The 1,153,433-nt window shown below is 43.7% G+C and overlaps 10 protein-coding genes across 17 annotated transcripts; 5 read left to right on the top strand and 5 right to left on the bottom strand.

Annotated features, from left to right (window-relative positions):
* The first annotated feature begins 256,473 nt into the window (after positions 1-256,473).
* Positions 256,474-270,220, top strand: LOC148139939 (purpurin-like). The gene is made up of 4 exons (XM_087979833.1): positions 256,474-256,530; positions 258,102-258,238; positions 260,896-261,017; positions 270,000-270,220. Exons 1-4 carry the CDS (start codon positions 256,474-256,476, stop codon positions 270,218-270,220), a joined length of 537 nt encoding a protein of 178 aa, XP_087835959.1.
* Positions 270,221-294,563: 24,343 nt separating this feature from the next.
* LOC148139938 (uncharacterized) lies at positions 294,564-309,140 on the bottom strand. 4 transcript variants are annotated; one of them, XM_087979819.1, is made up of 5 exons: positions 309,014-309,081; positions 307,711-307,829; positions 306,287-306,399; positions 305,503-305,569; positions 294,564-297,673 (listed from the first exon to the last, which is right to left on the bottom strand). In XM_087979819.1, the coding sequence occupies exons 1-4, from the start codon at positions 309,025-309,027 to the stop codon at positions 305,522-305,524; spliced, it is 294 nt and encodes a 97-aa protein (XP_087835945.1). In that variant the 5' UTR covers positions 309,028-309,081; the 3' UTR covers positions 294,564-297,673; positions 305,503-305,521. The 4 variants fall into 4 exon arrangements, 2 of the variants coding, with proteins under 2 accessions (XP_087835945.1, XP_087835944.1); XM_087979818.1 differs by lacking the exon at positions 305,503-305,569; XR_015753241.1 differs by lacking the exons at positions 305,503-305,569; positions 306,287-306,399 and having other exon boundaries at positions 307,711-307,785; positions 309,014-309,140.
* An 85-nt stretch (positions 309,141-309,225) lies between these two features.
* idua (alpha-L-iduronidase) lies at positions 309,226-578,020 on the top strand. Of its 3 annotated transcripts, XM_087980123.1 has the most exons (14): positions 309,226-309,766; positions 314,519-314,659; positions 437,331-437,413; positions 444,686-444,793; positions 452,638-452,733; positions 467,120-467,322; positions 489,681-489,860; positions 529,954-530,170; positions 550,646-550,861; positions 554,835-554,956; positions 555,746-555,871; positions 557,129-557,205; positions 567,148-567,263; positions 575,341-578,020. In XM_087980123.1, exons 1-14 carry the CDS (start codon positions 309,618-309,620, stop codon positions 575,442-575,444), a joined length of 1,938 nt encoding a protein of 645 aa, XP_087836249.1. In that variant the 5' UTR covers positions 309,226-309,617; the 3' UTR covers positions 575,445-578,020. The 3 variants fall into 3 exon arrangements, with proteins under 3 accessions (XP_087836249.1, XP_087836250.1, XP_087836251.1); XM_087980124.1 differs by lacking the exon at positions 489,681-489,860; XM_087980125.1 differs by lacking the exons at positions 567,148-567,263; positions 575,341-578,020 and adding an exon at positions 562,439-562,460.
* slc26a1 (solute carrier family 26 member 1) lies at positions 333,041-389,975 on the bottom strand. The gene is made up of 3 exons (XM_043674617.2): positions 389,870-389,975; positions 349,148-349,828; positions 333,041-334,564 (listed from the first exon to the last, which is right to left on the bottom strand). The coding sequence occupies exons 2-3, from the start codon at positions 349,787-349,789 to the stop codon at positions 333,041-333,043; spliced, it is 2,166 nt and encodes a 721-aa protein (XP_043530552.2). The 5' UTR covers positions 349,790-349,828; positions 389,870-389,975.
* On the bottom strand, positions 577,131-623,338 carry LOC122539242 (purpurin-like). Of its 2 annotated transcripts, none has more exons than XM_087980128.1 (6): positions 623,229-623,338; positions 619,516-619,632; positions 603,151-603,287; positions 600,374-600,486; positions 590,868-591,080; positions 577,131-585,487 (listed from the first exon to the last, which is right to left on the bottom strand). In XM_087980128.1, the coding sequence occupies exons 1-6, from the start codon at positions 623,295-623,297 to the stop codon at positions 585,474-585,476; spliced, it is 663 nt and encodes a 220-aa protein (XP_087836254.1). In that variant the 5' UTR covers positions 623,298-623,338; the 3' UTR covers positions 577,131-585,473. The 2 variants fall into 2 exon arrangements, with proteins under 2 accessions (XP_087836254.1, XP_087836252.1); XM_087980126.1 differs by lacking the exon at positions 623,229-623,338 and adding an exon at positions 621,435-621,536.
* A 12,217-nt stretch (positions 623,339-635,555) lies between these two features.
* On the bottom strand, positions 635,556-708,472 carry gtf2e2 (general transcription factor IIE, polypeptide 2, beta). Of its 2 annotated transcripts, none has more exons than XM_043674022.2 (8): positions 708,319-708,472; positions 692,733-692,894; positions 655,507-655,592; positions 646,214-646,321; positions 638,600-638,782; positions 637,863-637,956; positions 636,883-636,998; positions 635,556-636,000 (listed from the first exon to the last, which is right to left on the bottom strand). In XM_043674022.2, exons 2-8 carry the CDS (start codon positions 692,890-692,892, stop codon positions 635,884-635,886), a joined length of 864 nt encoding a protein of 287 aa, XP_043529957.1. In that variant the 5' UTR covers positions 692,893-692,894; positions 708,319-708,472; the 3' UTR covers positions 635,556-635,883. The 2 variants fall into 2 exon arrangements, with proteins under 2 accessions (XP_043529957.1, XP_087836245.1); XM_087980119.1 differs by lacking the exon at positions 708,319-708,472 and adding an exon at positions 706,916-706,937.
* smim18 (small integral membrane protein 18) lies at positions 660,101-668,209 on the top strand. The gene is made up of 2 exons (XM_043674023.2): positions 660,101-660,571; positions 667,090-668,209. The coding sequence occupies exon 2, from the start codon at positions 667,139-667,141 to the stop codon at positions 667,442-667,444; it is 306 nt and encodes a 101-aa protein (XP_043529958.1). The 5' UTR covers positions 660,101-660,571; positions 667,090-667,138; the 3' UTR covers positions 667,445-668,209.
* Positions 708,473-708,502: 30 nt separating the features above from the next.
* Positions 708,503-968,655, top strand: LOC122547957 (scavenger receptor cysteine-rich domain-containing protein DMBT1-like). The gene is made up of 9 exons (XM_087979832.1): positions 708,503-708,525; positions 724,873-724,953; positions 830,134-830,442; positions 830,626-830,937; positions 836,897-837,205; positions 837,528-837,839; positions 959,230-959,544; positions 967,282-967,590; positions 968,252-968,655. The coding sequence occupies exons 3-9, from the start codon at positions 830,241-830,243 to the stop codon at positions 968,653-968,655; spliced, it is 2,163 nt and encodes a 720-aa protein (XP_087835958.1). The 5' UTR covers positions 708,503-708,525; positions 724,873-724,953; positions 830,134-830,240.
* On the bottom strand, positions 723,513-756,111 carry dctn6 (dynactin subunit 6). Its single transcript, XM_043674021.2, has 7 exons — positions 756,034-756,111; positions 749,611-749,675; positions 744,097-744,202; positions 739,253-739,341; positions 727,691-727,738; positions 726,266-726,408; positions 723,513-723,909 (listed from the first exon to the last, which is right to left on the bottom strand). The coding sequence occupies exons 1-7, from the start codon at positions 756,078-756,080 to the stop codon at positions 723,811-723,813; spliced, it is 597 nt and encodes a 198-aa protein (XP_043529956.1). The 5' UTR covers positions 756,081-756,111; the 3' UTR covers positions 723,513-723,810.
* LOC122546924 (scavenger receptor cysteine-rich domain-containing protein DMBT1-like) lies at positions 968,447-1,052,475 on the top strand. Its single transcript, XM_087980118.1, has 23 exons — positions 968,447-968,563; positions 969,630-969,944; positions 971,970-972,284; positions 974,884-975,198; positions 977,437-977,751; positions 978,332-978,646; positions 980,084-980,398; positions 984,152-984,460; positions 997,676-997,981; positions 999,562-999,870; positions 1,000,284-1,000,598; positions 1,009,210-1,009,524; positions 1,016,579-1,016,893; positions 1,017,306-1,017,620; positions 1,019,791-1,020,108; positions 1,025,701-1,026,015; positions 1,026,544-1,026,858; positions 1,034,640-1,034,954; positions 1,035,245-1,035,559; positions 1,037,688-1,037,996; positions 1,038,807-1,038,851; positions 1,044,163-1,044,263; positions 1,048,201-1,052,475. Exons 2-23 carry the CDS (start codon positions 969,665-969,667, stop codon positions 1,048,279-1,048,281), a joined length of 6,153 nt encoding a protein of 2,050 aa, XP_087836244.1. The 5' UTR covers positions 968,447-968,563; positions 969,630-969,664; the 3' UTR covers positions 1,048,282-1,052,475.
* Positions 1,052,476-1,153,433: the final 100,958 nt, after the last annotated feature.

The raw sequence follows: 1,153,433 nt of genomic DNA, 5'->3' as shown, positions 1-1,153,433 counted from the left end.
TGTCAGAGAGTGTCATAGTGTGTCTCAGCCTGCGTCAGAGAGTGTCAAAACGTGTTTCAGATAGGGATACACTGAGAATCAGAGAGTGTCACAATGTGTTTCAGTGTATCACAGTCTTTCAGAGAGTGTCACAGTGCGCCTCCGAGAGAGACAGAGAGTTTCACAGTGTCTCTCAGTGAGAGTCACAGTGTGTCTCAGAGAGTCAGACAGTCAGAAAGTGTCACATTCTGTCTCAGAGAGGTTCAGATAGGATCAGAGAGTGTCGCAGTGTGTTGGAGAAAGTGCCAGAGAGTTTCACAGTGTGTCTCAGCGTGTGTCAGAGACTCTCACAGAGAGTTTCAGAGAGAGTCAGATAGTGTCACAGTGTGTTGCAGAGAGAGTCAGAAAGTGTCACAGTGTGTCTCAGACAGCCAGAGAGAATGAGAGTCAGAAAGTGTCACAATCTGTCTCTGAGAGTATCACAGTGTGACACAGTCTGTTAGAGAGTGTCACAGTGTGCCTCAGAGAGTGTCAGAGAGAGTCAGAGTGTGTCACAGTGTGTCTAAGAGACGATGACAGTGTGTCTCAGAGAGAGTCAGAAAGTGTCACAATTTGTCTCAGAGAGTGTCACTTTGTGACAGTCTGTCAGACAATGTTACATTGCATTTCAGAGTGTTTCAGAGAGAGTCAGAAAGTGTCACAAAGTGTCATACTGTGCCTCAGAGAGAGTCAGCATTTGGCTCAGAGAGGGTTACAGTCTGTGAGAAAGTGTCACAGTGTGTCTCAGAGTGTCAGAGTGAGTCAGAGAGTGTCGCAGTATGTCATACTGTGCCTCAGAGAGAGTCAGAAAGAGTCAGTGAGTGTCACAGTGTGTTTTAGAGAGAGTCAGAGAGTGTCATAGTCCATCTCAGAGAGTGTCACAGTGTCAGTCTCTCTAACAGACTGTGTCACACTGAGACACTCTCAAAGACAGATTGTGACACTTTCTGACTCTCATTCTCTCTGACTGTCTGAGACACACTGTGACACTCAATGAGACACACTGTGACACTTTCTTACTATTTCTGAAACACTCTGAAATATAATGTAACATTCTCTGACAGACTGTCACAAAGTGACACTCTCTGAGACACACTGTGACACTTTCTGCCTCTCTCTGAAACACACTGTGACACTCTCTGACTCTCTTTGAAACTCTCTATGAGACTCTCTGACACACGCTGAGACACACTGTGAAACTCTCTGGCACTTTCTCCAACACACTGCGACACTGTCAGATAGGCACACTGTGAAACTCTCTGGCACTTTCTCCAACACACTGCGACACTGTCAGATAGGTTCAGAGAGTGTCACAGTGCATCTCAAAGTGTCAGAGAGAGTCAGAGTGTTACAATGTGCCTGAGAGAGTGTCAGAGAGAATCAGAGAGTGTCACGTTGTGTCCCTGTGAGTGTCATAGTGTGTCTCAGAGAGTCAGGGAGAGTCAAAAGTGTCGCAGTCCGTCTCAGAGAGAGTCGCAGAGTGTTGGAGAATGTGCCAGAGAGTGAAACAGTGTGTCTCAGCGTGTTTCAGAGAGTGTCACAGAGAGTTTCAGAGAGAGTCAGAGAGTGTCACAGTGTGTCTCAGAGTGCCAGAGAGAGTCAGATCGTGTTTCAGTGTGTCACAGTCTGTCTGAGAGTGTCACAGTATAGAACATAGAACATAGAACATAGAAGAATACAGCGCAGTACAGTCCCTTCGCCCCTCGATGTTGCGCCGATCCAAGCCCACCTTACCTACACTAGCCCACTATCCTCCATATGCCTATCCAATGCCCGCTTAAATGCCCATAATGAGGGAGAGTCCACCACTGCTACTGGCAGGGCATTCCATGAACTCGCGACTCGCTGAGTAAAAAACATACCCCTAACATCTGTCCTATACCTACCCCCCCTTAATTTAAAGCTATGCCCCAGATATTGTCAAAGAGTGTCACAGTGTGTCTCAGAGAGTCAAAGAGAGTCAGAATGTGTCACAGTGTGTCTCAGAGAGTGTCAGACAGGATCAGAGATTGTCACAAAGTGTCAGAGAGAGTCAGAGAGAGTTACAGTGTGTCTGAAAGAGTGTCAGAGAGAGTCAGAGAGAGTTACAGTGTGTCTGAAAGAGTGTCAGAGAGAGTCAGAGAGTGTCACAGTGTGTCTCAGTGAGTGTCACAGTGTTTCTCAGAGAGTCAGGGAGAGTCGGAACGTGTCACAGTCGGTCTGAAAGAGTGTCACAGTGTGACACCGTCTGTCAGAGAGTGTAACAGAGTGCTTCAGATGTGCTGGAATGTGTCACAGTATGTCGTAGATAGTGTCAGAGAGTGTCACAGTGTGTCATAGAGGGTGTCACAGTGTGTTGGAGAGTGTCAGAGAGTGTCACAGTGTGTCTCTGCCTGTGTCAGAGAGTGTTAAAATGTGTTTCAGATAGTGTCAGAGAGTGTCACAGTCTGTCAGAGAGTGTCATACTGTGTCTCTACCTGTGCCAGAGAGTGTCGCAGTGTGTCAGAGTGTCTCACAGTGTGTCTCAGAGAGGGACAGAAAGTGACATAGTGTGTTCCAGTGTGGCAGATAGAGTCACAGAGTGTCACAGTGTGTCATACTGTGCCTCAGAGAGTGTCAGAGAGAGTCAGTGTGTGTCGCAGTGTGTCTCAGAGAGAGTTAGAGTGTCACAGTGTGTCTCAGAGAGCGGCACAGTTTGTCACAGTCTCTCAGAGAGTGTAACAGTTTGTTTCAGAGAGAGTCAGAGAGTGTCACAGTGTGTATCAGAGAGTCAGGGAGAGTCGGAACGTGTCACAGTCGGTCTCAAAGAGTGTCACAGTGTGTCACCGTCTGTCAGAGAGTGTCACAGAGTGCTTCAGATGTGCTGGAAAGTGTCACAGTATGTTATAGATAGTGTCAGAGAGTGTCACAGTGTGTCTCAGAGAGTGTCACAGTGTGTTGGAGAGTGTCAGAGAGTGTCACAATGTGTCTCTGGCTGTGTCAGAGAGTGTCACAGTGTATTTCAGAGAATGTCAGAGAGTGTCACAGTGTGTCACAGTGTGTCTCAGAGAGTGTCACAGTCTGTCACCGTCACTCAGAGTGTGTTTCAGTATGTCACAGTGTGTCTCAGCGAGTCAGAGAGTGTCAAAAAGTGTCACAGTCTGTCTCAGAGAGTGTCGCAGAGTGTTGGAGAATGTGCGAGATTGAAACTGTGTATCTCAGCGTGTGTCAGAGAGTGCCACAGAGAGTTTCAGAGAGAGTCAGAGAGTGTCACAGTGTGTCTCAGAGTGTCAGCGAGAGTCAGAAAGTGTCACAGTCTGTCTCAGAGAGTGTCAGATAGGATCAGAGGGTGTCACTGTGTGTCTCAGCGTGTGTGAGAGAATGTCACAGAGAGTTTCAGAGAGAGTCAGAGTGTCACAGTGTATTTCAGAGAATGTCAGCGAGTGTCTCAGTGTGTCTCAGAGAGTGTCACAGTCTGTCACAGTCACTCAAGGTATATTTCAGTGTGTCACAGTCTGTCAGAGAGTGTCACAGTGTGCCTCAGAGAGAGTCAAAGAGTGTAACAATGTGTTTCAGTGCATCACAGTCTGTCAGAGAGTGTCACAGTGCGCGTCAGAGATGGTCAGAGAGTGTCACAGTGTGTCTCAGTGAGTGTAACAGTGTGTCTCAGTGAGTGTCACAGTGTGTCTCAGAGTCAGAGAGAGTCAGAAAGTTTCACAGTGTGTCTCAGAGAGTGTTGCAGAGTGTTGGAGAATGTGCCAGAGAGTGTGTCTCAGCGTGTGTCAGAGAGTGCCACAGAGAATTTCAGAGAGAGTCAGAGAGTGTCACTGTGTGTCTCAGAGATTCAGGGAGAGTCAGAAAGTGTCACAATCTGTCAGCGTGTGTCACAGTGTGTTTCAGAGAGAGTCAGAGAGTATCACAGTGTGTCTCAGAGAGTGTCACAGTAAGTCATACCGTGCCTCAGAGTGTGTCAGAGAGAGTCAGTGTGTGTTTCAGAATGCCAGAGAGAGTCAAATAGTGTTTCAGTGTGTCACAGTCTGTCAGAGAGTGTTACAGTGTGTCTCAGTGAGTGTCACAGTGTGTCTCACAGAGTCCGGGAGAGTCAGAAAGTGTCACAATCTATCGCAGAGAGTGTCACAGTGTGTCATTGTCTGTCAGGGAGGGTCACAGAGTGTTTCAGATGTTCTAGAAAGTGTCACAGAGAGTGTTAGAGAGTGTCACAGTGTGTCTCAGAGAGTGTCATAGTGTGTTGGAGAGTGTCAGAGAGTGTCACAGTGTGTCTCGGCCTGTGTCAGAGAGTGTCATCACAGTGTGTCTCAGAGAGTGTGACACTCGCTGACAGATTGTGATACTTTCTGACTCTCCCTGAATCTCTGAGACACACTGTGACACTCTCTGACTCTCTCTGAGGCGCACTGTGACACTCTCTGACAGACTGTGACACACTGAAACACACTCTGAGTGACGGTGACAGACTGTGACACTCTCTGAGACACACTGTGACACTTTCTGACATTCTCTGAAATACACTGTGACACTCTCTGACACAGGCAGAGACACATTGTGACACACTCTCTGAAACACACTGTGACATTCTCTGGCACAGGTAGAGACACACTATGACACTCTCTGACAGACTGTGACACTCTCTGACATTATTTGAAACACGTTTTGACACTCTCTGACACAGGCAGAGACACACTGTGACACTCTCTGACACTCTCCAACACACTGTGACACCCTCTAAGACACACTGAAACACTCTCTGACACAGGCAGAGACACACTGTGACACTCTCTGACAGACTGTGACACAATGTGACACTCTCTGGCACAGGTAGAGACACGCTGTGACACTCTCTGAAACACATTGTGACACTGTCTGACACAGGCGGAGACACACTGTGACACTCTCTGACAGACTGTGACACACTGAAACACACTCTGAGTGACGGTGACAGACTGTGACACTCTCTGAGACACACTGTGACACTTTCTGACATTCTCTGAAATGCACTGTGACACTCTCTGACACAGGCAGAGACACATTGTGACACACTCTCTGAAACACACTGTGACATTCTCTGGCACAGGTAGAGACACACTATGACACTCTCTGACAGACTGTGACACTCTCTGACATTATTTGAAACACGTTTTGACACTCTCTGACACAGGCAGAGACACACTGTGACACTCTCTGACACTCTCCAACACACTGTGACACCCTCTAAGACACACTGAAACACTCTCTGACACAGGCAGAGACACACTGTGACACTCTCTGACAGACTGTGACACAATGTGACACTCTCTGGCACAGGTAGAGACACGCTGTGACACTCTCTGAAACACATTGTGACACTGTCTGACACAGGCGGAGACACACTGTGACACTCTCTGACAGACTGTGACACACTGAAACACTCTGAGAGACTATGACACTCTCTGAGACACATGGTGACACTCTCTGATACTCTCTGAAACATACTGTGACACTCTGGCACAGGTAGAGACACACTATGACACTCTCTGACAGACCGTGACACTCTCTGACACTACCTGAAACACATTTTGATACTCTCTGACACAGGCAGAGACACACTGTGACACTCTCTGACACTCTCCAACACACTGTGACACCCTCTAAGACACACTGTGACACTCTCTGACTCTCTCTGAAACTCTCTGTCGCACTCTCTGACACACGCTGAGATACACTGTGACACTCTCTGAGTCTCTCTAAAACTCTCTGTGACACTCTGAAACACACTGTTTCAATCTGGAACATTCTCCAACACTCTGTGACACTCTCTGAAACAGACTGTGACACTCTTTCAGACAGACTGTGACACTTTCCGACTCTCCCTGACTCTCTGAGAAACACTGTGACAGTCACTGAGACACACTGTGACACTCGTACTCTCTCTGACACTCTCTCAGACACACTGTAACTCTCTCTGACTCTCTCTGACACTTTGAGAAGCGCTGTGACAATCTCTGATCCTGTCTGACACTCTCTGAGTAGACTGTGACACATTCTGACTCTCTCTGACTCTCTCAGACACATTGTGACACTCACCCAGACACACTGTGACACTCTCTGACAGACTGTGATACACTGAATCACACTGTGACACTTTCTGACAGTCTGTGATGCACTGAAACACTCTCTGAGAGACTGTGACAGACTGTGACACTCTCTGAGACACACTGTGTCACTCTCTGACAGACTGTGATAGACTGTGACACTCTCTGAAACACACTGTGACACTCTCTGACACAGGCAGAGACACGCTGTGACACACTCTGACAGACTGTGACACAATGTGACACTCTCAGACACTCTCCGAAACACACTGTGACACTCTCTGACACAGGCAGAGACACACTGTGACACTCTCTGACACTCTCCAACACACTGTGACGGTCTCTGACACAGGCAGAGACACACTGTGACACTCTCTGACAGACTGTGACACAATGTGACACTCTCTGACACTCTCTGTGACATACTGTTACACTTTCTAGCACATCTGAAACACTCTGTGACACTCTCTGACAGACGGTGACACAATGTGTCACTCTCTGAGACAGACCGTGACACTTTCTGACTCTCCCTGAGTCTGTGAGACACACTGTGACACTCACTGAGACGCACTGTGACACTCTCTGACACTTTCTGAGGCATACTGTGACACTCTCTGACAGATGGTGACACACTGAAACACTATCTGATTCTCTCTGGCACTCTAAAACACACTGTTACACTCTCTGACACAGGCAGAGACACACTGTGACACTCTCTGACAAACTGTGACACACTGAAACACTCTGTGAGAGACTGTGACAGACTGTGACAGTCTCTGAGACACAATGTGACACTCTCTGACACTCTCTGAAACACATTGTGACACTCTCTGACACAGGCGGAGACACACTGTGACACTCTCTGACAAACTGTGACACACTGAAACACTCTCTGAGAGACTGTGACACTCTCTGAGACACATTGTGACACTCTCTGACACTCTCTGAAACACACTGTGACACTCTCTGGCACTGGTAGAGACACACTATGACAAGCTCTGATGGACTGTGACACTCTCTGACACTATCTGAAACACATTTTGACACTCTCTGACACAGGCAGAGACACACTGTGACACTCTCTGTCACTCTCCAACACACTGTGACACCCTCTAAGACACACTGTGACACTCTCTGACACTATCTATGACATACTGTGAGACATTCCAGCACATCTGAAGCACTCTGTTACACTCTCTGACAGACGGTGACTCACTGTGACACACTTTCAGACAGACTGTGACACTTTCCGACTTTCCCTGACTCTCTCAGACACACTGTGACACCACCCAGACACACTGTGACACTCTCTGACACTCTCCAACACACTGTGATGGTCTCTGACACAGACAGAGACACACTGTGACACTCTCTGACAGTCTGTGACACAATGTGACACTCTCTGACACTCTCTGAAACATACTGTGACACTCTCTGACACTCTCTGTGACATACTGTTACTCTTTCTAGCACATCTGAAACACTCTGTGACACTCTCTGACAGACGGTGACACACTGTGACACTCTCTGAGACAGACCGTGACACTTTCTGACTCTCCCTGACTCTGTGAGACACACTGTGACACTCACTGAGACGCACTGTGACACTCTCTGACACTCTCTGAAGCATACTGTGACACTCTCTGACAGACTGTGACACACTGAAACACTATCTGACTCTCTCTGGCACTCTGAGACACACTGTGACAATCTTACTCTCTCTGATACACATTGCGACACACACTGACTCTCTCTGACACTCTCTGAGGCACGGTATGTCATACTGTGACATTCTGTGACTCTATCTGCCACACTGGAACACACTATGTCACTTTCTGTCCCTCTCTGAGACACACTGTGAGACACTCTGACACACTGCGACACTCTCTGGCACAGGTAGAGACACACTATGACACTCTCTGACTGACTGTGACACACTCTGACAGTATCTGAAACACATTTTAACACTCTCTGACACAGGCAGAGACACAATGTGACACTCTCAGACACTATCTATGACATACTGTGACGCATTCCAGCACATCTGAAGCACTCTGTTACACTCTCTGACAGACGGTGACACGCTGTGACACTCTTTCAGACAGACTGTGACACTTTCCGACTCTCCCTGACTCTCTGAGAAACACTGTGACACTCACTGAGACACACTGTGACTCTCTCTGACACTCTTTCAGACACACTGTAACTCTCTCTGACTCTCTCTGACACTTTGAGAAGCACTGTGACAATCTCTGATCCTGTCTGACACTCTCTGAGACACACTGTGACACTCACTGACTCTTTCTGACTCTCTCTGAGGCACAGTATGACATACTGCGACACTCTCTGACTCACTCTGACACTTTGAGACACACTGTGACACTTTCTCACAGACTGTAACCCTCTCTGAGCCAAATGCTGACTGTGACAGACTATGACACTCTCTGAGACACATTGTGACACTCTCTGTCACTCTCTGAAACACACTGTGACACTCTCTGAAACACATTGTGACACTCTCTGACACAGGCGGAGACACACTGTGACACTCTCTGACAGACTGTGACACACTGAAACACTCTCTGAGAGACTGTGACACTCTCTGAGACATATTTTGGACCGAGAGTGTCACAATGTGACTCTGGTAGTCAGAGAGAGTCTATAAGTGTCACAGTGTGTCTCAGAGAGTGTCGCAGTATCGCAGAAAATGTCACCATATGTCAGAGAGTGTCACAGTAGGTCAGAGACTGTCATCGTGTGTCTCACAAATTATCACAGTCTGTCAGAGAGTGTCACAGTGTTTCTCACAGAGTGTCAGAGAGCGTCACAGTGTATCTCAGTGTGTCAGAGAGAGTCACATTGTGTCTCAGAGAGAGTCAGAGAGTGACACAGTATGTCTCAGAGAGTGTGAGAGAGAGACAAAAAATGTCACAGTGTGTCTCAGAGAGTGACCGAGTATCTCAGAGAGTCAGTGAGAGACAGCAAGTATTACAGTGAGTCTCAGAGAGTGTTAAATAATCTCGGAAAAAGTCACCGTCTGTCACAGTGTGTCAGAGTGTGTCAAAGAGTGTCTCAGTGTGTCCCAGAGAGTGTCGCAGACTGTCAGAGTGTCTGACAGTGTGTCTCAGAGAGGGACAGAGAGTGACATAGTGTGTTCCAGTGTGGCAGATAGAGTCACAGAGTGTCACAGACTGCCAAAGTGTGTCTCAAAGAGAGTCAGAGAGTGTCACAGTGTGTCTCAGAAATTCAGGGAGAGTCATAAAGTGCCACAGTCTGTCAGCGAGTGTCACAGTGTGTTTCAGAGAGAGTCAGATAGGATCAGAGAGTGTCACAGTGCATCTCAAAGTGTCAGAGACAGTCACTATGACACTCTCTGAGATAGACTATGACACTCTCTGACTCTCTCCGAGACACACTGTGACACTCACTGACTCTTTCTGACTCTCTCTGAGGCACAGTATGACATACTGCGACACTCTCTGACTCACTCTGACACTCTGAGACACACTGTGACACTTTCTCACAGACTGTAACCCTCTCTTAGCCAAATGCTGACTCTCTCTGAGGCACAGTATGACACTCTGTGACACTTTCTGACTCTCTCTGAAACACTCTGAAATATAATGTAACATTCTCTGACAGACTGTCACAAAGTGACACTCTCTGAGACAAACTGTGACACTTTCTGACTCTCTCTGAGACACACTGTCATCCTCTCTTAGACACACTGTGACACACTCTGACTCTCTCTGACACACTATCAGCCTCTCTTAGACACACTCTGACTCTCTCTGACACTCTCTGAGGCACACTATGACACTCTCTTACAGACTGTGTCACACTGAGATACTCTCAAAGACAGATTGTGACACTTTCTGACTCTCTTTCTCTCTGACAGTCTGACACTCAATGAGACACACTGTGACACTCTCTGACTCTCTCTGAAACTCTCTGTGAGGCTCTCTGACACACTATGAAACTCTGTGGCACTTTCTCCAACACACTCTGATCCTATCTGAACCTCTCTGAGACAGAATGTGATACTTTCTGACTGTCTGACTCTCTGGGACTCACTGTGACTCTCACTGAGAGACACTGTGACACTCTCTGACTCTCTCTGAAACAAACTGTTACATTCTCTGAGAGACTGTGACAAACTGAGAGAGTCAGAAAGTGTCACAGTCTCTCAGAGAGTGTTTCAGTGTGTCACAGTCTGTCAGAGAGTAAAACAATCTGTCACAGTCTCTCAGAGAGTGTTTCAGTGTGTCATAGTCTGTCAGAGAGTGTCACAGTGTGTTTCAGAGAATGTCGGAGATTGACACAGTGTGTCTCAGAGAGTGTCACAGTCTGTCACAGTCTCTCAGAGAGTGTTTCAGTGTGTCAGAGTCTGTCAGAGAGTGTCACAGTGTGCCTCAGAGAGAGTCAGAGAGTGTCACAGAGTGTTTCAGTGTGTCACAGTCTGTCAGAAAGTGTCACAGTGCGCCTCAGAGAGAGTCAGAGAGTGTCACAGTGTTCCTCAGAGAGTGTCACAGTGTGTTTCAGTGTATCACAGTCTGTCAGAGTGTGTCACACTGTGAAACTCTCTGGCACTTTCTCCAACACACTGCGACACTCTCTGATCCTGTCTGAACCTATCTGAGACACAATGTGACACTTACTGACTGTCTGACTCTCTGAGACACACTGTGACTCTCACTGAGACACACTGTGACACTCTCTGACTCTCTCGCAGGCGCACTGTGACACTCTCTGAAAGACTGTGATACACTAAAACACACTGTGACACTCTCTGATTCTCTCTGAGACACATTGTGACACTCTCTGACATTCTCTGAAACGCACTGTGACACTCTCTGACACTCTCTGAAACACATTGTGACACTCTCTGACATAGGCGGAGACACACTGTGACACTCTCTGACAGACTGTGACACACGGAAACACTCTCTGACAGACTGTGACACTCTCTGAGACATATTGTGACACTCTCTGACACTCTCTGAAACACACTGTGACACTCTCTGGCACAGGTAGAGACACACTATGACACTCTCTGACAGACTGTGACACTCTCTGAAACATGTTTTGACACTCTCTGACACAAGCAGAGACACACTGTGACACTCTCTGACACTCTCCAACACACTGTGACACCCTCTAAGACACACTGTGACACTCTCTGACACAGGCAGAGACACACTGTGACACTCTCTGACAGACTGTGACACAATGTGACACTCTCTGGCACAGGTAGAGACACACTGTGACACTCTCTGACACTCTCTGAAACACACTGTGACACTCTCTGAAACAGGCGGAGACACACTGTGACACTCTCTGACAGACTGTCACACACTGAAACACTCTGTGAGACTGTGACACTCTCTGAGACACATTGTGACACTCTCTGATACTCTCTGAAACATAGTGTGACACTCTCTGGCACAGGTAGAGACACACTATGACACTCTCTGACAGACTTTGACACACTCTGACACTATCTGAAACACATTTTGACACTCTCTGACACAGGCAGAGACACACCGTGACACTCTCTGACACTCTCCGACACACTGTGACACCCTCTAAGACACACTGTGACACTCTCTGACTCTCTCTGAAACTCTCTGTGACACTCTGACTCTCTCTGAAACTCTCTATGAGACTCTCTGACACACGCTGAGATACACTGTGACACTCTCAGACTCTCTCTAAAACTCTCTGTGACACTGTCTGAAACACGCTAAGACACACTGTTTCAATCTGGCACATTCTCCAACACTCTGTGACACTCTCTGAGATGGACTGTGACACTTTCTGACTCTCCCTGAATCTCTGAGACACACTATGATACTCACTGAGACACAAACTGACACTCTCTGACTCTCTCTGAAACTCTCTCAGGCACATTGTAACACTCTGACTCTCTCTGACACTTTGAGATGCACTGTGACACTCTCTGATCCTATCTGACAGTGTCGCAGTATGTTGGAGAAAGTGCCAGAGAGTTTCACAGTGTCTCAGCGTGTGTCAGAGAGTCTCATAGAGAGTTTCAGAGAGAGTCAGAGTGTCACAGTCTGTTTCAGAGAGAGGCAGAAAGTTTCACAGTGTGTCTCATTGAGTGTCACTTTGTGACAGTCTGTCAGAGAAAGTTACATTATATTTCAGAGTGTTTCAGAGATAATAAGAAAGTGTCACAGTGTGTCTCATTGAGTGTCACAGTGTGTCTCAGACAGTCAAAGAGAATGAGAGTCAGAAAGTGTCTCAATCTATCTTTGAGAGAATCTCAGTGTGACACAGTCTGTTAGAGAGACTGTGACACTGTGACACTCTCTGAGATGGACTATGACACTCTCTGACTCTCTCCGAGACACACTGTGACACTCACTGACTCTTTCTGACTCTCTCTGAGGCCCAGTATGACATACTGCAACACTCTCTGACTCACTCTGACACTCTGAGACACACTGTGACACTCTTTCAGACAGACTGTGACACTTTCTGACTCTCCCTCACTCTCTGAGAAACACTGTGACACTCTCTCACACCGAATGTGACACTTTCTGACTCTCCCAGACTCTCTGAGACACACTGTGACACTCACTGAGACACAAAGTGACAACTCTTTGAAACTCTCTTCGACACACTGTGTCACTCTCCCACTCTCTCTGACACTCTCTCAGACGCACTGTCATGCTCTCTGACTCTCTCTGACACTTTGAGATGCACTGTGGCACTCTCTGATCCTATCTGATAATCTCTGAGACACACTGTCACACTCTCTGTCTCTCTCTGAAACTCACTGTGACAATCTCTGACACAGGCAGAGACACAATGTGACACTCTCTGACACTCTCCAACACACTGTGACAGTCTCTGAGACACACTGTGACACTCTCCGACACTCTCCAGCACACTGTGACCCTCTCTGAGACACTCTGTGACACTCTCCAACACTCTTTGTGACATACTGTGCCACTTTCTAGCACATCTGAAACACTCTGTGACACTCTCTGACAGACGGTGACACACTGTGACACTCTCTGAGACAGACTGTGACACTCGCTGACAGATTATGACACTTTAAGACTCTCCCTGTATCTATGAGACACACTGTGACACTCTCTGACTCTCACTGAAACTCTCTGTGGCACTCTCGGACACTGTCTGAGACACACTGTGACACTCTCTGAGACACACTGTGACTCTATCTGCCACACTGGAACACACTGTGACACTCTCTGATAGACTGTGACAGACTGTGACAATTTCTGAGACACACGATGACACTCTCTGACACACGATGACATTTTCTGCGACACTGCGACACTCTCTGAGCCACACTGTGACACTTTCCGTCTCTCTCTGACTCTCTGAGACACACTGTGACACTCTCTGAGATAGACTGTGACACTCTCTGACTGTCTGAGACACACTGTGACACTCACTGACTCTCTGACTCTCTCTGAGGCACAGTATGACATACTGTGATACTCTCTGACTCTCTCTGACACTCTCTGAGACACACTGTGACACTCTCTGAGACACACTGTGATACGGTCTGACTCTCTATGACACTCTCTGAGGCACAGTATGACATACTGTGACACTCTCTGACTCACTCTGACACTCTCTGAGACACATTGTGACACTCTCTCACAGACTGTGACCCTCTCTGAGCCAAATGCTGACACTCTCTGACACCCTCTGGGACACGGCATGACATACTGTGACACTTTCTGACTCTGTCTTACACACTCTGAAATACAATGTAACATTCTCTGACAGACTGTCACAATGTGACACTCTCTGAGACAAACTATGACTCTTTCTAACTCTCTCTGACTCTCTGAGAAACACTGTCATCCTCTCTTAGACACACTGTGACACGCTGTGACACTCTCTAACACTCTCTGAGGCACACTGTGACACTCTCTGACAGACTGTGTCACACTGAGACACTCTCAAAAACAGATTGTGACAATTTCTGACTCTCTCTCTCTCTCTCTGACTGTCTGAGACACACTGTGAAACTGTGACACACTGTGACACACACACTGTGTCACAGTCTCTCAGAGAGTGTAACAGTGTGTCTCAGAGTGCCAGAGAGAGTCAGATAGTGTTTCAGTGTGTCACAGTCTGTCAGAGAGTGTCACATTGTGCCTCACAGAGATTCAGAGAGTGTCACATTGTGTCACAGTCTGTCAGAGAGTGTCACAGTGTGTCTCTGCCTGTGTCAGAGAGTGTCACAGTGTGTTTCAGAGACTGTTTCAGTGTGTCACAGTTTGTCAGAGAGTGTCACAGTGTGTCTCTGCCTGTGTCAGAGAGTGTCACAATGTGTTTCAGAGAGTGTCAGAGAGTGTCACAATGTGTCTCAGAGACTGTCACAGTCTGTCACAGTCTCTCAGAGACTGTTTCAGTGTGTCACGGTTTGTCAGAGAGTGTCACAGTGTGTCTCTGCCTGGGTCAGAGAGTGTCACAGTGTGTTTCTGCCTGTGTCAGAGAGTGTCACAGTGTGTTTCAGAGAGTGTCAGAGAGTGTCTCATTGTGTCACAGTCTGTCAAAGAGCGTTACAATGTGTTTCAGAGAATGTCAGAGAGTATCACAGTGTGTTTCAGTGTATCGCAGTCTTTCAGAGAGTGTCACAATGTGCCTCAGAAAGAATCAGAGAGTGTCACAGTGTGTTTCAGTGTATCACAGTCTTTCAGAGAGTGTCACAGTGCGCCTCCAAGAGAGTGTCACAGTGTCTCTCAGTGAGAGTCACAGTGTGTCTCAGAGAGTCAGACAGTCAGAAAGTGTCACATTCTGTCCCAGAGAGGTTCAGATAGGATCAGAGAGTGTCGCAGTGTGTTGGTGAAAGTGCCAGAGAGTTTCACAGTATGTCTCAGCGTGTGTCAGAGAGTCTCATAGAGAGTTTCAGAGAGAGTCAGAGAGTGCCACAGTGTGTTTCAGAGAGAGTCAGAAAGTGTCACAGTGTGCCTCATTGAGTGTCACAGTGTGTCTCAGACAGTCAGAGAGAAAGAGAATCAGGAAGTGTCACAATCTGTCTTTGAGAGTATCTCAGTGTGATACAGTCTCTTAGAGAGTGTCACAGTGTGCTTCAGAGAGTGTCAGAGAGAGTCAGAGTTTGTCACAGTGTGTCTAAGAAAGGATGACAGTGTATCTCAGAGAGAGTCAGAAAGTGTCTCAGTTTGTCTCAGAGAGTGTCACTTTGTCACTGTGCCTTAGAGAGAGTCAGAAAGAGTCAGTGAGTGTCACAGTGTGTCTCGGAGAGTCAGAGAGTGTCATAGTCCATCTCAGAGAGTGTCACAGTATGTCTCAGGTAGTCAGAGAGAGACTAAAAGTGTCACAGTGTGTCTCAGAGAGTGTCGCAGTGTCTCAGAAACTGTCACCATGTGTCAGAGAGTGTCACAGTAGGTCAGAGAGTGTCATCATGTGTCTCACAAATTGTCACAGTCTGTCAGAGAGTGTCACAGTGTTTCTCACAGAGTGTCAGAGAGCGTCACAGTGTATCTCAGTGTGTCAGAGGGAGTCACATTGTGTCTCAGATAGTGTCAGAGAGTGACACAGTATGTCTCAGAGAGTGTGAGAGAGAGTTAAAAAGTGTCACAGTGTGTCTCAGAGAGTGTCGCAGTGTCGCAGAAACTGTCACCATGTGTCAGAGAGTGTCACAGTAGGTCAGAGAGTGTCATCGTGTGTCTCACAAATTGTCACAGTCTGTCAGTGTATCTCAGTGTGTCAGAGAGAGTGTCACAGTGTATCTCAGTGTGTCAGAGAGAGTCACATTGTGTCTCAGAGAGAGTCAGAAAGTGTCACAGTTTGTCTCAGAGAGTGTCACTTTGTGACAGTCTGTCAGGGAATGTTACATTATATTTCAGAGTGTTTCAGAGAGAGTCAGAAAGTGTCACAGAGTGTCATACTGTGCCTCAGAGAGAGTCAGCATTTGGCTCAGAGTGGGTTACAGTTTGAGAGCAAGTGTCACAGTGTGTCTCAGAGTGTCAGAGTGAGTCAGAGAGTGTCGCAGTATGTCATACTATGCCTCAGAGAGAGTCAGAAAGAGTCAGTGTGTGTCACAGTGTGTCTCGGAGAGAGTCAGAGAGTGTCATAGTCTATCTCAGAGAGTGTCACAGTGTGTCTCTGGTAGTCAGAGAGAGACTAAAAGTGTCATAGTGTGTCTCAGAGAGTGTCGCAGTGTCGCAGAAAATGTCACCATGTGTCAGAGAGTGTCACTGTAGGTCAGAGAGTGTCATCGTGTGTCTCACAAATTGTCACAGTCTGTCAGAGAGTGTCACAGTGTTTCTCAGTGTGTCAGAGAGAGTCAGATTGTGTCTCAGAGAGAGTCAGAGAGTGACACAGTATGTCGCAGAGAGTGTGAGAGAGAGTCAAAAAATGTCACAGTGTGTCTCAGAGAGCGACCGAGTATCTCAGAGAGTCAGTGAGAGACAGCAAGTGTGACAGTGTGTCTCAGAGAGTGTGCAATAATCTCGGAAAAGGTCACCGTCTGTCACAGTGTGTCAGAGTGTGTCAGAGAGTGTCTCAGTGTGTCCCAGAGAGTGTCGCAGACTGTCAGAGTGTCTCACAGTGTGTCTCAGAGAGGGACAGAGAGTGACATAGTGTGTTCCAGTGTGGCAGATAGAGTCACAGAGTGTCACAGACTGTCACAGTGTGTCTCAAAGAGAGTCAGAGAGTGTCACAGTGTGTCTCAGACAGTGTCAGACATTGCCACAGAGAGTTTCAGAGAGTCAGAGAGTGTCACAGTGTGTCTCAGAAATTCAGGGAGAGTCATAAAGTGCCACAGTATGACATACTGCGACACTCTCTGACTCACTCTGACACTCTGAGACACACTGTGACACTTTCTCACAGACTGTAACCCTCTCTGAGCCAAATGCTGACTCTCTCTGAGGCACAGTATGACACTCTGTGACACTTTCTGACTCTCTCTGAAACACTCTGAAATATAATGTAACATTCCCTGACAGCCTGTCACAAAGTGGCACTCTCTGAGACAAACTGTGACACTTTCTGACTCTCTCTGACTCTCTGAGACACACTGTGACACTCACTGAGACACACTGTGACACTCTCTGACACTCTCTGAGGCATACTGTGACACTCTCTGACAGACTGTGACACACTGAAACACTATCTGACTCTCTCTGGCACTCTGAGACACACTGTGACACTCTCTGACTCTCTCTGAAACTCTCTGTGACACTCTCTGAAACACTCTGAGACACACTGTTTCACTCTCTGGCACATTCTCCAACACTCTGCGACTCTCTCTGAGACGGACTGTGACACTTTCTGACTCTCCCTGACTCTCTGAGACACACTATGACACTCACTGAGACACAAAGTGACACTCTCTGACTCTCTCTGACACTCTCTCAGGCACATTGTGACACTCTGACTCTCTCTGACACTTTGAGATGCACTGTGACACTCTCTGATCCTATCTGACAGTGTCGCAGTGTGTTGGGGAAAGTGCCAGAGAGTTTCACAGTGTCTCAGCGTGTCTCAAAGAGTCTCATAGACAGTTTCAGAGAGAGTCAGAGAGTGTCACAGTGTGTTTCAGAGAGAGGCAGAAAGTGTCACAGTTTGTCTCAGAGAGTGTCACTTTGTGACAGTCTGTCAGAGAATGTTACATTATATTTCAGAGTGTTTCAGAGATAGTAAGACAGTGTCACAGTGTGTCTCATTGAGTGTCACAGTGTGTCACAGACAGTCAAAGAGAATGAGAGTCAGAAAGTGACACAATCTGTCTTTGAGAGTATCTCAGTGTGACACAGTCTGTTAGAGAGACTGTGACACTGTGACACTCTCTGAGATGGACTATGACACTCTCTGACTCTCTCTAAAACACACTGTGACACTCACTGACTCTTTCTGACTCTCTCTGAGGCACAGTATGATATACTGCGACACTCTCTGACTCACTCTGACACTCTGAGACATACTGTGACACTTTCTCACAGACTGTAACCCTCTCTGAGCCAAATGCTGACTCTCTCTGAGGCACAGTATGACACTCTGTGACACTTTCTGACTCTCTCTGAAACACTGAAATATAATGTAACATTGTCTGACAGACTGTCACTAAGTGACACTCTCTGAGACAAACTGTGACACTTTCTGACTCTCTCTGAGACACACTGTCATCCTCTCTTAGACACACTGTGACACACTCTGACTCTCTCTGACACTCTCTGAGGCACATTGTGACACTCTCTAACAGAATAGGTCACACTGAGATACTCTCAGAGACAGATTGAGACACTTTCGGACTCTCGTTCTCTCTGTGTCACGCTCTGACACTCTCTGAGACACAATGTGACTCTCTTGAACACACTGAGATACACTGTGACGCTCTCTGACACTCTGTGAGAATCGCTGTGACACTGAAACACTCTCTGAGAGACTGTGACAGACTGTGACACTCTCTGAGACACACTGTGACACTCTCTGACATTCTCTGAAACACACTGTGACACTCTCTGACACAGGCAGAGACACACTGCGTCACTCTCTGACAGACTGTGACAGACTGTGACACTCTCTGAAACACACTGTGACACTCTCTGAAACACACTGTGACACTCTCTGACACAGGCAGAGACACACTGTGACACTCTCTGACACTCTCCAACACACTGTGACGGACTCTGACACAGGCAGAGACACACTGTGACACTCTCTGACAGTCTGTGACACAATGTGACACTCTCTGACACTCTCTGAAACATACTGTGACACTCTCTGACACTCTCTGTGACATACTGTTACTTTTTCTAGCACATCTGAAACACTCTGTGACACTCTCTGACAGACGGTGACACACTGTGACACTCTCTGAGACAGACCGTGACACTTTCTGACTCTCCCTGACTCTGTGAGACACACTGTGACACTCACTGAGACGCACTGTGACACTCTCTGACACTCTCTGAGGCATACTGTGACACTCTCTGACATACTGTGACACACTGAAACACTATCTGACTCTCTCTGGCACTCTGAGACACACTGTGACACTCTCTGACTCTCTCTGAAACAAACTGTTACACTCTCTGAGAGACTGTGACAAACTGTGCCGCTCTCTGAGACACACTGTGACACTCTTACTCTCTCTGAGACACACTGCGACACACACTGACTCTCTCTGACACTCTCTGAGGCACAGTATGACACACTGTGACACTCTGTGACTCTATCTTCCACACTGGAACACACTATGTCACTTTCTGTCCCTCTCTGAGACACACTGTGAGACACTCTGACACACTGCGGCACTCTCTGGCACAGGTAGAGACATGCTATGACACTCTCTGACACTCTCTGAGGCATAATGTGGCACTCTCTGACATACTGTGACACACTGTAACTCTCTCTGACTCTCTCTGACACTTTGAGAAGCACTGTGACAATCTCTGATCCTGTCTGACACTCTCTGAGACACACTGTGACACATTCTGACTCTCTCTGACTCTCTGAGACACACTGTGACACTCACTGAGACACACTGTGACACTCTGACACTCTCTGAGGCATACTGTGACACTCTCTGACAGAGTGTGACACACTGAAACACTATCTGACTCTCTCTGGCACTCTGAGACACACTGTGACACTCTCTGACTCTCTCTGAAACTCTCTGTAACACTCTCTGAAACACGCTGAGACACACTGTTTCACTCTCTGGCACATTCTCCAACACTCTGCGACTCTCTCTGACAGACGGACTGTGACACTTTCTGACTCTCCCTGACTCTCTGAGACACACTATGACACTCACTGAGACACAAAGTGACACTCTCTGACACTCTCTCAGGCACATTGTAACGCTCTGACTCTCTCTGGCACTTTGCGATGCACTGTGACACTCTCTGATCCTATCTGACCATCTCTGAAACACACTGTGACACTCACTGACTCTCTCTGAAACACACTGTGACACTCACTGACAGATTGTGACACTTTATGACTCTCCCTGAATTTCTGAGTCACACTGTGACACTCTCTGACTCTCTCTGAAACTCTCTGTGGCACTCTCTGAAACTGTCTGAGACACGCTGTGACACTCTCTGACTCACTTTGAGACACACTGTGACTCGATCTGCCACACTGGAACACACTATGTCGCTCTCTGTCCCTCTCTGAGACACACTCTGAGACACTCTCACCGACTGCGACACTCCCTGGGACACACTGAGACACTCTCTGACACACTGTGACACACTCTGACAGACGGTGACATTTTCTGAGATTATTTAACACTCTCTGAGACACTCTGTAACACTTGCTGTCTCTCACTGACTCTCTGAGACACTCGGTCACTCTCTGAGACACAATGTGACTTTTTTTGACTCTCTCTCACACTCTCTGAGACATACTGTGTCACTCTCTGACTCTATCTGTGACACAATGTGACTCTCTCTGACACACTGAGATACACTGTGACGCTCTCTGACACTCTGTGAGAAACACTGTGACACTCTCTGACAGACTGTGACAATTTGTGAGACACACGATGACACTCTCTGACCTACTGTGACACTCTCTGACACATGGTGACATTTTCTGCGACACTGCGACACTCTCTGAGACACACTGTGACACTTTTAGTCACAGTCTGTCAGAGAGTGTCACAGTGTGATTCAGTGTGTCACAGTCTCTCAGAGAGTGTCACAGTGTTCCTCAGAGAGTGTCACAGTGTGTTTCAATGTATCACAGTCTGTCAGAGAGTGTCACAGTGCGCCTCAGAGAGAGTCAGAGAGTGTCACAGTGTGTTTCAGAGAATGTCGGAGAGTGACACAGAGTGTTTCAGTGTTTCACAGTCTGTCAGAGAGTGTCACATTGCGCCTCAGAGAGAGTCAGAGAGTGTCACAGTGTTCCTCAGAGAGTGTCACAGTGTGTTTCAGTGTATCACAGTCTGTCAGAGAGTGTCACAGTGCGCCTCAGAGAGAGTCAGAGAGTGTCACAGTGTTCCTCAGAGAGTGCCACAGTGTGTTTCAGTGTATCACAGTCTGTCAGAGAGTGTCACAGTGCGCCTCAGAGAGAGTCAGAGAGTGTCACAATGTGTCTCAGTGAGTCTCTGAAACTCTCTGTGAGACTCTCTGACACACGCTGAGACACACTGTGAAACTCTCTGGCACTTTCTGCAACACACTGCGACACTCTCTGATCCTATCTGAACATCTCTGAGACAGAATGTGACACTTTCTGACTGTCTGACTCTCTGAGAAACACTGTGACTCTCACTGAGAGACACTGTGACACTCTCTGACTCTCTCGAAGGCGCACTGTGACACTCTCTGAAAGACTGTGATACACTAAAACACACTGTGACACTCTCTGATTCTCTCTGAGGCACATTGTGACACTCTCTGACAGACTGTGACACAATGAGACACTCTCTGACATGCTCTGAAATACACTGTGACACTCTCTGACGCACGCAGAAACACACTGTGGCACTCTCTGACACAGGCAGAGACACACTGTGACACTCTCTGACAAACTGGGACACACTGAAACACTCTCTGAGAGACTGTGACAGACTGTGACACGCTCTGAGACACATTGTGACACTCTCTGACAAGCACTGAAACACACTGTGACACTCTCTGACACTCTCTGAAACACATTGTGACACTCTGACACAGGCGGAGACGCACTGTGACACTCTCTGACAGACTGTGACACACTGAAACACTCTCTGAGAGACTGTGACACTCTCTGAGATATATTGTGACACTCTCTGACACTCTCTGAAACACACTGTGACATTCTCTGGCAGACTGTGACACTCTCTGACACTATCTGAAACACGTTTTGACACTCTCTGACACAGGAAGAGACACACTGTGACACTCTCTGACACTATCCAACACACTGTAACACCCTCTAAGACACACTGTGACACTCTCTGACACAGGCAAAGACACACTGTGACACTCTCTGACAGACTGTGACACAATGTGACACTCTCTGGCACAGGTAGAGACACACCGTGACACTCTCTGAAACACATTGTGACACTCTCTCACACAGGCGGAGACACACTGTGACACTCTCTGACAGACTGTGACACACTGAAACACTCTGAGAGACTATGACACTCTCTGAGACACATTGTGACACTCTCTGATACTCTCTGAAACATACTGTGACACTCTCTGACACAGGTAGAGACACACTATGACACTCTCTGACACTCTCTGACACTCTCTGACACTATCTGAAAAACATTTTGTCACTCTCTGACACAGGCAAAGCCGCACTGTGACACTCTCTGACAGACTGTGACACAATGTGACACTCTCTGGCACAGGTAGAGACACAGTATGACACTCTCTGACACTCTCTGACACTATCTGAAACACATTCTGTCACTCTCTGACACAGGCAAAGTCGCACTGTGACACTCTCTGACACTCTCCAACACACTGTGACACCCTCTAAGACACACTGTGACACTCTCTGACTCTCTCTGAAACTCTCTGTTGCACTCTCTGACACACGCTGAGATACACTGTGACACTCTCAGACTCTCTCTAAAACTCTCTGTGACACTCTCTGAAACATGCTAAGACACACTGTTTCAATCTGGCACATTCTCCAACACTCTGTGACACTCTCTGAGACAGACTGTGACACTTTCCGACTCTCCCTGACTCTCTGAGAAACACTGTGACAGTCACTGAGACACACTGTGACACTCTGACTCTCTCTGACACTCTCTCAGACACACTGTAACTCTCTCTGACTCTCTCTGACACTTTGAGAAGCACTGTGACCATCTCTGATCCTGTCTGACACTCTCTGAGTAGACTGTGACACATTCTGACTTTCTCTGACTCTCTCAGACACATTGTGACACTCACCCAGACACACTGTGACACTCTCTGACAGACTGTGATACACTGAAACACACTGTGACACTTTCTGACAGTCTGTGATACACTGAAACACTCTCTGAGAGAATGTGACAGACTTTCACACTCTCTGAAACACACTGTGACACTCTCTGACACAGGCAGAGACACACTGTGACACTCTCTGACAATCTCCAACACGCTGTGACGGTCTCTGACACAGGCAGAGACACACTGTGACACTCTCTGACAGTCTGTGACACAATGTGACACTCTCGGACACTCTCTGAAACATACTGTGACACTCTCTGACACTCTCTGTGACATACTGTTACACTTTCTAGCACATCTGAAACACTCTGTGACACTCTCTGACAGACGGTGACACACTGTGACACTCTCTGAGACAAACCGTGACACTTTCTGACTCTCCCTGACTCTGTGAGACACACTGTGACACTCACTGAGACGCACTGTGACACTCTCTGACACTCTCTGAAACATACTATGACACTCTCTGATACAGGCAGAAACACACTGTGACACTCTCTGACACAGGCAGAGACACATTGTGACACTCTCTGACACTCTCTGAAACACATTGTGACACTCTCTGACACAGGCGGAGACACACTGTGACACTCTCTGAAAGACTGTGACACACTGAAACATCCTTTGAGAGACTGTGACACTCTCTGAGACACATTGTGACACTCTCTGACACTCTCTGTAACACACTGGGACACTCTCTGGCACAGGTAGAGACACACTATGACACTCTCTGACGGACTGTGACACTCTCTGACACTATGTGAAACACATTTTGACACTCTCTGACACTCTGTGAAACATACAGTGACACTCTCTGACACTCTCTGTGACATACTGTTACACTTTCTAGCACATCTGAAACACTCTGTGACACTCTCTGACAGACGGTGACACACTGTGACACTCTTTGAGACAGACCGTGACACTTTCTGACTCTCCCTGACTCTCTGAGACACACTGTGACAGTCACTGAGACACACTGTGACACTCTGACTCTCTCTGACACTCTCTCAGACACACTGTAACTCTCTCTGACACTTTGAGAACCACTGTGACAATCTCTGATCCTGTCTGACAGACTGTCACACTCTCTGAAACACATTGTGACACTCTCTGACACTCTCTGAAACACACTGTGACACTCTCTGACACAGGCAGAGACATACTATGACACTCTCTGACAGTCTGTGACACAATGTGACACTCTCTGACACTCTCTGAAACATACTATGACACTCTCTGCCACACTCTGTGACATACTGTTACACTTTCTAGCACATCTGAAACACTCTGTGACAGATGGGGACAAACTGTGACACTCTCTGAGACAGACCGTGACACATTCTGACTCTCCCTGACTCTGTGAGACACATTGTGACACTCACTGAGACGCACTGTGACACTCTCTGACACTCTCTGAAACACATTGTGACACTCTCTGACACAGGCAGCGACACACTGTGACATTCTCTGACAAACTGTGACACACTGAAACACTCTGTGAGAGACTGTGACAGACTGTGACACTCTCTGAAACACATTGTGACACTCTCTGACACAGGGGGAGACACACTGTGACACTCTCTGACAGACTGTGATACACTGAAACACACTGTGACACTCTGTGATTCTTTCTGAGGCACATTGTGACACTCTCTGAAAGATTGCGATACACTGAAACACACTGTGCTACTCTCTGACATTCTCTGAAACACATTGTGACACTCTCTGACAGACTGTGACACAATGAGACACTCTCTGACAGTCTCTGACACTCTCTGAAACACACTGTGACACTCTCTGACACAGGCAGAAACACACTGTGACACTCTCTGACCCAGGCAGAGACACACTGTGACACTCTCTGACAGACTGTGACACAATGTGACACTCTCTGACTCTCTGTGAGGCACAATGTGACACTCTCTGTCAGACTGTGACACACTGAGACACTATCTGACTCTCTCTTGCACTCTGAGACACACTGTTACACTCTCTGAGAGACTGTGACACACTGTGACACACACTGAGTGTGTCTCAGTGTGTGTCACAGTGTGTCACAGTTTCACAGTGTGTCTCAGACAGTCAGAGAGAGAGAGAGGGAGTCAGAAATTGTCACAATCTGTTTTTGAGAGTGTCTCAGTGTGACACAATCTGTCAGAGAGTGTCACAGTGTGCCTCAGAGAGTGTTAGAGAGTGTCACAGTGTGTCTAAGAGAGGATGACAGTGTGTCTCAGAGAGTCAGAGAGAGTTAGAAAGAGTCACAGTTTGTCTCAGAGTGTGTCACATTGTGACAGTTTGTCAGAGAATGTTACATTGTATTTCAGAGTGTGTAAGACAGAGTCAGAAAGTGTCACAGTATGTCATGCCGTGTCTAAGAGAGTGTCAGAGAGTGTCAGCATTTGGCTCAGAGAGGGTCACAGTCTGTGAGAGAGTGTCACAATGTGTCTTAGAGAGTGTCAGAGTGAGTCAGAGAGTGTCACAGTATGTCATACTGTGCCTCAGAGTGTGTCATAGAGAGTCAGACCGTATCACAGTGTGTCTCAGAGAGTGTCACAGTGTGTCTCAGAGAGAGTCAGAGAGTATCACAGTATGTCATACTGTGCCTCAGAGAGACAGAGAGTCAGTGAGTGTCACAGTGTGTCTCAGACAGTCAGAGAGTGTCACAGTTTATCTCAGAGAGTGTCACAGTGTGTCTCAGAGAGTCAGAGAGAGACGGAAAGTGTCACAGTGTGGCGCAGAGAGTGTCGCAGTGTCGCAGAAAATGTCACCGTGTGTCAGAGAGTGTCATCGTGTGTCTCAGAAATTGTCACAGTCTGTCACAGTCTGTCAGAGAGTGTCACAGTGTGTTCCAGTGCGGCAGATAGAGTCACAGTGTGTCTCAGAGAGTGTCACAGTGTGTCTCAGACAGTGTCAGAGAGTGCCACAGAGAGTTTCAGTGAGAGTCAGAGAGTGTCACAGTGTGTCTCATAGATTCAGGGAGAGTCTTAAAGTGTCATAATCTGTCAGCGAGTGTCACAGTCTGTCTCAGAGAGTGTCACAGTGTGTCACCGTCTTTCAGAGAGTGTCACAGTGTGTCTCCGCCTGTGTCAGAGAGTGTCACAATGTGTTTAAGAGAGTGTCAGAGACTGTCACAGTGTGTCTCTACCTGTGCCAGAGAGTGTCACAGTGTGTTTCAGAGAGTGTCAGAGAGTGTCACAATGTGTCTCAGAGACTGTCACAGTCTGTCACAGTCTCTCAGAGAGTGTTTCAGTGTCTCACAGTTTGTCAGAGAGTGTCACAGTGTGTCTCTGCCTGGGTCAGAGAGTGTCACAGTGTGTCTCTGCCTGTGTCAGAGAGTGTCACACTGTGTTTCAGAGAATGTCAGAGAGTGTCACAGTATATCTCAGCGTGTGTCAGAGAGTGCCACAGAGAGTTTCAGAGAGAGTCAGAGAGTGTCAAAGTGTGTCTTCGAGGGTGTCACAGTGTGTTGGAAAGTGTCAGAGAGTGTCACAGTCTGTCAGAGAGTGTCATAGTGTGTCTCTAACTGTGCCAGAGAGTGTCGCAGTTTGTCAGATTGTCTCACAGTGTGTCTCAGAGAGGGACAGAAAGTGACATAGTGTGGCAGATAGAGTCATAGAGTGTCACAGTGTGTCATACTGTGCCTCAACGAGTGTCAGAGAGAGTCAGTGTGTGTCGCAATGTGTCTCAGAGAGAGTAAGAGTGTCACAGTGTGTCTCAGAGAGCGGCACAGTTTGTCACAGTCTCTCAGAGAGTGTCACAGTTTGCTTCAGAGAGAGTCAGAGAGTGTCACAGTGTGTCTCAGAGTGCCAGAGAGAGTCAGATAGTGTTTCAGTGTGTCACGTCTGTCAGAGAGTGTCACAGTATGCCTCAGACAGTGTCAGAGAGTGTCACAGTGCGTCTCAGTGAGTGTCACAGTGTGTCTCACAGAGTCAGGGAAAGTCAGAAAGTGTCACGGTCTGTCTCAGAGAGTGTCACAGTGTGTCACCGTCTGTCAGACAGTGTCACAGAGAGTTTCAGATGTGCTAGAAAGAGTAACAGTATGTCACAGAGAGTGTCAGAGAGTGTCACAGTATGTTTCAGAGAGTGTCAGAGAGTGTCACATTGTGTCACAGACTGTCAGAGAGTGTCACAGTGTGTCTCTGCCTGTGTCAGAGACCGTCACAGTGTGTTGGAGAGTGTCAGAGAGTGTCACAGTGTGTCTGGGTGAGTGTCACAGTGTGTCTGAGAGAGTCAGAGAGAGTCAGAATGTGTCACAGTGTGTCTCAGTGAGTGTCACAGTGTTTCTCAGAGAGTCAGGTAAAGTAGGAAAGTGTCACAGTCTGTCTGAAAGAGTGTCATAGTGTGTCACCGTCTGTCAGAGAGTGTAACAAATGCTTCTGATGTGCTGGAATGTGTCACAGTATGTCATAGATAGTGTCAGAGAGTGTCACAGTGTGTTGGAGAGTGACAGAGAGTGTCACAGTGTATCTCTGCCTGTGTAAGAGAGTGTCAAAATGTGTTTCAGATAGTGTCAGAGAGTGTCACAGTCCGTCAGAGAGTGACATAGTGTGTCTCTACCTGTGCCAGAGAGTGTCACAGTGTGTTTTAGAGAGTGTCAGAGAGTGTCACAATATGTCTCAGAGAGTGTCACAGTCTCTCAGAGAGTGTTTCAGTGTGTCACAGTCTGTCAGAGAGTGTCACAGTGTGTCTCCGCCTGTGTCAGAGAGTGTCACAATGTGTTTCAGAGAGTGTCACAGTGTGTTTCAGAGAGTGTCAGAGAGTGTCACAATGTGTCTCAGAGAGTGTCACAGTCTGTCACAGTCTCTCAGAGAGTGTTTCAGTGTGTCACAGTTTGTCAGAGAGTGTCACAGTGTGTCTCTGCCTGTGTCAGAGAGTGCCACAGTGTGTATCTGCCTGCGTCAGAGAGTGTCACAGTGTGTTTCAGAGCATGTCAGGGAGTGTCTCATTGTGTCACAGTCTGTCAGAGAGTGTCACAATGTGCCTCAGAGAGAATCAGAGAGTGTCACAGTGTGTTTTTGTGTATCACTGTCTTTCAGAGAGTGTAACAGTGCGCCTCCGAGAGAGTCAGAGAGTGTCACAGTGTCTCTCAGTGAGAGTCACAGTTTGTCTCAGAGAGTCAGACAGTCAGAAAGTGTCACATTCTGTCTCAGGGAGGTTCAGACAGGATCAGAGAGTGTCGCAGTGTGTTGGAGAAAGTGACAGTGAGTTTCACAGTGTGTCTCAGCGTGTGTCAGAGAGTCTCACAGAGAGTTTCAGAGATCACTGAGACACACTGTGACACGCTCTGACTCTCCCTGAGGCGCACTGTGACACTCTCCGACATTCTCTGAAACACACTGTGACACTCTCTGACTCTCTCTGAGGCGCACTGTGACACTCTCAGACAGACTGTGATAAACTGAAACAAACTGTGACACTCTCTGAGGAACACTGTGACACTCTCTAACTCTCTCTGAGGCGCACTGTGACACTCTCTGACAGACTGTGACACACTGAAACACTCTGTGACACTATCTGACTCTCTGAAACACACGGTGACACTCTCTGACAGACTTTAACACACTGAAACACTCTGTGACACTCTCTGACTCTCTCTGAAACACACGGTGACACTCTCTGACAGACTGTGACACACTGAAACACTCTCTGAGAGACTGTGACAGACTGTGACACTCTCTGAGACACACTGTGTCACTCTCCGACATTCTCTGAAACACACTGCGACACTCTCTGACAGACTATGACACACTGAAACACTCTCTGAGAGACTGTGACAGATGGTGATACTCTCTGACACTCTCTGAAACAGGCATAGGCGCGCTGTGTCACTCTCTGACACTCTCCAACACACTGTGACACTCTCTGAGACACACTGTGACACTCGCTGACAATCTCGGTGACATACTGTGACACTCTCTGACACCGACTGTGACACTTTCTGACTCTACCTGACTCTCTGAGACACACTGTGACACTCACTGAGACACACTGTGACACTCTCTGATTCTCTATGAAAATCTCTTAGACCCACTGTGACTCTCCCTGACTCTCTCAGACACTCTCTCAGACACACTGTAATAATCTCTGACTCTCTCTGACACTTTGAGAGGCACTGTGACACTCTCTGATCCTATCTGACAATCTCTGAGACACACTGTGACACTCTCTGACTCTCTCAGAGGAGCACTGTGACACTGTCTGAAAGACTGTGATACTCTGAAACACACTGTGACACTCTCTGAAATTCTCTGAAACACACTGTGACACTCTCTGAAACACACTGTGACACTCTCTGACACAGGTAGAAACACACTGTGCCACTCTCTGACCCAGGCAGAGACACACTGTGACACTCTCTGACAGACTGTGACACACTGAAGCACTCTCTGAGAGACTGTGACAGACTGTGACAGTCTCTGAGACACATTGTGACACTCTCTGACACTCTCTGAATCACACTGTGACACTCTCTGGCACAGGTAGAGACACATTGTGACACTCTCTGACACTCTTTGAAACACACTGTGACACTCTCTGACACAGGCGGAGACACACTGTGACACTCTCTGACAGACGGTGACATACTGTGACACTCTCTGAGACAGACTGTGACACTCGCTGACAGATTATGACACTTTAAGACTCTCCCTGAATCTCTGAGACACACTGTGACACTCTCTGACTCTCACTGAAACTCTCTGTGGCACTCTCTGACACTGTCTGAGACACACTGTGACACTCTCTGCGACACACTGTGACTCTATCTGCCGTACTGGAACACACTGTGACACTCTCTGACAGACTGTGACAGACTGTGACAATTTCTGAGACACACGATGACACTCTGACACACGGTGACATTTTCTGCGACACTGCGACATTCTCTGAGCCACACTGTGACATTTTCCGTCTCTCTCTGACTCTCTGAGACACACTGTGACACTCTCTGAGATAGACTGTGACACTCTCTGACTGTCTGAGACACACTGTGACACTCACTGACTCTCTGACTCTCTCTGAGGCACAGTATAACATACTGTGATACTCTCTGACTCTCTCTGACACTCTCTGAGACACACTGTGACACTCCCTGAGACACACTGTGATACAGTCTGACTCTCTATGACACTCTCTGAGGCACAGTATGACATACTGTGACACTCTCTGACTCACTCTGACACTCTCTGAGACACATTGTGACACTCTCTCACAGACTGTGACCCTCTCTGAGCCAAATGCTGACACTCTCTGACACTCTCTGGGACACGGCATGACATACTGTGACACTTTGTGACTCTGTCTTGCACACTCTGAAATACAATGTAACATTCTCTGACAGACTGTCACAATGTGACACTCTCTGAGACAAACTGTGACTCTTTCTAACTCTCTCTGACTCTCTGAGACACACTGTCATCCTCTCTTAGACACACTGTGACACACTGTGACACTCTCTAACACTCTCTGAGGCACTGTGACACTCTGTGACAGACTGTCACACTGAGACACTCTGAAAAACAGATTGTGACAATTTCTGACTCTGTCTCTCTCTGACTGTTTGAGACACACTGTGAAACTGTGACATACTGTGACACACACTGAGACACACTCAGTGTGTGTCACAGTGTGTCACAGTCTCTCAGAGAGTGTAACAGTGTGTCTCAGAGTGCCAGAGATAGTCAGATAGTGTTTCAGTGTGTCACAGTCTGTCAGAGAGTGTCACATTGTGCCTCACAGAGATTCAGAGAGTGTCACATTGTGTCACAGTCTGTCAAAGAGTGTCACAGTGTGTCTCTGCCTGTGTCAGAGAGTGTCACAGTGTGTTTCAGAGAGTGTCACAGTCTGTCACAGTCTGACAGAGAGTGACACAGTGTGTCTCTGCCTGTGTCAGAGAGTGTCACAATGTGTTTCAGAGAGTGTCAGAGAGTATCACAATGTGTCTCAGAGACTGTCACAGTCTCTCAGAGAGTGTTTCAGTGTGTCACAGTTTGTCAGAGAGTGTCGCAGTGTGTCTCTGCCTGGGTCAGAGAGTGTCACAGTGTGTTTCTGCCTGTGTCAGAGAGTGTCACAGTGTGTTTCAGAGAGTGTCAGAGAGTATCTCATTGTGTCACAGTTTGTCAGAGAGTGTCACAATGTGTTTCAGAGAATGTCAGAGAGTATCACAGTGTGTTTCAGTGTATCGCAATCTTTCAGAGAGTGTCACAATGTGCATCAGAAAGAATCAGAGAGTGTCACAGTGTGTTTCAGTGTATCACAGTCTTTCAGAGAGCGTCACAGTGCGCCTCCGAGAGAGTGTCACAGTGTCTCTCAGTGAGAGTCACAGTGTGTCTCAGAGAGTGAGACAGTCAGAAAGTGTCATATTCTGTCTCAGAGAGGTTCAGATAGGATCAGAGAGTGTCAGCAGTGTGTTGGTGAAAGTGCCAGAGAGTTTCACAGTGTGTCTCAGCGTGTGTCAGAGAGTCTCATAGAGAGTTTCAGAGAGAGTCAGAAAGTGTCACAATGTGTCTCATTGAGTGTCACAGTGTGTCTCAGACAGTCAGAGAGAAAGAGAGTCAGAAAGTGTCACAATCTGTCTTTGAGAGTATCTCAGTGTCATACAGTCTGTTAGAGAGTGTCACAGTGTGCCTCAGAGAGTGTCAGAGAGAGTCAGAGTGTGTCTAAGAGAGGATGACAATGTGTCTCAGAGAGAGTCAGAAACTGTCACAGTTTGTCTCAGAGAGTGTCACTTTGTGACAGTTTGTCAGAGAATGTTACATTATATTTCAGAGTGTTTCAGAGAGAGTCAGAAAGTGTCACAGAGTGTCATACTGTGCCTCAGAGAGAGTCAGCATTTGGCTCAGAGAGGGTTACAGTCTGTGAGAAAGTGTCACAGAGTGTCAGAGTGAGTCAGAGAGTGTCGCAGTATGTCATACTGTGCCTCAGAGAGAGTCAGAAAGAGTCAGTGAGTGTCACAGTGTGTCTCGGAGAGAGTCAGAGAGTGTCATAGTCTATCTCAGAGAGTGTCACAGTGGGTCTCTGGTAGTCAGAGAGAGACTATAAGTGTCACAGTGTGTCTCAGAGAGTGTCGCAGTGTCGCAGAAAATGTCACCATGTGTCAGAGAGTGTCACAGTAGGTCAGAGAGTGTCATCGTGTGTCTCACAAATTGTCACAGTCTGTCAGAGAATGTCACAGTGTTTCTCACAGAGTGTCAGAGAGCGTCACAGTGTATCTCAGTGTGTCAGAGAGAGTCACATTGTGTCTCAGAGAGAGTCAGAGAGTGACACAGTATGTCTCAGAGAGTGTGAGAGAGAGTCAAAAAATGTCACAGTGTGTCTCAAAGAGTGACCGAGTATCTCAGAGAGTCAGTGAGAGACAGCAAGTGTTACATTGTGTCTCAGAGAGTGTTAAATAATCTCGGAAAAAGTCACCGTCTGTCACAGCGTGTCAGAGTGTGTCAGAGAGTGTCTCAGTGTGTCCCAGAGAGTGTCGCAGTAAATCAGAGTGTCTGACAGAATGTCTCAGAGAGGGACAGAGAGTGACATAGTGTGTTCCAGTGTGGCAGATAGAGTCACAGAGTGTCACAGACTGTCACAGTGTGTCTCAAAGAGAGTCAGAGAGTGTCACAGAGTGTCTCAGACAGTGTCAGACAGTGCCACAGAGAGTTTCAGAGAGTCAGAGAGTGTCACAGTGTGTCTCAGAAATTCAGGGAGAGTCATAAAGTGCCACAATCTGTCAGCGAGTGTCACAGTGTGTTTCAGAGAGAGTCAGTGTGTGTCACAGTGTTTTTCAGAGATGGTGAGATAGGATCAGAGTGTGTCACAGTGCATCTCAAAGTGTCAGAGAGAGTCAGAGTGTTACAATGTGCCTGAGAGAGTGTCAGAGAGAGTCAGAGAGTGTCACGTTGTGTCTCAGTGAGTGTCATAGTGTGTCTCAGAGAGTCAGGGAGAGTCAGAAAGTGTCACAGTCCGTCTCAGAGAGAGTCGCAGAGTGTTGGAGAATGTGCCAGAGAGTGAAACAGTGTGTCTCAGAGTGTTTCAGAGAGTGTCACAGAGAGATTCAGAGAGAGTCAGAGAGTGTCACAGTGTGTCTCAGAGTGCCAGAGAGAGTCAGATAGTGTATCAGTGTCTCACAGTCTGTCAGAGAGTGTCACAGTATGCCTCAGAGAGTGTCAGAGAGTGTCACAATGTGTCTCAGAGACTGTCACAGTCTGTCACAGTCTCTCACAGAGTATTTCAGTGTGTCACAGTTTGTCAGAGAATGTCACAGTGTGTCTTTGCCTGTGTCAGAGAGTGTCACAGTGTGTTTCTGCCTGTGTCAGTGAGTGTCACAGTGTGTTTCAGAGAGTGTCAGAGAGTGTCACAGTGCGTCTCAGTGAGTGTCACAGTGTGTCTCACAGAGTCAGCAAGGGTCAGAAAGTGTCACGGTCTGTCTCAGAGAGTGTCACAGTGTGTCACCGTCTGTCAGAGAGTGTCACAGAGTGTTTCAGATGTGCTAGAAAGTGTAACAGTATGTCACAGAGAGTGTCAGAGAGTGTCACAGTATGTTTCAGAGAGTGTCAGAGAGTGTCACATTGTGTCACAGACTTTCAGAGAGTGTCACAGTGTGCCTCTGCCTGTTGTCAAAGACCTTCACAATGTGTTGGAGAGTGTCAGAGAGTGTCACAGTGTGTCTCTGCCTGTGTCAGACAGAGAATCAGACAGTCAGAATGTGTCTCAGTCTACTCAGAGAGGTTCAGACAGGATCAGAGAGTGTTGCAGTGAGTTGGAGAAAGTGCCAGAGAGTTTCACAGTGTGTCTCAGCGTGTGTCAGAGAGTTTAGAAGAGAGTTTCAAAGACTCACTGAGACACACTGTGACACTCTCTGACTCTCTCTGAGGCGCACTGTGACACTCTCTGACAGACTGTGATACACTGAAACACACTGTGACACTCTCTGAGGAACACTGTGATACTCTCTGACTCTCTCTGAGGCGCACTGTGACACTCTCTGACAGACTGTGACACACTGAAACACTCTGTGACACTCTCTGACTCTCTCTGAGGCTCACTGTGACACTCTCTGACAGACTGTGACACACTGATACACTCTCTGAGAGACAGTGACAGAGTGTGGCACTCTCTGAGACACACTGTGTCACTCTCCGACATTCTCTGAAACACACTGTGACACTCTCTGACAGACTATGAGACACTGAAACACTCTTTGAGAGACTGTGACAGATTGTGATACTCTCTGACAGACTGTGACAAACTGAAACCCTCTCTGGGAGACTGTGACAGATTGTGACACTCTCTGAAACAGACTGTGACACTCTCTGACACAGGCAGAGGCGCACTGTGTCACTCTCTGACACTCTCCAACACACTGTGACACTCTCTCAGACACACTGTGACACTCTCTGACACTCTCCAACACACTGTGACACTCTCTGAGACACACTGTGACACTCGCTGACAATCTCCGTGACATACTGTGACACTCTCTGACACCGACTGTGACACTTTCTGACTCTACCTGACTCTCTGAGACACACTGTGACACTCACTGAGACACACTGTGACACTCTCTGACTCTCTATGAAAATCTCTTAGACCCACTGTGACTCTCCCTGACTCTCTCTGACACTCTCTCAGACGCACTGTAATACTCTCTGACTCTCTCTGACACTTTGAGATGCACTGTGACACTCTCTGATCCTATCTGACAGTCTCTGAGAGATACTGTGACACACTCTGACTCTCTCGGAGGTGCACTGTGACACTCTCTGAAAGACTGTGATACTCTGAAACACACTGTGACACTCTCTGATTCTCTCTGAGGCACACTGTGACACACTGAAACACTCTCTGAGAGTCAGTGACAGACTGTGACACTCTGAATCACACTGTGACACTCTCTGACACAGGCAGAGACACGCTGTGACACTCTCTGACAGACTGTGACACAATGTAACACTCTCTGACTCTCTGTGAGGCACAATGTGACACTCTCTGACAGACTGTGACATACTGAAACACTATCTGACTCTCTCTGGCACTCTGAGACACACTGTGTCACTCTCTGATAGACTGTGACAGGCTGTCACACTCTCTGAAACACACTGTGACACTCTCTGACACAGGCAGAGACACACTGTGACACTCTCTGACAGACTGTGACACAATGTGGCACTCTCTGACACTCTCTGAAACAGACTGTGACACTCTCTGACACAGGCAGAGACACACTGTGACACTCTCTGAGACTCTCCAACGCACTGTGACGGTCTCTGACACAGGCAGAGACACACTGTGACACTCTCTGACAGTCTGTGACACAATGTGACACTCTCTGACACTCTCTGAAACATACTGTGACACTCTCTGACACTCTCTGTGACATACTGTTACACTTTCTAGCACATCTGAAACACTCTGTGACACTCTCTGACAGACGGTGTCACACTGTGACACTCTCTGAGACAGACCGTGACACTTTCTGACTCTCCCTGACTCTGTGAGACACACTGTGACACTCACTGAGACACACTGTGACACTCTCTAACACTCTCTGAGGCACACTGTGACACTCTCTGACAGACTGTGTCACACTGAGACACTCTCAAAAACAGATTGTGACAATTTCTGACTCTCTCTCTCTCTGACTGTCTGAGACACACTGTGAAACTGTGACACACTGTAACACACACTGAGACACACTCAGTGTGTGTCGCAGTGTGTCACAGTCTCTCAGAGAGTGTAACAGTGTGTCTCAGAGTGCCACAGAGAGTCAGATAGTGTTTCAGTGTGTCACAATCTGTCAGAGAGTGTCACATTGTGCCTCACAGAGAGTCAGAGAGTGTCACATTGTGTCACAGTCTGTATGAGAGTGTCACAGCGTGCCTCTGCCTGTGTCAGAGAGTGTCACAGTGTGATTGAGAGAGTGTCACAGTCTGTCACAGTCTGTCAGAGAGTGACACAGTGTGTCTCTGCCTGTGTCAGAGAGTGCCACAGTGTGTTTCAGAGAGTGTCAGAGAGTGTCACAATGTGTCTCAGAGACTGTCACAGTCTGGCACAGTCTCTCAGAGAGTGTTTCAGTGTGTAATAGTTTGTCAGAGAGTGTCACGGTGCGTCTCTGCCTGGGTCAGAGAGTGTCACAGTGTGTCTGAGAGAGTCAGAGAGTGTCACAATGTGTTTCAGAGAGTGTCCGAGAGTGCCTCATTGTGTCGCAGTCTGTCAGAGAGTGTCACAATGTGTTTCAGAGACTGTCAAAGAGTATCACAGTGTGTTTCAGTGTATCACAGTCTTTCAGAGAGTGTCACAGTGCGCCTCCGAGAGAGCGTCACAGTGTCTCTCAGTGAGAGTCACAGTGTGTCTCAGAGAGTCAGACAGTCAGAAAGTGTCACATTCTGTCTCAGATAGGTTCAGATAGGATCAGAGAGTGTCACAGAGTGTTGGTGAAAGTACCAGAGAGTTTCACAGTGTGTCTCAGCGTGTTTCAGAGAGTCTCATAGAGAGTTTCAGAGAGAGTCAGAAAGTGTCACAGTGTGTCTCATTGAGTGTCACAGTGTATCTCAGACAGTCAGAGAGAAAGAGAGTCAGAAAGTGTCACAATCTGTCTTTGAGAGTATCTCAGTGTCATACAGTCTGTTAGAGAGTGTCACAGAGTGCCTCAGAGATTGTCAGAGAGAGTCAGAGTGGGTCACAGTGTGTCTAAGAGAGGATGACAATGTGTCTCAGAGAGAGTCAGAAATGTCACAGTTTGTCTCAGAGAGTGTCACTTTGTGACAGTCTGTCAGAGAATGTTACATTATATTTCAGAGTGTTTCAGAGAGAGTCAGAAAGTGTCACAGAGTGTCATACTGTGCCTCAGAGAGAGTCAGCATTTGGCTGAGAGAGGGTTACAGTCTGTGAGAAAGTGTCACAGTGTGTCTCAGAGTGTCAGAGTGAGTCAGGGAGTGTCGCAGTATGTCATACTGTGCCTCAGAGAGAGTCAGAAAGAGTCAGTGAGTGTCACAGTGTGTCTCGGAGAGAGTCAGAGAGTGTCATAGTCTATCTCAGAGAGTGTCACAGTGTGTCTCTGGTAGTCAGAGAGAGACTAAAAGTGTCACAGTGTGTCTCAGAGAGTGTCGCAGTGTCGCAGAAAATGTCACCATGTGTCAGAGAGTGTCACAGTAGGTCAGAGAGTGTCATCGTGTGTCTCACAAATTGTCACAGTCTGTCAGAGAGTGTCACAGTGTTTCTCACAGAGTGTCAGAGAGCGTCACAGTGTATGTCAGTGTGTCAGAGAGAGTCACATTGTGTCTCAGAGAGAGTCAGAGAGTGACACAGTATGTCTCAGAGAGTGTGAGAGAGAGTCAAAAAATGTCACAGTGTGTATCAGAGAGCGACCGAGTATCTCAGAGAGTCAGTGAGAGACAGCAAGTGTCACAGTGTGTCTCAGAGAGTGTTAAATAATCTCGGAAAATGTCACCGTCTGTCACAGTTTGTCAGAGTGTGTCAGAGAGTGTTTCAGTGTGTCCCAGAGAGTGTCGCAGTCTGTCAGAGTGTCTCACAGTGTGTCTCTGAGATGGACAGAGAGTGACATAGTGTGTTCCAGTGTGGCAGATAGAGTCACAGAGTGTCACAGACTGTCACAGTGTGTCTCAAAGAGAGTCAGAGAGTGTCACAGTGTGTCCCAGAAAGTGTCAGACAGTGCCACAGAGAGTTTCAGAGAGTCAGAGAGTGTCACAGTGTGTCTCAGAAATTCAGGGAGAGTCATAAAGTGCCACAATCTGTCAGCGAGTGTCACAGTGTGTTTCAGAGAGAGTCAGTGAGTGTCACAGTGTGTTTCAGAGATGGTCAGATAGGATCAGAGAGTGTCACAGTGCATCTCAAAGTGTCAGAGAGAGTCAGAGTGTTACAATGTGCCTGAGAGAGTGTCAGAGAGAGTCAGAGAGTGTCACTTTGTGTCTCAGTGAGTGTCATAGTGTGTCTCAGAGAGTCAGGGAGAGTCAGAAAGTGTCACAGTCCACCTCAGAGAGAGTCGCAGAGTGTTGGAGAATGTGCCAGAGAGTGAAACAGTGTGTCTCTGCGTGTTTCCGAGAGTGTCACAGAGAGTTTCAGAGAGAGTCAGAGAGTGTCACAGTGTGTCTCAGAGTGCCAGAGAGAGTCAGATAGTGTTTCAGTGTGTCACAGTCTGTCAGAGAGTGTCACAGTATGCCTCAGAGAGTGTCAGAGAGTGTCAAAGTGTGTCTCAGTGAGTGTCACAGTGTGTCTCAGAGAGTCAGAGACAGTCAGAATGTGTCACAGTGTGTCTCAGAGAGTGTCAGACAGGATCAGAGATTGTCACAATGCTTCTCAAAGTGTCAGAGAGAGTCAGAGAGAGTTACAGTGTGTCTGACAGACACAGTGTGTCTCTGCCTGTGTGTCTCAGTGAGTGTCACAGTGTGTCTCTGACAGACTGTGACAGACTGTCACACTCTCTGAAACACACTGTGACACTCTCTGACACAGGCAGAGACACACTGTGACACACTCTGACAGACTGTGACACAATGTGACACTCTCTGACACTCTCTGAAACGCACTGTGACACTCTCTGACACAGGCAGAGACACACTGTGACACTCTCTGACACTCTCCAACACACTGTGACGGTCTCTGACACAGGCAGAGACACACTGTGACACTCTCTGACAGTCTGTGACACAATGTGACACTCACTGACACTCTCTGAAACATGCTGTGATACTCTCTGACACACTCTGTGACATACTGTTACACTTTCTAGCACATCTGAAACACTCTGTGACACTCTCTGACGGACGGTGACACACTGTGACACTCTCTGAGACAGACCGTGACACTTTCTGACTCTCCCTGACTCTGTGAGACACACTGTGACACTCACTGAGACGCACTGTGACACTCTCTGACACTCTGAGGCATACTGTGACACTCTCTGACAGACTGTGACAAATTGTGATACTCTCTAACAGACTGTGACACACTGATACACTCTCTGAGAGACTGTGACAGATTGTGACACTCTCTGACACTCTCTGAAACAGACTTTGACACTCTCTGACACAGGCAGAGGCGCACTGTGTCACTCTCTGACACTCTCCAACACACTGTGACACTCTCTCAGACACACTGTGACACTCTCTGACATTCTACAACACACTGTGATACTCTCTGAGACACACTGTGACACTCGCTGACAATCTCGGTGACATACTGTGACACTCTCTGACACCGACTGTGACACTTTCTGACTCTACCTGACTCTCTGAGACACACTGTGACACTCACTGAGACACACTGTGACACTCTCTGACTCTTTATGAAAATCTCTTAGACCCGCTGTGACTCTCCCTGATTCTCTCTGACACTCTCTCAGACGCACTGTAATACTCTCTGACTCTCTCTGACAATCTCTGAGACACACTGTGACACTCTCTGAGATAGACTGTGACACTCTCTGACTGTCTGAGACACACTGTGACACTCACTGACTCTCTGACTCTCTCTGAGGCACAGTATGACATATTGTGATACTCTCTGACTCTCTCTGACACTCTCTGAGACACACTGTGACACTCACTGAGACACAATGTGATACGGTCTGACTCTCTATGACACTCTCTGAGGCTCAGTATCACATACTGTGACACTCTGACTCACTCTGACACTCTCTGATACACCTTGTGACACTCTCTCACAGACTGTGACCCTCTCTGAGCCAAATGCTGACACTCTCTGACACTCTCTGGGACACGGCATGACATACTGTGACACACTGTGACTCTCACTGAGAGACATTGTGACACTCTCTGACTCTGTCGGAGGCTCACTGTGACACTCTCTGAAAGACTTTGATACACTAAAACACAAGGTGACACTCTCTGATTCTCTCTGAGGCACATTGTGACACTCTCTGACAGACTGACAAAATGATACATTCTCTGACATGCTCTGAAACACACTGTGACACTCTCTGACACAGACAGAAACACACTGCGGCACTCTCGGACACAGGCAGAGACACACTGTGACACTCTCTGACAAACTGTGACACACTGAAACACTCTCTGTGAGACTGTGACAGGCTGTGACACTCTCTGAGACACATTGTGACACTCTCTGACACTCTCTGAAACACACTGTGACACTCTCTGACACTCTCTGAAACACACTGTGACACTCTCTGACAGACTGTGACACACTGAAACACTCTCTGAGAGACTGTGACACTCTCTGAAACACACTGTGACACTCTCTGACACTCTCTGAAACACATTGTGACACTCTCTGACACAGGCGGAGACACACTGTGACACTCTCTGACAGACTGTGACACACTGAAACACTCTCTGAGAGACTGTGACACTCACTGAGACATATTGTGACACTCTCTGACACTCTCTGAAACACATTGTGACATTCTCTGGTACAGGTAGAGACACACTATGACACTCTCTGACGGACTGTGACACTCTCTGACACTATCTGAAACACGTTTTGACACTCTCTGACACAGGCAGAGACACACTGTGACACCCTCTAAGACACACTGAAACACTCTCTGACACAGGCAGAGACACACTGTGACACTCTCTGACAGACTGTGACACAATGTGACACTCTCTGGCACAGGTAGAGACACACCGTGACACTCTCTGAAACACATTGTGACACTCTCTGACACAGGCGGAGACACACTGTGACATTCTCTGACAGACTGTGACACACTGAAACACTCTGAGAGACTGTGACACTCTCTGAGACATATTGTGACACTCTCTGATACTCTCTGAAACATACTGTGACACTCTCTGGCACAGGTAGAGACACAATATGAGACAATGTGACAGACTGTGCCACTCACTGACACTATCTGAAACACATTTTGACACTCTCTAACACAGGCAGAGACACACTGTGACACTCTCTGACACTCTCCAACACACTGTGACACCCTCTAAGACACGCTGTGACACTCTCTGACACACGCTGAGATACACTGTGACACTCTCAGACTCTCTCTAAAACTCTCTGTGACACTCTCTGAAAAATGCTAAGACGCACTGTTTCAATCTGGCACATTCTCCAACACTCTGTGACACTCTCTGAGACAGACTGTGACACTTTCCGACTCTCCCTGACTCTCTGAGAAACACTGTGACAGTCACTGAGACACACTGTGACACTCAGACGCTCTCTGACTCTCTCTCAGACACACTGTAACTCTCTCTGACTCTCTCTGACACTTTGAGAAGGACTGTGACAATCTCTGATCCATTCTCTGTGACACATTCTGACTCTCTCTGACTCTCTCAGACACACTGTGATACTCACCCAGACACACTGTGACACTCTCTGACTGACTGTGATACACTGAAACACACTGTGACACTTTCTGACAGTCTGTGATACACTGAAACACTCTCTGAGAGACTGTGACAGACTGTGACACTCTCTGAGACACACTGTGTCACTCTCTGACAGACTGTGACAGACTGTCACACTCTCTGAAACACACTGTGACACACTCTGACAGAATGTGACACAATGTGAAACTCTCTGACACTCTCTGAAACTCACTGTGACACTCTCTGACACTCTCCAACACACTGTGACACTCTCTGACACAGGCAGAGACACACTGTGACACTCTCTGACAGTCTGTGACACAATGTGACACTCTCTGACACTCTCTGAAACATACTGTGTCACTCTCTGACACTCTCTGTGACATACTGTTACACTTTCTAGCACATCTGAAAGACTCTGTGACACTCTCTGACAGACGGTGACACACTGTGACACTCTCTGAGACAGACCGTGACACTTTCTGACTCTCCCTGACTCTGTGAGACACACTGTGACACTCACTGAGACGCACTGTGACACTCTGAAACAGACTGTGACACTCTCTGACACAGGCAGAAACACACTGTGACACTCTCTGACAAACTGTGACACACTGAAAAACTCTGTGTGAGACTGTGACAGACTGTGACAGTCTCTGAGACACATTGTGACACTCTCTGACACTCTCTGAAACACATTGTGACACTCTCTGACATAGGTGGAGACACACAATGACACTCTCTGACAGACTGTGACACACTGAAACACTCTCTGAGAGACTGCGACACTCTCTGAGACACATTGTGACACTCTCTGACACTCTCTGAAACACACTGTGACACTCTCTGGCACAGGCAGAGACACACTGTGACACTCTCTGACCGACTGTAACACTCTCTGACACGATCTGAAACACATTTTGACACTCTCTGACACAGGCAGAGACACACTGTGACACTCTCTGTCACTCTCCAACACACTGTGACACCCTCTAAGACACACTGTGACACTCTCTGACACTATCTATGACATACCGTGACACATTCCAGCACATCTGAAACACTCTGTTACACTCTCTGACCGACGGTGACACACTGTGACACTCTTTCAGACAGACTGTGACACTTTCAGTCTCTCTGACTCTCTCAGACACACTGTGACACTCACCCAGACACACTGTGACACTCTCTGACACTCTCCAACACACTGTGACAGTCTCTGACACAGGCAGAGACACACTGTGACACTCTCTGGCAGTCTGTGACACAATGTGACACTCTCTGACACTCTCTGAAACATACTGTGACACTCTCTGACACTCTCTGTGACATACTGTTACACTTTCTAGCACATCTGAAACACTCTGTGACACTCTCTGACAGACGGTGACACACTGTGACACTCTCTGAGACAGACCGTGACACTTTCTGACTCTCCCTGACTCTGTGAGACAAACTGTGACACTCACTGAGACGCACTGTGACACTCTCTGACACTCTCTGAGGCATACTGTGACACTCTCTGACAGACTGTGAAACACTGAAGCACTATCTGACTCTCTCTGGCACTCTGAGACACACTGTGACACTCTCTGACTCTCTCTGAAACAAACTGTGACACTCTCTGAGAGACTGTGACAAACTGTGCCCCTCTCTGAGGCACACTGTGACACTCTTACTCTCTCTGAGACACACTGTGACACAAACTGACTCTCTCTCTGACACTCTCTGAGGCACAGTATGACACACTGTGACACTCTGTGACTCTGTCTGCCACACTGGAACACACTTTGTCACTTTCTGTCCCTCTCTGAGACACACTGTGAGACCCTCTGACACACTGCGACACTCTCTGGCACAGGTAGAGACACACTACGACACTCTCTGACAGACTGTGACACTCTCTGACACTGTCTGAAACATATTTTAACACTCTCTGACTCTGGCAGAGACACACTGTGACACTCTCTGACACTCTCTGAAAGACTGTGACACCCTCTAAGACACACTGTGACACTCTCTGACACTCTCCAACACACTGTGACGCCCTCTAAGACACACTGTGACACTCTCTGACACTATCTATGACATACTGTGACACTTTCCAGCACATCTGAAGCACTCTGTTACACTCTCTGACAGACGGTGACACACTGTGACACTCTTTCAGACAGACTGTGACACTTTCTGACTCTCCCTGACTCTCTGAGAAACACTGTGACACTCACTGAGACACACTGTGACACTCTCTGACTCTCTCTGACACTCTTTCAGACACACTGTAACTCTCTGAGACACACTGTGACACATTCTGACTCTCTCTGACTCTCTGAGACACACTGTGACACTCACTGAGATATACTGTGACACTCTCTGACACTCTCTGAGGCATACTGTGACACTCTCTGACAGACTGTGACACACTGAAACACTGTCTGACTCTCTCTGGCACTCTGAGACACACTGTGACACTCTCTGACTCTCTCTGAAACTCTCTGTGACACTCTCTGAAACACGCTGAGACACACTGTTTCACTCTCTGGCACATTCTCTATCACTCTGAGACTCTCTCTGACAGACGGACTGTGACTCTATGAGACACACTATGACACTCACTGAGACACAAAGTGACACTCTCTGACACTCTCTCAGGCGCATTGTAACACTCTGACTCTCTCTGACACTTTGAGATGCATTGTGACACTCTCTGATCCTATCTGACCATCTCTGAAAACACTGTGACACTCACTGACTCTCTCTGAAACACACTATGACACTCGCTGACAGATTGTGGCACTGTATGACTCTCCCTGAATTTCTGAGGCACACTGTGACACTCTCTGACTCTCGGAAACTCTCTGTATCACTGTCTGACACTGTCTGAGACACACTGTGACACTCTCTGACTCTCTTTGAGACACACTGTGACAGTCTGTGACACTCTGTGACTCTATCTGCCACACTGGAACACACTATGTCACTCTCTGTCCCTCTCTGAGACACACTGTGAGGCACTCTGACAGACTGCGACACTCTCTGGGACACACTGAGACACTCTCTGACACACTCTGACACACTGTGACAGACGGTACACTGTGACGCTCTCTGACACTCTTTGAGAAAAACTGTGACACTCTCTGAGAGACTGTGACAATTTGTGAGACACACGATGACACTCTCTGACCTACTGTGACACTCTCTGACACATGGTGACATTTTCTGCGACACTGCGACACTCTCTGAGACACACTGTGACACTTTTAGTCTCTCTCTGACTACCAGAGACACACTGTGACACTCTCTGAGATAGACTATGACACTCTCTGACTCTCTCCGAGACACACTGTGACACTCACTGACTCTTTCTGACTCTCTCTGAGGCACTGTATGACATACTGCGACACTCTCTGACTCACTCTGACACTCTGAGACACACTGTGACACTTTCTCACAGACTGTAACCCTCTCTGAGCCAAATGCTGACTCTCTCTGAGGCACAGTATGACACTCTGTGACACTTTCTGACTCTCTCTGAAACACTCTGAAATATAATGTAACATTCTCTGGCAGACTGTAACAAAGTGACACTCTCTGAGACAAACTGTGACACTTTCTGACTCTCTCTGAGACACACTGTCATCCTCTCTTAGACACACTGTGACACACTCTGACTCTCTCTGATACTCTCTGAGGCACACTGTGACACTCTCTAACAGACTGTCTCACACTGAGATACTCTCCGAGACAGATTATGACACTTTCTGACTCTCGTTCTCTCTGGCTGTCTGAGACACACTGTGACACTCAATGAGACACACTGTGACACTTTCTGACTCTCTCTGAAACACACTGTGACACTCTCTGACTCTCTCTGAAACTCTCTGTGAGTGTCTCTGACACACGCTGAGACACACTGTGAAACTCTCTGGCACTTTCTCCAACACACTGCGACACTCTCTGGTCCTGTTTGAACCTCTCTGAGACAGAATGTGACACTTTCTGACTGTCTGACTCTCTGAGACACACTGTGACTCTCACTGAGAGACACTGTGAAACTCTCTGACTCTCTCGGAAGCGCACTGTGACACTCTCTGAAAGACTGTGATACACAGAAAAACACTGTGACACTCTGATTCTCTGAGGCACACTGTGACACTCTCTGAAAGATTGCAATAAACTAAAACTCACTGTAACATTCTCTGACATTCTCTGAAACACACTGTGACACTCTCTGACAGACAGTGACACAATGAGACACTCTCTGACACTCAGTGAAACACACTGTGACACTCTGACACAAGCAGAAACACACTGTGACACTCTCTGACAAACTGTGACACACTGAAACACTCTGTGAGAGACTGTGACAGACTGTGACAGTCTCTGAGACACAATGTGACACTCTCTGACACTCTCTGAAACACATTGTGACACTCTCTGACACAGGCGGACACACACTGTGACACTCTCTGACAGACTGTGACACACTGAAACACTCTCTGAGAGACTGTGACACTCTCTGAGACACATTGTGACACTCTCTGACACTCTCTGACAGACTGTGACACTCTCTGGCACAGGTAGAGACACACTATGACACTCTCTGACGGACTGTGACACTCTCTGACACTATCTGAAACACATTTTGACACACTCTGACACAGGCAGAGACTCACTGTGACACTCTCTGTCACTCTCCAACACAGTGTGACACCTTCTAAGACACACTGTGACACTCTCTGACACTATCTATGATATAATGTGACACATTCCAGCACTTCTGAAGCACTCTGTTACACTCTCTGACAGACGGTGACACACTGTGACACTCTTTCAGTCAGACTGTGACACTTTCCGACACTCCCTGACTCTCTGAGAAACACTGTGACACTCACTGAGACACACTGTGACACTCTCTGACTCTCTCTGACACTCTTTCAGACACACTGTAACTCTCTCTGACTCTCTCTGACACTTTGAGAAGCATTGTGACAATCTCTGATCCTGTCTGACACTCTCTGAGACACACTGTGACACATTCTGACTCTCTCTGACTCTCTGAGAAACACTGTGACACTCACTGAGACACACTGTGACACTCACTGAGACACACTGTGACACTCTCTGACACTCTCTGAGGCATACTGTGACACTCTCTGACAGACTGTGACACACTGAAACACTATCTGACTCTCTCTGGCACTCTGAGACACACTGTGACACTCTCTGACTCTCTCAGAAACAAACTGTTCCACTCTCTGAGAGACTGTGACAAACTGGGCCGCTCTCTGAGACACACTGTGACACTCTTACCCTCTCTGAGACACACTGCGACACACACTGACTCTCTCTGACACTCTCTGAGGCATAGTATGACACACTGTGACACTCTGTGACTCTATCTGCCACACTGGAACACACTATGTCACTTTCTGTCCCTCTCTGAGACACACTGTGAGACACTCTGACACACTGCGACACTCTCTGGCACAGGTAGAGACACACTATGACACTCTCTGACAGACTGTGACACTCTCTGACACAATCTGAAACACATTTTAACACTCTCTGACACAGGCAGAGACACACTGTGACAATCTCTGACACTCTCCAACACACTGTGACACCCTCTAAGACACACTGTGACACTCTCTGACACTCTCCAACACACCGTGACACCCTCTAAGACACACTGTGACAGTCTGTGACACTCTGTGACTCTATCTGCCACACTAGAACACACTATGTCACTCTCTGTCCCTCTCCGAGACATACTGTCAGACACTCTGACAGACAGCGACACTCTCTGGGACACACTGAGACACTCTCTGACACACTCTGACACACTGTGACAGACGGTGACTTTTTCCGAGATTATTTAACACTCTCTGAGACACACTGTGACACTTGCTGTCTCTCACTGACTCTCTGAAATACCCGGTCGCTCTCTGAGACACACGGTGACATTTTTTGACTCTCTCTCACACTCTCTGAGACATACTGTGTCACTCTCTGACTCTCTCTGAGACACAATGTGACTCTCTCTGACACACTGAGATACACTGTGACGCTCTCTGACACTCTGTGAGAAACACTGTGACACTCTCTGACAGACTATGACAATTTGTGAGACACACGATGACACTCTCTGACCTACTGTGACACTCTCTGACACATGGTGACAGTCAAAGAGAATGAGAGTCAGAAAGTGACACAATCTGTCTTTGAGAGTATCTCAGTGTGACACAGTCTGTTAGAGAGACTGTGACACTGTGACACTCTCTGAGATGGACTATGACACTCTCTGACTCTCTCTAAAACACACTGTGACACTCACTGACTCTTTCTGACTCTCTCTGAGGCACAGTATGACATACTGCGACACTCTCTGACTCACTCTGACACTCTGAGACACACTGTGACACTTTCTCACAGACTGTAACCCTCTCTCAGCCAAATGCTGACTCTCTCTGAGGCACAGTATGACACTCTGTGACACTTTCTGACTCTCTCTGAAACACTCTGAAATATAATGTAACATTCTCTGACAGACTGTCACAAAGTGACACTCTCTGAGACAAACTGTGACACTTTCTGACTCTCTCTGAGACACACTGTCATCCTCTCTTAGACACAATGTGACACTCTCTGACACACTGAGATATACTGTGACGCTCTCTGACACTCTGTGAGAAACACTGTGACACTCTCTGACAGACTGTGACAATTTCTGAGACACACGATGACACTCTCTGACCTACTGTGACACTCTCTGACACATGGTGACAGTTTCTGCGACACTGCAACACTCTCTGAGACACACTGTGACACTTTTAGTCTCTCTCTGACTACCTGAGACATACTGTGACACTCTCTGAGATAGACTATGACACTCTCTGACTCTCTCCAAGACACACTGTGACACTCACTGATTCTTTCTGACTCTCTCTGAGACACAGTATGACATACTGCGTCACAGTGTGCCTCAGAGAGTGTCGGAGACTGTGACACTCTCTGAAACACACTGTGACATTCTCTGACACAGGCAGAGACACACTGTGACACTCTCTGACAGACTGTGACGCAATGTGACACTCTCTGAATCTCTGTGAGGCACAATGTGACACTCTCTGACAGACTGTGACACACTGAAACACTATCTGACTCTCTCTGGCACTCTGAGACACACTGTTACACTCTCTGAGAGACTGTGACACACTGTGACACACACTGAGTGTGTCTCAGTGTGTGTCACAGTGTGTCACAGTTTCACAGTGTGTCTCAGACAGTCAGAGAGAGAGAGAGTCAGAAATTGTCACAATCTGTTTTTGAGAGTGTCTCAGTGTGACACAGTCTGTCAGAGAGTGTCACAGCGTGCCTCAGAGAGTGTTAGAGAGTGTCGCAGTGTGTCACAGTGTGTCTAAGAGAGGATGACAGTGTTTCTCAGAGAGTCAGAGAGTTAGAAAGAGTCACAGTTTGTCTCAAAGAGTGTCACATTGTGACAGTCTGTCAGAGAATGTTACATTGTATTTCAGAGTGTGTAAGACAGAGTCAGAAAGTGTCACAGTATGTCATGCCGTGTCCCAGAGAGTGTCAGCATTTGGCTCAGAGAGGGTCACAGTCTGTGAGAGAGTGTCACAATGTGTCTCAGAGAGTGTCAGAATTAGTCAGAGAATGTCACAGTATGTCATACTGTGCCTCAGAGAGTGTCATAGAGAGTCAGACCATATCACAGTGTGTCTCAGATAGTGTCACAGTGTGTCTCAGAGAGAGTCAGAGAGAGTCAGAGAGTGTCACAGTATGTCATACTGTGCCTCAGAGAGTGTCATAGAGAGTCAGACTGTATCACAGTGTGTCTCAGAGAGTGTCACAGTGTGTCTCAGAGAGTGTCAGAGAGAGTCAGAGAGTATCACAGTATGTCATACTGTGCCTCAGAGAGAGTCAGAGAGTCGGTGAGTGTCACAGTGTCTCAGACAGTCAGAGAGTGTCACAGTCTATCTCAGAGAGTGTCACAGTGTGTCTCAGAGAGGCAGAGAGAGACGGAAAGTGTCACAGTGTGACTGAGAGAATGTCGTAGTGTCGCTGAAAATGTCACCGTGTGTCAGAGAGTGTCATCGTGTGTCTCAGAAATTGTCACAGTATGACATACTGTGACACTCTCTGACTCACTCTGACACTCTCTGAGACACATTGTGACACTCTCTCACAGACTGTGACCCTCTCTGAGCCAAATGCTGACACTCTCTGACACTCTCTGGGACACGGCATGACATACTGTGACACACTGTGACTCTCACTGAGAGACATTGTGACACTCTCTGACTCTGTCGGAGGCGCACTGTGACACTCTCTGAAAGACTTTGATACACTAAAACACAATGTGACACTCTCTGATTCTCTCTGAGGCACATTGTGACACTCTCTGACAGACTGTGACACAATGATACATTCTCTGACATGCTCTGAAACACACTGTGACACTCTCTGACAGACTGTGACACAATGATACATTCTCTGACATGCTCTGAAACACACTGTGACACTCTCTGACACAGACAGAAACACACTGCGGCACTCTCGGACACAGGCAGAGACACACTGTGACACTCTCTGACAAACTGTGACACACTGAAACACTCTCTGTGAGACTGTGACAGGCTGTGACACTCTCTGAGACACATTGTGACACTCTCTGACAATCTCTGAAACACACTGTGACACACTGAAACACTCTCTGAGAGACTGTGACACTCTCTGAAACACACTGTGACACTCTCTGACACTCTCTGAAACACATTGTGACTCTATCTGCTGCACTGGAACACACTGTGACACTCTCTGACAGACTGTGACAGACTGTGACAATTTCTGAGACACACGATGACACTCTCTGACACACGGTGACATTTTCTGCGACACTGCGACATTCTCTGAGCCACACTGTGACACTTTCCGTCTCTCTCTGACTCTCTGAGACACACTGTGACACTCTCTGAGATAGACTGTGACACTCTCTGACTGTCTGAGACACACTGTGACACTCACTGACTCTCTGACTCTCTCTGAGCCACAGTATGACATACTGTGATACTCTCTCACTCTCTCTGACACTCTCTGAGACACACTGTGACACTCTCTGAGACACACTGTGATACAGTCTGACTCTCTATGACACTCGCTGAGGCACAGTATGACATACTGTGACACTCTCTGACTCACTCTGACACTCTCTGAGACACACTGTGACACTCTCTGAGACACACTGTGATACGGTCTGACTCTCTGTGACACTCTCTGAGGCACAGTATGACATACTGTGACACTATCCGACTCACTCTGACACTCTCTGAGACACATTGTGACACTCTCTCACAGACTGTGACCCTCTCTGAGCCAATTGCTGACACTCTCTGACACCCTCTGGGACACGGCATGACATACCGTGACACTTTGTGACTCTGTCTTACACACTCTGAAATACAATGTAACAATCTCTGACAGACTGTCACAATGTGACACTCTCTGAGACAAACTGTGACTCTTTCTAACTCTCTCTGACTCTCTGAGACACACTGTCATCCTCTCTTAGACACACTATGACACACTGTGACACTCTCTAACACTCTCTGAGGCACACTGTGACACTCTCTGACAGACTGTGTCACACTGAGACACTCTCAAAAACAGATTGTGACAATTTCTGACTCTCTCTCTCTCTCTGACTGTCTGAGACACATTATGAAACTGTGACACACTGTGACTGACTGTGACAGTGTTTTGGAGAAAGTGCCAGAGTGTCAGTGTGTGAGAGAATGCCACAGAGAGTTTCAGAGAGAGTCAGAGTGTCACAGTGTGTCTCAGAGAGTGTCACAGTCTGTCACAGTCACTCATGGTGTATTTTAGTGTGTCACAGTCTCTCAGAGAGTGTCTCAGTGTGTCCCAGAGAGTGTCGCAGTCGGTCAGAGTGTCTTACAGTGTGTCTCAGAGAGGGACAGAGAGTGACATAGTGTGTTCCAGTGTGGCAGATAGAGTCACAGTGTGTCTCAAAGTGAGTCAGAGAGTGTCACAGCGTGTCTCAGACAGTGTCAGAGAGTGCCACAGAGAGTTTCAGAAAGAGAGAGAGAGTGTCACAGTGAGACTCAGAAATTCAGGGAGAGTCATAAAGTGTCACAATCTGTCAGCGAGTGTCACAGTGTGTTTCAGAGAGAGTCAGTGAGTGTCACAGTGTGTCTGAGATGGTCAGATAGGATCAGAGAGTGTCACAGTGCATCTCAAAGTGTCAGAGAGAGTCAGAGTGTTACAATGTGCCTGAGAGAGTGTCAGAGAGAGTCAGAGAGTGTCACTTTGTGTCTCAGTGAGTGTCATAGTGTGTCTCAGAGAGTCAGGGAGAGTCAGAACGTGTCACAGTCCGTCTGTCAGAGAGAGTCGCAGAGTCTTGGAGAATGTGCCAGAGAGTGAAACAGTGTGTCTCAGCGTGTTTCAGAGAGTGTCACAGAGAGTTTCAGAGAGAGTCAGAGAGTGTCACAGTGTGTCTCAGAGTGCCAGAGAGAGTCAGATAGTGTTTCAGTGTGTCACAGTCTGTCAGAGAGTGTAACGGTATGCCTCAGAGAGTGTCAGAGAGTGTCACAGTGTGTCTCAGTGAGTGTCACAGTGTGTCTCAGAGAGTCAGAGAGTATCACAGTGTGTCTCAGTGAGTGTCAGACAGGATCAGAGATTGTCACAATGCTTCTCAAAGTGTCAGAGAGAGTCAGAGAGAGTTACAGCGTGTCTGAAAGAGTGTCAGAGAGAGTCAGAGAGTGTCACGGTGTGTCTCAGTGAGTGTCACAGTGTTTCTCAGAGAGTCAGGGAGAGTCTGAAAGTGTCACAGTCTGTCTGAAAGAGTGTCACAGTGTGTCACCGTCTGTCAGAGAGTGTAACAGATTGCTTCAGATGTGCTGGAATGTGTCACAGTATGTCATAGATAGTGTCAGAGAGTGTCACAGTGTGTCTTAGAGAGTGTCACAGTGTGTTGGAGAGTGTCAGAGAGTGTCACAGTGTGTCTCTGCCTGTGTCAGAGAGTGTCAAAATGTGTTTCAGATTGTGTCAGAGTGTCACAGTCCGTCAGAGAGTGTCATAGTGTGTCTCTACCTGTGCCAGAGAGTGTCACAGTGTGTTTCAGAAAGTGTCAGAGAGTGTCACAATGTGTCTCAGAGAGTGTCACAGTCTCTCAGAGAGTGTTTCAGTGTGTCACAGTCTGTCAGAGAGTGTCACAGTGTGTCTCCACCTGTGTCAGAGAGTGTCACAATGTTTTTCAGAGAGTGTCAGAGAGTGTCACAGTGTGAATCTACCTGTGCCAGAGAGTGTCACAGTGTGTTTCAGAGAGTGTCAGAGAGTGTCACAATGTGTCTCAGAGACTGTCACAGTCTGTCACAATCTCTCAGAGAGTGTTTCAGTGTGTCACAGTTTGTCACAGAGTGTCACAGTGTGTCTCTGCCTGTGTCAGAGAGTGTCAGAGAGTGTCTCAATGTGTCACAGTGTGTCAGAGAGTGTCACAGTGTGTTTCAGAGAATGTCAGAGACTGACAGACTGTGACAATTTCTGAGACACACGATGACACTCTCTGACACACGGTGACATTTTCTGCGACACTGCGACACTCTCTGAGCCACACTGTGACACTTTCCGTCTCTCTCTGACTCTCTGAGACACACTGTGACACTCTCTGAGATAGACTGTGACACTCTCTGACTGTCTGAGACACACTGTGACACACACTGACTCTCTGACTCTCTCTGACACTCTCTGAGACACACTGTGACACTCTCTGAGACACACTGTGATACGGTCTGACTCTCTATGACACTCTCTGAGAGTGTCAAAATGTGTGTCTGTCTGAGAGTGTCACAGTGTGTCTCAGAGTCAGAGAGAGTCAGAAAGTTTCACAGTCTGTCTCAGAGAGTGTCGCAGAGTGTTGGAGAATGTGCCAGAGAGTGTGACTCAGCGTGTCTGAGAGTGCCACAGAGAGTTTCAGAGAGAGTCAGAGAGTGTCACAGTGTGTCTCAGAGATTCAGGGAGAGTCAGAAAGTGTCACAATCTGTCAGCGTGTGTCACAGTGTGTTTCAGAGAGAGTCAGAGAGTATCACAGTGTGTCTCAGAGAGTGTCACAGTAAGTCATACCGTGCCTCAGAGTGTGTCAGAGAGAGTCAGTGTGTGTTTCAGAATGCCAGAGAGAGTCAAATAGTGTTTCAGTGTGTCACAGTCTGTCAGAAGTGTTACAGCATGCCTCAGAGAGTGTCTGAGAGTGTCACAGTGTGTTTCAGAGAGTCCAGGAGAGTCAGAAAGTGTCACATTCTGTCTCAGAGAGTGTCACAGTGTGTTTCATATGTGCTAGAAAGTGTAGCAGTATGTCAGAGAGAGTGTTAGAGAGTGTCACAGTGTGTCTCAGAGCGTCACAGTGTGTTGAAGAGTGTCAGAGAGTGTAACAGTGTGTCTCAGCCTGTGTCAGAGAGTGTCACAGTGTATCTCAGAGAGTGTCAGATAGGATCAGAGAGGGTATTAGTGTGTCTGAGAGAGTTTCAGAGAGAGTCAGAGAGTGTCACAGTGTGTCTCAGAGAGTGTCACAGTATGTCATACTGTGCCTCAGAGAGTGTCAGAGAGAGTCAATGTGTGGCACAGAGTGTCTCAGAGTGCCAGAGAGAGTCAGATAGTGTTTCAGTGTGTCACAGTCAGTCAGAGAGTGTCACAGTGTGCCTCAGAGAGTGACAGAGAGTGTCACAGTGTGTCTCAGAGAGTCAGGGAGAGTCAGAAAGTGTCACAGTCTGTCTCAAAGAGCGTCACAGTGTGTCACCGTTTGTCAGAGAGTGTCACAGAGTGTTTCAGATGTGCTAGAAAGTGTCACAGAGAGTGTTAGAGAGTGTCACAGTGTGTCTCAGAGAGTGTCATAGTGCGTTGGAGAGTGTCAGAGAGTGTCACAGTGTGTCTCGGCCTGTGTCAGAGAGTGTCATCACAGTGTGTCTCAGAGAGTGTGACACTCGTTGACAGGTTGTGATACTTTCTGACTCTCCCTGAATCTCTGAGACACACTGTGACACTCTCTGACTCTCTCTGAGGCGCACTGTGACACTCTCTGACAGACTGTGACACACTGAAACACACTCTGAGTGACGGTGACAGACTGTGACACTCTCTGAGACACACTGTGACACTCTCTGAAATGCACTGTGACACTCTCTGACACAGGCAGAGACACATTGTGACACTCTCTGACACTCTCCAACACACTGTGACACTCTCTGAGACACACTGTGACACTCTCTGACACTATCTATGACATACTGTGACACTTTCCAGCACATCTGAAACACTCTGTGACACTCTCTGACAGACGGTGACACACTGTGACACTCTCTGACTCTCTCTGACACTCTCTCAGACACACTGTAACTCTCTCTGACTCCCTCTGACACTTTGAGATGCACTGTGGCACACTCTGATCCTATCTCACCATCTCTGAAACACAATGTGACACTCGCTGACTCTCTCTCAAACACACTGTGACACTCGCTGACAGATTGTGATACTTTCTGACTCTCCCTGAATCTCTGAGACACAATGTGACACTCTCTGACACTCTCTGAAACACACTGTGACACTCTCTGACACTGTCTGAGACTCACTGTGACACTCTCTGACTCTCTCTGAGACATACTGTGACACTCTGTGACACTCTGACTCTATCTGCCACACTGAAACACACTATGTCACTCTCTTTCACTCTCTGAGACACACTGTGACACACTCTGACAGACTGCGACACTCTCTGGGACACACTGAGACACTCTCTGACACACTGTGACATTTTCCGAGATTATTTAACACTCTCTGAGACACACTGTGAAACTTGCTTTCTCTCACTGACTCTCTGAGACACTTGTTCACTCTCTGAGACACACTGTGACATTTTTTGACTCTCTCTCACACTCTCTGAGACATACTGTGTCACTCTCTGACTCTCTCTGTGACACAATGTGACTCTCTCTGACACACTGAGATACACTCTGACACTGTGAGAAACACCGTGACACTCTCTGACAGACTGTGACACACTGAAACAGTCTCTGAGAGACTGTGACAGACTGTGACAGTCTCTGAGACACATTGTGACACTCTCTGACACTCTCTGAAACACACTGTGAAACTCTCTGACCCAGGCAGAGACACACTGTGACACTCTCTGACAAACTGTGACACACTGAAACAGTCTCTGAGAGACTGTGACAGACTGTGACAGTCTCTGAGACACATTGTGACTCTCTCTGACACTCTCTGAAACACACTGTGACACTCTCTGACACAGGCAGAGACACACTGTGACACTCTCTGACAGACTGTGACAGACTGTGACACTCTCTGAAACACACTGTGACACAGGAAGAGACACACTGTGATACTCTCTGACAGACTGTGAAACAATGTGACACTATCTGAATCTCTGTGAGGCACAATGTGACACTCTCTGACAGACTTTGACACACTGAAACACTATCTGACTCTCTCTGGCACTCTGAGACACACTGTTACACTCTCTGAGAGACTGTGACACACTGTGACACACATTGAGTGTGTCTCAGTGTGTGTCACAGTGTGTCACAGTTTCACAGTGTGTCTCAGACAATCAGAGAGAGAGAGAGTCAGAAATTGTCACAATCTGTTTTTGAGAGTGTCTCAGTGTGTCACAGTGTGTTTCAGAGATTGTCACAGTGTGCTTCAGAGAGTGTTAGAGAGTGTCACAGTGTGCCTCAGAGAGAATCAGAGTGTCACAGTGTGTTTCAGAGTATCACAGTCTTTCAGAGAGTATCACAGTGCACCTCCGAGAGCGTCAGAGAGTGTCAGTGTGTCTGAGAGATTGTCAGATAGAATCAGAGAGTGTCACAGTGCATCTCAAAGTGTCAGAGAGAGTCAGAGAGTATTACAGTGCATCTGAGAGAGTGTCAGAGAGAGTCAGGGAGAGTCACAGTGGGTCTAAGAGATTTTCATAGAGTCAGAGAGTGTCAAAGTGTGTCTCAGTGAGTGTCACAGTGTGTCTCAGAGAGTCAGGTAGAGTCAGAAAGTGTCACAGTCAGAAAGTGTTACACTTTGAGAGACTGTGACAAACTGTGCCGCTCTCTGAGACACACTGTGACACTCTTACTCTCTCTGAGACACACTGCGACACACACTGACTCTCTCTGACACTCTCTGAGGCACAGTATGACACACTGTGACACTCTGTGACTCTATCTGCCACACTGGAACACACTATGTCTCTTTCTCTCCCTCTCTGAGACACACTGTGAGACACTCTGACACACTGCGACACTCTCTGGCACAGGTAGAGACACACTATGACACTCTCTGACAGACTGTGACACTCTCTGACACTATCTGAAACACATTTTAACACTCTCTGACACAGGCAGAGACACACTGTGACACTCTGACACTCTCCAACACACTGTGACACCCTCTAAGACACACTGTGACACTCTCTGACACTATCTATGACATACTGTGACACTTTGCAGCACATCTGAAGCACTCTATTATACTCTCTGACGGACAGTGACACACTGTGACACTCTTTCAGACACACTGTGACACATTCGGACTCTCTCTGACTCTCTGAGAAACACTGTGACACTCACTGAGATACACTGTGACACTCTTTGACACTCTGTGAGGCATACTGTGACACTCTCTGACAGACTGTGACACACTGAAACACTATCTGACTCTCTCTGGCACTCTGAGACACACTGTGACACTCTCTGATTCTCTCTGAAACTCTCTGTGACACTCTCTGAAACACGCAGAGACACACTGTTTCACTCTCTGGCACTTTCTCCAACACTCTGCGACTCTTTCTGAGACGGACTGTGACACTTTCTGACTCTCCCTGACTCTCTGAGACACACTATGACACTCACTGAGACACAAAGTGACACTCTCTGACTCTCTCTGACACTCTCTCAGGCACATTGTAACGCTCTGACTCTCTCTGACACTTTGAGATGCACTGTGACACTCTCCGATCCTATCTGACCATCTCTGAAACACACTGTGACACTCACTGACTCTCTCTGAAACACACTGTGACACTCGCTGACAGATTGTGACACTTTAGGACTCTCCCTGAATTTCTGAGACACACTGTGACACTCTCTGACTCTCTCTGAAACTCTCTGTGGCACTCTCTGTCACTGTCTGAGACACGCTGTGACACTCTCTGACTCACTTTGAGACTCACTGTGACTCTATCTGCCACACTGGAACACACTATGTCACTCTCTGTCTCTCTCTGAGACACACTGTGGGACACTCTGACAGACTGCGACACTCTCTGGGACACACTGAGACACTCTCTGACACACTGTGACACACTCTGACAGACGGTGACATTTTCCGAGATTATTTAACAGTCTCTGAGACACACTGTAACACTTGCTGTCTTTCACTGACTCTCTGAGACACTCGGTCACTCTCTGAGACACACTGTGACATTTTTTGACTCTCTCTCACACTCTCTGAGACATACTGTGTCACTCTCTGACTCTCTCTGAGACACAATGTGACTCTCTCTGACACACTGAGATACACTGTGACACTCTCTGACACACTGTGACAATTTGTGAGACACACGATGACACTCTCTGACCTACTGTGACACTCTCTGACACATGGTGACATTTTCTGCGACACTGCGACACTCTCTGAGACACACTGTGACACTTTTAGTCTCTCTCTGACTACCAGAGACACACTGTGACACTCTCTGAGATAGACTATGACACTCTCTGACTCTCTCCGAGACACACTGTGACACTCACTGACTCTTTCTGACTCTCTCTGAGGCACAGTATGACATACTGCGACACTCTCTGACTCACTCTGACACTCTGAGACACACTGTGACACATTCTCACAGACTGTAACCCTCTCTGAGCCAAATGCTGACTCTCTCTGAGGCACAGTATGACACTCTGTGACACTTTCTGACTCTCTCTGAAACACTCTGAAATATAATGTAACATTCTCTGACAGACTGTCACAAAGAGACACTCTCTGAGACAAACTGTGACACTTTCTGACTCTCTCTGAGACACACTGTCATCCTCTCTCAGACACACTGTGACACACTCTGACTCTCTCTGACACTCTCTGAGGCACACTGTGACACTCTCTAACAGACTGTATCACTCTGAGATAATCTCAAAGACAGATTGTGACACTTTCTGACTCTCTTTCTCTCTGACTGTCTGAGATACACTGTGACACTCTCTGACACACTGTGACACAATGAGACACTCCCTGACACTCTCTGAAACACACTGTGACACTCTCTGACTCTCTCACACACACTGTGACACTCTCTGACCCTGGCAGAGACACCCTGTGACACTCTCTGACAAACTGTGCCACACTGAAACACTCTTTGAGACACTCTGACAGACTGCGACACTCTCTGGGACACACTGAGACACTCTCTGACACACTGTGACACACTCTGACAGACGGTGACATTTTCCGAGATTATTTCACACTCTCTGAGACACACTGTAACACTTGCTGTCTTTCACTGACTCTCTGAGACACTCGGTCACTCTCTGAGACACACTGTGACATTTTGTGACTCTCTCTCACACTCTCTGAGACATACCGTGTCACTCTCTGACTCTCTCTGAGACACAATGTGACTCTCTCTGACACACTGAGATACATTGTGACGCTCTCTGACACACTGTGAGAAAGACTGTGACACTCTCTGACACACTGTGACAATTTGTGAGACACACGATGACACTCTCTGACCTACTGTGACACTCTCTGACACATGGTGACATTTTCTGCGAGACTGCGACACTCTCTGAGACACACTGTGACACTTTTAGTCTCTCTCTGACTACCAGAGACACACTGTGACACTCTCTGAGATAGACTATGACACTCTCTGACTCTCTCCGAGACACACTGTGACACTCACTGACTCTTTCTTACTCTCTCTGAGACACAGTATGACATACTGCGACACTCTCTGACTCACTCTGACACTCTGAGACACACTGTGACACATTCTCACAGACTGTAACCCTCTCTCAGCCAAATGCTGACTCTCTCTGAGGCACAGTATGACACTCTGTGACACTTTCTGACTCTCTCTGAAACACTCTGAAATATAATGTAACATTCTCTGACAGACTGTCACAAAGAGACACTCTCTGAGACAAACTGTGACACTTTCTGACTCTCTCTGAGACACACTGTCATCCTCTCTTAGACACACTGTGACACACTCTGACTCTCTCTGACACTCTCTGAGGCACACTGTGACACTCTCTAACAGACTGTATCACACTGAGATACTCTCAAAGACAGATTGTGACACTTTCTGACTCTCTTTCTCTCTGACTGTCTGAGACACACTGTGACACTCTCTGACACACTGTGACACAATGAGACACTCTCTGACACTCTCTGAAACACACTGTGACACTCTCTGGCTCTCTCACACACACTGTGACACTCTCTGACCCTGGCAGAGACACACCGTGACACTCTCTGACAAACTGTGCCACACTGAAACACTCTTTGAGAGACTGTGACAGACTGTGACAGTCTCTGAGACACATTGTGACACGCTCTGACACTCTCTGAAACACACTGTGACACTCTCTGACACACGCAGAGACACATAGTGTCACTCTCTGACAGACTGTGACAGACTGTGACACTCTCTGAATCACACTGTGACACTCTCTGACACAGGCAGAGACACGCTGTGACACTCTTTGACAGACTGTGACGCAATGTGACACTCTCTGACTCTCTGTGAGGCACAATGTGACACTCTCTGACAGACTGTGACACACTGAAACACTATCTGACTCTCTCTGGCACTCTGAGACACACTGTTACACTCTCTGAGAGACTGTGACACACTGTGACACACACTGAGTGTGTCTCAGTGGGTGTCAAAGTGTGTCACAGTTTCAGCGTGTCTCAGACAGTCAGAGAGAGAGAGAGTCTGAAATTGTCACAATCTGTTTTTGAGAGTGTCTCAGTGTGACACAGTCTGTCAGAGAGTGTCACAGTGTGCCTCAGAGAGTGTTAGAGAGTGTCACAGTGTGTCACAGTGTGTCTAAGAGAGGATGACAGTGTGTCTCAGAGAGTCAGAGAGAGTTAGAAAGAGTCACAGTTTGTCTCAGAGAGTGTCACATTGTGACAGTCTGTCAGAGAATGTTACATTGTATTTCAGAGTGTGTAAGACAGAGCCAGAAAGTGTCACAGTATGTCATGCCGTGTCCCAGAGAGTGTCAGAGAGTGTCAGCATTTGGCTCAGAGAGGGTCACAGTCTGTGAGAGAGTGTCACAATGTGTCTCAGAGAGTGTCAGAGTGAGTCAGAGAATGTCACAGTATGTCATACTGTGCCTCAGAGAGTGTCACAGAGAGTCAGACCGTATCACAGTGTGTCTCAGAGAGTGTCACAGTGCGTCTCAGAGAGTGTCAGAGAGAGTCAGAGAGTGTCACAGTATGTCATACTGTGCCTCAGAGAGAGTCAGAGAGTCAGTGAGTGTCACAGTGTGTCTCAGACAGTCAGAGAGTGTCACAGTCTATCTCAGAGAGTGTCACAGTGTGTCTCAGAGAGTCAGAGAGAGACGGAAAGTGTCACAGTGTGGCTCAGAGAGTGTCGCAGTGTCGCAGAAAATGTCACCGTGTGTCAGAGAGTGTCATTGTGTGTCTCAGAAATTGTCACAGTCTGTCACAGTCTTACAGAGAGTGTCACAGTGTGTTCCAGTGCAGCAGATAGAGTCACAGTGTGTCTCAGAGAGTGTCACAGTGTGTCTCAGACAGTGTCAGAAAGTGCCACAGAGAGTTTCAGTGTGAGTCAGAGAGTGTCACAGTGTGTCTCAGAGATTCAGGGAGAGTCTTAAAGTGTCATAATCTGTCAGCGAGTGTCACAGTCTGTCTCAGAGAGTGTCACAGTGTGTCACCGTCTGTCAGAGAGTGTCACAGTGTGTCTCCGCCTGTGTCAGAGAGTGTCACAGTGTGTTTCAGAGAGTGTCAGAGAGTGTCACAATGTGTCTCAGAGACTGTCACAGTCTCTCAGAGAGTGTTTCAGTGTGTCACAGTTTGTCAGAGAGTGTCACAGTGTGTCTCTGCCTGGGTCAGAGAGTGTCACAGTGTGTTTCTGCCTGTGTCAGAGAGTGTCACAGTGTGTTTCAGAGAGTGTCAGAGAGTGTCTCATTGTGTCACAGTGTGTCAGAGAGTGTCACAGTGTGTTTCAGAGAATGTCAGAGAGTGTCACAGTGTGTTTCAGTGTATCGCAGTCTTTCAGAGAGTGTCACAGTGTGCCTCAGAGAGAATCAGAGAGTGTCACAGTGTGTTTCAGAGTATCACAGTCTTTCAGAGAGTATCACAGTGCACCTCCGAGAGAGTCAGAGAGTGTCATAGTGTGTCTCAGAGATTGTCAGATAGGATCAGAGAGTGTCACAGTGCATCTCAAAGTGTCAGAGAGAGTCAGAGAGTATTACAGTGCGTCTGAGAGAGTGTCAGAGAGAATCAGGGAGAGTCACAGTGGGTCTAAGAGATTTTCATAGTGAGTCAGAGAGTGACACAGTGTGTCTCAGTGAGTGTCACAGTGTGTCTCAGAGAGTCAGGTAGAGTCAGAAAGTGTCACAGTATGCCTCAGAGAGTGTCAGAGAGTGTCACAGTGCGTCTCACTGAGTGTCACAGTGTGTCTCACAGAGTCAGGGAGAGTCAGAAAGTGTCACCGTCCGTCAGAGAGTGTCACAGAGTGTTTCAGATGTGCTAGAAAGTGTAACAGTATGTCACAGAGAGAGTCAGATAGTGTTTCAGTGTGTCACAGTCTGTCAGAGAGTGTCACAGTGTGTCTCAGAGAGTGTCACAGTCTGTCACAGTCTCTCAGAGAGTGTTTCAGTGTATCACAAACTGTCAGAAAGTGTCACAGTGTGTTTCAGTGTATCACAGTCTGTCAGAGAGTGTCACAGTGTGTCTGGGTGAGTGTCACAGTGTGTCTGAGAGAGTCAGAACGTGTCACAGTCTACTCAGAGAGTGTCAGACAGGATCAGAGATTGTCACAGTGCTTCTCAAAATGTCAGAGAGAGTCAGAGAGAGTTACAGTGTGTCTGAGAGCGAGTCAGAGAGAGTCAGAATGTGTCACTGTCTACTCAGAGAGTGTCAGACAGGATCAGAGATTGTCACAGTGCTTCTCAAAATGGCAGAGAGAGTCAGAGAGAGTTACAGTGTGTCTGAGAGAGTGTCAGAGAGAGTCAGAGTGTCACACTGCGTCTCAGTGACTGTCACAGTGTTTCTCAGAGAGTCATTGAGAGTCGGAAAGTGTCACAGTGTGTCTCAGAGAGTGTCACAGAGTGTTGGAGAATGTGCCAGATTGAAACAGTGTGTCTTAGCGTGTTTCAGAGAGTGTCACAGAGAGTTTTAGAGAGAGTCTGAGAGTGTCACAGTGTATCTCAGCGTGTGTCAGAGAGTGCCACAGAGAGTTTCAGAGAGAGTCAGAGAGTGTCACAGTGTGTCTTAGAGGGTGTCACAGTGTGTTGGAGAGTGTCAGAGAGTGTCACAGTGTGTCTCTGCCTGTGTTAGAGAGTGTCAAAATGTGTTTCAGATAGTGTCAGAGAGTGTCACAGTCTGTCAGAGAGTGTCATAGTGTGTCTCTACCTGTGCCAGAGTGTGTCACAGTATGTTTCAGAGAGTATCAGAGAGTGTCACAATGTGTCTCAGAGAGTGTCACAGTCTCTCAGAGTGTTTCAGTGTGTCACAGTCTGTCAGAGAGTGTCACAGTGTGTCTCCGCCTGTGTCAGAGAGTGTCACAATGTGTTTCAGAGAGTGTCAGAGAGTGTCACAGTGTGTCTCTACCTGTGCCAGAGAGTGTCACATTGTGTCACAGTCTGTCAGAGAGTGTCACAGTGTGTCTCTGCCTTTGTCAGAGATTAGTCACAGTGTGTCTTAGAAGGTGTCACAGAGTGTTGGAGAGTGTCAGAGAGTGTCATAGTGTGTCTCAGACTGTGTCAGAGAGTGTCAAAACGTGTTTCAGATAGGGATACACTGAGAATCAGAGTGTCACAGTGTGTTTCAGAGTATCACAGTCTTTCAGAGAGTATCACAGTGCACCTCCGAGAGAGTCAGAGAGTGTCATAGTGTGTCTCAGAGATTGTCAGATAGGATCAGAGAGTGTCACAGTGCATCTCAAAGTGTCAGAGAGAGTCAGAGAGTATTACAGTGCGTCTGAGAGAGTGTCAGAGAGAATCAGGGAGAGTCACAGTGGGTCTAAGAGATTTTCATAGTGAGTCAGAGAGTGACACAGTGTGTCTCAGTGAGTGTCACAGTGTGTCTCAGAGAGTCAGGTAGAGTCAGAAAGTGTCACAGTATGCCTCAGAGAGTGTCAGAGAGTGTCACAGTGCGTCTCACTGAGTGTCACAGTGTGTCTCACAGAGTCAGGGAGAGTCAGAAAGTGTCACCGTCCGTCAGAGAGTGTCACAGAGTGTTTCAGATGTGCTAGAAAGTGTAACAGTATGTCACAGAGAGAGTCAGATAGTGTTTCAGTGTGTCACAGTCTGTCAGAGAGTGTCACAGTGTGTCTCAGAGAGTGTCACAGTCTGTCACAGTCTCTCAGAGAGTGTTTCAGTGTATCACAAACTGTCAGAAAGTGTCACAGTGTGTTTCAGTGTATCACAGTCTGTCAGAGAGTGTCACAGTGTGTCTGGGTGAGTGTCACAGTGTGTCTGAGAGAGTCAGAACGTGTCACAGTCTACTCAGAGAGTGTCAGACAGGATCAGAGATTGTCACAGTGCTTCTCAAAATGTCAGAGAGAGTCAGAGAGAGTTACAGTGTGTCTGAGAGAGAGTCAGAGAGAGTCAGAATGTGTCACTGTCTACTCAGAGAGTGTCAGACAGGATCAGAGATTGTCACAGTGCTTCTCAAAATGGCAGAGAGAGTCAGAGAGAGTTACAGTGTGTCTGAGAGAGTGTCAGAGAGAGTCAGAGTGTCACACTGCGTCTCAGTGACTGTCACAGTGTTTCTCAGAGAGTCATTGAGAGTCGGAAAGTGTCACAGTGTGTCTCAGAGAGTGTCACAGAGTGTTGGAGAATGTGCCAGATTGAAACAGTGTGTCTTAGCGTGTTTCAGAGAGTGTCACAGAGAGTTTTAGAGAGAGTCTGAGAGTGTCACAGTGTATCTCAGCGTGTGTCAGAGAGTGCCACAGAGAGTTTCAGAGAGAGTCAGAGAGTGTCACAGTGTGTCTTAGAGGGTGTCACAGTGTGTTGGAGAGTGTCAGAGAGTGTCACAGTGTGTCTCTGCCTGTGTTAGAGAGTGTCAAAATGTGTTTCAGATAGTGTCAGAGAGTGTCACAGTCTGTCAGAGAGTGTCATAGTGTGTCTCTACCTGTGCCAGAGTGTGTCACAGTATGTTTCAGAGAGTATCAGAGAGTGTCACAATGTGTCTCAGAGAGTGTCACAGTCTCTCAGAGTGTTTCAGTGTGTCACAGTCTGTCAGAGAGTGTCACAGTGTGTCTCCGCCTGTGTCAGAGAGTGTCACAATGTGTTTCAGAGAGTGTCAGAGAGTGTCACAGTGTGTCTCTACCTGTGCCAGAGAGTGTCACATTGTGTCACAGTCTGTCAGAGAGTGTCACAGTGTGTCTCTGCCTTTGTCAGAGATTAGTCACAGTGTGTCTTAGAAGGTGTCACAGAGTGTTGGAGAGTGTCAGAGAGTGTCATAGTGTGTCTCAGACTGTGTCAGAGAGTGTCAAAACGTGTTTCAGATAGGGATACACTGAGAATCAGAGTGTCACAATGTGTTTCAGTGTATCACAGTCTTTCAGAGAGTGTCACAGTGCGCCTCCGAGGGAGTCAGAGAGTTTCACAGTGTCTCTCAGTGAGAGTCACAGTGTGTCTCAGAGAGTCAGACAGTCAGAAAGTGTCACATTCTGTCTCAGAGAGGTTCAGATAGGATCAGAGAGTGTCGCAGTGTGTTGGAGAAAGTGCCAGAGAGTTTCACAGTGTGTCTCAGCGTGTGTCAGAGACTCTCACAGAGAGTTTCAGAGAGAGTCAGATAGTGTCACAGTGTGTTGCAGAGAGAGTCAGAAAGTGTCACAGTGTGTCTCATTGAGTGTCACAGTGTGTCTCAGACAGCCAGAGAGAATGAGAGTCAGAAAGTGTCACAATCTGTCTCTGAGAGTATCTCAGTGTGACACAGTCTGTTAGAGAGTGTCACAGTGTGCCTCAGAGAGTGTCAGAGAGAGTCAGAGTGTGTCACAGTGTGTCTAAGAGAGGATGACAGTGTATCTCAGAGAGAGTCAGAAAGTGTCACAGTTTGTCTCAGAGAGTGTCACTTTGTGACAGTCTGTCAGACAATGTTACATTATATTTCAGAGTGTTTCAGAGAGTCAGAAAGTGTCACAGAGTGTCATACTGTGCCTCAGAGAGAGTCAGCATTTGGCTGAGAGAGGGTTACAGTCTGTGAGAAAGTGTCACAGTGTGTCTCAGAGTGTCAGAGTGAGTCAGAGAGTGTCGCAGTATGTCATACTGTGCCTCAGAGAGAGTCAGAAAGAGTCAGTGAGTGTCACAGTGTGTTTTAGAGAGAGTCAGAGAGTGTCATAGTCCATCTCAGAGAGTGTCACAGTGTCAGTCTCTCTAACAGACTGTGTCACACTGAGACACTCTCAAAGACAGATTGTGACACTTTCTGACTCTCATTCTCTCTGACTGTCTGAGACACACTGTGACACTCAATGAGACACACTGTGACACTTTCTTACTATCTCTGAAACACTCTGAAATATAATGTAACATTCTCTGACAGACTGTCACAAATTTGACACTCTCTGAGACACACTGTGACAATTTCTGCCTCTCTCTGAAACACACTGTGACACTCTCTGACTCTCTTTGAAACTCTCTATGAGACTCTCTGACACATGCTGAGACACACTGTGAAACTCTCTGGCACTTTCTCCAACACACTGCGACACTGTCAGATAGGATCAGAGAGTGTCACAGTGCATCTCAAAGTGTCAGAGAGAGTCAGAGTGTTACAATGTGCCTGAGAGAGTGTCAGAGAGAGTCAGAGAGTGTCACGTTGTGTCCCAGTGAGTGTCATAGTGTGTCTCAGAGAGTCAGGGAGAGTCAGAAAGTGTCGCAGTCCGTCTCAGAGAGAGTCGCAGAGTGTTGGAGAATGTGCCAGAGAGTGAAACAGTGTGTCTCAGCGTGTTTCAGAGAGTGTCACAGAGAGTTTCAGAGAGAGTCAGAGAGTGTCACAGTGTGTCTCAGAGTGCCAGAGAGAGTCAGATAGTGTTTCAGTGTGTCACAGTCTGTCTGAGAGTGTCACAGTATAGAACATAGAACATAGAACATAGAAGAATACAGCGCAGTACAGGCCCTTCGCCCCTCGATGTTGCGCCGATCCAAGCCCACCTTACCTACACTAGCCCACTATCCTCCATATGCCTATCCAATGTCCGCTTAAATGCCCATAATGAGGGAGAGTCCACCACTGCTACTGGCAGGGCATTCCATGAACTCACGACTCGCTGAGTAAAGAACCCACCACTAACATCTGTCCTATACCTACCCCCCCTTAATTTAAAGCTATGCCCCAGAGATTGTCAGAGAGTGTCACAGTGTGTCTCAGAGAGTCAGAGAGAGTCAGAATGTGTCACAGTGTGTCTCAGAGAGTGTCAGACAGGATCAGAGATTGTCACAGTGCTTCTCAAAGTGTCAGAGCGAGTCAGAGAGAGTTACAGTGTGTCTGAAAGAGTGTCAGAGAGAGTCAGAGAGTGTCACAGTGTGTCTCAGTGAGTGTCACAGTGTTTCTCAGAGAGTCAGGGAGAGTCGGAACGTGTCACAGTCTGTCTGAAAGAGTGTCACAGTGTGTCACCGTCTGTCAGAGAGTGTAACAGAGTGCTTCAGATGTGCTGGAATGTGTCACAGTATGTCGTAGATAGTGTCAGAGGGTGTCACAGTGTGTTGGAGAGTGTCAGAGAGTGTCACAGTGTGTCTCTGCCTGTGTCAGAGAGTGTTAAAATGTGTTTCAGATAGTGTCACAGAGTGTCACAGTGTGTCATACTGTGCCTCAGAGAGTGTCAGAGAGAGTCAGTGTGTGTCGCAGTGTGTCTCAGAGAGAGTTAGAGTGTCACAGTGTGTCTCAGAGAGCGGCACAGTTTGTCACAGTCTCTCAGAGAGTGTAACAGTTTGTTTCAGAGAGAGTCAGAGAGTGTCACAGTGTGTCTCAGAGTGCCAGAGAGAGTCAGATAGTGTTTCAGTGTGTCACAGTCTGTCAGAGAGTGTCACAGTATGCCTCAGAGAGTGTCAGAGAGTGTCACAGTGTGTCTCAGTGAGTGTCACAGTGTGTCTCACAGAGTCAGGGAGAGTCAGAAAGTGTCACGGTCTGTCTCAGAGAGTGTCACAGTGTGTCACCGTCTGTCAGAGAGTGTCACAGAGTGTTTCAGATGTGCTAGAAAGTGTAACAGTATGTCACAGAGAGTGTCAGAGAGTGTCACAGTGTGTTTCAGAGAGTGTCAGAGAGTGTCTCAGTCTGTCACCGTCTCTCAGAGAGTGTCACAGTGTGTCTCAGAGAGTGTCAGAGAGTGTCACAGTGTGCCTCAGAGAGAGTCGGAGAGTGTAACGGTATGTTTCAGTGTATCACACTCTGTCAGAGAGTGTCACAGTGTCTAAGTGAGTGTCACAGTATGTCTCAGAGAGTGTCAGATAGGATCAGAGAGTGTCGCAGTGTGTTGGAGAAAGTGCCAGAGAGTGCCACAGTGTGTGTCAGTGTTTCGCAGTTTGTCAGAGAGTGTCACAGTGCGCCTCAGTGAGTGTCACAATGTGTCAGAGAGAGTCAGAGAGAGTCAGAAAGTGTCACAGTCTGTCTCAGAGTGTCAGATAGGAACAGAGAGTGTCGCAGTGTGTTGGAGAAAGTGCCGGAGAGTGTCACAGTGTGTCTCAGCCTGTGTCAGAGAGTGTCACAGAGATTTTCAGAGAGAGTCAGAGAGTTTCACATTGTGTCTCAGAGATTCAGGGAGAGTCAGAAAGTATCACAATCTGTCAGCGAGTGTCACAGTGTGTTTGAGAGAGAGTCAGCGAGTGTCACAGTGTGTTTCAGAGATGGTCAAATAGGATCAGAGAGTGTCACAGTGCATCTCAAAGTGTCAGAGAGAGTCAGAGAGAGTTACAATGTGTCTGAGAGAGTGTCAGAGAGAGTCAGAGAGTGTCACAGTCTGTCTCAAAGAGTGTCACAGTGTGTCACCATCTGTCAGAGAGTGTCACAGAGTGCTTCAGATGTGCTGGAAAGTGTCACAGTATGTCATAGATAGTGTCAGAGAGTGTCACAGTGTGTCTCAGAGAGTGTCACAGTGTGTTGGAGAGTGTCAGAGAGTGTCACAATGTGTCTCTGCCTGTGTCAGAGTGTCACAGTGTATTTCAGAGAATGTCAGAGAGTGTCACAGTGTGTCACAGTGTGTCTCAGAGAGTGTCACAGTCTGTCACCGTCACTCAGAGTGTGTTTCAGTATGTCACAGTGTGTCTCAGCGAGTCAGAGAGTGTCAAAAAGTGTCACAGTCTGTCTCAGAGAGTGTCGCAGAGTGTTGGAGAATGTGCGAGATTGAAACAGTGTATCTCAGCGTGTGTCAGAGAGTGCCACAGAGAGTTTCAGAGAGAGTCAGAGAGTGTCATAGTGTGTCTCAGAGTGTCAGCGAGAGTCAGGAAGTGTCACAGTCTGTCTCAGAGAGTGTCAGATAGGATCAGAGAGTGTCACAGTGTGTCTCAGCGTGTGTGAGAGAATGTCACAGAGAGTTTCAGAGAGAGTCAGAGTGTCACAGTGTATTTCAGAGAATGTCAGCGAGTGTCTCAGTGTGTCTCAGAGAGTGTCACAGTCTGTCACAGTCACTCAAGGTGTATTTCAGTGTGTCACAGTCTGTCAGAGAGTGTCACAGTGTGCCTCAGAGAGAGTCAAAGAGTGTAACAATGTGTTTCAGTGTATCACAGTCTGTCAGAGAGTGTCACAGTGCGCCTCAGAGATGGTCCGAGAGTGTCACAGTGTGTCTCAGTGAGTGTAACAGTGTGTCTCAGTGAGTGTCACAGTGTGTCTCAGAGTCAGAGAGAGTCAGAAAGTTTCACAGTCTGTCTCAGAGAGTGTCGCAGAGTGTTGGAGAATGTGCCAGAGAGTGTGTCTCAGCGTGTGTCAGAGAGTGCCACAGAGAATTTCAGAGAGAGTCAGAGAGTGTCACAGTGTGTCTCAGAGATTCAGGGAGAGTCAGAAAGTGTCACAATCTGTCAGCGTGTGTCACAGTGTGTTTCAGAGAGAGTCAGAGAGTATCACAGTGTGTCTCAGAGAGTGTCACAGTAAGTCATACCGTGCCTCAAGAGTGTGTCAGAGAGAGTCAGTGTGTGTTTCAGAATGCCAGAGAGAGTCAAATAGTGTTTCAGTGTGTCACAGTCTGTCAGAGAGTGTTACAGTGTGTCTCAGTGAGTGTCACAGTGTGTCTCACAGAGTCCGGGAGAGTCAGAAAGTGTCACAGTCTATCGCAGAGAGTGTCACAGTGTGTCATTGTCTGTCAGAGAGGGTCACAGAGTGTTTCAGATGTTCTAGAAAGTGTCACAGAGAGTGTTACAGAGTGTCACAGTGTGTCTCAGAGAGTGTCATAGTGTGTTGGAGAGTGTCAGAGAGTGTCACATTGTGTCTCAGAGAGTCAGGGAGAGTCAGAAAGTGTCACAGTCTGTCTCAAAGAGCGTCACAGTGTGTCACCGCTTGTCAGAGAGTGTCACAGAGTATTTCAGATGTGCTAGAAAGTGTCACAGAGAGTGTTAGAGAGTGTCACAGTGTGTCTCAGAGAGTGTCATAGTATGTTGGAGAGTGTCAGAGAGTGTCACAGTGTGTCTCGTCCTGTGTCAGAGAGTGTCATCACAGTGTGTCTCAGAGAGTGTGACACTCGCTGACAGATTGTGATACTTTCTGACTCTCCCTGAATCTCTGAGACACACTGTGACACTCTCTGACTCTCTCTCTGAGGCGCACTGTGACTACGAGACACTGAAACACACTGTGACACTCTCTGACAGACTGTGACACACTGAAACACACTCTGAGTGACGGTGACAGACTGTGACACTCTCTGAGACACACTGTGACACTCTCTGACATTCTCTGAAATACACTGTGACACTCTCTGACACAGGCAGAGACACATTGTGACACTCTCTGACACTCTCCAACACACTGTGACACTCTCTGAGACACACTGTGTCACTCTCTGACACTATCTATGACATACTGTGACACTTTCCAGCACATCTGAAGCACTCTGTGACACTCTCTGACAGACGGTGACACACTGTGACACTCTTTGAGACAGACTGTGACACTCTCTGACTCTCTCTGACACTCTCTCAGACACACTGTAACTCTCTCTGACTCTCTCTGACACTTTCAGATGCACTGTGACACTCACTGATCCTATCTCACCATCTCTGAAACACACTATGACACTCGCTGACTCTCTCTCAAACATACTGTGACACTCACCGACAGATTGTGATACTTTCTGACTCTCCCTGAATCTCTGAGACACAATGTGACACTCTCTGACTCTCTCTGAAAGACACTGTGACACTCTCTGCCACTGTCTGAGACTCACTGTTACACTCTCTGGCTCTCTCTGAGACATACTGTGACACTCTGTGACACTCTGTGACTCTATCTGCCACACTGGAACACACTATGTCACTCTCTGAGACACACTGTGACACACTCTGACAGACTGCGACACTCTCTGGGACACACTGACACTCTCTGACACATTGTGACACTCTCTGACAAATGGTGACATTTTCCGAGATTATTTTACACTCTCTGAGACACACTGTGACATTTGCTGTCTCTCACTGACTCTCTGAGACACTTGTTCACTCACTGAGACACACTGTGACATTTGCTGTCTCTCACTGACTCTCTGAGACACTTGGTCACTCTCTGAGACACACTGTGACATTTTTTGAATCTCTCTCACACTCTCTGAGACATACTGTGTCACTCTCTGACTCTCTCTGTGACACAATGTGACTCTCTCTGACACACTGAGATACACTTTGACGCTCTCTGACACTCTGTGAGGAACACCGTGATACTCTCTGACAGACTGTGACAATTTCTGAGACACACGATGACACTTTCTGACCTACTGTGACATTTTCTGCGACACTGCGACACTCTCTGAGATACACTGTGGCACTTTCAGTCTCTCTCTGACTACCTGAGACACACTGTGATACTCTCTGAGATAGAATATGACACTGTTTGACTCTCTCTGAGGCACACTGTGACACTCTCTGACTGACTGTGACACACTGAAACAAGATCTGACTCTCTCTGGCACTCTGAGACACACTGTGACACTCTCTGACACTCTCTGAAACACACTGTGACACTCTCTGACACAGGCCGAGACACACTGTGACACTCTCTGACACAGGCAGAGACACACTGTGTCATCTCAGACAGACTGTGACACCATGAGAAACTCTCTGAAACACACTGTGACACTCTCTGAGACACACTGTGACACTCTCTGATCCTATCTGAGACACTGTGATACTCTCTGACTCTCTCTGAAACACACTGTGACAGATTGTGACACTTTCTGACTCTCCCTGAATCTCTGAGTCATCCTGTGACACTCTCTGACTCTCTCTGAATCTGTCTGTGGCACTCTCTGACACATGCTGATACACACTGCGACACTCTCTGGCACTTTCTTCAAAACGCTGCGACACTCTCTGATCCTATCTGGCACTCTCTGAGACAGAGTGTGACACATTCTGACTCTCTGAGACATACTGTGACACTCACTGAGAGACACTGTGACACTCTCTGACTCTCTCTGAGGCGCACTGTGACACTCTGACAGACTACGAGACACTGAAACACACTGTGACACTCTCTGACAGACTGTGACACACTGAAACACACTCTGAGTGACGGTGACAGACTGTGACACTCTCTGAGACACACTCTGAGGCACACTGTGACACTCTCTGACATTCTCTGAAATACACTGTGACACTCTCTGACACAGGCAGACACACACTGTGACACTCTCTGACAGTCTGTGACGCAATGTGACACTCTCTGACACGCTCTAAAACACACCGTGACACTCTCTGACACAGGCAGAGACACACTGTGACACTCTCTGACACTCTCCAACACACTGTGACGCTCTCTGAGACACACTGTAACACTCTCTGACACTCTCTGTGACATACTGTTACACTTTCTAGCACATCTGAAACACTCTGTGACCCTCTCTGACAGACAATGACACACTGTTACACTCTCTGAGACAGACTGTGACACTTTCTGACTCTCCCGGATTCTGTGAGACACACTGTGACACTCACTGAGACACATTGTGACACTCTCTGACATTCTCTGAGGCATACTGTGACACTCTCTGACAGACTGTGACACACTGAAACACTATCTGACTCTCTCTGGCACTCTGAGACACACTGTGACACTCTCTGACTCTCTCTGAGACACACTGCGACACACACTGACTCTCTCTGACATTCTCTGAGGCACAGTATGACATACTGTGACACTCTCTGAGACACACTGTGACACTCTCTGAGCCTATCTCACACTCTCTGAGAAACACTGTGATACTCTCTGACTCTCTCTGAAACACACTGTGACACTCGCTGACAGATTGTGACACTTTCTGACTCTCCCTGAATCTCTGAGACACACTGTGACACTCTCTGACACTCTCTGAAACTCTCTGTGCCACTCCCTGACACACGATGAGACACACTGTTTCACTCTCTGGCACATTCTCCAACTCTCTGCGACACTCTCTGAGAACAGACCGTGACACTTTCTGACTCTCCCTGACTCTGTGAGACACAGACTCACTGACACTGAGTGTCGCAGACTGTCACAGTGTGTCTCAAAGAGAGTCAGAGAGTGTCACAGTGTGTCTCAGACAGTGTCAGAGAGTGCCACAGGGACTTTCAGAGAGAGTCAGAGAGTGTCGCAGTGTGTGTCAGAAATTCAGGGAGAGTCATAAAGTGTCACAATCTGTCAGCGAGTATCACAGTGTGTTTCAGAGATGGTCAGATAGGATCAGAGAGTGTCACAGTGCATCTCAAAGTGTCAGAGAGAGTCAGAGTGTCACAATGTGCCTGAGAGAGTGTCAGAGAGAGTCACTTTGTGTCTCAGTGAGTGTCATAGTGTGTCTCAGAGAGTCAGGGCGAGTCAGAAAGTGTCACAGTCCGTCTCAGAGAGAGTCGCAGAGTGTTGGAGAATGTGCCAGAGAGTGAAACAGTGTGTCTCAGCCTGTTTCAGAGAGTGTCACAGAGAGTTTCAGAGAGAGTCAGAGAGTGTCACAGTGTGTCTCAGAGTGCCAGAGAGAGTCAGATCGTGTTTCAGTGTGTCACAGTCTGTCAGAGAGTGTCACAGTATGCCTCAGAGAGTGTCAGAGAGCGTCATAGTGTGTCTCAGTGAGTGTCACAGTGTTTCTCAGAGAGTCAGGGAGAGTCGGAAAGTGTCACAGTCTGTCTGAAAGAGTGTCACAGTGTGTCACCGTCTGTCAGAGAGTGTAACAGAGTGCTTCAGATGTGCTGGAATGTGTCACAGTATGTCATAGATATTGTCAGAGAGTGTCACAGTGTGTCTTAGAGGGTGTCACAGTGTGTTGGAGAGTGTCAGAGAGTGTCACAGTGTGTCTCTGCCTGTGTCAGAGAGTGTCAAAATGTGTTTCGGATAGTGTCAGAGAGTGTCACAGTCTGTCAGAGAGTGTCATAGTGTGTCTCTACCTGTGCCAGAGAGTGTCACAGTATGTTTCAGAGTGTCTCACAGTGTGTCTCAGAGAGGGACAGAAAGTGACATAGTGTGTTCCAATGTGGCAGATAGAGTCACAGAGTGTCACAGTATGTCATACTGTGCCTCAGAGTGTGTCAGAGAGAGTCAGTGTGTGTCGCAGTCAGTGTGTGTCGCAGTGTGTCTCAGAAAGAGTAAGAGTGCCACAGTGTGTCTCAGAGTGCCAGAGAGAGTCAGATAGTGTTTCAGCTTGTCACAGTCTCTCAGAGAGTGGAACAGTTTGTTTCAGAGAGAGTCAGAGAGTGTCACAGTGTGTCTCAGAGTGCCAGAGAGAGTCAGATAGTGTTTCAGTGTGTCACAGTCTGTCAGAGAGTGTCACAGTATGCCTCAGAGAGTGTCACAGTGCGTCTCAGTGAGTGTCACAGTGTGTCTCACAGAGACAGGGAGAGTCAGAAAGTGTCACGGTCTGTCTCAGAGAGTGTCACAGTGTGTCACCGTCTGTCAGAGAGTGTCACAGAGTGTTTCAGATGTGCTAGAAAGTGTAACAGTATGTCACAGAGAGTGTCAGAGAGTGTCACAGTATGTTTCAGAGAGTGTCAGAGAGTGTCACATAGCGTCACAGACTGTCAGAGAGTGTCACAGTGTGTCTCTGCCTGTGTCAGAGAGTGTCACAGTGTGTTGGAGAGTGTCAGAGAGTGTCACAGTGTATTTCAGAGTGTCAGAGAGTGTCACATTGTGTTTCAGAGAGTGTCAGAGAGTGTCACAATGTGTCTCAGAGAGTGTCACAGTCTGTCACCGTCACTCAGAGTGTGTTTCAGTGTGTCACAGTCTGTCAGAGAGTGTCACAGTGTGTCTCAGAGATTCAGGGAGAGTCAGAAAGTATCACAATCTGTCAGCGAGTGTCACAGTGTGTTTGAGAGAGAGTCAGCGAGTGTCACAGTGTGTTTCAGAGATGGTCAGATAGGATCAGAGAGTGTCACAGTGCATCTCAAAGTGTCAGAGAGAGTCAGAGAGAGTTACAATGTGTCTGAGAGAGTGTCAGAGAGAGTCAGAGAGTGTCACAGTGTGTCTCAAAGAGTGTCACAGTGTGTATCTGAGAGTCAGGGAGAGTCAGAAAGTGTCACAGTCTGTCTCAAAGAGTGTCACAGTGTGTCACCGTCTGTCAGAGAGTGTCACAGAGTGCTTCAGATGTGCTGGAAAGTGTCACAGTATGTCATAGATAGTGTCAGAGAGTTTCACAGTGTGTCTCAGAGAGTGTCACAGTGTGTTGGAGAGTGTCAGAGAGTGTCACAATGTGTCTCTGCCTGTGTCAGAGAGTGTCACAGTGTATTTCAGAGAATGTCAGAGAGTGTCACAGTGTGTCTCAGAGTGTCACAGTCCGTCACCGTCACTCAGAGTGTGTTTCAGTATGTCACAGTGTGTCTCAGCGAGTCACAGAGTGTCAGAAAGTGTCACAGTCTGTCTCAGAGAGTGTCGCAGAGTGTTGGAGAATGTGCGAGATTGAAACAGTGTATCTCAGCGTGTGTCAGAGAGTGCCACAGAGAGTTTCAGAGAGAGTCAGAGAGTGTCACAGTGTGTCTCAGAGTGTCAGCGAGAGTCAGAAAGTGTCACAGTCTGTCTCAGAGAGTGTCAGATAGGATCAGAGAGTGTCACAGTGTGTCTCAGCGTGTGTGAGAGAATTTCTCAGAGAGTTTCAGAGAGAGTCAGAGTGTCAGTGTATTTCAGAGAATGTCAGCAAGTGTCACAGTGTGTCTCAGAGAGTGTCACAGTCTGTCACAGTCACTCAAGGTGTATTTCAGTGTGTCACAGTCTGTCAGAGAGTGTCACAGTGTGCCTCAGAGAGAGTCAAAGAGTGTAACAGTGTGTTTCAGTGTATCACAGTCTGTCAGAGAGTGTCACAGTGCGCCTCAGAGATGGTCAGAGAGTGTCACAGTGTGTCTCAGTGAGTGTAACAGTGTGTCTCAGTGTGTGTCACAGTGTGTCTCAGAGTCAGAGAGAGTCAGAAAGTTTCACAGTCTGTCTCAGAGAGTGTCGCAGAGTGTTGGAGAATGTGCCAGAGAGTGTGTCTCAGCGTGTGTCAGAGAGTGCCACAGAGAATTTCAGAGAGAGTCAGAGAGTGTCACAGTGTGTCTCACAGATTCAGGGGGAGTCAGAAAGTGTCACAATCTGTCAGCGTGTGTCACAGTGTGTTTCAGAGAGAGTCAGAGAGTATCACAGTGTGTCTCAGAGAGTGTCACAGTAAGTCATACCGTGCCTCAGAGTGTGTCAGAGAGAGTCAGTGTGTGTTTCAGAATGCCAGAGAGAGTCAAATAGTGTTTCAGTGTGTCACAGTCTGTCAGAGAGTGTTACAGTGTGTCTCAGTGAGTGTCACAGTGTGTCTCACAGAGTCCGGGAGAGTCAGAAAGTGTCACAGTCTATCGCAGAGAGTGTCACAGTGTGTCATTGTCTGTCAGAGAGGGTTACAGAGTGTTTCAGATGTTCTAGAAAGTGTCACAGAGAGTGTTACAGAGTGTCACAGTGTGTCTCAGAGTGTCATAGTGTGTTTGAGAGTGTCAGAGAGTGTCACATTGTGTCTCAGAGAGTCAGGGAGAGTCAGAAAGTGTCACAGTCTGTCTCAAAGAGCGTCACAGTGTGTCACCGCTTGTCAGAGAGTGTCACAGAGTATTTCAGATGTGCTAGAAAGTGTCACAGAGAGTGTTAGAGAGTGTCACAGTGTGTCTCAAAGAGTGTCACAGTGTGTATCTGAGAGTCAGGGAGAGTCAGAAAGTGTCACAGTCTGTCTCAAAGAGTGTCACAGTGTGTCACCGTCTGTCAGAGAGTGTCACAGAGTGCTTCAGATGTGCTGGAAAGTGTCACAGTATGTCATAGATAGTGTCAGAGAGTTTCACAGTGTGTCTCAGAGAGTGTCACAGTGTGTTGGAGAGTGTCAGAGAGTGTCACAATGTGTCTCTGCCTGTGTCAGAGAGTGTCACAGTGTATTTCAGAGAATGTCAGAGAGTGTCACAGTGTGTCTCAGAGTGTCACAGTCCGTCACCGTCACTCAGAGTGTGTTTCAGTATGTCACAGTGTGTCTCAGCGAGTCACAGAGTGTCAGAAAGTGTCACAGTCTGTCTCAGAGAGTGTCGCAGAGTGTTGGAGAATGTGCGAGATTGAAACAGTGTATCTCAGCGTGTGTCAGAGAGTGCCACAGAGAGTTTCAGAGAGAGTCAGAGAGTGTCACAGTGTGTCTCAGAGTGTCAGCGAGAGTCAGAAAGTGTCACAGTCTGTCTCAGAGAGTGTCAGATAGGATCAGAGAGTGTCACAGTGTGTCTCAGCGTGTGTGAGAGAATTTCACAGAGAGTTTCATAGAGAGTCAGAGTGTCACAGTGTATTTCAGAGAATGTCAGCGAGTGTCACAGTGTGTCTCAGAGAGTGTCACAGTCTGTCACAGTCACTCAAGGTGTATTTCAGTGTGTCACAGTCTGTCAGAGAGTGTCACAGTGTGCCTCAGAGATGGTCAGAGAGTGTCACAGTGTGTCTCAGTGAGTGTAACAGTGTGTCTCAGTGTGTGTCACAGTGTGTCTCAGAGTCAGAGAGAGTCAGAAAGTTTCACAGTCTGTCTCAGAGAGTGTCGCAGAGTGTTGGAGAATGTGCCAGAGAGTGTGTCTCAGCGTGTGTCAGAGAGTGCCACAGAGAATTTCAGAGAGAGTCAGAGAGTGTCACAGTGTGTCTCAGAGATTCAGGGGGAGTCAGAAAGTGTCACAATCTGTCAGCGTGTGTCACAGTGTGTTTCAGAGAGAGTCAGAGAGTATCACAGTGTGTCTCAGAGAGTGTCACAGTAAGTCATACCGTGCCTCAGAGTGTGTCAGAGAGAGTCAGTGTGTGTTTCAGAATGCCAGAGAGAGTCAAATAGTGTTTCAGTGTGTCACAGTCTGTCAGAGAGTGTTACAGTGTGTCTCAGTGAGTGTCACAGTGTGTCTCACAGAGTCCGGGAGAGTCAGAAAGTGTCACAGTCTATCGCAGAGAGTGTCACAGTGTGTCATTGTCTGTCAGAGAGGGTTACAGAGTGTTTCAGATGTTTTAGAAAGTGTCACAGAGAGTGTTACAGAGTGTCACAGTGTGTCTCAGAGAGTGTCATAGTGTGTTGGAGAGTGTCAGAGAGTGTCACATTGTGTCTCAGAGAGTCAGGGAGAGTCAGAAAGTGTCACAGTCTGTCTCAAAGAGCGTCACAGTGTGTCACCGCTTGTCAGAGAGTGTCACAGAGTATTTCAGATGTGCTAGAAAGTGTCACAGAGAGTGTTAGAGAGTGTCACAGTGTGTCTCAGAGAGTGTCATAGTGTGTTGGAGAGTGTCAGAGAGTGTCACAGTGTGTCTCGGCCTGTGTCAGAGAGTGTCATCACAGTGTGTCTCTGAGAGTGTGACACTCGCTGTCAGATTGTGATACTTTCTGACTCTCCCTGAATCTCTGAGACACACTGTGACACTCTCTGACTCTCTCTGAGGCGCACTGTGACACTCTCTGACAGACTGTGACACACTGAAACACACTCTGAGTGACGGTGACAGATTGTGACACTCTCTGAGACACACTGTGACACTCTCTGACATTCTCTGAAATACACTGTGACACTCTCTGACACAGGCAGAGACACATTCTGACACTCTCCAACACACTGTGACACTCTCTGAGACACACTGTGACACTCTCTGACACTATGCATGACACACTGTGACACTTTCCAGCACATCTGAAGCACTCTGTGACACTCTCTGACAGACGGTGACACACTGTGACACTCTTTGAGACAGACTGTGACACTCTCTGACCCTCTCTGACACTCTCTCAGACACACTGTAACTCTCTCTGACTCTCTCTGACACTTTGAGATGCACTGTGACACTCTCTGATCCTATCTCACCATCTCTGAAACACACTATGACACTCACTGACTCTCTCTCAAACACACTGTGACACTCACTGACAGATTGTGATACTTTCTGACTCTCCCTGAATCTCTGAGACACAATGTGACACTCTCTGACTCTCTCTGAAAGACACTGTGACACTCTCTGACACTGTCTGAGACTCATTGTGACACTCTCTGGCTCTCTCTGAGACATACTGTGACACTCTGTGACACTCTGTGACTCTATCTGCCACACTGGAACACACTATGTCACTCTCTGAGACACACTGTGACACACTCTGACCGACTGCGACACTCTCTGCGACACACTGAGACACTCTCTGACACATTGTGACACTCTCTGACAGACGGTGACATTTTCCGAGATTATTTAACACTCTCTGAGACACACTGTGACATTTGCTGTCTCTCACTGACTCTCTGAGACACTTGGTCACTCTCTGAGACACACTGTGACATTTTTTGAATCTCTCTCACACTCTCTGAGACATACTGTGTCACTCTCTGACTCTCTCTGTGACACAATGTGACTCTCTCTGACACACTGAGATACACTTTGACGCTCTCTGACACTCTGTGAGGAACACCGTGATACTCTCTGACAGACTGTGACAATTTCTGAGACACACGATGACACTTTCTGACCTACTGTGACACTCTCTGACACACGATGACATTTTCTGCGACACTGCGACACTCTCTGAGATACACTGTGGCACTTTCAGTCTCTCTCTGACTACCTGAGACACACTGTGATACTCTCTGAGATAGAATATGACACTGTTTGACTCTCTCTGAGGCACACTGTGACACTCTCTGACTGACTGTGACACACTGAATCAAGATCTGACTCTCTCTGGCACTCTGAGACACACTGTGACACTCTCTGACACTCTCTGAAACACACTGTGACACTCTCTGACACAGGCAGAGACACACTGTGACACTCTCTGACACAGGCAGAGACACACTGTGTCATCTCAGACAGACTGTGACACCATGAGAAACTCTCTGAAACACACTGTGACACTCTCTGAGACACACTGTGACACTCTCTGATCCTATCTGAGACACTGTGATACTCTCTGACTCTCTCTGAAACACACTGTGACAGATTGTGACACTTTCTGACTCTCCCTGAATCTCTGAGTCACCCTGTGACACTCTCTGACTCTCTCTGAATCTGTCTGTGGCACTCTCTGACACATGCTGATACACACTGTGACACTCTCTGGCACTTTCTTCAAAACGCTGCGACACTCTCTGATCCTATCTGGCACTCTCTGAGACAGAGTGTGACACATTCTGACTCTCTGAGACACACTGTGACACTCACTGAGAGACACTGTGACACTCTCTGACTCTCTCTGAGGCGCACTGTGACACTCTGACAGACTACGAGACACTGAAACACACTGTGACACTCTCTGACAGTCTGTGATACACTGAAACACTCTCTGAGAGACTGTGACACACTCTGAGACACACTCTGAGGCACACTGTGACACTCTCTGACATTCTCTGAGGCATACTGTGACACTCTCTGACAGACTGTGACACACTGAAACACTATCTGACTCTCTCTGGCACTCTGAGACACACTGTGACACTCTCTGACTCTCTCTGAGACACACTGCGACACACACTGACTCTCTCTGACATTCTCTGAGGCACAGTATGACATACTGTGACACTCTCTGAGACACACTGTGACACTCTCTGATCCTATCTCACACTCTCTGAGAAACACTGTGATACTCTCTGACTCTCTCTGAAACACACTGTGACACTCGCTGACAGATTATGACACTTTCTGACTCTCCCTGACTCTGTGAGACACAGACTCACTGACACTGAGTGTCACAGACTGTCACAGTGTGTCTCAAAGAGAGTCAGAGAGTGTCACAGTGTGTCTCAGGCAGTGTCAGAGAGTGCCACAGGGACTTTCAGAGAGAGTCAGAGAGTGTCACAGTGTGTGTCAGAAATTCAGGGAGAGTCATAAAGTGTCACAATCTGTCAGCGAGTATCACAGTGTGTTTCAGAGATGGTCAGATAGGATCAGAGAGTGTCACAGTGCATCTCAAAGTGTCAGAGAGAGTCAGAGTGTCACAATGTGCCTGAGAGAGTGTCAGAGAGAGTCACTTTGTGTCTCAGTGAGTGTCATAGTGCGTCTCAGAGAGTCAGGGAGAGTCAGAAAGTGTCACAGTCCGTCTCAGAGAGAGTCGCAGAGTGTTGGAGAATGTGCCAGAGAGTGAAACAGTGTGTCTCAGCCTGTTTCAGAGAGTGTCACAGAGAGTTTCAGAGAGAGTCAGAGAGTGTCACAGTGTGTCTCAGAGTGCCAGAGAGAGTCAGATCGTGTTTCAGTGTGTCACAGTCTGTCAGAGAGTGTCACAGTATGCCTCAGAGAGTGTCAGAGAGCATCACAGTGTGTCTCAGTGAGTGTCACAGTGTTTCTCAGAGAGTCAGGGAGAGTCGGAAAGTGTCACAGTCTGTCTGAAAGAGTATCACAGTGTGTCACCGTCTGTCAGAGAGTGTAACAGAGTGCTTCAGATGTGCTGGAATGTGTCACAGTATGTCATAGATAGTGTCAGAGAGTGTCACAGTGTGTCTTAGAGGGTGTCACAGTGTGTTGGAGAGTGTCAGAGAGTGTCACAGTGTGTCTCTGCCTGTGTCAGAGAGTGTCAAAATGTGTTTCAGATAGTGTCAGAGAGTGTCACAGTGTGTCTCAGAGAGTGTCATAGTGTGTCTCTACCTGGTCCAGAGAGTGTCACAGTATGTTTCAGAGTGTCTCACAGCGTGTCTCAGAGAGGGGCAGAAAGCGACATAATGTGTTCCAATGTGGCAGATAGAGTCACAGAGTGTCACAGTATGTCATACTGTGCCTCAGATTGTGTCAGAGAGAGTCAGTGTGTGTCGCAGTATGTCTCAGAAAGAGTAAGAGTGCCACAGTGTGTCTCAGAGTGCCAGAGAGAGTCGGATAGTGTTTCAGTGTGTCACAATCTGTCAGAGAGTGTCACAGTATGCCTCAGAGAGTGTCACAGTGTGTCTCTGCCTGGGTCAGAGTGTCACAGTGTGTTTCTGCCTGTGTCAGAGAGTATCACAGTGTGTTTCAGAGAGTGTCAGAGAGTGTCTCATTGTGTCTCAGTGTGTCAGAGAGTGTCACAGTGTGTTTCAGAGAATGTCAGTGACTGTCACAGTGTGTTTCAGTGTATCGCAGTCTTTCAGAGAGTGTCACAGTGTGTTTCAAAGTATCACAGTCTTTCAGAGAGTGTCACAGTGCACCTCCGAGAGAGTCAGAGAGTGTCACAGTGTGTCTCAGAGATTGTCAGATAGGATCAGAGAGTGTCACAGTCCTCTCAAAGTGTCAGAGAGAGTCAGAGAGTATTACAGTGCGTCTGAGAGAGTGTCAGAGAGAATCAGGGAGAGTCACAGTGGGTCTAAGAGATTTTCATAGAGAATCAAAGAGTGTCACAGTGTGTCTCAGTGAGTGTCACAGTTTGTCTCAGAGAGTCAGGTAGAGTCAGAAAGTGTCACAATCGGCGTCAGAGAGTGTCACAGTATGTCACCGAGATTGTCAGTGAGTGTCACAGGGTGTCTCAGAGAGTGTCACAGTGTGTTGTAGAGTGTCAGAGAGTGTCACAGTGTGTCTGAGAGAGTGTCACACTGTGTTGGAGAGTGTCGGGGAGTGACAGGAGAGTGTCAGAGAGTCACAGAGAGTTTTAGAGAGATTAGATTAGATTAGATTAGATTACTTACAGCGTGGAAACAGGCCCTTCGGCCCAACAAGTCCACACCGACCCGCCGAAGCGCAACCCACCCATACCCCTACATTTACCCCTTTAACCTAACGCTACGGGCAATTTAGCAAGGCCAATTCACCTGACCCGCACATCTTTGTGACTGTGGGAGGAAACCGGAGCACCCGGAGGAAACCCACGCAGACACGGGGAGAATGTGCAAACTCCACACAGTCAGTCGCCTGAGTCGGGAATTGAACCCGGGTCTCTGGCGCTGTGAGGCAGCAGTGCTAACCACTGTGCCAGTCTGAGAGTGTCACAGTGTATCTCAGCGTGTGTCAGAGAGTATCAGAGAGTGTCACAATATGTCTCAGAGAGTGTCACAGTCTCTCAGAGAGTGTTTCAGTGTGTCACAGTCTGTCAGAGAGTGTCACAGTGTGTCTCCGCCTGTGTCAGAGAGTGTCACAATGTGTTTCAGAGAGTGTCACAGTGCGCTTCCGAGAGAGTCAGAGAGTGTCACAGTGTCTCACAGTGAGAGACACAGTGTGTCTCAGAGAGTCAGACAGTCAGAAAGTGTCACATTCTGTCTCAGAGAGGTTCGGATAGGATCAGAGAGTGTCAGAGAGTGCCACAGAGAGTTTCAGAGAGAGTCAGAGAGTGTCATAGTGTGTCTTTGAGGGTGTCACAGAGTGTTGGAGAATGTGCCAGATTGAAACAGTGTGTCTTAGCATGTTTCAGAGAGTGCCACAGAGAGTTTTAGAGAGAGTCTGAGAGTGTCACAGTGTATCTCAGCGTGTATCAGAGAGTGCCACAGAGAGTTTCAGAGAGAGTCAGAGAGTGTCACAGTGTGTCTTAGAGGGTGTCACAGTGTGTTGGAGAGTGTCAGAGAGTGTCACAGTGTGTCTCTGCCTGTGTCAGAGAGTGTCAAAATGTGTTTCAGGTCGTGTCAGAGAGTGTCACAGTCTGTCAGAGAGTGTCATATGTGTCTCTATCTGTGCCAGAGAGTGTCACAGTATGTTTCAGAGAGTATCAGAGAGTGTCACTATGTGTCTCAGAGAGTGTCATCGTCTCTCAGAGTGTTTCAGCGTGTCACAGTCTGTCAGAGAGTGTCACAGTGTGTCTCCGCCTGTGTCAGAGAGTGTCACAATGTGTTTCAGAGAGTGTCACAGTGTGTCTCTCTACCTGTGCCAGAGAGTGTCAAATTGTGTCACAGTCTGTCAGAGAGTGTCACAGTGAGTCTCTGCCTGTGTCAGAGAGTGTTTCAGTGTGTCTTAGAGGGTGTCACAGTATGTTGTAGAGTGTCAGAGAGTGTGATACTGTGCCTCTGCCTGTGTCAGAGAGTGTCAAAACGTGTTTCAGAGAGTGTCACAGTCTGTCAGAGAGTGTCATAGCGTGTCGCTACCTGTGCCAGAGAATGTCACAGTGTGTTTCAGAGAGTGTCAGAGAGTGTCACAATATGTCTCAGAGAGTGTCACAGTCTCTCAGAGAGTGTCACAGTGTGTCACAGTCTGTCAGAGAGTGTCACAGTGTGTCTCCGCCTGTGTCAGAGAGTGTCACAATGTGTTTCATAGAGTGTCAGAGAGTGTCACAGTGTGTTTCCGAGAGTGTCAGAGAGTGTCACAATGTGTCTCAGAGAGTGTCACAGTCTGTCACAATCTCTCAGAGAGTGTTTCAGTCTGTCACAGTTTGTCAGAGAGTGTCACAGTGTGTCTCTGCCAGTGTCAGAGAGTGCCACAGTGTGTTTCTGCCTGTGTCAGAGAGTGTCACAGTGTGTTTCAGAGCATGTCAGAGAGTGTATCGTTTTGTCACAGTCTGTCAGAGAGTGTCACAGTGCGCCTCCGAGAGAGTCAGAGAGTGTCACAGTGTCTCTCAGTGAGAGTCACAGTGTGTCTCAGAGAGTCAGACAGTCAGAAAGTGTCACATTCTGTCTCAGAGAGGTTCAGACAGGATCTGAGAGTGTCGCAGTGTTTTGGAGAAAGTGCCAGAGAGTTTCACAGTGTGTCTCAGCGTGTGTCAGAGAGTCTCACAGAGAGTTTCAGAGACTCACTGAGACACATTGTGACACTCTCTGACTCTCTCTGAGGCGCACTGTGACACTCTCTGTCAGACTGTGATACACTGAGACACACTGTGACACTCTATGAGGAACACTGTGACACACTCTGACTCTCTCTGAGGCGCAATGTGACACTCTCTGACAGACTGTGACACACTGAAACACTCTGTGACACTCTCTGACTCTCTCTGAGGCACACAGTGACACTCTCTGACAGACTGTGACTCACTGAAACACTCTCTGAGAGACTGTGACAGACTGTGACACTATGAGACACACTGCGCACTCTCCAACATTCTCTGAAACACACTGTGACACTCTCTGACTCTCTCTGAGGCGCACTGTGACACTCTCTGACAGACTGTGATACACTGAAACACACTGTGGCTCTCTTTGAGGAACACTGTGACACTATCTGACTCTCTCTGAGGTGCACTGTGTCACTCTCTGACAGACTGTGACACACTGAAACACTCTGTGACACTCTCTGACTCTCTCTGAAAACACACTGTGACACTCTCTGACAGACTGTGAGACACTGAAACACTCTCTGAGAGACTGTGACAGACTGTGACACTCTCTGAGACACACTGTGTCACTCTCCGACATTCTCTCAAACACACTGTGACACTCTCTGACAGACTATGAGACACTGAAACACTCTCTGAGAGACTGTGACAGATTGTGATACTCTCTGACAGACTGTGACACATTGTGACACTCTCTGACACTCTCTGAAACAGACTGTGACACTCTCTGACACAGGCAGAGGCGCACTGTGTCACTCTCTGACACTCTCCAACACACTGTGACACTCTCTCAGACACACTGTGACACTCTCTGACACTCTCCATCACACTGTTGACACTTGCTGACAATCTCGGTGACACACTGTGACACTCGCTGACATTCTCGGTGACATACTGTGACACTCTCTGACACCGACTGTGACACTTTCTGACTCTACCTGACTCTCTGAGAAACACTGTGACACTCACTGAGACACACTGTCACACTCTCTGATTCTCTAAGAAAATCTCTTAGTTCCACTGTGACTCTCCTTGACTCTCTATGACACTCTCTCAGATGCACTGTAATACTCTCTGACTCTCTCTGACACTTTGAGAGGCACTGTGACACTCTCTGATCCTATCTGACAATCTCTGAGACACACTGTGACACTCTCTGACTCTCTCGGAGGTGCACTGTGACACTCTCTGAAAGACTGTAATACACTGAAACACACTGTGACACTCTCTGATTCTCTCTGAGGCACACTGTGACACTCTCTGAAAGACTGCGATACACTGAAACACACTGTGACACTCTCTGACATTTTCTGAAACACATTGTGACACTCTCTGACACACTGTGGCACAATGAGACACTCTCTGACACTCTCTGAAACATACTGTGACACTCTCTGACACAGGCAGAAACACACTGTGACACTCTCTGACCCAGGCAGAGACACACTGTAACACTCTCTGACAAACTGTGACACACTGTGACCCTCTCTGACTCTCTGTGAGGCACAATGTGACACTCTCTGACAGACTGTGATACACTAAAACACTATCTGACTCTCTCTGGCACTCTGAGACACACTGTTACACTCTCTGAGAAACTGTGACACACTGTGACACACACTGAGTGTGTCTCAGTGTGTGTCACAGTGTGTCACAGTTTCACAGTGTGTCTCAGACAGTCAGAGAGAGAGAGAGAGTCAGAAATTGTCACAATCTGTTTTCGAGAGTGTCTCAGTGTGACACAGTCTGTCAGAGAGTGTCACAGTGTGTCAGAGAGTGTTAGAGAGTGTCACAGTGTGTCACAGTGTGTCTAAGAGAGGATCACAGTCTGTCTCAGAGAGTCAGAGAGAGTTAGAAAGAGTCACAGTTTGTCTCAGAGACTGTCACTGTGACAGTCTGTCAGAGAATGTTACATTGTATTTCAGAGTGTGTAAGACAGAGTCAGAAAGTGTCTCAGTGAAAGTCACAGTGTGTCTCAGAGAGTCAGACTGTGAGAAAGTGTCACATTCCATCTCAGAGAGTTCAGATAGGATCAGAGAGTGTCGCAGTGTGTTGGTGAAAGTGCCAGAGAGTTTCACAGTGTGTCTCAGCGTGTGTCAGAGAGTCTCATAGAGAGTTTCAGAGAGAGTCAGATAGTGTCACAGAGTGTTTCAGAGAGAGTCAGAAAGTGTCACAGTGTGTCTCATTGAGTGTCACAGTGTGTCTCAGACAGTCAGAGAGAAAGAGAGTCAGAAAGTGTCACAATCTGTCTTTGAGAGTATCTCAGTGTGATACAGTCTGTTAGAGAGTGTCATAGTGTGTCTCAGAGAGTGTCAGAGAGAGTCAGAGTGTGTCACAGTGTGTCTAAGAGAGGATGACAGTGTGTCTCAGAGAGAGTCAGAAAGTGTCACAGTTTGTCTCAGAGAGTGTCACTTTGTGACAGTCTGTCAGACAATGTTACATTATATTTCAGAGTGTTTCAGAGAGAGTCAGAAAGTGTCACAGAGTGTCATACTGTGCCTCAGAGAGAGTCAGCATTTGGCTCAGAGAGGGTTACAGTCTGTGAGAGAGTGTCACAGTGTGTCTCAGAGTGTCAGAGTGAGTCAGAGAGTGTCGCAGTATGTCATAGTGTGCCTCAGAGAGAGTCAGAAAGAGTCAGTGAGTGACACAGTGTGTCTCGGAGAGAGTCAGAGAGTGTCATAGTCTATCTCAGAGAGTGTCACAGTGTGTCTCTGCCTGTGTCAGAGAGTGCCACAGTGTGTTTCTGCCTGTGTCAGAGAGTGTCACAGTGTGTTTCAGAGCATGTCAGAGAGTGTCTCATTGTGTCACAGTCTCTCAGAGAGTGTCACAATGTGCCTCAGAGAGAATCAGAGAGTGTCACAGTGTGTTTTAGTGTATCACAGTCTTTCAGAGAGTGTAACAGTGCGCCTCCGAGAGAGTCAGAGAGTGTCACAGTGTCTCTCAGTGAGAGTCACAGTGTGTCTCAGAGAGTCAGACAGTCAGAAAGTGTCACATTCTGTCTCAGAGAGGTTCAGACAGGATCTGAGAGTGTCGCAGTGTGTTGGAGAAAGTGCCAGAGAGTTTCACAGTGTGTCTCAGCGTGTGTCAGAGAGTCTCACAGAGAGTTTCAGAGACTCACTGAGACACATTGTGACACTCTCTGACTCTCTCTGAGGCGCACTGTGACACTCTCTGTCAGACTGTGATACACTGAGACACACTGTGACACTCTCTGAGGAACACTGTGACACTCTCTGACTCTCTCTGAGGCGCACTGTGACACTCTCTGACTGACTGTGACACACTGAAACACTCTGTGACACTCTCTGACTCTCTCTGAGGCACACTGTGACACTCTCTGACAGACTGTGACTCACTGAAACACTCTCTGAGAGACTGTGACAGACTGTGACACTCTCTGAGACACACTGCGCGCTCTCCGACATTCTCTGAAACACACTGTGACACTCTCTGACTCTCTCTGAGGCGCACTGTGACACTCTCTGACAGACTGTGATACACTGAAACACACTGTGACACTCTCTGAGGAACACTGTAACAGTATCTGACTCTCTCTGAGGCGCACTGTGACACTCTCTGACAGACTGTGACACACTGAAACACTCTGTGACACTCTCTGACTCTCTCTGAAAACACACTGTGACACTCTCTGACAGACTGTGACACACTGACACACTCTCTGAGAGACTGTGACAGACTGTGACACTCTCTGAGACACACTGTGTCACTCTCCGACATTCTCTCAAACACACTGTGACACTCTCTGACAGACTATGACACACTGAAACACTCTCTGAGAGACTGTGACAGATTGTGATACTCTCTGACAGACTGTGACACATTGTGACACTCTCTGACACTCTCTGAAACAGACTGTGACACTCTCTGACACAGGCAGAGGCGCACTGTGTCACTCTCTGACACTCTCCAACACACTGTGACACTCTCTCAGACACACTGTGACACTCTCTGACACTCTCCATCACACTGTGACACTTGCTGACAATCTCGGTGACACACTGTGACACTCGCTGACATTCTCGGTGACATACTGTGACACTCTCTGACACCGACTGTGGCACTTTCTGACTCTACCTGACTCTCTGAGACACACTGTGACACTCACTGAGACACACTGTGACACTCTCTGATTCTCTATGAAAATCTCTTAGATCCACTGTGACTCTCCCTGTCTCTCTCTGACAATCTCTCAGATGCACTGTAATTCTCTCTGACTCTCTCTGACACTTTGAGAGGCACTGTGACACTCTCTGATCCTATCTGACAATCTCTGAGACACACTGTGACACTCTCTGACTCTCTCGGAGGTGCACTGTGACACTCTCTGAAAGACTGTAATACACTGAAACACACTGTGACACTCTCTGACATTTTCTGAAACACACTGTGACACTCTCTGACACAGGCAGAAACACACTGTGACACTCTCTGACACAGGCAGAGACACACTGTAACACTCTCTGACAAACTGTGACACACTGTGACACTCTCTGACTCTCTGTGAGGCACAATGTGACACTCTCTGACAGACTGTGATACACTAAAACACTATCTGACTCTCTCTGGCACTCTGAGACACACTGTTACACTCTCTGAGAAACTGTGACACACTGTGACACACACTGAGTGTGTCTCAGTGTGTGTCACAGTGTGTCACAGTTTCACAGTGTGTCTCAGACAGTCAGAGAGAGAGAGAGAGTCAGAAATTGTCACAATCTGTTTTTGAGAGTGTCTCAGTGTGACACAGTCTGTCAGAGAGTGTCACAGTGTGCCTCCGAGAGTGTCACAGTGTGTCACAGTGTGTCTAAGAAGGATCACAATGTGTCTCAGAGAGTCAGAGAGAGTTAGAAAGAGTCACAGTTTGTCTCAGAGAGTGTCACTGTGACAGTCTGTCAGAGAATGTTACATTGTATTTCAGAGTGTGTAAGACAGAGTCAGAAAGTGTCTCAGTGAAAGTCACAGTGTGTCTCAGAGAGTCAGACAGTCAGAAAGTGTCACATTCCGTCTCAGAGAGGTTCAGATAGGATCAGAGAGTGTCGCAGTGTGTTGGTGAAAGTGCCAGAGAGTTTCACAGTGTGTCTCAGCGTGTGTCAGAGAGTCTCAGAGAGAGTTTCAGAGAGAGTCAGATAGTGTCACAGAGTGTTTCAGAGAGAGTCAGAAAGTGTCACAGTGTGTCTCATTGAGTGTCACAGTGTGTCTCAGACAGTCAGAGAGAAAGAGAGTCAGAAAGTGTCACAATCTGTCTTTGAGAGTATCTCAGTGTGATACAGTCTGTTAGAGAGTGTCATAGTGTGTCTCAGAGAGTGTCAGAGAGAGTCAGAGTGTGTCACAGTGTGTCTAAGAGAGGATGACAGTGTGTCTCAGAGAGAGTCAGAAAGTGTCACAGTTTGTCTCAGAGAGTGTCACTTTGTGACAGTCTGTCAGAGAATGTTACATTATCTTTCAGAGTGTTTCAGAGAGAGTCAGAAAGTGTCACAGAGTGTCATACTGTGCCTCAGAGAGAGTCAGCATTTGGCTCAGAGAGGGTTACAGTCTGTGAGAGAGTGTCACAGTGTGTCTCAGAGTGTCAGAGTGAGTCAGAGAGTGTCGCAGTATGTCATACTGTGCCTCAGAGAGAGTCAGAAAGAGTCAGTGAGTGTCACAGTGTGTCTCGGAGAGAGTCAGAGAGTGTCATAGTCTATCTCAGAGAGTGTCACAGTGTGTCTCAGGTAGTCAGAGAGAGACTAAAAGTGTCACAGTGTGTCTCAGAGAGTGTCGCAGTGTCGCAGAAAATGTCACCATGTGTCAGAGAGTTTCACAGTAGGTCATCGTGTGTCTCACAAATTGTCACAGTCTGTCAGAGAGTGTCACAGTGTTTCTCACAGAGTGTCAGAGAGCGTCACAGTGTATCTCAGTGTGTCAGAGAGAGTCACATTGTGTCTCAGATAGAGTCAGAGAGTGACACAGTATGTCTCTGAGAGTGTGAGAGAGAGTCAAAAAATGTCACAGTGTGTCTCAGAGAGTGACCGAGTGTCTCAGAGAGTCAGTGAGAGACAGCAAGTGTTACAGTGTGTCTCAGAGAGTGTTAAATAATCTCGGAAAATGTCACCGTCTGTCAGAGTGTGTCACAGTGTGTCAGAGAGTGTCTCAGTGTGTCCTAGAGAGTGTCGCAGTCTGTCAGAGTGTCTCACAGTGTGTCTCAGAGAGGGACAGAGAGTGACATAGTGTGTTCCAGTGTGGCAGATAGAGTCACAGTGTGTCTCAAAGTGAGTCAGAGAGTGTCACAGCATGTCTTAGAGGGTGTCACAGTGTGTTGGAGAGTGTCACAGTGTGTCTCTGCCTGTGTCAGAGAGTGTCAAAATGTGGTCCAGATAGTGTCAGAGAGTGTCACAGTCTGTCAGAGATTGTCATAGTGGGTCTCTACCTGTGCCAGAGTGTCACAGTATGTTTCAGAGAGTATCAGAGAGTGTCACAATGTGTCTCAGAGAGTGTCACAGTCTCTCAGAGTGTTTCAGTGTGTCACATTCTGTCAGAGAGTGTCACAGTGTGTCTCCGCCTGTGTCAGAGAGTGTCACAATGTGTTTCAGAGAGTGTCAGAGAGTGTCACAGTGTGTCTCTACCTGTGCCAGAGTGTCACATTGTGTCACAGTCTGTCAGAGAGTGTCACAGTGTGTCTCAGACAGTCAGAGAGTGTCACAGTCTATCTCAGAGGGTGTCACAGAGTGTTGGAGAGAGTCAGAGAGAGCCGGAAAGTGCCACAGTGTGGCTCAGAGAATGTCGCAGTGTCGCAGAAAATGTCACCGTGTGTCAGAGAGTGTCATCGTGTGTCTCAGAAATTGTCACAGTCTGTCACAGTCTATCAGACTGTCACAGTCTGTCACAGTGTGTTCCAGTGCAGCAGATAGTGTCACAGTGTGTCTCAGAGAGTGTCACAGTGTGTCTCAGACAGTGTCAGAGAGTGCCACAGAAAGTTTCAGTGAGAGTCAGAGAGTGTCACAGTGTGTCTCATAGATTCAGGGAGAGTCTTAAAGTGTCATAATCTGTCAGCGAGTGTCACAGTCTGTCTCAGAGAGTGTCACAGTGTGTCACCGTCTGTCAGAGAGTGTCACAGTGTGTCTCCGCCTGTGTCAGAGAGTGTCACAATTTGTTTAAGAGAGTGTCAGAGACTGTCACAGTGTGTCTCTACCTGTGCCAGAGAGTGTCACAGTGTGTTTCAGAGAGTGTCAGAGTGTGTCACAATGTGTCTCAGAAACTGTCACAGTCTGTCGCAGTCTCTCAGAGAGTGTTTCAGTCTGTCACAGTTTGTCAGAGAGTGTCACAGTGTGTCTCTGCCTGGGTCAGAGTGTCACAGTGTGTTTCTGCCTGTGTCAGAGAGTGTCACAGTGTGTTTCAGAGATTGTCAGAGAGTGTCTCATTGTGTCACAGTGTGTCAGAGAGTGTCACAGTGTGTTTCAGAGAGTGTCACAGTGTGCCTCAGAGAGAATCAGAGAGTGTCACAGTGTGTTTCAGAGTATCACAGTCTTTCACAGAGTGTCACAGTGCACCTCCGAGAGAGTCAGAGAGTGTCACAGTGTGTCTCAGAGATTGTCAGATAGGATCAGAGAGTGTCACAGTGCCTATCAAAGTGTCAGAGAGAGTCAGAGAGTATTACAGTGCGTCTGAGAGAGTGTCAGAGAGAATCAGGGAGAGTCACAGTGGGTCTAAGAGATTTTCATAGAGAATCAAAGAGTGTCACAGTGTGTCTCAGTGAGAGTCACAGTGTGTCTCAGAGAGTCAGGTAGAGTCAGAAAGTGTCACAGCCGGCGTCAGAGAGTGTCACAGTATGTCACCGAGATTGTCAGTGAGTGTCACAGGGTGTCTCAGAGAGTGTCACAGTGTGTTGGAGAGTGTCAGAGAGTGTCACAGTGTGTCTGAGAGAGTGTCACACTGTGTTGGAGAGTGTCGGAGTGACAGGAGAGTGTCAGAGAGTCACAGAGAGTTTTAGAGAGAGTCTGAGAGTGTCACAGTGTATCTCAGCGTGTGTCAGAGAGTGTCAGAGAGTGTCACAATATGTCTCAGAGAGTGTCACAGTCTCTCAGAGAGTGTTTCAGTGTGTCACAGTCTGTCAGAGAGTGTCTCAGTGTGTCTCCGCCTGTGTCAGAGAGTGTCACAATGTGTTTCAGAGAGTGTCACAGTGCGCTTCCGAGAGAGTCAGAGAGTGTCACAGTGTCTCACAGTGAGAGTCCCAGTGTGTCTCAGAGAGTCAGACAGTCAGAAAGTGTCACATTCTGTCTCAGAGTGGCTCAGATAGGATCAGAGAGTGTCAGAGAGTGCCACAGAGAGTTTCAGAGAGAGTCAGAGAGTGTCATAGTGTGTCTTAGAGGGTGTCACAGAGTGTTGGAGAATGTGCCAGATTGAAACAGTGTGTCTTAGAGGGTGTCACAGTATATTGGAGAGTGTCAGAGAGTGTCACAGTGTGTCTCTGCCTGTGTCAGAGAGTGTCAAAATGTGTTTCAGGCAGTGTCAGAGAGTGTCACAGTCTGTCAGAGAGTGTCCTAGCGTGTCTCAGAGAGTGTCATAGTCTCTCAGAGTGTTTCAGTGTGTCACAGTCTGTCAGAGAGTGTCACAATGTGTTTCAGAGAGTGTCACAGTGTGTCTCTACCTGTGCCAGAGAGTGTCACATTGTGTCACAGACTGTCAGAGAGGTGTCACAGTGTGTCTCTGCCTGTGTCAGAGAGTGTTTCAGTGTGTCGTGGAGGGTGTCACAGTATGTTGGAGAGTGTCAGAGAGTGTGATAGTGTGTCTCTGCCTGTGTCAGAGAGTGTCAAAACGTGTTTCAGATAGTGTCAGAGAGTGTCACAGTCTGTCAGAGAGTGTCATAGTGTGTCTCTACCTGTGCCAGAGAGTGTCACAGTATGTTTCAGAGAGTGTCACAATATGTCTCAGAGAGTGTCACAGTCTCTCAGAGAGTGTTGCAGTGTGTCACAGTCTGTCAGAGTGTGTCACAGTGTGTCTCCGCCTCAGTCAGAGAGTGTCACAATGTGTTTCAGAGAGTGTCAGAGAGTGTCACAATGTGTCTCAGAGAGTGTCACAGTCTGTCACAATCTGTCAGAGAGTGTTTCAGTCTGTCACAGTTTGTCAGAGAGTGTCACAGTGTGTCTCTGCCTGTGTCAGAGAGTGCCACAGTGTTTCTGCCTGTATCAGAGAGTGTCACAGTGTGTCACAGAGAGTTTCAGAGACTCACTGAGACACATGGTGACATTCTCTGACTCTCTCTGAGGCGCACTGTGACACTCTCTGACAGACTGAGATATACTGAAACACAATGTGACACTCTCTGAGGAACACTGTGACACTCTGACTCTCTCTGAGGCGCACTGTGACACTCTCTGACAGACTGTGACACACTGAAACACTCTGTGACACTCTCTGACTCTCTCTGAGGCACACTGTCACACTCTCTGACAGACTGTGACACACTAAAACACTCTCTGAGAGACTGTGACAGACTGTGACACTCTCTGAGACACACTGTGTCACTCTCCGACATTCTCTGAAACACACTGTGACACTCTCTGACTCTCTCTGAGGCGCACTGTGACACTCTCTGACAGACTGTGATACACTGAAACACACTGTGACACTCTGAGGAACACTGTGACACTCTCTGACTCTCTCTGAGGCGCACTGTGACACTCTCTGACAGACTGTGATACACTGAAACACACTGTGACACTCTCTGAGGAACACTGTGACACTATCTGACTCTCTCTGAGGCGCACTGTGACACTCTCTGACAGACTGTGACACACTGAAACACTCTGTGACACTCTCTGACTCTCTCTGAAAACACACTGTGACACTCTCTGACAGACTGTGACACACTGAAACACTCTCTGAGAGACTGTGACAGACTGTGACACTCTCTGAGACACACTGTGTCACTCTCCGACATTCTCTCAAACACACTTTGACACTCTCTAACAGACTATGACACACTGAAACACTCTCTGAGAGACTGTGACAGATTGTGATACTATCTGACAGACTGTGACACACTGAAACACTCTCTGAGAGACTGTGGCAGATTGTGACACTCTCTGACAGACTGTGACACATTGTGACACTCTCTGACACTCTCTGAAACAGACTGTGACACTCTCTGACACAGGCAGAAACACACTGTGACACTCTTTGACCCAGGCAGAGACACACTGTGACACTCTCTGACAGACTGTGACACTCTCTGAAACACACTGTGACACTCTCTGACACAGGCAGAGACACACTGTGACACTCTCTGACAGACTCTGACACAATGTGACACTCTCTGACTCTCTGTGAGGCACAATGTGACACTCTCTGACAGATTGTGACACACTGAAACACTATCTGACTCTCTGGCACTCTGAGACACACTGTTACACTCTCTGAGAGACTGTGACACACTGTGACAGACAGTGAGTGTGTCTCAGTGTGTGTCACAGTGTGTCACAGTTTCACAGTGTGTCTCAGACAGTCAGAGAGAGAGAGAGACAGAATTTGTCACAATCTGTTTTTGAGAGTGTCTCAGTGTGACACAGTCTGTCAGAGAGTGTCACAGTGTGCCTCAGAGAGTGTTAGAGAGTGTTAGAGCGTGTCACAGTGTGTCACAGTGTGTCTAAGAGAGGATCACAGTGTGTCTCAGAGAGTCAGAGAGAGTTAGAAAGATTCACAGTTTGTCTCAAAGAGTGTCACATTGTGACAGTCTGTCAGAGAATGTTACATTGTATTTCAGAGTGTGTAAGACAGAGTCAGAAAGTGTCTCAGTGAAAGTCACAGTGTGTCTCAGAGAGTCAGACAGTCAGAAAGTGTCACATTCTGTCTCAGAGAGGTTCAGATAGGATCAGAGAGTGTCGCAGTGTGTTGGTGAAAGTGCCAGAGAGTTTCACAGTGTGTACTAGCGTGTGTCACAGAGTCTCATAGAGAGTTTCAGAGAGAGTCAGATAGTGTCACAGTGTGTTTCAGAGAGAGTCAGAAAGTGTCACAGTGTGTCTCATTGAGTGTCACAGTGTGTCTCAGACAGTCAGAGAGAAAGAGAGTCAGAAAGTGTCACAATCTGTCTTTGAGAGTATCTCAGTGTGTCTCTAGTAGTCAGAGAGAGACTAAAAGTGTCACAGTGTGTCTCAGAGAGTGTCGCAGTGTCGCAGAAAATGTCACCATGTGTCAGAGAGTTTCACAGTAGGTCAGAGAGTGTCATCGTGTGTCTCACAAATTGTCACAGTCTGTCAGAGAGTGTCACAGTGTTTCTCACAGAGTGTCAGAGAGCGTCACAGTGTATCTCAGTGTGTCAGAGAGAGTCACATTGTGTCTCAGATAGAGTCAGAGAGTGACACAGTATGTCTCTGAGAGTGTGAGAGAGAGTCAAAAAATGTCACAGTGTGTCTCAGAGAGTGACCGAGTGTCTCAGAGAGTCAGTGAGAGACAGCAAGTGTTACAGTGTGTCTCAGAGAGTGTTAAATAATCTCGGAAAATGTCACCGTCTGTCAGAGTGTGTCACAGTGTGTCAGAGAGTGTCTCAGTGTGTCCTAGAGAGTGTCGCAGTCTGTCAGAGTGTCTCACAGTGTGTCTCAGAGAGGGACAGAGAGTGACATAGTGTGTTCCAGTGTGGCAGATAGAGTCACAGTGTGTCTCAAAGTGAGTCAGAGAGTGTCACAGCATGTCTTAGAGGGTGTCACAGTGTGTTGGAGAGTGTCACAGTGTGTCTCTGCCTGTGTCAGAGAGTGTCAAAATGTGGTCCAGATAGTGTCAGAGAGTGTCACAGTCTGTCAGAGATTGTCATAGTGGGTCTCTACCTGTGCCAGAGAGTGTCACAGTATGTTTCAGAGAGTATCAGAGAGTGTCACAATGTGTCTCAGAGAGTGTCACAGTCTCTCAGAGTGTTTCAGTGTGTCACATTCTGTCAGAGAGTGTCACAGTGTGTCTCTGCCTGTGTCAGAGAGTGTCACATTGTGTCACAGTCTGTCAGAGAGTGTCACAGTGTGTCTCAGACAGTCAGAGAGTGTCACAGTCTATCTCAGAGGGTGTCACAGAGTGTTGGAGAGAGTCAGAGAGAGCCGGAAAGTGCCACAGTGTGGCTGAGAGAATGTCGCAGTGTCGCAGAAAATGTCACCGTGTGTCAGAGAGTGTCATCGTGTGTCTCAGAAATTGTCACAGTCTGTCACAGTCTGTCAGAGAGTGTCACAGTGTGTTCCAGTGCAGCAGATAGAGTCACAGTGTGTCTCAGAGAGTGTCACAGTGTATCTCAGACAGTGTCAGAGAGTGCCACAGAGAGTTTCAGTGAGAGTCAGAGAGTGTCACAGTGTGTCTCATAGATTCAGGGAGAGTCTTAAAGTGTCATAATCTGTCAGCGAGTGTCACAGTCTGTCTCAGAGAGTGTCACAGTGTGTCACCATCTGTCAGAGAGTGTCACAGTGTGTCTCCGCCTGTGTCAGAGAGTGTCACAATGAGTTTAAGAGAGTGTCAGAGACTGTCACAGTGTGTCTCTACCTGTGCCAGAGAGTGTCACAGTATGTTTCAGAGAGTGTTAGAGTGTGTCACAATGTGTCTCAGAGACTGTCACAGTCTGTCACAGTCTCTCAGAGAGTGTTTCAGTCTGTCACAGTTTGTCAGAGAGTGTCACAGTGTGTCTCTGCCTGGGTCAGAGTGTCACAGTGTGTTTCTGCCTATGTCAGAGAGTGTCACAGTGTGTTTCAGAGAGTGTCACAGTGTGTTTCAGTGTATCGCAGTCTTTCAGAGAGTGTTACAGTGTGCCTCAGAGAGAATCAGAGAGTGTCACAGTGTGTTTCAGAGTATCACAGTCTTTCACAGAGTGTCACAGTGCACCTCCGAGAGAGTCAGAGAGTGTCACAGTGTGTCTCAGAGATTGTCAGATAGGATCAGAGAGTGTCACAGTGCCTCCCAAAGTGTCAGAGAGAGTCAGAGAGTATTACAGTGCATCTGAGAGAGTGTCAGAGAGAATCAGGAAGAGTCACAGTGGGTCTAAGAGATTTTCGTAGAGAATCAAAGAGTGTCACAGTGTGGCTCAGAGAGTCAGGTAGAGTCAGAAAGTGTCACAGCCGGCGTCAGAGAGTGTCACAGTATGTCACCGAGATTGTCAGTGAGTGTCACAGGGTGTCTCAGAGAGTGTCACAGTGTGTTGGAGAGTGTCGGGGAGTGACAGGAGAGTGTCAGAGAGTCACAGAGAGTTTTAGAGAGAGTCTGAGAGTGTCACAGTGACACTCTCTGACAGACTGTGACACACTGAAACACTCTGTGACACTCTCTGACTCTCTCTGAGGCACACTGTCACACTCTCTGTAAGACTGTGACACACTGAAACACTCTCTGAGAGACTGTGACAGACTGTGACACTCTCTGAGACACACTGTGTCACTCTCCGACATTCTCTGAAACACACTGTGACACTCTCTGACTGTCTCTGAGGCGCACTGTGACACTCTCTGACAGACTGTGATACACTGAAACACACTGTGACACTGTCTGAGGAACACTGTGACACTCTCTGACTCTCTCTGAGGCGCACTGTGACACTCTCTGACAGACTGTGACACACTGAAACACTCTGTGACATTCGCTGACTCTCTCTGAAACACACTGTGACACTTTCTGACAGACTGTGACACACTGAAACACTCTCTGAGAGACTGTGACAGACTGTGACACTCTCTGAGAGACACACTGTGTCACTCTCCGACATTCTCTCAAACACACTGTGACACTCTCTAACAGACTATGACACACTGAAACACTCTCTGAGAGACAGTGACAGATTGTGATAGTCTCTGACAGACTGTGACACACTTAAATACTCTCTGAGAGACTGTGGCAGATTGTGACACTCTCTGACAGACTGTGACACATTGTGACACTCTCTGACACTCTCTGAAACAGACTGCGACACTCTCTGACACAGGCAGAAACACACTGTGACACTCTTTGACCCAGGCAGCGACACACTGTGACACTCTGACAAACTGTGACACACTGAAACAGTCTCTGAGAGACTGTGACAGTCACTGAGACACATTGTGACACTCTCTGACACTCTCTGAAACACACTGTGACACTCTCTGACACTCTCTGAAACACACTGTGTCACTCTCTGACAGACTGTGACACTCTCTGAAACACACTGTGACACTCTCTGACACAGGCAGAGACACACTGTGACACTCTCTGACAGACTCTGGACACAATGTGACGCTCTCTGACTCTCTGTGAGGCACAATGTGACACTCTCTGACAGACTGTGACACACTGAAGCACTATCTGACTCTCTCTGGCACTCTGAGACACACTGTTACACTCTCTGAGAGACTGTGACACAGTGTGTGTCTCAGTGTGTGACACTGTGTGTCACAGTTTCACAGTGTGTCTCAGACAGTCAGAGAGAGAGAGAGAGAGACAGAATTTGTCACAATCTGATTTTGAGAGTGTCTCAGTGTGACACAGTCTGTCAGTATCAAATTGACCTCAATTATTTAGAGAATCGAACTGAATTCATTCATTCAATGAAGCTGACTGCATTTCTTAATTCAACGAGTAGACCTTCTCTCATTCATTCAATGTTTCAAGCAAATATCATTCATTCAAAGAAACCAACTGCACGTGTTCATTCAAGGAACATAGCTTCTCTCTATTCAGTTTCGTGAAACAGACTGCTTTCATTCACTCATTGAGTAAATCTTCAATCATTGATTCAATGAATCAAACGTTACTCATTGATCAAATGTATCAAACTGACCTCAATTATTTAGAGAATCGAACTGAATTCATTCATTCAATGAAACAGGCTGCACGTCTTAAATCAATGAGTAGAGATTCTCTCATTCTTTCAATGTTTCAAGCTTATGTCATTAACTCAATGAAACCAACTGCACGCGCTCATTCAAGGAGGATAGCTTCTCTCTATTCAGTTTCGTGAAACAAGCTGCTTTAATTGAATCATTGAATCAATCTTCAATCATTGATTCAATGTATCAAACGTTTTCATTATTTCAAATAATCAAGCTTTACTCATTGATTGATTGAGTCCAACTGCATTCACTCATTCAATGAAACAAACTGCACACGTTCTTTCAATGAATCAAACTGCACCCATTCATTCAATTAATCACACTTCACGCATTCATTCGGTGAACCAAACTGCATGCATTCATTCAATGAAACAGACTGCACTTATGAATTCAAAGAGTAGAGCTTCTCTCATTAATTCAATTTTATGTCATTCATTCAATGAAACAAACTGCACGCATTCATTCAATGACAGAGACTGCAAGTGTTAGTTCAAGGAATAAAGTTTCTCTCATTTATTCTATCCGTCAATCTTAAACATTTCATTCAATGACACACATTGCCTTCATTAAATCATTGAATCAATCTTCAGTCATTCAATGAATCAACCGTCATTCATTATTTCAATGAATCAAAGTATACTCATTCTTTTATGGAATCGAACTGCATTCACTTTTTAAAGTGAATCAAACTGCACTCATAAAATCGAAGAAAAGCACTGCACGTACTAATCCACTGATTAGAGCATTTGCCATTCCTTCACTGAATCAAATTCAACGCATTCATTCAGGGAATCAATCTTTATGCATTCAATCAGTGAAACAGTGTGCACGTGTTAATTCAATGAATAAAGCTTCCCTCATGTATTCAATGAATCAAACTACACACAGTCTTTCAATGACAGAGACTGCACGTGTTAATTCAACGAGTAAAGTTTCTGTCATTCATTCAATCTGTCAAGCTTAAAGTTTTCATTCAAGGAAACAGACTGCTTTCATTCGCTCATTGTGAAAATCTTCAATCATTGATTCAATGAATGAAACGTTACTCATTGATCAAATGTATCAAACTGACCTAAAATATTTAGGGAATCGATCTGAATTCATTCATTCAATGAAACAGACTGCACGTCTTAAATCAATGAGTAGAGCTTCTCTCATTCATTCAAAGTTTCAAGCTTATGCCATTCACTAAATGAAAACAACTGCACGTGTTCATTCAGGGAGCATAGCTTCTCTCTATTCAGTTTCGTGAAACAAGTTGCATTCATTGAATTTTTGAATCAATCTTCAATCATTGATTCAATGAATCAAACGTTTCCATTATTTCAAAGTATCAAGCTTTACTCATTTATTGATTGAGTCGAACTGCATTCACTCATTCAATGAAACAAACTGCACACGTTCTTTCAATGAATCAAACTGCATTCATTCAATTAATCACACTTCACGCATTCATTCGGTGAACCAAACTGCATGCATTCATTCATTGAAACAGATTGCACTTGTCAATTCAACGAGTAATTCAATTTTATGTCATTCATTCAATGAAACAAACTGCACACATTCATTCAATGACAGAGACTGCAAGTGTTAGTTCAAGGAATAAAGTTTCTCTCATTTATTCTATCCGTCAATCTTAAACATTTCATTTAATCATTGCCTTCATTAAATCATTGAATCAATCTTCAGTCATTCAATGAATCAAACGTCATTCATTATTTCAATGAATCAAAGTATACTCATTCTTTTATGGAATCGAACTGCATTCACTTTTTTCAGTGAATCAAACTGCACTCATAAAATCAAAGAAAAGCACTGCATGTACTAATCTACTGATTAGAGCAATTTCCATTCCTTCACTGAATCAAATTCAACGTACTCATTCAGGGAATCAATCTTGATGCATTCATTCAGTGAAACAGTGTGCACGTGTTAATTCAATGAATAAAGCTTCCCTCATTTATTCAATGAATCAAACTGCACACAGTCTTTCAATGACAGAGACTGAACGTGTTAATTCAACGAGTAAAATTTCTGTCATTCATTCAATCTGTCAACTTAAACCTTTTTTTCAACGAAAGATACTGCTTTCATTCACTCATTGAGTAAATCTTCAATCATTGATTCAATGAATCAAACGTTACTCATTGATCAAATGTATCCAATTGACCTCAATTATTTAGAGAATCGAACTGAATTCATTCATTCAATGAAACAGGCTGCACGTCTTAAATCAATGAGTAGAGATTCTCTCATTCATTCAATGCTTCAAGCTTATGTCATTAACTCAATGAAACCAACTGCACGCGCTCATTCAAGGAGGATAGCTTCTCTCTATTCGGTTTCGTGAAACAAGCTGCTTTAATTGAATCATTGAATCAATCTTCAATCATTGATTCAATGTATCAAACGTTTTCATTATTTCAAATAATCAAGCTTTACTCATTGATTGATTGAGTCCAACTGCATTCACTCATTCAATGAAACAAACTGCACAAGTTCTTTCAATGAATCAAACTGCACCCATTCATTCAATTAATCACACCACGCATTCATTCGGTGAACCAAACTGCATGCATTCATTCAATGAAACAGACTGCACTTATGAATTCAAAGAGTAGAGCTTCTCTCATTAATTCAATTTTATGTCATTCATTCAATGAAACAAACTGCACGCATTCATTCAATGACAGAGACTGCAAGTGTTAGTTCAAGGAATAAAGTTTCTCACAATTATTCTATCCGTCAATCTTAAACATTTCATTTAATCATTGCCTTCATTAAATCATTGAATCAATCTTCAGTCATTCAATGAATCAAACGTCAATCATTATTTCAATGAATCAAAGTATACTCATTCTTTTATGGAATCGAACTGCATTCACTTTTTTCAGTGAATCAAACTGCACTCATAAAATCAAAGAAAAGCACTGCACGTACTAATCCACTGATTAGAGCAATTGCAATTCCTTCACTGAATCAAATTCAAGGCACTCATTCAGGGTCTCAATCTTTATGCATTCATTGAGTGAAACTGTGTGCACGTGCTAATTCAATGAATAAAGCTTCCCTCATTTATTCAGTGAATCAAACGGCACACAGTCTTTCAATGACTGAGATTAAACGTGTTAATTCAACGAGTAAAGTTTCTGTCTTTCATTCAATCTGTCAAGCTTAAAGCTTTCATTCAAGGAAAGCTTTCAGTCAAGAGACTGCTTTCATTCACTCATTGAGGAAATCTTCAATTATTGATTCAATTAATCAAACGTTACTCATTGGTCAAATGTATCAAACTGACCTCAATTATTTAGAGAATAGAACTGAATTCATTCATTCAATGAAACAGACTGCACGTCTTAATTCAAAGAGTAGAGCTTCTCTCATTCATTCAATGTTTCAAGCTTCTGTCATTCACTCACGTGTTCATTGAAGGGCATAGCTTCTCTCCATTCAGTTTCGTGAAACAAGCTGCAGTCATTGAATTATTGAATCAAACGTTTTTCATTATTTCAAAGAATCAATCATTGATTGATTGAGTCCAACTGCATTCACTCATTCAATGAAACAAACTGCACACGTTCTTTCAATGAATCAAACTGCACCCATTCATTAAATTAATCACACTTCACGCATTCATTGGGTGAACCAAACTGCATGCATTCATTCAATGAAACAGACTGCACTTGTCATTTCAAAGAGTAGAGCTTCTCTCATTAATTCAATTTTATGTCATTCATTCAATGAAACAAACTGCTCATGTTCATTCAATGACAGAGACTGCAAGTGTTAGTTCAAGGAATAAAGTTTCTCTCATTTATTCTATCATCAATCTTAAACATTTCATTCAATGACACACATTGCCTTCATTAAATCATTGAATCAATCTTCAGTCATTCAATGAATCAAACGTCATTCATTATTTCAATGAATCAAAGTATACTCATTCTTTTATGGAATCGAACTGCATTCACTTTTTTCAGTGAATCAAATTGCACTCATAAAATCAAAGAAAAGCACTGCACGTACTAATCCACTGATTAGAGCAATTGCCATTCCGTCACTGAATCAAATTCAACGCATTCATTCAGCGAATCAATCTTTATGCATTCATTTAGTGAAACAGTGTGCTCGTCTTAATTCAATGAATAAAGCTTCCCTCATTTATTCAGTGAATCAAACTGCACACAGGCTTTCAATGACAGAGACTGAACGTGTGAATTCAACGAGTAAAGTTTCCGTCATTCATTCAATCTGTCAAGCTTAAAGCTTTCTTTCAGGAAACAGACTGCTTTCATTCACTAATTGAGTAAATCTTCAATCATTGATTCAATGAATCAAACGTTACTCATTGATCAAATGTATCAAACTGACCTCAATTATTTAGAGAATCGAACTGAATTCATTCATTCAATGAAACAGACTGCACGTCTTAATTCAATGAGTAGAGCTTCTCTCATTCATTCAATGTTTCAAGCTAATATCATTCATTCAAAGAAACAACTACACGCGCTCATTCAAGGAGCATAGCTTCTGTCTTTTCATTTTCGTGAAACAAGTTGCATTCATTTAATCATTGAATCAATGAATCAAACGTTTTTCATTATTTCAAAGCATCAAGCTTTACTCATTGATTGATTGAGTCAAACTCATACAATGAAACAAACTGCACACGCTCTTTCAATGAATCAAACTACACTCATTCATTCAATTAATCACACTTCACGCATTCATCTGGTGAACCAAACTGCATGCATTCATTCAATGAAACAGCCTGCACTTGTCAATTCAAAGAGTAGAGCTTATGTCATTAATTCAATTTTATGTCATTCATTCAATGAAACAAACTGCACACATTCATTCAATGACAGAGAGTGCAAGTGTTAGTTCAAGGAATAAAGTTTCTCTCATTTATTCTATCATCAATCTTAAACATTTCATTCAATGACACACGTTGCCTTCATTAAATCATTGAATCAATCTTCAGTCATTCAATGAATCAAACGTCATTCATTATTTCAATGAATCAAAGTATACTCATTCTTTTATGGAATCGAACTGCATTCACTTTTTTCAGTGAATCAAACTGCACTCATAAAATCAAAGAAAAGCACTGCATGTACTAATCTACTGATTAGAGCAATTTCCATTCCTTCACTGAATCAAATTCAACGTACTCATTCAGGGAATCAATCTTGATGCATTCATTCAGTGAAACAGTGTGCACGTGTTAATTCAATGAATAAAGCTTCCCTCATTTATTCAATGAATCAAACTGCACACAGTCTTTCAATGACAGAGACTGAACGTGTTAATTCAACGAGTAAAATTTCTGTCATTCATTCAATCTGTCAACTTAAACCTTTTTTTCAACGAAAGATACTGCTTTCATTCACTCATTGAGTAAATCTTCAATCATTGATTCAATGAATCAAACGTTACTCATTGATCAAATGTATCCAATTGACCTCAATTATTTAGAGAATCGAACTGAATTCATTCATTCAATGAAACAGGCTGCACGTCTTAAATCAATGAGTAGAGATTCTCTCATTCATTCAATGCTTCAAGCTTATGTCATTAACTCAATGAAACCAACTGCACGCGCTCATTCAAGGAGGATAGCTTCTCTCTATTCGGTTTCGTGAAACAAGCTGCTTTAATTGAATCATTGAATCAATCTTCAATCATTGATTCAATGTATCAAACGTTTTCATTATTTCAAATAATCAAGCTTTACTCATTGATTGATTGAGTCCAACTGCATTCACTCATTCAATGAAACAAACTGCACAAGTTCTTTCAATGAATCAAACTGCACCCATTCATTCAATTAATCACACCACGCATTCATTCGGTGAACCAAACTGCATGCATTCATTCAATGAAACAGACTGCACTTATGAATTCAAAGAGTAGAGCTTCTCTCATTAATTCAATTTTATGTCATTCATTCAATGAAACAAACTGCACGCATTCATTCAATGACAGAGACTGCAAGTGTTAGTTCAAGGAATAAAGTTTCTCACATTTATTCTATCCGTCAATCTTAAACATTTCATTTAATCATTGCCTTCATTAAATCATTGAATCAATCTTCAGTCATTCAATGAATCAAACGTCATTCATTATTTCAATGAATCAAAGTATACTCATTCTTTTATGGAATCGAACTGCATTCACTTTTTTCAGTGAATCAAATTGCACTCATAAAATCAAAGAAAAGCACTGCACGTACTAATCCACTGATTAGAGCAATTGCCATTCCGTCACTGAATCAAATTCAACGCATTCATTCAGGGAATCAATCTTTATGCATTCATTTAGTGAAACAGTGTGCTCGTCTTAATTCAATGAATAAAGCTTCCCTCATTTATTCAGTGAATCAAACTGCACACAGGCTTTCAATGACAGAGACTGAACGTGTGAATTCAACGAGTAAAGTTTCCGTCATTCATTCAATCTGTCAAGCTTAAAGCTTTCTTTCAGGAAACAGACTGCTTTCATTCACTAATTGAGTAAATCTTCAATCATTGATTCAATGAATCAAACGTTACTCATTGATCAAATGTATCAAACTGACCTCAATTATTTAGAGAATCGAACTGAATTCATTCATTCAATGAAACAGACTGCACGTCTTAATTCAATGAGTAGAGCTTCTCTCATTCATTCAATGTTTCAAGCTAATATCATTCATTCAAAGAAACAACTACACGCGCTCATTCAAGGAGCATAGCTTCTGTCTGTTCATTTTCGTGAAACAAGTTGCATTCATTTAATCATTGAATCAATGAATCAAACGTTTTTCATTATTTCAAAGCATCAAGCTTTACTCATTGATTGATTGAGTCAAACTCATACAATGAAACAAACTGCACACGCTCTTTCAATGAATCAAACTACACTCATTCATTCAATTAATCACACTTCACGCATTCATCTGGTGAACCAAACTGCATGCATTCATTCAATGAAACAGCCTGCACTTGTCAATTCAAAGAGTAGAGCTTATGTCATTAATTCAATTTTATGTCATTCATTCAATGAAACAAACTGCACACATTCATTCAATGACAGAGAGTGCAAGTGTTAGTTCAAGGAATAAAGTTTCTCACATTTATTCTATCCGTCAATCTTAAACATTTCATTTAATCATTGCCTTCATTAAATCATTGAATCAATCTTCAGTCATTCAATGAATCAAACGTCAATCATTATTTCAATGAATCAAAGTATACTCATTCTTTTATGGAATCGAACTGCATTCACTTTTTTCAGTGAATCAAACTGCACTCATAAAATCAAAGAAAATCACTGCACGTACTCATCCACTGATGAGAGCAATTGCCATTCCTTCACTGAATCAAATTCAACGCACTCATTCAGGGAATCAATCTTTATGCATTCATTCAGTGAAACTGTGTGCACGTGTTAATTCAATGAATAAGGCTTCCCTCATTTATTCAGTGAATCAAACGGCACACAGTCTTTCAATGACTGAGATTAAACGTGTTAATTCAACGAGTAAAGTTTCTGTCTTTCATTCAATCTGTCAAGCTTAAAGCTTTCATTCAAGGAAAGCTTTCATTCAAGAGACTGCTTTCATTCACTCATTGAGAAAATCTTCAATCATTGATTCAATGAATCAAACGTTACTCATTGATCAAATGTATCAAACTGACCTCAATTATTTAGAGAATCGAACTGAGTTCATTCATTCAATGAAACAGACTGCACGTCTTAATTCAAAGAGTAGAGCTTCTCTCATTCATTCAATGTTTCAAGCTTCTGTCATTCACTCACGTGTTCATTCAAGGAGACTGCAAGTGTTAGTTCAAGGAATAAAGTTTCTCACATTTATTCTATCATCAATCTTAAACATTTCATTCAATGACACACGTTGCCTTCATTAAATCATTGAATCAATCTTCAGTTTCAATGAATCAAACGTCATTCATTATTTCAATGAATCAAAGTATACTCATTCTTTTATGGAATCGAACTGCATTCACTTTTTTCAGTGAATCAAATTGCACTCATAAAATCAAAGAAAAGCACTGCACGTACTAATCCACTGATTAGAGCAATTGCCATTCCGTCACTGAATCAAATTCAACGCATTCATTCAGGGAATCAATCTTTATGCATTCATTTAGTGAAACAGTGTGCTCGTCTTAATTCAATGAATAAAGCTTCCCTCATTTATTCAGTGAATCAAACTGCACACAGGCTTTCAATGACAGAGACTGAACGTGTGAATTCAACGAGTAAAGTTTCCGTCATTCATTCAATCTGTCAAGCTTAAAGCTTTCTTTCAGGAAACAGACTGCTTTCATTCACTAATTGAGTAAATCTTCAATCATTGATTCAATGAATCAAACGTTACTCATTGATCAAATGTATCAAACTGACCTCAATTATTTAGAGAATCGAACTGAATTCATTCATTCAATGAAACAGACTGCACGTCTTAATTCAATGAGTAGAGCTTCTCTCATTCATTCAATGTTTCAAGCTAATATCATTCATTCAAAGAAACAACTACACGCGCTCATTCAAGGAGCATAGCTTCTGTCTGTTCATTTTCGTGAAACAAGTTGCATTCATTTAATCATTGAATCAATGAATCAAACGTTTTTCATTATTTCAAAGCATCAAGCTTTACTCATTGATTGATTGAGTCAAACTCATACAATGAAACAAACTGCACACGCTCTTTCAATGAATCAAACTACACTCATTCATTCAATTAATCACACTTCACGCATTCATCTGGTGAACCAAACTGCATGCATTCATTCAATGAAACAGCCTGCACTTGTCAATTCAAAGAGTAGAGCTTATGTCATTAATTCAATTTTATGTCATTCATTCAATGAAACAAACTGCACACATTCATTCAATGACAGAGAGTGCAAGTGTTAGTTCAAGGAATAAAGTTTCTCACATTTATTCTATCCGTCAATCTTAAACATTTCATTTAATCATTGCCTTCATTAAATCATTGAATCAATCTTCAGTCATTCAATGAATCAAACGTCAATCATTATTTCAATGAATCAAAGTATACTCATTCTTTTATGGAATCGAACTGCATTCACTTTTTTCAGTGAATCAAACTGCACTCATAAAATCAAAGAAAATCACTGCACGTACTCATCCACTGATGAGAGCAATTGCCATTCCTTCACTGAATCAAATTCAACGCACTCATTCAGGGAATCAATCTTTATGCATTCATTCAGTGAAACTGTGTGCACGTGTTAATTCAATGAATAAGGCTTCCCTCATTTATTCAGTGAATCAAACGGCACACAGTCTTTCAATGACTGAGATTAAACGTGTTAATTCAACGAGTAAAGTTTCTGTCTTTCATTCAATCTGTCAAGCTTAAAGCTTTCATTCAAGGAAAGCTTTCATTCAAGAGACTGCTTTCATTCACTCATTGAGAAAATCTTCAATCATTGATTCAATGAATCAAACGTTACTCATTGATCAAATGTATCAAACTGACCTCAATTATTTAGAGAATCGAACTGAGTTCATTCATTCAATGAAACAGACTGCACGTCTTAATTCAAAGAGTAGAGCTTCTCTCATTCATTCAATGTTTCAAGCTTCTGTCATTCACTCACGTGTTCATTCAAGGAGACTGCAAGTGTTAGTTCAAGGAATAAAGTTTCTCACATTTATTCTATCATCAATCTTAAACATTTCATTCAATGACACACGTTGCCTTCATTAAATCATTGAATCAATCTTCAGTTTCAATGAATCAAACGTCATTCATTATTTCAATGAATCAAAGTATACTCATTCTTTTATGGAATCGAACTGCATTCACTTTTTTCAGTGAATCAAATTGCACTCATAAAATCAAAGAAAAGCACTGCACGTACTAATCCACTGATTAGAGCAATTGCCATTCCGTCACTGAATCAAATTCAACGCATTCATTCAGGGAATCAATCTTTATGCATTCATTTAGTGAAACAGTGTGCTCGTCTTAATTCAATGAATAAAGCTTCCCTCATTTATTCAGTGAATCAAACTGCACACAGGCTTTCAATGACAGAGACTGAACGTGTGAATTCAACGAGTAAAGTTTCCGTCATTCATTCAATCTGTCAAGCTTAAAGCTTTCTTTCAGGAAACAGACTGCTTTCATTCACTAATTGAGTAAATCTTCAATCATTGATTCAATGAATCAAACGTTACTCATTGATCAAATGTATCAAACTGACCTCAATTATTTAGAGAATCGAACTGAATTCATTCATTCAATGAAACAGACTGCACGTCTTAATTCAATGAGTAGAGCTTCTCTCATTCATTCAATGTTTCAAGCTAATATCATTCATTCAAAGAAACAACTACACGCGCTCATTCAAGGAGCATAGCTTCTGTCTGTTCATTTTCGTGAAACAAGTTGCATTCATTTAATCATTGAATCAATGAATCAAACGTTTTTCATTATTTCAAAGCATCAAGCTTTACTCATTGATTGATTGAGTCAAACTCATACAATGAAACAAACTGCACACGCTCTTTCAATGAATCAAACTACACTCATTCATTCAATTAATCACACTTCACGCATTCATCTGGTGAACCAAACTGCATGCATTCATTCAATGAAACAGCCTGCACTTGTCAATTCAAAGAGTAGAGCTTATGTCATTAATTCAATTTTATGTCATTCATTCAATGAAACAAACTGCACACATTCATTCAATGACAGAGAGTGCAAGTGTTAGTTCAAGGAATAAAGTTTCTCACATTTATTCTATCCGTCAATCTTAAACATTTCATTTAATCATTGCCTTCATTAAATCATTGAATCAATCTTCAGTCATTCAATGAATCAAACGTCAATCATTATTTCAATGAATCAAAGTATACTCATTCTTTTATGGAATCGAACTGCATTCACTTTTTTCAGTGAATCAAACTGCACTCATAAAATCAAAGAAAATCACTGCACGTACTCATCCACTGATGAGAGCAATTGCCATTCCTTCACTGAATCAAATTCAACGCACTCATTCAGGGAATCAATCTTTATGCATTCATTCAGTGAAACTGTGTGCACGTGTTAATTCAATGAATAAGGCTTCCCTCATTTATTCAGTGAATCAAACGGCACACAGTCTTTCAATGACTGAGATTAAACGTGTTAATTCAACGAGTAAAGTTTCTGTCTTTCATTCAATCTGTCAAGCTTAAAGCTTTCATTCAAGGAAAGCTTTCATTCAAGAGACTGCTTTCATTCACTCATTGAGAAAATCTTCAATCATTGATTCAATGAATCAAACGTTACTCATTGATCAAATGTATCAAACTGACCTCAATTATTTAGAGAATCGAACTGAGTTCATTCATTCAATGAAACAGACTGCACGTCTTAATTCAAAGAGTAGAGCTTCTCTCATTCATTCAATGTTTCAAGCTTCTGTCATTCACTCACGTGTTCATTCAAGGAGACTGCAAGTGTTAGTTCAAGGAATAAAGTTTCTCACATTTATTCTATCATCAATCTTAAACATTTCATTCAATGACACACGTTGCCTTCATTAAATCATTGAATCAATCTTCAGTTTCAATGAATCAAACGTCATTCATTATTTCAATGAATCAAAGTATACTCATTCTTTTATGGAATCGAACTGCATTCACTTTTTTCAGTGAATCAAATTGCACTCATAAAATCAAAGAAAAGCACTGCACGTACTAATCCACTGATTAGAGCAATTGCCATTCCGTCACTGAATCAAATTCAACGCATTCATTCAGGGAATCAATCTTTATGCATTCATTTAGTGAAACAGTGTGCTCGTCTTAATTCAATGAATAAAGCTTCCCTCATTTATTCAGTGAATCAAACTGCACACAGGCTTTCAATGACAGAGACTGAACGTGTGAATTCAACGAGTAAAGTTTCCGTCATTCATTCAATCTGTCAAGCTTAAAGCTTTCTTTCAGGAAACAGACTGCTTTCATTCACTAATTGAGTAAATCTTCAATCATTGATTCAATGAATCAAACGTTACTCATTGATCAAATGTATCAAACTGACCTCAATTATTTAGAGAATCGAACTGAATTCATTCATTCAATGAAACAGACTGCACGTCTTAATTCAATGAGTAGAGCTTCTCTCATTCATTCAATGTTTCAAGCTAATATCATTCATTCAAAGAAACAACTACACGCGCTCATTCAAGGAGCATAGCTTCTGTCTGTTCATTTTCGTGAAACAAGTTGCATTCATTTAATCATTGAATCAATGAATCAAACGTTTTTCATTATTTCAAAGCATCAAGCTTTACTCATTGATTGATTGAGTCAAACTCATACAATGAAACAAACTGCACACGCTCTTTCAATGAATCAAACTACACTCATTCATTCAATTAATCACACTTCACGCATTCATCTGGTGAACCAAACTGCATGCATTCATTCAATGAAACAGCCTGCACTTGTCAATTCAAAGAGTAGAGCTTATGTCATTAATTCAATTTTATGTCATTCATTCAATGAAACAAACTGCACACATTCATTCAATGACAGAGAGTGCAAGTGTTAGTTCAAGGAATAAAGTTTCTCTCATTTATTCTATCATCAATCTTAAACATTTCATTCAATGACACACGTTGCCTTCATTAAATCATTGAATCAATCTTCAGTCATTCAATGAATCAAACGTCATTCATTATTTCAATGAATCAAAGTATACTCATTCTTTTATGGAATCGAACTGCATTCACTTTTTTCAGTGAATCAAATTGCACTCATAAAATCAAAGAAAAGCACTGCACGTACTAATCTACTGATTAGAGCAATTGCCATTCCGTCACTGAATCAAATTCAACGTACTCATTCAGGGAATCAATCTTTATGCATTCATTTAGTGAAACAGTGTGCTCGTCTTAATTCAATGAATAAAGCTTCCCTCATTTATTCAGTGAATCAAACTGCACACAGGCTTTCAATGACAGAGACTGAACGTGTGAATTCAACGAGTAAAGTTTCCGTCATTCATTCAATCTGTCAAGCTTAAACCTTTTTTTCAACGAAAGATACTGCTTTCATTCACTCATTGAGTAAATCTTCAATCATTGATTCAATGAATCAAACGTTACTCATTGATCAAATGTATCCAATTGACCTCAATTATTTAGAGAATCGAACTGAATTCATTCATTCAATGAAACAGGCTGCACGTCTTAAATCAATGAGTAGAGATTCTCTCATTCATTCAATGCTTCAAGCTTATGTCATTAACTCAATGAAACCAACTGCACGCGCTCATTCAAGGAGGATAGCTTCTCTCTATTCGGTTTCGTGAAACAAGCTGCTTTAATTGAATCATTGAATCAATCTTCAATCATTGATTCAATGTATCAAACGTTTTCATTATTTCAAATAATCAAGCTTTACTCATTGATTGATTGAGTCCAACTGCATTCACTCATTCAATGAAACAAACTGCACAAGTTCTTTCAATGAATCAAACTGCACCCATTCATTCAATTAATCACACCACGCATTCATTCGGTGAACCAAACTGCATGCATTCATTCAATGAAACAGACTGCACTTATGAATTCAAAGAGTAGACTCATTAATTCAATGACTCATTAATTCAATTTTATGTCATTCATTCAATGAAACAAACTGCACGCATTCATTCAATGACAGAGACTGCAAGTGTTAGTTCAAGGAATAAAGTTTCTCACAATTATTCTATCCGTCAATCTTAAACATTTCATTTAATCATTGCCTTCATTAAATCATTGAATCAATCTTCAGTCATTCAATGAATCAAACGTCAATCATTATTTCAATGAATCAAAGTATACTCATTCTTTTATGGAATCGAACTGCATTCACTTTTTTCAGTGAATCAAACTGCACTCATAAAATCAAAGAAAAGCACTGCACGTACTAATCCAATGATTAGAGCAATTGCAATTCCTTCACTGAATCAAATTCAAGGCACTCATTCAGGGTCTCAATCTTTATGCATTCATTGAGTGAAACTGTGTGCACGTGCTAATTCAATGAATAAAGCTTCCCTCATTTATTCAGTGAATCAAACTGCACACAGGCTTTCAATGACAGAGACTGAACGTGTGAATTCAACGAGTAAAGTTTCCGTCATTCATTCAATCTGTCAAGCTTAAAGCTTTCTTTCAGGAAACAGACTGCTTTCATTCACTAATTGAGTAAATCTTCAATCATTGATTCAATGAATCAAACGTTACTCATTGATCAAATGTATCAAAATGACCTCAATTATTTAGAGAATCGAACTGAATTCATTCATTCAATGAAACAGACTGCACGTCTTAATTCAATGAGTAGAGCTTCTCTCATTCATTCAATGTTTCAAGCTAATATCATTCATTCAAAGAAACAACTACACGCGCTCATTCAAGGAGCATAGCTTCTGTCTGTTCATTTTCGTGAAACAAGTTGCATTCATTTAATCATTGAATCAATGAATCAAACGTTTTTCATTATTTCAAAGCATCAAGCTTTACTCATTGATTGATTGAGTCAAACTCATACAATGAAACAAACTGCACACGCTCTTTCAATGAATCAAACTACACTCATTCATTCAATTAATCACACTTCACGCATTCATCTGGTGAACCAAACTGCATGCATTCATTCAATGAAACAGCCTGCACTTGTCAATTCAAAGAGTAGAGCTTATGTCATTAATTCAATTTTATGTCATTCATTCAATGAAACAAACTGCACACATTCATTCAATGACAGAGAGTGCAAGTGTTAGTTCAAGGAATAAAGTTTCTCTCATTTATTCTATCATTAATCTTAAACATTTCATTCAATGACACACGTTGCCTTCATTAAATCATTGAATCAATCTTCAGTCATTCAATGAATCAAACGTCATTCATTATTTCAATGAATCAAAGTATACTCATTCTTTTATGGAATCGAACTGCATTCACTTTTTTCAGTGAATCAAATTGCACTCATAAAATCAAAGAAAAGCACTGCACGTACTAATCCACTGATTAGAGCAATTGCCATTCCGTCACTGAATCAAATTCAACGCATTCATTCAGGGAATCAATCTTTATGCATTCATTTAGTGAAACAGTGTGCTCGTCTTAATTCAATGAATAAAGCTTCCCTCATTTATTCAGTGAATCAAACTGCACACAGGCTTTCAATGACAGAGACTGAACGTGTGAATTCAACGAGTAAAGTTTCCGTCATTCATTCAATCTGTCAAGCTTAAAGCTTTCTTTCAGGAAACAGACTGCTTTCATTCACTAATTGAGTAAATCTTCAATCATTGATTCAATGAATCAAACGTTACTCATTGATCAAATGTATCAAACTGACCTCAATTATTTAGAGAATCGAACTGAATTCATTCATTCAATGAAACAGACTGCACGTCTTAATTCAATGAGTAGAGCTTCTCTCATTCATTCAATGTTTCAAGCTAATATCATTCATTCAAAGAAACAACTACACGCGCTCATTCAAGGAGCATAGCTTCTGTCTTTTCATTTTCGTGAAACAAGTTGCATTCATTTAATCATTGAATCAATGAATCAAACGTTTTTCATTATTTCAAAGCATCAAGCTTTACTCATTGATTGATTGAGTCAAACTCATACAATGAAACAAACTGCACACGCTCTTTCAATGAATCAAACTACACTCATTCATTCAATTAATCACACTTCACGCATTCATCTGGTGAACCAAACTGCATGCATTCATTCAATGAAACAGCCTGCACTTGTCAATTCAAAGAGTAGAGCTTATGTCATTAATTCAATTTTATGTCATTCATTCAATGAAACAAACTGCACACATTCATTCAATGACAGAGAGTGCAAGTGTTAGTTCAAGGAATAAAGTTTCTCTCATTTATTCTATCATCAATCTTAAACATTTCATTCAATGACACACGTTGCCTTCATTAAATCATTGAATCAATCTTCAGTCATTCAATGAATCAAACGTCATTCATTATTTCAATGAATCAAAGTATACTCATTCTTTTATGGAATCGAACTGCATTCACTTTTTTCAGTGAATCAAACTGCACTCATAAAATCAAAGAAAAGCACTGCATGTACTAATCTACTGATTAGAGCAATTTCCATTCCTTCACTGAATCAAATTCAACGTACTCATTCAGGGAATCAATCTTGATGCATTCATTCAGTGAAACAGTGTGCACGTGTTAATTCAATGAATAAAGCTTCCCTCATTTATTCAATGAATCAAACTGCACACAGTCTTTCAATGACAGAGACTGAACGTGTTAATTCAACGAGTAAAATTTCTGTCATTCATTTAATCTGTCAACTTAAACCTTTTTTTCAACGAAAGATACTGCTTTCATTCACTCATTGAGTAAATCTTCAATCATTGATTCAATGAATCAAACGTTACTCATTGATCAAATGTATCCAATTGACCTCAATTATTTAGAGAATCGAACTGAATTCATTCATTCAATGAAACAGGCTGCACGTCTTAAATCAATGAGTAGAGATTCTCTCATTCATTCAATGCTTCAAGCTTATGTCATTAACTCAATGAAACCACCTGCACGCGCTCATTCAAGGAGGATAGCTTCTCTCTATTCGGTTTCGTGAAACAAGCTGCTTTAATTGAATCATTGAATCAATCTTCAATCATTGATTCAATGTATCAAACGTTTTCATTATTTCAAATAATCAAGCTTTACTCATTGATTGATTGAGTCCAACTGCATTCACTCATTCAATGAAACAAACTGCACAAGTTCTTTCAATGAATCAAACTGCACCCATTCATTCGGTGAACCAAACTGCATGCATTCATTCAATGAAACAGACTGCACTTATGAATTCAAAGAGTAGAGCTTCTCTCATTAATTCAATTTTATGTCATTCATTCAATGAAACAAACTGCACGCATTCATTCAATGACAGAGACTGCAAGTGTTAGTTCAAGGAATAAAGTTTCTCACATTTATTCTATCCGTCAATCTTAAACATTTCATTTAATCATTGCCTTCATTAAATCATTGAATCAATCTTCAGTCATTCAATGAATCAAACGTCATTCATTATTTCAATGAATCAAAGTATACTCATTCTTTTATGGAATCGAACTGCATTCACTTTTTTCAGTGAATCAAACTGCACTCATAAAATCAAAGAAAATCACTGCACGTACTCATCCACTGATGAGAGCAATTGCAATTCCTTCACTGAATCAAATTCAACGCACTCATTCAGGGAATCAATCTTTATGCATTCATTCAGTGAAACTGTGTGCACGTGTTAATTCAATGAATAAGGCTTCCCTCATTTATTCAGTGAATCAAATGGCACACAGTCTTTCAATGACTGAGATTAAACGTGTTAATTCAACGAGTAAAGTTTCTGTCTTTCATTCAATCTGTCAAGCTTAAAGCTTTCATTCAAGGAAAGCTTTCATTCAAGAGACTGCTTTCATTCACTCATTGAGAAAATCTTCAATCATTGATTCAATGAATCAAACGTTACTCATTGATCAAATGTATCAAACTGACCTCAATTATTTAGAGAATCGAACTGAGTTCATTCATTCAATGAAACAGACTGCACGTCTTAATTCAAAGAGTAGAGCTTCTCTCATTCATTCAATGTTTCAAGCTTCTGTCATTCACTCACGTGTTCATTCAAGGAGACTGCAAGTGTTAGTTCAAGGAATAAAGTTTCTCACATTTATTCTATCATCAATCTTAAACATTTCATTCAATGACACACGTTGCCTTCATTAAATCATTGAATCAATCTTCAGTTTCAATGAATCAAACGGCATTCATTATTTCAATGAATCAAAGTATACTCATTCTTTTATGGAATCGAACTGCATTCACTTTTTTCAGTGAATCAAATTGCACTCATAAAATCAAAGAAAAGCACTGCACGTACTAATCCACTGATTAGAGCAATTGCCATTCCGTCACTGAATCAAATTCAACGCATTCATTCAGGGAATCAATCTTTATGCATTCATTTAGTGAAACAGTGTGCTCGTCTTAATTCAATGAATAAAGCTTCCCTCATTTATTCAGTGAATCAAACTGCACACAGGCTTTCAATGACAGAGACTGAACGTGTGAATTCAACGATTAAAGTTTCCGTCATTCATTCAATCTGTCAAGCTTAAAGCTTTCTTTCAGGAAACAGACTGCTTTCATTCACTAATTGAGTAAATCTTCAATCATTGATTCAATGAATCAAACGTTACTCATTGATCAAATGTATCAAACTGACCTCAATTATTTAGAGAATCGAACTGAATTCATTCATTCAATGAAAAAGACTGCACGTCTTAATTCAATGAGTAGAGCTTCTCTCATTCATTCAATGTTTCAAGCTAATATCATTCATTCAAAGAAACAACTACACGCGCTCATTCAAGGAGCATAGCTTCTGTCTGTTCATTTTCGTGAAACAAGTTGCATTCATTTAATCATTGAATCAATGAATCAAACGTTTTTCATTATTTCAAAGCATCAAGCTTTACTCATTGATTGATTGAGTCAAACTCATACAATGAAACAAACTGCACACGCTCTTTCAATGAATCAAACTACACTCATTCATTCAATTAATCACACTTCACGCATTCATCTGGTGAACCAAACTGCATGCATTCATTCAATGAAACAGCCTGCACTTGTCAATTCAAAGAGTAGAGCTTATGTCATTAATTCAATTTTATGTCATTCATTCAATGAAACAAACTGCACACATTCATTCAATGACAGAGAGTGCAAGTGTTAGTTCAAGGAATAAAGTTTCTCTCATTTATTCTATCATCAATCTTAAACATTTCATTCAATGACACACGTTGCCTTCATTAAATCATTGAATCAATCTTCAGTCATTCAATGAATCAAACGTCATTCATTATTTCAATGAATCAAAGTATACTCATTCTTTTATGGAATCGAACTGCATTCACTTTTTTCAGTGAATCAAACTGCACTCATAAAATCAAAGAAAAGCACTGCATGTACTAATCTACTGATTAGAGCAATTTCCATTCCTTCACTGAATCAAATTCAACGTACTCATTCAGGGAATCAATCTTGATGCATTCATTCAGTGAAACAGTGTGCACGTGTTAATTCAATGAATAAAGCTTCCCTCATTTATTCAATGAATCAAACTGCACACAGTCTTTCAATGACAGAGACTGAACGTGTTAATTCAACGAGTAAAATTTCTGTCATTCATTCAATCTGTCAACTTAAACCTTTTTTTCAACGAAAGATACTGCTTTCATTCACTCATTGAGTAAATCTTCAATCATTGATTCAATGAATCAAACGTTACTCATTGATCAAATGTATCCAATTGACCTCAATTATTTAGAGAATCGAACTGAATTCATTCATTCAATGAAACAGGCTGCACGTCTTAAATCAATGAGTAGAGATTCTCTCATTCATTCAATGCTTCAAGCTTATGTCATTAACTCAATGAAACCTACTGCACGCGCTCATTCAAGGAGGATAGCTTCTCTCTATTCGGTTTCGTGAAACAAGCTGCTTTAATTGAATCATTGAATCAATCTTCAATCATTGATTCAATGTATCAAACGTTTTCATTATTTCAAATAATCAAGCTTTACTCATTGATTGATTGAGTCCAACTGCATTCACTCATTCAATGAAACAAACTGCACAAGTTCTTTCAATGAATCAAACTGCACCCATTCATTCAATTAATCACACCACGCATTCATTCGGTGAACCAAACTGCATGCATTCATTCAATGAAACAGACTGCACTTATGAATTCAAAGAGTAGACTCATTAATTCAATGACTCATTAATTCAATTTTATGTCATTCATTCAATGAAACAAACTGCACGCATTCATTCAATGACAGAGACTGCAAGTGTTAGTTCAAGGAATAAAGTTTCTCACAATTATTCTATCCGTCAATCTTAAACATTTCATTTAATCATTGCCTTCATTAAATCATTGAATCAATCTTCAGTCATTCAATGAATCAAACGTCAATCATTATTTCAATGAATCAAAGTATACTCATTCTTTTATGGAATCGAACTGCATTCACTTTTTTCAGTGAATCAAACTGCACTCATAAAATCAAAGAAAAGCACTGCACGTACTAATCCACTGATTAGAGCAATTGCAATTCCTTCACTGAATCAAATTCAAGGCACTCATTCAGGGTCTCAATCTTTATGCATTCATTGAGTGAAACAGTGTGCACGTGCTAATTCAATGAATAAAGCTTCCCTCATTTATTCAGTGAATCAAACTGCACACAGGCTTTCAATGACAGAGACTGAACGTGTGAATTCAACGAGTAAAGTTTCCGTCATTCATTCAATCTGTCAAGCTTAAAGCTTTCTTTCAGGAAACAGACTGCTTTCATTCACTAATTGAGTAAATCTTCAATCATTGATTCAATGAATCAAACGTTACTCATTGATCAAATGTATCAAAATGACCTCAATTATTTAGAGAATCGAACTGAATTCATTCATTCAATGAAACAGACTGCACGTCTTAATTCAATGAGTAGAGCTTCTCTCATTCATTCAATGTTTCAAGCTAATATCATTCATTCAAAGAAACAACTACACGCGCTCATTCAAGGAGCATAGCTTCTGTCTGTTCATTTTCGTGAAACAAGTTGCATTCATTTAATCATTGAATCAATGAATCAAACGTTTTTCATTATTTCAAAGCATCAAGCTTTACTCATTGATTGATTGAGTCAAACTCATACAATGAAACAAACTGCACACGCTCTTTCAATGAATCAAACTACACTCATTCATTCAATTAATCACACTTCACGCATTCATCTGGTGAACCAAACTGCATGCATTCATTCAATGAAACAGCCTGCACTTGTCAATTCAAAGAGTAGAGCTTATGTCATTAATTCAATTTTATGTCATTCATTCAATGAAACAAACTGCACACATTCATTCAATGACAGAGAGTGCAAGTGTTAGTTCAAGGAATAAAGTTTCTCTCATTTATTCTATCATCAATCTTAAACATTTCATTCAATGACACACGTTGCCTTCATTAAATCATTGAATCAATCTTCAGTCATTCAATGAATCAAACGTCATTCATTATTTCAATGAATCAAAGTATACTCATTCTTTTATGGAATCGATCCGTATTCATTCTTTTCTGTGATTCAAACTGCACTCATAAAATCAAAGAAAAGCACTGCACGTACTAATCCACTGATTAGAGCATTTGCCATTCCTTCAATGAATCAAATTCAACGTACTCATTCAGGGAATCAATCTTTATGCATTCATTCAGTGAAACAGTGTGCACGCGTTAATTTAATGAATAAAGCTTCCATCATTTATTCAGTGAATCAAACTGCACACAGTCTTTCAATGACAGGAATTGAACGTGTTAATTCAACGAGTAATGTTTCTGTCATTCATTCAATCTGTCAAGCTTAAAGCTTTCTTTCAGGAAACAGACTGCTTCATTCACTCATTGAGGAAATCTTCAATGAATCAAACGTCACTCATTGATCAAATGTATCAAACTGACCTCAATTATTTAGAGAATAGAACTGAATTCATTCATTCAATGAAACAGACTGCACGTCTTAAATCAATGAGTAGAGCTTCTCTCGTTCATTCAATCTTTCAAGCTAATATCATACATTCAAAGAAACCAACAGCACGTGTTCATTCAAGGAGCACAGATTCTCTCTATTCAGTTTCGTGAAACATGCTGCTTTCATTCAGTCATTGTGTAAATCTACAATCAGTGATTCAATGAATCAAAAGTTACTCATTGGTCAAATGTATCAAACTGACCTCAATTATTTAGAGAATAGAACTGAATTCATTCATTCAATGAAACAGACTGCATGTCTTAACTTCTCTCATTCATTCAATGTTTCAAGCTAATATCATTCATTCAAAGAAACCAACTGCACGTGTTCATTCAAGGAGCATAGCTTCTCTCTATTCAGTTTCGTGAAACAAGCTGCATTTATTTAATCATTGAATCAATGAATCAAACGTTTTTCATTATTTCAAGGAATCAAGCTTTACTCATTGATTGATTGAGTCAAACTCATACAATGAAACAAACTGCACACGTTCTTTCAATGAATCAAACTACACTCATTCATTCAATGAATCACACCACGCATTCATTCGGTGAACCAAACTCGGTGAACTCATTCATTCAATGAAACAGACTGCACTTGTCAATTCAAAGAGTAGAGCTTCTCTCATTAATTCAATTTTATGTCATTCATTCAATGAAACAAACTGCACATATTCATTCAATGACAGAGACTGCAAGTGTTAGTTCAAGGAATAAAGTCTCTCTCATTTATTCTATCCGTCAATCTTAAACATTTCATTCAATGACACACATTGCCTTCATTAAATCATTGAATCAATCTTCAGTCATTCAATGAATCAAACGTCATTCATTCTTTCAAAGTATACTCATACTTTTATGGAAGCAAATTGTATTCACTCTTTTCAATGAATCAAACTGCACTCACAAAAGCAAAGAAAAGCACTGCACGTAATAATCCACTGAGTAGAGCATTTGCCATTCCTTCAATGAATCAAATTCAACGCACTCATTCAGGGAATCAATTTTTATGCATTCATTCAGTGAAACATGTGCACGTGATAATTCAATGATTAAAGCTTCCCTCATTTATTCAGCGAATCAAACTGCACACAGTCTTTCAATTACAGAGACTGAACGTGTGAATTCAACGAGTAAAGTTTCTGGCACTCATTCAATCCATCAAGCTTAAAGCTTTCATTCAAGGAAAGAGACTGCTTTCATCCACTAATTGAGTAAATCTTCAATCATTGATTCAATGAATCAAACGTTACTCATTGATCAAATGTATCAAACTGATCTCAATTATTTAAAGAATCGAACTGAATTCATTCATTCAATGAAACAGACTGCACGTCTTCATTCAATGAGTAGAGCTTCTCTCATTAATTCAATGTTTCAAGCTTATGTCATTCACTCAAGGGAACCAACAGCACGTGTTCATTCAAGGAGCATGGCTTCTCTCCATTCAGTTTCGTGATACAAGCTGCATTCATTGAATTATTGAATCAATCTCCAATCATTCATTCAGTGAATCAAACGTTTTTCTTTATTTCAAAGAATCAAGCTTTACTCATTGATTGACTCATTCACTCATTCAATGGAACAACCTGCACACGTTCTTTCAATGAATCAAACTGCACTCAGTCCTTCAATTAATCACACCACGCATTCATTCGGTGAACCAAAATGCATGCATTCATTCAATGAAAAAGACTGCACTTGTCAATTGGAAGAGTAGAGCTTCTCTCATTAATTCAATTTTAACTGCAATTTCAATTCAACTGCACACATTCATTCAATGACAGAGACTACCCTCAAATGTATCAAATTGACATCAATTATTTAGAGAATACAACTGAATTCATTCATTCAATGAAACTTGTCAATTCAAAGAGTAGAGCTTCTCTCACAAATGAGTGCGTTGAATTTGATTCAGTGAAGGAATGGCAAATGCACTAATCAGTGGATTAGTACGTGCAGTGCTTTTCTTTGATTTTATGAGTGCAGTTTGATTCACTGAAAAAAGTGAATGCAGTTCGATTCCATAAAAGAATGAGTATACTTTGATTCATTGAAATAATGAATGACGTTTGATTCATTGAATGACCGAAGATTGATCCAATGATTTAATGAAGGCAATGCGTGTCATTGAATGAAATGTTTAATTTTGATGATAGAATAATCGTGAGAAACTTTATTCCTTGAACTAACACTTGCAGTCTCTGTCATTGAATGAACATGTGCAGTTTGTTTCATTGAATGAATGACATAAAATTGAATTAATGAGAGAAGCTCTACACTTTGAAATGACAAGTGCAGTCTGTTTCATTGAATGAATGCATTGCAGTTTGGTTCACCGAATGAATGCGTGGTGTGATTAATTGAATGAATGAGTGTAGTTTGATTCATTGAAAGAACGTGTGCAGTTTGTTTCATTGAATGAGTGAATGCAGTTGGACACAATCAATCAATGAGAAAAGCCTGATTTTTTGAAATAATGAAAAACGTTTGATTCATTGATTTAATGATTAAAAGAATGCAGCTTGTTTCACGAAAGTAAATATAGAGAAGCTATACTCCTTGACTCATTGAATCAATGATTGAAGATTTACTCAATGAGCGAATGAAAGCAGTCTATTTCCATGAAAAAAAAGTTTAAGCTTGACAGATTGATTAAACGACAGAAACTTTACTCGTTGAATTAACACGTTCAGTCTCTGTCATTGAAAGATTGTGTGCAGTTTGTTTCACTGAATAAAGAGGGAAGCTGTACTCATTGAATTAAGACGTGCACACTGTTTCACTGAATGAATGCATAAAAATTGATTTCCTGAATGAGTGCGTTGAATTTGACTCGGTGAAGGAATGGCAAATGCTCTAATCAGTGGAGTGACTGACTGAAGATTGATTCAATGATTTAATGAAGGCAATGTGTGTCATTGAATGAAATGTTTAAGATTGATGATAGAATAAATGAGAGAAACTTTATTCCTTGAACTAACACTTGCAGTCTCTGTCATTGAATGAATATGTGCAGTTTGTTTCATTGAATGAATGATATAAAATTGAAAGAATGAGAGAAGCTCTACTCTTTGAAATGACAAGTGCAGTCTGTTTCATTGAATGAATGAATTCAGTTCTATTCTCTAAATAATTGAGGTCGGTTTGATGCATTTGATCAATGAGTTACGTTTGATTCATTGAATCAATGATTGAAGATGTACTCAATTAGTGAATGAAAGCAGTATGTTTCACGAAACTGAATAGAGAGAAGCTATGTTCCTTGAATGAACACGTGCAGTTGTTTTTTTGAATGAATGATATTTGCGTGAAACATTGAATGAATGAAAAAACTCTACTCATTGATTTAAGACGTGCAGTCTGTTTTATTGAATGAATGAATTCAGTTCTATTCTCTAAATAATTGAGGTCAGTTTGATACATTTGATCAATGAGTAACGTTTGATTCACTGAATTCACCCGCTCCTCGGATGCTGCCTGACCTGCTGTGCTTTTCCAGCACCACACTGATCGAAACTCTGGTTTCCAGCATCTGCCAAGGAGATTAGGTTGTCTTCTTGCACACGAATAGTCAATTTCTAGTTAATTTAGTATACCTTAACCGATTTAAACTCAATTCAATAGCTTTGGTTAAATTACAGTAACATTTACTTAATGAAGATTTACTCAATGAGTGAATGAAAGCAGTCTCTTTCGTTGAAAAAAAGGTTTAAGCTGACAGATTGATTGAATGGCAGAAACTTTACTCGTTGAATTCACACGTTCTGTCTCTGTCATTGAAAGACTGTGTGCTGTTTGATTCACTGAATAAATGAGGGAAGCTTTATTCATTGAATTAAGGCGTGCACACTGTTTCACTGAATGAATGCAGAAATATTGATTCCCTGAATGAGTGCGTTGAATTTGATTCAGTGAAGGAATGGCAAATGCTCTAATCAGTGGAGTGACTGACTGAAGATTGATTCAATAATTTAATGAAGGCAATGTGTGTCATTGAATGAAATGTTTAAGATTGATGATAGAATAAATGAGAGAATCTTTATTCCTTGAACTAACACTTGCAGTCTCTGTTATTGAATGAATATGTGCAGTTTGTTTCATTGAATGAATGACATAAAATTGAATTAATGAGAGAAGCTCTACTCTTTGAAATGACAAGTGCAGTCTGTTTCATTGAATGAATGCATGCAGTTTGAATGCGTGAAGTGTGATTAATTGAATAAATGAGTGTAGTTTGATTCATTGAAAGAACGTGTGCAGTTTGTTTCATTGTATGAATTTGACTCAATCAATCAATGAGTAAAGCTTGATGCTTTGAAATAATGAAAAACGTTTGATTCATTGATTCAATGATTAAATGAATGCAGCTTGTTTCACGAACCTGAATAGAGAGAAGCTATGCTTCATGAATGAACACGTGCAGTTGGTTTCTTTGAATGAATGATATTAGCTTGAAACATTGAATGAATGAGAGAAGCTATACTCATTGAATTAAGACGTGAAGTCTGTTTCATTGAATGAATGAATTCAGTACTATTCTCTAAATGATTGAGGTCATTTGATACATTTGATCAATGAGTAACTTTTGATTCATTGAATCAATGATTGAAGATTTACTCAATTAGTGAATGAAAGCAGTCTGTTTCCTGAAAGAAAGCTTTAAGCTTGACAGATTGAATGAATGACAGAAACTTTACTCGTTGAATTCACACGTTCAGTCGCTGTCATTGAAAGACTGTGTGCAGTTAGATTCACTGAATAAATGAGGGAAGCTTCATGCACACTGTTTCACTGAATGAATGCATAAAGATTGATTCCCTGAATGAGTGCGCTGAATGTGATTCAGTGAAGGAATGGCAAATGCTCTAATCAGTGGAGTGACTGACTGAAGATTGATTCAATGATTTAATGAAGGCAATGTGTGTCATTGAATGAAATGTTTAAGATTGATGATAGAATAAATGAGAGAAACTTTATTCCTTGAACTAACACTTGCAGTCTCTGTCATGGAATGAACATGTGCAGTTTGTTTCATTGAATGAATGACATAAAATTGAATTAATGAGAGAAGCTCTACACTTTGAAATGACCAGTGCAGTCTGTTTCATTGAATGAAAGCATGCAGTTTGGTTCACCGAATGAATGCGTGGTGTGATTAATTGAATGAATGAGTGCAGTTTGATTCATTGAAAGAACGTGTGCAGTTTGTTTCATTGAATGAGTGAATGCAGTTGGACTCCATCAATCAATGAGAAAAGCCTGATTCTTTGAAATAATGAAAAACGTTTGATTCATTGATTTCATGATTAAAAGAATGCAGCTTGTTTCACGAAAGTAAATAGAGAGAAGCTATACTCCTTGACTCATTGAATCAATGATTGAAGATTTACTCAATGAGCGATTGAAAGCAGTCTATTTCCATGAAAAAAAAGTTTAAGCTTGACAGATTGATTAAACGACAGAATCTTTACTCGATGAATTAACACGTTCAGTCTCTGTCATTGAAAGATTGTGTGCAGTTTGATTCACTGAATAAATGAGGGAAGCTTTATTCATTGAATTAAGACGTGCACACAGTTTCACTGAATGAATGCATAAAGATTGATTCCCTGAATGAGTGCGCTGAATGTGATTCAGTGAAGGAATGGCAAATGCTCTAATCAGTGGAGTGACTGACTGAAGATTGATTCAATGGTTTAATGAAGGCAATGTGTGTCATTGAATGAAATGTTTAAGATTGATGATAGAATAAATGAGAGAAACTTTATTCCTTGAACTAACACTTGCAGTCTCTGTCATTGAATGAATATGTGCAGTTTGTTTCATTGAATGAATGATATAAAATTGAAAGAATGAGAGAAGCTCTACTCTTTGAAATGACAAGTGCAGTCTGTTTCATTGAATGAATGAATTCAGTTCTATTCTCTAAATAATTGAGGTCGGTTTGATGCATTTGATCAATGAGTTACGTTTGATTCATTGAATCAATGATTGAAGATGTACTCAATTAGTGAATGAAAGCAGTATGTTTCACGAAACTGACTAGAGCGAACCTATGTTCCTTGAATGAACACGTGCAGTTGTTTTTTTGAATGAATGATATTTGCGTGAAACATTGAATGAATGAAAAAACTCTACTCATTGATTTAAGACGTGCAGTCTGTTTCATTGAATGAATGAATTCAGTTCTATTCTCTAAATAATTGAGGTCAGTTTGATACATTTGATCAATGAGTAACGTTTGATTCACTGAATTCACCCGCTCCTCGGTTGCTGCCTGACCTGCTGTGCTTTGCCAGCACCACTCTGATCGAAACTCTGGTTTCCAGCATCTGCCAAGGAGATTAGGTTGTCTTTTTGCACACGAATAGTTAATTTCTAGTTAATTTAGTATACCTTAACCGATTTAAACTCAATTCAATAGCTTTGGTTAAATTACAGTAACATTTACTCAATGAAGATTTACTCAATGAGTGAATGAAAGCAGTCTCTTTCGTTGAAAAAAAGGTTTAAGCTGACAGATTGATTGAATGATAGAAACTTTACTCGTTGAATTCACACGTTCTGTCTCTGTCATTGAAAGACTGTGTGCTGTTTGATTCACTGAATAAATGAGGGAAGCTTTATTCATTGAATTAAGGCGTACACACTGTTTCACTGAATGAATGCAGAAATATTGATTCCCTGAATGAGTGCGTTGAATTTGATTCAGTGAAGGAATGGCAAATGCTCTAATCAGTGGAGTGACTGACTGAAGATTGATTCAATAATTTAATGAAGGCAATGTGTGTCATTGAATGAAATGTTTAAGATTGATGATAGAATAAATGAGAGAATCTTTATTCCTTGAACTAACACTTGCAGTCTCTGTTATTGAATGAATATGTGCAGTTTGTTTCATTGAATGAATGACATAAAATTGAATTAATGAGAGAAGCTCTACTCTTTGAAATGACAAGTGCAGTCTGTTTCATTGAATGAATGCATGCAGTTTGAATGCGTGAAGTGTGATTAATTGAATAAATGAGTGTAGTTTGATTCATTGAAAGAACGTGTGCAGTTTGTTTCATTGTATGAGTTTGACTCAATCAATCAATGAGTAAAGCTTGATGCTTTGAAATAATGAAAAACGTTTGATTCATTGATTCAATGATTAAATGAATGCAGCTTGTTTCACGAAACTGAATAGAGAGAAGCTATGCTTCATGAATGAACACGTGCAGTTGGTTTCTTTGAATGAATGATATTAGCTTGAAACATTGAATGAATGAGAGAAGCTATACTCATTGAATTAAGACGTGAAGTCTGTTTCATTGAATGAATGAATTCAGTACTATTCTCTAAATGATTGAGGTCATTTGATACATTTGATCAATGAGTAACTTTTGATTCATTGAATCAATGATTGAAGATTTACACAATTAGTGAATGAAAGCAGTCTGTTTCCTGAAAGAAAGCTTTAAGCTTGACTGATTGAATGAATGACAGAAACTTTACTCGTTGAATTCACACGTTCAGTCGCTGTCATTGAAAGACTGTGTGCATTTTGATTCACTGAATAAATGAGGGAAGCTTTATGCACACTGTTTCACTGAATGAATGCATAAAGATTGATTCCCTGAATGAGTGCGCTGAATGTGATTCAGTGAAGGAATGGCAAATGCTCTAATCAGTGGAGTGACTGACTGAAGATTGATTCAATGATTTAATGAAGGCAATGTGTGTCATTGAATGAAATGTTTAAGATTGATGATAGAATAACTGAGAGAAACTTTATTCCTTGAACTAACACTTGCAGTCTCTGTCATTGAATGAACATGTGCAGTTTGTTTCATTGAATGAATGACATAAAATTGAATTAATGAGAGAAGCTCTACACTTTGAAATGACCAGTGCAGTCTGTTTCATTGAATGAAAGCATGCAGTTTGGTTCACCGAATGAATGCGTGGTGTGATTAATTGAATGAATGAGTGCAGTTTGAATCATTGAAAGAACGTGTGCAGTTTGTTTCATTGAATGAGTGAATGCAGTTAGACTCCATCAATCAATGAGAAAAGCCTGATTCTTTGAAATAATGAAAAACGTTTGATTCATTGATTTCATGATTAAAAGAATGCAGCTTGTTTCACGAAAGTAAATAGAGAGAAGCTATACTCCTTGACTCATTGAATCAATGATTGAAGATTTACTCAATGAGCGAATGAAAGCAGTCTATTTCCATGAAAAAAAAGTTTAAGCTTGACAGATTGATTAAACGACAGAAACTTTACTCGTTGAAATAACACGTTCAAGTCTCTGTCATTGAAAGATTGTGTGCAGTTTGATTCACTGCATAAATGAGGGAAGCTTTATTCATTGAATTAAGACGTGCACACAGTTTCACTGAATGAATGCATAAAGATTGATTCCCTGAATGAGTGCGCTGAATGTGATTCAGTGAAGGAATGGCAAATGCTCTAATCAGTGGAGTGACTGACTGAAGATTGATTCAATGATTTAATGAAGGCAATGTGTGTCATTGAATGAAATGTTTAAGATTGATGATAGAATAAATGAGAGAAACTTTATTCCTTGAACTAACACTTGCAGTCTCTGTCATTGAATGAACATGTGCAGTTTGTTTCATTGAATGAATGACATAAAATTGAATTAATGAGAGAAGCTCTACACTTTGAAATGACCAGTGCAGTCTGTTTCATTGAATGAAAGCATGCAGTTTGGTTCACCGAATGAATGCGTGGTGTGATTAATTGAATGAATGAGTGCAGTTTGATTCATTGAAAGAACGTGTGCAGTTTGTTTCATTGAATGAGTGAATGCAGTTAGACTCCATCAATCAATGAGAAAAGCCTGATTCTTTGAAATAATGAAAAACGTTTGATTCATTGATTTCATGATTAAATGAATGCAGCTTGTTTCACGAAAGTAAATAGAGAGAAGCTATACTCCTTGACTCATTGAATCAATGATTGAAGATTTACTCAATGAGCGAATGAAAGCAGTCTATTTCCATGAAAAAAAAGTTTAAGCTTGACAGATTGATTAAACGACAGAAACTTTACTCGTTGAAATAACACGTTCAAGTCTCTGTCATTGAAAGATTGTGTGCAGTTTGATTCACTGCATAAATGAGGGAAGCTTTATTCATTGAATTAAGACGTGCACACAGTTTCACTGAATGAATGCATAAAGATTGATTCCCTGAATGAGTGCGCTGAATGTGATTCAGTGAAGGAATGGCAAATGCTCTAATCAGTGGAGTGACTGACTGAAGATTGATTCAATGATTTAATGAAGGCAATGTGTGTCATTGAATGAAATGTTTAAGATTGATGATAGAATAAATGAGAGAAACTTTATTCCTTGAACTAACACTTGCAGTCTCTGTCATTGAATGAACATGTGCAGTTTGTTTCATTGAATGAATGACATAAAATTGAATTAATGAGAGAAGCTCTACACTTTGAAATGACCAGTGCAGTCTGTTTCATTGAATGAAAGCATGCAGTTTGGTTCACCGAATGAATGCGTGGTGTGATTAATTGAATGAATGAGTGCAGTTTGATTCATTGAAAGAACGTGTGCAGTTTGTTTCATTGAATGAGTGAATGCAGTTAGACTCCATCAATCAATGAGAAAAGCCTGATTCTTTGAAATAATGAAAAACGTTTGATTCATTGATTTCATGATTAAAAGAATGCAGCTTGTTTCACGAAAGTAAATAGAGAGAAGTTATACTCCTTGACTCATTGAATCAATGATTGAAGATTTACTCAATGAGCGAATGAAAGCAGTCTATTTCCATGAAAAAAAAGTTTAAGCTTGACAGATTGATTAAACGACAGAAACTTTACTCGTTGAAATAACACGTTCAGTCTCTGTCATTGAAAGATTGTGTGCAGTTTGATTCACTGAATAAATGAGGGAAGCTTTATTCATTGAATTAAGACGTGCACACAGTTTCACTGAATGAATGCATAAAGATTGATTCCCTGAAAGAGTGCGCTGAATGTGATTCAGTGAAGGAATGGCAAATGCTCTAATCAGTGGAGTGACTGACTGAAGATTGATTCAATGATTTAATGAAGGCAATGTGTGTCATTGAATGAAATGTTTAAGATTGATGATAGAATAAATGAGAGAAACTTTATTCCTTGAACTAACACTTGCAGTCTCTGTCATGGAATGAACATGTGCAGTTTGTTTCATTGAATGAATGATATAAAATTGAAAGAATGAGAGAAGCTCTACTCTTTGAAATGACAAGTGCAGTCTGTTTCATTGAATGAATGAATTCAGTTCTATTCTCTAAATAATTGAGGTCGGTTTGATGCATTTGATCAATGAGTTACGTTTGATTCATTGAATCAATGATTGAAGATGTACTCAATTAGTGAATGAAAGCAGTATGTTTCACGAAACTGAATAGAGAGAAGCTATGTTCCTTGAATGAACACGTGCAGTTGTTTTCTTGAATGAATGATATTTGCGTGAAACATTGAATGAATGAAAAAACTCTACTCATTGATTTAAGACGTGCAGTCTGTTTCATTGAATGAATGAATTCAGTTCTATTCTCTAAATAATTGAGGTCAGTTTGATACATTTGATCAATGAGTAACGTTTGATTCACTGAATTCACCCGCTCCTCGGATGCTGCCTGACCTGCTGTGCTTTTCCAGCACCACTCTGATCGAAACTCTGGTTTCCAGCATCTGCCAAGGAGATTAGGTTGTCTTTTTGCACACGAATAGTTAATTTCTAGTTAATTTAGTATACCTTAACCGATTTAAACTCAATTCAATAGCTTTGGTTAAATTACAGTAACACTTACTCAATGAAGATTTACTCAATGAGTGAATGAAAGCAGTCTCTTTCGTTGAAAAAAAGGTTTAAGCTGACAGATTGATTGAATGACAGAAACTTTACTCGTTGAATTCACACGTTCTGTCTCTGTCATTGAAAGATTGTGTGCTGTTTGATTCACTGAATAAATGAGGGAAGCTTTATTCATTGAATTAAGGCGTGCACACTGTTTCACTGAATGAATGCATAAAGATTGATTCCCTGAATGAGTGCGTTGAATTTGATTCAGTGAAGGAATGGCAAATGCTCTAATCAGTGGAGTGACTGACTGAAGATTGATTCAATAATTTAATGAAGGCAATGTGTGTCAATGAATGAAATGTTTAAGATTGATGATAGAATAAATGAGAGAAACTTTATTCCTTGAACTAACACTTGCAGTCTCTGTTATTGAATGAATATGTGCAGTTTGTTTCATTGAATGAATGACATAAAATTGAATTAATGAGAGAAGCTCTACTCTTTGAAATGACAAGTGCAGTCTGTTTCATTGAATGAATGAATTCAGTACTATTCTCTAAATGATTGAGGTCATTTGATACATTTGATCAATGAGTAACTTTTGATTCATTGAATCAATGATTGAAGATTTACACAATTAGTGAATGGAAGCAGTCTGTTTCCTGAAAGAAAGCTTTAAGCTTGACTGATTGAATGAATGACAGAAACTTTACTCGTTGAATTCACACGTTCAGTCGCTGTCATTGAAAGACTGTGTGCAGTTTGATTCACAGAATAAATGAGGGAAGCTTTATGCACACTGTTTCACTGAATGAATGCATAAAGATTGATTCCCTGAATGAGTGCGCTGAATGTGATTCAGTGAAGGAATGGCAAATGCTCTAATCAGTGGAGTGACTGACTGAAGATTGATTCAATGATTTAATGAAGGCAATGTGTGTCATTGAATGAAATGTTTAAGATTGATGATAGAATAAATGAGAGAAACTTTATTCCTTGAACTAACACTTGCAGTCTCTGTCATTGAATGAACATGTGCAGTTTGTTTCATTGAATGAATGACATAAAATTGAATTAATGAGAGAAGCTCTACTCTTTGAAATGACCAGTGCAGTCTGTTTCATTGAATGAAAGCATGCAGTTTGGTTCACCGAATGAATGCGTGGTGTGATTAATTGAATGAATGAGTGCAGTTTGATTCATTGAAAGAACGTGTGCAGTTTGTTTCATTGAATGAGTGAATGCAGTTAGACTCCATCAATCAATGAGAAAAGCCTGATTCTTTGAAATAATGAAAAACGTTTGATTCATTGATTTCATGATTAAAAGAATGCAGCTTGTTTCACGAAAGTAAATAGAGAGAAGCTATACTCCTTGACTCATTGAATCAATGATTGAAGATTTACTTAATGAGCGAATCAAAGCAGTCTATTTCCATGAAAAAAAAGTTTAAGCTTGACAGATTGATTAAACGACAGAAACTTTACTCGTTGAAATAACACGTTCAGTCTCTGTCATTGAAAGATTGTGTGCAGTTTGATTCACTGAATAAATGAGGGAAGCTTTATTCATTGAATTAAGACGTGCACACAGTTTCACTGAATGAATGCATAAAGATTGATTCCCTGAATGAGTGCGCTGAATGTGATTCAGTGAAGGAATGGCAAATGCTCTAATCAGTGGAGTGACTGACTGAAGATTGATTCAATGATTTAATGAAGGCAATGTGTGTCATTGAATGAAATGTTTAAGATTGATGATAGAATAAATGAGAGAAACTTTATTCCTTGAACTAACACTTGCAGTCTCTGTCATTGAATGAATATGTGCAGTTTGTTTCATTGAATGAATGATATAAAATTGAAAGAATGAGAGAAGCTCTACTCTTTGAAATGACAAGTGCAGTCTGTTTCATTGAATGAATGAATTCAGTTCTATTCTCTAAATAATTGAGGTCGGTTTGATGCATTTGATCAATGAGTTACGTTTGATTCATTGAATCAATGATTGAAGATGTACTCAATTAGTGAATGAAAGCAGTATGTTTCACGAAACTGAATAGAGAGAAGCTATGTTCCTTGAATGAACACGTGCAGTTGTTTTCTTGAATGAATGATATTTGCGTGAAACATTGAATGAATGAAAAAACTCTACTCATTGATTTAAGACGTGCAGTCTGTTTCATTGAATGAATGAATTCAGTTCTATTCTCTAAATAATTGAGGTCAGTTTGATGCATTTGATCAATGAGTTACGTTTGATTCATTGAATCAATGATTGAAGATGTACTCAATTAGTGAATGAAAGCAGTATGTTTCACGAAACTGAATAGAGAGAAACTATGTTCCTTGAATGAACACGTGCAGTTGTTTTTTTGAATGAATGATATTTGCGTGAAACATTGAATGAATGAAAAAACTCTACTCATTGATTTAAGACGTGCAGTCTGTTTCATTGAATGAATGAATTCAGTTCTATTCTCTAAATAATTGAGGTCAGTTTGATACATTTGATCAATGAGTAACGTTTGATTCACTGAATTCACCCGCTCCTCGGATGCTGCCTGACCTGCTGTGCTTTTCCAGCACCACTCTGATCGAAACTCTGGTTTCCAGCATCTGCCAAGGAGATTAGGTTGTCTTTTTGCACACGAATAGTTAATTTCTAGTTAATTTAGTATACCTTAACCGATTTAAACTCAATTCAATAGCTTTGGTTAAATTACAGTAACACTTACTCAATGAAGATTTACTCAATGAGTGAATGAAAGCAGTCTCTTTCGTTGAAAAAAAGGTTTAAGCTGACAGATTGATTGAATGACAGAAACTTTACTCGTTGAATTCACACGTTCTGTCTCTGTCATTGAAAGACTGTGTGCTGTTTGATTCACTGAATAAATGAGGGAAGCTTTATTCATTGAATTAAGGCGTGCACACTGTTTCACTGAATGAATGCAGAAATATTGATTCCCTGAATGAGTGCGTTGAATTTGATTCAGTGAAGGAATGGCAAATGCTCTAATCAGTGGAGTGACTGACTGAAGATTGATTCAATAATTTAATGAAGGCAATGTGTGTCATTGAATGAAATGTTTAAGATTGATGATAGAATAAATGAGAGAAACTTTATTCCTTGAACTAACACGTGCAGTCTCTGTTATTGAATGAATATGTGCAGTTTGTTTCATTGAATGAATGACATAAAATTGAATTAATGAGAGAAGCTCTACTCTTTGAAATGACAAGTGCAGTCTGTTTCATTGAATGAATGCATGCAGTTTGAATGCGTGAAGTGTGATTAATTGAATAAATGAGTGTAGTTTGATTCATTGAAAGAACGTGTGCAGTTTGTTTCATTGTATGAGTTTGACTCAAGCAATCAATGAGTAAAGCTTGATGCTTTGAAATAATGAAAAACGTTTGATTCATTGATTCAATGATTAAATGAATGCAGCTTGTTTCACGAAACTGAATGGAGAGAAGCTATGCTTCATGAACGAACACGTGCAGTTGGTTTCTTTGAATGAATGATATTAGCTTGAAACATTGAATGAATGAGAGAAGCTATACTCATTGAATTAAGACGTGAAGTCTGTTTCATTGAATGAATGAATTCAGTACTATTCTCTAAATGATTGAGGTCATTTGATACATTTGATCAATGAGTAACTTTTGATTCATTGAATCAATGATTGAAGATTTACTCAATTAGTGAATGAAAGCAGTCTGTTTCCTGAAAGAAATCTTTAAGCTTGACAGATTGAATGAATGACAGAAACTTTACTCGTTGAATTCACACGTTCAGTCGCTGTCATTGAAAGACTGTGTGCAGTTAGATTCACTGAATAAATGAGGGAAGCTTTATGCACACTGTTTCACTGAATGAATGCATAAAGATTGATTCCCTGAATGAGTGCGCTGAATGTGATTCAGTGAAGGAATGGCAAATGCTCTAATCAGTGGAGTGACTGACTGAAGATTGATTCAATGATTTAATGAAGGCAATGTGTGTCATTGAATGAAATGTTTAAGATTGATGATAGAATAAATGAGAGAAACTTTATTCCTTGAACTAACACTTGCAGTCTCTGTCATTGAATGAATATGTGCAGTTTGTTTCATTGAATGAATGATATAAAATTGAAAGAATGAGAGAAGCTCTACTCAATGTTTCAAGCTAATATTATTCATTCAAAGAAACCAACTGCACGTGTTCATTCATGAAGCTTTATGCACACTGTTTCACTGAATGAATGCATAAAGATTGATTGAATGACAGAAACTTTACTCGTAGAATTCACACGTCCTGAATGAGTGCGCTGAATGTGATTCAGTGAAGGAATGGCAAATGCTCTAATCAGTGGAGTGACTGACTGAAGATTGATTCAATGATTTAATGAAGGCAATGTGTGTCATTGAATGAAATGTTTAAGATTGATGATAGAATAAATGAGAGAAACTTTATTCCTTGAACTAACACTTGCAGTCCCTGTTATTGAATGAATATGTGCAGTTTGTTTCATTGAATGAATGACATAAATTTGAATTAATGAGAGAAGCTCTACTCTTTGAAATGACAAGTGCAGTCTGTTTCATTGAATGAATGCATGCAGTTTGAATGCGTGAAGTGTGATTAATTGAATAAATGAGTGTAGTTTGATTCATTGAAAGAACGTGTGCAGTTTGTTTCATTGTATGAGTTTGACTCAATCAATCAATGAGTAAAGCTTGATGCTTTGAAATAATGAAAGACGTTTGATTCATTGATTCAATGATTAAATGAATGCAGCTTGTTTCACGAAACTGAATAGAGAGAAGCTATGCTTCATGAATGAACACGTGCAGTTGGTTTCTTTGAATGAATGATATTCGCTTGAAACATTGAATGAATGAGAGAAGCTATACTCATTGAATTAAGACGTGAAGTCTGTTTCATTGAATGAATGAATTCAGTACTATTCTCTAAATGATTGAGGTCATTTGATACATTTGATCAATGAGTAACTTTTGATTCATTGAATCAATGATTGAAGATTTACTCAATTAGTGAATGAAAGCAGTCTGTTTCCTGAAAGAAAGCTATAAGCTTGACTGATTGAATGAATGACAGAAACTTTACTCGTTGAATTCACACGTTCAGTCGCTCTCATTGAAAGACTGTGTGCAGTTTGATTCACTGAATAAATGAGGGAAGCTTTATGCACACTGTTTCACTGAATGAATGCATAAAGATTGATTCCCTGAATGAGTGCGCTGAATGTGATTCAGTGAAGGAATGGCAAATGCTCTAATCAGTGGAGTGACTGACTGAAGATTGATTCAATGATTTAATGAAGGCAATGTGTGTCATTGAATGAAATGTTTAAGATTGATGATAGAATAAATGAGAGAAACTTTATTCCTTGAACTAACACTTGCAGTCTCTGTCATTGAATGAACATGTGCAGTTTGTTTCATTGAATGAATGACATAAAATTGAATTAATGAGAGAAGCTCTACACTTTGAAATGACCAGTGCAGTCTGTTTCATTGAATGAAAGCATGCAGTTTGCGTGTTGTGATTAATTGAATGAATGAGTACAGTTTGATTTATTGAAAGAACGTGTGCAGTTTGTTTCATTGAATGAGTGAATGCAGTTGGACTCCATCAATCAATGAGAAAAGCCTGATTCTTTGAAATAATTTAAAACGTTTGATTCATTGATTTCTTGATTAAACGAATGCAGCTTGTTTCACGAAAGTAAATAGAGAGAAGCTATACTCCTTGACTCATTGAATCAATGATTGAAGATTTACTCAATGAGCGAATGAAAGCAGTCTATTTCCATGAAAAAAAAGTTTAAGCTTGACAGATTGATTAAACGACAGAAACTTTACTCGTTGAAATAACACGTTCAGTCTCTGTCATTGAAAGATTGTGTGCAGTTTGATTCACTGAATAAATGAGGGAAGCTTTATTCATTGAATTAAGACGTGCACACTGTTTCACTGAATGAATGCATAAAGATTGATTCCCTGAATGAGTGCGCTGAATGTGATTCAGTGAAGGAATGGCAAATGCTCTAATCAGTGGAGTGACTGACTGAAGATTGATTCAATGATTTAATGAAGGCAATGTGTGTCATTGAATGAAATGTTTAAGATTGATGATAGAATAAATGAGAGAAACTTTATTCCTTGAACTAACACTTGCAGTCTCTGTCATTGAATGAATATGTGCAGTTTGTTTCATTGAATGAATGATATAAAATTGAAAGAATGAGAGAAGCTCTACTCTTTGAAATGACAAGTGCAGTCTGTTTCATTGAATGAATGAATTCAGTTCTATTCTCTAAATAATTGAGGTCGGTTTGATGCATTTGATCAATGAGTTACGTTTGATTCATTGAATCAATGATTGAAGATGTACTCAATTAGTGAATGAAAGCAGTATGTTTCACGAAACTGAATAGAGAGAAGCTATGTTCCTTGAATGAACACGTGCAGTTGTTTTTTTGAATGAATGATATTTGCGTGAAACATTGAATGAATGAAAAACTCTCCTCATTGATTTAAGACGTGCAGTCTGTTTCATTGAATGAATGAATTCAGTTCTATTCTCTAAATAATTGAGGTCAGTTTGATACATTTGATCAATGAGTAACGTTTGATTCATTGAATCAATGATTGAAGATTTACTCAATGAGTGAATGAAAGCAGTATCTTTCGTTGAAAAAAAGGTTTAAGTTGACAGATTGAATGAATGACAGAAATTTACTCGTTGAATTAACACGTTCAATCTCTGTCATTGAAAGACTGTGTGCAGTTTGATTCACTTAATAAAAGAGAGAAGCTTTATTCATTGAATTAAGACGTGCACACTGTATCACTGAATGAATGCATAAAGATTGATTCCCTGAATGAGTGCGTTGAATTTGATTCAGTGAAGGAATGGCAAATGCTCTAATCAGTGGATTAGTACGTGCAGAGCTCTTCTTTGATTTTATGAGTGCAGTTTGATTCACTGAAAAAAGTGAATTCATTTCGATTCCATAAAAGAATGAGTATACTTTGATTCATTGAAATAATGAATGACGTTTGATTCATTGAATGACTGAAGATTGATTCAATGATTTAATGAAGGCAATGTATGTCATTGAATGAAATGTTTAAGATTGATGTTAGAATAATCGTGAGAAACTTTATTCCTTGAACTAACACTTGCAGTCTCTGTCATTGAATGAATGTGTGCAGTTTGTTTCATTGAATGAATGACATAAAATTGAATTAATGAGAGAAGCTCTACTCTTTGAAATGACAAGTGCAGTCTGTTTCATTGAATGAATGCATGCAGTTTGGTTCATTGAATGAAACAGTGTCGTTTGATTCATTGAAAGAACGTGTGCAGTTTGTTTCATTGAATGAGTGAATGCAGTTGGACTCAATCAATCAATGAGTAAAGTTGATTCTTTGAAATAATGAAAAACGTTTGATTCTTTGATTCAATGATTAAATGAATGCAGCTAGTTTCACGAAACTGAATAGAGAGAAGCTATGCGCCTTGAATGAGCGCGTGTAGTTGGTTTCTTTGAATGAATGATATTAGCTTGAAACATTGAATGAATGAGAGAAGCTCTACTCATATAATTAAGACGTTCAGTCTGTTTCATTGAATGAATGAATTTAATTGTATTCTCTAAATAATTGAGGTCAATTGGATACATTTGATCAATGAGTAACGTTTGATTCATTGAATCAATGATTGAAGATTTACTCAATTAGTGAATGAAAGCAGTCTGTTTCCTGAAAGAAAGCTTTAAGCTTGACAGATGAATGAATGACAGAAACGTTACTCGTTGAATTCACACGTTCAGTCGCTGTCATTGAAAGACTGTGTGCAGTTTAATTCACGGAATAAATGAGGGAAGCTGTATTCATTGAATTAGGACGAGCACACTGTTTCACTGAATGAATGCATAAAGATTGATTCCCTGAATGAGTGCGCTGAATGTGATTCAGTGAAGGAATGGCAAATGCTCTAATCAGTGGAGTGACTGACTGAAGATTGATTCAATGATTTAATGAAGGCAATGTGTGTCATTTAATGAAATGTTTAAGATTGATGATAGAATAAATGAGACAAACTTTATTCCTTGAACTAACACTTGCAGTCTCTGTTATTGAATGAATATGTGTAGTTTGTTTCATTGAATGAATGACATAAAATTGAATTAATGAGAGAAGCTCTACTCTTTGAAATGACAGGTGCAGTCTGTTTCATTGAATGAATGAATTCAGTTCTATTCTCTAAATAATTGAGATCACTTTGATACATTTGATCAATGAGTAACGTTTGATTCACTGAATCAATGATTGAAGATTTACTCAATGAGTGGATGAAAGCAGTCTCTTTCGTTGAAAAAAAGGTTTAAGCTGACAGATTGATTGAATGACAGAAACTTTACTCGTTCAATTCACACGTTCTGTCTCTGTCATTGAAAGACTGTGTGCTGTTTGATTCACTGAATAAATGAGGGAAGCTTTATTCATTGAATTAAGACGTGCTCACTGTTTCACTGAATGAATGCAGAAATATTGATTCCCTGAATGAGTGCGTTGAATTTGATTCAGTGAAGGAATGGCAAATGCTCTAATCATTGGAGTGACTGACTGAAGATTGATTCAATGATTTAATGAAGGCAATGTGTGTCATTGAATGAAATGTTTAAGATTGATGATAGAATAAATGAGAGAAACTTTATTCCTTGAACTAACACTTGCAGTCTCTGTTATTGAATGAATATGTGCAGTTTGTTTCATTGAATGAATGACATAAAATTGAATTAATGAGAGAAGCTCTACTCTTTGAAATGACAAGTGCAGTCTGTTTCATTGAATGAATGCATGCAGTTTGAATGCGTGAAGTGTGATTAATTGAATAAATGAGTGTAGTTTGAATCATTGAAAGAACGTGTGCAGTTTGTTTCATTGTATGAGTTTGACTCAATTAATCAATGAGCAAAGCTTGATGCTTTGTAATAATGAAAAACGTTTGATTCATTGATTCAATGATTAAATGAATGCAGCTTGTTTCACGAAACTGAATAGAGAGAAGCTATGCTTCATGAATGAACACGTGCAGTTGGTTTCTTTGAATGAATGATATTAGCTTGAAACATTGAGTGAATGAGAGAAGCTATACTCATTGAATTAAGACGTGAAGTCTGTTTCATTGAATGAATTCAGTACTATTCTCTAAATGATTGAGGTCATTTGATACATTTGATCAATGAGTAACTTTTGATTCATTGAATCAATGATTGAAGATTTACTCAATTAGTGAACTGAAAGAAAGCTTTAAGCTTGACAGATTGAATGAATGACAGAAACTTTACTCGTTGAATTCACACGTTCAGTCGCTGTCATTGAAAGACTGTGTGCAGTTTGATTCACTGAATGAATTTGGGAAGCTTTATTCATTGAATTAAGACGAGCACACTGTTTCACTGAATGAATGTATAAAGATTGATTCCCTGTTTTCTTTGAATGAATGATATCAGCTTGAAACATTGAATGAATGAGAGAAGCTCGACTCATTGACTTAAGACGTGCAGTCTCTTTCATTGAATGATTGAATTCAGTTCTATTCTCTAAATAATTGAGGTCGGTTTGATACATTTGATCAATAAGTAACTTTTGATTCATTGAATCAATGATTGAAGATTTACTCAGTGAATAAAAGCAGTCTGTTTCCTGAAAGAAAGCTTTAAGCTTGACAGATTGAATGAATGACAGAAACTTTACTCGTTGAATTCACACGTTCAGTCGCTGTCATTGAAAGACTGTGTGCAGTTTGATTCACTGAATAAATTTGGGAAGCTTTATTCATTGAATTAAGACGAGCACACTGTTTCACTGAATGAATGTATAAAGATTGATTCCCTGTTTTCTTTGAATGAATGATATTAGCTTGAAACATTGAATGAATGAGAATGATTGATTGATTTAAGACGTGCAGTCTGTTTCATTGAATGATTGAATTCAGTTCTATTCTCTAAATAATTGAGGTCGGTTTGATACATTTGATCAATGAGTTACGTTTGATTCATTGAATCAATGATTGAAAATGTACTCAATTAGTGAATGAAAGCAGTATGTTTCACGAAACTGAATCGAGAGAAGCTATGTTCCTTGAATGAACACGTGCAGTTGTTTTTTTTGAATGAATGATATTTGCTTGAAACATTGAATGAATGAGAGAAGCTCTACTCGTTCAAATAAGAAATGCTGCTTGTTTCATTGAATGAATGAATTCAGTTGTATTCTCTAAATAATTGAGATCACTTTGATACATTTGATCAATGAGTAACGTTGGATTCACTGAATCAATGATTGAAGATTTACTCAATGAGTGGATGAAAGCAGTCTCTTTCGTTGAAAAAAAGGTTTAAGCTGACAGATTGATTGAATGACAGAAACTTTACTCTATCAATTCACACGTTCTGTCTCTGTCATTGAAAGACTGTGTGCTGTTTGATTCACTGAATAAATGAGGGAAGCTGTATTCATTGAATTAAGACGTGCTCACTGTTTCACTGAATGAATGCAGAAATATTGATTCCCTGAATGAGTGCGTTGAATTTGATTCAGTGAAGGAATGGCAAATGCTCTAATCATTGGAGTGACTGACTGAAGATTGATTCAATGATTTAATGAAGGCAATGTGTGTCATTGAATGAAATGTTTAAGATTGATGATAGAATAAATGAGAGAAACCTTATTCCTTGAACTAACACTTGCAGTCTCTGTTATTGAATGAATATGTGCAGTTTGTTTCATTGAATGAATGCCATAAAATTGAATTAATGAGAGAAGCTCTACTCTTTGAAATGACAAGTGCAGTCTGTTTCATTGAATGAATGCATGCAGTTTGAATGCGTGAAGTGTGATTAATTGAATAAATGAGTGTAGTTTGAATCATTGAAAGAACGTGTGCAGTTTGTTTCATTGTATGAGTTTGACTCAATCAATCAATGAGCAAAGCTTGATGCTTTGAAATAATGAAAAACGTTTGATTCATTGATTCAATTATTAAATGAATGCAGCTTGTTTCACGAAACTGAATAGAGAGAAGCTATGCTTCATGAATGAACACGTGCAGTTGGTTTCTTTGAATGAATGATATTAGCTTGAAACATTGAATGAATGAGAGAAGCTATACTCATTGAATTAAGACGTGAAGTCTGTTTCATTGAATAAATGAATTCAGTACTATTCTCTAAATGATTGAGGTCATTTGATACATTTGATCGAGTAACTTTTGATTCATTGAATCAATGATTGAAGATTTACTCAATTAGTGAATGAAAGCAGTCTGTTTCCTGAAAGAAATCTTTAAGCTTGACAGATTGAATGAATGACAGAAACTCGTTGAATTCACACGTTCAGTCGCTGTCATTGAAAGACTGTGTGCAGTTTGATTCACTGAATAAATGAGGGAAACTTTATTCATTGAATTAAGACGAGCACACGGTTTCACTGAATGAATGCATAAAGATTGATTCCCTGAATGAGTGCGTTGAATTTGATTCATTGAAAGAATGGCAAATGCTCTAATCAGTGGATTAGTACGTGCAGTGCTTTTCTTTGATTTTATGAGTGCAGTTTGATTCACTGAAAAGAGTGAATGCAGTACGCTTCCATAAAAGAATGAGTATACTTTGAAATAATGAATGACGTTTGATTCATTGAATGACTGAAGATTGATTCAATGATTAAATGAAGACAATGTGTGTCATTGAATGAAATGGTTAAGATTGACGGATAGAATAAATGAGAGAAACTTTATTCCTTGAACTAACACGTGCAGTCTCTGTCATTGAATGAATATGTGCAGTTTGTTTCATTGAATGAATGACATAAAATTGAATTAATGAGAGAAGCTCTACTCTTTGAATTGACAAGTGCAGTCTGTTTCATTGAATGAATGAATATAGTTCGATTCTCTTCATAATTGAGGTCAGTTTGACACAGTTGATCAATGAGTAACGTTTGATTCATTGAATCAATAATGGAAAATTTTCTCAATGAGTGAATGAAAGTAGTCTCTTTCCTTGAATGAAAGCTTTAAGCTTGACAGATTGAATGAATGACAGAAACTTTACTCGTTGAATTAACACATTCAGTCTCTGTCATTCAAAGACCGTGTGCAGTGTGATTCACAGAATACATGAGGGAAGCTTTATTCATTGAATTAAGACGTGCACACTGTTTCACTGAATGAATGCATAAAGATTGATTCCCTGAATGAGTGCGTTGAATTTGATTCATTGAAAGAATGGCAAATGCTCTAATCAGTGGATTAGTACGTGCAGTGCTTTTCTTTGATTTTATGAGTGCAGTTTGATTCATTGAAAAGAGTGAATGCAGTTCGCTTCCATAAAAGAATGAGTATACTTTGAAATAATGAATGACGTTTGATTCATTGAATGACTAAAGATTGATTCAATGATAAAATGAAGACAATGTGTGTCATTGAATGAAATGGTTAAGATTGACGGATAGAATAAATGAGAGAAACTTTATTCCTTGAACTAACACTTGCAGTCTCTGTCATTGAATGAATATGTGCAGTTTATTTCATTGAATGAATGACATAAAATTGAATTAATGAGAGAAGCTCTACTCTTTGAATTGACAAGTGCAGTCTGTTTCATTGAATGAATGAATATAGTTCGATACTCTACATAATTGAGGTCAGTTTGATACAGTTGATCAATGAGTAACGTTTGATTCATTGAATCAATAATCGAAAATTTTCTCAATGAATGAATGAAAGCAGTCTCTTTCCTTGAATGAAAGCTTTAAGCTTGACAGATTGAATGAATGACAGAAACTTTACTCGTTGAATTAACACATTCAGTCTCTGTCATTGAAAGACCGTGTGCAGTGTGATTCACAGAATACATGAGGGAAGCTTTATTCATTGAATTAAGACGTGCACACTGTTTCACTGAATGAATGCATAAAGATTGATTCCCTGAATGAGTGCGTTGAATTTGATTCATTGAAGGAATGGCAAATGCTCTAATCAGTGGATTAGTACGTGCAGTGTTTTTCTTTGATTTTATGAGTGCAGTTTGAATCACTGAAAAAAATGAATACGGATCGATTCCATAAAAGAATGAGTATACTTTGATTCATTGAAATAATAAATGACGTTTGATTAATTGAATGACTGAAGATTGATTCAATGATTAAATGAGGGCAATATGTGTCATTGAATGAAATGTTTAAGATTGACGGATAGAATAAATGAGAGAAACTTTATTCCTTGAACTAACACTTGCAGTCTCTGTCATTGAATGAATGTGTGCAGTTTGTTTCATTGAATGAATGACATAAAATTGAATTAATGAGAGAAGCTCTACTCTTTGAATTGACAAGTGCAGTCTGTTTCATTGAATGAATGCATGCAGTTTAGTTCACCGAATGAATGCGTGGTGTGATTATTTGAAGGACAGAGTGCAGTTTGATTCATTGAAAGAACGCGTGCAGTTTGTTTCATTGTATGAGTTTGACTCAATCAATCAATGAGTAAAGCTTGATGCTTTGAAATAATGAAAAACGTTTGATTCATTGATTCAATGATTAAATGAATGCAGCTTGTTTCACGAAACTGAATAGAGAGAAGCTATGCTTCATGAATGAACACGTGCAGTTGGTTTCTTTGAATGAATGATATTAGCTTGAAACATTGAATGAATGAGAGAAGCTATACTCATTGAATTAAGACGTGAAGTCTGTTTCATTGAATGAATGAATTCAGTACTATTCTCTAAATGATTGAGGTCATTTGATACATTTGATCAATGAGTAACTTTTGATTCATTGAATCAATGATTGAAGATTTACTCAATTAGTGAATGAAAGCAGTCTGTTTCCTGAAAGAAAGCTTTAAGCTTGACAGATTGAATGAATGACAGAAACTTTACTCGTTGAATTCACACGTTCAGTCGCTGTCATTGAAAGACTGTGTGCAGTTTGATTCACTGAATGCTCTAATCAGTGGAGTGACTGACTGAAGATTGATTCAATGATTTAATGAAGGCAATGTGTGTCATTGAATGAAATGTTTAAGATTGATGATAGAATAAATGAGAGAAACTTTATTCCTTGAACTAATACTTGCAGTCTCTGTCATTGAATGAATATGTGCAGTTTGTTTCATTGAATGAATGACATAAAATTGAATTAATGAGAGAAGCTCTACTCTTTGAAATGACAAGTGCAGTCTGTTTCATTGAATGAATGAATTCAGTTCTATTCTCTAAATAATTGAGGTCGGTTTGATACATTTGATCAATGAGTTACGTTTGATTCATTGAATCAATGATTGAAGATGCACTCAATTAGTGAATGAAAGCAGTATGTTTCACGAAACTGAATCGAGAGAAGCTATGTTCCTTGAATGAACACGTGCAGTTGTTTTTTTGAATGAATGATATTTGCTTGAAACATTGAATGAATGAGAGAAGCTCTACTCGTTCAATTAAGAAATGCAGCTTGTTTCATTGAATGAATGAATTCCGTTGTATTCTCTAAATAATTGAGATCAGTTTGATACATTTGATCAATGAGTAACGTTTGATTCACTGAATCAATGATTGAAGATTTACTCAATGAGTGGATGAAAGCAGTCTCTTTCGTTGAAAAAAAGGTTTAAGCTGACAGATTGATTGAATGACAGAAACTTTACTCGTTGAATTCACACGTTCTGTCTCTGTCATTGAAAGACTGTGTGCTGTTTGATTCACTGAATAAATGAATTAAGACGTGCACACTGTTTCACTGAATGAATGCAGAAATATTGATTCCCTGAATGAGTGCGTTGAATTTGATTCAGTGAAGGAATGGCAAATGCTCTAATCAGTGGAGTGACTGACTGAAGATTGATTCAATGATTTAATGAAGGCAATGTGTGTCATTCAATGAAATGTTTAAGATTGATGATAGAATAAATGAGAGAAACTTTATTCCTTGAACTAACACTTGCAGTCTCTGTCATTGAATGAATATGTGCAGTTTGTTTCATTGAATGAATGACATAAAATTGAATTAATGAGAGAAGCTCTACTCTTTGAAATGACAAGTGCAGTCTGTTTCATTGAATGAATGCATGCAGTTTGGTTCACCGAATGAATGCGTGAAGTGTGATTAATTGAATAAATGAGTGTAGTTTGATTCTTTGAAAGAAAGTGTGCAGTTTGTTTCATTGTATGAGTTTGACTCAATCAATCAATAAGTAAAGCTTTCAAATAATGAAAAACGTTTGATTCATTGATTCAATTATTAAATGAATGCAGCTTGTTTCACGAAACTGAATAGAGAGAAGCTATGCTTCATGAATGAACACGTGCAGTTGGTTTCTTTGAATGAATGATATTAGCTTGAAACATTGAATGAATTAGAGAAGCTATACTCATTGAATTAAGACGTGAAGTCTGTTTCATTGAATGAATGAATTCAGTACTATTCTCTAAATGATTGAGGTCATTTGATACATTTGATCAATGAGTAACTTTTGATTCATTGAATCAATGATTGAAGATTTACTCAATTAGTGAATGAAAGCAGTCTGTTTCCTGAAAGAAAGCTTTAAGCTTGACAGATTGAATGAATGACAGAAACTTTACTCGTTGAATTAACACATTCAGTCTCTGTCATTGAAAGACCGTGTGCAGTGTGATTCACAGAATACATGAGGGAAGCTTTATTCATTGAATTAAGACGTGCACACTGTTTCACTGAATGAATGCATAAAAAATGATTCCCTGAATGAGTGCGTTGAATTTGATTCATTGAAGGAATGGCAAATGCTCTAATCAGTGGATTAGTACGTGCAGTGTTTTTCTTTGATTTTATGAGTGCAGTTTGATTCACTGAAAAAAATGAATACGGATCGATTCCATAAAAGAATGAGTATACTTTGATTCATTGAAATAATGAATGACGTTTGATTAATTGAATGACTGAAGATTGATTCAATGATTAAATGAGGGCAATATGTGTCATTGAATGAAATGTTTAAGATTGACGGATTAAATAAATGAGAGAAACTTTATTCCTTGAACTAACACTTGCAGTCTCTGTCATGGAATGAATGTGTGCAGTTTGTTTCATTGAATGAATGACATAAAATTGAATTAATGAGAGAAGCTCTACTCTTTGAATTGACAAGTGCAGGCTGTTTCATTGAATGAATGCATGCAGTTTAGTTCACCGAATGAATGCGTGGTGTGATTATTTGAAGGACAGAGTGCAGTTTGATTGTTTGAAAGAACGCGTGCAGTTTTTTTCATTGAATGAGTGAATGCAGTTGGACTCAATCAATCAATGAGTAAAGCTTGATTCTTTGAAATAATGAAAACGTTTGATTCATTGAATCAATGATTGAAGATTGATTCAAAAATTCAATGAATGCAACTTGTTTCACGAAACTGAATAGAGTGAAGCTATGCTCCTTGAATGAACACGTGCAGTTGGTTTCTTTGAATGAATGATATTAGCTTGAAACATTGAATGAATGAGAGAAGCTCTACTCATATAATTAAGACGTTCAGTCTGTTTCATTGAATGAATGAATTCAGTTGTATTCTCTAAATAATTGAGATCAGTTTGATACATTTGATCAATGAGTAACGTTTGATTCACTGAATCAATGATTGAAGATTTACTCAATGAGTGGATGAAAAAAGGTTTAAGCTGACAGATTGAATGAATGACAGAAACTTTACTCGTTGAATTCACACGTTCAGTCGCTGTCATTGAAAGACTGTGTGCAGTTTGATTCACTGAATAAATGAGGGAAGCTTTATTCATTGAATTAAGACGAGCACACTGTTTCACTGAATGAATGCATAAAGATTGATTCCCTGAATGAGTGCGCTGAATGTGATTCAGTGAAGGAATGGCAAATGCTCTAATCAGTGGAGTGACTGACTGAAGATTGATTCAATGATTTAATGAAGGCAATGTGTGTCATTGAATGAAATGTTTAAGATTGATGATAGAATAAATGAGAGAAACTTTATTCCTTGAACTAACACTTGCAATCTCTGTCATTGAATGAATATGTGCAGTTTGTTTCATTGAATGAATGACATAAAATTGAATTAATGAGAGAAGCTCTACTCTTTGAAATGACAAGTGCAGTCTGTTTCATTGAATGAATGAATTCAGTTCTATTCTCTAAATAATTGAGGTCGGTTTGATACATTTGATCAATGAGTTACGTTTGATTCATTGAATCAATGATTGAAGATGTACTCAATTAGTGAAAGAAAGCAGTATGTTTCACGAAACTGAATCGAGAGAAGCTATGTTCCTTGAATGAACACGTGCAGTTGTTTTTTTGAATGAATGATATTTGCTTGAAACATTGAATGAATGAGAGAAGCTCTACTCGTTCAATTAAGAAATGCAGCTTGTTTCATTGAATGAATGAATTCAGTTGTATTCTCTAAATAATTGAGATCAGTTTGATAAATTTGATCAATGAGCAACGTTGGATTCACTGAATCAATGATTGAAGATTTACTCAATGAGTGGATGAAAGCAGTCTCTTTCGTTGAAAAAAAGGTTTAAGCTGACAGATTGATTGAATGGCAGAAACTTTACTCGTTGAATTCACACGTTCTGTCTCTGTCATTGAAAGACTGTGTGCTGTTTGATTCACTGAATAAATGAGGGAAGCTTTATTCATTGAATTAAGGCGTGCACACTGTTTCACTGAATGAATGCAGAAATATTGATTCCCTGAATGAGTGCGTTGAATTTGATTCAGTGAAGGAATGGCAAATGCTCTAATCAGTGGAGTGACTGACTGAAGATTGATTCAATAATTTAATGAAGGCAATGTGTGTCATTGAATGAAATGTTTAAGATTGATGATAGAATAAATGAGAGAATCTTTATTCCTTGAACTAACACTTGCAGTCTCTGTTATTGAATGAATATGTGCAGTTTGTTTCATTGAATGAATGACATAAAATTGAATTAATGAGAGAAGCTCTACTCTTTGAAATGACAAGTGCAGTCTGTTTCATTGAATGAATGCATGCAGTTTGAATGCGTGAAGTGTGATTAATTGAATAAATGAGTGTAGTTTGATTCATTGAAAGAACGTGTGCAGTTTGTTTCATTGTATAAATTTGACTCAATCAATCAATGAGAAAAGCTTGATGCTTTGAAATAATGAAAAACGTTTGATTCATTGATTCAATGATTAAATGAATGCAGCTTGTTTCACGAACCTGAATAGAGAGAAGCTATGCTTCATGAATGAACACGTGCAGTTGGTTTCTTTGAATGAATGATATTAGCTTGAAACATTGAATGAATGAGAGAAGCTATACTCATTGAATTAAGACGTGAAGTCTGTTTCATTGAATGAATGAATTCAGTACTATTCTCTAAATGATTGAGGTCATTTGATACATTTGATCAATGAGTAACTTTTGATTCATTGAATCAATGATTGAAGATTTACTCAATTAGTGAATGAAAGCAGTCTGTTTCCTGAAAGAAAGCTTTAAGCTTGACAGATTGAATGAATGACAGAAACTTTACTCGTTGAATTCACACGTTCAGTCGCTGTCATTGAAAGACTGTGTGCAGTTAGATTCACTGAATAAATGAGGGAAGCTTTATGCACACTGTTTCACTGAATGAATGCATAAAGATTGATTCCCTGAATGAGTGCGCTGAATGTGATTCAGTGAAGGAATGGCAAATGCTCTAATCAGTGGAGTGACTGACTGAAGATTGATTCAATGATTTAATGAAGGCAATGTGTGTCATTGAATGAAATGTTTAAGATTGATGATAGAATAAATGAGAGAAACTTTATTCCTTGAACTAACACTTGCAGTCTCTGTCATGGAATGAACATGTGCAGTTTGTTTCATTGAATGAATGACATAAAATTGAATTAATGAGAGAAGCTCTACACTTTGAAATGACCAGTGCAGTCTGTTTCATTGAATGAAAGCATGCAGTTTGGTTCACTGAATGAATGCGTGGTGTGATTAATTGAATGAATGAGTGCAGTTTGATTCATTGAAAGAACGTGTGCAGTTTGTTTCATTGAATGAGTGAATGCAGTTGGACTCCATCAATCAATGAGAAAAGCCTGATTCTTTGAAATAATGAAAAACGTTTGATTCATTGATTTCATGATTAAAAGAATGCAGCTTGTTTCACGAAAGTAAATAGAGAGAAGCTATACTCCTTGACTCATTGAATCAATGATTGAAGATTTACTCAATGAGCGATTGAAAGCAGTCTATTTCCATGAAAAAAAAGTTTAAGCTTGACAGATTGATTAAACGACAGAATCTTTACTCAATGAATTAACACGTTCAGTCTCTGTCATTGAAAGATTGTGTGCAGTTTGATTCACTGAATAAATGAGGGAAGCTTTATTCATTGAATTAAGACGTGCACACAGTTTCACTGAATGAATGCATAAAGATTGATTCCCTGAATGAGTGCGCTGAATGTGATTCAGTGAAGGAATGGCAAATGCTCTAATCAGTGGAGTGACTGACTGAAGATTGATTCAATGGTTTAATGAAGGCAATGTGTGTCATTGAATGAAATGTTTAAGATTGATGATAGAATAAATGAGAGAAACTTTATTCCTTGAACTAACACTTGCAGTCTCTGTCATTGAATGAATATGTGCAGTTTGTTTCATTGAATGAATGATATAAAATTGAAAGAATGAGAGAAGCTCTACTCTTTGAAATGACAAGTGCAGTCTGTTTCATTGAATGAATGAATTCAGTTCTATTCTCTAAATAATTGAGGTCGGTTTGATGCATTTGATCAATGAGTTACGTTTGATTCATTGAATCAATGATTGAAGATGTACTCAATTAGTGAATGAAAGCAGTATGTTTCACGAAACTGAATAGAGCGAAGCTATGTTCCTTGAATGAACACGTGCAGTTGTTTTTTTGAATGAATGATATTTGCGTGAAACATTGAATGAATGAAAAAACTCTACTCATTGATTTAAGTCGTGCAGTCTGTTTCATTGAATGAATGAATTCAGTTCTATTCTCTAAATAATTGAGGTCAGTTTGATACATTTGATCAATGAGTAACGTTTGATTCACTGAATTCACCCGCTCCTCGGTTGCTGCCTAACCTGCTGTGCTTTGCCAGCACCACTCTGATCGAAACTCTGGTTTCCAGCATCTGCCAAGGAGATTAGGTTGTCTTTTTGCACACGAATAGTTAATTTCTAGTTAATTTAGTATACCTTAACCGATTTAAACTCAATTCAATAGCTTTGGTTAAATTACAGTAACATTTACTCAATGAAGATTTACTCAATGAGTGAATGAAAGCAGTCTCTTTCGTTGAAAAAAAGGTTTAAGCTGACAGATTGATTGAATGACAGAAACTTTACTCGTTGAATTCACACGTTCTGTCTCTGTCATTGAAAGACTGTGTGCTGTTTGATTCACTGAATAAATGAGGGAAGCTTTATTCATTGAATTAAGGCGTACACACTGTTTCACTGAATGAATGCAGAAATATTGATTCCCTGAATGAGTGCGTTGGATTTGATTCAGTGAAGGAATGGCAAATGCTCTAATCAGTGGAGTGACTGACTGAAGATTGATTCAATAATTTAATGAAGGCAATGTGTGTCATTGAATGAAATGTTTAAGATTGATGATAGAATAAATGAGAGAATCTTTATTCCTTGAACTAACACTTGCAGTCTCTGTCATTGAATGAATATGTGCAGTTTGTTTCATTGAATGAATGACATAAAATTGAATTAATGAGAGAAGCTCTACTCTTTGAAATGACAAGTGCAGTCTGTTTCATTGAATGAATGCATGCAGTTTGGTTCACCGAATGAATGCGTGAAGTGTGATTAATTGAATAAATGAGTGTAGTTTGATTCTTTGAAAGAACGTGTGCAGTTTGTTTCATTGTATGAGTTTGACTCAATCAATCAATAAGTAAAGCTTTCAAATAATGAAAAACGTTTGATTCATTGATTCAATTATTAAATGAATGCAGCTTGTTTCACGAAACTGAATAGAGAGAAGCTATGCTTCATGAATGAACACGTGCAGTTGGTTTCTTTGAATGAATGATATTAGCTTGAAACATTGAATGAATTAGAGAAGCTATACTCATTGAATTAAGACGTGAAGTCTGTTTCATTGAATGAATGAATTCAGTACTATTCTCTAAATGATTGAGGTCATTTGATACATTTGATCAATGAGTAACTTTTGATTCATTGAATCAATGATTGAAGATTTACTCAATTAGTGAATGAAAGCAGTCTGTTTCCTGAAAGAAAGCTTTAAGCTTGACAGATTGAATGAATGACAGAAACTTTACTCGTTGAATTAACACATTCAGTCTCTGTCATTGAAAGACCGTGTGCAGTGTGATTCACAGAATACATGAGGGAAGCTTTATTCATTGAATTAAGACGTGCACACTGTTTCACTGAATGAATGCATAAAAAATGATTCCCTGAATGAGTGCGTTGAATTTGATTCATTGAAGGAATGGCAAATGCTCTAATCAGTGGATTAGTACGTGCAGTGTTTTTCTTTGATTTTATGAGTGCAGTTTGATTCACTGAAAAAAATGAATACGGATCGATTCCATAAAAGAATGAGTATACTTTGATTCATTGAAATAATGAATGACGTTTGATTAATTGAATGACTGAAGATTGATTCAATGATTAAATGAGGGCAATATGTGTCATTGAATGAAATGTTTAAGATTGACGGATTAAATAAATGAGAGAAACTTTATTCCTTGAACTAACACTTGCAGTCTCTGTCATGGAATGAACATGTGCAGTTTGTTTCATTGAATGAATGACATAAAATTGAATTAATGAGAGAAGCTCTACACTTTGAAATGACCAGTGCAGTCTGTTTCATTGAATGAAAGCATGCAGTTTGGTTCACCGAATGAATGCGTGGTGTGATTAATTGAATGAATGAGTGCAGTTTGATTCATTGAAAGAACGTGTGCAGTTTGTTTCATTGAATGAGTGAATGCAGTTGGACTCCATCAATCAATGAGAAAAGCCTGATTCTTTGAAATAATGAAAAACGTTTGATTCATTGAATCAATGATTGAAGATTGATTCAAAAATTCAATGAATGCAACTTGTTTCACGAAACTGAATAGAGTGAAGCTATGCTTCTTGAATGAACACGTGCAGTTGGTTTCTTTGAATGAATGATATTAGCTTGAAACATTGAATGAATGAGAGAAGCTCTACTCATATAATTAAGACGTTCAGTCTGTTTCATTGAATGAATGAATTCAGTTGTATTCTCTAAATAATTGAGATCAGTTTGATACATTTGATCAATGAGTAACGTTTGATTCACTGAATCAATGATTGAAGATTTACTCAATGAGTGGATGAAAAAAGGTTTAAGCTGACAGATTGAATGAATGACAGAAATTTTACTCGTTGAATTAACACGTTCAGTCTCTGTCATTGAAAGATTGTGTGCAGTTTGATTCACTGAATAAATGAGGGAAGCTTTATTCATTGAATTAACACGTGCGCTCTGTTTCACTGAATGAATGCATAAAAATTGATTCCCTGAATGAGTGCGTTGAATTTGATTCATTGAATGAATGGCAAATGCTCTAATCAGTGGATTAGTCCGTGCAGTGCTATTCTTCGATTTTATGAGTGCAGTTTGATTCATTGAAAGAACGTGTGCAGTTTGTTTCATTGAATGAGTGAATGCAGTTGGACTCAATCAATCAATGAGTAAAGCTTGATTCTTTGAAATAATGAAAAACGTTTGATTCATTGATTCAATTATTAAATGAATGCAGCTTGTTTCACGAAACTGAATAGAGAGAAGCTATGCGTCTTGAATGAACACGTGAAGTTGGTTTCTTTGAATGAATGATATTAGCTTGAAACATTGAATGAATGAGAGAAGCTCTACTCATTGATTTAAGACGTGCAGTCTGTTTCATTGAATGAATGAATTCAGTTCTATTCTCTAAATAATTGAGGTCAATTGGATACATTTGATCAATGAGTAACGTTTGATTCATTGAATCAATGATTGAAGATTTACTCAATTAGTGAACGAAAGCAGTCTGTTTGCTGAAAGAAAGCTTTAAGCTTGACAGATTGAATGAATGACAGAAACTTTACTCGTTGAATTCACACGTTCAGTCGCTGTCATTGAAAGACTGTGTGCAGTTTGATTCACTGAATAAATGAGGGAAGCTTTATTCATTGAATTAAGACGAGCACACTGTTTCACTGAATGAATGCATAAAGATTGATTCCCTGAATGAGTGCGCTGAATGTGATTCAGTGAAGGAATGGCAAATGCTCTAATCAGTGGAGTGACTGACTGAAGATTGATTCAATGATTTAATGAAGGCAATGTGTGTCATTGAATGAAATGTTTAAGATTGATGATAGAATAAATGAGAGAAACTTTATTCCTTGAACTAACACTTGCAATCTCTGTCATTGAATGAATATGTGCAGTTTGTTTCATTGAATGAATGACATAAAATTGAATTAATGAGAGAAGCTCTACTCTTTGAAATGACAAGTGCAGTCTGTTTCATTGAATGAATGAATTCAGTTCTATTCTCTAAATAATTGAGGTCGGTTTGATACATTTGATCAATGAGTTACGTTTGATTCATTGAATCAATGATTGAAGATGTACTCAATTAGTGAAAGAAAGCAGTATTTGAAACTGAATCGAGAGAAGCTATGTTCCTTGAATGAACACGTGCAGTTGTTTTTTTGAATGAATGATATTTGCTTGAAACATTGAATGAATGAGAGAAGCTCTACTCGTTCAATTAAGAAATGCAGCTTGTTTCATTGAATGAATGAATTCAGTTGTATTCTCTAAATAATTGAGATCAGTTTGATAAATTTGATCAATGAGCAACGTTGGATTCACTGAATCAATGATTGAAGATTTACTCAATGAGTGGATGAAAGCAGACTCTTTCGTTGAAAAAAAGGTTTAAACTGACAGATTGAATGAATGACAGAAACTTTACTCGTTGAATTCACACGTTCTGTCTCTGTCATTGAAAGACTGTGTGCTGTTTGATTCACTGAATAAATGAGGGAAGCTTTATTCATTGAATTAACACGTGCACACTGTTTCACTGAATGAATGCATAAAAATTGATTCCCTGAATGAATGCGTTGAATTTGATTCATTGAAAGAATGACAAATGCTCTAATCAGTGGATTAGCACGTGCAGTGCTATTCTTTGATTTTATGAGTGCAGTTTGATTCATTGAAAGAACGTGTGCAGTTTGTTTCATTGAGTAAAGCTTGATTCTTTGAAATAATGAAAAACGTTTGATTCATTGATTCAATGATTAAATGAATGCAGCTTGTTTCACGAAACTGAATAGAGAGAAGCTATGCGCCTTGAATGAACACGTGCAGTTGGTTTCTTTGAATGAATGATATTAGCTTGAAACATTGAACGAATGAGAGAAGCTCTACTCATTGATTTAAGACGTGCAGTCTGTTTGATTGAATGAATGAATTCAGTTCTATTCTCTAAATAATTGAGGTCAATTGGATACATTTGATCAATGAGTAACGTTTGATTCATTGAATCAATGATTGAAGATTTACTCAATTAGTGAACGAAAGCAGTCTGTTTGCTGAAAGAAAGCTTTAAGCTTGACAGATTGAATGAATGACAGAAACTTTATTCGTTGAATTCACACATTCAGTCGCTGTCATTGAAAGACTGTGTGCAGTTTGATTCACTGAATAAATTTGGGAAGCTTTATTCATTGAATTAAGACGAGCACACTGAATGAGAGAAGCTCTACTCATTGATTTAAGACGTGCAGTCTGTTTCATTGAATGAATGAATTCAGTTCTATTCTCTACATAATTGAGGTCAGTTTGATACATTTGATCAATGAGTAACGTTTGATTCACTGAATTCACCCGCTCCTCGGATGCTGCCTGACCTGTTCTGCTTTTCCAGCACCACTCTGATCGAAACTCTGGTTTCCAGCATCTGCCAAGGAGATTAGGTTGTCTTTTTGCACACGAATAGTCAATTTCTAGTTAATTTAGTATACCTTAACCGATTTAAACTCAATTCAATAGCTTTGGTTAAATTACAGTAACATTTACTTAATGAAGATTTACTCAATGAGTGAATGAAAGCAGTCTCTTTCGTTGAAAAAAAGGTTTAAGCTGACAGATTGATTGAATGGCAGAAACTTTACTCGTTGAATTCACACGTTCTGTCTCTGTCATTGAAAGACTGTGTGCTGTTTGATTCACTGAATAAATGAGGGAAGCTTTATTCATTGAATTAAGGCGTGCACACTGTTTCACTGAATGAATGCAGAAATATTGATTCCCTGAATGAGTGCGTTGAATTTGATTCAGTGAAGGAATGGCAAATGCTCTAATCAGTGGAGTGACTGACTGAAGATTGATTCAATAATTTAATGAAGGCAATGTGTGTCATTGAATGAAATGTTTAAGATTGATGATAGAATAAATGAGAGAATCTTTATTCCTTGAACTAACACTTGCAGTCTCTGTTATTGAATGAATATGTGCAGTTTGTTTCATTGAATGAATGACATAAAATTGAATTAATGAGAGAAGCTCTACTCTTTGAAATGACAAGTGCAGTCTGTTTCATTGAATGAATGCATGCAGTTTGAATGCGTGAAGTGTGATTAATTGAATAAATGAGTGTAGTTTGATTCATTGAAAGAACGTGTGCAGTTTGTTTCATTGTATAAATTTGACTCAATCAATCAATGAGAAAAGCTTGATGCTTTGAAATAATGAAAAACGTTTGATTCATTGATTCAATGATTAAATGAATGCAGCTTGTTTCACGAACCTGAATAGAGAGAAGCTATGCTTCATGAATGAACACGTGCAGTTGGTTTCTTTGAATGAATGATATTAGCTTGAAACATTGAATGAATGAGAGAAGCTATACTCATTGAATTAAGACGTGAAGTCTGTTTCATTGAATGAATGAATTCAGTACTATTCTCTAAATGATTGAGGTCATTTGATACATTTGATCAATGAGTAACTTTTGATTCATTGAATCAATGATTGAAGATTTACTCAATTAGTGAATGAAAGCAGTCTGTTTCCTGAAAGAAAGCTTTAAGCTTGACAGATTGAATGAATGACAGAAACTTTACTCGTTGAATTCACACGTTCAGTCGCTGTCATTGAAAGACTGTGTGCAGTTAGATTCACTGAATAAATGAGGGAAGCTTTATGCACACTGTTTCACTGAATGAATGCATAAAGATTGATTCCCTGAATGAGTGCGCTGAATGTGATTCAGTGAAGGAATGGCAAATGCTCTAATCAGTGGAGTGACTGACTGAAGATTGATTCAATGATTTAATGAAGGCAATGTGTGTCATTGATTTCATGATTAAAAGAATGCAGCTTGTTTCACGAAAGTAAATAGAGAGAAGCTATACTCCTTGACTCATTGAATCAATGATTGAAGATTTACTCAATGAGCGATTGAAAGCAGTCTATTTCCATGAAAAAAAAGTTTAAGCTTGACAGATTGATTAAACGACAGAATCTTTACTCGATGAATTAACACGTTCAGTCTCTGTCATTGAAAGATTGTGTGCAGTTTGATTCACTGAATAAATGAGGGAAGCTTTATTCATTGAATTAAGACGTGCACACAGTTTCACTGAATGAATGCATAAAGATTGATTCCCTGAATGAGTGCGCTGAATGTGATTCAGTGAAGGAATGGCAAATGCTCTAATCAGTGGAGTGACTGACTGAAGATTGATTCAATGGTTTAATGAAGGCAATGTGTGTCATTGAATGAAATGTTTAAGATTGATGATAGAATAAATGAGAGAAACTTTATTCCTTGAACTAACACTTGCAGTCTCTGTCATTGAATGAATATGTGCAGTTTGTTTCATTGAATGAATGATATAAAATTGAAAGAATGAGAGAAGCTCTACTCTTTGAAATGACAAGTGCAGTCTGTTTCATTGAATGAATGAATTCAGTTCTATTCTCTAAATAATTGAGGTCGGTTTGATGCATTTGATCAATGAGTTACGTTTGATTCATTGAATCAATGATTGAAGATGTACTCAATTAGTGAATGAAAGCAGTATGTTTCACGAAACTGAATAGAGCGAAGCTATGTTCCTTGAATGAACACGTGCAGTTGTTTTTTTGAATGAATGATATTTGCGTGAAACATTGAATGAATGAAAAAACTCTACTCATTGATTTAAGACGTGCAGTCTGTTTCATTGAATGAATGAATTCAGTTCTATTCTCTAAATAATTGAGGTCAGTTTGATAAATTTGATCAATGAGCAACGTTGGATTCACTGAATCAATGATTGAAGATTTACTCAATGAGTGGATGAAAGCAGTCTCTTTCGTTGAAAAAAAGGTTTAAACTGACAGATTGAATGAATGACAGAAACTTTACTCGTTGAATTCACACGTTCTGTCTCTGTCATTGAAAGACTGTGTGCTGTTTGATTCACTGAATAAATGAGGGAAGCTTTATTCATTGAATTAACACGTGCACACTGTTTCACTGAATGAATGCATAAAAATTGATTCCCTGAATGAATGCGTTGAATTTGGTTCATTGAAAGAATGACAAATGCTCTAATCAGTGGATTAGCACGTGCAGTGCTATTCTTTGATTTTATGAGTGCAGTTTGATTCATTGAAAGAACGTGTGCAGTTTGTTTCATTGAGTAAAGCTTGATTCTTTGAAATAATGAAAAACGTTTGATTCATTGATTCAATGATTAAATGAATGCAGCTTGTTTCACGAAACTGAATAGAGAGAAGCTATGCGCCTTGAATGAACACGTGCAGTTGGTTTCTTTGAATGAATGATATTAGCTTGAAACATTGAACGAATGAGAGAAGCTCTACTCATTGATTTAAGACGTGCAGTCTGTTTGATTGAATGAATGAATTCAGTTCTATTCTCTAAATAATTGAGGTCAATTGGATACATTTGATCAATGAGTAACGTTTGATTCATTGAATCAATGATTGAAGATTTACTCAATTAGTGAACGAAAGCAGTCTGTTTGCTGAAAGAAAGCTTTAAGCTTGACAGATTGAATGAATGACAGAAACTTTATTCGTTGAATTCACACATTCAGTCGCTGTCATTGAAAGACTGTGTGCAGTTTGATTCACTGAATAAATTTGGGAAGCTTTATTCATTGAATTAAGACGAGCACACTGAATGAGAGAAGCTCTACTCATTGATTTAAGACGTGCAGTCTGTTTCATTGAATGAATGAATTCAGTTCTATTCTCTACATAATTGAGGTCAGTTTGATACATTTGATCAATGAGTAACGTTTGATTCACTGAATTCACCCGCTCCTCGGATGCTGCCTGACCTGTTGTGCTTTTCCAGCACCACTCTGATCGAAACTCTGGTTTCCAGCATCTGCCAAGGAGATTAGGTTGTCTTTTTGCACACGAATAGTCAATTTCTAGTTAATTTAGTATACCTTAACCGATTTAAACTCAATTCAATAGCTTTGGTTAAATTACAGTAACATTTACTTAATGAAGATTTACTCAATGAGTGAATGAAAGCAGTCTCTTTCGTTGAAAAAAAGGTTTAAGCTGACAGATTGATTGAATGGCAGAAACTTTACTCGTTGAATTCACACGTTCTGTCTCTGTCATTGAAAGACTGTGTGCTGTTTGATTCACTGAATAAATGAGGGAAGCTTTATTCATTGAATTAAGGCGTGCACACTGTTTCACTGAATGAATGCAGAAATATTGATTCCCTGAATGAGTGCGTTGAATTTGATTCAGTGAAGGAATGGCAAATGCTCTAATCAGTGGAGTGACTGACTGAAGATTGATTCAATAATTTAATGAAGGCAATGTGTGTCATTGAATGAAATGTTTAAGATTGATGATAGAATAAATGAGAGAATCTTTATTCCTTGAACTAACACTTGCAGTCTCTGTTATTGAATGAATATGTGCAGTTTGTTTCATTGAATGAATGACATAAAATTGAATTAATGAGAGAAGCTCTACTCTTTGAAATGACAAGTGCAGTCTGTTTCATTGAATGAATGCATGCAGTTTGAATGCGTGAAGTGTGATTAATTGAATAAATGAGTGTAGTTTGATTCATTGAAAGAACGTGTGCAGTTTGTTTCATTGTATAAATTTGACTCAATCAATCAATGAGAAAAGCTTGATGCTTTGAAATAATGAAAAACGTTTGATTCATTGATTCAATGATTAAATGAATGCAGCTTGTTTCACGAACCTGAATAGAGAGAAGCTATGCTTCATGAATGAACACGTGCAGTTGGTTTCTTTGAATGAATGATATTAGCTTGAAACATTGAATGAATGAGAGAAGCTATACTCATTGAATTAAGACGTGAAGTCTGTTTCATTGAATGAATGAATTCAGTACTATTCTCTAAATGATTGAGGTCATTTGATACATTTGATCAATGAGTAACTTTTGATTCATTGAATCAATGATTGAAGATTTACTCAATTAGTGAATGAAAGCAGTCTGTTTCCTGAAAGAAAGCTTTAAGCTTGACAGATTGAATGAATGACAGAAACTTTACTCGTTGAATTCACACGTTCAGTCGCTGTCATTGAAAGACTGTGTGCAGTTAGATTCACTGAATAAATGAGGGAAGCTTTATGCACACTGTTTCACTGAATGAATGCATAAAGATTGATTCCCTGAATGAGTGCGCTGAATGTGATTCAGTGAAGGAATGGCAAATGCTCTAATCAGTGGAGTGACTGACTGAAGATTGATTCAATGATTTAATGAAGGCAATGTGTGTCATTGATTTCATGATTAAAAGAATGCAGCTTGTTTCACGAAAGTAAATAGAGAGAAGCTATACTCCTTGACTCATTGAATCAATGATTGAAGATTTACTCAATGAGCGATTGAAAGCAGTCTATTTCCATGAAAAAAAAGTTTAAGCTTGACAGATTGATTAAACGACAGAATCTTTACTCGATGAATTAACACGTTCAGTCTCTGTCATTGAAAGATTGTGTGCAGTTTGATTCACTGAATAAATGAGGGAAGCTTTATTCATTGAATTAAGACGTGCACACAGTTTCACTGAATGAATGCATAAAGATTGATTCCCTGAATGAGTGCGCTGAATGTGATTCAGTGAAGGAATGGCAAATGCTCTAATCAGTGGAGTGACTGACTGAAGATTGATTCAATGGTTTAATGAAGGCAATGTGTGTCATTGAATGAAATGTTTAAGATTGATGATAGAATAAATGAGAGAAACTTTATTCCTTGAACTAACACTTGCAGTCTCTGTCATTGAATGAATATGTGCAGTTTGTTTCATTGAATGAATGATATAAAATTGAAAGAATGAGAGAAGCTCTACTCTTTGAAATGACAAGTGCAGTCTGTTTCATTGAATGAATGAATTCAGTTCTATTCTCTAAATAATTGAGGTCGGTTTGATGCATTTGATCAATGAGTTACGTTTGATTCATTGAATCAATGATTGAAGATGTACTCAATTAGTGAATGAAAGCAGTATGTTTCACGAAACTGAATAGAGCGAAGCTATGTTCCTTGAATGAACACGTGCAGTTGTTTTTTTGAATGAATGATATTTGCGTGAAACATTGAATGAATGAAAAAACTCTACTCATTGATTTAAGACGTGCAGTCTGTTTCATTGAATGAATGAATTCAGTTCTATTCTCTAAATAATTGAGGTCAGTTTGATAAATTTGATCAATGAGCAACGTTGGATTCACTGAATCAATGATTGAAGATTTACTCAATGAGTGGATGAAAGCAGTCTCTTTCGTTGAAAAAAAGGTTTAAACTGACAGATTGAATGAATGACAGAAACTTTACTCGTTGAATTCACACGTTCTGTCTCTGTCATTGAAAGACTGTGTGCTGTTTGATTCACTGAATAAATGAGGGAAGCTTTATTCATTGAATTAACACGTGCACACTGTTTCACTGAATGAATGCATAAAAATTGATTCCCTGAATGAATGCGTTGAATTTGATTCATTGAAAGAATGACAAATGCTCTAATCAGTGGATTAGCACGTGCAGTGCTATTCTTTGATTTTATGAGTGCAGTTTGATTCATTGAAAGAACGTGTGCAGTTTGTTTCATTGAGTAAAGCTTGATTCTTTGAAATAATGAAAAACGTTTGATTCATTGATTCAATGATTAAATGAATGCAGCTTGTTTCACGAAACTGAATAGAGAGAAGCTATGCGCCTTGAATGAACACGTGCAGTTGGTTTCTTTGAATGAATGATATTAGCTTGAAACATTGAACGAATGAGAGAAGCTCTACTCATTGATTTAAGACGTGCAGTCTGTTTGATTGAATGAATGAATTCAGTTCTATTCTCTAAATAATTGAGGTCAATTGGATACATTTGATCAATGAGTAACGTTTGATTCATTGAATCAATGATTGAAGATTTACTCAATTAGTGAACGAAAGCAGTCTGTTTGCTGAAAGAAAGCTTTAAGCTTGACAGATTGAATGAATGACAGAAACTTTATTCGTTGAATTCACACATTCAGTCGCTGTCATTGAAAGACTGTGTGCAGTTTGATTCACTGAATAAATTTGGGAAGCTTTATTCATTGAATTAAGACGAGCACACTGAATGAGAGAAGCTCTACTCATTGATTTAAGACGTGCAGTCTGTTTCATTGAATGAATGAATTCAGTTCTATTCTCTACATAATTGAGGTCAGTTTGATACATTTGATCAATGAGTAACGTTTGATTCACTGAATTCACCCGCTCCTCGGATGCTGCCTGACCTGTTGTGCTTTTCCAGCACCACTCTGATCGAAACTCTGGTTTCCAGCATCTGCCAAGGAGATTAGGTTGTCTTTTTGCACACGAATAGTCAATTTCTAGTTAATTTAGTATACCTTAACCGATTTAAACTCAATTCAATAGCTTTGGTTAAATTACAGTAACATTTACTTAATGAAGATTTACTCAATGAGTGAATGAAAGCAGTCTCTTTCGTTGAAAAAAAGGTTTAAGCTGACAGATTGATTGAATGGCAGAAACTTTACTCTTTGAATTCACACGTTCTGTCTCTGTCATTGAAAGACTGTGTGCTGTTTGATTCACTGAATAAATGAGGGAAGCTTTATTCATTGAATTAAGGCGTGCACACTGTTTCACTGAATGAATGCAGAAATATTGATTCCCTGAATGAGTGCGTTGAATTTGATTCAGTGAAGGAATGGCAAATGCTCTAATCAGTGGAGTGACTGACTGAAGATTGATTCAATAATTTAATGAAGGCAATGTGTGTCATTGAATGAAATGTTTAAGATTGATGATAGAATAAATGAGAGAATCTTTATTCCTTGAACTAACACTTGCAGTCTCTGTTATTGAATGAATATGTGCAGTTTGTTTCATTGAATGAAGGACATAAAATTGAATTAATGAGAGAAGCTCTACTCTTTGAAATGACAAGTGCAGTCTGTTTCATTGAATGAATGCATGCAGTTTGAATGCGTGAAGTGTGATTAATTGAATAAATGAGTGTAGTTTGATTCATTGAAAGAACGTGTGCAGTTTGTTTCATTGTATAAATTTGACTCAATCAATCAATGAGAAAAGCTTGATGCTTTGAAATAATGAAAAACGTTTGATTCATTGATTCAATGATTAAATGAATGCAGCTTGTTTCACGAACCTGAATAGAGAGAAGCTATGCTTCATGAATGAACACGTGCAGTTGGTTTCTTTGAATGAATGATATTAGCTTGAAACATTGAATGAATGAGAGAAGCTATACTCATTGAATTAAGAAGTGAAGTCTGTTTCATTGAATGAATGAATTCAGTACTATTCTCTAAATGATTGAGGTCATTTGATACATTTGATCAATGAGTAACTTTTGATTCATTGAATCAATGATTGAAGATTTACTCAATTAGTGAATGAAAGCAGTCTGTTTCCTGAAAGAAAGCTTTAAGCTTGACAGATTGAATGAATGACAGAAACTTTACTCGTTGAATTCACACGTTCAGTCGCTGTCATTGAAAGACTGTGTGCAGTTAGATTCACTGAATAAATGAGGGAAGCTTTATGCACACTGTTTCACTGAATGAATGCATAAAGATTGATTCCCTGAATGAGTGCGCTGAATGTGATTCAGTGAAGGAATGGCAAATGCTCTAATCAGTGGAGTGACTGACTGAAGATTGATTCAATGATTTAATGAAGGCAATGTGTGTCATTGATTTCATGATTAAAAGAATGCAGCTTGTTTCACGAAAGTAAATAGAGAGAAGCTATACTCCTTGACTCATTGAATCAATGATTGAAGATTTACTCAATGAGCGATTGAAAGCAGTCTATTTCCATGAAAAAAAAGTTTAAGCTTGACAGATTGATTAAACGACAGAATCTTTACTCGATGAATTAACACGTTCAGTCTCTGTCATTGAAAGATTGTGTGCAGTTTGATTCACTGAATAAATGAGGGAAGCTTTATTCATTGAATTAAGACGTGCACACAGTTTCACTGAATGAATGCATAAAGATTGATTCCCTGAATGAGTGCGCTGAATGTGATTCAGTGAAGGAATGGCAAATGCTCTAATCAGTGGAGTGACTGACTGAAGATTGATTCAATGGTTTAATGAAGGCAATGTGTGTCATTGAATGAAATGTTTAAGATTGATGATAGAATAAATGAGAGAAACTTTATTCCTTGAACTAACACTTGCAGTCTCTGTCATTGAATGAATATGTGCAGTTTGTTTCATTGAATGAATGATATAAAATTGAAAGAATGAGAGAAGCTCTACTCTTTGAAATGACAAGTGCAGTCTGTTTCATTGAATGAATGAATTCAGTTCTATTCTCTAAATAATTGAGGTCGGTTTGATGCATTTGATCAATGAGTTACGTTTGATTCATTGAATCAATGATTGAAGATGTACTCAATTAGTGAATGAAAGCAGTATGTTTCACGAAACTGAATAGAGCGAAGCTATGTTCCTTGAATGAACACGTGCAGTTGTTTTTTTGAATGAATGATATTTGCGTGAAACATTGAATGAATGAAAAAACTCTACTCATTGATTTAAGACGTGCAGTCTGTTTCATTGATTGAATGAATTCAGTTCTATTCTCTAAATAATTGAGGTCAGTTTGATACATTTGATCAATGAGTAACGTTTGATTCACTGAATTCACCCGCTCCTCGGTTGCTGCCTGACCTGCTGTGCTTTGCCAGCACCACTCTGATCGAAACTCTGGTTTCCAGCATCTGCCAAGGAGATTAGGTTGTCTTTTTGCACACGAATAGTTAATTTCTAGTTAATTTAGTATACCTTAACCGATTTAAACTCAATTCAATAGCTTTGGTTAAATTACAGTAACATTTACTCAATGAAGATTTACTCAATGAGTGAATGAAAGCAGTCTCTTTCGTTGAAAAAAAGGTTTAAGCTGACAGATTGATTGAATGGCAGAAACTTTACTCGTTGAATTCACACGTTCTGTCTCTGTCATTGAAAGACTGTGTGCTGTTTGATTCACTGAATAAATGAGGGAAGCTTTATTCATTGAATTAAGGCGTGCACACTGTTTCACTGAATGAATGCAGAAATATTGATTCCCTGAATGAGTGCGTTGAATTTGATTCAGTGAAGGAATGGCAAATGCTCTAATCAGTGGAGTGACTGACTGAAGATTGATTCAATAATTTAATGAAGGCAATGTGTGTCATTGAATGAAATGTTTAAGATTGATGATAGAATAAATGAGAGAATCTTTATTCCTTGAACTAACACTTGCAGTCTCTGTTATTGAATGAATATGTGCAGTTTGTTTCATTGAATGAATGACATAAAATTGAATTAATGAGAGAAGCTCTACTCTTTGAAATGACAAGTGCAGTCTGTTTCATTGAATGAATGCATGCAGTTTGAATGCGTGAAGTGTGATTAATTGAATAAATGAGTGTAGTTTGATTCATTGAAAGAACGTGTGCAGTTTGTTTCATTGTATAAATTTGACTCAATCAATCAATGAGAAAAGCTTGATGCTTTGAAATAATGAAAAACGTTTGATTCATTGATTCAATGATTAAATGAATGCAGCTTGTTTCACGAACCTGAATAGAGAGAAGCTATGCTTCATGAATGAACACGTGCAGTTGGTTTCTTTGAATGAATGATATTAGCTTGAAACATTGAATGAATGAGAGAAGCTATACTCATTGAATTAAGACGTGAAGTCTGTTTCATTGAATGAATGAATTCAGTACTATTCTCTAAATGATTGAGGTCATTTGATACATTTGATCAATGAGTAACTTTTGATTCATTGAATCAATGATTGAAGATTTACTCAATTAGTGAATGAAAGCAGTCTGTTTCCTGAAAGAAAGCTTTAAGCTTGACAGATTGAATGAATGACAGAAACTTTACTCGTTGAATTCACACGTTCAGTCGCTGTCATTGAAAGACTGTGTGCAGTTAGATTCACTGAATAAATGAGGGAAGCTTTATGCACACTGTTTCACTGAATGAATGCATAAAGATTGATTCCCTGAATGAGTGCGCTGAATGTGATTCAGTGAAGGAATGGCAAATGCTCTAATCAGTGGAGTGACTGACTGAAGATTGATTCAATGATTTAATGAAGGCAATGTGTGTCATTGATTTCATGATTAAAAGAATGCAGCTTGTTTCACGAAAGTAAATAGAGAGAAGCTATACTCCTTGACTCATTGAATCAATGATTGAAGATTTACTCAATGAGCGATTGAAAGCAGTCTATTTCCATGAAAAAAAAGTTTAAGCTTGACAGATTGATTAAACGACAGAATCTTTACTCGATGAATTAACACGTTCAGTCTCTGTCATTGAAAGATTGTGTGCAGTTTGATTCACTGAATAAATGAGGGAAGCTTTATTCATTGAATTAAGACGTGCACACAGTTTCACTGAATGAATGCATAAAGATTGATTCCCTGAATGAGTGCGCTGAATGTGATTCAGTGAAGGAATGGCAAATGCTCTAATCAGTGGAGTGACTGACTGAAGATTGATTCAATGGTTTAATGAAGGCAATGTGTGTCATTGAATGAAATGTTTAAGATTGATGATAGAATAAATGAGAGAAACTTTATTCCTTGAACTAACACTTGCAGTCTCTGTCATTGAATGAATATGTGCAGTTTGTTTCATTGAATGAATGATATAAAATTGAAAGAATGAGAGAAGCTCTACTCTTTGAAATGACAAGTGCAGTCTGTTTCATTGAATGAATGAATTCAGTTCTATTCTCTAAATAATTGAGGTCGGTTTGATGCATTTGATCAATGAGTTACGTTTGATTCATTGAATCAATGATTGAAGATGTACTCAATTAGTGAATGAAAGCAGTATGTTTCACGAAACTGAATAGAGCGAAGCTATGTTCCTTGAATGAACACGTGCAGTTGTTTTTTTGAATGAATGATATTTGCGTGAAACATTGAATGAATGAAAAAACTCTACTCATTGATTTAAGACGTGCAGTCTGTTTCATTGAATGAATGAATTCAGTTCTATTCTCTAAATAATTGAGGTCAGTTTGATAAATTTGATCAATGAGCAACGTTGGATTCACTGAATCAATGATTGAAGATTTACTCAATGAGTGGATGAAAGCAGTCTCTTTCGTTGAAAAAAAGGTTTAAACTGACAGATTGAATGAATGACAGAAACTTTACTCGTTGAATTCACACGTTCTGTCTCTGTCATTGAAAGACTGTGTGCTGTTTGATTCACTGAATAAATGAGGGAAGCTTTATTCATTGAATTAACACGTGCACACTGTTTCACTGAATGAATGCATAAAAATTGATTCCCTGAATGAATGCGTTGAATTTGATTCATTGAAAGAATGACAAATGCTCTAATCAGTGGATTAGCACGTGCAGTGCTATTCTTTGATTTTATGAGTGCAGTTTGATTCATTGAAAGAACGTGTGCAGTTTGTTTCATTGAGTAAAGCTTGATTCTTTGAAATAATGAAAAACGTTTGATTCATTGATTCAATGATTAAATGAATGCAGCTTGTTTCACGAAACTGAATAGAGAGAAGCTATGCGCCTTGAATGAACACGTGCAGTTGGTTTCTTTGAATGAATGATATTAGCTTGAAACATTGAACGAATGAGAGAAGCTCTACTCATTGATTTAAGACGTGCAGTCTGTTTGATTGAATGAATGAATTCAGTTCTATTCTCTAAATAATTGAGGTCAATTGGATACATTTGATCAATGAGTAACGTTTGATTCATTGAATCAATGATTGAAGATTTACTCAATTAGTGAACGAAAGCAGTCTGTTTGCTGAAAGAAAGCTTTAAGCTTGACAGATTGAATGAATGACAGAAACTTTATTCGTTGAATTCACACATTCAGTCGCTGTCATTGAAAGACTGTGTGCAGTTTGATTCACTGAATAAATTTGGGAAGCTTTATTCATTGAATTAAGACGAGCACACTGAATGAGAGAAGCTCTACTCATTGATTTAAGACGTGCAGTCTGTTTCATTGAATGAATGAATTCAGTTCTATTCTCTACATAATTGAGGTCAGTTTGATACATTTGATCAATGAGTAACGTTTGATTCACTGAATTCACCCGCTCCTCGGATGCTGCCTGACCTGTTGTGCTTTTCCAGCACCACTCTGATCGAAACTCTGGTTTCCAGCATCTGCCAAGGAGATTAGGTTGTCTTTTTGCACACGAATAGTCAATTTCTAGTTAATTTAGTATACCTTAACCGATTTAAACTCAATTCAATAGCTTTGGTTAAATTACAGTAACATTTACTTAATGAAGATTTACTCAATGAGTGAATGAAAGCAGTCTCTTTCGTTGAAAAAAAGGTTTAAGCTGACAGATTGATTGAATGGCAGAAACTTTACTCTTTGAATTCACACGTTCTGTCTCTGTCATTGAAAGACTGTGTGCTGTTTGATTCACTGAATAAATGAGGGAAGCTTTATTCATTGAATTAAGGCGTGCACACTGTTTCACTGAATGAATGCAGAAATATTGATTCCCTGAATGAGTGCGTTGAATTTGATTCAGTGAAGGAATGGCAAATGCTCTAATCAGTGGAGTGACTGACTGAAGATTGATTCAATAATTTAATGAAGGCAATGTGTGTCATTGAATGAAATGTTTAAGATTGATGATAGAATAAATGAGAGAATCTTTATTCCTTGAACTAACACTTGCAGTCTCTGTTATTGAATGAATATGTGCAGTTTGTTTCATTGAATGAATGACATAAAATTGAATTAATGAGAGAAGCTCTACTCTTTGAAATGACAAGTGCAGTCTGTTTCATTGAATGAATGCATGCAGTTTGAATGCGTGAAGTGTGATTAATTGAATAAATGAGTGTAGTTTGATTCATTGAAAGAACGTGTGCAGTTTGTTTCATTGTATAAATTTGACTCAATCAATCAATGAGAAAAGCTTGATGCTTTGAAATAATGAAAAACGTTTGATTCATTGATTCAATGATTAAATGAATGCAGCTTGTTTCACGAACCTGAATAGAGAGAAGCTATGCTTCATGAATGAACACGTGCAGTTGGTTTCTTTGAATGAATGATATTAGCTTGAAACATTGAATGAATGAGAGAAGCTATACTCATTGAATTAAGACGTGAAGTCTGTTTCATTGAATGAATGAATTCAGTACTATTCTCTAAATGATTGAGGTCATTTGATACATTTGATCAATGAGTAACTTTTGATTCATTGAATCAATGATTGAAGATTTACTCAATTAGTGAATGAAAGCAGTCTGTTTCCTGAAAGAAAGCTTTAAGCTTGACAGATTGAATGAATGACAGAAACTTTACTCGTTGAATTCACACGTTCAGTCGCTGTCATTGAAAGACTGTGTGCAGTTAGATTCACTGAATAAATGAGGGAAGCTTTATGCACACTGTTTCACTGAATGAATGCATAAAGATTGATTCCCTGAATGAGTGCGCTGAATGTGATTCAGTGAAGGAATGGCAAATGCTCTAATCAGTGGAGTGACTGACTGAAGATTGATTCAATGATTTAATGAAGGCAATGTGTGTCATTGATTTCATGATTAAAAGAATGCAGCTTGTTTCACGAAAGTAAATAGAGAGAAGCTATACTCCTTGACTCATTGAATCAATGATTGAAGATTTACTCAATGAGCGATTGAAAGCAGTCTATTTCCATGAAAAAAAAGTTTAAGCTTGACAGATTGATTAAACGACAGAATCTTTACTCGATGAATTAACACGTTCAGTCTCTGTCATTGAAAGATTGTGTGCAGTTTGATTCACTGAATAAATGAGGGAAGCTTTATTCATTGAATTAAGACGTGCACACAGTTTCACTGAATGAATGCATAAAGATTGATTCCCTGAATGAGTGCGCTGAATGTGATTCAGTGAAGGAATGGCAAATGCTCTAATCAGTGGAGTGACTGACTGAAGATTGATTCAATGGTTTAATGAAGGCAATGTGTGTCATTGAATGAAATGTTTAAGATTGATGATAGAATAAATGAGAGAAACTTTATTCCTTGAACTAACACTTGCAGTCTCTGTCATTGAATGAATATGTGCAGTTTGTTTCATTGAATGAATGATATAAAATTGAAAGAATGAGAGAAGCTCTACTCTTTGAAATGACAAGTGCAGTCTGTTTCATTGAATGAATGAATTCAGTTCTATTCTCTAAATAATTGAGGTCGGTTTGATGCATTTGATCAATGAGTTACGTTTGATTCATTGAATCAATGATTGAAGATGTACTCAATTAGTGAATGAAAGCAGTATGTTTCACGAAACTGAATAGAGCGAAGCTATGTTCCTTGAATGAACACGTGCAGTTGTTTTTTTGAATGAATGATATTTGCGTGAAACATTGAATGAATGAAAAAACTCTACTCATTGATTTAAGACGTGCAGTCTGTTTCATTGAATGAATGAATTCAGTTCTATTCTCTAAATAATTGAGGTCAGTTTGATAAATTTGATCAATGAGCAACGTTGGATTCACTGAATCAATGATTGAAGATTTACTCAATGAGTGGATGAAAGCAGTCTCTTTCGTTGAAAAAAAGGTTTAAACTGACAGATTGAATGAATGACAGAAACTTTACTCGTTGAATTCACACGTTCTGTCTCTGTCATTGAAAGACTGTGTGCTGTTTGATTCACTGAATAAATGAGGGAAGCTTTATTCATTGAATTAACACGTGCACACTGTTTCACTGAATGAATGCATAAAAATTGATTCCCTGAATGAATGCGTTGAATTTGATTCATTGAAAGAATGACAAATGCTCTAATCAGTGGATTAGCACGTGCAGTGCTATTCTTTGATTTTATGAGTGCAGTTTGATTCATTGAAAGAACGTGTGCAGTTTGTTTCATTGAGTAAAGCTTGATTCTTTGAAATAATGAAAAACGTTTGATTCATTGATTCAATGATTAAATGAATGCAGCTTGTTTCACGAAACTGAATAGAGAGAAGCTATGCGCCTTGAATGAACACGTGCAGTTGGTTTCTTTGAATGAATGATATTAGCTTGAAACATTGAACGAATGAGAGAAGCTCTACTCATTGATTTAAGACGTGCAGTCTGTTTGATTGAATGAATGAATTCAGTTCTATTCTCTAAATAATTGAGGTCAATTGGATACATTTGATCAATGAGTAACGTTTGATTCATTGAATCAATGATTGAAGATTTACTCAATTAGTGAACGAAAGCAGTCTGTTTGCTGAAAGAAAGCTTTAAGCTTGACAGATTGAATGAATGACAGAAACTTTATTCGTTGAATTCACACATTCAGTCGCTGTCATTGAAAGACTGTGTGCAGTTTGATTCACTGAATAAATTTGGGAAGCTTTATTCATTGAATTAAGACGAGCACACTGAATGAGAGAAGCTCTACTCATTGATTTAAGACGTGCAGTCTGTTTCATTGAATGAATGAATTCAGTTCTATTCTCTACATAATTGAGGTCAGTTTGATACATTTGATCAATGAGTAACGTTTGATTCACTGAATTCACCCGCTCCTCGGATGCTGCCTGACCTGTTGTGCTTTTCCAGCACCACTCTGATCGAAACTCTGGTTTCCAGCATCTGCCAAGGAGATTAGGTTGTCTTTTTGCACACGAATAGTCAATTTCTAGTTAATTTAGTATACCTTAACCGATTTAAACTCAATTCAATAGCTTTGGTTAAATTACAGTAACATTTACTTAATGAAGATTTACTCAATGAGTGAATGAAAGCAGTCTCTTTCGTTGAAAAAAAGGTTTAAGCTGACAGATTGATTGAATGGCAGAAACTTTACTCTTTGAATTCACACGTTCTGTCTCTGTCATTGAAAGACTGTGTGCTGTTTGATTCACTGAATAAATGAGGGAAGCTTTATTCATTGAATTAAGGCGTGCACACTGTTTCACTGAATGAATGCAGAAATATTGATTCCCTGAATGAGTGCGTTGAATTTGATTCAGTGAAGGAATGGCAAATGCTCTAATCAGTGGAGTGACTGACTGAAGATTGATTCAATAATTTAATGAAGGCAATGTGTGTCATTGAATGAAATGTTTAAGATTGATGATAGAATAAATGAGAGAATCTTTATTCCTTGAACTAACACTTGCAGTCTCTGTTATTGAATGAATATGTGCAGTTTGTTTCATTGAATGAATGACATAAAATTGAATTAATGAGAGAAGCTCTACTCTTTGAAATGACAAGTGCAGTCTGTTTCATTGAATGAATGCATGCAGTTTGAATGCGTGAAGTGTGATTAATTGAATAAATGAGTGTAGTTTGATTCATTGAAAGAACGTGTGCAGTTTGTTTCATTGTATAAATTTGACTCAATCAATCAATGAGAAAAGCTTGATGCTTTGAAATAATGAAAAACGTTTGATTCATTGATTCAATGATTAAATGAATGCAGCTTGTTTCACGAACCTGAATAGAGAGAAGCTATGCTTCATGAATGAACACGTGCAGTTGGTTTCTTTGAATGAATGATATTAGCTTGAAACATTGAATGAATGAGAGAAGCTATACTCATTGAATTAAGACGTGAAGTCTGTTTCATTGAATGAATGAATTCAGTACTATTCTCTAAATGATTGAGGTCATTTGATACATTTGATCAATGAGTAACTTTTGATTCATTGAATCAATGATTGAAGATTTACTCAATTAGTGAATGAAAGCAGTCTGTTTCCTGAAAGAAAGCTTTAAGCTTGACAGATTGAATGAATGACAGAAACTTTACTCGTTGAATTCACACGTTCAGTCGCTGTCATTGAAAGACTGTGTGCAGTTAGATTCACTGAATAAATGAGGGAAGCTTTATGCACACTGTTTCACTGAATGAATGCATAAAGATTGATTCCCTGAATGAGTGCGCTGAATGTGATTCAGTGAAGGAATGGCAAATGCTCTAATCAGTGGAGTGACTGACTGAAGATTGATTCAATGATTTAATGAAGGCAATGTGTGTCATTGATTTCATGATTAAAAGAATGCAGCTTGTTTCACGAAAGTAAATAGAGAGAAGCTATACTCCTTGACTCATTGAATCAATGATTGAAGATTTACTCAATGAGCGATTGAAAGCAGTCTATTTCCATGAAAAAAAAGTTTAAGCTTGACAGATTGATTAAACGACAGAATCTTTACTCGATGAATTAACACGTTCAGTCTCTGTCATTGAAAGATTGTGTGCAGTTTGATTCACTGAATAAATGAGGGAAGCTTTATTCATTGAATTAAGACGTGCACACAGTTTCACTGAATGAATGCATAAAGATTGATTCCCTGAATGAGTGCGCTGAATGTGATTCAGTGAAGGAATGGCAAATGCTCTAATCAGTGGAGTGACTGACTGAAGATTGATTCAATGGTTTAATGAAGGCAATGTGTGTCATTGAATGAAATGTTTAAGATTGATGATAGAATAAATGAGAGAAACTTTATTCCTTGAACTAACACTTGCAGTCTCTGTCATTGAATGAATATGTGCAGTTTGTTTCATTGAATGAATGATATAAAATTGAAAGAATGAGAGAAGCTCTACTCTTTGAAATGACAAGTGCAGTCTGTTTCATTGAATGAATGAATTCAGTTCTATTCTCTAAATAATTGAGGTCGGTTTGATGCATTTGATCAATGAGTTACGTTTGATTCATTGAATCAATGATTGAAGATGTACTCAATTAGTGAATGAAAGCAGTATGTTTCACGAAACTGAATAGAGCGAAGCTATGTTCCTTGAATGAACACGTGCAGTTGTTTTTTTGAATGAATGATATTTGCGTGAAACATTGAATGAATGAAAAAACTCTACTCATTGATTTAAGACGTGCAGTCTGTTTCATTGATTGAATGAATTCAGTTCTATTCTCTAAATAATTGAGGTCAGTTTGATACATTTGATCAATGAGTAACGTTTGATTCACTGAATTCACCCGCTCCTCGGTTGCTGCCTGACCTGCTGTGCTTTGCCAGCACCACTCTGATCGAAACTCTGGTTTCCAGCATCTGCCAAGGAGATTAGGTTGTCTTTTTGCACACGAATAGTTAATTTCTAGTTAATTTAGTATACCTTAACCGATTTAAACTCAATTCAATAGCTTTGGTTAAATTACAGTAACATTTACTCAATGAAGATTTACTCAATGAGTGAATGAAAGCAGTCTCTTTCGTTGAAAAAAAGGTTTAAGCTGACAGATTGATTGAATGACAGAAACTTTACTCGTTGAATTCACACGTTCTGTCTCTGTCATTGAAAGACTGTGTGCTGTTTGATTCACTGAATAAATGAGGGAAGCTTTATTCATTGAATTAAGGCGTACACACTGTTTCACTGAATGAATGCAGAAATATTGATTCCCTGAATGAGTGCGTTGAATTTGATTCAGTGAAGGAATGGCAAATGCTCTAATCAGTGGAGTGACTGACTGAAGATTGATTCAATAATTTAATGAAGGCAATGTGTGTCATTGAATGAAATGTTTAAGATTGATGATAGAATAAATGAGAGAATCTTTATTCCTTGAACTAACACTTGCAGTCTCTGTTATTGAATGAATATGTGCAGTTTGTTTCATTGAATGAATGACATAAAATTGAATTAATGAGAGAAGCTCTACTCTTTGAAATGACAAGTGCAGTCTGTTTCATTGAATGAATGCATGCAGTTTGAATGCGTGAAGTGTGATTAATTGAATAAATGAGTGTAGTTTGATTCATTGAAAGAACGTGTGCAGTTTGTTTCATTGTATGAGTTTGACTCAATCAATCAATGAGTAAAGCTTGATGCTTTGAAATAATGAAAAACGTTTGATTCATTGATTCAATGATTGAATGAATGCATCTTGTTTCACGAAACTGAATAGAGAGAAGCTATGCTTCATGAATGAACACGTGCAGTTGGTTTCTTTGAATGAATGATATTAGCTTGAAACATTGAATGAATGAGAGAAGCTATACTCATTGAATTAAGACGTGAAGTCTGTTTCATTGAATGAATGAATTCAGTACTATTCTCTAAATGATTGAGGTCATTTGATACATTTGATCAATGAGTAACTTTTGATTCATTGAATCAATGATTGAAGATTTACACAATTAGTGAATGAAAGCAGTCTGTTTCCTGAAAGAAAGCTTTAAGCTTGACTGATTGAATGAATGACAGAAACTTTACTCGTTGAATTCACACGTTCAGTCGCTGTCATTGAAAGACTGTGTGCAGTTTGATTCACTGAATAAATGAGGGAAGCTTTATGCACACTGTTTCACTGAATGAATGCATAAAGATTGATTCCCTGAATGAGTGCGCTGAATGTGATTCAGTGAAGGAATGGCAAATGCTCTAATCAGTGGAGTGACTGACTGAAGATTGATTCAATGATTTAATGAAGGCAATGTGTGTCATTGAATGAAATGTTTAAGATTGATGATAGAATAAATGAGAGAAACTTTATTCCTTGAACTAACACTTGCAGTCTCTGTCATTGAATGAACATGTGCAGTTTGTTTCATTGAATGAATGACATAAAATTGAATTAATGAGAGAAGCTCTACACTTTGAAATGACCAGTGCAGTCTGTTTCATTGAATGAAAGCATGCAGTTTGGTTCACCGAATGAATGCGTGGTGTGATTAATTGAATGAATGAGTGCAGTTTGATTCATTGAAAGAACGTGTGCAGTTTGTTTCATTGAATGAGTGAATGCAGTTGGACTCCATCAATCAATGAGAAAAGCCTGATTCTTTGAAATAATGAAAAACGTTTGATTCATTGATTTCATGATTAAAAGAATGCAGCTTGTTTCACGAAAGTAAATAGAGAGAAGCTATACTCCTTGACTCATTGAATCAATGATTGAAGATTTACTCAATGAGCGAATGAAAGCAGTCTATTTCCATGTAAAAAAAGTTTAAGCTTGACAGATTGATTAAACGACAGAAACTTTACTCGTTGAAATAACACGTTCAGTCTCTGTCATTGAAAGATTGTGTGCAGTTTGATTCACTGCATAAATGAGGGAAGCTTTATTCATTGAATTAAGACGTGCACGCAGTTTCACTGAATGAATGCATAAAGATTGATTCCCTGAATGAGTGCGCTGAATGTGATTCAGTGAAGGAATGGCAAATGCTCTAATCAGTGGAGTGACTGACTGAAGATTGATTCAATGATTTAATGAAGGCAATGTGTGTCATTGAATGAAATGTTTAAGATTGATGATAGAATAAATGAGAGAAACTTTATTCCTTGAACTAACACTTGCAGTCTCTGTCATTGAATGAACATGTGCAGTTTGTTTCATTGAATGAATGACATAAAATTGAATTAATGAGAGAAGCTCTACACTTTGAAATGACCAGTGCAGTCTGTTTCATTGAATGAAAGCATGCAGTTTGGTTCACCGAATGAATGCGTGGTGTGATTAATTGAATGAATGAGTGCAGTTTGATTCATTGAAAGAACGTGTGCAGTTTGTTTCATTGAATGAGTGAATGCAGTTAGACTCCATCAATCAATGAGAAAAGCCTGATTCTTTGAAATAATGAAAAACGTTTGATTCATTGATTTCATGATTAAAAGAATGCAGCTTGTTTCACGAAAGTAAATAGAGAGAAGCTATACTCCTTGACTCATTGAATCAATGATTGAAGATTTACTCAATGAGCGAATGAAAGCAGTCTATTTCCATGAAAAAAAAGTTTAAGCTTGACAGATTGATTAAACGACAGAAACTTTACTCGTTGAAATAACACGTTCAGTCTCTGTCATTGAAAGATTGTGTGCAGTTTGATTCACTGAATAAATGAGGGAAGCTTTATTCATTGAATTAAGACGTGCACACAGTTTCACTGAATGAATGCATAAAGATTGATTCCCTGAAAGAGTGCGCTAAATGTGATTCAGTGAAGGAATGGCAAATGCTCTAATCAGTGGAGTGACTGACTAAAGATTGATTCAATGATTTAATGAAGGCAATGTGTGTCATTGAATGAAATGTTTAAGATTGATGATAGAATAAATGAGAGAAACTTTATTCCTTGAACTAACACTTGCAGTCTCTGTCATTGAATGAATATGTGCAGTTTGTTTCATTGAATGAATGATATAAAATTGAAAGAATGAGAGAAGCTCTACTCTTTGAAATGACAAGTGCAGTCTGTTTCATTGAATGAATGAATTCAGTTCTATTCTCTAAATAATTGAGGTCGGTTTGATGCATTTGATCAATGAGTTACGTTTGATTCATTGAATCAATGATTGAAGATGTACTCAATTAGTGAATGAAAGCAGTATGTTTCACGAAACTGAATAGAGAGAAGCTATGTTCCTTGAATGAACACGTGCAGTTGTTTCCTTGAATGAATGATATTTGCGTGAAACATTGAATGAATGAAAAAACTCTACTCATTGATTTAAGACGTGCAGTCTGTTTCATTGAATGAATGAATTCAGTTCTATTCTCTAAATAATTGAGGTCAGTTTGATACATTTGATCAATGAGTAACGTTTGATTCACTGAATTCACCCGCTCCTCGGATGCTGCCTGACCTGTTGTGCTTTTCCAGCACCACTCTGATCGAAACTCTGGTTTCCAGCATCTGCCAAGGAGATTAGGTTGTCTTTTTGCACACGAATAGTTAATTTCTAGTTAATTTAGTATACCTTAACCGATTTAAACTCAATTCAATAGCTTTGGTTAAATTACAGTAACACTTACTCAATGAAGATTTACTCAATGAGTGAATGAAAGCAGTCTCTTTCGTTGAAAAAAAGGTTTAAGCTGACAGATTGATTGAATGACAGAAACTTTACTCGTTGAATTCACACGTTCTGTCTCTGTCATTGAAAGATTGTGTGCTGTTTGATTCACTGAATAAATGAGGGAAGCTTTATTCATTGAATTAAGGCGTGCACACTGTTTCACTGAATGAATGCATAAAGATTGATTCCCTGAATGAGTGCGTTGAATTTGATTCAGTGAAGGAATGGCAAATGCTCTAATCAGTGGAGTGACTGACTGAAGATTGATTCAATAATTTAATGAAGGCAATGTGTGTCAATGAATGAAATGTTTAAGATTGATGATAGAATAAATGAGAGAAACTTTATTCCTTGAACTAACACTTGCAGTCTCTGTTATTGAATGAATATGTGCAGTCTGTTTCATTGAATGAATGACATAAAATTGAATTAATGAGAGAAGCTCTACTCTTTGAAATGACAAGTGCAGTCTGTTTCATTGAATGAATGAATTCAGTACTATTCTCTAAATGATTGAGGTCATTTGATACATTTGATCAATGAGTAACTTTTGATTCATTGAATCAATGATTGAAGATTTACACAATTAGTGAATGAAAGCAGTCTGTTTCCTGAAAGAAAGCTTTAAGCTTGACAGATTGAATGAATGACAGAAACTTTACTCGTTGAATTCACACGTTCAGTCGCTGTCATTGAAAGACTGTGTGCAGTTTGATTCACTGAATAAATGAGGGAAGCTTTATGCACACTGTTTCACTGAATGAATGCATAAAGATTGATTCCCTGAATGAGTGCGCTGAATGTGATTCAGTGAAGGAATGGCAAATGCTCTAATCAGTGGAGTGACTGACTGAAGATTGATTCAATGATTTAATGAAGGCAATGTGTGTCATTGAATGAAATGTTTAAGATTGATGATAGAATAAATGAGAGAAACTTTATTCCTTGAACTAACACTTGCAGTCTCTGTCATTGAATGAACATGTGCAGTTTGTTTCATTGAATGAATGACATAAAATTGAATTAATGAGAGAAGCTCTACTCTTTGAAATGACCAGTGCAGTCTGTTTCATTGAATGAAAGCATGCAGTTTGGTTCACCGAATGAATGCGTGGTGTGATTAATTGAATGAATGAGTGCAGTTTGATTCATTGAAAGAACGTGTGCAGTTTGTTTCATTGAATGAGTGAATGCAGTTAGACTCCATCAATCAATGAGAAAAGCCTGATTCTTTGAAATAATGAAAAACGTTTGATTCATTGATTTCATGATTAAAAGAATGCAGCTTGTTTCACGAAAGTAAATAGAGAGAAGCTATACTCCTTGACTCATTGAATCAATGATTGAAGATTTACTTAATGAGCGAATCAAAGCAGTCTATTTCCATGAAAAAAAAGTTTAAGCTTGACAGATTGATTAAACGACAGAAACTTTACTCGTTGAAATAACACGTTCAGTCTCTGTCATTGAAAGATTGTGTGCAGTTTGATTCACTGAATAAATGAGGGAAGCTTTATTCATTGAATTAAGACGTGCACACAGTTTCACTGAATGAATGCATAAAGATTGATTCCCTGAATGAGTGCGCTGAATGTGATTCAGTGAAGGAATGGCAAATGCTCTAATCAGTGGAGTGACTGACTGAAGATTGATTCAATGATTTAATGAAGGCAATGTGTGTCATTGAATGAAATGTTTAAGATTGATGATAGAATAAATGAGAGAAACTTTATCCCTTGAACTAACACTTGCAGTCTCTGTCATTGAATGAATATGTGCAGTTTGTTTCATTGAATGAATGATATAAAATTGAAAGAATGAGAGAAGCTCTACTCTTTGAAATGACAAGTGCAGTCTGTTTCATTGAATGAATGAATTCAGTTCTATTCTCTAAATAATTGAGGTCGGTTTGATGCATTTGATCAATGAGTTACGTTTGATTCATTGAATCAATGATTGAAGATGTACTCAATTAGTGAATGAAAGCAGTATGTTTCACGAAACTGAATAGAGAGAAGCTATGTTCCTTGAATGAACACGTGCAGTTGTTTTCTTGAATGAATGATATTTGCGTGAAACATTGAATGAATGAAAAAACTCTACTCATTGATTTAAGACGTGCAGTCTGTTTCATTGAATGAATGAATTCAGTTCTATTCTCTAAATAATTGAGGTCAGTTTGATGCATTTGATCAATGAGTTACGTTTGATTCATTGAATCAATGATTGAAGATGTACTCAATTAGTGAATGAAAGCAGTATGTTACACGAAACTGAATAGAGAGAAACTATGTTCCTTGAATGAACACGTGCAGTTGTTTTTTTGAATGAATGATATTTGCGTGAAACATTGAATGAATGAAAAAACTCTACTCATTGATTTAAGACGTGCAGTCTGTTTCATTGAATGAATGAATTCAGTTCTATTCTCTAAATAATTGAGGTCAGTTTGATACATTTGATCAATGAGTAACGTTTGATTCACTGAATTCACCCGCTCCTCGGATGCTGCCTGACCTGCTGTGCTTTTCCAGCACCACTCTGATCGAAACTCTGGTTTCCAGCATCTGCCAAGGAGATTAGGTTGTCTTTTTGCACACGAATAGTTAATTTCTAGTTAATTTAGTATACCTTAACCGATTTAAACTCAATTCAATAGCTTTGGTTAAATTACAGTAACACTTACTCAATGAAGATTTACTCAATGAGTGAATGAAAGCAGTCTCTTTCGTTGAAAAAAAGGTTTCAGCTGACAGATTGATTGAATGACAGAAACTTTACTCGTTGAATTCACACGTTCTGTCTCTGTCATTGAAAGACTGTGTGCTGTTTGATTCACTGAATAAATGAGGGAAGCTTTATTCATTGAATTAAGGCGTGCACACTGTTTCACTGAATGAATGCAGAAATATTGATTCCCTGAATGAGTGCGTTGAATTTGATTCAGTGAAGGAATGGCAAATGCTCTAATCAGTGGAGTGACTGACTGAAGATTGATTCAATAATTTAATGAAGGCAATGTGTGTCATTGAATGAAATGTTTAAGATTGATGATAGAATAAATGAGAGAAACTGTATTCCTTGAACTAACACGTGCAGTCTCTGTTATTGAATGAATATGTGCAGTTTGTTTCATTGAATGAATGACATAAAATTGAATTAATGAGAGAAGCTCTACTCTTTGAAATGACAAGTGCAGTCTGTTTCATTGAATGAATGCATGCAGTTTGAATGCGTGAAGTGTGATTAATTGAATAAATGAGTGTAGTTTGATTCATTGAAAGAACGTGTGCAGTTTGTTTCATTGTATGAGTTTGACTCAAGCAATCAATGAGTAAAGCTTGTTGCTTTGAAATAATGAAAAACGTTTGATTCATTGATTCAATGATTAAATGAATGCAGCTTGTTTCACGAAACTGAATAGAGAGAAGCTATGCTTCATGAATGAACACGTGCAGTTGGTTTCTTTGAATGAATGATATTCGCTTGAAACATTGAATGAATGAGAGAAGCTATACTCATTGAATTAAGACGTGAAGTCTGTTTCATTGAATGAATGAATTCAGTACTATTCTCTAAATGATTGAGGTCATTTGATACATTTGATCAATGAGTAACTTTTGATTCATTGAATCAATGATTGAAGATTTACTCAATTAGTGAATGAAAGCAGTCTGTTTCCTGAAAGAAAGCTTTAAGCTTGACAGATTGAATGAATGACAGAAACTTTACTCGTTGAATTCACACGTTCAGTCGCTGTCATTGAAAGACTGTGTGCAGTTAGATTCACTGAATAAATGAGGGAAGCTTTATGCACACTGTTTCACTGAATGAATGCATAAAGATTGATTCCCTGAATGAGTGCGCTGAATGTGATTCAGTGAAGGAATGGCAAATGCTCTAATCAGTGGAGTGACTGACTGAAGATTGATTCAATGATTTAATGAAGGCAATGTGTGTCATTGAATGAAATGTTTAAGATTGATGATAGAATAAATGAGAGAAACTTTATTCCTTGAACTAACACTTGCAATCTCTGTCATTGAATGAATATGTGCAGTTTGTTTCATTGAATGAATGATATAAAATTGAAAGAATGAGAGAAGCTCTACTCAATGTTTCAAGCTAATATTATTCATTCAAAGAAACCAACTGCACGTGTTCATTCATGAAGCTTTATGCACACTGTTTCACTGAATGAATGCATAAAGATTGATTGAATGACAGAAACTTTACTCGTAGAATTCACACGTCCTGAATGAGTGCGCTGAATGTGATTCAGTGAAGGAATGGCAAATGCTCTAATCAGTGGAGTGACTGACTGAAGATTGATTCAATGATTTAATGAAGGCAATGTGTGTCATTGAATGAAATGTTTAAGATTGATGATAGAATAAATGAGAGAAACTTTATTCCTTGAACTAACACTTGCAGTCCCTGTTATTGAATGAATATGTGCAGTTTGTTTCATTGAATGAATGACATAAAATTGAATTAATGAGAGAAGCTCTACTCTTTGAAATGACAAGTGCAGTCTGTTTCATTGAATGAATGCATGCAGTTTGAATGCGTGAAGTGTGATTAATTGAATAAATGAGTGTAGTTTGATTCATTGAAAGAACGTGTGCAGTTTGTTTCATTGTATGAGTTTGACTCAATCAATCAATGAGTAAAGCTTGATGCTTTGAAATAATGAAAAACGTTTGATTCATTGATTCAATGATTAAATGAATGCAGCTTGTTTCACGAAACTGAATAGAGAGAAGCTATGCTTCATGAATGAACACGTGCAGTTGGTTTCTTTGAATGAATGATATTCGCTTGAAACATTGAATGAATGAGAGAAGCTATACTCATTGAATTAAGACGTGAAGTCTGTTTCATTGAATGAATGAATTCAGTACTATTCTTTAAATGATTGAGGTCATTTGATACATTTGATCAATGAGTAACGTTTGATTCATTGAATCAATGATTGAAGATTTACTCAATTAGTGAATGAAAGCAGTCTGTTTCCTGAAAGAAAGCTTTAAGCTTGACTGATTGAATGAATGACAGAAACTTTACTCGTTGAATTCACACGTTCAGTCGCTCTCATTGAAAGACTGTGTGCAGTTTGATTCACTGAATAAATGAGGGAAGCTTTATGCACACTGTTTCACTGAATGAATGCATAAAGATTGATTCCCTGAATGAGTGCGCTGAATGTGATTCAGTGAAGGAATGGCAAATGCTCTAATCAGTGGAGTGACTGACTGAAGATTGATTCAATGATTTAATGAAGGCAATGTGTGTCATTGAATGAAATGTTTAAGATTGATGATAGAATAAATGAGAGAAACTTTATTCCTTGAACTAACACTTGCAGTCTCTGTCATTGAATGAACATGTGCAGTTTGTTTCATTGAATGAATGACATAAAATTGAATTAATGAGAGAAGCTCTACACTTTGAAATGACCAGTGCAGTCTGTTTCATTGAATGAAAGCATGCAGTTTGCGTGGTGTGATTAATTGAATGAATGAGTACAGTTTGATTTATTGAAAGAACGTGTGCAGTTTGTTTCATTGTATGAGTGAATGCAGTTGGACTCCATCAATCAATGAGAAAAGCCTGATTCTTTGAAATAATGAAAAACGTTTGATTCATTGATTTCTTGATTAAACGAATGCAGCTTGTTTCACGAAAGTAAATAGAGAGAAGCTATACTCCTTGACTCATTGAATCAATGATTGAAGATTTACTCAATGAGCGAATGAAAGCAGTCTATTTCCATGAAAAAAAAGTTTAAGCTTGACAGATTGATTAAACGACAGAAACTTTACTCGTTGAAATAACACGTTCAGTCTCTGTCATTGAAAGATTGTGTGCAGTTTGATTCACTGAATAAATGAGGGAAGCTTTATTCATTGAATTAAGACGTGCACACTGTTTCACTGAATGAATGCATAAAGATTGATTCCCTGAATGAGTGCGCTGAATGTGATTCAGTGAAGGAATGGCAAATGCTCTAATCAGTGGAGTGACTGACTGAAGATTGATTCAATGATTTAATGAAGGCAATGTGTGTCATTGAATGAAATGTTTAAGATTGATGATAGAATAAATGAGAGAAACTTTATTCCTTGAACTAACACTTGCAGTCTCTGTCATTGAATGAATATGTGCAGTTTGTTTCATTGAATGAATGATATAAAATTGAAAGAATGAGAGAAGCTCTACTCTTTGAAATGACAAGTGCAGTCTGTTTCATTGAATGAATGAATTCAGTTCTATTCTCTAAATAATTGAGGTCGGTTTGATGCATTTGATCAATGAGTTACGTTTGATTCATTGAATCAATGATTGAAGATGTACTCAATTAGTGAATGAAAGCAGTATGTTTCACGAAACTGAATAGAGAGAAGCTATGCGCCTTGAATGAACACGTGCAGTTGGTTTCTTTGAATGAATGATATTAGCTTGAAACATTGAACGAATGAGAGAAGCTCTACTCATTGATTTAAGACGTGCAGTCTGTTTGATTGAATGAATGAATTCAGTTCTATTCTCTAAATAATTGAGGTCAATTGGATACATTTGATCAATGAGTAACGTTTGATTCATTGAATCAATGATTGAAGATTTACTCAATTAGTGAACGAAAGCAGTCTGTTTGCTGAAAGAAAGCTTTAAGCTTGACAGATTGAATGAATGACAGAAACTTTATTCGTTGAATTCACACATTCAGTCGCTGTCATTGAAAGACTGTGTGCAGTTTGATTCACTGAATAAATTTGGGAAGCTTTATTCATTGAATTAAGACGAGCACACTGAATGAGAGAAGCTCTACTCATTGATTTAAGACGTGCAGTCTGTTTCATTGAATGAATGAATTCAGTTCTATTCTCTACATAATTGAGGTCAGTTTGATACATTTGATCAATGAGTAACGTTTGATTCACTGAATTCACCCGCTCCTCGGATGCTGCCTGACCTGTTGTGCTTTTCCAGCACCACTCTGATCGAAACTCTGGTTTCCAGCATCTGCCAAGGAGATTAGGTTGTCTTTTTGCACACGAATAGTCAATTTCTAGTTAATTTAGTATACCTTAACCGATTTAAACTCAATTCAATAGCTTTGGTTAAATTACAGTAACATTTACTTAATGAAGATTTACTCAATGAGTGAATGAAAGCAGTCTCTTTCGTTGAAAAAAAGGTTTAAGCTGACAGATTGATTGAATGGCAGAAACTTTACTCTTTGAATTCACACGTTCTGTCTCTGTCATTGAAAGACTGTGTGCTGTTTGATTCACTGAATAAATGAGGGAAGCTTTATTCATTGAATTAAGGCGTGCACACTGTTTCACTGAATGAATGCAGAAATATTGATTCCCTGAATGAGTGCGTTGAATTTGATTCAGTGAAGGAATGGCAAATGCTCTAATCAGTGGAGTGACTGACTGAAGATTGATTCAATAATTTAATGAAGGCAATGTGTGTCAATGAATGAAATGTTTAAGATTGATGATAGAATAAATGAGAGAAACTTTATTCCTTGAACTAACACTTGCAGTCTCTGTCATTGAATGAATATGTGCAGTTTGTTTCATTGAATGAATGATATAAAATTGAAAGAATGAGAGAAGCTCTACTCTTTGAAATGACAAGTGCAGTCTGTTTCATTGAATGAATGAATTCAGTTCTATTCTCTAAATAATTGAGGTCGGTTTGATGCATTTGATCAATGAGTTACGTTTGATTCATTGAATCAATGATTGAAGATGTACTCAATTAGTGAATGAAAGCAGTATGTTTCACGAAACTGAATAGAGCGAAGCTATGTTCCTTGAATGAACACGTGCAGTTGTTTTTTTGAATGAATGATATTTGCGTGAAACATTGAATGAATGAAAAAACTCTACTCATTGATTTAAGACGTGCAGTCTGTTTCATTGATTGAATGAATTCAGTTCTATTCTCTAAATAATTGAGGTCAGTTTGATACATTTGATCAATGAGTAACGTTTGATTCACTGAATTCACCCGCTCCTCGGTTGCTGCCTGACCTGCTGTGCTTTGCCAGCACCACTCTGATCGAAACTCTGGTTTCCAGCATCTGCCAAGGAGATTAGGTTGTCTTTTTGCACACGAATAGTTAATTTCTAGTTAATTTAGTATACCTTAACCGATTTAAACTCAATTCAATAGCTTTGGTTAAATTACAGTAACATTTACTTAATGAAGATTTACTCAATGAGTGAATGAAAGCAGTCTCTTTCGTTGAAAAAAAGGTTTAAGCTGACAGATTGATTGAATGGCAGAAACTTTACTCGTTGAATTCACACGTTCTGTCTCTGTCATTGAAAGACTGTGTGCTGTTTGATTCACTGAATAAATGAGGGAAGCTTTATTCATTGAATTAAGGCGTGCACACTGTTTCACTGAATGAATGCAGAAATATTGATTCCCTGAATGAGTGCGTTGAATTTGATTCAGTGAAGGAATGGCAAATGCTCTAATCAGTGGAGTGACTGACTGAAGATTGATTCAATAATTTAATGAAGGCAATGTGTGTCATTGAATGAAATGTTTAAGATTGATGATAGAATAAATGAGAGAATCTTTATTCCTTGAACTAACACTTGCAGTCTCTGTTATTGAATGAATATGTGCAGTTTGTTTCATTGAATGAATGATATAAAATTGAAAGAATGAGAGAAGCTCTACTCTTTGAAATGACAAGTGCAGTCTGTTTCATTGAATGAATGAATTCAGTTCTATTCTCTAAATAATTGAGGTCGGTTTGATGCATTTGATCAATGAGTTACGTTTGATTCATTGAATCAATGATTGAAGATGTACTCAATTAGTGAATGAAAGCAGTATGTTTCACGAAACTGAATAGAGCGAAGCTATGTTCCTTGAATGAACACGTGCAGTTGTTTTTTTGAATGAATGATATTTGCGTGAAACATTGAATGAATGAAAAAACTCTACTCATTGATTTAAGACGTGCAGTCTGTTTCATTGAATGAATGAATTCAGTTCTATTCTCTAAATAATTGAGGTCAGTTTGATAAATTTGATCAATGAGCAACGTTGGATTCACTGAATCAATGATTGAAGATTTACTCAATGAGTGGATGAAAGCAGTCTCTTTCGTTGAAAAAAAGGTTTAAACTGACAGATTGAATGAATGACAGAAACTTTACTCGTTGAATTCACACGTTCTGTCTCTGTCATTGAAAGACTGTGTGCTGTTTGATTCACTGAATAAATGAGGGAAGCTTTATTCATTGAATTAACACGTGCACACTGTTTCACTGAATGAATGCATAAAAATTGATTCCCTGAATGAATGCGTTGAATTTGATTCATTGAAAGAATGACAAATGCTCTAATCAGTGGATTAGCACGTGCAGTGCTATTCTTTGATTTTATGAGTGCAGTTTGATTCATTGAAAGAACGTGTGCAGTTTGTTTCATTGAGTAAAGCTTGATTCTTTGAAATAATGAAAAACGTTTGATTCATTGATTCAATGATTAAATGAATGCAGCTTGTTTCACGAAACTGAATAGAGAGAAGCTATGCGCCTTGAATGAACACGTGCAGTTGGTTTCTTTGAATGAATGATATTAGCTTGAAACATTGAACGAATGAGAGAAGCTCTACTCATTGATTTAAGACGTGCAGTCTGTTTGATTGAATGAATGAATTCAGTTCTATTCTCTAAATAATTGAGGTCAATTGGATACATTTGATCAATGAGTAACGTTTGATTCATTGAATCAATGATTGAAGATTTACTCAATTAGTGAACGAAAGCAGTCTGTTTGCTGAAAGAAAGCTTTAAGCTTGACAGATTGAATGAATGACAGAAACTTTATTCGTTGAATTCACACATTCAGTCGCTGTCATTGAAAGACTGTGTGCAGTTTGATTCACTGAATAAATTTGGGAAGCTTTATTCATTGAATTAAGACGAGCACACTGAATGAGAGAAGCTCTACTCATTGATTTAAGACGTGCAGTCTGTTTCATTGAATGAATGAATTCAGTTCTATTCTCTACATAATTGAGGTCAGTTTGATACATTTGATCAATGAGTAACGTTTGATTCACTGAATTCACCCGCTCCTCGGATGCTGCCTGACCTGTTGTGCTTTTCCAGCACCACTCTGATCGAAACTCTGGTTTCCAGCATCTGCCAAGGAGATTAGGTTGTCTTTTTGCACACGAATAGTCAATTTCTAGTTAATTTAGTATACCTTAACCGATTTAAACTCAATTCAATAGCTTTGGTTAAATTACAGTAACATTTACTTAATGAAGATTTACTCAATGAGTGAATGAAAGCAGTCTCTTTCGTTGAAAAAAAGGTTTAAGCTGACAGATTGATTGAATGGCAGAAACTTTACTCTTTGAATTCACACGTTCTGTCTCTGTCATTGAAAGACTGTGTGCTGTTTGATTCACTGAATAAATGAGGGAAGCTTTATTCATTGAATTAAGGCGTGCACACTGTTTCACTGAATGAATGCAGAAATATTGATTCCCTGAATGAGTGCGTTGAATTTGATTCAGTGAAGGAATGGCAAATGCTCTAATCAGTGGAGTGACTGACTGAAGATTGATTCAATAATTTAATGAAGGCAATGTGTGTCATTGAATGAAATGTTTAAGATTGATGATAGAATAAATGAGAGAATCTTTATTCCTTGAACTAACACTTGCAGTCTCTGTTATTGAATGAATATGTGCAGTTTGTTTCATTGAATGAATGACATAAAATTGAATTAATGAGAGAAGCTCTACTCTTTGAAATGACAAGTGCAGTCTGTTTCATTGAATGAATGCATGCAGTTTGAATGCGTGAAGTGTGATTAATTGAATAAATGAGTGTAGTTTGATTCATTGAAAGAACGTGTGCAGTTTGTTTCATTGTATAAATTTGACTCAATCAATCAATGAGAAAAGCTTGATGCTTTGAAATAATGAAAAACGTTTGATTCATTGATTCAATGATTAAATGAATGCAGCTTGTTTCACGAACCTGAATAGAGAGAAGCTATGCTTCATGAATGAACACGTGCAGTTGGTTTCTTTGAATGAATGATATTAGCTTGAAACATTGAATGAATGAGAGAAGCTATACTCATTGAATTAAGACGTGAAGTCTGTTTCATTGAATGAATGAATTCAGTACTATTCTCTAAATGATTGAGGTCATTTGATACATTTGATCAATGAGTAACTTTTGATTCATTGAATCAATGATTGAAGATTTACTCAATTAGTGAATGAAAGCAGTCTGTTTCCTGAAAGAAAGCTTTAAGCTTGACAGATTGAATGAATGACAGAAACTTTACTCGTTGAATTCACACGTTCAGTCGCTGTCATTGAAAGACTGTGTGCAGTTAGATTCACTGAATAAATGAGGGAAGCTTTATGCACACTGTTTCACTGAATGAATGCATAAAGATTGATTCCCTGAATGAGTGCGCTGAATGTGATTCAGTGAAGGAATGGCAAATGCTCTAATCAGTGGAGTGACTGACTGAAGATTGATTCAATGATTTAATGAAGGCAATGTGTGTCATTGATTTCATGATTAAAAGAATGCAGCTTGTTTCACGAAAGTAAATAGAGAGAAGCTATACTCCTTGACTCATTGAATCAATGATTGAAGATTTACTCAATGAGCGATTGAAAGCAGTCTATTTCCATGAAAAAAAAGTTTAAGCTTGACAGATTGATTAAACGACAGAATCTTTACTCGATGAATTAACACGTTCAGTCTCTGTCATTGAAAGATTGTGTGCAGTTTGATTCACTGAATAAATGAGGGAAGCTTTATTCATTGAATTAAGACGTGCACACAGTTTCACTGAATGAATGCATAAAGATTGATTCCCTGAATGAGTGCGCTGAATGTGATTCAGTGAAGGAATGGCAAATGCTCTAATCAGTGGAGTGACTGACTGAAGATTGATTCAATGGTTTAATGAAGGCAATGTGTGTCATTGAATGAAATGTTTAAGATTGATGATAGAATAAATGAGAGAAACTTTATTCCTTGAACTAACACTTGCAGTCTCTGTCATTGAATGAATATGTGCAGTTTGTTTCATTGAATGAATGATATAAAATTGAAAGAATGAGAGAAGCTCTACTCTTTGAAATGACAAGTGCAGTCTGTTTCATTGAATGAATGAATTCAGTTCTATTCTCTAAATAATTGAGGTCGGTTTGATGCATTTGATCAATGAGTTACGTTTGATTCATTGAATCAATGATTGAAGATGTACTCAATTAGTGAATGAAAGCAGTATGTTTCACGAAACTGAATAGAGCGAAGCTATGTTCCTTGAATGAACACGTGCAGTTGTTTTTTTGAATGAATGATATTTGCGTGAAACATTGAATGAATGAAAAAACTCTACTCATTGATTTAAGACGTGCAGTCTGTTTCATTGAATGAATGAATTCAGTTCTATTCTCTAAATAATTGAGGTCAGTTTGATAAATTTGATCAATGAGCAACGTTGGATTCACTGAATCAATGATTGAAGATTTACTCAATGAGTGGATGAAAGCAGTCTCTTTCGTTGAAAAAAAGGTTTAAACTGACAGATTGAATGAATGACAGAAACTTTACTCGTTGAATTCACACGTTCTGTCTCTGTCATTGAAAGACTGTGTGCTGTTTGATTCACTGAATAAATGAGGGAAGCTTTATTCATTGAATTAACACGTGCACACTGTTTCACTGAATGAATGCATAAAAATTGATTCCCTGAATGAATGCGTTGAATTTGATTCATTGAAAGAATGACAAATGCTCTAATCAGTGGATTAGCACGTGCAGTGCTATTCTTTGATTTTATGAGTGCAGTTTGATTCATTGAAAGAACGTGTGCAGTTTGTTTCATTGAGTAAAGCTTGATTCTTTGAAATAATGAAAAACGTTTGATTCATTGATTCAATGATTAAATGAATGCAGCTTGTTTCACGAAACTGAATAGAGAGAAGCTATGCGCCTTGAATGAACACGTGCAGTTGGTTTCTTTGAATGAATGATATTAGCTTGAAACATTGAACGAATGAGAGAAGCTCTACTCATTGATTTAAGACGTGCAGTCTGTTTGATTGAATGAATGAATTCAGTTCTATTCTCTAAATAATTGAGGTCAATTGGATACATTTGATCAATGAGTAACGTTTGATTCATTGAATCAATGATTGAAGATTTACTCAATTAGTGAACGAAAGCAGTCTGTTTGCTGAAAGAAAGCTTTAAGCTTGACAGATTGAATGAATGACAGAAACTTTATTCGTTGAATTCACACATTCAGTCGCTGTCATTGAAAGACTGTGTGCAGTTTGATTCACTGAATAAATTTGGGAAGCTTTATTCATTGAATTAAGACGAGCACACTGAATGAGAGAAGCTCTACTCATTGATTTAAGACGTGCAGTCTGTTTCATTGAATGAATGAATTCAGTTCTATTCTCTACATAATTGAGGTCAGTTTGATACATTTGATCAATGAGTAACGTTTGATTCACTGAATTCACCCGCTCCTCGGATGCTGCCTGACCTGTTGTGCTTTTCCAGCACCACTCTGATCGAAACTCTGGTTTCCAGCATCTGCCAAGGAGATTAGGTTGTCTTTTTGCACACGAATAGTCAATTTCTAGTTAATTTAGTATACCTTAACCGATTTAAACTCAATTCAATAGCTTTGGTTAAATTACAGTAACATTTACTTAATGAAGATTTACTCAATGAGTGAATGAAAGCAGTCTCTTTCGTTGAAAAAAAGGTTTAAGCTGACAGATTGATTGAATGGCAGAAACTTTACTCTTTGAATTCACACGTTCTGTCTCTGTCATTGAAAGACTGTGTGCTGTTTGATTCACTGAATAAATGAGGGAAGCTTTATTCATTGAATTAAGGCGTGCACACTGTTTCACTGAATGAATGCAGAAATATTGATTCCCTGAATGAGTGCGTTGAATTTGATTCAGTGAAGGAATGGCAAATGCTCTAATCAGTGGAGTGACTGACTGAAGATTGATTCAATAATTTAATGAAGGCAATGTGTGTCATTGAATGAAATGTTTAAGATTGATGATAGAATAAATGAGAGAATCTTTATTCCTTGAACTAACACTTGCAGTCTCTGTTATTGAATGAATATGTGCAGTTTGTTTCATTGAATGAATGACATAAAATTGAATTAATGAGAGAAGCTCTACTCTTTGAAATGACAAGTGCAGTCTGTTTCATTGAATGAATGCATGCAGTTTGAATGCGTGAAGTGTGATTAATTGAATAAATGAGTGTAGTTTGATTCATTGAAAGAACGTGTGCAGTTTGTTTCATTGTATAAATTTGACTCAATCAATCAATGAGAAAAGCTTGATGCTTTGAAATAATGAAAAACGTTTGATTCATTGATTCAATGATTAAATGAATGCAGCTTGTTTCACGAACCTGAATAGAGAGAAGCTATGCTTCATGAATGAACACGTGCAGTTGGTTTCTTTGAATGAATGATATTAGCTTGAAACATTGAATGAATGAGAGAAGCTATACTCATTGAATTAAGACGTGAAGTCTGTTTCATTGAATGAATGAATTCAGTACTATTCTCTAAATGATTGAGGTCATTTGATACATTTGATCAATGAGTAACTTTTGATTCATTGAATCAATGATTGAAGATTTACTCAATTAGTGAATGAAAGCAGTCTGTTTCCTGAAAGAAAGCTTTAAGCTTGACAGATTGAATGAATGACAGAAACTTTACTCGTTGAATTCACACGTTCAGTCGCTGTCATTGAAAGACTGTGTGCAGTTAGATTCACTGAATAAATGAGGGAAGCTTTATGCACACTGTTTCACTGAATGAATGCATAAAGATTGATTCCCTGAATGAGTGCGCTGAATGTGATTCAGTGAAGGAATGGCAAATGCTCTAATCAGTGGAGTGACTGACTGAAGATTGATTCAATGATTTAATGAAGGCAATGTGTGTCATTGATTTCATGATTAAAAGAATGCAGCTTGTTTCACGAAAGTAAATAGAGAGAAGCTATACTCCTTGACTCATTGAATCAATGATTGAAGATTTACTCAATGAGCGATTGAAAGCAGTCTATTTCCATGAAAAAAAAGTTTAAGCTTGACAGATTGATTAAACGACAGAATCTTTACTCGATGAATTAACACGTTCAGTCTCTGTCATTGAAAGATTGTGTGCAGTTTGATTCACTGAATAAATGAGGGAAGCTTTATTCATTGAATTAAGACGTGCACACAGTTTCACTGAATGAATGCATAAAGATTGATTCCCTGAATGAGTGCGCTGAATGTGATTCAGTGAAGGAATGGCAAATGCTCTAATCAGTGGAGTGACTGACTGAAGATTGATTCAATGGTTTAATGAAGGCAATGTGTGTCATTGAATGAAATGTTTAAGATTGATGATAGAATAAATGAGAGAAACTTTATTCCTTGAACTAACACTTGCAGTCTCTGTCATTGAATGAATATGTGCAGTTTGTTTCATTGAATGAATGATATAAAATTGAAAGAATGAGAGAAGCTCTACTCTTTGAAATGACAAGTGCAGTCTGTTTCATTGAATGAATGAATTCAGTTCTATTCTCTAAATAATTGAGGTCGGTTTGATGCATTTGATCAATGAGTTACGTTTGATTCATTGAATCAATGATTGAAGATGTACTCAATTAGTGAATGAAAGCAGTATGTTTCACGAAACTGAATAGAGCGAAGCTATGTTCCTTGAATGAACACGTGCAGTTGTTTTTTTGAATGAATGATATTTGCGTGAAACATTGAATGAATGAAAAAACTCTACTCATTGATTTAAGACGTGCAGTCTGTTTCATTGATTGAATGAATTCAGTTCTATTCTCTAAATAATTGAGGTCAGTTTGATACATTTGATCAATGAGTAACGTTTGATTCACTGAATTCACCCGCTCCTCGGTTGCTGCCTGACCTGCTGTGCTTTGCCAGCACCACTCTGATCGAAACTCTGGTTTCCAGCATCTGCCAAGGAGATTAGGTTGTCTTTTTGCACACGAATAGTTAATTTCTAGTTAATTTAGTATACCTTAACCGATTTAAACTCAATTCAATAGCTTTGGTTAAATTACAGTAACATTTACTCAATGAAGATTTACTCAATGAGTGAATGAAAGCAGTCTCTTTCGTTGAAAAAAAGGTTTAAGCTGACAGATTGATTGAATGGCAGAAACTTTACTCGTTGAATTCACACGTTCTGTCTCTGTCATTGAAAGACTGTGTGCTGTTTGATTCACTGAATAAATGAGGGAAGCTTTATTCATTGAATTAAGGCGTGCACACTGTTTCACTGAATGAATGCAGAAATATTGATTCCCTGAATGAGTGCGTTGAATTTGATTCAGTGAAGGAATGGCAAATGCTCTAATCAGTGGAGTGACTGACTGAAGATTGATTCAATAATTTAATGAAGGCAATGTGTGTCATTGAATGAAATGTTTAAGATTGATGATAGAATAAATGAGAGAATCTTTATTCCTTGAACTAACACTTGCAGTCTCTGTTATTGAATGAATATGTGCAGTTTGTTTCATTGAATGAATGACATAAAATTGAATTAATGAGAGAAGCTCTACTCTTTGAAATGACAAGTGCAGTCTGTTTCATTGAATGAATGCATGCAGTTTGAATGCGTGAAGTGTGATTAATTGAATAAATGAGTGTAGTTTGATTCATTGAAAGAACGTGTGCAGTTTGTTTCATTGTATAAATTTGACTCAATCAATCAATGAGAAAAGCTTGATGCTTTGAAATAATGAAAAACGTTTGATTCATTGATTCAATGATTAAATGAATGCAGCTTGTTTCACGAACCTGAATAGAGAGAAGCTATGCTTCATGAATGAACACGTGCAGTTGGTTTCTTTGAATGAATGATATTAGCTTGAAACATTGAATGAATGAGAGAAGCTATACTCATTGAATTAAGACGTGAAGTCTGTTTCATTGAATGAATGAATTCAGTACTATTCTCTAAATGATTGAGGTCATTTGATACATTTGATCAATGAGTAACTTTTGATTCATTGAATCAATGATTGAAGATTTACTCAATTAGTGAATGAAAGCAGTCTGTTTCCTGAAAGAAAGCTTTAAGCTTGACAGATTGAATGAATGACAGAAACTTTACTCGTTGAATTCACACGTTCAGTCGCTGTCATTGAAAGACTGTGTGCAGTTAGATTCACTGAATAAATGAGGGAAGCTTTATGCACACTGTTTCACTGAATGAATGCATAAAGATTGATTCCCTGAATGAGTGCGCTGAATGTGATTCAGTGAAGGAATGGCAAATGCTCTAATCAGTGGAGTGACTGACTGAAGATTGATTCAATGATTTAATGAAGGCAATGTGTGTCATTGATTTCATGATTAAAAGAATGCAGCTTGTTTCACGAAAGTAAATAGAGAGAAGCTATACTCCTTGACTCATTGAATCAATGATTGAAGATTTACTCAATGAGCGATTGAAAGCAGTCTATTTCCATGAAAAAAAAGTTTAAGCTTGACAGATTGATTAAACGACAGAATCTTTACTCGATGAATTAACACGTTCAGTCTCTGTCATTGAAAGATTGTGTGCAGTTTGATTCACTGAATAAATGAGGGAAGCTTTATTCATTGAATTAAGACGTGCACACAGTTTCACTGAATGAATGCATAAAGATTGATTCCCTGAATGAGTGCGCTGAATGTGATTCAGTGAAGGAATGGCAAATGCTCTAATCAGTGGAGTGACTGACTGAAGATTGATTCAATGGTTTAATGAAGGCAATGTGTGTCATTGAATGAAATGTTTAAGATTGATGATAGAATAAATGAGAGAAACTTTATTCCTTGAACTAACACTTGCAGTCTCTGTCATTGAATGAATATGTGCAGTTTGTTTCATTGAATGAATGATATAAAATTGAAAGAATGAGAGAAGCTCTACTCTTTGAAATGACAAGTGCAGTCTGTTTCATTGAATGAATGAATTCAGTTCTATTCTCTAAATAATTGAGGTCGGTTTGATGCATTTGATCAATGAGTTACGTTTGATTCATTGAATCAATGATTGAAGATGTACTCAATTAGTGAATGAAAGCAGTATGTTTCACGAAACTGAATAGAGCGAAGCTATGTTCCTTGAATGAACACGTGCAGTTGTTTTTTTGAATGAATGATATTTGCGTGAAACATTGAATGAATGAAAAAACTCTACTCATTGATTTAAGACGTGCAGTCTGTTTCATTGAATGAATGAATTCAGTTCTATTCTCTAAATAATTGAGGTCAGTTTGATAAATTTGATCAATGAGCAACGTTGGATTCACTGAATCAATGATTGAAGATTTACTCAATGAGTGGATGAAAGCAGTCTCTTTCGTTGAAAAAAAGGTTTAAACTGACAGATTGAATGAATGACAGAAACTTTACTCGTTGAATTCACACGTTCTGTCTCTGTCATTGAAAGACTGTGTGCTGTTTGATTCACTGAATAAATGAGGGAAGCTTTATTCATTGAATTAACACGTGCACACTGTTTCACTGAATGAATGCATAAAAATTGATTCCCTGAATGAATGCGTTGAATTTGATTCATTGAAAGAATGACAAATGCTCTAATCAGTGGATTAGCACGTGCAGTGCTATTCTTTGATTTTATGAGTGCAGTTTGATTCATTGAAAGAACGTGTGCAGTTTGTTTCATTGAGTAAAGCTTGATTCTTTGAAATAATGAAAAACGTTTGATTCATTGATTCAATGATTAAATGAATGCAGCTTGTTTCACGAAACTGAATAGAGAGAAGCTATGCGCCTTGAATGAACACGTGCAGTTGGTTTCTTTGAATGAATGATATTAGCTTGAAACATTGAACGAATGAGAGAAGCTCTACTCATTGATTTAAGACGTGCAGTCTGTTTGATTGAATGAATGAATTCAGTTCTATTCTCTAAATAATTGAGGTCAATTGGATACATTTGATCAATGAGTAACGTTTGATTCATTGAATCAATGATTGAAGATTTACTCAATTAGTGAACGAAAGCAGTCTGTTTGCTGAAAGAAAGCTTTAAGCTTGACAGATTGAATGAATGACAGAAACTTTATTCGTTGAATTCACACATTCAGTCGCTGTCATTGAAAGACTGTGTGCAGTTTGATTCACTGAATAAATTTGGGAAGCTTTATTCATTGAATTAAGACGAGCACACTGAATGAGAGAAGCTCTACTCATTGATTTAAGACGTGCAGTCTGTTTCATTGAATGAATGAATTCAGTTCTATTCTCTACATAATTGAGGTCAGTTTGATACATTTGATCAATGAGTAACGTTTGATTCACTGAATTCACCCGCTCCTCGGATGCTGCCTGACCTGTTGTGCTTTTCCAGCACCACTCTGATCGAAACTCTGGTTTCCAGCATCTGCCAAGGAGATTAGGTTGTCTTTTTGCACACGAATAGTCAATTTCTAGTTAATTTAGTATACCTTAACCGATTTAAACTCAATTCAATAGCTTTGGTTAAATTACAGTAACATTTACTTAATGAAGATTTACTCAATGAGTGAATGAAAGCAGTCTCTTTCGTTGAAAAAAAGGTTTAAGCTGACAGATTGATTGAATGGCAGAAACTTTACTCTTTGAATTCACACGTTCTGTCTCTGTCATTGAAAGACTGTGTGCTGTTTGATTCACTGAATAAATGAGGGAAGCTTTATTCATTGAATTAAGGCGTGCACACTGTTTCACTGAATGAATGCAGAAATATTGATTCCCTGAATGAGTGCGTTGAATTTGATTCAGTGAAGGAATGGCAAATGCTCTAATCAGTGGAGTGACTGACTGAAGATTGATTCAATAATTTAATGAAGGCAATGTGTGTCATTGAATGAAATGTTTAAGATTGATGATAGAATAAATGAGAGAATCTTTATTCCTTGAACTAACACTTGCAGTCTCTGTTATTGAATGAATATGTGCAGTTTGTTTCATTGAATGAATGACATAAAATTGAATTAATGAGAGAAGCTCTACTCTTTGAAATGACAAGTGCAGTCTGTTTCATTGAATGAATGCATGCAGTTTGAATGCGTGAAGTGTGATTAATTGAATAAATGAGTGTAGTTTGATTCATTGAAAGAACGTGTGCAGTTTGTTTCATTGTATAAATTTGACTCAATCAATCAATGAGAAAAGCTTGATGCTTTGAAATAATGAAAAACGTTTGATTCATTGATTCAATGATTAAATGAATGCAGCTTGTTTCACGAACCTGAATAGAGAGAAGCTATGCTTCATGAATGAACACGTGCAGTTGGTTTCTTTGAATGAATGATATTAGCTTGAAACATTGAATGAATGAGAGAAGCTATACTCATTGAATTAAGACGTGAAGTCTGTTTCATTGAATGAATGAATTCAGTACTATTCTCTAAATGATTGAGGTCATTTGATACATTTGATCAATGAGTAACTTTTGATTCATTGAATCAATGATTGAAGATTTACTCAATTAGTGAATGAAAGCAGTCTGTTTCCTGAAAGAAAGCTTTAAGCTTGACAGATTGAATGAATGACAGAAACTTTACTCGTTGAATTCACACGTTCAGTCGCTGTCATTGAAAGACTGTGTGCAGTTAGATTCACTGAATAAATGAGGGAAGCTTTATGCACACTGTTTCACTGAATGAATGCATAAAGATTGATTCCCTGAATGAGTGCGCTGAATGTGATTCAGTGAAGGAATGGCAAATGCTCTAATCAGTGGAGTGACTGACTGAAGATTGATTCAATGATTTAATGAAGGCAATGTGTGTCATTGATTTCATGATTAAAAGAATGCAGCTTGTTTCACGAAAGTAAATAGAGAGAAGCTATACTCCTTGACTCATTGAATCAATGATTGAAGATTTACTCAATGAGCGATTGAAAGCAGTCTATTTCCATGAAAAAAAAGTTTAAGCTTGACAGATTGATTAAACGACAGAATCTTTACTCGATGAATTAACACGTTCAGTCTCTGTCATTGAAAGATTGTGTGCAGTTTGATTCACTGAATAAATGAGGGAAGCTTTATTCATTGAATTAAGACGTGCACACAGTTTCACTGAATGAATGCATAAAGATTGATTCCCTGAATGAGTGCGCTGAATGTGATTCAGTGAAGGAATGGCAAATGCTCTAATCAGTGGAGTGACTGACTGAAGATTGATTCAATGGTTTAATGAAGGCAATGTGTGTCATTGAATGAAATGTTTAAGATTGATGATAGAATAAATGAGAGAAACTTTATTCCTTGAACTAACACTTGCAGTCTCTGTCATTGAATGAATATGTGCAGTTTGTTTCATTGAATGAATGATATAAAATTGAAAGAATGAGAGAAGCTCTACTCTTTGAAATGACAAGTGCAGTCTGTTTCATTGAATGAATGAATTCAGTTCTATTCTCTAAATAATTGAGGTCGGTTTGATGCATTTGATCAATGAGTTACGTTTGATTCATTGAATCAATGATTGAAGATGTACTCAATTAGTGAATGAAAGCAGTATGTTTCACGAAACTGAATAGAGCGAAGCTATGTTCCTTGAATGAACACGTGCAGTTGTTTTTTTGAATGAATGATATTTGCGTGAAACATTGAATGAATGAAAAAACTCTACTCATTGATTTAAGACGTGCAGTCTGTTTCATTGAATGAATGAATTCAGTTCTATTCTCTAAATAATTGAGGTCAGTTTGATAAATTTGATCAATGAGCAACGTTGGATTCACTGAATCAATGATTGAAGATTTACTCAATGAGTGGATGAAAGCAGTCTCTTTCGTTGAAAAAAAGGTTTAAACTGACAGATTGAATGAATGACAGAAACTTTACTCGTTGAATTCACACGTTCTGTCTCTGTCATTGAAAGACTGTGTGCTGTTTGATTCACTGAATAAATGAGGGAAGCTTTATTCATTGAATTAACACGTGCACACTGTTTCACTGAATGAATGCATAAAAATTGATTCCCTGAATGAATGCGTTGAATTTGATTCATTGAAAGAATGACAAATGCTCTAATCAGTGGATTAGCACGTGCAGTGCTATTCTTTGATTTTATGAGTGCAGTTTGATTCATTGAAAGAACGTGTGCAGTTTGTTTCATTGAGTAAAGCTTGATTCTTTGAAATAATGAAAAACGTTTGATTCATTGATTCAATGATTAAATGAATGCAGCTTGTTTCACGAAACTGAATAGAGAGAAGCTATGCGCCTTGAATGAACACGTGCAGTTGGTTTCTTTGAATGAATGATATTAGCTTGAAACATTGAACGAATGAGAGAAGCTCTACTCATTGATTTAAGACGTGCAGTCTGTTTGATTGAATGAATGAATTCAGTTCTATTCTCTAAATAATTGAGGTCAATTGGATACATTTGATCAATGAGTAACGTTTGATTCATTGAATCAATGATTGAAGATTTACTCAATTAGTGAACGAAAGCAGTCTGTTTGCTGAAAGAAAGCTTTAAGCTTGACAGATTGAATGAATGACAGAAACTTTATTCGTTGAATTCACACATTCAGTCGCTGTCATTGAAAGACTGTGTGCAGTTTGATTCACTGAATAAATTTGGGAAGCTTTATTCATTGAATTAAGACGAGCACACTGAATGAGAGAAGCTCTACTCATTGATTTAAGACGTGCAGTCTGTTTCATTGAATGAATGAATTCAGTTCTATTCTCTACATAATTGAGGTCAGTTTGATACATTTGATCAATGAGTAACGTTTGATTCACTGAATTCACCCGCTCCTCGGATGCTGCCTGACCTGTTGTGCTTTTCCAGCACCACTCTGATCGAAACTCTGGTTTCCAGCATCTGCCAAGGAGATTAGGTTGTCTTTTTGCACACGAATAGTCAATTTCTAGTTAATTTAGTATACCTTAACCGATTTAAACTCAATTCAATAGCTTTGGTTAAATTACAGTAACATTTACTTAATGAAGATTTACTCAATGAGTGAATGAAAGCAGTCTCTTTCGTTGAAAAAAAGGTTTAAGCTGACAGATTGATTGAATGGCAGAAACTTTACTCTTTGAATTCACACGTTCTGTCTCTGTCATTGAAAGACTGTGTGCTGTTTGATTCACTGAATAAATGAGGGAAGCTTTATTCATTGAATTAAGGCGTGCACACTGTTTCACTGAATGAATGCAGAAATATTGATTCCCTGAATGAGTGCGTTGAATTTGATTCAGTGAAGGAATGGCAAATGCTCTAATCAGTGGAGTGACTGACTGAAGATTGATTCAATAATTTAATGAAGGCAATGTGTGTCATTGAATGAAATGTTTAAGATTGATGATAGAATAAATGAGAGAATCTTTATTCCTTGAACTAACACTTGCAGTCTCTGTTATTGAATGAATATGTGCAGTTTGTTTCATTGAATGAATGACATAAAATTGAATTAATGAGAGAAGCTCTACTCTTTGAAATGACAAGTGCAGTCTGTTTCATTGAATGAATGCATGCAGTTTGAATGCGTGAAGTGTGATTAATTGAATAAATGAGTGTAGTTTGATTCATTGAAAGAACGTGTGCAGTTTGTTTCATTGTATAAATTTGACTCAATCAATCAATGAGAAAAGCTTGATGCTTTGAAATAATGAAAAACGTTTGATTCATTGATTCAATGATTAAATGAATGCAGCTTGTTTCACGAACCTGAATAGAGAGAAGCTATGCTTCATGAATGAACACGTGCAGTTGGTTTCTTTGAATGAATGATATTAGCTTGAAACATTGAATGAATGAGAGAAGCTATACTCATTGAATTAAGACGTGAAGTCTGTTTCATTGAATGAATGAATTCAGTACTATTCTCTAAATGATTGAGGTCATTTGATACATTTGATCAATGAGTAACTTTTGATTCATTGAATCAATGATTGAAGATTTACTCAATTAGTGAATGAAAGCAGTCTGTTTCCTGAAAGAAAGCTTTAAGCTTGACAGATTGAATGAATGACAGAAACTTTACTCGTTGAATTCACACGTTCAGTCGCTGTCATTGAAAGACTGTGTGCAGTTAGATTCACTGAATAAATGAGGGAAGCTTTATGCACACTGTTTCACTGAATGAATGCATAAAGATTGATTCCCTGAATGAGTGCGCTGAATGTGATTCAGTGAAGGAATGGCAAATGCTCTAATCAGTGGAGTGACTGACTGAAGATTGATTCAATGATTTAATGAAGGCAATGTGTGTCATTGATTTCATGATTAAAAGAATGCAGCTTGTTTCACGAAAGTAAATAGAGAGAAGCTATACTCCTTGACTCATTGAATCAATGATTGAAGATTTACTCAATGAGCGATTGAAAGCAGTCTATTTCCATGAAAAAAAAGTTTAAGCTTGACAGATTGATTAAACGACAGAATCTTTACTCGATGAATTAACACGTTCAGTCTCTGTCATTGAAAGATTGTGTGCAGTTTGATTCACTGAATAAATGAGGGAAGCTTTATTCATTGAATTAAGACGTGCACACAGTTTCACTGAATGAATGCATAAAGATTGATTCCCTGAATGAGTGCGCTGAATGTGATTCAGTGAAGGAATGGCAAATGCTCTAATCAGTGGAGTGACTGACTGAAGATTGATTCAATGGTTTAATGAAGGCAATGTGTGTCATTGAATGAAATGTTTAAGATTGATGATAGAATAAATGAGAGAAACTTTATTCCTTGAACTAACACTTGCAGTCTCTGTCATTGAATGAATATGTGCAGTTTGTTTCATTGAATGAATGATATAAAATTGAAAGAATGAGAGAAGCTCTACTCTTTGAAATGACAAGTGCAGTCTGTTTCATTGAATGAATGAATTCAGTTCTATTCTCTAAATAATTGAGGTCGGTTTGATGCATTTGATCAATGAGTTACGTTTGATTCATTGAATCAATGATTGAAGATGTACTCAATTAGTGAATGAAAGCAGTATGTTTCACGAAACTGAATAGAGCGAAGCTATGTTCCTTGAATGAACACGTGCAGTTGTTTTTTTGAATGAATGATATTTGCGTGAAACATTGAATGAATGAAAAAACTCTACTCATTGATTTAAGACGTGCAGTCTGTTTCATTGATTGAATGAATTCAGTTCTATTCTCTAAATAATTGAGGTCAGTTTGATACATTTGATCAATGAGTAACGTTTGATTCACTGAATTCACCCGCTCCTCGGTTGCTGCCTGACCTGCTGTGCTTTGCCAGCACCACTCTGATCGAAACTCTGGTTTCCAGCATCTGCCAAGGAGATTAGGTTGTCTTTTTGCACACGAATAGTTAATTTCTAGTTAATTTAGTATACCTTAACCGATTTAAACTCAATTCAATAGCTTTGGTTAAATTACAGTAACATTTACTCAATGAAGATTTACTCAATGAGTGAATGAAAGCAGTCTCTTTCGTTGAAAAAAAGGTTTAAGCTGACAGATTGATTGAATGACAGAAACTTTACTCGTTGAATTCACACGTTCTGTCTCTGTCATTGAAAGACTGTGTGCTGTTTGATTCACTGAATAAATGAGGGAAGCTTTATTCATTGAATTAAGGCGTACACACTGTTTCACTGAATGAATGCAGAAATATTGATTCCCTGAATGAGTGCGTTGAATTTGATTCAGTGAAGGAATGGCAAATGCTCTAATCAGTGGAGTGACTGACTGAAGATTGATTCAATAATTTAATGAAGGCAATGTGTGTCATTGAATGAAATGTTTAAGATTGATGATAGAATAAATGAGAGAATCTTTATTCCTTGAACTAACACTTGCAGTCTCTGTTATTGAATGAATATGTGCAGTTTGTTTCATTGAATGAATGACATAAAATTGAATTAATGAGAGAAGCTCTACTCTTTGAAATGACAAGTGCAGTCTGTTTCATTGAATGAATGCATGCAGTTTGAATGCGTGAAGTGTGATTAATTGAATAAATGAGTGTAGTTTGATTCATTGAAAGAACGTGTGCAGTTTGTTTCATTGTATGAGTTTGACTCAATCAATCAATGAGTAAAGCTTGATGCTTTGAAATAATGAAAAACGTTTGATTCATTGATTCAATGATTGAATGAATGCATCTTGTTTCACGAAACTGAATAGAGAGAAGCTATGCTTCATGAATGAACACGTGCAGTTGGTTTCTTTGAATGAATGATATTAGCTTGAAACATTGAATGAATGAGAGAAGCTATACTCATTGAATTAAGACGTGAAGTCTGTTTCATTGAATGAATGAATTCAGTACTATTCTCTAAATGATTGAGGTCATTTGATACATTTGATCAATGAGTAACTTTTGATTCATTGAATCAATGATTGAAGATTTACACAATTAGTGAATGAAAGCAGTCTGTTTCCTGAAAGAAAGCTTTAAGCTTGACTGATTGAATGAATGACAGAAACTTTACTCGTTGAATTCACACGTTCAGTCGCTGTCATTGAAAGACTGTGTGCAGTTTGATTCACTGAATAAATGAGGGAAGCTTTATGCACACTGTTTCACTGAATGAATGCATAAAGATTGATTCCCTGAATGAGTGCGCTGAATGTGATTCAGTGAAGGAATGGCAAATGCTCTAATCAGTGGAGTGACTGACTGAAGATTGATTCAATGATTTAATGAAGGCAATGTGTGTCATTGAATGAAATGTTTAAGATTGATGATAGAATAAATGAGAGAAACTTTATTCCTTGAACTAACACTTGCAGTCTCTGTCATTGAATGAACATGTGCAGTTTGTTTCATTGAATGAATGACATAAAATTGAATTAATGAGAGAAGCTCTACACTTTGAAATGACCAGTGCAGTCTGTTTCATTGAATGAAAGCATGCAGTTTGGTTCACCGAATGAATGCGTGGTGTGATTAATTGAATGAATGAGTGCAGTTTGATTCATTGAAAGAACGTGTGCAGTTTGTTTCATTGAATGAGTGAATGCAGTTGGACTCCATCAATCAATGAGAAAAGCCTGATTCTTTGAAATAATGAAAAACGTTTGATTCATTGATTTCATGATTAAAAGAATGCAGCTTGTTTCACGAAAGTAAATAGAGAGAAGCTATACTCCTTGACTCATTGAATCAATGATTGAAGATTTACTCAATGAGCGAATGAAAGCAGTCTATTTCCATGTAAAAAAAGTTTAAGCTTGACAGATTGATTAAACGACAGAAACTTTACTCGTTGAAATAACACGTTCAGTCTCTGTCATTGAAAGATTGTGTGCAGTTTGATTCACTGCATAAATGAGGGAAGCTTTATTCATTGAATTAAGACGTGCACACAGTTTCACTGAATGAATGCATAAAGATTGATTCCCTGAATGAGTGCGCTGAATGTGATTCAGTGAAGGAATGGCAAATGCTCTAATCAGTGGAGTGACTGACTGAAGATTGATTCAATGATTTAATGAAGGCAATGTGTGTCATTGAATGAAATGTTTAAGATTGATGATAGAATAAATGAGAGAAACTTTATTCCTTGAACTAACACTTGCAGTCTCTGTCATTGAATGAACATGTGCAGTTTGTTTCATTGAATGAATGACATAAAATTGAATTAATGAGAGAAGCTCTACACTTTGAAATGACCAGTGCAGTCTGTTTCATTGAATGAAAGCATGCAGTTTGGTTCACCGAATGAATGCGTGGTGTGATTAATTGAATGAATGAGTGCAGTTTGATTCATTGAAAGAACGTGTGCAGTTTGTTTCATTGAATGAGTGAATGCAGTTAGACTCCATCAATCAATGAGAAAAGCCTGATTCTTTGAAATAATGAAAAACGTTTGATTCATTGATTTCATGATTAAAAGAATGCAGCTTGTTTCACGAAAGTAAATAGAGAGAAGCTATACTCCTTGACTCATTGAATCAATGATTGAAGATTTACTCAATGAGCGAATGAAAGCAGTCTATTTCCATGAAAAAAAAGTTTAAGCTTGACAGATTGATTAAACGACAGAAACTTTACTCGTTGAAATAACACGTTCAGTCTCTGTCATTGAAAGATTGTGTGCAGTTTGATTCACTGAATAAATGAGGGAAGCTTTATTCATTGAATTAAGACGTGCACACAGTTTCACTGAATGAATGCATAAAGATTGATTCCCTGAAAGAGTGCGCTAAATGTGATTCAGTGAAGGAATGGCAAATGCTCTAATCAGTGGAGTGACTGACTAAAGATTGATTCAATGATTTAATGAAGGCAATGTGTGTCATTGAATGAAATGTTTAAGATTGATGATAGAATAAATGAGAGAAACTTTATTCCTTGAACTAACACTTGCAGTCTCTGTCATTGAATGAATATGTGCAGTTTGTTTCATTGAATGAATGATATAAAATTGAAAGAATGAGAGAAGCTCTACTCTTTGAAATGACAAGTGCAGTCTGTTTCATTGAATGAATGAATTCAGTTCTATTCTCTAAATAATTGAGGTCGGTTTGATGCATTTGATCAATGAGTTACGTTTGATTCATTGAATCAATGATTGAAGATGTACTCAATTAGTGAATGAAAGCAGTATGTTTCACGAAACTGAATAGAGAGAAGCTATGTTCCTTGAATGAACACGTGCAGTTGTTTCCTTGAATGAATGATATTTGCGTGAAACATTGAATGAATGAAAAAACTCTACTCATTGATTTAAGACGTGCAGTCTGTTTCATTGAATGAATGAATTCAGTTCTATTCTCTAAATAATTGAGGTCAGTTTGATACATTTGATCAATGAGTAACGTTTGATTCACTGAATTCACCCGCTCCTCGGATGCTGCCTGACCTGTTGTGCTTTTCCAGCACCACTCTGATCGAAACTCTGGTTTCCAGCATCTGCCAAGGAGATTAGGTTGTCTTTTTGCACACGAATAGTTAATTTCTAGTTAATTTAGTATACCTTAACCGATTTAAACTCAATTCAATAGCTTTGGTTAAATTACAGTAACACTTACTCAATGAAGATTTACTCAATGAGTGAATGAAAGCAGTCTCTTTCGTTGAAAAAAAGGTTTAAGCTGACAGATTGATTGAATGACAGAAACTTTACTCGTTGAATTCACACGTTCTGTCTCTGTCATTGAAAGATTGTGTGCTGTTTGATTCACTGAATAAATGAGGGAAGCTTTATTCATTGAATTAAGGCGTGCACACTGTTTCACTGAATGAATGCATAAAGATTGATTCCCTGAATGAGTGCGTTGAATTTGATTCAGTGAAGGAATGGCAAATGCTCTAATCAGTGGAGTGACTGACTGAAGATTGATTCAATAATTTAATGAAGGCAATGTGTGTCAATGAATGAAATGTTTAAGATTGATGATAGAATAAATGAGAGAAACTTTATTCCTTGAACTAACACTTGCAGTCTCTGTTATTGAATGAATATGTGCAGTCTGTTTCATTGAATGAATGACATAAAATTGAATTAATGAGAGAAGCTCTACTCTTTGAAATGACAAGTGCAGTCTGTTTCATTGAATGAATGAATTCAGTACTATTCTCTAAATGATTGAGGTCATTTGATACATTTGATCAATGAGTAACTTTTGATTCATTGAATCAATGATTGAAGATTTACACAATTAGTGAATGAAAGCAGTCTGTTTCCTGAAAGAAAGCTTTAAGCTTGACAGATTGAATGAATGACAGAAACTTTACTCGTTGAATTCACACGTTCAGTCGCTGTCATTGAAAGACTGTGTGCAGTTTGATTCACTGAATAAATGAGGGAAGCTTTATGCACACTGTTTCACTGAATGAATGCATAAAGATTGATTCCCTGAATGAGTGCGCTGAATGTGATTCAGTGAAGGAATGGCAAATGCTCTAATCAGTGGAGTGACTGACTGAAGATTGATTCAATGATTTAATGAAGGCAATGTGTGTCATTGAATGAAATGTTTAAGATTGATGATAGAATAAATGAGAGAAACTTTATTCCTTGAACTAACACTTGCAGTCTCTGTCATTGAATGAACATGTGCAGTTTGTTTCATTGAATGAATGACATAAAATTGAATTAATGAGAGAAGCTCTACTCTTTGAAATGACCAGTGCAGTCTGTTTCATTGAATGAAAGCATGCAGTTTGGTTCACCGAATGAATGCGTGGTGTGATTAATTGAATGAATGAGTGCAGTTTGATTCATTGAAAGAACGTGTGCAGTTTGTTTCATTGAATGAGTGAATGCAGTTAGACTCCATCAATCAATGAGAAAAGCCTGATTCTTTGAAATAATGAAAAACGTTTGATTCATTGATTTCATGATTAAAAGAATGCAGCTTGTTTCACGAAAGTAAATAGAGAGAAGCTATACTCCTTGACTCATTGAATCAATGATTGAAGATTTACTTAATGAGCGAATCAAAGCAGTCTATTTCCATGAAAAAAAAGTTTAAGCTTGACAGATTGATTAAACGACAGAAACTTTACTCGTTGAAATAACACGTTCAGTCTCTGTCATTGAAAGATTGTGTGCAGTTTGATTCACTGAATAAATGAGGGAAGCTTTATTCATTGAATTAAGACGTGCACACAGTTTCACTGAATGAATGCATAAAGATTGATTCCCTGAATGAGTGCGCTGAATGTGATTCAGTGAAGGAATGGCAAATGCTCTAATCAGTGGAGTGACTGACTGAAGATTGATTCAATGATTTAATGAAGGCAATGTGTGTCATTGAATGAAATGTTTAAGATTGATGATAGAATAAATGAGAGAAACTTTATCCCTTGAACTAACACTTGCAGTCTCTGTCATTGAATGAATATGTGCAGTTTGTTTCATTGAATGAATGATATAAAATTGAAAGAATGAGAGAAGCTCTACTCTTTGAAATGACAAGTGCAGTCTGTTTCATTGAATGAATGAATTCAGTTCTATTCTCTAAATAATTGAGGTCGGTTTGATGCATTTGATCAATGAGTTACGTTTGATTCATTGAATCAATGATTGAAGATGTACTCAATTAGTGAATGAAAGCAGTATGTTTCACGAAACTGAATAGAGAGAAGCTATGTTCCTTGAATGAACACGTGCAGTTGTTTTCTTGAATGAATGATATTTGCGTGAAACATTGAATGAATGAAAAAACTCTACTCATTGATTTAAGACGTGCAGTCTGTTTCATTGAATGAATGAATTCAGTTCTATTCTCTAAATAATTGAGGTCAGTTTGATGCATTTGATCAATGAGTTACGTTTGATTCATTGAATCAATGATTGAAGATGTACTCAATTAGTGAATGAAAGCAGTATGTTACACGAAACTGAATAGAGAGAAACTATGTTCCTTGAATGAACACGTGCAGTTGTTTTTTTGAATGAATGATATTTGCGTGAAACATTGAATGAATGAAAAAACTCTACTCATTGATTTAAGACGTGCAGTCTGTTTCATTGAATGAATGAATTCAGTTCTATTCTCTAAATAATTGAGGTCAGTTTGATACATTTGATCAATGAGTAACGTTTGATTCACTGAATTCACCCGCTCCTCGGATGCTGCCTGACCTGCTGTGCTTTTCCAGCACCACTCTGATCGAAACTCTGGTTTCCAGCATCTGCCAAGGAGATTAGGTTGTCTTTTTGCACACGAATAGTTAATTTCTAGTTAATTTAGTATACCTTAACCGATTTAAACTCAATTCAATAGCTTTGGTTAAATTACAGTAACACTTACTCAATGAAGATTTACTCAATGAGTGAATGAAAGCAGTCTCTTTCGTTGAAAAAAAGGTTTCAGCTGACAGATTGATTGAATGACAGAAACTTTACTCGTTGAATTCACACGTTCTGTCTCTGTCATTGAAAGACTGTGTGCTGTTTGATTCACTGAATAAATGAGGGAAGCTTTATTCATTGAATTAAGGCGTGCACACTGTTTCACTGAATGAATGCAGAAATATTGATTCCCTGAATGAGTGCGTTGAATTTGATTCAGTGAAGGAATGGCAAATGCTCTAATCAGTGGAGTGACTGACTGAAGATTGATTCAATAATTTAATGAAGGCAATGTGTGTCATTGAATGAAATGTTTAAGATTGATGATAGAATAAATGAGAGAAACTGTATTCCTTGAACTAACACGTGCAGTCTCTGTTATTGAATGAATATGTGCAGTTTGTTTCATTGAATGAATGACATAAAATTGAATTAATGAGAGAAGCTCTACTCTTTGAAATGACAAGTGCAGTCTGTTTCATTGAATGAATGCATGCAGTTTGAATGCGTGAAGTGTGATTAATTGAATAAATGAGTGTAGTTTGATTCATTGAAAGAACGTGTGCAGTTTGTTTCATTGTATGAGTTTGACTCAAGCAATCAATGAGTAAAGCTTGTTGCTTTGAAATAATGAAAAACGTTTGATTCATTGATTCAATGATTAAATGAATGCAGCTTGTTTCACGAAACTGAATAGAGAGAAGCTATGCTTCATGAATGAACACGTGCAGTTGGTTTCTTTGAATGAATGATATTCGCTTGAAACATTGAATGAATGAGAGAAGCTATACTCATTGAATTAAGACGTGAAGTCTGTTTCATTGAATGAATGAATTCAGTACTATTCTCTAAATGATTGAGGTCATTTGATACATTTGATCAATGAGTAACTTTTGATTCATTGAATCAATGATTGAAGATTTACTCAATTAGTGAATGAAAGCAGTCTGTTTCCTGAAAGAAAGCTTTAAGCTTGACAGATTGAATGAATGACAGAAACTTTACTCGTTGAATTCACACGTTCAGTCGCTGTCATTGAAAGACTGTGTGCAGTTAGATTCACTGAATAAATGAGGGAAGCTTTATGCACACTGTTTCACTGAATGAATGCATAAAGATTGATTCCCTGAATGAGTGCGCTGAATGTGATTCAGTGAAGGAATGGCAAATGCTCTAATCAGTGGAGTGACTGACTGAAGATTGATTCAATGATTTAATGAAGGCAATGTGTGTCATTGAATGAAATGTTTAAGATTGATGATAGAATAAATGAGAGAAACTTTATTCCTTGAACTAACACTTGCAATCTCTGTCATTGAATGAATATGTGCAGTTTGTTTCATTGAATGAATGATATAAAATTGAAAGAATGAGAGAAGCTCTACTCAATGTTTCAAGCTAATATTATTCATTCAAAGAAACCAACTGCACGTGTTCATTCATGAAGCTTTATGCACACTGTTTCACTGAATGAATGCATAAAGATTGATTGAATGACAGAAACTTTACTCGTAGAATTCACACGTCCTGAATGAGTGCGCTGAATGTGATTCAGTGAAGGAATGGCAAATGCTCTAATCAGTGGAGTGACTGACTGAAGATTGATTCAATGATTTAATGAAGGCAATGTGTGTCATTGAATGAAATGTTTAAGATTGATGATAGAATAAATGAGAGAAACTTTATTCCTTGAACTAACACTTGCAGTCCCTGTTATTGAATGAATATGTGCAGTTTGTTTCATTGAATGAATGACATAAAATTGAATTAATGAGAGAAGCTCTACTCTTTGAAATGACAAGTGCAGTCTGTTTCATTGAATGAATGCATGCAGTTTGAATGCGTGAAGTGTGATTAATTGAATAAATGAGTGTAGTTTGATTCATTGAAAGAACGTGTGCAGTTTGTTTCATTGTATGAGTTTGACTCAATCAATCAATGAGTAAAGCTTGATGCTTTGAAATAATGAAAAACGTTTGATTCATTGATTCAATGATTAAATGAATGCAGCTTGTTTCACGAAACTGAATAGAGAGAAGCTATGCTTCATGAATGAACACGTGCAGTTGGTTTCTTTGAATGAATGATATTCGCTTGAAACATTGAATGAATGAGAGAAGCTATACTCATTGAATTAAGACGTGAAGTCTGTTTCATTGAATGAATGAATTCAGTACTATTCTTTAAATGATTGAGGTCATTTGATACATTTGATCAATGAGTAACGTTTGATTCATTGAATCAATGATTGAAGATTTACTCAATTAGTGAATGAAAGCAGTCTGTTTCCTGAAAGAAAGCTTTAAGCTTGACTGATTGAATGAATGACAGAAACTTTACTCGTTGAATTCACACGTTCAGTCGCTCTCATTGAAAGACTGTGTGCAGTTTGATTCACTGAATAAATGAGGGAAGCTTTATGCACACTGTTTCACTGAATGAATGCATAAAGATTGATTCCCTGAATGAGTGCGCTGAATGTGATTCAGTGAAGGAATGGCAAATGCTCTAATCAGTGGAGTGACTGACTGAAGATTGATTCAATGATTTAATGAAGGCAATGTGTGTCATTGAATGAAATGTTTAAGATTGATGATAGAATAAATGAGAGAAACTTTATTCCTTGAACTAACACTTGCAGTCTCTGTCATTGAATGAACATGTGCAGTTTGTTTCATTGAATGAATGACATAAAATTGAATTAATGAGAGAAGCTCTACACTTTGAAATGACCAGTGCAGTCTGTTTCATTGAATGAAAGCATGCAGTTTGCGTGGTGTGATTAATTGAATGAATGAGTACAGTTTGATTTATTGAAAGAACGTGTGCAGTTTGTTTCATTGTATGAGTGAATGCAGTTGGACTCCATCAATCAATGAGAAAAGCCTGATTCTTTGAAATAATGAAAAACGTTTGATTCATTGATTTCTTGATTAAACGAATGCAGCTTGTTTCACGAAAGTAAATAGAGAGAAGCTATACTCCTTGACTCATTGAATCAATGATTGAAGATTTACTCAATGAGCGAATGAAAGCAGTCTATTTCCATGAAAAAAAAGTTTAAGCTTGACAGATTGATTAAACGACAGAAACTTTACTCGTTGAAATAACACGTTCAGTCTCTGTCATTGAAAGATTGTGTGCAGTTTGATTCACTGAATAAATGAGGGAAGCTTTATTCATTGAATTAAGACGTGCACACTGTTTCACTGAATGAATGCATAAAGATTGATTCCCTGAATGAGTGCGCTGAATGTGATTCAGTGAAGGAATGGCAAATGCTCTAATCAGTGGAGTGACTGACTGAAGATTGATTCAATGATTTAATGAAGGCAATGTGTGTCATTGAATGAAATGTTTAAGATTGATGATAGAATAAATGAGAGAAACTTTATTCCTTGAACTAACACTTGCAGTCTCTGTCATTGAATGAATATGTGCAGTTTGTTTCATTGAATGAATGATATAAAATTGAAAGAATGAGAGAAGCTCTACTCTTTGAAATGACAAGTGCAGTCTGTTTCATTGAATGAATGAATTCAGTTCTATTCTCTAAATAATTGAGGTCGGTTTGATGCATTTGATCAATGAGTTACGTTTGATTCATTGAATCAATGATTGAAGATGTACTCAATTAGTGAATGAAAGCAGTATGTTTCACGAAACTGAATAGAGAGAAGCTATGTTCCTTGAATGAACACGTGCAGTTGTTTTTTTGAATGAATGATATTTGCGTGAAACATTGAATGAATGAAAAACTCTCCTCATTGATTTAAGACGTGCAGTCTGTTTCATTGAATGAATGAATTCAGTTCTATTCTCTAAATAATTGAGGTCAGTTTGATACATTTGATCAATGAGTAACGTTTGATTCATTGAATCAATGATTGAAGATTTACTCAATGAGTGAATGAAAGCAGTATCTTTCGTTGAAAAAAAGGTTTAAGTTGACAGATTGAATGAATGACAGAAATTTACTCGTTGAATTAACACGTTCAATCTCTGTCATTGAAAGACTGTGTGCAGTTTGATTCACTTAATAAAAGAGAGAAGCTTTATTCATTGAATTAAGACGTGCACACTGTATCACTGAATGAATGCATAAAGATTGATTCCCTGAATGAGTGCGTTGAATTTGATTCAGTGAAGGAATGGCAAATGCTCTAATCAGTGGAGTGACTGACTGAAGATTGATTCAATGATTTAATGAAGGCAATGTGTGTCATTGAATGAAATGTTTAAGATTGATGATAGAATAAATGAGAGAAACTTTATTCCTTGAACTAACACTTGCAATCTCTGTCATTGAATGAATGTGTGCAGTTTGTTTCATTGAATGAATGACATAAAATTGAATTAATGACAAGTGCAGTCTGTTTCATTGAATGAATGCATGCAGTTTGGTTCATTGAATGAAACAGTGTCGTTTGATTCATTGAAAGAACGTGTGCAGTTTGTTTCATTGAATGAGTGAATGCAGTTGGACTCAATCAATCAATGAGTAAAGTTGATTCTTTGAAATAATGAAAAACGTTTGATTCTTTGATTCAATGATTAAATGAATGCAGCTAGTTTCACGAAACTGAATAGAGAGAAGCTATGCGCCTTGAATGAGCGCGTGTAGTTGGTTTCTTTGAATGAATGATATTAGCTTGAAACATTGAATGAATGAGAGAAGCTCTACTCATATAATTAAGACGTTCAGTCTGTTTCATTGAATGAATGAATTTAATTGTATTCTCTAAATAATTGAGGTCAATTGGATACATTTGATCAATGAGTAACGTTTGATTCATTGAATCAATGATTGAAGATTTACTCAATTAGTGAATGAAAGCAGTCTGTTTCCTGAAAGAAAGCTTTAAGCTTGACAGATGAATGAATGACAGAAACGTTACTCGTTGAATTCACACGTTCAGTCGCTGTCATTGAAAGACTGTGTGCAGTTTAATTCACGGAATAAATGAGGGAAGCTGTATTCATTGAATTAGGACGAGCACACTGTTTCACTGAATGAATGCATAAAGATTGATTCCCTGAATGAGTGCGCTGAATGTGATTCAGTGAAGGAATGGCAAATGCTCTAATCAGTGGAGTGACTGACTGAAGATTGATTCAATGATTTAATGAAGGCAATGTGTGTCATTTAATGAAATGTTTAAGATTGATGATAGAATAAATGAGAGAAACTTTATTCCTTGAACTAACACTTGCAGTCTCTGTTATTGAATGAATATGTGTAGTTTGTTTCATTGAATGAATGACATAAAATTGAATTAATGAGAGAAGCTCTACTCTTTGAAATGACAGGTGCAGTCTGTTTCATTGAATGAATGAATTCAGTTCTATTCTCTAAATAATTGAGATCACTTTGATACATTTGATCAATGAGTAACGTTTGATTCACTGAATCAATGATTGAAGATTTACTCAATGAGTGGATGAAAGCAGTCTCTTTCGTTGAAAAAAAGGTTTAAGCTGACAGATTGATTGAATGACAGAAACTTTACTCGTTCAATTCACACGTTCTGTCTCTGTCATTGAAAGACTGTGTGCTGTTTGATTCACTGAATAAATGAGGGAAGCTTTATTCATTGAATTAAGACGTGCTCACTGTTTCACTGAATGAATGCAGAAATATTGATTCCCTGAATGATTGCGTTGAATTTGATTCAGTGAAGGAATGGCAAATGCTCTAATCATTGGAGTGACTGACTGAAGATTGATTCAATGATTTAATGAAGGCAATGTGTGTCATTGAATGAAATGTTTAAGATTGATGATAGAATAAATGAGAGAAACTTTATTCCTTGAACTAACACTTGCAGTCTCTGTTATTGAATGAATATGTGCAGTTTGTTTCATTGAATGAATGACATAAAATTGAATTAATGAGAGAAGCTCTACTCTTTGAAATGACAAGTGCAGTCTGTTTCATTGAATGAATGCATGCAGTTTGAATGCGTGAAGTGTGATTAATTGAATAAATGAGTGTAGTTTGAATCATTGAAAGAACGTGTGCAGTTTGTTTCATTGTATGAGTTTGACTCAATCAATCAATGAGCAAAGCTTGATGCTTTGAAATAATGAAAAACGTTTGATTCATTGATTCAATGATTAAATGAATGCAGCTTGTTTCACGAAACTGAATAGAGAGAAGCTATGCTTCATGAATGAACACGTGCAGTTGGTTTCTTTGAATGAATGATATTAGCTTGAAACATTGAGTGAATGAGAGAAGCTATACTCATTGAATTAAGACGTGAAGTCTGTTTCATTGAATGAATTCAGTACTATTCTCTAAATGATTGAGGTCATTTGATACATTTGATCAATGAGTAACTTTTGATTCATTGAATCAATGATTGAAGATTTACTCAATTAGTGAACTGAAAGAAAGCTTTAAGCTTGACAGATTGAATGAATGACAGAAACTTTACTCGTTGAATTCACACGTTCAGTCGCTGTCATTGAAAGACTGTGTGCAGTTTGATTCACTGAATAAATTTGGGAAGCTTTATTCATTGAATTAAGACGAGCACACTGTTTCACTGAATGAATGTATAAAGATTGATTCCCTGTTTTCTTTGAATGAATGATATCAGCTTGAAACATTGAATGAATGAGAGAAGCTCGACTCATTGACTTAAGACGTGCAGTCTCTTGCATTGAATGATTGAATTCAGTTCTATTCTCTAAATAATTGAGGTCGGTTTGATACATTTGATCAATAAGTAACTTTTGATTCATTGAATCAATGATTGAAGATTTACTCAGTGAATAAAAGCAGTCTGTTTCCTGAAAGAAAGCTTTAAGCTTGACAGATTGAATGAATGACAGAAACTTTACTCGTTGAATTCACACGTTCAGTCGCTGTCATTGAAAGACTGTGTGCAGTTTGATTCACTGAATAAATTTGGGAAGCTTTATTCATTGAATTAAGACGAGCACACTGTTTCACTGAATGAATGTATAAAGATTGATTCCCTGTTTTCTTTGAATGAATGATATCAGCTTGAAACATTGAATGAATGAGAGAAGCTCGACTCATTGACTTAAGACGTGCAGTCTCTTGCATTGAATGATTGAATTCAGTTCTATTCTCTAAATAATTGAGGTCGGTTTGATACATTTGATCAATAAGTAACTTTTGATTCATTGAATCAATGATTGAAGATTTACTCAGTGAATAAAAGCAGTCTGTTTCCTGAAAGAAAGCTTTAAGCTTGACAGATTGAATGAATGACAGAAACTTTACTCGTTGAATTCACACGTTCAGTCGCTGTCATTGAAAGACTGTGTGCAGTTTGATTCACTGAATAAATTTGGGAAGCTTTATTCATTGAATTAAGACGAGCACACTGTTTCACTGAATGAATGTATAAAGATTGATTCCCTGTTTTCTTTGAATGAATGATATTAGCTTGAAACATTGAATGAATGAGATTGATTGATTGATTTAAGACGTGCAGTCTGTTTCATTGAATGATTGAATTCAGTTCTATTCTCTAAATAATTGAGGTCGGTTTGATACATTTGATCAATGAGTTACGTTTGATTCATTGAATCAATGATTGAAAATGTACTCAATTAGTGAATGAAAGCAGTATGTTTCACGAAACTGAATCGAGAGAAGCTATGTTCCTTGAATGAACACGTGCAGTTGTTTTTTTTGAATGAATGATATTTGCTTGAAACATTGAATGAATGAGAGAAGCTCTACTCGTTCAATTAAGAAATGCTGCTTGTTTCATTGAATGAATGAATTCAGTTGTATTCTCTAAATAATTGAGATCACTTTGATACATTTGATCAATGAGTAACGTTGGATTCACTGAATCAATGATTGAAGATTTACTCAATGAGTGGATGAAAGCAGTCTCTTTCGTTGAAAAAAAGGTTTAAGCTGACAGATTGATTGAATGACAGAAACTTTACTCTATCAATTCACACGTTCTGTCTCTGTCATTGAAAGACTGTGTGCTGTTTGATTCACTGAATAAATGAGGGAAGCTGTATTCATTGAATTAAGACGTGCTCACTGTTTCACTGAATGAATGCAGAAATATTGATTCCCTGAATGAGTGCGTTGAATTTGATTCAGTGAAGGAATGGCAAATGCTCTAATCATTGGAGTGACTGACTGAAGATTGATTCAATGATTTAATGAAGGCAATGTGTGTCATTGAATGAAATGTTTAAGATTGATGATAGAATAAATGAGAGAAACCTTATTCCTTGAACTAACACTTGCAGTCTCTGTTATTGAATGAATATGTGCAGTTTGTTTCATTGAATGAATGCCATAAAATTGAATTAATGAGAGAAGCTCTACTCTTTGAAATGACAAGTGCAGTCTGTTTCATTGAATGAATGCATGCAGTTTGAATGCGTGAAGTGTGATTAATTGAATAAATGAGTGTAGTTTGAATCATTGAAAGAACGTGTGCAGTTTGTTTCATTGTATGAGTTTGACTCAATCAATCAATGAGCAAAGCTTGATGCTTTGAAATAATGAAAAACGTTTGATTCATTGATTCAATTATTAAATGAATGCAGCTTGTTTCACGAAACTGAATAGAGAGAAGCTATGCTTCATGAATGAACACGTGCAGTTGGTTTCTTTGAATGAATGATATTAGCTTGAAACATTGAATGAATGAGAGAAGCTATACTCATTGAATTAAGACGTGAAGTCTGTTTCATTGAATAAATGAATTCAGTACTATTCTCTAAATGATTGAGGTCATTTGATACATTTGATCGAGTAACTTTTGATTCATTGAATCAATGATTGAAGATTTACTCAATTAGTGAATGAAAGCAGTCTGTTTCCTGAAAGAAAGCTTTAAGCTTGACAGATTGAATGAATGACAGAAACTCGTTGAATTCACACGTTCAGTCGCTGTCATTGAAAGACTGTGTGCAGTTTGATTCACTGAATAAATGAGGGAAACTTTATTCATTGAATTAAGACGAGCACACGGTTTCACTGAATGAATGCATAAAGATTGATTCCCTGAATGAGTGCGTTGAATTTGATTCATTGAAAGAATGGCAAATGCTCTAATCAGTGGATTAGTACGTGCAGTGCTTTTCTTTGATTTTATGAGTGCAGTTTGATTCACTGAAAAGAGTGAATGCAGTACGCTTCCATAAAAGAATGAGTATACTTTGAAATAATGAATGACGTTTGATTCATTGAATGACTGAAGATTGATTCAATGATTAAATGAAGACAATGTGTGTCATTGAATGAAATGGTTAAGATTGACGGATAGAATAAATGAGAGAAACTTTATTCCTTGAACTAACACGTGCAGTCTCTGTCATTGAATGAATATGTGCAGTTTGTTTCATTGAATGAATGACATAAAATTGAATTAATGAGAGAAGCTCTACTCTTTGAATTGACAAGTGCAGTCTGTTTCATTGAATGAATGAATATAGTTCGATTCTCTTCATAATTGAGGTCAGTTTGACACAGTTGATCAATGAGTAACGTTTGATTCATTGAATCAATAATGGAAAATTTTCTCAATGAGTGAATGAAAGTAGTCTCTTTCCTTGAATGAAAGCTTTAAGCTTGACAGATTGAATGAATGACAGAAACTTTACTCGTTGAATTAACACATTCAGTCTCTGTCATTCAAAGACCGTGTGCAGTGTGATTCACAGAATACATGAGGGAAGCTTTATTCATTGAATTAATACGTGCACACTGTTTCACTGAATGAATGCATAAAGATTGATTCCCTGAATGAGTGCGTTGAATTTGATTCATTGAAAGAATGGCAAATGCTCTAATCAGTGGATTAGTACGTGCAGTGCTTTTCTTTGATTTTATGAGTGCAGTTTGATTCATTGAAAAGAGTGAATGCAGTTCGCTTCCATAAAAGAATGAGTATACTTTGAAATAATGAATGACGTTTGATTCATTGAATGACTAAAGATTGATTCAATGATTAAATGAAGACAATGTGTGTCATTGAATGAAATGGTTAAGATTGACGGATAGAATAAATGAGAGAAACTTTATTCCTTGAACTAACACTTGCAGTCTCTGTCATTGAATGAATATGTGCAGTTTATTTCATTGAATGAATGACATAAAATTGAATTAATGAGAGAAGCTCTACTCTTTGAATTGACAAGTGCAGTCTGTTTCATTGAATGAATGAATATAGTTCGATACTCTACATAATTGAGGTCAGTTTGATACAGTTGATCAATGAGTAACGTTTGATTCATTGAATCAATAATCGAAAATTTTCTCAATGAATGAATGAAAGCAGTCTCTTTCCTTGAATGAAAGCTTTAAGCTTGACAGATTGAATGAATGACAGAAACTTTACTCGTTGAATTAACACATTCAGTCTCTGTCATTGAAAGACCGTGTGCAGTGTGATTCACAGAATACATGAGGGAAGCTTTATTCATTGAATTAAGACGTGCACACTGTTTCACTGAATGAATGCATAAAGATTGATTCCCTGAATGAGTGCGTTGAATTTGATTCATTGAAGGAATGGCAAATGCTCTAATCAGTGGATTAGTACGTGCAGTGTTTTTCTTTGATTTTATGAGTGCAGTTTGAATCACTGAAAAAAATGAATACGGATCGATTCCATAAAAGAATGAGTATACTTTGATTCATTGAAATAATAAATGACGTTTGATTAATTGAATGACTGAAGATTGATTCAATGATTAAATGAGGGCAATATGTGTCATTGAATGAAATGTTTAAGATTGACGGATAGAATAAATGAGAGAAACTTTATTCCTTGAACTAACACTTGCAGTCTCTGTCATTGAATGAATGTGTGCAGTTTGTTTCATTGAATGAATGACATAAAATTGAATTAATGAGAGAAGCTCTACTCTTTGAATTGACAAGTGCAGTCTGTTTCATTGAATGAATGCATGCAGTTTAGTTCACCGAATGAATGCGTGGTGTGATTATTTGAAGGACAGAGTGCAGTTTGATTCATTGAAAGAACGCGTGCAGTTTGTTTCATTGTATGAGTTTGACTCAATCAATCAATGAGTAAAGCTTGATGCTTTGAAATAATGAAAAACGTTTGATTCATTGATTCAATGATTAAATGAATGCAGCTTGTTTCACGAAACTGAATAGAGAGAAGCTATGCTTCATGAATGAACACGTGCAGTTGGTTTCTTTGAATGAATGATATTAGCTTGAAACATTGAATGAATGAGAGAAGCTATACTCATTGAATTAAGACGTGAAGTCTGTTTCATTGAATGAATGAATTCAGTACTATTCTCTAAATGATTGAGGTCATTTGATACATTTGATCAATGAGTAACTTTTGATTCATTGAATCAATGATTGAAGATTTACTCAATTAGTGAATGAAAGCAGTCTGTTTCCTGAAAGAAAGCTTTAAACATTAAAGACAGATTGAATGAATGACAGAAACTTTACTCGTTGAATTCACACGTTCAGTCGCTGTCATTGAAAGACTGTGTGCAGTTTGATTCACTGAATGCTCTAATCAGTGGAGTGACTGACTGAAGATTGATTCAATGATTTAATGAAGGCAATGTGTGTCATTGAATGAAATGTTTAAGATTGATGATAGAATAAATGAGAGAAACTTTATTCCTTGAACTAATACTTGCAGTCTCTGTCATTGAATGAATATGTGCAGTTTGTTTCATTGAATGAATGACATAAAATTGAATTAATGAGAGAAGCTCTACTCTTTGAAATGACAAGTGCAGTCTGTTTCATTGAATGAATGAATTCAGTTCTATTCTCTAAATAATTGAGGTCGGTTTGATACATTTGATCAATGAGTTACGTTTGATTCATTGAATCAATGATTGAAGATGCACTCAATTAGTGAATAAAAGCAGTATGTTTCACGAAACTGAATCGAGAGAAGCTATGTTCCTTGAATGAACACGTGCAGTTGTTTTCTTGAATGAATGATATTTGCTTGAAACATTGAATGAATGAGAGAAGCTCTACTCGTTCAATAAAGAAATGCTGCTTGTTTCATTGAATGAATGAATTCCGTTGTATTCTCTAAATAATTGAGATCAGTTTGATACATTTGATCAATGAGTAACGTTTGATTCACTGAATCAATGATTGAAGATTTACTCAATGAGTGGATGAAAGCAGTCTCTTTCGTTGAAAAAAAGGTTTAAGCTGACAGATTGATTGAATGACAGAAACTTTACTCGTTGAATTCACACGTTCTGTCTCTGTCATTGAAAGACTGTGTGCTGTTTGATTCACTGAATAAATGAATTAAGACGTGCACACTGTTTCACTGAATGAATGCAGAAATATTGATTCCCTGAATGAGTGCGTTGAATTTGATTCAGTGAAGGAATGGCAAATGCTCTAATCAGTGGAGTGACTGACTGAAGATTGATTCAATGATTTAATGAAGGCAATGTGTGTCATTCAATGAAATGTTTAAGATTGATGATAGAATAAATGAGAGAAACTTTATTCCTTGAACTAACACTTGCAGTCTCTGTCATTGAATGAATATGTGCAGTTTGTTTCATTGAATGAATGACATAAAATTGAATTAATGAGAGAAGCTCTACTCTTTGAAATGACAAGTGCAGTCTGTTTCATTGAATGAATGCATGCAGTTTGGTTCACCGAATGAATGCGTGAAGTGTGATTAATTGAATAAATGAGTGTAGTTTGATTCTTTGAAAGAACGTGTGCAGTTTGTTTCATTGTATGAGTTTGACTCAATCAATCAATAAGTAAAGCTTTCAAATAATGAAAAACGTTTGATTCATTGATTCAATTATTAAATGAATGCAGCTTGTTTCACGAAACTGAATAGAGAGAAGCTATGCTTCATGAATGAACACGTACAGTTGGTTTCTTTGAATGAATGATATTAGCTTGAAACATTGAATGAATTAGAGAAGCTATACTCATTGAATTAAGACGTGAAGTCTGTTTCATTGAATGAATGAATTCAGTACTATTCTCTAAATGATTGAGGTCATTTGATACATTTGATCAATGAGTAACTTTTGATTCATTGAATCAATGATTGAAGATTTACTCAATTAGTGAATGAAAGCAGTCTGTTTCCTGAAAGAAAGCTTTAAGCTTGACAGATTGAATGAATGACAGAAACTTTACTCGTTGAATTAACACATTCAGTCTCTGTCATTGAAAGACCGTGTGCAGTGTGATTCACAGAATACATGAGGGAAGCTTTATTCATTGAATTAAGACGTGCACACTGTTTCACTGAATGAATGCATAAAAAATGATTCCCTGAATGAGTGCGTTGAATTTGATTCATTGAAGGAATGGCAAATGCTCTAATCAGTGGATTAGTACGTGCAGTGTTTTTCTTTGATTTTATGAGTGCAGTTTGATTCACTGAAAAAAATGAATACGGATCGATTCCATAAAAGAATGAGTATACTTTGATTCATTGAAATAATGAATGACGTTTGATTAATTGAATGACTGAAGATTGATTCAATGATTAAATGAGGGCAATATGTGTCATTGAATGAAATGTTTAAGATTGACGGATTAAATAAATGAGAGAAACTTTATTCCTTGAACTAACACTTGCAGTCTCTGTCATTGAATGAATGTGTGCAGTTTGTTTCATTGAATGAATGACATAAAATTGAATTAATGAGAGAAGCTCTACTCTTTGAATTGACAAGTGCAGGCTGTTTCATTGAATGAATGCATGCAGTTTAGTTCACCGAATGAATGCGTGGTGTGATTATTTGAAGGACAGAGTGCAGTTTGATTATTTGAAAGAACGCGTGCAGTTTGTTTCATTGAATGAGTGAATGCAGTTGGACTCAATCAATCAATGAGTAAAGCTTGATTCTTTGAAATAATGAAAACGTTTGATTCATTGAATCAATGATTGAAGATTGATTCAAAAATTCAATGAATGCAACTTGTTTCACGAAACTGAATAGAGTGAAGCTATGCTCCTTGAATGAACACGTGCAGTTGGTTTCTTTGAATGAATGATATTAGCTTGAAACATTGAATGAATGAGAGAAGCTCTACTCATATAATTAAGACGTTCAGTCTGTTTCATTGAATGAATGAATTCAGTTGTATTCTCTAAATAATTGAGATCAGTTTGATACATTTGATCAATGAGTAACGTTTGATTCACTGAATCAATCATTGAAGATTTACTCAATGAGTGGATGAAAAAAGGTTTAAGCTGACAGATTGAATGAATGACAGAAATTTTACTCGTTGAATTAACACGTTCAGTCTCTGTCATTGAAAGATTGTGTGCAGTTTGATTCACTGAATAAATGAGGGAAGCTTTATTCATTGAATTAACACGTGCGCTCTGTTTCACTGAATGAATGCATAAAAATTGATTCCCTGAATGAGTGCGTTGAATTTGATTCATTGAATGAATGGCAAATGCTCTAATCAGTGGATTAGTCCGTGCAGTGCTATTCTTCGATTTTATGAGTGCAGTTTGATTCATTGAAAGAACGTGTGCAGTTTGTTTCATTGAATGAGTGAATGCAGTTGGACTCAATCAATCAATGAGTAAAGCTTGATTCTTTGAAATAATGAAAAACGTTTGATTCATTGATTCAATTATTAAATGAATGCAGCTTGTTTCACGAAACTGAATAGAGAGAAGCTATGCGTCTTGAATGAACACGTGAAGTTGGTTTCTTTGAATGAATGATATTAGCTTGAAACATTGAATGAATGAGAGAAGCTCTACTCATTGATTTAAGACGTGCAGTCTGTTTCATTGAATGAATGAATTCAGTTCTATTCTCTAAATAATTGAGGTCAATTGGATACATTTGATCAATGAGTAACGTTTGATTCATTGAATCAATGATTGAAGATTTACTCAATTAGTGAACGAAAGCAGTCTGTTTGCTGAAAGAAAGCTTTAAGCTTGACAGATTGAATGAATGACAGAAACTTTACTCGTTGAATTCACACGTTCAGTCGCTGTCATTGAAAGACTGTGTGCAGTTTGATTCACTGAATAAATGAGGGAAGCTTTATTCATTGAATTAAGACGAGCACACTGTTTCACTGAATGAATGCATAAAGATTGATTCCCTGAATGAGTGCGCTGAATGTGATTCAGTGAAGGAATGGCAAATGCTCTAATCAGTGGAGTGACTGACTGAAGATTGATTCAATGATTTAATGAAGGCAATGTGTGTCATTGAATGAAATGTTTAAGATTGATGATAGAATAAATGAGAGAAACTTTATTCCTTGAACTAACACTTGCAATCTCTGTCATTGAATGAATATGTGCAGTTTGTTTCATTGAATGAATGACATAAAATTGAATTAATGAGAGAAGCTCTACTCTTTGAAATGACAAGTGCAGTCTGTTTCATTGAATGAATGAATTCAGTTCTATTCTCTAAATAATTGAGGTCGGTTTGATACATTTGATCAATGAGTTACGTTTGATTCATTGAATCAATGATTGAAGATGTACTCAATTAGTGAAAGAAAGCAGTATGTTTCACGAAACTGAATCGAGAGAAGCTATGTTCCTTGAATGAACACGTGCAGTTGTTTTTTTGAATGAATGATATTTGCTTGAAACATTGAATGAATGAGAGAAGCTCTACTCGTTCAATTAAGAAATGCAGCTTGTTTCATTGAATGAATGAATTCAGTTGTATTCTCTAAATAATTGAGATCAGTTTGATAAATTTGATCAATGAGCAACGTTGGATTCACTGAATCAATGATTGAAGATTTACTCAATGAGTGGATGAAAGCAGTCTCTTTCGTTGAAAAAAAGGTTTAAACTGACAGATTGAATGAATGACAGAAACTTTACTCGTTGAATTCACACGTTCTGTCTCTGTCATTGAAAGACTGTGTGCTGTTTGATTCACTGAATAAATGAGGGAAGCTTTATTCATTGAATTAAGACGTGCACACTGTTTCACTGAATGAATGCAGAAATATTGATTCCCTGAATGAGTGCGTTGAATTTGATTCAGTGAAGGAATGGCAAATGCTCTAATCAGTGGAGTGACTGACTGAAGATTGATTCAATGATTTAATGAAGGCAATGTGTGTCATTCAATGAAATGTTTAAGATTGATGATAGAATAAATGAGAGAAACTTTATTCCTTGAACTAACACTTGCAGTCTCTGTCATTGAATGAATATGTGCAGTTTGTTTCATTGAATGAATGACATAAAATTGAATTAATGAGAGAAGCTCTACTCTTTGAATTGACAAGTGCAGGCTGTTTCATTGAATGAATGCATGCAGTTTAGTTCACCGAATGAATGCGTGGTGTGATTATTTGAAGGACAGAGTGCAGTTTGATTCATTGAAAGAACGCGTGCTGTTTGTTTCATTGAATGAGTGAATGCAGTTGGACTCAATCAATCAATGAGTAAAGCTTGATTCTTTGAAATAATGAAAACGTTTGATTCATTGAATCAATGATTGAAGATTGATTCAAAAATTCAATGAATGCAACTTGTTTCACGAAACTGAATAGAGAGAAGCTATGCTCCTTGAATGAACACGTGCAGTTGGTTTCTTTGAATGAATGATATTAGCTTGAAACATTGAATGAATGAGAGAAGCTCTACTCATATAATTAAGACGTTCAGTCTGTTTCATTGAATGAATGAATTCAGTTGTATTCTCTAAATAATTGAGATCAGTTTGATACATTTGATCAATGAGTAACGTTTGATTCACTGAATCAATGATTGAAGATTTACTCAATGAGTGGATGAAAAAAGGTTTAAGCTGACAGATTGAATGAATGACAGAAATTTTACTCGTTGAATTAACACGTTCAGTCTCTGTCATTGAAAGACTGTGTGCAGTTTGATTCACTGAATAAATGAGGGAAGCTTTATTCATTGAATTAACACGTGCACACTGTTTCACTGAATGAATGCATAAAAATTGATTCCCTGAATGAGTGCGTTGAATTTGATTCATTGAAAGAATGACAAATGCTCTAATCAGTGGATTAGCACGTGCAGTGCTATTCTTTGATTTTATGAGTGCAGCTTGATTCATTGAAAGAACGTGTGCAGTTTGTTTCATTGAATGAGTGAATGCAGTTGGACTCAATCAATCAATGAGTAAAGCTTGATTCTTTGAAATAATGAAAAACGTTTGATTCATTGATTCAATGATTAAATGAATGCAGCTTGTTTCACGAAACTGAATAGAGAGAAGCTATGCGCCTTGAATGAACACGTGCAGTTGGTTTCTTTGAATGAATGATATTAGCTTGAAACATTGAACGAATGAGAGAAGCTCTACTCATTGATTTAAGACGTGCAGTCTGTTTCATTGAATGAATGAATTCAGTTCTATTCTCTACATAATTGAGGTCAGTTTGATACATTTGATCAATGAGTAACGTTTGATTCATTGAATCAATGATTGAAGATTTACTCAATTAGTGAACGAAAGCAGTCTGTTTGCTGAAAGAAAGCTTTAAGCTTGACAGATTGAATGAATGACAGAAACTTTACTCGTTGAATTCACACGTTCAGTCGCTGTCATTGAAAGACTGTGTGCAGTTTGATTCACTGAATAAATGAGGGAAGCTTTATTCATTGAATTAAGACGAGCACACTGTTTCACTGAATGAATGCATAAAGATTGATTCCCTGAATGAGTGCGTTGAATTTGATTCAGTGAAGGAATGGCAAATGCTCTAATCAGTGGAGTGACTGACTGAAGATTGATTCAATGATTTGATGAAGGCAATGTGTGTCATTGAATGAAATGTTTAAGATTGATGATAGAATAAATGAGAGAAACTTTATTCCTTGAACTAATACTTGCAGTCTCTGTCATTGAATGAATATGTGCAGTTTGTTTCATTGAATGAATGACATAAAATTGAATTAATGAGAGAAGCTCTACTCTTTGAAATGACAGGTGCAGTCTGTTTCATTGAATGAATGAATTCAGTTCTATTCTCTAAATAATTGAGGTCGGTTTGATACATTTGATCAATGAGTTACGTTTGATTCATTGAATCAATGATTGAAGATGCACTCAATTAGTGAATGAAAGCAGTATGTTTCACGAAACTGAATCGAGAGAAGCTATGTTCCTTGAATGAACACGTGCAGTTGTTTTTTTGAATGATATTTGCTTGAAACATTGAATGAATGAGAGAAGCTCTACTCGTTCAATTAAGAAATGCTGCTTGTTTCATTGAATGAATGAATTCAGTTGTATTCTCTAAATAATTGAGATCACTTTGATACATTTGATCAATGAGTAACGTTTGATTCACTGAATCAATGATTGAAGATTTACTCAATGAGTGGATGAAAGCAGTCTCTTTCGTTGAAAAAAAGGTTTAAGCTGACAGATTGATTGAATGACAGAAACTTTACTCGTTGAATTCACACATTCTGTCTCTGTCATTGAAAGACTGTGTGCTGTTTGATTCACTGAATAAATGAATTAAGACGTGCACACTGTTTCACTGAATGAATGCAGAAATATTGATTCCCTGAATGAGTGCGTTGAATTTGATTCAGTGAAGGAATGGCAAATGCTCTAATCAGTGGAGTGACTGACTGAAGATTGATTCAATGATTTAATGAAGGCAATGTGTGTCATTCAATGAAATGTTTAAGATTGATGATAGAATAAATGAGAGAAACTTTATTCCTTGAACTAACACTTGCAGTCTCTGTCATTGAATGAATATGTGCAGTTTGTTTCATTGAATGAATGACATAAAATTGAATTAATGAGAGAAGCTCTACTCTTTGAAATGACAAGTGCAGTCTGTTTCATTGAATGAATGCATGCAGTTTGGTTCACCGAATGAATGCGTGAAGTGTGATTAATTGAATAAATGAGTGTAGTTTGATTCATTGAAAGAACGTGTGCAGGTTGTTTCATTGTATGAGTTTGACTCAATCAATCAATAAGTAAAGCTTTCAAATAATGAAAAACGTTTGATTCATTGATTCAATTATTAAATGAATGCAGCTTGTTTCACGAAACTGAATAGAGAGAAGCTATGCTTCATGAATGAACACGTGCAGTTGGTTTCTTTGAATGAATGATATTAGCTTGAAACATTGAATGAATTAGAGAAGCTATACTCATTGAATTAAGACGTGAAGTCTGTTTCATTGAATGAATGAATTCAGTACTATTCTCTAAATGATTGAGGTCATTTGATACATTTGATCAATGAGTAACTTTTGATTCATTGAATCAATGATTGAAGATTTACTCAATTAGTGAATGAAAGCAGTCTGTTTCCTGAAAGAAAGCTTTAAGCTTGACAGATTGAATGAATGACAGAAACTTTACTCGTTGAATTAACACATTCAGTCTCTGTCATTGAAAGACCGTGTGCAGTGTGATTCACAGAATACATGAGGGAAGCTTTATTCATTGAATTAAGACGTGCACACTGTTTCACTGAATGAATGCATAAAGATTGATTCCCTGAATGAGTGCGTTGAATTTGATTCATTGAAGGAATGGCAAATGCTCTAATCAGTGGATTAGTACGTGCAGTGCTTTTCTTTGATTTTATGAGTGCAGTTTGAATCACTGAAAAAAATGAATACGGATAATTAAAATAATTAAAAACGTTTGATTCATTGATTCAATGATTAAATGAATGCAGCCTGTTTCACGAAACTGAATAGAGAGAAGCTATGCTCCTTGAATGAACACGTGCAGTTGGTTTCTTTGAATGAATGATATTAGCTTGAAATATTGAATGAATGAGAGAAGCTCTACTCATATAATTAAGACGTTCAGTCTGTTTCATTGAATGAATGAATTCAGTTGTATTCTCTAAATAATTGAGATCAGTTTGATACATTTGATCAATGAGTAACGTTTGATTCACTGAATCAATGATTGAAGATTTACTCAATGAGTGGATGAAAAAAAGGTTTAAGCTGACAGATTGAATGAATGACAGAAATTTTACTCGTTGAATTCACACGTTCAGTCTCTGTCATTGAAAGACTGTGTGCAGTTTGATTCACTGAATAAATGAGGGAAGCTTTATTCATTGAATTAACACGTGCACACTATTTCACTGAATGAATGCATAAAAATTGATTCCCTGAATGAGTGCGTTGAATTTGATTCATTGAAAGAATGGCAAATGCTCTAATCAGTGGATTAGTCCTTGCAGTGCTATTCTTTGATTTTATGAGTGCAGTTTGATTCATTGAAAGAACGTGTGCAGTTTGTTTCATTGAATGAGTGAATGCAGTTGGACTCAATCAATCAATGAGTAAAGCTTGATTCTTTGAAATAATGAAAAACGTTTGATTCATTGATTCAATGATTAAATGAATGCAGCTTGTTTCACGAAACTGAATAGAGAGAAGCTATGCGCCTTGAATGAACACGTGCAGTTGGTTTCTTTGAATGAATGATATTAGCTTGAAACATTGAATGAATGAGAGAAGCTCTACTCATTGATTTAAGACGTGCAGTCTGTTTGATTGAATGAATGAATTCAGTTCTATTCTCTAAATAATTGAGGTCAATTGGATACATTTGATCAATGAGTAACGTTTGATTCATTGAATCAATGATTGAAGATTTACTCAATTAGTGAACGAAAGCAGTCTGTTTGCTGAACGAAAGCTTTAAGCTTGACAGATTGAATGAATGACAGAAACTTTACTCGTTGAATTCACACGTTCAGTCGCTGTCATTGAAAGACTGTGTGCAGTTTGATTCACTGAATAAATGAGGGAAGCTTTATTCATTGAATTAAGACGAGCACACTGTTTCACTGAATGAATGTGTAAAGATTGATTCCCTGTTTTCTTTGAATGAATGATATTAGCTTGAAACATTGAATGAATTAGAGAAGCTCTACTCTTTGAAATGACAAGTGCAGTCTGTTTCATTGAATGAATGAATTCAGTTCTATTCTCTAAATAATTGAGGTCGGTTTGATACATTTGATCAATGAGTTACGTTTGATTCATTGAATCAATGATTGAAGATGTACTCAATTAGTGAAAGAAAGCAGTATGTTTCACGAAACTGAATCGAGAGAAGCTATGTTCCTTGAATGAACACGTGCAGTTGTTTTTTTGAATGAATGATATTTGCTTGAAACATTGAATGAATGAGAGAAGCTCTACTCGTTCAATTAAGAAATGCAGCTTGTTTCATTGAATGAATGAATTCAGTTGTATTCTCTAAATAATTGAGATCAGTTTGATAAATTTGATCAATGAGCAACGTTGGATTCACTGAATCAATGATTGAAGATTTACTCAATGAGTGGATGAAAGCAGTCTCTTTCGTTGAAAAAAAGGTTTAAACTGACAGATTGAATGAATGACAGAAACTTTACTCGTTGAATTCACACGTTCTGTCTCTGTCATTGAAAGACTGTGTGCTGTTTGATTCACTGAATAAATGAGGGAAGCTTTATTCATTGAATTAAGACGTGCACACTGTTTCACTGAATGAATGCAGAAATATTGATTCCCTGAATGAGTGCGTTGAATTTGATTCAGTGAAGGAATGGCAAATGCTCTAATCAGTGGAGTGACTGACTGAAGATTGATTCAATGATTTAATGAAGGCAATGTGTGTCATTCAATGAAATGTTTAAGATTGATGATAGAATAAATGAGAGAAACTTTATTCCTTGAACTAACACTTGCAGTCTCTGTCATTGAATGAATATGTGCAGTTTGTTTCATTGAATGAATGACATAAAATTGAATTAATGAGAGAAGCTCTACTCTTTGAATTGACAAGTGCAGGCTGTTTCATTGAATGAATGCATGCAGTTTAGTTCACCGAATGAATGCGTGGTGTGATTATTTGAAGGACAGAGTGCAGTTTGATTCTTTGAAAGAACGCGTGCAGTTTGTTTCATTGAATGAGTGAATGCAGTTGGACTCAATCAATCAATGAGTAAAGCTTGATTCTTTGAAATAATGAAAACGTTTGATTCATTGAATCAATGATTGAAGATTGATTCAAAAATTCAATGAATGCAACTTGTTTCACGAAACTGAATAGAGAGAAGCTATGCTCCTTGAATGAACACGTGCAGTTGGTTTCTTTGAATGAATAATATTAGCTTGAAACATTGAATGAATGAGAGAAGCTCTACTCATATAATTAAGACGTTCACTCTGTTTCATTGAATGAATGAATTCAGTTGTATTCTCTAAATAATTGAGATCAGTTTGATACATTTGATCAATGAGTAACGTTTGATTCACTGAATCAATGATTGAAGATTTACTCAATGAGTGGATGAAAAAAGGTTTAAGCTGACAGATTGAATGAATGACAGAAATTTTACTCGTTGAATTAACACGTTCAGTCTCTGTCATTGAAAGACTGTGTGCAGTTTGATTCACTGAATAAATGAGGGAAGCTTTATTCATTGAATTAACACGTGCACACTGTTTCACTGAATGAATGCATAAAAATTGATTCCCTGAATGAATGCGTTGAATTTGATTCATTGAAAGAATGGCAAATGCTCTAATCAGTGGATTAGCACGTGCAGTGCTATTCTTTGATTTTATGAGTGCAGTTTGATTCATTGAAAGAACGTGTGCAGTTTGTTTCATTGAATGAGTGAATGCAGTTGGACTCAATCAATCAATGAGTAAAGCTTGATTCTTTGAAATAATGAAAAACGTTTGATTCATTGATTCAATGATTAAATGAATGCAGCTTGTTTCACGAAACTGAATAGATAGAAGCTATGCGCCTTGAATGAACACGTGCAGTTGGTTTCTTTGAATGAATGATATTAGCTTGAAACATTGAACGAATGAGAGAAGCTCTACTCATTGATTTAAGACGTGCAGTCTGTTTGATTCAATGAATGAATTCAGTTCTATTCGCTAAATAATTGAGGTCAATTGGATACATTTGATCAATGAGTAACGTTTGATTCATTGAATCAATGATTGAAGATTTACTCAATTAGTGAACGAAAGCAGTCTGTTTGCTGAAAGAAAGCTTTAAGCTTGACAGATTGAATGAATGACAGAAACTTTATTCGTTGAATTCACACGTTCAGTCGCTGTCATTGAAAGACTGTGTGCAGTTTGATTCACTGAATAAATTTGGGAAGCTTTATTCATTGAATTAAGACGAGCACACTGTTTCACTGAATGAATGTATAAAGATTGATTCCCTGTTTTCTTTGAATGAATGATATTAGCTTGAAACATTGAATGAATGAGAGAAGCTCTACTCATTGATTTAAGACGTGCAGTCTGTTTCATTGAATGAATGAATTCAGTTCTATTCTCTACATAATTGAGGTCAGTTTGATACATTTGATCAATGAGTAACGTTTGATTCATTGAATCAATGATTGAAGATTTACTCAATTAGTGAACGAAAGCAGTCTGTTTGCTGAAAGAAAGCTTTAAGCTTGACAGATTGAATGAATGACAGAAACTTTACTCGTTGAATTCACACGTTCAGTCGCTGTCATTGAAAGACTGTGTGCAGTTTGATTCACTGAATAAATGAGGGAAGCTTTATTCATTGAATTAAGACGAGCACACTGTTTCACTGAATGAATGCATAAAGATTGATTCCCTGAATGAGTGCGCTGAATTTGATTCAGTGAAGGAATGGCAAATGCTCTAATCAGTGGAGTGACTGACTGAAGATTGATTCAATGATTTGATGAAGGCAATGTGTGTCATTGAATGAAATGTTTAAGATTGATGATAGAATAAATGAGAGAAACTTTATTCCTTGAACTAATACTTGCAGTCTCTGTCATTGAATGAATATGTGCAGTTTGTTTCATTGAATGAATGACATAAAATTGAATTAATGAGAGAAGCTCTACTCTTTGAAATGACAGGTGCAGTCTGTTTCATTGAATGAATGAATTCAGTTCTATTCTCTAAATAATTGAGGTCGGTTTGATACATTTGATCAATGAGTTACGTTTGATTCATTGAATCAATGATTGAAGATGCACTCAATTAGTGAATGAAAGCAGTATGTTTCACGAAACTGAATCGAGAGAAGCTATGTTCCTTGAATGAACACGTGCAGTTGTTTTTTTGAATGAATGATATTTGCTTGAAACATTGAATGAATGAGAGAAGCTCTACTCGTTCAATTAAGAAATGCAGCTTGTTTCATTGAATGAATGAATTCAGTTGTATTCTCTAAATAATTGAGATCAGTTTGATACATTTGATCAATGAGTAACGTTTGATTCACTGAATCAATGATTGAAGATTTACTCAAGAGCTTCTCTGACACTCTTTCAGACACACTTTAACTCTCTCTGACTCTCTCTGACACTTTGAGAAGCACTGTGAAAATCTCTGATCCTGTCTGACTCTCTCTGAGACACACTGTGACACTCACTGAGACACACTGTGACACTCTCTGACACTCTCTGACTCTCTCAGACACACTGTGACACTCACCCAGACACACTGTGACACTCTCTGACACTCTCCAACACACTGTGACGGTCTCTGACACAGGCAGAGACACACTATGACACTCTCTGACATACTGTGACACTCTCTGACACATTCTGAAACACATTTTAACACTCTCTGACACAGGCAGAGACACACTGTGACACTCTCTGACACTCTCCAACACACTGTGACACCCTCTAAGACACACTGTGACACTCTCTGACACTCTCCAACACACTGTGACACCCTCTAAGACACACTGTGACACTGTCTGACACTATCTATGACATACTGTGACACATTCCAGCACATCTGAAGCACTCTGTTACACTCTCTGACAGACGGTGACACACTGTGACACTCCTTCAGACAGACTGTGACACTTTCCGACTCTCCGTGACTCTCTGAGAAACACTGTTACACTCACTGAGACACACTGTGACACTCTCTGACTCTCTCTGACACTTTGAGAAGCACTGTGACAATCTCTGATCCTGTCTGACACTTTCTGAGACACACTGTGACACATTCTGACTCTCTCTGACTCTCTGAGACACACTGTGACACTCACCGAGACAAACTGTGACACTCTCTGACACTCTCTGACAGACTGTGACACACTGAAACACTATCTAACTCTCTCTGGCACTCTGAGACACACTGTGACACTCTCTGACTCTCTCTGAAACTCTCTGAAACACGCTGAGACACACTGTTTCACTCTCTGGCACATTCTCCAACACACTGCGACACTGTCAGATAGGATCAAAGTGTCACAGTGCATCTCGTGTCAGAGAGCGTCAGAGTGTTACAATGTGCCTGAGAGAGTGTCAGAGAGAGTCAGAGAGTGTCACTTTGTGTCTCAGTGAGTGTCATAGTGTGTCTCAGAGAGTCAGGGAGAGTCAGAAAGTGTCACAGTCCGTCTCAGAGAGAGTCGCAGAGTGTTGGAGAATGTGCCAGAGAGTGAAACAGTGTGTCTCAGCCTGTTTCAGAGAGTGTCACAGAGAGTTTCAGAGAGAGTCAGAGAGTGTCACAGTGTGTCTCAGAGTGCCAGAGAGAGTCAGATAGTGTTTCAGTGTGTCACAGTCTGTCAGAGTGTCACAGTATGCCCCAGAGAGTGTCAGAGTGTTTCTCAGAGAGTCAGGGAGAGTCGGAAAGTGTCACAGTCTGTCTGAAAGAGTGTCACAGTGTGTCACCGTCTGTCAGAGAGTGTAACAGACTGCTTCAGATGTGCTGGAATGTGTCACAGTATGTCATAGATAGTGTCAGAGAGTGTCACAGTGTGTCTCTGCCTGTGTCAGAGAGTGTCAAAATGTGTTTCAGATTGTGTCAGAGAGTGTCACAGTCTGTCAGAGAGTGTCATAGTGTGTCTCTACCTGTGCCAGAGAGTGTCACAATGTGTTTCAGAGACTGACAGAGAGTGTCACAATGTGTCTCAGAGAGTGTCACAGTCTCTCAGAGAGTGTTTCAGTGTGTCACAGTCTGTCAGAGAGTGTCACAGTGTGTCTCTGCCTGTGTCAGAGTGTGTCACAATGTTTTTCAGAGAGTGTCAGAGAGTGTCACAGTATGAATCTACCTGTGCCAGAGAGTGTCAGAGAGTGTCACAATGTGTCTCAGAGACTGTCACAGTCTGTCACAATCTCTCAGAGAGTGTTTCAGTGTGTCACAGTTTGTCAGAGAGTGTCACAGTGTGTCTCTGCCTGTGTCAGAGAGTGTCTCATTGTGTCACAGTGTGTCAGAGAGTGTCACAGTGTGTTTCAGAGAATGTCAGAGACTGACAGACTGGGACTCTCTGGGACACGGCATGACATACTGTGACACTTTCTGACTCTGTCTTACACACTCTGAAATACAATGTAACATTCTCTGACAGCCTGTCACAATGTGACACTCTCTGAGACAAACTGTGACTCTTTCTAACTCTCTCTGACTCTCTGAGAAACACTGTCATCCTCTCTTAGACACACTGTGACACTCTCTAACACTCTCTGAGGCACACTGTGACACTCTCTGACAGACTGTGTCACACTGAGACACTCTCAAAAACAGATTGTGACAATTTCTGACTCTCTCTCTCTCTCTGACTGTCTGAGACACACTGTGAAACTGTGACACACTGTGACTGACTGTGACAGTGTGTTGGAGAAAGTGCCAGAGAGTGTCACAGTGTGTCTCAGCGTGTGTGAGAGAATGCCACAGAGAGTTTCAGAGAGAGTCAGAGTGTCACAGTGTATTTCAGAGAATGTCAGCGAGTGTCAAAGTGTCACAGTCTGTCACAGTCACTCATGGAGTATTTCAGTATGTCACAGTCTGTCTGAGAGTGTCACAGTGTGCCTCATAGAGAATCAAAGAGTGTTACAGCGTGTCTCAGTGAGTGTCATAGTGTGTCTCAGAGTCAGAGAGAGTCAGAAAGTTTCACAGTCTGTCTCAGAGAGTGTCGCAGAGTGTTTGAGAATGTGCCAGAGAGTGTGTCTCAGCGTGTGTTAGAGAGTGCCACAGAGAGTTTCAGAGAGAGTCAGAGAGTGTCACAGTGTGTCTCAGAGATTCAGGGAGAGTCAGAAAGTGTCACAATCTGTCAGCGTGTGTCACAGTGTGTTTCAGAGAGAGTCAGAGAGTATCACAGTGTGTCTCAGAGAGTGTCACAGTAAGTCATACCGTGCCTCAGAGTGTGTCAGAGAGAGTCAGTGTGTGTTTCAGAATGCCAGAGAGAGTCAAATAGTGTTTCAGTGTGTCACTGTCAGAGAGTGTTACAGTATGCCTCAGAGAGTGTCAGAGAGTGTCACAGTGTGTTTCAGAGAGTCCGGGAGAGTCAGAAAGTGTCACAGTCTGTCTCAGAGAGTGTCACAGTGTGTTTCAGATGTGCTAGAAAGTGTAGCAGTATGTCACAGAGAGTGTTAGAGAGTGTCACAGTGTGTCTCAGAGAGCGTCACAGTGTGTTGGAGAGTGTCAGAGAGTGTCACAGTGTATCTCAGAGAGTGTCAGATAGGATCATAGAGGGTATTAGTGTGTCTGAGAGAGTGTCAGAGAGAGTCAGAGAGTGTGACAGTGTGTCGAAGAGAGTTTCAGAGAGAGTCAGAGAGTGTCACAGTGTATCTCAGAGAGTGTCACAGTATGTCATACTGTGCCTCAGAGAGTGTCAGAGAGAGTCAATGTGTGGCACAGAGTGTCTCAGAGAGCGGCGCAGTGTGTCACAGTCTCTCAGAGAGTGTAACAGTGTGTTTCAGAGAGGGTCAGAGAGTGTCACAGTGTGTCTCAGAGTGCCAGAGAGAGTCAGATAGTGTTTCAGTGTGTCACAGTCAGTCAGAGAGTGTCGCAGTGTGCCTCAGAGAGAGTCAGAGAGTGTCACAGTGTGTCTCAGAGAGTCAGGGAGAGTCAGAAAGTGTCACAGTCTGTCTCAAAGAGCGTCACAGTGTGTCACCGTTTGTCAGAGAGTGTCACAGAGTGTTTCAGATGTGCTAGAAAGTGTCACAGAGTGTTAGAGAGTGTCACAGTGTGTCTCAGAGAGTGTCATAGTATGTTGGAGAGTGTCAGAGAGTGTCACAGTGTGTCTCGGCCTGTGTCAGAGAGTGTCATCACAGTGTGTCTCAGAGAGTGTGACACTCGCTGGCAGATTGTGATACTTTCTGACTCTCCCTGAATCTCTGAGACACACTGTGACGCTCTCTGACTCTCTTTGAGGTGCACTGTGACACACTCTGACACACGCTGAGACACACTGTGACACTCTCCGGCACTTTCTCCAACACACTGCGACACTCTCTGTTCCTATCTGACACTCTGAGACAGACTGTGACACTCTCTGACACTATCTATGACATACTGTGACACTTTCCAGCACATCTGAAGCACTCTGTGACACTCTCTGACAGATAATGATACACTGTGAAACTCTTTGAGACAGACTGTTACACTCTCTGACTCTCTCTGAGACACACTGTAACTCTCTCTGACAATTTGAGATGCACTGTGACAGTCTCTGATCCTATCTCACCATCTCTGAAACACACTGTGACACTCGCTGAATCTCTCTCAAACACACTGTGACACTCGCTGACAGATTGTGATACTTTCTGACTCTCCCTGAATCTCTGAGACACAATGTGACACTCTCTGACTCTCTCTGAAACACACTGTGACATCTCTGACACTGCCTGAGACTCACTGTGACACTCTCTGGCTCTCTCTGAGACATACTGTGACACTCTGTGACTCTATCTGCCACACTGGAACACACCATGTCACTCTCTGTCACTCTCTGAGACACACTGTGACACACTCTGACAGACTGCGACACTCTCTGGGACACACTGAGACACTCTCTGACACACTCTGACACTCTCTGACAGACGGTGACATTTTCCGAGATTATTTAACACTCTCTGAGACACACTGTGACACTTGCTGCCTCTCACTGACTCTCTGAGACACTTGGTCACTCTCTGAGACACACTGTGACATTTTTTGACTCTCTCTCACAATCTCTGAGACCTACTGTGTCAGTCTCTGACTCTCTCTGTGACACAATGTGACTCTCTCTGACACACTGAGATACACTTTGACACTCTCTGACACTCTGTGAGAAACACCGTGACACTCTCTGACAGACTGTGACAATTTCTGAGACACACAATGACACTTTCTGACCTACTGTGACACTCTCTGACACACGATGACATTTTCTGCGACACTGCGGCACTCTCTGAGATACACTGTGGCACTTTCAGTCTCACTCTGACTACCTGAGACACACTGTGATACTCTCTGAGATAGAATAAGACACTGTCTGACTCTCTCTGAGACACACTGTGACACTCACTGATTCTCTCTGAGGAAACTGTGACACTGACTGACTGTGACACACTGAAACACTATCTGACTCTCTCTGGCACTCTCAGACACACTGTGATACTCTCTGATGTTCTCTGAAGCACACTGTGACACTCTCCTACAGACTGTGACAGAATGAGACACTCTCTGACACTCTCTGAAACACACTGTAACACTCTCTGACACAGGCAGAAACACACTGTGACACTCTCTGACACAGGCAGAGACACACTGTGACACTCTGTGATAGACTGTGACACACTGAAACACTCTCTGAGAAACTGTGACAGACTGTGAGACTCCCTGAGACACATTGTGATGCTCTCTGACACTCACTGAAATACACTGTGACACTCTCTGACACAGGCAGAGTCACACTGTGACACTCTCTGACATTCTCTGAAACACACTGTGACACTCTCTGACACAGGCATAGACACACTGTGACACTCTCTGACAGACTGTGACACAATGTGACTCTCTCTGACACTCTCTGAAACACACTGTGACACTCTCTGACACAGGCAGAGACACAATATGACACTCTCTGACACTCTCCAACACTGTGACACTCTCTGAGACACACTGTGACACTCTCTGACACTCTCTGTGACACTTTCTAGCACATCTTAAACACTCTGTGACACTCTCTGACAGACGGTGACACACTGTGACAATCTCTGACACCGACTGTGACACTTTCTGAATCTCTGAGACACACTGTGACACTCACTGAGACACACTGTGACACTCTCTGACTCTTTCTGAAACACACTGTGACACACACTGACTCTTTTTGAGGCACAGTATGACACACTGTGACACTCTTTGAGACACACTATGTCACTCTCTGCCCCTCTCTGAGACACACTGTGACACACTCTGACAGACTGTCATACACTGAGCCACACTGTGACACTCTCTGACACTCTCTGAGGCATACTGTAACACTCTCTGACAGACTGAGACACACTGAAATACTATTTGACCTCTCTGGCATTCTGAAACACACACAGACTCTCTCTGAAACACACTGTGACACACGCTGACAGATTGTGACACTTTCTGACTCTCCCTGAATCTCTGAGACACACTGTGACACTCTCTGACTCTCTCTGAAACTCTCTGACACACGCTGAGACACACTCTCTGGCACATTCTCCAACACTCTGCGACACTCTCTGAGACAGACTGTGAAACTTTCTGACTCTCTCTGACTCTGAGACACACTGTGACACTCACTGATTCTCTCTGAGGACACTGTGACACTGACTGACTGTGACACACTGAAACACTATCTGACTCTCTCTGGCACTCTCAGACACACTGTGATACTCTCTGATATTCTCTGAAGCACACTGTGACACTCTCCTACAGACTGTGACAGAATGAGACACTCTCTGACACTCTCTGAAACACACTGTGACACTCTCTGACACAGGCAGAAACACACTGTGACACTCTCTGACACAGGCAGAGACACACTGTGACACTCTGTGATAGACTGTGACACACTGAAACACTCTCTGAGAAACTGTGACAGACTGTGAGACTCCCTGAGACACATTGTGATGCTCTCTGACACTCACTGAAATACACTGTGACACTCTCTGACACAGGCAGAGTCACACTGTGACACTCTCTGACATTCTCTGAAACACACTGTGACACTCTCTGACACAGGCATAGACACACTGTGACACTCTCTGACAGACTGTGACACAATGTGACTCTCTCTGACACTCTCTGAAACACACTGTGACACTCTCTGACACAGGCAGAGACACAATATGACACTCTCTGACACTCTCCAACACTGTGACACTCTCTGAGACACACTGTGACACTCTCTGACACCGACTGTGACACTTTCTGAATCTCTGAGACACACTGTGATACGGTCTGACTCTCTATGACACTCTCTGAGGCACAGTATGACATACTGTGAAACTCTCTGACTCACTCTGACACTCTCTGAGACACATTGTGACACTCTCTCACAGACTGTGACCCTCTCTGAGCCAAATGCTGACACTCTCTGACACTCTCTGGGACACGGCATGACATACTGTGACACTTTCTGACTCTGTCTTACACATTCTGAAATACAATGTAACATTCTCTGATAGACTGTCACAATGTGACACTCTCTGAGACAAACTGTGACTCTTTCTGACTCTCTGAGACACACTGTCATCCTCTCTTAGACACACTGTGACACTCTCTAACACTCTCTGAGGCACACTGTGACACTCTCTGACAGACTGTGTCGCACTGAGACACTCTCAGAAACAGATTGTGAGTTTTTTTAACTCTCTCTCTCTCTCTCTGACTGTCTGAGACACACTGTGACACTGTGACACACTGTGACACACACTGAGACACACTCAGTGTGTGTCACAGTGTGTCACGTTCTCTCAGAGAGTGTAACAGTGTGCCTCAGAGTGCCAGAGAGAGTCAGATAGTGTTTCAGTGTGTCACAGTCTGTCAGAGAGTGTCACATTGTGCCTCACAGAGAGTCACAGAGTGTCACAGTGTGTCTCAGTGCGTGTCACTGTCTGTCTCAGAGAGTGTCAGAGAGTGTCGCAATGTGTCTCAGAGAGCATCACAGTGTGTTGGAGAGTGTCAGAGAATGTCACATTGTGTCTCTGCCTGTGTCAGAGATTGTCACAGTGTGTTTCAGAGAGAGACAGAGATTGTCACAGTGTGTCTCAGAGATTGTCAGATAGGATCAGAGATTGCCACAGTGCATCTCAGAGATTGTGACAGACTGTGACACTCTCTGAGACACACTGTGACACTCTCCGACATTCTCTGAAACACACTGTGACACTCTCTGACACAGGCAGAGACACACTGTGTCACTCTCGGACAGACTGACACCATGAGACACTCTCTGAAACACACTATGACACTCTCTGATTCTATCTGAGACACTGTGATACTCTCTGACTCTCTCTGAAACACACTGTGACAGATTGTGACACTTTCAGACTCTCCCTGAATCTCTGAGTCACCCTGTGACACTCTCTGACTCTCTCTGAATCTGTCTGTGGCACTCTCTGACACATGCTGATACACACTGTGACACTCTCTGGCATTTTCTCCAAAATGCTGCAACACTCTGATCCTTTCTGGCACACTCTGAGACAGAGTGTGACACATTCTGACTCTCTGAGACACACTGTGACACTCACTGAGAGACACTGTGACACTCTCTGACTCTCTCTGAGGTGCACTGTGACACTCTGACAGACTGCGAGACACTGAAACACACTGTGACACTCTCTGACAGTCTGTGATCCATTGAAACACTCTCTGAGAGACTGTGACAGACTGCGACACACTCTGAGACACACTGTGACACTCTCTGAGACACACTGTGACACTCTCTGACACTCTCTGTGACATACTGTGACACTTTCTAGTACATCTGAAACACTCTGTGACACTCTCTGACAGACGGTGACACACTGTGACACTCTCTGAAACCGAATGTGACACTTTCTGACTCTCCCTGACTCTCTGAGACACACTGTGACACTCTCTTCGACACACTGTGTCACTCTCCAACTTTCTCTGACACTCTCTCAGACACACTGTCACACTCTCTGACTCTCTCTGACACTTTGAGATGCACTGTGGCACTCTCTGATCCTATCTGACAATCTCTGAGACACACTGTGATACTCTCTGTCTCTGTCTGAAACACACTGTGACAATCTCTGACACAGGCAGAGACACAATGTGACACTCTCTGACACTCTCCAACACACTGTGACACTCTCCGACACTCTCCAGCACACTGTGACCCTCTCTGAGACACACTGTGACACTCTCCGACACTCTTTGTGACATACTGTGACACTTTCTAGCACATCTGAAACACTCTGTGACACTCTCTGACAGACAGTTCACACTGTGACACTCTCTGAGACAGACTGTGACACTCGCTGGCAGATTATGACACTTTAAGACTCTCCCTGAATCTCTGAGACACACTGTGACACTCTCTGACTCTCACTGAAACTCTCTGTGTCACTCTCTGACTTTCTCTGAGACACAATGTGACTCTCTCTGACACACTGAGATACACTGTGACGCTCTCTGACACTCTGAGGAACACTGTGACACTCTCTGACAGACTATGACAATTTGTGAGACACACGATGACACTCTCTGACACACGGTGACATTTTCTGCGACACTGCAACAATCTCTGAGCCACACTGTGATACTCTCTGAGATAGACTGTGATACTCACTGACTCTGTCTGACTCTCTCTGAGGCACAGTATGACATACTATGATACTCTCTGACTCTCTCTGAGACACAGTGTGACACTCTCTGAGACACACTGTGATACGGTCTGACTCTCTATGACACTCTCTGAGGCACAGTATGACATACTGTGAAACTCTCTGACTCACTCTGACACTCTCTGAGACACATTGTGACACTCTCTCACAGACTGTGACCCTCTCTGAGCCAAATGCTGACACTTTCTGACACTCTCTGGGACACGGCATGACATACTGTGACACTTTCTGACTCTGTCTTACACATTCTGAAATACAATGTAACATTCTCTGATAGACTGTCACAATGTGACACTCTCTGAGACAAACTGTGACTCTTTCTGACTCTCTGAGACACACTGTCATCCTCTCTTAGACACACTGTGACACTCTCTAACACTCTCTGAGGCACACTGTGACACTCTCTGACAGACTGTGTCACACTGAGACACTCTCAGAAACAGATTGTGAGTTTTTCTGACTCTCTCTCTCTCTCTCTGACTGTCTGAGACACACTGTGACACTGTGACACACTGTGACACACACTGAGACACACTCAGTGTGTGTCACAGTGTGTCACGTTCTCTCAGAGAGTGTAACAGTGTGTCTCAGAGTGCCAGAGAGAGTCAGATAGTGTTTCAGTGTGTCACAGTCTGTCAGAGAGTGTCACATTGTGCCTCACAGAGTGTCACAGTGTGTCTCAGTGCGTGTCACTGTCTGTCTCAGAGAGTGTCAGAGAGTGTCGCAATGTGTCTCAGAGAGCATCACAGTGTGTTGGAGAGTGTCAGAGAGTGTCACATTGTGTCTCTGCCTGTGTCAGAGATTGTCACAGTGTGTTTCAGAGAGAGACAGAGATTGTCACAGTGTGTCTCAGAGATTGTCAGATAGGATCAGAGATTGCCACAGTGCATCTCAGAGATTGTGACAGACTGTGACACTCTCTGAGACACACTGTGACACTCTCCAACATTCTCTGAAACACACTGTGACACTCTCTGACACAGGCAGAGACACACTGTGTCACTCTCGGACAGACTGACACCATGAGACACTCTCTGAAACACACTGTGACACTCTCTGATTCTATCTGAGACACTGTGATACTCTCTGACTCTCTCTGAAACACACTGTGACAGATTGTGACACTTTCAGACTCTCCCTGAATCTCTGAGTCACCCTGTGACACTCTCTGACTCTCTCTGAATCTGTCTGTGGCACTCTCTGACACATGCTGATACACACTGTGACACTCTCTGGCATTTTCTCCAAAATGCTGCAACACTCTGATCCTTTCTGGCACACTCTGAGACAGAGTGTGACACATTCTGACTCTCTGAGACACACTGTTACACTCACTGAGAGACACTGTGACACTCTCTGACTCTCTCTGAGGCGCACTGTGACACTCTGACAGACTGCGAGACACTGAAACACACTGTGACACTCTCTGACAGTCTGTGATCCATTGAAACACTCTCTGAGAGACTGTGACAGACTGCGACACACTCTGAGACACACTGTGACACTCTCTGTGACATACTGTGACACTTTCTAGTACATCTGAAACACTCTGTGACACTCTCTGACAGACGGTGACACACTGTGACACTCTCTGAAACCGAATGTGACACTTTCTGACTCTCCCTGACTCTCTGAGACACACTGTGACACTCTCTTCGACACACTGTGTCACTCTCCAACTTTCTCTGACACTCTCTCAGACACACTGTCACACTCTCTGACTCTCTCTGACACTTTGAGATGCACGGTGGCACTCTCTGATCCTATCTGACAATCTCTGAGACACACTGTGATACTCTCTGTCTCTGTCTGAAACACACTGTGACAATCTCTGACACAGGCAGAGACACAATGTGACACTCTCCAACACACTGTGACACTCTCCGACACTCTCCAGCACACTGTGACCCTCTCTGAGACACACTGTGACACTCTCCGACACTCTTTGTGACATACTGTGACACTTTCTAGCACATCTGAAACACTCTGTGACACTCTCTGACAGACGGTTCACACTGTGACACTCTCTGAGACAGACTGTGACACTCGCTGGCAGATTATGACACTTTAAGACTCTCCCTGAATCTCTGAGACACACTGTGACACTCTCTGACTCTCACTGAAACTCTCTGTGTCACTCTCTGACTTTCTCTGAGACACAATGTGACTCTCTCTGACACACTGAGATACACTGTGACGCTCTCTGACACTCTGAGAAACACTGTGACACTCTCTGACAGACTATGACAATTTGTGAGACACACGATGACACTCTCTGACACACGGTGACATTTTCTGCGACACTGCAACAATCTCTGAGCCACACTGTGATACTCTCTGAGATAGACTGTGATACTCACTGACTCTGTCTGACTCTCTCTGAGGCACAGTATGACATACTATGATACTCTCTGACTCTCTCTGAGACACACTGTGACACTCTCTGAGACACACTGTGATACGGTCTGACTCTCTATGACACTCTCTGAGGCACAGTATGACATACTGTGAAACTCTCTGACTCACTCTGACACTCTCTGAGACACATTGTGACACTCTCTCACAGACTGTGACCCTCTCTGAGCCAAATGCTGACACTCTCTGACACTCTCTGGGACACGGCATGACATACTGTGACACTTTCTGACTCTGTCTTACACATTCTGAAATACAATGTAACATTCTCTGATAGACTGTCACAATGTGACACTCTCTGAGACAAACTGTGACTCTTTCTGACTCTCTGAGACACACTGTCATCCTCTCTTAGACACACTGTGACACTCTCTAACACTCTCTGAGGCACACTGTGACACTCTCTGACAGACTGTGTCACACTGAGACACTCTCAGAAACAGATTGTGAGTTTTTCTGACTCTCTCTCTCTCTCTCTGACTGTCTGAGACACACTGTGACACTGTGACACACTGTGACACACACTGAGACACACTCAGTGTGTGTCACAGTGTGTCACGTTCTCTCAGAGAGTGTAACAGTGTGTCTCAGAGTGCCAGAGAGAGTCAGATAGTGTTTCAGTGTGTCTCAGTGCGTGTCACTGTCTGTCTCAGAGAGTGTCAGAGAGTGTCGCAATGTGTCTCAGAGAGCATCACAGTGTGTTGGAGAGTGTCAGAGAGTGTCACATTGTGTCTCTGCCTGTGTCAGAGATTGTCACAGTGTGTTTCAGAGAGAGACAGAGATTGTCACAGTGTGTCTCAGAGATTGTCAGATAGGATCAGAGATTGCCACAGTGCATCTCAGAGATTGTGACAGACTGTGACACTCTCTGAGACACACTGTGACACTCTCCGACATTCTCTGAAACACACTGTGACACTCTCTGACACAGGCAGAGACACACTGTGTCACTCTCGGACAGACTGACACCATGAGACACTCTCTGAAACACACTGTGACACTCTCTGATTCTATCTGAGACACTGTGATACTCTCTGACTCTCTCTGAAACACACTGTGACAGATTGTGACACTTTCAGACTCTCCCTGAATCTCTGAGTCACCCTGTGACACTCTCTGACTCTCTCTGAATCTGTCTGTGGCACTCTCTGACACATGCTGATACACACTGTGACACTCTCTGGCATTTTCTCCAAAATGCTGCAACACTCTGATCCTTTCTGGCACACTCTGAGACAGAGTGTGACACATTCTGACTCTCTGAGACACACTGTGACACTCACTGAGAGACACTGTGACACTCTCTGACTCTCTCTGAGGCGCACTGTGACACTCTGACAGACTGCGAGACACTGAAACACACTGTGACACTCTCTGACAGTCTGTGATCCATTGAAACACTCTCTGAGAGACTGTGACAGACTGCGACACACTCTGAGACACACTGTGACACTCTCTGTGACATACTGTGACACTTTCTAGTACATCTGAAACACTCTGTGACACTCTCTGACAGACGGTGACACACTGTGACACTCTCTGAAACCGAATGTGACACTTTCTGACTCTCCCTGACTCTCTGAGACACACTGTGACACTCTCTTCGACACACTGTGTCACTCTCCAACTTTCTCTGACACTCTCTCAGACACACTGTCACACTCTCTGACTCTCTCTGACACTTTGAGATGCACGGTGGCACTCTCTGATCCTATCTGACAATCTCTGAGACACACTGTGATACTCTCTGTCTCTGTCTGAAACACACTGTGACAATCTCTGACACAGGCAGAGACACAATGTGACACTCTCTGACACTCTCCAACACACTGTGACACTCTCCGACACTCTCCAGCACACTGTGACCCTCTCTGAGACACACTGTGACACTCTCCGACACTCTTTGTGACATACTGTGACACTTTCTAGCACATCTGAAACACTCTGTGACACTCTCTGACAGACGGTTCACACTGTGACACTCTCTGAGACAGACTGTGACACTCGCTGGCAGATTATGACACTTTAAGACTCTCCCTGAATCTCTGAGACACACTGTGACACTCTCTGACTCTCACTGAAACTCTCTGTGACACTCTCTGACACTCTCTGAGACACACTGTGACACTCTCTGAAACACACTGTGACTCTATCTGCCACACTGGAACACACTATGTCACTCTCGGACCCTCTCTGAGACATACTGTGAGACACTCTGACAGACTGCGACACTCTCTGACAGACGGTGACATTTTCTGAGACTATTTAACACTCTCTGAGACACACTGTAATACTTGTTTTCTCTCTCTGACTCTCTGAGATACTCGGTCGCTCTCTGAGACACACTGTGACATTTTTTGACACTCTCTCACATTCTTTGAGACATACTGTGTCACTCTCTGACTCTCTCTGAGACACAATGTGACTCTCTCTGACACACTGAGATACACTGTGACACTCTCTGACACTCTGAGAAACACTGTGACACTCTCTGACAGACTGTGACAATTTGTGAGACACACGATGACACTCTCTGACACACGGTGACATTTTCTGCGACACTGCGACACTCTCTGAGCCACATTTTGACACTCTCTGAGACACACTGTGACACTCTCTGACTCTCTTTGAGACACACTGTGACTCTATCTGCCACACTGGAACACACTATGTCACTCTCTGTCCCTCTCTGAGACACACTGTGAGACACTCTGACAGACTGCGACACTTTCTGGGACACACTGAGACACTCTCTGACACACTGTGACACTGTCTGACAGACGGTGACATTTTCCGAGATTATTTAACACTCTCTGAGACACACTGTAATACTTGCTGTCTCTCACTGACTCTCTGAGATACTCGGTCACTCTCTGAGACACACTGTGACATTTTTTGACTCTCTCTCACACTCTCTGAGACATACTGTGTCACTCTCTGACTCTCTCTGTGACACAATGTGACTGTGAGATTTACTCCCGTAAGATTAAAAACAGAAAGGCACTTCAATCCTCACCCTTCCTTATCATGTCATGCACACCCCATTGCCCCATCTATGTTACCTCATTTATTTACCCCTCCTACAACCATCTCCCCTCATACCTCAATGCCAATGTATGCCCTTCCAAACAGCCTTCATGGCCCCACATGCCCCTCCACACCAAGGTATGCCTCCCCTTTAATGCTTCATTGCACCCCATACCCACGATGCCCATTTACCCAAAATTTGATAGAAGCAATGATCCTCATAGTGGATGATGCAAGCCTTAAAAAAAGGCTTTTAATAAAAATAATCACCCATTAATAACTTTGCATGATATTTACAAAAACAAACTGCTTCTTACTAAATATTAATAAAAGTGTTCATGCAAGGTTTCAATAGCTGAAATTGCGAAGTACATGAAACTATCTAGCCATTTGTAAATAAACATAATGAGATTAATAGCAGAAGACAGGGACCCAAAGCAGCCGCTTAGATGGTTCAAAAGGAGAATGGTTGCCTGACGGGTCAGCCAAGCTTCACTCTTTTGAAGTACACTTGAACCCATGCTTGATAGGCAGCTCTTTCTGTCTGATCTCTGCTGATTTATTTGGGATAGAATTATTAATTACATGACAAATGGTAGGTTGATTAGGTAGACTCAACATGGATTTCTAAAGGGAAAATCATTTATAATTAACTTGCTGGAGTTTTTTGAAGAGGTAACAGAAAGACTGTATGAGGGCAAGGCTGATGATTTGGTGTATATGGATTTCCAGTAGACAACAGACTTGTGAGGAAAGTAATATGTATACAAGAGACAGCAGCGACATAAATATGTTAATGATCTGGACTGTGGTCTGCTGGGGACCACTTCAAAGTTTACAGATGACAACAAACTTGGAAGAAATATAAACGGTTAGGAGGCCAGTGCAGAACTTCAAAAATACATTGATAATTTAGTGAAGTGGGCAAATTGGTGGCAGATGAAGTTAAATGCAGAGAATTGTGAAATGGTGCATTTTGTAAGAACAACATTGAAAGGCAGAATAAAATAGGGATACAATTCTAAACTGGTACAGGAGCAGAGGGACCATAACACTGTAAGACATAGGAGCAGAAATGAGGCCATTCAGCCCATTGAGTTTGTTTCGCCATTGGCTGATGTTTCTTAACCCCATTCTCCTGCTTTCTCCCTGTAACGTTTAATCCCCTTTAACTCAAGAACCTAGCTATCTAAGTCTTAAATATACTCAATGATCTGACCTCTACAGCCTTCTGTGGCAATGAATTCCATAAATTCCCCAATCTCTGGCTGAAGACATTTCTCCTTATCTCTGTTCTGTAAGGTCTTCCCTTTACTCTGAGGCTGTGCCCTCAGGTCCTCGTCTCTCCTACCAATGGAAACATCTTCCCAACATCAACTCTGTCCAGGCCATTCAGTATGTTTCAATTAGATTCCCCGCTCATCCTTCTAAACTCCATCGAGTATAAACCCAGAGTCCTCAAACATTCCACATGTGTTCAATTTTTCGGTACTGGGACTATTCTCGTGAACCTCCTCTGAACACCCTCCAAGGCTAGTACATCCATCCTGAGATATGGGGCCCAAAACTGCACAAAATACTCCAAATGTGGCCTGACCAGAGCTTTATACAGCCTCAGAAATACATCGCTGCTTTTATGTTCAAGTCCTCGCAAAGCATTTGCCTTCCTAACTACCGATTCAACCTGACAGTTTACCTTGAGAGAATCGTGGACTAGAACTGCCAAGTCTCCTAGCAGTTCAGTTTTCTGAATTTTCTCTCCATTTAGAAAGTGTCTCCATTCTTCCTACCAAAGTGCGTGACCTCACACTTTTCCACATTGTACTCCATCTGCCACTTCCTTACCCACTCTCCTAACGTGCAAATCCTCCTGCAGCCTCCCCACCTCCTCAATGCTACCTGTCCCTCTACCTATCTTTGTATTGTCTGCAAGTTTAGCCAGATTGCCCTCAGTTCCTTCATCTAGATCGTTAACGTATAAAGAGAGAAGTTGTGGTACAAACATTGAGCCTTGTGGAACACCACTTGTCACCGGCTGCCATCTTGAGAAGGACCCTTTTATCCCCACTTTGTGCTTTCTGCCAGAAGTCAAGCTTCTATCCATGTTAACACCTTGCCTCTGACACTATGGGCCCTTATCTTACTCAGTAGTCTCCTGTGTGGCACCTTGTCAAAGGCCTTCTTGAAGTCTAGGTAGACAACATTCATTAGCTCTCCTTGGTCTAACCTGCTTGTTACTTCCTCAAAGAATTCTAGCAGATTTGTCAGGTCTGACCTTCCCTTGATGAAACCATGCTGACTTTGCCTTATTTTACTATACACTTCCAGGTATTCAGAAATCTCTTTCTTCACAATGGTTTCGAGGATCTTACCCATGACCGAGGTTAGGCTAATTGATCTGTAATTCTCCCTCTTTCGCTATACTCCCTTGTTAAATAGGGGTGTCACGTTAGTGATTTTCCAGTCCTATAGGACCCTTCCTGATTATAGCGATTCCTGAATCACCACTAGTGCCTCCACTATCTCCTCAGCTATTTCCCTTACAACTCTGGGGTGTAGTCCATCTGGTCCAGGTGTTTTGTTTACCCTTAGGCCATTCAATTTTTCTAGCGCTTTCTCCTTGATGGTAGCCACCGTACTCAGCTCTGCCTCCTCATTGTCTTGAATTTTTGAGATATTCCTCATGTCTCCCAAAGTGATGAATGATGCAAAGTAATTATTCAGTCTCTCAGTCATTTATTTGTTCCTCACTACTATCTCTCCAGCATCATTTTCTAGAGGTCCAATGTCCACTTTTGCCTCTCTTTTGCCCTTTATATATCTAAAGAAACTTAGTCATCCTTTATATTACTGACTAGCTTACCCTCATATTTAATCTTTACCCTCCTTATTTCTTGTTTTGTTCCCCTCTGTTGGTCTTTGTAAGTTTCCCAATCCTCTGATTTCCCCTTGCCCTTCACCATATTATATGCTTTCTCTTTGCTTTTATGCTGTCCCTTATTTCCCTGGTCAGCCATGGCTGCCTCATCCTTCCTGTACCATGCTGCTTTTTTCTCGGGATGAAGCTCTGCTGTGTCTCCTGAATTACTCCCAGAAACCCCTGCCATTGCTGTTCCACTGTCTTTCCTGATAGGTTCAGCTCCCTGTCAGTTCTACCCAGCGCCTCCCTCATGCCTGTGCAGTTGCCTTTATTCAGCTGTAATACCGTTACCTCTGATTCCACCTTCTCCCTCTCAAACTGCAGAGTAAATTCAATCATATTATGATCACTGCCTCCTAAGGGTTCCTCCACCTTAAGCTCTCTTATCAAGTCTGCCTCATTGCACAACACTAAATCCAGTCTTGCCTGTTCCCTTATGGCCTACACCACAAACTGTTCCAGAAAGCCATCTCATCGACATGCCATAAAAACATTTCCTTACAATCCACTACCAACCTGATTTTCCCAGCCCCCTTGCATATTGAAATCCCCTTTGATCAATGTAACTTTGCCTTTCTTACACACCTTTTCTATCTCCTGGTGTATCTTGTGCCCAGGCTCCTGACTACTGTTTGGAAGCCTGTACATAACTCCAACTATGTTTTTTTTTTAACCTTTGTGGTTCCTCAATTCTACCCGCACAGATTCTACACAAACTGACCCTACTTCATTTTTTACTACTGATTTAATTTCATTTCTTACTAATAAGGCAACTGTCCCCTCTGCCCACCTGCCCACCTTTTCGAGAGGATGGCTATCCTTGAATATTCAGCTCCCAATCCTGATCTCCTTGCAGCCACGTCTCCGTGATTCTCTCCACAACCTGCCAATTATGATCTGCATCACAAGCTCACTTACCTTATTCATTATGCTGCCTGCATTCAGATATAACAGCTTCAGTCCTGTATTAAGTCTCCCTCTTCTCATTGTCATTCATTTGTCCAATGTGCTTGAAGTTTGATTGCTAAACCTTTCCATACACTCTGTCCTGTGTGTGCCTGTGCTGGAGACTTTAATAACCTCTCCTGAGTTCTGGACTCTTACCTCCAGCTTAAATTTGGGTTTTCTAATTTCCCCTGTACCTCAACCATTCCACCACCCCCCACCAACATCTCCGCCCCCCCCCACACACACACCCTGTTTAAAGCCCTGCCTACAGCCCTGGTTATGCATCCGGAAGGTCTCTGGTCTCAGCATGGTTCAATAAAGACCATCCCATTGGAACAGATCCCTTCTTGCCCAGCACCAGTGCCAATATCCCATGATTTTAAACCTCTCTCTCCCACACCAATCTTTGAGCCATGCATTTACCTGCTTAATCTTATTGACCCTGTGCTAATTAGCTTGTGGGTCAGGTAGTGATCCAGACATTATTATCTTTTTGGTTCCGCTTTCTAATTTAGCTCCTAGATGTTCATACTTTCTTAGCAGAACCTCTGCCCTAGTTTTTAGTGTGTAGTTGGTACATACGTAGACCACGACAACTGGATCTTTATCCTCCCACTCCAGGTTCCTCTGCAGACCACATGAGACATTCTGAACATAAGCACCAGGTAGGCAACCTTCAGGATTCTCGATCCTGGTCACAGAGAACAGTGTCTGTGCCCCTAACTATACCACCCCAGTTACAACTACATTTCTCTTCTCCCTTTCTCCCTTCTACCCCATGGTGCTACAGTCAGTCAGCTCTCTGCAGTCGCCATTCCCGTCCACACAGGGAGCAAGACTCTTGAACCTGTTGGACAAAGACAAAGGCTAAGGCTCCTGCAACTCTACCTTCTAAATCCCTCTCACTGCCTCACTCACAGCCACACCCTCCTGTCCCTCACCACTGGACAAAGTCAAGTTAGTTAGTGACTGTGTCCTGAAACACAACATCAGGGTAACTCTTCCCCTCCCTGATGTGTCACAGTGTTGGAAACTCAGACTCCAGCTCATTGACTCTGAGCCAGAATTCTTCCAGCAACCAACATTTACTACAGACATGGTCACTGGGAACCACAATGGGGTCCACCAGCTCCCACATCATACTGATACAACACATCATCTGACCCTCCATCCTTATTTTATTTAATTAGTTTTGGATTTTTTTTTCAAACTGTTTTTGTATCTTTGTTAATGCAAGTTGTAACCAATAAGTAAGTTATAATCAATAAATGAACAAGATTCAGTTTAACATAGATTCAAATTTAGCAGATCCCTTATTAGCCAATTAAATCACAGCTCTCCTGTGATGTCACCTTTCAGTTGAAACTCTCACAATCAATCCCTTGCCTTCCCAGGGTGCTCTCTGCTTGCTCCCACTCAGCTCTAGTCCTGAAGTGAAGACCTGAGTGAATAGATCATTGAGGATGGTGGAGAAAGTAATTAATAAAGCAAACAGTGTTCCCAGCTTTATTAGTAGGGGCGTAGAATACAACAGATGTTGAATTTGTTAGATCTCAGCTATTGTGCACAGTCATGGCTCATATTATAGGAAAGATGTGAATGCTTGGAGTGAATGCAAAAGCAACTTATAACAATGCTCCTAGGAATGAGAAACTAGGTATTAGGATAAATTGAAGAAGTTGGGACTGTTCTCCTTGAAAGAAGATGGCTGAGAGGAGATTTGATAGTTTTCAAAATCATGAGTGGGCTGAATAGAATAGATAGGGAAAAGCTGGTCCCATTCATTGAAGGAAAAAAAAGAATGAGACGGTGTAGATTTGAAGTGTTGTACAAAAGAAGGAAAGGTAAAGTGAGGAAAGCTTTTTTCACTGGGTGAGTGGTTAGAGTATGGAATGCACTTCAGTAGGTGGTGGAGGCAAGTTCAACTGAGACATTCAATAAGAAAATGTATGATTATTTGGAAAGAAATGGTGGGCAGGGATATGGGGATAGCCGCAGATTGGTATTAGGGAATAGAACCAGTGTAGATTAGAGTGTACATAGAACATCGAACGGTACAGCACAGAACAGGCCCTTCAGCCCACGATGTTGTGCCGACCATTGGTCCTCATGTAAGGTAAACCTAATTACGAACCCTCAAATTTCTGTGACCATATGCATGTCCAGCAGTCTCTTAAATGTCCCCAATGACCTTGCTTCCACAACTGCTGCTGGCAACGCATTCCATGCTCTCACAACTCTCTGCGTAAAGAACTCGCCTCTGACATCCCCTCTATACTTTCCGCCAAACAGCTTAAAACTATGACCTCTCGTGTTAACAATTTCTGCCCTGGGAAAAAGTTTCTGGCTATCAACTCTATCTATGCCTCTCATTATCTTGTATACCTCAATTAGGTCCCTTCTCTTCCTTCTTTTTTCCAAGAGCAATCCTCTATTCCCGATGAAGGATTTTTGCCTGAAACGTCGATTTTCCTGCTTCTCGGATGCTGCCTGACCTGCTGTGCTTTTCCAGCACCACTCTGGTTTCCAGCATCTGCAGTCCTTGTTTTTACCTAATAGAACCAGTGTAGACATGATAGGCCAAATAGCCGCCTTCTGCACCTAACAGTTTTGTGGTTCTGCGGTTATTGCTTCTGTACAGGTGAATGAGTTTGGAAGTGCCATACTTTAGCATTATGGACAATGGGGGTAGGAGATGGGAAAGAGAAAGTATCTTAGTATGAGGCACCATGGGGGTTGCAATAACTTAGCAGTGCACTTTAAGGAGGGCCTTTCAAAAAGTTTCATTGTGCAGAATCTGATTCATAGAAAACTGTTGCAATGCCATGAACTTTGATCCTTTAAAAATCTGGCTCAATATTATGAAAATTACAGAGGACTCGAATGTTTATCTCTACAATGGATCCAGCCAGGCTGGGAATGTTGGGGGCAAACTTGCAACCCAAACCAGTTGGCACCTTAAAAGGTACTCCCTTAAAAGTAGGGTTGAGAGATCTGGTACCTTCCAGCCAGTTTTAAAGGGCTCCCAACCTTTATTTAAGAAGGACCAGTCTCACACCATAATTACAAGCCCACAATTATTATTGGGATTGATCAATGTCCAACAACAGAATAAAATATTTGAAAATAATAAATGAAGTCAGCAGGGTGAAATAAGTTGTGGAATAGAATACATGAACAGTGATTTATGTAAAACTAAAACCCTCTAAATGTCATTCAAAATTTCAATTGGATCTTCAATCAGATATATCCTGAAACCTTTGTCATCCAAGAGGTAGTCAAATTCTGAAACTAATGAGAAAGTTCAATGGCAGTGGAAGCTAGATGGTGAACACTTGGTGAAATGGTGTAAGTAGCTATTTCAACTACTAAAGAGATTTCTCTGGCAATTTGGTCAATTTCTGATTAGCAAGGCCTCAATGAAATTCCAAGGGTATGTTTGAAAACTAAATTAAGGGCTAGTAGAATAGATTCTGTACAGAGAAAATGTATACAAAAATAATTTAATCAGTTTATAATTTGTATGTTTGTGTGTCACTAAATAATCTCAGTTTTGCATTTCCTTGACTGAAGTATTCTGGCAAGTGGTATGCTGTGGCAAAGAAAGATCCTGAAGGGCTCTTCCTTCAAGATAACATCTCAGCTGAATACTTTGTGGATGATGAGGGAACAATGACAGCTTTATCAAAGGGAAGAGTGAAACTTTTTGGGTGAGTCCCATTTATTTTGTCAATGGGTACCAACTCCACATAGATCATGGCTTGTTAAAATTTACTTGACATTTGTTTTGCATAATCCTTTTAGCATTCCATCAACTAACCACAACTAGATGGAGTTAGAACTTGAAAAAAATAACAAAAAGGTTCTTTTTAAATAATATTAAATATAATTCATGACATTGGAGTATATTACATTCTCTATGCATTATTTTAAGTGTTTGTACATAGATTCTAAATAGTTATATCTTTCTAGTTTGTACATACATTAACATGGATAGTTTGACAAATAAATGATGAACTTAGTTGAGAAGTATAGTAATCCAAGCAAGCTGCATTTAATTTTCTGCACTGTTAATACATTTAAACGTAATAATATTGATATATTGCAAATCATAAAGGGAATATATAAAACCGTATCAATCAATGTTATCTCGAGTAAAAGCAAAATCAACAGCTGCTAGAAATTTGAAGGATCAACAGAAATTTCTGGAAAGACTCAACAGGTTTGGCAACATTTGTGCAAAGAGAGAGAAAGAGGGAGACAATTAAACTTCCAGGTTAATGACCCCATCACAAGACCTGAAAAAAAGGCAAAGATCTGGAACGTTAGGTTCAATCTGATCAATTTAGTTTGTCATTTTTGGCAGGGATATTTGCAGGCTGGAAAATTTGAAGATTTAAAGGTTGACTGCTGTAAGACTAATGCTGAGTACATTGGGAGAATTAATTTCTGCAGGAAATGCAAGTCAAACAGGGAATGGCAGCACCATACTTAACCCCTCCTCCCTGGAGGTTATGCTGGAGGCAGTGATAACATGGAGGCAGCCTCTATTTCAAGTGAAAGAGTCCAGTCAATGTGGCTGGAGGTAGCTGAGGAGGTCAACAGCCATGCCATCATTAACAGGATGAGGATACAGCGCAATAAGTGCTTAGGGCGTGGCATGGCTGATATGTGTAGACAGGAATAAAGAAAGGTATACTAATTGCAAGAATACACGAGGACCTTTTGTAATCTATCATATAGATATACAGAATTCACACTGAGCCCTAAAACTACGGTATTGTGCAACTCATTCTACAACAAATGTCTCATGGTCTGGAAACTGCATCCTTCACATTTTTAACACTCTTGTTTCTCTCACTGAGGGAGTAGAGAGCACCTCACTCCCAGTGGAGATGGAATCCCATTATTAATGCAATCTTGATATCAATGAGGGAGGCACTTGGTGATTAAGAAAATGGCAGCTGGCCAGACATGTCACCAAAAGAGAAATAGGGTGTCACAGGCTCCAGTCCCCTATGGAGTGCAATGTGTGCTGAACCACCAAGATAAACGAGGCTCTTGAGGGGCTAGTTTGGACAGCAGCCACCTAGACTGGTCAAAGTATTGGGATCATATCTTTCAGCAAACCTCTGCTGAATGATTGTCCTGGCTGGTCTGGCAGAGCCTTGATGGCCACAAGAATGCTCCATAACTGAGGAAATCCTACCTTGGAGGTAACCCTGACTGGCCGCATCTAGTCCAAACCTAAGGTAGTACAATACTTGTCACGTACAAGGAATGCATTCTTCATCTGTGCAATGGAACTAAAGGCCAGCAGGTTGTGAGATCATGTAAGTGTCAGCACTGGGCCCTGCAATGATCTGAATATAGAATATTCAATGCAAATATCTCCTTGACTTATGAACAATGATATCACCACAGTCATCATGCTACCACTCCTCCTCCAAAAGGTCAGAGGTCAGCAATCACTTCTCCAGGAGGATCACTATCACTGGATGCATTGCAATTCTAAACAGCCCAAAAGGTCGAGCTTGCAGACCCTCTATCTCCAGGCTGCCAGTTAAGCTCTCTGCCACGTTTGGTGAGGAATATTCAACTTGCTGAGTGTCTTCTTGTTCTTCCTCTCCTCCTCAGTGAAGTTGCTCCTAATCAATGGCTCAGCCAATTTTTTTTATCCTTTGCAGGTTCAAAGATGCAAGGATCTGGAATTCATGTGCGGTATCAAAGGTTGTTTCAGCAATCTTCAGCAATTGCTTTGCCCAATCACATGGAGTAATGGCAGTCTCAAAGACCTTCTCTCACAGTGGCAAGACTGTGGATGGCCTCGTGCTTGCCATTTTCCCTTTTTATAGTTCTCAGCAATTGATACTTTTAGGTGGCAATGATTTCTCGTGGTGCACTTGTATCCTCTAACTTCCTGAGTTCCAGCTGCTGTGTTACTTTTGCAGTTGCTGGAGACAAGTCCTTATCTTGGGAAAGTGGCTCTTAATTAGCTCCCTGATTACTTCAAATGCCTTCCTGCATTTGCCACGTGGGTCGCATTGATACACAACAACAGCTCCTGAGAAAATGGAGGATTATAGGGGTATGTTGGGATACCAGCCTAGTGCCTTTTACCCATTTTCCCAGCTATCCCTGCATCTAAAGCTTCCTCCACTGCCCTGGTAAAATCTCATGTGTTATATGTCGCTCTCTCTTCATAGATGCTGTCAGATTTGTTGAGCATTTCAAGCATTTTCTGTTTTTAATCTAACGTAGTCTGTTAAAACTTCTGTTTTATTTCAATTTATCGAAAAATACCTTCTTGTATTTGTACTTGAGCATTGTAACTTATTTTCTGCATTACTAAATGGGTTGAACCTAGGCTTGTTATTTTCTGGGTGATTTGTGCAAATATGGCAGCTCAGTATAATGTACCTGACCCTCACATCCCAGGGAAAATGGAAATGGCTTACCAAGGACTTACAAGCTATCTGTCCAGTGGAGGTGAGAGATTCGTACTTTTTATGTTTTTATAGTTACAAGTAGCGCCTCGACATACAAACGGCCCCGTTCACGAACAAATCGGTTTACGATTTTGCTTCAACGTACGTACGAAATTCAAGGTACGATCGAAGGTACAAACGCAAAAAGCCCATGTGCGACCACGTGGTTTCATTGTTCTGCTTTGTTACGCACTTGTTGAATGCAAAAGCTCTCAGGCCCCGCGTGATCTCATTCAGTTTGGCTTTGGCGCGTGCACTGTGAACAGTGTTCGTTGCTACGTCCAAGCATTATTACGCTATCCGAACAATGGGAAAAACTGATTCAGTTTGCGAACATTTTGGTTCGCGAACCGGGTCCCGGAATTGATTAAGTTTGTCAGTCGAGGTGCTACTGTACTTAGCTGAGGCTTAATAATCAAATAAATAAAAAATAATAATTGTTTTTTAATGGTAGTGTTTTTACATAGAGTCATAGAGATGTACAGCATGGAAACAGACCCTTCGGTCCAACCTGTCCATGCCGACCAGATATCCCAACCCAATCTAGTCCCACCTGCCAGCACCCGGCCCATATCCCTCCAAATCCTTCCTATTCATATACCCATCCAAATGCCTCTTAAATGTTGCAACTGTACCAGCCTCCACCACAGCCTGTGGCAGCTCATTCCATACACGTACCACCCTCTGCATGAAAAAGTTGCCCCTTAGGTCTCTTTTATACCTTTCCCCTCTCACCCTAAACCTATGCCCTCTAGTTCTGGACTCCCTGACCCCAGGGAAAAGACTTTGTCTATTTATCCTATCCATGCCACTCATGATTTTGTAAACCTCTATAAGGTCACCCCTCAGCTGCCAACGTTCGAGGGAAAACTGCTCCAGCCTGTTCAATCTTTCCCTATAGTTCAAATCCTCCAACCCTGGCAACATCCTTGTAAATCTTTTCTGAACCCTTTCAAGTTTCACAACATCTTTCCGATAGGAAGGAGACCAGAAATGCACGCAATATTCCAACAGTGGCCTAACCAATGTCCTGTACAGCTGCAACATGACCTCCCAACTCCTGTACTCAATACTCTGACCAATAAAGGAAAGCATATCAAACGCCGCCTTCACTATCCTATCTACCTGCGATTATTAGACAATTTGTATTGGCCCATGTTCACCAGTAAGTGCAGTATTGAAAACTGTGAAGGCTGTGCAGTAAATCCAGACCTCAATGTAGTGCTACGTAATGGCCTACAGAGACCACAATATGGCAGACTATCAGAACTGCATACAGTTCTGGCCAGAAGTTATTAGCTCTGATATTGCCAGAGGAGGCAATAGTGGCACGCATTCCATGTGAAAGTTAATTCTTGTAAGTAATTTTCACATGGAATGCATGCCACTATTTCCAAAAGCTTTGAATCCAAATGAGAAAATGGGCACTGTGAAGAAAATTAATTATAGTAATTAGTTTTCTTCAAGTGCCCATTTTCTCATTTGGATTCCTCCACTGTTCCATTCAGCATATTGCTGACCTCAATCAGTGTCCTGTTGTTCTCAGCAACAGCTGGCATTTATATTTAAAGGTCTTGGTCAGGCTTGTACCTATAGGTTAGTTATTCGCCTAATATTTCTGGCTACTGCTTAATTAGTTTCAAGGTGTTTTCTTCTCTCTCTCTTGAATGTTCACTTTGGCTACACAGTGTTTTTTCTGGTTTTGTACTGCTGCCTCTTTTTGCCTAACTGTAAAAGTAATTCTGTTCATATGAGTCAGTTGAATTGGAAACTCTTTAAATGGTCCATATTCAAGGATTACAATGCCACTCCAGACTTCCCAATTTTCAAGGATGTCGTTTAGATGCTCAGGTCGAAAACCTACCCCTGGTACCCATGACCTTGCTGGCACAATTGCAGAGATCGGCATGGCCTAACACTCCCCAATTTTCATTTAGTCAGGCCAAGCCTTTACAAGGTCATGATTCACTGCTCCTCAGATGTATTGTGAAGCACAGTCTACAGGAGAGAACCTTGCAAAAGGTGAATTGAAAAGGTCCTCCTCACATTCTCCAAGCTAAGATATGCTCCTGAAACAACCATCCATGCCATTCATAACTTTACACTATGCCAAAAGGCTCCATTCATTACAAACCAATACAAGTGTCATTCTATACTTGCACCACCCTCTGTGTGAAAAAGTTGCCACTTAGTTCCCTTTTAAATTTTTCCCATTTCATTCTAATCCTATGCCCTCAAGTTCTGGACACCCCACCCCAGGGAAAAGACTTTGTCTATTTATCCTATCCATGCCCCTCATGATTTTATAAACCTTTATAAGGTCACCCCTCAGCCTCAGACGCTCCAGGGAAAATAGCCCCAGCCTATTCAGCTCAAGTCCTCCGACCCTGGCAACATCCTTGTTAATCTTTTCTGAACCCTTTCAAGTTTAACAACATCTATCCAATAGGAGGGAGACTAGAATTGCACACAATATTCCAAAAGTGGCCGAACCAATATGCTGTACATCCACAGCATGACCTCCCAACTCCTATACTCAATACTTTGACTAGGACGTTGTGGAGGCTAGTATAGATTAGATTAGATTACTTACATTGTGGAAACAGGCCCTTCGGCCCAACAAGTCCACACCAACCCGCCAAAGCGTAACCCATGCAGACCCATTCTCCTACATTTACCCCTTCACCTAACACTACAGGCAATTTAGCATGGCCAATCCACCTAAATTACAACATTTAAAAAAGCAAGTGGATGGGTATATGAATAGGAAGGGTTTAGAGGGATATGGGCCAGCTGCTGGCAAATGGGACTAGATTAATTTAGGATATCTGGTCAACAGGGACAAGTTGGACCGAAGAGTCTGTTTCCGTGCTGTACATCTCTATGACTGTATTTAGATCCATTAATGTTCCAATACCTGAAAATGTAAGGCATTTAATTATGTCAATCAAATGGGGGTTCAGGTGTTTCAGTGCTCTAATAGATGTCTGAGCTCTTAACCAATGATATATTATGAGGTTAATCCCTACAATTCTTTGAAGAACACAGTCAATCAATTGCTTCTCCTTCTTTGCTATAGACTTTCTCATTCCAAATATTTGATCAAAAATGTGACACTGGTGTATTTCCCCCATACTAATTATGGGCCTGTCAACTTCAGATGTAGGGAAATCCTCATTGAAGGCAACAGGAAGCTATTTCAGAAGTGACCGAGTTGGAAGGTTGTGTCATCCAAACAGATATGACGAGGACAGAGAAACTAGGAGAATGGAATGGAATTTTATTGGACACCGACTGTAAATAACTATAGTCAAAAAGTGTGGAGCTGGAAAAGCACAGCAGGTCAGGCAGTATCCGAGGAGCAGGACAGTCGATGTTTCTTGCATAATTCCTTCGTCAGGACTGATGAAAGGCTGAAGTTAGAAACGTCATCACTCCTGCTCCTCGGATGCTGCCTGACCTACTATGCTTTGAGTGTTTGATTTTGATCTCCAGCATCTGCAATCCTCATTTTCTCCTGTAAATAAATATAGTCAAAGTAGCAGTGGGAGTCAACAGGTTGTTAGCCTATCCTCAGAAATGGAGGCAGACCAATTAAGGGCAGGAAGAAATGGAGATGAACCATTTCAAGCTGGAAAATATATTGGATACAAAGTGTATGAAATGTTCGAAAGGAAGGAGTGGTCTGAAATAATTGCTGATATGCAGGAAAAAAGAGGATCTTGTAGAAATGGATGAAAAATAGCTACAAGTCTGTGAGAACTAAATTCTACAACACTCAACAAAAATTTAACAAAACATGTTCCAACAAAACAATCAATCTTTATTAAAAGGAAACTGCATGCAGAGTGGCTGGACTTGGAAAAGAGAGAGTTGATCTCAGCTCTGAGCGTCTCACAAGTTTGCGCTTACAGAGAGAAAAGCAGGAATCTTTACACTTAAAACTTATCGATAGCTATCAATAACTATCACTAGAGGTTAGTCATCCATTAACTGGTACATTGAGTTATGCTCTGTTATTATTTCAGAGGTTGGTCATATTGATCTCCTAAAACCTAGTGCCACATACGTCATCTCACAATCCCATCCTTGTTGGGGGCTCAGACAATTTTGTGGAATGTCTTTATTTGGGCTTAATTAGTATCCCAGAATTTACTTGGAGCCAGCCTGATCAAGCTCTGCTGAGGTTTACCAAGGTTAAAGAGTTTATGTGGACTCAACCTATGTCAAGTCCTGCTGAGGTTAGCAATGTTTTGACCTTTGTTTTAGTCTTAACTTGTGTCAGGCAGCTCTGGGGTCACACAAAGGACAGTCAAAGTGTATCTTACAACCAGGGAATGGCCAGTTTTCCCCATCATATAACTATTACGTTTCACACAATTCCACAATCTGACAAGGACTGGCACAAAATAGCGTTCCTTATTCCATGCAAATTATGCATAACTACAATCCTTAAAGCTCAGAGGTCTAGGCAAAGTAAATATAGAGAAATTGTTACCATTGACAGAAAGATTAAAACCAGAAAATGCTGAATCAAGAATGGTGAAAGAACCAAAGGTGATGTGAGGGAAAAAAAATCTTCTTAGCATAACCAGTGGTTAGGATCTGGAATGCCGTGCTTGAAAGGGTGATGGGTGCAGATTCAGTTGTGCTTTTCAAATTACCTAAATAAATAAATAAATTAGGCTAATTACCTAAATAAATACTCTTTCGGGGTCAAGAGGAAAAGGTGGGGGAATCAGAATAGCCAGATTACTCTTGTAAAGAGCTAGAATAGATGCAACAGTCTGACATGGCCTCCTTCTCCATGACAACCAATCTATAATTCCTTTATCTTGAGGATGTTGGAGATGTTTAAGAAAAATTATTCAAAGTGAGAATTACAAAATGAAAAGTCACAAATATATATGGGGAAAGATTGAATAAGAGGAGGTGGAAAATACATGCCAAGGAAAGAAAATGAGTTAAGTGGGTCAAAAACAGGCTGAAATTATTTTTCAACTGCAGTTATCTTGTTTATGGATTTTGGTATAAATGGTTAGTGGAAATTGGAAATAGGAGAACATGGAAAGCAAATCATTAGAGGAGACAAAGTCAGTAACAGTCTGGGAAATGATGGCTTGAAGTTCAATGGTGAAGTCATTGAGCCAGGGGAGGTAGGAGGATGTATTGGATAGTTGTCAGGCAGCCATCCATATGGAGCTTGCTTTACCAAACAACAACACCCTTGTCAGTGTTTGATGACTGTGTCTGGGTTGTACCTGAGAGAATGGAGTGCCAGAATCAGAAGAGTTAGAATTAGCAAGAGAGAACAGAAATTGAGAAGGATGAGTTCAAGCTGCTCCCAATTCCCAGTGAAAAGATTGAGAAAAGGAATAGAGCAGGAAGAGGACTCCAGGTGGAATGAGAATTCTGAAGTTGGATAAATATCATTGGTAAGATCTAGCATGGAGGCGAAGGTGACAAAGGGACAGCCCAACGGTGAAAGAATGATGATATTGTTCTAGGTCAGGATGGTGTGTGGCTTGAAGGAGATCTTGGAGTTGGCAGTGTTCCTATGTATCTGCTCCCCTTGTCATTCAGGGCTTGGGCTTTGAAGGTGCTACGTAAGGATTCTTGATGAGTTTTTTAATGGATGAGACACACTGTTGCCGCTGAGCATGAGGATGGAGGAAGTGAATATTTAAGTTTGTTAAATAAGCTTGGTTAAGTATTCTTTATTCTAAATGGTATTGAGCTTCCTCAGTGTTGTTGGAGATGTGATAATCTAAACAAATAGAAAGTGTTCTACTTCACTCCAGATTTGTGTCCTGCATATGGTAAATAAGCTTTGGAGAATTAGGAAGTGAATTACTCACAGAATTCCCAATTCCTGACCTGTTCTTGTAGCCACAGTATTAACATGGCTGGTCATGGTAAGTCTCTGTCAATTATATCATAGAATCCAGCTACAATGTGGAAGCAGGTTATTCAGTCCATCAAGTCTACACTGCCTTTCCAAAGAGCATTCCTCCCACTATATCCCTGCATTTCCCATGGCCAATCCACCTAGCTTTCATATCCCTGGATGTTGTAGGCAATTTAGCATGGCCAATTCACTCAACCTCCACATCTTTTGACTGTATCCCCCCCGCCCCCCCAGAATTTTGATAGTGATACAGCAATGTCAAGTAGATGATTAGACTTTTTCAGTTTTGATGATGATTGCCTGGCAATTGTGTGGCACAGATACAAATCATGGCTTTTAAACAAATAGATTCACATTAGAATTCATCAATGCCTTGGTTTCATGTCTCATTTAGAATTTATCAATTTAAAAAAGTTATGAATTCACAAATTACATACCTTTTGGAAATCAGGTTTGGCCTGGATTTCTGCTCCAAGGCAAACGGCTAAAGTGAGGAAATGTTCTAGCTTTGTGTACACCAATTTCAAAATAAATGTTCCTGAATGGTGGGAATCTTCAATCTGGTCTTTGTCATGTTTTTGGCTTTGCAGTGGATTCTTATACTAAGAAATGTCATTGATTCCAAAAATTGACATGGAGCCTTTTCAATTTTAATAAAAAGGCCCATCACCTTTGAGGAAAATCAGAGGCATCCATGGAGATGGTCGAGTGCCAAGGCAAGCTCTTTAAAAGCTGAAAAATGTGTTGCTGGAAAAGCGCAGCAGGTCAGGCAACATCAAAGGAGCAGGAGAATTGATGTTTCGGGCATAAGCCTGAAATGTCAATTCTCCTGCCCCTTTGATGCTGCCCGACCTGCTGCGCTTTTCCAGCAACACATTTTTCAGCTCTGATCTCCAGCATCTGCAGTCCTCACTTTCTCCAAGCTCTTTAAAAGGTCTACCTTGGTTCTCTGGGACTTTGCTAATTTTTTTAGGACTTCCAGACGTCATTCATCATATAGTGTCACACTCCACCCAGTCCTCATGGCCCATCTATGTTAACGCATGCCCACCCACCACCAATAGCCCCTTATGCCAACACTTGCCCACCCACCGTATGACCGTATATCTCAATATATGACCGTATATCTCAATGACAACTAATCCAGTGTCTGCTATGGGTACCCCTCAGGAGTCATGCTGAGATGAAATAAACTTTTGGCTATCTATTACAACCTTCACTATATTAAAAAAAATCATGAAAGCCCATCCAAACATTTAAATTTCTTCATATATTCAGTCACTTATGAAAAACAAATTGACTTGCATTCATAACCCACATGAAGGGTGGCTAAACTGTAATCATTTCTTTGAACTGTCGATCAAACTGTGAATTTAGGAGCCTCTACTGAGATAATGATGGCTCCAGGCAGTAGGCAAGCATTTCCTGATGAAGGGCTTTTGCCCGAAACGTTGATTTTGCTGAAGCTCCTCGATGCTGCCTGAACTGCTGTGCTCTTCCAGCAACATTGTTCCAGAATCTGGTTTCCAGCATCTGCAGTCATTGTTTTTACCTTAAGCGTTAACTATGGCATAATAATGAGCCTTGGGGCAATGTGAATAAAGAGCTATTTGACTGCTAGAACAGATTTGTTTTACATTCCCACTGTCATAGATAAGCTGTTCTTACTTTTTAATGGCTGATGGAATAAATTCCCACTGTGGGTTAAGGTCCTTGCTACAATGAAAATGCTGTCAATTTGAGTGCAATACAGAGTTCAAATAGCCCTGTTGAGATTGGGCTTCCTTTGTCTGTGAATTACAGTCTGCCCCCTTTTGCTTCCAGTGAGAATGAGATCTCTTAGGAATGAGGCCAGAATGTCAAGGTTGATGACAGTTCATAAATAGGGAAGTCTGTTACAACTGCAGGATGTTGGTGAAGCCAAACCGGGAGATCTATGTACAGTTTGGCTCCTGCTTTTCAGATAAAATGTATTTACATTGGAGGCAGCTGAAAAGAAATTCACTCGGCTGATTCCTGAGATGAAGAATTTGAATTATCAAGAACAGTTAAACAGGTCCGGCCTGTATTCATTAGCGTTTAGGAGAATGAGGGGGCTTGACAAGGTAGATGTTGAAGAAATGTTTCCACTGGTTGGGGAATTTCAAACTAAGGGGCATTGTTACAAAGTAAAGGGGCACACATTTAAAACTAAAACTTTTCTCATCGTGTAGTGAATACCTGGAAATTCTACCCAGGTACCCAGAGAAAGCAGAAAGCATTTAAAGAAGAGCTGGATAGATTTTGTAAGATCCAAAAGTTGAGAGCTATGAGGAGCTGGAACAAAGAGAAGTTGAGGCCTTTGGAAAGATCATTTATGATTTTATAGAATGGTACAACAAGCTGAGGAACTGATTGGCTTATTCCTGCTCTTTTTCTTATGTTATCTACCCTTTCTGAGCCTCTGTGGCATCTCATAGTTGGCTAAACTTTGTGGGAAGAGCCCAAGTGTTTTGGTAGATACCACTGAGGTTTAGTGTGGCCTCCTCTTGTAGCCAACTAATCCAGAGAGCCAGCTAATGTTCTGGGTACCCAGGTTTGATTCTCAACATGGCAAACAGTGGAATTTGAGTCCAATAAAAATCGGGAAGATTATTGATTCATTGTTGGAGAAACCAATCTGGTTCACGAATATCCTTTATGGGAAGGAAACTACCATCCTTACCTGGTCACACCTACATGTGACTCCAGACCCACAGCAATGTGGTTGACTCTTAACTGGGATGGGCTGTAAATGCTGGCCTAGCCAGCAATGCCCACATCCTGTGAATGAATGTTTATATATCGTATAGTATGTATATATGTGCGTGTGTGTGTGTGTGTGTATATATAGTCCTCTCAATATAGTTGTGAGGTGGTGCCATAAGATATGAAAGGTGAAATTGAAGTTTTACTCTAACTTTGAATTAACATTCAAGTTTTTAACTTTTAACAGACCTCCAGACTCATAATTAGACTTGCTTTGTATCAGCTGCAAGCAGTGACAATCAATGTGAAATTATCAGCTACTGAATAATGTTTGATTCCGTTTTCTAGGTGATCACTACTGGGTTATTGACACTGACTACGATAACTATGCTATTACCTATGCTTGCCGTAGACAGAAGGCTGATGGAACCTGCGATGATGGTTATGCTATCGTCTTCTCCCGCAGCCCACTTGGTCTTCCACCAAACATCCAGCGCATTGTACGTCGGAAACAAGAAGAGATTTGTCTCTCGGGACAGTTTGAACCAGTGCTGCAATCTGGTGAGTAATATTAAAATTTGTTAACAACCAACAAAAACTCAATATCCATTCTCCTTTTGGAAGGAAGTAACCTATTCTTAATGATTGAGCTTAGAAAAAGGAGCCATGAAATCCATTGTTGCTTTACTTGTGTTTGAGATGCATCATGTATGGATGGAGAGTATCAGGACTCACATCAGTACTATTTAAATGATGCACTAAGATAAGAAATCAGTACTTGTCAGATGACATTTTCATGATTTGAAGCTTCAGCTACACTTGACTGAATTCAGAATAAGGTAAGAACAATGACTGCAGATGCTGGAAACCAGATTCTGGATCAGTGGTGCTGGAAGAGCACAGCAATTCAGGCAGCAACCGACGAGCAGCAAAATCGACGTTTCGGGCAAAAGCCCTTCAGCAGGAATAAAGGCAGAGAGCCTGAAGCGTGGAGAGATAAGCTAGAGGAGGGTGGGGGTGGGGAGAAAGTAGCATAGAGTACAATAGGTGAGTGGGGGAGGAGATGAAGGTGATAGGTCAGGGAGGAGAGGGTGGAGTGGATAGGTGGAAAAGGAGCTAGGCAGGTCGGACAAGTCCAGACAGGTCAAGGGGACAGTGCGGGCTGGAAGTTTGAAACTAGGATGAGGTGGGGGAAAGGGGAAATGAGGAAGCTGTTGAAGTCCACATTGATGCCCTGGGGTTGAAGTGTTCCGAGGCGGAAGATGAGGCGTTCTTCCTCCAGGCATCTGGTGGTGAGGGAGCGGCGGTGAAGGAGGCCCAGGACCTCCATGTCCTTGGCAGAGTGGGAGGGGGAGTTGAAATGTTGGGCCACGGGGCGGTTTGGTTGATTGGTGCGGGTGGCTCGGAGATGTTCCCTAAAGCGCTCTGCTAGGAGGTGCCCAGTCTCCCCAATGTAGAGGAGACCGCATCGGGAGCAACGGATACAATAAATGATATTAGTGGATGTGCAGGTAAAACTTTGATGGATGTGGAAGGCTCCTTTCGGGCCTTGGATAGGGGTGAGGGAGGAGGTGTGGGCACAGGTTTTACAGTTCCTGCGGTGGCAGGGGAAGGTACCAGGATGGGAGGGTGGGTCGTAGGGGGGCGTGGACCTGACCAGGTAGTCACGGAGGGAATGGTCTTTGCGGAAGGCGGAAAGGGGTGGGGAGGGAAATATATCCCTGGTGGTGGGGTCTTTTTGGAGGTGGCGGAATGTCAGCGGATGATTTGGTTTATGCGAAGGTTGGTAGGGTGAAAGGTGAGCACCAGGGGCGTTCTGTCCTTGTTACGGTTGGAGGGGTGGGGTCTGAGGGCGGAGGTGTGGGATGTGGACGAGATGCGTTGGAGGACATCTTTAACCACGTGGGAAGGGAAATTGCGGTCTCTAAAGAAGGAGGCCATCTGGTGTGTTCTATGGTGGAACTGGTCCTCCTGGGAGCAGATACGGCGGAGGCGGAGGAATTGGGAATATGGGATGGCATTTTTGCAAGATATAGGGTGGGAACAGGTATAATCCAGGTAGCAGAATAAACTTACCTTACAAGTTGAGACACTAACAGCCAGCAAAGATTCTCCAGTAATACTATGGAACAGTTTTCTCTACAATCCAAATCATCATCCAACATCCTCTTGAGTGCCTAAACAAACCTGCCTCCATTCCCTAACTACTTGTGGGCAAAAAAGTTTTTTTCCTCCATCATCCTTCCCTGCACCAGTCCTTTATACTGTTTTTGTACCTATAAAACTAACACCTTACATGCCAACTACTGGGAAATAAGCACTTTCCCTTTCCCAGGATAGTTACTCATCTGGGCCAAAAGAAGGTACTAAGTAATGCCAGAAATGTAATTGTACAATTAGCGCACTCAAGCAATACCTCTGAGCTTGGGACTGTTCAAGAGGAGTACATTGCTTAATGGCTGGCTAGATTATGATTATGTACTGAACTCTCCATGATGTTTTCAATATCTGGGCAATAAGAAATGCAATGGAGAAGATATCGGAGGATGTAAAATGAGAGCAGTTGCAGAGTTGACCACCAGCATTCCTAACCTCCGGAATAATCAGAAATCAGCTCAAAGAATAACATTTCACTAAATTACCACCCATCCTCAACATAACAACTGTCACAATTCGGATAATTACTGAACTAATGATGCTCTCTCCAGAGCTCAGTGTGGATGTAGGGGGCAGGGATTTAATTGGGCAGCAGTGTGTCGAGTGAGGATTTATTGCCTTCCCTCCTCTACCCCAAACAACTCCAGGATAGAATAGAATATCCTTTCTTGTCATGTGTGCTCAAGTACAAAAGTACAGGAGTACAGTGAAAAGTTCTCTTTCTGGTGCCATCTTAGGTACAGGTACCTAGGTACAAATCTTAAGCTACAAAAGAGGAATAAAAAGAAACATGGTTGTATTACTTTACAGTGTTTAAAGAAAAATGGGATTGGCATTACAGGCAGAGAAAAAAAATTCAAATACACATGACATTGCAACAGCTCAGCACAGGGGCTTCTATACGTGGTCAGACCGCCCTTGCCAGACCCAGTCCAACAACTGTGCCTGTTCCAATACAAACCTCCAGTCCGCTCCACAGGGGCTCGCAGCTGCTCCAGAGTCAGGGGCCTTTGCTTCCCCGTGCTGCCTGTTACTCAGGGAATGCTTCCCCCACACTGGTCGCTGCTCCAGGACTGCTTGCTGCTGCCCTGGACTACTTTCCCTGTGCCGGACCCTGCTCTGGGACTGTTTTTCTCTCCCCATCCCCCGCGCTCCGGGACTGCTTCCCCCCCCCCACCCCCCGCGCTCCGGGACTGCTTCCCCCCCCACCCCACTTGCTCTGGGACTGCTTTCCTCCCACGTGCTCTGGGGCTGCCTCCCACGTGCTCTGGGGCTGCTTCCCCCATGCTCTGGGACAGCTTCCCCCCGCCCCGTGCTCTGGGACAGCATCCCCCCCCGCCCCGTGCTCTGGGACAGCTTCCCGCCCCCCCACCCCACCTGCTCTGGGACAGCTTCCCCCCCCGCCCCGTGCTCTGGGACAGCTTCCCCCCCCCCCCACCCCCCCCACCCCACCTGCTCTGGGACAGCTCCCCCCCCCCCCCCACCCCACCTGCTCTGGGACAGCTTCCCCCCCCCCCCCCCCCCCCTGCTCTGGGAGAGTTCCCCCCCCCCCCCCCCCCCCCACCTGCTCTGGGACAGTTTCCCCACCCCACCTGCTCTGGGACAGCTCCACCCCCCCCCCCCCCACCTGCTCTGGGACTGCTTCCCCTCCCTCCACCCCCCCCCCCCCCCCCATGCTCTGGGACAGCATTCCTTCCCCCCCGTGCTCTGGGACAGCTTTCCCCCCACCCGAGCTCTGGGACAGCTTCCCCCCTCCCCCGCTCCATGCTCTGGGACTGCTTCCCCACTGTGGGATATAAATGAATTAATGTTATTTCTGCAACTATAAATTCTGATACAGAACAGGAATGAGAAAATATATATTCAGCAAAAAGAAAGGATATGTTAGCATGAGACGTGATTACAGAACAATGGTGGATGTATGGGCAAACAGGAAGACATCTGTTTCCCCACTTGCACGGAGACACAGGAACAAACCCTAATCAAAGAGGTCAAAGTGGCCTCTGGATAGAAATAGATGCTGATAGAAGAAAAGATATGCCTAATCAATAACCTACGGTCGACTGACGTCAAACACCCTTATGGGAGTCAGAGATAAGAGTTTGTCACGGACAAGACAGGATAAACAGAAGTTGTGGGATAAGTCTTAAGGAAATGAGTGACGTAAGTGAAGCAGAGACAAATAGTGGAATGAGACAAAAATATGGGAATTTAAAATGTATAATTTGCAGAGTTGATTGGGGTTTGGTGTGTATTTGTCAATGCGTCAGACATTACATCCACCTGCAGGTGTACAAATAAAACAACGCTGCTGTTTCAGATATTTGGTCTCGGACTGAAATTATTGATGTGAGTGGGCTTTGTTTCTCACACCCACCCCCCGTGCTCTGGGGCTGCTTCCCCCCCCCCCCCACGTGCTCTGGGACGTCTTTCTCCCCCCTCCCCAGCCTGTGCTCTGAGACTGCTTTCCCGCGGGGAGAAAGTGAGGACTGCAGGTGCTGGAGATCAGAGCTGAAAATGTGTTGCTGGAAAAACGCAGCAGGTCAGGCAGCATCCAAGGAGCAGGAGAATCGACATTTCGGGCATAAGCCCTTCTTCAGTGCCTAAAGTGAATTCTTCCCGTCGTGTGGAGAATGCAACTTCTTTGAAAGGCATGATTATAAAACGACCGTGAAAGCTACTTTAAATATTTAAAAACATTTATAAGATTGTAGTCGTTTTTTGGTATAAAAACAGGATTGACATAGTTCGTTAATGAGTGGAAGGCACTTTCCACTGCAGAGATCGAGGAGGGGCAGTAACTAAATAAACAAGTGAAGGACTTCTTTACAGCAAAATCTGTCAATGTTATTGTCAACTGCAATGTTTGGATTGAGCTGGAACTGTAAAGCTCAAGAGTGCGTTCAAAACAATATCTGAGGCTTTCCTTCATCTGTGGGTAGTGCGAAGACTACTATTGCTTTTGTACATTAATTATGAATCGTCTGATTGTTGCTTTGTACTACATAACGCCAAGTTATGCCTCGACACATCCACAACATGGACCTCAGTTTTTTTCAATTACAGTGGATGCATCAAAAGCTCAAAGACAGTTGAGACATTTCTGGAGGAGTACTGGATTTTGGTAGGTTTCTAAAAGAAATGCTATAGAAACATGTAGGATTGTCACCTTCAGTAGTTGGTGTATGAGACCCTTAAGCGGTAGTGAAATAATGCATGTCTATTTGATCAAATTAGAACTAACAAATTTGGTGAATGTATTTGCTTTTACAGAATTCTTTTGAATCTGGAATAGTCTCAGTAGATGGAAAGTGCTACTCAAGAAATGAGGGAGAGAGAAAAGATAAAACATACAAATTAGGAGCAAAAGAAGGCTGATCATGACTAGTGATCTCTACTTTATTGTTAGTCAGGAATCTTTCAAAATGGGTCTTTAAGAGATTCAGTGACCCTCCCTCCACTGCTCTCCAGAACACAGAAAAGAACTCTGATCTTCACCATTGGTTTAACTTTAATTTTGGATCTTTTATCCCACAGTTTTAGTCTTTCCCCATGAGAACAACAAGCTAGCTAACTTGACATTGGTAGTATGAAAAATACTAGAACCTAATTGGGGATGTAATTATGCATGTGTTAGTAGGATACATGAAAACGTTAAAATGTTAGTGAGTTTGGAGAAGACTTGTAGCTCAGGTTGAGATTCTGAATGTTCATTCCAGATCATCAAAATATGTTTAACAGAGGGTGGACTTGTTTGACCATTTTGGAGAGTTTTCTGAAACAAAAACAAAGTTTTGGAGAAACTCAGCACATCTGGCAACATCTATAGAAATAAAAGCAAGAGTTAATTTTTGAGTGCAATAATCCTTCTGTCTATATTTCAACATTCTCTGTGGTTTGCTGACCAGCACCAGTTCTCCCTTGATTGACAAATTCAATATCCAACCGTTTGCCAGTCCACGAAAATAACAGTAACTAGGTGGTAAATCATCTACAATGTTCTTAGAATAGTAATTGACCAGGCCTTGTCCCAACAACACAAGCCTTTTGTTCTGAAAACGATCTGTTGTCCAAAGTTCAATTCTCAAGTGCAAACCAAAATGAGAAAAAGGAAAAATAGGACAAAGGTCACTTTTATTAGTTTGAGAACAGGTTTGTTTTGGTCAAATGTGATTAAGTAAAATAAAATACACCTGCCAGATGCTGGAGAGCTGAAACAAGCAAAAACAGAAAATCTTGGAGAAACTCAAGCAGATCTGACAGCCTTTGTGAAGACAAGGCAGATGTGGTATTTTGAGTACAGTGATCCTTTTTGAGAACTGACAGCAACTAGGAAAAGATGGTATTTATGCTGATGATGGTGGGATAGGTGGGAAAGGAGTTAGCAGGTAGGTAGAGAGTGAGCCCAAAGAGAGAGAGAGAGAAAAAAGGGGTAAGCAGACAAAGGAATTGTTCATGTTTAGCCAGGAAAGAAGAGTAGCTACAATGGTGATAATGGGGACTAAGAATCACCTTCATTGGCAATTCTGTGAGATTGGTCAGGGATTTTTATTAGTCCTTGCGTGGCTGATCAGCCCAATCCTAGATGTGCATTTCCAATCACACATTTGGTAATGTTTCCAGGAGATAGAATTCAGCATTTCTTTCCCATGAATATTTGAGCTTTAAATCTGAACTGAAGCTGCCTCTTCAATTGCTAAAACACATTTTGTTGTTATCTTCCTGTTCCAGACTTTCTAAATACTTTTCTTGATAGCTTTTATATTAGCCAAGTATCAATTTGTTAAAGGAAAATTATTTTTGAATAACCTGAGTGTGGTCCCCTGAGGTTTTGATTTTAGGACCATTGATTGTTGTGTATAATTGGCTGAATTGTTTAGACAATACAATTTAGAAGTTTATGGGTTGTATAAAACTTGATAATATCATAAATAGTGAACAGAATAACAGACTTAAAGAATTCAAATAATGTTGAAATAGGCAGACATAATTTAGTGTAGTTAAATGTGTGGCTCTCTTCATGCTGATAACCACCTTGGCAAGGAAGGAATGAGAGAGGAAATGCAAAGATACATTCAGCAGATAACATCGTCTCTATAGTTTCTCCATTCATAGGTAAAGCACACCTTTGGACATGGCCTGCCCCTCCACAACCTGATCCAACAGATTCAATCAGCTCCCCTGTCATGAACATGTAAAGTAAAGAAGTTAACAACAGTGAAGAGGAGGTCTATATGCTTTCTTTCAGTGACCTTCCTATGGACATTAAACCACGTGAGCTTTACCTTGTCTTTCAATCATTTAAGGGATGTGAAGGTTCACTGATCAAGCTAACATCACACAGCCAGTTGGCTTTGTTACATTTAACAGCAGAACGAAAGCAGAAGCAGCAAAGAATGCTACATCCACCTCGCCTGCAGTTGCAGCTGCTACACTGCACGCTCAGATGCACTGGTACCCTCCATCTGAAGCATCTGTGCAAGGATGGAAGTCCAGTCAGCTTTCTTAAACATATAGCTGCCCTTTTCCAAGAAATCAGATTTCTCTGAGGGGTGATACAAGAACAGACTGAATTTTATTTACAGTTTGGACTTCACTAAAGGAGATTTTGGAGAACTGACTCGTTTCCACTTGACCTGGAGGGGATGGAGTGGTCAGTAAGGACTGTGGATTTAAGAACTTTACTGGTGAAATTTTTTTCCACATGGGAGGATTCTTCAAATTCTATTTACTGTAATGGTCTAGTAATTTTTGTTTTCATCACTGCATGCTGTGTATCAAAAACTTGCTTAAATACAGGCTGTCACAGTCTTATGAAAGCTGGTAATGCCATCGGTCGTCATGAAATGATAAAAGGAGGGAACGAGAATGTGTATAGGGTATGAGCAGGTAGGGAGAGAGTTAAGGTTTGAGTTTTGTGAAACAAGAGGTTCCGCTGAGCATGATTCAGATTAGATAAGAACGTGCAGTTAACAGTGGGGTGCTGGAGGCAAGGGTAATGGGTTAACAAGGTGGAAAAATATTCATTATGTAGAGCCATTCAACAGTATTACAAGCATTCAGTATGTAAGGTCAGTTAACAAGGTGAAAAGCCTTCATTATGTGAAGCCAGTTATTTATTGTGTAACAGCAGATGGCTTAATCTTTAGTATTGACACTCACTGATTGTAACGGTCACCCAATTAATATGTATGTTGCCTTAGCTGGATGCTCCTACATGTAAAATGACTATATAGTTCATTAAGAAAATGTTGAATGGCCTCTACCTGCACTCTAGGGTTTCTGTAATGCTATAATTTTTATGATTCTACTGATTTGAAATCCAGGAAGAAAATGACACTACATTGCTTGTGGACTTTCAGTACCTGACGACAACATCACGTCTGCATCCTTGAAAGAGAATCCTCAAGCCTCATTTAACACTTCTGCAGAAGCATACTGAAGAATTAGTCTCAGCCGAACCTCATGAAGACTCGAATCCTTTACAAACCTGTCCAGGTCAAGTTCCTGTCCATCCCTCCATTAAGATCTATGGAGCAATCCTTCCAAAATGGAGCGTATCTGGAGAAACTACCTAAGGCTGACATTGATGTCGAGATTTAACATTGCATCTAATTCATGAGCACATCTTTGGATGCCTAAGGATGAGAGTTCTCTACCATGATGTCTGTGCTGAGACTAAGATCCTTGTGCACAAGACAGTCCTGTTTCTGACTCTTCTGTACAGCTCTGAAATGTGGGATGTGTAATAGATGCCACCTCAAAGCCCTTGCGTTATAAGTAGTTAAGTGTTTTTGATCTGGTGAAAGGGCCTGGGGTTGGGAGGGGTTGGTCATAGACCTGGAAGGGGATGCTTGTGGTCTAAAATTATTAAATTCAATGTGTCCTGAAGGCTGTAAGGCTCAGAGAAGAAGTTGAGGTATTGTTAGTCCAGTTTGCTTTGCACTTTGGTGCACTGCTGTATACCTGAGACAAATGTTGTCATGCAAACATGGTCGAGAGTGTGATGCTGGAAAAGCACAGCAGGTCAGGTAGTACCTGAGGAGCAGAAGAATCGGCATTTTGGGCATATTCCCTTCATTGGGAATGATGGGCTTATGCCCGTAATGTCGATTTTTCGTGCTCCTCGGATGCTGCCTGACTGGCTGTGCTTTTCAGCACCACACTCTCTCGACTCTGATCTCCATCATCTGCAGTCCTGACTTCCTCCTGGCATGGGAACATGTCAGTGTATAGTAGGCAACTGCAAGCATGTCATTATTTTATGGACAGAGTACAAGTGTTCTGAAAATGGTCACCCTGTCTTCCCACTGTAGAAGAGACTGCATTGTGAGCAGCAAATACTTCAGGCTAAATTGAGTGAAGGGCCGGTAAATTACTGCTTAATGTGGAAGGTATGTATGGGGCTTTGGATAGAGTGGAGGTACATGGCCTCATGTTGCACCCTTTGGAACTGCATGGAAGATGCAGGGGGGTGTGGAGGTGCATTGGAAGGGGAGGAGGAGTAAACCAGGGTGTTCCAGAGCAACAGTTAGTGGAATGCTAACAAAGGAGGGAATGGTGTCTGGTGGTGGCATCCAGCTGACAATTGTAGAAATGGCAGCTTATGATCTTTTGGATGTGGAGGCTGGTGGGAGGTGGAAAGCGAAGACCAGTTGCACCACATTGTTGTGGAAGGGAATTGAGGGTAGATGTAAGGAAAATGAGTCAGACACAGCTAAAGGCGCTGTGGACGATGTTAGTAGGGAATCCTTACTGGAGGAAAAAGATGGACATTTCTGAGGAACCCTGTGGAAGGTGATTTGATCAGAACAGATATGACAGAGAAACTGGGAGAATGGAATGGATTTGACTTTAAAGATTGACGTCTAGTCTGTAATTCAGTGAGAAAAGATCTGTACAAGTGGCAGGGCAGTTTAATTCTGGCAGTCTACAGCTATTTCAGCAGTCCAAGTAGATGAGTTTGAGATTGAGAAAAGGTTTTTGTTTTTCTTAAAATTCTGTGATTTAGCTTGTGTCTGTCTGTATCTGGGAGAGACCGTAATGGAGAGAAAATCTCATCTGATGAATGTGTAGAAAATCACAAAGAAAATACGTATGACCTTATTAGTTGAATAACACATTAGCGTGAATATAGGCATGATATTTTATTGAGTTTGAGTGTCTGTTAAGGGTGTTGCCAAGAAGAACAAGGTGACAGGAGTTGGGAAATACAGGTTGGGAGCAATTGTTCCACAGAAATGACACCACAGACATGTGGAGACTGTGTTTAAGGAGCAGTTGTGAGTGATGCATAAATTTATTCCTCTGAGACAGGCAAGAAGAGGTGAGAATTAAGGAACCTTGAATAAGGAGAACAGAGGAGCTTCTCAAAGGAAGAAGGCAGCTTATGTAAGGTGGAGGAAGCAAGGGTCTATTACAGCTTTAGAGGATTTCAGGCTTGCCAGGAAGGAGCTCAAAAATGGACTGAGGAGAGCCAGGAGGGGGCATGAGAAAGGCTTGGCAGGAAGGATTAGGGAGAACCCAAAGGCATTTTACTCATACGTGAGGAATGAGAGAATCTTCATGGAGAAGGTGGGGCTGATCAGGGATAGCGTAGAGAACTTGTGCTTGGAGGCTGAACAGATCAGGGAAGCCCTAAATTAGTTTTTTTGCTTAAGTTTTCACTAAGGAAAGGGACCTTGTTGTGAATGAGAACTTTGAGGAGTGGGGAAATAGGTTTGAACAGATGGAGATTGAGGAAGTTGATGTGCAGGAAATTTTGGCAAAATTTAAGATTGGTAAGTCACCAGGGCCAGACCAGATTTATTCCAAGTTGCTAAGCTGCTGGCAAAGATCTTTGCTTCCTCACTCTCCACAGGAGTTGTACCGGAGGTTTGGAGGGAGGCAAATGTTCCTCTTTTCAAGAAGGGGAGTAGGGAAAACCCAGGTAACTACAGACCAATCAATCTTACATCTGTGGTCAGCAAGATTTTGAAAAGAATTCTGAGGGTTACGATTTATGACTGTTTGGAAAAGCATACCGTGATTAGAGGTAGTCAGCATGGCTTTGAGAGGGGCAGGTCATGCCTCACAGATTTTAGTTCTTTGAGGAGGTGACGAGAAAGGTTGAGCAGTGGATGTGGTGTACATGGACTTCAGCAAGGCATTTGATAAGGTTCCCCATGGTTGGCTCATTCAGAAGGTCAGGAGGTATGGAATACAGGGTGACTTGGCTGTCTGGATTCCGAACTGGTTGGCTGACAGAAGGCAGAAAGTGGTTGTAGATGAAAAGCATTCAGCCTGGAGGTCAGTGGTGAGTGGAATCCCGCAGGGCTCTGTTCTTAGGCCCCTGCTCCTTGTAGTTTTTTTTAAAAATGACTTGGATGAGGAAGTTGAGGGGTAGGTCAGTATGTTTGTCGATGACTTAAAGGAGATGCCGTAGGTAGTATTGAGGGCTATTGCAGGCTGAGTGTGACATTTGACAGTATGCAGAGCTGGGTTGAGAAATGGCAGATGGAGTTCAACTGGATAAATGTGAAGTGATGCATTTTTCGAAGGTCGAACTTGAATGCTGAATATAGCATTAAAGACCGGATTCTTGGCAGTGTGGAGGAACAGCAGGATCTTGGTGTTCAAGTGCATAGATACCTCAAAGTTGCACCCAAGTGGATAGGGTAATTAAGAAAGCAAATGGTGTTTTGGCTTTCATTAACACGAGGATTGAGTTTGAGCTGCGAGGCTTTGTTGCAGCCCTACAAAACCCTGGGGAGACCACACTTGGAATATTGTCCAGTTCTGGTCACCTTATTGTAGGAAGGGTATGGAGGCTTTAGAGACGGTGCAAAGCAGGTTTACCAGGATGCTGCCTGGATTTGAGGGCTTGTCTTATGAGGAGAGGTTGACTGAGCTCTGATTTTTCTCTCTGGAGAGAAGATGGAAGAGAGGTGACCTGATCGAGATGTACAAGGTAATGAGAGGCATGGGTAGAATTGATAGCCAGAGACTTTTCCCCAGGGCAGGATTGACCGCCATGAGGTATCATAGTTTTAAGGTGTTAGGAGGAAGATATAGAGGAAACGTCAGAGGTAGGTTCTTTATGCAGAGAGTTGTGTGTGTGTGGAATGCATTGCCAGCAGTAGTGGTGAAAGCAGTCATAGGGACGTTTTAGCGACTGCTGGGCACGCACATGTACAGAAGTGAATTGAAGAGAGCGTAGGTTAGGTTATTTTATTTTAGATGAGGATTAATCCTCAGCACAACATAGTGGCTGAAGGCCTGTACTGTGCTGTACCTTTCTATGTGAAAGAGCCAGAGAATTGGACAGCCTGGAAACAGACCCTTTGGTGTAACTCGTCCAGGCTGACCAGATATCTTAAATTTAATCTAGTCCCATTTGCCAGCATTTGGCCTAAATCCTTCTAAACCCTTCCTATCTACGTAAGTATTCAGATGCTTATTAACTGTTGTAATTCTGCCAGCCTCTTCCACTTCTGGCAGCTTGTTCTCTACACTCATCATCCTCTCCATGGAAAAAGTTGTCCCTTGGGTCCCTTTTAAATCTTTCCCCTCTCACCTTGAAGCCCTTTCTTATTGGACTCCCCTACCTGGGGAAAAGACCTTGACTATTTGCCCTATCCATGCCCCATATGATTTTATAAACCTTTCAGGTCACCCCTCAGCCTCCGCTGTTCCAGGGAAAATAGCCCTAGCCTATTTAACCTCTCCCAATAACTCAAGCCCTCCAACCCCAGCAACATCCTTGTAAATATTTTCTGAACTCTTTCAAGTTTAACAACATCTCTCCTGTAGCAGGGAGACCGGAATTGAATACAGTACGCTAAAAGTAGCCTAGGCAATGTCCTATACAGCCGCAACATGAAATCCCAACTCCGATACCAAATGCACTGACCAATAAAGGCAAGGGTACCAAATCCTTCTGCACTACCCTGTCTATATGTGACTCCACCTTCAAGGAACAATGATTCTGCACCCCAAGATCTCTTTGCTTGACAACATTCTATAGGATTTTACCATTAAATGTATGAGTCCAGCCCTGAGTGACCTTTGTGAAATACAACACCTCACGTTTAGCTTGTTGTACCAAAGCTGCAAATAACTACTTGTACCTTCTCACCAGTTTTAAAGCAGTGCCTATTTTTCGTTCATATTTCATCTGTTTACTCTTTTGGATGTAGGCATCGCGGCTTGGCCAGCATTTATTGCTTGTCCCTCGTTGCCCTTGAGAAGGTGGTGGTGAGCTGCCTTCTTGAACCATTGCAGTCCACCTGCTGTGGGATGACCCACAATGCCATGAGGGAGGGAATTCCAGGATTTTGACCCAGTGACAGAATGGCAATATATTTCCAAGTCAGGATGGTGAGCGATTTGGATGGTGTTCCCATAAATCTGCTGTCCTTGTCCCTCCAGATAGAAGTCGTTGTGCATTTGGTAGGTGTTGTCAGAGGAACTTTAAATTTCTGCAGTGCATCTTGTAGATAGTTTAGTATACATTGCTGCTACTCAGTGATGGAGGGGTGGATGCGGTGCCAATCAAGCAAGCTGCTTTGTCCTGGTGTCAAACTTCTTGAGGGCTTCATTCATCCAGGCAAGTGGGGAGTATTCCGTCATGGTCCTGACCAGTAAAGGAAAGCATACCAAACACCTTCTTCACGATCCTATCTACCTGCAACTCCACTTTCAAGGACTCTTTGTTCAGCAACACTCCCTAGGACCTTTCAAAGTAGAATATCTGGCGCCCCAAAACCCTTCCACATGTGCAAAATGCACATCTATAGGACCCCGCCAGTAACATCATTCCATTCTGAATACTAACATTTAACCTGCTTATTTGGGCACTGCCGTGTTTATTTACTGGGATGTGCAGAACTTTCCACGTGTGCAATGTGAACCTTATGTTTCAGGAGAGAGAGCCTTCAGCATATGAGAGCTATTAGGCTAAGATAGTCTACTTTGTTATGAGCTTTGTTTTGGTCCAGTCAAGGGCTAATCTCTTATGTGGAATTGAAGAGATTGCAAGTGGCTGGTAAATCTGGTTCAGAGTGCGCAATGAACTGCAGTTACATGACAACTATAGATTATCTATATCCAACAGTTTAGTTTTGGCATGGAGGTGAACAAAGGTAAAGAATTTCCTATCTAGATGGTCTTTCACGAGGACATTATTGTATAAGTTGATTCTAATAGATTGCAGTAATCAGCATCTCATCTGAAGAATTGGAGGTCTTCATCGTGGCAGATAGAGGTGTATAGGGACTGGATGTCCATGGTGAAAATAATGTTGGGGGCCAGGTAAACGAAAGTCTTGGAGGAGGTAGAGGGCATGCATGGTGTCCCAAATGCTTGAGAGGAGTTCCTGGACTTGGGGGATAGAACAGTATAAAGGTACGTGGAGATATGTTCAGTGGGGCAGGAACAGGCCAAGATAATGGGTCAGCTGGGGCTGTCTGGCTTGTGAATCTTGGGTAGGAAGTAGAACCAGGCGATGCAGGGTTCCCAGACTATGAGGTTGGAAGCTGTGGGTGGGAGATCCCTTGAGGTGATGATGGTTTGGTGGTGGGTGTGGGGCGGGGTGGGGGTGGTGTGGGATTTATTGATCGGGTCCTGGGGATTTATTCACTTTTATGCGTTTCAAGACATTCAGTATTTACTGTGGAAAAGGATACGGAAGATATAGACTATAGGGAAATAAATGGTGACACCTTGCAAAATGTCCATATTACATAGCAGGAAGTGCTGAATGTCTTGAAACGCATAAAGGTGAATAAATCCCCAGGACCCGATCCGGTGTACCCGAGAACTCTGTGGGAAGCTAGAGACATGATTGCTGGGACTCTTGCTGTTTAGTATCGCCCCCATTTTCTGCGGCTCCACACAAAGGCCGCCTTGCTGATCTTTGAGGGGCTCTATTCTCTCCCTAGTTACCCTTTTGTCCTTAATGTATTTGTAAAAATCCTTTGGATTCTCCTTAATTCTATTTGCCAAAGCTATCTCATGTCCCCTTTTTGCCCTCCTGATTTCCCTCTTAAGTATACTCCTACTGCCTTTATGCTCTTCTAAGGATTCGCTCAACCTATCCTGTCTATACCTGACATATGCTTCCTTCTTTTTCTTAACCAAACCCTCAATTTCTTTCGTCATCCAGCATTCCCTATACCTACCAGCCTTTCCTTTCACCCTAACGGGAATATACTTTCTCTGGATTCTTGTTATCTCATTTCTGAAGGCTTCTCATTTTCCAGCCGTCCCTTTACCTGCGAACATCTGCCCCCAATCAGCTTTTGAAAATTCTTGTCTAATACCGTTAAAATTGGCCTTTCTCCAATTTAGAACTTCAACTTTTAGACCTGGTCTATCCTTTTCCATCACTATTTTAAATCTAATAGAATTATGGTTGCTGGCCCCAAAGTGCTCCCCCATTGATACCTCAGTCACCTGTCCTGCCTTATTTCCCAAGAGTAGGTCAAGTTTTCTCTAGTAAGTGCATCCATATACTGACTCAGAAAATTTTCTTGTACACACTTAAATTCCTCTTCATCTAAACCCTTAACACTATGGCAGTCCCAGTCTATGTTCAGAAAGTTAAAATCCCCTACCTTATTCTTACAGATAGCTGAGATCTCCTTACAAGTTTGTTTCTCAATTTCCCTCTGACTATTAGGGGGTCTATAATACAATCCCAATAAAGGTGATCATCCCTTTCTTATTTCTCAGTTCCACTCAAATAACTTCCCTGGATGTATTTCCAGGGATATCCTCCCTCAACACAGCTGTAATGCTATCCCTTATCAAAAACACCAGTCGCCCTCCTCTCCTGCCCCCCTTTCTATCCTTCCTGTAGCATTTGCATCCTGGAACATTAAGCTGCCAGTCCTGCCTATCCCTGAGCCATGTTGCTTTAATTGCTATGATATCCCAGCTCCATGTTCCTAACCATGTTCCATGTCCCTGAGTTCATCTGCCTTTCCTGTTAGGGCCCTTGCATTGAAATAAATGCAGTTTAATTTAGTCCTACCCTGTCCCTGCCTGTCCTGACTGTTTGACTCGCTCCTGTTCTCAACTGTACCAGTCTCAGATTGATCTCTTTCCTCACGATCCCAGCAGTTACCTTGCTGGCATTACACTACAGGTTTCCACCAGAGGGCGATAGAGGAGCAAATATGTAGGCAAATAACAGAATCATGTGAGAAAAACAAGGTTTTCAGATTGCAGGGGATTTTGACTTTACCAACCTTGACTGGGATTCCCTTAGTATGAGACAATGTGGAATTTATAAAGTGCATCTAGGAGACCTTTTTGTATGAATATGTAGATAGTGCTATTAGAAATAAGATGCCAGGTGGGTAGGGCACTGGTGTGTCTTGGTCGGAGTCTGGTAGAGGGCATGTCTGACTGGAGAGAGGGTTGGTGTTGCCAGGCCTAGATCAGCAGTGCAGAGGAAGGGATGGGGGTTCAGATAAGAATTTGAGTATATAGGGTCCGGGAAGAAATACTTACTCTGGTGTTATACTATTTTACTTAATTTCATCTAACTCATTTGAAATCTCTGATTTAAAATGGATCATTCTGGTAGTTTCCAGATAGAACAAGAATTTACAGCCTAGGAACAAGCCCTTCAGCCTTGCAAGACTGAGCCGATCCAAATCCACTGTCTAAACCTGTCGCCCAATTCCTAAGCATTTGTATCCCTCTGCTCCCCACCTACTCATGCATCTGTCCAGATGCACCTTAAATGAATCTACCATGGCTGCCTCTACTACCTCTGTTGGTAATGTGTTCCAGACACTACCACACTCTGTGTAAAGTACTCTCTGCGTGTATCCCTCTTAAACTCTTCACCTCTCACCAAGAACGTGTGACCACTTGTTATTGAATCTCTTACCCTGGGAAAAAGCCCTATCTATACCCTTCATGATTTTCTAGACCTCAATCAGGACCCCACCCCTCAATCTCCTTTTTTCCTAATGAAAACAGACAGAAATTGCCCACAGGAAAATTAAAACTTCCCAGGCAACATTTTCTGCTATGTAACTCCCATCATCGATACTGGAAATCCACTGTCCGTCCATCAGAAATAACCAGGCCATCGCCTATCCATAAATCCTGCCTTCTTGTGAAAAGCCACTGAATCTACATGCAGAACTGCTCACAAGGAAAAATGATTTATGATTGGAAAGGGCCGTACAGCCAGGGTTGGAGGATTTGAGCTATAGGGAGAAGCTGAACAGACCGGGGCTGTTTTCTCTGGAGCGTTGGAGGCTGAGGGGTGACCTTAGAGGTTTACAAAATCATGAGGGACATGGATAGGGTAAATAGGCAAAGTCTTTTCCCTGGGGTTGGGGAATCGAGAACTAGAGGGCATAGGTTTAGGGCGAGAGGGGAAAGATATAAAAGAGACCTACCGGGCAACTTTTTCACACAGAGGGATGGTACGTGTATGGAATGAGCTGCCAGAGGAAGTGGTGGAGACTGGTACAATTGCAACATTTAAGAGGCATTTGAATGGGTATGTGAATGGGAAGTGTTTAGAGGGATATGGGCCAGGTGCTGGCAGGTGGGACTAGATGGAGTTGGGATATCTGGTCAGCATGGACGAGTTGGACCAAAGGGTCTGTTTCCATGCTGTACATCTCTATGACTCTATAAACATATGAAATTGTCTACGAATAACAAATCAAATAGGTCATGCCTTTAAATCAAAGAGAAATATTGAATCGGTGACATTTAGAAGTAAACACTTTCAGTATGTGTGCAAAGGCAGCTGAAACTACGTTGTGTATCATAAAGCAACAGAATGAGCTCAGGAGAATTCCAGCATGACTGAATTGTTGGCTATGAATAGAGAGATTGTTGTATTCTTTCTGTAAAGATGAATTAAACCAGCCACATTAAAGTTAGAACTGCCATTTCACAACATTTGTGTAGTGGTACACGTTTCACACAGCCTTTAACTTTGAAACCAGTTGTAAGTTAAAAGTTTATTTTGCACATACTGCATGAAGTACCAATTGCAAGTTAAAAGGTGCAAATATTATCATGAAATAAATCCTTCAAAGAAAAGAAAATGCTTTATGAAAAGCACTGAATGCTTAAGTTGAAAGTAGACAATAGGTGCAGGAGTAGGCCATTCAGCCCTTCAAGCCTGCACCGCCATTCAATATAATCATGGCTGATCATTCCTAATCAGTATCCTGTTCCTGCCTTATCTTCATAACCCTTGATTCCACTATCTTTGAGAGCTCTATCCAACTCCTTCTTAAATGAATCCAGAGAGTGGGCCTCCACTGCCCCCTGTGGTAGAGCATTCCACACAGCCACCACTCTCTGGGTGAAGAAGTTTCTCCTGAGCTCTGTCCTAAATGGTCTACCCCGTATTTTTAAGCTGTGTCCTCTGGTTCGGCACTCACCCATCAGTGGAAATATGTTTCCTACTGCCAGAGTGTCCAATCCTTTCATAATCTTATACGCCTCAATCAGATCCCCTCTCAGTCTTCGAACCTAAAGGGTATACAAGCCCAGTCGCTTCAGTCTTTCAGTGTATGGTAATCCTGCCATTCCAGGAATTGACCTAGTGAACCTACGCTGCACTCCCTCAATAGCCAGAATGTCTTTTCTCAAATTTGGAGACCAGAACTGCACACAGTACTCCAGCTGTGGTCTCACCAGGGCCCTGTACAGCTGCAGAAGCACCTCTTTGCTTCTGTACTCAATTCCTCTTGTTATGAAGGCCAGCATGCTATTAGCCTTCTTCACTACCTGCTGTACCTGCATGCTTGCCTTCATTGACTGGTGTACAAGAACACCCAGATCTCTCTGTACTGCCCCTTTACATAAATTGATTCCATTGAGGTAGTCTGCCTTCCTGTTCTTGCTACCAAAGTGGATAACCATACATTTATCCACATTAAACTGCATCTGCCATGCATCTGACCACTCACCTAACTTGTCCAGGTCACCCTGTAATCTCCTAACATCCTCATCACTTTTCACCCTGCCACCCAGCTTTGTATCATCAGCAAATCTGCTAATGTTATTGCTGATACCATCTTCTATATCATTAACATATATTGTAAAAAGCTGTGATCCCAGCACTGATCCCTGCGGTACCCCACTGGTCACTGCCTGCCATTCCGAAATGGAGCCGTTTATCACTACCCTTTGTTTCCTATTAGCCAACCAATTTTCAATCCAATCTAGTACTTTGCCCCCAATACCATGCACCCTAATTTTACTCACTAACCTCCTGTGTGGGACTTTATCAAAAGCTTTCTGAAAGTCCAGGTACACTACATCTACTGGATTTCCCTCGTCCAACTTCATAGTTATATCCTCAAAAAATTCAAGATTAGTCAAGCATGATTTCCCCTTCATAAAACCATGCTGACTCTGTCCTATCCTGTTACTACTATCCAGATGTGCAGTAATTTCATCCTTTATAATAGACTCCAGCATCTTTCACACTACGGAGGTCAGACTAACTGGTCTATAATTACCTGCTTTCTCTCGCCCACCTTTCTTAAAAAGTGGTATAACATTAGCCACCCTCCAATCCTCAGGAACCAACCCAGAATCTATTGAACTCTGGAAAATCATCACCAACGCATCCACGATTTCCCGAGCCACCTCCTTCAGTACCCTGGGATGCAGACCATCAGGCCCCGGAGACTTATCAATCGTCAGACCTAAACAGCTTCTCCAACACCAAATCCTGGCAAATATAAATTCCCTTAAGTTCAGGTCCTTCTGCCACTGTTACCTCAGGGAGATTGCTTGTGTCTTCTCAAGTGAACACAGATCTGAAGTACCCATTTAATTCCTCTGCCATTTCTTTGTTCCTAGTAATATATTCCCCTGTTTCTGTCTTCAAGGGCCCAATTTTTGTCCTAACCATTTTTTTGCCTTGCACATACCTAAAAAAGCTTTTACTATCCTCCTTAATATTCTTGGCCAGTTTACCTTTGTACTTCATTTTTCCTCTGCGTATTTCCTTCTTAGTAATCCTCTGTTGCTCTTTAAAAACTTCCCAGTCCTCCGTTTTCCCACTTATCTTTGCTATGTTATACTTTTTCTCTTTTAACTTTATATGTTTACTTCCCTTGTCAGCCACGGCCGCCTATGCCTCCTCCTGGGATCTTTCTTCCTTTTAGGAATGAACTGATCCTGCAACTTCTGCATTATACACAGAAATATCCGCCATTGTTCCTCCACGGTCATCCCTGCTAAGGTATTGCACCATTGAACTTTGGCCAGCTCCTCCCTCATAGCTCCATAATTCCCTTTATTCAACAGAAGTACTGTCACTTCCAACTGTACCCTCTCCCTCTCAAATTGCAGATTGAAGCTTATTGTATTATGGTCACTACTTCCCAATGGCTCCTTCACTTAGAGGTCTCTGACCAATTCTGGTTTGTTACACAATACCAGATCCAGAATTGCCTTCTCCCTGGTTGGCTCCAGCACCAGCTGCTCCAAGAATCCATCTCTGAGGCACTCCACAAAATCTCTTTCTTGTGGCCCAATACCATCCTGATTCTCCCAGTAATCAGAACATAAATTGGATACTGCTGGTTATTGAGAAAAGATGGGCTGGGAACTGTCTGGCCAGGCAGGAAACATTCTGAACCAGCAGACAGGAAGATCAACCAAGCTGGTGGATTGCAGATTCTGCATGAACACGCATTGCATGATTTTGTTGAGACATCCAAATGAGTCAAATTAGACTTTTGTCCTTTGCTGCCTGTATTCTTTGTTGTTTGAAAGAAGCAACAGTGCTACTTGAAACCATTCACCAGTTGTGTTTTTTTTTGTGCATAATTTTTTTCAGTGCATATTGGAAATGCCCTTTTTTCTGGGGGTCTGCCTTCAAGAAGTCATTGAACCTCAGACTACCTCAAGGTAGTTTTCAGGTGATGAGTACTAAAGATTTTATGAGCAGATTGTTCACAGTATTGCTGGACTTTGAGGAGTACTGCACATGCAGATGTTCAGCATTGAGCATCTTTTCCCTACCATTTGATTTCAATGATTCTCCATATATCTCATGTAAAACCTGTCCAACTGTTTAGTATAGCTCAAGTAGGGAAGGCTTGTGTGGTGCAGCAATAGGGACACTCTCTGAACCAGGAGCTCCAGGTTCAATTTGCACTTGTTCCCAGTTGATTAGAAATTGGTAAGAGCTGCTAATGGCACAGTGATAGATTTATATCTACTTGAGGGATACTAAGGGATAGAGAAGGGAATAAGGGTAAGTGACTTTTCCCTAGGATGGGGGAAATTTCAAGATTGGGGTATATTCTTAGGATAGAGGGAGATTGAAAAAAAAAACAGCAAATTTTTTAAGACAGGTGGTTCACGTAAAGAAGTGGTTGATGGGGTAGTTCCAAGTGATTCTTCTATAACATTCTTGTGCTATATAAAAAAAAATTGTACAATAAAACAGCACTTGCATTAACTAGAGTGCATCGCTATAGGCACCAAGTTTGAAAATCTCATGCTTTAGAAATAGCTTCCCCGATTTGTCAACCATGCTACATCCAATTTGCACCGAGGAAACCCACATAACAAAACCACCTGCAGATTAGTACATGAATAGGAAAGGTTTGGAGGGATAGTTTATTTTAGGATCAGGCTTGGCATGGACCATTTTGAGCAAAGTGTCTGTAGTATATGACTGATTATAGGCCAGGAGGCCTCAATTCAAGTCCTACCTGCCGTTTAAAGGCAAAGGCATCTCAACAGGTTGATTATAATCAACCTTGATCATTTATAAAAATATCTGAATTAGGTGAGGGGGCTCGAGTTGTAACAGGAAAATTATGAACACACAGAAGAGAAATTAGTTCCTGCAAAATAAGTACAGGATGCAGTCCTGGGTTGCAGTTCAGCCAGAGAATAAACCAACAGCAGAGGCACGGAGAGAAAAAGGTTAAAATTCCTGGTGGTCAAGAGTATTTACCCTGCAAAATTGAACATTAAAAAGAACATTCTTATGGCTTAGATTGAGTGAAGAGTGGGAACCATGAGACAACTACAGTAAGGTAAATCTAGTACCACTGTAGAAATAAAAACTAAAAACTTTCACTAAAAAGGTAAGAAGCATTTCAGCTGTGGGAAGTGGGAATCATCTAGAAGAAACCTTGAAGTGGGAGCCATCTCTGGAGTCATGTAATAAAACAGTGATTAAAGTAGGTGGCAAGATTATTCAGCAAAACCATAAAAGAATGTTCAAAGTATTTGAAACCAAAAACAATGGATTAGAGTCTTTTGTTTTGGCTGAAATTTGCAGGGAAACCCTCCAGTTTGGCAGCAGAGAAGAAACACTGCTTTTACTGTGAAAAAAATGCCTTGAAGTGAGGATAATAAATAATCAATGTCAAGGAGACATTATTTCTGATGCAAATGAGTCTAGTGACCTTCAAAACTGATTAACTCTCTCCACCAGATGCAGCCAGACCTGAGTTTCTTTAGCCATTTCTGCTTTTATTTCAGTTAAGTTGAACAGTTTTTATGAAGAGTCACGTTTCTGCTCCTCTTGTTTATTATTTAATGTTATAATCCCCAATGCATATTAAAAATATGGAAATGCTTTGATGTTTAACAGTTATAGTATCAAGGCAGATAAATCACCAAAAACTAATTTCAGTAATGTAATCAGTCAATTAGATTTAGAGTTAAATGTGAACATTCCAGATTTTGTGTAAAATGTTTAAGAAAGAAATCAAATTTATCCAAATAGATTCTTTAAAGACAAGATTCTTGAAATACTCAGATCAGAACTTCTGTTGAAAATTAATGTTTCAGGTCAATGACCTTTCATTAGAGCTGGGGAAAAAAGTATTAGTTTTACAAGAACAGGTGTGGAAAATGGCAAATGGGGAAAAAGGAGACTGGATGGAAGAGAAGAAGTTGAATGACAAAGCATAAAAGGTACTTTAAACATAACCAGTAATTTAATTAAGCCTGAACATCAAGTAGATCTGAGTTACAGCCAAAATTTACTTTCTTTTAAAATTCAGCTTTAGCCATTTTCTGCAGGTACTTTATTATTAAGCCAATTTAAAAAAAAAAAAATCACATTTTCACGGATTAAGATTGTCAGCATCTCTAATACTGAATCATTACCTCTTTCCTTGGAAAAAAGTAAAAACATGCAGATTTGCTCCATATTAGCCCTGATTATACTACCTGGGTTGTGCAGAACCAGTGGGTTAAACAGCAAACTATACCTTTGCAGATGTAACAGGTATGTCCTTGGCAGTTATACATTAATCAATTATGTCCCAGGTTAATGGCCTCAGTAACTTGAGGTGGCAACCAGAAAGAATTGAACGAAGGCTGACAGCGACAACCCTCAGTTGTCAGACTTCCACATGTTTGTACAATTTTAATGGATTGATAGGAAACCATTTAGTCTACTTAGATAGCGGTTCCACATATTACAATCACGCTTGCTGTTGCCATATGATGCTCCAGATGAACATAAACAATTCCTTACAATTCCATGTTCCTTTATATTCCATTTCTAGCCTTTGGCAAATTTCAAATTAACTAACATTTTCTACTAACATTTGTCAAAGCTTGCCTACAGAGCTCCTGTTTTGTTAAATATTTACTGAACATGTTTAAGAGTTACATCCTTTGCCCCACAAACTGAAGAGACAAGAGGTAAGTGAACATGCTTAAAATTTTCTACAATGCACTACTATGCAATGGTGTTTTACCCATACACTTCATTTACTGAAAGTGACCAGCAATTTAGTGGTTTTATCTGCAGATCATATGACCCAAAAGAGCAGGAATCAATCCCTATAATTCCTCAATGTCCCAGCTGTCATACTGCACATGCCTTACTAACTGAAGAGTAGGTAAAACATGTCTCTTACAGGATGAGAATGCTATTTCTACTGGAATTAAATAGCCAGATTTTTTCCAAACGCCAGAAAATGGTTTCTGCAGTGCAGATTGGATTTGTAAAGTGAACACATGGAATCATATGTAGTAGACGCCAAGGAAATTGGATCCCTTTGCATGGAACATTGCAAAAATATCAATTTAAGTCAGTTGAGGATTCCACTGAAGTTACCCCCCAAGAAGCTCAATTTAAAAACCTAATTTAAATTCCAGAGTAACTTAAAAAATAACCCACATTCAAACTACATCTCTAGACAAGATACTGACCAGACTACCCTCCATTCCCAATGATGTCAACACACATCTGTCCCAGGATCCAACAAATCCTCTCCCAACCAGTGTACAAAAAGGTCTTACTGAAAATCCATATTCCTGTCATTTACCTGTTAGACTTCCTAAAAATTTAATGGAATGGAATTGAAATCATCTAAATTCTGGTAACTAGTCTCCACCAGGAATTTTTCTTAAACACTTTGGAATTAGTGGACTGTTATAGAAACTTATTGCAGACATAACCACATGTAGAGGGCTGAGAATATTAGGCAGGCTTTCAGGGAGCTAGGTTGGAAGCTCAGAGTTAGAACAAACAGAATTGTTGTCGCTGGTTTGTTACCCGTGCCACGTGATAGAGAGTCGAGGAATAGGGAGAGAGAACAGTTAAATGCGTGGCTACAGGGATAGTGCAGGAGGGAGGGATTCCGGTATCTGGATAACTGGGGTTCTTTCTGGGGAAGGGTGGGACCTCTATAAACAGGATGGTCAACACCTGAACCTGAGGAGCACCAGTATCCTTGGGGGGGGGGGGGGGGGGGGGGGTTTGCTAGTGCTCTTTGGGGGGGGGGGGGGGGGTTTAAACTAACTCTGCAGGGGCATGGGAACCTAGACTGTAGCTTTAGGGTGCAGGACCTGGAGTGTAGGGAGGTTAGGAACATGGCATCAATCTCAAAGGAGGGCGCCTGTAAAACAGGAAAGTAGCTTGAAGTGTGTATACTTCAATGCAAGAAGTATACGAAATAAGGTAGGTGAACGTGCAGCGTGGGTTGGTACCTGGGATTTCGATATTGTGGCTATTACGGAGACATGGGTAGAACAGGGACAGGATTGGCTGTTGCAGGTTCCAGGGTTTAAATGTTTTAGTAGGGTCAGAGGTGGGAGTAAAAGAGGGGGACGTGTGGCATTGCTTGTCAACGATAGTATTACAGCAGTGGAAAGGATGATGGATGAAGACTCGCCATCTGAGGTAGTTTGGGCTGAGGTTAAGAATAGGAAAGGTGAGGTCACCCTGTCAGGAGTTTTCTACAGGCCTCCTAATAGTCCTAGAAATGTAGAAGAAAGGATTGCGAGGATGATTCAGGAGAAAAGAGTGAAAGTAATAGAGTGGTTGTTATGGGGGACTTTAACTTTCCAGATATTGACTGGGAAAGCTATAGCTCGAGTTCGTTAGATGGGTCAGTGTTTGTCCAATGTGTGCAGGAGGGTTTCCTGACAATATGTAGACAGGCCAACAAGAGGCGAGGCCATACTGGATTTGGTTCTGGGTAACGAACTAGGCCAGGTGTTAGAATTGGAGATGGTGAGCACTTTGGGGACAGTGACCACAATTCGGTGACTTTTACTCTAGTGATGGAGAGGGATAAGTGTGCACTGCACGGCAAGAGTTATAGCTGGGGGCAGGGAAATTATGATGCAATGAGGCATGACTTAGGATGCATAGCTTGGAAAAGTAGGCTTCAAGGGAAGGGCGCAATTGATATGTGGAGCTTGTTCAAGGAGCAACTATAGTGTCCTTGATAAGTATGCACCTGTCAGGCAGGGAGGAAAGGGTAGTGTGAGGGAGTTGTGGTTTAATAAGGAATTGTACGGCCCATGTAAAAATGAGGCGTGAAGGTTCAATTGGGGCGATTGAGTGTTATAAGGTAGCCAGGAAGGACCTGAAGAGAGAGCTAAGAGCAGCAAGGAGGGGACATGAAAAGTCCTTAGTTGGTAGGATTAGGGAAAACCCAAAGGCTTTCTATAGGTATGTCAGGAATAAAAGAATGACTAGGGTAGGAATAGGTCCAGTCAAGGATAGTAGTCGGAAGTTGCGTGTGGAGGCTGAAGAGATTGGGGAGACACTGAATGAATACTTTTCATCAGTATTCACTCAGGAACAGGACATTGTTGCCGATGTGAATACTGAGTCACAATTAGTTAGAATGGACAGCTTTGAGGTATGTAGGGAAGGGGTGTTGGAAATTCTGGAAAGGGTGAAAATAGATAAGTCCCCTGGGCCTGATGGCATTTATCCTAGGATTCTCTGGAAAGCAAGGGAGGAGATTGCAGAGCATTGGCCTTCATTTTTACGTCCTCGTTGTCTACAGAAATAGTGCCAGTAGACTGGAGGATAGCAAATGTGGTTCCCTTGTTCAAGAAGGGAAGTAGGGATAACCCTAGTAACTGTAGGCCGATGAGTCTCACTTCTGTTGTGGGCAAAGTCTTAAGAGAATTGTAAGGGATAGGATTTATGAACATCTGGATAGAAATAATGTGATCAAGGATAATCAGCATGGTTTTGTGAAGGGCACGTCATGCCTCACAAACCTTATTGAATTCTTTGAGAAGGTGACTAAGGAGGTGGACGAGGGTAAAGCGGTAAATGACCTGGAGGAAGGGCTAGAAGGTTGGGTGAGCAAGTTTGCGGATGATACGAAAGTCGGAGTTGTTGACAGTGAGGAAGGATGCGTCAGGTTACAGTGGGATATAGAATGCACACAGATCTCTGAAAGTTGCCACCCAGGTAAATAGTGCGGTGAAGATGGCATATGGCGTATTGGCTTTTATTGGTAGAGGAATTGAGTTCTGGAGTCCTGAGGTCATGTTGCAGTTGTATAAGACTCTGGTGCAGCCGCATCTGGAGTATTGTGTGCAGTTTTGGTCGCCATACTATAGGAAGGATGTGGAGGCACTGGAACGGGTGCAGAAGAGGTTTACCAGGATGTTGCCTGGTATGGTAGAAAGATCGTATGAGGAAAGGCTGAGGCACTTGGGGCTGTTTTCATTGGAGAAAAGAAGGTTTAGGGGTGACTTGATAGAGGTGTACATGATGATTAGGGGTTTAGATAGGGTTGACCATAAGAACCTTCTTCCACTTATGGAGTCAGCTATTACGAGGGGGCATAGCTTTAAATTAAGGGGGGGTAGGTATAGGACAGATGTTAGGGGTAGATTCTTTACTCAGCGAGTCGTGAGTTCATGGAATGCCCTGCCAGGAGCAGTGGTGGACTCTCCCTCTTTATGGGCATTTCAACGGGCATTGGATAGGCATATGGAGGATAGTGGGCTAGGATCGGTGCAACATCGAGGGCCAATGGGCCTGTACTGCATTTTTCTATGTTCTATGTACTGTTGTCACTTAAAAAAGGTTAGACTTTGAACTGTCTGGATAACCAAGACTGTTTCAAGTTATTGTTTCTTATGATAAGCTTACTGCATGCCATGCTATTGATAAAAGAATAAAGAATTAGATAACTTTTTTGTTTGCTAGCGGCAATATCAACACTACTTTTGGTCTTTTCGTAAGACTGGTTACACGTTCAGTGCAAACATTTTAGAAAACTGATTAAACCACAAGGTTAAAGTACAACACCGCTCAAATTAGAGGACAGCGTGAGACACATCCAGGAGGGAGGTGCAAAATAATAGCAAATATAGTCTAACAAAAAAAAACAAAAATAGTTGATACTTAGACATCACAAAACAGCGTACAAAATTATATTCAAAAATAAAGTTGAAACAAAGCCTTTATGTATTTTGAAGAATAAAATGGACATCTAGAACAAACAATTATCAAAAATGAACCATGCAAAAACAAAGAAGTCTTCTGACTGCTGGCCACAAGTAAAGATATCCTACAGGTTTGAGAGAGTTGTCAATGGGCAGCTTAATTCGACATCAGTTGATTTTCTGGATAGGTCACGCTGAAACAAAAGGGGAGGAAAACTTAAAGTTAAAAAGTATTTGCTCAGAATTGTATTATTAGACCATCAGACATAGGAGTGGAAGTAAGGCCATTCGGCCCATCGAGTCCACTCCGCCATTCAATCATGGCTGATGCGCATTTCAGTTCCACTTACCAGCGTTCTCCCTGTCGCCCTTAATTCTTCTAGACAACAAGAATCTATCAATCTCGGCCTTGAAGACATTTAGCGTCCCGGCTTCCACTGCACTCCGTGGCAATGAATTCCACAGGCCCACCACTCTCTGGCTGAAGAAATGTCTCCGCATTTCTGTTCTGAAATGACCCCCTCTAATTCTAAGGCTGTGTCCACAGGTCCTAGTCTCCTCGTCTAACTGAAACAATTTCCTAGCATCCACCTTTTCCAAGCCATGTATTATTTTGTACGTCTCTAAGTCTCCCCTTAATCTTCTAAACTCCAACGAATACAATCCCAGTATCCTCAGCCGTTCCTCATATGTTAGACCGGTCATTCCAGGGATCATCCGTGTGAATCTCCGCTGGACACGTTCCAGTGCCAGTATGCCCTTCCTGAGGTGTGGGGACCAAAACTGGACACAGTACTCCAAATGGGGCCTAACCAGAGCTTTATAAAGTTCTTTGGGATATTAGTTGGTTACATCAATAAAATAAAAGAATAAAAGGCATTTAAAAATCATCTGGGCATCTAAGATTGTCAAAATTAACATGTGGCAAGTGGGAGGAGCACGAGCTCATCTTTAATGCATTTCAAATTTCAATAATTTGTAAAATCTAAATCTATTTGAAGACATGCTCAATTTAACTTTGCAAATAAGAGGCATGTTCGGTGGTGAAAAACTGTAGAGCATTAAGGCCCAATTTTACAAAATAGCAGGTTTAGTAACAGGATACACTCAGTATTACAGACTTTGGACATTGGCTTTAGTATGTACAGACTCAGCAGTTGTTAGTGGATGCATTACTACCTCTTGACCAAATTCAGTATAGCCAAGAACAGCTAATATTTCTTAAGAGTGGATAGTCCACAGACTTGACATTACTTCAATCCCCTCCATCTTCTCCAGTCTCATAATGAGGGAGTCAGTGTCATTTTTAGTAACAAATTCACTTGTTCAGCTGGCTCTTTCCACTTAAGGAATCTCATCCTGACTGTGAAAGCCACCTCCTATTGCAATCGCATTCACAAATTGCTGAGCACTAAAATATTCTGGGGAAGAAAACACCTTGCCCCAGAATTGACAAAATCATGAAGCTATTTTGTCACAAAGCAATCCTCGTCGCCCAGCAGACTGCTGACAATGCTTGGAGAATAAGCGGAGGAATTTTTTTTTGCAAAATGTGACCTTGTAGTTGCAAGCTCACTCAGCTCCCCCAGCCCCTAAACTGGTTCTGCTTTCATATGTAATGAATTGTCTATCGTTCTAGTAGTCAGTTTCTGCCTGTGTGAACCTGCAGTAGAATATAACATTCATTTACAGATTTGAGAAATGTAGACTTGCTATGTATGCAGCAGCTACACAAACTGACCATTGCCCTCATGTAACTCTAGGACTGTCCCGAGGTTGCATAATAACTATACAACCCATGGCAGTCTGTATTTTGACTGACTACAACAGACTTCTCTGAAGGGAGGTGTACTCCCCCAGCCATGAATAAAACTTGTTAATACTCAAGGTAGAGTCCAGATGATTTTGTTAGAATGATCCAACATAAGACTTTATTCCCAAACACATCCCACCCAGATTCTCATGTTAATTAGCATTGGTCATTCTCTCAAGTGTCAACACAAGTCTGCACTCGTCTTTCCCCAGATCCCCACGTTTGAATCCCTGAACAGTTTAAAAAAAGCCTATGATGGTCATCAAGAAACTACCCTGCTCATTGTCAAATGCCCACTAGTCATGACCTAGTTAACCAGACCACCTGTCATCTGATTTGCAGGGTGGAAGGGAAAGAACTGCATTCACCGAGTTTGCCCTTAAAAATGGTACTCAAAAGCATTACATGCAATTTCATAACATATCTTTGATTTCTTCCAAGGATCTATTCCTGACCCATTCTTATTTCCTACCTACATGCTGCTACTGACATGAGTGGTTAGCTTTTGCACACTGAAAATGCTACTCAACCTTATAATCCTACCTGAATTTAATAGGTCAAGGAGTTCAGACATTCAACGTTGTATGAGCAGAAATTTCCTCCATTAAAATTTTAGATAAGGTCATTTTTGATCCCTCTGCCAAGCTCCATTCCCTAGTTACGAAAGGCATCAGTGCTCACAGGAGAGATTGGCTTAATCTGTTTGCAACCTTTGTCATATTTGACAGATTAGTTTGCCCACAAGTGTAGCTACTAATGATGCTCAATTCCACACTTAAAACCACTGGACATCACTTGTCTGTTTCCCCCCCCCAAAAAAAACCCAAAAATAAAACTAGTAAACAGACTAAATTACACTTGGAAACCATGAGTGAGCAGTAGCCACTTCTACATGCACTCAAGATAATCCAGACTGATAGAAAAATAATTCTGCTTGCAAAAATATTTCAGTGAGTAGCACGTTTTTAGTTCTATGACAAATTTGTGCAATTTAAAAATTAGATCGAAGGCTAAGATACCCCAACCTTCTCCACTGTGTGATAGCAAGAAACGAATTCAAGTAAAGTTCATCCCCACAACAGATATTTTCTAGAAGCACTAATTCCTACTAGGTAACTTGATGATAATTCTCAATTTCCAATTCTAGATAAAGGAGGCAGATTTAAGCACATAGTATAGAACAATCACAGATAGAGCATAATGAAGTGTTCATAAAGTGATTGGGATGGGAATGTACAAGATATAATTAGTACATTTGCCAACTACACCAAAATAAGCAGCACTGTAGACAGTGAGGAAGGTTATCAGAAATCGCAGCAGGGCTTTGATCAGCTGGGGAAAATGACCAGAGAAAATGGCAAATTGATTTTAACACGGACAAGTGTGAGGTCTTGCATTTTGTAATGTCAAATCAAGGTAGGAGTTTCATGGTGAACAATAGGGCCTTAAAAAAAGGAGCGTAGTGGAACAGAGGGGCCTTCGAGTTCAGGTGCATGGTTCACTGAAAGTGGAGTTTAGGGAGACAAGGCAAGAAAGGCAGCTTTTGGCACACTGGCCTTCAATCAAGGCATTGAGTATTAAAGTTGGGAAGTTATATTGCAGTTGTATAGGATGTTGGTGAGGCCACACTTGGTGTATTGTGTTCAGTCTTGGTCACCTTACTATAGGAAGGCTATTATTTAACTACAAAAAGAAAGTGTGGAAGAAATTTACAAGGATGTTGCCAGGACTCAAGGGTCTGAGTTATAAGAGGAGGTTGGACAGACTTGGACTTTTTCTTTTAGTGTTGAAAACAGAGGGGAGGGAAATCTTATTAAAAAAAAGTGTATAAAATGAGAGGCACGCAGTCTTTTTCCCCCAGGGTTGGGGACTTGTGGACTACAGATCAGCTTAAAAGGTTAGAGGAAAGAATGAAAGGGAACCAGAGGGGCAATTTGTTTTTTTTTTAGAAAGGAAATCAGATGCTGGTATGCATTTAGAATGAGCTACCAGTAGTAGTTAAGATGGGTACATAAACAACATTTTTAAAAGGCATTTTGAGAAATACATGGATAGGAACCGTTTAAAAAGGATATGGGCCAAGCACAGGGAAATGTTAGCAAAAAAGGTGGACATTTTCATTGGCATGGACCAGTTTGGACCACAGAGCTTGTCTGTGCTGTAGAACTCTTGACAGCAGCAGGCTGCTCAGCCTGCCCTTTGTGTAATTAAATCATGGCTAATCTACCTCAGTGCCATTTCATTGGACTATCCCATTACTTTATCATTTGTCTCCAGAAATCAAATTGGATTTGTTTTGCACATGATTGAGCTTCCACAGCTGGGCTGGAGAATTCTGAAGACTCACCACAATTGCAAAAACATCCCTCATCTGTCTTAAATGACTTCTCCTTATCCTGAGATTGTGCTCTAGTTTGAAGAATACTTTCTCCTCATATTCTACCCAGATGCATCATAAGTGACGATTGTATAAAATCTCCTCAGCCTTCTCTCTAAAGTCATTCACAACTTCTGTGCCTTATTCAGAACCAAACTAACCCTAGAACCACTCAAGTCACGTTTGCATTTACAACATTCCTACAAATATCAAGCCCAGAATTATACACCATACCTTCTCTGCTCCTCAGAAAAGGATGCCCAAATGCTTTAACAGCTCCATCTGGCCAGTCACTGATTTGTGCACATATGCACTGAGATCAGAGTTTCTACACACCCTTTATGTTGGTCTTAGTTTTTTGTACCAAAAAAACTTCACACATCTCTGCTTTGAGTTTTATCTGGCACCTATTTACTCAAAGCCCTTGAGGTTTGACACTGCCCTCTGAACAAAGATCCAAGTCTTATTTATAATACATTTTATATATCCGGAAATATAGAAATTATGGCTTTGCCCATTATAAGTTGGAAATTTAGGGCTATGGCCATTAGTTTGGAGCTCTATGAAATACTTCCAATGCTTGCTGCCCTTGTTTTATAGTTCCATGGAGTTAATAATCAATGTAACTCTAAAACCCTTCCTTCCAATCCAAAAAATATTAGTTTGCCTCCCAAGCCCTCTTGTCAATTTTGAATCCACATTGCTACTGTTCTATTTATTCCATGGCCTTTACTTTCCTCAAGACACTGTGGCATTTGTACCAAAAAAGTGTTTCTTGGAAGTCAGTCTCCAGCACAATGACCGTACCCTTAATCCTCAGTTTCCTCTTTTAAACAAAAACCAAACAAACCTGCAAATTGGACATTGCAAGCTGAGTCAATGACAGCATAGATTTGTTGAGAATAAGATTATTTTTTTTTAGATTAGATTACATTACAGATTAGATTTTTTTTAAAGATTTAGATTAAGATTAGATTACATTACAATGTGCAAACATAAGGTTTCCCTTTATGAACATTAATACTAATCTTGAATAGCTTTCTAGAAACTTCCCTGTGACCAAAATTAAGCTGGCTGTCTCAATATTCACACTGTTTAAAATTGATCATAGTGTTGGCAAATCCAGTGCTCTGGTACCAAAATGAATCCAGGAAAGGCAGACTTGTCAGAGCTTCTGCAATTTCCACTCATCTTTTTCCAATATCCTTGGATTAATCTCATTCAGTCCTTGAGCCTTAACCTTTAAATACCAACAGCTTTATTCAATACCACCCAATTTAAAAACCCTTCTAGTGACAGTTTTTTTTCAAAAGATTGTGGCAGGCATCATGTCTCATGGGAAGACAAGCAAAGTATTCATTTAACACCCTAGACACTCTTGACCTTAGCTGAAAGCGTGTTGCTGGAAAGCACAGCAGGTCAGGAAGAAGGGCTTATGCCCGAAACGTCGATTCTCCTGCTCCTGGGATGCTGCCTGACCTGTTGTGCTTTCCAGCAACACACTTTCAGCTCTGATCTCCAGCATCTGCAGTCCTCACTTTCTCCACTCTTGACCTTAGCACTAACTAGGAGCCAACATACCATCCTGGAGTTGCGCTTATGGCCACAAACATAAATTGTCTGAACATAAATTGCCTATTACTGTCCTTTCCTTTTAATCCGCTCACCATGGTGCCACAAACAAACGTTCTTTAATGCTTTGCCAGGACCCAAAATGGAAAGTGAATAAACAAGCAGGTCTTTGGGACTCCTACATTAGCTTCCTATTGGTCTCCCATTCTGGCTCTGCTTACATACTGGAGATTATCACATCTTAAGCTTGAACGTGCTATGCAGCATCTTCATGAGGTGAAGTGAATCCAGCTGAAGCTCAAGTTTCTGCATAGGTGATACTTCTAATACTTTTGGTAGGTTAGGTCACCAGGAGGCTGCAAGACATGCATTCGACATGACCAAGCTGCCTGGCAATCTCTCCACTTCACTTACAGCTCGAATTGTTGAAAGAGACAAGGATACTTAGTGTATTCAGTTGATTATTCTCTACAGTTGCAGTCAACCTTACCATACCTCTTTTCCTGGGTCATAAATTTACACACAAACCTAAATTCAATACTGTTTGTTTCACTTATGAATAATCTAATTACTGTGCACTGTTTATTGACATACTGAAACCCCAGATGAGGTGCTTCTGGATAGACGGAGAATTGAATTTAAAAGCTTGGGTGTCTACAAGGCTTATGTTGGCAATCCCAGGTAATTGTACACAAGAAATTCACACGTTTCAGTCAAGATACAAGATGTGTATGCAATAAGTACCTGGAAACAAGAGGAGGAGCAGTTTGTAGAAATGGAGAGTTCAGAAGGAAAAATTATCTGGAGAAGGGGAGTTTGGGTACACCCCTCTGTAGAGCTCCAGGGAAAGATGTGGAGAGAGAGGGGGCAGGAGGTCAGTCATTTGGAGATAGTGCCTGTTTAACCATTGTAAACAAAAGACAGTGCTGGAAACAAGTCTTTGATGTAATGTTTCTATTGGGAGCTCAAGATCCCCTTTGGATAATCTGATATTTGGATAATCTAGGTTCCTCTAATTACAAAACAAAAAGGGAGTCTGGTAAGGTAGGACTGTCTGCAACATGATTTTTTGTACATTGGTACTATAAATCTGGTGGCAACTCATTTCATTGAATGAAGTCATTAAATGCTAGGTAAAATGGGTAGACAAGTGGTAAATGGGCCTCAATGCAGAGAAGCGTTGGGTGCATTGGTGAGGTCAAATAAGGAGGGAAAGGAATCAAGTACAAGAATTGCGATTACAGGGAAAGACAAGAAAGCAATGTTGAGGACCACAGGGTCTGATGATCTGCCACTAAGATCAGACTCCATGTTGTAAGTGGTTACTTCTATTCCCACTTGGAATATGGACTAAAATAGCATATTGCAAAATGTAAGAACCACTCTAGATTAGATTAGATGCTCAGATCCCTGAAGGTTACAGAGCTAGACAGGAGGCAGGTGGCAAAGATATTAGTTGGATCACAACATTAGTTATGTCACAGCTATGGTATGGAACATTGGTCAGTGCATTTCAGGGCAGATGTGATCCTTTTTAAAAAATGGTTTTAATATAACATTTGGAGATAGACTATTAATAGGATTTTTTTGGAGGGGAGATTTTAACTGAAGGTACATAAAATTATGCATGGTCATCATAGTGCGATTAGGGACTACCATATTTCTTAGAATAAATCAATGCATCTGGCATTTGGGAAAAGAATTAAAAAGAGAATATTTCTTCAAATCCACATCAGGATAATGGGCATTTGAAATAAAAACAAGATGGAAATACTATGGACAAGTGCTGTAACTGGAAGGTCACTCAACAGGTATTGAAGGAGGAGGACACATGATCACTTACTATTGGCTGGCAGGAACGATGAGTTGAAAGGCTTATGCTGTACATTTTCCATATTGTTACAAAAGGGTTACACAGTGATTAACTGTAGTTGGAGAGACTAGTTGAAGGCAAAACTGGATTGGTGCAGGTAATGGAAAATGCTAGGACTTTTTAAACAAAGTATTGCAAAAATCATTTAGACTCAAATTCTCTAGCATAGGATTGTGGATGCAAACTTAAATCCTGGAAGATTCATGCACACCCCAAAATGGAAATCAATGGTTCAGCTATTAATGGAAGATGAATTAGGAAAAATTGATCTCCTCCCTTTTTATACCAAGTCCTGTTTGCACAATGTTGTTTTCAGAACGGTTGCTGGGCATGTTTGGAAAAGGGACAATATTGAGCAAAAACCATTGCACAGCTACATTTTAGATACCTCTTGTCCGAAAGTGTGTTTATGGTCCTTTAATGTAATTGCCTTTTTTTGGATATGGAAGCCAAGTCTAAAATGGATACAGGCAAAAAAAAAAAATTGGAATTACATACTTTGACCAGCACAACTGTATTAAATGTTTCATTACAAGAAATCAAACTGGAAGTCTATCCTTATTCCTTCAATTTGTAGAAATAAAAGAATTTGATGTTGTTATTGGCTGAACTATATTTACCTACTTTCCCATTTTCCTCAATTTCCCTCCGGTGCCCACTTCAATATAAAATCAGTTGTGTACAATCTCAAAGAGATAAAGTTGCAAATATGTGTGATTCTAAGGGAATGTGACATTGCCTCATTTTTTGGATCTGTTTTCACAGATCAAATATTAATTCTGGTTTTTCACCAGAACTGCTGAGAATCTCCAATCATTTTAGAAATATTCAGAATGGATTCATAAATTTCATTGTTGATACATTTAATTGCAACATATGTCAGATTATTTCAAATGCCCTAAATCTGACTGCTTAGAACAACTTAGTACATGGTTACAAATTACATAGTATATTAAAAAAAAGATTCTCATTCAATATTTTGCTAAGAAAGAGCTACATAATTTTACATGGTCAGCTGGGTTTCTACTGCATATAGAAACAAAAAAAAAGTTAAGCATCTAAACCACATTCATAGCTGCACAAGATGAGATAATACCAATAAATTGCATTAATGTTTACTTGGTTAGGAGAAGCTTGTGCACAAGCTAGCTTTCAAAACAGATGTGCATTACCGTATTTGTTGCAACACGTCTCATCTTTTGAGATGCAAGAACAGGTTTTCTTGCTTGATTACATAGGCTTCCACTACTGTTCACAGGGGCAAAAAATTTAAGGTCCCATTTAACTACAAAAGAAACAGCAGAGGTGACATAGGACAACTTTATCTTGCAAGAAATTCATAAAGGAGATGAATTATTTCCAGGATGAATGATCAGGCCACCCTGCTTTTATTATCTGAATAGAAAGCAAGTGAAGGAATAGAAGAGATCTGCTTTTATGTAAAACTTTTTATCACAGGATATTCCAAAAGGATTTAACACAAACAAAATACTTAGACACTGGTGTCATAGGAAATTCTACAGCCAATTCTCACACAGCAAGCTCTTAAAGAGCAATAGTTGTCACAAACAGGTGTCCTGGCCAGTGCCTCTGTTCAGCTAAAAAAGTGTCATGGAGGAATTGTTGCATGTAAAGACTCAATTCAAAAACAAAGCTACAATAAGAGAGCAGCACTAAGTACTAAAATGGGAATTGAACAACTTGGTGAACACAACAAAGTTAAAATCATTCAGGCCACCTATTCTTAAATTTACTTTTTAGGAGCAAGGCAAACTTTCCTCATTCCTGAAGGGCTTATGCACGAAACGTCGATTCTCCTGTTCCCTGGATACTGCCTGACCTGCTGCGCTTTTCCAGCAACACATTTCCATCACTCAAGATTAGCCATTTTTTTAAAAATAAAAAATAAAGATGAGAAACAGATTATTTTTCAATACTGTTTTTCCAATCACAATGACCAGAAAATATACTTCAAGCTTGCTCTGCTACTGTAGCTTCAAGAAACCCTGTTTGTCCCAGTCAACCAAATCACTCCTGGCAGGAGAGCACGTCCAGCCTGTAAAAGCACTGATCCACAGGAGAAAGCTAATTCTCAGTCAAACAAAATCACTTTCAATTGAATCATCCTAATAAATGGGATATCTGACTGGATTTACTTTTTCATGCTTTGAATTATGAAAGCATGCTTCCAATTCTTGTAGATAAGATTGGTTAGGTCAAAACACCTCAAGGAGATGCAGACCCGTCATTTAGCTCTTTAAATCTCAAATAAGCATGGTCAACAATAGTGTTCATTCGCAGATGAATTACTTTAGTTTACTTCACTAATGTAAAGTTTAGTTGAAATTGCTAAAGGGTTTCCCCTCTCCACCAAAATGTTCAAAGCAGAGAAAAGAGGCTAAGTATTATTGCAGGTTTAACAGTTCAGCAAATGCTGGGGTAGAATGTGCTGCTCATTGGAAAGAATAAAGTGTCCACTATGAATTTAATCAAAATTAAAATTGGCATGAACCAATGTCCTAAATATCAGGGAATATAGATTAAGAAATTATAAACCAGCAGTCAGCATTGTCCTTAAAGAGACTTATTGACTTACATATCGGATTTTCCTCAGGTGTACTAGCTGCAGTCAATGTTCTTTTTAAAGGGGTTTTATAGCCAGTCCCATCTTCTGTTTTCATTCCAAGTGTATAAAGAAAAACAGACTTCCAATCACTTGTACCATACACAAAAGTTTAAAAAAAATTAAAGTGTCAATGCATGTTAATCTCATTGATTCCATTTGAATAACCAGAAAATACCAAGACCGCATATGAAATTCTAACTTGAGAAAGTTTCAGACAACATTATTCAAATTTACTCCTAGGATGTTTACATTGCTGACTAGGTAAGCATTTACAACCCATCCCAGATTGAAGACTATTGAGGGGAGCTGCTTTCTTGAACCACTGCAGTTCCCAGGGGTACAAATGCTCTGCTGTTCGGGAGTTCCAGAATTTTAGACAATGATAATGATCTAGTTCCATGTCAGAATGGTTGGCACTGCAAGGAAACACCATTAGTGTTCCCACGTAGCTGTTTTAGTCATTAGGTGATGAGATCGTGATTTAGGTTTGCTAAAAAGAGTCTTGCTAAGTTGCTACATTGCAAGTTGCAGATGAGTATACGCCACTGCCACTCTGAAAATAGCACATTTAGGGAATTTTTCTGAATGGTTGGATTGAGGAAAAAGATTAGGCTCAGGAGATAATACTTAGTGCAGAGTTCCTAGACTTGGACCTATGTTGCATCCAGTGTTTATACAAAACCATAATTCTATTAGATTTAAAAGAGTGATGGAAAAGGATAGACCAGATCTAAAAGTTGAAGTCCTAAATTGGAGAAAGGCCAATTTTGACTGTATTAGACAAGAACTTTCAAAAGCTGATTGGGGGCAGATGTTCACGGGTAAAGGGACAGCTAGAAAATGGGAAACCTTCAGAAAGGAGGTAGAAAATCCAGAGAAAGTATATTCCTGTTAGGATGAAAGGAAAGGCTGGTATCTATAGTGAATGCTGGATGACGAAAGAAATTGAGGATTGTGTTCAGCGGTGTGGGGGAAAAGAGTAAAGAGTAGTAATTTCTACCATCATTAACCCTTTCATTATAAGGCACAATGGCATTCTTCATAGTTAGGCTGTTACTACCCTGATTCAAAAGAAGCCCATTTATTCCCAGTCATTTCAAAATAACTTTCCCCCCCAGACTAAGGGTCAAAATTCTCAACTTACACTAATTGTTCCATATTTTAAACTGATCTCCACATCAAAAAAAATGGCAAGTTAAATAGCTATTCGTGTAACTCCATAAACAAGGAATTAGCAAGTCGCACCAAAGAAATTAAAGCAACTCTACTTTACCTTTTCCTTGCCATGAACCAAACGAAGAACAACAGAAAGAACAGACTAAACAGCTCGCAGCTGCTTTGAGCAGCTTCACATTTGAATCCAACCGTCTCCTCGCGAGCGCGATCAACGTGGATCTTCCTCAGCCAATAGAAGAGGGGACGTAAACATGGTAGCCAATTAAAACTAGACTTCCGGTCTCGAGGCGGGCTCCACTGTCACGTGAGGGTGTTGGTTTCTTTTACAGCCTAAAGTGAATTCTTCCCGTCGGGTGGAGAATGCAACTTCTTTGAAAGGCACGATTATAAAAGACCGTGAAAGCTACTTTAAATATTTAAAAACATTTATAAGATTGTAGTCGTTTTTTGGTATAAAAACAGGATTGACATAGTTCGTTAGTGAGCGGAAGGTACTTTCCACTGCAGAGATCGAGGAGGGGCAGCAACTAAATAAACAAGTGAAGGACTTCTTTACAGCAAAATCTGTCGATATTATTGTCAACTGCAATGTTTGGATTGAGCTGGAACTGTAAAGCTCAAGAGTGCGTTCAAAACAATATCTGAGGCATTCCTTCATCTGTGGGTAGTGCGAAGACTACTATTGCTTTTGTACATTAATTATGAATCGTCTGATTGTTGCTTTGTACTGCATAACGCTAAGTTATGCCTCGACACATCCACAACATGGACCTCAGTTTTTTTCAATTACAGTGGATGCATCGAAAGCTCAAAGACAGTTGAGACATTTCTGGAGGAGTACTGGATTTTGGTAGGTTTCTAAAAAAAAATGCTATAGAAACATGTAGGATTGTCACCTTCAGTAGTTGGTGTATGAGACCCTTAAGCGGTAGTGAAATAATGCATGTCTATTTGATCAAATTAGAACTAACAAATTTGGTGACCATTTGCTTTTACAGAATTCTTCTGAATCTGGAATAGTCTCAGTAGATGGAAAGAAGTGCTACTCAAGAAATGAGGGAGAGAGAAAAGATAAAACATACAAATTAGGAGCAAAAGAAGGCTGATCATGACTAGTGATCTCTACTTTATTGTTAGTCAGGAATCTTTCAAAATGGGTCTTTAAGAGATTCAGTGACCCTCCCTCCACTGCTCTCCAGAACACAGAAAAGAACTCTGATCTTCACCATTGGTTTAACTTTAATTTTGGATCTTTTATCCCACAGTTTTAGTCTTTCCTCATGAGAACAACAAGCTAGCTAACTTGACATTGGTAGTATGAAAAATACTAGAACCTAATTGGGGATGTAATTATGCATGTGTTAGTAGGATACATGAAAACGTTAAAATGTTAGTGAGTTTGGAGAAGACTTGTAGCTCAGGTTGAGATTCTGAATGTTCATTCCAGATCATCAAAATATGTTTAACAGAGGGTGGACTTGTTTGACCATTTTGGAGAGTTTTCTGAAACAAAAACAAAGTTTTGGAGAAACTCAGCACATCTGGCAACATCTATAGAAATAAAAGCAAGAGTTAATTTTTGAGTGCAATAATCCTTCTGTCTATATTTCAACATTCTCTGTGGTTTGCTGACCAGCACCAGTTCTCCCTTGATTGACAAATTCAATATCCAACCGTTTGCCAGTCCATGAAAATAACAGTAACTAGGTGGTAAATCATCTACAATGTTCTTAGAATAGTAATTGACCAGGCCTTGTTCTTTTTGTTTTGAAAACAATCTGTTGTCCAAGGTTCAATTCTCAAGTGCAAACCAAAATGAGAAGAAGGAAAAATAGGACAAAGGTCACTTTTATTAGTTTGAGAACAGGTTTGTTTTGGTCAAATGTGATTAAGTAAAATAAAATACACCTGCCAGATGCTGGAGAGCTGAAACAAGCAAAAACAGAAAATCTTGGAGAAACTCAAGCAGATCTGACAGCCTTTGTGAAGACAAGGCAGATGTGGTATTTTGAGTATAGTGAACCTTTTTGAGAACTGACAGCAACTAGGAAAAGATGGTATTTATGCTGATGATGGTGGGATAGGTGGGAAAGGAGTTAGCAGATAGGTAGAGAGTGAGCCCAAAGAGAGAGAGAAAAAAGGGGAAAGCAGGAATTGTTCATGTTTAGCCAGGAAAGAAGAGTAGCTACAATGGTAATAATGGGGACTAAGAATCACCTTCATTGGCAATTCTGTGAGATTGGTCAGGGATTTTTATTAGTCCTTGCGTGGCTGATCAGCCCAATCCTAGATGTGCATCTCCAATCACACATTTGGTAATGTTTCCAGGAGATAGAATTGGTCCTTGGCCTTTAAATCACTGACATTCCTTTCTCCGATTCCTTTTCTGTACTTCCTGTTACTCAAAGGTGTTCTCAAAGAATTGTGTACCTTCATAAAGGAGCTTCCTCCAAAAGGATTCTTTTGAACAAGGGTTTCCCAAGAATTGACTTCTATGTTGTCTTTCTTGAGAGAAGCCATCAGAGAGTCTATGAAATGCTTCCTTTATCCTCCTGTCATTTGAGTGCCTTCCTTGAGCTGAATGAAGATGATTTGCTTTGGCAGTCAGAAATCATCTGAAGCATCGTGGCTGACTCAGTGGAGTTGATTTTGGGTGATTGTGGCCTCAATGTTGGTGCTATTGGCTGTTTCAAGGATGCTGAAGATAGAACCTGTCCTCCGAGCTGTCTAGAGAAATTTATCAATGTCCTCCATCTCCTTTGCCTCAAGACGTCGCTGCTGATCCTCATGGTAAAATGATAGAATCCTTTGATGCCAAGCAGGGCTGTGTCAACACCCCATCCTTTTCTCCATTTTCATTCCCAGCATTCTTCACCTTGTTTAGAACCAGCTTCCTAGTGGTGTGGAGAAGGTCTATAGGATGAATGGAAAACTTTTAAAACTCTTACCTTTTTAACCCGCTTGGCAGCATGGTGAAACAGTGGTTAGCACTGCTGCCTCACAGCACCAGGGACCTGTGTTTGATTCTAGCCTTGGGTGACTTTGTTTGTTTGTGTGGACTTTATATGATTTCCTTGTCTATGTGTCCAAATAAAACAATCGGAATTACAGTGGCAACTTTAGATGACTCTTTGAATTTGCAATAGGAGGAGGGCCACTGAAGTCTTAACAATAATTGAAAGAATTTAAACAGCTGCACTTCACGTTCTAATATTTTCTACAAAATCTTAAAACAAACACTGCATTAAACACTCAACAGCAGCAGCAGCAAAGACATTTTAATACAATACACTCATCTGGCTAAAGCATGACCGCTGACCCAATTGTTTTTTGTAGAATTTGAAACAAATCAGGTGCTCAAGGCACTCAATCAACTTGTTTTAAGGTTACAAGACCTACAAAGAATGAAACCTGAAAGCAACAATGCCCCCAGATTCTATGGACTACCTAAAGTGCACAAACCAGACATCCCACTCAGACCCATAGTATCACTACCAGGGACACCATCACACAAACTGGCGAAAGAACTACAGCAGAAACTGAAACACTTGATCAGCGGATCCAGACACTCTATACAATCAACACAGGAATTCTTGGACATCATCAGAAATACACACATAGACAAGGAAGAAACCATGGTCTCATTCGACGTGACAGCACTGTTCACGTCTATTGACAAAGCCCTAGACAGAGAAACAATAGCCAACCTGCTGAACAGACATGACAGACAACAGGACATTGAATCCATCAACAAAGACGGCATACTTAAACTACTGGACTTGTGCCTCACAACACACTTCACATTCAACAACCAGATATACGAACAAATCAACGGAACACCCATGGGCTCACCAATCTCGGGACTCATAGCAGAAGCAGTAATGCAAAGGTCAGAACAAACAGTCTTACCACAAATTCAACCCAAACTCTGGGTCAGATACGTTGATGACACCTTTGTAATCATTAAAAACACGGAAATAGAGAATACACACCGGATCATCAACTCCACACTCACAGGAATCCGATTCACGAGAGAGGAAGAAAAGGACAACCAACTCCCATTCCTAGACGTGATGGTACAGAGAACACCAAACGGAGAATTCACCACTAAGGTACACAGGAAAGCCACACACACAGACCAAGTCCTGAACTATGAAAGCAACCACCTCAATACACACAAACGAAGTTGCATCAAGACACTGTTCAAAAGGGCCACAACACACTGCAGCACACCAGAACTGCAAAAAGAGGAAGAGGAACACCTATACAAGGTATTCGCAAAAATGGATATCCTCGCAATTTCATCAACAGATGCCTAAGGGAGAGACAACAGAACGAGGACATGCCGCAACCCAAAGGACTAGCCACACTACCATACATCAAGAACATCTCTGAAATGACAGCCAGACTACTGCGACCACTAGGACTTATAACAGCACACAAACCAACAGCCACTCTCAGACAACAACTCACCAAAACGAAGGACCCAATACCCAGCATGAGCAAAACTAACGTAATGTACAAAATCCCATGCAAGGACTGCACAAAACACTATATAGGAAGACCGCTAACGATCCGCATCCATGAACATCAACTAGCCACGAAACGACACGACCAGCTATCCCTAGTAGCCACACACGCAGACGACAAGCAACATGAATTTGACTGGGACAACACTACCATTATAGGGCAAGCAAAACAAAGAACAGCCAGGGAATTCCTAGAAGCTTGGCACTCATCCACAAACTCCATCAACAAACACATCGACCTGGACCCAATATACCGGCCACTACAGCGGACAGCTGAAACTGACAACCGGAAGCGGCAGGGACACGCCACTATAAATGCCGGAGGAAACACCACAGAAGCGCTTCACAGGAAGCTCCCAAGCACTGAGGATGTCACCTGGGGACGAAACGTTTGCAACAAAAACTTCCAGCTCGGCGAACAGAACCACAGCACTGAGCACCCGAGCTACAAATCTTCTCACAAGCTTTGATCAATTTTGAAATTTTTATTTGATGTAATTTGTGGCTTTTTGGAAGGGAAAATTCCAGATTCCCACCACTCTTTAGCTTAAGAGAGATTCCTACAACCACATCCAAATGACCTAGCTTTAAATATAGGGGTCATGGAGACCATTGCTGTTTGTTTGGAATCACCATATTATGTACCCTATTGTTTCATTTTAATAATCATAACCACCACATTTGATCTCTTAATTGCTTATGCCTTGTCCAACCTGTCTTCATAATTTAACTCTTGTAGCCAGATATAATTCTGGTGAATCCTAACGTATGGTGTTGAGAATGTAGTACAGTGTCTTATTGTTTCTTGTGGTTCTGAGAATCCTAACAACCTCTACTTGGATATTCCTTATTCAACTAGTTCGATCTGTGCTTTTGTATTTGTTAAGTTTGAAGAATAATCAAATTGGTCCAGCTTGTTTGTAACCTCTAATTATGTTCTTCCCACAATGGAAAATGTAACTTTTTGTTTTGCTTAAATTATTATTGTCTTTATTGTCGTGGTTACAATTGCTTTTGTGGTTTTTATTGACAGTTTACTAACTTTTGTTCTTCTTTTTACACATTTTTGACAGTCCTCCTTTGCCACACAACAAAGCAGATGTGTTTGACCTAAGCAGAGACCAACATCTGAACCTTGCATATATTACGTCGGTACCTCACAGTGGCATAGAACAAGTTCGAATTCACTGGCTTTTAGAACTAATCACAATTCAGTGAGTTGCATGATCGTTTTTTTGTACAGAAAAGTAAGAAATGTTTTGAATGTTTAAATGATCTTTCTTCATCTCTATTCATGTATCTACTATTATATGTAGTATTCTTTCTCATGTTGAGTGATTAGATTTGTTGTCAGATTTTAATCTGTTATGTATTTTAAGAATATATCATTGACTTGATATTAACAGTGGCAGCGGTGATGGGACCTACTGATTTTAATATGGATTTCAATGTTTGTTTATTATAATTTTTAAGATTTCATGACACTAGTTCAAATGTAATGATGGAGACATTTGAAACATTGCATTTGTATTAATGTATTTAATGGCAGAACTATAGAAGAAAGAAGGCAAAGACCAGGTGCAAATTAAACAAGATGAACTTAGGCAGGGTACTTGTGTATATTTGACACTGAGATACATAGATTCTTGATCAGTGAGAATCAAGGATGATGGGGAAAATCTGAAAAGTGGACATGAGGAATATCAGATCAGCCGTGATCCTATTGGATGCTCAAGAGGTTGAATGATTTGCTCCCTATTTCTACTGATCTTATGAACTACAATGTGCAAGTAAAAGTGAAGAAAGAGCTCCTGCTTTCAGAACAATGGAAAAATAATAACCTGCTGCCACCATAGAGAAGGTATGGTTCGAGTGGTTCTGGAAGAGAGCAGGAGCAGTGTGATTATGTTTGTTTTAATTTCCTAACTAAGTCATACATAGGGGTGAACAAAGTTGCAGATTAATCTGCAACCTGTAGTGTACTTACCCAGTTAGGTTCTTTTTTTTTCTTCAGGTTCCTACACACTTGATGCAACTGCAGACGCCAACTTCTGTGAATAACTGAAATTTTATTAAGCACCATACAGTACAAGCTTTCTGGAGAAACCCTTCACACTCCTTGCAATGCTTGTGAAGCTATGTCAAGGGATCTCTCTCTCTGAAAAAAGTAACAGACTTTCCTTAATACAGAATGTTTACACCACAGTCAGTAATGCCCACAAGACAACTATCAGTCACTCACTTGCCCCACCCCACCCCACCCCCCCACAGTCACATGCCATTCAAGACACAATGCAGTGACCACATTGTTTCCAGAAACAATATAGTGTAAATCATCCCTTAATGGTTAAATCTATCGTGAATTTTTTTTAAACTACAGGGAGTAGTCAAAATTCCAACTGCAGTGTATTTATTGATTTTGAATATGATGATGATGCAATTCTTTTACTCTGAATAACTCTGAAATGGCCATGCAAATGGCTCTGAATGACAAGGGATGGGAATGTAAATTCCTTACAATCTACCTGTAAGTCAGAGGTATCCCACCTTCGCCTCAGGACATCCAATTTCTTGGAGGTCAGCAGAGCAAATTAACCCTTTAATATCACAACCCTTCTTCTGTTTTATAAAGCATAATCCATTTGTATCAATCCTCATAGGCAGTTAAGTTTCAGCAACACCCATTTCTCTGTGTCACCTTTGCAGAAGAAAGCTGAAAATAAAATTAAGAGGCAGAGGACTGGAGAATGTTGTTCATGGATTGCAAAGCTGACCAGTGTTGAATATGAGACTTTGGGCCTTCTGCGATCTTGGAAATGGTGAATTACAGTTAATTTCAGATTAAGAAAACTAATTGCTCAGATTTACAGTTCCTAAAAGGCAAAGTCATTTTGACTTAAATCAGCAATTAATGAAAAATGATTGTGAATATTTCAGTACTTATAGAGTCTTTGACTGAATCACTTCTCTAATGCCACCACACAACAAACACATGCTCCGTAGAAGATTCCTCCAAATAGGTAATTCTCACTGAGGTTGCAAAGGCATTTGTGTCCCTGGCTTCAGGGAGCTATAGACCAGCGAGCCTGATGTCGGTGGTGGGCAAGTTGTTGGAGGGAATCCTGAAGGTCAGGATGTACATGTATTTGGAAGGTAAGGACTGATTAGGGATCGTCAGCATTGCTTTGTGCATGGGAAATCATGTCTCACAAACTTGATTGAGTTTTTTGAAGAAGTAACAAAGAAGATTGATGAGGGCAGAGCGGTAGGTGTGATCTAAATGGACTTCAGTAAAGTGTTCGACAAGGTTCCCCATGGCAGACTGGTTAGCAAGATTAGATATCACTGAATACAGGGAAACTAGCCATTTGGATACCGAACTGGCTCAAAGGTAGAAGACAGAGAGTGGTGGTGGAGCATTGTTTTTCAGAATGGAGGCCTGTGACCGGTGGAGTGCCACAAGGATCGGTGCTGGGCCCTCTACTTTTTGTCATTTATATAAATGATTTGGATGTGAGCATAAGTGGTACAGTCAATAAGTTTGCAGATGACACCAAAATTGGAGGTGTACTGGACAGCGAAGAGGGTTACCTCAGATTACAACAGGATCTTGATCAGATGGGCCAATGGGCTGAGAAGTGGCAGATGGAGTTTAATTCAGATAAATGCGAGGTGCTGCATTTTGGGAAAGCAAATCTTACTAGGACTTGCACACTTTAATGGTAGGGTCCTGGGGAGTGTTGCTGAACTAAGAAACCATGGAGTGCAGGTTCATAGCTCCTTGAAAGTGGAGTTGCAGGTAGATAGAATAGTGAAGAAGGCGTTTGGTATGCTTTCTTTTATTGGTCAGAGTGTTGAGTACAGGTGTTGGGAGGTCATGTTGCGGCTGTACAGGACATTGGTTAGGCCACTGTTGGAATATTGCGTGCAATTCTGTTCTCCTTCCTATCGGAGAGATGTTGTGAAACTTGAAAGGGTTCAGAAAAGATTTACAAGGATGTTGCCAGGGTTGGAGGATTTGAGCTATAGGGAGAGGTTGAACAGGCTGGGGCTGTTTTCCCTGGAGTTCGGAGGCTAAGGGGTGACCTTATAGAGGTTTGCAAAATTGAGGGGCATGGATAGGATGAATAGACAAAGTCTTTTTTCCCTGGGGTCGGGGAGTCCAGAACTAGAGGGCATTGGTTTAGGGTGAGAGGAGAAAGATATAAAAGAGACCTAAGGAGCAACTTTTTCATGCAGAGGGTGGTACGTGTATGGAATAAGCTGCCAGAGGAAGTGATGGAGGCTGGTACAATTGCAACATTTAAGAGGCATTTGGTAGGGTTTGGAGGGGTATGGGCCGGGCGCTGGCAGGTGGGACTAGATTGGATTGGGATATCTGGTTCGCATGGGTGGGTTGGACCGAAGGGTCTGTTTCCATGCTGTACATCTCTTATAACTCTATGACCTGCCTACTGATCGTAACCCTTAATTCCTTTACTATTCAAAAATCTATCTTTGCCTTACAAAATTCAACAAAGTAGGCTGAAGTGCTTCACTGGGCAGGGAATTTCACAGATTCACAACCCTTTGGGAGAAGAAGTTCCTTCTCAGCGTCGTCCTAAATCTGCTCCCCCCTTATTTTGAGGCTTTGTCCCCAGTTCTAGTTCACCTTCCAGTAGAAACAACCTCCCCGCTTCTATTTTATCTATTCCCTTCATAATTTTATATGTTTCTATAAGATACCACCCCATTTTTCTAAATTAATGAGGCTTTCAAGAAGTAAGGTGACATGCATCTAAAATGGATATTGTCATCAGTTCAGATTGAGCCAAGCTTATTAAACCATTCATTAAATAAGGATCAGTCTGAGCTGAAGTTAACATTGTTATAAAGACACTGAAACTTAAATCTGTATTTTCTGGTTGATTTGCACCTTTCTGGATTTCACATACCAACTCATCTGTAAGTTAGTTAATTTTAAAAACAGTGAAAGTAGGCCAGATTCTGATGTTACCCTGCAAGGTATGCATGGAACATTTTCACATATGTACTATTGTGCAGTGGTTAGCAGACAGATAAGATATGAGCTTGCACAGTATTGTATTTGAGCTTCTGCAAACCACTCAGTCACCAAGAGGTAGGAATGATGTCTCACTGACCCAAGAAAAGGATGATACCGAAAGAGAAGATGAAGGTGTTTGTTCACAGCAAAGCCTCTTCATATTGACTCAGTTTTTCCTGGTGGAAACATATTGCCTCCTCTCTTGTTGACCTTGTCATTCCTTGCATAGAGGCCAACAGTAGTTTTTAGCAAGACTGCAGCTCCAGTACTCAGAGGTCATCAGCCTTTAAAAATTTATAACTGGGATCTGAGCAGTCTAGTATTATCTCTGTCAATCAGCTGGTGTCTGTTTTAACTGCCATCTATAGTTTTATATTTAAACAGGGTGCCCTGGAACAGCTGGTGTTCTGAAGCTGTTTTTGACCATTTTGGCAAGGCAAACCATGAAAGGACTTGTACAATTAATGGTAGGGCCCTGGAGATTGTTGCTGAACAAAGACACCTAGGGGTGCAGATACATAGTTCTTTGAAAGTAAAGTCACAGATAGACAGGGTGGTGAAGAAGGCATTTGACATGCTTGCCATCATTGGTCACAGCATTGAGTATAGAAGTTGGATGCCATGTTGCAGCGTACAGGACATGGGTGAGACTACGTTTAGAATAGTGTTTAATTCTAGTCTTCCTGCTATAATATTATGAGATTGCCTGTGTGTACTGTCTCTTTGACAGAGAGCATACTGCTCTGAACTGACAGCTTACAGGCACATCTAGTATATGACTAGATGGCAGTCCCAGAGTGTACTGGAAAATTGTAAATGTGTAACATTTGGCTGTGAAATTAATACCTGAGTTTTGGTTGCTGTTTTGATGACAATTCGAATTTAACCCATCTGTTTAAATTCTGCCCCAGGATACTAAAAAGCAATTGAGTTTGATTTTTTTTGCCAATAGATGTTTTGGGTGGCACGGTGGCTCAGTGGTTAACACTGCTGCCTCACAGTGCCAGGGGCCCAGGTTCGATTCCACCCTTGGTCAACTGTCTGTGTGGAGTTTGCACATTCTCCCAATGTTTGCATGGATTTCTTTCCGGGTGCTCTGGTTTCCTCCCACAATCCAAAGATGTGCCGGCTCGGTGAATTGGCCATACTAAATTTCTGTAGTGTAGGTTATTAGTCAGGGGTAAATATAGGGTAGGGATGGGTTACTTTTGGGGCAGCACGGTGGCTCAGTAGTTAGCACTGTGGACTCACAGTGCTAGAGACTCAGGGTCAATTCCTGCCTTGGGCAACTGTCTATATGGAGTTTGCATATTCTCCCCTTGTCTGCATGGGTTTCCTTCGGTTGCTCCGGTTTCCTCCCACAGTCCAAAGATGTGCTGGTTAGCTGAATTGGCCTGCTACATTGCCAGTAGTGTTAGGTGGATTAGTCAGGGATAAATGTAGGGGTGGGTTGCTCTTCGGAGGGTTGGTGTGGACTTGTTGGGGTGAAGGGCCTGTTTCTACACTGTAGAGAATCTAATTTAATCTCAACATCTAACCAATAAGACGGTCCAATGTTGGGGGGTATACGAATGTGGACATTTTGAAAATTGGTCAGAGAGCAACTGTCATAGATGGAGAAACTCCTGCAGCACGAATTGCCGATCTTAACATATTGCTCTCAAAAAGGTTAGAGAACATGCTCTCTATCAAAGGTACTTTTTCATGTGAAACATACCTGTGAAAGAAGACAATTCAGAGAGATCAGCAGACAGAAGACTACAGCGGTTGTGTGGTTTTGAAATTAAGTGTCTTATTGGAACAGCATATTATAGAACAGTACAGACCCTTTGGCCCTTGATGTTGTGCCAGCCTTTTATCTACTCTAAGATCAGACAAACCTACAGACCCTTTATTGTATTAACTTCCATATTTTTGTAGAGTTGGAGGCAGATAGTAGGCAGTTAAGAGAAAGGGGGACTTAAAGTTGTGAATAGCTGTTTACTGTTGACTTTTACAGTTAAAAATAATTTTTTTGATTTTTTTTTAAATAATGGAATTTAGGAGTTCTCTGTCACTCATATTTAACAGATTACAAGGTGCACTTTCTGGGTCTTTAATTAGCAGAGGGGTCATAACAGGATTGGGTGCTTGGGTCTGAGATTTGGATAGATTTGAACAGACTTGGGATACAAAAGATCCCAGCAGATTTAAACAATTGACAATTAGTGTCTAGCTCTTTAAATAAAACTTAATTGAGAAAATTAGTTTAATTTCAGTTACTCCTGGCTGGTTAAATTAAAAGTAAGAGAAATAGCGCGCTCCCTCTCTCTCTGTCCCTCTCTCTCTGTCCCTCTCTCTCTGTCCCTCTCTCTCTGTCCCTCTCTCTCTGTCCCTCTCTCTCTGTCCCTCTCTCTCTGTCCCTCTCTCTCTGTCCCTCTCTCTCTGTCCGTCTCTCTCTGTCCGTCTCTCTGTCTCTGTCCCTTTTCTCTGTCCCTCGTGTGTGCGTCTGTCTCTGTCTGTCTATGTGTCTCGCGCTCTCTCTCTCTCGATGGCAGTCGCTCTACCCTCAACATCAGATCATCTCATTAGTTTGATGTCAGCAAAAACAATAAATTCAAACTCTATTGGGTTTTAGTATTCTGGGACATAATTTAAGTTGAGTGAATTCGAATTGTTGTAAAAACAGCAATCAACTCCGGTATCCATTTCGCAGCCAAATGTTACATATTTTCAATTTTCTAGTACACGCTGGGACTGCTAATTAGTCATATGACAGGTGTTTGTCCACTTTCAGTTCAAAACAGCGTTTACTGTACGTCTTAAAGGTACAGTACATGCCTTTAACTTCATAACAAGTGAGAAAAACCTAAATTGCAATTGAGGCAAATGGAGTTAGAAGATAAAGAAAGGGAAACCAGGATGAAAAAAGGAAAGGGAGAGAAAACTTGAACTTCTTCAGAACAAGAACAAAAATCAAAGAAAATTACAACACGAGAACAGGCCCTTCGGCACTCCAAGCACGTGCTGATTCAGATCTTCTATCTAAACCTGTTGCCTATTTTCTAAGGATCTGTATCCATAAGACATAGGAGTGGAAGTAAGGCCATTTGGCCCATCAAGTCCACTCTGCCATTTAATCATGGCTGATGGGCATTCCAATGCCATTTACCCGCACTCTCCCCATGTCTCTTAATTCCTTGCGAGATTAAGAATGTATTGTTAATGCCTTGAAGACATTTAACGTCCCGGCCTCCACTGCGCTCCGTGGCAATGAATTTACAGGCCCACCACTCTCTGGCTGAAGAAATGTCTCCTCATTTCTGTTCAAAATTGACCCCCTCTATTTCTAAGGCTGTTCCCACGAGTCCTTGTATCCCCACCTGACGGAAACAATTTCCCAGCATCCACCATTTCTAAGCCATGCATTATCTTCTAAGTTGCTATTAGATCTCCTCTCAACCTTCTGAATTCTAACGAATACAATCTCAGTATCCTCAGCCGTTCATCGTATGTTAGGCCTCTGCTCCTGTATGTTATCTCTCTGCTCCCTGCCCATTTATGTATCTGTCTAGATACATCTTAAATGATGCTGTCATGGCATACCACTTCCACTGGCAACATTTTCTAGACACCCACCACCCTCTGCAAAAAGAACTTTCCATGCATATCTCCCTTAATTTTCCCCCTCTTATCTTGAACTTGTGACCCCTAGTAATTGAATCTCCCACTATGGGGGAAAAAGCTTTTTGTTATCCACCCTGTCCATACCTCTCATGATTTTGTAGACCTCAACCAGGTCCCCCTCAACCTAACATCTTTCTAATGAAAATAATCCTAATCTACTCAACTTCTCTTCAAAGGCTAGTGCCTTCCATACCAGGTAAGCATCCACATCCTTTTGGTAATGTGACCAGAACAGGAGGCAGTATTCCAAATGTGGCCGAGCCAAAATCCTATACAACTCTTGCCAACTCTTTTACTCAATATCCTGTCCAATGAAGGAAGACATAACGTATGCCTTCTTGACCACTCCATCGACCTGCATTGCCACCTTCAGAGTACAATTGACCTGAACACCCAGATCTCTCTGTACATGAATTTTCCTAGGGCTTTTCCATTTACCATGTAGTTCGCTCTTGAATTGGATTTTCCAAAATGCATCACCTCGCATTTGCCCATATTGAACTCCCATCTGCCATTTCTGTGCCCAGCTCTCCAATCTATCTATATTCTTCTGTATTCTCTGACAGTCCCCTTCACTATCTGCTACTCTACTAATCTTGGTGTCATCTTCAAATTTGCTAATCAGACCACCTATAATTTCCTTCACATCATTTATGTGTCTCACAAACAAGTGGTCCAACACAGATTCCTGTGGAACACCATTGGTCACAGTTCCCCATTTTGAGAAACTCATTTCCACTACTACTACTGTCTCCTGCTGCCCAGCCAGTTTTCTATCTATCTAGTTAGTATACACTGGACCCCATACAACTTCACCTTCTTCATTAGCCTACCATGGGGAACCTTATCAAACGCCTTACTGAAGTCCATGTGTATGACATTAATAGTCCTTCCCTCATCAATCAACTTTGTCACTTCCTCGAAGAATTCTATTAGTTGGTAAGATATGATCTTCCCTACACAAAACCACGTCACCTGTCAGTGATAAGCCCATTTTCTTCCAAATGTAAATAGAGGCTACCCCTCAGTATCTTCTCCAACAGCTTCCCTAACACTGACGTCAGGCTCACTGGTCTATACTTAGCTGGATTATCCCTGCTACCCTCCTTAAACAAGGGGACAACGTTAGCAATTTGCCAGTCCTCTGGGACCTCACCCGTATACAAGGATGCTGCAAAGATATCTGTTAAGGCCCCAGATATTTCCTCTCTCACTTTACTCAGTAATCTGGGATAGATCCCATCCAAAACTGTGGACTTGTTCACCTTAATGTTTTGTAGAATACCCAACACTTCCTGCCTCCTTGTGCCAACTTGACCTAGTGTAATCAAGCATCTATTCCTAACCTCAACATTAGTGGTGCCCCTCTCCTCACTGAATACTGATGCATAGTACCCAGTAAGAATCTCACCCATTTTCTTTGACTCCACGCATAACTTTGCTCATTTGTCCTTCAGTGGGCCAACCCTTTCTCTAGTTACCCTCTCGTTCCTTGTAAGTGAATAAAAGGCTTTGGGATTTTCCTTAATCCTGTTTGCTAAAGATATTTCATGACCCCTTTCAGTCCTCTTAATTCCTCATTTCAGATTGGTCCGACTTTCCCAATATTCTTCCAAATCTTTGTGTTTTCAGTCGTCTAGACCTTTATGTATGCTTCCTTTTTCCTCTTAGCTAGTATCACAATTTCACCTGTCATCCATGGTTCCCTAATCTTGCCATTTCTGTCCCTCATTTTCACAGGGACATATCTGTCCTGCTCTCCAATCAACCTCTCTTTTAAAAGCCTCCCACATATTAAATCTGGGTTTACCTTCAAACAACTGCTCCCAATCCACATTCCCCAGCTCCTACTGAATTTGGCTGTAGTTGGCTTCCCCCAATTTAGCACTCTTCCTTTAGGACCACTCTCGTATTTGTCCATGAGTATTATAAAACTTATAGAATTGCGATCACCATTCCCAAAGTAATGTCCTACTGAAACTCCAATCCACCTGGCTGGGCTCATTCCCCAATACCGGGTCCAGTTGGGCCCCTTCCCAAGTTGGGCTATTTACATTCTGCTCTGGAAAACCCTCCTGGTTGCACCTTACAAATTCTACTCCATTCAGCCCTCTAACACTATGTGAAACCCAGTCAATGTTGGGAAAATTAAAACCTCCCATCACCACCACCCTGTTAGTCCTTCATCTTTCCACAATCTGTTTACGTGTTTGGACTTCTATGTCATGCTGTCTGTTGGGAGGCCTGTAATACAGCCCCAACATTGTTATTACACCCTTCCTATTTCTGAGCTCTGCCTATATTGCCTAATTGCTCGAGTCCCCCATAGTGCCTTCCTTCAGCATAGTTGTGATCTCGTATCTAATCAGTAATGCAACTCCTCCCCTACTTTGACCTCTTTCTCTATCCCGCCTGAAGCTTCTATATCCTGGGATATTGGATATTTAGTTGCTAATAATGCCCTTCCCTCAACCAAGTCTCAGTAATAGCATTAATATCATACTCCCAGGTACTAATCCAAGCCCTCAGTTCATCTGCTTTACCTGCTACGCTTCTCGCATTAAAACAAATGCACCCCAGACCACCTGTCCCTTTGAGTTCATCATCTGCTCCCTGCCTTCTCTTCTCCTTCGTCATTCTGACTTAACTAAAGCCTGTAAGGAGCTAGATAATTACTGCCTCCTCATTTGGTTCCCATCCCCCTGCCACATTAGTTTAAACCCTTCCAACAGTGTAAGCAAAAGCAACCCCTAGGACATTGTTTCCAGGATGTTGGTTTGCTCACTGAACTGGAAGGTTCGTTTTCAGACCTTTCATCACCATATTAGGTAATAACATCAGTGAGCCTCCAGATGAAGCAATGGTGGTATGGCTTGTTTTTTATTTGTGTTTAGGTTTCCTTGGATTGGTGATATCATTTCCTGTGGTGACATCATTTTCTGCGGTGACATCATTTCCTGCTCTTTTTTTCAGGGGGTGGTAAAAGGGATCCAAGTCGATGTGTTTGTTGATAGAGTTCCCATTGAAATGCCATGCTTCGAGGAATTCTCGTGTGTCCCTCTATTTGGCTTGTCCTAGGATGTATATGTTGCCCCAGTCGAAGTGGTGTCCTCCTTCATCTATATGTAAGGATACTAGCGAGAGTTGGTCATGTCTTTTTGTGGCTAGTTGATGTTCATGTGTCCTGGTGGCTAGTTTTCTGCCTGTTTATCCAATTTAGTGTTTGTTACTGTTCTTGTAAGGTATTTTTGTAAATGACATTAGTTTTACTTGTTGTAACAAGAATTTGTTGTAACACACAAAATCAGTGCTTGTCATTGAAGAAAGGCATTATGGGAAAAGATATGGTAAGAGAGGTTAAGCCAATGGGATTAGTGGAAGTAGTAAAGGAAACCCCAAGAAACATTGAGATGCAGGAGAGTGCACAGCCTAGGGAGGGGCTAGGTATTGAGTTAGTGCCCAATGTTCTATGGGTAAAGTTTATTCAGAACAGGGGGAGAAGGGAAAGCATTACAATTGAGAGATATGGGAGCTCATCAGTAAGAGAGAGAAATATTTGCACTCTTTGACATGTTAACTGAGAGAGTGGTAATTTGTGGATGAGATGGAACGACTTTAATGTTCCCCTTTGTAAGATCAGGTTGGAGTGCCAACTCAGGACTGCGGAAGTCTCAGTGGGGGTAATTGACAAAGTTGAAAATGTGTTGCTGGAAAAGTGCAGCAGGTCAGGCAGCATCCAGGGAACAGGAGAATCGACGTTTCGGGCATAAGCCCTTCTTCAGGAATTGACAAAGTGTCAGTTTCAGGAATACAGTTTGTTCTTAAGAACAATTGAGCACAATCCAAGGTGGGAGTGACGTGCCTTGTTGTGGAGAAGTCAAAGGAAAACTAGGGAACCGAGGAGTTAAAAGACAAATACCCCGGAATTTTTCCAGACTCTGTAGTAACAAGATCCTGGGGCGGCACGGTGGCACAGTGGTTAGCACTGCTGCCTCACAGCGCCAGAGACCCGGGTTCAATTCCCGACTCAGGCGACTGACTGTGTGGAGTTTGCACATTCTCCCTGTGTCTGCATGGGTTTCCTCCGGGTGCTCCGGTTTCCTCCCACAGTCCAAAGATGTGCAGGTCAGGTGAATTGGCCATGCTAAATTGCCCGTAGTGTTAGGTAAAATGGGCTACATGTAGGGGTATGGGTGGGTTGCGCTTCGGCGGGGCGGTGTGGACTTGTTGGGCCGAAGGGCCTGTTTCCACACTGTAAGTAATCTAATCCTGCTGTCATTAAGTTGCAGCAAGAAGCAAAAACTAAAGAAAAAGATGAGGGAGTTGAAGTTCAGTTAGCTGACATCTTGTTTGAGGTAATGGTGCAGGAAAAACCTGAACAGGTAGAGGGTCAGGCAGAAGTGTTTAGTCCTGAAAGGCTAATGGACTTACAAGAGAGAGACGCGACAGTAAAAGTGCATACTCAGAAAATGAATCTGAATGTATTCCCGAGTATTATTATCCGAAGGATAGCATCTTAAGATGAAAATAAAGATCATGGCAGGTTAGTGCAGAAGAGAAATGGGCAGAAGTGCACCAGGTTGTTACTGGTCACATACAGACAGTGGATAGCACATGAATTACCAGTAGGAGGTCATCTAGCTGTGAGGAAGACTCCAGTTAAGGTACAAAAGTACTTGTATTGGCCTGCTCAAGGAAGTGATTAAATTTTTCCGTACATATCAAATGTGCCAAATATTAGGTAGGCCACAGGCAGTAATAAAACCAGCAACTTTCTTGCCAATTCCCACATTTGAAGAACCTTTCACATTCGGATTGATTGTGTAGGTTCCCTCCCTAAAACTAAAAGTGGGAACCTTTATTTGCTCGTCATATTGGATGTGTCAACCAGATTTCTGAAGGCAATTCCATTACAGAGTATTCAGGCAAAAAGGGTGTTGGAGGAGTTATTAGCTTTCTTTACCCCTTATGGGCCACCCAGAGAGATTGTCAGACCAAGGGTCTAATTTTATGCTAGGTTGTTTTAAGGAAGTCATGGATAGCTTAGGCATGCAGCACTTTTTAAATCAAGTGCGTACTGTCCTGTATCTCAGGGAGCCTTGGAAAGCTGGCATTAGACTCTGAAGACTCTGTTTTAAGACTGTACTGTCAGGATTGTCCGTGTGACTGGGATAAAGGTTTCCCATTCTTATTAGATTACATTACAGTGTGGAGACAGGCCCTTCGGCCCAACAAGTCCACACCGACCCGTCGAAGCGTAACCCACCCATACCCCTACATATACCCCTTACCTAACACTACGGGCAACTTAGCATGGCCAATTCACCTGACCTGCACATCTTTGGACTGTGGGAGGAAACCAGAGCACCCGGAGGAAACCCACGCAGACACTGGGAGAACGTGCAAACTCCACACAGTCAATCGCCTGAGGCGGGAATTGAACCCAGGTCTCTGACGCTGTGAGGCAGCAGTGCTAACCACTGTGCCCCTGTGCCGCCCCGTTTGCCATTAAAGATGCCCCAAAAGAATTTACTGGGTTTACTCCCTTCGAGTTAATATTCGGAGTGAACTGAGATAGCCTTTGAAATTAAAGAAAATTTATGGGACCAAATTCAGAGATCTCACACTTGAATTGTGTATCTGAGGTGAGGGAGAGATTAAATCAGGTATGTGATTTAGCTAAATAGCACCTGAAGAAGGCGCAGCATAGAATGAAGCAGGTGGCAGATAAAAACTGAAATTCAGACGTTTTCCCGTGGGGATGACTTAGAAGTATTGTTACCAGTGGTAGGAGATTTCTCCAAAGGCACATTTAGTGGTCCCTATCAAATTGAGGGAAAGTTGAGTCAGGTAAATTATCTGGTAAAATTTCGGAGAGAAATAAAACTATTGGGTATGTAATAGAGACAGTGAACTGGAGAAACAGGTGTTAGTTCCTGCCCCAGAATATCTAAAATCCACAGACCTGACTGCCCTGGTTGACTTATTGTCTCCGCTTGCTTCTGCCCCATCGAACTTATCTCCTCATATCTCAACACCGTCCTGTTCCCCCTTAATCCAAGAACTCCTCACATACATTCGGAACACCACACATGGCCTTTACCACTCCATGACTATTGATTCCCTAGCCCCAACGCCTCATCTTCATTATGAACATCCAGTCCCTTTACACATCTGTTGCCTCCAAGTCCTCCCTTCCATCCTCTCCTGCCGGCCCAACTAGTATCCCTCCACCAATGCACACATTCGATTGACAGAACTGGTTCTCACCCTCAACAACTTCTCCTTCAAATCCTCCCACTTCCTTCTGATTAAAGGGGTAGTCATGGGCACCTGCCTGAGTTCCAGCTACACCTGCCTCTTCATAGGATATGTGGAACAGTCCATCTTCTGCAGTTATACTGACACCATTCCCAATCTTTTTCTCTGCTTCATTGACTGACTGTATCGGTGCCACCTCGTGCTCCCACAAGGAGGTTGAACAGTTCATCAACTTCACAAACACCTTTCACCTTGAACATACCTTCACCTGGATGGTCTCGGACACCTCCCTCCCCTTGCTGGGTCTCGTCCATCTCTGGTGACCGATTCAACACGCACGTCTATTTCGAACCCACCGACTCCCACAGCTACCTGAACTACACTGCATCCCATCCCACTTTGTGTAAAAATGCAATCTTATACTCCCAATTTCTCCACCTCCACCGTATCTACTCCCAGGAGGAGCAATTGCACTCCAGAACATCCCAGATAACCACTTATTTCAAGGACTGCAATTTCCCCTCCTACATGATCAACAATTCCCTCCAGCACATCTCCACTTTGCATACCTCCCTCTTGAACCCCACCCCTAGCAACAAGCACAGAACCCCTGATCCTCCCCTTCCATCCCATTAATCTCTAGATACAATGCATTATCCTCAACCATTTCCACCACCTACAATCAGACCTTACCACCAGATATGTTTCCCTTCCCACCCCATTTGCATTTTGCAGAGACTATTCCCTGCATGACTCACTCGTCAGGTCCACGCTCCCCACCAACCCACTCTCCACACCTGGCACTTTGTAAAACCTGCACCCATACCTCGCCCCTCACCTTTGTGCAAGGCCCCCAAAGGATCTTTTCACATCTGGCAGAAATTTTCCTGCACATTCAAACACCTCATCTATTGCGTCCATTGCTCTCAATGTGGTCTCCTCTGCACTGGGGAGACAGGATCCCAACTCATGGAACATTTCAGGGGACATTTCTGGGAGACATGCACCAAACAATTCCACTGTCCTATGGCTGATTCTTTAAACTATTGCTATCCCCTCCCCGCACCACCAAGGACATGAGTTCTAGGCCTCCTCGATGCCAGGAGGAAGAACCACATGGCATCAACATTGACGTTACCAGTCTCCAAATCCACCCCCCACTTCCACCACCACCAACAATTCATTCCAGATCCAAACCTCCAACTAGGTACTGCTGTCTTGACCTGTTCTACCTGTTCATCCTCCTTCCCACTTATCTCCTCCACCCTTCCTGCTGACCTGTCACAACCAACCCCCCACCTGTATATTGCTTTCCCATCTGCTTGCCCCCCAATTCCCACCCTCCTATTTATTTCTCAGGCCACTCTCCCAACATTCCTGATGAAAGGCTTATGCTCAAAACACCGAATCTCCTGCTCCTCTGATGCTGCCTGACCTACTGTGCCTTTCCAGCACTACACGTCTCGACTGTGAGAATCTCTTTCCCATGACAGATATGTCTAAATCTTCAGCATTTTAATTGAAGAGCAGGTGATTTTGACAAGATCGGAGAGGAAAAAAAATCACCTTGAGAGTGGTAGAACTATGAAACATACAGCCTGAGACAGTGATGGAGGTAGATACTCTTAAAACATTTAAGAAGCATCCGGATCAGCACTTGATACCAAAGCACAGTTGGCTATTGACCAACTACAGGTAAATGGGATTAGTATAGTTTTGATTTTTGTTATTTGGCACAGTCATTGTTGGGCCGTATGGTCTCTTTTCCATGCTATGTGACTCTAAGTCTCCATTATCCTGCTAAGTTTTACAGCATGGATGTCAGCATAAAGACAACAAGTAGGAGATGACTGTTTCCTGTGGATTTAATAAAGGATATTGATATAAGAATAAAGCATGCTTGTCCTTCCACTGTTGAAACATGTGATGCTGGAAAAATCCAGCAAGCCAGGTAGCATTCGAGGAGCAGGAGAATCGACATTTTGGGCATAAGCCCTTCTTCAGGAATGAGGCTGATGTGCCAAGTGGGCTGAGATAAAAGGTAGGGGGGAGGGAATTTGGGGGAGGGCGCTGGGAATACGATAGGTGGAAGGAGGTGAGGGTGATAGGCCGGAGAGGGGGTGGGGGCGGAGAGATCGGGAAGAAGATTGCGGGTCAAGAGGGCGGTGCTGAATCCGAGGGTTGGGACTGAGAAGGTGGGGGAGGGGAAATGAGGAAGCTGGAGAAATCTACATTCATCCCGTATGGTTGGAGGGTTCCTAGGCGGAAGATGAGGCACTCTTACTCCAGGTGTCGTGTGGCCAGGGTTTGGCGATGGAGGAGGCCAAGGACCTGCATGTCATTGGCGGAGTGGGAGGGGGAGCTAAAGTGTTCACCCACGGGGCGGTTGGGTTGGTTGGTGCGGGTGTTCCAGAGGTGTTTCCTGAAACGCAAGTAGGCGGCCTGTCTCCCCAATGTAGAGGAGTGCGAGTAGGCGGCCTGTCTCCCCAATGCCTTGTTTTCTGAAAGCCCTTTTTTGCATGTAACATGACACCGCAGCCTCATTTTTGCACATCCTTTTCTATCTGCCTTTGATGAATGGGGATGGAGGGAAGGGAGGAACATGTGAATCTCTCAAATAGTTTCAATGTAGTGAGGCAAGGATATTAGTGTGATGTGGTTGTGATGGTGGAGGCGGAGGTTCAGAATTTATTTGATGCAAATACCCTGTGCTCTTTGCTAGAACTTGCAATGCTCACAAATAGGATACATTTTGGATTACTGTTGAAAACCACGACCAAAACTTCAGCTATTGACAAAAAGTAGGTTAAATATACGAAACATTTTTAAAAAATCTGTTTTCCTACTTCAAATATTTTCTGTTTAGCAATGTTGCTCAAAGTCTATTTGATGTTGCATTGTTTAAAACACAAGCTGATTTCAGATTGTCTTTATTTAGTGCATTTCCCTTACATAGGTTTTAGATACTCTGAAACAATTGTTGCAAAACATTTCCATCATAAGTAGATTTAAAGTACAAAAATACAGTAATTGCTACAACTTAACATTACAAAATATTCAGAAACATCATTTGAGTCATTTATAATTTAATGACATGAGTAATGTTTTAATTAAGTTGCCCACAATGAATACCATTACAATACTGTAATAATTGTTTTCAATCTAAATTTTTCTACGTTAATGTGATTTTCCCCAAAAAGGCACCCTTAAGCACAAAATTTGAGTCAACTAAGCTGTAAGTAGATATAGTACTTAGTTTGAATGCAAACTCAAATCCATCTTGTTTTTGAGATCATTAATTCATATTTATTTACAGACAACTAATCAACTTCCTTGTGCACATAATTCTAACATCAAAACTGAATGTTACAAGTGATACAAGAAGTGATACAAGAAAAACCAGTAAGATGTTGGAACATGTAGATGCTTTCCAGGATTACTTGGTCCATTTTTACAGTAACAAAGCATTGATAGAATACAATAGAAAGCAAACATAATACCAAAATCAGAAATAATCCACACACATTTTGCAGCTTGATTACTGTTCTTCACTATCAACTTGTAAGTAACGCGATGAACACAATGATAACTAGAAATATGCCATTGAAGGCAACCTACTTCAAAAATATTTTTCGTTGAATTGAGTAGATATTACTGTGTCACTGTACAAAATGTAGATTCTTGGTTGAAACAAATTAGTGTTTTCATTTTTTTCCATTCTTTATTGTATATCACGAGACGATTCTCGTACAAGAAAACAGATTTTGTCCTAAGCATTTGAACCATCATGACAATATTGTCATCTTAGAAAACAAAATGAGAGTTGAAAGTTTACATTACTAAAAATACACATTAGTAGCTTTTATTTCTCTTTTCAAAGCTATAAACCTCCACAGTTTGAGTTTTAAATCAGTAATTCATTTTAATCCCAACTGCTCTTGTTTATTTACAGTAAGACAGTGAAAAGCTTTTAAGGTTAAAATGGTATAAATAAAGAATAATTATGTCCATTAAGCATTGTATGTATAGGCTTTCATCTGTTAAAGCATCTGGGAGGATTTTTGTAGGGTAATAGTTCAGCCCTATGTACAATTACATTATAAGTGACCATAATTTGCATTTTAAAATACAACAAGAAATTTTCTTTATGCTTGTTATTTCTGTTCATGACTATCTTGAATATCCTCTTAAAAAAGCTAACCTGCTTATTATCCGTCCTCTGTTAAATGTGGTGACTCTGGTTTACCCTTCTATGGGCAACATGGTAAACCTACCCATTCACAGTATTCAGCAGATATCATTGAATGGCAATCAGGAACAGGCATCTTGCTTGATTTTTTTTTGTTCTTCATCCGGGAATGTTGAGTAAACTGTTAAATCTTCTCAATTGCCTACCTGAAATCAGCTAACTTAAGGAGGCCCAAATCAAAATTGGGATCTTTCTGGTCTGCATGGCTACAGTAAGTGGTACATTTGTTTATTGAACTATTACTCAACTAATTTAAATAAAAATACCAAAGCAAATTCCATAGTTTAAATAAAGTATTTTGAGTTTGGCATATATTGCCCTTTTCATAGTGCATATCTCTACATATGTCAACACTGGATATTCACATGAAAGCTATTAAAGAGTGGAATTACCTGTTTTGGGCCAGCTGGCTTTAGCATACTGAACAGCTGCATGCACACTATAAAACAACTGAGTGCCCATCTCCTTGCAGTTTTCTCCAAAATATCCTCCCCTACTCAGCGAGTCAATGACTGAAGGATTACAGTTGGCCAGAAGGATTCTAATACCAATCTCATTGTAATCCTTCAAAACTGTCTTCATAGTATTAATACCAACAGTATCTAAGAATTGTATTGTGGAACAGTCTAGAATAATGGTGTGAAAATTGTACACCTTAGGAATCAATCTTTTGCTGACAACAGGCTGTTCTTGTTTGATGTTGCCGTTGAATGCTTTTGCTTCTTTATTTTTTGTTTGTTTGCTTTCTTCTTTTTTCTGCTTCGCAATCTCCAAAGCTGGATTCAGTTCAACTTTTCTCATCAGGGAATCCATAAAGAAATCTTTATTAGCATAGTACAGTGGGGCTTCAAACCGAAAGATTTTAACTTGGGGAATAGGTGTAAGGTTATTGTATTCTGTTTGATCTTCATATAGAGTTGAACCCTGGATTTGACCTAACAAAGCTGCTCTAGGCACTTGAGTGCGAATAATAACACACAGAAGTGAGAATGTTACCCCTGTGAAAAGCCCCAGTTCAGTACTTATTAAAGTTACAGATAACATTGTAACCCACCAAACCAGTGTGTCAATTTTGCTCATCTTCCATTGCTTTGGCAGATCACGAAATTTCATGAGAGCCCCTCTTAAACTGACTATAATGATGGATGCTAGAACACACTTCTGCAAAGAATAGAATACAGGAGCTAAGAAAAGCAGCAGCATTAGGACCAACACAGCACTGACAACACTAGACAGCTGGGTCTGACAACCACTCGAATCTTTAACAAGTGTTTTAACCAGAGTTGCACTGGAAGCATATGAATGAAAGAATGATTGAACAACATTACAGAATCCAAGAGCATAGGTCTCTTGATTGGCTTGTATTGTGTATCCATGTTTTTTTGCAAACAACTCTGACAGCGAGATTGTGAAGGCAAAGCTGATGATTGCAAGTGTTACAGCATCCATGGCAACTCTGGGTAAAAGGTGCCAATTTGGAACTTTAGGGGGTAAGAATCCAGTTGGGATTGCTCCTGTAATGCTTGAACCATACACTTCATTTAGATTTACAAAGTGGGATATTAATGTAGCTATGACTACAATGGTCAGTTCCATTGGGAAAGGGAACTTGAGCTTGTGTTTATATCGTTCTCCTAATTCTTTGGAAGCAATTAGCAGAGGCATGCAAATGGCAGTTGTTATCAGATCACAGAAATTGGTTTTGTGAATGTTCTTAAAAATGTTTATCCAAGTTACAACAACACTACCAGGTCCATGACTACGTGGTAGTTTTATTCCAATGAGGTACTTGACTTGCATAGTTACAATAGTGATTGAGGCACCAGTTGCAAATCCATCTAGCAAGGGCTCAGATAAATACTTTGATACAAATCCAAGATTGAAAACTGCCATTAGTACCTGGAAGAAAAAGAAATCAGAAGAATGAATTGAAATTGAGGTCCTCCAAAAGGAAAGAGAATCTTGCAATTCAAATCTGTAAACCTTCACTTTTTCTTCCCCAAAGTGACATCATTCGGGTCCAAAACCTCCTGAGGACTTTAGGTCGTGATTATTGCATGGCACTGAAAATAATTTGTTTGTCTGTTAAAATTTTATGTCATTTGGGCTTTCTCTTAAGAATGATTAAGAAACACGTAAGTTTTAATTTTCTACATTGTGGCTTCCATGCTGTAATTTTGCAAGAAAGACACTGGAAAATGGAAAAAGTGCTATTCAAGGTTATAAATGTGTTCATTTGTAACCAAACCAAAGGGATTTTTGATAGCATGTACATGTTGCAGTATTTTACAAATATACACAGTAAAGGTAGCGCTTCTATAATATGATGGTCGCGTTCTTGTGCTTTAGAAACAGTGTCTCCAATTAATTAATCGCATTAACAAAATGCATGTTTATATCTACTGAAATGTTTTAGAAACTACAATACCAAGTTTCCACATACAAGTTTTTAAAAAAGTGCTTTTAAAAAAAGTCATAATTACTAAAAAGCAGAAATAGAAATATGCAGTTCTACAAGTGCTGTGTAGCTTAGAGAGCAGCACTGTGAATGAGGAGAAGGTTAGTGAATAGATCTCTGTTAGATTGAAAAAAGAGCTAGAGGTTCATGAGATCATAAGAAATTGGAATAGGAGGCGGACATTGAGCCTAGTCCACCATTCAATAGGATCATGGCTCGTCCTTCATTCCAGTTTCCTATCCTTTTTCTGTAAATCTTGAATCCAATATTGATCAAGAATTGATCTGTCTCAATCTAATTATACACAAGGACTGTGACCCACGGCTCTCTGTGGCAAAGAGTTTCAAGAACTCGCAACCCTCGAAGAGAAAAAAAATAACTTATCATTTCAGTCTTAAATTGATGCTGCTTTTATTCTGGTTCTAGACTTTCCCATGAGGGGAAACATTCTCTCAGCATGTACCCTGTCAAACCCCTTAAGAATCCTGTAGATTTCAGTGAGATCACCTCTCATTTTTCTAAACTTCAGTGAGTTGAGTCCCAGCCTGTTTAACCTATACTCAGAAGATATTCCACCATACCAGGGGTCACCCTAATGAACCTTCTCTGAACAACCTCCAACAAAGGAGGCAGTTATCTCTCCTCAAATAAAGGGATCAAAACTGCTCACAGTACTCTAGATGTAGTTTCACTAGTATCTTGCACAGTTGCAGTAAGGCTTTCCTACTGTAAAACCCCAACTCCCTTGAAATAAGAGTTAACATTCACTTAGCCTTTCTGATTACCTGCTGTACCTGTGTACTAGTTTCGTGTATAGGTACCCGAAGACCCTTTTGTGTTGCTGCTTTCTACAACTTTTCTCCTTTTAAATAATATTTGCCAATTTTTGTTCACTTATAAAATCTATCAATATCTATGTGTAGACTGTTTGTTTGTCTTTAACCCCTTAACTAACTGCCTTTCCACTTATTTTTGTGTTATCCGCAAATTTGACTACAGTTCATTGACTTCCTTTCACAAAATCCACATTATTTTTTGTAAATTGTTTCGGCCCTTGTGATCCCACTCATCCTTGTGGAATTCCATTGGTCGCCAACTTGAAAAGAACCTCTTATCCCACTTGTTTCCTGCCCATGAGCCAATTCTCTACCCATGCTAATATACTACCTCTATCATGGTGGGATCTTATCTTATGACTTGATCTTTTGTGCTGTACCTTGGTCGAACATCTTCTGAAAGTCCAAATACAACACATCTGCTGGTTCCATTCTATTGACTAATTAGTTAGATACAATTTTATTTTTGTGAAGGGTGACTCTTGATTTGATTATGATTTTCCAAATATCTGCTACTACTTAATATTATTAATATTTGATTCCTATAATTTTCGAACAATAGATGTTAGGCTAATTGGCTTATAGTTCCCCACTTTTTTGTCCCCCCCTCCCCTTTTTGAATAGGGATGTCACATTAGCAATTTTCTGATCCTCTCATACATCTCCAGAATCCAATAATTTTTGGAAAATTCCAACCAATGCATCCACTATCTTTGTAGCTACCTCTTTAAGGATCCCCGGATGCAGGTCATCTAGGCCAGGTGACTTATCTGCCTTTAGCCCATTAGTTTGTATAATTCTACTATCTTTGTGATGGTGCTTAATTTCTTCCTTGTATTCTTTAGTATGAATAGATGTTTGAGGTATCTTTCAATGTAAAAACCGATGCAAAATATCTAACTCTTCTGCCATTTCTTTGTTCCCTAAAACCATCTCCCCAGATTTGTTTACTGAAGGGGCTGTGTTCACACTGACCTCTGTCTTCCTTTTTATACATTTAAAGAAGCTCTTATTGTCAGTTTCTTATTCTTCTGTAGTTTGTTCACAGGTTTATTTTTCCTGTCTTTTTATTATCTTTTTAGTCCTCCTTTGCTGATTTCTGAACTTATTTCTGTATTGAGGGCTATCATTCACAATAAAGAATGGTTAATTAAGATAGTGACAAATATGTTTCCTTGAAGGAACTTGGATGAATCACTGTTCTTTCTCTTTACACACTGCCAGGATTGGAGAAGCACTTCTCCATTCACTTGCTCTTGCCTCCCTTTAGGTGCTGGCTTTTCCAAGGGTCTGATAACCTGACAATGTTCAATTTGCAAGCAAGATAAAACCACCTCATTAATGTTTTAGATGAGTGACACCCCTTTGTTAAAGTCCATATTTAAGATGGCTTGGGTTCAGGTTGAGATTTTACATTCTAACATCCCACCTCTCATATCACAGCCTACTGCCCGGACCTGTTAATAGTCGGTCTGGCTAGGCCCAGGAGTAGACCCAGTGAGTACTTTTTCTTTCAAATCAACCTGTTCCGAGATGTTAATAAGGCACCTCTGGAACAGGTGAGACTTGAAGCCAGGCCTCCTGTTTTAAAAGTATGGATACTACCACTCCACCACAGCAGTCCCCAACATCTCACCTCAGAGATGACATATATCGGATTTGAAACATGGCCTCTTGATTCAGAGGTTAGGGATACTCCCACTGCACCACAAGAACCCTCTTCTAATTGACCCGTTCAGAGCTGTAATTACACATCTCTAGTCTAGGTGGATTGAACCAGGCCTGTCTGACTTAGAAAGGTGGACACTACCAATGCGCTAGAAGAACCCTCAGCATCCCACCTTCAAAATTTTTAAATTTTTAAAAATATATTCTGTATCTTGATATCATGAGTATACATCTAAATACTACTTGAATGTTATGTGGTTTTCTGTCTCCATCACCCTTTATAGGCAGTATGTTGCAACCAACCCCATCCATTTCAATTTCCCTTCCCACTCCCCTGATGATATGTCTACACTAGGCCTCCTCTACTGCCTAAACAAGGCTACCCACAAACTGGAGGAGGAATACATCATCTTCCACCTCAGGGAACCTACAACTACATAGCCTCAACATTTGACTTGCATCACTTTCCAAATCTCCTCTGCGCTCTCTTACCCCCCCCCCCCGTCCCCTCTGACTCAGCTCTGCCCCCTTGACCTTCTTTCTTCTCATCTGTCCGCTCCATAATTCCCACCGACCTATCACAATCACCTCCTATTTTTGCCTACCTACCTTTTCCCCCATCCTTCCCCTTCCCCTATTTATTTCTCAGCCCCCTTTTCCCCCTCCTGAGCTCTGATGAAGGGTTATACCCAAAACGTTGACTTTCTTGTTTCTCAGATACTGCCTGAGTTGCTGTGCTTTTTCCAGCACCACATTTTATCGACATCTGCAGTCCTCACTATCTCCTAGTGAGTTCCAGGTTCCTGCCACTTGGTGGAAAAGCTTCCTCTCAACTCTTGTAAATCTTACACCCCTTACCTTAAATTTGCACTCACTGGTCATTGACTCTTCCACTAAGCGAAAATGTTTCTTCCTGTCTACCCTGTGTATGACCATCATAATTTTATACATCTCAAAAATGACCTCCTCTGTTTCCTCTGCTCCAAGGAAAATAAATTCAGGTTATTCAGTCTCTCTTGATAAGTAAAATTCTCCAGCCCTGTCAACATCCTGGTAAATATCCTCTGCACCTTCTCCAGTGCAATTACATGCCTCCTTTTAATGTGGATTCTGGAACTCCACACAATTCTCTGTACCCTAACTAATTCTTTATACAGTTATCTGCCTTGAAAGGAGCAGGAGAATCGACGTTTCGGGCATGAGCCCTTCTTCAGGAATTCCTCATTCCTGAAGAAGGGCTCATGCCCGAAACGTCGATTCTCCTGCTCCTTGGATGCTGCCTGACCTGCTGCGCTTTTCCAGCAACAGATTTTCAGCTCTGATCTCCAGCATCTGCAGTCCTCACTTTCTCATCATAGTTATCTGCCTTGGCTAATAAAGGCAAGTACCCCAGAAGCTGCCTGAACCACTATCCACCTGTCCCGCTACCTTAAGAGACTAGGGGACTTGCACACCAAGATCTCTCTAATTCCCGGTTCTTCCCACTTCCATTTGTCATGTGTTCCCTTGTCTTGTTTGTCTAAGAGTCATAGATGTACAGCACGGAAACAGACCCTTTGTCCAATTCGTCCATGCTGACCAGATATCATAAATTAATCTAGTTTCATTTGCCAGCACATGGCCCATATCCCTCGAATCTTTCCTATTCATCTGCCCATCCAGGTGTCTTTTAAATATTGTAATTGTATCAGCCTCCACCACTTTCTCCAGTAGCTCATTCCATACGTGTACCACCCTTTGCTTGAAAAAGGTGCCTCTGAAGTCCCTTTTAAAACTTTCCCCTCTCAGCTGAAACCTATGCTCTCCAGTTCTGGACTCACTCAACCTAAGGAGAAAGCCTTGTCTATTTACCTTAATGATGATTTTATAAACCTCTACACGGTCACCGCTCAGCCTTAAACTCTGTAGGGAAACAGCCCAGCCTATTCAGTATCTCCTTCTCACTCAAACACTCCAACCCTGGCAATGTCCTTGCTAAACATTTCTGAATCCTTTGATGTTTCTCCATATCGTTCCTATAGCAGGGAGACCAGAATTGCACACGATATTCCAAAAGTGGCCTAACCGATTCCTGTGCAGCTACAACATGACCTCCCAACTCCTATACTCAATGCTCTGGCTGATGGGTTCTTTTTCTTGAGATTCTTACACCCTTGATGCAACTGCAACAATCCACCTTCTGTGAACAAGCAAAATGTTATTTAACCAAGTACGATACAAGCTTTCTGGAGGAACCTTTAACACTCTTCGCAATGCTTGCAAAGCATGTAAAGGGTATCTCTGAACAAAGGAACAGTTCTTCCTTTTTACAAAATCTTTACATCATAGTCCATTTACATGCCCAGCCATCCCCCCCACAATCACATACCACTCAAGACACAATGCAGTGACCTGATCATCTCCAGAAACAGTGTAATGTAAATCATCCGTTAAGGTCAAATCTGTTGTGAACCATTTTTTTAAACTACAGGAAGTAGTCAGAATTTTAATTGCAATATTCTTGATTTCTGAATAGAGGATGATAATATAATTCTTTTACTTTGAATAGCTAAGAAACGGCCATGCAAAGGGCTCTGAATGGCAAGGGATGGGAATGTAACTTCCTTACATTCTACCTGTAAAATAGACCTCCCATCCTAGCCTCGGGACATCCAATTTCCTGCAGGTCAGCAGAGCAAATTAACCCTTTCCTATCTCATAACAATAAAGGAAAGCACCTTCTTCACTATCTTGTCTACCTGAGACTCTACTTTCAAGGAACTGTGACCTTCACTTCAAGGTCTCTTTGTTCAGTAATACTCTCCAGGACCTTACTATTTAGTTATAAATCCTGCTCTTATTTGTCTTTCCAAAGTGCAGCACCTCCCAGTTATCTAAGCTGAAATCCATCTGCCGCTCAGCCGATTGGTCCATCTGATCAAGATCCCATTGTATTCTGAGGTAACCTTCTTTGCTATTCACTACATCTCCAATTGTGGTATCATCTGCAAACTTACTAACTATACCTCCTATAATCCCATCCAGATCAATTATATAAATGACAAAAAGCAATGGACACACCAATGGTCACAGGCTTCCAGTTTGAAAAGCAACCCTCTGCCACCACCCTCTGTCTTCTACTTTTGAGCCAGTTCTGTATCCAAATGGCTAGTTCACCCTGTATTCCATGTGATCGAACCTTGCTAACTAGTCATGTCTTCTTGAAATCCACCACATCCACAGGTTCTCCCTTATTTATACTATTAATTACATCCTCAAACTCTAGTAGAGTTAAGTAAGAGTTCCTTTTCATAAATCCATGCGACTGTTTAATCCTGTGAAAACTTTTCAAACGTTCTGAATTGTCACATCTTTTATAACAGACTCGAGTAGTTTCCCCAATACGGATCTGTAATTGTCTCTGGTACTCTGTTTCTTTCTCACATACTCTCTTGAAATAGTGGGGTTATATTTGCCACCATCCAATCTGTAGAAACTAGTCCAGAGTCTACAAGACTTGAAAGATTACCACCAATGCATCCAAAAATTTCAGGACACTCTTCGTGTTCTAGATGCAGAAAATCATGCTCTTGGGATTTTTCAGCCTTCAACTATTAATTTCTCTTCAACTATTTTTTGTTCTAATATGGCATTTCTTAAATTCCTTCTTCTCACTAGACCCTCAGTTCCATAACTTTTCTGAGAAATTATTTGTCTCCCCTCGTGAATGCAGATCTAAAACATGCGTTCAATTATTCTGCAACTTCTTTGTTCTCCATTTATAATTTCCCTGTTACTGCAGGTATTTGTATTCCACAAGCAACAGGGCAGCAGAGAAAAACTGTGCATTACAACCCCAGACTCTCAAACCATTAACTACGTATTTAAGTAATTCTACACTAACCAAGATGGAGGACAGGAAAAGCTTCTGGCTGTAACAGCTGCTCTGTTTTGAGGTATTTTAGGTGCTGGAGGTGATTTCCTCAAATTCCAGGAGCAGCAATTACAGTTTTATATACTGTTGCATTGTTTTGGAACTTTGGAAAAAGAAAGTCAAAACAACAGCAGTATTAAAAGGGAGAAGAGCAGACAAAGGAAGCACATGGTGAGGTCATTGCAGGAGAGAGAGAGAGAACCTGCACACTGCCTTTGCTGTTTGAATTCATATATTGCTGGACACTGGAGTACATCTGGGAAAATTATCAACAGTGAAATTCACAACTAATCTTGGAGGAATGGTTGGGCGAAGTTCACAGCACAGAATCAGATAGGTTCATCGTTGTTTGAAGTGTGGCCCACAAAAAGTCTGCAGTAGTGAGTAGAGTGGGTTCTTTCTTGATTACATGTTTTTGGAGATATGTCTCTTGATTAAATGTAAAATATAAGCCATAACTATTAGTTTAACCTGGGGCAGTGTTTGTCGAGAATAAGACTGTGTTAATTTCTGGGTCTGTAGATTGTGAAGGAGCAAAAATGGCCTTTAATAGAGTGATATGTACTTCTTGTCAGATGTGGGAGTTTAAAGACAGTTTAAGGGTTGCTGCGGATTATATCTGCCATAAATGCTGTTGACTGCGAATCTTATCAGATCGAATGGATCAGTTGGAGAGACAGTTAGAAGCAATGAGAAATTTGCAACAGCAACAGTATGTGATGGATGGTAGTTACAGTAAGGGGGAGAAATCTCAGATACAGTCACATAGATGGGTTAACTCCAGGAAAGGTCAGAGAGGTAGGCAGCTAGTGCAGGAGTCTTTTGTGAATATACCCATTTCAAACAGGTATGCTGTTTTGGAAAGTGTAGAGGGTGATGAATTCTCGGGGGAACATACCACGAACAAACCACGAACTGGCTCTAATGCAGTGAGGGGTACGTTGGGTTTCAAGAGAGCATTTGTGTGAGGGCATTCTCTAGTCAGAGGTGCAGACAGATGTTTCTGTGGCCAGCAGAGAAAAAGCAGAATGGTGTGTTGTTTCCCTGGTGCCAAGATCAAGGATGTCTTAGGGTGCAGAATGTTCTCACGGGAGAGAGGGGCCAGCAGGAGGTCATTGTCCACATTGAAACCAATGACATAGGAAGGGAAAAGGTTGAGATTCTGAAGGGAGATTACAGAGTTAGGCAGAAATTTAAAAAGGAGGTCCTCGAGAGTAGTAATATCTGGATTATTTCCAGTGCTACAAGCTAATGAGGGCAGGAACAGAAGGACAGAGCAGATGAATGCATGGCTGAGGAACTGGTGTATGGGAGAAGGATTCACATTTTTGGATCATTGGAATCTCTTTTGGGGTAGAAGTGAGCTGTGCAAGAAGGACGGATTACACCTAAATTGGAAGGGGACTAATATAACAGAGAAATTTGCTAGAGCTGCTCTGGAGGATTTAAACTAATAAGGTGGGGGTGGGGGGGGGGGGGGGGGTGGGTGGGACCTAAGGAGATAGTGAGGAAAGAGATCAATCTGAGACTGGTACAGGTGAGAACAGAAGAGAGTCAAACAGGCAGGGACAAGGTAGGACTAATAATTTAAACTGCATTTATTTCAATGCAAGGGGCCTAAAGGGAAGGCAGATGAACTCCGGGCATGGTTAGGAACATAGGACTGGGATATCATAGCAATTACAGAAACCTGGCTTAGGGATAGGCAGGACTGGCAGCTTTTAATGTTCCAGGATACAAATGCTACAGGAAGGATAGAGAGGAAGGCAAGAGAGGAGGGGGAATGGCATTTTTGATAAGGGATAGCATTACAGCTGTGCTGAGGGAGGATATTCCCAGAAATACATCCAGGGAAGCTATTTGGGTGGAACTGAGAAATAAGAAAGGGATTGTATTATAGACTAGGAGAAAGTGAGGACTGCAGATGCTGGAGTACCAGAGTTGAAAAATGTGGTGTTGGAAAAACACAGCAGGCTAGGCAGCATTTGTATTATAGACCCCTTAATAGTCAGAGGGAAATTGAGAAACAAACTTGTAGGGAGATTTCAGCCATCTGTAAGAATAATAGGGTGGTTATGGTAGGGGATTTTAACATTCTAAACATAGACTGGGGCAGCCATAGTGTTAAGGGTTGGGATGGAGAGGAATTTGATAAATGTGTACACAACAATTTTCTGATTCAGTATGTGGATGTACCTATTAGAGAAGGTGCAAAACTTGACTTACTCTTGGGAAATAAGGCAGGGCAGGTGACTGAGGTGTCAATGGGAGAGCACTTTGGGGTCAGCGACCATTATTCTATTAGATTTAAAATAGTGATGGAAAAGGGTAGACCAGACCTAAAAGTTGAAGTTCTAAATTGGAGAAAGGCCAATTTTGATGGTATGAGGCAAGAACTTTCGAAAGTTGATTGGAGGCAGATGTTCGCAGGTCCAGGGACGACTGGAAAATGGGAAGCCTTCAGAAATGAGAGAACAAGAGTGCAGAGAAAGTATATTCCTGTAAGGGTGAAATGAAAGGCTGGTAGGTATAGGGAATGCTGGATGACTAAAGAAATTGAGGGTTTGGTTAAGGAAGAAAAGGAAGATTATGTAAGGTATAGACAGAATAGATCGAGTTAATCCTTAGAGTGTAAAGGCAGTAGGAGTATACTTAAGAGGGAAATCAGGAGGGCAATAAGGGAACATAGCCTTGGCAAATAGAATTAAGGAGAATCCAAAGAGTTTTTACAAATACATTAAGGACAAAAGGGTAACTAGGGAGAGAATAGGGCTCCTAAAAGATCAGCAAGGCAACGTTTGTGTGGAGCTGCAGAAAATGGGGGAGATACTAAATGAGTATTTTGCATTAGTATTTAATGTGGAAAAGGATATGGAAGATATAGACTGTAGGGAAATAGATGGTGACATCTTGCGAAATGTCCAGATTACAGAAGAGGAAATGCTGGATGTCTTAAAACGGGTAAAGGTGAATAAATCCCCAGGATCTGATCAGGTGTACCCGAGAACTCTGAGAGAAGTGATTGCTGGGCCTCTTGCTGAGATATTTGTATCATCGGTAATCACAAGTGAGGTGCCGGAAGACTGGAGGTTGGCTAACATGGTGCAACTGTTTAAGAAGGGTAGTAAGGACAAACCAGGGAACTATAGACCGGTGAGCCTGACCTCAGTGGGGGGTAGGTTGTTGGAGGGAATCGTGAGGGACGGGATGTACATCTATTTGGAAAGACAAGGACTGATTCGGGAAAGTCAACATGGCTTTGTGCATGGGAAATCATGTCTCACAAACTTGATTGAGTTTTTTGAAGAAGTAACAAAGAGGATTGATGAGGATAGAGCAGTAGATGTGATCTATATGGACTTCAGTAAGGCGTTCAACATGGTTCCTGATTAGCAAGGTTAGATCTCATGGAATACAGGGAGAACTAGCCATTTGGGTACAGAACTGGCTCAAAGGTAGAAGGCAGAGGGTGGTGGTGGTGGAGGGTTGCTTTGCCCTCATCAATCCTCTTTGTTACTTCTTCAAAAAATTCAATCAAGTTTGTGAGACATGATTTCCCACGCACAAAGCCAAGTTGACTATCCCTAATCAGTCCTTGCCTTTCCAAATACATGTACATCCTGTCCCTCAGGATTCCCTCCAGCAACTTGCCCACCACCAACGTCAGGCTCACCGGTCTATAGTTCCCTGGCTTGTCCTTACCACCCTTCTTAAACAGCGGCACCACGTTTGCCAACCTCCAGTCTTCCGGCACCTCATCTGTGACTATTGATGATACAAATATCTCAGCAAGAGGCCCAGCAATCACTTCTTTAGCTTCCCACAGAGCTCTCGGGTACACCTGATCAGGTCCTGGGGATTTATCCACCTTTAACATTTCAAGACATCCAGCACTTCCTCCTCTGTAATCTGGACATTTTGCAAGATGTCACTATCTATTCCCCTACAGTCTATATCTTCCATTATCTTTTCCACACTAAATATTGATGCAAAACATTCATTTAGTATCTCCCCCATTTTCTGTGGCTCCACACAAAGGCTGCCTTGCTGATCTTTGAGGGGCCCTATTTTCTCTCTAGTTACCCTTTTGTCCTTAAGATATTTGTAAAAACCAATTTGAGTCAGATATCTACAGCATAAAGAAAGGTGTTTTAGCCCATTATGTCCATACCATTTACAAACAGCTACCTAACTATTCTAACCGCATTTTGCAGCACTTGGCCTGTAGCCTTGTATGCCTTAGTATGCCTCGCAAACGTACAACTAAATATTTCTTCAGTGTTATGAGTGTTTTTGTCTCTACCACCCTTATAGGCAGTGCGTTCCAAAACCCTGCCACTCTGAGTGAAAACTCACATTTCCTCCAAACTTTCTGCTCCTTATCTTAAATCTATGACCCCCTGTAAATTAATCCCTCCATCAAGGGGAAAGGTTTCTTCCTATCTACCTATCAATGCCTCTCATCATTTTATACAGGTCAATCATGTCCCCTCTCAATCTCCTTTGCTCCAAAGCAACAGCCAGTACTGTCTATCTAATCTCTTTTCAAAACTGAAACTCTCCAATTCAGGCAACATTCCGATAAATCTCCTTTGCACCCGCTGCAGTACTATCATAGCCTTCCTAAAATGTGAATTCCAGGACAACCCCAGCCTTTTCAGCTTCTCCCTATAGCTCAAATCCTCCAACCCTGGCAACATCCTTGTAAATCTTTCCTGAACCCTTTCAAGTTTCACAACATCTTTCTGATAGGAAGGAGAACAGAATTGCACACATTATTCCAACAGTGGCCTAACCAATGTCCTGTACAGCCACAACATGACCTCCCAACTCCTGTACTCAATACTCTGACCAATAAAGGAAAGCATACCAACGCCTTCTTCACTAACCTATCTACCTGCAACTCCACTTTCAAGGAGCTATGAACCTGCACTCCAAGGTCTCTTTGTTCAGCAACACTCCCGAGGACCTTACCATTAAGTGTATAAGTCCTGCTAAGATTTGCTTTCCCAAATTGCAGCCCCTTCCATTTATCTGAATTGAACTTCATCTGCCACCTCTCAGCCCATTGGCCCATTTGGTCCAGATCCTGTTGTAATCCGAGGTAACCCTCTTCACTGTCCACTACACCTCCAATTTTGGTGTCATCTGCAAACTTACTATCTGTACCTCTTATGCTTGCATCCAAATCATTTATGTAAATGACAAAAAGTAGAGGACCCAGCACCGATCCTTGTGGCACTCCACTGGTCACAGGCCTCCAGTCTGAAAAACAACCCTCCACCACCACCCTTTGTCCTCTACCTTTTGAGCCAGTTCTGTATCCAAACGGCTAGTTCTCCCTGTGTTCCATGAGATGTAACCTTGCTAATCAGTCTCCCATGGGGAACCTTGTCGAACGCCTTACTGAAGTCCATATAGATCACATCAACTGCTCTGCCCTCATCAATCCTCTTTGTTACTTCTTCAAAAAACTCAATCAAGTTTGTGAGACATGATTTCCCATGCACAAAGCCATGTTGACTTTCCCGAATCAGTCCTTGCCTTTCCATATACATGTACATCCTGTCCCTCGGGATTCCCTCCAACAACCTGCCCATCACTGAGGTCAGGCTCACTGGTCTATAGTTCCCTGGCTTGTCCTTACCGCCCTTCTTAAACAGCGGCACCACGTTAGCCAACCTCCAGTCTTCCGGCACCTCACCTGTGCTTATCGATGATACAAATATCTCAGCAAGAGGCCCAGCAATCACTTCTCTTGCTTCCCACAGAATTCTCGGGCACACCTGATCAGGTTCTGGGGATTTATCCACCTTTAACCATTTCAAGACATCCAGCACTTCCTCCTCTATAATCTGGACATTTTGCAGGATGTCACCATCTATTTCCCTATGGTCTATATCTTCCCCAGTAAATACTGATGCAAAATATTCATTTAGTATCTCCCCCATTTTCTGTGCCTCCACACAAATGCTGCCTTGCTGATCTTTGAGGGGACCTATTCTCTCCCTATTTACCCTTTTTGTCCTTAATATATTTGTGAAAACCCTTTGGGTTCTCCTTAGTTCTATTTGCCAAAGCTATCTCATGTCCCCATTTTGCCCTCCCGATTTCCTCTTAAGTATATTCCTACTTCCTTTATACTCGCCTAAGGATTCACTCGATCTATCCTGTCTATACCTGACATAGGCTTCCTTCTTTTTCTTAACCAAACCTTGAATTTCTTTAGTTATCCAGCATTCCCTATACCTACCAGCCTTCCCTTTCACCCTGACAGGAATATACTTTTTCTGGATTATTGTTATCTCATTTCTGAAGACTTCCCATTTTCCAGCCGTCCCTTTACCTGTGAACATCTGCCTCCAATCAGCTTTTGAAAGTTCTTGCCTCATACCATCAAAATTGGCCTTTCTCCAATTTCGAACTTCAACTTTTAGATCTGGTCTATCCTTTTCCATCACTATTTTAAAACGAATAGAATTTCTTTAAAGTTTATTCGATGCTCTGGGTTGACTAATCCAATGATACTCCCACTGTGCCATTGCTTTCCCCTATATTACAGGATTAGTTGTGGAGACGGAGAACATTACTGAAAATAGAGGACAGTGAAAGATTTGGAGAAAAGAAGGATGAGAATTTTAAATCCAGAGTAGCATATCAAATATACTTTCACTGAAGTCTGTCGTAATGACAAATTAAATGTTCTCAATCAACTTCAGGCTATTTTGAGATGCAATAAAGGCGCCACTTTGCAGTAGCCTTGTCAAGGTCCATTAATTTATATAGTTTTGCTAATATTAGCTAATTTGACTCGTGCTTTTTCTTTTAAGGTGTAGACATGGGGAGCTTTTTGAAAGTAGTGCATTTTCTCAAGCATTTCTTTTCATTTAATGTTTAGTTAGTAATTGAAAACCGGCATATTTCAAATTGTGATCAGTTTTAAAAATTCTATTTACTATTGGATTCCAGCACCCTGTAGTTGGGATAATTAATTGAGCTTATCATGAACTCTTCAATTTGTCAGTGGAACTAACGATTGTTCAAATAAATGAATTATGAGCAGGGTAGGTCTTTTGACCCCTCAAGCCTGCTTTGCAGCTCATTAAGGTTATGACTGATCTGACTAATAAGTTTATCGGGAATCGATCTATGTATGTCATTAAAAATATTCAATGACCTTGTTCCCAGTGTTCTACAGGAACAAGAGTTCCATAGAGGTTCTATTCTTTGAGAGAAAACATTCATCTCTACTTTAAATGTGCAACCCCTTACTTTTGAACTCTATCCCCTAGTCCTAGATTTTCGCAGAAAAGTAAACATTTTTCAGCATTAACCCTGCCAGGTCCACTTACGAACTTATACTTTTCAATAAGATCACCTCTAATTCTTCTAAACTTCATGGATTTCGACTTAATATCTGCATCAATTCATTGTGCTGTTGAAAGTTATCACACTTTTTGATCTGGGTCCTGAAGCCATAGCATAACTGAAAACTTTGTTTGTGAAGATTATTTTAAATTACTCTAAATTTAATCCAATAAGAAACTATCTGTTCACTCCTTACATTGGCAAAATATTAGCATTAAACTTTTCACTAAATGCCTTACCTGGTAAATGCCACACATAAATGTAAGGGCAGCTGAAACACTGACAGCATAGCATTTTCTATCGCATTCAAAGTTCAGTGGTCCCGGAAGAGTGAAATTCATTATCATGGTTGGATTGACATCACTGTTGTTCCAGTTATCTGCATTGGCCATCGCTGTTGGCATCACTTTGCTGTCTTCATCTACATCAAATCCAGCCAGCAGAAGTTCCCGATCAACCACTTGTCCTACCAAGAGGCATATTAAACTGAAAATGCCCACTGAAATATGCCGTGAGGTACCCATCAGGAAATAAATAATGCAAGAGAAGAAGGATGCATACAAACTGGAACTTGTTTCTAGACCAGCAAGCAACGCATATGCTATTGATTGAGGAACCATGACAACAGCAACAAGTATACCTGAAATGGTATCACCCAAGATCCATTCTTTTAGTTTGTACTTTGGAAGCCATTGAAGGACTGGAAAGAAACCAGTTATCAGAGTTTTCAGTTTGTCCAATGAACATGAGCAATTTTCTTGCAGTTTCTTTTCAATAAGTTTCTTCACAGCAACTTTTTCCTTCACTGTTCTTTCAATCGGTATTTGAGATTCTAATTGAAGTTCCATTTTAGACAGTTCTTCGTTTTCCATTCTTCTCATGTACTGTATGGTGCACGATAGATGAGTGGTTCTAAAGTTCTGCAATTAAGAAGTACATTACTTCACACAACAAATAAGATCTTTGCTTATGCAAGATGAGAACTTTATCACTGTTTCTCTCCAGTGATTCTTATACTGTGTAAGAACTCTGGATCAGACAGGTCTTAATTTGTGTCTGGATCATAATTGTAGGTTACTAAGAGGAAGATGCTAAAATTGCAATAATTTGACAAAAAGCTATTCATTCAATGTAAATGAGATTTTGTCTGGGCTTAACAAGTGAAGTGGAGAAGAAAGTTTTGTGGGTTTTTCTAACTTCTGTTGAATACTGCTGCTGTGAATAGGTTCATGTTCTGTGATATGTGGAAAAAGCTGAGTTGTAAAATAAATGCTGAATCTTCAAAATCTTTATGTGGAGTGTGTCATAGTCTTTGGAGTCTATTTTAGAGACCAATAATAATTCCCTTCTATTAACAATACCAGTTCCCCTGTATTGTTCTTACTGAATTTAAAATATGAAATTTTATAATTCCTGATAGTTAGAACTGTGATATGAGCAGTATTATTTTCAGCCAAAACCTGACTACATTACTAATAAGTTGCATCTTGAGTGTCTTAAGTGTTAATTAGTATAGGAATCATTCAAGCAGACCCTCTCAAATATAGTTATTTTATCATCTTTTAAGTTCTGTCTGCCTGCTCAGATGGATGTAAAAGATTCCAGGCACTATTTTAAAAAAGGTTGGGAGATTTATCATCATTAATGTTGATAACACCAGAAAACGAGATTATCTGGTTATAACAGTAAATCCCCATTTTACACTGTGTTTTATTTCAACATCATTCTGTCTCAGTGGAGACTTTAATCTGAAGTTAGTGTCAAAACATTTAGTTTTAATTTGTTTTGTTCCAACAGGACATTGAGTAGTGTGTCCAATCAACAGCTATTTTGTTCAATTCATGGCATCTTTGCCATTAGAACACATGGCATTTGCCATTTCACAACACCAGAGTTACAGCAACGGATTGGATCTGGACTTGGGAACTTTCTTTGAATAGAAATGTGGTTTAACCTAGAACAATACAGCACAGAACATGCCCTTCAGCCCTCGATGTTGCACCGATCTGTGAACTAATCTAAGCCCATCACCCTACACTATCCCATCGTCATCCATATGGTGATCCAAGGACTGTTTAAATCTACCTAATGTGGCTGAGTTGACCACGTTGGCAGGCAGGGTATCCCACATCCTTGCCACTCTCTGAATAAAGAACCTGGTTCAGACATCTGTCTTAAATCTATCACCTCTCAATTTGCAGCTGTGCCCTCTCATACAAGCAGATGTAATCGTCCTCAGAAAAAGACTCTCGCTGTCTACCCTATCTAATCCTCTGATCATCTTGTATGTCTCTATTAAATCCCCTCTTAGCCGCCTTCTCTCTAATGAGAACAGACCCAAGTCTCTCAGCCTTTCCTCATCAGACCTTCCCTCCAGACCAGGCAACATCCTGGTAAATCTCCTCTGCACCTTTTTCCAGTGCTTCCACAGGGGTGACCAGAACTGCACACAGTATTCCAAGTGAGGCCGCACTAGTGTTTTCTACAGTTGCAGCATGACATCACAGCTCCGGAACTCAATCCCTCTACTAATAAAACCTAACACTTCTTAACAGCACTATCAACTTGGGTGGCAACTTTCAGGGATCTATGTACGTGGACACAGAGATCCCTCTGCACATCCACACTACCAAGAATCTTTCCGTTGACCCAGTATTCTGTCTTCCTGTTATTCTTCCCAAAGTGCATCACCTCACATTTAGCTGCATTGAACTTCACTTGCCACCTCTCAGCCCAATTCGGCAGTTTATCCAAGCCCTCCTGCAACCTGCAACATTCTTCCACAGTGTCCACCACTCCACCGACTTTGGTGTCATCTGCAAACTTACTAACCCATCCACCCTATGCCTGCATCCAAGTCGTTTATAAAAATGAGAAACAGCACTGGTCTCAAAACAATCTCAAAAACTTGTGGCACACCACTAGTAACCAGACTACAGGCTGAATATTTTCCATCAACCACTACTTGTTGCCACCTTACAGAAAGCCAGTTTCTAATCCAAATTGCTAAATCAGCTTCAATCCCATGCCAAAGTTTCCAAAGTAGGAACTCAGGACTCTCATCCTGACAATGTCCTGATTGTAAATGCATCCCTAAACCAATTCCATTGCTCAGAGAGTAACCACTTAAGTGATAAATTACTGAATGACAGTGCTATTTGCTTTTGGCAAATTGGTTGCTGTGTTTCCTCGATTATTAAGGGTATTGACTAGGGGCTTTTGAGGCACAGTGGTTGTTTCCCTAACTCTGAGCCAGAAGGCCTGGGTTCAAGACTTACCTGCTCTTGGAGGTGTTCATAGCAAACCTGAACAGGTTGACTATAAATATCTACACTGTGAAGTGCTTTGGATGTCCTGTGATTGTATAAAGATTTTTAAAAATTTCTTGTAATTTTTGAATGAAAACACCTTAAATCTGACTTTAATTTGGTATGAATTGACTAGCAGAATTGGAGTACTTATCAGCAGCTGTTTTGTTACTGATGTGAGACTTGAGCTATTTTAGGTCCCAAATTTCATTTCAGTAAGATTGATGAACCAGTCTGGTCAGTGGCATGATGATTTGGAAAGACTGTCTTTTGTTTTTGTCTTTGTCATACATGCAAGGCTTGCGAATGATTACTAAGCACCTATGTTGTTACTGGTTTGAGGCGTGAAGCATTTTAACTTTTGAACCTGCAAACAGCAAGCATTACGAATTGCAGATACTGTTCTGGTGTTTGCTGAGGCTTCTTCCAGCATTGCTTTATCATAAATGACAGAGCAATAAAAGCTTACTGAGGGTGGTAATGATAGAAAGCAATTTGGAAGCTGGCAATTTGTGGAGTTTGTACAGTCACCCTATGATAGAATTGAACCTGGGTCCCTGGGCTAAGACAGCGGTGCTCACTACTCTAAGCCAGAGTGCCACTCCAAATATACAGGCCATATCAAGTAAAGAGGACTATTTCTTCCCTTAAGAATATAAATGAGTAAACCAAAATAATTTTAAAGACAATCTGATCATTTCACCATTACTGATGCTAGTCTTTCATCCTAAATTTAACAGAATTGAAGTTTTGCGGCTGCCTTGGTAATTCAAGCTCATGGGTTAGCTCATCCCCCACCGGAGAACTTCAATTCTCTTTTTACGTCACACACTATTTTGACTTGGAAATCTATCACCATTCTTTTATCATGTCTGTGCTGAAGTCTTAAAAGTCATACTAAACTGTTACACTGTTCACCACTTGGCTGCTAAGTTTTAAGGAGGCAACTCTATACCAGCTTCTCAAGGGCAATGAACAGTAGACAATAATTGCTGGTTTGCTGGAGGCACCTGCATCTTGAGTGAACAAAAATTTTGAAAGAATTTGCATAATATTCCTGTGTCCTCTATTTAATATAGGGTTAGGCTTTTTTTAAACTTGTGTGGAAGAATGCTAATATTAACAGCAATAGTTTCTCCTTTTAGCAAAGAGAATTAACAAAATATAGACAAGTTTGAATGAAAACTTAATACATAACATAACAATTAAATTGTAAAAAATCAGAGACTAATACCAGGAATTGTATATGCAGTATCATTTTTAAAAAAAAATTCTTATGACATAAATAATAAAAATTCCAGCTCGAGCATTGTTGCTAATTAGCGTTATAATGAAGAATGAGCTATATTAAATCATATCTACTTGCAGCAGTGTGCTATCTTATTGACTCGTTAAATTATTATTCAATCATGATTAAAATAATGTCTGTAGAAATTTCTGTTTAGAAGGAATGTAAAGCCAGTGTTAAAGTTTGAACAATTGCTGTAACATGGTTTGTGAACTTCTATTAATTACAGTCTTCCTCATGAGGATTTAAGACCTTTGGGAGGCATTGATATACTGGTAATTTCACTGGACTTGTGATCCAGAGGCCTGGGCTGATGTTCTGGGGACAGGCGTTTGAATCCCACCAGGACAACTGGTGAATTGGAATTCAATGAAATCTGGAATTATAAGTTAGTTGAGTAGCAACGATGTAACCCATGAATTATTATCGTTAAAAACTAAAATTAGGATTGGAAATCTGCCAGCACTACCTGGTCTGGATTACATGTAACTCCAGACCTACAGCAATGCATTTAACTCTTAATTGCCCTCTGAAATAATCTCGCAAGTTACTAAATTCAAAAGAAAATTAGGGATAAGCAACAGATGCCAGCCTCTGCAGCCACATCCCATACAAGAATAAATCAGTCATTTGATCCTTTTGTTTTTAAATATTGAAGTTATGATCAAGGACATTGTTGCATACTCAGAGTTCATATTCAGTAAATTACAGTATTAACAGTAAGTCACTGTTATCTAAGCAAGCATGGCTGCAAAAATTTTGCACAGAAACTTTTCTCAGTTTAGCTGTATTTTAGCTGTATGGTAGTTCCAAAACTGAGCATATTTGTGTGATATGGAGTACTTCTACATCAAGCATTGTTTGCTTGTTTGTTCTTAAATACACAGCTGTAAATCATCGCACTTGTGAAATATTTGAAATTTGTGAGACACACTGCAAAAATGGAGGGCATTGGTGCATCACTTGGAGATCAGATGTATTCTTCCTCTCTCACTGAGTTAATTGCATAATTTAGTAAATCATAGGTTCTTTTTAGTGACCATAGTTTTGATGTATTAGATTATTCAGAATAAAATGATTTGAAATGATAATAAGGATAATCAGTCAAATTTAAGGTTTCCCTAAATTACACTTGCAAAATAATTATTGTGAAATTTAGGGCATAATTTGTTTTACAAAATTGGTTACAGACAATGTAACTAGGTGTGTAGCTGAAAAGTTGAATTTCACGAGTTTAAAGTGACATTTTTGAACATTTTGCTTATAAGGTGCTTGGGGCAGGATTATGTTAATACTATACTGTACTATAATTTGTAAAATGCAGAGGAACCTTGATTATCCGAAAACCTGATTTTTGGATCATTGGTAATCTGAAGGAGAGCTCGAGATCCTGACGTGTGTCCAAAACTGATTTGCGTCTTCGTTTGCAGTGATTAAAAGTGCTGCTGAAAACAGTCCTGGACTGATGGGAGCACAGATCTCTCTCTCTCTCTCTCTCTCTCTCTCTCTCTCACTACACTTTTTACCTGGAGTTCTGAGCTGAAAAATGTGTTGCTGGAAAAGCACAGCAGGTCAGGCAGCATCCAAGGAGTAGGAAAATCGACGTTTCGGGCCCAAAACATCGATTCTCCTGCTTCTTGGATGCTGCCTGACCTGCTGCGCTTTTCCAGCAACACATTTTTCATCTCTGATCTCCAGCATCTGCAGTCCTCACTTTCTCCTACTTTACCTGGAGTTCTACACAGGCGTGTACCCTAAACTTCCCTTCCCCAGATAATATCTCGAACATTGTTTGTGGGAGGGCGTGGGTGGTGTTGAACAGGGTTTGGGGGTCAGGGGTGGCATTGAATGGCGTTTGGGGGTGGCAGGTTTTGATGGGATTTGGTGGGTGGGTGGGGGCGTCATTGAATGGGATTTGGGGGTGGCAGGTTTTGATGGGATTTGGTGGGTGGGGGCGTCATTGAATGGGATTTGGGGGTGGCAGGTTTTGATGGGATTTGGGGGTGGCAGATTTTGATGGGTTTTGGGGGGCGGACGGGGGCGTCATTGAATGGGATTTGGGGGTGGCAGGTTTGGACGGGGTTTGGGAGGCTGGCGGGGTGGGGGTGGTGGTGGTGGATGTGATTGGGGAAATTGGGGCCGGGGTGTGAGGGGTCGAGGGCACGCATGCACACGCTCTGCTGCGCTGCTGCCTCGTCTTCTGAGTGGGGAGCAGACTTAATAGAAAATTCTGAGCCCCATAAGAAAGGCATTGAATAAATTAACCAAATAATCAATTATTAGAACGAAATAGTGCGCGCCCATCTCATTCGGATAATCGAGGTTCCCCTGTATCTGCAGATTAAGGATATTAGTAAATATTTGATATGCTTCTAGAACTATCCAGTATACACAATATTAATGCTACTGTATTTAAATCAGTTCAAACCATGATCATTTTTCATCCATTTAAAATGAGCCCTTCTCTATTTTAAAGCTTTTATAGATACTACAAGCTATTGTCCACAAGAGGAGGCTGTTTAGCTGTGTAGCTTATCAGTTTAACTTTGGCAATAAAAGATATAATCATAAGCAGGCAATATAGCTCCTATATTGAAGAAAGATGTTCAAATCATACCTGAAATTATTAACCTGACCTCAACAATTGGGCAAAAAAAATTGTCCACCACCATCATCTGTCTCCTACATTCAAGCCAATTTTGTATCCAAATGGCTAGCTCTCCCTGGATTCCATGATTCTACCTTGCTAACCAGTCTACTATGTTGAACCTTGTCGAACACCTTAATAAAGTTCATATTGTGATAATGCTACTGCTTTAACAGGTTATGTTGTCCTTGGTTTTTTTCCAAAAGGGATTGTAAAAGGCAGAAGTTCCGACTTGTCTGAAATAAGGGGAACTTTGATTATGGCTCACAGATACTGCTTAAGGCAACAATCAGGAAAAAGGGCTTTTAGGTTTTTTTTTTAAAAACACTTGTACAGTGCAAGGGGAGTGGCCAGTTCTTTCAGTGCAGGGATTTTTCTAGTTTGGTCTAGTTTTAGCAGTTAGAAACCAGAGAATCATAGAGATGTACAGCACAGAAACAGACCCTATGGTCCAACTTGTCTGTGTCAACCAGATATCCCAACCTAATCTAGTCCCATTTGCCAGCCCATATTCTTCTAAGCCCTTTCTATTTATATACTCATCCAGATTCCTTTTAAATGTTGCAATTTTAAAAGTGAGCCTTCCACTTCCTCTGGCAGCTCATTCCATACAGGCACCACTCTCTGCATGAAAAAGTTGTCCCTTAGGTCCTTTTTATTATCTTTCCCATCTCACCCTAAACCTATGGCCTTTAGTTCTGGATTCCCCCACAGCTACAATGAAAAAGGTTCCTGGCTTCAGCAAATGATCCCTGGCTGATTCTCTCACGCTCTTTTGCGTTATCTCGCGCACTCACTTTTTCTCATCTGTCCTGTAAGAACCTGTGTTTGAATTTACCTTTTTTGTCAAGGGATGTATTTATGGGAATGTTGCAGGAAATTGGAACAACTCCTTTGTTAAGTTGCAGGATTGTTGTGTTAATTGGGTTTTCAAACAAGTGTTATTCTAAATTCTATTTTCTTTTTGTTTGTGTTTCATTTGGTGGTGTGTAAATAAGTTCTGTTTGACCAGCTGCATCACTCCTGGGATATTCACTCCACATCTGCCTAAAACAACTAGCAAGGTTACAAATGTTTTGAGAGGTCAAGCTTTAAAATGTGGACAATGCCCAGTGCTCTGCTTTCTTCAATCTTATTTATCACTTCTTCAAAAACCTCAATCAAGTTAGTGAAGCATGATTTCCTATGCACATAGCCATTTTGACTATCCCATATTTATTCTTGCCTTTACATGTAAATTCTGTCCCTCAGAATTCCCTCCAACAATTTATCGACCGCTTACGTCAGGCATAGTTCCCTGGATTTTCCTTATCACCTTTCTTAAATAATGGCACCACATTCAACACCTTCCAGCCTTCCGGTACTTCACCTGTAGATATTGATGATGTAAAATTTCTGCAGGGGCCCTGCAATTACTTCCCTAGCCTCCCACAAGGTTTTAGAATACACCTGATCAGGGCCCAGGGATTATCCACCTTCATGTGATTTAAGACATCCAGCACCACCACCTCTGTAATATGGTTTTGTAGGCAAAAGTGAGGACTGCAGATGCTGGAAACCAGAGTTTAGATCAGAGTGGTGCTGGAAAAGCACAGCAGGTCAGGCAGCATCCGAGGAGCAGGAAAGTCTACATTCGGGCAAAAGCCCTTCATCAGCCCTCCACCTCCAAACGGACCCCACCACCAGAGATATATTTCCCTCCCCTCCGCTTTCCGCAAAAACCGTTATCTCTGTGACAAACTGGTCAAGTCCACACCCCCCAACAAACCACCCTCCCATCCTGGCATCCTCCCCTACCACCGCAGGAATTGCAAAACCTGCACCCACACTTCCTCCCTCACCACCATCCAAGGCCCCAAAGGAGCCTTCCACATACATCCATCAGAGTTTCACCTGAACATCCACCAATGTCATTTATTGTATCTGTTGCTCCCGATGTGGTCTCTTCTACATTGGGGAGACTGGACGCCTTCTAGCAGAGCACTTTAGGGAACATCTCCGGGACACCCGCACCAATCAACCCCACCACCCCATGGCCCAACATTTCAACTCCCCCCTCCCACTCTGCTGAGGACATGCAGGCCCTGGGCCTCCTCCACTGCCGCTCCCTCACCACCTGACGCCTGGAGGAAGAACGCCTCATCTTCCGCCTCGGAACAATTCAACCCCAGGGCATCAATGTGGACTTCACCAGTTTCCTCATTTCCCCTCCCCCACCTTACCTCCGTTCCAAACTTCCAGCTCAGCACCATCCTCATGACCTGTCCTACCTGCCCCACCTCCCTTCCTACCTATCCACTCCACCCTCCCCTCTGACTTATCGGCTTCATCCCCACCCCCATTCACCTATTGTAGACTTTTCTAACTTCCACCTCCCCCCCATTTATCTCTCCACCCTGGAGGCTCTCTGTCTCCATTCCTAATGAAGGGCTTTTGCCCGAATGTAGATTTTCCTGCTCCTCGGTTGCTGCCTGACCTGCTGTGCTTTTCCAGCACCACTTTGATGTAAAATATGGTTTTGAATGTATGCCTTTTTTGGTTGATGCGTTGAATATGGGATATTGTGTTGCAGCTGTACATTGGTTAGACCACTTTTGGAATACTGCATTCAATTTTAGTCTTCCTGTTATAGGAAGGATGTTGTGAAACTTGAAAAGGTTCAGAAAAGATTAACAAGGATGTTGCTGGGTTTGAGCTATAAGGAGAGGCTGAGGCTGTTTTCCCTGGAGGTTTAGAGGCTGAGGGTGTGACCATATAGAGGTTTATAAAATCATGAGGGGCATAGATACGATGAACAGCCAAGGTCATTTTCCAAGGTTAGGGGAGTTCAAAGCTAGAGGTCATAGGCTTAAGATGAGTATGGCAAGATTTAAAAGGGACCCAAGGGACAACTTTTTCACACAAAGGACAGTGCATTTATGGAATGAGCTGCAAGAGAAAATGGTGGAGTCTAGTACAATTACAACATTTAAAAGGCATCTGAATGGGTATATGAATAGGAAAGGTTTAGAGGGATATGGGCCAAATGGGACTTGATTAATTTAGGATATCTGGTCAGCATGGACGAGTTGGACTGAAGGCTCTGTTTCTATGCTGTACATCTCTAGGAGACATTTAAAAACAACCAAATAATTGGCAGTGGTCATTGCTTTTGAAAACAAATGACTTTGATTAATCTGATGTTTTTGAAGACATAGTAATCCAAACTGATGATGGATGGAAGAAACCTGTTGGATACAGTGCCTTTAGTAATCTTTGGTACGTGCCACAAGGGGAGTTCCTTTACAAACTGAAGTCAGTTGGTATTCCAGATACCACATGTCCGTGGATTGGGAACTGGCAAAAAGAAAAGAAATTAGAAATTGCATAAGGGGAAAGCTATAATAGGGGAGATATTGCATGGGGTGTTCACAGATAAATACTAGATCACCTCTCCGTATTAAATTATCTTACATTGGAGTCTCGATGCAGATTGATTCATGATGAATCGCTGCAGCCTGAAACGTTTAATTTTCTGCTTCTCGGATGCTGCCTGACCTGCTGTGCTTTTCCAGCAACACACTCTGTACAGCATAAAAACAGACCCTTTGGTCCAACCTAAATTAATATAGTTGCATTTTCCATTTAAATATAGATAGGATAGTGAAGAAGGCGTTTGGTATGCTTTCCTTTATTGGTCAGAGTATTGAGTACAGGAGTTGGGAGGTCATGTTGTGGCTGTACAGGACATTGGTTAGGCCACTGTTGGAATATTGCGTGCAATTCTAGTCTCCTTCCAATCGGAAAGATGTTGTGAAACTTGAAAGGGTTCAGAAAAGATTTACAAGGATGTTGCCAGGGTTGGAGGATCTGAGCTACAGGGAGAGGCTGAACAGGCTGGGGCTGTTTTCCCTGGGGTCGGGGAGTCCAGAACTAAAGGGCATAGGTTTAGGGTGAGAGGAGAAAGATATAAAAGAGACCTAAGGGGCAACTTTTTCATGCAGAGGGTGGTACGTGTATGGAATGAGCTGTCAATTGCAGCATTTAAGAGACGTTTGGATGGGTATATGAATAGGAAGGGTTTGGAGGGATGTGGGCCAGGTGCTGGCAGGTGGGACTAGATTGGGTTGGAATATCTGGTTGGCATGGACAGGTTGGACTGAAGGGTCTGTTTCCATGCTGTACATCTCTATGACTCTATGAAGTTAACAGGGACAGTGCACCGAGGAAACAAGACTTTGAACAAAAATGCTTGATCAGGTTTATTGTCTGCGTGATTGTTGGTCATTTAAATACAGATAAGGTACTTCATGTTAGATGTCAAACTAAAGGGTCTGATAGAATTTGAGCAGAAAGTTTAAAGAGACCTTGGTATATACGAATCGTGACTTAAAGGCCAGACTTTTGAAATGTCAACTCAGATTTTTTCAATTGACTGAAACAAATGAGGTGAGAGGAGAAAGATTTTAAAAATACATGAGGGGCTTTTTTTTTAATTTTAAGAGTGGTTTGTGTGTGGAATGAACTTCCAGTGGAAATGTGGATGTGTGTACAATTACAATGATTAAAAGACATTGAGATAAGGTTGTCTGTTTGCTCACTGAGCTGGTGGATTTGTTTTCGGACGTTTCATCACTATTCTGGGTAACATCAGTGAGCCTCTGGTAAAGTGTTGGTGTTCTACCCCACTTGCTATTTGTGTGTCTTAGTTTGTTGTGGTAGATGATATAATTTCCAGTTCTGTTTCTGAGAGGTTGCTAAATGGGATCCAAATGTTCGTTAATGGAGTTCCAGTTTGAATCCCAGACCTCTAGGAATTTCCACTTGTGTCTTTGTTTGCCCTGTTCCAGGAGGGATGCATCATGCTAGTCGAACTGGTGTCTCTCATCGTCGGTGCGTACAGTTGCTAGTGATAATTTGTCATGATCTTTGGTGGCCATTTGGTGCTCATGTGTCCTAGTGGCTAGTTTCCTGCCCATTTGACCAATGTAATGTTTGTTGCAGTCCTTGCAGGGTATTTTGTATATTATGTTTGTTCTGCAGGCTGTGGGCGCGGGATCCTTTTAAATTCATCAGTTCTTTTCCATTCAGGTTTGTGGGCTACTATAATGCCTAGGGACTGGAATATTCTGGTGGTCATCTTTGAAATGTCTTTGTATGGTAGCTTGACTAGAGTCTCTGGGTGTATTGTGCCTTCCTGTTTAGGTCTGTTGTGCAGGAATCGATGGACTGCGCTTATTGGGTAACTGTTATTCCTGAATACGTGTATAAGTGTTTCTCCTCTGCTTCTTGTAGGTCTGGGGTGTTGCAGTATGTAGTGGCTCATTTGAATAGTATCCTGATGCAGTTCCATTTCTTGGTGTTGGATTTCTGTAGTTGAGTATCTGGTCGTGTATGTGTGGCTTTCCTGTAACGCTGATCTGCAGTTCTCCATTGGCTTTTTGGTCTACCGTGACATTCAGAAAGGGGAGTCGGTTATTATTCTCTTCCTGTTTGGTGAACTTTACCATTAAGGATGTTGTTTGTGTTTGTGGATTTCTTCTAGTTTGTCGCGTTTTGTGGTGATAAAGGTGTCATCCACATAGCGGACCCAAAGCTTAGGCTGGATTTTGGGAAGGGCTGTTTATTCTAATCTCTGAATAACTGCTTCTATTGTAAGTCCTGATATTGGTGATCCCATAGGTGTCCATATGATTTGTTTATATATCTTGTCGTTGGTGAGGTGGGTTGTAAGCCACAGGTTCAGTAGTTTGAGGATGCTTTCCTTGCTGATGAAGTTGGCGCTGTCGGGTGTTTGTACCTCTGGTTTGTCTAGCAGTGAAGCTAGTATTTCTTTGGCTAGGGTGATGTTTATTGATGTGAATAGGGACCGTTGTGTTGAAGGAAACCATGACCTTGCTGTTCTTTCCCTTGGTATCTTTTGATGTTAAGGAATTTCTGGGTGGAGTGGGTTGAGTCTTCTACCAGCTGTTTTAGTTTTTGTTGAAATTCTTTTGTTAGCCTGTATATTGGTGTGCTGAGAAATGAGACTATGGGTCTGAGGGGAGCCCTTGTTTGTGTACCTTTTGGTAATCAGTAGAAATAGGGTGTGTTGGATCTTTCTAGTCTCATTCTTTGGACCCCATTTACCAACCTCTTACAAACAGAACCGAAAATGATATTGCCCACCACAACAAACAAAGGCACATAAATAGCAAGTGGGACAGAACGTCAATGTTTCACTGGAGGCTGTCAATGACTTTACCTAGCATGGTGACAAAACGTCTAAAAACAAACCCACCAGCTCAGCGAGCAAACCGACAACCTGAGCTACAAATTTTCTCCAAGATCTCAAACATTTAGATAAGTGCATGAATAAGAAATGTTTGGAGGGACATGGGCTAAAGTTCAGGCAGGTGGAACTAGTTTAGTTTAGGATTATGGTCAGCATGGACTGTTTGGACGAAGGGTCTGTTACTGTGTTCTTTGACTCTTAGTGATGGTGTGTAGGAAATCACACATTGGGTTCTCAGTGTAAGTGTTCACCAATCATTTTGTCTCTGGAGATTGCAATACACAAGTTTAATCTGGGATATATTGCCACATCAATTGAAATTCAAATGCCAAAAATTATGTCTTTGTCAATCTGCATTTGGTGTACAGAATCATCAAATTTAGCAGCAGAGGAAGAGGCCATTCAACCTGCTTTTTCTGCTGGCTTTTTGAAAACAAACTGTCTCATTTTGTTTCACATCTCAGTGTTTTCCCACTTGTCCCTGCAGCTTTTGTAAGTTCCAATAAAATCTGATTCCAGAACCATTTTAGGTAGTGTGTTCTTCATCTTAATACACCTCCAAGTGAAAACATTTTCCTTCCGAGCTGTTTCCAATTAATTTAAATCTGTGACCTCTTGTTTTATAAATTCTCAAGGATCGGGTTCGCAGGAGAGTAGTCTGACACAGACCAGGAGAAAAGAACTGAGAGACGAGTTTGCTAGAATATAAGTATTTTATTCCCCGCAGCGTCGCCTCAACCAGGTCTCGTACTTACAACGGGTCTGGTTTATACTCACTCTACATGTTACCGGAACTGGGAGCCGTCAGTTCTCGTAGAGCGGTTGCCAACAACCCACGCTCGGCGGTTAAACGTAACCCGGAGCAGACTCTACCGAACTGGGGACTTTCCCAGCTTATATACTCTTTCGAGATCTAAACATTCATGCGAACAACAGGGCAAGACTCTTTACGAGTTTCAGCTGGAACCAATTAAGCTTGCAACATCCTGTTTGACAGTGTCTGTTCCTTATCAAGGCTGGTAGCATAAACAGGAGAAAGTGAGGTCTGCAGACGCTGGAGATCAAAGCTGAAACTTTATTGCTGGAACAGCACAGCTGGTCAGGCAGCATCTAGGGAACAGAAGATTCGACGTTTCGGGCACATGCCCTTCTTCAGGAATGAGCAGAGAGTGTTCAGCAGGAGAAGATAAAAGGTAGGGAGGAGGGACTTGGAGGAGGGGCGTTGGAAATGTGATAGGTGGAAAGAGGTCAAGGTGAAGGTGATAGGTCGGAGTAGGGTGGAGGCGGAGAGGTCAAGAAGAAGACTGCAGGTCAGGAAGGCGGTGCCGGGCTGGAGGGATTCGGCTGAGACAAGGTGGGGGGAGGGGGGGATGAAGAAACTGGTGAAGTCCAAGTTCATCCCCTGTGGTTGGAGGGTTCCCAGTCGGAAGATAAGACGCTCAACCCTCCAACCACAGGGGATGAACTTGGACTTCACCAGTTTCTTCATCCCCCCCTCCCCCCACCTTGTCTCAGCCGAATCCCTCCAGCCCGGCACCGCCTTCCTGACCTGCAGTCTTCTTCTTGACCTCTCCGCCTCCACCCTACTCCGACCTATCACCTTCACCTTGACCTCTTTCCACCTATCACATTTCCAACGCCCCTCCTCCAAGTCCCTCCTCCCTACCTTTTATCTTCTCCTGCTGAACAGTCTCTGCTCATTCCTGAAGAAGGGCATGTGCCCGAAACGTCGAATCTTCTGTTCCCTAGATGCTGCCTGACCTGCTGTGCTGTTCCAGCAATAAAGTTTCAGCTGGTAGCATAAACACCATAAGCAACACATTCCATTCCGGCAACATATTCATGCGAACAACAGGGCAAGACTAAGCAACACCTTCCATTCCGGTAACATATTCATGCGAACAACAGGGCAAGACTAAGCAACACCTTCCATTCCGGTAACATATTCATGATAAGATTCACACATGTATTGGGACATAATTTTAACCCTTTCACCACACCTCTACTTACTCATTCACAGAACAGAAATGCTATTTTCTTACTTGGTCTATCAAAAGCCCTTGTGTTTTCTGGTGGAGTGGATAGAAAGTACCCAAATAAATCACTCTTTCATTATTCTGCTGTAAGGAAAGAAACCACAGCTGCTTCAATGTCTCCACATAACTGAATTTGTGTGTTCTTGGCATCATTATAGTGAATCTCCACTCTACACTGTTTCAAGGCCTTGATTTCCTTTCTCAGATTTGGTGCCCAGAATTCGCTATGATATTCCACCTGAAGGCTGAACAGTATCTTGTAACTAATTCATATGACCATGTCGCATTCAGTGTCCCTATTTATAAAGCTGTATTTCCCATACAATTTATTAACTGTTTTAGCAACTTATTCTGATATGTTTAAGGATTTACGTTATGTGGCCTTCGATATCTCTGCTCTTGCACCCTTCTCAAAAGAATATAATTTGGATTATACTGCATTATCCAAATGTCTCCACATTATTCCCTTTCAAATGGATCTTTTGACACCAAGTTAGACTGAATCAACAATTTGTCTTTTGGTCTGGCTATGTCCTCTTGAGGTCTATTATCTTGTTTGCTATTTTGTAAATTCTTGTATAATCTGCAAACTTTATAATTGCACTCCCTATATTCATATGCAAATCATTTATCTATAAGAAGGTCCTGCGAGATTCTAGTTTTCCAAATAACCTGGAGTGGATCCTTTCTTAAGTTTCTTAAATAGACTCCCTTCGAGTTACCGCCTTCAGTTTTGCTTTCTAAAAAGAATTCATGGGATGTAGGCTTCTTTGACTGTGCCAGCATTTATTGCCTGTTTTTCACTGAGAAGGTGGTGCTGAGCTGCCTCTTGAACACAAACTGCGCATTGGTGTACATTCACTCTCAATGCTGTTATGGAGGGAGTTCGAGGATTTTGACTCAGTGAATCGGAATGAACAGCCAAACAATTCCAAGTTAGGATAGTGATTTGGACAGGAGCTTCAACGTGGTGGCATTCCTAATTTCTCTTGCTCTTGTCCTCGGTGGTACTGGTCATGGTTTGGAAGGTGCTGTCTTTGTGCCTTGTGAATTTCTCCACTGCATTTTGTATATGGAACACACTGCTGCTACTGAGTGTCAGTCTTGAGGAGAATGAATGTTTGTGGATGCGCAAACCAGATGCTTTGTCCTTGGTGGTGTCAAGCTCCTTGAATGTTGTTAGCCATGCATTCATCCAGAAAAATGAAGAACATTCCATCACACTGTTGACTTGTAGATGATGGACAGGGTTTGAGGAATCAGGAGGTGAATTGCTTACTAAGATTCCTAGTCTCTGACCTCTTGCACCCTCAATATTGATGTGGCTAGTCCACTTAGTCCCCCTCACCCCCTTTGCAGTCAGCTGTTTTGCCCATGTTTAAACCAAGGGTACAATGAGGTCAGGAGCTGAGTGACCTAAGAAGAACACAAACTGAGCATTGGTGTGCAGGCTATTGTTAAGTAAGTCGCTACTTGTTAGCACTGTTAGTGACTTTTGTATTGATGATCGGAGTAGTTGTTGGGGCAGTAATTGGCTAAGTTAGGTTTATTTTGGGTTTTTCTGTTCAGGACTTACCTGAATAATTTTCCACATTGTTGGGTTGATGCCAGCCCTATAGATGTTCCTCGCAAAGCTGTTCTAGTACATGGCAGTTTTGGAGGATAAACCTTCAATAATATTGCCAGAATGTTGTCAGGACCCATTGCCTTTGCAGATTTCATTCACATATGTGATGCTGCGGACCTCAGAAGATTGCATTGGATTTCCTTGGCACTTCTAGCCGAAGATGCTTGCAAATGCTGGGCTCCTCCATCATTGATATGAATATTTGTGGAGCATTCTCCTTTGTGAAGTTTCAGTGGTTCACCTTTCACCACTGGAAGGACTGCAGAGCTCAGATTTGATCTGCTTGTTATAAGATCATTTAGCCCATTCCATCACCGTGTTTATGCTGTTTGGTATGTAGCTAGTTCTATATGGCAGCTTCATTCAGTTTTTAGATGTAGTGCTTCACGTGGCTTGTGCCCCTCCACTCTTTATTGCACTGTCTTGGTTTAGCAGAGAATATGCCAAGCTATGAGATGAAAGACAATATTTGAATACAATTCTGTTGCTGGTGATGGTTCATAGTATTTTATCGATGCCCAGTCTTAAGGTGTTAAACCTGTTTGAAATCTATTCCATTCATAATGATGGTAATGTCCCACAACGCAATGGTGGATATCCTTGTTGTGAAGTTGGAGTTTTGTCTCCATAAGGACAGTGCGGCAATCACTCTTACTGATATTCTTACAAATAGATGCATCTCCAGCGGGTAGACGGGTGAGGATGATGTCAAGTTTTATTTTCCCTGTTGCTGGCTCCCTCACCATCTGCTGCAGGCCCATTCTAGCAGCTAATTGCTTTGAGTCAGTGAACCCAGTCAATAGTGGTGCTACTGAGCCCTTCTTAATGGATGAACATTGAAGTCCCTCACTCAGAGTGTATTGTATTAACTTGCCACACTCCATGCAGCCTCCAAGTGGTGTTCAACATGGAGGTAAACTGATACATCAGCTGAGAGGGAAAGTAATTGGTTATCAGCAGAAAGTTTCCTTACCTAGGTTTGACTCGATGATATGGAACATCATGGGGTCAGGATTTAATATTAAGCAGCCAACTCCCTTAGCATTCCCAAATCACTGCCTCTGGATTGTAAATGGCTGTTCCATCACCTCTGGTGAGTTGGTCTTGTCAATAGGGCAAGACACACTCAGGATGGTGATGGTGGTGTCTGGGTCATTGTCTGTAAATATGCATTAGTTATGTTTTCACTAAAATACATAGCTCAGGATAAAATTTACTTAAAGATTAAAATAAGATCAGTTTCTCAGATCATTGCAGACCTGTTGCTGCCTGACCATTTTCTCTCTGAAGATAAAATTCAAAGCCAGGTTCAACAGCCATGATGGTTTATGTAGATAAATGGTCAGTGTTTGTCTTTTCAGATGGGGAAGAGGGAAAAAGTGTTTTGTTTCTCACTAATTCACTTGTAGATTACCTAAACTCTGGCAAAACAAGTTATTTTCTGAATACCTTTCACTTTTGTGTTCCCTTGTCAAAGAATGATTCTAACAATATCTGTCAGAATTTTTGGTGACTGTGTGCCAAATGTCTTTTCTCAGCTAAACTTCATACAGTTCAAAACTAAAAATGGCTGCTTGGAACATAGAACATTACAGCGCAGTACAGGCCTTTTGGCTCTCTGCATCAATCCGTGGAATTAATCTGAAGCCTACCTATCCTACACTATTCCATCTTCAACCATATGTTTATCTAATGACCATTTAAGTGCCCTTAAAGTTGGTGAATTTACTACTGTTGCAAGCAGGGTCAGAGATGCAACTGTAGTAGACTCATTCAGTTTAAATGCGTTTAAATAGTCCTTGGATAAATTATGGTTGAAAATGGAATAATGCAGGATAGATGGGTTTCAGAAGGGTTCCACAGATCGGTGCAACATCGAGGGCCTAAGGGCCCGTACTGTGCTGTAATGTTCTATGTTCATAGCAGCTATTTTTAGTTTTGAACTGTATGAAGTCGAGCTGAGTAAAGATACAACCTCCAGACTTCTGTCCTACATCTATCACCCCTCAATTTAAAGCCATGTCCCCTTGTGCTAGCCATCACCATCTGCAGAAAAAGGCTCTCGTCCGCCTGATCTTATCACCTGATTATTTTGTATCTCAATTAAGTCACCTCTCAAACTTCTTCGCTTAACAAAAACAGCCTCAAGTCCCTCAGCCTTCTTAACAATCCTGTCAGTCTGGGTTGAAGAAGGGCTTATGCCCGAAACGTCGATTCTCCTGTTCCCTGGATGCTGCCTGACCTGCTGCGCTTTTCCAGCAACACATTTTCAGCTGTCAATCTGGGTGGCAACTTTCAGGAGTCGATGTACATGGACACACAGATCTCTCTGCTCATCCACACTGCCAAGAATCTTACGATTAGCCCAGTACTCTTTGTTGTCCTGTTTCCGCCACTGTCGAAGCAAAATGCTCAAGAGAAACAGTATGGTTTTACCTCCTTCATCTTTATTCTGGGCCCTGGAGGGAGAGAGAACAATTGCCCATGTGCACAGGGACATGAGTTCTCGATTCTCTCTCTCAAGCAGCGGTTTCTTACTGAATTATATGGTCATTTTACAGGAAGGAGCATCCAGATAAGGCAAAATACATATTGATTGGGTGACCTTTGCCATCAGCGAGTGTCAATTGTAAAGATTAACCCATTTGTTGTTACACAATGAATAACTGGCTTCACATGATGAATACTTTTCACCTTGTTGTTAAATGCTTCCAATATTGTTAAATGGCTCTACATAATGAATGATTTTCCACCTTGTTAACCCACCTTGTTTCCACCTTGTCTCTAGCAACTCATTGTTAACTGCAAGTTCTTAGCTGATCTGAGTCATGCTCAGCTGAGTCTCTTGTTTCACACAACTCAGAACTTAACTCTTTCCCTACCTGCTCACATTCTCATCTTTATTTCTGTTGCTCCTTCCAAAATGAATCGCCTCGCACTTTTCCACATTAAACTCCATTTGCCACTTCTCAGCCCAGCTCTGCAGCTTATCTACATCCCTCTGTAAACTGCAACATCCTTCAGCACAATCCACAACTTCATAGACCTTAGTAAATTTGCGGATGACACTAACACATCCTTCTACTGCCTCATCCAGGTCATTTATAAAGGTGACAAACAATAGTGGACCCAAAGTAGATCCTTGCGGTATACCACTGGTAACTGAACTCCAGGATGAACATTTCCCATCAGTCACCACCTTGTCTTCTTTCAGCTAGTCAATTTCTGTTCCAAACCGCTAAATCACACTCAATCCCATGCCTCCGTATTTTGTGCAATAGCCTACCATGGGGAATCTTATCAAATGCCTTACCGACCTGTTTGGTCACCATCTCCAAGAACTCGGTAAAGTTTGTGAGGTACGACCTACCCTTCACAAAACCGTGTTGACTATTCCTAATCAACTTATTCCTCTCCAGATGATGATAAATCCTATCTCTTAAAACCTTTTCAAACACTTTACCCAAAACCGAAGTAAGGCTCATTAGTATATAATTACTAGGGTTGTCTGTCCTCCCCTTCTTGAACAAGGGGACAATATTTGCTATCCTCCAGTCTTCTGACACTATTCCTGTAGACAATGACAACATAAAGATCGAAGCCAAAGGCTCTGCAATCTCCTCCCAGGCTTCCCATCTGGCCCAGGGGACTTAACTGTTTTTATACTTTCCAGAATTGCTAACACCGCTTCCTTGTGCACCTCATTCCCATCTTGTCTAGTAGCCTATATCCCAGTATTCTTCTTGACAACATTGTCTTTTTCCAGTATGAATACTGATGAAAAATATTCATTTAACACTTAGAGTCATTGAGACATAGAGATGTACAGCATGGAAACTGACCCTTTGGTTAACTCATCCGTGCCGACCAGAAATCCCAACCTAATTTGGTCCCACATGCCAGCACCTGGCCCATATCCCTCTGAACCCTTCCTATTCCTATACCCATCCAGATGCCTTTTAAATGTTGCAATCGTACTAGCCTCCGCCACTTCCTCTGGCAGCTCATTCAATACACGTACCACCCTCTGCGTGATAACGTTACCCCTTTCGGTCCCTTTTATATCTTACCCCTCTCACCCTAAACCTATGCCCTCTAGTTCTGGACTCCCCCAACCCAGGGAAGAGACTTTGTCTATTTACCCTATCCATGTCCTCGTTCCACACACACAGACCAAGTCCTAAACTATGAAAGTAACCACCCCAACACACACAAACGAAGCTGCATCAGGACACTATTCAAAAGGGCCACAACACACTGCAATACACCAGAACTGCAAAAAGAAGAAGAGGAACACCTATACAAGGTATTCGCCAAAAACGGATACCCGCGCAACTTCATCAACAGATGCCTAAGAGAAAGACCACGGAACGAGGACATACCACAACCAAAAGGACTAGCCACACTACCATACATCAGGAGCATCTCAGAACTGACAGCCAGACAACTGCGACCCCTAGGACTCATAACGGCACACAAACCAACAGCCACGCTCAGACAACAACTCACCAGAATGAAGGATCCGATACCCAACATGAGCAAAACTAATGTAGTGTACAAAATACCATGCAAGGACTGCACAAAACACGATATAGGACAAACAGGAAGACAGCTAACAATCCGCATACATGAACATCAACTAGCCACGAAACGACACGACCAGCTATCCTTAGTAGCCACACACGCAGACAACAAGCAACATGAATTCGACTGGGACAATACTACTATCATAGGGCAAGCCAGACAGAGAACAGCCAGGGAATTCCTAAAGGCATGGCATTCATCCACAAACTCCATCAACAAACACATCGACCTGGACCCAATATACCAACCACTACAGCGGACAGCTGAAACTGACAACCGGAAGCGGCAGGGACAGACCACTATAAACACCGGAGGAAACATCAAAGAAGCGCTTCGCAGGAGGCTCCCAAACGTTTCGTCCCCTGGCCTAGCCAGGGGACGAAACGTTTGCAACAAAAACTCCCAGCTCGGCGAACAGAACCACAACAACGAGCACCCGAGCTACAAATCTTCGCACAAACTTTAAATAAGTGTAAATCCTGTCCCTCAGAATTCTCTCCAACAACTTGCCCACCACCAACGTCAGGCTCACTGGTCTTTAGTTTCCTGGCTTGTCCTTACCACCTTTCTTAAACAGTGGCACCACGTTTGCCAACCTCCAGTCTTCTGGCACCTCACCTGTGACTATTGATGATACAAATATCTCAGCAAGAGGCCCAGCAATCACTTCCCTAGCTTCCCACTGAATCTAGGGTGCTGGGGATATGTCCACCTTTAACCGTTTCAAGACATCCAGCACTACTTCCTCTGTAGTATGGACACTTTTTAAGATGTCACCACCTATTTCCCTACATTCTATATCTTCCATATCCTTCTCCACAGTAAACACTGATGCAAAATACTTGTTTATTATCTCCCCATCTCCTGCAGCTTCACAGAAAGGCCGTCTTGCTGATTTTTGAGGGCCCGTATTCTCTCCCTAGTTACTGTTTTGTCCTTCAGGAGAATCCAAAGGGATTTTACAAATATATTAATTCTATTTGCGAAAGCTATCTCATGTCCCTTTGTAGTCCTCCTGATTTCCCTCTTAAGTATACTCCTACTGCCTTTATACTTTTCTAAGGATTCGCTCGATCCATCCTGTCTGTTCCTGACATTGGTTCCTTTTTCTTAATCAAATCCTCAATTTCTCTAGCTATCCAGCATTTCCTTTCACCCTAACAGGAATATACTATCTCTGGATTCTTGTTCTCCTTTCTCCTCGGACTCTACGCACAACTTCCCACTACTGTCTTTGATTGGCCCTAATCTTACTCTAGTCATTCTTTTATTCCTGACATAGCTATGGAAATTCTTAGGGTTTTCCATGATCGTATCTGTCAATGACTTTTCATGTCCCCTCCTGGCTCTTCTTTGTTCTCTCTTTAGGTCTTTCCTGGCTAGCTTGTAATTCTCAACCTAACTCAGCCTTCATGTCTCATCCTAACATAAGCTCTCTTTTTTTAAAAAATATATTTTTATTGGAAAAAATAGGTTTTTTTTTAATATTACAACAAGTACAAAACAATACAATTCAAAACAGTACAAAAAACTCAAATAAAAAAAATCCTCAACCACCCTCATGTACAAATGTATATAGAAAAATATAGAATAAAAAACCACAAACTAGCTATTTAATTAAATAAATAAATAACCAACAACAAACTAATAAATGGTAATAACTCAGCCCAGCCAAACAAAACGCTCATATGTTCACAGTTCGTCCTCCCTGGATATTGGACTCTTAAAACACAATAGTTACCTGTTAGTGTGGCAGATAAATCTGTGTCAAGGTATTCCAAAAAGGCTGCCAGGTCTTGTAAAAATTCTCAGTTTTGTGGTGTACCATATTTGTGAGAAAATCCAGGGGAATATGCTCCATAACAAACTTCCGCCAACCCGACAGCCTAGGGGTTTTTTTCGGATATCCAACCTAGCAAGATATTCTTTCTTGCGCAGAACGTGAGAATATTGAAAAGTTTTTTTCTTATGCATGTCTGCAAGAAATACAGAGGGCAAGCCCAAAAGGAGAGAGAGAGGGTCCTTCTACATTCTTCCTCTTGATAAGAGATTCAACTTCTTTAGTAAACCATGGCTCCCTCACTCTACCACTCCCTCCTCCTGACAGGTGCGTACTTATCAAGGACACTCAGTAGCTGTTCGTTGAATAAGCTCTATGTTTCAATTGTGCCCATCTCCCTGCAGTTTCCTTACCCATCCTGTGCATCCTAAGTCTTGCCTAATCGCATCATAATTGCCTTTCCCCCACCAATACCTCTTGCCCTGTGGTCTTTCCCTTTCCCTTTCCATCACTAAAGTGAACATAACTAATTGTGGTCACTATCACCAAAGTGCTCATCTACCTGCCCTGGTTCATTACCCAGTACCAAACCAATATGGCCTTGCTCCTTGTTGACCTGTTTACATACTGTCAGGAAACCCTCCTGTACACACTGGACAAAAACTGACCCGTCTAAAGTATTTGAACTATAGTGAAACTTCAACATGCATGTTCCTAAAAAAAAGAGGCAATGAAGTTGGCCATGCTGGAATCCCTTTGAAGTAGCTTTCCTGATTTTTTACCATTACCATAGGAACTATAATTCTTCATATCTTTAAAAGATTCCTTGGACGTCCTGGAGAAGTCTTGTGTTTTAATGACTGTGATCAGTTCCAAAATTAGAGTCTGATAAGATGTGAATAAACAAAACTGAAACACATTAAGTGTCTGTAGTTCATTTTTGAAAAGGATTCTTAAGTTTAAAAGTTCAAGAGAAAAATAAAGACCTTAAAAATTATTATATTTTACTTACATGTTCGTGACACGTACTTACTAAGTATTATTTTATTTGTGCAACAATTGAGCTTGACAAAAGAACAAAAGCTCAGTTGTGCAAGGCAGTTTTGAGAAAGGTGGTAGGACACTTGGTGAATAGGCAACAACATGTTATCATTGACAACAACATATTTTCTTAAGTACCTGAGGCCAGTACACTTTTAAGAAACAATTGCAGGCTGTAAGGAGGAGATGGCAGGGCTTTTACTTCAAAAATTTGGGGGAAGGGAGTGGGTGATAGCAGGGGTATTCCCTAAATTCATCTTGTTAATAGTTAACGAATTACAGAATTTACAGAATTGTTATATTGCAGAAGGAACAAAGAACAGTACAGATTAGGAACAAGCCCTTTGGCCCTTGAAGCCTGCTCCAGTGCATTTTTCCGTTCAATGCAAAAACTGATTTGGAAGTACTGGGGTGGACAAAGTTAAAAATCACACAGCACCAGGTTATAGTCCAACAGGTTTATTTGGAAGCACTAGCTTTTGGAGCGCTGCTCCTTCATCAGGTGGTTGTGGAGTATAACATCGTAAGACACAGAATTTATAGCAAAAGTTTACAGTGTGATGCAACTAAAATTATATATTGAAAAAGACCTGGATTGTTTTTTAAATCTCTCATCTTTTAGAATGGGCATGTTGGTTTTAGTCCTTTCATATGTATATCCCAGACCTTTTTTTTTTAAAAGTTACATTCTCAAGCAAACTTTAGCAATAGCTGCCACGTCAACCTAGACAACATATTAAAGGTGTGAGGTACCCTGTGTGAAGCTGTCTGTGTCCAAGTGTTCAGTCTGATTCTATTTCTGAAAAAAGGATTTACAGAATCTTCCATGGATTCATGTAGTTTTTGAGCAAAATAAAATGTAATTCTGCAAGTACAAATTCACCTCACAAACTTTGTGTATATGTACGCATGCGGGTGGGTATGAATATCGGTGACTGTGTGTGTGTGTGTGTGTGTTGTCACCTTTTACTGTGACATGAACCCAAGGTTCCGGTTGAGGCTGTCCCCATAGGTGCAGAACTTGGCTATCAGCCTCTGCTCGACCACTTTGCATTGTTGCCTGACCCATACACTCGCTCAAACCCTCTCTCGTGCGCAAGCTCTCTCTCATACACTCATACATGCACACCCATACTGTCACCCTCTTACAGACTTATACCCCTTTACACTTTCACTCTCACACATACACACACTCTCTCACAGACATTTATACCACACACACACACACACACACGTTTGTGGGGTGAATTCGTATTTGCAGAATTATATTTTATTTTGCTCAAAAACTGCATGAATTCATGTAAGATTCTGTAAATCCCTCTTTCAGAACTAGATTCAGTTTGAACATTGGGACACAGACAGCCTTACACCTTAAATGCATTGTCTGGGCTGACATGGCACCTATTGTTAAAATTCACTTGAGAATGTAACTTTTTAAAAAAAAAGGTCTGGGATTTATTTATGAAAGAACTGAAACCAACATGTTCATTCTAAAAGATGAGAGACTTAAAAAAAAAACACAATCCAGGTCTTTTTCAATATATAATTTCAGTTGTGTCACAATGTAACTCTTTGCTATAAATTCTGTGTCTTCCGATCATATATTCCACAACCACCTGATTGCGAGTGCTTCCAAATAAACCTGTTGGACTGTAACCTGGTGCTGTGTGATTTTTAACTTCATACTAAAACTGCCTTCACTTACAGGATCTGTTTCCTTCTGTTCCCTTCCTATTCATGTATTTGTCCAAATGCTGCTATTATCTGCTGCCTCCACCACCTCTGGCAGCACATTCCAGGCACTCACCACCCTTTGCCTCATATATCTCCATTAAACCCCCTCCTCCCCAGCACCTTGAATCTGTGTCCCCTAGTAATTGATACTTCCCTGGGGAAAGCCCCAAAACGTTCCACTCTCTCCATGCCATTCACAGTCTTTTAAACCTCTATCAGATCATCTCTCCATCTCCTGGATTCCAGTGAAGAAAAACCCAGTCTATCCAACCTTCCTTCATAGCAAAAAATCCTTAAACCTTTTTCTGTATCCTCTCCAAATCAATTGCATCTGGTAACATGGTGACCAGAACTGTACACCATTCTCCAAGCAGCCTAACTGAAGTTCTGTAAAGCTGTGGCATAATTTGCCTATCCTTATACTCAATGAAGGCAACCATACCATAAACCTTTCTGAACACTTTATCTACCTGCGCTGCCACCTTCAGTGATCTGTGGACCTGCACATTCCAATCCCTCTGCATATCAATTTTCCTAAGGGTTCTGCCATTCACTGTATAATTTCCATCTGTACTTGACCTTCCAAAATGCATCACCTCACATTTGTCTGGATTAAACTCCAGCTGCCATCTTTTTGCACATGCATCCTGCTGTATCCTCTGAGAATCTTCCACCAATTTTTGTATTGTTGGCAAACTTACTAATTAGACCAGCCATATTTTCTGTCAAATCATTTATGCAGACCACTAACAGCAGAGGTGGAATACCACTAGTTTCAACTCTCCATTCTGAAAAGTTACCCTCATTCTCCTATGACTCAGTCAGTTCTATAACAATCTTGTCAGTGCACCCCTGATGCCACGTGATTTCACCTATTGTACCAGTCTGTCCTGAGGGATCTTGTCAAAGGCTTCACTTAAGTTCATCAACTGTTTTTCCCTCATCAATCATCTTCGTCACCTCCTCAAAAACTTGATCAAGTTAGTGAGGCATGACCACACCCGTACAAAACTATGCTATCGCGAATAAGTCAATTTGCTTCTAAATGTGTATAGACCTTGGCCCTGAGAATCTTTTCCAATAATTTCCCTGCCACAGCTGTGAGGCTGGCTGGTCTATAATTTCCTGGATTATCCCTGGTACACTTAAACAGTGGAATAACATTGGCTATTCTCCAGTCCTCTGGGATCTCACCTGTGGCCAAAGAATTTACATAGATGTCTGTCAATGCTCCAGCCATTTGTTCTCTTGCCTCCCTCAATATTCTGGTATAGATCCCATCAGGATCTGGGGACTTAGTAGTTTTTTAAGACTCACAATTTCACACTCCCTTCCCTGAGATCATCCTCTACCAATTCTTTCTCTTTGGTGAATGCTGACACTAAATATTCATTTAGGACCTCACCCTTGCTTGTCTAGCTCCACATACTGATTCCCTCCTTTGTCCTTGTGTAGGCCAACCCTTTCATGGCTACCCTGTTGCTTTTTATATATGTGTCAAAAGCCTTGGTGTTCTTCTTTAATCCTGTTTGTTAACGACCCCATTTAGTCCTTCTAATTCCTTGTTTAAGTTCTTTCCTACTTTCCTTTGTATACTTAAAGGTGGATTTACCCTCAGACAGCTGCATCCAATCAAAATTCTGCAGTTCTTGTCTAATATTGTAGTTCACCTTCCCCCAATTTAATGCTGTCACCTGAGGACTGCTCTTCCTATAGCTTAAAACTCAGTATTATGGTCACTAATCCTCGAGGAGAAAGTGAGGTCTGCAGATGCTGGAGATCAAAGTTGAAACTTTATTGCTGGAACAGCACAGCAGGTCAGGCAGCATCCAGGGAACAGGAGATTCGACGTTTCGGGCACAGGCCCTTCTTCAGGATTCCTGTTAAAGTTTCAACTTTGATGCAGTGATATTTGATTGGAACTTTGGTCACTAATCCTGAAATGCTCCCCTACTGCAACTTCACTCACCTGGCTGGGCTCATTTCCCACAATCAGGATTAGTATAACCCCCTTCCTAGTTCACATACTGTGTCAAGATACCCTCCAGAATGGACCTTATAAATTCTGACTAATGAACAAATGATAAATATGCATTGTATTTGCATATAGGAGAAAGAAATGTCCTATTTAAGATTTAAAACAGGTTTTTATTTATACAGAGAATAACTTCTGTATTCTAAATCTAAGTCTAAATCAAAATTAGTTCGGAAGGTTTTATTTGAACATTGCGTGGTTGGGGAATGAAGCAATAGATAACAGAAGCTAGTTATATTCTATAAGCATTGATATTTAATTATTCCAGGTCTTTGGTTTTGCTCCTTTTGCTGAAGTTTGGTACAAAGTCAGAAGAGAGAAGGCTATTTAACTATCATTTGGCTGTCAGTTATTGTTCTGTCCACTAGAATTTATCAAATGAATAGGATCGAATTCCATGATCAACATTGGCATGTTCTACATATAATGAAAGGATCGTATTCTATTTTTCACTCATTGCTTTACTGCTCACTTTTTTTTTGCGAAGTGCGGTCAACTGGAAAATATGGTGCAAAGCTATTTTTATCAGTTCTTATTCTGATTTGACAGGTTTTAGAATATTTTAGTGTAAACTGTGTTGGTTCAGTTCTTCAGAGAAGATTCCTCCTGCTGATTTGAAATTAATGATCTAGCAGGAATAAAACCAATAGCAGAAACCAGAACTAGTTTCGAAAGGGGGGTTTCCAATCAAATATCACTGCATCAAATAAGGTAACAATAGCTAACAGGTGCAGCCGAGGAAATAGAGAAAGAATTTGACACTATAAATAACCAGTAATTTTTGTTTGTTGATCAAGCTTTTATAAAGGTCATGGATCTTTGAGGGATCATTTTAGATGTGAGTATCTATGGCAGTGAACCACTAAACACATATTTCTGATAACTAAGTAATAAGTAAATGTTTAATATAGTTAAATACAAATCCAGCCTTTTTGGGATCACAAATTACAAATGACGACAGTAAAACTTTTCCATTTCAAGCCTACGTTACTTATGTCGAAAACAATCTTACTGACTCACTTTTTCTAATTTTGTTTGTAATTTGATTAATGTTAATCATTTATATGATGTTTAAGCATGTATGTGTTACTGAGGAATTATCCATTATGTTTCTATTTAAGCAAATATAGATTACAGCACATACAGCACGTACCTCACAAAAGTATTTCATTTTCCTGTCAACATTATTGTCATAAATCTGTGCTGAATAGGCACAAGGCCAAGAAGGTTTGTTAAAACCTCTCGTTGAATTTAAAAATATATATAATTGTAAATTACTGAGGACAGAAATACAAAGGATATCAGTCAATTTCACAGAATCATAACAGCATGGAAGAAGTCAGTTTGGCCTGTTGTATCTGTACCAGTTTTCTGTAGGTAAAAGGAATTAATCCAATGTCACTATGATCTGCTTCTCCCTGCAGTCCTGTACATCCATCCTCCACAGAAAACAATTCAATTCCTTTGTGATTGTCTTTATGGAACCTAGGCTACTGAAGTAAGTAAGGATACAAATTTTGGAAGCCCTGACCACCATCTTCCAATGCTCCTTGTATGTGATGCTGTTGTCAAAGGTCTGAATGGTTAAAAATGCAGTACTTCTGTTTTTAAAAAAAAGCGGAGTACTGAGGTCATGTTGCAGTTGTATAATACTCTGGTGCGGCCACATCTGGAGTATTGTGTGCAGTTTTGGTCGCCATACTATAGGAAGGATGTGGAGGCACTGGAATGGGTGCAGAGGAGGTTTACCAGGATGTTGCCTGGTATGGTAGAAAGATCATATGAGGAAAGGCTGAGGCACCTGGGGTTGTTTTCATTGGAGAAAAGAAGGTTTAGGGGTGACTTGATAGAGGTGTATAAGATGATTAGGGGTTTTGATAGGGTCGACAGTGAGAATCTTTTTCCACGTATGGAGTCAGCTATTACAAGGGGGCATAGCTTTAAATTAAGGGGGGGGTAGGTATAGGACAGATGTTAGGGGTAGGTTCTTTACTCAGCGAGTCGTGAGTTCATGGAATGCCCTGCCAGTAGCAGTGGTGGACTCTCCCTCATTATGGGCATTTAAGCGGGCATTGGATAGGCATATGGAGGATAGTGGGCTAGTGTAGGTTAGGTGGGCTTTGACCGGCGCAACATCAAGGGCCGAAGGGCCTGTACTGCGCTGTATTATTCTATGTTCTATGTTCTATAAACCTTCAAAGTTATGTTCAGTCAGGTTAAAGTCAGCGGTAAGAAATATTTGGAGACTGTAATCTGGGCATTTGAAAATTGTGTATTAATAAATAAAAATGTGTTGAAATAAAATTTGACTCATTGATTGTGTTCCTTAAAATGATGAAGAAGATTGGGAGCGGTGTAATTGATGTGACGTGCTGGAACTTTCAAAAGGCATTTGACAAAATATCACATGTTAGACCAGTTTGACAATTTATGGTGTATGGTATTAAACTGTCAATGTATAAATATCAATACATAAATTTAAAGTTCACATTACATGAAACTAAGAATTGCAGTAAATTATGAGGATAGTAGCAATTTCTGGCTTTACGGGTCGAATATGGAAATAACTTGATTTTGTTTTGACAGAAGAAATGAGAATAGACAGTAAAACAAAATAATGCCATTGTAAGGGATTTGAAGGAACAAAACCTAATGAAGCAGTACAAGAAAGCTGTTTAAAGCAAGTGTAATCCTTGGCTTTTAATCGACAAAAATAATGAAAGTTTTGCAGGTAACAGCAATTAAGGAGCAGAGACAAAAAAAAGTGATCTTGCATAGGGAGCTTGACAAGTTTTGCAATATTGATAATCATTAGCAAATAGACTTTGATCAATATAAACTATTAAATATTGGAAATCAGAGTGAGTCATGTGTACTCCATGAAGATACACTTGCTAAGGGATATCTGAAAATAACAAGTTGACTGGCAACTGCTCATGTCCGGATGATATTTGATGGAAAAAAAATCAAATAATTAAGATTTATTACAAATTAAGTCCTCCTAGGTCCTGCTAAATTTCTAAAATGCTTTGATCAGTGAGATGAACTATTTTGGATAAGACAGAGGCAGTTATTTAGGTTTGGGAGGAGTTATGGAGGATGATAACAAGACTACTCTGGCAGAATGAACTTATGTTATCAACTTGATATGTTAAGTTACTCAAACTCAAAATGTGCATCTCAACATTTCCAATAAACTAAACATTTTCAAAAGTAAACCAAAATCTTCAGCTCTTCCACGTTGGTGAAATGAGCACGTCTTATTTTGTAATATTATGTAGGTCCATATTACGAATCATCTTTTGGGAAAAATACTTTAATTCATTATTGTTTAGACCTGATAAAAGAATATGAGAATAGCACCATTTATCATGCATCTTAACTTCAAAACAGTGATAATTATAGGGAAAAGAATAAATATGGAAAATTAAAATTTGAGTACAATGTCTGTTTTGCATTAAATGATTCTGGGTAGTTTAACACCAGTTTCGTGAGAAATAGTGTAGCACAAAGCAAATAGTGTACTAAATATATAAAGTTTTTTTTTGTTTTAAAATCATTGCCTATAATTTAAGGTGTCTGGATTAACCGCATTTCAAGAAAGGAATTGCTGCACACTGCATGGATTGTAACATTTCTTCCACTGTTATACTCTTGGATACTTTAATGAGAACTTCTATTGTGGAATATACAGTTGGGTACTTTGAAAGAAAAGAGTTTCAAGATAATTTTGTAGTTGTGTTTACAACCTTTTTCTTTACAAAGCTATATTTATTGGCAGTCTGATCCTAGGATCAGACACTTGAAGTGTGACATGTGGTTCAGACTATTGATACCTGTCAGCTATTTGAATATACCTTTAGGATACCTTCAGGGATGAGAGAATGTCTGTCTGTAAAATAGGGTGGGTCCAATTTGGGTCCAAATTTCCTTTGTAAAATGGAGTTATTACATCAGAGTTGGCAATGGCTCATGCATTTTATCAATAGAAGAGGCAATTATATGAACATGACTGTGAAATTTCAAGTTCATGGAAAAGTTCATGTACAGATTTGAGGAGAACAGCTGAACATACTTGAGTATCTGAGTGTATCACATGAAAAACAAAGGTAAACAATTCAAAAACTTGTCTGTTCCAGACTGTCATGATGTAACTAAAGACATGATTTCTGTGTATCCTGCCACTAGCCTTGTTATCCCCCAGGAAAGGCAAAAATAGTTATATCTCTCAGTCAATTCAGGAAAACATATGTGGGAAATTCCACTCTGATCCTGTACGGTGATTCAAAACAAGTTCAGCAGATTGGTGTTTCATTCCCAATGTCTTGCCTAGCTTGTACATGTAGTTATACTAGCTGTACATGGAACTCATTTTTGCTTCATTTTTAATAGTCGTACCACATGAGCTGGTAAAATATTCTATGTACTGTTAACCTATATCTGAAGAGAGAAATATCCTGACAAACAACAGTATAGCACATGAACGGGACCTTTGGCCTCCTAAGACTGCACTGACACATGATGCTTTCTAAACTAAAAACCTTCTGCCCCTACATTCCTTTATTTCCAGCCTATTCAGAAATCTTATCAAGATGCCTAATAGACATTACTATTGTATACATCTCCAGTACCTCCTCTGGCAGTACATTTCAGGCACTTAACACCTGCTATGTTTTTAAAAAAAACTTACCCATCACATCTCCTTTAAACTGACCTTAAATCTATGTCCCTTAGACATTGACATTTCTATCCTGGTAAAAGGACTCTGACTATCCATTCTATCCACGTCACATATCATTTTGTATACTTCTATCAGGTCACCCCTCAGCCTCTGACATTCAACTTAAAACAAACCAAATATGAATGACCTCTCCTCATAGCTAATACCCTCTAAACCAAATCACATCCTTATAAAAACTGAAAGAACTCCAGATGCTGTGAATTGGAGACAAAAATAGAAATTGCTGGAAAGGCTCAGCAGGTGTGGCAAGAAATCAGCTTTGATGTTTTGACTTGAGTTCTGAGGAACATCCTGGTAAACCTGTTTCTGTACCCTCTCCAAAGCTTCCACATCTTTTTGGTTGTGTGGTGACCAGAACTCCGTACAATATTCCAAATTTGGCCTAGCTGAAGTTCTGTACAGCTGCAACTTGTCAATTTTTATACTCTATGCCTCAATTAATGGATGCAAGCATGCTATATACCTTCTTGATCATATTGTCCACTTGCATTGCCACTTTCAGAGAATTGTGGACCTATATATGTAGATCCCGCTGTATGTTGATGCTAGTAAGCGTTCTGCCATCCCTCCTGCATTAGATCTTTTAAAATGCATCACCTTGCATTTGTCAAACTCTGTCATTTCTCCGCCCAAGTCTGCAGCCTATATCCTGCTGTATTCTCTGGCAATTCATCTCACTATCTGCAGCTCCCAGAATCTTTGTGTCAACTATCCCATGTGACTTAACCTTTTGTATCAGTCTGCCATGAGGGATCTTGTCAATGGGCTTTGCTAAAGTCCATATAGAAAACATCTACTGCCCTGTCCTAAGTGACTTTTGTCACTTTCTCAAAAAACTCAATCCAATTTGTGAGATTTGATCTTTCTTGTGCCAATCCCACATGTTGCCTAACACTATTTAGTACATACATTTCCAAATGTGAATAATTCCTGTCCCTAAGAATCTTCTCCAATATTTTCCCTACCACTGATGAAAGGCTCACTCGCCTGTAATTTCTTGGATTATCCCCATTGCCCTTCTTGACCAAAGGGATAACGTTGCCTATTCTCCAGTCCTCTGGGATTTCTCCTGTTACAAAAGCGTATCCCTTTACCAAGATTTCATACAATTCCCCAGCAATTTCCTCACTTACTTCCCTCAATCTCTGATAGAGCCCCTCAGGCTCTGGGGGCTTGTCCATCTTAGTGCTTTTTAGAATACCCAAAACCTTTATTTTATATTGACATGCCCTCCTGAGACTCACCACACATCATGACCTTCTCCTTTGTGAATACCTATGCAAAATATTCTTCAGGACCTCACCCACTTCTAGCTCCAAGCGTAAATTACCTCTTTTGTCCTTGAGTAAACCTACTCTTTCCATAGCTACCCTCCTGCTCCTTACATATGTGTAAAATGCCTTGGAATTTTCCTTAATTCTAGATTAGAATGGTGCTGGAAAAGCACAGCAGATCAGGCAGCATCCGAGGAGCAGGAAAATCAACGGTTCGGGCAAAAGCCCTTAATCAGGAATACAGGCAGAGTGCCTACAGGATGGAGAGATAAATGAGAGGACGATGGGGGTGGGGAGAAAGAATCTGGTTTCCAGCATCTGTAGTCCTTGTTTTTACCTATTTTCCTTAATTCTGTTTGCCAAAGACATTTCATGGCCCGTTTTAGCTCTTCTCCTTCTTTGTTTGAATTATTTCAGTTTATAAATCTTACATGTGCCTCCTTCTTTTTATTTTTGACTAAGCTATAAATATCCCTTATCATTCAAGGTTCCTGAAACTTGCAATCCTTAGCCTTCATTTTCATAGGAACATACTTGTCCTGAACTCTAATCGACTGGCCTTGAAAAGATACCTACGTGCCAGATGGGGATTTATCCTCAAACAGCTTGCCCAGTTCTTCCCAAATACATTATATTGTGGTAGTTACCCTTCCCCAGTTTAATACTTTCACCTGAGAAGTACATTTATCCTTATCTATAAGTAACTTCAAATCTGTAGATTTGTGGTTACTGTTTCCAAAATTCTCCCCCACTGAAACTTCGATCACCTGTCTGGGTTCATTTCTCAATATCAGATCTAGCATGGCCCCTTCCCTAGTTGGACTACTTGCATATTGTTTCAAAAAAATCTTCAGTTCCTCACATCTAACAAATTCTTCCCCAACCAACCCTCTGGTACTAAAGCGAATCCTAGTCAATATAGGGGAAGTTAAAATTGCCCACCACAACAATTCTGTTATTTCCACATTTTTCCATAATCTATCCACATATCTGTTCCTCTATCACTCACTGACTGTTGGGAGGCTTGTGGTACAATCTCATCAAAGTGATTGCACCCTTCCTATTCCTGAGATATATCAATGTGGCCTTGCTGGATGAGCTCTTCAAGGTTTCCTCCCTCAGTATAGCTGTGATATTCTCCCTAATCAGAAACGCATCTCCCCCACCTCTTTTACATCCCCCTGTATCACACCTGAAACATCTAAATCCTGGAATGTTTAGCTGCCAGTCTTGTCCCTCGCTCACTCCAGACTCAGCAATAGCTACAACATTATAGTTATATTTATTAATCCAGGCTCCAAGTTCATCTGCCATATCTAAAACAAATGCACCTTTGACCATCAAACCTGCTGTGTTCAGTAACCTGCCCCAGTCTGTTCTTCCTCTTAGCTTAACTGACCTTAGTTTCTAACTCTTCCTTTTGGTCATCTTACCTGCTAGCCTGCTGCTCTGGTTCCTGCCACAGTAGTTTAAACCGTCCCAAGTGGTACTACCAAACTTTGTTCCAGGAAATTGGCACCCTTCCAGTTTACGTGTAACCCATCCTTGTTGTACAGGTCCCACCTGCACTGGAATACAGCCCAAATGACCCAAATACCTGAAGCCCTCCATCTTGTGCTAGCTCTTTCGACACATATTTAACTGTACTATCTTCCCATTCCTAGCCACTGCTGGTGTTCACTCCCAGGTTCAATTTCCTTCACTCTGTTGCTGACACTCCATCTGTCGTATATCAGAGAGGAAGCAAGTTACCTGGACACTTTGTTCCAGACATCAGTTACATCCCTTAGGATAACATCATCTAATTTGATTTATGGAGGAGAGGTGAGGACTGCAGATGCTGGAGATCAGAATCAAAAAGTGTGGTGCTAGAAAAGCACAGTCAGTCAGGCAGCATTCATGGAGTAGGAGAATCGATGTTTCAAGCATAGACTCTTCATCAGGATTGAAGAGCTTATGTTCGAACGTCAACTGTCCTGGTCCTCGGATGCTGCCTGACCGGCTGTGCTATTGCAGCACCACACCTTTTGACACTAATTTGACTTATAGTCAGGCATAGTAAGGTATGGTTATGATTTGAGGCTGTTAAGAGGATTGAGAAGGTAGGAGTGGAGCCGTCTCAGTTCTTGCAATTGAGTCAAAGAGTCATCATGTAATACAGCACAGAAACAGACCCTTCAGGCCAACTCATCCATACCGACCAGACCAATGTGACCTAGTCCCATTTGCCAGTATTTGGCCTGTATCCCACTAAACCCTTCCTATTCTTATACTCATCCAGATGCCTTTTTAATTGCATCTGCCTCCTCCACTTCCTCTGGCTGCTTATTTCATATATGCATTTCCCACCCCCACCCCCCATATGAAAACGTTGTACCTCAGGTCCTTTTTAAATCTGTCCCCCTCACCTCAAACATATGCTGTCTGGTTTTGGACTTAACCCATCCTTGGGCTATTCACCCTGTCCATGCCTCTCATGATTTTACAAAACTCTAAGATCAGCCCTAGGCCTCCAATGCTCCAGGTGAAAAAGCCCCAGCCTATTTAGCCTCTCCCTACAACTCAAACCCTCCAGTCCCAGCAACATCCTTGTAAATCTTTTCTGCATCCTACAATGGTATACCTGGTAATAGAAGTTGACAGTCAAGGCAACCTGTTATGACCAATTTGATAAGGTAGGATTCAAATCAAGAAAGTTAGAATTGCCCAGTCAACAGTGATAACAGATTAACGATCCAATGCTCTAATCAGAACATGCTGTCCTTTTATAGTGGCTAAAGTGGTTCTTTCAAATCCACTCGGTTAATACATAGAGTTTGCATAATTGCACAAGTCGTGAAAAGGCTCATGAGCCAAGGAGGAAACTTCAGCCTGGTTAAACTCCAGCAGCACCCAGAAACAGGCAGAATATTGACTACTGTCTGTCTTCAACTTGCATCTAAGCTCTGAGCAAGAATACATCCTGACACAGTAGTACTATACAATCATACTTCACGTTGGTTGATTTGAGGCCTTTAAACATCAAGAATTTCAGAGGTGTTGAATGCCTAGTTGCGCAAATACAAAAATGAGGTTTCCCTTAAAATAAGTTAAGGTTGCTTTCCATTCAATGAATTAACCAGACAACTGACAGTATTATTTATTCTTTATAACTAGTACTCACAATATTGAACCATTGGACTTACAACTGCAATTATAGCAAAGAAACAGACAAAACAAACACTCAACACCAAATAGAAGTACATCTTACTTCCCAATAAAATTGTATACAGTACAATTAGTTGGAAATGATTGTGTTAACTCACAAATCAAAACAACACAGTTCAAAATATCAGCACTTTTTGGAATAACATGTCTACTGTTTATATTTTGATTTGACAAACATAGCACCAATGCTTCTTATGATTGTTTTCTTCCCTCTAATAGCACAATCTAATTGGTTTCTTCAAAATTCTAATTCATCCAAGGTATCATTGCTGGAAAGGCCAATATTATCTGTTTTAAATGTATTTTTAAGAATCATTTGTTCTTCAGATTTTATCAGAAGATAACATTTGTTTAAAAATAAAGTAAAACCCAAGAGAATAATAATTGAAGGAGGCACAGGCACACAAATGTTTATTTTTAAACCCATCTTACAAGACAACACGTTTTACATAAATTCTATTCCAGTCAAAACAGAAAATGAATTTGCATAGCCAAATATTTTCAGACTCCTAGAAAAGCATTGATTTAAGTGTGTGCTCAAGACATCGATATTTTGGTATGGTGAATCAGTCTTAGCTCAATTAAATTGTACTTTGTATCTAACATATATTTCCCTGTTCACTTAATATGCCAAGTCTAAAATTAACATAACAATGTTCAGAGTCTTCTATGCAATTTGTCCAGTAGTTTTGACATTAGTTTATATGGATGAAAGCAGGATGCACTTGGATGAGTGAACTGACTGTAGCACTGACACAGGAAACCACTCAAGTCAAGGGATCAAATAGGAATACCATAGTCATGGGAGATAGTGTAGATGAGGATAGATACACTTCTATGCTGCCCCGAGTAATAATCCACTGTAAGGACAGCTCCTTTCCTGTTTGCAGTTGGAGGTAGTGGATACCATTGTAGTCTAAATAGGTACCTATAGCATTTCTAGGAAAGAGGTTCTGCATAGGGAGTATGAGCAGATAAGAGCTAAAATAAAAACCAGACCTTAAAAGTTGTAATCTTTGGTTTATTACCAGAGCCATGAGCAAATTGAGATAGGGCAAATAAGGTTAGAGAGTTAACGTATGGCTAAAAGATAATTGTGTGGGACTTCAGTCGTGGACACTAGCACTGGGGTAAAGATTTGCTGAGAATTTAATTTCTCTTGGAAAGTCTGCTGCTGCATCTCTACTGTCCTACATTTAAATATGGTTTCCTAATTCACTTTAGCCAACTCTCTTTCCAAACCCTTACACAAGTCTTTGTTTAGGTATAAAATGCTAATCTCGGACTCTTAAACTTGATGGAAAATTCCATCATGTTATGATCAGTATCACCAGAATTATTTTTACCTTGAGATTATTGATTAATCTTGTCTCATTGGGCATTACCGGGTCAAGGATAGCCCATTCCCTGGTTCGCCCCAGAACATACTGTCCATTTGATGGATGAGAGAGAATGTAAAATTGGCAGGAAAAATAGAAAAATAGCTATTTAAATTGAGTAAGATTGCAAAACTTCAAGGTATTGAAAGATTTTGATGACCTAGTATATGAATCACAAAACGTTAGTATGCAAGTTAGCAAATAATAATGAAAGTAGGTTCATGCAGGAAACATTGTGCTTTAAGATACTAATTGAGAAGAACATGATTATAGTGAAGACCAGTGTAGCAGATTGGAGACAGGTTAATTTGAGTGAGCTGGAAACTTGTAAAATGTAATGGATTGCAGTGTTGGTAAACAATGCTGTAGAATAGCCATTAGGAAACATTTAAAATTGGATTTGTTAAAGGAAAATAATAATTCATTTAAAAACAGAAATAAGCTATATGTAAAGAGAAAACGAGAACAAGTTAAAACTAATAGAGCACCATGGATGAATAAAGGTGGAAGGAAAATTCTGGATAAGGAAGAAACATGCAACAAACATGGTATGACAAGAGAGATAGGAACAAGTTGGAGGAGAAGATTAATTATCGAAGAACAAAAAAATGATAAAGCATTTTGCAGGCATGTAACTAATAAAAGTAAAATTGAGTTGGGAATATGGTCACTTAATTACAGAGCATGGTAACATCCAAGACAATGTAGAAATTGCAGAAAGGTTAATAATGACTTTACATCAGTATTTATCAAGGAAGTGCGACATGTAGGCATGGTATCAAATATTCAGGTTAGAAATGAAGTAACCATTTAAAATAAAAGCATGAAATATAAAATAAACTTAAGAAATCTAAATAGAATGACACCCTTGTCTGAATGCAACACATTTTAAACAAATCTAGGGAACAGCTAATATAGGCATTACTGCAAGTTTTTAATCATTTTCTGGAGATGCAGAAATTGGTACTATAGACCTGCAAAAGGCAGGTTATTAGGAGGGCTAGTAGATGAAATAAAAGAAAAAATTGAGAAACATTTAGAAACCAAAAATATAATACTGAATAATCACCACTAGACCTCAGTCATTGCTCATAGTTCAGTGAAAGAACAGTTAATCTCTGAAACACACTTCTGAGAAAGATGGTGGAATTAATATCGATTATTCAAATTCAGATCTGATTCAGTTCAGAGAATTGCATTTTGGGACACAGTGATAGAACAATTTGTAGTTTGATATACGATGCTTACAATAAAAAAAAATAACTTTTGACCTATGGTTCATAAAGGCATCCATCAATTTCATTGTTCTGTTATTTTAGGGTCTGCCTGTCACTATTTGATTGACTAGCAAACAATCTTATTATTAAGGTATTTTGCAACAAATAGAATGGCAGAAGGTGAGTTTAATAAGAGTTCATCAGAAAATTCTTATATTCCAATGAAACGTGGATCACTTTGCATTGTGTAGTCCATTTGCAAATGCATTCATGAAGTCTTAATAAAGCATGGGGAGGCAGTGGTAATTTGGTAATGTCGTTGGATTCATCATTTGGAGCCCCAGGCAAAGATTTAGAGACATGAATTTGAATCCTGTCATGGAACTTAAATTCAGTAAAATATGGAATCAAAAGCTAGCCTGATGGCAACTGTGTAACCATTGATGATTAAAGTAATATATGTAAAACTATTCCAGCATTTTTTCTGATAAGTACCAGCATTAATAAAAGTAAAAAATATTGCATCATTTAGAATTGCGTATTGTGAATGTGCAAATGCACATTTATTAAAGGAAAAATAAACTGTTCAACATTCACAAATATTCCTGATCTCTGGTCATTGTCTTTACTTTTCCTGTACATTAGGTGCATGCAATTTATGCAGATCATTTAAATGTCCTCCGTGTATCTGATGAATTATTATAGCCCAGAATCTTCATACATTTTAAACACAATAACTCAACAGGACGTTTAACCATTTTGTTTTACAGTATTTCCTTTTAATGAAAATATAATTTTATATCCACTTACCAATGCTTGGATGTTTTCTGTTATTTCAGAACATAAGTCAAGATTAGTATTGGTTTCAGTTTTTTTTTGAAATGTAAAGTGTGGCAGAAAGTAAACTTAAAACTTGCCCATCAACACTCGAATGGCTAAATGCAGTGCCTTACATGAACTGTCCTGATAGCAATCAGCCACTCCTTTTTATTTGATTACTTATTTAATAGGTTGGTTGCTTGGGGTTAGTTTTATCAGTGGAAAGTACAAGTAATGTTTGTTCACCAGATCACTTGGACAAAAGTCTTCTCTGTATTTTTGACTTTTAACTGTCACCAAAAAACCTAACACAGGTAAAAGCACATGTTTTAATTTGGAGATTGCCATTCAATCCCATTGATGTTTTATGAATGTAGAATAGTTACGGCAAATTTAAGGAATTCAAGTAAGGTGCACCTGTTATCTGATTAATGAAAGTAACAACACATTTCTTCCACTGGTATCTGTCCAGATTGATATTCGCAGCAAATTGAAATATCATTTTGCCTTGCGTTCAATGGTTCATGGTATTTACAGTTCATATTTCCATGTACAAATCTGTAGCAGACTCATTTTGTCTTTGTGTTATTGCTATTATGAAATACTGTTTCATTGACTGTCAAACTCACACCAGAAGATGTATTTGTTGTCCTGGCTTGAATGACCAAGTGTTCTACCCCTGCTAGTGTATGGCTTAATCATATAAACACGTGGGCTGTACGTTTAAGAAGGGCATTGTATGATTAGAACATGGAAACAGTTTTTCTAAAGGAAAATCTGATTTGATAAACTTATAGAGGTTTTTTGAGGATGTACCTAGTAAGGTAGATAAAGAGGAACCATTAGATGTTGTATTCCTGGGTTTTCAAAAGGCATTTGATAAAATGCAGTACAGAATGATAATAGGCATCTTAAGGAGTTGATTATAACATATTAACATGAATAGAAAATTTACTAATGAGCAGGAAGCAGAGAGGATGCAAAAGTAGAGCATTTTCAAATTGGTAAACAATGAATAACGAAGGAGTATTACAGCCACTGTTTGGGCCTCGGCTTTTTACAGTCTGCATTAATAAACAATCATTTTTCTATATTTGCTGATGGTACAAAGTTAGCAAGAAAGCTAAGTTTTGGTAATGACAAAAAAGCTGCAAAGAGATATTGAAAGATGAAGTCAATGAGTAACAAGACGGCAGATTGATCAATTGTAATGTGGAGAAGTATCAAATTATTCATTTTGATCCTAAGAAAAGTGGAATGTATTTTGACAAGGTGTGAAACCTAAATGTTGATGTTTAAAGAGACTTTGATGTGCTTGTGCAATGATTGCAGAAAGATCCATGCAGCAAGAGCAAGCAATTAGGATGGTAAATGACATGTATTTTTATTACATAGAAATTTAGAATGCAGAAAAAAATGTTTAAAAAAATCTTATTATAATTGTACAACTTTTTGGTGAGACCACGTCTAGAGTACTGTTGCAGTTTGGTCTCACTTATGAAAATATTTACTTGCTTTGGAGGTGTTGCAGCAAAGGTTCATTAAGTTTATCCCGGTGATGAGTGGATTGTCCGATAATAAAATGTTGAGCAAACTGGTCTAGTTCTCCAGGGCTTAGAAGAAGAAGTGGTGACTTCATTGAAATATTTAAGATTCTGAAGGAGCTTGGTAGACTAGATGCTGAGAGATTGTTTGTTTGCATTGGTAAAACATGGAGAGAAGGGCCACAGTCTCAGGAAAAGGAGCTGATCTTTCGGAGCTGTGATGAGTATTGTGAGTCTCCATCAATGAATGCATTTAAGGCTTGGATAGAAAGAATTTTTACTCTTTCAGGGAATTGAGAGATATGGGTTAGAGGGCAGGAGCAAATTGGGGTTGAAGCACCAGACCAGCCATGGTCATAATGAATGACAGCAAGCTCATTGGGCTCTTTGATCTATTTGTGCTTACCTTTCTTATTTTCTGTGTTCTCCCATCCCATTAAGGTGTAAATCCAAGGAAATCATGCCAGTTAGTATATAAAATTCTTCCATGTTATTGTGAGCTTCTGCAATCAGTGTGGTCAAAATTGAGGAAAGTTCCATGTCATTCAGCCATTTTGTTATCTAAAGGGAATACTTTAAGCTGAAGGTAACTACTCGTTATTTCACAAGAATAGCAGTTATATTGTGTACTCGTAAATACATGTGACAATTTACTCTGGTATTTCTGGCTAAATCACAATCAACTTTTAAAAGAATGCAAAATATAAAGAAATTTGTCGGTACACTTGCAAACCAGCTCTTACCCAATTGAATTCAAGAGAAGAAAGATAAAATGCTATGAATTATTCCCCACATTAGTAATGTAAAATGTGACGTTATAACTTCCCTGGTATGATGAAAACGCTTCATATCAAACCAGTTGCTTTTTTAACTAGTTGCAATTACAGTTGGTGAGACTCAACAAGGCACAAGACAAATGATTTTTTGAAAATTTGTGTCAGAGAGTCAGAGTCCTACAGCATAAAGACAGGCCCTTCTGCCCAAACTGGTCCATGCCAGCCAAAATGTCCCTCCATGTAATTGTCCAATTGCCTTTAAATGTTGTTAATGTACCTGCCTCAACCACTTCCACTGCCAGTTTATTCCATATGCATATCACCCTCTGTGTTTAAAAAGATAAGTTACCCCTCAGATTCGTATTTATTCTTTCCTCTCTAACCTTAGTGATTCCCTCTAGTCCTCGATTCCCCAACCCTGTGAAAAAGACTGAATGCATTCACTGTATCCATGCTTCTCATGATCTTATAAACCTCTATAAGATACCCCTCCCTCAGTCTCCTAAGCTGTAAAGAAAAATGTTCTAGCTTGTCCAACCTCTCCCTATTATCCAGACCATTGAGTCCAGACAACATCCTTGTAAATTTCTCCTGCACTCTTTCCAGTTTAATAACATCCTCACTATAATAAAGTGACCAAAACTGAACACAATATACCAAGTATGGCCTCACTAACATCCTGTACAACTGCAACATAACTTCCCAACTGCCCTGACTGATGAAGGCCAGTGTGCCAAAAGCCTTCTTCACTGCATTATTTACCTGTGACTTCACTTCCTGAGAACCGTGCACCTGAACTCCAAGGCCCTTCTGTTCCACTACACTCCTTAAAGCCCTACCATTCATCATGAAACTCCTACCTTGATTTGACTTTCCAAAATGCAACTTGTCTATGTTAAGTTCCATTTGCCCATCTGATGGTCTGCATCCAGGGTACTTAAGGAAGTGGCTCTAGAAATCGTGGATGCGTGGTAATCATTTTCCAATGTTCTATAGATTCAGGATCAGTTCCTGCAGATTGGAGGGTGGCTAATGTTGTCCCACTTTTCAAGAAGGGAGGGAGAGAGAAAACAGGGAATTATAGACCGGTTAGCCTGACGTCAGTGGTGGGAAAGATGCTGGAGTCAATTATAAAAGATGAAATTATGACTTATTTGGATAGCAGTAATGGGATAGGTCAGAGTCAGCATGTATTTATGAAGGGGAAATCGTGCTTGACTAATGTTCTGGAATTTTTTGAGAATGTAACTATGAAGGTGGACAAGGAAGAGCCAGTGGATATCGTGTATCTGGATTTTCAGAAAGCCTTTGATAAAGTCCCATATAGGAGACTAGTGAGCAAAATTAGGGCACATGGTACTGGGGCAAAATACTGACGTGGATTGAAAATTGGCTGACAGGAGGCAAAGAGTAGTGATAAACGGGTCCCTTTTGGGATGGCAGATGGTGACCAGTGGGGTACCACAAGGTTTGGTGCTGGGACCGCAGCTGTTTACAATATACATTAATGATATAGATGAAGGCATTTAAAGTAATATTAGCAAATTTGCTGATGACACAAAGCTGGGTGGCAGGGCGAAATGTGAGGAGGATGTTATGAGAATACAGGGTGACTTGGACAGGCTAGGTGAGTGGATGGGTGCATGGCAGATGCAGTTTAATGTGAATAAATGTGTGGTTATCCACTTTGGTGGCAAGAACAAGAAGGCAGATTGCTATCTAAATGGAGTCAAGTTAGGTAAAGGGGAAGTACAATGAGATCTAGGTGTTCTTGTACATCAGTCAATGAAAGCAAGCATGCAGTTACAGCAGGCAGTGAAGAAAGCTAATGGCATGCTGGCCTTCATAACAAGAGGAATTGAGTGTCGGAACAAAGAGGTCCTTCTGCAGCTGTACAGGGCCCTGGTGAGTCCACACATGGAGTATTGTGTGCAGTTTTGGTCTCCAAATTTGAGGAAGGACATTCTGGCTATTGAGGGAGTGCAGTGTAGGTTCACGAGGTCAATTTCCGGAATCGTGGGACTATCATATATTGCAAGATTGGAGCAACTGGGCTTGGGTTTAGAAGGATGAGAGGGGATCTGATTGAGATGTATAAGATTATTAAAGGATTGGATACTCTGGAGGCAGGAAGCATGTTTCTGCTGCTGGGTGAGTCCAGAACCAGAGGACTCAGTTTAAAAATAAGGGGTAGGCCATTTAGAACAGAATTGACGAGAAACTTCTTCAACCAGAGAGTGGTGGGTATATGGAATATTCTGCCCCAGAAGGCAGTGGAGGCCAAGTCTCTAGATATTTTCAAGAAAGAGATGGATAGAGCTCTTAGAGATAGTGGAATCAAGGTTATGGGGATAAGGCAGGAACAGGATATTGATTATGGATGATCAGCCATGATCATAATGAATGGTATGCTGCCTCGAAGGGCAGAATGGCCTATTCCTGCACCCACTGTCTATTATCTTGTCAGTAGCACCCACTCAACTGATCCAATTCATGGCTGCAGAAGGTCAGGCCTAGGACTCTACCCTGCAGGGCTCCTGCAGAGATGTCTTGGAGCTGAGATGACTGACTTTCAATGACCAAACCATCTTCTGTTTAACCAGGTGTGACTCCAACCTGCAGCATTTTCCACTTGATTCCCATTGACTCCAGTTTTGCTGGGACTTCTTAATGCCAGTCTTCACTAAATGCAAACTTAATTTCAAGGGTAGTCACTTTCACCTCACCTCACCTCAAGAATTCTGCTCTTTTGTTTGAACTCAGGCTATAATGAGATCAGGAGCTCATTGGCTCTGGTGGAACCCAAAGTGGGGGTGCCAAGCAAGGCCTGCTTATTGGATGCTGCCTGATGTACTGTGCTTTTCCAGTGCCACACTTTTCAACTCTGATCTCCAGCAAGGTTGCTGAGGCAGTTAGGCATGGAGTGGGCCTGAGGGCAGGTATTGCTATCTGTCAGTACGCCTGTCTACTGGGGTGGAGGTTTCGTTGCTCTATCCTTGGGGAGGAAAGTCAAGCTGAAAGGAGTTGTTGGCTGACCGAGGTACAATGCAAGGACATTGGGGAATGAGGAAGCAATTGAAAAGTGGATGGGATGGCTTGCAAGGAGGAGGCACAAAGAGGGAGAGAGGAAAACTATATGGCGTTGACAAATGAAGAGAAGATTGCAAGAAGTTTGAGGAAGAGGGGAGGCTGCAATGGAGAGAAAACAAGTTTAAACCTGACATTAAAGCATATTCTAATAAGTAGGAGTCAGGAAAACTGAAAAAATGAAATCATTGGCAAGATCCTTGCAAATGAATGTGGAACATTTAGTTCAAGGTTACCTATATTCCGGAGCTAGTAACTGAAGAAAACCTATTGTAATGAGCACTGTCAATTGTTAAATATAAAATTGAGATTGGGATCTGAGATGCATTAAAAATGGTAGTGGCTTTGTTAATGTCTTACAGATTTGTGACACTGACTCAATTAAATGTGACCTCATCATTTTGTTTTCTCATTTGCCATGAAATTACTGCACATCTGGATAGTAGTAACAGGATAGGACAGAGTCAGCATGGATTTATGAAGGGGAAATCATGCTTGACTAATCTTCTTGAATTTTTTGTGGATGTAACTATGAAGTTGGACGAGGGAAATCCAGTAGATGTAGTGTACCTGGACTTTCAGAAAGCTTTTGATAAAGTCCCACACAGGAGGTTAGTGAGTAAAATTAGGGTGCATGGTATTGGGGGCAAAGTACTAGATTGGATTGAAAATTGGTTGGCTAATAGGAAACAAAGGGTAGTGATAAACGGCTCCATTTCAGAATGGCAGGCAGTGACCAGTGGGGTACCGCAGGGATCAGTGCTGGGACCACAGCTTTTTACAATATATGTTAATGATATAGAAGATGGTATCAGCAATAACATTAGCAAATTTGCTGATGATACAAAGCTGGGTGGCAGGGTGAAAAGTGATGAGGATGTTAGGAGATTACAGGGTGACCTGGACAAGTTAGGTGAGTGGTCAGATGCATGGCAGATGCGGTTTAATGTGGATAAATGTATGGTTATCCACTTTGGTAGCAAGAACAGGAAGGCAGACTACTACCTCAATGGAATCAATTTATGTAAAGGGGCAGTGCAGAGAGATCTGGGTGTTCTTGTACACCAGTCAATGAAGGCAAGCATGCAGGTACAGCAGGTAGTGAAGAAGGCTAATAGCATGCTGGCCTTCATAACAAGAGGAATTGAGTACAGAAGCAAAGAGGTGCTTCTGCAGCTGTACAGGGCCCTGGTGAGACCACAGCTGGAGTACTGTGTGCAGATCTGGTCTCCAAATTTGAGAAAAGACATTCTGGCTATTGAGGGAGTGCAGCGTAGGTTCACGAGGTCAATTCCTGGAATGGCAGGATTACCTTACTCTGAAAGACTGAAGCGACTGGGCTTGTATACCCTTGAGTTTCGAAGATTGAGAGGGGATCTGATTGAGACATATAAGATTATGAAAGGATTGGACACTCTGGCAGTAGGAAACATATTTCCACTGATGGGTGAGTGCCGAACCAGAGGACACAGCTTAAAAATACGGGGTAGACCATTTAGGACAGAGCTCAGGAAACTTCTTCACCCAGAGAGTGGTGGCGGTGTGGAATGCTCTGCCCCAGAGGGTAGTGGAGGCCCACTCTCTGGATTCATTTAAGAAGGAGTTGGATAGAGCTCTCAAAGATAGTGGAATCAAGGGTTATGAAGATAAGGCAGGAACAGGATACTGATTAGGAATGATCAGCCATGATTATATTGAATGGCAGTGCAGGCTCGAAGGGCTGAATGGCCTACTCCTGCATCTATTGTCTATTGTCTATTGACATCATAAGTTTGTGACAGTGTGTTTAGGGGGATGACATTTTGTGTAGAAGTTATTTTGATGTTAACTTACGCATGTTGTCTAATGCCAATTTAAAATACTATCTAAGAAATGTTTTCTTTTTTATGTTCTGCCTTTAAGTTTGTTAGAGGGTAAATGATTATTGAAGATGTTGATGAATTTCTCTAATTTTGATTCTGTCAGAGTCCAAAAACCACATGTCAACATAAATATGGGAGTTCATGTTACTGAATGTTTATTTGTCATTCAGTGAGAATGAAAAAGGAGCCCCTCAAAACCAAAAGATAGTCCAACAAATCAAAAACTAGCTCTTGAGAAGATCTCAAGAGCCCTCAAAAGAAAAATTATTTTAATACCCATTCAGTACATAAAATCAGAGCTAACTTTTTACTTTGTCAGATTTGTCCTTGGTCTTCTGCTTTCTGTTTGATTAATACTTCAGTGTTCAGCATAGTATTTGAGGTTCTTTTTGCATCCTATTTCTGTACTGTAGCTAATTGAAGTTTTGCCTAATGTGAGCTACTTTAATTATTCCTCTGATTTATCTTTTACAACACTTTATTTATCTGGCTAAAAATAGCCTGGAAATAAATGTAACTGCTTACCTGAAATGTAGATTGTCACATTGAATGTCTTGCTTTTCCTTGTGTCTCATAAATTTGATGACAATGCAAGATAATCTTGTCATCCCTCACCACTCACAGACCTTAATAGTTCTGTAACATTTATAGAATATTCCTTTTTTATTGTCACAATTTTTTCTATATAAATAAAGCAAAAATTGTTCTTTAACTACCAGCATGTAAATTATTGAATAATCATTTACAGATTATGGTTTCTGTTTTCAGTGCCTCATCAGGGTTTTGAATTACTTGCATAAGTAAATGTTTCTTGTGATTTTCAAAGATTAACTGCATTAACAAGCAAGTTTCTATCACAGTTTGGTCACTTCAGCATTATTAGAGTTTACAGAAAATTGGTCCTGACAATGAGATTTCTTTCCCAGTCATTGCTATAAAATCATAGAATCCCTATAGTATGGAAACAGGCTTTTCAGTCCAACATTCCACACTGACCCTCCAAAGAGTATCTCACCCAAACGCATTCCCCATCATTCTACATTTACCGCTAATGCACCTAACTTAACCGCTAATGACTAATGCACCTAACCTACACATCCCTGAACACTATGGGCAATTTAGCATCGCCAGTTCACCTAACCTGCACATCTTTGGATTGTGGGAGGAAACCAGGGCACCCGGAGGAAACCCATGCAGACACGGGGAGAATGTGCAAACTCCATATAGACCGTCGCCCAAGGCTGGAGTCGTGAGGCAGCAGTGCTAACCACACCACCATGCTGCTATTTCAGATTAGTAATAAAAGCTGTCTACTGTAAAACATTGCAAGTAGACAAGCAGGAGGTTGGCAAGCCAGGCAGCATCAAGAGGTGGAGAAGTCAATGTTTCAGGAATAACTCTTCAGGAGCGGAGGTGGGGGTAGGGGGAGGTGCAGATGGTGTGTGGGGGCGGGGGGGGAGGTATGTGGTCGGAGAGGGTTTTGGGTGGGGAGTGGAGCGGAAAGTGAGATAGTTATAGGTGAACACAGGTGGTGGGTAAAACATTCTTGTCATAATGTCAAATTCCACCTTGATTTATTACTTATACCATCAAATATACCTGAATGCTCAGTGGAATAAAGTAAAAGTATTGGTATTTTAGTCACAGGATGACAGAGATTTTAAAACTTTGCTTAAAACATTTCATTTAAAGAAAAATCGACTTCTTGTGTTGGCTGAACTTTATGGGAAACATTTTTAGTTTCCCACAATACCTATCAGTGCTTCAGATGCACGCAACGTTTTTAAAATTTAAGAATCACTGTAACTGTAATGCATTCCACATCTAGTAGCTTTGTACTTATAGCTTTAAGGTGTCAGATTCAAAGATTCTTTTTAATATTTGGAACGCTTCTTCCTGTGGCTCTGTTTTTCAAGTGAACTGATAAACCTTTCCAAGCTTTTACTGTATCATTCAGATTCGGTGAAGCTGGGTCAAAGTCCCGGAAATCCTTCTGCAACAGGATTGTGAGTGTACCTACACCAAAAGAACTGCACTGGTTCAAAAAGGCAGTTAGGGATAGGTAATGAATGCTGATCCAATCAGCCCAAGTCCACTCCTTGTGGATAAAAGTAAAAAAAAAATTCAATATGGTAGGAAGTGATACATTTTGAAAAAAAAGGAGGAGGAAGTGCAATATGAACCAACGGGTGTGATGTAAAAGAAGTGCTAGAGTTGCAAAACCTTTTATGTGTGTGTACCCAAATCTTTGAAGATGGTATGATAAGCTTAAAGTTTAAATAAGACATCTATTACCTTTTAGATGAATTCTGGTAGGAATTGAGCATAAAAGCAAGGATGCTAAATCTTTAGAAAGGTAGTGTCAAGGCCAGTTCTAGTTTAGTAAGAGTATGCAGAGGAGGTTTTTTTGTAACAAGATTGAGGGATTTGAGTTGTGTGAAGAAACCAATGTTGGCCTCTTCAGAGATACAAAGTGGAGTTTTGGTCATGAATCAAACTCATGAAGGGTTTTGATAGTGTATATATGAAGCTGTTCCCTGCAACAGAAGGGTCAACAATTCAAGAACATGAGCTTAAGGTTGTTAACTGCTATCTTAACAACTGTCTGTGTAATTGTATTTTGCGTTGTGTCACAACTAGTTCTTTTGTCAAGATCTGCACTGCATGGCCTGTAAGATCGGTGGAGCAAATTTAATCAGACATTTCAAAAAGGAAGTGGATAAATACTTGAATAGGAAAGAAATGGTAGAGCCAATGATCAAGAATAGTTGGAGTGGAACTAATTGAACAGCTTTTTCAAAGACTCAGCAGAATCAGAAAGGACTGAATCACCACTTCCTCTGCTGTTTCATTCTACGATTAGTGATGATGAGTAACGTTAAACATATTTTGGTTGTTGGATTGCCGACAATGAAAGCCAATCCCTTCGCAGCTTATTTGATAAAGCACAATCACTCCCATGCTTTTCCACCCTAAAGCACCGTGATTAATATTCAGATCTGCCACACTGATTCCCTCAGAGCATGTTTGAAATTCTCTTCTCCACAACATAAATCTTACAACATTTTCCTTCTTCCCTGATCATAAATTGGTTTGCAATCTGACTGTATAGAATTTTTTGAGATATCTTTAGATGAGAGACTACTAAATCAATTATAAGTCACAGGCTTGAGAGAGTGCGCTGGACATTGGATTGAAAATTGTTGTTAGTTGTGTGAATTACTGGGGCTGGAAAATGAAGATTAGTATTGTTTTATTGAAAGGCAATCATCTACTGTCCCAATCTAATGTAGTCAAGTGACCTCTACCATGAGGTGCATCCATTGTAGGCAAACATCCTGAACTCTTCAATAAAGTCCACATGTTAACATATTGTTGTGTTGTATACTTGAAACATGTTGTCAGAAGAGATACTAAAGTGAGTGTCCAGGGTTGAAATAAAAAGCATAGCTACAGATAACTGATGTAAAAACAACCAAATAATTGACAGTGGTCATCGCTTTTGGGGAAAAAAACAAGCTTAATTAATCTGACAATTTTGAAGACATAGTATTCCAAACTGATGATTGATGAAGGAAACCTGTTTGATACAGTGCCTTTTGTAATCTCTGGTACATGCCACATGAGTTCCTTTACAAACTGAGGTCAGTAGGTATTCCAGATACCACATGTCCATGGGTTAGGAACTGGCAAAGAGTAAAGAAATTAGAAATTGCACAAAGAGCAAGGCTATAATTGGGGAAATATTATGTGGGGTGTTCACACTAGATCATCTCTCAGTATTAAATTATCTTGCATGTCTCTATGCAGGTTGATTTAGAGTAGTAGAGCTGTACAGCATGGAAACAGACCCTTTGGTCCAACTCATCCATGCCGACCGGATATCCTAAACTAATCTAGTTGCATTTACTATTTAAATAAAGATATCAAGTTAACAGGGACAATGCACGGAGGAAACTATCAAGACCTTGGACAAAAATGCTTGATCAGGTTTGTTCTCTGTGTGATTGTTGGTCATTTAAATACAGATAAGTACTTCATGTTAGAAGTCAAACTAGAGGGTCTGATAAAATTTGATGAACAGAAAGTTGAAAGAGACCTTGGTATATACGAATCGTGACTTAAAGGCCAGACTTTTGAAATGTCAAATCAGATTTTTTCAATTGACTGAAACAAGTGAAGTGAGAGGAGAAAGATTTCAAAAAGACATGAGGGGTATTTTTTTTAATTTTAAGAGTGGTTTGTGTGTGGAATGAACTTCCAGTGGAAATGTGGATGTGTGAACAGTTACATTGATTAAAAGACATTGAGATAAATATGTGAATGTTTGGAGAGATAGGCACCAAATAGAGCAGCTGGGACTAGTTTAGTTTGGGATTATGTTCAGAATGGACTGGTTGGACTGAAGGGTTTGTTTCCGTGCTGTACGACTCTAACTTTATACAGAGCTGTGAACTACCACTGATTGACCGTGGATCTTGCTTTTCATTGTTTTAAAAAAACTGCTTCAGCTTTCTACATTCTAATTCCTGTTCAAATTGCTGGGTATATGAGTCAGAATTAGGAATTCTTCCATTAACAGTTGCAAATTATGCAACATCAATGGACTTGCTGAGTATACCAAAAAATGTTCAAGAGCCTACACCTTTCCTGCTGTTGGGAAGAGACTGTTTCAAAATTGCACCCTTAGAAGAGTGAAAAAAAAGCAGAAATTTTGAAATATTTGATGTTCTGCTTTCAGACCAAAATGCACGTTATGTATGAATGGTGCATGTTTAATATTAGGGACAAAGAGGGGAGAAAAGGTCCATTGATCAATACTTAACACCATTACCTCAGTTCGCTGTAACATGTGAATTTATGCAACTAAAGGATGATCTAATTAAAGCTATAATCATCTTGGGTATAAGAGGCCGCAACATTACAGTGCAACTACTAAGCAAATCTGACTCTTGAAGTTTTAAACCTGCAAAAGCTCTTAGCTTATAAATCAACATTTACAGCTCAAACTTGTGCGAACAGGTGAATTTGTCTACAATGTGGAGAAGCAGCTAAGACCTGTTCAATATTGCTGAAAGATCTGTCCACATTGTTGAAAAATAGTCGACGCCTTACACTTGCAAATATGTGGAGAAAAGCAACAAATATACACACGAGCCAATGGAAAATTCAAACTCAAAGAACAAGTTGCAATATTGTGGAGGTCATCACAAAAAACAAAAAGCATGTACAGTGTGACTAAAAATTTTAACTGTGAGAAGCTGAGCAATTTTGCATGAATGTATTCATTTAGGAAGCAGACAAACAAGACTATAAAGACAATTGCGACAAAGATGTCAGAAAATGATTTGGTTGAATCAAGTATGCATGTTGGAGAGAGTTATAAATGTCTACATCACAGAAAAAGGCTCTTCAGCTCATTGAGTCTATAGTGGTCAAAAACTAATATTTAACTATTCTGATCCTAGTTTCCAGCATTTGGTCCATAGCCTTGCTATCCCTTGGCAATGCAAGCGTACGTGTAAATAATTCTTAAATGTTTGAAAGTACTTTCGAATAAACTTGTTGGACTATAACCTGGTATTGTGATTTTTAATTTTGTCCTTAAATGTTGAGTGTTTCTGCTTCTGCTAACTTTTTTTTATATAGATATTTTTATTAGAAATTTAACATTTTTACAAGTTTACAAAAATAAACAAACCTCTCAGATATAAATATTGATATACAATTGGCTCAAATATACAATAGCCAAAATTTAACAAAAAAAAACAAAACAAAAAAAAACCAAAAAAAAAAGAAAAAAAAAACAAAACTCAACTATCTACTAATCTAACCTACAACTAACCAGAGTGTATATTTAAGTCTCTTACATGCTCGGAATGTGTTAGCATCAGATGTAATAAAACCCGTATTCGTGCGGGATTCCTCCCCCGAGGGGCCCCGGACCAGCCAGGTTTGTAATCTCAATTAAATAAAAGCCCTTGTTAGGATAGCCGAAATATCTGTATTTATGTAATTCAAGAAGGGCTGCCATATTTTATAAAATAATTCGGTCTTTCGGTGCACCACATTTGTAAGGAAGTCAAGGGGAATACATTCCATAATTAGTCTGTGCCAGTTTGAAAGTCCAGGGAGGCCCTCAGCCGCCCAGTTCACCAAAATATTTTTCCTTGCACAGAAAGAAAGAATAGAAAATAGTCTCTTCCCGTACGTGTCCAGGGAGGGAAAGTTCAAAAAGCCCAAGAGGAGAGATACAGGGTCCACTTTAATTTCCGTTCCTAAAATTTCTGTCAGGGTACTTGCTACTTTAGTCCAATATCTACGGATCTTATGACAGGTCCATAAGCAATGTACAAGAGTGCCCACCTCTATTTTGCATTTAGGACACATTGGAGATGTTCCTGCCTTAAATTTTGACAATCAAACCGGTGCTATATGGGCCCTATGAAGTATCTTCAGCTGGATAGCCTGGGTTCTCTTACAAATAGTAATTCTTCTAGCATTTTCCCAAATATCATTCCACGTTTCTGTAGAGATTTCTAGTCCCAAATCCTGATCCCATGTTTTAAGCAGATTATCCATATCTCCCGATACTTCATCATGTAATAAATGATAAATAGTACTGACGGAAGATACCCCCACTGGTCGTAGGACACTACATTCTCTATCGGATTTATAAAGACTATCTAATAACGTAGTCTTCTTCTGTATATAATTCTGCTACCTTTTATTGGCAATGAATTCTGGATTTCCATCACCCACTGGGTGAAAAATGTTTTCCTCACGTCCTCTCCAAACCTCTTGCCCCTTACCATAATCTGTGCCCCAGCCATTGATCCCTCTATCAAGGGGGAAAGTTTTTTCTGTTTCCCCTGTCTATGCCACTTATCACTTTACACATCTCCATCATTTTCCTGCTCAGTCTCCTCTGCTCCATGGAAAACAACATCCATCTATCTAATCTCTCTTCATAATGGAAGCTTTCCAGCTGAGGCAATGTCCTGGTAAATTTTCTCTGCATCCTCTTCAGTGCAATCACATCTCTCCTATAATACAGATTCCAGAAGTGCACACAATATTCTAATTGTGGCCGAACAAACGTTTTTATATAGTTACAGTATCACTTCCCTCCTCTTAAATACTTTGCCTCGGCCAATAAAGGCAAGTATCCCATATGCCTTCCTACCTACTTTGTCTCTGCCCTACTCTCTTAAGGGACTGGTGGATATGTACACTAAGGTCACTGATTCTTGGTGCTTCAGTATGTACTCCCTGGCCTTTTTTGACCTGTCCAAGTGCACCACTTCACACTTATCCTGATTGAATTTCATTTGCTACTGATCAGCCCATCTGACCAGTATATCTGTATCTTCCTATCTAAAGCTAGCCTCCTCACTATTTACCACTCCACCAGTTTTCATACCATATCTGAACTTAATGATCAGCTCTCCTGTGTCCAAGTCTAAATTATTTATATATATCACAAATGTCAGATCAAGATTCAAATGGGTCAGTTTATACCTTGGAAGAGGTTGGAATGTAAAGGAAAAATTTGGTTTCTAACTATTGCGACAAAGACTACAGAATGAGAGCATCAAGTAAATATAATGTTCCATATAGCCACTGGTGTTTCTCACAATCTTGTGAACTTCACAGATTTGTGTACAAATATTCTTACTCCAGATGGCAATCTAAAATTGAAACCCTCGAAGCTAAAGTGACCGAGCTTTAGATAGCATGTTCTCAGAGCTGGTGACATCTAACTTGTCGCAGTTGGCTGCTTATTCCTATATAAAAGGGGTGAGAGAAGCTCTGTTAGGAGGGAGAACTTCATTATGTTCTCTGTAAGCACTGTGGGCTTCTCTATTGCTACAAAATACCTATTGACTGCTCACATGTGACTCAACATTCCCTGCAATGTGGCTATTATGTAACTAATGTGATGCTATAAGAAGCAATCAACCATCTCCTTGAGATACTGAGCATGTAGTGTGTAAGTTCATCGATGAGTGGCAGAGCAAAGTGTGCAGAGGACTCTGAAAGTCTGCAGGGGGATATAGACAGGTTGTGATTGGGCAAAGGTGTGGCAGATGGAGTACATGTTGGTAAATGTGAGGTCATCCATTTTGGTAAGAATAATTGCAAAATGAGCTATTATTTAAACAGTGAAAAATTGCAGCATGCCGCTGTGCAGCGGGTCCTGGGTGTCCTTGTGCATGAATCACAAAAAGTTGGTTTGTGTGTACAGTGGGTGCTTAAGAAGGAAAATGGAATATTGTCCTTCGTTACTAGAGGAATGCAGTTTAAAAAAGGAGGTTATGCTACAGCTGTATAGGGTGCTCATGAGGCCACAGTTGGAGTACTGTGTATAGTTTTGGTCTTCTTACTTGAGAAATGATGTACTGGCACTGGAGGGGATGCAGAGGAGCTTCACCACATTGATTCCAGAGTTGAGAAGATTGGCTTCTAAGGAGAGATTGAGTAGACTGGGACTATATTCATTTGAATTCAGAAGAATGTTGGGGGGGGGAGAGGATCTTATAGAAACATTATCTTATCTATTCCCTTCATAATGTTGAGGCAGGGAGGTTATTTTCATGGCGGATGAAACTAGAACTTGGGGGCATATTCTCAAAATTAGCAGATTGAGGACTAAGAAGGAACTTCTTCACCCAAAGGGTTGTGATTCTGTGGAATTCCCTGCCCAATGAAGTGAGAACCTCATTGAATGTTTTTAAGGCAGAGATAGATTTTTGAAAAGTAAATGAATTCAGGGTTATGGTGCATTGAGGGTAAGTGCAGCTGATTCCACGTAAATATCAGCTATGATCTTATCGAATGGTGGAGCAGGCTCAACAATTGCCTATTCCTGCTCTTATTTCTTATTTTCGTATGTTCAATGGTTTATCTGCTCTGAGGGAGTTGACCATTTCTTGTCAAAAGAAGTGCTCTGATTTATTGTGGCCAGCTGTATCCTGTATAACTTGGCCATCATGAAGGTTCAATCTAGCCCCCAGTGGTTTGCACTAAAGCAAAATAATGAAGAAAACCCCAGAATGTACATATGCCATTCATGAACCTTCATTAAACTTAATTTCCCATAAGTACAGCCACCTGGAAGAACAACGGCAGCCAATGCAGGAATGCACCACCACCTGCAAGTTGCCCTCCAGGTCACACACCATCTTCACTTGGAACTATACCAGTCCCCTACAGTGCAGTTATAGATAGGTAAGTTCTGACTTAGCCAGCAATACCCATGTCCTGTGAATGAATCTCACAATTAAAAATCTGTCAATTTGGAGGTAGAATCTAACAAATTCCAGCAGCAATCTTGAGACATTAACATGGGAGGAAATAAATAATGCAAGTTTTATTTTCAATCAGGTAAACCATTATGCTCTGAGGAACTGAATCTTGGTGAAAGAAGGAAAGTGCAGTCTCTTTGTGGAGGGTGCTAATGTGAAGAGACAAAGAATCTAGATTGCACAGCTCTTCAAAGAAGTATGGTTAGAAAGTTTCAACATTGAGTGGGAGTAATGGAGATGGTTTCTGCATATATGGTAGATGATGTGCTATTTGAGTTTCATCTAAGAATAATAAATTAGAAAATTATTGTTGTGGTTGGAGACTTGAATTGAGCAGGAATGAAGAGATTTGAGAGATCATGCATACAAAACACAAAAGGTTAATGAGCTAAAATGTGAATGCTCAGAAAGCTTGAATTAACAAAGGGGAAATTCAATTTCAAGAACTGAACCAACACCATTACGCATGTGAATATTCTCAGCAATATTGCTTTTGTAGTAATCTCTCAATCTATCTCATCTTTATGAATTACAGTCTCATTAACCTCACCTTACATTAATACCAATCTCATCCTGAGCTCCAATTCTCTAACCTTCCCTCCCAACCGAGATAGAAGCTGCTGAACCTAATCTCTCAAATGTGTAATCTCCTGACGCTGTCCCATCCCTGTTCTAAACCTAGGCCGAAATTTATCAGAATGCTGTAGATCCCTGTGCTGGAATAAAATGTTGAGGCTGAGCTGCTTCTGCAAATGATGGCACTGAAGAAATTTGACTTTGTGTTACCCAATTCTGAGACTGCTGACAGGGCTTTATGTCTAATTAAGGACAGTGGACAATTTTTGACAGCTGCCAGCCTAATCAAAGGACTGACAGCTCTTCAGTCCCAGCAATGTCACTGATAGAGGTGGCCATTGCTAAGGTTGGAAGGAGAAGAAAACAGTGCCCCTGTAGAAGACTTGATGGACCAAGGGAATTTATTTTAATGTCTAGATCCAGGAAGGCAGGCACCATCAATCAGAAGGCTGAGTCCTCCATGGAGCGTGGCCCTTCTGTGGAGCAATGAGCAACCAGAAAGAAAGGCTCTCTGAGGGAAGTTGCTGAAAGGCTGTCGCAATGAAGTCAGTTTGCTCTTCACATAGTGGGTGGGATGGCAATCTGACACCAGTTTAATTGATGGCAGGTCATAAAATAGCTGTCAATGCAAACATATGAATTAAGAGGAGGAAGCTTCTCAGAACCTACCCAAGTCCCAAACTTCAAACCACCCTTCTATGTTCCAGTGTCAGAAACAAGATGTCACCTGAGACAACTTGGCTTGTCTTCTGGATTCTGAATGCCCATGTTTTGATATTATTGATTGAGGTAAAAATATTGTCTTTAATATCTGGATAATTCTCTTTAAATAATGCTTTAAACTCTCATTTAGCTCAGCACCAGGCCCCAAATTTAATGACTCATTCTGAGGGTAGCACTCTTATGGGTACAGCATACAATACTATATTGAAATGTCAACTGAGATTACATGTATAAAATGATCGTGGGGCTTTGACATTTGTACTTATACAGGGTACTTCAAAGTAAAGAAGCAAGTCAATAATTAATCCCAATACTTTTGGTTCCAACTTTCCGATGTTAACTTATGAAAGATAATTAAGAATTATGTTTCTGATGGGAAGTACGAGGGGGATATTCTTATCAGGAAGTTGATGCACTTTAGTATCACCATTCACTTGTTTACACCAAACAGATCTAGCTAATCTTGACTTAAGATATATTTTGGGTTTAAAAGTTCAAGGTGTTTTGTAAGAAAGTTTCCACACTCCTCTCTAATTGGCCAACCAAGGAAATATTCTGGAGAGTAGATGAGTTCAGAATGGACCAATTCAAATTCATTATACTGCTCTACAAGGTGTAGACATTTTTCAAACTTTCAGCATTTTATCCTGACTAAATGCTTCCCCATTTGGAGTGCAGTTTTCAAGCTGTGCTCCCAAGGATAACTGGTATTCCATACGGATATCTAGAAGGTTTTAAGTTTTCGAACTATAATCTAATTATAGAAATTACTACAAATACTTTTTTTTCCTGTTTATGAGCTGGCAGCACTGGCAAGGCCAGCATTTATTGCTTACTGTGGCTTGTTATTGAGACAGTGGTGTTGAGCCAGCTCTTACACGACTGCAATATAGTTTAGATACACCCAGTCCCAGCATTTTGACCCAAGGTTGATATCAGGACAGTAATGCATTTCTAGGACAGGATGGTGTGCGACCTGGGCAGGAATTTATAATTGTAGCTTTTTATAGGTACGGTTACCTCTAGAGATGGGTCACTGGGCCCAAAGTGTTTATTCTGCTTTCACTCCACTGATGCTGTCAGACCTGAGTTTTCTAGATTTTTATTTGCTTTTAATGTCAGATTTCTAGTATCCTCAGTTGTTTTTGGTTAACATATAGTTGGTTAACATATATTAACCTTCCAAAATCTCTTGTATTTGTAACTCTGACCTCTTGTACTGTCACCATTCACTCCACTCCACAATTGATTGATGTACTTCCAGCCATTTAGGTCCTAAGCTCTAGAATTCCCATCCTAAGCCCACCTCTCTCTTTTTATTAGTCTATACTCGAAAGAGACTTAGAGTTTTGAAGTTGTACAGCAGAGAAACAGACTCTCCGGTCCAACTTGTACATACTGACAAGATATCCTAAATTTATTTAGTGCCATTTGGCCCATATTCCTCTAAACCCTTCCAATTCATATACCAATCCAGTTGCGTTTAAATGTACCAGCCCCAACCACTTCCTCTGGCAGTTCATACACGCACTACCCTCTGTGTGAAAAAGTTGCCCATTAGGTACCTTTTAAATCTTTCCCCTCTCACCTCAAACCTATGCCCTCTAGTTTTGTACTCCTCCATCCTGGGGAAAAGACCTTGGCTATTCACCCTATCCCTGCCCCTCATAATTTTATAAACTTCTATAAGGTCACCCCTCAGCCTCCAATGCTCCAGGGAAAGCATCCCCAGCCTACTCAGCCTCTCTTTTATAGCTCAAGCCCTCCAACCCTGGCAACATCCTTGTAAATCTTTTCTGAACCCTTTCAAGTTTCACAACATCATTCCTATTAGCAGAAAGTGACTGAGTGCTGACAGTGATTAAAATCCATCTTAAAAACTGATTTCCAACTTATCCAATTTACCTATCCTCTTCAATGTAACATTGGCAGTAACCCTTCAGTAAAGTCAGATATAAGGTTCCTTAACTTTAGGTTATACCTTGCCTCTCTATTACCACAAGAGTTTTCCTTTTTGGTCCTTAATTGACCCTACCCTTCTTTTGACTATCCTTTTAGTTTTTATATGTTTGTAATCACTTTAGTATTCTCCTTTTGTAACATGCTAATTTTTCTTAGATATTCTTTGTTTTATTTTTATTTATTTTCTGTTTACCTTTGCACTTCTTGATTCTCCCTGAATCACACACCTGATATTTTTCGTAAGTATTTTTCTCTTTTATTTTAATCCCAGCGTATTTACTCATTTAGGGAGTTCTAGCTTTGGGTGTCTTTTTTTTACCCCTCCTAAGGATGTTTTTGCTCTATATCAAAACCATCTCCGCTTGGAATAACTCCCTGTAATATTTGTGTGATCTGATATAGCCACAAAATTCTCAAAGCCCTTTCCAGTGAATGCAATGATTTTGCTTTTGTGTAGGAAAATACAGCAACCACTTGAGACACAGAAAAATGACCACTATTCTGTCTTGACATTGTTGGGTGAGGAATAAGTGTTGGCTAGGAACACTGAAAGAATTCCCAATTCTTTGGTGTATCGGGTCTGTCATGTCCAAAACACTCATGTAACATCTCTTTTAGCAGCTCCTCCAAAAATGTAGTAATCAGCTCTATTCTCAAGTGTTAGTTTGACTATGTCCAAATGCTTGTGAGGCTTTGGCCCTTATACTTCAATCAAAGCAAAGCACTTTGAAATTGAAAACTGGCTAATAAATAACTTCCTCACTTTTTGTTCCAACACTTTAAAAGTTCAACATGTAGGAGCCAATTAAGAAACATTCGATATTATAGTAGAGTTCTTATCAAAAATACCAGTTATTGCTTGTTGATTACAACAGAGGCAACTAATCTTGGCAATGTTCTATTTTAGATTCAGAAGTTCAAGGATTCCAACGAAAGGTTTCTATGCACCATTTTAATTGGCCAGTCAAAGTCCCAGTAGAAAGGGTAATTAAGGACTTTAACCTAATAAATCAGGGGAACGGCTCCGCATTAAACAATGGAAACATGTTGGTTTAACAGAAATGTAGATATTTCAGGGAAAGGGATAACTAAATAACTAAGATCATTAGCAGGAGTGGTGAGTCAAATTATATCATGAGATTAAGATAGTGGAATAGGTGATTATTATTTTACCCAAATGCATGATTTATGTGCAAAAATAGTCAGGATAATAGATAAATTGAGTAATATATGAAATAACATGACCATTATAAAGGTATGGCTGTAGGGTGGTCATGATATTAAATTAAATGATCAAGTTTAAAAGGTTTGCAGGGATGTGAACGCTTTTGGAAAATAGCTGACATAGGCAATGCCAGAAATTTTTGCTCATCCTGAATTGACCGTGAAAAGGTGGTGATGAATCTGCTTTTTTACCTGCACAATGCAATTTGGGATGTTTTATAGGATTTTGACAAATAAAGAATGACAGTGTAGTTCCAAGTGCCTGGCTTAGAGGGGAGCTGGCAGATGATGGTTTTCCCATTTGCCTGCTCTCCTTGCTCTTCTATGTGGTCATCGTTGTGAGTATGGATTGTTTTGTTATTGGAGGCTTGATGAATTACTGCAGTGTACATTGTGTATGAGTCACATTGATGCCACTGTGTGTCAGTGACTGATGCAGTGAATGTTTAAGATAGTGGCTGAGGTACTGAACAAGCAAGCTGCTTTGTCCTGAATGGTGTTGAGTTTATAGAATGTAGTTAGAGATGTAATCTTTCAAGAGAGTGGGAGGAATGTTCCATCACAACAATTTTAATTAATTATTGAATAAAATAACTAAAAAATTTAATTAAAACCCATTAATGATGGCCGGATAATTTATGCCATGACTGCAACTTGTGGGAGCTCCTGGATGCCAGTGTGATCCAAGGAATACTCATCTGAAGCAAGTTTTTGAAGCGTGAGCAACTTTGGCTCAGAGTTTAGGAACTGGAGACTGATCTATAGACTCTGAGACATCAGGGAAGGGCAGTTACCTTGAGGCTATATTCTAGAAGGCAATCATGTTCTTAAGATAGTATTTCTGATTTAGTCATTGATCAGGGATGGGAGAGTGTAACTGAGTGAGCCTGGTAAAGGGATCCAGAGGGCATGAGCCTTAGTCATTGAGCTTCTATCAAGCTGTTCCGATGTGAATGAAGGTAGCAGGATGGATGAGTTCAGTGACCATGATATAGTGGTACAGGAAGTTATTTAAGTGCAGGAGCAACAAGAAATGTAGTAGTAGCTGAGGATAGTAGAGAGAAGAGGATTAACACTGTATACTGCAGCAAAGAGCAAGATTCCAGATGGTTATGTTGCTGCCCAGTATAGACAAGCAGGAAGCCGGAAAAACGCAGCAAGCCAGACAGCATCAGGAGCTGGAGAAGTCATGGTTTAGGGCATCTATTCAGGACTGGGAAAGAATATACATTTGGAGGATAAGAATCTCGTCATTGTGGTCCATGTTGGTACCAATGACACAAGCAGAACAAAGAGGTTCTGAATCATTGATATGAGGAGCTAGGTACCAAATTAATAAACAGAATCTCAAAGGTATAACATCTGAATTATTAGTTAAGCCACAAATTGGCTTAGAGTAAATAAAATTTGAGAAATGAGTATGTGGTTCAAAGGCTGCGGCAGGAGATTTTGATTCTGATTTATCAGGCACTACCACCAGTACTCGGGAAATGGGGACGCTTACCATTGGGACGATCTGTATTTGCGTAATGTGCTCTAAACTGCACAGAGATTAGAAAAATCAGATCGGTAAAGGGAGCCTAGAGAGGAGTTAATAGGATTTTCATTGTAGTTTTTCAGAATAGCATTTTCTGGAGTGTGAACAAGCTATACTGGTTCTTGTGCAATAAGATGGAATCATAGAATATAGAATGTTATAGTGCAGCACAGTCCCTTCGGCCCTCGATGTTGTGCCGACCTATGAAAATAATCTGCTGCCCATCTAACTGACACTGTTCCATTATTATCCATATGTATGTCCAATGCTCATTTAAATGCCCTTAATGTCGGCGAGCCTACTACTGTTGCAAGCAGGCCGCTCCACACCCCTATTACGCTGAGTGAAGAAACTACCACTAATACTTGTCTTAAATCTATCACCCCTCAATTTAAAGCTATGTCCCCTCATGTTAGCCTTCACCATCTGAGGAAAAAGACTCTCACTGTCCACTCTATCTAAACCTCTGATTATCTTGTATGTCTCAATTAAGTCACCTCTCAACCACCTTCTCTCCAACAAAAACAGCCTCAGTTCCCTCAGCCTTTTCTCATAAAATCTTCCTTCCATACTAGGCAACAGCCTAGTAAATCTCCTATGAACCCTTTTCAAAGCTTCCACATCCTTCCAATAATGCAGTGACCAGAACTGCATGTAATACTCAAGTGCGGCCTTACCAATGTCTTGTACAGCTAAAGCATGACCTTGTGGCTCCGAAACTCAATCCCCCTACCAATAAATACCAACACACCATATGCCTTCTCAATAACCCTATCTGGGTGGCAACTTTCAGGGATTTACGATTAGATTAGATTAGATTACCTACAGTGTGGAAACAAGCCCTTCGGGCCAACAAGTCCACACCGACCCATTTCCCTCTGACTAATGCACCTAACACGACGGGCAAATTGGCATGGCCACTTCACCTGACCTGCACATCTTTGGACTGTGGGAGCAAACCAGAGCACCTGGAGGAAACCCACGCAGACACAGGGAGAATGTGCAAACTCCACACAGGCTGTCACCCAAGGCTGGAATCGAACCTGGGTGCCTGGCTCGGTGAGGCAGCAGAGCTAACCACGCTGCCCTTGGACGCCAGTACACCAAGGTCTCTCTGTTCATCTACACTGCCAAGAATTTTATCACTAGCCCAGTACTCGGCAATCCTGTTCCTCATTCCCAAGTGAACTACCTCACAGTTTTACGCATTAAACGCCATTGACCACTTCTCAGCCCAGCTCTGCATCTTATCTATGTCCCTCTGTAACCCACAACATCCTTCAGCATTATCCATAACTCTGCCTATCTTAGTGTCATCTGCGAATTTACCAACCCATCCTTCTATGCCCACATCCAGATCATTTATAAAAATGACAAACAGCAGTGGCCCCAAAACAGATCCTTGTGGCACACCACTGGTAACTGATCTCCAGGATGAACATTTCACATCAACCACCACTTTCTGTCTTCTTTCAGTTAGCTAATTTCTGAGCCAAACAGCTAAATCACCTTCAATCCCAAAACTCTGTAATGGCTTACCATGTGGAACCTTATCAAATGCCTTACTGAAGTCCATATACACTACATCAACCGCTTTACCTTCATCCACCTGTTTTGTCACCTTCTCAAAGAACTCGACGTTAGTGAGGCACGACCTATCATTCACAAAACCGTGTTGACTATCCCTAATCAAATTATTCATGATATGGTGAATGTGCTATTAGGTAGCAATGACTATAATATGAGTGAATTTTTACATTCAGTTTGAGAGATAAGAGTATTCAAAACTGGTATTTTTAATTTAAAACAGACAGTTATGAGAGCATGGTGGCGCAGCGGTTAGCACTGCTGCCTCACAGTGCCAAGGACTCTGGTTCGGTTCCACTGTCTGTGTGGAGTTTGCACATTCTCCCTGTGTCTGCAAGGGTATTTTCTGGGTGCTCCTGTTTCCTTTCATAGTCCAAAGATGTGCAGGTTACGTAAATTGACCATGCTAAATTGTCCGCAGTGTTCCGGGTTGTCTAGGTTAGGTACATTACTCAGAGGAAATATAGAGTAATAGGGTAGGGGAATGGGTCTGGATAGGATATTCTTCAGATGGTCGGTGTGGATTTAGTGGCCTGTTTCCACATTAGGGATTCTGTGATGATTCTATGATATTTATGAAAGCAAAGCTAGCTAAAGTGAACTGGGAAAATTAGTTAAGAGATAGGTCAATAGAGATTCAATAGCAGATATATAAGGGGTATTTCAGGAAACAGAATACATACATTCCAATGAGAAACGACCATTCCAAGTGGAGGACCCACGATTTATGATTAAATAAAATGGTTAAAGAATAGGCAAAATAGCTAATTTTCTGGTTGGCAAGATATAACAAGTGGTGTAGACCTGAATCTCTCTCTTTTCTTTTCAAATGTTTATGCAATTTTGCTTTGAAAGCCTTTGTTGTAATAGTTTGAGATGAAGTAAAAATGGAGAAGAAGCTGCTGGTTTTAACGCTGTGTTTTGAAACCTATTTGGACCTCGCAATTTACAATCATAATTGTCAAAGGGAGCAATATGCTAGAGGAAATCAAGTCTCTAAGTGAATGCTGTATATACAATGTAAAAAGTCTGGTTTTAGGAATATGTGTTTCTGCTTAGGCCTTTAATCTGTTTTACATACACATATTTTAAAATATTGTTCTTGTGATTTGGGTGTAACTGAGAAAGACAGCATTGATATATGGCCAATCCTTGGTGCCTGTGAAGAGGATGATGTTAACCATCTTGAAACATTGCAGTCCATGCGGTGATGAAGAGATAAAGTGGTAGATTTTGAGGAGTATCTTAAAGAAGGAAATGAGGTGGAGAGTTTTCAGGAAAAAATTTCAGAGCTTAGGCCCTCAGAAATTGAAAGAACAGTCATTGGTGGAGTGATTAATATCTAGAAAACTCAACTCAAGCTAGTGGAATCTTATGGACATATATCTGGGGCTCGAACAGATGCCAAGATAGCAATGATCATCGTCATGGACGCTTTGAGAACAACAATGAGAATTTTCAAGTTTTGGTGCTTTGTGAAGAGAAGCTTTTGTGACTCATGAGTGATATGATGCTGAGTTGGTGTAAGGGTACAAGATTACAGGAGGTTAACATGGGAGGTCAGTCGGAAGTTGTTCATATAGTGAAGACTATTTAATGGTGATGAGTGGAATGTGATATGTATAAAGCAAGTATGTTTGGCAAGCAGTTAAAAAGGCAAACAGTTTGTTGGCCTACGTTTCATGAGGGTTTAAACACAGGAATAAGGAAATATTAGTGCAGCAAATGGTGAGACCACACCTGGAGTGTTGTGTGCAGTTTTAGACTCCTGACCTAAGAAAATAGATGTTTAACATAGAGGGAGTGCAGCAAAGATTCACTAGACTGGGATGCCTTATGAGGAGAAATTGACTTAACTAGGCATGTAGGCAACTAGGCATGACGTGACTGGAGTATAGAGGAATTGAGGGTGTGGTTTCAATAGAATATATAAAAATATATAAAAAGACAGAGCTAGACAGACTAGATGTGGAAATGATGTTTCCCCTAGCCAAGATGTCCAAAACAAAGGAACACTGACTTAGTCTGAAATGGTCTATTGAGTAGCCTGAGGTGAGGAGAAATTTCTTCTCTCAGATGGTGATGACCCTGTAGAATTCTGTACCACAGAAGGCTGTTGAGACAAAGTCACTGTATAGATTTCTAGAAGCTATAGGTATCCAAGCATATGGGGAGACAACAGGAGTATGGTGTTGAGAGAGGGGATCACCATGTTCATGTTGAATGACAGAGCAGGCTAGATTGGCTAACTGGCTCAATTCTATTGGATGTAGGTTTGCTCGCTGAGCTGAAAGGTTCATTTCCATCTATCACCCCCTGAGAAAAAGAACAGGAAATGGCCTCACCAACCCAAACATATAAATAGAAAGCAGGAATTTTCAGCATTGCTTTGCACGAGGCCCACTAAAGATGTTACCTAGAAAGGTAACGAAATGTCTGGAAATGAACCTTACAGCTCAGCGAGCAAACCTACATCCAAAACCTCAACCCGAGCTACAAATCTTTTATTTTTAGCTTAGGTTCCCTACAGTGTGGAAACAGGCCCTTCAGCCCAACCAGTCCACACCGACCCTCCGAAGAGCAACCACCCAGACCCATTCCCCTACATTCACCCCTCACTAATGCAATTAACATTACGGGCAATTTAGCATGACCAATTCACCTAACCTGCACATCTTTGGACTGTGGGAGGAAACCGGAGCACCCGGAGAATGTGCAAACTCCACACAGACAGTTGCCCGAGGCAGGAATTGAGCCTCAAAACTCACTAAGGCTCAATTCTGTACCTAGTCTTCTTTCTATGTTTTATCCAGGGAAATCTTCCAATACACTCCTGCCTTTTATTTTGATTTTGATGATCTGTGTCTATTTGTCATACATGCTGGAATTTTCAAGAGTAAAGTTTAGGGTAGTACTAAAACCATATGCACCTCTTGTTCCTATTCCCATGGGATAGACAGTGAATATTATTCACTGTACCCAACCAGCAAGATCCTATAGGGAAGGAATTCCTTTGATCTGTATATTTGTGTTGTCCCATGATCCTTGTAATTTTACATGTTTTGCCATGATTTTAGTTAAATTTAAGTTGAACTTAAAGATTCTTGAATATTGTTTGTCTCAATATCATTTACAAATCAGCAAGCTTGTTATAGCTAACAGCTGTAATTCATTAATAAATACTGACTGGCTGTGCATTATGCTATCAATGTAAACTCCATTTTTGTAAGACAGAGACTCTTTCTCTCCTCTCCCTCTCCCCCTTTCACACTGATGCTCTCTCCAGCCTTCACGCTAGCTTTCTCTCCCCTCTTCGTGCTCGCCGTCACTCCCCCCTTCACGCTCACTCTACCTCTCCCCTTCGGGCTCTCTGTCTTCCCTTCACGCTCAGACTTTCTCTCAACTTCACTTGCTGTCTCTCTCTCTCTCCCCCCATATCCCTCTCTCTATAACCTGCTCTCCTCTCTCCTCTCCTCCCCTCTCTCTCTATCTCTCTGTCCTCTCTCTCTCCTCTCTTCCTGTTTCTCCTCTCTCTCCCTCTCTCTCTTTCCCCCTCTCTTGCCTCTTTCTCCCTTCCTTACTCTCCGCTCTCTCTCCCCTCTATCTCTCTCCCTCCGTTCCTTGCTCTGGCACGGTGGCTCAGTGGTGAGCAATGCTGCCTCACAGCGCCAGGGACTGGGGTTCAATTCCAGCCTCGGGCAACTGCCTGTGTGGAGTTTGCACATTCTCCCTGTGTCTGCGTAGGTTTCCTCCTCCAATCCATAAGATGTGCAGGTTAGGTGAATTGGCTATGCTAAATTGCCCATAGTGTTTGGTGCATTAGTCAGAGGGAAATGGGTCTGGATGAGTTACTCTTCAGAGAGTCGGTGTGGGCTTGTTGGGCTGAAGGGTCTGTTTCCACACTGTAGGGAATCGAATCTAATCTAATCTAATCTAATCTCCTGCTCTCTCCTCTCGCTCTCCCCTTCTCCCTCCTCTCTGCCTCTCTTGCATTCTCGCTCTCTCTCCCTCCTCGTTTCTCTCTCTCTCGCCCTTTTTTCTCTCTCTCTTTCTCTTTCCTTCTCTCTCCTGTCTCCCTACCTCTCCTCTCCCCCTATCTCTCTACCTCTCCTCTCCCCCTATCTCTCTTGCCTCTCTCCCTCTTGCCATCTCTCTCTCGCTTTCTCCCACTCTCCTCGTCCCTCCTTCTCTCCCTCACTCTCAGGCTCCCCCATCTTTCTCTGTCACTCCCTTTCTCCCCCTCCCTTTATGTCCCTCCACTTCTCTCCTTTTATTGATCTCTCTCATCTCTCGCCCTCACCCTTGCTTTCTCTATCCCCTCCTCTGTCTCTCTCTCTCCACCTCTCCATTCTCTCTCCACCTCTCCATTCTCTCTCTTCCCCTCTTCTAGCTCTCTCTCTCTCTTTTCCCTTCTGTCTCTCTCTGGCCTACTCCCTCCCTCTCCCCTCCACACTCTCTCTCTCTCTTCCCTTCTGTCTCTCTCTCTCTCTCTTCCCTTCTGTCTCTCTCTACCTCCCTCCCACTCTTTCTCTCTCCCTGCCACTCTCTCTCCCCTTCTGTCTCCATCTCTTCCCCCTTCTCCCCCTCACTCTCTTTCTCTCCCTTCTCCAGTTCTCTCTCCCTCTTTTCTCCCTTCTCCCTCCCTTTTTCTCTCTCTCTCTCTCTCTTCTCACCCCTTTCTCCTCCCCTCCTCCCCTCTCTCTTCTCCGCCTATCTATCTATCTATCTATCTATCTATCTATCTATCTATCTATCTATCTATCTATCTATCTATCTATCTATCTATCTATCCATCTCTCTCTCTCTCTCGTTCTCTCTCTCTCGTTCTCTCTCTCTCGTTCTCTCTCTCTCTTGTTCTCGCTCTCTCTCTTGTTCTCGCTCTCTCCTCCTCTCTCTTGCTCTCGCTCTCTCCTCCTCTCTCTTGCTCTCGCTCTCTCCTCCTCTCTCTTACTCTCGCTCTCTCCTCCTCTCTCTTACTCTCAGTCATACATTGTCTCTGGTTCTTGCCGATTCTTAATTCGGTGCCAAGTGTCTCTTAACCTACCCCCGATGTCCTTCCAGTCATGTAAAGATTGCTTTTCACCTGTTGGTACTAGGAGTACATGTAGCTTGTATTCGTATGATTGTTCTTCATCTCCTCCCTATGGTGATTCTACTTCATTTAAGCTCTCGATCCACACACACATGGGCATCTACGCCAGCAGCTTTTGTGCTATCCTTTTTTCTTGTTCTACCCCATTGTTTCAAATTTCAATTAGAGTAAACTGTTGGCCATCAGATGAGCACCCCACCTGTGCATAGTATATACTCATTTGCTTGCCATGCCTGGTTGTCAATTACCTGGCGACTCGTAGCCAGCTTGTAGCACCAGTTGTTGTAGTGTTTCCAACAATATGCATGAAGACAGATAGTGGTTAAAACGGGGATACAACTGAAGAGAATTGTAGAATGAGTGAAGGTTTCTTTATATTATGAGACAATTTTCAGTGATATTTTAAATTCAGACATATAATTTGTCATGTGACCATAAACAGTATGGGACAGTTACAGTGTTGATGCCTCGTTAGAGATCAAGACCAGTTCCTGCTTGGGATATGTTTCCATTGTAAGATTAATTAAGCTCTGCTGTGCCCACATCAGTGACTATGTTCCTGAAAATGTAGATTCCCATTTGCATCTGTTCTCTTTTTGTGATGTTAAGTGAGTTACATACATCATCATGGTTAGTTCTCATTGTGTAGTTGAACAGCCATGTCTTCTCTTGTCTGAGGAGTTCTGAATTAAGCAATATGTTTTATTTTAGCCTTGAAAATACCTCAGCCGAGTGTCACTCCTGCTGTTTATCTGTGTGCCTTTCTCCATATCTGCCTCGTCTGCAATTAGAGTAGATTGGATTCCATACTGTGTGGAAACAGGCCCTTCGGCCCAACAAGTCCACACCGACCCTACGAAGGGTAACCCACCCAGACCCATTTTCCTCTGTCTAATGCACCTAACACTATGGGCAACTTAGCATGGCCAATTCACCTGAACTGCACAACTTTTGGACTGTCGGAGGAAACCGCAGTACCCGAAGGAAACCCACGCAGACATGGGGAGAATGTGCAAACTCCACGCAAACAGTCGGCCGAGGCTAGAATTGAACCCGGGTCCCAGTGCTTACCACTGAGCCACCATGCCACCAATTCAATTTCTGTACCTGCGTGCATCCACACCACTAAAGCTAACATATAAGATTATCTCATAGAATTAATAGACTATAATGTCAAAGCTGTAGTTAGCTCGAAGAAAGCTTAAATGACTTCAGGAGAATTTTGATTCTTCTCCAATCGTTGGGAAAGGAAATAGATCAATGTTATTTCTCACTTGGTTTCTACTGAATGAATGATTTTAATAGAAGCAAAATACTGCAGACATTGAAAGTCTGAAATAGAAAATGAAGTGCAGGAAAAACTCAGATTTTCTCGCATCTATGGAGAAAGAAAGAAGGGAATGTTTTGAGTCAAATGACTCTGGAAATTTGGAGTACAGGGTATTAAAACATGATTTTAATGGCTGCTGGTTTCCTAATGGGGTCAATAAACCAGTGCAGGAGGGCACATCAGAAACAGTACTAGACATAACTAAAAATGAGAAGTTAATTGTTGAAGCTACAACAGAAGAGCTGAAAATGTGTTGCTGGAAAGCGCAGCAGGTCAGGCAGCATCCCAGGAGCAGTAGGATCGAACACCTCTGGGACACCCGGACCAACCAACCCAACCCAACTACCCCGTGGCTCAACACTTCAACTCCCCCTCCCACTCCACCAAGGACATGCAGGTCCTTGGACTCCTCCATCGCCATACCATAGCAACACGACGGTTGGAGGAAGAGCGCCTCATCTTCCGCCTAGGAACCCTCCAACCACAAGGGATGAACTCAGATTTCTCCAGTTTCCTCATTTCCCCTCCCCCCACCTTGTCTCAGTCAAATCCCTCGAACTCAGCACCGCCTTCCTAACCTGCAATCTTCTTCCTGACCTCTCCGCCCCCACCCCACTCCGGCCTATCACCCTCACCTTGACCTCCTTCCACCTATCGCATTTCCAACGCCCCTCCCCCAAGTCCCTCCTCCCTACCTTTTATCTTAGCCTGCTGGACACACTTTCCTCATTCCTGAAGAAGGGCTTATGCCTGAAACGTCGATTCTCCTGCTCCTGGGATGCTGCCTGACCTGTGCTTTCCAGCAACACATTTTCAGCTCTGATCTCCAGCACCTGCAGTCCTCACTTTCTCCGCTACAATAGAAGACTATTGTGTACCAAATAGCAGAAATAGGAAGCAATTTCATAACCATAGGGTCATAGAATCATAGAGATGTACAGCATGGAAACAGACCCTTCGTTCCAACCCGTCCATGCTGACCAGATATCCCAACCCAATCTAGTCCCACCTGCCAGCACCCGGCCCATATCCCTCCAAACCCTTCCTATTCATATACCCATCCAAATGTTGCAATTATACCAGCCTCCACCACTTCCTCTTGCAGCTCATTCCGTACACATACCACCCTCTGTGTGTAAAAGTAGCCCCTTAGGTCCCTTTTATATTTTTCCCCTCTCACTCTAAACCTATGCCCTCTAGTTCTGGATTCCCCCACGCCAGGGGGAATTTATCCTAACCATGCCACTCAACTTTGTAAACCTCTATAAGGTCAACCCTGAGCCTCCAATGCTCCAGGGAAAAGGCTGTTCAGCCTCTCCCCATAGCTCAAATCCTCCAATCCTGGCAACATCCTTGTAAATCTTTTCTGAACCCTTTCAAGTTTCACAACATCTTTCCGATAGGAAGGAGACCAGAATTGCACGCAATATTCCAACAGTGGCCGAACCAATGTCCTGTACAGCCGCAACATGACCTCCCAACTCCTGTACTCAACACTCTGACCAATAAAGGGAAGCATACCAAACGCCTTCTTCACTATCCTATCTACCCGCGACTCCACTTTCAAGGAGCTATGAACCTGCACTCCATGGTTTCTTTGTTCAGCAACACTCCCTAGAACCTTACCATTAAGTGTATAAGTCCTGCTAAGATTTGCTTTCCCAAAATGCAGCACCTTGCATTTATCTGAATTAAAGTCCATCTGCCACTTCTTAGCCCATTGGCCCATCTGGTCAAGATCCTGTTGTAAACTGAGGTAACCCTCTTCGCTGTCCACTACACCTCCAATTTTGGTGTCATCTGCAAACTTACTATCTGTACCTCTTATGCTCGCATCCAAATCATTTGTGTAAGTGACAAAAAGTAGAGGACCCAGCACCAATCCTTGTGGCACTCCACTGGTCACAGGCCTCCGGTCTGAAAAACAACCTCCACCACTACCCTCTGTCTTCTACCTTTGAGCCAGTTCTGTATCTAAATGGCTAGTTCTCCCTGTATTCCATGAGATCTAACCTTGCTAATCAGTCTCCCATGGGGAACCTTGTTGAACGCCTTACTGAAATCCATATAGATCACATCTACCACTCTGCCCTCATCAATCCTTTTTGTTACTTCTTCAAAAAACTCAATCAAGTTTGTGAGACATGATTTCCCATGCACAAAGCCATGTTGACTATCTCGAATCAGTTCTTGTCTTTCCAAATAGATGTACATCCTGTCCTTCAGTATTCCCTCCAACAACTTGCCCACCACCGAGGTCAGGCTGACTGGTCTATAGTTCCTGGCTTGTTCTTACTACCCTTCTTAAACAGTGGCACCACGTTAGCTAACCTCCAATCTTCTGGCACCTCATCTGTGACTATCAATGATACAAATATCTCAGCAAGAGGCCCAGCATTCACTTCTCTAGCTTCCCACAGAGTTCTACGGTACACCTGGTCAGGTCCTAGGGTTTTATCCACCTTTTATGCATTTCAAGACATCCAGCACTTCCTCCTCTGTAATATGGACATTTTGCAAGGTGTCACCATCTATTTCCCTACAGTCTATATCTTCCATATCCTTTTCCACAGTAAATACTGATGCAAAATACTTGTTTAGTATCCTCCCCCATTTTCTGCAGCTCCACACAAAGGCTGCCTTGCTGGTCTTTGAGGGGCCCTATTCTCTCCCTAGTTATCCTTTTGTCCTTAAATGTGTTTATAAAAACCCTTTGGATTCCCCTTAACTTTATTTGCCAGAGCTATTTCATGTCCCCTTTTTGCCCTCCTGATTTCCCTCTTAAGTATACTCTTACTGCCTTTATACTCTTCTCAGGAAGCAGATCCTTCAGTCCAATTTGTCCATGCTGACCAAGTTAACCAAATAAACTAATCCCACCCTCCAGCGTTTGGTCCATATCCCCCTCAAACCTTCAATACTCATGTACCTGTCCAAATGTCTTTTAAATGTTGTAACTGTACCTCCATCTACCATTTCCTTTGGCAATTCATTCCACATAGGAACGACCCTTTAGAACATAGAACATAGAAGGATACAGCGCAGTACAGGCCCTTCGGCCCTCGATGTTGCGCCGATCCAAGCCCACCTAACCTACACTAGCCCACTATCCTCCATATGCCTATCCAATGCCCGCTTAAATGCCCATAATGAGGGAGAGTCCACCACTGCTACTGGCAGGGCATTCCATGAACTCACGACTCGCTGAGTAAAGAACCTACCCCTAACATCTGTCCTATACCTACCCCCCCCTTAATTTAAAGCTATGCCCCCTTGTAATAGCTGACTCCATACGTGGAAAAAGATTCTCACTGTCGACCCTATCAAAACCCCTAATCATCTTATACACCTCTATCAAGTCACCCCTAAACCTTCTTTTCTCCAATGAAAACAACCCCAGGTGCCTCAGCCTTTCCTCATATGATCTTTCTACCATACCAGGCAACATCCTGGTAAACCTCCTCTGCACCCGTTCCAGTGCCTCCACATCCTTCCTATAGTATGGCGACCAAAACTGCACACAATACTCCAGATGTGGCCGCACCAGAGTCTTATACAACTGCAACATGACCTCAGTACTCCGGAACTCAATTCCTCTACCAATAAAAGCCAGTACGCCATATGCCTTCTTCACCGCACTATTTACCTGGGTGGCAACTTTCAAAGATTTGTGTACATGGACACCAAGATCCCTCTGCTCATCCACACTACCGTTAGCCCAGTACCCCATCTTTTTATTACCCTTACCAAAGTGAATCACCTCACACTTAGCTACATTGAACTCCATTTGCCACCTTTCTGCCCAGTTCTGCAGCTTATCTATATCCCGCTGTAACCTGCCACATCCTTTCTCACTGTCTACAACTCCTCCGACTTTCGTATCATCCGCAAACTTACTCACCCAACCTTCTAACCCCTCCTCCAGGTCATTTATAAAAATGACAAACAACAATGGTCCCAAAACAGATCCTTGCGGAACACCGCTAGTGACGGCAAGGTGTGAAAAGGTTTCTTCTCTGGTCCTTTTGAATTCTTTCCCGTCTTTCCTTAAAACTGTGTGCTCCCTGGGAAAAATACCTTGATTATTCACCCTATCCATGCCTCACATTTATAAACTTATATAAAATCATCCCTCTGCCCCCAATGCTCCAGAGAAAACAGTCTCGGCCTACTTATGCTCTCCCTTTACTCAAACCTTCCAAACCTGGCTACATCCTTATAAATCTTTTCTGAATCCTTTCAAGTTTAACATTTTTCCTATAGAAGGTAGACCAGAATTGAACAGAATATTCCAAAAATGGCCTCACCAATGCTCTGTACATCTGCAACATGTCAGCCAAATGTGTCTAAATTAAGCTTCATGGGAGCAGCACAGCGGCTCAGTGGTTAGCAGCGCTAGGGACCCACGTTCGATTCCACCCTCAGGCGACTGTGTGGCGTTTTCGTGGTCTATCCTTGTCTGCATGGGTCTCCTTTGGATGCTCCAGTTTCCTCCCACATGTAAAGATATGCAGGTTAGGTGGATTGGCCTTGCTAAATTGTCCATAGCATCCAGGGATGTCTTGGCTAGATGAATTAGCCTTGAGGCTTACAGGGATAGGGTAGAGGAGTTGGGTCTGGTTGGGATGCTCTTCAGAGGGGCTGTTTGGACTTTATGGGTGGAATGGCCTGTTTCCACATGAGGGATTCTATGTTCATTCCATTCCACGATGATCTACCTGCCACACCTCGGCGTATTGGCCCAAATGATCAAAATCCTTTTGTAATCTTAGATAACTTCACTAACATCTTCCACTCTGACCTCAAGTTCACCTGGACCATCTCTGATATCTCCCTCCCCTTCCTGGACCTCTCCATCTCCATTTCTGGCAACCAACTCAATGCAGACATCTTCTTCAAACCCATGGACTTCCACAGCTACCTGGACTACACCTCCTTCCACTCTGTTACCTGTAAAAATGCTATCCCTTACTCCCAATTCCTCTGCCTCTGCCACATCTGCTTCCAGAAGGACCAGTTTCACCATAGAACATCGCTGTTGGCTGCCTCCTTCAATGACTGTAATGTCTCCTTCCATGTGGTTGATGATGTCCTTCAGTACATCTCCTCCACTTCCTGCTCCTTCGCCTTTGAACCCCACCCCTCAAATCACAACAAGGACAGAAGCCCGCTGGTCCTCACCTTCCACCCCACCAAACTCTGGACACATACTGTCATTTCTGCCACCTACAAAACAGACCCCACCACCAGAGATATATTTTCCTCCCCAACCCTATCTGCGTTCAGCAGAGACCATTCCATTCCCAACTCCCTTCTTAGGTCCATGCCCCCCCACCAATCCATCCTCCACTCCCGGCACTTTCTCCTGCCACTGTAGGAAGTGCAAAACCTGCAACCATACCTCCCTCCTCACCTCCATCCAAGACCCCAAAGGATCCTTCCACATCCCACAGAGATTTACTTGTACTTCCACACACGTCATCTACTGTGTCCATCGCCCTCGATGTGGTCTCCTTTACATTGGGGAGCCAACTTGTGGATTGTTTCAGAGAACATCTCTGGGACATCCGCACTAAACAACCCCACCACCCTGTGGTCGGACTTTTTAACTCCCCCTCCCAATCTGCCAATGACATGCAAGTCCTGAGCCGCCTCCACCGCCAAACTCTAGCCACTCAACGCCTGGAGGAAGAACACCTCATCTTTTGTCTTGGAACGCTCCAACCACATGTGGATTTCACCAGTTTTCTCATTTCCCTCCCCCCACCTTATCCCAGATCCAGCCCTCTTGAATTGTCCTCCCTGTCCATCTTCCTTCCCATCTATCTGCTCCAACCTCTTCTCAGACCTATCACCATCACCCCCTATCTTTGTCTACCTAGCACATTCCCAGCTACCTTCACTCCAGCCCTGCCTCACCCCTCCCATTTATCTCTCAGCTCCCTTGTGCCACCTCTTCATTCCTGAAGAAAGGCTCATGCTTGAAACATCGACTGTCCTGCTTCTCAGATACTGCCTGACCAACTGTGCTTTTTCAGCACCACACTTTTTGACTCTGATCTCCAGCATCTGCAGACCTCACTTTCTCAACTTTGGAAAGTCAATCCCTTTGGAACACTACTGGCCTCCAATTCGAAAAACAGCCCTCCAGCAACATCCTCATCTCCTGCCATCAAGCCAATTTTGTACCAATTTGGCAAGCTCTCCCTAAATCCCATGGATGAAATATTACTAACCAGTCAACCTTGTCAAAGGCTTATTAAAGTCCATGTAGATAACATCTACCGTTCTAACATCATCAATGTCCTTGGCACATCCTCAAAAAACTCAGTCAAGTTTGAGAGATACAAAGCCATGCTGAATATCCCTAATCATTCCTCGCCTCTCTAAATACATGTGAATCCTATGCCTCGGATTCCCTCCAACAAGTTACCCACCCCTAAGGTCAGATTCACTGGTCTATAGTTTCCAGGCTTCTTGCAGCCTTTCTGAAATAAATGATACAGTTAGATCTGCTCTGGTCTCCCAAATTTCTTCCCTAGCTTCCCCACAATGTTTAGGGATACACCTGCTCAAATCCTGGATATTGATCGATCTTTATTTTTAAGACCGCCATCACCTGCTCTTCAGTCATGTAGACTGTTTTCAAGATGTCAATATTTATTTCCCTGAGTTCCCTAGCTTCTATGCCTTTCTCCACAATAAATACTGATGCAGATAGACAACCTTGTAGATCTTTAAGGGCCCCTAGTCTCTCCATAGTTGATCTTTTGCTCTTAATGCACTTGTAGAATATCTTTGGATTATCCTTAACCTCATCTGCTAAGTTATCTCATATTCCGTTTTCGTCCTTTTTGATTTCCCTGTTAAGAATGCACCTGATGCACATCACAAGATTCACTTTATCCCAGCTTTTTTTTACCTGGTATATGCCTCCTCCTTTTATTCTTATTCTTTTCATACATTGTTCCTTACTCATACCAGGCTTATCCTTCACTCTGACAGGAACATACTGTCTATGAATTCTCATTATGTCAGTTTTGAAAACCTCGGATTACCAGTCATCCCTTTATCAGTGTATTTCACAAAATTCAGAACTTAACTCCTTCCCTGCCTGCCTACCCTATACACATTCTCAAGTGAACTGTCTACCCCAATCAACTTTTGAAAGTTCCTGTCTCATACCGTCTAAATTGGCCTTACTACAATGCAGAGCTTTAATTTTTCTACAAGGCCTATCCTTTTCCATAAATATTTTAAAACTAATAGAATTTGATTTGGTTTATTATTACCACATGTATCTAAGTAGAAGTTTTGGTTTGTGTGCAGTATGGTAGATTATAACGTACAAAGACACAAAGATCACAGGGTGATTGAGCAGAATGAGGAATACAAAGTTACAGCTGCAAAGAAGTTGTACAACAAGCACAATAAACATTAGATTTGAAATTTGAAACATCCATTCAGAAATCTAGTACCAATGGGAAGGAATTGTTCTTGAACCTGGTGGTACGAGGTTTAAGCTTTTGTATCTTCTTCCTGACGAAAGAGATTGGAAGAGATTATAACTGGGTGGGAGGGATCTTTGATAATGTTGACTGCCTTTCCACGGCACTGAGAAATGTAGATGGAGTCAATGGATGGATGGTTGGCTGGCTTGCGTGTTGATGTGGAGGCTGTGTTGACAACTTTCTATAGTTTCTTACATTCCTGGACAGAGCAGTTGCCGTACCAAGTTGTGTTGCATCCAGATAGAATGCTTTCTATGGTGCATCTGTAAATGTTGGTGAGAATTATGATCACTGTCCCTAAAGTGTTCCCCCACTAACACTTCAGTCATTTGCCCTGCTTTATTTCCCAAGAGAAGGTCAGGCCTTGCTCCTTCTCTAGTCAGCATTTCTACATGTTGATAAAATTTTCTTGAATATATTTAACAAGTTCCTCCCTATCCAGGCCCTTAACACTATGGCAGTCCCAGTCTATGTTAGAAAAGTTAAAATTCCTTACTATTACAATTCTATTATTCTTACATATATCTGAAATCTCTCTACATATTTGTATCTCAATTTCCCTCTGACTATTGGATCACTTTAAGCTCCGCAGTTTTACCACATTCAATTGTGACCGATGGTGGACAATTAAATAACTCAGTGGAGGAAGAGAATCTACAAATGTCCCAATCCTCAACAGTAGGAGGGCCCAGAGCATGAGTGCAAAAGATGAAGCTGAAGTATTTGCAACAATGTTCAAACAGTGGTGTCAAGTAGATGATTCATCTCTGCTTCCTCCAGAGGTCTCAAGCATCACAGATGCCACTTATCAGCCAATTTGATTCAATCTGTTTGATTTGAAGAAATAGCTGAGGGTAGGGAAACTGCAAACTCCCTGATAATATTCAGGCAATAGTACTGAAGATAAGTGCTGTTTGCCCCTCGTCAATCTGTTCAAGTACAGCAGTAGAATCTGCCTGGCAATAAGAACAAACGCCCAGGACAAATCCAACCTGACCAATTATCACCCTCTCAGTTTACCCTTGATCATTAGTAAATGTGATGTTATGGGGTTGTCAGCAGTGCAATCAAATAGATCTCTTTTGACTCAAATAACCTGCTCACAAACATTAGGTTGGCTTCCACTGGGACCACCCAACTCTAGACCTAATTAGAACATTAGTTCAAACAAAAAAACTGAAATCAAGAGGTGAGGTGAGAGTGACTGCTCTTGACATCAAGTCTGCAATAGACGGAATATAGCATCAAGAGCTGTAGCAAAACTGGAGTCAATGGAAATCAGATGGAAAACTCTCCTGGTTGGAGTCATACCTTGCACGTTAATTGCTAGTGGAGATCATTCATCTCAGCTTTAGCACATCTCTGCAGGAATTCCACAGAGTAGTGTCCTATGTCAAACCATCTTCATCCGCTTCATCAATGACTTTCCTTTGATTGTAGGGTCAGAAGTTGGTTGTTCACTGTTGATTGTGCAGGATCTGTGGCTGTCAGATACTGAAGCAATCTGTACCCAAATACAGAAATAATTTGAAGGAGCAGGTGACCCCACTGCACTATTTTTTTCTCTCTCTCACACACACACTCACACACTCTCACACTCACACTCTCACACTCACACTCTCACACTCACACTCACACTCACACTCACTCACACTCACACTCACACTCACACACACATTCCATACTCATACCCACGCACCCTCTCACAGGCTTATACCCCATCACACCATCTCGCACACACACAAACACACACTCTCTCATGTGCACGCACATGTACACACTCACTCTGTCTCTCTCCTGTCCATGCGTGCACACATACTTTTTGATGGGGTGGATTTGTATTTGCAGATGCATTCTATTTTGCTCAAAAACTGTAGAACCTGCAAGCAGTCAATACAGGCAGTCAATCTGTATAATATTTGTAAATTCCACTTTGGAAATAGAATCAGTCTGACTCAAAATTGGGATACAGACATACTCTAACCTCGCACCTTTAAGGCATTGTCTGAGCTGAGATGACACCTTTTGTTATAAAACGTTAAATTGTCTTGAGAATGTGACTTGAAAGAAGTTTTGGGGCATACATATTAAATAACCAAAACCTGCAAACCATTCTAAAAGACGAAAGACTTAACAATCTAGGTTGGTTCAATGTATCATTGTATCACTGTAATCTTTTGCTATAAATTCTGTGTCTTATGGTTCTGCTTCACAACCACTTGATGAAGAAGCAGTGCTTCAAAAGCTACTACTTTCAAATAAACCTGTTGGACTATAACCTGGTGTTGTGTGATTTTTAACCAAATACAGAAAGACCTGGAGAATATCTGGTCTTGGCTTGACGGGTCACAAGTAAAATTCATACCATGCCAATGCCAGGTAATGACTATCCCGATCAAGAGAAAATCTAATTATCGATCTTGGGGGTTACCAGTGATCAGAAACTGAATTGGATTAGTAATAAAAATGCAGTGACTAGAAGAACAGGTCAGAGGCTAGAAATCCTGCAGTTAGTAACTCACCTCCTGAGTCCCTCAAACCTGTTAGCCATCTACAAGGCACATTTGCTTAGATGAGGACAGCTCCAACAACATTCAAGAGTTGTGGATAGTGAGGAGGGCTGTTGTCGGCTGCAAAGGGACTTAGGTGTGATGCAGAGCTGGGCTGATGAGTGACAGATGGAGTTCAACCCTGCCAAGTGTGAGGTTGTCCATTTTGGAAGGACAAATAAGAATGCGGAATACAGGGTTAACGGTAGGGTTCTTAGTAAGGTGGAGGAGCAGAGGGATCTTGGGGTCTATGTTCATAGATCTTTGAAAGTTGCCACTCAGGTGGATAGAGCTTGTAAGAAGGCCTATGGTGTATTAGCGTTCATTAGCAGAGGGATTGAATTAAAGAGTCGTGAAGTGATGTTACAGCTGTACAGGACTTTGGTTAGGCCACAGTTGGAGTACTGTGTGCAGTTCTGGTCGCCTCACTTTAGGAAAGATGTGGAAGCTTTGGAGAGGGTGCAGAGAAGATTTACCAGGATGTTGCCTGGAATGGAGAATAGGTCGTACAAGGATAGGTTGAGCGTGCTAGGCCTTTTCTCATTGGAACGGAGAAGGATGAGGGGTGACTTGATAGAGGTGTATAAGATGATCAGGGGAATAGATAGAGTAGACAGAGTGTTACAAGGGGACATAAATTTAAGGTGAAGGGTGGAATATATAGGGGAGATGTCAGGGGTAGGTCCTTTACCCAGAGAGTGGTGGGGGCATGGAATACGCTGCCTGTGGGAGTGGCAGAGTCAGAATCATTGGCGAACTTTAAGTGGCAATTGGATAGGTACATGGATGGGTGCTTAAGCTAGGACAAATGTTCGGCACAACATCATGGGCCGAAGGGCCTGTTCTGTGCTATATTGTTCTATGTTCTAAGCTTGACATCTGCAGGGCTTCCACAGGATAGTATTGTGGCTGGATGGGCTGCTCAAAATGATAAAGTTTATAATGGATTTGATGAAAAATGGACAAGAACTAAAGCATACTGGGAAATGAAAACGAACCTTGACCAAAGTGACTGTGTTAATAAACATGCTGCAATTACCAACAGACAATTTGCAACAAACCTGGTAGCTGCAGACCCTACAACACACACCCGAATTTGGATTTGAATGGAGTCAATGGAACGTCATCCTCAGGGCAATTGGAAACATTGAGGTGTGTACCCGACACCAGACGTGGCATCTTACACCCTTATTTGGAGGAGGCTATGTGTGCCCAGCACCTCCAGGAATGGATGCCTAAGGACCATCCTGCCATCAACATGCCAATGCCTGGTTGGGTCTGATCGATCAAGGTTATTGAGCCTGATTGATCCATTGGTGAACGGTGAAGACTCACCCAAAAAGATGCAAAGACTTTGGAGAATAAGAATGACCACAACACCGCGCTCAGTGCAGTAACTCGAGACCAACAACTGAGAAGAGAAGGCACTCCAGAGATCATTGGGAAAAGACAACCAGACGAAATCACCACATGGAGCACGACCAAGTTCTGGTGTTGTGGTATCTAATCATTTAGAGTTAAGTTAAAGCACAAGATAGATTTGTAGCATAAATTGCTAATTCATAGTGTATTTTGTTGTGATAGTATTAATTGTGTCAAATAAATGAGTATTATTGTTTATTATTACGAGTCGACTCACAGTTCTTTTGCTAGATATAAGAGTTAAAACACACTGTATGGCAGGTGCTACAGAAGCCCAGGCATCTTCAGCTGCTTCAATAATGATTTTTCTGTCCAATATAAGATCAGATGCTAGGATGTGCAGTGATGATCACACACATTCAGCACCATTCACAACTCCTCAGATACTGAAACAGTCCCTTTCCAAATGCAGAAAGACCTTTTCAATATCCAGGATTGTTCTAACACAAGTTCCAGAACAAGTGTGACACAAGTTCCAGGATATTATTCTCTCCAACAAGAGAAGATCTAACCATCACAGGATCCCCACAATCAGCATCCTGGGTGTTACCATTGACCAGAACCTGAACTAGCAATATTAATAGCATGATTAGAAGAACAAGTCAACAGCTAGGAATCTTGCAGTGAATAAAAAATTTTTTGAGTCTCTAGAGCTGTTCATCATAGAACATAGTACAGCACAGAACAGGCCCTTTGACCCAAGATGTTGTGCCAAGGTTTAATCCTAATGTAAAATATGATACCTTAACCTATGCACCCCTCAACCCACTGCTATCCATGTGCATGTCCAGCGGTCGCTTAAATGTCCCCAATGACACTGCTTCCACCACCACAGCTGGCAACGCATTCCATTGCATTCACAACTCTCTGTATAAAGAACCTACCTCTGACGTCTCCTTTATGCCTTCCCCCTAATATCTTCAAATTATGACTCCTCCTATCAGTCAATCATTTACAAGGGATAAGTCACTTGTACAATGGAATGCTCCCTATCTGCCTGGATGAACTCTGACAACGTTCAAGAAGCTTAACAGTATTCATAGCACTAACACTCCGGAACAATGTGTATCATCTACACGGCATGTTCCTTAAACGGCATGTTCCAAATGCATAGCCACAATCATGTACAAGAATAGGGGCAGCAGATATATGGGCAACACCCACCTGTAGGTTCCCCTCGCCGTCACTCACTATCCTGACTTGGAAATATGTCACTACTCCTTCAGTATGGCAGAATCAAAAGCCTGAAACTCCCACTGTAATAACAGCATTGTGGTTGTATAAACACCAAATGGACTACAGTGGTTCAAGAAGGCAGCTCACCATCACCTTCTCACGGACAGTTTGAAATGGGCATTAAATGTTCACCCAACCAATGAAGTCTACATCCACTGAACATTTTTTTAAAGTAGTTGGCTGCATAGAATCGAATAGTTGACTTTCTACATTCAAACAAGGTTTGTCAGTTTGAATCTGTAAAGCTGTTGTTTCAAACTTCTGTACATAAGATGCACATGAAGATGGCCCCCACTTCTGTGTAGGAAAGACTGAGGTACATGTTCTCTGTACAACTCTATGCAACATTGATGGCAGGCACCCCCCAATCCACCAATACTCCTTCATTTGCAGGCTTGTCAATGTCCTAAGCATTACAGTGAGTAAGCCCCTTTTCTATAATCTGCCCTTTTGCATCAGAAATTGTATACAAGTTCATCCTCTAAGGAAGTGTACATGTCTTGGTTGAAGCCCATTCATTTGCAGTGTATCATGTACGGACAATCTGTATCTCAGTTATTGTCTAAAATATACACTGTGTTAATTTACGAAGTGGTGCCTGTAAGTCTCAATTGTGTAAATATTGCAATTTTCTTGCTTCTACACCTTGTTGTCCTTCCATCAATACTTGGGCCAGGTTACATTTCTTTGATATCTGAAAGGAGAACAGCACAAGTGTAGATTGTGGAAAAGAGGGTGGTGGTGTAAGAGGTGCTTACAGCATTTGCAGCTAATCAGAATAGATTATGGAATGAAGGGGATGAGAGCAGGAGGATTGTGTAAGAAGATGACTTTATTATTTTTATTTCGCCCCTGCCACTTCCATGTCAGCCTCAGCCAACTGACTAATATCAGTTTCTTCTAAAGGGAGCAAGGATATGTAGCATGGTGTATCACCTTGACAAGCACACTTCACCTTCTTGTGCTGTAGAATGAGATGCATTTTATTTGGGTGATGTGGTTGCTATGCTTGAATAGTTGACAGTGTATATAACCGATGAGATGTGAAGGCAAATGAGCTGTGACAATAATAAAGATTGATAGATCTTTGTATGGTCTGAGTCTAGTGATGAAGTTAACGGATATTGTACTTGAAAATGTATTCACTAACCGAGACTACAGAAAATCATCCTGGTCATCAGGACTTGACATCTGCACGAAAATCCCTGGTTTTCTGTTCCTGGTGAGGTTATTGAAAGCTCAGTCCTGTGTGCAGGAATGGCACCGAACCCATTTGTTAACAGGATTTGGCTGTAGGCCATCCTGACCTTTTTTTGGGAGAGCCCATCTCTCCTTTTCTGTATACTATTGACTAAGTCCTCCAGTGCAGCATCGGAAAATTGTAGTTCCTCTTTCTCATACCATCCCTGCTTCTTTGCTAAGTCAATATCAGTTAGAACTTGACTTCCAGTAACTGGTCTGGCTAAGTGCACCTCCCATTAAACGATGCAGACTGACCTTAAGTATTGCAGACTACATTCAACTGCTGTTAGCCTTTTAGGATTTGGGAATTCCCTGCTAAGAGATGCGATTACTCAATGTGACTCTCACTTGCTGTACACTGCAGTCATATTAATTATCAAGCAGCAATGGGTGTGAGCCGATCCAATATTGTGATGACTGCATCCCTTTTGAAGGTATTGTATTGAGTCCCCATTTTGTTCCCTTTTGCCTGATTTTTGCCATAATGTTCTATACCCTCACATGTGCTTCCTGTAAGGACTCCATTCTATTCTGCAGTTTTCTTTTGTCTCCATCACACCGATTATGATGATGCCACCTTCCAACGTGGTGCTTACAAGATGTCTTCCTCTGTTGTCAGCCATGGACTGTTTCCTCCCATGCCTACCCCTACACCCCCTCCACGTGGTTGACAGGGCCCTCAGCCATGTCCAACCCATTTTTCACACTTCCGCCCTCACCCTTTTCTCATTCCCAGAACGAGTATAGGGTTACTATACTTTTTTTTAGATTACTTACAGTGTGGAAACAGGCCCTTCGGCCCAACAAGTCCACACCAACCCGCCGAAGCGCAACCTACCTATTCCCTACATTTACCCCTTTTACCTAACACTACGGGCAATTTAGCACGGCCAATTCACTGGAATTCCTGAAGAAGGGCTCATGCCCGAAACGTCAATTCTCCTGCTCCTTGGATGCTGCCTGACCAGCTGCGCTTTACTATACTATACAGGGTTACTCACTTCCTCCTTCCAGTTTCTGTATTAAAAGGATCATCCTGTGATTTCTGCCATCTTCAGCAGGATGTCCCAACCAAATACATTTCCGTGTCTCCTTTTTTACCACCAGCATTCCACAAGGACTATTACCTCTGCTTGATTACTGTTCAATCATTCCGCACACCTCTTCATCCATTTCAGTAGATTGTATGACTCTCAAACTAAAGTTTCTGTCCTAGGCTGCTGCAGTGTTCTAGTGAAAGCAGGAGTAACAGCATCTCACTTTCCCCATAGGCATTTTACAGCCTTCAGGATTCACTATTGATTTCAACAACTTCAGACCACGAATACCATCCTCCCATTTTGATTACACTGCCCAACTGTGTCTTGTTTTCATATATTTAATCTGCAGAGCTGACTTAGTTTCTGCTATTAGCACCTATTACTAATAATATCATCACCTAGTCTTCATTTATGTCATTCCTTTTATACTATTAACACTCATTTGCCTTTTGTTTTGCTCACCATCACCATCTAGAATAGAAATATAGAATCCTTGCAGTGTAGAAAGAGCCATTCAGCCCATCAGGTCACTACCAACCCAAACTCAGCCCCCTATCCTATCCCCTTAACCCTACATTTTTATCTTGGCTAACCTAGCTAGCCTACACATCATTAGACAGTGCAAACAATTTAGCAAGGCTAATCCAACTAATCTGAATGTCCTTGGACTGAGAGAGAAAACCAAAACACACTGAAGAAGCCTAAATAAATACAGGGAGAACATGCAAATTCCGTACAGTCTCCCAAGACTGGAATCAAACCAATTCCCTGGCCCTGTGAGGCAGCTGTGCTAACTACTGAGCAACCGTGCCATCCCAAATCATGAAGATGAGAAATGAAGTCAGTAGTGCTTTAACTTCTGCTGAAGACCCCAATGGATTTCAAATCCATCGCCTCAGCCACTTAGCCATGACTACAGGGCAAACAGGACTACACTGTTCAAATTGGTCTTTCTCCCCCTTTGTATTAGTATTAAAACTATTATTTTCTGGGCTCCTTGAGTTCTGAAGAAGAATCCTATTGGATTTAAAATGTTAATTCTGTTTCTCTTTCCATAGATGCTGCCAAACCTGCTGTGTTTTTCCAGCACTTTCAGTTTTTATATTATGTTCTATATCCGAGTTGTTTGGGAGGAGGGTGGTTTAAAATAAAATTATGTTATGAGCTTTCAAACTATTTAAACTAAAAGGTTTGCATTGTGTGTAGTTTGTCCTTAGTTGACACAAAGATTGCTGAGTTCTAACTTGGCAGCAGTTGATTAATAAGAATTCAGTTTTTGCAGTATGAATCCTATTTTCACTTGCACGTTAAAAAAGCATTTTTATTTTTTCAGAAATGTATGTGAATTATTTGTTACATCAAATACTATGACAAATGTTTTGCAAAAATATTGCTTCCTGATCATGTATGAAAACAGTAGAAATGAGGTTTAAATTGTAAACATTTCACACTCAAACATATATTCACAGCATGTAATTTCTAACACCTGTTTTTAACAGCTGTGTTGCATAAAATGTTATCCTAAAAGAGTATCTTCAAATAAATTCTGCAGTACAAAATGATTCCAAAAATTATTTTTCTTGTATGAACAGAAAATAATGCACATCACATAGCAGTGATCATATAGTACACTCTTGGCGGAAAAGATGCAAACAGTATAAAGCTAAAGCATTTTCCTGAAATAAATAATTTGACTTTTTATTGTGCACTTTGTAGGTGATAGAAATAGTTTCTGTGTTAGAAAGGATGTGAAAAAGGTAGGAATGAGGAAAACACAACTAGCCTTTTCTAATTTATTGCAAAGATGTTGCTAAACTTTTTTTTTCTCTCTCCTGTTTGAGCAGGGAAATGAATGGCAAACTTCTGTACAACTTCACGAACTTGGATAATTTAATTCACCTTCTGTGGCAATATGGGCTTATGCCAGGTATGTTACAGGAATAAAATTTCCAAAGGGTTTCTTCTGACCTATTGCCTTTATATCAATGGGAGAAAATGATAGAAATCTAGTATCTAGCCAGTCAGTCTCTCCAGCGGTTCCATTGATCTTTCACCACAGTTTAGCGTCTGATCACATATAAATCATTAGAAAAATGTGAACATAATAAGTTACATACATTTGGTAAATACATAGCAGGAAGAACATTGAATTAATTTAGAACTTCAAATTGAACTTCAGAGGCACTTAAATCAAATATTAAAATTTGGTTTATATTGCATCATCATGTTACATTCACTTTACAGCCAATTAGATACTTCTGTTATGTAGAAGCTATTATATAGGCAAATGAATATGTACCAATTCCGCACTGAAAACTAAATGGATCATTGTTTCCGTTGTACCTACTTTAGTATCCTTCATTGGGCCTAACATGTCATTGGGTGCTGCTACTCTGGAAACGCAATCCAGTTGCCACACTGTCCACTGTTTTGTGTCTATTACGCTGTTGGAGAATTAAATTCTCCAAGCTCTTTCTCACACTGCCATTTTTAGATTCTCGCAATTGTCTCCTAGACTGTTTTCCCATTCCATGATTGTATCAGTATGCTGGGATTAACTAAAGCATGACCAACTAATGATTTCTTATAACTTAAAGAATCTGGCTGTACCTTTCACCAACTATCATACCCAACAATATAGGAACAGTATTGCCCTTAGCTGTTAGCTCTAAGTTACAACTTGACCACTCCATTATTCCTAAAAAATAGATTATGCTTCATGAACCTGATTTGATTTTGTTTTAAGGTATGTCTAGTGGATAGTGAGTCTATGGATATTATTTATATGGGCTTCTAAAATACATTTGATAATATGCCTCATATGAGACTAAACTGAAGTTGAAGCTCATGAAACTGAAGGTAAATTGCTGATCTAGCTAAGGAATTGATTAAGTGACAGGAGAGGTTATAAGGACATAGAGCACACTAATTGACAGGGTGTAACTAGTGTCCAGAGATATGCAGGTTAGGTGGATTGGCTGTGCTAAATCACCCATAGTGATTTATCTAGGAATATGCAGGCTAGGTGGATTAGTCATGGGAAATGCAGTATTACAAGGATAAGTTAGGGTCTGCGTGGGATGCTGTTCGGGAGTCTGCACATATAGGGATTCTACATGGATTCTAAGATACAATCTGTTCTGGTAACTCACTTTTTTTAAAGCTATATCATCATCTTCCACAGATCCTTGGTTTAAATTTGTATCTTTCCCATTTTATGTTCACAGTCTAAAAAATAAAAATGGTCTTTACAACACTAGTATTTATCATGTAAAATACAAAGTCAGCTTTAAGAAGCTATTACTGTGTGTAGAACATAAGAATGAAGATGTTTGACCCTGTCAAAGGCAGTGAGGATCATTCATAGTATACAGATGGAATGGCGAAATAAGTTATTGCAGAAAATGCTTCTAAGCTGCATTAAAAAGGACAGGAGGAGACTAGTTACCCTTACATACCTTTTCTGTCCCTTTTCAGTTACCTTGTTAGTCTTACTATCCTACCTCTGCCCTTGACTCTGCAAGTTATTCCTTTTCAAGTAGAAATTCAATTTCCTTTTGAACGGTTGCAAAAGAAACTGTTTCAACAATTTTTTTAGGCAGTATATTCCATTTCAAAAGAACTTTCTCCTTATTTATTTTCTGGTCCTTGAGCCAAATATGTTACATCTGTGTCCTTTGGTTATCAACCCACTTTCACGGAAGTAATTACTTCCTATTTGCTTTATCATAATAATTCATAATTTTAAAAACCTCTATTAAGTCTCCCCTAAATCACCTTTGTTTTAAAATGACTATAAAACGTATTTTACATACCCTGAGGCTCAGAAGCTGTTCACTTCCACTGATGCTGGCATGATCTGCACCTTATAATTTTCAGTCTGCTGTTACCCTGAGTGCATGATAAAAGTATAAGCAGGAATCCATTAACCTTAATTATAATGCCTTAAAAATAATGTTTAAGCAGGTGATTCATAGGAAAAATGAAAAGCATGAAGGAATTGAGGGATAGCAATTTACTTGGTCTAATCATGGATTGGAAATGTAAGGAAAACCTTACCATACTTTGAAAAAATATTTTCCAAAAAATGCCCACATTTTTTAATCCACCTCATCTGCAACTCTCTCTGAACACTGTGTCTACCCAACTAACTTACTTTTTCATATTTCTAATGTACTGCTTTCATAGCAAACAACAGACTGAAAATTATAAGATATCTACCATGACAGCATCAGCTGAGCAACAGATGAATTTTGTATGAGCCCAAAGGATCCATTTAGAATTTAGAAACTGGGCAGAGGAGATTAGATTAGATTCCCTACAATGTGGAAACAGGCCCTTCGGCCCAACACCGACCCTTCCACACCGACCCTCCGAAGAGCAACCCACCCAGACCCATTCTCCTACATTTACCCCTGACTAATGCACCTAACACTATGGGCAATTTAGCATGGCCAATTCACCTGAACTGAACATAGAACATTACAGCGCAGTACAGGCCCTTCGGCCTTGATGTTGCGCCAACCTGTCATACTAATCTGAAGACCATCTAACTGACACTATTCCATGTACGTCCATATGCTTTTCCAATGACGACTTAAATGTACTTAAAGTTAGCGAATCTACTAATGTTGCAGGCAAAGCATTCCATACCCTTACTACTCTCTGAGTAAAGAAACTACCTCTGACATCTGTCCTATACCTATCCCCCCTCAATTTAAAGCTATGCCCCCTCGTGCTTGTAGTCACCATACTTGGAAAAAGGCTCTCCCTGTCCACCCTATCTATATTATCTTATATGTCTCCTCTCAACCTTCTCTCTAACGAAAACAGCCTCAAGTCCCTCAGCCTTTCCTCGTAAGACCTTCCCTCCATACCAGGCAACATCCTAGTAAATCTCCTCTGCACCCTTTCCAAAGCTTCCACATCCTTCTTATAATGCGGTGACCAGAAGTGTACACAATACTCCAAATGCGGCTGCACCAGAGTTTTGTACAGCTGTAGCATAACCTCATGGTTCCTGAACTCCATCCCTCTATTAATAAAAGCTAAAACACTGTATGCCTTCTTAACAACCCTGTCAACCTGGGTGGCAACTTTCAAGGATCAGTGTACCTGGACACCGAGATCTCTCTGCGCATCTACACTACCAAGAATCTTACCATTAGCCCAGTACTTTGCATTCTGGTTACTTCGACCAAAGTGAATCACCTCACACTTGTCCGCATTAAACTCCATATGCCACCTCTCAGCCCAGCTCTGCAGCTTATCTATGTCTCTCTGTAGCCTATAACATCCTTTGTCACTATCCACAACTCCACCGACCTTAGTGTTGTCTGCAAATTTACTAACCCACCCTTCTAAGCCCTCATCCAGGTCGTTTATAAAAATGACGAACAGCAGCGGACCCAACACCGACCCTTGTAGGACACCACTAGTAACTGGACTCCAGGATGAACATTTCCCATCAGCCACACCCTCTTGTCTTCTTTCAGCAAGCCAATTACTGATCCAAACTGCTTTCTCCCCCACAATCCCATTCCTCCACATTTTATACAATAGCCTACTGTGGGGAACTTTATCGAATGCCTTGCTGAAATCCATATACACCACATCAACCGGTTTACTCTCATCTACCTGTATGGTCACCTTCTCAAAGAACTCAATAAGGTTTGTGAGGCACAACCTACCCTTGACATAAACCGTGCTGACTCTCCCTAATCAAATTATTCTTTTCTAGATGATTATAAATCCTATCTCTTATAACCTTTTCCAACACTTTACCAACAACTGAAGTAAGGCTCACTGGTCTATAATTACCAGGGTTGTCTCTACTCTCCTTCTTGAACAGGGGAACCACATTTGCTATCCTCCAGTCTTCTGGCACTATTCCTGTAGACAATAACGATTTAAAGATCAATGCCAAAGGCTCGGCAATCTCCTCCCTGGCTTCCCAGAGGATCCTAGGATAAATCCCATCCGGCCCAGGGGACTTGTCTGTTTTCACACACTGCAGGATTTCTAATACCTCTTCCTTGTGAACCTCAATCCCACCTCGTCTAGTAGCCTGTATCTCAGCAATCTCCTCGGCAACACTGTCGTTTTCTAGAGTGCACACTGTTGAAAAATATTCATTTAGTGCTTCCCCTATCTCCTCTGACTCCACCCACAACTTCCCACTATTATCCTTGATTGGCCCTAATCTTACTCTCATCATTCTTTTATTCCTTAAATACCTATAGAAGCCCTGGGGGTTTACCCTGATCCTATCCGCCAACATCTTCTCATGTCTCCTCCTGGCTCTTCTGAGCTCTCTCTTTAGGTCTTTCCTGGCTACCTTGTAACCCTCAAGCGCCCTAACTGAGCCTTCACATCTCATCCTAACATAAGCCTTCTTCTCCCTCTTGACCAGAGATTCCACTTCCTTCGAAAACCACTGCTCCCACGCTCTACAGCTTCCTCCCTGCCTGACAGGTACATACTTATCTAGGACACTCAGGAGCTTTTCCTTGAATAAGCTCCACATTTCTAATGTGCTCATCCCCTGCAGTTTCCTTCTCCATCCTATGCTTCCTAAATCTTGCCTAATCGCATCGTAATTGCCTTTCCCCCAGCTGTAACTCTTGCCCAGTGGTATACACCTATCCCTTTCTATCACTAAAGTAAACATAACAGACTTGTGATCACTATCACCAAAGTGCTCACCTACTTCCAAGTCTAACACCTGGCTGAGCTCATTACCCAGTACCAAATCTAATGTGGCTTCACCCGTTGTTGGCCTGTCTACATACTGTGTCAGGAAGCCCTCCTGCACACACTGGACAAAAACTGACCCATCTATAGTTCTCGTACTATAGTGTTCCCAGTCAATATTTGGAAAGTTGAAGTCCCCCATGACAACTACCCTGTCTCTCTCACTCCTATCGAGAATCATCTTTGCTATCCTTTCCTCTACATCTCTGGAACTATTCGGAGGCCTATAGAAAACTCCCAACAGGGTGACCTCTCCTTTCCTGTTTCTAACCTCAGCCCATACTACCTCAGTTGACGAGTCTCCAAACATCCTTTCTGCAACTGTAATACTGTCCTTGACCAACAATGCCACACCTCCCCCTCTTTTACCAACTTCTCTGTTCTTACTGAAACATCTAAATCCTGGAACCTGCAACAACCATTCCTGTCCCTGCTCTATCCATGTCTCCGAAATGGCTAGACATCGAAGTCCCAGGTACCAACCCATGCTGCAAGTTCACCCACCTTATTCCGGATGCTCCTGGCGTTGAAGTAGACACACTTCAAACCAACTTCTTGCTTGCCGGTGCCATTTTGCGTCCCTGAAACTTGATTTCGGACCTTCCTACTCTCAACCTTTTCTATACTCAAACTACAATTTTGATTCCCATCCCCCTGCAGGATTAGTTTAAACCCAGCCCAATAGCCTTAGTGAATTTCTCCCCCAGGATATTGGTATCCCTCTGGTTCAGATGAAGACCATCCTGCTTGTAGAGGTCCCACATACCCCAGAAAGAGCCCCAATTATCCAAGAATCCAAAACCCTCCCTCCTGCACCATCCCTATAGCCACATGTTTAACTCCTCTCTCTCCCTATTCCTCACCTCACTAGCACGTGGCACGGGCAACAAACCAGAGACAACAACTCATCCTAGCTCTAAGCTTCCATCCTACTCCCTGAATTTCTGCCTTAAATCCCATCTCTCTTCCTACCTCTGTCGTTGATGCCTATGTGGACCACGACTTGGGGCTGCTCCCCCTCCCCCTTAAGGATCCCAAAAACACGATCAGAGACATCATGAACCGTGGCACCTGGGAGGCAACACACCAACCGTGAGTCTGTCTCGTCCCCATAAAACCACCTATCTGTCCCCCTAACTATGGAGTCCCCAATGACTACTGCTCTGCTCCTCTTCCCCTTTCCCTTTTGAGCAGCAGGGACAGACTCTGTGCCAGAGCCCTGTGCCACACTGCTTTCCCCTGGTAAGTCCCCCCCCCCCCCCCCAACAGTGTCCAAAACGGTATACTTATTGTTGAGGGGAATGGCCACAGGGGATCCCTGCACTGCTTGCCGGTTGCCTTTCCGTCCCCTGACTGTAACCCATCTACCTTTTTCTTGTACCTGAAGAGTGACTACCTCCCTGTAACTCATCTCAATAACCCCCTCTGCCTCCCGAATGATCCGAAGTTCATCCAGCTCTAGCTCCAGTTCCCTAACACGGTTTTCGAGGAGCTGGAGTTGGGTGCACTTCCCGCAGATGTAGTCAGCAGGGACACTAGTGGTGACCCTTATCTCCCACATTCTGCTGGAGGAACATTCAACTGCCCTCACCTCCATTCCCACTATTCTAAATTACCAATCTGGCGCACAGAACCTTTTTTTTTTGTTCGAGGAGGAGGATGAGTGGGAGACACTACTCGAGTAGTGTTTCAGGTAACACAACTACACAAATATATAACTTCCCAGAGGTCCTTCGCTCCTCCCTCGCACCTCTCAGCAAGTGGAGGCCTGACTCCTGAGGTAAGTCCCTTTTAATGCGGGAAAATTCACCCTTCCCGGCAGCCCTCACTTCACCACTCCTCCTCTCCGGCAAAATGGAGCTTTGGACTGTGGGAGGAAACCGGAGCACCTGGAGGGAACCCATGCAGACATGGGGAGAATGTGCAATCTCCAAACAGACATTTGCCTGAGGTGGGAATTGAACCCAGGTCCCTGGCGCTGTGAGACAACAGTGCTAACCACTGAGCCACCGTGCCAAGAGAGAGACATAATTTTTAAACTTCTATTATGAGAGTTTTAGAGTGAATTGAGGGTCATGGCATGCAATTTTGTCATTGATAACTCTAATGGCTAACGGTCTCTGGATGTTTTTCATTTTATTGCAGCCTCTTACATTGTGGATGCAGTTTATTTTTCCAAATGCATGCTTAGAATTATGCAAGTGCTTCTCTAACTCTACACTCATAAGGTTTAACATAACGCTGAAAATTTTGCATCTCGGCTGTCCAATTTTTAATTATATATTTATATTCTATTTATATTCACTGTTGCATTGTACTAAAGGCTTAATCAGCGCAACATATACCAATTTTAAATTGACAACTGTACAGTTCATTGCATTAATTGGCAAGTCTGCTTGATTAAATATTTTGTAAAGAAATAAATTTCCCCTTTTACATTATATAGGATTTGAGCTCATGGGAAATCCATCAGGATACTTTACCAATTTTGAAGAGAAAAATCAGGTGTTTGAGTGGAGAAAGTTGATCATGCTTTTAGCAAGAAGATACATAGGTAAGTGCATAAGAGCAGTTTGTAATGAATATTAGCAGTATTATTTCAGAGTTTTAACATAATAAATTACAATTATTATTTTACAGATACTTAGAAAATCACATGCTAAATCTGAAGCAGTCTTTCCTAAAATTTTCTTGCCACTTAACATTTACAAAGTTCATGCATTGCTAATTTTGCAAGAACGTCCAGTCTATTGGAATCAATATCTGTTAGGTCAACATTTATAGGAATTGTTATTATCCTTGCTTGCTCAGAGATAATTGGTCTCAGCTGATTACAGCAACATTGTTAAAAGATGCACTGATAAGGGCTGTCTGGTCCTGTTCCATCAATTTTCTGGCAGGTGTAAGGTAGAGAGGGCTAGCAAAGTACAGTGAACATGCACTGTCATGTCCACATTAATCTTCCCCTCCTTCCTCCATTTTCAGAAGGAAAATGCCAGCTTCCAATTAACATACTTGCTACCTGTATGAAATAGAACAAGAATGACAACTTGGAGAGATAACGGAGTTGGGACATGACGCAGGAACCTATTCAATTGGAGGCAGTGAGAAAGAATGTAATCTTGATAGGGTCAGCGTAGTCAGGGAATAGCTATTATTCTGTTCAGCCACAACTAGGAATTAGAAAGATTATGCTGATTGCTCTGTGTCTAGATTAAAGATACCTCCTTCTGTAAATGAATGTGGAGTGCCTCGTTCCACGCTATATAGGGATTCTATGATTCGGTGAGCAGTTCTTGAAATATATGTTAGAGCTAATAACGAAGGCAAAATCAGTGATACTATTCTGAGAGAATTTGAGCATAAATTAAAAGGCATAACCTCATAAATAAAAAACATCTGTGGCTATCCGGGATGGAGTCAAGCAGATTAGAGCATTTCAAGTGTGGCTGAAAAAGTTCTGTAGGAAAAATTTGTATATTCTCCCCGTATCTGTGTGGGTTTCCACTTGATGCTCCAGCTTCCTCCAACTGTCCAATGATGTGAAGGTTAGGTGGATTAGCCAAGCTAAGTTGTCCCATAGTGTCCAGGAACGTGTAGGCGAGGTGGATGAGCCATGGTTAATGCATGGTTATGGGGGTGGGGGGGAGAGCAAGGTGGGTCTGGGTGGGATGCCCTTTGGAGGACCAGTGCAGACTTGCAGGGATTCTATGATTAATGAAAGGATTTTGATTCATGAGCAGTGGCATCAGTATTTGGGAAAGAGGGAGTGGTCTTGCTGAGATGGCCTCCACTTCAAACAAGTTGGGGTGAGTATCCTAACAATTTGTGTATCTAGGGCTGTGAATGGAGCTTTAAAATAAAATAATGGGAGAAGTAGTCAAGGGAGATTTAGAAATCTAAAGAGAAAATTTGAAGCAATTAAACAATTGAAGACCAGTAGAGTGGGTCAGCAAGGGGGTAAAGACTTTAACAGTAATATTTACAAATCTTCTCACAAACTTTGAACTTTAACAGTAATATTTCATCAGCAAATATGATCTATACAAAACATAAATCAAAAAATAAAACTAGAGGGTCTTTATCTGAAGGCATGGAGCATTTGCAGAAAGATAGATGAACTGGAAGCATAAGTAGAAATAATGGTTGAGACCTAATCACCATAATAGAGATATTGTTGCAAGGTGACTATGCTTAGAAAATAAATGCTCCAGAAAGGAAGCACTGGAGGGATTGAACACCTTGAAGGTGGGTAAATAGCCAGGCCAGACGAATTGTACCCAAGCTTGTTTAAGGAAGCAGGGAGGAAATAATAGTTGCACTTCTGGATCATTTTTGGATCCTCACTTGGTATGGGCAAGTTTCCAGAGCATTGGAAAACAGCAAGCATTGTACCATTATTCAGAGAGGGATAGGCTAAATAATTATAGGCCTATCAGCCTAAACTTGGTGGTGGGAAAACTACAAGGATCAATAAAAAACAAAATAGTGCTGATGTTGAAAATCTCAAAAACAGGAAGTATTGGACGAACTTAGTACAGGTGGCAGAAGCTATGGAGAGAGAAACACAATTAATGTTCTGAATCAGACATATGTTCTGTGCTCTGAAGAAAGGTCTTATCAATTCAAAACACTAACTCGGTTCTCTTGTTACTGATGCTATCAGACCTGCTGAGTTTCTCTGCATTTTCTGATTTTAATTTTAGAATCAGTGTTGAGGTATAGTTTTGGCAGTTAATGGAAAGGCTTAATCAGGATAGTCATTTTGGCTTTATTCAGGGAATGTTATGTTTTACTAACTTAATTGAATTTTCTGAGGAAGAAACCAGGAGGATTGATAAAGGGAGTTGTCTGTATATATTTCAATTGAAAGTTCCCACATGGCAGACTGTTGAGAAAACAATAAAACCCATGAGATACAGAGGCATGTGGTGAGTTAAGACCAAAATTTGTTCATAGACAGGGCATAAAGGGTAATTACCACCAATTGAGTTTGTGAAAGTGATTTCCATTGATGTTTCAATGGGCTCAGTGTTGAATTCTTTGCTGTTGGTGGTATACATTAATGATCGAGACTTAAATGTGGGAGATATAATTGGAATATTTGCTATTGGCTATTGGAGAGAATGACATGGTTGAGAGGGGCAAGTTCAGCAGCTCAATCTTCCAGGACAAACGGTCTTGAGGCGAGAAAGCAGGTAAAAGCGGAGGGATGTTGAGGTAGTCAGGGAATCAATTACAGCAGTGAGGAGGGATGACATCTTAGAAGGCTCCTCAAATGAAGTCATGTGGTAAGAACCTGAAAATCAAAAAGGAGCTATCACATTGCTGGGAGTGTACTAAAGGCCCCTGACAGTCTGAGAGAAATAGAAAAGCAGATGTGTACGCAAATTTTAGAGAAGTGTAAAAGAAATAGGATAGTGATAATAGGGAATTTCAACTTCCCAACATTAACTTGGGTAGTCATAGTATGAAAGGTTTAGACGGAGCAGAATTCTTAAAAACACATCCAGGGCAGCTTTATAAACCTGTATAAAGAAGGCCCTACAACAGAGGGGCATGGTCCTGGACGTAATTTTAGATAACAAAGCTGAGCAAGTGGTGTCTTCAGTGCAGGAGCATTTTTCAGAGGGTGATCATAACACTGTTCAATTCAAGATTCTTATGGAAAGGAGAGGGAAGGGCTTGTAATCTAATTTATTAACTGGGGGAAGGATAACCTTAATTAGATGATACATTCAGCGATAACTTCATTCCAATAGAAAAACACATGATTTGGCTAGACTGGGCTAGGAGCAGATATTTCAAGATAAATTTGTGTTAGAGCAGTGGGACATGTTAAGAAGGAAACAGTACAGGGCCAACATGCTCCCCATAAAGTATTTGGTACAAAATTGAACGAATAGTAAACGAGTCCAGCATAAGAATAAAAAGTTTAACAAGTACTCAAATTATAGTCTTTTCGCCCAAGTCAGTGCCAGTATCTAGTCTCCAGACCACACCAGGCCAAATCTCCAGACAACATTCAGCTTCAAAACTTGATGCCTTGCCTCCAATGCACAAGGACCTCATTTCCCCGCATCAGCCTCTGATCTGGGCTTCACCTCCCCCACTCCACTCTGGGTAAGTTTAGAAGGTTTAAAAAAAAAATTCAGAAAAGAGCGACCTATTCTGCTGCCATCTTGGAACACCTACAAGATAGGATAAGGAGGAAAAGGGATACTTGGGGCAGATACCGCGGGCTCAACACAGAAGTCCTAGCGGAATACAGAATGTGCAAGGGGAAATTTATAAATGATTCTAAATGAATCTTTTGTGTTGGTGTTCACTATTGAGACTGACCATGCAGGCATAGAAATCAGGCAGAAGGACTTTGATATACTTAGAAACTAGCATAGGCAAAGAGGAGGTTCTGAGTGGTCAAGTAGGCTTAAAAGTAGTTCTATTATACAACATTACAAAAATAAGCTGAAGTAGAAAAAAAGAAAGAATAGTACTGATAGTAAAGGATTATATCAGGTTGGAAATTCTTACCCCTCAAAATTAATCATTAGAATTATTATGGTTGGAGATTAGGAATGCCAAGGTTCAGAAAAGAGTGATGGAAGTAGTTTATGGGGCCACTAATAAATGTTATGGTATTGGACAAAACATTGTGCAAGAGAAAGTTTGGAACAAAAGCATTATAGTAATCTTGGGGGACTTTACTCTTTATATTGACTAGACAAATCAAATCAGAAAAAGTAATTGGAAAATAAGTTTATAGAGCATTGCTGAGACAGTATTTTTAGAATGATGTGTTCTGGAACCAGATAGGATAAGACTATTTTTGATACAGTATTGTGGAATGAACCAAGATTAATTAGTAATCTCATAGAGAAAGGTACTTTGGGAAAGAGGGATTCTGATGCATTCATTTCCATATTGAATTTCAAAACAACATGGCCCCAATTCCAAGCAAGAATCTGAAGTTTACATGTAGCCAAATTTATAGCAGTAAGGGAAGATTTGGTTAAAGTTGATTGGGTGAATAAACTAAAAGCATGACAGTACATAAACAGTGAGCAACAGTTACAGTAAAAATAAAATGGTGAACAAAAATAAGTTCTATTAGAAAAATAAAACTGAGCAAAGATGATCCTGAGGGTTGGAACACTAAGAAGTCAACAAAGGGTGACAAAAAAATTGATATTAGTAAAAGCGAAAAAGTAGAAAATGAGTAAACTAACTGGGAATATAAAAACATCCCATTAGTACTTTTACAAATTGCTGTGGTTCTGTTCCCCGAGCTGGAAGTTTTTGTTGCAAACGTTTCGTCCCCTGGCTAGGCGACATCATCAGTGCTTGGGAGCCTCCTGCGAAGCGCTTCTTTGATGTTTCCTCCGCTGTTTATAGTGGTCTGTCCCTGCCGCTTCCAGTTGTCAGTTTCAGCCGTCCGCTGCAGTGGTTGGTATATTGGGTCCAGGTCGATGTGTTTGTTGATGGACATTCATCCACAAATTCCATCAACAAACACATCGACCTGGACCCAATATACCAACCACTACAGCGGACAGCTGAAACTGACAACCGGAAGCGGCAGGGACAGACCACTATAAACACCGGAGGAAACATCAAAGAAGCACTTCGCAGGAGGCTCCCAAGCACTGATGATGTCGCCTAGCCAGGAGACGAAACGTTTGCAACAAAAACTTCCAGCTCGGCGAACAGAACCACAACAACGAGCACCCGAGCTACAAATCGTCGCACAAACTTTGAACTTTTACAAATATATAATATTTTAAAAGGCAGAAACACACAAAGGAATCATGAAGTGAAGAAATGGAAGCGACATTGAACAAATACTTTGGCCCAGAATTTTGTCTTGGGTTCAGAAACTGAGAGTTGAGTTCATTCCCAACTTCTGAAACATGAGCTGTGCTCCAAAGCAAATGACTGCCATATTTTCATCTCAGAGGTGAATTGTAAAAGTGTAAAAGGAGTATGGAAATAGAAGTTGACTGATTAGAAGGCCCGATTTGTTTTGGAGGAAAGGAGCACAATTTTCACCATTGATCTTACAACCCCTAAATCTCATTTCTCACCCTTATATGAGTCTTAGTGCCTCTCCCTACATAACTAGACACAGAGAGTCCACTATTTGCAGATTTTAGGAACCATGACTTTGAAATGAACATTGTTTTAAAAAAAAGTCCTAGAATTTTATTCAAACAGGTTTAAACTGGGGAGGAAGAAAATTCTCTCATTTCAAAATGGTACTTGAAAAGATAGAAATCACCTCAATTGATCAACAAGGAAAAGGATTGCTTTTCTTTGTTGATCAATTGAAGAATTGCTTTTGCAGAAGAATTGCTTTTATGCAATTTCTTTAAAGAATTATTCACTCACCTCATCAAAGGCTAATAATCCTTTAATAACTTCTTCAAGTTATCAAACAAAATGTGAATGCGTGTTTCTGCTGAAATAAGGGGTTCTGTAGCTTTTTAAACAAAGAAAAATTCATAATAATCCGAACTATACAAATAACAATTGGGAATTGAAACAATCAATCTTTTGAAACTGAATACACATGGACCGTTTTTCTAAGTTGTAGATCATCTGTTCTTTCACTTTGAAGCAAAGTGCATGGCAATTCATGGATGTGGATAGTTGGTTAGATTTTTTACGACTTCCAAAAATTTCAAAATTAAAGATCTGGGGTAATTTAACTGAAGTCTAAAACATGACAGGAGAGTTTCCCAGCACATTTTATAGAATATAGAAAGCATTATGGCACACTTTTTTTCAAGTAAAAAATGTATTGTAACACATCTCAGCACTTAATTAATACTGATCAATGTAATGGTCAATAGAGTCCCATGATGAACCATTACTAGATGCTGCATTGTAGTATAGATGTGCAGTGGCACCAGAAGTTGGTTGCTATTCACCAGTCAGAATGTTCCAGATTTCTCAACAACCAACCCCCAGTGCTCAAGAAACACTTAGAACTTCCAAAATCAACACCAGCACACAAGACTAACAGAGGTAGGTGGAGGACATTTAAATTTGAGACTTATGACAGTGTCCACAATTTCAGAATAAAGTGTGTGGGGTTAACCCAACCCGTCAAAAAACAATAGAAAAATCGGATAGATTTAGAAAGTCTACTGCAACTTTGAAATTACTGCAAGTTTTTGTCATTCCCAACCGCATTCCTGTCCCCGATGTCAACTTCTTTGGCAGGGAACACAAGTAAAGCATATTTCTGTTTCAACCCATCCACCTTGGGAGAAACTGCCTTCAAGAATGGGATTTTGGTTGTGGATTTTGTAGATGCAGCCTGCCTTTGGGCCAGCTGACCCAGGAAAATGTTTTGGAGGCAGCTATGGGGAGCTTTTGAGTATGGAGGTGGGTCATTTAAGGGGCCTGCTTTGGTGTTGTGAGACTTCAGCCAATATATTAAAAGACAGCGGCCCTCACCTGTTCATATTCCACCCACTCTCCATGCTTGTGCTCAACCTTATGCTCTCCATTCAGTCCAATGATCCAGCGCTCTTCAGAGAGTCAATGTAGACTGAATGGGTGGAATACCCTGCTTCCACACTGTAGGACCCTTCATATCACTCCATTCAAACTACATTCCCGCATTCCGATAACCCCTTATGTTTCCATGCTATACTATGCACCAGCTATCCCCCAGGGCCTCTAATGACCCTCACCCACCTATGCAATCCCAGATAATCACTATGGTTTCTGTGCCATAGTCAAGTTTCATTCTGTACTCATAACTGAAAGCCCAGTCATCCATTACTCTGTCGAAATGCCTGAGCCCCAGTTTGAATCAGAACTATGGCTTTCTGATCTGTGCTGTCATTTTCATTATGTTCACACAGATTAAAAGATTTCAAGTGCTTGTGGTTCAGCTATGAATGCTTAAAAGTGTCTGTTAATTGGCACGAGTATTTGTCGGTAGTGAATAGGTTTTTTAAAATCATGGTGATATAATGGGGGTCATGAGGGGCCACAGGGAGGGGGTAGGAGGCATAACTCAGTAGCAGGTATGAGGAGGGTTTTTCAAAATATATTTCAATAGGTTCCTTCATGCAGATTGTGGTTCACAACTCTTTCAAAAGCTAATGTGACTCCTTGGAAATTGAAGAGGACTAGAAAATGCATATACCTGCAATGGAGCCAGCCTCATTAGGCATGTGTCGACAACCTCAAGCAGCCAGCACCTTGAAAGGCACTCCTGAAAACTCGAATTCCCATCAATAGGGTTGGTAGTCCTGTAACCAGGAGTCATTCACAGTAAGAGATCCAAATTGTATCCTGGAAGGCAGTAACGAATGGACAATTAAAGTGAGAAACTTAAGGTATTGTCTTTACAGTTTACAAAATGTTTCTGTTTGTTTATAGATGCCTACAGTCTGGCATATGTGTCAAAATGGAACTTTGAAACCTGGAATGAACCAGATCATCATGATTTTGATAATTTAACTTTCACAGTTAAAGGTGAGTTTATAATGTAGCTGATAGGTATCCTGATAGGTATCATTTATGACAAGTTTTATATTGTTCTATTATAATTTAACATTCATAAAGTGAGGTTACTGTAAAGATAGCTTAGATGTTTCTTTGTCTGTTACCCCATTTTGGGTCATTTCTAGAGTTTTTGACAATGTATTACCTCTATTCCATTCCATTAGACATTCTTTCCTAACCTTATAGTCAGTTGGTAGTACACTGATACTTTATGCAAATAGCCCTGGTTCAAATGTGAGCCATGAAAATGGCAGTTTGTATGGCTGTTATCCTGCTACCTATGCTGGCTGATATGGTTAATGGTTCTCTCTGTTCAGTTATTGTGTCATTCTCCTTAAGTCAAGCAATCATTACTATTCTTCTCTAATGTCAATTCTTCATCTCATCCTCTCAAATTACTGTCCCATTTCCAACCTCCTTTTCCTTTCCAAAGTACTTAAATGTGATGTAATCTCCAAAATTCATGACACCTTTCACTCAGTTTGGGTTGACATGATACAAAAATGTTGTTTTTCTTAAACAGAGGCACAATTTACATCCCATGTGATTATCACAAAAGTAACTCTCATTCTGCTTTCTTTTTGATTTATTTGATGACTGACATAATTGGTCACTCTGCTGTCCTTCACTGTCATCAAACTGGGTGGGACTCATTTCATTGTTCAGTTCTTATCTTCATAAGTATAGTGAGAGTATCATTCGCAATGACTCCTCTTCCTGCTCCTACATCATTTGCTCTAGTGTCCCCAGTGATCTATCCTTGATCCATCTCCTTAGTCATACAAGACCGTTTCCCTATCACCCCTGCACTCACTGACATATGGTAAAAACAACACTTAGATTTTAAAATTTTAAGTCCCTCATTGGACGGGCCCTTTCTGTAATCTCCTCTTGCCCTTCAAGCCTCCAATATATTGTTACTCATCTAATTTCGGCCTCTTGAGTATACTCACTCTTTATTGTTCCACTTTGCTGCAGCCTTCAACTGTCTGGTCTGAAACATCGGAAATCCCTTCCTCTCAAGAAAGATAGATCTATTATTAGATATTAAAGGCAGCAAGAAGATGAAGAGAAAGCAGGGGTATGATGTTGAGATAGACAATTATATTGATCATATGGAATGGCCAATTCCCTACTCCTTCTCCTGGTTTCTATGTTAAATTTCTCTCTGCTTTTAATTTTTCTCCTTTCAGATACTTGAAAATATATATTGTTCAAACATCTGGTCAATGTCAGTTTTATATTCCTTGATAGTTTGCTGTCATCGTTTATTTTCTTCCTCTTTATTATCTTTTTCTCTCCCTTTTCTGGCTTCTGAATTTAACCTGGGACTATCACTGATTCTGCCTCCTTATATCCTTTTATTTAAACTTAACGCTCTCCTTACGTTCCTTGGTTAAACATGGTTATTTTATTTCTCCTTAGAATCTTTCCACCATCCTGGGATATATTTTTGCTGAGAACCAAGAATTGCCACCTTAAAAAAGCTTCTTACTTACTGTCATTCCTGCTAATCTATCCACTCAGTTCACTTTGCTAACTCTATCCTCATTTCATTGTATAGAAGAACCTCGGATTATCCGGCATTCGATCAACCGAATTTCAAATTATCCAAACAAGATTGCAAGGTCCTGAGGCTTGGCTAACTATGTTATCCGCTATTTGAATATCCAGCATTCGATTAACTGAATGAAATACTCCCCGCCTGTGTCCTTTGGATAATTGAGGTTCTTCTGTGATTCTCTTTTTTTCCGACCCCAGTTTCTCACTCTCAAACTGACTATTAAATTCTATCATGTTATGGTCATGACTTCCGAGGGGATCTTTTACTGAGGTAATTTATTAAACCTGTCACATTTCCCATTACCAGTTCCGACATAGCATGTTTCCTGGTTGGCTCCATGACACATGGATCGAGGAAACAACCTTTTTTTTGTAAATATTATTGATTAGCAATTTTTTAAACTTTACAAATATATAAAATTATTGAAAAATACAATCAATAAATAAATATCAGTATAATAAAGAGAAAAAAAACACAAATTACAATACAACTACTGTCTACTAACTATTAACCCACCGTATAATACAAAACAAACCCTAACACTGTGAAAAGCAACACCAATAAATAAGTAAATAAGTAATAGATCAAAAAAAAGAAAAGCAAAAGAAAACACAAAAAAAACCACAGAATATAGAACAGCTATGCTCGGCGCAAAGCTCCCAAACAAAGGAATGGGAGCATTGTATATATACCCATATTAACTCAGGAGCTCCCCCCTTCAGGGCCCACGGCTTGACAAACCTAACCATCCTGGTTAAACAAACGCCCTAGTTAAGATAACCGACAAATCTATATCCAGATAACTCCAGTAGGGCTGCCATGTCTTATAAAAATGGTCTGTTGTGTGATGCACCATATTTGTAAAACAAATCCAAGGGACTGTGCTCCATAATTAATGTCTGCCATCCCAGCAAGCCCAGTGGGTTCTCAGACACCCAGTTTTTCAGAATATTCTTCTGCGCACAATATGCAATAATATTAAATAGTTTCTTCCCATGCCCGTCAAAAGATGGTAAATTCGGTAGACCTAAGAGGAGAGATATTGGGTCTACTTTGACTTCAGTTCTCAATACCCTCCCTATCTCTCCTGCCACAGCGCTCCAATAAACACGGCATGTCCAGAAGCAATGGGTGAGAATACCTACACTTATTTACATTTGGGGCGCATTGGAGATGCCCCTTTTTTAAACTTCGCAAGATGGTCCGGTGCCAGATGAACCCTGTGCAGAACTTTTAACTGGGTAGCACATGTCCTATTACAGATTGAGATCTTTTGAGCATTCTCCCATATGTTCTCCCATGTTTCATGAGAAATCTCCACTCCTAGCTCTTGCTGCCAGACCTCACATAACCAGTTAATATCCTGCCAGACCCTGCCACCCAGCAGGCGATAGAGGGCACAAACCAAAAGTGTGCTTGTGGAATGTAGCAACAACCCTTCTGTATTGGGCTTATAGGGCTTAGTGAGAAGTTAGTCTTCTTCTGGATGAAATCCCTAACGTGAAAAAAACGGAAAAGATCTCTGCTGGGTAACGCGTATTTGCAGCTCAGTTGCTCAAAATACATCATAACCTCCCCCTCAAACAAGTCTCCCACACTAGAAACTCCTCTCGCTGACCATAGTTTGAACTCTGAGTCCATCATTCCTGGTCAGAAACCTAGCATACCAACAATAGGCATAAGTGGCGAAGTCTTGGATAAGCAACCCTCACTCTGACGCATCGCCCTCCATGCCTAGATCGTACTAATGACAATGGGGTTCCGGCAGTGGTCCATAACTGTCCTCATCTTATCCATAAACAACAGGTTAATAAGAGGGCACTTTGCCTAGGACTCCTTGATATCCAGCCATATTGAGTTCAGATCATTACCTACCTAATCGCAGACAAAAGATAGCAGGGAACTCAATTGATACTTCCTGATGTCTGGGAAATCAACTTCTCCCCCTCCTTGAGGCAACTACAATTTAGTAAGTTTGATGAGAGGCCGCCCACGATGCCAGACAAAGGAACCAAGCTGCCCCATAAGCTTCCGCAGCGTTGACCTGTGAAAAATTACAGGGAGCATACGCATGGGATAAAGCAAGTGAGGAAGAACATTCATCTTAATGAGAGATATTCAGCCTGACCATGAAATTAGAAGAGCCTCTCATCTCAGGAGATCCCACCTAATATTGTTGAGCAAGTGAGCAAAGTTAGTCCGAAATAACAGATCAAACTTGGGAGTAATAAAAATGTCGACGTATCGGAATCCCGCCCATTACCACTTAAAAGGGAACTTAGGGCCACCTTCAACTTCTGGCACATCCTTGAGGTTCCCCAAATGCATTGCCTCTGATTTTGCAAATTTGATCATATATCCTGAAATAACCCCAAATGAATTGATACGTTGTATCAAATGGGGTATGGAGGTCATCGGGTTCGCATACAGTGTAATTTTGTGTGCCCTCGATCTCATTTCCAGAGCGGTTATGTGGACGTTCTGATAAATGGCCTCTGCCAACAGTTCTATCACCAACGTAAACAACAACGGTGAGAGGGGGCAGCCTTGCCGACTACTCCTACCAATCCTAAAATTCCCAAACTTCACCCCATTGGTGATGACACGGCCATAGTGTGGCGATATAAAATCTCCACCCATCCAGCAAAGACCCACCCAACTCGAACTGTTCTAAGACATAAAAAGGGATACAGCTATTCCACCTGGTCAAATGCTTTCTCTGCATCTAAGGAGATCACCATCCCCTGAATCGATCATTGCTGACAAACTTGGACCATATTCAGAAACCTTCTAATACTATTGGAGGACCTACGCCCCCTTATAAAGCCTGTCTGGTCCTTTTTAACAATATGGGGCAACACCTTTTCCAATCTCAGTGCCAGGATCTTACATAGAATTTTGAAGTCTGAATTATAGAGAGATGGCCTTTATGAGGCACAATCCTCAGGAACCTTCCCCTTCTTAAGAATTAAGAATTAAGAATTAGCTGTTCTCAAAGATGGTGGTAAGCATTCACACATATAGAAGTGATTGTACATCTTCAACATCGGCCCTGACAGAATCCCTATAAACTCCTTACAAAACTCACCTGGGAGACCATCAGGGCCAGGCATTTTCCCATCTAAAGTTTCCTAGCTGCCTCCTGTATTTCCTGAACTGTCAAAGGGGCATTAAGGAGAGAGGTCTGTTACAAGGTTAACCCTGGGAGGTCAAAGTTCTTAAAAAAGGCCTCCATTTTAGCCTTCTGTCCTTGCAACTTTCAGACCAATACAATTCAGAATAAAAACTCATTAATCCTTTTGGCATCATATGTAAAGACCCCGGCACTGTGTCTAATTGCAGCATGCCTTTTCGTATTCAGGTACGCTAAATACTTCCCTGACCTATCCCCATACTCGAACAGCCTTTGTCTAGCAAAAACAAGTTCTTTCTTTGCGTTTTGTGTAAGTATTGAATTCGAGACAGCCTGGAGGGCTGTGATCTGCTGGAGCTTAGTCACCGAAAGCAGCGCAAAATGTGCTGCCTCAGCGGCTTTCAACCGCCTCTCAAGTAGACACTGCTGTACCCCCTTCTGCCATTTCCAGCTAGCTGAATAGGAAATAGCTAACCCCCTAGCAAAGGCCTTAGCGATCTCCCATAACATAGACTGACTACTAGCCATGCCTGAGTTTATTGTCAAGAATTCCTGAAACTCCTTCAAAAAGTATTCCACAAATTTGGAATCCTTAAGGAGAAAAGGGTCCAAACACCAGTGCCGCAAACCTAGCCCTCGCTCTTGGCCTTAACTTCTAAATATACTGCCGCGTGATCAGAGATAGCTATCTTCCCAATTTTACAACCCATAATCGAATCCAGAAGGGCCGAGGGAGCCAGAAAGAGGTCAATCCTTGTGTGACATTTATGTGGATTTGAAAAAACAGTGAAGTCCATGTTGGTAGGGTGTAGACACCTCCAAATGTCCACCAGCCCCAACTCCTCGCATAAGTCAGTCACCTGCTTGGCCTGCAAAGTAATAGTTGGGGGCCCACCAGGCACCTTGTCCACTGTCGGATCCAAAAGACAATTAAAATCCCCCCCTATCATAATGTGCCGGGTTCCAAGGGCACTCAGCTTAGAGAAAACTGAGGGAATACGCCAGAGGACAGTAGACATTTAAAATGCCATATTCCTCCCTATGTGTCAGGGATTTAAGTATCACAAACTGTCCCTGCTCACCTTTCACCTGCTCTAATAACGTGAACGGAAGATTTTTCTGGATAGGTACTGCCACTCCCCTACTTTTAGTAGTAAAGGATGAAAAGAATATCAAGTCATAACCCCACTGTTGTAGCTTAGGTGTTCCCCATCATTAAGATTGGTTTCCTGCAACAAAACGATATCAACCCTTTCCCTCTTAAGGCTAGAAAGCAGTCTTTTAACAAGCAAATTACTTCCCTTGATGTTCCAGGTGCACCATTTAATAAGACACTTAGCCATATCCCCTTTCAGAGACCCTTGAACCCCTGGGAGGGAGAACCCTGCTTACAAAGCACCAAGCACAAGTAAATAAAGACTTATAGAGTCGAAGAATTACGTATACAAAATCTACTCTATCATAACTACAAACAACTATTCCCACCAAAAATCTACAAAGAAAAGCAACTATAAAACCTTGAATGGAACACTCTTTCCCCCCCCCCCCCCCAAAGGAAGGAAAAACATGGGGAAAGAAGGAAAAGAGGACAAGCATTAACCGTATTCTTTAGGCCAGTCCGGCTACTTTAAAGTGTCTACAAAGTTTTAGCCTGATCCGCTGAGTCAAATTTATGAACTGAGTCCTCATGGCTGAAACGGAGCACTGCGGGTTGCTTTATGGAGTACTGGATACCCAGGCTCCTCAGCCTCTTTTTAACTTCGTCGAAGGACTTCTTTAAAGCTGCCGAGAAATCCTGGAAAAACATGATTTTTGACCCCTTGTACAGCGGTGACTGTGGGTCTTTTCCCAGTAATCTGGAGGATTCTATCACTTTTTTGCTTGTCCTTATATTAGTGGAAGTGCACTAGGACGGGGGGTGGGCGCTGCACCGGCCCTGACCTGTGCACTGTAACCTGATAAGCCCTTTCAATCTGCAGCCTGCTGGACTCGATGTCAAGGCCCAAAAACTTCAGCAGCCAGCCTTCAAAGAAGCTGACTGGTTGCTCATCTTCCTCACCTTCAAGAAGCCCGACAATTCGGAGATTTATCCTCCAACCTCGATTTTCGAGGTTGTCGATATGGTCTCGCAAGGCCTGCACCTCTTGCTTCAACACCTGGATCTGACTGCATGATGATTCCATCGCCACTTCCAAGGCCTTGGTTCGACCCTCCACCTATTCCAGCTGCTCCCCGAGGCCCTGGATCTCCTGCTCATGCTTCTGCAGCATGGATGCAATGGGTTGGATAGGATGGTACCAACCTCCCCACGGATCTCCTCAATCGCCGCCCCAACCTTCAAGCTAAATCTCTCCATTACCACAGCCAATTCCTGTGAGTCTGTCAGGTCCCCAGGGGTTCAGGACAGGCTGCTGCTGTTGCTGCTGTTTCTGGTGTGGTAAGTGCTGCAGGGGAGTGTCCTCCCTGCTGTTGTTTGCTCACTCCTTTTCCCTTTGGCATCCTTCCCACTCCCAAATATTAACAAATAGGTGTTCTGTAAGGTTTTAAACTAATAATTCCTCCACATAAATTGGCCAGGGATGGCAAAAAACACCAGTATGTCTTGGCTGTTAGGCAGAGCTGTCCATAGCAGTTATACAGAATCGCCGTCACCTTGCCGAGTCCAGGAAACTACCTCTAATGCACACCATGAATTCATTTTTGCAATTACCCGTGTCAACTTAATTAACCCAACCAATATGAAGATTAAAGGCCCCCATAACTACTGCTCTGTTCATCTTACATCCTCCTATTATATGTTGATTTATACCCTATTCTACGGTACGGCTGCTGTTTGGGGTCCATACACTACTGCTATGAATGTCTTCTTCCCCTTTCTGTTTTTAAACTCCACCCAAATGGACCCTACGTCATTTGACCTGAGATCATCTCTCTCAACTGCTCTTGTTTATCGCTTATTAATAATGCTATCTTTTCCTTCCCTGCTGTCTTTGATCACCTTGTAACCATATCCCCTTTATGACTATGAGATCATATGCATTTACCTTCATTTGCTCCAGTTTGCCTAACATTATATATGGAAACAGATTATGATAAACCAGAGCAGGAAGCAGTCAATCAAATCATATCCTCAGTCTTTCATCCTTAACATGACAGCTCTCACCCTTCCATTTAAAAAATAGATTTTCCTATTCACCTGGTTGCTGCTATTCCCAGACGTCCACTACTTCCAGACTCCTATGTTTTAGTTGAGTTATGCTGCTCCTCCTACAGAATTGTCACAATGCAGAGTGAGGCCATTTGCTCCATCATTTTGGCACCAGTTCTCTGGGCATTATGATTTGGTGCCATTTTATTGCCTATTCCCTCATACCCTTGCACATTGTTTCTATCTAATAATCATCCAAAGCCCTTTTGAATGTCTCAATTGATTCTCCACCCTTTCTATCTAACCCTTTAGTGTGCTTTTTATTTCTTTGACATTCATATGTGGTCCAACTTGCCTTTAAATACATGGTTCATTCTGTGTTGGGGCCTTCAGCAGTAAGTGGCAATGATGAGGAATTAGGAAGGCTTGAGCAGACCCTCTGGAGGAAAGGATGTTGTTAGCAATAAGAGGCCGCATAGAGAAAGGGAGACCGACAGAAGATTTCCTCAATTAGCTCTTATCTAATGTGCTGTAAAATTGTCCCTTCTTTCTGTTCTTCCAGTCTTCTCAGTTCATACTCAATGTTTTCTACTTCCTAAGTCAATTCTACTTGAGATCCCTTCCTCTCCTGCCTCAATTCAATTTAATATTATTCTCCACTCCAGATCAATTCAAATTTGTATTTATCTCAGTACTTCCCAGTTTATTTGGTGGTTTCTCTCTCCTTAACTTGCAAATAGATAGCTTTCCCCCACCGTCTACTCCAGAATGCACGCCAAGTTTCTTGCCCATCAATCTACGTTCCATATATTTCCCCTTTCCCATCAATGCTATCTATTTATTAAAAAAGCTGACGATGAAAGACCAAGATGATCTGTGCCTTTATGCCAGATGCCTGAAGCTGTTGTATAAGCCAGTGAAGGGATGGGCTAGAAATATGTTATCGTGTCCATGGCACTGAACACCAATTAGACAGCTCTATTTGTGAAAGAAAGACTGGGTAATAATTTAAAATCAGTTATGTGAATAGCAGCTTTAGAAAAGTTATTTCATTTTAACTTGAATTGTGAATTAGATTGTAAATCTGGGCAATAATTCTGTCTTCACCATTCTTCCAGGCAGTGAAGAGATTATAGGGATGGAGAACAGAAAATTCACGTAAATAATGATAAGAGAGGCTGAGAGGTGCCCTTATAGATGTTTATAAAATCATGAAGAGCATAGCGCTCCTCCAAAAGGTAGTGCTTCCAATTAAACCTGTTGGTCTATAATCTGGTGTTGTGTGATTTTTAACTTTGTACACCCCAGTCCAACACCGGCATCTCCAAGACTTGGTTTAGAGTGATATGCACCAAACACAGGCAAATCGTTTAACATGCTTGCCTTCATTGCTCAGTCCTTTGATCTTAAGAGTTGCAAAGTTAAGTTTAAATTGTATAAGACATTGGTGAGGCCTCTTCTGGAGTACTGTGTCCAGTTCTGGTCAACCAGGAAAGCTATTATTAAGCTGGAGAAAGTTCAGAAGAGATTTACTAGGATGTTGCCTAGTATGAAAGGCTTGAGTTATAAAGAAAGGCTGGATAGGCTGGGACTTTGTTCACTAGAGCGTAAGAGGTTGAGAGGTGACCTTCCACAAGTTTATAAAATGATGAGCGGTATAGATATGGTTAATGGTCAGTGCCTTTTCCCTAGAATGGGGAATTTTAAGACTAGATGGCACATTTTTAAGATGAGAGAAGAGAGACTTTAAAAAGACATGACGGGCATTTTTTTTACACAGAGGTTGGTTCGCATGTGAAATGAACTTTATGAGGTAGTGGTAGATGAGGGCCCAATTACAGCGTTTAAAAGACATTTGGATAAGTACGTGAATAGGAAAGTTTTGGAGGGATATGACCCAAGCAGGCAGGTGGGACTAGTTCAGTTTAGGATCATGTTCAGCATGGACTGATTGGTCCGAAGTGTCTGTTTCCCTGCTGTATGACTCTGTGATTCTATGACTGGGACTAGTTCAGTTTAGGAAACCTGGTTGGCATTGACAAATTGGACCAAAAGGCCTGTTTCTGTGCTGCATGAGTCTAATGTTAAAAAAAAGTATGAGTACTCTTTGAAAAAGAAAAATATACCAGAAAAAATAGAGACTTGGATTCAATTAACGTGAATTGTATACTTTAGTCAGTAAGACAACAAATAGAAACATGCATTCAAATGAAAAATTCTGAAATGTCATTGACCAGAGAGGCCTGTGAGTCCAAATATATTGTTCTCTGAAAGTGCTAGTTCTATTCGTAAAGTCATAAAAATGTCTAATCACATATTATGTATTATAACTTAGGATATAGATTGCAACAGATATTTCTTTCTTTGTAGATAGAATTTATTAATCATACAGGTATTTTCCAATCAACCTATTTAGAGATGTGAACATGTGGTACCTGAACCCAAGGCCTCTTGGTTCAGAGATAGGGCCATTACCACTGCACCACAAGAGCCCTTTATTAATCTAAAGATATTTTAAAATTGCTTTATTCAGACATATTATGACATGCCTCTACAACATGAGATTTGAACTTGGGCCTTCTGGCTCAGAGATAGGGATATTACCACTGCACCACAGGAGTCCTTTATGAATCTTCTTTTAATATGTTTCCAGAGTGGCTTTTATGTACCAATGAACATTTTTTTCACCAACAAATAACCCATTTTTTTTTCCTTGCTCTTCCATCATTAAATCACCTTTTACATGCAATTACCAATTTATATGCAAAGCTTGTCAATAGCATTAGAAATGAAGGTAAGACCAGAAGAGAGGGAGAGGACTACAATGAAAATGCATGCCAGATGGAAGGAGATACCCACAGATATCTTTAATCACTTTGTTTGGAGATGTTATGACACATCCTGGAGTAGATGAGACTTGAACCCAGTCCTCTTCTTACAAAGTTAAGTGAAAGTATAGTTTCGATCACTGAAGTAGACCAGAGACTTGCTCTCTAATTAGAACATAGAACAGTACAGCACCGTACAGGCCCTTTAGTCCTCAGTATTGTGCTGGCCTTTAATCCTATTCTAAGGTCAGACTAGCCTACATACCCTTCATTGTGCTGTCTTCTATATGCCTATCCAAGAGTCGCTTAAATGTCCTTAACGTATCTGACTTGACTACCTCTGCCGGCAGTGCATTCCATGCACCGACCACAGTCTGTGTAAAGAACCTGCTCTGACAATCTCCCCTAAACCTTCTTCCAATTACCTTAAAATTAACCCCCCTTATGATAGATATTTCTGCCCTGAGAAGTTGTCTCTGGCTATCCACTCTATCTATCCCTCTCAGTACATTGTACACCTCAATCAAATCACCTCTTTTCCTTCTTAGCTCCAATGAGAAAAGCCTTAGTTCTCTCAACCTCTCTTCATAAGACATTCCCTCCAATGCAGGCAGCATCCTGGTAAATCTCTTCTGCACCCTCTCCAAAGCTTCCATATCTTTCCTATAATTAGGCGACTAGAACTGAACACAATATTTCAAGTGTGGTCTAACCAGGGGTCTGTAGAGCTGCAGCGTAACCTCGCAGCTCTTAAACTCAATCGCCCTGCTAATGAAAGGCAATACACCAGGTGCCTTCTCAACAATCCGATCAACTTGGGTGGCAACTCTGAGGGATCTATGGACATGGACCCCATGATCCCTCAGTTCCACCACACTGCCAAGAATCCTGCCTTGAACCCTGTATTCTGCATTCAAATTTGACCTTCCAAAATGAATGACTTCACACTTCTCCAGGTTGAACTCCATCTGCCACTTATCAGCCCGGTTCTGCATCCTGTCAATGTCCCATTGCAACCTACAACACTGAACACAACTCCACCATCCTTCGTGTCATCGGCAAACTTACTAATCCACCCTTCTACTTCCTCATCCAAATCATTTATAAAACTCATAAAGATTGGAGGTCGCAGAACCGATCCTAGCGGAACACCCATGGTCACTGAACTCATGACTAAATACTTTCCATCTACCATCACCCTCTGACTTCTAAAGGCCAGCCAATTCTGTATCCAGACAGTCAAATTTCTCTGTATCACATGCCTCCATACTTTCTGAATGACCCTACCAGGGGAACCTTATCAAAGACCTTGCTGAAATCCACGTACCTACATCCACTGCTCTACCTTCATCAAAATGTTTTGTCACATTCTCAAAGAATTCAATATGTTTGTGAGGCTTGACCTGCCCCTCACAAAGCCTTGCTGACTATCTCTAATCAAATTATGATTTTCCAAGTAATCATAAATCCTGTCTCGCAGAATCTTTTCCAATACTTTGCCCACCACTAACGTAAGACTGACTAGTATGTAATTCCTAGGATTATCCCTATTCCCTATCTTGAACAAGGGAATAACGTTTGCCACCCCCCAATCATCTGGCAGTACTCCAGTGGACAGTGAGGACGCAGAGATCATAGCCAAAGGCTAAACAATCTCTTCCCTTGCCTCCTTTAGAAACCTAAGGTATATCCCATCTGGCCCAGGGAACTTATCTATCCTTATGTTTTTCAAAATTTTCAGCACATCCTCCTTCCTAACATCAACCTGTTCTAGCACATCAGTCTGTTTCACACTATCCTCAGAAACGTCAAGGTCCCTATCAGTAATGAATACTGAAGCAAAGTATTCATTAAGGACCTCCCCTACTTCCTCCAACTCCAGGCGCAAATTCCCTCCACTATCCCTGATCAACCCTACCCTCACTCTGGCCATCCTTTTGTTCCTCACATAAGTGTAGAACATCTTAGGGTTTTCCTTAATCCTACCCTCTAAAGCTTTCTCATGCCCTCCTTCTAGCTCTCCTAAGTCCATTCTTCAATTCCTTCCTGACTACCTTGTAACTGTCTAAAGCCTGTCTTACCCTTCCTCCTCTATCTTAAATAAGCTTCCTTCTTAGAGAGAGAATTAACTCTTGGTGATTTTAACCTGAGGGTCGCCATACCTCAGCCAGGATAAGAATTGAAACTTCACTGTTGGCATTGCTCTGGACTGCAAGCTAGCCATCCAGCCAATTGAGAGGTCTGATGCCCAAGGTACAAAAGTAGGAATACTACCACTGTGCCATAAGAGCCTTCTGTTAATCTTCTTTAAAATTATATTTTCTAATCAACCTGCTCAGAGATGTTATTACATACCTCTGGATCAGCTGGAGCTTGATTCTTGTTTTCCTGGATAAGAGGTACGACACTACCTCTATGTCACAAGAGCTGTTACTAATTTCTTTCCCTGCAAAATCACCTGGATTTCCAGTTAATCAATTTATGTGCAAAACCCAACATTTATTAATCGTTTAATTTCTCTCTCCAACAAATTTCCACTCTGCTCCATATTCCCAGAAATGTACACTCACTTTGCCTGTGTCTCACTCAGGATGTGTTCTATCCTAATTACTCATGAAGCTTACTGATTATACACTTTCAATAGTGTAAAATAGAGCTTGCAAAAATTAGATGTGCTTTTTTAGTTGTACGTTTGCTAGATGACCCCAAACATGCAAAGAATTATGCTGACAACCAATTTAAGATTGTCAGTTGGGCTTACAATCAGGTGCACTTGCGTGTGTTGGTAGCTACAGACATAATACACATAATCCAGACTGAAAGAATATGTACATGCACAATGCCTGGTTTCAGCTCAAACAAAACGGGTGAAAAGCCATTTGCTGGTAATCTCAAGGCAATGCTCTGCTAATCAGAGTCAGCGGTTAACTGCCAATCATCATTAATTGGCTAATTCTTGTGAAAATGGCTCTTCCAAGCAGAGTCCATTTGCCAACCAATCAGCACTCTCTTTCTCATGTAGTATATACATTTTGGTTTTCTTTTTCAATTGGTAATCTTCAAATTGTCCAGATGAGTGCAAGATATAAAGTTTTGACATAACTGTATTTTGTTCCAGCAATAATCAATTAACCTAAACACCACCTTAACTACTTGTTACATTAACAAGTAATGAAGAGATGATGAAGTTGTTCAGTTTGGTATTAGAGTATGTTCGCAGTTTTGATGTTAGATTATGGAAAGGTAGATTGTTAAAGCTATGAAGATCCCACAGAATAGATTCACTAGGATGATACCAGAGTGATAAATTGTAGTTTTGAGGAGAGACTTGAGATGCTGAGATGGTTTCCACTGAACAGAGACACAATTGGGAAGAGACTTGTTAGAGGCTTTTGAAAATTATGTACTGTTTTGAAAGAGTGAATAGAGAACTCTAGATCCTCAGGCTATTATGTCAACCAAAAAGGATCATTGCTTTGAAATGGACACAAAATATTTGAACTTAGACATTTCTTTATGCAATGAATTATTGTAGTTTTCTCTTGTATTGTCAGATAAGATTTCTTGAGCTAATTGTTTCTTTTACTAGTTTCTATTTTTGATAGCTTTGAAAGAAAGTGGTATGTTAAATTACACCCTTGGACAAAAAGTGTAAGATTGTGTAATGACTTGTGTGATTTTAGGATTCCAAAACTACTATGACGCCTGTTCAGAAGGTTTAAAAGATGCTAACACACAACTTCAACTAGGTGGACCTGGAGATTCATGTCATCCTCCTCCACACTCGCCTATCAGTTGGGGTTTGCTAAATCACTGTTATAATGGAACCAACTTCTTTACAGGAGAAATTGGAACACGACTAGACTACATTGCTTTACACAAGAAGGTGAGTCAGGCTGAATTATTTTCAAGTTTCAGGGATAGCAAACTGTTTGAAAATTATTTTTTGGACTGCTTTTTTTAAACAATTGTTTATTATTATGTTTGTAAGTAGCTGATTGTCTTGTTGGCTTTACAATCTTCTGTAGGAGATTGGAACAAGGAACAGAAAAAAAAGTGAAATATTAGCACACCTGTTATTTCATGTGTTTACCTGTTATTTGAGAAGCTTTAATTACATGTAATCATACTGGCATAATCACAGATTCTTCACAATGGTAAATTATCTAGAATACAAATTTAGTATGTTACAGAATGAGACTACACAAGGAGTCCTGTATTTCTTTTAAAATGCTGCTACCGGTAACAAGGACTACCACAATTTCTGTCTTTCAGCCAGCTAATTGGATTGCCCATGGCTATACAAAATACAGCATATCTTAACTAGCTGGCTTGTAGGGACTATTACCCCGCCAAACGACTGCAGTAACTGAAGAGAGTTAACCGCCATCTGAAGGGAATGTGTGAATGAGCAATAAGTACTGGCAGTTAAAGCCAGAATGGTTACATTAAGTCTGCTTTCAGTTTTTTTAAATAAATTCAGATGTCAGACCTGCAATCCCTGGAATGTTTCCACAGCAAGATGCCACAATCAGTCCAAAAAGTCATTCTGCTACCACACAATTGAGGAATTTTGTGCACAAATTTTAGTGTTGATGCAACGCCAATTGAATCAAGTAGCATGTTATTTTGGTTATTCAAATTAGTTAGAGAACAGACTAATCTCAATCAGTCTGCACTTTGCAAAACTCCAACCAAATGCTCCACAATTGTGCAGCAGTTGGTGAACCGTTCTCAATGTGATAATGCCTGCACTGCAACCAATTTATGATGACCAGTCAACCTTGTAACTTTTATATGCTTGCTAGTAATGGCATGCATTCATACTCTGAGACCCTAATCTCTTTTTTTTTGAAAACCAAAGAAATATATAGCCTTTTAAATGAATTACTTAGAAACTTAACCACCCAAATATCTCTGCTGCTTTTACCATATAATGCTTCGGACAAAGTCGACTAGCTAAGCAGTTAGCACCCTTTCCTCTTCCATAATAAATTGTTGTTATCTTTTGAAATTTGGTAATCTTGTATTGTCCTAACAAATGCAAGATTAAAAAACAAATTTCCAACATATCGCTCTTTTCTACAATATTCAAGCACCAAATAACAATGAATTAAATCTGTGAGACATCCTTTCCATGCCTGACGTATCGTAATCGATGTCCCAAAGCTGAATACAGTACTGTACTCCAATTGGAATTTACCAAGGCTGTGTATAAAAAGCATAACATCACCCCCCCCACCCCCAACCCATTGTATCATATTCCAACATTTGAGATTGTCTAATAGTTTATTTTAATTACATTTTATTACTATACATTAGCTTTAAGTTAATACTGTAAATTGATTTCCTTTCCTTTTCCAAAGCAGTGGACCTTTCCTCTATCAAGCTGTCAGAAATTGAGATTTTCTTTGATTGTTCAGGATCATTCACAACTTCTCACATACCAAAAGTCTGCCCATATGCAGCAAGATCTGGATAGCGTTCAGGCTTGGACTGAGAAGTGGCAAGTGACATTCACACTATCAAGCTATAATCATCTCTAACAGGAGAAAATGTAGCTAACTCTTATATTCATGGGCATTAACATCTCTGAGTTAACATCAAACAGCCACTTGGGCTTTCCAATCACCAGAAGCTGATCTGGACTAACTATGTAAACATGGTAACTACAAGATTAGGTCAGAGTTAAGAATTCTATAATGAGTAAATCATTTCCCGACTCTCTTCAGCCTGCCCACCAAGCACAAGTCTTGAGTGTGATGGAGTACCCCCCACTTGCCTGAATGAGTGCAACTACAATTAACACTCAAGACACTCAACATCATCCAGGCCAAAACAGTCTGTTTAATTTGCACCTCATCCAGCATCTTGAACAATTATTCTGCGCACCACCAATGCTCAGTGCCAGTAGAGTTAACCATCAGAAAAATTCAATGCAACATATCACCAAGATCTGTTTGAAGGCACCTTCTAAACCCATAAACTCGACCATTTCAAAGGAAGAAGGGCAGGAAATGCATGGGAACACTATAATCTGCAAGTTCACCTCCAAGCTACACACATCCTGACTTGGAACTATAGATTGACATTTCTTAACTGTCATAGCATCAAAATCCTGGAACTTCTTTCTGGGCATTACTTTGAATGTACCTGCACAGCATGGATTGCACTGGGTCAAGACAATGTGTGTATCTTGTAAATAAATAAAGAGAAGCTGCTGGTTACTAGATGCGAGAAACTTCTCCAAGTTGCTGTTTAGCAAAGAGACCTATAATTCTGATCCTCAAGAATTTTGTAAGTTTCAATAAGTTCTTCCTTATTTATTAAATAGTGAAGTGAGATTTTCAAGTTTCAATCCAAATGCCGACTTCAGTATTTCAGTATCATTACAAGATATTTTCAATTTCCGAACCTCCTTCTTTTAGTAATAGTTCTTTTAGCATGCTGATATGGAATACCTTCAGATTTTAGAGAAATGACCTGTTTTAAGTCCTAATATTTTCTCTGTTACTTCTTAAAGTTACATTAAATGCAGGAAGTTTTCTCTTTTTCTTAATATTAGGTGCCCCTATACTTTGCCATAAGACCAGAGGCAAGCAGAACTAGGCCATCCAGTCCACCAAGTCTGCTCTGCCATTCAATGAGATCAAACCTGATATGATTATCCTCAACTCCACTTTCTGCTTTTTCCCTATAACAGTTGATTCCTTTACTGATTAAAAATCTGACAATCTCAGCACCGAAGATATTGAATGACCCAGCCTCAGCAGCCCTCTGTGGTGAAGAATTCCACAGATTCTTAATCTCCAAGAGAAGAAATTCCTCCTCTTAAATGTCTTAAATGTGCAACCCTTTATTCTTACATAATGCTCTCTGGTCCTAGACTTTCCCACAAGGGTAAACAACCTTTCCACATCTACCCTGTCAACTCCCCTCAGAATCGTGAATGTTTCAATAATGTCTCATTTGAACTAGTAGAGGCCCAATCTACTCAACCTTTCCCAGGAACATAGGAACAGTAGTAGGCCATTCAGCACCTCGAGCCTATTCTGCCAATCAGTGAGATCGTGGCTGAACTTCACATACTTGACTTTGGCACATATCCCTTAGTACTTCTACTGTTCTACTGTCCCTCTGTAGTTGTATTAGCTCACTGAACTTTCTCTAGACTGTCTCCAATGTCTGTATTTCTTTCCTTAAATAAAACTGTTCATAGTACTCCAGATGTGATCTATCTAGTGTCTTGATAGTTTTAGCAAAATCTGCATACTTCTAAAGTCCATTTCCTTTGAACTTGGTTACTAACTTTTTGTGATTCATGGATGAGATTCCTAAATTTCGCTGTTCTGTGGCTTTCTGTAGTCTTGCTCCATTTAAATAATGTTTGGCTCCTCTATTCATCCTGCCTAATTGCATCCCTCACATTATATTCCATCTGCCAAGTTTTTGCCCACTCGTTTATTTGACTATGTTCCTCAGCAGATGTTTGGTACCTCCCTATCAACCTCATTACTTGCCTTTCCACTTATTTTTGTGCCATCTGCAAATTTGGCTGTAGTGCATTCACTTTTCTCATCCGGTATATATTGTGAACAATTGTGGCCCCATCATTGGTCTCTGTGACACTCTACTAGTTACAGACTGCCATCCTGAAAATGCCCTCCTTATCCCAATTCTGTCTTCCACTAGGTAGCCAATCCTCTATCTAAGCACGGTGGCTCAGTGATTAGCACTGCTGTCTTACAGCACCAGGGTCCCAGGTTCAATTCCAGCCTCAGGTGACTGTCTGTGTGGAGTTTGCACATTCTCCGTGGGTTTCCTCCAGGCGCTCCGGTTTCCCCTCTCAGTCCAAAAATGTGCAGGTTAGGTGAATTGGCTAAGCTAAATTGCCCGTAGTGTTAGGTGCATTAGTCAGAGGGAGATGGGACTGAGTGGTTTACTCTTTGGAGGGTTGGTGTGGACGTATTGGGCCGAAGGGCCTGTTTCCACACTGTAGGGAATCTAATCTAATCTAATCTAATCATTACCTCAAAAGCCTGGGGCTGCTCTTAAGTAATGTAATATGTCGTACATTATCAAAAGCCTTCTGAAAATCCAATATATTGATATTGATGAGTGAGGCACCATCAGCTAATTTAGACATTTTTCTTATTACAATGGCGAACAGCCTGTTTAGTGGCAAAAGCAAATACAACCTCTTTGGTGTTTCCTTCCCTTTCCTGTTGTCCATTAAAACTTATAGTTAATAACTGGTTGAATGCTTTATAACATTTGCTGCTTACACATTCAAAACTGAGAAGATTGAGTATCCTGATTGGCATTAAGGAAAGAGTAGTAATCATTCAGACATCATTATATTATTATGTGGTGCTAAGGAAATTTGGCTTCTGAGGTTTCACTCATGATCATGTATCTGGGGACTGCACAGGATGTTTTCCTATGACCATTATCAGTTTGAGAGGCATCGTAATGCAGTCTATCTTTTTGAGCACCCCCCCCTCCATCATCATTCATTATTGGAGGTGGTGGGGAGAGTTTTTGGTTCCTCCTCTTTGGGGTACCTGCTGACATCATCTCGTCTGCTTGAGAGAAAGTAGCACCTGAAGTGAGGTTCCTCACCCCTCCTCTGGCTTTGCACATTGAAAAACAGGTTTGCAGGCATTTCTATCAGTCACTGAGCATTTTGATGATCCTGGCCCTCAATGGTGGCCATCAACCCTAAGGTTAGTGTACTCCTTAGACTTTCAATTCAGTTTACTGAGCTCTCTCCGATAATGCACTGGTTAGATTTTTCCTGCACATTCCACCAGCTCCGACTTTCACCTCAGTCGACTCTTTTTATTGATTAGATGTGGCAGCACATTCTGGTGAGTGCATTACAGGCACACCTCCATAGCTGGTTGAAGAAGAAATGCCCAAGTCCCTGCTACTCAGAAAAGTGTCAAACCTTCAATTCAGTTTACTGAGCATCTCAGACAAACCTGTCTACTGTTCCTGTGACTGTCCATTTGCACAAAGTTATGAATGGCTGATGCCATTGGTTCATCTTCCTGGGGCTGAGAGGATGCCTGATCCCTGGCACTTGTCTGAGTAGCAGAGATCTGGACATTTTCTCTTCAGCTCACTGTGGAGATGTGCCATTAATGCACTACCTGAATGAGCTGCTGCATCTATTCTACAAAAATAGCCCACTGAGGTCAAAGAGTAGCTGGAACGTGCAAGACAAGTCTAACCGGTGCATTGTCTGAGAGAATTCAGCTCCTTCTTCAGAAGTGGAAATAGATCTGATGCAGTAAAAGGATGGCCGCTTTGGAGCGGAGACTATGTTGGCTCCGCTGATGCCTGCATAAGAAAAATGTGGCTGCTTGTGCAGCTTAAGAATACATTCACATTTGTTGCAGTAGGAGGGGAGTGCAGCACAGCACAACAAAGCCTAATTGATTGCCTGGGCACATAGGTCTCTGCATCCCCATGAGTGGTCACAGTCCTTTCACATCCATCAGAATTCTATCTGCACTTCCACACATGTCATTTACTGAATCCGTTGCTTCTGATGCGGTCTCCTTTACATTGGAAGACTGGACGCCTACTTGCAGAACGCTTCAGAGAACATCTCTGGGACACCTGCACCAACCAACCCCACCACCCTGTGACCGAACACTTCAACTCCCCCTCCCACTCCGCCGAGAACATGCAGGTCCTGGGCCACCTCCATCGCCAAACCCTAACTACCTGAAGTCCAGAGAAGAATGTCTCATCTTCCACCTTGGGACCTACCAACCATACAGGACCAGTGTGGATTTCACCAGTTTCCTCATTTCCCCCCCACCTCACCTTATCCTAGATCCAACCTTCCAACTTTGCACTGCTCTCATGACCTGTCCTACTTGTCCATCTTCCTTCCCACCTACCCGGTCCACTCTCCTCTCTGACCTATCACCATTACCCCCACCTCCATCTACCTATTACACTCTCAGCTATCTTCCCCCAGCCCTACCCCCATCCCATTTATCTCTCGATCCCCTTGGCTCACAGGCCTCATTCCTGATGAAAGGCTTTTACCCAAAATGTTGATTCTCCTGCTCCTCAGATGTTGCCTGACCTGCTGTGCCTTTCCAGCACCACACTCTCAACTCTGATCTCCAGCATCTGCACTCCTCACTTTCTCCACAGTCCTTTACTGTCAGTTTGAGGCTCATCTCGTAGTGGTAAGCGTAAGAATGTTAGCTATTGTGCCACCCATCTTTGCTTTCTCCTTGACAGTTTCTCTTGCAATGCAGCAAAAAGAGCAATTCAGTGAAAGTAGCTAGAAGAACTGTTAGTGGTGGTACAGGAGGTATCCCTGGTAAGTGAGCAGGGATATCCCTGGTAAGTGAGCAGGAAGTGCAAAGGGCATAAAGTGTTAGCAGCTTTAGAAAATTAGGTGGGTAAGAACAGTGAGTGCCACTCACTTTATGAGCCATAGCCTTAGTGCCACCTTCCCCTGCAACCGCAGGAGGTGCAAGACTTGCGCCCATACCTCCCCCCTCACCTCCCTCCAAGGCCAGAAAGGAAACTTCCATATCCGCCACAGATTCACCTGTATCTCCACACATATCATCTATTGCATCCTCTGCACCCGATGTGGCCTCCTCTATATTGGGGAGACAGGCCGCCTACTTGCGGAGCGTTTCAGAGAACACCTCTGGGACACCCGGACCAACCAACCCAACCACCCTGTAGCTCAACATTTCAATTCCCCCTCCCACTCCACCAAGGATATGCAGGTCTTTGGACTCCTCCATCGTCAGACCACAGCGAAACGACGGTTGGAGGAAGAATGCCTCATCTTCCGGCTAGGAACACTCCAACCACAAGGGATGAACTCGGATTTCACCAGTTTCCTCATTTCCCCTCCCCCCAGCCTGTCTCAGTCAAATCCATCAAATTCAGCACCGCCTTCCTAATCTGCAATCTTCTTCCCGACCTCTCCGCCCCCACCCCAGTCTGACCTATCACCCTCACCTTGACCTCTTTCCACCTATCACATTTCCGACGCCCCTCCCCCAAACCCTCCTCCCTATCTTTTATCTTAGCCTGCTGGACCAACTTTCCTCATTCCTGAAGAAGGGCTAATGCCCGAAACGTCGATTCTCCTGTTCCCTAGATGCTGCCTGACCTGCTGCGTTTTTCCAGCAACACATTTCCATCCCTTAGTGATAATAGTCAAGCACTACAGTGCAAAGGGCAGTTCCTGACCTGCAGCATTTGACGAGGTGTGCATTAGAAGGTTCTAGCAGTAATGAGCACTTCTGTCACTGCTGCTGCAATGATTGGATGACAAGGACAATGTAGAACCTGAATGCATAATTAATGAAGTGAACAGCAGACAATTGCATGACAAAAGTTGCCAATTGTGGCAGAAAGTCCTCTGTGAAACACCATTGGCAAAAAATGGGAACATTCAACCCCAAATAATTTGGGGGTTTTTTTGCAATTTGGTTGCTGCGATAGTCAGTCATTGAACATATTCAGAAGACCCTGGAACCCCGGAGGCTGAGGGTGACCCTTATAGAGGTTTATAAAATTATGAGGGGCATGGATAGGATAAATAGACAAAGTCTTATCCCTGGGGTGGGGGGGGTCCAGAACTAGAGGGCATTGGTTTAGGGTGAGAGGAGAAAGATATAAAAGGACGCAGAGGTTGGTATGTGTATGGAATGAGCTGCCAGAGAAAGTGGTGGAGGCTGGTACAATTGCAACATTTAAAAGGCATCTGGATGGGTATATGAATAGGAAGATAGGGTTGGGATATCTGGTCGGCATGGACGGGTTGGACCGAAGGGTCTGTTCCCATGCTGTACATCCCTATGACTCTATGACAAAAAAATGTTACGTATTTATAAGACAACATATAAGACCTTATAATAAACAGCGAAAATAAAGATTCAGTCTTTTTCTCCAGTAATATCCTTTCCAGATACTAAGTATCACTCCTCATTTCTTATCAAACTGACAAGACCACAAGCATTTTGTTTCTCTGAATTTCTGCATATTCACTTGATATCTGTTTCTCTCCAAGATATGGACTCACTGACTCTTCTCACTGAACTTTAATCAGAGTTTGTGGACTTTCCATCTCTGAGTAGTAAAGCTCAATTGAACAAACACTTCACCAATTACACAGAACACTACAGCCCAGGAGCAGGCCTTTTGGTCCACCATTCTCACCAGACAGACAGTCAATCAAGTTAAGTTACATAATTTCTTGCAAGTGCTGTTTTGACCAGCTTCACAGAACTGAAAACTAAAACCTAATTTATCTGTACTTCAAAACCCAAAGTCCTAAATAAAAAGAGAATATTATAGTTCCTCATCATACTTTCAGGGAAGAGTATTGCCTGGAAAGCAACAAGAATTAAAGGAAAATATTGCAGAGATCTGATTTTTAAAAAAATTACATTCTTTAAATGAACTCTAAAAGAGAAGGACAAAAATTGAATTAATTTTTTCCTTCGGTTCAACTTCTAATCTGTGCACAGACTGCACTAAGATTAGAGCAGGGAGCAGCAGACGTTAGATGGAGAATTAATTAAATTTTCAATTCAGGAGGACAGCAGAAAGGAGCAGCTTTGTTACATTGCATTAGACTGAAGAGAAAGATAACAGTATGAAAGCCAGTGGAGATTCATAGAGGCAGGCTATTGAAAACTCAGAGTCATATTTACAGACTAACCATTGGTATACCATAAAGCGGTTATCTTCCTCTTTCCATTGTAGAGGAGACCATGTTATGAGCAGCAAGTACAGAATATTGATTGAAAGAATTTTCATGTAAATTGCTTTGTTACCTGACCATGGGCAATGAAGAAAGGATTTTAAAGGGGTCCAAGTCCATGGTGAAGAAGAGATAGTTAGGGCCAGGAATTTGCAAACTGTTAAAACGACTGAGGGCATTGAAAGAATTTTGGACGTACGTGGATAGAGACTGGGAGAAAATATTGAGACAAGAAATGAGTTAATTGCGATAGTAGTGAATGAAACAATAGGTATCCCAAGACAGTTGTTTGTGAATTTTGGGAGAGTTACAGACGATGTCACTATGGGGCTTTGATGAGAACTGTTTTGGAACTGGGACAGAGATGGAAAGCTGATTCAAAAAATTCAGATGTGGAGTTCTAGGAAATATTTCGAAGGTGATGTTGGGGGGGAAGGGAGAGTGAAAATGGGTCAATAGATGGCAAGAATAGTGTTGTCAAACCTTTTTTTAAAAGACAAAGACAATGACAGCAAATTGAAGGAAGGAGAGACAGTATTTGACCTGTTAATAATGTGAGCAGTATATCTGCCAGGAATGTAATTTACTAGAAATAGGGTCAAGGGGTTTGTGGTGAGTCTCATGGACACAATGAGCTCAGAGATGGCATAAGGGTGGATGGGGGTAAAGAAGAGTGGTTTGAGAAGATAGTTTGCAATAGAAGGAAAAACTGGGGTTATCTTTGCATTTCAGGGGGTTCATGGATTAGGCAAAATTTTTGGCAGATGAAGAAGACTTCATAGTTATGTGGTAGTTAATAGATAAACAAGTTGTCCACTATTTCTATTTAAGTGTGAATCCTTTGGACATAGGAGATTGGAGATGAGGGCCATTTCAGAATGAGATAGAATAATAGCTTTATCAGGGACCAGGGTGGCATGGTAGAAATGAGTGTACAGTTCAAATACTCTGTAGCTGGAGAAATACCCAAATTAACAAAAGTAAAAGAGTGGGATGATGGGATTTTGGAAGCACTTCTAAGTGAAGTGAGTTAAATTGGGATTTGGAGGACAGAGTTTAGGAAGAGAAAATATCAATTGGAGTTCAGGAACAAGAGTGTGGTGCTGGAAAAGCACAGTAGGTCAGGCCGCATCCAAGGAGCAGGCGAATCAATGTTTTGGACATAAGCCCTCCCTCAGGACTTCAGGAAGCCTCATACTGGGCTGAAGTTGATAGAACATAGAACATAGAACAATACAGCGCAGTACAGGCCCTTCGGCCCTCGATGTTGCGCCGATCCAAGCCCACCTAACCTACACTAGCCCACTATCCTCCATATGCCTATCCAATGCCCGCTTAAATGCCCATAATGAGGGAGAGTCCACCCTGCTACTGGCAGGGCATTCCATGAACTCACGACTTGCTGAGTAAAGAACCTACCCCTAACATCTGTCCTATACCTACCCCCCTTAATTTAAAGCTATGCCCCCTTGTAATAGCTGACTCCATACGTGGAAAAAGATTCTCACTGTTGACCCTATCTAAACCCCTAATCATCTTATACACCTCTATCAAGTCACCCCTAAACCTTCTTTTCTCCAATGAAAACAACCCCAAGTGCCTCAGCCTTTCCTCATACGACCTTTCTACCATACCAGACAACATCCTGGTAAACCTCCTCTGCACCCGTTCCAGTGCCTCCACATCCTTCTTATAGTATGGCGACCAAAACTGCACACAATACTCCAGATGTGGCCGCACCAGAGTCTTATACAACTGCAACATGACCTCAGTACTCCGGAACTCAATTCCTCTACCAATAAAAGCCAGTACGCCATATGCCTTCTTCACCGCACTATTTACCTGGGTGGCAACTTTCAAAGATTTGTGTACATGGACACCAAGATCCCTCTGCTCATCCACACTACCAGGTATCCGACCGTTAGCCCAGTACCCCATCTTTTTATTACACTTACCAAAGTGAATCACCTCACACTTAGCTGATGTATGTTGTATGAAGTTAACATGGAACATCAATAAGTTGTTGCCCAAATAGGAGACAGGCTAAGTGAACTGCAGATATTGTTTGATGGTAGAGCACAGGAGGATGCATTGCTCAAGGTATTTCTGTGTGCATGAAATCAGCTGCTGGGCAGTTAGGTGGTAGTAAATTTGAAAATCACCATAAAACACCAAAACCGCAGAAGAATGTACTGTGGTACATTTGAGTCAATCTCTAACCAAAAGCAGAATGTACCAAGAGCCAAAAATAATAAAATGTATCCACTATTCAGAAATTGAAACATTGGAAGAACAAAACTTGGGTATAAAGTGCACAAGGTGGCAGAATAATGGTCAAGGATAAAGATGCAGATAAAGGTGTTGAGGTGGTCCAAAGAAGTTTAAAAATAATTTATTTTCCAATGGATGGTCACACAATTATTAGAACCTGTTTATCAATTTGAAATCGTGTTGGTAGCTGTCTACGTTGAGTAACTGAGTATATTTGGAAATTAATTGTCTAGTTCTGGACTGACTTGAATTAATAGACTGAAATGATTACTTTGCCTTTTAACATTTAACTTAGATGTCCATTAAACCTAACCAGATTTGATTTTGTTTTAACCAATTGTTAATATTTAAAGATCCTGTTGTTTTGTTATTTAACGTGCCTCTTATAATCAAAAAGCTTTAGTATGATATCTTTAAATACGCATTACTTGCAAGCAAAGTTCAAATTTTCCAACTTGAATATTTCTGAAGAAGTAAAATTAAAATAACTAACTGTGAAGGTCAGATCAAAGTTAAAAATCACACAACACTAGGTTATAGTCATGTAAGCTACTTGACAAAGGAGCAACACTCCAAAGGCTTGTACTTTGAAATAAGTCTTTTGATATATAGCCTGGTGTTGTGTGATTTTTTCACCCCAGTACAACATCAGCACTTCTACACAATGTCAGAACAAACATAGCATGAAAATCAACATGGATCTTTAAAAAAAAATTAATGGCTGACTCACAAGGTCTCATCTGATTTTCTATTGCATCTCTTCTGTTATGATGCTAAAGTCCTCCTCTCTAAGAATTCTGTCAACGTCTGTTACAAAACAGAATAACCATACCATCATTCAATTCACAAATGTTACATATAACTGCATAAATAATCATGCTGTTATTGTGAACAATGACATTTGCAAGATGTACAAAGTTAAAAATCACACAACCAGCTTATAGTCCAACAGGTTTATTTGGAAGCACTAGCTTTTGGAGATGCAAGATGGTTATGTTTAAAGATATCTCTCCAAGCTAAAGGTACAACAAAGTGTTCAGGATGGAGAGATGATGGTCATACTAAACTATTATCCAGACATAGGCTCATATGATCTGGTTGTCATAGAAAAAGAAAGCCAAACTGAAACCCAATAACACAGAAAAGGATCAAGTTCCTTTTGGGCACACACACACTGAGACAAAAAGAGCAGGAAAAGATTGTTGATGAGAGCTTGTTTTCTGTTTTGAATACATGAATACAGATCAGATTGCACTTTCAGCGATTCAAGGAACAAGGAGTTGCTGAGCTATATTTTGCTGGTAAAATCTGGATCTGAAGTACTCAGGCCAAGTAAAATGATTTTCAAAGCACACTAAAAAATTCAACCAGTGTTTGCAGGGAGAAGTGAGCCTGATGGAAAGATGGGAGTAACTTGAGACATAATCTTTTTAGTTACACATTTGTGAGTTCAGCAGTGCATAACACAATACCTGGTCATTTACAAAAGTTATTTCATGCAAATAATTTACAAAAGTTATTTCATGCAAAGCTACCTTTTTTTAATAGTAGTGATAGTGGCAGGTGTAGATGATAGTATAAATTTGCAAACTGATATCGATAGACTAAGTGAACAGATAAAACTGTAGCAGATTAATTTTGATGTAAGCAAATAAGGTATTCATTTTGGACTGACCAAGCATAGATCAGGGTACTTCCTAGATGGTATGCAGTTAAAAGAATGGCATGGATCTTTAAAATGGCGCTAGCAAGTGCAGAAAATAACCAGGAAAGCTAATGGAATGCTGAAGTTATGCTATAGTTATACAAAACATTGGTTAGACCCCACTTGTAGTATTATGAGCAGATGGCCTTGGGGGGAGTACAACATAGCTTTATAAAAATGATACCTGGACTTCAGGGGTTAAGTTGTGAGGACAGGTTATATCTGTTTCTCTTGAATTCAGAAGGTTAAGGGGTTGATCTGATCAAAGTCTTCAAGATGTTAAAAGGAAACGGCAGGGTAAATAAAAATAAACAATTTTTCTTGGGAATTCTAGACTAAGGGTCATAGCTTGAGAATTAGGGTCAGATGATTCAGGAGAGCTGTTAGAAAGCACTGCTACACATAAAGGGTTAAACAGATTTATAACTCTCTTCCACAAAAGGCAGTGGATGCTGGAGCAGTTGTTAATTTTAAACTGCAATAGATAAATTTTTGTTGAGCAAAGGTATTAAGAGATGTAGGCCAAAAGCAAATATATGGAGTTAGACCATCGATCAGCCATGATCTTGTTGAATGGTGGATAGGTTCCATGGGCTGAACTGCCTACTCCTGGTTCTTTGTACTTACAAATAACAGAGAGGTGCAAAAATTATATCGTAGTTACAATAGAAGACATTAATTACCTGAAAAAAAGATGTGACTAGTAGTGATGTAAAATGCAGAGAAGGGCAAGAATTTCTAAAGCATGTTCAAGATAATATTTTACAGCAATATTTTACACCCAATTGACAAGACAGACATTACGAGGCCTGGTTCTTGAGAATGAAATGGACCAAGTATAAAAAATCTCGAGAGAAATATTTAGTAGACATTGATAATCATATCATTAGCTGGGAGGAAAATCGGTCTTCAAACTGGGTAAGGATGAACCTGAGCAAAATAAATTGGAATTACAGACTGGCAGGCAAGACTGTAACTGAACAGTGCAGCTTTAAAGAAAAGATCATTTGGGAATTGTCAAGATACATTTCTACTACGGAGAAGGTAGAACAAACCAATCCAGAGCTCCCTGGGTGACGACAAAGAGGTGGAGATTAGGGTGGAAACTATAACAGTTAGTACAGCTGAGAGTCAAGAAGGGTCAGAGGTGAATAGACAAATGTAATCAGAAAAGCAAAGAAAAAAATATAAGATGAAACTGGCAAAGGGAACTTAAATCTTTCATAGACACACGAATGGGGTGTTAAAAGGAGGATTGGAGCTGATTTGGTATCAAAATGGGGGGATTTTCAAGTGGATAAAGGACATGGTTGAGATATTAATGAATACTTTGCATCTGCCTTTACAAAGAAGAAGATACTGAGCTGACCATGGAAAACAAAGTTTCATTTCAAGGATTTTAAAACTAAATTAAAAAAATGAAAGATCTGGGATGTTGGAAATCAGAAACAAGAACAGTAATTGCTGGAACTCAGCAGATCTGACAGTATCTATGGAGAAAAGCAGAGTTAACGTTTTGGGTCCAATGATCCTCCTTCAGAATTATTCTCTAGAATTCAGAAGGTTTAGGGGTGTGTTCTGAAGAAGGGTTGCTGAATTTGCTGTTTTTGTTGCTTTTACATTGTTTATTACAGTAAAGGCCTTAAAAATGTAACCTTGTATAATCGTTCCAGTCCCTAGAAATTGAATAACTGTAAAAATTATTGGTCTCTTTGTGGAATTGTAATATAACTTCTATTTAGGAAATAGTGTCCAGGTGGTGGAAACAGTGAGGAACACTGAGATTGGAAGGGAAAGGGATGATTAAATAGCTACAATGTTTTGTTATTTGGAAATTAGATCATTTATATTCTCTTACAAGTTTCCAGTAAATTGCTGATCATGGCAGACTTCAGAGGTCAGCACAGCTACGGAGTTATTAGAGGAAAATTAGAGGCAATGCTGGAGGCCACATTTAAATTTTTCTGTCATTTGGTGAGTCAGTGAGTAAATGTCAGAAAGATGAGGTTTCAGACAACAGTAAACTTCATTTTTAGAAAAGGATCTAGTCAATAAATCACTAATGTAAATGAGTAATTACACACGCATGCATGCGGACATATGCATACACATGTACACGTACTCTCTCTTACCCAAATCCTCCTTCACACATTGTCCTTCACATATTCTCTGCCTTACCCTCTTTCTTCCTGTCTCCTCCCCACTCTCACTTTGTTTCCTCCCTCCCTGTCTGCCTTTTAACCCCTCTCACTCCCACAGTCTCTTTCAGCCTCCCTTACACTTTCTCACACCCAACCAATGATGGGACAATGGCTCAGTGGTTAGCACTGCTTCGCAGCGCCAGGGACCAGGCAACTGTCTGTGTAGAGTTTGCACATTCTCCCCATGTCTGTGTGGGTTTCCTCCTGGTGCTCTGGTTTCCTCTCTCAGTCCAAACATGAGCGGATTAAGTGGATTGGCCGTGGTAAATTGCCCCGTAGCATTCAGGGATGTGCAGTGTAGGTGGGTTAATCATGAGATATGCGGGCTAACAGGAATAGGGTAAGGGGGTGGGTCTAGGTGGAATGCTGTTTGGAGAGTCGGTGTAGACTTGATGGGCTGAATCGCCAGCTTCCACACCATTAGAATTCTATAATTCATTCTATGAATCACCCTCTCTCTTCCTCTCTTTCTTTCTTTCTGTCTCTCTCTGTCTGTCTGTCTCTCACTCTCTTACACACACACACACTCACTCCCTTAGTCTCTCACATTCATCTGCGCGGTCCCTCACAGTCTCAACCTTACCATTCCTCGCACACTGTCTCTCCCACCCTTCACTCACATTCTTTCCTTTCTGCACCCACAAGATCTCTGACTTTTTCCTACACACTCAATCTCGCCCTCCTTCATACTTTTTCCTTTCCTCATTTCTTCCTTACCTTACACTCTTTCTCCTTATCTCCCTGCCCCACTCTGTCTCTTTACTCCTTCCTTCAAACTTTCTCTCTTTCCATCCCTCAAACTCTCTCACCTGCTCCCACTTCTTGCACTCAATCTCCCCTTCCCCGCTTGTGCTCTCTCTCCTCCTGCACTAGCCCTTCCTCATTCAGACCCACCTTCCCAGTCTCACTCCCTCATACACGTTCTTTCTGCTCTATTAGATACTGTCCCAATCTCTCTTTCTCCCTCCCTCAAACACTCTCTCTCACTCTTTCTCTCTCTTTCCCTTTACACAATCTCTCCCTTCCATGCATGCGCTCTCCATCTCCACGTGCCCTTCTAGTCACTATCTCCCACCTGTCTCCTTCTCTCCCTCTCTCCCTCCCTCCCTGTTGTGCTCTCTCTCTCACTGTGCCCATTGCCTCAAGTACTCTCTTTTTGGCTTCCTCCCCTGCCTTCTGTCTATCTTGTTCTCTCTCTCTCCCCCTCCCTCTTTCTGTTGTGTTATCTCATTTGTTCCCTTCCTTTCCCTCCTTTTCCCTACCTCCCATTCCTCTCCCTCCTCTTTGCCCTTCTCTCCTTGCTTGCCCACTTTCCCTCTCTCTAACACCCAATCCATCTCCACGTGCCCTTCTAGTCACTATCTCCCACCTGTCTCTCCTCTCCCATCTCTCTCTTACCCCTCCTACTTGACCTCTCCCAATCACTCTCACTCTAACTCATTTGTTCCCTTCTCCCTTTCCTTCCGTGCATTGCCTTCTCGCTTGTGTGCTCTCACTCACTCTCACTTTCCACTTTCCCCACCCTTGCTTTCTCTGTCTCTCTCATTCACCTTTTCTTTACCTCCCTCACATTCTCTTCCCTCCTTCCCTCTTTCCCTCACTCTTACTCTCTCCCTCACTCAATCTTTCTCTGTCTCTCGCTCTCTCTCCCTTCTCTTTCCATCTCTCATTCTTTCTCCTTCCCAACCTCTTCCTTATCCTCATCCTCTCTCTCTCTCTTCCCCCCCCCCTCCCAATTTCTCTTTCTCCCCCCTTTCTCCATCTCACTTATTCTCTTTTTCCACCTGACCTTCTTGGCCTCTCTCACTTTTTCTGTTGCTCATTCACTTTTTCTCTCCCCTCACTCCTTCATTCTCTTGCCCCTCCTTCTTTCATGCTCTTTCTCTCCCTCCCTCCTCGCTCTCTCTCTCCCCTCCCCATCATTCTTTACACAGCATCTAGTTGCACATGTGCAGTCTCACAACCCTGCAAGTTCAGAAGGTTGCTCCGCCATCTTCACTGGGTTCCTTCAGGATACTCAATGCCTGGACAGGAAAGTCAGGGCCTTGCCTTTTGACCAACTTGCTTGCTGACTGGTAACCTTGTTCCCTGTACTTACCAGCAACTTGGAGCCCCTTTTCACACATGGATCTGGCAAATAGAACATAGAACTGTAGAGCATAGGAACAGACCCTTCCGCCCAGAATATTGAGCCGAATATGACACTAAAATAAACTAATCACTTCTTCCTGCCCTTGGTCCTATCCCTCCATTCGTTGCATATTCAAATGCTTATCTAAAAGTCCTTTAAACGCCCTTATGGTATCTGCCTCTACCATTACCCCTGACTGCGCATTTAAAGCTCTTACCACTCACTGTGTAAAAACCTTGCCCATCTCATCTCCTTTGAACTTACCCCCTCTCACCTTAAATACATGCCCCCTAGTTTTCAATTCTGGGAAAACGATTCTGACCATCTCATAATTTATAGACTTCAATCAAGTGTCCCCTTAGTCTCCGCCTCTCCTGAAAAAACAACCTAAGTTTTTCTGGCCTCTCCTTCTAGTTCTAATCCATGCAGCATCCTGGTAAACCTTTCCTGCACTATCTGCAAAGTCACAACCTCCTTCCTGTAATGTGGCGACCAGAATTGAATGCAGTACTCTAACCAAAGTCTTATACAGCTGCAACATGACATCCTGATTCTTGTGCTCAGTTCCCTGACCAGTAAAGGCAAGCATGCGAGATGCCACCTTTACCACTCTGTTTACTTGTGTGGCCACTTTCAGGGAACTATGGATTTGAACCCCAAGATCCCATCTGTTCTTCAGGATTCCTAATGAAGGGCTTTTGCCTGAAACGTCGATTTCCCTATTTCCTCGGATGCTGCCTGACCTATTGTGCTTTTCCAGCACCACACTCTTGACTGTTATCTCCCATTGTAGCCTTTGACAACCTTCCTCACGATACACACCTCGAACGATCTTCGTATCATCTGCTTACTTACTAACCCACCCACCTACATTTTCATTTAAGTCATTTATATTTATCACAAACAGCAGAGGCCCCAGTACGAATTCCTGCGGAACATCACTCATCATGGACCTCCAGCCTGAAAAACAACCTTCCACCACTACTCTTTGCCTTCTACAAACAAGCCAATTCTGAATCCACGCAGCCAAGTCATCGTGGATCCCATGTATTTTCATGTTGCAGTTGTATAAGACTCTGGTGCGGCCGCATCTGGAGTATTGTGTGCAGTTTTGGTCGCCATACTATAGGAAGGATGCGGAGGCACTGGAACGGGTGCAGAGGAGGTTTACCAGGATGTTGTCTGGTATGGTAGAAATATCGTATGAGGAAAGGCTGAGGCACTTGAGGTTGTTTTCATTGGAGAAAAGAAGGTTTAGGGGTGACTTGATAGAGGTGTACAAGATGATTAGGGGTTTAGATAGGGTCGACAGTGAGAATCTTTTTCCACGTATGGAGTCAGCTATTACAAGGGGGCATAGCTTTAATTAAGGGGGGGTAGGTATAGGACAGATGTTAGGGGTAGGTTCTTTACTCAGCGAGTCGTGAGTTCATGGAATGCCCTGCCAGTAGCAGTGGAGGACTCTCCCTCATTATGGGCATTTAAGCGGGCATTGGATAGGCATATGGAGGATAGTGGGCTAGTGTAGGTCAGGTGGGCTTGGATCGGCGCAACATCGAGGGCCGAAGGCCCTGTACTGCGCTGTATTCTTCTATGTTCTATGTTCTATGTATCTTAATCTTCTAGATGAGACTACCATGAGGGACCTCGTCAAAAGCCTTACTAAAGTACGTGTGGATAACATCCACTGCTCCACCCTCATACATCACCTTTGTAACTGCCTCGAAAAATTCAGTCCAGTTAACAAGACATAAACTGTCTGCACAAAATCATACTGACTTTCCCAAATTAGGACATGCTTTTCCAAATGCATGTAAATCTTATCCCGAAGAATTCTCTCCAGTAGCTTCCCAACCAATGATGTGAGGCTGGAAATGTGTTGCTGGAAAAGCGCAGCAGGTCAGGCAGCATCCAGGGAACAGGAGAATCGACGTTTCGGGCATAAGCCCTTCTTCAGGAACTTTCTCCTCAATGATGTGAGGCTCACTGGTCTATAGTTTCCTGGATTATCCCTATTTCCCTTCTTGAATAGAGGAACAACATTGTGTACTTGCCAATAAAAACAGAAATTGCTGGAAAAGCTCAGTAGGTCTAGCAGCATGTGCGAAGAGAAACCAAAATTAACTTTTCATGTCCTGAGGAAGGGTCACTGGACTCAAAACATTAACTCTGATTTCTCTTCACAGATGCTGCCAGACTTGTTGAGCTTTAATAGCAATTTCTGTTTTTGTTTCTGATTTACAGTATCAGTGCTTTCAGTTTTTTTTAGCTACTTGCCAGTCCTCTGGGACCTCTCCAGTGGTTAATGAGGATTCAAAGACCTTGGACAAGACTGCAGCGATCTCCTCTCTTGTTTCTCTCAATAACCTCATGTAGATACCATCAGGCCCTGGAGACTTATCCACCTTTAGGCTCTTCAAGAGATCTAATACCACCTATTTCTTGATCTCAAAATGTCCAACCATATTAGCATGCTCCACACAAATCTCAGTATCCTATCTATCCTTCTTCTGGGTGAATACCGGAGCAGTGTACTCATTTAGGATCTCACCCACACCCTCTGCCTCTTGGCACAAATTCCCTCTTTTAATCTTTAATGTATGCATGAGATGCCTTGGGATTCTCTTTAACCTTACTTGCTAAGGTCATTTCATGGCCCCTTCTGGCTCTCCTAATTCCCTGCTTAAGTTCTTTCCTGTTTTTTGTTATATTCCTCAGGGGCCCTGTCTGATGTTAGCTTTCTGAACCTAACATATCCTCCTTTTTTTTCCCCTTATGACTAAATTCATAATCTCCCTCATTATCTAAGCGCCCATTACCTTGCCATCCTTGTCCTTCCTCCATATTGGAACATGCCAGTCCTGAACTCTCATCAACAGGTCTTTAACCAATTCCCACATGTCAAATTTGGATTTGCCTGATAACAGCTGCTCCCAATTAATACTCCACAGCTCCTGTCTAATACTGACATAATTTGCCCTGCCCCAATTTAGTGTCTTTCCAAAAGGTCTTGACATATCCTTATTCATAGCTATCTTGAAGCTTAAGGAGTTATGATCACTGTTTTCAAAATGTTCTACGACTGAAAGGTCAGTTATTTGGCGAGGCTCATTAGCCAGTGCAAGGTTCAGTATAGCCTATCCTCTAGTTGGACTATTCACTTACTGCTTCAAGAAACCATCTTGGATGCACTTAATAAGTGCTCCCCCATCTAAGCCTCTTGCTCTAAGGGAGTTCCAGTCAATATTGTAGCAGTTAAAGTCACTTTATTGCATCTTTCCATAATCTGTCTACATATTTATTCCTCGATGCCTTGATGGCTGTTGGGGTGACTGCACTCACTGTCACTATCAGTGTTATTGCACCCATCTTATTTTGGAGCTCTACCCATATTGCCTCAGGGAATGAGCCCTCCAGTATGACCTCTCTGAGTGCAGATGTGACATTCTCCCTGCTTAGGAATGCAACTCCTCCATCTCTTTTAACTTTCTCTCTATCTCTTCTAAAACATGAAACCCTAGAATGTTGAGCAACCAGTCCTGTACCTCTCTCAGCCAAGTCTCTGCAATGGCCACACTATCTTAGTCCCATATACTGTTCCAGGCTCTAAACTCATCTGCCTTACCTTTAATACTCCTTGCATTGAAATTAGCACACTTCAGCCCATTAGTACCGCTGTGTTCATTTACCTGTCTCTGCCTATCCTTTCTTTCTGATTTATTGTACATTCCCCTCAATCCCTCCACATGCTGACCTGCTGCTGTGGTTCCCAGTTCTCTGCCACTCTAGCTTAAACACTCCTGCGTAGCATTAGCAAGGACATTAGTTCCCTTCCAGTTTAAGTGCAACCTGTCCCTCTTGTACAGGTCACCCCTGCCCCAGAAGATGTCCCAATGATCCAAGAACCTGAAACCCTGCCCCTTGCACCAGCTTCTTAGCCATGCATTCATCTCTCCTATCATCCTATTCCTTGCCTCACCAGCATGTGGCACTGGTAGTAACTCAGAGATTACTACCCTCAAGATCCTGCTTTTCAGCCTCTTTCCTCACTCCCTGTACTCACTCCGCAGGACCTCACCCCTCTTTCCACTTATGTTGTTGGTACCAATGTGCACAACGACCTCTGGCTGTTCTTTCCTCCCCCTTCTGAATTTCTTGCAACTGCTCAGAGATGTCCTTGGCCCTGGCTGCAGGGAGGCAACACAACATCCTGAATTCTCAAATGCGACCACAGAAATGCCTGCCTGTGTCCCTGACTAGTGAGTCTTATAACATTAATACTCGCTTCAATTTAGCCTCATCTTGCTCTATAGCAGAGCCAGTTGTATTGCCACAGGCCTGGCTGCAGCTGTTTTACTCCCCTGAGAGGCTATCCCCTCCAGAAGTATCCACAATGGTATACCTGCTAGAGAGGGGAATGGCCACTCCTGCATCTACCTGACTGAATGTGTGGTGTGACCACCTCACTGTAACTAGCATCTATCACACTCTCTGCCCCCTTTATGCTCCTCAATGTGTCCAACTGCCACTTCAACCAATCAACACAATCTTTGAGGAGCTACAATAGATCACATTTTCTGCAGATATTGTCGTCAGGGATACTAGATTGCTCCCTGATTGCTCTCATCTGGCAGGAGGAGCACATCACTGCCCTAACTGCCATCTCTGCTCCTTTACAATAAGAAAGATAAAGGAATCTTAGCTTCCTCGCCGAACTCACTGAAGCCCAGTATTCACCTCAGCCTGCACTTATACCGACTAGCAGCACCAACCTGTCACTTACATTACAATGCAATCTTTACAAACAGAACAACTGGTCCATCTCTTTCATACTCTTCCCCCACCATTACCCCCGAGAAGATTCTATATTTATGGAATTAATGCCTCAGCCTAAGTAAAGTTACTCCTCTTTGCCCAGCTCTCTGCTCCTTCAATCAGAGCTATTGATAGGTTTACAGCAGTGTGAGAGAAACAGAATCTGAGTGGTGGAGTATTTCCATGGAGAATGTTTCAATTTTAATTCCCATATATAGAAGCCTGGTGGTAGACAGAATAGGACCCTTTGGCAAGTTGTGTTTTAGTCTGTAGATCTTCTACTGGACAAACTTGGCCTGGGATATATGCCATTATGTAGACTTCTTTTGAAATCATATTAATTGTTTGCTTATTTTGACAGGGTGCTGGCAGTTCTTTGCACATCCTTGAGCAAGAATTAGTTACAGTTCAACAGATTCAAAAACGTTTTCCTAAATTTCGGTCCATTCCCATTTACAACGATGAGGCTGATCCACTGGTGGGTTGGTCAATTCCCCAGATTTGGCGAGCAGACGTAACCTACGCTGCGATGGTTGTTAAGGTAAATAGCAAAGTCATCTTTACACTTTGTTTTCCAAGGTATATCTCACATAGCTCTTACTGATTTATGTCAATGTAGCAATTCTACTTCAGTAATTGTTTTCCAAATAATTTGGCAGTTCATGGATAAAAACTGAACGTATTCTAACATATTGTGCAGCATTACAATTGATCGTTCTGCTACAGCCGACTTCTATCCCTCGACAACATATGGAGATAAAAACAGGATAATATTGGAATGCTGTACTTGATGTGAGATTTATTCATTAAGCATGTATTGACAATTCAGTTCCTTTTTGACTGGTGTATTCCTGAAGACAGTGTGCCATTTTCAAGCAGATTTATTCAAATCTGATTTCAACGAGAATTAAGAATGTTTTAAATGCAGAACAAAATTGAAAGTTGTATATAGCGCCTTCTAAACACCTGGTGGCCCAGTGGAAAAGGAAAAGCATGCAAGTATATGTGTGGTTTAGAATGAATGTAATTTTTTAAATTGTATAGAACTTAAACTTTGCTAAAAAGAGATCTAAAGTGAAAATGTTTTGTCCTGCACTTATCAGGACAGAAGTGCAATCAAAAAATGTATTTGGAAGAACCACCAATTCATACAGCATGAGAAGAGGATGCTGATTGGTTAGGCTATGCCTGACTTTAGTTCATCCAACTGGAACTGTTAGGTATCATGCTTAGTAAACTGATTACATTCAAACTAGGCAAGTTGACTCTGATATCTGAGCCATGTGTCCAAAGGACTGGAGGGAATTATCAAACGATGTGCCCATTTGATGGTCTGCAGCAGACAGTATGCCAACCTTGTTAAACGAACCCTGACTCATAAAAATTAGAATGTCGTCCCAAACGTTAGATGCGATTCTCTATTTTAGTAAATAATCTCAACTACACTAAATATTGCACAGAAAATAAGTTGAAGGTTGTTCTTTGGTCTTGCCAGGAATTTGGATAGAGATGCTTTAATTAAAATTTGCTGCAAAAAAAAAGTCTCTAGAGGGAGAGATTAGCAAGAGAGGAAATGAGATGCAGATCGAGAGGCCTAAATTCACTGAGACTAACAGAGGCATGGCTTCAGGACTGTAGGGAAATCCGCTGATTGGTGGGTAAGTTTGGTCAGTGTTTCTTATTTTTGAAGTGAAGGTTGGGTGTTTGCATAGAACATAGAACATAGAACAATACAGCGCAGTACAGGCCCTTTGGCCCTCGATGTTATGCCGATCCAAGCCCATCTAATCTACACTAGCCCACTATCCTCCATATGCCTATCCAATGCCCGTTTAAATGCCATAAAGAGGGAGAGTCCACCACTGCTACTGGCAGGGCATTCCATGAACTCACGACTCGCTGAGTAAAGAATCTACCCCTAACATCTGTCCTATACCTACCACCCCTTAATTTAAAGCTATGCCCCCACGTAATAGCTGACTCCATACGTGGAAAAAGGTTCTCATGGTCAACCCTATCTAAACCCCTAATCATCTTGTACACCTCTATCAAGTCACCCCTAAACTTTCTTTTCTCCAATGAAAACAGCCCCAAGTGCCTCAGCCTTTCCTCATACGATCTTCCTATCATACCAGGCAACATCCTGGTAAACCTCCTCTGCACCCGTTCCAGTGCCTCCACATCCTTCCTATAGTATGGCGACCAAAACTGCACACAATACTCCAGATGCGGCCGCACCAGAGTCTTATACAACTGCAACATGACCTCAGGACTACGGAACTCAATTCCTCTACCAATAAAAGCCAGTACGCCATATGCCGCCTTCACCGCACTATTTACCTGGGTGGCAACCTTCAGAGATCTGTGTACATGGACACCAAGATCCCTCTGCTCATCCACACTACCAAGTATCCGACCATTAGCCCAGTACCCCATCTTTTTGTTACTCCTACCAAAGTGAATCACCTCACACTTAGCTACATTGAACTCCATTTGCCACCTTTCTGCCCAGCTCTGCAGCTTATCTATATCCCGCTGTAACCTGACAAATCCTTCCTCACTGTCAACAACTCCACCGACTTTCATATCATCTGCAAACTTGCTCACCCAATCTTCTAGCCCTTCCTCCAGGTCATTTATAAAAATGACAAACAGCAATGGTCCCAAAACAGATCCTTGCGGAACACCGCTAGTAACTGCACTCCAAGGTGAACCTTTACCATCAACTACTACCCTCTGTTGTCTTCTACCAGCCAGCCAATTCCTAATCCAAACCTCCAACTCACCCTCAATGCCATACCTCCGTATTTTTTGCAGTAGCCTACCATGGGGAACCTTATCAAATGTCTTACTAAAATCCATATACACCACATCTACCGCTTTACCCTCGTCTACCTCCTTAGTCACCTTCTCAAAGAATTCAATAAGGTTTGTGAGGCACGACCTGCCCTTCACAAAACCATGCTGACTATCCTTGATCACATTATTCCTATCCAGATGTTCATAAATCCTATCCCTTACAATTCTCTCTAAGACTTTGCCCACAACAGAAGTGAGACTCACCGGCCTATAGTTACTAGGGTTATCCCTACTCCCCTTCTTGAACAAGGGAACCACATTTGCTCTCCTCCAGTCTTCTGGCAATATTCCTGTAGACAATGAGGACATAAAAATCAAGGCCAATGGCTCTGCAATCTCCTCCCTTGCTTCCCAGAGAATCCTAGGGGATAAATGCCATCAGGCCCAGGGGACTTATCTATTTTCACCCTTTCCAGAATTTCCAACACCTCTTCCCTACATACCTCAAAGCCGTCCATTCTAATTAATTGTGACTCAGTATTCACATCGGCAACAATGTCCTGTTCCTGAGTGAATACTGATGAAAAGTATTCATTCAGTGTCTCCCCAATCTCCTCAGCCTCCACACGCAACTTCCCACTACTATCCTTGACTGGACCTATTCCTACCCTAGTCATTCTTTTATTCCTGACATACCTATAGAAAGCCTTAGGGTTTTCCCTAATCCTACCAACTAAGGACCTTTCATGTCCCCTCCTTGCTGCTCTTAGCTCTCTCTTCAGGTCCTTCCTGGCTACCTTATAACTCTCAATCGCCCCAATTGAACCTTCACACCTCATTTTTACATAGGCCGCCCTCTTCCCTTTAACAAGGGATTCCAATTCCTTATTAAACCACGGCTCCCTCACACGACCCTTTCCTCCCTGCCTGACAGGTACATACTTATCAAGGACACTCAATAGTTGCTCCTTGAACAAGCTCCACATATCAATTGCGCCCTTCCCTTGAAGCCTACTTTTCTAAGCCACGCATCCTAAGTCATGCTCACTGCATCATAACTTCCCTGCCCCTAGCTATAACTCTTGCCGTGCAGTGCACACTTATCCCTCTCCATCACTAGAGTAAAAGTCACCGAATTGTGGTCACTGTCCCCAAAGTGCTCACCCACCTCCAATTCTAACACCTGGTCTGGTTCGTTACCCAGAACCAAATCCAGTATGGCCTCACCTCTTGTTGGCCTGTCTACATATTGTGTCAGGAAACCCTCCTGCACACATTGGACAAACACCGACCCATCTAACGAACTCGAGCTATAGCTTTCCCAGTCAATATCTGGAAAGTTAAAGTCCCCCATAACAACCACTCTATTACTTTCACTCTTCCCCTGAATCATCCTCGCAATCCTTTCTTCCACGTCTCTAGGACTATTAGGAGGCCTGTAGAAAACTCCTAACAGGGTGACCTCACCTTTCCTATTCCTAACCTCAGCCCAAACTACCTCAGATGGCAAGTCTTCATCCATCGTCCTTTCCACCGCTGTAATACTATCTTTGACAAGCAATGCCGCACCTCCCCCTCTTTTACTCCCACCTCTGACCCTACTAAAACACTTAAACCCTGGAACCTGCAACAGCCAATCCTGTCCCTGTTCTACCCATGTCTTCGTAATAGCCACAATATCGAAATCCCAGGTACCAACCCACGCTGCAAGTTCACCTACCTTATTTCATATACTTCTTGCATTGAAGTATACACACTTCAAGCCACTTTCCTGTTTACAGGCACCCTCCTTTGAGATTGATGCCATGTTCCTAATCTCCCTACACTCCAGGTCCTGCACCCTAAAGCTACAGTCTAGGTTCCCATGCCCCTGCAGAGTTAGTTTAAACCCCCCCAAAGAGCACTAGCAAACCTCCCCCCAAGGATACTGGTGCCCCTCAGGTTCAGGTGTAGACCATCCTGTTTATAGAGGTTCCACCTTCCCCAGAAAGAACCCCAGTTATCCAGATACCGGAATCCCTCCCTCCTGCACCATCCCTGCAGCCACGCATTTAACTGTTCTCTCTCCCTACTCCTCGACTCTCTATCACGTGGCACGGGTAACAAACCAGAGACAACAACTCTGTTTGTTCTAACTCTGAGCTTCCAACCTAGCTCCCTGAAAGCCTGTCTAACATCCTCAGCCCTCTTCCTACCTATGTCGTTGGTGCCAATGTGGACCACGACTTCGGGCTGCTCCCCCTCCCCCTTAAGGACCCGGAAAACACGATCAGAGACGTCACGTACCCTTGCACCTGGGAGGCAACATACCAAACGTGAGTCTCTCTCGCCCCCACAAAACCGCCTATCTGTGCCCCGAACTATCGAGTCCCCAATAACTATTGCTCTGCTCTTCTCCACCCTTCCCTTCTGAGCAACAGGGACAGGCTCCGTGCCAGAGGCCTGAACCCCATTGCTTACCCCTGGTAAGTCGTGCCCCCCACAAGTATCCAAAACGGTATACTTGTTCTTGAGGGGAACGGCCGCAGGGGGTCCCTGCACTTGCTGCTTCCTCCCAGTCCCCCTCACTGTCACCTCTGTTGACTTGGTTCTCACTTTTTATGAAAAATTGCTTGTTATTCTAAGGGTAACAAATAGATGTTAGAGCTACAGGATGAGCATGTCAGACGGACCAAGTGAAGTGTACATCCTGTGGTATTTCACATACCACGTCCCAGACACACATCTGTAGGAAGTAGCTGCACAAACTTGACCTAAGGGTTAGAAAAGAAGTACAGAACAGACAGGAAAGAAGGTGGTGTGCTGAAAATAAGGTATAGGTTTCGTACATTAGTAAAGGAGGAAATTGAATAAGGGAAACTATGAAGTAATGAGACATAGACACAAATTGACTGAGGTGGATTGGAAAACATTGAAAGGCATGACTACACAGGCAATGAGTATCTTTAAAGAACTATTACTTGACTTGCAGCAACTATACGTTCCTTCAAGGTGCAAAAACTCAAAATATGTCAGTCATCAGGCTAGAATTAGAAGTTCAGAATTGTGTAAAATGCAAGAAGAAATATGCTGTAAATGGTAAGACCCATAAGAGCATTGATATAAAGAGAGATCTTGGAGTGCAAGACCATAGCTCCCTGAAAGTGGCAATACAAGTGGATAGGATGGTAGAGAAAGCGTATAGCATGCTTCCTTTCATCAGTTGGGCCAATGAGCACGAAAGTTGGAATTCATGTTGTAGCTGTATAAAACTTTACTAAGGCTATGTTTGGAGTATTGTCTGTAGTTGTGGTCTCCAAAGAGATTGGAGAAACTTGGATTGTTCTTGCTAGAGCGTTGGATGCTGAGGAGGGAAACCTGATGGAAATATGTAAAATTATGAGAGGCGTGGATAGCTGGAATATCTTTTCCAGTGTGGAAATGTCAAATGTTAGAGGGTGTTGGTTTAAGGTGGAGTGAAGAACATTAGAAAGAGATGTGCCAGACAAGTGTTTTACACAGAGGATGCCCAATACAGACTGTCAGATAGAAGTAGATATGAAAGCAAAGTTTAAGAGACATTCAGACAGACACATGACAGGGGATAGAGGGGTAAAGACCATATACAGAAAGGTGGGATTAGTTTGGAATAGCATCACATTTAGTTTTGACATGGTCAGTCGAAGGGCCTGTACCTATGCTGTACTGTTTCATGCTCCATTTTAAAAGGCCTATAAAATTGCCGTGAGAAAGTGAGGACTGCAGATGCTGGAGAGTCAGAGTCAAAAAGGGTGGCACTGGAAAAAGCACAGCAGGTCAGGTAGTATCCAAGGAGCAGGAGAGTCAACATCTTGGGCATAAGCCCTTCATCAGGAATTCCTGAAGAAGCTATCAACTGGCTTCAGGAGGATTTGTACAGCTGTATTAAATGGACAAGAACATGTCTGACTGAATATAATGTCAAAAAATGTGAGGTTATCCACTTGGTAGGAGAAACAAGATGTGCGAAGTATTTCTTAAATGGTGTTGGGAAGTGTGGAGGTACAAAAGGCATCCTTGACAATAAGCCACCGAAGACTACCGTGCATGTGTAGCAATCTATAAGGCAGGCCTTATATTAGCCTTTATTGAAGATAATATGAGTACAGGAATACTGCAGTCTTGCTTCAATTGTATAGGAATTTGGTTAGACTTCACCTGAAGTACTGTGTAGTATAGTTTTGATCTCCTTATCTCAGAAAAGATATTATTGCAATGAAGGTTCACCAAACTTGTTTCTGGGATGGTTAGATTGTACTATAAAAAGAGACTGGCAAAGTGAGCCTGTATTCCCTAGAATTTTGAAGAATAAGAGGTGAGTGCATTGAAATTCACAAAATACTTGAAGGAATATATTGTGCAGGGCGGATGCAGCTAAGATGTTTTCCCTAGTTGTGGAGTTTAGAACGAGTGGCAAAATTTTAAAATAAGTGGAAATGCCACTTGCATCTGAGGTTAGGATAATTTTTGTCTTATTCTGAAGGGTTTGAAAGCTCAGGCTTTGAGTATGTTTAAAGTCGAGAAAGATTTATGATTGACAGCAATGTACAGGGTATGCTTAGGGTAAAAGGCATTGAAGTGTTGGATCAGCCATGATTATTTTAAAGGGCATACTCCCGTTCCCATGTTATTTGTAGCTAAAAGGAATTTGTTCAAACATTGTATTGAATGAGGAAAGGGATATGGAGAGCCTGACTTTACTGCATCACCATGACATTGCTCTGACTAATCAGAATTAAATTGTCTAGTTTTAATTTAATCAGTTAGCTTAGGTTCACAGTTAACAGTTACTGCTGTATCTCTGTGCCTCCCATAATTTAACCAATCAGCTTGCTACTTTGATGCTGTACGCATTGTTAGTTGCTTTCTAAAGTACTTTTCTTGCATTTCAGTCCTGATGAGTGCAAGTGAAAAAGTTTCAACATCATTTCTCTTTTCAGCACTATTTAGAATTCTCCTCCAGGTCTTAAACCTAAATAGCTTTTGTGTTGAATTTTGTTGATTGTTTACATTGTATGAGTTACAGTGCACACTTAAACATATCACATAAAGTTAACAGAATCAAATAGTCTTTACAAAATAATACTTGTATGTAGTGATGTGAACTGTCAAAAATTGGTTTCAAACTGGTAACACTCTCCTTAGCACACTTCATTTGCGACTTAGTCCATTGACCAGCAAAAACATCTATAATTAGAACTAATTCCGCTGTGCCAATGTGGCTTCTGGATCATCATAATGAGCAAATATAGCTGTTGGTTTCTATCATTCACTGCTCCTGTTCAGTTAAATACTGTTTCCATCTCCTCTGAATCCCCACTTTCAACAACAAATGCAAAATGCTAACAGTTTGTTAGTTACTGAGATTTGAACTCATCAATTCAATTATCTCTGCTGTTTTTCGACTAATGGAACACACAAAAATAAAATTATTCTTCAAAATTCTCCCTTCATTTGAAGTGATCCTCTGTCTTACTCTAGATTCTTTCCTCATTCTTTTCATCTTTCCTCATACAATATCAGCATTTCTTTCAAAATTGCTGATATTACTTCTTTAAAAATCTCAACTATTATCCTAAAAATATTCTATATCCTTGTAATATACCAGCCCATTCTAATCTTTTTTTCTCTCTATTGAAACCTCGAACAATGTGTTGCCTGCTAAATCTGTAACCATCTTTACAGCAACTCCATCTGTCTTGCCAACACATCCTCACCTCTATCTCAACTAAAACCAATAGCTTAACATCAGAAACTTTGTCAGTGACACTTTTATCTATACAATAACAACTGTAGCAACTGTCACAGTGTTTTACCTTCACAGCATTACATCCAGAGTCCCCAAGCATATATAGAACATAGAACATAGAAGAATACAGCGCAGTACAGGCCCTTCGGCCCTCGATGCTGCGCCAATCCAAGCCCACCTAACCTACACTAGCCCACTATCCTCCATATGCCTATCCAATGCCCGCTTAAATGCCCATAATGAGGGAGAGTCCTCCACTGCTACTGGCAGGGCATTCCATGAACTCACGACTCGCTGAGTAAAGAACCTACCCCTAACATCTGTCCTATACCTATCCCCCCTTAATTTAAAGCTATGCCCCCTTGTAATAGCTGACTCCATACGTGGAAAAAGATTCTCACTGTCGACCCTATCTAAACCCCTAATCATCTTGTACACCTCGATCAAGTCACCCCTAAACCTTCTTTTCTCCAATGAAAACAACCCCAAGTGCCTCAGCCTTTCCTCATACGATCTTCCTACCATACCAGAAAACATCCTGGTAAACCTCCTCTGCAGGTTCCAGTGCCTCCACATCCCTCCTATAGTATGGCGACCAAAACTGCACACAGTACTCCAGATGCTGCCGCACCAGAGTCTTATACAACTGCAACATGACCTCAGGACTCCGGAACTCAATTCCTCTACCAATAAAAGCCAGTATGCCATATGCCTTCTTCACCGCACTATTTACCTGGGTGGCAACTTTCAAAGATCTGTGTACATGGACACCAAGATCCCTCTGCTCATCCACACTACCAAGTATCCGACCATTAGCCCAGTACCCCATCTTTTTGTTACTCTTACCAAAGTGAATCACCTCACACTTAGCTACATTGAACTCCATTTGCCACCTTTCTGCCCAGTTCTGCAGCTTATCTATATCCCGCTGTAACCTGCCACATCCTTCCTCCTTAGGGGCGGCACGGTGGCACAGTGGTTAGCACTGCTGCCTCACAGCACCAGAGACCCGGGTTCAATTCCCGCCTCAGGCGACTGTGTGGCGTTTGCACATTCTCCCCGTGTCTGCGTGGGTTTCCTCCGGGTGCTCCGGTTTCCTCCCACAGTCCAAAGATGTGCAGGTCAGGTGAATTGGCCATGCTAAATTGCCCGTAGTGTTAGGTGAAGAGGGGAATGGGTCTGGGTGGGTTGCGCTTCGGCGGATCGGTGTGGACTTGTTGGGCCGAAGGGCCTGTTTCCACTGTAATCTAATCTAATCTAATCTAATCCTCACTGTCTACAACTCCTCCGACTTTCGTATCATCCGCAAACTTTCTCACCCAACCTTCTAACCCCTCCTCCAGGTCATTTATAAAAATGACAAACAGCAATGGTCCCAAAACAGATCCTTGCGGAACATCGCTAGTGACGGCACTCCAAGATGAACCTTTGCCATCAACTACTACCCTCTGCCTTCTTCCAGCCAGCCAACTCCTAATCCAAACCTCCAACTCACCCTCAATGCCATACCTCCGTATTTTTTGCAGTAGTCTACCATGGGGAACCTTATCAACCGCCTTACTAAAATCCATATACACCACATCTACCGCTTTCCCCTCGTCCACCTCCTTAGTCACCTTCTCAAAGAATTCAATAAGGTTTGTGAGGCACGACCTGCCCTTCACAAAACCATGCTGACTATCCTTGATCACATTATTCCTATCCAGATGTTCATAAATCCTAACCCTTACAATTCTCTCTAAGATTTTGCCCACAACAGAAGTGAGACTCACCGGCCTATAGTTACTAGGGTTATCCCTACTCCCCTTGAACAAGGGAACCACATTTGCTAGCCTCCAATCTTCTGGCACTACTCCTGTAGACAACGAGGACATAAAAATCAAGGCCAATGGCTCTGCAATCTCCTCCCTTGCTTCCCAGAGAATCCTAGGATAAATGCCATCAAGCCCAGGGGACTTATCTATTTTCACCCTTTCCAGAATTTCCAACACCTCTTCTCTACATACCTCAAAGCCATCCATTCTACTTAATTGTGACTTAGTATTCACATTGACAACAATGTCCTGTTTCTGAGTGAATACTGACGAAAAGTATTCATTCAGTGTCTCCCCAATCTCTTCAGCCTTCACACGCAACTTCCCACTACTATCCTTGACTGGACCTATTCCTACCCTAGTCATTCTTTTATTCCTGACATACCTATAGAAAGCCTTAGGGTTTTTCCTAATCCTACCAACTAAGGACCTTTCATGTCCCCTCCTTGCTGCTCTTAGCTCTCTGGTCCTTCCTGGCTACCTTATAACTCTCAATCGCCCCAATTGAACCTTCACGCCTCATCTTTACATAGGCTGCCCTCTTCCATTTAACAAGGGATTCCAATTCCTTATTAAACCATGGCTCCCTCACACGACCCTTTCCTCCCTGCCTGATCCTTTGTCTTCTTTTATTCATCAATGTTCTGCCCATTGGCCAATCATCTGAAAAGCACAATGTTTGAATACAGTAACATAAGAAAAATAAGCAGCAAGTTATTCAGTAAGACCATAGCTGACGGCCTGCCTAATCTTCACTGTTCCTTTGATTCTCTCGAACACCAAATGTGTGTCTAACTAGCCTGAACTATACTGAGTAATGGAGCATCCACAACACTCTGGGTGGACAATTCCAAGCATTCAACGGTCTGTGAGTGAGTAATTTCTCCTCATGTCAATTATTAGCCCTTCATCCTAAGATTGTGACCCCATGGCTTTGAGACCCCAGGCCAGAGAAAACAATCTTTCAATTTACTGTTCCAATGATCTTCTGCAAGTTCTTGTTTTATATGCTGTGTAAACTGAAGTTCATCTAAAACTGTGGTCTCTACAACTGCTCACTCAAACTTCTGTCTTTCCTGATGTGGAATGGCTTCTTGTCCTGCAGAAACTAGAAAATCTAGAATTGTTCTCCTTGAGACAATCAAGATTGCAGTTTAACATGTTCAAAATCTATAGGCTTTTATAAGGTATTTAAGAAGAAGCCATTAGCAGGTGACTTAGTAATTAGAAGATAGAAATTAAAGATACTTGGCAAAATAAATCAAATAGAGGTAAGGAGACTTTTATTTTTAAAAGAGCCAGACATGAAATGCACTTTCTGAAAGGATGTTGGAAGTGCATTCCAAATCAGATTTCAAAGAGGAGGTAGACATTTTTAAAAAATAAAATAACTTGCAGACTTTAGGGAAGTAACAAGCAAATGCAACTAATTGAATACCTCTTTTAAAGTGTTAATACTGGCATGATGGGCCAGTGTGCCATATCATTCTATAACTATGAATCTAGACATCTGATCTGATAGATTAGATTCCCTACAGTGTGGAAACAGGCCCTTTGGCCAAACAAGTCCATACCGACCCTCCGAAGAGTAACCCACCTAGACCCATTTCCCTCTCACTAATGCAACTAACACTGGGCAATTTAGCATGGCCAATTCACCTGACCTGCACATCTTTGGACTGTGGGAGGAAACGGTAGCACCCGGAGGAAACCCACGTGAACACGGGGAGAATGTGCAAAATCCACACAGACAGTCACCCACGATTGGAATCGAACCTGGGTCCCTGGCGCTGTGAGGCAGCAGTGCTAACCACTGAGCCACCGTGCCGCCCAAGGTGGGATTCGGGACCCAGAGAGATAGTGAGGAAAGAGACCAGTCTGAAACTGGTACAGTTAGGAAAAGGAGCAAGTCAAACAGTCAGAGCAGGCAGGAACAAGCAGAGAACGAGGTAGCACTGATGAATTAAACTGCATTTATTTAAATGCAAGAAGCCTAACAGATGAACTCAGGGCATGGTTAGGAACTTGGGACTGGGATTTCATAGCATTTACAGAGACATGGCTCAGGGATGGACAGGACTGGCAGCTTAATGTTTCAGTATACAAATGCTATAGGAAGGACAGAAAGGGGGGGGCAAGAGGGGAGGGCGTGTGGCACTTTCGTTAAGGGGTAACATTATGGCTGTACTTAGGGACGATATTCCTGGGAATACTAGGAGAAAGTGAGTACTGCAGATGCTGGAGATCAGAGTCAAGATTAGAGTGGTGCTGGAAAAGTACAACAGGTCAGGCAGCATCTGAGGAGCAGGAAAATCAACGTTTCAAGCATAAGTTCTTCATCAGGGCTTATGCTCGAAACGTTGATTCTTCTGCTCCTCAGATGCTGTCTGACCGACTGTGTTTTTCCAGCACAACACTCTTCATTCCTAAGAATACGTCCAGGGAAGTTATTTGGGTGGAACCGAGAAATAGGAAAGGGATGATCACCTTATTGGGATTGTATTATAGATCTTCCAATAGTGAGCAGGAAATTGAGAAACAAATTTGCAAGAATAATGGGGTGGTAATGGTAGGGGATTTTAACTTTCCAAATGTTGCCTGTGACTGCCATAGTGTTAAGGGTTTAGATGGAGAGAAGTTTAAATGTACAAGAAAATGGATGTACCTTCTAGAGAAGTACAAAACGTAACCTACGCTTGGGAAAAAAAGCTGGATAAGTGACTGAGGTGTCAGTGGGGGAGCAGTTTGGGACCAGCGACCATAATTCTGTTAGTTTTAAAATAGTGATGGAAAAGGATAGGCCAGATCTAAAATTAAAGTTTTAAATTTGAGGAAGGCCAAGTTTGACTGTATTAGGCAAGAACTTTCAAAAGTTGATTGGGGGTGGATCTTCGCAAGTAAAGGGGTGGCTAGAAAATGGGAGTCCAGAGATAGTATATTCCTGTTAGCGTTAAAGGAAAGATTGGTAGTTGTAGGAAATGCTGGATGACTAGGGAAATTGAGGTTTTGGTTAAAAAAAAGAAGAAAGCATATATCAGGGATAGACAGGAGAGATCAAGTGAATCCTTAGAAGAGTATAAAGGCAGTAGGCATATACTTAAGAGGGAAATCAGGAGGTCAAAAAATGAACATGAGATAGCTTTGACAAACAGGGTTAAGGAGAATTCAAAGGGATTTTACGAATACATTAAGGACAAAAGGGTATCTAGGGAGAGAATAGGACCCCTCAAAGATCATCAAGGTGGCCTTTGTGTGGAACTGTAGGAGATTGGGGAGGTACTAAACAAATATTTTGCATCAGTGTTTACTGTGGAGAAGAATGTGGAAGATATAGAATGTGGGGAAGTAAATGGTGACATCTTGAAAAATATCCATGTTACAGAGGAGGAAGTACTGGATATCTTATAACACATAAAGGTGGATAAATCCCCAGGACCTGACCTGATGGAAGCTAGGGAAGTGATTGCTGGACCTCTTGCTGAGATATTTGTATCATCGATAGTCACAGGTGAGTGCTGGAAGACTGGAGGTTGGCAGACGTGGTGCCACTGTTTAAGAAGGGCGGTAAACATAAGCCAGGGAACTATAGACTGGTGAGCCTGACCTCAGTGGTGGGCAAGTTGTTGGAGGGAATCCTGAGGGACAGGATTTGGAAACACAAGGACTGATTAGGAGTAGCCAACATGGCATTGTGCGTGGGAAATCATGTCTCACCAACTTGATAGAGTTTTTTGAAGAAGTAGCTAAAGGATTGATGACCGCAGAGCGGTGGATGTGATTTATATAAATTTCAGTAAGGCGTTTGACAAGAGTCTTCATGGTAGACTGGTTAGCAAAATTAGATCACATGCAATACAGGAAGAACTAGCCATTTGCATATAAAACTGGCTTAAAGACAGGTTGGTGGTGGAGGGTTGTTTTTCAGACTGGAGGCCAGTGTCACAAAGATCAGTGTTGGGTCCACTGCTTTTCGTCCTTTTATATAAATGATTTGGAGGTAAACGTAGGAAATATAGTTAATAAGTTTGCAGATGACGCCAGAACTGGACAGCCAGGAAGGTTACCTCAGTACAACGGGATCTTGATCAGATGGGCTAATGGGCTGAGGAGTGGCAGATGGAATTAAATTCGGATAAATGTGAGGTGCTGCATTTTGGAAAGGCAAATCATGGAGGACTTATATACTTGATGTAAAGGCCCTGGGGGGGTGTTACTGAATAGAGAGACCTTGGAGTGCAGTTTCATAGTTCCTTGAAAGTTGGGTCACAGGTAGATAGGATAGTGAGGAAGGCGATTAGTATGATTTCCTTTATTGATCAGAGCATTGAGATTAGGAGTTGTGAAGGTAATGTTGCGGCTGTACAGGACATTTGTTAGGCCACTTTTAGAATTTTGTGTGCAATTCTAGCCTTCCAGAATTGGAAGATGTCATGAAAATTGAAAGGGTTCAGAAAAGATTTACAAGGATGTTGCCAGGGTTGGAGGCTTTGAGCTATAGGGAGAGGCTGAATAGGCTGGGGCTGTTTTCCCTGGAGCATCAGAGGCTTTTAGAAGTTTATAAAATCATGAGTGGCATTGATAGGGTGAACAAACAAAGTCTTTTCCCTAGGTTAGGGGGAGTTCAGATCTAGAGGGCATATGTGTAGGGTGAGAGGGGCCTAAGGGGCAACATTTTCATGCAAAAGGTGGTTCGTGAATGGATAGAGCTGCCAGAGGAAGTAGTGGAGGCTGGTGCAATTACAGCATTTAAAAGGCATCTGGATGGGTAGATGATTAGGAAGGGTTTAGAGGGATAGGGCCAACTGCTAGCAAATGGGACTATAATTGCACAAACCTTGAAATGGGACTAGATTAATTTAGGATATTTGGTTGGCCATGAACAAGTTGAACCAAAGGGTGTGTTTCAGTGCTGTACATCTCTGACTGTATGATCTCCAACAGGTCAGCATTTTCAGGAAACAATTAGCATTCTTGTATCAGTTTCTCTCACACTTTTTAATTATAGCGGTCTTTCTGTTGTCAATTAACTACAGTGATGAAAGAGGTATAACAGATTTAGGAAAGCTGATAGTAAAACACCGTGAATGGAGAAAGCATACCACACAATGTTATCCCTCTTAAAAGATACAGCTCTCTTGTCTTTCTTTCATTCAAGATGATGTCAAAGGAGTCTGTGTCCTGATTATGTCTTTGGGTTTCTACATGTTAGCTCACACAATATATACCTCAGAGAGACGTCTTGAGGTTTATTAATAATAGTAACTATTTGCATAGTTGCAAAATTACAGACTTAGACACACATTCTGTGTTCGGTGCTTATTGATGCATGTTATTGCACATAACATACATATAACTGACTGGCTGAAGACACTTAGCAGCATCTGGATGAGCACTTAAACTGCCAGGGCATATTAGCATTGGAGCAAGTGCATGTAATTGGGTTTAGTGTAGTTTGGTGTTTGTTGGTTGGCATGGACATGGTGGGCCGAGGAGCCTGTTTCTATACTGTACGACTTTGACTGTATTGACTATGCCACTGAGAGCATGACTACAGGTGAAATGGATATCTGTATATCAGAACATGATGTCGTAATGTAATGTAACTGTTTCTATTCGGTGTCTGTGTGGTTTATCTGTATACCATAACACAACATGTCCAATAACTAGTGAAAATGTCCACAGAACATAAAAACATAAGAAATAAGAGTAAGATAAGTTTGTGTAGCCTACAAAACATTTGCACCATTCAGTATAATCGTGATTAATCTTGGGTTTCAACTTTACATTCTTGCACACTCCCAATATCCCTTGATTCTGTCAGTAACCAAAAATCCATCAATTCTAGCTTTTAAATATTTTCAATGATGAACATCCACAACTCCTTGGGATAGAAAATTCCAAAGATCTCAACTTCTGCAACTAATGAAATTTCTCTTCATCTCCATTTGAAATTTGTGTTCTTGTTCTTGCTCTAGATAGCCCAGCCAGGGGCACAACATTTCACTATGTACCCTGTCATCCCCACCATAATCTTGACTATTCCAAAGAGATCACTTTTCATTCTTCTAAACTCCAGAGAATGCATTGTAGACCCAGTTCATTCAGCCTGTCATGATGACAGTGTTCTCATCCCAGGGACCAAACTAATGAACCAATAAATCCGCAAGACTCTATGGCATATATCCTACAGTTTGACAAGAAATAACTGTAGGGATAGATGGATGCACTAGCTATGATTTTCTAAATTTTTCAAGATTCTAGAAAAGTCCCAGTGGCTTGGAACTTAGCACGTGTAACACCTCTATTCAAGAAAGGTAGTGGAGAAAAAGTTTAAAGTACAGGTCAGTTATCCTGACACCAGTTATCCAGAACATGCAGGGATCTATTATTAAGGAAGTCTTAACAACACAGTTAAAAAAGAATTGCATAGGACCAGAAGTAGACTATTCAGCCCATCAGGTCTGCACTGCCACTCACTGAGACCATGGCTGACCTGACAATCCCCATTTTCCCTTTCCTGTGTTTTGCCTGTAACCTTTGATTCCCTTACAGATTAAAAACAGTTCATCTCAGCCTTGAAAATATTTAATGACCCACCTCAACTGCCCTTTGCGGCAAAGAATTCCACAGATTCACTACCCTCAGGGAGGAAATTCTTCCTCATCTGTTTGAATGTGCAACTCCATGTTCTGAAATTAAGGCACTCTGTCTCTAGATTCTCCCAAATGGGGAAATGATCTTTCTGCATCTACCAGGTCAAGCTCTCTAAGAATCCAATATGTGTCAATAAAATTGCCCTCATTCTTCTATATCCCAATGGGTGCAGGCCTAATATATTTAATCTCTCCTCATAAGACAGTTTCTCTGCGCCGGGTATCAGCCCAGTGAAACTTCCCTGGATGACATCCAATGCCAAAATATCTTCCCTTAAATGAAAAGCCCTAAACTATTCAGTGTTCTAGCTGTGTTGTGACTCATGCCTTGGAAAGTTGGAGCAAAATCTCCCTACTTTTATATTCCATTCCCTTTGAAATAAAGGCCAACATTTCATTTCTTTTCCTATTACCTACTGAATTTCGATGCTAGCTTTTTCACTGATGAAGAGTCCCAATTTTTTCTGTGCTGTAGCTTTCTACAGTCTTTCTCCATTTTAACAGTATTCAGCTCCTCCAGTCTTCCTGCCAAAATGCATAACCTCACATTTCCACACATTATATTCCTTTTTTTTGCCCATCTGCTTAACCTGTCCATATCCATCTGTAGATTCTTTGCATCCTTCTCACCATTTGTCTTCGCACCTATTCTTCTATATGCCACAAATTTAGCTATTCTACAACCAGTTTCTCCAGTCAAGTCATTAACATCCCACTCTCTGTCTGGTATGTTAGCCAATCCTCTATACATGCTAACTAACCACCTCCAAAAACATGGGCTCTTGCCTTATCAAGTGTGATGCTTTTTTGTACACCTTCTTAAAATCTAAGTATGTGTGAATACATGCTTCTCCTTTATCCATCCTGCTTGTTACGTTCTCAAAGAATTCTAGAAAATTTGTCAGATATTAATTTCCCTTTCATTAAGCCATGCTGACTCTCCTTGATCATGTTATTTATTTCTAAATGCTCTGCCATTACATCCTTTATAATAGACTCATTTATTTTTCCAATAGCAGACATTAAAGTAACTGGCCAATAATAACTTTTTTGTGTCCTTTTTAAATAAAAGTGATGCATTTGTAGTTTTCCAATCCTCTGGCACTTTTTCAGAATGTTAAGGATTCCTGGAAGATTACAGAACAAATCAACATGATTTTATGAATAGGTAATTAAGTTTGACAACTCATTTCAATTTTTCGAGGATGCAAGTACTAGGACTGATAAAGGGAAACCAGTGAATTTTGGCTTTCCTTAAAATATTTTATAATGTGCGACACAAATTGTTTATTTTCACAAAGGATAGGCTGATGAGGTTTTGGGTTAATATATTAGCATGATTAGAGGATTGGTGAACAGAGGAAAACAGGAAGTACAGGATATGGAAAAATGGGGCATTTTCAGGTTGGAGTTCCAAAAGGTTCAATGCTGGGTCTCAGTTATTTATAATCTACATTCATGACTTGTGAAGACACAGAGTAATGTATCTGACAATATAATTCCCACTTAATATTGACTCCTTAATGTTTAACTTTAATGTTGTTAATAAAATAATGTTGATATATCCATATGTTATTGCTATTTCAATTTAAAAAGATAGCTTCACAACAAATACAGCACACTTTCAATACTGGATTGAAATATCAGCCATGATGTTGGATTGAGATTTGAATCAGCAGCGGTTTTTGTCAGAGTGACCAAATACAAGTAAGATGGCATACTTGGATGGTGGGCAGTTTCCTAAGGGTGGGAGAGGCGGTCCTGCAATGATAGTCGGCAACTATGCTAGCTGAAGTGGAAGTTGCCAATTCCTACATAGATGCCCTATGAATGCCAGGTAATAAAATATAAGCTGAAAAAGACAACAGCTGCCAGGTTAAGTGAATGGTCAATGACCACAGCTGTAGCCCAGCAGGAATGATGGGTGTGGAATCTTAATGGAAAGAAAAGTAGGTTCCTTCCCTGCACTACAGGAGGCTACCATGGCTTCAAAAGGCTTTAAATAAGATTCTCTCCTGGTTAATTTGAAATCCATAATTTAGTAGGTGAAATATTGACTACTTATAAAGTAGTTGACTGGAAAATTAAATAAAATTTTAGCTGATTTGTCTGACTATTGAGTTGAATAATGAGTTACAAAGATTTATGCTGGAATCTATTGTTTCCCCTTTTTAAAATGATCTGTGTTCTAAGACTAACTACAAAGTTAACTAATTGTTTCGATGGTAGCAAGAAAGGCAGAAGAGTAAATATGTGGAATATGTCAACATTGACACAAATATTTAGAGTACTAAAGCTTACATTTATGTAGCACCTTTCCTGAGAATGGGCTGACTCAAACATGTTAAATCAAATCACCTAGTTTTGAACAAAAAAAACAAAGAACGTCTGAGGATGCTGGAAATCAGAAACAAATGAAGAAATTGCTGGAAAATCTCAGCACATCTGGCAGCAACTGTGGAAAGAAAGCAGAGTTAATGTTTCAGGTCCAGTTCTGAAGAAGAGTCATTGGACCCAGAACATTAACTCTGCTTTCTCTCCACAAATGCTGCCAGGCGCACATAGTTTTGAGATTTAGCACTGTTGTAATGCTAGACTTGCCACAGTCGATTTGCATGCTGCATATTCCCACAAACGCTGATGGCATGGCAATTGAATAATCTCTTTTATTTTTAACGTTCATTGAGTGGATGACTATTGGCACTGGAGATAATCCACTGCTTTTTTATAGAATAATCAAATCTTTTAGATCCATCTGAGAGAGTGCAGAGGAGTCCTTGGTTCAAAATCTCTGGAAAACACTGCATTCCCTCAGTACTGAACAGGTACTTTTTGTGCTCATGACCTGATGTGAGACTTGAACCTAGAACATTTTGTTGCAGTGGCAAGAGCGCTGTCAGCTGAAGCTGGGCTGAAACACATTTGAATTGATTCTGTGCATATTGCAAATTAACTAAAATAATGTGCAGTGTTAGCGCAAAATTACTGAATGGAATTATCATCGTCTGAATTAAAAAGGGACATGAAAGTTTAATGACACTCATCACTATCAATGTCTAGACAAAATATTCAGACATTTTAGAGAAGTTAACAAAATACTTGAAAACAGAACAATGCAGCAATTCTACTGGGGTTAGACTGAAGCTACACAATTGTTATGATAAGATTATATATAGAGTACTTTTAAGATTCAAGTTGGCATGCTGCATTAAAGCTACATGCGTTAGGATGAGTGCAACAAAATGTTCACCTATTTGTAAAAAATGACCTGTAAAGAATGTTCAAAATTAGTATGCAAAACAGTTTAGAAAAATATTCCTACTATTTAAAATATTCCCCTGTATTAGTCATAGTAATAGAGGTATACAGCACAGAAACAGAGCCTTCAGTCCAACTCCTCCATGCTGACCAGATATCTTAATCTAGTCCCATTTGCCAGCATTTGGCCCATATCCCTCTAAATCCTTCCTAATCTTCTACCCATCCAGATGCCTTTTAAATGTTGTAATTGTACCAGCCTCCACCACTTCCTCTGGCAGCTCATTCTGTATACACACCCCCTTTGCATTAAACATTGCCCCTTAGATTCCTATTAAATTTTTCTCCTCTGACCTTAAATCTGTGCCATCTAATTCTGGACTCCACCACCCCAGGGAAAACACCTTGTCTATTTCCCCTATCCATACCCCTCATGATTTTATAAATTTCATAGAGCTGTACAGCATAGAAACAGTCCCTTCAGTCCAACTTGTCTATGCTAACCAGATATCTTAAATTAATCTCGTCCCATTTGCCAACATTTGGCCAATATCTTTCTAACCCCTTCGTATTCATATACCCACCCATGTCTTTTAAATGTTGTAATTCTATCAGCCTCCACCACTTCCTCTAGCAGCTCATTCCATGCATGCACCACCCTCTGTGCGAAACAGTTGCCCCTTAAGTCCCTTTTAAATCTTTTCTCTCTCGCCTTAAACCTGTGCCCTCTATTCTTGGACTCCACCACCCTGGGGAAATGACCTTATCTATTCACGTATCCATGCCCCTCGTGATTTTATAAACCTCTGTAAGGTTACCCATCAGCCTCCAATGCTCCAGGGAAAATAGCTATGAACCGAAAGCAGCAACCATTCTAAAAGATGAAAGACTTAACAGCAATCTTGATTTGTTCAATATATTGTTTCAGTTGCATTACGCTGTGATCTTTTGCTATACATTCTGTGTCTTATGATCCTGCTGCACGACTACCTGATGAAAGAGCAGCACTCCAAAAGCTAGTACTTCCAAATAAATCTGTTGGACTATAACCTGGTGTTGTGTGATTTTTAACTTGTCCACCCTAGTCCAACACTAGCACCTCCACATCATGTATCCAAATAAGAAGAGAGTTAAATGCTCACTTAGCAGAACTAGGCATTCATGTTTGATCTCTGTCTGTAGCAACAAATCATCTACATACTGTACTAGGCAGATGGGGTTTGAAAAATGCTGTAATTCCTTTGTTAATCTTTGGCATATGCATGGGAAATTATGGAATTCTTGTGACAATAAGTTTACAGTATCACATCATGCTTAGGGTAGATAAATCACTTTGCCTGGATTTTTTGCATTCCAGGTTGCTAAAGGAAATTGAGGTGGCAGTAGTAGGAAGCCTTTCTTTAATTTTTCAGTCTTCGCTAGATAAGTTTTGACAGAGGATTGAACAGTGGCAAAATGTAGCACTCTTATTCAAGAACTATCCAACTGGTTTAACACCAGTGGTAAGTAAGGTTTTGGAATCCATAATCAGCTAAAAATAAATCAACACTACCTGGAAATTAATTAATCATAGAATCTTTATAGTGGACATAAAGGCCATGTGGCCCACCAAATCTTCCCCTACCTGCCAAAAAGCATCCCACCTCATCCCAGACTCCTCCCAACCTATCCCCATAACCCCACATTTACCATAGCTAATCTACCTAGCCTGTACATCTCTGGACACAATGGGCAATTTAACAGGCCCAGCCCACCTAACCTGCACATTTTTTGAATGTGTGCGGAAACTAGAGCACTTGGCGAAAACCCACATAGATATAGAGAATGTTTAAACTCCGCACAGACAGGCTCCCAAAGCTGGAATCAAACCTGAGTTCCTAGTCTTTGAGACAGCAGTAATTTAACTGAATTGAGGCTTATGAGAGAGTAGGGTCAGTGTCCAGTTGAATAAAAAAACAACTGGTTGAAAGGCTGAGAACTGCGAGTAATCATACATTCTTGATTTTTTTGAACTGGAAGTGATAATGGTGCTCCCCAAGGGTGAGTGCCATGCTTATGGTTTTTTTCTGTCATATGAATAAATGACTTGGATCTTGTAATACAGCCTAAAGTTTCAAAATTTGTTTGTGACACCAAATGGAGAAAAAAGTAAGGATGACATTAATTGCCTGCAACAGGACATACCTGGGCCAGCAAAATGGGGAGATAAGGGACAGTTGAAATTTAATACAGAGAAGTGTGAAGGTAGGCATTTTTGCAGAAAGGATAGGGGAGGTAACACATACTTAATGTTATAACTCTAAAGAATGTGCAGGAAGGTAGAGAATTTACAGTACATGTACCTTGTCTTAGAAGGTTGAAAGATATACTGAAAGAAGTAAAGCTTTATAAATACAGGTATTGTGTACAAAAGCAGGAAAGATATACTGAACCTTCAGAAAAGTTTTGTAAAGCTCCAACTAGAGTATTGCATTCAGTTCTGGTCACCACACTTTGTGAAAGATCTGATGGCTCTTAGGGAATGCAGAAGATGGGTTTTATTTACAAGTTAGGTATGAAAGATTGGCGTTGTTTGCCTTAAAGCAAAGGCAATTGAAGGGAGATTTAATGCAGGTGAGATTATGGTGGTCTTAAATGAGGTAGATGAGGATTATGTCCTCCCAATAATTGTTAATACAAGGACTCGGGGGTCCACAGATTTAAATTTTCGATTAAGAAATGGAAGTGGCAATGACCTGGAATCGGCAGATTATGACAATGAGAATAAAAATCATTTCAAAGGAAACTTGCACGGCCATTTGAAGGAAATAAACTTGCAAGAATTGAGCTAAAGAATGGGGTTCACTGGGTTAATTTGTAGGGAGCCAGCATGGAGTCAGTGAGCCAAATGGAGCCGCTTGTGCCACAAATCATTCTGTGACATGAGCACTGACATTGATGGAACAAAGATTCTGGACTGGAAATATTTCAAGCATTTGGTTCCTGATTTCAGATTAAATGTCTAGCCCATAATCTTGCATTTTCTATTGTTAATGCCTCCAGTATCATATCTGTGATCCTGAGTCCTCTCTGGACTGTACAGAAGAGCAGAAACATAAAATGAGTGAGCTGTGATGGACTTAGCTAAAACTGATTTATTCATAACATGTTTTAAAGCAATGCTTGCCCTAAATATGATTGAACTATAGGTTGAATCTTCAGCATTTAAAATCTGACCTGTACAAGGTTTAGAAAAGGCTAACATTATTCCAGTATCAAAGAAATTTGCAGGTTTTAAATTAAATATGATATTGCAGGTGTGAATTTGTAACTTTAGGCAGACCAACTAACTAAAGAACAATATCATCTCTGTTGCAGTGTTTCATCCAGTCTAGACTTGAAAACCTAAACATTAATCTGCAATTTTTCTATTGATGTGAATGTGCAAAAAGCTTAGGAGAACCTTTAGATTGATAATATTCTCCTAACATTTAGATTAAAAAGAATAATTACAAGTAAACTAAAATTTTTCTTTGGAAATTCTTTGTCTGAAATCAACCTTATGAGAAATTGAAGGGAAAGCTGTGATAACTTATGATTTCAGGTATATCTATCTATTGACCCATTGGAAGAGCCCTACTTTTACCATTTTCTTCAGTATTACTATTGAAATATGGCTGCTCCATGATCAGATATATTTGGTTGGGTTTAAGTTAATGCCAGAGGAAATATACCATCATAACGCCACCATTTCCACTAACTCCAGCAGGATGTTGCCACCAGACACACTTTCCTCTCTCTCCTTGGTAAGCATTCTGCATGGACCCTTCCCTCTGGGACATTTTGGTCCAATTCTCCTCTGCCCACATTAGCTCCCCATACCCCCACACACCTTATGCAATCACTGAAGGTTACATCCTCCCACCTCAGAATCCAAGGCCCAGGACACACCTTCCACTCTGAACCAGTGATTTACCTGCAATTCTTTCAATCTAGTCTACTGTAATCGTAATTCACAGTATGGCGTCTTCTACTTTAGGGAGACAAAACGCAGACCAGGTGACCACCTTTCAGAAAACCTACATTCTATCCATGAAAGTGACACTGAGCTTCCAGTAGTCTGTCACTTCAGCCACCTCTGTCTCAGGCCTGCTGTAGTACTCCAATAAGGCATGGCTCAAACTGGAAGAAAAGCATCTCATTTCCATTGAATCTCAACAGTTTAGATAGAGGTCATTTGGCCCACCAATTTAACCACTGACCCTCCAAAGAGCATACAGCCATCCCCACCTCACAACCCCATAACCCTGTATTTACTATGACTAATCAACCTATCCTGCACACCCCTGAACTTTAAGTGGCAATTTAGCATGGGCAACCGAACTAACCTCCACATCTTTGGTCTATGGGTGGAAACTGGAGCATCCCACAGGTACTCACAGGGAGAACATACAAACTCCACACAGAGAGCCAACCAAGGCTGGAATCAAATCCAGGCCCCTTGCACTGTGAGGCAGCAGGGCTTTAAAAATTCTACATCAGAGTTTATTGTGTAACGTGGGAGCTCTGCTGTAGGAAATAACATATTAGTATGGATAGATGTTTGGCCAGCTGACAGAAATCAAAGATCATGCATAAATGGGTCTTTATATGATTGGGAGGCTGTCTCAAGTGGATCTATGCTATCATTTATAGTAAGAGGAACTCAACTTAAAGCTAAGAATTTTATCCTTCAGTTAAATAAGGCACTGGTGACACCACATCTCAGATTTTATGTGTAGTTTTGGTCTTATTATTTAAGGAATGATGTGTGGGCATTCGAACCGATTCAGAGGAAATTTACTACAGTATATTGATGCTTGGAATGAGTGGGCTGTCTTATGAGGGTAGGTTGGACAGGCTGTGTCAATTTCCATGGAATTTTGAAGAGTGATGGGTGATAAAGGAATGCATTAGGTTACAAGAGGGTATAAATGGATTGGGCAGATTAGTGGCAGATGGCATTTAACCCTGATAACTGTGAGGTGATGCATTAAGGAAACAAGACAATGGAATACTCAATTAATAGCAAGACACAGGAAACTCAGAGGAACAGAGGAATCTTGGGAGTGCTAATCCATAGATCTCTGAAGGTGGAAGGTCAGGTTAATAGGGTAGTTAAGGCATACTAGATACTTGCCTTTAAAAGTCATGGCATAGATTATAAGAGCAGGGAGGTCATGTTGGAGTTGCACAGAACAGGGGCAGCATGGTGGCTCAGTAGTGTGGCATGGTGGCTCAGTGATTAGCACTGCTGCGTCACAGTGCCAGGGACCCGGGTTCAATTCCAGCGTCGGGCGGTTGTCTGTGTGGAGTTTGCGCATTTTCCCCGTGTCTGCATGGGTTTCCTCTGGGTGCTCTGGTTTCCTCCTACAATTCAAAGTAATGCAGATTAGGTGAATTGGCCATGCTAAATTGCCGATAGCATTCAGGTTTGTGTAGGATAAGTGCATCAGCCAAGGGTAAATGTAGAGTACTAGGGGATGGGTCTGGGTGGGATGTTCTTTGGAGGGTCAGTATGGACCTCTGGACCAAATGGCTTGTTTCCGCACTGTAGGGATTCAATTTGATGAACTTTGGTAAGGCCACAGCTGGAGTACTATGTGCAGTTCTGGTCACCACGCTATAGGAATGATGTGATTACACTGGAAGGGCTGCAAAGGAGAGTCACAAGGATTTTGGAATGGAGCATTTCAGCTTTGAAGAGAGGCTGAATAAACTCAGATTGTTTTCTTTGGAGCAGGGAAGGTTGAAGGAGTCCTGATAGGGATGTAGAAGATTATGAGGGCCATGGACAGGGTGAATAGAAAGCAGCTATTCCCCTAAGTGAAAGGATTAATAACAAGGAGGCATTTTTTAAAAGCACAAGAGGGAATTTAAGGAAAAGCTTTTTCAGCCAGAAGGTTGGGGTGTCTGGAATGCATTGGAAGGGTATTTGAAGTGCTCAAGCAAGTACTTTCAAAAAGTACTTGCTTGAGCACTTCAAATGTCATAACATTCAAGAACTGACGTTTCAAGTCTAACTGACCCTTTGTCAAAGCAGCTTTGACAAAGGGCCAGTTAGACTTGAAACGTTAGCTCTTTTCTCTCCTTACAGATGCTGCCAGACTTGCTGAGATTTTCCAGCATTTTCTCTTTTGGTTTCAGATTCCAGCATCTGCAGTAATTTGCTTTTATGTCGTAACATTCAAGGCTATGTGCCAAGTGTATGTAGGTAGCAGTGTAATTTGGCAGTACAAATTTAAGACCATAAGACACAGGAGTGGAAGCATGGCCATTCGGCCCATTGAGTCCACTCCGCTGTTTAATCATGGCTGATGGGTGTTTTAATTCCACTTACCTGTACTCTCCCCGTAGCCCTTAGTTCCTTGCGAGATCAAGAATTTATCAATCTCTGCCTTGAAGACACCCAATGACCCGGCCTCCACTGTGCTCCGTGGCAATGAATTCCACAGTCCTACCACTCTCTGGCTAAAGAAATGTCATGTCATTTCTATTCTAAATTGACCTTCTCTAATTTTAAGGCTATGCCCATGGGTCCTAGTCTCCCCGCCTAATGGAAACAACTTCCCAGCATCCACCCTTTCTAAGCCATGCATTATCTTGTAAGTTTCTATTAGATCGCCCCTCAACCTTCTAAACTCTAATGAATACAATCCCAGGATCCTCAGCTGATCATCATATGTTAGACCTACCATTCCAGGGATCGTCTGTATGAACCTCCGCTGGACACGCTCCAGTGCCAGTATGTCCTTCCTGAGGTGTGGGGCCCAAAATTGGACATGGTATTCTAAATGGGGTCTAACTAGAGCTTTATAAAGTTGCGGAAGCACATTGCTGCTTTTATATTCCAACCCTCTTGAGATAAATGACTTAATGGGCTGAAGGGCCTCTTCTGTACTGTATTATTATATTGCTTAATTTATATATATACCGGATTTTTACATCTTGTTTCTTCTCGTAAATAAGTCAAGAACAAAGGGACACTGTTCTAAAATTGGGGGTTGCCCTTGTAGAACAGAGATTAGTTGTTTTTGCCACTTACCTAGGAATATGGTAGAAGATACATCATTAAATAAGGCAGGGGAAGAAAGATTTTATATTAATTTGTGGACATGGGCTTTGGTGGCTCAGCCAGGTTTAATTGCCCATCTGTTGGTACCCTCGAGAAGTTAGCCTTCTTGAATTGCTGCAGACCATTTGGTGTTGGTACACCCACAATACTGTGCTGGGAGTTCCAGGACTTTAATCCAGCGATACTGAAAGAACCCAAGTTATCAGCTGCATCATCATCATCATTAGTTGTATATGGAAATCAATACGAATCTGGGGTGAACATCTACCCTAATATTCTAGTCCTCAACCATCTGTCATCACACTGTCTTCCAGTTCAGCTCCACATCCTCCCCGAAGTGTTTGCTTCCCCTTACAGAGCAGGTATCTCTGTAAGTCATCTGTTAGTCATAGATTATGTTCATCCAACAGGGAGAACAAATGTTATTTATCACTGAAAACTTCATTGTCATTGAAGCCAGAATGGGTAGGGATGCAGAAACTTGAGTTCTACACTTGGCAGTGAACATCATCTTACTGATATTAAGGCGCACTGATTGTCATGCAGTGTTCCTATTCTCCATGTCATTCCACTGTTTTTAGTTCATTCATGGGATGTGGGCATTGCTGACTGGGCCAGATTTGTTGCTCATCCCTAATGCCTTTAAGACGGTGTAGTGAGGTGGCTTCTTGAAGCACTATTGTTCATTTTGCGCAAAACACCCCACAATGCCATTTTGTATGTACATATTTGAAAAGTGTCCGTATTCCCTTTAAATGTGAAGGCCACATATTGGAGTCTGGAAGGACCTGTTGGGCTTCAGAATTTGATTCATAAAACATTTGGCATTTTATACATGTGTGCAAATATAATGAGCTAAGAAGAATGTAACTGAATGGGAGAGCCCAACCTGTCCAAAGTTGACATCCTTCCCATTTTTGGATCCATCATGACACTTCTTCTTGAAAGAGAAATTGACACCTGTTTATGCTGCAGAGTTCTTATTGTTAGTAAGAGTATTTTTGGGTCAGTTAGATTTTTTTCTATTAATTCATGAGATTTTGGGCATTGCTGGCTAGGCCAGTACTTTTTGCCCTTCCCTAATTTCCCTTGACAAAGTGTCTTCTTGAATTGCTGTAGCTCACTTGAAGTAGGTTGACACACACTGTGTCATGAGGCAGGGAGTTCCAAAGCACAGCAATATATATTTCCAAGTCATGATGGTGGTGTTGTTCCCATGCTTCTGCTGCCCTTGTCCTTCTCAATGGTAGTTGTTTTGGGTTTAGAAGATGCTATCTAAGGAGCCTTGGTGAATTGCTGAGGTAATTGGTAGACACTGCTGATACTGAGCATTGGTGGAAAAGGAGGTCGATGTCTGTGATATGGTGGCCATCAAGTGAGCTGTTTTGTCCTGGCTTCTTGAGTAATGTTGGAGCTTCACTCATCCAGGCAAGTGAGAATATTCTAACCCCTGACATGTGCCTCATAGATGGTGGACAGGCTTTGGGGAGTCAAGAGGTGAGTTACATGTTGCACGATCCCTAGCCTCTATCCTGTGGTTGTAGCCACAGTACTTATATGGCGAGTTCAGTTTCTGATCAATGGTAACTCCCAGGGTGATGTTAGTGGAGGATTGAGTGATGATAATGCCATCTAATGTCAATGGGCAATGATTAGAATTACTCTCTTGTTGGAAATGTTCATTGTCTGCAGAATTGTGGTCGAATTTTGATGTTGGGGGCATCTTCTCCATCTTTTATGCAAATGTTATTTGCTACTTGTCAGCCCAAGCTTGAATGTTGTCAATGTCTTTTGCATTTGAACATGGGCTGCTTCAGTATCTGTGAAGTCATGAATGATGAGCTGAATATTATGCAGTCATCAGTGAACATTCCCACTTCTGTCCTTATATTAGAGGGAACGTCATTGCTGAAGCAGCTAAAGATGGCTGGATCTGGAACAGTCATCTGAGGAACTCCTGCAGAGATGTTCTGGAGTGAAAAACAGAGATCACCACCACCACAACTATTTCCCTTTGATGCCAGTGGAGAGTTTTCCACCTGATTCCCATTGATTCCAGAATTACTAGAGATTCTTGACGCCACACTAGGTTAGGTGCAGCCTTGATGTCAAGGACATTTAATCTCACCTCACCTCTAAAATTCAGTTCTTTTGTCCACATTTTAACAAATTAGGTCAGGAGCTGACTGGCCCTGATAGAACTCAAGTTTAGTGTGTGAAAGTTATTACTAAATAGTAATCACTTTTTGGACTGTTAATTACACTTTCCATTGCTTTGCTGATGATTGAGAGTAGATTGACAGAGTGGTACCTGGTTCTAGATTTGTCCTGTTTTTTTCTGCACAGGATATATCTGGACAACTTTTCACATTGTTAGATTGATGCTAATTATAGCTCCTGGAACAGTTTGGCTTGGAACACAGCAGGTTCTTGAACACAAAAATATTGTCAGGGCCCAAAGCCTTTGCAGTTTCCAGTATTTCCAACTATTTATTGATGTTATGTGGAGTGATTCAAATTGGCTGACAACTGGCATGTGTAATGCTGATGACATCTGGAGGAGACTGAGGCAGCCAGTAAAATTTTTGTTCAGGAACTTAACTTATGTTTCCTTATGGGGAAGTGGGTTTCATTTTGGACGTTTCCATTGAATACGCTGTTTTTAGCAACACATTAGGAGAAAATGCAGTATAGCTATGATAAGATTTGACATTTTAAAGTCTAATTGTTTTGCACTTTTTCTTAATAAACATCATGAACACAAAGGGAGATCAATATGCAAGAATGGAACACTATATTTCAGTAGAAATGGTCTCCTCAGTATGGTGCCTTCTCGGGGATACTTTGTTGCATCTCTTCCTGCCATTTGTGAAATGGTAGTAATCATTTATGTTTGGTGGGAAGTTATGGGAAGTGGGTTGGAAGTGCATCTTTGTTCTCATTGCCGCATTTATATCAAGTGACTCAGTGTGTTAGTTGACCTTCTTTGGGAAGCTAATTCAGAGTAAGATTTCTTGATACAAAATAGAGATAGCAGCCTCCTGCCTGAATCCCAGGGCTTGGGAAACCTGAGAGTTATAGGCTGGTCAGAGCAATCGTAACTAGCACCCTGTGTATGCGTTAGGAGGAGCAGGCATACTCAGCCCAGTCTCCCAAATGAATCTTGTGACATAACTCAGCTTCAGTTTTCAGGGATCATCCAATTAAATTCCCAGAATATCTGTTGAACAAGATTGGGAGTGATTTATGCTGTGTAAAGTAATTGGCCTAAAAGGACTAACTCAGAAGCTTTGGAATAGCTACTGGTATATACATTCCTGTTTCTGGAAGGAGCTAGTCAGTTTGTTGTTGATTATTAGTTCTACAGTCATGTATCATAAACCTAATTGCTCTTAGGAGAGAACAGTGGGTGAAATCTTATGAAGATCTGAATGATGTGGGCTGTGGTTGGATTTGTGGGCTGAATTGTGGCAGAATCTTGATGTTGGGAGCATCATCTGCACCTTTTATGCTTTTGCCAAACAGGCAAATTTCTTGCTAAGCAATGGTGAGTTGCCAGTTATAGGGGATTGTAGCTTGTTAAATGCCTTATTAATGCCATAATGCACCTGAATAGTTTTAGATTCCTATTTTCCTAAACACTTGCTAGTTGTCAAACATTCCCAACATGGAAGTCAAAGTGAGAACCAGGTAACCTCAGCTCACCACTTGCACTGAAAGACCTCCATGTTAGACCTCCAAGATATTGCTCCATGGAGCCTGGCCCCACACAGCCTACATCTACAGACACTGGCATTTGACATGTACCAGGCTGTAAGAACCCTCGTAGCACATCTCTGATCTACTTACTGTATGTTTCTGTATTTCAAAGCTGCACCTTGGGCTGCACTATAAACTGTCATTGTAATCCTGCTTCGAGGACTGTTTGCATTCAGAGACATGCACCAGCTGATTGACCAAGCTACGTTTCTAACCTGATATCTTGTTGACTTTGCACTCACTCACTGAGCCTACCTTAACTCCTCAACTTGCCCCTTTAGTACTTTTATCTTGACTTGTGGTTTAGTGCAGGCACAAAGCCAGGAGGTTTGTCATGGTTATCAGCAGTCCTCAGTCATACCAACGAAGGTAGTCTTTGGTCAGGGGATGCCAGCATAGTAATTCATAGGCAGACTCCAAAACCAGACACAGTCTGTCAGCTACTCAGAGTCGGTATCCTCTCCACATAAGAAGTGAAAAACAAATGTTGGGCAGTCCACCATCCGACTTGACTCTTTCTGCTTTGTTTTGGGCTGTTTTTCTCCTGAACTGAGAGAGAGTTGGGTGTTAAAGGAGCTGAAAATGGGTGCACAACTTTTACATTTGGTATAGGTGGGAAGTGCTTTGAGCAAGTGAGCAGGCAGTGCAGAGAGCATGCAAGGTAAAATGAACTGTTTTGGAGTCAGTGAGTGAGGGAAGATGTTGCAGTTGATAATGAGAGTTATGAAGATTTGATGAGGGACTGCCTATGTTAGAAAGAGCTACCAGCACATTTGATGTGGGATTAATTGACACTTAGAATGTCTGCTAGTGTTCATTAAAGAGGCTGTTTGTCATTTTTTAAAAGAACAGGATGATTGGGAGTAATACATGTTGATAATTGCAAGCACTACTTAGAGGAGTATCCACCATTTCATGTTCGTGTGCTGCTGGACTTGTAAAGATAGCATTTGACATTTATCAAAAGACTTCCTAGGACACGTTGAAGACTGCCAATGCTGGCAACACTTATTGTGTAAACGTTGAAAAACCTTCACCTAAACGTGACATGCTTTTCGATCTCAAGTGCTCCATCTCATTCACCAGGAGGAAATGCTTTTGTGTTTGATTGTTCTTGGAATATTGGTATTGCTGGCAAGGTCAACATTTATTGCCTATCCCAAATTGTCCTCAAGACGGTGGTGGTCAGATGCCTTCTTGAAGTCATTGTAGTGTTGATACTCCTACAGTCCTCTTAGGAAGGGAATTTGATCAGCGACAATGAAGGAATTGCAAGTAATCCCAAGTAGGCGAATGAATTGGAGGAGAAATTGCAGATGTTGATGTGGACAGGTGCCTGTTACTCTAACCTTTGGTGGTAGAGGCCACAAGTTTGGGGGATGCTGTCAAAGGAGGCTTGATGAATTGCTGTAATATAACTGTAGACAGTACATATCCCTGTCACTTTGCACTAAAGTTGGAGGGAACAAATATTTAAGATGGTGGATGAGGTGTCATTCAAACATAGAACATAGAACATTACAGCACAGAACAGGCCCTTCGGCCCACGATGTTGTGCCGAACTTCTAACCTAGATTAAGTACCCATCCATGTACCTATCCAAATGCCGCTTAAAGGTCACCAATGATTCCGACTCTACCACTCCCACGGGCAGCGCATTCCATGCCCCCACCACTCTCTGGGTAAAGAACCCACCCCTGACATCTCCCCTATACCTTCCACCCTTCACCTTAAATTTATGTCCCCTTGTAACACTCTGTTGTACCCGGGGAAAAAGTTTCTGACTGTCTACTCTATCTATTCCTCTGATCATCTTATAAACCTCTATCAAGTCACCCCTCATCCTTCGCCGTTCCAACGAGAAAAGGCCGAGAACTCTCAACCTATCCTCGTACGACTTCCTCTCCAATCCAGGCAACATCCTGGTAAATCTTCTCTGCACCCTCTCCAAAGCTTCCACATCTTTCCTAAAGTGAGGCGACCAGAACTGCACACAGTACTCCAACTGTGGCCTAACCAAAGTCCTGTACAGCTGCAACATCACTTCACGACTCTTGAATTCAATCCCTCTGCTAATGAACGATAATACTCCATAGGCCTTCTTACAAACTCTATCCACCTGAGTGGCAACCTTCAAAGATCTATGTACATAGACCCCAAGATCCCTCTGTTCCTCCACCTGACTAAGAACCCTACCATTAACCCTGTATTCCGCATTCTTATTTGTTCTTCCAAAATGGACAACCTCACACTTGGTAGGGTTGAACTCCATCTGCCACTCCTCAGCCCAGCTCTGCATCATATCTAAGTCCCTCTGCAGCCGACAACAGCCCTCCTCACTGTCCACAACTCCACCTATCTTCGTATCATCTGCAAATTTACTGACCCACCCTTCGACTCCCTCATCTAAGTCATTAATAAAAATTACAAACAGCAGAGGACCCAGAACTGATCCCTGCGGAACTCCACTTGTAACTGGGCTCCAGGCTGAATATTTACCATCTACCACCACTCTCTGCCTTCGACCGGTTAGCCAGTTTTCTATCCAATTGGCCAAATTTCCCTCTATCCCATGCCTCCTGACTTTCCGCATAAGCCTACCATGGGGAACCTTATCAAATGCCTTACTAAAATCCATGTACACTACATCCACTGCTCTACCCTCATCCACATGCTTGGTCACCTCCTCGAAGAATTCAATAAGACTTGTAAGGCAAGACCTACCCTTCACAAATCCGTGTTGGCTGTCCCTAATCAAGCAGTGTCTTTCCAGATACTCATAAGTCCTATCCCTCAGTACCCTTTCCATTACTTTGCCTACCACAGAAGTAAGACTAACAGGCCTGTAATTCCCGGGGTTATCCCTATTCCCTTTTTTGAACAGGGGCACAACATTCGCTACTCTCCAGTCCCCTGGTACCACCCCCGTTGCCAGTGAAGACGAGAAGATCATTGCCAACGGTACTGCAATTTCCTCTCTTGCTTCCCACATAATCCTAGGATATATCCCGTCAGGCCCGGGGGACTTGTCTATCCTCAAGTTGTTCAAAATGTCCAACACATCTTCCTTCCTAACAGGTATCTCTTCTAGCTTACCAGTCCATTTCACACTCTCCTCTTCTACAATACGGTCCCTCTTGTTGGTAAATACTGAAGAGAAGTACTTGTTCAAGACCTCTCCTATCTCTTCCGACTCAAGTGGACTTCTTTGTCTTGAATAGTGTCAAGTTTCTGAAGCTGCACTCTTCCATGTTAGGGGCAAATATTACATCACACTTCTAGTATTTCTAATAGAAGGGGGATAGTCTATGGATAGTCAGGTGGTGAGTTTGTCTCAGAACTTCCTGTTCCTGATTTGCTTCTGTGGTCACAATAGTTTTGTCTCTTAACCAGTTACTTTTCTAGTCAGTAGTAATTTTCCTCCACAGTAGCTGTAGATAGACAGTGATTTAGTGATGAAAATACCGTTGAATATTAAGGGGAAATGGTTAGATCCTCTCTTCAAGATACCTTTGAATTCGTGTGACACAAATGCTGTTTGGTCATCAGCGTCATTCTAGATGCCCTCTAGAATGACGCTGATGATCAAACAGGTCAAGAAAGGAATGGATTATGAGGCCAGGCAGAATAATTGGTGTAGGAGAAAAGGACAGCAAAATATGGAAGATGAACATGGTTCTTCCCACTTGTGGGTAAAGAACAGCCCTTCTTCTCTAACCTCCTCCACCAGAACTTTGAGGAACTAAACACTATCTCTTTTGCTCCCTAAAGCATGCTCAGTGCACTGCTGTGAGCCAGCCAGAGCACTCCACACCTTCAGTGGATGTGTACGTGCGGAGTCCAAATATACAATTCCACAAAAAATGCACCTAATCAGCACTTTAGTGCTACATTTGCCAATGTCTGGTTTAGCACCTCCAGACAAGTTCAAATTAAGGTAATTAGTAGTTAGCACCAAATTTGCATGCTGAATCCAGACTTTCCTCTCATTATCACATTTACTTCTGTTTTCACCCTTCGCACAAAATAAACTTTACTGAAAAAATGTTTCAAAAAAATTAAACCCAAATTGAGCTTTATCTGTGATTAAGATTCAATATTAATGCTTCACAAATACATCATTGAAGTTATTCATACATAGTATATGGGTGTTACTGCCCAACCCTAATGACTTTAAGATGGTAGGACTGAAATAAGGGCTCACTTTAAAACTGCATGCTTTTAATATTCCAAATTTAGTATTTCCAGTGATTTAATATTTCTAATATTTTGTATTTTGGTATTTAACAATATGACAGTAGTAACCAGCTTTCCATCAGCATAAGCAAAAGATTTATCAGGCACCACATTACCCTATTAGACGTGCAATTTTTTAGTAAATAAGATGGTTTTGTTCTTAGAAGGAATGAGAACCAACCAGGTGGAGGTGAGCAACAGGTCATCTGACACCATGAGTTTTGTCACATGGTCATTGGCCAAAAGGATTTAAACAATTAATTGACAGAGTGTAAGTTAGCAGCCTCCATAAATAAAGTGTATCCACAAATGCTCAGAGACAGAGGACAGTCCTCATTGGGCTGTCCTTGTATGCAGCAGTCCTTATCAGGTAATCCTCGGAGAGCTGTTTTCTCCAGATGTAAGAGAGACTAGAAGAAGAGGAGGCAGATTCAGGGAAGACCTTGGTTAGAGAACAGGATTCTGCTCTCACAACTTTATCAAAACCAACAGCCTGTTTGTCCTCTGGTACCAAAAAACAATCCCCAATTGTCCTGGTTATGTACTTTCCTTTGTCTAATTAACTAATGTATCATATCTAGACTGCTGCTTCTTAACAAACTCAATTAACTATTCGAAATTGCTACAGATTCTTGACTGCCAGTATTAGGTCACTATAATCAACCCCCCTGCCAAAATCAACAGTAGTGAGCTGTGTTTTTGAAGCACAGTAGCGCATGTTGGATAAGTTCACCCTAACAGTGCTTTTAGTTGTTGCAGTGTGTTTGCAGCTAGTACACATTGCTACCACTGTGCATAAATGGTGCAGGAAGTGAGTGTTGAAGGTGTTGGATAGGTGCCAATTTAGCACAATGCTTTGTTTTGGATGGAATTGAACCTTGAGTATTGTTGGAGCTGGCATCATCCAGGCAAGTAGAAGTTATTCCATTGTAGTCTCGACTTGTGCCTTGTCAATGTTGGACAGGCTTCGAAGAGTCTAAAGGCAAGTTACTCACTGCAGACCTCCTGCATCTGATCTGCTCTTCTAGCCGTAGTGCTTTAATAGCTGGTCCTGTTCAGTTTCTAGTCAATAACAATAACGTCCAGAAACTTAAAGTACAGAAAATAGGAGTAGGTCATTTAATCCTTCAAGCCTGCTCAATCAATCAATAAGATCATGATTGCTCATCCAACCCAGTACCCTGTTCCAGCTTTCTCCCCGTACTTTTTAGCCCTAAGGACAATATCTAATTCCTTCTTGAAAACATTCAATGTTTTGGCCACTGTCACTTTCTGTGGCAGAGAATTTCACAGGCTTGGCACTCTCTGGGTGAAGAAATCTCTACTCTTATCAGTTCTAAATAACATATCCCAGGTCCTTCGACTGTGACCATGCTTCTGGACTCCCCATCGTAAGGAACATCCTTCCTGTACTTACCATGTCTAATTTTGTTAAGATATTATATTTTTCAATGAGATTCCTCCTCATTCTTCTTTGTGAAGACATAATTGGTTTTCCATCTCTCTGATTCCCATTATACCTTCATCTGTTTCTGAATGTAAAGGACCTACATTTGTCTCCATTAATATTTTTCTCTTCACATACTTGTAGATGTTTTAACAATCAATTTGTATGTTCCTTGTGAATGTACTCTCATACTGTACTCCAACCACCTTCTCCCCCCCAAATCAATCCCTTTGTCCTCTTTTGCTAAAATGTAAGCTGCTTTTTTTTGGTCAGTTGTGCACTCTTTCCTTAGATATAATACTATCCCTAATTTCCCTTGCTAGTCGAGCCACTGTTTTATTGCTGTACCAGACAAGAAACGAGAATTCAATTTCGATTAGGAGTCATTGGAGTCGAAGCCTTAGCTTTGCTTTCCTCCCACAGATGCTGCCAATGCTGCTGAGTTTCGCAGGCAGTTTTTGTTTTTGATTCAGATCTCCAGCATTCGGAGATCTTTGTTTTAAAATGTTGCAGATCCACCGTGCACTCTAAGTGTTTAAACTGCCTATCGACTATCATCCCTTTAAGTAATGTTCCTCAAATTATCATAGACAGCTTGCACAGGACCCTAGTCTTAGAATCAGCTATGTTGCTATCCATATCAATGAAGAACTCTATCATGGTCACTCATCCCCATTATATGACAGATTTCTTCATTCAGATGGAGAGTGATGTAGTTGATAGTGGGGGATACAGGAATCTAATACTCTTGACTGTCCTGTTTGCCTCCATGCCCATTTCTTTGGACAAGAGTCCTCTCTCTGTGTTACAGACCCATTCACCCTGTTCCAACACTCTCCCTCCATCTGGACCTCTTCCTCTGGCCTTTTACCTGCACTGTATCTGTTCATTGAGAACTGTCGACATGACATTGATCACCTCAATTTCTCTGCCCCCTCACACATTCCAACTTATCTCCCTCTGAACAGAGCGCACTCCATGTGTTTAAGTCCAACCCTGACTTTGCTATTTAGCCTGCCATAAGGTCTGGTGGACTGACCTCTACATTGCAGAGGCTGAGTACAAGCTCTCATATACCTCCTTCTATCTTCCCTTGGACGATGACCCCACATCCATCCCCCACGAGGATAGTCTCAGGGCTGTCTGCTTCTTCCTGGAGCAAAGGTTTGAACTGTCTGCACCCAACACCACCCTCTGCCACTTGGCTGAGCTTATCCTCACTCTCAACAATTTCACTTATAACTCCTGTCATTTTCTTTCGGTCAGAGGGGTGGCCATGGTATTTGCATGGGCCCCGGTTATGCCTGTCTCTTTGTTGGGTATGTGGAACATTCCTTGTTCCAGTCCTATTCTGGCCCCCATCCACAACTCTTTCTCCAATATATCGATGATATCATCAGTCCTGGAATTGGAAAAGTTCATTGATTTTGCTTTTCTTCTCCACCCAGTCCTCACTTTCACCTGGTCTATCTGTGACTCCTCCCTTCCCTTCCTTAACATCTTTGTTTCCATTTCTGGGGAGAGACTAGCCATTAATAACCACTATAAACTCCCGCAGCTACCTGGACTATACAGCCTCACATCTTGTTTCCTGTAAAGATTCCATTCTATTCTCCCAGTCGCATAGATTCCAATGAGGCCAACTTTGACAAGAGGGCATCCAAAATGTTCACTTTCTTTCTTGATTGAGGATTCCCTGGCACCATTGTCAAATGGCCCTTAACTGAGTCCAACCCGAAGGGCCTGTTTCCACACTGTAAGTAATCTAATCTAATCTATTCTCCCTCGCTTCCAACCTCAACCTGTCTCTTCCCTTCCGTAATAGCGATAGGGTTCTCCATGTCCTTACCTTCCATCCCACCAGCATCCATATCCAGAAGATCATCAGCCACCATTTCTGCCACCTCCAGCGAGATGCCACCATCAGCCACATAGACCCGCCCCGCCCTTGTCCGGCTTCCCTCCAGGACACCTTGGTCCAGTCTTCCTTCACTCCCAATACCCCCCTCCCAACAGCCCCAGGGCATCTTCTCCTGCAACTGCTGAAGGTGTAAGTATCCAAGAGCCCAAGCACACCTTTCAGGGAAAGCAGAGCTTTGCCTGCACTTCTCATAATCTAGTCTCCTACATTTGCTGCTCACAATGTGGTCTCCTCTAACTCTGTCTCTTCACAGTTGCTGCTAGACCTCCTGAGCTTTTCCAGCAATTTCTGGTTTTTTTTACTGCTAGGGGGTACTGGTTGGATTATATCATTGAAAATTGTAGTTGGTTGGACTTGTCCTACTTTTTGTTTGTGGACAGGGCATACTTGGGCGAATTTCACATTGTTCGGTAGATATCTGTGATATAACTGTACTGGAACAGCTTGGCTAGTGCGGAACACAAGTCTTCAGTATGTTGCCAGACTGTTTCAGGGCCCATAGCCTTTCTAGTATCCAAAGTCGCCTTCTGTTTATTGATATCATATCGAATGAATTGAAGTGACTTAAGTCTGGCAGCTGTGATGCTGGCACATGTGGAAAAGGCTTTGGTGGATCATCTGTGTGGTGCATCTGGCTGAAAATGCTTGAAAATTCTCCAGTTTTGTTTTTGCACTGATGTGATGGGCTTCCCTGTCATTGAGGATAGGAATATTTGTTTTGCCTCCTTCTCAGGTAAATTGTTTAATTGTCCACCTCCATTTATTACTGGAGATTGCAGGCCTGCAGAACTCCGATCTGATCTGATGGATGTCGCTTTACTTAGCTCTGTTTTATTATACAGGTTGTTCTGCTATTCCGCACATTTCGTTAACATGAATTTGCTGTAACATGATTGACAAATTGGAGACACTGTTTCTAAAGCGCAAACTTTTAAACTGTGTGTTGGCCATAACGCAATTACATCACCAACACTTTAAGCGTTGTTTCTAAAGCATGATTTTCCTATAATGTGAGGTAGCACAAAAAACCGTCACATTACAGAAAAACTATCTGTATGTTGCTTACACTGCTTGGCTAGCAAGTGGTCCAATTTTGTAGCTTCACCAGGTTGAACTCTCAACTCATACTGTTGATTGCATACTTGTAAAGATACATGATACAGGCTGTCTCCAAACTATAGTTAAGGCTAGAAATTCATTTGTTGGCAAATTATGATGCAAATCTAGATCTTGCCACTTCTTGATATTTCGGACAGATAAATGCATTTTAGACATGGTTGGTCTTAAACACTTCTGCAAGAGCAGTTCAGTTTGGTTTTGTATTTGTATTCTCATCATTTGTACTCAGAAGTACATGATCCCTGTGGGCTGGTAAATGTAACTTGTGTAGTGAGGAGGGAGTAACAGATCTATTCCGTATACATGTGAAGGAAGAAAAAGCATTCTTGGTGTTGAAAACCTGAAGGACTATGTAAACCTAGCATCCAAATTACTGAAGCTTTCAAACTACCCTTGGCCTTTTATTTTTATTAACGGCCTCAAATAAACTTTTATCTCTGTGTGGCACCTCCCTTTTCAAGTGTATTTAGACAAGGAGTTCACTGCAGTGACACAAAGTGTTAAGACTCAGTTACAGTATGTCTATGAATTCATAATGAGATCTAAGTTTAGTTTCATAGTACTTGCTAATATACATGGCAAGAAAAAGTATACAAAAGCAAAAGTACACATAATGCCCTTACTGTTGTGTCCAGGTTTACTTTACAAGCAATCATGCTGTCCTGTTCAGACAGTATTTTCCAATTATAATTAATAATTGCTGCTACAATTTGAATTTCTTTTAGTTACTACAATTGCTTTAATGTTTTCTTTCTTGCTTTCTACTAGGTAATAGCACAGCACCAGAATCTACTAATTTCGAATCCAAAGAACACAATAAATTTTACACTGCTGAGCAATGATAATGGCTTCCTGAACTACTACCCAAATTACTTCACACAAAGAACTCTGACTGCAAGGTTTCAGATGAACAATACAAAACCTCCACATGTGCAAATGGTTCGCAAACCAGTGCTCACGGTCATGGGATTGTTGGCTTTATTAGGTAAGACTTTCATAAATATGTAATATTTTTTTCAAAATGAATCTTCTTTAGAACTTGATTGAAGTCAAAACAGTAATAACCAGGGTTTTATTTTGTTTTGATTTTCCATCTGAAGGTGAATCCAAGATCGGTTTTATGGTTGGATTATTTTGAATTAAATTTGAATAATATTCAAGAAGGAAATACGGAGAGAATAGGACCAACATGTTCCAATAGAGGAAAAGGGTGGTACCATATACAGAATTGGCTTCAGAGAAAAAGGGAGACTTAAGGCAGATACCAAGGGCTCAAAACCCAATGTAGTGATCGTAATGAGGTCAGCCAGTTGGACATCATAGAATGAGTTCCCTGATTAGGGTTGTTAATCTGCAGGGAGCCCTGGCTATTGGATATAAACAGGAGTGTCAGAAGTTCTGTTCACTCTAAGAGCTGGCTCTGAGGGAGCTGGATCGGTGTCAAGGACTCTTCATATGTAAATAAAGGGTAACTTGCATCTGTGAAGTTATTTCACCCAAAAGAATATAGAATGTGCGAGAGTGAACTTGAAAGGGAGATTAGGAGTACTAAAATGAGATATGAAAGCATACTGACAGGTAAAATAAAGAAATCCAAAATTGTTTTCCAGGTAGTTAAAGGTAAAAGAATAATGAGGGAAGGAGTAGAGTCCATTAAGGACCACAGTGGTAATTTGTGCATGGAGCCAGAGGATGTGGGTAAGGTTCTAAATGAATACTTTGAGTCAGTGTTCACTAGTGAGAAGGATGATATGGGTATAGAAATCAGAGAGAAGGTCTGTGGTACAATTAGATTAGATTCCCCTACAGTGTGGAAACAGGCCCTTCGGCCAACCAGTCCACACTGACCCTCTGAAGAGTAACCCACCCAGAGCCATTTCCCTCTGACTAATGCACTATGGGCAATTTAGCATGGCCAATTCACTTGACCTGCACATCTTTGGACTGTGGGAGGAAACTGGAACACCCGGAGGAAACCCACGCAGACACTGGGAGAATGTGCAAACTCCACACAGACAGTCGCCCAAGGCTGGAATCAAACCTGGGACCCTGGTGCTGTGAGGCAGCAGTGCTAACCACTGAGCCACCATGCTGCAATCAGGCTATGCAGAAAGTAAGTACTGAGTGGTCTGCAGGCTTAAGAGTAGATATATGTCCAGAGGTGGATGAAATCTATCCCTGGTTGTTGAGTGAGGTAAGGGAGGAAAAATTGGCACTTGCAAAAATGTTCAATTCCTCTCAGGCCACAGGAGAAGTGCTAGAGGATTGGAGGACAGCCAATGTGGTACTGCTCTTCCAGAATGCAGAAATGGATAAACCAGGAAGCTACAGGGTAGTCAGTCTAACCTTGGTGGGGAAACTATTGGGAACAATTCTGACGGACAGAATTAACTTATTTTGGAGGGGCAATGATAAATCAAGAATAGTCAGCATTGTTTTATTAAAGGGAGCTCATGTCTGAACCAGCTTTATTGAATTTTTCAAAGCGATGACCAGTTATATTGATGAGAGTAATGTTTTTGATGTAGTCTGCTTTGACTTCAGCAAGGCTTTTAATAAGATCCCACATCGGATACCGATAGCAAAGGTAAGAGCCCATGAGATCCAAGGAAATTGACAAATTGAATTCAAAATTGGCTAAGTGACTGGATTCAGAGGGTGATGGTGGAGGGGTGATTTTTTTTGACTGGAAGTCTGTGTTTAGTGGTGTCCCACAAGGGTCAGTCTTGGGTCCCTTGTTGTTTGTGGTTCATATAGATGATTTAGATTTGAATGTAGGAAGGTTGATCAGTAATGTTTCAAATGATACCAAAAGTTGGTGGAGTAGTAAATAGTGAGGAATAAAAGGAGAAAGGCAGGCTGGTCAGATGACTGACTGTGTGGAGTTTGCACATTCTCCCCGTGTCTGCGTGGGTTTCCTCCGGGTGCTCCGGTTTCCTCCCACAGTCCAAAGATGTGCAGGTTCGGTGAATTGGCCATGCTAAATTGCCCGTAGTGTTAGGTAAGGGGTAGATGTAGGGGTATGGGTGGGTTGTGCTTCGGCGGGGCAGTGTGGACTTGTTGGGCCGAAGGGCCTGTTTCCACACTGTAAGTAATCTAATCTAATCTAAAAATGACCAGCAAATGGAATTCAATCCAGATAAGTGTGAGATGATGCATTTGGAAGGACAAACAAGGCAAGAGAGTGCATGATAGGACCCTGGGAAACTCTGAGAATCACAGGGACCTTTGTGCTTACATCCACCTAACCCCCTAAGGTTTCAGAACAGATGGATAAAGTGGTTAAGAGGGCATATGGTATATTTGTCTTTATTAGTTTAGGCATAGTTTACGAGCATGGAGGTTCTCCTGGAACTATATTAAATATTGGTTAATCCACAGTTAGTGCAGTCCTGGAATTCACATTTTAGGAAGGCTATGATAGTACTGCAGCAGGTGCAGAGGAGATTTATCGGAATGTTGCCTGAATTGGAGAGTTTCAGTTTTGAAAAGAGATTAGATAGACAGTACTGGCTGTTGCTTTGGAGCAAAGGAGATTGAGAGGGGACATGATTGACCTGTATAAAATGATGAGAGGCATTGATAGGTAGATAGGAAGAAACCTTTTCCCTTGATGGAGGGATTAATTTACAGGGGGTCATAGATTTAAGATAAGGAGCAGAAAGTTTGGAGGAAATGTGAGTTTTCACTCAGAGTGGCAGGGTTTTGGAACGCACTGCCTATAAGGGTGGTAGAGACAAAAACACTCATAACACTTAAGAAATATTTAGTTGTACGTTTGCGAGGCATACTAAGGCATACAAGGCTACAGGCCAAGAGCTGCAAAATGCGGTTAGAATAGTTAGGTAGCTGTTTGTAAGTGGTATGGACATAATGGGCTAAAACACCTTTCTTTATGCTGTAGATATCTGACTCAAATTGGTTTTTACAAATATCTTAAGGACAAAAGGGTAACTAGAGAGAGAATAGGGCCCCTCAAAGATCAGCAAGGCAGCCTTTGTGTGAAGCTACAGAAAATGAGGGAGATACTAAATGAATGTTTTGCATCAATATTTAGTGTGGAAAAGATAATGGAAGATATAGACTGTAGGGGAATAGATAGTGACATCTTGCAAAATGTCCAGATTACAGAGGAGGAAGTGCTGATGTCTTGAAATGTTAAAGGTGGATAAATCCCCAGGACCTGATCAGGTGTACCCGAGAGCTCTGTGGGAAGCTAAAGAAGTGATTGCTGGGCCTCTTGCTGAGATATTTGTATCATCAATAGTCACAGATGAGGTGCCGGAAGACTGGAGGTTGGCAAACGTGGTGCCGCTGTTTAAGAAGGGTGGTAAGGACAAGCCAGGGAACTATAGACCGGTGAGCCTGACGTTGGTGGTGGGCAAGTTGCTGGAGGGAATCCTGAGGGACAGGATGTACATGTATTTGGAAAGGCAAGGACTGATTAGGGATAGTCAACTTGGCTTTGTGCGTGGGAAATCATGTCTCACAAACTTGATTGAATTTTTTGAAGAAGTAACAAAGAGGATTGATGAGGGCAAAGCAGTAGGTGTGATCTATATGGACTTCAGTAAGGCGTTCGACAAGGTTCCCCGTGGGAGACTGATTAGCAAGGTTAGATCTCACGGAATACAGGGAGAACTAGCCATTTGGACAGAACTGGCTCAAAGGTAGAAGACAGAGGGTGGTGGTGGAGGGTTGTTTTTCAGACTGGAGGCCTGTGACTCGTGGAGTGCCACAAGGATCGGTGCTGGGTCCTCTACTTTTTGTCATTTACATAAATGATTTGGATGCGAGCATAAGAGGTACAGTTAGTAAGTTTGCAGATGACACCAAAATTGAAGGTGTAGTGGACAGCGAAGAGGTTACCTCAGATTACAACAGGATCTGGACCAGATGGGCCAGTGGGCTGAGAAGTGGCAGATGGAGTTTAATTCAGATAAATGCGAGGTGCTGATTTTGGGAAAGCAAATCTTAGCAGGACTTATACACTTAATGGTAAGGTCCTAGGGAGTGTTGCTGAACAAAGAGACCTTGGAGTGCAGGTTCATATCTCCTTGAAAGTGGAGTCGCAGGTAGATAGGATAGTGAAGAAGGAGTTTGGTATGCTTTCCTTTATTGGTCAGAGTATTGAGTACAGGAGTTGGGAGGTCACGTTGCGGCTGTACAGACATTGGTTTGGCCACTGTTGGAATATTGCGTGCAATTCTGGCCTCCTTCTTATCGGAAAGATGTTGTGAAACTTGAAAGGGTTCAGAAAAGATTTACAAAGAAGTTGCCAGGGTTGGAGGATTTGAGCTACAGGCTGGGGCTGTTTTCCCTGGAGCGTCGGAGGCTGAGGAATGACCTTATAAAGGTTTACAAAATTATGAGTGGCATGGATAGGATAAATAGACAAAGTCTTTTCCCTGGGGTGGGGGAGTACAGAACTAGAAGGCATATGTTTAGGATGAGAGGGGAAAGATATAAAAGAGACCTAAGGGGCAACTTTTTCATGCAGAGGGTGGTACGTGTATGGAATGAGCTGCCAGAGGATGTCGTGGAGGCTGGTACAGTTGCAACATTTAAGAGGCATTTGGATGGGTATATGAATAGGAAGGGTTTGGAGGGATATGGGCCAGGTGCTGGCAGGTGGGACTAGATTGGGTTGGGATAACAGGTCAGCATGGACAGGTTGGACCGAAGGGTCTGTTTCCCTGCTGTACATCTCTATGACTCTATGACTCTATATAACTTTAAGCACATTCCCAAACTTTGTGACACCTAAGGGCTGTGCAACACATACATCATTGGCTTTTACTTTACTAAATACCTTGTGTGCTGTACCATATTGAATAGCTTTTGGAAATCCAAATATATTTCATCTACTGGTTGTTCTTTCTCAATACTACTTATTATCTCCTCAAAGAAGTCTAATAAACTTGTCAGGTATGATTTCCCTTTCATGAAGCAATACTGACTCTCGTTGATTATCTGATGGATTTCTAAATGCTTTACTATCACAAACTTTAAAATAGATTCAAACATTTTCCCAGTCACAGATGTTAAGCTAACTCTGACTTATAGATACCTTTTTTTTTGTCTCCCTCCCTTTTGGAATGAGGGTGTAACATTGGCAGTTTTCCAATCTTCTAGAATTTTTTCCAGAATTTAAGACAGTTGCAGTCAAATCATAGGATGTGAGCAATCAGATCCAGGTATTATTGGTCTTTAGCCCCATTTGTTTCCGTAATACTGTTTCTCTGATGATAATTATTATATTTACTTCTTCCTCCAGCTTTAGCCCCTTGATTGTTTTAGTATTTTTGAAGTGCTATTGGCACCCTTTTGGTCAAGGTATAATTGACATAGTCTCAGAGCACTATAGGGCTGCTCTTTCACTAGAAAGACAACTGGTGGTGAGGTTAACCTGAGGGTCACCATGGGTCAGTCGAGGGGCTAGGTTGAACAAGCAAAACGTTCATGGTAGTCTAGCCAGTGCAGGAATTGAACCTACACTGTTGGCATCACAAAGCAGCTACTTTGTCACCTGGACTGACTGAAATACAACTGTGAAAACTCTGCAGGTGCTGTGGTCATATTTACCAACTGCCTTGTATTGGCAGCACACACTTAGATACAATAAAAAGGAAATGGCCAAGTGATTGTTTGATGTTTCAGATATGATCTGCACTCTTCCATTTACAATAGTTTGTTAATTAACTGTACCATTTTAATTACCACATTAATACTTGCTAATTTCCAAGATTTCCCCATTCCAGCCCTAACTTCAGCCATAGCACCTTTACTAATGCATCTGAAAGTCTACGGTCCTTCTACACCACTAGTTCCCATTCCCCCCTTAAGGCGTCTTGCAGGTTCTGCTGCTGGAAATTAATGACTCCTTCAGGACTTAATTTTCTACTAGCAGTAATCCTATTGGGAATTGTATTCCTACTTAAATCGGCCCGACGTATGCAAATACGGCCACGAGAGAAAATTATGTAGCTTTGCAGTGGGTTCACATGGGAGGACAGTATTTCTGAACTGCCACTCGTGCCAATTGAAGGGAAATCTAGCTTGCCTTTGAAGCCTTGTTTAAGTGTATGGAATTAAGGCTATGCACGAAGATTGTAAGACACTTCTGGGTACCAAAGATTACTTCATTAGCATGTGGCATGCATGATGGTAGAATTGTTTGAAAGAGATTGTGAAAGAACAAATCATACGTGAAAAATCTCTAGTGGTGGCATGCAAGTTGGAATCAGCATAATATATGAACACCCATTAAGACAAAATCCTCTAAGTGACTTATGCTGCTTTTGCACCTTCAAAAATATTTTTTATGCAAAGTGGTAGGCTTTTCAGCCAAGTGCATATACAAGCTTCTTGGTCTGTTTATTACCTTATGATTACCTCTTTAAAGCATATTAAGCAGTTATCCTGCGTGAAAATTTCTTTGTTCAGTCTGCGCACTTCAACAACATATTTTGGGATAATTGATGAAGAAAAGTACCCTGCTTGAATCTCACCTCACTCTTAGAAAGCTTTACTATATGCCTTATCAATATATGCTTCTACAGAATAATGAATAGTCAAGAAGGAATTCTAGTGGGGCTCAGCTTCTTACAGAAAATGAGGACCTCTGAATCTTCAGGAGGAGAATGTAAACATTAGGCATAAACTCCTAGTTTTGGAGCAATGTAACTCTGGATGACCAGAGGGACGTGTTTATTAGCACTGAGTGTACTGGAACAGCAGTGCTGCAAAATATTTAATATCATCAGCAAGAGTGGCAAGGTAACTTATTAAAAAAACATCCTTTTCTTCTGAGCCTACCTTGGCTACTAACCAACTCTTCACTGTCTTAAAACAATGCTTGCCCAATTAATCCTTAATTCAGTGTACTTTAATTAATACAGGACATGATTTGATACCCTGCATTTGTGCTACTTTGCTCCCCTCAAAACAAATGGAAATATACCAAATAAGATCAAACAAACTATTGGGTCCTTTGAGCTCTGCCACTCAATAGCTGATTTGTTTGTGTTTTGAATTTCACTTTTCTATCTACCCACAATAATCTTTAGGTCTTGTTAGGCAAGAACATCATATATTTTGAAAAAGGATCACTGGACTCGAAACACTATCTCTACTTTGCCTCCACAGATGTTGCCTGACCTGCAGAGTTTCTCCAGAAATTTATATTTTTTGGTTCAGATTTCCAATATCTGCAGTTCTTTTGTTTCATTCAAAAATCTATCTATATCTGCCCACTTCCACCACCATTGAGCCAGAGTTCCTACGTTGCACAAATATCTGAGTGAAAAGATAGTCCCCACACCTGTCCAAAACAGGTAAGCCCCAATTTGAAAACAAACCCCAATTCAGGACTCACCCATAAAGAAAACAGCCTGTCCACATCCACCTTTCAGGATCTTATACCAGGTCACCCCTCCCTCCTCTGAACTCCAGTGGAAACCTAGCCTAGCCTAGCCTAGCCAACCTGTTCTACAGGACAACCTGTTCAGTCCACATATCAATCTATTATACCCATGGTGAATTGCCTTCAACAAATTTACGTTCCTCTTTGAATATGACCAAAATTACACACACTATTCAGTTTTAGTTTCTTGTATAACTGAAGTATATTATATGAACAACCCAAATAACTCATATTCCATTTTAATCGCCCCAAATCTATTACTTCTGCTCTCCCACACTAGGCACATACTCCTTAACGTCTAGTCTCAGCTTCAATTATTTGGTCGATAAATTGTCACATAATGGCTGGCATAAGTCAACCAACACAAGGGTAACTTAATCTTTATCACATTCCTTCATGTAGAGGACCATGGAGCAATTTGGACATTGATTCAACACAGAAATGTAAGATCTGTGATATCTTGCCATTGACAAGGTTAGTGGCTGAACATTTGCAATATAACCCTGACATCCCTGTAAAGGCCACTCAAGCATAACCTGTTTCACCATTTTCTTTAATCTCAGAGGTAACATTCTTTTGTTCTTACCTCTCCAGGAGATTCACAGCAATGCTCGACCAATTTAAGTGCATATATGAAGTAAAATATTGCAGAAGTATCCGAAAGTGGTGGGATTAATTGAGTAGTTATTGATTTGTTTGTAAACGTTTCATCACCATTCTAGGTGACATCATCAGTGCACCTCCAGTGAAGCATTGGTATTCTGTCCCACTTGATATTTACATATCTGGGTCTGCCGGGTTTGTGGTGTCATTTCCGGTTTTGTTGCTGGTTCTATTTCTTTGAGGATGGTATATGGGGTCGAACTCTAAATGTTTGTTAATGGAATTCGGGTTGAGTGCCAGGCTTCCAGGAATTCTCATGCATGTCTCTGCATTCCCATGCATTAGCTTGTCTTAGGATGGATATGTTGTCCCAGTCAAATTGGTGTCCTTCATTGTCCGTGTATATGGAAAAAACATGATAGCTGGTCATGTCTCTTAGCTGCTTTTGGCAGCCTTTATATGTATTTTATATATAACGTTGGTCCTGTTGATTGTGGGTAATGGGATCCTTTATACTTGTTAGTAGCTGTCTTAGTGTGATACTTGGTTTGTGGACCACCATGATACCCAAGGGTTACAATAGTCTGTTGATCATTTCTGATATGTCCTCAATGTATGGCAGTGTGGCCAGTATGTCTGGACGTGTTGTGTCTTCACGTTGTGGTCTGTTGTGTAGGTTTTGGCGACTACGTTGTGTTTGAAGACATTGTGTGGGCTTTCTTCTGCTTTGCACCGCTCTGGGGCAGTGCAGTGTTTTATGGCTCACTTGAACAATGTTCTGTGCATTACTGTTTGGGTGTTAGGATGGTTGCTGTTGTACATTAAGGACATATCAGAAATGACCATCAGACTACTCTGATCCCTGGTATCATGATAGCCCACAAACCAACTACCACAGTACGACTGCTACTAACAAGTAGGGGGAAATGAGGACTGCAGGTGCTGGAGATCAGAGGCGAAGAGTGTGGTGCTAGAAAAGCATAGCCGGTTGGACAGCATCCGAGGAGCAGGAGAGTCGACATTTCGAGCAGAAGCTCTTCATCAGGAATTTAATCAGGATTTTAATGTACTTGTTGATTGGCCAAACTAGGTCGGTCAAGGCAGCCACAAGGAGGAGTTCGTTGAGTGTATCCATAATAATTTTCTTGAACAGTATGTAATGATCTTGACCAGATGTGCCAATGAGCTGAGGAGTGGCAGATGGAGTTTAATTTAGATAAATGTGAGGTGCTGTATTTTGGGAAAGCAAATCTTTGCAGGTCATTTATACTTAATGGTAAGGTCCAAGGGCAGTCCACAAGGTGTTGCTGTTATGAGCAATGTATTAGCATGGATAGAGGATTGGTTAACTAACAGGAAGCAAAGAGTGGGGATAAATGAGTCCTTTTCTGATTGGCGATCAGTGACTAGTGGTGTGCCTCTATTGGCGTCAGTGTTAGGACCACAATTATTTACAATTTACATAGATGATTTGGAGTTGGGGACTACATGTAGTGTGTCAAAGTTTGCAGACAACAGCAAGATGAGTGGTAAAGCAAAGTATACAGAGGAAAATTTGTAGAGGGATATAGATAGTTTAAGCGAATGGACAAAGGTCTGGCAGATGCAGTACAATGTTGATAATGTGACGTAATCCATTTTAGTAGGAATAACATTTAAGACTATTATTTGAATGGTAAAAATTTACAGCATGATTCTTTGCAGAGGGATCTGAGTGTCGCAAAAGGTTGGTTTGCTGGTGCAACAGGTGATTAAGAATTTTGGCCTTCCTTGCAAGAGGGATTAAGTTTAAAAGCAGGAAGGTTATGTTGCAGCTGTATAGGATGCTGGTGAGGCCACACCTGGTGTACTGCGTGCAGTTTTGGTCTCCTTCCTTGAGAAAAGATGTTCTGGCACTAGAGGGGGTGCAGAGGAGGTTTACTGTGTTGATGCTGGAGTTCAAATGGTTGTCTTATGAGGAGAGATTGAGTAGACTGGGATTATATTCATTGGAATTTAGAAGAAGGGGGGGATCTTAGAGAAACTTGTAAAATTATGCAGGGAATAGATAGGATGTTTCCACTGGTGGGTGAAGCTAGAACAAGAGGGCATAGCCTCCAAATTAGGGGAGCAGATTTAGGACTGAGTTGAGGAGGAGTAGTTGAGGCTTCCTTATTGAATGTTTTTAAAGCTAAGATAGATAATTTTTTGAACAGTAATAGAATTAAGAGTTATGGTGAGAGCTGGATAAGTGGAGCTGAGGCCACAAAAAGATCAGCCATGATCTTATTGAATGGTGGAATAGGCTCAAAGGGCCAGATGGTTCTTGTGTTCTTATGTTCTTTTTCTCCTCAGATACTGCCAGACCTGCTGGGTTTCTCCAGCAATTTCTGTTTTTATTTCAGTTTTCCACATCCGTAGTTTATTGTTTTATGTTATGGAATAGTGAAAGAGTTTACGTATTTTTATTTTTTTAGCTTGGTCAGTATTGCCTACAATATATGAATAATAAATAAAACATATTGTCGCCCTCTGGTGGCACTTATACAGAATTGTAATGTAGGGATAAAATGGTATAGAGGGACATCCAGTGGAAGGAAAGAGTATGGATTTTTGTGCAATTTTAGTTTTAAAATAGATATGACATTTTTCCGAGGGTTGCAACCAAACATTAAAAGGTGCACTGATTTGGTACTGATATATTCCCGTGAATGATGATCAGTGTCGTGGTCCCTACTTTGAGTGCTGCAATTTTTATCTTAATCTGTGAGGTTCATGACATCTATCTTAAGTAGATATACTGAACTGGAGGATGGCCTGTTTCAGCGACTTGAGAATGAATTTGGCCACAGTAAATTGGAATCACAGATTGACAACTAAAATGTAACAAAGCAATGGGCTGCCATTAAAGAGCTTGGATATAACTGACACACTCATCCACAAGACAAAGGAGTAGGGCGATTAGATTCAGACCTCCTCAGATATCAGAAGAGTTTTAGGAAAATAGTTTATGGCTCACAGCAATAATATATCCCAGTGAGAAAGAGGGATTCTAGATAAGGGATAAGCCAACCATGGTCAATTAGAGAACTTAAGGATAGCATCAAATTGAAAGAAAAGACATGCAATGTGATAAAGATTAGTGGTAAAACAGAGAATTGGAAAAGTTTTTAAAACAAACAAAAGATTATCAAAAGACATAAAGAGAGAAAAAATAAACTTTGAGGGTAAACCTGCAAGTAATATCAAGATAGTTAGCAAGATCTTCTTTAAATATATATAAAAGGAATTTTGGAGAAGACTTGTAACTCACGTTGTGGATCAGATTGTACATTTGCTCCCTGAGCTGGTAGATTTGTTCAAAGGTGTTTTGTCATCACGCTAGGTAACACAATCAGTGAACCTCCAATGAAATGCTGATGTTCTATCCTGCTTGTTATTTATCTGTCTTGGTCTGTTATGGTGGATGATATCACTTCCAGTTCTTTTGCTGAGTGATTGGTAAATGGGGTCCAAATTGAAATGTTTATTAATGGAGTTCCAGTTTGAATGTCAGGCCTCGAGGAATTCCCTTACGTGTCTTTGTTTAGCCTGTCTCAGGATGGATGTATTGTCCCAGTTGAACTGGCGTCCCTCTTTGTCTGTGTGTATGGATACTGGTGATAGTTGGTCATGTCTTTTGGTGGCTTGTTGGTGCTCATGTATCCTGGTGGCTAGTTTCCTGCCCATCTGTCCAATGTAATGTTTGTTGCAGTCGTAGCAAAGGAACTGCAATGCAAACTGAACCACCTAGTAGACTTACGCCACTCCATCCACTCCACTAAGAGTTCCTTAACATCATCAAAAACAGCAATATAGAGGACGACGAGGTCATGGTTTCCTTCAACATGACAGCCCTATCTACATCAATAAACATCACCCTGGATAAAGATACACTGGCCTCACTGGTAGACGAACTAAGGATACAAACACCAGAGAGCATCAACTCCATCAGCAAGGACAGCATCCTCAAACTAGTAGACTGTGCCTCACAACCCACTTCACCTTCAATGATAATATATACAAACAAATCAATGGGATCATCTATGGCAGAAGCAGTTATGCAGAGGTTAGAATGAACAGTCCTTCCTACAATCCAGCCCAAGCTTTGAGTCTGCTATGTGGATGACACCTTTGTCATCATGAAATGCAAAACGTTAGAAGAAACAATCTTACCAGTATAAATTTCAAAGAGGAAGACAACAATAGACTCCCATTCCTAGATGTCACAGCAGAATGAAAAGCCAATGCAGAGCTGCAGACCAGCGTGAGCACCAACAAGCCACAGGCACTGACCAGATACTCAACTACAGGAGCAATCATCCCAACACTCACAAACGGAGCTCCATCAGAACATTATTTAAACGAGCCACAACACTCTGTAGCACCCAGGAACTACAAGAAGCCAAGGAAAAACATGGTAGCCCACAAACCTACCACCACACTGAAACAGCTCCTGATGTACCAACAACCAGCAGAATGACCATTATATACAAAATACCCTGCAAGGACTGCAACAAACATTACATTGGACAGATGGGCCGGAAACTAGCCACCAGGATACATGAGCACCAACAAGCCACCAAAAGTTATGACCAACTATCACCAGTATCCATATACACAGACAAAGAGGGACACCAATTCAACTGGGACAATATATCCATCCTGGGACAGACTAAACAAAGACACACATGGGAATTCCTAGAGGCCTGGCTTTCAAACTGGAGCTCCATTAACAAACATATCGATTTGGACCCCATTTACCAACCTTTCAGAAAAAGAACCAAAAGTGATATAACCCACCACAACAGATCAAGCTACATAAATAGCAAACAGGACAGAACACCAGTGCTTCACCGAAGGCTCACTGATGATATTACCTAGCGTGGCAACAAAATGTCTGAGAACAAATCTACCGGCTCAGTGAGCAAACTTACAACCTGATGTAAAAGAGAAGATGGAAATCAAAATGAACCTGGAACCCTGAGAGAATGATGATGAGGTCACACCTGGTGTACTGCTTGCAGTTTTGGTCTCCATACTTGAGAATGGATGTACTGGCAGTGGAGGGGATGCAGAGGAGATTCACTTGGTCGATTCGAGCTGAGAGGGTTGACTTAGGAGGAGAGACTGAGTAGACTGGGATTATATTCAGGGTCGAGAGTGTGATGCTGGAAAAGCACAGCAGGTCAGGCAGCATCTGAGGACCAGGAGAATCGATGATTCGGACAAAAGCCCTTCATCTGGAATGAGGCTGTGAGCCGAGGGGGTAGTGAGAGAAATGGGACGGGGGTGGGGCTGGGTGGAAGGTAGCTGGGAGTGCAATAGATAGATGGAGGTGGGGGTGAAGGTGATAGGTCAGTGAGGAAGGTGGAGCGGGTAAGTGGGAAGGAAGATTAACAGGCAGGACAGGAAATGAGGGTGGTGCCAAGTTGGAAGGTTGGAACTGGGATCAAATGGGGGGAGGGGAAATGATGAAACTGGTGAAATCTATAATAATACCGTATGGTTGGAAGGTCCCGAGGCCTATGATCTCATTGAAATGGTGTAGTAGATACAGAGGACTGAATTACCTACTACTTCTATGTCTTATGTGGAGATGTGAATATAGATGTCAAGTTGAGAAAAACAAGAAAGAACTCAACTGAATATAGTAAGTTAAGAAGAGAAGTGAAAGAGATAATGATAGACTGGAAATTACACAAAATGGAATACAAAAGTCTTCCCTAAATGTATAACCTATTTTAAAAAATAAACCAATTGCTGAAAAACCAGTGGATCTGTACAAGGAGACGAAGGACATGGCTGCGGTACTAAATATGTACTTTGCATTTGTCATTATGAAGAACAAATTATAGCCAAATTCATGGTGGAAGTGGAAGTAATTGAGATATTGGACAGGCTAAGATTTATAAAATGGAGTTACTAGTTATTAGTTCGCCGAACCTAAGGTTGATAAATCACCAAGACCTGGTCAAACAAACATCAGAAGATGCTGAGGGAAGGAAGGGTAAAATTGTTCGATACACTAATAATAATGTTCCAATATTCCTTTGATATAGAAGGAATACAAGGGGATTGGAAAATTTTCTGCAACTCAGTTGATAAAATGTGGATCTGGAAAAACACAGCAGTATCAGAGGAGAAGGAAAGTCAACATTTTGGATCAGGACCCTTCATCAGGTCTGGGGAGGAAGAAGGAAGCTCAGAAATACATAGGGAGGGGGTGGGGCTTGGGGAAAGGTAGGTGGCATGGTGATAGATGGATGCAGGTTATTGTAATTGGTCAATGAGAAGGATGGAGCAGATAGCTGAACAGGAAGATGGACAGGTATGTCAGGTCAAGGCGGCGAGGAGGAGAGGGAGGGCTGGACATGGGATGAGTGTGGGGATGGGGAGATTTTGAAGCTGGTGAACTCTGTGTTGAGCTGTTCCAGAAGCAGAATATGAGGTGTATTTCTCCAGTGTATGTGTGGCTTCATTTTAACAATGGAGGAGGCCCAGGATGGACATGTCACCAAGGGAGTAGGAGGAGGAGTTGAAACGCCTGGCAACTGGGAGGTGGTGTTGATTGGAGCGGACAGTGTGCAGATGCTCCGTGAACCAATCCCCAAGTCTGTGATGTAGAGGAGACCACATTAGGAGCAACAGATGCAATAGACCAGGTTAGAAGAAGTGTAGGTGAATCTCTGCTGGATTTAGAATGATTACTGGGGCCTTGAACGGAAATGAGAGGGGAGGTATGGGGGCAGGTGTTGCACTTGTGGTTGCAGTGAAAAGTGTCGGATGTGGGGGAGAGATTGATGGGGAGTATGGAACTGATGAGGGAGTCGCTGAGTAAAAAGTTCCTACAGGAAGCAGAAAGGGATGGGGAAGGAAATATCTTTCTGGTGATGGGGTCTGATTGCAGATGGCAGAAATAGTGGAGGATGGTTTGTTGGATTTGAAGATTGGTGGGGTGGTATGTGAGGACCAGGGCAAATCTATCCTTATTATTGTTGGAGGGAGGGGTTTGAGGGGAGAGGGACAGGAAATGGAAAAGATATGGTTAAGGACATTATTAATCATGGGAGAGAGGAAATTAGAGTCCTGAAATAGGAGGATATCTGGGATGTCTTGGAGTGGAATCCCTCGTGCTGGGAGCAACTGGGATCATATGAGTGAGAGAAGGTTTAGTCGAGGTAGCTGTGGGAGTTAGTTGGTTTGAAATGGATATCAATTCTAAGTTAGTTACCGGAGATGGAGACCGAGAGGTCCAGGAAGGGGAGGGAAGTGCCAGAGATGGTCCAGGTGAATATGAGGTCAGGATGGAAGGTGTGGGTGAAGTTGACTCCTCGTTTGAGCTCCTCGTCGGAACACAAGGCAGTGCCAAAACAGTCATCAATGTAGCAGAGAAGAGCTGGGGAATAGTGCCAGTGGGTGGCTGCAGAAAAGGGACTATTCCATGTACCCTATGAAGAGGCAGACATAGATCAGACTTATAGGGTGACCATAGCCACGCCTTTGGTTTATAGGACTTGGGACGAATCAAAAGAAAAATTGTTGAGGGTGAATTCCAATTCCACCAGTGAATGGGAGTGTCAGTGAGGGGGCTTGTGGGAGAGGAAGAAATGGGGGGCTTATAGGCCCTCCTCATGGTGGGATACAGGTTAGAGAGACTGAATATCCATAATGAAGATGAGGTGTTGAGGGCCAGGGAATTGAAAGTCTTTGAGAAGGTGGAGAGCATGGGTTGTGTCCCGAAAGTAAGTAGGGAGTTTCTGGACCAAAGGGGAGAGTACGGAGTTAAGATAAGAGGAGGAGAGTTCAGTGGGGCAGGAGCAGCCAGAGACAATGAGACGACCGGGACAGTGAGGTTAATGGATTTTGGGTAGGAGATGGAAATGCACGATGTGGAGTTGGGGAACTATCAGGTTGAAGGCTGTGGACGGGAGCTCTCCTGAGGTGAAGAGGTTGGTGATGGTCTGGAAGGTGATGGTTTGGTGATCAGAGGTGGGGTCATGATTCGGGGACAGTACAAGAAGGTGTCAGAGAGATGGCGCCTAACCTCAGTGATGTAGATTAGAGTGGTGCTGGAAAAGCACAGCAGGTCAGGCAGCATCTGAGGAGCAGGAAAATCTACGTTTCGGGCAAAAGCCCTTCACCAGGAATAGAGGAGTCAATGAGGATTGAGTATTTAATTTATCTTTTAATAAGATTGTTGACATGGTCCCTGTGTTAGACTAATCAGTAAATTAGGGATCCATGGGGAAGTATCATGTTGGATCTAAGATTAGCTGAATGAAGATATCAAAGGGTAATGATTGACAGGTCACTGTGACTTGTAAACCGAATAATACCAATGGGCTGATCAGGTCAGGCAGAATAACAACAACAAATGAAATTCAGTTCAGAGAAGTGTGAGGTATTTAGAGAAAACAAACAAGGCAAGAGACGACACATTAAATAGTCTGATTCTGATTAGTGTTGAGAAACAGAGCCCAGTGACATTATATTTCCTAGATAACTGAAGGTAGCAAGGTTGAAGAGATAAAATGGTCAAGAAGATATAATGATTATTTTCCTTTCTTGGCAAAGGCCTGGAGAATGTGAGTAGGGAGATTATGCTAAAAATATATAAAACACTAGTTGGTCTGCAGCTAGTATGTTGCGTATAGTGCTAGTTACTGTTTTAGGAGAAGGAATGACCACTCTACAGAAGGTGCAGAGGAGATTTCAAAGGTTCTTGTCAGGAATTGAGAAGTGAAGAAAGATTGGATAGTGTACATGATTTATTTGCAGCAGAGGAATACCAAAACTGCACAACGTACTCAAGGTGTGGCCTCACCAATGCCCTGTATAACTGCAGCAAGACATCCTTACTCCAATACTCAAATCCTCTCGCAATGAACGAGAGCATGTCATTAACTTTCCTCACTGCCTGATGCACCTGCATGCCAACCTTCAGCACCAGTGAGGTCAATAACCAGGGGCAAAGGTTTAAAGTTATTGGGAAAGGGTTAGAAAAGGGTGGGGAGAAATCTTTCTGTCCGGGGGGGTGGTGGGAATCTGGAATAAGCTGCCTAAAAGGATGGCAGAGGCAAAAGCCCTCATCATTTTAAAAAAACTTGCATATGCAATTGAGGCTGTAAACCAAGACCTGGAAATTGGAGTTAGGCTAGATGGCTCTTTTCAGACCGGAACTCCCGCTCCCACTCCACCGACCTGTAGCACAGCATTTCAACTCCCCCTCCCACTCCACCGAGGATATGCAGGTCATTGGACTCATCCACCGCCAAACCACAACAACGCGCCGGTCGGAGGAGGAGCGTCTTATCTTCCGACTGGGAACCCTCCAACCACAGGGGATGAACTTGGACTTCACCAGTTTCTTCATCCCCCCTCCCCCCACCTTGTCTCAGCCGAATCCCTCCAGCCCGGCACCGCCTTCCTGACCTGCAGTCTTCTTCTTGACCTCTCCGCCTCCATCCTACTCTGACCTATCACCCTCACCTTGACCTCTTTCCACCTATCACATTTCCAACGCCCCTCCTCCAAGTCCCTCCTCCCTACCTTTTATCTTCTCCTGCTGAACACTCTCTGCTCATTCCTGAAATAGGGCCTGTGCCCGAAACGTCGAATCTCCTGTTCCCTGGATGCTGCCTGACCTGCTGTGCTGTTCCAGCAATAAAGTTTCAACTTTGATCTCCAGCATCTGCAGACCTCACTTTCTCCTCTTTTCAGACCGGGCCTGACAGAGTGGGCCAAATGGTCTCCTTTTGTACCATAACATTTTTAAATTTTCTAGTTCAGGTATAAGTAGTTTGACTGCTATATAAAAAATGCAAAGGTTTGGCAAAAAAAGAGAGCAAATGCAAAAGGACCAGTAGCAGCAAGAGGAGATGGAACAAAACGTACTGCTGTAGGAGGAGAATGAAGCTGAAGTCTGTTGAGTTCTGGAGTTTCAGGTTGTGCTGCGTTTAGAAGGCAATAACAGAAAGAAGTTTGAAAAGGCTTGTGTAGTACCAACCCAGCAGGTTTTGATTGCAGGACTTCCCCAGGTACCTTTTTCATCACTTATGACATGTATGAGTCGTTTTAGAAACCTAATGCGGCCCCTACTCCGCGGCCTGAAATGCATCGTATTCATCCTCGTGACATTACCATAGAAACTATAATATAGTTTCAAGTTTCTGCCATTTTGGTTGTTGTAAATGTTCTAGTTATTGAGGTCAAGAACACCTTAATTTTAAGAGTTACAGGCTACTGTTAAATCACATTAGGCAAGCATGATTCAGCAAGATACATGCAGAAACTTCAATTCATACTGGCAGGTTAGTTTATAGAGAATCATAGAATCCCTACAGTGTGGAAGCAGGCCATTTGGCCCATCGAGCGCACATGGCCCCTCCAAAGAGCTTCCCACCCAGACCCCCCTATTCCTGTAACCCTGCATTCCCCATGGCTAATCCACCCAGCCTGCACATCCCTGGACACTATAGGCAATTTAGCATGGCCAATCCACCTAACCAGTACATCTTCAAACCGTGGGAGGAAACTACGCAGATACAGGGAGAATGTGCAAACTCTACACAGTTACCCAAGGCTGGAATCAAACCCAAGTCCCTGACATTGTGAAGCAGCAGTGCTAACCACTGAGCCACCGTGCTACCCTACTTGTTTTAATCAAATGAATATGAGCAGGAAAATTACCTCTGTCACTCATTCATATGACTAACTGATCAAATATGGACCAAAATTAATTTTCCTGCTCTTATATATCTTAAGACTTTGTTCAATTGCATCAAGCATATGTATTCTCTGTTTTCCTTGTGCCTAGTGTATTTCAATGTTCCAATTCCTCACCTATTTTTGAACATCCATGAGTTCCAAGTGTCTTCACTTGCACACTCTGGAGAAAAGAACAGTACTTTAAATTTTTATTTGCTTGTTCTGTATTTATCAGCTATTTGTGGCTCTCTTGTAGGCAGAGTAATAACTGCCAAAGTGGCTTGATAAACATTTAGTAAGAAATTACATAATTTTGACACATCCATTACAGACACACCAACCCCCATAACTCCACATCCAATCAACACAAATTACTGCAATTGGTTCATCTTTATGTGCTACTAACTGTTAAAATGTCGATGTCTAACAGTTGTACTAATACATTTTGTGTTGTTTCTTGGTTGTAAGAAGAATGCTTAATTTCAATTCACAGTTGCTATGTCCAGATTCTGCAGTGACGATCAGTGATTGACAGATGATCATAATGGTAGTTGTGAAGCAGCAAGACTCTCGGACACCAATGCTAGCATGCATTGTAGGATCTAAGTCGCAAGTGACTTAGCTTTAGAACAAATGATGTGGTGGCCATGTGATATCCAATGGGCAAAGCTTGACTATTGTGTCAAGGTACCCTCATGATTCAGTTAATCTGAAACTGCTAAGAAAAGAAGACTTATCTTTATATTGTATCCTCTATGCAAATAGCCACATGGTAATGATAATCTGATTTTATGATGTTAATTGAGGAATAAATATTGGCTAGCACATAAGGGCTAATTCCCCTTCTGCTCTTTAAAATTGAACCATAGTTCTGTTAGCATGCACTTTATACAAAGGACTCTCAATTATACAAAGGGCACAGGCTGGGGGTATTTCATTAGGTTAATTGAATGCCAGATAACATAGTTAGCCAAGCCTCAGGACCTTGTGATCTTGCTCGGATAATCCGATATTCGGTTAATCCAAAACCAGATAATCGACGTTTCTCTGTAGTTGCCGCATTCTCTCACTGGTTCATGAATAGAATATGCTAATTTATTGGTATACAGGTTTACAGGTATCTGGAGTAGCACTTGAATCCACAATATCAATGCAACTATAAGGAGCAATCTTCAGCTGCAAGTACAAAGTGGATGATCCATCTCAGCCTCCTCCAGTGGTCCCCAATATGACAAATATCAATGTTTAGCCAATTTTATTCATTCCACGTAATCCAAGAAACAGTTGGAGGCACCGGATACTGCAAAGGCTATGGACCCTGACAATGTTGAGGGGAGACAACGGCCTAGTGGCATTATTACTGGACTGTTCATCCAGAGACCCTAGATAATGTTCTGGGAACTGGGGTTCAAATACTGCCTTGGCAGATGGTGGAATTTGAATTCAATTTTTTTAAAAATTCTGGAATTAAGAGTCTAATGATAACTGTCAATTCATTGTTGATTGTCAGAAAAACCCACCTGTGCCATTCTTAGCTTTATTGAACTTGGGTTATTCAATATGCTTTAACATTGTAACAGCCTGTCCAGTAAAATCTCTTATGAGCATTTTTGTTCTGATCTTATTCATTCAATGTTTTTGACAGTGTTATATCTGTATGGTAAAATAATTAGTTTCTCCCTTAACATTTCTTTTCACATACAGGTGAGAAACAAATTGATGTAGAAATGATGCTCAATGATGATGGTTTGACTGAGAATAGCACTTTGGGAGTACTTGCAACTATTCATGAAACTACGAATCTGCCTTCCTCTGACAGCTGGCAATCTACTATAATAATTTACAACAGTGATGACAACCGGACATCATCAGATATCACCTTTGTGACTGTGAACCTAACTAATTTTCCCACTCAAGAAGGTAAATATATTTGATGGCATGTTAGCTGTGTTAGGTCTGTGAAGCCAAATGTTGTAAAATGGCATTTTTATTTCAAATTCTGTGGCAGAAGAAAACTCTTCAAGTTGGATGAACTATACAGAGTTAACCTAACCAGGTTATCTAGTGTTTCGGGCAAGAATTTAAACTAGTTTATGAAGTGATTGGCCACTAGGAAATAGCATTTAAAAGTCGAAATAAGATCTAAGTTAGTATTAGAATATACATCAGTCATGATGGGGCTGGACAGAATAGATGGAGATAAACTGTCGCCATTGCTGGAGAGGTCAAAAACCTGTGGATGGTGATTTAAAATGAATGGCTAAAGAAATATGAGAAAAAATGATTTTGTACAATGTGTCTAGGATCTGGAATGCATTGCTTGAGACTGTGTTGGAAGCAGATTTGATTATTGCTTTCATACAGAGAATTGATAATTAGTTGGATTAAAAAAAGAATGTATGGAGGGAGATGAGTTGCTTTTGCAGAAAGCCAGCACAGACACAATGGCTCTACGGTCTTTCTGTCCTGTTCTGTAACTATTCTGGTATTCCATGGCCGTAGTTGTACAGGTCCACTGAGAGCATGGTTAATGATGGGATTTGGCCAGAAGTTGGGATATACACAGCTAAAAGTCTGGTATCAAAGTTCTGAATTTTACAAGTGGCAGGAGTTGTGAAGGACAAATTTGTGAATGATATGGTGAGACTCCAATTAATTTGGTTGAATCAGAAATTAATTTGAAGTTGTTGCATTTAGAATCTTACTAACATACACAAATCACTGGGCTTCAAAGCCCACCTGATTAAAAGAAATGCAGAAAAGGCAAGTGTATATTTTTGCCTATGTTAGCCAGCCACTCTGAGAAGGGAAATAATATGGTGGAAAAGAGGATAGGTAACAAACAATATTGACAGATTTTGGCAGAAGTGATCTAAATGTGACAGCATAAAAAGAGGGGGCATGTCTTCGTAACAAGCACTAACAGAGAAGGGAATGTGTGAAGGTGATTACCAAGAAGAGGGTGCTATATGTCCAGGAAAAGAAAATGGAACATGTAGTGCAAGGTCAGAGCTTAACTTCCATGGACCAGATCCACCCAGTCTTCATAGCTTCCACCTCAGAAAGAGGAACACCAGAAAGGAAAGAGGGTCCAGGCACCACCAGGGCACAAGAGCAACAAGTGAGCCAACATCCAAATAGGCATACTTGATAAGAGCTCAGAGAGTCATGCCAGCAGTCCTGAACAAAGAAACACCAGTCCCAGGAGAGAGTCTGCCCATTGCGTACAGATCAATGATTTTTCCATGACCAAACATCAACAACTCTAGGGAAGTGGTCACCAAATTATTATCTTTGTTTCAGAACAAGCTGAGAATCATAGGGTTTGGGAGAAACCCAGTACCAGGGTTTTTGAATGCTGATCATTTGAGAGTTGAAGACAAGGGATCAATTTTGCAGACAGAATGTACATGTTTCACAAAGCGTTTACCCAAACTGCATTTTGTCTAACCCAGTGTACTGAGTTAGAAGCAGCAAGTATAGTCGTCTAGATTGAGCAAAGTGCAAGTAAATCACCTGGAAGATATGTCTAGAGCCTTGTATTTTGAGGAGGGAGGAAGTAAATGGGCTGGTGTTTCACTTTGTGCGATTGCATAGGAAGGTGCCATAGGGTTGTGGGTAGGTGTTGGGATTGGAGGAGGAGTAGACCAGTGTGTCCTGGAGGGAATGGTGCCTGCAGAACCCTGACAAGGAAGGGGAGGAGAATGAGAGTCTGGAGGTGGCAGAAATGGCAGTTTATGATCCTTTGGATGTGAATGCTGGTGGGGTGGAAACTAAGGACCAGGGACCCTATCAGTGTTTTCAGAGGGAAGAGAAGGGGTGAGGGCAGAAGTGCAGGAAATGGGTTGGACATGGCTGAGGGTCCTATCTACCATGGTGTTGGAGAATCCTTGGTTTAGCATAAATGTGGATTTCTGGGGGCCCTAACAGGAGGTAATATCATCAGTATAGATGCAAGGAGAGGGAGAAGCTGGGAGAGTGGAATGGAGTATTTCCTGGAAAGAGGCGTATGAGGATTGTTCAGGAAATTGTGGGAATAGGTGGGTTTGTAGTGGACATATGATTCAGGATATTTAACAGGATAATGTTCTTGTAGAAAAGATAATAAGCAAAGTTCTCATCTATCGTTTTAAAAATATGTAATTTTTGGTGATTTTAGTTTATAATAGTCACGCTAAGTCCTTCACTGCTGGAGAATGGTACTTTTATCTAAGTTGGACATAGGGCTACAGCACTGTAGGTTGAGTTCCTGAACTCCAGCTCCTTTCACAGTTATAGAGTCGTAGAGCTCTACAGAACTGAAAAAGGCCCTACAGCCCATCAAGTATGCACCAGTCAGAAACAATCACCTAACAATTCTAGTTCTATTTTCCAGCAATTGGCCCATAGCCTTGTATTTCTTGACATCACAAATGTATATCTAAATATTTCTTAAATGTTATCAAGGACTCTAGCTCTATCACCCTCACAGGCAGTAATTCCAGATTCCCACCATTCTCTAAGGGGAAAAAAAAGTCCTCACATCTCCTCCAAACCTCCTGTCCCTTAACTGGTTGTTGATCCCTCCACAATGGGGAAACATTTTTTCCTGTCTAGCCTGTTTATACCCCTCTTAACTGTATACTCTCAATCATGTCCTCCCCAGTATCATCTACTCCAAAGCAAACAACCCCAGTCTGCCCAATCTCTTTTCATAACTAAAACTCTTCAGCCCATGCAACATCCTGGTAAACCTCCTCTCTACTGTCTCCTCTGAAAATGTGGATTCCAGTACTGCACACCATACTCTAGCTGTGGCCTAACCCACATTTTATGCAGACTCAGCATAACCTCCCTGATCTTAAACTTTATGCCTCAGCTAATAAACGTAAGTAGCGCATATGCCTTCTTAATCACATTATCAACCTTTCTGGCCACTTAAAGGGACAGATGTATGTGCATACCATCTGACCCTTGGTGCTTCCCAGGGTCCTACTGTTCATCATGTATTCCCTTGCCTTGTTTGGCCTGCCCAATTGCATCACCTCACATTTATCTGGATTTAATTCCATTTGCTACTGATCATACCATCTGACCAGCCCATCTGTATCATCCTGGAATCTAAGATGGGTGGCATGGTGGCTCAGTGGTTAGCACTGCTGCCAGGTTCGATTCCTGCCCATCTGTGTGGAGTTTGCACATTCTCCCCATATCTGCTTGGGTTTCCTCCGGGTGATCTGGTTTCCTCCCACAATCCAAAGATGTGCAGGCCAGGTGAATTGACCATGCTAAATTGCCCATAGTGTTAGGTGCGTTAGTCAGGGGTAAATATAGAGTGGGGGAATGGGTCTGGGTGGGTTACTGTTCAGAGGGTCAGTGTGGACTTGGGCAGATTGACCTGTTTCCATACTGTAGGGACTCTAAACTAGGATAGTTTGTACTGAGAATGCAGGATCAAGACCAGGAAGGAATTTACCCAAAAGTACCAACACCAAACACAAAGACTCCAAGATTAGGAAAATTGTATTCAATTTTAAAAGTTAAGGGGTTTCTAACGGAACCACATAAATGTGCCTTAAACCCATTGTCAGCTAGACTTCCCATGGGGATGTGTTCACATTCTGTATTAAAATTCTGGTATACTATCAATAAATTTATATTATTAGCTCACACTCGCAGAACTTAATTGTGTATAATCTAAGCTGTTTAATGTAGGTTACTTATAGTCAACAGAGAGGAAACATTCATGTCATCAATTGATTGAATTAAAACCCATCAATATTTAATCAACAAATCTAAAGATTTTAAAAAAGCTTGCTAATGTACTTCATTCCTTACAGTTCTTTCAAGGATAATTTCAAATGTAACATTGTATAAATAAAATCAATTGCTGTTCTATTTAACCTTTCCACAGAACTTGTGTATGTCATTTACCATCTGGACAACAATAACACAAACCCTTACTTGCAATGGAAGAATCTTGGAAGGCCCGATTTTCCAACAGTGGAACAGTTTCATCTTATCAGACAAATGGAGGTTTTACTTCAACTTCAACTTCAATTTTAGCATACAATTATAACAGTGATACGTTAGCACAATCTATGCAATATTATTTCATAGTTGGTTTTATACATTTGGTGTACTCTGATTAAAAAAAGTTTCTATATATCCAAGCGCTACATTTGCATATAGGATTTTATTGGTAGATCATGAGGAATTTGTGCATTTTTAAAGTTCAAAAGAACATTCTGGGTTTAGTTGGGCTTTTTTGTTTTCCAAGAATTTTCTGCAATTCCAGCAGAGTAACTAAAAATGCCAACTGGTTCCTGAAAAACAAGTGCAGAACCTCAATGCAGCCTTTCAAGGTCAAAAACACAAGGAAATACTGAGAGATGTGCGCTGCTCAAGAACGGGAGTTCCCACCTCTTCCATAACCTCAGAGCCATGGTATGTCAAGTGATAAAAGATATGCAACCCTCTTGAAGGATTGAAATGGGATTACTAAGAGGAGTCAGTCCTGTAAATGGCTGCTGTACATTACAAGAAATGTGCATCTTTATCAATAATTGATCAGGACTTCCAATACAAAGGCAAAATACACCAGATGGTGGAAAATACCGTAAACTTGATGAAAATCTGTTGTGACGAACATTGTGCTTGTTTATTAAAGTTCTATATGACCTAAAGTCTTTATTATCATTCTTACACAGCTATTATTTTTATATATGGGACATTATTTGGCAACCTTCGTCACATCCACACCAATGTAATATTCCAAATATGCAATTCAAATGTCCTGAGGTCATTTGATTCTGTTTTTATTAGGATCCTGTGGTTAAGGGACCAATGCCATTTCCTCCAGAAGGCAATATCATTCTGAAGCTGCAACTTCCTATTCCTTCTGTGTATCTGTTGCACATCTGTGCAAAGCCTGAAAGATCTCCAAACCAGGTTAGAATTTGTGAGACTAAAATGATCAGAGTTTGCTACATAGTTAGAAATCATGAGGACATAATTATTATTTGTGCATGATTAGTAAATAAATTGCTCAAATGATATATGATGAGAATTGAATTGAACCAAAATACAATGCAAGTATACAATGAAAATGTTTCAATGGTTTAAGATGAGCATCTGTATTGTTTGCAGGTAATAAAGTAAATAAGAGATGATATCCCAATTTTTAATGTAAAAGCATAATATTTTTACATTTTTGACTTCATTATGAAACTTTTTAAACGATACATTACTTAGGACAACAATATTGATAATGTAGAAATAAGAGTCCAAAACCTTGGGGCTTTGAGAGCATAGAAAACCCAATTTCCACCAGGAACCACCCATGATTCTGCACGATTTATGTTAGGTGTCCAAATCCTGGGTCAAGAGATATATCCAACTTTTTTCCCTGTCTTCTCCTTGTTTACACAACAAAATGACATGTTTGAATAGTCCGTAGAGTGAATGGGCTGAATTTAGTGGCACTCACCAGAATGCGCTGAAAGTGGGGAATATGGCCTGTTAAATATCAGGTTACATTTTAAGTTACAACAAGACACAGTTTTAACTAAACAACACAAAAACGTATTTATTTATTAGCAGTTCAACTCAGTGTCTTTGAGCATTTATTATTCGGAAAAAGAGTTGGATAGAAAGAAGAATGCTTCCTTTTAAACTATTCCACAACTTTTAAGAGCTTTTTTTAACTTTCCAGGAGAGACAGAGACTTGTATTTTTTGCACTCATTTTGGAGTTCACCCTTCAACTGTACAAGTCCCAAGTTTAAGCTTAACAGAAACTAACAATCCAAAAGCTGTTGGTATGCAACCTGCAGGCCAATGCTTCTTTCACCAGTTTGTCTAGCAATAGTAATAAGTTCATGTTACTTGTTTCTAAACAGCCCTGTTTTCCTAAATGTCACTTGGTCTTGTGGAAAAAATAAGTGAAACACAACACAATTCCACTTTTGACCTTTGAGTTCCAAAAAAATCACAGCAAACTCTCTGCGATGCAGGCATAGTTTAATTTCTATTTTCCAGTTTTCATTTGAAAAAGATGTCTGTGGGTCTAACACAACAGGCTATTAACTTGTTGGCAATCCTTTGTGATTGTACATAGTTCAACTGCATGTTTGAATAGTTTACATATTACCAAAGAAATAAAGTATATAACGTATTATTTTTAACAGATTTGTCATTCTCTTCACAGACTCATGGTGTGAGCTTTATACCTCTGATACTGGGACAGGTGGCTGTTACGTGGGATGATAGCTACGTGAATTCAAAGTAAGTACTTGATCATTTTAATTATCAAACAGCAACACAGGCACAATGTTAGACAAAATGAAGCCTTTGAGATTAAAGGGAAAATGGTTGCGTGAAAGCGAAATTATTTAAAGAACAGAAATTGAATTAGAGATAAGCAAGTGTTTTTAAACATTGAACATTACAGCGCAGTACAGGCCCTTGGGCTCTTGATGTTGCGCCGAACTGTGAAACCAATCTGAAGCCCATCTAACCTACACTGTTCCATTTTCATCCATAGGATGACTGGGAGGTAAAATACCATGTTTCGCAAAGGAGACAATATTAGGACTTTTTGAGATATATTGATAATCAGGATATATATAGGCATAAATTCAGTTTGCAGATGCACAAAATTCAGAAATGTAGTGTTAAGATCTTGATATGCCTAGTATTTTTGGAACTATGAAACCCAGATATTTTCTAAAAGATTGCAAAAGGTCAAAGAATAAGTAGACATAAGAATATTAATAACTGTGCTCTGTCTTAACTGAGTTGCGTTAAAAATACTAAAAGTATGATGTAAAGTTACATATACACAAACGAAACTTAATTCAAATTTCCTTCTACACTTACTTGTCTTAACACCACCAAAAAACCGATGTATCATAAATTAGAAGATTAACCACTTTGTCTAAATACTTTTCAATAAATCATAGCAGGTTGAGATTTCTTGTGTCTTCCACTTACCTTTAGTAAGGTAGTCACTTCAAATCTACTCTGACCAGTCAACATTTGTAAAATCTCATTCAACATAGATGTCACTAGTGTCTTGAGTCAGAGAGCTCTAGTCGTAATGTTCTTTAAATCTGAAATCATTCATCCAGAAACTCTCCTCAGCTTTGTTATTTCAGAAGTTCCAACTCGTTATGAGTAGAATCCTTTAATTATCATAGCCAACAGAATTTCAACTGAATCCTGTTTGAAAGGAATGCATTCTGCTGTCGTATTGTTCTAACCTCAATTGATTACAATAGGACCATGTCCAAGGAATATAATCTACCCTCCTTCAAACTCCCCAATGTAATTAACTTCTCGTTGATCCTTTTTCTATTGCTTATCTCCTAGGAACATTGATTACATGGTCAATTCTTTGTTGCCTGTTGATTTTTCCCTAACAAGAGATAATCTGCTAAAGAAACCCCTTGAAGGGACCATCACCACAATGTAAAACATAGGTTTTGTTTCTGAAAAGCACGCGTGTCATCATAATAGTAACTGGCAAGGCATATGGAACAGACTTCCAGATGGAATAGACTGGTGGAATTAGCAATAACATGGCTGATGAAATTTAGCACATTAATATGGTTAGCTTTGACCAAGTGGATGCAATATAAACTAAATGAAACAAGTTTAAGGGGGGTGCAGGAAAGCAGAGAGCTGGGAATGCATTCAAACAAACCTTTGAAGATGGCAGAATTTGAAAGGACTGATTAAAAAGCAAGAGATCCTTGATTTAATAAATAAACGAATAATGAGAATTCTGATTCCCATAAGTAAGACAGAAGGGGTTAAAATAAAACAATTGGAAAAACAATCCTAATTATCTGTGGACCAGCCAAATCTAACTGGACACACAACGCAATACTTGTCCCCTTTCTTAGCTGTGAAAATTGCTTATCATTTCAGACTTCTGCTGTGCTATAAACATAATCCTTGGCCTTCTTTTTTTCCCCCTGTAAACTACCTCCTGAAACATTTCTACCCCTAACCTCACCTCCAGCACATGCAAGGAGTTCATGGATTTCTTCATCACCAAGATTTCTTCATCACCATTTGATCAGCCAATTCTAGCACATCCTCAAATTCCCTACTCCATTGGGCTAAACTTTTAACAAAGCTCTCCCTGTCCTAAGACTGAACCTGAATCTTTCTCTACTTTCTTTCTGATCTTTCTTTCTTGCCTTTTCTGAGTTCATCATCTAGTTAAGCACTCTTCTCTTTATTCTCTTCTGAGTAAACTACTGGCAATCCAACTTTTCCTTCCTGGCTTCCACGTTCACCATTGTTGTTAATGTTTCATGCTCCTAAAGAAATGTCTTGATCTCACATTCAAGTCAACTGGTGACCTCATGTCAATGGCAGTCACTCACTTTCATCTAACCTCTGGAATTCAGCTGTTTAGTTCATATTTGAATATATGAAGTCTGGAACACAGCAATCCTGGCAGAATCCAAATTGAATATCAGTGAGCAGGTTCTGAGTAAGTTCTGCTTGATAACAGTGTTGACAATCCCTTCCATTACTTTGCTGATGATCACAAGTATGCAAATGGGGTTGTTAAAGCCATGGATTTTTTTTTGTTTTAGTCTTGACATGTCCTCCACGGGCATTTTCATAATTTATTGAATCGATGCTAATGTTGTAACTGTACCACAATGGTTAGTTTTGGAGTCAAAGTTTTATGGGGGCCTTTGCCATTATTAAGTACAGTCTGTAGATCCATGATAGCATGAATGAATCAAATCAACTGAAGACTGACATCTATGATGGTGGCAATCTCAGGGAGAGGCTGAATTCTTCACCTGTTTGCCAATTCAGGCTGAAAACGGTTTGCAGTCTTTGTCCTTTGCACTCACTCACTTAGTCTCCCATCTTTGAGGATGGAAATGCTCATGAAGCCTGCTGCTCTTGTTACTTTTGTAATTGTCCATCACCATTCATGACTGGATGTAACAAGTCTGCAGAGCTTTGATTTGATCCATTGATTGTGGAATCACAAAGTTCTCTCTATAGCCTACTGTTTAACATGTTGGATATTAGGTTTTTAGCCCTGTATTCTAGCTTGACTTGGTAGGAATCTCAATTTTAGATACAGGTGCTTGGCTCATTATCAATGCTCTTCTTTCAATCTGCTTATCACTTTTATGTGAACCATGGCAAGCTGCAAATTGGTCAAGTATATTCTCCAAATGTCTATGCTTTATTTTGATATTTGGATGACATTTTGGCCCCAAATGTCCTAATTAAATGAGTGTACTGCAGTGTTATAGATGGCACAGTTATTGGAATTTGGGCTGTACGTGGTTATGCCAAAATTATTTTCTGAAACAATTCCACTTGTTGGAATACCAATGGTTCTGATGATTTTGGAAATGACAGTTGTTGTGCCTACCCTTCCCCATCCATTTGCCGATAACAGAAGGGCAGTCAGAATTGAGGGGATGACATTACAAACTAGAAATACCTGACATTTCATCTACTCCCATACAAAGTACAATACATCTGTATAGCAGAAGTGCACACTGTATGCCATTTCCTGATAGCTAGAAGAATTGGTTATGAAAGTAGTTGTCAGTTCTTTAAATAGAAATAATTCAAACTTTGGTTAGAGATGGCTGCATCTTTCCCTCCACCATTCCTGCCACAGACAAAGGGCAAAATGCTGCTCCAATCTTCTTGGCAACTTAACGGGAAGTGCGCCCAGGGACCATATTATATTTACTGTGTAGTAATTAATGCTCAAGATTTAGAATGGAATCAAAGTTGAGTAGCCTGATGCTGAATATCTGGTCCCATTTTCACTTCTGAATAGGATTCAAGAAACTTTATGACCTTTGATTCTTAATCAGTACAGCGTGAAAGAAACAGATAATGGATCGTGCTTGAATCAGGGTTGGAAATTGTTGCAAATGTTGCACCTAATGTGGCTAGTACCAAGGCTGGACAACATTGGTCTGCTGCCCTAATTTAGCAAGTTGAAGGAACTGAATGCAGTTTGACTTTAGGAAGTATGAAGGCCAAACTATTCAAACGGCAGATCTGTCAGTCTGCAGAGTTCTCTGGGAGGATGAAGTGAAGAGGTATATAGCAACCTGCAAATTATTGTGCAGCTAGAACAGGCAATCCTTCTCCACCTGACTGCACAATAAGTAAGTAAAATGTATATTTAAAAATTCCTTTAAAGGCTGCAAATTTGACTGGTGTGTTAAGTGAAAACTGACCAGAATATGCACAGCAAAATCTACAAGTAATCACTAAAGACTTTTGAAAATTTAGTCCTGAGGTGAGCTTAAAACCAATATCTTTTTTATCACTGTGGGATCAGGTTCAGATAATGACCTAAACCAGTGAGTGGTGAAAATAGCCTCTTTACTCAGCAAACCCAGTAGCACAGTTTGAGGGGGAGATGGAATCCTGAAGTACAGTTCTTACAGTAGCCTCTTTATACACAGTTCTTACATACATTATAATTCTATCATCATCGTGTTGCATGGTTTTATCTATTGTACACAAACGTTTGTAAGCAGCAGATTGTTTAAACATTTGCTAAAGCTGGCTGCTGTTCCTGATAGGATTGAGAGTGTCTGTCCAGTCTGTTTGCATAATTAAGAGGTATTAGTCTTATCTTTTAAGTTAATACCTCTTAATTATGTAAACAGACTGGACAGACATTCTCAATCCTATCAGCAACAGCAGCCAGCTTTAGCAAATGTTTAAACAATCTGCTCCTTACAAACATTTGTGTACGATAGGAAGGAGACCAGAATTGCAGACAGTATTCCAAAAGTGGCCTAACCAATGTCGTATACTCCATACTCTGACCAATAAAGGAAAGCAAATGAAACACCTTCTTCACTATCCTATCAACCTGCGACCCTACTTTCAAGGAGCTATGAACCTGCATTCTAAGATCTCTTTGTTCAGCAGCACTTCCTAGGACCTTACAATTAACTATATAAGTGCTGCTCTGATTTGCTTTTCCAAAATGCAGCACCTCACATTTATCCAAATTAAACTCCACCTCCCACTCCTCAGCCCATTGGCCCATCTGGTCAAGATCCTGTTGTAATCTGAGGTAACCTTCTTCACTGTCCACACCTCCAATTTGATATCATCTACAAACTTACTAACTACACCTCCTATATTCATATCCAAATCATTTATATAAATGACGAAAAGATCCAGCATCTATCCTTGTGGCACACCACTGGTCATAGTCCTCCAGTCTGAAAAATAACCTTCCACCACTACCCTCTGTCTTCTCCCTTCGAGCCAGTTCTGTATCCAAATGGCTAGTTCTCCCTGTATTCCATGAGATCTAACCTTGCTAACCAGTCATGAGATTTGTTCACTATTTGCCGGTGTAAGTTTCATTCATTCATGCAGTTTCATGGAAGTGTTGTTTTGACAGTAAGTTTCGGGCCTGTTTAATATGTATTTAAAAAGTACATTCTAGTTGAGGAAAATGTTTGATGTTCTGTAATCTATTCAGGTCCTGAGAGATGGTTGGTGAGAGCTGATTAATATTGTAATAATGTTTCGAAAGTTTCAGGTGAGTTGTAGAGACGTGATGTTGGGAGGGTGTTGTTTTGAATACATTACTATATTGACACTTATTCAGAGATAGCTTTTGATGTAGAAATAAGCCTAAAGAAGATTGGAGTGTGGAGCTGATAAGGAGTGAAGGTGTGAAAAAGCAGTAATGGGTTGAAAGGAGTGTTTTAATTAAGTCTATCTTGTAATAGTAAAATTTACTACAAAATCTCAGTTTTATGAATGAATGGATGAAAACATGTTGTAAGTATAAGGAGTTATGAATGAATGAATGAGAATGGGGTTTTAGTAAACGTGAGCTGGTGAGTGAGTTACTAAAAATACCTATAACACTCCATATTACCGTGAATACCAACTTCCACCTCTGTAATATTTCCCATCTCTGTCCTGCATCAACACATCTGCAGAAACCCTAATCCATGAAAGTGTTATCACTTGACTATTCCAGCACTCTCTTGGTAGACTTCATAAATTTGAACTTATCCTAAACCCAGCAGCATATATTATTATATACAATGGCACATATAGTTTATAGTTCATATATTTTGGAGTACAATTTATGTTCTAGCAATTAATGTTAAACAGAAAAAAAAGGGTAAATGCAATTGAAGCAAGCTTGGAGTGTGGTACGGTTGAAAGGATGCTGCCGGACTGACATAAAAAAAACAGCTAGAAAGATAAGCTCATTAAAATTTTGACTTTTAGAGTCTGCTAGAGTACTTTAAGAAATGGAAATTCAAAAGGTAATCCATGTTTGTTTAATTAACTCAGAAAGGAAAGATAGAGCTACAAAATAGCAGGTGGCCTTACTTAGCCAAAAAGTTGGAGACAGGATATTTTTAATATTTCCAATAATGGCGTGTCAGAGAGTTGGTTTTGTTTTGGGAGTTTGAGCTAAATTAGTTTAAAAGCAGCCAGTAAAATTCATTTCTTTCCTCTAGTCAAAGAATAAATTATAAATGAGGGATAATTAATCTAAAGATTAGTTGAGGACATCCCAGAACAGACTACGTTTTCATAGCGATAGGTGGCACTTAGGAATGTTCCTTGGTTTCAGTTTATCTGGGTGTTTGCTGAGGGAATTAGTTGCAGTTTTGACCTTTTGTAGTTTGCATCTCACTTAGAGACGACCAATGTGCTTCAGGGCTATGGGCTGTGTGCAGGAAGATGAGATTGAAAAGGGCACCTGGATGTCTTTGGGTTGGCATGGACAAGATGGGCTGAATGGCTCCCTTCTGTTCTGTATTGTTCTGTGGTTCTAATGTAAATGACAGCCAGGTAGACTCGACCTGTAAACAGAGTAAAAACTTAATACTTCACTAACTATATCAAATATGGGTGAGCCTTAATCTTAGTTTTAAATTTTTCAGGGAATAGAATCTGGAAAATTGCCTAGTTTAAAACTAACAAAAAAGACATAAGCTGAATTAACCTAGAAGTTAATACTGGTTGTTATATTGATTTATTTGTTTATTATGTATTATTATATTATACACGCACGTATATAAATATGTGTATTTATTTACATACACACACATTTATATATCTAAATCTCATCAAGTTCATTCAGCCAGGACCCCAGTGCTTACTAAGCTACATTGACTACTAATCTGACAACGTCATGACCTTATCCCTCCTAATTTATAAGCTCCTCTAGCCCTACAGTTCCCCAAGATCTCTGCACACTCCTGGCTATTTGTAAGTCTATGATTAAAATTGCTCCACTTTGGCTCCTATGTCTTTGCACTATGCTGTCTGCCTCTACACCCTATTTTGATACATGCTATCTCTTTGACTTTAGTCATCTGTTCTGATATTATGTGGCTAGGTATCACATTTTATTGGATAATACCCCTGTGAGGTGCATTGTAACATTTAACAATGTTAAATGCATTAGTGATATAAATGTACAATGTCCTCAGCAACTGAAAGGCAAGTTAATATTTTCCCTTTAACATAGTTCTGCATTGAGATGTGGGTTGACCATCTCTACTTAGAATTCTAACTTTTGGGTTTCTGATCCTGTGTGCCCTGTTGTTTATTGTTTGTGAGAAGATTTGTAGCTCGGTTGCTCGTTGTTGTGGTTCTGTTCGCCGAGCTGGGAATTTGTGTTGCAGACGTTTCGTCCCCTGTCTAGGTGACATCCTCAGTACTTGGGAGCCTCCTGTGAAGTGCTTCTGTGATGTTTCCTCCGGTATTTATAGTGGTTTGCCTCTGCCGCTTCCGGTTGTCAGTTCCAGCTGTCCGTCGCAGTGGTCGGTATATTGGGTCCAGGTCGATGTGCTTATTGATAGAATCTGTGGATAATGGCACTCATCCATAGATTCAATCAATAAGCACATCAATCTGGACCCAATATACCGACCACTGCGACGGACAGCTGGAACTGACAACCGGAAGCGGCAGAGACAAACCACTATAAATACCGGAGGAAACATCACAGAAGCACTTCACAGGAGGCTCCCAAGCGCTGAGGGTGTTACCTAGACAGGGGACGAAACATCTGCAACACAAATTCCCAGCTCGGCGAACAGAACCACAACAACCTGTTGTTTATTTCTAACATTTTCAATTTTTTATTTCTGATCATCAGCATGTGTAGAATTTTTAAATCTCTTCCATTAACTCGGTATATATGACATAAAGAGAGATACTCCAAGTAAAAATTATTATAAGTATTTCTTAAAAGTGTAGAAGGAAGCCAGAATCACTGAATAAGGATGGTGGCCCATCATGGCTGCAATGGCTCACAATGAGCATTATGACTTAGTGCTGTCACAAATGTATAAACTTCCATTCAGACCACCAAGGTGACCAATTTGCCTAACTGAGTGTAATTCAAAGTAAAAGCATTTCATATCGAGTTATATTTTCTCAACAGAAAATAACTATTTATTGTAATATATTTAACTTAAACAAATGGCAAAGAAAAGAAAGGTTTTCTAATCCTACAACTTAAACTATGCCCCTTTAAAAAAAACCCCAAATGCACACATTTAATACAGACAAAAGGCGGACAGTTTGAAATACATTGTGGTGGGGAAATAAACCATCAGATAAACAGAATTCCAAATAAGAGAAATCCAGATCAGAAGGATGGATTAAATAGCGTCTCACTATTTAATAGTTTCAGCAATGTGTGACACACTGTAGTCTGTAAAACAGTGATCATGCTCCACTTCAGTAGTGGACTTAAGTCTTTTCTTATTTGATGTATTTCTCTTAAAAGCTTTTCTGGTTTTTCAGTTCTTTCACTCACATGGAGAGATTGGGGAATGGGTGGAGAGACAGATGTTTTTAACGTGGACGTTCTAGATGTCTCTGTCTTTTACAGCTTTATAACAAAGTGCAAATCAAACAATCACAGGACTGGTATTAGGCAGAATTTCCTTAACTCAAAGACTTTTGTTGTCATACTGTCTCAAAGTATCCTCCTCGTTGCTTCAAAAAAATATATTATACTGCTACAAGTGTTTACCATTTGATCTTTCCAAGTTTTAAAACTTTCCTGGTATTTCAGCTTTATATCAGTCCAATTTTCATTTCAGTCTCTCGTCTGTCTTTATATCTGCCTTTGTCACACTTCAAGGCAGTGACCCTAACTACTCACCATATGAGAAAATTTTTTTGTATCATTTTTGCTTCTTTTGCTTCGCCTCATTGTCAATCTTTTTATGAGGGGAAGCAGTTTCTCCCTGTTTACTTTGTCCAGAACCCTCATGTTTTGAAAAGTCGTAACTTTGCTTTCTCATCCCCAAGGAAAACTGTTCTAATTTATAGAATCATAGAGATATACAGCACGGAAACAGATCCTTTGGTCCAACTCATCCATGCCAACCAGATATTCTAAATTAATCTAGTCCCATTTGTCAGCACATGGCCTGATATCCCTCCAAACCCTTCCTATTCATATACCCATCCAGATACCTTTTAAATGTTGTAATTGTACCAGTCTCCTCCACTTCCTCTGGCAGCTCATTCCATACATGCACTACCCTTTGCTTGTGTTTTGGACTAAATCACTCCTTCCCCAGGGAAAAGACCTTGTCTATTCACCCTATCCATGCTCCTCATGATTTTATAAACTTCTATAAGGTCACCCCTCAGCCTCCAATGCTCCAGGGAAAACAGCCTCAGCCTATTCAGCCTCTCCCTATAGCTCAAACCCTCCAACCGTGGCAACACCCCCTTGTGAATCTTTTCTGAATCCTTTCAAGTTTCACAACATCTTTCCAATAGGAGGAGACCAGAATTACAGACAATATTTCAAAAGTGGCCTAACCAATGTCCTGTACAGCGCAACATGACCTCACAACCCCTGTACTCAATGCTCTAACCAAATGCTGCCTGTTACTTCATTTCCAAGGAACAATGAATCTGGATTTCAAATTCTCTTTGTTCAGCAACACTCTCCAGGATCTTACCATTAAGTGTATATGTTCTGCTGTGATATGCCTTTCCAAAAACTCCCATCTGGAGTTTCTCATCCCTGGAACTATTCTCATAAACCTCCCTCGCACTCTTTCCAGTATTGTTTTTAAGTGAGAATCTTATTTTAACTATTTTAAGCATAAGCAACTAATATTTGTCATTTAAAATGTGAAGCTAGAAATGTGTGCCTAATATGTTCTTTTTTGATTAATGCAGATGTTTAAAAACATTTGAAGTGGAATTTTCAGTAGATGGAAATGTTTATAGAAGAATCAATGATAAAGACACTATATTTACTATTTTTATACATGCTCCACTCCACAAGAAAAAAGGTTAATTTTAGCTTCTTTATTTCGGTTTCTACTGTGAATTTAATCTAACATAAAATGATCTATGGTTTTGACTCTGTACAATGATCCACATTATGTTTGCAAATGATATAATCCCATGATAAGTGATGTTTTGTGAATGAAAAGCACTGAGTTAGTTTGGGGCTCACAATCACAAACTGATAGTGTTATAATTCTTCCAGGTAAGCTGTTCCTGCCAAAGGAATGCAAATTTTACACTAAAGTAACCATTTCACTGGATTTTACAACAGGTCTGTTCGTAAAAGAATATACACAACGTAAAGTAAAAAATAATCTCTAATTTCTCATGTACTTCCCATTTGTAATCAAATAATTATATCACTTGATTCTTCTCCTGAGGGGCATGTCTCATATTGCTCACTAAGATAGTGGACAAGAAACCTTCACAAGATGTCTGAAATAATTTTAGGAAGCAGGGATTCACTTGTCCATAAGACATAGGCGCAGAAATTAGGCCATTCATCCCATCGAGTCTGCCCCACCATTCAACCATCGCTGATAGGTTTCTCAACCCCATTCTCCCGCTTTCTCCCCATAACCCTTGATCCCCTTGATACTCAATAACAGTCTTAAATATACTCAATGACCTGGCCTCCACAGCCTTCTGTGGCAATGAATTCCATAGATTCCCCACTCTCTGGCTGAAGACGTTTCTCCTTATCTCTGTTCTAAAAGGTCTTCCCTTTATTCTTAGGCTAGGTCCTCGGGTCCTAGTCTCTCCTACCAATTGAAACATCTTCCCAACATCCACTCTGCCCAGGCTATTTAGTATTCAGTATGTTTCAATTAGATCCTCCCTCATCCTTCTAAACTCCATCGAATATAAATCAAGAGTTTTCAGACGTTCTTCATATATTAAGCTTTTCATTCTGGGACCATTTTCGTGAACCTCCTTTGAACACGCTCCAAGGCCAGTACATTCTTCCTGAGATATGGGGCCTGAAACTGCACATATTATTCCACATGTATTCTGACCAGAGCCATCCAGAGCATCAGAAGTACATCACTGTTTTCAGATTTAAGTCCTCTCAAAATAAATGCCATCATTACACTTACCTTCCTAACTACTGACTTCAACATGAATGTTTACCTTGAGAGAATCCTGGACATGAATTCCCAAGTCTCCTTGCATTTCAGTCTTCTGCATTTTCCCCCATTTAGGAAATAGTCCATGCCTCTATTCTTCCAACTAAAGTGCATGACCTCACATTTTGCCACATTGTACTCTATCTGCCATTTCTTTGCCCTCTCTCCTAACCTGTCCAAATCCTTCGGCAGCCTCCCCGCCTCCTCAATGCCAACTCTGTAGCTATTTTTGTACCATCTGCAAACCTAGGCAGAATGCCCTCAGTTCATCTAGATCGTTAATGCATAAAGTGAAAATTGGTGGTCCGAACACTGAGCCTTGCAGAAACACCACTTGTCACTGGCTGCCATCCTGAGAAGGACCCTTTTGTTCCCACTTTGTGCTTTCTGCCAGACAGCCAAGCTTCTATCCATGCTAGCATCTTGCCTCTAACACCACATCTTATTCAGTAGCCTTCTGTGCAGCACCTTGTCAAAGGCCTTCTTAAAGTCCAGGTAGTTAACATCCATTGGCTCTCCTTGGTCTAACCTGCTGGTTACTTCCTTCAAGAATTCTAGCCGATTTGTCAGGCCTGACCTCCCTTGATGAAACCATGCTGACTTTGCCCTATTTTACCATACACTTCCAAGTATTCAAAAATCTCATCCGTCGCAATGAATTCCCAGACCATACCCTTGAGTGAGGTTAGGCTAATCAATCTGTAATTTTCCCTTTTTTGCTGTACTCCCTTTTTATAAAGGGGTGTCATGTTAGCGATTTTCCAGTCCTCTGGGACTCTTCCTGATTCTAACGATTCCTAAAAGATCACTATTAATGCCTCCGCTATCTCTTCAACAATCCCCCTTAGAACTCTAGGGTGTGGTCCATCTGGTCCAGGTGATGTATCCACTTTCAGGCCATTCAGTTTTTCTAGCACCTTCTCCTTGGTGATACCATAGGCAGCTCTGCCCCCTCACTCTCATGAATATTTGGGGTATTACTCGTGTCTTCCACAGTGAAGAATGATGTGAAGTAATTGTTCGGTCTCAGCCATTTCCTTGTTCCCCACTACTATCTCTCCAGTGTCATTTTCCAGCAGTCCAATGCCCACTTTTGTCTCTCTTTTGCTCTTTATATTTCTAAGGAAACTCTTACAGTCTTCCTTTATATTACTGACTAGCTTACCCTCATGTTTAATGTGCCCTTCACCACATTATATGCTTTCTCTTTTCCTTTTATGCAACTCCTGACTTGCCTAGTCAGCCATGGTTGCCTCACTGTCCTGTACTATGCCTCCTTATCTTCAGGATGAATCTGTGCTGTGTCTTCTGAATTACTCCCAGAAACTCCTGCCATTTGCTGTTCCACTGTCTTTCCTGCAAGGCTTCTCTCCCCATCAATTCTACCCAGCTTCTCCCTCATGCCTCTGTAGTTGCGTTTATTCAGCTTTAAAACTATTACCTCTGATTCTAACTCCTCCCTCTCAAATTGTAGAGTAAATTTAATCATATTATGATCACTGCCTCCTTAGAGTTCCTTCATTTTAAGCTCCCTTATCAAGTCTACCTCATTGCACAACATGAAATCCAGTATTGCCTGTTCCCTAGTGGGCTCCACCACAAGCTGTTCCAAAAAGCCATCTCGCAGACATTCCACAAATTCCTTTACTTGCAATCCACTACCAACCTGACATTCCCAATCCACCTGCATATTGAAATCCTCCATGATCACTGTAACTTTGTTTTTCCTACACGTCTTTTCCAACTCCTGGTGTACTTGCCTCCCAGCTCCTGACTACTGTTTGGAGGTCTGTGCATAAGTCCAACTTTGTTTTTGCGGTTCCTCAGTTCTATTCTCACAGATTCTATATCATCTGACCCTATTTCGCTTCTTACTATTAATTTCATTTCATTTCTTACTAATAAGGCAACCCTATGCCCTCTGCCCATCTGCCTATCTTTTCAATCGGTCGTTGTCCTTCAATTAGCCCTGTAATTTACCTATTGGTCAGATCATCGAGTATAGGAGTTCGGACATCATGTTACAGATGTACATGACATTGGTGAGGCCACGTTTGGAGTACTGCCAACAGTTTTGATCACCCTGCAGTAGGAAAAATATTAGGAGAGTAGGAGGTTGAGAGGTGACCTATAGAGGTTTATAAAATCATCGGAGGTATAGATAACATGAATAGCAAAGGTTAGAGTAAGGGAGCTCAGAACTAGTGGACATCAGTTTAAGATGAGATGGAAAAGATTTAAATAGGACTTGAAGGGCAACTTTTTCACACACTGGATGATGCATATATAGAATGAACTGCCAGAGGAAGTGGTTGATGCAGATATAGTTACAACATTTAAAAGACATTTGGACAGGTACATGAATGGGAAAGGTTTAGATGGATATTGGCCAAATACAGGCAAATGGGACTAGTTTAGTTTGGGAAATCTGGTCAGCATGGATGAGTGGGGCTGAAGGGTCTGTTATCATGCTCTCATTAAGACTCTATACAATTGCAGTAAGATATCCTTATACCTATACTCAAATCCGCTTGCAGGAAAGAGCAACATAGCCTTTGCCTTCCTGATTTCCTTCTGCATTTGCAAGTTAGCTTTTAGTGACTTATGCATGACATCCATATCCCTCTGGACAGCAAAACTTCCCTATCTCTTGCCGTTTAAGTATTACACTGTAGTGCTTTCTTCACTGTAAAAATGGATAACTTCACAGTTTTCCACACTATATTCCATCTTCTATATTCTTTCCCACTCACAGCCTGTTTAAATCCTTTAAAGCTTCATATCCTCTTCTTCATAACTCTCATTTTCATCTAGTTAAATTTCATTATCAAATTTAGAAATATTGCATTAGGTCCCCACATCCAAATCATTCCTATAGATCATGGAGAGCTGTGACCCAAAAATGATCTTTTAGTTTCTCAATAGTTATAGCTTAGAATCTGAAAGTGATTTGCTTTTTGCTACTGTCTGTCTTCTGTGCCTGAACTAATTGTCAATCCATGCCAATAATAACCCTGTCCCATGTGATATAACTTTCCTTATTAACCTGAGTGGGAGCTTTTAAAAGTCCTTTTGAAATTCAAATACACCACAACCACTGATTTATCTAGTCTGCTAGTTACATCTCAAAAAAAAACTACAATTAGTAGGTCACACACGATTTCTCTTTCACCCATGTTGGTTTTACCCAATCCAACTATTGTATACTAGGTGTCTAGTTATCACATTATCACTAAATATCAAGTTATCAGGCTGCAATTCCACATTTTCTCTTTCCCTCTTTTCTTAAATAATGGGATTATGTTTGCTGAGTTCCAATTTTTCAGAATCTATAGAATTTCAGAAGATTACCAACATATTCACTACCTCTTTCAACACTTCAAATTCAGAGAATGCATCAGCTTCTGGTTGGGTGAAAATTGCCAGTTTTCACCAAAACTAATTTATTTTAGTTCTTCAATCTCGCTAGTCCTTCACCCTCTAGTATTCTGAGTGTTTTTCCTTTATATCTGAGTGCAAAATACTATATCTAAAGTGGCACGTTCACAAATTGACTCCTCAACATACTAGAAAACTAGGAGCAAATTGTTGCAGATGCTCAAATTTGTACAGGAAACAAAAAATGCTGGAGATCACAGCAGGTCAGGCAGCATCCATGGAGAGAAAGCAAGCTAACATTTTGAGTCTAGATAACTCTTCATCAGAACTGAGGTGTGGAGGGAGCAACATTTATGCAATAGTAATGGGGAAGGTTTGGAGTGCAGTGGGAAGAAGGATGTTGATAGTTCAGATTAAGTGATCGGAACAAAGGTGTATCTAACTGCCAGACCGGAAAGAACAGGCAGTCCCACTGGAGTGGCAGGAGGGGAGAGAGGACACAGTGACAGAGAATACAATTAGTAAAGCCAAAGGAAAGGGAAGGAATGGGTTCACAACGTATAGGTGTTGAACTCAATATTGAGCCCAGAAGGTTGTAAATTTCCTAGTTTGAAGATGAGATATTGCTTCTCCAATTTTTGCTGTGATTCGCTGGAGCATTGCAGCTTGCCGAGAACAGACAAGTGGGTATGCAATCAGGACACTGTGTTAAAATGACCGGTACAGGAAGGTCAGGGCCATGCTTCAGCGCAAACCAGAGGTGTTCTGCAAAGCACTCACCTAGTCTGCATTAGTTTTCTCCTCTACATTGGAGAAACCAATCTTGTATACATTATGCTGTGCAGCTGTAGTGCTGATCAGGTTTATCCAGATTAAATGTAGATCAAATTTCCCCCAATTACTGCGTAACCCTTGTTACAAGCACCTCTGATTTCCTTACTGCATTCCCACCACTGCTTGGTGGTCTATAAATAATTCCTCCTGATGTTTGCTGCCTCTTGCTGTTTCTAAATTCTAAGGAAACGGATTCTCTCTCTCCATCTTCTGACCCAAGATTCCATTTCTCTAATATGCTGATCTGGTCATTTATTAACATTGTTACCCCACCTCCTTTTCCTTATCCATCTGGAATGTTGAATGATATTGAATGTTAAGTTCCCAGCATTGGTTCCCCCCAGCCATTTCTCTGTAATCGTAATTAGATCATATCCATTTGCTTCCATTTGTGCTGTCAATTCATCTACTTTGCTGTGAATGCACTGTGCATTCAGGTACAATGTCTTTTAATTCTGTCTTTTTTATTATTTTTGCAATCTCTACCTGTATCTGCTGGTGCACTCTTAAGTTTGTAAGTTCCATCCCTTCCTGACACATTCAGACTATCAATTCCCTTATTATTACCTACTGTATTGCCTTGTCCTAACTCTTAATTTATCACATTTCCCTTCACTTGAACCCTCAACTCACCATTTAGTTTAAAGCTCTCTCTGCTGTCCTAATTATACAACTTGCCAGAACATTGGTCTCAGTACTCTTCATGTGAAATGATACTCCTGTCAGTACCCTAATAATCAAAATCCATTTCCCTCACATGAATCTTTGAGCCTTCCCATTTAACTGCCTAATCCTAGTTACTCTAATTTGCTCATAGTCCTTTGAGGTTCTGCTTTATATGTTAGACCCTGGTTATTCATACTTTGTAAGCAGAACTTCTTACCTTATGTCTGCTTATGTTGTTGGTGCCTACATGGACCATGACAGCTGGATGCTCCTCTCCCCCTACACATTCCTCTCCAGTCCAGTGCAAATGTGCCACATTCTGAGACTAGACAGGCAACATAGCCTTCTGGATGCATTTTCTCGGCTGTAGAGAACTGTGTCCCTTTATACTACACTATACCTGACTATACCATAGCCTAGTACCTGCACCACAATGCCATGGTCATTTCACTCGTCCAATCTGCAGTCCGCATCCATAAGTTTCTCACCTGTTGGCCAATTGCAAGTGTTGAGACTCCTACTACCTTCTTGTTCCCAAATCTGCTCGATTCCCAGTCACACCCCGCTGTTCCTGACTATGGATCAAATCAGATAAGCCTATCCCAAGGGATGTATCCACTTCCTTGAAGAAAGTGTCCAAGTGACTTTCCTCCTCTCAGACACATTACAATGTTTGCTACTACAGCCTCTGACTCACTGACTCTGCCATATATTGCAAACATGTTTTCCTTCGATCTACTAGGTCCCACATCCTGCAGCCATGGCACATCACCTGCTCTGTCAGCTTTATTGAATCCAATTATTGAATGATTTTATTGAGTACATTTAAGTCTTGTCTCTAGTACTGTGTACTTATATTCTTAGTTTTTCAATGAATATTCTATTTACCTTGATTAAAATTCCCTAGTTGAGATAAAAAGGAAAACTTCACCATCCAGTCTATCTTTATTACTCTTCATAAACATTACTTCTATTAGTACAGTCTTACATTTACTATAATTACTTGAATTTTTAAAAATGACAAAAATACTGACAATCAATTTCCTGTTTCCTTTTACATTCTGTTTTGATTTATCTTAGAACGCCATCAGTTTGCTCTAGAACCACGGTTTTAAATGGACTGAATTTTAGGTGTTGCTGTCTGTCTTTAGGACCCCTTCTCTCCCACTCTTCCAAGTGACACCACCTGTCTTCAGGTCCTCTTCTCTCCTGTTTTGTGATGGATCATTTTTCCTGGCCACTGGTAGAATTGTATGGCCTAGACTTTAAGGCTCCCAGCTTCAGTGTGAAATGGTAGTCATGGTGTGAGATGTAAAATTGGGCACCATGACACTGGTAAGACAAAGGAACTGCCAGTCATTTGATTGACCTACTACTTTGACAGGGGACAGGGGTTTGTCTCAAACCAATTAAAGGGCCATCGACCATGGTTTGCCCTCCACCTTTACATTCCCTCCAGCACCATAAAAATTCAATCCAGTGTATTTTTGATTTTTTTAATATCTAGCTGAAGCTTCAGTAATCTACTGAGAGTGGTCTGGCTAGTGCTAAAGTACTTAGTTGTTCATTTAAAAATCTCAGCTGAGAAGGTGTTGCTTGAAGGCCTTCCACAAAGAATTGATCATGACAAGAATGAAGAAAAGGTGGAAAGAGAATGATACTAAAGGAGTCCATAACCACAGGGGTCTTTAGGGAGCAATCTTCTTTCTTTGACTTTAGCAAGGACCAAATGTTACTGAAATCTGACACAGCCTAATGTCAGGGAAAGAACAGCATCACTCAAAACTGTCCAGGCAACTGCAGTGGATCTTAACTTCTTAGTGCATGGTTCTTGGCTCCTAACTTGTATCTCCTGGTTAGTGACAGTAAGCAATTTGCACTGCTGTGCTCCATGAGGAAAGTTATTGATCTCTTAAACAGCTTATTCCTCAAGAAGAATTCAGAAGTTTGTTTTAAATGGAAAAGGATCCTGGTGGACTTAGTGTCCAAACTATAGCCCCACCAATATTCTCAGCTTAAATGTGTTCAGTCTACAGGAAGTTTGGTATCTGATATGTTTTCCTTCCTTCAACAGAACTTCCACAGGTGTCCGGTTTCTATCGTATTCGTGCAGTGGATTACTGGGGCAAACCTGGACAGTACTCTGACCCTGTTCAATATATTGAAGGGAAAGATTAAAAACGTTGTAAAGAAAAGTTTCACTATCTGTGATGGAGGAGTAAATAAATGCATATACTTCCTCTAAATGGGTAATTTAGTTCAATATGGTCAGGGTATATTACAATCACAAGGTTTGAGGTTATCAAATTAGCTTCCATGGCTAGTGGTTGAGGTGGAAATATTGAAAATTGGACAGATAGATAAAGGAAAGTAGTTTCAATTTTGAAATAAAGGAACTTAGAAAATAGGTGCAGGAGTAGAGGTCAGGCTGACCGGTCTACTGGCTTGTCTTTACTGCCCTTCTTAAACAGTGACACCACGTTTGCCAACCTCCAGTCTTCCGGCACCTCACCTGTGATTATCGATGATACAAATATCTGAGCAAGAGGCCCAGCAATCACTTCTCTAGCTTCCCACAGAGTCCTTGGGTACACCTGATCAGGTCCTGGGGATTTATCCACTTTTAACCGTTTCAAGACATCCAGCACTTCCTCCTCTGTAATCTGGACATTTTGCAAGATGTCACCATCTATTTCCCTACAGTCTATATCGTGGCTGATCAAGCAACTTCAGTATCCTGTTCCTGCTCTCTCTCCATACCTCTTGGTCCTTTTGGCCACAAGGGCCAGGTCTGGCTCCCTCTTGAATATATTTAATGAACCGGCCCCAACAGCTCTCTGTAGTAGTGAATTCCACAGGTTCACTACTCTGAGTGAAGGTATTCTTCCTCACCTCAGTCCCAATGGCTTACCCTTTAATCTTTGGCTCTGACCCGTTATTCTGGACTTTGCTAGCATCGGAAACATTCTTCCCGTATCTAGCCTGCCCAGTCCCATTAGGATTTTATCTGTTTTTATGAGATCTCACCTTCTTCTTCTAAATTCCAGTGAGTACAAGCCCAGATGATCCAATCTTACCTTATCTGTCAGTCTTGCCACCCTGGGAATCCGTCTGGTGAATCTTTGCTGGGCTTCCTTAATAGTAAGAATATCCTTCCTCAGACTAGGAGACCAAAACTGCACACAATACACAAGGTGTGGCCTCACCAAGGCCCTGTATAACTGCAACAAGACATCCTTACTCTGATACTCAAATCCTCTCACTATGAAGAACAGCATACCATTAGCTTTCCTCACTACCTGCTGCAGCTACACGCCAGCCTTCAGCACATGTTCCACCATAACAGCCACCTTATCTGAATGGAGGCAGTTTAAAACCTACATTCTGGTTTTTGCCACCACAGTGGGTAGTCTCACATTTATCCACCCAGCATTGCATTAGACAAGTATTTGCCATTCAGCTAGCCTGTCCAAATCACCAATTCAGCAGCCTCTCAGCATCCTCCGCACAGCACACACTGTCATCCAGTTTAGTGTTGTCTGCAAATGTAAAGATATTGAAATCAATTCTTGTGGTTAAATATGATTCAAATATTTTCCCATATGGAGTGGAAAAGCAATCATGGACCAAAAAAAGCTTGTTTGTAAGTTGTAACTTCTGTGCATTTCTCTGTATGAAATAAATATATATATTTTTCCACATACACGTATGTCTTTCAGTGTAAACTTGTCTTTCAGTGTAAACTTGTCTTTCAGTGTAAACTTGTCTTTCAAAAGCCAGAACATAGAAATGGACCAAGGTCCATCTCATTCATTTATGACCAGGTAGTCACATGAAAATGGAATTACTGAATAATCATAGTAATCAATCTTAATACATTTATTTACATATTGAAAAATAACAAGAAAAATCGTCGTGATGATCAGTTTTGGGAGCCATAATCCAGAAGCCAACTTTATCTCCCAAGAATGTTATGTTTACCAGACCATGTCTCCAGTTGCCTCAAACCTTTTTTTAAAAAATGTCTAATATGAATTTGATTCAATCAAAGCTTCCACCATTTTCCTTGTGGGGAATTTTCATAGATTGACTGAACTATTGAGGCTAATTTTGACTTGGCTGATCCATTCTGTTATCTATTAGAAAGAGCTTGTTTACTTTGAAACTTTACCTTTGATTTTTCACATAAATCCAAGCGTTCCTCGTCATTATGTGCCTGTGTAACTCCATTTAACAAGAATCAACTCATAGGTTATGGAGAACTTAAGCATTATTGTAAATATATCCAGTTTCTCAAAACTTTTCATCTTGCATTTGTTAGGACAATTCACAGGATATTAAATGTAAAAGGAAAACAAGCTGTTTATACTGTATGAGTAAAGAATGCTGATTGTTAGGGATATTGACATGAAGAATGTGCCAGTTGGATGATGGTTAACAGCTAGCCCCCAAACTTTGTTTAAATTTAAACTGTGCAGGTTGGTCGAGGTACTGCCCTGAAAAATAAACTGGAGAATGGCCATCACCTGTTTGTTGCAATAGGTATGATATGTATACATGTTGCTTCTGTCTGAAAACATGGCATTTTATATTATTTTATGCAACTTATGCACATATGCATTACACTGAGTCTTTACAATCCAAAATTGGTTTTCAGAATAATTCTTAGCACACTCTGGATTGTCTAGTAAATATTATCCATTCACAAAACCATATCAGATGGTGAGCACTATGTTTTGAATTTTGCAAGTTCCTTTTGTGGCACTTTGTAGCAGTACCAAACGGCTGACAGGAAATTCTGTTAGGTATGATCTTTATTTTCATGCATTGGCATTTCTTGAAGTTGTCGTATTGATTGCAGGATGAAAGTTTCAAAAAAAGGGCTATTTTCAAAAATAAAAATTATTTATGCAAATAACGTATACCACCAATTCAGCCGTATCTTTCCAGATCCTAACAACTCTGAGTGAAAATATTTCTCATCCCCCCTCTTGATCATCTGCCAATGATTAGGAATCTAACATTCTCATTGTCCGTCTCCTGGACAAAATAGTCTTTCTTGATATTCTACTATCAAAAACTCTTATCATCTTGAAACCCTCTATTAATTCACCTTTATCCTTTTCAGTTCCAAGGAGAACAGACTTGACTTTTACTTGTAACTGAAATCTCACATCCCTAGAGTCATCCTGAAGCGTCATTATTTATTGCTATCTACTTTACCAAGGCTTTACAAAACTGATAGTGCTACCTACTCAACCAGATTCAGGATTGTTTACACAAATTAAAAGAATTAACTGATCTAAAGCTGACCTTTGGAAATTCCAATACAAATGAAATCCAAGTCTAAGAAATATCCATTCATCCTTTGCCTCTCAACTAATTTTTGTCTGTCTTTTGTGTGAATGGATCTGGAAACAAAGGTTTTTGGTTTATAGTATAGACAGATTAGACAACATTGTTATTTAATTGTCCTCTGTTAATAAATTGCTAAGTATTTTGTTTGAGATAGAAACCAGTGTCTGGAATTGATTATTCACAGAGTCTGGGATTGGTTATTCAAAAGTCTGGTTCGGAACCATAGGAGTCCACTTTGAGAGTATTTGAAGTTTTAAATTTTACTGTGTTGTGAATACAGAGATGGGAAGGCTAATTTAGTTCAGTTGTTTCTATATCATAAGGTAAAAACAAGGACTGCAGATGCTGGAAACCAGAGTCTAGATCAGAGTGGTGCTGGAAAAGCACAGCAGGTCAGGCAGCATCTGAGGAGTAGGAAAATTGATGTTTCAGGCAAAAGCCCTTCAAGAATAGAGGCAGGGTGCCTGCAGGGTGGAGAGATAAATGAGAGGGGGGTGGGAGTGGGGAGAAAGTAGCATAGAGTACAGTAGGTAAATGGGGGTGGGAATGGAGGTGATAGGTCAGAGAGGAGGGTGGGGGAAGGTAGCAAAGAGTACAACGGGGGATGGGGATGAAGGTGATAGGTCAGAGAGGAGGGTGGAGTGGATAGGTGGAAAGGAAGATAGGCAGGTAGGACAGTTCATGGGGACAGTGCTGAGCTGGAAGGTTGGAGCTGGGGTGAGGTGGGGGAAGGGGAAATGAGGAAACTGTTGAAGTCCACATTGATGCCCTGGGGTTGAAGTGTTCTGAGGCGGAAGATGAGGCGTTCTTCCTCCAGGCGTCGGGTGGTGAGGGAGTGGCGGTGGAGGAGGCCCAGGACCTGCATGACCTCGGCAGAGTGGGAGGGGGAGTTGAAATGTTGGGCCACAGGGTGGTGTGGTTAATTGGTGTGGGTGTCCCAGAGATGTTCCTTAAAACGCTCTGCTAGGAGGCGTCCAGTCTCCTCAATGTAGAGGAGACCGCATCGGGAGCAACAGATGCAATAAATGATATTGGTGGATGTGCAGATGAAACTTTGGTGGATGTGGAAGACTCCTTTGGGACCTTGGATGGAGGTGTGGGCGCAGGTTTTGCAATTTCTGCAGTGGTAGGGGAGGGTGGGTTGTAGGGGGGCGTGGACCTGACCAGGTAGTCACGGAGGAAACGGTCTTTGCGGAAGGCGGAAATGGGTGGGGAGGGAAATATATCCCTGGTGGTGGGGTCCGTTTGGAGGTAGCGGAAATGTCGGCGGATGATGTGGTTTATGCAAAGGTTGGTAGGGTGAAAGGTGAGCACCAGGGGCGTTCTGTCCTTGTTACGGTTGGAGGGGTGGGGTTTGACGGCGGAGGTGCGGGATGTGGACGAGATGCGTTGGAGGGCATCTTTAACCATGTGGGAAGGGAAATTGCGGACTGTAAAGAAGGAGGCCATCTGGTGTGTTCTGTGGTGGAACTGGTCCTCCTGGGAGCAGATCCGGCGGAGGAATTGGGAATACGGGATGGCATTTTTGCAGGAGGTAGTGTGGGAAGAGGTGTAATCCAGGTAGCTGTGGGAGTCGGTGGGTTTGTAAAAAATGTCAGTGTCAAGTCGGTCGTCATTAATGGAGATGGAGAGGTCCAGGAAGGGGAGGGAGGTGTCAGAAATAAATTTACCTGGACCAAGGTCGGGGTGGAATGTGTTGGTGAAGTTGATGAATTGCTCAACCTCCTCGCGGGAGCATGAGGTGGTGCCAATGCAGTCATCAATGTAGCGGAGGAAGAGGTGGGGAGTGGTGCCGGTGTAACTATGGAAGGTGGACTGTTCTACATAGCCAACAAAGAGACAGGCATAGCTGGGGTCCATACGGGTGCCCATGGCTACCCCTTTGGTCTGGAGGAAGTGGGAGGATTCGAAGGAGAAATTGTTAAGGGTGAGGACCAGTTCAGGTACTGTTGGGATGTCGGAAGAGGAAGAAACGGAGGGCTTGGAGTAATATGGAGTAAAAGTAGCCATAAATTTGCAGTGGGATAATTACAAAAACCTCGGAGGCACATTCTTGGGGTTTGCTGTGCATCTGCCATTAAAATTGTGGGGCTGAATCTTCTGATATTTTTGGCCAAGTATGAGTTGTGTTGAAGTTTTTGGACAGTTTTGCACCATGAGTCATAGAATCATAGAGATGTACCGCACGGAAACAGATTCCGTCCAACTTGTCCTTGCTGACCATATAGCCCAATCTAATCTAGTCCCACCTGCCAGCACCCGGCCCATATCCCTCCAAACCCTTCCTATTCATATACCCATCCAGATGCCTTTTAAATGTTGCAATTGTACCAGCCTCCACCACTTCCTCTGGCAGCTCATTCCATACATGTACCACCTTCTGCTTGAAAAAGTTGCCCCTTTGGTCCTTTTTATATCTTTCTCCTCTCACCCTAAACTTATGCTCTCCAGTTCTGGACTCCCCGACCCCAGGGAAAAGACTTTGTCTATTTATCCTATCCATGCCCCTCGTGACTTTGTAAACCTCTATAAGATCACCCCTCAGCCTCCGACATTTCAGGGAAAACAGCCCGTGCCCATTCAACCTCTCCCTATATCTCAAATCCTCCAACCCTGGCAACATCCTTGTAAATCTTTTCTGAACCCTTTCAAGTTTCATGACATCTTTCCAATAGGAAGGAGACCAGCAAAATTCCAACAGGGGCCTAACCAATGTCCTGTACAGCCGCAACATGACCTCCCAATCCCTGTACTCAATACTCTGACCAATAAATGAAAGCACACCAAACGCCTTCTTCACTATCCTATCTACCTGTGACTCCACTTTCAAGGAGCTATGAACCTGCACTCCAAGGTCTCTTTGTTTAGCAACACTCCTGAAAACCTTACCATTAAGTGTCTAAGTCCTGCTAAGATTTGCTTTCCCAAAATGCAGCACTTCGCATTCATCTAAATTAAACTTGCATCTGCCACTTCTCAACCCATTGGCCCATCTGATCAAGATCCCATTGTAATCTAAGGTAACCCTCTTCGCTATCCACTACACCTCCAATTTTGGTGTCATCTGCAAATTTACTAGCTTATACCCCTTATGCTCACTTCCAAATCATTTATATAAATGATGAAAAGTATTGGACCCAGCACCAATCCTTGTGGCACTCCACTGGTCACAGGCTTCCTGTCTGAAAAACAACCCTCCACCACCACCCTCTGTCTTCTCCCTTCAAGCCAGCTCTGTATCCAAATGGCTAGTTCTCCCTGTATTCCATGTGATCTAACCTTGCTAACCATCTCCCATGAGAAACCTTGTCGAACGTCTTACTGAAGTCCATATAGATCACATCTACTGCTCTGCCCTCATCAATCCTCTTTGTTACTTCTTCAAAGAAAACTCAAGCCATGTTGACTATCCCTAATTAGTTCTTGCCTTTCCTGTCCCTCAGGAAACATGTACATGTACATCCTGTCCCTCAGGATTCCCTCCAACGACTTGCCCACCACCGACATCAGGCTCACCGGTCTATAGTTCCCTGACATGTCCTTACCACCTTTCTTAAACAGTGGCACCACGTTTGCCAACCTCCAGTATTCCAGCACCTCACCTGTCACTATCAATGATAAAAAATATCTCAGCAAGGGGTTCTCGGGTGTACCTGATCATGTCCTGGGGATTTATCCACTTTTATGTTTTTCACGACATCCAGTACTTCCTCCTCCGTAATATGGACATTTTTCAAGATGTCACCATCTATTTTCCTATATTCTATATCTTCCATATCCTTTTCAACAGTAAATATTGATGCAAAATACTCATTTTGTATCTCCCCCATTTCCTGTAGCTCCACACAAATGTCTTGCATTGGAACCAACGACATCAGAAAGGAAAAGGTTGAGATTCTGAAGGGAGATTACAGAGAGTTAGGCAGAAATTTAAAAAGGAGGTCCTTGAGAGTAGTAACAACTTGATTACTCCCAGTGCTACGAGCTAATGAGGGCAGGAATAGGCAGATAGAGCAGATGAATACATGGCTGAGGAGCTGGTGTATGGGAGAAGGATTCACATTTTTGGATCAATAGAATCTCTTTTGGAGTAGAAATGACCTGTACAAGAAGGACGGATTGCACCTGAATTGGAAGGGGACTAATATACTGGCAGGGAAATTTGCTAGAGCTGCTCGGGAGGATTTAAACTAGTAAGGTGGGGGGTGGGACCCAGGGAGATAGTGAGGGATCTTTGAGAGGAGAAAGTGAGGTCTGCAGATGCTGGAGATCAGAGATGGAAATGTGTTGCTGGAAAAGCGCAGCAGGTCAGGCAGCATCTAGGGAACAGGAGAATCGATGTTTCGGGCATTAGCCCTTCTTCAGGATCTTTGAGAGGCCCCATTCTCTCCCTAGTTACCCTTTTGTCCTTAATATATTTGTAAAAAATCTTTGGATTCTCCTTAACTCTATTTGTCAAAACTATCTTTTTGCCCTCCTGATTTCTCTCTTAAGTACACTCCTACTGCCTTTATACTCTTCTAAGGATTCACTTGATCTATCCTGTCTCGACCATAACCACCTTATTATTCTTACATATTACTGAGATCTCCTTACCAATTTGTTTCTCAATTTCCCTCTGACTATTAGGGGGTCTATAATACAATCCCAATAAGGTGATCATCCTTTTGTTATTTCTCAGTTCCATCCAAATAACTTCCCTGGATGTATTTCTGGGAATATCCTCCCTCAGCACAGCAGTAATGCTATCCCTGATCAAAAATGCCACTCCCCTCCTCTCTTGCCTCCCTTTCTATCCTTCCTGTAGCATTTGTATCCTGGAACATGAAAAGCTGCCCGTCCTGCCCATCCCTGAGCCCATGTTTCTGTCATTGCTATGATATCCCAGTCCCATGTTCCTAACCATGCCCTGAGTTCATCTGCCTTCCCTGTTAGACCTCTTGCATTGAAATAAATGCAGTTTAATTTATCAGTGCTACCTTGTTCTCTGCTTTGTCCCTGTCTGCCCGGACTGTTTGACTCGCCTTTGTTCTCAACTGTACCAGTTTCCTCACTATCTCCCTGAGTCCCACCCCCGACCTTACTAGTTTAAATCTTCCTGAGCAGCTCTAGGAAACCTCCCTGCCAGTATATTAGTCCCTTTCCAATTTAGGTGTAATCCATCCTTCTTGTACAGATCATTTCTACCCCAACAGAGCTTCCATTGATCCAAAAATGTGAATCCTTCTCCCATACACCAGTTTCTCTGCCATGCATTCATCTGCTCTCTCCTCCTATTCCTGCCCTCACAAGTTCATAGCACTGGGAGTAATCCAGATTACTACTCTCAAGGACCTCCTTTTTAAATTCCTGCCTAACTCTCTCTAATCTCCCTTCAGAATCTCAAACTTTTCCCTTTCCATGTTGTTGGTTCCAATGTGGACAATGTCCTCCTGCTGCCCCCTCTCCCCCGTGAGAACATTCTGCACCCTCTCTGAGATATCCTTGATCCTGGCGCCAGGGAAGCAATGTACCATTCTGCTTTTTTGCTGCTGGCCACAGAAACATCTGTCTGTACCTCGGACTAGAGAATCCCCTCACACAATCTATCTCTTGCCAAACACATTTTCTCACTGTGTCTTAACCAATTCAGCCCATTAACTACTTGCCCCACCACTTAGTGCGCTTCACGTCCAATCCCATCCTACCAGGCACCATTCCCAGAGCAGGGGAAGGGCTTATGCCCGAAACGTCGATTCTCCTGCTCCTTGGATGCTGCCTGACCTGCTGCGCTTTTCCAGCAACACATTTTCAGCACTATTCCCAGAGCAATGCACCATTGAATAGATAACTGTCAAAATACCAGCATCTCTTGTGCTTGTGCCATTTTCAAAAACCCCTTATACACTCAGACAAGAACTGCCAGCATGGAACTGCATAATTCTAGAAATTTGCTCCAGAGAAAGAAGGAAAAAATTGACACTCCCGCTACGTGGGTAGGGACAAATGCAAAATGTCAATGCAATACAGCACAAAAATGGAAGCTGTGAGCATCTGGTTCAGAATTGGTGAGCGTGCTCAGAGATATTGATACCACATGCCCAACATGGAAGCAAGTAGCAAGTTGAATTCATCAGGCACTCACGCAGATTTCCATGGTATGTTTTCTCAGTCATAACGTCTGTTTGGCATATTTGTTAAAATAGGAAGCTGAATATTAAACAAGCTGGCTTCCCTCTTAATTGGCAACTCACCTACCTAGTGAGAAACTCATCTCGCTATTTGCAACAAGCATAAATGTTGAAATGAGATACTGGCAAAGTCAAAATTGGCCATAGAGAATTCTCAACCGATTCTGTCACAATGTTTTCCATTGTCAAAGTTGCTCAGACCCCTTTAAGATTCTAACTGTGGTGGGCAATCAGAAGTACCCCTACAGTAGTTCAACCCCACTGTATATTGCTAAGGGCAGAATCCTTATATTAAGATGGTCTTTATTTTTGTTGCATTTGTTGATAAAAGACTCAGTTATGTCTATTTCTGGATAAACACATTGCATAACAACAGAATTCTTATTTTCTTCTCTATTATTTCAGAGCAAATGCTCTTTAAATTTCATTAGAGTGTTTGCGACAAAATGGTCACATTTATGATACATTTCAGAATGAAAACTTCGTCCAAGGCCCAAGCATTATGTCTACAATTAAAAAGTACAAAAAGAATTTTGATTTGTGATAGCCAACTACTTTTGACCAGGATATTTCCTAGGATATTTAAGTTATTTTCAACTGTAGATATAATCTCTCTTTATAATTCCATTTTGTAATGTAAGTGTTCTGTCTTCAGAAAAGCTGTTTTTCTCATTAGACTTCAAGGGCAGGCACCTAAAATAAAAATGAATTAGTGAGAAATGAAATAAGGTCATCAGGTATTTGGTTAAATTTAAAAAACTCTATTACTTTCTAAAATAATCCCATTAATTTGTGTAGCTCTAATCTCAGCCTCCACCAGTGACTATACTGGAGTGCTTGAGGTCAAGGGAAGATTCCTTCACTTAAGTACCATTCACCGGCACTGACGCCTCAATAGGTATAACCCAGACACCCTATCAGAGCAAGAGCTAAATACTACACTATTGAGCAGCCACTTGTAATCACTTTAAAATCTCAATATCGATTAAGTTAAATGGGCACTTGGGTATATTTTTCTTTAGTCAAGATTAGAGTGTGCTGGAAAAGCACAGCAGGTCAGACAGCATCCGAGGAGCAGGAAAATTGACAATTCGGCCAAAAGCCCTTCATCAAGAATGAGGCAAGGAGATTCCGGGGTGGAGAGAGGTGGGGCTGGGAAGAAGGCAGCTAAGAGTACAAGGCATTGAGAGGTGGGGGTAAAGGTGAGACTCATGGAAGTCCTTATAGAGAGAGGAGGAGAACTTCTTTAAGGTGGGCATCCTTGCAAGAGGATTCACAGTAAGGCTAAAGTGATGACTGCAGATGCTGGATATCAGAGTCAAGATTAGCACAGCAGGACAGGCAGCATCCAAGGAGCAGGAAAATTGACGTTTTGGGCAAAAGCCTCTACAAGGATTTCAGTGAGTCTCATCTTCATCCTCACCTTCATCCACCTATTGTACTCTTAGCTACCTTCCACCCCAGCCCCACCCCTTCACATTTACCTCTCCACCCCGGAGGCTCCCTGCCTCTATTCCTGATTAAGGGCTTTCGGGTTCTCCTTTATTCTATTTGCTAAAGACTTCTCGTGTCCTCTCTTTGCTCTTCTTAACTCTCTCTTTAAATCCTTCCTAGCTGATCTGTAACTCTCCATCACTTCATCTGAACCATCTTGTCTCATGAACAATTAAGCCTGCTTCTTCTTTGTAACAAGAGATGCAATTTCTGTAGTAAACCACGGTTCCCTTACCTTATCACTTCCTCCCTGCCTGACAGGGACATACCTATCAAGGACACGCAATATCTGTTCGATAAACCAGCTCCACATTTCCATTGTCTGCATCCCCTGCATTTTGCTACCCTATTCTATACATTCTAATTCTTGCCTAACCGCATTATAATTGCCCTTGCCCCATCGATAACTCTTGACCTGTGGCACGTACCCATCCCTTTCTGTCGCTAAACTAAATGAATTATGGTCACTCTCTCCAAAGTGCTCACCTACAACTAAATCACACACCTGGCCTGGTTCATTACCGAGCACCAGATCCAGTGTGGCCTCCCCTCTTGTCGGCCCTTCAACATACTGTGTGAGGAAACCCTCCTGTACACACAGTGTGAACACACACAGTGTGAGGATACCCTCCTGTACACACACTGTGTGAGGATACCCTCCTGTACACACACTGTGTGAGGAAACCCTCCTGTACACACACAGTGTGAGGAAACTTTCCTGTACACACACAGTGTGAGGATACCCTCCTGTACACACACTGTGTGAGGATACCCTCCTGTACACACACTGTGTGAGGAAACCCTCCTGTACACACACTGTGAGAGGAAACCCTCCTGTACACACACAGTGTGAGGATACCCTCCTGTACACACACAGTGTGAGGAAACTTTCCTGTACACACACTGTGTGAGGAAACCCTCCTGTATACACACTGTGTGAGGAAACCCTCCTGTATACACACTGTGTGAGGAAACCCTCCTGTATACACACTGTGAGAGGAAACCCTCCTGTACACACACTGTGAGGAAACCCTCCTGTACACACACACTGTGAGGAAACTTTCCTGTACACACACAGTGTGAGGAAACTTTCCTGTACACACACACTGAGAGGATACCCTCCTGTACACACACTGTGTGAGGATACCCTCCTGTACACACACTGTGTGAGGATACCCTCCTGTACACACACACTGTGAGGATACCCTCCTGTACACACACAGTGTGAGGATACCCTCCTGTACACACACTGTGTGAGGAAACTTTCCTGTACACACACACTGTGTGAGGATACCCTCCTGTACACACACTGTGTGAGGATACCCTCCTGTACACACACTGTGTGAGGAAACTTTCCTGTACACACACACTGTGAGGAAACCCTCCTGTACACACACACTGTGAGGAAACTTTCCTGTACACACACAGTGTGAGGAAACTTTCCTGTACACACACACTGAGAGGATACCCTCCTGTACACACACTGTGTGAGGATACCCTCCTGTACACACACTGTGTGAGGATACCCTCCTGTACACACACACTGTGAGGATACCCTCCTGTACACACACAGTGTGAGGATACCCTCCTGTACACACACTGTGTGAGGAAACTTTCCTGTACACACACACTGTGTGAGGATACCCTCCTGTACACACACTGTGTGAGGAAACTTTCCTGTACACATTGGACAGATGTTCTGCCTCAACAGATCCTCGAGGAACTTGCAATGAAATCCTTGGATCTGTTGCTAATTAACATTCCGATCTTGCAACACAGGAGATTCACCAGAATCATGGGTCATTGTTAATTCTCAGTATGTCTTATAAAAGAATTCTGAAGAATCTAAATGGGCATTAGTTGCTTACTTGAGGGCCTCAATTGTCATCTTGGTTAGAAGGCATTCTCGGAGCCTTCCTGAGGAGACATCTAGACCCAAAACATTAGCTTGCTTTCTCTCCACAGATGTTGCCTGACCCACTGTGATCTCCATCATTTTGTTGTTTCCCTCCAGTCCTGCCCCTGGTAACAGAGTAACATGCTCCAACTGGACCTCCTCTGCTCGGCTTGTACTTTTTCTTTTGTTTCTCTCTTCGGTTTTTCTCCCCCTTTCCGCATGAGGGGGATGGAGGAACTGGTGAGGCCCAGAGGTGAATCCTGGAGCAATGCAGGGGGAAAGCAGTCCCAGTGCACGGCGGGAAAGCAGTCCCAGTGCACGGGGGGAGAAGCAGTCCCAGTGCACGGGGGGGGGAAGCAGTCCCAGTGCACGGGGGGGGGGATAGCAGTCCCAGAGCACGGGGGGGGGATAGCAATCCCAGAGCATGGGGGGGATAGCAGTCACAGAGCACGGGGGGGAAATAGCAGTCCCAGTGCACGGGGGGAAAGCAGTCCCAGTGCATGGGGGGGGGTATAGCAGTCCCAGTGCACGGGGGGAAGCAGTCCTAGTGCACGGGGGGGGGGGATAGCAGTCCCAGTGCATGGGGGGGAAAACAGTCCCAGTGCACGGGGGGGAAAGCAGTCCCAGTGCAGGGGGGGAAAGCAGTCCCAGTGCATGGGGGGGGGGGGGGGAAACAGTTCCAGTGCATGGGGGGGGGAAGCAGTCCCAGAGCACGGGGGAGGGGATAGCAGTCCTAGAGCATGGTGGGGGGGGGGGGGAGAGTAGCAGTCCCAGAGCATGGGGAGGGAAAGCAGTCCCAGAGCACGGGGGGGGGGAATACCAGTCCCAGAGCCTGGGGGTGGGGGGATACCAGTCCCAGAGCACGGGGGGTGGGGGGGGAATACCAGTCCCAGAGCACGGGGGGTGGGGGGGAATAGCAGTCCCAGAGCACGGGGGGGGGGGGGGAAGCAGTCCCGGAGCACGGGGGGGAATAGCAGTCCCGGAGCACGGGGGCGGGGGAGAAACAGTCCCAGAGCATGGGGGATGGGGGGGTGGAAGCAGTCCCAGAGCACGGTGGGGGGGGGGGGAAGCTGTCCCAGAGCAGGGGGGGGGGGGGGGGGGGAAGCTGTCCCAGAGCAGGGGGAGGGGGGGGAAAGCTGTCCCAGAGCAGGGGGAGGGGGGGGATAGCTGTCCCAGAGCATTGGGGAGGGGAGAGAAAAACAGTCCCAGAGCAGGGTCCGGCACAGGGAAAGTAGTCCAGGGCAGCAGCAAGCAGTCCTGGAGCAGCGACCAGTGTGGGGGAAGCATTCCCTGAGTAACAGGCAGCACGGGGAAGCAAAGGCCCCTGACTCTGGAGCAGCTGCGAGCCCCTGTGGAGCGGACTGGAGGTTTGTATTGGAACAGGCACAGTTGTTGGACTGGGTCTGGCAAGGGCGGTCTGACCACGTATAGAAGCCCCTGTGCTGAGCTGTTGCAATGTCATGTGTATTTGAATCTTTTTTCTCTGCCTGTAATGCCAATCCCATTTTTCTTTAAACACTGTAAAGTAATACAACCATGTTTCTTTTTATTCCTCTTTTGTAGCTTAAGATTTGTACCTAGGTACCTGTACCTAAGATGGCACCAGAAAGAGAACTTTTCACTGTACTCCTGTACTTTTGTACTTGAGCACACATGACAAGAAAGGATATTCTATTCTATCCTGGAGTTGTTTGGGGTAGAGGAGGGAAGGCAATAAATCCTCACTCGACACACTGCTGCCCAATTAAATCCCTGCCCCCTACATCCACACTGAGCTCTGGAGAGAGCATCATTAGTTCAGTAATTATCCGAATTGTGACAGTTGTTATGTTGAGGATGGGTGGTAATTTAGTGAAATGTTATTCTTTGAGCTGATTTCTGATTATTCCGGAGGTTAGGAATGCTGGTGGTCAACTCTGCAACTGCTCTCATTTTACATCCTCCGATATCTTCTCCATTGCATTTCTTATTGCCCAGATATTGAAAACATCATGGAGAGTTCAGTACATAATCATAATCTAGCCAGCCATTAAGCAATGTACTCCTCTTGAACAGTCCCAAGCTCAGAGGTATTGCTTGAGTGCGCTAATTGTACAATTACATTTCTGGCATTACTTAGTACCTTCTTTTGGCCCAGATGAGTAACTATCCTGGGAAAGGGAAAGTGCTTATTTCCCAGTAGTTGGCATGTAAGGTGTTAGTTTTATAGGTACAAAAACAGTATAAAGGACTGGTGCAGGGAAGGATGATGGAGGAAAAAACCTTTTTTGCCCACAAGTAGTTAGGGAATGGAGGCAGGTTTGTTTAGGCACTCAAGAGGATGTTGGATGATGATGATTTGGATTGTAGAGAAAACTGTTCCATAGTATTACTGGAGAATCTTTGTCTCAACTTGTAAGGTAAGTTTATTCTGAATTCAGTCAAGTGTAGCTGAAGCCTCAAATCATGAAAATGTCATCTGACAAGTACTGATTTCTTATCTTAGTGCATCATTTAAATAGTACTGATGTGAGTCCTGATACTCTCCATCCATACATGATGCATCTCAAACACAAGTAAAGCAACAATGGATTTCATGGCTCCTTTTTCTAAGCTCAATCATTAAGAATAGGTTACTTCCTTCCAAAAGGAGAATGGATATTGAGTTTTTGTTGGTTGTTAACAAATTTTAATATTACTCACCAGATTGCAGCACTGGTTCAAACTGTCCCGAGAGACAAATCTCTTCTTGTTTCCGACGTACAATGCGCTGGATGTTTGGTGGAAGACCAAGTGGGCTGCGGGAGAAGACGATAGCATAACCATCATCGCAGGTTCCATCAGCCTTCTGTCTACGGCAAGCATAGGTAATAGCATAGTTATCGTAGTCAGTGTCAATAACCCAGTAGTGATCACCTAGAAAACGGAATCAAACATTATTCAGTAGCTGATAATTTCACATTGATTGTCACTGCTTGCAGCTGATACAAAGCAAGTCTAATTATGAGTCTGGAGGTCTGTTAAAAGTTAAAAACTTGAATGTTAATTCAAAGTTAGAGTAAAACTTCAATTTCACCTTTCATATCTTATGGCACCACCTCACAACTATATTGAGAGGACTATATATTATATATACACACACACATACGCACATATATACATACTATACGATATATAAACATTCATTCACAGGATGTGGGCATTGCTGGCTAGGCCAGCATTTACAGCCCATCCCAGTTAAGAGTCAACCACATTGCTGTGGGTCTGGAGTCACATGTAGGTGTGACCAGGTAAGGATGGTAGTTTCCTTCCCTAAAGGATATTAGTGAACCAGATTGGTTTCTCCAACAATGAATCAATAATCTCTACTTCCCGATTTTTATTGGACTCAAATTCCACTGTTTGCCATGTTGAGAATCAAACCTGGGTACCCAGAACATTAGCTGGCTCTCTGGATTAGTTGGCTACAAGAGGAGGCCACACTAAACCTCAGTGGTATCTACCAAAACACTTGGGCTCTTCCCACAAAGTTTAGCCAACTATGAGATGCCACAGAGGCTCAGAAAGGGTAGATAACATAAGAAAAAGAGCAGGAATAAGCCAATCAGTTCCTCAGCTTGTTGTACCATTCTATAAAATCATAAATGATCTTTCCAAAGGCCTCAACTTCTCTTTGTTCCAGCTCCTCATAGCTCTCAACTTTTGGATCTTACAAAATCTATCCAGCTCTTCTTTAAATGCTTTCTGCTTTCTCTGGGTACCTGGGTAGAATTTCCAGGTATTCACTACACGATGAGAAAAGTTTTAGTTTTAAATGTGTGCCCCTTTACTTTGTAACAATGCCCCTTAGTTTGAAATTCCCCAACCAGTGGAAACATTTCTTCAACATCTACCTTGTCAAGCCCCCTCATTCTCCTAAACGCTAATGAATACAGGCCGGACCTGTTTAACTGTTCTTGATAATTCAAATTCTTCATCTCAGGAATCAGCCGAGTGAATTTCTTTTCAGCTGCCTCCAATGTAAATACATTTTATCTGAAAAGCAGGAGCCAAACTGTACATAGATCTCCCGGTTTGGCTTCACCAACATCCTGCAGTTGTAACAGACTTCCCTGTTTATGAACTGTCATCAACCTTGACATTCTGGCCTCATTCCTAAGAGATCTCATTCTCACTGGAAGCAAAAGGGGGCAGACTGTAATTCACAGACAAAGGAAGCCCAATCTCAACAGGGCTATTTGAACTCTGTATTGCACTCAAATTGACAGCATTTTCATTGTAGCAAGGACCTTAACCCACAGTGGGAATTTATTCCATCAGCCATTAAAAAGTAAGAACAGCTTATCTATGACAGTGGGAATGTAAAACAAATCATTTCTAGCAGTCAAATAGCTCTTTATTCACATTGCCCCAAGGCTCATTATTATGCCATAGTTAACGCTTAAGGTAAAAACAATGACTGCAGATGCTGGAAACCAGATTCTGAAACAATGTTGCTGGAAGAGCACAGCAGTTCAGGCAGCATCGAGGAGCTTCAGCAAAATCAACGTTTCGGGCAAAAGCCCTTCATCAGGAAATGCTTGCCTACTGCCTGGAGCCATCATTATCTCAGTAGAGGCTCCTAAATTCACAGTTTCATCGACAATTCACGGTGGCACGGTGGCACAGTGGTTAGCACTGCTGCCTCACAGCGCCAGAGACCTGGGTTCAATTCCCGCCTCAGGCGACTGACTGTGTGGAGTTTGCACGTTCTCCCCGTGTCTGCATGGGTTTCCTCCGGGTGCTCCGGTTTCCTCCCACGGTCCAAAGATGTGCAGGTCAGGTGAATTGGCCATGCTAAATTGCCCGTAGTGTTAGGTAAGGGGTAAATGTAGGGGTATGGGTGGGTTGCGCTTCGGCGGGGCGGTGTGGACTTGTTGGGCCGAAGGGCCTGTTTCCACACTGTAAGTAATCTAATCTAAATGATTACAGTTTAGCCACCCTTCATGTGGGTTATGAATGCAAGTCAATTTGTTTTTCATAAGTGACTGAATATATGAAGAAATTTAAATGTTTGGATGGGCTTTCATGATTTTTTTTAATATAGTGAAGGTTGTAATAGATAGCCAAAAGTTTATTTCATCTCAGCATGACTCCTGAGGGGTACCCATAGCAGACACTGGATTAGTTGTCATTGAGATATACGGTCATATATTGAGATATACGGTCATACGGTGGGTTGGCATAAGGGGCTATTGGTGGTGGGTGGGCATGAGTTAACATAGATGGGCCATGAGGACTGGGTGGAGTGTGACACTATATGATGAATGACGTCTGGAAGTCCTAAAAAAATTAGCAGATAACTGGGGCAAAGTCCCAGAGAACCAAGGTAGACCTTTTAAAGAGCTTGGAGAAAGTGAGGACTGCAGATGCTGGAGATCAGAGCTGAAAAATGTGTTGCTGGAAAAGCGCAGCAGGTCGGGCAGCATCAAAGGGGCAGGAGAATTGACATTTCAGGCTTATGCCCGAAACATCAATTCTCCTGCTCCTTTGATGTTGCCTGACCTGCTGCGCTTTTCCAGCAACACATTTTTCAGCTTTTAAAGAGCTTGCCTTGGCACTCGACCATCTCCATGGATGCCTCTGATTTTCCTCAAAGGTGATGGGCCTTTTTATTAAAATTGAAAAGGCTCCATGTCAATTTTTGGAATCAATGACATTTCTTAGTATAAGAGTCCACTGCAAAGCCAAAAACATGACAAAGACCAGATTGAAGATTCCCACCATTCAGGAACATTTATTTTGAAATTGGTGTACACAAAGCTAGAACATTTTCTCACTTTAGCCATTTGCCTTGGAGCAGAAATCTAGGCCAAACCTGATTTCCAAAAGGTATGTAATTTGTGAATTCATAACTTTTTTAAATTGATAAATTCTAAATGAGACATGAAACCAAGGCATTGATGAATTCTAATGTGAATCTATTTGTTTAAAAGCCATGATTTGTATCTGTGCCATACAATTGCCAGGCAATCATCATCAAAACTGAAAAAGTCTAATCATCTACTTGACATTGCTGTATCACTATCAAAATTCTGGGGGGGCGGGGGGGATACAGTCAAAAGATGTGGAGGTTGAGTGAATTGGCCATGCTAAATTGCCTACAATATCCAGGGATATGAAAGCTAGGTGGATTGGCCATGGGAAATGCAGGGATATAGTGGGAGGAATGCTCTTTGGAAAGGCAGTGTAGACGTGATGGACTGAATAACCTGCTTCCACATTGTAGCTGGATTCTATGATATAATTGACAGAGACTTACCATGACCAGCCATGTTAATACTGTGGCTACAAGAACAGGTCAGGAATTGGGAATTCTGTGAGTAATTCACTTCCTAATTCTCCAAAGCTTATTTACCATATGCAGGACACAAATCTGGAGTGAAGTAGAACACTTTCTCTTTGTTTAGATTATCACATCTCCAACAACACTGAGGAAGCTCAATACCATTTAGAATAAAGAATACTTAACCAAGCTTATTTAACAAACTTAAATATTCACTTCCTCCATCCTCATGCTCAGCGGCAACAGTGTGTCTCATCCATTAAAAAACTCATCAAGAATCCTTCCGTAGCACCTTCAAAGCCCAAGCCCTGAATGACAAGGGGAGCAGATACATAGGAACACTGCCAACTCCAAGATCTCCTTCAAGCCACACACCATCCTGACCTAGAACAATATCATCATTCTTTCACCGTTGGGCTGTCCCTTTGTCACCTTCGCCTCCATGCTAGATCTTACCAATGATATTTATCCAACTTCAGAATTCTCATTCCACCTGGAGTCCTCTTCCTGCTCTATTCCTTTTCTCAATCTTTTCACTGGGAATTGGGAGCAGCTTGAACTCATCCTTCTCAATTTCTGTTCTCTCTTGCTAATTCTAACTCTTCTGATTCTGGCACTCCATTCTCTCAGGTACAACCCAGACACGGTCATCAAACACTGACAAGGGTGTTGTTGTTTGGTAAAGCAAGCTCCATATGGATGGCTGCCTGACAACTATCCAATACATCCTCCTACCTCCCCTGGATCAATGACTTCACCATTGAACTTCAAGCCATCATTTCCCAGACTGTTACTGACTTTGTCTCCTCTAATGATTTGCTTTCCATGTTCTCCTATTTCCAATTTCCACTAACCATTTCTACCTGCATTCCAAAATCCATAAACAAGATAACTGCAGTGGAAAAATAATTTCAGCCTGTTTTTGACCCACTTAACTCATTTTCTTTCCTTGGCATGTATTTTCCACCTCTTATTCAATCTTTCCCCATATATACTTGTGACTTTTCATTTTGTAATTCTCACTTTGAATAATTTTTCTTAAACATCTCCAACATCCTCAAGATAAAGGAATTATAGATTGGTTGTCATGGAGAAGGAGGCCATGTCAGACTGTTGCATCTATTCTAGCTCTTTACAAGAGTAATCTGGCTATTCTGATTCCCCCACCTTTTCCTCTTGACCCCGAAAGATTATTTATATAGGTAATTAGCCAACTCTGTTTTGAAAAGCACAACTGAATCTGCACCCATCACCCTTTCAAGCACGGCATTCCAGATCCTAACCACTGGTTATGCTAAGAAGCCATTTTTTTCCCTCACATCACCTTTGGTTCTTTCACCATTCTTGGTTCAGCATTTTCTGGTTTTGATCTTTCTGTCAATGGTAACAATTTCTCTATATTTACTTTGCCTAGACCTCTGAGCTTTAAGGATTGTGTGCACTAGTTATGCATAATTTGCATGGAATAAGGAACGCTATTTTGTTCTAGTCCTTGTCAGATTGTGGAATTGTGTGAAACATAATAGTTATATGATGGGAAAACTGGCCATTCCCTGGTTGTAAGATACACTTTGACTGTCCTTTGTGTGACCCCAGAGCTGCCTGACACAAGTTAAGACTATAACAAAGGTCAAAACATTGCTAACCTCAGCAGGACTTGACATAGGCTGAGTCCACATAAACTCTTTAACCTTGGTAAACCTCAGCAGAGCTTGATCAGGCTGGCTCCACATAAATTCTGGGATACTAATTAAGCCCAAATAAAGACATTCCACAAAATTGTCTGAGCCCCCAACAAGGATGGGATTGTGAGATGACGTATGTGGCACTAGGTTTTAGGAGATCAATATGACCAACCTCTGAAATAATAACAGAGCATAACTCAATGTACCAGTTAATGGATGACTAACCTCTAGTGATAGTTATTGATAGCTATCGATAAGTTTTAAGTGTAAAGATTCCTGCTTTTCTCTCTGTAAGCGCAAACTTGTGAGACGCTCAGAGCTGAGATCAACTCTCTCTTTTCCAAGTCCAGCCACTCTGCATGCAGTTTCCTTTTAATAAAGATTGACTGTTTTGTTGGAACATGTTTTGTTAAACTTTTGTTGAGTGTTGTAGAATTTAGTTCTCACAGACTTGTAGATATTTTTCATCCATTTCAACAAGATCCTCTTTTTTTCCTGCATATCAGCAATTATTTCAGACCACTCCTTCCTTTCGAACATTTCATACACTTTGTATCCAATATATTTTCCATCTTTAAATGGTTCATCTCCATTTCTTCCTGCCCTTAATTGGTCTGCCTCCATTTCTGAGGATAGGCTAACAACCAGTATTGAATATATACGCCTGTTGACTCCCACTGCTACTTTGACTATATTTATTTACAGGAGAAAATGAGGATTGCAGATGCTGGAGATCAAAATCAAACACTCGAAAAGCACAGTAGGTCAGGCAGCATCCGAGGAGCAGGAGTGATGACGTTTCTAACTTAAGCCTTTCATCAGTCCTGACGAAAGAATTATGCAAGAAACATCGACTGTCCTGCTCCTCGGATACTGCCTGACCTGCTGTGCTTTTCCAGCGCCACACTTTTTGACTATAGTTATTTACAGTCTGTGTCCAATAAAATTCCATTCCATTCTCCTAGTTTCTCTGTTCTCATCATATCTGTTTGGATGACACAACCTTCCAACTCGGTCACTTCTGAAATAGCTTCCTGTTGCCTTCAATGAGGATTTCCCTACATCTGAAGTTGACAGGCCCATAATTAGTATGGGGGAAATACACCAGTGTCACATTTTTGATCAAATATTTGGAATGAGAAAGTCTATAGCAAAGAAGGAGAAGCAATTGATTGACTGTGTTCTTCAAAGAATTGTAGGGATTAACCTCATAATATATCATTGGTTAAGAGCTCAGACATCTATTAGAGCACTGAAACACCTGAACCCCCATTTGATTGACATAATTAAATGCCTTACATTTTCAGGTATTGGAACATTAATGGATCTAAATACAGCCATAGAGATGTACAGCACGGAAACAGACTCTTCGGTCCAACTTGTCCCTGTTGACCAGATATCCTAAATTAATCCAGTCCCATTTGCCAGCAGCTGGCCCATATCCCTCTAAACCCTTCCTATTCATATACCCATCCACTTGCTTTTTTAAATGTTGTAATTTAGGTGAACTGACCATGCTAAATTGCCTGTAGTGTTAGGTGAAGGGGTAAATGTAGGGGAATGGGTCTGGGTGGGTTACGCTTTGGCGGGTCGGTGTGGACTTGTTGGGCCGAAGGGCCTGTTTCCACAATGTAAGTAATCTAATCTAATCTATACTAGCCTCCACAACGTCCTAGTCAAAGTATTGAGTATAGGAGTTGGGAGGTCATGCTGTGGATGTACAGCATATTGGTTAGGCCACTTTTGGAATATTGTGTGCAATTCTAGTCTCCCTCCTATTGGATAGATGTTGTTAAACTTGAAAGGGTTCAGAAAAGATTAACAAGGGTGTTGCCAGGGTCGGAGGATTTGAGCTAAAGGGAGAGGCTGAATAGGCTGGGGCTGTTTTCCCTGGAGCGTCTGAGGCTGAGGGGTGACCTTATACAGGTTTATAAAATCATGAGGGGCATGGATAAGATAAATAGACAAAGTCTTTTCCCTGGGGTGGTGTGTCCAGAACTAGAGGGCATAGGATTAGGATGAAATAGGAAAAATTTAAAAGGGACCTAAGTGGCAACTTTTTCACACAGAGGGTGGTGCAAGTATAGAATGACACTTGTATTGGTTTGTAATGAATGGAGCCTTTTGGCATAGTGTAAAGTTATGAATGGCATGGATGGTTGTTTCAGGAGCATATCTTAGCTTGGAGAATGTGAGGAGGACCTTTTCAATTCACCTTTTGCAAGGTTCTCTCCTGTAGACTGTGCTTCACAATACATCTGAGGAGCAGTGAATCATGACCTTGTAAAGGCTTGGCCTGACTAAATGAAAATTGGGGAGTATTAGGCCATGCCGATCTCTGCAATTGTGCCAGCAAGGTCATGGGTACCAGGGGTAGGTTTTCGACCTGAGCATCTAAACGACATCCTTGAAAATTGGGAAGTCTGGAGTGGCATTGTAATCCTTGAATATGGACCATTTAAAGAGTTTCCAATTCAACTGACTCATATGAACAGAATTAATTTTACAGTTAGGCAAAAAGAGGCAGCAGTACAAAACCAGAAAAAACACTGTGTAGCCAAAGTGAACATTCAAGAGAGAGAGAACAAAACACCTTGAAACTAATTAAGCAGTAGCCAGAAATATTAGGCGAATAACTAACCTATAGGTACAAGCCTGACCAAGACCTTTAAATATAAATGCCAGCTGTTGCTGAGAACAACAGGACACTGATTGAGGTCAGCAATATGCTGAATGGAACAGTGGAGGAATCCAAATGAGAAAATGGGCACTTGAAGAAAACTAATTACTACAATTAATTTTCTTCACAGTGCCCAATTTCTCATTTGGATTCAAAGCTTTTGGAAATAGTGGCATGCATTCCATGTGAAAATTACTTACAAGAATTAACTTTCACATGGAATGCGTGCCACTATTGCCTCCTCTGGCAATATCAGAGCTAATAACTTCTGGCCAGAACTGTATGCAGTTCTGATAGTCTGCCATATTGTGGTCTCTGTAGGCCATTACGTAGCACTACATTGAGATCTGGATTTACTGCACAGCCTTCACAGTTTTCAATACTGCACTTACTGGTGAACATGGGCCATTACAAATTGTCTAATAATCACAGGTAGATAGGATAGTGAAGGCGGCGTTTGGTATGCTTTCCTTTATTGGTCAGAGTATTGAGTACAGGAGTTGGGAGGTCATGTTGCAGCTGTACAGGACATTGGTTAGGCCACTGTTGGAATATTGCGTGCATTTCTGGTCTCCTTCCTATCGGAAAGATGTTGTGAAACTTGAAAGAGTTCAGAAAAGATTTACAAGGATGTTGCCAGGGTTGGAGGATTTGAACTATAGGGAAAGATTGAACAGGCTGGAGCGGTTTTCCCTGGAACGTTTTCCCTGGCTGAGGGGTAACCTTATAGAGGTTTACAAAATCATGAGTGGCATGGATTGGGTAAATAGACAAAGTCTTTTCCCTGGGGTCGGGGAGTCCAGAACTAGAGATCATAGGTTTAGGGTGAGAGGGGAAAGGTATAAAAGAGACCTAAGGGGCAACTTTTTCACGCAGAGGGTGGTACGTGTATGGAATGAGCTGCCAGAGGATGTGGTGGAGGCTGGTACAGTTGCAACATTTAAGAGGCATTTGGATGGGTATATGAATAGGAAGGGTTTAGAGGGATTTGGGCCGGGTGCTGGCAGGTGGGACTAGATTGGGTTGGGATATCTGGTCGGCATGGACGGGTTGGACCGAAGGGTCTGTTTCCGTGCTGTACATCTCTATGACTCTATGTAAAAACACTACCATTAAAAAACAATTATTATTTTTTATTTATTTGATTATTAAGCCTCAGCTAAGTACAGTAGCGCCTCGACTGACAAACTTAATCCGTTCCGGGACCCGGTTGCTACGTCCAAGCGTAATAATGCTTGGACGTAGCAACGAACGCTGTTCACAGCGCACGCGCCAAAGCCAAACTGAATGAGATCACGCGGGGCCTGAGAGCTTTTGCGTTCAACAAGTGCGTAACAAAGCAGAACAATGAAACCACGTGGTCGCACATGGGCTTTTTGCGTTTGTACCTTCGATCGTACCTTGAATTTCGTACGTATGTTGAAGCAAAATCGTAAACCGATTTGTTCGTGAACGGGGCCGTTTGTATGTCGAGGCGCTACTTGTAATTATAAAAACATAAAAAGTACGAATCTCTCACCTCCACTGGACAGATAGCTTGCAAGTCCTTGGTAAGCCATTTCCATTTTCCCTGGGATGTGAGGGTCAGGTACATTATACTGAGCTGCCATATCTGCACAAATCACCCAGAACCTACCAGCCAAGGTTCAACCATTTAGTAATGCAGAAAATAAGTTACAATGCTCAAGTACAAATACAAGAAGGTATTTTTCGATAAATTGAAATAAAACAGAAGTTTTAACAGACTACATTAGATTAAAAACAGTAAATGCTTGAAATGCTCAACAAATCTGACAGCATCTATGAAGAGAGAGCGACATATAACACATGAGATTTTACCAGGGCAGTGGAGAAAGCTTTAGATGCAGGGATAGCTGGGAAAATGGGTAAAAGGCACTAGGCTGGTATCCCAACATACCCCTATAATCCTCCATTTTCTCAGGAGCTGTTGTTGTGTATCAATGCGACCCACGTGGCAAAAGCAGGAAGGCATTTGAAGTAATGAGGGAACTAATTAAGAGCCACTTTCCCAAGATAAGGACTTGTCTCCAGCAACTGCATAAGTAACACAGCAGCTGGAACTCAGCAAGTTAGAGGATACAAGTGCACCACGAGAAATCATTGCCACCTAAAAGTATCAATTGCTGAGAACTATAAAAAGGGAAAATGGCAAGCACAAGGCCATCCACAGTCTTGCCACTGTGAGAGAAGGTCTTTGAGACTGCCATTACTCCATGTGATTGGGCAAAGCAATTGCTGAAGATTGCTGAAACAACCTTTGATACCGCACATGAATTCCAGATCCTTGTATCTTTGAACCTGCAAAGGATAAAAAAAATTGGCTGAGCCATTGATTAGGAGCAACTTCACTGAGGAGGAGAGGAAGAACAAGAAGACACTCAGCAAGTTGAATATTCCTCACCAAACGTGGCAGAGAGCTTAACTGGCAGCCTGGAGATAGAGGGTCTGCAAGCTCGACCTTTTGGGCTGTTTAGAATTGCAATGCATCCAGTGATAGTGATCCTCCTGGAGAAGTGATTGCTGACCTCTGACCTTTTGGAGGAGGAGTGGTAGCAAGATGACTGTGGTGATATCATTGTTCATAAGTCAAGGAGATATTTGCATTGAATATTCTATATTCAGATCATTGCAGGGCCCAGTGCTGACACTTACATGATCTCACAACCTGCTGGCCTTTAGTTCCATTGCACAGATGAAGGATGCATTCCTTGTACGTGACAAGTATTGTACTACCTTAGGTTTGGACTAGATGCGGCCAGTCAGGGTTACCTCCAAGGTAGGATTTCCTCAGTTATGGAGCATTCTTGTGGCCATCAAGGCTCTGCCAGACCAGCCAGGACAATCATTCAGCAGAGGTTTGCTGAAAGATATGATCCCAATACTTTGACCAGTCTAGGTGGCTGCTGTCCAAACTAGCCCCTCAAGAGCCTCGTTTATCTTGGTGGTTCAGCACACATTGCACTCCATAGAGGACTGGAGCCTGTGACACCCTATTTCTCTTTTGGTGACATGTCTGGCCAGCTGCCATTTTCTTAATCACCAAGTGCCTCCCTCATTGATATCAAGATTGCATTAATAATGGGATTCCATCTCCACTGGGAGTGAGGTGCTCTCTACTCCCTCAGTGAGAGAAACAAGAGTGTTAAAAATGTGAAGGATGCAGTTTCCAGACCATGAGACATTTGTTGTAGAATGAGTTGCACAATACCGTAGTTTTAGGGCTCAGTGTGAATTCTGTATATCTATATGATAGATTACAAAAGGTCCTCGTGTATTCTTGCAATTAGTATACCTTTCTTTATTCCTGTCTACACATATCAGCCATGCCACGCCCTAAGCACTTATTGCGCTGTATCCTCATCCTGTTAATGATGGCATGGCTGTTGACCTCCTCAGCTACCTCCAGCCACATTGACTGGACTCTTTCACTTGAAATAGAGGCTGCCTCCATGTTATCACTGCCTCCAGCATAACCTCCAGGGAGGAGGGGTTAAGTATGGTGCTGCCATTCCCTGTTTGACTTGCATTTCCTGCAGAAATTAATTCTCCCAATGTACTCAGCATTAGTCTTACAGCAGTCAACCTTTAAATCTTCAAATTTTCCAGCCTGCAAATATCCCTGCCAAAAATGACAAACTAAATTGATCAGATTGAACCTAACGTTCCAGATCTTTGCCTTTTTTTCAGGTCTTGTGATGGGATCATTAACCTGGAAGTTTAATTGTCTCCCTCTTTCTCTCTCTTTGCACAAATGTTGCCAAACCTGTTGAGTCTTTCCAGAAATTTCTGTTGATCCTTCAAATTTCTAGCAGCTGTTGATTTTGCTTTTACTCGAGATAACATTGATAGATACGGTTTTATATATTCCCTTTATGATTTGCAAAATATCAATATTATTACGTTTAAATGTATTAACAGTGCAGAAAATTAAATGCAGCTTGCTTGGATTACTATACTTCTCAACTAAGTTCATCATTTATTTGTCAAACTATCCATGTTAATGTATGTACAAACTAGAAAGACATAACTATTTAGAATCTATGCACAAACACTTAAAATAATGCATAGAGAATGTAATATACTCCAATGTTATGAATTATATTTAATATTATTTAAAAAGAACCTTTTTGTTATTTTTTTCAAGTTCTAACTCCATTTAGTTGTGGTTAGTTGATGGAATGCTAAAAGGATTATGCAAAACAAACGTCAAGTAAATTTTAACAAGCCATGATCTATGTGGAGTTGGTACCCATTGACAAAATAAATGGGACTCACCCAAAAAGTTTCACTCTTCCCTTTGATAAAGCTGTCATTGTTCCCTCATCATCCACAAAGTATTCAGCTGAGATGTTATCCTGAAGGAAGAGCCCTTCAGGATCTTTCTTTGCCACAGCATACCACTTGCCAGAATACTTCAGTCAAGGAAATGCAAAACTGAGATTATTTAGTGACACACAAACATACAAATTATAAACTTATTAAATTATTTTTGTATACATTTTCTCTGTACAGAATCTATTCTACTAGCCCTTAATTTAGTTTTCAAACATACCCTTGGAATTTCATTGAGGCCTTGCTAATCAGAAATTGGCCAAATTGCCAGAGAAATCTCTTTAGTAGTTGAAATAGCTACTTACACCATTTCACCAAGTGTTCACCATCTAGCTTCCACTGCCATTGAACTTTCTCATTAGTTTCAGAATTTGACTACCTCTTGGATGACAAAGGTTTCAGGATATATCTGATCGAAGATCCAATTACATTTAGAGGGTTTTAGTTTTACATGAATCACTGTTCATGTATTCTATTCCACAACTTATTTCACCCTGCTGACTTCATTTATTATTTTCAAATATTTTATTCTGTTGTTGGACATTGATCAATCCCAATAATAATTGTGGGCTTGTAATTATGGTGTGAGACTGGTCCTTCTTAAATAAAGGTTGGGAGCCCTTTAAAACTGGCTGGAAGGTACCAGATCTCTCAACCCTACTTTTAAGGGAGTACCTTTTAAGATGCCAACTGGTTTGGGTTGCAAGTTTGCCCCTAACATTCCCAGCCTGGCTGGATCCATTGTAGAGATAAACATTCGAGTCCTCTGTAATTTTCATAATATTGAGCCAGATTTGTAAAGGATCAAAGTTCACGGCATTGCAACAGTTTTCTATGAATCAGATTCTGCACAATGAAACTTTTTGAAAGGTCCTCCTTGAAGTGCACTGCTAAGTTATTGCAACCCCCATGGTGCCTCATACTAAGATACTTTCTCTTTCCCATCTCCTACCCCCATTGTCCATAATGCTAAAGTATGGCACTTCCAAACTCATTCACCTGTACAGAAGCAATAACCGCAGAACCACAAAACTGTTAGGTGCAGAAGGCGGCTATTTGGCCTATCATGTCTACACTGGTTCTATTAGGTAAAAACAAGGACTGCAGATGCTGGAAACCAGAGTGGTGCTGGAAAAGCACAGCAGGTCAGGCAGCATCCAAGAAGCAGGAAAATCGACATTTCGGGCAAAAACCCTTCATCGGGAATAGAGGATTGCTCTTAGATTAGATTAGATTAGATTAGATTACATTACAGTATGGAAACAGGCCCTTCGGCCCAACAAGTCCACACCGACCCGCCGAAGCGAAACCCACCCATACCCCCACATTTACCCCTTACCTAACACTACGGGCAATTTAGTATGGCCAATTCACCTGGCCCTGCACATCTTTGGACTGTGGGAGGAAACCGGAGCACCCGGAGGAAACCCACGCAGACACGGGGAGAACGTGCAAACTCCACACAGTCAGTCGCCTGAGGCGGGAATTGAACCCGGGTCTCTGGCGCTGTGAGGCAGCAGTGCTAACCACTGTGCCACCGTGCTGCCCTTCTTCTTGGAAAAAAGAAGGAAGTGAGGGGACCTAATTGAGGTATACAAGATAATGAGAGGCATAGATAGAGTTGATAGCCAGAAACTTTTTCCCAGGGCAGAAATTGTTAACACGAGAGGTCATAGTTTTAAGCTGTTTGGCAGAAAGTATAGAGGGGATGTCAGAGGCGGGTTCTTTACGCAGGGAGTTGTGAGAGCATGGAATGCGTTGCCAGCAGCAGTTGTGGAAGCGAGGTCATTGGGGACATTTAAGAGACTGCTGGACATGCATATGGTCACAGAAATTTGAGGATTCGTAATTAGGTTTACCTTACATGAGGACCAATGGTCGGCACAACATCGTGGGCTGAAGGGCCTGTTCTGTGCTGTACCGTTCTAATCTATACTGGTTCTATTCCCTAGTACCAATCTGCAGCTATCCCCATATCCCTGCCCACCATTTCTTTCCAAATAATCATACATTTTCTTCTTGAATGTCTCAGTTGAACTTGCCTCCACCACCTACTGAAGTGCATTCCATACTCTAACCACTCACCCAGTGAAAAAAGCTTTCCTCACTTTACCTTTCCTTCTTTTGTACAACACTTTAAATCTACACCCTCTCATTCTTTTTTTTCCTTCAATGAATGGGACCAGCTTTTCCCTTTCTATTCTATTCAGCCCACTCATGACTTTGAAAACTATCAAATCTCCTCTCAGCCATCTTCTTTCCAAGGAGAACAGTCCCAACTTCTTCAATCTAGTTTCTCATTCCTAGGAGCATTGTTATAAGTTGCTTTTGCATTCACTCCAAGCATTCACATCTTTCCTATAATATGAGCCATGACTGTTCACAATAGCTGAAATCTAACAAATTCAACATCTGTTGTATTCTATGCCCCTACTAATAAAGCTGGGAACACTGTTTGCTTTATTAATTACTTTCTCCGCCATCCTCAATGATCTATTCACTCAGGTCTTCACTTCAGGACTAGAGCTGAGTGGGAGCAAGCAGAGAGCACCCTGGGAAGGCAAGGGATTGATTGTGAGAGTTTCAACTGAAAGGTGACATCACAGGAGAGCTGTGATTTAATTGGCTAATAAGGGATCTGCTAAATTTGAATCTATGTTAAACTGAATCTTGTTCATTTATTGATTATAACTTACTTATTGGTTTCAACTTGCAGTAACAAAGATACAAAAACAGTTTGAAAAAAAAAATCCAAAACTAATTAAATAAAATAAGGATGGAGGGTCAGATGATGTGTTGTATCAGTATGATGTGGGAGCTGGTGGACCCCATTGTGGTTCCCAGTGACCATGTCTGTAGTAAATGTTGGTTGCTGGAAGAATTCTGGCTCAGAGTCAATAAGCTGGAGTCTGCCATTTGGCAGAATGCCTCATTGCCAGAACTTTCCAACAAACATCAAGATATGGACTCTCAGCCCTCGAAGTGACTGTCACACACCTCCTTCTGGAATGTGCCTACGCAGAGGAAGTCTGGAGAGGAATGCAGTGGTGTTTGCCGAGGTTTGTCCCGAGCAGCGCCGTGACGTGGGACTCCGTGCTCTACGGCCTGTTCCCCAGGACGCACACCGAGACGAACATCAACTGTGCCTGCAGGATCATCAACTCGGTGAAGGACGCTCTCTGGGTGGTCCGAAAACTGCTGATCTTCCAGCTGAAGGAGTTGGCCCCGACTGAGTGCTGCAGACTGGCACATTCCAAGGTCCAGGACTACATGTTGAGGGACGCGCTGAAGCTTGGGTCAGCTGCCGCCAAGGCGTGGTGGGGAAAGACTACCGTGTAACATCTGCCTGCCTAACGAAGAACAGGGGGCCCGTGCAGTCATTTGGGCTCTGCTGATGCCTCAGCTAATTATATGGGCATATGATTGAAAAATGTACAGACCTGTGAAAAAATGATAAAAATGTATGTACATGTTTACATATGTATGGCATGACCAACTGTACAGACCATCAAATTATTTTATGAATAAAGTATATTTTTGAAATTAAAAAAAAATGAGCTGGAGTCTGAGTTTCAAACACTGTGACACATCAGGGAGGGGAAGAGTTACCCAGATGTTGTGTTTCAGGACACAGTCACTAACTAACTTGACTTTGTCCAGTGGTGAGGGACAGGAGGGTGTGGCTGTGAGTGAGGCAGTGAGAGGGATTTAGAAGGTAGAGTTGCAGGAGCCTTAGCCTTTGTCTTTGTCCAACAGGTTCAAGAGTCTTGCTCCCTGTGTGGACGGGAATGGCGACTGCAGAGAGCTGACTGACTGTAGCACCATGGGGTAGAAGGGAGAAAGGGAGAAGAGAAATGTAGTTGTAACTGGGGTGGTATAGTTAGGGGCACAGACACTGTTCTCTGTGACCAGGATCGAGAATCCTGAAGGTTGCCTACCTGGTGCTTATGTTCAGAATGTCTCATGTGGTCTGCAGAGGAACCTGGAGTGGGAGGATAAAGATCCAGTTGTCGTGGTCTACGTATGTACCAACTACACACTAAAAACTAGGGCAGAGGTTCTGCTAAGGAAGTATGAACATCTAGGAGCTAAATTAGAAAGCGGAACCAAAAAGATAATAATGTCTGGATCACTACCTGACCCACAAGCTAATTAGCACAGGGTCAATAAGATTAAGCAGGTAAATGCATGGCTCAAAGATTGGTGTGGGAGAGAGAGGTTTAAAATCATGGGATATTGGCACTGGTGCTGGGCAAGAAGGGATCTGTTCCAATGGGATGGTCTTTATTGAACCATGCTGGGACCAGAGACCTTCTGGATGCATAACCAGGGCTGTAGGCAGGGCTTTAAACAGGGGGTGTGGGTGTGTGTGTGTGTGGGGGGGGGGGGGGGGGGGGGCGGGGCGGAGATGTTGGTGGGGGGTGGTGGAATGGTTGAGGTACAGGGGAAATTAGAAAACCCAAATTTAAGCTGGAGGTAAGAGTCCAGAACTCAGGAGAAGTTATTAAAGTCTCCAGCACAGGCACACACAGGACAGAGTGTATGGAAAGGTTTAGCAATCAAACTTCAAGCACATTGGACAAATGAATGACAATGAGAAGAGGGAGACTTAATACAGGACTGAAGCTGTTATATCTGAATGCAGGCAGCATAATGAATAAGGTAAGTGAGCTTGTGATGCAGATCATAATTGGCAGGTTGTGGAGAGAATCACGGAGACGTGGCTGCAAGGAGATCAGGATTGGGAGCTGAATATTCAAGGATAGCCATCCTCTCGAAAAGGTGGGCAGGTGGGCAGAGGGGACAATTGCCTTATTAGTAAGAAATGAAATTAAATCAGTAGTAAAAAATGAAGTAGGGTCAGTTTGTGTAGAATCTGTGCGGGTAGAATTGAGGAACCACAAAGGTAAAAAAAAAACATAGTTGGAGTTATGTACAGGCTTCCAAACAGTAGTCAGGAGCCTGGGCACAAGATACACCAGGAGATAGGCAAAGTTACATTGATCAAAGGGGATTTCAATATGCAAGGGGGCTGGGAAAATCAGGTTGGTAGTGGATTGTAAGGAAATGTTTTTATGGCATGTCGATGAGATGGCTTTCTGGAACAGCTTGTGGTGTAGGCCATTAGGGAACAGGCAAGACTGGATTTAGTGTTGTGCAATGAGGCAGACTTGATAAGAGAGCTTAAGGTGGAGGAACCCTTAGGAGGCAGTGATCATAATATGATTAAATTTACTCTGCAATTTGAGAGGAAGAAGATAGAATCAGAGGTAACGGTATTACAGCTGAATAAAGGCAACTACACAGGCATGAGGGAGGAGCTGGGTAGAACTGACAGGGAGCTGAGCCTAGCAGGAAAGACAGTGGAACAGCAATGGCAGGGGTTTCTGGGAGTAATTCAGGAGACACAGCAGAGCTTCATCCCGAGGAAAAAGCAGCCTGGTACAGGAAGGATGAGGCAGCCATGGCTGACCAGGGAAATAAGGGACAGCATAAAAGCAAAGAGAAAGCATATAATATGGTGAAGGGCAAGGGGAAATCAGAGGATTGGAAAACTTACAAAGACCAACAGAGGGGAACAAAACAAGAAATAAGGAGGGTAAAGATTAAATATGAGGGTAAGCTAGTCAGTAATATAAAGGATGACTAAGTTTCTTTAGATATATAAAGGGCAAAAGAGACGCAAAAGTGGACATTGGACCTCTAGAAAATGATGCTGGAGAGATAGTAGTGAGGAACAGAGAAATGACTGAGAGACTGAATAATTACTTTGCATCATTCATCACTTTGGGAGACATGAGGAATATCTCAAAAATTCAAGACAATGAGGAGGCAGAGCTGAGTACGGTGGCTACCATCAAGGAGAAAGCGCTAGAAAAATTGAATGGCCTAAGGGTAAACAAAACACCTGGACCAGATGGACTACACCCCAGAGTTGTAAGGGAAATAGCTGAGGAGATAATGGAGGCACTAGTGGTGATTCAGGAATCGCTATAATCAGGAAGGGTCCTATAGGACTGGAAAATCACTAACGTGACACCCCTATTTAACAAGGGAGTATAGCGAAAGAGGGAGAATTACAGATCAATTAGCCTAACCTCGGTCATGGGTAAGATCCTCGAAACCATTGTGAAGAAAGAGATTTCTGAATACCTGGAAGTGTATAGTAAAATAAGGCAAAGTCAGCATGGTTTCATCAAGGGAAGGTCAGACCTGACAAATCTGCTAGAATTCTTTGAGGAAGTAACAAGCAGGTTAGACCAAGGAGAGCTAATGAATGTTATCTACCTAGACTTCAAGAAGGCCTTTGACAAGGTGCCACACAGGAGACTACTGAGTAAGATAAGGGCCCATAGTGTCAGAGGCAAGGTGTTAACATGGATAGAAGCTTGACTTCTGGCAGAAAGCACAAAGTGGGGATAAAAGGGTCCTTCTCATGATGGCAGCCGGTGACAAGTGGTGTTCCACAAGGCTCAATGTTTGTACCACAACTTCTCTCTTTATACATTAATGATCTAGATGAAGGAACTGAGGGCACTCTGGCTAAACTTGCACACAATAGGTAGAGGGACAGGTAGCATTGAGGAGGTGGGGAGGCTGCAGGAGGATTTGCACGTTAGGAGAGTGGGTAAGGAAGTGGCAGATGGAGTACAATGTGGAAAAGTGTGAGGTCACGCACTTTGGTAGGAAGAATGGAGACACTTTCTAAATGGAGAGAAAATTCAGAAAACTGAACTGCTAGGAGACTTGGCAGTTCTAGTCCACGATTCTCTCAAGGTAAACTGTCAGGTTGAATCAGTAGTTAGGAAGGCAAATGCAATGATAGCATTTATTTTGCGAGGACTTGAACATAAAAGCAGCGATGTATTTCTGAGGCTGTATAAAGCTCTGGTCAGGCCACATTTGGAGTATTTTGTGCAGTTTTGGGCCCCATATCTCAGGATGGATGTACTAGCCTTGGAGGGTGTTCAGAGGAGGTTCACGAGAATAGTCCCAGTACCGAAAAATTGAACACATGTGGAATGTTTGAGGACTCTGGGTTTATACTCGATGGAGTTTAGAAGGATGAGCGGGGAATCTAATTGAAACATACTGAATGGCCTGGACAGAGTTGATGTTGGGAAGATGTTTCCATTGGTAGGAGAGACTAGGACCCGAGGGCACAGCCTCAGAGTAAAGGGAAGACCTTACAGAACAGAGATAAGGAGAAATGTCTTCAGCCAGAGAGTGGGGAATTTATGGAATTCATTGCCACAGAAGGCTGTAGAGGTCAGATCATTGAATATATTTAAGACTTAGTTAAAGGGGATTAAGGGTTACAGGGAGAAAGCAGGAGAATGGGGTTAAGAAACTTAGCCAATGGCGAAGCAAACTCAATGGGCTGAATGGCCTCATTTCTGCTCCTATGTCTTACAGTGTTATGGTCCCTCTGCTCCTGTACCAGTTTAGAATTGTATCCCTATTTTATTCTGCCTTTCAATGTTGTTCTTACAAAATGCATCATTTCACAATTCTCTGCATTTAACTTCATCTGCCACCAATTTGCCCACTTCACTAAATTATCAATGTATTTTTGAAGTTCTGCACTGGCCTCCTAACCGTTTATATTTCTTCCAAGTTTGTTGTCATCTGTAAACTTTGAAGTGGTCCCCAGCAGACCACAGTCCAGATCATTAATATAGACCAGGAAAACGAGGGTCTCAGTATCAACTCCTTTACCTATTTATGTCGCTGCTGTCTCTTGTATACCATGACATATTACTTTCCTCACAAGTCTGTTGTCTACTGGAAATCCATATACACCAAATCACCAGCCTTGCCCTCATACAGTCTTTCTGTTACCTCTTCAAAAAACTCCAGCAAGTTAATTATAAATGATTTTCCCTTTAGAAATCCATGTTGAGTCTACCTAATCAATCTACCATTTGTCATGTAATTAATAATTCTATCCCAAATAAATCAGCAGAGATCAGACAGAAAGAGCTGCCTATCAAGCATGGGTTCAAGTGTACTTCAAAAGAGTGAAGCTTGGCTGACCCGTCAGGCAACCATTCTCCTTTTGAACCATCTAAGCGGCTGCTTTGGGTCCCTGTCTTCTGCTATTAATCTCATTATGTTTATTTACAAACGGCTAGATAGTTTCATGTACTTCGCAATTTCAGCTATTGAAACCTTGCATGAACACTTTTATTAATGTGTAGTAAGAAGCAGTTTGTTTTTGTAAATATCGTACAAAGTTATTAATGGGTGACTATTTTCAATAAAAGCCTTTTTGTAAGGCTTGCATCATCCACTATGAGGATCATTGCTTCTATTAAATTTTGGGTAAATGGGCATCGTGGGTATGGGGTGCAATGAAGCATTAAAGGGGAGGCATACCTTGGCGTGGAGGAGCATGTGGGGCCATGAAGGCTGTTTGGAAGGGCATTGAGGTATGAGGGGAGATGGTTGTAGGAGGGCTAAATAAATGAGGTAACATAGATGGGGCAATGGGGTGTGCACGACATGATAAGGAAGGGTGAGGAATGAGGATTGAAGTGCCTTTCTGTTTTTAATCTTAGGGGAGTAAATCTCACAGTACTAAAGCAGGCCTCTTAAACAACCCACCTCCCTTGAGCAGGAAAATGTCCTCACTCACATTACCTCAAGGTTGGAAATCCAGCCCACTATGTCCTCTTGCACTTCTACAAAAGTTCACACCATCAATTCTGTAAATGACTGTATGCTATTTAAAGTAACAGTTCTGTTACTTTAAATTAAGGACATTTTGAAATCAGAACATTATTTACTTTCATTGTTTCTAAAGAATAAACATATTTAATACTAACAGTTTGAAATTCAGCAACTAGAAATAATGGCAGCCAAGGAAACCTGACTACTAGGCCTCGGTATTACTCATTGCTTAGCAGCAATGCTGGAGGAGCCCATGCAGGAAGTTACTGGCAGCACAATGACTCACAGGTAAATGATTGTGACAATGGGTGGGCTCCCCTGAACCTCAAGGACCATTCAGTAGCAGGGTGCAGTGTGAAGTGACAATGGCCCAATACTTTGGGATCTGAAATCTCAGCTGGTGTCATGGAAGAAAGGAAAAGGACTAAATGAAAAGGTCCAGGACTTAGCAGCACATTGTTCCACAGCCAAACATGGAAACAATTGGTATAGGATATAATTTCCTTTTCTTTTTGCAAGAAATCTTTTAGTTGATTTTGTCTTAAACAAGATCAGAGCAAGCCTGTGTTATACAAACCTTTATCAAGATCAGAGCAAGCATATGTTATACAAACCTTTATCAAGATCAGTGCAAGCATGTGTTATACAAACCTTTATCAAGATCAGTGCAAGCCTGTGTTATACAAACCTTTATCAAGATCAGTGCAAGCCTGTGTTATACAAACCTTTATCAAGATCAGTGCAAGCCTGTGTTATACAAACCTTTATCAAGATCAGAGCAAGCCTGTGTTATACAAACCTTTATCAAGATCAGTGCAAGCCTGTGTTATACAAACCTTTATCAAGATCAGAGCAAGCCTATGTTATGTTGAAACTTTATTGCTGGAACAGCACAGCAGGTCAGGCAGCATCCAAGGAACAGGAGATTCAACTTTGATCTCCAGCATCTGCAGACCTCACTTTCTCCTCCAAGCCTATGTTATACAAACCTTTATCAAGATCAGTGCAAGCCTGTGTTATACAAACCTTTATCAAGATCAGAGCAAGCCTGTGTTATACAAACCTTTATCAAGATCAGTGCAAGCCTGTGTTATACAAACCTTTATCAAGATCAGTGCAAGCATGTGTTATACAAACCTTTATCAAGATCAGAGCAAGCCTGTTATACAAACCTTTATCAAGATCAGTGCAAGCCTGTGTTATACAAACCTTTATCAAGATCAGTGCAAGCCTGTATTATACAAACCTTTATCAAGATCAGTGCAAGCCTGTGTTATACAAACCTTTATCAAGATCAGAGCAAGCCTGTGTTATACAAACCTTTATCAAGATCAGAGCAAGCATGTGTTATACAAACCTTTATCAAGATCAGTGCAAGCCTGTGTTATACAAACCTTTATCAAGATCAGAGCAAGCCTGTGTTATACAAACCTTTATCAAGATCAGAGCAAGCCTGTGTTATACAAACCTTTATCAAGATCAGTGCAAGCATGTGTTATACAAACCTTTATCAAGATCAGTGCAAGCCTGTGTTATACAAACCTTTATCAAGATCAGAGCAAGCCTGTGTTATACAAACCTTTATCAAGATCAGTGCAAGCCTGTGTTATACAAACCTTTATCAAGATCAGTGCAATCCTGTGTTATACAAACCTTTATCAAGATCAGTGCAAGCATGTGTTATACAAACCTTTATCAAGATCAGAGCAAGCATGTGTTATACAAACCTTTATCAAGATCAGTGCAAGCCTGTGTTATACAAACCTTTATCAAGATCAGAGCAAGCCTGTGTTATACAAACCTTTATCAAGATCAGAGCAAGCCTGTGTTATACAAACCTTTATCAAGATCAATGCAAGCCTGTGTTATACAAACCTTTATCAAGATCAGTGCAAGCCTGTGTTATACAAACCTTTATCAAGATCAGTGCAAGCCTGTGTTATACAAACCTTTATCAAGATCAGAACAAGCATGTGTTATACAAACCTTTATCAAGATCAGTGCAAGCCTGTGTTATACAAACCTTTATCAAGATCAGAGCAAGCCTGTGTTATACAAACCTTAAAGCTTGCTTTAGGTGGGGACAGAAACTGCCCCTTGTTTACCTTTATCTAATTTAATGAATAGTAACTTATAGTTAGAAAAATACGTAAGCTTCCTACCTGCAATTTTAGACAATTTAGGTGGAGTGTCGCATGGTTAAGTCTCAGGCCCTTATCTATTTAATAACTCAAACAAATAAATCAAGAATAATGTGTTTGAGCTTGTCGAGTACAAAGCTCGGAAGGAAAGCAGACTGTGAGGGGCACATAAAGTGGCTGCATCAATTTAGGCAGGTCATGAATCAGAGAAGTTAATTGTTGTTTTAAGTCTGTCCAAGAGAAAGGCTGCAGTAGTGAGTATAGTGGATTCTTTCTTGATGATATGTTTTTGGAGATAAGTCTATTGATTAAACTTAAAATATAAGCCATAACTATTAATTTAACCTGGGGCAATGTTTGCAGAGGAATAAGACGGTGTTATTTTCTGGGTCTGTAGATTGTGAAGGAGCAAAAATGGCCTTTGCAGCGATATGTACTTCTTGTCAGATGTGGGAGTTTAAAGAGAGTTTAAGGGTTACTGCAGATTATATCCACCATAAATGCTGTTGGATGCAAATCTTATCAGATCGAGTGGATCGGTTGAAGAGACAGTTAGAAGCGATGAGGAATTTGCAACAGCAACAGTATGTGATGGATGGAAGTTCTAGGAAGGGGGGAAAGTCTCAGATACAGTCACATAGATGGGTTAACTCCAGGAAGGGTGAGAGAGGTCGACACTAGGCAGGAGTCTTTTGTGGATATACCCATTTCAAACAGATATGCTGTTTTGGAAAATGTAGGGGGTGATGGATTCTCAGGGGAACATAGCACGAACAGCCAAGTTTCTGGTATTGAGACTGGCTCTAGTGCAATGAGGGGTACGTCGGCTTCCAAGAGATCAATTGTGTTGGGGTATTCTGTAGTCCGAGGTACAGACAGACGTTTCTGTGGCCAGCAGAGAAAAAGCAGAATGGTGTGTTGTTTCCCTAGTGCCAGGATCAAGGATGTCTCAGAGAGGGTGCAGAATGTTCTCACGGGGGAGAGGGGCTAGCAGGAGGTCATTGTCCACGTTGGAACCAATGACATTGGAAGGGAAAAGGTTGAGATTCTGAAGGTAGATTACAGAGAGTTAGGCAGAAATTTAAAAAGGAGGTCCTCAAGGGAAGTAATATCTGGATTACTCCTGGTGCTACGAGCTAGTGAGGGCAGGAATAGGAGGATAGAGCAGATGAATGCATGGCTGAGGAGCTGGTGTGTGGGAGAAGGATTCACATTTTTGGATCATTGGAATCTCTTTTGGGGTAGAAGTGACCTGTACAAGAAGGACGGATTGCACCTGAATTGGAAGGGGACTAATATACTAGCAGGGAAATTTGCTAGAACTGCTTGGGTGGATTTAAACCAGTAAGGTGGGAGGGGGTGGGATCCAGGGAGATAGTGAGGAAAAGATCGATCTGAGACAGGTACAGCCGAGAACAGAAGTGAGTCAAACAATCAGGGCAGGCAGGGACAAGGTAGGACTAGTAAATTAAATAGCATTTATTTCAATGCAAGGGGCCTAACAGGGAAGGCAGATGAACTCAGGGCATGGTTAGGAACATGGAACTGGGATATCATAGCAATTACGGAAACATGGCTCAGGGATGGGCAGAACTGGCAGCTTAATATTCCAGGATACAAATGCTACAGGAAGGATAGAAAGGGAGGCAAGAGAGGAGGGGGAGTGGGATTTTTGATAAGGGACAGCATTACAGCTGTACTGAGGGAGTATATTCCCGGAAATACATCCAGGGAAGTTATTTGGGTGGAACTGAGAAATAAGAAAGGGATCATCACCTTATTAGGATTGCATTATAGACCCCCCAATAGTCAGCGGGAAATTGAGAAACAAACTTGTAAGGAGATCTCAGCTATCTGTAAGAATAATAGGGTAGTTATGGTAGGGGACTTTAACTTTCCAAACAATGACTGGGACTGCCATAGTGTTAAAGGTTTAGATGGAGAGGAATTTGTTAAGTGTGTACAAGACAATTTTCTGATTCAATTTGTGGATGTACCTACTAGAGAAGGTGTAAAACTTGACTTACTCTTGGGAAATAAGGCAGGGCAGGTGACTGAGGTGTCAATGGGGGAGCACTTTGGGGCCAGCGACCATAATTCTATTTGTTTTAAAATAGTGATGGAAAAGGATAGACCAGATCTAAAAGTTGAAGTTCTAAATTGGAGAAAGGCCAATTTTGATGCTATTAGTCAAGAACTTTTGAAAGCTGATTGGAGGCAGATGTTCGCAGGTAAAGGGATGGCTGGAAAATGGGAAGCCTTCAGAAATGAGATAACAGGAATCCAGAGAAAGTATATTCCTGTTAGGGTGAAAGAGAAGGTTGGTAGGTATAGGGAATGCTGGATGACGAAAGAAATTGGAGGTTTGGTTAAGGAAAAGAAGGAAGCCTCTGTAAGGTATAGACAGGATAGATTGAGTGAATCCTTAGAAGAGTATAAAGAAAGTAGGAGTATACTTAAGAGGGAAATCAGGAGGGCAAAACGGGGACATGAGATAGCTTTGGCAAATAGAATTAAGGGTTTTTACAAATATATTAAGGACAAAAGAGTAACGAGGGAGAGAATAGGGTCCCTCAAAGATCAGCAAGGCGGCCTTTGTGTGGAGTCACAGAAAATGGGGGAGATCCTAAATGAATATTTTGCATCAGTGTTTGCTGTAGAAAAGGATATGGAAGATATAGACTGTAGGGAAATAGATGGTGGCATCTTGCAAAATGTACAGATTACAGAGGAGGAAGTGCTGGATGGCTTGAAACGGTTAAAAGTGGGTAAATCCCCAGGACCTGATCAGGTGTACCCGAGAACTCTGTGGGAAGCTAGAGAAGTGATTGCTGGGCCTCTTGCTGAGATATTTGTATCATTGATAGTCACAGGTGAGGTGCCGGAAGACTGGAGGTTGGCAAACGTGGTGCCACTGTTTAAGAAGGGCGGTAAAGACAAGCCAGGGAACTATAGACCGGTGGTGGGCAAGTTGTTGGAGGGAATCCTGAGGGACAGGATGTACATGTATTTGGAAAGACAAGGACTGATTCGGATAGTCAACATGGCTTTGTGCGTGGGAAATCATGTCTCACAAACTTGATTGAGTTTTTTGAAGAAGATTGAGGGCAGAGTAGTAGATGTAATCTGTATGGACTTCAGTAAGTCGTTTGACAAGGTTCCCCATAGGAGACTGATTAGCAAGGTTAGATCTCATGGAATACAGGGAGAACTAGCCATTTGGATACAGAACTGGCTCAAAGGTAGAAGACAGAGGGTGGTGGTGGAGGGATGTTTTTCCTGTGACCAGTGGAGTGCCACAAGGATCGGTGCTGGGCCCTCTATGTTTTGTCATTTACATAAATGATTTGGATGTGAGCATAAGAGGTATAGTTAGTAATTTTACAGATGGCACCAAAATTGGAGGTGTAGTGGACAGTGAAGAGGATTACCTCCAGATTACAACAGGATCTGGACCAGATGGGCCAATGGCTGAGAAGTGGCAGATGGAGTTTGATTCAGATAAATGCGAGGTGCTGCATTTTGGGAAAGCAAATCTTAGCAGGACTTATACACTTAATGGTAAGGTCCTAGGGAGTGTTGCTGAACAAAGAGACCTTTGAGTGCAGGTTCATAGCTCCTTGAAAGTGGAGTCGCAGGTAGATAGGTTAGTGAAGGAGGCTTTTGGTATGCTTTCCTTTATTGGTCAGAGTATTGAGTACAGGAGTTGGGAGGTCATGTTGCGGCTGTACAAGACACTGTTGGAATATTGCGTGCAATTCTGGTCTCCTTCCTATCGGAAAGATGTTGTGAACTTGAAAAGGTTCAGAAAAGATTTACAAGGATGTTGCCAGGGTTGGAGTATTTGAGCTACAGGGAGAGGCTGAACAGGCAGGGGCTGTTTTCCTTGGAGCTTTGGAGACTGAGGGGTGACCTTATATAGGTTTACAAAATTGAGAGGCATGGATAGGATAAATAGACAAAGTCTTTTCCCTGGGGTGGGGGAGTTCAGAACTAGAGGGCATAGGTTTAGGGTGAGAAGGGAAAGATATAAAATAGACCTAAGGGGCAACTTTTTCACACAGAGGGTGGTACGTGTATGTAATGAGCTGCTAGAGGATGTGGTGGAGGCTAGTACAATTGCAATATTTAAGAGGCACCTGGATGGGTATGTGAATAGGAAGGGTTTGGAGGGATATGGGCCGGCTGCTGGCAGGTGGGACTAGATTGGGTTGGGATATCTGGTCAGCATGGACAGGTTGGACGGAAGGGTCTGTTTCCATGCTGTACATTTGTATGGCTCTATGGCTCTATGTGCATGATCACCAAGATGGCAGATATAGCATGGGGTGAGAAATTAGTAATTTTGTTTGTAAAAATAGAAAAGTAGAATCTTTATAAAAGTCATGAAAGTTCTAAATGCTAATGCTCATAAAGATGTATTTATACAAGGTACAAGTACAGGACAGCAACCAGTTAAGAAGGCAAATGGAATATTGGCCTTTTTATCCCCAGTGGAATTTTAAAAATATTCTTTAATGGTATGTGGATATTTCTGGCAAGACCAGCATTCCTTACCCATCCTTAAATGTCTTTGAAATGAACGAACTGCTCACCATCTCAGAGGGCAATTACAAATCAACAACACTGGAGTATAAGATTAAGAAATTATTACTACCATAGTGTGGACCCTGGTGAGGCCCAATCTCGAATACTACCCAGGGGCATGGAACACACTGCCTGCAACTGTTGTAGACTTGCTAACTTTATGGGCATTTAAATGGTCATTGGATCGGCATATGGATGAGAATGGAATAGTGTAGGTTGGGTGGGCTTCAGATTGGTTTCTCAGGGTGGCGCAACATCAAGGACTGACAGGCCTGTACTGCACTTTAATGTTCTATGTCTTATATTTGTAAGAAAGCAATATAAGATAAACTTTACTTGGTTGGCCAGTTTCTAGTTTGAAAGATTCTTATACAGGCTGAGCAAATTAGACCTATACACTCTGGGGTTTAAAAGAATGAGAGGTGATGTAATTAAAACACACAGGATTCTGGAAGGATCTGTCAGAGTAGAGACTGACAGGTTGTTTCTCCTGAATCTAGAACACAGACACAGCCTCTGGTTAAGCAGTCAATGCTTTAGGACTAATCAGGAGAAGTGCCTCACTCATTGTTTCAAGAATTTTTAGAATTCTCTAGCTTAGAAAATTGTGAATGCTGCACCATTGAGCCTGAGATCGACTAATTTTTGGTCTCATTGAATCAAAGATTATGGGAATAGGTTGGAAAGTGGAGTTGAGACAGAAAGGAAGCAATGATTGTATTAAATGATGGAGCAGGCTTCACAGTCTATACGTTTTACTCCTGTTTCTTATTTGTTATTGAAACTATATAATACAACGTCTGTGCTGTAAAATGTGAAACCTAGTTTGTTTTTGCATCATAATTTATCACATGACTTGTTTTAGTAACCAAGGCTTTTAAAAAACAATATTTAACAGAAAAGTTACCCTTTTGTGGTCAAACCCACTCTTCACACTGAATTGATCCACCACACAGGAGGTAGCAAATGAATCCTCTATAATTGAAGCGAGAGCTGTCAGGAAGACAAACCTGGAGTAATCCATCTTTGGGGAAAGAAAAAAGCAACAGATTCAATTGAAGTTTAGTCTCAGTAATGGTGGTCTTGAAACTATCATTCATTGTTGTAAAGACCCATCTGTTTCACAAATGTCCTTCAGAGAAGGAAATCTGTCTGATCTAGACTGAATGTGACTCCAGAGCCACAGTAATGTAATTGGCTTCCAGGTTCTGTCTGAAATGCCATTTGGTAAGCCGGAAACATTAATTTCGATGTTTTTCACTCATTCAAGAAGGTGGCTCACCACCACTACCTTCTCAAGGGCAGTTAGGGTGGGTAATACATGCTGGCCTTGCCTTTGACACCCATATACCCCAACATTATAATAATTACAATATCCTGCATAGCTTCACCAATCCGCAATGTTGTTTTCTGTTTTTGCAAGAATTTTGTAATCGTTTTGACTTTCCCCATAATCTAATACCTACATTTGTACTCTTTCCTTTTGCTTCCTAGGTCTCGAAGTTCCACTAGGTAAGTCATTGGGAGTAATTTAATCAGCGTCTAGTACCCCTGTATCCTGTGGTGTTCACTAAGCAATATCCATTCTGCATTGATAATAATTGAACAGGAAATGAATAGAAACTTGGAACTGTTTCTCAGAAGAAGAGGGAGAGGAAAGCTCTACATCCACCCAGGACAGTAACATTCACACTGACAGAAGGAACATCCTAGACCTCAAACTGAGATCGAAGGCAGTTCAGAGAATTTGGTCAAAGCACCATAAAGACTAAACCTGTTAAAACTGAGGTTCTGAGGGAATATAATTAAACGTAAAGATAATATGGATAAAGACTTGGGGGGGAGATGTGGAGTAATCGAATTAACATCAGAAGCACACATAATGATGATGATGATGATGCAGTGATGTTGTCAGTCACATGATTAAGTGACTGAATGCCACAAGGGAATAGAGGATCTAACCTTGTGTGAAGAGAAATCTTCAGAGATCAATCTGTAAACTAATTGTTATTGCAGAAGGTGCCAGGGAATCCAGCAGTATTATTAAATAGTGTTAAACCCCAAATGTATAACAAACCAGCACCCAGTACTGGAATAGAAAGAACTGAAATGTTAGCATAGGCTCCACCTGAATCAGGCTGGGAGCAGGATCCTCGAAGGAAGGACAGTGATCACCAGGAGTTTGAGTGAATGGTGAAGCTTCATGTGGAATTGGTTATATTAGTAATACTTCAACAACAAATAAAAGGGAAGCCAACTTAATAAAAGCTGGAAAGTATATTTGAAGTGGAACTGGTAAAATAAAACCAAAGTATATAAAGTCATCAAAAAATAAAATGTAAGAAATATAGATGCAAAGCTTTCAAGCAAGACAGGTTAGGGCATGTGACACAAATAAATTCTTTATACAAATACATGGCATGCATTGAAAATAAAACTGATTTTAGGCACAAATTCAGTTGGTAGTCATTACTGAGCCATGACTGCAAGACAATTGGAACTTGGAACTAAATGTATCTGTTTATAAAGGAAAGATAGAGAAAATGGCAGAGGGGAAGGGTGGCTTTGCTGATTTAAAGATAAAATCACTTCTCTAATAAAAGAGAACATGAGAGAGGTACACTGGCAGGGAAAGCTTTATGGTTTAATCAATAAATAAAAATGAATTAAAGACTATAATATGTATTGTTTATAGACAGCAGTAACAACTATGTAGTGGTAATACAGTGATTAGACATGCAGACATGCCAGAGTTGGTTAAATGGCGCTGGGGAGGATGGGAAATGGGTGGGGTTAACTTTCAGGTTCCTGAAGAAGGGCTCATACCCGAAACGTCGATTCTCCTGCTCCTTGGATGCTGCCTGACCTGCTGTGCTTTTCCAGCAACACATTTTCAGCTCTGATCTCCAGCATCTGCAGTCCTCACTTTCTCCTTAACTTTCAGGTAGATTGGTACAAACAAATTAACATGTCAGAAGTAAAGAGGTTAATTTCATTAGCTAAATGGGGATCCTAATGTTCTCTGAAAAGTAGGTTTTAAGACTTCACTTGCTACCTTTTGGTTTGCTTTGTCTACTTTGGGTCACAACTTGAGCCTCACTCTTTCCAGCATTCCAGTTTCTATTAGCTCCAATAATGTGCACTTGGACCCAGCCATGACACAAGTTTTGGTGACTTCAGCTTCTCATTCTTAGATTTCTCTCTCAGAAATTCAGATTATTGTCATCATGATTATACATATCATTGTGTTCCTACAGTCCAGTAGTCTGTCTTTTAGCTAATTATTAGGGATGTTTAGGTGTTCCACAGGGGAACAAGAGCCTGCTGTTCCCTCTCTCAGGAAGGCAGCTTTTATCTTGTCACACCTAGGCTTGAAGGACCAAGCAGCCTACGCTGTTCCTATTTCTTATGGTCTTTAAAGAGACTTCAAAAGCATCAGATACTTGTACAATAGTGGCAACAGTAAAAATCAATCAGCATTTAACCTGAAAGTAGTTGATGATCACATTAAGTAGTGCTAATGGATCCTTCCTTCTGCTCAGTGTGTGCTCAGCCTTGTGTGAATAAGAGACAATGTTAACTGGAGCATCAAGCTCCAATATGGCAATGCTGGCATCGAATTAATGGTACTCTCTGATTGACATCATGGTTTGCCTCCTCTGCCTACTGCTGACAGATGTGAACTGTGCACACGCTAAGACCCTAACATCCTATGCAATTTTCACCCAAAGTGTGCGCAACAATGAACGGCATTTAAACCTCAAAGGCCGCTTGGAGCACCCTAAAATGAGGTTTATGTATCTGTACCAATGCAAAATAGGTTTTATACAGTCAGTGATGTATAAATACACAATACTTCTGTACAGTCGGTTCGATATAGCATGATAGTTCGGTTCTCGTGCGATTTTGTGTCATAAGAAAATTGTGCAATAACTGTGCCATTTAAACTAATGGGGCCAGAATCGTGTTATAGCCAATACAGGTAAGTTCATGTTCTACAAATAACGATCGAAATTCTTCAATCGTGTTAAAGCCGATTTGCACTGACGAAATAGATGTTTTAGCAGAATCAACTGTATTATACAAATACAGAAGGAAGAAAGGAGACCTCTTTTCTGATAAAAAGGAATGATTGTAGAAGTCAGTTATTCATTCTAGTGTATTCCAAGTTTACTTTGTTTATCCTGAAGCTACAAATACTGATTGATATGAAAGCTTACTTTCTTTTGTGAACTACAATAATTTCCACCTACCAGGAATACAAAATTAACTAATTCCACAGCCAAACATGTTATGATTTTTTTGTTTTGAAGAGCCAATAGCTCCCAGTGCCACAGTGTGTCTAAAGACTATAATAATACTTGACAAAACTGAAAGATGAACCACCCTATGTATTTAATTTTCAATCATACCTATTGAAAAAGGGGGTGAATTTATGTATAGTATTTAAATACAAGCACAGAATAGCATTAGTATAATAGCTAAAAATCACAACACCAATAGATTTATTTGAAAGCACTAGCTTTCGGAGCACTGCTCCTTCATCACTGGCACCTCCAAATCATTAATATAATGGTTTTCATTGTTCCAAAAGCAGGTCTAAAATTTCTAGAAATTTACCTGTTGAAGGCTGAAGATTATTTTCCTGAAAAATGAACCTCTGGTCTTGTTTGAATCAGTCCAGAACATCAATTCATTGATTTAGCCTGGAGACTAAGCTGCCTTAAATATTGATGAACAGGCTGAATAATTTGCTATTTTTGTCTCTGTGACCCTATAATACTTAATCATCTGTTGATCCAATTTGGAAAATTCCCCAGATAATCCTTTTCCAGGCCACTGGTCACAGATGTGCAGATATTATATAGCTGCCACGTTTGAGTATTTGCTTCAAAAAGTATTTTGAGATTGAGTTATAGTTAAGAGTTGATTTAACATGAAATGAATTCACGCTGAATAGAGAAGCACAGTTTTACAGAAACGGAAGCTAGATTGTTCAATGGCATAACTCAGTCTGTTTCAAACTAATCCAATAAATAGAATTACTAACACACTGGATTAATTCAATTAAGACCAGAAGTTCACACTTAAAGGAATTACTCTTCAGTTTTTAATTCCCTAGTTCATTGTTTATTATGCTTTCATATAATTTCTTTGGGGCCTTGTCAAAGTCTTTAATTGATCCAAAGCAAGAATCAGACAAATGATTCATTTATCCAAATCAATCTTTATTTTTCTCTTGTACACCAGGGAGAGTACCTATCACATAGTCCTAGGTTCCAACAAGTGATTCAAAACACAGTCTTTTTATAACATAAACATGAGAAAATCTCTACGTGATTGTTCAGAAGAGCAGCGAGTACAAAATTGTGATAATGGGCCTAACTGATACAAAGTAAATGCTAGTGCAGTTCATTGCGACTATCTGTTCTTTCCCAGGCAATCTGCCTTTCTCATGGATTCTGGCCAAAAGGTGTCTGCTTAAGCTTCAGCTTTAGCTTTCTGCCCACTAGCCAACATCAATATCAAACTCAACCCGCAAGCCACTCTATCCTTCATGCTGCCCCGAAAGCATTTTGTTCTTCCCCAACCTCTGATAACATCATGTTGAGAGAGTCACTGTGCATTGTCTCATCCAGCCTTTTAAACAGGGACTTTAAACAATTTGTTGCATAAGATGGATTCCGGTTTGTCGGTTAGGGTTAGGAGTCAGAATTAACAAAAAATAATGCAAAAAAACGATGGAATTAGTTATGGAATAAAAAACTATTTGGCACAAAGCTCATATGTACAATGCTGATGACCCAATGTTTTGGAATGGATAATAATAAAAACAAACATCAGTGAACCTCAGCAGATCTGGCAGCTTCTGTGGAAAGAAAAACAGAATTAATGTTTAAGTCTGATACAACTCTTTCCAAAACTGAAAGATTGTTTTTATATTGTTGACAGAAAGAGAGAAGGAGCAAGTATAACAGATTGTGAAGCATCCTGAGCAAAAGATAAAAGGTGTGTTGATGCTAAAGGAGAATTAGGGATGTAAATGAAGGTCTGTAAAGGAGACAATTAATCTGCTCTGCAGACAGCAAAGTCAACAAAATACAAACAAGACGTGTAGGATTGGAGGGATGTTAAGAACATTGGATAACAGAGGCTATGCTTCTGCAGTTGTAGAACTCAGTATTTAATTCTAGAGACTGTAAAGTGCTTCATTGGAACACTGGAAGATCTAGGATGGAAACATTAGAGTAGGACAAAGTAGTTTCCTGAAATGCAAGCAACTAGAAGATGAGAGTCCTTTTTACAGACAGAGATGTTCTGTGAAGTGGTCACCTTGTGTTCAGTTAATCTCATCCATATAAATGATACTTAATTATGAGCACTTTCTGAATAGATCCATCATTTGTCCTTCTAGTTGTATTCTACCAATGTACAAGTCCCATATTCTCAGCACTCTTCAAATAAAAGACTTTCTGCTGAATTCATAATTGAATTCCACAAAAAGTGGAAAAAGCTTCCCTACTTATTTTCTATTAAATGCTTTAGTAATTTGAAATTACAGTGGGTAAGGCCCCTGCCTCTGAGCCACAATCTCTACATTCAAGTTCCACTCCTGTACGTTCTCATGGAGAACCAAGCATTGGGTGAAGGGAACTGGTGAGGGTGATTCATAGTCATACGGCATAGAAACAGACCTTGCCGACCAAAAAATAGGAAACTACACTAATTCCATTTTCCTGCACTTAGTCCATGGTCAACTATGCCCTGGCATTTTAGTGTTCATACAACATAGAACATAGAACAATACAGCACAGAACAGGCCCTTCGGCCCTCGATGTTGCGCCGACCTGTGAACTAATCTAAGCCGATCGCTCTACACTATCTCATCATCATCCATATGCTTATGCAAGGACTGTTTAAATGCCCTGAATGTGGCTGAGTTGACTACATTGGCAGGCATGGCATTCCACGCCCTTACGACTCTCTGATGCCTTAAACAGCTGTCTTAAATCCATCACCCCTCAGTTTGCAGCTATGCCCCCGCATACAAGCCAACGTCATCATCCTCAGAAAAAGACTCTCGCTGTCTACCCTATCTAATCCTTTGATCATCTTGTATGTCTCTATTAAATCCCCTCTTAGCCGCCTTCTCTCTAATGAGAACAGACCCAAGTCTCTCAGCCTTTCCTCATCAGACCTTCCCTCCAGACCAGGCAACATCCTGGTAAATCTCCTCTGCACCTTTTTCCAGTGCTTCCACAGGGGTGACCAGAACTGCACACAGTATTCCAAGTGAGGCCGCACTAGTGTTTTCTACAGTTGCAGCATGACATCACAGCTCCGGAACTCAATCCCTCTACTAATAAAACCTAACACTTCTTAACAGCACTATCAACTTGGGTGGCAACTTTCAGGGATCTATGTACGTGGACACAGAGATCCCTCTGCACATCCACACTACCAAGAATCTTTCCGTTGACCCAGTATTCTGTCTTCCTGTTATTCTTCCCAAAGTGCATCACCTCACATTTAGCTGCATTGAACTTCACTTGCCACCTCTCAGCCCAGTTCGGCAGTTTATCCAAGTCCCCCTGCAACCTGCAACATTCTTCCACAGTGTCCACCACTCCACCGACTTTGGTGTCATCTGCAAACGTACTAACCCATCCACCTATGCCTGCATCTAAGTCATTTATAAAAATGACAAACAGTTGTGGCACACCACTAGTAACCAGACTGAATATTTCCCATCAATTACCACTCGCTGCCTTCTCACAGAAAGCCAGTTTCTAATCCAAACTGTTAAATCACCCTCAATCCCATGCCCCCGCATTTTCCCCAAAACCTACCATGGGAAACCTCATGAAAGGCTTTACTGAAGTTCATGTACAGCATGTCAACTGCCCTACCCTCATGCACATGCTTGGTCACCTTCTCAAAAAACTCAGTAAGGTTTATAAGACACGACCTGCCCTTGACTCTCTCCAATCAAATTGTTGCTTGCAAGGTGATTATAAATCCTATCTCTCGTAATCCTTTCTAAAACTTTTCCGACAACAGACATAAGGCTCACTGGTCTATAATTACCTGTGTCATCTCTACTAACCTTCTTGAAGAAGAGCACAACATTTGCAATCCTCCAGTCCTGCAGTACTAAACCTGGGACCATGAGGACTCAAAGATCAGAGCAAAAGGCTCCAACACCTTAGAACATAGAACATAGAACAATACAGCACAGAACAGGCCCTTCGGCCCACAATGTTGTGCCGAACTTCTAACCTAGATTAAGTACCCATCCATGTACCTATCCAAATGCCGCTTAAAGGTCGCCAATGATTCCGGCTCTACCACTCCCACGGGCAGCGCATTCCATGCCCCCAACACTCTCTGGGTAAAGAACCCACCCCTGACATCTCCCCTATACCTTCCACCCTTCACCTTAAATTTATGTCCCCTTGTAACCTTCTTCCTAGAGAATCCTTGGATAACTCCCATCTGGCCCAGGGGACTTGTCTACTTTCACTCCTTCTAGAATTGATAACATCTCTTCCTTACTAACCTTGATCCTTTCTATTATCTCATATCTCATTCTTCTCCTTGACAATGTTCTCTTTTTCTTGAGTGAAAAACCATTGAAAAATATTTGTATAGCACCTCATCGATCTCCATAGTGTCCACACACAACTTCCCACTTCTGTCTTTGACTGGCCCTTTTCCTATCCTAGTCATCCTTTTTATTCCTCACATACCTATAGAAAACTTTAGCTTTACCTGCTAAAGACTGCTGCTCATATCCTCTTCTTGCTCTTCCTAACTCTCTCTTTAAATCCTTCCTAGCTATATGTAACTCTTCATCACTTCATCTGAACCATCTCATCTCAACGTCACATAAGCCTCCCTCTTCCGCTTAACAAGAGATTATAGCATTTCCAGTCAATGTTGGGGAAGTTAAAGTTCATCCAGATTCTTCTTAAATGTTATGAGTACCTGCCTCCATCGCCATCTCAGGTAGTACATTCCATGTTTCTACCATCTTCTGGCTGAATATTTCTCATATTTCCTCTAAACCACTTACTTGTCACTTTAGACATATGCCCTCTACCCATAGATACATTGCTGTGGGGAAGAGATTATCACAATCTACTCTGCCTATGCCTCTCATAATTTTGTATACTTCAATCAGATCCCATTCCTCTCTTCAACTTCCTCTGCTCCAAGGAAAATAACCTCAGCCTATACAGTCTTTCCTCATAATAGGAATTTCTCATCCCAAGCAACATGCCGGTGAATCTCCTTTGCACCCTCTCCAGTGCAAAGACATTCTTCTGATAGTATGCCCTCGAGGCCAGTACAGAGTATTCCACCTGTGACCCAACCAATGTTTTGTAAAGTTGTAATAAGACTTCCTTGCTCCAAACTTTTCACCCCAACTAATAGAACAAAAGTCCAGGAACCCCGCACTGCCCTGTTCTACCTCCTTCCCAAGAACCACAAGCCTGACCATCCTGGCTGACCCATTGTCTCAGCATGCTCCTGCCCCACTGAACTCATCTCTACCTACCTCGATACTGTCCTATTCCCCCCTAGTCCAGGAGCTCCCCACATACGTTCGAGACACCACTCACGCCCTCCACCTCCTCCAAGACTTCCGTTTCCCCGGCCCCCAACGCCTCACCTTCACCATGGATATCCAATCCCTCTACACCTCCATCCGCCATGACCAGGGCCTCCAAGTCCTCCATTTTTTCCTTTCCAGTCGTCCCCAACAGTACCCTTCCACCGACACTCTCATTCGTTTGGCCGAACTGATCCTCACCCTTAACAATTTCTCCTTTGAATCCTCCCACTTCCTCCAGACCAAAGGGCACATGTATGGGCCCCAGCTATGCCTGTCTCTTTGTTGGCTACGTAGAACAGTCGATCTTCCGTAATTACACCGGCACCACTCCCCACCTCTTCCTCCGCTACATTGATGACTGCATTGGCGCCACCTTGTGCTCCAGTGAGGAGGTTGAGCAATTCATCAACTTCACCAACACATTCCACCCTGACCTTAAATTTACCCGGACCATTTATTGTATCCGTTGATCCCGATGCGGTCTCCTCTACCTTGGGGAGACTGGATCCAATATACCGACCACTGCAGTGGACAGCTGGAACTGACAACTGGAAGCGACAGATTCAAACCACTACAAATGCCGGAGGAAAGATCACAGAAGCGCTTCACAGGAGGCTCCCAAGCACGGAGGATGTCACCGAGACAGGGGCCGAAACGTCTGCAACACAAATTCCCAGCTCGGCGAACAAAACCACACCAGCTGCTCATTCTCCCAAGTTGACCTTGACCTATTCCTTTGTTTGCCCAACATCATTTCCTCTCTCTGGGCTCCATCTTCACCTATCATTTACTTGTTCCCAATGTAGGAGCAAATTACTGCAGATGCTAGAACAATGCCCTCCGCGATCACCAACCCCACCATCTCCAGATTGCACCCTCCTGAACAGCAGCCCTGATGTGATCGTCCTGACCTTCCACAAGCATTCATCCACTTGTTATCCTAAACTCATCAATCAGTCACTTGAATTCTCTCCTTCATCGGGCACTCAACACATTGCGCATCTGTATCCCTTCCCCATCAACCCACCTGCCCCCATCCCCCCCAACTCACCATCATGTAACAGCCCAACTCCTTCACCCATCTTACAGACTACATTTTCCCAATGGTGGTAAAATTGGCTTCAGGACCTTCAAAATCTGGAAATATGGCAGGAACTGTGGTATAAATTCTGAAAATGTGTTGCTGGAAAAGCGCAGCAGGTCAGGCAGCATCCAAGGAGCAGGAGAATCAACATTTCAGGCATGAGCCCTTCTTCAGGAATGAGGAGAGTGTGCCAAGCAGGCTAAGATAAAAGGTAGGGAGGAGGGACTTGGGGGAGGGGCATTGGAAATGCAATAGGTGGAAGGAGGTCAAGGTGAGGGTGATAGGCCGGAGTGGGGGTGGGGGCGGAGAGGTTGGGAAGAAGATTGCAGGTTAGGAAGGCAGTGCTGAGTTCGAGGGATTTGACTGAGACAAGGTGGGGGGAGGGGAAATGAGGAAACTGGAGAAATCTGAGTTCATCCCTTGTGGTTGGAGGGTTCCTAGGCGGAAGATGAGGCGCTCTTCCTCCGCCCGTCGTGTTGCTATGGTCTGGCAATGGAGGAGTCCAAGGAGCAGCATGTCCTTGGTGGAGTGGGAGGGGGAGTTGAAGTGTTGAGCCACGGGGTGGTTGGTCCGGGTGTCCCAGAGGTGTTCTCTGAAACGTTCTGTAAGTAGGGGGCCTGTCTCCCCAATATAGAGGTGCAGCCACATTGGGTGCAGCGGATGCAATAAACGATGTGTGTGGAGGTGCAGGTGAATTAGTGGCGGATATGGAAGGATCCCTTGGGGACTTGGAGGGAAGTAAGGGGGGAGGTGTGGGCGCAAGTTTTGCATTTCTTGCGGTTGCAGGGGAAGGTGCCGGGAGTGGAGGTTGGGTTGGTGGGGGGTGTGGACCTGACGAGGGAGTCACGGAGGGAGTTGTCTTTTCGGAACGCTGATAGGGGAGGGGAGGGAAATATTTCCCTGGTGGTGGGGTCCGTTTGGAGGTGGCGGAAATGACGACAGATGATGCGCTGTATATGGAGGTTGGTGAGGTGGCAAGTGAGGACCAGTGGGGTTCTGTCCTGGTGGCGATTGGAGGGGCGGGGCTCAAGGGCAGAGGAGCGGGAAGTGGAGGAGATGCGGTGGAGGGCATCGTTGATCATGTCGGGGGGGAAATTGCGATCTTTGAAGAAGGAGGCCATCTGGGTTGTACGGTATTGGAACTGGTCCTCCTGGGAGCAAATGTGGCGGAGACGAAAGAATTGGGAATATGGGATGGCGTTTTTACAGGGGGCAGGGTGGGAGGAGGGGTAGTTTAGATAGCTGAGGGAGTCAGTCGGTTTATAGTAAATGTCCGTGTTGAGTCGGTCGCCAGAGATAGAAATGGAAAGGTCTCGGAAGGGGAGGGAGGAGTCTGAGACGATCCAGGTGAATTTGAGGTCGGGGTGGAAGTTGTTGGTAAAGTGGATGAACTGTTCAACCTCCTTGTGGGAGCACGAGGCAGCGCCGATACAGTCAGTCATCGATGTAGCGGAGGAAAAGGTGGTGCCAGTGTAGCTGCGGAAGATGGACTGTTCCACATATCCTATGAAGAGGCAGGCATAGCTGGGGCCCATGTGGGTGTCCATGGCTACCCCTTTGGTTTGGAGGAAATGGGAGGATTGGAAAGAGAAGTTGTTCAGGGTGAGGACCAGTTCAGTCAGTCGAAGGAGGGTGTCAGTGGAAGGATACTGGTTGGTACGGGGGGAAAGGAAGAAGCGGAGGGCTTTGAGTCATTCGTGATGGGGGATGGAGGTGTACAGGGACTGGATGTCCATGGTGAAGATAAGGCGTTAGGGACCAGGGAAGCAAAAATCATGGAGGAGGTGGAGAGCGTGGGTGGTGTCCCGAATGTAGGTGGGGAGTTCTTAGACTAAGGGGGACAGGACTGTGTCGAGGTATGCAGAGATGAGTTCAGTGGGGCAGGAGCAGGCTGAGACAATGGGTCGGCCGGGGCAGTCAGGTTAGTGGATTTTGGGCATGAGGTCGAAGCGGGCGGTGCGGGGTTGTGGGACTATGAGGTTGGAAGCGGTGGATGGGAGGTCCCCTGAGGTGATGAGGTTATGGATGGTCTAGGGAGATGATGGTTTGGTGGTGGGAGGTGGGGTCATGGTCAAGGGGGCAGTAGGACGAGGTGTCCACGAGCTGGCGTTTAGCCTCAGCTGTGGACAGGTCAGTGCGCCAAACTGCTACCGCGCCTCCCTTGTCTGCTGGTTTGACTACCCCGCCTCCATTGTCTGCCAGTTTGACTACCACGCCTCCCTTGTCTGCCGGTCTCCACTCCCTCCATTTCAACCCCAACCTCACTATAATGTGCAGCCCTCCACTCCCTCCGTTCCAACCCCAACCTCAATATCAAACCAGCAGACAAGGGAGGCGCGGTAGCAGTTTGGCGCACTGACCTGTCCACAGCTGAGGCTAAACGCCAGCTCGTGGACACCTCGTCCTACTGCCCCCTTGACCATGACCCCACCTCCCATCACCAAACTATCATCTCCCAGACCATCCATAAACTCATCCCCTCAGGGGATCTCCCATCCACCGCCTCCAACCTCATAGTCCCACAACCCCGCACCGCCCGTTTCTACCTCATGCCCAAAATCCACAAACCTGACTGCCCCGGCCGACACATTGTCTCAGCCTGCTCCTGCCCCACTGAACTCATCTCTGCATCCCTCAACATTGTTCTGTCCCCCTTCGTCCAAGAACTCCCCACCTCAGTTCAGGACACCACCCACGCTCTCCACCTCCTCCATGATTTTCGCTTCCCTGGTCCCCAATATCTTATCTTCACCATGGACTTCCAGTCCCTGTACACCTCCATCCCCCATCATGAAGGACTCAAAGCCCTCCGCTTCTTCCTTTCCCCCCCATACCAACCAGTATCCTTCCACTGATACCCTCCTTCGACTGACTGAACTGGTCCTCACCCTGAACAACTTCTCTTTCCAATCCTCCCATTTCCTCCAAACCAAAGGCGTAGCCATGGGCACCCGCATGGGATCCAGCTATGCCTGCCTCTTCGTACAATATGTGGAACAGTCCATCTTCCGCAGTTACACTGGCACCACCCCCCACCTTTTCCTCCGCTACATCGATGACTGTATCGGCACTGCCTCGTGCTCCCACGAGGAGGTTGAACAGTTCATCCACTTTACCAACAACTTCCACCCCGACCTCAAATTCACATGGACCGTCTCAGACTCCTCTCTCCCCTTCCTAGACCTTTCCATTTCTATCTCTGGCGACCGACTCAACACGGACATTTACTATAAACCGACCGACTCCCACAGCTACCTAGACTACACCTCCTCCCACCATGCCCCCTGTAAAAACGCCATCCCCTATCAGCGTTCCGAAAAGACCACTCCCTCTGTGACTCCCTTGTCAGGTCCACACCCCCCACCAACCCAACCTCCACTCCCAGCACCTTCCCCTGCAACCGCAAGAAATGCAAAACTTGCGCCCACACCTCCCCCCTTACTTTCCTCCAAGTCCCCAAGGGATCCTTCCATATCCGGCACAAATTCACCTGCACCTCCACACATATCATTTATTGCATCCACTGCACCTAATGTGGCCTCCTCTATATTGGGGAGACAGGCCGCCTACTTGCGGAACGTTTCAGAGAACACCTCTGGGGCACGCAGACCAACACCCCTTGGCTCAACACTTCAACTCCCCTCCCACTCCACCAAGGACATGCTGCTCCTTGGACTCCTCCATCGCCAGACCATAGCAACACGACGGTTGGAGGAAGAGCGCCTCATCTTCTGCCTAGGAACCCTCCAACCACAAGGGATGAACTCAGATTTCTCCAGTTTCCTCATTTCCCCTCCCCCCACCTTGTCTCAGTCAAGTCCCTCGAACTCAGCACCGCCTTCCTAACCTGCAATCTTCTTCCTGACTTCTCCGCCCCCACCCCCACTCCAGCCTATCATCCTCACCTTGACCTCCTTCCACCTATCGCATTTCCAACGCCCCTCCCCCATGTCCCTCCTCCCTACCTTTTATCTTAACCTGCTGGACACACTTTCCTCATTCCTGAAGAAGGGCTCATGCCCGAAACGTCGATTCTCCTGCTCCTTGGATGCTGCCTGACCTGCTGCGCTTTTCCAGCAACACATTTTCAGCTCTGATCTCCAGCATCTGCAGTCCTCACTTTCTCCACTGTGGTATAAAATACCAATCTTTGCTGTGCAGGTTCCTGGACTGGACAAGATTACTTCAGCTGAAAAGACACCCGGCTAGTAGTTCTCATAGAGAACACCTCTAATAGTAACCATGTAGTTTTATGTCTGATCAGAATCAAAATATTCAGGCCAGCGCTTTTTTGGAGAAATTCAATGGTGGTGCACAGCCTAACCATAACCTATAGTACCTTGTATAGCAGTATGAAGTTTGCATAATATAGAGAATCAAGGCTAATATTACTTGTTATACTATATTAATAACTATAAAAAAACTTGAATTTGTTCTTTTGAGGCGAGGTATCCCTCAATGCTTCAGTGTTTGTAGGATAATGAGAGAACAAATAAAAAAATCACATTCCATTCTCTCAGGCATTGTAATAATTTGAGGTCGAAAATTCCACCATCAAAATGGGACAGCACAGTGGTTAGCACTGCTGTCTTGCCGCACCATGGACCTGGGTTTGATTCCAGCCTCAGCCAACTGTGTGTGGAATTTGCACACTCTGTGTGGGCTTCTGCTGGGTGCTCCGGTTTCCCACAATGATCCAATTTAGCATGACCAATTGTCAGGGTCAATTGGTCATGCTAAATTGCCCACAGTAGCCAGGGACAGAGAGGTTAGATGAATTAGTCAGGGGAAATGTAAGGAAATGTGTCTGTCTGTTTTCACACTGTAGAAATTCTAATTCTAAAAAACATTGATGACAAAAGTAATTGAAGTGTGAGGAAAATAAATGCTCTTAACACTCTTGATTTTAATAAAATGTCACCTTAAATATTGGAGTGCTGCTCTGTGAGGCAATAACTGGCCATCCAATATACTCACCTGTGCACTATTTCAGAATGTCCAACTTAAGAGAGGCATGGAACAGGTTACAGCAATCTCAATGCATGGAGCATATACTTAAAATTAGAATATTTGCCCATGATTACCTGTCTCCGATCAATCAACCTGAGCTTTTATGGGGAACTTTATCAAATACCTAGTGGAAATCCACATTAAATAACATTCCATAGGCCTTCCCCTGGTCAATACTGGATTACATATTTAGAAAATCCAATTTACACCCAGAAAATAAACATTTACAATGAATCTGTCTTGTATGTGTGAAATAATCTATAAATAGACTTTCTGTTATGGTTACACACGAAAAGCTATAGAATGACTTGGATTAGGGGATAGGTTAGCTCAGATGGCTGGATGGTTAGTTTGCAGAATGATGCCAAAAGTGTGGGTTTAATTCCCACACTTGCTGACGTTTCCATGAAGGTTCCAGCTTTTCAACTTCATCCCTCAAGGAGGAGAAATTGAGGACTGCAGATACTGGAGATCACAGTCAAAAAGTGCGGCACTGGAAAAGCACAACCAGTCAGGCAGCATCCGAGGAGCAGGGGAGTTGATGTTTCGAGCACAAGCTCTTTATCAGGGATGTGCTGATTAACAGCTTCAGCTCAAAACATCATTTCTTCTGCTCCTCGGATGCTGCCTGACTGGTTGTGCTTTTCCAGCACTACATTTATTGATTCTTCCCTCAAGTTGAACTATCACCAGCTGTCTCTAATGAGAGAGCAGCCCTATGGTACTCAGGATCTTTATCTGTGCTGAACCTCCGTAGGCCTGTAATTCACTCCTCCTTGCATCAACACAGGCCAAATCCAAATGACCAACAAAGCAGTGCACCACTTCCTGAGGTGTATAAAATTCAAGGAGGACTAAGATGCCTGTGTCATAGGTCAGTTAGGAAATCCACGACCTAATGTACTGCTGTAGAAAGATGTTAGCGCTAATTATTAGAAATGTGAATTTTCAAAAAGATAAACTTGATGGAGGTGGTGGGGCTTGTTAAGTTTCAGAATACATATTTCTTTAATTTGATTGTACTGTGGAAGACAGCTTATCCTTAACCAACTAAAGAAAATAGATATTAGTTGGAAATTTTCTGAGAAGCACAGTTACTCCACTACCTGATGTACAAACAGGAGACTCCCAAATTTCTGTGAATTTACAGTTGCAAAATGGGAGCGGGATTTCCAACTGGTCTGTGTAGGGCACTCGTCGATTACAAGAGATGCTGTTAAATAATTCTAAAGGATCTTGTTTACTATTTATTGTATAACGTTCCTAGAATCACTTAAAAACTTAAAGGAAGTTGTAAATATATGATGCAGACATCACATTTTACTGAGCAAAAAACCGACCAAAAAACACCACCTCAATTTGTTGCCTTCCTCCTACTGGTAAATGACTGAAATTGTGCAAAACCAGAATACAATCTTTAAATCAGCCATTACAGAGAGCATAAGTAACTGACAAAAGGAAACCGTAAAAAACGTTGTGCTCAGTATTCCAGTGCTGGACATCAACTGCAGTTTTTTTTTGCTGTATCAGTCAATCCTCCCTTTACTTCCTCGTTGAGGTCATTAGTCTTTGCTGGATACTCCTTCAGTATAATCCTCCAGTATTCCTGCCAGATGGTCATTGCGTGTCTTGAATTTTCTTCTCTGAGAAGCAGGTTTTTTCCTCTTCTGAACACATACCTAACATAAATATACATATTTTAGAAATAATATGCAAACTTTTGCTCCTGCTGGCAAATGCTTGAAAGGAACATAATCACCTATCACTAGAAGGAGATAAACAATGGCTCTAAACCTACAGAGTATAGACTGGCCCATAGAAGCAGTGAACAGGAAGAGAGTGGGGAGGGACAATTGAAAGAAAGTGACAAGAGATGCAAAGGGGAGGAGATGAAGGGGAGTGGGCAGAAGAAGAAGGGGAGCATTTGGAAGAGGAAGAGTGAGAAATCTCTAAATGGTGATAATATTGATTTAGCAATTCTCTGGCAGATATGGCTGGACCAAATAAGGCCCTGCTCTCGTCCGTTAGAAATATTCACTACTCTTCTGCCCATTCCCTTTTCATCCAGGAATGCAAAGGTAACTTCTCACTTCTAACTTTTGCTGACCTCCTTACAAACAATCTTTCTCATCCATACTTGCTTCTAACCAATAAGTATGACGTAACATTGATGCACTCAGATTAAAACCATCTTCTGTTTCTTTTCTCCCTTCCCCAAGTCCACTATGCCAATCTTCTTCTAAGGCTCCATCTGCTTCAACTTGGGACTTGCATTGTTCTTTACTTTCTTTCAGAGCCTGTTGCATCCTCTTCACTCATCTCATCATTACTTCTAGTGTTCTCACAAGCATCTTTCTTTGGAATTTCATATTTCTCATGTTGCCCCTTCGTTACAATATCTGAAAACTGTGTTACTTTTCACTTGTTCATTGGTGACACCCAGCTTTACCACAATATTGACCCTCTCGTAGTTAGTCCTTCAAACCTGCTATTCAATAAGATTTTGGTTGATCTGTTGTGGTCTCAACCCGATTTCCTGTCTGTCCCCCACATGTACGTACCACCTTCTTTGGTCCTGTCTCCTGCATTGAGGAAATGCCCTGCTTTTTCAAATACTCCTCAATCTTCTCTTCATCCATTGAATCCACTGGAATACTTCTCCATAGCTTCTGAAATTCTGCATAAGAATAAAAACTTAATTATAATTAATGGTTATGAAACAAAACTTTAAATGTTACTAAAAAAGACACGTTTTGTTTGGCAAATCATATCAAATAGCATATCACTTTTTTGTCTGTCCACAAGATACTGACTATACCTAAACCAGCCTATGCTCGCAAAACTCTCAACACAATGTCCAACATTAGATGGGATTCCGCAAATGGACATTTGTTACATAATTCTACTGGAAGCTGTACATATTTATCTAAAAGGTCCTGCTCTTTGCAGACAGAAAGAATATGTATACACATTGAACTCAACAAAACTACTGACCACCATTCTTTGGTTCATTTCTTGAGCAGAGTTAAACTGCCTTTATTAAAATTTAAAGAAAGCTTGCCAGTTGTCATTAATTGTTGAATTCTTCACAAGTATACCAGTCAGAGCTCACTTCTCAACCAGTTAGCAATTTCCTCTAAACAATATAAATGTTGAAAAAAAAAAGGTTTCAACAAAAGTTTTTTTTTTCAGCAATATCCAAGGATTAGAGGGCGCAGCCACAGAATGAAGAGATAATCCTTTCAAATTGAGATGGGGAAGAATTTCTTCAACAACAGGGTGGTTAATCTGTGAAACTCACTGCTAAAGATGTTCTGTGGATGCCAAGGCATTGAGTGTATTTAAGACAGACATAGATAGCTCTTGATTGGTGAGGGGAATCAAAGGTTGCAGAAAGAAGGCAGGGGAATGGGGCTAGGAAACATACCTGTCACAACCAAACAGCATAGCAGACTCAGTGGGTCAATTGGCTTAATTCTGCTCCTATATCTTATGAACAGCTATTGGAAAGAAACTGACCAAGTTACTGAAAAATGCTCACCTTCGTCCATTGCGAATTGGCAGGTCCTGTCATTATAAAAGAGAATCTTCTTCTTGTCTGGTCTTGTCACAAAAATAATTTGATCCCCTAATACCTAGAATATACACAATTCCAGATTATGCTTTTCTATAGTGAAAAATGTTTTGAAAACATATATGCTAGTAGACCCATGTTTATTTTGAGTGATTATTTTCAGTGAAGGCTGACTTTTTTGCATGTCAGCCTTCACGCCATGTTGTGGCAGGTTGCTACTTGTAACAAATTTACATGCTAAAATACTTATTAGCATAAAACCTTTTTACTTAAATCCTACTTTGAAGAAAAAGATATGATACACGAGAATCCTGTGGCACCTGGTCCATATATATTTAAAGCTGGCATGCAAACAGTTGATTTGGTGCAAGTGTACCTGAGGTGTCCAGCTTTTCTTAAGCTCTGTAGAGGTAGAAGATTACTAGGAGTTTGCACCAACGATTGAGACTGCTGAAGGCAAATCAGGTTCAACTATGAGGTTGGAAGGAATGCACGAGGCATCCAAGGGAGGACACAGTATGTGGTGGGACCATGGGGAAGTGGAAGGACCTGACATCCTACGTGTGGAGACAGTCAGTCAAAGTAAGAAAATGTTGGGTTTGAAGGGCAAGATAGTAATGCCCACATGAGAGTCCAATCTCAGGGTGTTGGCAAACAGAGAGAATGTCCAATCGCAGGGGATGTTGATTTGTTTAAACAATTACCTTTATAGCTTTCTGTGCATTTGGTAGGCCTTCCTCTATATCTTCCAAGAGGATTCCTCCCAAACCTCGTTGATCATGCTTGTCCAAAAGCCTCAGAAGAGCCTTTTTATCTTTTAAGTTGTATTTCGGTTTGAAGGCATATTTTCCATCTGTTACATCAATTTTTGGGTTGCTCGTCAATGCCTGAGGAAAATTAAACAGATATTATTGAAAATTTTTGGGAAAACACATCTTACTATGGAAATTTAGAAATTGGCATTTTTGCCCAGAGTATTAGTGATGCTACTGATTGTGTGTTAAGTGTTCAGCTGCAAAGTAGAGTCAAACCAGTAATGGCCAAATAAGCCATTTGATACCTAAATCAGTATTTTTATTACAGATTCATATACATTAAAAAGGTATAACTTATGGCTTGCTAATCCAGTATCTTAACAATTAGACTACTGTGGCTCTAATGAAGAAGCTCAGAAGAACTATTCTGATTAGAATAGTTTGTCTTTCTGGCTATTTATACATACTCTTTTATGTCTTTTTCTGCCTGGTTTTCTTTTATACTAACCTTATTTTTTTCAAGATACGCTGACACCATGCAATTCCTTGCTGGCTCCCAATGGCGGACCTAAGTCTAACATTTCTTTTAACCATTCTACACTTTTAAACTTAAATTCTAAAAAAAGTGTATAAATTACTAATAATGTTCTGTTTAAGTCTTTCTGATCTGTACACCCTTGCTTACAGTGATCTGCCCATACTACTCGTAAACAAAGCTTTTCACTGTACTGCGGTACACGTGAAAATTAAATTAAATCAAATCAATTTTTTTGTTTCCTATCAGTCTTCCTACTTAGTGGACAGCAGCAGTTGGGAGGTGAAACTGGACTTGAACATTAACTCATTCTCTCCACAGTTGCTGCCACGCCTGCTGTGTTTCTCCAGCAGATCAGAATCACCAGTAGTTTGCCTTTTTACTTTACTATTTTCTGGTTTCTTGTCAAACTTGCATTAGGTTAAAACTATATTCTGACCACTGTGAGGCACAGAGGATTATTTCCTGCTTCATGCTCTATTTTCTCTAAGTTATTTTCTAGGACCATGTATAAGTACTTCAATTATTTAAATCTGATAACATATCAAGTGAGGAAGTTCTCTTGTACGCATTCCAGAAATTAGTCTACTTTTCTATCTTTTTACACTACATTTTTCACTCACCAGTCGTTATCAGGATAATTAAGGTATCTTAATATCCATTCTTTAAAAGCTTAATTCTAAATTCCATGACAAACTTCCATATCGCTGCCATTTGCATTGCTTTTTGCATTCATTGAAAAAAAAAGCACTTCTAACAATGGGCTGGAAGTTTTCTCCCATGCAGACTAAGTCAGGAAATCTGTCAGTTTGCCACATTCAATGTGGGGAAGGAAAAGACTGATTTTCACTCTAGGGAGGGGCTGGGTGCAAACAATGTTGGGCCCACTGCCTCTGCACTCAGGTCAGAAACACTCTCAGATGCTGCAGCCAAGGCAACACTGGTTAAAACACCTATTTTGGTTCTCTAGGATTTCACGTTTTGTTACAAATTATACCTACTAGCACTAATTATTTAAATCTCATTTTCTCTTGTCCTCATTCATCCCCATCGCCCTTTACAAGTCTCCATGCCTACCACACCAACCCACGACCCCATCATTTGCTTGTACAAGCTTTCATTCTAACTTGCCTTATAACTAGCATGGGCTGAACTCCGATGAGTTGAAATAAATATCTATTTATTTAGACCTATCTATTACCATCGTTATTAATACTTAAAAGACAGTTTATGAAACCCTATCCCCTACAAAAACAGACTTTATTTAGAAACCCACAATCCTTTGATAACCACTAAACTATTAACTATATACTGTGCATTTACAACACCTATTCCTGGCTGGGATATTTTCAGGTTCTAAAAAGTGGTCAGCCATTAATTATGATCTAATGACAGCCCTTGAGGCAATATCAACAAACAGCTATTGTAACTATTAAAGCAGATTGTTTTCAGCTCATACAGTTACATTGTTTGTTTTAACAATTTTATAGGGCTGGGGATTTAAATAACCACAACTTGACACTTCTATTGACCTTATCTGCTTTTCAAGAGCCTGTTTCCTCCATAAAGTTATCAATACTGTTGGATAGAGGCCTTAGTAACAGCAAAAGTAGCTATTTGACTCGTTGAGTTCAAATGGCCCCAAAGAATGGGTTTTCCTCATGTGCGAGACACAGTACCCACTTGTCTTGAATAGTAAGAATGGAATGTGTCTGAAATAAATGCCGAGTTTCCCAATCAAGGTTCTACATGCAGTTAATTTTTTTTTTTTAAGGATGATGACTAATGAACAACAGGTCCAATGAAACAACTCTTCTTTGGTCTGTAAACTCAAGCATCTGTGATAAAACATCCTGTTTTCAGTATATGCAATTTGTACAATGGAAACTATGAATATTGTAACATTATGGGAACTGTTAGTTCTCAGGAATTGCTACATTTGGAGTTCAATTGCTACTAAATTTAGTCCTACCTTGGAACAAGGATAAGGCTTATTGTAGGGCCTTCAAGAACTCACTCATGACTGTTCAGGAGTCATAGGCAGTTCAAAGGTGACTGGCAGCTGGAGCGGGAGGCACAGAATGCCAGAAGCAGGCTTCACTCAGAAAAGTGTTGCTGCTAAGCTGTATTGCTGAGAAAACCACTGGTTCCAAGTATTTGGTTTCAAGGAGACGTCCCAAGAGTAGCTGGATAACTCTAGAGAGATAGGACTTAGGAGGAGTCTTTGGAGTAATTAATGGGCCTAAGTATTAAAGTTAGGGCTCATGAAAAGTTCTAGAAGCCATCCATATGTGAGAAGGAAAGGCCACTAAAGTGTTTGAAGTTACACCATAATAGTTGGATGGGTGCTGGGGTGCAGTTTCAAACTCTTCTCCCTCCTGTCATCTGGCAGAAGACACTGGAGCATTCGGTCTCTCTCAGCCAGACTGTGCAACAGTTTCTTACCCCAAACCATCTGATTCTTCACACTGTATGATCAGACTTTATTCCACTTGAAACTCTTTGAATTGCTGGTAGAACAATGGTTTATTAATTATCATTCTTTTATTACACTGTAATTTGCACACCACTCTGCCTATTGTCTTGACATGTCAGGAATTACTGAGCTGTCTTGCATGTTTTGCACTTTATGCCACCCTGCGTATGATCGTGTAGTTTGTGCTGTCCATGTAGGAACGCTGTGTCATTTTTACACTATCAGTTGCATATGGTACAAATGACAAATAAAGCTACTCTTGACTCTTTATATAATCAGAATACTGCAAATTCTGGAATCCAAAATTGAAACAACAAATTCTGGAGAATCTAAGAAGGTCTGACAGCATCAATGGAGACAGAAACAGCCACTGTTGGAATATTGTGTGCAATTCTAGTCTCCTTCCTATCGGAAAGATGTTGCAAAACTTGAAAGGGTTCAGAAAAGATTTACAAGGATGTTGCCAGGGTTGAAGGATTTCAGCTATAGGGAGAGGCTGAACAGGCTGGGGCTGTTTTCCCTGGAGCGTCGGAGACTGAGGGGTGACTTTATAGAGGTTTACAAAGTTTGTGCGAAGATTTGTAGCTCGGGTGCTCGTTGTTGTGGTTCTGTTCGCCGAGCTGGAAGTTTTTGTTGCAAACGTTTCGTCCCCTGGCTAGGCGACATCATCAGTGCTTGGGAGCCTCCTGCGCAGCGCTTCTTTGATGTTTCCTCCGGTGTTTATAGTGGTCTGTCCCTGCCGCTTCCGGTTGTCAGTTTCAGCTGTCTGCTGTAGTGGTTGGTATATTGGGTCCAGGTCGATGTGTTTGTTGATGGAGTTTGTGGATGAATGCCATGCCTCTAGGAATTCTCTGTCTGGCTTGCCCTATGATAGTAGTATTGTTCCAGTCGAATTCGTGTTGCTTGTTGTCTGCGTGTGTGGCTACTAAGGATAGCTGGTCGTGTCGTTTCGTGGCTAGTTGATGTTCATGTATGCGGATTGTTAGCTGTCTTCCTGTTTGTCCTATATAGTGTTTTGTGCAGTCCTTGCATGGTATTTTGTACACTACATTCGTCTTGCTCATGTTGGGTGTCGGATCCTTCGTTCTGGTGAGTTGTTGTCTGAGCGTGGCTGTTGGTTTGTGTGCCGTTATGAGTCCTAGGGGTCGCAGTAGTCTGGCTGTCCGAGATGCTCCTGATGTATGGTAGTGTGGCTAGTCCTTTTGGTTGTGGTATGTCCTCGTTCCGTGGTCTTTCTCTTAGGCATCTGTTGATGAAGTTGCGCGGGTATCCGTTTTTGGCGAATACCTTGTATAGGTGTTCCTCTTCTTCTTTTTGCAGTTCTGGTGTACTGCAGTGTGTTGTGGCCCTTTTGAATAGTGTCCTGATGCAACTTCGTTTGTGTGTGTTGGGGTGGTTACTTTCATAGTTTAGGACTTGGTCTGTGTGTGTGGCTTTCCTGTATACCCTTGTAGTGAATTCTCCGTTCGGTGTTTTCTGTACCATCACATCTATGAATGGGAGTTGGCTATACATCATCAACTTCACTACAGCGGACAGCTGAAACTGACAACCGGAAGCGGCAGGGACAGACCACTATAAACACCGGAGGAAACATCAAAGAAGCGCTTCGCAGGAGGCTCCCTAGCCAGGGGACAAAACGTTTGCAACAAAAACTTCCAGCTCGGCGAACAGAACCACAACAGAGGTTTACAAAATTATGAGGGGGATGGATAGGGTAAATAGGCAAAATCTTTTCCCTGGGGTCGGGGAGTCCAGACCTAGAGGCCATAGGTTTAGGGTGAGAGGGGAAAGATATAAAAGAGACCTAAAAGGGGCAACTTTTTCACGCAGTGGGTGGTACATGTATGGAATAAGCTGCCAGAGGAAGTGGTGGCGGCTAGTACAATTGCAACATTTAAAAGGCATTTGGATGGGTATATGAATAGGAAGGGTTTGGAGGGATATGGGCCAGGTGCTGGCAAGTGGGACTATATTGGGTTGGGATATCTGGTCGGCATGGACGGGTCGGACCGAAGGGTCTGTTTCCACACTGTGCATCTCTATGATGACTTGTTGATATTTTTAGAAAATATCACCGACCTGAAATAATAATTCTTCTTCCTCTCTTCACAAATACTGCTGAATTTGCTGAGTACTCCAGCTTTTCTGAGATTAACAGATGTTTATTACGCAAGAGGATCAATGGATACAGAAAAAAGGGTGATAAATAAGATTAGGGTATAGCCATGATTTAACTGAATTGTGGAATAGCCTAAGGTGAAAGGTCTACTCTGCTCCCACTTTCAGTCCCACTCCAGAGATATGAGTACATTATTTCAGATACCACCTTACTGCATTATGAAGTGAGATGTTGCCTTTTGGGTGAGACGATAAACAGAGGCTTTGTGTGCCTTCTTAATTACATGTAAAAGATCCTCTTATTTTAGGGATGTGGACTTTGTTGGCTGGGCCAGGTATTATTATCCATTCTTAGCCGCACTTGAACTGCATTCTTGAACCTCTGCAGTCTATTTGTTGGAGGTAGATCCACAATGGCATTTTGGAGAGAGTTGCAGGATTTTGACTCAGTCACTTTGAAGGAATTGCAACATATTTATTTATTTTCAAGTCTGAATGATGAGTGGCTTGAAGGTATGGTGTTCCTATCCTTGTCCTTCTAGATGGCAGTGGCTGTGGGTTTGGATAGTGCTAAGGAATTTCAGAGAATTTCCATAGGTGGCACATATTGCTGCAATTGAGCATTGGTGAGGGAGGGAGTGAATACTTATGGATGTGGTACAAATCAAGCAGGTTGCTTTGTCCTAGATGGTGTCAAGCTTCTGCAGTATTGTTGGAGCTTCACTCATCTTTGCTTTGTAGATGGTGGACAGGCTTTGGAGAGAGAGTTGGTGAATTATTGGCTGTAAGAATTCTAGCCTCTGACCTGCTTTTGTAGCCACATTACTTAAAGGGTAGTCCAGTTCAGTTTCTGGTCAATGGTAGCTTCCAGGACGTTGCTAATGGTAAATTCACTGATGTTGATGCCATTGAATATCAAGGGGGAATGGTGTGACACTCTCGCTCTTGCTGGAGAAGGTCATTGCATGGTGCGAGTGTTACTTTTGACTTGTCAGCCCAAATTTTGATATTGTCCAGGTCCCACTGTACTTGGGCATGGATTACTTCATGAAGCCCTTAAAAATACTGCTAACACAGTTTAATGATTGTTTAATATGGATTCCTTAAACTCCTCTACCACAGCCTTATTTTTCTCTCTTACTGACATTAAACTACTCAGGACTTCTTTTCTCCTGCACGGACTATTCTGGAGGCTGAACTGCACTGCTGCTTCTGCAAATTTTTTCTTCTTGAATAACTTGGTTCAATCTGAAAGAAATCTGCACATTTACCAATCTTCTGGAATGGATCTATTTATATAAATAGGACTTTTTAATATCCGTGTTTTCCTGTGTCATAGGGACACCCTCTTACAGGCTTATACTCCATCACACTTTACCAAGCCCGCGCACACACATGCAAACACACACTCACTCATGTGCACTCACACTCTCTCTCTCTCTCTCTCTCTCTCTCAGGCATGCATAAATATATGTCTATGGGTTAAATTTGCATTTGCAGAATTGTATTTGCAAATACATTCTATTTTGCTCAAAAAGTGCACAATCTGCAGGCAGTCAGTCCATGTAATATTTTATAAATTCCTACTTTTGAAATAGAACCAGTCTGACTCAAGATTGGGAAACAGACAGACTCTAACCTCACATCTTTAATGCATTGCCTGAGTTGAGATGTCACCTTCTGTTATAAAACCTTAAGTTATCTTGAGAATGTGACTTAAAAGAAGTTCTGGGATTTACATATTAATGAACCGAAACCTGCAACCCATTCTAAAAGATGAAAGACTTAACAGCAATCTAGGTTTGTTCAATATATCATTTCAGTTGCATGACACCGTAATCTTTGGCTGTAAACTCTGTGTCTTATGATTCTGCTCCATAGCTACCTGATGGAAGGAGCGGTGCTCTGAAAGCTAGTTCTTCCAAATGAACCTGTTGGACTATAACCTGAGATTTTTAGCTTTGTCCACCCCAGTCTAACACTGGCTTGTCTACATTATTGCTAGGCATCAGCCCAATCTTTTATCTCTTCTACTTGGTTTACTAAAACACAATTATTCAAAAGGTTTGTTTAAAACTCTCATTTTGAGGCATGCAAACATTTCTAGATATCACTTAAAAAAAAGAAACTAAATTATTTGTAACATACACAGTATAGACACACAAAATCAACTTGAATCTATATGTGGTTCTATAAACTATAGAACCCAAATTTCCAAATAACAATATTATGAACCTTACATAACTGTCAATTGATCATAAATTGGTTCAGGTCATGAGAGGTGCAGTACAAATTCAAGTTCTTGTTCCTTTTCTCCTTTTTGCATATAACATTCAACTATACACTTCGCCATATCAGTAAAGGTCCTAGTCCACCCATTCTTAGGTACACGGACGTATTTTGTCAAATAGTAGTTATATAAATGTCTCACCTCAGTCATCAACCATTGTTTTTGTCTCATGCCGATATCCAAGAGTTTAGTCTCATCTAGAATTTCATCCAGTGTCAGTGGATGGGTGTCTCCACGCTGGTGGCGGGTCTGCACAAAATTGGTAAAGTTTAAATTCAATATAAATGCATAGAATCCATATGGAAATCGGACACTTGGCCCAACAGATCTGTGACATTTACCTACCACTTGAGAAAACATTCCTGATCACAGTCCTGAATTGCCTTCTCAAAAAAAAGTGTTTAGTCAAAGTTCTATTTTTGTTTGTGTCCTACAATAAGTGCTCTTAAAGCATGAAATCTTGTTGAATTATCCTGTCAGTCAGTCAGTCACTGGAAGTTCGAGAATCTTTATTGATTGCTGTTCGGATTGTAACATCATATCTTGACTTCATCAAGTCCTGATCTCCCATCAACCTTCTGCTCAATAGCCTGTATTTACTCTTGGTCAATAAAGTGAACTTTAAAATTCGCATTCTTATCTTTAAGCCTCTCCACAGCCTCAGCACAGCCCCGTAAACCTTTGAGAAATTAGTGTTCTTCTAATTCTGGCTGCTTGTGTATAATTGACTTTAATAGATTCCTGCCTTCATTTGCTCAGGTCCCAAGTGTTCAACTCCTGCCTTTCTCTTTCCTCCTAAATGATGATCCTTATAACTTATCTCTTTTACAAAGTTTGAAGTAAGCTGACTTAACATCTCCTTGTGTGGCTTGGATTTAAGCTTTGTTCTATAATGCTTCAGTGAAGCATCTTGAAATCTTTTATTTATATTCATAGAGTGCCTTTAGTCTAAGTTGTAATGGTTGTTGAAGTATGCCTAAAGAAAAAAACGGAAATTAGATTGAAAGCTGCCCATACAAAAAAATAGATGCTGAGAACTAGCTGTTCGAAGATCTTTCTAAATCAGATATTTAAAAATATCAAGGAAGCATCCTGCTAGCCGAAAGAAGATTAATGAATGAAGTCAAAGCTGTCTAATTAAAGCTACTTAAAAAAAACATGTTTCAGTCACAAGACTGGGGTCCCTAATGAGGACACCACTGATAAGCTGGATTTCATATCCCCTTATGAAAAGTGCTGTGTTTAGGAGTTATGGAACCATTAAAAACATAGCAGACAGACTTCCAATAGTTTCCCTTCAAATCATTCCAGCTGAGGGAGAATTATAGTCCATAACTTCCTGGCTTGACTGGATTGTCTGTATCATGCAAAACGTATGAATTTTATGGAGGACTATGTAAACTTTTGTCCCCTGGTTACTGATAATCAGAACTTGCCAAAAATAGTTTCAATTGGTATCATATGAGCATCAGCAAACATGTTCTTACAGAGTCATGCAGAACAAAAATAGACCCTTTGTTCATGCCAATCATAATCCCAAACTTAACTAGTCCCTCCTGCCTGCGTTTGGCCGATATCCTTCCAAACATTTCTTATTCATGTACTTAACTAAATGCATTTTAAACACTGCAACTGTACCCACATCCACCACTTCCTCTGGACGTTCATTCCACACATGAACCACACTGTGTTTCGCCGCTCACCTTAAAAATATGCCCCCAGTCATGAAATCTTGTCAGTCGAGCAAAGGGCCTATTTTAGATGTGATGTCAGGTATGTAGGTCATATTTAAAGATTGGCAGATCATATCAAACAGCATGTCTCTTTGGCAGTACCCAACCAGCATGCACTTGCAAAACTTACAACATTGTGCGTCACATAAGTTGTAACTAATTGTGATTCAGTGGACACATATTGGATAACATGGAAGTACACCGATAAAAATTTAGGACTGTCAGTCAGGCTTGCATGTACTAGAAACTACATAAATTAATCAACAAGTTCAGTTCTCCAGTTCTGAAGCAGCCATGCCAGACTTGAAATGCAAACTCTATTTCACTCCACAGATGCTGCTAGGCTTGGTGTGTTTCTCCAGTATAACTATCTTGCATGACTTGTCCTGTATTTTCTACAAGATGTCAAAGACAATTATATGGTGCTTATGGCAGAATGGCTTTCAATTTTCAAAAACCAGCTATGCTCCCCAATTGTTCCTGCCATTGCACAGCAGATTTATCGGCGGACTTCCTAATGTCTTGTTAGGAAGGTTAGCTTAGTTGGGATAGGCGATGGATCACTTTGTTGTGGATTAGGAACTCTGGTTTGTCTTGGTCATGTAATTTCTCAATCAGTGAAGTCACTTTGATTTGTTGGACTCCAAGAGCCGTATCCTGTGAAAACTCCAGCTGCTCTGGCTAGGGTCATATGGTGGGTTCAGCATCTACTGAATTTTCCGCCTGTCCGGGGATAGTTTGTCAGAGCTCATTTGATAGGATTTTTGTTTTTTGGCAAGGATTATCCCATATCCCTTCAAGGATTGTTCGGCGGGTAAACCCAAACTGACCCCTTTGGATTTCTTTCAATTTCCAGAGCAGGCTAGCCACATCCTCCAAATGCTCTTTGGTCAGGTCGGCTAACCATGCATTTATGATTAAGATTCTGGTGTGCATCAAGTTTGCAGCTGGGGGTTCAAATTAAAAAGCTTTCAGTATCGTCCCTCCTTCACGGAGACTTCCTGACTATCCTCAGGTGTGGGTACCTTCTGATAAGCCCTCACCAGTTAACTAAGCTCTGAGTTTAAAATGGGTTTTAACTATACTTGAACTCCCTGTTCTGTATCACAAGTGTGGAGGTTTTTGGGCTACCAGTTTTCCCTCACTTATTACCTCGTGTGGTTCCCAACCCCTCTCATTTCATTTGGGACACTACTGCCCTCCGGTGACTGTCCAGATCCTGCTTCACTACCATGCAGCTCACCAACTTAGTGTGTCTCTCTCCAAATCTGCATTACTTTCTGGGACGTTGCCTGTTTCCCTTCAAAATTGGAAAAATTGTATTGGCTAACCAGTCCTTATTGTGGAACTAATCATGTTGACAGTATAGGATGAATTAAAAGTGGATAATGTCAAAATCTGTTTGACCAAGGATGCAGGCACGAGCAATAGCTCAGAAAGCACAGAAAAAGGGAAGGATTTATAGATAAAGAACTTGACGTGCTATTCGGTATTTCATACAGGATAATCTAGTCACGATAATATAAAATCCAAATCCACACTGAAAAAGTGGAAGGTTTTGACAGAAAGTCACTGCTGTAACCAGTGGAGAGAAATTCCTAAGAATGGAAACGTGCTCACTTATCTCACACATTTGGCTTGTTCGAGTAGTTAAGGGCACCAAGAAGAGAAATAAAAGGAAAGCAGTTCAAACATAAGCATCCTGTCAAATACGAGCTAATACTCACTATTTGTTATGGTCAAAAGCTTTGATATAATAATTTAACCACAATTTGCTATCCAAGTGCCGTTTCTGAAAATCGGTACCGCTGTGAGTCATTTTAAATCCAGAATGACCTCCCCCAGTGTTTAATAATGTGATCATGAAGAATGTGGTTGACTTTGGCATAATGATTATTTACCATCCAAGATTATATCATTGCTTTCCAAGAAATTCTATTAGTTTTAAATTCTATTAGTTCTAAAATATGGAAAAGGTTAGACCAGATCTAAAAACTGAAGTTCTAAATTGGAGAAAGGCCAATTTTGATCGTACTTGGCAAGAACTCTCAAAAGCTGATTGGGTGCCGATGTTCACAGGTAAAGGGACGGCTGGAAAATGGGAAGCCTTCAGAAATGAGACAACGAGTGTCCAGAGAAAGTATATTCCTGTTAGGGTGAAAGGAAAGGCTGGTAGGTATTGGGAGTGCTGGATGACTAAAGAAATTCAGGGTTTGGTTAAGAAAAAGGAAGCATACGTCAGGTACAGATAGGATAGATCAAGTGAATCCTTAAAAGAATATAAAGGAAGTAGGAGTATAATTAAGAGGGAAATCAGGAGGGCAAAAAGGGGACATGAGATAGCTTTGGCAAATAGAGTTAAGGAGAATACATTAAGGACAAAAGGGTAACTAGGGAGAGAATAGGGCTCCTCAAAGATCAGCAAGGTGGCCTTTGTGTGGAGCACATACTAAACAAGTATGGGGCACATACTAAACAAGTATTTTGCATCAGGACTTACTGTGGAAAAGGAAATGGAAGACATAGAATGTAGGGAAATAGATGGCAACATCTAGAAAAATGTCCATATTACAGAGGAGGAAGTACTGGATGTCTTGAAATGCATAAAAGTGGGTAAACCCCCAGGACCTGATCAAGTGTACCCTAAAACTCTGTGGGAAGCTACTGAAGTGATTGCTGGGCCTCTTACTGAGATATTTGTATCATCGATAGTCACAGGTGAGGTGCTGGAAGACTGGAGGTTGGCTAACGTGATGCCACTGTTTAAAAAAGGTGGTAAGGATAAGCCAGGGAAATACAGACCAGTGAGCCTGACGTTGGTGGTGGGCAAGATGTTGGAGGGAATCCTGAGGGACAGGATTTACATGTATTTGGGAAATCATGTCTCACAAACTTGATTGAGTTTTTTTGAAGAAGTAACAAAGAGGATTGATGAGGCCAGAGCAGTAGATGCAATCTATGTGGATTTCAGTAAGGCGTGCGACAAGGTTCCCCATGGGAGACTGACTAGCAAGGTTAGATCTCACGGAATACAGGAAGAACTCGCCATTTGGATACAGAACTGGCTCAAAGGTAGAAGACAGAGGGTGGTGGTGGAGGGTTGTTTTTCAGACTGGAGGCCTATGACCAGTGGAGTTCCACAAGGATCAGTGCTGGGTCCTCTACTTTTCGTCATTTCTATAATTAATTTGGATGTGAGCATAAGAGTTAGTAAGTTTGTTGATGACACCAAAATTGGAGGAGTAGTGGACAGCGAAAAAGGTTACCTCAGATCACAACGGGATCTTGATTAGATGGGCCAATGGGCTGAGAAGTGGCAGATGGAATTTAATTTAGATAAATGTGAGGTGCTGCATTTTGGGAAAGCAAGTCTTAGCAGATCCTTGGGAGTGTGCTGAACAAAGAGACCTTGGAGTGCAGGTTCATAGCTCCTAGAAAGTGGAGTCGCAGGTAGATAGGATAGTGAAGGTGGCGTTTGGTATGCTTTCCTTTATTGGTCAGAATATTGAGTACAGGAGTTGGGAGGTCACGTTGCGGCTGTACAGGACATTGGTTAGGCCACTGTTGGAATAGTGTGTGAAATTCTGGTCTACTTCCCATCGGAAAGATGTTGCGAAACTTGAAAGGGTTCAGAAAAGATTTACAAGGAGGTTGCCAGGGTTTGAGGATTTGAGCTATAGGGAGAGGTTGAATAGGCTAGGGAGGCTGAGGGGTGACCTTATAGAGAGTTATAAAATCATGATAGGATAAATAGACAAAGTCTTTTCCCTGGGCTGGGAGAGTCCAGAACTAGAGGGCTTAGGTTTAGGGTGAGAGGGGAAAGATTAACAAATTAACAAATGATCCCTGCCACTGCCACCCTAAATGCTGCATCACAGTTCCCACTTCTCCTCTCTCTTCCACAATTTGGATAATGGCCCACACATTTTTAGGTCACTGATTGAAAAAGAAGCAAATCTTTCCTTAGGTTTTTTTTAAAACCAGGTTAATCACCTGAAAAGGTTTTACCATTAAGCTCCTAAAAACTTACATTTATGTTGTGGGCGGCACGGTGGCACAGTGGGCGGCACGGTGGCACAGTGGTTAGCACTGCTGCCTCACAGCGCCAGAGACCCGGGTTCAATTCCCGCCTCAGGCGACTGTGTGGAGTTTGCACGTTCTCCCAGTGTCTGGTGGGTTTCCTCCGGGTGCTCCGGTTTCCTCCCACATCACAAAGATGTGCAGGGTCAGGTGAATTGGCCATACTAAATTGCCCGTAGTGCTAGGTAAGGGGTAAATGTAGGGGTATGGGTGGGTTTCGCTTCGGCGGGTTGGTGTGGACTTGTTGGGCCGAAGGGCCTGTTTCCACACTCTAATCTAATCTAATCTAATCTAATCTAATGCACCACTGTTTCCATAAAACCAGGGGACAACCAAAAGCGTTACCAAAGAGATGGACCATAAGGAAGAAAAGGCATGTTTGGTGGGGAGAGCCAGAGTGCCTGGATGGCTGAAGGCAGTCATTGACAGTGGGTGCAAAGTAAGACGCACAGAAAGTGATGCCAGAACAAGTCAAGGCAGGAGAAAGGATTGTGGAAGAGTAGGAGACAGTGAGGTCTGCAGATGCTGGAGATCAGAGTTGTGAGGGTGTTGCTGAAAAAGCACAGCAGGTCAGACTGCATCGGAGGAGCAGGAAAATCAACGTTTCAGGCCGGAGCCCTTCAAGAGGGAGACTATTCAGGAAAGGAAAAAAAAGCAATAGATTTACATGCAGAAACTAAGTATTGAAGAAAGGGTAGAAACTAGAACATTGGAGTGCTGGGTGAAAATACAAGCCATATCTGGAGATATTGTAGCCACAGTTCAATATGTAAGAGTGCAAATAATCAAGGGTAGTCCTACTGAACCACCCAAAGGGTAGTCATTGGAGGTGAATGGTGAAATAACAGGTACACAATCCCTTATCCGAAACACTCAGGACCAGCTAGTTTTCGGAATTTTTCAAATTTCGGAATAAGTGACAGTTTGACGGTGAAATTTTTAAAAATTCTTGCCAAATAGCAGATTCACTGTAACTACTACAGGCCCTGAGACAGAATTGAGGCCTGCCAGTGCGTTGCATCTGAGTGACATGCATCGAGTGGGCATGGAGTTGGGTTAACTGATTGCACGCCAAACAACCGTGTTAATAAGAAAAAATCTTCATGAGAAAACCTTCAAGATTTCAGAGCTTTTTGGATTTTAGATAAAGGGTTGTCTACCTGTACTTACGGTCTAGAAAAACAAAGAATGGAGATTACACCCTAGCGACACAGGAGAGTTTTGTGATTTGATTAGTGCCATTTAAAATTGCCCATAGGTTAGATGCGTTAGTCAGAGGGAAATGGGTCTGGGTAGGTTACTCTTCAGAGGGTTGATGTGGGCTTGTTTGGCTGAAGGGCCTGTTCCCACACTGTAGGGAATCTAATCTAATAGGCTGGTAGTGTGGCCGAGCGGTCTAAGGCGCTGGATCGAGGTTCCAGTCTTGAAAGAGCAGTGGGTTCGAATCCCACCGCTGCCATTTCTGCCGATCAACTCTAACGCTGCAGCATGTTAAAATGGTGTGTTGAGCACCGCTGTATTTATGTGGGCAGCACAGTGGCACGGTGGTTACCACTGCTGCCTCACAGCGGCAGAGACCCGGGTTAAATTCCCGTCTCAGGCAACTGTCTGTGTGGAGTTTGCACATTCTCCCTGTGTCTGCGTGGGTTTCCTCCGGGTGCTCCGGTTTCCTCCCACAGTCCAAAAATGTTAGGTGAAGGGGTGAATGTAGGGGAATGGGTCTGGATGGGTTGCTCTTCGGAGGGTCGGTGTGGACTTGTTGGGCTGACGGGCCTGTTTCCACACTGTTAAGTAATCTAATCTAAATCTTGGGACAGGAAGAAAAGGAATCTGAATGGAGATGCAGTCAAAACCTAAGATCACATCTCATTCAGGAATTTTAGAGAAAGGAAGTTGGGTATAGACAGTAGCTTGTAAGGATGAAGAGGAATTACTTTGAGGAATATGTCAATAATAGCAACTTTGAAAGCGAAAGAAACAATATCTGATGAAAGATAACCATTTATAATGTCATCAGCATGGCACAAGAAAATTGGGAGAGAATCAGAGAAGGCAAATGAACAGTCTTACAAAGGAATTGTCCATAAACTTCTTTCATCTGTGACAGTGCAGGAGGAGTTTAGGGAGATGATTTGGTAGTAGAAAAAAGGAGCCAGAAAGCATCTTTACTAAAATTGCCAACTGCTGAAAGCAAAGAGGCATGTAGCCTGCCAGGACTTCTTATGAGTCAAAATATGTTGTGCTAGAAAAGCACAGCAGGTCAGACAGCAGCTGAAGAGCAGGAGTCAATTTTTCAGGCATAAGCCCTTCATCAGGAATGTGAGGAGGAAGGGAGCTGAGAGATAATAATGGTGTGGGGATGGGGATGGGGATGGGGGCAGGCAGGTGGGAAGGCTGTAGGTGATTGGGAGGGTGGGGGATAATTGTTACAGATTAGATTCCCTTACGGTGTGGAAACAGGCCCTCTGGCTCAACAAGTCCACACTGACCCTCTGAACAGTAAACCACCCAGACCCATTTCCCTCTGACTAACGTACCTGACACTGTGCAATTTAGCATAGCCAATTCATCTGACCTGCACAGCTTTGGATGGTAGGGAGGGTGCAGCAGACAGGTGGGAAGATGGACAAGTCAGGGTCAAGAGGATGATGCCGAGTTGGAGGGTTGGATCTGGGATGAGGTGAGGGGTGTGGAGGTTTGGAAACGAATGAAATTGACATTGATGCTGGGTTCTGGAGCGGAAGATGAAGCGTTCTTCCTCCAGTTGGTAGGTGGCTTTGAGTTGCCCAGGATATCTGTGACTGCAGGTAAATTAGTTGTGCAACAGATACAGTTGAAACTTTATTGCTGGAACAGCACAGCAGGTCAGGCAGCATCCAGGGAACAGGAGATTCGACGTTTCGGGCACAGGCCCTTCTTCAGGAATTCCTGAAGAAGGGCCTGTGCCCGAAACGTCGAATCTCCTGTTCCCTGGATGCTGCCTGACCTGCTGTGCTGTTCCAGCAATAAAGTTTCAACTTTGATCTCCAGCATCTGCAGACCTCACTTTCTCCCCGTGCAACAGATACAAGCAAGTTTATCCCCTTTAAAGTTGAGTTAGTTGCAAGCCATTCAGGAAGATCAGAGTAAAAGGTTTTTGCTGGGAACAGAATATCAAAAGGTAGCTGGCAAGGGATTAGTTCAGCTAATTGACACTGTAGTTACAAATTATATTTACAATGTCAAATTCCAGGTAGCTGGGATTCAGGTAGTTCAGTTATAACTAGTCTGGAAAAGTCTTATCTGATGAAAACTTTTCCTACACCAATTATGTAGTGATTGTAATGAGGTCAGCTAGGTGGACTTCATAGAATAGGAGTTCCCTGATTGTACCAGGCTATCAGCCCCAATCAGGGAGCCCTGCTTGATAGATATAAAACTCACAAAGAGTTGGCACTGAGGAAGCTCTGACAAGGTCTCTCTGTGTAAATAAAGGGTAGCCTGGTGATGGGATACTGGCTTCAGTGGAGTTGTTTCAACATCAACAAAAGTATGAAAATTTAAAACTATTCACTGTGTATTTTAAGCAAAGTTATGAAGGCTAATTACTATTTCAAGCAGAAAAATATGGAAGCCGTTTACCTTCATGTAGTTAACTATTTTAGCAAGCACTCCAAATTTGTATCCAGCACTCCCTGGAAGTGCTTTATAGGCAAAGGATCCATTTTCTGTAAACAATAGAGTTTATTATAAGAAGTGTTTTTCAAAAAGTAAAAGACATAAAAACAATGCCAGCATTCTTCTAAGTGATTTCAATCAATCTGTTCAAACACGTTATGACACAGCTCCAGGGGCAGGTCATACTGAAGCCATGACCTTTTAACCCATAGATACACAGTCACATCACTGTGCCACAGATCTCTCCCAAACTTATGCTGATCAATTTTTTGAATGTGTTATGAAATGTTGGTATCATGGGTGTGATATTACCATGGTTTCTCCAGTCGCCATTCTTCTACCTTGCTAATTTCTAAACCTAAATGCAAAATTTATTCTATTAGCGCTCTCCTGTGATTTATTGTCCACCTATATTTGTTGTCCATTCCAAGCTCCTGACTTGAACTGTTGTATTTCAATAGATATATTCACAGTGTTGTTCAGAACGAAGAGTGTTTCACATTTTTGCCCCTTTGTGCCAGGGAAGTCTATAGACTGGAACTGTTTATGGATTGGAGGGCAGCTAACGTAACCTCACTATTAAAAGTAAAAGAGATGAAGAGAAAACAGGGAATTATGGACTGATTAGCCTGACATTGGTAGGATGGAAAATGATAAGAGTCCATTGTAAAAGATTTAATAGTGTTTGATATTTGGAAAACAGTGACAGGATAGGGCAGAGTCAGCATGGATTTATGAAAGGGAAATCTACTGTGGCTCAGTGGTTAGCAGTGCTGCCTCAGTGCCAGGGACCCACGTTTGATTCCAGCTTTGGGTGACTGTGTGGAATTTACATATTCTGCTCATGTCCACATGGGTTTCTGCTGGCTGTTCTGGTTTCCTCCCATGGTCCAAAGATCTGCAGATTAGGTGGATTGGCCAAGCTAAAGTGCTCATAATGTCCATGTGTAGGTTTTGTGGTTGGCTAAGATAATTGCAGGGTTATGAGGATAGGCGGGGGGGGGGGGGGGGGACTGTAAGGTGGGCTGCTCTTTGGACGGTTGGTACAGACTCCATGGCTGAATGGCTTCTTTCCGCACTAGAGGAAATGTATGATTCTTTGATACTGGAATTTTGAGATGTAAATAGTAGAGTTGATAAGTGGGAACCAGTAGATATAGTTATCTTGGTACTTTGAGAAAGCTTTCAATAACATCCTGCAAAGCACATGGGATAATATAATGAAATGGATGGATAGCTGGGTGGCAGACAGGAAACAGTAGGAAGAAATGGGTCATTTTCAGAGTGGCAGCAAGCAAGGTGTTGCAGGAATTAGTGCTTGGACCCCAGCTATTCATAATATATATGAATGATTTAGATGAAGGAACTATATATAATATCTCCAGGTTTGCAGAGGACACACGTTGGGTGTAAAGGTGAACTGTGAGGAGGATGCAGATGTGCTTCAGAGTAATTTGAAGAAGTTGAGTGCATGGGCAAATCCATGGACAAACAAGTATAATGGGGATAAATGCGAAGTTATCAACTTTGGTAACAAAAGCAGGAAGACAGATTATCTGAATGGCAACAGATTAGGAAAGGGGGAAGGTGCAATGATACCCGGGTGCTCTTTTACACTGATTGCTGAAAGTAAGCAAGACGATGCAACCAGTAGCAAAGTCAAATGCATCTTGGCTGTCAAAGCAAGAGGATTCAAATGTAGGAGCAGGGATGTCTTGCTATAGTTGTACACCACCTTGGTGAGATATTATATGCAGTTTTGGAATGCCTACCTGAAGAAAGATGTTCTGGCTACGAAGGGAATGTGATGCAGATTTATAAGGCTGATTCCTGGGATGGTCAGCCGACGTATGTTCAGAGACTGGACTGATTGGAGTTTCAAAGGATGAGGGAGGGATCTCAGAAACTTGACTTGACAGGGTAAACACAAGAAAGATGCCCCCAATGATCAAGTTGTTGTGAACCCGGGTCACAGTCTAAGGATATGTGTAGATCATTTAGGACTGAAGAGGAGAAATATCTTCACCTAGAGAGGTTAGCCTGTGGAATTCTCTACCAGAGAAAGCGGTGGAGGCCAAAACATTGAATGATTTTAATATAGAGACAGACACAATTCTTAGGACTCAAAGAATCAAACATTAGGGGCTGAAAGTGGAATGTGGGACTGAGTTGGATGATTAGCCTTGATCATACTGAATGGCAGAGCAGGTTCAAAAGGCTGAATTGCCTACTCTTAGTCTTATTTTCTATGTTGTAAGTTCTGGGCACCATATCTAAAGAAACATATACAGGGGAACTTTGATTATCCGAAGGAGATGGGCGGGCACTATTTCGTTCGGATAATCGATTATTCAGTTAATTGATTTAAATGCCTTTCCTCTGGGGCTCGGAGTTTTTAAAGTCTGCTCCCAGTTCAGGAGCCTGCAGCTGCACAGCACGCGAGACCCCACCCCAACGCCATCCAACACCACCCCCAACAACGCCCCTGCACCCAACCCCACCCCCCAAACCAGTCCAACACCGCCCCCACCCCAACCCTGTCCAATACTATCCCCGCCCCCAACCCCGCTCCCCCCGCCTCCTCTCCGGGGCAGCCGGACTGTACACCAACAAGGCTGCTACAGCTGCTGTCTTTGTGGGGTAAGTCTCCAAATAGAACACACACAACTTTTTACTGTAACGTTTTCATAGGTTCCACATTTGCCCTGTACAGGACAATGTTGGAGAGATTACCTGGGGACGGGGGTGTGGTTTATGATACACCCCTCTGTAGAGCTCCAGGGAAAGTGTGGAGGGGAGAGAGAGAGGGTGGGCGGGCAGTCAGTCATTTGGAGATGGTGCCTGTTTAATCACTGTAAACAAAAGATGCGATCACTGTTGGAAACATTACTTTGATGTAATGGTTCTATCGGGACCTCAAGATCTCCTTCGGATAATCGGTATTTGGATAATCGAGGTTCCTCTGGATTGACCTTGAAGGGAGTGCAAATAGGTTTACCACAGTGACACTGGACTCCAAAGGTTAAATTATGAGCAGACATAGAGGGAAAAGGTTGCAAAGGCCTGATATTCCAGAGTAGTCTGTTTCACTGCAATGGTGGAGAGACCTCCTAATTTGTTACTCAATTCCCTTAAGAAAAATAGGCCAACATTCCATTTCCTTTCTTTTCACTAACTGACTTGAATGCTGGCTTTTTGTGATTCGCACACTAGAAGCCCGAACTCCCTCTGTCGGACTTCTTACAGCCTTTCTCAATTTAAATAATGTTCAGTTCTTTTTATTCTTTCTGCAAAAAGTGCATAACCTCATATTCCCCACATTATATTCCATCTACTAAGACTGTGCCCACTCAATCTGAATATACTCCTTTATGGACTCCTTGTGTCAACCTTAGTCCTTGCCTTCCTATCTGTCATCCTTCCATCATCTATTTATATATATTGTAAATTCTCATGTCCCCAGCACTGTTCCCTAAGGCACTCCACTAATTATAGGTTGCCATTCTGAAAATGCACCCCCCCCAACTTCTTGACCCTGATTTTGTCTGCTATTAGTTATTCAATCCTTTAAACTGGGCAATATATTACCCAAACATAATGGGTTCTTATCTTGTTAAGTAGTCTTTTTGCAGAATCTTATCACATACCTTTTGGAAATCCAAATATGTTACATCTACTGGCTTCTCCATATCTATATTGCTTGTAACCTTATCAAAGAACTGTTACAAATCTGTCAGGCATGATTTCCCCTTCGTGAAGCCATGCTTACTCTGCTGGATCACATTATGTGTTTCTAAATGCTCTGTGATGGCATCTTTTGCCACAGACTCTAATATTTTCCTCGTGGATCAAATCCGAGAATTCCATCTCAAACGATATTGAGTCTACCTATAGTACATGTACTGTAGTGTTCCGAGCCAGCAGCTCACCATCATCTTCTCGGCCAATTAGGGATAGACAATAACTGCTGGTCCAATCAGCATTACCCACGTCCCACAAGTAAATAAAAAAAACTACGATTGTAGTCTCTTGAATTAAGAAAACTATGGGATGATTCAATCAATCAGAGTTTTCCTTAATGGGAATAATACCATGAAATGACAGATGGTATTTTCGCTAGTTGGTCATAAGTTAAAAATGAGGAGTGAGTATAGTCTAAAACTTAGAACCAATGGGCGGCATTCGGAGCCCAGTGGTTAGCACTGCTGCCTCACAGCACCAGGGTCCCAGGTTCGATTCCAGCCTCGAGTGACTGTCTGTGTGGTGTTTGCACATTCTCCCAGTGTCTGCGTGGGTTTCCTCCGGGTGCTCCAGTTTCCTCCCACAGTCCAAAAATGTGCAGGTCAGATGAATTGGCCATGCTAAATTGTCCCGTAGTGTTCGGTGTATTAGTCAGAGGGAAATGGGTCTGGGTGGGTTGCTCTTCGAAGGGTCGGTGTGGACTTGTTGGGCCGAAGGGCCTGTTTCCACACTGTAGGGAATCTAATCTAATCTAATCAGACCATTTCAGAATGAAATTGGCAAAAGATTTTTACCGACAGTAAATGGTAGAATTTTGGACTACTCTTCCTATCAAAAGCAATCAATTTTTCACTTTAAATGTTGGATAGGTCACAGCTCATGCATGATCTCACAGGTTGGCGAGCACAGATAAGTGACTAAAAAGCCTCTTCCTGCTCCTACGTTCAAGAGCAAGAGTACGAAAGTATGTATCAGAGAATTATAACAGATGCAACACAACAAACAGAAAAACAAGGAATAGGCATACAAGTGGAGCAGATGAGATAAAGAAACATACAGAACAAACGTAGAAGAGACTGGTAGAAGAAAAATGAAGCTTTCTAACCTGAAGAATATACATCTTTAAAAACATATAGCAAAAGTCAATATAAATTAAAGATACACCATTCCTGGCCAATAAGAGACAGGATCCACCTTCCGAGTCATCAACACCAGGCTATGAGAATTACAGAGCACATTACAGTATTTCCTATTACAAGAACACCCTACAGCCCCTCTTGCCAGAAAGGTATGTGTTCTTTTTCCTAATTTAGGATTTGTTGAGAAGCTGATAGTTAAAAAGTATTTTTACATTTGAGCAAGAGAAAGGTGTGTAAAGGACTCATCTGTTTGAAGCTCTTGTGTCAGCATGAAACCTTGTGAAAGAATCCGAACCCTGCCTTGGTTTTTATTAACAACAGGCCTATAGCTCCTTTCCGTTCTCTTACATATCGAGGAAGTGAATAATTAATTTTTAGTATCTGCGATTAACAGCATCACAACTAAAATGAACAAAAAAAGTGAATACTGCTCATTTTAAACTTTCTATTGAAAGCAACAATATATAACCAAACGGCTGGTTTTGACCTTTAAAAATGACAGTATGTGAAATACTGCTGTTTCGGGTTCTGCAGTATAATCTGCAGAATTGCTGAAATGGAACAGTTCACATGAACAAAGGCACCAGATTGGGATTTGCAGCTGCAAGATGATTCAATACAAAATTACACTGCAAAGATTAACACATGAAAGGGTCTTATGTTATTTTAATAGGAGTGTTAGCCTATTTAAAATAGGGGTAAAATGTCTTAAATACCGTGCACATACATTCCTAATACTGTTTCAATATTAAATTTAGAATGCTCAAGACATTATATTATAAGATACTAAGGGATTCAAGGGATATGGAAACAATGTGAAGGTTTAGCAGAAATAAATGAGCAGGCATGATTTTACTGAATGGCACAGCACACTCAGGACGACCTATTTCTCTTAAATCTTAAAGCTTTGTAAACAAAACAAAATCAAAAAATGCATCCAGTTCTAAGTGTTTGATGACAGTTTGCTGTTTAAGGTATTTGATAAATTTCAATAAACATCAGTCATAGAGTCATACAGATGTACAACATGGAAACAAATCCTTTGGCCCAACTCGCCCATGGTGACCAAATATCCTTAATTAATCTAGTTCCATTTGCCAGCACTTGGCCCATATCCCTCTAAATCCTTCCTATTCATATACCCGTCCAGACACCTTTTAAATACTGTAATTGTACCAGCTTCCATCATTTCCAGTGGCAGTTCACTCCATACGTGTACCACCCTCTGTGTGGAAAAAGTTGCCCCTTAGGTCCCTTTTATATCTTTCCTCTCTCACCCTAAACTTATGCCCTCTAGTTCTAGACTCCCCCACCCCAGGGAAAAGACCTTGTCTATTTGCCCATCCATGCCCCTCATGCTTTTATAAACCTCTATAAGGTCACCCCTCAGCCTCCAACACTCCAGAGAAAACAGCCCCAGACTATTTAGCCTCTCCCTACAGCTCAAATACTCCAAACCTGGCAACATCCTTGTAAATCTTTTCTGAACCCTTTCAAGTTTCACAACATCCTTCTGATAGGAACTATGAATCTGCACACCAAGGTCTCTTTATTCAGCAACACTCCCCAGGAACCTACCATTAAGTGCAAATCCTGCTCTGATTTGCCTTCCCAAAATGCAGCACCTCGCATTTATCTGAATTAAAGTCTATATATCACTTCTCAGCCCATTGGCCCATCTGATCAAGAACCCATTGTAATCTGAGATAACCTTCTTCGCTATCCACTACACTTCCAATTTTGGAGTCATCTGCAAACTTACTAACTACACCTCCTATGTTGACATCCAAATCATTTATATAAAAGATGAAAAGTAGTTGATCCAGCACCGATCCTTGTGGCACACCACTGGTCACAAGCCTCCAGTCTGAAAAGCAACCCTCCACCACCACTCTCTGTCTTCTACCTTCGAGCCAGTTCTGTATCCAAATGGCTAGTTCTTGCTGTATTCCCGATGATCTAACCTTGCTAACCAGTCTCCCATGAGGAAACTTGTTGAATGCCTTACTGAAGTCCATATGAATCACGACAACTGCTCTGCCTGCACCAATCCTCTTTGTTGCTTCTTCAAAAAACTCAATGAAGTTCATGAGACGGGATTTCCCATGCACAAAGCCATGTTGACTATCCCTAATCAGTCCTTGCCTTTCCAAATATATATAAATAGTGTCCTTCAGAATTCCCTGCAACAACTTGCCTACCACCAATGTGAGGCTCACTAGTCTATAGTTCCCTGGCTTTTCCTTACCACCTTTCCTCAATAGTGGCACCACATTAGCCAACTTCCAGTCTTCCGCACCTCACCTGTGACTATCGATGATACAAATATCTCAGCAAGGGGCTCAGCAATCACTTTCTTAGCTTTCCACAGAGTTCTAGGGTACAGCTGAACAAGTCCTGGTGATTTATCCACTTTTATGCATTTCAAGACATCCAGCACCTCCTTCTCTGTAATATGGACATTTTTCAAGATTTCATCATCTATTTTCCTACATTCTGAATCTTCCATGTCCTTCTCCATAGTAAATCTAAAATCTAAAATCTAAAAAAAAAAATCTAAAAAAAAAAATACTGATACAATATACTCTTTTAGTATCTTCCCCCATCTTCAGCTCCACACATAGACTGCCTTCCTGATCTTTGAAGGGCCCTATTCTCTCCCTAGTTACCCTTTCGTCCTTAATATATTTAAAAAGATCTCTTGGATTCCCCTTAACCCTATTTGCCAAAGCTATCTCACGTCCCCCTATTTGCCCTCTTGACTTTCCTCTCCACTCCTACTGCCTTTATACACTAAGAATTCACTCGATCTCTCCTGTCTACATGCTTTCTTTTTTTTCTTCACCAATCCCTCAATTTCTTTAGTCATCCAGTATTCTCTATACCTACCAGCCTTCCCTTTCACCCTAACAGAAATATACTGTCTCTGGACTCTAGTTATCTCATTGTTGAAGGCTTCCCATTTTCCAGCCGTCCCTTTACCTGCGAACATCTACCCCCAATAGCTTTTGAAAGTTCTTGCCTAATACCGTCAAAATTAGCCTTCCTCCAATTTAGGACTTCAACTTTTAGATCTGGACTATCCTTTTCCATGTTAAAGAAATCATTATGGTTTTTTATCTTGAAGCAAAGTAAGCTTTAGCTCTAAACAGACAGTGTTGGAAACAAGCATTAACTCAGGGATGAGTATTATTCACTACACAGAAATAGGGAAGTAGGTGGATTGACCTGTAAATAGAGCACCATGCAGTCTTATGATCGTAAGAATTCAGAACGAATAGGCCATTTAGCCCCTTGAGCCTGTTTCACCATTCAACAGGACCGTGGTTGATCTAACATATCTCATGTTCATATTCCTGAATTTTCCCCCATAACCCTCGATTCCTCTTCTGATTAAGGGCCTCACTCAGAATTATCAGGCAGGAGAGACTTGCTCCCAACGTGCAGCACATCTGATTCTACAGACTGCTGATCAGTGAAGTGACGTATTGAATGGGGGAGGAAGAGGGCTCTTTTCAAGATGTTTATCATCACTCAGATGACTTTTAATTTTCCAACATCTTCCCCACTCACCCTGTTGATTGTCCAAATATTGCCTTATACTCCTATTTTGCATATTCCACCCAGGCCTTCTGCAGTATTAACAGTGGCCACCATTCCTGAAGGCTCTGCTGATCGTGCAAAGGTGCCAAATACGGAATGGTTGGTAGCAATAAGATAGGGAATTTCCTCATGGACACCAGTGGAAATTATACCATACAGTAATTAAAGGTCAATTGACTGGAATATTATTGTGGGGTGAACTATTTAACTGTAGGCAGGCTTGTACCTGATATTTATGTCAGAGCTCATCCTCAGCTTATAATTCAGACCTGGAAGAGGACAATTATTTATATTATCATCTAGCATGGTATTGTTTCCAGCATCAACAAACTTTCAACTTTAAATTGCAAAAAGAAAAAATGGCAAGTGTTGGAAATCTATCGAAACTCAGCAAGGCAATCAGTATCATACCAAAACATAAAAAGATAAGTCAAGATATACTGTGCATGGCTTTCATCCGGTTTGTGGCGATTTCTACTACACTTAGTTTTGTAATTTGCATCATCAACTTAATCAGACTTTAATGAGGGTGTCAGAATGAACAATTCTGGTTGGACATATTCTATAAAGTATCAGTAAATGATCTCATTCACCATTGCACTTTGTTTGCCTTCAACTATAAATAGGAAGAATTCTTATCCAACTGAATGATCTTTCACTACCAGTATAAATAACATTTCCAGTATTTTTAAAACAAATAAAATGCTCAAAAACGGCTCTTCCAATGCAATGGTAACATTTAAACTAAGAGACTTAGGTTCAAGTTCTCTCTCCTCCAGAGGTGTGTAATAACATCTCTGAGAAAGGTTGGTTTGAAAATATCTAGATGTGCTCGAAGAAATTGAAAATAAACATTTTCCTTCTCCCAAGTATTTTCATAAAACTGATCTTTCTCCTATAGCAGACATCCAAATATAAAATTAAACTCACCTAAATGTATGAACTCTCATGTTGAAAGCAGGTCCACGAGGCAACAGATTTCTGACTCTCTGGCGCTGGGCATACCTGTCGCCTCAGTGTCCTAAATATGATATTCTGTTATTATGTGCTGATGTCACTTAAGCAAGGACTTACTTTGCACAAGAATTACTACCTGTTCCACTTGACACAGCAGTGGAAATGAATTCTCTATCAAACAAAAAGTGGAATTCTTGCTGTGAAGGACAGCATTTTACTAACATTTTAATCCAAGGGCTCTGAGAACAAGGTTACAATGATGAAGAGCAGAGCCCCAATTTTTGCTTGCAGGTGTAAATTATGCACACAGTCACCAAGATGGGATGGCAATTAGGTCTTCTGTATATACATGTTGTCACTACAAAAAAAAACGTAAATTTTCCTCTCTCAAAATGTTCTTTATCATTCTTTATGTGCTCTTTATCAAACATCAATATTTTCAGATACATTATTGTGTAAACTTTGAAGAAATGTTCACAAAGTAAGGGTTAAATATTTTAAATAAAGGAAGAAATTCTGATGTCATTAATGACGCTGTCTCATGTTGAGTTAGGTGGGAGCTTTAAATTCTTTGGAAGAAAAAACTATTTTAATTGTAATAATAATGTGAGCATGCATTCATATGGTACACCACTTGTCACATTTTCCAGTCAGTCACAGTACCTATCCTGAAACACTAATCTAAGTATGTGCTTTCTCTGTATATGTCTTATTCTCCATTCAGCTTTTCTTTCAAAAACAAATTATTTCATGCCTTGTGGGCATTGTTCAGATTTTTCATCTGCTTTTGCTTATGTAACTACCTGTGCTCTTTGTAGCTACTGACAAGGTGCTCCACCTGTCTCAGGTCAGGTTTTACTCATACATCATCTATGTTCATCCAGTCTTTCCACTTCGTTCTCTCCAAACTCCTTAGTTCCAACAACTGAACAAACACTTCCTTCATGTGAAGGATAGATATTCTTGCCCGTGGGTGGCACGGTGGCACAGTGGTTAGCACTGCTGCCTCACAGCGCCTGAGACCCGGGTTCAATTCCCGCCTCAGACGACTGACTGTGTGGAGTTTACATGTTCTCCCCGTGTCTGCGTGGGTTTCCTCCGGGTGCTCCGGTTTCCTCCCACAGTCCAAAGATGTGCAGGTCAGGTGAATTGGCCATGCTAAATTGCCCATAGTGTTAGGTTAGGGGTATGGGTGGGTTGCGCTTCGGCGGGTCGGTATGGACTTGTTGGGCCGAAGGGCCTGTTTCCACACTGTAATGTAATCTAATCTAATGTAATGTAATCTAATCTAATCTAATTTGGGAACCAGCCATTTAGCCTATAATTTGACCAAGATTCTACTGAATTTTGTTAGGATAGTCTGGGAATGGACTGAGTAATGATTGGCATGTTATAGTGAGCCAATTCCTTCTATCACTTCACATATAATTGGGATTAGGTTGACAGGACAGCTAACAGGCTGGTTTGGAGTTGACCCTTCTAAATTATCAAGACATTTCACTCATCAATTAGATGGCGGTATAGTAGCTGCACTGGAGTAGCCTGATTAAAGGCATGGCTAGTTCAGGAGGGCAGCTGTTACGTTGGATTGTCATTGGAATATGTAGCCTTTGCTGCGTCGAGGATATTCAACCATTTCTTGACAACAAATTCAATTAAATCAAAATGGCCATCTGTGCTGGTGAGGATTCAGGGAGAGGTCAAGAGAGATCATTCATGCAGCACATTTGGCTAAATGAGTATTGTTAGGAATGGTTTACTATAGTCCTTTGCACTCAGGTTAGGCCTCACTATCCTTGAAAATGGGAACTTCCATGAATCTACAACCTCCCATTCAGTGTTTAACTCTCCAGCTTTATCCATTACTGCAGCAGGACTTTAAATTGATAGCAGAATTGTTTGAACGTCAAAACCATACTACTACTTCCATTTACCAAACGTATAGCTATTTACTGGGGCAGCATTTCATTTTTAGGTATGTGCCTTTCATGTTCATTTACATTACTTTATGAACAAGGGTTGCTCATAGTGATGGAGGAATGAGATATATGCAAAGCTATAGCACCAAAATAATTAATAACCAGTACATTTCTATCTTTTTTTCCAGGTGCATATTTCTGATTTGGAGACCATCTCTGGAACATCCATTTCTAAAAATGGCAGCTAATAACTTTAGTCAAACTTGGTTCGTGATCAATGATGCCACATCTATAAATCAAGACACTGAATTTCAAGTTCAGCAGATGCAGCTGTTTCATGATAGCTGGAAGATTGCTTTCTTTCTTATTTTGCTGCTTTTTGTTCTTACTGTAATTAGCCTGGTTTTATTAGCATTTCTTCACGAGCTGCTTCTTTGCTGCTTTTGTACAAAGAGCAAAAGTTTAGAAATTCTGGACAATGAACCCCATGCTGCAAGAATTGTGATGAGTACTATGAAAAGACATAAAATTGAAATGGTATAGAAAATGATTTATCATGACAGACAAATCAAAATAAATCAAACTATTTCAGATGGAAATTTATTGCCATTTGATATCAAAACAAATGAAAAAATCTTCAGCACAGGATTAGTCATTGAGAATTTGGTAAAATAGTCAGCAAAGTAAACTAGATTAGAGTCTTGTTAACAAAAAAATAATCTTCAAATACAGAAGATGACTTAAAGAAAGTAGTGTTTTATTAATCTGATTCCAGAGCGCCTGAATTAAAATGAGAGCTCGGAGGTTAATTTACAACAGTGATACAGATCCATTGATTCAGTTAATAATGTGGAAACTGTTCAAGGATGGGGTTGAGGGAGGCAGTTGTCCGAAAAAAAAAGGACAATGGCCTGAATCTTCAGATCTGGGCCAGAATCTTTATTTTCAATCCTGATCAGAAAAAAAAAATTGTCCACTGACCTTCGGAGGAATTTTCCTAAGTGAAGCACTGAGCCAGAGTCATCCCAGCCAAACCAGTCCAGTTCCGTTCAGGAATTCACTCATTGGATCTGAAACTACATGCTCTTTTGCAGCAATAACCATCATATTCCACATTTAAAAGGTCCAAAGTCACTTTGACTTATACTTACATCTCTCAAGAGATGAGGCAGTAAAAGGGCCCAGGGCCCAATAGGTATAGGGGACCAGGGTGCTAGATGCACAAGGAGAAGTGTACAGCAGGCAAATAGGCAGGCAATGGTGCTTAGAATAGATTAGAGGCTGTTGTGGAGCTAAAGTAGGTTTGGTTGGGGAAGTTCATGAGAATCTGGGGTAGGGGTTGGTGAGAGTATGAGGTGGAGGGTCAATGGAGTGTCAGGTATACACGAAGACAAGATAGAGTCAAGTGAATTTTATGGTTAGTCAGGCGTTAGGACTGGTTTTTAATCTCTCTAACTTTTCCTTATTAAATACTCAGTTAAGTGAGGTGGAACCCTCCAAAGTCTCAGACTCAAACAGTTGTGTTTTTCTAGATGGTTCCTGGCACTGGGTAATTGGCCATCAGAAATTTCAATTTCTTACCTACTCTGACTTATTCGGAACTCCATACCCACAGAACAAGTGTTCTTGACTCCGAACTGCCCTCAGTCGTGGCTTCACAAGATCAAGAGGAATTAGAGATGGGCATCAAATTCTGGCCGTGCTAGTGACATTCAATTCCATGAATGAAGTAAACAAAAAATTAAAGATAACTAAGCAGCCAAGAAATTTGAATTGGACGATCTATTTCTAATTGGAGGATATTTAAACAGCAAGAGATTTATTTCAGTTAGAGATTCTAGGTAAATATCTAGATTGGTACCTATTGTGATTTGGCAAGGCACATAAGTTCACACATCCTCAGAGCCAATATAGATCTTAAGCTCAAGTTCCTGTGTATGTCTAGAAGGGACAAGGCAATCAATGTATTTCTCTCTACACTGAAGTCTCTTCTTGGACATTTGCTGATCATATCTGCTTGCAATCCCAATTAAAGTAAATGATCACTGAAAGCAAACTACAACAGTACAAAGATTGTTTGCCATGGCAATAATTCTGTCTGATATCAGTAGTGATTATTGGGGTGGGGTTTCATATTGATACGAAATTTGCAATTCACAGGAGTTACAAAACAATTGACAACTAGCTACATAAAGGAAACATTTCAGCAGAGCTTGGTTAAAGGAGGTAAATTTTAAGGAACACTTGAAAAGAAAAAATACATGTAGAGAATTAGAGATGATTAATGGGAAATACCTAATCTAAGGGCTCAGCAGCTGCAGGCATGTCAGTCAAAAGTGGAAGAATTAAAATATTGCGTTTGTATGAGACTTGGAGTTTGGAGGTTACAGGGAGACAGTCAAGAGAGAAGCTATAGAGGAATGATGTCAATGAGCAAAAAGATGATAGGTGAATGGGATTTGTTGCAAGATAGGATTAGGCAGCAGAGCTTTGCATTACTTCAAGTTTATTGATTGTGGAAGATAGGAAACCAGTCAGGAGCATGTTAGAATAGTCAGGAATAGGAATAAACAAAACATGCTTGAAGTTTTCAGTAACAGATGAATTGAGGCAGAGACAAAGTTAGTGCTGTTATGGAAGTGGAAGTAGGTACATTTGGTAGGCATTGATGTAGTTGAAAGCTCATTAAGGTCAAAAAGATGCCAACTAATGAACATTTTGGTTAAATATCAGCTAGGTAGAGGGATGATTCAGGGAATGGAATTTGTGTTGAGAATCAAAAGATAATGACATAACTTCCTAATATTGACAGGAAATTCTGCTCAACAAATCCTAGATATTGGTGAATTAGAGCTAGGTGCCATCAGCATAAATATAGAAACTAAGATTACATTTTCAGATGGTATTGTAGAGAGAAACAGGAGTGTTGGAAATGTGTTGCTGGAAAGGCGCAGCAGGTCAGGCAGCATCCAGGGAACAGGAGAATCGACGTTTCGGGCATAAGCCCTTCTTCAGGAATGAGGAAAGTTTGTCCAGCAGGCTAAGATAAAAGGTAGGGAGGAGGGACTTGGGGGAGGGGCGTCGGAAATGTGATTAGGTGGAAAGAGGTCAAGGTGAGGGTGATAGGTCAGACTGGGGTGGGGGCGGAGAGGTCGGGAAGAAGATTGCAGGTTAGGAAGGCGGTGCTGAATTTGATGGATTTGACTGAGACAGGGTGGGGGGAGGGGAAATGAGGAAACTGGTGAAATCCGAGTTCATCCCTTGTGGTTGGAGGGTTCCTAGCCGGAAGATGAGGCGTTCTTCCTCCAACCGTCGTTTTGTTGTGGTCTGACGATGGAGGAGTCCAAAGACCTGCATATCCTTGGTGGAGTGGGAGGGGGAATTGAAATGTTGAGCTACAGGGTGATTGGGTTGGTTGGTCCGGGTGTCCCAAAGGTGTTCTCTGAAACGCTCTGCAAGTAGCCGGCCTGTCTCCCCAATATAGAGGAGGCCACATCGGGTGCAGAGGATGCAATAGATGATATGTGTGGAGGTGCAGGTGAATCTGTGGCGGATATGGAAGTTTCCTTTGGGGCCTTGGAGGGAGGTGAGGGGGGAGGTGTGGGCGCAAGTCTTGCACCTCCTGCGGTTGCAGGGGAAGGTGCCGGAAGTGGAGGTTGGGTTGGTGGGGGGTGTGGATCTGACGAGGGAGTCACGGAGGGAGTGGTCTTTACGGAATGCTGATAGGGGAGGGGAGGGAAATATATCCTTGGTGGTGGGGGATAGGGGAGGGGATATATTTCCCTCCCCTCCCCTATCCCCCACCACCAAGGATATATTTCCCTCCCCTCCCCTATCCCCCACCACCAAGGATATATTTCCCTCCCCTCCCCTATCCCCCACCACCAAGGATATATTTCCCTCCCCTCCCCTATCCCCCACCACCAAGGATATATTTCCCTCCCCTCCCCTATCAGCATTCCGTAAAGACCACTCCCTCCGTGACTCCCTCGTCAGATCCACACCCCCCACCAACCCAACCTCCACTTCCGGCACCTTCCCCTGCTACCGCAGGAGGTGCAAGACTTGCGCCCACACCTCCCCCCTCACCTCCCTCCAAGGCCCCAAAGGAAACTTCCATATCCGCCACAGATTCACCTGCACCTCCACACATATCATCTATTGCATCCTCTGCACCCGATGTGGCCTCCTCTATATTGGGGAGACAGGCCGGTTATTTGCGGAGCGTTTCAGAGAACACCTCTGGGACACCCGGACCAACCAACCCAATCACCCTGTAGCTCAACATTTCAATTCCCCCTCCCACTCCACCAAGGATATGCAGGTCTTTGGACTCCTCCATTGTCAGACCACAACAAAACGACGGTTGGAGGAAGAACGCCTCATCTTCCGCCTAGGAACCCTCCAACCACAAGGGATGAACTCGGATTTCACCAGTTTCCTCATTTCCCCTCCCCCCACCCTGTCTCAGTCAAATCCATCAAATTCAGCACCGCCTTCCTAACCTGCAATCTTCTTCCCGACCTCTCCGCCCCCACCCCAGTCTGACCTATCACCCTCACCTTGACCTCTTTCCACCTATCACATTTCCGACACCCCTCCCCCAAGTCCCTCCTCCCTACCTTTTATCTTAGCCTGCTGGACAAACTTTCCTCATTCCTGAAGAAGGGCTTATGCCCGAAACGTCGATTCTCCTGTTCCCTGGATGCTGCCTGACCTGCTGCGCCTTTCCAGCAACACATTTCCAGCTCTGATCTCCAGCATCTGCAGACCTCACTTTCTCCTCAAAGAAACAGGAGTGTGCCAAGCTACAGCCTGCAGAGACACCACAGATAGTGGTGCAAGAATGAGAAGGGAGCCATTGCAGGTGATTCTCTGACTAATGACTTGTTAGACACTAGTGGAATGGATGGCAGAGATGTGTTGGAAGAAGATAGAGTCAAATCAACAGGATGAGGAGTGATAGTTTACCACTGTCTGAGTCACCTGTAACTTCGCTAAGAGCAATTTTGACACTGTGGCAGGGGCAGAAAACTAATAGGAGGGATTCAAACATGAAACTTAAGTATAATCGACTTTGGGAAATAGCAGCATAATCAAGGTCTTTAGAAAGGGAAGTGTGTTTGGTCACAGGGTAACAGCTCCCAAAGTCGAAGGAGTCAGGAATTGATGTTTTTGAGCAGAGGGTTGATAAAACTAGATTTGAAGAGGAGGACAGTTCCTGAGGAGAAATAAACATTAATAGCAATCAAAATGTAGGAACAAAGGAAGGAAGTTAGGTCGTTAGTTTAACATAAACTAGGTTGAGGAAGGGGAAAATGAATTTCAGGAGCTCAAAGAGGGCATTAAGGGAGAAAATGGAGAGGTTAGAGAGCAGTAAGGGTTCATGACGAGGGTTAGTGCACAGCCTTAAAGGAAATTCGTTCTGGTGGCTAGGAGAAGGGAGGAACAGAGCAGTGACAGCCAAACAGATCATTTCAATCTGAGTGACAAAAACAATTCCATCTTTTGGAGGCAAAAGAGAAAGATAGCAGCTGTAGGCTTAAGACTGCAGTGGAGAATCAAAGCTACAAGTTATTTTTGAATTGGAGGATGATCCTGGAATCATAAACTGTTTAGGTAGAGAAGAGCAGGACCTGCTAGTGCATTACTTGGCGAAGTCACATTTTGCAATAAATGGCTAGCAGGTTGTTCATCACATTCATTCAATTATGCATTACGTAAACTTAAAGGACTAGAGATAAAGGTTGTACGAGGGGGTGAAACTAGGGCAAAAGAGAATAGTGGCTTTAGTGAAAATAAGGCATCTAAAGTGCACGTGAATGGTGGGGTTGTGCAGATCGGTACTTGCAGAAATGTTACGAGGAGTGGATGATAAAAAGGTTAGATGGTTAGAATTTTGAACTTGCAGTCATAAATGAATTAGCACATGGCTTTTACCAGGCTGAACAAAAGGAAATAGGTTGGGAGCTGGAAGGTGAGTGATGCAAGGAAGTGTGATCAGAAATGGCCTCATCTATTTGAGGCACCAGGAGTGTCAAGACTACAAGACAACAGTCAAAAAGGTTGCATGAGTAGACAAAAACTTCACACATGAAATACAATATGGTGAAATTTGAAGTTATGCACTTTGGCAGGAAGAATAGAGAAGCTGAATATCATTAAAATGCAGAAAGACTGAAGGCTGCAGTGGAGGGGGATTTGCGAGTGTCAACATTTGCTACCTCTATGTGATTTAAAAACATAGAAACTAGAGGGTCATGGCTGTATTAATATCATGGTTGAACATTTAACTAAGTATCCTGCTCATGCTTTCACACCACGCCCTTGAAATCCTTTAACTCCAACTATATCTAACTCCTTCCTGAAAACATTCATTGTTTTGATCTCAACTGTTTTGTGGCAGAGTGTTACACAGACTCGCCACTCTCTGGGTGAATATATTTCTCTTTATATCAGTCTTTGTGCAGATTCAGCATGTAAGAGGGAAGGCAACTGGATTGCTGGCCTTTATTTCAGAGGAGTATAAAAATAGGTGATTCTTATTAAAACTATACAAGACAATAGTTAGGCCACATTGAATAACCAATAAATTAAACTACATTTAGTTCAATGCAAGGGGCCTAACAGGGAAGGCAGATGAACTCAGGGTATGGTTAGGAACATGGGATTGGGATATCATAGCAATTATGGAAACATGGCTCAGGAATGGGCAGGACTGGCAGCTTAATGTTCCAGGATACAAATTAGAATTAGATTAGATTCCCTACAGTGTGGAAACAGTAGGGATCTAATCTAATTCTAATTTGTATCCTGGAACATTAAGCTGCCAGTCCTGCCCATTCCTGAGCCATGTTTCCATAATTGCTATGATATCCCAATCCCATGTTCCTAACCATGCCCTGAGTTTATCTGCCTTCTGCTACAGAAAGGATAGAAAGGGAGGCAAGAGAGGAGGGGGAGTGGCATTTTTGATAAGGGACAGCATTACGGCTGTGCTGAGGGAGGATATTCCCAGAAATGCATCCAGGGAAGTTATTTGGGTGGAACTGAGAAATAAGAAAAGGATGATCACCTTATTGGGACTGTATTATAGACCACCCCCCCAATAGTCAGAGGGAAATTGAGAAACAAACTTGTGAGGAGATCTCAGCTATCTGTAATAACAATAGAGTAGTTATGGTAGGGGATTTTAACTTTCCAAACATTGACTGGGACTGCCATAGTGTTAAAGGTTTAGATAGAGAGGAATTTGTTAAGTGTGTACAGGACACTGATTCAGTATGTGGATGTACCTACTAGAGAAGGTGCAAAACTTGACCTACTCTTGGGAAATAAGGCAGGGCAGGTGACTGAGGTGTCAATGGGGGAGCACTTTGGGGCTAGCGACCATAATTCTATTTGTTTTAAAATAGTGATGGAAAAGGATAGACCAGATCTAAAAGTTGAAGTTCTAAATTGGAGAAAGGCCAATTTTGACGGTATTAGGCAAGAACTTTCAAAAGCTGATGGGAGGCAGATGTTCGTAGGTAAAGGGAAGGCTGGAAAATGGGAAGCCTTCAGAAATGAGATAACAAGAATCCAGAGAAAGTATATTCCGGTCAGGGTGAAAGGGAAGGCTGGTAGGTATAGGGTTTGCTGGATGACGAAAGAAATTGAGGGTTTGGTTAAGAAAAAGAAGGAAGCCTATGCCAGGTATAGACAGGATAGGTTGAGCGAATCCTTAGGTGAGTATAAAGAAAGTAGGAGTATACTTAAGAGGGAAATCAGGGGGGCAAAACGGGGACATGAGATAGCTTTGGCAAGTAGAATTAAGGAGAATCCAAAGGGGTTTTACAAATATATTAAGGACAAAAGGGTAACTAGGGAGAGAATAGGGTCCCTCAAAGATCAGCAAGGCAGCCTTTGTGTGGAGCCACAGAAAATGGGGGAGATACTAAATGAGTATTTTGCATCAGTATTTACTGTGGAAAAGGAGGTGGAAGATATAGACTGTAGGGAAATAGATGGTGACATCTTGCAAAATGTCCAAATTACAGAGGGGGAAGTGCTGGACGTCTTGAAACGGTTAAAGGTGGATAAATCCCCAGGACCTGATCAGGTGTACCTGAAAACTCTGTGGGAAGCTAGAGAAGTGATTGCTGGGCCTCTTGCTCAGATATTTGTATCATTGATAGTCACAGGTGAGGTGTTGAAGACTGGAGGTTGGCAAACGTGGTGCCACCGTTTAAGAAGGGCGGTAAACACAAGCCAGGGAACTATAGACCGGTGAGCCTGACCTCGGTGGTGGACAAGTTGTTGGAGGGAATTCTGAGGGACAGGATGTACATGTATTTGGAAAGGCAAGGACTGATTCGGGATAGTCAACATGGTTTTGTGTGTGGGAAATCATGTCTCACAAACTTGATTGGGTTTTTTGAAGAAGTAACAAAGAAGATTGACGGAGGGCAGAGCAGTAGATGTGATCTATATGGACTTCAGTAAGGCGGTCGACAATGTTCCCCATGGGAGACTGATTAGCAAGGTTAGATCTCATGGAATACAGGGAGAACTAGCCATTTGGATACAGAACTGGCTCAAAGGTAGAAGACCGAGAATGGAGGTGGAGGGTTGGCTTTCAGACTGGAGGCCTGTGACCAGTAAAGTGCCACAAGGATCGGTGCTGGGTCCTCTACTTTTTCTCATTTACATAAATGATTTGGATGTGAGCATAAGAGGTACAGTTAGTAAGTTTGCAGATGACACCAAAATTGGAGATGTAGTGGACAGCGAAGAGGGTTACCTCAGATTACAACAGGATCTGGACCAGATGGGCCAATGGCTGAGAAGTGGCAGATGGAGTTTAATTCAGAAAAATGCAAGGCGCTGCATTTTGGGAAAGCAAATCTTAGCAGGACTATACACTTAATGGTAGGGTCCTAGGGAGTGTTGCTGAACAAAGAGACCTTGGAGGGTGTGCCAAGCAGGCTAAGATAAAAGGTAGGGAGGAAGGACTTGGGGGAGGGGCGTTGGGAATACAATAGGTGGAAGGAGGTTAAGGTGAGGGTGATAGGCCGGAGAGGGGGTGGGGGGCGGAGAGGTCGGGAAGACGATTGCAGGTCAAGAAGGGGGTGCTGAGCCTGAGGGTTGGGACTGAGAAAAGGTGGGGGGAGGGGAAATACGAAAACTGGAGAAATCTGCATTTCCCCTCTCCCCCACCTTTTCTCAGTCCCAACCCTCAGACTCAGCACCGCCTTCTTGACTTGCAATCTTCTTCCTGACCTCTCCGCCCCCACCCCCTCTCCTGCCTATCAGCCTCACCTTAACCTCCTTCCAACTATCGTATTCCCAACGCCCCACCCCCAAGTCCCTCCTCCCTACCTTTTATCTTAGCCTGCTTGGCACACCCTCCTCATTCCTGAAGAAGGGCTTATGCCCGAAACGTCGATTCTCCTGCTCCTTTGATGCTGCCTGACCTGCTGCACTTTTCCAGCAACACATTTTTAAGCTCTGATCTCCAGCATCTGCAGACCTCATTTTCTTCAAAGAGAAGTTGGAGTGCAGGTTCATAGCTCCTTGAAAGTGGAATCGCAGGTAGATTGGATAGTGAAGGCGGCGTTTGGTATACTTTCCTTTACTGGTCAGAGTATGGAGTACAGGAGTTGGGAGGTCATGTTGCGGCTGTACAGGACATTGGTTAGGCCACTGTTGGGAGCGTTGGAGGCTGAGGGGTGACCTTATAGAGGTTTACAAAATTATGAGGGGCATGGATAAATAGACAAAGTCTTTTCCCTGGGGTCGGGGAGTCCAGAGGTCGAGGGCATAGGTTTAGGGTGAGAGGGGAAAGATATAAAAGGAACCTAAGGGACAACATTTTCACACAGAGGGTGGTACATGTATGGAATGAGCTGCCAGAGGATGTGGTGGAGGCTGGTACAATTGCAACATTTAAGAGGTATTTAGATGGATATACGAATAGGAAGGGTTTGGAGGGATATGGACCGGGTGCTGGCAGGTGGGACTAGATTGGGTTGGGATATCTGGTCGGCATGGATGGGTTGGACCGAAGGGTCTGTTTCCATGCTGTACATCTCTATGACTCTATCTGGTTCCCTTGGATAATCCAGAGAAGGCTCACAATGAGGGATTTTCTTAAGATATTGAGTATGTTCGGCCTATACTCATTGGAGTTTAGATAAATGAAAGGCAACTTTATTGAGACATACAATATTTTTATGGGTACTGAGTACAAGGGGTTGCTGTCTGGGAGAGTAAAGGTCCAGTGGGAATAATCACAGACTGAAGGGTCATCCAGTTAGAACAGAAATGACAAGGTATTTCTTCTCTCAGATGGTAGTGAATCTGTGAAATTCTATGACTCTATGACTGTCGAATTTGGGTTGTTAATTATACCGAAGGATGAGAAACCTTTAAAATCAGGAGGAGAATCTAAGGTTATGGGGAAAAGGCAGGGAATTGGAGTTGAAGACTATTGTAGCCATGAGTCAACTGAATGACAGACTGACTTAGAGTCATAGAGATGACAGCACAGAAACAGACCCTTCGGTCCAGCCCGTCATGCCAACCAGATATCCCAACCCAATCTAGTCCCACCTGTCAGCACCTGGCCCATATCCCTCCAAACCCTTCCTATTCATATACCCATCCAAATGCCTTTTAAATATTGCAATTGTACCAGCCTCCACCACTTCCTCTGGCAGTTCATTCCATACACGTACCACCCTCTGTGTGAAAACGTTGCCCCTTAGGTCTCTTTTATATCTTTCCCCTCTCACCCTAAACCTCTGCCCTCTAGTTCTGGACTCCCCCACCCCAGGGAAAAGGCTTTGTCTATTTATCCTACCCATGCCACTCATGATTTTGTAAACCTCTATAAGGTCACCCCTCAGCCTCCAACGCTCCAGGGAAAACAGCCCCAACCTGTTCAGCCTCTCTCTATAGTTCAAATCCTCCAACCCTGGCAACACCCTTGTAAATCTTTTCTGAGCCCTTTCAAGTTTCACAACACCTTTCCGATAGGAAGGAGACTAGAAATGCACGCAATATTCCAACAGTGGCCTAACTTATGTCCTGTACAGCCGCAACATGACCTCCCAACTCCTGTACTCAATACTCTGACCAATAAAAGAAAGCATACCACTATCCTATCTACCTGCGACTCCGCTTTCAACCTGCACTCCAAGGTCTCTTTGTTCAGCAACACTCCCTAGGACCTTACCATTAAGTGTATAAGTCCTGCTAAGATTTGCTTTCCCAAAATGCAGCACCTCGCATTTATCTGAATTAAACTCCATCTGCCACTTCTCACCCATCTGGTCAAGATCCTGTTGTAATCTGAGGTAACCTTCTTCGCTGTCCTCTTCACCTTCCAATTTCGGTGTCATCTGCAAATTTACTAACTTTACCTCTTATGCTCACATCCAAATCATTTATGTAAATGACAAAACATAGAGGATCCAGCACCAATCCTTATGGCACTCCACTGGTCACAGGCCTCCAGTCTGAAAAGCAACCCTCCACCACCACCCTCTGTCTTCTACCTTTGAGCTAGTTCTGTATACAAATGGCTAGTTCTCCCTATATTCCATGAGATCTAACCTTGCTAATCTGTCTCCCATGGGGAACCTTGTCGAATGCCTTACTGAAGTCCATGTAGATCACATCTACCACTCTGGCTTCATCAATTCTCTTTGTTACTTCTTGAAAAAACTCAATCATGTTTGTGAGACATGATTTCCCACGCACAAAGCCATGTTGACTATCCCTGCCAAATAGTATACTTCTGTTCCAACATCTTACAGTCTTATGGAGGTGACTGTGAGTATAAGTAGTAGAGTTTATATGGAGGGACAGTTTAAGGCAAGTTAGAAGAGTGAACCAGGAGGACAGAGCATTGAGCATTAAATACGAGAATAGCAAATGGGACTAGATTAATTTAGGATATTTGGTCAGTATAGATGAGGTGGACCAAAGTGTCTGTTTCTGTGCTGTACAACTCCATGATTCTTTGACTAACAGTAAACAAGATGAATTAGGAAAGGGAGGGTAGACAAAACAGAGTGCAGTTAGTCCAAGTTTAAACAGGTCAGGGGCTCTTGATTAAAATTTAAAACTATAAAACATAGGTATGAAGTTAGCCTGGCGCAGTGCTTTTTTACAGCAGTAAGATTGTGCTATTTTCTGGCTCTGTAGATTAAGGTGCCAAGATGGCCTTTAATAGAGAAACGTACTCTTCCTGTTGGATATGGGAGATTAGGGAGAGCTTCCAATGTACTGATGATCAACATGGAATCATAGAATCCCTACAGTGCGGAAGCAAGCCATTCGGCCCATTGAGTCCACACCGACCCTCCGAAGAGTAACCCACCCAAAGCCATTCCCCTATCCGATTATCCTAGAATGACCTCTGACTAGTGCACCTAACTTACACATCCCTGAATTTAGCATGGCCAATTCGCCTAACCTGCACATCTTTGGATGTCTGCAGTAAGTGTGTTTGAGTTGCGAATCCTCTCAGATCGCATGGATTGGTTGGAGTGGCAGCGAGGCAATGAGGAATTTCCAGGACTAGGAGTGGGATGGATGGCAGTTATCAGAGGGGGGTGGGGGGAACCCACAGATACAGTCAAATAAATGGGTTACCTCCAGGAAACGTAGGTGAGGGAGAGGTGTGTTGCCTTCCTGGTGCCAAGATCAAGGATATTTCACAGAAAGTGCAGAATATTCTAAAAAGGGGAGTGGGACCAGCAGGAGGTCATTGTACACATCGGAAGGAAAGAAAGATGAGATTCTGAAGGGAGAATATAAGAAGTTAGGCTGGAATTTAAAAAGGAGGTCCTCAAGGGTGGTAATATCTGGATTACTCCTAGTGCTACAAGCTAGTGAGGGTAGGAATAGGAGGATACAGCAGACGAATTTGTGGCTGAGGAGCTGGTGCAGGTGAGAAGGGTTCACATTTTTGGATCATTGGAATCTCTTCTGGGGTAGTGACCTGTATAAGTAGGATAGATTGCACCTGAATTGGAAGGGGACTCCAGGATTGAACGCAGGAAGATAGTGAGGAAAGAGATCAGTGGTGCAGTTTGGAAAAGTCAAACAGTCAGGGCAGACAGGAACAAAGCAGAGAACACAGTAGGACTGATGAAATAAACTGCATTTGTTTCAATGCAAGTGGCCTAACTAGGAAGGTAAATGAACTTGGGGCATGGCTAGGAACATGGGACTGAGATATCATACCAATTATAGGAATGAGGCTCAGGGATGGACAAGACCGACAGCTTAATGTTCCAAATGCTATAGGAAGGGTAGAAAGGGTGGCAAGAAAGGAGGGCGGGTGGGTATTGTTGTTATGGGATAATGTTATGACTATACTTAGGGAGGATTTTCCTGGGAATACATTCAGTGAAATTATTTGCATGGAACTGAGAAATAAGAAAGGGATGATCACCTTATTGGGATCGTATTATAGACCCCAAAAGCCAGCAGGAAATTGAGAAGCAAATTTGTAAAGAGATCTCAGTTATCTGTAAGAATAATAAGGTGGTAATGGTAGGGGATTTTTACTTTGGGACTGCCAAAGTGTTAAGGGTTTAGTGGAGAGAAATCTGTTTAAGTGTGTAAAAGAAAATTTTCTGATTCAATATGTGGGTGTACCTAGTACAGAAGATGCAAAACTTACCTACTCTTGGGAAATAAGGTAGGGCAGGTGACTGAGGTGATGAAAAAGGATAGAACAGATCTAAAAGCTCTAAATTGGAGGAAAACCAATTTTGATGGTATTAAGCAAGACCTTTCAAAAGTTGATTTGGAGCAGATGTTCACAGGTAAAGGGACGGCTGGAAAATGGGAAGCCTTCAAAAATGAGATAACGAGAGTCCAGAGACAGTACATTTCTGTTAGGGTGAAAGAAAAGGCTTCTAGGTGTAGGAAATACTGGATGACTAGAGAAATTGAGGCTTTTGTTAAGAAAAAGAAGGAAGCATATGTCAGATATAGACAGGAAAGAGCGAGTGAATCCTTAGGTGAGTATAAAGGCAGTAGGAGTATACTTTAGAGGGAAATCAGGAGGGCAAAAAGGGGTCATGAGATAGCTTTGGCAAATAGAGTTAAGGAGAATACAAAGGGTTTTTACAAATACATTCAGGACAAAAGGGTAACTAGGGTCCCTCAAAGATCAGCAAGGCGGCCTGTGTGTGGAGCCACAGGAGATGGGTGATAGACTAAACGAGTATTTTGCATCAATGTTTACTGTGGAAAAGGACATGGAAGTTATAGAATGTAGGGAAATAAATGTTGACATCTTGAAAAATGTCCATATTACAGAGGAGGAAGTGCTGGATGTCTTGAAATGCATAAAAGTGGATAAATCCCCAGGACCTGATCAGGTGTACCCTCGAGCTCTGTGGGAAGCTAGGGAAGTGATTGTTGTGCCTCTTGCTTAGATATTTGTATCATCGATTGTCACACATGAGGTGTCAGAATACTGGAGGTTGGCTACCGTGGTGCCACTGTTTAAGAAAGGTGGTGAGGAAAAGCCAGGAAACTATAGACCGGTGAGCCTAACACTGGTGGTAGGCAAGTTTTTGGAGGGAATCCTGAGGGACAGGATTTACATGTATTTGGATCAGCAAGGATTGATTAGGGATAGTCACCATGGTTTTGTGCGTGGGAAATCATGTCTCATGAACTTGAACGAGTTTATTGAGGAAGTAACAAAGAGAACTGATGAGAGCAAAGCAGTGGACATGATCTGTATGGACTTCAGTAAGACATTCAACAAGGTTTGATATGATTAACAAGGTTAGATCACATGGAATACAGGGAGAATTAGCCATTTGGATACAGAACTGGCTCATAGATAGAAGACAGAATACAGATGGTGATAGTAGAGGGTTACTTTTCGGACTGGAGGCCTGTGACCAGTGGTGTGTCACATGGATCAGTGCTGAGTCCAATGCTTTTCATCATCTGTAATAAAATGATTTGGATGTGAACATAGGAGGTTTTGTTAGCTAAGTTTGCAGATGACACCAAAATTGGAGCTGTAGTGGACAGTGAAGAAGGTTACTTCAGAGTACAACAGGATCTTGATCAGATTGGCCAATGGGCCAATGAGTGGATAAATGTGAGGTGCTGCATTTTGGAAAGGCAAATCAGGGCAGGACTTATACTTAATGATAAGGTCCTGGGGAGTGTTGCTGAACAGAGACACCTTGGAGTGCAGATTCATAGTTCCTTGAAAGTGGAGTCACAGATGGATATGATAGTGAAGAAGGCCATTTAGTATTCTTTTATTGGTCAGAGCATTGAGTATAGGAGTTGGGAGGTTATGTTGTGGCTGTACAAAACATTCGTTAGGCCACTTTTGGAATATTGTGTTGCAATTCTGGTCTTCCGCCTATCGGAAGGATGTTGTGAAACTTGAAAGGGTTCAAAAAAGATTTACAAAAATGTTGCCAGGGTTGGAGGATTTAGCTTTAAGGAGAGGCTGTGTAGGCTGGGGCTGTTTTCCCTGGAGCATCAGAGGCCGAGGGGTGACCTCATAGAAGTATAAAATCATAAGGGGCACGGATAAGGCAAAAAGACAAGGTATTTTCTGTGGGGTGGGGAAGTCCAGAACTAGGTATAGATTTAGGGCGAGTGGGGAAAGATATAAAATGGATCTAAGAGGCAACCTTTTCATGCAAAAGGTGGTGCATGTGTGGAATGGGCTGCTAGAGGATGTGGTGGAGGCTAGTACAATTACAACATTTAAAAGGCATCTGGATGGGTATACGAATAGGAATTATTTAGAGGGATATGGGCTGGCAAATGGGACTAGATTACTTTAGGATATCTGGTCAGCATGGACGAGTTAGATGGAAGGGTCTGTTTCCGTGCTGTACATCTCTGTGACTTATGCAATAGAACTGATAGGAAAGAAAGAATCATAGATTGCAAATGCTAAAGAAAGCTGTAGCACCCAGGAAACCAAGGTTTTCCCGGAGTCATCACAAAACCTAAAAGGCTTTATAACAATTACACAGTATTCCCCACACGGCCGGGTAGGCCACCCAAAGTAATAAATCAATGATGGACAATAATAAACTTACCATGGAGTTACAAAAGATGGACAATGATTAAAGCATGCTGGGAAAGAGAACCCAGCTTTGACTAAAGTGACTGTGCTAATCCACATGCTGCAGAATCCAGACAGACTGCAGCTGCCCACCGATGGTTTGCAAACAAACTTGATAGCTACAGACCCTGCAATACACACTTGAAGTTGAACTTGAATGGGACAATGGAATGTCGCCCTCTGGACAATAGGAGCAGTGAGTCATTCGCTCGACACTAAGGCGCCTAGCACCCTTATTTGGAGGAGGTTACTCCTCCCAGCACCTACCATGATGGACACCCAAGGGCCACCCTGCCATCGATATGCCAACACCTGGTTGGGTCTGATTGATTAGGGTAATTGAACTTGATCAATCCATTGGCAGATCCTCAAGACCTCCCAAATAGGTGCGAAGACTCGGAAGAATAACAGTCACGACAAAACCCCACTCAGTGCGGTAACTCAAGAATAACCACTGAAAGAAGACACTTCCAAGACCATCAGGAGAAGACGACGACATCACCATGTGAAGCCCAGCCAAATTCTAGTGTGGCAGTATACGATCATACAAAGTTAGGTTAAAGCACAAGATAGTTTGTAGTATTTATTGTTATTTTATAGTATAATTAACATTAGAATAATAAAGTGTGTTCAATAAATGAATATTATTGTCTATAAGGACTCAGTTCTTTTGCTGAATATAAGAATTTAAACACACTGTGTGGCAGGTACAACACCCAATTTACCTGATTTTCAGATCCACATTGATAGAAATTATGGACTAGGTATCAGTATTTAGTAATTATGATTTATTACGAAGACTCTAGCTCCAGGTAAACAGTTATAAACTCAAGGTATATTACACTACAAATTAAATTCTAATCCCCTTCTAAACTCTCCTTTGCACACAGGCAAACAGACATGGAAAGAATAGGTCTAAAGAATAATCACAGACTTTAAGCATTAACTCTGCTTTCTTCCCAGTGATGCTGTCAGTTCGGCTGTATTTTGCTCGCAATTGCTGTTTTTGTTTCAGATCTATAGCATCCACAGTTCTTTATTGTGGAAAAGAATTGATTATGGGCAAAGGAAAGCTGAAAAACAATTCAGTAGTTCCTATTCACAGATTGCAGGGATGATCCCTATGACTCTCATGCTGATCAGAACATTGATTTATAGTCACCTTTCTCCAGGCCCACAAGGTGGCTGGTTCACTCAAAAGTCTCTGACTGATCAGTTAAAAGTAGAGAGTGGGGTTCTGGAAAAGCACAGCAGGTCACGCAGCATCTGAGGAGCAGAAAAATCGACGTTTTGGGCAAGAGCCCTTCATCAGGAATGAGGCTTGTGAGCAGAGGGGGTGGAGAGATAAATGGGCCGGGGGAAGATAGCTGAGAGTGCGATAAGTAGACGGAGGTGGGGGTAATGATGATAAGTCAGAGAGGAGGGTGGAGTGGATAAGTGGGAAGGAAGATGGACAGGCAGGACAGGTCACGAGGGCAATGCAAAGTTGGAAGGTTGGAAGAGGGATACGGCTGGGGGAGGGGAAATGAAGAAACTGGTGTAATCTACATTGATGCTGTTGTTGGAGGGATCTGCAGTCCTCACTTTCTCCTATTTGATCAGTTAAAAGTAACAGCTTACAACAACTAGAGGAAATATAAACTGATTTTCTTCAGACTTAAAATTGGCTTTGACTGCAAAGAACAGTGAGACAGCTCCTGTGTTGGTGATCAAAAGACTTGTCTGTCTTGTTCCCAATCACAAGGTGTTCAGTTACCTGAGAACCAATCCCACGCTTGTTGGGAATGGTTTTCTATTTTGAGGCTTTCTGTAAAATCGAAAACTTCTGCACATAGATCTTCCAAAACCTTAGTTAGGATGCGGGTCATTGGGTCCAGGGATTAGTTGCTACTTAGTCCCTTATTACAGTAGTATATGGAATAATATAGTATTGATTTCTTTAAAAAGGCCCTCAATCACTCTGGGCCCTTGGTTTCTTGTTGTTTCTGGAATGTCTTTTTGATACAATATTTTTGATGCTTCCGTATTCCCTATTATAACTTCACCTCTGCTTCTTCTGGGCTAACACTTGCTTTCAACATTATCTTATATAAAATTCACTTATAATCTGTTTTGGGGTCTCTTGCTAATCCATTGTTATATTTTCTTCTCTTTTCTGCTTAATTTCTTCTTACTCCTTTGCGGAATTCTACACTCATCCCAATCCATAGCATCCTCCTCTTTCTGGCAAAATCAAAAATCTGGCTGGCCCATTCTTACATGCTTTCATACAGTTTCCCAATCTACTTGGCCTAGCTCAACCCTCCTACCTGCGCAGTTTGCTTTAGTTGTGCAAGATCTTAACTTGGATTTTAGGAAATAATTTTGACTATAATTGGTTATTACATTTCAATCTATCCTGTGTTTCCTTATTGGAAGGCTATTAATTACCACTTTCACATTGCATAGAGCTAGATACACATCGAGAGCTCCCTCGTTTGTTCTTCACCACTGATCTAGAAACTTATAGTCATTTCATGAACTTATTTTGCACAAGGTTAGTATAAAAAGTATTGGCTTTTCACATCTCTACGATCTACATGAAGATGAAAATCTTCAATGATTACTACATTACCCTTATTACATATGGCTCTAATGATCTGATTTATAACTACATTATATATAAGACCTCTAATATAAGTATAAACTCCTACCAATATTTTCTATCCTTACACAAGGACAGAAACATTAGTGTTTCCATAGACTTTCACATTCCATACATGCATATATATGAAAATAATTTTTAAAAAATTGACAAGGCTGTTAAAAAAGATTTGGTTTTTATAGAGGCATAGAGTCTAAAAAGAATTCAGGTACGGTGGTGTGTCCAATTTTGGAGCTCAGGTTGAAGAATAGCAAGGCGTGAATAACTGTGCAAAGATTCACAAGACTGGATTTGACAGCTTGGAAGAAGGGTCACAAGGGTTGGTAATTAAAAAGGGACAGATTTATTATAATTGAAGGATGAGTTTTTTTTTTAAACTCGCATATTAAGATGATCTAAAAATGTGGTAAAAACAAATGCAAATCAATAACTTTCAAAAAGAATTGGATAAATAAATTGCTTAAAAATAACAAAAAAAAATTGGAGGACCATGAAGATACTCAGCAAGATCCTATATTTGGTTCAGATTATTTGCCTAATGCTGTGCAACCTGCTTTAAGCTGCTTTAGTCCAGGCCATTTTATACAATGCAAACTTGAAATAAAGCAGATCAACTGAGAACCCTGGAGTGGGTCAGTTCTAGTGTGAAGCAGAGTGGCATTCTAATAGCATAAGTTTAAAAAAAAATGAGGGGGCTAAACTTTGAACAAAACAGAATAGAATGACTGCTGCAGAGCAACTCAGGAGAGATCCAGAGATAAAATAAAGCACAGAATGTTAGAAATATTAACTAAATCTAGCAGCAAATATGGAAACAGAAACAGGTCTAGCATGACAGGTCAGTGATCATTTGTTGGACGTTTGACAGTTTCCAGCATTTGCAGTACGTTGATCCTGATAATATATAATACTGAGTAATGACAATATTACCTTGAGTCAAGATAATAGATTTTTAAAAAAAAAATGATCAAAATAATATAGCAACAGTAAAACAGGAGTTGGCAGAACTGAAATGATTTTTAATTTATCAGCACTTGAAAGGGTGCAGAAAACATTTACAAGGATGTTGCCAGGATTGGAGGATTTGAGCTTTTGGGAGAGGATGAATAGGCTGGGGCTGTTTTCCCTAGAGCATTGGGAGGCTGAGGGGTGATCTTATTGAGGTTTATAAAATCATGAGGTGCATGGATAGGGTAAAGAGACAATATCTTTTCTCTGGGGTGGAGGAGTCCAGAACTAGAGGACATAGATTTAGGGTGAGGAGGGAAAATATATAAAAGCGCAACGTTTTCATGCAAAGCATGATGTGTGTATGGAATGAGCTGCCAGAGGAAGTGGTAGAGAATTTAAAAGGTATCTGGATAGGTATATGAATAGGAAGGATTTAGAGGGATACGGGTCAAGTGCTGGAAAATGGGACTAGATTAGGCTAGGATATCTGGTCGGCATGGACGAGTTGGACTGAAGGGTCTGTTTCTGTTGTACATCTCTATACCTCTATGACTCTAATATTGTTCATCAAGAGAGCAGTTAAATATAAAAGTAATATGAAAAGCATTGATAAAAACTAGAGCAGAAATTTTAAGTTAGTAGACCTAAAAGGATAAAAATACCAAACTGATTAGAAAGTTCGCATTCAACATTAAAACTGTTTCAGTTCGTACTACCCAGAGTTCGTGTGACTCAACAGCTCCCAGGTTCGAGGCTCACTCCATTTATTGTTGATCATGGAATTAATGGTAGGGCCCTGGGTAGTGTTGTATAACAGAGACTTTAGGGGGTCAGGTACAAAATTCTTTGAAATTTGCATCACAGATTGGCAGAAGTTAAAAAGGCATTTAGCACGTTTGCCTTCACTGCTCAGAACTTTGACTACAGGAGTTGGGACCTCGTGTTTAAGTTGTACAGGACGTTGGTGAGGCCTCTCCTGGAGTACTCTGTGCAGTACTGGTCACCCTATTAAAAGAAGGATATTATTACATTTGAGAAGATTCAGAAAAGATTTACCAGGATGCTGTCTGGAATGGAGGGTTTGAAATATAAAAATAGACTGGAAAGGCTGGGATCTTTCTCACTTGAGGTGACCTTATAGAGCTTATGAAATTATGAGGGGCACCCTATGGTGGAGGAGTTTAAAACTAGGGGGCATCTTTCTTCTTTAAAATATATGAAAAATATATGAAATATATGAATATTTTAAAATATATGAAAAGGATGAGGGGGCAACTTTTTTTTAAAAACAGATACATTGGCTTGTGTATGAAATGAACTGCCAGACGTGGTGAATGCAGTACAGGTACAATGTTTAAAAGACATTTGGATAAGTTCATGGATAGGAATGTTTGGAGGGATATGGGTCAAGTGCAGGCAGGTGGGACTAGTTTAGTTTGAGAAATAATTGGTGTGGATTGGATGGATCAAGGGTCTGTTTCCATGCTGTATGACTCTGACTATGGAAGAAGGATTCATAACATGATTCAAGCAGATTGATAATCAGCCTGAGAAAGTGAAGACTGCAGATGCTGGAGATCAGAATCGAGAGTGTGGTGCTGGAAAAGGACAGCAGGTCAGGCAGCATCCAAGGAGCAGGAATCTTCCTAATGCCCGAAACGTTGATTCTCCCACTCCTTGGATGCTGCCTGACCTGCTGTGTTTTTCCTGCACCACAATCTCTACTGATAATCAGTAGGTTACTATTTTCAACACTTACTCAAAAGGGTGAGAAATAAAAATGTTCATGAAGATACTACACAAACAAGAGAAATAAATAAATGCTACATAAGGTACAACACGTCTAATAGATGATGCACACTGCTTTCATGGTATGCCACCAGTAGAGAGCATGACTGTTTAAAGATGAGTAGCTGAGGTGTGAGTAGCTTTGTTTTGAAAGATGTCAAGCTTCTCACATGTTGTTTGCATGTCGCTAGAAAACAGACTTAGAGGAATCAGGGAATTAGTTACCTGTCTATATATCCATAGTATCAACATACTCCAACCAGTTAAGTTTCTAGCCAATGGTAACTCCAGAAAGTTGATAGAATTATAGAATCGTTATAGCACAGAAGCAGACCATTCCGTAAGTCAAGTTGGTGTCAGCTATCTGCAAGAACAATTTCTAATCCCACTTCTCAACCCTGTCCTGCAGCCCGACAAATATTTTTCCTTTCAAATATTTATCTAACTTTGAAAAGTACTGATTGAATCTGCATTTATCATCCTTTCAGGTATTCAGATCTTTACTATACAATGCTGTAAAAACTGTATCTTTTTATTTTTTCTGTATTTTTGGCTATGGACTAGTATCCAGTTATCCGTAACAAAAGCCTTCTGCTTGCCTACAACTTTAATTTTTTCTCAGCTTGGGACTGGAAACAAGATAGTGAGAAGCCTTCAGCTCAGGAGTTCTCAGTCTTCTATAGTACAAGTCACTTTAAGTCTGAAGAAAACTAGTTTATTTTTCCCTCAACAGTTGCTGTAAGCTGTAATCACTTTGAGACCTTTTAGAAGTGTGAATAAACGACCTGAATTCTACTGCAAAGTGAAAGTATCCAGAGAAGGAAGACCAAGAAGCGTATCCTATGAAGAGACCACTGAACTGCTTTCCTGGTTTTCGCTCCATTGAAAAAACCCATTTTTTCCCCAGTCTGTGTGTACAAGGAAGAGTTTATAATGGGTTAATGTTTTAACTAACAGAATTATAAGCAAACGCTTCATACTAGCTTACTTGTAGCTAGAGTCTACTTATTTGTAATAAATAGTAAGTCCTGTTAAGTACAGAAACCTGGTCCATGTTTTCTGTCAAACTGGGTCTACAAGTCAGGGGGAAATTCTGTATATTTTAAAACCTTTAACTTTTGTGATGACTCCAGCAATAGCGGGCTTGATTTCTAGTGCACCACCCCAGTGAGGCTTAACAATGTGTAAAAAACATTTTCTTTCAAAATTGGTGTTGATTCTTTTGCCACACATCTATGTCATCTTGGTGGAGGATTCAGTAATGGCAATTTAGTGAAATGTCAAGGGGAAATGGTTAGATTATCTGTCTTTGGAGAAGATCCATTATGAGGTACTGGTGTGGCATGAATATTACTGACCATTTCTCAGGCTAAACCTGAACATTGTCTAGACTCTCCTGTATCCTTATAGTTGCTGCTTCATTATCTAAGAGTCTACGGTGCTGGAGGCAGAATATTGGCATGGTTAGTGAATTGGCTAATAGGCAGGAAAGAACGAATGGATTCTGTAACCAGTGGGCTTCATGGGATCTGTGCTGCAACCGCAAATATTTGCAATATTTATGCCTTGGAGGAAGGAAGCAAACGTATTGTCGCCAAATTTGCAAATTATATAAAAATAGGTGGAAAGACATGTTGCGAGAAGGATCCAAACAGTTTACAGAGAGATATCAGTTGGCAAATGGAGTGCAAGATGGGAAAGTTGTTCATTTTGGAAGGGACAACAAAAGAACAGAGTATTATTTAAATGGAGAAAAACTGCAGAAAGCTGCAACACAGATCTTTCATGGCCTTGGGAATGAAATAAGAAAGGTCGCATACAGGTGCTGCAAGTAATCAGGGCAGTAAATGGATTGTTGGCCCCTATTTCAAGCAGTTTGGAGTATAAAATTAGTTTTACTTCAACTGTACAAGGTGAGACCACATCTGGAGTAATGTGAGCAGCTTGGTCCCATAAGGAAAGATATTATTTCACTGGAGGCAGTTCAGAAAACATTCACTAGGATGATCCCTTGTATGAGAGGGGGGGGGGGGGGGGGGTTTGCTGTATGAGCAAAAATTCAACAGGTTGGAATGGTCATCACTAGAATTTTAGAGGCAATCTCATTGAAACATATAGGATTCTTAAGGGGCTTGACAGGGTACCGGCTGAGAGGATGTTAGGGCCAGAGGGTATAGTTTCAGATGCTAGGCATACAAGACAAAATAGAATCTCTGATTGAATGAACAATGTGTGGAATCTGTTTGCTGGAGCTAAGAAACAGCTGGACTTATTTATAGGCTGCCAAATATTGGTAGTGTGGACAATGGTATTAATCACAAGATTACAGAAGCATGTTGCTTGGGCAATGCATTTATCATGGGTGACTTCGATCAGTATACAGACTTGGTAAACCAATTGACCATTAAAGCATGGAGGACATGTTTCTGGAGTGTGTTTGCATGGTTGTGTGTTAACATAGAACATAACAGAGCAGTATAGGTCCTCTGACCCTCGATGCTGCACTGACCTATAAAATCAATCTGAAGCCCATCTAACCTATAACATCCCATTCTCATCCTTATGCCAACCCAATGACTATTGGCAAAGTATACTACTGTTGCAGACAATGCGTTCCATGCCTCTACTGCTCTCGGAATAAAGAAACTACCTCTGACATCTGCCCTATATCTATCACCCCTCAATTTAAAGTCATATCCCTTCATGCTGGCCATCACTATCTGAGGAAAAATGCTCTCACTGTCTAAATTATCAAACCTTCTGATTATCTGAAGGACCCAACTAGGAGCTATACTAACTTAGATCTACTATTATGGAATCAAAAAGGGCTACTTAACAATCTTTTTGTAAAAGAACATTTAGGGATGAGTTCTAATAAGTTCTAATTTTACATTGTTTGAAAGAGAGATAGTTAATTCTGAAGAGTTTAAATTTGAATATGAGAACATATGAAGGCATAAGACACAAATTGATGGATTGGGATAATACATTAAAAGTCAAGATTGTCAAATTGAAAAGGCAAAGGAGCAACCACTACAGTAACTAAGACCAAAAATTATACGTGATCTATCATGCCAAGTTTCATTCATTGATCTGACTTATCATCAGCTGGGAGCCCAACAATATAAAATAGCCAAATACTGAATACTGCCTGCATCTGAAGTTCATGCATCTCAATTTTATTTGGTATTTGCAACTGTGAAAGTACTATGCTCTTTGAATGTTCAGTTCCCAATCCTGGTCACGATGCAGCCATGTTTCTGTAATTGCAATTAGATCGTGGCCATGTATTTCTCTTTATGTCTTTAGATTGTCTACCTTATTTCAAATGCGGTGTGCAATCAGGCAGAGTGCCCCAACTTTGTCTTTCAGACATCATTCTGCTTTTAAAAGTGCACTAATGCCTAGCTTTGTTTCTCTTATCTTCTAGTCTCTCTCGCATTTTGTTAAATTTCTTTTATCAACATTACTCTCTTCCAATTTGGGTTACCCATAAGGTTCAGGGATGTGTAGGTTAGGTAGGTTAGTCAGAGGTAAATATAGGGTAATAGGGTAGGGGAATGGGTCTGGGTAGGTTACTCTTCGGAAGGTCGGTGTGAACTTGTTGGGCCGAAAGGCCTTTTTCCACACTGTAGAGATTCTATGATTATGAAGTTAGTTTAAACATTGCCCAACAGCATTATCGAAACTAGATGCAAGGATATCTGTCCCACTTCTATTAAGGTATAACCCATTCAGCTTGTACAGGTCCCACGCCCCAGAACTGGTACCAATTCCTCAGAAATCTGATGCCCTGTCTCTTATGCCAGTTCTCCAGCCACATATTGAATCAATCAAGCAGCTACTCTATAACATACGTGGTTATAGTAAAACAGTTATAGGATTGCATGAAGGCATGCATTGTGATTATGATTTGAAATTGAATAGCAAGGCAGGCTTGATTCCTATGTTCCTATTCTTGACCCTGGCACCAAGGAGGCAACACCATCCTGGAGTCACGTTTAATGCCATAAAAACTGGTTTGAGCCAGAAACTATGGAATCCTCTATAATTATTGCCAGACCTTTCCTCTTCCTCCTCCCCTGTTGAGTTGCCATGGTGCAATGGGCTTGGCTCTGGTTGCACTCTCAAGGATCCATTGCCCTCATCAGTTTCCAAAGTGGAAGCCCAACTGGCAAACAAAAGTGATAATGTCTTGTATACAAGACACATGTCTTCTTACACAGAGTACTCTTAATTATAAACCATATTCACCAAATTTTTAAAAGCTACAGGTAACATACCCACCACAGTTTTAAAATAAATATATACTTGTACATAAGTCCATTTACCTGAACTTTGTTTTGAGGAATTTCCCTGATCTGGCTTTAGTTTCTTCTTTTTAGAACTAGATGAACTAGAAGAGGAAGAGACTTTTCGTTTCTCAATAGCAGGAGTAGAAAGAGCACGCTTCTTAAACAGTTCCCTTTCTTTCAACAATGCTGGATCCATATCTAGGATAGAAGGAATTAATTACAGTTCATTTTAAAATGTGATAAAACAGAAAACCCAATAGGGCTTTTCAATTTGAGTATCCCCTACTATTGGCTTTTAACTGCTAGCTTAGCTACTGGATAAGTAAGTTCACTTCCTAATTTGCAATCTCAATTACAGTTTAGGGACAAGGTCATGATCCTCTTTCCCACAACTGATATCGAGCCAACTACTGCATGCTATTAACTATCTCAGAGATTTCTTCACACCACCATTTTCAATGCTCTGCCAACAGCATCAATTCAGTTATTTTAAAGAATTTGTTCATGGACTGTGGGTATCACTGTTTCGGTAAGGATTTATTACTCACCCCTAATTGCTCAGAGGGTAGTTCAGAGTCAATCACACTGCTGTAGATCTGGAGACACATGTAGGCCAGACCAAGATTCATTCCTTAAAAGGGCAGTGACAATAATTCTATTGGTTTTAAAATAGTGTTGGAAAAAGATAGACCACATCGAAAAGTTGAAGTTCTAAATTGGAGAAAGGCCAATTTTTGGTATTAGGCAAGAACTTTCAAAAGCTGATTGGGCACAGATGTTCACAGGTAAAGGGACGGCTGGAAAATGGGAACCCTTCAGAAATGAGATAACGAGAGTCCAGAGAAAGTATATTCCTCTTAGGGTAGGTACAGAGAATGCTGGATGACTAAAGAAATTGAGGGTTTGGTTAAGAAAAAGGAAGCATACGTCAGGTGTAGACAGGATAGATTGAGTAAATCCTTAGAAGAGTATAAAGGCAGTAGGAGTATACTTAATGGAGAAATCAAGAGGGCAGAAAGGGGTCATGAGATAGCTTTGGTAAATAGAGTTAACGAGAATCCAAAGGGTTTTTACAAATACATTAAGGACAAAAGGGTAACTAGGGAGAGAATAGGGCCCCTCAAAAGATCAGCAAGGCGGCCTTTGTGTGGAGCTGCAGGAGATGGGGGAAGATATTAAACGAGTATTTTATACCAGTGTTTACTGTGGAAAAGAACATGGAAGATATAGAATGTAGGGAAATAAATGGTGACATCTTGCAAAATGTCCATATTATAGAGGAGAAAGTGCTGGACATCTTGAAATGCTTAAAAGTGAATAAATCACCAGGACAATCATCAGGTGTACCCTAGAGCTCTGTGGGAAGCTAGAGAGGTGATTGCTGGGCCTCTTGCTTAGATATTTGTATCATAGAGAGCCACAGGTGAGGCGTTAGAAGACTGAAGGTTGGCTAACATGGTGCCACTGTTTTAAAAAAGGTGGTAAGGAAAAGCCAGGGAACTATAGACCAGTGAGCCTGACGTTGGTGGTGGGCAAGTTGTTGGAGGGAATCCTGAGGGACAGGATGTACATGTATTTGGAAAGGCAAGAACTGATTAGGGATAGTCAACATGGCTTTGTGCATGGGAAATCATGTCTCACAAACTTGATTGAGCTTTTTGAAGAAGTAACAAAGAGCATTGATGAGGGCAGAACGGTAGATGTGATCTACATGGACTTCTGTAAGGCATTTGACAAGGTTCCTCACGGCAGACTGATTAGCAAGGTTAGATTTCATGGAATACAGGGAGAACTACCCATGTGGATACAGAACTGGCTCGAAGGTAGAAGACAGAGGGTGGTGGCGGACGGTTGTTTTTCAGATTGGAGGCCTGTGACCAGTGGAGTGCCACAAGGATCAGTGCTGGATACACTATTTTTCATCATTTGGATATCAGCATAAGAGGTATAGTTAGTACGTTTGCAGATGACACCAAAATTTGATGTGTAGTGAACAGCGAAGGTTACCTCAGATTACCACGTGATTTTGATCAGATGGGCCAATGGGCTGAGAAGTGGGAGATGGAGTTTAATTTAGATAAATGTGAAGTGCTGCATTTTCGGAAAGCAAATCTTAGCAGGACTTATACACTTAGTGGTAAGGTCCTAGGGACTATTGCTGAACAAAGAGACCTTGGAGTGCAGATTTATAGATCCTTGAAAGTGGAGTTGCAGATAGATAGGATAGTGAAGGTGGCATTTGGTATGCGTTCCTTTATTGGTCAGAGTGTTGAGTACTGGAGTTGGGAGGTCATGTTGCGGCTGTACAGGACATTGGTTAGGCCACTGTTGGAATATTGCGTGCAATTCTGGTCTCCTTCTTATCGGATGTTGTGTCATTTGAAAGGGTTCAGAAAAGATTTACAAGGATGTTGCCAGGTTTGGAGGATTTGAGCTATAGGGAGAAGTTTAATGGGCTAAGGTTGTTTTCCCTGGAGCATTGGAGGCTGATGGGCGGCCTTATAGAGGTTTACAAAATCATGATGAGCATCAATAGGGTAAATAGACAAGGTCTTTTCCCTGGGGTGGGGGACTCCATATTTAACATCGTTCAACTTTGCTCGTGCCTCACCTAATCGGATGCTGAAACATTCATTCATGCTTCTGTTAGTTCTAGACTTCAAACTCGCTCCTAGCTGGTTTCCCACATTCTATCCATTGTAGTGCATCATATCTTCACAGTTTAGTAAGAGCAATGGTTCAGCTGTGGAGTGCAACAGAGTCAAGTCCACAGTGTAGCAATGCTACCCCTTTAACAACGTTGTGCTGTTCTTGGGGTTTTTTCCAAGAGGGGTCAGAAAGGCAGAGGTTTCAATATGTCTGGAAATATCTACTTGAAAAGGCTACTTTTTTAAAAAAAAATACATGTACAATGAAAGGGGAGTGACCAGTGTTCCTAATTCAGGGTTTTTGTCTGGCTTGGTTTGGTTTTAGCAAGCAGTCTGTTTGAAGCTGATGGTCAAAGAAAACTGCTGGGGAAAAAGGTTCCCTGATTCAACAGAGGTTTTCGGTCTGACTGTCTCTGACATCTCTCTCCTTTAAAAACTTGGGTTTGAATTTATCTTTTTGCTAAGGGGTACGTTTATGGGATTTTGCAGGAAATCAAAACAGCTCTTTAAGTTGCATTTTCGTGCTGGTTGGGTTAACAAATAGTTACATTATTCTAATTTTGGTTTTCTTTTGTTTGTGGGTAAATAAATTCTGTTTTGTTTAAAACAGAGTGGTTTGACTAGCTACATCGCTCCTGGGATATTCACCTTGCATCTACTTAAAACAACTGGAAAATTTAGGTTTTGGGCTACCATGAGGGGATTGAGGGGGTCTGGCTGGTCCATAACAACAGCACTATGGGTATTTTGGGGGGCGCGAATGAAAAAGAGAAAGGAGGAAGAGGACTGATATGTGTTTCAAACTGGAAAATTGATAGTGAATAAGGATCTAATAGCTAGGGTAATAAACAGCATTTCTGCAACCAGCGATGTGATTCCTGGACAGTATGATGTCTAGGAGAAAGTGAGGACTGCAGATACTGGAGTACCAGAGTTGAAAAATGTGGTGCTGGAAAAACACAGCAGGCCAGGCAGCATCCGAGGAGGAGAATCGACGTTTCGGGCATAAGCCCTTCTTCAGGAATGATGTCTGCCTATTATTGGGGTCTAGAATGTCACTGAGGAAGAAGAACTTACATCACGGTGCACATTGGAATCAATTACACGGGGAGAGCAAGGAATAATGTCTTGCAAGCAGATTCTAAGGAGCCAGCAAAGAGATTAACAAGCAGGAGCTTAAATGAATTGAATTGAATTGAATCAGCTTTATTGTCACAAGGCAGTATTTTCCAGAATCCTTCTGGTGCCACGTGCTACTGAACATACAATTAGTAACATACAGTGAATTAGTGCATGGCTGAAGAGATCCAAAGAAAATGGGATGCTCTTCAGAGGGCTGGCATAGAATCAATAGACCAAATTGCCTCAATCTGCACTATAGGGATTCTATGATTTAGCTTTCAAGAAAAGAAACAAGATGCACAAAGGATTAGGTGAAATAGAAATCTCCAGAAGACTTAGTTAAGTATTAAATGTTGTTAGACTATAGAAGAACGCAAATGGGTTTAAATTAGGTGGATGTGTAATGCATCAAGTGTGGTAAATATGGTGATAAGTTGCAGGTGCAAATTCTTCCATGGTAACAATGGAAATCTGACTCAAAAGGGCAACGTTGCATACTAAATACTACTGTATACAAGGTGTACGAAAAGATAGGGAAAGTAGGAAAAGCAGGAGTGGCAGAATGATTAAGGAGACCAAAAAATGATCAGAGAGTTTGGAAACATTAGAGATAGAACATAGAAGAATACAGCGCAGTACAGGCCCTTCGGCCCTCGATGTTGCGCCGATCCAAGCCCACCTAACCTACACTAGCCCACTATCCTCCATATGCCTATCCAATGCCCGCTTAAATGCCCATAATGAGGGAGAGTCCACCCTGCTACTGGCAGGGCATTCCATGAACTCACGACTCGCTGAATAAAGAACCTACCCCTAATATCTGTCCTATACCTACCCCCCCTTAATTTAAAGCTATGCCCCCTTGTAATAGCTGACTCCATACGTGGAAAAAGATTCTCACTGTCGACCCTATCTAAACCCCTAATCTTCTTGTACACCTCTATCAAGTCACCCCTAAACCTTCTTTTCTCCAATGAAAACAACCCCTCAGTACTCCGGAACTCAATTCCTCTACCAATAAAAGCCAGTACGCCATATGCCTTCTTCACCGCACTATTTACCTGGGTGGCAACTTTCAAAGATCTGTGTACATGGACACCAAGATCCCTCTGCTCATCCACACTACCAAGTATCCGACCATTAGCCTAGTACCCCATCTTTTTGTTACTCTTACCAAAGTGAATCACCTCACACTTAGCTACATTGAACTCCATTTGCCACCTTTCTGCCCAGTTCTGCAGCTTATCTATATCCCGCTGTAACCTGCCACATCCTTCCTCACTGTCTACAACTCCTCCGACTTTCGTATCATCCGCAAACTTGCTCCCCCAACCTTCTAACCCCTCCTCCAGGTCATTTATAAAAATGACAAACAGCAACGGTCCCAAAACAGATCCTTGCGGAACACCGCTAGTGACGGCACTCCAAGATGAACCTTTGCCATCAACTACTACCCTCTGTCTTCTTCCAGCCAGCCAACTCCTAATCCAAACCTCCAACTCACCCTCAATGCCATACCTCCGTATTTTTTGCAGTAGTCTACCATGGGGAACCTTATCAAATGCCTTACTAAAATCCATATACACCACATTTACTGCTTTCCCCTCGTCCATCTCCTTAGTCACCTTCTCAAAGAATTCAATAAGGTTTGTGAGGCACGACCTGCCCTTCACAAAACCATGCTGACTATCCTTGATCACATTATTCCTATCCAGATGTTCATAAATCCTATCCCTTACAATTCTCTCTAAGTATTTGCCCACAACAGAAGTGAGACTCACCGGCCTATAGTTACTAGGGTTATCCCTACTCCCCTTCTTGAACAAGGGAACCACATTTGCTAGCCTCCAGTCTTCTGGCACTACTCCTGTAGACAACGAGGACATAAAAATCAAGGCCAATGGCTCTGCAATCTCCTCCCTTGCTTCCCAGAGAATCCTAGGATAAATGCCATCAGGCCCAGGGGACTTATCTATTTTCACCCTTTCCAGAATTTCCAACACCTCTTCTCTACATACCTCAAAGCCATTCATTCTACTTAATTGTGACTCAGTATTCACATTGACAACAATGTCCTGTTCCTGATTGAATACTGACGAAAAGTATTCATTCAGTGTCTCCCCAATCTCTTCAGCCTCCACACGCAACTTTCCACTACTAGCCTTGACTGGACGTATTCCTACCCTAGTCATTCTTTTATTCCTGACATACCTATAGAAAGCCTTAGGGTTTTCCCTAATCCTACCAACTAAGGACCTTTCATGTCCCCTCCTTGCTGCTCTTAGCTCTCTCTTCAGGTCCTTCCTGGCTACCTTATAACTCTCAATCGCCCCAATTGAACCTTCATGCCTCATCTTTACATAGGCCGCCCTCTTCCATTTAACAAGGGATTCCAATTCCTTATTAAACCACGACTCCCTCACACGACCCTTTCCTCCCTGCCTGACGGGTACATACTTATCAAGGACACTCAATAGTTGCTTCTTGAACAAGCTCCACATATCAATTACGCCTTTGCCTTGAAGCTTACTTTTCCAAGCCACACATCCTAAGTCATGCCTCACCGCATCATAATTTCCCTGCCCCCAGTTATAACTCTTGCCCTGTAGTGCACACTTATCCCTCTCCATCACTAGAGTAAAAGTCACCGAATTGTGGTCACTGTCCCCAAAGTGCTCACCTACCTCTAATTCTAACACCTGGCCTGGTTCATTACCCAGAACCAAATCCAGTATGGCCTCACCTCTTGTTGGCCTATCTACATATTGTGTCAGGAAACCCTCCTGCACACATTGGACAAACACTGACCCATCTAATGAACTTGAGCTATAGCTTTCCCAATCAATATCAGGAAAGTTAAAGACCCCATAACAACCACCCTATTACTTTCACTCTTCTCTTGAATCATCCTCGCAATCCTTTCTTCTACGTTTCTAGGACTATTAGGAGGCCTGTAAAAAACTCCTAACAGGATGAGCTCACCTTTCCTATTCCTAACCTCAGCCCAAACTACCTCAGATAGCGAGTCTTCATCAATCGTCCTTTCCACAGCTGTAATACTATCATTACATTGCTGGCATTCCGGAGATTGTGGTCTGCAGTCTATTGACAAATTTCAAAACAATGCAACACAATATAAAATAGTCATAACTACAGAAAACATTTTATGTCTGAGCTTTAACATTACACAGTGCATGGGACCACGTTCATAAGTAAGAAAATTCTGAAGTTGGATGCTCATAAATAAGGTCCCTGCATTATAAGCCACAAAGATATAAAAGGAGCAAATTTGAAAGTAAATACTGAAATGTGAAAACTAAACAGTGATGATAATTCAAAGTTTGTGAGAAGATTTGTAGCTCGGGTGCTTGTTGTTGTGGTTCTGTTCGCCGAGCTGGAAGTTTTTGTTGCAAACGTTTCGTCCCCTGGCTAGGCGACATCATCAGTGCTTGGCAGCCTCCTGCGAAGCGCTTCTTTGATGTTTCCTCCGGTGTTTATAGTGGTCTGTCCCTGCCGCTTCCGGTTGTCAGTTTCAGCTGTCTGCTGTAGTGGTTGGTATATTGGGTCCAGGTCGATGTGTTTGTTGATGGAGTTTGTGGATGAATGCCATGCCTCTAGGAATTCCCTGGCTGTTCTTTGTCTGGCTTGCCCTATGATAGTAGTGTTGTCCCAGTCGAATTCATGTTGCTTGTTGTCTGCGTGTGTGGCTACTAAGGATAGCTGGTCGTATCGTTTCGTGGCTAGTTAATATTCATGTATGCGGATTGTTAGCTGTTTTGTCTTCTGTTTGTCCTATATAGTGTTTAGGGCAGTCCTTGCATGGTATTTTGTACACTACATTCGTCTTGCTCATGTTGGGTATCGGGTCCTTCGTTCTGGTGAGTTGTTGTCTGAGCGTGGCTGTTGGTTTGTGTGCCATTATGAGTCCTAGGGGTCGCAGTAGTCTGGCAGTCAGTTCTGAGATGCTCCTGATGTATGGTAGTGTGGCTAGTCCTTTTGGTTGTGGTATGTCCTCGTTCTGTGGTCTTTCTCTTAGGCATCTGCTGATGAAGTTGCGCGGGTATCCGTTTTTGGCGAATACCTTGTACAGGTGTTCCTCTTCTTCTTTTTGCAGTCCTGGTGTACTGCAGTGTGTTGTGGCCCTTTTGAATAGTGTCCTGATGCAGCTTCGTTTGTGTGTTGGGGTGGTTATTTTCATAGTTTAGGACTTGGTCTGGACTTGGAGAATTCACTACAAGAGTATACAGGAAAGCCACACACACAGACCAAGTCCTAAACTATGAAAGTAACCACTCCAACACACACAAACGAAGCTGCATCAGGACACTATTCAAAAGGGCCACAACACACTGCAGTACACCAGGACTGCAAAAAGAAGAAGAGGAACACCTATACAAGGTATTTGCCAAAAAAGGATACCCGCGCAACTTCATCAGCAGATGCCTAAGAGAAAGACCACAGAACGAGGACATACCACAACCAAAAGGACTAGCCACACTACCATACATCAGGAGCATCTCGGAACTGACTGCCAGACTACTGCGACCCCTAGGACTCATAATGGCACACAAACCAACAGCCACGCTCAGACAACTCACCAGAACGAAGGACCCGATACCCAACATGAGCAAGACGAACGTAGTGTACAAAATACCATGCAAGGACTGCACTAAACACTATATAGGACAAACAGGAAGACAGCTAACAATCCGCATACATGAACATCAACTAGCCACGAAACGACACGACCAGCTATCCTTAGTAGCCACACACGCAGACAACAAGCAACATGAATTCGACTGGGACAACACTACTATCATAGGGCAAGCCAGACAAAGAACAGCCAGGGAATTCCTAGAGGCATGGCATTCATCCACAAACTCCATCAACAAACACATCGACCTGGACCCAATATACCAACCACTACAGCAGACAGCTGAAACTGACAACCGGAAGCGGCAGGGACAGACCACTATAAACACCGGAGGAAACATCAAAGAAGCGCTTCGCAGGAGGCTGCCAAGCACTGATGATGTCGCCTAGCCAGGGGACGAAACGTTTGCAACAAAAACTTCCAGCTCGGCGAACAGAACCACAACAGTGATGATAATGTGGGATTTTAATTATCCTAATATGAACTGGGATAGTAACAGTGCAAAGGGCAGAGAGGGGGAAAAGTTCAGATGAACTTTCTAGATCAATAGTTTGCTAGTCCAATGAGGAAATGAGGAATTAATAGATCTGGGGAATGACTTGGGTTAAGTTCAGTTGATGAACACTCAGGAATAATGAAAGCTCTTGAAATGCAGTGCTGGTGTTCCTACCTATGGTTTCGTGGTTTCAGTCACATCTGCTTCAGAGGTGCATCTGTATAGGTTAATTTTAAAATATATTCAAGGAACAGTGAGCATAGTTCAATATTTCATTAGAGAAGAGTAAAAACTGTTAATTGGAGATGTTTAATTGTTAATGTTTGTGGCTTGAGAACAGATGTACCCTGCATTAAAAAAATTGACTAAGCAAAACTGAAATTAAAACTTCAAGCTGCCCTTAAAAGAGATAATTCTTTGGGTACAATCAAGACATTAGGAGGAAAAATAGGGTAGTCAAATCCAGGTCGCTGAATGTTAAAAGAAATTGAAAGTAAGAAGAAGAAGAAAACAAAAAAGGCAAATGTAGATAAGTTGATAAAAACAAATGAGAAGAAGAATGAATACAGAAAGTGCAGGCAGGCAGCAAAGGAAATAAAGGCAGAGACATTGAGAAATTATTGGTTAAGTTAAAGGAAATCCAGTTTCTGTGCGCACAAAGAGTAAAAAGACAGCAATGGGAGACTGGTACTGATTAGGATCCAAAAAAAGACATCCATATGGAGGAACCAAAGGCAGTTGGCATGACTGCAGTACAAAAGGAGTACTTGACAATATCATCATCCTTGTTAAAGACGAGTGCAAAGTCACATGGAAGACAAGACAGTTGAGTAAAAGTCAAAAATTGTTGAGATGCTAGAAAAGCTGTCTGTACATAAAGCTGTTAAAATGAGGGCCAGATACAACACAATCCAAAATTCTTAAGGCACCAAGGGTGAAGCATTATAACTTTCAAATTCTCTCTAAATAGAGGGCTAGTGCCTGAATATTGCAAAAGTGCAAACATTACATCCCTGTTCAAAAAAAAAAGGTGAAAAGGATAAACCCAGCAACCAAAGGCCGGTCATTTTAACCTTGGTAATAAGAAAGCTTTACAAATGATAATCTGGGATAAAATTGTCAGATGATTACACAGATGTGGATTAATTAAGGAAAGTTAGTACTGATTTGTTAAAGGAAAATCGGATTTGCCTTCAACAAATTTAAAAGATCATTTCTGATAAGGTTACAGAATACTGAGGAAGGTAGTCTGATAAAATACCATACAATACGTTTATCAGTAATACTGGAGCCAATTGAATAGAAGGGATAGTATCAGTATGGTTAAAAATATATGGCTAAATGACAGGAAACAGACAGAAAGGTAATACCAGACTAGGGAAAAGTATACGGTGCTGGAAATGTGTTGCTGGAAAAGCGCAGCAGGTCAGGCAGCATCCAGGGAACAGGAGAATCGACGTTTCGGGCATAAGCCCTTCTTCAGGAATGGGGAAAGTTCCAGCCCTGGATGCTGCCTGACCTGCTGCGCTTTTCCAGCAACACATTTCCAGCTCTGATCTCCAGCATCTGCAGACCTCACTTTCTCCTCAAAAGTATACGGTGTTGATCCCCGGGGATCAATACCCCGACAGCTCCTTTGCCTGATGTATTTTAATGAACTCAATTTGGGGGTACAAAGCATAATTTTAAAAAATTTGTGAAGAACACAAAATATGGAAATATAGCGAGAAAAATGATAGACTTCAAAAGAGCATAAGCAGATGAAATGAGTAGACTGGGAGATAAAATTTAATATAGGAAAATATAGAGTGGCTACCAATCTCAGTTGTGCCCAGCATTCTGCTGACCAGGAAAATGAGGGAAGAGGCTTCTGAGAAAGACCTATTTAACTCCAGCAGTGGCTGGTGGCCCCACAGACTGGGTGTATGGGTGGTGAACTGCTGAGCAGGACTAGGCCAGTGCCCCACAAACCTGATAGCTACTGCCAAGCTCGGTAATAGCCAGTGCCCTGTTTAAGTTATGGGATTGTTGAGTTCAGACTAGGCCATCACCTGAGGGCAAAAAGGGAAGGATGTTACTGAGATCATCAGTGGCTAATGCTACTGAGTTTGGACTGCTTAGCTTGTTAGTTGCTGGTGTTTGGGCCATGTAGGAAATTAAGCATGCATTGGGCTAGTGTCCCAAAGTCTTGGGAGGGGTATATGCCATGGGACTTGGCAGGGGCTTTCACTTTGCAGGCCAGGTGGTGTTGCTCTATCATGGCTGGGACAACCTTATGGATGGTGATGGTGTTGCTGTCAGATACTGAATGTGGCGTGGATGGGGTCAGGAACTACCTCTAATGGACAATCTGGGGTTTGATACATGAGGCTTTCCTGGTGAGGCCCTTGGGCAGTGATCTGGCACTGGGAGAGACCACAAGTCTGGAAGGCGGGGATCAGCTTCAAGTCAGAAAGGGAGTTTACTTCAAATGGTGCCCATTTGGTCAGGTGGGGTACTGCAGTAAACAATATAAAGAATGAATCTGGCAGCATTTAATGAAATTTCTTATCCTAATAGCTCAGCAACAAGCAAAATCATGTGACTAAAAAAGGGACAATGTCAGAAGCAGACTTCCTGTAACTCAGTGATATTACCACAAATCATTATCTCTTCCTAGCCTATACCAGCAATCTAATATTGCATTGCTGGATTAGCTACATGTGAAGTGAATAAAAGAACAAGATAGTCATTCACAAATAATTTTTGTGTGTGACAATATTTTAACTCACCAGCAACTTCTCAGGGCAATTAAGGGGGGGGGGGAATAAACATATACTAATTTTATTGTTTTTCTTAAACACCCCAAGTTTTTAAGAAGAACAATAGGCTTTGGTCTTCTGTATATAATATTTCTGATGCTTTTAGATCCACTCAAATTATTTTTACTTGTACCTTTGAATCCCTACTCCCTTGTAAAGCAACTTCTCCAACTCAAAGTTATTTTGCAGTCAGGTCTCTGTGATTCCAATTACCTCATAACCATTAATAACTGTCTGCATAGTTATATGTGATTATATAATCAGAAACAATGTGTGGAAATTTGTAGGGGCCTGAGCAACATGGACTACTATAAGACGTGTGACACAATTGGGCAACAAGTGGTGAGGTTCATTCTTGGGAACAACTCTCAGCATCTCTTATACTCTTCATAACTGGCATGGCAAGATTCTTTCACGGCTGTGGTGAGGTGCCAATTAGTAGTAATTATTGCTTACAGTCAGAGTCAGATGCACACAGCAGAGAAACAAGTCCTCACAAACACCCTCGAGACTTTCAGGGAAAGGTGGGCACCACAGGGAGTGGAGTGTACTATTTTGATTTAATCCCTGCCCTCCCCTTCACTGTTTGATCATGCAGCATTGCCCTCAGAGAAGGGCATTACTTGTCCCTGGCCCCTTAGAACATAGAACAATACAGCACAGAACAGGCCCTTCGGCCCACGATGTTGTGCCGAACTTCTAACCTAGATTAAGTACCCATCCATGTACCTATCCAAATGCCGCTTAAAGGTCGCCAATGATTCCGACTCTACCACTCCCACGGGCAGCGCATTCCATGCCCCCACCACTCTCTGGGTAAAGAACCCACCCCTGACATCTCCCCTATCCCTTCCACCCTTCACCTTAAATTTATGTCCCCTTGTAACACTCCGTTGTACCCGGGGAAAAAGTTTCTGACTGTCTACTCTATCTATTCCTCTGATCATCTTATAAACCTCTATCAAATCACCCCTCATCCTTCGCCGTTCCAACGAGGAAAGGCCAAGAACTCTCAACCTATCCTCGTACGACTTCCTCTCCATTCCAGGCAACATCCTGGTAAATCTTCTCTGCACCCTCTCCAAAGCTTCCACATCTTTCCTAAAGTGAGGCGACCAGAACTGCACACAGTACTCCAACTGTGGCCTAACCAAAGTCCTGTACAGCTGCAACATCACTTCACGACTCTTGAATTCAATCCCTTTGCTAATGAACGATAATACTCCATAGGCCTTCTTACAAACTCTATCCACCTGAGTGGCAACCTTCAAAGATCTATGTACATAGACCCCAAGATCCCTCTGTTCCTCCACCTGACTTAGAACCCTACCATTAACCCTGTATTCCGCATTCTTATTTGTTCTTCCAAAATGGGTGTTTCCTTTCTTCCTGGTGGTGGAAATTGAATAAAGATTTAATCACCTGTTGTCTTTCACTGTCTCATACCTGTACACACACACAAACAACAAAAAAAGGAAACAGGTCCTTCAGCCCAACTCGTCCACATTGACCTAGTTTCCTAAACTGAACTAGTCCCACTTGCCTGCATTTGGCCCAAATCCCTCTAAACCTTTCCTATCCGTGTACATGTCCAAATGTATTATAAATGATGTAATTGTCACCTGCTTCTACCACTTTCTCTGGCAACTCATTCCACATATGCACCACCCTGTGTGAAAAAGTTGCCCCTTGGGTCCTTCCAAAATCTTACCCCTCTCATCTTAAACCTATGCCCTCTAATGTTAGGCTCCACTACCCTGAGAAAAAGACCTTGGCTATTCACCTTATCTATGTCCCCCATAATTTTATAAACCTCTATAAAGGTCATATCTCAGCCTCCTACACTCCAGGGGAAAAACAAAATTCCAGCCGATACAGCCTCTCCCTAAAACTCAAACCTTCCAGTCTCAGAAACATCCTTGTAAATCTTTTTTGCATCTTTTCCAATTTAATAACATTCTTCCTATAGCTTGTTAAACATCTGGTTAACAACCCAATTTCAGCCTCTCATCTTCCCAAAGTTGCCAAATCAGTTTGATATCTGGAAAACTTGACAAGGAAACCAGAGCAAGCACCTGTCTGATTCAGTTCACCACTTGCTCTGAACAACTGCATCAATACTCAGGCAAAAGTGAGGACTGCAGATGCCGGAGATCAGAGTCAAGATTAGAGTGGTGCTGGAAAAGCACAGCAGGTCAGGCAGCATCCGAGGAGCAGGAAAATCGACACTGCAGGCAAAGGCCCTTCATCAGGAATGAGGCAGGGAGCCTCCGGAGTGGAGAGATAAATGGGAGGGGGTGGGGCTGGGGAGAAGGTAGCTAAGAGTACAATAGGTGGATGGAGGTGGGGACGAAAGTGAGACTCTCTGAAATCCTTGTAGGGAGAGGAGAAGTTTTTCAAGGTAGGCATCCTTGCAAGAGGATTCACAGTAAGGTTAAAATCAACTAGGCTAAAGTGAGGGCTGCAGATGCTGGAGATCAGAGTCAAGATTAGCACACCAGATCAGGCAGCATCCGAGGAGCAGAAAAATCGACGTTTTGGGCAAAAGCATCTACAGGATTTCAGTGAGTCTCATCTTCACCAGTCCAGAACTTAATCTGGGCAGTAGAGTCAGGTTGCTCTTCTCAAAAAAAGGATGAGGAGCCAAATGTCAGGAAATCCACCACTCATCTAGAGTCTTCCTGCCCTTCTGAGGACTGTTTTTCTGATGGATTGAGAGAAAAGGCAAGTATTATGGAAGATAACAGTGGGTGACACAGCTATTACAGTTGCTACAAGTGGGGACATGTGCTAAGTAGGTGTGTAGGTAGCACAAAACTATACAGGGCGTGTAGTGTTGGTTGTTGGGGTAGATGTTGTTAGCAATAGTGAAATTATTAGAGCATAGGGTTTGTGTGAAGTGGGCTCGGTAGCGAAGACAGTATTAGTCAGAAGAACTTACTCTAGCAGAGTGACAAAGGATTTTTATCTTCTTACAGTCAGCTTAGACAGCTTTAACCTAGGTGTTAACCTTAGAAACCATGGCACAGTCAGGTGTTGTGGTCAGGGTGGGGGTTTGGCAAAGTGGAAATCCAGTAGGACCTCAAGGTGGAATACGAATTTCCCCCTATCTGCCACGTCCCAGGGCAAATTTCAGCAATAGTGCAGGTCACCTCGACACCGAGGGCTTGTTTAGGTGCACATTTGGGTTTTAAAGTTGGTGGTGCACATGGAATGCTGAGAGTTCCGTGACATCCGCTGACAGCCGGCAGGTGGTAACCGTGACCGGAATCGGACGAGAGGGATCCCCGGGGGGGTGGGGGGGACGAGAGGGATCCCCCGGGGGGGGGGGGGGGTCGGGGACGAGAGGGATCCCCGGGGGAGTCGGGGACGAGGGGGATCCCCGCGGGGGAAACAAGGGACAGAGTTAATGAACAGAGTTTGGTCAGAATCAGCGAGACGTCTCGCTAGGCCTCGCGACTACGAAACCTCCAAAAAAGGAAACTCGGGCCAAAACAACGCAAGATTCAGCCCCAGTGTCATCATTTACACAAGGTGTGCAAACAGGTCGCCCACCTTGTTTCACCTTTCTCCCTCTCTGTAGTCATTCTGGAGGAAAACAAAACCGCCAGAGTTCAACTCCACACATTCTGTATTTCAGCAATTTCCTGTTAGGTCCTTCACAAGGGCCTTTTTCAAAGTTACGCCACCCCACCGACTTCTCTACTCCCCCTGAACCTAACCTAATGGTTCCTGCCTTCTGTGGTGTGACTAGGTGATAAGTTTTAGGAGTTTCCCCGGGCCTATGATGCCTTGAATAGAAAGGGCCAGCGGTACTCGAGTCTCATTATACTCCCCAAACAACAGGAGCAGAGCGACCACCGGCTCCTGGATAAACCGGCTGTAAACTCATAAAACGTACCTGCACATCGACCCAGTGCCACCGACAATGTAGGACTCCGTCTCCGGGCAACCCTGTGATCACCGATCGCATCGACCCAACCGCCGTCCGCACGTGATTGCTCACGCCTGGTGATAAGCCCCTCCCCCTCCGGCGGTCACTGCGTGGAAGAGTCTCGAAGCAGCTGCTCCCAGGTGCCGGGGGATACCCGCCCTTCCAAACATCAACGTACGTTGCAAACGGTCAAAGCGAGGGGCTTCGGATCCCAACATAAATTCACCTCGAAGCTGATGAGGTTGAAGGAGCGGTGTCAGCGCGAATATGAAAATTAACACCAAGGCCGAAAGCAGAGGGTGATGATAGATTGTAAAATGGGAAGGGTCACTTAACTCCACACATACTACCAGACCTACTGAACTTCTCCAGTCACTTCTGTTTTTGTTATAGGATCTACTGGGTTTTGCAGGCTGTTGAAAGAGGGTTTAAGATTTCTTTTTCCTTTTTTTTTTAAAAAAAGGCAGTCCTTCCCTTTTCAGGATGTCAGGCAAAATACCTCACTTCCACGACGACTGGAATTTTCCTTCTGAAGTCAGACAAGGGGAAGCTTATTAAACCCACCTCAGGTAGGCAGTGCTCCATTTCAGTATTAGAACATCCCAGGTTTTCTTTCCACTTGCCTGCAGCCTACCTTATAGGAGATTGCTGTCCATGAAATGACTATTTAGCACTGGAGACATTTTTAAGTTGTAAGTTTTTTAAAATGCTGAGGTGCTAGAGAATCTCTATCTCTTAGGTACCTTCGCTTTCCTTGATCTACATTTTTCACTGTTTGAGGAATCATATTCTATCCAGCTACCAGTTGTTCATTAATTGTCTTTCAAACAGAAATTTGGGGTGTACATGTCATATTAACTCTTTTGCAATGTTGAAACCCAGAAACTGCTGATATCTGAGTCCTCATTCCCAGAACAAAGTTTCAGCACAAAACCAGTGTGGTGGCCTTTGTCATATTTTCATACTGAAGGATAATGATGACCCCCAAGGTTTTTATTGCCATTTTTAATATCATTAGTAACCTGGACTTGAGTATACAGTAAATAATGTTGATGCTTGTAGATTATAAGAAACCTCAAATGTAACCAGTTGAGGTGAGGAAATCTTAGATCAATTAACTGGATGGATACCTTGCAGATGAATTTTAACACTGAGTTTATATTTCCAAAAAAATCATTTCACAAAGTTGTACTTGTTAAAGGGAACAGAGAAATCCATTCCCGTTAATACAGACAAACTTTGGTGGTCGGAGAAGCTGATAAGGCTGGTGAAAACAAATAAGAGTTTTTATAAATCAAGGCACAGAGTACAAAAACAAGAAAGGTATGCTAAACGGTTATAAATCCCTCGTTATTAGGTGGAGTGTAATGTTTACTTGTAAGCAATAACACTTGGTCCAGGCCTTGGAGAGGATACGAAGATATTCACTATAAATATACCAGGAATTAGGGACGTCAGTTTGATGGAAAGTTTAGAGAAATTTTAATTGGTTTTAGTAGAAAGGGTTAAGGAGAAAGTTACTCAAGGCATTTAAAATCAAAAAGGGCTTTCCACCAGAAGAAAAGAGTTGAAATGAAGTTTTTAGTAATTGGATTTCCGATGAAGGGCTACAATAGAAATTAGGCTTGATGGTTTCTTGTGGCAAGCACAGACACAACGGTCGTCTTTGGTGCTATAAATTTGCTATGTTTATATGGCAATCAGGTCAAAGTGGCCAGCTCATGACTGCAGGGAAGCAGAGCAGAACTGGAAGGAGACAGGCTCACCTGCATCACATTATCCCACTGGAGTACTGTTTACTCAGCATTTGGGATTGGCTATGGCATATTGTTGCATTGAGCAGCACCAAGAATGTTCAGGATGATGATAAGTTCTTCTTTGTAATTTTTGAATCCTGTCGCAACCACATCCTGACATCGAGCATACTACGAATGCCTTCTTTCCACCTCATTCGTCACCTTAGTCCTTCCTTCCGATTTTTGGCTTTTAGATACCATTGAAACTACTATCTAACCACTGCAACTGTCTCATGAGAAAAGCAAAAGCAGCAACAGACCTCTGAGAAGGAAGCCTCATCCTTTGATCACATTCATGGATCACCAGCTCAGATCATGACACACTACGCACTCTAGATGACATTCTTGAGTTATGATTTGTACATGGTGAGCTGCAGACAGGCCAGGGGGATAGGACAGATAATTTCTCAGTTCTTCAGAAGATGAGGTCAATGATGATTCTACTTTATGGGACTCAGAAGAGGAGTCTTGAGTTGTATGAACATCAAGCATAAAAATTAGGACCTGTGGACTACTTGGGACCTAAAGCTACTCCACCATTTAGTAAGATCATGGTTGATTATTCCACATTCCCACCTATCCCTGACAATCTTTCACCTTTTTTTAATAGATATTTTTATTAAAAATTTAACATGTTTTAACAAGTTTACAAATAAAAACAAAACCCAAGTATAAACATTGATATACAATTAGATCTTAAATAAACAATAGCCAAAATTTATCAAACAAGAGAGATACTGAAAATAAAAAAAAGACAAAACTCAACTAACTACTAATCTAACCTACAACTAACCAGAGCGTATGGTTAAATCTCTTACATTACTCAAGAAAAGAAAAAAACAACGGGTAACACAGAAGTTACGTAGTAAAGTAATGCTTGGAATGTGTTAACATCAAATCGTAACAAAACCCGTATTCGTGCGGGATTCCTCTCCCAAGGGGCCCCGGATCAGCCAGGGTCGTTGTCTCAATTAGATAAAAGTTCTTGATAGAATGGCCGAAATATCTGTGTCTGTGTAATTCAAGAAGGGCTGCCATCTTTTATAGAATAATTCGGTTTTTTGGTGCACCATGTTTGTAAGGAAGTCAAGGGGAATATATTCCATAATCATTCTGTGCCAGTTTGAAAGTCCAGGAGGGCCCTCAGCCACCCAGTTTACCAAAATATTTTTCCTTGCACAGAAAGAGAGAATGGAAAATAATCTCTTCCCGTGCACATCCAGGGAGGGTAAGCTCGAAAAGCCCAAAAGGAGAGATACTGGATCCACTCTAATTTCCATTCCCAAGGTTTCTGTCAGGGCATTTACTACTTTAGTCCAATGTCTACGGATCTTATGATAAGTCCATAAGCAGTGTACAAGAGTGCCCATCTCTATTTTATATTTGGGACAAACTGGAGATGCTCCTACCTTAAATTTTGCCAATCGGTCTGGTGCTACATGGGCCCTGTGAAGTATCTTCAACTGAATAGCCTGGGTTCTGTTGCAGATGGAGATTTTACTGGCATTTTGCCAAATGTCATTCCACATTTCTGTGGAGATTTCCAGCACCAAATCCTGATCCCATATTTTAAGCAGATTGTCCATAACTTCCGATACTTCATCATGTAATAAATTATAAAGAGTGCTGACCGAAGGTACCCCCATTGGCCATAACACTCTACGATTTATAAAGACTATCCAATAGCGTAGTCTTCTTCTGTATATAATCTCGAATTTGGAAGTATCGAAAGAGCTCGCCCTTAGGTAATCCACATTTTTGATTCAGCTGTTCAAAAGACAACAGGTCCCCTTCCTTAAGCAGATCCCCTGAACAGGAGATACCCCTGGATATCCAGAGTCTGAATGAGGCATCTGTAAGCCCCGGTTGAAACCCTCATGCCCCCACTATTGGAGTATAGGGGGATGTTTTATGTGAATTGCCCTCATTTTGCCACATTATATTCCAAGCTTTAATTGTATTTAGTATTATAGGGTTTTTACATTGATCCATGATGATTTTCCTCTTGTCTGAAAATAAGAGGTTGGTAAGTGGGCATTTTACTTGAGAAGCCTCGATGTCCAGCCAGATTGATTGCGGGTCACACAAGACCCAATCGGCTATGTAACTTAGTAGGGAACTTAACTGATATTTCCTAAAATCTGGAAAATCCAGTCCTCCCCTTGCCTGTGGAAGCTGTAGCTTCCTCAGCTTAATGAGAGGCCGTCTATGATTCCAGATGAAGGAACTCAGCCAGCCATACAATTTGCGTAGTGCCAGCCTCGTCAGCATCACCAGAAGCATTCTCATAGGGTACAGGAGACAGGGCAGGACATTCATTTTAATTAGTGCTATTTTACCCAGCCAGGAAATTGGAAGGTCTCCCCATCGCTGGAGGTCCTGCCTTATCCTTTCCAGTAAATGCACAAAGTTAGCCTTGTATAACTGACCAAATACTGGGGTGATAAAAATGCTTAAATATAAGATATCCTCCAGGGACCACCGAAAGGGAAAGTGGGATCAGTCCGATAGGTTGGATGTACTAGTGAGGCCACCCATTGGCATAGCCTCCGATTTAAAAAAAATAATTTTATAGCCTGAAAATACACTAAATGTATTAATAACTTGAATTAAGCGAGGCACGGACATCAGGGGATTACTGAGTAATAGGAGATCATCATCTGCATAAATGGTAATTTTATGTTTACCTGTACCAATCCTCGGGGCCGTTATATTAGGGTCAGCCCGTATAGCTTCTGCTAGTGGCTCGAATATTAGCGTAAATAGCAATGGTGAGAGAGGACATCCCTGACGGCAGCCCCTGTCCACACTGAAGCTATCCGAGCCTAGTCCATTGGTAATCACAACTGCTTTGGGATCATTATACAGTGTTGAGATCCATTTGGCAAACGCCTTTCCAATGCCAAACCTTTCCAATGTGTAAAACAGATATGACCATTCAACCCTGTCGAATGCCTTCTCCGCATCTAATGAGACTATTACATCTTTCCCTGATGGCAGGCTTGAATCACATTCAAAACCTTTCTAACATTATTGGATGATCTACAGCCCTTAATAAATCCCATTTGATCCTCCTTTATGATATATGGCAATACCCTTTCTAGTAAATCGCAGCAGGTCAGGCAGCATCCAAGGAACAGGAGAATCGACGTTTCGGGCATAAGCCCTTCTTCAGGCTTATGCCCGAAACGTCGATTCTCCTGTTCCTTGGATGCTGCCTGACCTGCTGTGCTTTTCCAGCAACACATTTTCATCTCTGATCTCCAGCATCTGCAGCCCTCACTTTCTCCTCAATACCCTTTCTAGTCTCAATGCTAATGTTTTAGAAAGGATTTTAAAATCTACATTTACATATTGTCTGTATGATGCGCAGTCTTCTTGGTCCTTTCCTTTTTTGAGAATAAGGGAGATATTCGCCTCTCTCAGCGAAGGCAGGAGATAGCCCTGACTGTATGAGTAGTTATACATGTCGATAAGTGGACCAGCCAATATTCCTGTAAATTCTTTGTAGAATTCAGCTTGAAAGCCATCTGGGCCAGCTGCCTTACCGCTCTGAAGTTGTCTGATTGCGTGAAGTATTTCTTGGATTGTTAGGGGAACATTCAGGACCGATACCTGTTCCGAGGTTAGGTCCAGAAAGGTCAAATTTTTAAAAAATGACTGCATCCTCCTAGCTCTATCTTTGCAGTCCTGTGATTTATATAAATCAGAATAAAATTTTCTAAAGATTGCATTAATCCTTTTGTGATCATGAGTCAGAGGAACCACACTTTCCTTGATAGACATGATAGTTTGAGGGGCCTTTTATTCTTTGCGAGAATGCTAAGTATCTACCAGGTTCATTGCCAAATTCATATATTTGCAAATAATATTTCCCTCTTAGCTGTTTGGGTAAGCGTGGTATTCAGAGCTGTCCTAAGAGCCGTAATCCTTTGTATTTTGATAATAGAAGGTCTGTCAGCGCATGCTGTTTCAGCTGCTTTTAAGCGAGCTTTAAGTAGATGCTGCTGTTCTCCGTTTAATTTTTTCTGGGTCGCCGAGTATGAAATGATCAAACCTCGCGCATAACCTTTGATGGTCTCCCACATCATTGATGGGTTGCTAGCCGTACCTGAATTAATATCTAAAAAAGTTTTAAGTTCTTGAGAAAAGTACTTTACAAAGTTACTATCTTTCATCAGGAAGGAATCCATACGCAAATGCCGGGGGGATATCTCATTGTTCCTCGCCTTAATTTCCATATATACAGCAGCGTGATCAGAAATTGTTATACCACCTATTTTACAGGATGATATGGAATTTTTAAAAATCAAGGGGGCAAAAAACATATCAATTCTGGTGTGATCTTTATGTGGATTGGAGTAAAAAGAAAAATCTCTGCCCTGTGGATGAAGGCATCTCCACACATCTACTGATCCTAATTATTTGTTCAGATCCACCAATTGTTTAGATCTGGGGGATACTCCTGCAGTACCCTTGGGAATCCTATCTATTTCCGGGTCCATAATACAATTAAAATCTCCCCCTATAATTGTATGACGAGCACCGAGAGCCATCAATTTGGAGAAGGCTTCTATTATAAATTTAAAAGGATATGCTAGGAGACAATACAGATTTAAGATCCCATATTCCTCTCCATTTATAAGGGCTTTAATCAGAATATATCATCCAGATTTGTCTTTTATCTGATTTAGGATTTTGAAAGGGAGATTCTTCCGAATAAGGATGACAACTCCCCTACTTTTTGAGCTGAAGGAAGAAAAGAACGCCTGATCAAATCCATCCTGTCGTGATTTCAAGTTTTCTTTATCCAATAAGTGTGTCTCCTGTAGGAGAGCTATATTAACCCTTTCTTTCTTGAGGTTTGATAATATTTTCTTCCTTTTGATTGGTGAATTACTCTCCTTGACATTCCAGGTGCACCATTTAACCGACTGATTAACCATAATCGTCCGGGCAAATCCGAGACCCCTCGGGAGAAGAAACCCTATCCAAAACATCCCGAGCATAGAACATATACAATTCACAAAAATAGAGGTTCTGTAATACACTCACATCAATATAATAAAAAACTATTTCTAAATAGAAAAATTATAAAACATATTTAAACGGAGATTTTCCCCCTTGTTCCCAGGGGGCATCACTTCCTTTCCAAAAGCCCATCATATCCTCTCCCAACCAGTGCCCCACAATAGAATAAAGAAAATTCAAATATATTACAAAGCTAGAGTTCATGGTGAGTCCCCTACACCCCCCCTGCCCCCACCCACACCAACACCGAGATATATTTGGTAATGTTAATACCATGTATGAACATACATAACTAAGAAATTACAGACTCAACAAATAATAATTAAATATAGTAGTACAAAATAACAGGGGAAAACAGCCCCGCTTTCAAAGATAGAGACAAAATTGGATAAAATAACCACCTCCCCCCACCCACATTAACTAAACCACCCGGCCTATATATAAAAGAAAAAAGGGGGAGAAAATCGCTAAGTGAAGAACAAATAAATAAACCCCTCTCCCCAATCCCCGGAGATAATATTAAACAGTAAGGTAATGAAAGGGGAAAAAAAGAGGTAAACCGGGGTGGGGAGAGAGCAGAACAACATCATTCACCACTCGAATTAACTCTCACAATTTATCTAAGAGAGTCCAGAAATTCTTTGGCCTTCTCCGGCGATCCGAAGTTGTACATAGACCCTTCGTGGCTAAAACGTAGCGTTGCTGGGTAGCGCGGGGAGTACTGAATGTTAAAGTCCTTTAAACGCTTCTTTGCTTCATCAAATGCCTTCCTCTTTCGGACCAAAGCTGGGGAAAAGTCCTGGAATAGCATAATCTTGGATCCTTTATAAATCATGGCTTGGGGATCTTTCCCAAGATTTCTGGAAGCTTCTAAGAGCATCTGCCTCTCCTTGTAGCTCTGCAGCCAGAACAGGACCTGGTTAGAGCCGGGCCCGCGCATTGCAACCCGGTAGGCCCATTCCATTCTTACCTGGCCTGATCCAGCCTCCAGAGTTAAAAGCTGTGGAAGCCACTGCTCGGGGAACGCTGTAAGCTGGCCTTCCTCTTCCTCGAGAATCAAGGTCGTCGATGTGATTTTCTAAGGTCCAGACTCGCTGTTCGAGAATTCAGACCAGACCCACGACCGATTCTGCAGTAGTCTCGGAGGTTGCGGCCTTTAGCTCTGCCTCCCTGATTCGGCGCTCGATTTCCTTGATGTCTCGGTCATGCTTTTGTCGTGCAGCCGAGAGTGAGTCCCACCGGCTCCGGGACTCTTCGATGAAGGCGTTGATCTTCACGTCAAGTTTGGAAATTACTTCCACGAGGCTCGCCACTGTAGGTAAGTCCCTCGGGGCGGCTGCGGACGCAGCTCCGGAGGGTGGGCGAGGGGTTCCTGTGTGCTGAGAGCTGCGGGCACCTTTCCCTTTAGTCATTTTTGCAGGAGACGAGACTGTTTAAATTTAGAACAGAGCAACTAATTATATTAAGTAAAACTATTTTAAAAGATTTGGTAAGTGTGTTGGGGGCGGGCGGCCCACTTTGCCCAAGTCTTGGGAGGAGCACTATTGACTCAGACTTGCTGGGTCGCTGCTATCTTGGATCTCCCATCTTTCACCTCTTGATTATCAAAATTCTACCTGTGCCACGAAAATATTCCACCACTTTTTGAGGAAGAGTTCCAAAGATTCACCATATTTAGAGCAAACTTTTCTCCTCATCTGTCTTCAAGTGACTGTTAGATCTAGGTTCTCTCACAACAGGAATATCCTTTCCATGTATACCCTGTCTGGACCCTTCAGTATTTTGTCTGTTTAAATCAAGTCGCCTTTTTTTTGAAAACTCCAGTGGATATTACCCAACCTTTCCTAATTGACAAGGACCAGCAAGTTTTGAGAAGTTTGTAGCTCAGGTTGAGGTTCTGGATGGAGGTTTGCTGGTTGAGCTGGAAGGTTAATTTCCAGATGTTTCATCACTAGGTAACATCTTCAGTGGGCCTCTGGGCGAAGCACTGCTTAAGATTCCTGCTTTTTGTTTATAAGTTTGGGTTTCTTTGGGTTGGTGATGTCATTTCCTGTTCTTTTTCTCAGGGGGTGGTAGATGGAGTCTAACTCGATGTGTTTGTTGATACAGTTCTAGTTGGCATGCCATGCTTCTAGGAATTCTTGTGCATGTCCCTGTTGGCTTATCCTAGGATGGATGTGTTGTCCCAGTCGAAGTGGTGTCCTTATCTGTATGTAAGGATACTAGTTTATGATTAGATTAGATTACTTACAGTGTGGAAACAGGCCCTTTGGCCCAACAAGTGAGTGACGGTCTTATTGTTTGTGACTAGTTGATGTTCATGTATCCTGGTGGCTAGTTTTCTGCCTGTTTGTCCAATGTAGTGTTTGTTACAGTTCTAGCATGTAAATGACATTAGTTTTGCTTGTTTTCTGTATAGGGTCTTTCAAGTTCATTAGCTGCTGTTTTAGTGCGGTAGTGAGTTTGTGGGCTACCGTGATGCCAAGGGGTCTGAGTAGTCTGGCAGTCATTTCTGAGATGTCTTTGATGTAGCGGAGAGTGTTTCTGGACGTGTTTTATCTGCGTGTTTGGGTTTGTTGCTGAGAAATGGACGGACTTTGTTCATTGGGTACCCATTCTTTTTGAATACGTGGTATAGGTGATTTTCCTCTGCTCTGTCTAGTTCCTTTGTACTGCAGTGTGTGTTGGCTCATTGAAACAATGTTCTAATGCAGCTTTGTTTGTGGATGTTGGGATGGTTGCTTCTGTAGTTCAATATTTGGTCTGTATGTGTTGTTTTCCTGTCGACGCTGTTCATTGGCAGGATAGGCATGTCCCGTTGAAAGCAAAGGATAGGAAAGGCAAGATTCGTGAACTGTGGATGACAGGAGAAATTGTACAATTAGCCAAGAGGAAAAGGGAAGCGTACATAAGGTCCAGGCAGCTAAGAACAGAATGGGCCCTGGAGGAATATTGGGAGAGTAGGACCAGTCTTAAACGAGGAATCAAGCGGGCTAAAAGGGGTCATGAAATAGGTTTAGCAAGCAGAATTAAGGAGAATTCCAAAGACCTTTACTCTTATATAAAAAGCAAGCAGATAACTAGAGAAAGGCTTGGTCCACTAAAGGATAAGGAAGGAAGGCTGTGTGTCAAACCTGAGAAAATGGGTGAGATTCTGAATGATTACTTTGCATCAGTGTTCACTAAGGAGAGGGCCATCGTGGATGTTGAGATTAGAGATAGAAGTTTGATTACACTGGATCACATTCACATAAGTAGGGAAGATGTATTGGGAAGACGAGAGATTATTAAGGTGGATAAATCCCCAGGAACGGCTGGAATCTATTCCAGGTTGCTGAAGGAGGCGAGAGAGGAAATAGCTGGAGCCCCGACAGATATCTTTGTAGCACCCTTAAACACGTGACTTGCCAGAGGACTGGAGGGTTGCTCATATTGTCACCCTTTACAAGAAGGGTAGCAGGATATTCTGGTAACTACAGACCAATGAGGCTGATGTCAGTGGTGGGAAAGTTGCTGGAGAAGGTACTGAGGGATAAAATCTATTTATATTTGGAAAAGAATGGGCTTATCAGTGATAGTCAACATGGTCTTTTGCGGGGGAGATCGTGCCTTACCAATTTAATAAAGTTCTTTGAGGAAGTGACCAAGTTGATAAATGAAGGAAGGCCTGTAGATGTTATTCACATGGATGTTAGTAAGGCGTTTGATAAGGTTTTCTATGGTAAACTAATAGAGAAAGTGAAGTCACATGGTGTGCAGGGTGTTCTAGCTCGGTGGATAAAGAACCGGTTGGGCAACAGGAGACAGAGAGTAGTATTGAAGGGAGTTTCTCGAAATGGAGAAAGGTGACCAGTGGTGTTCTACAAGAATCAGTGTTGGGGCCACTGTTGTTTGTGATATACATAAATGATCTGGAAAAGGGCACTGTTGGTATAATCAGCAAGTTTACAGATGACACGAAGACTGGTGGAGTAGCAGAAAGTATAGGGGACTATCAAAGAATACAGGAAAATATAGATAGACTGGAGAGTTGGGCGGAGAAGTGACAGATGGGGTTCAATCCAGGCAAATGTGAGGTGATGCATTTTGGAGAAGTCTAATTCTAGAGTGAATTATACAGTAAATGGAAGAGCCTTGGGAAAAATTGATGAGCAGAGAGATCTGGGAGTTCAGGTTCATTGTACCCTGAAGGTTGCTGCACAGGTGGATAGAGTGATCAAGAAGGCATATGGTATGCTTGCCTTCATCGGACGGGATATTGAGTATAAGAGCTGGCAGATCATGTTAAAATTGTACATGACGTTGGTTCGGCCAAATTTAGAATACTGTGTACAGTTCTGGTCGCTACATTACCAAAAGGATGTGGACACTTAGGAGAGGGTGCAGAGAAGGTTTATGAGAATGTTGTTTGGTATGGAAGGTGCGAGCTATGAAGAGAGGTTGAGTAGGTTAGGTTTGTTTTCATTAGAAAAAAGGAGATTGAGGGGGGACCTGATTGAGATCTACAAAATTGTGAAGGGTATAGGCAGAGTGGATAGAGATAAGCCTTTTCCCCAAGGTGAAGGATTCAATTATGAGAGGTCACGCTTTCAAGGTGAGAGGTAGAAAGTTTAAGGGGGATACATGTGGCAAGTACTTTACACAGAGGGTGGTAGGTGCCTGGAACGTGTTGCCAGCAGGAGAAGTAGAGGCAGGCACTGTAGATTCATTTAAGATGTGTGTGGACAGATGCGTGAGTAGGTGGGAAGCAGAGGGATACAAATGCTTAGGAATTGGGCAACAGGTATAGACAGTGAGTTTGGATCGGCTCAAACAGGCCCCAGGAAAGGGCCTGTTCCTGGGCTGTAAATTTTCTTTGTTCTTTCAGGAGAGAGAGATGGCAGAGAGATTCAGCATGAAACACCTTCTTCAGTGTGGCTGTTTCATTGAACAGCAGCCTCAAATAAACGGCTCGCAGCTCTGAACCAAATCCAAATCAAGCGAGAGTAAAGCTAAGCTGTGAAAACTGGCCACTCCCCTTTCATTGTACAAGCGTATTTTTTAAAACTTGAAAGCTTTTTGACTGAGGCAGTATGTGTTAGCTATAATCAAATTGGCCCTAAAACCCATCAAAACAAGACCTCCCAGAGCCTGTGTGTTTATGGGCCCTCTGAAAAAAAAACAATGGCAACATAACCTTGTTAAAGGAACAACATCATTACCCTTCCTATAGTAGGGAGACCAGAATTGCACACAATATTCCAAAAGTGGCCTAATCAATGTCCTATATAGCCTCTGGCATGGCTGCAAATAAAAGGGCACGAGTATGATGGCTGTTCAATTAGGAATGGCTAGTTGGTTGTAAAGTAGGAGAGCAATTTGGCACACATGATAGCAAGGCTGGATGTCAGCTTTCATTATGTGCATGCTTCTACAGTTGCTGGTGTAAGTGGAATATGACAGCTAAATAAAATGAGATATGAATGCCTGGAGTCAGTAGTAGCCACTTTCTCACCAGTAGCTTTATTCATTATTGCAGGATCCTAGAGTTGAAAATGAATTTATAAGCCTCAGTCTGCAGAGGAACTCAGGCTTTCTGACATTCACCTTCAGTGAGAAGATTGCATTGTAATACACCTAGGTCCTGACAATTATGATGGCCTCAGTCACTTTCACAATTTCCAATTGCCTGGTCCTAATTGTATCCTATTCACCAAAGACTTTCAATTTCTCTGATCTTTCAATCCTCACAAAAATGGTTTTCTGTATCTTTCTTGAATAGAGGCCTGACTCGCCTCAATTCATCATTACGTTCCTCCACCTTGCAGAACTTGTTGTCATATTCATCAACAACTGTAACTCAGAGTACTTCTGATCAAAAGTTGTATGTCCTGATGAATTCTGGTCATGCTTACCGTTTTTGTGGAATATGATTGTTTACATAACTAGGCCTCCTTCAATTCCTTTTCTGGTACTTCGATGACTGTACCAGTGCTATTTCCTGCTTTTGCCTTGAACCAGAAAATTTAATTGACTTGACTTTGAATTCCAGCTTCACATGGTCCAAATCTAATATTTCTCTTCTCTAACCTTGTTTTTGGAGTTAGCAATCGCAGAATTTTTTACTATTGACTGACCAACTCCTAAAGCTAGCTCAAATTCCTTTTTATTTGTTCATCAGAAATGAATTATCACCAGCTAGGACAGCATTGATCACCCATCCCCAATTGCACCGAAGATGTTGGTGATTAGTTGCCTTACTGAACTTCTGCAGTACTTGGGGGTTGGGATAGTACTGTTAAGAAGGAAGTTTTAGGATTTTCAACTAATTACAATGATCACATAGTCAGAAGTGGCTTGGGCAGAAACATACAGGTAATAGTGATCCCATGCATTTGCTGTTCTTGTCCTGTTGGGTGCTGGAAGTTGGGGATTTTGATAATGCTGTCAAAGGAATATTGTTCAGTTATAGTAGTGCTTTTTATACACACTGCTGCCATTGTGCATCAGTAGTAAGGGGAGTAAATGTTGAAGTTATTCGATTGGCTGCCATTCAAGTGGACTGCTTTGCCCTGGACAATGTTGAGCTTCTTAACTTCTGTCCAGACAAGTAGGAAGTATTCCATCTTATAGACGGTGAACAAGTATTGGGAGGATAGGTAGTAAGTTACTTGCCGCAGAATCTCTGGCCTCTGACCTGCTCTCGTAGCCACAGTATTAATCTGGCTTGTCCAGTTTCATTTCTGGTCAATAGTAACCTGTGAAATGTTGTAAATGGAGGCTTCCATGATGATAATGGCAATTGATTAGCAAGGGGGCGGTGGTTGATGCTTTCTTGTCAGAAAATGTTTTTGCCTGGCACTTAGGAGGCATGAATGATATTTACCACTTAACAACTTCAGCCTGGACGTTGTTTAGGTCTTGCTGCACATGGACAGATTAGATTAGATTCCCTACAGTATGGAAACAGGCCCTTCGGCACAACAAGTTCATGCTGACCCTCCGAAGAATAACCCACCCAGACCCATTCCCTAATGCACCCAACACTATGAACAATTTAGCATGACCAATTCACCTAACCTGCATATCTTTGGATTGTGGGAGGAAACCCACGGGGAGAATGTCTGTGTGGAGTTTGCAGTTTCCCGAGGCAGGAATTGAACCTGGTATCCTGGCACTGTGAGGCAGCAGCGCTAACCACTAGGCACTGTGCCACCCTTGTCTGCATCAGTACCTGAGGCATTGCGAATGGTGCAGAACATTATGCAATCATGAATAGGCATCCTTACTCTTGCCCTGATGACAAAAGAAAGGTCATTGATGAAGTAGCTGAAGACATTTGGGTCCAGGACACCCTCATGAGAGACTCCTATAACGATATCCTAGTGATGAGATGCCTGAACTCTCAACATGCACATTCATCTCTCTTTGTGCTACGTATGGCTTAATAGCAAGAGAGCTTCCTCTTCACTGAGGCCAGGAACTGACTGGTCTTTGTGGAACCCAGTTGAGCATCAGTGCTGCTAAGTAGCACTGTTGACAGCCCTTCAATCACTTTGCTGATGATTCAAAGTACGCTGACAGGGTAATTGGTTGGATTGGATTCAATTTGTTTCTTGTGCATAGACACCAACCCATCCTAGGATAAGCCAAATAGAGACTCTAGGAATTCTCATTCATGGGTCATTTTTTTTGTGGCTAGTTTCAGACAACAAAGCAAAACTAATGTCATTTACAAAATACCTTGCAAGAACTGTAACAAACACTACATTGGACAAACAAGCAGAAAACTAGCCACCATGATACACGATCAACAACTAGCCACAAAAAGACATGACCTCTCTCACTAGTATCCTTACATAAAGATGATGAAGAACACCACTTTCACTGGGACAACACATCCATCCTAGGACAAGCTAAACAGAGACACACACGAGAATTCCTAGAAGCGTGGCACTCCAACCGGAACTCTTATCAACAAACACATTGACTTGGATCCCATTTATCACTCCCTTAGAAAAAGAATAGGAAATGATGTCACTATAGGAAATGACTTCACCAACACATAAATAGAAAGTGGGCCATGCCACCAGCGCTTCACCCAGAGGCTCACTGATGTTACCTAGTATGGTGACAAAATGCGTGAAAACGAACCTTCCAGCTCAGCGAGCAAGCCTACATCCCGAACCTCAACTTGAGCTACAAATCTTCTCAAAACTTGCTAGTTTAAATTATGTTTAACATTCCACTGAACCCAAGTCTATTCAATTTCAAATGTTAACTTTTCCCCATACTTCTGGAACACCCTTAAAATAACATTTAATTTAGAGAAAATTAAAGCCCACCATCTCAATGTGAGGTGTAGTAATTTTGACATTAAAACCAATCCTTTATTCATAATTAAGATAGTCAGTATGATAAGCCATCAACACAATTGTGTTTTAAAATTGAGATTAACTTTGAAGTCTAGAAGGTAATTGATGAAATTCAAAATTACTGAGCAATTATTAACCTATTTTCATTTTATTGCAGAGGATGTATTACTTTAATGCAGTGAATAATTTATCATAGTACAGGTTACTGTTTTAAAGTGATTATGCTTATAACCAAATAAATGCATCAATTCCACCACAGAACCAGAATCTAGTTCCATTCAGCTTTTTACTGGAGTTGTACTTCCTTTCATGGTTTTCTTCAAGTGATGATAATTAGGCAAAATTTTCATCAGGAAGTCTAGCTGTAGAGTTTGTGGCTGTAATTAAAAAGATTATAAACCAATTGAAGAGATGTTCCAGCACAGGATAACAACTTTAAAAGTTTCACACCTTTCAACTTTATCATTAAGCAGCGGCAAGATTTTATTCAAAGAAGAACAGAAGTAATTAAATTGAAACAGTTCATTCATTTTCTCATGGTGGAATTAAGTAATGCAAAACATTGCCACATTTCACCCAGTCAATTTTAAGCTGTTAAACAGCATTTGTCAGAAGCAAAACAACAGTTATCTTGACTACTGTAACATTGATAAAGATTCTCTTAGTGAATATTTCTCATGTAAGTTTGACCTTCATTTATACCTACATAATGTAATACATCAATGTATCAAACTGCTCATTAGCACCAATAACCTGAGTTAATCAAGTATTTCATAAGAATGCAAGCAGAAGCTCTCCCATTAAATAAGGCATGACTGAGTTTGCATTGAAGGTATTTTCCCAAAAGCCCAAAATTTCCTTTCACTGTATAGTCTTTAATTTGAATGTAGATTAGATTTTTTTAAGATAAACTCAGCAGTCTTTTTAAGACATTTACATATGTAAGTTTATCTCTAAGTAAAATGGCTTGTACTTTCCAAAAGAAACTATAAGAATTCCAACATCCGCCCATTAGTGGGCGGCACGGTGGCACAGTGGTTAGCACTGCTGCCTCGCAGCGCAAGAGACCCGGGTTCAATTCCCGACTCAGGCGAATGACTGTGTGGAGTTTGCACGTTCTCCCCGTGTCTGCGTGGGTTTCCTCCTGGGCTCCGGTTTCCTCCCACAGTCCAAAGATGTGCAGGTCAGGTGAATTGGCCATGCTAAATTGCCCGTAGTGTTAGGTAAAGGGGTAAATGTAGCGGTATGGGTGGGTTACGCTTCGGCGGGTCGGTGTGGACTTGTTGGGCCGAAGGGCCTGTTTCCACACTGTAAGTAATCTAATCTACTTTATTTACTAGGAGGAAATACATCTGACTTCATCAATAACAGTCATCGTTACGACACAGCTGAAGAAGACGGTTATGTTCAGAGGCTTCATGGTAAGGAAAGTATTGGTCTTTCAAAAGATTAGAAAAGTGCAGACCAAGATTTAAGCCATAGATAGATAGCTTTACCCCACCTTTAACCTATGTTAAGGGTTGAAATTTTTATGATCGAGATGATATGTAATTGAAAGCTGAACTAGAGAATGCAGGCCTTCTCTAGTGAAGGTCACAGTTTCAAACTAATTGCTAAAATACCTAGAGGGAAAATGAGGAGAAATTTATTCACTCAGTTGTTGGAATCTTGAATGCTTTACCTGAAAGGACGGAGGGATCATTCTTTGCACAAATAACTTTTTAAAGGAAATGTAACAGGTACTAAAAGAGGAAATATTTATGGAGGTATGAACAAAAGAGAGGGATGTAAGACTAAAGCATGACTGCTCTTTCAAAGAACCAACATTAGTGTAATGGGCTGAATGCCCACTCTTTAAACTGAGTGTTTACATGACTTCACTCCTTTGGCATAATTTAAAGCAGAATAGTATATGTTCAATGCAAAGGATACATTTTCCATATTGTTCAGCAGAAGTATATCACCTCCTTTCATTTGATTAAATTTCATTCAGAAATTCATGCTATCTGAACAAATACCTGATAAGACTAGAATGTGCACAGTGGCCTTCTGTAGCTTTTGACTAGAAACTTAAAAGGTGAGAAATTCAAATTGCACCATGACAAATTGTGAAAATGAACTCAATGTATTTGATAATGTGTGACCATGAAAGCTATTAAATTTTCATAATCCAATTTGTTTATTTGTCCTTCTGAGATGGGAACTTGCTATCCTTTCCCTGTCTAGTCGAAAGGGAACTCCAATCCCACAGTGTGGTGAAGTTAATGCCCTCCAGAGTGAACAATAAGTCCAGATCTGCTGGTGTCGCAATGTCCCCACAACAAATAAAATTTAACATGCACATCTTTGTGTCCAAATCAATTCATGACTTGGTCTGTTCCTTATCTTCTGCACCCTGAAAAGGTCTCTAACCTCTTGTGCATCACCATTTCCAGCATTTCTTATGCATTCTAATGCCCAATCGCCAGTTGGGGAATTTCTTCCCTGAACTATTCTATATTTCTTCAGCTCTCACCCCTCCTTTAAGATATCCTTAAAATCTATATTTTGACTAATCTTGGTAACTCATCCTAATAGGTCTCTGTGATTCAGTGCCATATGTTGTTTGAATATGGTCCTGTGAAGCAAGTTGAAAAATTCCACAATGATAAATAAACTATATAAAGGTAAGTTGTCATGGTAAATTTTCGTAATTTTCCATTGGATTTCTATTCCTCAATATGCAGATCTTACCTGTGGCCGTTCTGACTGCACTCTTCGCATACAGTCTACTCCATAGATAACTGTGTTCTCAGGAATAACTTCACAGGAGTTTACTTGACAACATGCTCCAATAATACAGCCATTGGTTAGGATCACATTTCTACCTATAAATGCTGAGATAGCAAAATGACAGGTTAAAATGTCTTAAAGAATCAAATAAATCCTTACAAAAATCTTAATGCACAATATAAATTGACAGTTATTTATTCAAGAAAAATATAATCAATATAATATAATCCACCCCAGATGGATACTATTCTGTTAAAAAGTGACATTAAACAATTGCTCAAAATTAATACAAGTGAAAAACTAGAATAGTTTATGCCGATTAGCAGGGGGATTGAGTTGAAGAGCTGCGAGATAATGCTGCAGTTCTATACAATCCTGGTTAGATCACACTTGGAATATTGTATTCAATTCTGTTTGCCTCATTATAGGAAAAATGTGGGAGCTTTAGAGAGGGTGCAGTGGAGATTTACCAGGATGCTGCCTGGGCTGGAGGGCATGGCTTATGAAGAAAGGTTGAGGCAGCTTGGGGTTTTCTCATTGGAGCGAAGAAGGATGAGAGGTGACGTAATGGAGGTGTACAAGATGTTGAGAGGCATAGATAGAGTGGATTTTTTCCCAGGGCAGAAATGTCTATCATGAGGGAGCATAATTTGAAGGTAACTGGAGGAAGGTTTCTGGGAGATGTCAGAGGGAGGTTCTTTACACAGAACCTCTTTACACAGAACACACGTGGGTGCGTGGAATGCACTACTAGCAGTGGTAGTAGAGTCAGATACAATAGGGACAATTAAGCAATTCTTGGATAGGCATCTAGAAGTTAGTACAATGAAGAGTATGTAGGTTAGTCTGATCCTAGAGTAGAATATAAGGCTGGCACATAATCGAAGGCCTATGTTTTATGTTCCCTGCTTTTATTTTTCTTTAAAGAACAAGTGATAAAAAGGCAGTCATTTAGTTCAGTCAGTGTCACCATTTTATATATTGCCATGGCTAATTTAAAACTGAACTTCAGTGCTTTTTTTTTACCCATATCCCGATATGCATGGTTAGCATTTTGATCCACTTGGCTTAGTTTTCTAACAGGTATGCGCATGTATGATGTTCTGATGTGATAGATCAATAGACTAATCAGTTGCATAAGCCTAGCCATTTTTGAAAGGTGAACATTCCCATCAATCCTGACTTCTACTGATCTCGTAATTAGTTGTAAAAATCTTGAAGATATTTGAAAACTTGAAGAACACAAATTATTCAAAGTTACAATATATTTTGTTATTCTGACGATTCATTACAATGAGACAATAATAGATAACTACTGACAAATCCTATAACAAATGTTTGGAACAGCAAGTTTCAGCCAAAGAAACTTTCTAAACAACAACTTACCTTTAGATTCTATTACATTGTTATCTCCAATCTTCAAAGCTTCAAAATCTGATGAGTATAGTTAAAGAAAGCTAAGATAATTCCAACACACTTAGATGGTAAACTGGAAATGATGACATAATTAGAAGAAACAGACCCTAACAATAAAACAAAGTTCAAATAAAAGTACATTAAGCAGGACGACGTAAAACCAAAGACTACCTGTAGAAAGAAGAGTGAGGAGATACTTTTTTATAGAAGGGGCAATGCATATTTAATAGCAAAGTTCCAAACAGTTTACAGGAAAAGAGGGACCTGCAAGTGCATGGGGATAAAATTGCAGGCCATAATTAGAATGCAGTCAGAAAAGTTATTTGGGATTTTGGACTTCATAGATGCACAGAAACTGAAGTGGTAAAGTTAAGCTGCATTTTCAATTATGTCCTAAACAGAACAAGAGTAATGTATTTTCTCCACTTCTGGTCATGATACTTTAGTGGGCGGCACGGTGGCACAGTGGTTAGCACTGTTGCCTCACAGCGTCAGAGACCCGGGTTCAATTCCCGCCTCAGGCGACTGACTGTGTGGAGTTTGCACATTCTCCCCATGTCTGAGTGGGTTTCCTCCGGGTGCTCCAGTTTCCTCCCACAGTTCAAAGATGTGCAGGTCAGGTGAATTGGCCACGCTAAATTGCCCGTAGTGTAGATAAGGGGTAAATGTAGGGGTATGGGTGGGTTGTGCTTCGGCGGGGCGGTGTGGACTTGTTGGGCCGAAGGGCCTGTTTCCACACTGTAATGTAATCTAATCTAATTTAGGAACAAGACGAGGGTCCTTGAAAGGGTGCTCAAGGGATTAACCAAAATGCTCTGGGGACGTGAGGCTTTTAACCAAGTGATAGGGGGTTGATGAAGCAGGGGTTATTCTCCTTCGAACAACAAGATAGAGGGGAGATTTGATACAGAGGTACCACAGAATGAATGATTTGGATAAGGGTGTAAGTAAAAGCTATTTCCATTAGCTAATGGCTCTAGGTTTAGGGGATGTTATATGGAATATTTTGGGCAAGAGAATCTGAGGGAATGCAAGGTAAATTTATCATAATAAAGTGATCTGGAACACAGTGCCCATAAGGGTGGTGAAAGCAAAGACAATTAGTTTCAAAAGAAACTGATAAGGCACTTAAAGAAAATCAACTTGTAGAGCTATATTTAGGAGAAAGGAATAAAATGGACTGATTTGCTCCAGGGAATGCCGACAGATATTTAATGGGCTAATTGGCCATTGATGAATAACACCTAAACAGGCAGTTGGCCAGAACTCATTCTCTATTTTTGCTACACTCCCTCCTCTGCAAATCAGACCCCAACTCTCTTTCCCTTACAAAATCCTGAGGCTGAATCAGAATGTTTGCAACCTACACGTCATAGCAGATCAAAATGAGCTTCCAACCACATATTTGTACCATCACTAGGATGTTTTCAAATTGTAAATTTCAAGTTTCCATGCTGCATGACTATGCCTTAATTTCTTCAGAGATGAACTACTGTTAGTTATTTTAAGTAAAAATGTATTGTTTCTTTGTCTTTCTCAATCCAATTTTTACCAAACAAGCATTGACCACACTGCCTCATTCATTAAAGTCATTTGGTAAGGTTATCAACCTTAACTCCATTTTCTTGCACTGCATCCTTAGCTGCTTTCTGTTCACAATTTGAGATGGAATTCAGTGTTTAATTGATACTCTTTATCGTTATGAGTGTAGTTCTGGAAAAGCACAGCAGGTCAGGCAGCATCCAAGGAGCAGGAGCATCGACATTTCGGGCATAAGCCCTTCATTAGGAATCAGGTTTATGGGTCAGGGCTGAGAGATAAATGGGAGGGGGTGTCATTTGGGGGGAGTGGGGTGAAGGGGGGTTGGGGAAGGTAGCTGGAAAAACGCTAGATGGATGAAGGTGAGGGAGAAGGTATAGGTCAGAGGGGGGAGTGATGGACAGGTCTGGAGGTCTGTGCCGAGTTGGAGGCTTGGGACTGGGATATTGCGGGGGGAGGGTAAGTGAGGAAGCTGTTGAAATCCACATTTATCCTGTGTGGTTGCAGGGTCCCAAGGCAGAATATGAGGCATTTCTCCTCCAGGCATTGGGTGGTAACAGTTTGGTGGTGGAGGAGGCCCAGGACCTGCATGTCCTTGATGGAATGGGAGGGGGAGTTGAAGTGTTCAGCCACGGGGCGGTGGGAGTTGGTGGGTGCGGGTATCCCCAAGGTGTCCTGTCTCCCCGATGTAGAAGAGACCACACAGAGTGCAACAGATGCAGTAGATGACACTGGTAGAAGCACAAGTAAGTTTCTGACTGATGTGCAAGGATCCCTTGGGGCCTTGGACAGAGGTAGGGGAGTGGTGTGGGCACGGAGGGGGGGGGGGAATGTGGACCTGACGAGGGAGTTGCAGAGGGAATGATCTTTTCAGAACGCTGATAGGGGTGCGAGGGAAATATATCTCTGGCGGTGGGATCTGTTTGGAGGTGGCGGAGGATGATGCCTTGTATGCAGAGGTTGGTGGGGTGGAAGGTGAGGACCTGATACTCTTTATACTGCTCATGAGCAATCAGCTCAATTGTTCTGTCATATACAGTCATAGAAAGGGATACAGCATGGAAACAGACCCTTCAGTCAAACCCATCCATGCCGACCAGATATCCTACATAACTCTAGTCCCATTTACCAACATTTGGCCCATATCCTTCTAAAACCTTCGTAATCATGTATCCATCAAAATGTCTTTTAAATGTTGTAATTTTACCAGCCTCCACTACCACCTTTGTTTGTTCATTCCATGCACACACTACCACCATTTGTGTGAAAAAGTCACCCCTTAGGTCCCTTTTAAATGTTTCTCCTCTCATCTTAAACTGTCTAGTTTTGGACTCCCCTATTCTGGGGAAAAGACCATGGCTATTCACTCTATCCTCACCCGTTATGACTTTATAAACCTATATAAGGTCATCCTCTCAGCAATATTCCAGGGAAAATAGCCTCATCCTATTCAGCCTCTCCCTCTTGCTTAAATCCTCCAGTCCTGGTAACATCATTGTGAATCTTTTCTGAAAGTTTCACAACATCTTTCCTATTGAACACTTTATTCCATAAGTTGGCCAACTAATTTTCTCTACAGCTGCAACATGAACGCCCAACTCCTATATTCAATGCACTGACCAATAAAGACAAGCATACCAAACACTGCCTTCATTAGCCTGTCTGCCTGTGATTCCACTTCCAAAGAATTATGAACCTACACCCCAATTGTTCAAAATACTCCCAAGGACCTTACCATTGAGTGTAAAAGTCCTACTCTGACTTGTCTTTCCAAAATGCAGTACCTCATATTTATCTGAATTAAACTCCAACTGCCACCCCTCAGCCCATTTGCCCATCTGATCAAGGTCCTGTTGTACTCTGAAGTAACCATTTTTGCTGTCCACCACACCTTCAATTTTGGTGTCATCTGCAAACTTACTAACTGTATCTCCTATATTCGCATCCAAATCATTTGTATAAACAACAAAAAGCAGTGGACCCAGCACCATTCTTGTTGCAAACTGCTGGTTACAGGCCTCCAGTCTGAAAAGAAATGCTCCACCACCACCCTCTGTCTCCTACCTTCGAGCCAATTTTGCTTCCAAATGGCTAGCTCTCCCTCTAGTCCATGTGATCGAACCTTGCTAACCAGTCTAACAAGCAGAATCTTGTTGAACATCTTGCTGAAGTCCTTATAGACAATGAGGAGAAAGTGAGGTCTGGAGATCAGAGCTGAAAATGTGTTGCAGGAAAAGCGCAGCAGGTCAGGCAGCATCCAGGGAACAGGAGAATCGACGTTTCGGGCATAGAGGGGAGACAGGCCGCCTACTTGCGGAGCGTTTCAGAGAACACCTCTGGGACACCCGGACCAACCAACCCAACCACCCTGTGGCTCAACACTTCAACTCCCCCTCCCACTCCACCAAGGATATGCAGGTCTTTGGACTCCTCCATCGCCAGACCACAACAACACAACGGTTGGAGGAAGAACGCCTCATCTTCCGCCTAGGAACCCTCCAACCACAAGGGATGAACTCGGATTTCACCAGTTTCCTCATTTCCCCTCCCCCCACCTTGTCTCAGTCAAATCCATCGAACTCAGCACGGCCTTCCTAACCTGCAATCTTCTTCCTGACCTCTCCGCCCCCATCCCAGTCTGACCTATCACCCTCACCTTGACCTCTTTCTACCTATCACATTTCCGACACCCCTCCCTCAAGTCCCTCCTCCCTACCTTTTATCTTAGCCTGCTGGACAAACTTTCCTCATTCCTGAAGAAGGGCTTATGCCCGAAACGTCGATTCTCCTGTTCCCTGGATGCTGCCTGACCTGCTGCGCTTTTCCAGCAACACATTTTCAGCTCCTTATAGACAATGCTCTGCCTTCAGTCTTGGTCACTTCTTCAAAAACAAAACACATTAGTGAGATGCAATTTCCCATGCACAAAGTGTTTTGATTAGTTCTAATGAGTTCTTACCTTTCCAAATACATACAAATTTAGGGTGTAGGTTTGCTCGCTGAACTGTAGGTTTGATATCCAGACGTTTCATTACCTGGCTGGGTAACATCATCAGTGGCAACCTCCAAGTGAAGCGAAGCTGTTGTCTTCTGCTTTCTATTTATGTCTTTCTCCTGGATGGGGTTCCTGGGGTTTGTGGTGATGTCATTTCCTGTTCGTTTTCTGAGGGGTTAATTGATGGCATCCAGATCTATGTGTTTGTTTATGGTGTTGTGGTTGGAGTGCCAGGCCTCTAGGAATTCTCTGGCATGTCTTTGCTAAGCCTGTCCCAGGATAGATGTGTTGTCCCAGTCGGAATGGTGGTTTTTTTCATCTGTGTGTAGGGCTACGAGGGAGAGAGGGTCGTGTCTTTTAGTGGCGAGCTGGTGTTCGTGTATCCTGGTGGCTAACTTTCTTCCGGTTTGTCCTACGTAGTGTTTGTGGCAGTCCTTGCATGGAATTTTGTAGATGACGTTGGTTTTGTCCATGGGTTGTACTGGGTCTTTTAAGCTTGTTAGTTTTTGTTTGAAAGTGTTGGTGGGTTTGTGTGCTACTAGGATTCTGTGGGGTCTTAGTAGTCTGGCTGTCATTTCTGAGACTTCTTTGATGTATGGTAAGGTGGTTAGGGTTTCTGGCTGTGTTTGGTCTGCTTGTTGTGGTTTGTTCTTGAGGAATCTGCGCACTGTATTTTTTGAGTATCCGTTCTTCTTGAATACGTTGTATAGGTGGTTCTCCTCTGTTTTCCGAAGTTCATCTGTGCTGCAGTGTGTGGTGGCTCATTGGAATAGTGTTCTGATACAGCTTTGTTTGTGTCTGTTGGGATGGTTGCTGTTATAGTTCAGTATTTGGTCAGTGTTTGTCAGTTTTCTGTATATGCAGGTTTGTATTATAAACCAATATAAACCGCCGATAAAAACACCTCAAACCAGAAGTTTAACAGAACAAAACGGCCGCAGAATGCTCCGAGAACTAATCAATGACACCCACCACAGACTCCGAAAATACAACCGGGAAATTGTGCGCCAAAAACCGTTATTCAAACAAGCAACAAATCAAGAATGGACAGACGCGGTAGAACGAGCCATAAACATCAAACAACGACAAACACAGAGAAAGAAAAATCGGGACCTAAGAAAAAAACTTGACAAACTCACAAACAAAGACAAAACCGATAACACAGGGGCATGGATAAAGAACTTATCAGACCGAACCCTATCAGACACAGAAAAAGCGGTACTATTAAAAAGAACTAAATTTCAATTACCAAGACGCTGACAAGAAGGATTTCCTAGCGGCATTAGAAACCACATTGAAGGACAGCAATCTCACGGAAGAAACACAACAAACAATCAGACAGACAGTTGCACCTACTCTGAGCCGAAAGAGGGAAGGAAACGAACTGAACACACAAGAAAAGAAAGCCCTAGAAAACCTCAAAAAAGACAAAAACACCGTCATATTACCTGCTGACAAAGGGTCAGCTCACAGTCACCCTGAATAGATGTGACTACACAGAGAAAGCCAATGCACTACTCGCAGACACCAACACCCACCAACAGGTGGCGCTAGACCTGACCCCACAACTAGGAACCAAAATTACATATCTCCTGTTCCTGAAGAAGGGCTCATGCCCAAAACGTCGATTCTCCTGCTCCTTGGATGCTGCCTGACCTGCTGCGCTTTTCCAGCAACACATTTTCAGCGACATATCTCCTAAGAAAATTACACAGTTCCGGACAATTAAACAAGACGGAATTCCAGAAAATGAAACCCGACGGGACCAACACCCCACGATTCTACAGACGACCAAAAAACCATAAACCAGGAGCCCCCCTCAGACCCATAGTCTCACTACCCGGAACACCAACTTACAGACTGGCCAAAGAACTACACGCAAGACTGAAATACCTAGTAGAAGAATCACAGCACTCCACCCATGAATTCCTAAAAATCATCAAAAACATCAAAATAGAGGAAGACGAAGTAATGATCTAATTCGACATAACAGCACTGTTCACCTCCATCAACATCGACCTGGCAAAGGAAACACTTACCACACTTTTAGAAGAGACCATTACACACACACACCAAGCACCATCAATCACATTACCAACGAAAACATCATGAAGCTAGTGGACCTGTGCCTCACCACCCACTTCACCTTCAGCAACATAATCTACAAACAAACCAACAGCACACCGATGGGATCTCCACTATCAGGATTCATAGCAGAAGCAGTAATGCAAAGACTAGAACAAACAGCCCTACCAACCATCAAACCAAAAATCTGGGTCCGCTATGTAGATGACATCTTTGTCATCACAAAACGAAACAAGATAGAAGAGACATTTAACATCATCAACAATACCCTCACAGGCATAAAGTTCACCAAGGAGGAAGAAACCCACAACAAACTCGCATCCTGGACGTCACATTTGAAAGAAAGGACAACGGAGAACTACAAACCTCGTATACAGAAAACCGACAAACACTGACCAAATACTGAACTATACCAGCAACCATCCCAACACACACAAACGAAGCTGTATCAGAATGCTATTCCAACGAGCCACCACACACTGCAGCACAGACGAACTTCGGAAAACAGAGGAGAACCACCTATACAACGTATTCAAGGAGAACAGATACTCAAAAAATACAGTCTGCAGATTCCTCAAGAACAAACCATGACAAGCAGACCAAACACAGCCAGAATCCCTAACCACCTTACCATACACCAAAGAAGTTTCAGAAATGACAGCGAGACTACTAAGACCCCTCGGAATCCTAGTAGCACACAAACCCACCAACACTCTCAAACAAAAACTAACAAACTTAAAAGACCCAGTACAACTCATGGACAAAACCAACGTCATCTACAAAGTTCCATGCAAGGACTGCCACAAACACTACATAGGACAAACAGGAAAAAGTTAGCCACCAGGATACACGAACACCAGCTAGCCACAAAAAGACATGACCCTCTCTCCCTCGTAGCCCTACACACGGATGAAAAAAAAAAACACCATTTCGACTGGGACAACACATCTATCCTGGGACAGGCTAAGCAAAGACATGCCAGAGAATTCCTAGAGGCCTGGCACTCCAACCACAACGCCATAAACAAACACCTAGCTCTAGATGCCATCTATCAACCCCTCAGAAAATGAACAGGAAATGACATCACCACAAACCCCAGGAACCCCATCCAGGACAAACATATAAATAGAAAGCAGGAGACAACAGCTTCGCTTTACGTGGAGGTCGCCACTGATGATGTTACCTAGCGAGGTAATGAAACGTCTGGATATCAAACCTACAGCTCAGCGAGCAAACTTACACCCTAAACCTCAACCTGAGCTACAAACCTTCACAAACCTTGCATTACATACAAATCCTATCCCTCATAAACCCTTCCAACATCTTACCCACTGTTGATGTTACGCTCACTGGTCTATAGATCCGTGGCTTTTCCTTACCACCTTTCCTTAACACGTCAGCCAACCTCCAGTTTTCCCACACCTTACCTGTTGTGGCTATTGATGATACAAATATCTCAGCAAGAGCCCCAGCAATCACTTTTCCTAGCTTCCCACAAAATCCTGGAGGATACCTGCTCAGGTCCTGAGGGTTTATCCACCTTTATACATTTTAAGATGTCCAACACCTTATCCTGTGTAATACTAACACTTTTCAAGATATCATTTATTTATCCAGGTTCTCCAGCTTCCATATTCTTCTCCACAGTAAACACTGACACAAAATATTTGTTTAGTATCTCACCTGGCTTCTGCTGTTCCACACAAAGATCAACAAGGCTGTTTAAGGGGCCCCACTCCCTCCCTAGTTACTCTCTTTGGATTCTCCTTTACCCTTTTTGCCCTTCTGATTTCCTTCCTAAGTATATTCCTACTGCCCTCATACTTTTCTAGAGATTCACTCAGTCTCAGATGACTATACCTGACATGCCTCCTTTTCCTTGATCAGAGCCTCAATTTTTCAAGTCATCCAGTATTCCCTACACCCACCACCCTTCCCCTTCATATGAACAGGAACATACTGTCTCTGGACTCTCATTTTTGAAGACCTCATGCTTTCCAGCAGACCTTTTACTTGCAAATATCTGCACCCGCGAGTGGTGAAAGATATAAATGAGACCTAAGAGGCAATGTTTTCACACAGAGGATGGAATGAGCTGCCAGAGAAAGTGTTGGAGGCTGGTACAATTACAAAGTTTAAAAAGCATCTGGATAGATATATCATTAGAAAGGGTTTGGAGGGATATGGGCCACGTGCTGGCAAATGGGACTAGATTAGGTTGGGATATCTGGTTGGTCCAGAGGAGTTGGACCGAAGGGTCTGTTTCCATGCTGTATATCTCTAACTTATTACATTGTGACAATGCTGTCCCTTTAACAAAGTTATTTTGTCCTTGATTTTTTTCAAGGGGGATCGTAAAGGCACAGGTGCCGATATATCTGAAAGTGGCTATTTTAAATAATGGCTCAGAAGTGGCTAGTTCGGATTTTTTTCTAGTTTTGTTTGTTTTAGCAGGCAGTCAGAAACTGCTGATAACAGAGAAGCTGCTATAGTGAAAAAAAAGTTCCATGCTTCAACAGATGTGTCTTGCCTGACTCTTCTCTCTGCAATCTCTCCTGCTTGTTAGAACCGGAGTTTGAATTTACCATTTGCTAAGAGGTGTATTTATCGGATGTTGAGGGTATTGGAACGGCTCCTTTGTTAACTAGCAATTTTTAGTCAGTTGGGTTTCCAAATAGTTAAGTTATTCTAAATTCGATTTTCTTTTGTTCATGTTTCAACTATAGTGTGTAAATAAATTCTGTTTTGCTTAAAGCTGAATGGTTTGACTAGCTGCATCACTCCTAGAATATCCACTTACATCTGCCTTCAAAATAACAAAACATTAGGGTCTTGACTACCTTCTTACAGTGTTTGACGGGGGCTGGCCTGGTCAATGACAACATTTATATATATTTAATTTTACATAACGGTTGCATTTACTGACACCAAAAAGCACGTGCATTATCAATGATATTTCTTATAAATATGGCAATATATTTTACAAATACCAATTGCTGATAATTAATGAAACAGCGTATTGAGTCACAGAAATAAAGTTAAGAACATGTTAAAACTGTAATTTTAAAAAGTTGGCTTGATAACGTATGTATACGTGGTCTAAACTCCTAAGCAGTGTCTTACTTAAATTCATTGGAGTATTTTAATAACCCAGTATATTGTGAGATTATTTTACAGTGGCCATAAAAAGACATTTTAATATTCAATAATTGTTTAATAATGTGCATGTGTCTGCGCATGCATGTGGTGTGTTGGTGTCAGCAACACAGATCCCCAAAATAAACTGTTTTAAAACTTCAAAAGGATGCCTGTGACCACTTCACCTCAATAAAAGGAAATAAAATTGGTTTTGTCAAAACAGTGATCTTAGAGCAGTATTGCAATACAGCTGAAGGGGAGATATATGGAGGAACCTCGATTGGAACCGAATATTGAATTATCTGAAGGAGATCGAGGTCCCGATAGAAACGTTACATCAAAGACGTGTTTCCAACACTGATCACACCTTTGTTTACAGTGATTAAACAGACACCGTCTCCAAATGACTGACCTCCCACCCTCTTTCTCTCTCCTCGCACTTTCCCTGGAGTTCTACAGAGGGGTGTACCCTAAACCCTCCTTCCCTGGATAATCTCTCTAACATTGTCCTGTACAGGGTAAAGGTGGAACTTATCAAAAAGTTGCAGTAAAAAGTTGTGTGTATGGCTGTGGCTGTGTGCGCGTGCGAGCTATTTGGAGACTTACCCCACAAAGGCAGCAGCATCAGTCTTGTTATTGGTGTCCAGTCCAGCTGCCCCGGGGGGATTGGGATGTTGGTGGGGTTTAAGGGGCAGTGTTAGACGGGGTGGGGGCATTGGATGGGGTTGAGGGCAAGGAGGGTTGGACGGGGGGGATTTGGGGGGTGGTGTTGGATGGGGACGTAAGGTTTCACGTGTGGTGTGCTGCTGCCTCGTCTCCTGACTGGGGAGCACACTTAAAAAAACTCCGAGCGTCAAAGGAAAGGCATTTAATCGATTAACCTAATAAATCGATTATCCGAATGAAATAGTGTCCGTCCATCTCATTCCGATAATCTGTACATGAAATTAACAGGATTATGATACTATGTTTATGGAGGTTCTGGGTAAGGAGAACATATTTGTTTTCAGATCAAAACTATATTGTACCATCACTGAAAGTAATAATGATTTTTAACAATTTCTCTGCACAGTTTTTCCTTTGTTTCATTACTTACAATCTATTGAACAAATAACAACGCAAGATGTAGATTCTTTAAAGCATAAGAATGAACAATTATACTTTTTCAGAATATTGACACTGGAATAGTTTAAAAAACTAGACAATTCACAGATGCTTTCTTTTGAGAGAGCATGTAAAACTATGGTTTCCTGGTTGTGATTTACAATGTAGACAGTTCCTAAGGTTGTAAAGTCGATCCAGTATTCAAGAGTTGCACCTGATTTTCGGGTAACATTTAGCAAAATCTCCAAAATGTCCTGGGGAAAAAAATTACTAAACAGAAGCTCACCTTTAAAGATTTCTAAACAACAGGACAAAGTTAGTTTTTGAGTATTTGTTGAGTAGTAATTCACTTCAATCATTGAAGTTTTACCAATTTTAATTAAAAAGAATACACTTAGCGTTCAATCGATACAGAACCATCACGCTGCAAAAGAACTTTGTGGATCTGCTGGGAATAACTAACTACCTTGGACTAAATTACAATAATCAAATATCTTCAAATTAATACAACTACAGAATGTGAGAAAGATGCAATATCAAAAACAATTCTGAAATTTAGCTTCGGTCCCACCAGATTATGGTTCCATACTGAAAATAATTTTTTTTTAAGATTGCCAATGGTTATATTCTGATAGCAAGTTTCATTGCTAATTAACTACAGGAAAGGATACGACATCCAACTTCAAAAACATTGTTTGTTCCAATTGTCATAACTTTAGGTTCAATATCTTCCTTCTGAGGCACAAGATTTTCTGGATAGCTGGAAGAAACAGTAAGAGGAATTGGACCCAAGAGTCTGTTTCCATGCTCTGCATTTCTATGACTCTATTAATCATTTTTATTAAAACTAGAAAGCAACGGCCTATTTGTTGTTCAAAACAAAACGCAATTTTCATTTCAATCATTCACTTTTCATTCACTGTCCTGAAGCACTTCAAGGAGGCAAAGTTGAAAAGTGAATGAAAAGACTGCGTGAAGCTGAGACATCATGTGAGAGCAAGAAGCAAAAGATAGTAGTGACAATGTTGAGTAACTGGAAAAGGATACATGGAGATAAATACTAGTTGTCTTCTTCAGAATAAACAGAATGAGTATTTGATTGAGGTATGTAAATTATTAAAGATTAGTCAGAGTGAATAGGCAATGACTATTTGTTTGAAAATGGGATAGGGTAAATAGCTGTTTCTCAGTTGATTCAAGCATGATGGGGTGGCTTCCTTATGTGAGGTACATTTCCTATGTAAGCTATTTGGAGCAGTTTTTAATCAGTAAAAACATAGTGAATTCAAGCCCACAATGCCATCCTGACATGTACACCTAATTTTGGGCCAGAGTTTTAATTTTCTAGTCAGTCTGCCATCGGGGTCTAGGTAAAAGCTTTATTAATACTGATGTGCAAGCCTATTTGACTTTGGAATTATAGTGCAGTTCTTTCGCAGTCAGTGGGTTAAATCCTGAAACTCTCTTATAACACTATGGGTGCACCTCCAGCAGATGGACTGCAGCAGTTTGTAAAGGTGACACACCACAACGTTTTGAAGGATAATTGGGCATAAGCAACAAATGCTGGGCTTGTCAATGATGTTCATTTTCCATGAAAAAAAAGAATTCTGAGATTAAACAAAGTCCCACATACAACACACCATTTAAAAAAAAACACATATTCCTCCTTTTGTGATCTTTGGTTCCAACACCCATTCTCCACATGGTAATTGGTTAGAATTTAAGTGCTAATATTTATGCAAAGTATTTAGCCAGTAACAGATGGCAGGTGTAGATGAGCAGTTACATATAACATAAAAACTAATTGCTATGGCAGATGCATTGCCTATTTGAAAGCTGTGAAAAATAGTATCTTGTCATCAGATTCTGCATTCAAATGTATTAAACTACATGAATATTCTGGTTGTAGATGGATACTAAATTCCTCAAGATGTTTTGTCTAATTCAGCTTGCGCTCTTCCAGGAAGTGAGATATTGTGTTATAGGTTATCTTTATTAACTCACTCACCAGTTCGCTATATTTTGCTGCATTTTCACACCATATCAGCCCTGCTACAAGCAGTGTTTACCTTGAAGAAGTGTGGCATAGAGAACAATACTATCCCCATCAAGTCTCCAGGAAACATTATCAGCCCTTACCAACCATCTCCTGGACCTGAATAGATTAAGTACCTGTTCATATCTTTCAATTGGACCATTATCCCTTTAAGAAACTAACAAACAAAACAGCGCTGCCATGAAATTGTGTGAATGAAATGAAACTCATACTGGCAAATAAATCTCACAATAAAAGATATTAAATAGATTAAGTATAGGTACTATTTTTAACTTATTTAGAACATTTAGGCCAGCATTTTTACTAATATTTACTAACTTAAAAGACAAAAGGACTAACACCTCCTAATTATGCAAGCAGACCAGACAGATATCCCATCAGAAGTAAAATCGACATTTCAGCATTGATGCCCTGGGTAAAAACAATGTGGACTTCAACAGTTTCCTCATTTCCCCTTCCCCCATCTCACCCCAGTTCCAAATTTCCAGCTCAGCACTGTCCTCATGACTTGTCCTACCTGCCTATCTTCTTTTCCACCTATCCACTCCACCCTCCCTCCCCCCCCTGACCTATCACCTTCATCCCCTCCCCCACTCACCTATTGTACTCTATGCTACTTTCTCCCCACCCCAACCCTCCTCTCACTTATCTCTCCACCCTTCAGGCTCTCTGCCTGTATTCCTGATGAAGGGCTTTTGCCCGAAACGTCAATTTTACTGCTCCTCGGATGCTGCCTGAACTGCTGTGCTCTTCCAGCACCACTAATCCAGAATCTGGTTTCTAGCATCTGCAGCCATTGTTTTTATCCCATCAGAAGTAACAGCCAGCAGTTAGCACATGTTTTGACCCATCTCCTGTCTCCCAGGACAGAAGCCCTTCAAACCTTTGTGTGTAGTAGAGATAAAAAAATGTAACACCTTGGTAATAGAATTTTATGATATGTAAGAATTGTGTATAAAGGGGTCTTTTAAGAACTGTATTTCGAGATTCTATTGCCACCGCGAACATATGCTTGTGATTGCTGAATAGGAGAGGCTATTTTTGCCACTCACTGATTTTGGTCGTTATTTGAACACTATTCCACAGTTAGTTAATGCCAAACTACTTCTCTGGCACTGAAAATATGGATTCTCATTCCTTCTTTGACTATTCAGCTTTGAATAACTAGTGATTTTAAAAGATGTTTTCTTTAATCTTTCTCTTTTAATCCAGTCTTTCCTTCACACTCTTCAGCTCGCTGACTACACTGGGTTTGACATTAATTTTCACTGTATCAGACACAGCACTATTTTTAAATTTATGCTGTGAACTGATTGCTTAAAGATATATGCTATTGTTACCCAGTTCATACAATTCCAGATGCCCTAGAGGGGGATGGTTTCCATTTACTGCAACTTGCAGTGAAAACATTTATAGAAACTAAAAAGGACGAGGGTGAGCAAAGCTAATCTGTGGCAGCCAGTTTTTAATTCACCCATGATTTGGAGATGTCGGTGTTGGACTGGGGTGTAAAGTTAAAAATCACAATACCAGGTTATAGTCCAACAGATTTAATTGGAAGCACTAGCTATCGGAGCTATCGTTGCACAACAACGATGAAGGAGCAGCGCTTCGAAAGCTAGTGCTTTCAATTAAACCTGTTGGGACTATAATCTGGTGTGCGATTTTTAACTTTATGCACCCAGTTACTGTAAATTCTACCCTGGTGTTTCTCAGTACATGCAACGTGACTCACTGAGGTCACCATAAAATAAATAGAATCCTTTTGTTCACCAGAACAGCCACTTCCGCCACTCCCTACTGTTAAGCAAATATTCCCTTCAAAATTTAGTTATTGTGTAAAAGTTATTTTTTTCACATCAGGATCCAGTCCCTTCAAATTTCTTTGTACAGCCATGTGCATGGTTTATTTATCCCAAAAGTCTGTAATACTGTCTTGCAGTCTGCTCCATGGTCTTTGTAGGAATTTTGCTGATGACCATTTTTACATTTCTTTTACTGTATGTAAAACTATCCAATGGGCATTAAAATCTAATAACCTCCACACTAACTTGAAAGAATAGGCCACACTCATTTTTCTTTCTGAAACCCTGTATCCCCTCTTGTAAAAGAGGATTCCTCATTTGTTTCCCCTATCCCCATTTCACCATTCTAGCTGCCTATTCCACTGGCCTACCTGTATTCAATTTATCCTCCATCTTCCAAAATTTGATCTTTGCTTTCTGTATGGCATATTGTAATAGGCAATACATTGCACTTTGGTTTCACCATTATGAAATTAGAAGATGTTTTTTCAACTTTCGAGTGGAATATAGATACAAAATAAAAGTACCATACACTATAAAGACTCAGAAGAATAACAAAAACAACTTGCAGTCTTTTAACACAGTAAAATATCCCAAGGCTTTCCCAACTTATCAATTAGACACCAAGTAACAAAAGAGGTATACAAACAGATGCTCAAAAGCTTGGCGAAACAAGTAGGTTTAAAGAGGTACTTTAAGGGTGGAGAGAGAGGCAAAAAGATAGGAGAATTTCAGACTTTAGGGTATTTTCAGCTGAAGGCATGACCGTTAAAATGGGAAGATTAATACTGGGAGTGACAAAAGTGACCAGAAGAGGTTACAGTGATAAGAAAGGAAGAGACTATTGACAGATTTAAAAACAGGAGTTAGAATTTTAAATTGGGAATTGCTGGATCAGGAGCCAGTGTAGGTCAACAAAAACATGGATGATGAATGAATGGGATGTCTGTTGAATGGATGATATGGGAGATGATGGTTTGGTGGTGGGAGGTGATGAATGAATGGGACTTGGTACAAATACAGAAACAGATTTTTACATGAGATCAAGTTATACAGAATAGAAGATGAACTATTGTTCAAAGAGTACTTGAATTTCTAAAAGATAACAAAGGCTAAAATCAGTATTTCAGCAGATGAGCTAAGGTAGGAATAGAAGAGTGTTATTATAGAAGGGAATGTTCAGCAGAGGAGACACATTTAGAGACAGCTCAGTTCAGTCCAGCCTTCTGAACAGACACAGACTCTGAATTGACCTAAACCTGAGGAAAACTGCATGAAATTCAATTTTGGCTTTCATTTTAAAAAAGGTGATAAAGCAGAGCTATAGTTGGAATCGCTGTGCTAAATGGGACAAAATGTTTGGTTCAGGTTCAGACACTTGCCAGGAAAAGTAATGATGTTGATAGTGAGGAAACAGAATTTGTTGTAAAGTTCAAATGTAATGGTTTCAGTCTTCCCAATATTTGGTTGGATGAAAGTTCTGCTCATCCAGTACTGAGTGTGAGACAAGCATATTTCAAACATACAAATAGTACTTACTTATTCCGTGTAATATATAGGTACCATAAAAACAAAATTATTCCAATTATTTTGTTACATTTCAAATACCTTTATTTGGAAGTATCCATTAAGCACTTAATCGCACGCCCACCTGTTTGTAATAAGAGCTTGTTCTTCAATCAAGTTCCCTTCACCTATAATGATTGGTCCTGCTTCTGCAATAATACGAGCCTTGGGGTGCACTACAGTCCTTGGTCCTAAGCAATACAAAAACATAATTAATATTGTGTACTACTTGATAATTACTCTGGGATATAACCCACAAAAACAGTTGAGTTCCAGAGAAGAGATGTGAATGACATCCTTGTAATCAAAGGCAACAAAAATAAACTAATCGGATGGGCAAATTAACTGAAAAACAGTTGATAAGAGTATGATTTGGGAAAGAAAAAGAACACAGTAACATTTAATTTGTTTTGCCATGGAGTTATCAGTGACAAATCCAGTCTTCCTCATCTCCTAATAGTGAATTCTATTGATCCACCTGGAAACTTATTATTGTAACATTCAAATTCATTTTGTTGACTATCCTTTTAGTTACATAATACAGACATTAGGTGTAATGTGTATCCAGAAGATTGCAATGAAGCACTAAAGCTTTTCTTTAGAGCAAATATATTAATAAGAAATATTACACTTAACATGGCTAAAGACTTAGTTAATCCACATCTGTGCACAATCTTTGTTTTCAGCATATCAAAAAGGATGCAGAAACATAAGGCAAGGTACATAAAAAATACCTAGAATGATACCAGAACTGAGGTTATAACTATCAGGAAATCTTAAACTGACTCCACAACAAAACTTATTTTCTTTCAGATAGGTTGTTCAGCACTAATAACCTAGCATTTCATTGAATTCCTAGTGTGGAAACAGGCCATTTGGCCCAACAAGTCCACACCGATTCTCCGAACAGTAACCCAACCAAACCCATTCCCCTACCTTATATTTACCCCTGATTAATGCACTTAACCTACACATTCCTCAACACTATGGGCAATTTAGCATAGCCAATTCACCTAACCTGCGCATCTTTTGGATTGTGGGAGGAAACCAGAGCACCCGGAGGAAATCCATGCAGACACGGGGAGAATGTGCAAACTCCACACAGACAGTTGCCCAAGGCTGCAATCGAACCCAGGTCCCTGGCACTGTGAAACAGCAGTGCTAACCACTGAGCCACCATGCTGCCTAGTAAAATCCAGTTACTCCTAAATGAACACAGTTTTGTTGGAATGGATAATTAACCCAAGTTTACAGTATTACAGTGATATAATTGCCAAGCCAAATTCATTACTGTCTCTACTTTTGCTGTCTTTTTTAGAGGAACAAAAACTTCAAGCTTAGCAACATGCGTAACTTGCTCATCACAAATTGCTGCTAGTTCTACACAGCAATAGCTGAGGCCACTGATAACCTCCATTACCAATGCAGCAAAATCCAACCTTAAACATTTATAAATTGTTCTAGGTTTTAATGTATGTTTGCCTGTTAATGCAAGACGGTACCTTTCCTTGCCTCCCATATTAACATTTTTCAACTTCTTTTTCTACTAGCGAGTTTTGGGAAGATTTATAGCTTAGTTTGATGTTCTGGATTTAGGTTCGCTCTTTGAGCTTGAAGGTTCATTTTCATACATTCCGTCACCATACTAGGTAACATCTGTAGTGAGCCTCTGTACGAAGCACTGCTTTCTATTTATATGTTTGAGTTGCTTATGTCATTTCCTGTTCTTTTTCTCAGGGGGTTGTAAATCAGGTCCAAGTCAACGTGTTTGTTGATAGAGTTCCGGTTGGACTTCTTTTTCTACTTTCCATAATCTTCCTTGTTATTAACTGAGTTTTGCACCTGATACTTGTTTTAAGCTTTTCCTGTTTCAATGTAATTTTTAATTTCCTTTTAAAGACATAATTGCTTTGGAACATTTATCTTTTCCCTTTAATGGATTATTCCCATCCGAATTATCTCTTCCCTGATTTCCCTCCATTGCTCCATTTCTGTTTTATTCTGCACTACAAGATTCTCTCTTAAAATCACTCAAATCAGATTTTCTGAATTTTACATTCTTAGCTTTGATTAGATGTTCTCCATAATTGCTTTAATTTATGTTGCAGTCAATGTTAGGTCAGTGATGATCTACTGGAATTTAACCCACTTACCTCACGATTTCCCACAACCAGGTCCAAATTTGTTTCTTTCCTTATTGGACTGAAAACATATCAATAAAACATATCCTAGGACAAGCCAAACAAACAGAGACATGCATGAGAATACCTAGAAGCATGGCATTCCAAACGGAACTCGATCAACAAACATATGAGTTAGACCCCATCTACCACCCCCGAGAAAAAGAACAGATGACAACACAACAGGAAGTGATGTCACCACAGGAAATGACATCACCAGCTCAAACATATAAATATAAGGCAGGAATTATCAACAGTGCTTCGCCCGGAGGCCCACTGAAGAGGTTACCGAGTAGGGTGACGAAACGTCTGGAAATGAACCTTCCAGCTCAGCGAGCAAACCTACATTCAGAACCTCAACCTGAGCTACAAATCTTCTCAAAACTCGCTATATGACTTAATTTTGTACTGCAGTATTATTTCTAAAACCTCTTATAACACCAACCTTAACTGACTGGCCTGTAATGTTTATTGTACTGGTAGCCCTCCTATAATGCTGTAGTTGCATTCCATCAAAACTTCGCTGGGAACAAAGAGCAGAGAAAATTACAGCTCAGGAACAGGCCCTTCAGCCCTCCAAGCCTGCGCTGACCCAGATCCTCTCCCTAAACTTGTCGCCTATTTTCTAAGGGTCTGTATCACTTTGCTCCCTTCCCATTCATGTATCTGCATAGATAAATCTTAAATGATGCTATTGTGCCCACTTCTACCACCTCTGCTGGCAACACATTCCAGGCCCACACCACACTCTGTGTAAAGAACTATCATGCAAACTCCCCTAAGCTTTTCCCCTCTCAATTTGAACTTGTGACCCCATGTAATTGAGTCCCTCACTCTGGGAAAAAGCTTCTTGCTATCCACTGTCTATACCTCTCATGATTTTGTAGATCTCAATCAGGTTCCCCCCTCAACCTCAGTCTTTCTAATGAAAAAAAATCCTAATCTACTCAACCTCTCTTCATAGCTAGTGCCCTCCATACCAGGAAACATCCTAGTGAACCTCCTCTGCACTTTCTCCAAAGCATCCACATCCTTTTGGTAATGTGGCGACCAGAACTGTATGCAGTATTCCAAATGTGGCCAAACCAAAGTCCTATACAACTATAATATGACCGGCCAACTCTTGTATTCAATACCACATCCGATGAAGGAAAGCATGCCGTATCCCTTTTTGACCACTCTTACGGACCTGTGTTGCCATCTTCAGGGTGCAATGGACCTGAACATCCAGATCTCTCTGTACATCAATTTTCCCCAGGACTTTTCCATTTACCATATTTCGCTCTTGAATTAGATCTTCCGAAATGCATCAGCTCACATTTGCCCTGACTGAACTCCCATCTGCCACATCTCTGCCTAGCTCGCCAATCTATCTGTATTCTGCTGCATTCTCTGACAGTCCCCTTCACTATCTGCTTTTCCACAAATCTTATCATCATATGGAAACTTGCTAATCAGATCACCTATACCTTCCTCCAAATCATTTATATATATCACAAACAACAGTGGTCCCAGCATGGATCCCTATGGAACACCACTGGTCACAGGTCTCCATTTTGAGAAACTCCCTTCCACTACTACTGTCTCCTGTTGCCCAGCCAGTTGACTATCCATCCAGCTAGTACATCCTGGACCCCATGCAATTTCACCTTCTCCATTAGCACACCATGGAGAACCTTATCAAATGCCTCACTGAAGTCCATGTATATGACATCTACAGACCTTCCCATATCAATCAACTTTGTCACTTCCTCAAAGAATTGTATTAAGTTGGTAAGAGATGACCTTCCCTGCAGAAAACCATGCTGCCTATCACTGATAAGCCCATTTTTTTCCCAAATGAGAATAGATCCTATCCCTCAGTATCTTCTCCAGCATCTTCCCTACCACTGACGTCAGGCTCACCAAATTATAACTACCTGCATTATCCCTGCTACCCTCCTTAAACAAGGGGACAACAATTCTCCAGTCCTCCGGGACCTCACCCATGCTGCAAAGATATCTGTTAAGGCCCCAACTATTTCCTCTCTTGCTTCCCTCAGTAACCTGGGATAGATCCCATCCTTAATAGAAATAATGGGACCTATGGGAAAAGTTGGGTTAGGGGCAGACTAGCAGAGGAAAAAAAAAATCACGATCGCTCAAAAATCACACAAAAATCTAACACAAAGTATAACACAGCCTGAATGCAGGTTGAAAATCATATTTATTAACGAAACAAAAAGTAAGTTTAACACAGTACATTTAAAAAATGGGACAAAGCTGTTCTCTGTACAGCACCTCTCAAAAAAAGCTGCTCAGTCAGCAGCTGACATCAGTACACATGCAGTATGGTACAAAGACTGGCACTGATATTGTGCATTCGCAGAATGGCGCAGAGATTTCGGTATGGACATCGGAGCATGCACGAGAACCGATCCCCGCTGGAATCGCGCTATTGCGAATTAAGGTAACATTTCTCAAAAATACTATTCCCTAATTCTTCAGTGACATTATAGCTAAATTGCGTAGCCGAAATGCGCATTATCCCAGAACTACTTGTACAACCTTTTCTTTGAAAACTTGAAATTATCCACCTTCCTGGCACCATTTCTTTTTCTAAAGAGGACAGGATTGCATTGTCGTTGCTGGGACTGGAGAAGTGTTCCACCGAAGCAGTTAAAAGAAAGCAAAGTGAATCTTGATAATAATGATAATAACTGGAAACATTTTAAAAAAGAAAATCAGAAAAAAAAACTAATGGAGTAGACAAGCTACAGACTCCTGGGTTAAGGAGCCCACATGCTGTGCTGCTATTTTGCCGCCAACATATAAGTGGGAAGTTTAATGCAGGATATTAAATAGAGGAGAGAGGTGTCAGGGTAGAGGGAGACTTAAGAAGAGATTTCAGAGCTTCAGTGACTGTACCGTGAGCTGTCTATATTCAATGCTGAGATAAAAGTAGAGGGTGCACAGGAGGCCAAAAGTGGAAGAATACACAGTTTTTTGAGGGTTTAGAGCTGCAGGAGGCCACCTATAGGGAAAAGATAGCCAGAGGGGATTTGAAGACATGGGTGAACACTTCAAAATTAATGATACTGACAAACCTGCAGCCAAAGCAGATCAAGTTGGAAATGGTAGCACAGTGGTTATAGTATGGCATTAGTAATCCAGAAAGTTAGACCAAAATTCGTTAAGAGTCCACATCCACTCGACTCATGCTGATATTTCTATCCTTGACTTAAAGCACTGCTCAGTTAAACTCAACACAAGTTTTATCGTTCAATTAAATGCTTTACAGTCTCTCAGACTCAACATTGGTCTGAAATTGTTGAACTAATCAGTTGATTTTCATTGGTAGCTACTGACTACTACTTGCTAACCTGAATTTACCAGAAGCAGGCATTAAGTTCACTAATGATGAATTGAAGATCACTTACCAATAGTTACATCTCCCTTGATTTCACTTTCAACACAGACAACAGCTCCAGCTGCAATTTTCACACTGCAAAAAAAAATTTAATTAATGGAGAATGCATTGTGTAATTAACAAAGGTAAATACAAGGTCAACATCACTCAGGTAATTAGTAAGTTATGCTAATTATGTAAAACACTCCAAAGTATAAGAATTACAAGTTATGTATTAAGTTTAAAAAAAACTTTTGTCTGGAAGAGAATGCGGTTGTAATTTAATGTTTATTTTCAGTACAAGTCTGTAAAATGGTTGTCCAAGCAGACATTGTAGTTACTCCAATATTTATTCACTGGTGTTTGTGCAAGAATAAACACTATTGAACCTTCTGCATAATAACAAGTACTGAAATGAAAGTAAAGGGAAAGATAATAGCAACTTTACAGATGGTATCATATCGGAGAGAAACAGATTGAAATGTTAACTGTATAGAGAGTAGAGGTGAATAAATGTGTCTCAGAATAGAGAAGGGAAGTTTTAAGATGAATTTTTTTTCTTAAAAACAGTTTGCACATGTTCAAAGCATACTGTGAAGAGCTACAACTACCAATTAGCCTCATTTCCTTCCACTTTCTCATAGTCTACAAAATTTTCCTTTTCAAGTATTTGTATAATTTTCCTTGAAAATTACTATCGAATCTGACTCAACCAATCTTTCAGACATTACAGAACATATCTTGCTGCATAAAATAAATTTTCTTCAGGATTTTTGGAAGATTGTCTTAAATTAGTGTCCTGTAGCCACCAAACATTTGCTAGTGTAGACAGTTTCTTCCCAAGATTGCTGAAAGCACCATTTAATCTCAAAGATTTCTATTAACCTCTCCTTAATACTCTCTGCTACAACTAAAGTATCAATTTATATTTATCCAGTGCCTTTTAATTCATGAAATGTCCTGAAGCATTTCACAGGATCAACGTAAGCCAAAGATAGACACTGAAAAGATACTAGGAGATAACCAAAAGCTTGGTTTAAGAGGGAATTCTAGAGCTTCAGGCCTTAAGAATTGAAGGCACAGCCACCAATAATGGACTAAATTGGGGAGGGGTGGGATTGTCAAGAGAATAAAATTGGTTGATGCAGTTATCTCAGAACACTGAAGTTAGAGGAGATTACAGAGAAAGGGAAGTGTGAGGCTATAGAAGCATATAAAAACAATTATGAAAATATTAGAACTAAAAATGTGAAAAAGCGTGACATGGCCAATATTGAACTGTCCACTTAGACTCAGAAGTGGCATGAGAAAACATCTTTTTATACAAGTTATGATCTGGAACGCATCATTGAAAGGGGCAGTGGAAGCAGATTCAATGGCAACATTTAAAAGAGAATTGGATATACACAGTTGAAAGGGAAACTCCATTATATGGCCATGGGGAATAGCAAGGTAGTATGATCAACTGGATTGCTCTACAAAGGGCTGGCACAGATACAATTAATAAAGGAAAGTTGGAGGCATCAGCAGATTTAGCTAACTTTACAAAAACTTATCAATTCATTGAAGTCAAGGAATATGAAAGGAGTTGTTAAACTGTTCACAATAGTTTGAAGTGTTTACTGGAGATCTGGATAGTGAGAGCTTTTGTAGCACATCAGTAGCAGCCCTACTTCTGAGCTGGAGGCCTGGGTTCAAGTCCCATATGCTCCAGAAGTTAGCAAGAACATCTCTAAACAGGCTCATTCAAAATATCTAGATCCCTGATAGCAAGGTCAGAGGAAAAAATTTGGAGGAAAATTTCAGAGAAATCTAAAGATACACAGCATTAAGTAACTGACTTCAATCTTCAAAATGTAGATATACAAAAAAAAGTAAGGGACAACAACGGTGAAAGCATTCTTAAAACTGGATACCAAACTTATGGGAAAACAGGACTCCAAAGTGTGATGTTACAGGGAAACTAAAGAGTGGTTCCAAAACAGAATAATGTTACTGGGAATCTTCATAATCCTAATGCAAATTAGGATAGTAATCATTGAAAGGTAAGAGGGAGGGAAAGGGTTTTTGACCTGTGTTCAGGGAATCTTTCTTGATCAATACATTCCTGGCTCAATGAGGAAGGAGGCATTTCTTCATCTGGTTGTAGCAATTATGTAGATTGGGAATAAAGGAGATGGACATGGTAGATGATAGACTGACCAAGGCAATAAGTTATCATTTGTATCTATTTTTAACCAACGAAAATGCTGAAGGAAGCTGAGGTAACGGATGGGCTAGGTCAGGTGAATTAGCCATGCTAAATTGCCCATAGTGTTAGGTGCATTAGTTAGAGGGGAATGGGTCTAGGTGGGTTACTCTTCGGAAGGTCGGTATGGACTGATTGGGCTGAAGGGCCTGTTTCCACACTGTAAGGAATCTAATCTAAAAAACCAATAGAAAGGTAGGCAGTATGTGAAGTTTAAAAGTTACCACAACCTGATGGGAACGCAGCTGCGCATGCTGACAGAAGTAAGGGTGAAAATGTAGAGGAGCTGTCCTTAATTTTACTATCCTCTTTAGAAAAAGAAATGGTGCCAGAAAAATGGATAATTTCAAGTGAAACACCATTGTTCAAAGAAAAGGTTGTACAATAAACTTTACAGGCCAGTCACTTTAATTTTGATGTTGTAAGTGGTTTTAGAAATAATAGTGCAGTCAAAATTAACAGTCACTTGGACAATTGTGGATTAATTAGAGAAATCTGGCAGGGATTCAAAGACAAATCATGCTTCATGAACTTGTCCAGTTTTTTGATTAACTAAAAGAGCAAATAGAGGAGGGTAATGCACTTGAAGTGATGCACATCGACATTTAAAACAAAAATCACTCATGGGACATGGCATTGAAGGCAATGACATCATTCATTGCCAATGATTGACTGTTCTGGAGAAGGTGACTTCACCATCTTGAACTGCTTGTGATGCAGGTACTCCAACAGTGTGGATTGCAATTCTAGGATTTTGATCCAGCATTCGTGAAGGAAGGACAATATAGTTCCAGGTCAGAATGGTGGATCTGATATATATGGACTTTCAAAGCCTTCTGATAAAGTGCCACATAATACTGAAGCCATGGAATAATGGTGACAGGAGGGAATGGATTTGAAGTTGGCTGACCGATATAAAACAGAGTACTGAAGAACAATTGTTTTTCAAACTGAAAGAAGGTATTCAGATTTCCCAGGACTCGCTCAACATTTTAGATATACATTACTGTCTAGACGTGGAATGTGTAGAGGAAGTGATGGCCTAGTGTTATACTTGCTAAACTATGCTAATGTTTTGGGGACGCAGATTCAAATCCCACTGTGGCAGATGGTAGATTTTGAATTCAGTACAAAAATAAGAATCTGAAATTAAGAGTTCTAATGATGACCATGAAATCATTGTCAATTGTCAGGAAAATCTTGTCTGGTTCTCTAATGTCCTTTAGGAAAGGGAATCTGCTATCCTTAACTGATCTGGCATACAAGTGACTCCAGACCCACAGCAATGTGGTTGACAATAAATGGTGATGTACCCAGTTATGTCCTCATCCCATCAGTGAATTTAAAAAGGCCACAATTTCAAAATTTGCTGGTGATCCCCAAGTTATAATTGTGAATTGAGGATAGAAATGGTCTCAAAGAGGACAGTCAGTATGGTGGAACGGGCAGAGAGGTCCACACTAACCATCCGAAGAGTAACCCACTCCCCTTGCCTATATTTTCCCCTGACTAATGCACCTAACCTGAACACTGAACAACTTAGCATGGCCAATTTACCTGACTTGCATATCTTTTGATTGTGGGAGAAAATCAGAGCACCCGGAGGAAGCCGACGCAGACATGGGCAAAATGTGCAGACTCCACACAGTCACCCGAGGCTGAAATCGAACCCAGGTCCTGGTGCTGGGAGGCAGCAGTGCTAACCACTGAGTCACCATACCACTGCTTGGTGCGGCTCACCTGTTAAGACATCCTTCCCTCTCCCTTCCTCCCTCTGACTATCCCATTCCAAAGCTCTAGACACACAGGGGAGCAAAGTAATGAGTGGTAGGTTTGGCGGGCAGAAGGCAAAGATAGTCAATATATTTCTTTTATATTTTTACTTTGAAAGCTAATTAATTTACAAATAAGAATTTAACAGTTACAGTATTTCAGCTTACAAGATGAATTGCTTTATTTTTTCTGAGAAAGGTCTTAGAGAAGTCCCTTTGACATTGGTTGTGATAGAAACATTTGAATTGCTTACCATTGTTTCACTTACAGTTGCACATTTCAGGAATGCAACTAAATGCTAAGCAAGGAAGTATTCAAAATTATGAAGTGTTTTAGTAGGGCAAGGAAGAAGGAAAGTGTTTACACTGACAAAAGAGTTCTAGTAGATTTGGGCCACAGGTTTATAACAATTGCAAAACAAAGAAGGGAAATTAGGAGAACAGAGGATTTTTAAAAATATCTGGAATGTACTAACTGAAAAGGTAGTTAAAGTAGATTATTTAGGAATCTTTAAGATAAATTGGCATGTGATAGAGTCAGAGATGTACAGCACGGAAACAGACCCTTTAATCCAACTCATTCATGCCGACCAGATATCCTAACCTAATGTAATCCATTTGCCATCACTTGGCTCATATCCCTCTAAACCCTTCCTATTTATGTACCTATCCAGATGTGTTTTAAATGCTGTTAATGTACCAGCCTCCACCACTTCCTCTGGCAGGTCATTCCATATACTTTGTGAAAAGGTTGCCCCTGAGGTCCTTTTAATATCTTTCTTCCCTCACCCTCCCCCAAGGGAAAAGACCTTGTCTGTTTATCTTATCCATGCCCCTCATGATTTAAAAGGTCACTCCTCAGCCTCCAGCTCTCCAGGAAAAACAGCCCCAGCCTATTCAGCCTTTCCCAAAGCTCAAATCCTCCAACCCTGGCAACATCCTTGTAAATCTTTTCTGAACCCTTTCAAGTTTCACAACGTCCTTCCGATAAGGAGACCAGAATTGCACACAATATTCCAAAAGTGACCTAACCAATGTTCTGTATAGTTATCTCCCGACTCCTATACTCAATGCTCTGACCAATAAAGGAAAGCATACCAAAGGCTTTCTTCACCATCCTATCTACCTGCAACTACCTTCAAGGAACCAAGAACCTGTATTCCCAGGTCTCTTTGTTCAGCAACACTCCACAGGACCATACCATAAGTCCTGCTCTGATTTGCTTCTACTTGAGGAATTAAAATAAAAGGATTGTAAGGAAAAAGCTGGAATGAGAGACAAATTATTAAAATGGGTAGAAAAGCTATAGCAAACCAAATTGTTTCTAAATAGCCTGGATTTTGTGGTCAGCAAACTCACCACTGACTTTGAAGAAGTCTCCATGTTAAGGGACAATATTGTTATTTAAACATTTTGTTATTTAAACAAAATAAACATTTTGTTTATTTCCCCAACAACTTTGAAGGTTTTTTATCCAAAAGCAAATTCAGGCATAAACTATTGCTTTGTGAAGTAAAGGATTACAATACATAAAGCAACAGCTCCATTACTACTTTATCAACAATCAAAATATTTCCAACTCTTAAAACGTATACCTTGTTGGAAAGCAAATGGCCTCAGCACAGATTGATGTTTGGAAGAGTTGCTGTGTATAAATTTTCTACTGTATATTTATGTCAAATGTAATTAAGTTGGCCATGAAGCATTACTATTCTGCATACATAATGAAAAGTGTTATATAAATCATAGAATCCCTACAGTGTGGGAGCAGGCCATTTGGCCCAACAAATTTAACTCTATGACCTGCCTGTATTGCTCGCAAGACAAAGCTTTCACTGTGCCTCAGTACACGTGACAATAAATTCAATTCAATTCAATTCAAATCCACACCGACCCTCCAAAGGGTAACCACCCAGACCCCTATATGATATATTTACTCCTGAATATTGCACTCTTGCCTATATCGTTTGGGAACGTGTAGGTTTTTACCACAGCCACTTCACCTAGCCTGCACATCTTTGAGTTGTGGGATGAAACCCGGAGAAAACAGGAGAACGGGCAAACTCCACACAGACAGTCCCCCGAGGCTGGAATTGAACCTGGTGCTGTGAGTCAACTGTGCTTACCACTGAACTATCGTGTCACCCAAATAAGTTCTTCCTTTCCAAGGGGACATTTTTGAACTTAAAATAGAGACCCATTAAACTACAAGCTTTTGTACTCCAATAGTTTCTTGTTGATAAATCCTACTTCCCCTCCAAAGGCTGATCCTGACCGTCCAGGTCGGATCCATCCTTCACTTCTAGTTTTCCCAGTCACCACCTTCTGCTATCAAATTGTTTCCTTTATTTATACTAAAATAGCATATTTTGTCGTCCCGCTCTTCTCTAGAAACTGATCTTGACATCCAGACTCGAGCATCTTTAATTTTTACCTTTTCTGAGTTTGTTTTCCCGACACAATCTCCATCTTGCCATTCATCGCCTCAGTGCGCCTGCGTACCAACTAACATGATGTGGTTAGTGCGCGTGCGCACGCGCCACTCCGCGCCCCCTGCCGGGAGGAGGAGACAATACCCACTCTCTCACCTGAAGCCTGGCGCGCGCAGTCTGTAACGGTTTTCAGAAGGCAGTTGTACGCGTGCTTAACATTGAAATTCAGTTATTGTTTTGGGGAAATTTTAATATGATTATGGACTGGAAAAGCAATACGACCTTATTTTCAGTATACAAATCTAAAAAGACTGCAGATTATTTGCAGGGTTAATTTTTGTGGTAAAAATTGGAATGCTGTGAGCAAGGCCTGTGATAGTGTGTGGTAAGTTTGACTGGATGTTACCAGCAATGAGAGACTCCATACCGAAGCTGAGATTGTTCTGTAGAACTCTAAACGTTAGGGTAAGACCTGTTACAGTGGAGATATTCAAATTATTTAAGTTCATCCACCCTTTCAAGCATGGTGTTCCAGGGTATAACAAGCTTTGCAAAATAATTTTCTTAATTTTCTCTCTAGATCTTTTACCAACCCAGGAAGAACAAGCAGTTTTTTAAAAAAATACAGTTGTACTTCGAAATGAATGTACTGTTCCGATGTATACAAAACGTGTCGGACCGTTATACGTTTTGGTGGTTTTTCCTTCTGGAAAGTGGTTGAAATTTAAAATTTGGTTATTGAAACATTTATGAAAGGAAGACAGTTCTCTCCACTTGCTACATTGGACATTCTTTTGAATATATGCGGATTACACGGAGAAAAATTAGGTACTGAATTCAAATTGAGCACTACTTTCAGAAAGCCAGTGCAACCACAACAGGCAAGGTGGCCTTGAATCTGTACTGTAAGATTCGATGTTTATTTAAAGTGATTCCTTTGTTCTGGTTCTTCTCAGTTCCAAGCATTGACTTTCCCAGGAATGAGAACATTTCACCATTTGGTGGAGTTCTGAGTTTTGGAATTCCACCCTTTTTTAATTTTTGTTCTTACTGTTGCCTTCCCTTACCCAGGAGGAGAAAGTTCTCTCGTAATAACAAGAATGGGAATAGATTCAGGAGAGTGGTCCTCATCCTACCAGGAGGCTGTGTTCTCTTTGGTATGCCCTGTAGGACTGGAATGGGAAGTACAAGAGGAGGCAGCAGTGCACCCAAGTGTCAGTAGGTGTTGGCAGACTTGTAGGTGGTGGAGAGTAGGCCTGCGGGTGGAAGGAAAAGCGCCCAAGCCTAATACACAAGTCCTTTATTTTCCAGAAGTCTTGGAAGAACATCAGTGAAGATGTATCAAAACCTGAAATGTTCTAAGTTAAAAATCACATAACACTATAACCTGGCGTTGTGATTTTTGACCTTATCCAACCCAGTCCAACACCGACACTTACACAACGCCTAAGTTAGGTAGGTTTTGCACTAACATTAGTTATTAACCTTTCAAGCCAAAAGAGAGAGATGTTTAAATTTGTACACAGTAAAGAAGTGTATGAAGATTAAAGATTTCTGATCTCAAGCAAAAAAAACTACTTTTTAAACATTATTTGACATAACTGATTTTTCATCTTATGATCAGGAGTATTGATCAGATAGGTCACTTCATAACTCTCCTAAGTACTTTGTATGGACCACTGAATTTTGCTTCCAGAGGTTTGCCTTGCAAAGGCAACAATGAGCATACTTTGTCTCATGCTGGAAACGTTCTAGTTGCTGAATATTCATTTGAACAATCTTTCATTTTTGAACGTGGAACCTTCTAATGTGAGGCAGGTCATGGGATCCAGGCGATAGAGGTAAAATAGTCTTAGCCCTTGAGCTTGTCTAAAAGATTTGCAATTCTTTCTATGAATTTAGCCTATCACGTCTGCTCTGCCATTCAATCATGGCTGATAAGTTTCTCAACCCCATTCTCCCGCTTTCTATCTGTAACCCTTGATCCCCTTGATACTGAAGAACCTGTCTATCTCAGTCTTAAATATACTCAATGACCTGGCCTCCACAGTCTTCTGTGGCAATGAATTCCATAGATTCACCGCTCTGTAACTGAAGAAGTTTCTCCTTATCTCCATTCTAAAATGTCTACCCTTTATTCTAAGGCTATATGCTCTGGTCTTAGTCCCTCCTACCAATGGAAGCATCTTCCCAATATCTACTCTTTCCAGACCATTCAGTATTCTGTATGTTTCAATTAGATCCCCCCAATCCTTCTAAACTCCAAAGTCCTCAAACATTCCTCATATGTTAAGCTTTTCATTCCTGGGACTATTATCGTGAACCTCCTCTTAACACGCTCCAGGGCCAGTACGTCCTTCCTGAGATATGGGGCCCAAAACTGTGCACAATACTCCATATGTGGTCTGACCAAAAGGAGAAGTTGCTGGGGAAGCTGAGAGATCTGAAGGTGCATAAATCTCACAGACTGGATAGACTACACCCTAGAGTTCTGAGAGACTTAGCTGAGGAGATTGGGGAGGTAATGGGTGATGATCTTTCATTAATCACTGGAGTCAGGGAGGGTGCAGAGGACTGGAAAATTGTCAATGTAACACCCCTGTTTAAGAAGGAGGGGAGGCAGAAAGTAGGAAATGGTAGGCCACTTAGTCTGACCTGGATCATTGGTAAGATTTCAGAATCCTAGCAAATTTCATACAGATGAGGGAGCATAACTTTGACTGGGACAACACATCCATCCTAGGACAAGCCAAACAGAGACACACATGTGAATTCCTAGAAACATGGCATTCTAACTGGAATTCTATCAACAAACACATTGACTTAGATCCCAAGAAAAAGAACAGGAAATGACATCACTAACCCAAGGAAATCCAAACATAGAAAGCGGGCTCCACCACCTCATTCGGAGGCTCACTGAAGATGTTACCTAGTATTGTGGTGAAATGTCTGGAATTGAACAGTCTAGCTCAGTGAACAAACCAGAATTTCAGAATCTTTTATAAGTTCATAAGATATAGATGCAGAATTAGGCCATTCTGCCTATTGGATCTGCTCTGTCATTCGATCATGGCTGTTATGCTTCTCACCCACATTTTACTCCCTTCTCCCCATAACTATTCAACCCATTACCAATTAAAAATCTGTCTAAATCCTCCTTAAGTTTACTCACTGTCACAGCATCCACAAGCTCTCAACCCTCTGGGAGATATAGTTTCTCCTTAACACTGTTTTAAAGTTGCTACCCCTTATCCTAAGACTATCACCTCTCATCCTGGAATGCTCCACAAGAGGAAGCATCCGCTCCATGTCTATTTTATCCAAACCTATTATCATCTTGAATACCTCCATTTAATCTCCCCCCGTTCTTCTAAATTCCAGAAAGAATAGGCCTAAACTGTTCATCTTTGGGATCTACTTATCCAATACCTTTACATCTTTCCTCAAATAACGGGACCAAAACTGTGCACAATACTCCAGGTGCGGTCTCACCATGCCTTGTATAGTTGCAACAATACTTCCTTACCTTTATATTCTATTCCTTTAGCTATAAAAGCCAACATTCCATTCACTTTCTTTATTACCTGCTGTACCTGCATGCTAGCTTTCTGTGACTCATGATTGAGGACACCCAGATCCTCTGTACTGTAGCACCCTGAAGTCTCTCCCCATTTTTCTGACCAAAATGCATGACCTCACACTTATCCACATTAAACTCCATCTGTCACATTTTGGCCCACTCTCCTTACCTATCTATATTCATTTATAAGTTTCTTATTTCCTCATTGTAATTTACCGTTCTGCCTATTTTTGTGCCATCCGCAAATTTGGCTGTAGAGCCTTCTATCCCTGTGTCCAAGTCGTTAATGTAGATTGTAAAGAACTGGGGCCCAAGAACCAAACCCTGTGGCATGCCACTAGTTATTTCTTGCCATCCACAAACAAACCCATTTATTCAGACTCTCTGTCTTCTGTCTATCGGCCAGTCACTTATCCAAGCTAATAAATTACCCCATATCTCATATGATCCAACCTTGTGAATTAGCCTATTGTGTGGCACCTTATCAAATGCCTTCTGGAAGTCCTGATATACCTACAGAATCCCCATTATCTACTTTGTTTATTACATTTTCAAAGAACTCTAGCAAATTAGACAAACATGATTTGCCCTTCATAAAACCATGCTGACTCTGATAGATAACATTTTGACTTTCCAAATGTCCTGATATTACTTCCTTGATAATCGATTCTAACACTTTCCCAACAACAGATGTTAAATTAACTGGTCTGTGATTCCCCACATACTACCTCCCTCTCTTTTTGACTAAGGGCATTACATTAGCATTTTTTTTCAATTCACTGGAACTTTTCCTGTGTCCAGGGAATTTTGGAATGGACCCACTACTTCTGCGACCACTTCCTTTAATACTCTAGGATATAGGCCATCAGGCCCAGGAGACTTGTCTGCCCTCAATCCTAATAGTTTGCTGAGTACCTTTTCCTTATCGATGTTAATTGTTCTAAGTTCTACCCTTTCTATTGCCTCTGACTTGCCCATTCCATTCGGAATAGAACTGTTGTCCTCTACCATGAAAACTGAGGCAAAGTATTGATTTAACATCTCTGCCATTTCAGTGTTCCCCACTAAGGGACTAACATTCACCTTAGCGACTATCTTCCCTTTTATATACCTTTAGAAGCTTTTGCTATCCTTTTTGATATTTTGTGCTAGTTTTCTTTATTTATTTCCCTTGGCTCTTTTTATTCATTTTTTTAGTATCCCTTTATTTATGTTTGAAAGTTTCCCAATCTTCCAGCCTGTCACTGACCTTTACAATATGGTATACCTTAGTTTTTACTTTTATATTTTTGTTGACCTCCTTGTATAACCATGGATGTTTTTAATACCCCTTACCATCTTTCTTTCTCACTGGGATATATTTTAGTTGTGAGGAATTGAATAGCCAATTCACCTAACCTACACATCTGTGGGAGGAAACTGGAGCACTGGGAAGAAGCCTACGTATACACTAGGAGAATGTGCAAATTCCACACAGACAGTCACTCAAGGCTTGAATCAAACCTGGCTCTCTGGCACTGTGAGGCAGCAGTGCTAACCACTGAGCAACCATGCCGCTCTAAATCAATCAAGTTTTTATTTACTCCTCAATGGGAAAACACCAACAGAATCAGTCTCCTCTCCTCTTTAATGCAGGAAAAAAAAGAGCAGAGTCCTTCACTCACACTGATCCAGCTCCCTCAGGTCTGACACTCCTGTTATTTTTTTACCGATCCAGCTCACTCAGAGGCAGCTCTCAGAGTGAACCGAACCTCTGACACTCCTGTCTTTCTTTCCTTTCCCCCTACACTACCGCCTAAAAAAAATGAACAGGAGCATCAGGGGTTCTGTTTGCTCTGAGAGCTGCCAAAAAAAGTGTGTCAGACATCCTATAAGAAAAAGAAATAGAACTAAAACTTAATTGATTGAGCCCTCTAAGAAGGGCACTGCTTGTCAATGGCCACTTGGGTGTTTCCTTTCTTCCTGGTGATGGAAATTGAATAAAGATTTACACACTTGTTCTTCACCGTATCCGACACCTGCATACACGTGACATGGGTGCTGGGGAAAATATAAGCACTACCGCTGGCGTAATTATATACGTGCAGTGCCTACAAGAGCAGGTTAAAGGCAGCGACTAACTCAACCCTTGATTTCCCAAAACTTGTTCAGTATGTACAAAGCTCAAGTGAGAAGTGTGATGGAGTACTCAGCACTTGCCTGGATGGATGCAGCTCCAACAAGACTCAAGAACCTTGAAAGTATCCAGGACAAAGCAGCCTGCTTGTTTGGCACCACATCCACTCAGTGCATGACTTATATTCAGTGTGCTCCATCTACAAGATGCAGTAGAAATGCATCAAAGATGCTTAGGCAGCTCATTCCAAAACCTCGACAATTAACACCTACAAGGACAAGCACAGCAGATACATGGGAACCATTCCACCTCCACGTTCCCACCAAGCCACTCGCCATCCTCCTTGATACGTTGCCGTTTCCTTCAATGTTACTGTGTCAAAATCTTGTAATTCCCTCCCTATTGATATTTTGGGGGAGTCTCCCTACATCACATGGACTGCTGTGGTTCTCTAGGGCAGCTAGGGATGGCAATAAATGCTGGCCCAGCAATGCTCACATTCCATGTGTGAGGTTTGTTTTAAAAAAAGAGAAACTTTCCAGCCCATCATGTTGAGAAGACAACAAGCCATAATGTTTAATAAAAACAAAGAACTGCAGATGCTATAAATCTGTGGAGAGAAATTAAAGTTAACATTTGAGTCAAGTCACACTTCCTCAGAACTTCGCCATGCTGCCACGTTGTACAATTGAAACAATGTGGGTGGCCTGGTACATGAATGTTGTTGTGGTTCTGTTCGCCGAGCTGGAAGTTTTTGTTGCAAACGTTTCATCCCCTGGCTAGGCGACATCATCAGTGCTTGGGAGCCTCCTGCGCAGGAGGCTGCCAAGCACTGATGATGTCGCCTAGCCAGGGGACGAAACGTTTGCAACAAAAACTTCCAGCTCGGCGAACAGAACCACAACAACGAGCACCCGAGCTACAAATCTACACACAAACTTTGAACTGGTACATGAATCCCAGAAAGTTACCATACGCTTAGGAAGGCAAAAGGAATGTTGCTGGTTATTGCAAAGTCAATGGAATGTAAAAGTTATATGATTTGCTACAGAGGTAGAGGGCACCGGTGAGACTACATTTAAAGTACCTTGTACAATTTCAATTGCCTTATCTAAAAAGAGGAGATAATTGCAATTAAAGCAGCATAGACAAGGTTCACTTGATAGATTCCTGGAATGAGGGGCTTATGAGGAAAGATCATACTGATTTGACCTGTATCCTTATGAGTTTAGAAGAATGGGAGGTGATCTTCTTGAAGCATATAAAATCCTGAGTGAACTGAACAGCATGAATGCTAAAAGAATATCTCTTGTGCAATGGGAAGATGACGATGAGTCTGAGTAAGTGACCCAAATGTTAGGTGCTGAGCTACTTGAGGGTGGAATATATGAAGACACTGTTACTTTGGCTTAGAATCATGCCTAATGCAAAGGAAGGGCATTGGACTCCAGCACTCAGAACTATCTCAGTCCTAGGCCATTCCTGCAGAGGTTCCTCAGGCTGGTGTTTTTCACATACCTATTTTTAGCTCAAAATGTCAATTCTCCTGCTCCTTGGATGCTGCCTGACCAGTTGTGCTTTTCCAGCACCACACTCTTCAACAGTATTGTTATGGCCAATACAAGTTCAACCTTCACAAACAGAGGGAGTTGGAAAATACCCTGCCAATGTTTAAAAAGTGGAAAATAAAATTTTAAACTGCTTCCAGATGGGTGGAGAGAATATGGATAAATATTTGTTTAAAAATTCATAATCTATGAATCAGTCTCATAAAAACTGGACAATGGTATTGGCTGAGAAAACTATAAAGGGTAAAGTTGAGTAATGTGGATCTCTTAGAAGGGGATGCACTTAGTGAATTCTGCAAAATAAATCTTTATTTTCTTTCAAAATGAGCAACTTCTACAACGCCTTGTTGAATTTCAGCAAGGCATTTGATAAGGTTCCCCATGGTAGGCTCATTCATAAAGTCAGGAAGTATGGGATACAGGGAGATTTGGCTATCTGGATTCAGAATTGGTTGGTTGACAAAAGGCAGAAAGTGGTTGTAGATGGAAAGTATTCTGCCTGGAGGCCAGTGGTAAGTGGGGCTCTGTTCTTGGGCCTCTGCTCTTTGTAGTTTTTATAAATGACTTGGATGAGGAGGTTGAGGGATGGGTTAGTAAATTGCCGATGACACAAAGGTTGGAGGTGCCGTTGATAGTACCGAGGGCTATTGCAGGCTGTAGGAAGACATAGACAGGATGCCGAGCTGGGCTGAGAAATGGCAGATGGAGTTCAACCTGGATAAATGCAAAGTGATGCTTTTGTAAGGTCGAACTTGAATGCTGAATATAGGATTAAGGACAGGATTCTTGGCAGTGTGGAGGACATAGGGATCTTGGTGTTCAAGTGCATAGATCCCTCAAAGTTGCCACTCGTGGATAGGGTTGTTAAAGCATATGCTGTTTTGGCTTTCATTGACAGGGGGATTGAGTTTAAGAGCTGCAGCCCTACAAAACCCTGGTGAGACCACACTTGGAATATTGTGTCCAGTTCTGGTTGCCCTATTATAGGAAAGATACAGAGGCTTTGGAGAGGGTGCAAAGAATGTTTACTGGGATGCTGCCTGCACTGGGGGCTTGTCTTACGAAGAGAGGTTGACTAAGCTCGGACTTTTCTCATTGAAGAGAAAGAGGAAGAGAGGAGACCTGATCGAGGTATACAAGGTAATGAGAGGCATGGATAGAGTCATTAGCCAGGGCAGGGTTGACTGGCACGAGGGGTCATAGTTTTAAGATGTTCTTTATGCAGAGAGTTGTGAATGCATGGAATGCGTTGCCAGTGGTGGTGATGGAAGCAGAGTCATTAGGGACATTTAAGAGACTCCTGGACATGCACATGGACAGCAGTGAATTGAGGGGTCTGTAGGCTAGGTTATTTTAATTTAGATTAGGAATAATCCTCGGCACAACATCATCAAATTATTTTTAAAAAATGGATTACCAAAAGGAGGTAGGTCTTTGCACAATGGACTGGCTGATACTATACTTGCAAGGGTTGATTTACTTCCTGCTGTTGCTAAAGCAACTGGAGGTTTAGATTAGATTAGATTACATTACATTACAGTGTGGAAACAGGCCCTTCGGCCCAACAAGTCCACACCGACCCGCCGAAGCGCAACCCACCCATACCTCTACATTTACTCCTTACCTGACACTACGGGCAATTTAGCATGGCCAATTCACCTGACCTGCACATCTTTGGACTGTGGGAGGAAACCGTAGCACCTGAAGGAAACCCACGCAGACACGGGGAGAACGTGCAAACTCCACACAGTCAGTCGCCTGAGGCGGGAATTGAACCCGGGTCTCATGCGCTGTGAGGCAGCAGTGCTAACCACTGTGCCACCCACCACAGGTGTATCTGAAAATGTCCTTTTTCTTTTTCCTTTGCTCATGGGTACTATACCAATGGAAAAAAAATTACATATCTGCAGATTACACTTAAAATACTAGGCTCCTCGTTAACATTTTTAAATTGCTTATGATGATACGTATTTCTTAGAATGGAAGATTGAAACATGCTGCAATTTGGTTTGATGTTCAAACACTAATAGAATAAAATAATATTGAGTGCAGGAGTTGAGAGATCATGTTGCAGCTGTACAGGACATTGGTTAGGCCACTGTTGGAATATTGCGTGCAATTCTGGTCTTCCTATCGGAAGAATGTTGTGAAACTTGAAAGGGTTCAGAAAAGATTTACAAGGATATGACCAGCGTTGGAGGGTTTGAGCTATAGGGAGAGATTGAATAGACTAGGTTTGTTTACCCTGGAGCTTCAGAGGCTGAGGGTTGACCTTATAGATGTTTATAAAATCATGAGGGGCATGGATAGGATAAATAGACAAAGTCTTTTCCCTGGGTTGGGGTAGTCCAGAACTAGAGGGCAGAGGTTTAGGGTGAGAGGGGAAAGATATAAAAGAGATCTAAGGGGCAATGTTTTTACTCAGAGGGTGGTACGTGTATGGAATGTGCTGCCAGAGGAAGTGGTGGAAGCTAGTACAATTGCAACATTTAAAAGGCATCTGGATGGGTATATGAATAGGAAGGGTTTAGAGGGATATGGGCTGGGTGCTGGCAGGTGGGACTAGATTGGGTTGGGATATCTGAAAGGTATGTACGGGTCTGTTTCCGTGCTTTACATCTCTATGACTCTATGCAAACATACACAAACACATGCAAATTCAGGCCAAGGCACGCCTGCCACCAAACACCTCCGTATCTCATTGAAGTCTCGATAACACATCCGCAATCATGTTTTTGCGACTTGCCACATGCTCAATCGTAAAGTTGAGTGACTACAACAACAAGCTCCATCTAAACTGGCATTTTTATCCTTCAATTTTTCCACAAATGTCAATGGGTTATGATCAGTGTAGATGATTATCTCAGCTGCATTGCTGGTAATATAAACACCGAAAAGTTGTAATGCCAACACCAAGCTTAAAGTCTCTTTCTCCACCGTTGATGAACGTTCACCTTCCTGGAAAATACCTGATGGGTCTTTCTATCCCTTTGTCATCCTCATGCAGGAGCACCACACTGACATGCACATCACTGGCATCGATAGCCACCTTGAAAGGCTTTGTGTAATTCAGTGTGACTAATACTGGGGCAGAGGTTAACACAGATTTTAGGCTGTCAAATGTCTTTTGACAGTCCGCTGTCCACTGAAACTTCTTGTCTTTTTAACAATTCGGTGAGTGGAGCAGCCACATTGCTAAAGTTCAACACAAACTTTTGGTAAAATCCACTCAACCTCAGGAACCGTACTGCTTCTTTTTTTGTCAACGGTGTGGGAAATTCCCCAATTACTTTTGTTTTTGCATCTCGTGGGGCCATTTGTCCGTGTCCAATAATATGGCCCAGGAAGGTGATTTGGGCTTTGGCAAATTCACTTTTAGCTTGGTTTGCCACCAAGCCTGCCTTCTGAAGTTGATCGAACAAGTCAGATAACTGCTGCAAATGTTCCTTCCATGCGTGACTAAAAATCACCAAGTCATCAATATACACCACACAGTTGGGTAGTCCAGCAATGATCTTATTAGTCAGTCTCTGAAATGTGGCTGGAGTGTTTTTCATACCAAATGGCATGATTTTGAACTGATATAGTTCATTTGGCATTACAAAAGCCAAAATCACCTTTGATGTCTCTGACAGAGGTAGTCACCAGTAGCCTCTGAGCAAGTCCAACTAAGAAATGTAAGTTGCTTGTCCCACTTTTTCGACACAGTCCTCCAACCGTGGAATTGGATATGCAGCAGTCTTTGTAATGGCGTTTACTTTGCGATAGTCCACACATAACCCTTGGGTATCATCTGGCTTTGGCACCATGACTATGGGTGAGCTCCAGTCCCTGTAACTCACTTTGTTTATGCCATCTTGGAGCATGTGCTCTATCACCTTCTGAACGTGTGCCAACTTTAGAGGGTCATGTCTATAAGGATGTTGCTTAGTCGGAACAAATCTCCGATATCTACATCATGCATAATTAGGTTAGTACTTCCCAGTTTATTTCTGCATATCTCCCCATGTGATAGTAATAACTTTTTCAGGTCGTTTCAATTTTCTTGTGGAAGGTAACTCAATACTTTATCCCAATTTTTGACAACTTCCTCATTGTCCAATTTGATTTGAGGAATGTTCAATTCAGAATCCTCTGAACTTGGTTCTTCCTTCTGTGCTGTAATCATTAACACCTCCTCTTGCTTTCCTTCCCTACCAAAATACCTTTTCAGCATATTCATATGACACACTGTGAGATTTCTTCCTGTCTGGAGTCCTTATCAAGTAGTTCACCTCACTCAATTTCCTCCCAGTTTGATACAGTCCACTAAGCTTGCTTCTAAATGCTCACCTGTCACTGGAAGTAACGCCAGTACCTTATCCCCAATTGCAAAATTGCGAGATTGTGATTTCTTATCCGCTTCCTATTTCATTATATGCTGTGATACATTTAAATGCTGTCTAGCCAACTCTCCAGCTCTATCTAATTATTCACTAAAATTTGACACAGAGTCCAAATGAGTGGTCTCTGAATTCTGACTTATTAACTTCTCCTTAATCAATTTTAATGGTCCTCTTATTTCATGCCCAAAGCCAGAGACCTGGGTTCAATTCCCACCTCAGGCGATTGACTGTGTGGAGTTTGCACATTCTCCCCGTGTCTGCGTGGGTTTCCTCTGGGTGCTCCGGTTTCCTCCCACAGTCCAAAAACGTGCAGGTTAGGTGAATTGGCCATGCTAAATTGCCCGTAGTGTTAAGTGCAGGGGTAAATGTAGGGGAATGGGTCTGGGTGGGTTGCGCTTCGGCGGGTCGGTGTGGACTTGTTGGGTCGAAGGGCCTGTTTCCACACTGTAAGTAATCTAATTTAATTCTAAAAGCTTAATTTAAATGGACTGAATTTGTTTGATTCATTTGGTGCATCTCTGATCATAAAAAATACAAATGGAACTCCCTTATCCCAATCATCTGGATAATCCTGACCATAAATCATCAACATGGTCTCCAGTGTTTGATGCCATCTCTCCAGTGCTCCCTGCGATTCCAGATGGTATGCAGTAGATTTGAATTGCTTTATTCCCAAGTTATCCATAAAATCCTTGAATGCTTTGGATGTGAAGTTTGATCCTTGATCTGACTGGATCTCTATTGATAGTCTGTATCTAGTAAAATATTCAAGTAATTCTTCGACAACCCTTTTAGCTGTGATGATGCGCAGTGGGATTGCCTCTGGAAATCTAGTTGACACATCCATTATTGTTAATAAATACTTATTCCCACTTTTTGTTTGAGGTAGGGGACCTACACAATCAATCAAGACTTTGTGAAAGGTTCCTCAAATGCTGGAATAGTTATCAAAGGTACAGGTTTTATTACTGCCTGTGCTTTTCTGATTAGCTGACGTGTATGACATGTCTGGCAAAATTCAACTACATCTCCGTGCGGTCCAGGCCAGTAAAAATGTCTTTGTATTTTAGCCTATGTTTTCCTCACCCCTAAATGACCTCCAAGTGGTAGCTCATGTGCCACTTGCAGCACCTCTTTTCTATACCCTGCTGGTAAAGCAATTTGATGAATCTCTGCCCTTTTCTTATCTGCTTGAATGTGTGATGGTCGCCATTTCCTCATTAAAACATAATTTGTTAAGTAATAACACATAGGAAGGCATTCAGTTTCTTTCTGTGTATATGCCTTTTGATATAACTGTTTTAACTCCTCAGCTTTCTGCTGTAATTCAATCAGCTTAGCAGAGCTAAAAATACTTGCATGCTTACCTATTTGCTCCTTCTCTGTTCCACTAATTTGTTCAAAGAAAGTTTCAGATAACATTGTGTCAGCTTCCTTATCTGTGCCATTTGATCTCTCCTGCTTCAGCTTGTGCCTCTGTGATCTTGTGATCACACAATCAAGGAAAATTTCTGGAAAAACATTCTCCATGTCTTCAGTTGCCTACGTCTCCACTGGCAACTACTCAACTAGCATGCCTACTGGTGAATCAGCTATAACATTTACAAGGACAAATTGTATTTCTGGATTAAGAGTTTGTCCAGTAATCCTACCACAAATTCTCCACTCTTCTCTGGACTCTCTACCCTCACTTTACATAATTGAGCATTTTTTGTCTCACCATGGATTCCTGTTACTACAACGTTTTCTGGCAATAGTCTCTCAGGAGTACCTATCTCCTCATCCTTCAGCATTACAGATTGAGAGGATCCTGTGTCCCTTAATATTGTAATGTCCTTACCTACATCTCCTGGCCTATGTGAATACACTTGCATGTATATTCTTTAAGCAATCTGGCCCTTCCTCCTTAATCAACCTCTGATCATCTTGTACACTCTGAGGCAGTTGTCTAATTTCCCTTGTGCTTTTTGTTACTAGTCCAACAAAACTTCCAGGCTTGTCTGGTTTTCCTACATCTGGCTTTCTCCTAGCCCACCAACGCTCTGATTTTGTGTGGCCCACTTTATTAGAATGAAAACACTGGAGCTTTTTAACTTCTTTGTCCCCCTCAAGGGTTTCTTTTTTACCCTGTGGTAAGTTCTCCATATGATTTTCACTGAGATCTACCTTTCCCTTTCCACATGAGGATTTCTCTTTGCCCCAGTTTCTATCCCTCATGGACTGAAATTGATTCTGGAAGCCAAACCATCTTTTATGGACCAGCTCATAATCATCAGTCCCTTCAGCAGTTAACCTTGCTGTTTTAACTGTCTGCTCTTCCACATGAGTTCGCACTACTTCCTCAATGAGCCTACTCTCAGCCTTTGTGTCCAGCTTTTTAAGCTGACTTTCCTTTTTAAATGGAGCTCAAAAACTCTCTTTTTCTTTTTCTGCTCTATCTTTATCCCCCTCTTCTACTGTTCTCTCTTTCTCTCTCTGTTCTGCTGCTGTCTCTTTTACCTTCTCTTCTGCTTCTAATCGTAACTCAAACTGTTTCATTTTGGCTGTCCTTCCCTTATTTCTCACCTTTAACTCAAGCTGCTTTATTTACAATTGAATTCTTGCCATCTCTATAGATTCTGATGGTTTCTCCAGCAAGTTTAAATGCTGAGCTACTGCTGTAATTATCTTTCCTCACAGAAGCAGGCAGTTCCAATTCCAGCTTCTCTGCTAATTCTTGCAACTTGGTTTTATTCATTTTTTGCAAAACTTCCAAAGTCACCGCATCCACATCCAGAAAGCTTTTGGCAACTGAAAGAGCCATTACTATCCCAAGCTTTGTCTACCCAACCAAACCAACACCTGAAATAAAGACACTAGCACCTACCTCTCGCTATTTAAAATCCTGCAAAGAGCCCCCAATCTGTTATGGACTAAGCCAGACCACTCAAAACATTCTTAAGCAGGCAGCTCAGACCATAACTTTGCAATTTATTTCAGTAAATGTACAATGAAGATTACCCAGGTTAAGTTAGTGAGGTTGACCATTAGATTTTAAAACAGACAAGCATTTATTTACTAAATTACACAATGAAACACAAAGAACAGAATAAAGAACCCCTACAGAACTCAGTCTATCCAAACCACACTTAATTATGCTGTTCCGAATATACACAACAGTCCCAATAAGCAAACTCCTTTTAAAAACCCAGTATAAATGGAACTCATGCTTAAGTTTGAAGTTGAAGGGCAGGAAGAGAGAGAGAGAGTTTCCACACAGCTCACTGTTGAACTCCTCACCAGTTCAAACTGAGCTAAACTACTTAGCTCAGCTATAGAGCTGACCGTTCTCCTTTCATTCTACAGGACACTTCTAAAACATGACCACTTTGGCCTGATGTCTCATCTGTTTACATACAAACAAAAGGCCTCTCAAAATCCTTTTCATGTCTGTACCAAATCAGACTGATCGGAGCCTGGCCTGGTTTATTACTCCTCTGAACAATATCAAGGACAGATCCTCCTTGAGCCAAGGAACAGCTTTTAGAAAAAAAAGGATTAGCTTTGTGACACCCCATTCCTGGCAACATCAATACAACCTGCATCATGTGATTGCAGCACCCATGTTTTAGATCAGCAAAATCAATTATCAAATTGAAGTATAGATTTTAAAATATTTAATGATCTCTTTCATGTCTTATCAACCTCACCTATTTAATGATTTCTTCTTAAGATTAATATTAGTCAAGGCACTCTGTGGAGCTGTATTACATCCAGTCTTGCTGTGTGAAATTTGGTTGAAATTTCAGTTGAATAAATCAAAATAGCAATAGAAAATGCCAGGGTATTGAACAAAAGCCCATTGTTGTCCATCTAATAAACACTTATACAGTGCATACATAAAAGTTATGACTTTTATTTGTGAAGGAGTTCAAACTAGCAGCCATAAATATAAGACATTCAGCAATAAATACAATAGAGAATAGAAACTTCTATCCTCGCAGAATAGCGATAACATGAAATTTGCTGTTGAATGGAATGAGTGAGGCAATTAACATAAACTCATTGAAGGAGAAGCTGTATAAGGTGACAGAGAAATGAATAGTTGATGTGGTGAGATGAAATTAGTTGGGAGAAAGTCTATGTGCAGCAAAAACAAAGGGACTGACAAAACAAAAAAATGCTGGAAATACTCAACAATTTGGCAGCATGCATGGACACAGAAACAGAGTAAATATTCAAACTGATAACCTACTATAAGGATCAGGAGCAGATGTAGATCATTTTGCCTACTGAGTCTATTCTGCCATGCAACGGAATCATGGCTGATCTGATAAACCTCGCACAACACCAGCTTATAGCCCAATAGGTTTATTTGAAAGTATAAGCTTTCGGAGCACTGTTCCTTCATCAGGCAACTCAGGGTGGCACGGTGGCTCAGTGGTTAGCACTGCTGCCTCACAGTGCCAGGGATCCGGGTTCGATTCCAGCCTTGGGTGCCTGTGTGGAGTTTGCTCATTTCCAAGTGTCTGCATGGGTTTCCTCTGGGTTCTCTGGTTTCCTCCCACAATCCAAAGATGTGCAGGTCAGGTGAATTGGCCATTCTAAATTGCCCCTAGTGTTCAGGGATGTGTAGGTTATGTGTATTAGTCAGGGGTAACTATAGGATAATAGGGTAGGGGAATGAGTCTGGGTGGGTTACTGTTTGGAATGTTAGAGTGAACTTGTTGGGCTGAAGGGCCTATTTCAACACTAGGGATTCTATGATCTCTGATCTAACATAGCTAGTGGGGCAGGATCAATCGAAACCTGCATCTCCATTCTAAGCGATTAAAGACTTAACAGAAATCTAAGTTTGTTCAATACGTCACATCAGTTATCTGACACTATAAATTCTGTGTCCTGTGATCCTGCCCCACGAGGTACCTGACAAAGGAGCAGTGCACCGAGAGCTCGTACTTTCAAATAAACCTGTTTGACTATAACCTGGTGTTGTGTGATTTTTAACTTTGGCCACCTCAGTCTAATACTGGCACCTCCATATCCCGATAAACCTTGACCACTTTCGTGCTTTTCCTCATAATGACTTCTTTTCTGATTAAAAATGTCTATTTCAGCCTTGAAAATACTTAAAACACAATATGTACAGCCTTTTGCCATAAATAATACCTCAGATTTGCTCTCATCTGATAAAGAATTCCTTCACATCTGTCTTAAATTGGTGACTGAGAATACATTCTCTGGTCTGAGACTCACCCACAAGGGAAGACTAACTCTCAGTATCAACCCTGTCAAGCCCACTAAAATCTTTATGTTTCAATAAGGTCATCTTTCATTTTTCTGAACTTTAATGAGTTAACAACTCCTCAAAAGAAGATCCCTCCAAACCCAGGACCAACCTAATGAACCTCTGGATTGTCTCCAATGCCAATGTATTTTTCCTTTGATAAAGGCACCAAAACTTTTAACAGTATTTCATGGTGAGTTCTTGCTATGCTTTGTATAGGTTTAGGAAGACATCCCTATTTTTATACTCTCTTCCCTTTAAAATAAAGTCCAACATTAGATTTGTTTTCAGAAGCCTTTCTGCAGTTAGGTAATATCAAATTCCTCAATGCTTCCTTCCAAAGTGCATAAGCTCACATTTTCCCACATTGCATTCTATGTACTAAGTTTTTGCCCACTCACTTAATCTGTCTATATCTCTCTGCAGACTCTGTCATCCTCACTGCATGCCTTCATAGGTACTTTTGTGTCATCTGTAAGCTGGCAATAATACATTCACTTCACTCCAAGTCATTAATTATAAATAATGATAGCCCTAATACATTAGATCCTTGTGGCTCTCCACTAGTTGTGGTTTCCATCCTGAAAATACCTCCCTTACCCCAACTCTGTCTTTTTACATTCTCCAGAAACAGCCATAGCAGATGACATTGAGTGTCTGACTTGATGACCGGGTTGGAGGCAGTGTGGAGTTGAGGGACTAATAGACAGGTTTTGAATCATCTTCCATGCCCTAGTCATTGCACAACTTTTATAATTTTTATAAACGTCATACGGAGTCACATAGGAAATCACAATTTCAAAATTGGATTAACAGGGTGTTAACTAAAGGGCCAGTTGTTTTGACCTGGTCCTCATTGAATGTCCCCTCACTTCAATCTCCAAATCCCCTCCTCCTGGGTCCTGATCTCTAACAACCCCCTCCTTCAGTTTCCCGATGTCCAACCACCTTCCTCTCAAGTCCTGAGCTCCCTTCCCAGATCCCCATCTCCAAACCCCTCCTCTTCTTGGGTCCCCATCTCCAAACCCCCTCCCCCTCCCAGATCCCCATCTCCAAACTCCCCTCCTCCTCCAGGATCCCCATCTCCAAACCCCCTTCCTCCCAGATGCCCATCTCCAAACCTCTCCTCCCAGATACCCATATTCAAACGCTCCTCCTCCAGGATCTCCATCTCCAAAACTCTACTCCAGGGTCCTGATCTCCCTTACTATCCCAATTTCCAACCCTCCCTTCTCCCGGATTCCGATCTCCCCTCCCATCCTAATCTCTAACTCCCTTCCTCGAGAGTCTTGATTTTCCCTTCCATCCCAATCTCCAACAGCCCCTACCCTAGGTCCTGATCACCCATCAAACCTCATGCATGGACAATAGGCGCAAGCGTCTCCCTAGAACTGATCACACATGCTCTATGGTGTCCGTAAATGCAGCTAATAAACAATGCTGACAGGCAGGAGGCTGGAAGAACACAGCAAGCCAGGCAGCATCAGGAGGTGGAGAAGTCGACATTTCAGGTGTGACTCTGCTTCAGGACTGGCGTGGGTGTAGGGGCAGCTGTGAACTACAGCTGCACAGAGAATTGAGTAGCAAAGATATTTGAGACAAATAGTATAGAAGCCATTCTATCAGAGGGGTTAGATAAAAGAACAGACAGTGCCTCTGAAAAACTGTGGGAAACAAAGCTAATGAGGACACATAGATATTGAAGTATGGGATTTATACGTGCTGTAATATGAAGGTGTTTTGTATCCTACCAGTGTGGGCTTTAAACTTGCCAGTATTAAGACTCTTGTCTCTGTGAGAATGAGATAAACAATTGTAATCATGTTTTCCTAAAGTCCTATTACCAATTTTTCAAGTTACTCCATAACAGTGACAAAAGAGTATGGTTGTTTATAATACCTGAGGAAAATTTGCATCCCCACCTGTCAATGTTCCCTCTAATTTGTGTTGTTATACAAAGCCTATTCATTACAATACAAAGTATATTCCAGTTTTTTTGTGTGCTGAGCACACACCTCTTCAATGTGGCAAATGGTGAGAAACATGCATGGTTTATTCTATATTGCTGCACATCTCTGATATGCTACAACAGAGGAAACATTATAATTTACTGAGGACAGCAAAATGGCACAAGAATTACACAAAAAACAACAAACTGCAGATGCTGGAAATCTGGAAAAGGGTCACTGAACCCAAAATGTTAACTCTGATTTCTATCCATACATGCTCCCGGACCTACTGAGTTGAAAGAAAGAAAGAACAAAGAAAATTTACAGCCCAGGAACAGGCCCTTCAGTCCTCCAAGTCTGAGCCAATCCAAATCCACTGTCTAAATCTATCGCCCAATTCCTAAGCATCTGTATCCCTCTGCTCCCCACCTACTCATGCATATGTCCAGACGCATCTTAAATGAATCTACCATGCCTGCCTCTATTACCTCTGCTGGCAACATGTTCCAGGTACCTACCACCTTCTGTGTTAAGTACTTGCTGCATGTATCCCCCTTAAACTGTCCACCTTGAATGCGTGACCTCTTGTTATTGAATCCTTTACCCTGGGAAAAAGCTTATCTCTATCTACCCTATCTATACCTCTCATGATTTTGTAGACCTCAATCAGGTTCCCCCCCAATCTCCTTTTTTCTAATGAAAACAAACCTAACCTACTCAACCTCTCTTCATAGCTAGCACCTTCCATACCAGGCAATATTCTCGTAAACCTTCTCTGCACCCTCTCCAAAGCGTCCACATCCTTTTGGTAATGTGGTGACCAGAACTGTACACAGTATTCTAAATGCGGCCGAACCACTGTCGTGTACAATTTTAACATGACCTGCCAGTTCTTATACTCAATATCCCGTCCGATGAAGGCAAGCATACCATATGCCTTCTTGATCACTCTATCCACCTGTGCAGCAACCTTCAGGGTACAATGGACCTGAACTCCCAGATCTCTCTGCACATCAACTTTTCCTAAGGCTCTTCCATTTACTGTATAATTCACTCTAGAATTAGACTTCCCCAAAATGCATCACCTCACATTTGCCTGGATTGAACTCCATCTGCCACTTCTCTGCCCAACTCTCCAGTCTATCTATATTCTCCTGTATTCTTTGACAGTGCCTTATGCTTTCTGCTACTCCACCAATCTTCGTGTCATCTGCAAACTTGCTGATCATACCAACAGTGGCCTCTTCCTGATCATTTATGTATATCACAAACAACAGTGGCCCCAGCACTGATCCCTGTGGAACAATACTGGTCACCTTTTTCCATTTCGAGAAACTCCCTTCAATACTACTCTCTGTCTCCTGTTGAGTTTCTCCAACAATTCCTTTTTGTTGTTTTGGACTAGAGGTACACGCATGGACACATACACACATATGGACAACACTAAAGCTTGACCATACTAAGCTCAATTTCCACATTCGCTTGCAGTACAGAGTACTCTGGTATGGAAGAAAATTGCCCCCTCATTATGAGGAGAAAGTAACGGAGTTGGCTGGAGAAGAGCAGGTCCACATGTGGGGAGGGGGACACGAAGTAGCAGCCATTGTGCTGTGGTGGTCTTCCATTACCCCCAATTGTAATGACTGGCAGATGAACGGAGTTCTGAAGAAGAATTATACTGAAGTCGAAACATTACCTCTATTTCTCTCGCTACAAGTTGAATGGATCCAATGGATTTGGATACAGTAACTATGTTGGAATATCATTGAGTTGGTTTTGTCACCAGGAAAAGACGCTCATTCTGGTCATCTGCTCAAGCTGCTTCTAAGCTTCCCACCAGAATGCCCTGCTTCCTTCCTTCCCACACTCCTGTCTCTCATGAGGTCTCTTCCCTGGTCCATGTTCTCTTCCCTCCCCACCTCAAGCTGTCTTCATTCTTCTTCCATACAAACTTTTATTCATCTTCTGCAACTAATTGCTGCTCATATCTGCGTGAGAGAAGCAACCAGAAAATTCCTGCAAACAGGGCATCAGCAAAGGGGGAGGAAGTACGGGGTTGGGGAGGAGAGCAGAAAGGTTGTTGGGAGGAGAGAGCAATGTGGAGGGAAGAGAGCAGGGAGATATTGGAGGATGGATTTGGGGATGGGGGAGAGGAGCAGGGAAACCTGATATAGAAGAAAGTTGAGATGATCAGATGGATTACATTCCCTGGTGACGACACCAACTGAATGATGTTCCAACATGGTTGCTGCATCCAAATCTATTGAATCCATTTGAATTGTGGAGAGAGAAACAGTGTTAATGTTTCAAGTCCATTATGATCCTTCTTCAGAACTCTGTCATCTGCCAGTCATTGGAATGGTATGACAAATACCACAAGATGGACAATGTTGTCTAAGACAGTTAGTACCTGAAAGAATTAATTGAAATCATGAGATAAACTCTGCCCATCATGATATAAAGGACTGTTCTCAGGCGAAGTTAACCAGTTCAGTATTTGTTACCAAATGCTTGTGGGAATATTTCGGCAATAGTAATGTGAAGTTATTCTTCAATTGAGCTTGATGACTCACAAGATACAATCATGTATCTCAGACGTACTGTAACTAGCTGATAAGTAATATGTAACAAATCCATTTACTTTTCATCAAGATTGACTGTTTCTGCTGATCATTTGGTCGACCTTCCCAACACCATATCAATAGCTTACAGTAATACCAGCAAAAAAGGATTGGTGACAGTGAAGCTATGTAAAGTTTTGCAGTGCTGAGACGTTTACTTGTCAAAATGTGCTGGCTGTCGTTGCCATCTAAAGATTCATCTGCACGTTATAATATAGCAGTAGCAGTGGGCACAATCTGAAGAAATGTTCAGATGTACAAAACACAACACCCCTTTGAGGAGAAGAAAAAAGTGAAATATTTTGGTGTATAATCCTGACCAGGTGATAATCTGATAATATTTCGATTTTCCAGGCTGGATGGGACATCTCTCCACTCTGCAGGCTCTCTGCCTGTATTCCTGATGAAGGGCTTTTGCCCGAAACGTCGATTTTGCTGCTCCTTGGATGCTGCCTGACCTGCTGTACTTTTCCAGCACCACTCTAATCTAGAATCTGGTTTCCAGCATCTGCAGCCCTTGTTTTTACCATGCTTTCTTTAATCTTATCCATGTTCCAGATATCCCATAACAAACTGCAGCCCCAAAATGAAGGACGGCAGGTTACAGCAAAGACTCATATGTGATAACAGAACTAAGACGTTAATCTATCAGCAAACACTGAATAGGCTGGATTTGTTTCCTCTAGAAATGTGAAGACTGAGACATGGCCCAATGGCAATGTTTTAGGATTGAAAAAAGCTTCAAAAGGATAGACATAATCATGTTTCCACTTGTGGGTGAAATCTGAACTTGGTTCAATTAAGCCACTTTTTACTTTTCAAAGTTTGAAAAGTGTAGCCTCCCCAACCTTTCTTCACAAGACAGCCCTATCATTACAGTTACTAATATGGTAAGTCATCTCTGAGCTGACTCCAAAGCATTTATATTCTTTCTTAACTAAGGTGACCAATACTGTGTTCAGTATTCCTGATGTAGTCTCACCAGTGCCTTGTTCAACTAAAGCATAACCTCTTCTGTCTTCATTTTCCTTTGCTACAAAGACTGGCTTTCTATTTGTCTTCCCAATTACCTGCAGCTTTATTTCTTTTCATGCACAAGGACACCCAAATCTTTCTGTATTGTGGACCTCACATTTTTCCACATTATGCTCCATTTTACTGCCACAGTTTTGTTTGTTGAGTTAGTCAGTCTATATCCCTTAGATTCCCCTCACAGCTTGATTTCCCATCTATCTTGTACTTTCAGCAAATATGACAGCAATGTATAGTCAGATGCATCATTCAAATCTTTAATATAGATAATGTAGTTGAAATCCCAGCACTGATTACTGTGGCTCTCCATTAGTTACAGTTTTCCATCCTAAAAAGGACTTTTTAATCCTGACTCTATATACAGTAATGTTAAAATATCAACAACATCCATACCACGGGGTCTGAACTTGGGTCATAACCTTTTGTGCAGCATCTTGGAAATGCAAATACACTACATTTGCTGGTTCCCCTCTAAGCACCCTATTTGCTTCAGAGAAGTCTAATAAATCTGTAAAACACAATTTCCCATTCATAAAGCCATCATCGACTCTACTTGACAATTAATTTCTAAATGTCCAGCAACTGCAATGATTCTGATTCATGTTTGGCTAAAAGGTGAAATCTTTTCCATAATTTCTTCATGTGGGGAGTAATTAAGTGAATTTAACTATTTTGGGTTACAGATCCCAACAGTTATCTAAATAAAATTCAGCTACCTTGAAGTGGTGCGTTCCCTGTGAACAGGGCGTGACACCCTTGATTATGGGATTATGTTCTTACTGTGGAGCTAGAGTTCATGTTCCCCTGATAGGAGAGGCAATGTCAAACCAGTAAGCTAAGTTGGGAACAATGCCGAAGTGTATCAGAAGGGTATCAGTGAATGTGAACATTTGACTTTGGGATTGGGGAGATTCGTTTCCTTGTGCAGTGGACACAGCCATAATTCAATTGATGCAAATTTATGCCACTGAATATTCCCTATATATTCAAAGTTTGTGAGAAGATTTGTAGCTCGGGTGCTCGTTGTTGTGGTTCTGTTCGCCGAGCTGGGAATTTGTGTTGCAGACGTTTCATCCCCTGTCTAGGTGACATCCTCAGTGCTTGGGAGCCTCCTATGAAGCACTTCTGTGTTGTTTCCTTCGGCATTTATAGTGGCTTGTCTCTGCCACTTCTGGTTGTCAGTTCCAGCTGTCCGTTGCAGTGGCTGGTATATTGGGTCCAGGTTGATGTGCTTGTTGATTGAATCAGTGGAAGAGTGCCATCCTTCTAGGAATTCCCTGCCTGTTCTCTGTTTGGTTTGTCCTATAATAGTAGTGTTGTCCCAGTCGAACTCATGTTGCTTGTCATCTGCATGTGTGGCTACTAAGGATAGCTGGTCGCGTCATTTCGTGACTAGTTGGTGTTCATGGATGCGGATCGTTAACTGTCTTCCTGTTTGTCCTATGTAGTGTTTTGTGCAGTCCTTGCATGGGATTTTGTACACTACATTGGTTTTGCTCATGCTGGGTATCGGGTCCTTTGTCCTGGTGAGTTGTTGTCTGAGAGCGGCTGTTGGTTTGTGTGCTGTTATGAGTCCTAGTGGTCGCAGTAGTCTGGCTGTCACTTCGGAAATGTTTTTGATGTATGGTAGTGTGGCTAGTTCTTTGGGGCCCGAAACCCAGCATGAGCAAAACCAATGTCGTGTACAAAATCCCATGCAAGGACTGCACAAAACACTACATAGGACAAACAGGAAGACAGCTAACGATCCACATCCCTGAACACCAACTAGCCACGAAACGACACGATCAGCTATCCTTAGTAGCCACACACTCAGATGACAAGCAACATGAGTTCGACTGGGACAACACTACTATTATAGGACAAGCCAAACAGAGGACAGCCAGGGAATTCCTAGAGGCATGGCACTCATCCACTGATTCAATTAACAAGCACATCAACCTGGACCCAATATACCGACCACTGCAGCGGACAGCTACAACTGACAACCGGAAGCGGCAGATTCAAACCACTACAAATGCCGGAGGAAAGATCACAGAAGCGCTTCACAGGAGGCTCCCAAGCACTGAGGATGTCACCTAGACAGGGGACGAAATGTCCCAGCTCAGCGAACAGAACCACAACAACACTCCCTATATATGCATTCAGAAACTGTCTGTTGTGTTACAAATAAAGAAATAATTTCACCATTATCTATTAAATGAAAAAGTTTCTCCAAAATTCCCTTATTGAGTTTATTGATAAGTAACTTCTTCAGAACTAACCGTGGTTTGGAAAAGATAGTGACTGGTCCCGAAATGTTAACTGCCATTTTTGCACAGCTACTGCTGAGCTTCTTCAGCAATTCTGTTTTTGTTTCGGATTTCCACCACTTGAATGTGGAGACTAAATGTAATATTTCCAAATTTGTGGCTAATATAAAGCTAACTGAAAATGTGTGTTGTGAAAAAATATAAAATGGTTTCAGGAGTATTAGGGCAGACTTAGTGAATGGGCATGAATATGGCAGATGGAACATAATGTGGTTAACCACTTCGTTGCTAGGAACAGATCTGAAGTAAATTTCTTAAATGGTAAAAGATTGGAAAGTGTTAGGTTTTGATCTATTCAACTCATCGTCACACACTCCCCCAAAAGTTGCGTCATCAGCATATGTATGACCAACTCCCAGCTGCTTTCACTTCTGACAAACAGTGAGTGAATTTTTATGCGCAGATGCTGCCAGACTTGCTAAGTACCTCCAACATTTTCTAGTTTTATTTCAGATTTCCAGCGTTACCATTTTTTATTTTATTTTAATCCCCAATTTGATGAGGAGCTGAAGAGGATTTTCTCCTGGGAAGTTATTAGCGTTTGGAATCCTCTTCCACACTGAGCAACGGAAGGTGTCATTTGTGAATATATTCAAAACTGAAGTTGACAGATATTTGATTGACAAAGATTATTGGGGCAGGAAAATGGAGTTAAAGGGACATTCAAAATTGTGGAGCAGATTTGAAGAGTAGATTGTCCGGTACTTGCTTCTATTTGTTATGTTGTTATGAGAGAGGAAAATCAATAATTTCTGGTCCTGTTCACTGTCCAGTGATGCCTTGGAGAGATAGGGTAAATCAGAGAGGTTTCCTTCTCTTGGTCATGGCTGACTATCTCCTGCTGAAAACACCATGTACATGCATGAGTAAGTGTAATTAAATTAATGTGAATTAAAGTGATAGGATGACAGCTTGTGGTACTTTAGATGATAGGAAGTAGTGCTTTGAACACTCTGGCTTGTCCAGCATCTTTACTAAAGTCACTGAAAAATGGATGCCTGCATTAGTATCTCATGATAGAGGTCACATGACAATGGCAAATCCAGAGGCACATTAACACGGTACTTATTCTTGTACTAAGCATCATTCTTCTCATGCAAACAAAACAAAAACATTAATGTTATCCGAGTGATTCACTTGCAAATAACTGTTCTGATGCATTAGCAGATTGTTATTCTCATTAACCTCTGTACATACATTGCACACATATAATAGAATCTTACTGGGTCCTGAACAATGTGAGTTATGGTGAGAAATGTGGCAGAATCAGTCATGAAGCCCAGTGAGGCCTGACTCCAAGTTGGGAGCAACTTGCTAGATCTTTTAATTAAATTAGGTGACTTCTCCCTAGGGAGTGATGTGTTGCCTATTAAGGGGGCTTATTGTCTTTTAGACAATAGACAATAGGTGCAGGAGTAGGCCATTCTGCCCTTCGAGCCTGCACCACCATTCAATATGATCATGGCTGATCATCCTTAATCAGTATCCTGTTCCTGCCTTATCTCCATAACCCTTGATTCTACAATCCTTGAGAGCTCTATCCAACTCTTTCTTAAATGAATCCAGAGATTGGGCCTCCACTGCCCTCTGGGGCAGAGCATTCCACACAGCCACCACTCTCTGGGTGAAGAAATTTCTCCTAATCTCTGTCCTAAATGGTCTACCCCGTATCTTTAAGCTGTGTCCTCTGGTTCGGCACTCACCCATCAGCGGAACATGTTTCCTGCCTCCAGAGTGTCCAATCCTTTCATAATCTTATATGTCTCAATCAGATCCCCTCTCAGTCTTCTAAACTCAAAGGTCTACAAGCCCAGACGCTCCAGTCTTTCAGTGTAAGGTAATCCCGCCATTCCAGGAATTGACCTCGTGAACCTACGCTGCACTCCCTCAATAGCCAGAATGTCTTTCCTCAAATTTGGAGACCAGAACTTTTAACAACCTTATTAACTACACATCTCATCTCGTTAATATGCAGTTTCTTTTCCTACCATTTGCAAGAGCACACGAGACACTAGAATTCTCAGCATGGAAGCCACAGCAGGTAACAGACAATTCAACTTGTCACTTGCTCCAAAGAACCTCCCGAGTTGGACACTGGGCACCAACATCTCACCAACTGACCATACACGTCCAGTGTCCATGGACATTGGTATCCAATATATGCCAGTCTTATAACCATAACGGCTTCAATCCACTTATAGTATGCTCTTGCAGTTCAATGCTGTATGTCAGAGTGAGATAACACTGTAATTGCATTGCTGCAGCAAGGACACTTTGTACTCAGAGACATGCACCCAGCTTATGGACTGAACAAGGCTGCATCCCTAGGCTGTTTACTTGCTTTCACAGCTGTCAGCCACTCTGAGCCAATTTAAGTGTTCACAACATCTCTATCTTTTCTTGCTTTGCCTTTTTGAGCCTTATCCCTGCAGCCAGAGTTAACATGTTTACATAGTACTGTATTGCCAGTTTAATGCAGGCATAAGGCCAGAAAGCTCATCATAGTTGTCAGCAGTCCTTAGTCAAGCCAAGGGAGATAGCCTTCAGCAAGGGGTCCTGGCCACGTAAGTCAAGGACAGTCTTCAATCTCAGTTCAGGGGTTTGGACGCAGTCAGTCAGCCACTCTGAATGGTTAGAGTCTGAATCCCCTTTTAAGGGGTAAGGAGCTGAAGATCAGAGTCCCTCCACCTGTCTTGACTCTGTCAGCCATATTGTAGACTGTTTTCCTTATGGAATAAGAGCAAGGCAGACTATAAGAGGGATGAAAGTTATTACTCTTGGTGCTAATGTGTAGGCAGCACAGATGAATGCAGGGTTAGTGTTGTTGGGGCTTGAGGTGGGTGACAGCAAGTGAAGTAAGATGTTGCAGGAAGTGGTGAGAGTCACAGCATCATCCTTAGTGAGATGTGGGTACGATGGCAGAGATAGAGTGAATGTGAGATATTGGTGGGGAAGATGGTGGCACTTAAGCTGACAAAGTGAGGAAGGTCATCGACCTTTCTACCATATTGCTCAGCATTCCTCCAGATGGCTGAGCCCGTCACTCACCTGGGTGGCAACCTTGGAATAGACTGGCACAGTCATAACCTCCTCAGCTAGTCCTGGAGTGGAGGAGGATATCTTGCCTCTGCACAAGCCTTCTACCAGGATCTCCAGGTAACTCCCAGGAACATGAGAAGGCTGATTTATGTTGCTCTGCTATGTCTGGGGCAAATGTTAGGAACTGGGAGGGCACCTGTGCACTAACAGTGCTTATCCAAGTGCACAACTGTTTTTTTAAAAATGGCATTATTGCCAGGATGTCAGTCAATTCTGTGATATCTTTGCAGTGTGGATTGTTCTGGATATGTTGAGTGGTAGAATGGAGCTAGAATTGGGTGAGTGGGGTGGCTTAGGGGTAGGGTAGGTAGTTAATGAGTTGAGTTGGTAAGATACAGCAAAAACTCCTCCATGAAACTCAACAAAACTGACACATTGCCAAAAAAATGTAGGATGTCCTTAAATCATGTTGGTCGCTTCATGGTAAACTTGTGTTTTCATGTGGGCTATATATATGGATGATGTTTCTTCTCTGGGGAGTATCATTCTAGTGATATCTGTTGTAGTTCTATTTCCATTGTTTGGGTTCTTTGGACCTCTAAGACTGATGGTTGATCTGTGGTTTGGGCATATGGTCAGTTCACATCTTCCTGGTTAGCCGCTTGCAGTAACAGGAACAGCTTCTCCAGTTGTGCTTCTGTGCCTGGCAGTATATATGGTTATTAATTTGCACTGCATACCATTGAGGTGATAACTGCAGGATTAGGTTGATTCATGTTGAGAGTTTTGAAGGTTTGTTCCCTGACTGGCTCTTCAGTGTTCAACTCTGGCAATGGTTTTACAGATTTGACAAAACTAAATTTGGCTTTCTGTCATTTCACCTTGATTTTGTCACTTCTGTCAGTTGCTACTTCTGGCTTCAGGAGCGTCTTTGCTATTGGAAGAATACTTTTGGCACAGTGTGCCATTAGTCTTTGAGCTGAACTGCTTTCTATATCTATTCATATACCCATCCAGAAGCCTCTTAAATTGTACCAGCCTCACCCACATCCTCTGGCAGCTCATTCCATACATGTTCCATCCTCTGCGTGAAAAGGTTACCCTGTAGGTCTCTTTTATATCTTTCCCCTCTCACCCGAAACCTATGCCCTATTATTCTGGACTCCCCAACCCCAGGGAAAAGACTTTGTCTATTTATCCTATCCATGCCCCTCATAATTTTGTAAACCTCTATAAGGTCACCCCTCAGCCTCCAATGCTCCAGGGAAAACAGCCCCAGCCTGTTCAGCCTCTCCCTATTGCTCAAATCCTCCAACCTGGCAACATCTTTGTAAATCTTTTCTGAACCCTTTCAAGTTCACAACATCTTTCCGAAAGGAAGGAGATCAGATTTGCACGCAATATTCCAACAGTGGCCTAACCAATGTCCTGTACAGCCATAACATGACCTCCCAACTCCTGTACTCAATACTCTGACCAATAAACGAAAGTATATCAAACGCCTTCTTCACTATCCTATCTACCTGCGACTCCACTTTCAAGGAGCTATGAACCTGCACTCCAAGGTCTCTTTGTTCAGCAACACCTCCTAGGACCTTAACATTAAGCGTATACAAGCTGCTAAGATTTGCTTTCCCAAAATGCAGCACCTCGCATTTATCTGAATTAAACCCCATCTGCCACTTGTCTGCCATTGGCCCATCTGGTCAAAATCCTGTTGTAATCTGAAGTATCCAGTACTTCACTGTCCACTACACCTCCAATTTTGGTATCATCTGCAAACTTACTAACTCTCTTATGCTCGCACCCAAATCATTTATGTAAATGACAAAAAGTAGTGTATCCAGCACTGATCCTTGTGCCACTCCACTGGTACAGACCTCCAGTCTGAAAAGCTACCCTCCACCACCACCCTCTGTCTTCTACCTGCGAGCCAGTTCTGTATCCAAATGGCTAGTTCTCCCTGTATTCCGTGAGATCTAACCTTGCTAATCAATCTCCCATGGGGAACCTTGTTGAACGCCTTACTGAAATCCATATATGTTTGGCCAGTAAAACACCTCTCTTACCTTCCTTAGACTTGATTCTCAGTTCCTTGGTGGTTTGCATAAATGTACTTCAGCATTTCTCCTCTCAGCATTTACAGGATAATGCCTCTATTTCCTTTGTACAATTTTCCATTTTGGGCTGTTAGTTCATCTCTGAATGTCCAGTGTACTGTTGTGATCACAGCAGTGTCCCTCGATAGTCATAGAAAGTCATAGAGTCTTACAGACAGAGACAGGCCCTTTGGCCCAACAGTTCCATGCTGACTAAAATGTCCATCAACGCTAACCCCATTTCACTGTACTTGGCCCACACAAGGATATGACGAAAGTGAGGACTGCAGATGTTGGAGATGAGAGTCTAAAGTGTGATGCTGGAAAAGCACAGCAGGTCAGGCAGCATCCGAGGAGCAGGAGACTCGACGTTTTGGGCATTAGCCCTTCGTTAGGAATTCCTGCTGTGCTTTTCCAGCACCACACTCCCGACTTTTATTCTTTCCCCTCTAACCTTAAATTGATGCCCTCTAATCCTTGATTCCCAAACCCCCAGAAAAAGACTGTGTGCATTCACCCTATCCATGCCTCTCATGATCTTACACACCTCTTATACTTTCAGGTCATCTTTTCATCACCACTTCCTACAACTTTGGAGAGTTGTATTTTGTTTGTAGTTTGCTTGATTTGAGCAAGGTGCTTGTCTGTTATAGTCAGTGTCTCTGTGTGCTTGATGACTTCGAGAGCATGTTGAATACTACTTTGCATTACAGACAGAACATTTCACAATGCCATAGTATCCTCAACTTTCTTCTTAGAAAGTGCTGCTCCTGACACTTTGCTGGTGATGTGCATATCTAGATGGCATCTCTGTAATCTGAGTCACATTCTTTGCAGACTATTTCAAACAGATAGGAACAGCTTGAGGAAAATACTTTGCAGGGCTTTGTGATTGAACTTGACTGTCTTTTTGTCTTTTCCCTGGATGTACATGTAACCAGTTGATTTCGCTGCATTAGGATCCCTCTAAGTCTTGTCTCACTGGCACCACACTGCAGGTTGGCTTTATCATTTACACTATAGTGTTTCAGCGCTGGTGTTACTGTGCCCTAATACTACTGTACATCTGTAGCAGTGAGTTGGTGTAATGGTTCACACTCTGATGACAAATTGTTTGCTAAGTGGTTGATGAATTCAACAAATTATTGTATTACATTTATGTCCATTAATCACTGCACCACTATTGCAGCTCTGCCTTTTTGCGATCTAGGTGAAGACTTTCTCCAGTCCGTATATGACCTATACACTTGATAGTACACATCTTTGATTGCAATTTATTTCTTGTTCATCTTCAGATTCATCTGCTGAGCTCTGACAAGTAGTCACGTTAGATTTTGGTTGTGATTAGCAGTGACTTTTTCCATTGTGTCTCTCTATCTGTAAGTCAGCAAATCATTTACTATTACCTCTACTTTGGAAGGGACCACTAACTATCTCATGCTGTCTGTGTTGATAGTCCACTGGAACATAGAAAAGCCAAACCACATATACAACCATCTGTCTTCCTGAACAGTATGCGGGATGTAGTTAGGAAGCTGCCACTTTCATCCAGCATCACTTGTCAGTATCTCAGGTAATGAAGATTTTTCCTTTGCAAGTAGTGTCAAAGTTTCTTCATTGGTTAGTATGGGATAGTGAGATCTTTTTCAGAGCTTTATTTAGATGCTTAGGATTGATGCATCCTCTCAGATTTCCAACTGTTTAATAATTAGTTTACTGCTAATCCATTCTGTAGGAAGAATCACTTTCTTGATTACTCCATTCTTGCTCTCCTATCTTGTCTTTCAGGCTAACTGTGGAGGCAGCTGGAACTTTCCTTGGCAGCAGCTGAATTGGTCTAACACTCTAATTTACTTTGAAGTGATAATCTGTAAGAAAAAAATCCTAAACTTGTAAATATCGCTGTACTCCTCTATCATCTGTTCCACTATTAATAGTTTTATGTGCTGCAGTATGAAGCAAATCTCTATTCCCAAGTTGAAAAATACTGGTATAATCTTCAGACTGGCTTAGCTGAGATGAATCACTTTTGTTGCTTTCTGTGATTTAGATCTCTAGAACTTTGTTCCTACCAATGCACTGGGCTCTTAGAGTAATTTGTCTTTTTGGCATGACTATGGTGTTATCGTGTAGTCTCAATCTTACTTTTGAGGGCTTTTTGGACACTTTGTTCAGATCTTTAAATATCATAATGTTGCATGATGAACTGATGCCTATCTCATACACTGTGTTGACTTGATGTCCTCTTTCTGTAATTGTCACTCCAACAGTCACAAACTCTTTACCCCTTTTCGACCTGACTGAGTCTACCTGTTGCACAGTAAAGAATGGCTCTTGAGAATTTCCAGCTGATATCTCTTCAGTTGCTATCTGTACCAGCTTCTACTGCTTCCTTTTGGTCAAACAAAAGCAACATAGACCTGGGTTCATTTCCTGCCTCAGGCAACTGTCTGTGTGGAGTTTGCACGTTTTCCCCATGTCTGCGTGGGTTTCCTCCGGGTGCTCTGGTTTCCTCCCACATTCCAAAGATGTGCAGGTTAGGTGAATTGGCCATGCTAAATTGCCCGTCGTGTTAGGTGAAGGGGTAAATGTAGGAGAATGGGTCTGGGTGGGTTGCTCTTCAGAGGGTCGGTGTGGACTGGTTGGGCCGAAGGGCCTGTTTCAACACTGTAAGCAATCTAAAAAAAAGTGCAAAATGATTCAGCTTGGTGCAGTGAGAACATTACTTTCCTTATGTTTGAATGACCTTCTTTCCCTTTGTGTGATGTCTCTGTAGTATTGGCATCCTATCCTTTGTCTGATCTTTCTAACCTGGAAAATCTACCAAGGTAATGCAATGCCTGGTTTGTTCCATCATAGATATGCCTTAGCTGCTGATCCAAAGGCTTGGCATCTCTGCACATATTGATCACTTTCCTGAGTATAACTTCCTTCTCTCTCAATATATGTGCTGTCAATGCACAATGTCTTATGCCAAACACAATCCTGTCTTTAATTAGATCATCTATTAGTTAAGACCATAAGACATAGGAGCAGAAGTAAGGCCATTCGGCCCATCGAGTCCACTCCGCCATTCAATCATGGCTGATGGGCATTTCAACTCCACTTACCCGCATTCTCCCCGTAGCCCTTAATTCCTTGTGACATCAAGAATTTATCAATCTCTGTCTTGAAGACACTTAGCGTCCCAGCCTCCACTGCACTCTGCGGCAATGAATTCCACAGGCCCACCACTCTCTGGCTGAAGAAATGTCTCCGCATTTCTGTTCTGAATTTACCCCCTCTAATTCTAAGGCCGTGTCCACGGGTCCTAGTCTCCTCGCCTAACGGAAACAATTTCCTAGCGTCCACCCTCTCCAAGCCATGTATTATCTTGTAAGTTTCTATTAGATCTCCCCTTAATCTTCTAAACTCCAATGAAAACAATCCCAGGATCCTCAGCCGTTCCTCATATGTTAGACCTACCATTCCAGGGATCATCCGTGTGAATCTCCGCTGGACACGCTCCAGTGCCAGTATGACCAAAACTGGACACAGTACTCCAAATGGGGCTGAACCAGAGCTTTATAAAGTCTCAGTAGCACAACGGTGCTTTTATATTCCAACCCTCTTGAGATAAATGACAACATTGCATTCGCTTTCTTAATCACGGACTCAATCTGCATGTTTACCTTTAGAGAATCCTCAACTAGCACTCCCAGACCCCTTTGTACTTTGGCTTTATGAATTTTCTCACCGTTTAGAAAGTAGTCCATGCTTGTATTCTTTTTTCCAAAGTGCAAGACCTCGCATTTGCTCACATTGAATTCCATCAGCCATTTCCTGGACCACTCTTCCAAACTGTCTAGTTCCTTCTGCAGCCTCCCCACTTCCTCAGTACTATCTGCCTGTCCACCTAACTTTGTATAATCGGCAAACTTCGCTCGAATGCCACCAGTCCCTTCATCCAGATCATTAATATATAACGTGAACAGCTGCGGCCCCAACACTGAACCCTGCGGGACGCCGCCTGTCACCGGCTGCCATTCTGAAAAAGAACCTTTTATCCCAACTCTCTGCCTTCTGTCAGACAGCCAATCCTCAATCCATACTAGTAGCTCACCTCGAACACCATGGGCCCTCCCCTTGCTCAGCAGCCTCCCGTGTGGCATCTTATCAAAGGCCTTTTGGAAGTCTAGGTAGACCACATCCACTGGGTTTCCCTGGTCTAACCTACTTGTCACCTCTTCAAAGAACTCCAACAGGTTTGTCAGGCACGACCTCCCCTTACTAAATCCATGTTGACTTGTTCTAATCCGACTCTGCTCTTCCAAGAATTTAGAAACCTCATCCTTAATGATGGATTCTAGAATTTTACCAACAACCGAGGTTAGGCTAATTGGCACAATTAGCTAAGTTGCACAAATTCACAGGATTCTACTGATCAATGGACCTTTTTACCTTGAGTTTGAATGTTGAACTTACACCGTTCATAAGTTGCATTCACTTGGGGTTCCAAGGATGAGTTAATCACAGTCATAGAGATGTACAGCATGGAAACAGACCCTTCAGTCCAATTGTCCATGCCGACCAGATATCCCAATCCAATCTAGTCCACCTGCCAGCACTCGCCCCATATCCCTCCAAACCCTTCCTATTCATATACCCATCCAGATGCCTTTAAATTGTTCTAGCCTCCACCACTTCCTCTGGCAGCTCATTCCATACACGTGCCACCCTCTGAGTGAAAAAGTTGCCCCTTAGGTCTCTTTTATATCTTTCCCCTCTCACCCCAAACCTATGCCCTCTAGTTCTGGACTCCCCCAACCCAGGGAAGAGACTTTGTCTATTTATCCTATCCATGCTCCTCATGTTTTTATAAACCTCTATAAGGTCACCCATCAGCCTCTGATGCTCCAGGGTAAACAAACCTAGCTTTCCTTTATTGGTCAGAGTATTGAGTACAGGAGTTGGGAGGTCATGTTGCGGCTATACAGGACATTGGTTAGGCCACTGTTGGAATATTGTGTGCAATTCTGGTCTCCCTCCTAACGGAAAGATGTTGTAAAACTTGAAAGGGTTCAGAAAAGATTTACAAGGATGTTGCCATGGTTTGAGGATCTGAGCTACAGGGAGAGGCTGAGCAGGCTGGGGCTGTTTTCCGTGGAGTGTCGAAGGCTGAGGGGTGACCTTATAGAGGTTTACAAAATTATGAGGGGCATGGATAGGATAAGTAGACAAAGTCATTTCCCTGGGGTCAGGGAGTCCAGAACCAGAGGGCATAGGTTTAGGGTGAGAGGGGAAAGATATAAAAGAGACCTACAGGGCAACTGTTTCACACAGAGGGTGGTACGTGTATGGAATGAGCTGCCAGAGGATGTGGGGGAGGCTGGTACAGTTGCAACATTTAAGAGGCATTTGGATGGGTATATGAATAGGAAGGTTTGGAGGGACATGGGCCGAGTGCTGGCAGGTGGGACTAGATTGGGTTGGGATATCTGGTCGGCATGGACGGGTTGGACCGAAGGGTTTGTTTCCATGCTGTACATCTCTATGACTCTATGACTTTATAACCTCTCCCTATAGCTCAAACCCTCCAATGCTAGCCACATCCTCGTAAATCTTTTCTGAACTCTTTCACGTTTCACAACATTCTTCCGATAATAAGGAGACCAGAATTGCACGCAATATATCTTCAATGTTAGGTTTTTGTGATTCATGCACAGGGACTTCAAATCCCTCTTGTACAGTTTGATTCAGTCATTCTCCATTTCAATAGTGTTCAACTCCTGTAGTCTCACTGCCAAAATACATAATGCTGCATTTTTCCACATTATATTTCAACGGCCACGTTTTTTTCCCATATGATTAGCGAATCATAGAGTCAAAGAGTCATAGGATCCTACAACACGGAGACAGGTCCTTTGGTCCAAACAGGTCCATGCTGACCAAGATGTCCATCAACGCTAACCTCATTTCCTGACCCTTGGCCCATAATCTTCTAATCCTTTCCTATCCATGCATTTGTTCAAATGTCTTTTAAATGTTGTTAATGTACCTGCCTCAACCACTTCCGCTGCCAGCTCATTCCATATGCGTATCATCCTCTGTGTAAAAATGTTGCCCCTCAGGTTCCCTTTTATTTTTTCTCTTTTAACCTTAAACTGATGCCCTCTAGTCCTTGATTCCCCAATCCTTGGAAAAAGACTGAGTGCATTCACCCTATCATGTCTCTCATGGTCTTATACACTTCTATAAGATCCACGTTCAGTCTCCTATCCTCTAAAGAAAAACACCCGAGTTTACCGATTGTCTCGCGATAACTCAGACCGTTGAGTCCAGGCAACATCCTTGTAAATTTCTTCTGCACTCTTTCCAGTTTAATAACATCCTTCCTACAGCAAGGTGACCAAAACTGAACACAATACCCCTACTGCGGCCTCACCAACGTCATATACAACTGCAGCATAACTTCCCAATTCCATATTCAGTATTCTGGCTGATGAAGGCCAGTGTGCCAAAAACCTTCTTCACTGCCTTGTCTACCTATGACTTCAGTTTCAGAGAACTGTGTACCTGAACTCTACCGAAAATCTCTGCAGACTCTTTGTGACATCCTCTCTACTTGTCTTCCTACCTATTTTTGTGTCATCCTCAAACCTGACTATAGTTCCTCATTCAAGTCATTAATGTAACTGTAAATAATTGTAGCGAAAGTGAGGACTGCAGATGTTTGAGGTTACAGTCGAGAGTGTAGTGCTGGAAAAGCACAGCAGGTCAGGCAGCATCTGAGGAGCAGGAGAATCAACGTTTCAGGCAAAAGCCCTTCATCAGAAATCTTCCCTTCCTGACGAAGGGCTTTTGCCCAAAACATCGATTCTCCTGTTCCTTGGATGCTGCCTGATCTACTGTGCTTTTCCAGCACCACACTCTCAACTGTAAATAATTGTGGTCCCAGCACTGATTCCTGTGGCACTCCACAAGATACAAGTGGCTTTAAACTGCTCTGAACATTTCTGCTTTCCTTTTCAAGCAACTCTGCTTCTATGCAGCTCTTCAATACTCAATCTCATCCCACTCCTACCGTGGTGTTACAGGTTAGCAGCACGACAGCCTCGTTTGTACTGTGTCTTTATCAGACTAGCTGTAAAATGATGCCTGCAGTTAATACCTCATGATACATGTTACCTGACTACAACAAGCCAGTGGGCACCTAAGTACAAATATAGTGTGAAAGGTGACTGTGTGTGGAGGACAGTATTTTGCAGCACAGTTGTGGAAGAGGAACTGAGGGCACATGCAAATATTGCTACGAAGGTTACCATTGATTCCTTCAGTAAGAGAACTGTTACTCCCCCAGCATTTACATATGGGAGTAGTTCATTATTAAGGCAGAATCTTAGTGAGATCGTGAGACGGCAACTCACCAACATGAGGAATTGGTTTGTCCTGGTATTGTTCTTTATCTATTTTTCTGACACTGGTAAGTCAAGACCTTGCAACATCCTTATTCCTTTCTCCAAATTGTAATTTTTTAATGAAGGTACGAATCCATTGAGATTTTTCCTGAACTGTGCTCTATCCTTTCAGTATACTGTCAGGTGCTTCAACCTGACATCCATGGAATACTTACTCTAAACCAGATTCCTGGACCTGATGTGTTCACTCTGAATGATTGAGAGGGGAAATCAGTCAGCATTCCATTCCTGATTACTGTCCTATGACCCCTGAGTTACTGTGACAGGGTCCTTTTCTTGATCATTGCACAGTGAAATTGGTACAGAACTATGGAAAGAGGGTGGGGTATGAAGATTAGATCTAGGTGGATACCGGTCTATGGGATGAAGACAGGCATTAGAAATAGGTTTGGATTTCATACAGTGCTGGGATGAGAGATCAGGGCAGTGGGATTAGTTATGGATTGATGCAGGCTGTGGGGGGGAAAAGAGCAGAGTGCAATACGGGTTTGTTATCAAAGCAGAGCATTGGGAGAGAATGGAGTGGTGGGATTTGTTAGAGATTGCTGTAAGGCTTTGGGGAGACAGTGGACAGTGGGGATTAGTTTGGTATTGAGACAGGGCTGTGTAAATAAAGTGGGCAATAATTTAGAAATAAACTTTGGGGCAAGTGTTGGACTGTGACCAAATGGTGAAGACTTGGACAGCATGGGCTGACAAGTGGCAAAGTTGCACATTCATATCACAGCTGATGGTTATCTCCAGCAAGAGAAACTGTAACCATAGCCCATCACAATTAATGGCATGACCACTGCTGAAGCCCCATTGTCAACATCTTGAGGGCTACCACTGATCAGGAACTGAACTGGACTAGCCACATAAATAATACAATAGCAAGTCAGAAGCTAGGAATCTTGTGACGAATAACTCACTTCCAGACTCCCTGATGCCTGCCCACTATCTTCGAGGTACAGGTCAGGACTGGTGAAATGCTCCCCACTTGTCTGAATGAGTGCAACTTCACCAATACTTTAGCAACTTGACATCATCCAAGACAAACAACCCACTTAATTGGCATCACATCCACAAACATTCATATCCTCTGCCACCTACACACATAGGCAGCAATATGTACCATCTACAAGATACACTGCAGAATTTCACCAAGGCTCCTTAGACAGACTCTTCCATAATGACATAGGATACAGGAACAGGAGGAGGCCATTTGACCCCTCAAGACTGCTCTGCCATTCAAAGGGATCATGCCATTCAAACCCACAGCCACCCAAAATGACAAGGGCAGCAGATAAATGGGAACATAACCAGCTAAAAGTTCCTTTCCAAGTCACTCACCATCCTGACTTGGAAATATATTGCTTCTTTTTTTCCCTGTGGCTGTGTCAGAATCCTGGAACTCCCTCTCCAACAACATCGTGGACGTACCTACACCAAATTAATTGCAGCAGTTCAAGGCAGTTCATCACCTTCTCAGGGGCAATTACAGATAGGCAATAAATACTGGCCCACATATCCTGAATGAATTTTTAAAAATGTTCTGGAGTCATGTAGCACTGTGAGGAGAACATGGCCAATAAGGGTAGTTTGGTATTGGTACAAGGTTATGAGAGAATTGGACAGTGGGATAAGTTTCTTACAGGATTGGGTAAGTGCGTGGAACAGAGGGTTTGGTATTGATACAGGGCAATGGGAGCCTGTGGGGCAATACAGTTGGTTTTGAATTGTCTCAGGCAATGAGGACAGTGTGAGGCAGTGGCATTTATTTTGGATTGTTAAAGGGGATTGTAAGAGTACAAACACGTGGCTTAGGAGAGGGAGTTGGGTAGTATAAAGATGCAATATTAGATTAGATTAGATTAGATTCCCTACAGTGTGGAAACAGGCTGTTTAGCCCAACAAGTCCACACTGACCTTCTGAAGAGCAACCCACCCAGACCCATTCCCCTACCCTATATTTACTCCTGTATTATGCAGATGTAATTGTGTGTCTCTCTGGAGGCTTGTATTGAGTTGAAATTGTGTGCTTGTGCATTGGTGCTTTAGCTAAGTGAGAAAGGGTATTCAACTGCCCTATTTTAAACCTGGCTTGATCAGTCACAATATTTTCTTATTTAGCACATAGCTATCACACTTCAATTGAATGCAGTTAACTCGATCAAAATGAAGGAGATCCAATTTCAAGGCTATCTTGAGTAAAAGTCATTGAAGTTTTGTTATTTGTTAAACTTCAGAAAAATCAGAAAATCCATCGGAAACACATGATAAACTTACAAAGGACTGTGGGGAGGGATGCTTGTGCAGACAGGAAGGTAAAGCCTATTAAATTTAGAATTCTGAGGCTAATGGTTTAACTGTGTCTTGTTTTCTCAGGAGTGACAAAGCTTGCAGGTAACCTTGATTTCTCAGTGTATAGTCATTTCTCCAAGTTCCTTTTTCATCAGCTAGCTTTTGAGGTAGAGAGAGGGGAAGAGAAAAAAAACTTGTAGTATTGTTGTTGTTAGCAATCTTTTTGCTGTTGATACATCGTGTCTGGTGTCTATGTTATCTCATCACAAGATGGATTTTTGGAGACAACATTTCATCTCTCAGTTATCAAGCTTGTGTGAACAGAACAAGAGGTGCTTGACGGTATTCCAAACAAACAATCCACTTGATGTTTCATTTGTAACATCATAAATATTTCAGAAATCTCTCATGTGGTTAGTTAAATGGTTTGTTTCATCCTGAGGACATGGAAGGATTGATATAATTATTCTGAGCACCTTGTAAGTACTTCAAAAACATTGCTCACAGATATTGGAAAAAAATTAAATTAATTTAATTATAAATTCATTATAATCCTCCTCTTATATTGTCTTGTCGACTACACTGTGACTGAAACAGCACAAATCTCCAAGAGAATGAAGACCACCCAACATATCACATTCCAGACAGTGAAAAAACAGAAACTCTGCCTCCAATGCCATTCTTATTTCATTCTTTGGTTCCTTGAGCAGCCTTTAGTCATAGTGTCCTGCTTCAATTTTCTTTATTAACTGAGGGAGCATGCAGCTTAGGCAATCTGCTTCAAACTGATTGCTCTCCAGTTCTGATTCTAAACATTTCTCGTTCTTGCATGAGGAGGAGCACGCTAGAACTCACATACTGGTATCCACTGCTTTTCAAAAGTTCACTTTACGTCACTTCACTTTTACAAAAGAGCTACATTAGGACCTGTTTTCGCTAACTGAAAGAAATCCAAAGAGGATTATTGCTTTCATGCAAAAAGGTGAAATATTTCCCATATAAATTAATGTTTCTTCACTTTACACCATTTTGGCTAAAAAGGAATGCTCTACTTTCGGACAGCTGGGGATACCTGTATATTGATTGATTTATTGTTGTCACATATACTGAGACACAGTGAAAACTGTTGTTTTGTATGCTGTGCAGGTGGATCGTACCATTTTAGTGGCTGACAGACTTTCAGTGCCTATTGATTAAAATCAAAATTTACTACAGCTGGTTTTGTATATTATGTATAGATTGCCTTGGTTTGTCAGATGATCACAGAAGCCACTTTAGGTCACTGGATGATCCATCTGGGTCTCCTGCAATGGTCCCCAGCATCATAGATGTCAGTTTTCGGCCAATTTGATTCACTCCATGTGATATCAAGAAACAGTTGGAGGTACTGCATACTGCAAAGGCTATAGGCCCTGACAACATTCCAATGGATGCCTCAGGAAACAGGTATTACTGCTATGTCTCAAATACAAACTACCTCTCAACACCCCACAAGCCAGATGAACAGTTGAACAGAACGGTTGCAGGATGCTACAAGAAATGATAAATGAAGCCCACATCTGACTTCACAAATATAAACGGGAAATTTCGCACCAAAAACTCCAAACACCAACGTGACTGACCAGGAATGGACAAGTATGCTAGAATGAGCCATCAACACTAAACAATAGCGGACCAAGACAAAGAAAAGACTAGTCTGATTAGATTAGATTAGATTAGATTAGATTACTTACAGTGTGGAAACAGGCCCTTCGGCCCAACAAGTCCACACCGCCCCGCCGAAGCGCAACCCACCCATACCCCTACATTTACCCCTTTAACCTAACACTACGGGCAATTTAGCATGGCCAATTCACCTGACCTGCACATCTTTGTGACTGTGGGAGGAAACCGGAGCACCTGGAGGAAACCCACGCAGACACGGGGAGAATGTGCAAACTCCACACAGTCAGTCGCCTGAGTCAGGAATTGAACCCGGGTCTCTGGCGCTGTGAGGCAGCAGTGTTAACCACTGTGCTACCGTGCCGCCTGCAAGAAAAACTGGACAAGCTCACACACAGCAATAACACAATCAATTCAGAAGCTTGGGTAAGGAACCTGTGGCTCGACCACTCTCAGACATGGAAAAAGCCGTCCTAAATATGAGGGATGAACTTCAACCACAGGGATGCGGATAAAAAGGACTTCCTAGCAGCACTAGAATCAACCCTGAAAGACAACGGACTTACACAAGAAATCCAGCAGACCATCAGACAACCAGTAGCACTAATACTAAGCAAAAAGCGAGAAGAGAACACCCTCGGCACAAAGGAAGAGAAAGCCCTGGAAGAACTCAGAAAAGACAGAAGTATTTTAATCCTACTGGCAGACAAAGGGCACATGACTGTCATCCTGAACAGAACACAAATCAGAGGAACCTCGATTATCTAGCATTCGATTAACTGAATTTTGGATTATCCGAACAAGATCACAAGGTCCTGATGCTTGGCTAACTATGTTATCCAGCATTCGATTAACTGAACAAAATATTCCCTACTGGTGTCCTTCAGATAATCGAGGTTCCTCTATACATTGAAAAAGCAAACACACTACTTGTAAATACCGACACCTACCGACAGGATTGGCTGTTGCAGGTTCCAGGGTTTAAATGTTTTAGTAGGGTCAGAGGTGGGGGTAAAAGAGGGGGAGGTGTGGCATTGCTTGTCAAAGATCGTATTACAGCGGTGGAAAGGACGATGGATGAAGACTCGCCATCTGAGGTAGTTTGGGCTGAGGTTAGGAATAGGAAAGGTGAGGTCACCCTGTTAGGAGTTTTTTACAGGCCTCCTAATAGTCCTAGAAACGTAGAAGAAAGGATTGCGAGGATGATTCAGGAGAAGAGTGAAAGTAATAGGGTGGTTGTTATGGGGGACTTTAACTTTCCTGATATTGATTGGGAAAGCTATAGCTCTAGTTCGTTAGATGGGTCGGTGTTTGTCCAATGTGTGCAGGAGGGTTTCCTGACACGATATGTAGATAGGCCAACAAGAGGTGAGGCCATACTGGAGTTGGTTCTGGGTAACGAACCAGGCCTGGTGTTAGAATTAGAGGTAGGTGAGCACTTTGGGGACAGTGACCACAATTTTACTCTAGTGATGGAGAGGGATAAGTGTGCACTGCAGGACAAGAGTTATAGCTGGGGGCAGGGAAATTATGATGCGGTGAGGCATGACTTAGGATGCGTGGCTTGGAAAAGTAAGCTTCAAGGCAAGAGCGTAATTGATATGTGGAGCTTGTTCAAGGAGCAACTATTGAGTGTTCTTGATAAGTATGTACCTGTCAGGCAGGGAGGAAAGGGTCGTGTGAGGGAGCCGTGGTTTAATAAGGAATTGGAATCCCTTGTTAAACGGAAGAGGGCGGCCTATGTAAAGATGAGGCGTGAAGGTTCAATTGGGGCGATTGAGAGTTATAAGGTAGCCAGGAAGGACCTGAAGAGAAAGCTAAGAGCAGCAAGGTGGGGACATGAAAGGTCCTTAGTTGGTAGGATTAGGGAAAACCCTAAGGCTTTCTATAGGTATGTCAGGAATAAAAGAATGACTAGGGTAGGAATAGGTCCAGTCAAGGATAGTAGTGGGAAGTTGAGCGTGGAGGCTGAAGAGATTGGGGAGACACTGAATGGATACTTTTCGTCAGTATTCACTCAGGAACAGGACATTGTTGCCGATGTGAATACTAAGTCACAATTAAGTAGAATGAATGGCTTTGAGGTATGTAGGGAAGAGGTGTTGGAAATTCTGGAAAGGGTGAAAATAGATAAGTCCACTTGGCCTGATGGCATTTATCCTAGGATTCTCTGGGAAGCAAGGGAGGAGATTGCAGAGCCATTGGCCTTGATTTTTATGTCCTCGTTATCTACAGGAGTAGTGCCAGAAGACTGGAGGCTAGCAAATGTGGTTCCCTTGTTCAAGAAGGGGAGTAGGGATAACCCTAGTAACTATAGGCCGGTGAGTCTCACTTCTGTTGTGGGCAAAGTCTTAGAGAGAATTGTAAGGGATAGGATTTATGAACATCTGGATAGGAATAACGTGATCAAGGATAGTCAGCATGGTTTTTTGAAGGGCAGGTCGTGCCTCACAAACCTTATTGAATTCTTTGAGAAGGTGACTAAGGAGGTGGACGAGGGGAAAGCAGTAGATGTGTTGTATATGGATTTTAGTAAGGCGTTTGATAAGGTTCCCCATGGTAGGCTACTTCAAAAAATACGGAGGTATGGCATTGAGGGTGAGTTGGAGGGTTGGATTAGGAATTGGCTGGCTGGAAGAAGACAGAGGGTAGTAGTTGATGGTAAAGGTTCATCTTGGAGTGCAGTTACTAGCAGTGTTCCGCAAGGATCTGTTTTGGGACCATTGCTGTTTGTCATTTTATAAATTGACCTGGAGGAGGGGCTAGAAGGTTGGGTGAGCAAGTTTGCGGATGATACGAAAGTCGGAGGAGTTGTTGACAGTGAAGAAGGATTTGTCAGGTTACAACGGGATATAGATAAGCTGCAGAACTGGGCAGAAAGGTGGCAAATGGAGTTCAATGTAGGTAAGTGTGAGGTGATTCACTTTGGTAAGAGTAATAAAAAGATGGGGTACTGGGCTAATGGTCGGATACTTGGTAGTGTGGATGAGCAGAGGGATCTTGGTGTCCATGTACACAGATCTTTGAAAGTTGCCACCCAGGTAAATAGTGCGGTGAAGAAGGCATATGGCGTACTGGCTTTTATTGGTAGAGGAATTGAGTTCCGGAGTCCTGAAGTCATGTTGCAGTTGTATAAGACTCTGGTGCGGCCGCATCTGGAGTATTGTGTGCAGTTTTGGTCGCCATACTATAGGAAGGATGTGGAGGCACTGGAACGGGTGCAGAGGTAGTTTACCAGGATGTTGCCTGGTATGGTAGGAAGATCATATGAGGAAAGGCTGAGGCACTTGGGGTTGTTTTCATTGGAGAAAAGAAGGTTTAGGGGTGACTTGATAGAGGTGTACACGATGATTAGGGGTTTAGATAGGGTTGACCGTGAGAACCTTTTTCCACATATGGAGTCAGCTATTACAAGGGGGCATAGCTTTAAATTAAGGGGTGGTAGGTATAGGACCGATGTTAGGGGTAGGTTCTTTCCTCAGCGAGTCGTGAGTTCATGGAATGCCCTGCCAGTAGCAGTGGTGGACTCTCCCTCTTTATGGGCATTTAAGCGGGCATTGGATAGGCATATGGAGGATAGTGGGCTAGTGTAGGTTAGGTGGGCTTGGATCGGCGCAACATTGAGGGCCAAAGGGCCTGTACTGCGGTGTATTCTTCTATGTTCTATGTACCAACAATCAATCAGGCAATGGACCTGATGCCAAAGCTAGAAAACTGGATTACAGTACCATTGAAGAACCTCCACAAGACAGGTAAAATTAACAAGACAGACCTCCAAAGAATGAAACTTGAAGAATCCAACACATCCCGTTTCTACGGATTGCCAAAGGTATACCAACTAAGGGCCCCACTATAGTCTCACTTCCCGGCACACCAGCATACAGACTAGCAAAGGAACTGCAACGCAAACTGAAATACATAGTAGAAGACTCACACCACTTCATCCACTCCACCCAGGAATTCCTGAACATCATCAATGACAACAAGGTAGAGGACGATGAGGTCATGGTTTCCAGCAACATGACTCCCCTATTCACATCAATAAACATCACCCTGGCCAAAGAAACACTGGCCTCACTACTAGACGAACCAAGGATGCAAACACGAGACAGTACCAACTCCATCAGCAATGATAGTATCCTCAAACTAGTAGACTGTGCCTCACAACCCACTTCACCTTCAACAACATGACCTACAAACAAATCAACGGGACATCCATGGAATCACCAATATCAGGATTCTTGGCAGAAGCAGTTATGCAGAAGTTAGAACGAATACCCTTCCCACGATCCAGTCCAAGCTTTGGGTCTGCTATGTGGATGACAGCTTTGTCATCTGAAACGGAACAAATTAGAAAAAAACTCACAAACACAAAAACAACATCCTTACCAGTATAAAGTTCACCAAAGAGGAAGAGAACAACAACAGACTCCCCTTCCTCGATGTCACAGTAGAAGGAAAAGCCAATGGAGAGCTGCAGACCAGTGTTTCCAGGAAAGCGACACACACTGACCAGAAACGCAACTATAGAAGCAATCATCCCAACACTCACAAACGGAACTGCATCAGAACATTATTTAAATGAGCCATAACGTACTGCAGCAGGCAGCAACTACAAAAAGCCGAAGAAAAACACCTATAATATTTAGGTAACAACAGGTACCTGATAAGCACAGTCTGCCGATACCTACACAACAGACCTAAACAAGAAGACACAACATGCCCAGAAACTCTAGCCACCCTACCATACATTAAAGACATCTTGGAATTGGTGTCCTGACTACTCTACCTCCTAGCACCATGGTAGCCCACAAACCTTCCACCACACTGAAACAGCTCCTGATGTACCAACAACCAGCAGAACGAGCATCATATACAAAATACCCTGCAAGGACTGCAACAAATATTACATTGGACAGGCAGGCAGGAAACTAGCCACCAGGATACATGAGCACTAACTAGCCACCAAAAGATATGACTATCTCTAGTATTCTTACTCAGAGACGAAGTTAACTGGGGTAATACATCCGTCCTGGGACAGGTTAAACAAAGACACGCACAGGAATTCCTCAAGGCCTGGCATGCAAACTGGAACTACATCAACAAACACATTGATTTTGACCCCATTTATCAACCCTTCAGAAAAAGACCCACCACGATAGACCAAGACACATAAATAGAAAGCGGGACAGAACACCAGCGCTTCAATGGAGGCTCCCTGGTGATGTTACCTAGCATGCTGATGAAATGTCTGAGAACAAACCTACCAGCTCACTGAGCGAACTTACAACCTGAACATTCCAACAATTGTACTGAAGACTTGTGCTCCAGAACTTGCTGGACCAGTAACCAAGCTGTTCAAGTACAGCTACAGGACTGGCATCTACTCTAGAGAGATCTGCATTCTTTGACAGTTCCTGACCAGGTTTAATCAGGATTGAAGATAGATGGGGAGCAATCAATGAAAGCATGAGTTTCGCAATTGCGCCTTGCAAGGCTGCTTCAATAATGTCACAAACTCTGCACTTGGAGAAAGAAGGCAAAAGTGAGGACTGCAGATGCTGGAAACCAGAGTTTAGATCAGAGTGTGCTAGAAAAGCACAGCAGGTCAGGCAGCATCCGAGGAGCAGGAAAATCGATGTTTCAGGCAAAAGCCCTGGAGGCTTCCTGATGAAGGGCTTTTGCCCGAAACGTCAATTTTCCTGCTCCTGACCTGCTGTGCTTTTTCAGCACCACTCTGATCTAAACTTGGAGAAAGAAAATCACTTACTCCTTTCACTTGGCTTGTGATTCAAGGCATTTTGTGAACTTGTTCAGTCGAGCTTTTATACGATATGGTGCGGTTCTAATATTTTGTTTGGATGAGTGACCTTCAGGCTCCTCCTGCAACCCATTGAATTATACCCCAATTCTCCATATTCTCTTTTGTTGTTTCTGTGATTCTGATGACCATTCAGCCTTCCCTTGTTTCCTTTAAACCACTTTATATGTCTATTAAGGAGTTCACTTTACCCCCAGAGGCTGTGACTTTGGAGGTTCCTATGCCTTAGCTGGTCTTACACCCACCATAACATAGAGACCAAAGTTACCATGACCTGCTTGCATGCACTTCGAGTGCTTCTGTTCTCCTCTGATTAATTATGGTGTCCCATCTTATTTCTCTGTGGCACTGTCACCATTCATAAAGTAACCTAGTACAATGAGGCCATTACTAGACTTGATTAGATTAGATTACTTACAGTGTGGAAACAGGCCATTCGGCCCAACAAGTCCACACCGACCCGCCGAAGCTTAACCCACCCATTCCCCTACATTTACCCCTTTACCTAACACTATGGGCAATTTAGCGTAGCCAATTCACCTATCCTGCACATTTTTGGACTGTGGGAGGAAACCGGAGCACCCGGAGGAAACCCACGCAGACACGGGGAGAATGTGCAAACTCCACACAGTCAGTCGCCTGAGTCGGGGATTGAACCCGGGTCTCTGGGGCTGTGAGGCAGCAGTGCTAACCACTGTGCCACCGTGCCGCCCAGATCTGCTGCTGCTTTCTCTAAGACACCATGGACTGATAAGTCTCTGACTATCTGTAAGCAAACTTCCAGACTGATTGTGACCCAACCCACCAACTGACTTGGCAGGACAGCCCTCACTGGCCATGGCCCATCATCTGGATTGACCTCTCATGAGCAACCTAACCTACATATAATTCCCAGCTTGTTTGCCATTTCTCAGCTCAAACTGACTTGTGCAAATGCTGGCTGTCCATCAACTCCAAAGTACATGCTTGATTCCTTAGAAGAGTGACTGAGATGGGTAAAGCCAAGCCAGATGATATTGTGAGTTTTGTGCTTTGCCAATGCTGAGTTTTGTGGATGAAAGATCCAGGAAGAACATGACCATTAGTTAAGGAGACTCTTTGTGCAAGAGAAAGAAATCCATGTAAATCAAAGATCAATGACGAGCACAACCATTCTGTGAGCTGCAATGGATGCGCATGAGACAAGTCGACAAAAGTGTACCCTTTTCTGACATTGAGTTTCTCAATTGTGGAAAGGAACATCAGGAATGTGCCATTAATATGGCTAGCTGGGCTATTAATGATATGCAAGTATGCAGAAATAATCTGCTCGCTATTTGATGTTGAGATTCTGAAATAAGGTCCAAGGACTTGGGGCAGCACAGTGGCACAGTAGTTAGCACTGCTGCCTCACAGGACTAGGGACCAGGGTTCAATTCCACCCTCAGGTGACTGTCTCAAAGTTTCTCAAAGTCTGGCCCAATTATGCCATTCAGGATTGATCGATCTGGTGATTTAATCTAGACAAAAATCCTCTACTTTTTGTCATTTACATCAATGATTTAGATGTGGGCATAAGAGGTACACTTAGTAAGTTTGCAGATGACACCAAAATTGGAGGCATAGTGGACAGCGAGGAGGGTTACCTCAGATTACAACAGGATCGTGACCAAATGGGCCAATGGGCTGAGAAATGGCAGATGGAGTTTAATTCAGGTAAATGCGAGTTGCTGGATTTTGGGAAAGCAAATCTTAGCAGGACTTATACACTTAATGGTAAGGTCCTAGGGAGTGTTGCTGAACAAAGAGACCTTGGAGTGCAGGTTCATAGCTCCTTGAAAGTGGAGTCGCAGGTAGATAGGATAGTGAAGAAGGCGTTTGGTATACTTTCCTTTATTGGTCAGAGTATTGAGTACAGGAGTTGGGAGGTCATGTTATGGCTGTACAGGACATTGGTTAGGCCACTGTTGGAATATTGCGTGCAAATCTGGTCTCCTTCCTATCAGAAAGATGTTGTGAAACTTGAAAGGGTTCAGGAAAGATTTCCAAGGATGTTGCCAGGGTTGGAGGATTTGAGCTATAGTGAGAGGCTGAACAGGCTGGGGCTGTTTTCACTGGAGTATTGGAGGCTGAGGGGTGACCTTATAGAGGTTTACAAAATTATGAGGGGCATGGATAGGATAAATCGGCAAAGTCTTTTCACTGGGGTTGGGGAGTCCAGAACTAGAGGGCATAGGTTTAGGGTGAGAGGGGAAAGGTATAAAAGAGACCTGAGGGGCAACCTTTTCATGCAGAGAGTGGTACATGTATGGAATGAGCTGCCAGAGGAAGTGGTGGAGGCTGGTAAAATAGCAACATTAAAGAGGCATTTAGATGGGTACATGAATAGGAAGGGTTTGGAGGGATATGGGCCGGGTGCTAGCAGGTGGGACTAGATTGGGTTGGGATATCTGGTTGGCATGGATGGGTTGGACCGAAGGGTCTGTTTCCATGCTGTACATCTCTATGACTCTATGAGATTCATATAAATGATGTTGCTGCAACTCATCACATGACTCTGATGTCAGTAAGAGTGAAGAGCCTTAAGCATTACGCTAGAGAGCTGTATTTGATAACATACTGTGTACAAAAGTATATAAGCAAGTATCCTAGTTTCCGAGGAATTGACGATTCTTAGTTAGATATGAAGAGGAAGCAGCCTTGTGGACAGTATTTGTCCAGACTCCCACAGCCCAGGATACTTCAGATCTATAACTCAAAGGGCAGGTAGCAAAACTGGCTTAAAGCACAACACAGAATGGTGGTAATCTTCCATGAATCCTTAGATTCTAGAAAATGGTGGGATATTATCAAATTGCTAATGAATATCCTTTATTAAAAAAAAATGGAAACATAAAACAATAATCATAGGTCATTTACCTCGACATCTATTATTAGGAAAATGTTTGTCTAGAAACAGTGTGATGGCAGATAATTTAGAAATACATAATATAATCAAGCAGGGTCATCAGACCTTTATGAAGGGCAAATTATGCCTGATAAATTTGTTTGAGTTCTTTCAGCAAAATAGATAAAGGAGAATTAGTGAATGTTTCCAGAGGCATTTGACAAGGTGCCACACTTCAAGTATTTAAAAAGATAAGCGCCATAGTATTGCAGCTATATGTTAGCATGGATAGAGTATTGGCTAACTAACAGAAGACAGCTGGAAAAAGGGGGGCATTTCAGGGTGGTAACTTGTTACTAGGGAAGTGCCACATGGATCAGTTCCAGGACCACAATTATTTGCTTTATATGTTAATGAATAGGATGAGGAAAATGAACATACTATAGCATTAGTTAGAACTGGTGTCAGCAGTTTTGTCCCCTTATCTAAGGAAAGATAGTGGCAGTGGAGGCTGTCCATACAAGATACCTTAGGTTTAAAACTGGAGGGGACTTTATTATGATGAGAGGTTGAGTGGATTGAGCCTGTTCTCATCAGAGTTTGGAAGAATGAAAAGCAACCTTATTGAAACACAAAAGACCTTAGGGCACTTCACAAGGTAGATTGTTTCCCCTTGTGGTAGAATCTAGGATATAATAGGACAAAGGGCATAATTTTCTTCTTTATGGGTCTGGCGAAATGGCAAAATATTTGAGTGAGTTGGCCTTTCAGAGATACTCGCTCCCACCCTCTGGTCACCCCACGAAGGACAGTTAAGATGGTTCATTTGCAAGGGCCTCATCTCGACATATCCCTAATCACCTGCGAGAAAGTTGGCTAATTTCCAGGCTGGAAAATCAGATTAACCTGGCTGCCAGATTTGTAGGGCAGAGCTCCAGTTGTTTTGTAATGCATATATTTATCTTCCCCCAGTTTAGGAAGCTGGGCATGTCTATTGTGCCCGACCCGTTGTCTGTGAGTGACTGTGGTTTGGAGCCTGGGGCCTATGATAGATTGAGGCCTGGATAGTCTCCTTGTGACAACTTCCTAGCTGCAGCCTGTGCTATTGCATTTTGCAGCCTGTGACTGCTGCCTTTGGGCTTTATAGAACTATTGCTTGGACCTGTGGGTTGGATAGTGGATTGGAACACGGCTGCCTAAGGGACTGAGCTGGCTGGTGTGACCTGATAAGACTTATTGTTTGGTTTACCGTTTCTTTGTGTAAAGGATGGTAGTTCAGCTGGGGAGGACAATGGTGACCGTGGACCCCTTTAAAGTAACATCTGGGGCTGGGCCCAGTTGTTCATATGTGGGGATGGTTGCAACTTCTGTGTCCTCTGTAAACCCAGGGAACCCGGCATCCCCCTTTACTCATTTGATCAAAAAGCTTGGGGTGAAATATTACATTTGAGTCATGCACAGCAGCCTTGGGGGTGGGGTGGGGAGATGTTGTCAGTGCCCCCACCATAGTCACTGTGTCAAAGATGTATGGGATGGCGGCGTTCTTCCTAAAGACTGAGAACGCAGTAGATCTCACCCTGGAGAAGGGGTTTTGCCTGGCACCCCTGTGGAGGTAGTTGCTCAGAGGGTCATTTTATCGAACTTCCTGCCCTTTGTTCTGTCTGAGTTCTTCCTCAAACTCCATTGGCTGAGGGAGATGAGGCTGGGGGTGGTGATGCTGCTGCTTGGTCTGAAGGAGGCCACTCCTTCTGTTGTGAGGCTTCCATCTGCTTGACCTGAGAGGACGTTCAGGCTGGTGCATTTCCAGTGGAGCATGTGGTGTGGCTTGTCAGATGCTCTGGTTGGCGGAAGGTGTCATGTCTGTAAGGAACTGCCCAAGGATGCTGCCAGCACCTGAGCAGCTGGAAATGTCATCCCTCACTCATGACAATCCATCAGCCCCCACAGGAGGGAGCTAACTTGGCCCAGAGGGATGGGGGGGAGGGAGCATCCAAGCATTCAGAGGAAAACCAGGAATTTGGGGGCGGTCTTCCAGGATAATTTCGTGGGAAAGCCTGGGACCTTTGATCCCCAAACTAGTGTGAATCTCTTCTGGAAGATAGCGACCTTGCGCCCATTGGGAAAGCACAGGATTTGGAGGACAGCCTGGGGTCTGTTGATGAAAGAAACGGGCAGTGCCCCTGGTTTGACCTACCTCCTGGGGTAACTGGAAATCTTGTGAAAGTAAAGAAGAAGGGAGGAAGGTTGAAGGGGACAGAGGGCAGCAAGACAGCAGAGATATGGATGTGTCTCTTGTTCTCCCACCCTCCCATTAAAAGTGCCATTCCTTGGGATCTGAAGGATGGGGGGGAAGTCTGGTACTAACAACACCTCCCCCAGGGTCCCTGAAAACCCCTCTCTCTCCTTGCTTGGGGTAGGGGACACAAACCTGCCCCTGCAGAGCCTTGGGACTGGGCTTGGCACTTTGGAGGCTGAGATGGGTGTGGCTGCTTGCGCTTCATGAACTGGTAGGTCTTTAGGTGCTGCTTGCGGTGGAGATAGTTATCCTGAGGAGTCCCTCCCAGGCCTTTAAGTCGGGCACTGCTGCCCTTACTGGGTGTCTTTTCCTAGACACGATGGGTGGCCTGGCACCGGGAGTGGAGCAAGCTTCCGAACTGCTGCCGCCCAGGGGGCTGGATGTTGTAGTCAATGTTCTGCTTGAGCCTGATATACTCCAATATGTGGAGGTTGACCATCGTTCTAGAGGCAAGTCCCCAGGGTTGGACAGACTGACTGTTGAATTCTTCAGGGCATTCTGGGACATCCTGGGGGGCAATTATGCACAGGACCACGAGCAATGTATCGCAACCAGAGAGATGCCCCTTCTTTAGTGCAGGATGGTCACCATTGTGTCACTTAAGAAGGGAGATCTCCGTTTGTTAAAGAATTGGCGTCCAATTCCTCAGCACAGACTACAAAATCTTTACTTTCATCTTGCTTTGGCACCGAGCCAGACCACGTGATCCACCCAGAATAGTCCTACATTGTCCTGGCCAGAGCATCCATGGCAACATCCACCTGATTCCGAATTGATCCATTATTCCCAAAGGCCCACCTTGCCAAGCACCTTTCCCTCCCTTGATTAGGAAAAGGTATTTGACAAAATGGGTCTGGAGTATGTGTTCGGGATTCTGTGAGCTTTCAAGTTTGGGTGCACTTTGTCATCTGGATCCAACTTCTGTTCAATGCCACAGAGTCCTCAGTGAAGGTTAATGGGTCCCTGATGGCATCCTTGAGCTTTGGAAGAGTCTATCAGGGCTGCCACTGTCAGGCCAACTTTATTCTCTCTGACAGAATGATTTGGAGATGCCGGTGATGGACTGGGGCATACAAAGTTACAAATCACACAACACCAGGTTGTAGTCCAACAGGTTCAGTTGGAAGCACCAGCCTTCGGAGCGCTGCTTCTTCATCAGGTGATTGTTCTGGTTAACCTGGTGTTGTGTGATTTTTATGACTGAGAGAAGACATTCTTATGCTGCTTATGTAAGTGGCTCTGCACAGGCTGGAGCTGCAGGTGGATCTTTCAGCATGCAACTTTGTCATGCTCCTCATGTTCACACTCCCAGCTGACCTGTGGAGGATGCACTCCTGCCAGAAGGTCTACTCTGTAGCATCAACTACAAAGATCAGTTGGAGCAAGTGTTTCAGACTTCTGATCAGTCCATGGAAGTTGGACCACACTGTCTGAGGCGTTCTGGTGCTTCATGTGGAGAACCACTCACCACCTCTACCCGAATGTGAATGTTTGCCCTGCTGAGGAATCCCGGCCAGTGAATTGACATTCATTGAAAACCAAGGTTTGCGACCCAAGCCACCCAGAGTCTAACGGATAAGGCACCCAGTGTTGACACCTTGTGTGCACATGAGGCAGCTTCGGCATGTGCTGGGCTTTGGGATGAACTGACCACTCTGTCCAGAACTCGACACTGGCCCTGCGCCGTGGACCCTCCCTGTGATGCGGTGTTCAACAATCTGAGGCATCTCAGGGATGCCCTCCCAGTGCCCTTTAGAACAGCACAGAGGTATTATCTGTCCAGGCTGATGCAATATTTTATCCACTACCATGCCTTCACTGCTGCCTGGACATGCCTGGGCATGGTGATGTTTTGCCACCCGTGGCAGAGACTCCCAATGGAGGGCCCTCTATTAAAGGGACCTTCCCCACTTCCATCAAGGATCTGGGGCAGACAGTGCTGCACTCCCAGCAGTCCCATGCAACTGGCGACTGATAAGTTTACTGGGTTACAGACCACGTTCACGTCCTGTGACCTGAAGGAGTCGACCTTCCATTTATATGTTGAGTGCATTTGTCTGCAGCCCCGCTTTAGTTTCTTGAAGGGGCTACTGTTGAAATTTTGTTTGCACTTCAACCACGCTCCTGATCTCCAGGCACCCAAGGTGGAGAGGGACAGCTAAGTCTACAAGCCTTCTCGTGGCTTTACTTCTGGGTCTGGCCAAGATAGTCATTAACAGGTCCAGGTAGCGGACTGCAGAGGGGCTTGTTGTTCATGAATATCTGCCCCTCTTTCACAGTTGGTCTTTTTGTAATCGATGGATGCCTAGGGGCAGAGGACATCCTAAACCTGATCAATAACATTTTGACTCAGTAAGTGTTCTTGTTTCCATAGTATAAATTTCTGATTTGCCTTTTGAGTTGTGTTTGTATTTTGGGTGGTGTCCCAGAAAGTGGGCTTCAATTTTTGACCCCTGGAAGAGCCATGGAGACTATTATTTTATCAGGAAATACTTATTCCATGTTTTGACCCTTTGTTGTCTCTACCCCAAGAGTGGTTGGTGGGGCTGAGTGGAGAAAAGCCATTTTTATTTCTTTATTTGTTTATCTTCTTGCAGAGTCAGTGCAGTTTTATTTTGGTTTAAAAGTCGGGGAAATGTTTACTTTTCTGTTTTAAGAGTAGATGGATAGAATGAGCTTTGCTTTGGGCTTAATCCACTGTTGTCCTCATCCTAAGTGTGTCTGATGGGAGTTGACTATTTTTGTTTCAAAGAGTGAGGGTTGTTTTCCAGACTGGAGGCTTGTGACCAGTGGTGCTCCACAGGGGTTGATATTGTTTCCACTTTTGTTTGTCATTTATATTAACGATTTGGATAAGGTGGGCCAGCACATTGGCTCAGTGGCTAGCACTACTGGCTCACAGCACCAGGGACCCAGGTTCAATTCCAGCCTCGGGTGACTGTGTGGAATTTGCACATTCTCCCCAAATCTGCGTGGGTTTCCTCTGGGTGCTCCGGTTTCCTCCCACAATCCAAAGAGGTTAGGTGAATTGGCCATGCTAAATTGCCCGTAGTGTTCAGGGATGTGTTAATTAGGGGTAAATGTAGAGTAATAGGGGAATGGGTTTGGGTGGGATACTTAAGGATTGGTGTGGATTTGTTGAGCCGAAGAGCCTGTTCCCACAGAACATAAAAGGCACAATCAGTAAGTTTGTGGATGACACCAACATTAGTGGTATAGTGGACAGTGAAGAAGGTTAACTAAGAGATCTTGATCAATTAAGTCAGTGGGCTTTGTGGCAGATGGAATTTAATTGAAATAAATGCGAGGTATTGCATTTTAGTAAAACGAACAAGGATAGGGCTTATAAAATTGATGGTAGGACCGTGCGTTGAGTCGTAGAACAGAGAGACCTAGGGGTTCAAGTATGTAATTCTTTGAAATTTGCATCACAGGTAGACGGAGAAAGTGAAGAGTGCAGATGCTGGAGATCAGAGTCGAGAGTGTGATTCTGCAAAAGCACAGCAGGTCAGGCAGCATCTGAGGAGCAGGAGAATAGACTTTTTGGGCATGAGCCCTTCATCAGGAAAGCCCTGATTAGAGCTCATGCCTGAAACAGAGGTAGACAGATTGGTTAAGAAGATACTGCTTTCATTGCCTTCATTGCTCAGGCTGTTGAGTATAGGAGTTGGGATACCAGAGAACAAAGAACAAAGAAAATTTACAGCCCAGGAACAGGTTCTTCGGCCCCTCAAGCCTGAGCCGATCCAAATTTACTGTCTAAATCTGTCGGTCAATTCCTAAACATCTGTATCCCTCTACTCCCCACCTACTCATGCATTTATCTAGATGCATCTTAAATGCATTTACCATGCCTGCCTCTACCACCTCTGCTGGCAACGCGTTCCAAACGCCCACCACCCTCAGTGTGAAGTACTTGCCGTGTGTATCTCCCTTAAACTGTCCACCTCTCACCTTGAAAGCGTGACCTCTCGTTATTGAATCCTTCACCCTGGGAAAAAGCTTATCTCTATCCACCCTGTCTATACCCTTCATGATTTTGTAAACCTCAATCAGTCCCCCCTCAATCTCCTTTTTTCTAATGAAAACAAACCTAACCTAGTCAACCTCTCTTCATAGCTCGCACCTTCCATACCAGGCAACATCCTCGTAAACCTTCTCTGTACCCCCTCCAAAGCGTCCACATCCTTTTGGTAATGTGGCGACCAGAACTGTACACAGTATTCTAAATGCGGCCAAACCAATATCTTGTACAATTTTAACATGACTTGCTAGCTCTTATACTTAGTACCCCGTCCGATGAAGGCAAGCATACTATATGCCTTCTTGACCACTCTATCCACCTGTGCGGCAACCTTCAGGGTACAATGGATCTGCACTCCCAGATCTCTCTGCCCATCATGTTTTCCCAAGGCTCTTCCGTTCATTGTATAATTCGCTTTAGAATTAGTCTCGCCTAAATGCATCACTTCACATTTGTCTGGATTGAAAACCATCTGCCACTTTTCTGTCCAACTCTCCAGTCTATCTATATCCTCCTGTATTCTCTGACAGTCCCCTATGCTTTCTGCTACTCCACCAATCTTTGTGTCATCTGCAAACTTGCTGATTATACCAACAGTGCCCTCTTCCAGATCATTTATGTATATCACAAACAACAGTGGCCCCAACACTGACCCCTGTGGAACACCACTTGTCACCTTTGCCATTTTGAGAAACTCCCTTCAACTACTACTCTCTGTCTCCTGTTGCTCAACTAGTTCTTTATCCACCCCTAGCTAAAAAACCCTGCACACCATGTGACTTCACTTTCTCCATTAGTCTACCATGGGGAACCTTATCAAACGCCTTACTAAAATCCATGTATATGACATCAACAGCCCTTCCTTCATCCATCAACTTGATCACTTACTCGAAGAACTCTATTAAGTTGGTAAGGCACGATCTCCCCCCGCATAAAACCATGTTTCCTATCACTGATTAGCCCATTCTTTTCTAAATATAAATAGATCCTATCCCTCAGTACCTTCTCCAGCAACTTTCCCACCACTGACGTCAGGCTCACTGGTCTGTAGTTATCCGGAAAATCCCTACTACCCTTCTTGTACAGGGGGACAATATAGAACATAGAACATAGAACAATACAGCACAGAACAGGCCCTTCGGCCCACGATGTTGTGCCGAACTTCTAACCTAGATTAAGTACCCATCCATGTACCTATCCAAATGCCGCTTAAAGGTCGCCAATGATTCCGACTCTACCACTCCCACGGGCAGCGCATTCCATGCCCCCACCACTCTCTGGGTAAAGAACCCACCCCTGACATCTCCCCTATACCTTCCACCCTTCACCTTAAATTTATGTTCCCCTTGTAACACTCTGTTGTACCCGGGGAAAAAGTTTCTGACTGTCTACTCTATCTATTCCTCTGATCATCTTATAAACCTCTATCAAGTCACCCCTCATCCTTCGCCGTTCCAACGAGAAAAGGCAGAGAACTCTCAACCTATCCTCGTACGACTTCCTCTCCATTCCAGGCAACATCCTGGTAAATCTTCTCTGCACCCTCTCCAAAGCTTCCACATCTTTCCTAAAGTGAGGCGACCAGAACTGCACACAGTACTCCAACTGTGGCCTAACCAAAGTCCTGTACAGCTGCAACATCACTTCACGACTCTTGAATTCAATCCCTCTGCTAATGAACGATAATACTCCATAGGCCTTCTTACAAACTCTATCCACCTGAGTGGCAACCTTCAAAGATCTATGTACATAGACCCCAAGATCCCTCTGTTCCTCCACCTGACTAAGAACCCTACCATTAACCCTGTATTCCGCATTCTTATTTGTTCTTCCAAAATGGACAACCTCACACTTGGCAGGGTTGAACTCCATCTGCCACTCCTCAGCCCAGCTCTGCATCATATCTAAGTCCCTCTGCAGCCGACAACAGCCCTCCTCACTGTCCACAACTCCACCTATCTTCGTATCATCTGCAAATTTACTGACCCACCCTTCGACTCCCTCATCTAAGTCATTAATAAAAATTACAAACAGCAGAGGACCCAGAACTGATCCCTGCGGAACTCCACTTGTAACTGGGCTCCAGGCTGAATATTTACCATCTACCACCACTCTCTGCCTTCGACCGGTTAGCCAGTTTTCTATCCAATTGGCCAAATTTCCCTCTATCCCATGCCTCCTGACTTTCCGCATAAGCCTACCATGGGGAACCTTATCAAATGCCTTACTAAAATCCATGTACACTACATCCACTGCTCTTCCCTCATCCACATGCTTGGTCACCTCCTCGAAGAATTCAATAAGACTTGTAAGGCAAGACCTACCCTTCACAAATCCGTGCTGGCTGTCCCTAATCAAGCAGTGTCTTTCCAGATACTCATAAATCCTATCCCTCAGTACCCTTTCCATTACTTTGCCTACCACAGAAGTAAGACTAACAGGCCTGTAATTCCCGGGGTTATCCCTATTCCCTTTTTTGAACAGGGGCACAACATTCGCTACTCTCCAGTCCCCTGGTACCACCCCCGTTGCCAGTGAAGATGAGAAGATCATTGCCAACGGTACTGCAATTTCCTCTCTTGCTTCCCACATAATCCTAGGATATATCCCGTCAGGCCCTGGGGACTTGTCTATCCTCAAGTTGTTCAAAATGTCCAACACATCTTCCTTCCTAACAGGTATCTCTTCTAGCTTACCAGTCCATTTCACACTCTCCTCTTCAACAATACGGTCCCTCTCGTTCGTAAATACTGAAGAGAAGTACTTGTTCAAGACCTCTCCTATCTCTTCCGACTCAATACACAGTCTCCCACTACTGTCCTTGATCGGACCTACCCTCGTTCTCGTCATTCTCAGGTTTCTCACATACGCATAAAATGCCTTGGGGTTATCCTTGATCCTATCCGCCAACGATTTTTCATGCCCTCTCTTAGCTCTCCTAATCCCTTTCTTCAGGTCCCTTCTGGCTATCCTGTATCCCTCCACTGCTCTGTCTGAATCCTGTTTCCTCAACCTTATGTAAGCCTCCTTCTTCCTCTTTACCAGACATTCAACCTCTCTCGTCAACCAAGGCTCCCTCACACGACCATTTCTTTCCTGCCTGATAGGTACATACATATCATGGACACGTCGTATCTGCTCTTTGAAAAAGTTCCACATTTCCACCACATCCTTCCCTGACAGCCTATGCTCCCAACATATGCTCCTCAAATCCTGCCTTACAGCATCGTAATTTCCCTTCCCCCAATTATAAAATCTACCTTGTTGTGCGCACCTATCTCTCTCCATAACCAAGGTGAAAGTCACAGAATTGTGGTCACCATCACCAAAATGTTCACCCACTAACAAGCCCACCACTTGTCCCGGTTCATTACCGAGTACCAAATCCAATATGGCCTCCCCTCTGGTTGGACAATCTACATACTGCGTTAGAAAAGCTTCCTGGACACACTGCACAAACACCGCCCCATCCAATCTACTTGATCTAAAGAGCTTCCAATCAATATTTGGGAAGTTGAAGTCGCCCATGACCAAGACCCTGTGGCTTCTGCACCTTTCCAAAATCTGTTTCCCAATCTGTTTCTCCGCATCTCTGCTGCTATTGGGGGGCCTATAGTAAACACCCAACAAGGTGACTGCACCTTTCCTATTTCTGACTTCAGCCCATACTACCTCCAGAGGCAGATCCCCCTCAAACTTCCTTTCTGCAGCCGTTATACCATTTCTAATTAGCAATGCCACCCCCCCTCCTTTTTTCCCACCCTCCCTAATCTTACTGAAACACCTGTAACCAGGAACCTCCAACAGCCATTCCTGTCCCACATCTATCCACGTTTCCGTGATGGCCACAACATCGTAGTCCCAGGTACCGATCCACGCCTTAAGTTCACCCACCTTATTTCTGATACTCCTTGCGTTGAAGTATACGCACTTGAGCCCATCTCTGTGTCCGCAAGTAGTCCCTGTCAGTGCTACCTTCTCCACAGCCTCCCTACAGTCTTGGGCATCCTGACAAACAGCTAACCTACTTGCTGGACTACAAGTCCGGATCCCATCCCCCTGCCAAATTAGTTTAAACCCCCCCGAAGAGTGCTAGCAAACCTACCCCCCAGGATATTGGTGCCCTTCTGGTTCAGGTGCAACCCGTCCTGTTTGTACAGGTCCCACCTTCCCCAGAATGCAGTCCAATTGTCCAAATATCTGAAGCCCTCCCTCCTACACGAGCCTTGCAGCCACGTGTTCAACTGCACTCTCTCCCTATTCTTTGCCTCACTGTCACGTGGCACCGGCAACAACCCAGAGATGACGACTCTGTCTGTCCTAGCTTTTAGCTTCCAGCCTAACTCCTTGAGCTCTTGAATGACCTCCCCACCCCTCTTCCTACCTATGTCGTTGGTGCCAGTGTGCACCACGACTTCTGGCTGCACACCCTCCCCCTTAAGGATTCTGAAGACACGGTCTGAGACGTCTCGGACCCTAGCACCCGGGAGGCAACAAACCATCCGTGAGTCTCGCCCATGTCCACAGAACCGCCTGTCCGTCCCTCTAACTAGAGAGTCCCCTATAACTAGCGCTCTCCTCCTCTCCCCCTTTCCCTTCTGAGTCTCAGAGCCACAGACCCCTTCACTGCAGCTTACACCTGCAACGCTGTCCCCCCCAACAGTTTCCAAAGCTGTATATTTATTTTTTAGGGGAACGACCACAGGGGAACCCTGCAGTGCCTGCTTCTTCCCCTTCCCACCTCTAACTGTTACCCAGCTACCTCTGTTCTCCGGCGTAACTATGTCCCTGTAGCTTCTATCAATCACCCTCTCAGCCTCTCGAATAATCCTCAGTTCATCCAACTCCAGTTCCAGTTCCCTAACTCGTTCGGTGAGGATCAGGATCTGACTGCATTTCCTGCAGACGAAGTCGGCAGGAGTATCGGTGGTCACCCCTACCTCAAACATCCTGCAGGAGGAACATTCCACCGCCTGCGCTGCCATGACTGTACACTTTCTCCAAAAACAAGAACACTGAGTCAATAACACTGAGTCACTTACCTGTGGACTTTAAAGTTAGGTTAGAGGAGGCCCTACGGAAGTAGGACCTGGGGTCTAGAACACCCCCACTCAAATACTAATCACTTACCTTCCTGCCCAGCTATGCGCTCCAACCTCACTTCCGCTGCTCCCACTCAAATGACCGTTGGTGATTAAAAGGTGAGTATTTATACTCACAGTTCTCCTTCCCGGCTGCCCCTCTGTTTGCCGTCACTTCCTCTGCTGCTCCCGCTCTTTTTGTGAAGAGAGAATAAAAAACACCGCTGCCCGCTACAGGTAAGTAATTTTGAAACAAACTGTTTTACCTTAGCTGTAGTCTCCCGGGTTCGCCTTTACTCGGCCGCTGCTCCCACTCAAATGAGCAATCCTCCAGTCCTCCGGTACCTCACCTGTATTTAAGGATGCCACAAAGATATCTGTCAGGGCCCCAATTATTTCCTCTCTCTCCTCCCTCAGCATCCTGGGATAGATCCCATCTGGTCCTGGGGATTTGTCCACCTTAATAACCTCTAGCCTACCCAACACATCTTCCCTACTTATGTCAACATGATCCAGACTAATCAAACTTCTATCTCTAATCTCAATATTTATCAAGTCCCTCTCCTCAGTGACCACTGATGCAAAGTAATTGTTCAGAATCTCACCCATTCTCTCAGGTTTGACACACAGCCTTTCTTCGCTATTCTTTAGTGGACCAATCCTTTCTCTAGTTACCCACTTGCTTCTTATATAAGAATAAAATACTTTGGGATTTTCCTTAATTCTGCTCGCTAAAGCTATTTCATGACCCCTTTTAGCCCATTTGATTCCTCGTTTAAGACTTGTTCTACTCTTCCGATATTCTTCCAGGGCCCATTGTGTTCTTAGCTGCCTAGACCTTGTGTATGCTTCCCTTTTCCTCTTGGCTAGTAGGACAATTTCTCCCATCATCCACGGTTCACAAATCTTGCCCTTCCTATCCTTTGCCTTCAACAGGACATGCCTATCCTGCACTACCGTTAACCTATCTTTGAAAGCCTCCCACATCTCAAATGTGGACTTCCCTTCAAATAGCTGTGTCTAATCCACATTTCCCAGCTCCTGCATAATTTTGATATAATTGGCCTTGGCCCAGTTTAGTACTCTTCCCTTAGGATGACTCTCATCTTTGTCTACGAGTATTCTAAAACTTACAGAATTGTGGTCACTGTTCCCAAAGAAATCCCCCACCGTAACTTCTACCACCTGTCCTGGCTCGTTCCCCAGTACCAGGTCCAATATAGCCCCTTCCCTCATCGGGCTATTGACATACTGCTCTAGAAAACTCTCCTGGATGCTTGGATGGCTTGCTAGTGAATATCATTTTGAAATGGATGAACGTGTGAGAGCAAGTCAGCATCTTCTGAGGAGAGTTCACGCAGCTCACAAGTACAACCTGAAATACAAGATAGAGGCACTCGAAAAGATGTGAGTAACCAAGAAAGTGGCAAATCCTACATATTGGATTGCCAGCTTGGTGGAAAAGCTGACACTATGCAAAGGTCTAAAGGATCTGTACACTGTCCCCGTGTTTGGGTGGGTTTCCTCCGGGTGCTCCGATTTCCTCCCACAATCCAAAGTTATGCAGGTTAGGTGAATTGGCCAAAGTGTTCAGGGATGTGTAGGCTAGGTGCATTAGGCAGGGGAAATGTAGAGTAATAGGAGAAGGGGAATGGGTCTTTGTGGGGTAATGTTCAGAGGTTTGATGTGGAATTGTTGGGCCAAATGGCCTGTTTCCACATTGTAGGGAATTCTATGCTTCTTACAAATTTTACCCCATCCAGACCTCTGACGTTAAGTGTATCCCAGTCAATGTTGGGAAAATTAAAATCTCCCATCACCATTACCCTATTGCCTCTACATCTTTCCATAATCTGTTTACCTATTTGTTCTTCTACCTCACGTTCACTATTGGGAGGCCTGTAATACAGCCCCAACAATGTAACTGCGCCCTTCTTATTTCTCAGCTCCACCCATAATGCCTCACTACCCAAGACCTCCATAGTGCTCCTTTAGCACAGCTGTGATATCGTCCTTGACCAGCAATGCAACTCCACTCCCCCTTTTACTTCCCTCCCTGTCCTGTCTGAAGCGTCTATATCCTGAAACATTTAATTGCCAATCATCATGCCCTTCCTTCAACCAAGTCTCTGTTTGCAATAACATCATACTCCCAGGCACTAATCCAAGCCCTACGTTCATCTGCCTTACACACTATATTCCTTGCATTAAAGTAGATGCTATCTTCATAATTCTTACAGTCTCCAGTCTCCACTTCACTGCCTACTTGTTTTCTCTTCTGGTTCCCAGTCCCCTGCCACATTAGTTTAAAACCTCCCCAACAGCAGTAGCAAAAACTCCCCCAAGGACATTGATTCCGGTCTGGTTCAGATATAAACCCTCTATTTTGTAACAGTCCCACCTTCCCCAGAACCGGTCCCAATGTCCAACAAATCTGAACCCCCTCCCTCCTATACCATCTCTCAAGCCAAGTGTTCATCCTGCCTATTTTTTCATTTCTACACTGGCTAGCATGTGGCACTGGTAGTAATCCTACTTTTGAGGTCCTCCTCTTTAACTTCTCTCCAAGCTCCCTGAATTCTTCTTTCAGGACCTCATCTCGTTTTCTATTTATATCGTTGGTGCCTATATGCACCAAGACAACTGGCTGTTCACCCTCCCCTTTTAGAATGTTCTGCAGCCCTGACCCGAGCACCTGGGAGGCAACATACCATGCGGGAGTCCCGTTTTCAGCCACAGAACCGTCTATCTACTCCCCTCACAATAGAATCTCCTATGACTATGGCCCTACGAGTCTTTTTCCCACCCTTCTGAACAGCAGTGTCCACCACGGTGCCATGATCTTGACAACTACTGCCCTCCCCCATCTCCCCCAACAGTATCCAAAAACAGTATACCTGTTTTGGAGGGAGGTGACCGCAGGAGACACCTGCACTGCCTTCCTACTCTTTTTCTGTCTTTTGGTCACCCATTCACTGTCTCCCTCAGCAACTCTAACCTGTGGTGTGACCAGTTCACTAAACGTGCTATCCACGACCTCCTCAGCATCGCGGATGCTCCACAGTGAGTCCATCCACAGCTCCAGAGCCGTCATGCTGGATACACTTCTTGCAAGTGAAAGAGTCAGGAACATCAGGCACATTCCTAAACTCCCACATCAAGCAAGAGGCGCATGCCATGGGTCTGAGGTCCCCTGCCATTGTAAGCTTAGCTTTATATGAACTAACTAAAACCAAACAATGCACTTAAATATATGAAAAAGAAAGTTAAAGAAAAAATAATAGCCTTACCTTACAGAGTCTTTTTCTTCTGGTTAGAGGAGGGGGATGGGAGGGAGATACTACATGTGTAGTATCTTGGGTTCAGCCACTGCCCAAATATAAATTAAGCCCTTACCTTCCCGGCAGCCCTCGCTTCACTCCACCTTCTCTCCTTGCCGCTCTGTCAAAATGTTGAGATTGTACAAGACATTGGTGAATTTGCTTCTGGAGTACTGTGTACAGTCCTCGTTGCCCTGCAAGAAAGATATTATTAAATTGGAAGGGTTCAGAAAAGATTTACCAGACTGTTGCTAGGAATGGAGGGTTTGAGTTATAAAAGATTAGGTTGGGACTTTTTTCACTGGAGCGTAGGAGATTGTGGGGTGACCTTATAGAGGTTTATAAAATCATGGGGTGTATGGATATAGTCAATAGCCAAGCCTTTACCCTAAGGTGGGAGAGTTCAAAACTAGGGGGCATATTTTTAAGGTGAAAGGAGAAAGATTTAGAAAGGACATGAGGGGCAACATTTTTATGTTTAGTGTGTGGAATGAACTGCCAGAGGAAGTGGTGGATGGAGGTACAGTTACAACATTTAAAGATATTTGGAAAAGTACATGAATAGGTAAGGTTTAGAGGGATATGGGCTACATGCAAGCAGATGGCATTACTTTAGTTTGGGAACCTGGTTGGCAGGGACTCGTTGGACCAAAGGATCTGTTTCCATGCTTTATGACTCTGATTCTATAAATTAAAATAATTAGTTACTGTATATTAAATAGTTTACAAGTATAAGTTAATGTATGGTAGGGCATCTTAGCCAAGTGGAGTGTCTGTACCGTGGTATGTGGCGAAATTTGGACACTTCCAGCGTATAGACTCATCTAGGTCACAAGAAGTGTCAGTGTCTGGACAAGCTCGAGCTCTAGGTTCCAGAGCTTCAGCAGCAGCTACACTCATTGAGGTGCAGCCATAGGATAGAGATTATGTGGTTGGCACATTCAGAGAGGTAGTCACACTACAAGTTAGGGGCAAGTAGGCAGATAGAGAATGAGTAACCACTAGCCAGTCCAAGAGAAATGGGTACTGCAGGAGTCCTCAAAGATTCTACCATTTTCCATTCTGCACATCAGCAAGGATGATGGATCTTTGAAGAGAGAAGTAAGAGTCAAGTCCATGGTACTATGAGTGACCCAGCTGTACAGGAACAGAAGATGATGAGCAAAAGGGTAGTACAGATATGTGGTATCTACTTAGGTGACAGCGGTATTTCTATGGGCATTAAGTTAACTCCAGGAAGATTTGTTAACTCCCTGATGCTAGGTTCAGGGATGTCACAGGATGGCAACAGGACATTCTTCTTGGAGATGATGAACTGTCTTTGGCTGTGGTCCACATTAGTACTAATAACTAAAGTAGTCCTCCCATCAGAATTCAGGAAATTGGATAAAAAATTAGCAAGCATTATCTCAAAAGTTGTAATCTCCAGATTACTCCCAGTATTACGTGCAAGCGAGTACGGAAATAGGAAGAGAAGACAGATGAATTCCTGGCTGGAAAGGTACAGGAGGGAGGGCCATTCTTGATCAGTAAACCCTTTCATCACAGGAATCAGCCAAGTGACTTTTTTTGATCTACCACCAATGGCAGAATATCCTTTCTTCAGTATGGGAATCAAAACTGTACTGAGTGCTTCAGATACAGTCTCACCAACAGCCTGTACAGGTGTAGTAAAGCTTCTCAATTTTCAATCTCCAATCTTCTAGCAAAAAGGCCAAAATTCTATTTGCCCACTTTATTACTTGCTGAATCTGCACATTTCCCAACTCTGCTTCTTAAATCCTCAATGAACTTTAGCGAACTTGACTTCCACAGAGCCACGTTGGCTCTGATTATGCTAATCTTTTCTAAATGTCATGTTATTTCTTTCTTAACAATGGACTGTACTATTTTCCAAATGACAGATGTTAGGCTCACTGGCCTATAGTTTTCTGCTTTTTGTTGTCTTTGTTTCTTGAACAGGGGTGTCACATTCAAGGTTTTCCCCAACTGCTGGACCCCTTTTGGAATCCAGTGAGTTCTGGAATATTATGACCAATTCTTCCCTTGAATGCAGGCCATCATGTCCTGGCTACTTTGTCTACCTACATTCCCATTAACTTGTGAAATACCTTCTCCCTCTTGATTGAGACTGTTGCAAGACACTTTCTCCCGTTAGTAGATTGTTTATCTAATATCTTTGAGATGCTTACAGTGCCCTCTGCCCCAAAGACCATGCAAAATATTGACTTAAATAATCAGCCATTTGCCTGTTTCTCATCAATTCTCAGTTACAATCTGCACGGGTCACAAACTCACCTTAGCTACTTTTGTTTTCATATAAATCTGTAGAAACTCTTCTGTTTGGTTTTATATTTCTTGCCAGTTCATTTTCTGATGAACTTTCTCCCTTTATTATTAGCTTTTTAATAATCTGATTTGGATTCTTGGGCTTGAGGCACAGTCAATGGTTTTGCAGCAAAATTAGGAACATTTCTACACAGGAATGGTCGTGGACGTTTTGAACTTTCCTAAAGAAAGAAACAAATGCTCAATAAATTGTTAATCTTAAAGCTAAGGTTGATTGTATTTTGTTAGTCCAAAGTAGGAAGGTGTATGGGACAAAGCCAGGTGTATAAACTTAGGATTAGGGCGGCACGGTGGCACAGTGGTTAGCACTATCGCCTCACAGCGCCAGAGACCCGGGTTCAATTCCAGCCTCGGCCTATTGTCTGTGTGGAGTTTGCACATTCTCCCTGTGTCTGAGTGGGTTTCCTCCGGGTGCTCCGGTTTCCTCCCACTGTCCAAAGATGTGTAGGTAAGGTGAATTGGCCATGCTAAATTGCCTGTAGTGTTAGGTAAGGGGTAAATGTAGGGATATGGGTGGGTTGCGTTTCGGCGGGTCGGTGTGGACTTGTTGGGCCGAAGGGCCTGTTTCCACACTGTAATGTAATCTAATCAAAAAAAAATCTAATAAACCAAAGTCTTTGAGTTGCACGACAAGTTTGAGGCTCTGAACAGTCCCTTCCCGTTTGTTATCGTCTGAATGTGGCAGTGTATATCCGTGAGTATGCAGGGGTGTTTGCCCATGTGTTTGAAGAGATAGTTTGTGTCTGTGTGTGTACGTAGAGCTGCCTGGGCAGTAAGTAATAAGCGCAGATCTGTACGTGTGCCTGTGTCTAAAGACATGCTAGTGTATCTCAATGCACAAATTTCTTCATGTGCCAGTTCAGAGAAGCACATGGTCAGACAATTAAATTGATCCAGAGATATTTGGGAGTGAAAATTGACAGAATGGAAGTTTAGATCTCAATGCACTATTGTAGAAGGGAATAATGTCGTGGAAAGGGACATGGGTTGATAGAATAGAAGATAAAGTTCTAGATCCCCTTCTTAGGAGTAGTAGGTTGTGGAATTGGTTGTGATAACTGTTGTTATTTACATGTTTGAGTACCAGCTCAATGTGAAAAATCACACAATACCAGGTTATAGTCCAAAAGGTTTAGTTGGAAGCACTGGCTTTCGGAGCGCCGCTCCTTCATCAGGTATAGTGGAGGACACGATTGTAAGACACAGAATTTATAGCAAAGATTTACAGTGTGATGTAACTGAAATTATACATTGAAAAATACCTTGATTGTCTGTTGAGTCTTTCATCTGTTCGAATACCATGATAGTTTCACTTCTTTCATGTGTAAATCACAAAACGTTTTTAAAAAAGTTGCATTTTCAGGTTATCTATAAAAATTGGTGTTAGCTGGACAATATGTTGAAGGTGTTAGCCCCCGTGTTCTCTGTCTATGCCATGATGTTTAGATTGATTCTAATCTAAAAAGTGAGATAACAGAGTTGTACATGAACTTATGCAATTTTTGAGCAAAGTACAATGTCTCTCTGCAAGTACAAATTCATTCCACAAACATATATGTATGTGTGTGTCCGTGTGTCTGTCTGTCTGGGTTGGGGGGGTTGTGATTGTGAGAGAGAGTGTATATGCATGCGTATGTGAGTGTAGAGTGTCTTAAGTCTATGAAGGGGTGCATGTGTGAGTGTGGGAGTGTGTGTGTGTCTGGGGTGGTGGTTTGTGAGTGTCTGTGAGAAAGAGTGTAGTATATGTGTGCGTGAGTGTAGAGTGGTCTGAGATGATGCATGTGGGAGTGTGTGTCTGTAAGGGTGTGTGTGAGTGCCTATGTGCGTGTCTTTGTATATTTGTGTGTGTGTGTGTGTATAGGAGTGTCTGTGTGTGTACAGTGCAATGGTGGTCATCTGTAGTGTGACATGAACCTAAGGTCCCGGTTGAGGCCCTCCCTATGGGTACCGAACTTAGCTCTCAGACTCTGCTCGGCCACTTTTCGCTGCTGCCTGTCCTGAAAACCACTTTGGAGGATGAAGGTCCGAGGTCGAATGTTCTGGACCACTGAAGTGTTCATCAACTGGGAGGGAACACTCCTGTCTGTTGATTGTTGTGTGGTGCCCATTCATCCTTTGCCGTAGTCTTTGCTCGGTTTCCCCAATGTACCATGGCTCAGGGCATCTTTGCCTGCAACGTATAAGAGAGACAACGTAGGCTGAGTCACATGAGTACCAGCCATGTACAAGGTGGGAGGTGTCCCCACACGTAATGGTGGTATCTATGTCCACACTCTAACACGTCTTGCAGCACCTACTGTGACAGGGTTGTATGGAGTTGTCCTGACACCCAGACAGTTTGCTACGAACAATGATCTGTTTGAGGTTTGGCGGTTGTTTAAAGGTAAGTAGTGGAGGTGTGGGGAAGGTCTTGGTGAGGTGCTCATCCTCATTGATAATGTGTTGCAGGTCACAAAGAACATGGCGTAGTTTTTCAGCTCCTGGGAAGTACTGAACAACAAAGGGTACCCTGTCGGTTGAGGTATATGTATGTCTCCTGAGGAGGTTATTACGGTTCCTTGCTGTGGCACGTCGGAACTGGCGGTCGATGAGTTGAGCATCGTACCCTGTTCTTTTGAGGGCATCCCTGAGTACTTCCAGGTGCCCGTCACGTTCCTCCTCATCTGAACAGATCCGGTGTACGTGTAGGGCTTGTCCGTAGGGGATGGCTGTTTTAATATGTTTTGGGTGGAATCTGAGAAGGGTAGCATTGTGAGGTTGTCTGTGAGTTTACGGTAGAGTGTGGTGCTGAGGTGTCCATCCATGATGGAGATGCATATGTCCAAGAATGAGACAGATAGCCGAGGTAGTCCATGGTGAGTTTGATGGTGGGATGAAACTTGTTGATATACACATGAAAAATGTGAAACTATCATGGGATTCGAATAGATGAAAGACTCAACAGACAATCAAGGTATTTTTCAATGTATAATTTCAGTGACAAGTGCAGACTGTGCTGAGAATTGAGATGATGCTGCATCAGAACATTATTTCAATGAGCCGACACACACTGCAGCACAGAGGAACTATGCAGGGCAGAGGAAAATCACCTATACCGTGTATTCAAAAAGAATGGGTACCCAATGAACACAGTTCGCTGATTTCTCAGCAACAAACCCAAACAAGCAGGCAAAACACGTCCAGAAACCCTAGCCACTCTCCCCTACATCAAAGACATCTCAGAAATGACTGCCAGACTACTCAGACCCCTTGGCATCACGGTAGCCCACAAACCCACCAACACACTAAAACAGCAGCTATTAAACTTGAAAGATGCTATACAGACAACGAGCAAAACTAATGTCATTTGCAAAATATCTTGCAAGGACTGTAACAATCACTACATTGGACAAACAGGCAGAAAACTAGCCACCACGATACATGAACATCAATTAGCCACAAAGCGATATGACCTTCTCTCACTAGTATCCTTACATACAGATAAGGAAGGACACCCACTTCGACTGGGACAACACATCCATCCTAGGACAAGCCAAACAGAGACATGCATGAGAATTCCTAGAAACATGGCATTCCATCCAGAACTTTATCAACAAACACATCGAGTTAGATTCCATCTACCACCCCCTGAGAAAAAGAACAGGAAATGACATTGCCAAACCAAAGAAACCCAAACATATAAATAGAAAGCAGGATTCATGTACACTGCTTTGCCTGAGGGCCACTGAAGATGTTACCTAGTATGGTGACAAAACGTCTGGAAATGAACCTCCCAGCTCAGCGAGCATACCTACAGCAAGAACCTCAACCTGAGTTACAAATATTCTCAAAACCCGCTAACTGATAATATGTAAAAATCAGCTTGGGATTGTGTCTTGATGTTAAGGCAACCGGATTTGAATTTAACCCATTAATTTAAATTATGCCCAGGATAGCAAAACTCAATTGAATTTGAATTTGTTGTATTGACAACATTGGACCAATGAGAGGGTACGATGTTGGAGATTTAAAAGGGACGGCATTTAGAAATTTGGTCTGAGCTAATTGCCCTTCAAACCAGAAAGCAAACTGCTGTCTGAAGAAATAAACATCTTGCTCTCAAAAGAAATCTGTCAGACAGTATCATCTGTTAAAGATACCAAGGAATTTTATACGAAGATACTCACAATAAAAAGTAAGACGACGACCGAGGGAGAAGACAGCAGATTCAGAAGATCGGAAGGAAGACAGCAGAATAGACTATAGACTTTGAGAGATTAAGTTAATTTAATGTTTAATAATTGCGTTATTGGAGCAGAATTTAAAATAGTTGATGTCGATAGTGAATAGTTAAGAAAAAGGTGAGTCGGGTTTGTTAATAGGGTTTGTTTCGTGTCCACTGTTAGAGTTTACAATTTATTCTCCTATCTTTTTCTTTAAACAGTGTAAATCAGGGATTTTCTTCCATTCACTCAATTGTAACAAATTAGGAGGCAAGGTAAGCTTTTCTGGTGTGTTAGGTTTTCATTAGTAAAGGGATTTGACCTCTGCATTATAACACTATAGACCCAGAAACCTATGTTTTCAGCTCCTTTAACTCAAAACACATAGTTATGGGATAAATAAAAGAAAATAACAAAACTGGCTTTATTACCTAACTCCTCACACTGCTTTTTTGTACAAGCATAGATTATTGTTTCTTGGTTGATTTGCTGAAGATATGGATCAAGGTCACTTTTACAGTTCACTTCGATAAAAGCAGCAATAATTAGTTTCTATTCTCTGAACTTCCAAGAGTTGCTTGTGGGAGGTTTTACAAGGAGCTTTGAAATCGTCATCTGTAACATCAACAACTAGATACCTTTTTACAGACAACTCAGTTCAAAACCCAAGTCCCCATCTGACCACTCCATGACACACTCCTCCACAAGATCCCTATGCACCATGCAACATCTGCTGTCTGCTTGCTCATAAGATTTTTTGCACACTTGTTGATCTTGTTATCAGGCAACTTTTGCTATCTGGTTAAACAGAATGTACTTCCTCAATGACAAACTGGCTATAGGACCTTGATCAGGAACCAACTTGCAATTAACCTGTGCAGATCTGGCCTCACACATACACAAAGTCTTATTTGGTGTGTTTTCCTTTCAACATGAACTGTTAACCACAGTCCGAAAATCACATGGAGTTCAGTTCCTCATTCACAGCTCTAAACTGAAACAGATTCAAGAATATTCCCGGAAGGTAATGGCCTGGTTATGCAATCACCAGACTATTAATCCAGAAGCTCCAGTAATGTTCGCGTTTGAATAGCGCCATGGGAGATGGTGCAATTTGAATTCTTCTAAAACAATGTGGAATCAAGGATCTGCTGATGACCATGAAACCATTGTCCATTCCAGGAAAGAAACTGTCATCCTCACCTGGTCTGACCTACATGTGACTCCAGAGTCATCGTAATGTGGTTGACTCTCAAATGCCCTCTGAAATGGTTCAGCAAGCCATTCGTTTGTATCAATCATGACAAAATCTCAACAAAGAAATGAAAGTAGACTGATGTAAACACAGGAAAAGACAACGGCAATAACAGTCTTGTGTTCCTTCAAAGTCCTCCTCACTAACATCTGGGGGTGAGTGCCAAAATTGGAAGAACTGGCTCACAGACAAGTCAATCAACAGGCTGATGTGGTCACACTCACAGAATCATACCTTACAGACAATGTCCTAGACACCTACCATCACCATCGCTGATTATGTCCTGTCCCACCAGCAGGACAGACCCCAGCAGAGGTGGTATCACAGTGATATACAGTCAGGAGGGATTGCACTGGGAGGTCACACATGGTCAAGGACATCTGCTGCTGATTATCGCATACTGTCCTCCCTCAGCTGGTGAATCAGTGGCCCTTCATGTTGAATTACACTTGGAGGAAGCACTGAGAGTGGTAAGGGCGCAGAATGTCCCTTTGGTGGGGGATTTCACTGGCTGTATAGCAGGTGGTGAGGGAACCAATAAGAGAGAAAGATATACTTGACTCATTCTCCCAATCTGCTGGCTGCAGATGCATTTGTCCATGACAGCTGGGCTAACACAGACAAGGAACTGACTGGGGAAGATGCAGATTGATCACCACATAGTCATTGTGGAGGCAAAATCCTGTCTTCACATTGAAAATAACCTCCATGATGTTGTGTGACACTATCACCAAGCTAAAAGGGGGACAGATTTGAACCAGGTCTGGCAACTTAAGAAGCTTGATACCATCCAGGATAAAGCAGCCCACTTAACTGGCATGACATTCACAATTATCCATTCCCTCTGCTACTGAAGCTTAGTAGCAGGAGTGTTTACGATGTATAAGATGCACTACAGCAATCCAAAACGTCAGCGCCTTCCAGTCTCACTACCATTTTCATCTGGAAGGACAAAGGGAGCAGATACATGGGAACACCATCACTTGCAAGTTCCCCTCCATCCTGATATACAAATATATTGCCGTTTCTTCATTGTCGCTCAGTGAAATGACTGGAATTCCCTCCTTATGGATGTTGTGTGTCTACCTACAGCACATGGACTGCAGTGGTTCAAGAAGGCATCTCACCACCACCTTCTCGAGGGCAGTTGGGAATGTGAAATAAATGCTGGTTATTCAGGGAATCACGTGCCCCATGAGGGAATAAAATTTTGGATTTAACACAATGAAAAATCAGCGAGGTACCCTTACACCATGAATTAATTAAATTTTCATCTGTAGAGAATTGGTCGCCTGTTGTACATTGGCTTAATCAAGAACAGACATGTATTTCTGTGACCATCAAATGGACACCAGGATGGTTTGTTGCCTTCCTGGGGCTAGGATCAGGGATGTGACAGGTTTACATTTTATACCCATTATAGGAGCAAGTAGTGGGTCAAAAGATTGGTTGTGGTGACTGTTTTCTGTGTGGTTGAATATCAGCTCACAAAGTACATGTTGTTTTGTTGCTTTTCCAGGTCCACTGCCCCCCAGGCTGCAAGATGGTCAAGACTTGTGTTCAGGAAGAGTTGAAATTTACAAGAATTCCTCGTGGGGCACTGTTTGTGACCATGAGTGGGATATCATGGATGCCTCAGTTGTCTGCAGGCAGCTCAGGTGTGGGGTTGCCATGTCTGTGAACAGCAGCTTTGGCCCAGGAGAAGATCCCATCTGGCTGGATAATTTTCGATGCATTGGGACCGAGGGCACCATCAATGAGTGCCCAAGAGAGCAGAGGAATATCAACAACTGCACACACAGTCAGGATGCTGGAGTTACTTGCTCAGGTCAGCAGTGATGCTGTGTGATGATGAAACATTTGGATCATAGAGTGCAATCAAGGCCTATGCTTCATTTATTGGATGTACTGCATTAATGATCAGTCGGGGGTTCCTTTATGGGGGAATGGGAAAATCGTAGAGATTGAAGCCATAGTGGGTTAATGATCTAATCTTGTGTTTCCCTGACAGGATCTTTTCCCATCAGACTGGCCAATGGCAGCAGCGTGTGCTTGGGGAGAGTGGAGATCCTTTACAAGTCCACCTGGGGAACAGTCTGTGATGATGGTTGGGATCTCACCAATGGAGACGTTGTCTGCAGACAGCTGAACTGTGGGAAGGCCGAGTCCATAACTGGGGCTTATGATGGACAAGGGGGCGGGGAGATCCTGCTCAGTGGGGTCAGATGTAATGGAACGGAAGACTCACTGGACCAATGCATTGCCAACCCACTCGGTGCCAATCACAGTGCTGGATGTCGACATGCTGGAGTCATCTGCTCAGGTAAATCAGCAGCTCTCACTGAGCTTGCCACACATCTCAAGCCATGTGCCATCATCCCTTGCTCCCCAGTATACATTGGCCTACATTGGCTCCAGTTCTGGCTTTACCTTGGTTTTAAAATTTTAATTGTCCTGTTTAAATTCATCCATGGCCCTTGCCTGCTTTAACCTCCTTCACTCTCGAACCATTCTCATCCTTCTTTCCAAATTGCTCCGTGGCCTTGCCTTTACTTGTCATTGTAAACCTTCCCAGCTTCTCAACTTTCACGCTCGTATTCATATCCTTGCTTAGCTCTGGCCCTTCCTGAGCATTACCTCCTCCAACCCAGGAATACTGATTTCCCTCTTGAAATTCTTCCAGAATTCTCACCCTCTTCATTTCTCTGTAATCTTTTCCAACACTGCAGTTTTCATCCTTGTGTTAAATGCCCCTCTGGCCCACAATCCTTGCCTATTTCCGGCCCCTAGGACCAAACATCCTTCATGATCAGCATACCCCCCCACCCTAACCATTCTTTCTCTGTTACTGGTGTACAGTAGCTATCTTCTACAAAGTCTATCATTGGAAGATGGCAAATTTCCTTTTGCGTCCCCTTTGAAAATTTGACCTCTGCCACCTGGTAGGAGATGAGCACCAGAAATATGGGAACATCACCATGTGCAAGTTCATGACACATGTTGCACACCTGCTGACTTGTAAATAATTTGGTTATTCCGTCATTGCAGCTGGGTCAAATCCTGAAACACTCTTCCTATACATAAAGGACGGCAGCAGTTCCAGAAAACCCATCATCCCTTCCTCGTGGCTTATTATTAATGGGAAATAAATGGCATTCTTGTCAGTGATGCCTACATTCCATGTTTAAGTCATAGAGACAGACAGCTAAACCAAATCAGCTTTTATACCACTGTATTCGCAACACAGTCAAATGAAAACCTTCAATGACTTTCAAAATTGACTCCAATGGTTCCTAACCAGTCTTTTGAATAAGCATCCCAGATTTGCAAAACATCAATTCCAGATGCTAGTTTGTATCATAAAGAAAAGACTTAGCAATTTATTAATAATACACTAACTTGAGCACATCAAAAATTAAACAATAAATTAATCTTGTTGCTTTTAGGGCGGCACAGCGGCTCAGTGGCTAGCCCTGCTGCCTCACAGCACCAAGGTGCCAGGTTCGATTCCAGCTTCGGGCAACTGTCTGTGTGGAGTTTGCACATTCTCCCTGTGTCTGCGTGGGTTTCCTCCGAGTGCTCTGGTTTCCTCCCATAGTCCAAAGATGTGCATGTCAGGTGAATTGTCCATGCTAAATTGCCCAAAGTGTTAGGTGCATTAGTCAGAGGGAAATGGGTCTGGATGGGTTACTCTTCAGAGGGTCAGTATGGACTGGTTGGGCTGAAGAGCCTGTTTCCACACTGTAGGGAATCTAATTTATGCACTCAAAAATCTTTATTTTCAGCCCCTTTCATTAAAAACGCAGTCAAACAAAGACAGTTAAGAAAGAAATAAAAGAAAATAACAAAACTGTCCATATTATTTAAATATTTTTCGCAATGCTTTGTTCCATAAGCATAGAATATTGATTCTTGGTTGATTTTCTGAAGATGTCAATCAGAGTTACCTTTACAGTTCACTCAGATAAAGGCAGCAAGACTTATAACTCAGTTTTGTATTCTCTGAACACCCAATGATTGCTTATGGGAGGTTAGACAGAGAGTTTTCAAATCTTCCATGTAACATCAACAGCCTGATCCCTTATTCTTAGAAAACACTGTACAAAATGCAAGTCGAACTCTGACCACTCCAGGACAGACTCACTGTTTCCTCCACGAGGTCCCACTTTGCATTCGAGATCTGCTGTCTGCTTGGACATAAGATCTTTTCTACACTGGTTGACCTTGTTACTAGACAACTTCTGCTATCTGGTTAAATAGAATGTACTTCCTCAGTGACAAAGTGGCTGTAGGACTTTGATCAGGAACCAACCTGCAACTAACTTCTCGATCTAGATCAAACATGGTCAAGGAAATCTGCTGCTGATTATTGTGTACTGTCCTCCCTCAGCTGATGAATCAGTGGCCCTTCATGTTGAACTACACTTTGGAGGAAGCACTGAGAGTGGTAAGGGCGCAGAATGTACCTTTGGTGGGGGATTTCACTGTCCACTACCAAGAGTGTTTCGACAGCAGCACTCTTGATCACATTGGTCATGTTCTAACACATATAGCTGCAAGACTGGGTCTGCAGCAGGCTGTGAGGGAAAGACATACTTGACCTCATTCTCCCAGTCTGCCGGCTGCAGGTGCATTTGCCCATGGCAGCTGGTTTAACACAGACAAGAAACTGACTGGGGAAGAGACAGATTGATCATCATGTAGTCATTGTGGAGGCAAAGCCCTATCTTCACATTGAGAATAACCTCCATGGTGTTGTGTGACACTATCACCATGCTAAAAGGGACAGACTTGGAATGGGTTTAGCAACTCATAACTGGGCATCTGTGAGGTGCTCCGGGCCACCAACTGCAGCAGAATCTGCAAACTCACTAGATTCCGTACAGTGTAGAAACAGGCTCTTTGGCCCAACCAGTCCACACCAACCCTCTGAAGAGTAACCCATCCAGACTCATTTTCCTCTGACTAATGCACCTAACACTATGGCCAGTTCACCTGACCTGCACATCTTTGGACTGTGGGAGGAAACCAGAGCAAACCCACGCTGAAATGAGGAGAATGTGCAAACTCGACACAGACAGTCACCCAAGGCTAGGATCGAACGTGGGACTCTGGTGCTGTGAGGCAGCAGTGCTAACCACTGTGCCATTGTGCCATCCCAACATGTCCCCTACTCAACCATTATCATGAAGCCAGTGGATCACCCCCCCCTGTTCAAGGGAGCGTGCAGGAGAACAGGCCAAGTGCAGTGCCAGGCTGAGCTAAAAAGTGAGGTGTCAACCTGGTGAAGTTACCAAAGAGAATTATATACATGCCAAACAGCACAAGCAGCAAGTGATAGCCAGAGTTAAGCAGCCCTACAACCAACCGATCAGATTTAAGCTCTGTAGTCCTGACACATCCAGTTGTGAATGGTGGTGGACGATTAACTCACTGGGGGAGGAGCTGGAGGCACTCCATGTATCCCCATTCTCTGTAATGGAAAACCCCAGTACATCAGTGCAAATGATAAGGCTGAAGCATTGGCAGCAATCTTCAGCGAGATGTGCCGAATGGATCATCCATCTTGGCCTCCTCCAATGATATCTAGCATCACAGATACCAGTCTTCAGCCAATTCAACTCACTCCATCTGATATCAAGAAATAGATGGAGACATTGGACATTGCAAAGACTATGGGCCCTGAAAATATTTCAACAATACTACTGGAGGCATGTGCTCTCGGGCTCGTAGCTCCCCAAGCCAAGCTCTTCCAATACAGTCGTCTACTAGCTAATGTGAAAAATTGCCCAGGGATGTCCTGCACACAAAAAGCAGGATAAATCCTACCCAACCAATTACTGCCCCATTGGCCTACTCTTGATCATCAGTAATGTGATGGAAGGTGTCATTAACAATGCTATCAAGCAGCACCTGCTTATCGACACTCTGCTCAGTAAGGCCCAGTTTTGATTCTGCACGGACTACTCAGCTCCTCAGCTCATTACAGCCATGGTTTAAACCCAGACAACAGCTCTGAATTCCACTAATGAGGTGAGAATGACAAACCTTGACATCAAGGCTACATTTGAGTGAGTGTGGCATGCAGGAATCCGAGTAAACCTGGAATCAATGGGAGTCAGGGCAATCTGTCTGCCGTTTTGAGTCATACCTGTCACATTGGAAGATGGATGTGGTTCTTGGAGGTCAGTCATCTCATTTCCAAAGTTTCTCGACATGAATTCCTCAGGGTAATGTCCTTGGTCCAACCATCTTCAGCTCCTCCATCATAAGGGCAGAAGTGGGGATGTTTACCCGATGATTACACAACGTTCAGCACTGTTCACAACTCCTCAGACACTGAAACGGTCATAGAGTCCTAGAACTTCACAGAATGGAAACAGGTCATTCAGCTCTTGTCCATGTCGACCAGTTTTCACAATTAATTTAGTCCCATTTGCCTACATTTGGTCCATATCCCTCCATATTTATCCCATCTTTGGATCTGTCCAAATGTGTCTTAAATGACAAAATTGTACTTACCTCCACCACTACCTCTATCAGCCCATTCCAGACACTGTCCACCTTCTGTGTGAAAGAAATTGCTCCTCTGGACTGTTTTGTATCCCTTCTCTCTCACCTTAAACCTATGCTCTCTGGTTTAAGACTCTCCTACACTAGGGAAAAGCTATTTAACATATCCATGCCTCTCATGACTTTATAGACCTCTATAAGGTCACCCCTCAGTCTCCTCTGCTCCAGGGAAATCGTCCTAGCTTATCAATATAATTCAAATCTTCCAAACCATGTAGCATCTTAGAAATCTTTTCTGCACTCTTTTCAAGTTTAATTATATACTTTCTGTGTATTATTAAACTATAATCAGAACTGCATGCAGTACTCCAAATGTGGCCTTACCAACGTCTTGAACAGCTGAAACGAGATGTCCAAACTCCTGTACTCAATACTCTAATGAAAGCAAGCATGCTGAAAGCCTAATTCACCATGCTATCTACCTGGAACTCCACTTTCAATGAGCTATGAACTTGTACCCCTAGATATCCTTTTTTTTCTGTAGCACTCCTCAGGGAAAACTGACTGTATAACTCCTGCCCTGGTTTGACCTACCAAAATTCAACATCTAAATTAAACTGCACCCACCATTCCTCAGGCCACTGGCTCAGTTGATTATGATCTCGCTGATCTCTCAAGGGTAGTTGGAGATGGAAAATAAATGCTGGTTAGCCAGTGAAACACATGTCCCAAGAGGGAATAAAAAATGTCAATATAAAACAATGAAAAATCAGCGAGGTACCCTTACACCATGAATTAATTAAATTCACCTCTGTAGAGAATTGGTCGCCTGTTGTACATTGGCTTTACAAAGAACAGATATGAATTTCTGTGACCATCAAATGGACACCAGGATGGTTTGTTGCCTTCCTGGGGCTAGGATCAGGGATGTGACAGGATTGAATTTTATACCCATTATAGGAGGAAGTAGTGGGTCAAAAAATTGGTTGTGGTGACTTTTTTCTGTATGGTTGAATATCAGCTCACAAAGTACAGGGGAACCTCGGTTATCCGGACTTAATGAGCGGACAGTATTTCGTTCGGATAGTCGATTATTCGGTTGATCAATTAAATGCATTTCCTCTGGGGCTTGGAACTTTTCAAGTCTGCTCCTCATTCAGGAGACTGCAGCAGCACACAGCCTGTGAGCCCCACCCCCAACCCCGTTCAAGACCGCCCCCAGACCCCAACACCGCCTCCGCGCCCCCACCCCCAACCCTGTGCTACCCCTTTCCAACCCCGTTCAATACTGCCCCTGTCCCCAACATTCCCCCCCGCTCCCGACCCCATGCAACACCCCCCCACCCCCAACTCCATCCAACACTGACCCCTGCCCGCCCCCAACCCCATAGACATCCATCCCTCTCCGGGGCAGCTGTACTGGACTCCAACAACCATATTACTGCACCTACCTTTGTGGGGGAAGTCTCCAAACAGCGCATGCACACACATGCACACACACAACTGGGGAAGGAGGGTGGGGTTAGGGTACACCCTGTGTAGAACTCCAGGGAAAGTGTGGGGAGAGAGAATGGGTGGGCAGTCAGTCATTTGGAGATGGTGCCTGTTTAGTCATTGTCAACAAAAGATGTGATCACTGTTGGAAATAAGTCTTTGATGTAATGTTTCCATTGGGGCCTCGAGATCTCCTTCGGATAATCCGATTTTCTGATAATTGGTATTCCGATCATCAAGTTTCCTCTGTATGTGTCGTTTTGTTGCTTTTCCAGGTCCACTGCCCCCCAGGCTGCAAGATGGTCAAGATTTGTGTTCAGGAAGAGTTGAAATTTACAAGAATTCCTCGTGGGGCACTGTTTGTGACCATGAGTGGGATATCATGGATGCCTCAGTTGTCTGCAGGCAGCTCAGGTGTGGGGTTGCTGTGTCTGTGAACAGCAGCTTTGGCCCAGGAGAAGATCCCATCTGGCTGGATAATTTTCGATGCGTTGGGACCGAGGGCACCATCAATGAGTGCCCAAGAGAGCAGAGGAATATCAACAACTGCACACACAGTCAGGATGCTGGAGTTACTTGCTCAGGTCAGCAGTGATATTGCATTATGCTGAAAGATTTTCAACATTTTGAGTCATGTAGTATAACAATGGTCTATGCTCGAATCCTTGACAGTGCTGAGTTAGTGATCTATTAGGAGAAGTAATGGGTCCCTTCAGTTCCTGTATAACTGGCTTCAGGGGATCTGCTTCCTTCTGTTCCTGTGTAACCAGATCAAGGGGCTGAATGATGTGCTGGTTCTGCTCGAGACCTGAATGGCCTTATTTTGTTCTTTAGTGAAGGAAAGGGAAAATTATGGAGATTGAAACCAAAGGGGAAGAATAATCTAACTTTGTGTTTCCCTGACAGGACGTTTCCCTGTCAGACTGGTCGATGTGAACAGCAGGTGCTCAGGAAGAGTGGAGATCCTTTACAAGTCCACCTGGGGGACAGTCTGTGACGATGGTTGGGATCTCACCAATGGAGACATTGTCTGCAGACAGCTGAACTGTGGGAAGGCTGAGTCCATAACTGGGGCTTATCGTGGACAAGGTGGCGGGGAGATCCTGCTCAGTGGGGTCAGATGTAATGGAACGGAAGACTCACTGGACCAATGCATTGCCAACCCACTCGGTGCCAATCACAGTGCTGGATGTCAACATGCTGGAGTCATCTGCTCAGGTAAATCAGCAGCTCTCACTGAGCTTGCCACACATCTCAAACCATGCCCCAACATCCCTTGCTCCCCAGTATACATTGGCCTACATTGGCTTCTGTTCTGGCTTTACCTTGGTTTCAAAATTCTAATTGTCCTGTTTAAATCAGTCCATGGCCCTTGCCTGCTTTAACCTCCTTCACCGTCTACTATTCCCGTATTCCTTTCCAAATTGCACCATTGCCTTATTATCAATGTAAACCTTCCCAGTTTCTCAATTTTCACGCTCACATTCATGTCCCCCCAAGACCCTGGCCCTCCCTGTCTTTTACCTTCTCTAACCCAGGAATGTTGATCTTCATGTTGAAATCCTTCCTGGGTTCTCACCCTCTTTAATTCTCTGTGAATCTTTACCAGGTCTGCCGTTTTCATCCTTGTGTTCCAGTGCCCTATGGCCTACACCCTTTCGCTATTTCTTTATCCTAGGCCTAAACAGCCTATCTAATCGACACTCCCTCAAACATCTTAAATATTCTCTTTCTCTGCGACTAGTGCACAATGGCATCAAAATGACCATTCTAGATGATGGCAAATTTCCTTTGGCAGCACCTTTGAAAATATGACCTCTCCCATCTGGTAGAAGAAATGCAACAGATGCCTGGGAAGGTCACAACACATGTTGCACACCTGCTGACTTGTAAATAATTTGGTTATTCCGTCATTGCAGCTGGGTCAAACCCTGAAACACTCTTCCTTGCAGCACTGTGGCTGTACCTATATATAAAGGTAGCAGTTCAAGAAAACCCATCATCCCTTCCTCTTGGCTTATTATTAATGGACAGTTAATGCCATCCTTGTTCATGAATGAATAAAACCAATCCACTGTGGCTTCATCTTAACTTTTATTGCCAGCTGTCACATTGGAAAATGTCTTTTATTTTTTCGTAGGATGTGTCAGTTGTGGCTCAGTTGGTTGCACATTTGCCTGTAAATCCTAAACTTCTGAGTAGAAGTCCCAGTCAAGAGCCTGAGTGATATAATCAAGGCTGATACTCCTGTACAGAATTGAGGGAGTGTTCCAGTCTAAGGTTTTGTCTTCTGATTGTGATGTTAAACCAAGGCTACATTACCCATGTGGGTTGATGTAAAAGGTCTGCTCACACTGGTTTGACAAGAAGCAGGGTTGTTACCCATGGTGTCTTGCCCAATTTATATTCCTAAATGAGCATCACGATAAACAGGTCATCTGGTCATTGTTACTTGTGCAAGTTGTTGACTGCAGATTAGCTCCTATGTATCCTGCATAATAGTGATTATGTTTCTAAAACAATAGTCCCTAGTTGGCTGTAAAACCTTTTTTGGCATTTAGTGGTCCTATAAAGCATCAAATGAATGCCAATCCATTTATTTGAGCATGGTGAGCAAGGCAGCACTTTTTGATAATTAATGGTTAACCTGTAGAATGATGGTGAGCCACATTCTTCAATCAGTGCTGTCCATTTGGTGATGGTAGAGTTGCATTGCAATTCAGGAGAGTTTTCAAAAAATGACAGTGAAGAATTGGTGATGTAGTTGCAAGTCCATATAGGATGTAGCTTGGATGAAGCCTTGATTCCTATTCCCTAGGATTTGCTGTCCTTTTCATCTTAGCTGGTCAAGAATTTGGCTTTTGAAGGTGCTGCTGAAATTGTTGCAATCCATCATGTATGTGTGACACAAGAATGGCCACACAGAATTAATGGTAGAGGATGTAATATTTTAAAACATGATACGAGACTGATTAGGTAGCTTCATTTGTCCTGTACAGATTGAGCTTCTTTAATGTTGTTGGAGCTGCAGTCACAGTGTGAATCTAAATGTTGGTCAGACTTGAGTACATCAAGGGTTGAGGTACTCACCAAAGAATTTGCAGCCTCTGAACTGTTCATGTTGTCACATTACATTTCTAGTCAGTAAAATTGCATTTCCAGTCAATGATAATCACAAGTTGTTGTGTGATTCAAGGATGGAGCTGCTAAACATTGGCAAAAGGGGACAAAAGACACTCATCAGGACTAAGATACAACAAACCTATTTAAAACAAGATACACTAATTTATATAACATGAGAAGAGTCTGCTAATTGGTTAAGATGCAGATGCAACAAGATCAGTTAACTGCCTATGTTAGTTTTCAGACCAGGCAGGAAACTCTGGTTGTTCAGGATGTTACCATGGGAATGAAGCAGAAATTGCCAGTCACCATGCCCCCTATCTTCTTCCAATTAAAAAGCTGCAAGGTATGTATGAATTCCTTTTCCCCATATAAAAAGGGTCCTGTGTATGAATTTATGTTACATGTAGCACAGGCGAATGTGTAACAATGTGCGTGCGAATGATAATCTTGGATTGGTTTCTGCTGTGGTTTTTAGCACGGTGTGGATCATTAAATAAGTTATGTCCAATAGCAGAATCACACCTAATGGTGTACATACATCTGAGGGTTGCAAGCGTGACTTAGTTGAGAACAATTGGCATGCTATCTACTATGAATGGCCAATGGGCCACGCTGTTGATATGTTATGTCAGTCACTGGGACATAGATCTATATAACTGGCATCACAGCAGCAGTGAAACTCATATAACTATTTATTTATTTGAGTGGTAGGCAAATTTATTTTTTAGCTTGATGATAATTCTTGTAGAAAACCACTCATGAGTTTACTGCAGAGTACCAGTAGGAGACAACTAGCTGTATCTGTTGTTCAAGGGTAATATGTGGTAAACTGTCTGGGCCAAAAATAGTGGACAAAGGCTCTTTAAGAGTTTTTGTAATATAGAACAAGTCATGATTTGATCAGGATCGCAGTTAGGCAGAATAGTTTGATATGCCCTAACTCAGTATCAAGCTTGACTAAAAACAAAAGTTGTTGGAGATCACAGTGGGTAGAATCATGGAGAGAGGGCAAGCTAACGTTTTGAGTCTAAAGACTCTTTATCAGAGTTGATGTGGATCATTGAAGCTGTTTGACGCACTGTGATCTCCAGTATTTTTTGTTTTCAGGACAGGTTCCAGCATGTGCAGTAATTTGCGCCTACTCAGTATCAAGCTTATGGTGAGCCCTGTTCATGAGATTGCCAATAAGGCTGATCTTGTAGTGTATGGAACTGTAGCAAATCCAATGTGTATATTGGCCACTGAATGTAGGCTTTTGGCAAATGATAGTAGAGGACCCATTGGTAGATTTCTGAACTAATACATCGCTATAAGGGCACGCGTTTGATTGGTGCATTTTTATGGTAACTTTGAGTGGAGAATCATGTGTCTAAAACTGTGTAAAGAACTTCTTTGTAGCTGTAGATTGAAATATGGGCAAGCATGTCATTTAGGTACTGGAGGTATGCAAGGGGAGAAGGTTATTTATCATTCCATCACAGGCGCACTTTCCATGGTCACCAGTGAAGGTGTTAACAAGAGTTGGGTGTGGTGAAGATCCCACTGTAATGCCATTTAATTGAGCATACCTGATGCTATTGAAACTGAACTCAACTGCACAACTTGCAAAGTTCATGAGTTTGATGAGCACATTCAGATATTGTTGGCACATTTAGATTGTCATAACATAGTGCAAATGTCAATGGCTTTCTTGAGTGTTACTTTGGGAAATAAGCTAGCAATGTTGATAAAGGACATGGACGTGCTTTTGTTGTCAATATGTACTGCTTGTATGGTCTTCACCAAAGTGAAGCAATCTTTCACAGTGCATGTGGGAAGTCACTTAAAACTTGTTTCATTAGCTCACATAACCATTGTCCAATTCATGTTATATAGATCTAGTCATAGATAAAATTAGATGTAAAGAGACATGACTTATGTCTGATTTGGTTATTCCCAACTGATGTGGCCATGGTGAAACATGCTGACAGTAATGTCTTTGCATGTCAAGGGGATAGAGTTGGATTATTTTTCTATCATAAGTGACGGTCATTGCTTGAATGTGTCTGACACAACCATTCCTTTGTTCAAGCCTGAATGTTGTTCAGGACTTCTTCCTTGTGGAGGTGGTCGGCTTCAGTCACTGCGGAGTCAGAAATGATATGGGATCATGTGCACTCACCAGAGAACATTCCTAAGTTGAATCTTCTATTAGAGGGATGGTTGTTGATGAAGCAGCTGAAAATGGTTGTGTTCAGGTCTTCACCCTGAGGAGCTTCGGCTAAACTACCATTCAGCTGAGATTATTGGTTTCCAATAACTGCAACCATCTTCCTTTGTGATAGGTAGAACTGCAACTAGCAAAGAGATTTTCTTTTAATTCCCATCGAGTTCACTTTTGTTCAGGATCCCTGATGCCATCCTCAGTCTTAATATCAAGGACAGTTATTATCACCTTACCTCATGAATTCAGCTCTTTCATCCATGTTTGGAACAAGAATCAGGTGCCGAATGTCTTGTCGGGAAGAAGAGGAGGAACATACTACAGCAGGACTTCAGAGAACTTGGAAGAAGGCTGAAAAGCAGGATGTCCAGGGTGGTTATCTCCGGTTTGCTTCCAGTTCCTTGGACTGGTGAGGCCAGAAACAGGGAGATAATGGACTTGAACGTGTGGCTGGGGAACTGGTGCAGGAAGCAAGGATTTAAATTCTTGGATCACTGGGGTATGTTTTGTGGTAAGCATAAATTATACAAGAGAGACGGTTTGCACCTTAATAGGTTCGGGACCAGCATTCTGGCAGGCAGGTTTGCTACTGCAACACCGCTACATTTAAACTAAGTAGCGAGGGGGAGGGGATGTTTAAGAAGGAAGTTGGAGGGAAAGTTAGAACAAGGGAAGTCAAGAAAGGCAACTGTATCAATGAGGCAGAAAACTCAGAAAGGGATCATGCTGTAAGGTTGAGTGAAATAGGAGCTTATGGGAAGGGTGAGGGCAGTAACAAATTAAAAATACTATACATGAATGCACGAAGCATTAGAAATAAGATGGATGAGCTTGAGGCTCTTTTGGAATTTGGCAGATACGATATTGTGGGGATAACTGAGACGTGGCTTCAAGTGGACAGGGCCTGGGAAATGAATATTCAAGGCTGCACGTGCTATCGTAAGGACAGACTGACGGGCGGGGGGGTGGGGTGGCCATGTTGGTAAAGGATGATATTCAGTCCCTTCCGCGGGGGGACCTAGAATCAGGGGATGTAGAGTCAGTGTGGATAGAGCTGAGAAATACTAAGGGTAAAAAGACCCTCTTGGGAGTTATCTACAGGCCCCCAAACAGTAGTCTGGATGTCGGATGTAAGTTGAATCAGGAGCTGAAATTGGCCTGTCGCAAAGATGTTACTACAGTTGTTATGGGGGATTTCAACATACAGCTAGACTGGGAGAATCAGGATGGTATTGGACCTCAAGAAAGAGACTTTGTGGAGTGCCTCCGAGATGGATTCTTAGAACAACTGGCGCTGGAGCCTACCAGGGAGAAGGCAATTTTGGATCTGGTATTGTGCAACGAACCAGAATTGGTCAGGGACCTCGAAGTGAAGGAGCCATTGGGAAGTAGTGACCATAATACAATAAGCTTCAATCTGCAATTTGAGAGGGAGAGGGTATAATCGGAAGTGACAATATTTCAGTTGAATAAAGGGAACTATGGAGCTATGAGGAAGGAGCTGGCCAAAGATCAATGGTGCAATACTTCAGCAGGGATGACAGTGGAGGAACAATGGCGAATATTTCTGTGTATAATGCAGAAGATGCAGGATCAGTTCATTCCAAAAAGGAAGAAAGATCCTAGGAGGAGGCATGGGCGGCCATGGCTGACGAGGGAAGTTAAGAAACATATAAAGTTAAAAGAGAAAAAGTATAACATAGCAAAGATAAGTGGGAAAACGGAGGACTGGGAAGCTTTTAAAGAACAAAAGAGGATTACTAAGAAGGAAATAAGCAGAAAAAAAATGAGGTACGTAGGTAAACTGGCCAAAAATATAAAGGAGGATAGTAAAAGCTTTTTTAGGTATGTGCAAGGCAAAAAAATGGTTAAGACTAAAATTGGGCCCTTGAAGACAGAAATAGGGGAATATATTACGGGGAACAAAGAAATGGCAGAAGAATTGAATTGGTACTTCAAATCTGTGTTCACTGGGGAAGACACAAGCAATCTCCCTGAAGGACCTGAACTTAAGGGAATTTATATTTGCCAGGAATTGGTGTTGGAGAGACTGTTAGGTCTGAAGGTTGATAAGTCCCCGGGGCCTGATGGTCTACATCCCAGGGTACTGAAGGAGATGGCTCGAGAAATCGTGGATGCGTTGGTGATTATTGTCCAGAGTTCGATAGATTTGGGATCAGTTCCTGCAGATTGGAGGGTGGCTAATGTTGTACCACTTTTTAAGAAAGGAGAGAGAGAGAAAGCAGGAAATTATAGACCAGTTAGTCTGACCTCAGTGGTGGGAAAGATGCTGGAGTCTATTATAAAGGATGAAATTACGACACATCTGGATAGTAGTAACAGAATAGGTCAGAGTCAGCATGGATTTATGAAGGGGAAAGCATGCTTGACTAATCTTCTGGAATTTTTTGAGGATGTAACTCTGAAGATGGATGAGGGAGATCCAGTAGATGTAGTTTACCTGGACTTTCAGAAAGCTTTTGAGAAAGTCCCACATAGGAGGTTAGTGAACAAAATTAGGGCGCATGGTATTGGGGGCAAAGTACTAACTTCGATTGAAAGTTGGTTGGCTGATAGGAAACAAAGAGTAGTGATAAACGGCTCCATTTCAGAATGGCAGGCAGTGACCAGTGGGGTACCGCAGGGATCAGTGCTGGGACCGCAGCTTTTTACAATATATATTAATGATATAGAAGATGGTATTAGTAATAACATTAGCAAATTGGACACTCTGGAGGCAGGAAAAATGTTGCAGGCTCGAAGGGCAGAATGGCCTACTCCTGCACCTATTGTCTATTGTCTCTTGTCTGAACCCAAATTGAGCATTGGTGAGCAGGATAGTGCTGTGTAAGTGTTCTTTGACAGCGCTGTCAATGACAAACTCAATGATCGTGCTGATTTGGTTTCCTTAATGTAGACTGGATATATCTGGGCAATTTTCGACATTGTTGTGAGGTGCCATTGTTATAGATGTACTAAAAATAGGGGCATGGCAATTTTGGAGGTCAAGTTTTAAGTACTAATGTTGGAATAATACTGGGGCTGCTAACTTTTGCTGTTTCCAGTTCCTGTCGCCAATTTGTGCTATCACATGGAGTGAATTGAATTGACTGAATACTGGTATATGTGATTACTGGCACTTCTGAAGGAGGTTGAGTTGGAGACATTAGTCAATCATCTTCCTCCTGTTGGTTGCTTCATTGGCCGTCAGCATTCCTGGCTGGATGTGGCAGCACTGTGGAGTTCTTATCTGATCCATTGATCAATTAATTTTGTCTAATTTTGTTGCATACCTCTGATCCTATGTGGTAGCTTCACCAGACTTGTTCCCTGTTTTTGGTTGTTGGGTGCTGCTCCCGGCATGCTCTGTTACATGCCTCACTGAACTAATATTGATCCACTGGCTTGATGGTTATTCTCGTGTGAGAAATATATTTGGTCACAAGATTATCAATTGTTTGATTCCAATTTTGCTGCTGTTGATGACCACAGTGCCTCATTGATACCCATATCTGCACTTGTTGATCTGCTCTGAATCCGGAAAGACCACTCCCTCCTCGACTCCCTCATCAGATCCACACCCCCCACCAACCCAACCTCCACTCCTGGCACCTTCCCCTGCAACTACAAGAAATGCAAAACTTGCGCCCACACCTCCCCCCTCACTTCCCTCCAAGGCCCCAAGGGATCCTTCCATATCTGTCAGACATTAACCTGCACCTCCACACACATCATTTACTGCATCCACAGCACCCGATGTGGCCTCCTCTATATTAGGGAGACAGGCCACCTACTTGCGGAATGTTTCAGAGAACACCTCTGGCACACCTGCACCAACCAACCCAACCGCCCCGTGGCTGAACACTTTAACTCCCCCTCCCACTCCGCCAAGGACATGCAGGTCCTTGGCCTCCTCCATCGCCAGACCATGGCAACACGACGCCTGGAGGAAATGCGCCTCATCTTCCTCCTAGGAATCCTCCAACCACAAGGGATGAATGCAGATTTCTCCAGCTTTCTCATTTTCCCTCCCCCCACCTTTTCTCAGTCCCAACCCTCACACTCAGCATTGCCTTCTTGACCTGCAATCTTATTCCCGACCTCTCCGCCCCCACTCCCTCTCCTGCCTATCACCCTCACTTTAACCTCCTTCTACCTATCGTATTCCCAACGCACCTCCCCCAAATCCCTCCTCCCTACCTTTTATCTTAGCCTGCTTGGCACACCCTCCTCATTCCTGAAGAAGGGCTCATGCCCGAAACGTCGATTCTCCTGTTCCTTTGATGCTGCCTGACCTATTGCACTTTTCCAGCAACACATTTTTAAGCTCTGAATCTATCCCGTTTAGCACAGTGCCACACATTACAATGGCTGATGTTCTCTATATAAAGTCAGGACATAGTCTCAATGAGAATCATGCTGACCAATATTGTCACAGACATCTGCATCCCCACATGTAGGTTTGTAAGGCCAATGTGGTCGCTTTTTCCATTTCTTTGTTTCCCTCACCATTTACTGTATGTCCAGTCGAACTGTTAATTACTTCAGGACTCGGCCAGCTTGGTTAGGCACGGTGCTGCGAAGCCCCTCCAGATGACTGACATCGAAGTTCTCCCACCAGATGTGTGCCATTGCTACCTTCAGCTTTTTCCAATTGGTGAACAACATGGAAGAATGTTGTTGCCCAAGTTTGATGTCATGCTTCGAGATTTTGTGGGGTCCGAAGACAATGTTGAGCAATAAGTTTTACACAGTGTTGAACTATTGGGCTGTTCTGTCAGTAACAATGATGGAGACAGAACTGGAGACATCTTTGTTTATGATGTGAACTGTAATGGGATAGAGACTGCCCTCAATCAGTGCTCCGTCAGCCCTAAGGTGGGGAATAACTGCATACAGGAAGGACTCTGGAGTGTTTCTGTGCTTTGTGTCTGTTAGCATATTCACAATCTATCTCTGTGATGAGAGAGATTCCCAAACAATGCATGTTTCACCCTAAAACTTGGAGCAAATAGGCTAACACAATTAATTTGTGATTAATCTATAACTGTGAGAAGAGCGTAGACTAATGGGAACAGTTTTGGAATGATAAAGGGTTAAAATGAAAGAGTGGGGTTGTGGGTTGATAAAGAGGCAAAATGAATTCCTACAGCACTAAAAGTGGTTTGTTATGATAGAGTGGGGCAGTAGGATACACTTGGTTTCCATACATAGCTATGGAGCAATGATTAGTTTAGGGTTGATATATTGTTGAGAGGAAAGAACAAAACAGTAACATTTTAAAATTGCTACACAGCTAAGGAAAGAATGCCGGCAGGAAGATTAGTTAGGATGGAACCAATGTTATAGGGAGAGCGAGGGTAAGTGGCACTAATTTTGAATTGATATGGGGGAATGTCCCATTAGTTTGAGATTGATACATTGCCATAGAGAAAAAATGTGAGCAGCATGATTAACACAAACAAGTTGCATTTTTATAACGCCATTAACATTCTAAAATGGCCCAAGAAGTGGCCCAAAAATGATTATAAACAAAAGTGGGCACCAAGCTAGGCAAGAAGATATTGAGATAGTTAACCAAATGTTTGCTCAAAGAGCTAGATTTTAGGGAGTGTTATAAAGGTGAGGATGGAATGGATGGAATTCCAGAACTTAGGTTCTCTACACTGAATGGAAAGACCACAAATATTGGGATTGGGAATGAATCTATGATTAGATGTGTGCAGGATTCACTGAGCATTAATGGAGCAGACTATGCCAGTCAAGAGGGCAGGAATTGGACACATAATGAGAGTTCGAGCTCCGCATATGGCTATAGAGATAGAGAGCAGGAAAGGGTATGGAGCAAATTAAAACACAGCTACATGACAAGAGACTAGACATAGTGGTGTTGTTCAGATAGGAGAGAGGAATATACAAGTCACGCCAAGTCCCTCAGCTCACCCATATTACTTTTCACACTGTATGTGGAATTCTGAACTTCAAACCAGTAATTTAGCCATAGATCTCATAATGATGAGAAACTTCAACGACCACTGCAATTACCATCATGTTTAATACACTTTTGCCTGACTCCTGGCCCACTAACAATACAGTACTGACTCAGCCCTGGCCCACCAGCAGTGCAGTGCTCTCTCAGTCATGGCCCACAGACAGTGCAGTGCTGTCTCAGTCATGGCCCACTGACAGTGCAGTGCTCACTCAGTCAAGGCACACTGACAGTGCAGTGCTGTCTCAGTCATGGCACACTGACAGTGCAGTGCTCTCTCAGTCATGGCTCACTGACAGTGCAGTGCTGTCTCAGTCATGGCCCACTGACAATGCAGTGCTCTCTCAGTCATGGCCCACTGACAGTGCAGTGCTCTCTCAGTCATGGCCCACTGACAGTGCAGTGCTCTCTCAGTCATGGCCCACTAACAGTCCAGTGCTCACTCAGTCAAGGCACACTGACAGTGCAGTGCTGTCTTAGTCATGGCACACTGACAGTGCAGTGCTAATTCAGTCAGTGCCCACTGATAGTGCAGTGCTCTCTCAGTCATGGCACACTGACAGTGCAGCGCTCACTCAGTCAAGGCACACAGAGAGTGCAGTGCTCTCAGTCATGGCCACTGACAGTGCAGTGCTCTTTCAGTCATGGAAAACTGATAGTGCAGTGCTCTCTCAGTCATGGCACACTGACAGTGCAGTGCTCTCTCAGTCATGGCTCACTGACAATGCAGTGCTCTCTCAGACATGGCTCACTGACAATGCAGTGCTCTCTTAGTCATGGCCCACAGACAGTGTAGTGCTCTCTCAGTCATGGCCCACTGACAGTGCAGTGCTCTCTCAGTCATGGCCCACTGACAGTGCTGTGCTCATTCAGTCATGGCCCACTGACAGTGTAGTGCTCCTTCATACATGCACAACTGACAGTGCAGTGCTCTCTCAGTCATGGCCCACTGACAGTGCAGTGCTCCTTCAGTAATGGCACACTGACAGTGCAGTGCTAATTCAGTAATGGCCCACTGACAGTGCAGTGCTCTCGCAGTCATGGCACACTGACAGTGCAGTGTTCTCTCAGTCATGGCCCACTAACAGTGCAGAGCTCCTTCAGTCATGGCCCACTGACATTGTAGTGCTCTCTCAGTCTTGGCCCACTGACAGTGTAGTGCTCTCTCAGTCATGGCCCACTGACAGTGCAGTGCTCTCTTAGTCATGGCCCACTGACAGTGTACAGCTGTCTCAGTTTGGCCCACTGACAGTGCAGTGCTCTCTCAGTCATGGCCCACTGACAATGCAGTGCTCTCTCAGTCATGGTCCACTGACAGTGCAGTTCTCCTTCAGTCATGGCCCACTGACAGTGCAGTGCTGTCTCAGTCATGGCCCACTGACAGTGCAGTGCTACTTCAGTAATGGCCAACTGACAGTGCAGTGTTCTCTCAGTCATGGCCCACTGACAGTGCAGTGCTCTCTCAGTCATGGCACACTGACAGTGCAGTGCTCACTCAGTCATGGCCCACTGACAGTGTAGTGCTGTTGAAACTTTATTGCTGGAACAGCACAGCAGGTCAGGCAGCATCCAGGGAACAGGAGATTCGACGTTTCGGGCACAGGCCCTTCTTCAGGAATGAGCAGAGAGTGTTCAGCAGGAGAAGATAAAAGGTAGGGAGGAGGGACTTGGAGGAGGGGCGTTGGAAATGTGATAGGTGGAAAGAGGTCAAGGTGAGGGTGATAGGTCGGAGTAGGATGGATGCGGAGAGGTCAAGAAGAAGACTGCAGGTCAGGAAGGCGGTGCCGGGCTGGAGGGATTCGGCTGAGACAAGGTGGGGGGAGGAGGGATGAAGAAACTGGTGAAGTCCAAGTTCATCCCCTGTGGTTGGAGGGTTCCCAGTCGGAAGATAAGACGCTCCTCCTCCGACCGTCGCGTTGTTGTGGTTTGGCGGTGGATGAGTCCAATGACCTGCATATCCTCGGTGGAGTGGGAGGGGGAGTTGAAATGCTGTGCTACAGGGTGGTTGGGTTGGTTCGTCCGGGTGGCCCAGAGGTGCTCTCTGAATCGCTCCGCAAGTAGGCGGCCTGTCTCCCCAATATAGAGGAGGCCACACCGGCTGCAGCGGATGCAGTAGATGATGTGGGCGGAGGTGCAGGTGAATCTGTGGCGGATATGGAAGTTTCCTTTGGGGCCTTGGAGAGAAGTGAGGGGGGAGGTGTGGGCGCAAGTGTTGCACCTCCTGCGGTTGCAAGGGAAGGTGCCGGGAGTGGAGGTTGGGTCGGTGGGGGGTGTGGATCTGACAAGGGAGTCGCGGAGGGAGTGGTCTCTACGGAAAGCTGATAGGGGAGGGGAGGGAAATATATCCTTGGTGCTGGGGTCTGTTTGGAGGTGGCGGAAGTGATGGCGGATGATGCGCTGTACATGGAGATTGGTGGGGTGGTAGGTGAGGACCAGTGGGGTTCTGTCCTGGTGGCGGTTGGAGGGGCGGGGCTCAAGGGCGGAGGAGCGGGAAGTGGAGGAGATGCGGTGGAGGGCACCGTCGACCACGTCGGGGGGGAAATTGCGGTCCTTGAAGAAGGAGGCCATCTGTGTTGTACGTATTTTGAACTGGTCCTCCTGGGAGCAGATGTGGTGGAGACGAAGGAATTGGGAGAATGGGATGGCGTTTTTACAGGGGGCAGGATGGGAGGAGGTGTAGTCCAGGTAGCTGTGGGAGTCGGTTGGTTTGTAGTAGATGTCCGTGTTGATTCGGTCGCCTGAGATAGAAACAGAAAGGTCTAGGAAGGGGAGGGAGGAGTCCGAGACTGTCCAGGTGAATTTGAGGTCGGGGTGGAAGGTGTTAGTGTAGTGGATGAACTGTTCAACCTCCTCATGGGAGCACGAGGTAGCGCCGATACAGTCATCAATGTAGCGAAGGAAAAGATGGGGGGTGGGGCCAGTGTAGTTGCGGAAGATGGATTGTTCCACATACCCTACGAAGAGGCAGGCATAGCTGGGGCCCATGCGGGTGCCCATGGCTACTCCTTTTGTTTGGAGAAAGTGGGAGGATTGGAAAGAAAAGTTGTTCAGGGTGAGGACCAGTTCGGTCAGTCGAAGGAGGGTGTCGGTGGAAGGGTACTGGGTGGTACGGCGGGAAAGGAAGAAGCGGAGTGCTTTGAGTCCTTCGTGATGGGGGATGGAGGTGTACAGGGACTGGATGTCCATGGTGAAGATGAGGCGTTGGGGACCGGGGAAGCGGAAATCCTGGAGGAGGTGGAGGGTGTGGGTGGTGTCACGAACGTAGGTGGGGAGTTCTTGGACTAAGGGAGACAGGACCGTGTCGAGGTATGCCGAGATGAGTTCGGTTGGGCAGGAGCAGGCTGAGACGATGGGTCGTCCGGGGCAGTCAGGTTTGTGGATTTTGGGCAGGAGGTAGAAACGGGCGGTTCGGGGTTGTGGGACTATGAGGTTGGAGGCGGTGGATGGGAGGTCCCCTGAGGTGATGAAGTTATGGATGGTCTGGGAGATGATGGTTTGGTGGTGGGAGGTGGGGTCATGGTCAAGGGGACGGTAGGAGGAGGTATCTGCGAGCTGGCGTTTGGCCTCAGCGGTGTAAAGGTCAGTGCGCCAAACTACTACTGCGCCTCCCTTGTCAGCTGGTTTGATGGTGAGGTTGGGGTTGGAACGGAGGGAGTGGAGGGCTGCGCGTTCCGAGGGGGAGAGGTTGGAGTGGGTGGGAGGGGTGTGGGAGTTCAGGTAGCGGTTAATATCGTGGTGGCAGTTTGCTATGAAGAGGTCGAGGGCAGGTAGGAGGCCAGCACGGGGTGTCCAGGTGGACGGGGTGTGTTGGAGGCGGGAGAAGGGGTCGTCAGAGGGTGGGCGAGAGTCTTGATTGAAGAAGGCACGGAGGCGAAGGCGGCGGAAGAATTGTTCGATGTCACTCCGTGTATTGAATTCATTGACCCGAGAACGTGTGGGAACGAAGGTGAGACCTCTGCTGAGGACTGATCTCTCAGAGTAGTGGTCTCTCAGTCATGGCCCACTGACAGTGCAGTGCTCTCTCAGTCATGGCACACTGACAGTGCAGTGTTCTCTCAGTCATGGCCCACTAACAGTGCAGCGCTCCTTCAGTCATGGCCCACTGACATTGTAGTGCTCTCTCAGTCTTGGCCCACTGACAGTATAGTGCTCTCTCAGTCATGGCCCACTAACAGTGCAGCGCTCCTTCAGTCATGGCCCACTGACATTGTAGTGCTCTCTCAGTCATGGCCCACTGACAGTTTAGTGCTCTCTCAGTCATGGCCCACTGATAGTGCAGTGCTCTCTCAGTCATGGCCCACTGACAGTGCAGTGCTCTCTAAGTCCTAGCCCACTTACAATGCTGTGCTCTCTCAGTCATGGCCCACTGACAGTGCAGTACTCCTTCAGTCATGTCCCACTGACATTGTAGTGCTCTCTCAGTCTTGGCCCACTGACAGTGTAGTGCTCTCTCAGTCATGGCCCACTGACAGGGCAGTGCTCTCTCAGTCATGGCCCACTGACAGTGCAGTGCTCCTTCAGTCATGGCCCACTGACAGTGCACTGCTGTCGCAGTCATGGCCCACTGTCAGTTCAGTGCTCATTCAGTCATGGCCCACTGACAGTGTAGTTGTCTCTCAGTCATGGCCCACTGACAGTGCAGTTGTCTCTCAGTCATGGCCCACTGACAGTGTAGTGCTCCTTCAGTCATGGCCCACTGACAATGCAGTGCTCTCACAGTCATGGCCCGCTGACAATGCAGTGCTCTCTCAGTCCTGGCCCACAGACAGTGCAGTGCTCTCCCAGTCATGGCCCACTAACAGTGCAGTGCTCATTCAGTCATGGCCCACTGACAGTGCAGTGCTCTCTCAGTAATGGCACACTGACAGAGCAGTGGTCACTCAGTCAAGGCACACTGACAGTGCAGTGCTCTCTCATTCATGGCACACTGACAGTGCAGTGCTCTCTCAGTCATGGCCCGCTGACAATGCAGTGCTCTCTCAGTCCTGGCCCACAGACAGTGCAGTGCTCTCCCAGTCATGGCCCACTAACAGTGCAGTGCTCATTCAGTCATGGCCCACTGACAGTGCAGTGCTCTCTCAGTAATGGCACACTGACAGAGCAGTGGTCACTCAGTCATGGCACACTGACAGTGCAGTGCTGTCTCAGTCATGGCCCACTGAGAGTGCAGTGCTCTCTCAGTCATGGCCCACTGACAGTGCAGTGCTCTCTCAGTCATGGCCCGCTGACAATGCAGTGCTCTCTCAGTCATGTCTCACAGACAGTGCAGTGCTCATTCAGTCATGGCCCACTGACAGTGCAGTGCTCTCTCAGTCATGGCCCACTGACAGTGCAGTGCTCTCTCAGTCATGGCTCACTGACAATGCAGTGCTCTCTCAGTCACAGCCCACAGACAGTGCAGTGCTCTCTCAGTCATGGCCCACTGACAGTGTAGTGTTCTGTCAGTCACGTCCCACTAACAGTGTAGTGCTCTCTCAGTCATGTTCCACTGACAGTGCAGAGCTCTCTCAGTCATGGCACACTGACAGAGCAGTTGTCACTCAGTCAAGGCACACTGACAGTGCAGTGCTCTCTCATTCATGGCACACTGACAGTGCTCTCTCAGTCATGGCCCACATACAGTGCAGTGCTCTCCCAGTCATGGCCCACTAACAGTGCAGTGCTCTCTCAGTCATGGTCCACTGACAGTGCAGTGCTCCTTCAGTCATGGCCCAATGATAATGCAGTGCTCTCTCAGTCATGGCCCACTGACAGTGCAGTGCTCTCTCAGTCATGGCACACTGACAGCGCAGTGCTAATTCAGTCAGTGCCCACTGACAGTGTAGTGCACTCTCAGTCATGGCACACTGACAATGCAGTGCTCCTTCAGTCATGGCCCAATGACAATGCAGTGCTCTCTCAGTCATGGCCCACTGACAGTGCAGTGTTCTCTTCAGTCATGGCCCACTGACAGTGCAGTGTTCTCTCAGTCAGGGCCCACTGACAGTGCAGTGCTCCTTCAGTCATGGCCCACTGACAGAGCAGTGCTGTCTCAGTCATGGCACACTGACAGTGCAGTGCTACTTCAGTAATGGCCAACTGACAGTGCAGTGCTCTCGCGGTCATGGCACACTGACAGTGCAGTGTTCTCTCAGTCATGGCCCACTAACAGTGCAGTCCTCTCTAAGTCCTGGCCCACTGACAATGCTGTGCTCTCTCAGTCATGGCCCACTGACAGTGCAGTACTCCTTCAGTCAAGGCCCACTGACATTGTAGTGCTCTCTCAATCTTGGCCCACTGACAGTGTAGTGCTCGCTCAGTCATGGCCCACTGACAGGGCAGTGCTCTCTCAGTCATGGCACACTGACAGTGCTGTGCTAATTCAGTAATGGCCCACTGACAGTGCAGTGCTGTCGCGGTCATGGCCCACTATCAGTTCAGTGCTCATTCAGTCATGGCCCACTGACAGTGCAGTGCTCTCTCAGTCATGGCCCACTGACAGTGCAGTGCTCCTTCAGTCATGGCCCACTGACAGTGCACTGCTGTCGCAGTCATGGCCCACTGTCAGTTCAGTGCTCATTCAGTCATGGCCCACCGACAGTGTAGTTGTTTCTCAGTCATGGCCCACTGACAGTGCAGTTGTCTCTCAGTCATGGTCCACTGACAGTGCAGTGCTCCTTCAGTCATGGCCCACTGACAATGCAGTGCTCTCACAGTCATGGCCCACTGACAGAGCAGTGGTCACTCAGTCAAGGCACACTGACAGTGCAGTGCTCTCTCATTCATGGCACACTGACAGTGCAGTGCTCTCTCAGTCATGGCCCGCTGACAATGCAGTGCTCTCTCAGTCCTGGCCCACAGACAGTGCAGTGCTCTCCCAGTCATGGCCCACTAACAGTGCAGTGCACCTTCAGTCACAGCCCACTGACATTGTAGTGCTCTCTCAGTAATGGCACACTGACAGTGCAGTGCTCTCTCAGTCATGGCCCACTGAGAGTGCAGTGCTCTCTCAGTCATGGCCCACTGACAGTGTACTGCTCTCTCAGTCATGGCCCACTGACAGTGCAGTGCTCTCTCAGTCATGTCTCACAGACAGTGCAGTGCTCATTCAGTCATGGCCCACTGACAGTGCAGTGCTCTCTCAGTAATGGCACACTGACAGTGCAGTGTTCTCTCAGTCATGGCCCACTAACAGTGCAGAGCTCCTTCAGTCATGGCCCACTGACATTGTAGTGCTCTCTCAGTCTTGGCCCACTGACAGTGTAGTGCTCTCTCAGTCATGGCCTACTGACAGTGCAGTGCTCTCTTAGTCATGGCCCACTGACAGTATAATGCTCTCTCAGTCATGGCCCACTGACAGTGTACAGCTGTCTCAGTTTGGCCCACTGACAGTGCAGTGCTCTCTCAGTCATGTCTCACAGATAGTGCAGTGCTCATTCAGTCATGGCCCACTGACAGTGCAGTGCTCTCTCAGTCATGGCCCACTGACAATGCAGTGCTCTCTCAGTCATGGTCCACTGACAGTGCAGTTCTCCTTTAGTCATGGCCCACTGACAGTGCAGTGCTGTCTCAGTCATGGCCCACTGACAGTGCAGTGCTACTTCAGTAATGGCCAACTGACAGTGCAGTGCTCTCGCAGTCATGGCACACTGACAGTGCAGTGATCACTTAGTCATGGCCCACTGACAGTGCAGTGCACACTCAGTCATGGCACACTGACAATGCCGTGCTCTCTCAGTCATGGCCCACAGACAGTGCAGTGCTCTCTCAGTCATGGCCCACTAACAGTGCAGTGCTCCTTCAGTCATGGCCCACTGACAGTGCAGTGCTCTCTCAGTCATGGCCCACTGACAGTGCAGTGCTCCTTCAGTCATGGCCCACTGACAGTGCAGTGCTCTCTCAGTCATGGCCCACTAACAGTGCAGTGCTCCTTCAGTCATGACCCACAGGCAGTGCAGTGCTCTCTCAATCATGGCCCACTAACAGTGCAGTGCTCCTTCAGTCATGGCCCACTGACAGTGCAGTGCTGTCGCAGTCAAGGCCCCCTGACAGTGCAGTGCTCTCTCAGTGATTGCCTACTGACAGTGCAGTGCTCATTCAGTCAAGGCACACTGACAGTGCAGTGCTCTCTCAGTCATGGCCCACTGATAGTGCAGTGCTCACTCAGTCATAGCCCACTGACAGTTCAGTGCTCCTTCAGCCATGGCTCACTGACAGTTCAGTGCTCTCTTAGTCATGGCACACTGACAATGCTGTGCTGTCTCAGTCATGGCCCACTGACTGTGCAGTACTCCTTCAGTCATGGCCCAGTGACAGTGCAGTGCTCTCTCAGTCATGGCCCCGTGACAGTGAAGTGCTCTCTCGGTCATGTCCCATTGACAGTGCAGTGCTCTCTCAGTCATGTCCCACTGACAGTTCAGTGCTCTCTCAGTCATGGCCCACTGACAGTGCAGTGCTCTCTCAGTCATGGCACACTGACAGTGCAGTGCTCTCTCAGTCATAGCCCACTGACAGTGCAGTGCTCCTTCAGTCATGGCCCACTGACAGAGCAGTGCTGTCTCAGTCATGGCACACCGACAGTGCAGTGCTCTCTCTGTCATGGCCCACTAACAGTGCAGTGCTCCTTTAGTCATGGCCCACTGACAGTGCAGTGCTCCTTCAGTCATGGCCCACAGGCAGTGCAGTGCTCTCTCAATCATGGCCCACTAACAGTGCAGTGCTCCTTCAGTCATGGCCCACTGACAGTGCAGTGCTCTCTCAGTCATGGCACACTGACAGTGCAGTGCTCTCTCAGTCATAGCCCACTGACAGTGCAGTGCTCCTTCAGTCATGGCCCACTGACAGTGCAGTGCTCTCTCAGTGATGGGCCACTGACAGTGCAGTGCTCTCTCAGTCATGTCCCATTGACAGTGCAGTGCTCTTTCAGTCATGTCCCCCTGACAGTTCAGTGCTCTCTCAGTCATGGCCCACTGACAGTGCAGTGCTCTCTCAGTCATGGCACACTGACAGTGCAGTGCTCTCTCAGTCATAGCCCACTGACAGTGCAGTGCTCCTTCAGTCATGGCCCACTGACAGAGCAGTGCTGTCTCAGTCATGGCACACCGACAGTGCAGTGCTCTCTCTGTCATGGCCCACTAACAGTGCAGTGCTCCTTCAGTCATGGCCCACTGACAGTGCAGTGCTCCTTCAGTCATGGCCCACAGACAGTGCAGTGCTCTCTCAGTCATGGCCCACTAACAGTGCAGTGCTCCTTCAGTCATGACCCACAGGCAGTGCAGTGCTCTCTCAATCATGGCCCACGAACAGTGCAGTGCTCCTTCAGTCATGGCCCACTGACAGTGCAGTGCTGTCGCAGTCATGGCCCCCTGACAGTGCAGTGCTCTCTCAGTGATTGCCTACTGACAGTGCAGTGCTCATTCAGTCAAGGCACATTCACAGTGCAGTGCTCTCGCAGTGATGGGCCACTGACAGTGTAGTGCTCACTCAGTCATGGCTCATTGACAGTGTAGTGCTCTCACAGTCATGGCCCACTGAGAGTGCAGTCCTCTCTCAGTCATGGCTCAATGACAGTGCAGTGCTCTCTCAGTCATGGTTCACTGACATTGCTGTTCTCTCTCAGTCATGGCACACTGACAGTGCAGTGCTCCTTCAGCCATGGCCCACTGACAGTGCAGTGCTCTCTCAGTCATGGCCCACTGATAGTGCAGTGCTCACTCAGTCATAGCCCACTGACAGTTCAGTGCTCCTTCAGCCATGGCTCACTGACAGTTCAGTGCTCTCTTAGTCATGGCACACTGACAATGCTGTGCTGTCTCAGTCATGGCCCACTGACAGTGCAGTACTCCTTCAGTCATGGCCCAGTGACAGTGCAGTGCTCTCTCAGTCATGGCCCCGTGACAGTGAAGTGCTCTCTCGGTCATGTCCCATTGACAGTGCAGTGCTCTCTCAGTCATGTCCCACTGACAGTTCAGTGCTCTCTCAGTCATGGCCCACTGACATTGCAGTGCTCACTCAGTCATGGCTCAATGACAGTGCAGTGCCCCTTCAGTCATGGCCCAAAGACAGTGCAGTGCTCTCTCAGTCACGTCCCACTAACAGTGCAGTGCTTCTTCAGTCATGGCCCAGTGACAGTGCAGTGCTCTCTCAGTCATGGCCCACTGACATTGCAGTGCTCTCTCAGTCATGGCCCACTGACAGTGCAGTGCTCTCTCAGTCATGGCCCACTGACACTGCAGTGCTCTCTCAGTCATGGCACACTGACAGTGCAGTGCTAATTCAGTCATGGCCCACCGACAGTGCAGTGCTCTCTCAGTCATGGCACACTGACAGAGCAGTGCTCTCTCAGTCATGGCCCACTGACAGTGCAGTGTTCTCTCAGTCAGGGCCCACTGACAGTGCAGTGCTCCTTCAGTCATGGCCCACTGACAGAGCAGTGCTGTCTCAGTCATGGCACACTGACAGTGCAGTGCTACTTCAGTAATGGCCAACTGACAGTGCAGTGCTCTCGCGGTCATGGCACACTGACAGTGCAGTGTTCTCTCAGTCATGGCCCACTAACAGTGCAGTCCTCTCTAAGTCCTGGCCCACTGACAATGCTGTGCTCTCTCAGTCATGGCCCACTGACAGTGCAGTACTCCTTCAGTCAAGGCCCACTGACATTGTAGTGCTCTCTCAATCTTGGCCCACTGACAGTGTAGTGCTCGCTCAGTCATGGCCCACTGACAGGGCAGTGCTCTCTCAGTCATGGCACACTGACAGTGCTGTGCTAATTCAGTAATGGCCCACTGACAGTGCAGTGCTGTCGCGGTCATGGCCCACTATCAGTTCAGTGCTCATTCAGTCATGGCCCACTGACAGTGCAGTGCTCTCTCAGTCATGGCCCACTGACAGTGCAGTGCTCCTTCAGTCATGGCCCACTGACAGTGCACTGCTGTCGCAGTCATGGCCCACTGTCAGTTCAGTGCTCATTCAGTCATGGCCCACCGACAGTGTAGTTGTCTCTCAGTCATGGCCCACTGACAGTGCAGTTGTCTCTCAGTCATGGTCCACTGACAGTGCAGTGCTCCTTCAGTCATGGCCCACTGACAATGCAGTGCTCTCACAGTCATGGCCCACTGACAGAGCAGTGGTCACTCAGTCAAGGCACACTGACAGTGCAGTGCTCTCTCATTCATGGCACACTGACAGTGCAGTGCTCTCTCAGTCATGGCCCGCTGACAATGCAGTGCTCTCTCAGTCCTGGCCCACAGACAGTGCAGTGCTCTCCCAGTCATGGCCCACTAACAGTGCAGTACACCTTCAGTCACAGCCCACTGACATTGTAGTGCTCTCTCAGTAATGGCACACTGACAGTGCAGTGCTCTCTCAGTCATGGCCCACTGAGAGTGCAGTGCTCTCTCAGTCATGGCCCACTGACAGTGTACTGCTCTCTCAGTCATGGCCCACTGACAGTGCAGTGCTCTCTCAGTCATGTCTCACAGACAGTGCAGTGCTCATTCAGTCATGGCCCACTGACAGTGCAGTGCTCTCTCAGTAATGGCACACTGACAGTGCAGTGTTCTCTCAGTCATGGCCCACTAACAGTGCAGAGCTCCTTCAGTCATGGCCCACTGACATTGTAGTGCTCTCTCAGTCTTGGCCCACTGACAGTGTAGTGCTCTCTCAGTCATGGCCTACTGACAGTGCAGTGCTCTCTTAGTCATGGCCCACTGACAGTATAATGCTCTCTCAGTCATGGCCCACTGACAGTGTACAGCTGTCTCAGTTTGGCCCACTGACAGTGCAGTGCTCTCTCAGTCATGTCTCACAGATAGTGCAGTGCTCATTTAGTCATGGCCCACTGACAGTGCAGTGCTCTCTCAGTCAAGGCACACTGACAGTGCAGTGCTCTCTCATTCATGGCACACTGACAGTGCAGTACTCCTTCAGTCATGGCCCAGTGACAGTGCAGTGCTCTCTCAGTCATGGCCCAGTGACAGTGCAGTGCTCTCTCAGTCATGTCCCATTGACAGTGCAGTGCTCTCTGAGTCTTGTCCCACTGACAGTTCAGTGCTCTCTCAGTCATGGCCCACTGACAGTGCAGTGCTCTCTCAGTCATGGCCCACTGACAGTGCAGTGATCACTTAGTCCTGGCCCACTGACAGTGCAGTGCACACTCAGTCATGGCCCACTGACAATGCAGTGCTCTCTCAGTCATGGCCCACTGACTGTGCAGTGCTCTCTCAGTCATGGCCCACTGACAGTGCAGTGTTCTCTCAGTCAGGGCCCACAGACAGTGCAGTGCTCCTTCAGTCATGGCCCACTGACAGAGCAGTGCTGTCTCAGTCATGGCACACTGACAGTGCAGTGCTCTCTCAGTCATGGCCCACTGACAGTGCAGTGCTCTCTCAATCATGGCCCACTGACAGAGCAGTGCTCTCTCAGTCATGGCCCACTGACAGTGCAGTGTTCTCTCAATCATGGCCCACTAACAGTGCAGTGCTCCTTCAGTCATGGCCCACTGACAGTGCAGTGCTGTCGCAGTCATGGCCCACTAACAGTTCAGTGCTCATTCAGTCATGGCCCACTGACAGTGCAGTGCTCTCTCAGGCATGGCCCACTGACAGTGCAGTGCTCCTTCAGTAATGGCCCACTGACAGTGCAGTGCTCTCTCAGTTATGGCCCGCTGACAGTGCAGTGCTCTCTCAGTCAAGGCACACTGACAGTGCAGTGCTCTCTCAATCATGGCACACTGACAGTGCAGTACTCCTTCAGTCATGGCCCAGTGACAGTGCAGTGCTCTCTCAGTCATGGCCCACTGACAGTGCAGTGCTGTCGCAGTCATGGCCCACTAACAGTTCAGTGCTCATTCAGTCATGGCCCACTGACAGTGCAGTGCTCTCTCAGTCATGGCCCACTGACAGTGCAGTGCTCTCTCAGTCATGGCCCACTGACAATGCAGTGCTCTCTCAGTCATGGCACACTGACAGTGCAGTTCTAATTCAGTCATGGCCCCCTGACAGTGCAGTGCTCTCTCAGTCAGGGCCCACTGACAGTGCAGTGCTCCTTCAGTCATGGCCCACTGACAGAGCAGTGCTGTCTCAGTCATGGCACACTGACAGTGCAGTGCTCTCTCAGTCATGGCCCACTGACAGTGCAGTGCTCTCTCAATCATGGCCCACTAACAGTGCAGTGCTCCTTCAGTCATGGCCCACTGACAGTGCAGTGCTCTCTCAATCATGGCCCACTAACAGTTCAGTGCTCATTCAGTCATGGCCCACTGACAGTGCAGTGCTCTCTCAGGCATGGCCCACTGACAGTGCAGTGCTCTCTCAGTCATGGCCCACTGACAGTGCAGTGTTCTCTCAGTCAGGGCCCACAGACAGTGCAGTGCTCCTTCAGTCATGGCCCACTGACAGAGCAGTGCTGTCTCAGTCATGGCACACTGACAGTGCAGTGCTCTCTCAGTCATGGCCCACTGACAATGCAGTGCTCTCTCAATCATGGCCCACTGACAGAGCAGTGCTCTCTCAGTCATGGCCCACTGACAGTGCAGTGTTCTCTCAATCATGGCCCACTAACAGTGCAGTGCTCCTTCAGTCATGGCCCACTGACAGTGCAGTGCTGTCGCAGTCATGGCCCACTAACAGTTCAGTGCTCATTCAGTCATGGCCCACTGACAGTGCAGTGCTCTCTCAGGCATGGCCCACTGACAGTGCAGTGCTCCTTCAGTAATGGCCCACTGACAGTGCAGTGCTCTCTCAGTTATGGCCCGCTGACAGTGCAGTGCTCTCTCAGTCAAGGCACACTGACAGTGCAGTGCTCTCTCAATCATGGCACACTGACAGTGCAGTACTCCTTCAGTCATGGCCCAGTGACAGTGCAGTGCTCTCTCAGTCATGGCCCACTGACAGTGCAGTGCTGTCGCAGTCATGGCCCACTAACAGTTCAGTGCTCATTCAGTCATGGCCCACTGACAGTGCAGTGCTCTCTCAGTCATGGCCCACTGACAGTGCAGTGCTCTCTCAGTCATGGCCCACTGACAATGCAGTGCTCTCTCAGTCATGGCACACTGACAGTGCAGTTCTAATTCAGTCATGGCCCCCTGACAGTGCAGTGCTCTCTCAGTCAGGGCCCACTGACAGTGCAGTGCTCCTTCAGTCATGGCCCACTGACAGAGCAGTGCTGTCTCAGTCATGGCACACTGACAGTGCAGTGCTCTCTCAGTCATGGCCCACTGACAGTGCAGTGCTCTCTCAATCATGGCCCACTAACAGTGCAGTGCTCCTTCAGTCATGGCCCACTGACAGTGCAGTGCTCTCTCAATCATGGCCCACTAACAGTTCAGTGCTCATTCAGTCATGGCCCACTGACAGTGCAGTGCTCTCTCAGGCATGGCCCACTGACAGTGCAGTGCTCCTTCAGTAATGGCCCACTGACAGTGCAGTGCTCTCTCAGTTATGGCCCGCTGACAGTGCAGTGCTCTCTCAGTCAAGGCACACTGACAGTGCAGTGCTCTCTCATTCATGGCACACTGACAGTGCAGTACTCCTTCAGTCATGGCCCAGTGACAGTGCAGTGCTCTCTCAGTCATGGCCCAGTGACAGTGCAGTGCTCTCTCAGTCATGTCCCATTGACAGTGCAATGCTCTCTCAGTCTTGTCCCACTGACAGTTCAGTGCTCTCTCAGTCATGGCCCACTGACAGTGCAGTGCTCTCTCAGTCATGGCTCACTGACAGTGCAGTGATCACTTAGTCATGGCCCACTGACAGTGCAGTCCACACTCAGTCATGGCCCACTGACAATGCAGTGCTCTCTCAGTCATGGCCCACTGACTGTGCAGTGCTCTCTCAGTGATTGCCACTGACAGTGCAGTGCTCATTCAGTCAAGGCACACTGACAGTGCAGTGCTCTCTCATTCATGGCACACTGACAGTGCAGTACTCCTTCAGTCATGGCCCAGTGACAGTGCAGTGCTCTCTCAGTCATGTCCCATTGACAGTGCAGTGCTCTCTGAGTCTTGTCCCACTGACAGTTCAGTGCTCTCTCAGTCATGGCCCACTGACAGTGCAGTGCTCTCTCAGTCATGGCCCACTGACAGTGCAGTGATCACTTAGTCCTGGCCCACTGACAGTGCAGTGCACACTCAGTCATGGCCCACTGACAATGCAGTGCTCTCTCAGTCATGGCCCACTGACTGTGCAGTGCTCTCTCAGTCATGGCCCACTGACAGTGCAGTGTTCTCTCAGTCAGGGCCCACAGACAGTGCAGTGCTCCTTCAGTCATGGCCCACTGACAGAGCAGTGCTGTCTCAGTCATGGCACACTGACAGTGCAGTGCTCTCTCAGTCATGGCCCACTGACAGTGCAGTGCTCTCTCAATCATGGCCCACTGACAGAGCAGTGCTCTCTCAGTCATGGCCCACTGACAGTGCAGTGTTCTCTCAATCATGGCCCACTAACAGTGCAGTGCTCCTTCAGTCATGGCCCACTGACAGTGCAGTGCTGTCGCAGTCATGGCCCACTAACAGTTCAGTGCTCATTCAGTCATGGCCCACTGACAGTGCAGTGCTCTCTCAGGCATGGCCCACTGACAGTGCAGTGCTCCTTCAGTAATGGCCCACTGACAGTGCAGTGCTCTCTCAGTTATGGCCCGCTGACAGTGCAGTGCTCTCTCAGTCAAGGCACACTGACAGTGCAGTGCTCTCTCAATCATGGCACACTGACAGTGCAGTACTCCTTCAGTCATGGCCCAGTGACAGTGCAGTGCTCTCTCAGTCATGGCCCACTGACAGTGCAGTGCTGTCGCAGTCATGGCCCACTAACAGTTCAGTGCTCATTCAGTCATGGCCCACTGACAGTGCAGTGCTCTCTCAGTCATGGCCCACTGACAGTGCAGTGCTCTCTCAGTCATGGCCCACTGACAATGCAGTGCTCTCTCAGTCATGGCACACTGACAGTGCAGTGCTAATTCAGTCATGGCCCCCTGACAGTGCAGTGCTCTCTCAGTCAGGGCCCACTGACAGTGCAGTGCTCCTTCAGTCATGGCCCACTGACAGAGCAGTGCTGTCTCAGTCATGGCACACTGACAGTGCAGTGCTCTCTCAGTCATGGCCCACTGACAGTGCAGTGCTCTCTCAATCATGGCCCACTAACAGTGCAGTGCTCCTTCAGTCATGGCCCACTGACAGTGCAGTGCTCTCTCAATCATGGCCCACTAACAGTTCAGTGCTCATTCAGTCATGGCCCACTGACAGTGCAGTGCTCTCTCAGGCATGGCCCACTGACAGTGCAGTGCTCTCTCAGTCATGGCCCACTGACAGTGCAGTGTTCTCTCAGTCAGGGCCCACAGACAGTGCAGTGCTCCTTCAGTCATGGCCCACTGACAGAGCAGTGCTGTCTCAGTCATGGCACACTGACAGTGCAGTGCTCTCTCAGTCATGGCCCACTGACAGTGCAGTGCTCTCTCAATCATGGCCCACTGACAGAGCAGTGCTCTCTCAGTCATGGCCCACTGACAGTGCAGTGTTCTCTCAATCATGGCCCACTAACAGTGCAGTGCTCCTTCAGTCATGGCCCACTGACAGTGCAGTGCTGTCGCAGTCATGGCCCACTAACAGTTCAGTGCTCATTCAGTCATGGCCCACTGACAGTGCAGTGCTCTCTCAGGCATGGCCCACTGACAGTGCAGTGCTCCTTCAGTAATGGCCCACTGACAGTGCAGTGCTCTCTCAGTTATGGCCCGCTGACAGTGCAGTGCTCTCTCAGTCAAGGCACACTGACAGTGCAGTGCTCTCTCAATCATGGCACACTGACAGTGCAGTACTCCTTCAGTCATGGCCCAGTGACAGTGCAGTGCTCTCTCAGTCATGGCCCACTGACAGTGCAGTGCTGTCGCAGTCATGGCCCACTAACAGTTCAGTGCTCATTCAGTCATGGCCCACTGACAGTGCAGTGCTCTCTCAGTCCTGGCCCACTGACAGTGCAGTGCTCTCTCAGTCATGGCCCACTGACAATGCAGTGCTCTCTCAGTCATGGCACACTGACAGTGCAGTTCTAATTCAGTCATGGCCCCCTGACAGTGCAGTGCTCTCTCAGTCAGGGCCCACTGACAGTGCAGTGCTCCTTCAGTCATGGCCCACTGACAGAGCAGTGCTGTCTCAGTCATGGCACACTGACAGTGCAGTGCTCTCTCAGTCATGGCCCACTGACAGTGCAGTGCTCTCTCAATCATGGCCCACTAACAGTGCAGTGCTCCTTCAGTCATGGCCCACTGACAGTGCAGTGCTCTCTCAATCATGGCCCACTAACAGTTCAGTGCTCATTCAGTCATGGCCCACTGACAGTGCAGTGCTCTCTCAGGCATGGCCCACTGACAGTGCAGTGCTCCTTCAGTAATGGCCCACTGACAGTGCAGTGCTCTCTCAGTTATGGCCCGCTGACAGTGCAGTGCTCTCTCAGTCAAGGCACACTGACAGTGCAGTGCTCTCTCATTCATGGCACACTGACAGTGCAGTACTCCTTCAGTCATGGCCCAGTGACAGTGCAGTGCTCTCTCAGTCATGGCCCAGTGACAGTGCAGTGCTCTCTCAGTCATGTCCCATTGACAGTGCAATGCTCTCTCAGTCTTGTCCCACTGACAGTTCAGTGCTCTCTCAGTCATGGCCCACTGACAGTGCAGTGCTCTCTCAGTCATGGCTCACTGACAGTGCAGTGATCACTTAGTCATGGCCCACTGACAGTGCAGTCCACACTCAGTCATGGCCCACTGACAATGCAGTGCTCTCTCAGTCATGGCCCACTGACTGTGCAGTGCTCTCTCAGTGATTGCCACTGACAGTGCAGTGCTCATTCAGTCAAGGCACACTGACAGTGCAGTGCTCTCTCAGTGATGGACCACTGACAGTGTAGTGCTCACTCACTCATGGCTCATTGACAGTGTAGTGCTCTCACAATCATGGCCCACTGACAGTGCAGTCCTCTCTCAGTCATGGCCCACTGACAGTGCAGTCCTCTCTCAGTCATGGCTCAATGACAGTGCAGTGCTCTCTCAGTCATGGTTCACGGACATTGCAGTTCTCTCTCAATCATGGCCCACTAACAGTGCAGTGCTCCTTCAGTCATGGCCCACTGACAGTGCAGTGCTGTCGCAGTCATGGCCCACTAACAGTTCAGTGCTCATTCAGTCATGGCCCACTGACAGTGCAGTGCTCTCTCAGGCATGGCCCACTGACAGTGCAGTGCTCCTTCAGTAATGGCCCACTGACAGTGCAGTGCTTTCTCAGTTATGGCCCGCTGACAGTGCAGTGCTCTCTCAGTCAAGGCACACTGACAGTGCAGTGCTCTCTCATTCATGGCACACTGACAGTGCAGTACTCCTTCAGTCATGGCCCAGTGACAGTGCAGTGCTCTCTCAGTCATGGCCCAGTGACAGTGCAGTGCTCTCTCAGTCATGTCCCATTGACAGTGCAGTGCTCTCTGAGTCTTGTCCCACTTACAGTTCAGTGCTCTCTCAGTCATGGCCCACTGACAGTGCAGTGCTCTCTCAGTCATGGCCCACTGACAGTGCAGTGATCACTTAGTCCTGGCCCACTGACAGTGCAGTGCACACTCAGTCATGGCCCACTGACAATGCAGTGCTCTCTCAGTCATGGCCCACTGACTGTGCAGTGCTCTCTCAGTCATGGCCCACTGACAGTGCAGTGTTCTCTCAGTCAGGGCCCACAGACAGTGCAGTGCTCCTTCAGTCATGGCCCACTGACAGAGCAGTGCTGTCTCAGTCATGGCACACTGACAGTGCAGTGCTCTCTCAGTCATGGCCCACTGACAGTGCAGTGCTCTCTCAATCATGGCCCACTGACAGAGCAGTGCTCTCTCAGTCATGGCCCACTGACAGTGCAGTGTTCTCTCAATCATGGCCCACTAACAGTGCAGTGCTCCTTCAGTCATGGCCCACTGACAGTGCAGTGCTGTCGCAGTCATGGCCCACTAACAGTTCAGTGCTCATTCAGTCATGGCCCACTGACAGTGCAGTGCTCTCTCAGGCATGGCCCACTGACAGTGCAGTGCTCCTTCAGTAATGGCCCACTGACAGTGCAGTGCTCTCTCAGTTATGGCCCGCTGACAGTGCAGTGCTCTCTCAGTCAAGGCACACTGACAGTGCAGTGCTCTCTCATTCATGGCACACTGACAGTGCAGTACTCCTTCAGTCATGGCCCAGTGACAGTGCAGTGCTCTCTCAGTCATGGCCCACTGACAGTGCAGTGCTGTCGCAGTCATGGCCCACTAACAGTTCAGTGCTCATTCAGTCATGGCCCACTGACAGTGCAGTGCTCTCTCAGTCATGGCCCACTGACAGTGCAGTGCTCTCTCAGTCATGGCCCACTGACAATGCAGTGCTCTCTCAGTCATGGCACACTGACAGTGCAGTGCTAATTCAGTCATGGCCCACTGACAGTGCAGTGCTCTCTCAGTCTTGGCACACTGACAGAGCAGTGCTCTCTCAGTCATGGCCCCCTGACAGTGCAGTGCTCTCTCAGTCAGGGCCCACTGACAGTGCAGTGCTCCTTCAGTCATGGCCCACTGACAGAGCAGTGCTGTCTCAGTCATGGCACACTGACAGTGCAGTGCTCTCTCAGTCATGGCCCACTGACAGTGCAGTGCTCTCTCAATCATGGCCCACTAACAGTGCAGTGCTCCTTCAGTCATGGCCCACTGACAGTGCAGTGCTGTCGCAGTCATGGCCCAGTAACAGTTCAGTGCTCATTCAGTCATGGCCCACTGACAGTGCAGTGCTCTCTCAGGCATGGCCCACTGACAGTGCAGTGCTCCTTCAGTAATGGCCCACTGACAGTGCAGTGCTCTCTCAGTTATGGCCCGCTGACAGTGCAGTGCTCTCTCAGTCAAGGCACACTGACAGTGCAGTGCTCTCTCATTCATGGCACACTGACAGTGCAGTACTCCTTCAGTCATGGCCCAGTGACAGTGCAGTGCTCTCTCAGTCATGGCCCAGTGACAGTGCAGTGCTCTCTCAGTCATGTCCCATTGACAGTGCAGTGCTCTCTCAGTCTTGTCCCACTGACAGTTCAGTGCTCTCTCAGTCATGGCCCACTGACAGTGCAGTGCTCTCTCAGTCATGGCTCACTGACAGTGCAGTGATCACTTAGTCATGGCCCACTGACAGTGCAGTCCACACTCAGTCATGGCCCACTGACAATGCAGTGCTCTCTCAGTCATGGCCCACTGACTGTGCAGTGCTCTCTCAGTCATGGCCCACTGACAGTGCAGTGCTCTCTCAGTCATGGCCCACTGACAGTGCAGTGCTCTCTCAGTCATGGCCCCCTGACAGTGCAGTGCTCTCTCAGTGATTGCCACTGACAGTGCAGTGCTCATTCAGTCAAGGCACACTGACAGTGCAGTGCTCTCTCAGTGATGGACCACTGACAGTGTAGTGCTCACTCACTCATGGCTCATTGACAGTGTAGTGCTCTCACAATCATGGCCCACTGACAGTGCAGTCCTCTCTCAGTCATGGCTCAATGACAGTGCAGTGCTCTCTCAGTCATGGTTCACTGACAGTGCAGTTCTCTCTCAGTCATGGCACACTGACAGTGCAGTGCTCCTTCAGCCATGGCCCACTGATAGTGCAGTGCTCTCTCAGTCATGGCCCACTGATAGTGCAGTGCTCACTCAGTCATAGCCCACTGACAGTTCAGTGGTCCTTCAGCCATGGCTCACTGACAGTTCAGTGCTCTCTTAGTCATGGCACACTGACAATGCTGTGCTGTCTCAGTCGTGGCCCACTGACAGTGCAGTACTCCTTCATCATGTCCCATTGACAGTGCAGTGCTCTCTCAGTCATGTCCCACTGACAGTTCAGTGCTCTCTCAGTCATGGCCCACTGACATTGCAGTGCTCACTCAGTCATGGCTCAATGACAGTGCAGTGCCCCTTCAGTCATGGCTCACTGACAGTGCAGTGATCACTTAGTCATGGCCCACTGACAGTGCAGTCCACACTCAGTCATGGCCCACTGACAATGCAGTGCTCTCTCAGTCATGGCCCACTGACTGTGCAGTGCTCTCTCAGTCATGGCCCACTGACAGTGCAGTGCTCTCTCAGTCATGGCCCACTGGCAGTGCAGTGCTCTCTAATTCATGGCACACTGACAGTGCAGTACTCCTTCAGTCATGGCCCACTGACATTGCAGTGCTCTCTCAGTCATGGCCCACTGACAGTGCAGTGCTCTCTCAGTCATGGCCCACTGACACTGCAGTGCTCTCTCAGTCATGGCACACTGACAGTGCAGTGCTAATTCAGTCATGGCCCACCGACAGTGCAGTGCTCTCTCAGGCATGGCCCACTGATAGTGCAGTGCTCCTTCAGTAATGGCCCACTGACAGTGCAGTGCTCTCTCAGTTATGGCCCGCTGACAGTGCAGTGCTCTCTCAGTCAAGGCACACTGACAGTGCAGTGCTCTCTCATTCATGGCACACTGACAGTGCAGTACTCCTTCAGTCATGGCCCAGTGACAGTGCAGTGCTCTCTCAGTCATGGCCCACTGACAGTGCAGTGCTGTCGCAGTCATGTCCCACTAACAGTTCAGTGCTCATTCAGTCATGGCCCACTGACAGTGCAGTGCTCTCTCAGTCATGGCCCACTGACAGTGCAGTGCTCTCTCAGTCAGGGCCCACTGACAGTGCAGTGCTCTCTCAGTCAGGGCCCACTGACAGTGCAGTGCTCTCTCAGTCAGGGCCCACTGACAGAGCAGTGCTGTCTCAGTCATGGCACACTGACAGTGCAGTGCTCTCTCAGTCATGGCCCACTGACAGTGCAGTGCTCTCTCAATCATGGCCCACTAACAGTGCAGTGCTCCTTCAGTCATGGCCCACTGACAGTGCAGTGCTGTCGCAGTCATGGCCCACTAACAGTTCAGTGCTCATTCAGTCATGGCCCACTGACAGTGCAGTGCTCTCTCAGGCATGGCCCACTGACAGTGCAGTGCTCCTTCAGTAATGGCCCACTGACAGTGCAGTGCTCTCTCAGTTATGGCCCGCTGACAGTGCAGTGCTCTCTCAGTCAAGGCACACTGACAGTGCAGTGCTCTCTCATTCATGGCACACTGACAGTGCAGTACTCCTTCAGTCATGGCCCAGTGACAGTGCAGTGCTCTCTCAGTCATGGCCCAGTGACAGTGCAGTGCTCTCTCAGTCATGTCCCATTGACAGTGCAGTGCTCTCTCAGTCTTGTCCCACTGACAGTTCAGTGCTCTCTCAGTCATGGCCCACTGACAGTGCAGTGCTCTCTCAGTCATGGCCCACTGACAGTGCAGTGATCACTTAGTCATGGCCCACTGACAGTGCAGTGCACACTCAGTCATGGCCCACTGACAATGCAGTGCTCTCTCAGTCATGGCCCACTGACTGTGCAGTGCTCTCTCAGTCATGGCCCACTGACAGTGCAGTGCTCTCTCAGTCATGGCCCACTGACAGTGCAGTGCTCTCTCAGTCATGGCCCCCTGACAGTGCAGTTCTCTCTCAGTGATTGCCACTGACAGTGCAGTGCTCATTCAGTCAAGGCACACTGACAGTGCAGTGCTCTCTCAGGCATGGCCCACTGACAGTGTAGTGCTCACTCACTCATGGCTCATTGACAGTGTAGTGCTCTCACAATCATGGCCCACTGACAGTGCAGTCCTCTCTCAGTCATGGCTCAATGACAGTGCAGTGCTCTCTCAGTCATGGTTCACTGACAGTGCAGTTCTCTCTCAGTCATGGCACACTGACAGTGCAGTGCTCCTTCAGCCATGGCCCACTGACAGTTCAGTGCTCTCTTAGTCATGGCACACTGACAATGCTGTGCTGTCTCAGTCATGGCCCACTGACAGTGCAGTGCTCTCTCAGTCATGGCCCACTGACAGTGCAGTGCTCTCTCAGTCAGGGCCCACTGACAGTGCTGTGCTCTCTCAGTCAGGGCCCACTGACAGTGCAGTGCTCCTTCAGTCATGGCCCACTGACAGAGCAGTGCTGTCTCAGTCATGGCACACTGACAGTGCAGTGCTCTCTCAGCCATGACCCACTGACAGTGCAGTGCTCTCTCAATCATGGCCCACTAACAGTGCAGTGCTCCTTCAGTCATGGCCCACTGACAGTGCAGTGCTGTCGCAGTCATGGCCCACTAACAGTTCAGTGCTCATTCAGTCATGGCCCACTGACAGTGCAGTGCTCTCTCAGGCATGGCCCACTGACAGTGCAGTGCTCCTTCAGTAATGGCCCACTGACAGTGCAGTGCTCTCTCAGTTATGGCCCGCTGACAGTGCAGTGCTCTCTCAGTCAAGGCACACTGACAGTGCAGTGCTCTCTCATTCATGGCACACTGACAGTGCAGTACTCCTTCAGTCATGGCCCAGTGACAGTGCAGTGCTCTCTCAGTCATGGCCCAGTGACAGTGCAGTGCTCTCTCAGTCATGTCCCATTGACAGTGCAGTGCTCTCTCAGTCTTGTCCCACTGACAGTTCAGTGCTCTCTCAGTCATGGCCCACTGACAGTGCAGTGCTCTCTCAGTCATGGCCCACTGACAGTGCAGTGATCACTTAGTCATGGCCCACTGACAGTGCAGTGCACACTCAGTCATGGCCCACTGACAATGCAGTGCTCTCTCAGTCATGGCCCACTGACTGTGCAGTGCTCTCTCAGTCATGGCCCACTGATAGTGCAGTGCTCTCTCAGTCATGGCCCACTGACAGTGCAGTGCTCACTCAGTCATGGCCCCCTGACAGTGCAGTGCTCTCTCAGTGATTGCCACTGACAGTGCAGTGCTCATTCAGTCAAGGCACACTGACAGTGCAGTGCTCTCTCAGTGATGGACCACTGACAGTGTAGTGCTCACTCACTCATGGCACACTGACAATGCTGTGCTGTCTCAGTCATGGCCCACTGACAGTGCAGTGCTCTCTCAGTCATGGCCCACTGACAGTGCAGTGCTCTCTCAGTCAGGGCCCACTGACAGTGCAGTGCTCTCTCAGGCATGGCCCACTGACAGTGTAGTGCTCACTCACTCATGGCTCATTGACAGTGTAGTGCTCTCACAATCATGGCCCACTGACAGTGCAGTCCTCTCTCAGTCATGGCTCAATGACAGTGCAGTGCTCTCTCAGTCATGGTTCACTGACAGTGCAGTTCTCTCTCAGTCATGGCACACTGACAGTGCAGTGCTCCTTCAGCCATGGCCCACTGACAGTGCAGTGCTCTCTCAGTCATGGCCCACTGATAGTGCAGTGCTCACTCAGTCATAGCCCACTGACAGTTCAGTGGTCCTTCAGCCATGGCTCACTGACAGTTCAGTGCTCTCTTAGTCATGGCACACTGACAATGCTGTGCTGTCTCAGTCATGGCCCTCTGACAGTGCAGTACTCCTTCAGTCATGGCCCAGTGACAGTGCAGTGCTCTCTCAGTCATGGCCCAGTGACAGTGCAGTGCTCTCTCAGTCATGTCCCATTGACAGTGCAGTGCTCTCTCAGTCTTGTCCCACTGACAGTTCAGTGCTCTCTCAGTCATGGCCCACTGACAGTGCAGTGCTCTCTCAATCATGGCTCACTGACAGTGCAGTGATCACTTAGTCATGGCCCACTGACAGTGCAGTGCACACTCAGTCATGGCCCACTGACAATGCAGTGCTCTCTCAGTCATGGCCCACTGATAGTGCAGTTCTCACTCAGCCATAGCCCACTGACAGTTCAGTGGTCCTTCAGCCATGGCTCACTGACAGTTCAGTGCTCTCTTAGTCATGGCACACTGACAATGCTGTGCTGTCTCAGTCGTGGCCCACTGACAGTGCAGTACTCCTTCAGTCATGTCCCATTGACAGTGCAGTGCTCTCTCAGTCATGTCCCACTGACAGTTCAGTGCTCTCTCAGTCATGGCCCACTGACATTGCAGTGCTCACTCAGTCATGGCTCAATGACAGTGCAGTGCCCCTTCAGTCATGGCCCAAAGACATTGCAGTGCTCTCTCAGTCACGTCCCACTAACAGTCCAGTGCTTCTTCAGTCATGGCCCAGTGACAGTGCAGTGCTCTCTCAGTCATGGCCCACTGACAGTGCAGTGCTCTGTCAGTCATGGCCCACTGACACTGCAGTGCTCTCTCAGTCATGGCACACTGACAGTGCAGTGCTAATTCAGTCATGGCCCACCGACAGTGCAGTGCTCTCTCAGTCATGGCACACTGACAGAGCAGTGCTCTCTCAGTCATGGCCCACTGACAGTGCAGTGTTCTCTCAGTCAGGGCCCACTGACAGTGCAGTGCTCCTTCAGTCATGGCCCACTGACAGAGCAGTGCTGTCTCAGTCATGGCACACTGACAGTGCAGTGCTCTCTCAGTCATGGCCCACTGACAGTGCAGTGCTCTCTCAATCATGGCCCACTAACAGTGCAGTGCTCCTTCAGTCATGGCCCACTGACAGTGCAGTGCTGTCGCAGTCATGGCCCACTAACAGTTCAGTGCTCATTCAGTCATGGCCCACTGACAGTGCAGTGCTCCTTCAGTAATGGCCCACTGACAGTGCAGTGCTCTCTCAGTTATGGCCCGCTGACAGTGCAGTGCTCTCTCAGTCAAGGCACACTGACAGTGCAGTGCTCTCTCATTCATGGCACACTGACAGTGCAGTACTCCTTCAGTCATGGCCCAGTGACAGTGCAGTGCTCTCTCAGTCATGGCCCAGTGACAGTGCAGTGCTCTCTCAGTCATGTCCCATTGACAGTGCAGTGCTCTCTCAGTCTTGTCCCACTGACAGTTCAGTGCTCTCTCAGTCATGGCCCACTGACAGTGCAGTGCTCTCTCAGTCATGGCCCACTGACAGTGCAGTGATCACTTAGTCATGGCCCACTGACAGTGCAGTGCACACTCAGTCATGGCCCACTGACAATGCAGTGCTCTCTCAGTCATGGCCCACTGACTGTGCAGTGCTCTCTCAGTCATGGCCCACTGACAGTGCAGTGCTCTCTCAGTCATGGCCCACTGACAGTGCAGTGCTCTCTCAGTCATGGCCCCCTGACAGTGCAGTGCTCTCTCAGTGATTGCCACTGACAGTGCAGTGCTCATTCAGTCAAGGCACACTGACAGTGCAGTGCTCTCTCAGGCATGGCCCACTGACAGTGTAGTGCTCACTCACTCATGGCTCATTGACAGTGTAGTGCTCTCACAATCATGGCCCACTGACAGTGCAGTCCTCTCTCAGTCATGGCTCAATGACAGTGCAGTGCTCTCTCAGTCATGGTTCACTGACAGTGCAGTTCTCTCTCAGTCATGGCACACTGACAGTGCAGTGCTCCTTCAGCCATGGCCCACTGACAGTGCAGTGCTCTCTCAGTCATGGCCCACTGATAGTGCAGTGCTCACTCAGTAATAGCCCACTGACAGTTCAGTGGTCCTTCAGCCATGGCTCACTGACAGTTCAGTGCTCTCTTAGTCATGGCACACTGACAATGCTGTGCTGTCTCAGTCATGGCCCACTGACAGTGCAGTGCTCTCTCAGTCATGGCCCACTGACAGTGCAGTGCTCTCTCAGGCATGGCCCACTGACAGTGCAGTGCTCCTTCAGTAATGGCCCACTGACAGTGCAGTGCTCTCTCAGTTATGGCCCGCTGACAGTGCAGTGCTCTCTCAGTCAAGGCACACTGACAGTGCAGTGCTCTCTCAATCATGGCCCACTGACAGAGCAGTGCTCTCTCAGTCATGGCCCACTGACAGTGCAGTGTTCTCTCAATCATGGCCCACTAACAGTGCAGTGCTCCTTCAGTCATGGCCCACTGACAGTGCAGTGCTGTCGCAGTCATGGCCCACTAACAGTTCAGTGCTCATTCAGTCATGGCCCACTGACAGTGCAGTGCTCTCTCAGGCATGGCCCACTGACAGTGCAGTGCTCCTTCAGTAATGGCCCACTGACAGTGCAGTGCTCTCTCAGTTATGGCCCGCTGACAGTGCAGTGCTCTCTCAGTCAAGGCACACTGACAGTGCAGTGCTCTCTCAATCATGGCACACTGACAGTGCAGTACTCCTTCAGTCATGGCCCAGTGACAGTGCAGTGCTCTCTCAGTCATGGCCCACTGACAGTGCAGTGCTGTCGCAGTCATGGCCCACTAACAGTTCAGTGCTCATTCAGTCATGGCCCACTGACAGTGCAGTGCTCTCTCAGTCCTGGCCCACTGACAGTGCAGTGCTCTCTCAGTCATGGCCCACTGACAATGCAGTGCTCTCTCAGTCATGGCACACTGACAGTGCAGTTCTAATTCAGTCATGGCCCCCTGACAGTGCAGTGCTCTCTCAGTCAGGGCCCACTGACAGTGCAGTGCTCCTTCAGTCATGGCCCACTGACAGAGCAGTGCTGTCTCAGTCATGGCACACTGACAGTGCAGTGCTCTCTCAGTCATGGCCCACTGAGAGTGCAGTGCTCTCTCAATCATGGCCCACTAACAGTGCAGTGCTCCTTCAGTCATGGCCCACTGACAGTGCAGTGCTCTCTCAATCATGGCCCACTAACAGTTCAGTGCTCATTCAGTCATGGCCCACTGACAGTGCAGTGCTCTCTCAGGCATGGCCCACTGACAGTGCAGTGCTCCTTCAGTAATGGCCCACTGACAGTGCAGTGCTCTCTCAGTTATGGCCCGCTGACAGTGCAGTGCTCTCTCAGTCAAGGCACACTGACAGTGCAGTGCTCTCTCATTCATGGCACACTGACAGTGCAGTACTCCTTCAGTCATGGCCCAGTGACAGTGCAGTGCTCTCTCAGTCATGGCCCAGTGACAGTGCAGTGCTCTCTCAGTCATGTCCCATTGACAGTGCAATGCTCTCTCAGTCTTGTCCCACTGACAGTTCAGTGCTCTCTCAGTCATGGCCCACTGACAGTGCAGTGCTCTCTCAGTCATGGCTCACTGACAGTGCAGTGATCACTTAGTCATGGCCCACTGACAGTGCAGTGCACACTCAGTCATGGCCCACTGACAATGCAGTGCTCTCTCAGTCATGGCCCACTGACTGTGCAGTGCTCTCTCAGTGATTGCCACTGACAGTGCAGTGCTCATTCAGTCAAGGCACACTGACAGTGCAGTGCTCTCTCAGTGATGGACCACTGACAGTGTAGTGCTCACTCACTCATGGCTCATTGACAGTGTAGTGCTCTCACAATCATGGCCCACTGACAGTGCAGTCCTCTCTCAGTCATGGCCCACTGACAGTGCAGTCCTCTCTCAGTCATGGCTCAATGACAGTGCAGTGCTCTCTCAGTCATGGTTCACGGACATTGCAGTTCTCTCTCAATCATGGCCCACTAACAGTGCAGTGCTCCTTCAGTCATGGCCCACTGACAGTGCAGTGCTGTCGCAGTCATGGCCCACTAACAGTTCAGTGCTCATTCAGTCATGGCCCACTGACAGTGCAGTGCTCTCTCAGGCATGGCCCACTGACAGTGCAGTGCTCCTTCAGTAATGGCCCACTGACAGTGCAGTGCTTTCTCAGTTATGGCCCGCTGACAGTGCAGTGCTCTCTCAGTCAAGGCACACTGACAGTGCAGTGCTCTCTCATTCATGGCACACTGACAGTGCAGTACTCCTTCAGTCATGGCCCAGTGACAGTGCAGTGCTCTCTCAGTCATGGCCCAGTGACAGTGCAGTGCTCTCTCAGTCATGTCCCATTGACAGTGCAGTGCTCTCTGAGTCTTATCCCACTTACAGTTCAGTGCTCTCTCAGTCATGGCCCACTGACAGTGCAGTGCTCTCTCAGTCATGGCCCACTGACAGTGCAGTGATCACTTAGTCCTGGCCCACTGACAGTGCAGTGCACACTCAGTCATGGCCCACTGACAATGCAGTGCTCTCTCAGTCATGGCCCACTGACTGTGCAGTGCTCTCTCAGTCATGGCCCACTGACAGTGCAGTGTTCTCTCAGTCAGGGCCCACAGACAGTGCAGTGCTCCTTCAGTCATGGCCCACTGACAGAGCAGTGCTGTCTCAGTCATGGCACACTGACAGTGCAGTGCTCTCTCAGTCATGGCCCACTGACAGTGCAGTGCTCTCTCAATCATGGCCCACTGACAGAGCAGTGCTCTCTCAGTCATGGCCCACTGACAGTGCAGTGTTCTCTCAATCATGGCCCACTAACAGTGCAGTGCTCCTTCAGTCATGGCCCACTGACAGTGCAGTGCTGTCGCAGTCATGGCCCACTAACAGTTCAGTGCTCATTCAGTCATGGCCCACTGACAGTGCAGTGCTCTCTCAGGCATGGCCCACTGACAGTGCAGTGCTCCTTCAGTAATGGCCCACTGACAGTGCAGTGCTCTCTCAGTTATGGCCCGCTGACAGTGCAGTGCTCTCTCAGTCAAGGCACACTGACAGTGCAGTGCTCTCTCATTCATGGCACACTGACAGTGCAGTACTCCTTCAGTCATGGCCCAGTGACAGTGCAGTGCTCTCTCAGTCATGGCCCACTGACAGTGCAGTGCTGTCGCAGTCATGGCCCACTAACAGTTCAGTGCTCATTCAGTCATGGCCCACTGACAGTGCAGTGCTCTCTCAGTCATGGCCCACTGACAGTGCAGTGCTCTCTCAGTCATGGCCCACTGACAATGCAGTGCTCTCTCAGTCATGGCACACTGACAGTGCAGTGCTAATTCAGTCATGGCCCACTGACAGTGCAGTGCTCTCTCAGTCTTGGCACACTGACAGAGCAGTGCTCTCTCAGTCATGGCCCCCTGACAGTGCAGTGCTCTCTCAGTCAGGGCCCACTGACAGTGCAGTGCTCCTTCAGTCATGGCCCACTGACAGAGCAGTGCTGTCTCAGTCATGGCACACTGACAGTGCAGTGCTCTCTCAGTCATGGCCCACTGACAGTGCAGTGCTCTCTCAATCATGGCCCACTAACAGTGCAGTGCTCCTTCAGTCATGGCCCACTGACAGTGCAGTGCTGTCGCAGTCATGGCCCAGTAACAGTTCAGTGCTCATTCAGTCATGGCCCACTGACAGTGCAGTGCTCTCTCAGGCATGGCCCACTGACAGTGCAGTGCTCCTTCAGTAATGGCCCACTGACAGTGCAGTGCTCTCTCAGTTATGGCCCGCTGACAGTGCAGTGCTCTCTCAGTCAAGGCACACTGACAGTGCAGTGCTCTCTAATTCATGGCACACTGACAGTGCAGTACTCCTTCAGTCATGGCCCAGTGACAGTGCAGTGCTCTCTCAGTCATGGCCCAGTGACAGTGCAGTGCTCTCTCAGTCATGTCCCATTGACAGTGCAGTGCTCTCTCAGTCTTGTCCCACTGACAGTTCAGTGCTCTCTCAGTCATGGCCCACTGACAGTGCAGTGCTCTCTCAGTCATGGCTCACTGACAGTGCAGTGATCACTTAGTCATGGCCCACTGACAGTGCAGTCCACACTCAGTCATGGCCCACTGACAATGCAGTGCTCTCTCAGTCATGGCCCACTGACTGTGCAGTGCTCTCTCAGTCATGGCCCACTGACAGTGCAGTGCTCTCTCAGTCATGGCCCACTGACAGTGCAGTGCTCTCTCAGTCATGGCCCCCTGACAGTGCAGTGCTCTCTCAGTGATTGCCACTGACAGTGCAGTGCTCATTCAGTCAAGGCACACTGACAGTGCAGTGCTCTCTCAGTGATGGACCACTGACAGTGTAGTGCTCACTCACTCATGGCTCATTGACAGTGTAGTGCTCTCACAATCATGGCCCACTGACAGTGCAGTCCTCTCTCAGTCATGGCTCAATGACAGTGCAGTGCTCTCTCAGTCATGGTTCACTGACAGTGCAGTTCTCTCTCAGTCATGGCACACTGACAGTGCAGTGCTCCTTCAGCCATGGCCCACTGATAGTGCAGTGCTCTCTCAGTCATGGCCCACTGATAGTGCAGTGCTCACTCAGTCATAGCCCACTGACAGTTCAGTGGTCCTTCAGCCATGGCTCACTGACAGTTCAGTGCTCTCTTAGTCATGGCACACTGACAATGCTGTGCTGTCTCAGTCGTGGCCCACTGACAGTGCAGTACTCCTTCATCATGTCCCATTGACAGTGCAGTGCTCTCTCAGTCATGTCCCACTGACAGTTCAGTGCTCTCTCAGTCATGGCCCACTGACATTGCAGTGCTCACTCAGTCATGGCTCAATGACAGTGCAGTGCCCCTTCAGTCATGGCTCACTGACAGTGCAGTGATCACTTAGTCATGGCCCACTGACAGTGCAGTCCACACTCAGTCATGGCCCACTGACAATGCAGTGCTCTCTCAGTCATGGCCCACTGACTGTGCAGTGCTCTCTCAGTCATGGCCCACTGACAGTGCAGTGCTCTCTCAGTCATGGCCCACTGACAGTGCAGTGCTCTCTAATTCATGGCACACTGACAGTGCAGTACTCCTTCAGTCATGGCCCACTGACATTGCAGTGCTCTCTCAGTCATGGCCCACTGACAGTGCAGTGCTCTCTCAGTCATGGCCCACTGACACTGCAGTGCTCTCTCAGTCATGGCACACTGACAGTGCAGTGCTAATTCAGTCATGGCCCACCGACAGTGCAGTGCTCTCTCAGGCATGGCCCACTGATAGTGCAGTGCTCCTTCAGTAATGGCCCACTGACAGTGCAGTGCTCTCTCAGTTATGGCCCGCTGACAGTGCAGTGCTCTCTCAGTCAAGGCACACTGACAGTGCAGTGCTCTCTCATTCATGGCACACTGACAGTGCAGTACTCCTTCAGTCATGGCCCAGTGACAGTGCAGTGCTCTCTCAGTCATGGCCCACTGACAGTGCAGTGCTGTCGCAGTCATGTCCCACTAACAGTTCAGTGCTCATTCAGTCATGGCCCACTGACAGTGCAGTGCTCTCTCAGTCATGGCCCACTGACAGTGCAGTGCTCTCTCAGTCAGGGCCCACTGACAGTGCAGTGCTCTCTCAGTCAGGGCCCACTGACAGTGCAGTGCTCTCTCAGTCAGGGCCCACTGACAGAGCAGTGCTGTCTCAGTCATGGCACACTGACAGTGCAGTGCTCTCTCAGTCATGGCCCACTGACAGTGCAGTGCTCTCTCAATCATGGCCCACTAACAGTGCAGTGCTCCTTCAGTCATGGCCCACTGACAGTGCAGTGCTGTCGCAGTCATGGCCCACTAACAGTTCAGTGCTCATTCAGTCATGGCCCACTGACAGTGCAGTGCTCTCTCAGGCATGGCCCACTGACAGTGCAGTGCTCCTTCAGTCAAGGCACACTGACAGTGCAGTGCTCTCTCATTCATGGCACACTGACAGTGCAGTACTCCTTCAGTCATGGCCCAGTGACAGTGCAGTGCTCTCTCAGTCATGGCCCAGTGACAGTGCAGTGCTCTCTCAGTCATGTCCCATTGACAGTGCAGTGCTCTCTCAGTCTTGTCCCACTGACAGTTCAGTGCTCTCTCAGTCATGGCCCACTGACAGTGCAGTGCTCTCTCAGTCATGGCCCACTGACAGTGCAGTGATCACTTAGTCATGGCCCACTGACAGTGCAGTGCACACTCAGTCATGGCCCACTGACAATGCAGTGCTCTCTCAGTCATGGCCCACTGACTGTGCAGTGCTCTCTCAGTCATGGCCCACTGACAGTGCAGTGCTCTCTCAGTCATGGCCCACTGACAGTGCAGTGCTCTCTCAGTCATGGCCCCCTGACAGTGCAGTGCTCTCTCAGTGATTGCCACTGACAGTGCAGTGCTCATTCAGTCAAGGCACACTGACAGTGCAGTGCTCTCTCAGGCATGGCCCACTGACAGTGTAGTGCTCACTCACTCATGGCTCATTGACAGTGTAGTGCTCTCACAATCATGGCCCACTGACAGTGCAGTCCTCTCTCAGTCATGGCTCAATGACAGTGCAGTGCTCTCTCAGTCATGGTTCACTGACAGTGCAGTTCTCTCTCAGTCATGGCACACTGACAGTGCAGTGCTCCTTCAGCCATGGCCCACTGACAGTGCAGTGCTCTCTCAGTCATGGCCCACTGATAGTGCAGTGCTCACTCAGTCATAGCCCACTGACAGTTCAGTGGTCCTTCAGCCATGGCTCACTGACAGTTCAGTGCTCTCTTAGTCATGGCACACTGACAATGCTGTGCTGTCTCAGTCATGGCCCACTGACAGTGCAGTGCTCTCTCAGTCATGGCCCACTGACAGTGCAGTGCTCTCTCAGTCAGGGCCCACTGACAGTGCTGTGCTCTCTCAGTCAGGGCCCACTGACAGTGCAGTGCTCCTTCAGTCATGGCCCACTGACAGAGCAGTGCTGTCTCAGTCATGGCACACTGACAGTGCAGTGCTCTCTCAGCCATGGCCCACTGACAGTGCAGTGCTCTCTCAATCATGGCCCACTAACAGTGCAGTGCTCCTTCAGTCATGGCCCACTGACAGTGCAGTGCTGTCGCAGTCATGGCCCACTAACAGTTCAGTGCTCATTCAGTCATGGCCCACTGACAGTGCAGTGCTCTCTCAGGCATGGCCCACTGACAGTGCAGTGCTCCTTCAGTAATGGCCCACTGACAGTGCAGTGCTCTCTCAGTTATGGCCCGCTGACAGTGCAGTGCTCTCTCAGTCAAGGCACACTGACAGTGCAGTGCTCTCTCATTCATGGCACACTGACAGTGCAGTACTCCTTCAGTCATGGCCCAGTGACAGTGCAGTGCTCTCTCAGTCATGGCCCAGTGACAGTGCAGTGCTCTCTCAGTCATGTCCCATTGACAGTGCAGTGCTCTCTCAGTCTTGTCCCACTGACAGTTCAGTGCTCTCTCAGTCATGGCCCACTGACAGTGCAGTGCTCTCTCAGTCATGGCCCACTGACAGTGCAGTGATCACTTAGTCATGGCCCACTGACAGTGCAGTGCACACTCAGTCATGGCCCACTGACAATGCAGTGCTCTCTCAGTCATGGCCCACTGACTGTGCAGTGCTCTCTCAGTCATGGCCCACTGATAGTGCAGTGCTCTCTCAGTCATGGCCCACTGACAGTGCAGTGCTCACTCAGTCATGGCCCCCTGACAGTGCAGTGCTCTCTCAGTGATTGCCACTGACAGTGCAGTGCTCATTCAGTCAAGGCACACTGACAGTGCAGTGCTCTCTCAGTGATGGACCACTGCCAGTGTAGTGCTCACTCACTCATGGCCCACTGACAATGCTGTGCTGTCTCAGTCATGGCCCACTGACAGTGCAGTGCTCTCTCAGTCATGGCCCACTGACAGTGCAGTGCTCTCTCAGTCAGGGCCCACTGACAGTGCAGTGCTCTCTCAGGCATGGCCCACTGACAGTGTAGTGCTCACTCACTCATGGCTCATTGACAGTGTAGTGCTCTCACAATCATGGCCCACTGACAGTGCAGTCCTCTCTCAGTCATGGCTCAATGACAGTGCAGTGCTCTCTCAGTCATGGTTCACTGACAGTGCAGTTCTCTCTCAGTCATGGCACACTGACAGTGCAGTGCTCCTTCAGCCATGGCCCACTGACAGTGCAGTGCTCTCTCAGTCATGGCCCACTGATAGTGCAGTGCTCACTCAGTCATAGCCCACTGACAGTTCAGTGGTCCTTCAGCCATGGCTCACTGACAGTTCAGTGCTCTCTTAGTCATGGCACACTGACAATGCTGTGCTGTCTCAGTCATGGCCCTCTGACAGTGCAGTACTCCTTCAGTCATGGCCCAGTGACAGTGCAGTGCTCTCTCAGTCATGGCCCAGTGACAGTGCAGTGCTCTCTCAGTCATGTCCCATTGACAGTGCAGTGCTCTCTCAGTCTTGTCCCACTGACAGTTCAGTGCTCTCTCAGTCATGGCCCACTGACAGTGCAGTGCTCTCTCAATCATGGCTCACTGACAGTGCAGTGATCACTTAGTCATGGCCCACTGACAGTGCAGTGCACACTCAGTCATGGCCCACTGACAATGCAGTGCTCTCTCAGTCATGGCCCACTGATAGTGCAGTTCTCACTCAGCCATAGCCCACTGACAGTTCAGTGGTCCTTCAGCCATGGCTCACTGACAGTTCAGTGCTCTCTTAGTCATGGCACACTGACAATGCTGTGCTGTCTCAGTCGTGGCCCACTGACAGTGCAGTACTCCTTCAGTCATGTCCCATTGACAGTGCAGTGCTCTCTCAGTCATGTCCCACTGACAGTTCAGTGCTCTCTCAGTCATGGCCCACTGACATTGCAGTGCTCACTCAGTCATGGCTCAATGACAGTGCAGTGCCCCTTCAGTCATGGCCCAAAGACATTGCAGTGCTCTCTCAGTCACGTCCCACTAACAGTCCAGTGCTTCTTCAGTCATGGCCCAGTGACAGTGCAGTGCTCTCTCAGTCATGGCCCACTGACAGTGCAGTGCTCTGTCAGTCATGGCCCACTGACACTGCAGTGCTCTCTCAGTCATGGCACACTGACAGTGCAGTGCTAATTCAGTCATGGCCCACCGACAGTGCAGTGCTCTCTCAGTCATGGCACACTGACAGAGCAGTGCTCTCTCAGTCATGGCCCACTGACAGTGCAGTGTTCTCTCAGTCAGGGCCCACTGACAGTGCAGTGCTCCTTCAGTCATGGCCCACTGACAGAGCAGTGCTGTCTCAGTCATGGCACACTAACAGTGCAGTGCTCCTTCAGTCATGGCCCACTGACAGTGCAGTGCTGTCGCAGTCATGGCCCACTAACAGTTCAGTGCTCATTCAGTCATGGCCCACTGACAGTGCAGTGCTCCTTCAGTAATGGCCCACTGACAGTGCAGTGCTCTCTCAGTTATGGCCCGCTGACAGTGCAGTGCTCTCTCAGTCAAGGCACACTGACAGTGCAGTGCTCTCTCATTCATGGCACACTGACAGTGCAGTACTCCTTCAGTCATGGCCCAGTGACAGTGCAGTGCTCTCTCAGTCATGGCCCAGTGACAGTGCAGTGCTCTCTCAGTCATGTCCCATTGACAGTGCAGTGCTCTCTCAGTCTTGTCCCACTGACAGTTCAGTGCTCTCTCAGTCATGGCCCACTGACAGTGCAGTGCTCTCTCAGTCATGGCCCACTGACAGTGCAGTGATCACTTAGTCATGGCCCACTGACAGTGCAGTGCACACTCAGTCATGGCCCACTGACAATGCAGTGCTCTCTCAGTCATGGCCCACTGACTGTGCAGTGCTCTCTCAGTCATGGCCCACTGACAGTGCAGTGCTCTCTCAGTCATGGCCCACTGACAGTGCAGTGCTCTCTCAGTCATGGCCCCCTGACAGTGCAGTGCTCTCTCAGTGATTGCCACTGACAGTGCAGTGCTCATTCAGTCAAGGCACACTGACAGTGCAGTGCTCTCTCAGGCATGGCCCACTGACAGTGTAGTGCTCACTCACTCATGGCTCATTGACAGTGTAGTGCTCTCACAATCATGGCCCACTGACAGTGCAGTCCTCTCTCAGTCATGGCTCAATGACAGTGCAGTGCTCTCTCAGTCATGGTTCACTGACAGTGCAGTTCTCTCTCAGTCATGGCACACTGACAGTGCAGTGCTCCTTCAGCCATGGCCCACTGACAGTGCAGTGCTCTCTCAGTCATGGCCCACTGATAGTGCAGTGCTCACTCAGTCATAGCCCACTGACAGTTCAGTGGTCCTTCAGCCATGGCTCACTGACAGTTCAGTGCTCTCTTAGTCATGGCACACTGACAATGCTGTGCTGTCACAGTCATGGCCCTCTGACAGTGCAGTACTCCTTCAGTCATGGCCCAGTGACAGTGCAGTGCTCTCTCAGTCATGGCCCAGTGACAGTGCAGTGCTCTCTCAGTCATGTCCCATTGACAGTTCAGTGCTCTCTTAGTCATGGCACACTGACAATGCTGTGCTGTCACAGTCATGGCCCTCTGACAGTGCAGTACTCCTTCAGTCATGGCCCAGTGACAGTGCAGTGCTCTCTCAGTCATGGCCCACTGACAGTGCAGTGCTCTCTCAGTCATGGCCCCCTGACAGTGCAGTGCTCTCTCAGTGATTGCCACTGACAGTGCAGTGCTCATTCAGTCAAGGCACACTGACAGTGCAGTGCTCTCTCAGGCATGGCCCACTGACAGTGTAGTGCTCACTCACTCATGGCTCATTGACAGTGTAGTGCTCTCACAATCATGGCCCACTGACAGTGCAGTCCTCTCTCAGTCATGGCTCAATGACAGTGCAGTGCTCTCTCAGTCATGGTTCACTGACAGTGCAGTTCTCTCTCAGTCATGGCACACTGACAGTGCAGTGCTCCTTCAGCCATGGCCCACTGACAGTGCAGTGCTCTCTCAGTCATGGCCCACTGATAGTGCAGTGCTCACTCAGTCATAGCCCACTGACAGTTCAGTGGTCCTTCAGCCATGGCTCACTGACAGTTCAGTGCTCTCTTAGTCATGGCACACTGACAATGCTGTGCTGTCTCAGTCATGGCCCACTGACAGTGCAGTGCTCTCTCAGTCATGGCCCACTGACAGTGCAGTGCTCTCTCAGTCAGGGCCCACTGACAGTGCTGTGCTCTCTCAGTCAGGGCCCACTGACAGTGCAGTGCTCCTTCAGTAATGGCCCACTGACAGAGCAGTGCTGTCTCAGTCATGGCACACTGACAGTGCAGTGCTCTCTCAGCCATGGCCCACTGACAGTGCAGTGCTCTCTCAATCATGGCCCACTAACAGTGCAGTGCTCCTTCAGTCATGGCCCACTGACAGTGCAGTGCTGTCGCAGTCATGGCCCACTAACAGTTCAGTGCTCATTCAGTCATGGCCCACTGACAGTGCAGTGCTCTCTCAGGCATGGCCCACTGACAGTGCAGTGCTCCTTCAGTAATGGCCCACTGACAGTGCAGTGCTCTCTCAGTTATGGCCCGCTGACAGTGCAGTGCTCTCTCAGTCAAGGCACACTGACAGTGCAGTGCTCTCTCATTCATGGCACACTGACAGTGCAGTACTCCTTCAGTCATGGCCCAGTGACAGTGCAGTGCTCTCTCAGTCATGGCCCAGTGACAGTGCAGTGCTCTCTCAGTCATGTCCCATTGACAGTGCAGTGCTCTCTCAGTCTTGTCCCACTGACAGTTCAGTGCTCTCTCAGTCATGGCCCACTGACAGTGCAGTGCTCTCTCAGTCATGGCCCACTGACAGTGCAGTGATCACTTAGTCATGGCCCACTGACAGTGCAGTGCACACTCAGTCATGGCCCACTGACAATGCAGTGCTCTCTCAGTCATGGCCCACTGACTGTGCAGTGCTCTCTCAGTCATGACCCACTGACAGTGCAGTGCTCTCTCAGTCATGGCCCACTGACAGTGCAGTGCTCACTCAGTCATGGCCCCCTGACAGTGCAGTGCTCTCTCAGTGATTGCCACTGACAGTGCAGTGCTCATTCAGTCAAGGCACACTGACAGTGCAGTGCTCTCTCAGTGATGGACCACTGACAGTGTAGTGCTCACTCACTCATGGCTCATTGACAGTGTAGTGCTCTCACAATCATGGCCCACTGACAGTGCAGTCCTCTCTCAGTCATGGCTCAATGACAGTGCAGTGCTCTCTCAGTCATGGTTCACTGACAGTGCAGTTCTCTCTCAGTCATGGCACACTGACAGTGCAGTGCTCCTTCAGCCATGGACCACTGACAGTGCAGTGCTCTCTCAGTCATGGCCCACTGATAGTGCAGTGCTCACTCAGTCATAGCCCACTGACAGTTCAGTGGTCCTTCAGCCATGGCTCACTGACAGTTCAGTGCTCTCTTAGTCATGGCACACTGACAATGCTGTGCTGTCTCAGTCATGGCCCACTGACAGTGCAGTGCTCTCTCAGTCATGGCCCACTGACAGTGCAGTGCTCTCTCAGTCAGGGCCCACTGACAGTGCAGTGCTCTCTCAGGCATGGCCCACTGACAGTGTAGTGCTCACTCACTCATAGCTCATTGACAGTGTAGTGCTCTCACAATCATGGCCCACTGACAGTGCAGTCATCTCTCAGTCATGGCTCAATGACAGTGCAGTGCTCTCTCAGTCATGGTTCACTGACAGTGCAGTTCTCTCTCAGTCATGGCACACTGACAGTGCAGTGCTCCTTCAGCCATGGCCCACTGACAGTGCAGTGCTCTCTCAGTCATGGCCCACTGATAGTGCAGTGCTCACTCAGTCATAGCCCACTGACAGTTCAGTGGTCCTTCAGCCATGGCTCACTGACAGTTCAGTGCTCTCTTAGTCATGGCACACTGACAATGCTGTGCTGTCACAGTCATGGCCCTCTGACAGTGCAGTACTCCTTCAGTCATGGCGCAGTGACAGTGCAGTGCTCTCTCAGTCATGGCCCAGTGACAGTGCAGTGCTCTCTCAGTCATGTCCCATTGACAGTGCAGTGCTCTCTCATTCTTGTCCCACTGACAGTTCAGTGCTCTCTCAGTCATGGCCCACTGACAGTGCAGTGCTCTCTCAGTCATGGCTCACTGACAGTGCAGTGATCACTTAGTCATGGCCCACTGACAGTGCAGTGCACACTCAGTCATGGCCCACTGACAATGCAGTGCTCTCTCAGTCATGGCCCACTGATAGTGCAGTGCTCACTCAGTCATAGCCCACTGACAGTTCAGTGGTCCTTCAGCCATGGCTCACTGACAGTTCAGTGCTCTCTTAGTCATGGCACACTGACAATGCTGTGCTGTCTCAGTCATGGCCCTCTGACAGTGCAGTACTCCTTCAGTCATGGCCCAGTGACAGTGCAGTGCTCTCTCAGTCATGGCCCAGTGACAGTGCAGTGCTCTCTCAGTCATGTCCCATTGACAGTGCAGTGCTCTCTCAGTCTTGTCCCACTGACAGTTCAGTGCTCTCTCAGTCATGGCCCACTGACAGTGCAGTGCTCTCTCAATCATGGCTCACTGACAGTGCAGTGATCACTTAGTCATGGCCCACTGACAGTGCAGTGCACACTCAGTCATGGCCCACTGACAATGCAGTGCTCTCTCAGTCATGGCCCACTGATAGTGCAGTTCTCACTCAGCCATAGCCCACTGACAGTTCAGTGGTCCTTCAGCCATGGCTCACTGACAGTTCAGTGCTCTCTTAGTCATGGCACACTGACAATGCTGTGCTGTCTCAGTCGTGGCCCACTGACAGTGCAGTACTCCTTCAGTCATGTCCCATTGACAGTGCAGTGCTCTCTCAGTCATGTCCCACTGACAGTTCAGTGCTCTCTCAGTCATGGCCCACTGACATTGCAGTGCTCACTCAGTCATGGCTCAATGACAGTGCAGTGCCCCTTCAGTCATGGCCCAAAGACATTGCAGTGCTCTCTCAGTCACGTCCCACTAACAGTGCATTGCTTCTTCAGTCATGGCCCAGTGACAGTGCTGTGCTCTCTCAGTCATGGCCCACTGACAGTGCAGTGCTCTCTCAGTCATGGCCCACTGACACTGCAGTGCTCTCTCAGTCATGGCACACTGACAGTGCAGTGCTAATTCAGTCATGGCCCACCGACAGTGCAGTGCTCTCTCAGTCATGGCACACTGACAGAGCAGTGCTCTCTCAGTCATGGCCCACTGACAGTGCAGTGTTCTCTCAGTCAGGGCCCACTGACAGTGCAGTGCTCCTTCAGTCATGGCCCACTGACAGAGCAGTGCTGTCTCAGTCATGGCACACTGACAGTGCAGTGCTCTCTCAGTCATGGCCCACTGACAGTGCAGTGCTCTCTCAATCATGGCCCACTAACAGTGCAGTGCTCCTTCAGTCATGGCCCACTGACAGTGCAGTGCTGTCGCAGTCATGGCCCACTAACAGTTCAGTGCTCATTCAGTCATGGCCCACTGACAGTGCAGTGCTCCTTCAGTAATGGCCCACTGACAGTGCAGTGCTCTCTCAGTTATGGCCCGCTGACAGTGCAGTGCTCTCTCAGTCAAGGCACACTGACAGTGCAGTGCTCTCTCATTCATGGCACACTGACAGTGCAGTACTCCTTCAGTCATGGCCCAGTGACAGTGCAGTGCTCTCTCAGTCATGGCCCAGTGACAGTGCAGTGCTCTCTCAGTCATGTCCCATTGACAGTGCAGTGCTCTCTCAGTCTTGTCCCACTGACAGTTCAGTGCTCTCTCAGTCATGGCCCACTGACAGTGCAGTGCTCTCTCAGTCATGGCCCACTGACAGTGCAGTGATCACTTAGTCATGGCCCACTGACAGTGCAGTGCACACTCAGTCATGGCCCACTGACAATGCAGTGCTCTCTCAGTCATGGCCCACTGACTGTGCAGTGCTCTCTCAGTCATGGCCCACTGACAGTGCAGTGCTCTCTCAGTCATGGCCCACTGACAGTGCAGTGCTCTCTCAGTCATGGCCCCCTGACAGTGCAGTGCTCTCTCAGTGATTGCCACTGACAGTGCAGTGCTCATTCAGTCAAGGCACACTGACAGTGCAGTGCTCTCTCAGGCATGGCCCACTGACAGTGTAGTGCTCACTCACTCATGGCTCATTGACAGTGTAGTGCTCTCACAATCATGGCCCACTGACAGTGCAGTCCTCTCTCAGTCATGGCTCAATGACAGTGCAGTGCTCTCTCAGTCATGGTTCACTGACAGTGCAGTTCTCTCTCAGTCATGGCACACTGACAGTGCAGTGCTCCTTCGGCCATGGCCCACTGACAGTGCAGTGCTCTCTCAGTCATGGCCCACTGATAGTGCAGTGCTCACTCAGTCATAGCCCACTGACAGTTCAGTGGTCCTTCAGCCATGGCTCACTGACAGTTCAGTGCTCTCTTAGTCATGGCACACTGACAATGCTGTGCTGTCTCAGTCATGGCCCACTGACAGTGCAGTGCTCTCTCAGTCATGGCCCACTGACAGTGCAGTGCTCTCTCAGTCAGGGCCCACTGACAGTGCAGTGCTCTCTCAGTCAGGGCCCACTGACAGTGCAGTGCTCCTTCAGTCATGGCCCACTGACAGAGCAGTGCTGTCTCAGTCATGGCACACTGACAGTGCAGTGCTCTCTCAGCCATGGCCCACTGACAGTGCAGTGCTCTCTCAATCATGGCCCACTAACAGTGCAGTGCTCCTTCAGTCATGGCCCACTGACAGTGCAGTGCTGTCGCAGTCATGGCCCACTAACAGTTCAGTGCTCATTCAGTCATGGCCCACTGACAGTGCAGTGCTCTCTCAGGCATGGCCCACTGACAGTGCAGTGCTCCTTCAGTAATGGCCCACTGACAGTGCAGTGCTCTCTCAGTTATGGTCCGCTGACAGTGCAGTGCTCTCTCAGTCAAGGCACACTGACAGTGCAGTGCTCTCTCATTCATGGCACACTGACAGTGCAGTACTCCTTCAGTCATGGCCCAGTGACAGTGCAGTGCTCTCTCAGTCATGGCCCAGTGACAGTGCAGTGCTCTCTCAGTCATGTCCCATTGACAGTGCAGTGCTCTCTCAGTCTTGTCCCACTGACAGTTCAGTGCTCTCTCAGTCATGGCCCACTGACAGTGCAGTGCTCTCTCAGTCATGGCCCACTGACAGTGCAGTGATCACTTAGTCATGGCCCACTGACAGTGCAGTGCACACTCAGTCATGGCCCACTGACAATGCAGTGCTCTCTCAGTCATGGCCCACTGACTGTGCAGTGCTCTCTCAGTCATGACCCACTGACAGTGCAGTGCTCTCTCAGTCATGGCCCACTGACAGTGCAGTGCTCACTCAGTCATGGCCCCCTGACAGTGCAGTGCTCTCTCAGTGATTGCCACTGACAGTGCAGTGCTCATTCAGTCAAGGCACACTGACAGTGCAGTGCTCTCTCAGTGATGAACCACTGACAGTGTAGTGCTCACTCACTCATGGCTCATTGACAGTGTAGTGCTCTCACAATCATGGCCCACTGACAGTGCAGTCCTCTCTCAGTCATGGTTCAATGACAGTGCAGTGCTCTCTCAGTCATGGTTCACTGACAGTGCAGTTCTCTCTCAGTCATGGCACACTGACAGTGCAGTGCTCCTTCAGCCATGGCCCACTGACAGTGCAGTGCTCTCTCAGTCATGGCCCACTGATAGTGCAGTGCTCACTCAGTCATAGCCCACTGACAGTTCAGTGGTCCTTCATCCATGGCTCACTGACAGTTCAGTGCTCTCTTAGTCATGGCACACTGACAATGCTGTGCTGTCTCAGTCATGGCCCACTGACAGTGCAGTGCTCTCTCAGTCATGGCCCACTGACAGTGCAGTGCTCTCTCAGTCAGGGCCCACTGACAGTGCAGTGCTCTCTCAGGCATGGCCCACTGACAGTGTAGTGCTCACTCACTCATGGCTCATTGACAGTGTCGTGCTCTCACAATCATGGCCCACTGACAGTGCAGTCCTCTCTCAGTCATGGCTCAATGACAGTGCAGTGCTCTCTCAGTCATGGTTCACTGACAGTGCAGTGCTCTCTCAGTCATGGCCCACTGATAGTGCAGTGCTCACTCAGTCATAGCCCACTGACAGTTCAGTGGTCCTTCAGCCATGGCTCACTGACAGTTCAGTGCTCTCTTAGTCATGGCACACTGACAATGCTGTGCTGTCACAGTCATGGCCCTCTGACAGTGCAGTACTCCTTCAGTCATGGCCCAGTGACAGTGCAGTGCTCTCTCAGTCATGGCCCAGTGACAGTGAAGTGCTCTCTCAGTCATGTCCCATTGACAGTGCAGTGCTCTCTCAGTCTTGTCCCACTGACAGTTCAGTGCTCTCTCAGTCATGGCCCACTGACAGTGCAGTGCTCTCTCAGTCATGGCTCACTGACAGTGCAGTGATCACTTAGTCATGGCCCACTGACAGTGCAGTGCACACTCAGTCATGGCCCACTGACAATGCAGTGCTCTCTCAGTCATGGCCCACTGATAGTGCAGTGCTCACTCAGCCATAGCCCACTGACAGTTCAGTGGTCCTTCAGCCATGGCTCACTGACAGTTCAGTGCTCTCTTAGTCATGGCACACTGACAATGCTGTGCTGTCTCAGTCGTGGCCCACTGACAGTGCAGTACTCCTTCAGTCATGTCCCATTGACAGTGCAGTGCTCTCTCAGTCATGTCCCACTGACAGTTCAGTGCTCTCTCAGTCATGGCCCACTGACATTGCAGTGCTCACTCAGTCATGGCTCAATGACAGTGCAGTGCCCCTTCAGTCATGGCCCAAAGACATTGCAGTGCTCTCTCAGTCACGTCCCACTAACAGTCCAGTGCTTCTTCAGTCATGGCCCAGTGACAGTGCAGTGCTCTCTCAGTCATGGCCCACTGACAGTGCAGTGCTCTGTCAGTCATGGCCCACTGACACTGCAGTGCTCTCTCAGTCATGGCACACTGACAGTGCAGTGCTAATTCAGTCATGGCCCACCGACAGTGCAGTGCTCTCTCAGTCATGGCACACTGACAGAGCAGTGCTCTCTCAGTCATGGCCCACTGACAGTGCAGTGTTCTCTCAGTCAGGGCCCACTGACAGTGCAGTGCTCCTTCAGTCATGGCCCACTGACAGAGCAGTGCTGTCTCAGTCATGGCACACTGACAGTGCAGTGCTCTCTCAGTCATGGCCCACTGACAGTGCAGTGCTCTCTCAATCATGGCCCACTAACAGTGCAGTGCTCCTTCAGTCATGGCCCACTGACAGTGCAGTGCTGTCGCAGTCATGGCCCACTAACAGTTCAGTGCTCATTCAGTCATGGCCCACTGACAGTGCAGTGCTCTCTCAGGCATGGCCCACTGATAGTGCAGTGCTCCTTCAGTAATGGCCCACTGACAGTGCAGTGCTCTCTCAGTTATGGCCCGCTGACAGTGCAGTGCTCTCTCAGTCAAGGCACACTGACAGTGCAGTGCTCTCTCATTCATGGCCCAGTGACAGTGCAGTACTCCTTCAGTCATGGCCCAGTGACAGTGCAGTGCTCTCTCAGTCATGGCCCACTGACAGTGCAGTGCTGTCGCAGTCATGGCCCACTAACAGTTCAGTGCTCATTCAGTCATGGCCCACTGACAGTGCAGTGCTCTCTCAGTCATGGCCCACTGACAGTGCAGTGCTCTCTCAGTCAGGGCCCACTGACAGTGCAGTGCTCTCTCAGTCAGGGCCCACTGACAGAGCAGTGCTGTCTCAGTCATGGCACACTGACAGTGCAGTGCTCTCTCAGTCATGGCCCACTGACAGTGCAGTGCTCTCTCAATCATGGCCCACTAACAGTGCAGTGCTCCTTCAGTCATGGCCCACTGACAGTGCAGTGCTGTCGCAGTCATGGCCCACTAACAGTTCAGTGCTCATTCAGTCATGGCCCACTGACAGTGCAGTGCTCTCTCAGGCATGGCCCACTGACAGTGCAGTGCTCCTTCAGTAATGGCCCACTGACAGTGCAGTGCTCTCTCAGTTATGGCCCGCTGACAGTGCAGTGCTCTCTCAGTCAAGGCACACTGACAGTGCAGTGCTCTCTCATTCATGGCACACTGACAGTGCAGTACTCCTTCAGTCATGGCCCAGTGACAGTGCAGTGCTCTCTCAGTCATGGCCCAGTGACAGTGCAGTGCTCTCTCAGTCATGTCCCATTGACAGTGCAGTGCTCTCTCAGTCTTGTCCCACTGACAGTTCAGTGCTCTCTCAGTCATGGCCCACTGACAGTGCAGTGCTCTCTCAGTCATGGCCCACTGACAGTGCAGTGATCACTTAGTCATGGCCCACTGACAGTGCAGTGCACACTCAGTCATGGCCCACTGACAATGCAGTGCTCTCTCAGTCATGGCCCACTGACTGTGCAGTGCTCTCTCAGTCAGGGCCCACTGACAGTGCAGTGCTCTCTCAGGCATGGCCCACTGACAGTGTAGTGCTCACTCACTCATGGCTCATTGACAGTGTCGTGCTCTCACAATCATGGCCCACTGACAGTGCAGTCCTCTCTCAGTCATGGCTCAATGACAGTGCAGTGCTCTCTCAGTCATGGTTCACTGACAGTGCAGTGCTCTCTCAGTCATGGCCCACTGATAGTGCAGTGCTCACTCAGTCATAGCCCACTGACAGTTCAGTGGTCCTTCAGCCATGGCTCACTGACAGTTCAGTGCTCTCTTAGTCATGGCACACTGACAATGCTGTGCTGTCACAGTCATGGCCCTCTGACAGTGCAGTACTCCTTCAGTCATGGCCCAGTGACAGTGCAGTGCTCTCTCAGTCATGGCCCAGTGACAGTGCAGTGCTCTCTCAGTCATGTCCCATTGACAGTGCAGTGCTCTCTCAGTCTTGTCCCACTGACAGTTCAGTGCTCTCTCAGTCATGGCCCACTGACAGTGCAGTGCTCTCTCAGTCATGGCTCACTGACAGTGCAGTGATCACTTAGTCATGGCCCACTGACAGTGCAGTGCACACTCAGTCATGGCCCACTGACAATGCAGTGCTCTCTCAGTCATGGCCCACTGATAGTGCAGTGCTCACTCAGCCATAGCCCACTGACAGTTCAGTGGTCCTTCAGCCATGGCTCACTGACAGTTCAGTGCTCTCTTAGTCATGGCACACTGACAATGCTGTGCTGTCTCAGTCGTGGCCCACTGACAGTGCAGTACTCCTTCAGTCATGTCCCATTGACAGTGCAGTGCTCTCTCAGTCATGTCCCACTGACAGTTCAGTGCTCTCTCAGTCATGGCCCACTGACATTGCAGTGCTCACTCAGTCATGGCTCAATGACAGTGCAGTGCCCCTTCAGTCATGGCCCAAAGACATTGCAGTGCTCTCTCAGTCACGTCCCACTAACAGTCCAGTGCTTCTTCAGTCATGGCCCAGTGACAGTGCAGTGCTCTCTCAGTCATGGCCCACTGACAGTGCAGTGCTCTGTCAGTCATGGCCCACTGACACTGCAGTGCTCTCTCAGTCATGGCACACTGACAGTGCAGTGCTAATTCAGTCATGGCCCACCGACAGTGCAGTGCTCTCTCAGTCATGGCACACTGACAGAGCAGTGCTCTCTCAGTCATGGCCCACTGACAGTGCAGTGTTCTCTCAGTCAGGGCCCACTGACAGTGCAGTGCTCCTTCAGTCATGGCCCACTGACAGAGCAGTGCTGTCTCAGTCATGGCACACTGACAGTGCAGTGCTCTCTCAGTCATGGCCCACTGACAGTGCAGTGCTCTCTCAATCATGGCCCACTAACAGTGCAGTGCTCCTTCAGTCATGGCCCACTGACAGTGCAGTGCTGTCGCAGTCATGGCCCACTAACAGTTCAGTGCTCATTCAGTCATGGCCCACTGACAGTGCAGTGCTCTCTCAGGCATGGCCCACTGATAGTGCAGTGCTCCTTCAGTAATGGCCCACTGACAGTGCAGTGCTCTCTCAGTTATGGCCCGCTGACAGTGCAGTGCTCTCTCAGTCAAGGCACACTGACAGTGCAGTGCTCTCTCATTCATGGCCCAGTGACAGTGCAGTACTCCTTCAGTCATGGCCCAGTGACAGTGCAGTGCTCTCTCAGTCATGGCCCACTGACAGTGCAGTGCTGTCGCAGTCATGGCCCACTAACAGTTCAGTGCTCATTCAGTCATGGCCCACTGACAGTGCAGTGCTCTCTCAGTCATGGCCCACTGACAGTGCAGTGCTCTCTCAGTCAGGGCCCACTGACAGTGCAGTGCTCTCTCAGTCAGGGCCCACTGACAGAGCAGTGCTGTCTCAGTCATGGCACACTGACAGTGCAGTGCTCTCTCAGGCATGGCCCACTGACAGTGCAGTGCTCTCTCAATCATGGCCCACTAACAGTGCAGTGCTCCTTCAGTCATGGCCCACTGACAGTGCAGTGCTGTCGCAGTCATGGCCCACTAACAGTTCAGTGCTCATTCAGTCATGGCCCACTGACAGTGCAGTGCTCTCTCAGGCATGGCCCACTGACAGTGCAGTGCTCCTTCAGTAATGGCCCACTGACAGTGCAGTGCTCTCTCAGTTATGGCCCGCTGACAGTGCAGTGCTCTCTCAGTCAAGGCACACTGACAGTGCAGTGCTCTCTCATTCATGGCACACTGACAGTGCAGTACTCCTTCAGTCATGGCCCAGTGACAGTGCAGTGCTCTCTCAGTCATGGCCCAGTGACAGTGCAGTGCTCTCTCAGTCATGTCCCATTGACAGTGCAGTGCTCTCTCAGTCTTGTCCCACTGACAGTTCAGTGCTCTCTCAGTCATGGCCCACTGACAGTGCAGTGCTCTCTCAGTCATGGCCCACTGACAGTGCAGTGATCACTTAGTCATGGCCCACTGACAGTGCAGTGCACACTCAGTCATGGCCCACTGACAATGCAGTGCTCTCTCAGTCATGGCCCACTGACTGTGCAGTGCTCTCTCAGTCATGGCCCACTGACAGTGCAGTGCTCTCTCAGTCATGGCCCACTGACAGTGCAGTGCTCTCTCAGTCATAGCCCCCTGACAGTGCAGTGCTCTCTCAGTGATTGCCACTGACAGTGCAGTGCTCATTCAGTCAAGGCACACTGACAGTGCAGTGCTCTCTCAGGCATGGCCCACTGACAGTGTAGTGCTCACTCACTCATGGCTCATTGACAGTGTAGTGCTCTCACAATCATGGCCCACTGACAGTGCAGTCCTCTCTCAGTCATGGCTCAATGACAGTGCAGTGCTCTCTCAGTCATGATTCACTGACAGTGCAGTTCTCTCTCAGTCATGGCACACTGACAGTGCAGTGCTCCTTCAGCCATGGCCCACTGACAGTGCAGTACTCTCTCAGTCATGGCCCACTGATAGTGCAGTGCTCACTCAGTCATAGCCCATTGACAGTTCAGTGGTCCTTCAGCCATGGCTCACTGACAGTTCAGTGCTCTCTTAGTCATGGCACACTGACAATGCTGTGCTGTCTCAGTCATGGCCCACTGACAGTGCAGTGCTCTCTCAGTCATGGCCCACTGACAGTGCAGTGCTCTCTCAGTCAGGGCCCACTGACAGTGCAGTGCTCTCTCAGTGAGGGCCCACTGACAGTGCAGTGCTCCTTCAGTCATGGCCCACTGACAGAGCAGTGCTGTCTCAGTCATGGCACACTGACAGTGCAGTGCTCTCTCAGCCATGGCCCACTGACAGTGCAGTGCTCTCTCAATCATGGCCCACTAACAGTGCAGTGCTCCTTCAGTCATGGCCCACTAACAGTGCAGTGCTGTCGCAGTCATGGCCCACGAACAGTTCAGTGCTCATTCAGTCATGGCCCAATGACAGTGCAGTGCTCTCTCAGGCATGGCCCACTGACAGTGCAGTGCTCCTTCAGTAATGGCCCACTGACAGTGCAGTGCTCTCTCAGTTATGGCCCGCTGACAGTGCAGTGCTCTCTCAGTCAAGGCACACTGACAGTGCAGTGCTCTCTCATTCATGGCACACTGACAGTGCAGTACTCCTTCAGTCATGGCCCAGTGACAGTGCAGTGCTCTCTCAGTCATGGCCCAGTGACAGTGCAGTGCTCTCTCAGTCATGTCCCATTGACAGTGCAGTGCTCTCTCAGTCTTGTCCCACTGACAGTTCAGTGCTCTCTCAGTCATGGCCCACTGACAGTGCAGTGCTCTCTCAGTCATGGCCCACTGACAGTGCAGTGATCACTTAGTCATGGCCCACTGACAGTGCAGTGCACACTCAGTCATGGCCCACTGACAATGCAGTGCTCTCTCAGTCATGGCCCACTGACTGTGCAGTGCTCTCTCAGTCATGGCCCACTGACAGTGCAGTGCTCTCTCAGTCATGGCCCACTGACAGTGCAGTGCTCTCTCAGTCATGGCCCCCTGACAGTGCAGTGCTCTCTCAGTGATTGCCACTGACAGTGCAGTGCTCATTCAGTCAAGGCACACTGACAGTGCAGTGCTCTCTCAGGCATGGCCCACTGACAGTGTAGTGCTCACTCACTCATGGCTCATTGACAGTGTAGTGCTCTCACAATCATGGCCCACTGACAGTGCAGTCCTCTCTCAGTCATGGCTCAATGACAGTGCAGTGCTCTCTCAGTCATGGCACACTGACAGTGCAGTGCTCCTTCAGCCATGGCCCACTGACAGTGCAGTGCTCTCTCAGTCATGGCCCACTGATAGTGCAGTGCTCACTCAGTCATAGCCCACTGACAGTTCAGTGGTCCTTCAGCCATGGCTCACTGACAGTTCAGTGCTCTCTTAGTCATGGCACACTGACAATGCTGTGCTGTCTCAGTCATGGCCCACTGACAGTGCAGTGCTGTCTCAGTCATGGCCCACTGACAGTGCAGTGCTCTCTCAGTCAGGGCCCACTGACAGTGCAGTGCTCTCTCAGTCAGGGCCCACTGACAGTGCAGTGCTCCTTCAGTCATGGCCCACTGACAGAGCAGTGCTGTCTCAGTCATGGCACACTGACAGTGCAGTGCTCTCTCAGTCATGGCCCACTGACAGTGCAGTGCTCTCTCAGTCATGGTTCACTGACAGTGCAGTTCTCTCTCAGTCATGGTTCACTGACAGTGCAGTTCTCTCTCAGTCATGGCACACTGACAGTGCAGTGCTCCTTCAGCCATGGCCCACTGACAGTGCAGTGCTCTCTCAGTCATGGCCCACTGATAGTGCAGTGCTCACTCAGTCATAGCCCACTGACAGTTCAGTGGTCCTTCATCCATGGCTCACTGACAGTTCAGTGCTCTCTTAGTCATGGCACACTGACAATGCTGTGCTGTCTCAGTCATGGCCCACTGACAGTGCAGTGCTCTCTCAGTCATGGCCCACTGACAGTGCAGTGCTCTCTCAGTCAGGGCCCACTGACAGTGCAGTGCTCTCTCAGTCAGGGCCCACTGACAGTGCAGTGCTCTCTCAGGCATGGCCCACTGACAGTGTAGTGCTCACTCACTCATGGCTCATTGACAGTGTCGTGCTCTCACAATCATGGCCCACTGACAGTGCAGTCCTCTCTCAGTCATGGCTCAATGACAGTGCAGTGCTCTCTCAGTCATGGTTCACTGACAGTGCAGTTCTCTCTCAGTCATGGCACACTGACAGTGCAGTGCTCCTTCAGCCATGGCCCACTGACAGTGCAGTGCTCTCTCAGTCATGGCCCACTGATAGTGCAGTGCTCACTCAGTCATAGCCCACTGACAGTTCAGTGGTCCTTCAGCCATGGCTCACTGACAGTTCAGTGCTCTCTTAGTCATGGCACACTGACAATGCTGTGCTGTCTCAGTCATGGCCCACTGACAGTGCAGTACTCCTTCAGTCATGTCCCATTGACAGTGCAGTGCTCTCTCAGTCATGTCCCACTGACAGTTCAGTGCTCTCTCAGTCATGGCCCACTGACATTGCAGTGCTCACTCAGTCATGGCTCAATGACAGTGCAGTGCCCCTTCAGTCATGACCCAAAGACATTGCAGTGCTCTCTCAGTCACGTCCCACTAACAGTGCAGTGCTTCTTCAGTCATGGCCCAGTGACAGTGCAGTGCTCTCTCAGTCATGGCCCACTGACATTGCAGTGCTCTCTCAGTCATGGCCCACTGACAGTGCAGTGCTCTCTCAGTCATGGCCCACTGACACTGCAGTGCTCTCTCAGTCATGGCACACTGACAGTGCAGTGCTAATTCAGTCATGGCCCACCGACAGTGCAGTGCTCTCTCAGTCATGGCACACTGACAGAGCAGTGCTCTCTCAGTCATGGCCCACTGACAGTGCAGTGTTCTCTTAGTCATGGTACACTGACAATGCTGTGCTGTCTCAGTCGTGGCCCACTGACAGTGCAGTACTCCTTCAGTCATGGCCCAGTGACAGTGCAGTGCTCTCTCAGTCATGGCCCCATGACAGTGAAGTGCTCTCTCAGTCATGTCCCATTGACAGTGCAGTGGTCTCTCAGTCATGGCACACTGACAGTTCAGTGCTCTCTCAGTCATGGCCCACTGACAGTGCAGTGCTCTCTCAGTCATGGCCCTCTGACAATGCAGTGCTCTCTCAGTCATGGCACACTGACAGTGCAGTGCTAATTCAGTCATGGCCCACCGACAGTGCAGTGCTCTCTCAGTCATGGCACACTGACAGAGCAGTGCTCTCTCAGTCAGGGCCCACTGACAGTGCAGTGCTCCTTCAGTCATGGCCCACTGACAGAGCAGTGCTGTCTCAGTCATGGCACACTGACAGTGCAGTGCTCTCTCAGTCATGGCCCACTGACAGTGCAGTGATCTCTCAATCATGGCCCACTAACAGTGCAGTGCTCCTTCAGTCATGGCCCACTGACAGTGCAGTGCTGTCGCAGTCATGGCCCACTAACAGTTCAGTGCTCATTCAGTCATGGCCCACTGACAGTGCAGTGCTCTCTCAGGCATGGCCCACTGACAGTGCAGTGCTCCTTCAGTAATGGCCCACTGACAGTGCAGTGCTCTCTCAGTTATGGTCCGCTGACAGTGCAGTGCTCTCTCAGTCAAGGCACACTGACAGTGCAGTGCTCTCTCATTCATGGCACACTGACAGTGCAGTACTCCTTCAGTCATGGCCCAGTGACAGTGCAGTGCTCTCTCAGTCATGGCCCAGTGACAGTGCAGTGCTCTCTCAGTCATGTCCCATTGACAGTGCAGTGCTCTCTCAGTCTTGTCCCACTGACAGTTCAGTGCTCTCTCAGTCATGGCCCACTGACAGTGCAGTGCTCTCTCAGTCATGGCCCACTGACAGTGCAGTGATCACTTAGTCATGGCCCACTGACAGTGCAGTGCACACTCAGTCATGGCCCACTGACAATGCAGTGCTCTCTCAGTCATGGCCCACTGACTGTGCAGTGCTCTCTCAGTCATGGCCCACTGACAGTGCAGTGCTCTCTCAGTCATGGCCCACTGACAGTGCAGTGCTCTCTCAGTCATGGCCCCCTGACAGTGCAGTGCTCTCTCAGGGATTGCCACTGACAGTGCAGTGCTCATTCAGTCAAGGCACACTGACAGTGCAGTGCTCTCTCAGTGATGGACCACTGACAGTGTAGTGCTCACTCACTCATGGCTCATTGACAGTGTAGTGCTCTCACAATCATGGCCCACTGACAGTGCAGTCCTCTCTCAGTCATGGCTCAATGACAGTGCAGTGCTCTCTCAGTCATGGTTCACTGACAGTGCAGTTCTCTCTCAGTCATGGCCCACTGATAGTGCAGTGCTCACTCAGTCATAGCCCACTGACAGTTCAGTGGTCCTTCAGCCATGGCTCACTGACAGTTCAGTGCTCTCTTAGTCATGGCACACTGACAATGCTGTGCTGTCTCAGTCATGGCCCTCTGACAGTGCAGTGCTCTCTCAGTCATGGTTCACTGACAGTGCAGTTCTCTCTCAGTCATGGCACACTGACAGTGCAGTGCTCTCTCAGTCATGGTTCACTGACAGTGCAGTTCTCTCTCAGTCATGGCACACTGACAGTGCAGTGCTCCTTCAGCCATGGCCCACTGACAGTGCAGTGCTCTCTCAGTCATGGCCCACTGATAGTGCAGTGCTCACTCAGTCATAGCCCACTGACAGTTCAGTGGTCCTTCATCCATGGCTCACTGACAGTTCAGTGCTCTCTTAGTCATGGCACACTGACAATGCTGTGCTGTCTCAGTCATGGCCCACTGACAGTGCAGTGCTCTCTCAGTCATGGCCCACTGACAGTGCAGTGCTCTCTCAGTCAGGGCCCACTGACAGTGCAGTGCTCTCTCAGTCAGGGCCCACTGACAGTGCAGTGCTCTCTCAGGCATGGCCCACTGACAGTGTAGTGCTCACTCACTCATGGCTCATTGACAGTGTCGTGCTCTCACAATCATGGCCCACTGACAGTGCAGTCCTCTCTCAGTCATGGCTCAATGACAGTGCAGTGCTCTCTCAGTCATTGTTCACTGACAGTGCAGTTCTCTCTCAGTCATGGCACACTGACAGTGCAGTGCTCCTTCAGCCATGGCCCACTGACAGTGCAGTGCTCTCTCAGTCATGGCCCACTGATAGTGCAGTGCTCACTCAGTCATAGCCCACTGACAGTTCAGTGGTCCTTCAGCCATGGCTCACTGACAGTTCAGTGCTCTCTTAGTCATGGCACACTGACAATGCTGTGCTGTCTCAGTCATGGCCCACTGACAGTGCAGTACTCCTTCAGTCATGTCCCATTGACAGTGCAGTGCTCTCTCAGTCATGTCCCACTGACAGTTCAGTGCTCTCTCAGTCATGGCCCACTGACATTGCAGTGCTCACTCAGTCATGGCTCAATGACAGTGCAGTGCCCCTTCAGTCATGACCCAAAGACATTGCAGTGCTCTCTCAGTCACGTCCCACTAACAGTGCAGTGCTTCTTCAGTCATGGCCCAGTGACAGTGCAGTGCTCTCTCAGTCATGGCCCACTGACATTGCAGTGCTCTCTCAGTCATGGCCCACTGACAGTGCAGTGCTCTCTCAGTCATGGCCCACTGACACTGCAGTGCTCTCTCAGTCATGGCACACTGACAGTGCAGTGCTAATTCAGTCATGGCCCACCGACAGTGCAGTGCTCTCTCAGTCATGGCACACTGACAGAGCAGTGCTCTCTCAGTCATGGCCCACTGACAGTGCAGTGTTCTCTTAGTCATGGCACACTGACAATGCTGTGCTGTCTCAGTCGTGGCCCACTGACAGTGCAGTACTCCTTCAGTCATGGCCCAGTGACAGTGCAGTGCTCTCTCAGTCATGGCCCCATGACAGTGAAGTGCTCTCTCAGTCATGTCCCATTGACAGTGCAGTGGTCTCTCAGTCATGGCACACTGACAGTTCAGTGCTCTCTCAGTCATGGCCCACTGACAGTGCAGTGCTCTCTCAGTCATGGCCCTCTGACAATGCAGTGCTCTCTCAGTCATGGCACACTGACAGTGCAGTGCTAATTCAGTCATGGCCCACCGACAGTGCAGTGCTCTCTCAGTCATGGCACACTGACAGAGCAGTGCTCTCTCAGTCAGGGCCCACTGACAGTGCAGTGCTCCTTCAGTCATGGCCCACTGACAGAGCAGTGCTGTCTCAGTCATGGCACACTGACAGTGCAGTGCTCTCTCAGTCATGGCCCACTGACAGTGCAGTGATCTCTCAATCATGGCCCACTAACAGTGCAGTGCTCCTTCAGTCATGGCCCACTGACAGTGCAGTGCTGTCGCAGTCATGGCCCACTAACAGTTCAGTGCTCATTCAGTCATGGCCCACTGACAGTGCAGTGCTCTCTCAGGCATGGCCCACTGACAGTGCAGTGCTCCTTCAGTAATGGCCCACTGACAGTGCAGTGCTCTCTCAGTTATGGCCCGCTGACAGTGCAGTGCTCTCTCAGTCAAGGCACACTGACAGTGCAGTGCTCTCTCATTCATGGCACACTGACAGTGCAGTACTCCTTCAGTCATGGCCCAGTGACAGTGCAGTGCTCTCTCAGTCATGGCCCAGTGACAGTGCAGTGCTCTCTCAGTCATGTCCCATTGACAGTGCAGTGCTCTCTCAGTCTTGTCCCACTGACAGTTCAGTGCTCTCTCAGTCATGGCCCACTGACAGTGCAGTGCTCTCTCAGTCATGGCCCACTGACAGTGCAGTGATCACTTAGTCATGGCCCACTGACAGTGCAGTGCACACTCAGTCATGGCCCACTGACAATGCAGTGCTCTCTCAGTCATGGCCCACTGACTGTGCAGTGCTCTCTCAGTCATGGCCCACTGACAGTGCAGTGCTCTCTCAGTCATGGCCCACTGACAGTGCAGTGCTCTCTCAGTCATGGCCCCCTGACAGTGCAGTGCTCTCTCAGTGATTGCCACTGACAGTGCAGTGCTCATTCAGTCAAGGCACACTGACAGTGCAGTGCTCTCTCAGTGATGGACCACTGACAGTGTAGTGCTCACTCACTCATGGCTCATTGACAGTGTAGTGCTCTCACAATCATGGCCCACTGACAGTGCAGTCCTCTCTCAGTCATGGCTCAATGATAGTGCAGTGCTCTCTCAGTCATGGTTCACTGACAGTGCAGTTCTCTCTCAGTCATGGCACACTGACAGTGCAGTGCTCCTTCAGCCATGGCCCACTGACAGTGCAGTGCTCTCTCAGTCATGGCCCACTGATAGTGCAGTGCTCACTCAGTCATAGCCCACTGACAGTTCAGTGGTCCTTCAGCCATGGCCCACTGACAGTGTAGTGCTCACTCACTCATGGCTCATTGACAGTGTCGTGCTCTCACAATCATGGCCCACTGACAGTGCAGTCCTCTCTCAGTCATGGCTCAATGACAGTGCAGTGCTCTCTCAGTCATGGTTCACTGACAGTGCAGTTCTCTCTCAGTCATGGCACACTGACAGTGCAGTGCTCCTTCAGCCATGGCCCACTGACAGTGCAGTGCTCTCTCAGTCATGGCCCACTGATAGTGCAGTGCTCACTCAGTCATAGCCCACTGACAGTTCAGTGGTCCTTCAGCCATGGCTCACTGACAGTTCAGTGCTCTCTTAGTCATGGCACACTGACAATGCTGTGCTGTCTCAGTCATGGCCCACTGACAGTGCAGTACTCCTTCAGTCATGTCCCATTGACAGTGCAGTGCTCTCTCAGTCATGTCCCACTGACAGTTCAGTGCTCTCTCAGTCATGGCCCACTGACATTGCAGTGCTCACTCAGTCATGGCTCAATGACAGTGCAGTGCCCCTTCAGTCATGACCCAAAGACATTGCAGTGCTCTCTCAGTCACGTCCCACTAACAGTGCAGTGCTTCTTCAGTCATGGCCCAGTGACAGTGCAGTGCTCTCTCAGTCATGGCCCACTGACATTGCAGTGCTCTCTCAGTCATGGCCCACTGACAGTGCAGTGCTCTCTCAGTCATGGCCCACTGACACTGCAGTGCTCTCTCAGTCATGGCACACTGACAGTGCAGTGCTAATTCAGTCATGGCCCACCGACAGTGCAGTGCTCTCTCAGTCATGGCACACTGACAGAGCAGTGCTCTCTCAGTCATGGCCCACTGACAGTGCAGTGTTCTCTTAGTCATGGCACACTGACAATGCTGTGCTGTCTCAGTCGTGGCCCACTGACAGTGCAGTACTCCTTCAGTCATGGCCCAGTGACAGTGCAGTGCTCTCTCAGTCATGGCCCCATGACAGTGAAGTGCTCTCTCAGTCATGTCCCATTGACAGTGCAGTGGTCTCTCAGTCATGGCACACTGACAGTTCAGTGCTCTCTCAGTCATGGCCCACTGACAGTGCAGTGCTCTCTCAGTCATGGCCCTCTGACAATGCAGTGCTCTCTCAGTCATGGCACACTGACAGTGCAGTGCTAATTCAGTCATGGCCCACCGACAGTGCAGTGCTCTCTCAGTCATGGCACACTGACAGAGCAGTGCTCTCTCAGTCAGGGCCCACTGACAGTGCAGTGCTCCTTCAGTCATGGCCCACTGACAGAGCAGTGCTGTCTCAGTCATGGCACACTGACAGTGCAGTGCTCTCTCAGTCATGGCCCACTGACAGTGCAGTGATCTCTCAATCATGGCCCACTAACAGTGCAGTGCTCCTTCAGTCATGGCCCACTGACAGTGCAGTGCTGTCGCAGTCATGGCCCACTAACAGTTCAGTGCTCATTCAGTCATGGCCCACTGACAGTGCAGTGCTCTCTCAGGCATGGCCCACTGACAGTGCAGTGCTCCTTCAGTAATGGCCCACTGACAGTGCAGTGCTCTCTCAGTTATGGCCCGCTGACAGTGCAGTGCTCTCTCAGTCAAGGCACACTGACAGTGCAGTGCTCTCTCATTCATGGCACACTGACAGTGCAGTACTCCTTCAGTCATGGCCCAGTGACAGTGCAGTGCTCTCTCAGTCATGGCCCAGTGACAGTGCAGTGCTCTCTCAGTCATGTCCCATTGACAGTGCAGTGCTCTCTCAGTCTTGTCCCACTGACAGTTCAGTGCTCTCTCAGTCATGGCCCACTGACAGTGCAGTGCTCTCTCAGTCATGGCCCACTGACAGTGCAGTGATCACTTAGTCATGGCCCACTGACAGTGCAGTGCACACTCAGTCATGGCCCACTGACAATGCAGTGCTCTCTCAGTCATGGCCCACTGACTGTGCAGTGCTCTCTCAGTCATGGCCCACTGACAGTGCAGTGCTCTCTCAGTCATGGCCCACTGACAGTGCAGTGCTCTCTCAGTCATGGCCCCCTGACAGTGCAGTGCTCTCTCAGTGATTGCCACTGACAGTGCAGTGCTCATTCAGTCAAGGCACACTGACAGTGCAGTGCTCTCTCAGTGATGGACCACTGACAGTGTAGTGCTCACTCACTCATGGCTCATTGACAGTGTAGTGCTCTCACAATCATGGCCCACTGACAGTGCAGTCCTCTCTCAGTCATGGCTCAATGATAGTGCAGTGCTCTCTCAGTCATGGTTCACTGACAGTGCAGTTCTCTCTCAGTCATGGCACACTGACAGTGCAGTGCTCCTTCAGCCATGGCCCACTGACAGTGCAGTGCTCTCTCAGTCATGGCCCACTGATAGTGCAGTGCTCACTCAGTCATAGCCCACTGACAGTTCAGTGGTCCTTCAGCCATGGCTCACTGACAGTTCAGTGCTCTCTTAGTCATGGCACACTGACAATGCTGTGCTGTCTCAGTCGTGGCCCACTGACAGTGCAGTACTCCTTCAGTCATGGCCCAGTGACAGTGCAGTGCTCTCTCAGTCATGGCCCCATGACAGTGAAGTGCTCTCTCAGTCATATCCCATTGACAGTGCAGTGCTCTCTCAGTCATGTCCCACTGACAGTTCAGTGCTCTCTCAGTCATGGCCCACTGACATTGCAGTGCTCACTCAGTCATGGCTCAATGACAGTGCAGTGCCCCTTCAGTCATGGCCCTCTGACAATGCAGTGCTCTCTCAGTCATGGCACACTGACAGTGCAGTGCTAATTCAGTCATGGCCCACCGACAGTGCAGTGCTCTCTCAGTCATGGCACACTGACAGAGCAGTGCTCTCTCAGTCATGGCCCACTGACAGTGCAGTGCTCTCTCAGTCAGGGCCCACTGACAGTGCAGTGCTCCTTCAGTCATGGCCCACTGACAGAGCAGTGCTGTCTCAGTCATGGCACACTGACAGTGCAGTGCTCTCTCAGTCATGGCCCACTGACAGTGCAGTGCTCTCTCAATCATGGCCCACTAACAGTGCAGTGCTCCTTCAGTCATGGCCCACTGACAGTGCAGTGCTGTCGCAGTCATGGCCCACTAACAGTTCAGTGCTCATTCAGTCATGGCCCACTGACAGTGCAGTGCTCTCTCAGGCATGGCCCACTGACAGTGCAGTGCTCCTTCAGTAATGGCCCACTGACAGTGCAGTGCTCTCTCAGTTATGGCCCGCTGACAGAGAAGTGCTCTCTCAGTCAAGGCACACTGACAGTGCAGTGCTCTCTCATTCATGGCACACTGACAGTGCAGTACTCCTTCAGTCATGGCCCAGTGACAGTGCAGTGCTCTCTCAGTCATGGCCCAGTGACAGTGCAGTGCTCTCTCAGTCATGTCCCATTGACAGTGCAGTGCTCTCTCAGTCTTGTCCCACTGACAGTTCAGTGCTCTCTCAGTCATGGCCCACTGACAGTGCAGTGATCACTTAGTCATGGCCCACTGACAGTGCAGTGCACACTCAGTCATGGCCCACTGACAATGCAGTGCTCTCTCAGTCATGGCCCACTGACAGTGCAGTGCTCTCTCAGTCATGGCCCACTGACAGTGCAGTGCTCTCTCAGTCATGGCCCCCTGACAGTGCAGTGCTCTCTCAGTGATTGCCACTGACAGTGCAGTGCTCATTCAGTCAAGGCACACTGACAGTGCAGTGCTCTCTCAGTGATGGACCACTGACAGTGTAGTGCTCACTCACTCATGGCTCATTGACAGTGTAGTGCTCTCACAATCATGGCCCACTGACAGTGCAGTCCTCTCTCAGTCATGGCTCAATGACAGTGCAGTGCTCTCTCAGTCATGGTTCACTGACAGTGCAGTTCTCTCTCAGTCATGGCCCACTGACAGTTCAGTGGTCCTTCAGCCATGGCTCACTGACAGTTCAGTGCTCTCTTAGTCATGGCACACTGACAATGCTGTGCTGTCTCTGTCATGGCCCACTGACAGTGCAGTACTCCTTCAGTCATGGCCCAGTGACAGTGCAGTGCTCTCTCAGTCATGGCCCCATGACAGTGAAGTGCTCTCTCAGTCATGTCCCATTGACAGTGCAGTGCTCTCTCAGTCATGTCCCACTGACAGTTCAGTGCTCTCTCAGTCATGGCCCACTGACATTGCAGTGCTCACTCAGTCATGGCTCAATGACAGTGCAGTGCCCCTTCAGTCATGGCCCAGTGACAATGCAGTGCTCTCTCAGTCACGTCCCACTAACAGTGCAGTGCTTCTTCAGTCATGGCCCAGTGACAGTGCAGTGCTCTCTCAGTCATGGCCCACTGACATTGCAGTGCTCTCTCAGTCATGGCCCACTGACAGTGCAGTGCTCTCTCAGTCATGGCCCACTGACACTGCAGTGCTCTCTCAGTCATGGCACACTGACAGTGCAGTGCTAATTCAGTCATGGCCCACTGACAGTGCAGTGCTCTCTCAGTCATGGCACACTGACAGAGCAGTGCTCTCTCAGTCATGGCCCACTGACAGTGCAGTGCTCTCTCAGTCATGGCCCACTGACAGTGCAGTGCTCCTTCAGTCATGGCCCACTGACAGAGCAGTGCTGTCTCAGTCATGGCACACTGACAGTGCAGTGCTCTCTCAGTCATTGCCCACTGACAGTGCAGTGCTCCTTCAGTCATGGCCCACTGAAAGTGCAGTGCTCCTTCAGTCATGGCCCACTGACAGAGCAGTGCTGTCTCAGTCATGGCACACTGACAGTGCAGTGCTCTCTCAATCATGGCTCACTGACAGTGCAGTGCTCCTTCAGTCATGGCCCACTGACAGTGCAGTGCTCCTTCAGTCATGGCCCACTGACAGTGCAGTGCTCCTTCAGTCATGGCCCACAGACAGTGCAGTGCTCTCTCAATCATGGCCCACTGACAGTGCAGTGTTGTCGCAGTCATGGCCCACTAATAGTTCAGTGCTCATTCAGTCATGGCCCACTGACAGTGCAGTGCTCTCTCAGTCATGGCACACTGACAGTGCAGTGCTCTCTCAGTCATGGCCCACTGACAGTGCAGTGCTCTCTCAATCATGGCCCACTAACAGTGCAGTGCTCCTTCAGTCATGGCCCACTGACAGTGCAGTGCTGTCGCAGTCATGGCCCACTAACAGTTCAGTGCTCATTCAGTCATGGCCCACTGACAGTGCAGTGCTCTCTCAGGCATGGCCCACTGACAGTGCAGTGCTCCTTCAGTAATGGCCCACTGACAGTGCAGTGCTCTCTCAGTTATGGCCCGCTGACAGTGCAGTGCTCTCTCAGTCAAGGCACACTGACAGTGCAGTGCTCTCTCATTCATGGCACACTGACAGTGCAGTACTCCTTCAGTCATGGCCCAGTGACAGTGCAGTGCTCTCTCAGTCATGGCCCAGTGACAGTGCAGTGCTCTCTCAGTCATGTCCCATTGACAGTGCAGTGCTCTCTCAGTCTTGTCCCACTGACAGTTCAGTGCTCTCTCAGTCATGGCCCACTGACAGTGCAGTGCTCTCTCAGTCATGGCCCACTGACAGTGCAGTGATCACTTAGTCATGGCCCACTGACAGTGCAGTGCACACTCAGTCATGGCCCACTGACAATGCAGTGCTCTCTCAGTCATGGCCCACTGACTGTGCAGTGCTCTCTCAGTCATGGCCCACTGACAGTGCAGTGCTCTCTCAGTCATGGCCCACTGACAGTGCAGTGCTCTCTCAGTCATGGCCCCCTGACAGTGCAGTGCTCTCTCAGTGATTGCCACTGACAGTGCAGTGCTCATTCAGTCAAGGCACACTGACAGTGCAGTGCTCTCTCAGTGATGGACCACTGACAGTGTAGTGCTCACTCACTCATGGCTCATTGACAGTGTCGTACTCTCACAATCATGGCCCACTGACAGTGCAGTCCTCTCTCAGTCATGGCTCAATGACAGTGCAGTGCTCTCTCAGTCATGGTTCACTGACAGTGCAGTTCTCTCTCAGTCATGGCACACTGACAGTGCAGTGCTCCTTCAGCCATGGCCCACTGACAGTGCAGTGCTCTCTCAGTCATGGCCCACTGATAGTGCAGTGCTCACTCAGTCATAGCCCACTGACAGTTCAGTGGTCCTTCAGCCATGGCTCACTGACAGTTCAGTGCTCTCTTAGTCATGGCACACTGACAATGCTGTGCTGTCTCAGTCGTGGCCCACTGACAGTGCAGTACTCCTTCAGTCATGGCCCAGTGACAGTGCAGTGCTCTCTCAGTCATGGCCCCATGACAGTGAAGTGCTCTCTCAGTCATGTCCCATTGACAGTGCAGTGCTCTCTCAGTCATGTCCCACTGACAGTTCAGTGCTCTCTCAGTCATGGCCCACTGACATTGCAGTGCTCACTCAGTCATGGCTCAATGACAGTGCAGTGCCCCTTCAGTCATGGCCCAAAGACAGTGCAGTGCTCTCTCAGTCACGTCCCACTAACAGTGCAGTGCTTCTTCAGTCATGGCCCAGTGACAGTGCAGTGCTCTCTCAGTCATGGCCCACTGACATTGCAGTGCTCTCTCAGTCATGGCCCACTTACAGTGCAGTGCTCTCTCAGTCATGGCCCACTGACACTGCAGTGCTCTCTCAGTCATGGCACACTGACAGTGCAGTGCTAATTCAGTCATGGCCCACTGACAGTGCAGTGCTCTCTCAGTCATGGCACACTGACAGAGCAGTGCTCTCTCAGTCATGGACCACTGACAGTGCAGTGCTCTCTCAGTCATGGCACACTGACAGTGCAGTGCTCCTTCAGTCATGGCCCACTGACAGAGCAGTGCTGTCTCAGTCATGGCACACTGACAGTGCAGTGCTCTCTCAGTCATGGCCCACTGACAGTGCAGTGCTCCTTCAGTCATGGCCCACTGACAGTGCAGTGCTCCTTCAGTCATGGCCCACTGACAGAGAAGTGCTGTCTCAGTCATGGCACACTGACAGTTCAGTGCTCTCTCAATCATGGCCCACTGACAGTGCAGTGCTCCTTCAGTCATGGCCCACTGACAGTGCAGTGCTCCTTCAGTCATGGCCCACTGACAGTGCAGTGCTCCTTCAGTCATGACCCACAGACAGTGCAGTGCTCTCTCAATCATGGCCCACTGACAGTGCAGTGTTGTCGCAGTCATGGCCCACTAATAGTTCAGTGCTCATTCAGTCATGGCCCCCTGACAGTGCAGTGCTCTCTCAGTCATGGCCCACTGACAGTGCAGTGCTCCTTCAGTAATGGTCCATTGACAGTGCAGTGCTCTCTCAGTTATGGCCCACTGACAGTGCAGTGCTCTCTCAGTCAAGGCACACTGACAGTGCAGTGCTGTCTCAATCATGGCACACTGACAGTGCAGTGCTCTCTCAGTCATGCCCAGTGACAATGCAGTGCTCTCCCAGTCATGGCACACTGACAGTGCAGTGCTCTCTCAGTCATGGCCCACTGGCAATGCAGTGGACACTCAGTCATGGCACACTGACAGTGCAGTGCTCTCTCAGTCATGGCACACTGACAATGCAGTGCTCTCTCAGTCATGGCACACAAACAGTGCAGTGCTCTCTCTGTCATGGCCCATGGGTCAGGTGAATTGGCCATCCTAAATTGCCCGTAGTGTTAGGTAAGGGGTAAATGTTGGGGTATGGGTGGGTTTCGCTTCGGCGGTTCGGTGTGGACTTGTTGGGCCGAAGAGCCTGTTTCCACACTGTCATGTAATGTAATCTAATCTAATAAACAGTGCAGTGCTCCTTCAGTCATGGCCCACTGACAGTGCAGTGCTCCTTCAGTCATGGCCCACAGACAGTGCAGTGCTCCTTCAGTCATGGCCCACAGACAGTGCAGTGCTCCTTCAGTCATGGCCCACTGACAGTGCAGTGCTCCTTCAGTCATGGCCCACTAACAGTGCAGTGCTCTCTCAGTCATGGCCCACAGACAGTGCAGTGCTCTCTCAGTCATGGCCCACTAACAGTGCAGTGCTCCTTCAGTCATGGCCCATTGACAGTGCCGTGCTCCTTCAGTCATGGCCCACAGGCAGTGCAGTGCTCTCTCAATCATGGCCCACTAACAGTGCAATGCTCCTTCAGTCATGGCCCACTGACAGTGCCGTGCTGTCGCAGTCATGGCCCCCTGACAGTGCAGTGCTCTCTCAGTGATTGCCTACTGACAGTGCAGTGCTCATTCAGTCAAGGCACACTGACAGTGCAGTGCTCTCTCAGGCATGGCCCACTGACAGTGTGGTGCTCACTCAGTCATGGCTCATTGACAGTGTAGTTCTCTCACAGACATGGCCCACTGAGAGTGCAGTCCTCTCTCAGTCATGGCTCAATGACAGTGCAGTGCTCTCTCAGTCATGGTTCACTGACAGTGCAGTTCTCTCTCAGTCATGGCACACTGACAGTGCAGTGCTCCTTCAGCCATGGCCCACTGACAGTTCAGTGCTCCTTCAGCCATGGCTTACTGACAGTTCAGTGCTCTCTTAGTCATGGCACACTGACAATGCTGTGCTGTCTCAGTCATGGCCCACTGACAGTGCAGTACTCCTTCAGTCATGGCCCAGTGACACTGCAGTGCTCTCTCAGTCATGGCCCCGTGACAGTGAAGTGCTCTCTCAGTCATGTCCCATTGACAGTGCAGTGCTCTCTCAGTCATGTCCCACTGACAGTTCAGTGCTCTCTCAGTCATGGCCCACTGACATTGCAGTGCTCACTCAGTCATGGCTCAATGACAGTGCAGTGCCCCTTCAGTCATGGCCCAAAGACAGTGCAGTGCTCTCTCAGTCACGTCCCACTAACAGTGCAGTGCTTCTTCAGTCATGGCCCAGTGACAGTGCAGTGCTCTCTCAGTCACGGCCCACTGACATTGCAGTGCTCTCTCAGTCATGGCACACTGACAGAGCAGTGCTCTCTCAGTCATGGACCACTGACAGTGCAGTGCTCTCTCAGTCATGGCACACTGACAGTGCAGTGCTCCTTCAGTCATGGCCCACTGACAGAGCAGTGCTGTCTCAGTCATGGCACACTGACAGTGCAGTGCTCTCTCAGTCATGGCCCACTGACAGTGCAGTGCTCCTTCAGTCATGGCCCACTGACAGTGCAGTTCTCCTTCAGTCATGGCTCACTGACAGAGCAGTGCTGTCTCAGTCATGGCACGCTGACAGTTCAGTGCTCTCTCAATCATGGCCCACTGACAGTGCAGTGCTCCTTCAGTCATGGCCCACTGACAGTGCAGTGCTCCTTCAGTCATGGCCCAATGACAGTGCAGTGCTCCTTCAGTCATGGCCCACAGACAGTGCAGTGCTCTCTCAATCATGGCCCACTGACAGTGCAGTGCTCTCTCAGTCATGCCCAGTGACAATGCAGTGCTCTCCCAGTCATGGCACACTGACAGTGCAGTGCTCTCTCAGTCATGGCACACTGACAGTGCAGTGCTCTCTCAGTAATGGCCCACTGACAGTGCAGTGCTCTCTCAATCATGGCCCACTAACAGTGCAGTGCTCCTTCAGTCATGGCCCACTGACAGTGCAGTGCTGTCGCAGTCATGGCCCACTAACAGTTCAGTGCTCATTCAGTCATGGCCCACTGACAGTGCAGTGCTCTCTCAGGCATGGCCCACTGACAGTGCAGTGCTCCTTCAGTAATGGCCCACTGACAGTGCAGTGCTCACTCAGTTATGGCCCGCTGACAGTGCAGTGCTCTCTCAGTCAAGGCACACTGACAGTGCAGTGCTCTCTCATTCATGGCACACTGACAGTGCAGTACTCCTTCAGTCATGGCCCAGTGACAGTGCAGTGCTCTCTCAGTCATGGCCCAGTGACAGTGCAGTGCTCTCTCAGTCATGTCCCATTGACAGTGCAGTGCTCTCTCAGTCTTGTCCCACTGACAGTTCAGTGCTCTCTCAGTCATGGCCCACTGACAGTGCAGTGCTCTCTCAGTCATGGCCCACTGACAGTGCAGTGATCACTTAGTCATGGCCCACTGACAGTGCAGTGCACACTCAGTCATGGCCCACTGACAATGCAGTGCTCTCTCAGTCATGGCCCACTGACTGTGCAGTGCTCTCTCAGTCATGGCCCACTGACAGTGCAGTGCTCTCTCAGTCATGGCCCACTGACAGTGCAGTGCTCTCTCAGTCATGGCCCCCTGACAGTGCAGTGCTCTCTCAGTGATTGCCACTGACAGTGCAGTGCTCATTCAGTCAAGGCACACTGACAGTGCAGTGCTCTCTCAGTGATGGACCACTGACAGTGTAGTGCTCACTCACTCATGGCTCATTGACAGTGTCGTACTCTCACAATCATGGCCCACTGACAGTGCAGTCCTCTCTCAGTCATGGCTCAATGACAGTGCAGTGCTCTCTCAGTCATGGTTCACTGACAGTGCAGTTCTCTCTCAGTCATGGCACACTGACAGTGCAGTGCTCCTTCAGCCATGGCCCACTGACAGTGCAGTGCTCTCTCAGTCATGGCCCACTGATAGTGCAGTGCTCACTCAGTCATAGCCCACTGACAGTTCAGTGGTCCTTCAGCCATGGCTCACTGACAGTTCAGTGCTCTCTTAGTCATGGCACACTGACAATGCTGTGCTGTCTCAGTCGTGGCCCACTGACAGTGCAGTACTCCTTCAGTCATGGCCCACTGACAGTGCAGTGCTCTCTCAGTCATGGCCCCATGACAGTGAAGTGCTCTCTCAGTCATGTCCCATTGACAGTGCAGTGCTCTCTCAGTCATGTCCCACTGACAGTTCAGTGCTCTCTCAGTCATGGCCCACTGACATTGCAGTGCTCACTCAGTCATGGCTCAATGACAGTGCAGTGCCCCTTCAGTCATGGCCCAAAGACAGTGCAGTGCTCTCTCAGTCACGTCCCACTAACAGTGCAGTGCTTCTTCAGTCATGGCCCAGTGACAGTGCAGTGCTCTCTCAGTCATGGCCCACTGACATTGCAGTGCTCTCTCAGTCATGGCCCACTTACAGTGCAGTGCTCTCTCAGTCATGGCCCACTGACACTGCAGTGCTCTCTCAGTCATGGCACACTGACAGTGCAGTGCTAATTCAGTCATGGCCCACTGACAGTGCAGTGCTCTCTCAGTCATGGCACACTGACAGAGCAGTGCTCTCTCAGTCATGGACCACTGACAGTGCAGTGCTCTCTCAGTCATGGCACACTGACAGTGCAGTGCTCCTTCAGTCATGGCCCACTGACAGAGCAGTGCTGTCTCAGTCATGGCACACTGACAGTGCAGTGCTCTCTCAGTCATGGCCCACTGACAGTGCAGTGCTCCTTCAGTCATGGCCCACTGACAGTGCAGTGCTCCTTCAGTCATGGCCCACTGACAGAGAAGTGCTGTCTCAGTCATGGCACACTGACAGTTCAGTGCTCTCTCAATCATGGCCCACTGACAGTGCAGTGCTCCTTCAGTCATGGCCCACTGACAGTGCAGTGCTCCTTCAGTCATGGCCCACTGACAGTGCAGTGCTCCTTCAGTCATGACCCACAGACAGTGCAGTGCTCTCTCAATCATGGCCCACTGACAGTGCAGTGTTGTCGCAGTCATGGCCCACTAATAGTTCAGTGCTCATTCAGTCATGGCCCCCTGACAGTGCAGTGCTCTCTCAGTCATGGCCCACTGACAGTGCAGTGCTCCTTCAGTAATGGTCCATTGACAGTGCAGTGCTCTCTCAGTTATGGCCCACTGACAGTGCAGTGCTCTCTCAGTCAAGGCACACTGACAGTGCAGTGCTGTCTCAATCATGGCACACTGACAGTGCAGTGCTCTCTCAGTCATGCCCAGTGACAATGCAGTGCTCTCCCAGTCATGGCACACTGACAGTGCAGTGCTCTCTCAGTCATGGCCCACTGGCAATGCAGTGGACACTCAGTCATGGCACACTGACAGTGCAGTGCTCTCTCAGTCATGGCACACTGACAAAGCAGTGCTCTCTCAGTCATGGCACACAAACAGTGCAGTGCTCTCTCTGTCATGGCCCATGGGTCAGGTGAATTGGCCATCCTAAATTGCCCGTAGTGTTAGGTAAGGGGTAAATGTAGGGGTATGGGTGGGTTTCGCTTCGGCGGTTCGGTGTGGACTTGTTGGGCCGAAGAGCCTGTTTCCACACTGTCATGTAATGTAATCTAATCTAATAAACAGTGCAGTGCTCCTTCAGTCATGGCCCACTGACAGTGCAGTACTCCTTCAGTCATGGCCCACAGACAGTGCAGTGCTCCTTCAGTCATGGCCCACAGACAGTGCAGTGCTCCTTCAGTCATGGCCCACTGACAGTGCAGTGCTCCTTCAGTCATGGCCCACTAACAGTGCAGTGCTCTCTCAGTCATGGCCCACAGACAGTGCAGTGCTCTCTCAGTCATGGCCCACTAACAGTGCAGTGCTCCTTCAGTCATGGCCCATTGACAGTGCCGTGCTCCTTCAGTCATGGCCCACAGGCAGTGCAGTGCTCTCTCAATCATGGCCCACTAACAGTGCAATGCTCCTTCAGTCATGGCCCACTGACAGTGCCGTGCTGTCGCAGTCATGGCCCCCTGACAGTGCAGTGCTCTCTCAGTGATTGCCTACTGACAGTGCAGTGCTCATTCAGTCAAGGCACACTGACAGTGCAGTGCTCTCTCAGCGATGGGCCACTGACAGTGTGGTGCTCACTCAGTCATGGCTCATTGACAGTGTAGTTCTCTCACAGACATGGCCCACTGAGAGTGCAGTCCTCTCTCAGTCATGGCTCAATGACAGTGCAGTGCTCTCTCAGTCATGGTTCACTGACAGTGCAGTTCTCTCTCAGTCATGGCACACTGACAGTGCAGTGCTCCTTCAGCCATGGCCCACTGACAGTTCAGTGCTCCTTCAGCCATGGCTTACTGACAGTTCAGTGCTCTCTTAGTCATGGCACACTGACAATGCTGTGCTGTCTCAGTCATGGCCCACTGACAGTGCAGTACTCCTTCAGTCATGGCCCAGTGACACTGCAGTGCTCTCTCAGTCATGGCCCCGTGACAGTGAAGTGCTCTCTCAGTCATGTCCCATTGACAGTGCAGTGCTCTCTCAGTCATGTCCCACTGACAGTTCAGTGCTCTCTCAGTCATGGCCCACTGACATTGCAGTGCTCACTCAGTCATGGCTCAATGACAGTGCAGTGCCCCTTCAGTCATGGCCCAAAGACAGTGCAGTGCTCTCTCAGTCACGTCCCACTAACAGTGCAGTGCTTCTTCAGTCATGGCCCAGTGACAGTGCAGTGCTCTCTCAGTCACGGCCCACTGACATTGCAGTGCTCTCTCAGTCATGGCACACTGACAGAGCAGTGCTCTCTCAGTCATGGACCACTGACAGTGCAGTGCTCTCTCAGTCATGGCACACTGACAGTGCAGTGCTCCTTCAGTCATGGCCCACTGACAGAGCAGTGCTGTCTCAGTCATGGCACACTGACAGTGCAGTGCTCTCTCAGTCATGGCCCACTGACAGTGCAGTGCTCCTTCAGTCATGGCCCACTGACAGTGCAGTTCTCCTTCAGTCATGGCTCACTGACAGAGCAGTGCTGTCTCAGTCATGGCACACTGACAGTGCAGTGCTCTCTCAATCATGGCCCACTGACAGTGCAGTGCTCCTTCAGTCATGGCCCACTGACAGTGCAGTGCTCCTTCAGTCATGGCCCAATGACAGTGCAGTGCTCCTTCAGTCATGGCCCACAGACAGTGCAGTGCTCTCTCAATCATGGCCCACTGACAGTGCAGTGCTCTCTCAGTCATGCCCAGTGACAATGCAGTGCTCTCCCAGTCATGGCACACTGACAGTGCAGTGCTCTCTCAGTCATGGCCCACTGGCAATGCAGTGGACACTCAGTCATGGCACACTGACAGTGCAGTGCTCTCTCAGTCATGGCACACTGACAATGCAGTGCTCTCTCAGTCATGGCACACAAACAGTGCAGTGCTCTCTCTGTCATGGCCCATGGGTCAGGTGAATTGGCCATCCTAAATTGCCCGTAGTGTTAGGTAAGGGGTAAATGTAGGGGTATGGGTGGGTTTCGCTTCGGCGGTTCGGTGTGGACTTGTTGGGCCGAAGAGCCTGTTTCCACACTGTAATGTAATGTAATCTAATCTAATAAACAGTGCGGTGCTCCTTCAGTCATGGCCCACTGACAGTGCAGTGCTCCTTCAGTCATGGCCCACAGACAGTGCAGTGCTCCTTCAGTCATGGCCCACAGACAGTGCAGTGCTCCTTCAGTCATGGCCCACTGACAGTGCAGTGCTCCTTCAGTCATGGCCCACTAACAGTGCAGTGCTCTCTCAGTCATGGCCCACAGACAGTGCAGTGCTCTCTCAGTCATGGCCCACTAACAGTGCAGTGCTCCTTCAGTCATGGCCCACTGACAGTGCCGTGCTCCTTCAGTCATGGCCCACAGGCAGTGCAGTGCTCTCTCAATCATGGCCCACTAACAGTGCAATGCTCCTTCAGTCATGGCCCACTGACAGTGCCGTGCTGTCGCAGTCATGGCCCCCTGACAGTGCAGTGCTCTCTCAGTGATTGCCTACTGACAGTGCAGTGCTCATTCAGTCAAGGCACACTGACAGTGCAGTGCTCTCTCAGTGATGGGCCACTGACAGTGTGGTGCTCACTCAGTCATGGCTCATTGACAGTGTAGTTCTCTCACAGTCATGGCCCACTGACAGTGCAGTCCTCTCTCAGTCATGGCTCAATGACAGTGCAGTGCTCTCTCAGTCAAGGCACACTGACAGTGCAGTGCTGTCTCAATCATGGCACACTGACAGTGCAGTGCTCTCTCAGTCATGCCCAGTGACAATGCAGTGCTCTCCCAGTCATGGCACACTGACAGTGCAGTGCTCTCTCAGTCATTGCCCACTGGCAATGCAGTGGACACTCAGTCATGGCACACTGACAGTGCAGTGCTCTCTCAGTCATGGCACACTGACAATGCAGTGCTCTCTCAGTCATGGCACACAAACAGTGCAGTGCTCTCTCTGTCATGGCCCATGGGTCAGGTGAATTGGCCATCCTAAATTGCCCGTAGTGTTAGGTAAGGGGTAAATGTAGGGGTATGGGTGGGTTTCGCTTCGGCGGGTCGGTGTGGACTTGTTGGGCCGAAGAGCCAGTTTCCACACTGTAATGTAATGTAATCTAATCTAATAAACAGTGCAGTGCTCCTTCAGTCATGGCCCACTGACAGTGCAGTGCTCCTTCAGTCATGGCCCACAGACAGTGCAGTGCTCCTTCAGTCATGGCCCACAGACAGTGCAGTGCTCCTTCAGTCATGGCCCACTGACAGTGCAGTGCTCCTTCAGTCATGGCCCACCAACAGTGCAGTGCTCTCTCAGTCATGGACCACTGACAGTGCAGTGCTCTCTCAGTCATGGCACACTGACAGTGCAGTGCTCCTTCAGTCATGGCCCACTGACAGAGCAGTGCTGTCTCAGTCATGGCACACTGACAGTGCAGTGCTCTCTCAGTCATGGCCCACTGACAGTGCAGTGCTCCTTCAGTCATGGCCCACTGACAGTGCAGTGCTCCTTCAGTCATGGCCCACTGACAGAGAAGTGCTGTCTCAGTCATGGCACACTGACAGTTCAGTGCTCTCTCAATCATGGCCCACTGACAGTGCAGTGCTCCTTCAGTCATGGCCCACTGACAGTGCAGTGCTCCTTCAGTCATGGCCCACTGACAGTGCAGTGCTCCTTCAGTCATGACCCACAGACAGTGCAGTGCTCTCTCAATCATGGCCCACTGACAGTGCAGTGTTGTCGCAGTCATGGCCCACTAATAGTTCAGTGCTCATTCAGTCATGGCCCCCTGACAGTGCAGTGCTCTCTCAGTCATGGCCCACTGACAGTGCAGTGCTCCTTCAGTAATGGTCCATTGACAGTGCAGTGCTCTCTCAGTTATGGCCCACTGACAGTGCAGTGCTCTCTCAGTCAAGGCACACTGACAGTGCAGTGCTGTCTCAATCATGGCACACTGACAGTGCAGTGCTCTCTCAGTCATGCCCAGTGACAATGCAGTGCTCTCCCAGTCATGGCACACTGACAGTGCAGTGCTCTCTCAGTCATGGCCCACTGGCAATGCAGTGGACACTCAGTCATGGCACACTGACAGTGCAGTGCTCTCTCAGTCATGGCACACTGACAATGCAGTGCTCTCTCAGTCATGGCACACAAACAGTGCAGTGCTCTCTCTGTCATGGCCCATGGGTCAGGTGAATTGGCCATCCTAAATTGCCCGTAGTGTTAGGTAAGGGGTAAATGTAGGGGTATGGGTGGGTTTCGCTTCGGCGGTTCGGTGTGGACTTGTTGGGCCGAAGAGCCTGTTTCCACACTGTCATGTAATGTAATCTAATCTAATAAACAGTGCAGTGCTCCTTCAGTCATGGCCCACTGACAGTGCAGTGCTCCTTCAGTCATGGCCCACAGACAGTGCAGTGCTCCTTCAGTCATGGCCCACAGACAGTGCAGTGCTCCTTCAGTCATGGCCCACTGACAGTGCAGTGCTCCTTCAGTCATGGCCCACTAACAGTGCAGTGCTCTCTCAGTCATGGCCCACAGACAGTGCAGTGCTCTCTCAGTCATGGCCCACTAACAGTGCAGTGCTCCTTCAGTCATGGCCCATTGACAGTGCCGTGCTCCTTCAGTCATGGCCCACAGGCAGTGCAGTGCTCTCTCAATCATGGCCCACTAACAGTGCAATGCTCCTTCAGTCATGGCCCACTGACAGTGCCGTGCTGTCGCAGTCATGGCCCCCTGACAGTGCAGTGCTCTCTCAGTGATTGCCTACTGACAGTGCAGTGCTCATTCAGTCAAGGCACACTGACAGTGCAGTGCTCTCTCAGCGATGGGCCACTGACAGTGTGGTGCTCACTCAGTCATGGCTCATTGACAGTGTAGTTCTCTCACAGACATGGCCCACTGAGAGTGCAGTCCTCTCTCAGTCATGGCTCAATGACAGTGCAGTGCTCTCTCAGTCAAGGCACACTGACAGTGCAGTGCTCCTTCAGCCATGGCCCACTGACAGTTCAGTGCTCCTTCAGCCATGGCTTACTGACAGTTCAGTGCTCTCTTAGTCATGGCACACTGACAATGCTGTGCTGTCTCAGTCATGGCCCACTGACAGTGCAGTACTCCTTCAGTCATGGCCCAGTGACACTGCAGTGCTCTCTCAGTCATGGCCCCGTGACAGTGAAGTGCTCTCTCAGTCATGTCCCATTGACAGTGCAGTGCTCTCTCAGTCATGTCCCACTGACAGTTCAGTGCTCTCTCAGTCATGGCCCACTGACATTGCAGTGCTCACTCAGTCATGGCTCAATGACAGTGCAGTGCCCCTTCAGTCATGGCCCAAAGACAGTGCAGTGCTCTCTCAGTCACGTCCCACTAACAGTGCAGTGCTTCTTCAGTCATGGCCCAGTGACAGTGCAGTGCTCTCTCAGTCACGGCCCACTGACATTGCAGTGCTCTCTCAGTCATGGCACACTGACAGAGCAGTGCTCTCTCAGTCATGGACCACTGACAGTGCAGTGCTCTCTCAGTCATGGCACACTGACAGTGCAGTGCTCCTTCAGTCATGGCCCACTGACAGAGCAGTGCTGTCTCAGTCATGGCACACTGACAGTGCAGTGCTCTCTCAGTCATGGCCCACTGACAGTGCAGTGCTCCTTCAGTCATGGCCCACTGACAGTGCAGTTCTCCTTCAGTCATGGCTCACTGACAGAGCAGTGCTGTCTCAGTCATGGCACACTGACAGTTCAGTGCTCTCTCAATCATGGCCCACTGACAGTGCAGTGCTCCTTCAGTCATGGCCCACTGACAGTGCAGTGCTCCTTCAGTCATGGCCCAATGACAGTGCAGTGCTCCTTCAGTCATGGCCCACAGACAGTGCAGTGCTCTCTCAATCATGGCCCACTGACAGTGCAGTGCTCTCTCAGTCATGCCCAGTGACAATGCAGTGCTCTCCCAGTCATGGCACACTGACAGTGCAGTGCTCTCTCAGTCATGGCACACTGACAGTGCAGTGCTCTCTCAGTCATGGCCCACTGACAGTGCAGTGCTCTCTCAATCATGGCCCACTAACAGTGCAGTGCTCCTTCAGTCATGGCCCACTGACAGTGCAGTGCTGTCGCAGTCATGGCCCACTAACAGTTCAGTGCTCATTCAGTCATGGCCCACTGACAGTGCAGTGCTCTCTCAGGCATGGCCCACTGACAGTGCAGTGCTCCTTCAGTAATGGCCCACTGACAGTGCAGTGCTCTCTCAGTTATGGCCTGCTGACAGTGCAGTGCTCTCTCAGTCAAGGCACACTGACAGTGCAGTGCTCTCTCATTCATGGCACACTGACAGTGCAGTACTCCTTCAGTCATGGCCCAGTGACAGTGCAGTGCTCTCTCAGTCATGGCCCAGTGACAGTGCAGTGCTCTCTCAGTCATGTCCCATTGACAGTGCAGTGCTCTCTCAGTCTTGTCCCACTGACAGTTCAGTGCTCTCTCAGTCATGGCCCACTGACAGTGCAGTGCTCTCTCAGTCATGGCCCACTGACAGTGCAGTGATCACTTAGTCATGGCCCACTGACAGTGCAGTGCACACTCAGTCATGGCCCACTGACAATGCAGTGCTCTCTCAGTCATGGCCCACTGACTGTGCAGTGCTCTCTCAGTCATGGCCCACTGACAGTGCAGTGCTCTCTCAGTCATGGCCCACTGACAGTGCAGTGCTCTCTCAGTCATGGCCCCCTGACAGTGCAGTGCTCTCTCAGTGATTGCCACTGACAGTGCAGTGCTCATTCAGTCAAGGCACACTGACAGTGCAGTGCTCTCTCAGTGATGGACCACTGACAGTGTAGTGCTCACTCACTCATGGCTCATTGACAGTGTCGTACTCTCACAATCATGGCCCACTGACAGTGCAGTCCTCTCTCAGTCATGGCTCAATGACAGTGCAGTGCTCTCTCAGTCATGGTTCACTGACAGTGCAGTTCTCTCTCAGTCATGGCACACTGACAGTGCAGTGCTCCTTCAGCCATGGCCCACTGACAGTGCAGTGCTCTCTCAGTCATGGCCCACTGATAGTGCAGTGCTCACTCAGTCATAGCCCACTGACAGTTCAGTGGTCCTTCAGCCATGGCTCACTGACAGTTCAGTGCTCTCTTAGTCATGGCACACTGACAATGCTGTGCTGTCTCAGTCGTGGCCCACTGACAGTGCAGTACTCCTTCAGTCATGGCCCACTGACAGTGCAGTGCTCTCTCAGTCATGGCCCCATGACAGTGAAGTGCTCTCTCAGTCATGTCCCATTGACAGTGCAGTGCTCTCTCAGTCATGTCCCACTGACAGTTCAGTGCTCTCTCAGTCATGGCCCACTGACATTGCAGTGCTCACTCAGTCATGGCTCAATGACAGTGCAGTGCCCCTTCAGTCATGGCCCAAAGACAGTGCAGTGCTCTCTCAGTCACGTCCCACTAACAGTGCAGTGCTTCTTCAGTCATGGCCCAGTGACAGTGCAGTGCTCTCTCAGTCATGGCCCACTGACATTGCAGTGCTCTCTCAGTCATGGCCCACTTACAGTGCAGTGCTCTCTCAGTCATGGCCCACTGACACTGCAGTGCTCTCTCAGTCATGGCACACTGACAGTGCAGTGCTAATTCAGTCATGGCCCACTGACAGTGCAGTGCTCTCTCAGTCATGGCACACTGACAGAGCAGTGCTCTCTCAGTCATGGCACACTGACAGTGCAGTGCTCTCTCAGTCATGGCACACTGACAGTGCAGTGCTCCTTCAGTCATGGCCCACTGACAGAGCAGTGCTGTCTCAGTCATGGCACACTGACAGTGCAGTGCTCTCTCAGTCATGGCCCACTGACAGTGCAGTGCTCCTTCAGTCATGGCCCACTGACAGTGCAGTGCTCCTTCAGTCATGGCCCACTGACAGAGAAGTGCTGTCTCAGTCATGGCACACTGACAGTTCAGTGCTCTCTCAATCATGGCCCACTGACAGTGCAGTGCTCCTTCAGTCATGGCCCACTGACAGTGCAGTGCTCCTTCAGTCATGGCCCACTGACAGTGCAGTGCTCCTTCAGTCATGACCCACAGACAGTGCAGTGCTCTCTCAATCATGGCCCACTGACAGTGCAGTGTTGTCGCAGTCATGGCCCACTAATAGTTCAGTGCTCATTCAGTCATGGCCCCCTGACAGTGCAGTGCTCTCTCAGTCATGGCCCACTGACAGTGCAGTGCTCCTTCAGTAATGGTCCATTGACAGTGCAGTGCTCTCTCAGTTATGGCCCACTGACAGTGCAGTGCTCTCTCAGTCAAGGCACACTGACAGTGCAGTGCTGTCTCAATCATGGCACACTGACAGTGCAGTGCTCTCTCAGTCATGCCCAGTGACAATGCAGTGCTCTCCCAGTCATGGCACACTGACAGTGCAGTGCTCTCTCAGTCATGGCCCACTGGCAATGCAGTGGACACTCAGTCATGGCACACTGACAGTGCAGTGCTCTCTCAGTCATGGCACACTGACAATGCAGTGCTCTCTCAGTCATGGCACACAAACAGTGCAGTGCTCTCTCTGTCATGGCCCATGGGTCAGGTGAATTGGCCATCCTAAATTGCCCGTAGTGTTAGGTAAGGGGTAAATGTAGGGGTATGGGTGGGTTTCGCTTCGGCGGTTCGGTGTGGACTTGTTGGGCCGAAGAGCCTGTTTCCACACTGTCATGTAATGTAATCTAATCTAATAAACAGTGCAGTGCTCCTTCAGTCATGGCCCACTGACAGTGCAGTACTCCTTCAGTCATGGCCCACAGACAGTGCAGTGCTCCTTCAGTCATGGCCCACAGACAGTGCAGTGCTCCTTCAGTCATGGCCCACTGACAGTGCAGTGCTCCTTCAGTCATGGCCCACTAACAGTACAGTGCTCTCTCAGTCATGGCCCACAGACAGTGCAGTGCTCTCTCAGTCATGGCCCACTAACAGTGCAGTGCTCCTTCAGTCATGGCCCATTGACAGTGCCGTGCTCCTTCAGTCATGGCCCACAGGCAGTGCAGTGCTCTCTCAATCATGGCCCACTAACAGTGCAATGCTCCTTCAGTCATGGCCCACTGACAGTGCCGTGCTGTCGCAGTCATGGCCCCCTGACAGTGCAGTGCTCTCTCAGTGATTGCCTCCTGACAGTGCAGTGCTCATTCAGTCAAGGCACACTGACAGTGCAGTGCTCTCTCAGCGATGGGCCACTGACAGTGTGGTGCTCACTCAGTCATGGCTCATTGACAGTGTAGTTCTCTCACAGACATGGCCCACTGAGAGTGCAGTCCTCTCTCAGTCATGGCTCAATGACAGTGCAGTGCTCTCTCAGTCATGGTTCACTGACAGTGCAGTTCTCTCTCAGTCATGGCACACTGACAGTGCAGTGCTCCTTCAGCCATGGCCCACTGACAGTTCAGTGCTCCTTCAGCCATGGCTTACTGACAGTTCAGTGCTCTCTTAGTCATGGCACACTGACAATGCTGTGCTGTCTCAGTCATGGCCCACTGACAGTGCAGTACTCCTTCAGTCATGGCCCAGTGACACTGCAGTGCTCTCTCAGTCATGGCCCCGTGACAGTGAAGTGCTCTCTCAGTCATGTCCCATTGACAGTGCAGTGCTCTCTCAGTCATGTCCCACTGACAGTTCAGTGCTCTCTCAGTCATGGCCCACTGACATTGCAGTGCTCACTCAGTCATGGCTCAATGACAGTGCAGTGCCCCTTCAGTCATGGCCCAAAGACAGTGCAGTGCTCTCTCAGTCACGTCCCACTAACAGTGCAGTGCTTCTTCAGTCATGGCCCAGTGACAGTGCAGTGCTCTCTCAGTCACGGCCCACTGACATTGCAGTGCTCTCTCAGTCATGGCACACTGACAGAGCAGTGCTCTCTCAGTCATGGACCACTGACAGTGCAGTGCTCTCTCAGTCATGGCACACTGACAGTGCAGTGCTCCTTCAGTCATGGCCCACTGACAGAGCAGTGCTGTCTCAGTCATGGCACACTGACAGTGCAGTGCTCTCTCAGTCATGGCCCACTGACAGTGCAGTGCTCCTTCAGTCATGGCCCACTGACAGTGCAGTTCTCCTTCAGTCATGGCTCACTGACAGAGCAGTGCTGTCTCAGTCATGGCACACTGACAGTTCAGTGCTCTCTCAATCATGGCCCACTGACAGTGCAGTGCTCCTTCAGTCATGGCCCACTGACAGTGCAGTGCTCCTTCAGTCATGGCCCAATGACAGTGCAGTGCTCCTTCAGTCATGGCCCACAGACAGTGCAGTGCTCTCTCAATCATGGCCCACTGACAGTGCAGTGCTCTCTCAGTCATGCCCAGTGACAATGCAGTGCTCTCCCAGTCATGGCACACTGACAGTGCAGTGCTCTCTCAGTCATGGCCCACTGGCAATGCAGTGGACACTCAGTCATGGCACACTGACAGTGCAGTGCTCTCTCAGTCATGGCACACTGACAATGCAGTGCTCTCTCAGTCATGGCACACAAACAGTGCAGTGCTCTCTCTGTCATGGCCCATGGGTCAGGTGAATTGGCCATCCTAAATTGCCCGTAGTGTTAGGTAAGGGGTAAATGTAGGGGTATGGGTGGGTTTCGCTTCGGCGGTTCGGTGTGGACTTGTTGGGCCGAAGAGCCTGTTTCCACACTGTAATGTAATGTAATCTAATCTAATAAACAGTGCGGTGCTCCTTCAGTCATGGCCCACTGACAGTGCAGTGCTCCTTCAGTCATGGCCCACAGACAGTGCAGTGCTCCTTCAGTCATGGCCCACAGACAGTGCAGTGCTCCTTCAGTCATGGCCCACTGACAGTGCAGTGCTCCTTCAGTCATGGCCCACTAACAGTGCAGTGCTCTCTCAGTCATGGCCCACAGACAGTGCAGTGCTCTCTCAGTCATGGCCCACTAACAGTGCAGTGCTCCTTCAGTCATGGCCCACTGACAGTGCCGTGCTCCTTCAGTCATGGCCCACAGGCAGTGCAGTGCTCTCTCAATCATGGCCCACTAACAGTGCAATGCTCCTTCAGTCATGGCCCACTGACAGTGCCGTGCTGTCGCAGTCATGGCCCCCTGACAGTGCAGTGCTCTCTCAGTGATTGCCTACTGACAGTGCAGTGCTCATTCAGTCAAGGCACACTGACAGTGCAGTGCTCTCTCAGTGATGGGCCACTGACAGTGTGGTGCTCATTCAGTCATGGCTCATTGACAGTGTAGTTCTCTCACAGTCATGGCCCACTGACAGTGCAGTCCTCTCTCAGTCATGGCTCAATGACAGTGCAGTGCTCTCTCAGTCAAGGCACACTGACAGTGCAGTGCTGTCTCAATCATGGCACACTGACAGTGCAGTGCTCTCTCAGTCATGCCCAGTGACAATGCAGTGCTCTCCCAGTCATGGCACACTGACAGTGCAGTGCTCTCTCAGTCATTGCCCACTGGCAATGCAGTGGACACTCAGTCATGGCACACTGACAGTGCAGTGCTCTCTCAGTCATGGCACACTGACAATGCAGTGCTCTCTCAGTCATGGCACACAAACAGTGCAGTGCTCTCTCTGTCATGGCCCATGGGTCAGGTGAATTGGCCATCCTAAATTGCCCGTAGTGTTAGGTAAGGGGTAAATGTAGGGGTATGGGTGGGTTTCGCTTCGGCGGGTCGGTGTGGACTTGTTGGGCCGAAGAGCCAGTTTCCACACTGTAATGTAATGTAATCTAATCTAATAAACAGTGCAGTGCTCCTTCAGTCATGGCCCACTGACAGTGCAGTGCTCCTTCAGTCATGGCCCACAGACAGTGCAGTGCTCCTTCAGTCATGGCCCACAGACAGTGCAGTGCTAATTCAGTCATGGCCCACTGACAGTGCAGTGCTCCTTCAGTCATGGCCCACCAAGAGTGCAGTGCTCTCTCAGTCATGGACCACTGACAGTGCAGTGCTCTCTCAGTCATGGCACACTGACAGTGCAGTGCTCCTTCAGTCATGGCCCACTGACAGAGCAGTGCTGTCTCAGTCATGGCACACTGACAGTGCAGTGCTCTCTCAGTCATGGCCCACTGACAGTGCAGTGCTCCTTCAGTCATGGCCCACTGACAGTGCAGTGCTCCTTCAGTCATGGCCCACTGACAGAGAAGTGCTGTCTCAGTCATGGCACACTGACAGTTCAGTGCTCTCTCAATCATGGCCCACTGACAGTGCAGTGCTCCTTCAGTCATGGCCCACTGACAGTGCAGTGCTCCTTCAGTCATGGCCCACTGACAGTGCAGTGCTCCTTCAGTCATGACCCACAGACAGTGCAGTGCTCTCTCAATCATGGCCCACTGACAGTGCAGTGTTGTCGCAGTCATGGCCCACTAATAGTTCAGTGCTCATTCAGTCATGGCCCCCTGACAGTGCAGTGCTCTCTCAGTCATGGCCCACTGACAGTGCAGTGCTCCTTCAGTAATGGTCCATTGACAGTGCAGTGCTCTCTCAGTTATGGCCCACTGACAGTGCAGTGCTCTCTCAGTCAAGGCACACTGACAGTGCAGTGCTGTCTCAATCATGGCACACTGACAGTGCAGTGCTCTCTCAGTCATGCCCAGTGACAATGCAGTGCTCTCCCAGTCATGGCACACTGACAGTGCAGTGCTCTCTCAGTCATGGCCCACTGGCAATGCAGTGGACACTCAGTCATGGCACACTGACAGTGCAGTGCTCTCTCAGTCATGGCACACTGACAATGCAGTGCTCTCTCAGTCATGGCACACAAACAGTGCAGTGCTCTCTCTGTCATGGCCCATGGGTCAGGTGAATTGGCCATCCTAAATTGCCCGTAGTGTTAGGTAAGGGGTAAATGTAGGGGTATGGGTGGGTTTCGCTTCGGCGGTTCGGTGTGGACTTGTTGGGCCGAAGAGCCTGTTTCCACACTGTCATGTAATGTAATCTAATCTAATAAACAGTGCAGTGCTCCTTCAGTCATGGCCCACTGACAGTGCAGTGCTCCTTCAGTCATGGCCCACAGACAGTGCAGTGCTCCTTCAGTCATGGCCCACAGACAGTGCAGTGCTCCTTCAGTCATGGCCCACTGACAGTGCAGTGCTCCTTCAGTCATGGCCCACTAACAGTGCAGTGCTCTCTCAGTCATGGCCCACAGACAGTGCAGTGCTCTCTCAGTCATGGCCCACTAACAGTGCAGTGCTCCTTCAGTCATGGCCCATTGACAGTGCCGTGCTCCTTCAGTCATGGCCCACAGGCAGTGCAGTGCTCTCTCAATCATGGCCCACTAACAGTGCAATGCTCCTTCAGTCATGGCCCACTGACAGTGCCGTGCTGTCGCAGTCATGGCCCCCTGACAGTGCAGTGCTCTCTCAGTGATTGCCTACTGACAGTGCAGTGCTCATTCAGTCAAGGCACACTGACAGTGCAGTGCTCTCGCAGTGATGGGCCACTGACAGTGTGGTGCTCACTCAGTCATGGCTCATTGACAGTGTAGTTCTCTCACAGACATGGCCCACTGAGAGTGCAGTCCTCTCTCAGTCATGGCTCAATGACAGTGCAGTGCTCTCTCAGTCATGGTTCACTGACAGTGCAGTTCTCTCTCAGTCATGGCACACTGACAGTGCAGTGCTCCTTCAGCCATGGCCCACTGACAGTTCAGTGCTCCTTCAGCCATGGCTTACTGACAGTTCAGTGCTCTCTTAGTCATGGCACACTGACAATGCTGTGCTGTCTCAGTCATGGCCCACTGACAGTGCAGTACTCCTTCAGTCATGGTCCAGTGACACTGCAGTGCTCTCTCAGTCATGGCCCCGTGACAGTGAAGTGCTCTCTCAGTCATGTCCCATTGACAGTGCAGTGCTCTCTCAGTCATGTCCCACTGACAGTTCAGTGCTCTCTCAGTCATGGCCCACTGACATTGCAGTGCTCACTCAGTCATGGCTCAATGACAGTGCAGTGCCCCTTCAGTCATGGCCCAAAGACAGTGCAGTGCTCTCTCAGTCACGTCCCACTAACAGTGCAGTGCTTCTTCAGTCATGGCCCAGTGACAGTGCAGTGCTCTCTCAGTCACGGCCCACTGACATTGCAGTGCTCTCTCAGTCATGGCACACTGACAGAGCAGTGCTCTCTCAGTCATGGACCACTGACAGTGCAGTGCTCTCTCAGTCATGGCACACTGACAGTGCAGTGCTCCTTCAGTCATGGCCCACTGACAGAGCAGTGCTGTCTCAGTCATGGCACACTGACAGTGCAGTGCTCTCTCAGTCATGGCCCACTGACAGTGCAGTGCTCCTTCAGTCATGGCCCACTGACAGTGCAGTTCTCCTTCAGTCATGGCTCACTGACAGAGCAGTGCTGTCTCAGTCATGGCACACTGACAGTTCAGTGCTCTCTCAATCATGGCCCACTGACAGTGCAGTGCTCCTTCAGTCATGGCCCACTGACAGTGCAGTGCTCCTTCAGTCATGGCCCAATGACAGTGCAGTGCTCCTTCAGTCATGGCCCACAGACAGTGCAGTGCTCTCTCAATCATGGCCCACTGACAGTGCAGTGCTCTCTCAGTCATGCCCAGTGACAATGCAGTGCTCTCCCAGTCATGGCACACTGACAGTGCAGTGCTCTCTCAGTCATGGCACACTGACAGTGCAGTGCTCTCTCAGTCATGGCCCACTGACAGTGCAGTGCTCTCTCAATCATGGCCCACTGACAGTGCAGTGCTCTCTCAATCATGGCCCACTAACAGTGCAGTGCTCCTTCAGTCATGGCCCACTGACAGTGCAGTGCTGTCGCAGTCATGGCCCACTAACAGTTCAGTGCTCATTCAGTCATGGCCCACTGACAGTGCAGTGCTCTCTCAGGCATGGCCCACTGACAGTGCAGTGCTCCTTCAGTAATGGCCCACTGACAGTGCAGTGCTCTCTCAGTTATGGCCCGCTGACAGTGCAGTGCTCTCTCAGTCAAGGCACACTGACAGTGCAGTGCTCTCTCATTCATGGCACACTGACAGTGCAGTACTCCTTCAGTCATGGCCCAGTGACAGTGCAGTGCTCTCTCAGTCATGGCCCAGTGACAGTGCAGTGCTCTCTCAGTCATGTCCCATTGACAGTGCAGTGCTCTCTCAGTCTTGTCCCACTGACAGTTCAGTGCTCTCTCAGTCATGGCCCACTGACAGTGCAGTGCTCTCTCAGTCATGGCCCACTGACAGTGCAGTGATCACTTAGTCATGGCCCACTGACAGTGCAGTGCACACTCAGTCATGGCCCACTGACAATGCAGTGCTCTCTCAGTCATGGCCCACTGACTGTGCAGTGCTCTCTCAGTCATGGCCCACTGACAGTGCAGTGCTCTCTCAGTCATGGCCCACTGACAGTGCAGTGCTCTCTCAGTCATGGCCCCCTGACAGTGCAGTGCTCTCTCAGTGATTGCCACTGACAGTGCAGTGCTCATTCAGTCAAGGCACACTGACAGTGCAGTGCTCTCTCAGTGATGGACCACTGACAGTGTAGTGCTCACTCACTCATGGCTCATTGACAGTGTCGTACTCTCACAATCATGGCCCACTGACAGTGCAGTCCTCTCTCAGTCATGGCTCAATGACAGTGCAGTGCTCTCTCAGTCATGGTTCACTGACAGTGCAGTTCTCTCTCAGTCATGGCACACTGACAGTGCAGTGCTCCTTCAGCCATGGCCCACTGACAGTGCAGTGCTCTCTCAGTCATGGCCCACTGATAGTGCAGTGCTCACTCAGTCATAGCCCACTGACAGTTCAGTGGTCCTTCAGCCATGGCTCACTGACAGTTCAGTGCTCTCTTAGTCATGGCACACTGACAATGCTGTGCTGTCTCAGTCGTGGCCCACTGACAGTGCAGTACTCCTTCAGTCATGGCCCACTGACAGTGCAGTGCTCTCTCAGTCATGGCCCCATGACAGTGAAGTGCTCTCTCAGTCATGTCCCATTGACAGTGCAGTGCTCTCTCAGTCATGTCCCACTGACAGTTCAGTGCTCTCTCAGTCATGGCCCACTGACATTGCAGTGCTCACTCAGTCATGGCTCAATGACAGTGCAGTGCCCCTTCAGTCATGGCCCAAAGACAGTGCAGTGCTCTCTCAGTCACGTCCCACTAACAGTGCAGTGCTTCTTCAGTCATGGCCCAGTGACAGTGCAGTGCTCTCTCAGTCATGGCCCACTGACATTGCAGTGCTCTCTCAGTCATGGCCCACTTACAGTGCAGTGCTCTCTCAGTCATGGCCCACTGACACTGCAGTGCTCTCTCAGTCATGGCACACTGACAGTGCAGTGCTAATTCAGTCATGGCCCACTGACAGTGCAGTGCTCTCTCAGTCATGGCACACTGACAGAGCAGTGCTCTCTCAGTCATGGCACACTGACAGTGCAGTGCTCTCTCAGTCATGGCACACTGACAGTGCAGTGCTCCTTCAGTCATGGCCCACTGACAGAGCAGTGCTGTCTCAGTCATGGCACACTGACAGTGCAGTGCTCTCTCAGTCATGGCCCACTGACAGTGCAGTGCTCCTTCAGTCATGGCCCACTGACAGTGCAGTGCTCCTTCAGTCATGGCCCACTGACAGAGAAGTGCTGTCTCAGTCATGGCACACTGACAGTTCAGTGCTCTCTCAATCATGGCCCACTGACAGTGCAGTGCTCCTTCAGTCATGGCCCACTGACAGTGCAGTGCTCCTTCAGTCATGGCCCACTGACAGTGCAGTGCTCCTTCAGTCATGACCCACAGACAGTGCAGTGCTCTCTCAATCATGGCCCACTGACAGTGCAGTGTTGTCGCAGTCATGGCCCACTAATAGTTCAGTGCTCATTCAGTCATGGCCCCCTGACAGTGCAGTGCTCTCTCAGTCATGGCCCACTGACAGTGCAGTGCTCCTTCAGTAATGGTCCATTGACAGTGCAGTGCTCTCTCAGTTATGGCCCACTGACAGTGCAGTGCTCTCTCAGTCAAGGCACACTGACAGTGCAGTGCTGTCTCAATCATGGCACACTGACAGTGCAGTGCTCTCTCAGTCATGCCCAGTGACAATGCAGTGCTCTCCCAGTCATGGCACACTGACAGTGCAGTGCTCTCTCAGTCATGGCCCACTGGCAATGCAGTGGACACTCAGTCATGGCACACTGACAGTGCAGTGCTCTCTCAGTCATGGCACACTGACAATGCAGTGCTCTCTCAGTCATGGCACACAAACAGTGCAGTGCTCTCTCTGTCATGGCCCATGGGTCAGGTGAATTGGCCATCCTAAATTGCCCGTAGTGTTAGGTAAGGGGTAAATGTAGGGGTATGGGTGGGTTTCGCTTCGGCGGTTCGGTGTGGACTTGTTGGGCCGAAGAGCCTGTTTCCACACTGTCATGTAATGTAATCTAATCTAATAAACAGTGCAGTGCTCCTTCAGTCATGGCCCACTGACAGTGCAGTGCTCCTTCAGTCATGGCCCACAGACAGTGCAGTGCTCCTTCAGTCATGGCCCACAGACAGTGCAGTGCTCCTTCAGTCATGGCCCACTGACAGTGCAGTGCTCCTTCAGTCATGGCCCACTAACAGTGCAGTGCTCTCTCAGTCATGGCCCACAGACAGTGCAGTGCTCTCTCAGTCATGGCCCACTAACAGTGCAGTGCTCCTTCAGTCATGGCCCATTGACAGTGCCGTGCTCCTTCAGTCATGGCCCACAGGCAGTGCAGTGCTCTCTCAATCATGGCCCACTAACAGTGCAATGCTCCTTCAGTCATGGCCCACTGACAGTGCCGTGCTGTCGCAGTCATGGCCCCCTGACAGTGCAGTGCTCTCTCAGTGATTGCCTCCTGACAGTGCAGTGCTCATTCAGTCAAGGCACACTGACAGTGCAGTGCTCTCTCAGCGATGGGCCACTGACAGTGTGGTGCTCACTCAGTCATGGCTCATTGACAGTGTAGTTCTCTCACAGACATGGCCCACTGAGAGTGCAGTCCTCTCTCAGTCATGGCTCAATGACAGTGCAGTGCTCTCTCAGTCATGGTTCACTGACAGTGCAGTTCTCTCTCAGTCATGGCACACTGACAGTGCAGTGCTCCTTCAGCCATGGCCCACTGACAGTTCAGTGCTCCTTCAGCCATGGCTTACTGACAGTTCAGTGCTCTCTTAGTCATGGCACACTGACAATGCTGTGCTGTCTCAGTCATGGCCCACTGACAGTGCAGTACTCCTTCAGTCATGGCCCAGTGACACTGCAGTGCTCTCTCAGTCATGGCCCCGTGACAGTGAAGTGCTCTCTCAGTCATGTCCCATTGACAGTGCAGTGCTCTCTCAGTCATGTCCCACTGACAGTTCAGTGCTCTCTCAGTCATGGCCCACTGACATTGCAGTGCTCACTCAGTCATGGCTCAATGACAGTGCAGTGCCCCTTCAGTCATGGCCCAAAGACAGTGCAGTGCTCTCTCAGTCACGTCCCACTAACAGTGCAGTGCTTCTTCAGTCATGGCCCAGTGACAGTGCAGTGCTCTCTCAGTCACGGCCCACTGACATTGCAGTGCTCTCTCAGTCATGGCACACTGACAGAGCAGTGCTCTCTCAGTCATGGACCACTGACAGTGCAGTGCTCTCTCAGTCATGGCACACTGACAGTGCAGTGCTCCTTCAGTCATGGCCCACTGACAGAGCAGTGCTGTCTCAGTCATGGCACACTGACAGTGCAGTGCTCTCTCAGTCATGGCCCACTGACAGTGCAGTGCTCCTTCAGTCATGGCCCACTGACAGTGCAGTTCTCCTTCAGTCATGGCTCACTGACAGAGCAGTGCTGTCTCAGTCATGGCACACTGACAGTTCAGTGCTCTCTCAATCATGGCCCACTGACAGTGCAGTGCTCCTTCAGTCATGGCCCACTGACAGTGCAGTGCTCCTTCAGTCATGGCCCAATGACAGTGCAGTGCTCCTTCAGTCATGGCCCACAGACAGTGCAGTGCTCTCTCAATCATGGCCCACTGACAGTGCAGTGCTCTCTCAGTCATGCCCAGTGACAATGCAGTGCTCTCCCAGTCATGGCACACTGACAGTGCAGTGCTCTCTCAGTCATGGCCCACTGGCAATGCAGTGGACACTCAGTCATGGCACACTGACAGTGCAGTGCTCTCTCAGTCATGGCACACTGACAATGCAGTGCTCTCTCAGTCATGGCACACAAACAGTGCAGTGCTCTCTCTGTCATGGCCCATGGGTCAGGTGAATTGGCCATCCTAAATTGCCCGTAGTGTTAGGTAAGGGGTAAATGTAGGGGTATGGGTGGGTTTCGCTTCGGCGGTTCGGTGTGGACTTGTTGGGCCGAAGAGCCTGTTTCCACACTGTAATGTAATGTAATCTAATCTAATAAACAGTGCGGTGCTCCTTCAGTCATGGCCCACTGACAGTGCAGTGCTCCTTCAGTCATGGCCCACAGACAGTGCAGTGCTCCTTCAGTCATGGCCCACAGACAGTGCAGTGCTCCTTCAGTCATGGCCCACTGACAGTGCAGTGCTCCTTCAGTCATGGCCCACTAACAGTGCAGTGCTCTCTCAGTCATGGCCCACAGACAGTGCAGTGCTCTCTCAGTCATGGCCCACTAACAGTGCAGTGCTCCTTCAGTCATGGCCCACTGACAGTGCCGTGCTCCTTCAGTCATGGCCCACAGGCAGTGCAGTGCTCTCTCAATCATGGCCCACTAACAGTGCAATGCTCCTTCAGTCATGGCCCACTGACAGTGCCGTGCTGTCGCAGTCATGGCCCCCTGACAGTGCAGTGCTCTCTCAGTGATTGCCTACTGACAGTGCAGTGCTCATTCAGTCAAGGCACACTGACAGTGCAGTGCTCTCTCAGTGATGGGCCACTGACAGTGTGGTGCTCACTCAGTCATGGCTCATTGACAGTGTAGTTCTCTCACAGTCATGGCCCACTGACAGTGCAGTCCTCTCTCAGTCATGGCTCAATGACAGTGCAGTGCTCTCTCAGTCAAGGCACACTGACAGTGCAGTGCTGTCTCAATCATGGCACACTGACAGTGCAGTGCTCTCTCAGTCATGCCCAGTGACAATGCAGTGCTCTCCCAGTCATGGCACACTGACAGTGCAGTGCTCTCTCAGTCATTGCCCACTGGCAATGCAGTGGACACTCAGTCATGGCACACTGACAGTGCAGTGCTCTCTCAGTCATGGCACACTGACAATGCAGTGCTCTCTCAGTCATGGCACACAAACAGTGCAGTGCTCTCTCTGTCATGGCCCATGGGTCAGGTGAATTGGCCATCCTAAATTGCCCGTAGTGTTAGGTAAGGGGTAAATGTAGGGGTATGGGTGGGTTTCGCTTCGGCGGGTCGGTGTGGACTTGTTGGGCCGAAGAGCCAGTTTCCACACTGTAATGTAATGTAATCTAATCTAATAAACAGTGCAGTGCTCCTTCAGTCATGGCCCACTGACAGTGCAGTGCTCCTTCAGTCATGGCCCACAGACAGTGCAGTGCTCCTTCAGTCATGGCCCACAGACAGTGCAGTGCTCCTTCAGTCATGGCCCACTGACAGTGCAGTGCTCCTTCAGTCATGGCCCACCAACAGTGCAGTGCTCTCTCAGTCATGGCCCACAGACAGTGCAGTGCTCTCTCAGTCATGGCCCACTAACAGTGCAGTGCTCCTTCAGTCATGGCCCACTGACAGTGCCGTGCTCCTTCAGTCATGGCCCACAGGCAGTGCAGTGCTCTCTCAATCATGGCCCACTAACAGTGCAATGCTCCTTCAGTCATGGCCCACTGACAGTGCCGTGCTGTCGCAGTCATGGCCCCCTGACAGTGCAGTGCTCTCTCAGTGATTGCCTACTGACAGTGCAGTGCTCATTCAGTCAAGGCACACTGACAGTGCAGTGCTCTCTCAGTGATGGGCCACTGACAGTGTGGTGCTCACTCAGTCATGGCTCATTGACAGTGTAGTTCTCTCACAGTCATGGCCCACTGAGAGTGCAGTCCTCTCTCAGTCATGGCTCAATGACAGTGCAGTGCTCTCTCAGTCATGGCACACTGACAGTGCAGTGCTCCTTCAGCCATGGCCCACTGACAGTGCAGTGCTCTCTCAGTCATGGTTCACTGACAGTGCAGTGCTCTCTCAGTCATAGCCCACTGACAGTTCAGTGCTCCTTCAGCCATGGCTTACTGACAGTTCAGTGCTCTCTTAGTCATGGCACACTGACAATGCTGTGCTGTCTCAGTCATGGCTCACTGACAGTGCAGTACTCCTTCAGTCATGGCCCAGTGACACTGCAGTGCTCTCTCAGTCATGGCCCCGTGACAGTGAAGTGCTCTCTCAGTCATGTCCCATTGACAGTGCAGTGCTCTCTCAGTCATGTCCCACTGACAGTTCAGTGCTCTCTCAGTCATGGCCCACTGACATTGCAGTGCTCACTCAGTCATGGCTCAATGACAGTGCAGTGCCCCTTTAGTCATGGCCCAAAGACAGTGCAGTGCTCTCTCAGTCACGTCCCACTAACAGTGCAGTGCTTCTTCAGTCATGGCCCAGTGACAGTGCAGTGCTCTCTCAGTCATGGCCCACTGACATTGCAGTGCTCTCTCAGTCATGGCACACTGACAGTGCAGTGCTCTCTCAGTCATGGCCCACTGACACTGCAGTGCTCTCTCAGTCATGGCACACTGACAGTGCAGTGCTAATTCAGTCATGGCCAACTGACAGTGCAGTGCTCTCTCAGTCATGGCACACGGACGGAGCAGTGCTCTCTCAGTCATGTTACACTGACAGTGCAGTGCTCTCTCAGTCAGGGCCCACTGACAGTGCAGTGCTCCTTCAGTCTTGGCCCACTGACAGAGCAGTGCTGTCTCAGTCATGGCACACTGACAGTGCAGTGCTCTCTCAGTCATGGCCCACTGACAGTGCAGTGCTCCTTCAGTCATGGCCCACTGACAGTGCAGTGCTCCTTCAGTCATGGCCCACAGACAGTGCAGTGCTCTCTCAATCATGGCCCACTAACAGTGCAGTGCTCCTTCAGTCATGGCCCACTGACAGTGCAGTGCTGTCGCAGTCATGGCCCACTAACAGTTCAATGCTCATTCAGTCATGGCCCACTGACAGTGCAGTGCTCTCTCAGTCATGGCCCACTGACAGTGCAGTGCTCCTTCAGTAATGGCCCACGAACAGTGCAGTGCTCTCTCAGTTATGGCCCGCTGACAGTGCAGTGCTCTCTCAGTCAAGGCACACTGACAGTGCAGTGCTCTCTCATTCATGGCACACTGACAGTGCAGTACTCCTTCAGTTATGGCCCAGTGACAGTGCAGTGCTCTCTCAGTCATGGCCCAGTGACAGTGCAGTGCTCTCTCAGTCATGTCCCATTGACAGTGCAGTGCTCTCTCAGTCTTGTCCCACTGACAGTTCAGTGCTCTCTCAGTCATGGCCCACTGACAGTGCAGTGCTCTCTCAGTCATGGCCCACTGACAGTGCAGTGATCACTTAGTCATGGCCCACTGACATTGCAGTGCTCACTCAGTCATGGCTCAATGACAGTGCAGTGCCCCTTCAGTCATGGCCCAAAGACAGTGCAGTGCTCTCTCAGTCACGTCCCACTAACAGTGCAGTGCTTCTTCAGTCACGTCCCACTAACAGTGCAGTGCTTCTTCAGTCATGGCCCAATGACAGTGCAGTGCTCTCTCAGTCATGGCCCATTGACATTGCAGTGCTCTCTCAGTCATGGCACACTGACAGTGCAGTGCTCTCTCAGTCATGGCCCACTGACACTGCAGTGCTCTCTCAGTCATGGCACACTAACAGTGCAGTGCTCCTTCAGTCATGGCCCACTGACAGTGCAGTGCTGTCGCAGTCATGGCCCACTAACAGTTCAATGCTCATTCAGTCATGGCCCAATGACAGTGCAGTGCTAATTCAGTCATGGCCCACTGACAGTGCAGTGCTCTCTCAGTCATGGCACACTGACAGAGCAGTGCTCTCTCAGTCATGGCCCACTGACAGTGCAGTGCTCTCTCAGTCAGGGCCCACTGACAGTGCAGTGCTCCTTCATTCTTGGCCCACTGACAGAGCAGTGCTGTCTCAGTCATGGCACACTGACAGTGCAGTGCTCTCTCAGTCATGGCCCACTGACAGTGCAGTGCTCCTTCAGTCATGGCCCACTGACAGTGCAGTGCTCCTTCAGTCATGGCCCACAGACAGTGCAGTGCTCTCTCAATCATGGCCCACTAACAGTGCAGTGCTCCTTCAGTCATGGCCCACTAACAGTTCAGTGCTCTCTCAGTCATGGCCCACTGACAGTGCAGTGCTCTCTCAGTCATGGCCCACTGACAGTGTAGTGCTCCTTCAGTCATGGCCCACTGACAGTGCAGTGCTCTCTCAGTTATGGCCCGCTGACCGTGCAGTGCTCTCTCAGTCTTGTCACACTGACAGTGCAGTGCTCTCTCATTCATGGCACACTGACAGTGCAGTGCTCCTTTAGTAATGGCCCACTGACAGTGCAGTGCTCTCTCAGTGATTGCCACTGACAGTGCAGTGCTCATTCAGTCAAGGCACACTGACAGTGCAGTGCTCTCTCAGTGATGGACCACTGACAGTGTAGTGCTCACTCACTCATGTCTCATTGACAGTGTAGTGCTCTCACAGTCATGGCCCACTGATAGTGCAGCCCTCTCTCAGTCATGGCTCAATGACAGTGCAGTGCTCTCTCAGTCATGGTTCACTGACAGTGGAGTTCTCTCTCAGTCATGGCACACTGACAGTGCAGTGCTCCTTCAGCCATGGCACACTGACAGTGCAGTGCTCTCTCAGTCATGGCCCACTGACAGTGCAGTGCTCTCTCAGTCTTGTCATACAGACAGTGCAGTGCTCTCTCATTCATGGCACACTGACAGTGCAGTGCTCCTTCAGTAATGGCCCACTGACAGTGCAGTGCTCTCTCAGTTATGGCCCGCTGACAGTGCAGTGCTCTCTCAGTCTTGTCACACTGACAGTGCAGTGCTCTCTCATTCATGGCACACTGACAGTGCAGTGCTCTCTCAGTCATGGCCCCCTGACAGTGCAGTGCTCTCTCAGTGATTGCCACTGACAGTGCAGTGCTCATTCAGTCAAGGCACACTGACAGTGCAGTGCTCTCTCAGTGATGGACCACTGACAGTGTAGTGCTCACTCACTCATGTCTCATTGACAGTGTAGTGCTCTCACAGTCATGGCCCACTGAGAGTGCAGCCCTCTCTCAGTCATGGCTCAATGACAGTGCAGTGCTCTCTCAGTCATGGTTCACTGACAGTGGAGTTCTCTCTCAGTCATGGCACACTGACAGTGCAGTGCTCCTTCAGCCATGGCCCACTGACAGTGCAGTGCTCTCTCAGTCATGTCCCACTGACAGTTCAGTGCTCTCTCTGTCATGGCCCACTGACATTGCAGTGCTTACTCAGTCATGGCTCAATGACAGTGCAGTGCCCCTTCAGTCATGGCCCAAAGACAGTGCAGTGCTCTCTCAGTCACGTCCCACTAACAGTGCAGTGCTTCTTCAGTCATGGCCCAGTGACAGTGCAGTGCTCTCTCAGTCATGGCCCACTGACATTGCAGTGCTCTCTCAGTCATGGCACACTGACAGTGCAGTGCTCTCTCAGTCATGGCCCACTGACACTGCAGTGCTCTCTCAGTCATGGCACACTGACAGTGCAGTGCTAATTCAGTCATGGCCCACTGACAGTGCAGTGCTCTCTCAGTCATGGCACACGGACAGAGCAGTGCTCTCTCAGTCATGGCACACTGACAGTGCAGTGCTCTCTCAGTCAGGGCCCACTGACAGTGCAGTGCTCCTTCAGTCTTGGCCCACTGACAGTGCAGTGCTGTCGTAGTCATGGCCCACTAACAGTTCAGTGCTCTCTCAGTCATGGCCCACTGACAGTGCAGTGCTCTCTCAGTCATGGCCCACTGACAGTGCAGTGCTCCTTCAGTAATGGCCCACTGACAGTGCAGTGCTCTCTCAGTTATGGCCCGCTGACAGTGCAGTGCTCTCTCAGTCTTGTCGCACTGACAGTGCAGTGCTCTCTCATTCATGGCACACTGACAGTGCAGTGCTCCTTCAGTAATGGCCCACTGACAGTGCAGTGCTCTCTCAGTTATGGCCCGCTGACAGTGCAGTGCTCTCTCAGTCTTGTCGCACTGACAGTGCAGTGCTCTCTCATTCATGGCACACTGACAGTGCAGTGCTCCTTCAGTAATGGCCCACTGACAGTGCAGTGCTCTCTCAGTGATTGCCACTGACAGTGCAGTGCTCATTCAGTCAAGGCACACTGACAGTGCAGTGCTCTCTCAGTGATGGACCACTGACAGTGTAGTGCTCACTCACTCATGTCTCATTGACAGTGTAGTGCTCTCACCGTCATGGCCCACTGACAGTGCAGCCCTCTCTCAGTCATGGCTCAATGACAGTGGAGTTCTCTCTCAGTCATGGCACACTGACAGTGGAGTTCTCTCTCAGTCATGGCACACTGACAGTGCAGTGCTCCTTCAGCCATGGCCCACTGACAGTGCAGTGCTCTCTCAGTCATAGCCCACTGACAGTTCAGTGCTCCTTCAGCCATGGCCCACTGACAGTTCAGTGCGCTCTTAGTCATGGCACATTGACAATGCTGTGCTGTCTCAGTCATGGCCCACTGACAGTGCAGTACTCCTTCGGTCATGGCCCAGTGACACTGCAGTGCTTTCTCAGTCATGGCCCAGTGACAGTGCAGTGCTCTCTCAGTCATGTCCCATTGACAGTGCAGTGCTCTCTCAGTCATGTCCCACTGACAGTTCAGTGCTCTCTCAGTCATGGCCCACTGACATTGCAGTGCTCACTCAGTCATGGCTCAATGACAGTGCAGTGCCCCTTCAGTCATGGCCCACTGACAGTGCAGTGCTCTCTCAGTCATGGCCCACTAACAGTGCAGTGCTCTCTCAGTCATGTCCCACTGACAGTGCACTGCTCTCTCAGTCATGGCACACTGACATTGCAGTGCTCTCTCAGTCATGGCCCACTGACACTGCAGTGCTCTCTCAGTGATGGACCACTGACAGTGTAGTGCTCACTCACTCATGTCTCATTGACAGTGTAGTGCTCTCACAGTCATGGCCCACTGACAGTGCAGCCCTCTCTCAGTCATGGCTCAATGACAGTGCAGTGCTCTCTCAGTCATGGTTCACTGACAGTGGTGTTCTCTCTCAGTCATGGCACACTGACAGTGCAGTGCTCCTTCAGCCATGGCCCACTGACAGTGCAGTGCTCTCTCAGTCATAGCCCACTGACAGTTCAGTGCTCCTTCAGCCATGGCCCACTGACAGTTCAGTGCGCTCTTAGTCATGGCACATTGACAATGCTGTGCTGTCTCAGTCATGGCCCACTGACAGTGCAGTACTCCTTCGGTCATGGCCCAGTGACACTGCAGTGCTTTCTCAGTCATGGCCCAGTGACAGTGCAGTGCTCTCTCAGTCATGTCCCATTGACAGTGCAGTGCTCTCTCAGTCATGTCCCACTGACAGTTCAGTGCTCTCTCAGTCATGGCCCACTGACATTGCAGTGCTCACTCAGTCATGGCTCAATGACAGTGCAGTGCCCCTTCAGTCATGGCCCACTGACAGTGCAGTGCTCTCTCAGTCATGGCCCACTAACAGTGCAGTGCTCTCTCAGTCATGTCCCACTGACAGTGCACTGCTCTCTCAGTCATGGCACACTGACATTGCAGTGCTCTCTCAGTCATGGCCCACTGACACTGCAGTGCTCTCTCAGTCATGGCCCACTAACAGTGCAGTGCTTCTTCAGTCATGGCCCACTGACAGTGCAGTGCTCTCTCAGTCATGGCCCACTGACACTGCAGTGCTCTCTCAGTCATGGCACACTGACAGTGCAGTGCTAATTCAGTCATGGCCCACTGACAGTGCAGTGCTCTCTCAGTCATGGCATACTGACAAAGCAGTGTTCTCTCAGTCATGGCCCACTGACAGTGCAGTGCTCTCTCAGTCATGGCCCACTGACAGTGCAGTGCTCCTTCAGTCATGGCCCACAGACAGAGCAGTGCTGTCTCAGTCATGGCACACTGACAGTGCAGTGCTCTCTCAGTCATGGCCCACTGACAGTGCAGTGCTCCTTCAGTCATGGCCCACTGACAGTGCAGTGCTCCTTCAGTCATGGCCCACTGACAGTGCAGTGCTCCTTCAGTCATGGCCCACAGACAGTGCAGTGCTCTCTCAATCATGGCCCACTGACAGTGCAGTGCTAATTCAGTCATGGCCCACTGACAGTGCAGTGCCCTCTCAGTCATGGCCCGCTGACAGGGCAGTGCTCTCTCAGTCAAGGCACACTGACAGTGCAGTGCTCTCTCATTCATGGTACACTGACAGTGCAGTGCTCTCTCAGTCATGCCCAGTGACAATGCAGTGCTCTCTCAGTCATGGCATACTGACAGTGCAGTGCTCTCTCAGTCATGGCCCACTGGCAATGCAGTGCACACTCAGTCATGGCACACTGACAGTGCAGTGCTCTCTCAGTCATGGCACACAAACAGTGCAGTGCTCTCTCAGTTATGGCCCACTGACAGTGCAGTGCACACTCAGTCATAGCACACTGACAATGCAGTGCTCTCTCCTTCATGGCCCACTGACAGTGCAGTGCTCTCTCAGTCATGGCCCACTGACAGTGCAGTCCTCTCTCAGTCAAGGCTCAATGACAGTGCAGTGCTCTCTCAGTCATGGTTCACTGACAGTGCAATCCCCCCTCAGTCATGGCACACTGACAGTGCAGTGCTCCTTCAGCCATGGCCCACTGACAGTGCAGTGCTCTCTCAGTCATGGCCCACTGATAGTGCAGTGCTCACTCGGTCATAGCCCACTGACAGTTCAGTGCTCCTTCAGCCATGGCCCACTGAGAGTTCAGTGCTCTCTTAGTCATGGCACACTGACAATGCTGTGCTGTCTCAGTCATGGCCCACTGACAGTGCAGTACTCCTTCAGTCATGGCCCAGTGACAGTGCAGTGCTCTCTCAGTCATGGCCCACTGACAGTGCAGTACTCCTTCAGTCATGGCCCAGTGACAGTGCAGTGCTCTCTCAGTCATGGTCCAGTGCCAGTGCAGTGCTCTCTCAGTCATGTCCCATTGTCAGTGCAGTGCTCACTCAGTCATGGCTCAATGACAGTGCAGTGCTCCTTCAGTCATGGCCAACAGCCAGTGCAGTGCTCTCTCAGTCATGGCCCACTAACAGTGCAGTGCTTCTTCAGTCATGGCCCACTGACAGTGTAGTGCTGTCGCAGTCATGGCCCACTAACAGTGCAGTGCTCATTCAGTCATAGCCCACTGACAGTGCAGTGCTCACTCAGTCATGGCTCAATGACAGTGCAGTGCTCCTTCAGTCATGGCCCACAGTCAGTGCAGTGCTCTCTCAGTCATGGCCCACTAACAGTGCAGTGCTTCTTCAGTCATGGCCCACTGACAGTGTAGTGCTGTCGCAGTCATGGCCCACTAACAGTTCAGTGCTCGTTCAGTCATGGCCCACTGACAGTGCAGTGCTCACTCAGTCATGGCTCAATGACAGTGCAGTGCTCCTTCTGTCATGGCCCACAGTCAGTGCAGTGCTCTCTCAGTCATGGCCCACTAACAGTGCAATGCTTGTTCAGTCATGGCCCACTGACAGTGTAGTGCTGTCGCAGTCATGGCCCACTAACAGTTCAGTGCTCGTTCAGTCATGGCCCACTGACAGTGCAGTGCTCCTTCGGTCATGGCCCACTGACAGTGCAGTGCTCTCTCAGTCATGGCCCACTGACAGCGCAGTGCTCACTCAGTCAAGGCACCCTGACAGCGCAGTGCTCACTCAGTCAAGGCACACTGACAGTGCAGTGCTCTCTCATTCAAGGCACACTGACAGTGCAGTGTTCTCTCAGTCATGCCCACTGACAATGCAGTGCTCTCTCGGTCATGGCACACTGACAGCGCAGTGCTCACTCAGTCATGGCACACTGACAGTGCAGTGCTCTCTCATTCATGGCTCAATGACAGTGCAGTGCCCCTTCAGTCATGGCCCAGTGACAGTGCAGTGCTCTCTCAGTCATGGCCCAGTGACAGTGCAGTGCTCTCTCAGTCATGTCCCATTGACAGTGCAGTGCTCTCTAAGTCTTGTCCCACTGACAGTTCAGTGCTCTCTCAGTCATGGCCCACTGACAGTGCAGTGCTCTCTCAGTCATGGCCCACTGACAGTGCAGTGATCACTTAGTCATGGCCCACTGACAGTGCAGTGCACACTCAGTCATGGCACACTGACAATGCAGTGCTCTCTCAGTCATGGCCCACTGACTGTGCAGTGCTCTCTCAGTCATGGCCCACTGACAGTGCTGTGCTCTCTCAGTCATGGCCCACTGACAGTGCAGTGCTCTCTCAGTCATGGCCCATTGACATTGCAGTGCTCACTCAGTCATGGCTCAATGACTGTGCAGTGCCCCTTCAGTCATGGCCCAAAGACAGTGCAGTGCTCTCTCAGTCACGTCCCACTAACAGTGCAGTGCTTCTTCAGTCATGGCCCAGTGACAGTGCAGTGCTCTCTCAGTCATGGCCCACTGACATTGCAGTGCTCTCTCAGTCATGGCACACTGACAGTGCAGTGCTCTCTCAGTCATGGCCCACTGACACTGCAGTGCTCTCTCAGTCATGGCACACTGACAGTGCAGTGCTAATTCAGTCATGGCCCACTGACAGTGCAGTGCTCTCTCAGTCATGGCACACTGACAGAGCAGTGCTCTCTCAGTCAGGGCCCACTGACAGTGCAGTGCTCCTTCATTCTTGGCCCACTGACAGAGCAGTGCTGTCTCAGTCATGGCACACTGACAGTGCAGTGCTCTCTCAGTCATGGCCCACTGACAGTGCAGTGCTCCTTCAGTCATGGCCCACTGACAGTGCAGTGCTCCTTCACTCATGGCCCAGTGACAGTGCAGTGCTCTCTCAGTCATGTCCCATTGACAGTGCAGTGCTCTCTAAGTCTTGTCCCACTGACAGTTCAGTGCTCTCTCAGTCATGGCCCACTGACAGTGCAGTGCTCTCTCAGTCATGGCCCACTGACAGTGCAGTGATCACTTAGTCATGGCCCACTGACAGTGCAGTGCACACTCAGTCATGGCACACTGACAATGCAGTGCTCTCTCAGTCATGGCCCACTGACTGTGCAGTGCTCTCTCAGTCATGGCCCACTGACAGTGCTGTGCTCTCTCAGTCATGGCCCACTGACAGTGCAGTGCTCTCTCAGTCATGGCCCATTGACATTGCAGTGCTCACTCAGTCATGGCTCAATGGCTGTGCAGTGCCCCTTCAGTCATGGCCCAAACACAGTGCAGTGCTCTCTCAGTCACGTCCCACTAACAGTGCAGTGCTTCTTCAGTCATGGCCCAGTGACAGTGCAGTGCTCTCTCAGTCATGGCCCACTGACATTGCAGTGCTCTCTCAGTCATGGCACACTGCCAGTGCAGTGCTCTCTCAGTCATGGCCCACTGACACTGCAGTGCTCTCTCAGTCATGGCACACTGACAGTGCAGTGCTAATTCAGTCATGGCCCACTGACAGTGCAGTGCTCTCTCAGTCATGGCACACTGACAGAGCAGTGCTCTCTCAGTCAGGGCCCACTGACAGTGCAGTGCTCCTTCATTCTTGGCCCACTGACAGAGCAGTGCTGTCTCAGTCATGGCACACTGACAGTGCAGTGCTCTCTCAGTCATGGCCCACTGACAGTGCAGTGCTCCTTCAGTCATGGCCCACTGACAGTGCAGTGCTCCTTCACTCATGGCCCACAGACAGTGCAGTGCTCTCTCAATCATGGCCCACTAACAGTGCAGTGCTCCTTCAGTCATGGCCCACTGACAGTGCAGTGCTGTCGCAGTCATGGCCCACTAACAGTTCAGTGCTCATTCAGTCATGGCCCACTGACAGTGCAGTGCTCTCTCAGTCATGGCCCACTGACAGTGCAGTGCTCCTTCAGTAATGGCCCACTGACAGTGCAGTGCTCTCTCAGTTATGGCCCGCTGACAGTGCAGTGCTCTCTCAATCTTGTCACACTGACAGTGCAGTGCTCTCTCATTCATGGCACACTGACAGTGCAGTGCTCCTTCAGTAATGGCCCACTGACAGTGCAGTGCTCTCTCAGTTATGGCCCGCTGACAGTGCAGTGCTCTCTCAGTCTTGTCACACTGACAGTGCACTGCTCTCTCATTCATGGCACACTGACAGTGCAGTGCTCTCTCAGTCATGGCCCCCTGACAGTGCAGTGCTCTCTCAGTGATTGCCACTGACAGTGCAGTGCTCATTCAGTCAAGGCACACTGACAGTGCAGTGCTCTCTCAGTGATGGACCACTGACAGTGTAGTGCTCACTCACTCATGTCTCATTGACAGTGTAGTGCTCTCACAGTCATGGCCCACTGACAGTGCAGCCCTCTCTCAGTCATGGCTCAATGACAGTGCAGTGCTCTCTCAGTCATGGTTCACTGACAGTGGAGTTCTCTCTCAGTCATGGCACACTGACAGTGCAGTGCTCCTTCAGCCATGGCACACTGACAGTGCAGTGCTCTCTCAGTCATGGCCCACTGACAGTGCAGTGCTCTCTCAGTCTTGTCACACTGACAGTGCAGTGCTCTCTCATTCATGGCACACTGACAGTGCAGTGCTCCTTCAGTAATGGCCCACTGACAGTGCAGTGCTCTCTCAGTCTTGTCACACTGACAGTGCAGTGCTCTCTCATTCATGGCACACTGACAGTGCAGTGCTCTCTCAGTCATGGCCCCCTGACAGTGCAGTGCTCTCTCAGTGATTGCCACTGACAGTGCAGTGCTCATTCAGTCAAGGCACACTGACAGTGCAGTGCTCTCTCAGTGATGGACCACTGACAGTGTCGTGCTCACTCACTCATGTCTCATTGACAGTGTAGTGCTCTCACAGTCATGGCCCACTGACAGTGCAGCCCTCTCTCAGTCATGGCTCAATGACAGTGCAGTGCTCTCTCAGTCATGGTTCACTGACAGTGGAGTTCTCTCTCAGTCATGGCACACTGACAGTGCAGTGCTCCTTCAGCCATGGCCCACTGACAGTGCAGTGCTCTCTCAGTCATAGCCCACTGACAGTTCAGTGCTCTCTTAGTCATGGCACATTGACAATGCTGTGCTGTCTCAGTCATGGCACACAGACAGTGCAGTACTCCTTCGGTCATGGCCCAGTGACACTGCAGTGCTCTCTCAGTCATGGCCCAGTGACAGTGCAGTGCTCTCTCAGTCATGTCCCATTGACAGTGCAGTGCTCTCTCAGTCATGTCCCACTGACAGTTCAGTGCTCTCTCAGTCATGGCCCACTGACATTGCAGTGCTCACTCAGTCATGGCTCAATGACAGTGCAGTGCCCCTTCAGTCATGGCCCACTGACAGTGCAGTGCTCTCTCAGTCATGGCCCACTAACAGTGCAGTGCTCTCTCAGTCATGTCCCACTGACATTGCAGTGCTCTCTCAGTCATGGCCCACTGACACTGCAGTGCTCTCTCAGTCATGGCCCACCAACAGTGCAGTGCTTCTTCAGTCATGGCCCACTGACAGTGCAGTGCTCTCTCAGTCATGGCCCACTGACACTGCAGTGCTCTCTCAGTCATGGCACACTGACAGTGCAGTGCTAATTCAGTCATGGCCCACAGACAGTGCAGTGCTCTCTCAGTCATGGCACACTGACAGAGCAGTGTTCTCTCAGTCATGGCCCACTGACAGTGCAGTGCTCTCTCAGTCATGGCCCACTAACAGTGCAGTGCTCTCTCAGTCATGTCCCACTGACATTGCAGTGCTCTCTCAGTCATGGCCCACTGACACTGCAGTGCTCTATCAGTCATGGCCCACTAACAGTGCAGTGCTTCTTCAGTCATGGCCCACTGACAGTGCAGTGCTCTCTCAGTCATGTCCCACTGACATTGCAGTGCTCTCTCAGTCATGGCCCACTAACAGTGCAGTGCTCTCTCAGTCATGTCCCACTGACATTGCAGTGCTCTCTCAGTCATGGCCCACTGACACTGCAGTGCTCTCTCAGTCATGGCCCACTAACAGTGCAGTGCTTCTTCAGTCATGGCCCACTGACAGTGCAGTGCTCTCTCAGTCATGGCCCACTGACACTGCAGTGCTCTCTCAGTCATGGCACACTGACAGTGCAGTGCTAATTCAGTCATGGCCCACTGACAGTGCAGTGCTCTCTCAGTCATGGCACACTGACAGAGCAGTGTTCTCTCAGTCATGGCCCACTGACAGTGCAGTGCTCTCTCAGTCATGGCCCACTGACAGTGCAGTGCTCCTTCAGTCATGGCCCACAGACAGAGCAGTGCTGTCTCAGTCATGGCACACTGACAGTGCAGTGCTCTCTCAGTCATGGCCCACTGACAGTGCAGTGCTCCTTCAGTCATGGCCCACTGACAGTGCAGTGCTCCTTCAGTCATGGCCCACTGACAGTGCAGTGCTCCTTCAGTCATGTCCCACAGACAGTGCAGTGCTCTCTCAATCATGGCCCACTGACAGTGTAGTGCTGTCGCAGTCATGGCCCACTAACAGTGCAGTGCTCATTCAGTCATAGCCCACTGACAGTGCAGTGCTCACTCAATCATGGCTCAATGACAGTGCAGTGCTCCTTCAGTCATGGCCCACAGTCAGTGCAGTACTCTTTCAGTCATGGCCCACAGTCAGTGCAGTGCTCTCTCAGTCATGGCCCACTAACAGTGCAGTGCTTCTTCAGTCATGGCCCACTGACAGTGTAGTGCTGTCGCAGTCATGGCCCACTAACAGTTCAGTGCTCGTTCAGTCATGGCCCACTGACAGTGCAGTGCTCCTTCGGTCATGGCCCACTGACAGTGCAGTGCTCTCTCAGTCATGGCCCACTGACAGCGCAGTGCTCACTCAGTCAAGGCACCCTAACAGCGCAGTGCTCACTCAGTCAAGGCACACTGACAGTGCAGTGCTCTCTCATTCAAGGCACACTGACAGTGCAGTGCTCTCTCAGTCATGTCCACTGACAATGCAGTGCTCTCTCGGTCATGGCACACTGACAGCGCAGTGCTCACTCAGTCATGGCACACTGACAGTGCAGTGCTCTCTCATTCATGGCACACTGACAGTGGAGTGCTCTCTCAGTCATGGCCCACTGTCAATGCACTGCTCCTTCAGTCATGGTCCACTGACAGTGTAGTGCTCCCTCAGTCATGGCACACTGACAGTGCAGTGCTCCTTCAGTCATGACCCTCTGACAGTGCAGTGCTGTCTCAGTCATGACCCTCTGACAGTGCAGTGCTGTCTCAGTCATGGCCCACTGTCAATGCAGTGCTCTCTCATTCATGGCCCACTGAGAGTGCAGTCCTCTCTCAGTCATGGCCCACTGACAGTGCAGTGCTCTCTCAGTCATGCCACACTGTCAGTGCAGCGCTCCCTCAGTCATGGCCCACTGACTGTAGTGCTCTCTCAGTCATGGCCCACTGACTGTAGTACTCTGTCAGTCATGGCCCACTGACTGTAATGCTCTCTCAGTCATGGCTCACTGACTGTCGTACTCTGTCAGTCATGGCCCACTGACTGTAGTGCTCTCTCAGTCATGGCCCACTGACTGTAGTACTCTGTCAGTCATGGCCCACTGACTGTATTGCTCACTGAGATCTGCCAATTGACGGTTTGAATTTTCCAACATTTATGACTGATGTTCACAAGGTGGCACATCCAATTATGACCACAGAGAAAGTTGTTTTATTTGGCAGTATTTTACAAATGAAAGCAGATGACCTCAGTTCAAAAAGCTTTTGCTGTGATCTTCACATGATAGTTGAAACAATTACTTTCACAATGACATACCGTATATACCTGTGTATATGTTGACCTCGTACACAAGACAACCTCTTGTATTTTCCATATACCTCATGTATAACTCAACCCTAGTTCTTCACAGTTACAGATCAACATTTATGAATCACTGTGCCTGCCCACTGCACTCCCCTCTGGCCTTCCAGTCTGCTGGCCGGACCCGCTTCGATCCAGGTCTTCCAGTCCATCAGCCATCATGATTGTCACAACGCTGGTCCCTTTTCTCAAGGATATTGTGTCCTTGGTTTTTTTTAGAGGGGTCATAAAACGCTCCCAGTGCCAGTTAGACTGGTTTGGTACAGAGATTAAAGGTATTGAGAGGCCTTTTTGTTTATATGTAACAGATGAGACTTCAGGTCAAAGTGGTCATGTTTTAGAAGTGGCCTGTATAACGAAAGAGGTGTGGTCAGCTCTCTAGCTGAGCAGTTCAGTCCAAAACTAGTTGGGAGTTCAACAGTGAGCTGTGTGAAAACAGGCTCTCTCTTTGTTTTTGCCCTTCTTGCTTCAACCTGTAAGCAGCTGCACCTTTTTCTTTTACTGTGTTTGAAAGGGGATTTGCTTATTGGAACTGTTGTGTATATTTGGAACAGCATAATTAAGTCTAATTTGGACAGACTGAGTTCTGTCGGGGTTCTTTATGCTTCATTGTGTAACTTTGTGAATAAAGTTTTAGTCTGTTTTAAAACCTAGTAGTCAACCTAGCTAACTTACTCTGGGTAACTTTCACTGTACACTTACCGAAACAAATTGCAAAGTTATGGTCTGGGTTGCCTGCTCGAGAATGGTTTGAGTGGTCTGGCCTAGTCCATAACACGATCCAATCCAGGTTTTCAGAATTACAGTAAACCGCGGAGTCAGTTTCTGCGTTTTGAGTTACCTGTGGTTTACCAGCACGAACTTATTACAGGGAACGTTCAGGGACCGGGTGCTGCGTGGAAGGTAAATTTCCCGTTTTAGATGACCATATGGATATTAACTTGTTTGTGATTGCCTTTCTCTTGCTAGTGCTTAAAAACATGTTACTACTCAAAGATGAGATGCCGGTGACAATCAAGACTTGAGTACAAACGTTTTTCTTCACCATGTGTCCTATACTCAACCACCGTAGATATTACCTATATAGTATGAAAGTATTATAATTGTTTTAGCATTTTGTACAAGCTAGGTCCATTTTACTTTGTTTAAATTTGCTAATATTCGAGATATTATTGCTTAATATTTTATATCAAGATCTAGCTTTTGTTTGTCTATTTTTTTACTTATGCCAAGCATGAATTTCATCCTCTCGAAAACTATACCTCGTGTATAAGTCGACCCCCTAATTTCAGCTCAAAAACATGGTCTTCAAAACTCAACTTATACATGATTTGGAGATGCCGGTGTTGGACTGGGGTGTACAAAGTTAGAAATCACACAACACCAGGGCATTCCTGAGAAAATTGCATTTTGGAAGGGCAATACATTACCATTGAATTGACTCTCCCCTAACAACATCTAACAGCAACCTAGTCATGTGATGACCAATCACTGCAGGTGTCTGCATTTTCACTTTGTAGCAATTCCCTCCAGTTGGAGAACAAAGACTTAGATTTGTAGGCAGCTAATTAAAATTTCAAGCAGTGCCATTTTACAGAAAATAACTTCAGAGTTTCTTCTAGATTAGCTTAATTGCAAAGTGGTTTATGTAGATAAGTGGGTAAGGGATATGCTCAGATGAGGTAGGCAGCTAAGAGGTGTGTATAGATGGGGTAAATGGGTAAAAGGATTGGGTGGTGATTCAGTGTTGAATCAAGCTCATGGGAAGTGGATGTCAGAGGATCAATAGGAGCAGGTGGACGCTCAGGCTTCAGAGAGTCAGGGGACCTTGAATGGTCAAGGAACATGCAGAGTGTCAGTTGGGATAAAGGGTTGGATGAGAAGAGGGTCAGAGAGTCAAAGGGTTGAGGGATTGTCAGAAGATGATGGGATGTCATAAGGTTTGGGTAGTTGGAGGCTCAAGGTGATTCAGGGGGTCAGGCAGACAGTTGGATGAATAAACCACATCATCTTACATTAGCATTCTGCAGGTAACAACCAATGTAGGTAAACAACATCCTTCCCAAGTCTTCAACTCTAACTCAAGAGTCAGAACCATTTGCGTAGGATAATAGCAAACTGGGAAACATGCATTGGAAGTTTACATTTCTCACACCAATCCTGAGTCAGGGTTTCTGAGAGGCCAGGATGTGAAATTTGGAGCATGTCCAGACCCCAAATATCTGGAGCAATGTAGCAAATAGAGGACAATAAGGGAGCAGAGAGGACAAAGATATCCATGGAATTTTACAGCTGGATGGTGTACTAAATAATGCCCTATCTATGGCAGGTTACAAGTCAGAACTGTCATACATCACCTGCTGTTTGCAGTAACAACATAGATCTCAGGAAACAACTAGCAACTAAGTAATGGAGCACAGAGCTAGGTGCAGTATTGGAGTAGGTTGTATTAATTGTGTATTACATTAAGTCTCACCCATCTGTTTATCAACTCATGTGAACATAGGGAGAAATTGTCATTGTTACCCTATATACTCATGTATAAGTTGAAAATCACACAACACCAAGTTATAGTCCAACAGGTTTAATTGGAAGTACTAGCTTTCGGAGCGACGCTCCTTCATCAGGTGATATCCTCTGACATCCGCTCCCCATGAGCTTGATTCAACACTGAATCACCATCCAATCCTTTTACCCATTTACCCCATCTATACACACCTCTAGCTGCCTACCTCATCTGAGCACATCCCTTACCCACTTATCTACATAAACCACTTTGCAATTAAGCTAATCTAGAAGAAACTCTGAAGTTATTTTCTGTAAAATGGCACTGCTTGAAATTTTAATTAGCTGCCTACAAATCTAAGTCTTTGTTCTCCAACTGGAGGGAATTGCTACAAAGTGAAAATGCAGACACCTGCAGTGATTGGTCATCACATGACTAGGATGCTGTTTTTTTTTTCCCTTTTTTTTCTTTTTTTCTTTTTGTTTTAACCCCCACACTACTGCCTAACTGCGGAAGCGCTTATTTTTTCCCCCAGCACCCATGGCGTGTGCGTGTAGGTGTGAGACACAGTGAGAGACACAAAGTGCACGAATATTTATTCAATTTCCACCACCAGGAATATAGGAAAACATCCGAGTGGCCAGTGACAAACACTGCCCTTCATATCCTTTGGGAGGAGGCCTGTCGCAAGTAACCAAGTTAAAAATTATACAACACCAGATTATAGTTCAACAGGTTTAAGCTGAAAGTACATGGGCAGCACGGTGGCACAGTGCCAGAGAACCGGGTTCAATTCCTGCATCAGGCAACTGTCTGTGTGGAGTTTGCACATTCTCCTCGTGTCTGCGTGGGAGGAAACCGGTTGTAATTCCTTTGTGGGCGGCACGGTGGCACAGTGGTTAGCACTGCTGCCTCACAGCGCCTGAGACCCGGGTTCAATTCCCGCCTCAGGCGACCCACTGTGTGGAGTTTGCACGTTCTCCCCGTGTCTGCGTGGGTTTCGTCCGGGTGCTCCGGTTTCCTCCCACAGTCCAAAGATGTGCAGGTCAGGTGAATTGGCCATGCTAAATTGTCCGTAGTGTTAGGTAAGGGGTAAATGTAGGGGTATGGGTGGGTTGCGCTTCGGCGGGTCGGTGTGGACTTGTTGGGCCGAAGGGCCTGTTTCCACACTGTAATGTAATCTAATAATCAAAGGGCAATGATGTGTGATCAAAACAGTGAAGGGGAGGGTAGGGACTAAATCAAAATAGAGTTGGAGGGAGAAATGATGCACTCCACTCCCTGCGGTGCCCACCTCTCCCTGAACAACTCCAGGGTGTTGGTGGAGACCGCATGCTCCTTCTCCAGAGACACCCGGGCTCTAACGTAACCGCGGAAGAGGGGCAGGCAGTCGGCCCTAACGACCCCCTCCACGGCCCGCTGCCTGGACCTGTTTATGGCCAGTTTGGCCAGGCCCAGGAGCAGACCCATGAGGAGGTCTTCAGACCTGCCCTACCTCCTCCTCCGTACCGGGTGCCCGAAGATCAGGAGCGTGGGACTGAAGTGCAACCAAAAGCAGAGGAGAAGGTTTTTAAGAAAATCAAAAAGGGAGTGCAAACGCCCACACCCAATATACACGTGGTCCATGGACTCCAAGCACCACAGAACAAGCAGTTGGGCTGGGAGTCCGTGAACCACCGCAATCTGTGGTTGCAGGGGACTGCTGCGTGCAGCACCCTCCACCCCAGATCCCCGAGAGAAAGAGGGAGGACTCCCCTGTACAGAGCCCTCCACTGGGGATCCCCACCGCCCGGTGGCAAATGGGCACGCCAAGGCGTGTCCGATGGATGCTGTTAGATGTTGTTAGGGGAGAGTCAGTTCAATGGTAACATATTGCTCTTCCAAAATGCAATTTTATCAGGAATGCTCTGGGTCATTCACTCAGTTGGAGATCATTCTTTCCTGACACATTTGTATTCAGTTAATTTTTGTTTCCCAAAGAGTCTGTAGCATGATCATAAGGTAAATTGCTTTTAGCCACAGAAAAATGAGTCATTTACATTCTTTTGCAGTCCACTGCAAATACAAGCAACTGATCTCTCAGTACAAAACACATTTGCAGTACTCTTCCTCTTGACAGCCACCAGGCCTTAGTATGATACAATAACACATCATGATCAGATCCTCTGTCTTCACATGCATTGGCAAAGTCGTGAGCTTTAATGTAGTTCACAATTGATGTGAGCCACTCCAATACTGCCCCTAGATGTGTGCTCATTTTAGGTGCCTGTTGTTTCCTGACAATCATGCAGTTACTCTAAACAGTAGATAAAGTAACTCATTTTGCCTGACTGGTGGTCTGCCATAGCTGGAGTATCATAAGTACAAAATCCAATTGTGCAATCCTAGGGAAGATTTTCATTCTCCATATATCCCTTTAATACATTGAATATTTGCTGTGCTGTTCTGTGGTTGGGAAGTGAGAGTCAAGTCAGAGCACCTCAAGAATACTATTCTGTCACACACAAGAGACAAAATGTATGTCTCAGTGCTCACATTAATTTGAAGAGCAAGAGTGTGTATTTCAGGCATTCCACCAATATGGATTCCTGGTCAGCTGAAATTGCCTCAAATCTTCATCTCAAATACTCAAATAGCTGAACATGTTGATTGCCACAGGAAAGTCAAAATTGGCTTTACAAGCTTGTGAGGCCTCTTTGGCTGTGCAATCTGGTAGCTCAACTGTGAAGACTTTCTTTAAGCTTGGATGGAAACCTTTACGATGATCTTAAACTGATCTTTTTGCTATGAAAGCTCCTGTCTTCCAAGTTTGAAAAATCATAATGGTTTTTGAATGTAGTTCTTCTGAATGATTTCTAGGTATTACTTAAGCCTATTTGGTTTTATGCTTTTACTATTTTTTGACATAGTTGGGGCACTTTGGCTTTTTTTCAAAATTAGCTAATGCACTCATTTTTACCCTTACTCAAGAAAGCCTCAGTAAGCTTATGAGCATGTTTTTAAAATTATTAACAAAGTTTTCTTAAATTATTGGTTTTTATTTGCAATTATTTCATGAAACTCACTGATGGAAGTAGTGCTATTCATAATGGTGCTTATGGTGCTGAATGTAAAGCACTGGTGTTTCAAAAATCTAGTTCATGGTTTATGTATTTTAGAACATCTCTTTCTGTTATAGGAATTAAAGTTTTTGTTATAGAGTATTTGGGCATCAGATTGACAAACTGATAAACACTGAATTTGCTGCAGTTTAAACTAGGCTGGAGTTTATTTGTCTCCAAAGTTTGGGGCCATCAACAATTAGAAAGGTAAGGTAATAAACAGTAAGAAGCTTTGTATTCCTTTGTAAAGGTGCCAATAATTCTAGATGCACTGTTCCGACTTTGATAATAATGGGAGTCATTCGGGTAGTTTTCTGAGTAATGGAAATAAAAGGCAAATAATTTACATTTCTACCTGGAGCGGCTATGTATGTCATGTTGGTTTTCAGTTAGTCATTCAAGGTGGAGACTTTGTTTGGAGCTTCTTTTGTTCAATTTCTCTGCTTCTGTTTGCTAATAGAACCATGCATGTCAGTTAGGGCTTCATGGTGGAAAGACAGCTGGAAAATTTATTTTGCCTTTGGAAGACATGCATAGTGGTCCTCTCAGAGTTTTATGGCAGAATGCAACCAGCAGACTCAGCTTGGAAAGCTGCAGGAAGGCACTTGGAAATCTGCCAGCAACCAGAACAATGTGATGGAGCATTTGCATGTATGATTTGGTAAAGGTGAGGAAGACCTCAAATCCAAAGAGCCAATAGAAGAACCCCCTTAGCAAGTTTTGAGAAGATTTGTAGCTCAGGTTAAGGTTCTGGGTGTAGGTTTGCTCGCTGAGCTGGAAGGTTTATTACCAGACGTTTTGTCATCCTTCTAAGTAACATCTTCAGTGGGCCTCTGGACGAAGCACTGCTGCAGATTCCTGCTTTCTATTTATAGGTTTGGATTTCTTTGGGTTGGTGATGTCATTTCCTGTGGTGATGTCATTTCTGGTTCTTTTTCTCAGGGGGTGCTAGATGGGTTCTAACTCGATGTGTTTGTTGATAGAATTCCGGTTGGAATGCCATGCTTCTAGAAGAACCCTCTCAGACTTTCACCTTGGAGGAATTGCTGGAACATTATGGAGAATTAACATAAATTCTAGCATATGGTGACATAGCTTTGGTTTGGTCCTAGGGAACATGAATAAACTTTCAAGGTTTCATAAGTTAAGGAATTTCGTAGAAGTATATAGGAAGGATGTGGAAGCTTTAGAGAGGTTGCAGAGGAGATTTACCAGGATGCTGTCTGCATTGGAGGGCATGTCTTATGAAGAAAAGTTGAGGGAGCTAGGGTTTTTCTCGTTGGAGTGAAGAAGGATGAGAGATGACTTGATAGAGGTGTACAAGATGTTGAGAGGCATAAATAGAGCAGCTAGCCAGAGACCTTTTCCCAGGGTGAAAATAGCTATCACAAAGGGGCATAATTTTAAGGTGATTGTAGGAAGGTTTTGGAGAGATGTCAGAATCACAGAAATCCTCCAGTGTGGAAACAGGCTATTTGGCCCAACAAGTCGACACTGACCCTCTGAAGATTAACCACTCAGATCCATTTCTCTACCCTTACCCCCTACTAATGCACCTAATCTACACATCCCTGAACACTATGGGCAATTTAATATGGCCATTATCCCTGACACATCATAGAACCCCTACAGTATGAAAACAGGCCCTTTGGCCCAACAAGTCCACATCGAACTTCTAAAGTGGAATCCACTCAGACCCATTCCACTATCCTATATTCACTCCTGACTAATGCACCTAACCTACACATCCCTGAACACTATGGGCAATTTAGCATGGCCAATTCACCTAACTTTGCCCTGTGGGAGGAAACTGGAGCACCTGGAGGAAACCCATGCAGACACGGGAAGAATGTGTAAACTCCACAGTCACCTGAGGCTGGAATCGAACCCAGGTCCCTGGTGCTGTGAGACAGGAGTGCTAATTACTGAGCCACTGGGCTGCCAGACGTAGTTTCTTTACACAGAGAGTGGTATGCACTGCCAACAGTAGTAGTGGAGTCAGATACATTGGGGACATTTAAGCAATTCTTGGATAGGCACATGGATGGTCGTAAAATGTAAGGTATGCAGGTTAGTTTGATCTGAGAGTAGGATAAAAGGTCGACATAACATCGAGGGCCAAAGAGTCTGTACTGCGCTAACTGTTCCATGTTCTATATAAAAAGTAGAACTTTATAATTCATTGTGTTAAGTTAATTATGTTTCCTTTGTTTGAGTCTTTTTGATATATAACAAAATTTGTTTGTGTTTGTAAATGTGAAAAAGGGTTCAATCGGTTAATTTCTGTGTATTTGAATTTCTTCTTTAAATGTTAACTGTCCCTATAATGAGTTTGTAACACTTTAATGATCAAAATGACTCTCAATCTGTTCATCTCCTAGTTAAAGAAGCACCGTGCCAACGGAGATTTCTGGAACTTGTTGTGTAGTGGCTCCTTCCTGGCCTCACCTTCACTCCAACCCTACAATTGCCACATGAACTTTCCACCACACTCACTGATCTTTCAATCTGGATTCCTATTGTTTGTTGTGACCCTGTTGTGTATGCTCACTCCCTCCCCTCTTTTATGTCCAGGCCCAGAAAAACAAAATGGTAATTAGTATCATAAGGCCTTAGAGCTGGACTTTCCTGTCAGTATCTCTCCTCAGAAGTTGCCTGTTACTACCTCAGGATTTGTGATAACAGTAACTTGTCCTGGGTTGGGAGCCTCTTGGGGTTGAAGCCTTGACACTCCTTCCCCCTCATTGAACGCAGAGTCGTAATTGATACCAAGGAGATGTTTGGAGTTGGTAATGGCAGATATTGAGCTTGTGTTTGTTTTTGTTTCTAGAGTCAGCAATGGTGAGACTGGAAGATGGAGACAATTTGTGTGATGGGAGAGTGGCGATTTTTCACAACTCCACTTGGGGAACAGTTTGCAGTGATTACTGGGACCTACAAGATGCACAGGTGGTGTGTCAGCAGCTCAACTGTGGGAGAGCAATCCGGGCCACCACTGGAGCATCCTTTGGACAGGGCAGTGGACCAATCTGGTTGGATGATGTGCTGTGTGATGGAACCGAGTCAAGTCTCGATCAGTGTGTTGCGACACACTGGGGTGAGCATAACTGTCAACACTACGAGGATGCTGGAGTTCAGTGTTCAGGTAATAGTCCACTAACGCATTGAGCATGCATATCATCGTCACATCTCCCAGTTGGATAGTATACGGTGAGTGAACTGTTGTAAAGTGAACCAATACCACAGCTCGTCAAGGTGTAATATCCATCAGATAGAATTAATAAGGCTTTAGCAAGGGAGTTCCATCCAATGTCTTCTGTAAATGAAAGTTTGGTAAAATATTCCAAACATTTTATTTTCAAATGGGCCATGGGTCTCTGTGCTATCTGACTCTAAGTATGGCAGCTTTTGGAAAGCTCCTTATAAAGAGGAATCACAATTCCTGACAACCTTCATTAGTCATTCAGAAAAGCTTGTGTGAATCATTTGAAATTTGGTATGATGTTAGTACAGATGTTTTGCAAAGAACAATATTGACCATTCTTCAGGGTATTACCGAGTAATATGCCATGTGGCTATTAGTGTCCATGGGAAATCTTTGAAGAACTTGACCTGAGGGTTAAAGCTACTTTGAATCATCTATCAGAAGAAGATCTGACGCCAAAGGAAAAGTATGATTTTTTTGAAAGCATAGATGAGGGCAAATTGTTAGTAGTAAGACCATAATAGATGACCTACAAAAGGCAAGCATTAGTCTGAATTTCTACTTCTGTACAAGGTCCTTCAATAAATCTTTAGAATGATTAATTAGCTGGCAAAAGTTCTGCCCATCTAGCAAACATTACTGAATCCTTAAGATAGCTCAAGCATGGTTCTGGAAATTACATCAGGAGAAGGAATTTCAAAGGATTGAGAACGTTAACTTTAGTAATAAGATTGAGTCTTATTTTCTCAATTTATTGCAGCATGATGGCCAAAAGCTCCAAGAAATTTGTCATGAGCAAATGAAGATGAGGAAAACATCTGCTATATCCAGTATTGCATACCAGGTTGTCACAGTGCTGTGCCAGTGGTGTGGTGATGAAACTATCATTTGAGAATAGGAAGCACTTTGCTGTTGTGCATGTTTTGCTAGTATACAACAAGAAGCTGGTGAATCTGGTCTCACTCCAGGCAGATATCTTTGGAACAATATACCAAGGTTCCATGGGAATCACAAGAATGAGTGAGATCCATGGAAGAAATTATTCCTAATTGTCAGGTAGAGGAGTAAAAGTGAAAGAGGAGTCAGAGCTATCAAAACACTGTTAAAGGAGGATGAAGGTTTTCGAATGGCATGCCGATATATAGAGTTTAATGAGAAATTTACACTAAGAATATCCAGTTCTTTAATTTTGTAATACTATTGCAATGTTTGGAAAATGAATGGTGAGGGAGAGTGCATGGAGATATATATTTATATTTGGAGAGAGAGAGAGAGAGAGATAGAGTCACCCCATTCAGTGGAAGGACAATCTGAAGCTTGGATTCGTGAGTGGATAATAAGCAAAGAAAGGTGCTGCCACAGTTTTTGTTAAAGTGATCAAAGCTATTGGAATCAAACATAATCAAACAGAAAACGCACAAGGTTATTACCAGCTCTTCAGACGGATATGAATGGGCTCATGGAATTGAGATGGCATATTAGCATGTATAGCAAATAAGTTAATGAACAGGAAAAGAAGAATAAGGGTAAATGAAGCATTTTGAAAATGACAGGCAGTAACTAGAGGAGAGCCACAAGGAACGGTGCTGGACACTCAGCTCTTTACCACATAAATTAATTACTCAAAGGGACAGAGAGTATTGATCCAAGTTTGTTGATAATGCAGAACTAAGTGGAGTGCAAGCTGTGGTTGGACACAATGAAGTTACAAAAAAATATAGATGTGTTAAATGAATGGCAGATGAACTATGATGTGGGCAAGTGTGAGATTATTCACTTAGTGCTAAGAATTGAAAAGCACAATACTTTTTAAAAGGTGCCAAACTTGTGAATATCGATGTTTTGAGGCATGAGTATACTTGTGAAGGGCCATTTAAACTTAACATACAGGTACAGCAAATAACTAATTATGAAAGCAAATGTCGCGTTGGTATTTATTATAAGAGGATTGGAGTATAAGAATAAAAAATCTTGCTGCAATTATTTGAGGCATTGGTGAGTCTGCATCATTGGTTGGTGTGCAGTTTTGGTCACCATGTTTAAGGAAAGGCATGTTTTATATTGGAGGCATAGAGTGAGGGTTCACTTGATTGTCTGTAGGATGAGAGGTTTGTCCTTTGATGCGAAAGGTGAAGGTAATCTCTATTCTCCAGATTTTAGAACAATGAGAGGTGATCTTACTGACACATTCAGAATTATGAAGGGACATGACAAGATTGACACTGAGAGATTGTGCAACTAGGGGAAAAACAATCTAGAGTATGGTCTCGTCTCAAAGTAAGAGGCCAATCACTGAGGACTGAGGTGAGGAGAAATTTCTTTACACAAAGAGGTGTGCCTCTGGATTTTTTTCATGCTAAAGGGTTGTGTATGTGCATCATTGAATATACTTAAAGCTGAGATAGGCAAGGTTTGAATCTTTCAGAGAAGAAACAGGGAGTAGGCAGGAAACTGGAGGTGAAACTGAAGATCAGGCATGATCATATTAAAAGCTAGTCACGTGGGACGTACAGTGTCTTTTTGTTCCTTTTGTTTAGTTCTTATATGATAAGAATATGTAATAGCATCATACTCGTGTCAAGATGATAGATTACTCAGTGAGTCTATTGCAATTACATGAAAGAAGATCTTTCAAAGATGGCAAGTAAACGCCACTAATTTAAGCAGGAGCAAGTCAAAAGCTGGACTGGTAACCTTCAATGTGCACAAAGAGATTTGCAATGTGCTGCAACATACTAAACCATTGACCATGGAACTCATCTGAGATAAGTACAAACATGTATTCACAGGATTAAGATTGGGAAATTCAACACCATGCATTATCTCCACACTCGGCCCATGAAAAGGCTGAGGTGAAGGTGAAAAATCACAAAGGCATCACAAAGAAATCAATCAAATCATGCATTGATATATATATAATGACAGTCCTTGAGTGGAGAGTCACACCTACTGAAGACATGGAAAAAATTCCAGTACGAATTTTAGTGTTATGTTGTATTCTTTCAATAGCAAATATTACTGAAAAAAAGAAATACAAACATTAAGAGTGAAAATAGTAAGATGAAACATCAAAAAACCAAACTCTATTTCAACAAGACTGCTAAACCATTGCCAGAGTTGAGAATGGGCAGCCAGTCAGAAAATAATAATTCAATAAATTCAACAAAAGCAGCCCAAGTGACAACTTGGAACCTTCATGGTACAATTTTCCCCTTGATTATACATGGTGAAAGTGAATGACCAGATGTATTGTAGCAACTGCAGGCACACACACCCTACTGTAGAACCTGTACATGCAGGGAAGTTATTTGGGTAGAACTGAGAAATAAGAAAGGGATGATCACCTTATTGGGATTGTATTATAGACCCCCTAATAGTAAGTGGGAAATTGAGAAACAAATTTGTAAGGTGATTTCAGTTATCTGTAAGAATAATAAGGTGGTTATGGCAGGAGATTATAACTTTCCAAATACAGACTGGAACTCTGGATGTGAGTTTGCTCACTGAGCTGGAAAGTTTGGTTTCAGACATTTTGTCACCATACTAGATAACATCATTAGTGAGGTGCTAGTGTTACATTCTGCTTCCTATTTATGTGTTGAGATTTCTTTTGGTTGGTGATGTTATTTCAGTTCTTTTTCTCAGGATTTTCTAGATGGTGTCCAAATCAATGTGTTTGTTGGTAGAGTTCTGGTTGGAATGCAGTGCTTCTAGGAATTCTTGTGCATGTCTCTGTTTGGATTGTCCTAGGATGAATGTGTTGTCCCAGTCAAAGTGGTGTCCTTCCTCGTCTGTATGTAAGGATACTAGTGAGAGTGAGTCATGTCTTTTTGTGACTAGTTGATGTTCATGTATCCTTGTGACTAGTTTTCTGCCTGTTTGTCCAATGTAACATTTATTATAATCCTTGCAAGGTATTTTGTAAATCTTTTTTGTCCGTGTCTCTGAAGCTGCTACGTTTTCTTAGCAGCATTAGAAACAACACTGAAAGACAGCAAACTCACAGAAGAAAATACAATCATATACAAATGCCTGTTCTCTATCCTGTGACCTCTATCATGAGGAGCACACTCTATTGGCAGAATTGTTAAACTTTGCCATGTTGCCATGTTATACACTTGGAACAATCTGAGGTTCTGTTACATGAATCACAGAAAGTTACCATTCAAGTACAGCATATGCTTAGGGAGGCAAATGGAATGCTGCTCTTTATTGTAAAAGGGATGGAATTTAAAGTTATGATGATTTGTACAGGGCACAGTTGCGATTACATTTAAAGTACCTCGTTCAGTTTCAGTTGCCTTATCGAAAAAGAAGAGATATTTGCAGTTGAAGCAGTATCGACAAGGTTACCTTGATAGTTTCCTGGAATGAGATGCTTATCTTATACATAAAGGTCAGACTGGTTTGACCTACATCCATTTGAGTTTTGCAGAATGAGAGGTGGAGTGGACTGAACAATATAGAGTCATAGAGATGTACAGTATGGAAACAGACCCTTCGGTCCAACCCGTCCATACCAATCTAGTCTCACCTGCCAGCACCCGGCCCATATCCCTCCAAACCCTTCCTATTCATATACCCATCCAAATGCCTCTTAAATGTTGCAATTGTACCAGCCTCCACCACATCCTCTGGCAGCTCATTCCATACACGCACCACCCTCTGCGTGAAAAAGTTGCCCCTTAGGTCTCTTTGATATCTTTTCCCTCTCACCCTAAACCTATGCCTTGTAGTTCTGGACTCCCCGACCCCAGGGGAAAGACTTTGTCTATTTATCCTATCCATGCCCCTCATAATTTTGTAAACCTCTATAAGGTCACCCCTCAGCTTCCGACGCTCCAGGGAGAACAGCCCCAGCCTGTTCAGCCTCTCCCTGTAGCTCAGATTCTCCAACCCTGGCAACTTCTTTGTAAATCTTTTTTGAACCCTTTCAAGTTTCACAACAATCTTTCCGTTAGGAAGGAGACCAGAATTGCATGCAATATTCCAACAGTGGCCTAACCAGTGTCCTGTACAGCTGCAACATGACCTCCCAATTCCTGTACTCAATACTCTGACCAATAAAGGAAAGCATACCAAACGCCTTCTTCACTATCCGATCTTCCTGCGACTCCACTTTCAAGGAGCTATGAACCTGCAGTCCAAGGTCTCTTTGTTCAGCAACACTCCCTAGGACCTTACCATTAAGTATATAAGTCCTGCTAAGATTTGCTTTCCCAAAATGCAGCACCTCGCATTTATCTGAATTAAACTCCATCTGCCACTTCTCAGCCCATTGGCCCATTTGGTCAAGATCATGTTGTAATCTGAGGTAACCCTCTTCGCTGTCCACTACACCTCCAATTTTGGTGTCATCTGCAAACTTACTAACTGTACCTCTTATGCTCGCATCCAAATCATTTATGTAAATGACAAAAAGTAGAGGACCCAGCACCGATCCTTGTGGCACTCCACTGGTCACAGGCCTCCAGTCTGAAAAACAACCCTCCACCACCACCCTCTGTCTTCTATCTTTGAGCCAGTTCTGTATCTAAATGGCTAGTTCTCCTTGTATTCCATGAGATCTAACCTTGCTAATCAGTCTCCCATGGGGAACCTTGTCGAATGCCTTACTGAAGTCCATATTGATCAAGTCTATCGCTCTGCCCTCATTGTTACTTCAAAAATTTTTCAAAATTCAAAGGTATGAATGCTAAAAGAATGGCTCCTCTTATGGGAATGATTAGAAATAAAGAGAACAGTTGGAAAACAAAGGTTTCTTCATTTAAGACTGTGATGAGGGGAATGGATTTTCTCTGATGGTTCTGAGTCTATGAAACTCTCTTGCCTCCAGAACAACAGAGAAAGGTTCATTGAAAGGTTTAAGGCAGATCGAGATAGATTTTTGACTAACAAGGGACTGAAGTGGTATTGGTAGTAGGGTGGAAAATGCAGTTGAGGTCATAGTCAGATCATTCTTGGACTCACTGATTGATGGGGCAGATTCAAGGTGCCAACCAGCCTACTTCAGCTACTAATTTGTATATTTGTATATTCATTTGTGTATAGAGGAGTTTGTGTGCATGTCTGTAGCAGTGTTTGTGTGACAGGTGTTATGGAGCAGGCCAGACCTCATCAACACATTTCAGGAAAGTAGCCTGGACTCGAACGTTGCTAGTTGTTATAAGCAGGTGTGAGCAGATATTCTAGGAGCGATGCAGCTGGTCAACCCACTTAGTTTTAAACAAAACAGAATTTATTGACAGGGTTACTGAATGAAACACAAATAAAAGACAACAGAATACAGAATAACTTAACCTATCTGGAAACCCAACAGATTATCCCAACTTAATGATGCTGGTCCAAATACTTGCAACAATCCCCATTAATGCCCCGGTGGGAAAAAAGAAAGATCAAACCAAGGGTCTTACATGAGAGATGCCAGAGAGGGAGAGGATCAGCATGGGCCTGCTGTTTTAGGTCCAGCAGCTTCACAACTGACTGCCCGCTAAAAAGAAACCAAATCCAAACCAGAGAAAAGCTGAGCTGGGAGAACTGACCACCCCCCTTTCATTGTACGTGTTTTTTAAACTTGAAAGGCGTTTTTCTGAGGCACTATCTGTTAGCTATAATCAAACTGGCCCTAAAACCATTCAAACTAAATCTACCAGAGTCTCTGTAGTTATGACCCCTCTGAAAAAGAAACCAAGAACAACATAACCTTGTTAAAGGCACAGCATCATAACATAGGAGTCAGGCTTGTGCCTGAGCATACCACTTTGCTTAAGTGCCAGTTCAGGCTGGCAGAGGAATAGACACCCAACTCGATGAAGGAAAAGCAGGCTGTGGAACCAGATAAATGTGAGTCTAGAGTTCTGGATGTGCAACGTTAAAAGAGATGAATTAAATTGAATTGAATGAGCTTTATTGTCACTTGTACTCAAATAAGTACAGTGAAAAGTTTATACATCACCAGTTACAGTGCCATCTTAGGTACAAAGGTACCTGGGTACAGCAAATTCCGTTACAAGATTTTAGAAAATAGAGAAATAAGAAGTCCAGCATTGAGCAGATAAAAGTTCAGACTAATGGTCTTTTAACCTGGACCATGCTGGCACCTAGTCTCCAGTTTGCATTGGGCCTTGGCTCCAGACTACACCAGGGTTCACCTCATAGTTCATGAGGCTGGGAGATCAGTCCGGAATCACCTCAAGACTTGGATGCCACATGCCAGGTGGCCATGCCAGGCCAAGAGCCTAAATGCTATGCCAGGAGTTGTCACGCAAGGCCGGGAGGCAGCCACACCACATCAGGCCAGAGGCTGCCTCACCACATCAGGACAAAAGGCCACCACACCAGGCTTGTTATGTCTGCATGCAGGCTATGAGTGGTCGGGGACTGGGAGTCATGAAAGCCTGGGAGAGAAGAAGGGAAAAGAACACAGAGAGGAGAAAAAGAGAAGAAAAAGAATAATAGGCAGAGCAGATGAGCTCTGGCTAAAGCGTCCTACACTGCCACTATCTTGGACCAGATTTAGATATTTAAGAGTCGAGGAAAGGGGGAGAAGATTGATGAAGTAATTCGGAACAGCTTTTATAGGCTGAGTATTGAGGTCAGGGAATTGAATGTGATAACTGCTCTCTGTATGTTTTTTGTTCAGTTCACAAAGTATGTGTTCTATTGCTGCTTTTCCAGGTCCACTGCCCCCCAGACTGCAAGAGGGCCTTCATGCGTGTTCAGGAAGAGTTGAAATTTACAAGAATTCCTCGTGGGGCACTGTTTGTGACCATGAGTGGGATATCATGGATGCCTCAGTTGTCTGCAGGCAGCTCAGGTGTGGGGTTGCTGTGTCTGTGAACAGCAGCTTTGGCCCAGGAGAAGATCCCATCTGGCTGGATAATTTTCGATGCATTGGGACCGAGGGCACCATCAATGAGTGCCCAAGAGAGCAGAGGAATATCAACAACTGCACACATAGTCAGGATGCTGGAGTTACTTGCTCAGGTCAGCAGTGATGCTGTGTGATGATGAAACATTTGCCTTGGTCATAGAATGCAAAACAGACCCATGTTCCTTTTTCTGGCAGTACTGAGTTAACTCACAGTGCCAGGATCCCAGGTTTGATTCCACTCTTGGGCAACTCTGTGTGGAGTTTGCACATTCTACCCCTGTCAGTGTGGGTTCCCTCTGGGTGCTCTGGTTTCTTCCCACAGTCCAAAGATGTGGAGGATTGGCCATGCTAAATTGCCCATAGTGTCCAGGGATATATTGGCTAGGTGAATAATCCATGGGAAATACAGGGTTACAGGGATAAGGTAAGCAGGTGGGTCTGAGTGGGATGCTCTTCAAAGGGTTATTGTAGATTTGAAGGGCCAAATGTAAAGATTATATGTTTTTCCAGTCTAATAATCAGGTCACTGAATGGCTCTTGCATTCTGATGCAATAGCCATGAGGGAATGGATGACCCCGTCCTGCTCCTGGGTAAAAGTCTCCAGGAACTGAATGTGTGATTTGTTCAAGAAACTTAATTATCTCTTCATGTTCATATGAAATAACCCATAAGAGGCTGAATGGCCTCCTCATGTTTCACAAAGAAGGAAGGGAACATTTATGGAAATTGAAACTGTAGTGGGTGAATGATCTAATCTTGTGTTTCCCTGACAGGACCTTTCCCCATCAGACTGGCCAATGGGAATAATGTGTGTTTGGGGAGAGTGGAGATCCTTTACAAGTCTACTTGGGGGACAGTCTGTGATGATGGTTGGAATCTCACCAATGGAGACGTTGTCTGCAGACAGCTGAACTGTGGGAAGGCCGAGTCCATAACTGGGGTTTATCATGGAGAAGGGGGCGGGGAGATCCTGCTCAGTGGGGTCAGATGTAATGGAACGGAACACTCACTGGACCAATGCTTTGCCAACCCACTCGGTGCCAATCACAGTGCTGGATGTCGACATGCTGGAGTCATCTGCTCAGGTGAATTAGCAGCTCTCACTGAGCTTGTATTAAAACAGTTTGGTGCTCCTCCACATCTGAAACTATGTCCTTTTCTTCCCAGTGCTCACTGATATACATTGAATTTTGGTCTGGCATTGTCTTGGTTTTAATATTCTCATCCTCCTTTCTGAATCCCTCCTGGTCTTGGTCTTCCTTATCTCTGTAATCTGCTCTTACTCCAAATTTTCATCCTAATGTTCAAATCCCTCTATGACCTACACCCCCTCCCTATTTCCATATCCCAGCACAGAACAACCTACTTACTTGGCACTCCACTTGAGAGCTTAAACATTCTCCCCCTCCATCAGCAATGCACAAGAGTAGCAAGTTAACAGTTGTCAAGATTCAAGACCACCTTCCAACCTCACAACCTTTGCCAGCAGGAGGGAGGGTGGCAACAGACACAGGGGAACACTGCCATGTACAAGTTGCTCATCATATCATCCTGACTTTGAAAAAATATTGGCTGTCCTTTCCTTTCAGTTGTACTCTAGAAATCTCTTCATAACTAGGTGGGTGTTAGCACATGGACTGCAGCAGTTTAATTAGGCAACCTGTCTATTATGAATAAACCTGAGGGACCTGACTGTGACAATGAGGGTTAGGATATAAATGTGGTGAGCGTGGACTGCAGATTGTTGAGCTGTGGAACACCTTGTTAGCTATGACAGATGTCTTCTGGGGACAGGGCATCAAAATTATCTGGTTGATGTAGTTAAGAATCAATGTACATCACAGATTAGTTAAGGTTAACAGATTTCATTCACTAATGACTGATAAGTGAATTGGATGGACCTTTACAGTAATCAACAATGGTTTAATGGTTACTATTACTGAGACTAACTTTTCATTCCAGATTAAATAAAATGGAGTTTAAATTCTACAAGTTGCCATTGTGTGATTTTTAACCTATGTACTTAGAACATTAGCTTGGGTCTTTAGAAACATTACCATTATGCTGCCATTTACTTAGCTTTAAAAATGCATGTTTCCACATCCCAAATTAGTTTACTGTATTATTCAAAGTTCCCCAACTCTTTTGCAGGTCCAGTGCCTATACGGCTGGTGAATGGTACCAACATGTGCTCAGGGAGAGTTGAAGTCTATCGCAAACACATCTGGGGGACAGTCTGTGATAATGGTTGGACTATAAACGCAGCACAGGTTGTCTGCAGAATGTTGAACTGTGGGAGTGCCCTGTTAGCACCAACAGACTCCCAATATGGAGAGGGGGCTGGGGCAATCTGGTTGGATGATGTGTGGTGTAATGGGTCAGAGTTTGCTCTTGATCAGTGTTCTGCCAAGTCATGGGTGCATAATAACTGCACACATAAGAAGGATGCTGGAGTTACCTGTTCAGGTAAGTGGAGTTATCTGTTAGTTCTTTCACAAGGGAGACAACCAAACCAAATCAGTCTTTCACCTCCATATTCAAACACAGTAAAATTAAAACCTTCAAAGATCCTCAAATGATTCTCAAAATCCCAAATGTCCTCACCAAATTTTTGAATAAGCAATCCCAGACTTTGCAAATAATCAAAACTTGACATTGGTTTGTAGCTTAAACAAAAGGCATAGCGATTTATTAATAACATACAGGTAGAAGATCCTTTATCCGAAATGCTTGGGACTAGCTGTTTTTTCAGAATTTGAAATTTTTTGGTTTTCAGAATTGTGACAGTTTCATGGTGAAATTTTTAAAAATCTTACCGGAGGAGCAGACATCTAAGTAAGAATGTGCTTGGCTATCCCACCCCCCATGTTACATCTGAGTGACACGCATTGAGTGGGTGCTGACTTGAGCTAACTGTTTGCTCACCAAACAACCTTGTTAATCAGAAAAAAACTTCCAGATTTCAGAGGTTTTCAGTTTTTGGATGTTTAGATAAAGGATCTTCTACCTGTAGCAACTTCAGGAGAGCAAAATTAAACAGGAAAATAATCTGGTTGAACAATGGAATGAACCCAGAAACCTTTGCTTTCAGCCCCATTCACACAGTAGATGGACAAATAAACACAGTTAAGGGATAAATAAAAGATAACAAAAGTGGCCAGATTGCTTAAATGGTTTTCACAATGCATTGTTCCCAGGCAACAATCATGTTTTCTTGGTTGATTTTGTGAAGGTGTCAATCAGGGTCACACTTACAGTTCTCTCAGATAAATGCAGTAATACGTATAACTTTGTTTTGTATTCTCTGAACTTTCCAAGCAATGCTCATGGGAAGTTAGGCAGGGAGCTTTCACATCTTTGTTAGCATCAACAGTTAGATTCGTTTTCATAGAAAGCACAATCAAACTCTGACTGCTCCCTGACGGACTGAGTGTCTCCTCCGCAAGGTCCCAGTTACCATTCAAATTCTGCCATTTGCTTGAGCATGTGGTATTTTATGGACTTGCCGGAACCAATTCCACTGACCTCATTCAAAGCCAACTTGTGCTTTCTATTCAAATAAAATGCTCTTCCTCGGTGCTGAAATATCTGCAGAACCTTTTAACCAGGAACCAATCTGTAATTAACTTCCAGGTGTGGCTCACGAGTAATCAAAAGCTTGTTTGGTTTGATTTCCTTTTAACAGAAGCTGTTACACAAAGTTCAAAAATCAACTTTAGTTCACAGTTCCCAACTCCAAATTAAAATTGATTAAAAGAATAAAGTAAAAATAATTAAAAATCAGTGGGGGCTCTAACACAGTCTATCTCCATTTACAATTTATCACTTATCTGGTACGCAGACAAAAGCTTATCTTTTATTTCTTTCTTAATGCACAATTTCAAGGATGTGAATGCGTTAGACAGGGTGCAGAAATGATTTGCAATATGATTTTAAGAGTAAGGGACTTCCGTTACAGTGAGATTGGAGAAGACCACTTGTTCTCCTTAGAGAAGAAAGGGTGAAGAGGAATTTTGGCCATAGTATTCAAAATCATGAAGGGTTTGGATAGAGTAGATAGAGAGACCTGTTCCCTTTGCATGTGGCTTCTGAACCAGAGGACATTGAATTAAGGTGATTGCTAAAATTACCAAAGAGGTGATGCTTTTCTATATGGTGAATGATTTGCAATGTAGTACCTGACAGTTTGATGAAAACACTTTCAATCATAACTTGCAAAAGAGATTAGGAAAATCATCTGAAGAGAAAAATAAGTTGTAGGGAAAGAGTAGGAGAGTGGGACTAGCTGAATTGTTATTATAGGTAAATGGCTTCTTCTGTGTTGTAAATACTCTATAATTTTATTATTCGGTCTTGGGGCTAGGAAATTGAGCTTGTGGGGATCTTCCATCTTTCCAACTTTTAATAGAAGAAAATGTTAACTTATTTGGAATTGGGTGTTAAGACAAACAGTGAGACAAGTCAGAGACATTGTTCCCATCTCTATTCTAGGTCCAGTACCCATCCGGCTGGTGAATGGGACCAACATGTGTTCTGGGAGAGTTGAAGTCTACCGGAACTCCATTTGGGGTACTGTCTGTGACAATGGCTGGGATATAAATGCAGCAAATGTTATTTGCAGAGTACTGAACTGTGGGACAGCTCTTGCAGCACAGTCTGGAGCCTACTATGGAGAGGGCACTGGTAACATCTGGATTCAGAGAGTGAAGTGTCTTGGAATAGAGCCTACCCTCGATCAGTGCTCTTTCAATCCTGGGGTGATAAAGAACTGCCAACACAGCCAGGATGCTGGAGTTATCTGTTCAGGTGAATGGACACCCTTGACGTTCTTCTGCTTATTCCCCTCACCTTTATGATCTCTTCCAGTCGACCCCCACTCTCATATCATACTCATATGCATTATATGCTACCCAGTCTAGTTCCATTCTCCTTTCACTCCCTGCACCCAATATCCTACCCAGTCTGTTTGTACTTACATGTTTTTTAATATTCTAATCAGTTGAATCCCACTCTCCTAATCACTTCTGCACCCTTTAATGTCCCACTGATTCTAATCATACCCACCTGTTCAATAATACCCTTAACAGAGTCATAGAGATGTACAGCATGGAAACAGACCCTTTGGTCCAACCTGTCCATGCTGACCAGATATCCCAACCCAATCTAGCCCCACCTGTCAGCACCTGGCCCATATCCCTTCAAACCCTTCCTATTCATATACCCAGCCAGATGCCTTTTAAATGTTGCAACTCTACCAGCCTCCACCATTTCCTCTGGCAGCTCATTCCATTCGCGTACCACCTCCTGTGTGAAAAAGTTGCCCCTTAGGTCTCTTTTATATCTTTCCCCTCTGACCCTAAACCTATGCCCGGTAGTTCTGGACTCCCTGACCCCAGGGAAAAGACTTTGCCTATTTACCCTATCCATGCTCCTCATAATTTTGAAAACCTCTATAAGGTCACCCCTCAGCCTCCGACGCTCCAGGGAAAACAGCCACAGCCTGTTCAGCCTCTCCCTATTGCTCAAACCTACCAACCCTGGCAACTTTCTTGTAAATCTTTTCTGAACCCTTTCAAGTTTCACAACAACTTTCCGATAGGAAGGAGACCAGAATTGCACGCAATATTCCAACAGTGGCCTAACCAATGTCCTGTACAGCCGCAACATGACCTCCCAACTCCTGTACTAAATACTCTGACCAATAAAGGAAAGCACACCTTCTTCACTATCCTACCTATCTGTGACTCCACTTTCAAGGAGCTATGAAGCTGCACTCCAAGGTTTCTATGTTCAGGAACACTCCATAGGACCTTACCATTAAGTGTATAAGTCCTGCTAAGATTTGCTTTCCAAAAACGTAGTACCTCGCATTTACCTGAATTAAACTCCACCTACCACTTCTCAGCCCATTGGCCCATCTGGTCCAGATCCTGTTGAAACCGGGGTAACCCTCTTCGCTTTCCACTACACCTCCAATTTTGGTGTCATCTGCAAACTTACTAACTGTACCTCTTCTGCTCGCATCCAAATCATTTATGTAAATGACAAAAGGTAGAGGACCCAGCACCGATCCTTGTGGCACTCCACTGGTCACAGGCCTCCATTCTGAAAAACAACCTTCCACCACCACCCTCTGTCTTCTACCTTTGAGCCAGTTCTGTATCCAAATGGCTAGTTCTCCCTGTGTTCCATGAGATCTAACCTTGCTAACCAGTCTCCCATGGGGAACCTTGTCGAATGCCTTAGTGAAGTCCATAGAGATCACATTTACCGCTCTGCCCTCATCAATCCTCTTTGTTACTTCTTCAAAAAACTCAATCAAGTTTGTGAGACATGATTTCCCATGCACAAAGCCATGTTGACTTTCCCGAATCAGTCCTTGCCTTTCCAAATATATGTACATCATGTCCTTCAGGAGTCCCTCCAACAACTTGTCCACCACCGATGTCAGGCTCACTGGTCTATAGTTCCCTGGCTTGTCCTTACCACCCTTCTTAAACAGTGGCACCATGTTAGGCAACCTCCAGTCTTCTGGCACCTCACCTGTAACTATCGATATATCAGCAAGAGGCCCAGCAATCACTTCTCTAGCTTCCCACAGAGTTCTCGGGTACACCTGATCAGGTCCTGGGGATTTATCCACCTTTACCTGTTTCAAGACATCCAGCACTTCCTCCTCTGTATAATCTGGACATTTTGCAAGATGTCACCATCTATTTCCCTACAGTCAATATCTTCCATATCCTTTTCCACAGTAAATACTGATGCAAAATACTCATTTAGTATCTCCCTCCTTTTCTGCGTCTTCTCGAATTTTTCTCTCTCTAACTTTTTTCATTCATTCATGAAATGTGGGCATCTCTGGCTAGGCCAGCATTTTTTGCCCATCCCTAATTGTCCAGAGGACAATTAAGAGTCAACACATTGCTGTGGGTATGAAGTTACATATAGGCCAGACCAGGTAAGGATGGCAGTTTTCAAGGGACACTAGCAAAATCAAATGGGTTTAGCTAATCATGGACAACTGTTTCATGGTTATCGGTACTCTTAATTCCAGATTTTTATTGCAGTCAAATTCCACCATCTGCTATCTGAACCCAGGTCCTGGGAAAATTACCTGGGTCACCTGATTAATGGTCTAGCAATTCTAATACTGGGCCATCATCTCACCCATACTAAATCTGAATCTATGCTTCCATTTTTGCTTCCTTTTTAAAGGTTTACCATGTAGTGTATTATGATGTGATGTTAAACCTACATCTGGTTTTCCAAATGTGGCCTACCCTGTGGTATAAATTCAGTTGACTGGGAACAGTTTTCAGTCCCTATGAAAAATTCAGACACCAAACCCAGTGGAAGTGGTGGTAATCCCAAAACAATTTAACATGTTCCCACCTCTTTTCAGGTCCGGTGCCTGTACGACTGATGAATGGCACTAACCTGTGCTCTGGAAGGGTTGAAGTCTATCATAACTCCATCTGGGGAACTGTCTGTGGCAATGGCTGGGATATGAATGCAGCCAGTGTGCTCTGTAGAATGTTGAACTGTGGGACAGCCCTTTTATCATGGACTGAAGCTGTCTATGGACAAGGGTCTGGGAATATCTGGTTGGATGACTTCAGATGCAATGGGACAGAGTCTACCATTGATCAGTGTTCTGCCAGTCCATGGGGGGTGAATAACTGCACCCACAGCCAGGATGCTGGAGTAACCTGCTCAGGTGAGTGCAAATACCAGTTCCTTACATCTATTGATTCTTTTGCCATGCATTTTTGATGAGAGAGATTCATTAAACGTATTTGTCATGACTACAGGCCTGTGGGGAGAGTGATAATCTAGACTGGCATTGATGTAGGGATATGGAGAGAGAACTGGGACAATGGAATTAGGTTGTTATTGAAACCAAATTACAGGATGAGTGCAAAATCTTCGGAATGACTTGGGAGTGAGATTGGAGTTTGTGGGCACAATAGAACATTGTGCGGCACAGTGGCACAGTGGTTAGCACTGCTGCCTCACAGCGCCAGAGACCCGGGTTCAATTCCCGCCTCAGGCGACTGACTGTGTGGAGTTTGCACGTTCTCCCCGTGTCTGCGTGGGTTTCCTCCGGGTGCTCCGGTTTCCTCCCACAGTCCAAAGATGTGCAGGTCAGGTGAATTGGCCATGCTAAATTGCCCGTAGTGTTAGGTAAGGGGTAAATGTAGAGGTATGGGTGGGTTGCGCTTCGGCGGGGCGGTGTGGACTTGTTGGGCCGAAGGGCCTGTTTCCACACTGTATGTATGTAATCTAATCTAAACATGAGGTCAGTTTGAGGTTGAGACTTCTTTTCAGAAAGATGAGAGCAAGTATTTTGGATTATTTACAGAATTATAAGGAGTATTGAGCGTGGTTAGTTAGTTTTGGATTAAAACTGGGCAGTAACATTAATACAAAGCGATGGGGTGAAGTATGGCAGGGAGGTTATATGAGATTTATACAGGTTTGTGATGAAGAGTAGTAGAGTGAGACTAGTTTCAGGAGTAATATTTGGATGAGAAGATGATGTAGGTCAGTGAAATTAACAAGAGGAACATGTTGCAATTATATAATTCTTACAACATCTTAAGATACCCCAAGATGCTTTAGCATTCTCAATCAAGATTCTATGTCAGAATGAATAACTGGATATTAGTGCAGTTGACGAAAGTTTGCCAAAGTGATAGCTTTTAAACAGAAGTCTGAAAGGAACAATTGGCTAGAGAGATGAAGGGATGTAGGGAGGGAATGCTGTTGTTCAGCACTGAAACATCTGAAGGTCTAGTAACCAATTGTAGAGCAATTAAAATGAAGGATATGAAAGCGACCTCATTTGGAAAAGCACAAAGTCCCGGAGGACTGTAGATTGGAAAATGTTACAGACAGAGAAAGTGAGTGAGGCCTGTGGATCAATTTGAGCACAAGGATGAGAATTGTAGGTTTGATAGAGGCTGCACAGATGGTAAGTGGGATCCAGGACCATGGTAAGATTTGAACAGTAGTACAGGAATTACTGAGCTGAATGAAGTTACAGAACAAAGAAGCTGGTGAGGGCCATGGAGGAATTGGAATGTAAGAATAAGAATAGTCGGTGTGGAGAAGGTTAAAGAGGATGAGATTTGTAGCTCTGAAGGAGGTTACAGATGTAGAGAGAAATGCTCTATTGCTGTGGAGGGTTCTTGATATGATGATGGGAATTTTAAAGGTGAGACAAGGCTGAACAAGGAGGTCAGTGAATATTGGTAAATGGAATCTGGTGTGAGTTAGGGTACAAAGTTTTAGATAGCTTGTTGACTGCAGAGGGTGGTAGATAGGAGGATAGCCAGTCATCAAGGGAGGTTACAAAGGGAACATTCATATTTTCAGCAGCATTTGAGCAAAGGCAAGTGAGGAGATGTTGTGTTCAGAAGTGAGGTGCACTTAATCTTCCATATAATGAGGACTTGATATTCATTTCAGGGTCAGTCAGTATTCTGAGGCTTTTTTTTGTATGAAACAGGAGAGACTTAGGGCCGACTTAACGGAAGTGTAGCAAAACATTCAATAACAGAGCAGTCTTTTCAACCACAGGATAGTGACAATCTGGAATTCCTGTCAGAAAGCATGTTGGGGGCAAAAATCTTTGTTGCTTTTAAAAATACTTGAAAATGCACTTGTCATGCTATAAATGGCATGGTACAGAATAAGAGTTGGAAAGTGACATTCTCGTTTTATTGTCAACAGATATAAGACATGATGGGCTAAATGGCTTCTTTAACTCATAAATTTCAAACATTCTATCAAAATATTGCACAAAGAGAAATGAGTCCAGTAATGTGTGACGGAACCTGTGGCCGTCTTCAGTCTTGCCAATATTTAATTGTAAGAAATTTTGGTTCATTCAGAACTAGATGTTGGACCAACAGTCTAACAGTTAAAGAACATGTTCTCATCCTTGTTCCAGGTCCAGTACCCATCAGGTTGGTGAATGGGGCCAGCATATGTTCTGGGAGAGTTGAAGTCTACCGTAACTCTGTCTGGGGAACTGTCTGCAACATTGGCTGGGATACAAATGAAGCAAATGTTGTCTGCAGAGCATTGAATTGTGGGACACCCCAGTCAACACAGATGGGAGCTCGCTATGAAGAGGGGATTGAGAACATCTGGATTCAGGGTGTGAAGTGTCTCGGGACAGAGCCAGCCCTCGATCAGTGTTTGGGTAGCCCCCAGGGAATGAAGAACTGCACGCATAGCCAGGCTGCTGGAGTAGTCTGTACAGGTCAGTGAGCATGCTCAGCATGCTACTCACTTGCCTACTCCCCATACACTTTATTCTCCCAACCAATCTAAACCCACCACCCTGCTCACTCCTCACATCTTTAATACACCCAACCTAATTCTCTGTACTCTCCCATATCCTATGCGGTGTAATTGTACTCTCTGGCTCACTTACCTTTTCTCTGACTCAGTAATCTCTCAGATATCTCTTTAACTTTCTGTCTATAACTAATCCATCGGCATTGGAGTAGTATATTGTATATTTATCTTTCTGACAATTAAATACTTAGCATACAAGGTCAAGTGTTAGAAAATAGGGTTAAGTACAGTATGGATATTTGATAATTGGTACAGACACATTAGGCCAGAGGGTCTCTTTCCAGCTGTAAACATTCTGTGACTCTATGACTCTAATATGATGTCAAACTCTGTCCCTAATTCTCCAATTGTTGCCTAACCGAGTGTACTGGTTCAGTCGATTGAATGCAGTTTTGAACCACAGTGGAAAATCCAGGCATGGAGCTCATTTGAAGTGCCGATAATTCTAGACTAGTAGATTTACGTTCTTATCTCTATTCTAGGTCCAGTACCTGTGCGGCTGGTAAATGGTACCGACCTGTGCTCTGGGAGAGTTGAGGTTTATCGTAACTCCGTCTGGGGTACTATTTGTGACACTGGCTGGAATGAAACTGCAGCAAATGTGGTCTGCAGAGTGTTGAATTGTGGAACGGTCCGGTCAGTGCACACTGGAGCCTACTTTGGAGAAGGAAATGGAGTTATCTGGTTTGATGATGTGAGTTGTAATGGGACAGAGCCTGCGCTTGATCAGTGCTCTGTCAATCCACAGGTGGGAAAAAACTGCACACACAGGAAAGATGCTGGAGTTACGTGTTCAGGTAAGTGCTTTTTATTTGTGAGCTGACTTCCACTATCTGATTGTTACATCAATGGATCCCTTTTTAGAGATGAGAATTTGCTAAACTTTCAAGAACTGGAGCAGCTTATACTATACAGATGTTAACTAAGCAATTACCAATGCAGCCATACATTGCAAGTCTCAGTGAGCAATCCTGCCTCTGTGTTTATGGTGGGGACAGGTTTATTGGTGAGCAAGGTAAGATAATTTGGCCTTGGGTGTTGCTTTGAGCAACTTCTGCAGCATGTAGTATACTGGAGCTGAGATGATTAGTTTCTGATAGCCACAATCGCTTGCCTTTATTGGAGTGAAAACTCCACATAATGGAGAGTTTTCCACCCATTCCCATCACAGTGCTATCACCAGGAGATTTTCAGGATTTGAGATCTTTATATCCAGTGAGACTAGCCATTGTTTAATATAACTTGAATTGGTTGAATATTGCCAACACTAGTGGTGGGTCCTCAGAAGATAGCTTCAACAGATTGGCATTTTTAAGCTTCTACATTTGAGAGTATACTATCTCAGTTTATGCATCCTGTCCTCATAATTTAATTCTTTTAGACCCAGTATCATTCTGGTGAATCTGTGCTGCATTCCCTTCAAGGCCAATATATGATTAGATTCCCTACAGTATGAAAACAGGCCCTTTGGCCCAACAAGTCCACACCGAGCCTCCGAAGAGGAACCCACCCAGACCCATTCCCCTCCCCTATGTTTACCCCTGACTAATGCACCTAACACTATGGACAATTTAGCAAGGCCAATTTACCTAACCTGCACATCTTTTGGATTGTGGGAGGAAACCGGAGCACCTGGAGGGAACCCACGCAGACACAGGGAGAACGTGTGAACTCCACACAATCGCCTGAGGCTGGAATCGAACTCAGGTCCTTGACGCTGTATTGCTAACACTGAGCCACTGTGCCGCCCCTATCATTTCTGTGCTGACCTAAACACAGTTATTCCAGATGCAGTCTAACCAAAGTTCTGTACAGCCACAACTTAATATCTATTACTTGAGGAACTAGGCCCTTTTGATCTCTTTTTGGTGTTACACTGACTCTTAGTGATTTGTGTAACATTGTTTTCTTGTCTGTTGTTTTCAATCTCTTTTCTGCATTGTCCTTAGTCAATAATTAACCCTCAGCCATCATCTCTACAACAGATGATGTGGTCATTGTCACAGTTGTTTGTGAGAACTTGCAGCGTACAACTTGACTGCCATGTTTCCTACATTAGAACAGTGACTACATCTCATAGGTACTATTTTAGATATAAAGCACTTTGAGACCTCATAAGATGGTGAAAGGTACTATGTAAATGTAAACCTTTTTAAAATTTCATACTTCATCTGAATACCTGTCCTAAATTCATTTTATTATGTATCATTCTTCAATTCTCCATCATATTCCAGGTCCAATACCAATACGGCTGGTGAATGGAACCAATAAGTTCTCTGGGAGAGTTGAGATCTTTCACAACTCAGCCTGGGGAACTGTGTGCAATAATGGCTGGGATGTAAATGCAGCAAATGTCGTCTGTAGAATGTTGAATTATGGGATTGCCGCGTCAGGACAGACCAGAGCCAACTATGTAGATGGTACTGGAGACATCTGGCTGAGTGATGTGAAATGTTCGGGGATGGAGTCTGCTCTTGATCAGTGCTCCAGAAGTCCGATTGGGGTGAATAACTGCACACATGGCCAGGATGTTGGAGTCATTTGCTCTGGTACTTCAAACTTTATTTCTAATGAATCTTGGAGAGGGGAATACAACTGCTCAGATATCTATGGTCCAGAGATTTGTGGCATGACCCTGCAAGGAATTCGTGATTTGGAGACGCTGGTGTTGGACTGGGGTGTACAAACTTAATACTCCCACAACACCAGGTTATAGTGCAACAGGTTTATTTGGAAGCACTAGCTTTCGGAGCACTGCTCCTTCAGGTGGTTGTGTGAAGGAGCAGCACTCCAAAAGCGACTCCTTCCAAATAAATCTGTTGGACCAAAACCTGGTGTTGTGTGATTTTTAACTTTGCAAGGAATTCTGCTTAGATCTGACTTAATTTCACGAATTTGTGGGGCACATTTGGAATCAGCAGCCAAGAACATTCAAAATAAAACTGAAAATTCTTGGCATATTCAGCAGGTCAGGCAGCATCTTAGGAGAGAAAATCTGTGTTTTTGTTTCAGGTTCATGACCCTTCTTCCGTCCGCACATGCTGCCTGACACTGCTGAGCACTCACAGACACTTCTGTTTATATTTCAGATTTCCAGTATTAGCAGTATTTTATTTTGTGTTGTAGCCAAGATATTCAATTCAATTACAAGTATCATGGTTCAAATTAGTATCTTTCCTGCACTCAGTACCACATTGGATGAGAACAGACAACAGAGCAGGCCAGGGATGGAACTTGGGTTCAGTTAATAACAAATTGCATTTATACATGGCTTTAAAAATGAACCAGGGAACACTATAGGAATGATTATCAGTATTGGGGTAGAAGGGTGTTGTACTGGTGGTTTGTGCTTCACTTGAACCATCTGGCACCAGTGTCTTGGTGAATCAAATAACTAGAACAATAAAAAATGAGCATTAAACTAAATGAGAGGGTTTAATAAATGATCTCAGACTAAAAGATTCCCTAATCATAACATTCAGCATTCAGTTTGAAAGTGAGAAATGTGAGTCAAAAATATTTGTGCTCAACTGAAATCAGAGTAATTACAGAACAATGAAGGCAGAGCTGACTGTGTTGGACTGAAAAAAAGAGTTTAGCAGACAAGACAATTAAGGAACCATCACAAACTTTTAAGAAAATAGATCATGACTCACAGCAAAGATATATGCCAATGAGGAAGAAGTGCATCCAAGAAGGGAATAAAGTGACCAAAATTAACAAACAGAGGTAAGGATAGTATCAAATTGAAAGAAAAAACATACAACATGACGAAGGTTTGTGGTGGTCCAGAAGAGTGGAAAAGGTTTAAAGGCCAACAAAAGATGACTAAAATAAAATAGAAAGAGAAAATATATGATAAGGGCAAACTAGCACGTGACATAAAATGGACAGGAAGAGCTTCTTTAAAGTTATAAAATGAAAGACATCAAAATGCACACAAGCTCCTTAGAGAATGATGCTGGGGAAATAATAATGGGAAATGAGGAAATAGCAGAGGAGTTATTAAATATTGAGCAACATGGGAAAGAACATGAATAGCATTGCAAAGATATTAAATAACCAAGGTGCTAAAGGAAAGACAAAATAAACACAATGACTATCACTTTAGAAGAAGTACCCAGGAAACTAATGTAGCTAAAGAATGATAAGTCTTTGAACCAAATAGGTTGCATCTTAGTATATTAAAGGAAGTAGCTGCAGAGATATTGGATAGGTCGTGGTTCTATTTGCAGAGCTGGGAATTTGTGTTGCAGACATTTCATCCCCTGTCTAGGTGACATCCTCAGTGCTTGGGAGCCTCCTGTGAAGCGCTTCTGTGTTGTTTCCTACGGCATTTATAGTGGTTTGTCTCTGCCGCTTCCGGTTGTCAGTTCCAGCTGTCCGCTGCAGTGGCCGGTATATTGGGTCCAGGTCGATGTGTTTGTTGATAGAATCTGTGGATGAGTGCCATGCCTCTAGGAATTCCCTGGCTATTCTCTGTTTGGCTTGTCCTATAATAGTAGTGTTGTCCCAGTCGAACTCATGTTTCTTGTCATCTGCGTGTGTGGCTACTAAGGATAGCTGGTCATGTCGTTTCATGGCTAGTTGCTGTTCATGCATACAGATCGTTAGCTGTCTTCCTGTTTGTCCTGTATGAGCAAAACTAACGTAGTGTACAAAATCCCATGCAAGGACTGCACAAAACACTACATAGGACAAACACTTACCACACTTTTCGAAGAGACCATTACACACACACCAAGCACCATCAATCACATTACCAACGAAAACATCATGAAGCTAGTGGACCTGTGCCTCACCACCCACTTCACCTTCAGCAACATAATCTACAAACAAACCAACGGCACACCGATGGGATCTCCACTATCAGGATTCATAGCAGAAGCGGTAATGCAAAGACTAGAACAAACAGCCCTACCAACCATCAAACCAAAAATTTGGGTCCGCTACATAGATGACACCTTTGTCATCACAAAACGAAACAAGATAGAAGAGACATTTAACGTCATCAACAACACCCTCACAGGCATAAAGTTCACCAAGGAGGAAGAAACCCACAACAAACTCGCATTCCTGGACGTCACAGTCGAAAGAAAGGACAACGGAGAACTACAAACCTCGTATACAGAAAACCGACAAACACTGACCAAATACTTAACTACACTAGCAACCATCCCAACACACACAAACGAAGCTGTATCAGAATGCTATACCAATGAGCCACCAAACACTGCAGCACAGACGAACTTCGAAAAACAGAGGAGAACCACCTATACAATGTATTCAAGGAGAACAGATACTCAAAAGATACAGTCTGCAGATTCCTCAAGAACAAACCACGACAAGCAGACCAAACACAGCCAGAAGCCCTAACCACCTTACCATACACCAAAGAAGTTTCAGAAATGACAGCCAGACTACTAAGACCCCTCGGAATCCTAGTAGCACACAAACCCACCAACACTCTCAAACAAAAACTAACAAGCTTAAAAGACCCAGTACAACCCATGGACAAAACCAACGTCATCTACAAAATTCCATGCAAGGACTGCCACAAACACTACGTAGGACAAACAGGAAGAAAGCTAGCCACCAGGATACACGAACACCAGCTAGCCACAAAAAGACACAACCCTCTCTCCTTCGTAGCCCTACACACGGATGAAAAAAACCACCATTCCGACTGGGACAACACATCTATCCTGGGACAGGCTTAGCAAAGACATGCCAGAGAATTCCTAGAGGCCTGGCACTCCAACCACAACGCCATAAACAAACACATAGATCTAGGTGCCATCTATCAACCCCTCAGAAAACGAACAGGAAATGACATCACCACAAACCCCAGGAACCCTATCCAGGAGAAAGATATAAATAGAAAGCAGGAGACAACAGCTTCGCTTCACTTGGAGGTCACCACTGATGATGTTACCTAGCCAGGTAATGAAACTACTGGATATCAAACCTAAGCTCAGCGAGCAAACCTACACCCTAGATCGTAATGATTTGAGATTAAGTTGAAATTACGTGGGCACGAAAAATTGCTCAGTGTGGCACAATGAGGTTATCTTAATGAGAAATTTTACATGGTTATATACATAAATGTGTGATAGACAACACAGATTTAAATGAAGGATAGGAAGGTATAGCAAAGTTAGATGAAATAAAGAGAAGTAGGTGCCAGATTGTACAGGGACAGACTGCGATATGATTTCTTGATATTAATGTGGTCCTACACAACATCCTCAGTGTTAATTGTTCTTGTGTATAATACTCAAATAGAATTTCCTTGTTCACAGGGCCTTTCCCGGTCAGACTGATTGGTGGAAACATGTGCTCAGGGAGAGTGGAGGTCCTTCATGAGTCCACCTGGGGGACGATCTGTAATGATGGCTGGAATCTCATCAATGGAGACATCGTCTGCAGACAGCTGGACTGTGGGAAGGCCGAGTCAGTAACTGGGGTTTATCATGGACAGGGGGCTGGTGAGATGTTGTTGAGTGGCGTGCAATGCAGTGGGACAGAATCTGCTCTCGATCGGTGCCTCGCAAACCCCTTCAGGAGCAGTAACTGTTCGCACACCCAGGAAGCTGCTGTCAGCTGCTCAGGTAAGACTGATCTCTTTGGCAAATGCCTCATGTTTTGTTATCTGCCCAAGGAAGAGTCTGCCCACCAGGGTCCGTCAACTTGCACTCTTGTTTAGTTGCTTGGATATAGTACAAGGAGTGGTTCTGATGAAGGGCTTTTGCCCGAAACGTCGATTTTCCTGCTCCTTGGATGCTGCCTGACTGGCTGTGCTTTTCCAGCACCACTCTAATCTAGACTCTGATTTCCAGCATCTGCAGTCCTCACTTTTGCCGCGATGGTGAGTCTGCCCATCATACCTGTGAAAGGGCTGTTCAGTCAATCTCACTTCCAGTGCGACTTTTTAAAATAATTTCCAAGAATTTATCAAAATCCCCTTTTGAATATTACTGTTGAATATGCTATCTTTGCATTTTAAGGCAACATGTTCAAAATCCCAACTAATCATTACGAAAAGACACATTTCCTTATTTGCCCCTCTGATACTTTTGCCAATAATTTTAAATCTGTGAACTCTTCTTATTGAACCTGCAACCACTGGAAGATGTTTTCCTTATTTACTCTGTCAAAGCCTACTTCATCTACTGAAATTTCCTTTCCACTCTGCAAATGTTAAAGTGTGTGGGATCATGTTCAAATAATGACTGAAGTCTGTGAGTAGTGAAAATAGCCTCCTTTATTCAGCAACAAGTAGCACAAGTTCAAGGTGGCAGTAGAATCCCAATATATAGATCATACAAGAGCCCCTTTGAACACAGTTCTTACATAGATTAAATTTCCATTACTATGGTATTACATTTTTTTTATCTACACCACAAAGGTTTGAGGGGCTTCTGTCCAGGGAGACAGGAGATGCGTTAAAACATGTGCTAAGTGCTGGCTGTTACTCTGATGGGATAAAGAGTGCCTTTCCCATCTGCTTGCATAATTAAGACCATAAGACAAAAGAGAGGAAGTAAGGCCATTTGGCCCATTGAGTCCACTCCGCCATTAAATCGTGGCTGATAGACATTTCAACGCCACTGACCTGCTCTCTCCCCACAGCCCTTATATCCCTGCGAGATCAAGAATTTATCTATCTCTGCCTTGAAGACATTTAATGTCCCGGCCTCCACTGCGCTCCGTGGCAATGAATTCCACAGGCCCACCAGTCTCTGGCTGAAGAAATGTCTCCTCATTTCCGTTCTAAATTGACACCCTCTAATTCTAAGGCTGTGCCCACGGGTCCTAGTCTACCCACCTAACGGAAACAAATTCCCAGCGTCCACCCTTTCTAAGCCATGCATTATCTTGAAAGTTTCTATTAGAAATCTTCTAAACTCCAATGAATACAATCCCAGGATTCTCAGCTGTTCATCATATGTTAGGCCTATCATTCCACGGATCATCTATGTGAATCTCTGCTGGATACGCTCCAGTGCCAGTATGTCCTTCCTGAGGTATAGGGGCCCAAAATTGGACACAGTATTCTAAATGAGGCCTAACTAAAGCTTTAGAAAGTCTCAGAAGCACATCGCTGCTTTTATATTCCAACCCTCTTGAGATAAATGACAACATTGCATTTGTTTTCTTAATCACGGCCTCAATCTGCAAATAAACCTTTAGTGAATCCTGGACTAGCAATCCCAGATCCCTTTGTACTTGGCTTTATGAATTTTCTCACCATTTAGAAATATTCATAGAGTTATAGAGATGTACAGCGCAGAAACAGACCCTTCAGTCCAACTTGTCCATGCCGACCAGATATCCCAACCCAATTTAGTCCCACCTGCCAGCACCTGGTCCATATCCCTCCAAACCCTTCCCATTCATATACCCATCCAGATACCTTTTAAATGTTGAAATTGTACCAGCCTCCACCATTTCCTCTGGCAGCTCATTCCATACACATACCAACCTCTGCGTGAAAAAGTTGCCCCTTAGGTGTCTTTTATATCTTTCCCTTCTCACCCGAAACCTATGCCCTCTAGTTTTGGATTCCCCGACTCCAGGGAAAATAGTTTGTCTATTTATCCTATCTATGCCCCTCATGATTTTATAAATTTCTATAAGGTCATCCTATAGCTCAAATCCACCTACCCTGGCAACATCCTTGTAAATGTTTTTGATCCCTTTCAAGTTCCACAACATCTTTCCGATAGGAAGGAGACCAGAACTGCACGCAATATTCCAACAGTGGCCTAACCAATGTCCTGTATAGCTGCACCATGACCTCACAACCCCTGTATTCAATACTCCTACCAATAAAGGAAAGCATACTAAACGCCTTCTTCACTATCCTATCTAGCTGCGACTTCACTTTCGAGGAGCTATGAACCTGCACTCCAAGGTCTTTTTGTCCAGCAACACTCCCTAGGACCTTACCATTAAGTGTAAAAGTCCTGCTAAGATTTGCTTTCCCAAAATGCAGCACCTCGCATTTATCTGAATTAAACTCTATCTGCCACTTCTTAGCCCATTGGCCCATCTGATCACCATCATGTATTCTTCTTTCTGAAGTACAAGACCTCGCATTTGCTCATGTTGAATTTCATCAGCCATTTCCTGGACCACTCTCCTAAACTGTCTAAATCCTTCTGCAGCCTCTCCACCTCTTCAGTACTACCTGCCTGCCTGCCTAACTTCGTATCATTAGCGAACTTCACGGGAATGCCCCCAGTCCCTTCATCCAGATCATTAATATATAAAGTGAACAGCTGCAGCCCCAACACTGAACCCTGTGGGACACCGCTTGTCACTGGCTGACATTCCGAAAAAGAACCTTTTATATTAACTCTCTGCCTTCTGTCAAACAGCCAATCTTCAATCCATGCCAGTAGCTCACATCAACCACCATGGCCCACACCTTACACAGCAGCCTCCCATGAGGCACCTTATCAAAGGCCTTTTGAAAATCTAGATAGATAACATCCACTGGGTTTCCCTGGTTTAACCTACTTGTTACCTCTTCAAAGAATTCTAATTATTTTGTCAAGTATGACCTCCCCTTACTAAATCCATGCTGACTTGTTCTAATCCACCCTGCACTTCCAAGAATTTAGAAATTTTGGAGCCAGGAAATTTATCAATATTTAGACTGTTTAGCTTTTCTCGCACTTTCTCTTTTGTAATGGCTACCATACTCAATTCTGCCTGCTGACTGTTCTTAATTGTTTGGATATTACTCATGTTTTCCACTGTGAAGACTGATGCAAAGTACTTAATAAGTTCTTTAGCTATTTCCTTATCTCCCAGCACAAGCCTTCCTGCATCAATTTGGAGCGGCCCAATTTCTATTTTTGCCTCTCGTTTGTTTCTTATATATTGAAAGAAACTTTTACTATCATTTCTAATATTACTGGCTAGCTTACCTTCATATTTGATCCTCTCCTTCCTTATTTCTTTCTTTGTTATCCTCTGTTTATGTAGTCTTCCCAATCTTCTGATTTCCCGTGCTGTTGGCCACTTTATAGGCTCTCTCTTTTTCTTTGATACATTTCCTGACTTCTTTTGTCAGCCATGGCTGTCTATTCCCACCACCGCCCCTCCCCTGGCGAGAATCTTTCTTTTCTTTGCATTAAACCTCTGTACTGTGTCCTCAATTACACCCAGAAACTCCGACCATTGTTGCTCTACTGTCTTCCTCACTAGGCTGTGCTTCCAGTCAATGTTCGTCAGTTCCTCTCTCATGCCCCTGTAATTACCTTTGTTTAACTGTAAAACCATTACATCCAATTTTGCCTTCTCTCTTTCAAATTGCAGACTGAACTCTACCATATTATGATCGCTGCTTCCTAAGTGTTCCCTTACTTTAAGATCTTTTATAAAGTCTGGTTCATTACATAGCACTATGTCCAGAATAACCTGCTCCCTTGTGGGCTCCATCATAAGCTGTTCCAAAAAGCCATCCTGTAAACATTCCATTAATTCCCTTTCTTTGGATCTACTGGCAACATTATTCGCCCAGTCCATTTGCATATTGAAGTCCCCCATGATCACTGTGACCTTCCCTTTCTGACATGCCCCATCTATTTCCTGATACATCTTGCACCCCTGATCCTGGCCACTACTAGGAGGTGTGTACATAACTCCCATTACGGTTTTTTTGCCTTTGTGTTTCCTCAACGCCACCCACATAGACTCCAAATCATCTGACCCTATGTCATTCAGTGCTATAGATTTAATTTTGTTCTTAACTAACAAGGCAACCCCACCCCCTCTGCCAACCTCCCTGTCTTTTCGATAAGTTATAAGTCCATGGATGTTTAACTGCCAGTCCTGAATCCACTGCAACCACATCTCTGTGATGCATTCCACATCATAATCATTTACGATGATTTGTGCTGTTAATTCATCTACTTTGTTACGAATACCACGGGCATTCAGGTAAAGCGCCTTAATGCTAATTTTCTTATCCTCATGATTTCCAACATCTCGAGTAATATGGCCTCAGTTCTCCTTCCTTTTTGCTTCATTCCTAGCCTGTCTTGAACTTAAACCTGCACACATGCTAACCTGCTGCTTATCTTTCTACTTGACTCCATACTTCCTGTCGCTTTCCCTTTCCCTCCCCCTGACTCACAAGTTTAAAGTTCTGGTGACCACTCTATTTATCCTTTTCACCAGAACACTGGTTCCAGATAATTAAGAGGCGCTAGTCCTTTTGTCTTTTAAGTTAGTAAATGTTAGCAAAAAATACTAGGCCTATATGCTCTAAAGAAGTTAGAAATTATATCTGTATTTAATAAAAGATTGAAGACTATTAAACTGATTATTGGAATTGGGTTGTGACTTTTTTTACTATTTTCTGTTTTCATTCATTCATGCAATTTCACTTAAGCATTGTTTTGACAGCTAGTTTCTTAAGGGGATAATGGCCCAGTTAAAAAGTATTTAACAAGTACATAGTAATTGGGGAAACTGTTTGATGTTCTGTAACTATTCCGGTCTGGGAGACAGTTGGTAAGGGCTCATTAATATCATAATGTTTCATGGAGACATGATGGCAGGGATGGTATTGTTCTGTACGCTATGCTTATTCAGAGGTAGCTAATAAGGTGTGAAAATGCAGTAATGAGTTTGAAAGGGTTGTTTTTTATTAGCAGAGGTTGTTTTAAATTTGGTCTGTCTCATGATAGTAAAATATACTACAGAACCACGGTTTTATGAATGAATGCATGAATAGTAGGGAGTTATGAATGAATGAAACAGGAATGTGGTGTTTGTTTGTGAGTGGGTTAGTACAGGAGTTATGAATAAATAGACATAAAACGCTTGTGAGTGGGAAATATAAAACACTTGTAAGTGGGTTAGTGAAGGGACCTAAAGTACAATATCTCACAAATGCGATGGTCAGAATTAGGCATAATATTCTTCGCAGTGTCGAACAAGTGATTGCAACTGCATTTTGCTCAAAGGATGAAAGAAATGTCAGTTATTTCAATGTTTGAAGGAGAAACATAGAAAAAAAAGTTAAAAATCACACAACACCAGGTTGTAGTCCAACAGGTTTAATTGGAAGCACACTAGCTTTCGGAGCGACGCTCCTTCGTCAGGTGATTGTGGAGTCCTCCACAATCACCTGATGAAGGAGCGTCGCTCCAGAAGCTAGTGTGCTTCCAATTAAACCTGTTGGACTACAACCTGGTGTTGTGTGATTTTTAACTTTGTACACTCCAGTCCAACACCGGCATCTCCAAATCAGAAAAAATAGGTGTAGGTGTAGGCCTTCCGGCCCTTCAAGCCAGTATTACCATACAAACTGATCATGGCTGATAATGCAATTCACTATACCAATCCCTGTACCACTTGATCCTTTTAACCACAAGGGCCATGTCCAGCTCCCTCTTGAATATATTTAACAAACTGGCCCCAACAGCTTCCTGTGGGAGAGAATTCCACAGGTCCACTACTCCCTGAGTGAAGGAATTCTTCCTCATCTCAATCCTTTTATTCTTAAACTGTGACCTCTAGTTCCGGACTTTCCCAACATTGATAGATTCTCCCCACTTCTAGCTTGTCCAGCCCATCAGGATTTTAAATGGTTCTATGAGGTCACCCCTCATTCTTCTAAATTCCAGTGAGTACAAGCACAGTCGATCCAGTCTTTCTTCATATATCAGTCCTGTTGGTCTGGGCTGGTCTGGTCTGGTGAACCTTCGCTGGATCAAAACTCAAGGCGTGGCCTCACCAAGGCCCTGTTTGACTGCAGCAAGACATCCCTACTCCTATATTCAAATTCTCTCGCTTTGAAGGCCAGCATATCATTGGCTCTCCCCACTGCCTGCTGCACCTGCATGTCAACCTTCAGTGGTTGTTCCACCATGACACTCAGGTCTCGTTGCACCTCACCTTTTGCTAAACTGCCACCAATCACATAATAATCTGCCTTCCTGTTTTTGTGACCAAAGTGGATAACCTCACATTTATCCTCGTTATATTGCATTTGCCAAGTATTTAGGGGATAGTGAGGACTGTAGATACTGGAGAGTCAGGGTCGATTAAGTTTGGTGCTAGGAAAAGCACAGCAGATCAGACAGCATCTGAGAAGCAGGAGAGTTGATATTTCAGGCAGGACCATTCATCAGAACATTGACTCTTTTGCTCCTCAAATGCTGCCTGACCTGTGTTTGTCCCAGTGCCACATATTGCCAAGTATTTGCCCAATCAGCCAGCCTGTCCAAGTCATCCTGCAGCCTGTTAGCATCCTCCTCACAGCACATACTGCCACACAGCTTAGTGATGTCTGCAGATTTGGAGATGTTGCATTCAATTTCTTGTCCAAACTGTTAATGCACATTGTGTACAGCTGGGGTCTCAGCACTAAACCCTGTGGCATCCCCCTTGTCACTGCCTGCCGCTCTGAAAAGGACACATTTATTCCAACTTTTTGTTTCCTGTATGCCAACCTGTTCTCTATTCATGTTAATACATTAGCTCCGATACCATGAGCTTTAAGTTTGCTTACCAATCTCTTATGGAAACATGTCAAAAACCTTTTGAAAGTCCAGATGCATAACATCTATTGATTCACCCTTGTCCATTCTACTGGTCACACCCTCAAAAAATTCCATAAGATTTGTCAGGCATGATTTCCCTTTAGTCAATTGATGTCGACTTGGACCGATTCTGCCGCTGCTTTCCAAATGCTGAGTTATTATATCCTTAATAATTGAGTCCAGCATTTTCCCCACATCCAGTTTCAGGCTAACTGACCTTGAATTCCCATTTTCATCTCCTGCCCTTAAAAAATGGGGTTACCTTAGCTACCCTCATCCAGAGTCTATAGAATTTTGGAAAATGATCCCCTATGCATTCACTATTTTTATGGCCACTTTCTTGACCCTCTTAACCCCTAGCATTTCCGGAAGGTTATTTAGGTCCTCCTTAACGAAGACACATCCAAAGTAATTGTTCAGCGGGTCTGCCATCTCTTTGTTGGCCATTCTGAATTCACCTGATTCTAACTATAAGGGACGTACATTTGTCTTCACTAGTCTTTTTCTCTTCACATACCAATAGAACGTTTTGCAGTCAGTTTTTATGTTTTCCGCAAGCTTATTCCATTTCATATTCTATTTTCCTCTTCCAAATTCAGCCCTTTTTCGTCCTCTGCTGGATTTTAAATTTCTCCCTCTCTTCAGGTTTGCTTTTTCTGGCCCAATCATATGCTTCCTCTTTGGCTTTAACTCTATCCCTGATTTTCCTTGTTATCCTTGGATAAGCACCCTTCCCTGTTTTACTGTTACACCAGAGAGGGATGTACAATTGTTGAAGTTCATCCATATGTTCTTTAAATATCTGTCATTACCTATCCACTGTGAAACCTTTAAGCATCCTTGGCCAGTTTATCTTAGCAAATGCATGCCTTGCACCATCAAAATTTGTTTTCCCTTGTTGTCAATGGATAAGCACCCTTCCCTGTTTTACTCTGTGCACATTATTCAGTCTAGGATGGTCTGCTCTCTAGTTGGCTGTTCGATGTTATTGGTCAAGGAAACCAATACTTCCCTCATGCTTTCCAGGAAACCCTCCTCCATTATATTGCTACAAGTGTGGTTGGCCCAATCATTGTACAGAATGAAGTCACCCATGACAACTGCCAGATCCTTACTGCATGCATCTCTAATTTCCAGTTTGATGCAATCCCCAATCTCACAACTACTGTTTGATGATCTGTACATAACTCCCACTGACATTTTTTTTCCCTTTGGTGTTCTGCAGCTCCACCCATACAGATTCCACAGCATCCAGGCTAATGTTGTCCCTTACCGTTGTGCTAATTTCACCTTAACCAACAAGTCCTTTACCTTTCCATCTATTTTTCCTGAAAATTGAATACCCCTGGATGTTGAGTTCTCATCCTTGGTCACCCTGGAGTCAGGTCTCCGTGATCTCAATTACATCATATCCACTAATAACTGTCTGTGCAGTTAATTCATCCACCTTATTAAAGAATATTCCTCACATTGAGACACAGAGCCTTCAGGCTTGTTTTGAGATTTTTTGCCCTTTTTGAATTATGATGTAATGTGGCCCTTTTTGATTTTTGTTTTTGGTTTCTCTGCCTTCACCGTTCACTTTTTCCCTGATTGCCTTTTGTTTCTGTCTCCACTTTACATCCCCCAACTTCCTGCATCAGTTCCCATCTCCTTGCCATATTAGTTTAAATCCTTCCCAAACAGCACCTGCAAACATTCCTCCCAGGATCCGGTTTGTACTGGTCCCACCTCCCCCAGACCTGGTTCCACTGTCCCAGGAATTCCCCTCTTGCACTATCCTTCAAGCCACATTTTCATCTTATCTATCTTGCCATTTCTACTCTGGCTGGCACGTGGCACTGGTAACAATCCAGGGATTACTACCTTTGAGGTCCTACTTTTGAGTTTAACTCCTAGCTCCCTAAATTCAGCATGTAGGACCTTATCCTTTTTTCTTAACCTGTCTTATTGGTATCTTTATGGACCGTGACAGCTGGCTGTTCACCTCCCCCCTCCAGAATGTCCTGCAGCCATTCCAAGATATTCTTGACCCTTGCATCAGGGAGGCAACATACCATCCTGGACACTCGTTTACAACGCGAAAATGCCTTGCTATTCCCCTTACAAGTGAATGCCCTATCACTGTAGTTCTGCCACTCTTTTTCCTATGCTCCTGTGCAACAGAGCCAGCCATGGTGCCATGAACCTGCTGCCATCTTTCCCTGGTGAGCCATTTCCCCCAGCAGTATCCAAAATGGTGCATCTGCTTTGGAGGGAGATGACCACAGGGGACCCCGACACTGCCTTCCCACTGTTCGTTTTTCTGACAGTCACCCATTCCTTATCTTGCTCGGTAATTTTTATCTGAAAATGTGTTGCTGGAAAAGCGCAGCAGGTCAGGCAGCATCCAAGGAACAGGAGAATCGACGTTTCGGGCATAAGCCCTTCTTCAGGAGATCTTCTGATCTCCAGCATCTACAGCCCTCACTTTCTCCAGTAATTTTTATCTGCAGAGTGACCAACTTACAGAGCCTGCTATCCATGATTCCTCAGCCTTGCAGACATTCCAAAGTAAATTAAGCCACAACTCAGAGCCATCAAGTGATCAGACAGGAACTGCAGCTAGACAAACTTCCTGCAAGTGACATCAGAGGGTCCTTGAATTCCCAAATCACTCAGGAATTACAGAGGAGGAAGTGCTAGATGTCTTGAAACGGTTAAAGTGGATGAATCCACAAGACCTGATCAGGTGTACCCGAGACCTCTGTGGGAAACTAGAGAAGTGATTGCTGGGCCTCTTGCTGAGATATTTGTATTATCGATAGTCACAGGTGAGGTGCCGGAAGACTGGAGGTTGGCAAACCTGGTGCCACTGTTTAAGAAGAGCGGTAAAGACAAGCCAAGGAGCTATAGACCAGTGAGCCTGACCTCAGTGGTGGGCAAATTGTTGAAGGGAATCGTAAGGGACGGGATGTACATGTATTTGGAAAGGCAAGGACTGATTCGGGATAGTCAACATGGCTTTGTGCATGGGAAATCATGTCTCACAAACTTGACTGAGTTTTTTGAAGAAATAACAAAGAAGCTGCTGTGGTTCTGTTCGCCAAGCTGGAAATTTTTGTTGCAAACGTTTCGTCCCCTGTCTAGGTGACATCCTCAGTGCTTGGGAGCCTCCTGTGAAGCGCTTCAGTGGTGTTTCCTCCGGCATTTATAGTGGCCTGTCCCTGCCGCTTCCGGTTGTCAGTTTCAGCTGTCCGCTGTAGTGGCCGGTATATTGGGTCCAGGTCGATGTGTTTGTTGATGAAGTTTGTGGATGAGTGCCATGCTTCTAGGAATTCCCTGGCTGTTCTTTGTTTGGCTTGCCCTATAATGGTAGTGTTGTCCCAGTCGAATTCAGGTTGCTTGTCGTCTGCATGTGTGGCTACTAGGGATAGCTGGTCGTGTCGTTTCGTGGCTAGTTGATGTTCGTGGATACGGATCGTTAGCTGTCTTCCTGTTTGTCCTATATAGTGTTTTGTGCAACAAGCACCCGAGCTACAAATCTTCTCACAAACTTTGAATAACAAAGAAGATTGATGAGGGCAGAGCAGTAGATGTGATCTATATGGACTTCAGTAAGGCATTCGGCAAAGTTCCCCATGGGAGACTGATTAGCAAGGTTAGATCTCATGGAATAAAGGGAGAACTAGCCATTTGAATACAGAACTGGCTCAAAAGTAGAAGACAGCGAGTGGTGGTGGAGGGTTGGTTTTCAGACTGGAGGTCTGTGACCAGTGAAGTGCCACAAGGATCAGTGCTGGGTCCCCTAATTTTGACACCAAAATTAGAGGTGTAGTGGACAGCGAAGAGGGTTACCTCGGGTTACAACAGGATCTGGGCCAGATGGGCCAATGGGCTGAGAAGTAGCAAATGAAGTTTAATTCAGATAAATGCGAGGTGCTGCATTTTGGGAAAACAAATCTTAGCAGGACTTATATACTTAATGGTAAGGTCCTAAGGAGTGTTGCTGAACAAAGAGACCTTGGACTGCAGGTTCATAGCTCCTTGAAAGTGGAGTCGCAGGTAGATAGGATAGTGAAGAAGGTGTTTGGTATGCTTTCCTTTATTGGTCAGAGTATTGAGTACAGGAGTTGGGAGGTCATGTTATGGCTGTACAGGACATTGGTTAGGCCACTCCTAACCAATGTCCTGTTGGAATATTGCGTGCAATTCTGGTCTCCTTCCTATCGGAAAGATGTTGTGAAACTTGAAAGGGTTCAGAATAGATTTACAAGGATGTTGCCAGGGTTGGAGGATTTGAGCTACAGGGAGAGGCTGAACAGGCTGGGGCTGTTTTCCCTGGAGCATCGGAGGCTGAGGGGTGACCTTCTAGAGGTTTACAAAATTATGAGGGGATGGATGGGATAAATAGACAAAGTCTTTTCCCTGGGATCGGTGAGTCCAGAACTAGAGGGCATAGGTTTAGGGTGAGAGGGGAAAGATATAAAAGAGACCTAAGTGGCAACCTTTTCATGCAGAGGGTGGTACGTGTATGGAATGAGCTGCCAGAGGAAGTGGTGGAGGCTGGTACCATTGCAACATTTAAGAGGCATTTGGATAGGTATATGAATAGGAAGGGTTTGGAGGGATATGGGCCGGGTGCTGGCAGATGGGACTAGATCGGGTTGGGATATCTGGTCGGCATGGACGGGTTGGACCGAAGGGTCTGTTTCCATGCTGTACATCTCTATTACTCTATGACTCTAAGAGTATGACACCGATCTAGCATCTCATGACATGACTTAACCCTTAACAACAACAGCAGCAAAGCCAAGAGAAAATAACAAAAAAGTGAAACTACTTACCATTTACCTGATGGTTGCAACTTCACAGTTTAATTTCCTTCTACTTGTCCTTTGCCCTCGTGCCTTCAGCAGTTGCAATAGTTCACTACTCCTCTGACTGCCATATCTCGCTGCTGATCAACCTCCTCACTGAGATCTGGTATTCACTTAAGCCTTCACTTAAACCTCCAGCAGCAGTTCAACCACAAAGCAACCTTTCTCAAAGTGGCCACTCGCGTGGAGCTTGCCTCCCCTTTATTCACTCCTCGGTGGTCTCTGGTGTTATAGACCAGACCAGACCCTTTTGCTTATTTTAAAGGTAGATGTGAAGTGCTGTATTCCAGATGCATTGCAACTGGTCACTGTTACGCAAAACACAATTTATTTAAACATTGCAGTTAAAATACAAACAAAAGAAAGAAGAATTTAGAATAACTTAACTATTGGAAAACTTAACCAAATACAATTTGTTCTGACAAAACATGATAGTTCGGTTCCCATGCAATCCCACGTTATAAAAAAATCACGTAAAAGCAGCATCATTTAAGCCAATGGGACTAGAATCGCATTGTAGCCAATACAGGGAAGGAAGGTTCACATTCTACAAATAATGGTCTAAATTCTTCAATCGCATTGTAGCCAATTCGCTTTGAGAAAACATGCATTATAGCAGGACCAACTGGAGTAGATACAGTACCTTTACTAATTAACTGTTCCAATATAGTAATATCCTAGAAACACACCCCTTGGCAAAAAGGCAGATTCAGACACAGATTCTCACTACAATTCTTCAATCCAGGAGGGAAGAACATCAAGAGAAGATTCAGAGAAAATAGCAGCAAAGAGACATTGACTGAAGCTCCAATTCTTTTGAGACCCCAAAGGCTTCTGATGCTACTGAAAAATAAAACCCAGAAATCCGGATCTGTGAGAGCCAGCCTCAACCATTCAGACTGTTTAAAAAAGGCCCAAGGCCTCACAAGTTGTTTGCACAAGTTGTCTTCAGTATCCAGTTCAATACCTCTACCTTACAACCTGTCTTCAAAAAAAAACAGGAATCGTCACACTTCCCAGAATCTTCCTCAGTTGTTTCTCAGCAGCACCCTCTGTTGCCGATAGGTGAGATGAAAAGAACCAGTTTTCTCTGGTGGTGCAAGTCCAAACAATCGAGTGTGTTAAGTTAGAGCTAGGCTGTTCATAGGTCATGTCAGGAAGCACTACCTTACACAAAGCAAAGGATTCTGTTCAACCTTTCAAGACAGAGACTGACGATTTGTATTAGCGAGGAATAAGAAATGATATGGAGCAAAAGCATATAATTTGGTATTGAGTTACAAATCAATGTTTACCTAATTGAATGGCAGAAATTGTCATGTTTCTGAATGGCCTTCTCACGTTCTCATGTTGCTTCTGTTGATAAACTCACAGATTAATTGTGTTCCTGCTTCTATTCCAGGTCCAGTCCCTGTACAATTAGTGAATGGGATCAGTATGTGCTCTGGAAGAGTTGAGGTCTATCATGACTCTGACTGGGGGACTGTCTGTGCTAATGGCTGGGACACAAATGCAATGAATGTGGTCTGCAGAATGTTGAATTGTGGGAGAGCCTTGTCAGGAGGTGACTACGGAAACGGGAGCGGGAAGATTTGGTTGGATAATGTGACATGTCTTGGAACAGAGTCTGCCCTCAGTCAGTGCTCTGCCAATCCATGGGGGGTGAATACTTGCATTAACAGGAAGGATGCTGGAGTGACCTGTTCAGGTGAGTATGGTGACCTTCTTTGGTGAGAAAATTTAATTTTCTATTGTATGTATTTGTTCTCAAATTGTCCTAGGACATTAGAATGTACATTTTCAGTATTACTAGTCCAAACCTGTGCATTTGCTTATGTTGATATTGGAAGGGATGCAGGAAAAATGACCCAGTAAGGCTCTGGGGTGTAAAAGAGTTAAATAATCTGACAGGGTACAGGGACTAAATTTGTAATTCCTCAAGTATAGGAGATCAGAGAGTGATCTGATCAAGTTGTCAAAGAGGCTAAAAGATTTTAGTCGTGTAGAAAAGAGAAACCATTTTTTTCAGTTTGAAGCCAGTGCAGAATTTATGCAAGAAGGGGCTTTAATACAGAGCAGCCATGAATGACCTCTGGATCCTGCATTCTTTTATGTTCTTTATGCTTGGTAGTACAGGGTGGAACCTAACCATCTTAAATCTCCAGTTGATAACTCCAGTGAAAATCCATAGACTCAGCGAGGTCTACAGCACAGAGAGAGGGTTTTCAGCATTAAATAACGACCACCTAATTACTATAATCACATTGTCCAAAACTTAGCCCATAGCCTTGTATGCCTTGGCACCAGAAGTGGACATTGAAATGTTCCTTAAAGGGCAGCACAGTGGCTTAACGGTTAGCACTGCTACCTCACAGCACAAGGACCTGGGTTTGGTTACACCATCAAGCAACTGTCCGTGTGGAGCTTACATATTCTCCCCATGTCTGCATGGGTTTCCTCCTGGTGCTCCGGTTTCCTTCCAAAGATGTGCAGGTTAGATGGATTGCCCATGCAAAATTGCCCATAGTTTCCAGGGTGGTGCAGGCTAGGTGGATTAGCCATCAGAATGCAGGATTACAGGGACGGGGTAGGTCTGGGTGGGATGACCTTCAGAGGGTCAGTAGAGACTTGATGGCCCAAATGACCTGCATCTATGTTGTAGGGATTCTGCCTCCATCACCCTTACAAGCAGTAATCTTCAGGTTCCCATCACCATGTCGGTTAAAACATTTTTCCTCACATTCTCTGTAAACCTCTTGCCTCTTAGTTTAAATCAATGTCGAATGATCATTGATGCTCCTTGCTGTCCATTACATCTATGCCCCTCTTAATTTTATGCATCTCAATCACGTCCCTCACTCCAATTTCTTCTGCTCCAAGGAAAGCAACCACATTCTGTCCAATCTCTGCATAAGTATACTCTCCCACCCAGGCAATGATCTGATAAATCTTCTCTGCACCACCTCCATTACAATCAATCCCACCAATAATGTGGATTCCAGAATTTGGCCTCACCAACATTTTATATGTTCCAGCATAACCTCCCTGCTCTTAAACTCTGTGCCTTAGCTAATACTGGAAAGTATCCACGTGACTTCTTAACCACTTTATCTACCTGCCCTGATGCCTTAAGAGATCAGTGGCTATGAACGCTAAGATCCCTCTGATCCTTGGTGCTACTCAGGATTCAATGTTTATTTTATATTCAATTACCTTAATTGTCATGTCTAACTGCATCACCTCACATTTAACCAGATTACCTCAAATCAGTTTCCATCACTGTTGCAGGTCCGGTGCCCTTACGTTTGGTGAATGGTACTAACATGTGTTCTGGAAGAGTTGAGGTCTATCGTAACTCCGTCTGGGGAACCATTTGTGACAATGGATGGGACATAAATGCATCGGAGGTAGTCTGCAGAGCGTTGAACTGTGGGACAGCCTTGTCGGCACAGACTGGAGCCTACTTTGGAGCGGGGAGTGAGAACATCTGGGTTTCAGGAGTGAAATGTCTTGGGACAGAACCTTCCCTCGATCAGTGCTCTGTTACTTCCTTGAAGAACTGCACACACAGCCAAGATGCTGGGGTGATCTGTTCAGGTGAGTGGGGCTGGCATGAAAAACACCTTATTGCCAGTTTATAACAATGTTCTGACCAGGTGAGCGACTGTTATTGACGTGAAGGCTCACGCAATATCTCAGTGGATCCATCTATCATACTGAGTGGTACCAAGATCCTCACAAAGGACAAGAAAGACATGGTTTCTGCTATCTTTGCTGGACCTTTGGGAGGGAGTCCACGCAATTCAGGGCTCATGCTTCATTATCACCTTGGACAGCATTACCCTGGGATATGAGCTGGAATCATGGCGAAAACTGCTGATATAGGAGAGATTAGGGAAGTAGGATAGGTCTGGATATGCGTGGGAGTTTGATACCTGTGATAAAATATGCAGACAACAACTTCCCAGAAAATCTATGACTAGTTTAACTGTCTTACCTGTTCTACTCAGGTCCAGTACCTGTCCGGCTGGTGAATGGTACCAACATGTGTTCCGGGAGAATTGAGGTCTATCGTAACTCCATCTGGGGAACTGTTTGTGACAACAGCTGGGATAAAAAAGCAGCGAGTGTGGTCTGCAGAGTGTTGAACTGTGGGACAGCCCTGTCAGCACCGAAAGGAGCCTACTATGGATATGGGTCTGGACACATTTGGTTGGATGATGTGAAGTGTAATGGGACAGAGTCTGCCCTCGATCAATGTTCTGCTAACCCACAAGTGGGGAATAACTGCACACACAGTCAGGATGCTGGAGTTACGTGTTCAGGTGAGTGAGAGATACTTGTTTCACATGAATATTTTAGATCTGTATCTTTTATGCATAGATTCTCAAACTGCCGTAGTGGAACAGAAACTTATTTTTGCATTACTGGCCGACGTTTGAAGCAGTGTATTAGCAAATTAAATAACGAGGCATGTAGTTAGAGTTTTAAACTATATCACATGAGGATCAAGTGAGGGGAAAAATTGAAGAAAAAGGATAAGGTATTGGTGCACACAATCAAAGGAATGAAGTTGCAAATAAGTCCAGAACAGGGAAGATTGGCTCAAAGACAAAACTAAATAGTCTTTATCTGGATGCATGCAGCATTTGAAACAAGTTTTACAAATTAATATCAGAAATGGGTATAATATGGTGCAAAGATTATAAAAGGTGGTTGCAAGATGACCAATGCTGGAACTGATTATTGGATTGCAGGCAGAAAGAATATGGAGGAGGGGTAGCTCTGTTTGTTAAGCATGAGATCAGTAAAATATTGAGAAAGTATATTAGATGAGGCGATCAAGTTTTAGAATCAGTTTGGATAGAGATAAGATTAGATTAGATTACTTACAGCGTGGAAACAGGCCCTTCGGCCCAACAAGTCCACAACGACCTGCCGAAGCGCAACCCACCCATTACCCTACATTTACCCCTTTACCTAACACTACGGGCAATTTAGCATGGCCAATTCACCTGACCTGCACATCTTTGTAGTGTGGGAGGAAACCGGAGCAGCCGGAGGAAACCCGCGCAGACACGGGGAGAATGTGCAAACTCCACACAGTCAGTCACCTGAGTCCGGAATTGAACCCGGGTCTCTGAGGCAGCAGTGCTAACCACTGTGCCACCGTGCCGCCCACTAATAAATGGGAAGGTACATAAATAACCAATGGGAGTTATCAATTCCCCAACAGCAGTTATATTGCAGGACAGAGTATACAACAAGAAATAATATCAGCCTGGAAGCAAGGTACTGCCATAATTGTGGGCCATTTTAATCTTTGCATATGGGAGAGATTTTTCAAATAATGTCTTGTGAAACCATCCAGGGAAGAAGCAGTTTGGAATCTGGTAACTTGTAGAGTCATAGAGGTGGACAGCACGGAAACAGACCCTTCAGTCTATCTTGTCCACGCCAACCAGATATTCTAACCTAACCTAACCATTTGCCAGCATTGGCCCATATCCCTCTAAACACTTCCTGTTCATATACCCATCCAGATGCCTTTTAAATTTTGTAATTTTACCAGCCTCCACCCCTTCCTCTGGCAGCTCATTCCATATACACACCACCCTCTGTGTGAAAGATTTGCCCCTTAGGGTCCCTTTTATATCTTTCCCCTCTCACCCTAAACCTATGCCCTCCAGTTCTGGATTCTCCCACCCAGGAAAAAGATATTGTCTATTTACCCTATCCATGCCCCTCATGATTTTCTAAACCTCTATAAGGTCACCCCTCAGCCTCTGACACTCCAGGGAAAACAGCCTATTCAGCTGCCCCTATAGCTCAAATCCTCCAACCTTGGCAACATCCTTGTAAATCTTTTCTGAACCCTTTCAAGTTTCACAATATCCTTCCTGTAGGAAGGAGACCAGAATTGCACACAATATTCCAGAAGTGACCTAACCAATGTCCTGTACATCCGCAACATGACGTCCCAACTCCTGTACTCAATACTCAATGTAATGACAAGATCATTCATGATTTGATTGTAAAGGATCTTCGAGGAATTTCACATTCAATTTAAGGGAATTAAACTTAAGTAAAGGCAATCATAGTGAAGAGTTGAATTATTATAGAATTGGCTAAAGAATACTGAGAAACAAAATATAAGACATGACTTAAACAGTGACAGACATTTAAGGACATAATTTATAAATATTAAGAAAGATATATTCATTCAGAAAAATGGAATCAAAAATGATGCATTACTGATGACTAACCAACAAAGTAAAAACCTACAGCATTTCAAATATTCGTGATTGGCCTAGGGCTGGATGTTTGGATTGCAATATAAAGGGATGTGAAAGCATGCGTTCAATTCCCACATCAGCTGAGGTTACCATGACTAATTCTCATTCACAACTTCTCCTCTTCCCTGAGGCGTGGTGACCCTCAGGTTAAACCCCAAGCAGTCATCTGTCTCCAATGAGAGAGCAGCCCTCTGGTCTAGTAACACAATAGTGACTTTACCAGAAGATTGGACAAGTTTTGGAAACATAGAATGAATAAAAACCAGAGAGAAAGGTGATAATGAGAGTAAACTGGCAAGAAATATAAAAACTGACAACAAGCGTTTATCCAGGTTCATAAAACATAGTGGGTGGCACGGTGGCACAGTGGTTAGCACTGCTGCCTCACAGCGCCAGAGACCCGGGTTCAATTCCCGCCTCAGGCGACTGACTGTGTGGAGTTTGCACATTCTCCCCGTGTCTGCGTGGGTTTTCTCCGGGTGCTCCGGTTTCCTCCCACAATCCAAAAAATGTGCAGGTTAGGTGATTTGGCCATGCTAAATTGCCTGTAATGTTAGGTGAAGGGGTAAATGTAGGGGAATGGGTCTGGGTGGGTTACGCTTCAGCGGGTCAGTGTGGACTTGTTGGGCTGAAGGGCCTGTTTCCACACTGTAAGTAATCTAATCTAAACTGAAGCAGCAGCTAAAGAATATCAATATGCTTTTAGGGATAAGACTGGCAAATTAATAATGGGAAAGAAGTAACTATCAGGGACTTTGAACAAATATTTTGTATCTGACTGAATATCTGTGGAAGGTGTTAATAGCATTCCAATATTGGTGTAAAACTAGGGGCAGGGTCTCAAATGGGATGGTGTTAGCGTCTCTACCTTTAAATCAAAAGGCCTGAGGTCAAATCCCACCTGACCTAGAGATGTGTAGTAACATCTGTGAACAAGTTGATTAGAAAATATCTAAGATCATGGCAAAATAAAGGAAGGAATACAACAATCATCATCACTAGAAGAAAATGGAACCAGTCCAACAAATGGAACTAAAGGCTGACAAATCCCTTCGACATGGTGGCCTGCATCCTAGGATTTTATAGAAAGGTTGCAGTACAGAAGGTGGCCATTCAGCCAGTCACTCTGTGTCAACTATGTCAACACAGTTAGCCCCACTCCCTTCCTTTCACCCTATAATTCTAGATTTTGTCTTTAGAGACTTATCTAATTTTCTTTCAATAGCCAGAAGTGAATCATCACCCACAATCTCTCTGGAAGTGCATTCTAGTGACACACTACATAGAAAGGCTTTCCTTCATGTCACTTTTGGCTCTTTTGCCATTTTGCTTAAGTTGGTGTCTTTTCATTTCTCTTTTGCCAATGGGAACAGTTTCTCCATATCTACTGGTTCCAGACCCTTCAGAATTTTGAACACCACCATCACATCTCCACTCAATGTTCTCTTCTGTAAAGTGGTTGGTTCCAGCTTCTCCAGCCTTTCAGTATAGCTGAAGTCCACTATCCCTCGAGTAATTGTCGTCAATCTTTCTTGTACTCTTTCTTAATGCCTTCATATTCTTTCCAAAGTGTTATGCCCAAAATGTGAACACATTAATCCCGCTGAGGCTGAACTCATGTTTTTTAGATTAGATTAGATTAGATTACTTTACAGTGTGGAAACAGGCCCTTCGGCCCAACAAGTCCACACCGACCCGCTGAAGCGTAACCCACCCATACCCCTACATTTACCCCTTACCTAACACTACGGGCAATTTAGCATGGCCAATTCACCTGACCTGCACATCTTTGGACTGTGGGAGGAAACCGGAGCACCCGGAGGAAACCCACGCAGACACGGGGAGAACGTGCAAACTCCACACAGTCAGTCGCCTGAGGCGGGAATTGAACCCGGATCTCTGGCGCTGCGAGGCAGCAGTGCTAACCACTGTGCCACCGTGCCGCCCATATGTTTTATAGATGTTCACCATAAAGTATTTACTCTTGTACTCTTGTCATTAAATCCCAAGTTTTATATATTTTTATCAACCACTTTCTCAAACTATGTTGGCACCTTCAACAATTTGTATTGTTGAGCAACCTCTCCTCCTGCACTCTTTTTAGAATTGTATTATTTATTTTACACTGTCTTTCCTTATTCTTTCTACCAAACTGCATCACTTCATTCTTCTCTGCATTAAATTTCATGTGCCATATGCCTACCTACTCCAGTCCAGAATCTGGTTTCCAGCATCTGCAGTCATTGTTTTTACCTACCTACTCCAGTAGCCTGGGCATATCCTCTTGGCATTTCTCCACCTCACCGTTCACAATACTTCAGTGATCTGCAGATTTTGAAATTGAGCCCCGAAATCCTCAAAATTTAAGTAGATCATGAAAAGCAGTGATTCTAATATCAATTCCTGCAGAAATCTATGTTTTCCTTCAATCTGCAAAAGACAGGTTCACCGCTAGTTTTAGTTTCCTGGTACTCAGCTAATTTAATATTCATGTGATCATTATCTTCAAGATAGTAATTATTCTGTAAGATTTCCATCATCTCCACTGCCATCTATGTCTTTTCCTTTTCACCCCTTTCGATAATCCAAAGATATTGTTCCCTATATGATACCTGTGTCCGTATTTCTAAGTCATCCCTAGCATCGCCTCATTTTCCTTCAGCATATTTGCAAGCACTTCTACCTTCTTCCTTTTCACCATTCAAGGCCCCAAATATTCCTTTCACGTGAAACGCCAATTTACTTTATTTTCCAGTTTAATATACTGTGTTCTCCTCCATGAATGGATACCAACTTCAGATTCTTTTATTCATACATGGGATGTGAGCATTCTGGCTAGGCTGGCCTTTACTGGACTTTCCTAATTGCCCAGAGGGTAGTTAAAAGTGAACTACATTGCTGTGTAGTTCATATGTGGATCAGACTCGGCAAGAATGGGAGCTCTCTTTCCTTTAAGGATATTTGTGAACCATGTGGTTTTTAATGGCAACTGACATGGTTATTCTTTGTCTGGCTTATTTTAATGAATTCCGATTTAACAATCTGCCGTAGTAGGAGTCAAATGGTTTTCTCCAGAATGTTAGCTGGAATTCTGAATTGCTAATTAACTTTTGTTCACTTTACAAGCTGGTTAGCTAGGTGGGCTTCACAGAATGTGAGCTCACTGATTGGCCCAGGTTTAAAAGACCAATCAGGGAGTCTTGGCTAACAGATATAAACAGGAGTCTCAGAGCTGGTTCTGAGGAAGCCAGACCAATGTCAAGTACCATGCACCTTGGTGACAGATTACTGGCTTCTCTGGAGTTATTTCCCTGTTGGTTTTGATTTTTATTGTCTAACTTTCCTCCACTCTGCCTTTTCTTTCCTTGCTCTGCTTCAGTGCTTCAATGAGGCTCAATTCAAGCTCAAGAAGCAGAAGCCACTCTTTTGACACTGCATTTTGCAGCCTTTGTACCCAACATTGAGTTAACCTCAGCACCCTCTGTAATTTCATATTTCTTTGCTGGTTTGTCTTTTTCCCTCAATTTCTCTCTATTTCCTTTATTTTGTGGGAATGGCAGCTATTTAGGATCCTACCATTCACACATCCTCTGGACACCTTTTACATTACTGTGCCCATTACTACTCCCTTTGGTTTTTACACTATCATTTAATCTCTCCTGCCTTCTACTGGACCACATACCTTCCCTTTTGTTTCTCTCTACTCCCTTCTCCTATTTCACATGCCTAAAGTCTGCATCTTTTCTTTGAAGTAATTTTCTCAGTTTATCAGTCCAATTGATCAACCAGTTAGGATTTGAGGACAGCCGATATTGCAGGATGTTGACTTCTAACAAGAGTTTAAGCTGGGACATAACATTACCAATTGCACAACAAAAACATATATTAGTGACAAGGATCGACTATGATCTGGATCAGGCAGGGCAGCTAGCAAGCCGAGCTGTTCTTTGGCTCTTTGCTTTTCGGTTCTTGGGATCAAGTCTTCTCAACATCTGAAACTCTCTGAGAATGCTTGACTGAAGTCTTCCGTCAGTGTCATTGTTCTCCGTGAACTGAAATAAAAACCTCCCTCAGTCTCTTACTTCATACTCCTTTTCATGGATGAACCGTTTACTTCGAACTTAGAATTCCAAGAGTGTGGAAACAGGCTCTTAATCCCAACAACTCCACACCGATCCTCCGAAATGTATCCCACCCAAACCCATTTCCCTACCCTATCACTCTAACCTACACAGGTCTGAACACTATGGGCAATTTAGCATGGCCAATCCACTTGAGCTGCATATCCTCGGACTGTGGGAGGAAACCGGAGCACCCGGAGGAAATCCACGCAGACACGGGGAGAATGTGCAAACTCCACACAGACAGTCACCTAAGGCTGGAATTGAAACCAGATCCTTGGCGCTGTGAGACAGCAATGCTAACCACTGGGCCACCGTGCTGCCCTGGTGTAAGGGCCTTTTGATCCTATAAAGATTTATTTTAATTCAAAATACTATTGGGTATCTGGTTCTTTGCCAAAACTTTGGGTTAAATACCCTGTCCATGGTGTCAATCTACACTCCATTATTCTTGGGCTTTCACAAGAAATATCACCAAATATGTAACAATGTTGTAAGTGAGGTTGGACTTTAAGAGTGCTCCAGGGGTAATACAGCAGCTAATGCCATTAGGAATTGAAATAACTCTCCAGACACCATATCCCATCACCAATCACCCTTTATGTACAAATGCAAAGCCTTTGACAATAGCCTTTGAATGCCTCTCACTAAGTCAGGCATTCAGTGGGCAGCATATCCCTGACATTCATCCTTTTATGTTGGCCAGGACTCCCTGATTGGACCAGATTAACAGCGCCAATCAGAGAACTCCTATTCTATGATGTCCAGCTGGCTGCCCTCATTCCAGTCACTACAAGAATATAGATTTGAGTTTTCCTTATTATGTAAACAAAAAGTACTGCTTTTCACCACAGGTGAGTTGATAATGAAGAAAAGAAACATTCATTTGTTTGTAAGAGTACTTCAGGATTTTGTTTTAAAAATGCAGGTGTTCAGGGCTTGGGGTCTTGTGTCTCAATGATATTGTTGCTGCTTTTATGCCAGGAGCTCTGGGTTCAAATCCCACAGGGATGTGTAATAATAACTTTAAGCAGGTTGATTAAAAGTGCTGAATTGCTCCAGTAAAGGAAATTAGTTAGCAAGTGGAAAGAGTCAAAAAGGGTGGTGCTGGAAAACCACAGTAGGACAGGCAGCATCTGAGGAGCAGATTCGACTTTATATTGAAATATGAAGTGCAAATAAACAGTCAAGGAAGACAGATTGACTCTCACTTTGGAATGAATGATTGGGAATGTAACCTTAATTTCATCTTTTCCTGATCCTGCCTTAAACTGTCCCTTTCCCAGACGACCGCTGTCATCCCATTCATTCCTCTATCAGCCAGTTACTTTCTTGCTCCTTTCTTATCAGGCTGGTCTACTGGGCTGTTACATGCTACAGACAAACATAATGCTATCTCAACAAGCATCTTTATTAAGCAAGGTCAAATGAAAAGCACAGTCCAACTTTTGTACTACTTGTTACCTCTTCCAGCTATGTTTTATTTGTTCAAAGTTAACCAACCTTCTCAGAGAATGATTTCTTTAGCCTCACCTCAATGACAGTGAAACCTTAAGCAATTCCCATTGAAAATGAACTTAAGACACAGTGCATTTAAGCAGTAACCCAATCCTTTACCTACTTTAAGCTATATTTATGTAAATTACAAGTGGATTTCTCATTTTTCTCAGTTTTTGATGGTGTCATTAATATAAACTCTTCATTCTGTTCCTATCCAAAAATGCTGCCTGGCTTGCTGGTATTTTCCAGCAATTTCTAATTTTATGTCAGGTTGACCATGATCCTATTAGTCATAAAGTCATAGAGTTGTACAGCGCAGAAACAGACCTTTCAGTCCAACTCGTCCATGCCGACCAGATATCCTAAATTAATCTTGTTCCATTTGCCAGGACTTCGCCCATATCCCTCTAAGCCCTTCCTATTCATTTACCCATCCAGATGCCTCTTAATTGTTGTAATTGTATCAGCCTCCACAACTTCCTCTGGCAGCTCATTCCTGCTATTGAATGACAGAGGAGACTTTAGGGGCTATATAGTCAACTGGTTTTCTTCTTTCTTACGTTTCAGGTTCCAGGGTTACTTGCCCAGATTTCTGTGATACCTGTGCTGAAGTTAGAGGGAGTGCAGTTGACAGTGGACATATAAACAGTACAGATTAGGAGCAGAAGGAGGCTATATGGCTCCTCAGACACTTGTTTACACAATTATTAAATGGAAATCAGGAACTTACAAAGTTGTCGATGCAGGGAACTTGAATGTTTCTAAAATATGGTTGATAGATACTTGTTGAATAAGGGTACCAAGGCAGGTTAACTGAATAAAGAAACGGATCAACATGATCTAATTGATTGGGCGAAGAATAGGCTGGAGGCTCTTCTTTCTAAGTTCTTAAATATTCCTTGTGTCCGCCATTTTTAGAGGAGTCTACATTAGCAGAAGGGCTATGGTCAAGCTAATGATTCCAGTGGAAACACAAGTAGTCGCAGGCAAGTGTAAATGTATTCCCATCTCTGTTCCAGGTCCGATATCTGTCCGGCTGGTGAATGGTTCCAACATGTGTTCTGGGAGAGTTGAAGTCTATCGTAACTCCATCTGGGGAACCATCTGTGACAATGGCTGGAATTTAAATGCAGCAAGCGTGGTCTGCAGAGTGTTGAACTGTGGGAAGTCTTTATCCATAACAAGAAGTGCTTACTATGGAGAGGGGAGTGGGGTCATCTTGTTAGATAATGTGAATTGTACTGGGACAGAGCCTGCCCTCGATCAATGCTCTGCCAACCCAAAGGTGGGATATAATTGCACACACAAGGAGGATGCTGGAGTCATCTGTTCAGGTAAGCAAAACAGGTTCCTGTTCCTTTGCACGTTTGTTCTTAAACTTAGTTCAAAATCTAGCTAACTAGTTTTCTAGCCTAGCCTTCTGATTGGTAACGGAAACCTCTTGTTTCTACAGCAAGGCATCTGCGCTACTGCTCCCCATCCCATGATTCCTGGTACAGGCCTCCGGGTTACTAGCTCAGGCCACTGGATTTCTTGGCCAGGCATCTGGGTTACTGGTCTGGGCTCTAGGTTACCAGTCCAGCCTTCTTAGTCATTAGTTCAGGCCTCTGGATTACAAAATCTCTGCGTTACTAATTTTGTAGATAGATTGTTTGCTTCAAGATTTCTGGTGGGTTTATTTAAAGCTGAACTAACTCAGTCATCACAGAGTAATCTGTAGTCATTGTCTGTGTCCAGAAGGCTGCAATGCAGAGTGACCATGGCTGCTAGTCAGGCACCAGACATCTCAGTGCAGGCTGATCTACATGTTAAATGAATACCTTTCTTGAAGCATTAATACTCAAAACCTTTTATTTCCCCATAATATAACTCTTGTATGCTACAAGAGAAAATGCATGAACATTGGATAATAGCAAAGTTACTTACACAGAGATAGGGATTGTAAACTTTGTATAATTTCAGTTACATCACACTGCAAATTTTTACTCTAAATTATAAGTGTAACATAAATGTGTAATTTGGATTTTGTTTCTTGAAGATAAATCATGGGTATACTTACAACTAAACAATTACAGATAATAGAGTTATCTCCAGTCTGTGTCCAGGGTGTGACAATGCAGAGTAGTTGTGACTTCATAGTTGTATGATGACATTCAGGTACAGGTTCATCTGAATGTTGGGTTTCATAAAAGGATATTATTCCTATAGTATGGCTTGAGGAGTTGTCGTGAGAGGTTTTGAGCCAAGGGTGTTGAACTGTCTCTTTGAAGAACATAGAACATACAGCACACTACAGGTCCTTCGGCCCTTTATGTTGTGTTGACCTTTTATCCTACTCTAAGGTCAAACTAACCTACATATCCTTCACTTTACTATCATCCATCTGCCTATCCACGAGTCGCTTAAATGTCCCTAATGTATCAGACTCTACTACCACCGCTGGCAGTGCATTCCACACACCCACCATTCTCTGTGTAAAGAACCGACCTCTGACATCTCCATAAACCTTCCTCCAATTACCTTAAAATTATGCCCCCTCATGATAGCCATTTCTGCCCGAGGAAAAAGTCTCTGGCTATCTGTGCTATCTATGCCCCTCATCATCTTGTACACCTCTATCCAGTCACCTCTCATCCTTCTTCACTCCAATGAGAAAAGCCCCAGCTCCTTCAACCTCTCTTCATAAGACACACCCTCCAGTCCAGGCAGTATCTTGCTAAATCTCCTCTGCACCCTCTCTAAAGCTTCCACATACTTTTTATAATGAGGAGACCAGAACTGAACACAATATTCCAAGTGTGGTCTAACCAGGACTCTATAGAGCTGCAGTATAACCTTGCAGCTCTTAAACTCAATCCCCTGCTAATGAAAGCCAACACAACATAAACCTTTTTAACAACTCTGTCAACTTGGTTGGCAACTTTGATGGATCTATGGACGTGGACCACGAGATCCTTCTGTTCTTCCAAACTGTCAAGAGTCCTGCCTTTAACCCTATAATCTGTATTCAAATTCAACCTTCCAAAGTGAATGATTTCACACTTTTCTAGGTTGAACTCCATCTGCCATTTATCAGCTCAGTTCTGCATCCTGTCAATGTCGCATTGCAACCGACAACGATCCACAATTCCACCAACCTTTGTGTCATCGGCAAACTTACTAATCTACCCTTCCACCTCCTCATCCAAGTCATTTATAAAAATCACAAAGAGCAGAGTTCCCAGAACAGATCCTGCAGAACACAATCGGTCACCGAGCTCCAGGCTGAATACTTTCCATCTGCCACCCTTTGTCTTCCATGGGCCAGCCAATTCTGTATCCAGACAGCCAAATTTCACTGTATCCCATGACGCCTTACTTTCTTAATGAGCCTACCATAGGGAACCTTATCAAACGCCGTGCTAAAATCTGTATGCATCACATCACTGCTCTACCTTCATCAATGTGTTTTGTCACATTCTCAAAAAATTCAGTAAGGTTTGTGAGGCATGACCTGCCCCTCACAAAGCCATGCTGACTATCTCTAATCCAGCTATGGTTTTCCACATAATCATAAATCCTGTCTGTCAGAATCCTCTCCATTAATTTGCCTACTACCGACGTAAGACTGACTGGTCTGTAATTCCCAGGGTTATCCCTTTTCCCTTTCTGGCCACACTCCAGTCACTACTGTCACTACTCCAGTGGACAGTGAGGATGCAAAGATCATCACCAAAGGCGTAGCAATCTCTTCCTTCGCTTCCTGTAGCAACCTTGGGTGGATCTCATCTGGCCCAGTGACTTATCTTATTCTCATGTTTTTCCTAATTTCCAGCACATCTCCCTTCTCAACATGAACCTGTTCGAGGGTATCAGCCTGTTTCATGCTGTCCTCACAAACAACAGGGTCCCTTTCACGAGTGAATACTGAGGCAAAGTATTCATTAAGGACCTCCCCTATCCAGCGCTTGCAGCAACCTCCATATTTCTATTGTGCATTTCCCTGAGAATATCTGTTCCCAATTTATGCTGCACGATTCCTGCCTAATGGCATCATAATTCCCCCTCCCCCAATTAAATACTTTCCCCCATTCACTCTGCTCCTTTTCCCCCTCCATGATGATCGTAAAGGTTGGGTAGTTGTGATCACTATCAACAAAATGCTCTCCCACTGAGAGATCTGACACCTGACCTGGTTCATTGCCAAGCACAAATCTAATATGGCCTCCCCTCTAGTCAGCCTATCTATATATTGAGGCAGAAATCCTTCTTGGACACACCTGACAAAATCTGCTCCATCCAAACTATTTGCACTAAGGACGTTCCAATCAGTATAAGGGAAGTTGAAGTCACACATGACAACAACCCTGTTACTTCTGCACCTTTCCAAAATCTGCCTCCCAATCAGCCCCTCCATTTCTCTGTTGCTATTGGGGGGTCTATAGAAAGCTCCCAATAAAGTGACTGCTCCTTTCCTGTTTCTGACTTCCACCCAGACTGACTCTGTAGACAAACTCTTTTTCTGCAGCAGTGATACTATCCCTGATTAGCAATGCCAGTTCACCACCTCTTTTATCTCCCTCCCTATTCCTTTTGAAACATCTAAACCCTGGAACATCCAACCATTCCTGTCATTCAAGTCTCCATAATGGCCACAACATCATAGCTCCAAGTTCTGATCCATGCTCCAAGTTCTTCAACCTTATACCTGACACTTCTTGCATTAAAATAGACATACTTTAACCATCACACTGACTTTCTCACAGACTCTTTGCACACTGTATCTGCCCGTTCACCAGCTTCCCCATCCTCTGGTCCATAGCTCCTGTTCGCATCCCCCTGCCAATCTAGTTTAAACCCTTACGAAGAGCTCTGGCAAACCTCCCACCCTGAGTATTGGTGCCCCGACAGTTCAGATACCAGCCGTCCTCCTTGTAGAGGTCCCATCTTCCCCAGAAGGTATCCCAATGATCCACATATCTGAAGCCCTTCCCTCCTGCACCAGCTCTGCAGCCATGTGTTCAGCTGCACTCGCTCTTTGTTCCTAGCCTCACTAGCCCATGGCACCGGTAGCAATCCTGAGATGACGACTCTGCTCGCCCTGCCTTTTAGCTTCCATTCTCACTCCCTATATTCATTTTTCAGGTCCTCATCCCTTTTCCTAGCTAGTCATTGGACCAATGTGTACCACAACTTCTGGCTGTTCAGCCTCCCCCTTAAGAATCCTGCAGACTCCATCTGAGACATTCTTGACCCTAGCACCTGGGAGGCAACATACCATCCGGGACTCTTGTTTGCGACCACAAAATCTCTTGTCTGTTCCTCTAACCATTGAGTCTCCTATTGCCATTGCTCTCCTATTCTCCCCCTTTCCTTCTGAGCCATGCAGCCAGACTCAGTGCTAGAAACCTGGCCGCTGTGGCTTTCCCCTGTAGGTACCCCCTATCACCACCGACCCCAATCCCCAACAGCATCTAAAGTGATATACTTACTATCGAGGGAAACAGCCACAGGGGATCCCTGCACTATCTGCCTATTCCTTTTCTCTCTCCTGACTGACACCCAGCTACCTTTATCCTGTAACATAGGTGTGATGGCCTCCCTGTAACTCCTCTCTATCACCCCCTCAGCCTCCCTAATAATCCGCAGTTCTTCCAGCTCCAGCCCCAGTCACTTAATGCGGTCTGTGAGGAGCTGGAGTTGGGTGCACTTCTTGTAGGTGAAGTCTGTAGGGACACTAGTGGTGACCCTTATCTCCCACATCCTGGAAGAGGAACATTCAACTGCCCTAGCTTCCAACGCATCTGCTCTAAATTGCCAAAAGATATATAAACAAACGTACCTAACCTTATCAACTCTTCATGCAGAGCATGTTTTTTTTTGTTCAGAGGAGGAGGATGAGTAGGAGATACTCCACATGTAATATTTCAGATTTAGCCACTGCCTGAATATATTAGTTCACTTACCCAGCTGTCCCCGTGTCTGCTTCCGCTCCTGTTTAGCCTTTGCTCCGCTGATTCATGAGGTCAGTATTTTGTATTCAAATTTACCTTCCCGGTTGCCTCTGGCTCTTGCACTCTTGACTCCCACTGCTGAAATACTTAAGACAATAAAGTAAACAGCTTGTGAGGCCTTGGGACTTTCTGCAAGTTAGAATAATAAAAGCAGGATGAATGAGTGGAGTCAGGTTCCTATAGAGCCAAGATTTTAGCTTTCAGTTTGTTGGGGTTTTGAAGTTGGTTGTGAAAGTGCTATACATAACTTAACCACAACAAAAAGCTTGAGTTCTCTCTCACTGCCAGAATTTTCTCTTGATGTTCTTTCCTCCTGGACTGGAGAACCACCTCATATGAGACAATCATTTTACTGAATTTGCCTTTGCCAAGGGTATGTTTAAGGAACATTTGCTATTTAATAGTTAAACAACCTGTTATTCTGTTAAATTTTCCCAGTAAAGTAAAAGTTATACCAATTGTTCTTTCTTTTGTTTGTATGATAGTTGTGTCAGAATAAAATGTGTTTTGCCTATAAGCTAATAGTGTGACCACTTGAATCACATCTGGAACACAACGCCATACACTTACCTTTAAATAAGTTAAAGTTTAGGATGTAGGCAATCTCCTTGAGGGGGTTTGATCTGGCCCATAATACTCCTAAAGTAATAAACATGCTAACATAGTACTCCAAGCATCTCCTTTACTAGTTTGTGCCTCAGGGTAGCTTCTTCAAATCTCTGTCCAGCTAATTCAGGCCTCTGGGTTACTAGTTTCAGCCTCTTAAATATGAGTCCCAGCATCTAGTTTACTCATCTAGATCTCTGGTTTACAATATTAGGCTTCAGAATTACTCATTCATGTCTCTTGATTACCTGTTCCAGTATTTGGATTACCAGCTCAGGTCACTGAGTATTACCAGAGCAGATCCCTGGGTTACTAGCCTACACCTCTGGGCTTCTCGTCCATTCATACAGATTACTTGTTTTGGCTTTTATATGACTAGTTTAGACTGCTGGATTACAAGTCGAGGCCTCTGGGTCACTAATTCTGACCTTTGGGCTACTAATAGGCATAGTATCTGCAAACTGTTTACATAATTTAATCTCTTCAGCCTCATCAATCCAGTGCTGCTGATATATGGAGAAATAAACAAGAGGTCTGGGTTAATAACTCAGAGGCCTGAAATTTTATTTTATGTATTGATGAGATATGGGTGTCCCTAGCTATGCCAGCATTTATTTCCCATCACTAATTGCCAGAGGGCAGTTAAGAGTCAACCACATTGCTGTGGACCTGAAGTCACATGTACCACAGACCAGGTAAGGATGGCAGATTCCCTTCCCCAAAGGACATTAGTGAACATGATAGGTTTTGCTGGTGGCTTCCCTTTGATATGTCCCAGAGGCTGGTCTAGTAAACCAGAGAAAGGGATGGTTAACCCAGGGTTAACCAGGCTAGTAACTGAATCCAGAATTTTGAACCTCTGGATTCCTATCTGATGCCTCTGGGTAATTAGTTCAGATTCTTGAGTTCCTCACCAAGGCCACTGGATTACTAATCTGAACCTTGCGTTTCTTAATCAGGCCTCTGAGTTACAGGACTGGGCTCTAAATTACAACACCAGGCTCTGGATTACTAGTTCAGACTTAATCCATACTTTATTAGTCTATCCACTCAGAACCAGAGATCCCTGGGTTGATCATCCAGATTTCTGGGTTTCCAGTCAAGACCTTTGAATCCTTTAGCCAGGCCACTGGGTTACTATTTCCGGTCTTTGGTTTACCCAAGGTTCTGATTTATAATACAGGATATTTGGCTACTAATCTAGTACCTTCTCTGGGTTACTATACTTGGATTATAGTCTGGGTTATATTCTAGGTCTTTGATTTATTAACCCCGACCTCTGGTTTATTTGACCATATTTTGACTTGGAGAGCTGTACATCAGATGCACTGGACTGATACTGAAGGTGAAGAGGTTAGATTTTGAGGACAGTTTGCAGATACTTTAGCGTATAAAGGGTTAAACTTAGGTTTAATTTAGGTAAGGTAAAGATAGAATCTGTTAGGTTTAGTGGGAAAATCCATAGAATTAGAGCCAGTATATTCAGGGATAACTTCAGGAAGGAAGGAAACTTTCTTTCCAGAAACAAACGTGTTGGTGCTGGGGATCAGTTGGCAATTTCAAAGCTGATTGACAGACATTTCTTGCTTAAGGGCTTCAAATAGAGATAAGATAAAGATTTACCGTGATCCAGTTGAATGGCAAGACATGCCGAAGGGTTGAGTGGTCTTCTCTGTGCTAACTAGTTTTGGAAGCAGGTGAACACCTGGGCTAAAATGTTTAACCAATGACTCAATGAAAGCTGAGATAATTCCAGACCGGTTCAACTATGTTCACAACTCTATTCCAGGTCCAGTACCTGTGCGGCTGGTGAATGGGCCTAATGTGTGCTCCGGTAGAGTTGAGGTCTATCGTAACTTTGAGTGGGGGACTATCTGTGACAATGGCTGGAATGAAAATGCACCAAGTGTGGTTTGCAGAGTGTTGAATTGTGGATCGGCTTTGTCAGCACAAAGAGGTGCCTACTACGGAAATGGATCCGGGGCTATCTGGATGGATAATGTGAGATGTAACGGGAATGAACCTGCCCTCGATCAGTGTTCTGCCAACCCACAGGTTGGGAGTAACTGCACACACAGAAATGACATTGGAGTTGTCTGCTCAGGTGAGTGGGTTCCCATCACAAGGGAGTGGAGATTCCTGATTGGATGAGTAGGGCTGTCTTGTCAACGACTTCTTTGGCCAACTCTAACAATGTTCTGCCTGGTTCAGTAACAGATGAAGGAATGAATCAGTGTCTTGAGCCATTCTGTATGATGCTGAGCCAAGCACATACAACAGGGAAGTCCTACACTCTGTCTGTGGCCCATGGTCATTATCCTGTTCTGCCTAGGTGTCTTAAAAGTGGGCTAATGTGAGAGGGAGTCCTGATTCATCAGGGCCTGTGCCTCAGTATCAGTTGTTGGCAGCATTCCTGCCAGATTAGGCAGCATGCCATTCCCATTCTGGGAGTGACAATGCAAGTGATCATCCATAAAATCCCCCCAAAAATTAACCAGGTCCCATCTCTGTTCCAGGTCCTGTATCCGTACGACTGGTGAATGGAACCAACATGTGCTCTGGGAGAGTTGAAGTATACCGTAACTCTTTTTGGGGAACCATCTGTGACAATAGCTGGGATAAAAACGAGTCGGACGTGGTCTGCAGAATGTTGAACTGTGGGACGGCTGTGTCAGCACCAGGAGGCTCTCAATATGGAGCGGGAACTGGAAACATCTGGTTGGATAGTGTGAATTGTAGTGGGACAGAGACTGCTCTTGATCAGTGCCCTGCCAATCCACAGGTGGGGATTAACTGCACACACAGTAGGGATGCTGCAGTGATCTGTTCAGGTAAATGCATTGAACCTGCTCCTATGTGTTAGTTTGCAGACTGATCTGAATTGAAGTTCCTGTTTTTAACATTTCTTCTGGCATCTACATTATGTGTCCAATTATATATATATCAGTCTTGAAGATGCTGTAGTGGAGATTCTGCAGTGCAGAATATACTGAGGTCTAAAACAGTCAAATATTGAATAATTGCAGAGAAATGTAGAATAATACAGAAAACCAAGTTGCATTTGAAATGATACAGATTTGTTAGGCTAGGCACATGGAAAGTATTTCCTTGAGGTGGAGGGGTGAGAGGGTAAAGGCTTCTAGAACAAGAAGGAGAATCCTTAAAATTAGAATGATACAGCCAAGAAGCACCAGCTCACAGAAAGAACAGTGGAAATCTGCAAGTGTCCCCACCCCAAAAATGCTGGGCTCATCATTTGGGGGCTGACTGGTTTTATCCTATTCCTAACTGTGTATATGTTATCTGTGATAACATAGTCTTGAAAATGACGCAATGAAGATTCACCAAAATGTACTGCAGTCTAAAACAATTAAATCTTATGAGTTTGCAGAGAAACTCAAAATTAAAGATAAAATTAAGACATAGTCTGATTAAAATGATGGAGAAGTTTTACAGATTTGATTGGATAGGTATATGGAAACTATTTCTTCAGGTTTGGAGGTGGGAGGCTAAGGAGGGCTTGCATAACAAATGGGAAAATCCTTAAAATTGGAACCTGTCCATTCAGGAATTAAGCAGGAAGCTCTGCCTGACACAAAAAGTAATGGAAATTGGTTGGTCAACAGGAAAAATTGCAACTGACATTGGTAGATATTTGTTCGATAATGGTTAATGAAGTTTTGAAAGATTTCTGCCATTTGGCAGAATTCCAACTTTGTCATCATTCGATTCAGCTATTTGAATTTGGTTTCCAACCTCTTCCTTTACAGAGGTGCATTTAAATTCATCACATTTACAAATGTAACTACAGAATGGAGGATGCGATGTGGGTGCAATGATTTGCAGGGTGGGGAGTGGGGATCATAAACTGTTGTGAGATTACGTGACATGAAGTGAGAGGAGCTAAAGCAGCTTAGCATCCCCAACAGCGATTGCTGTCTGCCATGTAATTCGATCCAGACAGTACAGTTTACAATTAACCTTTCAATTTCTTTCTCACCTGTTGTTTGCATTTGCTTTCTAGGTTAAATTAGAATTGAGTTAATTAAAGACAAAAATCAGCTACTCATTCATTCTGAAATTTGTGCAATTTTTATCATGACCTCTTGATCTGCAGAATGAGCTTTAAGATAACGTCATAGGTTGAAAGTCTACCCTGGTGTGCTTAACCAGTTATAGCAACCGGCAATTAATTACTTTTTGAAAATTAATTTTGTCAAATAATTTTCCTGATAATTAACTTGTCATTTTAAATCTGTTAAATTGTAATTGCAATGATTCATTTCAATTCAAGCAGAGTTCACCTATCCAACAACAATTTATTGTGGGACTTGTAAAGAAGGACAACAGTTTTAGACTGGAGATATAACTAGTAGCAAATGTAGGCTGGAAAGAACAGGGGCAATTGGTGAACAGAATTTAATGATTAAAGATGCTTTGAGCAAGTTTTTTTGTAAGTTAGAATGTAGGAGGCCAGGCAGGTGATACTTAAAAACTCATTTTGGCATGAGCACAGTCTTATTTCATCTGTGACAGGGTGACATGAGTGAACAGAGTTTGACATAGAAACAGAAGACAACAGCATTAATCACAGTATTTCTGGTGAAAGAAGGTAAACAATGGGGAAAATAATGTTTCTACCCATTGATGTCTAATAGTTCCACCCATTTAAATGGCTTCAAACCTTTTGCATTCAGTACAGATCATTAAAATTACCATTAATGCACAATGCCTTGTTATTCAAAATAAACTTTTTGTTTTCAGCTACTTTCATCCTTGAGTTACAGAACCAAGGTGAAACTATGATAGAAAAATGCAATTAAGATGCAGATCAATTATGATCGAATTGAATTATGGTACAGTTATGTGTGATTGAGCCTTTTCCCACGTTCCCATAGAGGCTGAATGTTAACCAGCATGGGGAGGGATGTGACAGCAGGTTGATATGTCCACCTGATGTAATCCCTGACCAGTTTTATTGTTTCCCTGTCTGTACTCCAGGTCCAGTCCCTATACGGCTGATGAATGGTATCAACATGTGCTCAGGGAGAGTTGAAGTCTATCGTAACTCCAGTTGGGGTGCTGTCTGTGACAGTTCGTCAGCCCAGGCGACAGCGAGCATCGTCTGCAGGGTGTTGAACTGTGGGGCAGCTCTGTCAGCAACAAATGGTAGTTACTACAGTGGAGAGGGGACTGGTATCATCTGGTTGGATAATATGCAATGTGTTGGGACAGAGCCTGCCCTCGATCAGTGCATTGCCAATCCAAGGGTGGAAAATAACTGTACACAGGGACAAAGTGCTGAAGCGATCTGCTCAGGTGTGTGCCTTTATCCTTGCTCTTTGCGTATTATTTTTCTAAATTGACATGGTAGAATTCAAATTGATCTTGACAGATTACTAGCTAACTTATCAGTCCATTCCTCTAAGTTGCTAGCTCATGCCACTACCCTTGAGTTTTTGGAAAAGATAATCAAGTGTGTAGATTGAGGCATTGTATTTCACATTGTCTACTTGGATTTCAGCAAGGCTTTTAATAGAATACCACATGGCAGACTGATAGCAAAGATATGAAAAAGACCATGGAATTCAAGGAAATTTGATTAATTAATCCAGAAATGGCTGAGTGGCAGGAAACAGAAGGTGATGGTCAAAGGGTGTTTTGGTGATTGGAACCCTGTGATACGGGCATCCACAGGGATCGTGTTGGGGCCCTTACTGTTTGAAGTGTTTGTAACTAATTTAGACTTGAAGTTCATGGATGATATTAAAATTGGTGGAGCGGTAAATAGTGAGGAGGATAGCCTTAGATTGCAGGAGGGGATAGAAAAGCTGGTCAGATGGGCTAATCATTGACAAATGAAATTCAATCTGGATAAGTGCGAGGTAATGCACTTGAACAGGACAAGTGAGGTAAAGGACTACATGATGTTTGGTAGGACCTTGGGGAGCACTGAGGATGAGAGGAAACTTTGTACACATGTCTATTGGTCCCATTTTGAAGCAGAATTGGTAGATAAAGTGGTTAAGAAGGCGTACAGTTTAAGAGCAGGGAGGTGATGCTAGAACTGTATAAAATGTTAGTTAGGTCACAGTTAGAGTATTAGGTGCAGTTCTGGAATATGGGTTAAAGGTGGGGGTGAAAAGGAAATTTACCAGAATGTTGCCTGGGCTGGTGAATTTTAGTTATGAAGAGAGTTTGGATAGACTGGAGTTGCTTCCTTGAAGGAGAGAAAACTGAGGGCTGGTCATAATTGAGATGTATAATAGTATGAGGGGCATAGATGTGGTAGATGGGAAAAATAACATTCCCATTGGAGAAGGCATCAGTGACAAGGGGGCATAGATTTACAGTTAAGGACAGATGGTTTAGAGGAATGTGTAGAAAAACATTTTCATCCAGAGGATGGTGAGAATGTGGAACTCACTGCCTGTCAGGGTGGGGGAGGCAGAAACTGAACTGATAGCGTAAATCAAGGAAATGGGATAAGATGGTTGGATAATAAGAGAGGAAATGAGGACAGTTATGAGAAATGATCCACGTTCGAATGGTGTAATTGGTGGAGGTAAAAGGAATGGAGACAGAAGTAGCAGTAGTGTACAGACACCTAAACAATAGCCACACTGTCGGAGGGATCTAATTCAACAAATAATAGGAGTATGTAAAAAGAACACAGCAATAATTATGGGGGACTTTAATCTTCATGTTGATTGGGTTAGAGATGTTAGAGGGAACAGCTATGACAAACAAATTCATAGAATGCATTAGGGAGTTTCCTAGTGCAAAATGTCATGGAGCCAACCGGGGAACAAGCGATCCTGGATCAGGGTAAAAAATTCCCTGGGAAGAAGTGATCTTACCTTGGTACATTTAGTATTTAGTTTGAATGTGAGAATCTTGAGTTGGAAACAATTGTGTTTAATTTAAATAAAGGAAATTATAATGAAATGAAGAGAAAGTGGATTGAGTGACTAGATTAGCAGGAAAGACAAGTAGTGGCAGACATTTAAGGAGGTAATTTAGTGACAGCTCCAAAGACTGGGATAAATTTAAAAGACCACGATGGAGGACCAGAAAGATAATAAAGAGAGAGAAAATAAACCATGAGGGCAAACTAGTGAGGAATAGGAACACTGATGATAAGAGCTTCTTTAAATGTATCAAATGAATCTGAGGATTTAGTGATTTAGAATAAGGAAATGACAGAGGACAGTTCCACCACAGAACACACCATGTGGTATCCTTCATTAAAGATAGCAATTTCCCCTCCCACTGGCTTGAAGATGCCCTCCAACGCATCTCATCCACTTCCCGCACCTCCATACCTGAATCCCATCCCTCCAACCGCAACAAGGACAGAATCACCTCTGGTCCTCATCTTCCAATCCACCAACCTTTGCATAAATCGCATCATCCGCTGACATTTCTGCCACATCCAAATGGACCCCACCACCAGGGATAGATTTCCCTCCCCACCCCATCCGCTTTCCACAAAGACCGTTCCCTCTGCAACTACCTGATCATGTCCACGCTCCCCAACAACCCACCCTCCCCTCCTGGCACCTTCCCCTGCCACCGCAGGAATTGCAAAACCTGCAGCCACACCTCCCCCCTCACCTCTGTGCAAGGCCCCAAGGAGCCTTCCACATCCATCCAAATTTCACCTGCACATCCACACATGTTATTTATTGTATCTGTTGTTCCTGATGCGGTCTCCTCTACATTGGGGAGACCGGACGCCTTCTTGCGGAGCACTTCAGGGAACAGCTCCAGGATACTCGCACCAACCAACCCCACTGCCCCGTGGCCAAACATTTCAAATGCCCCTCCAATTCTGCTGAGGATATGCAGGTCCTGGGCCTCCTCCACTTCCACTCCCTCACCTCCAGATGCCTCATCTTCCACTGCGGGAGTCTTCAACCCAAGGGCATCAATATGGACTTCACCAGTTTCCTCATTTCCCCTCCCCCCAGCTTACCCCAGTTCCAACCTTCCAGTTCAGCACTGTCCTGATGACCAGTCCCACCTGCCTTCCCATCCATCCATTTCACCCTCCTCTCCGACCTATCACCTTCACCCCCACCCCCACCTCCATCCACTCTCAGCTACCTTTTCCCCAGCCTCACCCCCCTCCAATTTATCTCTCCATCCCCAAGGCTCCCAGCCTCATTCCTGATGAAGGGTTTTTGCCCGAAAAGTCGATTTTCCTGCTTCTTGGATGCTGCCTGACCTTCTTTGCTTTTCCAGCACCACTCTAATCTCGATTCTAATCTCCAGCATCTGCAGAAGCCAGCTTTGTCTAAATGACAGAGGAGTTAAACAGGTATTTTGAATCAGTCTTAATACTTTGGAAGGTTCTTTGATTATTAATACTAAAGGATAGAGATGAAGTACTTAGTACCATCACCATTATACAAGAATAGCATTAGACAAACTAATGAGTGTGACAGTGCCTTGGCTTTAAGAATTAATTTTTTTATTTTAATTTGAAGGCAGAACAGTCTCTGAGAAGATAAAGAAGTTGTGAAGGTTTGGGTTTTTTTTTGAATTTGGAACATGAGAAGTAGCCTGAACAGGTGTGGTTGAACTCCCAGAGAACCAGAGATTTAGCTTTCAGCAACTGCTGTTGGGTCTTGAAGAAGTAAAAGTTATTTTTTTCCCTCTCAATTGCAGCCAGAAACTGGGGATTCTCTGCCTGTTGTGGGAACTGGGTGTCAGACAATTCTGTTTTCTGAAAATGTGTTCTACCAAGGATATGTTTGTGAGATATCGTTGTACTTTAACTATAGCATCTGAATAAATTGTGTTTTGCTTAACATTGAGTAGTTTAACTAATCAAATTGTAACCGGAACACAGGACTTCATATTCACCTTTAAAATAAGAAAAAGCTAGGGTCTAGGCAATCTGCTTAATATGTTTTGACAGGATGTGGCATGGTCCAGAACATGGGGCTAAAGGCAGATGAGTCTCCTGATCCCTATGACTTGCATCCTAGGATCTTTAAGAGATAGCTACAGAGAGTTGGTTGTAATTTTCCAAAAGTCCCTGCAGTCGGGAGAAGTACGAGAGGATTGAAAAACTGCCAGCGTGACTACAGTTTTCAAAAAGGGCAGGAGGCATAAAGCTGGTTACCATAAGTCGATTAGCCTAACATCTATTGTTGAAAAAGTATTGCAGCATATTTGGAAAATCATATTCTAATCAAGCAGAATCAGCATGGCTTCATGAAAGAGGAATAATCTCTACCCAATTTATTACAGCTATATGAGTGAATAGGTGTGCTGTGAGATTAGATTAGATTCTCTATAGTGTGGAAACAGGCCCTTCGGCCAAACCAGTCCACACCGACCCTCCAAACAGTCATCCACCCAGACCCATTTCCCTCTGACTCATGCACCTAACACTATGTGCAATTTAGCATGGCCAATTCACCTGGCCTGCACATCTTTGGACTGTGGGAGGAAACCGGAGCACCAGGAGGAAACTCACACAGACAGGGGGAGAATGTGCAAACTCCACACTGAGAGTCACTCAAGTTGGGAATCGAATCTGAGACCCTGGTGCTGTGAGGCTGCAGTGCTAACCACTGAGCCATCCTACCACCCCACTGTGTATTTGGACTTCCAGAAGGTGTTCAATAAGGTACCTCACAAAATGTTAAGTCATAAAATATGGTCACATAGTGTTGAAGGCAGTATATTGGCATAGATATAGAGTCGGCTAATGAGCAGGAAACAGCGAGTGGGGATAAGGGGGGTTCCTTTTTAGGTTGTAACCAGTGGAGCTCCACAAGGATTAGTGTTGGAACTGCAACTGGTTGTAACATATATGAATGACTTGGAGGAAGGAAGCAAATGTCTGCAGCCAAATTTGCAGATGATACAAAAAATAGGTGGGAAAGCAAGTTGTGAGAAGGATACAAACAGTTTACAAAGAGTTAAGTTAGTGGACAAAAACTTGGCAAATGGAGTATATTGTGGGGAAATGTGAAGTTGTTTATTTTGGAAGGGAGAACACATGAACAATTATTATTTAATTGGAGAAAAATTGTAACACAAAGAGATTTCTGAGTACATGGGCATGAAACACAGAAAACTAGTGCCCATGTGGAAAAGCTAATCAGGAACACTAATGGAATGTTGGCCCTTATTTCAAGGGCATTGGATTAGAAGCATAGGAAACTCTTCCTGCAAATGTACAGGGTGAGGCCACACCTGGACTACCGTGAGGATTTTTGGTCCCCTTATTTAAGAAAACGTTATTTCAGAGTTCAGAGAAGGTTCACTAGAATGACCCCTGGAATGGAGCGATTGTGTTGTGAACAAAGTTTAAACAGGTCAGGACTCTATTCATTGGAGTTTAGAAGAATGAGAGGTGATCTTATTGAAATGTATAGGAGGGCTCGAAAAGGTAAATACTGAGAGGATGTTTCCCATCATGGGAGAGTTGAAGGCCAGAAAGCATAGTCTCAGGATAAAGATAATGTAAGCCTGAAATGAGGAGGAACTTGTTTGGAGAGTTTGAGTCTATGGAATTTATTGAAAAGGGCAGTACTGACCGACAAACAAAATAAGCCATAATTTTAAAGGAAAATTAATAACTCAAATAAAAATGACATTCCCTGGGTTGAAAATGTATTCTTGTAGCCCTGGTGAAAACCAGTCACAGAAGGCCTGTAATGTACATACTCTGTCTCCAGGAATACCTAAGCACAAACCTAACAGGCAGGCAGTCAGGTCAAGTGTGTTTATTAGAGACTGAAATTAATCCCCAGTTCATGGCAGTTGCCTGCCCAGAACAAACACAATGAATATCAAATTAATATCTGAGCTCAAAAGTCCAATCTTTGACTTTGATGAAAGCGCAAATTATGCTGGGTCAGTTCAAACACACTACCATTTTTATTCCAGGTCCAGTGCCTATACGCTTGGTGAACGGGCCCAGCATGTGCTCTGGGAGAGTTGAGATTTATCGTAATTCCACCTGGGGCACTATTTGCGACAATGGCTGGAATATTCGTGCAGCAAATGTGGTCTGTAGAATGTTGAACTGTGGGACAGCACTGTCAGCACCAGGAGGAGCCTACTATGGAGTGGGGACTGGGGATATCTGGTTGGATGATGTGAGGTGTAATGGGACCGAGCCGGCCCTCGATCAGTGCTTAGCCAATCCATGGGTGGGGAATAACTGCACACACAGCCAGGATGCTGGAGTTACCTGTTCAGGTGAGTGGTACTGCCATGGCAACAACCATATTGCCACTTTATAACTACCTTCTGCCCAAGTGAATATTCATGTGAAGGTTTGTATTGTGTCTGAGTCCATCATTGAGTGATACCAAGCCCCTCACAATAGGAAAGTCACAGGCTCTATCTTCTGCAGGGATTATGATCCCACGCAGGTGTTTGGGAGGAATGAGATTCTGAGGAGAGAGTTTGTTGCACAATTAGCTTGTCTTTGACTGCCTGGTAGTGACAAGATTTCTCCCAGGTGTAGGCTGCAAGACATTCCTAAAACTGGAGAGGAGACAAGGTACAGGTATGATCAACCTGTACTGATACCAGAAGAACAATGTAAACAACAGTGAAGGAGATATACTGATTTGCCTTTTGTGCAGACTTCAAAATGGACTACAGCACATCTAGCCAATTAATTTGAAAGCTTTGCTATTATTACAGGTATATTGTTTTCTTCCCTCTGATCTCTCCAGTATAAACACAGATCAGTTTAAACTTGTGCTGTTTTTATTCCAGGTCCAGTGCCGATACGCTTAGTGAACGGGTCCAGCATGTGCTCTGGGAGAGTTGAGATTTATCGTAATTCCGCCTGGGGCACTATTTGCGACAATGGCTGGAATATTAGTGCAGCGAGTGTGGTCTGCAGAATGTTGAACTGTGGGACAGCGCTGTCACCACCAGGAGGAGCCTACTATGGAGTGGGGACTGGGGTCATCTGGTTGGATGATGTGAGGTGTAATGGGACCGAGCCGGCCCTCGATCAGTGCTTAGCCAATCCATGGGTGGGGAATAACTGCACACACAGCCAGGATGCTGGAGTTACCTGTTCAGGTGAGTATTTTCAATCCCACTCCGTTTTAGGCATTACCTCTCAAACAAATGGCATTTAAAGCCTATATTGCTGGATTACAAGCCTGGGTTTTGGATTAATACAGGTCATTCTGGTATAGCAAGTGTTTCCTCAGCCTGAATTGGCTATATTGCAATAGATGAATTGTATATGTTGTTTGGATAACACAAACTTTCTCCTGAACAGATGTAATGGTTTTACACAGTGCAACTTTCTATAGCACGAGTTTGCAGAGGAAAACAACTGTCATGTTCTAGCGGAACGACTTGTAGTTAAGGCCACCTAAGTATTTACACAGGCTTCTAGGTTATTAGCCCAGGTCTCTGCATTATTCATCTAGGATTGCTCATTTTGGCCACTCAATTAGCAAGCTTCTGGACTAATTATTAAGACAATTACATTGCCTTAGAAGGAGTGTAGCTCAGATCCATGCGAATATCTCTGGGAGTAGAAAGAGTAAATTACAAGGATAATTTGGAGAGATTAGGAGGGGAATTTTCATTTCTGATGTTAAATGTGGAAGTGGTCTGAAAATTGGAAGTGACCTTCCCCCAGGATGGAGGGCTTTTCCCATGTGATTGCAATCTCCACAGGTCATGACATTCTCATGTGCTGGTAAAACACTAAGTTTTCTTGGTGGGCAACATGGCTGCAGGGCCCTTCCTGGCTTTAATTTTGAGGAACCATATTTAAAAGACCCAGGCAGCACGTCCCTCTTCACAACTCAGGAGCATCAATCATCCTCTGCTCATCATCCTCACCCACCCCTGGAGATGTTGGAGATATGTGAGGAGTTAGTCCATGCTTTAGTGGCACCTCCCTTGGAGTGGTCCTGAAGGTTTTACACAAAAGAAGAGATGGGCTGTTTCACAGGCAACAAGATGCCATCCTGCATTACCAATGCAGTTTGGATGGAAGTGACCATGGCAGTCGTTATCTGCAAAAACCAGGGAAAAGAACTGATTTTTTGTGCAACACCAGGATAAGTGCCACTCCCAACTCAATGTTTCATGCTCCTTTCACTGTGAGTTAGCATTGTAAAGGTACCACTGCACAGCACTGTGACACACAAGACTGGATTTCAGGTATTTCCATCGCATGCAAACAATTCCTAAAACTTTATTGCTCCAACCCATATGGTATTGTACGCACCACAGTCTCTCCCATTGCCAGGGTGCACACCGAAACCAGAAAAGGAGCTAAAACAGTTAAATTGCTGCATCACCGGCTCATTGAGCTTTCATCGCAACTAGTAGGACCTACACAGCACAATCTTCTCAGAGACTTGCATGTGGCTTCATGGTGAATACTCAGTTGCTTGTAAGGCATACGCACCATGTAAAGCTTTCTTTTTCTCCATGAGCTCTAGTTCATTAATCACACTAAACCACTTTTCATTCAGAACAGACACCCATGGATTGCTCTCTCAGTACATCCAGAGGTATCTTGCAGCACCATTTCCCCTTTGCCAAGGACCCAAATTCCTCCATCTGTTCAGCTGAAAATCTTTGCATCACACCAATTCAAGACATTCCTAGCAGGCCATAGTCCTCTGGGCACCAACCCGAGGCACCCCTACGATCATGTAAGGTGAGGTGACAAAGTCGGTAGAAGTGAGGAGTGCAGATGCTGGAGATTAGAGTCAAGGTTAGAGTGGTGCTGGATAAGCACAGCAGGTCAGGCAGCATCCGAGGAGTAGGAAAATCAACGTTTCAGGCAAAAGCCCTTAATCAGGAGTCATCAGGAGTCTTTGTCAATCTCAGCTACGTTTGTTGAGATGGCACAAAGATGTAGCACTAGGAAATAAAGGACAAAATCATTTTGAAGTCTCTGGGTGTTAACAAGGTGTTAACCTTGTGTATACAGCACTTTCTGCACAATTCCTGTGGTCTCTTTCTGTCCATTAAGATGTTTTGAATATTGCTGTTTTCTTTGCGGATGACTTTGAGAACCAGTGATTACGCCAGATGCTCACATGCACATTATGTATTGCAGCAGACAGAATGTTGAGATTCTTACTCACTGCTGACCTCGAAGGAACATTACTGTGGAAAGCAGGAACTTAAGCTCAATGGTTGGGCAGCATAGCGTAGCTACTTATGTTTTATTCAGAGGGGAATTGAATGCAATAATAGGGACCAATACTGTCACGGATGGATGCATCTATGACAGGTAGATCAGTCAGGATGAGGTCAAGTATAATTTTCTCTTTTGTTCGTTCTATCATCACTCGCCATGATCTCTGTCCCTTCAGCCCCAGCCAGCTCAGTTAGTTGTCATGCTAACCAAGCCAGATTTGTTGTTGGACATTAAAGTGCCCCTCCAGGAGCACATTCTTCCCCATGCCACCCTCAGTGCTTCTTTGAAGTGATGCTGCGTATGGGGTTACTGATTTCTTAGTCTAGAGTGGTTTGGAGATGAAAATCTATGAGCCTTTTGTGCTTGTTGGTGCTGTAGACCTTGGTTCTCCTCTTCATCTGGTGTTTGTTCATCTCCAGAACCTCTTGTGTGTGATTTTATGCGAGCTGATCCTTTAGTCTTCTCCTTTTCCTCATTCTGATCAATGCTAACACAGCTGCTGGATTTGATAGGTCAGACGTGGCATGGAACTACAAGTTTTGCTTTAACAATCACTTTATGAACCAATACTCTCAATAAACCAGCCACATTATAACTTCAAAACCAGAATTTTACCGTATTACCCTGATTTCCGCAATGTCCAAGTAATTAGCTGAAGATGCGTGTGAGAAAGCTTTCTGCCAATAAGTTTTATTTTAGGCAAAGTTGCATTGTTATTTAAGAGATGTATGCTGTAGGTAAAGTATGACAGTGATGTGTATATCCCTTGCATCATGTTTCTTCTGCTTGGTGTATGTTTTTACTTGATCATGTGAACTTCTTAATCAACTGGAATATTCGATCCACTGGCACACTCCTGGTCCGGTAGGTGCTGGTTAAGAAAAAGTTTGCTGCACTTATTTAAAAATAAATATCAGTATTGAGATGGAAGTGTTCCATTTGAGATGTTGACAGAGTCAATGTAACCTATGAGATTTAATCAGTCCCCTCATGTTGGGTGAGAGGCTGCCCTACAGCCTGACCTATTGAGGTGCATTCTCCATGATCCCAGACTGATGTTTCCCTCCTATTGCTGCCGTGTGCACAATACTTGTGTCTTTTATCTTTATTTAGATTTCTATGGACATGGTGATTAGCACAATGTCATTCCTGTTGCCTGCATTATCCCCTGCAAGCCAACCCTACAACCTTGCAATGTGGAGTCCTTGTGTGGTGTTTCATCACCTCATGGCAAGGTTTTACTTCAGTTACACAGGGCATTAGTGAGACCACATCTGGAGTACAGTGTACAGCATTGATCACTCTGCTTACAAAAGACATTGAAACATTGGAAACAATGCAGAGAATGTTTACCAGACTAATACCTGGAATGAGCGAATTTCTTTTTGAAAAAAGGCTGGACAGGCACGGCCTGCATCCCCTGGAGTTTAGGAGAGTCAGAGGTGCATTCACTGGAACATGCAAGATGCAGAGGCGACTTAATTAGGTGCATGATGAAAGGTTATTTCCTCTTGTGGGAGAATCTAAAAGTAGGGGTCGTAGTTTTCACATTACGGGTCACCCATTTAAGACAGAGATGAGTTTCGACTCCCTCACCCTGTTCCCATTTTAAATATACTTGCCCTTGCCTTTGCCATAACATTTGATGGTCTTCTGCTTTCATCTCGCATCTCCTGTATCTTTCTTCAGTCTTCCACTTTGATTCTCAGTTCATTTTCTATCTCCCCAAACATTCTTGCTCTTCCCCCGATCTCACTTTCATTCAGAATTCCATTTTCCACCTTACCCCACCCCCACCCCCCCAATTCAGGAACATTGCTCTTTCTTCCTCCCCAGTGCAGATTGCCCTATTGTGTTCTCTGTAAACACAATAAGTGTTTAACCACAAGAATGTCAGCTACATGTGACTGAGACTTCTCATGGGCTGCTCAGTAGGGAGAGCAGTCAGCCCTAACACTGGAAGCATTTGTGCAAAGAATGATTTATTTCTTAAAAATGCAAATTAATGATACCAATTGGACTTATTGGAGCTTGAAGGAAGCAAACTATCCAAGCAGAAAGACTCCCCATATATTTGGTCGAGGTTGTAAATGTACATATTTCCCAGCATGTGTTGTGAATGTAGATCTGGTGGGCTGGGGTATTAATGACTACAGTATTGATGATGTGCTTAGGAGTGCAAAACAGGTACCCAGCCAACTTCCTGAAAAGTCCTGAGAAATTAACAGCAGGAGGTTAGCCCACCTTTGTGAAAACGGAATTTCTTTGGGAACAGAAAGATTTGGTGGGTGGGTTAGGGAGGTGGTGGTGGTGGTGGGAAAGCTGTGGGGTGGAGGGGAGTGGTGGGGGGAGATTTTGGGGTGGAGGGAGGAGGCTGTGGGGTGGTGGGGGCGGTGGGAGGGAAGGCTGTGGGGTGGAAGGGAGACTGTGGGATGGAGGGGGTGAGGCTGTGGGGTGGAGGGGGTGGTGGGGGAACGCTGTGGGGTGGACGGTAGTGGTGGGGAGATTTTGGGGTGGAGGGAGAGGCTTTGGGGTGGTGGGGGAGGCTGTGGGGTGGAGGGGAGTGGTGGGGGGAGATTTTGGGGTGGAGGGGGTGGGGGGTGAGGGGGTGATGTGGAGGGGGTGAGGGTGTGGGGTGGAGGGGAGAGTTGGGGGGGAGAATGTAGGGTGGAGGGGAGTGGTGGGGGTGATGGTGTGGGGGGGAGGCTGTGGGGTGGTGGGGAGGCTGGGGAGAAAGGGGGTGAGGGTGTGGGGTGGAGGGGGGTGGGGTGGTGAGGATGTGGGGTGGAGGGGGGTTGGGGGGGAGAATGTGGGGTGCAGGGGGGTGGTGGGGGTGATGGTGTGGGGGAGAGGCTGTGGGATGGAGTGGTGGTGGGGAGGCTGTGGGGAGAAGGAGGGTGAGGGTGTGGGGTGGAGGGGGGTGGGGGGTGGGGGAGTGAGGCTGTGGGGTGGAGGGGAGTTGGGTGGGAGGCTGTGGGGTGGAGGGGGTGGTGGGGAGGCTGTGGTGTGGGGGTGAGGCTGTGGGGTGGGGGGGGATGGTGGTGGGAGTGAAGCTCTTGGCAGAGAGACTGTGGGGGTGGGGAGTGTTGGGGGATAAACTATTTCCTCTGGTAGGATGGGGATCCAGAGCAGTGGAGACAACATCAAGATTAAAAGTGTCATGATTAAGAATGTGATGTCAGGAAGTACAATTTCACACTGTGGGGAGCAGAAATCTGGAACGCATTTTCCCTTAAATTTGTTTCTGTCTCGGACTTATAAAACTTCAAAACTGCATTTCCTGGATTGTTGTTGTGTAACGGTATATATGGTTTCAGAACAAAGGCAGGGCAATACAGATACAAATCAGGCTTAATCTTTTATATATTTGTTCACAAAATGTGGGTGTTGCTGTTTTGTCAGCACTTATTGCCCATGCTTTATTTACCTTAAAAAATGTTTTCTTTTAATTCACTCTTGTGATGTGGGCATCTGAGTTGAGTGTGCTGTTGGAAAAGCACAGCAGGTCGGGCAGCATCCAAGGAGCAGGAAAATCGACTTTTCAGGCCGCAAACCTTCATCAGGAATGAGGCTGGGGGCCTCGGGGATGGAGAGATAAATGGGAGGGGGTGGGGCTGGGGGAAAGGTAGCTGAGAGTGTGAGAGGAGATAGGTCTTTCAGTCTAAATCCCACAGCTGAAAAATGTGTAGCTGGAAAAGTGCAGCAGGTCAGGCAGCATCCAAGGAGCAGGAGAATTGACATTTCGGGCAAAGGCCTTCTTCAGGAATAAGGAAGGTATGCCAAACAGGCTAAGATAAAAGGTAGGGAGGAGGGGCATTGGGAATGCGATAGGTGGAAGGAGGTTAAGGTGAGGATGATAGGACGAAGAGGGGGTGGGGGCGGAGAGGTCAGGAAGAAGATTGCAGGTCAGGAAGGCGGTGCTGAGTCCGAGGGTTGGGACTGAGAATAAGGTGGGGGGAGGGGAAATGAGGAAGCTGGAGAAATCTGCATTCATTCCTTGTGGTTGGAGGGTTCCTAGGTGGAAGATGAGGCGCTCTTCCTCCAGGCGTCGTGTTGCCATGGTCTGGTGATGGAGGAGGCCAAGGACCTGTATGTCCTTGGCGGAGTGGAAGGGGGAGTTAAAGTGTTCAGCCACGGGGCGGTTGGGTTGGTTGGTGCAGGTGTCCCAGAGGTGTTCTCTGAAATTTCCACAAGTACTAACTGTACCTGAAATGCTCACATCCGAATCATTTATATAAATGATAAAAAGTAGAGATTTTTTTTTTTTAGATTACATTACAGTGTGGAAACAGGCCCTTCGGCCCAACAAGTCCACACCGACCCGCCGAAGCGCAACCCACCCATACCCCTACATTTACCCCTTACCTAACACTACGGGCAATTTAGCATGGCCAATTCACCTGACCTGCACTGTGGGAGGAAACCGGAGCACCCGGAGGAAACCCACGCAGTCACGGGGAGAACGTGCAAACTCCACACAGTCAGTCGCCTGAGGCGGGAATTGAACCCGGGTCTCCGGCGCTGTGAGGCAGCAGTGCTAACCAGTGTGCCACCGTGCCGCCCACCACTGTGGGCAGACCCAGAGGAGTGCCACAAGGATCAGAGGACCCAGCACTGATCCTTGTGGCACTCCATTGGTCACAGGCTTCTAGTCTGAAAAACAACGTTCCACCACCACCCTCTGTCTTCTACCTTTGAGCCAGTTCTGTATCCAAATGGCTAGTTTTCCCTGTATTCCATGAGATCTAACCTTGCTAACCAGTCTCCCATGGGGAACCTTGTCGAATGCTAAAGGGTTTCAGAAAAACAATGTGTGTTGGTACAGTATTGGTTGGCCTCAGGGCCTGTCCTTGTGCTGTACTGTTCTTTGTTCTAACCCTTATTGGCTGTGAAGTTGGTTCAGTGCAGATTTACTGCAATGGTACTGGGGGAAAATTTTTTTTTCAATTTCCAGTTTGCAGAGAGAGTGCTTGGATATATAATACAGAGCGTCAATGGATAATCTCATTGAGTGATTGAGATTTTAAAGTCTTTGATAAAGTAAATACTGAAGGCTGTACTTTTCTTCTGCCAGTGAGAGCAGGAAGTCACTGTTCACACAGCCACCCACAGTTATGTGTCCAGGCGCCTGAACTGTCCCTCCCAGTGTAGGAAACTGGCCTACTGTCTTCAGCATATACACCACCTTCCCCAGCTATGACTAGTTCCGATGAAGAGTCACTGGAATGTTGACTCTGGTTTCCCTCCACAAACATTGCTTGCCCTGCTGAGTTTCTCCAGCAATTTCTATCTTTGTTTTAGTGTTTACATGCTGTTGAGGGTGATGACAGAAAGCATTTAATCAACTAAAGTTTCTTAGAGACCTGAAACTCTTGTCGCCCAAGAAGCTGTTGATACTGGGAATTTTCAAAACTGAGATGATAGATCTTTGATGGGTATTCCCTGTTACAAAACCAAGATGAATAGATGGAGTTAAGATACAGATCAGTCATGATCAAATCTAATGGTAGGACAGTCTTGAGCAGCTGAATGCAATCCTATCCCTGTGTTCTTATATGTTCCATGTTGTAACCTGTATTAGGAGGAGATTGGCACCTGGGCTGAAGTGTCCAGCTGATGATGACATTCAAAGTCTTGAATATCCCAGACCAGTTTAACACCCATGCTCCTGTCTCTGTTCCAGGCCCTGTGCCAATACGGCTGGTAGGTGGGATTACCATGTGCTCAGGCAGAGTCGAGGTCTATCGTAACTCCAGCTGGGGAACAGTGTGTGACGCTGGCTGGAATATCAATGCAGCAAATGTGACCTGCAGAGCATTGAACTGTGGGACTGCCCTGTCAGAAAGAAGCTGCCCTTGTTTGAGTGAGGCGACTGGGAAAATCTGGATGGCAAATGTGACGTGTAGTGGGACAGAGCCTACACTTGATCAGTGCTCCTCCAATCCTCTGGTGGAGTCTATGTGCAACCATAGTCAGGATGCCAGCGTTATTTGCTCAGGTGAGTATGGTTCCTTGGGCAATGTCAGGAAATAAGAATGATTTTGTGCTTATGTTGGGCTGTTGACCTGTGGCTTGTGTGTCGGGTGACGCAGGAGTGTAGATTGGTATCAGAGTGTAGGTGGTTGTTGTGGCATCTGTTGTCCCCAGACCAACATTGGAAGTCGATGTATGTAATGAGTGTGATGAATGAGGAGTGATGCATGTGTGTTAAAGGCACACTGAGGTCAGCCCACTCAATATCACCTGTAATATTGAACCAGATTAAGGACATTTCAATCTCTATTCCAGCTGTGACATCAATGCGCCTGGTGCGTGGCAACAACATATGCTCCGGTAGAGTTGAGGTTTATCGTGGCTCTACCTGGGGGGCCATCTGTGACAATGGATGGGATATAAACGAAGCAAAAGTCGTCTGCAGAGTGCTGAACTGTGGGACAGCTGTATCAGCAACAAGTGGCACCTACTATGGAGAGGGGACTGAGAGAATCTGGTTGGATGATGTGAGCTGTGATGGGACAGAGTCTGCCCTCGCCCAGTGCTCTGCTAAGTCAGTGGTGGCAAGAAACTGCACAAGCAAGACACTTGCTGGAGTGATCTGCTCTGGTAAGTGGAGTGATCCAACTCAGGACTTTCAATTTTCAGTTAACTCTTGATGCTTGTGTGGGACTATAATCTATAGATTGCTGCTCACTCCCCCAACCATTTGCTACCCAACCAATCTAAGCAAATGGGGTTCTAGCTTCCAAATTTTATGTACTGTGGGAAACATGAGGGTTATCTTTTTGACATCATTTAGATTAATTAAAATAACAAATAGCTTGAATTACTAGTGCAATTACAATTTTATTAACAGTACATGGGAACGATGAGGTTCAGAGCCTTGCCTGGAGAAAGGAAATGTTAAGGAGATGAGAGTTCAGTGTTGCATCTCTCAGCCAACCTTGCAGTTAGGTAGACAGGATGGTTAGGAATGATGGATATTGCTGATGAAGACAGAAAGGACATAAAGGTGGCAGTACTAATGGTGGCAGCAGTACGTGGCTTATCAAAATTGAAATACTACTTCATGGATTGTGATCTGTCAGTCACTCCTCACCAAGCTTGAATTTCATTATGTACATAATTTTTCAAATAATTTGCTGACTTTGCTTATTATTACAAATTTGGTTTCAAAATTAATGGCTTTTAAAGATTCTTCTTGAATCTGTTCATTCAGGTCTGGCAGGGACAATGGATTAGTGAAGGGTTAGATTTCATGAGATCCATGTTAAACTAATTTAGGGAAGCAAGGTGGTTAAATTATGTCGGCATGGACTGAAGAGTCTGTTTCCGTGCTGTCTGGTGTGAAAAGGTAGCAACACTATTACAGGGACATTGAAAGATGGCAGAACTATGGAGGGGGCAATAAAGTTGACAGCAGTTGTGGATTGGTAGTGCTGCAAAAGTGACAGGGTCTGTGACACTTGTTCCCAAGGGACAAGCAAGGAAAACTCTTCGGAGGATCGGTGTGGACTTGTTGAGCCGAAGGGCCTGTTTCCATACAGAAAATCTGGGCAATAAAATGTTATTTTATGAAGCAGCAGGAAGGACAATTCGAGACTAAGTGGCATTAAGAATCTTTCAAGCAAAGGAAATTCTATCTTTTCTGTTATTTGTTAAATTTAAGTGTGTTACAATAAATCAAGTTAATTTACTACTGTTCGTGAAACCTGGAGTGGATGGTCACTAGTCAGGCAATTTATTCTTTGTTTTCTCATTGATACCTTTTGTGGCTTGTGGAACTGTGGGGGACTGTTATCAGCAAACTCTTCCCTGTAGCTAAGTCATGACAATGTGAGTTGAGAATGTGGTGCTGGAAAAGCACAGCAGGCCAGACAGCATCTGAGGAGCAGGAGAATTGATGTTGCGGGCAGGAGCGAATGAAGGGCTCTGGCCTGAAATGTCAATTTTCCTGCTGCTTGGGTGCTGCCTGACCTGCTGTGCTTTTCCAGCACCACACTCTCAACCCTGATCTCCAGCGTCTGCAGACCTCACTGTCTCCTCATGACAATGTAAAGCTGGCAGCCCTTTGAATATAGGCCAAACACATGCTGTTTAGTCAACCGACACTATCATCAGTGTCTCATTGCCCACCTCAACTCTTTAATGGGATGAGATTCATGTTGTAACTAAGCTTTTGGCTCGTTGCCATGTGAACGCCATGATCCAGATGCTTGAGTGGAAAAAGCACCAGCTTTTGTTGCTGCAGTTATGACCAACAAAATTCAGCCCCTTGAGAAAAGCAGAGAAGAATATGCTTGTAGGGTTTGAAGAAGAGAAAGTGAGGTACATGTGGAGCATTGATCAAACAACAACCTATGGGTTAAATAGTTTATTTCCATACTGTTCGTTCTGTCACCTTTCTGATTTGCCTGAAACCAGGAAAATATGGTTGACTTTTCCCCCTTTTTCATTAAAGGTTGTGACCTTTTGAAGCATTTCACTCAGAATATTGACAGAAACTAAACTGAACAAAAGGCAGAACAGTGTTCTAACTTTAATGTCACAGGGTGGCTGTCTGTGATCCCTGTCCATTCAGGGATGGGGATATAGTGATGTTCTGATGTTAAATCCCTCTCCCTGTCTCAAGCCAGCAACCCTGTCCACCCACTGGAACCATGATAACATTGAGTTCCAGGTCACTCTAATTAAAGCAGCAAAAGTTTTTAACACCTTTCTATCTCTATTTCAGGTCCACTGCCCATTCGGCTGGTAAACAATACTCATATGTGCTCCGGGAGAGTTGAGATATATGGCAGATCTGGCTGGCACAATACCTGCAGCAATAGCTGGGATTTAAATTCAGCAAATGTAGTCTGCAGAATGTTGAACTGTGGAAAGGTGCTGAAAGCAACAACCTACCTTCAGGAGGGAACTGCAAACATCTCAATGTTAAACATAAGATGTACCGGGAAAGAGGCTGCCCTAGATCAGTGTGCTGCCAGTGTATCAACGGAGCAACACTGCACACACCGGAATGTTGCTGGAGTGATCTGTTCAGGTGAATAGGATTTCCTGGAAAACCCAATGGTTTGGTTAATTGATTATATACTGGAAGGTTGAGAGGAATGCAAGTTTATGCTTGCACCTTGATTGATTTTTACCTTTCTCTGTGAACCCAGGGAGCCCAAGGTTTATTATGATGATAGTAAGCAAGTGGGTGTGTGTGTATGGGTGTGTGTGTGGGTGTGTGTGTTGGTTTGTGGGTGTGTGTGTGTGTGTGTGTGTTTGGGTGTGGGTGGGCGTTTGTGTGTGTGGATGTGTGTGTCTGTGTGGTGTGGGTGTGTGTGTGTCTGTGTCTGTGTGTGTGTCTGTGTGGTGTGGGTGTGTGTGTGTGTGTCTGTGTGGTGTGGGTGTGTGTGTGTGTCTGTGTGGTGTGTGTGTGTGTGTGTGTGGTGTGGTGTGTTTGTGTGTGGTGTGGGTGTGTGTGTCTGTGTGGTGTGTGGGTGTGTGTGTGTGGGTGTGTGTGGGTGTGTGTGGTGTATGGTGTGTGGTGTGTGTGTGGGTGGGTGTGTCTGTGTGGTGTGTGTGTCTGTGGTGTGTGTGTGTCTGTGGTGTGTGTGTGTCTGTGGTGTCTGTGGTGTGTATCTGTGGTGTGGTGTGTGTCTGTGGTGTGGTGTGGGTGTGTGTGTGTGGGTGTGTGTGGGTGGGTGTGTGTGGGTGTGTGTGGTGTATGGTGTGTGGTGTGTGTGTGGGTGGGTGTGTCTGTGTGGTGTGTGTGTGTGGGGTGTGTGTGTGTGTGTGTGTGTCATGGATACTCAAAGGACTTGCTATCACAACTCTTTCTTTCTTTCTTTCTTTCTTTCTCCAGGAAGTGTCAAGACTTTGTCTCACAGAACCTGCCTTACCCAGAAAGGTGTGTTGAAGAAGCGTAAAATTAACCTTCCTATTAGGATATCTGTGTCTTGTCCTCCCTGAGAACTCTCTCTCTGAGCATTTACAGCAAGCAGAAAACTTTGCTCAGTGAGCTAACTGATAACCAACCATTGCATCAAGCCAAAGAGACCACCTACACCTGAAAATATGATAGACTAAATGGCAGATTTAGGATTGAGAAAGGACGAAGTGTCCTAATAGAGCGGTATGAATCTTTGAAATGTTCTTGTAGGTGTTCTTGAAATTTCAACTTCCCAAATATTGATTGGAAGCTCTTTAGATCAAGTAGATTGGATGGAGCGGTGTTTGTGCAGTGTGTCCAGGAAGCTTTTCTAACTCAGTATGTAAGGTAAAAACAATGACTGCAGATGCTGGAAACCAGATTCTGGATCAATGGTGCTGGAAGAGTTCAGGCAGCATCCGAGGAGCTTCAGCAAAATCGACGTTTCGGGCAAAAGCCCTTCATCAGGAATAAAGGCAGAGAGACTGAAGCGTGGAGAGATAAGCTAGGGGAGGGTGGGGTTGGGGAGAGAGTAGCATAGAGTACAATAGGTGAGTGGGGGAGGATATGAAGGTGATAGGTCAGGGAGGAGAGGGTGGAGTGGATAGGTGGAAAAGGAGCTAGGCAGGTTGGACAAGTCCGGACAAGTCAAGGGGACTGGAAGTTTGAAACTAGGATGAGATGGGGGTAGGGGAAATGAGGAAGCTGTTGAAGTCCATATTGATGCCCTGGGGTTGAAGTGTTCCGAGGCGGAAGATGAGGCGTTCTTCCTCCAGGCGTCTGGTGGTGAGGGAGCGGCGGTGAAGGAGGCCCAGGACCTCCATGTCCTCGACAGAATGGGAGGGGGAGTTGAAATGTTGGGCCACGGGGCAGTTTGGTTGATTGGTGCGGGTGTCTAGGAGATGTACACTAAAGTGCTCTGCTAGGAGGCGCCCAGTCTCCCCAATGTAGAGGAGACCGCATCGGGAGCAACGGATACAATAAATGATATTAGTGGATGTGCAGGTAAAATTTTGATGGATATGGAAGGCTCCTTTAGGGTCTTGGATAGAGGTGAGGAAGGAGGTGTGGGCACAGGTTTTACAGTTCCTGCGGTGGCAGGGGAAAGTGCCAGGATGGGAGGGTGAGTCGGAGGGGGGCGTGGACCTGACCAGGTAGTCACGGAGGGAACGGTCTTTGCGGAAGGCGGAAAGGGGTGGGGAGGGAAATATATCCCTGGTGGTGGGGTCTTTTTGGAGGTGGCGGAAATGTCGGCGGATGATTTGGTTTATGCGGAGGTTTGTAGGGTGGAAGGTGAGCACCAGGGGCGTTCTGTCCTTGTTACGGTTGGAGTGGTGGGGTCTGAGGGCGGAGGTGCGGGATATGGACGAGATGCGTTGGAGGGCATCTTTAACCATGTGGGAAGGGAAATTGCGGTCTCTAAAGAAGGAGGCCATCTGGTGTGTTCTGTGGTGGAACTGGTCCTCCTGGGAGCAGATACGGCGGAGGCAGAGGAATTGGGAATACGGGATGGCATTTTTGCAAGAGATAGGGTGGGAAGAGGTGTAATCCAGGTAGCTGTGGGAGTCAGTGGGTTTGTAAAAAATGTCAGTGTCAAGTCGGTCGTCACTAATGGAGATGGAGAGGTCCAGGAAGGAGAGGGAGGTGTCAGAGATGGTCCAGGTAAATTTAAGGTCAGGGTGGAATGTGTTGGTGAAGTTGATGAATTGCTCAACCTCCTCGCGGGAGCACGAGGTGGCGCCAATGCAGTCATCAGTGTAGCGGAGGAAGAGGTGGGGAGTGGTGCCGGTGTAATTACGGAAGATCAACTGTTCTATGTAGCCAACAAAGAGACAGGCATAGCTGGGGCCCATACGTGTGCCCATGGCTACCCCTTTGGTCTGGAGGAAGTGGGAGGATTCAAAGGAGAAATTGTTAAGGGTGAGGACCAATTCGGCCAAACGAATGAGAGTGTCGGTGGAAGGGTACTGTTGAGGACGTCTGGAGAGGAAATAACGGAGGGCTTAGAGGCCCTGGTCATGGCGGATGGAGGTGTAGAGGGATTGGATATCCATGGTGAAAATGAGGCGTTGGGGGCCGGGGAAACTGAAGTCTTGGAGGAGGTGGAGGGCGTGGGTGGTGTCTCGAATGTATGTGGGGAGTTCCTGGACTAGGGGGGATAGGAGAGTGTCGACGTAGGTAGAGATAAGTTCAGTGGGGCAGGAGCATGCTGAGACAATGGGTCGGCCAGGGTGGTCAGGCTTGTGGATCTTGGGAAGGAGGTAGAACAGGGCAGTGCGGGGATCCCGGACTATGAGGTTGGAAGCTGTGGGTGGGAGATCTCCTGAGGTGATGAGGTTCTGTATGGTCTGGGAGATGATGGTTTGGTAATGGGGATTGGGGTCTGGGAGATGATGGTTCGGTGATGGGGGGTGGGGTCATGGTCGAGCGGGCAGTAGGAAGAGGTGTCCTCGAGTTGGCGTTTGGCTTCAGCGGTGTAGAGGTCAGTGCGCCAGACTACCACTGTGCCACTCAGTATGTAGATTGTCCGACCAGAAGGGAGGCCATATTGGATTTGGTACTTGGTAACGAACCGGGACAAGTGATGGGCTTGTTAGTGGGTGAACATTTTGGTGATGGTGACCACAATTCTGTGACTTTCACCTTGGACTTTTACAATTGGGGGAAGGGTAATTACGATGCTGTAAAACAGGATCTGAGGAGCATAAGTTGGGAGCATAGGCTGTCAGGGAAGGATGTCGTGGAAATGTGGAACTTTTTCAAGGAACAGATATGACGTGTCCTTGATATGTATGTACCTGTCAGGCAGGAAAGAGATGGTCATGTGAGGGAACCTTGTTTGACGAGGGAGGTTGAATGTCTTGTAAAGAGGAAGAAGGAGGCTTACATAAGGTCGAGGAAACAGGGTTCAGACAGAGCATTGGAGGGATACAGGATTGCCAGAAGGGAGCTGAAGAAAGGGATTAGGAGAGCTAAGAGAGGGCATGAAAAATCTTTGGCGGATAGGATCAAGGATAACCCCAAAGCATTTTATGCGTATGTGAGAAACACGAGAATGACGAGAACGAGGTTAGGTCCGATCAAGGACAGTAGTGGGAGACTGTGTATTGAGTCGGAAGAGATAGGAGAGGTCTTGAATGAGTACTTTTCTTCAGTATTTACGAACAAGAGGGACCGTATTGTTGAAGAGGAGAGTGTGAAACGGACTGGTAAGCTAGAGGAGATACTTGTTAGGAAGGAAGATGTGTTGGACATTTTGAACAACTTGAGGATAGACAAGTCCCCCGGGCCTGACGGGATATATCCTAAGATTATGTGGGAAGCAAGAGAGGAAATTGCAGTACCGTTGGCAATGATCTTTTTGTCTTCACTGTCAACGGGGGTGGTACCAGGGGACTGGAGAGTGGCGAATGTTGTGCCCCTGTTCAAAAAAGGGAATAGGGATAACCCTGGGAATTACAGGCCTGTTAGTCTTACTTCGTTGGTAGGCAAAGTAATGGAAAGGGTACTGAGGGATAGGATTTATGAGTATCTGGAAAGACACTGCTTAATTAGGGACAGCCAGCACGGATTTGTGAAGGATAGGTCTTGCCTTACAAGTCTTATTGAATTCTTTGAGGAGGTGACCAAGCAGGTGGATGAGGGTAGAGCAGTGGATGAGGGTAGAGCAGTAGATTTAGTATACATGGATTTTAGTAAGGCATTTGATAAGGTTCCCCATGGTAGGCTTATGCGGAGAGTCAGGAGGCTTAGGATAGAGGGAAATTTGGCCAATTGGATAGAAAACTGGCTAACCGGTCGAAGTCAGAGAGGGGTGGTAGATGGTAAATATTCAGCCTGGAGCCCAGTTACAAGTGGAGTTCCGCAGGGATCAGTTCTGGGTCCTCTGCTGTTTGTAATTTTTATTAATGACTTGGATGAGGGAGTCGAAGGGTGGGTCAGTAAATTTGCAGATGATACGAAGATTGGTGGAGTTGTGGATAGTGAGGAGGGCTGTTGTTGGCTGTAAAGGGACTTAGATATGATGCAGAGCTGGGCTGAGGAGTGGCAGATGGAGTTCAACCCTTGCAAGTGTGAGGTTGTCCATTTTGGAAAGACAAATAAGAATGTGGAATACAGGGTTAACGGTAGGGTTCTTAGTGAGGTGGAGGAGCAGAGGGATCTTGGGGTCTATGTTCATAGATCTTTGAAAGTTGCCACTCAGGTGGATAGAGCTTGTAAGAAGGCCTATGGTGTACTAGCGTTCATTAGCAGAGGGATTGAATTCAAGAGTCGTGAGGTGATGTTGCAGCTGTACAAGACTTTGGTTAGGCCACATTTGGAGTACTGTGTGCAGTTCTGGTCGCCTCACTTTAGGAAAGATGTGGAAGCTTTGGAGAGGGTGCAGAGAAGATTTACCAGGATGTTGCCTGAAATGGAGAATAGGTCGTACGAGGATAGGTTGAGAGTGCTAGGCCTTTTCTCGTTGGAACGGCGAAGGTTGAGGGGTGACTTGATAGAGGTTTATAAGATGATCAGAGGAATAGATAGAGTAGACAGTCACAAACATTTTCCCCGGGTACAACAGAGTGTTACAAGGGGACATAAATTTAAGGTGAAGGGTGGAAGGTACAGGTGAGATGTCAGGGGCGGGTTCTTTACCCAGAGAGTGGTGGGGGCATGGAATGCGCTGCCTGTGGGAGTGGCAGAGTCAGAATCATTGGCGACCTTTAAGCGGCAATTGGATAGGTACATGGATGGGTGCTTAAGCTAGGACAAATGTTCGGCACAACATTGTGGGCCGAAAGGCCTGTTCTGTGCTGTATTGTTCTATGTTCTACCCTAGAGGTCTATAGTTGCTCAGCCATTGAACAGTTTCGAGTCTGAGATTGACTGAAGCTTGGGTACTAAGGGAATTCAGGGTTATGGGATCAGTTGGCAATTTCAGAAGAGATACAGATGTTGTTACTCTTTCTCTAAACCATGCTGAACCTGCCATGGGAAGTTTTGATGAAACACTGTTAGAGACTCTGCATCTGGTCCCTCACTGGCAGCAATTCCATTACTTTACCAAAGGCCGATATATTTCAGCTGTCTGGCTTCTGAGCACTGGAATTCTCTCTGGATGTCCTCAGCTCTGTCTGTCCCTTTAGGATATTTCTTGAAATGTAGATTTTTAACAAGCTTTGTGGCTCAGTGTCAAACTCCATTTAATAACTGGTCTCATGAGGTTTCTTGGAATGTTTTACTCCCTTGAAAATGCTGTTTAAATGAAATTTTCTCAAACACAAATCCTTTCTTGATATTCCAGATGTCAATCAGAAACGTGTGGTTGGAAGAGTGCATTTCTCCTTGACTGGTGGGAACCTTTGTCCCTCTGATCCTCAGGTGACAGAGACTTTGAAGAAAGTGGTGAGTATGGAATACTGTTCCACAATTCAGTATCTAGGAGACAGTGAGGTCTGCAGATTCTGGAGATCAGAGTTGAGAGTGTGTTGCTGAAAAAGCACAGCAGGTCAGGCAGCATCCGAGGAGCAGGAAAATCGACGTTTCGGGTGTAAGCTCTTCATCAGGAATGAGGCTGGGAGCCTTGGGAGTGGAGAGATAAATGGGAGGGGGTGGGGCTAGGGAGAAGGTAGCTGAGAGTGGATGGAGGTGGGGGTAAAGGTGATAGGTCAGAGAGAAGAGTGGAGTGGATGGGTGGGAAGGAAGATGGACGGGTGGGACAGATCATTAGGGCGGTGCTGAGCTGGAAGGTTGGAACTGGGATAAGGTGGGGGAAGGGGCAGAGTGTCCTCGGCAGAGTGGGAGGGGGAGTTGAAATGTTGGGCCACATTCTCAGTGGAGTGCTGCGCATTGTGAGAGCGAGAGGTTGGACTTGGTAAGGGGGTTGGACAGGTTAAGGCAGTTGATGTCACGGTGGCAGTTTGAAATGAAGAGGTCAAAGGTGGGTAGCAGGCCTGTACAGGGTATCCAGGTGGATGGGTGTGTTGGAGGCAGGAGTAGGGGTCCTTGGTGGGAGGGAGGGTGTCTTGGTTGGAAAAATAGGCCCAGAGGCAGAGGCATCAGAAGAAACATTCCAGGTCGCAGTGTGTGTTGAGCTCATTAACCTGGGATTGTCGAGGGATAAAGGTGATGCCTTTACTGAGGACTAAACATTTCTCCTCAGTGGTGGGGGGGGGAGGTCTGGGAGGTCTGGGGTGAAGGCACAGCAGGGATGGGAGCTAGGACCTGGAGTGGGGCTGGTGATGGAGGTGGGAGCGGAGACAGTGGCTTGAATGGGTGTGGTTATGGGGTCAGTAATGACATCACCAAAGGAGGTGATGCTTACAAAGGGGGTGGATGTGGTGCTTTTGGTTAAGTTAACAGGGGAGGAAGTGACATCACGGGTGGGTAGGGCAACTGTTGGGTACTCGGCTGCTGATGTCAGTGGGAGTGTAAGTGACATCACTGATGGGAACTACCAGCTGGGCTGAAGTGACTGCCGCAGCGGCAACTATGGGGGCAGAAGTGACATTCAAGGTAGACATCACATCAGTGATAGTGAATCCAGCGGCGCCAGTGAATTCTGTGGTGATAGTCTTCTCTGCAGTCGCGGAGATGGTTGGGTGGACAGCGATCTCAGAGATGGTATGGTCGGCAGTGGCTGCGGGCTGTGCGGCAGCAACGGGGGTGGAGGTGATGTCATCGACCACCCCGGCGGTTGTGGAAGGATCAGTCACGTGGTGAATGGCATTTGGGCGGGTCCAGAGGCCAGGAGTACGTTCTGGAAGGTTACGCCGGCACCACTTCCCACCTCTTCCTTCGCCACACTGATGACTGCATTGGCACCTCCTCGTGCTCCCACAAGGAGGTTGAGCAGTTCATTAACTTCACCAACACATTACACCCCGACCTTAAATGCACCTGGACCATCTCGGACACCTCGTTCCCCTTCCGAGACATCTCCACTTCCATTCACAAGGACCGATTCAACACTGACATTTTCTGTAAACCCACCAACGCTCACAGCTACCTGGATTACACCTCCTCCCACCCTACCTCCTGCAAAAATGCTATCCTGTATTCCCAATTCCTCCTCCTCCTCCGCCGCTCCCAGGAGGACTAGTTCCACCACAGGACACACCAGATGGCCTCCTTCTTTAAAGACCGAAATTTTCTCTTCCACGCGATTGAAGATGCCCTCCAACACAACTCATCCATGTCCCGCCCCTCCGCCCTTGAAACCCACCCCTCTAATTGCAACAAGGACAGAACTCCCTGGTCCTCACCTCCCACCCCACCAAGCTCCGCATAAACCGCATCATGCACCAACATTTCCGCCACCTACAAATGGACCCCACCACCAGGGATATATTTCCCTCCCCGCAAAGAATGTTCCCTCCACGAGTACTAGTCAGATCCACGCCCCCGAACAACCCACCCTCCCTTCCTGGCACCTTCCCCTGCCACCACAGGAATTGCAAAACTTGCGCCCACACCTCCTCCCTCACCTCCATCCAAAGCCCTAAAGGAGCCGTCCACATTCATCAAAATTTCACCTGCACATCCACCAATATCATTTATTGCATCCATTGCTCCCGATGCGGCCTTCTCTACATTGAGGAGACTGGACACTTTCTCTCAGAGTGCTTTAGAGAACATCTCCAGGATACCCGCACCAATCAACCCCACCGCCCTGTGGTCCAACATTTTAACTCCCTCTCCCACTCTGCCGAGGACATGCAGATCCTGGGCCTCCTCCACCGCCGCTCCCTCACCACATGGTGCCTGGGGGAAGAACGCCTCATCTTTCGCCTTGGGACCCTTCAATCCTAGGGCATCAATGTGGACTTCACTAGTTTCCTCATTTCCCCTGCCCCCACCTTACCCCAGTTCCAACCTTTCAGCTCAGCACCATCCTCTTGACCTGTCCCACCTGTCAATCTTCCTTCCCCCCTATCCACTCCACCCTACTTTCCGACCTGTCACCTTCACCCCCACTTCCATCCACCTATTGTACTCTCAGCTACCTTCTCCCCAGTCCCACCCCCGTCCCATTTATTTCTCCACCTCCAAGGCACCCAGCCTCAATCCTGATTAAGGGCTCTGGCCCAAAATGTTGATTTTCCTGCTCCTTTAATGCTGCCTGACCTGTTGTGCTTTTCCAGCAACACACTCTCAACACTATTCAGTATCTGCCTCCTTTGGAGTATATGAGAGTGCAGAGTGCATGTTACTCATTTATCCCAGTGTCACAGATTCACTGTCAGGGTTGTATTTTTATCAACAATTCAAGATGGACACAGGTGACCAAAACATGATGCTGTAAATCAGCCCCCTCCATTGCTAACGCTGCTTTCCTGGGTGAGTGAAGGGAGGATGGGAAAGTGAAGTTGCCAGCATTATTAGTGGTGCACATTTATATGATTAAGGATCTCATTAAGGGTTCACCTTCTGTTTTTCATGGATGTCTAACCTTTAGAATCCAAATCGAGCTGAAAAGCTCAAGTCTGTATGGAATAGCATTGGTAACATTGATAAAACTTTGTGATCTTTTATAAAAATGTGAGAGTTTAACAAATATCTGTTGGGGATTGACAACATTCTTAAAATGTTAGCTTTTCCCTAACTTATCTACAGTTCCAGGTCTTCTTCATCTCTTTGAATATGCATCTTCTTCCCTTTTTAAAAATATTATTCACTTATAGCAGCCACAACTGTTTTACTTAGAATCCCTACAGTGTGGAACAGGTCAACACTGACCTGCCAAAGAGTAACCCACACTCCTACCCTACATTTACCCCTGACTAATGTACCTAATACAGTTTAGCATGGCCAATTCATCTGGCCTGCACATCTTTGGATTGTGGGAGGAAACTGGAGCACCCAGAGGAAACCCTCGCAGACACGGGCTGTTAATTAGCTGCAGAGCTTTTGGCACTGCAATTAGGCTAAAACTTGACAATAATGCTGATCAGTCTTCTGTAGATATCCGGGCTGGGTTTTCAACTGGAATTGATCCTGCATCTAATCCTCATGCAGTATTGGTGCCCTATATCTGTCTATCGTCTATCCATCCATAGGGTATTAAAGGACACAGTGAATGTTGGTAATCTATCACTGGAACACAGGCATCCTCTGCATTGGTCTTCCTGTAGGGTATTTGAGGCCAAAGTGATTATTCCCCGGACACTGATCCACTCTCAGTATCTGTCTTTACAGGGTATTGAAGGACATGGTGAGTGCTATTAATTTATCCCCAGGATCACAAAATACCCTAAAACTTAGGAGTTGAAGGAGGACTATAGGCAACATATATTAATCTTAGATATTTCTACTTACTTCCTAACCATATTACTATTTACAGATTAGTTCAATCCTGGCATCTATCCGCGGGGGCCGACTGTTAAAAGTTGAAGTGAACCCAAGTCTGAGCTGCGTGAACTGAAGAAAGACACAGCCGAATTGAAGACTGTTTCATTTTAGAGCAACTTCAGCCCAGAAGCAGCCATGGATAACTGGAGCAGTGCTGCACTCTTCAAAACATCATTTTCCTTTGCTAAAGGCCTCAAGGCAGTGTTTGTTATTCTTTGTTTCTCTGCACAGTCAGCTCAGCCCTGCCTGGAATAAGCAACCTTAGCCTTCCCTTCCTCTGTAATCTCGACTGGAATTCTGGAGATTGTCAGAAAAAGTGAGTTCAGAACGATAGGCGAGACAATAATGCAAAGGGTACCTAGTGATTTCTCAACATATTAATTCTCAGCTTTCACCTGTGAAGGGAGTCTTTCTAAAAACTAAAGTGTGATTTTAAAGCATACTTGCTTTATTACATTTTTTGATGCAGTTTGCAGCAGAATTTGATAATACAACTGGATTTCCTATATTAAAAAAGTAATAACAATTGAAAGTGCACTTCTTTGGCTGTAAAGTGGTAAAAGACATTGTACCAACACAATATTCCATGTTACTGTTCATAAGCAGAGACAGAGAACTTTAATGAATGGCAGGTAGAGTGGAAGAAATGTTGTACATAGAACAAAGAGAAGCATGCCATACACCTCCTTACCAATCATGTTGCCACTTTCAATGAGCTTTGGACTTGCATCCCAAGATCTGACTGTATGCCAATATTCCTAACGGTCCTGCCATTTTATTGCATGTTTTCCTCTTCCATTTGACCTCCCAAAATGCATCACCTCACACTTGTCTAGATTAAACTCCGTCTGTGGTTTCTCCACTGATCTATGTCATGCTGCATCCTTTGACAATCTTCCTCACTATCCACACTCCACCAATTTCTGTGTCATCTGCAAACTTTCTAATCAGACCACCTATATTTTCATACAAATTGTTTATGCTGTTTACAAACAACAGACATCCCAATGTATGGACAATGTGGATGATTCCTAAAGAAGGTAGGAAATGTCAAAAGGTGATCTTGCAAAAGCGAGAGTGATTGAGCTGGACAAGGGAAGGGGTATATGGTATTAGGTAATGCAGAAACGTGTGGAGTGTCACATCAAATTTTGGTCTAGGTGTTGGAATGAAGTATTTGAAATTTAACCATCCAACCCACTGCTGTACTGAGTTTGAGATTGTAACCCGCTTTGAATATTATGCTTAATAAGTTTATAAATGTCATATCCAGTGTTGTGAGCCCTTTTGTTTTAAGGATCTAATTCCAGCAGCACCTTCTAAACCCAAGACCTCTAACATCTAGAAGGACAAGGGCAGCAGATACTTGGGAACACCACCATCAGCAAATTCTCTTCCAGGACACACATCATCCTGCCTTGAAATTATTTTTTACTGCAGCTGAGTCAAAATCATGGATCCTCCTTGGGTGGAGGGACATTTCGGGTCTAAGGACTGCAGCAGTTCACAAGGCAGCTTACCACAACCTAGGATAATTAGGAATGGGCTGGCCTAGCCAGCAATGCCCATGCCTCATCAATCAAAAAAAGTTTAACTGACCTCCCATAATCAAGGGAGTGTTGTCTTGACAGAAACAGAAATATACGCTGTTGGGGAGTTCTAAAATCCAGGTTGACACTCATTATCGTACTGCCAGTACTGAGGGACTGCTACACTATTTAAAATAAATACATGTATTCTAAGATTTGAGCCCTTAAATTAGGCCAACACTTCTAGTAATGATACAGCACCGTTGGAAATGCAGTCCTTTGAATCAAGCATTATAGTAGCATAAGGGATCTCTCCTTGGTGTCCTGGGCTTAGTATTGATACTTCAGTTGACATCATGAAAACAGGAGTACAGGGATCCTATATATGAGCTTATATTATCTATAGTAGTCACATTGGTTAATAAGATCATTTAAAACTAAAACATAAGCCAAACACTGGTTTACGTTTTGAGGGATAGAATTGTAAAGTCATGCGCTCACCTTCAATCAAATTTTGGTTCAATAACATTTCAAGGGGCAGGTCCTGGCCTAGTCGTTTTATTGACTATTAGTTAAGAGACCCAGGTAACGTTCTGGGGACCCAGGTTCAAATCTCACCATGGCACAATTCAACAAAAAAAGTGAAATTAACTATGAAACCATTGTCAATTATTAGGGAAAGCCCATCTGGTTCACTTACGCTCACTGCCATCCGTGCCTGGCCTACATGTGACTTCAGATCCATAGCAATGCGGTTGGCTCTTGCTAGAACCTTACTTGTTTATGAATGTCCGGTCTTTACTAATAACTAAAATCAAACAACAACCTCAGTCACTCTGCACAGTTCTGGTCTCCATATTATGAAGGTGAATATAAAGATACTGAAGAAGTAGCTAAGAGATTTGCAAAGATAATTCCAAAGTTATTTGAGCTTCGAACAATCTGGAAAAACAAAACAAGTGAATTTCATTTTGTTTGAAAAATGAACACCAGGGAATAATTTATTAGAGATCTTTAAAATTAAGAAATATGTTTGTATGGAAGATACAGAGTAAAACTGGAGTCAATCAGTATAAGATATGAAAGGACTCATGAGGCTCAGTGTAGAAAAGTTGTTCACATTTGGGGGTGAGACTAGAACCAGTAGCCATTAAAATAAATTGTAATTAATAACTCCAATACGGCATTCAGGAGAATCTTCTTTACCCAGACAGTGGTGAGGGTGTGGAACTTTCTACTTTATGGAGTGATTGAGGGGGAACTAAACAAGCACTTGAGAGAAAAATTAATTCAGGTGCTGTTAGACTTGGATGGAAGTGGAGTGGAATATTATTGCTACCTTGACTTTGAGCACCTCTGTCAAATCTCGGCTCGACCTTCTGCTCTAAGGAATCCAATCCCAGCTTCTCATGTCTCTCCATAAAACTGAAAACTCTCCTCATTCCTTGGATCATTCTTCAAAATCTTTTCTGCACTATCTCAGATCCCCTTATATCCTTCCGAAATTGTGGAAATGAAACTTTAGCTGAGTCCAAAACTAAGTATTGTAAAAGTTTAGCATATTTTTTTTGTTTTGTTCTCTATGCGGGATCTGATAAATTCCAGGATCTTATATGTATGCTTATTACAGGACAGACTAAAACAACGTGAAGCTCATGAAAAGTCAACATGAATTAGTTTATACTTGTATTTCCAACTGGCCAGAAGATGGTGTTCTAACATTACTCCTTCCTTGCAATTCCATGCAAATTATATCTCCTAATTTCTAGTCATTTGCAGACCTATCTAAACCATTGGTTTCCGATTCCTAAGAGGATATCTCCACTCTTAACTCAAACTTTCCAAATACAGGCAATGGACTTGACCCAGCTTGACCTGCCCCATCAGTGATTTGTTTTTTTTCCCTCGACCTTTAATTGAATTTTCCCCTTCATCAGATTTGTCTGTCCATCTATCTCTGACTGATATTAGATTAGATTACTTACAGTGTGGAAACAGGCCCTTCGGCCCAACAAGTCCACACCAACCCGCCAAAGTGTAACCCACCCATTCCCCTACATTTACCCCTTTACCTAACACTACGGGCAATTTAGCATGGCCAATTCACCTGACCTGCACATCTTTGGGAGGAAACCGGAGCACCTGGAGGAAACCCACGCAGACACGAGGAGAATGTGCAAACTCCACACAGTCAGTCGCCTGAGTCAGGAATTGAACCCGGGTCTCTGGCGCTGTGAGGCAGCAGTGCTAACCACTGTGCACCGTGCCGCCCATCATGATATCTAACATGATTTCAGGAACAAGCTATCGATAGTCTGCTCATATCCTAACTATCCACGTAATAAGATTAACTTGATTATTCCCAACTCTTCTTCTTCTTGAGCTTTGGAAAATGAAATATGATCTACATGTACAAATCTAGTCTGTCCAGCGTCAAACATCTTGACTACATACATGTGAGGACATGTTCACTACACTTCCTGCTGACCACTTCAATCATGAATGACATTCTTTCAACTTAACTTTCTGGTTCAACTTCAAGTTTTTGTCTCTCACTCGAACTTAATCATGACTGTTTCTCAATCTGAATTCCTGTTCATCTACTGCATGTGCTAACAGTGGCTTCAGCAATGAAAACCTCAAGCTAGTCTCTCTTCTAAGTAGTAGCTCAGTTAGCATCCTACCAGTAGTAGTGTGAAGTGTTTTACAATGAATAAACCAAAAAATACCAGTTAATGATATAATGGCATCTGACTTTTTTTTCCAGTTTAGTATCTAGCATTTGTTTAATAAGAATACCTTTAATAATTTATATTGTGCGCTGTGCTGCTCATCAGGAAACTGATGAAGGGCTTTTGCCCGAAATGTCAATTTTCCTGCTCCTTGGATGCTGCCTGACCAGCTGTGCTTTTCCAGCACCACTCTAATGTAGACTTTGAATAAAACGGAGGTCTATTATCAATTTCTTCTGGGAACCAATAACATGCAATTGAATTGAAAATCTTTTAAATATTGCTAGATGTTATTCAACTCATTTGGGAATCCCTCAAACCATTTTCAATAATATCTCTCTTAATAAATAACTTTTCAATTCAAATTCTGAAAAAAAATCAATGAGTAGCCTCAGCCACACACTGTCTGGCCAATTTCAATATTGCAAAGGTAGTGATGATGGCTTATTACCCACAACTAGTACAATCTATACTGTTTCACAGTGTCTTTTATGTCCTTGCTAAGCCTGGCCTCAAATACAGCTGTTCACAAGTCATTCACAAGAGTTGTTCATAAAGATCAATTGGGACCTGTACCTTTTCACAATCACAACTCCGGCTTTCTAGACAACACAACCTTTAATAACTGGCAACTCATTCTTGCAGATAAACAAACAAGCTGATTCCTCAATCCAGTAACTGATTTAGCCACCCATTTGCAATAGAATCTTTCGAACACATGGTTACTAAACATTGTTCTGCCAATGACATCAGCTGTGAATATAGACTCATCAACCTGCAAAAAGAAATATCCCCCCTGCCCCCGCCCCCACTGGGTTCTAAGTTTGATTGGGATAGTGATCTCAACATTACTTCAACATTACAATGATCGTCTGATCAGCTCTAATTGATATCATTTCTATGGACTGGAAAAATCAAAACCATTCTCTGCATTCAGGCTAAAGCAAGTATTGGAGCTTTTGCATCAAAATAGCTGTCTGTAGTTATCAGTAGTTTTGATAATAAAACAATGACCATGCAAGTACTTGTGAAATCTTCTTACTCCAAACATCAAAGACAATGCTTTGCTGTATAAGGAAATGATTCTAGTGGGTTTAATGTGCATCTTGCATTGGCTTGATCCATTCTTATTTGTCTCATGCAATTAATGTGTGGAGACAGGTAGTTCTACTCCAGCTTTTGGAGGGAGCAGATGTATCTGCACCAGATTTCCAAGGCCCTAATAATTATGGCTAACCAAATGTAGGTGTACTTATTACTATTATACAACAAATCTTCTCGTTACATAGCAGTGCCTTTTCTACAGTGGTGCAGTGGTGTATCCTCCACCATTGGCCACTGGATAGGTCCAGCAGATAAAGCAAAGATAAAGGAGAACACATGGCAGTGAACTTCCTCAGGAAGCTCTGATGCACGTACCACGTACTGGTAGAGGTAACAAACAGCACAGGAGACCAAGAGTGGTCATTTGGGATAAAAAGCCATGGTTTACACTCTTTCTGAACATAAACTCTCACTGGCACTGAAGCTTAATAAGGCAAATGCATTTGGTTTCTCCAATATTATCCACAGCACCTTCTCTGTTTTGAAGAGAAATTACACACTAAATAATCTTTTGGAGCACATTATACCACCTTCCAGTTTACTTTCACACAACTTAAATGTTTGTAATAATTCTCATCCAACACCATAGAACACTGATCCTCAAGAGTTTGTTCAACGGATTTAATAAAAGTGCCAAATTTGGCATATATTTACCTCAATAAGTCACTACACCCAAAAATATCTGAGCTTAAAAATATTCTGAAAGTGTAGCATATTTCTAATTGCTTGAACCTTACTCTTGGTCCGATATAACCCCTTTCTGTCTACCCTGTGATCCAAACATTCTGTGGAATTTTGAAGAATTTAATATTTGACTTCATTTGCATAAAAGACATGCTTTTCCAAAGTTGGAGGACCTTCATTAGCCAGCCTGTTTGGAGTTGAAGTAAATATTTCATCCAAATGAAACACTGATCCCCAAATTCCTAACATTATTTGGATCATCTATCTCTTGAAAGATTCCAGGGACCAAAGTAACAACAAATGTCAAACTATGACACTGAAATAAACCCGTACATGTATTAATAGTATTACATAAGGATGAGATCCAAATATTATTTTAAAAAAATTACATATAACTATATAAATGAAGCTTGGACTTTTAAACAAAGGACACAACAGCAACAATGCTACGTTTGTAAGGACCTGGAAGCTTGTATGGAATCATTCAGGCTGGAGAACTTTCAGAGGGAAGTCACATGCTCCATTTTGTGGGTGGAATAAGGCTGTTTTATTTTTGAATTCAGGGAGAGAATCTGAGTCCTGCCTGAGAAGCAACAGCCCATTGTTCCCTCTGTCGCTCTCTTTACAACTCTTCACAGCAAAGCGTGTGAGCTGAAACCCCATTGAAAGTATTCTTTATCACAATTTATCTGGCCGTCTAAAACAAAGGGAATTCAGAGTTGAGTGTGGTGCTGGAAAAGCACAGCCAGTCAGGCAGCATCCGAGGAGCAGGAGAGTCGATGTTTCATGCATGAGCTCTTCATCAGGAATCACGGGTTGGCCTCAGGGGGCTGAAAGATAAAAGGGGTGGAGCAGTTGGGGGGAAGGCAGCTGGGAATGCAATAAGTCGATGAAGGTTGGGGGGGAAGGTGATAAGTCGGAGTGGAGGGTGGAGCAGATAGGTGTGAAGGAAGATGGACAGGTAGGGCAGTTCAAGAGGGCGGTTCCAAGTTGGAGAGTTGGATCTGGAATAAGGTGAGGGGCGGGGAGATTAGGAAACTGGTGAAATCTACATTGATCGCGTATGGTGGAGGGTCCCAAGGCAGAAGGTGAGGGATTCTTCTTCCTCGTGTCGGGTGGCTAGAGTTTGGCAGTGGAGGAGGCTCAGGACTTGCATGACCTTCATGGATGGGGGGGGGGTTAAAGTGTTTGGCTACAGGGTGGTGGGGTTGTTTAGTGTGGATGTCCCAGAGATATCCTCTGAAATGTTCTCAAGTTGGCGTCCTGACTCCCATTGTAGAGGAGACGGTACGTGACATGTATGGAAGTGCAGGTAAATCTTTGTTGGATATGGAAGGTTCCTTTGGGGCCTTGGGTGGAGATGAGGAGGGAGGTGCGGGTGCAGGTTTTGCAATTCCTGCAGTGGCAAGAGAAGATGCTGGGTGTGGAGGAGGTGTTGGTGGGGGATGTGGACCGAACAAGGGAGTCACAGAGGGAATGGTCTTTGCGGAACGCAGATAGGGGTGGAGGGGAAATATAATTCTGGTAGTGGGGTCTGGTTGTAGGTGGCAGAAATGACAGAGAATGATGTGATGTATGTGGAGGTTGGTGGGGTGGAAGTTGAGGACCAGAGGGGGTTCTGTCCTTGTTGCGATTGGAGGGATGGATTCAAAGGCAGAGGTGTGGGAAGTGGAGGAGATGCACTGGAGGGCATCGTCAACCACGTGGGAGAGGAAATTGCAGTCTTTGAAGAAGGAGGCCACCTGGGATGTTCTGTGGTGGAACTGGTCCTCTTGGGACCAGATGCGGCAGAGGTGCAGGATTTGGGAGTAAGGGATAACGTTTTTACAGGAGGCAGGATGGGAGGAGGTGTAGTCTAGGTAGCTGTGAGAGTCCATGGGTTTTCCATGTTGAGTCGGTCATTGAAAATGGAGATGGAGGTGGAGAGGTCCAGGAAGGGGAAGGAGGTGTCCGAGATGGTCCAGGTGAACTTGAGGTCAGGGTGGAAAGTGTTAGTGAACTGTTCAACCTCCTCATGGGAGTACGAAGTGGCGCCAGTACAGTCATCAATGTAGCAGAGGAAAAGGTGGGGAGTGGTGCCTGTGTAAGTGTGGAAGATGGACTGTTCTACGTAGCCAACAAAGAGACAGGCAAAGCTGGGCCCATGCGGGTGCCCATGGCTACCCCTTTGGTCTGGAGGAAGTGGGAAGATTTGAAGGAGAAATTGACAACCAGTTCTGTCAATCAAATGAGTGTGTCAGTGGAAGGGTACTGGTGGGGTCAGTGGGAGAGGAAGAAATGGAGGACTTGGAGTCCTTTGTCAAGGCAGGTGGGTGTGTACAGGGAATGGATGTCCATTGTGAAGATTAGATTAGATTAGATTACTTACAGTGTGGAAACAGGCCCTTCGGCCCAACAAGTCCACACCGACCCGCCGAAGCGCAACCCACCCATACCCCTACTTTTACCCCTTTAACCTAACACTACAGACAATTTAGCATGGCCAATTCACCTGACCCGCACATCTTTGGACTGTGGGAGGAAACCGGAGCACCCGGAGGAAACCCACGCAGATACGGGGAGAATGTGCAAACTCGACACAGTCAGTCGCCTGAGTCGGGAATTGAACCCGGGTCTCTGGCGCTGTGAGGCAGCAGTGCTAACCACTGTGCCACCGTGCCACCCACAAACTCGCAAGATGATGCATTGGGGGTCGGGGAAATGAAAGTCATAGAGGAGGTGGAGGGCAGGGTGGTGTCCCGAATGTATCTGGGGAGATCTTGGTCAAGGGGGACAGGAGGTAAGTTCAATGGGGCAGCAGCAGGCCAAGACGATGAGTCAACCGGGGCAGTCAGGTTTGTGAATCTTAGGAAGGAGATAGAACTGGGCAGTGCAGGGTTCCCAGACTATGAGGTTGGAGCTGTTGGTGGGAGATCTCCTGAGTTGATGAGTTATGGATGGTCTTGGAGATGATGGCTTGGTGATGGGGGGTGAGGTCATGGTCAAGGGGATAGTAGGGGGAGGTGTCTGCGAGTTGTGTAGAGATCAGTGTGCCAAACGTCCACTGCATCCACCTTGTCCACAGGTTTGATGGTGAGGATGGAGCAGAGAGAGTGGATGGCTGTACGTTGTGAGGGTGAGAGGTTGGAGTGGGGAAGAGGGGCTGGACAGGTTGAGGTGATCGATGTCATGGTGGCTGTTGGAAATAAAGAGGAAGAACTGGTTGTCAAAGGTGAAAACATGGTGGTCGAGGATGAAGCGGGTGAGTTGTAGGGCTGTGCTCAGAGTTGGGCATTTGTTGGTGTTGAATACTGAGGCCGTTGCAGAGATACCATCACTGTGGGGGATGCTGGTGTGGAGTGCTGAAACCTCCACTGTGATGGTGTATATATTAATGAACCAAAATCTGCATTCAAAAAGATGAAAGACTTGACAATCCAGGTTTGTTCAAAACACCACTGTATGACACTGTAATCTTTTGCTCTAAATTCTGTGTTTATGATCTTATACTCCACAACCACCTGATGAAGGAGCAGCGCTCTGAAAGCTAGTGCTTCCTAATAAACCAGTTGGACTATAACCTGGTGCTGTGTGATTTTAAACTTCACAGAAGGACAATTCTGTATCCAGGTTTGGTTTAAACAGTAGGACTGTGTAGCCATCTTTACTGGGACCTTTGGACTGCACAGCTACTGCTTATTTACTTCAGCAAAGACTCGTGGTTCTTAACTTTAATTTTCTTGAGCATTGTTTCACCATATCCATGGAAAATGCTGTCTGTAAACTCTTTCAATGTCAGCAACTTCTTGTGAATGCTCCAACTTTTTAAAACAAATCTGTGACCTAATGCTCACTCTTTAAATTCTCCAGAATTACAATGTATGGACAGCTTTATCAATGCCACAATAAACTCTCCAAAATCCTCATTGGATAACAGATAACTTGTTCCAAAATGATAGTTTTCAGCATTCTCCAGTGGCTGAGGACTGTAGTGCTGGTTAAGCTTACACAAGCGTCTGACAGCAGCAAGTCTTTTGTTTAATGCCGAGGAAAGCAAATTCTTGATGTATCGAACACTTCTGGATCTGTGTTGGCCTGAAAAATATTGCCCTTTTCTTTTCCCCCCAGAGCCTGAATAGAGTCAGGTTATCAAGAGCATCCAGGATATTAGTAATAGTGAAAAGCATCTGAGCCACTCCAGATAATTGTGACGTTACTCCCAGTGATACCGGGTGAGGTAGCTATCTTTGTAGTTCTGTTCACCTGTGCACAAACACGTGTGAAGACCAGATTTTGGAAACTTCCTCTCAGCAACAAAAATCTCATAATAGGTTTTGTAGCCTCGACTGGAAGCTTATCGATTCCAGATTTGCTCTCCTCAGGACACCCACAATTGAAAATTGTTCCCCCAAATGTGATACCTTGCAGGACAGACTAATGTGGAATATATAGAAAATCAACACAAACTAAGTCAAATTGTTCCAGTATAGAAATATAAACAAACAGCCATTGCAACATGATAATGTGCTGTTTTAACCACTTTCTCAACCCTGCATGACAACCTCCAACAATTTGTACATATTCTATATCTTTGCTATTGTTCACACCTTACTTTCTGTTACCTCGAGAATGTGTATGTTAGGACTTTTCAGCATTAAATTTCATCTACCATTTGTCCATCCATTCTAACAGTATATTCAGGTTCTCTTAAATTTATCATTGCAGTTCACTATACTTTCAAGTTTTGTGTAATTTATAAATTATTAAATTGTGCCTTTTTGGTCATCAGCTCAGTTTATATTTTTGGTGATGTCCAGGACTAGCTGGAAAAAACCATTACTATAAGCCATTGCTAACACCAAAAACAGCATTGTACATTGAGATGGATGTTGGGAAAAAGTCATCAGCTGATGTATAGTGTCATAAGTGACATTTCACTTCAATTGGTTTTGCAGTATGTTGTGGAATGAAATAATTTGACAAAGCTGACACAATAAATTGTACTGTTTTATTAGCACACCTTGACAACTGCTGTAGCAGTGTTAAGGAGTTAATTACCTTATAGACAATATTTCCTAAACTAGCACCCACACAAATCCCCTCGGATGCTGCCTGACCGGCTGTACTTTACCAGGGCCACACTTTTCAACTCTGATCTCCAGCATCTGCAATCCTCACTTTCTCCCAAGCAAATCTTGTCTTGGCTTGGCTGATTACATACCACTCTTCACACATCATTTAGCTTGGAACTCCAGTGCTATACTGAGAGTTGGCTGCACTGTTCCGTTACTGTCTTAGAGATAAGACAGTAAACAAAGTCAATTTCTGTCCTCTCAAATGGTTGCAACAGATCTCAAGGCAAATATGGGATATGTATCCTGGTTAATAGTTACCTTTCAATCAACATCCCTAATATAGATTATCTTGTAATTTATTTCATGCTTATTACTGGTATCTTGTGAAATGGAAATTGACTACCGCGTTTCCTATATTACATCTAATGGCAACTATGTTGGCAGTAAATGCCTAAAATGTCACATGGTTTTGAGAAGTGGAAGATAAAGACATGTGATGGAAAGACAACTTCCGACAAATCCAATATCTCTCCACCCCCAAGACTCCCACCTCATTCCTGATGAAGAGCTTCGGTCCGAAACGTTGATTCTCCTGCTTCTTGGATGTTGCCTGACTTGCTGTGCTTTTCCAGCAACACACTCTCGACTCTGATCTCCAGCATCTGCAGACCTCACTTTCTCCAAATCCAATAATATGCTGAGTGTTGTGACACAGTGGAGCGGCACAGTGGCTCAGTGGTTAGCACTGCAGCCTCACAGCACCAGGGACCTGGGTTTGATTCCAGCTTCAGGCAACTCTCTGTGTGGAGTTTGCACATTCTTCCCGTGTCTGCGTGGGTTTCCTCCGGGTACTCCGTATTTCCTCTCACATTCCAAAGACGTGCAGGTTAGGTGAATTGGCCATGCTAAATTGCCCATAGTGTTAGGTGCATTAGTCAGGGCTAAATATAGGGTAGGGGTCTGGGTGGGTTACTCCTCAGAGGGTTGGTGTGGACCTGTTGGGCCAAAGGGCCTGTTTCCCTAATGTAGGGAATCTAATCTTCAACATAAGGTGTTTTAAAGCTATCAAGGTCACTATAAGTCATGATTAAATGGAGAAAATCCCCTTTGTCATAGAATCCCTACAGTGCGGAAACAGGCCCTTTGGCCCAATAAGTCCACACTGACCCTCTGAAGGGTTTCCCACCCAAACCCATTCCCCTACATTTACCCCTGACTAACACACGTAATCTACACATCCCTGAACACTATGGGCAATATTACATGGCCAATTCACCTAACCTGCACATCTTTAGATTGTGGGAGGAAACTGGAGCATTCAGAGGAAACCCCAGCAGACACGAGGAGAATGTGCAAACTCCACACAGACAATTGCCTAAGTTTGGAATCAAACACGGGTTCTTGGCACTGTGAGGCAGCAGTGCTAACTGCTGAGCCACCATGCCGCCCCAGAGGATTTACTCAGAGGATAGTATTTCTCTTCAGGATAACAAGCTATTTGTCATTCTAGAAAGAACATGTTTAACAACTTCTTACCTTTGAATGTGTACTGGCAGCTGATGCTCTCTAGGGTCTTCCTCAGTACCCCAACAACGCACCATCAAATGAATTAAAAACAAAGCCTGAAGGCCCGAGAGTATTACAGATAAGATCTCCAAAGACTCACACCAAGACTCACACCAAGACTCACACCAAGACTCCGTGCAGGATCTAAAAGAAAGATGACCTCTCTTCAATTTCAGGGATGCAATAACGATCTTCAAGAAGAGAGACCTATCCTGTTGTGGAAACCTTTGAGTTACTATCTGTTTGTTCAGAGCAAGGAAAATCCTTACCCATATATTTTCGAATCACCTACTTCCTGTGGCCGAGGAAATGCTTAGACACAAAATGGCTTTTGGCTTTCTCGAGGAACCTCTGGCACAGTCCTTGTTACCAGAGAAATAAAATAAAGGTGTGATGAACAAAACCAGGGTCTCAATGTATTAATCGATCCTATCAAAGCAAATCAGTAAATCCAGAGAGTACAGGGATTTGTGTGCCTGAGAAAACTCTTCATAATCCTACAACTTCAATATTATGATTACAACAGTTTTGAGTTGACAATCTGAAACAGATACCTTTGGGTCAACAAGCTACCTGACAGTGGCTAATCAACTTGTCAAAGATAATTGCCTTCTGGTGTCCAGGCTAAATTCCCCGCTTCAATGTAAATCTCGATTGCCTTAGTGCCTAATCTAAATGGATTATTACAGACAAACGTGTTGCTGACTGCAATATGGCTGTCCACTCAGCATCAAATTTGCAAGCCACTCTTAGTCTCTTCAACTCTGTAGACAAGAAACTCAGCTTGAAATTATATGTTGTCAAAACAAAACTCACATCAACATGGTCAGTCAAACATTCCACTCTCTGTATAATTTGAAGGAAAACTTTGGAATATGTTGAGCACTTCCCATATAGAGTCAGAGAGATGAACAGCACTGAAACAGACCCTTCGGTCCAACCTGTCTATGCCGACCAGATATCCCAAACCAATCTATTCCCACCTGCCAGCACCCGGCCCATCTCCCCCCAGACCCTTCCTGATCCAGATGCCAGCTCTCAAAACCTACTTTTTCATCTCCCTCTGAACCTTTTGCATTTAACTTGGTTCTCAACTGTATTTACTACTTGGCATATGTCAGAAACACACTTTTTCTTCCTTAACTTAATTTCTATTTTTTCTGTCATCAAGAGACCTCTGGATTTTTTTTTAATCTTTCCTTTTTGAAGGGTTAGCTGTACCCAAACTATCTGCTATTTGACAGTAGCTCATTGTTCATCACTGTTTATCCCAGCAATCTTTGGGTCTAATCCATCCAACCTAACTCTATCCTTGCCCTATTGAAGTCACTCTCTGACAGTTCATTATTCTTACTCTGGACTAACCAATGTCATTTATTCCCATCATTCTAATCTATATGGTACAGTTAGCAATGGCCCCTAAATTCTCCTCAGTGTTCCTTGATCTACTTGGATCATTCACAAGAACCAAGTCCAGTAGGTTCCTCCATTCTTATTGGACTGGTCACAATCTGGAAGCATTTGCTCTTTGCTGTCCCTTACCCTACTATTATCCCAGTCTATATGCGGGTAATTAAAGTTTCCATTATAACTAACCTGTGATGTTTACAGGTCTGTGTAATTTCCTGATACCTTTGTTCCTCTATTCCTTCCCCATTATTTGCTAGCCTACATATCACACCAAGCAATAATATTGAAACCTTCTTATTCCTCAGCCTCAGCAAAATTGATTGTGTCCTCAAACTCTCTGAAACATCCTCTTTCTCCAATAATGCGATGTCCCCCTTAACCAAAAAAAAACCCACCCCTCTTCCTTCTCTATCTTTTCTGAACATGTTGCAACCAGGAATATTTAACACCCATCCAGACCTGCCCTTCCTTAAGCCATGTCTCTGTAATTGTCACAGCATCAGAATCCTACAAGGCAATCTCTGCATGTTCCCTTCCCAATCTGTGCAATCATATACGTGTAGTTTAACATTGATTTTCTCCCTTACACTAATGCCACCTTTCTATTTTAAGGTTATCTACATCTTTCAGCATTTTGTGCATCCTGGTTTCCATTCCTGCTGAGTTATTTTAAACTCTCCGCAAAAACGCTAGCAAAATACCCCACAAGGGACTTAGTCCCAACTCTATTCAAATGCAACCTCTCAGCCTGACCAGGTGCTGTCTCCCCAGTTAATCTCAGTGACGCTGTAATCTAAAGCTCTCCTTCCTGCACCAGCTTTCCAATCATGCATTTATCTGTCTTTCTTCCTATTTCTGTACTTATTTGCACGTGGCATTGGGAGTAATATAGAAATTACTCTTTTAGATGTGCTGCCTGCTAATTTTCTATCCAGCTCCTGAATGAATTTATTGTGGGACCACATTGCCATGTGGTTAATAGCAATGTGGACCACAAGCTCGGCTATTCACTTGCCCCAGAAAAATATCTTGCAGCCCTTCTGTGACATCACTGACCCTAGAACACTGACAAGGCAACAAACCACCCCGATGACATGTTGAAGGCCTCAGAAACACATGCCTGTTCTCTGAAATAAAGCATGCCCTTCAGTACTGACCTCCTCAGAAACACATGCCTGTTCTCTGAAATAAAACATGCCCTTCAGTACTGCCGTCCTGTTCTTCCTCTCTCATGTACAGTTGGGCCATCTCCTTCGAGGATCCATCACCCTCACTGATTCCATAAGCAGGTCCTCTGGGGATTACCTACATTGCCCTGCCTTGCTGTTTCTCTCAGACCGTCTGATGGCCACCCACTCCTTATCTAGCTGCTTGATTATAACGAGCAGTGTGACTACCTCTCTGAACATGTATCCACCCTCTTCTCTGCTTCACAGATACTCTTCAATAACTCTAGCTGCTGCCGAAATCCAGAGTTCAGGCTTGTGCAGTTGGTGACATTTCCTGCATCTGGGTTCATCTAAGTCTCAAAAAGTTTCCATTGCTCCCCAGATGCTACAGGATGGATATTCTGTTTGGCTAAGCTGCCCTGCCATACCTTATGTTGTACAATACTTACAGTCACTTCCATTACTTTCACTTACTTCTACCATACTCTTTTACTACTAACTAAAAACTAAAGATGAATAGATCATAGAAATTCTTCACCCTCGTGACCACTCACCTCCGTCTGCTTTGTCTGAAAATTCTCTTTCCTTGGGCTGTTTCAAAAATGCTTGTTTTCCTGAAATCACTGAAGTTGAAACACAATCTCTAACAGCAGCTGCTCAACAACAAATCAACTCAACTTTCCTATCGTGATACCCTTAGACATCTTTCTCTTCTCAAAAAACTAGTTTATCTCATGTCTGTTTTTCCTTTCTGCTACTATTTAGGAGCTGGTGATGATCTGCAAGTGCTCCGTTTTCTCACTTATCAAATAGAACTTACAAAACATGTCCTGGCAGAAATAGGAAGAGAAGGTGCATTTAAGAGACTGGGAATAGAATTTGGGGAGAGAGGAAATGATAACCAGCTTTAAACAGCTGACTTAAAAAGGAGACCTCTGATGAGGAAAAGCATAACTCTAACCCAAAGTCCAGCAAGGAAATATTTAAATGCATACATTCCCTATCAAAGTTTGAAGAAAAGAATGTGGAAGTATTCTTTATTCCGAGTAAGAAGATTGCAAAGCGAGATCACTGGGTGCTGGTTTTGTAAAGCAAGTTGAAAAGAAGAAAATATGGCGTGTGACATTGTTAGAGGAGCTGTCTATACATTACAAGATAACAAAAAGCCCACCTTACATGCAGATAAGTTAATTCCTGAAAAGAACAGGCAAAAGTTTCAAGACGTAAGGGAACAGCCTGGGTGGACCTGCATTGTATTTGAAAGAAACAACATAGTAATTTTGTTAAAAGTCACACAAACATCAGGTTTTAGTCTAACAGGTTTATTTGGAAGCACTAGCTTTCAGAGCGCTGCTCCTTTATCAGGGAGCTGTGGAGCAGGATTTATAGCAAAAGATTAGTGTCATGCAACTGAAATGATATATTGAACAAACCTAGATTGCTGTTAAGTCTTTCATCTTTTAGAATGGGTTGCGGGTTTTGGTTCATTAATATGTAAATCCCAGAACTTCTTTTAAGTTACATTCTTCATATAACTTTAGGTTTTGTTTTTAAAAATGTGACATCTCAGCTCAGACAATGCATTAAAGATGTGGGGTTAGAGTCTGTCTGTTTCCCAATCTTGAGTCAGACTGGTTCTATTTCCAAAGTAGAAATTTATAAAATATTACATGGACTGACCGCCTGCAGATTGTGCGCTTTTTGAGCAAAATAGAATGTATTTGCAAATAGACGTATATGTGTGCGTGCCTGAGAGAGAGAGAGAGTGTGTGTGTGAGTGTGAGTGCACGTGAGAGAATGAGTGTTGTACTTGCTTGGTAGAGTGTGTGCATGAGTGTGATGGATTATAAGCCTGTGAGAGGGTGTATGCATGGCTGTGAGTGTGGGGGGTGTATACGTGTGTGTGTGTGTGTGTATGAAAGAGAGCGTGTGTCTGAGAGAGGGTCTGCATGGGTGTGTGAGTATGGGATCTTGGGTTCATGTCACACTCCAGGTGACCACACTACACTATACGGTCTCACACACACATACACACACACACGCACACACACACATAACACATACACACTCATACACACACACATACACGCACACACACACATACACGCATACACACACATACACGCACACACACGCACATACACATACATACACACACGCACACGTGCACACACACACACACACATACACAGACACACACTACACACACACAGATACACACACATACACGCATACACACACACGGACACACATGCACACACACATACACACACACACACAGACACACACATACACAGACACACACACATACACACACATACACACATACACACACATACACACACACATGCGCACACATACATACAGACACACACACATACACACACATCCACGCACACGCACACACACACACATACAAACACACACACACATACACACGCACATACACACAGACACACACACATATACACACACATACACACACACATACACAGACACGCACACGCACACACACACATACACAGACACACGCACACACACACACGCACACACACATACACAGACACGCACATACACAGACACACGCACATACAAACACACGCGCACACACATACATACACACACACATGCACACACACACATACACACACACACGCACACACATACACACACACGCACACACATACACACACACATACACACACACATACACACATACACACACACGCACACACATACAAACACACACATACAAACACACACACACACACATGAACACACACGCACACACACGTGAACACACACACGCACAGACACACACATACGCACATACACACGCACACACATGCACACACACGCGCACACACATACACACACACATACAAACACACACACATACACAGACACATACACAGACACACACAAATACACACACATATACACACACACATACACATACACACACATGCACAGACACACACATACACACACGTGCACACACACATACACACACACACGCATACATACACACACGCACACACGCACACACAGACACACACATACACACACACACATACACACATACACGCATACGCACACACGCACACGCACACACGCAGTCACACACACATACACAGACACACACACATACACACGCACATACACAGACACACACATACACACACATACACACATGCACACACACATACACACACACGCACACATACATACACACACACGCACACATACACACACATCCACGCACACACATACACACACACATACAAACACGCACACATACACACGCACATACACAGACACACACGCACATGCACAGACACACACACATACACACACAGACACACACACATACACACACATACACGCACACACACATGCACATGCATACACACATACACGCACATACACATACACACACACATACACATATACGCACGCACACGCATACACACATACACGCACACACACATACACACACATACACGCACAAACATACACACACACACGTGCGGGTACACACACACTCTTACATACTCATAAATGCACGCAGAACCTTTTTCATACACATGCTCTCTCTCATACACACACACCCCACACTTACACCCATACACATACCCTCTCACAGGCTTATATTCTGAAACACTCCTGCACACTCTCTACCAAGCACACACACACGCAAACACACACTCTGTCACATGCACTCACACTCACACACACACCCTCACACACTATCTCTCTCTCATGCACAAAGTGAATTCATCTTCAGACTGGAAAGGAAGGTGCTGAGGGAGGGAAAGAAAATCAAGGGTCTCAAATAGAGGCAGAATATTGCTGGGAATCTGAAACCAACAGAGAATAATGGAGAAACTCAGCAGTTCTGGCAGTATTTGTGGATAGGGTTGACGCTTGTTCATGAAACTGGAGTGTACATGGAACAGTGTACAGTAACCAGCAGAGTGAGCTTTGACCATCAATGTTAAAGCTACATCAAAGCGATATGAGCATATGAAATAAACACCTGTTTTCCTGAAGTCCTCTTATCAATTTGCCACATTGATTCCCAATAACATTACCTTAATACCTATTGGTATCACTTTGACCCCTGGTGATGGACTTTGATTACCCCTTGCTGTGGTGACCACACATTAAGGAAAAAGCAGGTTTTTAAAACTTGGAACTCTTCCATTTCTTTAACCATACTTGGACTTTCTGATGATATGACTGAATCATCAATTTTCACTCATACCAAATTATTACCAAGGTGTAAGTCATTCCCATCAATGAGTAGTTTCTGACACTGATCCAGGCCTTAAACAAAAGATCAGTACAGCACAACATCAGGCTCTTCAGCCAACCAAGATTACATTGACACGTGATGCCTTTTTAAACTAAAAATCTTTTGCCTTTACGCAGTCCGTGTCCCCCTATGCCCTGTCTATTTGTATGTCTGTCAAGAAGCATCTTAAATGTTGCAGCTGTATCCATCTCCACCACCTCCTCTGACTGTGCATCCAGACTCTTACCAGCGCCTGTATAAGAAAAGTCTCTGATATCTCCGTTAAATTTACCCCTCTTTACCTTAAACCTATGTCCTCTAGTAATTGACATTTCTAACCCAGGAAAAACACTTCAACTTTCCATTCTATAGTTTTGTAAAGAGGAAATGAGGGAAACTGGTGAAATCCACGTAGATGCCGTGTGGATGGAGGGTCCCAAGGTGGAAGATGAGGCGTTTTTCCTCCAGGCGCCGGATGGTGGTTAGAGTTTGGTGATGGAGGAGGCCCAGGACCTACATGTCCTTAGTAGAGTGGGAGGGGGAGTTGAAGTGCTCGGCCACCAGGCAGTGGGGCTGGTGGGTGCGGGTGTCCCAGAGATGTTCTCTGAAACGATCCGCAAGTTGGCGTCTTGTCTCCCCGATGTAGAGGAGACCACATCAGGTGCACCGGTACAGAAGAGCATCCCAACTTCCGCCTTGGGACCCTGCAACCACACAGGATCAACATGGATTTCATCAGTTTCCTCATTTCCCCTTCCCCCACATTATCCCAGTCCCAAGCCTTAAACTCGGCACTGCCCTCTTGACCTGTCCATCTTCCTTCTCATCTATCTGCTCCACCCTCCCCTCCAACCTATCACCTTCTCTTCTCTCCCACCTTCATCTACCTAGCACATTCCCAGCTACATTCCCTGCAGTCCTACCCCCCCCCCCCCCCCCCCCCCTCATTTACCTCTCAGCCCCTTTGGCCCACAAACCTCATTCCTGATGAAGGGCTTATGCCTGAAACATCGATTCTCCTGCTCCTTCAATGCTGCCTGACCTGCTGCGCTTTTCCAGCATCACGCTCTTGTCTCTGATCTCCAGCATCTGCAGTCCTCGCTTTCTCCTGCATTTGTTGTCACCAATGGACACTACAAGTGTCGCTGATTCCCACATTTTGCAGAAAAAGCATTCCAGGGGCCAAGTTCTCTGCCATTTTGAAACATTTCAACTATCAGACAACAATCGCGGCCTTGATTCCCCCACCTTACCCACCATTCACCAAGCCCAGGTCTCTCACTCCTACTCTCTATAGCAGACTGCAACTACAAAAAGTAAGCGTTTACTTTCAAAAATACACATTATTCATAAAAATAACTTTACCTACATATACAGTCACTAAAGCAGTTTGGTTCTATATCTAGTCTTTGCACATGGAGAAACAAACATTGGAGTTTGACTCTCCAACAAACAAACCCAAAGGCATTTCCTACTTATGCAAGGTAATATTTTCATGTATTTGAGACATCAGAGGGATCCAATCACTGAACGGACCCCCATGGTATTTTGGACAAAAGGTCTCAGACAGTGGTCTGTCCCACTGAGCCTTGGTGCCAGATGTTCCAAGCTTTAATACATCCAGCAGCATGTAGTCCCAGAACTACAAAAAGTATGTTTTATACAATTTCAGGAATATATTTTATTCATAAAAATATCATAATCACCATACATAGTTAGGAGAGCAGTTCGGCTCTGTACAGTCTTAGTGTATTGAGAACAAACAACTCTCCCCACTCTCTCGACAGGCTCCTGACTCAAAGACATGCAACATAATTATTTGCACAGATCTGAGATCTTTCTGCACTGCATCGTGGTGGTGGCTGTCCCAAGCTTTCGTGTGTCTTTCAGCATGTCGTCCTGGACCTTGGAATGTGCCAGTCTACAACACTCGGTCTCGCACAATTGGAAGCCTAATTTGAATTGTCATAGTTATTTGTCATAGTCAGAAACTTTTTCCCCGGGTACAACAGAGTGTTACAAGGGGACATAAATTTAAGGTGAAGGGTGGAAGGTATAGGGGAGATGTCAGGGGTGAGTTGTTTACCCAGAGAGTGGTGGGGGCATGGAATGCGCTGCCTGTGGGAGTGTCAGAGTCAGAATCTTTGGTGACCTTTAAGCGGCAATTGGATGCTTAAGCTAGGACAAATGTTCGGCACAACATCGTGGGCCGAAGGGCCTGTTCTGTACTGTATTGTTCTATGTTCTAGGTTCTATAGTTAGCTCATCCAGTGGCAAATCTTGCCAAGGGTGAGTTTGTGACAGCTTGGGTAACTTATCGAAGACATATCACGGAGCAAAGGCAAGTCAGGCCAAGTGACAGATAACGTAAACCTTTGATAGAATTCCCCATTCCTAAAACTAAACAAAAATGTATTACATTTTAGAGAGTTGCTGCTTCTATCAAATGCCTGTGCAAATTACAGCACAATCGTTATTTTATTCTGGATAGTTGAGCAAAAAAGAAGTAATTGGACATTGAACTGTATCAACACATTCATATGGACGGTGTTCATGGTGTAGTGGGATTTAATTATTACCACATTGCCCTCCATGACTGCCATAACAATTACCAAAGTATAGTTTAAGGTCATCATTGTTCGTGCAGTGTTGGCCACGAGTGGGTTCTTGCCTCATCTCACAATGTATTGGTTAGTGGTTTGAAATATACATAACAAGATCCTTACATTTTAACTGCGCTTACAGCTACTACTAGAAGAATTCTTACAACATTATGTTATTTCTTGCTTTTTACAGACAATTCCCATGATAGAGTTTTCAACAAAAGAACTTACACAAAATTATGTATGTCCTCTTTGCTTGTCATTTTGCCAAAAAACCAAACTAAACTAATACAGTGGCACGACTGCCTCACTGAGCCAGGGACCCAGGTTTGGTTCCACCCCCCAAGTTCCTGTCTTTGTGCAATTGCAAGTTCTCCATCTGTCTGCTCCGGTTTGCTCCAGTTTCCTCCCACAGTCCAAACATGTGCAGCTTCAGTGGATTGGCCCTGCTAAATTGCTCGGAGTGTCCAGGGATGCATGGTCTAGGTGGATGAGGCAGGGTTATTTGGATAAGGTGGGGTGTGGGTCTGAATGGGATGATCTTCAGAGGGTTGGTGGCGAACTCGATGGGCTGAATGGCTAACCTTGACTCCATAGGAATTCCATAGTCATTGCATAACTATTGAACTAAGGTCATATTAACTGTTCATAAAGTTAATTTACCTAGTTTTTATCTCTTTGAGTTAACTTATTAATGGATAGAGGCCAGAAATACACTGAAACCTTATTGCTGTGACCCTGCTTTTGTACAAGCTACCTGACCAACGTTAATCAGGCTGTATGAGTTTTCCTCATTATCACGCTCTTTAAGGTAGATTTTTTTCCACTGTCATCTTTCCAGATGGTGAGCTGCAGGATCTGTTTGGTCACACATGCTAGAAGAAGCTCTTGTCTTAAACAAAACAATTATTGCAGGATAGCAGCTATGTTCATCTCATATTCTATGTTCCCTCTAATTTTCTGTGTCACTGTCCAGAGCTTTGAGATCTGCGTGTGGCAGAAACTTCTAGAAGCAGACATTAATGCATCCGCACTCGGATCAGAATGGGTATAACATGCATGGACTCACTTGGCAGCTGCACAGCTTATAGGGATCATTGGTTATAATCATATGACAAACATTGCGACAGCGACTATGAGGCACTAAAGGTACTTATCAGCATTAACCTTTTCAGACTCTGACACATTATGCAGCACACACCACTGGATCATTCTCAATAAACCCTAAGTGAATATGCAGGACAGGTATCCAATAATTTTTGCAATGTTTATTTACAACCTGTCATTGGAAGGAGAAGATTCAGTTCTCCAACAGTGACTGAAAGAACCAAGTAGTCTTTCTAAGGAACTTGGCTTTCTGAAACGTCAGAGACTAGTGGTTCTTCAGGGGACACACACAGTTTGAGCTGCATTGTTTGAAATTCAGAAAGGTGAGATCAAACTTTCTGTTTCTGATGGAAGGGCATGATCCAAGGGCAGTCGGAAGAGGTGTCCATAGCATTGACTATCTCCAGAAACATTCGCACAGGGAGCTAATGCTGAAGAAGGTTCGTTTCTCATCATAAAACGGAGAATACATTGGCAATTCCTGCAAAACTAACGGAAGGAATTAGCAAAATAGAGACAAAAAAAAATGGACAAGCCTGGGGAAATAAATACACAAATAAAAGCTGCTCTCTGGGAGACAGCTGCAGAAAGGACTTGGTCAGGTTGGGAAACCTGTTCCTGGTGCTGCCAGGGGCTCCTACACACAGACCACACACACCACACCCGACACCACACACACCACATCACACACCATAAACCACACACACCACACCCGACACCACACACACCACATCACACACCACACCCACCACACACCACACACACCACACCCGACACCACACACACCACACCACACACCACACACACACACCACACACACCACACACACACCACACCACACACCACACACATCACACACACCGCACACCACACACACACCACACACACCACACCCGACACCACACACACGACATCACACACCACACCCACCACACACCACACACACCACACCCGACACCACACACACCACACCACACACCACACACACACACCACAGACACCACACCACACACACCACACACACCCCACACACACCACACCACACACACCACACACACCACACACACACCACACACACCACACCACACACCACACACATCACACACACCGCACACCACACACACACCACACACACCACACCACGCACCACACACACATACCACACACACACCACACAAACACACATACACACCACACACACACCACACACACCACACACACACCACACACACACCACACCACACACCACACACCACACACACCACACACCACACACACACCACACACACCACACACACCACACACCACACACACCACACACACACCGCACACCACACATACCACACACCACACACACACCACCCACCACACACACACCACACACACCACACACACCACACACCACACACACCACACACACACCACACACCACACACACCACACACCACACACACACCACACACACCACACCACACACCACACACCACACACACCACACACCACACACACACCACACACACCACACACACCACACACCACACACACCACACACACACCGCACACCACACATACCACACACCACACACACACCACCCACCACACACACACCACACACACCACACCACACACACCACACCACACACCACACACACCACACACACACCACACACCACACACACACCACACACACCACACACCACACACCACACACACACCACACATACACACCACACACACCACACAGACACACCACACACACCACACACACACCACACACACCAATCACACACACCACACACACCACACAACACACACACCACACACACACACCACACACACACCACATACACACACCACACACCACACACCACACACACACCACACACACCACACACCACATACACCACACACACACACACCACACACACCACATCACACACACACCACACACCACACACACCACACCACACACACACCATACCACAAACACAACACACACCACACACACACCACACACACACCACACACACCATACACACACCACACCACACATACACCACACACACACACCACACACCACACACACTACACACCACACACCACACACACACCACATCACACACACACCACACACCACACACACCACACCATACCACAAACACAACACACACCACACACACACCACACACACACCACACACACCATACACATACCACACCCCACACACACCACACACACACACCACACACACACACACACCACACACCACATACACCACACACACCACACACCACATACACCACACACACACACCACACACACCACACCACACACACACCACACACACCACACACAACACACACACCACACACCACATACACTATACACACACACCACACACACCACACCACATACACTATACACACACACCACACACACCACACACACCACACCACACACACACCATACCACACACACACCACGCACACGCATCACACACACCTGCCACACACACCACACACACACCACACACACCACACACACCACACACCACACACACCACACACACACCGCACACCACACATACCACACATACCACACACACACCACCCACCACACACACACCACACACACCACACCACACACACCACACCACACACCACACACCACACACACCACACACACACCACACACCACACACACACCACACACACCACACACCACACACCACACACACACCACACATACACACCACACACACCACACACACCACACAGACACACCACACACACCACACACACACCACACACACCAATCACACACACCACACACACACCACACACACCACACACCACACACACCACACACACACCACACAACACACACACCACACACACACACCACACACACACACCACACACCACACACACACCACACACACACCACACACCACACACACCACACACACACACCACACAGCACACACACCACACACACACCACACACACACCACACACACCACACACCACATACACCACACACACACACACCACACACACCACATCACACACACACCACACACCACACACACCACACCACACACACACCATACCACACACACCACACACACCACACACCACACACACACCACACACACCATACACACACCACACCACACCACACCACACACACCACACACACACCACACACACACCACACCACACACACCACACACACACCACACACACACACCACACACCACACACACCACACACCACACACCACACACACACCACACACCACACACCACACACACACACCACACACACACACACACCACACACCACATACACCACAGACACCACACACCACATACACCACACACACACACCACACACACCACACCACACACACACCACACACACCACACACAACACACACACCACACACCACATACACTATACACACACACCACACACACCACACCACACACACACCACACACACACACCACACACCACATACACACCACACACCACACACACCACGCACACGCATCACACACACCTGCCACACACACCACACACACACACCACCCACACACCACACACACCACACACACACACACCACACACACCACACACACACACACCACACACCAAACACACCACACACACAACACACACCATACACACACCACACCACACACACCACACACACACCACACCACACACACCACACACCACACACACACACTGCACACACCACACACACCACACACCACACACACACCACACACCACACACACCACACACACACACCACACACCACACACCACACACACACACCACACACCACACAGACACACCACACACACCAAACCACACATACACCACACCACACACACACCACACACAACACACACACGACACACACACCACACACCACACACACACACCACACACACCACACACACACCACACACACACCACACACATCACACCACACACACCAAACTCCACACACACCACACACACACAACACACCACACACACCACACACCACACACACCACAGACCATACACACACCACACACACACCACACACCACACACACACCACACCACACACACCACACACACACACACCACACACACCACACACACACCCCACACACCACACACCACACTCACACCACACACACCACACACACACCACACACCACACACACACCACACACACAACACACACACCACACACATACCACACACACACACCACACATACACCACACACACACACCACACACACCACACACCCACCACACACACACCACACGCACCACACACACACACCACGCACACACACCACATACACACACACCACACACCACACACCACGCACATGCATCACACACACCTGCCACACACACCACACACACACACCACCCACACACCACACACACCACACACAAACCACACACCACACACAATCCACACACCACACACCACACACCACACACGTACCACACACCACACACACACCACACACACCACACACCACACACACCACACATACCACACACACACCACACACCACACACACCACACACCACACACAACCCACACACCACACACACACCACACACACCACACACCACACACCACACACCCCACACACCACACACACACCACACACACCACACACCACACACCACACACACCACACACCACACACACACCACACACACACCACACACACCAGACACACCACACCCCACACGCCACACACACCACACATACCACACACCACACACATCTCACACAAACACCACACACACCACACACCACACACCACACACACATCACACACCACACACACATCACAAACCACACACACACCACACACACACCAAACACATCACACACACCACACACACCACACACACCGCACACACACACACCACGCACCACACACACACCACACACCACACACACCACACAACACACACACACCACACACCACACACAACACACCACACACACACCACACACACACCACACACACCACACACACCACACACACACCACACACACACCGCACGCACCACACACACACACCACACACACACCACACACACCACACACACCACACACACACCACACACACACCACATACACACCGCACGCACCACACACACACACCACGCACACACCACACACATCACACACACACCACATACACACCACACGCACCACACACACACCACGCACACACACACACCACATACACACACACACCACACACCACACACACGCACACGCAACACACACATGCCACACACACCACACACACACCACCCACACACACCACACGCACACACACGCCACATACACACCACACACAATCCACACACCACACACCACACACACCAAACACCACACACACCACACACACACCACACACCACACACACCACACAGCACACACACCACACACCACACACAAACCACACACACCACACACATACCACACACCACATACAACACACACCACACACACCACACACGACACACACCACAACACACAACACACACACCACATACACACCACACACCACACACACCACAGAGCACACACACCACACACCACACACAAACCACACACACCACACACATACCACACACCACACACACACCACACACACCACATACCACACACACCACACACACCACACACGACACACACCACACACACACCACACATACCACAAACACCACGCACACCACACACCACACACACCACACACACCACACACACCACACACCACACACACCACACAAACCACACAAACCACATACCACACACACCACACACTACACACACCACACACCACACACACCACACACACCACACACACCCCACACACACCACACAGCACACACACACCACGCACCACACACCACACACACACAACACACACCACACACACACACCACACACCACACACACCACATACACACCACACAGCACACACACCACACACCACATACACCACACACACACACCACACACACCACACCACACACACACCACACACACCACACACAACACACACACCACACACCACATACACCACACACACACACCACACACACCACACCACACACACACCACACACACACCACACACCACATACACCACACACACAACACACACACCACACACACACACCACACACCAAACACACCAGACACACAACACACACCATACACACACCACACCACACACACCACACACACACCACACCACACACACCACACACCACACACACACACTGCACACACCACACACACCACACACCACACACACACCACACACCACACACACCACACACACACACCACACACCACACACCACACACACACACCACACACCACACAGACACACCACACACACCACACACACCAAACCACACATACACCACACCACACACACACCACACACAACACACACACGACACACACACCACACACCACACACACACCACACACACCACACACACACCACACACACACCACACACCACACACATCACACCACACACACCAAACCCCACACACACCACACACACACCACACACCACACACACCACACACACCACAGACCATACACACACCACACACACACCACACACCACACACACACCACACCACACACACCACACACCACACACACACACACCACACACACCACACACACACCCCACACACCACACACCACACTCACACCACACACACCACACACACACCACACACCACACACACACCACACGCACACCACACACACACCACACACACAACACACACACCACACACATACCACACACACACCACACATACACCACACACACACACCACACACACCACACACCCACCACAAACACACCACACGCACCACACACACACACCACGCACACACACCACATACACACACACCACACACCACGCACATGCATCACACACACCTGCCACACACACCACACACACACACCACCCACACACCACACACACCACACACAAACCACACACCACACACAATCCACACACCACACACCACACACCACACACGTACCACACACCACACACACACCACACACACCACACACCACACACACCACACACACCACACACCACACACACACCACACACACCAGACACACCACACCCCACACGCCACACACACCACACATACCACACACCACACACATCTCACACAAACACCACACACACCACACACCACACACCACACACACATCACACACCACACACACATCACAAACCACACACACACCACACACACACCAAACACATCACACACACCACACACACCACACACACCGCACACACACACACCACGCACCACACACACCACACAACACACACACACCACACACCACACACAACACACCACACACACACCACACACACACCACACACACCACACACACCACACACACACCACACACACACCGCACGCACCACACACACACACCACACACACACCACACACACCACACACACCACACACACACCACACACACACCACATACACACCGCACGCACCACACACACACACCACGCACACACCACACACATCACACACACACCACATACACACCACACGCACCACACACACACACCACGCACACACACACACCACATACACACACACACCACACACCACACACACGCACACGCAACACACACATGCCACACACACCACACACACACCACCCACACACACCACACGCACACACACGCCACACACACACCACACACAATCCACACACCACACACCACACACACCAAACACCACACACACCACACACACACCACACACCACACACACCACACAGCACACACACCACACACCACACACAAACCACACACACCACACACATACCACACACCACATACAACACACACCACACACACCACACACGACACACACCACATGCACACCACACACACCACATACACACCACACACCACACACACCACAGAGCACACACACCACACACCACACACAAACCACACACACCACACACATACCACACACCACACACACACCACACACACCACATACCACACACACCACACACACCACACACGACACACACCACACACACACCACACATACCACACACACCACGCACACCACACACCACACACCACACACACCACACACCACACACACCACACACACACCGCACACCACACATACCACACATACCACACACACACCACCCACCACACACACACCACACACACCACACCACACACACCACACCACACACCACACACCACACACACCACACACACCACACACACACCACACACCACACACACACCACACACACCACACACCACACACCACACACCACACACACACCACACATACACACCACACACACCACACACACCACACAGACACACCACACACACCACACACACACCACACACACCAATCACACACACCACACACACACCACACACACCACACACCACACACACCACACACACACCACACACACCAATCACACACACCACACACACACCACACACACCACACACCACACACACCACACACACACCACACAACACACACACCACACACACACACCACACACACACACCACACACCACACACCACACACACACCACACACACACCACACACCACACACACCACACACACACCACACACACACACCACACACCACACACACCACACACACACCACACACACCAATCACACACACCACACACACACCACACACACCACACACCACACACACCACACAAACACCACACAACACACACACCACACACACACCACACACACACACCACACACCACACACCACACACACACCACACACACACCACACAGCACACACACCACACACACACCACACACACACCACACACACCACACACCACATACACCACACACACACACACCACACACACCACATCACACACACACCACACACCACACACACCACACCACACACACACCATACCACACACACCACACAAACCACACACCACACACACACCACACACACCATACACACACCACACCACACCACACCACACACACCACACACACACCACACACACACCACACCACACACACCACACACACACCACACACACACACCACACACACCACACACCACACACCACACACACACCACACACCACACACACACACCACACACACACACACACCACACACCACATACACCACAGACACCACACACCACATACACCACACACACACACCACACACCACACACCACACACACACCACACACACCACACACAACACACACACCACACACCACATACACTATACACACACACCACACACACCACACCACACACACACACCACACACCACATACACACCACACACCACACACACCACGCACACGCATCACACACACCTGCCACACACACCACACACACACACCACCCACACACCACACACACCACACACACACACACCACACACACCACACACACACACCACACACCAAACACACCACACACACAACACACACCATACACACACCACACCACACACACCACACACACACCACACCACACACACCACACACCACACACACACACTGCACACACCACACACACCACACACCACACACACACCACACACCACACACACCACACACACACACCACACACCACACACACACACCACACACCACACAGACACACCACACACACCACACACACCAAACCACACATACACCACACCACACACACACCACACACAACACACACACAACACACACACCACACACCACACACACACCACACACACCACACACACACCACACACACACCACACACCACACACATCACACCACACACACCAAACTCCACACACACCACACACACACCACACACCACACACACCACACACCACACACACCACAGACCATACACACACCACACAAACACCACACACCACACACACACCACACCACACACACCACACACCACACACACACACACCACACACACCACACACACCCCACACACCACACACCACACTCACACCACACACACCACACACACACCACACACCACACACACGCCACACGCACACCACACACACACCACACACACAACACACACACCACACACATACCACACACACACCACACATACACCACACACACACACCACACACACCACACACCCACCACACACACACCACACGCACCACACACACACACCACGCACACACACCACATACACACACCACCCACACACCACACACACCACACACCCCACACACCACACACACACCACACACACCACACACCACACACCACACACACCACACACCACACACACACCACACACACCAGACACACCACACCCCACACGCCACACACACCACACATACCACACACCACACACATCTCACACAAACACCACACACACCACACACCACACACCACACACACATCACACACCACACACACATCACAAACCACACACACACCACACACACACCAAACACATCACACACACCACACACACCACACACACCGCACACACACACACCACACACCACACACACCACACAACACACACACACCACACACCACACACAACACACCACACACACACCACACACACTCCACACACACCACACACACACCACACACACACCGCACGCACCACACACACACACCACACACACACCACACACACCACACACACCACACACACACCACACACACACCACATACACACCGCACGCACCACACACACACACCACGCACACACCACACACATCACACACACACCACATACACACCACACGCACCACACACACACACCACGCACACACACACACACACCACATACACACACACACCACACACACGCACACGCAACACACACATGCCACACACACCACACACACACCACCCACACACACCACACGCACACACACGCCACACACACACCACACACAATCCACACACCACACACCACACACACCAAACACCACACACACCACACACACACCACACACCACACACACCACACAGCACACACACCACACACCACACACAAACCACACACACCACACACATACCACACACCACATACAACACACACCACACACACCACACACGACACACACCACAACACACACCACACACACCACATACACACCACACACCACACACACCACAGAGCACACACACCACACACCACACACAAACCACACACACCACAAACATACCACACACCACACACACACCACACACACCACATACCACACACACCACACACACCACACACGACACACACCACACACACACCACACATACCACACACACCACGCACACCACACACCACACACACCACACACACCACACACACCACACACCACACACACCACACAAACCACACAAACCACATACCACACACACCACACACTACACACACCACACACCACACACACCACACACACCACACACACCCCACACACACCACACAGCACACACACCACACACCACACACCACACACACACCACACACACCACACACACACACCACACACCACACACACCACATACACACCACACAGCACACACACCACACACCACATACACCACACACACACACCACACACACCACACCACACACACACCACACACACCACACACAACACACACACCACACACCACATACACCACACACACCACACACACCACACCACACACACACCACACACACACCACACACCACATACACCACACACACACCACACACACCACACACACACACCACACACCAAACACACCACACACACAACACACACCATACACACACCACACCACACACACCACACACACACCACACCACACACACCACACACCACACACACACACTGCACACACCACACACACCACACACCACACACACACCACACACCACACACACCACACACACACACCACACACCACACACCACACACACACACCACACACCACACAGACACACCACACACACCACACACACCAAACCACACATACACCACACCACACACACACCACACACAACACACACACGACACACACACCACACACCACACACACACCACACACACCACACACACACCACACACACACCACACACACCACACACATCACACCACACACACCAAACTCCACACACAACACACACACACCACACACCACACACACCACACACCACACACACCACAGACCATACACACACCACACACACACCACACACCACACACACACCACACCACACACACCACACACCACACACACACACACCACACACACCACACACACACCCCACACACCACACACCACACTCACACCACACACACCACACACACACCACACACCACACACACACCACACGCACACCACACACACACCACACACACAACACACACACCACACACATACCATACACACACCACACATACACCACACACACACACCACACACACCACACACCCACCACACACACACCACACCCACCACACACACACACCACGCACACACACCACATACACACACACCACACACCACACACCACGTACATGCATCACACACACCTGCCACACACACCACACACACACACCACCCACACACCACACACACCACACACAAACCACACACCACACACAATCCACACACCACACACCACACACGTACCACACACCACACACACACCACACACACCACACACCACACACACCACACACACCTCACACACACCACAGACCACACACACACCACACACACCACACACACACCACACACCACACACACCACACACCCCACACACCCCACACACCACACACACACCACACACACCACACACCACACACCACACACACCACACACCACACACACACCACACACACCAGACACACCACACCTCACACGCCACACACACCACACATACCACACACCACACACATCTCACACAAACACCACACACACCACACACCACACACCACACACACATCACACACCACACACACATCACAAACCACACACACACCACACACACACCAAACACATCACACACATCACACACACCACACACACCACACACACCGCACACACACACACCACGCACCACACACACACCACACACCACACACACCACACAACACACACACACCACACACCACACACAACACACCACACACACACCACACACACACCACACACACCACACACACCACACACACACCACACACACACCACACACACCACACACACCACACACACACCACACACACACCACATACACACCGCACGCACCACACACACACACCACGCACACACCACACACATCACACACACACCACATACACACCACACGCACCACACACACACACCACGCACACACACACACCACATACACACACACACCACACACCACACACACGCACACGCAACACACACATGCCACACACACCACACACACACCACCCACACACACCACACGCACACACACGCCACACACACACCACACACAATCCACACACCACACACCACACACACCAAACACCACACACACCACACACACATCACACACCACACACACCACACAGCACACACACCACACACCACACACAAACCACACACACCACACACATACCACACACCACATACAACACACACCACACACACCACACACGACACACACCACATACACACCACACACACCACATACACACCACACACCACACACACCACAGAGCACACACACCACACACCACACACACACCACACACACCACATACCACACACACCACACACACCACACACGACACACACCACACACACACCACACATACCACACACACCACGCACACCACACACCACACACACCACACACACCACACACACCACACACCACACACACCACACAAACCACACAAACCACATACCACACACACCACACACTACGCACACCACACACCACACACACCACACACACCACACACACCACACACACCCCACACACACCACACAGCACACACACACCACGCACCACACACACCACACACACCACACACACACACCACACACCACACACACCACATACGCACCACACAGCACACACACCACACACCACATACACCACACACACACACCACACACACCACACCACACACACACCACACACACCACACACAACACACACACCACACACCACATACACCACACACACACACCACACACACCACACCACACACACACCACACACACACCACACACCACATACACCACACACACACCACACACACCACACCACACACCACACACACACCATACCACACACACACCACGTACACGTATCACACACACCTGCCACAAACACCACACACACACCACACACACACCACACACACCACACACCAAACACACCACACACACAACACACACCATACACACACCACACCACACACACCACACACACACCACACCACACACACCACACACACCACACCACACACACACACACCACACACACACCACACACAACACAGCGCTCACACACACCACGCACCACACACCACATACACACCACACACACCACACACACACCACACACAACAAACGCACACCACACACACACACACACACACACACACACCACACACACCACACACACACCCCACAAACCACACACCACACACACACCACACACACACCACACACACCACACACACCAAACACACCACACACACACCACACACACCACACACCACACACACCACACATACCACACACACACCACACACAGCACACACCACACACACACAACACACACCACACACATACCACACACCACACACACACCACACACACCACACACATCACATACCACACACACCACACACACCACACACCACACACACACCACGCACCACACACCACACACACACCACACACACCACACACAGACACCACACACGCCACACCACACACACACCACACACACACATCACACACCACACACACAAACACAGCACACACACACCACGCACCACACACCACACACACACCACATACACACCACACACACCACATACACACCACACACCACACACACCACAGAGCACACACACCACACACCACACACACACCACACACACCACATACCACACACACCACACACACCACACACGACACACACCACACACACACCACACATACCACACACACCACGCACACCACACACCACACACACCACACACACCACACACACCACACACCACACACACCACACAAACCACACAAACCACATACCACACACACCACACACTACGCACACCACACACCACACACACCACACACACCACACACACCACACACACCCCACACACACCACACAGCACACACACACCACGCACCACACACCACACACACACCACACACACCACACACACACACCACAGACCACACACACCACATACGCACCACACAGCACACACACCACACACCACATACACCACACACACACACCACACACACCACACCACACACACACCACACACACCACACACAACACACACACCACACACCACATACACCACACACACACACCACACACACCACACCACACACACACCACACACACACCACACTCCACATACACCACACACACACCACACACACCACACCACACACCACACACACACCATACCACACACACACCACGTACACGCATCACACACACCTGCCACAAACACCACACACACACCACACACACACCACACACACCACACACCAAACACACCACACACACAACACACACCATACACACACCACACCACACACACCACACACACACCACACCACACACACCACACACACCACACCACACACACACACACCACACACACACACACAGCACACCACACACCACACACACCACACACACCCCACACACAACACAGCGCTCACACACACCACGCACCACACACCACATACACACCACACACACCACACACACACCACACACAACAAACGCACACCACACACACACACACACACAAACACACACACCACACAAACCACACACACACCCCACAAACCACACACCACACACACACCACACACACACCGCACACACACCAAACACACCACACACACACCACACACACCACACACACCACACACCACACACACCACACATACCACACACACACCACACACAGCACACACCACACACACACAACACACACCACACACATACCACACACCACACACACACCACACACACCACACACATCACATACCACACACACCACACACACCACACACCACACACACACCACGCACCACACGCCACACACACACCACACACACCACACACAGACACCACACACGCCACACCACACACACACCACACACACACATCACACACCACACACACAAACACAGCACACACACACCACGCACCACACACCACACACACACCACACACCACATACACACCACACACCACACGCACCACAGAGCACACACACCACACACCACACACACACCACACACACCACACACCACACACACCACACACACACCACACATACCACACACACCACGCACACCACACACCACACACACCACACACACCACACACACCACACACCACACACACCACACACACCACACGCACCACACACACCACACACCACACACACCACACACACCACACACCACACACACCACGCACACCACACACACCACGCACCACACACCACACACACCACACACACCACACACCACACACACCACGCACACCCCACACACACCACACACACCACACACACCACACACACCACACACCACACACACCACGCACACCCCACACACACCACACAGCACACACACCACACACACCCCACACACACCACATACCACACACACCACACACACCACACACACCACACACACCACACACCACACACACCACGCACACCCCACACACACCACATACCACACACACCACACACACCCCACACACCCCACACACACCACACACACCACACACACCACACACCACACACACCACACACACCACACACCACACACACCACGCACACCACACACACCACGCACCACACACCACACACACCACACACACCACACACCACACACACCACGCCCACCCCTCACACACCACACACACCACACACACCACACACACCACGCACCACACACCACACACACACCACACACACACCACACACCACACACACCACGCACACCCCACACACACCACACAGCACACACACACCACGCACCACACACCACACACACACCACACACACACCACACACCACACACACCACACACACCACACACCACGCACACCCCACACACACCACACAGCACACACCACACACACACCACACACACACACCACGCACCACACACCACACACACACCACACACACACCACACACCACATACACCATACCACACACACCACACACACCACACACACAACACACACCATACACACGCCACACCACACACACCACACACACACCACACCACACACACACACACCACACACACACACACTGCACACACCACACACACCACACACACCATACACACACCACACCACACACACCACACACACACCACACCACACACACACACACCACACATACCACACACACCACACACACACCACACCACACACACCACACACACACCACACACACCACACACACCACACACACACCACACACACCACACACAACACACACACCACACACCACATACACCACACACACACACCACACACACCACACCACACACACACCACACACACACCACACACCACATACACCAAACACACACACCACACACACCACACCACACACCACACACACACCATACCACACACACACCACGTACACGCATCACACACACCTGCCACAAACACCACACACACACCACACACACACCACACACACCACACACCAAACACACCACACACACAACACACACCATACACACACCACACCACACACACCACACACACACCACACCACACACACCACACACACCACACCACACACACACACCACACACACTGCACACACAACACACACCAAACACACCACACACCACACACACCCCACACACAACACAGCGCACACACACACCACGCACCACACACCACATACACACTACACACACCACACACACACCACACACAACAAACGCACACCACACACACACCACACACACACACACACACACACCACACACACCACACACCACACACCACACACACCACAGACACCACACACACACCCCACACACCACACACCACACACACAACACACACACACCACACACACTACACACACACCACACCACACACACACCGCACACACACCACACACACACCACACACACACCACACACACCACACACTCCAAACACACCACACACACACCACACACACCACACACACCACACAATACACACACACCACACACACCAGACACACCACACCCCATACGCCACACACACCACACATACCACACACACACCACACACAGCACACACCACACACACACAACACACACCACACACCACACACACCACACACACCCCACACACACCACACAGCACACACACACCACGCACCACACACCACACACACACCACACACACCACACACACACACACCACACCACACACACCACACACCACACACACCACACACACCACACACCACACACACCACACCACACACACACCATACCACACACACCACACACACCACACACACAACACACACCATACATACACCACACCACACACACCACACACACACCACACCACACACACACACACCACACACACACACACTGCACACACCACACACACCACACACACCATACACACACCACACCACACACACCACACACACACCACACCACACACACACACCACACATACCACACTCACCACACACACACCACACCACACACACCACACACACACCACACACACACCACACACACCACACACACCACACACACCATACACACACCACACCACACCACACCACACCACACACACCACACACACACCACACACACACCACACCACACACACCACACACACACCACACACACACACCACACACCACACACACCACACACACCACACACCACACACACACACCGCACACACACACACCACACACCACATACACCACACACCACATACACCACACACACACACCACACACACCACACCACACACACACCACACACACACCACACACCACACAGACCACACCACACACACACCATACCACACATACACCACGTACACGCATCACACACACCTGCCACACACACCACACACACACCACCCACACACCACACACACCACACACACACACACCACACACACCACACACACACCACACACACACCACACACACCACACACCAAACACACCACACACACCAAACACACCACACACACACCACACACACCACACACACCACACACCACACACACCACACATACCACACACACACCACACACAGCACACACCACACACACACAACACACACCACACACATACCACACACCACACACACCACACACACCACACACATCACATACCACACACACCACACACACCACACACCACACACACACCACGCACCACACACCACACACACACACCACACACACCACACACAGACACCACACACGCCACACCACACACACACCACACACACACATCACACACCACACACACAAACACAGCACACACACACCACTCACCACACACCACACACACACCACATACACACCACACACACCACATACACACCACACACCACACACACCACAGAGCACACACACCACACACCACACACACACCACACACACCACATACCACACACACCACACACACCACACACGACACACACCACACACACACCACACATACCACACACACCACGCACACCACACACCACACACACCACACACACCACACACACCACACACCACACACACCACACAAACCACACAAACCACATACCACACACTACGCACACCACACACCACACACACCACACACACCACACACGACACACACCACACACACACCACACATACCACACACACCACGCACACCACACACCACACACACCACACACTACGCACACCACACACCACACACACCACACACACCACACACACCACACACACCCCACACACACCACACACACACACCACGCACCACACACCACACACACACCACACACACCACACACACACACCACACACCACACACACCACATACGCACCACACAGCACACACACCACACACCACATACACCACACACACACACCACACACACCACACCGCACACACACCACACACACCACACACAACACACACACCACACACCACATACACCACACACACACACCACACACACCACACCACACACACACCACACACACACCACACACCACATACACCACACACACACCACACACACCACACCACACACCACACACACACCATACCACACACACACCACGTACACGCATCACACACACCTGCCACAAACACCACACACACCACACACACACCACGCACACCACACACCAAACACACCACACACACAACACACACCATACACACACCACACCACACACACCACACACACACCACACCACACACACCACACACACCACACCACACACACACACACCACACACACACACACTGCACACACCACACACCACACACACCACACACACCCCACACACAACACAGCGCTCACACACACCACGCACCACACACCACATACACACCACACACACCACACACACACCACACACAACAAACGCACACCACACACACACACACACACACACACACACACACACCACACACACCACACACACACCCCACAAACCACACACCACACACACACCACACACACACCGCACACACCACACACACCACACACCACACACACCACACATACCACACACACACCACACACAGCACACACCACACACACACAACACACACCACACACATACCACACACCACACACACACCACACACACCACACACATCACATACCACACACACCGCACACACCACACACCACACACACACCACGCACCACACACCACACACACACATCACACACCACACACACAAACACAGCACACACACACCACGCACCACACACCACACACACACCACACACCACATACACACCACACACCACACACACCACAGTGCACACACACCACACACCACACACAAACCACACACACCACACACATACCACACACCACACACACACCACGCACACCACACACGACACACACCACACACACACCACACATACCACACACACCACGCACACCACACACCACACACACCACACACACCACAAACACCACACACCACACACACCACACACACCACACAAACCACATACCACACACACCACACACTACACACACCACACACCACACACACCACACACACCACACACCACACACACCACGCACACCCCACACACACCACACAGCACACACACACCACGCACCACACACCACACACACACCACACACACACATCACACACCACACACACAAACACAGCACACACACACCACGCACCACACACCACACACACACCACACACCACATACACACCACACACCACACACACCACAGAGCACACACACCACACACCACACACAAACCACACACACCACACACATACCACACACCACACACACACCACGCACACCACACACGACACACACCACACACACACCACACATACCACACACACCACGCACACCACACACCACACACACCACACACACCACACACACCACAAACACCACACACCACACACACCACACACACCACACAAACCACATACCACACACACCACACACTACACACACCACACACCACACACACCACACACACCACACACCACACACACCACGCACACCCCACACACACCACACAGCACACACACACCACGCACCACACACCACACACACACCACACACACACACCACACACCACACACACCACACACACACCACACAGCACACACACCACACACACACCACACACCACATACACCACACACACACTCACCACACACCACACACACCACACACCACACACACCACACCACACACACACCATACCACACACACCACACACACCACACACACAACACACACCATACACACGCCACACCACACACACCACACACACACCACACCACACACACACACACCACACACACACACACTGCACACACCACACACACCACACACACCATACACACACCACACCACACACAACACACACACACCACACCACACACACACACACCACACATACCACACACACCACACACACACCACACCACACACACCACACACACACCACACACACCACACACACCACACACACACCACACACACCACACACAACACACACACCACACACCACATACACCACACACACACACCACACACACCACACCACACACACACCACACACACACCACACACCACATACACCACACACACACACCACACACACCACACCACACACCACACACACACCATACCACACACACACCACGTACACGCATCACACACACCTGCCACAAACACCACACACACACCACACACACACCACACACACCACACACCAAACACACCACACACACAACACACACCATACACACACCACACCACACACACCACACACACACCACACCACACACACCACACACACCACACCACACACACACACCACACACACTGCACACACAACACACACCAAACACACCACACACCACACACACCCCACACACAACACAGCGCACACACACACCACGCACCACACACCACATACACACTACACACACCACACACACACCACACACAACAAACGCACACCACACACACACCACACACACACACACACACACACCACACACACCACACACCACACACCACACACACCACAGACACCACACACACACCCCACACACCACACACCACACACACAACACACACACACCACACACACTACACACACACCACACCACACACACACCGCACACACACCACACACACCACACACAACACACACACCACACACCACATACACCACACACACACACCACACACACCACACCACACACACACCACACACACACCACACACCACATACACCACACACACACACCACACACACCACACCACACACCACACACACACCATACCACACACACACCACGTACACGCATCACACACACCTGCCACAAACACCACACACACACCACACACACACCACACACACCACACACCAAACACACCACACACACAACACACACCATACACACACCACACCACACACACCACACACACACCACACCACACACACCACACACACCACACCACACACACACACCACACACACTGCACACACAACACACCACACACACCACACACCACACACACCCCACACACAACACAGCGCACACACACACCACGCACCACACACCACATACACACTACACACACCACACACACACCACACACAACAAACGCACACCACACACACACCACACACACACACACACACACACCACACACACCACACACCACACACCACACACACCACAGACACCACACACACACCCCACACACCACACACCACACACACACCACACACACTACACACACACCACACCACACACACACCGCACACACACCACACACACACCACACACACACCACACACACCACACACACCAAACACACCACACACACACCACACACACCACACACACCACACACACCACACACCACACACACACCACACACACCAGACACACCACACCCCATACGCCACACACACCACACATACTACACACACACCACACACAGCACACACCACACACACACAACACACACCACACACATACCACACACCACACACACCACACACATCACATACCACACACACCACACACATCACACACCACACACACACCACGCACCACACACCACACACACACCACACACACCACACACAGACACCACACACGCCACACCACACACACACCACACACACACATCACACACCACACACACAAACACACCACACACACACCACGCACCACACACCACACACACACCACACACACCAAACACGCCACACCACACACACACCACACACCACATACACACCACACACCACACACACCACAGAGCACACACACCACGCACCACACACAAACCACACACACCACACACACCACACACGACACACACCACACACACACCACACATACCACACACACCATGCACACCACACACCACACACACCACACACACCACACACCACACACACCACACACACCACACACACCACACACTACACACACCACACACCACACACACCACACACACCACACACCACACACACCACACACACCCCACACACACCACACAGCACACACACACCACGCACCACACACCACACACACCACACACACCACACACACACACCACACACCACACACACCACACACACACCACACAGCACACACACCACACACACACCACACACACCACACACCACATACACCACACACACACTCACCACACACCACACACACCACACACACCACACACCACACACACCACACCACACACACACCATACCACACACACCACACACACCACACACACAACACACACCATACACACACCACACCACACACACCACACACACACCACACCACACACACACACACCACACACACACACACTGCACACACCACACACACCACACACACCATACACACACCACACCACACACACCACACACACACCACACCACACACACACACCACACATACCACACACACCACACACACACCACACCACACACACCACACACACCACACACACCATACACACACCACACCACACCACACCACACACACCACACACACACCACACACACACCACACCACACACACCACACACACACCACACACACACACCACACACCACACACACCACACACACCACACACCACACACACACACCACACACACACACACCACACACCACATACACCACACACCACATACACCACACACACACCACACACACCACACCACACACACACCATACACAACACACACACCACACACCACATACACCACACACACACACCACACACACCACACCACACACACACCACACACACACCACACACCACACAGACCACACCACACACACACCATACCACACACACACCACGTACACGCATCACACACACCTGCCACACACACCACACACACACCACCCACACACCACACACACCACACACACACACACCACACACACCACACACACACCACACACACACCACACACACCACACGCCAAACACACCACACACACAACACACACCATACACACACCACACCACACACACCACACACACACCACACCACACACACACACCACACACACACACTGCACACACCACACACCACACACACCACACACATTCCACACACAACACAGCGCACACACACACCACGCACCACACACCACATACACACCACACACACCACACACACACCACACACAACAAACGCACACCACACACACACCACACACACACATCACACACCACACACCACACACACACCACACACACCACAGACACCACACACACACCCCACACACCACACACCACACACACCACACACCACACACACACCACACACACCAGACACACCACACCCCATACGTCACACACACCACACATACCACACACAAACCACACACAGCACACACCACACACACACCACACACACCACACACATATCACACACCACACACACACCACACACACCACACACATCACATACCACACACACCACACACACCACACACCACACACACACCACACACACCACACACAGACACCACACACGCCACACCACACACACACCACACACATACATCACACACCACACACACAAACACACCACACATACACACCACACACACGACACACCACAAACACACCACACACACACCACACACACCACACACACACCACACGGACCACACACACCACACACACCACACCACACACACCACACACCACATACACACCACACACACCACACGCCACACACACCACACACCACACACATCACACACACACCACACACACCACACACCACACACACCACACAAACCACATACCACACACACCACACACACCACACACTACACACACCACACACCACACACACCACAGACACCACACACACCAAACACACCACACACACCCCACACACACCACACAGCACACACACACCACGCACCACACACCACACACACCACACACACACACCACACACACACACCACACACACCACACCACACACCACACACACCACACACAGACCACACACACACACCACACATACCACACACAGCACACACACACACCACACACACCACCCACACCACACACACACCACACACACACACACCACACACACCACACCACACACACCACACACACCACACACACCACACACACACACCACACACACAACACACACACCACACACACACACCACACACCACACACACACCACACACACACCACACACAACACACCACACACCACACACACACCACACCACACACCACACACACCACACACAGACCACACACACACACCACACACACCACCCACAACACACACACACACACCACACACACAACACACACACACCACACACACCACACCACACACCACACACACATCACACATACACACTACACACACCACACACACCACGCAGACACACCACACACACCACACACACACCACACACACCACACACACACCACACACACCAATCACACACACCACACACACACCACACACCACACACACCACACACCACACACCACACACACCACACATACACACCACACACACCACACAGACAAACCACACACACCACACACACCAATCACACACACCACACACACCACACATACACACCACACACACCACACAGACAAACCACACACACCACACACACCAATCACACACACCACACACACCACACACACCACACACCACACACTACACACACCACATACACACCACACACACCACACACACACACCACATACCACACACACCACACACACACCACACACACACCACACAACACACACACCACACACACACCACACAGCACACACACCACACACACACCACACACACCACACACACCACACACCACATACACCACACACACACACACCACACACACCACACCACACACACACCACACCACACAGACACCATACCACACACACCACACACACCACACACACCACACACCACACACACACCACACACACACCACACACACCACACACACCACACACACCATACACACACCACACCACACCACACCACACACACCCCACACACACACCACACCACACACACCACACACACACCACACACACACACCACACACCACACACACCTCACACACCACACACCACACACACACCACACAGACCAAACACCACACACACCACACACACCACACACACACACCACACACACACACACCACACACCACATACACCACACACCACATACACCACACACACACCACACACACCACACCACATACACACCACACACACCACACACAACACACACACCACACACCACATACACCACACACACACCACACACACACCACACACACCACACACAACACACACACCACACACCACATACACCACACACACCACACCACACACACACCACACACACCACACACAAAACACACACCACATACACACCACACACACCACACACAACACACACACCACACACCACATACACCACACACACACCACACACACACCACACACAACACACACACCACACACCACATACACCACACACACCACACCACACACACACCACACACACCACACACAAAACACACACCACACACACACCACATACACCACACACACACACCACACCACACACACACCACACACACCACACACACCACACACACACCACACCACACACACACCACACACACACCACACACACCACACACACACCACACACACACCACACACACCACACACCAAACACACCACACACACAACACACACCATACACACACCACACCACACACACACACACACACACACACCACACACACCACACACACACCACACACACCACACACCAAACACACCACACACACAACACACACCATACACACACCACACACCACACACACCACACACACCCCACACACAACACAGCGCACACACATACCACGCACCACACACCTCATACACACCACACACACCACACACACACCACACACAACAAACGCACACCACACACACCACACACACACATCACACACCACACACACACACCACACACACCACACACCACACACCACACACACACCACACACACCACAGACACCACACACACCCCACACACCACACACCACACACACACCACACACACACCACACACACTACACACACACCACACCACACACACACCGCACACACACCACACACACACCACACACACACCACACACACCACACACACCAAACACACCACACACACACCACACACACCACACACACCACACACCACACACACCATACACCACACACACACCACACACACCAGACACACCACACCCCATACGCCACATACACCACACATAGCACACACACACCACACACAAGACACACCACATACACACCACACACCACACACACCACAGAGCACACACACCACGCACCACACACAAACCACACACACCACACACATACCACACACCACACACACACCACACACACCACACACACCACACACGACACACACCACACACACACCACACATACCACACACACCATGCACACCACACACCACACACACCACACACACCACACACCACACACACCACACACACCACACAAACCACATACCACACACACCACACACTACACACACCACACACCACACACACCACACACACCACACACCACACACACCACACACACCCCACACACACCACACAGCACACACACACCACGCACCACACACCACACACACACCACACACACCACACACACACACCACACACCACACACACCACACACACACCACACAGCACACACACCACACACACACCACACACACCACACACCACATACACCACACACACACTCACCACACACCAGACACACCACACACACCACACACCACACACACCACACCACACACACACCATACCACACACACCACACACACCACACACACAACACACACCATACACACACCACACCACACACACCACACACACACCACACCACACACACAAACACCACACACACACACACTGCACACACCACACACACCACACACACCATACACACACCACACCACACACACCACACACACACCACACCACACACACACACCACACATACCACACACACCACACACACACCACACCACACACACCACACACACACCACACACACACCACACACACCACACACACCACACACACCATACACACACCACACCACACCACACCACACACACCACACACACACCACACACACACCACACCACACACACCACACACACACCACACACACACACCACACACCACACACACCACACACACCACACACCACACACACACACCACACACACACACCACACACCACATACACCACACACCACATACACCACACACACACACCACACACACCACACCACACACACACCATACACAACACACACACCACACACCACATACACCACACACACACACCACACACACCACACCACACACACACCACACACACACCACACAGACCACACCACACACACACCACACAAACCACATACCACACACACCACACACACCACACACTACACACACCACACACCACACACACCACAGACACCACACACACCAAACACACCACACACACCCCACACACACCACACAGCACACACACACCACGCACCACACACCACACACACCACACACACACACCACACACACACACCACACACACCACACCACACACCACACACACCACACACAGACCACACACACACACCACACATACCACACACAGCACACACACACACCACACACACCACCCACACCACACACACACCACACACACACACACCACACACACCACACCACACACACCACACACACCACACACACCACACACACACACCACACACACAACACACACACCACACACACACACCACACACCACACACACACCACACACACACCACACACAACACACCACACACCACACACACACCACACCACACACCACACACACCACACACAGACCACACACACACACCACACACACCACCCACAACACACACACACACACCACACACACAACACACACACACCACACACACCACACCACACACCACACACACATCACACATACACACTACACACACCACACACACCACGCAGACACACCACACACACCACACACACACCACACACACCACACACACACCACACACACCAATCACACACACCACACACACACCACACACCACACACACCACACACCACACACCACACACACCACACATACACACCACACACACCACACAGACAAACCACACACACCACACACACCAAGCACACACACCACACACACCACACATACACACCACACACACCACACAGACAAACCACACACACCACACACACCAATCACACACACCACACACACCACACACACCACACACCACACACTACACACACCACATACACACCACACACACCACACACACACACCACATACCACACACACCACACACACACCACACACACACCACACAACACACACACCACACACACACCACACAGCACACACACCACACACACACCACACACACCACACACACCACACACCACATACACCACACACACACACACCACACACACCACACCACACACACACCACACCACACAGACACCATACCACACACACCACACACACCACACACACCACACACCACACACACACCACACACACACCACACACACCACACACACCACACACACCATACACACACCACACCACACCACACCACACACACCCCACACACACACCACACCACACACACCACACACACACCACACACACACACCACACACCACACACACCTCACACACCACACACCACACACACACCACACAGACCAAACACCACACACACCACACACACCACACACACACACCACACACACACACACCACACACCACATACACCACACACCACATACACCACACACACACCACACACACCACACCACATACACACCACACACACCACACACAACACACACACCACACACCACATACACCACACACACACCACACACACACCACACACACCACACACAACACACACACCACACACCACATACACCACACACACCACACCACACACACACCACACACACCACACACAAAACACACACCACATACACACCACACACACCACACACAACACACACACCACACACCACATACACCACACACACACCACACACACACCACACACAACACACACACCACACACCACATACACCACACACACCACACCACACACACACCACACACACCACACACAAAACACACACCACACACACACCACATACACCACACACACACACCACACCACACACACACCACACACACCACACACACCACACACACACCACACCACACACACACCACACACACACCACACACACCACACACACACCACACACACACCACACACACCACACACCAAACACACCACACACACAACACACACCATACACACACCACACCACACACACACACACACACACACACCACACACACCACACACACACCACACACACCACACACCAAACACACCACACACACAACACACACCATACACACACCACACACCACACACACCACACACACCCCACACACAACACAGCGCACACACATACCACGCACCACACACCTCATACACACCACACACACCACACACACACCACACACAACAAACGCACACCACACACACCACACACACACATCACACACCACACACACACACCACACACACCACACACCACACACCACACACACACCACACACACCACAGACACCACACACACCCCACACACCACACACCACACACACACCACACACACACCACACACACTACACACACACCACACCACACACACACCGCACACACACCACACACACACCACACACACACCACACACACCACACACACCAAACACACCACACACACACCACACACACCACACACACCACACACCACACACACCATACACCACACACACACCACACACACCAGACACACCACACCCCATACGCCACATACACCACACATAGCACACACACACCACACACAAGACACACCACATACACACCACACACCACACACACCACAGAGCACACACACCACGCACCACACACAAACCACACACACCACACACATACCACACACCACACACACACCACACACACCACACACACCACACACGACACACACCACACACACACCACACATACCACACACACCATGCACACCACACACCACACACACCACACACACCACACACCACACACACCACACACACCACACAAACCACATACCACACACACCACACACTACACACACCACACACCACACACACCACACACACCACACACCACACACACCACACACACCCCACACACACCACACAGCACACACACACCACGCACCACACACCACACACACACCACACACACCACACACACACACCACACACCACACACACCACACACACACCACACAGCACACACACCACACACACACCACACACACCACACACCACATACACCACACACACACTCACCACACACCAGACACACCACACACACCACACACCACACACACCACACCACACACACACCATACCACACACACCACACACACCACACACACAACACACACCATACACACACCACACCACACACACCACACACACACCACACCACACACACAAACACCACACACACACACACTGCACACACCACACACACCACACACACCATACACACACCACACCACACACACCACACACACACCACACCACACACACACACCACACATACCACACACACCACACACACACCACACCACACACACCACACACACACCACACACACACCACACACACCACACACACCACACACACCATACACACACCACACCACACCACACCACACACACCACACACACACCACACACACACCACACCACACACACCACACACACACCACACACACACACCACACACCACACACACCACACACACCACACACCACACACACACACCACACACACACACCACACACCACATACACCACACACCACATACACCACACACACACACCACACACACCACACCACACACACACCATACACAACACACACACCACACACCACATACACCACACACACACACCACACACACCACACCACACACACACCACACACACACCACACAGACCACACCACACACACACCATACCACACACACACCACGTACACGCATCACACACACCTGCCACTCACACCACACACACACCACCCACACACCACACACACCACACACACACACACCACACACACCACACACACACCACACACACCACACACCAAACACACCACAAACACAACACACACCATACACACACCACACCACACACACCACACACACACCACACCACACACACACACCACACACACACACTGCACACACCACACACCACACACACCACACACATTCCACACACAACACAGCGCACACACACACCACGCACCACACACCACATACACACCACACACACCACACACACACCACACACAACAAACGCACACCACACACACACCACACACACACATCACACACCACACACACACCACACACACCACACACCACACACACACCACACACACCACAGACACCAGACACACACCCCACACACCACACACCACACACACCACACACCACACACACACCACACACACCAGACACACCACACCCCATACGTCACACACACCACACATACCACACACAAACCACACACAGCACACACTTCACACACACCACACACACCACACACGTACCACACACCACACACACACCACACACACCACACACATCACATACCACACACACCACACACACCACACACCACACACACACCACGCACCACACACCACACACACTCCACACACACCACACACAGACACCACACACGCCACACCACACACACACCACACACGTACATCACACACCACACACACAAACACACCACACATACACACCACACACACGACACACCACAAACACACCACACACACACCACACACACCACACACACACCACACGGACCACACACACCACACACACCACACCACACACACCACACACCACATACACACCACACACACAACACGCCACACACACCACACACCACACACATCACACACACACCACACACACCACACACACCACACACCACACACACCACACAAACCACATACCACACACACCACACACACCACACACTACACACACCACACACCACACACACCACAGACACCACACACCACACACACCACACACACCCCACACACCCCACACACACAACGCACCACACACCACACACACACCACACACACCAAACACACCACACACACCCCACACACACCACACAGCACACACACACCACGCACCACACACCACACACACACCACACACAACACACCACACACCACACACACCACACACACACCACACACACACACACCACACACACCACACCACACACCACACACACCACACACAGACCACACACACACACCACACATACCACACACAGCACACACACACACCACACACACCACCCACACCACACACACACCACACACACAACACACACACCACACCACACACACCACACACACCACACACACCACACACACACACCACACACACAACACACACACCACACACACACACACCACACACCACACACACACCACACACACACCACACACAACACACCACACACCACACACACCACACCACACACCACACACACCACACACAGACCACACACACACACCACACACACCACCCACACCACACACACACACCACACACACAACACACACACACCACACACACCACACCACACACCACACACACATCACACATACACACTACACACACCACACACACCACGCAGACACACCACACACACCACACACACACCACACACACCACACACACACCACACACACACCACACACACCAATCACACACACCACACACACACCACACACACACCACACACCACACACACCACACACCACACACCACACACACCACACATACACACCACACAGACAAACCACACACACCACACACACCAATCACACACACCACACACACCACACACCACACACTACACACACCACATACACACCACACACACCACACACACACACCACATACCACACACACCACACACACACCACACAACACACACACCACACACACACCACACAGCACACACACCACACACACACCACACACACCACACACACACCACACACCACATACACCACACACACACACACCACACACACCACACCACACACACACCACACCACACAGACACCATACCACACACACCACACACACCACACACACCACACACCACACACACACCACACACACACCACACACACCACACACACCACACACACCATACACACACCACACCACACCACACCACACACACACCACACACACACCTCACCACACACACCACACACACACCACACACACACACCACACACCACACACACCACACACACCACACACCACACACACACCACACACACCAAACACCACACACACCACACACACCACACACACACACCACACACACACACACCACACACCACATACACCACACACCACATACACCACACACACACCACACACACCACACCACACACACACCACACACACCACACACAACACACACACCACACACCACATACACCACACACACACACCACACACACACCACACACACCACACACAACACACACACCACACACCACATACACCACACACACCACACCACACACACACCACACACACCACACACAACACACACACCACACACCACATACACCACACACACCACACCACACACACACCACACACACCACACACAACACACACACCACACACCACATACACCACACACACCACACCACACACACACCACACACACCACACACACCACACACACACCACACCACACACACACCACACACACACCACACACACCACACACACACCACACACACACCACACACACCAAACACACCACACACACAACACACACCATACACACACCACACCACACACACACACACACCACGCACACCACACACACACCACACACACCACACACCAAACACACCACACACACAACACACACCATACACACACCACACACCACACACACCACACACACCCCACACACAACACAGCGCACACACACACCACGCACCACACACCTCATACACACCACACAAACCACACACACACCACACACAACAAACGCACACCACACACACCACACACACACATCACACACCACACACACACACCACACACACCACACACCACACACCACACACACACCACACACACACCACACACACTACACACACACCACACCACACACACACCGCACACACACCACACACACACCACACACACACCACACACACCACACACACCAAACACACCACACACACACCACACACACCACACACACCACACACCACACACACCATACACCACACACACCACACACACCAGACACACCACACCCCATACGCCACATACACCACACATACCACACACACACCACACACAAGACACACCACACACACACTAAACACACCACACACACACACCACACACCACACACGCACACCACACACACACATCACACACCACACACACAAACACACCACACATACACACCACACACACCACACACCACACACACACCACACACACACCACACACACACATCACACACCACACACACAAGCACACCACACATACACACCACACACACCACACACCACACACACATCACACACACACCACACACACCACACACACACCACACGGACCACACACACCACACACACCACACCACACACACCACACACCACATACACACCACACACACCACACGCCACACACACCACACATACCACACACCACACACATCACACACACACCACACACACCACACACCACACACACACCACACACAACACACACCACACACACACCACACACCACACACCACACACACCACACACCACACACACACCACACACACCACACACACACCACACACACACACCACACACACACCACACACACCACACACACACACCACACACACACCACATACACACCACACGCACCACACACACACCACAGACACCACACACACACCCCACACACCACACACCACACACACACCACACACACACCACACACACCACACACACACCACACCACACACACACCGCACACACACCACACACACACCACACATACACCACACACACCACACACACACCACGCACACACACACCACATACACACACACCACACACCACGCACACGCATCACACACACCTGCCACACACACCACACACACACCACCCACACACCACACACACCACACACCACACACACCACACACAATCCACACACCACACACCAGACACCACACACACCGCACACACTACACCACACACACACCACACACACCACACACGTACCACACACCACACCACACACCACACACAATCCACACACCACACACCACACACCACACACACCGCACACACCACACCACACACACACCACACACACCACACACGTACCACACACCACACACACACCACACACACCACACACCACACACCACACACACCCCACACACACCACAGACCACACACACCACACACACCACACACGTACCATACACCCCACACACACCACACACACACCACACACTCCACACACTCCACACACCACACACACCACACACCACACACCACACCACGCACACCACACACACCACACACACACCACACACGAAACACACCACACACCACACACCACGCACACACCACACACACCACACACACACCACACACACACCACACACCACACACACCACACACAACACACACTATACACAGACCACACACACCACACACACACCACACACCACACACACCACACACACCACACACGTACCACACACCACACACACACCACACACACCACACACCACACACCACACACACCCCACACACACCACAGACCACACACACACCACACACCACACACACCACACACCCCACACACACCACACACACCACACACACACCACACACACCACACACACCACACACCCCACACACACCACACACACCACACACACCCCACACACACCACAGACCACACACACACCACACACCACACACACCACACACCCCACACACACCACACACACCACACACACACCACACACCACACACGCACCACACACACCAGACGCACCACACCCCACACGCCACACACACACCACACATACCACACACCACACATATCTCACACAAACACCACACACACCAAATACCACACACCACGCACACACCACACACACCAAATACCACACACACCACACACACCAAACACACCACACACACACCACACACACCACACACACCACACACCACACACACCATACACACCACACACCACACACACCAGACACACCACACCCCATACGCCACACACACCACACATACCACACACACACCACACACAAGACACACCACACACACCACACACACCACACACACACACCACACACCACACACGCACACCACACACACACCACACACACACATCACACACCACACACACAAACACACCACACATACACACCACACACACCACACACCACACACACACCACACACACACACATCACACACCACACACACAAACACACCACACATACACACCACACACACGACACACCACACACACACCACACACACACCACACACACCACACACACACCACACGGACCACACACACCACACACACCACACCACACACACCACACACCACATACACACCACACACACCACACGCCACACACACCACACATACCACACACCATACACATCACACACACACCACACACACCACACACCACACACCACACACACACCACACACAACACACACCACACACACACCACACACCACACACACCACACACCACACACACACCACACACACCACACTCACACCACACACACACACCACACACCACACACACACACCACACACACACCACACACACACCACATACACACCACACGCACCACACACACACCACAGACACCACACACACACCCCACACACCACACACCACACACACACCACACACACACCACACACACCACACACACACCACACCACACACACACCGCACACACACCACACACACACCACACACACCACACACACCACACACACACCACACATACACCACACACACACCACACACACCACACACACACCACGCACACACACACACCACATACACACATACCACACACCACGCACACGCATCACACACACCTGCCACAGACACCACACACACACCACCCACACACCACACACACCACACACACACACACCCCACACACAATCCACACACCACACACCACACACACCGCACACACCACACCACACACACACCACACACACCACACACGTACCACACACCACACACACACCACACACACCACACACCATACACCACACACACCCCACACACACCACAGACCACACACACACCACACCCCACACACACCACGCACACACCACACACACCACACACACCACACACCACACACACCACACACCACACACCACACACGCACCACACACACCACACAGACCACACACCACACACATCTCACACAAACACCACACACACAACATACCACACACCACGCACACCACACACACCACACACACACCACACACGAAACACACCACACACCACACACCACGCGCACACCCCACAACACCACACACGAAACACACCACACACCACACACACACCACACACACCACACACCACACACACCCCACACACACCACAGACCACACACACACCACACCCCACACACACCACACACACACCACACACACCACACACACCACACACCACACACACCACACACACCACACACCACACACACCAGACACACCACACCCCATACACCACACACACCACACATACCACACACACACCACACACAAGACACACCACACACACCACACACACCACACACACACACCACACACCACACACGCACACCACACACACACCACACACACACATCACACACCACACACACAAACACACCACACATACACACCACACACACCACACACCACACACACACCACACACACACCACACACACACACATCACACACCACACACACAAACACACCACACATACACACCACACACACGACACACCACACACACACCACACACACACCACACACACCACACACACACCACACGGACCACACACACCACACACACCACACCACACACACCACACACCACATACACACCACACACACCACACGCCACACACACTACACATACCACACACCATACACATCACACACACACCACACACACCACACACCACACACCACACACACACCACACACAACACACACCACACACACACCACACACCACACACACCACACACCACACACACACCACACACACCACACTCACACCACACACACACACCACACACACACACCACACACACACCACACACACACCACATACACACCACACGCACCACACACACACCACAGACACCACACACACACCCCACACACCACACACCACACACACACCACACACACACCACACACACCACACACACACCACACCACACACACACCGCACACACACCACACACACACCACACACACACCACATACACACCACACGCACCACACACACACCACAGACACCACACACACACCCCACACACCACACACCACACACACACCACACACACACCACACACACCACACACACACCACACCACACACACACCGCACACACACCACACACACACCACACATACACCACACACACCACACACACCACACACACACCACGCACACACACACCACATACACACACACCACACACCACGCACACGCATCACACACACCTGCCACACACACCACACACACACCACCCACACACCACACACACCACACACACCACACACCACACACACCACACACAATCCACACACCACACACCAGACACCACACACACCGCACACACTACACCACACACACACCACACACACCACACACGTACCACACACCACACCACACACCACACACAATCCACACACCACACACCACACACCACACACACCGCACACACCACACCACACACACACCACACACACCACACACGTACCACACACCACACACACACCACACACACCACACACCACACACCACACACACCCCACACACACCACAGACCACACACACCACACACCACACACACCATACACCCCACACACACCACACACACACCACACACTCCACACACTCCACACACCACACACACCACACACCACACACCACACCACGCACACCACACACACCACACACACACCACACACGAAACACACCACACACCACACACCACGCACACACCACACACACCACACACACACCACACACACACCACACACCACACACACCACACACAACACACACCATACACAGACCACACACACCACACACACACCACACACCACACACGTACCACACACCACACACACACCACACACACCACACACCACACACCACACACACCCCACACACACCACACACCACACACACACCACACACCACACACACCACACACCCCACACACACCACACACACCACACACACACCACACACACCACACACACCACACACACCACACACCCCACACACACCACACACTCCCCACACACACCACAGACCACACACACACCACACACCACACACACCACACACCCCACACACACCACACACACCACACACACACCACACACCACACACGCACCACACACACCAGACGCACCACACCCCACACGCCACACACACACCACACATACCACACACCACACATATCTCACACAAACACCACACACACCAAATACCACACACCACGCACACACCACACACACCAAATACCACACACACCACACACACCAAACACACCACACACACACCACACACACCACACACACCACACACCACACACACCACACACACCACACACCACACACACCAGACACACCACACCCCATACGCCACACACACTACACATACCACACACACACCACACACAAGACACACCACACACACCACACACACCACACACACACACCACACACCACACACGCACACCACACACACACCACACACACACATCACACACCACACACACAAACACACCACACATACACACCACACACACCACACACCACACACACACCACACACACACCACACACACACACACATCACACACCACACACACAAACACACCACACATACACACCACACACACGACACACCACACACACACCACACACACACCACACATACCACACACACACCACACGGACCACACACACCACACACACCACACCACACACACCACACACCACATACACACCACACACACCACACGCCACACACACCACACATACCACACACCATACACATCACACACACACCACACACACCACACACCACACACCACACACACACCACACACAACACACACCACACACACACCACACACCACACACACCACACACCACACACACACCACACACACCACACTCACACCACACACACACACCACACACCACACACCACACACACACCACACACACACCACACACACCACACACACACCACACCACACACACACCGCACACACACCACACACACACCACACACACCACACACACCACACACACACCACACATACACCACACACACACCACACACACCACACACACACCACGCACACACACACCACATACACACATACCACACACCACGCACACGCATCACACACACCTGCCACAGACACCACACACACACCACCCACACACCACACACACCACACACACACACACCCCACACACAATCCACACACCACACACCACACACCACACACACCGCACACACCACACCACACACACACCACACACACCACACACGTACCACACACCACACACACACCACACACACCACACACCACACACCACACACACCCCACACACACCACAGACCACACACACACCACACCCCACACACACCACACACACACCACACACACCACACACACCACACACCACACACACCACACACCACACACCACACACGCACCACACACACCACACAGACCACACACCACACACATCTCACACAAACACCACACACACAACATACCACACACCACGCACACCACACACACCACACACACACCACACACGAAACACACCACACACCACACACCACGCACACACCCCACAACACCACAAACGAAACACACCACACACCACACACACACCACACACACCACACACCACACACCACACACACCCCACACACACCACAGACCACACACACACCACACCCCACACACACCACACACACACCACACACACCACACACACCACACACCACACACACCACACACACCACACACCACACACACCAGACACACCACACCCCATACGCCACACACACCACACATACCACACACACACCACACACAAGACACACCACACACACCACACACACCACACACACACACCACACACCACACACGCACACCACACACACACCACACACACACATCACACACCACACACACAAACACACCACACATACACACCACACACACCACACACCACACACACACCACACACACACCACACACACACACATCACACACCACACACACAAACACACCACACATACACACCACACACACGACACACCACACACACACCACACACACACCACACACACCACACACACACCACACGGACCACACACACCACACACACCACACCACACACACCACACACCACATACACACCACACACACCACACGCCACACACACCACACATACCACACACCATACACATCACACACACACCACACACACCACACACCACACACCACACACACACCACACACAACACACACCACACACACACCACACACCACACACACCACACACCACACACACACCACACACACCACACTCACACCACACACACACACCACACACCACACACACACACCACACACACACCACACACACACCACATACACACCACACGCACCACACACACACCACAGACACCACACACACACCCCACACACCACACACCACACACACACCACCCACACACCACACACACCACACACACACACCCCACACACAATCCACACACCACACACCACACACCACACACACCGCACACACCACACCACACACACACCACACACACCACACACGTACCACACACCACACACACACCACACACACCACACACCACACACCACACACACCCCACACACACCACAGACCACACACACACACCACACCCCACACACACCACACACACACCACACACACCACACACACCACACACCACACACACCACACACCACACACCACACACGCACCACACACACCACACAGACCACACACCACACACATCTCACACAAACACCACACACACAACATACCACACACCACGCACACCACACACACCACACACACACCACACACGAAACACACCACACACCACACACACACCACACATCACACACACCACTCACAACACACACCATACACAGACCACACACACACCACACACACCACACACCACACACCACACACACCCCACACACACCACAGACCACACACACACCACACACCACACACACCATACACCCCACACACACCACACACACACCACACACTCCACACACTCCACACACCACACACACCACACACCACGCACACCACACACACCACACACACACCACACACGAAACACACCACACACCACACACCACGCACACACCACACACACCACACACACACCACACACACACCACACACCACACACACCACACACAACACACACCATACACAGACCACACACACCACACACACACCACACACCACACACACCACACACACCACACACGTACCACACACCACACACACACCACACACACCACACACCACACACCACACACACCCCACACACACCACACACCACACACACACCACACACCACACACACCACACACCCCACACACACCACACACACCACACACACACCACACACACCACACACACCACACACCCCACACACACCACACACACCACACACACCCCACACACACCACAGACCACACACACACCACACACCACACACACCACACACCCCACACACACCACACACACCACACACACACCACACACCACACACGCACCACACACACCAGACACACCACACCCCACACGCCACACACACACCACACATACCACACACCACACATATCTCACACAAAGACCACACACACCAAATACCACACACCACGCACATACCACACACACCAAATACCACACACACCACACACACCAAACACACCACACACACACCACACACACCACACACACCACACACCACACACACCACACACACACCACACACACCAGACACACGACACCCCATACGCCACACACACCACACATAACACACACACACCACACACAAGACACACCACACACACACCACACACACCACACACACACACCACACACCACACACGCACACCACACACACACCACACACACACATCACACACCACACACACAAACACACCACACATACACACCACACACACCACACACCACACACACACCACACACACACCACACACACACATCACACACCACACACACAAACACACCACACATACACACCACACACACCACACACCACACACACACCACACACACACCACACACACCACACACACACCACACGGACCACACACACCACACACACCACACCACACACACCACACACCACATACACACCACACACACCACACGCCACACACACCACACATACCACACACCACACACATCACACACACACCACACACACCACACACCACACACCACACACCACACACACACCGCACACAACACACACCACACACACACCACACACCACACACACCACACACACACCACACACACCACACTCACACCACACACACACACCACACACACACCACACACACACACCACACACACACCACACACACACCACATACACACCACACGCACCACACACACACCACAGACACCACACACACACCCCACACACCACACACCACACACACACCACACACACACCACACACACCACACACACACCACACCACACACACACCGCACACACACCACACACACACCACACACACCACACACACACCACACATACACCACACACACACCACACACACCACACACACACCACGCACACACACACCACATACACACACACCACACACCACGCACACGCATCACACACACCTGCCACAGACACCACACACACACCACCCACACACCACACAAACCACACACACACACCACACACAATCCACACACCACACACCACACACCACACACACCGCACACACCACACCACACACACACCACACACACCACACACGTACCACACACCACACACACACCACACACACCCCACACACACCACAGACCACACACACACCACACCCCACACACACCACACACACACCACACACACCACACACACCACACACCACACACACCACACACCACACACCACACACGCACCACACACACCACACAGACCACACACCACACACATCTCACACAAACACCACACACACAACATACCACACACCACGCACACCACACACACCACACACACACCACACACGAAACACACCACACACCACACACCACGCACACACCCCACAACACCACAAACGAAACACACCACACACCACACACACACCACACACACCACACACCACACACCACACACACCCCACACACACCACAGACCACACACACACCACACCCCACACACACCACACACACACCACACACACCACACACACCACACACCACACACACCACACACACCACACACCACACACACCAGACACACCACACCCCATACGCCACACACACCACACATACCACACACACACCACACACAAGACACACCACACACACCACACACACCACACACACACACCACACACCACACACGCACACCACACACACACCACACACACACATCACACACCACACACACAAACACACCACACATACACACCACACACACCACACACCACACACACACCACACACACACCACACACACACACATCACACACCACACACACAAACACACCACACATACACACCACACACACGACACACCACACACACACCACACACACACCACACACACCACACACACACCACACGGACCACACACACCACACACACCACACCACACACACCACACACCACATACACACCACACACACCACACGCCACACACACCACACATACCACACACCATACACATCACACACACACCACACACACCACACACCACACACCACACACACACCACACACAACACACACCACACACACACCACACACCACACACACCACACACCACACACACACCACACACACCACACTCACACCACACACACACACCACACACCACACACACACACCACACACACACCACACACACACCACATACACACCACACGCACCACACACACACCACAGACACCACACACACACCCCACACACCACACACCACACACACACCACCCACACACCACACACACCACACACACACACCCCACACACAATCCACACACCACACACCACACACCACACACACCGCACACACCACACCACACACACACCACACACACCACACACGTACCACACACCACACACAAACCACACACACCACACACCACACACCACACACACCCCACACACACCACAGACCACACACACACACCACACCCCACACACACCACACACACACCACACACACCACACACACCACACACCACACACACCACACACCACACACCACACACGCACCACACACACCACACAGACCACACACCACACACATCTCACACAAACACCACACACACAACATACCACACACCACGCACACCACACACACCACACACACACCACACACGAAACACACCACACACCACACACACACCACACATCACACACACCACTCACAACACACACCATACACAGACCACACACACACCACACACACCACACACCACACACCACACACACCCCACACACACCACAGACCACACACACACCACACACCACACACACCATACACCCCACACACACCACACACACACCACACACTCCACACACTCCACACACCACACACACCACACACCACGCACACCACACACACCACACACACACCACACACGAAACACACCACACACCACACACCACGCACACACCACACACACCACACACACACCACACACCACACACACCACACACAACACACACCATACACAGACCACACACACCACACACACACCACACACCACACACACCACACACACCACACACGTACCACACACCACACACACACCACACACACCACACACCACACACCACACACACCCCACACACACCACACACCACACACACACCACACACCACACACACCACACACCCCACACACACCACACACACCACACACACACCACACACACCACACACACCACACACCCCACACACACCACACACACCACACACACCCCACACACACCACAGACCACACACACACCACACACCACACACACCACACACCCCACACACACCACACACACCACACACACACCACACACCACACACGCACCACACACACCAGACACACCACACCCCACACGCCACACACACACCACACATACCACACACCACACATATCTCACACAAAGACCACACACACCAAATACCACACACCACGCACACACCACACACACCAAATACCACACACACCACACACACCAAACACACCACACACACACCACACACACCACACACACCACACACCACACACACCACACACACACCACACACACCAGACACACGACACCCCATACGCCACACACACCACACATAACACACACACACCACACACAAGACACACCACACACACACCACACACACCACACACACACACCACACACCACACACGCACACCACACACACACCACACACACACATCACACACCACACACACAAACACACCACACATACACACCACACACACCACACACCACACACACACCACACACACACCACACACACACATCACACACCACACACACAAACACACCACACATACACACCACACACACCACACACCACACACACACCACACACACACCACACGGACCACACACACCACACACACCACACCACACACACCACACACCACATACACACCACACACACCACACGCCACACACACCACACATACCACACACCACACACATCACACACACACCACACACACCACACACCACACACCACACACCACACACACACCGCACACAACACACACCACACACACACCACACACCACACACACCACACACCACACACACACCACACACACCACACTCACACCACACACACACACCACACACACACCACACACACACACCACACACACACCACACACACACCACATACACACCACACGCACCACACACACACCACAGACACCACACACACACCCCACACACCACACACCACACACACACCACACACACACCACACACACCACACACACACCACACCACACACACACCGCACACACACCACACACACACCACACACACCACACACACACCACACATACACCACACACACACCACACACACCACACACACACCACGCACACACACACCACATACACACACACCACACACCACGCACACGCATCACACACACCTGCCACAGACACCACACACACACCACCCACACACCACACAAACCACACACACACACCACACACAATCCACACACCACACACCACACACCACACACACCGCACACACCACACCACACACACACCACACACACCACACACGTACCACACACCACACACACACCACACACACCACACACCACACACCACACACACCCCACACACACCACAGACCACACACACACCACACACCACACACACCATACACCACACACAATCCACACACCGCACACCTGACACACCACACACACCACACACACCACACCACACACACACCACACACACACCACACACCACACAGACCACACCACACACACACCATACCACACACACACCACGTACACGCATCACACACACCTGCCACACACACCACACACACACCACCCACACACCACACACACCACACACACACACACCACACACACCACACACACACCACACACACACCACACACACCACACACCAAACACACCACACACACAACACACACCATACACACACCACACCACACACACCACACACACACCACACCACACACACACACACCACACACACACACACTGCACACACCACACACCACACACACCACACACATCCCACACACAACACAGCGCACACACACACCACGCACCACACACCACATACACACCACACACACCACACACACACCACACACAACAAACGCACACCACACACACACCACACACACACATCACACACCACACACACACCACACACACCACACACCACACACCACACACACACCACACACACCACAGACACCACACACACACCCCACACACCACACACCACACACACTACACACACACCACACCACACACACACCGAACACACACCACACACACACCACACACACACCACACACACCACACACACCAAACACACCACACACACACCACACACACCACACACACCACACACCACACACCACACACACACCACACACACCAGACACACCACACCCCATACGTCACACACACCACACATACCACACACACACCACACACAGCACACACCACACACACACCACACACACCACACACATACCACACACCACACACACACCACACACACCACACACATCACATACCACACACACCACACACACCACACACACCACACATCACACACACACCACGCACCACACACCACACACACACCACACACACCACACACAGACACCACACACGCCACACCACACACACACCACACACACACATCACACACCACACACACAAACACACCACACATACACACCACACACACGACACACCACAAACACACCACACACACACCACACACACCACACACACACCACACTGACCACACACACCACACACACCACACCACACACACCACACACCACATACACACCACACACACCACACGCCACACACACCACACATACCACACACCACACACATCACACACACACCACACACACCACACACACCACACACCACACACACCACACAAACCACATACCACACACACCACACACACCACACACTACACACACCACACACCACACACACCACAGACACCACACACCACACACACACCACACACACCCCACACACCCCACACACACAACGCACCACACACCACACACACCACACACACCAAACACACCACACACACCCCACACACACCACACAGCACACACACACCACGCACCACACACCACACACACACCACACACAACACACCACACACCACACACACCACACACACACCACACACACACACACCACACACACCACACCACACACCACACACACCACACACACCACACACAGACCACACACACACACCACACATACCACACACAGCACACACACACACTACACACACCACCCACACCACACACACAACACACACACACACACCACACACACCACACCACACACACCACACACACCACACACACATACCACACACACCACACACACACCACACACACACACACCACACAAAACACACACCACACACACACAACACCACACACCACACACACCACACACAGACCACACACACACACCACACACACCACCCACACCACACACACACACCACACACACAACACACACACACCACACACACCACACCACACACCACACACACATCACACATACACACTACACACACCACACACACCACGCAGACACACCACACACACCACACACACACCACACACACCAATCACACACACCACACACACACCACACACCACACACACCACACACCACACACCACACACACCACACATACACACCACACACACCACACAGACAAACCACACACACCACACACACCAATCACACACACCACACACACCACACACACCACACACCACACACTACACACACCACATACACACCACACACACCACACACACACACCACATACCACACACACCACACACACACCACACACACACCACACAACACACACACCACACACACACCACACAGCACACACACCACACACACACCACACACACACCACACACACCACACACCACATACACCACACACACACACACCACACACACCACACCACACACACATCACACATACACACTACACACACCACACACACCACGCAGACACACCACACACACCACACACACACCACACACACCAATCACACACACCACACACACACCACACACCACACACACCACACACCACACACCACACACCACACACACCACACATACACACCACACACACCACACAGACAAACCACACACACCACACACACCAATCACACACACCACACACACCACACACACCACACACCACACACTACACACACCACATACACACCACACACACCACACACACACACCACATACCACACACACCACACACACACCACACACACACCACACAACACACACACCACACACACACCACACAGCACACACACCACACACACACCACACACACACCACACACACCACACACCACATACACCACACACACACACCACACCACACACACACCACACCACACAGACACCATACCACACACACCACACACACCACACACACCACACACCACACACACACCACACACACACCACACACACCACACACACCACACACACACCACACCACACCACCCCACACACACCACACACACACCACACACACACCACACCACACACACCACACACACACCACACACACCACACACCACACACACACCACACACACCAAACACCACACACACCACACACACCACACACACACACCACACACACACACCACACACCACATACACCACACACCACATACACCACACACACACCACACACACCACACCACACACACACCACACACACCACACACAACACACACACCACACACCACACACACCACACACACACACCACACACAACACACACACCACACACCACATACACCACACACACCACAACACACACACACCACACACACCACACACAACACAAACACCACACACCACATACACCACACACACACACCACACCACACACACTCCACACACACCACACACACCACACACACACCACACCACACACACACCACACACACACCACACACACCACACACACACCACACACACCACACACCAAACACACCACACACACAACACACACCATACACACACCACACACCACACACACCACACACACCCCACACACAACACAGCGCACACACACACCACGCACCACACACCTCATACACACCACACACACCACACACACACCACACACAACAAACGCACACCACACACACACACCACACACACACATCACACACCACACACCACACACACACCACACACACCACAGACACCACACACACCCCACACACCACACACCACACACACACCACACACACACCACACACACTACACACACACCACACCACACACACACCGCACACACACCACACACACACCACACACACACCACACACACCACACACCACACACACACCACACACACCAAACACCACACACACCACACACACCACACACACACACCACACACACACACCACACACCACATACACCACACACCACATACACCACACACACACCACACACACCACACCACACACACACCACACACACCACACACAACACACACACCACACACCACATACACCACACACACACACCACACACACACCACACACACCACACACAACACACACACCACACACCACACACACCACACACACCACAGACACCACACACACCCCACACACCACACACCACACACACACCACACACACACCACACACACTACACACACACCACACCACACACACACCGCACACACACCACACACACACCACACACACACCACACACACCACACACACCAAACACACCACACACACACCACACACACCACACACACCACACACCACACACACCACACACACTACACACACACCACACCACACACACACCGCACACACACCACACACACACCACACACACACCACACACACCACACACAACACACACACCACACACCACACACACCCCATACGCCACATACACCACACATACCACACACACACCACACACCACACACACCATACACCACACACAATCCACACACCACACACCACACAGCACACACACCACACACACCACACCACACACACACACCACACACACCACACACCACACAGACCACACCACACACACACCATACCACACACACACCACGTACACGCATCACACACACCTGCCACACACACCACACACACACCACACACACACCACACACACCACACACCAAACACACCACACACACAACACACACCATACACACACCACACCACACACACCACACACACACCACACCACACACACACACACCACACACACACACACTGCACACACCACACACCACACACACCACACACATCCCACACACAACACAGCGCACACACACACCACGCACCACACACCACACAAACACCACACACACCACACACACACCACACACAACAAACGCACACCACACACACACCACACACACACATCACACACCACACACACACCACACACACCACAGACACCACACACACACCACACCACACACACACCGCACACACACCACACACACACCACACACACACCACACACACCACACACACCAAACACACCACACACACACCACACACACCACACACACCACACACCACACACACCACACACCACACACACACCACACACACCAGACACACCACACCCCATACGTCACACACACCACACATACCACACACACACCACACACAGCACACACCACACACACACCACACACACCACACACATACCACACACCACACACACCACACACACCACACACATCACATACCACACACACCACACACACCACACACACCACACACACACCACGCACCACACACCACACACACACCACACACACCACACACAGACACCACACACGCCACACCACACACACACCACACACACACATCACACACCACACACACAAACACACCACACATACACACCACACACACGACACACCACAAACACACCACACACACACCACACACACCACACACACACCACACGGACCACACACACCACACACACCACACCACACACACCACACACCACATACACACCACACACACCACACGCCACACACACCACACATACCACACACCACACACATCACACACACACCACACACACCACACACACCACACACCACACACACCACACAAACCACATACCACACACACCACACACACCACACACTACACACACCACACACCACACACACCACAGACACCACACACCACACACACCACACACACCCCACACACCCCACACACACAACGCACCACACACCACACACACACCACACACACCAAACACACCACACACACCACACACACACCACACAGCACACACACACCACGCACCACACACCACACACACATCACACACAACACACCACACACCACACACACCACACACACACCACACACACACACACCACACACACCACACCACACACCACACACACCACACACAGACCACACACACACACCACACATACCACACACAGCACAACACACACTACACACACCACCCACACCACACACACAACACACACACACACACCACACACACCACACCACACACACCACACACACCACACACACACACCACACACACCACACACACACCACACACACACACACCACACACCACACACACCACACACACACCACACACAACACACCACACACCACACACACACCACACCACACACCACACACACCACACACAGACCACACACACACACCACACACACCACCCACACCACACACACACCACACACACAACACACACACACCACACACACCACACCACACACCACACACACATCACACATACACACTACACACACCACACACCACGCAGACACACTACACACACCACACACACCACGCAGACACACCACACACACCACACACACACCACACACACCAATCACACACACCACACACACACCACACACCACACACACCACACACCACACACACCACACATACACACCACACACACCACACAGACAAACCACACACACCACACACACCAATCACACACACCACACACACCACACACACCACACACCACACACTACACACACCACATACACACCACACACACCACACACACACACCACATACCACACACACCACACACACACCACACACACACACCACACACCACACACACCACACACACACCACACAGCACACACACCACACACACACACCACACACACACCACACACACCACACACCACATACACCACACACACACACACCACACACACCACACCACACACACACCACACCACACAGACACCATACCACACACACCACACACACCACACACCACACACACACCACACACACACCACACACACCACACACACACCACACCACACCACACCACACACACCACACACACACCACACACACACCACACCACACACACCACACACACACCACACACACACACCACACACCACACACACCACACACACCACACACCACACACACACCACACACACCAAACACCACACACACCACACACACCACACACACACACCACACACACACACACCACACACCACATACACCACATACACCACACACACACCACACACACACCACACACACACCACACACACCACACACAACACACACACCACACACCACATACACCACACACACACACCACACACACACCACACAGACCACACACAACACACACACCACACACCACATACACCACACACAGCACACCACACACACACCACACACACCACACACACCACACACAACACACACACCACACACCACATACACCACACACACACACCACACACACACACCACACACACCACACACAAACACCACACACACACCACACACACCACACACCAAACACACCACACACACAACAGACACCATACACACACCACACCACACACAACACACACACACCACACCACACACACACACACCACACACACCACACACCAAACACACCACACACACAACACACACCATACACACACCACACACCACACACACCACACACACCCCACACACAACACAGCGCACACACACACCACGCACCACACAGCTCATACACACCACACACACCACACACACACCACACACAACAAACGCACACCACACACACACCACACACACACATCACACACCACACACACACCACAGACACCACACACACCCCACACACCACACACCACACACACACCACACACACACCACACACACTACACACACACCACAACACACACACACCGCACACACACCACACACACACCACACACACACCACACACACCACACACACCAAACACACCACACACACACCACACACACCACACACACCACACACCACACACACCACACACCACACACACACCACACACACCAGACACACCACACCCCATACGCCACATACACCACACATACCACACACACACCACACACAAGACACACCACACACACACCACACACACCACACACACACACCACACACCACACACGCACACCACACACACACCACACACACACATCACACACCACACACACAAACACACCACACATACACACCACACACACCACACACCACACACACACCACACACACACATCACACACCACACACACAAGCACACCACACATACACACCACACACACGACACACCACACACACACCACACACACACCACACACACCACACACACACCACACACACACCACACGGACCACACACACCACACACACCACACCACACACTACATACACACCACACACACCACACGCCACACACACCACACATACCACACACCACACACATCACACACACACCACACACACCACACACCACACACCACACACCACACACACACCACACACAACACACACCACACACACACCACACACAACACACATCACACACACACCACACACACCACACACCACACACCACACACCACACACACACCACACACATCACACACCACACACACACCACACACACCACACACACACCACACACACACCACACACACACCACACACACACCACATACACACCACACGCACCACACACACACCACAGACACCACACACACACCCCACACACCACACACCACACACACACCACACACACACCACACACACCACACACACACCACGCACACACACACCACATACACACACACCACACACCACGCACACGCATCACACACACCTGCCACACACACCACACACACACCACCCACACACCACACACACCACACACCACACACACCACAAACAATCCACACACCACACACCACACACCACACACACCGCACACACCACACCACACACACCACACACACCACACACGTACCACACACCACACCACACACCACACACAATCCACACACCACACACCACACACCACACACACCGCACACACCACACCACACACACACCACACACACCACACACGTACCACACACCACACACACCACACACACCACACACCACACACCACACACACCCCACACACACCACAGACCACACACACCATACACCCCACACACACCACACACACACCACACACACCACACACCACACACCACACACACCCCACACACACCACACACCACACACACCATACACCCCACACACACCACACACACACCACACACTCCACACACTCCACACACCACACACACCACCCACCACACACCACACACGCACCACACACACCACACATACCACACCCCACACGCTACAGACACCACACATACCACACACCACACACATCTCACACAAACACCACACACACAACATACCACACACCACACACACACCACACACGAAACACACCACACACCACACACCACGCACACACCACACACACCACACACAAACCACACACACACCACACACCACACACACCACACACAACACACACCATACACAGACCACACACACCACACACACACCACACACCACACAGACCACACACACCACACACGTACCACACACCACACACACACCACACACACCACACACCACACACACCCCACACACACCACAGACCACACACACACCACACACCACACACACCACACACCCCACACACACCACACACACCACACACACACCACACACACCACACACACCACACACCCCACACACACCACACACATCACACACACCCCACACACACTACAGACCACACACACACCACACACCACACACACCACACCCCACACGCCACACACACACCACACATACCACACACCACACATATCTCACACAAACACCACACACACCAAATACACACCACACACACCAAATACCACACACACCACACACACCAAACACACCACACACACACCACACACACCACACACACCACACACCACACACACCACACACACACCACACACCACACACACCACACATACCACACACACACCACACACAAGACACACCACACACACACCACACACACCAGACACACCACACCCCATACGCCACACACACCACACATACCACACACACACCACACACACCACACACAACACACACACCACACACCACATACACCACACACACCACACCACACACACACCACACACACCACACACAACACACACACCACACACCACATACACCACACACACACACCACACACACACACCACACACACCACACACACACCACACACACACCACACACACCACACACCAAACACACCACACACACAACACACACCATACACACACCACACCACACACAACACACACACACCACACCACACACACACACACCACACACACCACACACCAAACACACCACACACACAACACACACCATACACACACCACACACCACACACACCACACACACCCCACACACAACACAGCGCACACACACACCACACACCACACACCTCATACACACCACACACACCACACACACACCACACACACAACACACACCATACACACACCACACACCACACACACCACACACACCCCACACACAACACAGCGCACACACACACCACGCACCACACACCTCATACACACCACACACACCACACACACACCACACACAACAAACGCACACCACACACACACCACACACACACATCACACACCACATACACACACCACACACACCACACACCACACACCACACACACACCACACACACCACAGACACCACACACACCCCACACACCACACACCACACACACACCACACACACACCACACACACTACACACACACCACACCACACACACACCGCACACACACCACACACACACCACACACACACCACACACACCACACACACCAAACACACCACACACACACCACACACACCACACACACCACACACCACACACACCACACACCACACACACACCACACACACCAGACACACCACACCCCATACGCCACATACACCACACATACCACACACACACCACACACAAGACACACCACACACACACCACACACACCACACACACACACCACACACCACACACGCACACCACACACACACCACACACACACATCACACACCACACACACAAACACACCACACATACACACCACACACACCACACACCACACACACACCACACACACACATCACACACCACACACACAAGCACACCACACATACACACCACACACACGACACACCACACACACACCACACACACACCACACACACCACACACACACCACACGGACCACACACACCACACACACCACACCACACACACCACACACTACATACACACCACACACACCACACGCCACACACACCACACATACCACACACCACACACATCACACACACACCACACACCACACACCACACACCACACACACACCACACACAACACACACCACACACACACCACACACCACACACCACACACATCACACACCACACACACACCACACACACCACACACACACCACACACACACCACACACACACCACACACACACCACATACACACCACACGCACCACACACACACCACAGACACCACACACACACCCCACACACCACACACCACACACACACCACACACACACCACACACACCACACACACACCACACCACACACACACCGCACACACACCACACACACACCACACATACACCACACACACCACACACACACCACACACCACGCACACGCATCACACACACCTGCCACACACACCACACACACACCACCCACACACCACACACACCACACACCACACACACCACAAACAATCCACACACCACACACCACACACCACACACACCGCACACACCACACCACACACACACCACACACACCACACACGTACCACACACCACACCACACACCACACACAATCCACACACCACACACCACACACACCGCACACACCACACCACACACACACCACACACACCACACACGTACCACACACCACACACACCACACACACCACACACCACACACCACACACACCCCACACACACCACAGACCACACACACCATACACCCCACACACACCACACACACACCACACACACCACACACCACACACCACACACACCCCACACACACCACACACCACACACACCATACACCCCACACACACCACACACACCACACACACACCACACACACCACACACCACACACCACACACACCCCACACACACCACACACCACACACACCATACACCCCACACACACCACACACACACCACACACACCACACACCACACACCACACACACCCCACACACACCACACACCACACACACCATACACCCCACACACACCACACACACCACACACCACACACCACACACGCACCACACACACCACACATACCACACCCCACACGCTACAGACACCACACATACCACACACCACACACATCTCACACAAACACCACACACACAACATACCACACACCACGCACACCACACACACCACACACACACCACACACGAAACACACCACACACCACACACCACGCACACACCACACACACCACACACACACCACACACACACCACACACCACACACACCACACACAACACACACCATACACAGACCACACACACCACACACACACCACACACCACACACACCATACACACCACACACGTACCACACACCACACACACACCACACACACCACACACCACACACACCCCACACACACCACAGACCACACACACACCACACACCACACACACCACACACCCCACACACACCACACACACCACACACACACCACACACACCACACACACCACACACCCCACACACACCACACACATCACACACACCCCACACACACCACAGACCACACACACACCACACACCACACACACCACACCCCACACGCCACACACACACCACACATACCACACACCACACATATCTCACACAAACACCACACACACCAAATACACACCACACACACCAAATACCACACACACCACACACACCAAACACACCACACACACACCACACACACCACACACACCACACACCACACACACCACACACACACCACACACCACACACACCACACATACCACACACACACCACACACAAGACACACCACACACACACCACACACACCAGACACACCACACCCCATACGCCACACACACCACACATACCACACACACACCACACACAAGACACACCACACACACACCACACACACCACACACACACACCACACACCACACACGCACACCACACACACACCACACACACACATCACACACCACACACCACACACACCACACACACACCACACACCACACACACCAGACACACCACACCCCATACGCCACACACACCACACACACACATCACACACCACACACACCACACACACAAACACACCACACATACACACCACACACACGACACACCACACACACACCACACACACACCACACACACCACACACACACCACACGGACCACACACACCACACACACCACACCACACACACCACACACCACATACACACCACACACACCACACGCCACACACACCACACATACCACACACCACACACATCACACATACACCACACACACACCACACACACCACACTCACACCACACACACACACCACACACACACCACACACACACACCACACACACCCCACACACACACCACATACACACCACACGCACCACACACACACCACAGACACCACACACACACCCCACACACCACACACCACACACACACCACACACACCACACACCACACACACACCACACATACACCACACACACACCACACACACCACACACACACCACGCACACACGCACCACATACACACACACCACACACCACGCACACGCATCACACACACCTGCCACAGACACCACACACACACCACCCACACACCACACACACCACACACACACACACCCCACACACAATCCACACACCACACACCACACACCACACACACCGCACACACCACACCACACACACACCACACACACCACACACGTACCACACACCACACACACACCACACACCACACACACCATACACCCCACACACACCACACACACACCACACACACCACACACACCACACACCACACACACCACACACCACACACCACACACGCACCACACACACCACACAGACCACACCCCACACGCCACACACACCACACATACCACACAGCACACACATCTCACACAAACACCACACACACAACATACCACACACCACGCACACCACACACACCACACACACACCACACACGAAACACACCACACACCACGCACACACCAAACACACCACACACACCACACACACCACACACCACACACACCACTCACAACACACACCATACACAGACCACACACACCACACACACACCACACACCACACACACCACACACACCACACACGTACCACACACCACACACACACCACAGACACCACACACCACACACCACACACACCCCACACACACCACAGACCACACACACACCACACACCACACACACCACACACCCCACACACACCACACACACCACACACACACCACACACACCACACACACCACACACCATACACACCACACACCACACACGCACCACACACACCAGACACACCACACCCCACACGCCACACACACACCACACATACCACACACCACACATATCTCACACAAACACCACACACACCGAATACCACACACCACGCACACACCACACACACCAAACACGCACCACACACCACACACACACCACACACACACCACACACACCACACACACCACACACCATACACACCACACACACCACACATGCACCACACACACCAGACACACCACACCCCACACGCCACACACACACCACACATACCACACACCACACATATCTCACACAAACACCACACACACCACATACCACACACCACGCACACACCACACACACCAAACACGCACCACACACCACACACACACCACACACCACACACACCACACATACCACACACCACACGCCACACACACCACACACACACCACATACCACACACACCACACACACCACACACCACACACACCACACACACACCACACACCACACACACCACACACGCCCCACAACACCACACACCACACACACAAGACACACCACACACACACCACACACAACACACACCACACACACCACACACACCCCACAACACCACACACCACACACACCAAACACCACACACACCACACACACACCACACACCACACACACCAAACACCACACACACCACACACACACCACATACCACACACACCACACACACCACACACCACACACACCACACACACCACACACACCACACACCACACACACCACACCACACACCACACACACCAAACACCACACACACCACACACTCACCACACACCAAACACACCAAACACCACACACACCACACACACACCACATACCACACACACCACACACACCACACACCACACACACCACACACACACCACACACCACACACACCACACACACCCCACAACACCACACACCACACACACAAGACACACCACACACACACCACACACACCACACACACACCACACACCACACACACACCACACACACACCACACACACACATCACACACCACACACACAAACACACCACACATACACACCACACACACCACACACCACACACACACCACACACGCACCACACACACACACCACACACACACATCACACACCACACACACAAACACACCACACATACACAGCACACACACGACACACCACACACACACCACACACACACCACACACACCACACACACCCCACAACACCACACACCACACACACAAGACACACCACACACACACCACACACACCACACACACACACCACACACCACACACGCACACCACACACACACCACACACACACATCACACACCACACACACAAACACACCACACATACACACCACACACACCACACACCACACACACACCACACGCACCACACACACACCACACACACCACACACACACCACACACACCACACCACACACCACACACACCACACACACCGCACACCACATACACACCACACACAGCACACGCCACACACACCACACATACCACACACCACACACATCACACACACACCCCACACACCACACACCACCCACCACACACCACACACACACACCACACACCACACACACACCACACACCACACGCCACACACACCACACACCACACACACACCACACACACCACACACACACACACCACACACCACACACACCACACATACCACACATCACACACCACCCACACACCACACACCACACACACAACACACACACATCACACACACCACACACACACACCACACACACCACACACACCACACAGACCACACACACACCACACACACCACACACCACACACCACACACACCACACACACCACACAGACCACACACACCCCACAGACACCACACACACACCATACACCACACACACCACACACGACACCAAACACCACACACCACACACAAACCACACACACACCACACACACACCACACACACCACACACACCACACACCACACACACACACCACACACACCACACAGACCACACACACCCCACACACACCACACACCACACACACACCATACACCACACACACCACACACCACACACACACCACACACCACACACACACACCACACACACCACACGCACACCACACACACCACACACACACACACACACACACCACATTCACACACACCACACACATGCACACGAAACGCACACACATTCCACACACACCACACACACCCACACACCACCTACACACCACACACACACACCACACACACATCACACACACACACCACACACACCAGACACACACACACCACACGCACCATACACCACACACCACACACACCACACACACCACACACACCACACACACCACACACCACACACCACACACACACCACACACACCACACACCACACACACCACACACACACCACACACCACACACCACACAAACCACACACCACACACACACCACACACACACACACCACACACACCACACACCACACACACACCACACACACACACCACACTCACCACACACACCACACACACACCACACACCACACACGCACCCCACACACAACACACACACCCCACATACACACACACCACATTCACACACACCACACAGCACAAACACGCACACGCAACACACACACAGAACACATACACACACACCACACACCACACACAGGCACATGCAACACACACACTCACCACACACACCACACACACACCACACACACCACACACAGACACCACACACCACACACACACCACACACACCACACACACCAACACACACAACACACGCACCACACACAAACACCACACACACCACACACACACACCACACACACCACGCACCACACACACCACACACACACCACACACCACACCCACACACCACACACACCACACACACACCACACACCACACCACACAACACACACCACACACACCACACACACACACCACACACCACACACCATACACACATCACACACCACACACACACACCACACATACACACCAGACACCACACACACACCATACACCACACACACGCACACGCAACACACACACACCACACCACACACCACACACCAGACACACACACCACACACACACCACACACACCACACACACACCACACACACACACCACACACACACACACACCACACACGCACCACACACACCACACACACACCACACACACACCACACAGACCACACAAACACCACACACACCACACCACACACCACACACACCACACACACCACACACCACATACACACCACACACACCACACGCCCCACACACCACACATACCACACACCACACACATCACACACACACCACACACCACACACCACACACACACCACACACACACACCACACACCACACATACCACGCATACCACACATCACACACACATCACACACCACACACCACACACACACCACACACACACCACACACACACCACACACACCACACACACCACACACCACACACACCACACACTCCACACACCCCCCGCACACACCACACACCACACACACACCACACACCATGCACCACACACACCACACACACATCACACACCACTCCAAACACCACACACCACACACAAACCACACAAACGCCACACACACCACACACACCACACACCACACACACCACACACACACCACACACCACACACATACCACTCACACCACACACCACACACACATCACACACCACACACACACCACACACACACCACACACACATCACACACCACTCCAAACACCACACACACATCACACACCACACACACACCACACACACACCACACACACATCACACACCACTCGAAACACCACACACACACCACACACACCACACACACCACACACCACACACACCACACATACCACATACCACACACCACGCACACACCACACACCACACACACACCACACACACACCACACACACCACACACAACACACACCATACACACACCACACACCACACACACCACACATACCACATACCACACACCACGCACACACCACACACACCACACACACCCCACACACACACACACACCACACACACACACCACACACACACCACATACACACCACACGCACCACACACACACACCACGCACACACCACACACACCACACACACGCACACGCAACACACACATACCACACACACACCACACACCACACACACACCACACAACACACACACACCACACACCACACACCACACACACACACCACACACACACACCACACACACACCACATACACACCACACGCACCACACACACACACCACGCACACACCACACACACCACACACACCCCACACAACACACACACACCACACAACACACACACACCACACACCACACACCACACACACACACCACACATACACACCACACGCACCACACACACACACCACATACACACCACACGCACCACACACACACACCACGCACACACCACACACACCACACACACGCACACGCAACACACACATGCCACACACACCACACACACACCACCCACACACACCACACACACACATACCACACAGACACCACACAACACACACACACCACACACCACACACCACACACACACACCACACACACACACCACACACACACACCGCATACACACCACACGCACCACACACACACACCACGCACACACCACACACACCACACACACGCACACACCACACACACATGCCACACACACCACACACACACCACCCACACACACCACACACACACCACACACCACACACAATCCACACACCACATACACACCACACACACCACACACACATCACACACCACACACCACACACACACCACACACACACCACACACACGCCACACACACCACACACACCACACACCACACACACCACACACTCCACACACCCCCCGCACACACCACACACCACACACACACCACACACCATGCACCACACACACCACACACCACACACACCACACACACACCACACACCACACACCACACACACATCACACACCACTCCAAACACCAAACACCACACACAAACCACACAAACACCACACACACCACACACACCACACACACCACACAGCACACACACCACACACACACCACACACCACACACCACACACATACCACTCACACCACACACCACACACACATCACACACCACACACACACCACACACACATCACACACCACACACACACACCACACACCACACACACCACACATACCACATACCACACACCACGCACACACCACACACACCACACACACACCACACACACCACACACAACACACACCACACACACACCACACACCACACACACCACACATACCACATACCACACACCACGCACACACCACACACACACCACACACACACCACACACACCACACACAACACACACCACACACACACCACACACCACACACACCACACACACCACTCACTACACACCACGCACACACCACACACACCACACACACACACCACACACACACCACATACACACCACACGCACCACACACACAGACCACGCACACACCACACACACCACACACACGCACACGCAACACACACATACCACACACACACACACCACACACACACACACACACCACACACACACCACATACACACCACACGCACCACACACACACAGCACGCACACACCACACACACCACACACACACCACACAACACACACACACCACACACCACACACCACACACACACACACACCACACACACACACCACACACACACCACATACACACCACACGCACCAAACACACACACCACATACACACCACACGCACCACACACACACCACACACACCACACACACGCACACGCAACACACACATGCCACACACACCACACACACACCACCCACACACACCACACACACACATACCACACAGACACCACACAACACACACACACCACACACCACACACCACACACACACACACCACACACACACACACCACACACACACCACATACACACCACACGCACCACACACACACACCACATACACACCACACGCACCACACACACACCACACACACACACCACACACACACCACATACACACCACACGCACCACACACACACCACACACACACCACACACACCACACACACGCACACGCAACACACACATGCCACACACACCACACACACACCACCCACACACACCACACACACTCATACCACACACACACCACACACCACACACAATCCACACACCACACACCACACACACCACACACCACACACAGGCACACACCACACACACCACACACACACCACACAACACACACACACCACACACCACACACCACACACACACACACACCACACACACACACCACACACACACCACATACACACCACACGCACCACACACACACACCACATACACACCACACGCACCACACACACACACCACACACACACCACACACACCACACACACGCACACGCAACACACACATGCCACACACGCACACCACACACGCACCACACACACACATCACACACCACACACACAAACACACCACACATACACACCACACACCACACACACACCACACACACCACACATACACCACACAGACCACACACACCACACACACACCACACACACCACACCACACACCACACACACCACACACACCGCACACCACATTCACACCACACACAGCACACGCCACACACACCACACATACCACACACCACACACATCACACACACACCCCACACACCACACACCACCCACCACACACCACACACACACACCACACACCACACACACACCACACACCACACGCCACACACACCACACACCACACACACACCACACACACCACACACACACCACACACCACACACACCACACATACCACACATCACACACCACCCACACACCACACACCACACACACAACACACACACACCACACACACCACACACACACACCACACACACCACACACACCACACAGACCACACACACCCCACACACACCACACACCACACACCACACACACCACACACACCACACAGACCACACACACCCCACACACACCACACACCACACACACACCATACACCACACACACCACACACGACACCAAACACCACACACCACACACAAACCACACACACACCACACACACACCACACACACCACACATACCACACACCACACACACACACCACACACACCACACACACCACACAGACCACACACACCCCACACACACCACACACCACACACACACCATACACCACACACACCACACACCACACACACACCACACACCACACACACACACCACACACACCACACGCACACCACACACACCACACACACACACACACACACCACATTCCACACACACCACACACACCCACACACCACACACCACACACACCACACACACACACCACACACCACACACCACACACACCACACACCACACACCACACACACACACACCACACACACCACACACCACACACACACCACACACACACACCACACTCACCACACACACCACACACACACCACACACCACACACCACACACGCACCCCACACACAACACACACACCCCACATACACACACACCACATTCACACACACCACACAGCACAAACACGCACACGCAACACACACACAGAACACATACACACACCACACACCACACACAGGCACATGCAACACACACACACACCACACACACCACACACACACACACACACCACCCACATACACCACACACACACACACACCACACACACCACACACAGACACCACACACCACACACACACCACACACACCACACACACCAACACACACAACACACGCACCACACACAAACACCACACACACCACACACACACCACACACCACACACACACACCACACACACCACACACACACCACACACCACACCAAACAACACACACCACACACACCACACACACACCACACACCACACGCACAACACGACGCACCACACACCATACACACATCACACACCACACACACACACCACACATACACACCACACACCACACACACACCATACACCACACACACGCACACGCAACACACACACACCACACCACACACCACACACGCCACACACCAGTCACACACACACCACACACACACCACACACACCACACACACACCACACACACACACCACACACACACACACACCACACACGCACCACACACACCACACACACACCACACACACACCACACACCACACAAACACCACACACACCACACCACACACCACACACACCACACACACCACACACCACATACACACCACACACACCACACGCCACACATACCACACACCACACACATCACACACACACCACACACCACACACACACCACACACACCACACACCACACACACACCACACACACACACCACACACCACACATACCACGCATACCACACATTACACACACATCACACACCACACACCACACACACACCACACACCACACACACACCACACACACACCACACACACCACACACACCACACACTCCACACACCCCCCGCACACACCACACACCACACACACACCACACACCATGCACCACACACCACACACACACCACACACCACACACCACACACACCACACACACATCACACACCACTCCAAACACCACACACCACACACAAACCACACAAACACCACACACACCACACACCACACACACCACACACACACCACACACCACACACCACACACCACACACACACCACACACCACACACACATCACACACCACACACACACCACACACACACCACACACACATCACACACCACTCCAAACACCACACACACACCACACACACCACACACACACCACACACCACACACCACACACACACCACACACCACACACACCACACACACACCACACACACACCACACACCACACACACCACACACAACACACACCATACACACACCACACATACCACATACCACACACCACGCACACACCACACACACACCACACACCACACACACCACTCACCACACACCACGCACACACCACACACACCACACACACCCCACACACACACACACACCACACACACACACCACACACACACCACATACACACCACACGCACCACACAACACACACACACCACACACCACACACACACACCACACGCACCACACACACACACCACATACACACCACACGCACCACACACACACACCACGCACACACCACACACACCACACACACGCACACGCAACACACACATGCCACACACACCACACACACACCACCCACACACACCACTCACGCACATACCACACAGACACCACACAACACACACACACCACACACCACACACCACACACACACACCACACACACACCACATACACACCACACGCACCACACACACACACCACGCACACACCACACACCACACACACGCACACGCAACACACACATGCCACACACACCACACATACACCATCCACAAACACCACACACACACACATACCACACACACACCACACACCACACACAATCCACACACCACACACCACACACACCACACACACCACACACACCACACCACACACCACACACACCAAACACCACACACCACACACACACCACACTCCACACACACCACACACCACACACCACACACAATCCACACACCACACACCACACACCACACACAATCCACACACCACACACACCACACACACCACACACTACACACACCACACCACACACCACACACACCAAACACCACACACCACACACACCACACACACACCACACTCCACACGCACCACACACACCAGACACCCCACACCCCACACGCCACACACACCACACATCACACACATCTCACACAAACACCACACACACCACATACCACACACCACGCACACACCACACAAACCACACACACACCACACACCACACACACACCACACACCACACACACCACACATACCACACACCACACACACACCACACACCACACCGACACCACACACACACCACACACACACCACACACCACACACAACACACACACACCACACACACACCACACACACCACACACACATCACACACCACACACCACACACACCACACACACCACACACACCACACACCACACACACCACACCACACACCACACACACCACGCACACCACACACCACACACCACACACACCACACACAATCCACACTCCACACACCACACACACCACACACACCACACACCATACACACACCACACCACACACCACACACACCAAACACCACACACACCACACACCACACACACCACGCACACCACACACACCCCACACACACACACCGCGCACCACACACACACCACACACCACACACAACACACACACACCACACACCACACAGCACACACACACCACACACACACCACATACACACCACAAGCACCACACGCACACACCACGCTCACACCACACACACCACACGCACACCACACACACCACATACACACCACACGCACCACACACACACACACCACATACACACACACCACACACCACACACACGCACACGCAACACACACATGCCACACACACCACACACACACCACCCACACACACCAAACACCACACACCACACACACCACACACACACCACACTCCACACGCACCACACACACCAGACACCCCACACCCCACACGCCACACACACCACACATCACACACATCTCACACAAACACCACACACACCACATACCACACACCACGCACACATCACACAAACCACACACACACCACACACCACACACACACCACACACCACACACACCACACATACCACACACCACACACCACACACACACCACACACCACACCGACACCACACACACACCACACACACACCACACACCACACACAACACACACACACCACACACACACCACACCCACCACACACACATCACACACCACACACCACACACACCACACACACCACACACACCACACACCACACACACCACACCACACACCACACACACCACACACACCACACACCACACACCACACACACCACACACAATCCACACACCAAACACCACACACACCACACACACCACACACCACACACACCACACCACACACCACACACACCAAACACCACACACACCACACACACCACATACACCACACACACCACACACACCCCACACACACACACCACGCACCACACACACACCACACACCACACACACCACACACACACCACACACCACACAGCACACACACACCACACACACACCACATACACACCACAAGCACCACACGCACACACCAAGCTCACACCACACACACCACACGCACACCACACACACACCACATACACACCACACGCACCACACACACACACACCACATACACACACACCACACACCACACACACGCACACGCAACACACACATGCCACACACACCACACACACACCACCCACACACACCACACACACACACACCACACACACCACACACACCACACACACCACACACCACACACCACACACACCACACACACCACACACACCACACACCACACCACACACCACACACACCACACACACCACACACCACACACACCACACACAATCCACACACCACACACCACACACCACACACACCACACACACCACACACCACACACACCACACACACCACACCACACACCACACACACCAAACACCACACACACCACACACACACCACACACACACCACACACACCACACACACACACACCATACACACCACACACACACCACACACAATCCACACACCACACACCACACACACCGCACACACCACACCGCACACACACCACACACACCACACACGTACCACACACCACACACACACCACAGACACCACACACCACACACCACACACACCCCACACACACTACAAACCACACACACACCACACACCACACACACCACACACTCCACACACACCACACACACCACACACGCACCACACATACCAGACACATCACACCCCACACGCCACACACACCACACATACCACACACCACACATATCTCACACTAACACCACACACACCACATACCACACACCACGCACACACCACACACACCAAACACACACCACACACCACACACACACCACACACCACACACACCACACATACCACACACCACACACCACACACACACCACACACCACACCGACACCACACACACACCACACACACACCACACACCACACTCACCACACACACACCACACACACCACACACACATTACACACCACACATACATCACAAACCACACACACACCACACACACACCAAACACATCACACACACCACACACACCACACACACCCCACACACACACACCACGTACCACACACACACCACACACCACACACACCACACACACACCACACACCACACACACACCACACACACACACCACACACACACCACACACCACACTCACCACACACACACCACACACACCACACACACATTACACACCACACATACATCACAAACCACACACACACCACACACACACCAAACACATCACACACACCACACACACCACACACACCCCACACACACACACCACGCACCACACACACACCACACACCACACACACCACACACACACCACACACCACACACACACCACACACACACACCACACACACACCACACACACACACCACGCACAGCACACACACACCACATACACACACACCACACACCACACACACGCACACGCAACACACACATGCCACACACACACCACACACACCACCCACACACACCACACACACGCACACCACACACACACCACACACCACACACAATCCACACACCACACACCACACACCACACACACCACACACACCACACACCACACACACCACATCACACACCACACACACCAAACACCACACACACCACACACACACCACACACCACACAAACCAAACACCACACACACCACACACACACCACATACCACACACACCACACACACCACACACCACACACACCACACACACCCCACAACACCACACACCACACACACAAGACACACCACACACACACCACACACACCACACCCACACGCCACACACCACACACGCACACCACACACACACCACACACACACATCACACACCACACACACAAACACACCACACATACACACCACACACACCACACACCACACACACACCACACACACCACACACACACCACACACACCACCCACACACACCACTCACGCACATACCACACAGACACCACACAACACACACACACCACACACCACACACCACACACACACACCACACACACACCACACACACACCACATACACACCACACGCACCACACACACACACACCACGCACACACCACACACCACACACACGCACACGCAACACACACATGCCACACACACCACACATACACCATCCACACACACCACACACACACACATACCACACACACACCACACACCACACACAATCCACACACCACACACCACACACACCACACACACCACACACACCACACCACACACCACACACACCAAACACCACACACCACACACACACCACACTCCACACACACCACACACCACACACCACACACAATCCACACACCACACACCACACACCACACACAATCCACACACCACACACACCACACACACCACACACTACACACACCACACCACACACCACACACACCAAACACCACACACCACACACACCACACACACACCACACTCCACACGCACCACACACACCAGACACCCCACACCCCACACGCCACACACACCACACATCACACACATCTCACACAAACACCACACACACCACATACCACACACCACGCACACACCACACAAACCACACACACACCACACACCACACACACACCACACACCACACACACCACACATACCACACACCACACACACACCACACACCACACCGACACCACACACACACCACACACATACCACACACCACACACAACACACACACACCACACACACACCACACACACCACACACACATCACACACCACACACCACACACACCACACACACCACACACACCACACACCACACACACCACACCACACACCACACACACCACGCACACCACACACCACACACCACACACACCACACACAATCCACACTCCACACACCACACACACCACACACACCACACACCATACACACACCACACCACACACCACACACACCAAACACCACACACACCACACACCACACACACCACGCACACCACACACACCCCACACACACACACCACGCACCACACACACACCACACACCACACACAACACACACACACCACACACCACACAGCACACACACACCACACACACACCACATACACACCACAAGCACCACACGCACACACCACGCTCACACCACACACACCACACGCACACCACACACACACCACATACACACCACACGCACCACACACACACACACCACATACACACACACCACACACCACACACACGCAACACACACATGCCACACACACCACCCACACACACCAAACACCACACACCACACACACCACACACACACCACACTCCACACGCACCACACACACCAGACACCCCACACCCCACACGCCACACACACCACACATCACACACATCTCACACAAACACCACACACACCACATACCACACACCACGCACACACCACACAAACCACACACACACCACACACCACACACACACCACACACCACACACACCACACATACCACACACCACACACCACACACACACCACACACCACACCGACACCACACACACACCACACACACACCACACACCACACACAACACACACACACCACACACACACCACACCCACCACACACACATCACACACCACACACCACACACACCACACACACCACACACACCACACACCACACACACCACACCACACACCACACACACCACACACACCACACACCACACACCACACACACCACACACAATCCACACACCAAACACCACACACACCACACACACCACACACCACACACACCACACCACACACCACACACACCAAACACCACACACACCACACACACCACATACACCACACACACCACACACACCCCACACACACACACACCACGCACCACACACACACCACACACCACACACACCACACACACACCACACACCACACAGCACACACACACCACACACACACCACATACACACCACAAGCACCACACGCACACACCACGCTCACACCACACACACCACACGCACACCACACACACACCACATACACACCACACGCACCACACACACACACACCACATACACACACACCACACACCACACACACGCACACGCAACACACACATGCCACACACACCACACACACACCACCCACACACACCACACACACACACACCACACACACCACACACACCACACACACCACACACCACACACCACACACACCACACACACCACACACACCACACACCACACCACACACCACACACACCACACACACCACACACCACACACACCACACACAATCCACACACCACACACCACACACCACACACACCACACACACCACACACCACACACACCACACACACCACACCACACACCACACACACCAAACACCACACACACCACACACACACCACACACACACCACACACACCACACACACACACACCATACACACCACACACACACCACACACAATCCACACACCACACACCACACACACCGCACACACCACACCGCACACACACCACACACACCACACACGTACCACACACCACACACACACCACAGACACCACACACCACACACCACACACACCCCACACACACTACAAACCACACACACACCACACACCACACACACCACACACTCCACACACACCACACACACCACACACGCACCACACATACCAGACACATCACACCCCACACGCCACACACACCACACATACCACACACCAC

Source organism: Chiloscyllium plagiosum, unplaced genomic scaffold (genome assembly GCF_037043375.1).
Source record: "Chiloscyllium plagiosum isolate Xiang-an unplaced genomic scaffold, Cpla_swu_hap1 HiC_scaffold_36, whole genome shotgun sequence".
Taxonomy (NCBI): Eukaryota; Metazoa; Chordata; class Chondrichthyes; order Orectolobiformes; family Hemiscylliidae; genus Chiloscyllium; species Chiloscyllium plagiosum.
The sequence above is the reverse complement of the archived record's forward strand: the minus strand, read 5'-3'. Positions and strand labels throughout refer to the sequence as shown.

Bases quoted from the DNA above. Each gene is read 5' to 3' on its own strand.
- LOC122546924 (XM_087980118.1), top strand. From the start codon at position 969,665: ATGTGCTCAGGGAGAGTTGAAGTCTATCGCAAACACATCTGGGGGACA. The intron at 1,017,621-1,019,790 runs GTAAATGCATTG...TCTGTACTCCAG, and splicing joins TGCTGCAGTGATCTGTTCAG to GTCCAGTCCCTATACGGCTG. The intron at 1,038,852-1,044,162 runs GTGTGTTGAAGA...TTGATATTCCAG, and splicing joins AACCTGCCTTACCCAGAAAG to ATGTCAATCAGAAACGTGTG.
- idua (XM_087980123.1), top strand. From the start codon at position 309,618: ATGAATCGTCTGATTGTTGCTTTGTACTGCATAACGCTAAGTTATGCC. The intron at 314,660-437,330 runs GTGAGTTGCATG...CTGTTTGAGCAG, and splicing joins TTAGAACTAATCACAATTCA to GGAAATGAATGGCAAACTTC. The intron at 557,206-567,147 runs GTAAGTACTTGA...TGATTAATGCAG, and splicing joins GATAGCTACGTGAATTCAAA to ATGTTTAAAAACATTTGAAG.
- smim18 (XM_043674023.2), top strand. From the start codon at position 667,139: ATGGCAGCTAATAACTTTAGTCAAACTTGGTTCGTGATCAATGATGCC.
- LOC148139938 (XM_087979818.1), bottom strand. The intron at 306,400-307,710 runs GTAAGTCAATAA...TTTCTTTTGTAG, and splicing joins ACCTGAGGAAAATCCGATAT to TTAAATGGGACCTTAAATTT. The intron at 297,674-306,286 runs GTAATGCACATC...CTTTTGTTTCAG, and splicing joins GACGTGTTGCAACAAATACG to CGTGACCTATCCAGAAAATC.
- slc26a1 (XM_043674617.2), bottom strand. From the start codon at position 349,789: ATGAGAAGAATGGAAAACGAAGAACTGTCTAAAATGGAACTTCAATTA. The intron at 334,565-349,147 runs GTAAGGCATTTA...TTTTTCTTCCAG, and splicing joins TTATGTGTGGCATTTACCAG to GTACTAATGGCAGTTTTCAA.
- LOC122539242 (XM_087980126.1), bottom strand. From the start codon at position 621,521: ATGCTGGAGATCAGAGCTGAAAATGTGTTGCTGGAAAAGCACAGCAGG. The intron at 619,633-621,434 runs GTATGAGCCCTT...CTTTCCCCAAAG, and splicing joins CAGGAGAATCGACGTTTCGG to ATGGATTACTCCAGGTTTGT. The intron at 591,081-600,373 runs GTGAGAGATTCG...TCCGTTTTCTAG, and splicing joins AAGCTATCTGTCCAGTGGAG to GTGATCACTACTGGGTTATT.
- dctn6 (XM_043674021.2), bottom strand. From the start codon at position 756,080: ATGAATGGCAAGATGGAGATTGTGTCGGGAAAACAAACTCAGAAAAG. The intron at 739,342-744,096 runs GTGGGCGTGCGA...TGTTTCTTCCAG, and splicing joins CAAGCTCTTATTACAAACAG to CTATCCAGAAAATCTTGTGC. The intron at 723,910-726,265 runs GTAAGATCTGCA...TTTTAATTACAG, and splicing joins TGCAGTCAGAACGGCCACAG to CCACAAACTCTACAGCTAGA.
- LOC122547957 (XM_087979832.1), top strand. From the start codon at position 830,241: ATGGATGCCTCAGTTGTCTGCAGGCAGCTCAGGTGTGGGGTTGCCATG. The intron at 830,938-836,896 runs GTAAATCAGCAG...TTGCTTTTCCAG, and splicing joins TGCTGGAGTCATCTGCTCAG to GTCCACTGCCCCCCAGGCTG. The intron at 837,206-837,527 runs GTCAGCAGTGAT...TTTCCCTGACAG, and splicing joins TGCTGGAGTTACTTGCTCAG to GACGTTTCCCTGTCAGACTG.
- LOC148139939 (XM_087979833.1), top strand. From the start codon at position 256,474: ATGTATGATTATTTGGAAAGAAATGGTGGGCAGGGATATGGGGATAGC. The intron at 256,531-258,101 runs GTATTAGGGAAT...CCTTGACTGAAG, and splicing joins ATGGGGATAGCCGCAGATTG to TATTCTGGCAAGTGGTATGC. The intron at 258,239-260,895 runs GTGAGTCCCATT...GGTTGAACCTAG, and splicing joins GGAAGAGTGAAACTTTTTGG to GCTTGTTATTTTCTGGGTGA.
- gtf2e2 (XM_043674022.2), bottom strand. From the start codon at position 692,892: ATGGATCCAGCATTGTTGAAAGAAAGGGAACTGTTTAAGAAGCGTGCT. The intron at 637,957-638,599 runs GTAATTGTTTAA...TGTATATTCTAG, and splicing joins ATGCACAGAAAGCTATAAAG to GTATTAGGGGATCAAATTAT. The intron at 636,001-636,882 runs GTACGTACATGT...TATTTATGTTAG, and splicing joins AGACAGGACCAAAGAAGGTG to GTATGTGTTCAGAAGAGGAA.